The 1,078,491-nt window shown below is 43.3% G+C and overlaps 54 protein-coding genes, 2 long non-coding RNA genes and 5 pseudogenes across 73 annotated transcripts in view; 33 read left to right on the forward strand and 28 right to left on the reverse strand.

The window, feature by feature from the left end:
* Positions 1-11,848: 11,848 nt before the first annotated feature.
* On the reverse strand, positions 11,849-20,123 carry LOC148368205 (uncharacterized). Its single transcript, XM_088330193.1, has 3 exons — positions 19,894-20,123; positions 19,124-19,216; positions 11,849-14,992 (listed from the first exon to the last, which is right to left on the reverse strand). The coding sequence occupies exons 1-3, from the start codon at positions 20,000-20,002 to the stop codon at positions 13,257-13,259; spliced, it is 1,938 nt and encodes a 645-aa protein (XP_088186319.1). The 5' UTR covers positions 20,003-20,123; the 3' UTR covers positions 11,849-13,256.
* Positions 20,124-24,703: 4,580 nt separating this feature from the next.
* LOC148368206 (uncharacterized) lies at positions 24,704-30,016 on the forward strand. Its single transcript, XM_088329675.1, has 2 exons — positions 24,704-24,845; positions 27,210-30,016. The coding sequence occupies exons 1-2, from the start codon at positions 24,704-24,706 to the stop codon at positions 28,670-28,672; spliced, it is 1,605 nt and encodes a 534-aa protein (XP_088185801.1). The 3' UTR covers positions 28,673-30,016.
* A 13,600-nt stretch (positions 30,017-43,616) lies between these two features.
* Positions 43,617-52,680, forward strand: LOC148368207 (uncharacterized). Its single transcript, XM_088330189.1, has 4 exons — positions 43,617-43,917; positions 47,785-47,883; positions 48,778-49,068; positions 51,076-52,680. Exons 1-4 carry the CDS (start codon positions 43,821-43,823, stop codon positions 52,584-52,586), a joined length of 1,998 nt encoding a protein of 665 aa, XP_088186315.1. The 5' UTR covers positions 43,617-43,820; the 3' UTR covers positions 52,587-52,680.
* Positions 52,681-53,076: 396 nt separating this feature from the next.
* LOC148368208 (uncharacterized) lies at positions 53,077-53,406 on the reverse strand. Its single transcript, XR_015849926.1, has 2 exons — positions 53,281-53,406; positions 53,077-53,175 (listed from the first exon to the last, which is right to left on the reverse strand). It is a non-coding gene; the product is annotated as an uncharacterized LOC148368208 (long non-coding RNA).
* A 9,520-nt stretch (positions 53,407-62,926) lies between these two features.
* LOC148368209 (uncharacterized) lies at positions 62,927-107,093 on the forward strand. The gene is made up of 2 exons (XM_088330216.1): positions 62,927-62,996; positions 104,695-107,093. Exon 2 carries the CDS (start codon positions 105,072-105,074, stop codon positions 106,869-106,871), a length of 1,800 nt encoding a protein of 599 aa, XP_088186342.1. The 5' UTR covers positions 62,927-62,996; positions 104,695-105,071; the 3' UTR covers positions 106,872-107,093.
* On the forward strand, positions 64,068-68,405 carry LOC148368210 (uncharacterized). Its single transcript, XM_088329677.1, has 2 exons — positions 64,068-64,157; positions 66,228-68,405. Exons 1-2 carry the CDS (start codon positions 64,068-64,070, stop codon positions 67,947-67,949), a joined length of 1,812 nt encoding a protein of 603 aa, XP_088185803.1. The 3' UTR covers positions 67,950-68,405.
* Positions 73,903-231,441, forward strand: LOC148368211 (uncharacterized). Of its 5 annotated transcripts, none has more exons than XM_088330151.1 (3): positions 73,903-74,215; positions 78,347-78,613; positions 228,792-231,441. In XM_088330151.1, the coding sequence occupies exons 1-3, from the start codon at positions 74,038-74,040 to the stop codon at positions 230,537-230,539; spliced, it is 2,193 nt and encodes a 730-aa protein (XP_088186277.1). In that variant the 5' UTR covers positions 73,903-74,037; the 3' UTR covers positions 230,540-231,441. The 5 variants fall into 5 exon arrangements, with proteins under 5 accessions (XP_088186277.1, XP_088186278.1, XP_088186275.1 ...); XM_088330152.1 differs by lacking the exons at positions 73,903-74,215; positions 78,347-78,613 and adding exons at positions 128,139-128,458; positions 224,343-224,435; XM_088330149.1 differs by lacking the exons at positions 73,903-74,215; positions 78,347-78,613; positions 228,792-231,441 and adding exons at positions 128,139-128,458; positions 131,423-131,515; positions 136,435-139,906.
* Positions 110,679-125,131, forward strand: LOC148368212 (uncharacterized). Its single transcript, XM_088329629.1, has 3 exons — positions 110,679-110,942; positions 122,814-124,250; positions 124,755-125,131. The coding sequence occupies exons 1-3, from the start codon at positions 110,831-110,833 to the stop codon at positions 125,129-125,131; spliced, it is 1,926 nt and encodes a 641-aa protein (XP_088185755.1). The 5' UTR covers positions 110,679-110,830.
* Positions 143,663-154,193, forward strand: LOC148368213 (uncharacterized). Its single transcript, XM_088330266.1, has 4 exons — positions 143,663-143,884; positions 144,090-144,182; positions 150,076-150,405; positions 152,996-154,193. Exons 1-4 carry the CDS (start codon positions 143,776-143,778, stop codon positions 153,046-153,048), a joined length of 585 nt encoding a protein of 194 aa, XP_088186392.1. The 5' UTR covers positions 143,663-143,775; the 3' UTR covers positions 153,049-154,193.
* Positions 161,842-171,785, reverse strand: LOC148368214 (uncharacterized). The gene is made up of 3 exons (XM_088330173.1): positions 171,587-171,785; positions 167,511-167,603; positions 161,842-164,961 (listed from the first exon to the last, which is right to left on the reverse strand). The coding sequence occupies exons 1-3, from the start codon at positions 171,645-171,647 to the stop codon at positions 162,809-162,811; spliced, it is 2,307 nt and encodes a 768-aa protein (XP_088186299.1). The 5' UTR covers positions 171,648-171,785; the 3' UTR covers positions 161,842-162,808.
* LOC148368215 (uncharacterized) lies at positions 173,812-533,259 on the reverse strand. Its single transcript, XM_088330230.1, has 3 exons — positions 532,951-533,259; positions 179,407-179,499; positions 173,812-176,228 (listed from the first exon to the last, which is right to left on the reverse strand). The coding sequence occupies exons 1-3, from the start codon at positions 533,060-533,062 to the stop codon at positions 175,015-175,017; spliced, it is 1,419 nt and encodes a 472-aa protein (XP_088186356.1). The 5' UTR covers positions 533,063-533,259; the 3' UTR covers positions 173,812-175,014.
* Positions 186,627-191,470, forward strand: LOC148368216 (uncharacterized). Its single transcript, XM_088329630.1, has 3 exons — positions 186,627-186,672; positions 188,962-189,104; positions 189,378-191,470. Exons 1-3 carry the CDS (start codon positions 186,627-186,629, stop codon positions 191,349-191,351), a joined length of 2,163 nt encoding a protein of 720 aa, XP_088185756.1. The 3' UTR covers positions 191,352-191,470.
* On the reverse strand, positions 201,584-209,287 carry LOC148368217 (uncharacterized). Its single transcript, XM_088330240.1, has 3 exons — positions 209,093-209,287; positions 207,899-207,991; positions 201,584-203,778 (listed from the first exon to the last, which is right to left on the reverse strand). Exons 1-3 carry the CDS (start codon positions 209,151-209,153, stop codon positions 202,595-202,597), a joined length of 1,338 nt encoding a protein of 445 aa, XP_088186366.1. The 5' UTR covers positions 209,154-209,287; the 3' UTR covers positions 201,584-202,594.
* On the reverse strand, positions 211,509-221,590 carry LOC148368218 (uncharacterized). 2 transcript variants are annotated; one of them, XM_088330235.1, is made up of 4 exons: positions 221,387-221,590; positions 218,230-218,322; positions 213,655-213,741; positions 211,509-213,564 (listed from the first exon to the last, which is right to left on the reverse strand). In XM_088330235.1, the coding sequence occupies exons 1-4, from the start codon at positions 221,445-221,447 to the stop codon at positions 212,513-212,515; spliced, it is 1,293 nt and encodes a 430-aa protein (XP_088186361.1). In that variant the 5' UTR covers positions 221,448-221,590; the 3' UTR covers positions 211,509-212,512. The 2 variants fall into 2 exon arrangements, with proteins under 2 accessions (XP_088186361.1, XP_088186360.1); XM_088330234.1 differs by having other exon boundaries at positions 211,509-213,741.
* LOC148368219 (uncharacterized) lies at positions 231,876-235,703 on the forward strand (annotated as a pseudogene).
* LOC148368220 (uncharacterized) lies at positions 241,708-548,051 on the reverse strand. Its single transcript, XM_088330192.1, has 3 exons — positions 547,776-548,051; positions 544,247-544,339; positions 241,708-245,661 (listed from the first exon to the last, which is right to left on the reverse strand). Exons 1-3 carry the CDS (start codon positions 547,885-547,887, stop codon positions 243,911-243,913), a joined length of 1,956 nt encoding a protein of 651 aa, XP_088186318.1. The 5' UTR covers positions 547,888-548,051; the 3' UTR covers positions 241,708-243,910.
* Positions 253,557-260,281, forward strand: LOC148368221 (uncharacterized). Its single transcript, XM_088330201.1, has 3 exons — positions 253,557-254,898; positions 255,988-256,080; positions 257,645-260,281. The coding sequence occupies exons 1-3, from the start codon at positions 254,679-254,681 to the stop codon at positions 259,216-259,218; spliced, it is 1,887 nt and encodes a 628-aa protein (XP_088186327.1). The 5' UTR covers positions 253,557-254,678; the 3' UTR covers positions 259,219-260,281.
* Positions 262,425-290,999, forward strand: LOC148368222 (uncharacterized). Its single transcript, XM_088329631.1, has 5 exons — positions 262,425-262,671; positions 262,877-262,969; positions 265,961-266,263; positions 270,577-270,669; positions 289,234-290,999. Exons 1-5 carry the CDS (start codon positions 262,560-262,562, stop codon positions 290,370-290,372), a joined length of 1,740 nt encoding a protein of 579 aa, XP_088185757.1. The 5' UTR covers positions 262,425-262,559; the 3' UTR covers positions 290,373-290,999.
* On the reverse strand, positions 310,080-316,800 carry LOC148368223 (uncharacterized). The gene is made up of 3 exons (XM_088330197.1): positions 316,551-316,800; positions 315,788-315,880; positions 310,080-312,174 (listed from the first exon to the last, which is right to left on the reverse strand). The coding sequence occupies exons 1-3, from the start codon at positions 316,660-316,662 to the stop codon at positions 310,445-310,447; spliced, it is 1,935 nt and encodes a 644-aa protein (XP_088186323.1). The 5' UTR covers positions 316,663-316,800; the 3' UTR covers positions 310,080-310,444.
* LOC148368224 (uncharacterized) lies at positions 317,958-326,749 on the forward strand. Its single transcript, XM_088330174.1, has 3 exons — positions 317,958-318,144; positions 319,896-319,988; positions 324,270-326,749. The coding sequence occupies exons 1-3, from the start codon at positions 318,090-318,092 to the stop codon at positions 326,414-326,416; spliced, it is 2,295 nt and encodes a 764-aa protein (XP_088186300.1). The 5' UTR covers positions 317,958-318,089; the 3' UTR covers positions 326,417-326,749.
* Positions 337,081-339,677, forward strand: LOC148368225 (uncharacterized). The gene has a single exon (XM_088330215.1). It carries the CDS (start codon positions 337,124-337,126, stop codon positions 338,768-338,770), a length of 1,647 nt encoding a protein of 548 aa, XP_088186341.1. The 5' UTR covers positions 337,081-337,123; the 3' UTR covers positions 338,771-339,677.
* Positions 340,683-370,007, forward strand: LOC148368226 (uncharacterized). The gene is made up of 5 exons (XM_088329632.1): positions 340,683-340,847; positions 343,273-343,360; positions 345,026-345,857; positions 367,699-368,351; positions 368,598-370,007. The coding sequence occupies exons 1-5, from the start codon at positions 340,683-340,685 to the stop codon at positions 369,098-369,100; spliced, it is 2,241 nt and encodes a 746-aa protein (XP_088185758.1). The 3' UTR covers positions 369,101-370,007.
* Positions 404,479-470,841, forward strand: LOC148368227 (uncharacterized). The gene is made up of 6 exons (XM_088329633.1): positions 404,479-405,624; positions 415,130-415,502; positions 420,423-420,437; positions 448,928-450,094; positions 458,050-458,591; positions 468,952-470,841. Exons 1-6 carry the CDS (start codon positions 404,482-404,484, stop codon positions 470,329-470,331), a joined length of 4,620 nt encoding a protein of 1,539 aa, XP_088185759.1. The 5' UTR covers positions 404,479-404,481; the 3' UTR covers positions 470,332-470,841.
* On the reverse strand, positions 423,819-429,242 carry LOC148368228 (uncharacterized). Its single transcript, XM_088329634.1, has 4 exons — positions 429,069-429,242; positions 424,949-425,144; positions 424,399-424,849; positions 423,819-424,230 (listed from the first exon to the last, which is right to left on the reverse strand). The coding sequence occupies exons 1-4, from the start codon at positions 429,240-429,242 to the stop codon at positions 423,819-423,821; spliced, it is 1,233 nt and encodes a 410-aa protein (XP_088185760.1).
* LOC148368229 (uncharacterized) lies at positions 478,530-487,963 on the reverse strand. The gene is made up of 5 exons (XM_088329635.1): positions 487,774-487,963; positions 484,741-485,061; positions 480,685-480,819; positions 479,888-480,365; positions 478,530-479,215 (listed from the first exon to the last, which is right to left on the reverse strand). The coding sequence occupies exons 1-5, from the start codon at positions 487,961-487,963 to the stop codon at positions 478,651-478,653; spliced, it is 1,689 nt and encodes a 562-aa protein (XP_088185761.1). The 3' UTR covers positions 478,530-478,650.
* LOC148368230 (uncharacterized) lies at positions 490,554-493,796 on the forward strand. Its single transcript, XM_088329636.1, has 3 exons — positions 490,554-490,682; positions 491,758-492,388; positions 492,719-493,796. The coding sequence occupies exons 1-3, from the start codon at positions 490,554-490,556 to the stop codon at positions 493,225-493,227; spliced, it is 1,269 nt and encodes a 422-aa protein (XP_088185762.1). The 3' UTR covers positions 493,228-493,796.
* On the forward strand, positions 502,669-506,755 carry LOC148368231 (uncharacterized). Its single transcript, XM_088330233.1, has one exon. The coding sequence runs from the start codon at positions 503,009-503,011 to the stop codon at positions 504,413-504,415; it is 1,407 nt and encodes a 468-aa protein (XP_088186359.1). The 5' UTR covers positions 502,669-503,008; the 3' UTR covers positions 504,416-506,755.
* Positions 521,039-522,418, reverse strand: LOC148368232 (protein regulator of cytokinesis 1 pseudogene; annotated as a pseudogene).
* LOC148368233 (uncharacterized) lies at positions 535,365-538,055 on the reverse strand. The gene has a single exon (XM_088330265.1). The coding sequence runs from the start codon at positions 537,720-537,722 to the stop codon at positions 536,886-536,888; it is 837 nt and encodes a 278-aa protein (XP_088186391.1). The 5' UTR covers positions 537,723-538,055; the 3' UTR covers positions 535,365-536,885.
* Positions 548,052-550,423: 2,372 nt separating the features above from the next.
* LOC148368234 (uncharacterized) lies at positions 550,424-557,449 on the reverse strand. Its single transcript, XM_088330238.1, has 3 exons — positions 557,259-557,449; positions 556,085-556,177; positions 550,424-552,861 (listed from the first exon to the last, which is right to left on the reverse strand). Exons 1-3 carry the CDS (start codon positions 557,317-557,319, stop codon positions 551,663-551,665), a joined length of 1,353 nt encoding a protein of 450 aa, XP_088186364.1. The 5' UTR covers positions 557,320-557,449; the 3' UTR covers positions 550,424-551,662.
* A 1,978-nt stretch (positions 557,450-559,427) lies between these two features.
* LOC148368235 (uncharacterized) lies at positions 559,428-567,844 on the reverse strand. The gene is made up of 3 exons (XM_088330187.1): positions 567,595-567,844; positions 566,407-566,499; positions 559,428-562,221 (listed from the first exon to the last, which is right to left on the reverse strand). The coding sequence occupies exons 1-3, from the start codon at positions 567,701-567,703 to the stop codon at positions 560,420-560,422; spliced, it is 2,004 nt and encodes a 667-aa protein (XP_088186313.1). The 5' UTR covers positions 567,704-567,844; the 3' UTR covers positions 559,428-560,419.
* A 2,139-nt stretch (positions 567,845-569,983) lies between these two features.
* On the forward strand, positions 569,984-578,140 carry LOC148368236 (uncharacterized). Its single transcript, XM_088330172.1, has 3 exons — positions 569,984-570,171; positions 571,100-571,192; positions 574,390-578,140. The coding sequence occupies exons 1-3, from the start codon at positions 570,111-570,113 to the stop codon at positions 576,552-576,554; spliced, it is 2,319 nt and encodes a 772-aa protein (XP_088186298.1). The 5' UTR covers positions 569,984-570,110; the 3' UTR covers positions 576,555-578,140.
* Positions 578,141-581,809: 3,669 nt separating this feature from the next.
* Positions 581,810-589,173, forward strand: LOC148368237 (uncharacterized). Its single transcript, XM_088330243.1, has 3 exons — positions 581,810-582,006; positions 583,116-583,208; positions 587,903-589,173. The coding sequence occupies exons 1-3, from the start codon at positions 581,946-581,948 to the stop codon at positions 589,027-589,029; spliced, it is 1,281 nt and encodes a 426-aa protein (XP_088186369.1). The 5' UTR covers positions 581,810-581,945; the 3' UTR covers positions 589,030-589,173.
* Positions 589,104-591,170, forward strand: LOC148368238 (uncharacterized). The gene has a single exon (XM_088330255.1). It carries the CDS (start codon positions 589,232-589,234, stop codon positions 590,303-590,305), a length of 1,074 nt encoding a protein of 357 aa, XP_088186381.1. The 5' UTR covers positions 589,104-589,231; the 3' UTR covers positions 590,306-591,170.
* A 19,791-nt stretch (positions 591,171-610,961) lies between these two features.
* LOC148368239 (protein regulator of cytokinesis 1-like) lies at positions 610,962-611,966 on the forward strand. Its single transcript, XM_088329678.1, has one exon. The coding sequence runs from the start codon at positions 610,962-610,964 to the stop codon at positions 611,829-611,831; it is 870 nt and encodes a 289-aa protein (XP_088185804.1). The 3' UTR covers positions 611,832-611,966.
* A 3,277-nt stretch (positions 611,967-615,243) lies between these two features.
* On the reverse strand, positions 615,244-623,912 carry LOC148368240 (uncharacterized). Of its 2 annotated transcripts, XM_088330176.1 has the most exons (4): positions 623,670-623,912; positions 622,912-623,004; positions 619,168-619,440; positions 615,244-616,662 (listed from the first exon to the last, which is right to left on the reverse strand). In XM_088330176.1, exons 1-4 carry the CDS (start codon positions 623,779-623,781, stop codon positions 616,592-616,594), a joined length of 549 nt encoding a protein of 182 aa, XP_088186302.1. In that variant the 5' UTR covers positions 623,782-623,912; the 3' UTR covers positions 615,244-616,591. The 2 variants fall into 2 exon arrangements, with proteins under 2 accessions (XP_088186302.1, XP_088186301.1); XM_088330175.1 differs by having other exon boundaries at positions 615,244-619,440.
* LOC148368241 (U2 spliceosomal RNA) lies at positions 621,587-621,754 on the reverse strand (annotated as a pseudogene).
* Positions 623,913-625,381: 1,469 nt separating the features above from the next.
* LOC148368242 (uncharacterized) lies at positions 625,382-632,887 on the forward strand. The gene is made up of 3 exons (XM_088330254.1): positions 625,382-625,580; positions 626,513-626,605; positions 631,873-632,887. Exons 1-3 carry the CDS (start codon positions 625,520-625,522, stop codon positions 632,814-632,816), a joined length of 1,098 nt encoding a protein of 365 aa, XP_088186380.1. The 5' UTR covers positions 625,382-625,519; the 3' UTR covers positions 632,817-632,887.
* Positions 632,888-640,100: 7,213 nt separating this feature from the next.
* LOC148368243 (uncharacterized) lies at positions 640,101-678,852 on the reverse strand. Its single transcript, XR_015849928.1, has 2 exons — positions 678,812-678,852; positions 640,101-640,567 (listed from the first exon to the last, which is right to left on the reverse strand). It is a non-coding gene; the product is annotated as an uncharacterized LOC148368243 (long non-coding RNA).
* On the forward strand, positions 644,330-651,500 carry LOC148368244 (uncharacterized). The gene is made up of 3 exons (XM_088330259.1): positions 644,330-644,367; positions 646,221-646,313; positions 649,107-651,500. Exon 3 carries the CDS (start codon positions 649,448-649,450, stop codon positions 650,588-650,590), a length of 1,143 nt encoding a protein of 380 aa, XP_088186385.1. The 5' UTR covers positions 644,330-644,367; positions 646,221-646,313; positions 649,107-649,447; the 3' UTR covers positions 650,591-651,500.
* LOC148368245 (uncharacterized) lies at positions 668,396-670,838 on the reverse strand. The gene is made up of 4 exons (XM_088329638.1): positions 670,681-670,838; positions 670,532-670,536; positions 669,655-670,356; positions 668,396-669,237 (listed from the first exon to the last, which is right to left on the reverse strand). The coding sequence occupies exons 1-4, from the start codon at positions 670,836-670,838 to the stop codon at positions 668,561-668,563; spliced, it is 1,542 nt and encodes a 513-aa protein (XP_088185764.1). The 3' UTR covers positions 668,396-668,560.
* Positions 678,853-679,162: 310 nt separating the features above from the next.
* On the forward strand, positions 679,163-681,536 carry LOC148368246 (uncharacterized). Its single transcript, XM_088330236.1, has one exon. The coding sequence runs from the start codon at positions 679,172-679,174 to the stop codon at positions 680,537-680,539; it is 1,368 nt and encodes a 455-aa protein (XP_088186362.1). The 5' UTR covers positions 679,163-679,171; the 3' UTR covers positions 680,540-681,536.
* Positions 681,537-685,644: 4,108 nt separating this feature from the next.
* Positions 685,645-690,818, forward strand: LOC148368247 (uncharacterized). The gene is made up of 2 exons (XM_088329679.1): positions 685,645-685,671; positions 687,853-690,818. The coding sequence occupies exons 1-2, from the start codon at positions 685,645-685,647 to the stop codon at positions 688,834-688,836; spliced, it is 1,011 nt and encodes a 336-aa protein (XP_088185805.1). The 3' UTR covers positions 688,837-690,818.
* Positions 690,819-693,243: 2,425 nt separating this feature from the next.
* On the forward strand, positions 693,244-700,219 carry LOC148368248 (uncharacterized). Its single transcript, XM_088330221.1, has 3 exons — positions 693,244-693,440; positions 694,527-694,619; positions 697,891-700,219. The coding sequence occupies exons 1-3, from the start codon at positions 693,380-693,382 to the stop codon at positions 699,252-699,254; spliced, it is 1,518 nt and encodes a 505-aa protein (XP_088186347.1). The 5' UTR covers positions 693,244-693,379; the 3' UTR covers positions 699,255-700,219.
* Positions 700,220-707,814: 7,595 nt separating this feature from the next.
* LOC148368249 (uncharacterized) lies at positions 707,815-719,994 on the reverse strand (annotated as a pseudogene). The gene is made up of 4 exons (XR_015849856.1): positions 719,719-719,994; positions 716,999-717,091; positions 710,224-711,726; positions 707,815-709,552 (listed from the first exon to the last, which is right to left on the reverse strand). The product of XR_015849856.1 is annotated as an uncharacterized LOC148368249 (transcript).
* A 2,322-nt stretch (positions 719,995-722,316) lies between these two features.
* LOC148368250 (uncharacterized) lies at positions 722,317-736,390 on the reverse strand. 2 transcript variants are annotated; one of them, XM_088330200.1, is made up of 4 exons: positions 736,172-736,390; positions 734,988-735,080; positions 731,529-731,810; positions 722,317-725,066 (listed from the first exon to the last, which is right to left on the reverse strand). In XM_088330200.1, the coding sequence occupies exons 1-4, from the start codon at positions 736,230-736,232 to the stop codon at positions 723,595-723,597; spliced, it is 1,908 nt and encodes a 635-aa protein (XP_088186326.1). In that variant the 5' UTR covers positions 736,233-736,390; the 3' UTR covers positions 722,317-723,594. The 2 variants fall into 2 exon arrangements, with proteins under 2 accessions (XP_088186326.1, XP_088186324.1); XM_088330198.1 differs by having other exon boundaries at positions 731,526-731,810.
* LOC148368251 (uncharacterized) lies at positions 730,471-731,466 on the reverse strand. Its single transcript, XM_088329639.1, has 2 exons — positions 731,010-731,466; positions 730,471-730,969 (listed from the first exon to the last, which is right to left on the reverse strand). The coding sequence occupies exons 1-2, from the start codon at positions 731,464-731,466 to the stop codon at positions 730,563-730,565; spliced, it is 864 nt and encodes a 287-aa protein (XP_088185765.1). The 3' UTR covers positions 730,471-730,562.
* Positions 736,391-738,431: 2,041 nt separating the features above from the next.
* On the reverse strand, positions 738,432-745,132 carry LOC148368252 (uncharacterized). The gene is made up of 3 exons (XM_088330242.1): positions 744,931-745,132; positions 743,901-743,993; positions 738,432-740,729 (listed from the first exon to the last, which is right to left on the reverse strand). The coding sequence occupies exons 1-3, from the start codon at positions 744,989-744,991 to the stop codon at positions 739,600-739,602; spliced, it is 1,284 nt and encodes a 427-aa protein (XP_088186368.1). The 5' UTR covers positions 744,992-745,132; the 3' UTR covers positions 738,432-739,599.
* A 1,140-nt stretch (positions 745,133-746,272) lies between these two features.
* Positions 746,273-771,481, forward strand: LOC148368253 (uncharacterized). Of its 3 annotated transcripts, none has more exons than XM_088330253.1 (4): positions 746,273-746,511; positions 747,576-747,668; positions 753,499-753,655; positions 771,463-771,481. In XM_088330253.1, the coding sequence occupies exons 1-4, from the start codon at positions 746,403-746,405 to the stop codon at positions 771,467-771,469; spliced, it is 366 nt and encodes a 121-aa protein (XP_088186379.1). In that variant the 5' UTR covers positions 746,273-746,402; the 3' UTR covers positions 771,470-771,481. The 3 variants fall into 3 exon arrangements, with proteins under 3 accessions (XP_088186379.1, XP_088186377.1, XP_088186378.1); XM_088330251.1 differs by lacking the exon at positions 771,463-771,481 and adding an exon at positions 753,961-756,116; XM_088330252.1 differs by lacking the exon at positions 771,463-771,481 and adding an exon at positions 753,961-754,270.
* On the reverse strand, positions 764,806-771,773 carry LOC148368254 (uncharacterized). Its single transcript, XM_088330227.1, has 2 exons — positions 771,491-771,773; positions 764,806-766,858 (listed from the first exon to the last, which is right to left on the reverse strand). The coding sequence occupies exons 1-2, from the start codon at positions 771,600-771,602 to the stop codon at positions 765,537-765,539; spliced, it is 1,434 nt and encodes a 477-aa protein (XP_088186353.1). The 5' UTR covers positions 771,603-771,773; the 3' UTR covers positions 764,806-765,536.
* A 1,927-nt stretch (positions 771,774-773,700) lies between these two features.
* Positions 773,701-805,510, reverse strand: LOC148368255 (uncharacterized). Of its 6 annotated transcripts, XM_088330159.1 has the most exons (7): positions 805,307-805,510; positions 801,527-801,619; positions 797,483-797,755; positions 795,649-795,741; positions 790,271-790,462; positions 778,185-778,304; positions 773,701-774,004 (listed from the first exon to the last, which is right to left on the reverse strand). In XM_088330159.1, the coding sequence occupies exons 1-7, from the start codon at positions 805,365-805,367 to the stop codon at positions 773,997-773,999; spliced, it is 840 nt and encodes a 279-aa protein (XP_088186285.1). In that variant the 5' UTR covers positions 805,368-805,510; the 3' UTR covers positions 773,701-773,996. The 6 variants fall into 6 exon arrangements, with proteins under 6 accessions (XP_088186285.1, XP_088186280.1, XP_088186281.1 ...); XM_088330154.1 differs by lacking the exon at positions 773,701-774,004 and having other exon boundaries at positions 775,693-778,304; XM_088330155.1 differs by lacking the exons at positions 773,701-774,004; positions 790,271-790,462 and having other exon boundaries at positions 775,693-778,493.
* Positions 805,511-807,115: 1,605 nt separating this feature from the next.
* LOC148368256 (uncharacterized) lies at positions 807,116-814,657 on the forward strand. The gene is made up of 3 exons (XM_088330241.1): positions 807,116-807,313; positions 808,359-808,451; positions 812,510-814,657. The coding sequence occupies exons 1-3, from the start codon at positions 807,253-807,255 to the stop codon at positions 813,667-813,669; spliced, it is 1,314 nt and encodes a 437-aa protein (XP_088186367.1). The 5' UTR covers positions 807,116-807,252; the 3' UTR covers positions 813,670-814,657.
* A 3,635-nt stretch (positions 814,658-818,292) lies between these two features.
* The window catches only part of LOC148368257 (uncharacterized), a 541,253-nt gene continuing 281,054 nt past the window's right edge, over positions 818,293-1,078,491 (forward strand). The window contains exons 1-3 of one of the 3 annotated variants that reach the window (XM_088330185.1): positions 818,293-818,499; positions 819,812-819,892; positions 823,406-823,600. In XM_088330185.1, the coding sequence (XP_088186311.1) occupies positions 818,439-818,499; positions 819,812-819,892; positions 823,406-823,600 (337 nt within the window). In that variant the 5' untranslated portion in view covers positions 818,293-818,438. Of the gene's footprint in view, positions 818,500-819,811; positions 819,893-823,405; positions 826,096-1,078,491 lie in introns of those variants that run through there. The other 2 variants (XM_088330183.1, XM_088330184.1) reach the window with 2 other exon arrangements.
* Positions 842,059-849,176, reverse strand: LOC148368258 (uncharacterized). Its single transcript, XM_088330213.1, has 3 exons — positions 848,927-849,176; positions 848,153-848,245; positions 842,059-844,347 (listed from the first exon to the last, which is right to left on the reverse strand). Exons 1-3 carry the CDS (start codon positions 849,036-849,038, stop codon positions 842,873-842,875), a joined length of 1,680 nt encoding a protein of 559 aa, XP_088186339.1. The 5' UTR covers positions 849,039-849,176; the 3' UTR covers positions 842,059-842,872.
* LOC148368259 (uncharacterized) lies at positions 852,956-858,967 on the forward strand. Its single transcript, XM_088330214.1, has 3 exons — positions 852,956-853,165; positions 854,932-855,024; positions 857,301-858,967. Exons 1-3 carry the CDS (start codon positions 853,105-853,107, stop codon positions 858,818-858,820), a joined length of 1,674 nt encoding a protein of 557 aa, XP_088186340.1. The 5' UTR covers positions 852,956-853,104; the 3' UTR covers positions 858,821-858,967.
* On the forward strand, positions 863,568-869,982 carry LOC148368260 (uncharacterized; annotated as a pseudogene).
* On the reverse strand, positions 882,203-919,360 carry LOC148368261 (activin receptor type-1B-like). Its single transcript, XM_088330224.1, has 9 exons — positions 919,171-919,360; positions 895,399-895,635; positions 893,851-894,108; positions 890,635-890,865; positions 889,206-889,373; positions 888,989-889,145; positions 885,123-885,247; positions 884,922-885,052; positions 882,203-882,978 (listed from the first exon to the last, which is right to left on the reverse strand). Exons 1-9 carry the CDS (start codon positions 919,223-919,225, stop codon positions 882,853-882,855), a joined length of 1,488 nt encoding a protein of 495 aa, XP_088186350.1. The 5' UTR covers positions 919,226-919,360; the 3' UTR covers positions 882,203-882,852.
* Positions 923,191-936,406, reverse strand: acvrl1 (activin A receptor like type 1). The gene is made up of 7 exons (XM_088330210.1): positions 935,660-936,406; positions 934,737-934,836; positions 933,795-933,941; positions 933,449-933,724; positions 930,872-931,069; positions 927,110-927,240; positions 923,191-925,319 (listed from the first exon to the last, which is right to left on the reverse strand). Exons 1-7 carry the CDS (start codon positions 936,389-936,391, stop codon positions 925,155-925,157), a joined length of 1,749 nt encoding a protein of 582 aa, XP_088186336.1. The 5' UTR covers positions 936,392-936,406; the 3' UTR covers positions 923,191-925,154.
* On the forward strand, positions 957,491-1,030,160 carry arhgef25a (Rho guanine nucleotide exchange factor 25a). Its single transcript, XM_088330182.1, has 17 exons — positions 957,491-957,798; positions 959,788-959,866; positions 998,010-998,311; positions 1,001,873-1,001,965; positions 1,010,436-1,010,530; positions 1,012,297-1,012,363; positions 1,014,426-1,014,529; positions 1,014,592-1,014,664; positions 1,016,530-1,016,619; positions 1,019,491-1,019,583; positions 1,020,899-1,020,949; positions 1,022,133-1,022,210; positions 1,023,139-1,023,330; positions 1,024,589-1,024,769; positions 1,027,431-1,027,627; positions 1,027,807-1,027,887; positions 1,029,699-1,030,160. The coding sequence occupies exons 1-17, from the start codon at positions 957,493-957,495 to the stop codon at positions 1,029,795-1,029,797; spliced, it is 2,181 nt and encodes a 726-aa protein (XP_088186308.1). The 5' UTR covers positions 957,491-957,492; the 3' UTR covers positions 1,029,798-1,030,160.
* On the reverse strand, positions 1,036,008-1,043,932 carry sp5l (Sp5 transcription factor-like). Its single transcript, XM_088330260.1, has 2 exons — positions 1,043,757-1,043,932; positions 1,036,008-1,037,987 (listed from the first exon to the last, which is right to left on the reverse strand). Exons 1-2 carry the CDS (start codon positions 1,043,808-1,043,810, stop codon positions 1,037,055-1,037,057), a joined length of 987 nt encoding a protein of 328 aa, XP_088186386.1. The 5' UTR covers positions 1,043,811-1,043,932; the 3' UTR covers positions 1,036,008-1,037,054.
* The window catches only part of slc26a10 (solute carrier family 26 member 10), a 36,146-nt gene continuing 34,200 nt past the window's right edge, over positions 1,076,546-1,078,491 (forward strand). The window contains exon 1 of the mRNA XM_088330272.1: positions 1,076,546-1,076,847. Coding sequence (XP_088186398.1) covers positions 1,076,586-1,076,847 — 262 coding nt within the window. The 5' untranslated portion in view covers positions 1,076,546-1,076,585. The remainder of the gene's footprint in view (positions 1,076,848-1,078,491) is intronic.

Consider the following 1,078,491-nt stretch of genomic DNA (forward strand, 5'->3'; position numbering starts at 1 on the left):
CCGAAACCAAGATCACCGCCTGCTGACTGAATTGGTAAGATTATGAACCAAATAAATATCATTGAAAGCCATATGGCAATGGGTTGTTATTATGGCCATGAAAGAGTCAGAAATCACGTTATGAGTGATGAATTTTGCCAGAATCGTAACTTAACTCTGTGTTAAGTCAAGACAAAACAGAAAAGGGACTTGGATTTTCCTGGACCAAGATGAAGTTGAGACTGGAACTGGAAATCACCATGACCACATGGTAAGAAAACATGAAACCGAAATATGAAATGTTATGAACTGAGCAAGCGTGTGGATAAGAGAGTACTCGGTTGCTTTGGACACATGGAGAGGATCTACAGAGCAGAAGTCAATGGAAGGAGACCATCAGGAAGGCCGCCATTAAAGTGGATGGGCGGAGGAAAGAGGTCTAAATCTAGTGGAAGCTAGAGCTATTAGGAAGGAGTGGAGAGGTGTTGTGAAAGGATAGTGGGATTGTGGAGGCGTTCTTAAGGATGGACTGGGCACCCGTGTGATGCGGCAGGGGTAAACCAGCGAAAGCTGTCGGGCCCTGCTGTTGAACAAAAGAGTGTGTTGTGTCATCCTGACCTGAGTGACACGGCCACTTTCTTGTGTCCCGTTTCATCTGGAAGGACTAAAGTATGGCCGATTTAGGTGCCTAGCTTGTTTGGGCAATTAGGTTGGCCACGGTCCAAAATTTTTTGTGTGTGGTTTTTTTTTTTTTTTTTTTTGTCGGGGGGGGGGATCCAATTTTTCATGGTACCAGGTAAGGCTTCAAGCTATTGTCTCACCTGTTAGGACACCCACGCTACACTCATTTGCGGGCATTTGATTGCAAAAACAAATTCAGGCGAGAAAAAAACCCTTCTATATCTGTGTCTTCCAATTTGATAGATAGATAGATAGATACTTTATTCATCCCCTAAGGGAAATTCACATTTCCAGCAGCATCCCTGAGCTGAGAACAATACAATAATAAAGCCAAAAGAATACAATATACAGATACCCAGTGTGACGTGCAAATGCCCACTTTAGCATGTTATATAGAGTAACTAAATAGTGCTACACAGAATACATAATGCAGTAAGATTCGGTAATATCCAATGTAGGTGGTGTGGTTTAATGTGGGCCTTTACTCTGCCGGGTGGAGTTAAAGAGCCTCATGGCATGAGGAAGAAAAGATCTCTTCAGTCTGTCCGTAGTACAAGACAGTGACAGCAGTCTGTCACTGAAACTGCTCTTCTGTCCGGAGATAATGATGATTGATGATTTAATATTAGTAGAACTTGCAATGGGCCCAAAATGTTATGTACATATACATTGAAGGATTTTATAGTTTATACGATTAAATATAAGTTACATTTATCGAGCGCAATAAAGATTTTCGCTGAGTGAGCTTCAGGTCACGCCGTTCCGAATGCGAATGTTTTGTTTAGTTCTGTTGATAACAGGACTCTAACGGAGGAGGCCAGACACACAAGGACAAACATCGAGACGAGGTGGTGGAGCCCAGGTGGGAGGTTTTCCTGGCGCGCCGACTCGCGGAAAAAGGCGCAGGCCGGAAGAACTTCAGAAGATCGAGGGAGAAAGGAGGCTCGACGAAGACTCGAGCGACACTAATTCGGCGCTTTCGATGGAGTTAATTATTCAAGAAATTAAATCTGCCCCCGTGTGGAAATGCCGGGTTCTTGTCCGTCTTTTCACAAAAAGAAATGAGCACGCATTGTTAGGTGAATGAAGTTTATGTTTGGTTAATGGAGTCAGATAACTAAATCGAATAATTTGGTAAATGGTACATTTTTAAGATTCAGATTCAGATCTACTTTATTGTCATTCTAGTACACGCGTATACAGAAGGAAATGTCGATACATCTGACCCGCACAGTTTCCTTGAATGTACAGATATAAATGAAATGTTCTATTGAGTTGTAGTATTGAGTGCTAATAATATACTAAATAATTATGGCTATGTATAGTATTTTACAGTAGCGCAAATAGTGCAAGAGGAGTAGCTAACCAGATGTGCAAAATGGGCAGTCAGGTAAACAGAACAATAACACTGTAACAATAACGCTGTAAGTACAATAGTGCAGAGAAACAGATGTGCAAGGAGTGGCATTGGTGCCGTGATCCGTGACTTCTATCAAACTCGCCGAACCGAGGACTGTCCTACCTGCCACATCAGCTCACAGTATTTGAAATTTTAGTTACATGAGCGATATTGTTTAGCTCATTACAGTACAGTGTCACGGTGATACGCAGGCTGCTGATTTATTTTGTGATTTTGACCTTTTTACATTTTTTTCTGTTAATCTTTGAAACATGTTTAATCAGATGTGTTAGCTCCACAATTTGACACACCTATTCACTTTGGCATGTTTACCCCCATCCCCTCTGATGATAGTTCGACCCCAGGTGGTGTTACACATAGAGTAGATGTGATTCCTAATATATATACTGGACTGTCTCAGAAATTTAGAATATTGTGATAAAGTTCTTTATTTTCTGTAATGCAATTAAAAAAACAAAAATGTCATACATTCTGGATTCATTACACATCAACTGAACTATTTCAAGCCTTTTATTATTTTAATATTGCTGAATTTGGCTTACAGCTAAAGAAAACTCAAAAATCCTATCTCAAAATATTAGAATATCATGAAAAAGTATACAAGTAGGCTATTCAACTAATCACCTGAATCATCTAATTAACTCGAAACACCTTGCGAGGTTTCCTGAGCCTTAAAAACACTCAGCTTGGTTCAGTAAACTAAATCACTGCTGATCTGACTGCTGTCCAGAGGACCATCATTGATACCCTCCATCAGGAGGGTAAGACACAAAAAGAAATTTCTCAAAGAGCAGGCTGTTCACAGAATGCAGTTTCAAAGCATATCCACAAAAAGTCTGTCGGAAGGGAAAAATGTGGCCGGAAACGCTGCACAACCAAGAGAGATGACCGCAGCCTTAACAAAATTGTGAAGAAGAGCCGCTTCCAGAATTTGAGGGCGCTTCAAAGACAGTGGGCTGAAGCTGGAGTCCAGGTATCAAAAGCCACAGTTCACAGACGTGTCCGGGAAATGGGCTACAATAGCCGTATTCCCATGGTCAAGCCACTTCTGAACTCAAGACAACGGAAGAAGCGTCTGACTTGGGCTATGGAGAAGAAGCACTGGACAGTTGCAGAGTGGTCCAAAGTCCTCTTTTCAGACGAAAGCAAGTTTTGCATTTCATTTGGAAGTCAAGGCGCCAGAGTCTGGAGAAAGGCTGGAGAAGAGCAAAATCCAAGTTGCTTGAAATCCAGTGTGAAGTTCCCACAGTCAGCAATGGTTTGGGGAGCCATGTCAGCTGCTGGTGTTGGTCCACTGTGTTTCATCAAGTCCAGAGTAAATGCAACTGTGTACCAAGAGATTTTAGAGCACTACATGCTTCCATCTGCTGAAAAGCTCTATGGAGATGAGTATTTCATTTTCCAGCATGATCTGGCACCTGCCCACAGTGCCAAAACCACCAGTAACTGGTGCACTGACCATGGCATCACTGTCCTTGATTGGCCTGCTAATTCCCCTGACCTGAACCCCATCGAGAATTTGTGGGGTATAGTTAAGAAGAAGATGAAAGACACCAGACCTACAAATGCAAATGAGCTGAAGGCCGCTATCGAAGCATCCTGGGCATCAATAACACCTCAGCAATGCCACAGGCTGATTGCCTCCATGCCACGCCGGATTGATGCAGTAATCCGTGCAAAAGGATTCCCAACCAAGTACTGAGTGCATCAATGGACATTTTCAAATGTTTGATTTAGTTTTGCTGTTATAAAATTATTTTTTTTACTTGGTCTGAGGAAGTATTCTAATATTTTGAGATAGGATTTTTGAGTTATTTTCAGCTGTAAGCCAAAATCAGCAATATTCAAATCATAAAAGGCTTGAAATAGTTCAGTTGATGTGTAATGAATCCAGAATGTATGACATTTTTGTTTTTTTAATTGTATTACAGAAAATAAAGAACTTTATCACAATATTCTAATTTTCTGAGACAGTCCAGTATATATATATATATATATATATATATATATATATATATATGTATATATTGGAAATGTGTTGCTATTTTGGCCATATACAGTGGAACCTGGGTTCTGGACCATAATCCGTTCCAGAACCCTGTTCGAAAACCGATTTGTTCGATCACCGAAATCATTTTTCCCATTAAAAGTCATGTAAAATCGTTTTTATCCGTTCCCCACACCCTGAATATTTACCACGAACGTAAACATGAAGCTAACCCGGGCTAATCGTACGTTCGCGTTAGCGTCATCCTCCGTACGAAAGATGACGCTAACGTGAAGGTGTCAAAATAAAAAAATCAGCTCGTTTACACGTCATTTAGCACCCGGGTCTCCGCCACAAGTGGTGAGCGCTTAAAGGATAAAGAAAAGAATTCTGAATAGGATTTCTTACCTTTGTGGTGGTCTATTCCCTCGAAAGAAGGGAAACTCGTACACCGTCTTCATATTTTGCTATAATTTCTTTCTTAAATGCAATATGGGGGGCAGTATCCAAAATGGCGGCGCCCTCTATGGCTGCGGCTGGATCTGCTCCCGACAGTTTCTCACATTCTAGTCAAAAACCCCAATCTTCGACTCAGTTTATGAGGGCGAACAAAGACAACTCTAACTGCAGATTAATATACGATCGCAATTTTTTGCTGGATATGATCCAGAAATCCAGCGCAAATTTCGACGATCACTCTGGAGTGTTTACTTAGCCTCGGAGTGCTACGTCAACGGAACACAGCGGCCTACAAAGCAGCGAATAAAAGTGGCAAGCGGAAGCGCTGTGACCGGGGAAGGAAACGAGGTTGTCGGGCCGGGCTAACGGCTCGGCTGAAGGCCAAACCCTTCAAAACGCCTCTACCATCCATTTTCCTATCCAACGTCCGCTCCCTGGACAACAAACTGGACCATTTACAAGTGGAATTTACATCGAATCGCGAGTTGACGAACTGTTGTGCTTTAATTCTGACGGAGACATGGCTAAACTCATCTATCCCGAATGACGCTGTTAGCATTGTGGGGCTAACTGCTTTCCGCGCCGATAGAAGCGGCGAGCTCACCGGCAAAATCAAGGGTGGCGGTCTATGCATTTATACCAACAACAACTGGTGTAGAAATGCGAAGATAATCTCGAATCACTGCTCACGAGACATTGAACTTTTGACGGTGATCTGCAGACCCTTCTACCTACCGAGGGAGTTTAGCGCGACCATCATTACTGCCGTGTACGTGCCCCCCAGCGCTAATACGAAGGAGGCAATGGACGTTCTCTACCGAACTGTGAGTGAACTGCAGCATGCTTACTCCGAGTGCATTTTTATTGCGGCGGGGGACTTTAACCAGGCCAATATGAAAACAGTTCTCCCGCATTTCCATCAGCATGTAAACTTTGCTACAAGAGGTAGGAACACATTAGACCTGGCCTACACAAACATCAAAGGTGCATATAAAGCAGCCCCCCGCCCCCACCTTGGCTCATCAGATCACCTTTCTATTATGCTAATTCCAGCATACAAGCCCCTGCTGACCAGAGAAAAACCTACAGTGAAGCAGGTGAGGGTGTGGTCTGAGGGGGCAATGGAGGCACTACAGGACTGCTTTGATTGCACTGATTGGGACATGTTTAAATCGGCTGCCACTTACAACAACAAAATAAATATAGATGAGTACGCCATTTCTGTGTCAGCCTACATCAGTAAATGCGCAGAAGACGTCAGCAATAACAAAACTATATGCACCCGTGCCAATCAGAAGCCCTGGATGACTGCTGAAATACGCAAACAACTAAAAGTACGGAACCTTGCCTTTAGATCTGGTGACAAGGAGGCGCTGTTATCAGCGAGGGCTAACCTGAACCGGGCTATCAGACTAGCAAAGCGAACGCACAGTCAAAAAATCCAGGAACGTTTCCTCAGCACAACCAACACCAGGGATATGTGGAAAGGCATTCAGGCCATCACCAGTTACAAGCCAACCACCGCCCCAGTGCAGAACACTAGCATGGACTTTCTGAATGACCTCAACAAATTCTTTGGAAGGTTCGAGGCACAAAACGGCACCCCTGCAGCGAAAGCGGTTCCAAATCAGGACGAAAGAGCACTCCACCTGGACTCATCTGACGTGAGGAAGACCCTGAAAAGGGTCAACACAAGGAAGGCTCCAGGCCCGGACAACATTCCGGGGCGGGTACTTAGGGAGTGCGCCGATCAGCTGGCTTGTGTACTAACAGACATTTTCAACACCTCGCTAGACCAAGCCAAAGTACCATCATGCTTCAAATTTGCCAACATCATCCCAGTGCCAAAGAAACCCCAGATCTTATCATTCAACGATTACCGGCCCGTTGCACTGACTCCTATCATAATGAAGTGCTTTGAGAGACTGGTTAAAGAGCACATCACCTCCAGTCTCCCCTCCTCATTCGACCCCTTTCAGTTTGCCTACAGGACAAACCGCTCCACCAGGGATGCCATCTCCTCTGCGCTTCACCTGAGCCTGACACATCTAGAGGAGAAGAACACCCATGTGCGGATGCTGTTCCTGGACTTCAGTTCAGCATTCAACACCATCATCCCACAACATCTGGTAGACAAAATGAGACTCCTGGGTTTCAACACCCCCCTGCGGAACTGGCTGCTGGACTTCCTCTGTGACAGACCACAATCAGTGCGGATAGGTCAGAACAGTTCAGATGTCATCTACCTCAGTACGGGCTCCCCCCAAGGCTGCGTCCTAAGCCCCTTGCTGTTCACCTTGATGACACACGACTGCGTCCCTAGGTCCGCCACAAACCACATCGTGAAGTATGCTGACGACACAACAGTGGTGGGCCTCATCAGGGATGACAACGACCTGGCCTACAGAGAGGAGGTGGAGCAGTTGGTGGGCTGGTGCAGGGACAACAGCCTGGTCCTGAATGTCGACAAAACTAAAGAGATCATTGTCGACTTTAGGAAAAACCAGCCCAACCATGCCCCACTTTGCATCAACAACAAGGCTGTGGAGGTTGTCAGCAGTATCAAGTTCCTAGGGGTGCACATTACAAACAAACTCACCTGGTCCGTGAACACTGCATCACTGGTTAAGAGGGCACAGCAGCGCCTGTACTTCCTGCGGAGGATGAGGAGAGCCCACCTGCCCCCACCCTCCCTCATCGCATTCTACAGGGGCACCATAGAGAGTATCCTGACCAGCTGTATCTCTGTGTGGTGTGGAGGCTGCAGCGCTACCGACTGGGGTAGTGTGAGGAGGGTAACGAGGACAGCAGAGAAAATAATCGGGACTACACTTCCCTCCATTCAGGACATTGGCCAGAAGCGCTGCCTATCCCATGCTAAAAACATTACCGGGGACCCCTCTCACCCCCATCATGGACTGTTCACTCTGCTAGCCTCTGGGAAGAGGTACTGCAGTGTGCGGTGCAGGACCACCAGGCTCCGCAATAGTCTAGTCCCCCTGGCCATTAGACTGTTAAATGGTCAATCTAACATATAGTTAACTTAAATCTAAACGGCTGCTAATCTGACTTTTGCACTACTGGCAGTTTTTTTTTTTTTTTTTTTTTTTTTTTTTTTTTTTTTTTTTTTTTTTATAGCTTGCCACTCCTTGCACATTGCTCTCTGCACTATTGTAATTACAGCGTTATTGTTACAGTGTTAATGTTACTGTGTACCTGACTTGTTAACCTGACTGCCCATTTTGCGCATCTGGTTAGCTACTCTTCTTGCACTATCGGCACTATGGTAAAATACTATACGTAGCCAAAATACAATACAACATTATTTATATCTGTACATTCAAGGAAACTGTGGGGGTCAGATGCATCGACATTTCGTTCTGTATACACGTGTACTAGAATGACAATAAAGTAGATCTGAATCTGAATCTGAATCTGTAAACTGGGTCTGTTGACTCACTTACAAACAACTTCAATACTGCTTTGGTTAATGTTCTTGATTCTGTGGCGCCCCTAAGGCATAAATTCCGACCCAAGAAGAATACACCTTGGTTTGCTGAAGAAACCAGGTTACTCAAACAAAGTTGCAGAAAACTTGAACGAAAATGGCGCACTACAAAGCTGGAGGTCTTCCGACTGGCCTGGTGTGACAGCTTGCTGAAATATAAAGTAGCTCTTGCCTCAGCTAAAGCATCGTTTTTGTCTAAGATTATTGTTATACATGAGAATAATCCGAAATTTTGCTAATGATTTATGGAGTATTTTAATAATAAGATTCAGTTCATCAGGAATGAAATCTTAAATGAAAGCCCTTCAACTTTGTCCTACCTTAAAGATGTGGAGGTGTTAGGTAAGGACAGTGTCGATGGTTGTCCGCTTTCAATGATTTGTCCCTTGATAGTCTAACACACATGGTCAGTAGGGCCAAACAAACTACGTGCCTGCTCGATCCGTTTCCAACGTCACTGGTGAAGGATCTGTTTGGGATCCTAGGACCATCAGTTTTAAATATTATTAATATATCGCTATCCTTGGGTATTGTTCCCGTAGCCTTCAAGTCTGCCATCATTAAACAAACGCTTAAGCGACCTAACCTTGACCCAGAAAGCCTAGGTAATTATAGGCCAGTGTCAAATCTGCCATTTTTTGCGAAATTACTTGAAAAGGTCGTTGCACAGCAGCTAAATGACTTCATGTCAGAAAATAACCTTTTTGAAACTGTCCAGTCAGCATTTAGGGCAAATCATTCTACTGAGACAGCCCTTGCTAAAGTAACCAATGGTCTCCTTTTAGCAATAGATTCCGGTGCCTCATCAATGTTACTGCTGCTGGATCTCAGCGCTGCTTTTGATACTGTCGACCACAACATATTGTTGGTTCGTCTGGAACGCGTTGGTATCTCAGGAACTGTACTCTCGTGGTTTAGGTCCTACCTGTCAGACAGGATGCAATGTGTTAACGACGGCAATCTGACCTCTAAACACTCTAAAGTCCCCTATGACGTTCCACAGGGCTCTGTAGAGACTTATTGTGATTAAGGGCTATACAAATAAAAATGACTTGACTTGACTTGTACTCGGCCCCTTTCTTTTTAGTATTTTTATGCTTCCGCTTGGTGACATTATCCGCAAGTATAATATTAGTTTCCATTGCTATGCTGATGACACTCAACGGATTGTGCCACTGGAGACAACTGGACAGTTAAGTTGTAGAAATCTGGAGGCTTGCTTTACTGAGATTCAATGATGGATGTCACTTCATTTTTTTACGCCTTAACCCAGAAAAAACTGAAATGTTGATTATTGGTCCAGCTCACTGTCGTCAGTTGTTTTCAAACACTACCCTGAACCTAGACAAATGTGACTCAGGCAAAAATCTAAGTGTTATATTTGATCCTAATCTGATGTTCAGTTACATGTGAAAAATATGACTTCGAGTAGCTTTCTTCCACCTCCTTAATATTGCGAAGATTGGCCAGATGCTGTCTCAATCAGATTCACGCGTTTATGATTTCGCTTTCTGGTCTCTCGAAGTCTAGCATCAAAAGATTGCAGCTGGTTCCGAATGCGGCAGCTCTTGACTAAGACCAAAAAGTTTGAGCATATTACTCCTGTATTGGCCAACCTGCACTGGCTCCCAGTCCGCTTGAGATGTGACCTTAAGGTTCTCTTATTAACATAGAAATGTTTGCATGGATTTGCGCCCTCTTATCTCTGTATTATCTCTGTGATTTGATTCCCCCCTATGTTCCTATATGGAACCTCCGCTCTGAAAATGCCGGTCTAGCAAGGATGACTCCGAGAGCCAAAAAGAAGTCTGCAGGCTGGATAGCATTTGCCCTTTTGGATGAAATGAGTTGAATTGATTGACGGGAAAAAGAGTTGTTATCCAATTGCTACTTATTTAGAAACAAAGAGAAATGTTGTTCAAAATATTTCATAGGGTTTACCCCATCAAAGTGCTAATTGCTAACAGGTCTAACAAAGAGATTGTTGTTAAATGTACAATTTGTTCACCTGATCCCGAAACTGTATAGGAATAATCTTAGAAACTTTGAAAAGTCCGTTTCTGTAGTCTGGGATCTGTGCGCCAAGGACCCCTCCTTTGGTTGCTACCCGGCTTTCTGTGCACCCGTCTTTGTCCAGGCCGTAGAAAAGAGGACCAGCTCCACAACCTCCCCTTTTCACTGAAATTTTGACCAAATTTGGTCTTGTTTGTAAGATAATAGACTCATTTCAATGATCAGGGATTGTTTTCAAGCGTGCCGACATGGGATATTGGCCCAAAACACTAAAGATAGGTTGTTGCATTAACCATTCTTGTGTACCTTTGAGAAAAAGTCCCTCAGGGGAGAGGAGTGTGTGACAAGCAGCTCATGGCCAAGCAGGAAGATGAAGAAATAAAGCTTCCTATCTCTTTTGGCGGTGAACTTCACGGGGACCGTTCTCATCCGGACGACAGGGACGGAGAGAACCACAGGCTCTCTAAGCTTTGGGGCTCTGGTGAGAACAGGCCCCAACCCTAGGGACCTAGGTCAGCGATCTTGTTATTATAATCATTATAACTGTTGATAAGAGGCAAAATTGTATGCGGACAAGAGATGAAATAGATCATCTATCAAGAAACATGACACAAAAACAAAATGAAACGTTTTTGATTTCATTACCGTTTCGGTTCACAATTTGAACCTTCCGAATGATATTTGGAACGATGCATTTGAGTGACATGGTACAAACAATGTTTCCGTACATGTCTGAGACACGTATTTTCTTCTTTGCAAGCTTTGGGAATGTTAAGGGGGTAATTAGTTGGACTGAACCATCTGACTGTTTTGTGCACGTTCCCGTTGTAGCGCCTTATCATCCGGTGCGCCTTATCTATGGAAGATATAGGACCAAAAACTATTTTTGGGGGTGTGCCCTATAACCCGGTGCGCCCCGTAGTGCGGAAACTACGGTAAATGCTTCGGGGCGTCGTTCCAGGAAAGGCCTAGACGGGAGGCCAAGCTCTGCCGTTTGTTGCTCTGTTTCTCCAGGTGTTGTTTCTCTCTTCTTTCAGCTCTTTCCAACCTTTTTGCTAAACATTCAAATCGTGAACTTTCATGTACTGGAGCGATGCGTTCCTCGAATTTCAACTTATTAACCGATAGCATTCGGAGTTTTCCATCAAAGCGTTTTGTCCGTGTAGGCAAGAAACTTCATGCCAGAAGTATCGGTGTTCCTAGATTGGAACGTTCCCACTTCAGTAACAAAAAGGGTCATAAAATGACGCTTCAAAGTCTAGAATCGATGATCAAAAATCAAGATCCCTTGTCCGGTACTTGAAAAAGAAAAGTAAATATGCGGATCTTGGAAAAATACGATCGTTTGCAAAAATGGTGACACCAAAATTCAACAAAACACACTTACTCATCCAAAAATGGAAAAAGTATAAACGAGTATACAAATATTGCAAAAGTCGGCAATATCGCGTTTAAAACCTTCTCTGTTTTCAAAATGAAGGTTAGATTATTGATCATGAATTGTATTTCTCTCTCCAATGGATTAGGAGTAACTGCTTTCTTCTTTTCAATTCAATGCAAACATGATGTATAATCATGGGTAATCATGACCTTTTTTTCAAATCAATATGCAAGTTTAAAGGCAACTCTCTGGTTAGAAGGGCGGCTCGGAGTCGGCTTAGTCACCCAAAATCGAGAAAAAAAAAAGAGCTCCGGGTGTTGAAATGCGACAGCGGGCGCCGGTAAAATGTCGAAACCATGTCCGGATGAAAGAAGAGACTTTTGACTTACAATCAAACTCGTTTATTCGAGCAAAGCGAGCGCATCGAAACGAGGCAAAATTGCGTTCTTGGATTTCAATGATATAATCCCACGGACTGAAGCGTCCGCCTCTTTCTTTTACCGTTTCCTAGATTTCTGATTGGAGGATAGAATAAAACACGTGCACCAAAGCGCATTCTGATTGGTTGAGACAGGAATGACATATTTCAATGCAGTGTATAATGTTGGTCGGTCGACGGCGTGCGAGTAAAATAAATGATACATCACAGAAGTTCATTGTTTGAAAATAAATGGGAGTCTTGAAAAAATGACCAGTGGCCTCCAATTTGTAGAGACAATGTTCCTTTGTCTCGGGAATCTTATGCTCCTGTCCTTGGGTGGTACGGGTCAGCCGAAAGGAGTTCTGTGCACCCGTTTGATAACAGGAAGCCCACCGGTCGCCTCCAAATTGTAGAGACAATGTTCCTTTGGCTCGGGAAGCTTATGCTCTTGACCTTGGAGGCGTTCGCTCCGAAAAGCAACTCGAAAACTTAACTGTACAGTTATTGAGTCAATATAAATACATAAAAGTATAGAATATAGTATGAAGGGCACCCTTAGACCATAATTTCCCTTACAGTTAGCAAGGGGGAAGGTGGAAGAAATGATGCAACAGGTTCACAGTACCGATCAATGAACCCGGTTTAAAGATAATACTCTTTTTATGAAATGAAAAATGAAATGATCTGCATTTCTATAGCGCTTTTCAAGTCAATGACTTCCCAAAGCGCTTTACAATGTGCTCCACATTTCCCAATAGCGGCCTTGCTGCCATGTAAGGCGCTAACCTGCTAATTGGGGGTATTAGGGGTTCAGTGTCTTACCCAAGGACACTTCGACATGTAACACGGACGAGTCGGGATTCGAACTGGGATCCCTTGGTCCCAAGACGAGCGCTCTACCTCCTGAGCTACTGCCGCCCCATCAGAGATTGTTTTCATAGCGTGCCAACATGGGATATTTGCCCAAAACACCAAAGACAGGTTCTTGCACTCACCCTTTATGTGTACCTTTGAGAACAAAAGTCACTCGGGGGAGGAGTGTGTGAGAAGCAGCTCATGGCCTCACAGGAAGATGAAAAAAGCCGGGTTCTTAACTCTTTTAGCTGTGGACCTCACAGAGGTTGCTATCATCCGGACGACAGGGACGGAGAGAACCACAGGCCCCTTAAGCTTTGGGGCTCTGGTGAGAACAGGCCACAACCCTAGAGATCTATGTCGGCCATCTTATTATTATAATTATTGATAACCAGCTCCAGACTTCCTGTGCGGACTTTGTATGTTCTCCCCGTGCTTGCGTGGGTTTCCTCCGGGCACTCCAGTTTCCTCCCACATTCCGAAAACATGCATTTCAGGTGAATTGGCCGCTCCAAATTGTCCCTAGGTGGGAATGAGTGAATGAGTTGTCTGTCACCGTGTGCCCTGCGATTGGCTGGCAACCGGTTCAGGGTCTCCCCTGCCCACTGCCCGGGGATGGCTGGGATAAGGCTTCTTCCCTGAGTGGGTTAGTGTGTGTTGTTTTAAGCTCGCAGTTGTAGTGAATCCTCGACCGCAAACTGAGCAGGAAAAAGGCTTCTTCCCAGAGTGGGTTAGTGTGTGTTGTTTTAAGCTCGTAGTTGTAGTGAATCCTCGACCGCAAACTGAGCAGGAAAAAGGCTTCTCCCCAGTGTGGGTTAATGTGTGTGTTTTTAAGTTTCCACTTGTAGTGAATTTTTTACCGCAAACTGAGCAAGAAAAAGGCTTCTTCCCTGTGTGGATTAGTGTGTGTCGTTTTAATTTATGACTTGTAGTGAATCTTTGACCGCAAACTGAGCAAGAAAAAGGCTTCTTCCCTGTGTGGATTAGTGTGTGTTGTTTTAATTGTCCACTTTGGGTGAAATTTTTACCGCAATCTGAGCAAGAAAAAGGCTTCTCGCCGGTGTGGGTTCTGGTGTGTATTTTTAATTTCCCACTCTCAATGAATCTTTGACCACAAACTGAGCAGGAAAAAGGCTTCTCACCAGTGTGGGTTTTAATGTGGTTCTTTAAGATTCCACTCCTGCTAAATCTCTGACCACAAACTGAGCAGGAAAAAGGCTTCTCGCCAGTGTGGGATATTGTGTGTTTTTTAAAGCTCCCTTTCTCTGTGAATGTTTTGCCACAAATTGAGCAGGTGAAAAGCGTCTCCCCAGTGTGGGTTAGTGTGTGTCGTATTAAGACGCAACGCAAGGTAAATCTTAGACCACAAACTGCGCAAGAAAAGGGCTTCTCCTTAGTGTGGGTTAGTGTGTGTCTTTTTAAGATCCAACGAAAGGTAAATTTTTTACCACAAACTGAGCAGGAAAAAGGCTTCTCGCCAGTGTGGGTTGTGGTGTGTATTTTTAAGTTCTCACTTTTAGTGAATCTTTGACCACAAACTGTGCAGGAAAAAGGCTTCTCCCCAGTGTGGAATAGTCCGTGCTTTTTTAAGCTCTCATTTTTAGAGAATCTTTGACCGCAAACTGAACAGACAAAAGGCTTCTCACCAGTGTGTGATCTAATGTGTCTCTTTAAGTTGCAACTTGTAGTGAATCTTTTATCGCAAACTGAGCAGGCAAAAGGCTTCTCACCAGTGTGGGTTAATGTGTGTATTTTTAACTGAGAACTTGTAGTGAATTTTTTACCGCAGACAGAGCAAGAAAAAGGTTTCTCACCACCGTGTATTAGTTGGTGTGATTTCAAGTGTCCATTTCGGGTGAATAGTTGACCGCAAACTGAACAAGAAAAAGGCTTCTGCCCAGTGTGGGTTCTGGTGTGCATTTTTAAGCTCCCATTTTGGGTGAATTTTTTACCACAAATTGAGCAGGAAAAAGGCTTCTCACCAGCATGGAATTTCATATGCAACTTCAGATAAGACTTGCGTCGAAACGTTTTCCCACACTGGGAACATGTGTTACCACCTTCAGCGTTTGCGGAATGGGACGCGTCGTCCTCATCCGTTTCCACGTGTTGACGGGAGCTGATGCTTCCAAGCTCCTGCCAACCTTGATCTTCAGGTTGACCTTGATCTTCGGCGGTTGAACGGACCCCGGTCACTCGCAAGACTGGAACATCGTCCTCCTCCTCAATTTCAACGTCAGGCAACTCCGGTTCCTGCCGCGCAGTAGCAAGATATTCTCGGCTGACGTCTGCAAGACACAAGACACGTTTACAGTGGGACCTCGCTACTTCGCGCTTCCGTGTTCGCGGCTTCAGAGCTTCGCGGCCAGTAATAGTTTTAAAAAAAAATAATGATAATAATAATAATAATATCAATTCAAAAAATTCAAAAATGAATCATGAAAAATATTCCAATTTAGAAAGGACATTATTTTACAACATTTGAAAAGAAAACATTCAATTAGAACGAGTCATTTGAAAACACAAAAAAACGCACGTATACGGCCATCGACGCGAGCCGATTGGCCGGCACTCGCCGAATACTCGACTCCCATTGGCCCGTCGGCTACAGTAGACCGCGCTTACCTCCTATACGGTACGCTTCTCGCCATAGCTGGCAGTGAGCTCGCCTTTTTCTCGCGGTGAATTTTCAAGTCGAAAGGTTTTTCGAAGCCCTTGGCGAAACGCTCTTTATCCCTCGGTGCATCCAGCCAAGCCGAGAAAAAGCCAAAGATGTTCACCGCGGAGGAAAAAGTCAGTTTATCGGACAAGTCGAAAGCAGGAAATAGCGATAGCCCGACAATATGGCCCGAACGAATCCACGGTACAAGAGAAGAACATCCGCAAAACTGCTGCAATCTCTTTCAGGAAAGATGCCAAAAGGCTCGTAAAGAGCCAGAAGAAGAAAATGGAAAATGCAGCGCTTATTTGGATCCAAGAAAAAATCGGCCTGGATGAAAACCTAATCCCGGGTTCAAAGTTCAATTTGCTGTGTTTAACAAGAATCTCTCTCTCTAACCGTATTCCATATGGTGTACTGTATACAGGGGGGGTGTACTGCAAAGGGTTTTTCTTTTTTGAAGGGGCGTCGCTACTTCGCAGATTTTCACTTTTCGCGGGTGGTTTTGGTCCCCATTAACCACAATAACCGAGGTCCCACTGTATTTGTATTGCCCTCAACTCGTTCGGAAGCATTGTCCCCGAGTGCCAAAACGTAAAAAAAAATTCTAAAGGCTTAGGCGCTGCTGATCAGTAAGTATTAGGCCTCTGGGAATGAAATGACCACTAGGTGGTAGGAGTGGTTTCAATCCGATCTTTGCCAACACTTAGTGCCGCGTTTTGTTCATGTATTTGCCGTATTACTCTGTATGGCGGTGAGTAGGCGCCGGTGTATATGCCAAGTACGCGCAGTGTGATGAGAAAAGCAAAGATATAAGTACATCCTGTTAACGATTCAAATCTTTAGTCTTTCTAAATAATGAGCAAGGGCTTTCGTTGGGATGACGTATCGTAGGACCCTGCCATCACCGTGACGACCCGAATCGTGTGATCACGTCACCCGAGACATCAGGGGCTGAGAATTTTTGCAAAGTTCATGCATAAGTTTAGTCTTCTTGCAATCAAATGTTATTTTTAAGCCAAGTATTGTTTACATAGTCTAGGTATCGAAAATATAGATGTTTAAAAAGAGCACTGAAGCAAAACGTCTGCTTGACATGCATCATTTTGCAAGGAGACATTTTTCTCAGAAGTTTTCCAGGAAACAAGAATATTTTTCAGAAAACTTGGCAACGTCATCAAATCGACTAAATCAACTGTTGTCTCATGAAAGAGGAGTGTTAAAGCTTTCTTTTGGTGTGCCCTATGCCTGGATCGCTACAGAGCTAGATTTTCTGTTGGCCATCAAAAACGAGTCAATATGGCCAACGTCGGCACTTCCCGTTTGAGAGAAACGTCTGGCGCTCGTCGGAAACAGTCAAAGATTTTGGAATTTACACAAAACGTAGGTAAGGCAGAAACTGTGACAGGAGCGACGGGAGGGGGTGTTTTTAAAAGTTGACTGCGACTTTTTCAAACTTAAACCTTACTCGGGACTTGAAGCCAAGAGATGGCAGTCCATTTATTTCATTACGCACAAATGAACTTTTTTTTTCGTATTTTGGGGGGTTTGTTCCTGTTTGGCCTACTAAAAGTAACATTCCAGCATATAACGCAATGGAAAAGCGCACGAGGGCTCTTTGAACTCAATGGAGCATTGCTCACACATTCTTAATAGAGAAAAGTCCGCGTGGTCGTGTCAAATCCGCACACAGGCGAATAAAGCAAAAGCGTCACTAATAGAACTTAAAAATATACGTCTTTGAAAAAAATCAGCCAGGGAGACGCCCTTATACTATTCCACAGCCGAACCTTAGATGAGTAGTCATGTGCCCGTCTGTGCCTGCAGAGTATTCGTGCGGCGCCAGCCAATGTGCGTGTCGATGACGTAAGCGGCGTCATTAGAAGCCCCGCCAAACGCGTGTGCCACGTCATCGCTTCAGAAAATGATTCGCTAGCAAAGAGTGTCGTTTGAAGAAAAGTGCCAGAGTAACGCAAGATTGACACCCCGATATTTGATTGCACGCACCGATCACGTTATAAATGATTCTGTCCAGGAGATGGCGTCATGGAGGACATGATTCGTCTTAAAGCCGACGACGCGTGTGTGAAACATTTCCCTGCAGGGCTTCACTGCTTTATGGGGCTTCATTTTGCCATGACTTAACTCTCAAAGATGTTGCAGAAACCACAGAGAGCAACCTTGTCTGTTCAACCAGAGAGTAAACTACAGTGAAGAAAAGAAGTATTTGAACACCCTACTGTTTTGCTATTCCTGCTTAGAAATCACGGAGGGGTCTGAAATTTTCATCGTCGGTGCATGTCTAATGTGAGAGAGATCAACTAAAAAGAACATTTCAGAAATCACAATGCATTTTAGAACTATTTGTTTGAACAGCTGCAAATAAGTATTTGAACATCTGAGTATCGTCTTGAATTCTGACCCAGAAAGACCTGTTGGTCCGCCCATGAGAAGTCCACCCGCACTCCATGTATCATCCTGAATCAGATGAACCCGTTTGAGGTCGTCGGCTGCACAAGTCCACCCCACGCAATAAGTAAGACTTGAACAAATAACATGGCGAAGACCAAAGAGCCGTCCAAAGACACCGGAGACACAATTGCACACCTCCAGAAGGCCGGAAAGGGCTACAGAGCAATTGCCAAGCAGCTTGGTGACAAAAGGTCCACTGTTGGAGCAATCGTTAGAAAATGGGAGAAGCTAAACATGACGGTCAATCTCATCCGGAGAGACCACCTCGTGGGGTCCCAATGATTCTGAGAACGGTGACGAATCTGCCCAGAACTACACGACAGGAGTTGGTCAATGACTTGAAACGAGCCGGGACCGCCGTTTCCAAGGTTACTGCAGGAAATACACAAAGACGTCAGGATTGACACTGAAGGACACTGAGGGAAACTGTGGGAGTCAGATCCATCGACATTTCGTTCTGTATACACGTGTACTAGAATGACAATAAAGTAGATCTGAATCTGAATCTGAATCCTCAGTCAAATCGTTGAAGATGGGTCGTGGCCGACACGACAATGACCCGAAGCGCGCAGCCAGGAAAACCAAGGAATGGCTCTGTAAGAAAAATACCGCATGGCCCAGACAGTCCCCAGACCTGAACTCGAACTCTATGTTTTTCAGCGACAGCCCAGAAACCTGACTGATCTAGAGAAGATCTGTGTGGAGGAGTGGGCCAAAAATCTCCGGCAGTGTGTGCAAAGCTGGTGAAAGACTACGGGAAACGTTTGACCTCTGTAATAGCCGACAAATGGTGCCGTACCTTATATCAACATTCATTTTCTCTGGTCAGCACGGCGGTGCAGTGGTTAGAGCGTGTGCGGCACAGTTCTGAGGTCATGGGAACCTCCTGCGTGGGTTCAAATCCTGCTATTACTGTGCAGAGTTTGTATGTTCTCCCCGTGCACTCCGGTTTCCTCCCACATTCCAAAGACATGCATTTCAGGTGAATTGGCCGGTCCAAATTGTCCCTCGGTGTGAATGTGTCGTCTTTCCCCGTGTGCCCTGCGATTGGCTGGCGACCGGTTCAGGGTGTCCCCTGCCCACTCCCCGGAGATGGCGAGGATGGGGTCCAGCCCCCCCGCGACCCTAATAAGGTGAAGGATTTTCTCAGGTGTTCAAATACTTCTTTTCTTCACTGTATATATTTTGAAAGAATGAGCGAGACAGAAGGCCGGACCTTATTCCAAAGGAAAGTACGCTGGACGTCGACGGCCAAATATCTCGTGTTGCGGAAAGTAAAACCACCAACCTGCTCTGTTCAACACAATTCGGAGTATCTTGTAAACAGTTCCTGGACACTCTGGTTCCTGCCACGCAGTAGGAAGATGGTCTTCACCCATGTCTGCAACACACAAGTCAAATCGCATTTATTTGTGACGCTTTCACTGACAGAAACTCACAAAAAGGGGGCCCAGAACACCATTGTAACATCAAACTGATCTGAAAGCTACAAGAGGGCAAGGAAACACTCAAAAAAGGTCAGGATGTGGAAAATGAAGAAACCTTGGGAAGGGACCGCGCATGTGGTCATCCCCCTTCCAGGATGACCAAGCGGATATGGATGTTGCAAGGGCCTTAGTACATAATACACGGTCAACCTCAAAATTTAATATAAAGGAAGTCATGGAAACATACATACTTTACAAGTACTCTCATAGCCATGATCAAAGAGATCAAAGCCAGCAGAAAAGCTAATGTTGTGACTCATTCATTTGCAGAAACTGTAATCATAAAAACCTCATCATCCAGTCCGGCGTGAATGTGGATCTTTGGTGGGACAAGTACACCGCGGTTACATATAAAAGCAGAAAAATGAGCAACTCGCCGCAACATTGGTGCGGGCCGCCATGTTGGATCCAATCCAAAGCTCAATTGAAATGGCCTTACACTTTTTGTTTGAAGTCATGTTGGCATTTCGCATTTGTTTTATCGGGGAACTATTGAAGTTTTGATTGGACTTCAAAATTCCTTTTGATTTCCTACACTTTAGGTTTTGTAGGAGAAGCGAAAATGACGGACCTTCCCCGAGCTGCTTGGAAAAAGCGTCGAGTCGTCGACATTCTCGCTCGCTCTCCTCTTTGGCTCCCCGAAGCTTCTCTTGAAAAGGTCCTTTCCCACTGGAGCACATTCTCTCCGAATTCCAACTCGGGATTAAAAATGACCACGAAGCAAAACTTCTGTCGAGTTGACGTCGTTTGAAGTCGACTGGAGGACTTTCTCCACATTCTATTGTTCGGCAGCCATGACACCTTCTCCTTCTCAACCCCGCCGCAATGGATTGTGGGTACCAGTGGCACAGATCGCACGATGCGTTCACGAAAATAGGTGTTTCGGGAGATCCTACCGGATACGACCGAAAAGCGTCTCAAAAATTTGGAAAGTCGGGGTTTTCTGACCCCCAACCGGGGAAATGTGATCAGAAGGACACTCGAAGTGGGAGGTCCTATTTGAAAAGTTGGGGTACATAGCCTTTCTCCTGGTTGGAGGTTGGAAAACTCGGTTGTCGTCTTTACAGGGAACGCAGCAACAGAAACACATAGAGGACTAGATAGATCGGCGCAAATTGATCTATCGAAGCTTGGAGTTAAGTGGCCTTTTTTTAAAATATTTTTTTGTTGTTGTTTTAGCTCATCATCTGCAAAATAGATGCTAAATGTCAGTCACACGATACCGTTGGATTGTTGGCATTAAGGTTCATTGATTGAGCAAGCACAATTCAAAAAAACATTCCAAACAATCAAATAACTCTGTTACACCGACAGCAAGACACGCACATAAAATAACAAATAAAATAAAAGAGAGAAGAAATAGCAAAAAAAAAAAAATCACAACCATTTTGGACCATGGATGGTAATCTACAACAGCAAACCGCAACAAAAAAAACGCCGCATGCGTAATGACGTCACACAAACGGAAACCATCTTACCGCAATATCACGAGTAATAGCGCTCTTAAATTGACAAAACTTCACAAGCCCTCTTTGTCTGTTTCTCCCCTTTTTCAACGTACATACCTTCAAATGCGCGTTCAGCTGGCGAATTTCGACATTTTGGTGCCAACCTATCCATTATGCTAGTTTGTTTCTGTTGCTGTGTTCCCGAAAAGACGACAACTGAGTTTCAAACCTCCGACCAGGAGAAAGGCTATGTACCCCAACTTTGCAACTCGAACCTCCCACCTCAAGTGTCCTTCTAATCACATTTGCCCGGTTGGGGGTCAGAAAACCCCCACATTTTGGAGACGCTTTTCGGTCGTATCCGGTAGGATCTCCCGAAACACCCATTTTCGTGAACGCAGCATGTGATCCGTCCCACGTGTACCCACAATCCGTTGCGGCGGGGTTGAGCAGGAGAAGGTGTCATGGCCGCCGAACAATAGAATGTCCAGAAAGTCCTCTAGTCGACTTCAAACGACGTCAACTCGATAGAAGTATCACTTCGTGGTCCCTTTTACTGCCGAGTTGGAGTTTTTTCGTTGAAAGACGGATAAAATGCGCTCCAGTGAGGAAGGACCGCGACGAGAGGACGCTTTTTCCAAAGAGCTCGGGGAAGGTTGGACATTTTTTTTGCTTCTGCTACAATAACAATGCGTTCCAAAATGTTGCAGGCTGGCCAAAAAGTCGACTATTGAAAAGAAAGAAAAGTGGTTTGAAATTCAAATACAACTTTTTTCAGCCAAGTTTAGCAGCATCTGGTACGAAGTCGCATCCAAACTATATATATGTATATATAATTTGTAACCGCAGTATAGCCGTCCAACCTAAGATCCCCATTCGGGCTGGACTGCATGATGAGGCTTTTAATACAGTTGCTGCAAATGAAATGAGTCCCACACAACACGTGGTTTCCTATCATTGCTGGCTTTCAACACTATAAGGGGAATTAGCATTTTAGCACAACATGCAACGTCCGGCAAAACTAACACAAAAGGTGACAGAAACAAAACATAAATAAATCCAAACAGCCTGACAACATCAATCGCATTACTGTGCATGTAGAGAGATTTGTCAGGTGTGGTTTTAATGTTTACAATTAACTTTTTTCGGAGCATCGAAAGATCGTGGCTTACCGTTAGCGGCGCACTGTAGACTGCCAACTAACTCCTGCCTTCCAATCACAAAATCAGAAGCCCAAACTTTACCCCATACCAGCAGGTGGCGCTGTTTGACTCATCGTTGCAAGACACTTACACAAAAACTATACAACATATTTCAGCAGGAATTTCAACAAAACTTAAGTTATTATTACACTTGTTACACACACATAATATATATATATATATATATATATATATATATATATATATATTATTCCAGAGCCATGTCCCCCTAGTGGGAGAAATGAAATGATCTGCATTTCTCTAGTGCTTTTTAAGTCAATGACTTCCCAAAGCGCTTTACAATGTGCTCCACATTTCCCAATAGCGGTTGGCAGCCATGTAAGGTGCTAACCTGCGTATTGGGGGTATTAGGGGTTCAGTGTCTTACCCGAGGACACTTCGACATGTAACACGGACGAGCCGGGATTCGAACTGGGATCCCTTGATCCCGAGACGAGCGCTCTACCTCCTGAGTTTTGGGCGAAGTGCTTGAAATTGTCGCCATTGCCACGAGATTGGCAGTCTGACTCTATAGATCATGCAATAAATGAAGAAGCGGCTCAAGAGGACAACTCTATTTAGTACACTGGCTCTTCTAATCCGGATATACTGAGAAGGGCCCGGCTCTTTTGGTTCCCAAACAGCTCCTCCAAGTTTTTCTTTTTAGTGATGTACTATCAATAATAATATAACATTATTCACCAAATGATTCAACAGTTAGTCATATATGTTTGCAGGGGATCCCCAAAGGACACATTCAATCAAAATAATTGCAGATCTACCAAAACAAATTGTAAAACAATATAAGCTTTTTACACACTGAAGACAAAATCCGTGAAAATGCAAAACATGAACACATCAATTACAAATATTAACTCTTCAGTGCTAAAATAGACAATTTGCAATTCCTTCTTGACCGATTTAGACACATATGAAAAGCACCCAAAACATTCAGATTCAAATAAGTGAAAAGATCAAAAAGCAAAAGATCGGCAGTCGATTGAAAGATTGAATGCACTCGTATCCTAAGAATGAGTCCAAATTTGGCTCATTTTTCTGCTTTTCATTACCTTCCTTTTTTTCTTTCGTATTGAAATCTATTATTACGCAACCCCTACAGGCATTGTTGAAGCACAATGGCAGAATCGATGTCAGTTTATAGCAGCCCTTTCACAAAGATCGTAGGTCGTGGATGGGAACATCCCAAAATAGCACAAAGTATGCGCTAGGAGCAAGATAGCGACTTTATTTTAATCATCAAAGACGACAACAAAAAAAACTTTCTTCTGATGGCCGCTGGATTTTTTTTTTCCTTTTGAAGGTACTGGAGAAAAAAAATGGCTATGAGAGTACTTGTAAAGTGCTCGAATTTGGCCATGAAAAAAAGTATGAACCCTGTTTCCATGACTTCCTGTATATTTCATGTGCGGTCCCTTCCCAAGGTTTCTTCATTTTCCGCATCCTGACCTTTTTTTGAGTCTTTCCTTGCCCTCTTGTAGCTTTCAGATCAGGTTGATGTGGCAATGGTGTTCTGCGCGTTTTGTGAGTTTCTGTGAGTAAAGGCGTCACAAAAAAATGCGATTTGACTTGTGTGTTGCAGACATCGGTGAAGACCATCTTTCTACTGCGTGGCAAGAACCAGAGTGTCCAGGAACTGTTTACAAGATACTCCAAATTGTGTTGAACAGAGCAGGTTGGTCGTTTTACTTTCCGCAGCGTCCTTATTTTGGAGAGAACGTCGTTGGGCGTGGCCCCAAAAAATACGCAGCGAGGAGATATGGCAAAAAGGGAGGGCTCCTTATTGCATTGCTCTAAACAACTCGTGATGGTTGCCCGCCCCCGGGTCAAGACTTCCGCCAGGCAATAGGCTATTGTCAGCTCCAAGACTGTTTCCTTCAAGCTCATTTTAGGTTCAACTTTCCTTAACCTTAGTTAATATATACTTCCCACAACATTCGACATCTCGTATTTGGCCGTCAACGTCCACCGTACCTTCATTTCGAAAAAGGTCCGGGCTTTTGTCTCGCTCATTCTTTCAAAATACGTACCTTATTTCTAAATCAGTCACGTGCGCTAGGGCCGTTTCGAAGACATCACATTTGCTTAACTGTGAACATTTCTCATATTCGCGAATCTTTTTATCATCGGCGTTCACCGTCTATTTTCTCTCCCCTCGACCGAATTTTCTAGAAATTGACGTCGACTTTCTCATTTCATTCATCACAAAGACGTCGCAGAAGTCGCGGGGACCCGACTGTAGCGTGTAGCTTGCCAGTCCCTTCATCGTTTATTTTCCCTGAAAGCAATAACCCTCCAATTTTGTTGTCTTTTTGTATCATGACAAGAAAGACTATTTATCCAACTGCAGTTCTGTTTTGATTTTTATATCTATAGTTGCTATTTTGTAACTCTCTATCTCTAAGTACGTCATCTCGAGTCATGTTGGCACGTCACAATGTTTGTTTTCCCTGAAAAAAAAACCTAGCACAGAAATTCCAAAATCGCCTCGAAATTGCAATTCTGGTCTGAGAAATGGCAACTCCTTTTTTTCCCCAAAATCGTGCAGCCCTAAATGGGAAGTCCAGTAATACCGAATAAGCGGTCTGCAAACTTTGTTTCGAGACGGCGCAAATCATGTGAAGCTAACGTAGCTGCAAATGTGCGCCGCGATTTTGGCTTCTATGGGTTTGGAAGGAGAAAGCACCGAGTTCTTATCATCACCGGTCTGGACATGAAACCTCGGACCTATGCCGAGGCTGTGGCCGATACAATTATTGCAACGAATGCCGATCAAGAATCTGCTGAGCAACAGCTCATTGCTTTTAGGAGTCATAAAGGGATATCCATCGAAGCATGCCATCCATTATCAAGAGGTGAGAACCGCCCTGAAGTTACCTTAGTGAGGTTTGTCAACAGGAAACGAAAACACGAATGAAGATACGCAGTCGGGGTATTTGTTGACTTAAAAAGCATTTGATACCAATAATCATAATGTACTATTGAAAAAACTGGAAAGATATGGCGTGGCTTTGCAATGGATTCCAAGTGATTTGACGGGGAGGAAGCAATATGTGAAAGTTTTCCGGACAACAAACTGGACTGCCAACAGAGAAGCTCTATGTAGGAAAGGCCAAAGCCGACTTGACTTCCTCAGATGGCTGGCCTCCTTCAACATCTGCAATAAGCTCCTAAAAATATTCTACGAGACAGTTGTGGCAAGCGCCCTCTTCCTCCCGTCTCAATAAACTGGCGAGGAAAGCGAGCTCTGTTGTGGGCACAGAGCTGGACGGCCTGACAACAGTAGCTGAGAGACGGGCACTGAAAAAGCTGAGGTCAATCGTGGACAATCCATCCCATCCACTACACAGCATTATCTCCAGACAGAAGAGCAGTTCCAGCGACAGACTGCTGTCACTGTCTTGTACTACGGACAGACTGAAGAGATCTTTTCTTCCTCATGCCATGAGGCTCTTTAACTCAACCTGGCGGAGTAAAGGCCCACATTAAACCACACCCCCTACATTGCATATTACCAAATTTTATTGCAATGAGAATTCTGTGTAGCACTATCTAGATACTCTGTAGAACACGCTACAGTGGGCATTAGCACGTCACACTGGGTATTTGTATATTGTTTTCTTTTTGTTTTATTATTCAGGGATCAGAATTTTCCGCGGATCCGCGGATTTCCGCTGTTTTTGAACCCCAAAGGCATTCCGACTTTTCACTTTTTCTCTTGCGTAGCAAACAAATTCAAAATCCGACTGTCTCACTCTTTCCTTTATTGCTCTGGCGCACCCTGGCGGCCGTTAGAAAAATTGGCCGCATTGTTGCTCAAGCTTTCCGCCCTGCTTTATTCCTGGACCCTGGCTATTTCAGCTGAAAATGAAAATCTCCATTCTGATCCCTGATTATTGTATTGTTCTCAGCTCAGGGATGCTGCTGGAAATGTGAATTTCCCTGCGGGGATGAAGAAACTAACTATCTTTCTTTCCGGTCACTGTGATCCAAATGTTCTTTGACAACATCTTTTGCAAAGTTTCCGTGTTGTCTTCTTCCACTTCGATCCCCATTTCTTTTAGCCATGTTGCTGCCTCTGTCCGTGTAGAAAATGAGTCCAAAAACATCTTCAGCTGGGCGGGATATGGGGACCGTGCCTTTACGTTTTTTCCTTTAGCTTTTTGATGACGTCCCTTACTCTTTTCCTCTTCTTGTGAATTTTCGTGGCGTCGTCTCGGTTGATTTAACGGTCTCGCCTACGTACCTTGTCTCTTTCATCACGGATTCTTTCACTCTCGGTGAAAGGTACGATAATTGCCCGTGGCGGTGCTTTACCTTGAGTGAGCGCTGTGCCCTCTCAAGGCGCAAATCCAGATGTCCCCTTGTCGGAATGTTCCATTTAACCGAGTTTGTTCCGTCGTGATCTTGACTCCAAGTCCTCCCACTTTGTTGCTTGTTTGGGCGTTTTGTCGGAGCAGGAAGGCTATGGATTCTTCTGGTCTCGTCGTTGGCTCTTCCGTGTTAGCATGTAGCTCCTCCATGCCTTCCAGCCTCCGCTCCAGCGACAAAGTCAGGGCAATCTTGTTCCCGCCGGCTGCTTCAATATGTTCTCGCCTTCATTTAGGGATTTCGCGGAGGATGGCCGAGTCGCGTCCCTCGTCGACCGATGACATTCCTTCTGCTCCGTCGGTCTTTTTTCTCCTTAGCGCCCGTTTGCTCAACAAGTCTCCCCTCCTTGACCATGTTTTGTTGAAGTGTTTTTCTTTGATATGAGTCACAAATTGTAGCCTTTCTGTCTTTCTCCTAGTATGTATTACATTAGTCTTTGGTGACTTTTGTCCCGAGCGACTTTCCTTGCTGCCGTCTACCTCATAGCGCCGCCGGAAGTCCCTCCGGCCCCTTTTTATACTCTAAAAACGAGCATTTCATTCCCAGAGGCCTAATACTTACTGATCAGCCGCGCCTAAGCCTTTAGAATGTTTTTTAGGTTTTGGCACTCGGTGACAATGCTTCTGATCGAGTTGAGGGCAATACAAATAAACGTGACTTGTGTCTTGCAGACGTCAGCCAAGAATATCTTGCTCCTGCCCGGGACAAACCAGAGTTGCCTGCCGTTAAAATTGAGGAGGATCTGAAGCCTTATCACGTTAAGCAAGAGACAGAGGATGGGGAGCCTGTTGAGGAGGAGGACCATTTTCCAGTCTTGCGAGTGAGTGGTGTCCGTTCAACCGCCGAAGATCAAGGTCAACCTGAAGATTACGGTCAGCAGGAGCTTCTAAGCATCAGCTCCCGTCAACACGTGGAAACGGATGAGGACGACTCGCAGCCGGAAGGTGGTAACACATGTTCCCAGTGTGGGAAAACGTTTCGAAGCAAGTCTTATATGAAGTTGCATATGAAATTCCATGCTGGTGAGAAACCTTTTGCCTGCTCAGTTTGCGATAAAAGATTCACTACAAATGGAAACTTAAAGACTCACATTAGATCCCACACTGGCGAGAAGCCTTTTGCCTGCTCAATTTGTGGTCAAAGATTCATTGAGCATGGGAAATTAAAAATACACACCAGAACCCACACTGGCGAGAAGCCTTTCGCCTGCTCAGTTTGCAGTCAAAAATTTTCCCAAAATGGGAGCTTAAAAAAACACACACTAACCCACACTGGCGAGAAGCCTTTTTCTTGTTTAGTTTGTGGAAAAGGATTCATCCAGAGTGGGGACTTAAAAATACACACTAGAACCCACACTGGGGAGAAGCCTTTTTCCTGCTCCGTTTGTGGTCAAAGATTCACCGAAAGTGGGAACTTAAAAAGACACACATTAACCCACACTGGCGAAAAACCTTTTTCTTGCTCAGTTTGCGGTAAAAGATTCACCAAAAATACGAGCTTAAAAATACACACCAGAACCCACACTGGCGAGAAGCCTTTCGCCTGCTCAGTTTGCGGTCAAAAATTCATCCAAAATGGGAGCTTAAAAAGACACACACTAACCCACATTGGCGAGAAGCCTTTTTCCTGCTCAGTTTGTGGTAAAAATTTCTCACACAATGAGAGCTTAAAAGTACACACCAGAACCCACACTGGCGAGAAGCCTTTTTCCTGCTCAGTTTGCGATAAAAGATTCATTGAGAGTGGGAACTTAAAAAGACACACCAGAACCCACATTGGCGAGAAGCCTTTTTCCTGCTCAGTTTGTGGTAAAAATTTCTCACACAATGAGAGCTTAAAAATACACACCAGAACCCACACTGGGGAGAAGCCTTTTTCCTGCTCCGTTTGTGGTCAAAGATTCACCGAAAGTGGGAACTTAAAAACACACACATTAACCCACACTGGCGAAAAACCTTTTTCTTGCTCAGTTTGCGGTAAAAGATTCACCAAAAATACGAGCTTAAAAATACACACCAGAACCCACACTGGTGAGAAGCCCTTTTCCTGCTCAGTTTGCGGTCAAAAATTCACCCGAAATTGGCACTTAAAAATACACACCAGAAACCACACTGGGGAGAAGCCTTTTTCCTGTTCGGTTTGTGGAAAAGGATTCAACCAGCGTGGGGACTTAAAAGTACACACTAGAACCCACACTGGGGAGAAGCCTTTTTCCTGCTCCGTTTGTGGTCAAAGATTCAGCGAAAGTAGGAACTTAAAAAAACACACATTAACCCACACTGGCGAGAAGCCTTTTTCTTGTTCAGTTTGAGGTCAGAAATTCACCTGAAATGAACACTTGAAATCACTACCAACTAACTAACTAACCCACACTGGCAAGAAGCCTTTTTCCTGCTCAATTTGCGGTCAAAGATTCACTAAAAATGAGAACTTAAAAATACGCACCAGAACCCACACTGGCGAGATGCCTTTCTCCTGCTCAGTTTGCGATAAAAAATTCACCCAAAACGTACACTTGAAATTACACACTACAACCCACACTGGTGAGAAGCCTTTGACCTGCACAGTTTGCAGTCAAAGATTCATTCACAGTTGGAACTTAAAAAAATCACATTAGAACCCACACTGTCGAGAAGCCTTTCGCTTGCTCAATTTGTGGTAAAAGATTCATTGAGAGTGGGAAATTAAAAAAACACTCAAACCCACACTGGGGAGAAGCCTTTTTCTTGCTCAATTTGTGGTAAAAAAAATCACCCAAAATGGAAATATGAAGTTACACACTACAACCCACACTGGCAAGAAGCCTTTGACCTGTTGACATTGTGGTGAAAAAAAATATCTATATTGTCAAGTCAACTCATTTTTATTTGTATAGCTCTTAAACACAAGAGTCTCAAAGGGTTTCCCAGGTTATTACACTATATTACTCAGACTATTTTTCAGACTATTATTGGACACAAGAAATAACACACAAGAACCCACACTGGCGAGAAGACTTTTGCCTGCTCAGTTTGTGGTCAAAAATTGTTGTAACTTAAAAACATTCAATTGGCTAAGTATCACACAGGCTGTCCAAAGGAACATAACGGCTACAAAACCATTTGCCCTCACCTTTGTCCAACCACTGACTGCCAGCACATCAAAAAAGCCACATTCTTTCACAGGAAGTGAGCAGACTCTCCACTTGTATCATAGAGATTTGTAACCCCAAAGTCTTCATACGGATTCAAAAGATTCATGATTTTCATATGCGTCATAGATGATCTATTTTATCTCTTGTCCCCATAAAATTTTGCCTTTTATCGATAATTATGATTATCATAACAATAAAATGGCCGACCTAGGTCCCCAGGGTTGGGGCCTGTTCTCACCAGAGCCCCAAAGCTTGGAGAGCTTGTGGTTCTCTCCGTCCCTGTCGTCCGGATGAGAACAATCCCCGTGAAGTCCGCCGCCAAAAGAGATCGGAAGCTTCATTTCTTCATCTTCCTAGTTGGCCATGTGCTGCTTCTCACACACTCTGAGGGACTTTTTTGTTCTCAAAACTACACAAAAAGGGTTATTGCGACAACCTGTCTTTGGTGTTTTGGGCAAATATCCCATGTTGGCACGCTATGAAAACGATCCCTGATTATTGAAATGAGTCCATTATCTTCAAACCGGGTTCATCGATCATTACTGTTAACCTGCTGCATCATTTCTTCCACCTTCCTCCTTGCTCACACTGAGTGCTTGTGTCAACAATGTGCTTTATTATTTCGTTTGATATAATTTTTTTGGTCATGTGAATAAAACGTAGTTAAATCAAATCAAACTGCCTGCATTATTTTTGGGTTGATGTTATTTTTCTTCTGAACTGATCACTATCCATATCAAATAACTCCAAAATCGATCGATTAAAGTTGAAAATACATTGTGTTTAAACTTGGACCCTTCATGACAAACGCTAGACGCAGGCTATTTCGAATAATTTCGTGCCGGAAACCGAGAGCACCACAGAAAAGGGACTTAGATTTTCCTGGAGCAAGATGAAGTTGAGACTGGAACTGGAAATCACCATGACCACATTGTAAGAAAACGTGAAACCGAAATATGAAATGTTATGAACTGAGCAAGCGTGTGGATAAGAGAGTACTCGGTTGGTTTGGACACATGGAGAGGATCTACAGAGCAGAAGTCAATGGAAGGAGACCGAGAGGAAGGCCGCCATTGATGTGGATGGGTGGAGGAAAGAAGTCTAAATCCAGGGGAAGCTAGAACTCTTGTTGGTGATAGGAAGGAGTGGAGAGGTGTTGTGAAAGGATGGACTGGGCACCCGTCTGATGCGGCAGGGGTAAACCAGCGAAAGCTGTCGGGCCCTGCTGTTGAACAAAAGAGTGTGTTGTGTCATCCTGACCCGAGTGACACGGCCACTTTCTTGTGTCCCGTTTCATCTGGAGGTACCAAAGCATGGCCGACTTAGGTGCCTTACTTGTTTGGGCAATTGGGTTGGCCACGGTCCAAAATTTTTTGTGAGAGTTTTTTTTTGGGGGGGGATCCAATTTTTCACGGTACCAGGTAAGGCTTCAAGCTATTGTCTCACCTGTTAGGACACCCACGCTACACTCATTTGCGGGCATTTGATTGCAAAAACAAATTCAGGCGAGAAAAAAAAACCTTGTATATCTGTGTCTTCCAATTTGGATTATATAATGTTAGTAGAACTTGCAATGGGCACAAAATGTTATGTACATATACATTGAAGGATTTTATAGTTTATACGATAAAATACAAGTTACATTTATCGAGTGCAATAAAGATTTTTACTGAGTGAGCTTCAGGTCACGCCGTTCAGAATGCGAAAGTTTTGTTTAGTTTTATTGATAACAGGACTCTGACGGAGGAGGCCAGACACACAAGGACAAACATCGAGGCGAGGTGGTGGAGCCCACGTGGGGGGTTTTCCTGACGCGCCGGCTGGCGGAAAAAGGCGCGGGCCGGAAGAACTTCAGAGGATCGAAGGAGAAAGAAGGCTCGACGAAGACTCGAGCGACACTGATTCTGCGCTTTGGATGGAGTTAATTATTCAAGAAATTAAATCTGCCCCCGTGTGGAAATGCCGGGCTCTTGTCCGTCTTTTCACAAAAAGAAATGAGCACACATTGTTAGGTGAATGAAGTTTATGTTTGGTTAATGGAGTCAGATAACTAAATCGAACAATTTGGTAAATGGTACATTTTTAATATATATATATATATATATCACAGCCATATCCCCCCTGGTGGGAGGTGGCTTTTGGGAGATTGATTCAGAGGAGGGGATTCCCAGCCCCCTCGCTCAACCCAACTGAGGTGTTGGGAGTCAATAGGTGACTCATTAGGGAGTCATTATTTTTAAGATGTGATTCCTAACAATTATATATATATATATATATATATATATGTGTGTGTGTGTGTAACCGCGTTAAGGTTTGGCCTATTATCCGTCACTTTAGTCCGTACTGTCTTTAGCATATTTGGTTTCTGGTAGTCAGTCGGCACTCCGACTGGTTGCACGTCTCTCTTTCGTCTGACTCATCCCATAATACTCGGAATTTCAGTAATTCAAATTTGTCTTCTATTGTGAATTGCACTATTTATACACGTCCTTCTATTCAATCAAGGAAGCAAGGCTTTGGGTGCTCTGAGGAGAGTGATGAACAACAAGAGAATGAGTATGGACGCCAAGAGTGGACTGAGAGTGGGATTGTGCCGACTGTGTTGTGTGGTGCAGAGACTCGGAGACGATTCAGTTTTATTAAGACGACAGCAGTGTGCGTGTGTGTGTTTCGTCGTATCGATATTAATAACTAAATGGAGTGGAATGGAACTATGACGACTATAACATGAGACCAAACGAGACGGCACGCTCTACAGAGAATTTATTGACTTATTTCATCATCACCTATAAACAGCTCAAACTTTGCTTCCATTCTGCTTTTTAGAAAGAACCTAAAAAAAAAATCTGTCATTAAAAGTGCAATTAACCACCAGTCCATCGTCCCAAAAACAATGGTTCTAGGTCACGGGTGGGCAAACTTTTGTCGTCACGGCCTGGGGACACATCCAGTTTTCCTCATTTACAATTATGATGTTATATTTCATTATATTAATTCATGTTTATTTATTTTGTGTATATGTATGAACCCTTACTGAACACCAGCATACCTTCAGGGCAATTGCAGTTGATTCAACAAGGCTCGTTTGCTTTCGGAACGGACTAATCCCGTTTCAATCAATTTCAAATTGATAATGTGTTTTGATTTACAACAATTTCATTATTCCATATTAACTGCTAGAACCAATTAAACGTATAAGTAGAGGTACAACTGTGTTATTGAAGTTGTGCACGTATGTAGTATCCCTGTCATGTCCAGCATGGTCGCCGTGGCGACCATCTAATTTGCGTGTGTCCTTCTTAAGGGCTTGCCCGTTCTGAGTAAAAGCCTGTTTTGTGAGAATTCCTAGTCTGAGTTCCTGTTTGCCTGTAAGCCTGTTTTTGTTTTGTTTTGTCCCTGGGTGTTGGACAATTTTGCTAAATAAAGTAACTGGTCGTTACGCGATTGAATTCTGGTCCGGTCTGCACTTAACTCAACCATTCCTGCAGTGTAATCTTATAATATTTACAAAATAAGATTCTGTAATATTTTCGAAGTAGGTTGTAGTACACCTGAGGCTTTATGTTTGAAGGATTTCTTTAGTAGTGCTAGTATTAATGCTGTTTTAGTTTTGTAGCAGTATTCCTGCAGAACTTCTGTAGTTGGTCTTTTTAGAATTATAGCAACACCATATACTATGTCCCTGTTTGTAAGCTCCATATTTCTTTTCCTAGTAATTCCATTTATATTATTGTAATACTTTGCCATCTCATTTCTTGTTCCATTTTGGTTAACTGCAAACGAATAGCTGGATTAAACCCTAGAGGTTTAATTCTGACCCAATTGTAGAAAAATGTGTTCGATTAACTTGTTTACCCCCGTGCTCAGCACATTTCTTTTTATAATACAATTTTTATGTATTGTGTGGTATGTTTTTTTGTTTTTTGTAAATACTGTATTAAACCTTATCTTTTCCGTTCCTTTACCTCACTTTGATGATGGAGTGTCATGCCAAATTTAATTGTCAGTTACAATATGTTAACCCGTTCAGTAACTATGTAGTATATCACTAGTGGCATTTCTGCATTACCGTATTAATGTCGTTGTACTTCTACGGTGTTTTTCTTTCAGCGAATTTAATTTCACTGTGTGACGTTTGAGTGTTCCATATCAATAGAGGTGTAGGACTTAAAATTCGACTCCCTCCCGCCGTCACTTATGAGTGCTGAGGCTCATTTTGTCTGTCGTTTTGTCTCAAAGTTAATTTTGTGAAAATGCCAAAAATTCCTAAAACTGAAGATACTTAGTATTTACTTTTAGCACATGCGCTGGGCAATGGAGTAAAATGCGCATGTCCTGTTTATAGTTCCTAACACCCACCCAATCAAATTGTTTGAGTTGCTTTGCTACAGATTCTGGATAAAACGTTAACGTTTGTTTTGGGTTAAAGTTTTTTCCTGTGAGTTTCTATTAAAAAATGTCTCGATAGTGAACCTAAATTGTTTAATCAGCTTCCTTATAAAGTATTTTTAGTAATTTACATCCAAAACAGGGACTGCTGGTGTGACAACGTGACTGTAAACTGGAGTTACTAGAGTTTCCATAACATGAGCATCACCTAGAGGCAGTGGATATGACACAATAATTAGAAGAAAATAGTGCTTCTTTGGGCACTGTGACTCTCCTCTTTTATCCTGTTAAGCACTTTTATTTCGGTTGCACTACACAATGCAGAGACATCTTGGGGTCAATTTATACACACTGTCCCTTTAAAAGGTTTTGAGTGCATGTTTCTCATGACACCATATTTTACAAATTATATTTTACACGTTTTCGTCTTATCTCCAATTTTTTTTTTTATTTTTTTTTTTTTCGTAATAATTTAATTTTGGTACTTTCGAGTTTCCATACCTCAGGGCCAATGAGCCCTTCATGAGGTAAAATGTACTTGTACTTTCCAAATTCTCAACCGTTTTGGCATGTTGTACAGTAGTGTCACACTTAACCGGGCTGCTGTCTTTTCGATGCGTCAAGGTCTGCGACTGCAGCGCCGCTTGTCGGATCTCCGGCTGCACTCCCGGACCCGCGATTTCCATTCGCCGTTGCGATTTCTCGAGCTCTGCTCCTAGTAACAACCATATCAAACAACTTATTACCACACACCACTTTATCATACACATCTTGTTTTCCTAATTTAACATTACTGCCCTGTTGATCTTGGTTGATCCCATTGACGGTGGCAGCGTGAGCCTTGGTACAGTGGTTCAGATGGTACCAGGTTGAGCTGCCCTCGACCTGGACTGCTGTCGGCGTTGCCCTCACGACGGTGTACGGTCCCTTACGCCTCGGTTGGTTCCACTCTCGTTGAAACCTTGATGTAGACGAGATCCCCTGGGACCACCTTCTTCTCCAATGGTTGTTCGACCTTGGACCCTCGTCTCTTAACCAGCCGGTAGTTGACAGCCGTCAATTGTCTCATACAGTCTCTCAGTTCAGTTTGTAGTTGCTCAAGTGGCGGTCCCTTGTAGGGACCTCCTAGGTGCGGCGCTGGTCTGCCTGTTAGCATTTCATGCGGTGTTAAATGCGTGATCCAATGAGTTTGCATGCGATAACTCATCAGCGCTAACTGTAGCGCATCCCCTCAGTTGAGCCTAGTACTCACACAGATCTTGTTCATCTTTGATTTTAATATTCCATTTACTCTTTCCACGACCTTTTGAACTAATGCTTATTACGACCATCTGAGCTTATTTCAGACGGTATACCAAATCGCGGAATAACTTCTCTGATCAAAAACTTTATTACTGTTTCCGCACCTAGATCTTTTGATGGAACTGCTCCTGATATTGTTCTCTGCACAGATTTCATATACTGGTTGAGCACTCCGTCTACCGTGGCCTGTAAATAGGAGACCTGTAACCTTATTTCTCCAGCTATTTTACAAAGGTATTCCCCTGTTACCTATTCTCCTTAATAATCCTCCTGATGCTCCTGCATCTGGAGACACATCACCGTTTTCCTGGAAAGCAGATTCAAAATACAATTTTAGCAGTATTCCTGTGTTAAAAATAAAATAATTTACAATCCAAACGTATCAATATTCCTCAGATTTGTAAACACCACGTCAATCAACAAGATCCTAACGTGATTCAATGCAGACTCGTGTTGTTCGTTATCACCGCCTCGTCGACGGCCTTGGCTGTCTGGCTCAGTCCATTGTGACGTTCCACCGCAATCTGCAGCAGGAATGTGTCCATGAGCCTTATCACTGACCTTGGTCGTGCCCAGTTTTCCTCCTCTTTCTCCTCGAAACTGGCTGCAATCAGTTCAGATTGCCCCCTGCTCACTGTTTGAGGACAGCCTGGATGTGCTCCAGTGTCCCCACGACCCTGCTGTAGACAAGCGGCGCAGACAACGGATGAGTGAACGTCTTTGTTTGTTCTTTGCTTGTTTTTCTGTCCATCTTCAGCCCTTTTCAACAGTCCGTTTGACTTCAGAATCCTGTTAAATCGGTCATGTTTACAAACTCGGATGTTTAGTCTAGGTTAAATGACCATGAAGACATCACCTTAGCAATTAAATTCTTAAATTTTTCATGGTCTTCCCCAAGATCGAGTAATCTGCTCCTTATTGTCTTTTGAAAATGCTTGACAAATCGTTCTCTTAATTTACCCAAACTATACCTTTAACGGAACAAGATCTCACAAATCAGAGGCCATACGCAGACGAAGCGCTGGACGAATCATTCATCCCAATGTATTCCCCAGTAACGTAAGTATCTTACACTTATCTCACACACCAGTCGCGCAATATTTTTTCATCCCGGTTTCACTGCTTCCCAAAACCCCTCATGCCGTTAAACCACTCTCTACTACCACTGTGTCCTCGCCCGCGAGAATAAGCAGTCACTCCATCTTTCATCCAGACGTCCTTAACTCCCCTCCCAACGCCAAACAAAACGAAAAAAAAACAGACAAAAAGAAACAAAGGTTCTCCTCCGCACAACGTCGTCCCAGCCCTTAAACAGTTAAGAAATCATCCGCACACACTCACTCCGGCGGGCGGGGTCGAGCGAGCGGAGGAGAAACCGAACCGAACAGAACACACATCCACATACAGAGAGACACACGCACAATTATCGCCAGCTGGCACACACCCCCACACACAAAGTTCGATTACAACTGTCTCAAACACACTCTCATCCCTAACACGCATTCAGACGCGCGAAAGATACACACAAGACCGCAAAAGGCAAAGACGCACACCAAACAACTCACGCACACACCAATAGCCAACATTCCCGAGCGAGATAACGCTCAGAGCGAAAAAAAAAACGTCAGTACACACACAGCTCCTCCAAAGCTGTCTATACGCGAAGTCATCCCAATAATACAACATCTAAACATCTGCTCATTAACCTCTGCCGGTATAACTCTTCACATAAAAAACACATCCCCGTAGGACCATTAATAGATCGTCTACTTTCCGTCACTGAAAATATCAGCAACTGATGACGTGTCATCATCGCCTTCTAGACTGATCTCCCCTAACATCGCCACGGAGCGGCAGATTATCACAAGAAAATTCCTGAGCGAGATATCGCTCAGAACGAAAAAAAAAACGTCAGTACACACACAGCTCCTCAGACTCTGTTTATACGCGAAGTCATCTCAATAATACAACATCTAAACATCTGCTCATTAACCCCTGCCGGTATAACTCTCCACATAAAAAAACACACCTCCGTAGGACCATTAATAGATCGTCTACTTTCCCGTCACTGAAAACATCAGCAACTGATGACCCGTTATCATCGCCTTCTAGACTGACCTCCCCTAACATCGCCACGGAGCGGCAGATTATCACAAGAAAATTCCTGAGCGAGATATCGCTCAGAACGAAAAAAAAAACGTCAGTACACACACAGCTCCTCAGATGCTGTTTATACGCAAGGTCATCTCAATAATACAACATCTGAACATCTGCTCATTAACCTCTGCCGGTATAATTCTTCACATAAAAAAACACACCACATCACAAGAAAATTCCCGAGCGAGATATCGCTCAGAACGGAAAAAAAAAACGTCAGTACACACACAGCTCCTCAGACGCTGTTTATACGCGAAGTCATCTCAATAATACAACATCTAAACATCTGCTCATTAACCCCTGCCGGTATAACTCTCCACATAAAAAAACACACCTCCGTAGGACCATTAATAGATCGTCTACTTTCCCGTCACTGAAAACATCAGCAACTGATGACCCGTTATCATCGCCTTCTAGACTGACCTCCCCTAACATCACCACGGAGAACCGAACCGTCACCAAATGCACAAACACCGACACTTAGTTCACTGTTACTTCATCTAGACTCCCCGGAGCCCGACCAAAAACATCACAACAGTCCCTGAGCACAAGATTGTCTCCGGACATAAACCTCATATCAACTCATACAATCCGTCCAACTTGTTGCCGGACTACAGACGGATTACCCACGTGCACGCATTTTCATAATTTAGCCCTCACGTCACAGGCCCCAATGTACTTCACTTACCCCGACAAGCCAACCGAAATAAGGAAAGAAAAACCTTGTCCTTACCTCAACCGCTTCTCGGGGCAGCGTTCACGACGAGAAGTCAATTTGAGCCAAAAAAAACACGTCTGGGCGCCATTTGTAGGAGAAATTGTAGGTTCGATAATCTTTTAAGTCTTCTTTCGTGATTGAATTAAGTACATCGGGAACCAGCCATGAGGGGGAGCCTTTTATTTCGTCATCCCAAAAGAACTCACAGAACTCCAAAAATAACAATGCTTTTATAGCTTCAGCCCAAAAGGCGGCCCTAGTCCTCAGTAATCAACCCGGACATGTTGTTCGTACCCTTATTAGGACATGTTGTTGCCTCAGTTTGCTCAGAGAGTCCTTGCAGAAAGGCCTTGTAGGTCTCATGCCCATTTTGGTAAACTCGACTATCTTGTCAAGGATCTTCTCGAATGATGTCAACATTCCCTCAATACTGTAAGCAACGTAAGCAGGTTTTTCTACATTTCTAATGTATGCAACTGTATTCTACAAATGCGAGTCTATTTTCTACAACATGTACCTGTCCCACCAAAGATCATATATATTGTTCATGAACATTTTGTCGTGAGATCCTGATTTGCTCGACATGAATGAGGTTTTTTTATGAAAAAACTTCAAAAATGAAGTCGCTTGGATGTTCACTGTACAGTGGAACCTGGGTTCTCGACAATGATAGGTTGGTTGTTTTGGTTGTAACATTTCTCAGAATTCACTGTGTGAATATAACTTGTTTTTATATTCCTAAATATAAAAACAATCTTTCACACACACACACACATGAAGTAACGTTTCAATAATCAGTCTAATTGCATCTCTTGTACGTCTATCAGTTTTGTACTCTTTTATTTTGAAGTCGCATTTTCGGTGTATTTTTCTGTTTCCTGTGTGACTAAAGTTAACTGGACACACGGGGGCGAGTAGTGTGGCCGGGGCACTCGCCCGAGGTGGTCGGGGCCACCGGACAGAGCTAATACATTTATTTACCTTAATGCTTGTGTTTTTATTTGAGTAATCCTGCCAACATAGAGTCTGTATAAGTTTTAACTTCATCAGACCATAATCCGTTCCAGAACTCTGTTCGAAAACCGATTTGGTCGATCACTGAAAATCGTTTCATTTGAATCCGTTCCAACACCACCATGAACGTAAAGATGTAGCTAACCCAGGCCAATCGTACGTTCGCGTCAGCGTTAGCGTAATCTTCCGAAAGATTACACGCACCTTCCCTTAATGGCAATAGTTATGAGAAGGAAGTTGAAGACGATCTACCGCGAATATCATATTTACGAGAAGCTATTTCTTGGTATGTTTGCTACACTGCGAGCGTGATCCTACTAGCGTGTTGGTACCTTTCAAAGGCACGGTTTGGGATGAAAGTTATAATATCATTATTAAAGCTTTGAAAACTCTCTCGGTGTACCGTCTTTCTTCGTAAATATGTGTAACTGTTTATAATATGTATTTGCAACTGTATATTTTTGTCATGTATTTATTTTAGAGATTTATTCTGTTATGTGTTCTACGGACGAATCAAAAATAAGGGGTGGAGCAAACGCGGGCTGATGGGAAATGTGGTAAAGCTGAGTTACCTGTAGATCTGTCTGTTGTGGCAGCGGACAATAGTCGATATATATTTTTCCCACCCTTAACTTTGGAAATATACATTTTGTTTCCTAGGATTACTTTCGACGGGACCCCGACTTTACAAGTCTGCATCATTAAGTAGGGTTATCATCTACTATTTGAGGTATCAACTGAGGTTTTGGTATTGTCTTCCATTTACGAAGTAACCATTAACTGGAGCTACACTGTGGGGGTCCCGGCAGGCAGTGACAGCCTGGGTTGTGGAACCCAGAAGGGAGAGGACCCACACAGAAGGGAGAGGACCCACACAGAGGACTGGAAGAATGCAGCTTGGGAGGGTGGGATGGCAGAGCTATGCCCTTGCACAATAGTATTGCCCTTTACACGCTGGTTAACTACTGTTGAAAGAAAATAACTCTGAAATTGTTTAATTGATGTTGAAAATGTCAGAAACAATGTTAAAACGTCATATCGTCACGTCATATTGTCAGATATAACAAAATTGTGGTTATGCTTGATGGTTGTTGAGATTGTCGTGTTTGTTTTGCTGCTGTTGGTGTCGGTGGATTTGTTCAGACCGAGGACAATCGACTTTGGCCTGGACGGATCTATTGACACTAACAAAGATATTATATAATGAAATTGTGAATATGTTTGATTTTCGAGAAGGTTTGTTCAAACCTCACTTTGTGTTTGCTGTTAAAAACGTAATATTGGAATATAATATTGTGAATGTGCTTAATTGCTGTTGAGATTGTCATGATTGTTTTCTGTTATTAGTGTCAATAAATTTGTTCAAACCAAACCATAAAAAACATTGTAGAACTCTATAATTAGGCTTAGGTCAAAGTTGTTACTGTGTTGCAAGCCTTACCGCGGGCGCCCGCGGTTTGTACAAGCGCATGACATGCTACAAACCGCATGACATGCATAAGTACAAAAAACGTCAAACCATGCGCACGTGAGAACAGTTTTTCACGAGGGGTGGGGACAATCTACACCCGTGTGCCGCTCGGCATCGCCCCCACCAGCGTACCAGCGTTCAAACTCCGATTTTTTGAACGAAAAGCAAAGCAAGATTTTCTCTCAATTTTTGGTCGAGAACCGATTTGTTCGAACTGAGACTCGTTCGAAAACCCAGGTTCCACTGTAGAAGGAAAAAATACATGCAAATAGAATGAAGTAGAATTTTCTTCTTTAAAACATGAATTCATTTTCTGCATTCAATTATTGTTGGTAATATACTGCTTAAATGGATCACCACAAAGCTGTCTTTTTTCATGTTCTCCTTTTCTACTTCCCTTTTTTCTTCACTTCTTTATACAACATCAGCATTCGTCATATAATGCATCAAAGCGAGCGAGTCGTTGGAGAGCCGGCTCTCTTGAACGAGTTGAGCCGAAAAAGCCGGTTCCCTAAAACGAGACGGACTTCCTTTCACTACGTCAAACCGCTCGCTTTGTTTGCAACAAAAAAAAAACGATACCGAGATAGAGGCTACCGCGGCGAACTCGTTTGACAGCAACAAATCTCTTAAACTGCTAAAAAAAACATACCGAATTTTCCGCACTATAAGGAGCACCGGGTTATAGGGCGCACCCCGAAAAAATAGTATTTGGTCCTATTTTTGACATACATAAGACGCACCGGATTATAAGGCGCTACAATGGGAACGTGGACAAAACAGTCAGATAGTTCAGTCCAACTGATTACTCCCTTAACATTCCCAAAGCTTGCAAAGACGCAAATACGTGTCGAGAACACGTGCGGATGCGGTGTCCGTACCATGTCACTCAAATGCATCGTTCCATCATTCGGAAGGTTAAAGTCTTGGGATTCAAGAAATGCCAACCATTCCTTAGTTTCTATTTTCTTTTTCGCTCGCAACTTTACTGTGCATATGACAATAAACACTTGGAATTGAGTTGAATTTAAAAATAGACACTCCATTCCATCCATTATCTGCACCGCTTATCACAGAAACATCGAGTTCAGTCTGAAACAAGATACAGGGATAATATATATAGCCGGAGTAGCTCACCCACCGAAGTCGTTGTGTTTATAATAATGTGCAGCCGTGGTCCTCTTATATCCGTGAGAGTAGTAAATCCAGGAGAATAAAATATTTACAAATACAAAATAGTAAAAAAATGCTTTCTGTATGCCGTCAGCCACGTGCTATACGCATTCATCTTTTTCGGCCAATTGCAGGCTTTGTTTTGCCGTTTAAGCCAATGGCAGCCTGTAAATGATAAAAAGGATCCGCCCCTTGACCTCCGAATAACTTTAGCCAATAGTGATCGATTCAACTGATGATTGACACATTGGTTAGCCAATTCAAGAAACGCTGGTAAATAAATCCCAGCATACACCGCGGACTACTTGGCGTTCGGGGGAAAATCTAGTCGGCGGCTGCAAGTTAGTTGCGAGACTCCATATATAATGCCCACTGTATTATAAGGCGCATGGTCAAGTCAAGTCAAGTCATTTATTTTTGTATAGTATAGCCCTAAATCACGAAGAGTCTCAAAGGGCTTCACAGATTGTTACACTATATTACACAGACTATTGTCAACCGACAAGAGGAGTAGGTTATTCGTATGCAATAGAGTAGAGGTGAGTTTTAAGTTTAGATTTAAACATTTCCACTGAGGTTGCAGATCGGATCTCAGGGGGAAGAGCATTCCACAGCACCGGTGCCCGGATGGAGAACGCTCTCGAACCAGCAGAAGACTTCTTTGCTCTCGGGATCACCAGAAGACCGGCACTCTCAGATCGCAGGCTTCGGACCGGGACATAGCGGCAGATCAGATCTGAAAGATAAGAGGGAGCAAGTCCATGTATGATTTTGTACAGTACTAAGAGAACTTTGAAGTCACATCTTTGGCTAACTGGGAGCCAATGCAGGTTAGCCAAAATCGGTGTTATGTGATCGTACTTTTTTGTCCTAGTTAAAAGCCTCGCTGCGGCATTTTGTACTAGCTGAAGAGACTTGATTCTGGACTTCGGGAGACCGGAAAGTAGTGCATTACAGTAGTCGAGACGGGAGGTAACAAATGCATGAATTATTGTTTCCGCATCAGACTGAGACAGTATTGAACGGATTTTAGCAATGTTGCGAAGATGGAAGAAGGCAGTTCTAGTAATTTGCTTTACATGCATCTCAAATGATAGATCAGGGTCAAATATGACACCTAAATTTTTAACTGAGTCACTCTGTGTGATGTGATATTTGTCAAGGTTCACAGCAGTTTTTGAGAAGAAGTCACGGCATTTAGAAGGACCAATGACTAACATTTCGGTCTTTTCAGGGTTAAGACGCAAGAAATTGAGTGACATCCACTCTTTTATCTATAAAGGCTTTTAGGTGCGCCTTATAGTGCGGAAAATACGGTATATTAAAATGAACGAGCCGAATGAATAAATACACAACTTGGTCCAAAAACAGGAAGACAAAGTAAATGATGCTTCATTTCCTCATCACTACCTCAAAAATGAACGTGTAAGTACCCTATAATCATCTAACGTCATTTTCTTTTCCTACCTAAGGACAACCGGGGGATGTCATATCAGAAACAGGAGAATGAAGGAATGATTGCAATTTCGAGCCAAAGACTTATACGCAAACTATACAAACATATTTCAGCAGGAAATTCAACAAAACTCCCGTTACTCAGTGTTACATTTGAACTTTTATCATGTGTTTTTTTCAGAAGCATTTTTTAGTTTTTTAAATATGTTTTAAGTTTATGTTCCGTAATATTGCAAGTGTTGACGTTGATAATAAAAAGTTAGCCACATGAAAATCAGTTTGAAAATGAGGACGTTGCGATTTCTTCCCACTGTACTTCCATTGCAAGAAGTTGCCCCGACCAAGATGGCCGCCACGTAGGCACGCGAGTTAGCGGGCTGCTACAGTACGCTCACCTATCCAGTCCTCTGTTTGTATCTGTGTCCCACAATCCATTGCGGCGGTGTTCAGAAGGAGAAGCTGTCATGGCTGCCGCTCCACCGCCGAACAAGAGAATGTCGAGAAAACCACCACAAGTTCTGTAGTCGACTTTAAACGAAGTCAACTCAACAGAAGTATCAATTTAAGGTCCTTTTCGAAAGTTTGTCCTTTTTACTGCCGAGTTGGAGCGACACATCGTGGCGTTTTTTCGTTCAAAGGCGAAGAAAATGTGCTCCAGTGGGGAAGAGAAGCTTCGGGGAGCCAAAGAGGAGACCGAGCGAGAACGTCGACGACCGGACGCTGTTTCCAAGCAGCTCGGGGAAGGTTGTACATTTTTTGCTTCTGCTACATGCCGCATATCAGGGGCGTTACCAGTGAGGGGTGGCCGGTCCCTCACCCACGTACGTGTTTTGCCCACTCTAAGAAAAGTGGATGTAGTCACGAGGGCAGTCTGGGCAGCGCATACGTCATCTCGTATAGAATTGTGTATGTCAGTGGACACTAGCTTGGACTCTCCTGCTTCCTCAGCACGCAGTGTCCCCACAGAGGGAGCAGCCCCTCCCTGCATATTGCATTGTAGTAGCGAGAGGAATTCTGTCTTTTTATAGAGAAGCGACTCTTTTGGCTTGACTGACCAAAATTAGACGGCTCTTTTTGTCTCAGAAGCGGCTCTTTAGATTGTTTTTGTTGCTTTAATGCATACATGACTAATTATTATCCAACAGTATGTACAAGTGACTTAAGAGGGGGAACAATCCATTAAAAAACACACAAAATGGAAAAAGAAACACCATCCCCTGTTCTAAAACCCACATGAGGGCAAATAATACACAAATGTTGCCAACATAAAATCTAGGTTAGTCATATGCTCTAGAATAGCAATGTGTTTTAATCCTATATTGAAACAGTTCCACTGAGATTGCAGATCCAATCTCAGGGGGAAGAGCGTTCCACAGCACGAATGGAGAACGCTCTCCAACCTGCTGATCTCTTCTTGGCTCTTGGGATAGGTTGAGGATTATGAACTAGGGTTTGAGCCCCATATTGGGGTTCTCAACTGAATGTAGGTTTCCAAAAAGTAAAAAAAAAATATTTAAGGTTAGGGTTACAGCTAGCATAAGGTGTAAGGCTAGGGTTACAGTTTGAAACGGGGTTAGGCCTAAAGTTAGGGGTGAAGGGTTATCTGCTCGGATTTTGGCTGCAAGTTAGAGTTTTCAATGATTTTAGGGTTCCCAAATGAGGTTAGGGTCAGACACTGCAGTTTAGGCTCCCGTTCTTTTGATCGGCGCGTAACTTCCTCCTTCAATGGTCCTGGAGAAATTGGAAAATTGGCTTTAAAAGTCCTTAAAAGGTGCTTGAATATGGCCATGAAAAAGGTGTAGGAACCCAGTAGTTTGGTCCGGAATCGTCCCAGGCTTTTCTCATCGATTTTTTAAAACATATCGGAGAGACCGTGTACACTCGAATCATGGGGACACCAGCAGCACGGTGACCAATGTACACTCAAAGTTTGAGATTTTTTGGATGCCGTTGATAAAAGATACTCTCCATTTTGACCTCACACAAGACCTTTGAAGACTCTGAGTGACATTGTCTCGATTTTCTATCTTTCTATATGAAAGCCATAATCCCCTCGTGGGAGGTGGCTACCGTGGAGAACACACTGACATTCACCCCAAAAATCCATTCCACTTGTCTCTTCCCAACCAGACACCGAACATTAAGCCCACTGCGCAACAAGGTCATATAACATGCAACCCTTCATCAGCATACAAAGGTTTACCCCCACCGCATCATATGCTTCCTTTCCATCTCGGCCCAGGTGTCTCAATTGTATGGTCCAAAAACGCAATTGTCGGTAAAAAGTCCACCTTTTTCTTTCTTGCTGTTTTTTTTGTATTTCATGTCAAATCTGCTGAAGACATTTCTGGCAAGTAGTTCTTATGTCCACATTTTTGGCTTCAGTTTCATGCTAGTTAACAACCACATCAATGGGGAGGGAGAAAGCAATTTGTTACAAATGTACGGTCTCCTCTATATGAACATATTTGTACTGTAGACATGAAAACTGCTGAAAGTGATTGTAATGATACTTTAGCCGTATTTTTGGTGTGTGCGGATTTTACACCACCGTGTGGAATTTTGTGCCTTCAGTCCTTCTCATCTCCAAAGCATGGCAGCTTTACCCCATTTTCCAGCCTCCTCTACTTTTCCTCTCTTCAGGTGTTTGCAATCAGACAATCAGCCACCTTACTATAAGTACCCCAGGCTCCCACCTCATTTTGCTGAACCGTTTTGATTCCTGTAGACTTTCACTCACCAAAGCAACAAGCTAACGCCTCCTCCTTCAATCCCCTCTACGTTCCAGTTTCTCCACTTCAAGACTTGCCACGAATTGTTGGAATTTCTTGTTAAATCAACACAAACTTCAATGAATCATCTGACTCCAATTTGTGACCTTTCCCAATCACCATTCATCCAAACAATTTGCGCGTTCTTTTTCTGCATAGAAAGTTCCCAGAAGCCGGCGTTTTCACTCACGGGTGGATTTTATTTCTAACACACAAATCACTACAGTTCTGCACGCTTCTCCTTCCAAAAAACGACTCTCCTGCTTCCGAGTTGCTCAGCAAAGCATCTCCTCCGCCCCATCGCTGGCTCTCATTGGTCCCCGTTCCCGGAAGAAGGACGCGTCGACTCCGCCTGGTCCGCCCCAGACAGCTCGTCAAGATTTAAGGTCTCTTCCCTCTGCCTGAGCGCTGCCCCACGTCAAAATTTACGGTCTCCAGTAAACTTTGGCACAAAACACAAAGAGTCCAACAGACAAACCCAAATTCAAACTTCCATATTCCGTTAGAATCTCAAACGTCCTCTTAAGGGTACTCAAAATTCTCCTTTTCAAGATTCTCTCGTAGGAGAAAATGTAGGTTCGATAATCTTTTAAGTCTTCTTACGTGATTTAATAAAGTACACCAAAGCCTGCCATGAGGGGGAGCTTCTTTATTTCGTCATCCCAAAGAAACTCAGAGAACTCCAGACATAACAATGCTTTTATAGCTTCAGTTTGAGTACAACCCAAAAGGCGGCCCTAGTCCTCAGTAAAAACAAGGAAGATGCTGTCGTACCCTTATTAGGACATGTTGTTCGCCTCAGTTTGCTCAGAGAGTCCTTGAAGAGGGGCCTTGCAGGTCTCATGCCCTTTTAGGGAAACTCAACTGTCTTGCCAAGGATCTTCTCGAATTATGTCAACATTCCCTCACTACTGTAAGCAATGTAAGCAAGTCTTTCTACATTTCTAAATGTATGCAACTCTATTCTACAAATGCAAGTCTATTTTCCACAACACTCTCCTCCCCAAGCACTTCCCCGAAGCCCCCCCCCCCTCTCAAGTTTTCCTTCCTTGTACCAAGACCTGCCACTTCTAGCATTTTCTTAAGGGTATTACCAAGTAACCTATTTTCAAGATTCTCGCCACCCAAAGATCCCCTCTCTAGTTTCCCTCTCAAGATCTCCACCTCTACTACCCAAGTCCCACACCCCCTTCTCGCCGGTACAGTCTTTTGTTGTTGCTGTTTCAATAAACGTCTCTCAAGTCAGGTTACACCGCTTCCCCTTTGTCCTGCCTTTGGGACTGTCCGGCACCAAGTGACAGGAAATGTCAAGTCAAGTCATCTTTATTTGTATAGCCCTAAATCACGAAGAGTCTCAAAGGGCTTCACAGATTATTACACTATATCACACAGACTATTTTTCAGCCGACGAGAAGAGTAGGTTATTCATATGCTATGGAGTAGAAGTGAGTTTTAAGTTTAGATTTAAACATTTCGCAGCATCCATGCGCGCCGCCATGTTGGATTCTAAGCCAATCTAGACTTAAGACACAGCCATATTTAATAGCTTTAAAGTAATGTCAGGTTAAACCCAACATTTGTAACAAAAACCTGTATACAAAAAGGACACAGAGAATTGTGTATGTTTTACTTGCAAGGGAAGCGAACGGAAAACTGCTTTTGGTTACTGTTCCTCCAACTCACTCCAAAGCAGCCTTCCCTCACCTTGCCTTTTATTTAGAAAAGGAACGCCCTACTTACATAATTGCATTAAGCTGTAGCAACCCTGTGGTCTTCTCTGCGTCCCTTTTTGATTTTCTGTGAATAAAGGTGTCCCTAATAAATGTGATTTGACTTGCAGACATGGGTGTAGAATATCTTCCTACTGCGTGGCAGGAACCAGAACCAGAGTTGCCAGGAACTGTTTACAAGATACTCCGAGTTGTGTTGAGCAGAGCAGGTTGGTCGTTTTACTTTCCGCAATACGAGATATTTGTCCGTCGACGTCCGCCGTACTTTCCTTTCGAATGAGTTTCGGCCTTCTGTCTCGCTCATTCTTTCAAAATATATACAGTGAAGCAAAGAAGTATTTGAACACCCTGCTATTTTGTTACATCTCCCAGTTAGAAATCATGGAGGGGTCTGAAATTTTCATCGTAGGTGCATGTCCACTGTGAGAGGGATAAACTAAAAAGAAAAATCCATGATTTTTGAACAAAGTAGTTGTGTGATATAGCTGCAAAAAAGTATTTGAACACCTGAGAAAATATTTGGTACGGTAGCCTTTGTCTGCTATTACAGAGGTCAAATGTTTCCAGTAGTCTTTCACCAGCTTTGCACACACTGCAGGAGATTCCTGTCCCACTCCTCCACACAGATCTTCTCTAGATCAGTCAGGTTTCTGGGCTGTCTCTGAGAACCTCTGAGTTGGAGCTCACGCGAAAGATTTTTGATTAGGCCATGCTAGAACCTTGATATGCTTCTTACCGGAGCCACTCCTTGGTTTTCCTGGCTGTGCGCTTCGGGTCATTGTCGTGTCGGAAGACCCAGCCACGACCCATCTTCAACGCTCCGACTGAGGAGAGGAGGTTGTTCCCCAAAATCTCACAATACACGGCCCTAGTCATCCTCTCTTTAATGCAGTGCACTCGTCCTGTCCCGTGTGCAAAAAACACCCCCAAAGCATGATGTTATCACCCCTATTCTTCACAGTAGAGATAATACTTACTGATCAGTAGCGCCTAAACCTTTAGAATTTTTTTACGTTTTGGCACTCGGGGACAACGCTTCTGAAAACGTTACAGCACTGATCGAGTTAAGGGCAATACAAATAAACGTGACTTGTGTCTTTCAGACGTCAGCCAAGAATATCTTCGTACTGCGCGGCAGGAACCAGAGTTGCCTGCCGTTAAAATTGAGGAGGAAGATCTGAAGCCCTATCACGTTAAGCAAGAGACAGAGGATGGGGAGGCTGTTGAGGAGGAGGACGATGTTCCAGTCTTGCAAGTGACCGTGGTCCGTTCAACCATCGAAGATCAAGGTCAACCTGAAGATCAAGGTCGGCAGGAGCCCGGAAGCATCAGCTCCCGTCAACACGTGGAAACGGATGACGACGACGACACGTCCCATTCGGCAAACGCTGAAGGTGGTAACACATGTTCTCAGTGTGGGAAAACAATTCGAAGCAAGTCTTGTATGAAGTTGCATATGAAATTCCACACTGGGGAGAAGCCTTTTGCCTGCTCATTTTGCGGTAAAAGATTAGCACGGAGTGGGGGCTTGAAAAAACACACATTAACCCACACGGGGGAAAAGCTTTTTTCTTGCTCAGTTTGTTGTAAAAAAAAAAAATTGAAATTACACCAACTAACCCACACTGGCGAGTAGCCTTTCACTTGCTCAATTTGTGTATTGTATGTATTGTATTTATTTATTCAGCCAGTATAAACTATAAACATGATCTATACAAGAAATCATTCAGTGAAGAGGAGGTAAGAAGTGATTTCGGGAGGTTGAAAGAGAGGAAATCACCAGGCCCCGATAAACTCTCACCCTGCCTTCTCAAAGAGTGTGCTTCTCAACTTGCCCGTCTTTACTGGTATTTTAATTGGTCTTTGAGTTCTGCTCCTGTACAATTGTAACCGTCCCGAAGAAGAACAATGTCTCATGTTTGAACGATTATAGAGCCATTGCACTCCCGTCCATGATCATGAACACTTTGGAGAAGATCGTATTGAAATTCATCAAGTCCTTTCTACCATCCAATCTCGTTCCATACCAATATAATATCGTGCTAATAGAAGTGTAGATGATGCCATTTCAATTCTAAGTCATCTTGAGCATAGGAATTAATTCGTTCGGGTTTTATTCATAGATTTTAGTTCAGCTTTTAACACTATGATTCCTTCTAAACCGCATTTGAAACTTCCTCATGACCTCAATTTTCCCGTTTTACTATCAAATTGGATTTTAGATTTCCTCCTCAATAGAGAACAGTCCGTTCGCATTGAGGAGAAAGACTCATGTTCTACTGTCTTCAACACTGTTACGCCTCAGGGCCGTCCATTGTCTCCAACTCTGTTTTCCCTATTCACACACGATTGTCAACCCAATTCGGCCCATTCGCTAAATATGCAGACGACACCACGGTTACTGGCTTTATTTCAGATGGAGACGAAACTGAATACCTGACAGAAATGGATTCACTTTCCACCTGGTGTCATGAGAGTAATCCGTTATTGAATATAGGTAAAACTAAGGAGATGATAATAGATTTCCGTACTAAGCCTCCCCCGCATGTGCCGTTGTCAATTAATGGTAGTGAGGCGTAACTGGTCCATTCATTCAAGTTCCTGGGTACTTACTTGTCAGCTGACCTCACATGGACTGTCAATGCTACTGATATTCTAAAGTCAGCCAGATAAAGGCTCTACTTCCTTCGTCAACTCAAATCAGTCGGTGTCCTTCAATCCATTCTCGTCCATTTTTATCGTGCTATCATTGAATCCGTTTTAACTAGGTCAATCAGAAAGAATTGTCAAAGACGGAATCAGTAGTGAGGACGGCAGAGGAATTAATAGGTACCGGCCTCCCGTCCCTGCATAGTATCTACATCGATCGAACTATAAAACGGACACTAAAAACGATAGAGGATCCCAGTCACCCTGCTCGCAGGTACTTTGATGACCTGCCGTCAGGTCGCCGTCTTCGCTCCATTGCGAGCAAGACTGCACGTCTTAAAGAGAGTTTTTAGCCTTCCGCTATGCGTATGTTCGATGGGAATTGATTAAGGTTATTATGTATAGTATGATTATGCCAACGGCGTTCCTCTGACCTATTCTAGTCTTGGTATTTACATATTCCTTAACACTTCTTTGCTCTTGCAACAGTATGTACTTGTATCTTTGCTTTTCTACTCAGCGCCCTACGAAGTAATACGGCGAATACAGGAACAAAACGCGGCACTAAGTGTTGACAAATATCTGATCAAAGCTACTCCTACCATCTAATGGTGATTTAATTCCCAGAGGCCTAATACTTACTGATCAGCCACGCCGAAGCCTTTAGAATTTTTCTTACGTTTTGGCACTCGGGGACAATGCTTCTGAACGAGTTGAGGGCAATACAAATAAATGTGACTTGTGTCTTGCAGACGTCAGCCAAGAATATCTTCCTACCGCGCGGCAGGAACCAGAGATGCCTGCCGTTAAAATTAAGAAGGAGGAGGAAGATCTGAAGCCTTATCATGTTAAGCAAGAGACAGAGGATTGGGAGCCTGTTCACCTGAAAGAAGAGGAAAATTTTCAAGTCCGTTCAACCGCCGAAGATCAAGGTCAACCTGAAGATAACGGTCGGCAGGAGCTTCTAAGCATCAGCTCCCATCAACACGTGGAAAAGGATGGGGACGACACGTCCCGCTCCGCAAACGCCGAAGGTGGTAACACATGTTCTCGGTGTGGGAAAACGTTTCGAAGCAAGGCTTATTTGAAGTTGCATATGAAATCCCATGCTGGTGAGAAGCCTTTTTCTTGTTCAGTTTGCGGTAAAACATTCACCCAGAGTGGGGACTTAACAAAACACATTAGAACCCACACTAACGAGAAGCCTTTTGGCTGCTCAATTTGCGGAAAAAGATTCACAAGTGGGAGCTTAAAAAGACACACATTTACCCACACTAGGGAGAAGCCTTTTTGCTGCTTAGTTTGCGGTCAAAGATTCACCCGAAATGGACAATTGAAATCACACCAACGAATCCACACTGGCGTGAAGCCTTTTTCTTGCTCAGTCTGCGGTCAAAGATTTACTAACAGTGGCCACTTAAAAATACACACTAGAACCCACACTGGCGGGAAGCCTTTTTCTTGTTCGGTTTGTGGAAAAGGATTCTCCCGGTGTGGGCACTTAAAAATACACTCTAGAACCCACACTGGCGAGAAGCCTTTTTCCTGCTCAATTTGTGGTAAAAGATTCATTGAGCATGGGAAATTAAAAATACACACTAGAACCCACACTGGGGAGAAGCCTTTTGCCTGCTCAATATGTGATAAACGATACACCCGGAGTGGGGACTTAAAAATACACATTAGAACCCACACTGGCGAGAAGCCTTTCTCCTGCACAATTTGTGGTAAAAGATTCATTGAGCATGGGAAATTAAAAATACACTTTAGAACCCATATTGGGGAGAAGCCTTTTTCTTGTTCAGTTTGCGGTCAAAAATTCACTAGTAGTGGACACTTAAAAACTCACACGTTAACCCACACTGGCGAGAAGCCTTTTTCTTGCTCAGTTTGCGGTCAAGGATTCACTACAAGTGGAAACTTAAAAACACATACTAGAACCCACACTGGCGAGAAGCCTTTTTCCTGCTCAATTTGTGGTAAAAGATTCATTGAGCATGGGAAATTAAAAATACACACTAGAACCCACACTGGGGAGAAGCCTTTTTCCTGCTCAATTTGCGGTCAAAGATTCACCCGGAATGGGCACCTAAAAATACACACTAGAACCCACACTGGCGAGAAGCCTTTTTCTTGTTCGGTTTGCGGTCAAAGATTCACACGGAATGGAAACTTAAAAATTCACACTAGAACGCACACATTGGTTAGAAGCCTTTTTCCTGCTCAATTTGTGGAAAACAACTCTCCCACAAAGGAAACTTGAAGTCACACCAAAAAACCCACACTGGTGAGAAGCCTATTGCCTGCTCAGTTTGTGGAAAAGGATTCATTGATCGTGGGAACTTAACAAAACACACTTGAACCCACACTGGCGAAAAGCTTTTGACCTGTTGACATTGTGGTGAAAAAAAAAAAGATCCATATTGGACACTAGAAATGACACACAAGAACCCACACTGGCGAGAAGAATTTTGCTTGCTCAATTTGTGGTCAAACATTTAGTAAGAGTTATAACTTAAAACATGTAATTGGCCTATAGCAGGGGTCGGCAACCTTTTTTGCTGAAAGAGCCGAAAAAAAACAAATTTTAAAATCTAATCCTAGGAAAACCATATGTATATTTTAATACCAAAAACAGCTAAACGGAAGAGGAAAATCAACGAGTTTATAGTATAATAAGACAGAAATTATTTTGAACAACATTGTAAGTTAATAACAAAAACTAACAATTATTTATAATTATAACAATCAACTGGTCTGCAGGCTGAGGTTTTATTCATATCTGTCCATGTTTACTTGCCCGCTCTGCTTGTTCACCGCTGTCTGAGGCCCTCAGGTCAGCAATTTCTTATCTAAATCGAAGAAGACCAACAATATATATATTATAATAAGACTGTTATAACATGTTGTTCAAAATAAAATTGAAGGTATTTATTAATAAGAAAAGTACTTCTTACTATTAATGCGACTTTTGGTGTTGCATGGTTTTGCTGATGGCTTTGTAGTCCGGTTGATAGGTGGTGAGGTTCAGCTTCATGCAGGCGTTTAGGCTTCCATCTTTTAAACGTGATCGCAGGTCGGTTTTGATGTGTTTTAGGTGTGAGAACGACTGTTCGCATGCATACGTAGATCCAAACGTGGTCGATACAGCAAGACTCACACGCTGCAGTGTTTTGTACGTGACGGGAAGCGCGTTCCGGGTTTTGACAATCGGCTGGTCTGCGCGCTGAAGTCTGTCCGTTTGTGTTTGCCTGCCAGCTCTGCTTGCTCTGGTGCAAGGCTTTCCAAATCTTCATTCAGTGACTTGAACTTATTAACCCACGTGTCTGTGGCCTTCAGGTCAGCAACTTCTACTTCAAAATCTCTGACAGAGACATTGGGGATGAAACTCAGGTTTACTTTGTCCAAATCACACTCGTGCGGATGAGTGACGAATTGAAAAAGACTAGTGTGCTCACGAAAGTCCCCAAAGCGTGCTTTGAATGACGTCAGGAGAGAAGATGTGAAAACTGCGAGCTGACGGAGATCAAAATGTTCAGGGGAGTCACTTGCTGTGCACTCATCTTTAAATACTTTCAGTTTTTCAAAGTGTAGTAAACGACCAGTCTCAATATCCGCAGTAAAGATTTCCAGCTTGTTTTGAAATGCAAAGACTGCCTGTTGAAGGGATAAGACTGTATTTCCAATGCCTTGCATATTCACATTGAGATGGTTCAGATGTCCAGTCATGTCCACGAGATAATAAAACTTGAGGAGCCACTCAGTGTTCGCTAGCTTGGGATACCCGATGCCTTTCATTTGAAGCAAAGTCCGTATTTCGCTCAGGCAAGCTGCAAAACGGCTAAGCGCCTTCCCTCTTGACAGCCAACGCACATTACTGTGCAATATAAGACCGGGATAATTATTCTCCACTTCATCCAACAGTGCTTTAAACTGGCGATCGTTTAAAGCTCGGTGTAGCGACCCTCTTTCATGCACGACACAAGGTTTCACAGTCTCTGGGTTTATTGCCTGCATTCAGTAAACAAAACAATACAAAAATCAGGGGCATCTGTTCACGACTGCAATTATCTTCAGCGCTTACAAATTCACTTAAGCTACAACAAGCAGACAACATGCGAGCACATTAATAATGAAACTTCCATAATAACAATGAACATAACTTTCCCACGTACCTGCATTCAGTAAACAAAACAATGCAAAAATCAGGGGCATCTGTTCACGACTGCAATTATCTAATATATTAAAGATACAAAAAAACGGGTCATCACTCAACAGGCCGCACCTCGTGGCGTGTTTGCATCAAAACACGTTGCATCATCGTTTCAAGCTGTATTGCTTTACTTCTTATTTAGTGCTTTTTTAAATATACATCATTTAGCACAACTTATATATCTTTATATACAAAAATAATTTGCGAAAGCAGCTCCGATATCTAGCAAAATATGCATTTTTTATCGGACTGACATTGGGCACATCTTACCTTCAGCGCGATGAAAATTAGCTGAAGCTACGGCAAGCCCTGAAGCCCATAAAGTGCCAAACGAAAAAGACAGTCGCAGACGCCCATGACTTAACAACTGAATGAGGTACCGGAATATTAACAGTAATCCGACAAAAACACAGATTTGGTGAGAATTCAAAAAAACATTCAAAACAATCAAATTTCAACTCTGTTACACTGGGCAACAATAAAGTTGACCACCCGAATGAGCAGCGACATCACGTCATCGAGCTGCTTGTCACACATCTGCGCACAAAGTGCCTCCTGATGTAGAATACAGTGGAAGCCGAGGAGGGGTCTGTTCTCCTGCTCTCCAAGCAGCGCTACAAATCCTCTGTTTTTCCCCACCGTGCACGGAGCACCGTCGGTACACACAGAAATAAATTTATCCATCGGTAGTTTCGTTTCATTTGCAAACTCCATGAAAGACTTGAATAAATCCTCTCCTCTCGTTGTCCCTTTGAGTGGCAAAACGGCAAGACTTTCCTCACGCAGCGAGTCACCGTCAACATAGCGTGCAATAATACTGAACTGGGATCAATGACTGACATCTGTTGATTCATCCAAAAAGCGAGGGAAAAAAACTCCGCTGCATTTATGTCATTCGCTTGTTTTTTCTCCACTGGATTCGACATCACGACGGCACGATCGTGCACAGTTCTTGCTGAAAGAGGCGTATCTTTTATCCGTTTGATTATTTGATCTTTATCCTTAAAGTCGTCAAAAAGCTCGTTGGCCACATCAAGCATGAATGATTTGGCATAATCGCCATCTGTAAACGGCTTCCCGCTCCTCACGATTGCTAAAGAACCAGCAAAGCTAGCAGAGTTCAAATCTCCTTGTTTGGCCCATACACGGAGCTGCTGCTGACTCGCCTGGACTGTGGAAAGTCGTTCTTGACAGGCCTTCTTTCTCTTGTCTCCCACTGGATATTTCGCTGAAAATGTGGCGTGGCGTGTGTCGAAGTGTCTCTTTATATTTGACCGTTTCATCGAGGAAATTTTGTCATTGCATATAAGACACACTGCACAACCTGCTCTCTCAATAAAGGCAAATTGCTCTGTCCATTCCTGCTGAAACGTACGGTAATCTTCATCTTTTTTCCTTTTCGTCATCTTCTTGATGAGAAGGGTTCACTCTGCATAAAAAAGCTAACCAAAAACGAGGAAATATTTCTTCTTTGCTTCAAAATGACTTGTGCGAATTGTTGTAAATTATCCATTGAAATGAGACTTTCCAGGTAGCGGACCCTCCCGCTCACCGGAGAACAGATTGGCTCTTAGCTGCGTGCCTGAACGAAAAGTTGCAGGTGAAAATATATATAAATTAAAATGTGTGTACTTATTTATTTTTTTACATGTTTTTTTCTGACTTTATTATTATTTATTTTGCTAAAGTAACATTATTAGTAAAATTATTGATTGATTTGTTTCGTTCAGAAATTTTCAGAGAGCCAGATGCCGTCATCAAAAGAGCCATAAATGGCTCCCGACCCCTGACCTATAGGAACATAACGGCCACAAAACCATTTGCCCTCCCCTTTTTCCAACCACTGACTCTGCCACCACATCATAAAAGCCACATTCATTCACAGGAAGTGAGCAGACTCTCCAGCTGTATCATAAAGATTTGAAACCCCAAAGTCTTCATACTGGTTTAAAAGATTCATGATTTCCATATGCGTCATGTTTCTTGATAGATGATCTATTTCATATCTTGTCCCCATAAAATTTTGCCTTTTATCAATAATTATAATTATCATAACAACAAGACGGCCAACCTAGATCCCCAGGGTTGGGGCCTGTTATCACCAGAGCCCCAAAGCTTGGAGAGCTTGTGGTTCTCTCCGTCCGTGTCGTCCGGATGAGAACAATCCCCTTGAAGTCCGCCGCCAAAAGAGATAGGAAGCTTTATTTCTTCATCTTCCTGCTTGGCCATGTGCTGCTTCTCACACACTCCTCCCCCGAGGGACTTTTTTGTTCTCAAAACTACACAAAAATGGTCATGCAACAACCTGTCTTTGGTGGTTTGGGCAAATATCCCATGTTGGCATGCTATGAAAACAGTCCCTGATCATTGAAATGAGTCTCTTATCCTCAATCCGGGTTCATTGATCGGTACTGTTGACCTGTTGCAGCATTTCTTCCACCTTCCTCCTTGCTCACACTGAGTGCTTGTGTCAACATTGTGCTTTATTCTTTTGTTTGATTCCATTTTCTTTGTCCTGTGAATAAAACGTAGTTTAATACAATCAAACTGCATGCATTATTTGTGGGTCGATGTTATTTTTCTTCTGGACTGATCACTATCCATATCAACAAACTACAAAATCGATCGATTAAAGTTGAAAATACATTGTGTTTGAAGTTTCATCCTTCATGATAAACACTAGACACAGGCTATTTCAAATGAATTTGTAATGGAAACCAAGAGCACCACAGAAAAGGGACTTGGATTTTCCTGGACCGAGATGAAGTTGAGACTGGAAATCACCATGACCACATTGTAAGACAACATTAAACTGAAATATGAACTGTTAAGTATATACAGAACAATCATCAGTAGCCCAATTTGTTCCCCCTTTAACAATCAAAACTATTAATGTTCAAATGAGTCCGATGCTTCAACTTTTGGCATTCAAAATATCAAGATTTTCATAGTATACTCATCCCTGAAACTCTAAATCTGACAGACATTGTCTTGCAGCCATGAAGTTCCACCATAGTACGTAACAATTAGAACCATACACAGGGTAGGATATCGGGATCATACCAATATTTTATTCATGCGGTCCAAATGATTAAAAATGTATGATTTAATAACATTTTTCACTTCACAACTCATATTTAATCTTTGCAGTCCTTTGAGACATTTTTGTGATTAAGGGCTATATAAATGTGACTTGACTTATTTAAGGTCAACAAAAACAAAGTGCCAGAAAACATACAAAAACGATTCACTCGGAAAGAGGGAAATTATAAATTGAGGGGCTGTGGTGAATTCCTCATCCCAAAGGCGAGAACCACCAGGAAAAGTATGTGTGTGTCTGTGTGCGGAGTCAAACTTTGGAATAATTTACAAGACCAGATCAAACAATGTCCAACGAGTCATGTATTCCAATTTAATTATAAAAAAAAACATTACTGGCGAAATACAGGGATGAAGAGAATGGGAAATGAGGGAGATTGGAAATACTGCATTTCAAACGATGGTTAACTTGTTGTTATTGTTGCTATTATTATATCACAACTGTCATTATAAATGTCCTTTTTATTGTTGTTATTATCATTGGTGCCGCAGTGACGTTTGGTAACGAGGTGCATGGTGACGCTGAGGGATGGGCATTACGAAGATCAGTCTATAAAATATGTGATTATTGTAATTATTATTGATATCCGACCTATGTAATAAGTATATCCATGAGATTTTGTTATATTAGACATAAGAGGAAAGGAGGATTTGTAAAATGTATTTAATAGGGAAGATAAAGGGCTAGGAAAACTAAGCATCTGCTTCTGACTACCCCTTTTCCAACATGTTATGTGACGTTATTTTGTTGGTGACTTATTGTTTTTGTCCCGTTTTTATTTTAATGTTCGAAATAAAAGTTTTCATTCATTCATTCATTCATTCAACATCCTAAAAAAGGTTTACTCCAAAACACGCCATAATGGATTAAAAAAAACAGTCGAAAAGTATCTCTGCCTTGTTTCTGCCTTTTCAGCCAATCGCGGCTTGGCTTGTCGGTCCTCAGCCCGTATTAGCCTATCCCGGTCCGTATTGCTAAAAACGACAACGCCTCCTTTACCTGCCAAGAACTCTAGCCAATCGAAACCGCTTCAAATGATAATCGACGCATTGCTCAGCCAATAAAATTCGAAATAAGTCGAAGATGTTTCGATCGTATTAAAAGAAACCCTGAAATAAGTGTCGCCACCAGTGATATATTTTACGCCCCGTTTTTACGCGCACGTATGGAGAATTGGGATGGACGCGGAACGATCATTTTAAGCGTTTACAACTCTCGCAATGTCCGAGAAAAAAATGGCCGAAGTTTAATAGTCAAATCAAGTCATTTTAATTTGTGACGCGCTTAATCACAAAGAGTCTCAAAGGACTTCACAGGTTATTACACAGACTATTATGACAGCATTCCCTGATCTGGAACCGACATGAGTGCAAGGAAAAACTCAAAACCTTCAACATGAGGAAAATGAAGAACCCTTGAGAAGGGACCGCACATGTGGTTTCTCCCTTTCAGGATGACCAGACAGCAAAGGATGTTGCAATCACAAATAATATTGTCCACGAAAAGGATAGGTTATTCATATGATATAGAGAAGAAGTGAGTTTTAAGCTTAGATTGAAACATTTCCACTGAGGTTTCGGATCGGATCTCAGGGGGAAGGGTGTTCCACAGCAACGGGGCCTAGATGGAGAAAAATGTGGGATTTCTTCTTGGCTCTTGGGATCACCAGGAGACCGGCGCTCTCAGAACAAAGGCTTCGGAAACTAAATCTGAATAAAATGGCGACCAACGGTATCGTGTGACTGACATTTAGCATCTATTTTGCAGATGATGAGCTAAAACAACAACAAAAATGTATTTAAAAAAAAAGGCCATTCATCTCCAAGCTTCGATAGATCATTTTAGTCCTCTATGTGTTTCTGTTGCTGCGTTCCCGAAAAGACAACTGAGTTTTCCAACTTCAAACCAGGAGAAAGGCTATGTACCCCAACTTTGCTACTAGGACCTTCTACTTCGAGTGTCCTTCCAATGATATTTCCCCCGTTGGGGGTTAGAAAACCCTGATTTCCCACATTTTTTAGACGTTTTTCGGTCGTATCTGGTAGGATCTCCCGAAACACCCATTTTCGTGAACGCATCGTGCGATCTGTGCCACTTGTACCCACAATCCATTGCGGCGGGCTTTCGAAGGAGAAGGTGTCATGGCTGCCGAACAATAGAATGTGGAGAAAGTCCTCTAGTCGACTTCAAACGACGTCAACTCGACACAAGTAACACTTCCTGGTCCTTTTTACTGCCGAGTTGGAGTTTTTTCGTTGAAAGACGGACAAATTGCGCTCCAGTGTGGAAGGACCGCGACGAGAGGACGCTTTTTCCAAGCAGCTCGGGGAAGGTTGGACATTTTTTTTGCTTCTGCTACAATAACAATGCTTTCCAAAATGTTGCAAAAGAAAGAATAGTGGTTTGAAATTCAAATACAACTTTTTTCAGCCTTTTACAGTAAACGACTCGTTTTTCACCTCGAGCAAATACTAAAAGTGCAGGAAATAAAATGAAGTTTAGCAGCATCTGGTACGAAGTCGTCTCCAAACTTTATATATGTATATATAATTTGTAACGGCGGTGTAGCCGTCCAACCAAAGATCCCCATTCGGGCTGGACTGGATGATGAGGCTTTTAATACAGTTGTTGGAAATAAAATGAGTCCCACACAACGCGTGGTTTCCTACCTCTGCTGGCTTTCAACACTATAAGGGGAGTTTTCTTTTCAGTTGACCTAAAATAGATTTTAGAATATCAACCATCACAATACATTTTTACATCCATTCGAACAAGATACTTTTAACAAGCGATCGTATTGTGTTTTTTTAACGTTTACAATACTTCAACATATTTTTCTGTAAACTGAATTTTAACCACTATCATCCATTTTATATATATGTGAAAATAGAAGTAATAACAATAACGAGTGTAAAAAAACGTGTACAATTTACCTGCAATGAATGAGTCACACACAACACGTGGTTTCCTACCATTGCTGGCTTTCATCACTATAAGAGGAATTAGCATTTTAGCACAACATGCAACGTCCGGCAAAACTAACACAAAAGGCGACAGAAACAAAACAAAAATAAATCCAAACAGCCTGACAACATCAATCACATTACTGTGCATGTAGAGAGATTTGTCAGCTGTGGTTTTAATGTTTACAATTAACTTTTTTCGGAGCACCGAAAGATCGTGGCTTACCGTTAGCGGCGCACTGTAGACTGCCAACTAACCCCTGCCTTCCAATCACAAAATCAGTAGCCCAAATTTTACCCCATACCAGCAGGTGGCGCTGTGATAGCAGCGCTTTCACACACAAACATCAACCTGAGCCTTGAACAGGGGAGGGTCCCTCAGCTGTGGAAAACATCCTGCATCATCCCAGTCCCAAAGAAATCAAGACCAGAGGAACTCAACGACTTCAGGCCAGTCGCCCTGACATCACATGTGATGAAGACCATGGAGCGGCTGCTGCTGCACCACCTGAGGCTACAGGTCCGTCACGCCATCGACCCACTGCAATTTGCTTACCAGGAGAAGGTGGGAGTGGAGGATGCTATATTATACATGTTACACCGATCCCTCTCTCACCTGGATAGGGCGAAGGGGGCTGTGAGGATTACATTTTTGGACTTCTCTAGTGCCTTCAATACCATACAGCCTCTGCTACTGAGTAGGAAATTGACAGAGATGGGAGTTAGCTCACACCTTGTAGAATGGATTACTGACTACCTGACAGGCAGACCGCAGTATGTGAAACAGGGGGGCTGTACATCGGACACCGTGGTTAGCAGCACAGGATCTCCGCAGGGGACCGTTCTCTCTCCGTTCCTATTCATTCTATATACATCGGACTTTAAGTACAACTCTGAGTCCTGCCATGTGCAAAAGTTTGCCGATGACACTGCGATCGTGGGATGTATCAGAAACGGGCAGGAGGAGGAGTACAGGAAATTGATTCAGGACTTTGTCCGATGGAGCGACGCAAACCACCTGCACCTAAACACCACCAAGACCAGAGAGATGGTGGTGGACTTCAGGAGAACCAGAACTCACCCGGTTCCTGTAACCATCAAGGGAGAATGTGTAGAATTTGTCCAGACCTACAAATACCTGGGTGTGCAGCTGGACAACAAACTGGACTGGACTGCCAACACAGAAGCTCTATGTAGGAAAGGGCAAAGCCGACTTTACTTCCTCAGAAGGCTGGCCTCCTTCAACATCTGCAAAAAGCTCCTGAAAATATTCTATGAGACAGTAGTGGCAAGCGCCCTCTTCTATGCGGCAGCGTGTTGGGGAGGCAGCGTCAAGAAGAAGGATGCCTCTCGTCTCAATAAACTGGCTAGGAAAGCGAGCTCTGTTGTGGGCAAAGAGCTGGACAGCCTAACAACAGCAGCTGAGAGACAGGCACTGAAAAAGCTGAGGTCAATCATGGACAATCCATCGCATCCGCTTCACAGCATTATCTCCGGACAGAAGAGCAGTTTCAGTGACAGACTGCTGTCACTGTCTTGTACTACGGACAGACTGAAGAGTTCTTTTCTTCCTCATGCCATGAGGCTCTTTAACTCCACCCGGCAGAGTAAAGGCCCACATTAAACCACACCACCTACATTGGATCTTACTGCATTATGTGTTCTGTGTAGCACTATTTAGTTAATCTATATAACATGCTAAAGTGGGCATTTGCACGTCACACTGGGTATTTGTATATTGTTTTTTTTGGCTTTATTATTGTATTGTTCTCAGCTCAGGGATGCTGCTGGAAATGTGAATTTCCCTTAGGGGATGAATAAAGTATCTATCTATCTATCTATCTATCTATCTATCTATCTATCTATCTATCTATCTATCTAGGTCGTAGATGGGAACATCCCAAAATAGCACAAAGTATGTTCTAGAAGCAAGATAGCGACTTTATTTTAATCATCAAAGACGACAACAAAAAAACTTTCCTCTGATGGCCGCTGGATTTTTTTTCCCTTAGGAGGTACTGGAGAAAATTTTTAAAATGGCTTTGGAAGTGCTTGAAAAGTGCTCGAATTTGGCCATGAAAACCATGTATGAACCCTGTTTCCATGACTTCCTATATATTTCATGTGCGGTCCCTTCCCAAGGTTTCTTCATTTTCCGCATCCTGACCTTTTTTTGAGTCTTTCCTTGCCCTCTTGTAGCTTTCAGATCAGGTTGATGTTACAATGGTGTTTTGCGCATCCCTTTTGTGAGTTTCTGTGAGTAAAGGCGTCACAAATAAATGCGATTTGACTTGTGTGTTGCAGACATGGGTGAAGAATGTCTTCCTACTGCGTGGCAGGAACCAGAGTGTCCAGGAACTGTTTACAAGATACTCCAAATTGTGTTGAACAGAGCAGGTTGGTCGTTTTACTTTCCGCAGCGTCCTTATTTTGGAGAGAACGTCGTTGGGCGTGGCCCCAAAAAATACGCAGCGAGGAGATATGGCAAAAAGGGAGGGCTCCTTATGGCATTGCTCTAAACAACTCGTGATGGTTGCCCGCCCCCGGGTCAAGACTTCCGCCACGCAATAGGCTATTGTCAGCTCCTTCATGTTCATTTCAGGTTCAACTTTCCTTAACCTTAGTTAATATATACTTTCCACAACATTCGACATCTCGTCTTTGGCCGTCGACGTCCATCGTACTTTCCTTTTGAATAAGGTCCGGCCTTCTGTCTCGCTCGTTCTTTCAAAATACGTACCTTATTCCTAAATCAGTCACGTGTGCAAGGGTTTCTCAGACGACATATTTGCCTAATGGTGAAAATTTTTCATATTCGTGAATCTTTTTATCTTCGGCGTTCACCGTCTATTTTCTCACCCCTCGACCGAATTGTCTAGAAATTGACGTCGACTTTCTCATTTCAATCATCACAAAGACGTCGCAGAAGTCGCGGGGACCCGACTGCAGCGTGCAGCTTGTCGGTCTCTTCATCGTTTATTTTCCCTGAAAGCGATAACCCTCCGATTTCGTTGTCTTTTTGTATCATGACAAGAAAGACTATCCAACTGCAGGTCTGTTTTGATTTTTACATCTATAGTTGCTATTTTGTAACTCTCTGTCTCTAGGTACGTCATCTCGAGTCATGTTGGCACGTCACAATGTTTGTTTTCCCTGAAAAAAAAACCTAGCACAGAAATTCAAAAATCGCCTCGAAATTGCAATTCTGGTCTGAGAAATGGCAACTCCTTTTTTTCCCCAAAATCGTGCAGCCCTAAATGGGAAGTCCAGTAATACCGAATAAGCGGTCTGCAAACTTTGTTACGAGATAACGCAAATCATGTGAAGCTAACGTAGTCGCTAATGTGAGCCGCGGTTTTGGCTTCTATGGGTTCGGAAGGAGAAAGCACCGAGTTCTTATCATCACCGGTCTGGACATGAAACCTCGGACCTATGCCGAGGCTGTGGCCGATAAAAGTATTGCAACGAATGCCGATCAAGAATCTGCTGAGCAACAGCTCATTGCTCTTAGGAGTCATAAAGGGATATCCATCGAAGCATGCCATCCATTATCAAGAGGTGAGAACCGCCCTGAAGTTACCTTAGTGAGGTTTGTCAACAGGAAACGAAAACATGAATGAAGATACGCAGTCGGGGTATTTGTTGACTTAAAAATCATTGGATACCAATAATCATAATGTACTATTAAAAAAACTGGAAAGATATGGCATCAGGGGCGTGGCTTTGCAATGGATTCCAAGTGATTTGACGGGGAGGAAGCAATATGTAAAAGTTTTCCGGACAACAACTGGACTGGACCGCCAACAGAGAAGCTCTATGTAGGAAAGGCCAAAGCCGACTTGACTTCCTCAGAAGGCTGGCCTCCATAACATCTGCAATAAGCTCCTAAAAATATTCTACGAGACAGTTGTGGCAAGCTCCCTCTTCCTCCCGTCTCAATAAACTGGCGAGGAAAGCGAGCTCTGTTGTGGGCACAGAGCTGGACGGCCTGACAACAGTAGCTGAGAGACGGGCACTGGAAAAGCTGCGGTCAATCGTGGACAATCCATCGCATCCGCTTCACAGCATTATCTCCGGACAGAAGAGCAGTTTCAGCGACAGACTGCTGTCACTGTCTTGTTCCATGGACGGATTGAAGAGATCTTTTCTTCTTCATGCCATGAGGCTCTTTAACTCAACCCGGCAGAGTAAAAGCCCACATTAAACCACACCCCCTACATTGCATATTACCGAATTTGATTGCAATGTGTATTCTGTGTAGCACTATCTAGATACTCTATAGAACACGCTACAGTGGGCATTAGCACGTCACACTGGGTATTTGTATATTGTATTCTTTTTGCTTTATTATTGTATTGTTCTCAGCGAAGGGATTTTGCTGGAAATGTGAATTTCCCAAAGCGGATGAATAAAGTATCTATCTTTCTTTCCGGTCACTGTGATCCAAATGTTCTTTGACAACATCTTTTGCAAAGTTTCCGTGTTGTCTTCTTCCACTTCGATCCCCATTTCTTTTAGCCATGTTGCTGCCTCTGTCCGTGTAGAAAATGAGTCCAAAAACATCTTCAGCTGGGCGGGATATGGGGACCGTGCCTTTACGTTTTTTCCTTTAGCTTTTTGATGACGTCCCTTACTCGTTTCCTCTTCTTGTGAATTTTCGTGGCGTCGTCTCGGTTGATTTAACGGTCTCGCCTACGTACCTTGTCTCTTTCATCACGGATTCTTTCACTCTCGGTGAAAAGTACGATAATTGCCCGTGGCGGTGCTTTACCTTGAGTGAGCGCTGTGCCCTCTCAAGGCGCAAATCCAGATGTCCTTTGTCGGAATGTTCCATTTAACCGAGTTTGTTCCGTCGTGATCTTGACTCCAAGTCCTCCCACTTTGTTGCTCGTTTGGCGGAGCAGGAAGGCTACGGATTCTTCTGGTCTCGTCGTTGGCTCCTCCGTGTTAGCATGTAGCTCCTCCATGCCTTCCAGCCTCCGCTCCAGCGACAAAGTGCGCCCCAGAAGTTCTTCTTTTTCAAGTCTTGCCACGGCAATCTTGTTCCCGCCGGCTGCTTCTGTATGTTCTCGCCTTCATTTAGGGATTTCGTGGAGGATGGCCGAGTCGCGTCCCTCGTCGACCGATGACATTCCTTCTGCTCCCTCGGTCTTTTTTCTCCTTAGCGCCCGTTTCCTCAACAAGTCTCCCGTCCTTGACCATGTTTTGTTGAAGTGTTTTTCTTTGATATGAGTCACAAATTGTAGCCTTTCTGTCTTTCTCCTAGTATGTATTACATTTGTCTTTGGTGATTTTTGCCCGAGCTACTTTCCTTGCTGCCGTCTACCTCATAGCGCCGCCGGAAGTCCCTCCGGCCCCTTTTTATCCTCTAAAAACGAGGATTTAATTTCCAGAGGCCTAATACTTACTGATCAGCCGCGCCTTACCCTTTAGAATTTTTTTTTACGTTTTGGCACTCGGGGACAATGCTTCTGAAAATGTTCCAGCACTGATCGAGTTAAGGGCAATACAAATAAACGTGACTTGTGTCTTGCAGACGTCGGCCAAGAATATCTTCCTACCGCGCGGCAGGAACCAGAGTTGCCTGCTGTTAAAATTGAGGAGCATCTGAAGCCTTATCACGTGAAGCAAGAGACAGAAGATGGGGAGCCTGTTGAGGAGGAGGACGATTTTCCGGTCTTGCGAGTGAGCTGGGTCCGTTCAACCGCCGAAGATCAAGGTCAACCTGAAGATAACGGTCGGCAGGAGCCCGGAAGCATCAGCTCCCGTCAACACGTGGAAACAGATGAGGACGACACGTCCCGCTCCGCAAACGCTGAAGGCGGTAACACATGTTCTCAGTGCGGGAAAACGTTTCGACGCAAGTCATTTCTGAGGTTGCATATGAAATTCCATGCTGGTGAGAAGCCTTTTTCTTGCTCAGTTTGTGGTCAGAGATTCACGACAAATGGGAACTTAAAAAGACACACATTAACCCACACTGGCGAGAAGCCTTTTGCCTGCTCAGTTTGCAGTCAAAAATTCACTCAACAAGGAAACTTGAAATCACACCAACTAACCCACACTGGCGAGAATCCTTTTTCTTGCTCAATTTGCGGTCAAAGATTCACCCGGAATGGGCACTTAAAAATACACACTAGAACCCACACTGGCGAGAAGCCTTTTTCTTGTTCAGTTTGCGGTCAACAATTCGCCCAAAATGGACACTTGAAAATACACCAACTAAACCACACTGGCAAAAAGCCTTTTGCCTGCTCAGTTTGTGGTAAACGATTTGCCCAGAGTGGGGACTTAAAAATACACTCCAGAACCCACACCGGCGAGAAGCCTTTTTCCTGCTCAGTTTGTGGTAAACGATTTGCCCAGAGTGGGGACTTAAAAATACACTCCAGAACCCACACTGGCGAGAAGCCTTTTTCCTGCTCAATTTGTGGTAAAAGATTCATTGAGCATGGGAAATTAAAAATACACACTAGAACCCACACTGGCGAGAAGCCTTTTGCCTGCTCAGTTTGTGGTCAAAAATTCGCCCAAAATGGAGTCTTGAAAATACACCAATTAACCCACACTGGCAAAAAGCCTTTTTCCTGCTCAGTTTGTGGTCAAAAATTCTCACAGAATGGGAGCTTAAAAATACACACCAGAACCCACACTGGCGAGAAGCCTTTTTCCTGCTCAGTTTGCGGTCAGAGATTCACTAACAGTGGGTCCTTAAAAAGTCACACTAGAACCCACACTGGCGAGAAGCCTTTTTCTTGCTCAGTGTGTGGAAGAGGATTCACGACAAGTGGAACCTTAAAAACACACACATTAACCCACACTGGGGAGAAGCCTTTTTGTTGCTCAGTTTGCGGTCAAAGGTTCACTACAAGTCAGAAATTAAAAAGACACACATTAACCCACACTGACGAGAAGCCTTTTTCCTGCTCCGTTTGTGGAAAAGGATTCACGACAAGTGGAACCTTAAAAAAACACACATTAACCCACACTGGGAAGAAGCCTTTTTCTTGCTCAGTTTGTGGTCAAAGATTCACTACAAGTCAGAACTTAAAAAGTCACACAAGAACCCACACTGGCGAGAAGCCTTTTTCTTGCTCAGTTTGTGGTAAACGATTTGCCCGGAGTGGGGACTTAAAAATACATTCCAGAACCCACACTGGCGAGAAGCCTTTTTCCTGCTCAATTTGCGGTCAAAGATTCACCCGGAATGGGCACTTAAAAATACACACTAGAGCCCACACTGGTGAGAAGCCTTTTTCTTGCTCAGTTTGCGGTCAAAGATTCACTACAAGTCAGAAATTAATAAGACACACATTAACCCACACTGAAGAGAAGCTTTTGACCTGTTGACATTGTGGTGATAAAAAATATCCATATTGTCAAGTCAACTTATTTTTATTTGTATAGCCCTTAATCACAAAGTGTCTCAAAGGGCTTCACAGGTTATTACACTTTATTACACAGACTATTTTTCAGACTATTATTGGACACTAGAAATTACACACAAGAACCCTCACTGGCGAGAAGACTTTTGCCTGCTCAGTTTGTGGTCAAAAATTTACTAAGAGTTGTAAAACATTCAATTGGCCAAGTATCATACAGGTCGTCTACAGGAACATAACTGCCACAAAACCATTTGCCCTCCCCTTTTTTCAACCACTGACTGCTACCACGTCAAAAAAGCCACATTCTTTCACAGGAAGTGAGCCGACTCTCCAGTTGTATCATAAAGATTTGTGACCCCAAAGTCTTCATATGGATTCAAAAGATTCATGATTTGCATACGTGTCATATTTCTTGATAGATGATCTATTTCCTCGTGTGCCCGCATACAATTTTGCCTGTTATCAACAAGTATAATTATTTTAACAATAAAATGGCCCATCTAGGTCCCCAGGGTTGGGGCCTGTTCTCACCAGAGCCCCAAAGCTTGGAGAGCTTGTGGTTCTCTCCGTCCCTTTCGTCCGGATGAGAACAATCCCCGTGAAGTCCGCCGCCAAAAGAGATGGGAACCTTTATTTTTTTCATCTTCCTGGTTGGCCATGTGCTGCTTCTCACTCACTCCTCCCCTGAGGGACTTTTTTGTTCTCAAAAGTACACAAAAAGGGTTAGTGCAACAACCTCTTTGGTGTTTTGGGCAAATATCCCATGTTGGCACGCTATGAAAACAATCCCTGATCATTGAAATCAATCTATTATCTTCAACCTGGGTTCATTGATCGGTACTCTTAACCTGTTGCATCATTTCTTCCACCTTCCTCCTTGCTCACACTGAGTGCTTGTGTCAACAATGTGCTTTATTCTTTCGTTTGATTCCATTTTCTTTGTCCTGTGAATAAAACGTAGTTTCATCAAATCAAACTGTCTGCATTATTTTTGGGTCGATGTTATTTTTCTTCTGAACTGATCACTATCCATATCAAATAACTCCAAAATCGATCAATTGAAGTGGAAAATACATTGGGTTTAAAGTTGGACCCTTCATGACAAACGCTAGACGCAGGCTATTTCAAATGAATTCGTGTCGGAAACCGAGAGCACCGCCTGCTGACTGAATTGGTAAGATTATGAACCAAATAAATATCATTGAAAGCCATATGGCAATGGGTTGCTTCGTGACTTGGCTCAAGTGCCGGACATACTCATTGAAGGTCAGTCGGCGATTGTATCGAACCTCCGGGAAAGTAGGAGTAGGATTCATCTTGAGTCTCCAACCCCCTACAGTGATGTTTGGGCACCAAGAGGATTCCGCAGCGTCCGTGGAAAAGAAGGCGACTTCTGACTTTGCGGTGTTGAGGGTGAGATGATTAATAGTGGCCCATTGGTTGACTTTGGCCGCCTCTGACTCTCGTCTCACCGCCACTTCTTCTTTATTACGGCCGCTACAGACCAGCGCCAAGTCATCAGCATAGCCGGAGACGAGGGTGGAGGATTCGAAAGAATCTTAGCAGGTCGTTGATGTAGATGGTAAAGAGGAGTGGGGATAAAACCGAGCCTTGGGGGAGGCCTTCTTTGAACGTCCGACAGCGTCCCGTAGTCCCATTAACCCTCACACGTGCCGTAGGATTGGCGAACCGGGCCTTAGTCCGCTCAACAAACCGGAGAGGTACGCCAATGTTCAGCATCTTTTGGAGGAGATTGGCACGCCACACTCGGTCGTACGCCTCGCTGAAATCGAAGAAGGCAGCAATAGAGCGCGGACGTTGTTTTGACTGGAACCCGTCCGTGATGAATGTTAGGTTTAAGTCTCCAATATTTATGATAAAACGCTCTGAAACAAAAGACAAAGAGAATCAGAATCTTGCAAGGAGAGGTTCGGAGAATGTATGCCGCCAATCACCCAAATCACTCTGAAGAAATCTCCGAATCTCCTTTCTTTTTATTACGGTTTTGCCCTGTCGTACATGAGTCTCAATTTTCTGAGGGGCGGGTTTCTATCTAACTAATTGAGACCGCGTTCTAACTGTTGCTACGTAGAGTTAATTCATCTTCACACTCCTTGCTTTCCGCCCGATGATCACAGCTGGTTTGTGTGTGGACACTTCCTTTTCTTCTTCCAAGGTCTTCGATGAAAAACAACTTGAGTTATTGCATTCCAGGTCAAGTTGTTTCTCATTGGTATGTAAGATTAAAAGAGACAGACTGTACAAAGAAAACTCATGGCCTTGAAGAACAGCTTACGGCTGAAAACTAAACAAGAAGGGCTGAGAACACTTATAACATATTAATGTCAACTGTAGGATAAATACATGTATATAATTCATTACTGTAGGATAAATATATGTATATAATTCCAACAATGAATTGAGACAATGTGAGGCATTGGTCAGTGGTGCAGGGGCCTTTCCGGAAGCCTGCCTGCCATGGGCTCAGAATCCCATGATCCTCAAGCCATTCTGACAGGCGGTTCACCATGACCCGTTCCATAGTTTGGCTGATTGTTGAAGTGAGGGCGATTGGACGGTAGCTCCCGATGAGTTGAGGGTCTTTGCCTTTTTTGTGGTACTGGATGATCTTCGCTGTGCGCCAGTACTGGGGGCACCACTGTGTGGTCCAGCTGGTGTTGATAAGTCGGAGAAGGATGGGGAGTGCAGCCGGGGGCAGATATTTTAGCATCTCGGGGGACAACTCCATCTGGGCCAGCAGCTTTTCCTGGTTTGAGTTGATGGAGTGCACGGCCGAGCTCATCAAGAGTAAACGGGCACTCGAGCCATTGCCGAGGGGAACCCTGTAGTCCACGCGCATCTCTTCGAAGCCCTCGTACTGTCCTCCTACTCGACTTATCACTCTTGCGCCCGCTCACTCTCGCGTATTTGATGACGAAAGCCGTCGCCTTGGCCTTGTCTGAGGCATAGTCACGGTTGTTATACTTGAGCGATGCGTCGGTTTGTTGTGATGGGAGACTGGATAGTGACTTCACCACGGCCCAAGCTTGTTTGGAGTCCTTGGTCTTTGAAATCTTTTGGAGGTGGAGATGCCGAGCAGTTCACGTCACGATTGACCGCAGACTTCAATTTCTCCCTCCTTTTTTTGTCAGATGGAAATATGAAGCGTTTACGATCAGGACTCTTCCTCTTATTAGACTGCTGACAATATCCGCCTTCCTATCCGTCATAAAATCAGAGGCTGAACTAAACCTTACCCCGTACCAGCAGGTGGCGCTGTTGGACTCGTCATTACAGAAATGGTGACTGGTAAATGGTCTGCATTCCTATAGCGCTTTTCAAGTCAATGAAGAACTCCCGAAGGGCTTTACGATGTGCTTCACACTTACCCATTCACACACACACACTCGCATACCTATAGGGAGTCAGCCTCCAAACCTTTTGAGGATAATCAAGATGCTAAATGGTCTGCATTTCTATAACGCTTTTCAAGTCAATGAAGAACTCCTGAAGGGCTTTACAATGTGCTTCACACTTACCCATTCACACACACACACTCGCATACCTATAGGGAGTCAGCCTCCAAACCTTTTGAGGATAATCAAGATGCTAAATGGTCTGCATTTCTATAACGCTTTTCAAGTCAATGAAGAACTCCTGAAGGGCTTTACAATGTGCTTCACACTTACCCATTCACACACACACACTCGCATACCTATAGGGAGTCAGCCTCCAAACCTTTTGAGGATAATCAAGATGCTAAATGGTCTGCATTTCTATAATGCTTTTCAAGTCAATGAAGAACTCCTGAAGGGCTTTACGATGTGCTTCACACTTACCCATTCACACACACACTCACACACCAAATACGGCCGTGCAAGGCCCCGACCTGCTTTTGGAGGGCATTAGGGGTTCCGTGCCTTGCCCAAGGACACTAGCCATAATAGATGAATGACTCCGTTTAGTGTGATGCTTTGCTCCATGAGTGTAACCATTACTCTGACTTGACCTGAGCTAATATCATTCATCTGTGAATAGAGCAAATCCTCCTCATTTCCAAGTCAGACACTAGAATGCTTCAAGAGCAAGTTTGGATATGTTAAACCCCAAAACATGAGTTAAATAAGCAAACTCCATATCAAGCATACGTATATGAAGCAACACATTTGGACTGTTATAGTACAATGTCAGCGTTTTTCCTATACATTGCAGGTAAACTCCAAAGCGTGTTTAAAAAGAACACGAGTTCCTTTTTAATGATTCCCACACATTGCAAGATTGTGAAAAAAATGGAGCAAATGTGAGGGATGTTCCAATTTACAGGTTGGTACTTAGGGGACTTTGACAGCACTTTGTATACCGCAACACATCTCTTAAAATGCTAACAAAAAAAAAACACGGTGACGGATATCAAAATGAATGAGTTGAATGAATCAATACACAACTTGGTCCAATAACAGGAAGACAAAGTATTTCCAAATTCTAAAAAAGATGCTTCGTTTCCTCATCACGACCTCAAAAATGGACGTTTAAGTACCTATTAATCATCTAACGTCATTTTCTTTTCTTACCTAAGGACAACTGGAAATGTCATATCAGAAATGGGAGAATGAAGGAATGATTGCAATTTCGAGCCGAAGGCTTATACGCAAACTATACAAACATATTTCAGCAGGAAATTCAACAAAACTCCCGTTACACCGTGTTACATTTGAACTTTTAGATAGATAGTTAGATAGATACTTTATTCATCCGCTTTGGGAAATTCACATTTCCAGCAAAATCCCTTCGCTGAGAACAATACAATAATAAAGCAAAAAGAAAACAATATACAAATACCCAATGTGACGTGCTAATGCCCACTGTAGCGTGTTCTATAGAGTATCTAGATAGTGCTACACAGAATTCACATTGCAATCAAATTTGGTAATATGCAAGGTAGGGGGTGTGGTTTAATGTGGGCCTTTACTCCGCCGGGTTGAGTTAAAGAGCCTCATGGCATGAGGAAGAAAAGATCTCCAGTCTGTCCGTAGTACAAGACAGTGACAGCAGTCTGTCGCTGAAGCTGCTCTTCTGTCTGGATATAATGCTGTGTAGTGGATGGGATGAATTGTCCACGATTGACCGCAGCTTTTCCAGTGCCCGTCTCTCAGCTACTGTTGTCAGGCCGTCCAGCTCTTTGCCCACAACAGAGCTCGCTTTCCTAGCCAGTTTATTGAGACGAGAGGCATCCTTCTTCGTGACGCTGCCTCCCCGACACGCTGCCGCATAGAAGAGGGCGCTTGCCACTACTGTCTCGTAGAATATTTTCAGGAGTTTTTTTCAGATGTTGAAGGAGGCCAGCCTTCTGAGGAAGTCAAGTCGGCTTTGGCCTTTCCTACATAGAGCTTCTGTGTTGGCAGTCCAGTCCAGTTTGTTGTGCAGCTGCACACCCAGGTATTTGGAGGTCTGGACAAATTCTACACATTCACTGTACAATAAACTGTCTTCAGGGTGCCAATGAACACAATTAACTCCTCCGCTATGGCCCCCGTCCAGGGTACACTGGAGCGCTCCCTTAGCCGCGCTGTGAATGTGCTGCCCGCAGACATCCCGGCCAACTCGGGTAACTTGCCCCAAATAACCAACATTTTGTAATGGTTTATAAATTGTTGTGTTTTTTTTCAGAAGCATTTTTAAGTTTTTAAGTATTTTTTCAAGTTAATGTTCCGTTATATTGCAAGTGTCGACAACAAAAAGTTAGCCACATGAAAATCAGTTTGAAAATGAGGACGTTGCGATTTCTTCTCAATGTACTTCCATTGCGCGAAGTTGCCCCGACCAAGATGGCCGACGCGTGGGCACGCGAGTTAGCGGGCTGCTACAGCACGTCGACCTATCCAGTGTTTGTATCTTTGTCCCACAATCCATTGCGGCGGTGTTCGGAAGGAGAAGCTGTCATGGCTGCCGCACCACCGCCGAACAAGAGAATGTCGAGAAAACCACCTCAAGTTCTTTAGTCGACTTTAAACGAAGTCAACTCGACAGAAGTATTAATTTAAGGTCCTTTCCGAATGTGTGTTCTTTTTACTGCCGGGTTGGAGCGACACTTTGTGGCGTTTTTTCGTTCAAACTTTGAGAAAATGTGCTCCAGTGGGGAAGGACCTTTTCAAGAGAAGCTTTGGGGAACCGAAGAGGAGACCGAGCAAGAACGTCGACGACCGGACGCTGTTTCCAAACAGCTCTGGGAAGGTCCGTCCTTTTTTGCTTCTGCTACATCTTGGATATTAGGGGCGTTACCAGTGGGGGGGTGGCCGATCCCTAACCCACACACGCGTTCTGCCCACCCAAAGAAAAGTGGATGTAGTCACGAGGGCAGTCTGGGCAGCGCATACGTCATCTCGTATAGAATTGTGTATGTCAGTGGACACTAGCTTGGACTCTCCTGCCCCCTCAGCACACAGTGTGCGCATCAGTCCCCACGGAGGGAGCAGCCCCTCCCTGCATATTGCTTTGTAGTAGTGTAAGGAATTCTGTCTTTTTATAGAGAAGCGACTCTTTTGGCTTGACTGACCCAAATTAGACGGCTCTTTTTGTCTCAGAAGCGGCTCTTTAGATTGTTTTTGTTGCTTTTGGGGCGGCAGTAGCTCAGGAGGTAGAGCGATCGTTTTAGGATTAAGGGATCCCAGTTCGAATCCCGGCTTGTCCGTGTTACTAGTCGAAGTGTCCTTGGGTAAGACATTGAACCCCCAATTACCCCCAATAAGCAGGTTAGCGCCTTACATGGCTGCAAGGCCGCTTTTGGGAAATGTGGAGCACATTGTAAAGCGCTCTGGGAAGTCATTGACTTGAAAAGCGCTAGAGAAATGCAGATCATTTCATTTCTTTAATGCATATATGACTAATTATTATCCAACAGTATGTACAAGTGACTTAAGAGGGGGAACAATTCATCCAAAAAGAACACACAAAATGGAAAAAGAAAACCCCTTCCCCTGTTCTAAAACCTACATGAGGGCAAATAATACACAGATATTGCCAAATAAAATCTAGGTTAGTCATATGCCATAGAATAGCAGTGTGTTTTAATCCTATATTGAAACAGTTCCACTGAGGTTGCAGATCCAATCTCAGGGGGAAGAGCGTTCCACAGCACGAATGGAGAACGCTCTCCAACCTGCTGATCTCTTCTTGGCTCTTGGGATAGGTTGAGGATTATAAACTAGGGTTTGAGCCCCATATTGGGGATCTCAACTGAATGTAGGTTTCCCAAAAGTAGAAATAAAAATTAAGGTTAGGGTTACAGCAAGCGTAAGGCTAAGGTTACAGTTTGAAACGGGGTTAGGTCTAAAGTTAGGTCAAGGGTTATTTGGCTGAAAGTTAGAGTTTTCAACGATTTTAGGGTTCCGAAACAAGACTAGGGTCTTTCACTAAGGTTTAGATGAGACTGTTTGGGCTATGCTAGAACCTTGATATGCTTCTTATGGGAGGCACGTTTATTTGTATAGCACAATTCATACACAAGGTGTTGTGGAAAATAGACTTGCATTTGATAAAAAGATTCACGAATATGAAAAATTTTCACCGTTAGGCAAATATGTCGTCTGAGAAACAGCCCTAGCGCACGTGACTGATTTAGGAATAAGGTACGTATTTTGAAAGAACGAGCGAGACAGAAGCCCGGACCTTTTCTGAAAGGAAAGTACGATGGACGTCGACGGCCAAATACGAGATGTCGAATGTTGTGGAAAGTATATATTAACTAAGGTTAAGGAAAGTTGAACCTGAAATGAGCTTGAAGGAAACAGTCTTGGAGCTGACAAGAGCTTATTGCGTGGCGGAAGTCTTGACCCAGGGGCGAGCAACCATCACGAGTTGTTTAGAGCAATGCAATAAGGAGCCTTCCCTTTTTGCCATATCTCCTCTCTGCGTATTTTTTGGGGCCACGCCCAACGACGTTCTCTCCAAAATAAGGACGTTGCGGAAAGTAAAACCACCAACCTGCTCTGTTCAACACAATTTGGAGTATCTTGTAAACAGTTCCTGGACACTCTGGTTCCTGCCACGCAGTAGAAAGATGGTCTTCACCCATGTCTGCAACACACAAGTCGACTCGCATTTATTTGAGACGCCTTTACTCACAGAAACTCACAAAATGCGCAGAACACCATTGCAACATCAACCTGATCTGAAAGCTACAAGAGGGCCAGGAAAGACTCAAAAAAAGGTCAGGATGCGGAAAATGAAGAAACCTTGGGAAGGGACCGCACATGAAATATACAGGAAGTCATGGAAACAGGGTTCATACATTTTTTTCATAGCCAAATCCGAGCACTTTTCAAGCACTTCCTAAGCCTTATTTTAATTTTTCTCCAGTACATCTGTTGTGGAAAATATAATTGCATTTGTAGAATAGAGTTGCATACATTTAGAAATGTAGAAAGACTTGCTTACAGTAGTGAGGGAATGTTGACATCATTTCGAGAAGGTCCTTGGCAAGACACTTGAGTTTCCCTAAAAGGGCATGAGACCTGCAAGGTCCCTCTGAGCAAACTGAGGCGAACAACATGTCCTAATAAGGGTACGACAACATCTTCCTTGTTGAGACGTCAGATCTCCGCCGCCTCTTGGGTTGTACTCAAATTGAAGCTATAAAAGCATTGTTATGTCTGGAGTTCTCTGAGTTCTTTGGGATGACGAAATAAAGAGCTCCCCCTCATGGCAAGCCTCTGTGTACTTGATTAAATCACATAAGAGATGACTTAAAAGATTATCGAACCTGCATTTTCTCCTACAAAGGCAATTCAAAGTGCTTTACAGATATGGCAGACAGGTTAAAAACACACAATAAAAGACATTGAAAATGTAAAATGTGGTTTTTAAAATAAATTAAAACCACAGATAAAACATAATCAAATCAATGAATTCAAATAAGGTCAAAGTGAAGAGTGCAGATAGAAGCCTTTCAGTTGAACAGAGCTGTTTTTAGCTTGGACTTTAACACAGTCAGAGTAGACCCCTGTCGACAGGAAGACTATTCCAGGGTTTAGCTGCGTGGAACTGAAACGCAGCTTCACCCTGTTTAGTCCTGGCTCTGGGCACCAGCAGAAGGCCTGTCCCTGAGATTCTCAGGGTCCGAGATGGTTCATATGGGACCGACATGTCACAGATGTCCTTTGGTGCTAGACCATGAAGAGACTTTTACACCAGCAGAGCTGTTTAAAAGTCTATTCCCTGAGCGACGGGAAGCCAGTGCAGAGACTAATATGGTCGTACTTCCTGGTTCTAGTCAGGACCCGAGCGGCAGCGTTCTGGATGTTCTGCGGCTGTCTTACAGCTCCTTTAGAAAGTCCGGTCAGAAGGCCGTTACAGTAGTCTAACCTGCTAGAGATAAATGCGTGGATGAGTTTCTCGAAGTCTGATTTAGACAGTAAACCTTTGATTCTGGCAATGTTTTTGAGATGGTAAAAAGGCTGATGATGTTATGGATTTCATGTGGCTGTTAAAGTTCAGGTTTGAGTCCATTATTACCCCGAGATTTCTAACCTGATTTTTAGCTTTTAAACGAAGTGATTCCAGATGACTGATGACCCTTTCTCTGGCTTTTTGTGGGCCAAAGACAATGACTTCAGTCTTGTCTGAGTTTAGTTGGAGAGAGTTATTTTGCATAAACACTGTGATCTGTTGAAGGCAGTGACAGAGTGAGTTCACGGGCCCATGTTCACCTGCTGTCAGTGAGATCTAAATCTGAGTGTCATCTGCATAGTTATGGTAGGACACGTTATTACCGCGTATTAACTGGCCCAGGGGCAGCATGTAAAAATTGAACAAGAGGGGTCCCAGGATGGACCCTTGGGGGACCCCCAGGTCACTGCCAATTGGTCTGACACATAGTCTTCCATCTGAACAAAATACTTCCTGTCCTCGAGGTAAGACTGGAACCATTTCAGGGCAGGACCAGAGATGCCTACCCAGTCTTCTAACCTCTGCAACGAGATAACATGACGACTGTGTAAAATGCAGCACTCAGATCCAGCCACTCCTTGCTTTTCCTGGCCGGGCGCTTCGGGTCATTGTCGTGTCGGAAGACCTGGCCACGACCCATCTTCAACGCTCTGACTGAGGAGAGGAGGTTGTTCCCCAAAATCTCACAATACACGGCCCCAGTCATCCTCTCTTTAATGCAATGCACTCGTCCTGTCCCATGAGCAAAAAACACTCCCAAAGCATGATGTTATCTCCCCTATTCTTCACAGTAGAGATAATACTTACTGATCAGCCGCGCCTAAGCCTTTAGAATTTTTTTTTGTGTTTTGGCACTCGGGGACAATGCTTCTGAACGAGTTGAGGGCAATACAAATAAATGTGACTTGTGTCTTGCAGACGTCAGACGAGAATATCTTCCTACTGCGCGGCAGGAACCAGAGTTGCCCGTCGTTAAAATTGAGGAAGAAGAGGATCTGAGGCCTTATCACATTAAGCAAGAGACAGAGGATGGGGAGCCTGTTGGTGTTAAAGAGGAAGACGATTTTCAAGTCCCTTCAACCGTCGAAGATCAAGGTCAACCTGAATATAACGGTCGGCAGGAGTTTGCAAGCATCAGCTCCCGTCAACACGTGGAAACGGATGAGGACGACTCGCAGTTGGAAGGTGGTAACACATGTTCCCAGTGCGGAAAAACGTTTCGAAGCAAGTCTTATATAAAGTTGCATATGAAATTCCACGCTGGGGAAAAGCCTTTTTCTTGCTCAGTTTGTGGTAAAACATTCACACAGAGTGGGGACTTAACAAAACAAATTAGAACCCACACTAACGAGAAGCCTTTTGGCTGCTCAATTTGTGTATTGTATGTATTGTATTTATTTATTCGACCAGTATAAACTATAAACATGATCTATACAAGAAATCATTCAGTGAAGAGGAGGTAAGACGTGATTTCGGGAGGTTGAAAGAGAGGAAATCACCAGGCCCCGATAAACTCTCACCCTGCCTTCTCAAAGAGTGTGCTTCTCAACCTGTCCCTGTCTTTACTGTTTTTTTCAATTGGTCTTTGAGTTCTGCTCCTGAACAATTGTACCGGTCCCGAAGAAGAAAAATGTCTCAACGATTATAGACCCATTGCACTCACGTCCGTGATCATGAACACTTTGGAGAAGATCGTATTGAAATTCATAAAGTCCTTTCTACCATCCAATCTAGATCCGTACCAATATAATATCGTGCTAATAGAAGTGTAGATGATGCCATTTTAATTCTAAGTCATCTCGAGCATAGGAATTCATACGTTCGGATTTTAGTCATAGATTTTAGTTCAGCTTTTAACACTATGATTCCTTCTAAACCGCATTTGAAACTTCTTCATGACCTCAATTTTCCCGTTTTACTGTCAAATTGGATTTTAGATTTCCTCCTCAATGGAGAACAGTCCGTTCGCATTGGTGAGAAAGATTCATGTTCTACTGTCTTCAACACTGGTACGCCTCAGGGCTGTCCATTGTCTCCAACTTTGTTTTCCCTATTCACACACGATTGTCAACCCAATTCTGACCATTCACTATTCGCTGAATATGCAGACGACACTACGGTTACTGGCTTTATTTCAGATGGAGACGAAACTGAATACTGAGCAGAAATGGATTCACTTTCCACCTGGTGTCATGAGAGTAAGCCGTTATTGAATATAGGTAAAACTAAGGAGATGATAATAGATTTCCGTACTAAGCCTCCCCCGCATGTGCCATTGTCAATTAAAGGTAGTGAGGCGTAACTGGTCCATTCATTCAAGTTTCTGGGTACTTACTTGTCAGCTGACCTCACATGGACTGTCAATGCTACGGATATTCAACCAGACAAAGGCTCTACTTCCTTCGTCAACTCCAATCATTCGGAGTCCGTCTATCCGTTCTAGTCAATTTTTATCGTGCTCTCGTTAAATCCATTTTAACTAGGTCAATGACTGTTTGCTTTGGTCGCGTCAATCAGAAAGAATTGTCAAAGACGGAATCAGTCGTGAGGACGGCAGAAGAAATAGGTACCGGCCTCCCATCCCTGCATAGTATCTACATCGATCGAACTATAAAACGGACACTAAAAACGATAGAGGATCCCAGTCACCCTGCTCGCAGGTACTTTGATGACCTGCCGTCAGGTCGCCGTCTTCGCTCCATTGCGAGCAAGACTGCACGTCTTAAAGAGAGTTTTTAGCCTTCCGCTATCCGTATGTTCGATGGGAATTGATTAAGATTATTATGTATAGTATTATTATGCCAACGGCGTTCCTCTGACCTATTCTAGTCTTGGTATTTACATATCCTTTCTTTTGAAACTATTATATATGATTACCTTCTATTATACACTACAGTACAAGGAACAATTCCAATTCCTCCTTACCTCGACGGCGTGCTTTTTTTCTTGCCAGGAAAGTCCTTAATACTGCCATCTCTTGGCTTCAAGTCCCAAGTAAGGATTAAGTTTGAAAAAGTCGCACTCAACCTTTAAAAACACCCCCTCCCGTCGCTCCTGTCACAGTTTCTGCCTACCTACGTTTTATTTTGTGTAAATTCCAAAATCTTTGACCGTTTCCGACGAGCGCCAGACGTTTCTCTCAAACGGGAAGTGCCGACGTTGGCCATATTGACTCGTTTTTGATGGCCAACAGAAAATCGAGCTCTGTAGCGATCCAGGCATAGGGTACACCACAAGACAGCTTTAACACTCATCTTTCATGAGACCCCAGTTCAGTTTAGTCGATTTGATGACGTTGCCAATTTTTCTTAAAATATTCTTGTTTCCCGGAAAACTTCTGAGAAAAATGGCTCCTTGCAAAATGATGCATGTCAAGCAGACGTTTTGCTTCAGTGCTCTTTTTAAACATCTATATTTTCAATACCTAGACTATGAAAACAATACTTTCCATAAACACAAGGGCACTTGGCTTGAAAAATAACATTTGATTGCAAGAAGACTAAACTTATGCATAAACTTTGCAAAAATTCTCAGCCCCTGATGTCTCGGGTGACGTGATCACACGATTCAGGGCGTCACGGTGATGGCAGGGTCCTACGATACGTCATCCCAACGAAAGCCCTTGCTCATTATTTAGAAAGACTAAAGATTTGAATCGTTAACAGGATGTACTTATATCTTTGCTTTTCTCGTCACACTGCGCGTACTTGGCATATACACCGGCGCCTACTCACCGCCATACAGAGTAATACGGCAAATACAGGAACAAAACGCGGCACTAAGTGTTGACGAAGATCGGATCGAAACCACTCCTACCACCTAGTGGTCATTTCATTCCCAGAGGCCTAATACTTGCTGATCAGCAGCGCCTAAGCCTTTAAGTCAAGTCAAGTCATTTTTATTTGTGACGCCCTAAATCACGAAGAGTCTCAAAGGGCTTCACAGATTATTACACTATATTACACAGACTATTTTTCAGCCGACGAGAAGAGTAGGTTATTATTCATATGCAATGGAGTAGAAGTGAGTTTTAAGTTTAGATTGAAACATTTCCACCGAGGTTGCAGATCGGATCTCAGGGGGAAGAGCATTCCGCAGCACCGGTGCCCGGATGGAGAACGCTCTCCAACCAGCAGAAGACTTCTTTGCTCTCGGGATCATCAGAAGACCAGCACTCTCAGATCGTAGGCTTCGGACCGGGACATAGTGGCAGATCAGATCTGAAAGATAAGAGGGAGCAAGTCCATGTATGATTTTGTACAATACTAAGAGAACTTTGAAGTCACATCTTTGGCTAACTGGGAGCCAATGCAGGTTAGCCAAAATCGGTGTTATGTGATCGTATTTTTTTGTCCTGGTTAAAAGCCTCGCTGCGGCATTTTGTACTAGCTGAAGAGACTTGATTCTGGACTTCGGGAGACCGGAGAGTAGTGCATTGCAGTAATCGAGACGGGAGGTAACAAATGCATGAATTATTGTTTCCGCATCAGACTGAGACAGTATTGAACGGATTTTAGCAATGTTGCGAAGATGGAAGAAGGCAGTTCTAGTAATTTGCTTTACATGCATCTCAAAGGATAGATCAGGGTCAAATATGACACCTAAATTTTTAACTGAGTCACTCTGTGTGATGTGACATTTGTCAATGTTCACAGCAGTTTTTGAGAATAAGTCCCGGCATTTAGAAGGACCAATGACTAACATTTCGGTCTTTTCAGAGTTAAGACGCAAGAAATTGAGTGACATCCACTCTTTTATCTCAGTGAGACAGGCCTCCAAATTTCCACAGTTTAGTGTGGAAGATTCCTCCAACGGAAGATATAGTTGAGTGTCGTCTGCGTAGCAATGGAAGCTGATATTGTACTTGCGAATAATATCACCTAACGGAAGCATGTAAATGTTGAAAAGTAGGGGGCCGAGCACTGAACCCTGCGGAACACCGCAGGTAACATTAAAGGGCTCAGATGTCGTTTCACCATATTTAACACAGTGCGTCCTATCTGAGAGGTAGGATTTGAACCACGAGAGGACGGCTCCTGAGAGACCAATCCATTTTTCCAACCGTTCTAGTAGGATATTGTGGCGCACTGTGTCAAAAGCAGCACTAAGATCCAGCAGCAGCAAAAGTGATGAAGCGCCAGAATCCATTGACATTAGGAGATCATTTGTTACCTTGATCAGAGCTGTCTCAGTAGAGTGGTTAGCCCTGAATCCTGATTGCATGGATTCAAAAAGGTTATTCTCCGATATGAAAGCATTCAGCTGCTGTGCCACTACTCTTTCGAGTACTTTAGAGAGAAAAGGTAGGTTTGACACAGGTCTGTAATTACTTAATATTTCTGGATCAAGGTTGGGTCGTTTCAGTGTGGGTTTAATAACGGCGGACTTAAAAGCTGCTGGAACTACACCTGAGGAGAGTGATGTATTTATAATATTTAGAACTGAAGGCCCAAGGACGCTAAAAATACTTTTAATAAGTGAACCTGGGAGAGGGTCGAACTGGCAAGTTGTCGGTTTGGCCGCATTCACCACTTGTTTGAGATCATCAAGTGACAGTTCACTAAAACCGGCCATTTTCCCAGGGCAGCCACCCTGTCGTGCATCTGTAAATTTCAGTCCTTTAATACGTGTGGTACTAACAATATCTTTTGCAATTTCTTCCTGTATGCATTGAATCTTCTTAGTGAAGAAGACCATTAACTCCTGAGCAGAGTGTGTCGAACTGTCTGCGATAGGCTGTTGCCTTGTAAGCGATGCTACAGTGTCAAAAAGGGCTTTGGGGTTGTTCTTTTGAGACGCAATCACCTTCGTAAGGTAGGCCGATTTTGCAGAGGCAAGGGCCGCTTTATACTTTAACAAGCTGTCACACCAGGTTTGATGGAAAACCTCAAGCTTGGTAGCGCGCCATTTTCTCTCCCATTTCCTGCATTCTTTTTTAAGGGTTCTAGTTTCATCAGTAAACCAAGGTGTGCGTCTTTTAGGACGTGATTTTAGTTTTATGGGCGCTATTGAATCCAGCACACTAGTCAGGGTGGTATTGAACTCATTCATGAGTGAGTCAATCGAGCCATTGTATTTAGGAAAGGACGCAACTGCTCCAGGAAGGAGTTCAAAGAGCTCAGAAACTGTGCCAGTGCTTATATTGCGTCCGCTAAATCCCTCAGCTTTATTAACTCTACATTTAGTTAGCACCTCAAATGTCACTAAATAATGATCAGAGATAACAGTAGTACACAGTAGCACCATAATGTTTGAGGTTAAAACTCCTCGAGTCAGAATCAAGTCTAGCGTGTTCCCATTTTTATGGGTTGGCAAGTCAACCAGTTGAGTAAAACCAAATGCATCAATTAGAGAACTAAACGCAATAGTAAGTGAACTGTGTGGGGAGTTCATATGAATGTTAAAGTCTCCCATAATTATAATTTTGTCTGCATAGGTTACTAGTTCAGACAAAAGTTCAGCAAATTCGTCTAAGAAAGTTGTGTATGGCCCAGGTGCACGATAGATAGTGATTACATCAATTGACAATTGAGGGGACCGCATCACAAGAGCCCCAAACGTTTTGTAATTATTAGAGGTACGTGTATTAATTTTGAGCGATTTTTCAGAGATTAGCGCAACACCACCACCCCTTTTCAGCGTGCGTGCTATATGACTACTCTCGTAGTCTGGGGGAGAGGCATAATTTAGCGCTAAGTGCTCATCCGGGCGTAACCACGTTTCACAAAGACCCATACAGTTAAGTTTATAATCACGAATAATGTTATCAACAAGTAAAGCTTTTGGAGCAATCGATCTAATATTTAACAGACCAAATTTCAGCTTTGCTGAATCATTTGACTTAGCTGAACTCTTTGTAGTCTTTGTCGAGATCTTCAAAAGCTCCCGGCGTTGTGGCCGCTCGTGAGCGCTGAGTTTAAAGCGTCGGTTGTCCGGCGAGGAATGAATGGTGGAATTAGTTACATCCTCGCGTCCATACTCGCGTCCATCTTGCTGCTTGGACTTCACACGCTTCACACATCTACCTGCACGGCAACCACGCTTCTGTTTCCTTTCTTTACGGCGCCGCCACCGTCGTTTATTAAGAGGAATAGCTGTCCACAAGGATGCCGGGTCTCTTTGAAGTTCGCTCGGTATATCATAGGCGTTATAAAAAGTGCCCGAAAAGTCAAAATTTAGACGCCCACCCAACCGAATAAGTTCGTCCCTACTGTAAGTGTTTTTGGCCACACATGTGTCCAAAAGTGAAAGCAAAAAAGACAAGAGAACGGCAATAAATAGAAGATTAGCTGGACAACGAGCCGCAAGCATGTATCCATGCGCCGCCATGCTGGATCAAACCAACTAATACAGTTGTTGGAAATAAAATGAGTCCCACACAACACGTGGTTTCCTACCTCTGCTGGCTTTCAACACTATAAGGGGAATTAGCATTTTAGCACAACATGCAACGTCCGGCAAAACTAACACAAAAGGCGACAGAAACAAAACAAGAATAAATCCAAACAGATTCACAACATCAATCACATTACTCTGCATGTAGAGAGATTTGTCAGCTGTGGTTTTAATCTTTACAATTAACTTTTTTCGGAGCACCGAAAGATCGTGGCTTACCGTTATCGGCGCACTGTAGACTGCCAACAATCGTGGCTTACCGTTAGCGTCGCAGACTGCCAACAACCCCTGCCTTCCAATCACAAAATCAGAAGCCCAAACTTTACCCCATACCAGCAGGTGGCGCTGTTGGACTCATCATTGCAAGACACACAAAAACTATACAACATATTTCAGCAGGAACAAAACTAAAGTTATTATTACACCCGTTACACACACACACACATATATATATATATATATATATATATATATATATATATATATATATATATATATATACCAGAGCCATGTCCCCCTAGTGGGAGAAATGAAATGATCTGCATTTCTCTAGCGCTTTTCAAGTCAATGACTTCCCAAAGCGCTTTACAATGTGCTCCACATGTCCCAATACCGGCCTTGCAGCCATGTAAGGCGCTAACCTGCTTATTGGGGGTATTAGGGGTTCAGTGTCTTACCCGAGGACACTTCGACATGTAACACGGACGAGCCGGGATTCGAACTGGGATCCCTTGATCCCGAGACGAGCGCTCTACCTCCTGAGTTTTGGGCGAAGTGCTTGAAATTGTCGCCATTGCCACGAAATTGGCAGTCTGACTCTATAGATCATGCAATAAATGAAGAAGCGGCTCAAGAGGACAACTCTATTTAGTAAACTGGCTCTTCTAATCCGGATATACTGAGAAGGGCCCGGCTCTTTTGGTTCCCAAACAGCTCCTCCAAGTTTTTCTTTTTAGTGATGTACTATCAATAATAATATAACATTATTCACCAAATGATTCAACAGTTAGTCATATATGTTTGCAGGGGATCCCCAAAGGACACATTCAATCAAAATAGTCACAGATTTACCAAAACAAATTGTAAAACAATATAAGCTTTTTACACGCTGAAGACAAAATCCCTGAAAATGCAAAACATGAACACATCAATTACAAATGTTAACTCTTCAGTGCTAAAATAGACAATTTGCAATTCCTTCTTGACCGATTTAGACACAAATGAAAAGCACCCAAAAAAATCGGAGTCAAATAAGTAAAACAAAAAGCAAAATATCAGCAGTCGATTGAAAGATTGGATGCACTCGTATCCTAAAAATGAGTCCGAATTTGGCTCATTTTTCTGCTTTTCATTACCTTCTTCCTTTTTTTTCTTTCGTTTTGAAATCTATTATTATGCAACGCCTTCAGAGCCTTCGGGCATTGTTGAAGCACAATGGCAGAATCGATGTCAGTTTATAGCAGCCCCTTCACACATAGAGATCGTAGGTCGTGGATAGGAACATACCAAAATAGCACAAAGCATGCGCTAGGAGCAAGATAGCGACTTTATTTTAATCATCAAAGACGACAACAAAAAAACTTTCTTCTGATGGCTGCTGGATTTTTTTTCCTTTGCAGGTACTGGAGAAAAATTAAAAAATGGCTTTGGAAGTGCTTGAAAAGTGCTCGAATTTCTCCGTGAAAACCATTTATGAACCCTGTTTCCATGACTTCCTGTATATTTCATGTGCGGTCCCTTGCCAAGGTTTCTTCATTTTCTGCGTCCTGACCTTTTTTGAGTGTTTCCTTGCCCTCTTGTAGCTTTCAGATCAGGTTGATGTTACAATGGTGTTTTGCGCATTCCTTTTGTGAGTTTCTGTCATTGAAGGCGTCACAAATAAATGCGAGTTGACTTGTGTGTTGCAGACATCGGTGAAGACCATTTTTCTACTGCGTGGCAAGAACCAGAGTGTCCAGGAACTGTTTACAAGATACTCCAAATTGTGTTGAACAGAGCAGGTTGGTCGTTTTACTTTCCGCTACGTCCTTATTTCGGAGGGAACGTCGTAGGGGGTGGCCCCCAAAAAATACGCAGAGAGGAGATATGGCAAAAAGGGAAAGCTCCTTATGGCATTGCTTTAAACAACTCATGATGGTTGCCCGCCCCCGGCTCAAGACTTCCGCCAGATGTCTACACACAATAAGCTATTGTCAGCTCAAAGAATGTTTGCTTCAATTTCATTTCAGGTTCAACTTTCCATATCCTTTTCTTTCCGCTCGACCGAATTGTCGAGAAATTGACGTCGACGCGTAGGGATGCGCAAACCGAAGCGGACATTCTGTCACGTGGTCACCGTGGCGACGCAACGTTTACTTTCAAAACCAGGCACCGCTTGGGTATTTTTACCTTGTGTATTTTCACACCCTGAGGGCGCTGTCTCCCAAGTTGGTTTTAGATGACGGCAATCAAACGAGAGGCGCCCGAAAGTCGTCGAGGATGATTTTGGGGGGAAGATCACCAAAACGTCTGATATTACCCCCAAAAGTTTCGAGTAATGATGCTTGGACCTGTGACCTCCCGTTCCGGGGAGCGGGCGCCCAACCCTCAGGCCACCGAGCCGGTCTACCTCCGTTGCTTCCAAAAGCGACAATTTGAAAAAAAAATCGGAGACTTTTATGGGCGCGAAAATCCGGTATTGAGGGTTTATACCGAGTGACGGCGGTAAGTAGGGCTGCACGATGAAGCCAAATCCGATCCGTACGGCGACGTGACCCGCCGCGATGAAAACAAACGCAACGGTGCAGGTTTTCGGCCTGTCGTGTTCAAACCTTTTGTGGAACGATGCACGAGTGAGCTCATGGGTCTTAAGGTCTTTGACTCTTCAGGAACAAAGTGTCTTGAGTTCATCATGATTTGATTATTTCTTAACCTGAATGCTTGATCATTAAATTGTACTTCTTCATTAAGGGGTGCAGTACATGTATTGTCGTAGTAGCATACTCTACAGAGAGGATTGTTTTTTTGTTTTTTTTTTCTGACGCTTTGAAGCGTAACACTCCGTACTTGTATCATGTCACACTGCGCGTACTTGACGTAGAGGTTGGCGCCGACACACTACCATACAGAATAATACGGTGGATTAAGATTCAGATTCAGATCTACTTTATTGTCATTCTAGTACACGTGTATACAGAACGAAATGTCGATACATCTGACCCACACAGTTCCCTTGAAAGTACAGATATAAATAAAATGTTGTATTGAGTTGGAGTATTGAATACTAATAATATACTAAATAATTATGGCTATGTATAGCATTTTACAGTAGTGCAAAGAGTGCAAGAGGAGCAGCTAACCAGATGTGCAAAATGGGCAGTCAGGTAAACAGTAACGATAACACTGTAGTACGATAGTGCAGAGGAGAACAGATGTGCAAGGAGTGGCTAGCTATAAAGAACTGCCAGTAGTGCAAAAAGTCAAACAAAACCAACAGATGTACAGATTAGCAGCAGTTTAGATTTACTATGTGTTTGATTGACCATTTAACAGTCTAATGGCCAGGGGGACAAGACTATTGTGGAACCTGGTGGTCCTCTACCGCACACTGCAGTACCTCTTCCCAGAGGCTCGCAGAGTGAACAGTCCACGATGGGGGTGAGAGGGGTCCCTAGTGATGTTCTTGGCTCGGGATAGGCAGCGCTTCTGGCCAATGTCCTGAATGGAGGGGAGAGAAGTCCCCATGATTTTCTCTGCTGTCCTCGTCAGGAAACAAGGAAACAAAATGTCCGGTCCCATTCCTCCCACTTGGCCCCGAGAACCCTCCATGAGGTCTTCCCACAGGGAAGTCCCCTCAATAAGAGAAGTGCAGGTGAACATCGTCGCCTAAGAAATGGGACGGCACTTGCGAGGTCCCACCCCGGTCCAGTCGATGGCGGTAATACTAAACGGCTGTTTATCTCAGTGACGTATTGGCCCACGTCGCACCTAAACGACTCGAGTCTTAACCTGCGTCGAGGCAGTCGGAGAGTCCGTGCGACGTTGAAAATGCTGCCCGGAAGCTCACGACCTTTTCCGTCTCTCCGATCAACGGAGGAGAAATGCGCTAAACTGAAGACGGCTTCGGCGCTAAGAAGCGCTGCTTCATCTTTACAAGGTACGTCCACTCGTTCAAAAAAGGACCCGTTCGGTCAATTTCAGTAAGGGTTAACGTACAACCCACCTTCACATGTTGGTGTAGACGTAAATGACAACCTACTTATTAGTATCTTAACGCCATTTTACCAGGTATAGTAGGGGTCTTTAAAGTGTGACACGATGAAAAGTAAAGAAACACAAGAACAGTCCACCTGACCCTTAAGCTGACATATCGTTACCAAACCTTCCCTGTACGACCCAAACACCTTAGTTCACAAGTCATTGAATTCAAGAGTTGCCCTTAGAGATTTAAAAAAAAAAAGATCATTTCTACATTGTTTTCATGATGCATATGTCACAGTAAAAGCTGTCTTTTCCTTTTCTATGCCGACATTTATGTCTAAATTGTTTATCTTATCTGTTATGTTCCAGAGTGGCCGTCCCATAAGCTTGGACAGGTATGTTCCCATCCTGTGCTTATGGTTCGATGTGGAGTCAGAACTCATCCAGGACTACAGGCTTAGCAAGAAGGCCACGTGGGCCCCGCAGGAGCTGCCGAAGAGGGAACAGCTCCGTGGCTGGAGGTCCTGAGCGTTCTCCGTTTGAGCTCCGGTGCTGTGGAATGCTCTTCCCCCTGAGATCGGATCTGTAACCTCAGTGGAACTGTTTCAATCTAAGCTTAAAACACACTTCTATCACATATGTTGACAATATCTGTGTATTTTTTGCCCTCGTGTCGGTTTAAGATCAGGGGATGGTGTCATAATAGTCTGTGGTTTGTGCAGCCCTTTGAGACTCTTGGTGATTAAGGGCGTCACAACTAAACAGTATTTGTTCTACGTGTACTAGCTGGCCCACGGTCTGTCCTTTCGTGTGGTGTCACGGGTCTTCAGTGTTCCCAGGTCCACCGTACAAAGAATTGTCCACCGGGTCGCGCAGTTAATGTGGAAGAAATTGCCCAAAGTCATGTTTTAGGCTCTGGAAGTCAGACCCACATTTTGCATTCTGTGCTTTTCTGCATTATGACAACTGGGACATCCAAGACCCAGATCAGGATGTATCCGAGGACAATCTGGACCTGCGGCTGCCAATTCCAGAACTCTCTGACCCCGACGAAACATATGGAAATGCCAGAAGAGATGGACTAGCCTCACTGATGTAACAAAGCGCAAGCCCCGCATCATATGGTTGGATCAACTTGAAAAAGTTCCGTTCCTCTTTTATTTCGGATCCTTATTAGTTATTACTGCTGCAGTCACTATTTGTCCTGAGGTCTACACAAGTTCATGTACATACTTGTGTATTTGGTATATTGTTTCTGTAAGTGCAGCCCCTATTCATTAAACCCCTTGGTGGTTTATTTCATAATGTGAGATACTGTGTGTGAACTATGTGACTGTTGGACAGAAAACAACTACAAATCACTCTGGGTTAAAAAATAGTTTACTCTCAGAAAACAAACTCACATTGGGCCGGAATACATAAGAGTAAATTAATAATGTGTCACAAAATGTAACAAAAATGTACCAATACTTCCATCTAACTGGAAATCACAAACTGGAACTTTCTTGTGTTCTTAATGAAATCAAATATTTTCCTTTTATAAAACAAAGGGAAACATGGCAGAGATGTCACAGTTGTGGAAATTTGTCCACGAGCTTCCCAAAAAGGATCGGGAACCGCTCGGTTTTGGCCTCAGTTTCCTTTTCTGTACTCTGGCAGACTCCTCTTTAAAAAAGTCAATGATTGTATCGCGCTTTCTTTTTTTTTCTGGGTGATTTGTGTCAAGGAACAGAACAAGGACTCGGATCCAATAGCGTCAGTTAAAGGCTTTATTGTGACAAGATTCGGTGGAGCAGGCTTGGGACGTCGAGCCTTGGCAGTGGAAAGCCTCTTGGGACGATATGGCAACTCCGTGGTGATAACGCGTGGCGAAACGTAGCAGGTAAGTCGGTGGCCGGGACGGAAGAGTAGATCGTAAACTTTTAACAGACAGGGGTCAGGCAACGAGAATCAGACTTGGAATATACATGGACTTGTGGTACCTTGAATGTTGGAGGTTAACTCAGGAAATGAGGAAGACACTCGAACGTCCATCTCTGGACGCTGACAGCTTATGTAGTAGACTTCCACCAATCAAGAGATCGCGTTCCAGCACACCAGCTGATTACCTCAGGTGACTCCGGTTAGGTAATCACGACAGAACCCCCCCCTCAAGGGACGGCTCCAGAAGTCCCCCAGGGAAAAATAAAAATAAATCCAAACACGTCACATGGCAACACCGGTAATCCAAGGGAAAAAAATCACAGGCCAGTTACAAATAATTCCCCAAAACCCAAAATACATCACCAATAATCCAAAAATCGAGGGCCCAGAGGTCGTCCGATGAACCCTCAGAATTCTTCCGAGTGGATAGAGGCCCCTTCGTCCGCATCTGAAGGGGTGGTAGCGGGTGGGTCTGCCGGTGGAAGAGCAGCAGCGTCGGACCTACGACGACGACCACGGCGTGGTGCTGGTTGGTCAGGATGCAGTTGATGGAATTCTGCCACAAGAGATCGGTCCAGGATCTGCCTGCTGGGAATCCATGATCTCTCCTCCGGACCATATCCCTCCCAATCGACCAAGTACTGGAAGCCCCGACCCCTGCGTCGGGAGCGGAGCAGGCGGCGCACTGTATAGATAGGCTCCCCGTCCAAGGAGCGTGGAGCTGGGGGAGGAGGTGGAATGGGTGCCAACGGACTCTGGCTGACGGGCTTGATTCGGGAAACATGAAACGTGGGGTGCACTCTCATAGATCTTGGTAGACGGAGACGGACTGCTGAGGAGTTGATAATTTTTACTATAGGCAATGGGCCAAGATACCGAGGAGCCAGTTTCCTCGACTCAACCTTCAGTGGAAGATCAGCTGATGCGAGCCACACCTTCTGGCCCACCTGGTACTTCGGAGCAGGACTCCTCCGTCGGTTAGCCCCAACGGCATGAGTCTTGCTTGCCCGAAGGAGTGTGGCCCGAGCACGAGCCCAAGTTCGCCGACAGCGACGTGCATTCGCCGTAGCTGACGGGCAGTTTACTTCCTCTTCTTGACTAGGGAACATAGGGGGTTGGTACCCATACACACACTGGAAGGGGGACATTCCAGTGGATGAGCTTACCAAGGAATTGTGAGCATATTCCACCCATGCCAATTGCCGAGCCCAGGACAACGGTTCACTAGAGACCATGCAGCGAAGTGCCGTTTCCAAATCTTGGTTCACTCGTTCAGACTGACCATTGGATTGAGGGTGGAACCCTGATGAGAGGCTGACAGAGGCACCCAACAGACGACAGAACTCCTTCCAAAACGCGGATGAGAACTGGGGACCACGGTCAGAAACAATGTCCAGAGGGATGCCATGGAGGCGGAACACATGCTGCTGGACTATCAATGCAGTTTCCTTGGCGGAGGGGAGCTTCGGTAGTGCCACGAAATGGACCATCTTACTGAACCGGTCCACGATAGTTAGTACAGTCGTCATCCCCTCGGATACTGGTAACCCCGTCACAAAGTCCAAGGAGATGTGGGACCATGGGCGGCGGGGAACCGGAAGTGGATGTAACAGACCGGCTGGACGTTGGTGGGATGTTTTGTTCTGGGCGCACACTTGACAGGCGGAGACGTATTCCCTAACGTCCTTGGCCATGGTAGGCCACCAGAAGCGTCGGGACAAGAAACTGTGAGTCCGAGCCGACCCCGGATGGCAAGAAAAGTGAGAATTGTGCCCCCATTGGAGGACCTCGGACCGTAAGGGTTCGGAGACGAATAGTCGACCCTCGGGACAGGAGCTGGGACCCGCCTGATCGGGTATCGCCTCTCTGACTCGGGACTCGATATCCCAGGAGACTGCTGCCACCATACAGGAAGCTGGAAGGACCGTTGCGGGACCCTGAGGTGTGTCATTGGAACTCTGGAATTGTCGGGACAGCGCGTCGGGTTTCACATTCCGAGATCCGGGTCTGTAGGACAGAGTGAAGTTAAAGCGGGTGAAAAACAGGGCCCAACGTGACTGGCGAGGATTGAGCCGCTTGGCCGATCTAATATATTCTAAGTTCTTGTGGTCAGTCCAAACTATGAACGGCACCGTTACCCCCTCCAACCAATGCCGCCATTCCTCCAGGGCTAGCTTGACGGCCAACAACTCACGATCCCCCACGTCGTAGTTGCGTTCGGCCGGGGACAACCGCCGGGAAAAGAAGGCGCACGGGTGCATCTTCTGGTCCTTGTCCGACCGCTGGGACAGGACAGCACCCACTCCCACATCTGAGGCGTCCACCTCCACTACCAGTTGGCGTGCAGGGTCCGGTACCTGGAGTATGGGGGCCGTAGAGAAATGGGTTTTTAGACGGTTGAAAGCTGCATTAGCCTCGGAAGACCACCGAAATGGCTCTCTAGGACTGGTAAGAAGCGTGAGGGGAGCTGCCACCGAACTGTAGTTCCTGATGAACCTCCGGTAGAAATTGGCAAAACCAAGGAATTGTTGGAGTTTTTTCCGAGACTCAGGGACAGGCCAAGAGGTGACTGCTGATACCTTGGCAGGATCCATCTGAAGGGTCCCCTCCGCCACGATGTAGCCCAGGAACGAGACTGTCTTGGCGTGAAACTCGCACTTCTCTGCCTTAACAAATAAAGAGTTCTCTAGGAGACGACGGAGAACCAGCTGGACATGTTTTCGGTGTTCATCGAGGGACTTTGAGAAAATCAAGATATCGTCCAGATACACAAAAACAAAACGATTAAGCACATCTCGTAAAATGTCATTTACCAAAGATTGGAAAACAGCTGGAGCATTGGTTAATCCGAACGGCATTACCAGATACTCGTAGTGACCGTTGGGTGTGTTGAATGCCGTCTTCCATTCATCACCCTCCCGGATTCGGACTAAGTGGTAGGCGTTGCGCAGATCAAGTTTAGTGAAGACCGTGGCCCCCTGTAGAAGCTCAAATGCAGAGGCAAGCAGAGGCAAGGGATAGCGATTTTTAACCGTGATTTCATTAAGGCCCCGATAATCTATACAGGGCCGGAGTGACCCGTCCTTTTTTCCCACAAAGAAGAACCCCGCCCCAGCAGGAGAAGAGGAGGGTCGAATGATACCAGCCGCCAAGGCATCGGAAATGTACTCCTCCATGGCCCTCCTCTCGGGAATGGACAAGGAGTAGAGGCGGCCCCGAGGAGGAGCAGACCCCGGCAGGAGATCAATTGCGCAGTCATAAGGTCTATGAGGGGGCAAGGAAGAGGCCTTAGCTTTACTGAAGACCTCCCGTAGGTGGTGGTAACAGGCTGGGACCTTGGACAGATTGGGTGGAGCCCTCGTGGAAACAGGATGATTTGGGTAAGGAGCGGCTTGCAGACAGGTTTGGTGACAGTCCATGCCCCATTCAAGTATCGACCCAGTGCGCCAGTCGAAATGGGGGTTGTGTTGCACCAACCAAGGATGACCCAGGACAAGGGGTTGGTTAGGGGAGTGAAGTAAGTGAAATCGGATCTTCTCTCTGTGATTTCCAGACAACTGTAGTTCAATGGGTTCCGTTATTTGAGATACGGTGCCTAATAGGTGGCCATCCAAAGCCCGAGCTGATACCGGGTTAGGAAGGGTTTCAACAGGTATCCCCATCTTGTGTGCGAGTGACAAATCCAGGATATTTGTTTCGGCGCCAGAATCGATGAGGGCATGGAAGGGTTGAGATGTACCGGAAATAATGAGATTTGCCCGGAGAACAGGTCTATCAGTCTTGGGGGACGATAATAAAGCTGAGCTCAATCGGATGTCCCCTATATCCGACGAGCGTTGGCTTTTAACGGGCAATTGACCACCCTATGTCCCTGGCCGCCGCAGTAATAACATAGCCGTTCGGTACGCCTTCGCTGGCGTTCTTCGACGGAGAGAAAGGTGCGGTCCACCTCCATCATCTCATGAGGTGCGGTAGAATTGGTTGGGGGGTTCGGTATCTTACTAATGTCTTGACTTTGCCGGGTGATGGGTTGTCTGGGATCTTCTCTCTCTCTGCGTCTTGCCTGAACCCTACGGTCGATCCGGGCGGTCAGTTCGATAGCATTGTCAAGAGTTACCGGAGGAGCGTGGGAAACCAATTCGTCTTTGATATAACCGGACAAGCTATGGAGGTAGGCGTCGACCAGCGCCTCTTCGTTCCAGTGACTCTGGGCTGCTAGTGTGCGAAAGTCAATGGCATAGTCGGCAATGGAGCGTCTCCCCTGGCGAATGTTCAAGATTGAACGAGCAGCATCGACTGATGAGGCTCCAGAATCAAAAACTTTAATCATTTCCTGGCTAAGCAAATTAAAAGAGGTGCATGCTGTCGCCCCTCGTTCGTATTCTGCCGTTCCCCACAGGCGGGCTCTGCCAGTCAGATGATTTATCACAAAAGCCACCTTCGCCTTTTCGTTCACAAAGGCTCGCGGTTGTAGATCAAAAATTAGTCGGCAATTTATAAGAAAGGGGCGGATCTGGGCGGGCTCTCCACTGAATCTCTCTGGCGAACCTACTCGTGGTTCAACACTGCCGACCTGATCAGAAAGGGGCGGAACTGGATCTCGTGCTCGTGTTGCCGGGGAAGCTTCGTACTGTTCAAAAAAATCTTGGTGACGTTGTACTTGCCGGACTAGTGTGGATACGTCGTGGACGATTTGTTGTATTGCGCCTTCGGTGTGTTGTAGGCGCTGTAGCGCGGATTCCTGTTCGGCATTTCCGCATCTCTCAGAGGTGGGACGAACTGTCGCTGGATCCATGCTTTGGTTCGAGTGTTCTGTCAAGGAACAGAACAAGGACTCGGATCCAATAGCGTCAGTCAAAGGCTTTATTGTGACAAGATTCGGTGGAGCAGGCTTGGGACGTCGAGCCTTGGCAGTGGAAAGCCTCTTGGGACGATATGGCAACTCCGTGGTGATAACGCGTGGCGAAACGTAGCAGGTAAGTCGGTGGCCGGGACGGAAGAGTAGATCGTAAACTTTTAACAGACAGGGGTCAGGCAACGAGAATCAGACTTGGAATATACATGGACTTGTGGTACCTTGAATGTTGGAGGTTAACTCAGGAAATGAGGAAGACACTCGAACGTCCATCTCTGGACGCTGACAGCTTATGTAGTAGACTTCCACCAATCAAGAGATCGCGTTCCAGCACACCAGCTGATTACCTCAGGTGACTCCGGTTAGGTAATCACGACAATTTGGGGTTTGGCGCCGGATCGGGAGATGCCGACGACGTGCCCGGCGGTGTGGATGGTGTAATGGCCGCTCGCTCTTCCACGGGACGTTCTACGTTGGTCTTTAGGTTGGGTAGAAAAAACAAGAATAATTACGTCATGCCGGTGTATCGTCCAAAAACAATAAGGTGCTGGTGGGTTCAGTTCCTGCTCCTCTCAACTTGCCATTGGTGGTTCTACGGGTTCAGATGGGATGAATGACGCCACCAATACTGGTGGGTCAACGGATGGCCTACCGTCGAGAACCGCACGTGCGGCCTCGTGATAACGCCATTTTGATCCCGTCTGTTCTCCGATACAAGTGATCTGATGAGCTTATAACTCGAGTGTGAGGGAAGAGGTGAAAATGTCAGAGTTGAATAATGCAGAAAAGGAAAGAGAGTGTCAGAGGATAGGGGAAGAGTATGAACGGAGTAGTAGAAGGGAAGTGGAGAATGTGGAAATGGAATGGAAGTGATTTAAAGAAGCAGTGTTGCGGATAGGTCAGAACAGTTCAGATGTCATCTACCTCAGCACGGGCTCCCCCCAAGGCTGCGTCCTAAGCCCCTTGCTGTTCACCTTGATGACACACGACTGCGTCCCTAGGTCCGCCACAAACGACATCGTGAAGTATGCTGACGACACAACAGTGGTGGGCCTCATCAGGGATGACAACGACCTGGCCTACAGAGAGGAGGTGGAGCAGTTGGTGGGCTGGTGCAGGGACAACAGCCTGGTCCTGAATGTTGACAAAACTAAAGAGATCATTGTCGACTTTAGGAAAAACCAGCCCAACCATGCCCCACTTTGCATCAACAACAAGGCTGTGGAGGTTGTCAGCAGTATCAAGTTCCTAGGGGTGCACATTACAAACAAACTCACCTGGTCCGTGAACACTACATCACTGGTTAAGAGGGCACAGCAGCGCCTGTACTTCCTGCGGAGTATGAGGAGAGCCCACCTGCCCCCACCCTCCCTCATCACATTCTACAGGGGCACCATAGAGAGTATCCTGACCAGCTGTATCTCTGTGTGGTGTGGAGGCTGCAGCGCTACCGACTGGGGTAGTGTGAGGAGGGTAACGAGGACAGCAGAGAAAATAATCGGGACTACACTTCCCTCCATTCAGGACATTGGCCAGAAGCGCTGCCTATCCCATGCTAAGAACATTACCGGGGACCCCTCTCACCCCCATCATGGACTGTTCACTCTGCTAGCCTCTGGGAAGAGGTTCTGCAGTGTGCGGTGCAGGACCACCAGGCTCCGCAATAGTCTAGTCCCCCTGGCCATTAGACTGTTAAATGGTCAATCTAACATATAGTTAACTTAAATCTAAACGGCTGCTAATCTGTCTTTTTGCACTACTGGCAGTTTTTTATAGCTTGCCACTCATTGCACATTGCTCTCTGCACTATGGTAATTACAGCGTTATTGTTACAGTGTTAATGTTACTGTGTACCTGACTTGTTAACCTGGCTGCCCATTTTGCACATCTGGTTAGCTACTCTTCTTGCACTATCGGCACTATGGTAAAATACTATACGTAGCCAATTACAATACAACTTTATTTATATCTGTACATTCAAGGAAACTGTGGGGGTCAGATGCATCGACATTTCGTTCTGTATACACGTGTACTAGAATGACAATAAAGTAGATCTGAATCTGAATCTGAATCTGATGATTCAAACTGAATAGAAATATAGATTAATATTTCAGCAATATTATTTTGTATAATGTACAATATCGTGAACTGAAAAATCTGAAGTGATAACTGATTTGTGTTATCGGTTAACTGTGATGATTAGAACTGAATGAATATATAAATTTATATATTTATTTATATATTTGTCACCGATTTACAATTTCAACCTGGATAAGACTAAATTTCAGGGACCCATAGTTCTCTGTTGGGACCCATAGATTTTTGAGTATTTGAGTCCCCGGGACCCATCACTTTTCAGAGGTGAAATGAACACTGTGTGACACACCATGTGGTTAGCACCTCCACTGGTTTTCAACCACTATGAAGGAAATTAGCATTTTAGTACAACGTATGGCAAAACTAACATAAATGGCGACAGAAACAAAACGAAAATGAATCCAAACAGCTTGACAACATCGATTACATTACTGTGTAAGTTGCGACATTCGTTAGTTGTGCTTTTAATGTTGTTAGTAAACTTATTTTTTGCTGAACACCAAAAAGATCATGGCTCACCGTTGGCAGCGCGCTGGAGATTGCTAACAATGTCCTGTTTCCCCTCATAAAATCAGAGACTAAACTTAACCTTAAACCATACCAGCAGGTGGCGCTGTTGGACTCGTCATTGCAGGACATTTACACACAAACTATACAAACATATTTCAGCTGGAATTTCAACAAAACAAAAGTTATTATGATACCTGTTACACAGTGTTAAATTTTAACTTCTATAATGGTTTGTAAATGTTTTTTTTTAAAAGCATTTTTTTTAGTTTTTCAATATTTTTCAAGTAAATTTTCCGGAATAAGAGCAAGTGTTGACGTTGATAACAAAATGTTACAAAAAGTTAAAATCAGTTTTAAAATGAGCAGGTTAGTTGTCTGTCCCTGTGTGCCCCTCGATTGGCTGGCAACCAATGGGATGGGCTCCAGCACCCCCGTGACCCTACTGAGGATAAGCGGTGCAGCTAAAGAGATGAGGTTGTGATTTATTTTCAATGTACATCCATTGCGCGACGTTGCCCTGACCAAGATGGCCGCCACGTAGGCACGCGAGTTAGCGGGCTGCTACAGCACGCCGACATATCTAGTCATGTTTGTATTTGTGTCCCACAATCCATTGCGGCGGGGTTTCGAATGTGAAGGTGTCATGGCTGCCGAACAAGAAAATGTCGAGAAAGTCCTGTAGTCGACTTCAAACGACGTAAACTCGAAAGAAGTATCACTTTGCGGTCCTTTCCGAAGTTTTGTCCTTTTTAATCCCGAATTGGAGCGTTTTTTCGTTCAAAATGTGCTCCAGTGGGGAAGGACCTTTTCAAGAGAAGCTTCTGGGAGCCAAAGAGGAGACCGAGCGGGAACGTCGGCGACCGGACGCTATTTCCAAGCAGCTCGGGGCAGGTCCGTCTTTTTCGCTTCTCCTACAGTGACAATGCTTCCCAAACTTTTGCCGGCCAGCAAAAAAATCTACTATTCAAAAGAAAGAAAGAATAGTGGTTTTAAATACAGTTTTTTAGCCTTTGACTGTAAATAACTCATTTTTCACCTCCAGCAAATACTAAAAGTGCAAACATTTAGGCTCTCGAGTGACTCGTTTAAAGTAACATGAAAACTTCAATGGCCCCCTGGAATTTTTAACTCAAACTAAAAACCAAAAGTGCAGGAAATAAAATGAAGTCTAGCAACAACTCGTATGAAATCACATAAAAACTGAAATAGTTCCTTGATTTCTTTACAATAAAAAAATGACAAATACCAACATGACTTAAAACCAAAAGTGCATCGCAATTTCAGCTGTGCGGATTTTACACAACCATGTGGAAATGTCAGGGTTTGGTGCCTTCAGTCCTTCTTATATCCAAAACATGTCAGCTTTACCACGTGTTCCAGCCCCCTCCTCTTCTTGCAATTAGACAATCAGCCACCTCTTCTATGAATACCCCAGGCTTCCACCTCATTTTGCTGAACTGTTTCTATTCCCGTTGACTTTGACTCACCAAAACATCAAGCTTTGCCTCCCACGACTTCCTCTTTTCAATTCCCTTCACGTTTCTCCACTTCAAGACTTTCCACGAATCTCAAACATCCTCTTAAGGGTATTCCAAAGTCTACTTTTCCCTCCTCCCCAAGAACTCCCCCAGGTCTCCCTCTCAGGTTTTCCCTCCTTGTCCCAAAACGTCAACAGTCTTCTTTAAGGATATTACTAGGTAACTTATTTTCAAGATTCTCGTCACCCAAAGATGTCCTCTCAAGTTTCCCTCTCAAGATCTCTACTACCCAAGTCCCACACCCCCTTCTCGCCAGTACAGTCTTTTGTTGTTGCTGTTTAGATAAACATCTCTCAAGTCAGGTCTTACCACATCCCTTGTGCCCTGCGTTTGGGACTGTCCGACACCTCGTGACAGGAAATGTTCCAATCTCGACTTAAGACACAGCGATATCTAAATGCTTAAACGTAACCTCATACTTTTGTTTGAGGACGAGCTGCGCTTCACCTGAGCCTGACACATCTAGAGGAGAAGAACACCCATGTGCGGATGCTGTTCCTGGACTTCAGTTCAGCATTCAACACCATCATCCCACAACATCTGGTAGACAAGATGAGACTCCTGGGTTTCAACACCCCCCTGCGGAACTGGCTGCTGGACTTCCTCTGTGACAGACCCCAATCAGTGCGGATAGGTCAGAACAGTTCAGATGTCATCTACCTCAGCACGGGCTCCCCCCAAGGCTGCGTTCTAAGCCCCTTGCTGTTCACCTTGATGACACACGACTGCGTCCCTAGGTCCGCCACAAACCACATCGTGAAGTATGCTGACGACACAACAGTGGTGGGCCTCATCAGGGATGACAACGACCTAGCCTACAGAGAGGAGGTGGAGCAGTTGGTGGGCTGGTGCAGGGACAACAGCCTGGTCCTGAATGTCGACAAAACTAAAGAGATCATTGTCGACTTTAGGAAAAACCAGCCCAACCATGCCCCACTTTGCATCAACAACAAGGCTGTGGAGGTTGTCAGCAGTATCAAGTTCCTAGGGGTGCACATTACAAACAAACTCACCTGGTCCGTAAACACTGCATCACTGGTTAAGAGGGCACAGCAGCGCCTGTACTTCCTGCGGAGGATGAGGAGAGCCCACCTGCCCCCACCCTCCCTCATTACATTCTACAGGGGCACCATAGAGAGTATCCTGACCAGCTGTATCTCTGTGTGGTGTGGAGGCTGCAGCGCTACCGACTGGGGTAGTGTGAGGAGGGTAACGAGGACAGCAGAGAAAATAATCGGGACTACACTTCCCTCCATTCAGGACATTGGCCAGAAGCACTGCCTATCCCATGCTAAAAACATTTCCGGGGACCCCTCTCACCCCCATCATGGACTGTTCACTCTGCTAGCCTCTGGGAAGAGGTACTGCAGTGTGCGGTGCAGGACCACCAGGCTCCGCAATAGTCTAGTCCCCCTGGCCATTAGACTGTTAAATGGTCAATCTAACATATAGTTAACTTAAATCTGAACGGCTGCTAATCTGACTTTTGCACTACTGGCAGTTTTTTTTTATATAGCTTGCCACTCCTTGCACATTGCTCTCTGCACTATTGTAATTACAGCGTTATTGTTACAGTGTTAATGTTACTGTGTACCTGACTTGTTAACCTGACTGCCCATTTTGCACATCTGGTTAGCTACTCTTCTTGCACTATCGGCACTATGGTAAAATACTATACGTAGCCAAAATACAATACAACATTATTTATATCTGTACATTCAAGGAAACTGTGGGGGTCAGATGCATCGACATTTCGTTCTGTATACACGTGTACTAGAATGACAATAAAGTAGATCTGAATCTGATAAGTGCGAAAGAAGTGTGCGGAATGAGAAAAGTTGTTCGAGGTGTTAGGAAAGGAAGTGAATGGCGGAATGATGAGGTATCGGGGCCTGTGACATAGAAGAGACGTTTGACCTTTGAGGAGTGGCTGCAAGATAAGAGTGCCGTGAAGTGAAGAAAAGGTTGGTAAAAGCGGCAGTGGAAGCAGCGAAAAGGAAAGCAAATGATGAATGGTGTCGAAAGATAGGAGTGAACTTTGAGCAAAGGAGAAAAGTGTTCTGGAAAGAAGTGAAAAGAGTAAGAAACGATGAGTGTGGAAAGGAAGAGAAAGTGAAAGATAAGGATGGTAGATTGCTGGTTGGCAGTCAGGACGGGATGAGTATTTTGAGGAGTTGCTCAATGTGGAGGACGGGAGAGAAGTGAGAGTCCAGGCGATAGACGGTATGGAGAGAATGCCCGTGTTGGGTGATTGAAATGTGAAGCCTGTCAACATGGGAGGTGCAAGAGGCAGTGAAAGAAATGAAAGGGGGGGAAGGCACCTGGGTTGGATGGCTGTACTGCTGAATGCTTGAAGAAAGGTGGCACGGACATGATTGACTGGTCAGTAGGCTTGTTGAATGTATGCTTTTTAAGTGGTGTGGTGCCTGTTGATTGGTGGAGTGCATGTGTGGTGCCATTTTATAAGGGCAAAGGTGATAAGTATGAATGTTACAATTCGAGAGGTATCGGTTTGTTGTCTGTGCCGGGTAAGCTGTATGGAAGAGTCTTGATTAAGAGAGCGAGAGAAAGAACGAATGAGGTGGTGATGGAGGAGCAGAGTGGTTTCAGGAAAGGAAGAGGATGTGTGGATCAGGTGTTTGCAGTACGACGGGCGTGTGAGAGATATTTTGCAAAAGGTAAGAATGTTTATTTGGCTTTCATGGACTTGGAAAAGGCGTAGGACAGAGTTGATGGAGAGGCGTTGTGGCAAGTGATGGTAATGTATGGAGTAGGTGGAAAGTTGTTGGAAGCATTGAAGAGTTTTTATATGAACAGCAGAGCATGTGTAAGAGTAGGGAGTGAGACAAGTGAGTGGTTCCCTGTGTTGACTGGTGTGAGACAGGGGTTTGTGATGTCACCATGGCTGTTTAATGTGTACATGGATGGCGTGGTGAGAGAGGTGAGTGCGAGAGTATTTGGCAGAGGTATAAAGATGATGGATAGCAGTGTGGCAGCAGGTACGTCAGATGCTGTTTGCAGATGACACAGCGCTCGTGGCTGATTCTGAGGAATCATTGAGAAGGTTGGGAAGTTTGGAAGCGTATGTGATAAGCGTAAGTGATGCGTCAAAGTTGGGAAGAGTAAGGTGGATCAAGTGTTCACGTGATGGAATGGGCATGGCGTTAGAAATAAGGTCGTATGGACAGGAGCTGGAAGAAGTGGAAAGCTTTAGGTACTTGGGTTGTGATGCGGCTGCAGTTGGTGGAATGGAGTGCGAGATATCGCACGGAGTGAATCGGGGAAGCCAAAGTTTTGGGTGCTCTGAGGAGACGTGGCCGCTTTGTCGTGTCCCGTTTCATCTGGAGAGACGAAAGCATGACCAACTTGGGTGCCGGGTCGTTCATGGTCCGAAATTCTTTGTGTGAGTTTTTTTTGCCATTTTCCCCCCTTTTTAAATTTCTGTTATTGTATGTGTTTGTCTTGCTGTCGGCCTCTTGAGGGATATGACCAAGGTGGATAGATAAATGTCCCGTGTTGCTCACCTCCCGGCCGATCGCTTCGACAGCTGTCCTTCGACATAATGTTGGGTTAATGCATTGTCACAATAAGATTGCGGACCTGCAGGTTAGCCTCCTCACTCTCACAGTTGTTTTGTGGTGAACATTTTCTCTGTGAACTGCTCATCATTTTCTGCCCTGAATGTGATCAGGGCTTTGGTTTGCTCCACAGTCTCTGAAACATTAGCCCGCATGACCGCATTAGACACAAGTTGCTCACTCACAGGCCGACGCGACTCGACGCGAGACAGGAAATGATCTGATGTCTCCCGCATAACGATTTCATAGTGAATCGACAAGCGCAAACCTGACGTGGCTGTCGGAGCCTTCTATTGGCCAGCGTCACATATGCTTTAGAATTTAGAATCGATAGAATAGAATTTAAAAGGTACAGAATGCCGACCTCCCCTCCGCGTCAAGAATCGATTCGGTCTCACGTGTTAGCATCATATTGTAAAGAAAACGGGACACGCAGAATCGTGCGCAGTAAACATGCGCAATGACATATATCCATAACGTTATCGTGACTATGCCGCTTCAGCGACCGGCGTTTTGTCCGTGTGGATGTAAAGGCACGACTCCTTTAAGATAAAAACGGGCTGAACCGTGATCTTCCGCACAATTAACGTACTTGGCGGTTTGGAGTGCCAAGAGTCGTCGAGAGTTGGTCGATTTGTGCTCTGTGTAAAGTCGCCATTTGGCAATGTTCATGTTTTGAGGCAACGATAAGGTTTTCCGTTGCATTGATGTCGAAGACATCTCGATGTATTTTGTTTCAAAAACATGCATAGTTGTGAAAAAGGACTTACATTTGTGCGGTTCCTTTCCCGCCATGTTTGTTGATATTGAGAATTCGACTTCTGGGAAGTTACTTTGTTCCAAGTCGGCTCCTGACCTCCTTTTATCCGAAGTGGTTCTTTTGGGGGTCGAAGGGGACTTCCCCCTCGGACTTGAGAGTATTGGGACACGTTACACTTGCACATGCACGCGAAAAACCAAGTGACGAGGAAAAATAGCGAGGGAAAGTGGGAAGAATGGGACGCAGCAAACAATCTGAACAAAGCCACTCTTGGCATCTCGTGGGGATTTCATTCCCAGAGGCCTAATACTCACTGTTCAGCAGCGCCTAAGCCTTTAGAATTTTTCTTACGTTTTGGCACTCGGGGACAATGCTTCTGAAAACTGAACGAGTTGAGGGCAATACAAATAAACGTGACTTGTGTCTTGCAGACGTCGGCCGAGAATATCTTGCTACTGCGCGGCAGGAACCAGAGTTGCCTGCAGTTAAAATTGAGGAGGAAGAGGAACTGAAGCCTTATCACGTGAAGCGAGAGACTGAGGATGGGGAGCCTGTTCACGTTAAAGAAGAGGACAATGTTCCAGTCTTGCGAGTGAGTGGACTTCGTTCAACCGCCGAAGATCAAGGTCAACCTGAAGATCAAGGTCAACCTGAAGATAACGGTCGGCAGGAGTCTCTAAGCATCAGCTCCCGTCAACACGTGGAAACGGAAGATGACGACACGTCCCGCTCCGCTAACGCTGAAGATGGTAACACATGTTCCCAGTGTGGGAAAACGTTTCGACGCAAGTCCTATCTGAAGTTGCATATGAAATTCCATGCTGGCGAGAAGCCTTTTTCCTGCTCAATTTGTGGAAAACAATTCTCCTACAAAGGAAACTTGAAGTCACACACAAAAACCCACACCGGTGAGAAGCCTTTTTCTTGCTCAACTTGCGGTCAAAGATTCACTACAAATGAGAACTTAAAAAGACACACATTAACCCACACTGGCGAGAAGCCTTTTTCCTGCTCCGTTTGCGGTAAAAGATTCACCAATAGTGCCAGCTTAAAAATACACACCAGAACCCACACTGGCGAGAAGCCTTTTTCCTGCTCAGTCTGCGGTCAAAGATTCACCAATAGTGCCAGCTTAAAAATACACACCAGAACCCACACTGGCGAGAAGCCTTTTTCCTGCTCAGTCTGCAGTCAAAGTTTCACTTTAAACGAACACTTAAAAATACACACCAGAACCCACACTGGTGAGAAGCCTTTTTCCTGCTCAGTCTGCGGTCAAAGATTCACCGAAAGTGGGAGCTTAAAAAAACACATTAGAACCCACACTGGCGAGAAGCCTTTTTCCTGCTCAATTTGTGGTAAAAAATTCATCCAAAATGGGTCCTTAAAAAGGCACACCAGAATCCACACTGGGGAGACGACTTTTTCTTGTTCAGTGTGCGGCCGTACATTCACACGGAATGAGAGCTTAAAATTACACCAATTAACCCACACAGGCGAGAAGCCTTTCGCCTGCTCAGTTTGCGGTCAGACTTTTACCGTGAGTGGAAAATTAAAGCGACATATTAGAACCCACACTGGAGAGAAGCCTTTCGCATGCTCAATTTGTGGTAAAAGATTCTCTAGAAATGAGAGCTTAAAAAAGCACAGACTATTCCACACTGGGGAGAAGCCTTTTTCCTGCACAGTTTGTGGTCAAAGATTCACTAAAAGTGGAAGCTTAAAGAAACACATTAGAACCCACACTGGCGAGAAGCCTTTTTCTTGCTCAGTTTGTGGTAAAAGATTCACCGAAAGTCGGAGCTTAAAAATACACTCCAGAACCCACACTGGCAAAAAGCCTTTTTTCTGCTCAGTCTGTGGTAAAATATTCATTGAGAGTGGGAAGTTAAAAATACACCTTAGAACGCACACTGGGGAGAAGCCTTTTGCTTGTTCAGTTTGCGGTCAAAGATTCACCCGGAGTGGGCACTTAAAAAGACACACTAGAACCCACACTGGCGAAAAGCCTTTTTCTTGCTCAATTTGTGATAAAAGTTTCACCCAAAATGCACACTTGAAAATACACCAACTAACCCACACTGGGGAGAAGCCTTTTTCTTGTTCAGTTTGCGGTCAAAAATTCACGCTAAATGCACAATTGAAATCACATCAACTAATCCACACTGGCGAGGAGCGTTTTTCCTGCTCAGTCTGCGGTCAAAGATTCACTTTAAGTGGACACTTAAAAAGACACACCAGAACCCACACTGGCGAGAAACCTTTTTCCTGCTCAGTCTGCGGTCAAAGATTCACCGAAAGTGGGAGCTTAAAAATACACACCAGAACCCACACTGGCGAGAAGCCTTTTTCCTGCTCAATTTGTGGTAAAAAATTTACTACAAACGGGAGCTTAAAAATGCACACCAGAACCCACACTGGGGAGAAGCCTTTTTCTTGTTCAGTGTGCGGCCGAACATTCACACGGAATGAGAGCTTAAAATTACACAAATTAACCCACACAGGCGAGAAGCCTTTCGCCTGCTCAGTTTGCGGTCAGACTTTTACCGTGAGTGGAAACTTAAAGCGACATATTAGAACCCACACTGGAGAGAAGCCTTTCGCATGACGTGGCTGTCGGAGCCTTCTATTGGCCAGCATCACATATGCTTTAGAATTTAGAATTGATAGAATAGAATTTAACAGGTACAGAATGCCGACCTCCCCTCCGCGCCAATTTGTGGTAAAAGATACACAGATAATGGGAGTTTAACAAATCATATCAGAACCCACACTGGTGTTAAGCCTTTTTCCTGCTCAGTTTGCAGTCAAAGATTCACTAAAAGTGGAAGCTTAAAGAAACACATTAGAACCCACACTGGCGAGAAGCCTTTTTCTTGCTCAGTTTGTGGTAAAAGATTCACCGAAAGTCGGAGCTTAAAATTACACTCCAGAACCCACACTGGCGAAAAGCCTTTTTCCTGCTCAGTCTGGTAAAAGATTCATTGAGAGTGGGAAGTTAAAATACACCTTAGAACGCACACTGGGGAGAAGCCTTTTTCTTGTTCAGTTCGCGGTCAAAAATTCACCCAAAATGGACACTTGAAAATACACCAACTAGTCCACACTGCCGAGAAGCCTTTTTCCTGCTCCGTTTGTGGTCAAAGATTCACCGAAAGTGGGAACTTAAAAATACACACTACAACCCACACTGGGGAAAAGCCTTTTTCTTGCTCAATTTGTGGTAAAAAAAATTAACCCAAAATGGAAATATGAAGTTACACACTAGAACCCACAATGGCGAGAAGCCTTTGACCTGTTGACATTGTGGTGAAAAACAAAATATCTATATTGTCAAGTCATTTTTATTTGTGATGCCCTTAATCACAAAGTGTCTCAAAGGGCTTCACAGGTTATTACACTTTATTACACAGACTATTTTTCAGACTATTATTGGACACTAGAAATTACACACAAGAACCCTCACTGGCGAGAAGACTTTTGCCTGCTCAGTTTGTGGTCAAAAATTCATTAAGAGTTGTAAAACATTCAATTGGCTAAGTATCATACAGGTCGTCTATTGGAATATAACGGCCACAAAACCATTTGCCCTCACCTTTTTTCAACCACTGACTGCTACCACGTCAAAAAAGCCACATTCATTAACAGGAAGTGAGCAGACTCTCCACTTGTATCATAAAGATTTGTGACCCCAAAGTCTTCATATGGATTCAAAAGATTCATGATCTGCATATGTGTCATGTTTCTTGATAGATGATCTATTTTATCTCTTGTCCCCATAAAATTTTGCCTTTTATCAATAATTATAATTATCATAACAACAAGATGGCCAACCTAGATCCCAAGGGTTGGGGCCCGTTATCACCAGAGCCCCAAAGCTTGGAGAGCTTGTGGTTCTCTCCGTCCCTGTCGTCCGGATGAGAACAATCCCCGTGAAGTTCACCGCCAAAAGAGATAGGAAGCTTTATTTCTTCATCTTCCTGGTTGGCTATGTGCTGCTTCTCACACACTCCTCCCCCGAGGGACTTTTTTGTTCTCAAAAATACACAAGAATGGTGAGTGCAACAACCTGTCTTTGGTGGTATGGGCAAATATCCCATGTTGGCACGCTATGAAAACAGTCCCTGATTATTGAAATGAGTCTATTATATTCAATCCGGGTTCATTGATAGGTACTGTCGACCTGTTGCATCATTTCTTCCACCTTCCTCCTTGCTCACATTGAGTGCTTGTGTCAACAATGTGCTTTATTCTTTCGTTTGATTCCATTTTCTTTGTCCTGTGAATGAAACATTGTTTAATAAAATCAAACTGTCTGCATTATTTTTGGGTCGATGTTATTTTTCTTCTGAACTGATCACTATCCATATCAAACTCCAAAATCGATCATTTAAAGTTGTATTTAAAGTGGCATCCTTCATGATAAATGCTAGACGCGGGCTATTTCAAACGAATTTGTGTCGGAAACCGAGAGCACCGCCTACTGACCGAATCGGTAACCACCAACTTAGATTTTGAACCAAATAAATATAATTGAAAGCCATAGGGTAATGGGTTGTTATTATGGCCATGAAAGAGTCTGAAATCACGTTACTTTTGCCAGAATCGAAACTTAACTCTGTGTTAAGTCAAGATAAAACAGAAAAGGGACTTGGATTATCATGGACCAAAGTAAAGTTCTCACTGGAAAGCCATATGAACATAAGGAACATGAGGCTTTTATTCCAGTTGCTGCCATGAGCGACTCAACATACGCGCACCATGTGGTCAGCACCTCCGCTGGTTTTCAACAACGTTAGCAGCGCGCTGGAGACTGCCGACAAAAACGGGACATCGCTCAACATGCCGCACCTCGTGGAGTGGTTGCTTTGAAACACGTTGCATCATCGTTTCAAGCTGCATTACTTTACTTTAAATGAGTGTTTTTTTATATATACTTCATTTAGCACAACTTATATACATTTACAGTATATACAAAGATAATTCGTGAAAGCAGCTCCTATATCTCGCAAAATATGCATTTTTTTATCCAACTGACATTGGGCACAGCCTACCTCCAGCACTGTGTTTTTGAGCCGAAGGTAGGTGTAGCAGAGTTGAAATTTGATTGTTTTGAATGTTTTTTTGAATTCTCACAAAATCTGTGTTTTTGTCGTATTACTGTTAATAATCCGGTACTTCCTTTAGTTTTTAAGTCATGGGCATCTGCGACTGTCTTTTTCGTTTGGCACTTTATGGGCTTCAGCGCTTGCCGTAGCTTCAGTCAATTTGTAAGCGCTGGAGATAATTGCAGTCGTGAACAGATGCCCCTGACTTTTGTATTGTTTTGTTGACTGAATGCAGGCAATAAACCGAGTGATTGTGAAACCTTGTGTCGTGCGTGAAAGAGGGTCGTCACATACGGCAAACCAAAAAGGCGGCCGCACAGCACGTTTTAACAGCAGGGTTACTTTAACTGGATGACTTTCAATGACTTTTGGATGACTCCAAAACCAAATATGCTCATAAAAGACAAAAGAAACTCAATAGGAATCAAACGATGACTCACACCACGTGGTAAGCTTTCTCTCCTGGCTTTGATCTCTTTGATCTCCGGCAAAACGAACATCAAATGCGACAGAAACAAAGTGAAAATAAATCCAAACATCATTTTTGCCGTTCCGTGGATTCCGTTACTCCCCAAGCCTGCACAAAATGGAGTCATTTTATTCCTATTTAGTTTCTTTTGTCTTTTATGAGCATATTTGGTATTGGAGTCATCCAAAAGTCATTGAAAGTAATCAAGTTCAAGTAACCCTCCCCAACCCTGCTTAACAGATGAAGGTGGTACCAACATTTTTAACAGTAATGCAACAAAAACACGGATTTTGTGAGAATTCAAAAAAAAAATCAATGAAATCAAATTTCAACTCTGTTGTACCAGCAGGTGGCACTGTTGGACTCGTCATTGCAGGACACTTAAACACAAACTAGACAAAAATATTTCAGCAGGAATTTCAACAGAACAAAACTTATGAATACACCCGTTACTGCTTTTTCTTTTTACCTTTTTATAATTTCCTTTTTTTGACAAATGTTGCCTTAACATAGTCGTTCACCGAACGAATCGAGTTATTTTGTCACCGACCTATCTCGTCTTCTATGTGTTTTCTGTTGCTGCGTTCCCGAAAAGACGACAACTGAGTTTTCCAACCTCCGACCAGGAGAAAGGCTATGTACCCCAACTTTGCAACTCGGACCTCCCACCTTGAGTGTCCTTCTGATTATATTTCCACAGTTGAGGGTTAAAAAGCCCCGACTTCCTAAATTCTTGAGACGCTTTTTGGTCGTATCTGGTAGGATCTCCCGAAACACCCATTCTCTTGAACGCAGCGTGTGATCCGTGCCACGTATACCCACAATCCATTGCGGCGGGGTTTGTAGGGAGAAGGTGTCATGGCTGCTGAAAAAGAAAATGTCGAGAAATTCTTCTAGTCGACTTCAAACGACGTCAACTCGACACTAGTATCGCTTTGTGGTCCTTTTTACTGCCGAGTTGGAGTGTTTTTACGTTGAAAGGTGGATAAAATGTGCTCCAGTTGGGAAGAAGAACCTTTTCAAGAGAAACTTCGTGGAGCCAAAGAGGAGACCGAGCGAGAACGTCAGGGACCGGACACTTTTTCCAAGCAGCTCGGGGCAGGTTCGTCATTTTCGCTTCTGCTACAGTGACAATGCTTCCCAAACTTTAAAATGAGTGATTTAAAAGAAAGAACGAATAGTGGTTTGAAATTCAAATACAATGGAACCTGGGTTTTCGAACGCCTCTCAGTTGGAACAAATCAGAGTCCGACCAAAAATGTTGAGAATTTCTTGCTTCGCTGTTCGGTCAAAAATTCGGAGTTCGAACGCCTGTAATACCTGAGTGCGTACGCTAGAGTGCGATGCTGAGCGGCGTACGGGTGTAGATGGCCCCCACCCCTCGTGACCAACTGTTATCACGTGCGCACTCGCTTCTTTTGGCTTTTAATATCGGTGAACGGAGTGTTTGAGCCCCCTAATTATGCCTCCGAAGAAGGTCGGTGCAAGCGGGACAGGTGAAAAAAGAAAAGTCGTCCGTACAACTATTGCCTCGAAGAAAGACATAATAGCTAAATATGAAAGAGGCGTGCGAGTTTCCGATCTTGCTATTGAATACAGCGTGGCTAAATCTACGATCAGTATGACAGTCAAGATTAAGGAGGCTGTGAAATCGAGTGATGCGGCTCAGGGAGTGAGCGCTATATGCAAGCAAACGGCCGCAAGTTTTGGAAGAGGTTGAAAAACCTTTGATGATTTTCCTCTCCCCACCGTCCACCTGCGCCTTCTGCTGACCACCACAAAGGTAAGAAATCCTATTCATAATTGTTAATAATAATTCTCTTTTTATTTTGACACGTTCACGTTAGCGTCATCTTTCGTACGGAAAATTACGATAGCGCGCACGTACGATTAGCCTGCCTGGGTTAGCTTACGTAAAACATTCATGGTAAACATTTGGGGTGTTGGAACAGATTTAAACGATTTACATTATTTTAATGGAAAAAATGATTTTGGCAATTGAACAAACAGGGTTCTGGAACAGATCATGGTCGAGAACCGAGGTTCCGCTGTACAACTCTTTCAGCCTTTTTCAGTAAACGACTCCTTTTTCACCTCCAGCAAATACTAAAAGTGCATGAAATAAAATGAAGTTTAGCAGCATCTGGTACGAAGTAGCATCCAAACTTCTCCGGGTTGGTTTTCTTGCTTTGTCCCTACTTTACCAATCCTTTTGTAACATCGTGCTAGGAAAATGAAAACAACCAGGACTAAAAGAAACAAAGGGGGAAAAATATAAGAAAGGAAAAAGAAATAAACGAATAAACAACATTTCATTTCCTCGTGTTGAGGTTTTGAGTTTTTCCTTGCCCGGATGTCGGTTTCAGATCAGGGGACGTGTCATTGTAATCCTGTGCAGTCCTTTGAGACATTTTTGTGATTCAGGGCGTCAGAAAGAAATGGGACTTGACTTGAATCTTTGGGCGTATTAGTAAATACTATAGCGGTCATTTTTATGTAACCGTATGCAGGGTTCATTCGAGTGCTTGAAAGCCTTGAAAATGCTTGAAATTTAATGTACTGTTTTCGGGGTCAGATTTGGGTGAAGTGCTTGAAATTGTTGCAATTGTTGTCTTGGCAGTCTGACTCTATAGTTCATGCAATAAATGAAGAAGTGTCAGGTTTAACCCAACAGATGTACAAAACCTATATACAAAAAAGACAGAGAGAACGTGATATTTGATTTACTTGCAAGGAGAAATATCCATAGTCTACCCTAAGGCAGTCTGCTGGATACTCTGAAAAATTCTTATGCTCCTTGTCCTTTTATTGTGTTCGGAAGGCCCTAATTTACATAAGGTCTCCTCTTCTAAGGGAAGGGGAGTAACAAAACAAACAGTTGAGACCTGTTTATACGATAACATGTTATCTATAGCAAACAAAAACTAGGTGAGCCTGCGGTCAGAGAGGTCCCTTATCTCGCCGGAGATAAGGTTTCATCCTGTTTCCTCCTTCTTCAAACACAAACAAGAAAGGCACATTGTGTACAAAGAAGATAATGCAACAGTAGAATACAATATTTACAGTTTAAATCCATCAAGAAGCGTCTCAAGAGGACAACTCTATTTAGTAAACTGGCTCTTCTAATTCGCTTTTACTGAGAAGGGCCCGGCTCTTTGGGTTCACTAACAGCTCCTCCAAGTTTTTTTTTTAATGATCTATTATCAATAATAATATAACATTATTCACCAAATTATTCAACAGTTAGTCATATATGTTTGCACGGGATCCCCAAAGGACACATTCAATCAAAATAGTCACAGATCTACAAAAACAAATTTCACAATACAAAACAATTGAAGCTTTTTACACGCTGAAGACAAAATCCCTGAAAATGCAAAACATGAACATATCAATTCCAAATATTAACTCAATTTGCAATTCCTTCTTGACCGATTTAGTCACATATGAAAAGCACACAAAACATTCAGAGTCAAATAAGTGAAACAAAAAGCAAAAGATCAGCAGTTTTTATGCACAATTACCTTCTTCTTTTTTTCTATCGTATTGAAATCTATTATTATTATTATTATTATTATTATGCAACGCCTACAGGCATTGTCGAAGCACAATGGCAGAATCGATGTCATTTTATAGCAGCCCTTTCACAAAGATCGTAGGTCGTGGATAGGAACATCCCAACATAGCACAAAGCATGTGCTAGGAGCAAGATAGCGACTTCATTTTAATCATCAGACGACAACAAAAAAACTTTCTTCTAAACAATCTAATGTCCCTTGTGGTGTTCCTCAAGGCTCTGTACTTGGCCCCCTTCTTTTTAGTATTTATATGATCGCGCTTGGTGACATTATCCGCAAGTATAATATTAGTTTCCATTGCTATGCAGATGACACTCAACTGTATGTGCCACTGGAAAAAAACTGGACATTTAAGTTTTAGAAATCTGGAGGATTGCCTTACTGAGATTCAAAGATGGATGTCAAATAATTTTTTACGCCTTAACCCAGAAAAAACTGAAATGTTGATTATTGGTCCAGCTCACTGTCGTCAGTTGTTTTCAAACACTACCCTGAACCTAGACAAATGTAATATCACCCATAGTGACTCGGTCAAAAATCAACGTGTTATATTTGATCCTAACCTGTCGTTTCAGTTACACGTGAAAAATATTACTAGAATAGTTTTCTACCACCTCCGTAATATTGCGAAGATTCGTTCGATGCTGTCCCAATCAGATGCAGAGATTTTAATTCATGCGTTTATTACTTCTCGGCTTGATTACTGTAATGTATTGCTTTCTGGTCTCCCGATGTCTAGCATTAAAAGTTTGCAGCTGGTTCAGAATGCGGCAGCTAGACTTTTGACTAAGACTAAAAAGTTTGAGCATATTACACCTGTATTGGCCAACTTGCACTGGCTCCCGGTCCACTTAAGATGTGACTTTAAGGTTCTCTTATTAACATATAAATGTTTGCATGGGCTTGCACCCTCTTATCTCTCCGATTTGATTTCCCCCTATGTTCCTGCACGGAGTCTGCGCTCGGAAAATGCCGGTCTACTTGTGACTCCGAGAGCCAAGAAGTCTGCGGGCTCGAGAGCGTTCTCCATCCGGGCCCCGGTGTTGTGGAACGCCCTGCCTCTGGAGATAAGATCTGCAACCTCAACGGAAATTTTTAAATTGAGGCTTAAGACACACTTCTATTCCAAAGCATATGATTGATGCCCACCTTGTATTCTGTTTTGTCCTGTCTTTTTCTGAGGCCTGCCTGGCTGATACGAAGGAGGAGGATGATCTGGGATGGGTCAACGGACCGGGGTCTGACCTGCAGCATGTCAACCCCTGCATTTACCAGCTGGCGTCGTCGTTGATGTCATGCTCTTTCCGGACATTTTCAGATTCAGATTCAGATCTACTTTATTGTCATTCTAGTACACGTGTATACAGAACGAAATGTCGATTCATCTGACCCGCACAGTTTCCTCGAATGTACAGATATTAGTAAAGGTTGTATTGTATTATGGCTACGTATAGTATTTTACCATACCATAGTGCCGATAGTGCAAGAGGAGTAGCTAACCAGATGTGCAAAATGGGCATTCAGGTTAACAAGTCAGGTAAACAGTAACATTAACACTGTAACAGTAACGCTGTAAGTACAATAGTGCAGAGAGCAAATGTGCAAGGAGTGGCAAGCTATAAAGAACTGCCAGTAGTGCAAAAAGTCAGATTAGCAGCCGTTAAGATTTAGGTTAACTATATGTTAGATTGACCATTTAACAGTCTAATGGCCAGGGGGACTAGACTACTGCGGAACCTGGTGGTCCTGCACCGCACACTGCAGTACCTCTTCCCAGAGGCTAGCAGAGTGAACAGTCCATGATGGGGGTGAGAGGGGTCCCCGATAATGTTCTTAGCATGGGATAGGCAGCGCTTCTGGCCAATGTCCTGAATGGAGGGAAGTGTAGTCCCGATTATTTTCTCTGCTGTCCTCGTTACCCTCCTCACACTACCCCAGTCGGTAGCGCTGCAGCCTCCACACCACACAGAGATACAGCTGGTCAGGATACTCTCTACGGTGCCCCTGTAGAATGTGATGAGGGAGGGTGGGGGCAGGTGGGCTCTCCTCATCCTCCGCAGGAAGTACAGGCGCTGCTGTGCCCTCTTAACCAGTGATGCAGTGTTCACGGACCAGGTGAGTTTGTTTGTAATGTGCACCCCAGGAACTTGATACTGCTGACAACCTCCACAGCCTTGTTGTTGATGCAAAGTGGGGCATGGTTGGGCTGGTTTTTCCTAAAGTCGACAATGATCTCTTTAGTTTTGTCAACATTCAGGACCAGGCTGTTGTCCCTGCACCAGGCCACCAACTGCTCCACCTCCTCTCTGTAGGCCAGGTCGTTGTCGTCCCTGATGAGGCCCACCACTGTTGTGTCGTCAGCATACTTCACGATGTGGTTTGTGGCGGACCTAGGGACGCAGACGTGTGTCATCAAGGTGAACAGCAAGGGGCTCAGGACACAGCCTTGGGGGGAGCCCGTGCTGAGGTAGATGACATCTGAGATGTTCTGACCTATCCGCACTGATTGGGGTCTGTCACTGAGGAAGTCCAGCAGCCAGTTCCGCAGGGGGGTGTTGAAACCCAGGAGTCTCATTTTGTCTACCAGATGTTGTGGGATGATGGTGTTGAATGCTGAACTGAAGTCCAGGAACAGCATCCGCACATGGGTGTTCTTCTCCTCTAGGTGTGTCAGGCTCAGGTGAAGCGCAGAGGAGATGGCATCCCTGGTGGAGCGGTTTGTCCGGTAGGCAAACTGAAAGGGGTCGAATGAGGAGGGGAGACTGGAGGTGATGTGCTCTTTAACCAGTCTCTCAAAGCACTTCATTATGATAGGAGTCAGTGCAACGGGCCGGTAATCGTTGAATGATAAGATCTGGGGTTTCTTTGGCACAGGGATGATGTTGGCAAATTTGAAGCATGATGGTACTTTGGCTTGGTCTAGCGAGGTGTTGAAAATGTCTGTTAGTACACAAGCCAGCTGATCGGCGCACTCCCTAAGTACCCGCCCCGGAATGTTGTCCGGGCCTGGAGCCTTCCTTGTGTTGACCCCTCTCAGGGTCTTTCTCACGTCGGTTGAGTCCAGGTGGAGTGCCCTTTCGTCCTGATTTGGAACCGCTTTCGCTGCAGGGGTGCCGTTTTGTGCCTCGAACCTTCCAAAGAATTTGTTGAGGTCATTCAGAAAGTCCATGCTAGTGTCCTGCACTGGGGAGGTGGTTGGCTTGTATTTGGTAATGGCCTGAATGCCTTTCCACATATCCCTGGTGTTGTTTTTATTGAGGAAACGTTCCTGGATTTTTTGACTATACGTTCGCTTTGCTAGTCTGATAGCACGGTTCAGGTTAGCCCTCGCTGATTTCAGCGCCTCCTTGTCACCAGATTTAAAGACAAGGTTCCGTACTTTTAGTTGTTTGCGTATCTCAGCAGTCATCCAGGGCTTCTGATTGGCACGGGTGCATATAGTTTTGTTATTGCTGACGTCTTCTGCGCATTTACTGATATAGGCTGACACAGAAATGGCGTACTCATCTATATTTATTTTGTTGTTGTAAGTGGCAGCCGATTTAAACATGTCCCAATCAGTGCAATCAAAGCAGTCCTGTAGTGCCTCCATTGCCCCCTCAGACCACACCCTCACCTGCTTCACTGTAGGTTTTTCTCTGGTCAGCAGGGGCTTGTATGCTGGAATTAGCATAATAGAAAGGTGATCTGATGAGCCAAGATGGGGGCGGGGGGCTGCTTTATATGCACCTTTGATGTTTGTGTAGGCCAGGTCTAATGTGTTCCTACCTCTTGTAGCAAAGTTTACATGCTGATGGAAATGCGGGAGAACTGTTTTCATATTGGCCTGGTTAAAGTCCCCCGCCGCAATAAAAATGCACTCGGAGTAAGCATGCTGCAGTTCACTCACAGTTCGGTAGAGAACGTCCATTGCCTCCTTCGTATTAGCGCTGGGGGGCACGTACACGGCAGTAATGATGGTCGCGCTAAACTCCCTCGGTAGGTAGAAGGGTCTGCAGATCACCGTCAAAAGTTCAATGTCTCGTGAGCAGTGTTTCGAGATTATCTTCGCATTTCTACACCAGTTGTTGTTTGTATAAATGCATAGACCGCCCCCCTTGCTTTTGCCGGTGAGCTCGCCGCTTCTATCGGCGCGGAAAGCAGTTAGCCCCACAATGCTAACAGCGTCATTCGGGATAGATGAGTTTAGCCATGTCTCCGTCAGAATTAAAGCACAACAGTTCGTCAACTCGCGGTTCGATGTGAATTCCACTTGTAAATGGTCCAGTTTGTTGTCCAGGGAGCGGACGTTGGATAGGAAAATGGATGGTAGAGGCGTTTTGAAGGGTTTGGCCTTCATCCGAGCCGTTAGCCCGGCCCGACAACCTCGTTTCCTTCCCCGGTCACAGCGCTTCCGCTTGCCACTTTTACTCGCTGCTTTGTAGGCCGCTGTGTTCTGTTGACGTAGCACTCCGAGGCTAAGTAAACACTCCAGAGTGAACGTCGAAATTTGCGCTGGATTTCTGGATCATATCCAGCAAAAAACTGCGATCGTATATTAATCTGCAGTTAGAGTTGTCTTTGTTCGCCCTCATAAACTGAGTCGAAGATTGGGGTTTTTGACCAGAATGTGAGAAACTGTCGGGAGCAGATTTAGCCGCAGCCATACAGGGCGCCGCCATTTTGTCGAACATTTTCAACATCTTACCTAGTGTTTACTATTCTGTGTACAGTAATGCTAATTGTAATTCACCCTGTTCAATCCTGGAAGGGGGATTACCACATGTGAGGTCCTTTCTCAAGGTTTCTCTTTTCTCCTCACACTGAGGTTTTTGAGTTTTTCCTTGCCCGCATGCTGGTTTGCTGGTTTAAGATCAGGTCATTGTGTCATTTTGTAACTGTAATCCTGTGCAGTCCTTTGAGACATTTTTGTGATTAAGGGCTATATAAATAAATTTGACTTGACTTGACTTGACTTCTGATGACCGCTGGATTTTTTTTTTTCCCTTTGGAGGTACTGGGGAAAAATAAAAAAATTCCTTTGGGAGTGCTTGAAAAGTGCTCGGATTTGGCCCTGAAAAAAAGTATGAACCCTGTTTCCATGACTTCCTGTATATTTCATGTGCGGTCCCTTCCCAAGGTTTCTTCATTTTCCGCATCCTGACCTTTTTTGAGTCTTTCCTTGCCCTCTTGTAGCTTTCAGATCAGGTTGATGTTACAATGGTGTTCTGCGCATTCCTTTTGTGAGTTTCTGTCAGTGAAGGCGTCACAAATAAATGCGATTTGACTTGTGTTTTTCAGACATCGGTGAAGAATATTTTCCTAATGCGTGGCAGGAACCAGAGTGTCCAGGAACTTTTTACAAGATACTCCGAGTTGTGTTGAACAGAACAGGTTGGTCGTTTTACTTTCCGCAACGTCCTTATTTCGGAGAGAACGTCGTTGGGCGTGGCCCCCAAAAATACGCAGAGAGGAGATATGGCAAAAAGGGAGGGCTCCTTATTGCATTGCTCTAAACAACTCGTGATGGTTGCCCGCCCCCGGGTCAAGACTTCCGCCACGCAATAAGCTATTGTCAGCTCCAAGACTGTTTCTTTCAAGCTCATTTCAGGTTCAACTTTCCTTAACCTCCGTTAATATATACCGTATTTTCCGCACTATAAGGCGCCCCGGGTTATAGGGCGCACCCCGAAAAAATAGTTTTTGGTCCTATTTTTGACATACATAAGACGCACCGGATGATAAGGCGCTACAATGGGAACGTGGACAAAACAGTCAGATGATTCAGTCCAACTGATTACCCCCTTAACATTCCCAAAGCTTGCAAAGACGCAAATACGTGACTCAGACACGTGCGGATGCGGTGTCCGTACGATGTCACTCAAATGCATCGTTCCATCATTCGGAAGGTTAAAGTCTTGGGATTCAAGAAATGCCAACCATTCCTTAGTTTCTATTTTCTTTTTCGCTCGCAACTTTACTGTGCATATGACAATAAACACTTGGAATTGAGTTGAATTTAAAAATAGACACTCCATTCCATCCATTATCTACACCGCTTAGCACAGAAACATCGAGTTCAGTCTGAAGCAAGATATATAGCCGGATTAGCTCACCGAAGTCGTTGTGTTCATAATAATGTGCAGCCATGGTCCTCTTATATCCGTGAGTTAAGTAAATCCAGGAGAATAAAATATTTACAAATACAGTATAGTAAAAAATGCTTTCTGTATGCCGTCAAACCACGTGCTATACGCATTCATCTTTTTCGGCCAATTGCAGGCTTTGTTTTGCCGTTTAAGCCAATGCCAGCCTCTAAATGATAAAAAGGATCCGCCCCTTGACCTCCGAATAACTTCAGCCAATAGCGATCGATTCAAATGATGATTGACACATTGGTTAGCCAATGAAAGGCCGGTAAATAAATCCCAGCATACACCGCGGACGACTTGGCGTTCGGGGGAAAATCGAGTCGGCGGCTGCTTGCTTTAGTTGCGAGACTTTGCGACTTAATATAGATCCATATACAAGGCGCACTGTATTATAAGGCGCATGGTCAGCTTTTAAAAAAAATGAAGACTTTTAGCTGCGCCTTATAGTGCGGAAAATACGATACTTCTCACAACATTCGACATCTCGTATTTGGCCGTTGACGTCCACCGTACTTTCCTTTCGAAAAAGGTCCGGGCTTCTGTCTCGCTCGTTCTTTCAAAATACGTATATTATTCCTAAATCAGTCACGTGCGCTAGGGCTGTTTCGAAGAAGACATATTTGCCCAATGGTGAATATTTTTCATATTCGCGAATCTTTTTATCATCGGCGATCACCGTCTATTTTCTCTCCCCTCGACCGAATTGTCTAGAATTTGACGTCGACTTTCTCATTTCAATCATCACAAAGACGTCGCAGAAGTCGCGGGGACCCGACTGCAGCGTGCAGCTTGCCGGTCTCTTCATCGTTTATTTTCCCTGAAAGCGATAACCCTCCGATTTTGTTGTCTTTTTGTATCATGACAAGAAAGACTATCCAACTGCAGGTCTGTTTTGATTTTTACATCTATAGTTGCTATTTTGTAACTCTCTATCTCTAAGTACGTCAACTCGAGTCATATTTACACGTCACAATCTTTGTTTTCCCCGAAAATGCACTTTTCTTTTCAAATCGAAAATCGTCCCCAAATTGCAATTCCGGTCTGAGAAATGGCAACTACAGTGGGACCTCGGTTCTCGACCATCATCCGTTCCAGAACCCTGTTCGATCACCGTGATCTTTTTTTCCATTAAAAATAATGTGAATCGTTTTAATCCGTTCCAACACCCCGAATGGTTACCTTGAATGTTTAACGGAAACATAAAGCTAAACCAGGCTCATCGTACGTCCGCGCTATCGTAATCTTCCGTACGAAAGATGACGTTAACATGAACGTGTCAAAATAAAAAAAAAAGGATAAAGAAAAGAATTAGGGATAGAATTTTTTACCTTTGTGGTGGTCAGCAGAAGGCCCAGGCAAGATCAGACACTCGCACACCTCCTTCATGTTTTGCTATTATTTCTTTCTTAAATGCAATCGTTTTACGCACTACTTTTCCTTTTTCACCTGTAGCAACTCTGCCGCTTGCACTGACTTTCTTGGGAGGCATAATTAGGAGCTAAAAGACTTCCTACACCCATATTAAAAGCGAAAGCAACAGGAAGCCGGTCCGCACGCGATAACAGTCGGTCAGGGAAAGCGCCATCTACACCCGTACGCCGCTCAGCATGGCACCCTAGCGTACGCCCTCCGATTTTTTGGACCGAACATCGAAGCTAGAATTTTTCAATTTCTGGTCGGACTCCGATTCGTTCGAACCGAGAGGCGTTCGAAAACCGAGGTTCCGTTGTAATTTTTTTCCCAAAATCGTGCAGCCCTAGGGGCACCTCCCAAAAGACTGAAGAAGCTGTTTGCAAACTTTGTTTCGAGACGGCGCAAGTCATGTGAAGCTAACATAGCCGCGAATGTGCGCTGCGATTTTGGCTTCTATGGGTTCGGAAGGAGAAAGCACCGAGTTCTTATCATCACCGGTCTGGACATCAAACCTCGGACCTATGCCGAGGCTGTGGCCGATAAAAGTATTGCAACGAATGCCGATCAAGAATCTGCTGAGCAACAGCTCATTGCTCTTAGGAGTCATAAAGGGATATCCATCGAAGCATGCCATCCATTGTCAAGAGGTGAAAAGTTACCATAGTGAGGTTTGTCAACAGGAAACGAAAACATGAATGAAGATGCGCAATCGGGGTATTTGTTGACTTAAAGAGCATTTAATACCAATAATCATAATGTACTGCAATGGATTCCAAGTGATTTGACGGGGAGGAAGCAATATGTGAAAATGGGACAGTTGTCCTCTGAATACTTGGACATCCGTTGTGGAGTACCACAGGGTTCCATCCTGGGTCCAAAGCTATTTCATTTAAATCTTATCGATATTTTTCATGTTTCAAAAGTATAAAGATGAATAATATTTGCCGACGACAATAACATTTTCTATTCCAATGATAATTATATTGATTTGATAACTTGAATGATCATGAAGTCATTCACCTAAAAGTATGGATGGATACAAATAAATGATCTTTAAATTGAAATAAAACCAAACTTATTTTCTTTGGTAATCGTAAGGCAAATCAAGATTTAGAAGTCGAAATGGATGGTGCTGCAATAGACATTGTATCAGAAATTAAGTTTTTAGGGGTCATAAATGACAAGAAATGAAGTTGGAAAACACACAACAGACACATACAAACTAAAGTATCTAAAAGCATCTCAGTTATTGATAAAGCCAAATTCGTTTTAAACTATCATGCATTGTATTTAAGCTATTGTTCTCTCGTTCTGTCATACTTAACATATTGCGCAAAAGTTTGGGGCAATCATTGCAAAAGTTCACAAAAGTTATCCTCCAAAAACGTGCCATTAGAACCATACGCAGGGTAAGATATCGGCATCATACTCACATTTTATTCTTGCAGTCCAAATGATTCAAATTGGATGATTTAGTCCAATTTTTCACTTCACAACTGCTTTTTAAGGTCAACAAAAACATAGTGCAAGAATACATCCAAAAATGATTCACTCGAAAAGTGGGAAGTTATAACTTAAGGGGATGTCGTAAATCCATCATCCCAAAGGTGAGAACCACCAGGAAAAGTGTGTGTGTGTCTGCGTGCAGAGTCAAACTTTGGAACAATTGACAAGACGATCTAAACAAAGCCTACCACCTAGTGGTCATTTCATTCCCAGAGGCCTAATACTTACTGATCAGCAGCGCCTTAGCCTTTAGAATTTTTTTTACGTTTTGGCACTCGGGGACAACGCTTCTGAAAACTGAACGAATTGAGGGCAATACAAATAAATGTGACTTGTGTCTTGCAGACGTCGGCCAAGAATATCTTCCTACTGCGCGGCAGGAACCAGAGTTGCCTGACGTTAAAATTGAGGAGGATCGGAAGCCTTATCACGTGAAGCAAGAGACAGAAGATGGGGAGCCTGTTGAGGAGGAGGACGATGGTCCAGTCTTGCGAGTGACCGGGGTCCGTTCAACCGCCGAAGATCAAGGTCAACCTGAGGACGACGGTCGCCAGGAGCTTCTAAGCATCAGCTCCCGTCAACACGTGGAAACGGAAGATGACGACACGTCCCGCTCCGCAAACGCTGAAGGTGGTAACACATGTTCTCAGTGTGGGAAAACGTTTCGAAGCAAGGCTTATTTGAAGTTGCATATGAAATTCCATGCTGGCGAGAAGCCTTTTGCCTGCTCAATTTGTAGTAAAAAATTCACTACAAGTGGACACTTAAAAATACACACTAGAACCCACTCTGGGGAAAAGCCTTTTGTCTGCTCAGTTTGGGGTCAAAGATTCACCGAAAATGGGAGCTTAAAAAAGCACGGACTATTCCACACTGGGGAGAAGCCTTTTTCTTGCACAATTTGTGGTCAAAAATTCACACAGAGTGGGCACTTAAAAAGTCACACTAGAACCCACACTGGCGAGAAGCCTTTTTCCTGCTCAGTTTGCGGTAAAAGATTCACTAAAGGTTGGGACTTAAAAAGTCACACCAGAACCCACACCAGGGAGAAGCCTTTTTCTTGCTCAGTTTGTGGTCAAAAATTTGCCCAAAATAAGCAATTGAAATTACACCAAAAAAACCACACTGGTGAGAAGCCTTTCGCCTGCTCAGTTTGTGGTAAGAAATTCTCACAGAATGGGAGCTTAAAAATACACACCAGAACCCACACTGGCGAGAAGCCTTTTTCCTGCTCAGTTTGCGGTAAAAGATTCACTTACAGTGGGGACTTAAAAATACACACCAGAACCCACACTGGCGAGAAGCCTTTTTCCTGCTCAGTTTGCGGTAAAAGATTCACTTACAGTGGGGACTTAAAAATACACACCAGAACCCACACTGGCGAGAAGCCTTTTTCCTGCTCAGTTTGTGGTCAAAGATTCACCACAAGTGGGAGATTAAAAATACACACCAGAACCCACACTGGCGAGAAGCCTTTTTCCTGCTCAGTTTGTGGTCAAAGATTCACCGACAATGGGAGCTTAAAAAACCACATTAGAACCCACACTGGCGAGAAGCCTTTTTCCTGCTCAATTTGTGGTAAAAAATTCGCCCAAAATGGGCACTTAAAAATACACACAAGAACCCACACTGGCGAGAAGCCTTTTTCTTGCTCAGTTTGTGGTCAAAAATTCGCCCAAAATGGACACTTGAAAACTCACCAACTAACCCACACTGGCAAAAAGCCTTTTGCCTGCTCAGTTTGTGGTCAAAAATTCACCCAGCGTTGGGACTTAATAATACATTCCAGAACCCACACTGGCGAGAAGCCTTTTGCTTGTTCAGTTTGCGGTCAGAAATTCACCCAAAATGGACACTTGAAAAGACACACATTAACCCACACTGGCGAGAAGCCTTTTTCTTGCTCAGTTTGTGGTCAGAGATTCACCGACAATGGGAGCTTAAAAATACACACAAGAACCCACACTGGCGAGAAGCCTTTTGCCTGCTCAGTTTGTGGTCAAAGATTCACCGACAATGGGAGCTTAAAAAACCACATTAGAACCCACAGTGGCGAGAAGCCTTTTTCCTGCTCAATTTGTGGTCAAAGATTCACCGACAATGGGAGCTTAAAAATACACACAAGAACCCACACTGGCAAGAAGCCTTTTGCCTGCTCAGTTTGTGGTCAAAGATTCACCGACAATGGGAGCTTAAAAAACCACATTAGAACCCACACTGGCGAGAAGCCTTTTTCCTGCTCAATTTGTGGTAAAAAATTCACCCAAAATGGACACTTGAAAAGACACACAAGAACCCACACTGGCGAGAAGCCTTTTGCCTGCTCAGTTTGTGGTAAAAGATTCACCGACAATGGGAGCTTAAAAAACCACATTAGAACCCACACTGGCGAGAAGCCTTTTTCCTGCTCAATTTGTGGTAAAAAATTCACCCAAAATGGACACTTGAAAAGACACACATTAACCCACACTGGCGAGAAGCCTTTTTCTTGCTCAGTTTGCGGTCAAAGATTCACTTCAAGTCAGAACTTAAAAAGACACACATTAACCCACACTGGCGAGAAGCCTTTTTCTTGCTCAGTTTGCAGTCAAAGATTCACTTCAAGTCAGAACTTAAAAAGACACGCATTAACCCACACTGGCGAGAAGCCTTTGACCTGTTGACATTGTGGTGAAAAACAAAATATCTATATTGTCAAGTCATTTTTATTTGTATAGCCCTTAATCACAAGAGTCTCAAAGGGCTTCCCAGGTTATTACACAGACATTTTTTCAGACTATTATTGGACACTAGAAATGACACACAAGAACCCACACTGGCGAGAAGATTTTTGCCTGCTCAGTTTGTGGTCAAAAATTCACTAAGAGTTGTAAAACATTCAATTGGTTAAGTATCATACAGTTCGTTTATTGGAAAATAACGGCCACAAAACCATTTGCCCTCCCCTTTTTTCAACCACTGACTGCTACCACGTCAAAAAAAAGCCACAGGAAGTGAGCAGACTCTCCAGTTGTATCATAAAGATTTGTGACCCCAAAGTCTTCATACGGATTCAAAAGATTCATGATTTGCATATGCGTCATGTTTCTTGATAGATGATCTATTTCATCTCTTGTCCCCATAAAATTTTGCCTTTTATCAATAATTATACTCATCATAACAATAAAATGGCCGACCTAGGTCCCCAGGGTTGGGGCCTGTTCTCACCAGAGCCCCAAAGCTTGGAGAGCCTGTGGTTCTCTCCGTCCCTGTCGTCCGGATGAGAACAATCCCCGTGATGTCCGCCGCCAAAAGAGATAGGAACCTTTATTTCTTCATCTTCTTGCTTGGCGATGTGCTGCTTCTCACACACTCCTCCCCTGAGGGTCTTTTTTGTTCTCAAAAGTACACAAAAAGGGTTATTGCAGCACCCTCTTTGGTGTTTTGGGTAAATATCCCATGTTGGCAGGCTATGAAAACAATCCCTGATCATTGAAATGAGTGTCTTATCTTCAAACCGGGTTCATTGATCGGTACTGTTAACCTGTTGCATCATTTCTTCCACCTTCCAACCCTGAGTGCTTGTGTCAACAATGTGTTTTATTCTTTCGTTTGATTCCATTTTCTTTGTCTTGTGAATAAAACGTAGTTTCATGAAATCAAACTGCATTATTTTTGGGTCGATGTTATTTTTCTTCTGGTCCGATCAATCATTATCCACATCAACGAACTCCAAAATTGATCATTTAAAGTTGTATTTAAAGTTGCATCATTCATGATAAATGCTAGACGCGGGCTATTTCAAACGAATTTGTGTCGGAAACCGAGAGCACCGCCTACTGACCGAATCGGTAACCACCAACTTAGATTTTGAACCAAATAAATATAATTGAAAGCCATAGGGTAATGGGTTGTTATTATGGCCATGAAAGAGTCTGAAATCACATTACTTTTGCCAGAATCGAAACTTAACTCTGTGTTAAGTCAAGATAAAACAGAAAAGGGACTTGGATTATCATGGACCAAAGTAAAGTTCTCACTGGAAAGCCATATGAACATAATGAACATGAGGCTTTTATTCCAGTTGCTGCCATGAGCGACACAACAAACGCACACCATGTGGTCAGCACCTCCGCTGGTTTTCAACATCGTTAGCAGCGCGCTGGAGACTGCCGACAAAAACGGGACATCGCTCAACATGCCGCACCTCGTGGAGTGGTTGCTTCGAAACACGTTGCATCATCGTTTCAAGCTACATTACTTTACTTTAAATGAGTGTTTTTTTATATATACTTCATTTAGCACAACTTATATACATTTACAGTATATACAAAGATAGTTCGTGAAAGCAGCTCCTATATCTCGCAAAATATGCATTTTTTTATCCAACTGACATTGGGCACAGCTTACCTCCAGCACGGTGTTTTTGAGCCGAAGGTAGGTGTAACAGAGTTGAAATTTGATTGCTTTGAATGTTTTTTGGAATTCTCACAAAATCTGTGTTTTTGTCGTATTACTGTTAATAATCCGGTACTTCCTTTAGTTGTTAAGTCATGGGCATCTGCGACTGTCTTTTTCGTTTGGCAGTTAATGGGCTTCAGCGCTTGCCGTAGCTTCAGTCAATTTGTACGCGCTGGAGATAATTGCAGTCGTGAACAGATGCCCCTGACTTTTGTATTGTTTTGTTGACTGAATGCAGGCAATAAACCGAGTGATTGTGAAACCTTGTGTCGTGCGTGAAAGAGGGTCGTCACATACGGCAAACCAAAAAGGCGGCCGCACAGCCCATGTCTTAACAGCAGGGTTACTTTAACTGGATGACTTTCAATGACTTTTGGATGACTCCAAAACCAAATATGCTCATAAAAGACAAAAGAAACTCAATAGGAATCAAATGATGACTCACACCACGTGGTAAGCTTTCTCTCCTGGCTTTGATCTCCGGCAAAACGAACATCAAAAGCGAAAGAAACAAAGTGAAAATAAATCCAAACATCATTTTTGCCGTTCCGTGGATTCTGTTACTCCCCAAACCTGCACAAAATGGAGTCATTTTATTCCTATTTAGTTTCTTTTGTTTTTTTCCTAGCATATTTGGTTTTGGAGTCATCCAAAAGTCATTGAAAGTAATCCAATTCAAGTAACCCTCCCCAACCCTGCTTAACAGATGAAGGCGGTACCAACAATTTTAACAGTAATGCAACAAAAACACGAATTTTGTGAGAATTCAAAAAAAAATCAATGAAATCAAATTTCAACTCTGTTGCACCAGCAGGTGGCACTGCAGGACACTTAAACACAAACTAGTCAACAATATTTCAGCAGGAATTTCAACAGAACAAAACTTATGAATACACCCGTTACTGCCTTTTCTTTTTAACTTTTTATAATTTCATTTTTGACATATATTGCCTTAATATAGTCGTTCACCGGACGAATCGAGTTATTTAGTCGCCGACCGATCTCGTCTTCTATGTGTTTTCTGTTGCTGCGTTCCCGAAAAGACGACAACTGAGTTTTCCAACCTCCGACCAGGAGAAAGGCTATGTACCCCAACTTTGCAACTCGGACCTCCCACCTTGAGTGTCTTTCTGATTATATTTCCACAGTTGAGGGTTAAAAAGCCCCGACTTCCTAAATTCTTGAGACGCTTTTTGGTCGTATCTGGTAGGATCTCCCGAAACACCCATTCTCTTGAACGCAGCGTGTGATCCGTGCCACGTGTACCCACAATCCATTGCGGCGGGGTTTGTAGGGAGAAGGTGTCATGGCTGCTGAAAAAGAAAATGTCGAGAAATTCTTCTAGTCGACTTCAAACGACGTCAACTCGACACTTGTATCGCTTTGTGGTCCTTTTTACTGCCGAGTTGGAGCGTTTTTACGTTGAAAGGTGGATAAAATGTGCTCCAGTTGGGAAGAAGAACCTTTTCAAGAGAAACTTCGTGGAGCCAAAGAGGAGACCGAGCGAGAACGTCAGGGACCGGACACTTTTTCCAAGCAGCTCGGGGCAGGTTCGTCATTTTCGCTTCTGCTACAGTGACAATGCTTCCCAAACTTTAAAATGAGTGATTTAAAAGAAAGAACGAATAGTGGTTTGAAATTCAAATACAATGGAACCTGGGTTTTCGAACGACTTTCAGTTGGAACAAATCGGAGTCCGACCCAAAATGTAGAGAATTTCTTGCTTCGCTGTTCGGTCAAAAATTCGGAGTTCGAACGCCTGTAATACCTGAGTGCGTACGCTAGAGTGCGATGCTGAGCGGCGTACGGGTGTAGATGGCCCCCACCCCTCGTGACCAACTGTTATCACGTGCGCACTTGCTTCTTTTGGCTTTTAATATCGGTGAACGGAGTGTTTGAGCCCCCTAATTATGCCTCCGAAGAAGGTCGGTGCAAGCGGGACAGGTGAAAAAAGAAAAGTCGTCCGTACAACTATTGCCTCGAAGAAAGACATAATAGCTAAATATGAAAGAGGCGTGCGAGTTTCCGATCTTGCTATTGAATACAGCGTGGCTAAATCTACTATTAGTATGATAGTCAAGATTAAGAAGGCTGTGAAATCGAGTGATGCGGCTCAGGGAGTGAGCGCTATATGCAAGCAAACGGCCGCAAGTTTTGGAAGAGGTTGAAAAACTTTTGATGATTTTCCTCTCCCCACCGTCCACCTGCGCCTTCTGCTGACCACCGCTAAGGTAAGAAATCCTATTCATAATTCTTTTCTTTATCCTTTTTTTTTATTTTGACACGTTCATGTTAGCTTCATCTTTCTTACGGAAATTACGATAACGCGAACGTACGATTAGCCTGCCTGGGTTAGCTTACGTAAAACATTCATGGTAAATATTTAGGGTGTTGGAACAGATTTAAACGATTTACATTATTTTAATGGGAAAAATGATTTTGGCAATTGAACAAACAGGGTTCTGGAACAGATTATGGTCGAGAACCGAGGTTCCGCTGTACAACTCTTTCAGCCTTTTTCAGTAAACGACTCCTTTTTCACCTCCAGCAAATACTAAAAGTGCAGGAAATAAAATGAAGTTTAGCAGCATCTGGTACGAAGTAGCATCCAAACTTCTCCGGGTTGGTTTTCTTGCTTTGTCCCTACTTTACCAATTCTTTTGTAACATCGTGCTAGGAAAATGAAAACAACCAGGACTAAAAGAAACAAAGGGGGAAAAATATAAGAAAGGAAAAAGAAATAAACGAATAAACAACATTTCATTTCCTCGTGTTGAGGTTTTGAGTTTTTCCTTGCCCGGATGTCGGTTTCAGATCAGGGGACGTGTCATTGTAATCCTGTGCAGTCCTTTGAGACATTTTTGTGATTCAGGGCGTCAGAAAGAAATGGGACTTGACTTGAATCTTTGGGCGTATTAGTAAATACTATAGCGGTCATTTTTATGTAACCGTATGCAGGGTTCATTCGAGTGCTTGAAAGCCTTGAAAATGCTTGAAATTTAATGTACTGTTTTTGGGGTCAGATTTGGGTGAAGTGCTTGAAATTGTTGCAATTGTTGTCTTGGCAGTCTGACTCTATAGTTCATGCAATAAATGAAGAAGTGTCAGGTTTAACCCAACAGATGTACAAAACCTATACACAAAAAAGACAGAGAGAACGTGATATTTGATTTACTTGCAAGGAGAAATATCCATAGTCTACCCTAAGGCAGTCTGCTGGATACTCTGAAAAATTCTTATGCTCCTTGTCCTTTTATTGTGTTCGGAAGGCCCTAATTTACATAAGGTCTCCTCTTCTAAGGGAAGGGGAGTAACAAAACAAACAGTTGAGACCTGTTTATACGATAACATGTTATCTATAGCAAACAAAAACTAGGTGAGCCTGCGGTCAGAGAGGTCCCTTATCTCGCCGGAGATAAGGTTTCATCCTGTTTCCTCCTTCTTCAAACACAAACAAGAAAGGCACATTGTGTACAAAGAAGATAATGCAACAGTAGAATACAATATTTACAGTTTAAATCCATCAAGAAGCGTCTCAAGAGGACAACTCTATTTAGTAAACTGGCTCTTCTAATTCGCTTTTACTGAGAAGGGCCCGGCTCTTTGGGTTCACTAACAGCTCCTCCAAGTTTTTTTTTTAATGATCTATTATCAATAATAATATAACATTATTCACCAAATTATTCAACAGTTAGTCATATATGTTTGCACGGGATCCCCAAAGGACACATTCAATCAAAATAGTCACAGATCTACAAAAACAAATTTCACAATACAAAACAATTGAAGCTTTTTACACGCTGAAGACAAAATCCCTGAAAATGCAAAACATGAACATATCAATTCCAAATATTAACTCAATTTGCAATTCCTTCTTGACCGATTTAGTCACATATGAAAAGCACACAAAACATTCAGAGTCAAATAAGTGAAACAAAAAGCAAAAGATCAGCAGTTTTTATGCACAATTACCTTCTTCTTTTTTTTCTATCGTATTGAAATTTATTATTATTATTATTATTATTATGCAACGCCTACAGGCATTGTCGAAGCACAATGGCAGAATCGATGTCATTTTATAGCAGCCCTTTCACAAAGATCGTAGGTCGTGGATGGGAACATCCCAACATAGCACAGCCATGTGCTAGGAGCAAGATAGCGACTTCATTTTAATCATCAGACGACAACAAAAAAACTTTCCTCTGATTGCCGCTAGATTTTTTTTCCCTTTGGAGGTATTGGAGTAAATTTTTTAAAAATGGCTATGGGAGTGCTTGAAAAGTGCCCAAATTTGGCCATGAAAACCATGTATGAACCCTGTTTCCATGACTTCCTGTATGTGCGGTCCCTTCCCAAGGTTTCTTCATTTTCCGCATCCTGACCTTTTTTGAGTCTTTCCTTGCCCTCTTGTAGCTTTCAGATCAGGTTGATGTTGATATGGTGTTCTGCGCATTTTGTGAGTTTCTGTGAGTAAAGGCGTCACAAAAAAATGTGATTTGACTTGTGTGTTGCAGACATCGGTGAAGACCATCTTCCTACTGCGTGGCAAGAACCAGAGTGTCCAGGAACTGTTTACAAGATACTCCGAGTTGTGTTGAACAGAACAGGTTGGTCGTTTTACTTTCCGCTACGTCCTTATTTCGGAGGGAACGTCGTTGGGCGTGGCCCCGAAAAATACGCAGCGAGGAGATATGGCAAAAAGGGAAGGCTCCTTATGGCATTGCTCTAAACAACTTGCGATGGTTGCCAGCCCCTGGGTTAAGACTTCCGCCACGCAATAGGCTATTGTCAGCTCCAAGACTGTTTCCTTCGAGTTCATTTCAGGTTCAACTTTCCTTAACCATAGTTAATATATACCGTATTTTCTGCACAATAAGGCGCCCCGGGTTATAGGGCGCACCCCGAAAAAATAGTTTTTGGTCCTATTTTTGACATACATAAGACGCACCGGATGATAAGGCGCTACAATGGGAACGTGGACAAAGCAGTCAGATGGTTCAGTCCAACTGATTACCCCCTTAACATTCCCAAAGCTTGCAAAGACGCAAATACGTGTCGAGAACACGTGCGGATGCGGTGTCCGTACGAAGTCACTCAAATGCAGTTCCATCATTCAGAAGGTTAAAGTCTTGGGAATCAAGAAATGCCAACCATTCCTTAGTTTCTATTTTCTTTTTCGCTCGCAACTTTACTGTGCATATGACAATAAACACTTGGAATTGAGTTGAATTTAAAAATAGACACTCCATTCCATCCATTATCCGCACCGCTTATCACAGAAACATCGAGTTCAGTCTGAAGCAAGATATATAGCCGGAGTAGCTCACCGAAGTCGTTGTGTTCATAATAATGTGCAGCCGTTAGACCTAAGATTTATGGCCCGAGCCCAAGCCCGAACCCGAGGCAATTTCGGGCCGGGTCGGGCCTGAAATGTCAGTCATACGGTCGGGTCGGGTCGGGTCCGGTCCTGCTTTTTTTTTTTTTTTTTTTTTAATTAATTAATAATTATAAATATATGTTCATTAAAAATATATACTTAAACTATGTATGGATACTAGACCAAGGAATACTTGTTATAAAATAAATAATTTGGATAAAACGGAGAAGGAGCTGTAATTGCTATTTAACGGAGCCAGAGCATGCTCTGTGCACGTGACGTGAATGCTGTCCTCTTAATAATCTTCCCCTCCGCAAATTCGCATGATTTTGGCCTGGTACCCCCGATATGGAGTTAGACCAACAAGAAGTGAAGGATAAACTAAAGAGAGGAGAACTGACAAGGAAAACACACTCTGGTAAGAGTGAAGTGTGGAGCACCTTCAAATTGATAGTCGAAAATGATACAGAGACTTGCGTTAGAATCTTAAGGACGTACTGCTGCTGTGGATTATGGCCCAATGATCAAGTCGTCAAAATGACGGACGCCCTTAAATGTTTTCGCTACCTCAAAAAAAAAAAAACGTCAATGACAGATTGTCGCTTAATGTAACATCTGCAGTGCAGACACAGAAATATAAAAGATGTAAATGTTTATACAGTTTTATTTAACTTAGGCCTAGATGTTGTAACAAAAGGCAGAGTTTAATTTGTTATCATAAATCACCCCTCCTTATAAATAAAATATGTAATTTCGGGCTCCCCTCGGGCCGGGCCAGCAAATCCAGTTAATTAGTCGGGCTCGGTCTGGGTCGGGTTTAATACCCCTCGGGCCTGCGTCGGGCTCGGGTGCTTTTTTTTGGCCCGATCTTACCTCTAGCAGCCGTGGTCCTCTTATATCTGTGAGTTTAGTAAATCCAGCAGAATAAAATATTTACAAATACAGAATAGTGAAAAAATGCTTTCTGTATGCCGTCAAACCACGTGCTATACGCATTCATCTTTTTCGGCCAATTGCAGGCTTTGTTTCGCCGTTTAAGCCAATGGCAGCCTGTAAATTATAAAAAGGATCCGCCTCTTGACCTTCAAATAACTTTAGCCAATAGCGATCGATTCAAATGATGATTGACACATTGGTTAGCCAATGAAACGCCGGTAAATAAATCCCAGCATACACCGCGGACTACTCCACGTTCGGGGGAAAATCGAGTCGGCGGCTGCAAGTTAGTTGCGAGACTTTGCGACTTAATATAGATCCATATACAAGGCGCACTGTATTATAAGGCGCATGGTCAGCTTTTGAAAAAAATAAAGGCTTTTAGGTGCGCCTTATAGTGCGGAAAATACGATACTTCTCACAACATTCGACATCTCGTATTTGGCCGTCGATGTCCACTCTACTTTCCTTTGGAAAAAGGTCCGGGCTTCTGTCTCGCTCGTTCTTTAAATCGGTCACGTGCGCTAGGGCCGTTTCGAAGACGACACATTTGCCTAAGGGTGAAAATTTTTACATTCACAAATCTTTTTATGATCGGCGATCACCGTCTATTTTCTCTCCCCTCGACCGAATTGTCTAGAAATTGACGTCGATTTTCTCATTTCATTCATCACAAAGACGTCGCAGAAGTCGCGGGGACCCGACTGCGGCGTGCAGCTCTCCGGTCTCTTCATCGTTTATTTACGCTGAAAGCAATAACCCTCCGATTTTGTTGTCTTTTTGTATCAAGACAAGAAAGACTATCCAACTGCAGGTCTGTTTTGATGTTTACATCTATAGTTTCTATTTTGTAACTCTCTATCTCTAAGTACGTCAACTCGAGTCATATTTACACGTCACAATCTTTGTTTTCCCCGAAAATGCACTTTTCTTTTCAAATCGAAAATCGCCCCCAAATTGCAATTCCGGTCTGAGAAATAGCAACTACAGTGGAACCTCGGTTCTCGACCATCATCCGTTCCAGAACCCTGTTCGATCACCGTGATCTTTTTTTCCATTCAAAATAAGGTAAAACGTTTTAATCCGTTCCAACACCCCGAATGGTTACCTGGAATTTTTAACGGAAACATGAAGCTAACCCAGGCTAATCGTAATCTTCCGTACGAAAGATGACGCTAACATGAACGTGTCAAAATTAAAAAAAAGGATAAACAAAAGAATCAGGGATAGGATTTCTTACCTTTGTGGTGGTCAGCAGAAGGCCCAGGCAAGATCAGACATTCGCACACCTCCTTCATGTTTTGCTATTATTTCTTTCTTAAATGCAATCGTTTTACGCACTACTTTTCCTTTTTCACCTGTAGCAACTCTGCCGCTTGCACTGACTTTCTTGGGAGGCATAATTAGGAGCTAAAAGACTTCCTACACCCATATTAAAAGCGAAAGCAACAGGAAGCCCGTCCGCACGCGATAACAGTCGGTCAGGGAAAGAGCCATCTACACCCGTACGCCGCTCAGCATGGCACCCTAGCGTACGCCCTCCGATTTTTTGGACCGAACATCGAAGCGAGAATTTTTCCATTTCTGGTCGGACTCCGATTCGTTCGAACCGAGAGGCGTTCGAAAACCGAGGTTCCGCTGTAATTTTTTTCCCAAAATGGTGCAGCCCTAGGGGCACCTCCCAAAAGACTGAAGAAGCTTTTTGCAAACTTTGTTTCGAGACGGCGCAAGTCATGTGAAGCTAACGTAGCCGCTAATGTGCGCTGCGATTTTGGCTTCTATGGGTTCGGAAGGAGAAAGCACCGAGTTCTTATCATCACCGGTCTGGACATCAAACCTCGGACCTATGCCGAGGTTGTGGCGAATAAAAGTATTGCAACGAATGGCGATCAAGAATCTGCTGAGCAACAGCTCATTGCTCTTAGGAGTCATAAAGGGATATCCATCGAAGCATGCCATCCATTGTCAAGAGGTGAGAACCTCCCTAAAGTTACCATAGTGAGGTTTGTCAACAGGAAACGAAAACATGAATGAAGATGCGCAATCGGGGTATTTGTTGACTTAAAGAGCATTTAATACCAATAATCATAATATCCTCTTAAAAAAAACTGGAAACATATGGCATCAGGGGCGTGGCTTTGCAATGGATTCAAAGTGATTCGACGGGGAGGAAGCAATATTTAAAATGGGACGGTTGTCCTCTGAATACTTGGACATCTGTTGTGGAGTACCACAGGGTTCTATCCTGGGTCCAAATTTATTTAATTTATATGTTATCGATATTTTTCATGTTTCAAAAGTATAAAGATGAATGATATTTGCCGACGACACTAACATTTTCTATGCCAATGATAATTATATTGATTTGATAACTTGAATGATCATAAAGTCATTCACCAAAAAGTATGGATGGATACAAATAAATGATCTTTAAATTGAAATAAAACCAAACTTATTTTCTTTGGTAATCGTAAGGCAAATCAAGATTTAGAAGTCGAAATGGATGGTGTTGCAATAGACATTGTATCAGAAATTAAGTTTTTAGGGGTCATAAATGACAAGAAATGAAGTTGGAAAACACACAACAGACACATACAAACTAAAGTATCTAAAAGCATCTCAGTTATTGATAAAGCCAAATTCGTTTTAAACTATCATGCATTGTATTTATGATATTGTTCTGTCATACTTAACATATTGCGCAGAAGTTTGGGGCAATCATTGCAAAAGTTCACAAAAGTTATCCTCCAAAAACGTGCCATTAGAACCATACGCAGGGTAAGATATCGGGATCATACTCACATTTTATTCTTGCAGTCCAAATGATTCAAATTGGATGATTTAGTCCAATTTTTCACTTCACAACTGCTTTTTAAGGTCAACAAAAACATAGTGCAAGAATACATCCAAAAATGATTCACTCGAAAAGTGGGAAGTTATAACTTAAGGGGATGTCGTAAATCCATCATCCCAAAGGTGAGAACCACCAGGAAAAGTGTGTGTGTGTCTGCGTGCGGAGTCAAACTTTGGAACAATTGACAAGACGATCTGAACAAAGCCTACCACCTAGTGGTCATTTCATTCCCAGAGGCCTAATACTTACTGATCAGCCGCGCCTTAGCCTTTAGAATTTTTCTTACGTTTTGGCACTCGGGGACAATGCTTCTGAACGAGTTGAGGGCAATACAAATAAATGTGACTTGTGTCTTGCAGACGTCGGCCAAGAATATCTTCCTACTGCGCGGCAGGAACCAGAGTTGCCTGACGTTAAAATTGAGGAGGATCGGAAGCCTTATCACGTGAAGCAAGAGACAGAAGATGGGGAGCCTGTTGATGAGGAGGACGATGGTCCAGTCTTGCGAGTGACCGGGGTCCGTTCAACCGCCGAAGATCAAGGTCAACCTGAGGACGACGGTCGCCAGGAGCTTCTAAGCATCAGCTCCCGTCAACACGTGGAAACGGAAGATGACGACACGTCCCGCTCCGCAAACGCTGAAGGTGGTAACACATGTTCTCAGTGTGGGAAAACGTTTCGAAGCAAGGCTTATTTGAAGTTGCATATGAAATTCCATGCTGGCGAGAAGCCTTTTGCCTGCTCAATTTGTGGTCAAAGATTCAATGAGCATGGGAAATTAAAAATACACACCAGAACCCACACTGGCAAGAAGCCTTTTTCTTGTTCAGTTTGTGGAAAAGGATTCAACCAGCGTGGGGACTTAAAAATACACACTAGAACCCACACTGGGGAGAAGCCTTTTTCCTGCTCCGTTTGTGGTCAAAGATTCACCGAAAGTGGGACCTTAAAAAGACACACATTAACCCACACTGGCGAAAAACCTTTTTCTTGCTCAGTTTGCGGTAAAAGATTCACCAAAAATACGAGCTTAAAAATACACACCAGAACCCACACTGGCGAGAAGCCTTTTGCCTGCTCAGTTTGTGGTCAAAAATTCGCCCAGCGTGGACACTTAAAAATACACCAACTAACCCACACTGGCGAGAAGCCTTTTTCCTGCTCAGTTTGTGGTAAACGATTCATCGAAAATGGGAGCTTAAAAAAACACACCAGAACCCACACTGGCGAGAAGCCTTTTGCCTGCTCCGTTTGTGGGCAAAAATTCACCCAGCGTGGGGTATTAAAAATACACACCAGAACCCACACTGGCGTGAAGCCTTTTTCTTGCTCAGTTTGTGGAAAAGGATTCACTACAAGTGGAAACTTAAAAACACACACATTAACCCACACTGGGGAGAAGCCTTTTTCCTGCTCCGTTTGTGGTCAAAGATTCACCGAAAGTGGGACCTTAAAAAGACACACATTAACCCACACTGGCGAAAAAACTTTTTCTTGCTCAGTTTGCGGTAAAAGATTCACCAAAAATACGAGCTTAAAAATACACACCAGAATCCACACTGGCGAGAAGCCTTTTTCCTGCTCAGTTTGTAGTAAACGATTCATCGAAAATGGGAGCTTAAAAAAACACACCAGAACCCACACTGGCAAGAAGCCTTTTTCTTGTTCAGTTTGTGGAAAAGGATTCAACCAGCGTGGGGACTTAAAAATACACACTAGAACCCACACTGGGGAGAAGCCTTTTTCCTGCTCCGTTTGTGGTCAAAGATTCACCGAAAGTGGGAACTTAAAAAGACACACCAGAACCCACACTGGCGAGAAGCCTTTTGCCTGCTCAGTTTGTGGTCAAAAATTCGCCCAGCGTGGACACTTAAAAATACACCAACTAACCCACACTGGCGAGAAGCCTTTTTCCTGCTCAGTTTGCGGTAAACGATTCATCGAAAATGGGAGCTTAAAAAAACACACCAGAACCCACACTGGCGAGAAGCCTTTTGCCTGCTCCGTTTGTGGGCAAAAATTCACCCAGCGTGGGGTATTAAAAATACACACCAGAACCCACACTGGCGTGAAGCCTTTTTCTTGCTCAGTTTGTGGAAAAGGATTCACTACAAGTGGAAACTTAAAAACACACACATTAACCCACACTGGGGAGAAGCCTTTTTCCTGCTCCGTTTGTGGTCAAAGATTCACCGAAAGTGGGACCTTAAAAAGACACACATTAACCCACACTGGCGAAAAAACTTTTTCTTGCTCAGTTTGCGGTAAAAGATTCACCAAAAATACGAGCTTAAAAATACACACCAGAATCCACACTGGCGAGAAGCCTTTTTCCTGCTCAGTTTGTAGTAAACGATTCATCGAAAATGGGAGCTTAAAAAAACACACCAGAACCCACACTGGCGAGAAGCCTTTTTCCTGCTCAATTTGCGGTCAAAGATTCACCCTGAATGGGCACTTAAAATTACACACTAGAACCCACACTGGTGAGAAGCCTTTTGCCTGCTCAGTTTGTGGTAAACGATTCATCGAAAATGGGAGCTTAAAAAAACACACCAGAACCCACACTGGCGAGAAGCCTTTTGCCTGCTCAGTTTGTGGTAAACGATTCATCGAAAATGGGAGCTTAAAAAAACACACCAGAACCCACACTGGCGAGAAGCCTTTTGCCTGCTCAGTTTGTGGAAAAGGATTCACTACAAGTGGAAACTTAAAAACACACACATTAACCCACGCTGGCGAGAAGCCTTTTTCTTGCTCAGTTTGCGGTCAAAGATTCACTTCAAGTCAGAACTTAAAAAGACACACATTAACCCACAAGCCTTTGACCTGTTGACATTGTGGTGAAAAATAAAATATCCATATTGTCAAGTCAACTCATTTTTATTTGTATAGCCCTTAATGACAAGAGTCTCAAAGGGCTTCCCCGGTTATTATACTATATTACACAGACATTTTTTCAGACTATTATTGGACACTAGAAATGACACACAAGAACCCACACTGGCGAGAAGACTTTTGCCTGCTCAGTTTGTGGTCAAAAATTCACTAAACATTCAATTGGTTAAGTATCATACAGGTTGTCTATAGGAACATAATGGCCACAAAACCATTTGCCCTCACCTTTTTTAAACCACTGACTGCTACCACGTCAAAAAAGCCACATTCTTTCACAGGAAGTGAGCAGACTCTCCAGTTGTATCATAAAGATTTGTGACCCCAAAGTCTTCATATGGATTGAAAAGATTCATGATTTGCATATGCGTCATGTTTCTTGATAGATGATCTATTTCCTCGTGTGCCCGCATACAATTTTGCCTGTTATCAACAAGTATCATTCTTATAACACTAAAATGGCCCATCTAGGTCCCCAGGGTTGGGGCCTGTTCTCACCAGAGCCCCAAAGCTTGGAGAGCTTGTGGTTCTCTCCGTCCCTGTCGTCCGGATGAGAACAATCCCCGTGAAGTCTGCCGCCAAAAGAGATAGGAAGCTTTATTTCTTCATCTTCCTGCTTGGCCATGTGCTGCTTCTCACACACTCCTCCCCTGAGGGTCTTTTTTGTTCTCAAAAGTACACAAAAATGGTTATTGCATCAACCTGTCTTTGGTGGTTTGGGCAAATATCCCATGTTGGCACGCTATGAAAACAATTCCATATCATTGAAATGGGTTTATTATCTTAAAACCGGGTGCATTGATCATTACTGTTGACCTGTTGCATCATTTCTTCCACCTTCCATCACTGAGTGCTTGTGTCAACAATGTGCTTTATTCTTTCGTTTGATTCCATTTTCTTTGTCCTGTGAATAAAACGTAGTTTCATAAAATCAAACTGTGTGCATTATTTTTGGGTCGATGTTATTGTTTCTTCTGGACCGATCAATCATTATCCATATCAACAAACTCCAAAATCGATCGATTAAAGTTGAAAATACATTGTGTTTAAAGTTGGACCCTTCATGACAAACGCTAGACGCAGGCTATTTCAAACGAATTTGTGTCGGAAACCAAGAGCACCGCCTGCTGACAGAATTGGTAAGATTATGATCCAAATAAATATCATTGAAAGCCATATGGCAATGGGTTGTTATTATGGCCATGAAAGAGTCAGAAATCACGTTATGAGTGATGAATTTTGCCAGAATCGAAACTTAACTCTGTGTTAAGTCAAGATAAAACAGAAAAGGGACTTGGATTTTCCTGGACCAAGATGAAGTTGAGACTGGAACTGGAAATCACCATGACCACATGGTAAGAAAACATGAAAGCGAAATATGAAATGTTATGAACTGAGCAAGCGTGTGGATAAGAGAGTACTCGGTTGCTTTGGACACATGGAGAGGATCTACAGAGCAGAAGTCAATGGAAGGAGACCATCAGGAAGGCCGCCATTGATGTGGATGGGCGGAGGAAAGAGGTCTAAATCTAGTGGAAGCTCGAGCTCTTGTTGGTGATAGGAAGGAGTGGAGAGGTGTTGTGAAAGGATAGTGGGATTGTGGACGCGTTCTCTAATTTTCATGGTACCAGGTAAGGCTTCAAGCTATTGTCTCACCTGTTAGGACACCCACGCTACACTCATTTGCGGGCATTTGATTGCAAAAACAAATTCAGGCGAGAAAAAAACCCTTCTATATCTGTGTGTTCCAATTTGATGATTGTTGATTTAATGTTAGTAGAACTTGCAATGGGCACAAAATGTTATGTACATATACATTGAAGGATTTTATAGTTTAGACGATTAAATACAAGTTACATTTATCGAGCGCAATAAAGATTTTTGCTGAGTGAGCTTCAGGTCACGCCGTTCCGAATGCGAATGTTTTGTTTAGTTCTGTTGATAACAGACACACAAGGACAAAACATCGAGGCGAGGTGGTGGAGCCCACGTGGGGGGTTTTTCTGACGCGCCGGCTGGCGGAAAAAGGCGCGGGCCGGAAGAACTTCAGATGATCGAGGGAGAAAGGAGGCTCGACGAAGACTCGAGCGACACTAATTCGATGGAGTTCACTTAGTTAAATTATTTAAGAAATTAAATCTGCCCCCGTGTGCAAATGTTGGTCTTTTATCTGTCTTCACAAAAAGAAATGAGCACGCATCGTTAGGTGAATGAAGGTTATGTTTGGTTAATGGAGTCAGATAACTAAATCGAACAATTTGGTAAATGCTACATTTTTAAGATGTGATTCCTAATAATATATATATATATATATATATATATATATATATGTATATATTGGAAATGTGTTGCTATTTTGGCCATATACAGTGGAACCTGGGTTCTGGACCATAATCTGTTCCAGAACCCTGTTCGAAAACCGATTTGTGCGATCACTGAAATCGTTTTTTCCCATTAAAAGTCGTGTAAAATCGTTTTCATCCGTTCCAACACCCTGAATGTTTACCACGAACGTAAACATGAAGCTAACCCGGGCTAATCGTACGTTCGCGTTAGCTAACGTGAAGGTGTCAAAATAAAAAATCAGGTCGTTTACACGTCATTTAGCACCCGGGTCTCCACCACAAGTGGTGAGCGCTTAAAGGATAAAGAAAAGAATTATGAATAGGATTTCTTACCTTTGTGGTGGTCTATTCCCTCCAAAGAAGGGAAACTCGCACACCTTCTTCATATTTTGCTATTATTTCTTTCTTAAATGCAATATGGGGGGCAGTAGCTCAGGAGGTAGAGCGATCGTTTTAGGATTAAGGGATCCCAGTCCGAATCCCGGCTTGTCCGTGTTACATGTGGAAGTGTCCTCGGGTAAGACACTGAACCCCTAATACCCCCAATAAGAAGGTTAGCGCCTTACACGGCTGCACGGCCGCTATTGTGAAATGTGAAGCACATTGTAAAGCGCTTTGGGAAGTCATTGACTTGAAAAGCGCTAGAGAAATGCAGATCATTTCATTGTTTTCGAGAAAAATTTCAATGAAGAGGGTTACTTATACGCTTGGTGACATTATCCGCAAGTATAATATTAGTTTCCATTGCTATGCTGATGACACTCAACTGTATGTGCCACTGGAAAAAACTGGACATTTAAGTTTTAGAAATCTGGAGGATTGCCTTACTGAGATTCAAAGATGGATGTCAAATAATTTTTTACGCCTTAACCCAGAAAAAACTGAAATGTTGATTATTGGTCCAGCTCACTGTCGTTATTTGTTTTCAAACATTACCCTGAACCTAGACAAATGTAATATCACCCATAGTGACTCGGTCAAAAATCTAGGTGTTATATTTGATCCTAATCTGTCGTTTCAGTTACATGTGAAAAATATTACTAGAATAGCTTTCTACCACCTCCGTAATATTGCGAAGATTCGTTCGATGCTGTCCCAATCAGATGCAAAGATTTTAATTCATGCGTTTATGACTTCTCGGCCCGATTACTGTAATGTATTGCTTTCTGGTCTCCCGATGTCTAGCATTAAAAGTTTGCAGCTGGTTCAGAATGCGGCAGCTAGACTTTTGACTAAGACTAAAAAGTTTGAGCATATTACTCCTGTATTGGCCAACTTGCACTGGCTCCCAGTCCACTTAAGATGTGATTTTAAGGTTCTCTTATTAACATATAAATGTTTGCATGGGCTTGCACCCTCTTATCTCTCCGATTTGATTTCCCCCTATGTTCCTGCACGGAGCCTGCGCTCGGAAAATGCCGGTCTACTCGTGACTCCGAGAGCCAAGAAGTCTGCGGGCTTGAGAGCGTTCTCCATCCGGGCCCCGGTGTTATGGAACGGCCTGCCTCTGGAGATAAGATCTGCAACCTCAACGGAAGTTTTTAAATCGAGGCTTAAGACACACTTCTATTCCAAAGCATATGATTGATGCCCACCTCGTATTCTGTTTTGTCCTGTCTTTTTCTGAGGCCTGCCTGGCTGATACGAAGGAGAAGGATGATTTGGGATGGGTCAGCGGACCGGGGTCTGACCTGCAGCAAGTCAACCCCTGCATTTACCAGCTGGCGTCGTCGTTGATGTCATGCTCTTTCCGGACATTTCCAGCATCTTACCTAGTGTTTACTATTCAGTGTACAGTAATGCTAATTGTAATTCACCCTGTTCAATCCTGGAAGGGGGATTACCACATGTGAGGTCCTTTCTCAAGGTTTCTTTTTTCTCCTCACACTGAGGTTTTTGAGTTTTTCCTTGCCCGCATGCTGGTTTGCTGGTTTAAGATCAGGTAGTTGTGTAATTTTGTAACTGTAATCCTGTGAAGTCCTTTGAGACATTTCTGTGATTAAGGGCGTCATCAATACATTTGACTTGACTTGACTTGTCTTGACTCCTCTATGTGTTTCTGTTGCTGCATTCCCAAAGAGACGACAACTGAGTTTTAAACCTCAGACCAGGAGAAAGGCTATGTACCCCAACTTTACAACTCGGACCTCCCACTTCAAGTGTCCTTCTAATCATATTTCCCCGGTTGGGGGTCAAGAAAACCCCGACTTTCCACATTTTTGAGACGCTTTTCGGTCGTATCTGATAGGATCTCCCGAAACACCAATTTTCGTGAACGCATCATGCGATCTGTGCCACTCGTACCCACAATCCATTGCGGCGGGGTTGAGAAGGAGAAGGTGTCATGGCCGCCGAACAATAGAATGTGGAGAAAGTCCTCTAGTCGACTTCAAACGACGTCAACTTGACAGAAGTTTCGCTTCGTGGTCCTTTTTAATCCCGGGTTGGAATTCGGAGAGAATGTGCTCCAGTGGGGAAGGACCTTTTCAAGAGAAGCTTCGGGGAGCCAAAGAGGAGAGCGAGCGAGAATGTCGACGACCCGACGCTTTTTCCAAGCAGCTCGGGGAAGGTCCGTCATTTTCCCTTCTCCTACAAAACCTAAAGTGTAGGAAATCGAATGAAATTTTCAAGTCCAATCAAAACTTCAATTGTTCCCTGATAAAATAAATGCGAAATGCCAACATGACTTCATGACTTTGGGGGCTTTGCGCATTTTGTGAGTTTCTGTCAGTAAAGGCGTCACAAATAAATGCCATTTGACTTGTGTGTTGCAGACATGGGTGAAGACCATCTTTCTACTGCGCGGCAGGAACCAGAGTGTCCAGGAACGGTTTACAAGATACTCCAAATTGTGTTGAACAGAGCAGGTTGGTGGTTTTACTTTCTGCAACCCGAGATATTTGGCCTTCGACGTCCACCGTACTTTCCTTTGGAATAAGGTCCGGCCTTCTGTCCTGCTCATTCTTTCAAAATATATACAGTGAAGAAAAGAAGTATTTGAACACCTGAGAAAATCTCATCTTATCAGCTGTATCGCTTCACCTTATTAGGGTCGCGGGGGGGCTGGAGCCCATCCTAGCCATCTCCGGGGAGTGGGCAGGGGACACCCTGAACCGGTCGCCTGCCAATCGTAGGGCACACGGGGAAAGACGACTCATTCACACCGAGGGACAATTTGGATCGGCCAATTCACCTGAAATGCATGTCTTTGGCATGTGGGAGGAAACTGGAGTGCACGGGGAGAACATACAAACTTGCACAGTAGTAGCTGGATTTGAACCCACGCAGGAGGTTCCCATGACCTCAGAACTGTGCCGCACACGCTCTAACCACTGCACCGCCGTGCTGACCAGAGAAAATGAATGTTGATATTTGGTACGGTAGCCTTTGTCGGCTATTACAGAGGTAAAACGTTTCCCGTAGTCTTTCACCGGCTTTGCACACACTGCCGGAGATTTTTTGGCCCACTCCTCCACGCAGATCTTCTCTAGATCAGTCAGGTTTCTGGGCTGTCGCTGAAAAACATAGAGTTTGATCTGCCTCCGAAGATTTTCGATTGGTTTCAGGTCTGGAAACGGGCTGGTCCGTGCGAGAACCTTGATATTTTTCTTACAGAGCAATTCCTTGGTTTTCCTGGCTGCTTTCGGGTCATTGTCATGTCGGAAGACCCGTCTTCAACGATTTGACTGAGGAGAGGAGGTTGTTCCCCTAAATCTCACAATACACGGCCCCAGTCATCCTCTCTTTAATGCAGTGCACTCGCCCTGTCCCTTGAGCAAAAAAAAACCCCAAAGCATGATGTTATCACCCCCATTTTTCACAGTAGGGATGGTGCTCTTATGATCGTTCTCTTCATTCTTCTTCCTCCAAAGACGCTCCGTAGCATTATGACCAAAATGTACTATTTTGGTCTCCTGAACACAAAACCTTCTCCTGTGACTCCTCCGCATCATCCAAACGGTCTTATGCAAACTGAAGACGGGCCTTGACGTGTACTGGTTTAAGCAGGGGAACCTTTGGTGCCCTGCATGATTTCAAATCCTGACATATTTGTGTATTTCCTACACTAACCTTGGAAACGGCGGTCCCGGCTCTTTTCAGGTCATTGACCAACTCCTGTCGTGTAGTTCCGGGCAGATTCATCACCGTCCTCAGAATCATTGAGACCCCACGAGGTGGTCTCTCCGAATGAGATTGACCGTCATGTTTAGCTTCTCCCATTTTCTAACGATTGCTCCAACAGTGGACCTTTTGTCACCAAGCTGCTTGGCAAGTGCTCTGTAGCCCTTTCCGGCCTTCTGGAGGTGTCCAATTGTGTCTCCGGTGTCTTTGGATGGCTCTTTGGTCTTCGCCATGTTACTGGTTCAAGTCTTACTCATTGCGTGGGGTGGACTTGTGTTTTTATGCAACCAACGACCTCAAACAGGTTCATCTGATTCAGGATGATACATGGAGTGCGGGTGGACTTCTCATGGGCGGACCAACAGGTCTTTCTGGGTCAGAATTCTAGACGATACGCAGATGTTCAAATACTTATTTGCAGCTGTTCAAACAAATCGTTATAAAATGCATTGTGATTTCTGAAATTTTCTTTTTAGTTGATCTCTCTCACTGTGGACATGCACCGACGATGAAAATTTCAGACCCCGCCGTGATTTCTAAGCAGGAATAGCAAAACAGTAGGGTCTTCAAATACTTCTTTTCTTCACTGTAGCTTACTTTCTGGTTGAACAGACAAGGTTGCTCTCTGTGGTTTCTGCAACGTCCTTGACAGTTAAGTCTTGGCAAAATGAAGCCCCATATAGCAGTGAAGCCCTGCAGGCAAATGTTTCACACACGCGTCGTCGGCTTTAAGACGAATCATGTCCTCCATGACGCCATCTCCTGGACAGAATTATTTATAACGTGATCGGTGCGTGCAATCAAATATCGGCGTGTCCATCTTGCGTTACTCTGGCACTTTTCTTCAAACGACACTCTTTGCTAGCGAATCACTCTCCGCACACGCGTTTGGCGGGGCTTCGAACGACACCGCTTACGTCATCGACACGCACATGGGCTGGCGCCGCACGTAGCGCTCCTCTGAAATATTCTGCAGGGATTGGAACAGACGGGCCCATGACTACTCGACATCTAAGGTTCGGCTGTGGAGTAGTATAAGGGCGTCTCGCTGGCTGATTTTTTTCAAAGACGTCTATTTTGAAGTTGTTTTAGTGACTCTTTTGCTTTATTCGCGTGTGTGCGGATTTGACACGACCATTCGGAATTTTCTGTATTAAGAATGTGTGAGCAATGTTCACTTGAGCTCATGCGCTTTTCCATTGCGCCTTTATGGTGGAATTTTACTTTTATTAGGCCGAACAGGAACAAACCCCCAAAAATACGAAAAAAAAATTTCATTTGTGCGTAATGAAATAAATGTACTGCCATCTCTTGGCTTCAAGTCCCGAGTAAGGCTTAAGTTTGAAAAAGTCGCAGTCAACCTTTCAAAACACCCCCTCCCGTCGCTCCTGTCACAGTTTCTGCCTTACCTACGTTTTGTGTAAATTCCAAAATATTTGACCGTTTCCGACGAGTGCCAGACGTTTTCTCAAACGGGAAGTGCCGATGTCAGCCATATTGACTCGTTTTTGATGGCCTACAGAAAATCTAGCTCTGTAGCGATCCAGGCATAGGGCACACCACAAGAAAGCTTTAAGACTCCTCTTTCATGAGACAACGGTCGATTTAGTCGAAAACATTGCCAAGTTTTTCTGAAAAATATTCTTGTTTCCCGGAAAACTTCTGAGAAAAATGGATCCTTGCAAAATGGTGCATGTCAAGCAGATGTTTTGCTTCAGTGCTCTTTTTAAACATCTATGTTTTTGACACCTAAACAATACTTTCCATAAACACAAGGGCGCTTGGCTTGAAAAATAACATTTGATTGCAAGAAGACTAAACTTATGCATGAACTTTGCAAAAATTCTCAGCCCCTGATGTCTCGGGTGACGTGATCACACGATTCGGGTCGTCAGGGTCCTACGATACGTCATTCCAACCAAGGCCCTGGTCATTCTTTTTTTTTTTACAAAAGACTAAAGATTTGAAGCGTTAACAGTATCTACTTATCTTTGCTTTTCTATTCAGCGCCGCACGAAGTAATAGATAGATGGATAGATAGACAGATACTTTATTCATCCCCGTAGAGAAATTCACACTTCCAGCAGTCTACCCCGCTATTTTATTAACAGATGAACATGATGCCCTAGGGGTGATTGTAGCGGAGCGGATGACGTCACGCCAGTCCAAAAGTTCGACATCCCTGCGGCAGATGGAAATCATTTCTTTGTGAAAATCCAGGGATACACCACCTCGTGTTAGCAAGTCCGCCTCCTCTCCGATTGCCCCCGGCTTTCGTGTCTCTGTTTAGCGGCGTTGAAGCCGGATAGCTCCGGGTAGCTCTGGGTGGCTACACGTTAGCGTCCGGAATGCTAAACGTGAGCCATGTTTGTGCAAAACACAGCGGCGAATGCAGGAACCAAACGAGGCACTAAGTGTTGATAAAGATCGGATCGAAACCACTCCTACCACTTAGTGGCCATTTCATTCCCAGAGGCCTAATACTTGCTGATCAGCAGAGCTTAAGCCTTTAGATTTTTTTGTATGTTTTGCCACTCGGGGACAATGCTTCCGAACGAATTGAGGGCAATACAAATACAGTGGGACCTCGGTGATCGCGGTTTAATGGGGACCAAAACCACTCGCGAAAAGTGAAAATCTGCAAAGTAGCGACGCCCCTTCAAAAAAGAAAAACCTTTGCAGTACACTTCCCCTGTATACAGTACAATACAGTACACCATATGGAATTCGGCTAGAGAGATTCTTCTGTTCTTCTATTTTCTGCTTTCGACTGGTCCGATAAACTGACTTTTTCCTTCGCGGTAAACATCTTTGGCTTTTTCTCAGCTTGGCTGGACGCACCGAGGGATAAAGAGCGTTTCGCCGAGGGCTTCGAAAAAGCTTTAGACTCGAAAATTCGCCGCGAGAAAAAGGCGAGCTCACTGCCAGCTATGGCGAGAAGCGTACGGCAGTGGCTCAGGGGGTAGAGCGCTCGTCTTGGGATCTAGGGATCCCAGTTCGAATCCCGGCTCCTCCGTGTTACATGTCGAAGTGTCCTTGGGTAAGACACTGAACCCCTAAGACCCCCAATATGCAGGTTAGCGCCTTTCATGGCTGCACGGCCGCTATTGGGAAATGTGAAGCACACTGTAAAGCGCTTTGGGAAGTCTTGACTTGAAAAGCGCTATATAAATGCAGATCATTTGGTCTACTGTAGCCAATGGGCCAATGGGAGTCGAGTATTCGGCGAGTGCCGGCCAATCGGCTTGCGTTGATGGCCGAAAACGTGCGTTTTTTTGTGTTTTCAAATGACTCGTTCTAATTGAATGTTTTCTTTTCAGATGTTGTAAAATAATCTCCTTTCTAAATTGGAATATTTTCCATGATTCATTTTTGAAATGATATTATTACTATTATCAGTACCGTATTTTCCGCACTATAAGGCGCACCTAAAAGCCTTTATTTTTTTCAAAAGCTGACCATGCGCCTTATAATACAGTGCGCCTTATTTGTGGATCAATTTTAAAATTGCAAAGACTTCCAAATAAAAAAAAAGCCGCCGACTAGATTTTCCCCCAAACGCCAAGTCGTCCGCGGTGTATGCTGGGATTTATTTACCGGCGTTTCATTGGCTAACCAATGTGTCAATCATCATTTGAATAGATCGCTATTGGCTAAAGTTATTCGAAGGTCAAGGGGCGGATCCTTTTTATCATTTACAGGCTGCCATTGGCTTGAACGGCGACACAAAGCCTGCAATTGGCCGAAAAAGATGTGTCAATCATCAGTTGAGTCGATCACTATTGGTTAAAGTTATTCAGGGGTCAAGCGGCGGATCCTTTTTATTTTTTACAGGCTGCCATTGGCTTAAATGGCAACACAAAGCCTGCAATTGGCCGAAAAAGATGAATGTTTATGGCACGTGGCTGACGGCATAGAGAAAGCATTTTTTTCTATTCTGTATTTGAAAATACCCGGTATTTTATTCTCCTGGATTGACTACCCTCACGGATATAAGAGGACCATGGTTGCACATTATTATGAACACAACGACTTCGGTGAGTTACTTCAGGTTTTATATTGTCTCTGTATCTTGTTTCAGACCGAACTCTATGTTTCTGTGATAAGCGGTGCAGATAACGGATGGAATGGAGTGTCTATTTTTAAATTAAACTCAATTCCAGTTTTTATTTTTTTATTTTTCAGTGTTTATCGTCATATGCACAATAAAGTTGCGAGCAAAAAAGAAAATATATACGAAAGAATGGTTGGCATTTCTTGAATCCCAAGACTTTAACCGAATAATGGAACGATGCATTTGAGTGACATCAAACAGACACCGCATCCGCACGTGTCTACGACACGTATTTGCATCTTTGCAAGCTTTGGGAATATTAAGGGGGGAATCAGTTGGACTGAACTATCTGACTGTTTTGTCCACGTTCCCATTGTAGCGCCTTATAATCCGGTGCGCCTTATGTATGTCAAAAATAGGAACAAAAACTATTTTTTCGAGGTGCGCCCTATAACCCGGTGCGCCTTATAGTGGGGAAAATACGGTATTTTTTCAAACTATTACTGGCCGCAAAGCTCTGAAGCCGCGAACACGGAAGCGCGAAGTAGCGAGGTACCACTGTAAACGTGACTTGTGTCTTGCAGACGTCGGCCGAGAATATCTTGCTGCTGCGCGGCAGGAACCAGAGTTGCCTGCCGTTAAAATTGAGGAGAAAGATCTGAAGCCTTATCACGTTAAGCAAGAGACGGAAGATGGGGAGCCTGTTGAGGAGGAGGACGATGGTCCAGTCTTGCGCGTGACCAGGGTCCGTTCAACCGCCGAAGATCAAGGTCAACCTGAAGATCAAGGTCAACCTGAAGATCAAGGTCAACCTGAAGATCAAGGTCAACCTGAAGATAACGGTCGGCAGGAGCTTCTAAGCATCAGCTCCCGTAAACACGTGGAAACGGATGAGGACGACTCGCAGTCGGAAGGTGGTAACACATGTTCCCAGTGCGGGAAAACCTTTCGAAGCAAGTCTTATATGAAGTTGCATATGAAATTGCATGCTGGCGAGAAGCCTTTTGGCTGCTCAATTTGTGGTAAAAAATTCACCCAAAATGGGAGCTTAAAAATGCACACCAGAACCCACACTGGCGAGAAACCTTTTTCCTGTTCAGTTTGTGGAAAACGATTCTCCCACAAAGGAAACTTGGAGGTACACATTAGAACCCACACTGGCGAGAAGCCTTTTTCTTGCTCAGTTTGTGGTAAAAAATTCACTACAAGTTGTCTGTTAAAAAGACACACATTAACCCACACTAGCGAGAAGCCTTTTTCTTGTTCAGTTTGCGGTCAAAGATTCACTAACAGCGGGAACTTAAAAATACACACCAGAACCCACACTGGCAATAAGCCTTTTTCCTGCTCAGTTTGTGATCAAAGATTCACTAAAAGTGAAAACTTAAAAATACACACCACAACCCACACTGGCGAGAAGCCTTTTGCCTGCTCAGTTTGTGGTAAAAAATTTACCTTTCGTTGGATCTTAAAAAGACACACACTAACCCACACTGGCGAGAAGCCTTTTTCTTGTTCAGTTTGCGATCAAAGATTCACCCACAATGGACAATTGAAATCACACCAACTAATCCACACTGGTGAGAAGCCTTTTTCTTGCTCAGTTTGCGATAAAAGATTCACTACAAGTGGCAACTTGAAGAGACACATTAGATCACACACTGGTGAGAAGCCTTTTGTCTGCTCAGTTTGCGGTCAAAGATTCTCTAAAAATGAGAGCTTAAAAAAGCACGGACTGTTCCACACCGGGGAGAAGCCTTTTTCCTGCACAGTTTGTGGTCAAAGATTCACTAAAAGTGAAAACTTAAAAATACACACCACAACCCACACTGGCGAGAAGCCTTTTGCCTGCTCAGTTTGTGGTAAAAAATTTACCTTTCGTTGGATCTTAAAAAGACACACACTAACCCACACTAAGGAGAAGCCCTTTTCTTGCGCAGTTTGTGGTCTAAGATTTACCTTGCGCTGCGTCTTAATACGACACACACTAACCCACACTGGGGAGACGCCTTTCACCTGCTCAATTTGTGGCAAAACATTCACGGAGAAAGGGAGCTTTAAAAAACACACAATATCCCACACTGGCGAGAAGCCTTTTTCCTGCTCAGTTTGTGGTCAGAGATTTAGCAGGAGTGGAATCTTAAAGAACCACATTAAAACCCACACTGGCGAGAAGCCTTTTTCCTGCTCAGTTTGTGGAAAACGATTCTCATCTAATTGCTCTTTAAAGTCACACCAAAAAACCCACACTGGCGAGAAGCCTTTTTCCTGCTCAGATTGCGGTAAAAAATTCACCCAAAGTGGACAATTAAAACAACACACACTAATCCACACAGGGAAGAAGCCTTTTTCTTGCTCAGTTTGCGGTAAAAAATTCATTAAAAGTGCAAACTTAAAAAGACACACATTAACCCACACTGGGGAAAAGCCTTTTTCATGCTCAGTTTGCGGTCGAGGATTCACTACAACTGCGAGCTTAAAACAACACACACTAACCCACTCTGGGTAGAAGCCTTTTTCCTGCTCAGTTTGTGGAAAACGATTCTCACAGAATGGAAACTTAAAAATGCACCAAGAAAACCCACACTGGCGAAAAGCCTTTTTCTTGCTCAGTTTGTGGTCTAAAATTTGCCCTAAATGAGCATTTGAAATTACACCATCTAACCCACTCTGGAGAGAAGCCTTCCACCTCTTCAGTTTGAGGAAAACGATTCACATTTTTTCTCACACTAACGAGAAGCCTTTTAGCTGCTCAGTTTGTGGTAAGATATTCACACGAGGTGGGAGCCAAGAAATACACACACAAGAACCCACACTGGCGAGAAGACTTTTTTCCTGCTCGGTTTGTGGTCAAAAATTCATCAAGAGATGTAACTTAAAAAACATCCAATTGGCTAAGTATCATACAGGTCGTCTATAGGAACATAACGGCCACAAAACCATTTGCCCTCACCTTTTTTAAACCACTGACTGCTACCACGTCAAAAAAGCCACATTCATTCATTCACAGGAAATGATTAGACTCTCCAGTTGTATCATAAAGATTTGTGACCCCAAAGTCTTCATACGGATTCAAAAGATTCATGATTTGCATATGTGTCATGTTTCTTGATAGATGATCTATTTGATTGTTTGTCCGCGTGAAACTTTACCTGTTATCAATAATCTTATACTCATTAGGGTCGCAAGGAGGGCTGGAGCTTATCCCAGCCATCTCCGGGCAGTGGGCAGGGGACACCCTGAACCGGTTGCCAGCCAATTTCAGGGCACACGGTGACAGACAACTTATTCTGTCATTCCCACCTAGGGACAATTTGGAGCGGCCAATTCACATGAAATGCATGTTTTCAGAAAATGGGAGGAAACCGGAGTGCCCAGGGGAAACCCACTCAAGCACGGGGAGAACATGCAAAGTCCGCACAGGAAGTCTGGAGCTGGTTATCAATAATTATAATAATAAGATGGCCGACATAGATCTCTAGGGTTGTGGCCTGTTCTCACCAGATCAACAAAGCTTGGAGAGTCTGCGGTTCTCTCCGTCCCTGTCGTCCGGATGATAGCAACATCTGTGAGGTCCACAGCTAAAAGAGTTAAGAACCCGGCTTTCTTCATCTTCCGGTGAGGCCATGGGCTTTTTCTCACACACTCCTCCCCTGAGTGACTTTTGTTCTCAAAGGTACACATCAAGGGTGAGTGCAAGAACCTGTGTTTGGTGTTTTGGGCAAATATCCCATGTTAGCACGCTATGAAAACAATCCCCGATCATTGAAATGAGTCTATTATCTTCAAACCGTGTTCATTGATCGGTACTGTGAACGCGTTGCATCAAATGCAATATTGCACAACCGTTACGATACCAACGGTATCACGACAACCCTGTATGTAACATCCCACATGCCGACATTTCTTGTGTAAATACCATGTCAATTATAACTATAGCCTTATCCCCCTTGTTTTATAACATTATCTTCTCTGTTCCTTTATCTTCTTGCTCATACCTGACTATGAATGTGTAAAACTGGAGTGTCATGCCCAATTTCGTTGTCACAATATGTTAGCCCATTTGTAACAATGACAATAAAGGTATATTCTATTCTATTCTATTTCTTCCATCTTCCCCTTTGCTAACTGTAAGGGAAATTATGGTTTAAGGTTGCCCTTCATACTAAATTCTATACTTTTATGTATTTATATTGACTCAATAACTGTACAGTTAAGTTTTTGAGTTGCTTTTCGGAGCGAACGCCTCCAAGGTCAAGAGCACAAGCTTCCCAAGCCAAAGGAACTTTGTCTCCACAATTTGGAGGCGACCGGTGGGCTTCCTGTTATCAAACGGGTGCACAGAACTCCTTTTGGCTGACCTTTACCACCCAAGGACAGGAGCATAAGATTCCCGAGCCAAAGGAACTTTGTCTCTACAATTTGGAGGTCACTGGTCATTCTCTCAAGACTCCCATTTATTTTCAAACAATGAACTTCTGTGATGTATCATTTATTTTACTCGCACGCCGTCGACCGACCAACATTATACAATGCATTGAATTGTGTCTTTCCTGTCTAAACCAATCAGAATGCGCTTCGGTGCACGTGTTTTATTCTATCCTCCAATCAGAAATCTAGGAAACGGTAAAAGAAAGAGGCTGACGCTTCAGTCCGCGGGATTATATTATCATTGAAATCCAAGAACGCAATTTTGCCTCGTTTCGATGCGCTCGCTTTGCTTTAATAAACGAGTTTGATTGTAAATCAAAAGTCTTCTTTCATCCGGACATGGTTTCGACAATATACCGGCGCCCGCCGTCGCATTTCAACACCCGGAGCTCTTTTTTTTTTCTCCATTTTGGGTGACCAAGCCGACTCCGAGCCGCCCTTCTAACCAGAGAGTTGCCTTTAAACTTGCATATTGATTTGAAAAAAAGGGTCATGATTACCCATGATTATACATCATGTTTGCATTGAATTGAAAAGAAGAAAGCAGTTACTCCTAATCCATTGGAGAGAGAAATACAATTCATGATCAATAATGTAACCTTCATTTTGAAAACAAATATTGCCGACTTTTGCAATATTTGTACACTCGTTTATGCTTTTTCCGTTTTTGGATGATGAGTAAGTGTGTTTATTCAATTTTGGTGTCACCAATTTTTGCAAACGATCGTATTTTTCCAATATCAGCATATTTACTTTTATTTTTCAAGTACCGGACAAGGGATCTTGATTTTTGATCATCGATTCTAGACTTTGAAGCGTCATTTTATGACCCTTTTTGTTACTGAAGTGGGAAGGTTCCAATCTAGGAACACCGATACTTCTGGCATGAAGTTTCTTGCCTAAACGGACAAAACGCTTTGATGGAAAACTCCGAATGCTATCGGTTAATAAGTTGAAATTCGAGGAACGCATCGCTCCTGTACATGAAAGTTCACAAATTGAATGTTTAGCAAAAAGGTTGGAAAGAGCTGAAAGAAGAGAGAAACAACACCTGGAGAAACAGAGCAACAAACGGCAGAGCTTGGCCTCCCGTCTAGGCCTTTCCTGGGACGACGCCCCGAAGCATTTACCGTATTTTCCGCACTACGGGGCGCACCGGGTTATAGGGCGCACCCCCAAAAAATAGTTTTTGGTCCTATATCTTCCATAGATAAGGCGCACCGGATGATAAGGCGCTACAACGGGAACGTGGACAAAACAGTCAGATGGTTCAGTCCAACCAATTACTCCCTTAACATTCCCAAAGCTTGCAAAGAAAATACGTGTCTCAGACACGTACGGAAACATTGTTTGTACCATGTCACTCAAATGCATCGTTCCAAATATCATTCGGAAGGTTCAAATTGTGAACCGAAACGGCAGTGAAATCAAAAACGTTTCATTTTGGTTTTGTGTCATGTTTCTTGATGGATGATCTATTTCATCTCTTGTCCGCATACAATTTTGCCTCTTCTCAACAATTATAATGATTATAATAACAAGATGGCCGACCTAGATCTTAAGGGTTGGGGCCTGTTCTCACCAGAGCCACAAAGCTTAGAGAGCCTGTGCTTCTCTCCGTCCCTGTCGTCCGGATGGGAACAATCCCCGTGAATTCCGCCGCCAAAAGAGATGGGAAGCTGTATTTTTTTATCTTCCTGGTTGTCCATGTGCTGCTTCTCACACACTCCTCTCCACTGAGGGCTTTTTCTCAAAGGTACACAAGCATGGTTATTGCAACAACCTCTTTGGTGTTCTGGGCAAATATCCCATGTTGGCACGCTATGAAAACAGTCCCTGATCATTGAAATGAGTATTATCTTACAAACAAGACCAAATTTGGTCAAAATTTCAGGGAAAAGCTGGTCCTCTTTTCTACGGCCTGGACAAAGACGGGAGCACAGAAAGCCGGGTGGCAGCCAAAGGAGGGGTCCTCGGCGCACAGATCCCAGACTTAAGATTATTCCTATACAGTTTCGGGATCAGATGAACACATTGTACATTTATCAACAATCTCTTTGTTAGACCTGTTAGCAATTAGCAATTTGATAATAATAATAATAATATTAATAATGCTAATAATAATTTCCTTGTATTGTCATTCTGTGTAACAATGTACACAGAACGAAATGTCGATTACACCTGACCCGTTGTAGCGAGCCGATGCAGCCGCAGCCAACAGAGGGCGCCGCCGACCACTTTTTAAGTCTTAGGAATGACTCGGCCGAGGCGCGAACCACCGACCTCCCAGTCTCAAAGCGGGCGCCTTACCATCTAGGCTACTGAGCTGGTATATGGGGTAAATCCTATGAAATATTTTGAACAACATTTCTCTTTGTTTCTAAATAAGTAGCAATTGAATAATCTTGTCAATCAATTCAACTCATTTCATCCGAAAGGGCAAATGCTATCCAGCCAGCAGACTTCTTTTTGGCTCTCAGAGTCATCCTTGCTAGACCGGCATTTTCAGAGCGGAGGTTCCATATAGGAACATAGGGGGGAATCAAATCACAGGGATAATACAGAGATAAGAGGGCGCAAATCCATGCAAACATTTCTATGTTAATAAGAGAACCTTAAGGTCACATCTCAAGCGGACTGGGAGCCAGTGCAGGTTGGCCAATACAGGAGTAATATGCTCTAACTTTTCGGCCTTAGTCAAGAGCTGCCGCATTCTGAACCAGCTGCAATCTTTTGATGCTAGACTTCGAGAGACCAGAAAGCGATACATAACGGTAATTGAGCCGAGAAATCATAAACGCGTGAATCTGATTGAGACAGCATCTGGCCAATCTTCGCAATATTAAGGAGTTGGAAGAAAGCTACTTGAAGTCATATTTTTCACATGTAACTGAAACGACAGATTAGGATCAAATATAACACCTAGATTTTTGACCGAGTCACTATGGGTGATATTACATTTGTCTAGGTTCAGGGTAGCGTTTGAAAACAACTGTCGACAGTGAGCTGGACCAATAATCAACATTTCAGTTTTTTCTGGGTTAAGGCGTGAAAAAATGAAGTGACATCCATCTTTGAATCTCAGTAAAGCAAGCCTCCAGATTTCTACAACTTAACTGTCCAGTTGTCTCCAGTGGCACGATCCGTTGAGTGTCATCTGCATAGCAATGGAAACTAATATTATACTTGCGGATAATGTCACCAAGCGGAAGCATAAAAATACTAAAAAGAAAGGGGCCGAGTACAGAGCCCTGTGGAACGTCATAGGGCACATCAGATTGTTTAGAGGTCAGATTGCCGTCATTAACACATTGCAATCTGTCTGACAGGTAGGACCTAAACCACGAGAGTACAGTTCCTGAGATACCAAGCGTTCTAGACGAATCAATAATATGTTGTGGTCGACCGTATCAAAAGCAGCGCTGAGATCCAGCAGCAGTGACATTGATGAGGCACCAGAATCTATTGTTAAAAGGAGATCATTGGTTACTTTAGCAGGGGCTGTCTCAGTAGAATGATTTGCCCTAAATGCTGACTGGACAGTTTCAAAAAAGTTATTTTCTGACATAAAGTCATTTAGCTGCTCTGCAACGACCTTTTCAAGTAATTTCGCAAAAAATGGCAGATTTGACGCTGGCCCATAATTACCTAGGCTTTCCGGGTCAAGGTTATGTCGCCTAAGCGTTTGTTTAATGACGGCAGACTTGAAGGCTACGGGAACAATACCCGAGGATAGCGATATATTAATAATATTTAAAACTGATGGTCCTAAGATCCCAAACAGATCCTTCACCAGTGACGTTGGAAACGGATCGAGCAGGCACGTAGTTTGTTTGGCCCTACTGACCATCTGTGTTAGACTATCAAGGGACAAATCATTAAAAGCGGACAACCGTCGCCACCGTCCTTAACCAACACCTCCACATCTTTAAGGTAGGACAAAGTTGAAGGGCTTTCATTTAAGATTTCATTCCTGATGAGCTGAATCTTTTTTATTAAAATACTCCATGAATCACTAGCAAAATTTCAGATTATTCTTATGTATAACAATAATCTTAGACAAAAACGATGCTTTAGCTGAGGCAAGAGCTACTTTATATTTCAGCAAGCTGTCACACCAGGCCAGTCGGTAGACCTCCAGCTTAGTAGTGCGCCATTTTCGTTCAAGTTTTCTGCAACCTTGTTTGAGTAACCTGGTTTCTTCAGCAAACCAAGGTGTATTCTTCTTAGGTCGGAATTTATGCCTTAGGGGCGCCACAGAATCAAGAACATTAACCAAAGCAGTATTGAAGTTGTTTGTAAGTGAGTCAACAGACCCAGTTTACGAAGAGGAGGCTGCAGTTACCGTAGGTAATAATTCTTTTAAGGCTAATACCGTGTTAGGGCGGATACTGCGACTGCTGAAGCCTAAATTGTCCTTCTCACAGTAGACATTAAACAGCACCTCACACTTAACTGTTCATTTTGCCGGCTATGGTTTTTGGATTGTATACTTTATATTCAGCTAGTTTTGTGACTCTGTTACATGTTCTAATGTGGGCGCATGCGGCTAATATACAGATGCGGCCTGTGTAAGTACAAAATCGGTTTTCCTCCCAAAATGTGGTGGGTGTGGCTTATAATCAGGTGCGCTCTATAGTCCGGAATTACGGTGTGTATATATATATATATATATATATATATATATATATATATATATATATATATATATATATATATGCATACAGTGGAAGCTGGATTTTCGAACGCCTCTCAGTTCAAACAAATCGGTTCTCGACCAAAAATTTGGAAAAATTCTTGCTCGGCTTTTCATTTGAAAAATCAGAGTTCCAACGCCGGTATGCTAGGGGCAATGCTGAGCGGTGTACGGGTGTAGATCGTGTAGATTGCCCCCACCCTTTGTGAAGAACTGTTGTCACGGCAACGCGCACTCATTTTTGCTTTCGTTTTTAATATCGGTGAACAGAGTCTTTTAACCCCTAATGATGCCGCGGAAGAAGGTCAGTGCTAGCAGAGAGTAGTGCGTACAACTAATGAACGCATTTCTCTAGCGCTTTACATTGTGCTTCACATTTCCCAATAGTGGCCTTGTATTGCAGCCATGTAAGACGCTAACCTGCTTTTTGGGGGTATTGGGGGTTCAGTGTCTTACCCAAGGACACTTCCACATGTAACACGGACAAGCCAGGATTCGGACTGGGATCCCTTAATCCTAAGACGATCGCTCTACCTCCTGAGCTACTGCCCCCATATTGCATTTAAGAAAGAAATAATAGCAAAATATGATGAAGGTGTGCAAGTTTCCCTTCTTTCGAGGGAATAGAGCATGGCTTCTGCAGACCACCACACAGGTAAGAAATCCTATTCATAATTCTTTTCTTTATCTTTTAAGCGCTCACCACTTGTGGCGGAGACCTGGGTGCTAAATGACGTGTAAAAGAGTCTGATTTTTTTATTTTGACACCTTCACGTTAGCTAACGCGAACGTACGATTAGCCCGGGTTAGCTTCATGTTTACATTCGTGGTAAATATTCAGGGTATGGGGAACGGATTAAAATGATTTTACATTACTTTTAATGGGAGAAATGATTTCGGTGATCGAACAAATCGGTTTTCGAACAGGGTTCTGGAACGGATTATGGTCCAGAACCCGGGTTCCACTGTATACGGCCAAAATAGCAACACATTTCCAATATATATATATATATATATATATATATATATATATATTAGGAATCACATCTACTCTATGTGTAACACCACCTGGGGTAGAACTATCATCAGAGGGGATGGGGGTAAACATGCCAAAGTGAATAGGTGTGTCAAATTGTGGAGCTAACACATTGCTCTGATTAAACATGTTTCAAAGATTAACAGAATAAAATGTAAATAGGTCAAAATCACAAATTTAAATCAGCAGCCTGCGTATCACCGTGACACTGCACTGTAATGAGCTAAACAATATCGCTCATGTAACTAAAATTTCAAATACTGTGAGCTGATGTGGCAGGTAGGACAGTCCTCGGTTCGGAGAGTTTGATAGAAGTCACGGCACCGATGCCACTCCTTGCACATCTGTTTCTCTGCACTATTGTACTTACAGTGTTATTGTTACAGTGTTATTGTTCTGTTTACCTGACTGCCCATGGTTGGCTACTCCTCTTGCACTATTTGCACTACTGTAACATACTATACATAGCCATAATTATTTAGTATATTATTAGCACTCAATACTACAACTCAATACAACATTTTATTAATATCTGTACATTCAAGGAAACCGTGCGGGTCGGATGTACCGACATTTCCTTCTGTATACGCGTGTACTAGAATGACAATAAAGTCGATCTGAATCTGAATCTTAAAAATGTACCATTTACCAAATTATTCGATTTAGTTATCTGACTCCATTAACCAAACATAAACTTCATTCACCTGACAATGCGTGCTCATTTTTTTTTGTGAAAAGACGGACAAGAACCCGGCATTTCCACACGAGGGCAGATTTAATTTCTTGAATAATTAACTCCATCGAAACCGCCGAATTAGTGTCGCTCGAGTCTTCGTCGAGCCTCCTTTCTCCTTCGATCTTCTGAAGTTCTTCCAGCCCGCGCCTTTTTTCGCGAGCCGGCGCGTCAGGAAAACCCCCCACGTGGGCTCCACCACCTCGCCTCGATGTTTTGTCCTCGTGTGTCTGTTATCAACAGAACTAAACAAAACATTCGCGTTCGGAACGGCATGACCTAAAGCTCACTCAGTGAAAATCTTTATTGCATCTAATAAATGTAACTTGTATTTAATCGTATAAAACCATAAAATCCTTCAATGTATATGTACATAACATTTTGTGCCCTTTGCAAGTTCTACTCACATTAAATCATCCAAATTGGAACACACAGATATAGAAAGGTTTTTTTTCTCGCCTGAATTTGTTTTTGCAACCAAGTGCCCACAAATGAGTGTAGCGTGGGTGTCCTAACAGGTGAGACAATAGCTTGAAGCCTTACCTGGTTCCGTGAAAAATTGGATCCCAAACTTAAAAACACATTTTATAAATAAAATGAAAAAAATAGCAAAAAAAAAATAGGGATCATGGCCATCCCAAAGATGTTAGGCACCTCGGCACCTAAGTCGGTCATGCTTTCATCCCTCCAGATGAAATTGGACACGAGAAAGCGGCCGTGTGACACAACACTCTTCTGTTCAATTGCTGGTTTACCCCTGCCGCATCATACGGGTGCCCAGTCCATCCTTAAGAACGCCTCCACAATCCCACTATCCTTTCACAACACCTCTCCACTCCTTTCCTATCACCAAAGAGAGCTCTAGCTTCCACTAGATTTAGACCTCTTTCCTCCATCCATCCACTTTAATGGCGGCCTTCCTGATGGTCTCCTTCCATTGACTTCTGCTCTGTAGATCCTCTCCAACATTTGCTCCTCATCCATGTGTCCAAAGCAACCGAGTACTCTCTTATCCACACGCTGGCTCAGTTCATAACATTTCATATTTCGCTTTCACGTTTTCTTACCATGTGGTCATGGTGATTTCCAGTTCCAGTCTCAACTTCATCTTGGTCCAGGAAAATCCAAGTCCTTTTTCTGTCTTGTCTTGACTTGACACAGAGTTGAGTTTCGATTCTGGCAAAAGTCATCAGTCGTAACGTGATTTCTGACTCTTTTGGCCAAAATAGCAACACAATTCCAAATGGCTTTCAATGCTATTTATTTGGTTCATAATCTTACCAATTCAGTCAGCAGGCGGCGCTCTCGGTTTCCGACACAAATTCATTTGAAATAGCCAAAGGGTCCAACTTTAAACACAACGTTTTTTTCAACGTTCATTTTGTAGTTCGTTGATATGGATAGTGATCGGTCCAGAAGAAACAATAACATCGACCCAAAAATAATGCAGACAGTTTGATCTCAACAAACTACGTTTTATTCACATAACAAAACAATATATATCGAACAAAAGAATAAAGCACATTGTTGACACAAGCGCTCAGGGTTGGAAGGTGGAAGAAATGATGCAACAGGTCAACAGTAATGATCAATGCACCCGGTTTTAAGATAATGGACTCATTTCAATGATCAGGGACTGTTTTCATAGCGTGCCGACATGGGATAGTTGCCCAAAACACAAAAGAAGGTGCTGCAATAACCCTTTTTGTGTACTTTTGAGAACAAAAAAGACCCTCAGGGGAGAAGTGTGTGAGAAGCAGCAGATGGCCAACCAGGAAGATGAAGAAATAAAGCTTCCTATCTCTTTTGGCGGCAGACTTCACGGGGATTGTTCTCATCCGGACGACAGGGACGGAGAGAACCACAAGCTCTCCAAGCTTTGGGGCTCTGGTGAGAACAGGCCCCAACCCTTGGGATCTAGGTCTGCCATTTTATTGTTATAATAATGATACTTTTTGATAACAGGCAAAATTGTATCATCTATCAAGAAACATGACACATATGCAAATCATGAGTCTTTTGAATCCATATGAAGACTTTGGGGTCAAAAATCTTTATGATACAACTGGAGAGTCTGCTCACTTCCTGTGAATGAATGTGGCTTTTTTGACGTGGTAGCAGTCAGTGGTTTAAAAAAGGTGAGGGCAAATGGATTTGTGGCCGTTATGTTCCTATAGACGAACTGTATGATACTTAACCAATTGAATGTTTTACAACTCTTAGTGAATTTTTGACCACAAACTGAGCAGGCAAAAATCTTCTCGCCAGTGTGGGTTCTTGTGTGTCATTTCTAGTGTCCAATAATAGTCTGAAAAAATGTCTGTGTAATAACCTGGGAAGCCCTTTGAGACTCTTGTGATTAAGGGCGTCACAAATAAAAAATGACTTGACAATATAGATATTTTGTTTTTCACCACAATGTCAACAGGTCAAAGGCTTCTCTTCAGTGTGGGTTAATGTGTGTCTTTTTAAGTTCTGACTTGTAGTGAATCCTTTTTCACAAACTGAACACAAAAAAGGCTTCTCGCCAGTGTGGGTTGATGTGTGTCTTTTTAAGTTCTCATTCCGTGTGAATGTTTGGCTGCACACTGAACAAGAAAAAGGCTTCTCGCCAGTGTGGGTTATGGAATGTATTTTTAAGTTCCAACGCTGGGTGAATATTTGACCACAAACTGAGCAGGCAAAAAGCTTTTTGCCAGTGTGGGTTAGTTGGTGCATTTTCAAGTGTCCATTTTGGGCAAATTTTTGACCACAAACTGAGCAAGAAAAAGGCTTCTCCCCAGTGTGGGTTAATGTGTGTGTTTTTAAGCTCCGACTTGTGGTGAATCTTTGACCGCAAACTGAGCAAGAAAAAGGCTTCTCCCCAGTGTGGGTTAATGTGTGTGTTTTTAAGCTCCGACTTGTAGTGAATCTTTGACCGCAAACTGAGCAAGAAAAAGGCTTCACGCCAGTGTGGATTCTAGTGTGTATTTTTAAGTCCCCACTCCAGGCAAATCGTTTACCACAAACTGAGCAGGAAAAAAGCTTCTCGCCAGTGTGGGTACTCGTGTGACTTTTTAAGTTCTGACTTGAAGTGAATCTTTGACCGCAAACTGAGCAAGAAAAAGGCTTCTCGCCAGTGTGGGTTCTTGTGTGTATCTTTAAGTGTCCATTTCGGGTGAATTTTTGACCGCAAACTGAACAAGCAAAAGGCTTCTCGCTAGTGTGGGTTAGTTGGTGTTTTATCAAGTTTCCATTTTGGGCGAATTTTTGACCACAAACTGAGCAAGAAAAAGGCTTCTCGCCAGTGTGGGTTCTAATGTGGTTTTTTAAGCTCCCATTTTCGGTGAATCTTTGACCACAAACTGAGCAGGAAAAAGGCTTCTCGCCAGTGTGGGTTCTGGTGTGTATTTTTAAGTGCCCATTCAGGGTGAATTTTTTACCACAAATTGAGCAGGAAAAAGGCTTTTCGCCAGTGTGGGTTCTAATGTGTCTTTTTAAGCTCCCACTTGTGATGAATCTTTGACCACAAACTGAGCAGGAAAAAGGCTTCTCGCCAGTGTGGGTTCTGGTGTGTATTTTTAAGCTCCCACTTGTGATGAATCTTTGACCGCATACTGAGCAGGAAAAAGGCTTCTCACCACCGTGTATTAGTTGGTGTGATTTCAATTGTCCATTACGGGTGAATTGTTGACCGCAAACTGAACAAGAAAAAGGCTTCTCGCCAGTGTGGGTTCTGGTGTGTATTTTTAAGCTCCGACTTTCGGTGAATCTTTTACCACAAACTGAGCAAGAAAAAGGCTTCTCGCCAGTGTGGGTTAGTTGATGTAATTTCAAGTGTCCATTTTGGGTGAATTTTTGACCGCAAATTGAACAAGAAAAAGGCTTTTCGCCAGTGTGGGTTCTGGTGTGACTTTTTAAGTCCCCACTGTTAGTGAATCTTTTACCGCAAACTGAGCAGGAAAAAGGCTTCTCGCCAGTGTGGGTTCTGGTGTGTCTTTTTAAGTATCCACTTAAAGTGAATCTTTTACCGCAAACTGAGCAGGAAAAAGGCTTCTCACCACTGTGTGTTAGTTTGTGTGATTTCAAGTGTCCATTTTGGGCAAATTTTTGACCGCAAATTGAACAAAAAAAAGGCTTCTCGCCAGTGTGGGTTCTGGTGTGTCTGTTTAAACTCTCAGTTGTAGTGAATCTTTTACCACAAACTGAGCAGGAAAAAGGCTTCTCGCCAGCGTGGAATTTCATATGCAACTTCATATAATACTTGCTTCGAAACGTTTTCCCACACTGCGAACATGTGTTACCGCCTTCAGCGTTTGCGGAGCGGGACGTGTTGTCCTCATCCTTTTCCACATGTTGATGGGAGCTGATGCTTAGAAGCTCCTGGCGACCGTCGTCCTCAGGTTGACCTTGATCTTCGGCGGTTGAACGGACCCCGGTCACTCGCAAGACTGGAAAATCTTCCTCTTCTTTAACGTGAACAGGCTCCCCATCTTCCGCCTCTTGCTTACCGTGATAAGGCTTCTTATCCTCATTTTTAACGTCAGGCAACTTTGGTTCCTGCCGCGCGGTAGGAAGATATTCTCGGCCGACGTCTGCAAGACAAAAGTCACGTTTATTTGTATTGCCCTCAACTCGTTCAGTGCTGTAACGTTTTCAGAAGCGTTGTCCCATAGTGCCAAAACGTAGAAAAAAATTCTAAAGGCTAAGGCGCGGCTGATCAGTAAGTATTAGGCCTCTGGGAATGAAATGCTCGTTTTTAGAGGATAAAAAGGGGCCGGAGTGGACATCCGGCGGCGCTATGAGGTAGACGGCAGCAAGGAAACTCGCTCGGACAAAAATCACCAAAGACAAATGTAATACATACTAGGAGAAAGACAGAAAGGCTACAATTTGTGACTCATATCAAAGAAAAACACTTCAACAAAACATGGTCAAGGAGGAAACGGGCGCTAAGGGGAAAACGACCGAGGGAGCAGAAGGAATGTCATCGGTCGACGAGGGACGCCACTCGGCCATCCTCCGCGAAATCCCTAAATGAAGGCGAGAACATACCGAAGCAGCCGGCGGGAACAATATTGCCGTGGCAAGACTTGAAAAAGAACTTCTGGAGCGCACTTTGTCGCTGGAGCGGAGGCTGGAAGGCATGGAGGAGCTACATGCTAACACGGAGGAGCCAACGACGAGACCAGAAGAATCCATAGCCCAGGAAGGGATGGATTCCTGGGCGTGTTCTCCAAAAGCTTTAAAGAAGGATTAACAGCGGTACTGCATAAAGTATTTAACGATGCGCCAACAAAAGGAGATCCCCCAAATCGGAAGCCATCGTAACAGTCTTGCACAAAGAAGGAAAAGACCCAATATCGTGCGAAAGCTAGAGACCACTTACTTTACTTTCTTAACATCTCAAAATTCTCACAAGCAAACTGGCAAAAAGAATGCAGAAATGTATAGCTTAATGAATTAGAAATGGATCAAACGGGGTTTATTCCGGGAAGACGGGGCGCAAACGATATCAGCAGGATACTAAACATAATTACGAGCACAAAATCCGAGAGCCAACCCTCGATGTTACGGAGCTTGCATGCACAAAACGCTTTCCATAGGGTGAAACCGAGCTTCTTCTACCAAAACACTTATAGCTTTTGGCTTCCCTCGAATATTTGTAGAACGGGTGAAAATTATCGATAAAAAGCCTAAATCTCGGCTTAGAGTAAACGGCTCCGATTTCTTGGATATCAAAAGAGGAGTCCGGCAAGGGGACTGTTTAAGCCCACTCTTGTTTGCAGTAAGCATAGAACCACTCGCGGAATCAATAAGACAAAATGAGCAAATAAGGGGGATATGAGATGAAGGAGGAACAGAACACAAAATATCATCGTTTGCAGAAGACCTGCCGGTAATGCTGAAGGAACCTTCGTTATCGATGCCACCACTGTTGGAGAGCCTTCAAATAGATGGAGAAGTAGCTGACTATTTAAAGAATGAGAGCAAATCAGTAGCAATTAAAGGAATATGGTGGTTTGAATCTGGGTTCGTCTGTTGGACTCTTTGTGTTTCGTGCCAAAGTTTTCTGGAGTCAATTTTGACAAGCTGTCTGAAGGCCGACGCGGAGGAGTCGACGCGCCGTTCTTCCGGGACGGGAGACCAATGGGACCCAGCCAAGGGGCGAAGGAGATGCTTTGCTGAGCAACTCGGGAGAATGAGAAGAGTCAGTTTTTGGAAGGAGAAGCGAGCAGAGTTTTGTGTGTTAGAAATAAATCCACGCGTGAGTGAAATGCCGGCTTCTGAGAACTTTCTATGCAGAAAAGAGAAAATTGTTTGGATGAAAAGCGATTGGGAAAGGTCACAAATTGGAGTCGGACGATTCATTGAAGTTTGTGTGGATTTAACAAAAAATTCCAACACAACGATGATATCAGGAAAATGTCCAAGAGATGTGATTGAAAGATTTGATTTCAAATGGACGAATAAAGGGTTTCAATATTTGGGGGTGACACCACATTCCACACAGCTGTTTGATGCAAACTACAAAATGTTGATAAAAGAAAAAAGGAATAGAGTTCCCATCCATTTCGACTTCTAAATCTTGATTTGCCTTGCGATTAACAAAGAATATGAATTTGGTTTTATCCATCCATACTTTTAGGTGAATGACTTCATGATCATTGCTCGTTTTGAAATGAATGTAATTATCATTGGCATAGAAAATGTTAATGTCGTCGGCAAATCGATTCATACTTTTGAAACATGAAAAATATCGATAAGATTTAAATGAAATAACTTTGTACCCAGGATAGAACCTTGTGGTACTCCACAACAGATGTCCAAGTATTCAGAGGACAACTGTCCCATTTTCACATATTGCTTCCTCTTCGTCAAATCAATTAGAATTCAATTCACAGACACGCCCCTGATCCCATATCTATCTTTAGTTTTTTTTAAATAGAAAACAATAGCTTATTGTGTGTAGACATCTGGCTGAAGTCGTGACCCGGGGGCGGGCAACCATCACGAGTTGTTTAGAGCAATACCATGAGGAACCTTCCCTTTTTGCCATATCTCCTCGCTGCATATTTTTTGGGGCCACGCCCAACGACGTTCTCTCTGAAATAAGGACGTTGCGGAAAGTAAAACGACCAACCTGCTCTGTTCAACACGATTTGGAGTATCTTGTAAACAGTTCCTGGACACTCTGGTTCTTGCCACGCAGGAGGAAGATGGTCTTCACCGATTTCTGCAAAACAGAAGACAAACCGCATTTATTTGTGACGAAACTCACATCAACCTGATCTGAAAGCTACAAGAGGGCAAGGAAAGACTCAAAAAAGGTCAGGATGCGTAAAATGAAGAAACCTTGGGAAGGGGCCGCGCATGAAATATACAGGAAGTCATGGAAACGGGGTTCATACATAATAATAATAATAATAATGCATTTTATTTAAAAGCGCCTTTCAGGCCACCCAAGGACACTGTACAAACAATGAAAAAAATACAATTTAAAAAGTTGTAAACGAAAAAATAAATAAAAACAAGACATAAAATCATAAAAACAAAGGAAATGGAGAAGCTATGTGTTGTAGGCAGTCCTGAACAGGTGTGTTTTTAGACGGGACTTAAAAGTGGAGAGAGGTGTGCAGTTTTGGAGGTCCGGAGGTAGATTATTCCAAAGCTTGGGAGCAGCGCAACTGAAGGCTCTAGCTCCCATGGTGCTCAGATGGGCAGGGGGCACTGACAGTCGGAGGGAGGACGAGGATCTGAGGGAGCGAGTGGGGACGTGCACCTGGAGAAGGTCGGACAGGTAAGGAGGAGCCAGGTTGTGAATGGCCATATATGTATATAGGATGAGTTTGTAGCTGATGCGATGCTGAACAGGAAGCCAGTGTAGCTGTTGGAGAACGGGGGTGATGTGCTGCTGGGAAGATGTTTTTGTGATGATGCGAGCAGAGGCATTTTGAACCAGCTGAATTTTATGGAGGGACTTTTGAGGAAAGCCGAAGAGGAGAGCATTGCAGTAGTCAAGGCGGGATGTGACAAGACTGTGGACGAGAATAGCAGTGGTGCGGGGGGTGAGGGAAGGGCGGAGTCCGGTAATATTGCGGAGGTGGAAATAAGCAGTGCGGGTGATGGTGTTGATATGTGAGTGGAAGGTAAGCATGCTATCCAGGATGACACCCGGACTCTTGACCTGGGGGGAGGGGGACACTAAGGAGCTGTCGATGTTGAGAGAGAAGTTGTTTACTTTGGATAAAGTGGATTTGGTGCCAAGAAGGAGGAATTCAGTTTTATTGGCATTTAATTTAAGGAAGTTTGTTGTGAACCATGTTTTGAGTTCGGAAAGGCAAGAGGTGAGGGAGGGAGGTGGGAGTATGGAGTTTGGTTTGCAGGAGAGGTAGAGTTGGGTGTCATCAGCAAAGCAGTGAAATTGGATATTAAATTTGCGGAGGATATGACCAAGAGGCAAGAGGTAGACGATGAAGAGAAGAAGACCTAAGACAGATCCCTGGGGTACACCTGTGGTGACTAGGGAGGGCTTTGAGGTGAAGGATTTCAGCTGGACAAACTGAGTGCGGCCAGTGAGATAGGAATGGAACCAACTGAGGGGAGTATGGGTGAGACCAATGGAGGAGAGTCTATTGAGGAGGATAGGGTGAGAGATTGTGTCGAAGGCGGCGCTCAAGTCTAGGAGGATGAGGATGGAGACTAAACCGGAGTCAGATGCTATGAGGAGATCATTTACAATACGGATTAAGGCAATCTCTGTGCTGTGGCAGGGGCGGAAACCAGACTGAAAGGGCTCATAGAGAGAGTGGAGGGACAGGTGCGAGTGGAGTTGAGCAGCAACAGTTTTTCAAAGATTTTTGAAATAAATGGAAGGTTGGAGATGGGGCGAAGGTTGTCAAAGTTGTTGGGGTCAGCACCATGTTTTTTCAGCGTAGGGGTAACAGCAGCGGTTTTGAAAAGTGATGGGACAATACCAGAAGAGAGTGAGGAGTGGATAATGGCAGATATGAGAGGAAGCAGAGAAGGGAGGCAGGATTTAACAAGGGATGAAGGGAGGGGATCAAGCTGGCAAGTGGTGGGCTTGGATTTGAGTATGAGGTTGGATAATTCAGCAGTCGTGGGTGGAGCAAAACTGGAGAAGAAGTGACAAGGAGAAGGAAATTCAGATGGGGAGGGAGCAGACAGGTTTTGATGGAGTTGGTGGTGAATCTTAAGGATTTTGTGATTGAAGTACTCCATTATGGAGTTGCAGGTTGCTGTGGAGTACAGGTGGAGGGGGAGAGAATTTGGTGGCTGGAGGATTTTGTTCATGACAGAGAAGAGAGTTCTTGAATTTCCTTCGTTGGAAAGGATGAGGCCGGAGTAGTAGCTGGATTTGGTTTGTGTAATTTGGTCCTTGTATTTAGCAGTATGAGTAGTGTACATGTCCTTATGGATGGTGAGGCCGGTTTTCTTATAAAGTCGCTCAAGTTGGCGGTTCTTTGATTTCATTGACCGAAGAGCGGGTGTAAACCAGGGGGCAGATGTGGAGAATGAGGCAGTCCTGGTTTTCAGGGGGGCAAGAGAATTTAGAATATTTGTGAGGCAGGTATTGTAGTGAGTGGTGAACTCATCTGGGCTTGAAAGAGCTTCTGGGGGTGGGGAACGGTCAATAATGGAGCAGAGGGTGTCAATGTTGATATTTTTGGTATTACGAAAAGAAATGAGACGGGAGGTTTTGACAGTAGAGAGACAGAGTATGGTGTTAAAAGTGAGGAGGACATGATCAGATTCAGGAAAAACGTCGGAAGTGGGCTTGGAAGTAGAGAGGCCAGACCAGCAGACCAAGTCCAATGTGTGGCCTTTAATGTAGGTGGGGAAGTCAATAAGGCTGTGTATCCCGAGACTCTCCAGGCAAGATGTAAAGTCTCTGGTGAGTGGCAGGTTGGGGTTGTCCATGTGAATATTGAAATCTCCCAATAAAATTAAATTTGGCGAGAGAGTGGATAAATGTGACATTAAGCTGGAGAATTCATTGATAAAATCACTATGTGGCTTTGGGGGGCGATAAATTGAAGCAATGATGGTTGGCGTGGGTCCGGGGAGCTTAAACACCAGGCATTCAAAGGAAGTCGATGCAGTGACAGAGACGGGCAAGACTTTCCACTTCTCGCGGTGGATTACCGCGAGACATCCTCCACGGCCGTTGCCACGGGGACGGCAGATGTAAACAAAGCCGGGAGGCGTGGAGTCATTCAGAGCAGCGAACTCGTTTGTTTGTTGCCAAGTTTCTGTTAAAAAGAGGAAGTCGAGTTTTCGTTCGGCAAGGTGGTTTTCATGGCCAATTATGAGCACTTTTCAAGCACTTCCAAAGCCTTATTTTTTTTCTCTCCAGTACCTCCAAAAGGAAAAAAAATATCCAGCGGCCATCAGAGGAAAGTTTTTTTGTTGTCGTCTTTGATGACTAAAATAAAGTCGCTATCTTGCTCCTAGCGCATGCTTTGTGCTATTTTGGGATGTTCCCATCCACGACCTATGATCTTTGTGTGTGAAAGGGCTGCTATAACAGCGCCACCTGCTGGTATGGGGTAAAATTTGGGCTTCTGATTCTGTGATTGGAAGGCGGGGGTTGTTGGCAGTCTACAGTGCGCCGCTAACGGTAAACCACGATCTTTCGGTGCTCCGAAAAAAGTTAATTGTAAAGATTAAAATCACGGCTGACAAATCTCTCTACATGCACAGTAATGTGATTGAAGTAGTCAGGCTCTTTGGATTTATTCTTGATTTGTTTCTGTCGCCTTTTGTGTTAGTTTTGCCGGACGTTGCATGTTGTGCTAAAATGCTAATTCCCCTTATAGTGTTGAAAGCCAGCAATGATCGGAAACCACGTTTGTGTGTGACTCATTCATTGCAGCAACTGTATTAAAAGCCTCATCATCCAGTCCAGCCCGAATGGGGATCTTAGGTTGGACGGCTACACTGCGGTTACAAATTACATATACATATATAAAGTTTGGATGCGACTTCGTACCAGATGCTGCTAAACTTCATTTGATTTCATGCACTTTTAGTATTTGCTGGAGGTGAAAAATGAGTCGTTTACTGTAAAAGGCTGAAAAAAGTTGTATTTGAATTTCAAACCACTATTTTTTCATATCAATGATCGACTTTTTGGCCAGCCTGCAAAATTTTGGAAAGCATTGTTATTGTAGCAGAAGCAAAAAAAAAATGTCCAACCTTCCCCGAGCTGCTTGGAATAAGCGTCCTCTCGTCGCGGTCCTTCCTCACTGGAGCGCATTCTCTCCGAATTTCAACGAAAAATATCTCCAACTCGGGGTTAAAAAGGACCACAAAGTGATACTTGAGTCGAGTTGACGTCGTTTAAAGTCGACTAGAGGAATTTCTCCGCATTTTCTTTTTCGGCAGCCATGACACCTTCTCCTTCCAAACCCCACCGCAGTGGATTGTGGGTACACGTAGCACGGATCACATGCTGCTTTCACTAAAATGGGTGTTTCGGGAAATTCTACAAGATACGACCGAAAAGTGTCTTAAGAATTTAGGAAGTCAGGGCTTTTTAACCCTCAACCGGGGAAATATAATCAGAAAGACACTCGAGGTGTAAGGTCCTGGTTGAAAAGTTGGAGTACATAGCATTTCTCCTGGTCGGAGGTTGGAAAACTCAGTTGTCGTCTTTTCGGGAACGCAGCAACAGAAAACACATAGAAGACGAGATAGGTCGGTGACAAAATAACTCGATTCGTTCGGTGAACGACTATGTTAAGGCAACATTTGTCAAAAAAAGGAAATTATAAAAAAGGTAGAAGAAAAAGCAGTAACGTGTGCATTCATAAGTTTTGTTCTGTTGAAATTCCTGCTGAAATATTGTTGACAAGTTTGTGTTTAAGTGTCCTGCAATGACGAGTCCAACAGTGCCACCTGCTGGTGCAACAGAGTTGAAATTTGATTTCATTGATTTTTTTTTTGAATTCTCATAAAATCCGTGTTTTTGTTGCATTGCTGTTAAAAATGTTGGTACCACCTTCATTTGTTAAGTAGGGTTGGGGAGGGTTACTTGAACTGGATTACTTTCAATGACTTTTGGATGACTCCAAAACCAAATATGCTAGGAAAAAAACAAAAGAAACTAAATAGGAATAAAATGACTCCATTTTGTGCAGGCTGGGGGAGTAACGGAATCCGCGGAATGCAAAAATGATGTTTGGATTTATTTTCACTTTGTTTCTGTCGCATTTGATGTTCGTTTTGCCGGACATCAAAGCCAGGAGAGAAAGCTTACCGCGTGTTGGGAGTCATCATTTGATTCCTATTGAGTTTCTTTTGTCTTTTATGAGCATATTTGGTTTTGGAGTCATCCAAAAGTCATTGAAAGTCATCCAGTTCAAATACCCTGCCGTTAAGACATGGGCTGTGAGGCCATCTTTTTGGTTTGCCACTTTATGGTCTTCTGCGCTTGCCGTACCTTCGGCTCAATAACATCGTGCTGGAGGTAAGCTGTGCCCAATATTGGTTCGGATTAAAAAAAAAATGCATATTTTGCTAGATATGAGTTGCTTTCATGAACTATCTTCGTATATAAATTGTGCTAAATGAAGTATATATAAAAAACACGAATTTAAAGTAATGTAGCTTGAAACGATGATGCAACGTGTTTCGATGCAACCACGCCACGAGGTGCGGCATGTTGAATGATGTATTTTTGTATTTTGATTCATGTTTTAGATGATTGCAGTCATGCACAGAAGTTCTTTGTCTTGTTTACTGAATGCAGGCAAGAAACCGAGTGACCGTCAACCCTTGTGTCGCGCATGATTGAGTGTCGTTACACTGGTATGAAGTAAGGTTTGATCTAGCCTCTGATTTTATGACCGGAAGGCGGATATTTTTTGGCAGTCTCCAGCGCGCTGCTAACGATGTTGAAAACAGGCGGGGTGCTGACCACATGGTGCGCGTTTGTTGTGTCGCTCATGGCAGCAACTGGAATAAAAGCCTCATGTTCATGTTCCTTATGTTCATATGGCTTTTCTGTGTCAACTTTATTTTGGTCCATGATAATCCTAGTCCCTTTTCTGTTTTATCTTGACTTAACACAGAGTTAAGTTTTGATTCTGGCAAAAGTAACGTGATTTCAGACTCTTTCATGGCCATAATAACAACCCATTACCACATTGCTTTCAATTATATTTATTTGGTTCAAAATCTAAGTTGGTGGTTACCAATTCGGTCAGTAGGCGGCGCTCCCGGTTTCTGACACGAATTAGTTTGAAATAGCCCGCGTCTAGCATTTATCATGAAGGATGCAACTTTAAATACAACTTTAAAAGATCGATTTTGGAGTTATTTGATATGGATAGTGATCAGTCCAGAAGAAAAATAACATCGACCCAAAAATAATGCAGGCAGTTTGATTTGATGAAACTACGTTTTATTCACAGGACAAAGAAAATGGAATCAAACAAAAGAATAAAGCACATTGTTGACGCAAGCACTCAGTGATGGAAAGTGGAAGAAATGATGCAACGGGTTAATAGTACCGATCAATGAACCCGGATTGAAGATAATAGATTCATTTCAATGATCAGGGACTGTTTTCATAGCCTGCCAGCATGGGATATTTGCCCAAAACACCAAAGAGGTTGTCGCAATAACCATTTTTGTGTACTTTTGAGAACAAAAAAGTCCCTCAGGGAAGGAATGTGTGAGAATCAGCACATGGCCAACCAGAATAAAGGTTCCTATCTCTTTTGGCGGCGCACTTCACGGGGATTGTTCTCATCCGGACGACAGGGACGGAGAGAACCACAAGCTCTCCAAGCTTTGGGGCTCTGGTGAGAACAGGCCCCAACCCTGGGGACCTAGGGCGGCCATTTTATTGTTATAATAATGATACTTTTTGATAACAGGTAAAATTGTATGCGGGCACAAGAGATAAAATAGATCATCTATCAAAAAACATGACGCATATGGAAATCATGAATCTTTTAAATCCATATGAAGACTTTGGGGTCACAAATCTTTATGATACAACTGGAGAGTCTGCTCACTTCCTGTGAATGAATGAATGTGGCTTCTTTTTGATGTGCTGGCAGTCAGTGGTTGAAAAAAGGTGAAGGCAAATGGTTTTGTGGCCGTTATGTTCCTATAGAAGACCTGTATGATACTTAGCCAATTGAATGTTTTTAAGTTACAACAATTTTTAACCACAAACTGAGAAGGCAAAAGTCTTCTCGCCAGTGTGGGTTCTTGTGTGTCATTTCTAGTGTCCAATAATAGTCTGAAAAATAATCAGTGTAATATAGTGTAATAATCTGTGAAGCCCTTTGAGACTCTTGTGATTAAGGGCTATACAAATAAAAATGACTTGACAATATAGATATTTTGTTTTTCACCACAATGTCAACAGGTCAAAGGCTTCTCGCCATTGTGGGTTCTAGTGTGTAACTTCATATTTCCATTTTGGGTTAATCTTTTTTACCACAAATTGAGCAAGAAAAAGGCTTTTCCCCAGTGTGGGTTGTAGTGTGTATTTTTAAGCTCCCACTTTCGGTGAATCTTTGACCACAAACGGAGCAGGAAAAAGGCTTTTTGGCAGTGTGGGTTAGTTGATGTGATTTCAAGTGTTCATTTCAGGTGGATTTTTGACCTCAAACTGAACAAGAAAAAGGCTTCTCCCCAGGGTGCGTTCTAAGGTGTATTTTCAACTTCCCACTTTCGGTGAATCTTTTACCGCAAACGGAGCAGGAAAAAGGCTTCTCACCAGTGTGGACTAGTTGGTGTAATTTCAATATTCCACTTTGGGTGAAACTTTTATCACAAATTGAGCAACAAAAAAGCTTTTCGCCAGTGTGGGTTCTAGTGTGAATTTTTAAGGACCGACTGTGAGTGAATCTCTGACCGCAAACTGAACAGGCAAAAGGCTTCTCCCCAGTGTGCGTTCTAAGGTGTGTTTTTAACTTCCCACTCTCAATGAATCTTTTACCACAGACTGAGCTGGAAAAAGGCTTTTCGCCAGTGTGGGTTCTGGAGTGTATTTTTAAGCTCCGACTTTCGGTGAATCTTTTACCAGAAACTGAGCAAGAAATAGGCTTCTCGCCAGTGTGGGTTCTGATGTGTTTCTTTAAGCTTCCACTTTTAGTGAATCTTTGACTGCAAACTGAGCAGGAAAAAGGCTTAACACCAGTGTGGGTTCTAATATGATATGTTAAACTCCCATTTTCTTTGTATCTTTTACCACAAATTGAGCAAGCGAAAGGCTTCTCGCCAGTGTGGGTTCTGGTGTGATTTTTTAAGTCCCAACCTTTAGTGAATCTTTTATCGCAAACTGAGCAAGAAAAGGGCTTCTCACCAGTGTGGGTTATGGTGTGTCTTTTTAAGTCCCCACTGTTAGTGAATCTTTTACCGCAAACTGAGCAGGAAACAGGTTTCTCGCCAGTGTGGGTTCTGGTGTGCATTTTTAAGCTCCCATTTTGGGTGAATTTTTTACCACAAATTGAGCAAGAAAAAGGCTTTTCGCCAGCATGGAATTTCATATGCAACTTCATATAAGACTTGCTTCGAAACGTTTTCCCGCACTGGGAGCATGCGTTTCCGCCTTCAGCGTTTGCGGAGCGGGACGAGTCGTCCGCTTCCGTTTCCAAGTGTTGACGGGAGCTGATGCTTAGAACGTCCTGCTGACCTTGATCTTCGGCGATTGAACGGACCCCGGTCACTCGCAAGACTGGAACATCGTCCTCCTCCTCAACAGGCTCCCCATCCTCAGTCTCTTGCTTAACCTGATAAGGCTTCAGATCCTCTTCATTTTTAACGGCAGACAACTCTGGTTCCTGCCGCGCAGTAGCAAGATATTCTTGGCTGACGTCTGCAAGACACAAGTCACGTTTATTTGAATTGCCCTCAACTCATTCAGTTTTCAGGCCATTGTCCCCGAGTGCCAAAACGTAAAAAAAAATTCTAAAGGCTTAGGCGCGGCTGATCAGTGAGTATTAGGCCTCTGGGAATGTAATCTTCACTAGATGCCAAGAGTGGCTTTGTTCAGATTGTTTGCTGCGTCCCATTCTTCCCACTTTCCCTCGCTATTTTTCCTCGTCACTTGGTTTTGCGCGTGCATGTGCAAGCGTAACGTGTCCCAATACTCTCAAGTCCGAGGGAGAAGTCCCCTTCGACCCCCAAAAGAACCACTTCGGATGGAAGGAGGTCAGGAGCCGACTTGGAACAAAGTCACTTCCCAGAAGACGAATTCTCAATATCAACGAACATGGCTGGAAAGGAACCGCACAAATGTAAGTCCTTTTTCACAACTATGCATGTTTTTGAAACAAAATACATCGAGATGTCTTCGACATCAACACAACGGAAAACCTTATCGTTGCCTCAAAACATGAACATTGCCAAATGGCGACTTTACACAGAGCACAAATCGACCACAAAAGCCACAAACGACTCTTGGCACTCCAAACCGCCGAGTACCTTAATTTGTTCGGAAGATCGCGGTTTAGCCCGGTTTTTATCTTAAAGGAGTCGTGCCTTCACATCCACACGGACAAAACGCCGGTCGCTGAAGCGGCATAGTCACGATAACGTTACGGATATATGTCATTGCGCGTGTTTACTGCGCACGATTCCGCGCGTCCCGTTTTCTTTACAATATGATGCTAACACGTGAGACCGAATCGATTCTTGACGCGGAGGGGAGGTCGGCATTCTGTACCTGTTAAATTCTATTCTATCGATTCTAAATTCTAAAGCATATGTGACACTGGCCAATAGAAGGCTCCGACAGCCACGTCAGGTTTGCGCTTGTCGATTCACTATGAAATCGTTATGCGGAAGGAATCAGATCATTTCCTGTCTCGCATCGAGTCCCGTCGGCCTGTGAGTGAGCAACTTGTGTCGAATGCGGTCATGCGGGCTAATGTTTCAGAGACTGTGGAGCAAACCAAAGCCCTGATCACATTCAGGGCAGAAAATGATGAGCAGTTCACAGAGAAAATGTTCACCACAAAACAACTGTGAGAGTGAGGAGGCTAACCTGCAGGTCCGCAATCTTATTGTGACAATGCATTGACCCACCCTTATGTCGAAGGACAGCTGTCGAAGCGATCGGCCGGGAGGTGAGCAACACGGGACATTTATCTATCCACCTTGGTCATATCCCTCAAGAGGCCGACAGCAAGACAAACACATACAATAACGGAAATTTAAAAAGGGGGGAAAATGGCAAAAAAAACTCACACAAAGAATTTTGGACCATGACCGACCCGGCACCCAAGTTGGTCATGCTTTCGTCTCTCCAGATGAAACGGGACACGACAAAGCGGCCACGTCTCCTCAGAGCACCCGAAACCTTGGCTTCCCCGATTCACTCCGTGCGATACCTCGCACTCCATTCCACCAACTGCAGCTGCATCACAACCCAAGTACCTAAAGCTTTCCACTTCTACCAGCTCCTGTCCATACGACCTTATTTCTAACGCCATGCCCACTCCATCACGTGAACACTTGATCCACCTTACTCTTCCCGACTTTGACACATCACTTACGCTTATCACATACTCTTCCAAACCTTCTCAATGATTCCTCAGAATCAGCCACGAGCACTCTGTCATCTGCAAACATCATATGACTTGCCTGCCGCCACACTGTTAGACTATTATCCATCATCTCTACACCTCTGCCAAATACTCTCACCACGCCATCCATGTACACATTAAACAGCCATGGTGACATCACATACCCCTGTCTCACACCAGTCAACACAGGGAACCACTCACTTGTCTCACTCCCTACTCTTACACATGCTATGCTATTCATACAAAAACTCTTCAATGCTTCCAACAACTTTCAACCTACTCCATACATTACCATCACTTCCCACAACGCCTCTCCATCAACTCTGTCCTACGCCTTTTCCAAGTCCATGAAAAGCAAATAAACATTCTTACCTTTTGCAAAATATCTCTCACACGCCCGTCGTACTGCAAACACCTGATCCACACATCCTCTTTTTTTCCTGAAACCACTCTGCTCCTCCATCACCACCTCATTCGTTCTTTCTCTCGCTCTCTTAATCAAGACTCTTCCATACAGCTTACCCGGCACAGACAACAATCCGATACCTCTCGAATTGCAACATTCATACTTATCACCTTTGCCCTTATAAAATGGCACCACACATGCACTCCACCAATCGACAGGAACCACACCACTTAAAAAGCATACATTCAACAAGCCTACTGACCAGTCAATCATGTCCGTACCACCTTTCTTCAAGCATTCAGCAGTACAGCCATCCAACCCAGGTGCCTTCATTTCTTTCACTGCCTCTTGCACCTCCCATGTTGACAGGCTTCACATTTCAATCACCCAACACGGGCATTCTCTCCATACCGTCGATCGCCTGGACTCTCACATTGTCGCTTTTGGAAGCAACGGAGGTAGACCGGCTCGGTGGCCTGAGGGTTGGGCGCCCGCTCCCCGGAACGGGAGGTCACAGGTCCGAGCATCATTACTCGAAACTTTTGGGGGTAATATCAGACGTTTTGGTGATTTTCCCCCCAAAATCATCCTCGATGACTTTCGGGCGCCTCTCGTTTGATTGCCGTCATCTAAAACCAACTTGGGAGACAGCGCCCTCAGGGTGTGAAAATACACAAGGTAAAAATACCCAAGCGGTGCTTGGTTTTGAAAGTAAACGTTGCGTCCCCACGGTGACCACGTGACAGAATGTCCGCTTCGGTTTGCGCATCCCTACGCGTCAACGTCAATTTCTCGACAATTCGGTCAAGGGGAAAGAAAAGGATATGGAAAGTTGAACCTGAAATGAACTTGAAGCAGTTTTGGAGATGACAAAAGCTTATTGTGTGTAGACATGTGGCGGAAGTCTTGACCCGGGGGCAGGCAACCATCACGAGTTGTTTAGAGCAATGCAATAAGGAGCCTTCCCTTTTTGCCATATCTCCTCGCTGCGTATTTTTTGGGGCCACACCCAACGACGTTCTATCCGAAATAAGGACGTTTCTGAAAGTAAAACCACCGACCTGCTCTGTTCAACACAATTTGGAGTATCTTGTAAACAGTTCCTGGACACTCTGGTTCTTGCCACGCAGTAGGAAGATGGTCTTCACCGATGTCTGCAACACACAAGTCAAATCGCATTTTTTGTTGACACCTTTACTCACAAAAACTCACAAAAGGAATGCGCAGAACACCATTGCAACATCAACATGATCTGAAAGCTACAAGAGGGCAAGGAAAGACTCAAAAAAAGGTCAGGATGCAGAAAATGAAGAAACCTTGGGAAGGAAACGCACATGAAATATACGGAAAGTCATGGAAACAGGGTTCATACATGGTTTTCATGGCCAATTAGGAGCACTTTTCAAGCACTCCCATAGCCATTTTTTAAATTATTTTAATTAATTATATTATTTTAATAATCCAGCGGCGCCATCAGAAGAAAGTTTTTTTGTTGTCGTCTTTGATGATTAAAATGAAGTCGCTATCTTGCTCCTAGCACATGCTTTGTGCTATGTTGGTATGTTCCTATCCACGACCTACGATCTTTGTGTGTGAAGGGGCTGCTATAAACTGACATCGATTCTGCCATTGTGCTTCAACAATGCCTGAAGGCTCTGAAGGCGATGCATAATAATAGATTTCAAAACGAAAGAAAAAAAAAAAAGAAGGTAATGAAAAGCAGAAAAATGAGCCAAATTTGGACTCATTTTTAGGATACGAGTGCATTCAATCTTTCAATCGACTGCTGATCTTTTGCTTTTTGATCTTTTCACTTATTTGACTCCGAATGTTTTGTGTGCTTTTCATTTGTGTTTAAATCGGTCAAAAAGGAATTGCAAATTGTCTATTTTAGCACTGAAGAGTTACTATTTGGAATTGATGTGTTCATGTTTTGCATTTTCAGGGATTTTGTCTTCAGCGTGTAAAAAGTTTAAATTGTTTTGTATTGTTTTACAATTTGTTTCTGTAGATCTGTGACTATTTTGATTGCCAGCCTGCAACATTTTGGAAAGCATTGTTATTGTAGCAGAAGCAAAAAAAATGTCCAACCTTCTCCGAGCTGCTTGGAAAAAGCGTCCGGTCGTCGCGGTCCTTCCCCACTGGAGCGCATTTTATCCGTCTTTTAACGAAAAATATCTCCAACTCGGGATTAAAAATGACCACAAAGTGATACTTGAGTCGAGTTGACGTCGTTTGAAGTCGACTAGAGGACTTTCTGGACATTCTATTGTTCGGCAGCCATGACACATCCTCGTTCGAAACCCCGCCGCAATGGGTTGTGGGTACAAGTGGCACAGATCGCATGTTGCGTTCACGAAACTGGGTGTTTCGGGCAATCCTACCAGATACGACCGAAAAGCGTCTCAAAAATGTGGAAAGTCGGGGTTTTCTGACCCCCAACCGGGCAAATGTGATTAGAAAGACTTGAGGTGGGAGGTCCGAGTTGAAAAGTTGGGGTACATAGCCTTGTCCTCCTGGTCGGGGGTTTGACATCTCAGTTGTCGTCTTTTCGGGAACGCAGCAACAGAAACAAACGAGCATAATGGATAGGTTGGCGCCAAAATGTCAATATTCGCCAGCTGAACGCGCATTTGAAGGCAATGTAGTTTGAAAAGGGGGAGAAACAGACAAAGAGGGCTTGTGAAGTTTTGTCAATTTAAGAGCGCTATTACTCGTGATATTGCGGTAAGATGTTTTCCGTTTGTGTGACGTCATTACGCACGCAACGGTTCTTTTGTTGCGGTTTGCTGTTGTAGATTACCATCCATGGTCCAAAAATGGTTGTGTGGTTTTTTGTTTATTTTATTTGTTACTGTATGTGTGTGTCCTGCTGTCGGTGTAACAGAGTTATTTGATTGTTTGGAATGTTTTTTGCAATTGTGCTTGCTCAATCAATGAACCTTAATGCCAACAATCCAACGGTATCGTGTGACTGACATTTAGCATCTATTTTGCAGATGATGAGCTAAAACAACAACAAAAAAATATTTAAAAAAAGGCACTTAACTCCAAGCTTCAATAGATCAATTTGCGCGGATCTATCTAGTCCTCTATGTGTTTTCTGTTGCTGCGTTCCCTGTAAAGACGACAACCGAGTTTTCCAACCTCCAACCAGGAGAAAGGCTATGTACCCCAACTTTTTAAATAGGACCTCCCACTTTTAGTGTCTTTCTAATCACATTTCCCCGGTCGGGGGTCAGAAAACCCCGACTTTCCACATTTTTGAGACGCTTTTCGGTCGTATCTGGTTGGATCTCCCGAAACACCCATTTTCTTGAACGCATCATGCGATCTGTGCCACTTGTACCCACAATCCATTGCGGCGGGGTTTCGTAGGAGAAGGTGTCATGGCTGCCGAACAATAGAATGTGGAGAAAGTCCTCTAGTCGACCTCAAACGACGTCAACTCGTCACAAGTATCACTTTGTGGTCCTTTCTACTGCTGAGTTGGAGTTTTTTCGTTGGTGGATAAAATGTGCTCCAGTGGGGAAGAAGAACCTTTTCAAGAGAAGCTTCGGGGAGCCAAAGAGGAGAGCGAGCGAGAATGTCGACGACCCGACGCTTTTTCCAAGCAGCTCGGGGAAGGTCTGTCATTTTCGCTTCTCCTACAAAACCTAAAGTGTAGGAAATCAAATTAAATTTTGAAGTCCAATCAAAACTTCAATAGTTCCCTGATAAAACAAATGCAAAATGCCAACATGACTTCAAACAAAAAGTGCATGGCCATTTCAATTGAGCTTTGGATTGGATCCAACATGGCGGCCCGCACCAATGCTGCGGCGAGTTGCTCATTTTTCTGCTTTTATATGTAACCGCGGTGTACTTGTCCCACCAAAGATCCACATTCATGCCGGACCGGATGATGAGGTTTTTATGATTACAGTTTCTGCAAATGAATGAGTCACAACATTAGCTTTTCTGCTGGCTTTGATCTCAGTAGGAGCTCTCTCTGAAGACTACCCAAAGCATATCAAAGAGCTTTCTTTACCATTTACATAAAATACATTGGCTGACAACCAGTCCAGGGTGTCCCCTGCCCACTGCCCGCGACCCTACTGAAGATAAGCGGTGCAGCTGATGAGATGAGACATTTTAGAATGCGACAATAGATTTGTACATCCATTTTAACAAGAGATCATACAGCGGATTTTTAACGTTTACAATGAATTCAACATGTTTTACTTTCTTCTGAATTTTAACCACCATCATCCTTTCTAATATATATGATAAAATAGAAATAATAACAAAAAATAGTATAAAAACGGGTACAATTCACTGCAAATGAATGAGTCACAACATTAGCTTTTCTGCTGGCTTTGATCTCTTTGATCATGGCTATGAGAGTACTTGTAAAGTATGTATGTTTCCATGACTTCCTTTATATTAAATTTTGAGGTTGACCGTGTATTATGTACTAAGGCCCTTGCAACATCCATATCCGCTTGGTCATCCTGGAAGGGGGATGACCACATGCGTGGTCCCTTCCCAAGGTTTCTTCATTTTGCGCATCCTGACTCTTTTTTCAGTCTTTCCTTGCCCTCTTGTAGCTGTCAGATCAGGTTGATGTTACAATGGTGTTCTGCGCATTTTGTGAGTTTCTGTGAGTAAAGGCGTCACAAATAAATGCCATTTGACTTGTGTTTTTCAGACATGGGTGAAGACCATCTTTCTACTGCGTGGCAGGAACCAGAGTGTCCAGGAACTGTTTACAAGATACTCCAAATTGTGTTGAACAGAGCAGGTTGGTGGTTTTACTTTCCGCAATCCGAGATATTTGGCCGTCGACGTCCAGCGTACTTTCTTTTTGAATGAGTTTTGGGCTTCTGTCCTGCTCATTCTTTCAAAATATATACAGTGAAGAAAAGAAGTATTTGAACACCTGAGAAAACCTCATCTCATAGCTGTATCGGTTCACCTTATTTGGGTCGCGGGAGGGCTGGACCCCATCCTAGCCATCTCCGGGGATTGGGCAGGGGACACCCTGAACCGGTCGCCAGCCAATCGCAGGGCACACGGGGAAAGACGACTCATTCACACCGAGGGACAATTTGGACTGGCCATTTTACCTGAAATGTATGTCTTTGGAATGTGGGAGGAAATTGGAGTGCACGGGGAGAACATACAAACTCTGCACAGTAGTAGCTGGATTTGAACCCACGCAGGAGGTTCCCATGACCTCAGAACTGTGCCGCACACGCTCTAACCACTGCACCGCCGTGCTGACCAGAGAAAATGAATGTTGATATTTGGTACGGTAGCCTTGGTCGGCTATTACAGAGGTCAAACGTTTCCCGTAGTCTTTCACCAGGTTTGCACACACTGCCGGAGATTTCTTGGCCCACTCCTCCACGCAGATCTTCTCTAGATCAGTCAGGTTTCTGGGCTGTTGCTGAAAAACATAGAATTTGATCTGCCTCCGAAGATTTTCGATTGGTTTCAGGTCTGGAGACGGGCTGGGCCATGCGAGAACCTTGATATTTTTCTTACAGAGCAATTCTTTGGTTTTCCTGGCTGCTTTCGGGTCATTGTCATGTCGGAAGACCCAGCCACGACCCGTCTTCAACGATTTGACTGAGGAGAGGAGGTTGTTCCCCTGAATCTCACAATACACGGCCCCAGTCATCCTCTCTTTAACACAGTGCACTCGTCCTGTCCCATGAGCAAAAAAAAAAACCCAAAGCATGATGTTATCACCCCCATTTTTCACAGTAGGAATGGTGCTCTTCTGATCGTTCTCTTCATTCTTCTTCCTCCAAAGACGCTTAGTAGCATTATGACCAAAGAGTTCTATTTTGGTCTCCTGACCACAAAACCTTCTCCCGTGTCTCCTCCGCATCAACCAAACGGTCATATGCAAACTGAAGACGGGCCTTGACGTGTACTGGTTTAAGCAGGGGAACCTTGGGTGCCATGCGTGATTTCAAATGCTGACGTCTTTGTGTATTTCCTGCAGTAACCTTGGAAACGGCGGTCCCGGTTCTTTTCAGGTCATTGACCAACTCCTGTTGTGTAGTTCTGGGCAGATTCATCACCGTTCTCAGAATCATTTAGACCCCACGAGATGGTTTCTTGCATGGGGCTTCACTCCGAATGAGATTGACCGTCATGTTTAGCTTCTCCCATTTTCTAACGATTGCTCCAACAGTGGACCTTTTGTCACCAAGCTGCTTGGCAATTGCTCTGTAGCCCTTTTCGGCCTTCTGGAGGTGTGCAATTGTGTCTCCGGTGTCTTTGGACGGCTCTTTGGTCATCGCCGTGTTCAAGTCTTACTTATTGCGTGGGGTGGACTTGTGCAGCCGACGACCTCAAACGGGTTCATCTGATTCAGGATGATACATGGAGTGCGGGTGGACTTCTCATGGGCGGACCAACAGGTCTTTCTGGGTCAGAATTCTAGACGATACTTCAAATACTTATTTGCAGCTGTTCAAACAAATCGTTCTAAAATGCATTGTGATTTCTGAAATGTTCTTTTTAGTTGATCTCTCTCACTGTGGACATGCACCGCTGATGAAAATTTCAGACCCCTCCGTGATTTCTAAGCAGGAATAGCAAAACAGTAGGGTCTTCAAATACTTCTTCACTGTAGCTTACTTTCTGGTTGAACAGACAAGGTTGCTCTCTGTGGTTTCTGCATCATCCTTGAGAGTTAAGTCTTGGCAAAATGAAGCCCCATAAAGCAGTGAAGCCCTGCAGGCAAATGTTTCACACACACGCGTCATCGGCTTTAAGATGAATCATGTCCTCCATGACGCCATCTCCTGGACAGAATTATTTATAACGTGATCGGTGCGTGCAATCAAATATCGGGGCGTCAATCTTGCGTTACTCTGGCACTTTTCTTCAAACGACACTCTTTGCTAGCGAATCACTCTCCGCACACGCGTTTGGCGGGGCTTCGAACGTCATCGACACGCACATCGGCTGGCGCCGCACGAAGCGCTCCTCTGAAATACTCTGCGGGCACAGACGGGCACATGACTACTCGACATCTAAGGTTTGGCTGTGGCGTAATATAAGGGCGTCTCCCTGGCTGATTTTTTTCAAAGACGTCTATTTTGAAGTTCTTTTAGTGACGCTTTTGCTTTATTCGCGTGTGTGCGGATTTGACACGACCACGCGGACTTTTCTCTATTAAGAATGTGCGAGCGATGCTCCATTGAGTTCAAAGAGCCCTCGTGCGCTTTTCCATTGCGCTTTTATGCTGGAATGTTACTTTTATTGGGCCAAACAGGAACAAACTCCCCAAAATACAAAAAAAAAAGTTCATTTGAGCGTAATGAAATAAATGTACTGCCATCTCTTGTCTTCAAGTCCCGAGTAAGGATTAAGTTTGAAAAAGTCGCAGTCAACCTTTCAAAACACCCCCTCCCGTCGCTCCTGTCACAGTTTCTGCCTTACCTACGTTTTGTGTAAATTCCAAAATCTTTGACCGTTTCCGACGAGTGCCGGACGTTTCTCTCAAACGGGAAGTGCCGACGTCGGCCATATTGACTCGTTTTTGATGGCCTACAGAAAATTTAGCTATGTAGCGATCCAGGCATAGGGCACACCACAAGAAAGCTTTAACACTCATCTCTCATGAGACAACAGTTGATTTAGTCCAGGGGTGGCCAACCATTCAGCGACTAAGAGCCAATTTTTCGTTTGTGTTACTACAAAGAGCCACATCGTAGTTGTTAACGGGGGCGAGTTGATTATTTTTTTTCTTTGTTACTAAAAAGCCACATTATACACATAAACATCTTTTAATCATCTACGCACACATACACAAATCTCTACTCGACTAGATCTGATGAAAATAACCACACCGACATGATAATATCAATAATTTTCAACAGTTGACATTGTGAGCACTGTTCCAGATCCATTATCGACTTGAGGTCTGAGAGCTTGGGATAGTCCTTGTCTTTCTCTTCCATGAACAGTTTCACTGGATCCAAAAGCTCAAAGAGGCGAGATAGTACCTGGCCTTTTGACAGCCACCTCACAGTGCAGTGCAGCGGCAGGTCACCTGGAAGTCCTTGGTCCAATTCAGCGATGATATTCCTGAATATCCTCCGGTTAAGCGCATGTGTGCAGATGATTGACGATTTCCATCACAGGTTTCATGACGTTGTCAAATTTGAGTGATTTAGACACGAGTTGCTCCCTGTGGATGATGCAGTGGAAATCCCAAAAGTCTGGAAATGTTTGATCAGCTTTGTACAGTCCCACAAGCCCGTTCATTGATCCGATGATGGCTGGCGCTCCATCCGTAGCTCTTGCAGTTAGTTTGCTGGCAGGTCAGTGTGCAGCTGTTATTCAACAGCTGCATTAATATCGGATATTCTTCGTTCCATACTGTGGCGAGACAGTTGAACATCTGATTTGCTCTGTTTTAGTTTGTTGTCTACAGGAGTCAAGACTTCAAAGGCGTCAATGACGCATTTTTAATGAATTCTCTTTCGTTGTATAGCTTCTTAGCCCGTGCTATGTTCCAAGCTAACTGATACGAAGCAAGCGTTACGGTCTCAGAGTGTTTCATAATTTTTTTTGAAAGAAATGCAACTGTTTTTCTGCTTTGCTTTTCGTAGTCAACAACTTTTTCTTACTAAGTTCAGTCCCTTTTGGAAATTCCTGTTCGATGTTAGGGTGGAGTGAGCTGAATTGACGCCGAAGATTTGAAGCTTTGAAATGTGCTAATGCCGCGTTACGTATAAGGCAGATAGGCTTGTCATTACGTTCAATAAAATAATATAAACTCTCCCGTTCTGGCAAAAACGTCCTGTGTTCTTCTTCATATTTTAGTTTGGCTGTGCCTTCTAACCTGCCATTTCAAGAGGTAATTTCACATAAATCGACTACAGTACATTTTGTCAAACAAATATTCTCTCGTCGCTCGTTTTACGTCGCTAAAACAGACATTCATTGTCGAACTGCCATCTAGCTGTAGGGAAGGCACATTACAGTGCCGGCTAAACATTCTTGATGCATGTCATGTTACCGCTTCGAAAGAGCCGCATGAAACCAGTTTATAACAGCTCCTAAAGAGCCGCATGAAACTAGTTCAAGAGCCGCATGCTGCTCGAGAGCCGCGGGTTGGCCACCCCTGATTTAGTCGATTTGATGACTTTGCCAATTTTTTAGAAAAATATTCGTTTCCCGGAAAACTTCTGCGAAAAATGGCTCCTTGCAAAATGATACATGTCAAGCAGAAGTTTCGCCTTGGTTCCTTTTTTAATATCTATGTTTTTGACACCTAAACAATACTTTCCATAAACACAAGGTCGCTTGGCTTGAAAAATAACATTTGATTGCAAGAAGACTAAACGTATGCATGAACTTTGCAAAAATTCTCAGCCCCTGATTGCCCCTGGGCAATACAAATAAATGTGGGACCTCGGTGATCGCGGTTAATGGGGACGCTCTTCAAAAAAGAAAAACCCTTTGCAGTACACCCCCCCTGTATACAGTACACTATATGGAATTCGGTGAGAGAGAGAGATTCAAAGCCAATTGAACTTTGAACCCGGGATTCGGTTTTCATCCGGGCCGATTTTCTCGGCCTTCCGACGGCGGATCCGAATAAGCGCCGCATTTTCCATTTTCTTCTTCTTTACGAGCCTTTTGGCATCTTTCCCAGGGGTCAGCAATAAATGATTGGTGAAAAATGAATGCCATTAATTGCGAAAAATTAATGGGATGGTTGCTTAAACTCACAAATCCATTTATTGCAAAATTTAAATAATTAGCAATTATTGCGACCCATTAATTGCGAAAATATTCGGGCTCATATTACCTATGAAAACCGTAGATATCAGCGTTATTTAACAACGGCAATGCTTTTCTAAGAAATTTTTAGCGAAAATGTATTACTTTCACACATATTTTTATTTCAAAACCTCAATTTTTGACGATGATTTCGGCCTTATATTCGGGGAAACACGGTAGCTGTACGTACGTAGTGTGGTTGCAAAGCAGCTTTTTATTGGTCGGGACAAAATCGGGCTTGTCGATTGGCTCACGTTTTGCCTCGAGCACGTACGTCGTGGATGCACATACGCACACGTTGTACACCGCTACTACTACGCTGTATTGATTGTAATCTTGGCACGGTTATGGGACCGAAGGAAAAAATGGTTAGAGAGTACTTCACGCAGATTGATGTCGTCAACGGCAAATGGCGCTGCTCATGTGGCGCCGAGCGCATCCGACGGCGCAACACCGGTTGGAGCAATTTGGAAAGCCGCATTAAAAGTCAGCACTTGAAGAAAGAAAGTGATGCAAAGAAGCAGGAGTCATCCGATCCTGGATCCATAGAAAATTTCCTGTCGTCACCGGCTAGTATACCATTAAATTACCAATTAATGGCTAGAAATCCAATAAATACCCATTAATTGGCCTTGCCGCGAAAAAATTAACATTAATTTTTTCGCACTTAAATATTTATTTTTTTTCCAAAAATCAATTACTGATGACCCCTGATCTTTCCTGAAAGAGATTGCGGCAGTTTTGCGGACGTTCCTCTCTTCCTTCCGGCCGTATTGTCGGACTCTCGCTATTTCCTGCTTTTAAACTCACTTTCTCCTCAGCGGCGAACATCTTTGGCTTTTTCTCGGCTTGGCTGGACGCACCGAGGGATAAAGAGCGTTTCGCCGAGGGCTTCGAAAAAGCTTTCGACTCGAAAATTCGCCGCGAGAAAAAGGCGAGCTCACTGCCAGCTATGGCGAGAAGCGTACCGTATAGGAGGTAAGCGCGGTCTACTGTAGCCGACGGGCCAATGGGAGTCGAGTATTCGGCGAGTGCCGGCCAATCGACTCGCGTCGATGGCCGTAGACGTGCGTTTCTTTGTGTTTTCAAATGACTCGTTCTAATTGAATGTTTTCTTTTCAAATGTTGTAAAATAATGTCCTTTCTAAATTGGAATATTTTTCATGATTCATTTTTGAATTTTTTGAATTGATATTATTATTATTAGTAGTATTTTTTTGTAACTATTACATGGAAGCGCGGAGTAGCGAGGTACCACCGTAAACGTGACTTGTGTCTTGCAGACGTCGGCCGAGAATATCTTGCTACTGCGCGGCAGGACCCAGAGTTGCCTGCCGTTAAAATTGAGGAGGAACTTAAGCCTTATCACGTTAATAAGCAAGAGACAGAAGATGGGGAGCCTGTTCACCTGAAAGAAGAGGACAATTTTCAAGTTCGTTCAACCGCCGAAGATCAAGGTCAACCTGAGGACGACGGTCGGCAGGAGCTTCTAAGCATCAGCTCCCGTCAACATGTGGAAACGGATGAGGACGACACGTCCCGCTCCGTAAACGCTGAAGGTGGTAACACATGTTCCCAGTGCGGGAAAACCTTTCGAAGCAAGTATTATATGAAGTTGCATATGAAATTGCATGCTGGCGAGAAGCCTTTTGCCTGCTCAATTTGTGGTAAAAAATTCACCCAAAATGGACACTTGAAAATACACCGACTAACCCACACTGGCGAGAAGCCTTTTTCTTGTTCAGTATGCGGTCAACAATTCACCCGAAATGGATACTTGAAATCACACCAACTAATCCACACTGGCGAGAAGCCTTTTTCTTGCTCAACTTGCGGTCAAAGATTCACTAACAGTGGGAACTTAAAAATACACACTAGAACCCACACTGGCGAGAAGCCTTTTGCCTGCTCAATTTGTGGTAAAAAATTCACCCAAAATGGACAAATAAAAATACACCGACTAACCCACACTGGCGAGAAGCCTTTTTCTTGCTCAGTTTGTGGTCAGAGATTCACTACAAATGGGAATTTAAAAAGTCACACAATTAACCACACTGGCGAGAAGCCTTTTTCTTGTTCAGTATGCGGTCAACAATTCACCCACAATGGACAATTGAAATCACACCATCTAATCCACACTGGCGAGAAGCCTTTTTCTTGCTCAACTTGCGGTCAAAGATTCACCTACAATGGACAATTGAAATCACACCAACTAATCCACACTGGCGAGAAGCCTTTTTCTTGCTCAACTTGCGGTCAAAGATTCACTAACAGTGGGAACTTAAAAATACACACTAGAACCCACACTGGCGAGAAGCCTTTTTCTTGCTCAACTTGCGGTCAAAGATTCACTAACAGTGGGAACTTAAAAATACACACTAGAACCCACACTGGCAAAAAGCATTTTGCCTGCTCAGTTTGTGGAAAAAAATTCACTACAAGTGGATACTTAAAAATACACATCAGAAACCACACTGGGGAAAAGCCTTTTGCCTGCTCAGTTTGTGGTCAAAAATTCTCACAGAATGGGAGCTTAAAAATACACACCAGAACCCACACTGGCGAGAAGCCTTTTTCCTGCTCAGTTTGTGGTCAAAAATTCTCACAGAATGGGAGCTTAAAAATACACACCAGAACCCACAATGGCGACAAGCTTTTTTCTTGCTCAGTTTGCGGTAAACGATTTGCCCAGAATTGGGTCTTAAAAAGACACTCCAGAACCCACACTGGCGAGAAGCCTTTTTCTTGTTCAGTTTGCTGTCAACAATTCACCCACAATGGACAATTGAAATCACACCAACTAATCCACACTGGCGAGAAGCCTTTTTCTTGCTCGGTCTGCGGTCAAAGATTCACTAAAAGTGAACACTTAAAAACACACACATTTACCCACACTGGCGAGAAGCCTTTTTCTTGCTCAGTTTGTGGAAAAGGATTCACGACAAGTGGAAACTTAAAAACACACACATTTACCCACACTGGCGAGAAGCCTTTTTCCTGCTCAGTTTGTGGTCAAAGATTCACTACAAGTGGACACTTAAAAAACCACACTAGAACCCACACTGGGGAAAAGCCTTTTGCCTGTTCAGTTTGCGATAAAAGATTCACTACAAGTTGCCACTTAAAGAGACACATTAGATCTCACACACTGGTGAGAAGCCTTTTGCCTGCTCAATTTGCGGTAAAAAATTCACCCAGAGTGGACAATTAAAACAACACACACTGATCCACACAGGGAAGAAGCCTTTTTCTTGCTCAGTTTGCGGTCAAAGATTCTCTAAAAATGAGAGCTTAAAAAGCACGGACTATTCCACACTGGGGAGAAGCCTTTTTCTTGCACAGTTTGTGGTCAAAGATTCACTCTTAGTGAGAACTTAAAAAGACACACATTAACCCACACCGGGGAGAAGCCTTTTTCCTGCTCAGTTTGCGGTCGAGGATTCACTAGAACTGCGAGATTAAAACAACACACACCAACCCACTCTGGGAAGAAGCCTTTTTCCTGCTGAGTTAGTGGAAAACTATTCTCACAGAATGGAAACTTAAAATTGCATCAAAAAACCCACACTGGGAAAAGCCTTTTTTTGCTCAGTTTGTGGTCTAAAATTTGCCCTAAATGAGCATTTGAAATTACACCATCTAACCCACTCTGGAGATAAGCCTTCCACCTCTTCAGTTTGAGGAAAACGATTCACACACTTTCCCACACTAACGAGAAGCCTTTTAGCTGCTCAGTTTGTGGTAAAAAAAATTCACCCATAATGCACACTTGCAATTTCACCATCCAACCCACACTGGCGAGAAGCCTTCCGGCCGTTCAGTTTGCGGTTAAATATTCACACGGGGTGGGAGCCGAGAAATACACACACAAGAACCCACACTGGCGAGAAGCTGTTAGCTTGCTCAATTTGTGGTGAAAGATGCACCGAGGGTGGCAACTTAACAAAACAAACTAGAACCCACACCAGTGAGAAACCTTTCAGCTGTTGACTTTGTGGTGAAAAACTCATCCATAGCGGGACTAGCAATGACACACAAGAACCCACACTGGCTATAGAAGACTTTTGCCTGCTCAGTTTGTGGTCAAAAATTGTTGTAACTTAAAAACATTCAATTGACCAAGTATCACACAGGCTGTCCATAGGAACATAACGGCCACAAAACCTTTTGCCCTCCCCTTTTTTCAACCACTGACTGCTACCACGCCAAAAAAAGCCACATTCATTCACAGGAAGTGAGCAGACTCTCTAGCGGTATCATAAAGATTTGTGACTCTAAAGTCTTCATACGGATTCAAAAGAATCAGGATTTGCATTTGCGGCATGTTTCGTGATAGATGATCTATTTGATTGTTTGTCGGCTCATTGAAACGAGTCCATTATCTTTAAACCGGGTTCATTGATCGGTACTGTGAACCTGTTGCATCATTTCTTCCACCTTCCCCCTTGCTAACTGAAAGGGAAAGTATGGTCTAAAGTTGCCCTTCTATAGTCTATACTGTTACTTTTATACATTTATATTTATTCAATAATTGTGCAGTTGCGTCTGAGTTTTCTGGTGCTGGTCAAGAGCATAAGCTTCCCAAGCCAAAGGAACTTTGTCTCTACAATTTGGAGATGACCGGTGGGCTTCCTGTTATCAAACAAGTGCACAGAACTCCTTTTGGCTGACCCGTACCACCCAAGGACAGGAGCATAAGATTCCCGCGCCAAGGAACTTTGTCTCTACAAATTGGAGGCCACTGGTCATTTTCTCAAGACTCCCATTTATTTTCAAACAATGAACTGCTGTGATGTATCATTTATTAGACTCACAACATAATACACTGCATTGAAATATGTGATTCTGGTCTCAACCAATCAGAATGCGCTTAGGTGCACGTGTTTTATTCTATCCTCCAATCAGAAATCTGGGAAACGGTAAAAGAAAGAGGCTGACGCTTCAGTTCGTGGGATTATATCATTGAAATCCAAGAACGCAATTTTGCCTCGTTTCGACGCGCTCGCTTTGCTTTAATAAACGAGTTTGATTGTAAGTCAAAAGTTTCTTCCTTCATTCGGACAAGGTTTCGAACCTGACATTTGGGCAGTGTGATCGTTCAGATGTCCTTTGGTTGAACGTTTGCAGGCGACACGGTGGATAAGCGGTTAGCGCGTCTGTGACAAAGTTCTGAGAACACGGGTGTCGGAGCGGCTGGGTGGTTTGGACATTCAAGTAATGATTAGCTTGTTCATCTCCTCTCGCGTGAGAGGAGTGTTAAAGTCAATCATTCTAAATACTCTTTGGTGGCTTTATTACTCAAATAAAAACAAATATGTAGTTATAAATCTACTTCGCGCCATGCTCAGCCGGCCGTGTCTCTCGGCGAACAATCCGTCCCACTCGGTAGGCCTTGTTTATGATGTCAATGGGAGTAAACAGGAAAAGGAACACACGCACGAGCATGATTTAACAATAAAAGAATAGAAGATTGATAAACGTATAAAAGATGTCATTAGTCTGATGATTGCAACGTTAATATACGTGTGGGTGAAAGAAAGATTGTTTCTATAGTTAGGAATATAAAAACGAGTTCTTTTCATTGCATTGAATTCTGGGAAATGCGCATATCCAAAACGGCCAGCTTGACAAGGAGCCGCCAGAGAGCGTGAAATGAATCGTACCGTGAATTTTGAAGGACGAGCGTGTTACGATGGACAAACCTTAACAAATACGTAACAAATGTCGATTTAGAACTCGGTTAAATTCAAAAAACATTTGCCAATCCTACGGAAAGCAATTTCAAAAGACGACGAGGAACAGATTCGTCCTGAGAAAGATATGAATTTCCAAATAGCGGATGAATCGATATGAGACAGATCATAAGAATTCTAGAATATTCATGGAAAATAAATGGATAAGAGAGAATTTCTACATGGTCGCTCAGATTGAGGCTATTGATTTACCAAAAATCCCAATATGTAAGCACGATTGATTCATCGGGAATGGAAATCCATTTTTGAAAGACAAGGGACTGGAAAGGACAGATTGAACGGTGAAGAGGTGTCTCATCTGAACGAAGAGGAACAAAATACTGATGGGACGCGGCCGGAAAAATGAACAAAACGTCGATTCATCCATTGTCATCGGCGGGGTCGCGGGGGTGCCGGAGCCCATCCCGGCTGTCTTCGGGCAGGGGACACCCTGAATCGGTTGCCGGCCAGTGGAAGAGCAACTCACAAAGACAATGGAGTCGAACTATTTTTTGGAGACGGACACATTTTGCAAAAATTCCGGCGACTGGGCGAGCAACATTCAAGCAGTGAGACGAAATAAAAAGGAGAAATGTTTATAAGCATGAAGATTCTACCAAATAAAGCCAATACGCTAAAAGGATTTTTTTTCCGAAACAATTGTATTCTCCATCTAACGACATCATGAACACATCATATCAAAGAAATGTACAAGTATCGATGCGATTATCAAGAAAAAAGGGTCATTTGATTTGAATGAGGTTATCAAAAGCGTTAAGCATTTGTAAAATTGTGCAATCAGAACCTAGCAACAACAATGACCATTCACGTATAAGTAACCCTCTTCATTGAAATTTTTCTCAAAAACAATAAAATGAAATGATGTGCATTTCTCTAGCGCTTTTCAAGTCAATGACTTCCCAAAGCGCTTTACAATGTGCTCCACATTTCCCAATAGCGGCTGTGCAGCCATGTAAGGCGCTAACCTGCATATTGGGGGTATTAGGGTTTTCAGTGTCTTACCCAAGGACCCTTCGACATTTAACACGGACGATCCGGGATTCGAACTGGGGTCCCTTGATCCCAAGACGAGCGCTCTACCTCCTGAGCTACTGCCGCCCAAAAGATAGATGGATAGATAGATACTTTATTCATCCGCTTTGGAAAATTCACATTTCCAGCAGCATACCTTCGCTGAGAACAATACAATAATAAAACAAAAAGAAAACAATATACAAATACCCAGTGTGACGTGCAAATGCCCACTGTAGCGTGTTATATAGAGTAACTAAACAGTGCTACACAGAATACATATTGCAATAAAATTCGGTAATATGCAATGTAGGTTGAGGTGGTGTGGTTTACTGTGTGCTTTTACTCTGCCGGGTTGAGTTAAAGAGCCTCATGGCATGAAGAAGAAAAGATCTCTTCAGTCTGTCCGTAGTACAAGACAGTGACAGCAGTCTGTCGCTGAAGCTCCTCTTCTGTCTGGAGATAATGCTGTGTAGTGGATGCCATGGATTGTTTTTCCAGTGCCCGTCTCTCAGCTACTGTTGTAGGCTGTCCGGCTCTTTGCCCACAACAGAGCTCGCTTTCCTAGCCAGTTTATTGAGACGAGAGGCATCCTTCTTCGTGACGCTGCCTCCCCGACACGCTGCCGCATAGAAGAGGGCGCTTGCCACTACTGTCTCGTAGAATATTTTCACGAGTTTTTTTGCAGATTTTGAAGGAGGCCAGCCTTCTGAGGAAGTCAAGTCGGCTTTGCCCTTTCCTACATAGAGGTTACATACATAGATAGTTGGCAGTCCAGTCCACTTTGTTGTCCAGCTGCACACCCAGGTATTTGTAGGTCTGGACAATTTCTACACATTCTCCTTTGATGGTTACAGGAACCGGGTGAGTTCTGGTTCTCCTGAAGTCCACCACCATCTCTCTGGTCTTCGTGGTGTTTAGGTGCAGGTGGTTTGAGTCGCTCCATCGGACAAAGTCCTGAATCAATTTCAATTTCCTGTACTCCTCCTCCTGCCCATTTCTGATACAAACAAAACATTGCATGCGACAAGATTAGACACAAAACTTCAGAGAAAACATGAAATTAAAAATTAAAAAGGGAATACAAGAGGAAAAAGTCTCAAGACAAACGAGCAAAGAAGACAAAAGTAATGCTTAAAGACTGGCCTCAAATGATAATGCAACGTTTATGATTAAAAACGAATTTTGAACTGGAACGGTAGTGAAATCAAAAACGTTTCATTTTGTTTTTGTGTCATGTTTGTTGATAGATGATCTATTTCATCTCTTGTCCCCATAAAATGTTGCCTTTTATCAATAATTATAATTATCATAACAACAAGATGGCCGACCTAGATCCCCAGGGTTGGGGCCTGTTCTCACCAGAGCCCCAAAGCTTGGAGAGCTTGTGGTTCTCTCCGTCCCTGTCGTCCGGATGAGAACAATCCCCGTGAAGTCCGCCGCCAAAAGAGATAGGAAGCTTTATTTCTTCATCTTCCTGCTTGGCCATCTGCTGCTTCTCACACACTCCTCACCTGAGGGACTTTTGTTCTCAAAAGTACACAAAAAGGGTTATTGCAACAACCTCTTTGGTGTTTTGGGCAAATATCCCATGCTGGCAGGCTATGAAATCAGTCCCTGATTATTGAAATTAGTCTATTATCTTGCAAACAAGACCAAATTTGGTCAAAATTTCAGTGAAAAACCGAGTTTGTGGAGTTGATCCTCTTTTCTACGGCCTGGACAAAGACGAATGCACAGAAAGCCGGGTAGCAGCCAAAGGAGGGGTCTTCGGCGCACGGATCCCAGACTACAGAAACGGACTTTTCAAAGTTTCTAAGATTATTCCTATACAGTTTCGGGATTAGATGGAACAAATTGTACATTTAACAACAATCTCTTTGTTAGACCTGTTAGCAATTAGCACTTTGATGGGGTAAATCCTATGAAATATTTTGAACAACATTTCTCTTTGTTTCTAAATAAGTAGCAATTGGATAACAACTCTTTTTACCGTCAATCAATTCAACTCATTTCATCCAAAAAGACAAACGCTATCCAGCCCGCAGACTTCTTTTTGGCTCTCGGAGTCATCATTGCTAGACCAACATTTTCAGATTAGAGATTCCATATAGGAACATAGGGGGGAATCAAATCACAGAGATAATCGAAATAAGAGGGCGCAAATCCATGCAAACATTTCTATGTTAATAAGAGAACCTTAAGGTCACATCTCAAGCGGACTGGGAGCCAGTGCAGGTTGGCCAATACAGGAGTAATATGCTCAAACTTTTTGGTCTTAGTCAAGAGCTGCCGCATTCTGAAGCAGCTGCAATCTTTTGATGCTAGACTTCGAGAGACCGGACAGCGATACATAACAGTCATCGAGCCGAGAAATCATAAACCCGTGAATCTGGCCAATCTTCGCACTATTAAGGAGGTGGAAGAAAAGCTACTCGAAGTCATATTTTTCACATGTAACTGAACATCAGATTAGGATCAAATATAACACTTAGATTTTTGCCTGAGTCACATTTGTCTAGGTTCAGGGTAGTGTTTGAAAACAACTGACGACAGTGAGCTGGACCAATAATCAACATTTCAGTTTTTTCTAGGTTAAGGCGTAAAAAAATGAAGTGACATCCATCTTTGAATCTCAGTAAAGCAAGCCTCCAGATTTCTATAACTTAACTGTCCAGTTGTCTCCAGTGGCACGATCCGTTGAGTGTCATCTGCATAGCAATGGAAACTAATATTATACTTGCGGATAATGTCACCAAGCGGAAGCATAAAAATACTAAAAAGAAAGGGGCCGAGTACAGAGCCTTGAGGAACACCACAAGGGACATTCGATTGTTTAGAGGTCAGATTGCCATAGTTAACACATTGCATCCTGTCTGACAGGACCTAAACCACGAGAGTACAGTTCCTGAGATACCAACGCGTTCCAGACAAACCAATAATATGTTGTGGTCGACCGTAACAAAAGCAGCGCTGAGATCCAGCAGCAGTAACCGAACCACCCGCTGGACCAACACACTACGAGGGCTCTCATAACACGTAGCTACATACCTACTGCTCCCAGTCATCCTCGCCTCAGCCAATTCCTGAATGTGCTACAAAACCTAACAGAGGAACAATCCCTGCCCAAAGCTGAACGCACAGACCTCATCCGCTTTCGGAGCGGCCACCATCAGCTGCTCCGACGCTGGCAATTCCTCCTCCGCAAGTCGGCCACCGACATCTGTCGACTTTGTGGGGAGAGTGAGGAATCGGCCGAACACCTATGGGTCGATTGCCCCGCCTTCATCGCGGACCGTCAACGATGGGCAGTTGGATCCGAATTTGCGGAACTTGTAACACGACCGAAGCGTTCCATGTCGTTCCTAAAGATCATCTTTAGACGACTTGAAGCGATCTAGCAGCAGCAGCAGTAACATTGATGAGGCACCGGAATCTATTGCTAAAAGGAGATCATTGGTTACTTTAGCCAGGGCTGTCTCAGTAGAGTGATTTGCCCTAAATGCTGACTGGACAGTTTCAAAGAGGTTATTTTCTGACATGAAGTCATTTAGCTGCTGTGCAATGAACTTTTCGAGTCATTTTGCAAAAAATGGCAGATTTGTCGCTGGCCTATAATTACCTAGGCTTTCCGGGTCAAGGTTGGGTCGCTCAAGCGTGGGTTTAATGACGGCAGACTTGAAGGCTACGGGAACAATACCCGAGGATAGCGATATATTAATAATATTTAAAACTGATGGTCCTAAGATCCCAAACAGATCCTTCACCAGTGACGTTGGAAACGGATCGAGCAGGCACGTAGTTTGTTTGGCCCTACTGACCATCTGTGTTAGACTATCAAGGGACAAATCATTGAAAGCGGACAACCGCCGACACTGTCCTTACCTAACACCTCCACATCTTTAAGGTAGGACAAAGTTGAAGGGCTTTCATTTAAGATTTCATTCCTGATGAGCTGAATCTTTTTATTAAAATACTCCATAAATCATTAACAAAATTTCGGATTATTCTTATGTATAACAATAATCTTAGACAAAAACGATGCTTTAGCTGAGGCAAGAGCTACTTTATATTTCAACAAGCTGTCACACCAGGCAAGTCGGAAGACCTCCAGCTTAGTAGTGCGCCATTTTCGTTCAAGTTTTCTGCAACTTTGTTTGAGTAACCTAGTTTCGTCAGTAAACCATGGTGTATTCTTCTTAGGTCAGAATTTATGCCTTAGGGGCGCCACAGAATCAAGAACATTAACCAAAGCAGTATTGAAGTTGTTTGTAAGTGGGTCAACAGACCCAGTATACGAAGGGGAGGCTACAGTTCTTTTAAGGCTAATACCGTGTTAGGGCGGATATTGCGACTGCTGAAGCCTAAATTTTCCTTCTCACAGTAAACATTAAACAGCACCTCACACTTAACTGTTCATTTTGCCGGCTGTGGTTTTTGGACTGTATACTTTATATTCAGCTTCAATCGCGAGACTCAAAGCCGGGGTTTGGGCTAGTTTTGTGACTGTGTTGCATCTTTTGATGTGGGCGCGTGCTGTTGATATACAGGTACGGCCTGTGTAAGTACAAAATCGGTTTTCCTCCCAAAATGTGGTGAGTGTGGCTTATTATCAGGTGCGCTCTATAGTCCGGAATTTACGGTGTATTATATATATATATATATATATATATATATGTATACAATGGAAGATGGGTTTTCGAACGCCTCTCAGTTCAAACAAATCGGTTCTCGACCAAATATTTGGAGAAATTTTTGCGCGGCTTTTCGTTCCAAAAATCGGAGTTCCGACGCCGATACGCTAGGGGCGACTTTGAGCGGCGTACGGGTGTAGATCGTGGAGATTGCCCCCACCCCTCCTGAAGAACTGTTGTCACGGCAACGCGCACTCCTCTGCTTTCGTTTTTCAAAAGTGGTGAAGGGAGTGTTTTAAGCCCTAATGATGCCGCGGAAGAAGGTTGGTGCAAGCAGCAAAGTTGATACAGGTGAAAAAAGAGGAGTAGTGCGTACAACTATTGAAATGAAATGATCTGCATTTATATACAGCGCTTTTCAAGTCAATGACTTCCCAAAGCGCTTCACATTTCCCAATAGCGGCCGTGATCTGTGCAGCCATGTAGGGCGCTAATCTGCTTATTGGGGGTATTAGTGGTTCAGTGTCTTACCCGAGGACACTTTGACATGTAACACGGACGAGCCGGGATTCGAACTGAGATCCCTTAATCCTAAATGATCGCGCTACCTCCATAAATATTTTGTTTGTTTGTTTGTACATGATTCAAATTGAATCGTTTATTCCGGCGCCGTCACGAATGGCAGCCACTCCAGCAGCTCCCGTGTTATTTTCGATTGTTCTCAGCTCAGGGATGCTGCTGGAAATGTGAATTTCCCAAAGCGGATGAACAAATTATATATCTATCTATCTATCTATCTATCTGAGCTACTGCCGCCCCAACTCGATAAATGTAACTTGTATTTAATCGTATAAAACCATAAAATCCTTCAATGTATATGTACATAACATTTTGTGCCCATTGCAAGTTCTACTCACATTAAATCATCCAAATTGGAACACACAGATATAGAAAGGTTTTTTTTTCTCGCCTGAATTTGTTTTTGCAATCAAATGCCCGCAAATGAGTGTAGCGTGGGTGTCCTAACAGGTGAGACAATAGCTTGAAGCCTTACCTGGTTCCGAGAAAAATTGGATCCTAAACTTCAAAAGACATGTTTCTACGAGTATGTTAGGGTGTTTCCAAAAGTGGCTATTTGGAGAAGACCGGTTTACCGTTCGAAAATCTCTGCAAATGTGTATTTTATTCGTGCCATTTTTTCTCGGACATTGCAAGAGTTTTGAACGCTTGAATGATCGTCCCACATCAATCCCAATTCTCCATACGTGCGCGTAAAATATATCACTGCTGGCGACACTTATTTGAAGGTTTCGAAACATCTTTGACTTTTTTCGAATTTTATTGGCCGAGCAATGCGTCGATTATCATTTAAAGCGGTCACCATTGGCTGGAGTTCTTGGCAGGTAAAGGAGGCGTTGTCGTTTTTAGCAATACGGACCGGGATAGGCTAACGCGGGCTGAGGACCGACAAGCCAAGCCGCGATTGGCTGAAAAGGCAGAGATACCTTTCGACTGTTTTTTTTTTAATCCATTATGGTGTGTTTTGGACTAAACCTTTTTAGGACGTTACGTACTCTGGTGGATCTTCATGGTTCCAAGACCATGTCCTTGGTGAGCGACGTCAGATTTAGAGTTTCAGGGATGAGTATACTATGAAATCTTGATATTTTGAATGCCAAAGGATGAAGCATCGGACTAAATTGAACATTATTAGCTTTGATTGTTAAAGGGGGAACAAATTAGGCCACTGATGGGTCACGTCTTGTATATACTTAGAATAGTTCATATTTCAGTTTAATGTTGTCTTACAATGTGGTCATGGTGATTTCCAGTCTCAACTTCATCTTGGTCCAGGAAAATCCAAGTCCCTTTTCTGTGGTGCTCCCGGTTTCCGACACGAATTTATTCAAAAAAGCCAGTGTCTACCGTTTATCGTGAAGGATGAAACTTTAAACACAGTGTATTTTCAACTTTGATCGATCGATTTTGTAGTTTGTTGATATGGATAATGATTGATCGACCCACAAATCATGCAGGCAGTCTGATTTGATTAAACTACGTTTTATTCACAGGACAAAGAAAATGGAATCAAACAAAAGAATAAAGTACATTGTTGACACAAGCACCCAGTGTGAGCGAGGAGGAAGGTGGAAGAAATTATGCAACAGGTTAAGAGTATCGATCAATGAACCCGGATTGAAGATAATAGACTCATTTCAATAATCAGGGACTGTTTTCATAGCATGCAGACATGGGATATTTGCCCAAAACACAAAAGACAGGTTGTTGCAATAACCCTTTTTGTGTAGTTTTGAGAACAAAAAAAGTCCCTCAGGGGAGGAGTGTGTGAGAAGCAGCACATAGCCAAGCAGAAAGATGAAGAAATAAAGGTTCCTATCTCTTTTGGCGGCGGGCTTCACGGGGATTGTTCTCATCCGGACGACAGGGACGGAGAGAACCACAGGCTCTCCAAGCTTTGGGGCTCTGGTGAGAACAGGCCCCAACCCTTGGGATCTAGGTCGGCCATCTTGTTGTTATGATAATTATAATTATTGATAAAAGGCAAAATTGTATGCGGGCACACGAGGAAATAGATCATCTATCAAGAAACATGACACAGATGCAAATAATGAATCTTTTGAATCCATATGAAGACTTTGGGGTCTCAAATCTTTATGATACAGCTGGAGAGTCTGCTCACTTCCTGTGAATAAATGAATGTGGCTTTTTTTGACGTGGTAGCAGTCAGTGGTTGAAAAAAGGTGAGGGCAAATGGTTTTGTGGCCGTTATCTTCCTATAGACGACCTGTATGATCCTTAACCAATTGAATGTTTTACAACTCTTAGTGAATTTTTGACCACAAACTGAGCAGGCAAAAATCTTCTCGCCAGTGTGGGTTTCTTGTGTGTCATTTCTAGTGTCCAATGATAGTCTGAAAAAATGTCTGTGTAATATAGTGTAATAACCTGGGAAACCCTTTGATACTCGTTGTGATTAAGGGCTATATGAATAAAAATGACTTGACAATATAGATATTTTGTTTTTCACCACAATGTCAACAGGTCAAAAGCTTCTCTTCAGTGTGGGTTAATGTGTGTCTTTTTAAGTTCTGACTTATAGTGAATCTTTTCCCGCAAACGGAGCAGGAAAAAGGCTTCTCACCAGTGTGGGTTCTGATGTGATTTTTTAAGCTCCCACTTTTGGTGAATCTTTTACCGCAAACTGAGCAAGCAAAAGGCTTCTCGCCAGTGTGGGTTCTGGAATGTATTTTTAAGTCCCAACGCTGGGTGAATTTTTGACCACAAACTGAGCAGGCAAAAGGCTTTTTGCCAGTGTGGGTTAGTTGGTGCATTTTCAAATGTCCAATTTGGGCGAATTTTTGACCACAAACTGAACAAGAAAAAGGCTTTTCACCAGTGTGGGTTCTAGTGTGTATTTTTAAGTTCCCATTACGGGTGAATCTTTGACCGCAAATTGAGCAGGAAAAAGGCTTCTCGCCAGTGTGGGTTCTAGTGTGTATTAAGCCCCCACTCTGGGCAAATCGTTTACCACAAGAAAAAGGCTTCTCGCTAGTATGGGATAGTTGGTGTATTTTCAAGTGTCCATATTGGGTGAAATTTTGACCACAAACTGAACAAGAAAAAGGCTTCTTGCCAGTGTGGGTTAGTTGGTGCATTTTCAAGTGTCCATTTTGGGCGAAATTTTGACCACAAACTGAACATAAAAAAGGCTTCTCACCTGTGTGGGTTCTAGTGTGTATTTTTAAGTTCCCACTGTTAGTGAATCTTTGACCGCAAGTTGAGCAAGAAAAAGGCTTCTCACCAGTGTGGTTTCTGGTGTGTATTTTTAAGTTTCCACTTGTAGTGAATTTTTTACCACAAATTGAGCAGGAAAAAGGCTTCTCCCCAGCATGGAGTTTCATATGCAACTTCATATATGACTTGCTTCGAAACGTTTTCCCGCACTGGGAACATGTGTTACCGCCTTCAGCGTTTGCGGAGCGGGACGTGTCGTCTTCATCCGTTTCCAAGTGTTGACGGGAGCTGATGCTTCCGGGCTCCTGCCGACCTTGATCTTTGGCGGTTGAAGGGACTTGAAAATCTTCCTCTTCTTTAACGTGAACAGGCTCCCCATCTTCTGTCTCTTGCTTCACGTGACAAGGCTTCAGATCCTCCTCAATTTTAACGGCAGACAACTCTGGTTCCGGCCGCGCAGTAGGAAGATATTCTTGGCTGACGTCTGCAAGACACAAGTCACATTTATTTGTATTGCCCTCAACTCCTTCAGAAGCATTGTCACCGAGTGCCAAAACGTAAAAAAAAATTCTGAAGGTTTAGGCGCTGCTGAACAGTAAGTATTAGGCCTCTAGGAATGAAATGCTCGTTTTTAGAGGATAAAAAGGGGCCGGAGGGACTTTCGGCGGCGCTACGAGGTAGACGGCAGCAAGGAAAGTAGCACGGACAAAAATCACCAAAGACAAATGTAATACATACTAGGAGAAAGACAGAAAGGCTACAATATGTGACTCATATCATAGAAAAACACTGCGACAAAACACAATCAAGGAGGGGACACTCGTTGAGGAAACGGGCGCTAAGGAGAAAAAGACGGAGGGAGCAGAAGGAATGTCATCGGTCGACGAGGGACGCCACTCGGCCATCCTCCGCCAAATCCCTAAATGAAGGCGAAAACATACCGAAGCAGCAGGCGGAAGATTGCCGTGGCAAGACTCGAAAAAGAAGAACTTCTGGAGCGCGCTTTGTCGCTGGAGCGGAGGCTGGAAGGCAAGGAGGAGCTACATGCTAACACGGAGGAGCCGACGACGAGACCAGAAGAATCCATAGCCTTCCTGCTCCGCCAAACAAGCAACAACGTGGGAGGACTTGGAGTCAAGATCACGACGGATTAAACTCGGTTAAATGGAACATTCCGACAAGGGGACATCTGGATTTGCGCCTTGAGAGGGCACAGCGCTCACTCAAGGTAAAGCACCGCCACGGGCAATTATCGTACCTTTCACCGACGACAGAGTAAAAGAATCCGTGATAAAAGAAGACAACGTACGAAGGCGAGACCGTTAAATCAACCGAGACGACGCCACGGAAATTCACAAGAAGAGGAAACGAGTAAGGGACGTCATCAAAAAGCTAAAGGAAAAAAAACGTAAAGGCACGGTTCTAATCAAGGGAAACAAAGGTCAGTACATCCCTTGGCAGACGCTCGACTTTACGGGTCTTATTTCCCGATTGCCAGACATACATGAAGGTGCTGGGAAGTGGATTCGACGGTTTGAAGAAGAGACTAAGAACTTCCGGTGGCGCAATGAGGTAGACGGCAGCAAGGAAAGTAGCTCTGACAAAAATCACTAAAGAGTAATGTAATACTTACTTGGAGAAAGACAGAAAGGGTACAAATTGTGACTCATATTAAAGAGAATTTCTTCAACAAAACATGGTCAAGGAGGGGAAACTTGTTGAGGAAACGGGCACTAAAGAGAAATAGATCAAGGGAGCAGAAGGAATGTCATCGGTCGACGAGGGACGCCACTCGGCCATCCTCCACGAAATCCGTAAATTACGGCAAGAACACACTGAAGCAGCCAGTGAGAACAAAATTGCTATGGCAAGACTGGAAAAAAGCATCGAAAAACTTCCGGAGCGCACTGTGTTGCAGGAGCGGATGGTGGAAAGCATGGAGGAGCTACATGCTAACACGGAAGAGCGAACGTCAAGACCAGAACAATTTACAGTCTCCTTGCTCCAAAAAAAACCCAAACTAGCAACAAAGTGGGAGGACTTGGAGTGGAGATCACGACGGAACAACATTAAAACACACGGCATTCCGGAGGGTGCCAAGAGGAACGACACAATCGGCTTCATAACCAAATTTATTAAATCGAACATTCCGACAACAGGACAAATGGATTTGCGCATTGAGAGGGCACACCGCTCACTGGTGAACAAGTCTCAAGGTAAAGCACCGCCACGGGCAATTATCGTACGTTTCACCGACTACATAGTGAAAGAATCCGTAACGAAAGAAGCATGGAAGCGGAAGACAAGGTACGGAGGCAAGACCGTTTACTTCAACCAAGATTACACATCAGAAATCCCAAAAAAGATGAAACAAAAAGTTAAAGGAAAAGAACGTAAAGGCACAATCCCCATATCCCGGCCAGCTGAAGATGTTTTTGGACTCATAGTCTACACGGACAGAGGCAGCAACATGGCTAAAAGAAATGGGGATCGAAGTGGAAGAAGACAATACGGAGACATAGCAAAATATGTTGTCAAAGAACATTTGGACCACAGTGACCGGAAAGATAGTTAGTTTCTTCATCCCTACAGGGAAATTCACATTTCCAGCAACATCTCTGAGCTGAGAACAAAACAATAATAAAGCAAAAAGAATACAATATACAAATACCCAGTGTGACGTGCAAATGCCCACTTTAGCATGTTATATAGAGTAACTAAATAGTGCTACACAGAATACATATCGCAGTAAGATTCGGTAATATCCAATGTAGGTGGTGTGGTTTAATGTGGGCCTTTACTCCGCCGGGTTGAGTTAAAGAGTCTCATGGCATGAAAAAGAAAAGATCTCTTCAATCTGTCCATGGAACAAGACAGTGACAGCAGTCTGTCGCTGAAACTTCTCTTCTGTCTGGAGATAATGCTGTGTAGTGGATACCATGGATTGTCCACGATTGACCGCAGCTTTTCCAGTGCCTGTCTCTCAGCTACTGTTGTTAGGCCGTCCAGCTCTGTGCCCACAACAGAGCTCGCTTTCCTCGCCAGGTTATTGAGACGGGAGTAAGAGGGCGCTTGCCACAACTGTCTCATATAATATTTTCAGGAGCTTATTGCAGATGTTGAAGGAGGCCAGCCTTCTGAGGAAGTCAAGTCGGCTTTGGCCTTTCCTACATAGAGCTTCTCTGTTGGCGGTCCAGTCCAGTTTGTTGTCCGGCAAACTTTCACATATTGCTTCCTCCCCGTCAAATCACTTGGAATCCATTGCAAAGCCACACCCCTGATGCCATATCTTTCCAGTTTTTTTAAGAGGGTATTATGATTATTGGTATCAAATGCTTTTTAAGTCAACAAATACCCCGACTGCGTATCTTCATTCGTGTTTTCGTTTCCTGTTGACAAACCTCACTATGGTAACTTTAGGGTGGTTCTAACCTCTTGACAATGGATGGCATGCTTCGATGGAAATCCCTTTATGATTCCTAAAAGCAATGAGCTGTTGCTCAGCAGATTCTTGATTGGCATTCGTTGCAATAATTTATCGGCCACAGCCTCGGCATAGGTCCGAGGTTTGATGTCCAGACCGGTGATGATAATAAATCTGTGCTTTCTCCTTCCTAACCCATAGAAGCCAAAATCGCAGCGCACATTAGCGGCTACGTTAGCTTCACGTGACTTGCGCCGTCCCGAAACAAAGTTTGCAAACAGCTTATTCGATATAACTGGACTTGCCCTTTAGGGCTGCACGATTTTGGGGATAAAAAGTAGTTGCCATTTCTCAGACCAGAATTGCAATTTCGAGGCGATTTTTGAATATCTATGCTAGGTTTTTTTTTTCAGGGAAAACAAACATTGTGACGTGTAAATATGACTCGAGTTGATGTACTTAGAGACAGAGAGTTACAAAATAGCAACTATAGATGTAAAAATCAAAACAGACCTGCAGTTGGATAGTCTTTCTTATCATGATAGAAAAAGACAACGAAATTGGAGGGTTATTGCTTTCAGCGTAAATAAACGATGAAGAGACCGGCAAGCTGCACGCTGCAGTCGGGTCCCCGCGACTTTGCAACGTCTTTGTGATGATTGAAATGAGAAAGTCGACGTCAATTTCTAGACAATTCGGTCGAGGGGAGAGAAAATAGACGGTGATCGTCGATAATAAAAAGATTCGCAAATATAAAAATATTCACCGTTGGGCAAATATTTCGTCTGAGAAACAGCCCTTGCGCACGTGACTGATTTAGAAATAAGGTACGTATTTTGACAGAACGAGCGAACAGAAGCCCGGACCTTATTCGAAAGGAAAGTACAGCGGACGTCGACGGCCAAATACGAGATGTCAAGTGTTGTGGAAAGCAGATAATAACTCAGGATAAGGAAAGTTGAACCTGAACTGAACTCGGACAAAACAGTCTTGGAGCTGACAATAGCCTATTGCGTGGCGGAAGTCTTGACCTGGGGCGGGCAACCATCACGAGTTGTTAAGAGCAATGCCATAAGGAGCCTTCCCTTTTTGCCATATCTCCTCTCTGCGTATTTTTGGGGGCCACGCCCAACGACCTTCCCTCCGAAATAAGGACGTTGCGGAAAGTAAAACGACCAACCTGATCTGTTCAACACAATTTGGAGTATCTTGTAAACCGTTCCTGGACACTCTGGTTCCTGACACGCAGTAGGAAGATGGTCTTCACCGATGTCTGAAAAACACAAGTCAAATGGCATTTATTTGTGACGCCTTTACTCCCAGAAACTCACAAAAGGAATGCGCGGAACTCCATAGCAACATCAACCTAATCTGAAAGCTACAGGAGGGCAAGGAAAGACTCAAAAAAAGGTCAGGATGCGGAAAATGAAGAAACCTTGGGAAGGGACCGCACATGAAATATACAGGAAGTCATGGAAACAGGGTTCATACATTTTTTTCATGGCCAAATCCGAGCACTTTTCAAGCACTTCCAAAGCCATTTTCAAAATTTTCTCCGGTACCTCCTAAGGGAAAAAATATCCAGCTGCCATCAGAGGAAATTTTTTGCTGTTGTCGTATTTGATGATTAAAATAAAGTCGTTATCTTGCTTCTAGCACATACTTTGTGCTATTTTGGGATGTTCCCATCCACGACCTACGATCTTTGTGTGTGAAAGCGCTGCTATAATAGCGCCACCTGCTGGTATGGGGTAAAATTCGGGCTTCTGATTTTGTGATTGGAAGGCAGGGGTTAGTTATCAGTCTACAGTGCACCGCTAACGGTAAGCCACGATCTTTCGGTGCTCTGAAAAAGGTTATTTGTAAAGATTAAAACCTTAGCTGACAAATGTCTCTACATGCAGAGTAATGTGATTGATGTTGTCAGGCTGTTTGGATTTATTCTTGTTTTGTTTCTGTCGCCTTTTGTGTTAGTTTTGCCGGACGTTGCATGTTGTGCTAAAATGCTAATTCCCCTTATAGTGTTGAAAGCCAGCAGAGGTAGGAAACCACGTGTTGTGTGTGACTCATTTCATTTGCAGCAACTGTATTAAAAGCCTCATCATGCAGTCCAGCCCAAATGGGGATCTTAGTTTGGACGGCTAAACCGCGGTTACAAATTATATACATATATAAAGTTTGAATGCGACTTCGTAACAGATGCTGCTAAACTTCATTATATTTACTGCACTTTTAGTATTTGCTCGAGGTGAAAAACGAGTCGTTTACTGTAAAAGGCTTAAAAAAGTTGTATTTGAATGAAAAAACACTATTCTTTTTTTGCAACATTTTGGAAAGCATTGTTATTGTAGCAGAAGCAAAAAAAATGTCCAACCTTTCCCGAGCTGCTTGGAAAAAGCGTCCTCTCGTCGCAGTCCATCCTCACTGGAGCGCATTTTATCCGTCTTTCAACGAAAAAACTCCAACTCGGCAGTAAAAATGACCACAACGTGATACTTGTGTCAAGTTGACGTCTTTTGAAGTCGACTAGAGGACTTTCTTGAGATTCTATTGTTCGGCGGCCATGACACCTTCTCCTTCGAAACCCCGCCGCAATGGATTGTGGGTACAAGTGGCACGGATCATATGATATGTTCAAGAAAATGGGTATTTCGGGAAATCCTACCAGATACGACTAAAAAGCGTCTCAAGAATGTAGGAAGTCGGGGTTTTTAAACCCTCAACTGGGGAAATATGATAAGAAAGACACTCGAGGTGTAATGTCCTGGTTGAAAAGTTGGGGTACATAGCCTTTCTCCTGGTCAGAGGTTGAAAAACTCAGTTGTCGTCTTTTCGGGAACGCAGCAACAGAAAACACATAGAAGACGAGACCGGTCGGTGACAAAATAACTCGATTCGTCCGGTGAACAACTATATTAAGGCAATAAATGTCAAAAATGAAATTATAAAAAGGTAAAAAGAAAAAGCAGTAACGGGTGTATTCATAAGTTTTGTTCCGTTGTAATTCCTGCTGAAATATTTTTGACTAGTTTGTGTTTAAGTGTCCTGCAGTGCCACCTGCTGGTACAACAGAGTTGAAATTTGATTTCATTGATTTTTTTTTGTTGAATTCTCACAAAATCCGTGTTTTTGTTGCATTGCTGTTAAAAATGTTGGTACCGCCTTCATCTGTTAAGCGGGGTTGGGGGGGGGGGGGGCTTGGGGGTTACTTCAACTGGATGACTTTCAGTGACTTTTGGATGACTCCAATAGCTAATATGCTAGGAAAAAAACAAAAGAAACTCAATAGGAATAAAATGACTCCATTTTGTGCAGGCTCGGAAGTAACAGAACACATGGAACGGCAAAAATGATGTTGGCAAACTGTTTGGATTTATTTTCATTTTGTTTCTGTGCCATTTTATGTTAGTTTTTCCGGATACCAAAGAGATCTAAGCCAGGAGAGAAAGCTTACCACATGTTGTGAGTCATCATTTTATACATATTAGGTTTGTTTTGTCTTTCATGAGCATATTTGCTATTGGAGTCATCCAAAAGTCATTGAAAGTCATCCAGTTCAAGTAATCCAACCCAACCCTGCTGTTAAGACATGTGCTGTGCGGCCGCCTTTTTGGTTTGCCGTATGTGACGACCCTCTTTCACGCACGACACAAGGTTTCACAATCACTCGGTTTATTACCTGCATTCAGTCAACAAAACAATACAAAAGTCAGGGGCATCTGTTCGCGACTGCAATTATCTCCAGCGCGTACAAATTGAAGCTACGGCAAGCGCTGAAGCCCATAAATTGCCAAACGAAAAAGACAGTCGCAGATGCCCATGACTTAACAACTAAAGGAACCACCGGAATATTAACAGTAATACGACAAAAACACAGATTTTGTGAGAATTCCAAAAAACATTCAAAACAATCAAATTTCAACTCTGTTACGCCTACCTTCGGCTCAAAAACACGGTGCTGAAGGTAAGCTGTGCCCAATGTCAGTTGGATAAAAAAATGCATATTTTGCTAGATATAGGAGCTGCTTTCACGAACTATCTTTGTATATAAATGTATATAAGTTGTGCTAAATGAAGTATATATAAAAAAAAACACTCATTAGAAGTAAAGTAATGTAGCTTGAAACGATGATGCAACGTGTTTCGATGCAACCACGCCACGAGGTGCGGCATGTTGAGCGATGACCCGTTTTTGTCGGCAGTCTCCAGCGCGCTGCCAACGATGTTGAAAACGGGCGGAGGTGCTGACCACATGGTGCGCGTATGTTGAGTCGCTCATGGCAGCAACTGGAAAAAAAGCCTCATGTTCATGTTCCTTATGTTCATATGGCTTTCCAGTGAGAACTTTACTTTGGTCCATGATAATCCAAGTCCCTTTTCTGTTTTATCTTGACTTAACACAGAGTTAAGTTTCGATTCTGGCAAAAGTAACGTGATTTCAGACTCTTTCATGACCATAATAACAACCTATTACCACATGGCTTTCAATTAGATTTATTTGGTTCAAAATCTAATTTGGTGGTTACCAATTCGGTCAGTAGGCGGCGCTCCCGGTTTCTGACACGAATTCGTTTGAAATAGCCCGCGTCTAGCATTTATCATGAAGGATGCCACTTTAAATACAACTTTAAATGATCGATTTTGGAGTTATTTGATATGGATAGTGATCAGTCCAGAAGAAAAATAACATCGACCCAAAAATAATGCAGACAGTTTGATTTCATGAAACTACGTTTTATTCACAGGACAAAGAAAATGGAATCAATTGAAAGAATAAAGCACATTGTTGACACAAGCACTCAGTGATGGAAAGTGGAAGAAATGATGCAACAGGTTAACAGTAATGATCAATGCACCCGGTTTTAAGATAATAAATCAATTTCAATGATATGGAATTGTTTTCATAGGGTGCCAACATGGGATATTTGCCCAAACCACTAAAGACAGGTTGTTGAAATAACCCTTTTTGTGTACTTTTGAGAACAAAAGTCCCTCAGGGGAGGAGTGTGTGAGAAGCAGCACATGGCCAAGCAGGAAGATGAAGAAATAAAGGTTCGTATCTCTTTTGGCGGCGGGCTTCACGGGGATTGTTCTCATCCGGACGACAGGGACGGAGAGAACCACAGGCTCTCCAAGCTTTGGGGCTCTGGTGAGAACAGGCCCCAACCCTTGGGATCTAGGTCGGCCATCTTGTTGTTATGATAATTATAATTATTGATAAAAGGCAAAATTTTATGGGGACAAGAGATAAAATAGATCATATATCAAGAAACATGACGCATATGCAAATCATGAATCTTTTGAATCCATATGAAGACTTTGGGGTCACAAATCTTTATGATACAAGTGGAGAGTCTGCTCACTTCCTGTGAATGAATGAATGTGGCTTTTTTGACGTGGTAGCAGTCAGTGGTTGAAAATAGGGGAGGGGAAATGTTTTTTTTTTTTTTAAATCTCCCACTTTCAGTAAATGTTTGACCACAAACCAAGCAGGCCAAAGTCTTTGCACCGGGTCTTGTGTGTCATTTCTAGTGTCCAATAATAGACTGAAAAATAGTCAGTGGAATATAGTGTAATAACCTGGGAAGCCCTTTGAGACACTTTGTGATTAAGGGCTATACAAATAAAAATGACTTGACTTGACAATATAGATATTTTTTCTCACCACAATATCAACAGGTCAAAGGAGATGAGTTTCTTTATTGTGTAGGGAAACCTAAAACAAGCGGTAGAAAACAAAATAACTTAACTACAGGTGTAATTCCCTGTTTATGCCTTTTGGGAGACTTTTTGGCTATTTTTCAGTGTGGGTTAATGTGTGTCTTTTTAAGTTCTGACTTGAAGTGAATCTTTGACCGCAAAGTGAGCAAGAAAAAGGCTTCTCCCCAGTGTGGGTTAATGTGTGTCTTTTTAAGTTCTGACTTGAAGTGAATCTTTGACCGCAAATTGAGCAGGAAAAAGGCTTCTCGTCAGTGTGGGTTTTAATGTGTTTTTTTAAGCTCCCACTCTGGGCAAATCGTTTACCGCAAACTGAGCAAGAAAAAGGCTTCTCCCCAGTGTGGGTTCGCTGGTGTATTTTTAAGTACCCACTTGAATTGAATCTTTGACCGCAAACTGAGCAAGAAAAAGGCTTTTCGCCTGTGTGGGATCTAATGTGTTTCTTTAAGGTTCCAATTTCAGTGAATCTTTGACTGCAAACTGAGCAGGAAAAAGGCTTCTCGCCAGTGTGGGTTCTGGTGTGTCTTTTTAAGTGTCCACTTAAAGTGAATCGTTGACCGCAGATTGAGCAAGAAAAAGGCTTCTCACCACCGTGTATTAGTTGGTGTGATTTCAAGTGTCCATTTCGGGTGAATTTTCGACCGCAAACTGAGCAAGAAAAAGGCTTCTCGCCAGTGTGGGTTCTGGTGTGTATTTTTAAGTGCCCATTCTGTGAAAATTTCTTACCACAAACTGAGCAGGCGAAAGGCTCCTCACCAGTGTGTTTTTTTTTGTGTGATTTCAATTGCCCATTTTGGGCAAATTTTTGACCACAAACTGAGCAGGAAAAAGGCTTCTCGCCTGTGTGCGTTAGAGTGTGTACTTTTAAGGTATGTCTCATGGTAAATCTTTTACCACAAACTGAGCAGGCAAAAGGCTTCTCACCAGCGTGGAATTTCATATGCAACTTCATATAAGACTTGCGTGAAAACGTTTTCCCACACTGAGAACATGTGTTACCACCTTCAGCGTTTGCGGAGCGGGACGTGTCGTCATCTTCCGTTTCCACGTGTTGACGGGAGCTGATGCTTAGAAGCTCCTGCTGACCGTTATCTTCAGGTTGACCTTGATCTTCGGGTTGACTTTGATCTTCGGCGATTGAACGGACCCCGGTCACTCGCAAGACTGGAACATCGTCCTCCTCCTCAACAGGCTCCCCATCCTCAGTCTCTTGCTTACCGTGATAAGGCTTCAGATCCTCCTCAATTTTAACGGCGGGCAACTCTGGTTCCTGCCGCGCAGTAGCAAGATATTCTTGGCCGACGTCTGCAAGACACAAGTAACGTTTATTTGTATTGCCCTCAACTCGTTCAGAAGCATTGTCCCATAGTGCCAAAACGTGAAAAAATTCTAAAGGCTTAGGCGCTGCTGAACAGTGAGTATTAAGCCTCTGGGAATGAAATCTTCACTAGATGCCAAGAGCGGCTTTGTTCAGATTGTTCGCTGCATCCCATTCTTCCCACTTTCCCTCGCTATTTTTCCTCGTCACTTGCTTTGCGCGTCCATGTGCAAGTGTAACGTGTCCCAATACTCTCAAGTCCGAGGGAGAAGTCCCCTTCGACCCCCAAAAGAACCACTTCGGATGGAAGGAGGTCAGGAGCCGACTTGGAACAAAGTCACTTCCCAGAAGACGAATTCTCAATATCAACAAACATGGCGGGAAAGGAACCGCACAAATGTAAGTCCTTTTTCACAACTATGCATGTTTTTGAAACAAAATACATCGAGATGTCTTCGACATAAACGCAACGGAAAACCTTATGGTTGCCTCAAAACCTGAACATTGCCAAATGGCTACTTTACACAGAGCACAAATCGACCAAAAAAGCCAGAAACGACTCTTGGCACTCCAAACCGTCGAGTACCTTAATTTGTGTGGAAGATCACGGTTTAGCCCCGTTTTTATCTTAAAGGAGTCGTGCCTTCACATCCACACGGACAAAACGCTGGTCGCTGAAGCGGCATAGTCACGACAACGTTACGGATATATGTCATTGCGCGTGTTTACTGCGCACGATTCCGCGCGTCCCGTTTTCTTTACAATATGATGCTAACACGTGAGACCAAATCGATTCTTGACGCGGAGGGGAGGTCGGCATTCTGTACCTGTTAAATTCTATTCTATCGATTGTAAATTCTAAAGCATTGGCTTCCCCGATTCACTCCGTGCGATACCTCGCACTCCATTCCACCAACATCAGCCCCATCACAACCCAAGTACCTAAAGCTTTCCACTTCTTCCAGCTCCTGTCCATACGACCTTATTTCTAACGCCATGCCCACTCCATCACGTGAACACTTGATCCGCCTTACTCTTCCCGACTTTGACACATCACTTACGCTTGTCACATACGCTTCCAAACTTACCAACCTTCTCAATGATTCCTCAGCATCAGCCACGAGCGCTGTGTCATCTGCAAAAGCATCTGACTTGCCTGCCGCCACACTGTTAGACTGTTATCCATCATCTCTACACCTCTGCCAAATACTCTCACCACGCCATCCATGTACACATTAAACAGCCATGGTGACATCACATACCCCTGTCTCACACCAGTCAACACAGGGAACCACTCACTTGTCTCACTCCCTACTCTTACACATGCTATGCTATTCATACAAAAACTCTTCAATGCTTCCAACAACTTTCCACCAACTCCATACATTACCATCAGTTCCCACAACGCCTCTCCGTCAACTCTGTCCTACGCCTTTTCCAAGTCCATGAAAGCCAAATAAACATTCTTACCTTTTGCAAAATATCTCTCACACGCCCGTCGTACCGCAAACACCTGATCCACACATCCTCTTTTTTTCCTGAAACCACTCTGCTCCTCCATCACCACCTCATACGTTCTTTCTCTCGCTCTCTTAATCAAGACTCTTCCATACAGCTTACCACAGACAACAAACCGATACCACTCAAATTGCAACATTCATACTTATCACCTTTGCCCTTATAAAATGGCACCAACACATGCACTACACCAATCAACAGGAACCACACCACTTAAAAAGCATACATTCAGATTCAGATTCAGATCTACTTTATTGTCATTCTAGTACACGTGTATACAGAAGGAAATGTCGATACATCTGACCCGCACAGTTTCCTTGAATGTACAAATATAAATAAAAGTTGTATTGTATTATGGCTACGTATAGTATTTTACCATAATGCCGATAGTGCAAGAGGAGTAGCTAACCAGATGTGCAAAATGGGCAGTCAGGTTAACAAGTCAGGTAAACAGTAACAATCACACTGTAACAATAATGCTGAAGGTACAATAGTGCAGAGAGTAGATGTGCAAGGAGTGGCTAGCTATAAAGAACTGCCAGTAGTGCAAAAAGTCAGATTAGCAGCCGTTTAGTTTTAGGTTTACTATATGTTAGATTGACCATTTAACAGTCTAATGGCCAGGGGGACAAGACTATTGCGGAACCTGGTGGTCCTGCACCGCACACTGCAGTACCTCTTCCCAAAGGCGAGCAGAATGAACAGTCCATGATGGGTGTGAGAGGGGTCCCCGATAATGTTCTTAACTTGGGATAGGCAGCGCTTCTGGCCAATGTCCTGAATGGAGGGGAGAGAAGTCTCCATGATTTTCTCTGGTCATCCTCTTCACACTACCCCAGTCGGTGGCACTGCGGCCTCCACACCACACAGAGATACAGCTGGTCAGGATGCTCTCTATGGTGCCCCTGTAGAATGCGATGAGGGAGGGTCAGGGCAGGTGGGCTCTCCTCATCCTCCGCAGGAAGTACAGGCCCTGCTGTGCCCTCTTAACCAGTGATGCAGTGTTCACGGACCAGGTGAGTTTGTTTGTAATGTACACCCCTAGGAACTTGATACTGCTGACAACCTCCACAGCCTTGTTGTTGATGCATAGTGGGGCATGGTTGGGCTGGTTTTTCCTAAAGTCGAATGATCTCTTTAGTTTTGTCAACATTCAGGACCAGGCTGTTGTCCCTGCACCAGCCTCAACAAGCCTACTGACCAGTCAACCATGTCCGTACCACCTTTCTTTAAGCATTCAGCAGTACAGCCATCCAACCCAGGTGCCTTCCCACCCTTTCATTTCTTTCACTGCCTCTTGCACCTCCCATGTTGACAGGCTTCACATTTCAATCACCCAACACGGTCATTCTCTCCATACCGTCGATCACCTGGACTCACTTCTCTCCCGTCCTCCACATTGAGCAACTCCTCAAAATACTCATCCCGTCCTGACTGCCAACCAGCAATCTATCATCCTTATCTTTCACTTTCTCTTCCTTTCCACACTCATCGTTTCTTACTCTTTTCACTCCTTTCCAGAACACTTTTCTCCTTTGCTCAAAGTTCACTCCTATCTTTCGACACCATTCATCATTTGCTTTCCTTTTCGACTTTTACCAACCTTTTCTTCACTTCACGGCACTCTTATCTTGCAGCCTCTCCTCAAAGGTACGTCTCTTCTATGTCACAGGCCCTGATACCTCATCATTCCACCATTCACTTCCTTTCCTAACACCTCGAACAACTTTTTTCATTCCGCACACTTCTTTCGCACTTATCAACACTGCTTCTTTAAATCACTTCCATTCCATTTCCACATTCTCCACTTCCCTTCTACTACTCCGTTCATGTGTTTGGGTCCTACAGGGAAGGTTTGGTAACGATATGTCAGTTTAAGGGTCAGGTGGACTGTTCTTGTTTTACTTTTCATCGTGTCAGACTTTAAAGACCCCTACTATACCTGGTAAAATGGCATTAAGATACTAATAACTAGGTTGTCATTTACTCACTGGAGGGTTCTCAGGGCCAAGTGGGAGGAATGGGATCGGACATTTGTTTCCTTAATCCGCCGTATTATTCTGTATGGTAGTGTGTCGGCGCCAACCTATACGTCAAGTACGCGCAGTGTGACATGATACAAGTACGGAGTGTTAACGCTTCAAAGCGTCGGAAAAAAAAACAAAAAAACAATCCTCTCTGTATAGTATGCTACTACGACAATAGATGTACTGCACCCCTTAATGAAGAAATACAATTTAATGATCAAGCATTCAGGTTAAGAATTAATCAAGAAATCATGATGAACTCAAGACACTTGATTCCTGAAGAGTCAAAGACCTTAAGACCCATGAGCTCACTCGTGCATCGTTCCACAAAAGGTTTGAACCCGACAGGCCGAAAACCTGCACCGTTGCGTTTGGCGGGTCACGTCGCCGTACGGATCGGATTTCGCTTCATCGTGCAGCCCTACTTACCGCCGTCACTCGGTATAAACCCTAAATACCGGTTTTCCGCGCCCATAAAAGTCTCAGATTTTTTTTTCAAATTTTCGCTTTTGGAAGCAACAAAGGTAGACCGGCTCGGTGGCCTGATGGTTGGGCCCCCGCTGCCTGGTTTTGAAAGTAAACGTTGCGTCGCCACGGTGACCACGTGACAGAATGTCCGCTTCGGTTTGCGCATCCCTACGCGTCGACGTATATTTCTAGACAATTCGGTCAAGGAGAAAGAAAAAAAAATGGAAAGTTGAAACTGAAATGAAATTGGAGCAAACATTCTTTGAGCTGACAATAGCTTATTGTGTGTAGACATCTGGCGGAAGTCTTGACCCGGGGGCGGACAACCATCACAAGTTGTTTAGAGCAATGCAATAAGGAGCCTTCCCTTTTTGCCATAGATCCTCTCTGCGTATTTTTGGGGGCCTCGCCCATCGACAGTCCCTCCAAAATAAGGACGTTTCTGAAAGAAAAACAACCAACCTGCTCTGTTCAACACAATTTGGAGTATCTTGTAAACAGTTCCTGGACACTCTGGTTCCTGCCACGCAGTAGGAAGATGGTCTTCACCAATGTCTGCAACACACAAGTCAACTCGCATTTATTTGTGACGCCTTCAATGACAGAAACTCACAAAAGGAATGCGCAGAACACCATTGCAACATCAACATGATCTGAAAGCTACAAGAGGGCAAGGAAAGACTCAAAAAAGGTCAGGATGCAGAAAATGAAGAAACCTTGGGAAGGAAACGCAGATGAAATCTGCAGGAAGTCATGGAAACAGGGTTCATACATGGTTTTCATGGCCAATTAGGAGCACTTTTCAAGCACTCCCATAGCCATTTTTTAATTATTTTAATTAATTTATATTATTTTAATAATCCAGCGGCGCCATCACAGGAAAGTTTTTTTGTTGTCCTCTCTGATGATTAAAACAAAGTCGCTATCTTGCTCCTAGCGCATGCTTTGTGCTATGTTGGGATGTTCCTATCCACGACCTACGATCTTTGTGTGTGAAGGGGCTGCTATAAACTGACATCGATTCTGCCATTGTGCTTCGACAATGCCTGAAGGCTCTGAAGGTGTTGCATAATAATAGATTTCAAAACGAAAGAAAAAAAGGAAGAAGCTAATGAAAAGCAGAAAAATGAGCCAAATTCGGACTCATTTTTAGGATACGAGTGCATTCAATCTTTCAATCGACTGCTAATCTTTTGCTTTTTGATCTTTTCACTTATTTGACTCCGAATGTTTTGTGTGCTTTTCATTTGTGTCTAAATCGGTCAAGAAGGAATTGCAAATTGTCTATTTTAGCACTGAAGAGTTAATATTTGGAATTGATGTGTTCATGTTTTGCATTTTCAGGGATTTTGTCTTCAGCGTGTAAAAAGTTTATATTGTTTTACAATTTGTTTTGGTAAATCTGTGACTATTTTGACTTAATGTGTCCTTTGGGGATCCCCTGCAAACATATATGACTAACTGTTGAATCATTTGGTGGATAATGTTATATTATCAGTGAACCGAGCCAAAAGAGCCAGTTTACTAAATAGAGTTGTCCTCTTGAGCCGCTTCTTCATTTATTGCATGGTCTATAGAGTCAGACTGCCAAGGATCAGAATTTTTCGCGGATCCGCGGATTTACGCTTTTTTGAACCCCAAAAGGCATTCCGACTTTATTGCTCTGGCGCACCCTGGCGGCCGTTAGAAAAATTTTCTGCCCCGGTTTATTCCCGGACCCTGGCTATTTCAGCTGAAAATGAAAATCTCCATTCGGATCCCTGGACTGCCTATTTCGTGGCAATGGCAACAATTTCAAGCACTTCACCCAAAACTCAAACTTTTTGCTGACCCCCAAAACACAACATTAAATTTCAAGGCTTTCAAGCACTCGTACAAACCCTTCATACGGTTACATAGCAATTGCCGATATGGTTTTTACTAACACGCACAAAGAAAAGGCAAACGGGGGCCGAGTCCCCGAAAACGTGTACACTTTATTTGACGGCGCTGTTGCCAGTGGTGGTGTGTGAGATTTAAAAATAATCTCTAAAATGTAGTTCACTTGTTTGAGAGAGGGAATTTCAGGTTGCGGACTGCTCTATTAGCTCTTATCATAACATTAGTTTGTGTGCGTTTGCGATTGAGGGAGAGCGTAAAAATCCCGCTAAAGCGATGAGCTGTTACCATAACAGTTGTTGGTCAATCCGGCTCTGAAACAGGAGTGCCCGGACGTTTCGATTCCAAAGCTCAGTTGAAATGGCGACGCACTTTTGCTTTGAAGTCATGTTGGCATTTAGCATTTGTTTAGCGTCAAGAAATCGGGGAACTATTGAAGTTTCGATTCGATTTCATACGAGTTGCAGCTAAACCATTTTATTTCCCGCACTTTTGCTTTTTAGTTTGAGTGTCAAATTTCAGGCAGCTATAGAGGGCTCCGAGCTCTGTGCTAAAAATAGTAACACGGCTTCGTGCCGCCATTTCGGAAGTCAATCGATCAAAGCGGTGATAGCGAGAGGAGCAAATATTGACTCGGTTTGTCTATTGATTTACTCTACTAGCTTCGTTTGTGTACGGATTTTGTCCATCGACACTATGGAAAACGACGTGGAGAGTTTAGACAAGCGAGCACGCGAGCGGTACGCTGCCAAGTTGCATTTGATTGGACAATTGGATCCCTACAAAATGAAAAACAAGGACTGGAAGTCTGATCCCGATGTGTTGCCGTGTGTGACTTACATCGAACTTGTCTTATTTTCCACCCGAGTCCCTTTTGTGAACTGAAGGATTTTCAAAATGACAAAAGTATGGAAGCCTACGACAGATTGGTGTCCGGTTGGGTTCGGGATGTGTCTGTGCACACGAACGAAGGTGACGAAAACAAGATTGTGAAAGGGAAAGTTGTACATTCTCAGAGTTTGTCTCAGCCAAGTTTACATTGTTGACAAGTCATCGTCGATTCTGTGTGAAAAATATTTTTTCAGAAATGTTACTCAAGAAGCAACACCTACTGTATTTAACCTAGCCGTACTTGAATGGTGTCGACAGATGTACGTAGGCTACACGTGTCCCGTAACCTTTTGAAAATGGATTTCTACATCATAAATAATTCAATTTACCTGTCAGAAAGTGGTCAGAACAAACACGAACACGGTCAAGCTTCGGCAAATCGGACCGGTTGATAGCTGCCAGCCACATTCGTCTTCGCCGTTGACTTTTCTCCTGAGCTTCAATCCCCTGATCGTAAACACACTCGGGAAGTCTAAAGAAGCCCTTCCCACCCTTTTCCCCTCGGCTACAACAGCCAACAATAACGCACGTATTCGGCATTACGATGTAGAATCTAACTGGTTCGCTGAACAATGACAATGAAAAGCTTTGTTGACTTCCAAAATGCCCACCAGCAAATGCATTGTGGGTAATCTTAGGACCTCAAACCCCTCTATTGAAGTTTTCATGTTACATTATACGAGTCACTCAAGAGCCTTCATTTGATTTCCTGCACTTTTAATATTTGCTGGAGGTGAAAAACGAGTTATTTCCTCTAAAACGCTAAAAAAAAGTTGTATTTGAATTTCAATTATTTTGCAAAATTTTGGAAAGCATTGTTATTGTAGCAGAAGCAAAAAAAATGTCCAACCTTCCCCGAGCTCTTTGGAAAAAGAGTCCGGTCGTTGCGGTCCTTCCTCACTGGAGCGCATTCTCTCCGAATTTCAACGAAAAAAATCTCCAACTAGGGGTTGAAAAAGGACCACAAAGTGATACTTGAGTCGAGTTGACGTCGTTTGAAGTCGACTAGAGGTATTTCTCCACATTTTCTTTTTCGGCAGCCATGACACCTTCTCCTTCGAAACCCCGCCGCAATGGATTGTGGGTACACGTAGCACGGATCACACGCTGCGTTCAAGAAAATGGGTGTTTTCGGAAGATCCTACCAGATACGACCGAAAAGCGTCTCAAGAATGTGGGTTGGGTAGAGTTACTTGAACTAGATTACTTTCAATGACTTTTGGATGACTCCAATAACAAATATGCTCATAAAAGACAAAAGAAACTCAATAGGAATCAAATGACTCCATTTTGGGGAGTAACGGAACACACAGAAGGGCAAAAAGCTGTTTGGATTGATTTTCATTTTGTTTCTGTGGCATTTTATGTTGGTTTTGCCGGAGATCCAAGTGATCAGAGCCAGGAGAGAAATCTTACCACGTGTTGTGAGTCATCATTGTATTCCTATTTAGTTTATTTTGTCTTTTATATTTGGTATTGGAGTCATCCAAAAGTCGTTGAAAGTCATCCAGTTGAAGTAACACTACCCAACCCTGCTTAACAGATGAAGGCAGTACCACCATTTTAACAGTAATGCAACAAAAACACGGATTTTGTGAGAATTCAAAAAAATGAAAATGAAAACACATTTTCAACTCTGTTACACCAGCAGGTGGCACTGGTGGACTGCAGGACACTCGTACACAAACTAGACAAAACTATTTCAGCAGGAATTTCAACAGAACAAAACTTATGAATACACCCGTGACTGCTTTTTTCTATTTGTATTCTGTTACTCCCCGAGCCTGCACAAAATGGAGTCATTTTATTCCTATTGAGTTTCTTTTGTCTTTTATAAGCATATTTGTTATTGGAGTCATCCAAATGTCATTGAAAGTAATCCACTTCAAGTAACCCTCCCCAACCCTGCTTAACAGATGAAGGCGGTACCAACATTTTTAACAGCAATGCAACGAAAACACGGATTTTGTGAGAATTCAACAAAAATGAAAATGAAATCAAATTTCAACGCTTTTACACCAGCAGGTGGCACTGCAGGACACTTAAACACAAACGAGACAAAAATATTTCAGCAAGAATTTCAACAGAACAAAACTTATGAATGCACACGTTACTGCTTTTTCTTCTACCTTTTTTTATAATTTCCTTTTTTTGACATATATTGCCTTAAAATAGTTCACCGGACGAATCGAGTTATTTTGTCGCTGACCGATCTCGTCTTCTATGTGTTTTCTGTTGCTGCGTTCCCGAAAAGACGACAACTGAGTTTTCCAACCTCCGACCAGGAGAAATGCCATGTAACACAACTTTTCAACCAGGACCTCTCACCTCGAGTGTCTTTCGGATTATATTTCCCCAGTTGAGGGTTAAAAAGCCCCGACATCCCACATTCTTTAGACGTTTTTCGGTCGTATCTAGTAGGATCTCCCGAAAGACCAATTCTTTTGAACGCAGCGTGCGATCCGTGCTACGTGTACCCACAATCCATTGCGGCGGGGTTTCGAAGGAGAAGGTGTCATGGCTGCCGAAAAAGAAAATGTCGAGAAAGTCCTCTAGTCGACTTTAAACGACGTCAACTCGACACAAGTATCACTTTGTGGTCATTTTTACTGCCGAGTTGGAGTTTTTTCGTTGAAAGACGGATAAAATGCGCTCCAGTGAGGAAGGACCGCGACGAGAAGACGCTGTTTCCAAGCAGCTCGGGGAAGGTTGGACATTTTTTTTGCTTCTGCTACAATAAAAATGCTTACCAAAGTTTTGCAAAGGAAAGAATAGTGGTTTTAAATTCAAATACAACTTTTTCAGCCTTTTACAGTAAACGACTCGTTTTTCACCTCGAGCAAATACTAAAAGTGCAGGAAATAAAATGAAGTTTAGCAGCAACTGGTACGAAGTCGCATCCAAACTTTATATATGTATATATAATTTGTAATTGCGGTGTAGCCGTCCCACCAAAGATCCCCATTTGGGCTGGACTGGATGATGAGGCTTAATAGAGTTGTTGCAAATGAAATGAGTCACACACAACATGTGGTTTCCTACCTCTGATGGCTTTCAACACTATAAGGGGAATTAGCATTTTAGCACAACATGCAACATCAGCAAAACTAACATAAAAGGTGACAGAAACAAAACAAAAATAAATCCAAACAGCCTGACTACATCAATCACAATACTGTGCATGTAGAGAGATTTGTCAGCTGTGGTTTTAATGTTTACAATTAACTTTTTTCGGAGCACCTAAAGATCGTGGCTTACCGTTAGCGGCGCACTGTAGACTGCCAACTAACTCCCGCCTTCCAATCAGAAAATCAGAAGCCCAAATTTTACCCCATACCAGCAGGTGGCGCTGTTATAGCAGCCCCTTCACACACAAAGATCGTAGGTCGTGGATGGGAACATCCCAAAATAGCACAAAGTATGTTCTAGAAGCAAGATAGCGACTTTATTTTAATCATCAAAGAAGACAAAAAAAACTTTCCTCTGATGGCCGCTAGATTTTTTTTTCCCTTTGGAGGTACTTGAGAAAAATAAAAAAATGCCTTTGGGATTGCTTGAAAAGTGCTCGAAATTCTCAGTGAAAACCATTTATGAACCCTGTTTCCATGGCTTCCTGTATATTTCATGTGCGGTCGCTTCCCAAGGTTTCTTCATTTTCTGCATCCTGACCTTTTTTTGAGTCTTTCCTTGCCCTCTTGTAGCTTTCAGATCAGGTTGATGTTACGATGGTGTTCTGCGCATTCCTTTTGCGAGCTTCTGTGAGTAAAGGGGTCACAAATTAATGCAAGTTGACTTGTGTGTTGCAGACATCGGTGAAGACCATCTTCCTCCTGCGTGGCAGGAACCAGAGTGTCCAGGAACTGTTTACAAGATACTCCAAATTGTGTTGAACAGAGCAGGTTAGTTGTTTTACTTTCCGCAACGTCCTTATTATAAAGTGAAGGTCGTTGGGCGTGGCCCTAAAAATACGCAGCGAGGAGATATGGCAAAAAGGGAAGGTTCCTTATGGCATTGCTCTAAACAACTCGTGATGGTTGCCGGACCCGGGTCAAGACTTCCGCCACATGTCTACACACAATAAGCTATTGTTTTCTATTTAAAAAAAAACTAAAGATAGATATGGCATCAGGGGCGTGTCTCTGCAATGGATTCTAAGTGATTTGACGAAGAGGAAGCAATATGTGAAAATGGGACAGTTGTCCTCTGAATACTTGGACATCTGTTGTGGAGTACCACAGGGTTCTATCCTGGGTCCAAAGTTATTTCATTTAAATCTTATTGATATTTTTCATGTTTCAAAAGTATAAAGATGAATAATATTTGCCGACAACAGTAACATTTTCTATACCAATGATAATTATATTGATTTGATAACGTGCAATGATCATGAGGCCATTAACCTAAAAGTATGGATGGATTCAAATAAATGAAAAGTTTAAATAAAACCAAAGTCATATTCTTTGTCAATCGCAAGGCAAATCAAGATTTAGAAGTCGAAATGGATGAGAAATCTATTCCTTTTTTCTTTTATCAACATTTTGTAGTTTGCATCAAACAGCTGTGTGGAATGTGGTGTCACCCCCAAATATTGAAACTCTTTATTTGTCCATTTGAAATCAAATCTTTCAATCTCATCTCTTGGACATTTACCTGATATCATCGTTGTGTTGGAATTTCTTGTTAAATCAACACAAACTTCAATGAAGCGTCCGACTCCAATTTGTGACCTTTCCCAATCTCTGTTCATTCAAACAATTTGCTCTTTTCTGCATAGAAAGTTCTCAGAAGCCGGCATTTCACTCACGGGTGGATTTATTTCTAACACACAAATCATATATCTCTGCATGCTTCTCCTTCCAAAAACCGACTCTTCTCATTCTCCCGAGTTGCTCAGCAAAGCATCTCCTTCGCCCCTTGGCTGGGTCCCATTGGTATCCCGTCCCGGAAGAACGGCGCGTCGACTCCTCCGCTTGTGGGCCCCCAGACCGCTGGTCACCTCCCTCTGCTTGAGAGCTGCCCCACAACAAAATTTACGGTCTCCCGTTCCCGGGAAAACGGCGCGTCGCCTCTTCCGCGTCAGCCCCAAGACATCTCGTCAAAATTGACTCCAGAAAACTTTGGCACGAAACACAAAGAGTCCAACAGACGAGCCCAGATTCAAACTTACATATTCCTTTAATTGCTACTGATTTGCTCTCATTCTTTAAATAGCCAGCTACTTCTCCATCTATTTGAAGGCTCTCCAAGAGTGATGGCATCGTTAACCAAGGTTCTCTCAGCATTACCTACAGTTCATCTCCAAACAATGATATTTTGTGTTCTGTTCCTCCTTCATCAAACATCCCCATTATTTGCTCATTTTGTCTTATTGATTCCGTGAATGGTTCTATGCTTACTACAAACAAGAGTGGACCTAAACAGTCCCCTTGCCGGACTCCTCTTTTGATACATAGATAGATACTTGATTCATCCCTGTAGGGAAATTCACACTTCCAGCAGTCTACCCTGTTGTTTATCAACAGATGAACATGATGCCCTAGGGCTGCTTGTAGCGGAGCGGATGACGTCCCACGCTCGTCCAAAAGTTCGACATCCCTCTGGCAGATGGAAATTGCGCCCAGGGATACGCCACCTCGTGTTAGCGAGTCCACCTCCTTTCGTGTCTCTCTACTGCGGCGCTGAAGCCCGATAGCTCCGGGTGGCTACACATTAGCGTCCGGGATGCTAAACGTGAGCCAGGTTTCCGCAAAACACAGCAACTCTACTCCCTGTGGGCTTCGATGTTTTTCACCAGCACAGCCAGTTTGTCGGTTTTATTTGGTAGAGAGTTCACATTTCCCATGATTACGGACGGTACCGAAGACTTATAACGCCGCTAGCTGCTTAGCTAGCTCCGGCTCTTCTTCCACAATAGGCCCCCTCATCACGCCGGCACGAGAATTCTTCAGGGCAAGGAGTCGATTCTTCAAAGACGCATTTTTGGGCGCTAAAACCCGTAACCATAGGATAGAAAGTACCGTATTTTCCGCACTATAAGGCGCACCTAAAAGGCTTAATTTTTTTCAAAAGCTGACCATGCGCCTTATAATACAGTGCGTCTTATTTATGGATCAACATTAAATCACAAGGTCTCGTAACTTACGCAACAGCCGCCGACTCGATTTTCCCCCGAACGCGAAGTCGTCCGCGGTGTATGCTGGGATTTATATACCGGCGTTTCATTGGCTAACCAATGTGTCAATCATCATTTGAATCGATCGCTATTGGCTAAAGTTATTCGGAGCCTCGGATAGGCTAGAGGGCCGAAACAAACCCTGCAATTGGCCAAATTTAGCAATGGCGTAGCAAGCTTAGCAAGCTTGCTAAACTACGCCATAAAGAAACATGTTTCATTAGTTTGTATTTGTAAATATTTGACCCTCCTGGATTTAATTCACTCACGGTTGTAAGAAGACCATGATTGCGTAGCATTGTTGAACGTGAAAACTTAAGTGAGTTATGCGGCTTTCTATTTTCCTGGTATCTTGTTTTAGAACGATCTCGATGTTGCTGTGATGAATTGAGTGAATTCAACTCAATTCCAAGTGTTTATTGTCATATGCACAGTAAAGTTGCAAGCGAAAAAGAAAATAGAAACTAATAAATGGTTGGCATTTCTTGAATCCCAAGACTTGAACCTTCCGAATGACGGAAAGATGCATTTGAGTGACATCTTACGGACACCGCATCCGCACGTGTCTACGACACGTATTGCGTCTTTGCAAGCTTTGGGAATGTTAAGGGGGTAATCAGTTGGACTGAACCATCTGACTGTTTTGTCCATGTTCCCGTTGTCGCGCCTTATCATCTGGTGCGCCTTATCTATGGAAGATATAGGACCAAAAACTATTATTTGGGAGTGCGCCCTATAGTCACAAAAAGTGAGTGATAACAGGGGAGCTGCTGGAAAGGCTCGGTGGCGGCGCCGCTTTGATTCAAGGAAATCTGAGCAGTGACCATTTACTCTAAGCCGAGATTTAGGATTTTTATCGATTATTTTCACCCGTTTTACAAATATTCGAGGGAAGCCAAAAGCTATAAGTGTTTGCTTGTAAGAAGCTCCGTTTCACCCTATGGAAAGCTTTTTGTGCATCCAAGCTCCGTAACATCGAGGGTTGGCTCTCGGATTTTGTGCTCGTAATTATGTTTAGTATCCTGCTGATATTGTTTGCGCCCCGTCTTCCCGGAATAAACCCCGTTTGATCCATTTTCATGAATCCCGCTATACATTTCTGCCTTCTTTTTGCCAGTATGCTTGTAAGAATTTTGAGATGGTTCGAAAGTAAAGTAAGTGGTCTCTAGCTTTCACACGATATTGGGTCTTTTCCTTCTTTGTGCAAGACTCTTACGATGGCTTCCGATTTGGGGGATCTCCTTTTGTTGGCGCATAGTTAAATACTTTATGCAGTACCGCTGTTAATTCTTCTTTAATGCTTTTGGAGAACACCCCTGGGAATCCATTCCTTCCTGGTGATTTATTTATTTTGAAGATGAATTTATTGTATCTGGTATTTCCCGTTTTGTAATGGGGCGAATCATTTCTTACGTATGCCAAGTGTTGACTCCAAGTCCTCCCACTTTGTTGCTCGTTTGGCAGAGCAGGAAGGCTACGGATTCTTCTGGTCTCGTCGTTGGCTCCTCGGTGTTAGCATGTAGCTCCTCCGTGCCTTCCAGCCTCCGCTCCAGCGACAAAGTGCGCTCCAGAAGTTCTTCTTTTTCAAGTCTTGCCACGGCAATCTTGTTCCCGCCGGCTGCTTCGGTATGTTCTCGCCTTCATTTAGGGATTTCGCGGAGGATGGCCGAGTCGCGTCCCTCGTCGACCGATGACATTCCTTCTGCTCCCTCCGTCTTTTTCTCCTTAGCGCCCGTTTGCTCAACAAGTCTCCCCTCCTTGACCGTGTTTTGTTGAAGTGTTTTTCTTTGATATGAGTCACAAATTGTAGCCTTTCTGTCTTTCTCCTAGTATGTATTACATTTGTCTGTGGTGATTTTTGCCCGAGCGACTTTCCTTGATGCCGTCTACCTCATTGCGCCGCCGGAAGTCCCTCCGGCCCCTTTTTATCCTCTAAAAACGAGCATTTCATTCCCAGAGGCCTAATACCTACTGATCAGCCGCGCCTAAGCCTTTAGAATTTTTTTCTACGTTTTGGCACTCGGGGACAATGCTTCTGAACGAGTTGAGGGCAATACAAATAAACGTGACTTGTGTCTTGCAGACGTCAGCCAAGAATATCTTGCTCCTGCGCGGCAGGAACCAGAGTTGCCTGCCAATAAAATTGAGGAAGATCTGAAGCCCTATCACGTGAAGCAAGAGACAGAAGATGGGGAGCCTGTTGAGGAGGAGGACGATGGTCCAGTCTTGCGAGTGACCGGGGTCCGTTCAATCGCCGAAGATCAAGGTCAACCTGAAGATCAAGGTCAACCTGAAAATAACGGTCGGCAGGAGCTTCTAAGCATCAGCTCTCATCAACATGTGGAAACGGAAGATGACGACACATCCCGCTCCGCAAACGCAGAAGGCGGTAACACATGTTCCCAGTGCGGGAAAACGTTTCGAAGCAAGTCTTATATGAAGTTGCATATGAAATTCCACGCTGGGGAAAAGCCTTTTTCCTGCTCAATTTGTGGTAAAAGATTCACTACAAATGGGAGCGTAAAAATACACACCAGAAACCACACTGGCGAGAAGCCTTTTTCTTGTTCAATTTGCGGTCAAAAATTCACTTTAAGCGGACAATTAAAAAGACACTCCAGAACCCACACTGGCGAGAAACCTTTTTCCTGCTCAGTTTGTGGTCAAAGATTCACCCAAAATGGGAACTTAAAAATACACATATTAACCCACACTGGCGAAAAGCCTTTTTCCTGCTCAGTCTGCAGGAAAAGATTCACCGACACTGAGAGCTTAAAAAACCACATAAGAACCCACACTGGCGAGAAGCCTTTTTCCTGCTCAATTTGTGGTAAAAAATTCACCCTGAATGGGCACTTAAAAAGACACACAAGAACCCACACTGGCGAGAAGCCGTTTTCTTGCTCAGTTTGTGGTCAAAAATTCGCCCAAAAAGGACACTTGAAAACTCACCAACTAACCCACACTGGCAAGAAGCCTTTTGCCTGCTCAGTTTGTGGTCAAAAATTCGCCCAAAATGGACACTTGAAAACTCACCAACTAACCCACACTGGCGAGAAGCCTTTTGCTTGTTCAGTTTGCGGTCAGAAATTCACCCGAAATGGACACTTGAAAATACACACATTAACCCACAGTGGCGAGAAGCCTTTTTCCTGCTCAATTTGTGGTCAAAGATTCACCGACAATGGGATCTTAAAAAACCACATGAGAACCCACAGTGGCGAGAAGCCTTTTTCTTGCTCAGTTTGTGGTCAGAGATTCACTACAAATGGGAATTTAAAAAGTCACACAATTACCCACACTGGCGAGAAGCCTTTTTCTTGCTCAGTTTGCGGTCAAAGATTCACCCAAAATGGGAGCTTAAAAATGCACACCAGAACCCACACTGGGGAGAAGCCTTTTTCTTGCACAGTTTGTGGTCAAAGATTCACTAATAGTGAGAGCTTAAAAATACACACTAGAACCCACACTGGCGAGAAGCCTTTTTCTTGCTCAGTTTGTGGTCAAAAATTTGCCCAAAATGGGCGATTGAAATCACACCAAAAAAAACACACTGGTGAGGAACCATTTGCCTGCTCAGTTTGCGGTCAAAGATTCACCCGGAATGGACACTTAAAAATACACACTAGAACCCACACTGACGAGAAGCCTTTTTCTTGCTCAGTTTGTGAAAAAGGATTCACTACAAGTGGAAACTTAAAAACACACACATTAACCCACACTGGGGAGAAGCCTTTTTCTTGCTCAGTTTGCGGTCAAAGATTCACTTCAAGTCAGAACTTAAAAAGACACACATTAACCCACACTGAAGAGAAGCCTTTGACCTGTTGACATTGTGGTGAAAAACAAAATATCTATATTGTCAAGTCATTTTTATTTGTATAGCCCTTAATCACAAGAGTCTTAAAGGGCTTCCCAGGTTATGACACAGACATTTTTTCAGACTATTATTGGACACTAGAAATGACACACGAGAACCCACACTGGTGAGAAGATTTTTGCCTGCTCAGTTTGTGGTCAAAAATTCACTAAGAGTTGTAAAACATTCAATTGGTTAAGTATCATACAGTTCGTTTATTGGAAAATAACGTCCACAAAACCATTTCCCCTCCCCTTTTTTCAACCACTGACTGCTACCACGTCAAAAAAAAGCCACAGGAAGTGAGCAGACTCTCCAGTTGTATCTTAAAGATTTGTGACCCCAAAGTCTTCATACGGATTCAAAAGATTCATGATTTGCATATGCGTCATGTTTCTTGATAGATGATCTATTTCCTCGTGAGCCCGCATACAATTTTGCCTGTAATCAACAAGTCTCATTATTATAACAATAAAATGGCCGACCTAGGTCCCCAGGGTTTGGGGCCTGTTCTCACCAGAGCCCCAAAGCTTGGAGAGCCTGTGGTTCTCTCCGTCCCTGTCGTCCGGATGGGAACAATCCCCGTGAGGTTCAACGCCAAAAGAGATATGAACCTTTATTTCTTCATCTTCCTTGTTGGCCATGTGCTGCTTCTCACACACTCCTCCCCTGAGGGACTTTTTGTTCTCCAAAGTACACAAAAATGGTTATTGCGACAACCTCTTTGGTGTTTTGAGCAAATATCCCATGTTGGCACGCTATGAAAACAGTCCCTGATTATTGAAATGAGTCTATTATCTTCAAACCGGGTTCATTGATCGGTACTGTTAACCTGTTGCATCTTCTTCCACCTTCCTCCTCGCTCACACTGAATGCTTGTGTCAACATTGTGCTTTATTCTTTCGTTTGATTCCATTTTCTTTGTCCTGTGAATAAAACGTAGTTTCATCAAATCAAACTGCATTATTTTTGGGTCGATGTTATTTTTCTTCTGAACTGATCACTATCCATATCAAATAACTCCAAAATCGATCATTTAAAGTTGTGTTTAAAGTTGTATCCTTCATGATTAACCTGCTTCCAGAGTTATTTCAAACGAATTTGTGTCGGAAACCGAGAGCACTGCCTTGCTGACCGAATTGGTAACCACCAACTTAGATTTTGAACCAAATAAATATAATTGAAAGCCATGTGGCAATGGGTTGTTATTGTGGCCATGAAGGAGTCTGAAATCACGTTACTTTTGCCAGAATCGAAACTTAACTCTGTGTTAAGTCAAGATAAAACGGAAAAGGGACTTGGATTATCATGGACCAAAGTAAAGTTCACACTGGAAAGCCATATGAACATAAGGAACATGAGGCTTTTATTCCAGTTGCTGCCATGAGCGACTCAACATACGCGCACCATGTGGTCAGCACCTCCGCCCGTTTTCAACATCGTTGGCAGCGCGCTGGAGACTGACGACAAAAACGGGACATCGCTCAACAGGCCGCACCTTGTGGCGTGGTTGCATCGAAACACATTACATCAGGGGTGTCAAAGTCAAATGGACAGAAGGCCGAATAAAACATTTGGCTACAAGCCGAGGGCCGGACTGACCAATCTTTACTGAAACCAAGATTTAACCTACTGAAAACACAACAAATATATTACAATATGATTGGATAAATATTGGATAAATATATTTAGCCATATTTTCTTATGACTCTGTCAGTCATTTTTAATTTCAGCAGGCACAAAATACAAATGTCCTTTATATAAAAAACTCGTAACATATCTCATAACAACAACTCATAACCATTTTCTATCATTCAATCATCTGAAATTATTAAAAAGAAATATTGCCTCGAAATACAATAAAATAAAGTGCAAAATTCTCTTGTTACTTAAAACCAATAGCAATCAACACACTGGACCTCATCTGTCCTGCTCAAATATACAATGACTTTCCTTTCTGGGCTTTCTCTGGGTTAGTGTGAAAAAAATGAATTACTGATTAACAAATAATAAATAATAAGTCATTTTCTCTGCTAAATAGGAGACAATTTTATCAAAAGACATCAAGATCTATTTTCCATGAAAAGCCGAAAAACAAGAAACACTCCCAGGACAGAGTCGGCAAACAAAAACAACATAGTCAACATAGACAATAAAGCTTTAAAATTCCTGAGGGGAACAACAAAAAACAAGACCTTCTTTATGTGCATATTTAACTTTTAAACTTGAACGGAGTAAAAACTTCAAATGTGTAATTGCACAGGAAACATTACTGTATTATTATTGTATTTACATACAGTTATATACAGTACTGTATTACTACAACTCTACATGACTTGTTAGAGGCTGACGCTGATACTTGGCAGTCCTTCATCTTTTGCACAAGTTGCTCTTTTAGATTGTTAGACAACAGGTCTACGCCATCAGCAATGGTATTTCTGCTCAGGCTGGCGTTTGAAAAAAGTTGTCTTTTGCCTGGGCAAAGTTCGTCACAGACTTTAAGCGTACGGTTTTTGATGAAATCCCCTTCGGTAAATGGCCGGGCCGATTTGGCGATCTCCTCTGCTAAAATAAAACTGGCCTTGACAGCAGCCTCGCTTCGCGACTGGGCTTTTCTGAAAAGACCCTGTCGAGATTTGAGACTTCGTTTAAATTCCTCGACCCTCTGTAGCCGTTGTTCTATGTCCAGAATCTTGGTTTTCTCCGTGTGTTTTGTTTCACGATGCCGTCTAATATTATACTCTTTCATCACCGCCACTCTTTCTCCACATAGCAGACACACAGGTTTTCCAGCTACCTCCGTGAACATGTACTCCAACTCCCACCTTGTTTGAAAGCCCCGGTTTTCAGTGTCCACCTTCCGGTTAGCCATTTTTGATTTTTGCTGTTTGCTAATGACTGCTGCTGATCCACTGCTGAATAAATCAAACCGCCCCCCGCTTTGCTCCCGCTCGGCGCGTCCCTGTTGCATTGTGGGAAATGTAGTATTCATGCGGGCTGCTGGCTCGCAGCGGCCTGCGGCCCGGATCTAATAATATATTGATATCGTCACGCGGGCCAGGTAAAACCCTCTCGCGGGCCTGATGTGGCCCGCGGGCCTTGACTTTGACATATGTGCTTTAGAATTTTTTTACGTTTTGGCACTCGGGGACAATGCTTCTGAACGAGTTGAGGGCAATACAAATAAATGTGACTTGTGTCTTGCAGACGTCGGCCGAGAATATCTTGCTACTGCGCGGCAGGAACCAGAGTTGCCTGCCGTTCAAATTGAGGAGGATCTGAAGCCTTATCACGTTAAGCAAGATACAGAAAATGGGGAGCCTATAGAGGAGGAGGACGATGGTCCAGTCTTGCGAGTGACCTGGGTCCGTTCAATCACCGAAGATCAAGGTCAACCTGAAGATCAAGGTCAACCTGAAGATAACAGTCAGCGGGAGCTTCTAAGCATCAGCTCCCGTCAACACGTGGAAACGGAAGATGACGACACGTCCCGCTCCGCAAACGCTGAAGGTGGTAACACATGTTCCCAGTGTGGGAAAACATTTTCACGCAAGTCTTATATGAAGTTGCATATGAAATTCCATGCTAGCGAGAAGCCTTTTTCCTGCTCAGTTTGTGGTAAAGGATTCACTACAACTGAGAGTTTAAACAGACACACCAGAAACCACACTGGCGAGAAGCCTTTTTCCTGCTCAGTTTGTGGTCAAAAATTTGCCCAAAATGGGCAATTGAAATCACACCAAAAAAAACACACTGGTGAGGAGCCTTTCGCCTGCTCAGTTTGTGGTAAGAAATTTTCACAGAATGGGCACTTAAAAATACACACCAGAACCCACACTGGCGAGAAGCCTTTTTCTTGCTCAGTTTGTGGTCAAAAATTTGCCCAAAATGGGCAATTGAAATTACACCAAAAAAAAAACACACTGGTGAGGAGCCTTTCGCCTGCTCAGTTTGTGGTAAGAAATTTTCACAGAATGGGCACTTAAATATACACAGCAGAACCCACACTGGCGAGAAGCCTTTTTCTTGCTCAGTTTGTGGTCAAAAATTCACACAGAGTGGGCACTTAAAAAGTTGCACTAGAACCCACACTGGCGAGAAGCCTTTTTCTTGTTCAGTTTGCGGTCAAAAATTCACCCAAAATGTACAATTGAAATCACATCAACTAATTCACACTGGCGAGAAGCCTTTTTCCTGCTCAGTCTGCGGTCAAAGATTCACTTTAAGTGGACACTTAAAAAGTCACACCAGAACCCACACTGGCGAGAAGCCTTTTTCCTGCTCAGTTTGCGGTAAAAGATTCACTAACAGTGGGGACTTAAAAATACACACCAGAACACACACTGGCGAGAAGCCTTTTTCCTGCTCAGTTTACGGTAAAAGATTCACTAAAAGTGGGAGCTTAAAAAGTCACACCAGAACCCACACTGGCGAGAAGCCTTTTTCTTGTTCAGTTTGCGGTCAAAAATTCACCCAAAATGGACAAATGAAATTACATCAACTAACACACACTGGCAAGAAGCCTTTTTCCTGCTCAATTTGCGGTCAAAGATTCACTAAAAATGAGAACTTAAAAATACACACCAGAACCCACACTGGCGAAAAGCCTTTTTCCTGCTCAATTTGCGGTCAAAGATTCACCAAAAATGTGAGCTTAAAAAGACACACCAGAACCCACACTGGGGAGAAGCCTTTTTCTTGCCCTGTTTGCTGTTAAAGATTCACTACAAGTCAAAACTTTAAAACACACACTAAAACCCACACTGGGGAGAAGCCTTTTTCTTGCCCTGTTTGCTGTCAAAGATTCACTACAAGTCAGAACTTTAAAAGACACACATTAACCCACACTGGCGAGAAGCCTTTGATTTGAACTGTTGACATTGTGGTGAAAAACAAAATATATTGTCAGGTCATTTTTATTTGTGACGCCCTTAATCACAAGAGTCTCAAAGGGCTTCCCAGGTTATTACACAGATATTTTTTCAGACTATTATTGGACACTAGAAATGACACACAAGAACCCACACTGGCGAGAAGACTTTTTCCTGCTCAGTTTGTGGTCAAAAATTCACTAAATTAAAAACATTCAATTGGCTAAGTATCATACAGGCTGTCTATAGGAACATAACGGCCATTTGCCCTCCCCTTTTTTCAACCACTGACTGCTACCACGTCAAAAAAGCCACATTCTTTCACAGGAAGTGAGCAGACTCTCCAGTTGTATCATAAAGATTTGTGACCCCAAAGTCTTCATATGGATTCAAAAGATTCAGGCTTTGCATATGCGTCATGTTTCTTGATAGATGATCTATTTCATCTCTTGTCCCCATAAAATTTTGCCTTTTATCAATAATTATAATTATCATAACAACAAGATGGCCGACCTAGATCCCAAGGGTTGGGGTCTGTTCTCACCAGAGCCCCAAATCTTGGAGAGCCTGTGGTTCTCTCCGTCCCTGTCGTCCGGATGGGAACAATCCCGGTGAAGTCCGCCGCCAAAAATGATAGGAAGCCTTATTTTTTCATCTTTCTAGTTGGCCATGTGCTGCTTCTCACACACTCCTCACCTGAGGGACTTTTTTGTTCTCAAAAGTACACAAAAAGGGTTATTGCGACAACCTCTTTGGTGTTTTGGGCAAATATCCCATGTTGGCAGGCTATGAAAACAATCCCATATCATTGAAATGGATTTATCATCTTAATACCGGGTGCATTGATCATTACTGTTAACCTGTTGCATCATTTCTTCCACTTTCCATCACTGAGTGCTTGTGTCAATAATGTGCTTTATTCTTTTGTTTGACAATTTTTTTTTGTCATGTGAATAAAAAGTAGTTTAATAAAATCAAACTGCATTATTTTTGGGTTGAAATTTTTTTCTGAACTGATCACTATCCATATCAAATAACTCCAAAATCGATCAATTAAAGTTGAAAATATATTGTGTTTAAAGTTGCATCCTTCACGTTAAACGCTAGACACAGGCTATTTCAAACGAATTTGTGTCGGAAACCAAGAGCACCGCCTGCTGACTGAATTGGTAAGATTATGAACCAAATAAATATAATTGAAAGCCATGTGGCAATGGGTTGTTATTTTGGCCATGAAAGATTCAGAAATCATGTTATGAGTGATGAATTTTGCCAGAAACGAAACTCAACTGTGTGTTATGTCAAGACAAAACAGAAAAAGCACTTGGATTTTCCTGGACCAAGATGAAGTTGAGACTGGAACCGGAAATCACCATGACCACATGGTAAGAAAACGTGAAACCGAAATATGAAATGTTTTGAACTGAGCCAGCGTGTGGAGAAGAGAGTACTCGGTTGCTTTGGACACATGGAGAGGATGGATGAGGAGCAACTGTTGGAGAGGATCTACAGAGCAGAAGTCAATGGAAGGAGACCATCAGGAAGGCCGCCATTGACGTGCATGGATGGAGGAAAGAGGTCTTAATCTAGTGGAAGCTAGAGCTCTCTTTGGCGATAGGAATGAGTGGAGAGGTGTTGTGAAAGGATTGTGGGATTGTGGACGGGTTCTTAAGGATGGATGGAAAATAGATCGACTCCATTGTCTTTGTGACTTGCTCTTCCACTGGCTGGCAACCGATTCAGGGTGTCCCCCTGCCCGAAGACAGCCGGGATGGGCTCCGGCACCCCCGCGACCCCGCCGATGACAATGGATGAATCGACGTTTACTTAATTTTTCCGGCCGCGTCCCACATCGCAGCAAACAGTATTTTGTTCCTCTTCGTTCAGATGAGACACCTCTTCACCGTTCAATCCGTCCTTTCCAGTCCCTTGTCTTTCAAAAATGGATTTCCATTCCCGATGAATCAATCGTGCTTACATATTTTTGGTAATTCAATAGCCTCAATCTGAATGACCATGTAGAAATTCTCTCTTATCCATTTTTTGTCCATGAATATTCTAAAATTCTTATGATCCGTCTCAAGATCGATTCAGCCGCTATTTTGAAATTCATATCTTTCTCAGGACGAATCTGTTCCTCGTCGTCTTTTGAAAACGCTTTCCGTAGGATAGGCAAATGTTTTTTTAATTCAACCGAGCTATAAATCAACATTTGTTACATATTTGTTAAGGTTTGTCAATCGTAACACGCTAATATCTTCAAAATTTACGGTATGATTCATTTCACGCTCTCTGGCAGCTCCTCTCACGTGAGAGGAGATGAACAAGCAAACTGAGCAGGCGAAAGGCTTCTCACCAGTGTGGGTTCTAGTGTGTTTTTTTAAGTTCCCACTCTCAATGAATCTTTTACCTGCAAACTGAGCAGTAAAAATGCCTCTTCCCATTGTGGGTTAGTCTATGTTTTTTTCCGTGAAACTTTTACCGCAGACTGAGCGTGAAAAAAGCTACTCATCAGTATGTGATATTTTGTGTGATCTTAAGCTCCTATTCTGAGAGATCGTTGACCACAAATTGAGCAGGCGAAAGGCTTCTCCCCAGTGTGGGTTCTAGAGTGATTTTTTAAGTCCCCACTCTCAATGAATCTTTTACCTGCAAACTGAGCAGTAAAAATGCCTCTTCCCATTGTGGGTTAGTCTATGTTTTTTTCCGTGAAACTTTTACCGCAGACTGAGCGTGAAAAAAGCTACTCATAAGTATGTGATATTTTGTGTGATTTTAAGCTCCCATTCTGAGAGATCGTTGACCACAAATTGAGCAGGCGAAAGGTTTCTCGCCAGTGTGGGTTCTAGAGTGATTTTTTAAGTCCCCACTCCGGGTGAATCTTTTCTCGCAAACTGAGCAGGCGAAAGGCTTCTCCCCAGTGTGGGTGAGTGTTTTTTTAAGCCCCAACTTTTGGTGAATCTTCTACCACAAACTGAGCAGACAAAAGGCTTCTCCCCAGTGTGGGTTAATGTGTGTGGTTTTAAGCTCCTATTCTGAGAAAATCGTTTGCCACAAATCGAGCAAGCGAAAGGCTTCTCGCCAGTGTGTAACATCAAGTTTCCTTGGTGGGAGAGTTTTTTTATCACAAAATGCTCATTTTTTTTTTTGAAGGTGCACCGCTACTTTGCGGATTTTCACTTATCGCGGGTGGTTTTGGTCCCCATTGACCGCGATAACCGAGGTCCCACTGCACTCGTCCCTCACGAATTGCCATACGGACTCCCATTCCATGAATATTCTTGTCCTGTTTTGGGAAAAGAAAGCCACGACAGCCATGTCATTCATCATTTTGGATGTCGTTATTTCCATTCTTTTCAAACTCATTTGAAAGTTTTGCTTATTTGAAACTAGGAATTCGATCGTGCGCATTATTCTTTTATTTTGCATACATAAACACCTCGAGGTATCGTCGTAGCCGTTTCCTATCGTCCTCGTTCATCATTCGCAAATGAATCCGGCCGCTAAATAGTTTAAAAACCCGTCGATCTCAATATTCGGATTCATCCGGGTTTCGCACTCGCAGATTTCCGCCGGTCCATTCGGCGAAACCTTTCCTATCTTATTCCGCGCTTCTAATTTCTCTTTCCTTTTGTCGTCGATTGCCGACGGACGGTTCTCTGGCGATTTCCACGTATCGCTCTTCGTCGTCGGTCCCGCTTTCTTCATCGGCGGGCGGATTAGGACGCACGCCGCCAAAGTCACCCGCTTTTCACCGTCGTAGCAGCCGAACGGAACTCCGTTTTGATTATCCCTTTCATCATTATAAGGCGCACCTAAAAGTCTTCATTTTTTCAAAAGCTGACCATGCGCCTTATAATACAGTGCGCCTTATATATGGATCAATATTAAGTCGAAAAGTCTCGCTACTAAAGCAAGGGCCCGCCGACTCGATTTTCCCTCGAACGCCAAGTCGTCCGCGGCGTATGCTGGGATATACTGGACTGTCTCAGAAAATTAGAATATTGTGATAAAGTTCTTTATTTTCTGTAATGAAATTTAAAAAACAAAAATGTCATACATTCTGGATTCATGACACATCAACTGAACTATTTTAAGCCTTTTATTATTTTAATATTGCTGAATTTGACTTACAGCTTAAGAAAACTCAAAAATCCTATCCCAAAATATTAGAATATCATGAAAAAGTATACAAGTAGGCTATTCAACTAATCACCTGAATCATCTGATTAACTGGAAACACTTTGCGAGGGTTACCTGAGCCTTAAAAACACTCAGCTTGGTTCAGTAAACTAAATCACAAGTATGGGGAAGACTGCTGTCCAGAGGACCATCATTGATACCCTCCATCAGTAGGGTAAGACACAAAAAGAAATTTCTCAAAGAGCAGGCTGTTCACTGAGTGCAGTTTCAAAGCATATCCACAAAAAGTCTGTCGGAAGGAAAAAATGTGGCCGGAAACGCTGCACGACCAAGAGAGATGACCGCAGCCTTAACAAAATTGTGAAGAAGAGGCGCTTCCAGAATTTGGAAGCTGGAGTCCAGGTATCAAAAGCCACAGTTCACAGACGTGTCCGGGAAATGAGCTACTATAGCCGTATTCCCGTATTCAAGCCACTTCTGAACTCAAGACAACGGAAGAAGGGTCTGACTTGGGGTACGGAGAAGAAGCACTGGACAGTTGCAGAGTGGTCCAAAGTCCTCTTTTCAGACGAAAGCAAGTTTTCCATTTCCTTTGGAAGTCAAGGCGCCAGAGTCTGGAGAAAGGCTGGAGAGGAGCAAAATCCAAGTTGCTTGAAATCCAGTGTGAAGTTCCCACAGTCAGCAATGGTTTGGGGAGCCATGTCAGCTGCTGGTGTTGGTCCACTGTGTTTCATCAAGTCCAGAGTAAATGCAACTGTGTACCAAGAGATTTTAGAGCACTACATGCTTCCATCTGCAGAAAAGCTCTATGGAGATGAGGATTTCATTTTCCAGCATGATCTGGCACCTGCCCACAGTGCCAAAACCACCAGTAACTTGTGCACTGACCATGGCATCACTGTCCTTGATTGGCCTGCTCATTTCCCTGACCTGAACCCCATCGAGAATTTGTGGGGTATAGTTAAGAAGAAGATGAAAGACACCAGACCTACAAATGCAAATGAGCTGAAGGCCGCTATCGAAGCATCCTGGGCATCAATAGCACCTCAGCAATGCCACAGGCTGATTGCCTCTATTCCACGCCGGATTGATGCAGTCATCCGTGCAAAAGGATTCCCAACCAAGTACTGAGTGCATCAATGGACATTTTCAAATGTTTGATTTAGTTTTGCTGTTATAAAATTATTTTTTTACTTGGTCTGAGGAAGTATTCTAATATTTTGAGATAGGATTTTTGAGTTTTCTCAAGCTGTAAGCCAAATTCAGCAATATTAAAATCATAAAAGGCTTGAAATAGTTCAGTTGATGTGTAATGAATCCAGAATGTATGACATTTGTTTTTTTAATTGCATTACACAAAATAAAGAACTTTATCACAATATTCTAATTTTCTGAGACAGTCCAGTAAATGTATATAAGTTGTGCTCCATGAAGTATATATAAAAAAAACACTCATTTAAAGTAAAGTAATGTAGCATGAAACGTTGATGCAACGTGTTTCGATGCAACCACTCCACGAGGTGCGGCGTGTTGAGCGATGTCCCGTTTTTGTCGGCAGTCTCCAGCGCGCTGCCAACGATGTTGAAAACCAGCGGAGGTGCTGACCACATGGTGCGCGTATGTTGAGTCGCTCATGGCAGCAACTGGAATAAAAGCCTCATGTTCCTTATGTTCATATGGCTTTCCAGTGAGAACTTTACTTTGGTCCATGATAATCCAAGTCCCTTTTCTGTTTTTTCTTGACTTAACACAGAGTTAAGTTTCGATTCTGGCAAAAGTAACGTGATTTCAGACTCTTTCATGGCCATAATAACAAAACATTACCCTATGGCTTTCAATTATATTTATTTGGTTCGGAATCTAAGTTGGTGGTTACCAATTAGGTCAGTAGGCGGTGCTCTCGGTTTCCGACACAAATTCGTTTGAAATAGCCCGCGTCTAGCATTTATCATGAAGGATGCAACTTTAAATACAACTTTAAATGATCGATTTTGGAGTTCGTTGATGTGGATAATGATTGATCGGACCAGAAGAAAAATAACATCGACCCAAAAATAATGCAGACAGTTTGATTTCATGAAACTACGTTTTATTCACAGGACAAAGAAAATGGAATCAAACGAAAGAATAAAGCACATTGTTGACACAAGCATTCAGTGTGAGCGAGGAGGAAGGTGGAAGAATGATGCAACAGGTTAACAGTACCGATCAATGAACCCGGTTTGAAGATAAGACACTCATTTCAATGATCAGGGATTGTTTTCATAGCCTGCCAACATGGGATATTTGCCCAAAACACCAAAGAGGGTGCTGCAATAACCATTTTTGTGTACTTTTGAGAACAAAAAAGACACTCAGGGGAGGAGTGTGTGAGAAGCAGCACACGGCCAAGCAGGAAGATGAAGAAATAAAGCTTCCTATCTCTTTTGGCGGTGGACATCACAGGGATTGTTCTCATCCGAACGACAGGGACGGAGAGAACCACAAGCTCTCCAAGCTTTGGGGCTCTGGTGAGAACAGGCCCCAACCCTGGGGACCTAGGTCGGCCATTTTATTGTTATAATAATGATACTTGTTAATAACAGGCAAAATTGTATGCGGGCACACGAGGAAATAGATCATCTATCAAGAAACATGACGCATATGCAAATCATGAATCTTTTGAATCCGTATGAAGACTTTGGGGTCACAAATCTTTATGATACAACTGGAGAGTCTAATCATTTCCTGTGAATGAATGAATGTGGCTTTTTTGACGTGGTACCAGTCAGTGGTTGAAAAAAGGTGAGGGCAAATGGTTTTGTGGCCGTTATGTTCCTATAGACGACCTGTAGGATACTTAACCAATTGAATGTTTTACTACTCTTAGTGATTTTTGACCACAAACTGAGCAGGCAAAAATCTTCTCGCCAGTGTGGGTTCTTGTGTGTCATTTCTAATGTCCAATAATAGTCTGAAAAAATGTCCGTGTAATAACCTGGGAAGCCCTTTGAGACTCTTGTGATTAAGGGCGTCACAAATAAAGAATGACTTGACAATATAGATATTTTGTTTTTCACCACAATGTCAACAGGTCAAAGGCTTCTCTTCAGTGTGGGTTAATGTGTGTCTTTTTAATTTCTGACTTGTAGTGAATCTTTGACCGCAAATTGAGCAGGAAAAAGGCTTCTCGCCAGTGTGGGTTCTTGTGTGTATTTTTAAGTGCCCATTCAGGGTGAATTTTTTACCACAAATTGAGCAGGAAAAAGGCTCCTCGCCAGTGTGGGTTCTAATGTGGTTTTTTAAGCTCCTACTGTTGGTGAATCTTTGACTGCAAACTGAGCAAGAAAAAGGCTTCTCGCCAGTGTGCGTTCTAGTGTGTGTTTTTAAGTCCCCACGCTGGTTGAATCTTTTTCCACAAACCGAGCATGAAAAAGGCTTCTCGCCAGTGTGGTTTTTTTGGTGTAACTTCAAGCTTCCTTTCTGGGAGAATCTTTTATTGCAAATTGAGCAGGAAAAAGGCTTTTCGCCAGTGTGGATTCGTATGTGTTGTATGAGGAGCCAACGCATGATAAATCCTCTACCACAAACTGAGCAAGAGAAAGGCTTTTCGCCTGTGTGGGATCTAATGTGTTTCTTTAAGCTTCCACTTTTAGTGAATCTTTGACTGCAAACGGAGCAGGAAAAAGGCTTAACACCAGTGTGGGTTCTAATATGATTTGTTAAACTCCCATTTTCTGTGTATCTTTTACCACAAATTGAGCATGCGAAAGGCTTCTCTCCAGTGTGGGTTCTAATATGTCGCTTTAAGTTTCCACTCACAGTAAAAGTCTGACCGCAAACTGAGCAGGCGAAAGGCTTCTCGCCTGTGTGGGTTAATTGGTGTAATTTTAAGCTCTCATTCCGTGTGAATGTCCGGCCGCACACTGAACAAGAAAAAGGCTTCTCGCCAGTGTGGGTTCTGGTGTGTATTTTTAAGTGCCCGCTGTTAGTGAATATTATACAGCAGATTGAGCAAGAAAAAGGATTCTCACCACCGTGTATTAGTTGGTGTGATTTCAAGTGTCCATTTCGGGTGAATTGTTGACCGCAAACTGAACAAGAAAAAGGCTTCTCGCCAGTGTGGGTTCTGGTGTGTATTTTTAAGTGCCCACTGTTAGTGAATCTTTTATCACAAACTGAGCAGGAAAAAGGCTTTTCGCCAGTGTGGGTTAATGTGTGTATTTTTAAGTTCCCATTCCGGGTGAATCTTTGACCGCAAATTGAGCAGGAAACAGGCTTCTCGCCAGTGTGGGTTCTAGTGTGTATTTTTAAGTTCCCACTGTTAATGAATCTTTGACCACAAACTGATCAAGAAAAAGGCTTCTCACCACCGTGTATTAGTTGGTGTGATTTCAAGTGTCCATTACGGGTGAATTTTCGACCGCAAACTGAACAAGAAAAAGGCTTCTCGCCAGTGTGGGTTCTAGTGTGTATTTTTAAGTTCCCACTTGAAGTGAATCGTTGACCGCAGATTGAGCAAGAAAAAGGCTTCTCGCCAGTGTGGGTTCTAGTGTGTATTTTTAAGTTCCCACTGTTAATGAATCTTTGACCACAAACTGAACAAGAAAAAGGCTTCTCGCCAGTGTGGGTTAATGTGTGTCTTTTTAACTGACCACTTGTAGTGAATTTTATACCACAAACTGAGCAGGCAAAAGGCTTTTCCCCAGTGTGGTTTCTGGTGTGTATTTTTAAGTGCCCACTTGAAGCGAATCTTTGACCACAAATTGAGCAGGAAAAAGGCTTCTCGCCAGTGTGGGTTCTAGTGTGTACTTTTAAGTCCCCACTCTGGGCAAATCGTCTACCACAAACTGAACAAGAAAAAGGCTTCTCGCCAGTGTGGGTTCTAGTGTGTATTTTTAAGTTCTCATTTTTAGTGAATCTTTGACCACAAACTGAACAAGAAAAAGGCTTCTCGCCAGTGTGGGTTCTGGTGTGTATTTTTAAGTGCCCACTGTTAGTGAATCTTTGACCACAAACTGAACAAGAAAAAGGCTTCTCGCCAGTGTGGGTTCTGGTGTGTATTTTTAAATCCCCACTGTTAGTGAATCTTTGACCACAAACTGAACAAGAAAAAGGTTTCTCGCCAGTGTGGGTTCTGGTGTGTATTTTTAAGTGCCCACTGTTAGTGAATCTTTGACCACAAACTGAACAAGAAAAAGGCTTCTCGCCAGTGTGGGTTCTAATGTGTTTTTTTAAGCTCCCACTTTCGGCGAATCTTTGACCACAAACTGAGCAGGAAAAAGGCTTTTCGCCAGTGTGGGTTCTGGTGTGTATTTTTAAGTGTTCGTTTAAAGTGAATCTTTGACTGCAGACTGAGCAGGAAAAAGGCTTCTCGCCAGTGTGGGTTCTGGTGTGTATTTTTAAGTGTTCGTTTAAAGTGAATCTTTGACTGCAGACTGAGCAGGAAAAAGGCTTCTCGCCAGTGTGGGTTCTGGTGTGTATTTTTAAGTGTTCGTTTAAAGTGAATCTTTGACCGCAGACTGAGCAGGAAAAAGGCTTCTCGCCAGTGTGGGTTAATGTGTGTCTTTTTAAGTTCTGACTTGAAGTGAATCTTTGACCGCAAGTTGAGCAAGAAAAAGGCTTCTCACCAGTGTGGGTTTTTGTGTGTGACTTCAAGTTTCCTTTGTAGGAGAATTGTTTTCCACAAATTGAGCAGGAAAAAGGCTTCTCACCAGCATGGAATTTCATATGCAACTTCATATAAGACTTGCTTCGAAACGTTTTCCGGCACTGGGAATATGTGTTACCACCTTCAGCGTTTGTGGAGCGAGACGTGTCGTCATCTTCCGTTTTTACGTGTTGACGGGAGCTGATGCTTAGAGACTCCTGCCGACCGTTATCTTCAGGTTGACCTTGATCTTCAGGCTGACCTTGATCTTCGGCGGTTGAACGGACCCCGGTCACTTGCAAGACTGGAACATCTTCCTCTTCTTTAACGTGAACAGGCTCCCCATCTTCCGTCTCTTGCTTCACGTGATAAGGCTTCAGATCCTCCTCAATTTTAACGGCAGGCAACTCTGGTTCCTGCCGCGCGGTAGCAAGATATTCTCGGCCGACGTCTGCAAGACACAAGTCACATTTATCTGTATTGCCCTCAACTTGTTCAGTTTTCAGAAGCATTGTCCCCGAGTGCCAAAACGTAAAAAAAAATTCTAAAGGCTTAGGCGCTGCTGATCAGTGAGTATTAGGCCTCTGGGAATGTAATCTTCACTAGATGCCAAGAGTGGCTTTGTTCAGATTGTTCGCTGCGTCCCATTCTTCCCACTTTCCCTCGCTATTTTTCATCGTCACTTGGTTTTGCGCGTGCATGTGCAAGTGTAACGTGTCCCAATACTCTCAAGTCCGAGGGAGAAGTCCCCTTCGACCCCCAAAAGAACCACTTCGGATGGAAGGAGGTCAGGAGCCGACTTGGAACAAAGCAACTTCCCAGAAGACGAATTCTCAATATCAACAAACATGGCGGGAAAGGAACCGCACAAATGTAAGTCCTTTTTCACAACTATGCATGTTTTTGAAACAAAATACAACGCAACTGAAAACCTTATCGTTGCCTCAAAACATGAACATTGCCAAATGGCTACTTGGCTAGCACAAATCGACCAAAAAAGCCACAAACGACTCTTGGCACTCCAAACCGCCGAGTACCTTAATTTGTTTAGCCCGGTTTTTATCTTAAAGGAGTCGTGCTTTCACATCCACACGGACAAAACGCCGGTCGCTGAAGCGGCATAGTCACGATAACGTTACGGATATATGTCATTGCGCGTGTTTACTGCGCACGATTCCGCGCGTCCCGTTTTCTTTACAATATGATGCTAACACGTGAGACCGAATCGATTCTTGACGCGGAGGGGAGGTCGGCATTCTGTACCTGTTAAATTCTATTCTATCGATTCTAAATTCTAAAGCATATGTGACGCTGGCCAATAGAAGGCTCCGACAGCCACGTCAGGTTTGCGCTTGTCGATTCACTATGAAATCGTTATGCGGGAGACATCAGATCATTTCCTGTCTCGCGTCGAGTCGCGTCGGCCTGTGAGTGAGCAACTTGTGTCGAATGCGGTCATGCGGGCTAATGTTTCAGAGACTGTGGAGCAAACCAAAGCCCTGATCACATTCAGGGCAGAAAATGATGAGCAGTTCACAGAGAAAATGTTCACCACAAAACAACTGTGAGAGTGAAGAAGCTAACCTGCAGATCCGCAATCTTATTGTGACAGTGCATTGACCCACCCTTATGTCGAAGGACAGCTGTCAAAGCGATCGGCCGGGAGGTGAGCAACACGGGACATTTATCCATCTACCAAGGTCATATCCCTCAAGAGACCGACAGCAAGACAAACACATACAATAACAGAAATTTAAAAAGGGGGGAAAATGGCAAAAAAAACTCACACAAACAATTTTGAACCATGACTGACCCGGCACCCAAGTTGGTCATGCTTTCGTCTCTCCAGATGAAACGGGACACGACAAAGCGGCCACGTCTCCTCAGAGCACCCGAAACCTTGGCTTCCCCGATTCACTCCGTGCGATACCTCGCACTCCATTCCACCAACTGCAGCCGCATCACAACCCAAGTACCTAAAGCTTTCCACTTCTTCCAGCTCCTGTCCATACGACCTTATTTCTAACGCCATGCCCACTCCATCACGTGAACACTTGATCAGCCTTACTCTTCCCGACTTTGACACATCACTTACGCTTGTCACATACTCTTCCAAACCTTCTCAATGATTCCTCAGAATCAGCCACGAGCGCTGTGTCATCTGCAAAAGCATCTGACTTGCCTGCCGCCACACTGTTAGACTGTTATCCATCATCTCTACACCTCTGCCAAATACTCTCACCACGCCATCCATGTACACATTAAACAGCCATGGTGACATCACATACCCCTGTCTCACACCAGTCAACACAGGGAACCACACACCTGTCTCACTCCCTACTCTTACACATGCTCTGCTGTTCATATAAAACTCTTCAATGCTTCCAACAACTTTCCACCTACTCCATACATTACCATCATTTCCCACAACGCCTCTCCGTCAAGAACAACCCCAAAGCCCTTTTTGACACTGTAGCATCGCTTACAAGGCAACAGACTATCGCAGATAGTTCGAAACACTCTGCTCAGGACTTAATGGTCTTCTTCACTAAGAAGATTCAATGCATACAGGAAGAAATTGCTAAAGATGCTATTAGTACCACTCGTATTAAAGGACTGAAATTTACAGATGCACGACAGGGTGGCTGCCCTGGGAAAATGGCCGGTTTTAGTGAACTGTCACTTGATGATCTCAAACAAGTGGTGACTGCGGCCAAACCGACAACTTGCCAGTTCGACCCGCTCCCAGGTTCACTTATTAAAAGTCTTTTTAGCGTCCTTGGGCCTTCAGTTCTAAATATTATAAATACATCACTCTCCTCAGGTGTAGTTCCAGCAGCTTTTAAGTCCGCCGTTATTAAACCCACACTGAAACGACCCAACCTTGATCCAGAAATCTTAAGTAATTACAGACCTGTGTCAAACCTACCTTTCCTCTCTAAAGTACTCGAAAGAGTAGTGGCACAGCAGCTGAATGCTTTCATATCTGAGAATATCCTTTTTGAATCCATGCAATCAGGATTCGGGGCTAACCACTCTACTGAGACAGCTCTGATCAAGGTAACAAATGATCTCCTAATGTCAATGGATTCTGGCGCTTCATCACTTTTGCTGCTGCTGGATCTTAGTGCTGCTTTTGACACAGTGCGCCACAATATCCTACTAGAACGGATGGAAAAATCGATTGGTCTCTCAGGAACCGTCCTCTCGTGGTTCCGATCCTACCTCTCAGATAAGACGCACTGTGTTAAATATGGTGAAACGACATCTGAGCCCTTTAATGTTACCTGCGGTGTTCCGCAGGGTTCAGTGCTCGGCCCCCTACTTTTCAACATTTACATGCTTCCATTAGGTGATATTATTCGCAAGTACAATATCAGCTTCCACTGCTACGCAGACGACACTCAACTATATCTTCCGTTGGAGGAATCTTCCACACTAAACTGTGGAAATTTGGAGGCCTGTCTCACTGAGACAAAAGAGTGGATGTCACTCAATTTCTTGCGTCTTAACTCTGAAAAGACCGAAATGTTAGTCATTGGTCCTTCTAAATGCCGTGACTTATTCTCAAAAACTGCTGTGAACATTGACAAATGTCACATCGCACAGAGTTTTTCAGTTAAAAATTTAGGTGTCATATTTGACCCTGATCTATCCTTTGAGATGCATGTAAAGCAAATTACTAGAACTGCCTTCTTCCATCTTCGTAACATTGCTAAAATCCGTTCAATATTGTCTCAGTCTGATGCGGAAACAATAATTCATGAATTTGTTACCTCCCGTCTCGATTACTGTAATGCACTACTCTCCGGTCTCCCGAAGTCCAGAATCAAGTCTCTTCAGCTAGTACAAAATGCCGCAGCGAGGCTTTTAACTAGGACAAAAAAGTACGATCACATAACACCGATTTTGGCTAACCTGCATTGGCTCCCAGTTAGCCAAAGATGTGACTTCAAGGTTCTCTTAGTATTGTACAAAATCATACATGGACTTGCTCCCTCTTATCTTTCAGATCTGATCTGCCACTATGTCCCGGTCCGAAGCCTACGATCTGAGAGTGCCGGTCTTCTGATGATCCCGAGAGCAAAGAAGTCTTCTGCTGGTTGGAGAGCGTTCTCCATCCGGGCACCGGTGCTGTGGAATGCTCTTCCCCCTGAGATACGATCTGCAACCTCAGTGGAAATGTTTAAATCTAAACTTAAAACTCACTTCTACTCCATTGCATACGAAAAACCTACTCCTCTTGTCGGTTGAAAATAGTCTGTGTAAAATAGTGTAACAATCTGTGAAGCCCTTTGAGACTCTTCGTGATTTAGGGCTATACAAATAAAAATGACTTGACTTGACTAACTCTGTCCTACGCCTTTTCCAAGTCCATGAAAGCCAAATAAACATTCTTACCTTTTGCAAAATATCTCTCACACGCCCGTCGTACTGCAAACACCTGATCCACACATCCTCTTCCTTTCCTGAAACCACTCTGCTCCTCCATCACCACCTCATTCGTTCTTTCTCTCGCTCTCTTAATCAAGACTCTTCCATACAGCTTACCCGGCACAGGCAACAAACCGATACCTCTCGAATTGCAACATTCATACTTATCACCTTTGCCCTTATAAAATGGCACCACACATGCACTCCACCAATCGACAGGAACCACAGCACTTAAAAAGCATAATTCAACAAGCCCACTGACCAGTCAATCATGTCCGTGCCACCTTTCTTCAAGCATTCAGCAGTACAGCCATCCAACCCAGGCGCCTTCCCCCCTTTCATTTCTTTCACTGCCTCTTGCACCTCCCATGTTTACAGGCTTCACATTTCAATCACCCAACACGGGCATTCTCTCCATACCGTCTATCGCCTGGACTCTCACTTCTCTCCCGTCCTCCACTCCTCAAAATACTCATCCCGTCCTGACTGCCAACCAGCAATCTACCATCCTTATCTTTCACTTTCTCTTCCTTTCCACTCATCGTTTCTTACTCTTTTCACTTCTTTCCAGAACACTTTTCTCCTTTGCTCAAAGTTCACTCCTATCTTTCGACACCATTCATCATTTGCTTTCCTTTTCGCTTCTTCCACTGCCGCTTTTACCAACCTTTTCTTCACTTCACGGCACTCTTATCTTGCAGCCTCTCCTCAAAAGTACGTCTCTTCTATGTCACAGGCCCTGATACCTCATCATTCCACCATTCACTTCCTTTCCTAACACCTCGAACAACTTTTTTCATTCCGCACACTCCTTTCGCACTTATCAACACTGCTTCTTTAAATCACTTTCATTCCATTTCCACATTCTCCACTTCCCTTCTACTACTCCGTTCATGTGTTTGGGTCCTACAGGGAAGGTTTGGTAAGGATATGTCAGCTTAAGGGTCAGGTGGACTGTTCTTGTTTTACTTTTCATCGTGTCAGACTTTATAGACCCCTACTATACCTGGTAAAATGGCATTAAGATACTAATAACTAGGTTGTCATTTACTCACTGGAGGGTTCTCGGGGCCAAGTGGGAGGAATGGGATCGGACATTTGCTTCCTTAATCCGTCGTATTATTCCGTATGGTAGTGTATCGGCGCCAACCTATACGTCAAGTACGCGCAGTGTGACATGATACAAGTACGGAGTGTTAACGCTTCAAAGCGTCGGAAAAAAAAACAAAAAAACAATCCTCTCTGTATAGTATGCTACTACGACAATAGATGTACTGCACCCCTTAATGAAGAAATACAATTTAATGATCAAGCATTCAGGTTAAGAATTAATCAAGAAATCATGATGAACTCAAGACACTTGATTCCTGAAGAGTCAAAGACCTTAAGACCCATGAGCTCACTCGTGCATCGTTCCACAAAAGGTTTGAACCCGACAGGCCGAAAACCTGCACCGTTGCGTTTGGCGGGTCACGTCGCCGTACGGATCGGATTTCGCTTCATCGTGCAGCCCTACTTACCGCCGTCACTCGGTATAAACCCTAAATACCGGATTTTCGCGCCCATAAAAGTCTCCGATTTTCTTCAAATTGTCGCTTTTGGAAGCAACGGAGGTAGACCGGCTCGGTGGCCTGAGGGTTGGGCGCCCGCTCCCCGGAACGGGAGGTCACAGGTCCGAGCATCATTACTCGAAACTTTTGGGGGTAATATCAGAGGATTTGGTGATCTTCCCCCCAAAATCATCCTCGATGACTTTCGGGCGCCTCTCGTTTGATTGCCGTCATCTAAAACCAACTTGGGAGACAGCGCCCTCAGGGTGTGAAAATACACAAGGTAAAAATACCCAAGCGGTGCCTGGTTTTGAAAGTTAACGTTGCGTCGCCACGGTGACCACGTGACAGAATGTCCGCTTCGGTTTGCGCATCCCTACGCGTCAACGTCAATTTCTCGACAATTCGGTCAAGGGGAAAGAAAAGGATATGGAAAGTTGAACCTGAAATGAAATTGAAGCAAACATTCTTTGAGCTGACAATAGCTTATTGTGTGTAGACATGTGGCGGAAGTCTTGAGCCGGGGGCGGACAACCATCACGAGTTGTTTAGAGCAATGCCATAAGGAGCCTTCCCTTTTTGCCATATCTCCTCTCTGCGTATTTTTGGGGGCGACACCCAACGACTTTCCCTCCAAAATAAGGACGTTGCGGAAAGTAAAACCACCAACCTGCTCTGTTCAACACAATTTGGAGTATCTTGTAAACAGTTCCTGGACACTCTAGTTCTTGCCACGCAGTAGGAAGATGGTCTTCACCGATGTCTGCAACACACAATTCAAACCGCATTTATTTGTGACCCCTTCACTGAAAGAAACTCACAAAAGGAATGCGCAAAACACCATCGCAACATCAACATGATCTGAAAGCTACAAGAGGGCAAGGAAAGACTCAAAAAAGGTGAGGATGCGGAAAATGAAGAAACCTTGGGAAGGAAACGCACATGAAATCTGCAGGAAGTCATGGAAACAGGGTTCATACATGGTTTTCATGGCCAATTAGGAGCACTTTTCAAGCACTCCCATAGCCATTTTTTAATTATTTTAATTAATTTATATTATTTTAATAATCCAGCAGCGCCATCACAGGAATTTTTTTTTGGTTGTCCTCTTTGATGATTAAAATGAAGTCGCTATCTTGCTCCTAGCGCATGCTTTGTGCTATTTTGGGATGTTCCTATCCACGACCTACGATCTTTGTGAAAGGGCTGCTATAAACTGAAATCGATTCTGCCATTGTGCTTCAACAATGCCCGAAGGCTCTGAAGGCGATGCATAATAATAGATTTCAAAACGAAAGAAAAAAAAAGAAGGTAATGAAAAGCAGAAAAATGAGCCAAATTCGGACTCATTTTTAGGATACGAGTGCATTCAATCTTTCAATCGACTGCTGATTTTTTGCTTTTTGATCTTTTCACTTATTTGACTCTGAATGTTTTGGGTGCTTTTCATTTGTGTTTAAATCAGTCAAGAAGGAATTGCAAATTGTCTATTTTAGCACTGAAGAGTTAATATTTGTAATTGATGTGTTCATGTTTTGTATTTTCACGGATTTTGTCTTCAGCATGTAAAAAGCTGATATTGTTTTGTATTGTTTTACAATTTGTTTCTGTAGATCTGTGACTATTTTGATTGCCAGCCTGCAACATTTTGGAAAGCATTGTTATTGTAACAGAAGCAAAAAAAATGTCCAACCTTCCCCGAGCTGCTTGGAAAAAGCGTCCTCTTGTCGCTGTCCTTCCTCACTGGAGCGCATTTTATCCGTCTTTTAACAAAAAATATCTCAAACTCGGGATTAAAAAGGACCACAAAGTGATACTTGAGTCGAGTTGACGTCGTTTGAAGTCGAGTAGAGGACTTTCTCCACAATCTATTGTTCGGCAGCCATGACACCTTCTCCTTCGAAACCCCGCCGCAATGGATTGTGGGTACATGTGGCAAAGATTGCATGATGCGTTCACGAAAATGGGTGTTACAGAAGATCCTACCAGATACGACCAAAAAGCGTTTCAAAAATTTGGAAAGTCAGGGTTTTCTGACCCCCAACCGGGGAAATGTGATTAGATGGACACTTGAGGTGGGAGGTCCGAGTTGCAAAGTTTGGGTACCTAGCCTTGTCCCCCTGGTTGGGGGTTTGACATCTCGGTTGTCGTCTTTTCGGGAACGCAGCAACAAAAACACATAGAAGACGAGATAGGTCGGCGCCAAAATGTCAATATTCGCCAGCTGAACGCGCATTTGAAGGCAAAGTAGTTTGAAAAGGGGAAAAACGAGCATTTGAAGGCATGCACGTTGAAAAAGGGGAGAAACGGACAAAGAGGGCTTGTGAAGTTTTGTCAATTTAAGAGCGCTATTACTCGTGATATTGCGGTAAGATGTTTTCCGTTTGTGTGACGTCATTACGCATGCGGCGTTTTTTTGTTGCGGTTTGCTGTTGTAGATTACCATCCATGGTCCAAAAATGGTTGTGTGTTTTTTTGTATATTTTATTTGTTATTGTATGTACGTGTCTTGCTGTCGGTGTAACAGAGTTGAAATTTGATTGTTTGGAATGTTTTTTGCAATTGCGCTTGCTCAATCAATGAACCTTAATGCCAACAATCCAACGGTATCGTGTGACTGACATTTAGCATCTATTTTGCAGATGATGAGCTAAAACAACAACAAAAAAATTATTTAAAAAAGGCCACTTAACTCCAAAGGCGTGTTCAGGAGAGTGGGTGATTGCTTTCGCGAGCTATCGCGAGCTTCTGAACGGCCAATTACTATTGAGTGCACGCGTGCACTAGCAATCACGGGAGAAAGGACGCTTACTCTAATTTCCAACATGGCGTCGACAGTGGAGAAGATAGAGGATCTCACCCTGACGAGTGCTGTTGGCGATGTAATATATCGTCTTGGTAATGTTTGTGAACAATGCAAGACAGCACTGCGTTTAGGATAACCTTAACTGTGTCAATATGCGAACTGTCGCTCATATCAGCCAATTCGCTCAAAGCAAGCTGTAGAACGAAATCCATTGTACTGTCGTCGGCCATTTTGGATTAGTAAGAAAAACAGTGAGAGGCGTGTTCTTGTTCAGCAGTGCGCGGCAAGCAACTAACAAGAGGCTACATGTCTGACCACTCTCCAAGCTTCGATAGATCAATTTAAGCCGATCTATCTAGTCCTCTATGTGTTTCTGTTGCTGCGTTCCTTGTAAAGACGACAACTGAGATTTCCAACCTCCAACCAGGAGAAAGGCTATGTAACCCAACTTTTCAAATAGGACATCCCACCTCAAGTGTCTTTCTAATCACATTTCCTTGGTCGGGGGTCAGAAAACCCCGACTTTCGACATTTTTGAGACGTTTTTCGGTCGTATCTGGTAGGATCTCCCGAAACACCAATTTTCTTGAACGCATCGTGCGATCTGTGCCACTCGTACCCACAATCCATTGCGGCGGGGTTGAGAAGGAGAAGGTGTCATGGCTGCCGAACAATAGAATGTGGAGAAGTCCTCTACTCGACTTCAAACGACGTCAACTCTCCACAAGTATTGCTTTGTGGTCCTTTTTACTGCCGAGTTGGAGCGATTTTTGTCGGAATTCGGAGAAAATGCGCTCCAGTGGGGAAGGACCTTTTCAAGAGAAGCTTCGGGGATCCAAAGAGGAGAGCGAGCGAGAATGTCGACGACCCGACGCTTTTTCCAAGCAGCTCGGGGAAGGTCCGTCATTTTCACTTCTCCTACAAAACCTAAAGTGTAGGAAATCAAATGAAATTTTCAAATCCAATCAAAACTTCAATAGTTCCCTGATAAAACAAATGCAAAATGCCAACATGACTTCTAACAAAAAGTGCATGGCCATTTCAATTGAGCTTTGGATTGGATCCAACATGGCGGCCTGCACCAATGCTGCGGCGAGTTGCTCATTTTTCTGCTTTTATATGTAACCGCGGTGTACTTGTCCCACCAAAGATCCACATTCACGCCGGACCGGATGATGAGGTTTTTATGATGACAGTTTCTGCAAATGAATGAGTCACAACATTAGCTTTTCTGCTGGCTTTGATCTCAGTAGCTGCTCTCTTTGAAGACTACCCAAAGCATATCAAAGAGCTTTCTTTTCCATTTACATAAAATACATTGCCTGGCAACCAGTCCAGAGTGTCCCCTGCCCACTGCCCGATGATAGCTGGGATGGGCTCCAGCATGCCCGCGACCCTACTGAGGATAAGCGGTGCAGCTGATGAGATGAGACATTTTAGAATGTGACAATCCATTTGTACATCCATTTTAACAAGAGATCGTACAGCGGAATTTTAACGTTTACAATTCAACATATTTTACTTTCGTCTGAATTTTAACCACCATCCTCCTTTCTAATATCTATGATAAAATAGAAATGCTAACAAAAATAAGAGTATAAAAACGGGTACAATTTACCTGCAAATGAATGAGTCACAACATTAGCTTTTCTGCTGGCTTTGATCTCTTTGATCATGGCTATGAGAGTACTTGTAAAGTATGTATGTTTCCATGACTTCCTTTATATTAAATTTTGAGGTTGACCGTGTATTACGCGCTAAGGCCCTTGCAACATCCATTTCCGCTTGGTCATCCTGGAAGGGGGATGACCCCATGTGCGGTCCCTTCCCAAGGTTTCTTCATTTTCCGCATCCTGACATTTTTTGAGTCTTTCCTTGCCCTCATGTAGCTTTCAGATCAGGTTGATGTTGCAATGGTGTTCTGCGCATTCCTTTTGTGAGTTTCTGTGTGTAAAGGCGTCACAAATAAATGCCATTTGTGTTGCAGACATGGGTGAAGACCATCTTCCTATTGCGAGGCAGGAACCAGAGTGTCCAGGAACTGTTTACAAGATACTCCGAATTGTGTTGAACAGAGCAGGTTGGTGGTTTTACTTTCTGCAATACGAGATATTTGGCCGTTGACGTCCAGCTTACTTTCTTTTTGAATGAGTTTTGGGCTTCTGTCCTGCTCATTCTTTCAAAATATATACAGTGAAGAAAAGAAGTATTTGAACACCTGAGAAAATCTCAATTGCTCTGTAGCCCTTTCCGGCCTTCTGGAGGTGTCCAATTGTGTCTCCGGTGTCTTTGGACGGCTCTTTGGTCTTCGCCATGTTACTAGTTCAAGTCTTATTGCGTGGGGTGGACTTCTCATGGGCGGACCAACAGGTCTTTCTGGGTCAGAATTCTAGACGATACTCAGATGTTCAAATATTTATTTGCAGCTGTTCAAACAAATCGTTCTAAAATGCATTGTGATTTCTGAAATGTTCTTTTTAGTTTAACTCTCTCACTGTGGACATGCACCAACGATGAAAATTTCAGACCCCGCTGTGATTTCTAAGCAGGAATAGCAAAACAGTAGGGTCTTCAAATACTTCTTTTCTTCACTGTAGCTTACTTTCTGGTTGAACAGACAAGGTTGCTCTCTGTGGTTTCTGTAACATCCTTGAGAGTTAAGTCTTGGCAAAATGAAGCCCCATAAAGCAGTGAAGCCCTGCAGGGAAATGTTTCACACACACACGTAGGGGCTTTAAGACGAATCATGTCTTCCATGACGCCATCTCCTGGACAGAATCATTAATAACGTGGTCGGTGCGTGCAATCAAATATCGGGGCGTCCATCTTGCGTTAGTCTGGCACTTTTCTTCAAACGACACTCCTTGCTAGCGAATCACTCTCCGCACACGCGTTTGGCGGGGCTTCGAACGTCATTGACACGCACATCGCCTGGCGCCGCACGTAGCGCTCCTCTGAAATACTCAGACGGGCACATGACTACACAACATCTAAGGTTCGGCTGTGGCGTAGTATAAGGGCGTCTCGCTGGCTGATTTTTTTCAAAGACGTTTATTTTGAAGTTCTTTTAGTGACGCTTTTGCTTTATTCGCGTGTGTGCAGATTTGACACGACCACTCTCTATTAAGAATGTGTGAGCAATGCTCCATTGAGTTCAAAGAGCCCTCGTGCGCTTTTCCATTGCGCCTTTAAGCTGGAATGTCACTTTTAGTAGGCCAAACAGGAACAAATCCCCCAAAATACGAAAAAAAAGTTCATTTGAGCGTAATGAAATAAATGTACTTCCATCTCTTTGTTCCAAGTCAGACCTCCTTCCATCCGAAGTGGTTCTTTTGGGGATCGAAGGGGACTTCTCCCTCGGACTTGAGAGTATTGGGACACGTTACGCTTGCACATGCACGCGCAAAACCAAGTGACGATGAAAAATAGCGAGGGAAAGTGGGAAGAATGGGACGCAGCGAACAATCTGAACAAAGCCACTCTTGGCATCTAGTGAAGATTTCATTCCCAGAGGCCTAATACTCACTGTTCAGCAGCGCCTAAGCCTTTAGAATTTTTTTTTACGTTTTGGCACTCGGGGACAATGCTTCTGAAAACTGAACGAGTTGAGGGCAATACAGATAAATGTGACTTGTGTCTTGCAGACGTCGGCCGAGAATATCTTGCTACTGCGCGGCAGGAACCAGAGTTGCCTGACGTTAAAATTAAGGAGGAGGAGGAAGATTTGAAGCCCTATCACGTTAAGCAAGAGACTGAGGATGGGGAGCCTGTTGAGGAGGAGGACGATGTTCCAGTCTTGCAAGTGACCGGGGTCCGTTCAATCGCCGAAGATCAAGGTCAACCTGAAGATCAAGGTCAACCTGAAGATAACGGTCGGCAGGAGCTTCCAAGCATCAGGTCTTGTCAACACGTGGAAACGGAAGATGACGACACGTCTCGCTCCACAAACGTTGAAGGTGGTAACACATGTTCTCAGTGTGGGAAAACGTTTCGAAGCAAGTATTATATGAAGTTACATATGAAATTCCATGCTGGTGAGAAGCCTTTTGCCTGCTCAATTTGTGGTAAAAAATTCACTACAAGTGGAAACTTAAAAATACACACTAGAACCCACACTGGCAAAAAGCATTTTGCCTGCTCAGTTTGTGGTCAAAAATTCTCACAGAATTGGAGCTTAAAAATACACACCAGAACCCACACTGGCGAGAAGCCTTTTTATTGTTCAGTTTGCGATCAAAGATTCACTAAAAATGAGAACTTAAAAATACACACTAGAACCCACACTGGCGAAAAGCCTTTTTCCTGCTCAGTTTGTGATAAAAGATTCACTAACAGTGGGCACTTAAAAATACACACCAGAACCCACACTGGCGAGAAGCCTTTTTCTTGTTCAGTTTGCGGTCGAAAATTCACCCGAAATGGACACTTAAAAATACACACTAGAACCCACACTGGCGAGAAGCCTTTTTCTTGTTCAGTTTGTGGTCAAAGATTCATTGAGCATGGGAAATTAAAAATACACACCAGAACCCACACTGGCGAGAAGCCTTTTTCTTGCTCAATCTGCGGTCAACGATTCACTTTAAATAAAAACTTAAAAAGACACACCAGAACCCACACTGGCGAGAAGCCTTTTTCTTGTTCAGTTTGTGGTCAAAGATTCAATAACAGTGGGCACTTAAAAATACACACCAGAACCCACACTGGCGAGAAGCCTTTTTCTTGTTCAGTGTGCGGCCGGACATTCACACAGAATGAGAGCTTAAAAATACACACTAGAACGCACACTGGCGAGAAGCCTTTTTCTTGCTCAGTTTGTGGTCAAAGATTCACTTCAAGTGGGTACTTAAAAATACACCAGCGAACCCACACTGGGGACAAGCCTTTTTCTTGTTCAGTTTGTGGTCAAAGATTCAATAACAGTGGGCACTTAAAAATACACACCAGAACCCACACTGGCGAGAAGCCTTTTTCTTGTTCAGTGTGCGGCCGGACATTCAAACGGAATGAGAGCTTAAAAATACACACTAGAACGCACACTGGCGAGAAGCCTTTTTCTTGCTCAGTTTGCGGTCAAAGATTCACTAACAGTGGGGACTTAAAAATACACACCAGAACCCACACTGGCGAGAAGCCTTTTTCTTGTTCAGTTTGCGGTCAAAGATCCACTTCAAGTCAGAACTTAAAAAGACACACATTAACCCACACTGAAAAATAGCCAAAAAGTCTCCCAAAAGGCATAAACAGGGACTTACACCTGTAGTTAAGTTATTTTGTTTTCTATTGCTTGTTTTAGGTTGCCCTACACAATAAAGAAACTCATCTCCTTTGACCTGTTGATATTGTGGTGAAAAAAAATCTATATTGTCAAGTCAAGTCATTTTTATTTGTATAGCCCTTAATCACAAGAAGGTTATTACACTATATTACACTGACTATTTTTCAGTCTATTATTGGACACTAGAAATGACACACAAGACCCGGTGCAAAGACTTTTGCCTGCTTGGTTTGTGGTCAAACATTTACTGAAAGTGGGAGATTTAAAAAAAAAAAAAAAAAAAAAAAAAAACATTTCCCCTCCTCTTTTTTAAACCACTGACTGCTACCACGTCAAAAAAGCCACATTCATTCATTCACAGGAAGTGAGCAGACTCTCCACCTGTATCATAAAGATTTGAGACCCCAAAGTCTTCATACGGATTTAAAAGATTCATGATTTCCATATGCGACATGTTTCTTGGTAGATGATCTATTTTATCTCTTGTCCCCATAAAATTTTGTCTTTTATCAATAATTATAATTATCATAACAACAAGATGGCCGACCTAGGTCCCCGGGGTTGGGGCCTGTTCTCACTAGAGCCCCAAAGCTTGGAGAGCTTGTGGTTCTCTCCGTCCCTGTCGTCCGGATGAGAACAATCCCCGTGATGTTCGCCGCCAAAAGAGATAGGAAGCTTTATTTCTTCATCTTCCTGGTTGTCCATGTGCTGCTTCTCACACACTCCTCCCCTGATGGACTTTTTTTGTTCTCAAAAATACACAAGAATGGTCATGCAACAACCTGTCTTTAGTGGTTTGGGCAAATATCCCATGTTGGCACCCTATGAATAACAATTCCATATCATTGAAATGGATTTATTATCTTAAAACCGGGTGCATTGATCATTACTGTTAACCTGTTGCATCATTTCTTCCACTTTCCATCACTGAGTGCTTGTGTCAACAATGTGCTTTATTCTTTCGTTTGATTCAATTTTCTTTGTCCTGTGAATAAAACGTAGTTTCATCATATCAAATTGTCTGCATTATTTTTGGGTCGATGTTATTTTTCTTTTGAACTGATCACTATCCATATCAACAAACTACAAAATCGATCAATTAAAGTTGAAAATACATTGTGTTTAAAGTTGGACCCTTCATGACAAACGCTAAACGTGGGCTATTTCAAACGAATTTGTGTCGGAAACCGAGAGCACCGCCTACTGACCGAATCGGTAACCACCAAATTAGATTTTGAACCAAATAAATATAATTGAAAGCCATGTGGTGATGGGTTGTTATTGTGGCCATGAAAGAGTCTGAAATCACGTTACCTGTGCCAGAATCAAAATTTAACTCTGTGTTAAGTCAAGATAAAACAGAAAAGGGACTTGGATTATCATGGACCAAAATAAAGTTCACACTGGAAAGCCATATGAACATAAGGAACATGAACATGAGGCTTTTATTCCACTTGCTGCCATGAGCGACACAACAAACGCGCACCATGTGGTCAGCACCTCCGCCCGTTTTCAACATCGTTGGCAGCGCGCTGGAGACTGCCGACAAAGACGGGACATCGCTCAACATGCCGCACCTCGTGGCGTGGTTGCATCGACACACGTAGCATCATCGTTACAAGCTACATTACTTTACTTTAAATGAGTGCTTTTTTTATATATATACTTCTTTTAGCACAACTTATTTACATTTATATACAAAGATAGTTCGTGAAAGCAGCTCCTATATCTAGCAAAATATGCATTTTTTTTATCCAACTGACATTGGGCACAGCTTACCTTCAGCACCGTGTTTTTGTGCCGAAGGTAGGTGTAACAGAGTTGAAATTTGATTGTTTTGAATGTTTTTTTGAATTCTCACAAAATCTGTGTTTTTGTCGTATTACTGTTAATATTCCGGTAGTTCCTTTAGTTGTTAAGTCATGTGCATCTGCGACTGTCTTTTTCGTTTGGCAGTTTATGGGCTTCAGCGCTTGCCGTAGCTTAAGTTATTTTGTAAGCGCTGGAGATAATCGCAGTCGCGAAGAGATGCCCCTGACTTTTGTATTGTTTTGTTGACTGAATGCAGGCAATAAACTGAGTGATTGTGAAACCTTGTGTCGTGCGTGAAAGAGGGTCGTCACATACGGCAAACCAAAAAGGCGGCCGCACAGCACATGTCTTAACAGCAGGGTTACTTGAACTGGATGACTTTCAATGACTTTTGGATGACTCCAAAACCAGATATGCTCATAAAAGACAAAAGAAACACAATAGGAATCAAATGATGACTCACACCACGTGGTAAGCTTTCTCTCCCGGCTTTGATCTCCGGCAAAACGAACATCAAATGCGACAGAAACAAAGTGAAAATAAATCCAAACATCATTTTTGCCGTTCCGTGGATCCCGTTACTCCCCAAGCCTGCACAAAATGGAATCATTTTATTCTTATTTAGTTTCTTTTGTTTTTTATGAGCATATTTGGTCTTGGAGTCATCCAAAAGTCACTGAAAGTAATCCAGTTCAAGTAACCCTCCCCAACCCTGCTTAACAGATGAAGGCGGTACCAACATTTTTCACAGCAATGCAACGAAAACACGGATTTTGTGAGAATTCAACAAAAAAAATCAATGAAATTTAAACTATATGGCACCAGCAGGTGGCACTGTTGGACTCGTCATTGCAGGACACTTAAACACAAACTAGTCAAAAATATTTCAGCAGGAATTTCAACAGAACAAAACTTATGAATGCACACGTTACTGCTTTTTCTTCTACCTTTTTATAATTTCATTTTTTTTGACATATATTTCCTTAACATAGTCGTTCACCGGATGAATAGAGTTATTTTGTCGCCGACCTATCTCGTCTTCTATGTGTTTTCTGTTGCTGCGTTCCCGAAAAGACGACAACTGAGTTTTAAACCTCAGACCAGGAGAAAGGCTATGTACCCCAACTTTACAACTCGGACCTCCCACTTCAAGTGTCCTTCTAATCATATTTCCCCGGTTGGGGGTCAAGAAAACCCCGACTTTCCACATTTTTGAGACGCTTTTCGGTCGTATCTGATAGGATCTCCCGAAACACCCATTTTCGTGGACGCATCATGCGATCTGTGCCACTTGTACCCACAATCCATTGCGGCGGGGTTTGGAAGGAGAAGGTGTCATGGCCGCCGAACAATAGAATCTCCAGAAATTCCTCTAGTCGACTTCAAACAACGTCAACTCGACTCAAGTTTTGCTTTGTGTTCCTTTTTTATCCCGAGTTGGAGCAATTTTTCGTTGGAATTCGGAGAGAATGTGCTCCAGTGGGGAAGAAGAACCTTTTCAAGAGAAGCTTCGGGGAGCCAAAGAGGAGAGCGAGCGAGAATGTCGACGACCCGACGCTTTTTCCAAGCAGCTCGGGGAAGGTCCGTCATTTTCCCTTCTCCTACAAAACCTAAAGTGTAGGAAATCGAATGAAATTTTCAAGTCCAATCAAAACTTCAATAGTTCCCTGATAAAACAAATGCGAAATGCCAACATGACTTCATGACTTTGGGGGCTTTGCGCATTTTGTGAGTTTCTGTCAGTAAAGGCGTCACAAATAAATGCCATTTGACTTGTGTGTTGCAGACATGGGTGAAGACCATCTTTCTACTGCGCGGCAGGAACCAGAGTGTCCAGGAACGGTTTACAAGATACTCCAAATTGTGTTGAACAGAGCAGGTTGGTGGTTTTACTTTCTGCAACCCGAGATATTTGGCCGTCGACGTCCACCGTACTTTCCTTTGGAATAAGGTCCGGCCTTCTGTCCTGCTCATTCTTTCAAAATATATACAGTGAAGAAAAGAAGTATTTGAACACCTGAGAAAACCTCATCTCATAAGCTGTATCGGTTCACCTTATTAGGGTCGCGGGGGGGCTGGACCCCATCCTAGCCATCTCCGGGGAGTGGGCAGGGGACACCCTGAACCGGTCGCCAGCCAATCGCAGGGCACACGGGGAAAGATGACTCATTCACACCGAGGGACAATTTGGACCTGCCAATTCACCTGAAATGCATGTCTTTGGAATGTGGGAGGAAAGCGGAGTGCACGGGGAGAACATACAAACTCTGCACAGTAGTAGCTGGATTTGAACCCACGCAGGAGGTTCCCATGACCTCAAAACTGTGCCGCACACGCTCTAACCACTGCACTGCCATGCTGAACAGAGAAAATGAATGTTGATATTTGGTACGGTAGCCTTTGTCTGCTGTTAGAGGTCAAACGTTTGCCGTAGTCTTTCACCAGGTTTGCACACACTGCCGGAGATTTCTTGGCCCACTCCTCCACGCAGATCTTCTCTAGATCAGTCAGGTTTCTGGGCTGTCGCTGAAAAACATAGAGTTTGATCTGCCTCAGAAGATTTTCGATTGGTTTCAGGTCTGGAGACGGGCTGGGCCATGCGAGAACCTTGATATTTTTCTTACAGAGCAATTCTTTGGTTTTCCTGGCTGTTTTCGGGTCATTGTCATGTCGGAAGACCCAGCCACGACCCGTCTTCAACGATTTGACTGAGGAGAGGAGGTTGTTCCCCTAAATCTCACAATACACGGCCCCAGTCATCCTCTCTTTAATGCAGTGCACTCGTCCTGTCCCATGAGCAAAAAAATAAACCCCAAAGCATGATGTTGTCACCCCCATTTTTCACAGTAGGAATGGTGCTCTTCTGATCGTTCTCTTCATTCTTCTTCCTCCAAAGACGCTTAGTAGCATTATGACCAAAATGTACTATTTTGATCTCCTGAACACAAAACCTCCCGTGACTCCTCCGCATCATCCAAACGGTCATATGCAAACTGAAGACGGGCCTTGACGTGTACTGGTTTAAGCAGGGGAACCTTTGGTGCCATGCATGATTTCAAATCATGACATCTTTGTGTATTTCCTGCAGTAACCTTGGAAACGGCGGTCTCGGCTCTTTTCAGGTCATTGATTAACTCCTGTTGTGTAGTTCCGGGCAGATTCATCACCGTTCTCAGAATCATTGAGACCCCACGAGGTGGTCTCTCCGAATGAGATCGACCGTGATGTTTAGCTTCTCCCATTTTCTAACGATTGCTCCAACAGTGGACCTTCTGAGAAAAATGGCTCCTTGCAAAATGATACGTGTCAAGCAGAAGTTTCGCCTTAGTACTTTTTTAATATCTATGTTTTTGATATCTAAACAATACTTTCCATATACACAAGGGCGCTTGGCTTGAAAAAGAACATTTGATTGCAAGAAGACTAAACCTATGCATGAACTTTGCAAAAATTCTCAGCCCCTGATGTCTCGGGTGACGTGATCACACGATTCGGGTCGTCACGGTGATGGCAGGGTCCTACGGATACGTCATCCCAACCAAGGCCCTGGTCATTTTTTTTTTACAAAAGACTAAAGATTTGAAGCGTTAACAGTATCTACTTATCTTTGCTTTTCTATTCAGCGCCGCACGAAGTAATAGATAGATGGATAGATAGATAGATACTTTATTCATCCCTGTAGAGAAATTCACACTTCCAGCAGTCTACCCCGCTGTTTTATTAGATTACAGATTAACATGATGCCCTAGGGGTGCTTGTAGCGGAGCGGATGACATATCGCTAGTCCAAAAGTTCGACATCCCTGCGGCAAATGGAAATCTTTTCTTTGTGAAAATCCAGGGATACACCACCTCGTGTTAGCAAGTCCTCTCCGATTCCCCCCGGCTTTCGTGTCTCCTTTTAGTGGCGTTGAAGCCGGATAGCTCCGGGTAGCTCTGGGTGGCTACACGTTAGCGTCCGGAATGCTAAACGTGAGGCATGTTTGTGCAAAACACAGCGGCGAATGCAGGAACAAAACGCGGCACTAAGTGTTGACAAAGATCCGATCAAAGCCACTCCTACCACCTAGTGGTCATTTCATTCCCAGAGGCCTAATACTCACTGTTCAGCAGCGCCTAAGCCTTTAGAATTTTTTTTTTACGTTTTGGCACTCGGGGACAATGCTTCGAACGAGTTAAGGGCAATACAAATAAATGTGGGACCTCGGTGATCGCGGTTCACAAGGACCAAAACCACCCGCGAAAAGTGAAAATCTGCAAAGTAGTGGAGCCCCTTCAAAGTAATCCCCTTTGCAGTACACCCCCCCTGTATACAGTACAATACAGTACACCATATGGAATACGATTAGAGAGAGAGATTCTTCTGTTCTTCTATTTCCTGCTTTCGACTGGTCCGATAAACTGACTTTTTCCTCGGCGGCGAACATCTTTGGCTTTTTCTCGGCTTGGCTGGACGCATCGAGGGATAAAGAGCGTTTCGCCGAGGGCTTCGAAAAACCTTTAGAAAATTCGCTGCGAGAAAAAGGCGAGCTCACTGCCAGCTATGGCGAGAAGCGTACCGTATAGGAGGTAAGCGCGGTCTGCTGTAGCCGACGGGCCAATGGGAGTCGAGTATTCGGCGAGTGCCGGCCAATCGGCTCGCGTCGATGGCCGTATACGTGCGTTTCTTTGTGTTTTCAAATGACTCGTTCTAATTGAATATTTTGCTTTCAGATGTTGTAAAATTATGTCCTTTCTAAATTGGAATATTTTCCATGATTCATTTTTGAATTTTTTGAATTGATATTATTATTAGTAGTAATTTTTTGTAACTATTACATGGAAGCGCGGAGTAGCGAGGTACCACTGTAAACGTGACTTGTGTCTTGCAGACGTCGGCCGAGAATATCTTGCTACTGCGCGCCAGGAACCAGAGTTACCTGCCGTTAAAATTGAGGAGGATCTGAAGCCTTATCACGTGAAGCAAGAGACAGAAGATGGGGAGCCTGTTGAGGAGGAGGACGATGGTCCAGTTTTGCGAGTGACAGGGGTCCGTTCAATAGTTGAAGATCAAGGTCAACCTGAAGATCAAGGTCAACCTGAAAATAACGGTCGGCGGGAGCTTCTAAGCATCAGCTCCCGTCAACACGTGGAAACCGATGACGCCGACACGTCTCGCTCCACAAACGCTGAAGGTGGTAACACATGTTCGCAGTGTGGGAAAACGTTACAAAGCAAGGCTTATATGAAGTTACATATGAAATTCCATGCTGGCGAGAAGCCTTTTGCCTGCTCAATTTGTAGTAAAAAATTCACTAAAAGTGGAAACTTAAAAATACACACTAGAACCCACACTGGCGAGAAGCCTTTTTCTTGCTCAATTTGTGGTAAAAGATTCATTGAGCATGGGATATTAAAAAAACACACCAAAACCCACACTGGTGAAAAGCCTTTTTCTTGTTCAGTTTGTGGTAAACGATTTGCCCAGAGTGGGGACTTAAAAGTACACACTAGAACCCACACTGGCGAGAAGCCTTTTTATTGCTCAATCTGCGGTCAACGATTCACTTTAAGTGGACACTTAAAAAAACACACCAAAACCCACACCGGCGAGAAGCCTTTTTCTTGTTCAGTTTGCGGTCAAAGATTCACTAACAGTTGGAACTTAAAATTACACACCAGAACCCACACTGGCGAGAAGCCTTTTGCCTGCTCAGTTTGCGATAAAAGATTTACTACAAGATGCAGCTTAAAGAGACACATTAGATCACACACTGGTGAGAAGCCTTTTTCTTGTTCAGTTTGCGGTCAAAGATTCACCCACAATGGAGATTTGAAATCACACCAACTATTCCACACTGGCGAGAAGCCTTTTTCCTGCTCAGTTTGTGGTCAAAGTTTCACTTCAAGTGAGCACTTAAAATTACACACCAGAACCCACACTGGCGAGAAGCCTTTTGCCTGCTCAGTTTGCGATAAAAGATTCACTACAAGTTGCAACTTAAAGAGACACATTAGATCACACACTGGTGAGAAGCCTTTTGTCTGCTCAGTTTGCGGTCAAAGATTCTCTAAAAATGAGAGCTTAAAAAGGCACGGACTCTTCCACACCGGGGAGAAGCCGTTTTCCTGCACAGTTTGTGGTCAAAGATTCACTAAAAGTGAGAACTTAAAAATACACACCACAACCCACACTGGCGAGAATCCTTTTTCCTGCTCAGTTTGTGGTAAAAAATTTACCTTTCGTTGGATGTTAAAAAGACACACACTAACCCACACTGGGGAGAAGCCTTTCACCTGCTCAATTTGTGGCAAAACATTCAAAGAGAAAGGGAGCTTTAAAAAACACACAATATCTCACACTGGCGAGAAGCCTTTTTCCTGCTCAGTTTGTGGAAAACGATTCTCATTTAATTGCTCTTTAAAGTTACACCAAAAAACCCACACTGGCGAGAAGCCTTTTTCCTGCTCAGATTGCGGTAAAAAATTCACCGGAAGTGGAAATTTAAAACAACACACACTAATCCACACAGGGAAGAAGCCTTTTACTTGCTCAGTTTGCGGTAAAAAATTCACTACAAATAGAAACTTAAAAACACACACATTAACCCACACTGGGGAGAAGCCTTTTTCCTGCTCAGTTTGCGGTCGAGGATTCACTACAACTGCGAGCTTAAAACAACACACACTAACCCACTCTGGGAAGAAGCCATTTTCCTGCTGAGTTTGTGGAAAACGATTCTCACAGAATGGAAACTTAAAAATGCACCAAAAAACCCACACTGGCGAAAAGCCTTTTTCTTGCTCAGTTTGTGGTCAAAAATTTGCCCTAAATGAGCATTTGAAATTACACCATCTAACCCACTCTGGAGATAAGCCTTCCGCCTCTTCAGTTTGAGGAAAACGATTCACCTTGAGGGGGGACTGAAGATAACACACACTTACCCACACTAACGAGAAGCGTGGTCAAACATTCACTAAGAGTTGTAACTTAAAAAACATTCACACAGGCTGTCCATAGGAACATAACGGCTACAAAACCATTTGCCCTCACCTTTTTTCCTTTTTGCCAGCACATCAAAAAAGCTACATTCATTCACAGGAAGTGAACAGACTCTCTAGTTGTATCATAAAGATTTGTGACCCCAAAGTCTTCATATGGATTCAAAAGATTCAGGATTTGCATACCTGTCATATTTCTTGATAGATGATTTATTTCATCTCTTGTCCCCATAAACTTTTGCCTTTTATCAATAATCTCATTTCATTAGCTGCATCACTCATCCTCATTAGGGTCGCGGGGGGGGCGGGGGGGTTGGGGGGGGGGGCGGGGGGGGGGGGGGGGCTGGAGCTTATCCCAGCCATCCCCGGGCAGTGGGCAGGGGACACCCTGAACAGGTTGCCAGCCAATCGCAGGGCACACGGTGACAGACAACTCATTCACACTTAGGGACAAATTGGAGTGGCCAATTCACCTGAAATGCATGTTTTCCGAATGTGGGAGGAAACTGGAGTGCCCGGAGGAAACCCACGCAAGCACGGGTAGAACATGCAAACTCCGCACAGGAAGTCTGGAGCTGGTTATCAATAATTATAATAATAAGATGGCCGACATAGATCTTTAGGGTTGTGGCCTGTTCTCACCAGAGCAACAAAGCTTGGGGAGCCCGCGGTTCTCTCCGTCCCTGTCGTCTGGATGATAGAAACCTCTGTGAAGTCCACAGCTAAAAGAGTTAAGAACCCGGCTTTTTTCATTTTCCTGTGAGGCCATGAGCTGCTTCTCACACACTCCTCCCCCGAGTGACTTTTGTTCTCAAAGGTACACATAAAGGGTGAGTGCAAGAACCTGTCTTTGGTGTTTTGGGCAAATATCCCATGTTAGCACGCTATGAAAACAATCCCCGATCATTGAAATGAGTCTATTATCTTCAAACCGTGTTCATTGATCGGTACTGTGAACCTGTTGCATCAAATGCAATATTGCACAACCGTTGCGATACCAACGGTATCACGACAACCCTGTATGTAACATCCCACATGCCGACATTTCTTGTGTAAATACCATGTCAATTATAACTAGCCTTATCCCCCTTGTTTTATAACATTATCTTCTCTGCTCCTTTATCTTCTTGCTCATACCTCACTATGAATGTGTAAAACTGGAGTGTCATGCCCAATTTCGTTGTCACAATATGTTAGCCCATTTGTAACAATGACAATAAAGGTATATTCTATTCTATTCTATTTCTTCCATCTTCCCCCTTGCTAACTGTAAGGGAAATTATGGTTTAAGGTTGCCCTTCATACTAAATTCTATACTTTTACTTTTAAGTATTTATATTGACTCAATAACTCAGGGATGTGATTTTTCCGCTAATTCGCGGAATTCCGCTTTTTTATCTCCAAAAATAAAATTTTAAAATTCCCGATTTTTTAATTGGTAAAAAAAAAAACGATTTCGTCTCGAAAGCATTCCATTTTAGTGTTTCCGTAACTGAAATGAAACGTACTTGCGATTGGTTGAAGTCTCCGTGTTGACCAATAAACGCGCTTGTTATAAAGGCGTAGGAGTATGCCATTGTTCATTTCTCACACGTTTTTGCCGAGTGTTTAAAGAAAAATGTCCGAGATCGAACGCAAAGACGCTCCGCGAGGTAAAGAAATTGCTAAGATCGTAAAAAACGAGTTTCGATCGGACTGGTTAGAGAAGGAATTCTCTACAAATGTCGGTGACCCCGACGTGATCCAATGTAGCGAGCAGAGACGGGAGTCGTAGGCGGAGTGTCAAACAAAGGTGCCAACGAAAGCTGTTTTAATGACATTTAAACTGGCAATAACAAAACAAACAGGAGAGTGGCTAGAACCGGCCGAATTAAGAGTCCCCCTAGGAACTCGCTAACTAAACAATAGTTCCGTGGGTGAATTATGTACAACCCACTACAGTACTTTCGTTTATAGATAACATCTTCTGCTATAACAAAGACATTTGTGGTATGTTCTAATATGAATTACTTTTCATTTGGTCATGATACAATTATTTGTTCATGAAATTTGAACTCTTCAACATGATTTATGTGTTAACTTAGTCATCACATGAGTTAGATATGATGATATTCTCAGTGATAGTTTTTAAAAGCAAAGGCAGTCCAATGTTTTTTAATGTGACTGATTTTGAGTTGACTTCAACTGTCATTTTATATGGGATAGTTCAGAATACATTGAAAATTGATGCTGTTGTTTTGTCTATTTCTTTGTCATCTGAGTGCATTGAAAGTACTTAAAAACACGGAAAACCCATGAGCTCCGGGGGGCTTCGCCCCACTTGTCCCCCCACCAGGGCACTGCCCTGGACCCAGCTGGGTGCCCGCGGCCCCCAGACCCCCGCCTAATTTTCAGATAATTTCACTTTGGTCAAATTACATCCCTGTTCCTTGCCCTCTTGTAGCTTTCAGATCAGGTTGATGTGAGTTTCGTCACAAATAAATGCGGTTTGACTTGTGTTTTTCAGACATCGGTGAAGACCATCTTCCTACTGCATGGCAGGAACCAGAGTGTCCAGGAACTGTTTACAAGATACTCCAAATCGTGTTGAACAGAGCAGGTTGGTCGTTTTACTTTCGGCAACGTCCTTATTCCGGAGGGAACGTCGTTGGGCGTGGCCCCAAAAAATACGCAGCGAGGAGATATGGCAAAAAGGGAAAGCTCCTTATGGCATTGCTCTAAACAACTCGTCATGGTTGCCCGGCCCCGGGTCAAGACTTCCGCCAGATGTCTACAGACAATAAGCTATTGTCATCTCCAAAACTGCTTCAAGTTCATTTCAGGTTCAACTTTCCATATCCTTTTCTTTCCGCTTGACCGAATTGTCGAGAAATTGACGTCGACGCGTAGGCATGCGCAAACCGAAGCGGACCTTCTGTCACGTGGTCACCGTGGCGACGCAACGTTTACTTTCAAAACCAGGCACCGCTTGGGTATTTTTACCTTGTGTATTTTCACACCCTGAGGGCGCTGTCTCCCAAGTTGGTTTTAGATGACGGCAATCAAACGAGAGGCGCCCGAAAGTCATCGAGGATGATTTTGGGGGGAAGATCACCAAAACCTCTGATATTACCCCCAAAAGTTTCGAGTAATGATGCTCGGACCTGTGACCTCCCGTTCTGGGGAGCGGGCGCCCAACCCTCAGGCCACCGAGCCGGTCTACCTCCGTTGCTTCCAAAAGCGTCAATTTGAAGAAAATCGGAGACTTTTATGGGCGCGAAAATCCGGTATTGAGGGTTTATACCGAGTGACGGCGGTAAGTAGGGCTGCACGATGAAGCGAAATCCGATCCGTACGGCGACGTGACCCGCCAAACGCAACGGTGCAGGTTTTCGGCCTGTCGGGTTCAAACCTTTTGTGGAACGATGCACGAGTGAGCTCATGGGTCTTAAGGTCTTTGACTCTTTAGGAATCAAGTGTCTTGAGTTCATCATGATTTCTTGATTATTTCCTAACCTGAATGCTTGATCATTAAATTGTACTTCTTCATTAAGGGGTGCAGTACATCTATTGTCGTAGTAGCATACTCTACAGAGACTTACTTACTTACTTACTTATTGCTCCAGCGAAGGTCGGGGGGTCCCGTCCCTGTGCGTTGAGCCGACCAGATGAACCAGGTTTTTCCAATGCTGGCGGTCTTGTGCCAGCTGTTCTGCATCCTCTACGGCAACTCCGTGTTGTTGGAGGTCGCCCGCAACGACGTCGAGCCATCGAGTGCGGGGTTTCCCTCGTGGTCGTCTCCAGCCTGCGGCCTTTGGGTCAAACTGGAGAATGGCTCGTGTCGGATGGTCTGGTGGTAGACGAAGGACATGGCCAAACCAGCGGGTGCGGCGTTGTGCGACCAAGGAAGATGCTTGGGGCTGGCACGTGCGGGCTCTGAGCTCTTTATTGGAGACTCGCTGGGGCCACCTGATGTTCTCGATGGTTCTGAGAGCCCTGCTATCAAAACCATCGATTCTTGTGGCCAGGGTGTCGTTCAGGGGCCATGTTTCTGAGCCATAAAGCAGGATAGGGAGTACGGCGAGGTTGTAAATGCGGAGCTTCGTCTTGCGTGCGATGGTCTGGTGCCGCCAGAGTGGTTTCCAGAGAGACTGCAGAGCAGATGCTGCCAGGGCTCTTCTGCGGAGAATCTCTGGTTTTAGGTCCCCATTGTCTGTCACCATGGACCCCAGATATACAAAGCTCTTGACAGGCTCTACGATGTCGCTACCAATTTGGATGGGAGGTGGATCTGGTCCATCACCGACATACATGAACTTGGTTTTCGTCCAACTCACTTGCAGGCCAAGCCGCGCTGCCTCTTCGCTGTAAATGCCCAGAGCGTCTCTCAGCTGGCTGTAGGAAGTGCTGAGAATGATGGTGTCGTCAGCATACTCCAGGTCAGTCAGGTGGTAGTTGCCGAAAGACACTCCGGGGATGCGCTCACTAACCCTGAACATCAGATGGTCGATGATGCAATTAAAAAGGTCGGGAGCAGCCACACAGCCTTGGCGAACGCCGCTGGAGATAGCAAACCAGTCGGAGTCAATGCCGTTGATACGGACACAGCTCTCTGTGTTGCTGTAGAGCAGCTTGAACAGGGCTATGATCTTGGGTGGTGCTCTGAGAGCTTGGAGGATGTTCCACAGTGAAGAGTGGCAGACGGTGTCAAAGGCGGCCTTCAGATCAATGAATCCGATATATAGATGGCGATCTTTACGGAATTCACGGGTCTTTTCTATCAGCAAACGGACGGCAGAGATGTGGTCCGTTGTGGAGCGGTTGGGCATAAAGCCAGCCTGCTGGGGACGGCGGCAGCTTCTGATTGCTGGAAGGGCACGGCTGAGCAAGATCCTGGTAAAGACCTTGCCCGGGATGGAGAGTAAGGTTATGCCTCTGTGGTTTCCACAGACAAGCCTGTCGCCCTTGCATTTCCAGAAGGGCAAGATGACTCCTCTGGTCCAGTCGGTGGGCAGCTGCTCCGATTCCCACACCTGGTTGAATAGGCGGGTTAGCCACTCCACCATGCCATCACCGCCGGCCTTGAGCATCTCGCCGGTAATGGCACAGATGCCGGGGGCTTTCTTGGTGTTCAGCTTCTTCAGAGCAGCTCTCACTTCCTCGGGTGTTACGGGGTCTGTGCAGCAGGTGTCGTTAGGAGGTGCTGTGCTCGCAGCCCGTAGGAGGGTGGGATCAGCCGGGATGGTGCTGTGCTGCAAGAGGAGGCTAAAGTGCTCCTTCCAGCGCTCGAGGCAGTTGGCTTCTGTCATGATGAGGTTGCCGTCTGAGTCCTTTACCAGGGCTGTCTTTATGTGTGGGCCGCTACGGGCTTGGCGTAGTAGACTGAATACGCGGCTCATGTTGTTGTTGTTGGCCGCGGACTCAAGCTGTTGGGCTTCTGCCTGCCAAAACCTCTCCCTATCTTCAGCAATGGCCACATTGCGCAGGCGATTCAGTCTCCGATACTCTGTGAGGTCGCGTCGGAGTCGGGCCTCACGCCGCTGGTCTATGATGTTTAGTGTCCTCTCTGATATCCAGGGCTTTCTCGGGGAGGATCGCGGGCGTCCGAGGACATTGTGAGCAGACTGGAGGACACTTTCCTTGAAGGCCGCCCAGTCTGTCAGCTTGTCAGGAGCCAGGGTATCAAGAGAGCGGCGGATGGAGCAACTGAAGTCTCTGGCGATGTTGGGGTCGCTGAGTCGGGAGGAGTCGGGCGAGGCAGAGTCTTGTGCTGGTTGGCTCGGAGCTTTAGCTTGAGCTGGGCCACCAGCAGACGATGGTCTGTGTTGCCAAGCTGTGCTCCTCTGAACACCCGGCAGTTGGTTACAAACGACTTCCAGCGTCGTGATATCAGGATGTGGTCCAATCCCTTCCTGGTTCTGCCATCTGGGCTGTACCACGTCCAGTGATGGATGCATTTCCGGGGAAACCAGGTGTCAGCAACACAAAGGTTGTTTTGGTGGCAGAGGAGGAGGAGGCGGTTGCCATTGTCGTTTGTTGTGCTGTCAACGAAGGTGGTGCCGACAGGTGAGCCGGGGGACCGATCAATGCTGGATAGAGTGGCGTTGGCATCAGTGAGGATGATGGTGACGTCGTGTGGTGGGGCTTGGTTGACAGCCTGGTGGAGTTGGTCAAAGAACGCGTCCTTCGCATCCTCATCAGCGACATCGGTGGGGGCGTAGGCGACGATCACTGTCATCTTGCCGTGATGGTGGAGGAATCGAGCAGACAGTAGTCTGTCACTTATTGGTGTCCAGCTGATGAGGGACCTCCGGAGGGCTTTTGGAATGGCAAGAGCCACACCGTAAAGGCCGGTCCGACTCTCGGGGCCACTCCAGATGTAGCAATGGTTGCCAGCTGTTGTTTCACCATTGCCTTGCCATCGTACTTCACAGAGCCCTGCCATGGTGATGTTATAGCGACAGAGCTCTCGGGACAGCAGGGTGGCAGCTCCGGGGCGAAGGAGTGTCTGGACATTCCAGGTGGCGACACGGGTCTTATGACGAAGATCGATCCGTACTCGTTGGTCGGGGGCAGGCTGGGGTCCGTTACCGTGTTGGTCAGTCCGGCTTCTTTCTCTGGTCAGTTTCGTAACAAAGTGTGTTTCTCCTGGGTGAGTTGTTAGCCCTCCGCAGGATAGTCGGTTGGTGGGGCTGCCACCTCACAGCGTACCGACACGCTGGGGTCTTTGTTTGTCTGGAACCTACCCCGGAGACCGGCCCGCCATGGGTGACCCTACCAGGAGCAAGCTCCCGACGGTATCGCTCTCCAGGGTCACTGGAACACGCAAGCCCCCTCGCCGCATCAAGGCCAGACCCATCCGAGGGGGACTCTACAGAGAGGATAGTCTTATTTAATTTTTCCGACGCTTTGAAGCGTAACACTCCGTACTTGTATCATGTCACACTGCGCGTACTTGACGTAAAGGTTGGCGCCGACACACTACCATACAGAATAATACAACGGATTAAGGAAACAAATGTCCGATCCCATTCCTCCCACTTGGCCCTGAGAACCCTCCAGTGAGTAAATGACAACCTAGTTATTAGTATCTTAATGCCATTTTACCAGGTATAGTAGGGGTCTTTAAAGTGTGACACGATGAAAAGTAAACACAAGAACAGTCCACCTGACCCTTAAGCTGACATATCGTTACCAAACCTTCCCTGTAGGACCCAAACACAGGAACGGAGTAGTAGTAGGGAAGTGGAGAATGCTGAAATGGAATGGAATTGATTTAAAGAAGCAGTGTTGATTAGTGCGAAAGAAGTGTGCGGAATGAAAAAAGTTGTTCGAGGTGTTAGGAAAGGAAGTGAATGGCGGAATGATGAGGTATCAGGGCCTGTGACATAGAAGAGACGTACCTTTGAGGAGAGGCTGCAAGATAAGAGTGCCGTGAAGTGAAGAAAAGGTTGGTAAAAGTCGAAAAGGAAAGCAAATGATGAATGGTGTCGAAAGATAGGAGTGAACTTTGAGCAAAGGAGAAAAGTGTTCTGGAAAGAAGTGAAAAGAGTAAGAAACGATGAGTGTGGAAAGGAAGAGAAAGTGAAAGATAAGGATGGTAGATTGCTGGTTGGCAGTCAGGACGGGATGAGTATTTTGAGGAGTGGAGGACGGGAGAGAAGTGAGAGTCCAGGCGATAGACGGTATGGAGAGAATGCCCGTGTTGGGTGATTGAAATGTGAAGCCTGTCAACATGGGAGGTGCAAGAGGCAGTGAAAGAAATGAAAGGGGGGGAAGGCACCTGGGTTGGATGGCTGTACTGCTGAATGCTTGAAGAAAGCTGGCACGGACATGATTGACTGGTCAGTAGGCTTGTTGAATGTATGCTTTTTAAGTGGTGTGGCTCCTGTTGATTGGTGGAGTGCATGTGTTGGTGCCATTTTATAAGGGCAAAGGTGATAAGTATGAATGTTGCAATTCGAGAGGTATCGGTTTGTTGTCTGTGCCGGGTAAGCTGTATGGAAGAGTCTTGATTAAGAGAGCGAGAGAAAGAACGAACGAGGTGGTGATGGAGGAGCAGAGTGGTTTCAGGAAAGGAAGAGGATGTGTGGATCAGGTGTTTGCAGTACGACGGGAGTGTGAGAGATATTTTGCAAAAGGTAAGAATGTTTATTTGGCTTTCATGGACTTGGAAAAGGCGTAGGACAGAGTTGATGGAGAGGCGTTGTGGCAAGTGATGGTAATGTATGGAGTAGGTGGAAAGTTGTTGGAAGCATTGAAGAGTTTTATATGAACAGCATAGCATGTGTAAGAGTAGGGAGTGAGACAAGTGAGTGGTTCCCTGTGTTGACTGGTGTGAGACAGGGGTATGTGATGTCACCATGGCTGTTTAATGTGAACATGGATGGCGTGGTGAGAGTATTTGGCAGAGGTGTAGAGATGATGGATAAAAGTCTAACAGTGTGGCGGCAGGCAAGTCAGATGATGTTTGCAGATGACAGAGCGCTCGTGGCTGATGCTGAGGAATCATTGAGAAGGTTGGTAAGTTTGGAAGCGTATGTGATAAGCCTAAGTGATGCGTCAAAGTTGGGAAGAGTAAGGCTGATGAGGTGTTCACGTGATGGAGTGGGCATGGCGTTAGAAATAAGGTCGTATGGACAGGAGCTGGAAGAAGTGGAAAGCTTTAGGTACTTGGGTTGTGATGCGGCTGCAGTTGGTGGAATGGAGTGCGAGGTATCGCACGGAGTGAATCGGGGAAGCCAAGGTTTCGGGTGCTCCGAGGAGACGTGGCCGCTTTGTCGTGTCACGTTTCATCTGGAGAGACGAAAGCATGACAAACTTGGGTGCCGGGTCGGTCATGGTCCAAAATTCTTTGAGTTTTTTTTGCCATTTTTTCCCTTTTTTTATTTCTTTGTTATTGTATGTGTTTGTCACCCCTCTTGTGGGATATAACCTAGGTAGATAGATAGATAAATAGATAAATAGATAAATGTCCCGTGTTGCTCACCTCCCGGCCGATCGCTTCGACAGCTGTCCTTCGTGGGTCAATGCATTGTCACAATAAGATTGCGGACCAGCAGGTTAGCCTCCTCACTCTCACAGTTGTTTTGTGGTGAACATTTTCTCTGTGAACTGCTCATCATTTTCTGCCCTGAATGTGATCAGGGCTTTTGTTTGCTCCACAGTCTCTGAAACATTAGCCCGCATGACCGCGTTCGACACAAGTCGTTCACTAACAGGCCGGTGCGACTCGACGCGAGACAGGAAATGATCTGATGTCTCCCGCATAACGATTTCATAGTGAATCGACAAGCGCAAACCTGACGTGGCTGTCGGAGCCTTCTATTGGCCAGCGTCACATATGCTTTAGAATTTAGAATCGATAGAATAGAATTTACAGAATGCCGACCTCCCCTCCGCGTCAAGAATCGATTCGGTCTCACGTGTTAGCATCATATTGTAAAGAAAACGGGACACGCGGAATCGTGCGCAGTAAACACGCGCAATGACATATATCCGTAACGTTATCGTGACTATGCCGCTTCAGCGACCGGCGTTTTGTCCGTGTGGATGTGAAGGCACGACTCCTTTAAGATAAAAACGGGGCTAAACAAATTGAGGTACTCGGCGGTTTGGAGTGCCAAGAGTCGTTTGTGGCTTTTTTGGTCGATTTGGACTCTGTGTAAAGTCGTCATTTGGCAATGTTCATGTTTTGAGGCAACGATAAGGTTTTCCGTTGCATTGATGTCGAAGACATCTCGATGTATTTTGTTTCAAAAACATGTATAGTTGTGAAAAAGGACTTACATTTGTGCGGTTCTTTTCCAGCCATGTTTGTTGATATTGAGAATTTGTCTTCTGGGAAGTGACTTTGTTCCAAGTCAGACCTCCTTCCATCCGAAGTGGTTCTTTTGAGGGTCGAAGGGGACTTCTCCCTCGGACTTGAGAGTATTGGGACACGTTTCACTTGCACATGCACGCGCAAAGCAAGTGACGAGGAAAAATAGCGAGGGAAAGTGGCAAATCCTCAAAAGCATTTGCACTTGCATATATAGAAATAGATTTGCATACATGTCTACATTAACTTACAATACATTACTTGCTTGTGGGAAAAGGTCGGGGTGACCTCGGTTGAAGATACCGTTACCAGACGATTAGAGTTTACCTTGAAGATACCGTTGCCAGACGGCGTGCAAGGAACGGTCACGTACTCATACGGCGTACACGGGACTGGTCACGTACTCATACGTGATACAGGACCGCCTTTTGGGGTGTACTCAATCGAAGCCTAATCGTCACTACCAGCTTTAAATACATTGTCATGTTCCTAGCTCTGTGAGATCTTTATTGACGCATCAATAAAGTGACAATCTCCCTCCGTAACGAGACTGGCTCCTGTCTATTTCTTTTATCCACTTATGAGAAGACTTTCTCTCGATTATCGGACCTCCAATTTCTACAACATTTGGCGCCGCAACGTGGATTGGCACTAATTAAGTAAAAAAGAAAAGGGAAAAGACTTCTCAGTGGAACGGTCTCGAATGAGCGGTTGAGGTAAGGAAGATTTTTTTTCTCTCCTTACTTCGGTTTGCTTGTGGAGATTCGTGGGTGGACAGGAGCCTGTGGCGTCGGAGCTAAATTATGAAAATTCGTGCACGTGGGATTTTCCGTCTGTAGTCAGGCCCAAGTTCGGACGGATGAGATATATAGACTGAGTTGAGATTTTTATGTCCGACGGGAGTTCTGAGCTCAAAGAATCCTGTCTGTTTTGGGACATGGGCTGCTTGAAAACCTGGATAAAATGGTGCAGCGGCGTCGGTATTTGTATATTTATGATTGTCTTGAGATCTGTGTAAAGCTGTGATAAGACGTCGTCATTTGCTAGTGGCAGTTCAAAATAGACGATTTATATATTGTTAATACGGGAAATATTTATTTGTTTCCCTAGTGGATTTATGATTTGGGAGTCGGACATGTAACCTTGACTTAATAAGAAGTATGGTGCGTGGAAGACCGCCATTTTCTAAAATCTGATTTTGTTAGACCGACGCTAAAAAATGAGCAGTAATCGATGTTTTATTATTAAAATACTTTCGCATAGAACAGGCGATACAAAGAATGTGTGGGAATTGATGACATGTTTTGGTGTGGGAGATGTCTCATTCGGGAATGTTGGTGTGTGCCAGCTAGCGAGAACTGTGCGTGTGTGTTTCTGTCTGTGGATGTGTGTTCTCCCCCGCCCGGCTAGCTCAGTCGGTGGAGCATGAGATTCTTAATCTCAGGGTCGTGGGCTTCGCTGAGTGATTTTTATTTCAATGGCAGATAACATCGCTTGCTTAAATGTGATTTCTCTTTATTTAAATAATAACAGTCATTAAAAAAATGTTACCAATGAGCGAACGTTACTGCTTTTATATTTAATATTAAAAAGAGGTAATTATATAATAAAAATAAATACAAGTAAAAGTGTCCTAAACGTTTGTTAAAGACCCTTTTGAAATGTAATATTTATTTGACTGTTTATGCAAATTATATTCTGTATTTTTGTAAAAAAGGAAATAAAATATCTTATTTTGTACGCGGGTGATTTATAGTTAACTGTTTAAGGGCGAGGACGACGCTGTGCGGAGGAGAACCTTTGTGTTTTTGTCTTTTTTGTTTTTGTTTTGTTTGGCGTTGGGTGTGGAGTTATGGAGGCATGGATGAATGATGGAGTGACTGCTTCTTGGTTTTTGTGGGTTATTAGCGCAAACCGTTGGTTCTTTTTGTCTTTTTTGTTTTTTGTTTTTTACCCCCCCTTACCCCCACCACTCTGTCTTTCTCCGTGTGTAAGTTGAGCTCGACCGTGTGTATTGTTTTCCCTTTACTTTATGTAACGTTATGTTAAGTGGTGTCATAAAAATAAAAAAATGGAGGGATTACTTAATTCGTCAAGTCAAGTGCTCCGTTTGCGTGTGGCCTTTTGATTTGTGAGATCTTGTTCAGATAAACGTAATAAGCATAGTTTGGGTAAATTGAGGACAATTTGGCAGGCTTTTTCAAAATACAATGAAGAGCAGATTACTTGCTAAGGTGATGTCTTCATTCATTCATTCAGTCATTTAACCTAGACTAAACATCCGGGTTTGTAAACATGACCGATTTAACAGGATTCAGAAGTCAGACGATCGTTGAAAAGGGCCGAAGATGGACAGAAAAACGAGCAAAGAGCAAACAAAGACGTTCACTAATCCATTGTCTGGCCGCTTGTCTACAGAAGGGTTGTGGGGACACTGGAGCACATCCAGGCTGTTCTCAAACAGTGCTGGTTGCAGCCAGTTACGAGGAGAAAAAGGTAGACAGCTGGACACCAAGGTCAGTTTGGTACTGATAAGCTCACGAAAACATTCCGGCGGCAGACTGCGAGTGAACGTCACAATGGACTGAGCCAGACGGCCAAGGCCGTCGACAGGGCGGTGATAACTAACAACACACGTCTGCTTTGAATCACGCTAGAATCTTGTTGATTGACGTAGTGTTTACAAATCTGAGGAATATTGATACGTTTGGATTGTGAATTATTTTATTTTAACACAGAAATACTGCTAAAATTGTATTTTGAATCTGCATTCCAGGAAATCGGTGATTGTGTCTCCAGAGGCAGGGAGAATAGGTAACAGGGAAATACCTTTGACTTTATATCAGATAAATTTGTTTGTTCTAAAGGTCGTGAAGGGCATCTTACAAAAACAACACATTAAACAATGGTTCCGTGGGTGAATTAGGTACAACCCACTACAGTACTTTCATTTATAGATAAACTCTTCTGCCATAACAAAGACATTAGAGGTATGTTCTAATGAGTTACTTTTCATTTGGTCATGATACAATTATTTGTTCATGAAATTTGAACTCTTCAACATGATTTATGTGTTAACTTAGTAATCACATGAGTTAGATATGATGGTATTCTCAGTGATAGTTTTTAAAAGCAAAGGTAGTCCAATGTTTTTTAATGTGGCTGATTTTGACTTAAACTGTAATTTTATATGGGAAGATACATTGAAAATTGATGCTGTTGTTTTGTCTATTTCTTTGTCATCTGAATGCATTGAAAGTACTTTAAAAACACGGAAAACCCATGAGCTTCGGGGGGGACTTCGCCCCACTAGTCCCCCCACCGGGGCACTGCCCTGGACCCAGTTGGGGGCCCGCACCCCCCAGACCCCCACCTAATTTTCAGATAATTTCACTTTGGTCAAATCATATCCGTGTAACAGGCAGACCAGCACCGCATCTGGGCCACTTGAGCAACTACAAAACACTACAAACTGAACTGAGAGACTGAATGTGACAATTGACGGCTGTCATCTACTAGCTGGTTAAGAGACAGGAGTCCAAGGTCGAACAACCATTTGAAAAGACGTCCCAGGGGATCTCGTGTACATCAAGGTCGACGAAAGAGGAACCATCAGAGGCGTGAGGGACCGTACACCGTCGTGAGGGCAACGCTGGCCGCAGTCCAGGTCGAGGGCTCACGCTGCCACCCAGGGGTCATCATTAATTGATTTTTGGAAAAAAAATAATATTTAAGTGCGAAAAAATTAAAATTAATTTTTTTTTGCGGCAAGGCCAATTGATGGGTATTTATTGGATTTCTAGCCATTAATTGGTAATTTAATGGTGTGCTAGCCGTGTCAATATGGTCGAACAAACTGGTCCTTTAATCTTTACTTTTAGTACAAAAAATATCTTCTGAGTTATTGGTGATCACATCAGCTACCGGCATGTTGGGGCTTGTTTTATAATTATAATTTGTCGATTCCTCCTAAATTAATATGCGAATTGTCGGAACACTAACTGAGGTTGGATGAACAGTGAATGATGGAACATTCACGCCAACATTATCATGCGCAGTAAGACACCTTAGTAATAAGAGATGTTGCTATTTATTACACATTCATTTTTGAACAAAATGTGTACAACATAGAAACATCGGATATAGTGAAAATGTTAGAGATTTTCATTAGATGAAACGATGTGGGAAACAAATTCGCTGTCCCAGAAGCGGTTGTTATAAAACAAAAAAGTTGGGCTTCTAGGCAATTTGTTGACAAGGTTGAATTTCATTTCTCATAAAAAGCTGGGCCTTATAATGGGGGAAACACGGTAGCTTACGCGTATACATGCACTGTCCCGATTGTGCGTGTATGTGCCCTTGACCGCATACGAAATGCTCGCGCGGCGAAAAAATTTGCACGTTTGTTGACGCAATCGACTAACAAAAAACCCGGATAATTTCGCAATTAATGGGTCGCAAACTCGCAATAGTTGCTAATTATTTAAATTTTGCAATAAATGGATTTATGAATTTAAGCAACCATTCCATTAATTTTTCGCAATTAATGGCATTGATTTTTCACCAATCATTTATTGCTGACCCCTGCTGCCACCGTCAACGAGACCAAGCAAGATCAACAGGGCAGTAACGTTCAAATTAGGAAAACAAGATGTGGATAACAAAGCTGTGTGTGATAATAAATAATAAATTGTCTGATATGATTGTTACTAGGAGCAGAGCTCGAGAAATCGCAGCGGCGAATGGAAATTGCGGTTCCGAAAGTGCAGCCGGAGATCCAAAAAGCGACGCTGCAGACCATGACGCATCCTAGAGACAGCGGCCCGGTTAAGTGTGACACTACTGTATAACATGCCAAAACGGTTGGTGATTTGGAAAGTACAAGTACATTTTACCTCATGAAGGGCTCACTGGCCCTGAGGTAGATAAGCTCTAAAGTACCAAAATCAAAAATATTACAGGAAAAAAGAAAAATGTGAGATGTGACGGAAATGTGTAAAATATAATTTTTAGAATATGGTATCGTAAAAAGCATGCACTCGAAATTTTTTAAAGGGACAGTGTGTATAAATTGACCGCAAGAAGTCTTTGCACTGTGGAGTGCAACCAAAATAAAAGTGCTTAACAGTATAATTAAGGGGGGTCACAGTACCCACATAAGCACTATTTTTCACTGCCTCTAGGTGATGCTCATGTTATGTTATGGAAAACTCCAGTAACTCCAGTTTGCAATCGCGTAGTCACACCAGTAGTCCCTGTTTTGGATATAAATTGCTAAATACTTTATAAAAAAGCTAATTAAACGATTTAGGTTCACTATCAAGACATTTCTAATAAAAACTCGCAGGAAAAAACCTTAATTGAGAACGAAAAGGCTCTCTTCAATGAATTGAAGGAAAAAAGCCGTTTTGTCCAATGAAAAAGACGGACTTAACCAATTACCATCAACAATGACGTAATCTCGAAGCGACGAGATCTCGTTAGCTAAGATCGGCGTGCAAAAAAAATAAAATCTCATACAGCAAAACCAAGACTCTTTGTTAAAGAGGAATTAAATGATAATGAAAATTTGAGGAAAAGGTTGCGTCCCCAACATAGATGATGCGTCTGGGACACAGGAACAGGGTGAACTGTGAACACTGAGTGTATACTAGATAATTATACAGAATAGTTTAAAAAGAAAGAATGTTTAAGTAGCTAAACTAATCATCTCTCGTTTTTTTTAAGAAAACAATGAGAAAAAGATTGATCAATCCTGGAAAGGATTAAAGGAATTAAAAATAACGACAGAATGGATTTCGAGACATATCGTGGTGATTTAAAATATAACTGCATAGAAAATGAATGGAAAATAATTAAACTAAGACAATGTCTACTAGTACTTAAATTTTGGGAAAAGTTTAGAAATTGAATAACCTGGCTAATTCACTAAAACAGGGGTGTCAAACTCATTTTAACTCAGGGGCCACACTAAAGAACAAACATTCTCACGGAGGCCGGACTAGTACATTAGAGAGAAAGAAAATGAGAAAGTGCAAAAGAGAGAGAGAAGGAGAAAGAGAAAGACAGAAATCCATGGAAAAATAGAAAGAGTAAAAGAGAATAAAGTAAAAAGACTGAGAGAAAAAGAGAGACGAGGGGAGTGGAAGAGAGATAATGGTTGAGAGAAAAAGGGAGGAAGAGAGAGAAAGAATGTCAGCCTACAGCTTGTTTTTCTCTTGCGCTTCACTAAGTGTTGTCGCAGGCCGGATTCAACCCCCCCTGGTGCTGATAACGCCAAGGTCGCGGATTCAATCCCTTAGCGGGCCGCCTGTTTGCACTAAAACATCTCAGTACGTGAGCACGATAAAACTTAACGAGACTCTAAGTGCCCCTGATTTCCACAGAAAGTTAACCTAGTATATTGTTTTGCTTTAATTCTGAAAGAAAAGAAAAAGAAACACTAAGACAAACATACAACATAAATTATTTAAATAAGGATAATTTGCTGAAAATTGGGTGTGAAAAACTTGCGACAAAAGTATGAAAAACAACACATTAGGTAGTGTTTTTGGAGTTCCTCAGGGTATTGGAAGCACTACATATATACGCATCATTTATGATAAGAAGGAATATAACTTTACGGACATAGTTACAAAACGGGTGCACACATTGTAACTGACAATTACATTTGGCATGACACTCCATCTTCAGAGTTAGGTAAAGGAACGGAAAAGATAAGGTTATAGTTATAATTAATACAATATGTACACAAGAATGTGCATTTAAAATGTTACATACGGTTGAGGTTTGTGTAAATATGCATTTGGTGAAAAATAGTCAATATAGTGCAAAAGAAAGTTGTACACAGTTGTACCTCTACTTATACGTTTAATTGGTTCTAGCAGTAAATATGAAATGATGAAACTATTGTAAATCGAAACACATTATCGATTTGAATCAATTGGATTGAAACGGGATTAGTCCGTTCCGAAAGCAAACGAACCTTGTTGAGTCAACTGCAATTGCCCTGAAGGTATACTGATGTTCAGTAGAGGTTCGTACATAAACAAAATCTAAAATAATATGTTTTAAAACTAACAATATAAATGTGTTAGAATAGCCAAGCCCAAGTCCAGACATAAATAGTGTTTGGGGAAAGATCTGAAAAATGGTGTATCCAAGCGATCACCGTCGTACGTTTGGGAACTGGGGAGCGGTTTTGTAAGGAACAATGGAAAAAATAACAAGGAACAAAGGGCTAATATTTCAGTTTGATGTGCAAAGCTTACACAAAGTAAATAAACAGGAATTAAATATAATGAAATACAACATCATAATTGTAAATGAGAAAAACTGGATGTGTCCCTAGGCCGTGACGACAAAAGTTTGCCCACCATTGACTTAAAACAATTGTTTTTGGGACGATAGACTGGTGGTTAATTGCGCTTTTAATGACTGATTTTTTTTTAGGTTCTTTTAAGAAGCAGAATGTTGGAAAAATTTTAAGCTGATTGTAGGCGATGATGAAATAGGTTGGTAAATTCTCTATAGAGCGTGACGTCTCGTTTGGTTTCATGTTATAGTCGTCATAGTTCCATTCCACTCCTTGTAGTTATTAGTATCGATACGACGACACACACACACACACACACACACACACTGCTGTCGTCTTAATAAAACTGAATCGTCTCTGCACCACACAACACAGTAGCCACGATCACACTCTCAGTCCACTCTTGGCGCCCATTCTCAGTCATCCCTCTTCTCAGAGCGCCCTAAACCTTGCTTCCTTGATTGAGTAGAAGGGCGTGTATGAATAGTGCAATTCGCGATAGAAGACAAGTTTGAATTACTGAAATTCCGAGTATCATGGGATAAGTCAGACGAAAGATAAACGTGCAACCAGTCGGAGTGCCGACGGACTACCAGAAACCAAATATGTTAACGACAGTACAGGCTAAAGTGACGGATAATAGGCTAAACCTTAATGTGACGATACAGGCGAGAAGGGTACTGACACACCAAAGTCCAGAAAAACCTACACCCACGGCGACAGCACTAAAGAGCGAGGTTACAACGCCGACAGCCAAAAATGAGTGCACGGCCAGTACGTAAAATTCGGGAAATTGTGTAGAAGAGGAAAACCGTAACCCTAACTCGGTAGTTGTGTAGGCGCATGGTCTCAATGTGCACTGACTTAATTTGACTAAGCAAATTAAATTTTTGTGGGCCATTTGTCTTGTCATATGTTTTATGTTTGTTCAATGTTGTAAACGTTTGTATACTTTCCTGTATTCTCTTTTTTCTTGTCTTATGTTTGTTTGTACTAGCGTTTAAGCGGCCCACGTAACTGAAAAGAAAAAAGTAGAAAAATACGAAGGAAAAATGCCGCGGACGAGAGCGCGTGCGTTTTTTAACAAAGGAGAAAAAGGAAGCGAATTTAAGTGCACAATGCAACGACAGAAACGTTTTGTTATCAACAGTAGGACCGTTTAAAAATGTTGTTTTTGGGTGGAACCGAGAGCACATCGCGTCAGGAATCGAAAATGTTCGTTTTTTGGGTAATCAGTGTTTGACGCTAAGGGTGTACAACATAACGCATAGGGGCCTAAGGGGTTCCAATAAATATTTTTTACGGTCCAAATTTTTTCTGTTTTTTTTCAATTGGAAAACTATAAATTTAGGAGTGGTAAGTTTAGAAAAATTATGTTGAGTTATTTCAGATTCATAGAGTTAATGCCAGAACCACACCATAGAAAGATGGAATAGTGACAGAAAATGAATAAAAATGTTTCGTTTTCAGTTAAAAATTGGAAAATAAAGGAATGTGAAGATGAGGAAAAATCCAATTGAGTGAATTAAATGGAGTATTTTGAGAATGTAAAGCATTGTTGTACGAGAATAGTGGAAGAGCGTGAGTTAATACTTTTTTTTCATTGAATATGGAGGAAATATTCATTGAATGGAATACAAATGAGTAAGATGAATCGTTGTAGATCAATGCACGTCGTTTTCAAATGAAGTAGGTGGAGCTAGAATAGTAGATTTAATTGGTTTGGGAAAAATAAATAAATAAATTGGAAGATTAAGTGAGATGGTTATATGTCAATTTCCCATTAAACAAGTGGGCTAAAAAGCACGTGTTAGAGGGCGTAGAAGAAGGGAGAGTTATGTGGAAAATGGATTGTTGGCAGAGCAAGTAAGGAAGTTACAAATACAGAAAGATAAGAGTTAGCAAAGGAAGAAATAAAAAGGCGAAAAGAAAGTAGGCGTTGAGGAAAAGAGAAGAGAGGGATATACAAGTGAAAAAAAGGAAGAAATGAAAAGGGGAAAAAGTAATTAAATGAAATATTTTTGTTGACAATTGGCCGGAGTAGAGAAAGCATATGTATGTGGACGGGTATGGCTAAATAACATCGGACAACCGAGAGTAATTCCAGAGTAATTTATAGCTAGCAATGAAATTAAGTCTGGATTAGGATCGGTGTTTATCTGGATAACTCAGAATAAGAACGCAAAATGGATTAATTACATTTATTACAACCAACAACGTTTATTAATTACATTAACGAGGCCTTTAGTGCAGTAGGAGAGCAATTACATGAGACGTCTAGGATGGCCTGGCAGAATCATCAGGCCTTCGATTTTCTTTTAGCCAGTATAGGTGTGTCATATGATAAAGGAGGAAGGCTGTACGTATATACCTTTAAATACATCCGAAGCAGGAAGCCTCACAAGAGCACTGACAAAGATTCGTGAGTTGAGCAATGAAGTGACAGTAAATACTGAGAAGAACAGTATCTCTTTTGATTGGTTCTCGTCTACATTTGGGTACTGGGGTAGTATGTTAGCGAAAGGGGAAATTTTCGTACTAACTATCGTAATAATTATGTATTTGTCGTGTTTCTGTGCCATACCTATTCTTAAAAGAGGAATTCTTAAGACTTTTGGAGAACAAATGACAGTAGTGGCTAATACTAGGGTGGCAAGAAGCTCAATGAGCACAGTTAGTGATTAAATATCCAAGCCTATTCCTTAGTGAGGAAGAACAGATGACTCAACTAAATTCAAAACCTTGAATTTTATTTGGCAACGTTAATAGTCAGTCTACATTACATTAAATAATGGAGCATCTGCGGAAAGAGACACAAATGATAATCTACACTAATAACAATATCAAGTAGCACTAGGAATAACAGCAACAAATATATTGGTTTCTAATTGTGATTCTTTTGTTGGTATGTCACACTGCCGGGGAACAAGCTGCTGCCTGGGATGGTCATCGTCGCTTCCGGGTTTTTGGCTGCATGGAAACTGAGCGTGATGCCTGCTGGGATAACACTCACTCCAACATCTGACTTCACGACACCCGTTGACGAATACGACAATGCATGGTCTTCAAATTTTTCAAAGGGGTCGGGCCAAAGGCCGATGTGCATGCTGTATCACTATCCAGTCTTGCGCTCATCTTGAAATGTATCGACTGTTAACGAAATTGGTTATCGATGATCAGTTTAATTATTCATTTACCTTTATCACGTACCGATCAACCGTCGACGGTCCACGTGTATAATACAGTATGTACGGATAAAGATAAATGAAGGGGGGGTTAGTGCATAGGTCAGATGTTTGGAGTGTTAGGGGTTTTTTCTTTTTTACTTAATGAAACATGAACAATGAAAGTTAGAGTAATCACAGCAGGCTGACCGCCAGAATTTTATTTTATTTTCGATTCGCGTAAACTCTGTCCTGTATTGATATCTATGATTGGTAATAATTTGCCACTACTCTGTATTCCTTTTCAATTTTAATTTCCATTCAAAGGAAAAAAAAAAAAAAGGGGGGATTATGTTGTGGCAAATCCTCAAAAGCATTTGCACTTGCATATATAGAAATAGATTTGCATACATGTCTACATTAACTTACAATACATTACTTGCTTGTGGGAAAAGGTCGGGGTGACCTCGGTTGAAGATACCGTTACCAGACGATTAGAGTTTACCTTGAAGATACCGTTGCCAGACGGCGTGCAAGGAACGGTCACGTACTCATACGGCGTACACGGGACTGGTCACGTACTCATACGTGATACAGGACCGCCTTTTGGGGTGTACTCAATCGAAGCCTAATCGTCACTACCAGCTTTAAATACATTGTCATGTTCCTAGCTCTGTGAGATCTTTATTGACGCATCAATAAAGTGACAATCTCCCTCCGTAACGAGACTGGCTCCTGTCTATTTCTTTTATCCACTTATGAGAAGACTTTCTCTCGATTATCGGACCTCCAATTTCTACAACAACGTTTTGGCACTCGGGGACAATCTTCTGAAAACTGAACGAGTTGAGGGCAATACAGATAAATGTGACTTGTGTCTTGCAGACGTCGGCCGAGAATATCTTGCTACTGCGCGGCAGGAACCAGAGTTGCCTGCCGTTAAAATTGAGGAGGATCTGAAGCCTTATCACGTGAAGCAAGAGACAGAAGATAGGGAGCCTGTTGAGGAGGACGATTATTCAGTCTTGCGAGTGACCAGGGTCCGTTCAACCGCCGAAGATCAAGGTCAACCTGAAGATAACGGTCGGCGGGAGCTTCTAAGCATCAGCTCCCGTCAACACGTGGAAACGGAAGATGACGACACGTCTCGCTCCACAAACGTTGAAGGTGGTAACACATGTTCTCAGTGCGGCAAAACGTTACAAAGCAAGTATTATATGAAGTTACATATGAAATTCCATGCTGGTGAGAAGCCTTTTGCCTGCTCAATTTGTAGTAAAAAATTCACTACAAGTGGAAACTTAAAAATACACACTAGAACCCACACTGGGGAAAAGCCTTTTTCCTGCTCAGTTTGTGGTCAAAGATTCACCACAAGTGGGAGCTTAAAAATACACACCAGAACCCACACTGGCGAGAAACCTTTTTCTTGCTCAGTTTGTGGTCAAAAATTCGCCCAAAGTAGACACTTGAAAACTCACCAACTAACCCACACTGGCAAAAAGCCTTTTGCCTGCTCAGTTTGTGGTCAGAAATTCAACCGGCGTTGGTACTTAAAAATACATTCCAGAACCCACACTGGTGAGAAGCCTTTTTCCTGCTCAGTTTGTGGTCAAAGATTCATTGAGCATGGGATATTAAAAAAACACACCAAAACCCACACCGGCGAGAAGCCTTTTTCTTGTTCAGTTTGCGGTCAGAAATTCACCCGAAATGGACACTTGAAAATACACACATTAACCCACACTGGCGAGAAGCCTTTTTCTTGCTCAGTTTGTGGTCAGAGATTCACCCGAAATGGACACTTGAAAATACACACATTAACCCACACTGGCAAGAAGCCTTTTTCTTGCTCAGTTTGTGGTCAGAGATTCACCCATCGTTGGTACTTAAAAATACATTCCAGAACCCACACTGGTGAGAAGCCTTTTTCTTGCTCAGTTTGCGGTCAAAGATTCACTTCAAGTCAGAACTTAAAAAGACACACATTAACCCACACTGAAGAGAAGCCTTTGACCTGTTGACATTGTGGTGAAAAACAAAATATCTATATTGTCAAGTCATTTTTTATTTGTGACGCCCTTAATCACAAGAGTCTCAAAGGGCTTCCCAGGTTATTACACGGACATTTTTTCAGACTATTATTGGACATTAGAAATGACACACAAGAACCCACACTGGCGAGAAGATTTTTGCCTGCTCAGTTTGTGGTCAAAAATTCACTAAGAGTTGTAAAACATTCAATTGGTTAAGTATCATACAGTTCGTTTATTGGAAAATAACGGCCACAAAACCATTTGCCCTCCCCTTTTTTCAACCACTGACTGCTACCACGTCAAAAAAAAAGCCACAGGAAGTGAGCAGACTCCAGTTGTATCATAAAGATTTGTGACCCCAAAGTCTTCATATGGATTCAAAAGATTCAGGCTTTGCATATGCGTCATGTTTCTTGATAGATGATCTATTTCCTCGTGTGCCCGCATACAATTTTGCCTTTTATCAATAATTATAATTATCATAACAACAAGATGGCCGACCTAGATCCCAAGGGTTGGGGCCTGTTCTCACCAGAGCCCCAAAGCTTGGAGAGCCTGTGGTTCTCTCCGTCCCTGTCGTCCGGATGAGAACAATCCCCGTGAAGCCCGCCGCCAAAAGAGATAGGAACCTTTATTTCTTCATCTTTCTGCTTGGCCACGTGCTGCTTCTCACACACTCCTCCCCTGAGGGTCTTTTTTGTTCTCAAAAGTACACAAAAAGGGTTATTGCAGCACCTTCTTTGGTGTTTTGGGTAAATATCCCATGTTGGCAGGCTATGAAAACAGTCCCTGATCATTGAAATGAGTCCATTATCTTAAAACCGGGTGCATTGATCATTACTGTTGACCTGTTGCATCATTTCTTCCACTTTCCATCACTGAGTGCTTGTGTCAACAATGTGTTTTATTCTTTCGTTTAATTCCATTTTCTTTGTCCTGTGAATAAAACGTAGTTTCATGAAATCAAACTGCATTATTTTTGGGTCGATGTTATTTTTCTTCTGGTCCGATCAATCATTATCCATATCAAATAACTCCAAAATCGATCATTTAAAGTTGTATTTAAAGTTGCATCTTTCATGATAAATGCTAGACGCGGGCTATTTCAAACGAATTTGTGTCGGAAACCGAGAGCACCGCCTACTGACCGAATTGGTAACCACCAACTTAGATTCCGAACCAAATAAATATAATTGAAAGCCATAGGGTAATGTTTTGTTATTATGGCCATGAAAGAGTCTGAAATCACGTTACTTTTGCCAGAATCGAAACTTAACTCTGTGTTGAGTCAAGATAAAACAGAAAAGGGACTTGGATTATCATGGACCAAAGTAAAGTTCTCACTGGAAAGCCATATGAACATAAGGAACATGAGGCTTTTATTCCAGTTGCTGCCATGAGCGACTCAACATACGCGCACCATGTGGTCAGCACCTCCGCTGGTTTTCAACATCGTTGGCAGCGCGCTGGAGACTGCCGACAAAAACGGGACATTGCTCAACACGCCGCACCTCGTGGAGTGGTTGCATCGAAACACGTTGCATCAACGTTTCAAGCTACATTACTTTACTTTAAATGAGTGTTTTTTTATATATACTTCATTTAGCACAACTTATATACATTTACTGGACTGTCTCAGAAAATTAGAATATTGTGATAAAGTTCTTTATTTTCTGTAATGCAATTAAAAAAAACAAATGTCATACATTCTGGATTCATTACACATCAACTGAACTATTTCAAGCCTTTTATTATTTTAATATTGCTGAATTTGGCTTACAGCTTGAGAAAACTCAAAAATCCTATCTCAAAATATTAGAATACTTCCTCAGACCAAGTAAAAAAATAATTTTATAACAGCAAAACTAAATCAAACATTTGAAAATGTCCATTGATGCACTCAGTACTCGGTTGGGAATCCTTTTGCACGGATTACTGCATCAATCCGGCGTGGCATTGAGGGCAATCAGCCTGTGGCATTGCTGAGGTGTTATTGATGCCCGGGATGCTTCGATAGCGGCCTTCAGCTCATTTGCATTTGTAGGTCTGGTGTCTTTCATCTTCTTCTTAACTATACCCCACACATTCTCGATGGGGTTCAGGTCAGGGGAATGAGCAGGCCAATCAAGGACAGTGATGCCGTGGTCAGTGCACCAGTTACTGGTGGTTTTGGCACTGTGGGCTGGTGCCAGATCATGCTGGAAAATGAAATCCTCATCTCCATAGAGCTTTTCTGCAGATAGAAGCATGTAGTGCTCTAAAATCTCTTGGTACACAGTTGCATTTACTCTGGACTTGATGAAACACAGTGGACCAACACAAGCAGCTGACACGGCTCCCCTAACTATTGCTGACTGTGGGAACTTCACACTGGATTTCAAGCAACTTGGATTTTGCTCCTCTCCAGCCTTTCTCCAGACTCTGGCGCCTTGACTTCCAAAGGAAATGGAAAACTTGCTTTCGTCTGAAAAGAGGACTTTGGACCACTCTGCAACTGTCCAGTGCTTCTTCTCCGTAGCCCAAGTCAGACCCTTCTTCCGTTGTCTTGAGTTCAGAAGTGGCTTGACCATGGGAATACGGCTATTATAGCCCATTTCCCGGACACGTCTGTGAACTGTGGCTTTTGATACCTGGACTCCAGCTTCCAAATTCTGGAAGCGCCTCTTCTTCACAATTTTGTTAAGGCTGCGGTCATCTCTCTTGGTCGTGCAGCGTTTCCGGCCACATTTTTCCCTTCCGACAGACTTTTTGGGGATATGCTTTGAAACTGCACTCTGTGAACAGCCTGCTCTTTGAGAAATTTCTTTTTGTGTCTTACCCTCCTGAGGGAGGGTTTCAATGATGGTCCTCTGTACAGCAGTCTTCCCCATACTTTAGTTTAGTGAACCAAGCTAAGTGCTTTTAAGGCTTAGGGAACCCTCGCAAGGTGTCCTGAGTTATTTAGATGATTCAGGTGATTAGTTGAATAGCCTACTTGTATACTTTTTCATGATATTCTAATATTTTGGGATAGGATTTTGGAGTTTTCTTAAGCTGTAAGTCAAATTCAGCAATATTAAAATAATAAAAGGTTTAAAATAGTTCAGTTGATGTGTAATGAATCCAGAATGTATGACATTTTTCTTTTTTTAATTGCATTACAGAAAATAAAGAATTTTATCACAATATTCTAATTTTCTGGGACAGTCCAGTATATACAAAGAGAGTTCGTGAAAGCAGCTCCTATATCTCGCAAAATATGCATTTTTTTTTATCCAACTGACATTGGGCACAGCTTACCTTCAGCACCGTGTTTTTGAGCTGAAGGTAGGCGTAACAGAGTTGAAATTTGATTGTTTTGAATGTTTTTTGGAATTCTCACAAAATCTGTGTTTTTGTCGTATTACTGTTAATAATCCGGTACTTCCTTTAGGTGTTAAGTCATGGGCATCTGCGACTGTCTTTTTCGTTTGGCAATTTATGGGCTTCAGCGCTTGCCGTAGCTTCAGTCAATTTGTACGCGCTGGAGATGATTGCAGTCGCGAACAGATGCCCCTGACTTTTGTATTGTTTTGTTGACTGAATGCAGGCAATAAACCGAGTGATTGTGAAACCTTGTGTCGTGCGTGAAAGAGGGTCGTCACATACGGCAAACCAAAAAGGCGGCCGCACAGCCCATGCCTTAACAGCAGGGTTACTTGAACTGGATGACTTTCAATGACTTTTGGATGACTCCAATAGCTAATATGCTCATAAAAGACAAAAGAAACTCAATAGGAATCAAACGATGACTCACACCACATGGTAAGCTTTCTCTCCTGGCTTTGATCTCTTTGATCTCCGGCAAAACAAACATCAAATGCGACAGAAACAAAGTGAAAATAAATCCAAACATCATTTTTGCCCTTTTGTGTATTCCGTTATTCCCCGAGCTTGCACAAAATGGAGTCATTTTATTCCTATTTAGTTTCTCTTGTCTTTTATAAGCATATTAGTTATTGGAGTCATCCAAAAGTCACTGAAAGTCATCCAGTTCAAGTAACCCTCCCCAACCCAGCTTAACAAATGAAGGCGGCACCAACCTTTTTAACAGCAATGCAACAAAAACACGGATTTTGTGAGAATTCAACAAAAAAAAATCAATGAAATCAATCGGTTCCACCAGCAGGTGGCACTGTTGGACTCGTCATTGCAGGACACAAACACAAACGAGACAAAAATATTTCAGCAGGAATTTCAACATAACGAAAGTGAAGAATACACCCGTTACTGTTTTTTTTCTTTTCACCTTTTTACAATTTCTTTTTTTTACAAATGTTGCCTTAACATGGTCGTTCACCGGACGAATCGAGTTATTTTGTCGCCGACCGATCTCGTCTTCTTTGGTTTTTTTTTTTGTTGCTGCGTTCCCGAAAAGACGACAACTGAGATTTCCAACCTCCGACCAGGAGAAATGCTATGTAACACAACTTTTCAACCAGGACCTCACACCTCAAGTGTCTTTCTGATTATATTTCCCCGGTTGAGGGTTAAAAAGCCCTGACTTCCTAAATTATTAAGACGCTTTTTAGTCGTATCTGGTAGGATTGCCCGAAATACCCATTTTCTTGGACGCATCATATGATCCGTGCCACTTTTACCCACAATCCATTGCGGCGGGGTTTCGAATGAGAAGGTGTCATGGCTGCCGAACAACGGAATGTGGAGAAAGTCCTCTAGTCGACTTCAAACGACGTCAACTCGACACAAGTGTCACTTTGTGGTCCCTTTTAACCCCCAGTTGGAGATATTTTTCGTTGAAATTTGGAGAGAATGCGCTCCAGTGAGGAAGGACCGCGACGAGAGGACGCTTTTTCCAAGCAGCTCGGGGAAGGTTGGACATTTTTTTGCTTCTGCTACAATAACAATGCTTTCCAAAATTTTGCAGACTGGCCAAAAAGTCGACCATTGATATGAAAGAATAGTGTTTTTTTCATTCAAATACAACTCTTTTCAGCCTTTTACAGTAAACGACTCCGTTTTCACCTCCAGCAAATACTAAAAGTGCAGGAAATCAAATGAAGTTTAGCAGCAACTGGTATGAAGTCACATCCAAACTTTATATATGTATATATAATTTGTAACTGCGGTGTAGCCGTCCAACCTAAGATCCCCATTCGGGCTGGACTGCATGATGAGGCTTTTAATACAGTTGCTGCAAATGAAATGACTCACACACAACACGTGGTTTCCTACCATTGCTGGCTTTCAACACTATAAGGGGAATTAGCATTTTAGCACAACATGCAACGTCCGGCAAAACTAACACAAAAGGCGACAGAAACAAAACAAAAATAAATCCAAACAGCCTGACAACATCAATCACATTACCGTGCATGTAGAAAGATTAGTCAGCCGTGGTTTTAATCTTTACGATTAACTTTTTTCGGAGCACCAAAAGATCGTGGCTTACCGTTAGCGGCAAACTGTAGACTGCCAATTACAAAATCAGAATCCCAAACTTTACCCCATACCAGCAGGTGGCGCTGTTATAGCAGCCCCTTCACACACAAAGATCATAGGTCGTGGATGGGAACATCCCAAAATAGAACAAAGTATGTGCTAGAAGCAAGATAGCAACTTTATTTCAATCTTCAAAGAAGACAAAAAAAAACATTCCTCTGATGGCCGCTTGATTTTTTTTCCCTTTGGAGGTACTGGAGAGAAAAAAATGAGGCTTTGGAAGTGCTTGAAAAGTGCTCGTAATTGGCCATGAAAACCATGTATGAACCCTGTTTCCATGACTTCCTGTATATTTCATGTGCGGTCCCTTCCCAAGGTTTCTTCATTTTGCGCATCCTGACCTTTTTTGAGTCTTTCCTTGCCCTCTTGTAGCTTTCAGATCAGGTTGATGTGAGTTTCGTCACAAATTAATGCAAGTTGACTTGTGTGTTGCAGACATCGGTGAAGACCATCTTCCTCCTGCGTGGCAGGAACCAGAGTGTCCAGGAACTGTTTACAAGATACTCCAAATTGTGTTGAACAGAGCAGGTTGGTGGTTTTACTTTCCGCAACGTCCTTATTTCGGAGGACCGTCGTTGGGCGTGGCCCCCAAAAATACGCAGAGAGGAGATATGGCAAAAAGGGAAAGCTCCTTATTGTATTGCTCTAAACAATTCGTCATGGTTGCCCGCCCCCGGGTCAAGACTTCCACCAGATGTCTACACACAATAAGCTATTGTTTACTATTAAAAAAACTAAAGATAGAAATGGCATCAGGGGCGTGTCTGTGCAATGGATTCAAAGTGATTTGACGGGGAGGAAGCAATATGTGAAAATGGGACAGTTGTCGTCTGAATACTTGGACATCTGTTGTGGAGTACCACAGGGTTCTATCCTGGGTCCAAAGCTATTTAATTTATATGTTACCGATATATTTTTCATGTTTCAAAAGTATAAGATGAATAATATTTGCCAACGACACTAACATTTTCTATACCAATGATAATTATATTGATTTGATAACGTGCTATGATCATGAAGTCATTAGCCTAAAAGAATGGATGGATACAAATAAATGAAAAGTTTAAATAAAACCAAAGTCATATTCTTTGTTAATCGCAAGGCAAATCAAGATTTAGAAGTCGAAATGGATGGGAAATCTATTCTTTTTTCAACATTTTGTAGTTTGCATCAAACAGCTGTGTGGAATGTGGTGTCACCCCCAAATATTGAAACCCTTTATTTGTCCATTTGAAATCAAATCTTTCAATCACATCTCTTGGACATATTCCTGATATCATCGTTGTGTTGGAATTTCTTGTTAAATCAACACAAACTTCAATGAATCGTCCGACTCCAATTTGTGACCTTCCCAATCTCTGTTCATTCAAACAATTTGCTCTTTTCTGCATAGAAAGTTCTCAGAAGCCGGCATTTCACTCACAGATGGATTTGTTTCTAACACACAAATCACTACATCTCTGCACGCTTCTCCTTCCAAAAACCGACTCTTCTCATTCTCCCGAGTTGCTCAGCAAAGCATCTCCTTCGCCCCTTGGCTGGGTCCCATGGTCTCCCGTCCCGGAAGAACGGCGCGTCGACTTCTCCCTCCGCTTGTGGGCCCCCAGACGGCTTTTCACCTCTCTTTGCCCGAGAGTTGCCCCGCGTCAAAATTTACGGTCTCCTGTTCCCGGGAAAACGGCGCGCTGACTCCTCCGCGTCGGCCCCCAGACAGCTCGTCAAAATTGACTCCAGAAAACTTTGGCACAAGACACAACGAGTCCAACAGACGAGCCCAGATTCAAACTTACATATTCCTTTAATTGCTACTGATTTGCTCTCATTCTTTAAATAGCCAGGTACTTCTCCATCTATTTGAATGCTCTCCAACAGTGGTGGCATCGATAACGAAGGTTCTCTCAGCATTACCGACGGGTTGTCTGCAAACGATGATATTTTGTGTTCTGTTCGTCCTTCATCTTATATCCCCATTATTTGCTCATTTTGTCTTGTTGATTCCGTGAATGGTTCTATGCTTACTGCAAACAAGAGTGGGCTTAAACAGTCCCCTTGCCGGACTCTTCTTTTGATAGATAGATAGATAGATAGATACTTTCTTCATCCCCGTAGGGAAATTCACACTTCCAGCAGTCTACCCTGTTGTTTATTAACAGATGAACATGATGCCCTAGGGCTGCTTGTAGCGGAGCAGATGACGTCACACGCTAGTCCAAAAGTTCGACATCCCTCTGGCAGATGGAAATTGCGCCCAGGGATACGCCACCTCGTGTTAGCGGGTTCACCTCCTTTCGTGTCTCTCTATTGCGGCGCTGAAGCCGGATAGCTCCGGGTGGCTACACCTTAGCGTCCGGGATGCTAAACGTTAGCCAGGTTTCCGCAAAACACAGCAACTCTACTCCCTGTGCGCTTCGATGTTTTTCACCAGCACAGCCAGTTTGTCGGTCTTATTTGGTAGAGAGTTCACATTTCCCATGATTACGGACGGTACCGAAGACTTATAACGCCGCAAGCTGCTTAGCTAGCTCCGGCTCTTCTTCCACAATAGGCCCCCTCATCACGCCGGCACGAGAATTCTTCAGGGCAAGGAGTCGATTCCACAAATAAACACGTTTTTGGGCGCTAAAACCCATGTCCATAGGATAGAAAGTACCGTATTTTCCGCACTATAAGGCGCACCTAAAAGGCTTAATTATTTTCAAAAGCTGACCATGCGCCTTATAATACAGTACGTCTTATTTATGGATCAACATTAAATCACAAGGTCTCGTAACTTACGCAACAGCCGCCGACTCGATTTTCCCCCGAAGGCGAAGTCGTCCGCAGTGTATGCTGGGATTTATATACCGGCGTTTCATTGGCTAACCAATGTGTCAATCATCATTTGACTCGATCACTATTGGCTGAAGTTATTCGGAGCCTCGGATTGGCTAGAGGGCCAAAACAAACCCTGCAATTGGCTGAAAAAGATGTATCAATCATCCGTTGAATCGATCGTTATTGGCTGAAGTCATTCAGAGCCTCGGATTGGCTAGATGGCCAAAACAAACCCTGCAATTGGCCAAATTTAGCAATGGCGTAGCAAGCTTGCTAAACTACGCCATAAAGAAACATGTTTCATTAGTTTGTATTTGTAAATATTTGACCCTCCTGGATTTACTTCACTCACGGTTGTAAGAAGACCATGATTGCGTAGCATTGTTGAACGTGAAAACTTAAGTGAGTTATGCGGCTTTCTATTTTCCCGGTATCTTGTTTTAGTACGATCTTGATGTTGCTGTGATGAGTTGAGTGAATTCAACTCAATTCCAAGTGTTTATTGTCATATGCACAGTAAAGTTGCGAGCGAAAAAGAAAATGGAAACTAAGGAATGGTTGGCATTCCTTGAATCCCAAGACTTGAACCTTCCGAATGATATTTTGAGTGACATCGTACGGACACCGCATCCGCACGTGTCTACGACACGTATTTGCTTCTTTGCAAGCCTTGGGAATGTCAAGGGGGTAATCAGTTGGACTGAACCATCTGACTGTTTTGTCCACGTTCCCGTTGTCGCGCCTTATCATCCGGTGCGCCTTATCTATGGAAGATATAGGACCAAAAACTATTATTTGGGCGTGCGCCCTATAGTCACAAAAAGTGAGCGATAACAGGGGAGCTGCTGGAAAGGCTCGGTGGCGGCGCCGCTTTGATTCGAAGAAATCGGAGCCGTTTACTCTAAGCCGAGATTTAGGATTTTTATCGCTTATTTTCACCCGTTCTACAAATATTTGAGGGAAGCCAAAAGCTATAAGTGTTTGCTTGTAAGAAGCTCGGTTTCACCCTATGGAAAGCTTTTTGTGCATCCAAGCTCCGTAACATCGAGGGTTGGCTCTCGGATTTTGTGCTCGGAATTATGTTTAGTATCCTGCTGATATTGTTTGCGCCCCGTCTTCCCGGAATAAACCCCGTTTGATCCATTTTTAATTCATTAAGCTATACATTTCTGCATTCTTTTTGCCAGTATGCTTGTGAGAAATTTGAGATGGTTCGAAAGTAAAGTAAGTGGTCTCTAGCTTTCACACGAATTTGGGTCTTTTCCTTCTTTCTGCAAGACTGTTACGATGGCTTCCGATTTGGGGGGATCTCCTTTTGTTGGCGCATAGTTAAATACTTTATGCAGTACCGCTGTTAATTCTTCCTTAAAGCTTTTGGAGAACACCCCCGGGAATCCATCCCTTCCTGGGCTATGGATTCTTCTGGTCTCGTTGTTGGCTCCTCCGTGTTAGCATGTAGCTCCTCCACGCCTTCCAGCCTCCGCTCCAGCGACAAAGTGCGCTCCAGAAGTTCTTCTTTTTCAAGTCTTGCCACGGCAATCTTGTTCCCACCGGCTGCTTCGGTGTGTTCTCGCCTTCATTTAGGGATTTGGCGGAGGATGGCCGAGTGGCGTCCCTCGTCGACAGATGACATTCCTTCTGCTCCCTCGGTCTTTTTCTCCTTAGCGCCCGTTTCCTCAACAAGTCTCCCCTCCTTGACCGTGTTTTGTTGCAGTGTTTTTCTTTGATATGAGCCACAAATTGTAGCCTTTCTCTCTTTCTCCTTGTATGTATTACATTTGTCTTTGGTGGTTTTTGCCCGAGCGACTTTCCTTGCTGCCGTCTACCTCGTAGCGCCGCCGGAAGTCCCTCCGGCCCCTTTTTATCCTCTAAAAACGAGCATTTCATTCCCAGGGGCCTAATACTTACTGATCAGCCGCGCCTTAGCCTTTAGAATTTTTTTCACGTTTTGGCACTCGGGGACAATGCTTCCGAACGAGTTGAGGGCAATACAAATACACGTGACTTGTGTCTTGCAGACGTCAACCGAGAATATCTTGCTACTGCGCGGCAGGAACCAGAGTTGCCTGCCGTTAAAATTGAGGAGGATCTGAAGCCTTATCACGTTAAGCAAAAGACAGAGGATGGGGAGCCTGTTGAGGAAGAGGACGATGTTCCAGTCTTGCGAGTGACCGGGGTCCGTTCAACCGCCGAAGATCAAGGTCAACCTGAAGATAACGGTCGGAAGGGGCTTCTAAGCATCAGCTCCCGTCAACACTTGGAAACGGAAGACGACGACACGTCCCGTTCCGCAAACGCTGAAGGTGGTAAAACATGTTCGCAGTGTGGGAAAACCTTTCGAAGCAAGTATTATATGAAGTTGCATATGAAATTCCATGCTGGGGAAAAGCCTTTTTCTTGCTCAGTTTGCGGTCAAAGATTCACTTTAAGCGGACAATTAAAAAGACACTCCAGAACCCACACTGGCGAGAAGCCTTTTTCCTGCTCAATTTGTGGTAAAAAATTCACCCTGAATGGGCACTTAAAAATACACACAAGAACCCACACTGGCGAGAAGCCTTTTTCTTGCTCAGTTTGTGGTCAAAAATTCGCCAGAAATGGACACTTGAAAACTCACCAACTAACCCACACTGGCAAAAAGCCTTTTGCCTGCTCAATTTGCGGTCAAAGATTCACCCAAAATGGGCACTTAAAAATACACACTAGAACCCACACTGGTGAAAAGCCTTTTTCTTGTTCAGTTTGCGGTCAAATATTTGCCCAAAATGGACACTTGAAAATGCACCAACTAACCCACACTGGCAAAAAGCCTTTTGCCTGCTCAATTTGCGGTCAAAGATTCGCCCGGAATGGGCACTTAAAAATACACACTAGAACCCACACTGACAAGAAGCCTTTTTCTTGCTCAGTTTGTGAAAAAGGATTCACTACAAGTGGAAACTTAAAAAGTCACACAAGAACCCACACTGGCGAGAAGCCTTTTTCCTGCTCAGTTTGTGATAAACGATTTGCCCAGAGTGGGGACTTAAAAAAACATTCCAGAACCCACACTGGCGAGAAGCCTTTTGCTTGCTCAGTTTGTGGTCAAAGATTCACCGAAAGTGCGAGCTTAAAAAACCACATTAGAACCCACACTGGCGAGAAGCCTTTTTCCTGCTCAGTTTGCGGTCAAAGATTCACCCAAAATGGGCACTTAAAAATACACACTAGAACCCACACTGGCAAAAAGCCTTTTTCTTGTTTAGTTTGTGGTAAACGATTTGCCCAGAGTGGGGACTTAAAAGTACATACTAGAACCCACACTGGCGAGAAGCCTTTTTCCTGCTCAATTTGCGGTCAAAGATTCACCCAAAATGGGCACTTAAAAATACACACTAGAACCCACACTGGCAAAAAGCCTTTGACCTGTTGACATTGTGGTGAAAAAAAAAATATCCATATTGTCAAGTCAACTCATTTCTATTTGTGTAGCCCTTAATCACAAGAGTCCGCCGCCAAAAAGAGATGGGAACCTTTATTTCTTCATCTATCTGTTTGGATATGTGCTGCTTCTCACACACTCCTCACCTGAGGGACTTTTTTGTTCTCCAAAGCACACAAAAAGGGTTATTGCGACAACCTCCTTGGTGTTTTGGGCAAATATCCCATCTTGGCACGCTTGTAAAAAATCCCTGATCTTTGAAATGAATCTATTATCTTCAAACCGGGTTCATTGATCGGTACTATTAACCTGTTGCATCATTTCTTCCACCTTCCAACCCTGAGCGCTTGTGTCAACAATGTGCTTTATTCTTTCGTTTGATTCCATTTTCTTTGTCCTGTGAATAAAACGTAGTTTCATCAAATCAGACTGCCTGCATGATTTGTGGGTCGATCAATCATTATCCATATCAACAAACTACAAAATCGATCGATTAACGTTGAAAATACATTGTGTTTAAAATTGCACCCTTCACGATAAACGCTAGACACAGGCTTTTTCGAATAAATTCGTGTCGGAAACCGGGAGCACCACAGAAAAGGGACTTGGATTTTCCTGGACCGAGATGAAGTCTAGACTGGAAATCACCATGACCACGTTGTAAGACAACATTAAACTGAAATATGAACTATTCTAAGTATATACAAGACGTGACCCATCAGTGGCCCAATTTGTTCCCCCTTTAACAATCAAAACTAATAATGTTCAATTTAGTTTGATGCTTCAACCTTTGGCATTCAAAATATCAAGATTTCATAGTATATTCATCCCTGAAACTCTCAATCTGACGTCGCCAACCAAGGACATGGTCTTGCAGCCATGAAGTTCCACCAGAGTACGTAACGTCCTGAAAAGGTTTACTCCAAAACACACCGTAATGGATTGAAAAAAAAACAGTCGAAAGGTATCTCTACCTTTTCAGCCAATCGCGGCTTGGCTTGTCGGTCCTCAGCCCGCGTCAGCCTATCCCGGTCCGTATTGCTAAAATCGACAACGCCTCTTTTATTTGCCAAGAACTCTAGCCAATGGTGACCGCTTCAAATGATAATCGACGCATTGCTCGGCCAATAAAATTCGAAAAAAGTCGAAGATGTTTCGATTGTATTGAAAGAAACCCTGAAATAAGTGTCGCCACCAGTGATATATTTTACGCCCCGTTTTTACGCGCACGTATGGAGAATCGGGATGGACGCGGGACGATCATTCAAGCGGTCAAAATTCTCGCAATGTCCGAGAAAAATTGGCACGAATAAAATACACATTTGCAGAGATTTTCGAACTGTAAACCGGTCTTCTCCAAATAGCCACTTTTGGAAACACCCTAACATACCCGTAGAAACATGTCTTTTGAAGTTTAGGATCCAATTTTTCACTGAACCAGGTAAGGCTTCAAGCTATTGTCTCACCTGTTAGGACACCCACGCTACACTCATTTGCGGGCATTTGATTGCAAAAACAAATTCAGGCGAGAAAAAAACCTTTCTATATCTGTGTGTTCCAATTTGGATGATTTAATGTGAGTAGAACTTGCAATGGGCACAAAATGTTATGTACATATACATTGAAGGATTTTATAGTTCATACGATTAAATACAAGTTACATTTATCGAGTTGGGGCGGCAGTAGCTCAGATAGATAGATAGATAGATAGATACTTTGTTCACCCGCTTTGGGAAATTCACATTTCCAGCAGCATCCCTGAGCTGAGAACCATCGAAAATAACACGGGAGCTGCTGGACTGGCTGCCATTCGTGACGGCGCCGGAAAAAAAGATTCAATTTGAATCATGTACAAACAAACAAACAAAATATTTATGGAGGTAGGGCGATCGTTTGAGGATAAAGGGATCTCAGTTCGAATCCCGGCTCGTCCGTGTTACATGTCAAAGTGTCCTCGGGTAAGACACTGAACCACTAATACCCCCAATAAGCAGATTAGCGCCCTACATGGCTGCACAGATCACGGCCGCTAATGTGAAGCACAATGTGAAGCGCTTTGGGAAGTCATTGACTTGAAAAGCGCTATATATAAATGCAGATCATTTCATTTCAATAGTTGTACGCACTACTCCTCTTTTTTCACCTGTAGCAACTTTGCTGCTTGCACCAACCTTCTTCCGAGGCATCATTAGGGCTTAAAACACTCCCTTCACCACTTTTGAAAAACGAAAGCAGAGGAGTGCGCGTTGCCGAACAGTTCTTCAGGAGGGGTGGGGGCAATCTACACTTGTACGCCGCTCAAAGTCGCCCCTAGCGTACCGGCGTCGGAACTCCGATTTTTGGAACGAAAGGCCGAGCAAGAATTTCTCCAAATTTTTGGTCGAGAACCGATTTGTTTGAACTGAGAGGCGTTCGAAAGCCCAGCTTCCATTGTATACGTATATATATATATATATATATATATAATACACCGTAAATTCCGGACTATAGAGCGCACCTGATTATAAGCTGCACCCACCAAATTTTGGGAGGAAAATCGATTTTGTACTTATACAGGCCGCACCTGTATATCAACAGCACGCGCCCACATCAAAAGATGCAACACAGTCACAAAACTAGCCCAAACCCCGGCTTTGAGTCTCGCGATTGAAGCTGAATATAAAGTATACAGTCCAAAAACCACAGCCGGCAAAATGAACAGTTAAGTGTGAGGTGCTGTTTAATGTTTACTGTGAGAAGGAAAATTTAGGCTTCAGCAGTCGCAGTATCCGCCCTAACACGGTATTAGCCTTAAAAGAATTATTACCTACGGTAGCTGCAGCCTCCCCTTCGTATACTGGGTCTGTTGACTCACTTACAAACAACTTCAATACTGCTTTGGTTAATGTTCTTGATTCTGTGGCGTCCCCAAAGTATAAATTCCGACCCAAGAAGAATACACCTTGGTTTGCTGAAGAAACCAGGTTACTCAAACAAGGTTGCAGAAAACTTGAACGAAAAGCTGGAGGTCTTCCAACTTGCCTGGTGTGACAGCTTGCTGAAATATAAAGTAGCTCTTGCCTCAGCTAAAACATCGTTTTAGTTTAAGATTATTGTTATACATGAGAATAATCCGAAATTTTGCTCATGATTTATGGAGTATTTTAATAAAAAGATTCAGCTCATCAGGAATGAAATCTTAAATGAAAGCCCTTCAACTTTGTCCTACCTTAAAGATGTGGAGGTGTTAGGTAAGGACAGTGTCGGCGGTTGTCCGCTTTCAATGATTTGTCCCTTGATAGTCTAACACAGATGGTCAGTAGGGCCAAACAAACTACGTGCCTGCTCGATCCGTTTCCAACGTCACTGGTGAAGGATCAGTTTGGGATCTTAGGACCATCAGTTTTAAATATTATTAATATATCGCTATCCTCGGGTATTGTTCCAGTAGCCTTCAAGTCTGCCGTCATTAAACAATCGCTTAAGCGACATAACCTTGACCCGGAAAGCCTGGGTAATTATAAGCCAGCGACAAATCTGCCATTATTTGCAAAATGACTCGAAAAGTTCATTGCGCAGCAGCTAAATGACTTCATGTCAGTAAAAAACCTCTTTGAAACTGTCCAGTCAGCATTTAGGGCAAAACATTCTACTGAGACAGCCCTTGATAAAGGAACCAATGATCTCCTTTTAACAATAGATTCTGGTGCCTCATCAATGTTACTGCTGCTGGATCTCAGCGCTGTTTTTGATACGGTCGACCACAACATATTATTGATTCGTCTAGAACGCGTTGGTATCTCAGGAACTGTACTCTCGTGGTTTAGGTCCTACCTGTCAGACAGGATGCAATGTGTTAACTATGGCAATCTGACCTCTAAACAATCTAATGTCCCCTGTGGTGTTCCTCAAGGCTCTGTACTTGGCCCCCTTCTTTTTAGTATTTTTATGCTTCCGCTTGGTGACATTATCCGCAAGTATCATATTAGTTTCCATTGCTATGCAGATGACACTCAACGGATTGTGCCACTGGAGACAACTGGACAGTTACGTTGTAGAAATCTGGAGGCTTGCTTTACTGATATTCAAATATGGATGTCACTTCATTTTTTTACGCCTTAAGCCAGAAAAAACTGAAATGTTGATTATTGGTCCAGCTCAATGTCGACAGTTGTTTTCAAAAACTACCCGCAACCTAGACAAATGTGACTCAGTCAAAAATTTAGGTGTTATATTTGATCCTAATCTGATGTTCAGTTACATGTGAAAAATATGACTTCGAGTAGCTTTTCTTCCACCTCCTTAATATTGCAAAGATGCTGTCTCAATCAGATTCACGGGTTTATGATTTCTCGGCTCGATGACTGTTATGTATCGCTTTCTGGTCTCTCGAAGTCTGGCATCAAAAGATTGCAGCTGGTTCAGAATGCGGCAGCTCTCGACTAAGACCAAAAAGTTTGAGCATATTACTCCTGTATTGGCCAACCTGCAATGGCTCCCAGTCCGTTTGAGATGTGACCTTAAGGTTCTCTTATTAACATAGAAATGTTTGCATGGATTTGCGCCCTCTTATCTCTGTATTATCTCTGTGATTTGATTCCCCCCTATGTTCCTATATGGAACCTCTGCTCTGAAAATGCCGGTCTAGCAATGATGACTCCGAGAGCCAAAAAGAAGTCTGCTGGCTGGATAGCGTTGGTCTTTTCGGATGAAATGAGTTGAATTGATTGACAAGATTATCCAATTGCTACTTATTTAGAAACAAAGAGAAATGTTGTTCAAAATATTTCATAGGATTTACCCCATATACCAGCTCAGTAGCCTAGATGGTAAGGCGCCCGCTTTGAGACTGGGAGGTCGGTGGTTCGCGCCTCGGCCGAGTCATTCCTAAGACTTAAAAAGTGGTCGGCGGCGCCCTCTGTTGGCTGCGACTGCATCGGCTCGCTACAACGGGTCAGGTGTAATCGACATTTCGTTCTGTGTACATTGTTACACATAATGACAATACAAGGAAATTATTATTATTATTATTAATATTATTATTATTATTATCAAATTGCTAATTGCTAACAGGTCTAACAAAGAGATTGTTGTTAAATGTACAATTTGTTCATCTGATCCCGAAATTCTGTAGGAATAATCTTAGAAACTTCGAAAAGTCCGTTTCTGTAGTCTGGGATCTGTGCGCCGAGGACCCCTCCTTTGGCTGCCACCCGGCTTTCTGTGCTCCCGTCTTTGTCCAGGCCGTAGAAAAGAGGACCAGCTTTTCCCTGAAATTTTGACCAAATTTGGTCTTGTTTGTAAGATAATACTCATTTCAATGATCAGGGACTGTTTTCATAGCGTGCCAACATGGGATATTTGCCCAGAACACCAAAGACAGGTTGTTGCATGAACCATGCTTGTGTACCTTTGAGAAAAAGTCCCTCAGGGCAGAGGAGTGTGTGAGAACCAGCACATGGACAACCAGGAAGATAAAAAATAAAGCTTCCTATCTCTTTTGGCGGCGGACTTCACGGGGATTGTTCCCATCCGGACGACAGGGACGGAGAGAAGCACAGGCTCTCTAAGCTTTGTGGCTCTGGTGAGAACAGGCCCCAACCCTTAAGATTTAGGTCGGCCATCTTGTTATTATAATCATTATAATTGTTGAGAAGAGGCAAAATTGTATGCGGACAAGAGATGAAATAGATCATCCATCAAGAAACATGACACAAAAACAAAATGAAATGTTTTTGATTTCACTACCGTTTCGGTTCACAATTTGAACCTTCCGAATGATATTTGGAACGATGCATTTGAGTGACATGGTACAAACAATGTTTCTGTACATGTCTGAGACACGTATTTTCTTCTTTGAAACTTTGGGAATGTTAAGGGGGTAATTGGTTGGACTGAACCATCTGACTGTTTTGTCCACGTTCCCGTTGTAAAGCCTTATCATCCGGTGCGCCTTATCTATGGAAGATATAGGACCAAAAACTATTTTTGGGGGTGCGCCCTATAACCCGGTGCGCCCCGTAGTGCGGAAAATACGGTAAATGCTTCGGGGCGTCGTCCCAGGAAAGGCCTAGACGGGAGGCCAAGCTCTGCCGTTTGTTCCTCTGTTTCTCCAGGTGTTGTTTCTCTCTTCTTTCAGCTCTTTCCAACCTTTTTGCTAAACATTCAAATCGTGAACTTTCATGTACAGGAGCGATGCGTTCCTCGAATTTCAACTTATTAACCGATAGCATTCGGAGTTTTCCATCAAAGCGTTTTGTCCGTTTAGACAAGAAACTTCATGCCAGAAGTATCGGTGTTCCTAGATTGGAACCTTCCCGTTTCGGTAACAAAAAGGGTCATAAAATGACGCTTCAAAGTGTAGAATCGATGATCGAAACAATCAAACTCGTTTATTAAAGTAAAGCGAGCGCATCGAAACGAGGCAAAATTGCGTTCTTGGATTTCAATGATAATATAATCCCACGGACTGAAGCGTCAGCCTCTTTCTTTTACCGTTTCCTAGATTTCTGATTGGAGGATAGAATAAAACACGTGCACCAAAGCGCATTCTGATTGGTTGAGACAGGAATGACATATTTCAATGCAGTGTATAATGTTGGTCGGTCGACGGCGTGCGAGTAAAATAATTGATACATCACAGAAGTTCATTGTTTGAAAATAAATGGGAGTCTTGAGAAAATGACCAGTGGCCTCCAAATTGTAGAGACAAAGTTCCTTTGTCTTGGGAATCTTATGCTCCTGTCCTTGGGCGGTACGGGTCAGCCAAAAGGAGTTCTGTGCACCCGTTTGATAACAGGAAGCCCACCGGTCGCCTCCAAACTGTAGAGACAAAGTTCCTTTGGCTTGGGAAGCTTGTGCTCTTGACCTTGGAGGCGTTCGCTCCGAAAAGCAACTCGAAAACTTAACTGTACAATTATTGAGTCAATATAAATGTATAAAAGTAAAAGTATAGAATATAGTATGAAGGGCAATCTTAGACCATAATTTCCCTTACAGTTGGCAAGGGGGAAGATGGAAGAAATAGAATAGAATAGAATATACCTTTATTGTCATTGTTACAAATGGGCTAACATATTGTGACAACGCAATTGGGCATGACACTCCAGTTTTACACATTCATAGTGAGATATGAGCAAGAAAATAAAGGAACAGAGAAGATAATGTTATAAAACAAGGGGGATAAGGCTATAGTTATAATTGACATGGTATTTACACAAGAAATGTCGGCATGTGGGATGTTACATACAGGGTTGTCGTGATACCGTTGGTATTGTAACGGTTGTGCAATATTGCATTTGATGCAACGGGTTCACAGTACCGATCAATGAACACGGTTTGAAGATAATACACTCATTTCAATGATCGGGGATTGTTTTCATAGCGTGCTAACATGGGATATTTGCCCAAAACACCAAAGACAGGTTTTTGCACTCACCCTTTATGTGTACCTTTGAGAACAAGTCACTCAAGGGAGGAGTGTGTGAGAAGCAGCTCATGGCCTCACAGGAAGATGAAAATAGTTGGGTTCTTAACTCTTTTAGCTGTGGACTTCACGGAGGTTGCTATCATCCGGACGACAGGGACGGAGAGAACCGCGGGCTCCCCAAGCTTTGTTGCTCTGGTGAGAACAGGCCACAACCCTAAAGATCTATGTCGGCCATCTTATTATTATAATTATTGATAACCAGCTCCAGACTTCCTGTGCGGACTTTGCATGTTCTCCCCGTGCTTGCGTGGGTTTCCTCCGGGCACTCCAGTTTCCTCCCACATTCCGAAAACATGCATTTCAGGTGAATTGGCCGCTCCAAATTGTCCCTAGGTGTGAATGAGTTGTCTGTCACCGTGTGCCCTGCGATTGGCTGGCAACCTGTTCAGGGTGTCCCCTGCCCACTGCCCGGGGATGGCTGGGATAAGCTCCAGCCCCCCCCCCCCCCCCCCCCCCCCCCCGACCCTAATGAGGATGGGTGATGCAGCTAATGAAATGAGATTATTGATAAAAGGCAAAAGTTTATGGGGACAAGAGATGAACTAAATCATCTATCAAGAAATATGACAGGTATGCAAATCCTGAATCTTTTGAATCCATATGAAGACTTTGGGGTCACAAATCTTTATGACACAGCTGGAGAGTCTGTTCACTTCCTGTGAATGAATGTAGCTTTTTTGATGTGCTGGCAAAAATGAAAAAAAGGTGAGGGCAAATGGTTTTGTAGCCGTTATGTTCCTATGGACAGCCTGTGTGATACTTAGCCAATTGAATGTTTTTTAAGTTACAACTCTTAGTGAATGTTTGACCACGCTTCTCGTTAGTGTGGGTAAGTGTGTGTTATCTCCAGTCCCCCCTTAAGGTGAATCGTTTTCCTCAAACTGAAGAGGCGGAAGGCTTATCTCCAGAGTGGGTTAGATGGTGTAATTTCAAATGCTCATTTAGGGCAAATTTTTGACCACAAACTGAGCAAGAAAAAAGCTTTTCGCCAGTGTGGGTTTTTTGGTGCATTTTTAAGTTTCCATTCTGTGAGAATCGTTTTCCACAAACTGAGCAGGAAAAAGGCTTCTTCCCAGAGTGGGTTAGTGTGTGTTGTTTTAAGTTCGAAGTTGTAGCGAATCCTCGACCGCAAACTGAGCAGGAAAAAGGCTTCTCCCCAGTGTGGGTTAATGTGTGTCTTTTTAAGTTTGCACTTTTAATGAATTTTTTACCGCAAACTGAGCAAGAAAAAGGCTTCTTCCCTGTGTGGATTAGTGTGTGTTGTTTTAATTGTCCACTTCGGGTGAATTTTTTACCGCAAACTGAGCAGGAAAAAGGCTTCTCGCCAGTGTGGGTTTTAGTGTGTATTTTTAAGTTCCCATTCCGGGTGAATCTTTGACCGCAAATTGAGCAGGAAAAAGGCTTCTCGCCAGTGTGGGTTTTAATGTGGTTCTTTAAGATTCTACTCCTGCTAAATCTCTGACCACAAACTGAGCAGGTGAAAGGCTTCTCGCCGGTGTGGGATATTGTGTGTTTTTTATAGCGCCCTTTCTCTGTGAATGTTTTGCCACAAATTGAGCAGGTGAAAGGCGTCTCCCCAGTGTGGGTTAGTGTGTGTCGTATTAAGACGCAGCGCAAGGTAAATCTTAGACCACAAACTGCGCAAGAAAAGGGCTTCTCCTTAGTGTGGGTTAGTGTGTGTGTTTTTAAGATCCAACGAAAGGTAAATTTTTTACCACAAACTGAGCAGGAAAAAGGCTTCTCGCCAGTGTGGGTTGTGGTGTGTATTTTTAAGTTCTCACTTTTAGTGAATCTTTGACCACAAACTGTGCAGGAAAAAGGCTTCTCCCCGGTGTGGAACAGTCCGTGCTTTTTTAAGCTCTCATTTTTAGAGAATCTTTGACCGCAAACTGAACAGACAAAAGGCTTCTCACCAGTATGTGATCTAATGTGTCTCTTTAAGTTGCTACTTGTAGTGAATCTTTTATCGCAAACTGAGCAGGCAAAAGGCTTTTCGCCAGTGTGGGTTAATGTGTGTATTTTTAACTGACCACTTGTAGTGAATTTTATACCACAAACTGAGCAGGCAAAAGGCTTTTCCCCAGTGTGGTTTCTGGTGTGTATTTTTAAGTGCCCATTTGAAGCGAATCTTTGACCACAAACTGAGCAGGAAAAAGGCTTTTCGCCAGTGTGGGTTCTGGTGTGTATTTTTAAGTTCCCATTCTGTGAGAATTTTTGACCACAAACTGAGCAAGAAAAAGGCTTCTCCCCAGCATGTAATTTCATATGCAACTTCATATAAAACTTGCTTCGAAAGGTTTTCCCACACTGAGAACATGTGTTACCACCTTCCGACTGCGAGTCGTCCTCATCCGTTTCCACGTGTTGACGGGAGCTGATTCTTAGAAGCTCCTGCCGACCGTTATCTTCGGGTTGACCTTGATCTTCGGCGTTTGAACGGACCCCGGTCACGCGCAAGACTGAATAATCGTCCTCCTCCTCAACAGGCTCCCCATCTTCCGTCTCTTGCTTATTAACGTGATAAGGCTTCAGATCTTCCTCCTCAATTTCAACGTCAGGCAACTCTGGTTCCTGCCGCGCAGGAGCAAGATATTCTCGGCCGACGTCTGCAAGACACAAGTCACATTTACAGTGGTACCTCGCTACTCCGCGCTTCCATGTAATAGTTACAAAAAATTACTACTAATAATAATAATATCAATTCAAAAAGTTCAAAAATGAATCATGGAAAATATTCCAATTTAGAAAGGAGATTATTTTACAACATTTGAAAAGAAAACATTCAATTAGAAGGAGTCATTTGAAAACACAAAGAAACGCACGTTTTCGGCCATCGACGCGAGCCGATTGGCCGGCACTCGCCGAATACTCGACTCCCATTGGCCCGTCGGCTACAGTAGACCGCGCTTACCTCCTATACGGTACGCTTCTCGCCATAGCTGGCAGTGAGCTCGCCTTTTTCTCGTGGCGAATTTTCGAGTCTAAAGCTTTTTCGAAACGCTCTTTATCCCTCGGTGCGTCCAGCCGAGCCGAGAAAAAGCCAAAGATGTTCGCCGCCAAGGAAAAAGCGAGTTTATCGGACCAGTCGAAAGCAGGAAGTAGCGATAGCCCGACAATATGGCCCGAACGAATCCATTGTACAAGAGAAGAACGTCCGCAAAACTGCTGCAATCTCTTTCAGGAAAGATGCCAAAAGGCTCGTAAAGAGCCAGAAGAAGAAAATGGAAAATGCAGTGTTGTAGAATTCAACATTGGAGAATTTGTCGGTTCGATAGATAAGTAGATAAGGGAAAATAAACAGAAGCCAGCGTGGAGGGAGAGACTTTTATTGCAACGAAGTTTCTCTCAGAGCTGAAACCGTTACATCACTTTTTGTATCCAATTTAGTCCGACCCAGAAGGCGGTCCGATATCACGTACTACTTAAAGGAATTTTGTTTTTCTCATTCGAGCCGTCCGTTGTATCCTTATAAGGAAACCATCTGCCGAAACCATCTGCCAGAGAACATTTTGTTCTGACTTTTTCACTGACGTCAGTGTCAGTGTATCCGAACTCAGTTTTATTCCACTGACGTCAGTGTATGCACAAATGCAATTCTATTTGCCACAACAGCAGCGCTTATTTGGATCCAAGAAAAAAATCAACCTGGATGAAAACCTAATCCCGGGTTCAAAGTTCAATTTGCTTTGATTAACAAGAATCTCTCTCTCTCACCGTATTCCATATGGTGCACTGTATACAGGGGGGGTGTACTGCAAAGGGTTTTTCTTTTTTGAAGGGGCGTCGCTACTTTGCAGATTTTCACTTTTCGCGAGTGGTTTTGGTCCCCATAAACCGCGATCACCGAGGTCCCACATTTATTTGTATTGCCCTCAATTCGTTCGGAAGCATTGTCCCCGAGTGGCAAAACATAAAAAAAAAATCTAAAGGCTTAAGCGCTGCTGATCAGCAAGTATTTGGCCTCTGGGAATGAAATGGCCACTAGGTGGTAGGAGTGGTTTCGATCCGATCTTTATCAACACTTAGTGCCGCGTTTTGTTCCTGCATTCGCCGCTGTGTTTTGCACAAACATGAGTCACGTTTAGCATTCCGGACGCTAACGTGTAGCCACCCGGAGCTACCTGGAGCTATCCGGCTTCAACGCTGCTAAACAGAGACACGAAAGCCGGGGGGAATCGGAGAGGACTTGCTAACACGAGGTGGTGTATCCCTGGATTTTCACAAAGAAAAGATTTCCATCTGCCGCAGGGATGTCGAACTTTTGGACTAGCAATATGTCATCCGCTCCGCTACAAGCACCCCTAGGGCATCATGTTAATCTGTAATCTAATAAAACAGCGGGGTAGACTGCTGGAAGTGTGAATTTCTCTACGGGGATGAATAAAGTATCTGTCTATCTATCCATCTATCTATTACTTCGTGGGGCGCTGAATAGAAAAGCAAAGATAAGTACATACTGTTAACGCTTCAAATCTTTAGTCTTTTGTAAAAAAAAAAATGACCTGGGCCTTGGTTGGGATGACGTATCCGTAGGACCCTGCCATCACCGTGACGACCCGAATCGTGTGATCACGTCACCCGAGACATCAGGGGCTGAGAATTTTTGCAAAGTTCTTGCATAGGTTTAGTCTTCTTGCAATCAAATGTTCTTTTTCAAGCCAAGTGACCTTGTGTTTATGGAAAGTATTGTTTAGGTGTCAAAAACATAGATATTACAAAAAAGCACCGGGGCAAAACTTCTGCTTGAAATGCATCATTTTGCAAAGAGCCATTTTTCTCAGAAGGTCCACTGTTGGAGCAATCGTTAGAAAATGGGAGAAGCTAAACATGACCATCATTCGGAGAGACCACCTCGTGGGGTCTCAATGATTCTGAGAACGGTGACGAATCTGCCCGGAACTACACGACAGGAGTTGGTCAATGACCTGAAAAGAGCCGGGACCGCCGTTTCCAAGGTTACTGCAGGAAATACACAAAGACGTCATGATTTGAAATCATGCATGGCACCAAAGGTTCCCCTGCTTAAACCAGTACATGTCAAAGCCTGTCTTCAGTTTGCTTATGACCGTTTGGATGATGCGGAGGAGTCACAGGAGAAGGTTTTGAGTTCAGGAGACCAAAATAGTACATTTTGGTCATAATGCTACTAAGCGTCTTTGGAGGAAGAAGAATGAAGAGAACGATCATACCACCATCCCTACTGCGAAAAATGGGGATTATAACATCATGCTTTGGGGTTTTTTGTTTGCTCACGGGACAGGACGAGTGCACTGCATTAAAGAGAGGATGACTGGGGCCGAGTATTGTGAGATTTGGGGGAACAACCTTCTCTCCTCAGTCAAATCGTTGAAGACGGGTCTTCCGACATGACAATGACCCAAAAGCAGCCAGGAAAACCAAGGAATTGCTCTGTAAGAAAAATATCAAGGTTCTCACATGGCCCAGCCCGTCTCCAGACCTGAAACCAATCGAAAATCTTCTGAGGCAGATCAAACTCTATGTTTTTCAGCGACAGCCCAGAAACCTGACTGATCTAGAGAAGATCTGCGTGGAGGAGTGGGCCAAGAAATCTCCGGCAGTGTTTGCAAACCTGGTGAAAGACTACGGCAAACGTTTGACCTCTGTAATAGCCGACCAAGGCTACCGTACCAAATATCAACATTCATTTTCTCTGGTCAGCACGGCGGTGCAGTGGTTAGAGCGTGTGCGGCACAGTTCTGAGGTCATGGGAACGTCCTTCGTGGGTTCATATCCAGCTACTACTGTGCAGAGTTTGTATGTTCTCCCTGTGCACTCCAATTTCCTCCCACATGCCAAAAACATGCATTTCAGGTGAATTGGCCGGTCCAAATTGTCCCTCGGTGTGAATGAGTCGTCTTTCCCCGTGTGCCCTGCGATTGGCTGGCGGCCGGTTCAGGGTGTCCCCTGCCCACTCCCCGGAGATGGCTAGGATGACCCCACGCAATAAGACTTGAACCAGTAACATGCCGAAGACCAAAGAGCCGTCCAAAGACACCGGAGACACAATTGGACACCTCCAGAAGGCCGGAAAGGGCTATAGAGCAATTGAGATTTTCTCAGGTGTTCAAATACTTCTTTTCTTCACTGTATATATTTTGAAAGAATGAGCAGGACAGAAGGCCGGACCTTATTCCAAAGGAAAGTACGGTGGACGTTGACGGCCAAATATCTCGTATTGCGGAAAGTAAAACCACCAACCTGCTCTGTTCAACACAATTCGGAGTATCTTGTAAACAGTTCCTGGACACTCTGGTTCCTGCCTCGCAGTAGGAAGATGGTCTTCACCCATGTCTGCAACACAAATGGCATTTATTTGTGACGCCTTTACACACAGAAACTCACAAAAGGGATGCGCAACAAACCATTGTAACATCAACCTGATCTGAAAGCTACAAAAGGGCAAGGAAACACTCAAAAAGTGTCAGGATGCGGAAAATGAAGAAACCTTGGGAAGGGACCGCACATGGGGTCATCCCCCTTCCAGGATGACCAAGCGGAAATGGATGTTGCAAGGGCCTTAGTACGTAATACACGGTCAACATCAACATTAAATACTAAGGAAGTCATGGAAACATACATACTTTACAAGTACTCTCATAGCCATGATCAAGAAGATCAAAGCCAGCAGAAAAGCTAATGTTGTGACTCATTCATTTGCAGAAACTGTAATCATAAAAACCTCATCATACGGTCCGGCGTGAATGTGGATCTTTGGTGGGACAAGTACACCACGGTTACATATAAAAGCAGAAAAATGAGCAACTCGCCGCAGCATTGGTGCGGACCGCCATGTTGGATCCAATCCAAAGCTCAATTGAAATGGCCATGCACTTTTTGTTTGAAGTCATGTTGGCATTTCGCATTTGTTTTATAATGGAACTACTGAAGTTTTGATTGGACTTGAAAATTTCATTTGATTTCCTACACTTTAGGTTTTGTAGGAGAAGTGAAAATGATAGACCTTCCCCGAGCTGCTTGGAAAAAGCGTCGGGTCGTCGACATTCTCGCTCGCTCTCCTCTTTGGTTCCCCGAAGCTTCTCTTGAAAAGGTTCTTCTTCCCCACTGGAGCACATTCTCTCCGAATTCCAACGAAATATATCTCCAACTCGGCAGTAGAAAGGACCACAAAGTGATACTTGAGTCGAGTTGACGTCGTTTAAAGTCGACTAGAGGAATTTCTTCACATTCTATAGTTCGGCAGCCATGACACCTTCTCCTCGAAACCCCGCCGCAATGGATTGTGGGTACAAGTGGCACGGATCACATGCTGCGTTCAGGAAAATGGGTGTTTCGGGAGATCCCACCAGATACGACCGAAAAGCGTCTCAAAAATGTGGAAAGTCGGGGTTTTCTGACCCCCAACCGGGGAAATGTGATTAAAAAGACACTCAAAGTGGGAGGTCCTATTTGAAAAGTTGGGGTACATAGCCTTTCTCCTGGTCGGAGGTTGGAAAACTCAGTTGTCGTCTTTACAGGGAACGCAGCAACAGAAACACATAGAGGACTAGATAGATCGGCGCAAATTGATCTATCGAAGCTTGGAGTTAAGTGGCCTTTTTTTAAATAATTTTTTGTTGTTTTTTTAGCTCATCATCTGCAAAATAGATGTTAAATGTCAGTCACACGATACCGTTGGATTGTTGGCATTAAGGTTCATTGATTGAGCAAGCACAATTGCAAAAAACATTCCAAACAATCAAATTTCAACTCTGTTACACCGACAGCAAGACACGCACATACAATAACAAATAAAATAAAAGAGAGAAGAAATAGCAAAAAAACAAAAAAAAACACAACCATTTTTTGGACCATGGATGGTAATCTTCAGTAGCAAAACGCAAAAAAACCGTTGCGTGCGTAATGACGTCACACAAACGGAAATCATCTTACCGCAATATCACGAGTAATAGCGCTCTTAAATTGACAAAACTTCACAAGCCCTCTTTGTCTGTTTCTCCCCTTTTTTCAACGTATATTTCCTTCAAATGCTCGTTTTCCCCCTTTTCAAACTACATTGCCTTCAAATGCGCATTCAGCTGGCGAATATCGACATTTTGGTGCCGACCTATCCATTATGCTCGTTTGTTTCTGTCGCTGCGTTCCCGAAAAGACGACAACTGAGATGTCAAACCCCCGATCAGGAGGACAAGGCTATGTACCCAAACTTTGCAACTCGGACCTCCCACCTCAAGTGTCCATCTAATCACATTTCCTCGGTTGGGGGTCAAAAAACCCCCACATTTTGGAGACGCTTTTCGGTCGTATCTGGTAGGATTTCCCGAAATATCCATTTTCTTGAACGCATCGTATGATCCGTGCCACTTGTGCCCACAATCCATTGCGGCGGGGTTTCGAAGGAGAAGGTGTCATGGCTGCCGAACAATAGAATGTGGAGAAAGTCCTCTAGTTGACTTCAAACAACGTCAACTCGACTCGAGTATCACTTTGTGGTTCTTTTTAATCCCTACTTGGAGATATTTTTCGTTAAAAGACGGATAAAATGCGCTCCAGTGGGGAAGGACCGCGACGAGAGGACGCTTTTTCCAAAGGGGAAGGTTGGACATTTTTTTTGCTTCTGCTAAATAACAATGCTTTCCAAAAATTTGCAAAAGAATTGAAATTCAAATACAACTTTTTTTAGCGTTTTACAGTAAACGACTCGTTTTTCACCTTCAGCAAATACTAAAAGTGCAGGAAATAAAATAAGTTTAGCAGCATCTGGTACGAAGTCGCATCCAAACTATATATATGTATATATAATTTGTAACTGCGGTGTAGCCGTCCAACCTAAGATCCCCATTCGGGCTGGACTCATCGTTGCAAGACACTTACACAAAAACTAAACAACATATTTCAGCAGGAATTTCAGCACAACTTAAGTTCTTTTTACACTCGTTACACACACACACACACATATATATATATATATATATATATATATATGTACCAGAGCCATGTCCCCCTAGTGGGAGAAATGAAATGATCTGCATTTCTATAGCACTTTTCAAGTCAATGACTTCCCAAAGCGCTTCACAATGTGCTCCACATTTCCCAATAGCAACCTTGCAGCCATGTAAGTCGCTAACTTGCTTATTGGGGGCATTGGGGGTTCAGTGTCTTAACCAAGGACACTTCGACATGTAACACGGACGAGCCGGGATTCGAACTGGGATATTTTTATCCCAAGACGAGCGCTCTACCTCCTGAGTTTTGGGCGAAGTGCTTGAAATTGTCGCCATTGCCACGAGATTGGCAGTCTGACTCTATAGACCATGCAATAAATGAAGAAGCGGCTCAAGAGGACAACTCTATTTTGTGAACTGGCTCTTCTAATCCGGATATACTGAGAAGGGCCCGGCTCTTTTGGTTCCGAAACAGCTCTTCCAAGTTTTTCTTTTTAGTGATGTATTATCAATAATAATATAACATTATTCAACAGTTAGTCATATATGTTTGAAGGCGATCCCCAAAGGACACATTCAATCAAAATAATCGCAGATCTACAAAAACAAATTGTAAAACAATTGAAGCTTTTTACACACTGAAGACAAAATCCCTGAAAATGCAAAACATGAACACATCAATTCCAAATATAAACTCTTCAGTGCTAAAATAGACAATTTGCAATTCTTTCTTGACCGATTTAAACACAAATGAAAAGCACACAAAACATTCGGAGTCAAATAAGTGAAAAGATCAAAAAGCAAAAAATAAGCAGTCGATTGAAAGATTGAATGCACTCGTATCCTAAAAATGAGTCGGAATTTGGCTCATTTTTCTGCTTTTCATTACCTTCTTCCTTTTTTTTTTCTTTCGTATTGAAATCTATTATAATGCAACACCTTCAGAGCCTTCGGGCATTGTTGAAGCACAATGGCAGAATCGATGTCAGTTTATAGCAGCCCCTTCACACACACAGATCGTAGGTCGTGGATAGGAACATCCCAACATAGCACAAAGCATCTGCTAGGAGCAAGATAGCGACTTCGTTTTAATCATCAAAGACGACAACCAAAAAACTTTCCTGTGATGGCCGCTGGATTTTTTTTTTCCTTTTGGAGGTACTGGAGAAAAATTTAAATAAGGCTTTGGGAGTGCTTGTAAAGTGCTCGGATTTGGCCATGAAAAAAAGTATGAACCCTGTTTCCATGACTTCCTGTATATTTCATGTGCGGTCCCCTCCCAAGGTTTCCTCATTTTACGCATCCTGACCTTTTTTGAGTGTTTCCTTGCCCTCTTGTAGCTTTCAGATCAGGTTGATGTGAGTTTCGTCACAAATAAATGCGGTTTTAATTGTGTGTTGCAGACATGGGTGAAGACCATCTTTCTACTGCATGGCAGGAACCAGAGTGTCCAAGAACTGTTTACAAGATACTCCAAATTGTGTTGAACAGAGCAGGTTGGTTGTTTTACTTTCCGCAACGTCCTTATTTTTGAGGGAAAGTCGTTGGGCGTCGCCCCCAAAAATACGCAGAGAGAAGATATGGCAAAAAGGGAAAGCTCCTTATCGCATTGCTTTAAACAACTCATGATGGTTGCCCGCCCCCGGCTCAAGACTTCCGCCACATGTCTACACACAATAAGCTATTGTCAGCTCAAAGAATGTTTGCTTCAAGTTCATTTCAGGTTCAACTTTCCATATCCTTTTCTTTCCCCTTGACCGAATTGTCGAGAAATTGACGTCGACGCGTAGGGATGCGCAAACCGAAGCGGACATTCTGTCACGTGGTCACCGTGGCGACGCAACGTTTACTTTCAAAACCGGGCACCGCTTGGGTATTTTTACCTTGTGTATTTTCACACCCTGAGGGCGCTGTCTCCCAAGTTGGTTTTAGATGACGGCAATCAAACGAGAGGCGCCCGAAAGTCATCGAGGATGATTTTGGGGGGAAAATCACCAAAACCTCTGATATAGATTATGATATAGAGTAATGATGCTCGGACCTGTGACCTCCCGTTCCGGGGAGCGGGCGCCCAACCCTCAGGCCACCGAGCCGGTCTACCTCCGTTGCTTCCAAAAGCGACAATTTGAAGAAAATCGGAAACTTTTATGGGCGCGAAAATCCGGTATTGAGGGTTTATACCGAGTGACGGCGGTAAGTAGGGCTGCACGATGAAGAGAAATCCGATCCGTACGGCGACGTGACCCGCCAAACGCAACAGTGCAGGTTTTCGGCCTGTCGGGTTCAAACCTTTTGTGGAACGATGCACGAGTGAGCTCATGGGTCTTAAGGTCTTTGACTCTTTAGGAATCAAGTGTCTTGAGTTCATCATGATTTCTTGATTATTTCCTAACCTGAATGCTTGATCATTAAATTGTACTTCTTCATTAAGGGGTGCAGTACATCTATTGTCGTAGTAGCATACTCTACAGAGAGGATTGTCTTTTTTTTATTTTTTCCGACGCTTTGAAGCGTAACACTCCGTACTTGTATCATGTCACACTGCGCGTACTTGACGTATAGGTTGGCGCCGACCCACTACCATACAGAATAATACGACGGATTAAGGAAACAAATGTCCGATCCCATTCCTCCCACTTGGCCCCGAGAACCCTCCAGTGACTAAATGACAACCTAGTTATTAGTATCTTAATGCCATTTTCCCAGGTATAGTAGGGGTCTTTAAAGTCTGACACGATGAAAAGTAAAACAAGAACAGTCCACCTGTCCCTTAAGCTGACATATCGTTACCAAACCTTCCCTGTAGGACCCAAACACATGAACGGAGTAGTAGAAGGGAAGTGGAGAATGTGGAAATGGAATGAAAGTGATTTAAAGAAGCAGTGTTGATAAGTGCGAAAGAAGTGTGCGGAATGAAAAAAGTTGTTCGAGGTGTTAGGAAAGGAAGTGAATGGTGAAATGATGAGGTATCAGGGCCTGTGACATAGAAGAGACGTACCTTTGAGGAGAGGCTGCAAGATAAGAGTGCCGTGAAGTGAAGAAAATGTTGGTAAAAGTCGAAAAGGAAAGCAAATGATGAATGGTGTCGAAAGATAGGAGTGAACTTTGAGAAAAGGAGAAAAGTGTTCTGGAAAGAAGTGAAAAGAGTAAGAAACGATGAGTGTGGAAAGGAAGAGAAAGTGAAAGATAAGGATGGTAGATTGCTGGTTGGCAGTCAGGACGGGATGAGTATTTTGAGGAGTGGAGGACGGGAGAGAAGTGAGAGTCCAGGCGATCGACGTTATGGAGCGAATGCCCGTGTTGGGTGATTGAAATGTGAAGCCTGTCAACATGGGAGGTGCAAGAGGCAGTGAAAGAAATGAAGGCACCTGGGTTGGATGGCTGTACTGCTGAATGCTTGAAGAAAGGTGGCACGGACATGATTGACTGGTCAGTAAGCTTGTTGAATATATGCTTTTTAAGTGGTGTGGTTCCTGTTGATTGGTGGACTGCATGTGTGGTGCCATTTTATAAGGGCAAAGGTGATAAGTATGAATGTTGCAATTCGAGAGGTATCGGTTTGTTGTCTGTGCCGGGTAAGCTGTATGGAAGAGTCTTGATTAAGAGAGCGAAAGAAAGAACGAACGAGGTGGTGATGGAGGAGCAGAGTGGTTTCGGGAAAGGAAGAGGATGTGTGGATCAGGTGTTTGCGGTACGACGGGAGTGTGAGAGATTGTTTGCAAAAGGTAAGAATGTTTATTTGGCTTTCATGGACTTGGAAAAAGCGTAGGACAGAGTTGATGGAGAGGCGTTGTGGCAAGTGATGGTAATGTATGGAGTAAGTGGAAAGTTGTTGGAAGCATTGAAGCGTTTTTATGTGAACAGCAGAGCATGTGTAAGAGTAGGGAGTGAGACAAGTGAGTGGTTCCCTGTGTTGACTGGTGTGAGACAGGGGTATGTGATGTCACCATGGATGTTTAATGTGTACATGGATGGCGTGGTGAGACTATTTGGCAGAGGTGTAGAGATGATGGTTAACGGTGTGGCGGCAGGCAAGTCAGATGATGTTTGCAGATGACAGAGCGCTCGTGGCTGATGCTGAGGAATCATTGAGAAGGTTGGGAAGTTTGCAAGAGTATGTGATAAGCGTAAGTGATGCGTCAAAGTCGGGAAGAGTAAGGCTGATCAGGTGTTCACGTGATGGAGCGGGCATGGCGTTAGAAATAAGGTCGTATGGTCAGGAGCTGGAAGAAGTGGAAAGCTTTAGGTACTTGGGTTGTGATGCGGCTGCAGTTGGTGGAATGGAGTGCGAGGTATCGCACGGAGTGAATCGGGGAAGCCAAGGTTTTGGGTGCTCTGAGGAGACGTGGCCGCTTTGTCGTGTCCTGTTTCATCTGGAGAGACGAAAGCATGACCAACTTGGGTGCCGGGTCGGTCATGGTCCAAAATTCTTTGTGTGAGGTTTTTTTGCCATTTTCCCCCCTTTTTAAATTTCTGTTATTGTATGTGTTTGTCTTGCTGTCGGCCTCTTGAGGGATATGACCAAGGTGGATAGATAAATGTCCCGTGTTGCTCACCTCCCGGCCGATCGCTTCGACAGCTGTCCTTCGACATAAGGGTGGGTCAATGCATTGTCACAATAAAATTGCGGACCTGCAGGTTAGCTTCCTCACTCTCACAGTTGTTTTGTGGTGGTTGTTCTCAGTGAACTGCTCATCATTTTCTGCCCTGAATGTGATCAGGGCTTTGGTTTGCTCCACAGTCTCTGAAACATTAGCCCGCATGACCGCATTCGACACAAGTTGCTCACTCACAGGCCGACGCAACTTGACGCGAGACAGGAAATGATCTGATGTCTTCCGCATAACGATTTCATAGTGAATCGACAAGCGCAAACCTGACGTGGCTGTCGGAGCCTTCTATTGGCCAGCGTCACATATGCTTTAGAATTTAGAATCGATAGAATAGAATTTAACAGGTACAGAATGCCGACCTCCCCTCTGCGTCAAGAATCGATTCGGTCTCACGTGTTAGCATCATATTGTAAAGAAAACGGGACGCGCGGAATCGTGCGCAGTAAACACGCGCAATGACATACATCCGTAACGTTATCGTGACTATGCCGCTTCAGCGACCGGCGTTTTGTCCGTGTGGATGTGAAGGCACGACTCCTTTAAGATAAAAACGGGGCTAAACAAATTAAGGTACTCGACGGTTTGGAGTGCCAAGAGTCGTTTGTGGCTTTTTTGCTCGATTTGTGCTCTGTGTAAAGTAGCCATTTGGCAATGTTCATGTTTTGAGGCAACGATAAGGTTTTCCGTTGCGTTTATGTCGAAGACATTTCGATGTATTTTGTTTGAAATGCATGCATAGTTGTGAAAAAGGACTTACATTTGTGCGGTTCTTTTCCAGCCATGTTTGTTGATATTGAGAATTCGTCTTCTGGGAAGTGACTTTGTTCCAAGTCAGACCTCCTTCCATCCGAAGTGGTTCTTTTGGTGGTCGAAGGGGACTTCTCCCTCGGACTTGAGAGTATTGGGACACGTTACACTTGCACATGCACGCGCAAAACCAAGTGACGAGGAAAAATAGCGAGAGAAAGTGGGAAGAATGGGACGCAGCAAACAATCTGAACAAAGCCACTCTTGGCATCTAGTGAAGATTTCATTCCCAGAGGCCTAATACTCACTGTTCAGCAGCGCCTAAGCCTTTAGAATTTTTTCACGTTTTGGCACTATGGGAGAATGCTTCTGAACGAGTTGAGGGCAATACAAATAAATGTGACTTGTGTCTTGCAGACGTCGGCCAAGAATATCTTGCTACTGCGCGGCAGGAACCAGAGTTGCCTGCCTTTAAAATTGAGGAAGATCTGAAGCCTTATCACATGAAGCAAGAAACAGAAGATGGGGAGCCTGTTGAGGAGGAGGATGATGTTCCAGTCTTGCGAGTGACCGGGGTCCGTTCAACCGCCGAAGATCAAGGTCAACCTGAAGATAACGGTCGGCGGGAGCTTCCAAGCATCAGCTCCTGTCACCACGTGGAAACGGAAGATGACGACACGTCCCGCTCCGCAAACGCTGAAGGTGGTAACACATGTTCTCAGTGTGGGAAAACGTTTCAACGCAAGTATTACATGAAGTTGCATATGAAATTCCATGCTGGGGAGAAGCCTTTTTCCTGCTCAATTTGTGGAAAACAATTCTCCTACAAAGGAAACTTGAAGTCACACACAAAAACCCACACTAGTGAGAAGCCTTTTTCTTGCTCAACTTGCGGTCAAAGATTCACTTCAAGTCAGAACTTAAAAAGACACACATTAACCCACACTGGCGAGAAGCCTTTTTCTTGCTCAACTTGCGGTCAAAGATTCACTTCAAGTCAGAACTTAAAAAGACACACATTAACCCACACTGGCGAGAAGCCTTTTTCCTGCTCAGTCTGCGGTCAAAGATTCACCATTAGTGCCAGCTTAAAAATACACACCAGAACCCACACTGGCGAGAAGCCTTTTTCCTGCTCAGTCTGCAGTCAAAGATTCACTTTAAACGAACACTTAAAAATACACACCAGAACCCACACTGGCGAGAAGCCTTTTTCCTGCTCAGTTTGTGGTCAAAGATTCACCGAAAGTGGGAGCTTAAAAAAACACATTAGAACCCACACTGGCGAGAAGCCTTTTTCCTGCTCAATTTGTGGTAAAAAATTCATCCAAAATGGGTCCTTAAAAAGGCACACCAGAATCCACACTGGGGAGACGACCTTTTCTTGTTCAGTGTGCGGCCGTACATTCACACGGAATGAGAGCTTAAAATTACACCAATTAACCCACACAGGCGAGAAGCCTTTTTCCTGCTCAGTTTGCGCTCAGACTTTTACCGTGAGTGGAAAATTAAAGCGACATATTAGAACCCACACTGGAGAGAAGCCTTTCGCATGCTCAATTTGTGGTAAAAGATTCTCTAGAAATGAGAGCTTAAAAAAGCACGGACTATTCCACACTGGGGAGAAGCCTTTTTCCTGCACAGTTTGTGGTCAAAGATTCACTAAAAGTGGAAGCTTAGAGAAACACATTAGAACCCACACTGGCGAGAAGCCTTTTTCTTGCTCAGTTTGTGGTCAAAGATTCACCGAAAGTCGGAGCTTAAAAATACACTCCAGAACCCACACTGGCAAAAAGCCTTTTTTCTGCTCAGTCTGTGGTAAAAGATTCATTGAGAGTGGGAAGTTAAAAATACACCTTAGAACGCACACTGGGGAGAAGCCTTTTGCCTGTTCAGTTTGCGGTCAAAGATTCACCCTGAGTGGGCACTTAAAAAGACACACTAGAACCCACACTGGAGAAAAGCCTTTTTCTTGCTCAATTTGTGATAAAAGTTTCACCCAAAATGAACACTTGAAAATACACCAACTAACCCACACTGGGGAGAAGCCTTTTTCTTGTTCAGTTTGCGGTCAACAATTCACCTACAATGGACAATTGAAATCACACCAAATAATACACGGTGGCGAGAAGCCTTTTTCCTGCTCAGTCTGTGGTCAAAGATTCACTTTAAGTGGACACTTAAAAAGACACACCAGAACCCACACTGGCGAGAAACCTTTTTCCTGCTCAGTTTGTGGTCAAAGATTCACCGAAAGTGGGAGCTTAAAAAAACACATTCGAACCCACACTGGCGAGAGGCCTTTTTCCTGCTCAATTTGTGGTAAAAAATTCACTACAAATGGGAGCTTAAAAATGCACACCAGAACCCACACTGGGGAAAAGCATTTTTCTTGTTCAGTGTGCGGCCGAACATTCACACGGAATGAGAGCTTAAAATTACACCAATTAACCCACACAGGCGAGAAGCCTTTCGCCTGCTCAGTTTGCGGTCAGACTTTTACCGTGAGTGGAAACTTAAAGCGACATATTAGAACCCACACTGGAGTGAAGCCTTTCGCATGACGTGGCTGTCGGAGCCTTCTATTGGCCAGCATCACATATGCTTTAGAATTTAGAATTGATAGAATAGAATTTAACAGGTACAGAATGCCGACCTCCCCTCTGCGCCAATTTGTGGTAAAAGATACACAGATAACGGGAGTTTAACAAATCATATTAGAACCCACACTGGTGTTAAACCTTTTTCCTGCTCAGTCTGGTAAAAGATTCATTGAGAGTGGGAAGTTAAAATACACCTTAGAACCCACACTGGCGAAAAGCCTTTTTCTTGCTCAAATTGTGATAAAAGTTTCACCCAAAGTGGAATATTGAAATTACACCAACTAACCCACACTGGGGAGAAGCCTTTTTCTTGTTCAGTTTGCGGTAAAAAATTCACCCAAAATGGACACTTGAAAATACACCAACTAGTCCACACTGGCGAGAAGCCTTTTTCCTCCTCAGTTTGTGATAAAAGATTCACTGAAAATGGGAGCTTAAAATAACACACACTAACCCACACTGGGGAGAAGCCTTTCTCTTGCTCAGTTTGCGGTCAAAGATTCACTTCAAGTCAGAACTTAAAAAGACACACATTAATCCACACTGAAGAGAAACCTTTGACCTGTTGACATTGTGGTGAAAAAAAATATCCATATTGTCAAGTCAACTCATTTTTATTTGTTTAGCCCTTAATCACAAAGTGTCTCAAAGGGCTTCACCGGTTATTACACCTTATTACACAGACTATTTTTCAGACTGTTATCGGACACTATAAATTACAAACTAAAACCCACACTGGCGAGAAGACTTTTGCTTGCTCAGTTTGTGGTCAAAAATTGATTAAGAGTTTTAAATTGAAAACATTCAATTGGTTAAGTATCATACAGGTCATCTATAGAAACATAATGGTCACAAAACCATTTGCCCTCACCTTTTTTCAACCACTCACTGCTACCAAGTCAAAAAAGCCACATTCTTTCATTCACAGGAAGTGAGCAGACTCTCCAGTTGTATCATAAAGATTTGTGACCCCAAAGTCTTCATATGGATTCAAAAGACTCATGATTTGCATATGTGTCATGTTTCTTGATAGATGATCTATTTCATCTCTTGTCCCCATAAAATTTTGCCCTTTATCAATAATTATAATTATCATAACAACAAGATGGCCGACCTAGATACCAAGGGTTGGGGCCTGTTCTCACCAGAGCCCCAAAGCTTGGAGAGCCTGTGGTTCTCTCCGTCCCTGTCGTCCGGATGAGAACAATCCCCTTGAAGTCCGTTGCCAAAAGAGATAGGAACCTTTATTCTGGTTGGCCATGTGCTGATTCTCACACACTCCTCCCCTGAGGGACTTTTTTTTTCCTCAAAAGTACACAAAAAGGGTTATTGCCGCACCCTCTTTGGTGTTTAGGGCAAATATCCCATGTTGGCACGCTATGAAAACAATTTCTGTTCATTAAAAAGAGTCTATTTTCTCAAAACTGGGTTCGTATATCAGTACTTTTAACCTGTGTCATCATTCTTCCACCTTCCTCCTCGCTCACACTGAGTGCTTGTGTCAACATTGTGCTTTATTCTTTTGTTTGATTCCATTTTTTTTGTCCTGTGAATAAAACGTAGTTCAATCAAATCATTCTGCCTGCATTATTTGTGGGCTGATGTTCTTTTTCTTCTGGACTGATGACTTTCCATATCAACAAACTACAAAATCGATCGATTAAAGTTGAAAATACATTGTGTCTAAAGTTGCATTCTTCACGATAAACGCTAGACACAGTCTATTTCGAATAAAATCGTGTCAGAAAAAGAGAGCCCCACAGAAAAGGGATATTCCTGGACCGAGATGAAGTTGAGACTGGAAATCCCCATGACCACATTGTAAGACAACATTAGACTGAAATATGAACTGTTAAGTATATACAGAACAATCATCAGTAGCCCAATTTTTCCCCCTTTAACAATCAAAACTATTAATGTTCAAATGAGTCCGATGCTTCAACTTTTGGCATTCAAAATATCAAGATTTCATAGTATACTCATCCCTGAAACTCTAAATCTGACAGACATTGTCTTGCAGCCATGAAGTTCCACCATAGTACGTAACAATTAGAACCATACACAGGGTAGGACATCGGGATCATACCAAAATTTTATTCATGCGGTACAAATGATTAAAAATGTATGATTTAATAACATTTTTCACTTCACAACTGTTATCTATCTAATATTTGCAGTCCTTTGAGACATTTTTGTGATAAAGGGCTATATAAGTGTGACTTGACTTATTTAAGGTCACCAAAAACAAAGTGCCAGAAAACATAAAAAACGATTCACTCGGAAAGAGGGAAATTATGGATTGAGGGGCTGCGGTGAATTCCAAATCCCAAAGGTGAGAACCACCAGGAAAAGTATGTGTGTGTCTGCGTGCGGAGTCAAACTTAATTTACAAGATGAGATCAAACAATGTCCAACGATCTACGTGTTCAAATCGAAATACAAAAAAGCATGACTGGCGAAATACAGGGAGGAAGAGAATGGGAAATGAGGGAGATTGGAAATACTGCATTTCAAACGATGGTTAACTTGTTGTTATTGTCGCTATTATTACATCACAACTGTTATTATAAATGTTATTTTTATTGTTGTTATTATCATTGGTGCCGCAGTGACATTATGCGCATGATGATGTTGAGGGATGGGCATTGCGGAGATTAGTCTATAAAATATGTGAATATTGTAATTATTATTGATATGTGACCTATGTAATAAGTATATCCATGAGATTTTGTTGTATTGGACACAAGAGGAGCTATCTATAAAATGTATTTAATAGGGAAGATGAAGGGCTAGGAAAACTAAGCATCTGCTTCTGACTAACATGTTATGGTACATTATTTTGTTGTTGACTTATTGTTTTTGTCCCGTTTTTATTTGAATGTTCGAAAGAAAAGTTTTCATTCCTTCGTTCAACATCCTAAAAAAGGTTTACTCCAAAACACACCATAATGGATTAAAAAGAAACAGTCGAAAAGTATCTCTGCCTTGTTTCTAGATCTGTGTTTAGCCCCCTGATTCCCATTTACAAATATACAGACAACTTTTTCGGCCAATGGCGGCTTGGCTTGTCGGTCCTCAGCCCGCATTAGCCTATCCCGGTCCGTATTGCTAAAAACGACAACGCCTCCTTAACTTCCGAAGAACTCTAGCCAATTGTGACCGGGTCAGATAATAATCGACGCATTGGTCGGCCAATAAAATTCGAATAAAGTCGAAGATGTTTCGATTGTATTCAAACGAAACCCTGAAATAAGTGTCGCCGCCAGTGATATATTTTACGCCCCGTTTTTACGCGCACGTATGGAAAATTGGGATGGACGCGGGACGAGCATTCAAGCGATTAAAACTCTCGCAATGTCCGAGAAAAAATGGCCGAAATTGAATAGTCAAGTTATTTTTATCTGTTTGGCCCTTAATCACAAAGAGTCTCAAAGGGCTTCACACGTTATTACGCAGACTATTTTTTTCAGACTATTATGACAGCATCCCCTGATCTGGAACCAAAATGAGGGCAAGGAAAAACTCAAAACCCTCATCATGAAGAAAATGAAGAACCCCTGAGAAGGGACCTCACATGTAGTTTCACCCTTTCAGGACGACCAGACAGCAAAGGATGTTGCAATCGCCAATAATATTGTCGACGAAAAGGATAGGTTATTCATATGATATAGAGAAGAAGTGAGTTTTAAGCTTAGATTGGAACATTTTCACTGAGGTCTCGGATCGGATCTCGGGGGGAAGGGCGTTCCACAACACCGGGGCCCGGATGGAGAAAAATGTGGGATTTCTTCTTGGCTCTTGGGTTCACCAGGAGACCGGCGCTCTCAGAACAAAGGCTTCGGAAACTAAATCTGAATAAAATGACGACCAACGGTATCGTGTGACTGACATTTAGCATCTATTTTGCAGATGAGCTAAGAACAACGACTACAAAAATTAATTAAAAAAAAAAGGCAGCGTCGTGGCCGTCATAGACTTTCTGGACTGGTTTGCAGGCTGGCGTCGTCGTTGATGTCATGCTCTTTCCGTAGATTTTCAACATCTTACCTAGTGTTTACTATTCTGTGTACAGTGATGCTAATTGTAATTCACCCTGGTCAATCCTGGAAGGGGGATGACCACATGTGAGGTCCTTTCTCAAGGTTTCTCTTTTCTCCTCACACTGAGGTTTTTGAGTTTTTCCTTGCCCGCATGCTGGTTTAAGATCAGGTAATTGTGTTATTTTGTAACTGTAATCCTGTGCAGTCCTTTGAGACATTTTTGTGATTAAGGGTCATATAAATAAATTTGACTTGACTTGACTTGACTCCTTGCTGCATTCCCAAAGAGACGACAACTGAGTTTTCCAACCTCCGACCAAGAGAAAGGCTATGTACCCCAACTTTGCATATAGGACCTCCCACCTTGAGTGTCCTTCTTATCATATTTCCCCAGTTGAGGGTTAAAAAACCCTGATTTCCCACATTTTTGAGATGTTTTTCGGTCGTATCTGGTAAGATCTCCCGAAACACCCATTTTCGTGAACGCAGCGTGTGATCCGTCCCACTTGTACCCACAATCCATTGCGGCGGGGTTTCGAAGCAGAAGGTGTCATGGCTGCCGAAAAAGAAAATGTCGAGAAAGTCCTCTAGTCGACTTCAAACGACGTCAACTCGACTCAAGTATCACTTTTTGGCCCCTTTTACAGCCGAGTTGGAGTTTTATCGTTTAAAGACGGACAAAATGCGCTCCAGTGAGGAAGGACCGCGACGAGAGGACGCTTTTTCCAAGCAGCTCGGGGAAGGTTGGACATTTTTTTTTGCTTCTGCTACAATAACAATGCTTTCCAAAATGTTGCAAAAGATAGAATAGTGGTTTTTCATTCAAATACAACTCTTTTCAGCCTTTTACAGTAAACGACTCGGTTTTCACCTCCAGCAAATACTAAAAGTGCAGGAAATCAAATGAAGTTTAGCAGCATCTGGTACGAAGTCGCATCCAAACTTTATATATGTATATATAATTTGTAATCGCGGTGTAGCCGTCCAACCTAAGATCCCCATTCGGGCTGGACTGGACTGATGAGGCTTAATAGAGTTGTTGCAAATGAAATGAGTCCCACACAACACATGGTTTCCTACCTCTGCTGGCTTTCAACACTATAAGGGGAATTAGCATTTTAGTACCACATGCATAATCAGCAAAACTAACACAAAAGGCGACAGAAACAAAACAAGAATAAATCCAGACAGCCTGACAACTTCAATCACATTACTCTGCATGTAGAGACATTTGTCAGCTAAGGTTTTAATCTTTACAATTAACTTTTTTTGGAGCACCGAAAGATCGTGGCTTACCGTTAGCGGTGCACTGTAGACTGCCAACTAACTCCCGCCTTCCAATCACAAAATCAGAAGCCCGAACTTTTACCACATACCAGCAGGTGGCACTGTTATAGCAGCCCCTTCACACACAAAGATCATAGGACGTGGATGGGAACATCCCAAAATAGCACAAAGCATGCGCTAAATTCAGATTCAGATTCAGATTCAGATTCAGATCTACTTTATTGTCATTCTAGTACACGTGTATACAGAACGAAATGTCGATGGATCTGACTCCCACAGTTTCCCTCAGTGTCCTTCAGTGTACAGATATAAATAAAGCTGTATTGTGTTATTTACCATAGTGCCGATAGTGCAAGAAGAGACGCTAACCAGATGTGCAAGATGGGCAGTCAGGTTAACAAGTCAGGTACACAGTACCATTATATTGTAAACAATAACACTGTAAGTAATAACACTGTAAGTAACAATAGTGCAGAGATCAAATGTGCAAGGAGTGGCAAGCTATAAAAAAAACTGCCACTAGTGCAAAAGTCAAATTAGCAGCCGTTTAGATTTAAGTTAACTATATGTTAGATTGACCATTTAACAGTCTAATGGCCAGGGGGACTAGACTATTGCGGAGCCTGGTGGTCCTGCACCGCACACTGCAGTACCTCTTCCCAGAGGCTAGCAGAGTGAATAGTCCATGATGGGGGTGAGAGGGGTCCCCGGTAATGTTCTTAGCATGGGATAAGCAGCGCTTCTGGCCAATGTCCTGAATGGAGGGAAGTGTAGTCCCGATTATTTTCTCCGCTGTCCTCGTTACCCTCCTCACACTACCCCAGTCGGTAGCGCTGCAGCCTCCACACCACACAGAGATACAGCTGGTCAGGATACTCTCTATGGTGCCCCTGTAGAATGTGATGAGGGATGGTGGGGGCAGGTGGGCTCTCCTCATCCTCCGCAGGAAGTACAGGCGCTGCTGTGCCCTCTTAACCAGAGATGCAGTGTTCACGGACCAGGTGAGTTTGTTTGTGATGTGCACCCCTAGGAACTTGATACTGCTGACAACCTCCACAGCCTTGTTGTTGATGCAAAGTGGGGCATGGTTGGGCTGGTTTTTCCTAAAGTCGACAATGATCTCTTTAGTCTTGTCAACATTCAGGACCAGGCTGTTGTCCTTGCACCAGCCCACCAACTGCTCCACTTCCTCTCTGTAGGCCAGGTCGTTGTCATCCCTGATGAGGCCCACCACCGTTGTGTCGTCAGCATACTTCACGATGTGGTTTGTGGCGGACCTAGGGACGCAGTCGTGTGTCATCAAGGTGAACAGCAAGGGGCTTAGGACGCAGCCTTGGGGGGAGCCCGTGCTGAGGTAGATGACATCTGAACTGTTCTGACCTATCCGCACAGATTGGGGTCTGTCACAGAGGAAGTCCAGCAGCCAGTTCCGCAGGGGGGTGTTGAAACCCAGAAGCCCCATTTTGTCTACCAGATGTTGTGGGATGATGGTGTTGAATGCTGAACTGAAGTCCAGGAACAGCATCCGCACATGGGTGTTCTTCTCCTCTAGGTGTGTCAGGCTCAGGTGAAGCGCAGAGGAGATGGCATCCCTGGTGGAGCGGTTTGTCCTGTAGGCAAACTGAAAGGGGTCGAATGAAGAGGGGAGACTGGAGGTGATGTGCTCTTTAACCAGTCTCTCGAAGCACTTCATTATGATAGGAGTCAGTGCAACGGGCCGGTAATCGTTGAGTGATAAGATCTGGGTTTTCTTTGGCACTGGGATGATGTTGGCAAATTTGAAGCATGATGGTACTTTGGCTTGGTCTAGCGAGGTGTTGAAAATGTCTGTTAGTACACAAGTACACAAGCCAGCTGATCGGCGCACTCCCTAAGTACCCGCCCCGGAATGTTGTCCGGGCCTGGAGCCTTCCTAAAAGCAAGATAGCAACTTTATTTTAATCATCAAAGACGACAACAAAAAAACTTTCCTCTTATGGCCGCTAGATTTTTTTTCCTTTTGGAGGTACAGGAGAGAAAAAATAAGGCTTTGGAAATGCTTGAAAAGTGCTCATAATTGGCCATGAAAACCATGTATGAACCCTGTTTCCATGACTTCTGTATATTTCATGTGCGGTCCCTTCCCAAGGTTTCTTCATTTTCCGCATCCTGACCTTTTTTTGAGTCTTTCCTTGCCCTCTTGTAGCTTTCAGATCAGGTTGATGTGAGTTTCGTCACAAATAAAGGCGGTTTGTCTTCTGTTTTGCAGAAATCGGTGAAGACCATCTTCCTCCTGCGTGGCAAGAACCAGAGTGTCCAGGAACTGTTTACAAGATACTCCAAATTGTGTTGAACAGAGCAGGTTGGTCAATTTACTTTCCGCAACGTCCTTATTTCAGAGAGAACGTCGTTGGGCGTGGCCCCAAAAAATACGCAGAGAGGAGATATGGCAAAAAGGGAAGGCTCATTATGTCATTGCTCAAACAACTCGTGATGGTTGCCCAGCTAGATGTCGACACACATTAAGCTATTTTCTATTTGAAAAAAAAAACTAAAGATAGATATGGCATCAGGGGCGTGTCTGTGCAATGGATTCAAAGTGATTTGACGCGTAGGAAGCAATATTTAAAAATGGGACGGTTGTCTTCTGAATACTTGGACATCTGTTGTGGAGTACCACAGGGTTCTATCCTGGGTCCAAAGTTATTTCATTTAAATCTTATCGATATTTTTCATGTTTCAAAAGTATAAAGATGAATAATATTTGCCGACGACATTAACATCTTCTATACCAATGATAATTATATTCATTTGATAACGTGCAATGATCATGACGTCATTAACCTAAAAGTATGGATGGATACAAATAAATGAAAAGTTTAAATAAAACCAAAGTCATATTCTTTGTTAATCGCAAGGCAAATCAAGATTTAGAAGTCGAAATGGATGGGAAATCTATTCTTTTTTCAACATTCCGTAGTTTGCATCAAACAGCTGTGTGGAATGTGGTGTCACCCCCAAATATTGAAACTCTTTATTTGTCCATTTGAAATCAAATCTTTCAATCACATCTCTTGGACATTTTCCTGATATCATCGTTGTGTTGGAATTTTTTGTTAAATCAACACAAACTTCAATGAATCGTCCGACTCCAATTTGTGACCTTTTCCAATCTCTGTTCATCCAAACAATTTGCTCTTTTCTGCATAGAAAGTTCTCAGAAGCCGGCATTTCACTCACGGGTGGATTTATTTCTAACACACAAATCATATATCTCTGCATGCTTCTCCTTCCAAAAACCGACTCTTCTCATTCTCCCGAGTTGCTCGGCAAAGCATCTCCTCCGCCCCTGGGCTGGGTCCCATTGGTCTCCCGTCCCGGAAGAACGGCGCGTCGACTCCTCCCTCCGCTTGTGGTCCCCCAGATTGCTGGTCACCTCCCTCTTCTTGAGAGCTGCCCCACAACAAAATTCACGGTCTCCCGTTCCCGGGAGAACGGCGCGTCGACTCCTCCGCGTCGGCCCCCAGACAGCTTGTCAAAATTGACTCCAGAAAACTTTGGCACGAAACACAAAGAGTCCAACAAACAAACCCAGATTCAAACTACCATATTCCTTTAATTGCTACTGATTTGCTCTCATTCTTTAAATAGCCAGCTACTTCTCCATCTATTTGAAGGCTCTCCAACAGCGGTGGTATCGATAACGAAGGTTCTTTCAGCATTACCGACAGGTCGTCTCCAAACGATGATATTTTGTGTTCTGTTCCTCCTTCATCTTATATCCCCCTTATTTGCTAATTTCGTTTAATTGATTCCGCGAGTGGTTCTATGCTTACTGCAAACAAGAGTGGGCTTAAACAGTCCCCTTGCCGGACTCCTCTTTTGATATCCAAGAAATCAGAGCCGTTTACTCTAAGCCGAGATTTAGGCTTTTTATCGATTATTTTCACCCGTTCTACAAATATTTGAGGGAAGCCAAAAGCTAGAAGTGTTTGCTTGTAAGAAGCTCGGTTTCACCCTATGGAAAGCTTTTTGTGCATCCAAGCTCCGTAACATCGAGGGTTGGCTCTCGGATTTTGTGCTCAGAATTATGTTTAGTATCCTCTTAATAGTGTTTGCGCCCCGTCTTCCCGGAATAAACCCCGTTTGATCCATTTTCATGAATCCCGCTATGATTTTCAGCCTTCTTTTTGCAAGTATGCTTGTGAGAATTTTGAGATGTTAAGAAAGTAAAGTAAGTGGTCTCTTGCTTTCACACGATATTGGGTCTTTTCCTTCTTTGTGCAAGACTGTTACGATGGCTTCCGATTTGGGGGGGATCTCCTTTTGTTGGCGCATAGTTAAATACTTTATGCAGTACCGCTGTTAATTCTTGATTAAAGCTTTTGGAGAACACCCCCGGGAATCCATCCCTTCCTGGGCTATGGATTCTTCTGGTCTCGTCGTTGGCTCCTCCGTGTTAGCATGTAGCTCCTCCACGCCTTCCAGCCTCCGCTCCAGCGACAAAGTGCGCTCCAGAAGTTCTTCTTTTTCGAGTCTTGCCACGGCAATCTTGTTCCCGCCGGCTGCTTCGGTATGTTCTGGCCTTCTTTTAGGGATTTCGCGGAGTGGCGTCCCTCGTCGACCGATGACATTCCTTCTGCTCCCTCCGTCGTTTTCTCCTTAGCGCCCGTTTCCTCAACAAGTCTCCCCTCCTTGACCGTGTTTTGTTGAAGTGTTTTTCTTTGATATGAGACACAAATTGTAGCCTTTTTGTCTTTCTCCTAGTATGTATTACATTTGTCTTTGGTGATTTTTGCCCGTGCGACTTTCCTTGCTGCCGTCTACCTCGTAGCGCCGCCGGAAGTCCCTCCGGCCCCTTTTTATCCTCTAAAAACGAGCATTTCATTCCCAGAGGCCTAATACTAACTGATCAGCCGCGCCTAAGCCTTTAGAATTTTTTTCTACGTTTTGGCACTCGGTGACAATGCTTCTGAAAACTGAACGAGTTGAGGGCAATACAAATAAATGTGACTTGTGTCTTGCAGACGTCAGCCAAGAATATCTTCCTACTGCGCGGCCGGAACCAGAGTTGTCTGCCGTTAAAATTGAGGAGGATCTGAAGCCTTATCACGTTAAGCAAGAGACAGAGGATGGGAAGCCTGTTGAGGAGGAGGACGATGGTCCAGTCTTGCGCGTGACCGGGGTCCGTTCAACCGCCGAAGATCAAGGTCAACCTGAGGACGACGGTCGACAGGAGCTTCTAAGAATCAGCTCCCATCAACACGTGGAAAAGGATGAGGACAACACGTCCCGCTCCGCAAACGCTGAAGGCGGTAACACATGTTCTCAGTGTGGGAAAACGTTTCGAAGCAAGGCTTATATGAAGTTGCATATGAAATTCCATGCTGGTGAGAAGCCTTTTTCTTGCTCAGTTTGTGGTAAAAAATTCACCCAGCGTTGCGACTTAAAAATACATTCCAGAACCCACACTGGCGAGAAGCCTTTTTCTTGTTCAGTTTGCGGTCAACAATTCACCCGAAATGGACACTTGAAATCACACAAACTAATACACAGTGGTGAGAAGCCTTTTTCCTGCTCAGTTTGCGGTAAAAGATTCACTTTAAGTGGATACTTAAAAAGACACACCAGAACCCACACTGGCGAGAAGCCTTTTTCCTGCTCAGTTTGCGGTAAAAGATTCACTAACAGTGGGGACTTAAAAAGTCACACCAGAACCCACACTGGCGAGAAGCCTTTTTCCTGCTCAGTTTGCGGTAAAAGATTCACTAACAGTGGGGACTTAAAAATACACACCAGAACCCACACTGGGGAGAAGCGTTTTTCTTGTTCAGTTTGCGGTCAACAATTCACCCGTAATGGACAATTGAAATCACACCAACTAATACACGGTGGTGAGAAGCCTTTTTCCTGCTCAGTATGCGGTCAAAGATTCACTACATGTGGGAACTTAAAAATACACACCAGAACCCACACTGGCGAGAAGCCTTTTTCCTGCTCAGTTTGTGGTCAAAGATTCACCACAAGTGGGAGCTTAAAAATACACACCAGAACCCACACTGGCGAGAAGCCTTTTTCCTGCTCAGTTTGTGGTCAAAGATTCACCGAAAATAGGAGCTTAAAAAACCACATTAGAACCAACACTGGCGAGAAGCCTTTTTCCTGCTCAGTTTGTGGTCAAAGATTCACCACAAGTGGGAGCTTAAAAATACACACCAGAACCCACACTGGCGAGAAGCCTTTTTCCTGCTCAGTTTGCGGTAAAAGATTCACTAACAGTGGGGACTTAAAAATTCACACCAGAACCCACACTGGCAAGAAGCCTTTTTCCTGCTTAATTTGTGGTAAAAGATTCATTCAAAATGGGAGCTTAAAAATGCACACCAGAACCCACACTGGGGAGAAGCCTTTTTCTTGTTCAGTTTGCGGTCAACAATTCACCCGTAATGGACAATTGAAATCACACCAACTAATACACGGTGGTGAGAAGCCTTTTTCCTGCTCAGTATGCGGTCAAAGATTCACTACATGTGGGAACTTAAAAATACACACCAGAACCCACACTGGCGAGAAGCCTTTTTCCTGCTCAGTTTGTGGTCAAAGATTCACCACAAGTGGGAGCTTAAAAATACACACCAGAACCCACACTGGCGAGAAGCCTTTTTCCTGCTCAGTTTGTGGTCAAAGATTCACCTTAAGTAGGAGCTTAAAAAACCACATTAGAACCCACACTGGCGAGAAGCCTTTTTCCTGCTCAATTTGTGGTAAAAAATTCACCCTGAATGGGCACTTAAAAATACACACAAGAACCCACACTGGCAAGAAGCCTTTTTCTTGCTCAGTTTGTGGTCAAAAATTTGCCCAAAATGAAAACTTGATAAAACACCAACTAACCCACAATGGCGAGAAGCCTTTTGCTTGTTTAGTTTGCGGTCAAAGATTCACTACAAGTCAGAAATTAAAAAGACACACATTAACCCACACTGAAGAGAAGCCTTTGACCTGTTGACATTGTGGTGAAAAACAAAATATCTATATTGTCAAGTCATTTTTTATTTGTGACGCCCTTAATCACAAGAGTCTCAAAGGGCTTCACAGGTTATTACACAGACATTTTTTCAGACTATTATTAGACATTAGAAATGACACACAATAACCCACACTGGCGAGAAGATTTTTGCCTGCTCAGTTTGTGGTCAAAAATTCACTAAGAGTAGTAAAACATTCAATTGGCTAAGTATCCTACAGGTCGTCTATAGGAACATAACGGCCACAAAACCATTTGCCCTCACCTTTTTTCAACCACTGACTGCTACCACGTCAAAAAAGCCACATTCATTCATTCACAGGAAATGATTAGACTCTCCAGTTGTATCATAAAGATTTGTGACCCCAAAGTCTTCATACGGATTCAAAAGATTCATGATTTGCATATGCGTCATGTTTCTTGATAGATGATCTATTTCCTCGTGTGCCCGCATACAATTTTGCCTGTTATTAACAAGTATATTATATATATTATTATAACAATAAAATGGCCGACCTAGGTCCCCAGGGTTGGGGCCTGTTCTCACCAGAGCCCCAAAGCTTGGAGAGCTTGTGGCTCTCTCCGTCCCTGTCGTTCGGATGAGAACAATCCCTGTGATGTCCACCGCCAAAAGAGATAGGAAGCTTTATTTCTTCATCTTCCTGCTTGGCCGTGTGCTGCTTCTCACACACTCCTCCCCTGAGTGACTTTTTTGTTCTCAAAAGTACACAAAAATGGTTATTGCAGCACCCTCTTTGGTGTTTTGGGCAAATATCCCATGTTGGCAGGCTATGAAAACAATCCCTGATCATTGAAATGAGGGTCTTATCTTCAAACCGGGTTCATTGATCGGTACTGTTAACCTGTTGCATCATTTCTTCCACCTTCCAACCCTGAGTGCTTGTGTCAACTATGTGTTTTATTCTTTCGTTTGATTCAATTTTCTTTGTCTTGTGAATAAAACGTAGTTTCATCAAATCAAACTGCATTATTTTTGGGTCGATGTTATTTTTCTTCTGGTCCGATCAATCATTATCCACATCAACGAACTCCAAAATCGATCATTTAAAGTTGTATTTAAAGTTGCATCCTTCATGATAAATGCTAGACGCGGGCTATTTCAAAAGAATTTGTGTCGGAAACCGAGAGCGCCGCCTACTGATGGAATTGGTAACCACCAACTTAGATTCCGAACCAAATAAATACAATTGAAAGCCATGTGGTAATGGGTTGTTATTATGGCCATGAAAGAGTCTGAAATCACGTTACTTTTGCCAAAAAGAAGACCATCTTCCTACTGCGTGGCAGGAACCAGAGTGTCCAGGAACTGTTTACTCCAAATTGTGTTGAACAGAGCAGGTTGGTTGTTCTACTTTCCGCAACGTCCTTATTCCGGAGGGAACGTCGTTGGGCGTGGCCCCAAAAAATACGCAGCGAGGAGATATGGCAAAAAGAGAAAGCTCCTTATCGCATTGCTTTAAACAACTCATGATGGTTGCCCGCCCCCGGGTCAAGACTTCCGCCAGATGTCTACGCACAATAAGCTTTTGTCAGCTCAAACAATGTTTGCTTCAATTTCATTTCAAGTTCAACTTTCCATTTCCTTTTCTTTCCGCTTGACCGAATTGTCTAGAAATTGACGTCGACGCGTAGGGATGCGCAAACCGAAGCGGACATTCTGTCACGTGGTCACCGTGGCGACGCGACGTTTACTTTCAAAACCGGGCACCGCTTGGGTATTTTTACCTTGTGTATTTTCACACCCTGAGGGCGCTGTCTCCCAAGTTGGTTTTAGATGACCGCAATCAAACGAGAGGCGCCCGAAAGTCATCGAGGATGATTTTGGGGGGAAGATCACCAAAACGTCTGATATTACCCCCAAAAGTTTCGAGTAATGATGCTCAGACCTGCGACCTCCCGTTCCGGGGAGCGGGCGCCCAACCCTCAGGCCACCGAGCCGGTCTACCTCCGTTGCTTCCAAAAGCGACAATTTGAAGATAATCGGAGACTTTTATGGGCGCGAAAATCCGGTATTGAGGGTTTATACCGAGTGACGGCGGTAAGTAGGGCTGCACGATGAAGCGAAATCCGATCCGTACGGCGACGTGACCCGCCAAACGCAACGGTGCAGGTTTTCGGCCTGTCGGGTTCAAACTTTTTGTGGAACGATGCACGAGTGAGCTCATGGGTCTTAAGGTCTTTGACTCTTCAGGAATCAAGTGTCTTGAGTTCATCATGATTTCTTGATTAATTCTTAACCTGAATGCTTGATCATTAAATTGTACTCTTCATTAAGGGGTGCAGTACATCTATCGTCGTAGTAGCATACTCTACAGAGAGGATTGTAGTCGTATTTAATTTTTCCGACGCTTTGAAGCGTAACACTCCGTACTTGTATCATGTCACACTGCGCGTACTTGACGTATAGGTTGGCGCCGACACACTACCATACAGAATAATACGGCGGATTAAGGAAACAAAATGTCCGGTCCCATTCCTCCCACTTGGCCCTGAGAACCCTCCAGTGAGGTCTTCCCACAGGGAAGTCCCCTCAATAAGAGAAGTGCAGGTGAACATCGTCGCCTAAGAAATGGGACGGCACTTGCGAGGTCCCAGTCCAGTCGATGGCGGTAATACTAAACGGCTGTTTATCTCAGTGACGTATTGGCCCACGTCGCACCTAAACGACTCGAGTCTTAACCTGCGTCGAGGCAGTCGGAGGGTCCGTGCGACGTTGAAAATGCTGCCCGGAAGCTCACGGCCTTTTCCGTCTCTCCGATCAACGGAGGAGAAATGCGCTAAACTGAAGACTTGAAGATTTGGGGTTTGGCGCCGGATCGGGAGATGCCGACGACGTGCCCGGCGGTGTGGATGGTGTAGTGGCGGCTCGTTCTTCCGCGGGACGTTCTACGTTGGTCTTTAGGTTGGGTAGAAAAAACAAGAATAATTACGTCATGCCAGTGTATCGTCCAAAAACAATAAGGTGCTGGTGGGTTCAGTTCCTGCTCCTCTCAACTTGCCACTGGCGGTTCTACGGGTTCAGATGGGATGAATGACGCCACCAATACTGGTGGGTCAACGGATGGCCTACCGCCAAGAACCGCACGCGCGGCCTCGTGATAACGCCATTTTGATCCCGTCTGTTCTCCGATACAAGTGATCTGATGAGCTTATAACTCGAGTGTGAGGGAAGAGGTGAAAATGTCAGAGTTGAATAATGCAGAAAACGAAAGAGAGTGTCAAGAGAGGATTGGGGGAGAGTATGAATGGAGTAGTAGAAGGGAAGTGGAGAATGTGGAAATGGAATGGAGGTGATTTAAAGAAGCAGTGTTGATAAGTGCGAAAGAAGTGTGCGGAATGAAAAAAGTTGTTCGAGGTGTTAGGAAAGGAAGTGAATGGTGGAATGATGAGGTATCAGGGCCTGTGACATAGAAGAGACGTACCTTTGAGGAGAGGCTGCAAGATAAGAGTGCCGTGAAGTGAAGAAAAGGTTGGTAAAAGTCGAAAAGGAAAGCAAATGATGAATGGTGTCGAAAGATAGGAGTGAACTTTGAGCAAAGGAGAAAAGTATTCTGGAAAGGAGTGAAAAGAGTAAGAAACGATGAGTGTGGAAAGGAAGAGAAAGTGAAAGATAAAGATGGTAGATTGCTGGTTGGCAGTCAGGACTGGATGAGTATTTTGAGGAGTGGAGGACGGGAGAGAAGTGAGAGTCCAGGCGATCGACGGTATGGAGAGAATGCCCGTGTTGGGTGATTGAAATGTGAAGCCTGTCAACATGGAGGTGCAAGAGGCAGTGAAAAAAATGAAAGGGGGGGAAGGCACCTGGGTTGGATGGCTGTACTGCTGAATGCTTGAAGAAAGCTGGCACGGACATGATTGACTGGTCAGTAGGCTTGTTGAATGTATGCTTTTTAAGTGGTGTGGTTCCTGTTGATTGGTGTAGTGCATGTGTTGGTGCCATTTTATAAGGGCAAAGGTGATAAGTATGAATGTTGCAATTCGAGAGGTATCGGTTTGTTGTCTGTGCTGGGTAAGCTGTATGGAAGAGTCTTGATTAAGAGAGCGAGAGAAAGAACGAACGAGGTGGTGATGGAGGAGCAGAGTGGTTTCGGGAAAGGAAGAGGATGTGTGGATCAGGTGTTTGCGGTACGACGGGAGTGTGAGAGATTGTTTGCAAAAGGTAAGAATGTTTATTTGGCTTTCATGGACTTGGAAAAGGCGTAGGACAGAGTTGATGGAGAGGCGTTGTGGCAAGTGATGGTAATGTATGGAGTAGGTGGAAAGTTGTTGGAAGCATTGAAGAGTTTATATGAACAGCAGAGCATGTGTAAGAGTAGGGAGTGAGACAAGTGAGTGGTTCCCTGTGTTGACTGGTGTGAGACAGGGGTATGTGATGTCACCATGGCTGTTTAATGTGTACATGGATGGCGTGGTGAGAGTATTTGGCAGAGGTGTAGAGATGATGGTTAACGGTGTGGCGGCAGGCAAGTCAGATGCTGTTTGCAGATGACAGAGCGCTTGTGGCTGATTCTGAGGAATCATTGAGAAGGTTTGGAAGCGTATGTGATAAGCGTAAGTGATGCGTCAAAGTCGGGAAGAGTAAGGCTGATCAGGTGTTCACGTGATGGAGTGGGCATGGCGTTAGAAATAAGGTCGTATGGACAGGAGCTGGTAGAAGTGGAAAGCTTTCGGTACTTGGGTTGTGATGCGGCTGCAGTTGGTGGAATGGAGTGCGAGGTATCGCACGGAGTGAATCGGGGAAGCCAAGGTTTCGGGTGCTCTGAGGAGACGTGGCCGCTTTGTCGTGCCCCGTTTCATCTGGAGAGACGAAAGCATGACCAACATGGGTGCCGGGTCGGTCATGGTCCAAAATTCTTTGTGAGTTTTTTTTTGCCATTTTCCCCCCTTTTAAAATTTCTGTTATTGTATGTGTTTGTCTTGCTGTCGGCCTCTTGAGGGATATGACCAAGGTGGATAGATAAATGTCCCGTGTTGCTCACCTCCCGGCCGATCGCTTCGACAGCTGTCCTTCGTGGGTCAATGCATTGTCACAATAAGATTGCGGACCTGCAGGTTAGCCTCCTCACTCTCACAGTTGTTTTGTGGTGAACATTTTCTCTGTGAACTGCTCATCATTTTCTGCCCTGAATGTGATCAGGGCTTTGGTTTGCTCCACAGTCTCTGAAACATTAGCCCGCATGACCGCGTTCGACACAAGTTGCTCACTAACAGGCCGACGGGACTCGACGCAAGACAGGAAATGATCTGATGTCTCCCGCGTAACGATTTCATAGTGAATCGACAAGCGCAAACCTGACGTGGCTGTCGGAGCCTTCTATTGGCCAGCGTCACATATGCTTTCGAATTTAGAATCGATAGAATAGAATTTACAGAATGCCGACCTCCCCTCCGCGTCAAGAATCGATTCGGTCTCACGTGTTAGCATCATATTGTAAAGAAAACGGGACGCGCGGAATCGAGCGCAGTAAACACGCGCAATGACATATATCCGTAACGTTATCGTGACTAAGCCGCTTCAGCGACCGGCGTTTTGTCCGTGTGGATGTGAAGGCACGACTCCTTTAAGATAAAAACCGGGCTAAACCGCGATCTTCCGAACAAATTAAGGTACTCTGCGGTTTGGAGTGCCAAGAGTCGTTTGTGGCTTTTTTGGTCGATTTGTGCTCTGTGTAAAGTAGCCATTTGGCAATGTTCATGTTTTGAGGCAACGATTAAGGTTTTCCGTTACATTTATGTCGAAGACATCTCGATGTGTTTTGTTCTAAATACATGCATACTTGTGAAAAAGGACTTACATTTGTGCGGTTCCTTTCCAGCCATGTTCGTTGATATTGAGAATTCGTCTTCTGGGAAGTTGCTTTGTTCCAAGTCGGCTCCTGACCTCCTTCCATCCGAAGTGGTTCTTTTGGGGGTCGAAGGGGACTTCTCCCTCGGACTTGAGAGTATTGGGACACGTTACACTTGCACATGCACGCGCAAAACCAAGTGACGAGGAAAAATAGCCAGGGAAAGTGGGAAGAATGGGACGCAGCAAACAATCTGAACAAAGCCACTCTTGGCATCTCGTGAAGATTTCATTCCCAGAGGCCTAATACTCACTGTTCAGCAGCGCCTAAGCCTTTAGAATTTTTCTCGCGTTTTGGCACTCGGGGACAACGCTTCTGAAAACTGAACGAGTTGTGGGCAATACAGATAAATGTGACTTGTGTCTTGCAGACGTCGGCCGAGAATATCTTGCTACTGCGCGGCAGGAACCAGAGTTGCCTTACGTTAAAATTAAGGAGGAGGAGGAAGATTTGAAGCCCTATCACGTTAAGCAAGAGACTGAGGATGGGGAGCCTGTTGAGAAGGAGGACGATGATTCAGTCTTGCGAGTGACCGGGGTTCGTTCAACTGCCGAAGATCAAGGTCAACCTGAAAATCAAGGTTGGCAGGAGCTTCCAAGCATCAGCTCCCGTCAACACGTGGAAACAGATGAGGACGACTCGCAGTCGGAAGGTGGTAACACATGTTCCCAGTGCGGGAAAACGTTTCGAAGCAAGTCTTATATGAAGTTGCATATGAAATTCCATGCTGGGGAGAAGCCTTTTTCCTGCTCAATTTGTGGTAAAAGATTCACTACAAATGGAAGCGTAAAAATACACACCAGAAACCACACTGGCGAGAAGCCTTTTTCTTGTTCAATTTGCGGTCAAAAATTCACCCAAAATGGACAATTGAAATTACATCAACTAACCCACACTGGCGAGAAGCCTTTTTCTTGCTCAGTTTGCGGTCAAAGATTCACTTCAAGTGGGTACTTAAAAATACACCAGCGAACCCACACCGGCGAGAAGCCTTTTTCTTGTTCAGTTTGCGGTCAAAGATTCACTTCAAGTGGGTACTTAAAAATACACCAGCGAACCCACACCAGCGAGAAGCCTTTTTCTTGCTCAGTTTGCGGTAAACGATTTGCCCAGAGTGGGGACTTAAAAGTTCATACTAGATCCCACACCGGCGAGAAGCCTTTTTTTTGCTCAGTTTGCGGTCAAAGATTCACTTCAAGTGGGTACTTAAAAATACACCAGCGAACCCACACTGGGGAGAAGCCTTTTTCTTGCTCAGTTTGCGGTAAACGATTTGCCCAGAGTGGGGAATTAAAAAAACACATTGGAACCCACACTGGCGAGAAGCCTTTTTCCTGCTCAATTTGCGGTCAAAGATTCACCCAAAATGGACAATTGAAAGCACACACATTAACCCACACTGGGGAGAAGCCCTTTTCTTGCTCACTTTGCGGTCAAAGTTTCACTTCAAGTCAGAACTTAAAAAGACACACATCAACCCACACTGAAAAATAGCCAAAAAGTCTCCCAAAAGGCATAAACAGGGACTTACACCTGTAGTTAAGTTATTTTGTTTTCTACCGCTTGTTTTAGGTTTCCCTACACAATAAAGAAACTCATCTCCTTTGACCTGTTGATATTGTGGTGAGAAAAAAAAATAATAATAATAATAATTTCCTTGTATTGTCATTCTGTGTAACAATGTACACAGAACGAAATGTCGATTGCACCTGACCCGTTGTAGCGAGTCGATGCAGCCGCAGCCAACAGAGGGCGCCGCCGACCACTTTTTAAGTCTTAGGAATGACTCGACCGGGACGCGAACCCCGATCTCCCAGTCTCAAAGCGGGCGCCTTACCATCTAGGCTACTGAGCTGGTATATCTATATTGTCAAGTCATTTTTATTTGTATAGCCCTTAATCACAAGAAGGTTATTACACTATATTACACTGACTATTTTTCAGTCTATTATTGGACACTAGAAATTACACACAAGACCCGGTGCAAAGACTTTGGCCTGCTTGGTTTGTGGTCAAACATTTACTGAAAGTGGGAGACTTAAAAAAAAAAAAAACATTTTCCCTCCCCTTTTCTAAACCACTGACTGCTACCACGTCAAAAAAGCCACATTCATTCATTCACAGGAAGTGAGCAGACTCTCCAGCTGTATCATAAAGATTTGTGACCCCAAAGTCTTCATATGGATTCAAAAGATTCATGATTTGCATCTGTGTCATATTTCTTGATATTTGATCTATTTTATCTCTTGTCCCCATAAAATTTTGCCTTTTATCAATAATTATACTCATCACAACAATAAAATGGCCGACCTAGGTGCCCAGGGTTGGGGCCTGTTCTCACCAGAGCCCCAAAGCTTGGAGAGCCTTTGGTTCTCTCCGTCCCTGTTGTTTGGATGAGAACAATCCCCTTGAAGTCCGTTGCCAAAAGAGATAGGAACCTTTATTTCTTCATCTTTTTAGTTGGCCATGTGCTGCTTCTCACACACTCCTCCCCTGAGGGACTTTTTTTGTTCTCAAAAATACACAAGAATGGTCATGCATCAACCTGTATTTAGTATTTTTGGCAAATATCCCATGTTGGCACGCTAAGAAAACAATCCCATATCATTGAAATGGGTTTATTATCTTAAAACCGGGTGCATTGATCATTACTGTTAACCTGTTGCATCATTTCTTCCACCTTCCAACGCTGAGTGCTTGTGTCAATAATGTGCTTTATTCTTTTGTTTGATTCCATTTTCTTTGTCCTGTGAATAAAACGTAGTTTCATCAAATCAAACTGCATTATTTTTGGGTCGATGTTATTTTTCTTCTGAACTGATCACTATCCATATCAACGAACTCCAAAATCGATCATTTAAAGTTGTGTTTAAAGTTGCATCCGTCATGATAAATGCTAGTCGCGGGCTATTTCAAACGAATTTGTGTCGGAAACCGAGAGCACCGCCTACTGACCGAATTGGTAACCACCAACTTAGATTCCGAACCAAATAAATATAATTGAAAGCCATGTGGTAATGGGTTAGTATTATGGCCATGAAAGAGTCTGAAATCACGTTACTTTTGCCAGAATCGAAATTTAACTCTGTGTTAAGTCAAGATAAAACAGAAAAGGGACTTGGATTATCATGGACCAAAGTAAAGTTCACACTGGAAAGCCAAATGAACATAAGGAACATGAGGCTTTCATTCCAGTTGCTGCTTTGAGCGACACAACAAACGCACACCATGTGGTCAGCACCTCCACCTGTTTTCAACATCGTTGGCAACGCGCTGGAGACTCCCGACAAAAACGGGACATCGCTCAACATGCCCCACCTCGTGGCGTGGTTGCATCGAAACACGTTGCATCATCGTTACAAGCTACATTGCTTTAAATGAGTTATTTTTTTATATATACGTCATTTAGCACAACTTTTATACATTTATATACAAATATAGTTTGTGAAAGCAGCTCCTATATCTATCAAAATATGCACTTTTTTATCCAACTGACATTGGGCACAGCTTACCTTCAGCACCGCGTTTTTGTGCCGAAGGTAGGTGTAACAGAGTTGAAATGTGATTGTTTTGAATGTTTTTTGGAATTCTCACAAAAATTGTGTTTTTGTCGTATTACTGTTAATAATCCGGTAGTTCCTTTAGTTGTTAAGTCATGTGCATCTGCGACTGTCTTTTTCGTTTGGCATTTATGGGCTTCAGCGCTTGCCGTAGCTTAAGTTATTTTGTAAGGGCTGGAGATAATTGCAGTCGTGAAGAGATGCCCCTGACTTTTGTATTGTTTTGTTGACTGAATGCAGGCAATAAACCGAGTGATTGTGAAACCTTGTGTCGTGCGTGAAAGAGGGTCGTCACATACGGCAAACCAAAAAGGCGGCCGCACAGCACATGTCTTAACAGCAGGGTTACTTGAACTGGATGACTTTCAATGACTTTTGGATGACTCCAATAGCAAATATGCTCATGAAAGACAAAACAAACCTAATATGTATAAAATGATGACTCACAACATGTGGTAAGCTTTCTCTCCTGGCTTAGATCTCTTTGGTATCCGGAAAAACTAACATAAAATGGCACAGAAACAAAATGAAAATAAATCCAAACAGTTTGCCAACATCATTTTTGCCGTTCCATGTGTTCCGTTACTTCCGAGCCTGCACAAAATGGAGTCATTTTATTCCTATTGAGTTTCTTTTGTTTTTTTCCTAACATATTAGCTATTGGAGTCATCCAAAAGTCACTGAAAGTCATCCAGTTGAAGTAACCCCCCGCCCCCCCGCCCCCCGCGCCCAACCCCGCTTAACAGATGAAGGCGGTACCAACAATTTTAACAGTAATGCAACAAAAACACGGATTTTGTGAGAATTCAACAAAAAAACAATGAAATCAAATTTCAACTTTGTTGCACCAGCAGGTGGCACTGCAGGACTCGTCATTGCAGGACACTTAAACACAAACGAGACAAAAATATTTCAGCAGGAATTTCAACTGAACGAAAGTGATGAATACACCCGTTACTGCTTTTTCTTTTTAGCTTTTTATAATTTCCTTTTCTTTACAAATGTTGCCTTAACATAGTCGTTCACCGGACGAATCGGGGTTATTTTGTCGCTGACCTATCTCGTCTTCTATGTGTTTTCTGTTGCTGCGTTCCCGAAAAGACGACAACTGAGTTTTCCAACCTCCGACCAGGAGAAAGGCTATGTACCCCAACTTTGCACCTGGAACCTACCACCTCGAGTGTCTTTCTTATCATATTTCCCCAGTTGAGGGTTTAAAAACCCCGACTTCCTACATTCTTGAGACGCTTTTCGGTCGTATCTGGTAGGATCTTCCGAAAACACCCATTTTCTTGAACGCAGCGTGTGATCAGTGCCACGTGTACCCACAATCCATTGCGGCGGGGTTTGGAGGGAGAAGGAGTCATGGCTGCCGAAAAAGAAAATGTCGAGAAATTCCTCTAGTCGACTTCAAACGACGTCAACTCGACACAAGTATCACTTTGTGGTCCTTTTTACTGCCGAGTTGGAGCGTTTTTTTTCGTTGAAAAGTGGATAAAATGTGCTCCAGTGGGGAAGAAGAACCTTTTCAAGAGAAGCTTCGTGGATCCAAAGAGGAGACCGAGCGAGAACGTCAAGGACCGGACGCTGTTTCCAAGCAGCTCGGGGCAGGTTCGTCATTTTCGCTTCTGCTACAGTGACAATGCTTCCCAAACTTAAAAAATGAGTGATTTAAAAGAAAGAACGAATAGTGGTTTGAAATTCAAATACAGTGGAACCTGGGTTTGTGAACGCCTCTCAGTTGGAACAAATCGGAGTCCGACCAAAAATGTAGAGAATTTCTTGCTTTGCTGTTCGGTCAAAAATTCAGAGTTCGAACGCCTGTAATACCTGAGTGCGTACGCTAGAGTGCGATGCTGAGCGGCGTACGGGTGTAGATGGCCCCCACCCCTCGTGACCAACTGTTAATCACGTGCTCACTTGCTTTTTTTTGGCTTTTAATATCAGTGAACGGAGTGTTTGAGCCCCCTAATTATGCCTCCGAAGAAGGTCGGCGCAAGCGGGACAGGTGAAAAAAGAAAAGTTGTCCGTACAACTATTGCTTCGAAGAAAGACATAATAGCTAAATATGAAAGAGGCGTGCGAGTTTCTAATCTTGCTAGTAATTACAGCGTGGCTGAATCTATTATCAGTATGATAGTCAAGATTAAGGAGGCTGTGAAATCGAGTGATGCGGCTCAGGGAGTGAGCGCTATATGCAAGCAAACGGCCGCAACTTTTGGAAGAGGTTGAAAAACTTTTGATGATTTTCCTCTCCCCACCGTCCACCTGCGCCTTCTGCTGACCACCGCAAAGGAAAGAAATCCTATTCATAATTCTTTTCTTTATACTTTATTTTTATTTTGACACGTTCACGTTAGCGTCATCTTTCGTGCGGAAAATTACGATAGCGCGAACGTACAATTAGCCTGGGTTAGCTTACGTAAAACATTCATGGTAAACATTTTGGGTCTTGGAACAGATTTAAATGATTTACATTATTTTAATGGGAAAAATGATTTTGGCGATTGAACAAATCGTTTTTCGAACAGGGTTCTGGAACGGATTATGGTCGAGAATCGAGGTTCCGCTGTACAACTCTTTTAGCCTTTTTACAGTAAACAACTCGTTTTTCACCTCCAGCGAATACTAAAAGTGCAGGAAATCAAATGAAGTTTAGCAGCATCTGGTACGAAGTAGCATCCAAACTCATCCGGGTTGGTTTTCTTGCTTTGTCCCTACTTTACCAATCATTTTGTAACATCGTGCTAGGAAAATGAAAACAACCAGGACTAAAAGAAACAAAGGGGGAAATATAAAAGAAAGGAAAAAGAAATAAACGAATAAACAACATTTCATTTCCTCGTGTTGAGGTTTTGAGTTTTTCCTTGCCTGGATGTCGGTTTCAGATCAGGGGACGTGTCATAGTAATCTCGTGCAGTCCAACGAGATATCTTGTGATTAAGGGCCAAAGACAGAAATGGGACTTGACTTGAATCTTCGGGCGTATTAGTAAATACTATAACAGACATTTATATGTAACGGTATGCAGGGTTCATTCGAGTGCTTGAAAGCCTTGAAAATGCTTGAAATTTAATGTTGTGTTTTCAAAGTCAACAAAAAGCTTGAGTTTTGGGTGAAGTGCTTGAAATTGTTGCCATTGCCACTTGATTGGCAGTCTGACTCTATAGACCATGCAATAAATAAAGAAGCAGCTCAAGAGGACAACTCTATTTAGTAAACTGGCTCTTCTAATTCGCTTTTACTGAGAAGGGCCCGGCTCTTTGGGTTCACTAACAGCTCCTCCAAGTTTTTCTTTTAATGATGTATTATCAATAATAATATAACATTATTCACCCAATGATTCAACAGTTAGTCATATATGTTGGCAGGGGATCCCCAAAGGACACATTCAATCAAAATAGTCACAGATTTACCAAAACAAATTGTAAAACAATATAAGCTTTTTACACGCTGAAGACAAAATCCCTGAAAATGCAAAACATGAACACATCAATTCCAAATATAAACTCTTCAGTGCTAAAATAGACAATTTGCAATTCCTTCTTGACCGATTTAAACACAAATGAAAAGCACACAAAAAATTCGGAGTCAAATAAGTGAAAAGATCAAAAAGCAAAAGATTAGCAGTCGATTGAAAGATTGAATGCACTCGTATCTTAAAAATGAGTCCAAATTTGGCTCATTTTTCTGCTTTTCATTAGCTTCCTTTTTTTTGATTTGAAATCTATTATTATGCAACGCCTTCAGGCATTGTCGAAGCACAATGGCAGAATCGATGTCAGTTTATAGCAGCCCCTTCACACACAAAGATCGTAGGTCGTTGATAGGAACATCCCAACATAGCACAAAGCATGTGCTAGGAGCAAGATAGCGACTTTGTTTTAATCATCAAAGACGACAACATAAAAACTTTCTTCTGATGGCTGCTGGATTTTTTTTTCAATTGCAGGTACTGGAGAAAAATTAAAAAATGGCTTTGGAAGTGCTTGAAAAGTGCTCGAATTTCTCCGTTAAAACCATTTATGAACCTTGTTTCCATGACTTTCCGTATATTTTATGTGCGGTCCCTTCCCAAGGTTTCTTCATTTTGCGCATCCTGACCTTTTTTTGAGTCTTTCCTTGCCCTCCTGTAGCTTTCAGATTAGGTTGATGTTGCAATGGTGTTCTGCACATTTTGTGAGTTTCTGTGAGTAAAGGTGTCATAAATAAATGCGATTTGACTTGTGTTTTTCAGACATCGGTGAAGACCATCTTCCTACTGCGTGGCAGGAACCAGAGTGTCCAGGAACGGTTTACAAGATACTCCAAATTGTGTTGAACAGAGCAGGTCGGTCGTTTTACTTTCCGCTACGTCCTTATTTCGGAGGGAACGTCGTTGGGCGTGGCCCCCAAAAATACGCAGAGAGGAGATATGGCAAAAAGGGAGGGTTCCTTATCGCATTGTTCTAAACAACTCGTGATGGTTGCCCGCCCCCGGCTCAAGTCTTCCGCCACGCAATAGGCTATTGTCAGCTCCTTCGTGTTCATTTCAGGTTCAACTTTCCTTAACCTTAGTTAATATATCCTTTCCTCAACATTTGACATCTCGTATATGGCCGTCGACCTCCACCGTACTTTACTCTGTCTCGCTCATTCTTTCAAAATACCTACCTTATTTCTAAATCGGTCACGTGCGCTTGGGCTGTTTTGAATACGACACATTTTCCTAACAATGAATATTTTTCATATTGGCAAATCTTTTTTTATCATCGACGATCATCGTCCCTTTTCTTTCCCTGTGACCGAAATGTCGAGAAATCGAGGTCGACGCGTAGCAACTAAAGCGGACGACATTCGTATTCTGTTACATGGTCATCATGGCGGCGCAACGTTTACTTTCAAAACCAGGTTTCAGTATTTTGACACAGGGATGTGATTTTTCCGCTAATTCGCGGAATTCCGCTTTTTTTTATCTCCAAAAATAAAATTTTAAAATTCCCGATTTTTTAATTGGTAAAAAACCGATTTCGTCTCGACAGCATTCCATTTTAGTGATTCGCTAACTGAAATGAAACGTACTTGCGATTGGTTGAAGTCTCCGTGTTGACCAATAAACGCGCTTGTTATAAAGGCGTAGGAGTATGTCATTGTTCATTTCTCACACGTTTTTGCCGAGCGTTTAAAGAAAGATGTCCGAGATCGAACGCAAAGATGCTCCGCGAGTTAAAGAAATTGCTAAGATCGTAAAAGACAAGTTTCGATCAGACTGGTCAGAGAAGGAATTATCTACAAATGTTGGTGACCCCGACGTGATCCAATGTAGCGAGCAGAGACGGGAGTCGTAGGCGGAGTGTCAAACAAAGGTGCCAACGAAAGCTGCTTTAATGACGTATAAACTGGCAATAACAAAACAAACACGAGAGTGGCTAGAACCGGCCGAATTAAGAGTCCCCCTAGGAACTCGCTAACTAAACAATGGTTCCGTGGGTGAATTATGTACAACCCACTACAGTACATCCATTTATAGATAACATCTTCTGCTATAACAAAGGCATTTGTGGTACGTTCTAATATGAGTTACTTTTCATTTGGTCATGATACAATTATTATTTATGAAATTTGAACTCTTCAACATGATTTATGTGTTAACTTAGTAATCACATGAGTTAGATATGATGATATTCTCAGTGATAGTTTTTAAAAGCAAAGGCAGTCCAAAGTTTTTTAATGTGACTGTTTTTGAGTTGACTTCAACTGTCATTTGATATGGGATAGTTCAAAATACATTGAAAATTTATGCCGTTGTTTTGTCTATTTCTTTGTCATCTGAATGGATTGAAAGTACTTAAAAACACGGAAAACCCATGAGCCCTGGGGGGGCTTCGCCCCACTTGTCCCCCCGCCGAGGCACTGCCCTGGACCCAGCTGGGTGCCCGCGACCCCCAGACCCCCGCCTAATTTTCAGATAATTTCACTTTGGTCAAATCACATCCCTGTTGACATTGTGTATTTTCACACCCTAAGGGCGCAGTCACCCAAGTCGGTTTATTTGGGTTTATACCGAGTGACAGCGGTAAGAAGAGCTGCACGACGAAACGATATCGTGATGTGTTTTAGTGCGATAGCGTATCCCAAACCACTGCGTTTTTTTTCTCTCCGAGGATTTATACTTCCAGTTTCTATTTGATCGACGAAGTATTTGGCTGACAAAAATGGTCACATTCCGTGGTTTAACAGCGCCGCCCAATCGGAAGCGGGTTTTAATGGCACCGACCAATAAAGGCGAGGCAAAGTTTGCAAGTCGTGCGCGCGCGACTTTAAGAGGCTGGTGCAAGCTGCCGGTCAGCCTAGCGGCGCATATACAGATAGCCACCAAAACAATTGCCGCATTTTAGCTTTAGCGGGACGTTACATTGAAAATAAATTCATTACATCGAAAAGCCGATCACCAGAGGGTGCACCCTGTATTTTAATTCCGTCCCGGAATGAACTGAGGCGGTGGCGGAAGGGAAAGCTAATTGCTCCTCTAGCAACTCTTAATGCCGAACGTGGCTCGTCGCAAACGCCAGATCCGTTACCCGTGGACGGACGACTCGGCGCTTCCACTCGCGGAAAACCTCTACATCCGTGACTCTCGTCTTTCATCACAGAGACGTCGCAGAAGTCGCGGGGACCCGACTGCGGCGTGCAGCTCGCCGGTCTCTTCATCGTTTATTACGCTGAAAGCAATCACCCTCCGATTTCGTTTTATTTTGTATCATGACAAGAAAGACTATCCAACTGCAGGTCTGTTTTGATTTTTACATTTATAGTTGCTATTTTGTAACTCTCTATCTCTAAGTACGTCAACTCGAGTCATATTTACACGTCACAATGTTTGTTTTCCCCGAAAATGCACTTTTCTTTTCAAATCGAAAATCGCCCCCAAATTCCGGTCTGAGAAATGGCAACTACAGTGGTACCTCGGTTCTCGCCCATCATCCGGTCCAGAACCCTGTTCGATCACTGTGATCTTTTTTTCCATTAAAAATAATGTGAATCGTTTTCATCCGTTCCAACACCCCGAATGGTTACCTTGAATGTTTAACGGAAACATGAAGCTAAACCAGGCTCATCGTACATTCGCGCTATTGTAAACTTCTGTACGAAAGATGACGCTAACATGAACGTGTCAAAATAAAAAAAAGGATAAGAAAAGAATTAGGGATAGGATTTCTTACCTTTGTGGTGGTCAGCAGAAGGCCCAGGCAAGATCAGACACTCGCACACCTCCTTCATGTTTTGCTATTATTTCTTTCTTAAATGCAATCGTTTTACGCACTACTTATCTTTTTTCACCTGTAGCAACTCTGCCGCTTGCACTGACTTTCTTGGGGGGCATAATTAGGAGCTAAAAGACTTCCTACACCTATATTAAAAGCAAAAGGAAGCACTTCCCCACGCGATAACAGTCGGTCAGGGAAAGAGCCATCTACACCCGTACGCCGCTCAGCATGGCACCCTAGCGTACGCCCTCCGATTTTTTTGATCAAACATCGAAGCGAGAATTTTTCAATCTCTGGTCTTACTTCGATTTGTTCGAACAGAGAGGCGTTCGAAAACAGAGGTTCCGCTGTACTTTTTTCCCCCCAAAATCGTGCAGCCCTAGGGGCACCTCCCAAAAGACTGAAGAAGCTGTCTGCAAACTTTGTTTCGGGACGGCGCAATTCACGTGAAGCTAACGTAGCCGCTAATGTGCGCCGCGATTTTGGCTTCTATGGGTTCGGAAGGAGAAAGCACCGAATTCTTATCATCACCGGTCTGGACATCAAAACCTCGGAGCTATGCCGAGCCTGTGGCCGATAAAAGTATTGCAACAGCTCATTGCTCTTAGGAGTCATATAGATAGATGGATAGATACTTTATTCATCCCCGAAGGGAAATTCACAAGGGATATCCATCGAAGCATGCCATCCATTGTCAAGAGGTTAGAACCGCCCTAAAGTTACCATAGTGAGGTCTGTCAACAGGAAACGAAAACACGAATGAAGATACACAGTCGGGGTATTTGTTGACTTAAAAAGCATTTAATACAAATAATCATAATATCCTCTTAAAAAAAAATGGAAACATATGGCATCAGGGTTGTGGCTTTGCAATAGATTCTAAGTGATTTGATGGGGAGGAAGCAATATGTGAAAATGGGAGAGTTGTCCTCTGAATACTTGGACATCTGTTGTGGAGTACCACGGGGTTCTATCCTGGGTCCAAAGCTGTTTAATTTATATGTTATCGATATTTTTCATATTTCAAAAGTATAAAGATGAATGATATTTGCCAACGACACTAACATTTTCTATGCCAATGATAATTATATTGATTTGATAACTAGAATGACCATGAAGTCATTAGCCTAAAAGAATGGATGGATACAAATAAATGATCTTTAAATTGAAATAAAACCAAAGTAATATTCTTTGTTAATCGCAAGGCAAATCAAGATTTAGAAGTCAAAATGGATGATGTTGCAATAGACATTGTATCAGAAATTAAGTTTTTAGGGGTCATAATAGACAAGAAATGAAGTTGGAAAATGCACAACAGACACATACAAACGAAAGTATCTAAAAGCATCTCAGTTATTGATGGAGCCAAATTTGTTTTAAACTATCATGCATGGTATTTATGCTATTGTTCTCTCGTTCTGTCATACTTAACATATTGCGCAGAAGTTTGGGGCAATCGTTGCAAAAGTTCACAAAAGTTATCCTCCAAAAACCTGCGATTAGAACCATACGCAGGGTAAGATATCGGGATCATACTCCAAATGTCCAAATGATTCAAATTGGATGATTTAGTCAAACTTTTCACTTCACAACTTCTATTTAAGGTCAACAAAAACATAGTGCAAGAATACATCCAAAAATGATTCACTCCAAAAGTGGGAAGTTATAACTTAAGGGGATTTCGTAAATTCCTAATCATAAAGGTGAGAACCAGCAGGAAAAGTATGTGTGTGTCTGCGTGCAGAGTCAAACTCTGGAACAATTGACAAGACGATCAGAACAAAGCCTACCACCTAGTGGTCAATTAATTCCCAGAGGCCTAATACTTACTGATCAGCCGCGCCTAAGCCCTTAGAATTTTTTTTCGTTTTGGCACTCGGTGACAATGCTTCTGATCGGGTTGAGGGCAATACAAATAAACGTGACTTGTGTCTTGCAGACGTCGGCCGAGAATATCTTGCTACTGCGCGGCAGGAACCAGAGTTGCCTGACGTTGAAAATGAGGAGGAGGATCTGAAGCCTTATCATGTTAATAAGCAAGAGACAGAAGATGGGGAGCCTGTTCACCTGAAAGAAGAGGACAATTTTCAAGTCCCTTCAACCGCTGAATATCAAGTTCAACCTGAAGATAACGGTCGGCAGGACCTTGGAAGCATCAGCTCCCGTCAACACGTGGCAAAGGATGAGGACGACACGTCTCGCTCCGCAAACGCTGAAGGTGGTAACACATGTTCCCAGTGCGGGAAAACGTTCCGAAACAAGTCTTATATGAAGTTGCATGTGAGGTTCCATGCTGGCGAGAAGCCTTTTGCCTGCTCAGTTTGTGGTAAAAGATTTACCATGAGACAGACCTTAAAAGTACACACTCTAACGCACACAGGCGAGAAGCCTTTTTCCTGCTCAGTTTGCGGTCAGAGATTCACTAACAGTCAATACTTAAAAATGCACACTAGAACCCACACTGGCGAAAAGCCTTTTTGTTGTTCAGTTTGTGGTCAAAGATTCACCAAAAGTGGGAGCTTAAAAAGACACTCCAGTACCCACACTGGTGAGAAGCCTTTTTCTTGTTCAGTTTGCGGTCAAACATTCACACGGAATTGGTACTTAAAATTACACCGACTAACCCACACAGGCGAGAAGCCTTTTGCCTGCTCAATTTGTGATAAAGGATTCATGGAGCGTTCTAAATTAAAAATACACTCTAGAACCCACACTGGTGAGAAGCCTTTTTCCTGCTCAGTTTGTGGTAAAAGATTCACTCAAAATGGTAGCTTAAAAAATCACATTAGAACCCACACTGTCGAGAAGCCTTTTTCTTGCTCAGTTTGTGGTGAAAGATTCACCGAAAGTGGGAGCTTGAAAATACACTCCAGTATCCACACTGGGGAGAAGCCTTTCGCCTGCTCAGTTTGCGGTCAGACTTTTACCATGAGTAAAAACTTAAAGCGACATATCAGAACCCACACTGGAGAGAAGCCTTTCGCATGCTCAATTTGTGGTAAAAGATACACAGAAAATTGGAGTTTAACAAATCATATTAGAACTCACACTGGTGAGAAGCCTTTTTCCTGCTCAGTTTGCGGTCAAAGATTCACTAACAGTGGAAGCTTAAAGAAACACATTAGAACCCACACTGGCGAGAAGCCTTTCGCCTGCTCAGTTTGTGGTAAGAAATTCTCACAGAATGGGAGCTTAAAAATACACTCCAGAACCCACACCGGTGTAAAGCCTTTTTCCTGCTCAGTTTGCAGTCAAAGATTCACTACAAGTCGGAGCTTAAAAACACACACATTCACCCACACTGGGGAAAAGCCTTTTTCTTGCTCAGTTTGTGATAAAAGATTCACCGATTGTTGGAGCTTAAAAAGACACTCCAGAACCCACACTGGCGAAAATCCTTTTACCTGCTCAGTTTGTGATTAAAGATTCACTACAAGTCAGAAGTTAAAAATACACCTTAGAAAGCACACTGGGGAGAAGCCTTTTTCTTGTTCAGTTTGAGGTCAAAAATTCACTTGAAATGAACACTTGAAATCACATCGATTAACCCACACTGGCAAGAAGCCTTTTTCCTGCTCAGTTTGCGGTCAAAAATAGACTAAAAATGAGAACTTATAAATACACACCAGAGCCCACACTGGCGATATGCCTTTTTCTTGCTCCGTTTGCGGTAAAAGATTACTACAAGATGTTATTAAATCATAAGATGGAGCTTAGAAAGACACACATTAACCCACACCGGCGAGGAGACTTTTTCTTGTTCTGTTTGCGGTCAGAGATGAACTTCAATTGGACACTTGAGAGACACATTCGATCCCACACTGGCGAAAAGCCTTTCTCCTGCTCAGTTTGCGACAAAAAATTGACCCAAAACGTACACTTGAAATTACACAATAGAACACACACTGGTGAGAAGCCTTTGACCTGCACAGTTTGCAGTCAAATATTCATTCACAGTTGGAACTTAAAAAAGTCACATCAGAACCCACACTGTCGAGAAGCCTTTTGCTTGCTCAATTTGTGGTAAAAGATTCATTGAGCGTGGCAAATTAAAAAAACACACTCGCACCCACACTGGGGAGAAGCCTTTTTCCTGCTCAGTTTGTGGTGAAAGATTCACCCAAAATGGAAATATGAAGTTACTTTGTGACATTTTTGTGATTAAGGGCTATATAAATAAATTTGACTTGACTTGACACACTAGAACCCACACTGGCGAGAAGCCTTTGACCTGTTGACATTGTGGTGAAAAACAAAATATCTATATTGTCAAGTCATTTTTATTTGTATAGCCCTTCATCACAAGAGTCTCAAAGGGCTTCACAGGTTATTACACTTTATTATACTGACTAGTTTTCAGACTATTATTGGACACTAGAAATGACACACAAGACACACAAAGACTTTGGCCTGCTCGGTTTGTGGTCAAACATTTACTGAAAGTGGGAGATTTATAATGTTCATACAGGCCGCCTATAGGAACATAACTCCCACAAAACCATTTCCCCTCCCCTTTTTTCAACCACTGACTGCCACCACATCAAAAAAAGCCTCATTCTCTCACAGGAAGTGAGCAGACTCTCTAGTTGTATCATAAAGATTTGAAACCCCAAAGTCTTCACAAGGCTTTAAAAGATTTATGATTTCCAAATGCGCCATGTTTCTTGATAGATGATCTATTTCATCTCTTGACCCCATACAATTTTGCCTTTTATCAATAATTATACCCGTCATAACAATAAGATGGCCAACCTAGATCCCAAGGGTTGGGGCCCGTTATCACCAGAGCCCCAAAGCTTGGAGAGCTTGTGGTTCTCTCCGTCCCTGTCGTCCGGATGAGAACAATACCCTTGAAGTCCGTTGCCAAAAGAGATCGGAACCTTTATTTCTTCATCTTCCTGGTTGGCCATGTGCTGCCTCTCACACACTCCTCACCTGAGGGACTTTTTTGTTCTCCAAAGTACACAAAAAGGGTTATTGCAACAACCTGTCTTTGGTGTGTTGAGCAAATATCCCATGTTGGCACGCTATGAAAACAGTCCCTGATTATTGAAACGAGTCCATTATCTTCAACCTGGGTTCATTGACTGAAGCTACCTGTTGCATCATTTCTTCCACCTTCCTCCTCGCTCACACTGAGTGCTTGTGTCTACAATGTGTTTTATTCTTTAGTTTGATATGATCTTTTTTGTCATGTGAATAAAACGTAGTTTCATCAAATCAAACTGCATTATTTTTGGGTCGATGATATTTTTCTTCTGAACTGATCACTATCCATATCAACAAACTCCAAAATCGATCATTTCAAACTGAAAATACATAGTGTTTAAAGTGGCATCCTTCATGATAAATGCTAGACGCGGGCTATTTCAAACAAATTCGTGTCGGAAACCAAGAGCGCCGCCTGCTGACCGAATTGATTACCACCAACTTAGATTCTGAACCAAATAAATATAATTGAGAGCCATGTGGTAATGGGTTGGAATAGTCTGAAATCACGCTACTTTTGCCAGAATCGAAACTTAACTCTGTTAAGTCGAGATGGGGTTTTGGGGTATTTAAGGGTTATTGTTCTATCTTCGTTATTCATTATCCGTTATCGGTCAGTTCATAATACGCTGCAAAGCCTGGGAGCCGGGACACTTACTCTCAGCCAAAAGAACAAGCTAAGGTCCTAGCCCTGAAGCCTTGCTGCGATCATTGCGAATGCACCGTTCCCGGAGGTACTGCTTGGATTATGGGACTTGGATTATGGAGCAAAATAAAGTTGAGACTGGAAAGCAATATGAACATAAGGAACATGAGGCTTTTATTCCAGTTGCTGCCATGAGCGACACAACAAACGCACACCATGTGGTCAGCACCTCCGCTGGTTTTCAACATCGTTGGCAGCGCGCTGGAGACTGCCGACAAAAACGGGACATCGCTCAACAGGCCGCACCTTGTGGCGTGGTTGCATCGAAACACATTACATCATCGTTTCAAGCTACATTACTTTACTTTTAATGAGTGTTTTTTTTATATATACTTCATTTAGCACAACTTATATACATTTATATACAAAGATAGTTCGTGGAAGCAGCTACGATATCTAGCAAAATATGCATTTTTTTATTCAACTGACATTGGGCACAGCTTACCTTCAGCACCGTGTTTTTGAGCCGAAGGTAGGCGTAACAGAGTTGAAATTTGATTGTTTTGAATGTTTTTTGGAATTCTCACAAAATCGGTGTTTTTGTCGTATTACTGTTAATATTCCGGTACTTCCTTTAGTTGTTAAGTCATGGGCATCTGCGACTGTCTTTTTCGTTTGGCAATTTATGGGCTTCAGCGATTGTTGTAGCTTCAATTTGTACGCGCTGGAGATAATTGCAGTCGTGAACAGATGCCCCTGACTTTTGTATTGTTTTGTTGACTGAATGCAGGCAATAAACCGAGTGATTGTGAAACCTTGTGTCGTGCGTGAAAGAGGGTCGTCACATACGGCAAACCAAAAAGGCGGCCGCACAGCACATGTCTTAACAGCAGGGTTACTTGAACTGGATGACTTTCAATGACTTTTGGATGTCTCCGATAGCTAATATGCTCATAAAAGACAAAAGAAACTCAATAGGAATCAAATGATGACTCACACTACGTGGTAAGCTTTCTCTCCTGGCTTTGATCTCTTTGATCCCCGGCAAAACGAACATCAAATGCGACAGAAACAAAGTGAAAATAAATCCAAACATCATTTTTGCTGTTCCGTGGATTCCGTTACTCCCCAAGCCTGCACAAAATGGAGTCATTTTATTCCTATTGAGTTTCTTTTGTCTTTTATGAGCATATTTGTTATTGGAGTCATCCAAAAGTCATTGAAAGTCATCCAATTTAAGTAAACCTCCCCAACCCTGCTTAACAGATGAAGGCGGTACCAACATTTTAAACAGCAATGCAACAAAAACACGGATTTTGTGAGAATTCAACAAAAAACAACAATGAAATCAAATTGGCGGCGCCCTGCTTGGCGGCGGCTGGATCTTCTCCCAACAGTTTCTCACATTTTAGTCAAAAACCCCAATCTTCGACTCAGTTTATGAGGGCGAACAAAGACAGCAATACAGCTTTATTTATATCTGTACATTGAAGGAAACTGTGTGGGTCAGATCCATTGACATTTCGTTCTGTATACACGTGTACTAGAATGACAATAAAGTAGATCTGAATCTGAATCTGAAATTTCATCTTTGTGACACCAGCAGGTGGCACTGTTGGACTCGTCATTGCAGGACACTTAAACACAAACGAGACAAAAATATTTCAGCAAGAATTTCAACAGAACTAAAAGTGATGAATACACACGTTACTGCTTTTTCTTCTACCTTTTTATAATTTCCTTTTTTACAAATATTGTCATAACATATTCGTTCACCGGACGAATCAAGTTATTTTTTCGCCGACCGATCTCGTCTTCTTTGTGTTTTTTTTGCTGCGTTCCCGAAAAGACGACAACCGAGCTTTCCAACCTCCGACCAGGAGAAAGGCTATGTACCCCAACTTTGCACCTGGAACCTCCCACCTCGAGTGTTTTTATCATATTTCCCCAGTTGAAGATTAAAACACCCCGATTCCCACATTTTTGAGACGCTTTTCGGTCGTATCTGGTGGGATCTCCCGAAACACCCATTTTCGTGAACGCATCATGTGATCCGTGCTATGTGTACCCACAATCCATTGCGGCGGGGTTTCGAAGGAGAAGGTGTCATGGCTGCCGAGAAAGAAAATGTCGAGAAATTCCTCTAGTCGACTTCAAACGACGTCAACTCGACTCAAGTATCACTTTGTGGTCCTTTCCGAAGGTTTGTCCTTTTTACTGCCGAGTTGGAGTTTTTTCGTTGAAAGACGGATAAAATGCGCTCCAGTGAGGAAGGACCGCGACGAGAGGACGCTGTTTCCAAGCAGCTCGGAGAAGGTTGGACATTTTTTTTTTGCTTCTGTAAATAACAATGCTTTCCAAAATTTTGCAAAAGAAAGAATAGTGGTTTGAAATTCAAATACAACTTTTTTCAGCGTTTTACAGTAAACAACTCGGTTTTCACCTCCAGCAAATACTAAAAGTGCAGGAAATCAAATGAAGTTTAGCAGCATCTGGTACGAAGTCGCATCTAAACTTTATATATGTATATATAATTTGTAACCTCGGTGTAGCCGTCCAACCTAAGATCCCCATTCGGGCTGGACAGCATGATGAGGCTTAATAGAGTTGCTGCAAATGAAATGAGTCACACACAAACGTGGTTTCCGATCATTGCTGGCTTTCAACACTATAAGGGGAATTAGCATTTTAGCACAACATGCAACGTCCGGCAAAACTAACACAAAAGGCGACAGAAACAAAACAAGAATAAATCCAAACAGATTCACAACATCAATTACATTACTATGCATGAGAGATTTGTCAGCCGCCGTTTTAATCTTTACAATTAACTTTTTTTGGAGCACCGAAAGATCGTGGCTTACCGTTAGCGGTGCACTGTAGACTGCCAACAACCCCCGCCTTCCAATCACAGAATCAGAAGCCCAAACTTTTTTCCTTTTGGAGGTACTGGAGAAAAATTAAAAAATGGCTATGGGAGTGCTTGAAAAGTGCTCGAATTTGGCCATGAAAAAAAAAACTATGAACCCTGTTTCCATGACTTCCTGTATATATCATGTGCGGTCCCTTCCCAAAGTTTCTTCATTTTGCTTATCCTGACCTTTTTTGAGTCTTTCCTTGCCCTCTTGTAGCTTTCAGATCAGGTTGATGTTACAATGGTGTCCTGCGCATTCCTTTTGTGAGTTTCTGTGAATTAAGCGGTCACAAATAAATGCGAGTTGACTTTTGTGTTGCAGACATCGGTAAAGACCATCTTTCTACTGCGTGGCAAGAACCAGAATGTCCAGGAACTGTTTACAAGATACTCCAAATTGTGTTGAACAGAGCAGGTTGGTCGTTTTACTTCCCGCAACGTCTTTATTTTGGAGGGAACGTCGTAGGGCGTGGCCCCCAAAAATACGCAGAGAGGAGATATGGCAAAAAGGGAGGGCTCCTTATGGCATTGCTTTAAACAACTCGTGATGGTTGCCCGCCCCAGGGTCAAGACTTCAGCTAGATGTCGACACACAATAAGCTATTGTTTTCTATTTAAAAAAAAAAACTGGAAAGATATGGCATCGGGGCGTGGCTTTGCAATGGATTCCAAGTGATTTGACGGGGAGGAAGCAATGTTTAAAATGGGACAGTTGTCCTCTGAATACTTGGACATCTGTTGTGGAGTACCACAGGGTTCTATCCTGGGTCCAAAGTTATTTCATTTAAATCTTATCGTCATTTTTAAAGTTTCAAAAGTATAAAGAGGAATAATATTTGCCGACGACACTAACATTCTCTATACCAATGATAATTATATTGATTTGATAACGTGCAATGATCATGAAGTCATTAACCTAAAAGTATGGATGGATACAAATAAATGAAAAGTTTAAATAAAACCAAAGTCATATTCTTTGTTAATTGCAAGGCAAATCAAGATTTAGAAGTCGAAATGGATGGGAAATCTATTCTTTTTTCAACATTCCGTAGTTTGCATCAAACAGCTGTGTGGAATTTGGTGTAATGGTCACCACCCCCAAATATTGAAACTCTTTATTTGTCCATTTGAAATCAAATCTTTCAATCTCATCTCTTGGACATTTTCCTGATATCATCGTTGTGTTGGAATTTCTTGTTAAATCAACACAAACTTCAATGAATCGCCCGATTCCAATTTGTGACCTTCCCAATCTCTGTTCATTCAAACAATTTGCTCTTTTCTGCATAGAAAGTTCTCAGAAGCCGGCATTTCACTCACGGGTGGATTTATTTCTAACACACAAATCATATATCTCTGCATGCTTCTCCTTCCAAAAACCGACTCTTCTCATTCTCCCGAGTTGCTCGGCAAAGCATCTCCTCCGCCCCTGGGCTGGGTCCCATTGGTCTCCCGTCCCGGAAGAACGGCGCGTCGACTCCTCCCTCCGCTTGTGGTCCCCCAGATTGCTGGTCACCTCCCTCTTCTTGAGAGCTGCCCCACAACAAAATTCACGGTCTCCCGTTCCCGGGAGAACGGCGCGTCGACTCCTCCGCGTCGGCCCCCAGACAGCTTGTCAAAATTGACTCCAGAAAACTTTGGCACGAAACACAAAGAGTCCAACAAACAAACCCAGATTCAAACTACCATATTCCTTTAATTGCTACTGATTTGCTCTCATTCTTTAAATAGCCAGCTACTTCTCCATCTATTTGAAGGCTCTCCAACAGCGGTGGTATCGATAACGAAGGTTCTTTCAGCATTACCGACAGGTCGTCTCCAAACGATGATATTTTGTGTTCTGTTCCTCCTTCATCTTATATCCCCCTTATTTGCTAATTTCGTTTAATTGATTCCGCGAGTGGTTCTATGCTTACTGCAAACAAGAGTGGGCTTAAACAGTCCCCTTGCCGGACTCCTCTTTTGATATCCAAGAAATCAGAGCCGTTTACTCTAAGCCGAGATTTAGGCTTTTTATCGATTATTTTCACCCGTTCTACAAATATTTGAGGGAAGCCAAAAGCTAGAAGTGTTTGCTTGTAAGAAGCTCGGTTTCACCCTATGGAAAGCTTTTTGTGCATCCAAGCTCCGTAACATCGAGGGTTGGCTCTCGGATTTTGTGCTCAGAATTATGTTTAGTATCCTCTTAATAGTGTTTGCGCCCCGTCTTCCCGGAATAAACCCCGTTTGATCCATTTTCATGAATCCCGCTATGATTTTCAGCCTTCTTTTTGCAAGTATGCTTGTGAGAATTTTGAGATGTTAAGAAAGTAAAGTAAGTGGTCTCTTGCTTTCACACGATATTGGGTCTTTTCCTTCTTTGTGCAAGACTGTTACGATGGCTTCCGATTTGGGGGGGATCTCCTTTTGTTGGCGCATAGTTAAATACTTTATGCAGTACCGCTGTTAATTCTTGATTAAAGCTTTTGGAGAACACCCCCGGGAATCCATCCCTTCCTGGGCTATGGATTCTTCTGGTCTCGTCGTTGGCTCCTCCGTGTTAGCATGTAGCTCCTCCACGCCTTCCAGCCTCCGCTCCAGCGACAAAGTGCGCTCCAGAAGTTCTTCTTTTTCGAGTCTTGCCACGGCAATCTTGTTCCCGCCGGCTGCTTCGGTATGTTCTGGCCTTCTTTTAGGGATTTCGCGGAGTGGCGTCCCTCGTCGACCGATGACATTCCTTCTGCTCCCTCCGTCGTTTTCTCCTTAGCGCCCGTTTCCTCAACAAGTCTCCCCTCCTTGACCGTGTTTTGTTGAAGTGTTTTTCTTTGATATGAGACACAAATTGTAGCCTTTTTGTCTTTCTCCTAGTATGTATTACATTTGTCTTTGGTGATTTTTGCCCGTGCGACTTTCCTTGCTGCCGTCTACCTCGTAGCGCCGCCGGAAGTCCCTCCGGCCCCTTTTTATCCTCTAAAAACGAGCATTTCATTCCCAGAGGCCTAATACTAACTGATCAGCCGCGCCTAAGCCTTTAGAATTTTTTTCTACGTTTTGGCACTCGGTGACAATGCTTCTGAAAACTGAACGAGTTGAGGGCAATACAAATAAATGTGACTTGTGTCTTGCAGACGTCAGCCAAGAATATCTTCCTACTGCGGGGCCGGAACCAGAGTTGTCTGCCGTTAAAATTGAGGAGGATCTGAAGCCTTATCACGTTAAGCAAGAGACAGAGGATGGGAAGCCTGTTGAGGAGGAGGACGATGGTCCAGTCTTGCGCGTGACCGGGGTCCGTTCAACCGCCGAAGATCAAGGTCAACCTGAGGACGACGGTCGGCAGGAGCTTCTAAGAATCAGCTCCCATCAACACGTGGAAAAGGATGAGGACAACACGTCCCGCTCCGCAAACGCTGAAGGCGGTAACACATGTTCTCAGTGTGGGAAAACGTTTCGAAGCAAGGCTTATATGAAGTTGCATATGAAATTCCATGCTGGTGAGAAGCCTTTTTCTTGCTCAGTTTGTGGTAAAAAATTCACCCAGCGTTGCGACTTAAAAATACATTCCAGAACCCACACTGGCGAGAAGCCTTTTTCTTGTTCAGTTTGCGGTCAACAATTCACCCGAAATGGACACTTGAAATCACACAAACTAATACACAGTGGTGAGAAGCCTTTTTCCTGCTCAGTTTGCGGTAAAAGATTCACTTTAAGTGGATACTTAAAAAGACACACCAGAACCCACACTGGCGAGAAGCCTTTTTCCTGCTCAGTTTGCGGTAAAAGATTCACTAACAGTGGGGACTTAAAAAGTCACACCAGAACCCACACTGGCGAGAAGCCTTTTTCCTGCTCAGTTTGCGGTAAAAGATTCACTAACAGTGGGGACTTAAAAATACACACCAGAACCCACACTGGGGAGAAGCGTTTTTCTTGTTCAGTTTGCGGTCAACAATTCACCCGTAATGGACAATTGAAATCACACCAACTAATACACGGTGGTGAGAAGCCTTTTTCCTGCTCAGTATGCGGTCAAAGATTCACTACATGTGGGAACTTAAAAATACACACCAGAACCCACACTGGCGAGAAGCCTTTTTCCTGCTCAGTTTGTGGTCAAAGATTCACCACAAGTGGGAGCTTAAAAATACACACCAGAACCCACACTGGCGAGAAGCCTTTTTCCTGCTCAGTTTGTGGTCAAAGATTCACCGAAAATAGGAGCTTAAAAAACCACATTAGAACCAACACTGGCGAGAAGCCTTTTTCCTGCTCAGTTTGTGGTCAAAGATTCACCACAAGTGGGAGCTTAAAAATACACACCAGAACCCACACTGGCGAGAAGCCTTTTTCCTGCTCAGTTTGCGGTAAAAGATTCACTAACAGTGGGGACTTAAAAATTCACACCAGAACCCACACTGGCAAGAAGCCTTTTTCCTGCTTAATTTGTGGTAAAAGATTCATTCAAAATGGGAGCTTAAAAATGCACACCAGAACCCACACTGGGGAGAAGCCTTTTTCTTGTTCAGTTTGCGGTCAACAATTCACCCGTAATGGACAATTGAAATCACACCAACTAATACACGGTGGTGAGAAGCCTTTTTCCTGCTCAGTATGCGGTCAAAGATTCACTACATGTGGGAACTTAAAAATACACACCAGAACCCACACTGGCGAGAAGCCTTTTTCCTGCTCAGTTTGTGGTCAAAGATTCACCACAAGTGGGAGCTTAAAAATACACACCAGAACCCACACTGGCGAGAAGCCTTTTTCCTGCTCAGTTTGTGGTCAAAGATTCACCTTAAGTAGGAGCTTAAAAAACCACATTAGAACCCACACTGGCGAGAAGCCTTTTTCCTGCTCAATTTGTGGTAAAAAATTCACCCTGAATGGGCACTTAAAAATACACACAAGAACCCACACTGGCAAGAAGCCTTTTTCTTGCTCAGTTTGTGGTCAAAAATTTGCCCAAAATGAAAACTTGATAAAACACCAACTAACCCACAATGGCGAGAAGCCTTTTGCTTGTTTAGTTTGCGGTCAAAGATTCACTACAAGTCAGAAATTAAAAAGACACACATTAACCCACACTGAAGAGAAGCCTTTGACCTGTTGACATTGTGGTGAAAAACAAAATATCTATATTGTCAAGTCATTTTTTATTTGTGACGCCCTTAATCACAAGAGTCTCAAAGGGCTTCACAGGTTATTACACAGACATTTTTTCAGACTATTATTAGACATTAGAAATGACACACAATAACCCACACTGGCGAGAAGATTTTTGCCTGCTCAGTTTGTGGTCAAAAATTCACTAAGAGTAGTAAAACATTCAATTGGCTAAGTATCCTACAGGTCGTCTATAGGAACATAACGGCCACAAAACCATTTGCCCTCACCTTTTTTCAACCACTGACTGCTACCACGTCAAAAAAGCCACATTCATTCATTCACAGGAAATGATTAGACTCTCCAGTTGTATCATAAAGATTTGTGACCCCAAAGTCTTCATACGGATTCAAAAGATTCATGATTTGCATATGCGTCATGTTTCTTGATAGATGATCTATTTCCTCGTGTGCCCGCATACAATTTTGCCTGTTATTAACAAGTATATTATATATATTATTATAACAATAAAATGGCCGACCTAGGTCCCCAGGGTTGGGGCCTGTTCTCACCAGAGCCCCAAAGCTTGGAGAGCTTGTGGCTCTCTCCGTCCCTGTCGTTCGGATGAGAACAATCCCTGTGATGTCCACCGCCAAAAGAGATAGGAAGCTTTATTTCTTCATCTTCCTGCTTGGCCGTGTGCTGCTTCTCACACACTCCTCCCCTGAGTGACTTTTTTGTTCTCAAAAGTACACAAAAATGGTTATTGCAGCACCCTCTTTGGTGTTTTGGGCAAATATCCCATGTTGGCAGGCTATGAAAACAATCCCTGATCATTGAAATGAGGGTCTTATCTTCAAACCGGGTTCATTGATCGGTACTGTTAACCTGTTGCATCATTTCTTCCACCTTCCAACCCTGAGTGCTTGTGTCAACTATGTGTTTTATTCTTTCGTTTGATTCAATTTTCTTTGTCTTGTGAATAAAACGTAGTTTCATCAAATCAAACTGCATTATTTTTGGGTCGATGTTATTTTTCTTCTGGTCCGATCAATCATTATCCACATCAACGAACTCCAAAATCGATCATTTAAAGTTGTATTTAAAGTTGCATCCTTCATGATAAATGCTAGACGCGGGCTATTTCAAAAGAATTTGTGTCGGAAACCGAGAGCGCCGCCTACTGATGGAATTGGTAACCACCAACTTAGATTCCGAACCAAATAAATACAATTGAAAGCCATGTGGTAATGGGTTGTTATTATGGCCATGAAAGAGTCTGAAATCACGTTACTTTTGCCAAAAAGAAGACCATCTTCCTACTGCGTGGCAGGAACCAGAGTGTCCAGGAACTGTTTACTCCAAATTGTGTTGAACAGAGCAGGTTGGTTGTTCTACTTTCCGCAACGTCCTTATTCCGGAGGGAACGTCGTTGGGCGTGGCCCCAAAAAATACGCAGCGAGGAGATATGGCAAAAAGAGAAAGCTCCTTATCGCATTGCTTTAAACAACTCATGATGGTTGCCCGCCCCCGGGTCAAGACTTCCGCCAGATGTCTACGCACAATAAGCTTTTGTCAGCTCAAACAATGTTTGCTTCAATTTCATTTCAAGTTCAACTTTCCATTTCCTTTTCTTTCCGCTTGACCGAATTGTCTAGAAATTGACGTCGACGCGTAGGGATGCGCAAACCGAAGCGGACATTCTGTCACGTGGTCACCGTGGCGACGCGACGTTTACTTTCAAAACCGGGCACCGCTTGGGTATTTTTACCTTGTGTATTTTCACACCCTGAGGGCGCTGTCTCCCAAGTTGGTTTTAGATGACCGCAATCAAACGAGAGGCGCCCGAAAGTCATCGAGGATGATTTTGGGGGGAAGATCACCAAAACGTCTGATATTACCCCCAAAAGTTTCGAGTAATGATGCTCAGACCTGCGACCTCCCGTTCCGGGGAGCGGGCGCCCAACCCTCAGGCCACCGAGCCGGTCTACCTCCGTTGCTTCCAAAAGCGACAATTTGAAGATAATCGGAGACTTTTATGGGCGCGAAAATCCGGTATTGAGGGTTTATACCGAGTGACGGCGGTAAGTAGGGCTGCACGATGAAGCGAAATCCGATCCGTACGGCGACGTGACCCGCCAAACGCAACGGTGCAGGTTTTCGGCCTGTCGGGTTCAAACTTTTTGTGGAACGATGCACGAGTGAGCTCATGGGTCTTAAGGTCTTTGACTCTTCAGGAATCAAGTGTCTTGAGTTCATCATGATTTCTTGATTAATTCTTAACCTGAATGCTTGATCATTAAATTGTACTCTTCATTAAGGGGTGCAGTACATCTATCGTCGTAGTAGCATACTCTACAGAGAGGATTGTAGTCGTATTTAATTTTTCCGACGCTTTGAAGCGTAACACTCCGTACTTGTATCATGTCACACTGCGCGTACTTGACGTATAGGTTGGCGCCGACACACTACCATACAGAATAATACGGCGGATTAAGGAAACAAAATGTCCGGTCCCATTCCTCCCACTTGGCCCTGAGAACCCTCCAGTGAGGTCTTCCCACAGGGAAGTCCCCTCAATAAGAGAAGTGCAGGTGAACATCGTCGCCTAAGAAATGGGACGGCACTTGCGAGGTCCCAGTCCAGTCGATGGCGGTAATACTAAACGGCTGTTTATCTCAGTGACGTATTGGCCCACGTCGCACCTAAACGACTCGAGTCTTAACCTGCGTCGAGGCAGTCGGAGGGTCCGTGCGACGTTGAAAATGCTGCCCGGAAGCTCACGGCCTTTTCCGTCTCTCCGATCAACGGAGGAGAAATGCGCTAAACTGAAGACTTGAAGATTTGGGGTTTGGCGCCGGATCGGGAGATGCCGACGACGTGCCCGGCGGTGTGGATGGTGTAGTGGCGGCTCGTTCTTCCGCGGGACGTTCTACGTTGGTCTTTAGGTTGGGTAGAAAAAACAAGAATAATTACGTCATGCCAGTGTATCGTCCAAAAACAATAAGGTGCTGGTGGGTTCAGTTCCTGCTCCTCTCAACTTGCCACTGGCGGTTCTACGGGTTCAGATGGGATGAATGACGCCACCAATACTGGTGGGTCAACGGATGGCCTACCGCCAAGAACCGCACGCGCGGCCTCGTGATAACGCCATTTTGATCCCGTCTGTTCTCCGATACAAGTGATCTGATGAGCTTATAACTCGAGTGTGAGGGAAGAGGTGAAAATGTCAGAGTTGAATAATGCAGAAAACGAAAGAGAGTGTCAAGAGAGGATTGGGGGAGAGTATGAATGGAGTAGTAGAAGGGAAGTGGAGAATGTGGAAATGGAATGGAGGTGATTTAAAGAAGCAGTGTTGATAAGTGCGAAAGAAGTGTGCGGAATGAAAAAAGTTGTTCGAGGTGTTAGGAAAGGAAGTGAATGGCGGAATGAGGAGGTATCAGGGCCTGTGACATAGAAGAGACGTACCTTTGAGGAGAGGCTGCAAGATAAGAGTGCCGTGAAGTGAAGAAAAGGTTGGTAAAAGTCGAAAAGGAAAGCAAATGATGAATGGTGTCGAAAGATAGGAGTGAACTTTGAGCAAAGGAGAAAAGTGTTCTGGAAAGAAGTGAAAAGAGTAAGAAACGATGAGTGTGGAAAGGAAGAGAAAGTGAAAGATAAGGATGGTAGATTGCTGGTTGGCAGTCAGGACGGGATGAGTATTTTGAGGAGTTGCTCAATGTGGAGGACGGGAGAGAAGTGAGAGTCCAGGCGATCGACGGTATGGAGAGAATGCCCGTGTTGGGTGATTGAAATGTGAAGCCTGTCAACATGGGAGGTGCAAGAGGCAGTGAAAGAAATGAAGGCACCTGGGTTGGATGGCTGTACTGCTGAATGCTTGAAGAAAGCTGGCACGGACATGATTGACTGGTCAGTAGGCTTGTATGCTTTTTAAGTGGTGTGGTTCCTGTTGATTGGTGGAGTGCATGTGTGGTGCCATTTTATAAGGGCAAAGGTGATAAGTATGAATGTTGCAATTTGAGTGGTATCTGTTTGTTGTCTGTGGTAAGCTGTATGGAAGAGTCTTGATCAAGAGAGCGAGAGAAAAGAACGAATGAGGTGGTGATGGAGGAGCAGAGTGGTTTCAGGAAAAAAAGAGGATGTGTGGATCAGGTGTTTGCAGTATGACAGGAGCGTGAGAGATATTTTGCAAAAGGTAAGAATGTTTATTTGGCTTTCATGGACTTGGAAAAGGCGTAGGACAGAGTTGATGGAGAGGCGTTGTGGGAAGTGATGGTAATGTATGGAGTAGGTGGAAAGTTGTTGGAAGCATTGAAGAGTTTTTATATGAACAGCAGAGCATGTGTAAGAGTAGGGAGTGAGACAAGTGAGTGGTTCCCTGTGGTGACTGGTGTGAGACAGGGGTATGTGATGTCACCATGGCTGTTTAATGTGTACATGGATGGCGTGGTGAGAGTATTTGGCAGAGGTGTAGAGATGATGGATAACAGTCTAACAGTGTGGCGGCAGGCAAGTCAGATGCTTTTGCAGATGACACAGCGCTCGTGGCTGATCCTGAGGAATCATTGAGAAGGTTGGTGAGTTTGGAAGAGTATGTGATAAGCGTAAGTGATGTGTCAAAGTCGGGAAGAGTAAGGTGGATCAAGTGTTCACGTGATGGAGTGGGCATGGCGTTAGAAATAAGGTCGTATGGACAGGAGCTGGAAGAAGTGGAAAGCTTTAGGTACTTGGGTTGTGATGCGGCTGCAGTTGGTGGAATGGAGTGTGAGGTATCGCACGGAGTCAATCGGGGAAGCCAAGGTTTTGGGTGCTCTGAGGAGACGTGGCCGCTTTGTCGTGTCCCGTTTCATCTGGAGAGACGAAAGCATGACCAACTTGGGTGCCGGGTCGGTCATGGTCCAAAATTCTTTGTGTGAGTTTTTTTTTTGCCATTTTCCCCCCTTTTTAAATTTCTGTTATTGTATGTGTTTGTCTTGCTGTCGGCCTCTTGAGGGATATGACCAAGGTGGATAGATAAATGTCCCGTGTTGCTCACCTCCCGGCCGATCGCTTCGACAGCTGTCCTTCGACATAAGGGTGGGTCAATGCATTGTCCCAATAAGATTGCGGACCAGCAGGTTAGCCTCCTCACTCTCACAGTTGTTTTGTGGTGAACATTTTCTCTGTGAACTGCTCATCATTTTCTGCCCTGAATGTGATCAGGGCGTTGGTTTGCTCCACAGTCTCTGAAACATTAGGCCCGCATGACCGCATTCGACACAAGTTGCTCACTAACAGGCCGACGCGACTCGACGCGAGACAGGAAATGATCTGATGTCTTCCGCATAACGATTTCATAGTGAATCGACGAGCGCAAACCTGACGTGGCTGTCGGAGCCTTCTATTGGCCAGCTTCACATATGCTTTAGAATTGATAGAATAGAATTTAACAGGTACAGAATGCCGACCTCCCCTCCGCGTCAAGAATCGATTCGGTCTCACGTGTTAGCATCAAAGAAAACAGGACACGCGGAATCGTGCGCAGTAAACATGCGCAATGACATATATCCGTAACGTTATCGTGACTATGCCGCTTCAGCGACCGGCGTTTTGTCCGTGTGGATGTGAAGGCACGACTCCTTTAGGATAAAAACGGTGCTAAACCGCGATCTTCCGAACAAATTAAGGTACTCTGCGGTTTTGAGTGCCAAGAGTCGTTTGTGGCTTTTTTGGTCGATTTGTGCTCTGTGTAAAGTAGCCATTTGGCAATGTTCATGTTTTGAGGCAACGATAAGGTTTTCCGTTGCGTTTATGTCCAAGACATCTCGTTGTATTTTGTTTCAAAAACATGCATAGTTGTGAAAAAGGACTTACGTTTGTGCGGTTCCTTTCCCGCCATGTTTGTTGATATTGAGAATTTGTCTTCTGGGAAGTGACTTTGTTCCAAGTCGGCTCCTGACCTCCTTCCATCCGAAGTGGTTCTTTTGGGGGTCGAAGGGGACTTCTCCCTCGGACTTGAGAGTATTGGGACACGTTACGCTTGCTCATGCACGCGCAAAAGCAAGTGACGAGGAAAAATAGCGAGAGAAAGTGGGAAGAATGGGACGCAGCGAACAATCTGAAGAAAGCCGCTCTTGGCATCTAGTGAGGATTTCATTCCCAGAGGCCTAATACTCACTGTTCAGCAGCGCCTAAGCCTTTACAATTTTTTCACGTTTTGGCACTCGGGGACAACGCTTCTGAAAACGTTACGGCACTGAACGAGTTGAGGGCAATACAAATAAACGTGACTTGTGTCTTGCAGACGTCAGCCAAGAATATCTTCGTACTGCGCGGCAGGAACCAGAGTTGTCTGACGTTGAAATTGAGGAAGATCTGAAGGCTCATCATGTTAATAAGCAAGAGACAGAAGATGGCGAGCCTGTCTTGCGAGTGACCGGGGTCCGTTCAATTGTCGAAGATCAAGGTCAACCTAAAGATCAAGGTCGGCGGGAGCTTCTAAGCATCAGCTCCTGTCAACACTTGGAAACAGATGAGGACGACTCGCAGTCAGAAGGTGGTAACACATGTTCCCAGTGCGGGAAAACGTTTCAAAGCAAGTATTATATGAAGTTGCATATGAAATTGCATGCTGGCGAAAAGCCTTTTTCTTGCTCAATTTGTGATAAAAGTTTCACCCAAAATGGACACTTGAAAATACACCGACTAACCCACACTGGCGAGAAGCCTTTTTCCTGTTCAGTTTGTGGAAAACGATTCTCCCACAAAGGAAACTTGGAGGTACACATTAGAACCCACACTGGCGAAAAGCCTTTTTCCTGCTCAGTTTGTGATAAAAGATTCACTACAAGTGGAAACTTAAAAATTCACTCCAGAACCCACACTGGCGAGAAGCCTTTTTCTTGTTCAGTATGCGGTCAACAATTCACCCAAAATGGACAATTGAAATCACACCAACTAATCCACACTGGCGAGAAGCCTTTTTCTTGTTCAGTATGCGGTCAACAATTCACCCACAATGGACAATTGAAATCACACCAACTAATCCACACTGGCGAGAAGCCTTTTTTCTGCTCAATTTGTGGTAAAAAATTCACCCAAAATGGGAGCTTAAAAAGGCACACCAGAACCCACACTGGGGAGAAGCCTTTTTCTTGCTCAGTTTGTGGTAGAGGATTTATCATGCGTTGGCTCCTAATACAACACATACGAACCCACACTGGCGAAAAGCCTTTTTCCTGCTCAATTTGTGATAAAAGATTCTCCCAGAAAGGAAGCTTGAAGTTACACCAAAAAAAACACACTGGCGAGAAGCCTTTTTCATGCTCAGTTTGTGATAAAAGATTCACCCTAAATGGACAATTGAAATCACACCAACTAATCCACGCTGGCAAGAAGCCTTTTTCCTGTTCGGTTTGTGGAAAAGGATTCAACCAGCGTGGGGAATTAAAAATACACACTAGAACGCACACTGGCGAGAAGACTTTGACCTGTTGACATTGTGGTGAAAAAAGAAAATCTATATTGTCAAGTCAAGTCATTTTTATTTGTATAGCCCTTAATCACAAGAGTCTCAAAGGGCTTCCCAGGTTATTACACTATATTACACAGACTATTTTTCATACTATTATTGGACACTAGAAATGACACACAAGACCCGGTGCAAAGACTTTTGCCTGCTTGGTTTGTGGTCAAACATTTACTGAAAGTGGGAGATTTAAAAAGAAAAAAAAACATTTGCCTTCACCTTTTTTCAACCACTGGCTTTGCCACCACATCATAAAAGCCACATTCATTCACAGGAAGTGAGCAGACTCTCCAGCTGTATCATAAAGATTTGTGACCCCAAAGTCTTCATACGGATTTAAAAGATTCATGATTTGCATATCCGTCATGATAGAACTTCTTGATAGATGATCTATTTAATCTCTTGTCCCCATGAAATTTTGCCTTTTATCAATAATTATAATAATCATAACAACAAGATGGCCGACCTAGATCCCAAGGGTTGGGGCTTGTTATCACCAGAGCCCCAAAGCTTGGAGAGCCTGTGGTTCTCTCCGTCCCTATCGTCCGGATGAGAACAATCCCCGTGAAGTCTGCCGCCAAAAGAGATAGGAACCTTTATTTCTTCATCTTTCTGGTTGGCCATGTGCTGCTTCTCACACACCACTCCCCTGAGGGTCTTTTTTGTTCTCAAAAGTACCCAAAAAGGGTTATTGCAACAACCTCTTTGGGGTTTTGGGCAAATATCCCATGTTGGCATGCTATGAAAACAGTCCCTGATGATTGAAATGAGTGTCTTATCTTCAATCTGGGTTCATTGATCGGTACTGTTGACCTGTTGCATCATTTCTTCCACCTTCCTCCTTACTCACACTGGGTGCTTGTGTCAACAATGTGCTTTATTCTTTCTTTTGATATAGTATTTTTTGGTCATGTCAATAAAACGTAGTTTAATCAAATCAAACTTTGTGGGTCGATGTTATTTTTCTTCTGGACTGATCACTATCCATACAACAAACTACAAAATCGATCGATTAAAGTTGAAAATACATTGTGTTTAAAGTTGCATCCTTCACAATAAACGCTAGACACAGGCTAGTTCGAATAAATTTGTGCCGGAAACGGAGAGCACCACAGAAAAGGGACTTGGATTTTCCTGGACCGAGATGAAGTTGAGACTGGAAATCCCCATGACCACATTGTAAGACATCATTAAACTGAAATATGAACTGTTATAAGTATAAGACAGCACATGTCCCATCAGTAGCCCAATTTTTTCCCCCTTTAACAATCAAAACTAATAATGTTCAATTTAGTCTGATGCTTCAACCTTTGGCATTCAAAATATCAAGATTTCATAATCTACTCCTCCGTGAAACTCTAAATCTGACGGACATGGTCTTGCAGCCATGAAGTTCCACCATAGTACGTAACGTCCTGAAAAGGTTTACTCCAAAACACACCATAATGGATTAAAAAAAAAAACAGTCGAAACGTATGTCTGCCTTGTTTCTGCCTTTTCGGCCAATCGCGGCTTGGCTTCTCGGTCCTCAGCCCGCATTAGCCTATCCCGGTCCGTATTGTTAAAAACGACAACGCCTCCTTTACCTGCCAAGAACTCTAGCCAATCGTGACCGCTTCAAACGATAATCGACATATTGCTCGGCCAATAAAATTCGAAATAAGTCGAAGATGTTTCGATCGTATTCAACGAAACCCTGAAATAAGTGTCGCCGCCAGTGATATATTTTACGCCCCGTTTTTACGCGCACGTATGGAGAATTGGGACGGACGGGGAACGATCATTTTAAGCGTTTACAACTCTCGCAATGTCCGAGAAAAAAATGGCCGAAGTTTAATAGTCAACTCAAGACATTTTTATTTGTTTGGCCCTTAATCACAAGGAGTCTCAAAGGGCTTCACAGGTTATTACGCAGACTATTTTTTTCAGACTATTATGACAGCATCCACTGATCTGGAACCGACATGAGGGCAAGGAAAAACTCAAAACCCTCAACATGAGGAAAATGAAGAAACCTTGATAAGGGACCGCATATGTGGTTTCTCCCTTTCAGGATGACCAGACAGCAAAGGATGTTGCAATCGCAAATAATATTGTCCACGAAAAAGATAGGTTATTCATACGCTATGGAGTAGAAGTGAGTTTTAAGCTTAGATTGAAACATTTCCACTGAGGTTGCAGATTGAATCTCAAAAGACATTCAATAGGACCAGGACCCAAATGGAGAACACTCTCAACTTCTGGATTTCTTCTTGGCTCTTGGGATCACCGGAAGACCGGCGCACTCAGAACAAAAGCTTCGGAAACTAAATAGGAATCAAATGACTCCATTTTGTGCAGGTTTGGGGAGTAACTGAATACACAAAACGGCAAAAAAGATCTTTGGACTTATTTTCATTTTGTTTCTGTGGCATTTGATGTTGGTTTTGCAGGAGATCAAAGAGATCAAAGCCAGGAGAGAAATCTTACCATGTCTTGTGAGTCATTATTTTATTCCTATTGACTTTCTTTTGTCTTTTATTATCATATTTGGTACTGGAGTCATCCAAAAGTCATTGAAAGTAATCCAGTTCAAGGAACCCTACCCAACCCTGTTGACAGCCATGAAATATCTTTATATTCAGTGGGACCTGGGTTATCGCTGTTAATGGGGACCAAAACCACCCGCGATAAGTGAAAATCCGCAAAGTAGCGGCGCACCTAAGAAAAAGACCCAGTTAATGAGGTCCAAAACCACCCCCCTTCTGTATACAGTACAATACAGTACACCATATGGAATACGGTTAGAGAGACTCTCGTTAAACAATCAAACATTAAAACAAAATTGAACTTACTCCTTACAATAAGTTCTTTTAAGCGTCGAGCAGTCGATAAAAAGACCTTTGCAGTACCATGAGGTAATACGGATGAAGGACTGATCAGGGGCAGGAAGAGCTTCACTGCTCCTCGGATGACTGCGCAGACGAGGCGGGGTAAGGGATGCAGGAGGATCTTCTGTCGTTTTTTTTGCGCGTAAGGAACATCGTTATTGGGAGTTGTGAACGTTTTTGTCCACGAAGATGCGCCCCGAAACAGCCGTGACGTCATCAATGCCATCGCCGAATTCCACGGCTCTCACCGTGTTCTCCTCAATTTTTTGGGCAACATCCGAGAGGTCCTGTAGATGATGCAACGTAAGGCCACCTTCTTCAGCTCGGTCATCTTTCTTTTGCGGACGTTCCGCTCTTCCTTCTTGATGTAGCTTACCGTGGATTCGTTAAGGCCATATTGTCGGGCTACGTTAGCAAAGCTAATTGGCTTTCAATAGTCCAGCAAACTCACTTTTTCAGTTCTTCTTGAGTTCACGAGCGTCACCGAGGGATGAAGGGCGTGCCACGAGGACTTCACGAAACTTGAAAAAACATCACGAGACTGTATGACGCTGTACGTATACTGTAGTAAACGTACGAGATATGCGTGACATACTGTAGCGAACGGGCCAATGGGGAGTCGAGTATTCAGCGAATGCTGGCCAATGAGCTTGCGCTTATGGCCGTGACGATTGCGTGCATTTCTTCGTGTTTTCACATTTTGTAAAATAATGTCATTTCTAATTTGAATGTCATATTTTTCATTCTTCTTCTTTTTTTTTAAATGTTGATATATATATATATATATATATATATATATATATATATATATATATATTATGTATATATATATACATAGATATATATATCTCATCTCTCATTCGCCGTACCGCTTATCCTCATTAGGGTCGCGGGGGGGCTGGAGCCCATCCCAGCCATCTCCGGGCAGTGGGCAGGGGACACCCTGAACTGGTGGCCAGCCAATCGCAGGGCACACGTGGACAGACAACTCACTCGCTCATTCACACCTAGGGACAATTTTGGACCGGCCAATTCCCCTGAAATGTATGTTTTTGGAATGTGGGAGGAAACCGGAGTGCCCGGAGGAAACCCACGCAAGCACGGGGAGAACATACAAACTCCGCACAGTAAGTCTGGAGCTGGATTTGAACCCACACAGGAGGTTCCCATGACATGAACTGTGCCGCACAAGCGCTAACCACTGCGCCGCCGTGCTACCCATATATATATATATATATATATATATATATATATATATATATATATATATATATATATATAGCCTAGATGGTAGCCTAGATGGTAAGGCGCCCACTTTGAGACTGGGAGGTCGGTGATTCGCGCCCCGGTCGAGTCATTCCTAAGACTCAAAAAGTGGTTGGCGGCGCCCTCTGTTGGCTGCGGCTGCATCGGCCCGCTACAACGGGCCAGGTGTAATCGACATTTCGTTCTGTGTACATTGTTACACAGAATGACTATACAAGGAAATTATTATTATTATTATTATTATTAATATATATATATATATATATATATATAATTTTTTTTTTTACCATTACAGAGTGCGAAGCTCTGAATCCGCGAACGTCGAACCGCGAAGTAGTGAGGTCCCATTGTAGTAACAGAAAAGGGTAAGAGAAGTAGCAGTATATCACAGCTAGATGGCAAAGTCTCCCAGGTTGGGCCAAGTCTCGCGGGACCTCACGTGATTTAGTGAGACTTGCTCAGTCAATGAACCTTAATGCTAACAATGAAACGGGGTGTGAAACTGACATTTAGCATCTATTTTGCAGACGAGCTAAAACAACAACAACTTAAATTTATGAAAAAAATGTCCACTTGACTTGACAAGCTTCGATAGATAATTTTGCACCTTCTTATCTCGTCTTCTATGTGTTTCTGTTGCTGCGTCCAAACTCCAACCAGGAGAAAGGCTATGTACTTCGAATTTGCAACGAGGACCTCCCACCCCGAGTGTCCTTCTAATAATATTTCCCCGGTTGCGGGTTAAAAAACCCGACATCCCACATTCTTGAGACGCTTTTCGGTCGTATGTGGAAGGATGTCCCGAAACACCCATTTTCATGAACGCAGCATGTGATCCGTGCTATGTATACCCACAATCCATTGCGGCAGTGTTTCGAAGGAGAAGGTGTCATGGCTGCCGAACAATAGAATGTGGAGAAAGTCCTCTAGTCGACTTCAAACGACGTCAACTCAATAGAAGTATCACTTTGTGGTCCTTTTTACTGCCGAGTTGGAGCGTTTTTACGTTGAAAGGTGGATATAATGTGCTCCATTTGGGAAGAAGAACCTTTTCAAGAGAAATTTCGGGGAGGCAAAGAGGAGACCGAGAGAGAACGTCGACGACCGGACGCTGTTTCCAAGCAGCTCGGGGAAGGTTGGACATTTTTTGCTTCTGCTACATGCCGCATATCAGGGGCGTTACCAGTGAGGGGTGGCCGGTCCCTCACCCACGGACGTGTTTTGCCCACTCTAAGAAAAGTGGATGTAGTCACGAGGGCAGTCTGGGCAGCGCATACGTCATCTCGTATAGAATTGTGTATGTCAGTGGACACTAGCTTGGACTCTCTTGCTTCCTCAGCACACAGTGTGCGAATCAGTCCCCACAGAGGGAGCAGCCTCTCCCAGCATATTGCTTCGTAGTAGTTATATAGAGAAGCGACTCTTTTAGCTTGACTGACCCAAATTAGACGGCTCTTTTGAGCTCAGAAGCGGCTCTTTAGATTGTTTTTATTGCTTTAATGCATACATGACTAATTATTATCCAACAGTATGCACAAGTGACTTAAGAGGGGGAACAATTCATCCAAAAAGAACACACAAAATGGAAAAAGAAACACCATCCCCTGTTGTAAAACCTTCACGAGGACAAATAATACACAGATATTGCCAAATAAAATCTATGTTAGTCATATGCCATAGAATAGCAGTGTGTTTTAATCTTATATTGAAACAGTTCCACTGAGGTTGCAGATCCAATCTCAGGGGGAAGAGCGTTCCACAGCACGAATGGAGAACGCTCTCCAACCTGCTGATCTCTTCTTGGCTCTTGGGATAAGTTGAGGGTTATGAACTAGGGTTTGAGCCCCATATTGGGGATCTCAACTGAATGTAGGTTTCCCAAAAGTAGAAAAAAAATATTTAAGGTTAGGGTTACAGCTAGCATAAGGCGTAAGTCTAAGGTTACAGTTTGAAACGGGGTTAGGTCTAAAGTTAGGTCAAGGGTTATTTGCCAACGATTTTAGGGTTCTGAAACAAGATTAGGGTCTTTCGCTAAGGTTTAGATTCCCGTTCTTTTGATCGGCGCGTAACTTCCTCCTTCAATGGTCCTGGAGAAATTGGACAATTGGCTTTAAAAGTCCATAAAAGGTGCTTGAATATGGCCATGGAAAAGGTGTAGGAACCCAGCAGTTTGGTCCGGAATCGTCCCAGGCTTTTCTCATCGATTCTTTATGACATATCGGAGAGACCGTGTACACTTGAATCATGGGGACACCAGCAGCACAGTGACCAATGTACACTCAAAGTTTGAGATTTTTTTTTGAACGGTGTTGATAATAGATACTCTCCATTTTGACCTCACACAAGACCTTTGAAGACTCTGAGTGACATTGTCCTGATTTTCTATCTTTCTATATGAAAGCCATAATCCCCTCGTGGGAGGTGGCTACCGTGGAGAACACACTGGCATTCACCCCAAAAAATCCATTCCACTCGTCTCTTCCCAACCAGACACAGAACATTAAGCCCACTGCGCAACAAGGTCATATAACATGCAACCCTTCATCGGCATACACAGGTTTACCCCCACCGCATCATACGCTTCCTTTCCAACTCTGCCCCCTCGCCTGCCAAAGCAGGCCTCCCTCGGGTGTCTCAATTGTATGGTCCAAAAAACGCAATTGTCGGTAAAATTTCCACCTTTTTCTTTCTCGCTGTTTTTTTTTTGTATTTCATGTCAAATCTGCTGAAGACATTTCTGGCAAGTAGTTCTTATGTCCACATTTTTGGTTTCAGTTTCATGCTAGTTAACAGCCACATAAATGGGGAGGGAGAAAGCATTTTGTTACAAATGTATGGTCTCCTCTATATGAACATATTTGTAGTGTATACAGGAAAACAGCTGAAAGTGATTGTAATGATACTTTAGCCGTATTTTTGGTGTGTGCGGATTTTACACCACCGTGTGGAATTTTGTGCCTTCAGTCCTTCTCATCTCCAAAGCATGGCAGCTTTACCCTATTTTCCAGCACCCTCTACTTTTCCTCTCTTCAGGTGTTTGCAATCAGACAATCAGCCACCTTACCATAAGTACCCCAGGCTCCCATCTCATTTTGCTGAACCGTTTTGATTCCTGTAGACTTTCACTCACCAAAGCAACAAGCTAACACCTCCTCCTTCAATCCCCTCCACGTTCCAGTTTCTCCACTTCAAGACTTGCCACGAATCGCAAACGTCCTCTTAAGGGAAATCCAAAGTCTCCTTTTCAAGATTCTCTCCTCCCCAAGAAATCCCTCGGGTCTCCCTCTCAAGTTTTCCCTCCTTGTCCCAAAACCTGCAACTTCAACAGTCTTCTTTAAGGGTATTACCAAGTAACCTATTTTCAAGATTCTCGCCACCCAACGATCTCCTCTCTAGTTTCCCTCTCAAGATCTCCACCTCTACTACCCAAGTCCCACACCCCTTTCTTGCCGGTAAAGTCTTTTGTTGTTGCTGTTTCAATAAACGTCTCTCAAGTCATGTGACACCACCTCCCTTTTGTCCTGCCTGCACTGAGGCCCTTGCAACACCCGTCACGACCTGCCAAAATGTCTTCAACTGTGGAGAGTGCTGTTTTTCAGATCAAACTTTTTCAACTGGACCAAAATGTCATTCAATAAAAGAAAACAAACGTGTATTTAACATTGCCTATTATTCATGTTGTGTTTTTGTTTGTTTCAATTGTGTGTGTTTTTTTTGTCAACTTTGTCCAACAGCATTCAAAATTCTTGAATTGAACTTGCCTTAAGCTGTAGGAACCTTGTGGTCTTCTCTGCGTCCCTTTTTGAGTTTCTGTGAGTAAAGGCGTCACAAATAAATGCCATTTGACCTGTGTGTCGCAGACATGGGTGAAGACCATCATCCTACTGCGTGGCAGGAACCAGAGTTGCCAGGAACTGTTTACAAGATACTCCGAATTGTGTTGAACAGAGCAGGTTGGTGGTTTCCGCAATCCGAGATATTTGGCCGTCGACGTCCAGCGTACTTTCCTTTCGAATGCGTTTCGGGCTTCTGTCTCGCTCATTCTTTCAAAATATATACAGCGAAGCAAAGAAGTATTTGAACACCCTGCTATTTTGTTACATCTCACTCTTGGAAATCATGGAGGGGTCTGAAATTTCCATGGTAGGTGCATGTCCACTGTGAGAGGGATAAACTAAAAAGAAAAATCTATGATTTCTGAACAAATTAGTTGTGTGATATAGCTGCAAAAAAGTATTCGAACACCTGGGAAAATATTTGGTACAGTAGCCTTTGTCTGCTGTTAGAGATTCCTGTCCCACTCCTCCACACGGAGCTCCTCTAGATCAGTCAGGTTTCTGGGCTGTCGCTGAGAAACTCTGAGTTGAAGCTCACTCCAAAGATTTTTAAATGTGTTTTTTAAAATGCATTAAAACCACAGATAAAACATAATCAAATCAATGAATTCAGAGAAGGTAAAATAAAAGAGTGCAGATAGAAGCCTTTCAGTTGTATGCACGGTTGAACAGAGCTGTTTTTAGCTTGGACTTTAACACCGTCAGAGTAGACCCCTGTCGACAGGAAGACTATTCCAGGGTTTAGCTGCATGAAACTGAAACGCAGCTTCACCCTGTTTAGTCCTGGCTCCGGGTACCAGCAGAAGGCCTGTCCCTGAGGTTCTCAGGGTCCGAGATGGTTCATATGGGACCGACATGTCACAGATGTCCTTTGGTGCTAGACCATGAAGAGACTTTTACACCAGCAGAGCTGTTTTAAAATGTATTCTCTGACCGTCGGGAAGCCAGTGCAGAGACTAATATGGTCGTACTTCCTGGTTCTGGTCAGGACCCGAGCAGCAGCGTTCTGGATGTTCTGCGGCTGTCTTACAGCTCCCTTAGAAAGTCCGGTCAGAAGGCCGTTACAGTAGTCTAACCTGCTAGAGATAAATGCGTGGATAAGTTTCTCTAAGTCTGATTTAGACAGTAAACCTTTGATTCTGGCAATGTTTTTGAGATGGTAAAAGGCTGATGATGTTATGGATTTCACGTGGCTGTTAAAGTTCAGGTTTGAGTCCATTATTACCCCGAGATTTCTAACCTGATTTTTAGCTTTAAAACTAAGTGATTTTCTCTGGCTTTTTGTGGGCCAAAGACAATGACTTCAGTCTTGTCTAAGTTGAGTTGGAGAGAGTTGTTTTGCATTCACACAGTGATCTGTTGAAGGCAGTGACAGAGTGAGTTCACGGGCCCATGTTCACCTGCTGTCAGCGAGATGTCTGAGTGTCATCTGCATCGTTATGGTAGGACACGTTATTACCGCGTATGAACTGGCCCAGGGGCAGCATGTAAAAATTGAACAAGAGGGGTCCCAGGATGGACCCCTGGGGGATCCCACAGGTCACTGCCAATTGGTCTGACACACAGTCTTCCATCTGAACAAAATACTTCGTGTCCTCGAGGTAAGACTGGAACAATTTCAGGGCAGGACCAGAGATGCCTACCCAGTCTTCTGACCTCCGCAACGAGATCACATGATCGACTGTGTCAAATGCAGCACTCAGATCCAGCCACTCCTTGCTTTTCCTGGCCGCGCGCTTCGGGTAATTGTCGTGTCGGAAGACCCGGCCACGACCCATCTTCAACGCTCTGACTGAGGAGAGGAGGTTGTTCCCCAAAATCTCACAATACACGGCCCCAGTCATCCTCACTTTAATGCAGTGCACTCGTCCTGTCCCATGTGCAAAAAACACCCCCAAAGCATGGTGTTATCACCCCTATTCTTCACAATAGAGATAATACTTACTGATCAGTAGCGCCTAAGCCTTTAGAAGTTTTTTTTGCGTTTTGGCATCGGGGACAATGCTTCTGAACGAGTAGTGGGCAATACAAATAAATGTGACTTGTGTCTTGCAGACGTCAGACGAGAATATCTTCCTACTGCGCGGCAGGAACCAGAGTTGCCCGTTGTTAAAATTGAGGAAGAAGAGGATCTGAGGCCTTATCACATTAAGCAAGAGACCGAGGATGGGGAGCCTGTTGGTGTTAAAGAGGAGGACGATTTTCAAGTCCATTCAACCGTCGAAGATCAAGGTCAACCTGAAGATAACGGTCGTCAGGAGCCCGGAAGCATCAGCTCCCGTCAACACGTGGAAACGGATGAGGACGACTCGCAGTCGGAAGGTGGTAACACATGTTCCCAGTGCGGGAAAACGTTTCGAAGCAAGTCTTATATAAAGGTGCATATGAAATTCCATGCAGGGGAAAATCCTTTTTCTTGCTCAGTTTGTGGTAAAACATTCAAACAGAGTGGGGACTTAACAAAACAAATTACAACCCACACTAACGAGAAGCCTTTTGGCTGCTCAGTTTGCGGTAAAAGATTAGCACGGAGTGGGGGCTTGAAAAAACGCACATTAACCCACACGGGGGAAAAGCTTTTTTCTTGTTCAGTTTGTTGTAAAAAAAAAATTGCCCAAAATGGGCAATTGAAATTACACCAACTAGCCCACACTGGCGAGTAGCTTTTCACTTGCTCAATTTGTGTATGTATTGTATTTATTTATTCAGCCAGTATAAACTATAAACATGATCTATACAAGAAATCATTCAGTGAAGAGGAGGTAAGAAGTGATCTCGGGAGGTTGAAAGAGAGGAAATCACCAGGCCCCGATAAACTCTCACCCTGCCTTCTCAAAGAGTGTGCTTCTCAACTTGCCCCTGTCTTTACTGGTATTTTAATTGGTCTTTGAGTTCTGCTCCTGAACAATTGTACCGGTCCCAAAGAAGAAAAATGTCTCATGTTTGAACGATTATAGACCCATTGCACTCACGTCCGTGATCATGAACACCTTGGAGAAGATTGTATTGAAATTCATAAAGTCCTTTCTACCGTCCAATCTCGATCCGTACCAATATAATATCAAGTCAAGTCAAATTTATTTATATAGCCCTTAATCACAAAAATGTCTCAAAGGACTGCACAGGATTACAGTTACAAAATAACACAATTACCTGATCTTAAACTAGCAAACCAGCATGCGGGCAAGGAAAAACCCAAAAACCCCAGCGTGAGGAGAAAAAAAAAAAAAAAAAAAAAAACCCGAGAAAGGACCTCACATGTGGCAATCCCCCTTCCAGGATTGAACAGGGTAAATTACAATTAGCATTACTGTACACAGAATAGTAAACACTAGGTAAGATGCTGAAAATGTCCGGAAAGAGCATGACATCAACGACGACGCCAGCTGGTAAATGCAGGGGTTGACGTGCTGCAGGTCAGACCCCGGTCCGTTGACCCATCCCAAATCATCCTTCTCCTTCGTATCAGCCAGGCAGGCCTCAGAAAAAGACAGGACAAAACAGAATACGAGGTGGGCATCAATCATATGCTTTGGAATAGAAGTGTGTCTTAAGCCTCGATTTAAAAACTTCCGTTGAGGTTGTAGATCTTATCTCCAGAGGCAGGGCGTTCCACAACACCGGGGCCCGGATGGAGAACGCTCTCGAGCCCGCAGACTTCTTGGCTCTCGGAATCACAAGTAGACCGGCAGAGAGTAATGATGCTCAAACCTGTGACCTCCCGTTCCGGGGAGCGGGCGCCCAACCCTCAGGCCACCGAGCCGGTCTACCTCCGTTGCTTCCAAAAACGACAATTTGAAAAAAAAATCTGAGACTTTTATGGGCGCGGAAATCCGGTATTTAGGGTTTATACCGAGTGACGGCGGTAAGTAGGGCTGCACGATGAAGCGAAATCCGATCCGTACTGCGACGTGAACCGCAAAACGCAACGGTGCAGGTTTTCGGCCTGTCGGGTTCAAACCTTTTGTGGAACGATGCACGAGTGAGCTCATGGGTCTTAAGGTCTTTGACTCTTTAGGAATCAAGTGTCTTGAGTTCATCATGATTTCTTGATTATTTTCTAACCTGAATGCTTGATCATTAAATTGTACTCTTCATTAAGGGGTGCAGTACATCTATCGTCGTAGTAGCATACTCTACAGAGAGGATTGTCTTTTTAAAATTTTTCCGACGCTTTGAAGCGTAACACTCCGTACTTGTATCATGTCACACTGCGCGTACTTGACGTATAGGTTGGCGCCGACCCACTACCATACAGAATAATACGACGGATTAAGGAAACAAATGTCCGATCCCATTCCTCCCACTTGGCCCCGAGAACCCTCCAGTGAGTAAATGACAACCTAGTTATTAGTATCTTAATGCCATTTTACCAGGTATAGTAGGGGTCTTTAAAGTGTGACACGATGAAAAGTAAGAACAAGTCCACCTGACCCTTAAGCTGACATATCGTTACCAAACCTTCCCTGTAGGACCCAAACACATGAACGGAGTAGTAGAAGGGAAGTGGAGAATGTGGAAATAGAATGGAAGTGATTTAAAGAAGCAGTGTTGATAAGTGCGAAAGAAGTGTGCGGAATGAGAAAAGTTGTTCGAGGTGTTAGGAAAGGAAGTGAATGGTGGAATGATGAGGTATCAGGGCCTGTGACATAGAAAAGACGTACCTTTGAGGAGAGGCTGCAAGATAAGAGTGCCGTGAAGTGAAGAAAAGGTTGGTAAAAGTCGAAAAGGAAAGCAAATGATGAATGGTGTCGAAAGATAGGAGTGAACTTTGAGAAAAGGAGAAAAGTGTTATGGAAAGGAGTGAAAAGAGTAAGAAACGATGAGTGTGGAAAGGAAGAGAAAGTGAAAGATAAGGATGGTAGATTGCTGGTTGACAGTCAGGACTGGATGAGTATTTTGAGGAGTTGCTCAATGTGGAGGACGGGAGAGAAGTGAGTCCAGGCGATCGACTGTATGGAGAGAATGACCGTGTTGGGTGATTGAAATGTGAAGCCTGTCAACATGGGAGGTGCAAGAGCCAGTGAAAGAAATGAAAGGGGGGGAAGGCACCTGGGTTGGATGGCTGTACTGCTGAATGCTTGAAGAAAGGTGGTACGGACATGATTGACTGGTCAGTAGGCTTGTTGAGGCTGGTGCAGGGACAACAGCCTGGTCCTGAATGTTGACAAAACTAAAGAGATCATTCGACTTTAGGAAAAACCAGCCCAACCATGCCCCACTATGCATCAACAACAAGGCTGTGGAGGTTGTCAGCAGTATCAAGTTCCTAGGGGTGTACATTACAAACAAACTCACCTGGTCCGTGAACACTGCATCACTGGTTAAGAGGGCACAGCAGGGCCTGTACTTCCTGGGGAGGATGAGGAGAGCACACCTGCCCCGACCCTCCCTCATCGCATTCTACAGGGGCACCATAGAGAGCATCCTGACCAGCTGTATCTCTGTGTGGTGTGGAGGCCGCAGTGCCACCGACTGGGGTAGTGTGAAGAGGATGACCAGAGAAAATCATGGAGACTTCTCTCCCCTCCATTCAGGACATTGGCCAGAAGCGCTGCCTATCCCAAGCTAAGAACATTATCGGGGACCCCTCTCACACCCATCATGGACTGTTCATTCTGCTCGCCTCTGGGAAGAGGTACTGCAGTGTGCAGTGCAGGACCACCAGGTTCCGCAATAGTCTTGTCCCCCTGGGCATTAGCCTGTTAAATGGTCAATCTAACATATAGTAAACCTAAAACTAAACGGCTGCTAATCTGACTACTGCACTACTGGCAGTTCTTTATAGCTAGCCACTCCTTGCACATCTGCTCCCTCCACTATTGTACTTACAGCGTTATTGTTACAGTGTTATTGTTACTGTTTACCTGACATGTTAACCTGACTGCCCATTTTGCACATCTGGTTAGCTACTCCTCTTGCACTATCGGCGCAATGGTAAAATACTATACGTAGCCATAATACAATACAACATTTATTTATATCTGTACATTCATGGAAACTCTGCGGGTCAGATGTATCAACATTTCGTTCTGTATACACGTGTACTAGAATGACAATAAAGTAGATCTGAATCTGAATCTGAATGTATGCTTTTTAAGTGGTGTGGTTCCTGTTGAATGGTGTAGTGCATGTGTGGTGCCATTTTACAAGGACAAAGGTGATAAGTATGAATGTTGCACTTTGAGAGGTATCGGTTTGTTGTCTGTGCCGGGTAAGCTGTATGGAAGAGTCTTGATTAAGAGAGCGAGAGAAAGAACGAATGAGGTGGTGATGGAGGAGCAGAGTGGTTTCAGGAAAGGAAAAGGATGTGTGGATCAGGTGTTTGCAGTACGACGGGAGTGTGAGAGATATTTTGCAAAAGGTAAGAATGTTTATTTGGCTTTCATGGACTTGGAAAAGGCGTAGGACAGAGTTGATGGAGAGGCGTTGTGGGAAGTGATGGTAATGTATGTAGTTGGTAGAAAGTTGTTGGAAGCATTGAAGAGTTTTTGTATGAATAGCATAGCATGTGTAAGAGTAGGGAGTGGGACAAGTGAGTGGTTCCCTGTGTTGACTGGTGTGAGACAGGGGTATGTGATGTCACCATGGCTGTTTAATGTGTACATGGATGGCGTGGTGAGAGTATTTGGCAGAGGTGTAGAGATGATGGATAACAGTCTAACAGTGTGGCGGCAGGCAAGTCAGATGCTGTTTGCAGATGACAGAGCGCTCGTGGCTGATTCTGAGGAATCATTGAGAAGGTTTGGAAGCGTATGTGATAAGCGTAAGTGATGCGTCAAAGTCGGGAAGAGTAAGGCTGATCAGGTGTTCACGTGATGGAGTGGGCATGGCGTTAGAAATAAGGTCGTATGGACAGGAGCTGGAAGAAGTGGAAAGCTTTCGGTACTTGGGTTGTGATGGGGCTGCAGTTGGTGGAATGGAGTGCGAGGTATCGCACGGAGTGAATCGGGGAAGCCAAGGTTTCGGGTGCTCTGAGGAGTCGTGGCCGCTTTGTCGTGTCACGTTTCATCTGGAGAGACGAAAGCATGACCAACTTGGGTGCCGGGTCGGTCATGGTCCAAAATTCTTTGTGTGAGTTTTTTTTGCCATTTTTTCCCTTTTTTATTTCTTTGTTATTGTATGTGTTTGTCACCCCTCTTGTGGGATATAACCTAGGTAGATAGATAGATAAATAGAGAGATAGATAAATGTCCCGTGTTGCTCACCTCCCGGCCGATCGCTTCGACAGCTGTCCTTCGACATAAGGGTGGGTCAATGCATTGTCACAATAAGATTGCGGACCTGCAGGTTAGCTTCCTCACTCTCACAGTTGTTTTGTGGTGAACATTTTCTCTGTGAACTGCTCATCATTTTCTGCCCTGAATGTGATCAGGGCTTTTGTTTGCTCCACAGTCTCTGAAACATTAGCCCGCATGACCGCATTCGACACAAGTTGCTCACTCACAGGCCGACGCGACTCGACGCGAGACAGGAAATGATCTGATGTCTTCCGCATAACGATTTCATAGTGAATCGACAAGCGCAAACCTGACGTGGCTGTCGGAGCCTTCTATTGGCCAGCGTCACATATGCTTTAGAATTGATAGAATAGAATTTAACAAGTACAGAATGCCGACCTCCCCTCCGCGTCAAGAATCGATTCGGTCTCACGTGTTAGCATCATGTTGTAAAGAAAACAGAATGCGCGGAATCGTGCGCAGTAAACACGCGCAATGACATATATCCGTAACGTTATCGTGACTATGCCGCTTCAGCGACCGGCGTTTTGTCCGTGTGGATGTGAAGGCACGACTCCTTTAAGATAAAAACGGGGCTAAACCGTGATCTTCCGAACAAATTAAGGTACTCGGCGGTTTGGAGTGCCAAGAGTCGTTTGTGGCTTTTTTGGTCGATTTGTGCTCTGTGTAAAGTCGCCATTTGGCAATGTTCATGTTTTGAGGCAACCATAAGGTTTTCCGTTGCGTTTATGTCGAAGACATCTCGATGTATTTTGTTTCAAAAACATGCATAGTTGTGAAAAAGGACTTACATTTGTGCGGTTCTTTTCCAGCCATGTTCGTTGATATTGAGAATTCGTCTTCTGGGAAGTGACTTTGTTCCAAGTCGGCTCCTGATCTCCTTCCATCCGAAGTGGTTCTTTTGGGGGTCGAAGGGGACTTCTCCCTCGGACTTGAGAGTATTGGGACACGTTACACTTGCACATGCACGCGCAAAAGCAAGTGACGAAGAAAAATAGCGAGGGAAAGTGGGAAGAATGGGACGCAGCAAACAATCTGAACAAAGCCACTCTTGGCATCTAGTGAAGATTTCATTCCCAGAGGCCTAATACTCACTGTTCAGCAGCGCCTAAGCCTTTAGAATTTTTTTTTACATTTTGGCACTCGGGGACAATGCTTCTGAAAACTGAACGAGTTGAGGGCAATACAGATAATCGTGACTTGTGTCTTGCAGACGTCGGCCGAGAATATCTTGCTGCTGCGCGGCAGGAACCAGAGTTGCCTGCCGTTAAAATTGAGGAGGAAGATCTGAAGCCTTATCACGTGAAGCAAGAGACGGAAGATGGGGAGCCTGTTGAGGAGGACAATTATTCAGTCTTGCGAGTGACCAGGGTCCGTTCAACCGCCGAATATCAAGGTCAACCTGAAGATAACGGTCGGCAGGAGCTTCCAAGCATCAGCTCCCGTCAACACTTGGAAACAGAAGATGACGACACGTCCCGCTCCGCAAACGCTGAAGGTGGTAACACATGTTCGCAGTGCGGGAAAACGTTTCGAAGCAAGTATTATATGAAGTTCCATATGAAATTCCATGCTGGTGAGAACCCTTTTTCTTGCTCAGTTTGTGGTAAAAAATTCACTACAAGGGGAAACTTAAAAATACACACCAGAACCCACACTGGCGAGAAACCTTTTTCTTGCTCAGTTTGTGGTCAAAAATTCACCCAGCGTTGGGACCTAAAAATACATTCCAGAACCCACACTGGCGAGAAGCCTTTTGCTTGTTCAGTTTGCGGTCAGAAATTCACCCGAAATGATTACTTGAAAATACACACATCAACCCACACTGGCGAGAAGCCTTTTTCTTGCTCAGTTTGTGGTCAAAGATTTACCCAAAGTGGGAGCTTAAAAATACACACCAGAACCCACACTGGCGAGAAGCCTTTTGCCTGCTCCGTTTGTGGTCAAAAATTCGCCCAGCGTGGACACTTAAAAATACACCAACTAACCCACACTGGCGAGAAGCCTTTTTCCTGCTCAGTTTGTGGTAAACGATTCATCGAAAATGGGAGCTTAAAAAAACATACCAGAACCCACACTGGCGAGAAGCCTTTTGCTTGTTCAGTTTGCGGTCAGAAATTCACCCGAAATGGACACTTGAAAATACACACATTAACCCACACTGGCGAGAAGCCTTTTTCTTGCTCAGTTTGTGGTCAGGGATTCACCCACCGTTGGTACTTAAAAATACATTCCAGAACCCACACTGGTGAGAAGCCTTTTTATTGCTCCGTTTGCGGTCAAAGATTCACTTCAAGTCAGAACTTAAAAAGTCACACGAGAACCCACACTGGCGAGAAGCTTTTTTCCTGCTCAGTTTGTGGTAAACGATTTGCCTGGAGTGGGGACTTAAAAATACACACTAGAATCCACACTGGCGAGAAGCCTTTTTCTTGCTCAGTTTGCGGTCAAAGATTCACTACAAGTCAGAAATTAAAAAGACACACATTAACCCACACTGGCGAGAAGCCTTTGACCTGTTGACATTGTGGTGAAAAACAAAATATCTATATTGTCAAGTCATTTTTATTTGTTTAGCCCTTAATCACAAGAGTCTTAAACGGCTTCCCAGGTTATTACACTATATTACACAGACAATTTTTCAGTCTATTATTGGACATTAGAAATGACACACAAGAACCCACACTGGCGAGAAGATTTTTGCCTGCTCAGTTTGTGGTCAAAAATTCACTAAGAGTTGTAAAACATTCAATTGGTTAAGTATCATACAGTTCGTTTATTGGAAAATAACGGCCACAAAACCATTTGCCCTCCCCTTTTTTCAACCACTGACTGCTACCACGTCAAAAAAAAGCCACAGGAAGTGAGCAGACTCTCCAGTTGTATCATAAAGATTTGTGACTCCAAAGTTTTCATATGGATTCAATAGACTCATGATTTTCATATGTGTCATGTTTTCTTGAGATATGATCTATTTAATCTCTTGTCCCCATACAATTTTGCCTGTTATCAACAAGTATAATTCTTATAACACTAAAATGGCCGACAGAGGTCCCCAGGGTTGGGGCCTGTTCTCACCAGAGCCACAAAGCTTGGAGAGCCTGTGGTTCTCTCGGTCCCTGTCGTCCGGATGAGAACAATCCCCGTGAAGTCCGTTGCCAAAAGAGATAGGAACCTTTATTTCTTCATCTTCCTGCTTGGCCATCTGCTGCTTCTCACACACTCCTCCCCTGAGGGACTTTTTTTGTTCTCAAAAATACACAAGAATGGTCATGCAACAACCTGTCATTAGTGGTTTGGGCAAATATCCCATGTTGGCACGCTATGAAAACAATCTCTGATCATTGAAATGAGTCCATTATCTTCAAACCAGGTTCATTGATTGGTACTTTTAACCTGATCATTTCTTCCACCTTCGTTCTCGCTCACACTGAGTGCTTGTGTCAACAATGTGCTTTATTCTTTCGTTTGATTCCATTTTCTTTGTCCTGTGAATAAAACGTAGTTTCATAAAATCAAACTGCCTGCGTTATTTGTGGGTCGATGTTATTTTTCTTCTGGTCCGATCAAATCATCATTCACATCAACGAACTCCAAAATTCATCATTTAAAGTTGTGTTTGAAGTTGCATCCTTCATGATAAATGCTAGACGCGGGCTATTTCAAACGAATTCGTGTCGGAAACCGAGAGCGCCGCCTACTGACCGAATTGGTAACCACCAACTTAGATTTTGAACCAAATAAATCTAATTGAAAGCCATAGGGTATTGTGTTGTTATTATGGCCATGAAAGAGTCAAAAATTTTGTTACGAGTGATGACTTTTGCAACTTTTTTTTTTTTGCCAGAATCGAAACTTAACGATGTGCTAAGGCAAGACAAAACAGAAAAGGGACATGGATTTTCCCGGACTGAGATGAAGTTGAGACTGGAAATCCCCATGACCACATTGTAAGACAACATTAGACTGAAATATGAACTGTTAAGTATATACAGAACAATCATCAGAAGCCCAATTTTTTCCCCCTTTAACAATCAAAACTAATAATGTTCAATTTAGTCCGATGCTTCAACCTTTGGCATTCAAAATATCAAGATTTCATAGTATACTCATTCATCCCTGAAACTCTAAATCTGACAGACATGGTCATGCCGCCAAGAAGTTCCACCATAGTACGTAACGTCCTAAAAAGGTTTACTCCAAAACACACCATAATGGATTAAAAAAAACCAGTCGAAACGTATCTCTGCCTCGTTTCTGCCTTTTCGGCCAATCGCGGCTTGACTTCTTGGTCCTCAGCCCGCATTAGCCTATCCCGGTCCGTATTGCTAAAAACGACAACGCCTCCTTTACCTGCCAGGAACTATAGCCAATCGTGACCGCTTCAAATGATAATCGACGTATTGCTCGGCCAATAAAATTCAAAAAAAGTCGAAGATGTTTCGATTGTATTGAAAGAAACCCTGAAATAAGTGTCGCAACCAGTGATATATTTTACGCCCCATTTTTACGCGCACGTATGGAGAATTGGGATGGACGCGGAATGATTATTCAAGCGATTAAAACTCTTGCAATGTCCGTGAAAAAATTTGTGTCAGAAACCAAGAGCGCCGCCTACTGACCGAATTGATTACCACCAACTTAGATTCCGAACCGAATAAATATAATTGAAAGCCATGTGGTAATGGGTTGTTATTATGGCCACGAAAGAGTCTGAAATCACGTTACTTTTGCCAGAATCGAAACTTAACTCTGTGTTAAGTCAAGATAAAACAGAAAAGGGACCAAGATGAAGTTGAGACTGGAAAGCCCCATGAATATAAGGAACATGAGGCTTTTATTCCAGTTGCTGCCATGAGCGACACAAAAAACGCGCACCATGTGGTCAGCACCTCCGCTAGTTTTCAACATCGTTAGCAGCGCGCTGGAGACTGCCAAAAAATATCCGCCTTCCGGTCATAAAATCAGAGGCTAGACTAAACCTTACTTCATACCAGTGTAACGACCCTCAATCATGCGCGACACAAGGGTTGACGGTCACTCGGTTTCTTGCCTGCATTCAGTAAACAAGACAAAGAACTTCTGTGCATGTTTGCAATCGTCTAAAACATGAACCAAAATACAAAAATACATCATTCAACATGCTGCACCTCGTGGCGTGGTTGCATCGAAACACGTTGCATCATCGTTACAAGCTGCATTACTTTACTTTAAATTCGTGTTTTTTATATATACTTCATTTAGCACAACTTATATACATTTATATACAAAAATAGTTCGTGAAAGCAGCTCCTATATCTAGCAAAATATGCATTTTTTTTAACCAACTGACATTTGGCACAGCTTACCTTCAGCACGATGTTATTGAGCCGAAGGTACGGCAAGCGCAGAAGACCATAAAGTGACAAACGAAAAAGACGGCCGCACAGCCCATGTCTTAACAGCAGGGTTACTTTAACTGGATTACTCTCAATTACTCTTAGACTCCAAGACCAAATATGCTCATAAAAGACAAAAGAAACTCAATAGGAATCAAATGATGACTCACAACACGTGGTAAGCTTTCTCTCCTGGCTTTGATCTCTGGCAAAACGAACATCGAATGCGACAGAAACAAATTGAAAATAAATCCAAACATCATTTTTGCCGTTCCGTGGATCCCGTTACTCCCCATACCTGCACAAAATGGAGTCATTTTATTCCTATTGAGTTTCTTTTGTCTTTTATGAGCATATTTGGTATCGGAGTCATCCAAAAGTCATTGAAAGTAATCAAGTTCAAGTAACCCTCCCCAACCCTGCTTAACAGATAGAGGTGGTACCAACATTTTTAACAGTAATGCAACGAAAACACGGATTTTGTGAGAATTCAGAAAAAAAACAATGAAATTTCAACTCTGTTACACCAGCAGGTGGCACTGTTGGACTGCAGGACACTCATACACAAACTAGACAAAAATATTTCAGCAGGAATTTCAACAGAACAAAACTTATGAATGCACCCGTTACTGCTTTTTCTATTTGTATTATGTTACTCCCCGAGCCTGCACAAAATGGGAGTCATTTTATTCCTATTTAGTTTCTCTTGTCTTTTAGAAGCATATTTGTTATTTGAGTCATCCAAAAGTCATTGAAAGTCATCCAGTTCAAGTAACCCTCCCCAACCCTGCTTAACAGATGAAGGCGGTACCAACATTTTTAACAGTAATGCAACAAAAACACGGATTTTGTGAGAATTCAACAAAAAAAATCAATGAAATCAAATTTCAACTATGTGACACCAGCAGGTGGCACTGTTGGACTCGTCTTTGCAGGACACTTAAACACAAACTTGTCAACAATATTTCAGCAGGAATTTCAACAGAACAAAACTTATGAATGCACACGTTACTGCTTTTTCTTCTACCTTTTTATAATTTCATTTTTGACATATATTGCCTTAACATAGTCGTTCACCGGACGAATCGGGGTTATTTTGTCACCGACCTATCTCGTCTTCTATGTGTTTTTGTTGCTCCGTTCCCGAAAAGACGACAACTGAGTTTTCCAACCTCCGACCAGGAGAAATGCTATGTACCCCAACTTTTCAACCAGGACCTTACACCTCGAGTGTCTTTCTGATTATATTTCCCCGGTTGAGGGTTAAAAAGCCCCGACTTCCTAAATTCTTAAGACGCTTTTCGGTCGTATCTGGTAGAATTTCCCGAAACACCCATTTTCGTGAAAGCAGCATGTAATCCGTGCTACGTATACCCACAATCCATTGCGGCGGGGTTTCGAAGGAGAAGGTGTCATGGCTGCCGAAAAAGAAAATGCGGAGAAATTCCTCTAGTCGACTTTAAACGACGTCAACTCGACAGAAGTATCACTTTGTGGTCATTTTTAATCCCGAGTTGGAGATATTTTTCGTTAAAAGACGGATAAAATGCGCTCCAGTGGGGAAGGACCGCGACGACCGGACGCTTTTTCCAAGCAGCTCGGGGAAGGTTGGACATTTTTTTTGCTTCTGCTACAATAACAATGCTTTCCAAAATGTTGCAGGCTGGCAATCAAAATAGTCACAGATCTACAGAAACAAATTGTAAAACAATACAAAACAATATCAGCTTTTTACACGCTCAAGACAAAATCCCTGAAAATGCAAAACATGAACACATCAATTCCAAATATTAACTCTTCAGTGCTAAAATAGACAATTTGCAATTCCTTCTTGACCGATTTAGACACAAATGAAAAGCACACAAAACATTCGGAGTCAAATATGTGAAAAGATCAAAAAGCAGAAGATCAGCAGTCGATTGAAAGATTGAATGCTCTCGTATCCTATAAATGAGTCCAAATTTGGCTCATTTTTCTGCTTTTCATTACCTTCTTCCTTTTTTTTCTTTCGTTTTGAAATCTATTATTATGCATCGCCTTCAGAGCCTTCGGGCATTGTTGAAGCACAATGGCAGAATCGATTTCAGTTTATAGCAGCCCTTTCACAAAGATCGTTGGTCGTGGATAGGAACTAGAGGTAAGATTTATGGCCCGAGCCCGAACCCGAGGCAATTTCGGGCCGGGTCGGGCCCTGAAATGTCAGTCATACGGTCGGGTCGGGTCGGGTTCAGTCCTGCTTTTTTTTTTTTTTTTTTTTTTTATTAATTAATAATGTGTTAAATGTTCATTTAAAATGTATACTTAAACTATGTATGGATACTAGACCAAGGAATACTTGTTATAAAACGTGACGTGACGTGAATGCTGTCCTCTTAATAATCTTCCCCTCCGCAAATTCGCGTGATTTTGGCCTGGTATCCCCAATATGGAGTCGGACCAACAAGAAGTTAAGGATAACTGAACTGACGAGGAAAACGCACTCTGGTAAGAGTCAAATGTGGAGCACTTTCAAATTGGTAGTAGAAAATGATACAGAGACTTGCGTTGGCTTCGCTGAGTGTCAATGTGGCAATTTGCTCGTATACGATAGCAAAAAGACTGGGACCTCGACGCTGATCAGACATTTAAAAAGCTGTCCTGGCAAAAGTAATGTACGTCAGACATCTATTGCTCGCTTTATTGTTTTAATAAGCGTTTTATATAGAATACGATCAAGGGGGGGGGGGGGATTTGCATAGGAGTCGGAAAAGGGCACAACACGTCAACACCCCCTCTCAATGTAAGTGCTGCGCTAAAATCTTAAGGACGTACTACTACTGCTGCTGTGAAATATGGCCCAATGATCAAGTCGTCAAAATGACGGACGCCTTTAAATGTTTTCGCTACCTCAAAAAAAAAACGTCAATGACAGATTGTCGCTTAATGTAACATGTGCAGTGCAGACACAGAAATATAAAGGATGTAAATGTTTATACAGTTTTATTTAACTTAGGCCTAGATGTTGTAACAAAAGGCAGAGTTTAATTTGTTATCATAAATCACCCCTCCTTATAAATAAAATATGTAATTTCGGGCCCCCTCGGGCCGGGCCAGCAAATCCAGTTAATTAGTCGGGCCTGGTCCCGGGTCGGGTTTAATACCCCTCGGGCCTGCGTCGGGTTCGGGTGCTTTTTTTGGGCCCGATCTTACCTCTAATAGGAACATCCCAAAATAGCACAAAGCATGCGCTAGGAGCAAGATAGCGACTTTGTTTTAATCATCAAAGAGGACAACAAAAAACTTTCCTGTGATGGCGCCGCTGGATTATTAAAATAAATTAAATTAATTAAAATAATTTAAAAAATGGCTATGGGAGTGCTTGAAAAGTGCTCGGATTTGGCCATGAAAACCATCTATGAACCCTGTTTCCATGACTTCCTGCAGATTTCATGTGCGTTTCCTTCCCAAGGTTTCTTCATTTTACGCATCCTGACCTTTTTTTTGAGTGTTTCCTTGCCCTCTTGTAGCTTTCAGATCCGGTTGATGTTACAATGGTGTTCTGCGCATTCCTTTTGTGAGTTTCTGTGAGTAAAAGCGTCATAAATAAATGCGATCTGACTTGTGTGTTTCAGACATCGGTGAAGACTATCTTCCTCCTGCGTGGCAAGAACCAGAGTGTCCAGGAACTGTTTACAAGATACTCCAAATTGTGTTGAACAGAGCAGGTTGGTCGTTTTACTTTCCTCTACGTCCTTATTTCGGAGGGAACGTCGTAGGGCGTGGCCCCCAAAAATACGCAGAGAGGAGATATGGCAAAAAGGGAGGGTTCCTTATTGCATTGCTCTAAACAGCCTAAAAGCCTAACAACAGTAGCTGAGAGACAGACACTGAAAAAGCTAAGGTCAATCATGGACAATCCATTGCATCCGCTTCAAAGCATTATCTCCGGACAGAAGAGCAGTTTCAGCGACAGACTGCTGTCACTGTCTTGTACTACGGACAGACTAAAGAGATCTTTTCTTCCTCAAGCCATGAGGCTCTTTAACTCCACCCGGTAGAGTAAAGGCCCACATTAGACCGCACCACCTACATTGGATATTACCGAATCTTACCCCAATATGTACTCTGTGTAGCACTATTTAGTTACTCTATATAACATGCTAAAGTGGGCATTTGCACGTCACACTGGTATTTGTATATTGCATTCTTTGGCTTTATTATTGTATTGTTCTCAGCTCAGGGATGCTGCTGGAAATGTGAATTTCCCTTAGGGGATGAATAAAGTATCTATCTATCTATCTAAACAACTCGTGATGGTTGCCGGACCCGGGTCAAGACTTTTGCCACGCAATAGGCTATTGTCAGCTCCTTCGAGTTCATTTCAGGTTAAACTTTTCCTTAACCTTAGTTAATATATACTTCCCACAACATTCGACATCTCGTATTTGACCGTCGACGTCTACCGTATTTTCCTTTGGAAAAAGGTCCGGGCTTCTGTCTCGCTCGTTCTTTCAAAATACGTACATTATTCCTAAATCAGTCACGTGCGCTCGGGCCGTTTCGAAGACGACACATTTGCTTAACTGGGAAAATTTCTCATATTCGTAAATCTTTTTATTATCGGCGATCACCGTCTATTTTCTCACCCCTCGACCGAATTGTCTAGAAATTGACGTCGACTTACTCATTTCATTCATAACAAAGACGTCGCAGAAGTTGCGGGGACCCGACTGCGGCGTGCAACTTGCCGGTCTCTTCATCGTTTATTTACACTGAAAGCAATAACCCTCTGATTTCGTTGTCTTTTTCTATCATGATAAGAAAGACTATCCAACTGCAGGTCTGTTTTGATTTTTACATCTATAGTTGCTATTTTGTAACTTTCTGTCTCTAAGTACATCATCCCGAGTCATATTTACACGTCACAATGTTTATTTTTCCCTGAAAAACAAAACTAGCGCACTTTTCTTTTCAAATCGAAAATCGCCCCCAAATGCAATTCCGGTCTGAGAAATGGCAACTACAGTGGGACCTCGCTTCTCGACCATAATCCGTTCCAGAACCCTGTTTGATCACCGTGATTTTTTTTTTCCATTAAAAATAAGGTAAAACGTTTTAATCCGTTCCAACACCCCGAACGGTTACCTGGAATGCTTAACAGAAACATGAAGCTAACCCAGGCTCATCGTACGTCCTCGCTAATTGTAATCTTCCGTACGAAAGATGACGCTAACATGTGTTGGGGAAATCGCAGGTTCGATAATCGAGAGAAAAGTCTTCTCATATGTGGATAAGGAGCACACGAACCAGCTTCGTAGGAGGGAGATAATTTTATTGTCTTGTCAATGAAGGTCTCTCAGAAATCGGGACATGGCAATATTTTTAAAGCTTCAATTGTGTGCACCCAAAAGGCGGTCCGATATTTACACGTAACTTGACAGGAATTTTGTTTTTTTCGCAAGGAAAAGTGTTTGTCTCCCTATAAGGAGATAAGGAGATAGTTTTCCAAACAACCTGAGGTCAGTTTGTACAGAGACTTCCGTTCCTTGCACGAAACGATGTCAGCACAACCTTTCCCACAACTGCAAGCAAGTCTTTCTAAATTTCTAAATGTCTGTAAATCTATTCTACAAATGCAAGTCTATTTACCACAACATATCCCCCTTTGGGAGTATCACCTCCCATTCTGAACAGAAATTAAAATCGAAAATGAATACAGGGTAGTGGTAAAGTATTACAAATGATAGATATCAATACACGGACAGAGTTTACGCGAATCGAAAATAAAATAAAATTCTGGCGGTCAGCCTGCTGTGATTACTTTAACTTTCATTGTTCATGTTTCATTTACAAAAACCTCCGACACTCCAAACTGCTCATCATTTTCTGCCCTGAATGTGATCAGGGCTTTGGTTTCCTCCACCGTCTCTGAAACATTAGCCCGCATGACCGCATTCGACACAAGTTGCTCACTAACAGGCCGACGCGACTCGACGCGAGACAGGAAATGATCTGATGTCTCCCGCATAACGATTTCATAGTGAATCGACAAGCACAGACCTGACGTGGCTGTCGGAGCCTTCTATTGGCCAGCGTCACATATGCTTTCGAATTTAGAATCGATAGAATAGAATTTACAGAATGCCGACCTCCCCTCCGCGTCAAGAATCGATTCGGTCTCACGTGTTAGCGTCATATTGTAAAGAAAACGGAACACGCGGAATCGTGCGCAGTAAACACGCGCAATGACATATATCCGTAACGTTATCGTGACTATGCCGCTTCAGCGACCGGCGTTTTGTCCGTGTGGATGTGAAGGCACGACTCCTTTAAGATAAAAACCGGGCTAAACCGCGATCTTCCGAACAAATTAAGGTACTCGACGGTTTGGAGTGCCAAGAGTCGTTTGTGGCTTTTTTGGTCGATTTGTGCTCTGTGTAAAGTAGCCATTTGGCAATGTTCATGTTTTGAGGCAACGATAAGGTTTTCAGTTGCGTTGTATTTTGTTTCAAAAACATGCATAGTTGTGAAAAAGGACTTACATTTGTGCGGTTCCTTTCCCGCCATGTTTGTTGATATTGAGAATTCGTCTTCTGGGAAGTGACTTTGTTCCAAGTCAGACCTCCTTCCATCCGAAGTGGTTCTTTTGGGGGTCGAAGGGGACTTCTCCCTCGGACTTGAGAGTATTGGGACACGTTACACTTGCACATGCACGCGCAAAAGCAAGTGACGAGAAAAAATAGCGAGGGAAAGTGGGAAGAATGGGACGCAGCGCACAATCTGAACAAAGCCACTCTTGGCATCTAGTGAAGATTTCATTCCCAGAGGCCTAATACTCACTGTTCAGCAGCGCCTAAGCCTTTAGAATTTTTCTTACGTTTTGGCACTCGGGGACAATGCTTCTAAGGAGTTGAGGGCAATACAAATAAATGTGACTTGTGTCTTGCAGACGTCGGCCGAGAATATCTTGCTACTGCGCGGCAGGAACCAGAGTTGCCTGACGTTAAAATTAAGGAGGAGGAGGAAGATTTGAAGCCCTATCACGTTAAGCAAGAGACGGAAGATGGGGAGCCTGTTGAGGAGGAGGACGATGTTCCAGTGTTGCGAGTGACCGGGGTCCGTTCAACCGCCGAAGATCAAGGTCAACCCGAAGATCAAGGTCAACCTGAAAATAACGGTCGGCAGGAGCTTCTAAGCATCAGCTCTCATCAACATGTGGAAACGGAAGATGACGACACGTCCCGCTCCGCAAACGCTGAAGGTGGTAACGCATGTTCCCAGTGCGGGAAAACGTTTCGAAGCAAGTCTTATATGAAGTTGCATATGAAATTGCATGCTGGCGAGAAGCCTTTTTCTTGCTCAATTTGTGGTAAAAAATTCACCCAAAATGGGAACTTAAAAATACACTCCAGAACCCACACTGGCGAGAAGCCTTTTTCTTGTTCAGTTTGCGGTCAAAAATTCACCCAAAATGGACAAATGAAATTACATCAACTAACACACACTGGCAAGACGCCTTTCTCCTGCTCAGTTTGTGGTAAAAAATTCACTCAAAATGGGAGCTTAAAAATGCACACCAGAACCCACACTGGGGAGAAGCCTTTTTCTTGCTCAGTTTGCGGTCGACAATTCACCCGAAATGGACACTTGAAATCACACCAACTAATACACGGTGGTGAGAAGCCTTTTTCTTGTTCAGTTTGTGGTCAAAGATTCATTAACAGTGGGCACTTAAAAATACACACTAGAACCCACACTGGCGAGAAGCCTTTTTCCTGCTCAGTTTGCGGTAAAAGATTCATTGAGAGTGGCCACTTAAAAAAACACATTAGAACCCACACTGGAGAGAAGCCTTTTTCTTGTTCAGTTTGCGGTCAGAAATTCACCCAAAATGGACAATTGAAATATCACCAACTAATCCACACTGGCGGGAAGCCTTTTTCCTGCTCAATTTGTGGTAAAAAATTCATCCAAAATGAGTCCTTAAAAACCCACACCAGAACCCACACTGGGGAGAAGCCTTTTTCCTGCTCAATTTGTGGTAAAAAATTCATCCAAAATGGGTCCTTAAAAACCCACACCAGAACCCACACTGGGGAGAAGCCTTTTTCTTGTTCAGTGTGCGGCCGAACATTCACACGGAATGAAAGCTTAAAATTACACCAATTAACCCACACAGGCGAGAAGCCTTTCGCATGCTTAATTTGTGGTAAAAGATTCATTAACAGTGGGAACTTAAAAATACACATTAGAACCCACACTGGCGAGAAGCCTTTTTCTTGCTTAGTTTGCGGTCAAAGATTCACCGAAAGTCGGAGCTTAAAATTACACTCCAGAACCCACACTGGCGAAAAGCCTTTTTCCTGCTCCGTTTGCGGTAAAAGATTCACCGGAAGTGGGAAGTTGAAAATACACCTTAGAACGCACCCTGGGGAGAAGCCTTTTTCTTGTTCAGTTTGAGGTCAAAAATTCACCTGAAATGAACACTTGAAATCACATCAACTAACCCACACTGGCAAGAAGCCTTTTTCCTGCTCATTTTGCAATCAAAGATTCATTAAAAATGAGAACTTAAAAATACACACCAGAACCCACACTGGCGATATGCCTTTTTCTTGCTCCGTTTGCAGTAAAAGATTACTACAAGATGTTATTAAATCATAAGATGGAGCTTAGAAAGACACACATTAACCCACACCGGCGAGGAGACTTTTTCTTGTCCAGTTTGCGGTCAGAGAGGAACTTCAATTGGACACTTGAGAGACACATTCGATCCCACACTGGCGAAAAGCCTTTCTCCTGCTCAATTTGCGATAAAAAATACACCCAAAACGTACACTTGAAATTACACACTACAACCCACACTGGTGAGAAGCCTTTGACCTGCACAGTTTGCAGTCAAAGATTTATTCACAGTTGGAATTTTGAAAAAATCACATTAGAACCCACCCTGTCGAGAAGCCTTTCGCTTGCTCAATTTGTGGTAAAAGAGTCATTGAGCGTGGGAAATAAAAAAAACACACTGGAACCCACACTGGGGAGAAGCCTTTTTCCTGCTTAGTTTGTGGTAAAAAGATTCACCCAAAATGGAAATATGAAGTTACACACTAGAAACCACAATGGCGAGAAGCCTTTGATATGACCTGTTGACATTGTGGTGAAAAACAAAATATCTATATTGTCATGTCATTTTTATTTGTATAGCCCTTAATCACAAAGTGTCTCAAAGGGCTTCCCAGGTTATTACACAGACATTTTTTCAGACTATTATTGGACACTAGAAATGACACACAAGAACCCTCACTGGCAAGAAGACTTTTGCCTGCTCAGTTTGTGGTCAAAAATTGTTGTAACTTAAAAACATTCAATTGGTTAAGTATCATACAGGTCGTCTATAGGAACATAACGGCCACAAAACCATTTGCCTTCACCTTTTTTAAACCACTGACTGCTACCACATCATAAAAGCCACATTCATTTATTCACAGGAAGTGAGCAGACTCTCCAGTTGTATCATAAAGATTTGTGACCTCAAAGTCTTCATACGGTTCTAAAAGATTCATGATTTGCATATGCGTCATGTTTTTTGATAGATGATCTATTTCCTCGTGTGCCCGCATACAATTTTGCCTGTTATCAATAACTATAATTATCATAACAACAAGATGGCCGACCTAGATCCCAAGGGTTGGGGCCCGTTATCACCAGAGCCCCAAAGCTTGGAGAGCTTGTGGTTCTCTCCGTCCCTGTCGTCCGGATGAGAACAATCCCCGTGAAGTCCATTGCCAAAAGAGATGGGAAGCTTTATTTCTTCATCTTCCTGGTTGGCCATGTGCTGCTTCTCACACACTCCTCCCCTGAGGGACTTTTTTTGTTCTCAAAAATACACAAGAATGGTCGTGCAACAACCTGTCTTTAGTATTTTTGGCAAATATCCCATGTTGGCACGCTAAGAAAACAATCCCATATCATTGAAATGGGTTTATTATCTTAAAACCGGGTGCATCATTTCTTCCACCTTCCAACGCTGAGTGCTTGTGTCAATAATGTGCTTTATTCTTTCGTTTGATTCCATTTTTTTTTTGTCCTGTGAATAAAACGTAGTTTAATCAAATCAGACTGCCTGCATTATTTTTGGGTCGATGTTATTTTTCTTCTGAACTGATCACTATCCATATCAAATAACTCCAAAATTGATCATTTAAAGTTGTATTTAAAGTTGCATCTCTCATGATAAATGCTAGTCGCGGGCTATTTCAAACGAATTTGTGTCGGAAACCGAGAGCGCCGTCTGCTGACCAAATTGGTAACCACCAACTTAGATTTTGAACCAAATAAATATAATTGAAAGCCATGTGGTAATGGGTTAGTATTATGGCCATGAAAGAGTCTGAAATCACGTTACTTTTGCCAGAATTGAAACTTAACTCTGTGTTAAGTCAAGATAAAACAGAAAAGGGACTTGGATTATCATGGACCAAAGTAAAGTTCACACTGGAAAGCCAAATGAACATAAGGAACATGAGGCTTTCATTCCAGTTGCTGCTTTGAGCGACACAACAAACGCACACCATGTGGTCAGCACCTCCGCCGGTTTTCAACATCGTTGGCAGCGCGCTGGAGACTGCCGACAAAAACGGGACATCGCTCAACATGCCGCACCTCGTGGCGTGGTTGCATCGAAACACGTTGCATCATCGTTACAAGCTACATTACTTTAAATGAGTTATTTTTTTATATATACGTCATTTAGCACAACTTGTATACATTTATATACAAAGATATTTCTTGGAAGGAGCTTCGATATCTAGCAAAATATGCATTTTTTTATCCAACTGACATTGGGCACAGCTTACCTTCAGCACCGTGTTTTTGAGCCGAAGGTAGGCGTAACAGAGTTGAAATTTGATTGTTTTGAATGTTTTTTGGAATTCTCACAAAATCTGTGTTTTTGTCGTATTACTGTTAATAATCTGGTAGTTCCTTTAGGTTAAGTCATGGGCATCTGCGACTGTCTTTGTTTGGCAATTTATGGGCTTCAGCGATTGCCGTAGCTTCAGTCAATTTGTAAGCGCTGGAGATAATCGCAGTCGCGAACAGATGCCCCTGACTTTTGTATTGTTTTGTTGACTGAATGCAGGCAATAAACCGACTGATTGCGAAACCTTGTGTCGTGCGTGAAAGAGGGTTGTCACATACGGCAAACCAAAATGGCGGCCGCACAGCCCATGTCTTAACAGCAGGGTTACTTGAACTGGATGACTTTCAATGACTTTTGGATGACTCCAATAGCAAATATGCTCATGAAAGACAAAAGAAACTCAATAGGAATCAAATGATGACTCACAAGACGTGGTAAGCTTTCTCTCCTGGCTTTGATCTCCGGCAAAACGAACATCAAATGCGACAGAAACAAAGTGAAAATAAATCCAAACATCATTTTTGTCTTCCGTGGATTCCGTTACTCCCCAAACCTGCACAAAATGGAGTCATTTTATTCCTATTGAGTTTCTTTTGTCTTTTATGAGCATATTAGCTATTGGAGTCATCCAAAAGTCATTGAAAGTCATCCAGTTCAAGTAACCCTCCCCAACCCTGCTTAACAGATGAAGGCGGTACCAACAATTTTAACAGTAATGCAACAAAAACACGGATTTTGTGAGAATTCAAAAAAATATCAATGAAATCAAATTTCAACTCTGTTGCACCAGCAGGTGGCACTGTTGGACTCGTCATTGCAGGACACTTAAACACAAACGAGACAAAAATATTTCAGCAGGAATTTCAACAGAACAAAAGTGATGAATACACCCGTTACTGCTTTTTCTTTTTAGCTTTTTATAATTTCCTTTTTTACAAATGTTGCCTTAACATAGTCGTTCACCGGACGAATCGAGTTATTTTGTCGCCGACCTATCTCGTCTTCTATGTGTTTTCTGTTGCTGCGTTCCCGAAAAGACGACAACTGAGTTTTCCAACCTCCAACCAGGAAAAAGGCTATGTAACCCAACTTTGCACCTGGAACCTCCCACCTCGAGTGTCTTTCTTATCATATTTCCCCAGTTGAGGGTTTAAAAACCCCGACTTCCTACATTTTTGAGACGCTTTTCGGTCGTATCTGGTAGGATCTCCCGAAACACCCATTCTCTAGAACGCAGCGTGTGATCCGTGCCACGTGTACCCACAATCCATTGCGGCGGGGTTTGGAGGGAGAAGGTGTCATGGCTGCCGTAAAAGAAAATGTCGAGAAATTCCTCTAGTCGACTTGAAACGACGTCAACTCGACACAAGTATCGCTTTGTGGTCCTTTTTACTGCCGAGTTGTAGCGTTTTTACGTTGAAAACTGGATAAATGTGCTCCAGTTGGGAAGAAGAAGCTTTTCAAGAGAAGCTTCGTCGATCCAAAGAGGAGACCGAGCGAGAACGTCAAGGACCTGACGCTTTTTCCAACCAGCTCGGGGAAGGTTCGTCATTTTGGCTTCTGCTACAGTGACAATGCTTCCCAAACTTAAAAAATGAGTGATTTAAAAGAAAGAACGAATAGTGATTTGAAATTCAAATACAATGGAACCTTGGTTTTCGAACAACTTTCAGTTGGAACAAATCGGAGTCCGACCAAAAATGTAGAGAATTTCTTGCTTCGCTGTTCGGTCAAAAATTCGGAGTTCGAACGCCTGTAATGCCTAAGTGCGTACGCTAGAGTGCGATGCTGAGCGGTGTACGGGTGTAGATGGCCCCCACCCCTCGTGACCAACTGTTAATCACGTGCGCACTTGCTTCTTTTGGCTTTTAATATCGGTGAACGGAGTGTTTGAGCCCCCTAATTATGCCTCCGAAGAAGGTCGGCGCAAGCGGGACAGGTGAAAAAAGAAAAGTCGTCCGTACAACTATTGCCTCGAAGAAAGACATAATAGCTAAATATGAAAGAGGCGTGCGAGTTTCCGATCTTGCTAGTAATTACAGCGTGGCTAAATCTACGATCAGTATGGAAGTCAAGATTAAGGAGGCTGTGAAATCGAGTGATGCGGCTCAGGGAGTGAGCGCTATATGCAAGCAAACGGCCGCAAGTTTTGGTAGAGGTTGAAAAACTTTTGATGATTTTCCTCTCCCCGCCGTCCACCTGCGCCTTCTGCTGACCACCACTAAGGTAAGAAATCCTATTCATAATTCTTAATAATAATTCTCTTTTTATTTTGACACGTTCACGTTAGCGTCATCTTTCGTGCGGAAAATTACGATAGCGCGAACGTACAATTAGCCTGGGTTAGCTTACGTAAAAAACCGAGGTTCTGCTGTACAACTCTTTCAGCCTTTTACAGTAAACGACTCGTTTTTCACCTCCAGCGAATACTAAAAGTGCAGGAAATCAAATGAAGTTTAGCAGCATCTGGTACAAAGTAGCATCCAAACTCATCCGAGTTGGTTTTCTTGCTTTGTCCCTACTTTACCAATTCTTTTGTAACATCGTGCTAGGAAAATGAAAACAACCAGGACAAAAAGAAACAAAGGGGGAAATATAAAAGAAAGGAAAAATAAATAAACGAATAAACAACATTTCATTTCTTCGCGCTGAGGTTTTGAGTTTTTCCTTGCACGGATGTCGGTTTCAGATCAGGTGACGTGTCATTGTAATCCTGTGCAGTCCTTTGAGACATTTTTTTGATTCAGGGCGTCAGAAAGAAATGGGACTTGACTTGAATCTTTGGGCGTATTAGTAAATACTATAGCGGCCATTTTTATGTAACGGTATGCAGGGTTCATTCGAGTGCTTGAAAGCCTTGAAAATGCTTGAAATTTAATGTACTGGTTTCGGGGTCAGATTTGGGTGAAGTGCTTGAAATTGTTGCAATTGTTGTCTTGGCAGTCTGACTCTATAGTTCATGCAATAAATGAAGAAGCGGCTCAAGAGGACAACTCTATTTAGTAAACTGGCTCTTCTAATTCGCTTTTACTGAGAAACGCAGAAGTCGTTGTGATCATAATAATGTGCAGCCGTAGTCCTCTTATATCCGTGAGTTTAGTAAATCCAGGAGAATAAAATATTTACAAATACAAAATAGTAAAAAAATGCTTTCTGTATGCTGTCAAACCACGTGCTATACGCATTCATCTTTTTCGGCCAATTGCAGGCTTTGTTTCGCCGTTTAAGCCAATGGCAGCCTGTAAATGATAAAAAAGACCTGCCTCTTGACCTTCAAATAACTTTAGCCAATAGCGATCGATTCAAATGATGATTGACACATTGGTTAGCCAATGAAACGCCGGTATATAAATCCCAGCATACACTGCGGACGATTCCACGTTCGGGGGAAAATCGAGTCGGCGGCTGCTTGCTTTAGTTGCGAGACTTTGCGACTTAATATAGATCCATATACAAGGCGCACTGTATTATAAGGCGCATGGTCAGCTTTTAAAAAAAATGAAGACTTTTAGCTGCGCCTTAAAGTGCAGAAAATACGGTACTTTCCACAACATTCGACATCTCGTATTTGGCCGTCAACCGTACTTTCCTTTGGAAAAAGGTCCGGGCTTCTGTCTCGCTCGTTCTTTCAAAATACGTACCTTATTTTTAAATCGGTCACGTGCGCTAGGGCTGTTTCGAAGAAGACATATTTGCCTAAGGGTGAAAATTTTTACATTCACAAATCTTTTTATCATCGGCGATCACCGTCTATTTTCTCACCCCTCGACCGAATTGTCTAGAAATTGACGTCGACTTTCTCATTTCGATCATCACAAAGACGTCGCAGAAGTCGCGGGGACCCGACGGCAGCGTGCAGCTTGCCGGTCTCTTCATTGTTTATTTAAGCTGAAAGCAATAACCCTCCGATTTCGTTGTCTTTTTGTATCGTGACAAGAAAGACTATCCAACTGCAGTTCTGTTTTGATTTTTACATCTATAGTTCTATTTCGTAACTCTCTATCTCTAAGTACGTCAACTCGAGTCATATTTACACTTCACAATGTTTGTTTTCCCTGAAAAAAAAAAAACTAGCGCAGAAAATGCACTTTTCTTTTCAAATCAAAAATCGCCCCCAAATTGCAATTCCGGTCTGAGGAATGGCAACTACAGTGGAACCTCGGTTCTCGACCATCATCCGGTCCAGAACCCTGTTCGATCACCGTGATCTTTTTTTCCATTAAAAATAATGTGAATCGTTTTCATCCGTTCCGATACCCCGAATGGTTACCTTGAATGTTTAACGGAAAAATGAAGCTAAACCAGGCTCATCGTACATTCGCGCTATCGTAAACTTCCGTACGAAAGATGACGCTAACATGAACGTGTCAAAATAATAAAAAAAAGGATAAAGAAAAGAATCAGGGATAGGATTTCTTACCTTTGTGGTGGTCAGCAGAAGGCCCAGGCAAGATCAGACACTCGCACACCTCCTTCATGTTTTGCTATTATTTCTTTCTTAAATGCAATCGTTTTACGAACTACTTTTCTTTTTTCACCTGTAGCAACTCTCCCGCTTGCACTGACTTTCTTGGGAGGCAAAATTAGGAGCTAAAAGACTTCCTACCCCCATATTAAAAGCGAAAGCAACAGGAAGCACGTCCGCACGTGATAACAGTCAGTCAGGGAAAGAGCCATCTACACCCGTACGCCGCTCAGCATGGCACCCTAGCGTACGCCCTCCGATTTTTTTGACCGAACATCGAAGCGAGAATTTTTCAATTTTTGTTTTTACTCCGATTTGTTCGAACCAAGAAGGCGTTCGAAAACCGAGGTTCCGCTCTGCTTTTTTTCCCCAAAATCGTGCAACCCTAGGGGCACCTCTCAAAATACTGAAGAAGCTGTCTGCAAACTTTGTTTCGAGACGGCGCAATTCACGTGAAGCTAACGTAGCCGCTAATGTGCGCTGCGATTTTGGCTTCTATGGGTTCGGAAGGAGAAAGCACAGATTTCTTATCATCACCGGTCCGCACATCAAACCTCGGAGCTATGCCGAGCCTGTGGCCGATACAATTATTGCAAAGAATGCCGATCAAGAATCTGCTGAGCAACAGCTCATTGCTCTTAGGAGTCATATAGATAGATAGATAGATGGATAGATACTTTATTCATCCCCGAAGGGAAATTCACAAGGGATATCCATCGAAGCATGCCATCCATTGTCAAGAGGTTAGAACCACCCTAAAGTTACCATAGTGAGGTTTGTCAACAGGAAACGAAAACACAAATCAAGATGCGCAGTCGGGGTATTTGTTGACTTGAAAAGCATTGGATACCAATAATCATAATGTACTATTAAAAAAAAACTGGAAAGATATGGCGTGGCTTTGCAATAGATTCCAAGTGATTTGACGGGGAGGAAGCAATATGTGAAAATGGGAGAGTTGTCCTCTGAATACTTGGACATCTGTTGTGGAGTACCACAGGGTTCTATCCTGGGTCCAAATGTATTTAATTTATATGTTATTGATATTTCTCATGTTTCAAAAGTATAAAGATGAATAATATTTGCCGACGACACTAACATTTTCTATGCCAATGATAATTATATTGATTTGATAACTTGAATGATCTTGAAGTCATTCACCTAAAAGAATGGATGGATACAAATAAATGATCTTTAAATTGAAATAAAACCAAAGTCATATTTTTTGTTAATTGCAAGGCAAATCAAGATTTAGAAGTCAAAATGGATGATGTTGCAATAATAATAATAATAATAATAATAATAATTTCCTTGTATTTTCATTCTGTGTACCAATGTACACAGAACGAAATGTCGATTGCACCTGACCCGTTTTAGCGGGCCGATGCAGCCGCAGCCAACAGAGGGCGCCGCCGACCACTTTTTTAGTCTTAGGAATGACTCGGCCTGGGCACGAACCCAGAACTCCCAGTCTCAAAGCGGGCGCCTTACCATCTAGGCTATTGTATCAGAAATTAAGTTTTTAGGGGTCATAATAGACAAGAAATGAAGTTGGAAAATGCACAACAGACACATACAAACGAAAGTATCTAAAAGCATCTCAGTTATTGATAAAGCCAAATTCGTTTTAAACAATCATGCATGGTATTTATGATATTGTTCCCTCGTTCTGTCATACATAAAATATTGCGCAGAAATTTGGGGCAATCATTGCAAAAGTTCACAAAAGTTATCCTCCAAAAACCTGCGATTAGAACCATACGCAGGGTAAGATATCGGGATCATACTCCAAATGTCCAAATGATTCAAATTGGATAATTTAGTCCAATTTTTCACTTCACAACTGCTATTTGAGGTCAACAAAAACATAGTGCCAGAAAACATCCATAAATGATTCATTCGGAAAGAGGAAAATGATAACTTGAGCGGCTGTCGTGAACTCATCATCCCAAAGGTGAGAACCGCCAGGAAAAGTGTGTGTGTGTCTGCGTGCGGAGTCAAACTTTGGAACAATTGACAAGACGATCCGAACAAAACCTAGTGGTCATTCAATTCCCAGAGGCCTAATACTTACTGATCAGCCGCGCCTTAGCCTTTAGAATTTTTTTCTACGTTTCGGCACTCGGGGACAATGCTTCCATAATTGTTACGGCAGTGATCGAGTTGAGGGCAATACAAATAAATGTGACTTGTGTCTTGCAGACGTCAGCCAAGAATATCTTCCGACTGCGCGGCTGGAACCAGAGTTGCCTGCTGTTAAAAATGAAAAGGAGGTGGAGGAGGATCTGAAGCCTTATCATGTTAAGCAAGAGACGGAAGATGGGGAGCCTGTTGAGGAGGAGGACGATGTTTCAGTCTTGCGAGTGACCGGGGTCCGTTCAACCGTCGAAGATCAAGGTCAACCTGAACATCAAAGTTGGCAGGAGCCAGGAAGCATCAACTCCCGTCAACAAGTACAAACGGATGAGGACAACTCTCAGTCGGAAGGTGGTGACACATGTTCCCAGTGCGGAAAAACGTTTCGAAGCAAGTCTTATATGAAGTTGCAAATGAAATTCCACGCTGGCGAGAAGCCTTTTTCTTGCTCAATTTGTGGTAAAAAATTCACCCAAAATGGGAGCTTAAAAATGCACACCCGAACCCACTCTGAGAAGCCTTTTTCCTGCTCAATTTGTGGTAAAAAATTCACCCAAAATGGGAGCTTAAAAATGCACACCAGAACCCACACTGGCGAGAAGCCTTTTTCCTGCTCTGTTTGCGGTAAAAGATTCAATTCAAGTCAGAACTTAAAAACACACACATTAACCCACACTGGCGAGAAGCCTTTTTCTTGTTCAATTTGCGGTAAAAGATTCACCCTAAATGGACACTTGAAAACACACGCACTAATCCACACTGGGGAGAAGCCTTTTTCTTGCTCAGTTTGCGGTCAAAGATTCACTTCAAGTCAGAACTTAAAAACACACACATTAACCCACACTGGGGAGAAGCCTTTTTCTTGCTCTGTTTGCGGTCAAAGATTCACTTCAAGTCGGAACTTAAAAAGACACACATTAACCCACACTGAAGAGAAGCCTTTGATTTGACCTGGTGACATTGTGGTAAAAAAAAATATCCAGTATTGTCAAGTCATTTTTATTTGTATAGCCCTTAATCAAGTGTCTCAAAGGGCTTCCCAGGTTATTACACTATATTTCAAAGACAATATTTCAGACTATTATTGGACAGTAGAAATGACACACAAGAACCCACACTGGCGAGAAGATTTTTGCCTGCTCAGTTTGTGGTCAAAAATCACTAAGAGTTGTAAAACATTCAATTGGCTAAGTATCATACAGGTCGTCTATAGGAAAATAACAGCCACAAAACCATTTGCCCTCCCCTTTTTTCAACCACTGACTGCTACCACGTCAAAAAAGCCACATTCATTCACTCACAGGAAGTGAGCAGACTCTCCAGTTGTATCATAAAGATTTGTGACCCCAAAGTCTTCAAATGGATTCAAAAGATTCATGATCTGCATATGTGTCATGTTTCTTGATAGATGATCTATTTTATCTCTTGTCCCCATAAAATTTTGCCTTTTATCGATAATTATAATTATCATAACAACAAGATGGCCGACCTAGATCCCCAGGGTTGGGGCCTGTTCTCACCAGAGCCCCAAAGCTTGGAGAGCTTGTGGTTCTCTCCGTCCCTGACGTCCGGATGAGAACAATCCCCGTGATGTCCGCCGCCAAAAGAGATAGGAAGCTTTATTTCTTCATCTTCCTGCTTGTCCATGTGCTGCTTCTCACACACTCCTCCCCTGAGGGACTTTTTTGTTCTCAAAAATACACAAGAATGGTCATGCATCAACCTGTCTTTGGTGGTTTGGGCAAATATCTCATGTTGGCACGCTATGAAAACAATTCCATGTCATTGAAATGGGTTTATTATCTTAAAACCGGGAGCATTGATCATTACTGTTAACCTGTTGCATCATTTCTTCCACCTTCCAACCCTGAGTGCTTGTGTCAACAATGTGTTTTATTCTTTCGTTTGATTCCATTTTCTTTGTCATGTGAATAAAACGTAGTTTCATAAAATCAAACTGTCTGCATTATTTTTTGGGTCGATGTTATTGTTTCTTCTGGACCGATCAATCATTATCCATATCAACAAACTCCAAAATCGATCGATTAAAGTTGAATATACATTTTGTTTAAAGTTGGACCCTTCATGACAAACGCTAGACACAGGCTATTTCAAACGAATTTGTGTCGGAAACCAAGAGCACCGCCTGCTGACTGAATCGGTAAGATTATGAACCAAATAAATATCATTGAAAGCCATATGGCAATGTGTTGCTATTTTGTCCATCAAGGAGTCAGAAATCACTTTACGAGTGATGACTTTTGCCAGAATCGAAACTTAACTCAAGTCAAGATAAAACAGAAAAGGGACTTGGATTATCCTGGACCAAAATAAATTTGAGACTGGAACTGGAAATCACCATGACCACATGGTAAGACAACGTGAAACCGAAATGTTATGAACTGAGCCAGCGTGTGGATAAGAGAGTATTCGGTTGCTTTGGACACATGGATAGGATGGATGAGGAGCAAATGTTGGAGAGGATCTACAGAGCAGAAGTCAATGGAAGGAGACCGAGAAGAAGGCCGCCATTGACGTGGATGGATGGAGGAAAGAGGTCTAAATCTAGTGGAAGCTAGAGCTCTCTTTGGCGATAGGAATGAGTGGAGAGGTGTTGTGAAAGGATTGTGGGATTGTGGACGGGTTCTTAAGGATGGATGGAAAATAGATCGACTCCATTGTCTTTGTGAGTTGCTCTTCCACTGGCCGGCAACCGATTCAGGGTGTCCCCCTGCCCGAAGACAGCTGGGATGGGCTCCGGCACCCCCGCGACCCCGCCGATGACAATGGATGAATCGACGTTTTGTTCATTTTTCCGGCCGCGTCCCACATCGCACTTCACTTCACTTATTGCTCCAGCGAAGGTCGGGAGGTCCCGTCCCTGTGCGTTGAGCCGACCAGATGAACCAGGTTTTTCCGATGCTGGCGGTCTTGTGCCAGCTGTTCTGCATCCTCTACGGCAGGGCTGGCCAACCATTCAGCGACTAAGAGCCAATTTTTCGTCTGTGTTACTACAAAGAGCCACATCATAGTTGTTAACGGGGGCGAGTTGATTATTTTTTTTCTTTGTTACTAAAAAGCCACATTATACACATAAACATCCTTTATTCACGTACGCACGCATACACAAATCTCTACTCGAGTAGATCTGATGAAAATAACCACACCAACATGATAATTTCAATAATTTTCAACAGTTAGCATTGTGAGCACTGTTCCAGATCCATTATCGACTTGAGGTCTGAGAGCTTGGGATAGTCCTTGTCCTTCTCTTCCATGAACAGTTTCACTGGATCCAAAAGCTCAAAGAGGCGAGATAGTACTTGGCTTTTTGACAGCCACCTCACAGTGCAGTGCAGCGGCAGGTCACCTGGAAGTCCTTGGTCCAGTTCGGCGATGATATTCCTGAATATCCTCCGGTTAAGCGCATGTGTGCAGATGAAGTTGACGATTTCCATCACAGGCTTCTTGACGTTGTCAAATTTGAGTGATTTAGACACGAGTCGCTCCCTGTGGATGATGCAGTGGAAATCTCAAGAGTCTGGAAATGTTGGATCAGCTTTGTACAGTCCCACAAGCCCGATCATTGATCCGATGATGGCTGGCGCTCCATCCGTAGCTCTTGCAGTTGGCACAACAGGTGTTGTGCCCTTTTCCGACTCCTATGCAAATTCCTCTCCCCCTGATCGTATTCTATATAAAACGCATATTAAAACAACAATAAAGCAAGCTAATTATAATAATTGGGAGATACTAGTCTATATAACGTGTTTATTTAAACAATAAAGCGTGATTTTATTCTACAAATTGCGTTTTTTAACGCGGATGAAAATGTCACCAACGTCAATGTACGCTTCCGACAAAAGCGATCGTATTCTATATAATACGCTTTAAAACAAAATAAAGCGAGCTAATTATAATAATTGGGAGATCCAAGTCTATATAACGCGTTTATTTAAACAATAAAGCGCGATCGTATTTTACAAAATGCGTTTGTTAACGCGGATGGAAAAGTCACCGTACGCTATGCTTTCCGCAATCACAACTAATTGTACACAAATAATATTTATTTGATTTACTATAATATCCGTATGTAATGTCTTTTTTTATTGTGAATGAAACCCTGGTTGCATTGGATCCCGCGGTGTAAACAAATTGTTGTTGTTTTTTTCATTTAAAATCGGAGGGGGGGAGGAATTTGCATAGGAGTCGGAAAAGGGCACAACACATGTCAGTGTGCAACTGTTATTCAACAGCTGCATTAATATCGGATATTCTTCGTTCCATACTGTGGCGAGACAGTTGAACATCTGATTTGCTCTGTTTTAGTTTGTTGTCTACAGGAACCAAGATTTCAAAGGCGTCAATGACGCTTTTTAATGAATTCTCTTTTGTTGTATAGCTTTTTAGCCCGTGCTATGTTCCAAGCTAACTGATACGAAGCAAGCGTTACGGTCTCAGAGTGTTTCAAATTTTTTTTTGAAAGAAATGCAACTGTTTTTCTGCTTTGCTTTTCGTAGTCAACAATTTTTCTTACTAAGTTCAGTCCCTTTTGGAAATTCCTGTTCGATGTTAGGGTGGAGTGCGCTGAATTGACACTGATTTGAAGCTTTGAAATGTGCTAATGCCGCGTTACGTATAAGGCAGATAGGCTTGTCATTACGTTCAATAAAATAATATAAACTCTCCCATTCTGACAAAAACGTCCTGTGTTCTTCTTCATATTTTAGTTTGGCTGTGCCTCTTTACCTGCCGTTTCAAGAGGTAATTTTACATAAATTGACTACAATACATTTTGTCAAACAAATATTTTCTCGTCGCTGGTTTTACGTCACTAAAACAAACATTCATTATCGGAGTGTCATCTAGCTGTTGGGAAGGCAAATTACAGTGCCGGCTAAACATTCTTGATGCATGTCATGTTACAGCTTCGAAAGAGCCGCATTAAACCAGTTTATAACAGCTCCTAAAGAGCCGCATGAAACGAGTTCAAGAGCCGCTTGCGGCTCGAGAGCCACGGGTTGGCCACCCCTGCTATACTGTCTCAGAAAATTAGAATATTGTGATAAAGTTCTTTATTTTCTGTAATGCAATTAAAAAAACAAAAATGTCATACATTCTGGATTCATGACACATCAACTGAACTATTTTAAGCCTTTTATTATTTTAATATTGCTGAATTTGGCTTACAGCTTAAGAAAACTCAAAAATCCTATGTCAAAATATTAGAATATCATGAAAAAGTATACAAGTAGGCTATTCAACTCATCACCTGAATCATCTAAATAACTCGAAACACCTTGCGAGGGTTTCCTGAGCATTAAAAACACTCAGCTTGGTTCAAGTATGGGGAAGACTGCTGTCCAGAGGACCATCATTGAAACCCTCCATCAGGAGGGTAAGACACAAAAAGAAATTTCTCAAAGAGCAGGCTGTTCACAGAATGCAGTTTCAAGGCATATCCACGAAAAGTCTGTCAGAAGGAAAAAATGTGGCCGGAAACGCTGCACAACCAAGAGAGATGACCGTAGCCTTAACAAAATTGTGAAGAAGAGCCGCTTCCAGAATTTGGGGGAGCTTCGAAGACAGTGGGCTGAAGCTGGAGTCCAGGTATCAAAAGCCACAGTTCACAGACGTGTCCGGGAAATGGGCTATAATAGCCGTATTCCCATGGTCAAGCCACTTCTGAACTCAAGACAACGGAAGAAGGGTCTGACTTGGGCTACGGAGAAGAAGCACTGGACAGTTGCAGAGTGGTCCAAAGTCCTCTTTTCAGACGAAAGCAAGTTTTCCATTTCCTTTGGAAGTCAAGGCGCCAGAGTCTGGAGAAAGGCTGGAGAGGAGCAAAATCCAAGTTGCTTGAAATCCAGTGTGAAGTTCCCACAGTCAGCAATAGTTAGGGGAGCCGTGTCAGCTGCTGGTGTTGGTCCACTGTGTTTCATCAAGTCCAGAGTAAATGCAACTGTGTACCAAGAGATTTTAGAGCACTACATGCTTCTATCTGCAGAAAAGCTCTATGGAGATGAGGATTTCATTTTCCGGCATGATCTGGCACCTGCCCACAGTACCAAAACTACCAGTAACTGGTGCACTGACCACGGCATCACTGTCCTTGATTGGCCTGCTCATTCCCCTGACCTGAACCCCATCGAGAATGTGTGGGGTATAGTTAAGAAGAAGATGAAAGACACCAGACCTACAAATGCAAATGAGCTGAAGGCCGCTATCGAAGCATCCCGGGCATCAATAACACCTCAGCAATGCCACAGGCTGATTGCCTCCATTCCATGCCGGATTGATGCAGTAATCCGTGCAAAAGGATTCCCAACCGAGTACTGAGTGCATCAATGGACATTTTCAAATGTTTGATTTAGTTTTGCTGTTATAAAATTCTTTTTTTACTTGGTCTGAGGAAGTATTCTAATATTTTGAGATAGGATTTTTGAGTTTTCTCAAGCTGTAAGCAAAATTCAGCAATATTCAAATAATAAAAGGCTTGAAATAGTTCAGTTGATGTGTAATGAATCCAGAATGTATGATTTTTCTTTTTTTAATTGCATTACAGAAAATAAAGAACTTTATCACAATATTCTAATTTTCTGAGACAGTCCAGTAAATGTATAAAAGTTGTGCTAAATTAAGTAAATATAAAAAACCACTCATTTAAAGTAAAGTATTGTAGCTTGAAACGATGATGCAACGTGTTTCGATGCAACCACGCCACGAGGTGCGGCATGTTGAGCGATGTCACGTTTTTGTCGGCAGTTTCCAGCGCGCTGCCAACGATGTTGAAAACAGGCGGAGGTGCTGACCACATGGTGTGCGTATGTTGTGTCGCTCATGGCAGCAACTGGAATAAAAGCCTCATGTTCCTTATGTTCATATGGCTTTCCAGTGTCAATTTTATTTTGGTCCATGATAATCCAAGTCCCTTTTCTGTTTTATCTTGACTTAACACAGAGTTAAGTTTCGATTCTGGCAAAAGTAACGTGATTTCAGACTCTTTCATGGCCATAATAACAACCCATTACCCTATGGCTTTCAATTATATTTATTTGGTTCAAAATCTAAGTTGGTGGTTACCAATTCGGTCAGCAGGCGGTGCTCTCAGTTTCCGACACGAATTCGTTTGAAATAGCCCGCGTCTAGCATTTATGATGAAGGATGCAACTTTAAATACAACTTTAAAAGATGGATTTTGGAGTTCGTTGATGTGGATAGTGATCGGTCCAGAAGAAAAATAACATCAACCCAAAAATAATGCACACAGTTTGATTTGATGAAACTATGTTTTATTCACAGGACAAAGAAAATGGAATCAAACGAAAGAATAAAGCACATTGTTGACACAAGCACTCAGTGTGAGCAAGGAGGAAGGTGGAAGAAATGCTGCAACAGGTTAAAAGTACCGATCAATGCACCCGGATTGAAGATAAGAGACTCATTTCAATGATCAGAGATTGTTTTCATAGCGTGCCAACATGGGATATTTGCCCAAACCACCAAAGACAGGTTGTTGCAATAACCCTTTTTGTGTATTTTTGAGAACAAAGCGTCCCTCAGGTGAGGAGTGTGTGAGAAGCAGCACATGGCCAAGCAGGAAGATGAAGAAATAAAGCTTCCTATCTCTTTTGGCGGCAGACTTCACGGGGATTGTTCTCATCCGGACGACAGGGACGGAGAGAACCACAGGCTCTCCAAGCTTTGGGGCTCTGGTGATAACGGGCCCCAACCCTTGGGATCTAGGTCGGCCATCTTGTTGTTATGATAATTATAATTATTGATAAAAGGCAAAATTTTATGGGGACAAGAGATAAAATAGATCATCTATCAAAAAACATGACACAGATGCAAATCATGAATCTTTTGAATCCGTATGAAAACTTTGGGGTCACAAATCTTTATGATACAACTGGAGAGTCTGCTCACTTCCTGTGAATGAATGAATGTGGCTTTTTTGACGTGGTAGCAGTCAGTGGTTGAAAAAAGGTGAGCGCAAATGGTTTTGTGGCCGTTATCTTCGTATAGATGACCTGCATGATACTTAACCAATTGAAAGTTTTTAATTTAAAACTCTTAATGAATTTTTGACCACAAACTGAGCAGGCAAAAATCTTCTCGCCAGTGCGGGTTTCTTGTGTGTAATTTCTAGTGTCCAATAATAATTTGAAAAATAGTCTGTGTAATATAGTGTAATAACCTGTGAAGCCCTTTGAGACGTTTTGTGATGAAAGGCTATACAATTAAAAATAAATTGACAATATAGATATTTTGTTTTTCAGCACAATGTCAACAGGTCAAATCAAAGGCTTCTCTTCAGTGTGGGTTAATGTGTGTCTTTTTAAGTTCCGACTTGAAGTGAATCTTTGACCGCAAACGGAGCAAGAAAAAGGCTTCTCCCCAGTGTGGGTTAATGTGTGTGTTTTTAAGTTCTGACTTGAAGTGAATCTTTGACCGCAAACTGAGCAAGAAAAAGGCTTCTCCCCAGTGTGGGTTAGTGCGTGTGTTTTCAAGTGTCCATTTAGGGTGAATCTTTTACCGTAAATTGAACAAGAAAAAGGCTTCTCGCCAGTGTGGGTTAATGTGTGTTTTTTTAAGCTCCCATTTTCAGTGAATCTTTCATCACAAACTGAGGAGGAAAAAGGCTTCTCGCCAGTGTGGACTAGTTGGTGTATTTTCAAGTGTGCATTTTGGGTGAATTTTTGACCGCAAACTGAACAAGAAAAAGGCTTCTCCCCAGTGTGGGTTAGTTGGTGTAATTTCAATATTCCACTTTGGGTGAAACTTTTATCACAATTTGAGCAAGAAAAAGGCTTTTCGCCAGTGTGGGTTCTAAGGTGTATTTTAACTTCCCACTCTCAATGAATCTTTTACCAGACTGAGCAGGAAAAAGGTTTAACACCAGTGTGGGTTCTAATATGATTTGTTAAACTCCCGTTATCTGTGTATCTTTTACCACAAATTGGCGCGGAGGGGAGGTCGGCATTCTGTACCTGTTAAATTCTATTCTATCAATTCTAAATTCTAAAGCATATGTGATGCTGGCCAATAGAAGGCTCCGACAGCCACGTCATGCGAAAGGCTTCTCTCCAGTGTGGGTTCTAATATGTCGCCTTAAGTTTCCACTCACAGTAAAAGTCTGACCGCAAACTGAGCAGGCAAAGGCTTCTCGCCTGTGTGGGTTAATTGGTGTAATTTTAAGCTCTCATTCCGTGTGAATGTACGGCCGCACACTGAACAAGAAAAAGGCTTCTCCCCAGTGTGGGTTCTGGTGTGCCTTTTTAAGGATCCATTTTGGATGAATCTTTGACCACAAACTGAGCAGGAAAAAGGCTTCTCACCAGTGTGGGTTCTGGTGTGACTTTTTAAGTCCCCACTGTTAGTGAATCTTTTACCGCAAACTGAACAAGAAAAAGGCTTCTCGCCTGTGTGGGTTAATTGGTGTAATTTTAAGCTCTCATTCCGTGTGAATGTTCGGCCGCACACTGAACAAGAAAAAGGCTTCTCCCCAGTGTGGGTTCTGGTGTGCATTTTTAAGCTCCCATTTGTAATGAATTTTTTACCACAAATTGAGCAGGAAAAAGGCTTCTCGCCAGTGTGGGTTCTGGTGTGTATTTTTAAGTGCCCACTCCGGGTGAATCTTTGACCGCAAACGGAACAGGCAAAAGGCTTCTCCCCAGTGTGCATTTTAAGGTGTATTTTTAACTTCCCACTCTCAATGAATCTTTGACCACAAACTGAGCAGGAAAAAGGCTTCTCGCCAGTGTGGGTTCTGGTGTGTATTTTTAAGCTGGCACTATTGGTGAATCTTTGACCGCAGACTGAGCAGGAAAAAGGCTTCTCGCCAGTGTGGGTTAATGTGTGTCTTTTTAAGTTCTGACTTGAAGTGAATCTTTGACCGCAAGTTGAGCAAGAAAAAGGCTTCTCACCAGTGTGGGTTTTTGTGTGTGACTTCAAGTTTCCTTTGTGGGAAAATTGTTTTCCACAAATTGAGCAGGCAAAAGGCTTCTCCCCAGTGTGGGTTCTGGTGTGCCTTTTTAAGCTCCCATTTTGGGTGAATTTTTGACCACAAACTGTGCAAGAAAAAGGCTTCTCCCCAGTGTGGGATAGCCCGTGCTTTTTTAAGCTCTCATTTGTAGAGAATCTTTGACCACAAACTGAGCAAGAAAAGGGCTTCTCACCAGCATGGAATTTCATATGCAACTTCAGATAGGACTTGTGTCGAAACGTTTTCCCACACTGAGAACATGTGTTACCACCTTCAGCAATTGCGGAGCGGGACGTGTCGTCATCTTCCGTTTTTACGTGTTGACGGAAGCTAATGCTTAGAAGCTCCTGCCGACCGTTATCTTCAGGTTGACCTTGATCTTCGGCGTTTGAACGAACTCCAGTCACTCTCAAGACTGGAACATCGTCCTCCTCCTCAACAGGCTCCCCATCCTCAGTCTCTTGCTTACCGTGATAAGGCTTCAGATCCTCCTCATTTTTAACGGCAGGCAACTCTGGTTCCTGCCGCGCAGTAGCAAGATATTCTCGGCCGACGTCTGCAAGACACAAATCACGTTTATTTGTATTGCCCTCAACTCCTTAGAAGCATTGTCCCCGAGTGCCAAAACGCGAGAAAAATTCTAAAGGCTTAGGCGCTGCTGAACAGTGAGTATTAGGCCTCTGGGAATGAAATCTTCACTAGATGCCAAGAGTGGCTTTGTTCAGATTGTTTGCTGCGTCCCATTCTTCCCACTTTCCCTCGCTATTTCTCCTCGTCACTTGCTTTTGCGCGTGCATGTGCAAGTGTAACGTGTCCCAATACTCTCAAGTCCGAGGGAGAAGTCCCCTTCGACCCCCAAAAGAACCACTTCGGATGGAAGGAGGTCAGGAGCTGACTTGGAACAAAGTCACTTCCCAGAAGACGAATTCTCAATATCAACAAACATGGCGGGAAAGGAACTGCACAAATGTAAGTCCTTTTTCACAACTATGCATGTTTTTGAAACAAAATACATCGAGATGTCTTGGACATAAACGCAACGGAAAACCTTATCGTTGCCTCAAAACATGAACATTGCCAAATGGCTACTTTACACAGAGCACAAATCGACCAAAAAAGCCACAAACGGCTCTTGGCACTCCAAACCGTCGAGTACCTTAATTTGTTTAGCCCCGTTTTTATCTTAAAGGAGTCGTGCCTTCACATCCACACAAACAAAACGCCGGTCGCAGAAGCGGCATAGTCACGATAACGTTACGGATATATGTCATTGCGCGTGTTTACTGCGCACGATTCCGCGTGTCCCGTTTTCTTTACAATATGATGCTAACACGTGAGATTGAATCGATTCTTGACGCGGAGGGGAGGTCGCCATTCTGTACCTGTTAAATTCTATTCTATCGATTCTAAATTCGAAAGCATATGTGACGCTGGCCAATAGAAGGCTCCGACAGCCACGTCAGGTTTGTGCTTGTCGATTCACTATGAAATCATTATGCGGAAGGAATCAGATCATTTCCTGTCTCGCGTCGGGTCGCGTCGGCCTGTTAGTGAGCAACTTGTGTCGAATGCGGTCATGCGGGCTAATGTTTCAGAGACGGTGGAGCAAACCCAAGCCCTGATCACATTCAGGGCAGAAGATGATGAGCAGTTTGGAGTGGAGTTTTTTGGAGTGTCGGAGGTTTTTGTAAATGAAACATGAACAATGAAAGTTAAAGTAATCACAGCAGGCTGACCGCCAGAATTTTATTTTATTTTCGATTCGCGTAAACTCTGTCCGTGTATTGATATCTATCATTTGTAATACTTTACCACTACCCTGTATTCATTTTCGATTTTAATTTCTGTTCAGAATGGGAGGTGATACTCCCAAAGGGGGCATATGTTGTGGTAAATAGACTTGCATTTGTAGAATAGATTTGCAGACATTTAGAAATTTGGAAAGACTTGCTTGCAGTTGTGGTAAGAGTTGTGCTGACATCGTTTCGTGCAAGGAACGGAAGTCTCTGTACAAACTGACCACAGGTTGTTTGGAAAAACTATCTCCTTATTTCCTTATAGGGAGACAAACACTTTTCCTTGCGAGAAAAACAAAATTCCTGTCAAGTTACGTGTAAATATCGGACCGCCTTTTGGGTGTACACAATTGAAGCTTTAAAAATATTGCCATGTCCCGATTTCTGAGAGACCTTCATTGACAAGACAATAAAGCTATCTTCCTCCTACGAAGCTGGTTCGTGTTCTCCTTATCCACATATGAGAAGACTTTTCTCTCGATTATCGAACCTGCGGTTTCCCCAACACATGTTAGCGTCATCTTTCGTACGGAAGATTACAATTAGCGAGGACGTACGATGAGCCTGGGTTAGCTTCATGTTTCTGTTAAGCATTCCAGGTAACCGTTCGGGGTGTTGGAACGGATTAAAACGTTTTACCTTATTTTTAATGGGAAAAAAAAATCACGGTGATCGAACAGGGTTCTGGAACGGATTATGGTCGAGAAGCGAGGTCCCACTGTAGTTGCCATTTCTCAGACCGGAATTGCATTTGGGGGCGATTTTCGATTTGAAAAGAAAAGTGCATTTTCTGCGCTAGTTTTTTTTCAGGGAAAACAAACATTGAGACGTGTAAATATGACTCGGGATGATGTACTTAGAGACAGAGAGTTACAAAATAGCAACTATAGATGTAAAAATCAAAACAGACCTGCAGTTGGATAGTCTTTCTTGTCATGATACAAAAAGACAACAAAATCGGAGGGTTATTGCTTTCAGTGTAAATAAACGATGAAGAGACCGGCAAGCTGCACGCTGCAGTCGGGTCCCCGCGACTTCTGCGACGTTTTTGTGATGAATGAAATGAGTAAGTCGACGTCAATTTCTAGACAATTCGATCGAGGGGAGAGAAAATAGACGGTGATCGCCGATAATAAAAAGATTCGCAAATATAAAAATATTCACCTTTGGGCAAATATGTCGTCTGAGAAACAGCCCTAGCGCACGTGACTGATTTAGGAATAAAGTACGTATTTTGAAAGAACGAGCGAGACAGAAGCCCGGACCTTATTCGAAAGGAAAGTACGGTGGACGTCGACGGCCAAAGACGAAATGTCGAAAGTTGTGGAAAGTATATATTAACTAAGGTTAAGGAAAAGTTGAACCTGAGATGAACACGAAGGAGATGACAATAGCCTATTGCGTGGCGGAAGACTTGAGCCGGGGGCGGGCAACCATGACGAGTTGTTTAGAGCAATACAATAAGGAGCTTTCCCTTTTTGCCATATCTCCTCTCTGCGTATTTTTGGGGGCCACGCCCTACGACGTTCCCTCCGAAATAAGGACGTAGAGGAAAGTAAAACGACCAACCTGCTCTGTTCAACACAATTTGGAGTATCTTGTAAACAGTTCCTGGACACTCTGGTTCCTGCCACGCAGGAGGAAGATGGTCTTCACCGATTTCTGCAAAACAGAAGACAAACCGCATTTATTTGTGACGCCTTCACTGAAAGAAACTCACAAAAGGAATGCGCAAAACACCATTGTAACATCAACCGGATCTGAAAGCTACAAGAGGGCAAGGAAACACTCAAAAAAAGGTCAGGATGCGTAAAATGAAGAAACCTTGGGAAGGGACCGCACATGAAATATACAGGAAGTCATGGAAACAGGGTTCATACATGGTTTTAATGGCCAAATCCGAGCACTTTTCAAGCACTCCCATAACCATATTTTAAATTATTTTAATTAATTTAATTTATTTTAATAATCCAGCGGCGCCATCACAGGAAAGTTTTTTTGTTGTCCTCTTTGATGATTAAAACAAAGTCGCTATCTTGCTCCTAGCGCATGCTTTGTGCTATTTTGGGATGTTCCTATCCACGACCAACGATCTTTGTGAAAGGGCTGCTATAAACTGAAATCGATTCTGCCATTGTGCTTCGACAATGCCTGAAGGCTCTGAAGGCGTTGCATAACAATAGATTTCAATACGAAAGAAAAAAGGGAGAAGGTAGTTGTGCATAAAAAGCAGAAAAATGAGCCAAATTCGGACTCATTTTTAAGATACGAGTGCATTCAATCGACTGCTGATCTTTTGCATTTTGATCTTTTCACTTATTTGACTCTGAATTTTTTGGGTGCTTTTCATTTGTGTCTAAATCGGTCAAGAAGGGATTGCAAATTGTCTATTTTAGCACTGAAGAGTATATATTTGGAATTGATGTGTTCATGTTTTGCATTTTCAGGGATTTTGTATTCAGCGTGTAAAAAGCTTATATTGTTTTGTATTGTTTTACAATTTGTTTCTGTAGATCTATGACTATTTTGATTGCCAGCCTGCAAAATCTTGGAAAGCATTGTTATTGTAGCAGAAGCAAAAAAATGTCCAACCTTCCCCGAGCTGCTTGGAAAAAGCGTCCTCTTGTCGCCGTCCTTCCCCACTGGAGCGCATTTTATCCGTCTTTTAACGAAAAATATCTCAAACTCAGGATTAAAAAGGACCACAAAGTGATACTTGAGTCGAGCTGACGTCGTTTGAAGTCGACTAGAGGACTTTCTCCACATTCTATTGTTCGGCAGCCATGACACCTTCTCCTTCGAAACCCCGCCGCAATGGATTGTGGGTACAAGTGGCACAGATCGCATGATGCGTTCACAAACTGGGTGTTTCGGGAAATCCTACCAGATACGACCGAAAAGCGTCTCAAAAATGTGGAAAGTCGGGGTTTTCTGACCCCCAACCGGGGAGATGTGATTAGATAAACACTTGAGGTGGGAGGTCCGAGTTGCAAAGTTGGGGTACATAGCCTTTCTCCTGGTTGGGGGTTTGACATCTCAGTTGTCGTCTTTTCGGGAACGCAGCAACAAAACAAACGAGCATAATGGATAGGTCGGCGCCAAAATGTCGATATTCAACAGCTGAACGTGCATTTGATGACAAAGTAGTTTGAAAAGGGGGAAAACGAGCATTTGAAGGCAATGTACGCCGAAAAAGGGGAGAAACAGACAAAGAGGGCTTGTGAAGTTTTGTCAATTTAAGAACGCTATTACTCGTGATATTGCGGTAAGATGTTTTCCGTTAGTGTGACGTCATTACGCACGCAACGGGTTTTTTGTTGCGGTTTGCTGTTGTAGATTACCATCCATGGTCCAAAAATGGTTGTGTGGTTTTTTGTTTATTTTATTTGTTATTGTATGTGTGTGTCTTGCTGTTGGTGTAACAGAGTTATTTGATTGTTTGGAATGTTTTTTGCTCAATCAATGAACCTTAATGCCAAGTCAAGTCATTTTTATTTGTATAGCCCTTAATCACAATTAGTCTCTAAGGGCTTCACAAGTTATTACATACAACAATCCAACGGTATCGTGTGACTGACATTTAGCATCTATTTTGCAGATGATGAGCTAAAACAACAACAAAAAAATATTTTTTTAAAAAAAGGCAACTTAACTCCAAGCTTCGATAGATCAATTTAAGCCGATCTATCTAGTCCTCTATGTGTTTCTGTTGCTGCGTTCCCTGTAAAGACGACAACTGAGTTTTCTAACCTCCGACCAGGAGAAAGGCTATGTATCCCAACTTTTCAAATAGAACCTCCCTCTTTGAGTGTCTTTCTAATCACATTTCCCCGGTTGGGGGTCAGAAAACCCCGACTTTCCACATTTTTGAGACGCTTTTCGGTCGTATCTGGTTGGATCTCCCGAAACACCCATTTTCGTGAACGCATCACGCGATCTTTGCCACTTGTACCCACAATCCATTGCGGCAGTGTTTCGAAGGAGAAGGTGTCATGGCTGCCGAACAATAGAATCTCCAGAAAGTCCTCTAGTCGACTTTAAACGACGCCAACTCGACACAAGTATCACTTTGTGGTCCTTTCTACTGCCGAGTTGGAGATATTTTTCGTTAAAAGACGAATAAAATGTGCTCCAGTGGGGAAGAAGAACCTTTTCAAGAGAAGCTTCGGGGAGCCAAAGAGGAGAGCGAGCGAGAATGTCGACGACCCGACGCTTTTTCTAAGCAGCTCGGGGAAGGTCCGTCATTTTCGCTTCTCCTACAAAACCTAAAGTGTAGGAAATCAAATGAAATTTTCAAGTCCAATCAAAACTTCAATAGTTCCCCGATAAAACAAATGCGAAATGCCAACATGACTTCAAACAAAAAGTGCGGGGCCATTTCAATTGAGCTTTGGATTGGATCCAACATGGCGGCCCGCACCAATGCTGCGGCGAGTTGCTCATTTTTCTGCTTTTATATGTAACCGCGGTGTACTTGTCCCACCAAAGATCCCCATTCACGCCGGACCGGATGATGAGGATTTTATGATTACAGTTTCTGCAAATGAATGAGTCACAACATTAGCTTTTCTGCTGGCTTTGATCTCAGTAGCAGCTCTCTCTGAAAACTACCCGAAGCATATCAAAGAGCTTTCTTTACCATTTACATGAAATACATTGGCTGGCAACCAGTCCAGGGTGTCCCCTGCCCACTGCCCGATGATTGCTGGGATGGGCTCCAGCATGCCCGGGACCCTACTGGGGATAAGCGGTGCAGCTGATGAGATGAGACATTTTAGAATGTGACAATCCATTTGTTACATCCATTTTAAGAAGAGATCGTACAGCGGATTTTTAACGTTTACAATGAATTCAACATATTTTACTTTCGTCTGAATTTTAACCACCATCATCCTTTCTAATATATATGATAAAATAGAAATAATAACAAAAAAGTGTATAAAAACGGGTACAATTCACTGCAAATGAATGAGTCACAACATTAGCAGCTCTGCTGGCTTTGATCTCTTTGATCATGGCTTTGAGAGTACTTGTAAAGTATGTATGTTTCCATGACTTCCTTTATATTAAATTTTGAGGTTGACCGTATATTACGCGCTAAGGCCCTTGCAACATCTATTTCCGCTTCGTCATCCTGGAAGGGGGATGACCACATGCGCGGTCCCTTTCCAAGGTTTCTTCATTTTCCGCATCCTGACCTTTTTTTTGAGTCTTTCCTTGCCCTCTTGTAGCTTTCAGATCAGGTTGATGTTGCAATGGTTTTCTGCGCATTTTGTGAGTTTCTGTCATTGAAGGCGTCATAAATAAATTCCATTTGACTTGTGTTTTTCAGACATGGGTGAAGACCATCTTTCTACTGCGCGGCAGGAACCAGAGTGTCCAGGAACTGTTTACAAGATACTCCAAATTGTGTTGAACAGAGCAGGTTGGTGGTTTTACTTTCCGCAACACGAGATATTTGGCCGTCGACGTCCAGCGTACTTTCTTTTTGAATGAGTTTTGGGCTTCTGTCCTGCTCATGTTGAGGAATTTGTCGGTCCGATAGGGGAGCCTTCTCATACGCAGATAAAGGAGACAGAAGCCAGCTTTCGGAGGGAGATTTACAGCTTTATTGCAGATTCTCTCAGAGAACGGTGAACATGACAATGGTTTTAAGCAGTAGTGACGATTACGCTGGATTGGATACACCCCAAAAGGCGGTCCTGTATCACGTATGAGTACGTGACCAGTCCCGTGTACGCCGTATGAGTACGTGACCGTTCCTTGCACGCCGTCTGGCAACGGTATCTTCAAGGTAAACTCTAATCGTCTGGTAACGGTATCTTCAACCGAGGTCACCCCGACCTTTTCCCACAAGCAAGTAATGTATTGTAAGTTAATGTAGACATGTATGCAAATCTATTTCTATATATGCAAGTGCAAATGCTTTTGAGGATTTGCCACAACATAATCCCCCCTTTTTTTTTTTTTTTTTTCCTTTGAATGGAAATTAAAATTGAAAAGGAATACAGAGTAGTGGCAAATTATTACCAATCACAGATATCAATACAGGACAGAGTTTACGCGAATCGAAAATAAAATAAAATTCTGGCGGTCAGCCTGCTGTGATTACTCTAACTTTCATTGTTCATGTTTCATTAAATAAAAAAGAAAAAACCCCTAACACTCCAAACATCTGACCCATGCACTAACCCCCCCCTTCATTTATCTTTATCCGTACATACTGTATTATACACGTGGACCGTCGACGGTTGATCGGTACGTGATAAAGGTAAATGAATAATTAAACTGATCAGCGATAACAAATTTTGGTAACAGCCGTCGATACATTTCAAGATGAGTGGATAGTGATACAGCATATACATCGGCCTTTGGCCTGACCCCTGTGCATAATTTGAAGACCATGCACTGTCGTATTCGTCAACGGGTGGCGTGAAGTCAGATGTTGGAGTGAGTGTTATCCCAGCAGGCATCACGCTCAGTTTCCATGCAGCCAAAAACCCGGAAGCGACGATGACCATCCCAGGCAGCAGCTTGTTCCCCGGCAGTGTGACATACCAACAAAAGAATCACAAGTAGAAACCAATATATTTGTTGCTGTTATTCCTAGTGCTACTTGATATTGTTATTAGTGTAGATTATCATTTGTGTCTCTTTCCGCAGATGCTCCATTATTTAATGTAATGTAGACTGACTATTAACGTTGCCAAATAAAATTCAAGGTTTTGAATTTAGTTGAGTCATCTGTCCTCCCTCAGGAATAGGCTTCGATATTTAATCACTAACTGTGCTCATTGAGCTTCTTGCCACCCTAGTATTAGCCACTACTGTCATTTGTTCTCCAAAAGTCTTAAGAATTCCTCTTTTAAGAATAGGTATGGCACAGAAACACAACAAATACATAATTATTACGATAGTTAGTACGAAAATTTCCCCCCTTCGCTAACATACTACCCCAGTACCCAAATGTAGACGAGAACCAATCAAAAGAGATACTGTTCTTTTCAGTATTTACTGTCACTTCATTGCTCAACTCACGAATCTTTGACAGTGCTTTTGTGAAGCTTCCTGCTTCGGATGTATTTAAAGGTATATACATACAGCCTTCCTCCTTTATCATATGACACACGCCTCCTTTACTGGCCAAGAGAAAATCGAGGGCCTGATGATTCTGCCAGGCCATCCTAGATGTCTCATGTAATTGCTCTCCTACTGCACTAAAGGCCTCGTTAATGTAATTAATAAACGTTGTTGGTTGTAATAAATGTAGTTAATCCATTTTGCGTTCTTATTCTGAGTTATCCAGATAAACACCGATTCTAATCCAGACTTAATTTCATTGCTAGCTATAAATTACTCTGGAATTACTCTCGGTTGTCCGATGTTATTTAGCCATACCCGTCCACATACATATGTTTTCTTTACTCCGGCCAATTGTCAACAAAAATATTTCATTAAATTACTTTTTACCCTTTTCATTTTCTTCCTTTTCTCACTTGTATGTCCCTCTCTTCTCTTTTCCTCAACGCCTACTTTCTTCTCCCCTTTTTACTTCTTCCTTTGCTAACTCTTATCTTTCTGTATTTGTAACTTCCTTACTTGCTTTGCCAACTATCCATTTTCTACATAACTTTACCTTCTCCTACGCCCTCTAACACATGCTTTTTAGCCCACTAGTGTAATGGGAAATTGACATATAACCATCTCACTTAATCTTTCAATCTATTTATTTATTTTTCCCAAACCAATTAAATCTACTATTCTAGCTTCACCTACTTCATTTGAAAACGACGTGCATTGATCTACAACGATTCATCTTACTCATTTGTATTCCATTCAATGAATATTTCCTCCATATTCAATGAAAAAAAAGTATTAACTCACGCTCTTCCACTATTCTCGTACAACAATGCTTTACATTCTCAAATTACTCCATTTAATTCACTCAATTGGATTTTTCCTCATCTTCACATTCCTTTATTTTCCAATTTTTAACTGAAAACGAAACATTTTTATTCATTTTCTGTCACTATTCCATCTTTCTATGGTGTGGTTCTGGCATTACCTCTATGAATCTGAAATAACTCAACATAATTTTTCCAAACTTACCACTCCTAAATTTATCGTTTTCCAATTGAAAAAACAGAAAAAATTTGGACCGTAAAAAATATTTATTGGAACCCCTTAGGCCCCTATGCGTTATGTAGTACACCCTTAGCGTCAAACACTGATTTCCCAAAAAACGAACATTTTCGATTCCTGACGCGATGTGCTCTCGGTTCCACCCAAAAACAACATTTTTAAACGGTCTTACTGTTGATAACAAAACGTTTCTGTCGTTGCATTGTGCACTTAAATTCGCATCCTTTTTCTTCTTTGTTAAAAACGCACGCGCTCTTGTCCGCGGCAATTTTCCTTCGTATTTTTCTATTTTTTCTTTTCAGCTACGTGGGCCGCTTAAACGCTAGTACAAACAAACATATAAGACAAGAAAAAAAAGAATACAGGACAGAATACAAACGTTTACAACATTGAACAAACATAAAACATATGACAAGACAAATGGCCCACAAAAATTTAAGTTAATTAGTCAAATTAAGTCAGTGCACATTGAGACCATGTGCCTACACAACTACCGAGTTAGGGTTACGGTTTTCCTCTTCTACACAATTTCCCGAATTTTACGTACTGGCCGTGCACTCATTTTTGGCTGTCGGCGTTGTAACCCCACTCTTTAGTGCCGTCGCCGTGGGTGTAGGATTCTCTGGACTTTGGTGTGTCAGTACCCTTATCGCCTATATCGTCACATTAAGGTTTAGCCTATTATCCGTCACTTTAGTCTGTACTGTCGTTAACATATTTGGTTTCTGGTAGTCCGTCGGCAGTCCGACTGGTTGCACGTTTATCTTTCGTCTGACTCATCCCATGATACTCGGAATTTCAGTAATTCAAACTTGTCTTCTATCGCGAATTGCACTATTCATACACGTCCTTCTACTCAATCAAGGAAGCAAGGTTTAGGGCGCTTTGAGGAGAGGGATGACTGAGAATGGGCGCCAAGAGTGGACTGAGAGTGTGATCGTGGCTACTTTGTTGTGCGGTGCAGAGACGATTCAGTTTTATTAAGACGACAGCAGTGTATGTGTGTGTGTGTGTCGTCGTATCGATACTAATAACTACAAGGAGTGGAATGGAACTATGACGACTATAACATGAAACCAAACGAGACGTCACGCTCTATAGAGAATTTACCAACCTATTTCATCATCGCCTACAATCAGCTTAAAATTTTTCCAACATTCTGCTTCTTAAAAGAACCTAAAAAAAAATCAGTCATTAAAAGCGCAATTAACCACCAGTCTATCGTCCCAAAAACAATTGTTTTAAGTCAATGGTGGGCAAACTTTTGTCGTCACGGCCTAGGGACACATCCAGTTTTTCTCATTTACAATTATGATGTTGTATTTCATTATATTTAATTCCTGTTTATTTACTTTGTGTAAGCTTTGCACATCAAACTGAAATATTAGCCCTTTGTTCCTTGTTATTTTTTCCATTGTTCCTTACAAAACCGCTCCCCAGTTCCCAAACGTACGACGGTGATCGCTTGGATACACCATTTTTCAGATCTTTCCCCAAACACTATTTATGTCTGGACTTGGGCTTGGCTATTCTAACACATTTATATTGTTAGTTTTAAAACATATTATTTTAGATTTTGTTTATGTACGAACCTCTACTGAACATCAGTATACCTTCAGGGCAATTGCAGTTGACTCAACAAGGTTCGTTTGCTTTCGGAACGGACTAATCCCGTTTCAATCCAATTGATTCAAATTGATAATGTGTTTCGATTTACAATAGTTTCATCATTTCATATTTACTGCTAGAACCAATTAAACGTATAAGTAGAGGTACAACTGTGTACAACTTTCTTTTGCACTATATTGACTATTTTTCACCAAATGCATATTTACACAAACCTCAACCGTATGTAACATTTTAAATGCACATTCTTGTGTACATATTGTATTAATTATAACTATAACCTTATCTTTTCCGTTCCTTTACCTAACTCTGAAGATGGAGTGTCATGCCAAATGTAATTGTCAGTTACAATGTGTGCACCCGTTTTGTAACTATGTCCGTAAAGTTATATTCCTTCTTATCATAAATGATGCGTATATATGTAGTGCTTCCAATACCCTGAGGAACTCCAAAAACACTACCTAATGTGTTGTTTTTCATAATTTTGTCGCAAGTTTTTCATACCCAATTTTCAGCAAATTATCCTTATTTAAATAATTTATGTTGTATGTTTTTCTTAGTGTTTCTTTTTCTTTTCTTTCAGAATTAAAGCAAAACAATATACTAGGTTAACTTTCTGTGGAATTCAGGGGCACTTAGAGTCTCGTTAAGTTTTATCGTGCTTACGTACTGAGATGTTTTAGTGCAAACAGGCGGCCCGCTAAGGGATTGAATCCGCGACCTTGGCGTTATCAACACCAGGGGGGGTTGAATCCGGCCCGCGACAACACTTAGTGAAGCGCAAGAGAAAAACAAGCTGTAGGCTGAAATATGTCAACTTGATGTGGCTCTCACAAACGCTGTATTTGTACATTCTTTCTCTCTCTCTTTCGTCCCTTTTTCTCTCAACCATTATCTCTCTTCCACTCCCCTCGTCTCTCTTTTTCTCTCAGTCTTTTTACTTTATTCTCTTTTACTCTTCCTATTTTTCCATGGATTTCTGTCTTTCTCTTTCTCCTTCTCTCTCTCTCTTTCGTCCCTAATGTACTAGTCCGGCCTCCGTGAGAATGTTTGTTCTTTAGTGTGGCCCCTGAGTTAAAACGAGTTTGACACCCCTGTTTTAGTGAATTAGCCAGGTTATTCAATTTCTAAATTTTTCTCTAAATTTAAGTACTAGTAGACATTATCTTAGTTTAATTAATTTCCGTTCATTTCCTATGCAGTTATATTTTAAATCACCTTGATATGTCTCGAAATCCATTCTGTCGTTATTTTAATTCCTTTAATCCTTTCCAGGATTGATCAATCTTTTTCTCATTGTTTTCTTAAAAAAAATGCTCTTTTCCATAGACAATGTTTCATTTTAACTTATTCAACCATAAGTCAGCTATTGTTTCACATTTATTTATCATTTGTTGAACGTAACACTCATTCTAAAAAATTCAGTGTGGAATCAATTGTCCTAAAAAACTGCCAACTCGAACTCAATGTCAAAAATTTCTAATTGTCTTTTCATCCCTCTGTAATCATAACCTCTTATTGTTGATTCGATATAAAGCAATACCTACTTGTCACTTATGAATTATCTTGTTGAATCGTATCTATTTTATATTACTATCTTAATCTTTTATTCTGCGCAACAATCTTCGTTTTTACTCAATTGTCTTAGTTCCCTTTGTTTTTCTTTTTCTTTTCTTTTTAAAAGAAATATCTCATTCAGTGACTGGAATAACTTCAGCTACGTTATTAATGATTTCTAGTCTCCAATTTTCTTCCCTGTGATACTATGTCGTCATCTTCAAACTTCTTTCAATTTTTGATAATTCGAAATCATTCACACCACTAGTAATCTATCTACAACCTTTTTATGTATTACGCCTCTTTTGAATATGTCCATTTATAACCAACGAAAAGATGGACACTAAAATTATGGACGGTTTCCAGTCTTCTTCTTTGTTTTACTTGCCTCTGCTTTAGCAAAACTACACGTCTTAAAAGTTCTTACCCTTTTTACATTCGCATATTCAACGAGAGATGATTAGTTTTGTTACTTAAACATTCTTTCTTTTTAAACTATTCTGTATAATTACCTAGTATACACTCAGTGTTCACAGTTCACCCTGTTCCTGTGTCCCAGACGCATCATCTATGTTGGGGACGCAACCTTTTCCTGTAAATTTTCATTATCATTTAATTCCTCTTTAACAAAGATTCTTGGTTTTGCTGTATGAGATTTTATTTTTCTGCACGCCGATCTTAGCTAACGAGATCTCGTCGCTCCGAGATTACGTCATTGTTGTTGGTAATTGGTTAAGTCCGTCTTTTTCATTGGACAAAACGGCTTTTTCCTCAATTTATTGAAGAGAGCCCTCTCATAAATGCTTTTCTTGCACTTAACTTGGTATTTAGTTCTGTAGTTACTTATTTTTAATTGATGTAGTGTACTATGTCTTTGTTTTAAAGTACTATATTGAATCGTTAGTTTTGTGATACTGTTTAGTATACCTCTAGGGGCATTTCTCTATTACCGTATTACTGTCGTAGTATTTCTACGGTACTTTCCTTCAGCGATTTTAATTTTTACCGTGTAACGTTTTGAGTGTTGAGTGACTTAAAATTCGACTGACTCCTGCCGTCACTTATGAGTGCTAAGGGTCATTTTGTCTGTCATTTTGTCCCAAAATGAAAATGTTAAAAATCCCTACAACTGAAGATATTTACGTATTTACTTTTAGCACGGGCGCTGTGCAATGGAGCAAAATGCGCATGTCCTGTTTATAGTCCTTAACACTTACCTAATCAAAACTTTTGAGTTTCTTTGCTACAGCTTCTGGATAAAACTTTCGTTGTCGGTTAAGGTTTTTTCCTGCGAGTTTTTATTAGAAATGTCTTGATAGTGAACCTAAATCGTTTAATTAGCTTTCTTATAAAGTATTTAGCAATTTATATCCAAAACAGGGATTGCTGGTGTGACTACGCGATTGCAAACTGGAGTTACTGGAGTTTTCCATAACATAACATGAGCATCACCTAGAGGCAGTGAAAAATAGTGCTTATGTGGGTGCTGTGACCCCCCTTTATTATCCTGTTAAGCACTTTTATTTTGGTTGCACTCCACAGTGCAAAGACTTCTTGCGGTCAATTTATACACACTGTCCCTTTAAAAAATTTCGAGTGCATGCTTTTTATGAAACCATATTCTAAAAATTATATTTTACACATTTTCGTCACATCTCACATTTTTCTTTTTTCCTGTAATGTTTTTGATTTTGGTACTTTAGAGCTTATCTACCTCAGGGCCAGTGAGCCCTTCATGAGGTAAAGTGTACTTGTACTTTCCAAATCACCAACCGTTTTGGCATGTTATACAGTAGTGTCACACTTAACCGGGCCGCTGTCTCTAGGATGCGTCATGGTCTGCAACGTCGCTTTTTGGATCTCCGGTTGCACTTTCGGAACCGCAATTTCCATTCGCCGCTGCGATTTCTCGAGCTCTGCTCCTAGTAACAACCATATCAGACAATTTATTATCACACACAGCTTTGTTATCCACATCTTGTTTTCCTAATTTGAACGTTACTGCCCTGTTGATCTTGCTTGGTCTCGTTGACGGTGGCAGCAGGGGTCAGCAATAAATGATTGGTGAAAAATTAATGCCATTAATTGCGAAAAATTAATGGAATGGTTGCTTAAATTCATAAATCCATTTATTGCAAAATTTAAATAATTAGCAACTATTGCGAGTTTGCGACCCATTAATTGCGAAATTATCCGGGTTTTTTGTTAGTCGATTGCGTCAACAAACGTGTAAATTTTTTCGCCGCGCGAGCATTTCGTATGCGGTCAAGGGCACATACACGCACAATCGGGACAGTGCATGTATACGCGTAAGCTACCGTGTTTCCCCCATTATAAGGCCCAGCTTTTTATGAGAAATGAAATTCAACCTTGTCAACAAATTGCCTAGAAGCCCAACTTTTTTTGTTTTCTAACAACCGCTTCTGGGACAGCGAATTTGTTTCCCACATCGTTTCATCTAATGAAAATCTCTAACATTTTCACTCTCTCCGATGCTTCTATGTTGTACACATTTTTGTTCATAAATGAATGTGTAATAAATAGCAAAACCTCTTATTACTAAGGTGTCTTACTGCGCATGATAATGTTGGCGTGAATGTTCTATCATTCACTGTTCATCTAACCTCAGTTAGTGTTCCGACAATTCGCATATTAATTTAGGAGAAATCGACAAATTATAATTATAAAACAAGCCCCAACATGCCGGTAGCTGATGTGATCACCAATAACTCAGAAGATATTTTTTGTACTAAAAGTAAAGATTAAAGGACCAGTTTGTTCGACCATATTGACACGGCTAGTATACCATTAAATTACCAATTAATGGCTAGAAATCCAATAAATACCCATTAATTGGCCTTGCCGCAAAAAAATTAATTTTAATTTTTCCGCACTTAAATATTAATCTTTTTCCAAAAATCAATTAATGATGACCCCTGGGTGGCAGCGTGAGCCCTCGACCTGGACTGCGGCCAGCGTTGCCCTCACGACGGTGTACGGTCCCTCACGCCTCGGATGGTTCCTCTTTCGTCGACCTTGATGTACACGAGATCCCCTGGGGCGTCTTTTCAAATGGTTGTTCGACCTTGGACTCCTGTCTCTTAACCAGCTAGTAGATGACAGCCGTCAATTGTCACATTCAGTCTCTCAGTTCAGTTTGTAGTGTTTTGTAGTTGCTCAAGTGGCCCAGATGCGGTGCTGGTCTGCCTGTTACAGGGATATGATTTGACCAAAGTGAAATTACCTGAAAATTAGGTGGGGGTCTGGGGGGCGCGGGCCCCCAACTGGGTCCAGGGCAGTGCCCCGGTGGGGGGACTAGTGGGGCGAAGTCCCCCCCGAAGCTCATGGGTTTTCCGTGTTTTTAAAGTACTTTCAATGCATTCAGATGACAAAGAAATAGACAAAACAACAGCATCAATTTTCAATGTAGTTCGAACTATCCCATAGAAAATTACAGTTTAAGTCAACTCAAAATCAGTCACATTAAAAAACATTGGACTACCTTTGCTTTTAAAAACTATCACTGAGAATACCATCATATCTAACTCATGTGATTACTAAGTTAACACATAAATCATGTTGAAGAGTTCAAATTTCACGAACAAATAATTGTATCATGACCAAATGAAAAGTAACTTATTAGAAGATGCCACAAATGTCTTTGTTATGGCAGAAGAGTTTATCTATAAATGAAAGTACTGTAGTGGGTTGTACCTATTTCACCCATGGAACCATTGTTTAATGTGTAGTTTTTGTAAGATGCCCTTCACGACCTTTAGAACAAACAAATTTATCTGATATAAAGTCAAAGGTATTTCCCTGTTACCTATTCTCGCCTCTGGAGACACAATCACCGATTTCCTGGAAAGCAGATTCAAAATACAATTTTAGCAGTATTTCTGTGTTAAAAATAAAATAATTCACAATCCAAACGTATCAATATTCCTCAGATTTGTAAACACTACGTCAATCAACAAGATTCTAGCGTGATTCAAAGCAGACTTGTGTTGTTAGTTTATCACCGTCGACGGCCTTGGCCGTCTGGCTCAGTCCATTGTGACGTTCACTCGCAGTCTGCCGCCGGAATGTTTTCGTGAGCTTATCAGTACCAAACTGACCTTGGTGCTCAGCTGTCTACCCCTTTCTCCTCGTAACTGGCTGCAATCAGCACTGTTTGAGGACAGCCTGGACGTGCTCCAGTGTCCCCACGACCCTTCTGTAGACAAGCGGCCAGACAATGGATTAGTGAACTTCTTTGTTTGTTCTTTGCTCGTTTTTCTGTCTATCTTCGGCCCTTTTCAACGATCGTCTGACTTCTGAATCCTGTTAAATCGGTCATGTTTACAAACTCGGATGTTTAGTCTAGGTTAAATGACTGAATGAATGAATGAAGACATCACCTTAGCAATTAAATTCTTAAATTTTTCATGGTCTTCCTCAAGATTGAGTAATCTGCTCTTCATTGTATTTTGAAAAAGCTTGCCAAATTGTCCTCAATTTACCCAAACTATACTTATTACGTTTATCGGAACAAGATCTCACAAATCAAAAGGCCGCACGCAAACGGAGCACTTGACTTGACGAATTAAGTAATCCCTCCATTTTTTTATTTTTATGACACCACTTAACATAACGTCACATAAAGTAAAGGGAAAATAATACACACGGTCGAGCTCAACTTACACACGGAGAAAGACAGAGTGGTGGGGGTAAGGGGGGGGTAAAAAACAAAAAACAAAAAAGAAAAAAGACCAAAAGAACCAACGGTTTGCGCTAATAACCCACAAAAACCAAGAAGCAGTCACTCCATCATTCATCCATGCCTCCATAACTCCACACCCAACGCCAAACAAAAGAAAAAACAAAAAAGACAAAAACAACAAAAGTTCTCCTCCGCACAGCGTCGTCCTAGCCCTTAAACAGTTAACTATAAATCACCCGCGTACAAAATAAGATATTTTGTTTCCTTTTTTACAAAAATACAGAATATAATTTGCATAAACAGTCAAATAAACATTACATTTCAAAAGGGTCTTCAACAAACGTTTAGGACACTTTTACTTGTATTTATTTTTATTATATAATTACCTCTTTTTAATATTAAATATAAAAGCAGTAACGTTTGCTCATTGGTAACATTTTTTTTTTTTTTTTTTTTTTCAATGACCGTTATTATTTAAATAAAGAGAAATCACATTTAAGCAAGCGATGTTATCTGCCATTGAAATAAAAATCACTCAGCGAAGCCCACGACCCTGAGATTAAGAATCTCATGCTCTACCGACTGAGCTAGCCGGGCGGGGGAGAACACACATCCACAGACAGAAACACACACGCACAGTTCTCGCTAGCTGGCACACACCAACATTCCCGAATGAGACATCTCCCACACCAAAACATGTCATCAATTCCCACACATTCTTTGTATCGCCTGTTCTATGCGAAAGTATTTTAATAATAAAACATCGATTACTGCTCATTTTTTAGCGTCGGTCTAACAAAATCAGATTTTAGAAAATGGCGGTCTTCCACGCACCATACTTCTTATTAAGTCAAGGTTACATGTCCGACTCCCAAATCATAAATCCACTAGGGAAACAAATAAATATTTCCCGTATTAACAATATATAAATCGCCTATTTTGAACTGCCACTAGCAAATGACGACGTCTTATCACAGCTTTACACAGATCTCAAGACAATCATAAATTATACCTAAACCGACGCGCTGCACACCTTTTTATTCTAGGTAAATTAGCCTTGTTATGTTTTTCACGCAGCCATGTCTCTTAACTAACAGGGTTCCTGAGCATCGAACTCCCGTTTAGACAACAAAATCTCAACACAGTTCACATATCACATCCGCTCGAACTTGGGCCAGACTACGGATGGAGAAATTCACATGCATGCATTTAATTTAGCTCCGAGATTCTGGCTCCTGTCTCTCCACAAATATCTCGACAAGCAAACTGAAATAAGGAGATAAAAAAACATTCCTTACCTCAGTCGCTGGTGCGAGACCGATGAGACAATGAGAAGTTTCCTCCCTTTTCGGTTTTATTTGATTAGTGGGTCAATTCACGTTGTGGCGCCATTGATTTGTTGAGGAATTTGTCGGTTGGTTAGGAAAAGCCTTCTCATATGTGGATAAGGAGACAGAGGCCAGCTTCGGAGGGAGATTTACAGCTTTATTGCAGATTCTCTCAGAGCATTGAACATGACACTGTTTTTAAAGCTAGTAGCAGCGACTTCGATTGGATACACCCCAAAAGGCGGTCCTGTATCACGTATGAGTACGTGACCAGTCCCGTGTACGCCGTATGAGTACGTGACCGTTCCTTGCACGCCGTCTGGCAACGGTATCTTCAAGGTAAACTCTAATCGTCTGGTAACGGTATCTTCAACCGAGGTCACCCCGACCTTTTCCCACAAGCAAGTAATGTATTGTAAGTTAATGTAGACATGTATGCAAATCTATTTCTATATATGCAAGTGCAAATGCTTTTGAGGATTTGCCACAACACTCATTCTTTCAAAATATATACAGTGAAGAAAAGAAGTATTTGAACACCTGAGAAAACCTCATCTCATAAGCTGTATCGCTTCACCTTATTAGGGTCGCGGGGGGGGCTGGACCCCATCCTAGCCATCTCCGGGGAGTGGGCAAGGGACACCCTGAACCGGTCGCCAGCCAATCGCAGGGCACACAGGGAAAGACGAAACATTCACACCGAAGGACAATTTGGACCGGCCAATTCACCTGAAATGCATGTCTTTGGAATGTGGGAGGAAAACGGAGTGCACGGGGAGAACATACAAACTCTGCACAGTAGTAGCTGGATTTGAACCCACGCAGGAGGTTCCCATGACCTCAGAACTATGCCGCACACGCTCGTACCACTGCACCGCCGTGCTGACCAGAGAAAATGAATGTTGATATTTGGTACGGTAGCCTTTGTCTGCTATTACAGAGGTCAAACGTTTGCCGTAGTCTTTCACCAGGTTTGCACACACTGCCGGAGATTTCTTGGCCCACTCCTCCACGCAGATCTTCTCTAGATCAGTCAGGTTTCTGGGCTGTCGCTGAAAAACATAGAGTTTGAGCTGCCTCAAGATTTTCGATTGGTTTCAGGTCTGGAGACGGGCTGGGCCATGCGAGAACCTTGATATTTTTCCTACAGAGCCATTCCTTGGTTTTCCTGGCTGCTTTCGGGTCATTGTCGTGTCGGAAGACCCAGCCACGACCCGTCTTCAACGCTCTGACTGAGGAGAGGAGGTTGTTCCCCATAATCTCAAAATACACGGCCCCAGTCATCCTCTCTTTAATGCAGTGCACTCGTCCTGTCCCATGAGCAAAAAAAAAAAACCCAAAGCATGATGTTATCGCCCCCATTTTTCACAGTAGGGATGGTACTCTTATGATCGTTCTCTTCATTCTTCTTCCTCCAAAGACGCTTAGTAGCATTATGACCAAAATGTACTATTTTGGTGTCCTGACCACAAAACCTCCCGTGACTCCTCCGCATCATCCAAACGGTCATATGCAAACTGAAGACGGGCCTTGACATGTACGGGTTTAAGCAGGGGAACCTTTGGTGCCATGCATGATTTCAAATCATGACGTCTTTGTGTATTTCCTACACTAACCTTGGAAACGGCGGTCCAGGCTCTGTTCAGGTCATTGACCAACTCCTGTCGTGTAGTTACGGGCAGATTCGTCACCTTTCTCAGAATCATTGAGACCCCACGAGGTGGTCTCTCCGAATGAGATTGACCGTCATGTTTAGCTTCTCCCATTTTCTAACGATTGCTCCAACAGTGGACCTTTTGTCACCAAGCTGCTTGGCAATTGCTCTGTAGCCCTTTTCGGCCTTCTGGAGGTGTGCAATTGTGTCTCCGGTGTCTTTGGACGGCTCTCTGGTCTTCGCCATGTTACTAGTTCAAGTCTTACTTATTGCGTGGGGTGGACTTGTGCAGCCGACGACCTCAAACGGGTTCATCTGATTCAGGATGATACATGGAGCGTGGGACCAACAGGTCTTTCTGGGTCAGAATTCTAGAGGATACTCAGATGTTCAAATACTTCTTTTCTTCACTGTAGCTTACTTTCTGGTTGAACAGACAAGGTTGTTCTCTGTGGTTTCTGCAACATCGTTCACAGTTAAGTCTTGGCAAAATGAAGCCCCATAAAGCAGTGAAGCCCAGCAGGCAAATGTTTCACACACACACGTAGGGGCTTTAAGATGAATCATGTCCTCGATGACGCCGTCTCGTGGACAGAATCATTTATAACGTGATCGGTGCGTGCAATCAAATATCGGGGTGTCAATCTTGCGTTACTCTGGCACTTTTCTTCAAACGACACTCTTTGCACAGACGGGCACATGACTACTCGACATCTAAGGTTCGGCTGTGGAGTAGTATAAGGGCGTTTCGCTGGCGGATTTTTTTTCAAAGACGTCTATTTTGAAGTTCTTTTAGTTGGCTTTTGCTTTATTCGCGTGTGTGCGGATTTGAGACGACCATGCGGACTTTTCTCTATTAAGAATGTGTGAGCAATGCTCCATTGAGCTCATGCGCTTTTCCATTGCGCCTTTATGGTGGAATGTTACTTTTATTAGGCCGAACAGGAACAAACCCCCCAAAAATATGAAAAAAAAAGTTCATTTGAGTGTAATGAAATAAATGTACTTCCATCTCTTGTCTTCAAGTCCCGAGTAAGGCTTAAGTTTGAAAACGTCGCACTCAACCTTTAAAAACACCCCCCCCCGTTGCTCCTGTCACAGTTTCTGCCTTACCTACGTTTTGTGTAATCTCCAAAATCTTTGACCGTTTCCGACGAGTGCCAGACGTGTCTCTCAAACGGGAAGTGCCGACGTCGGCCATATTGACTCGTTTTTGATGGCCTACAGGAAATCTAGCTCTGTAGCGATCCAGGCATAGGGCACACCACAAGAAAGCTTTAACACTCCTCTTTCATGAGACAACGGTTGATTTAGTCGATTTGATGACGTTGCCAATTTTTCTGAAAATATTCTTGTTTCCCAGAAAACTTCACAGAAAAATGGCTTTTTGCAAAATGATGCATGTCAAGCAGACGTTTTGCTTCAGTGCTCTTTTTAAACATCTATATTTTCGATACCTAGACTATGTAAACAATACTTTCCATAAACACAAGGTCACTTGGCTTGAAAAATAACATTTGATTGCAAGAAGACTAAACTTATGCATGAACTTTGCAAAAATTCTCAGCCCCTGATGTCTCGGGTGACGTGATCACACGATTCGGGTCGTCAGGGTCCTACGATACGTCATTCCAACCAAGGCCCTGGTCATTCTTTTTTTTTTACAAAAGACTAAAGATTTGAAGCGTTAACAGTATCTACTTATCTTTGCTTTTCTATTCAGCGCCGCACGAAGTAATAGATAGATGGATAGATAGATAGATACTTTATTCATCCCCGTAGAGAAATTCACACTTCCAGCAGTCTACCCCGCTGTTTTATTAGATTACAGATTAACATGATGCCCTAGGGGTGATTGTAGCGGAGCGGATGACGTCACGCCAGTCCAAAAGTTCGACATCCCTGCGGCAGATGGAAATCATTTCTTTGTGAAAATCCAGTTATACACCACCTCGTGTTAGCAAGTCCTCTCCGATTCCCCCCGGCTTTCATGTCTCTGTTTAGCGGCGTTGAAGCCGGATAGCTCCGGGTAGCTCTGGGTGGCTACACGTTAGCGTCCAGAATGCTAAACGTGAGCCATGTTTGTGCAAAACACAGCGGCGAATGCAGGAACGAAACGAGGCACTAAGTGTTGATAAAGATCGGATCAAAACCACTCCTACCACCTAGTGGTCATTTCATTCCCAGAGGCCAAATACTTGCTGATCAGTAGCGCTTAAGCCTTTAGATTTTTTTTTTTACGTTCCACGTTACGTTTTTTTTTTTTTTTTTTTTGTCCCACTCGGGGACAATGCTTCCGAACGAGTTGAGGGCAATACAAATACATTGGGACCTCGGTGATCGCGGTTAACGGGGACCAAAACCACCCGCGAAAAGTGTAAATCTTCCAAGTAGCGACGCCCCTTCAAAAAAAAAAACCTTTTCAGTACACTTCCCCTGTATACAGTACAATACAGTACACCATATGGAATACGATTAGAGAGAGAGATTCTTCTATTCTATTTCCTGCTTTCGACTGGTCCGATAAACTCGCTTTTTCCTCGGCGGCGAACATCTTTGGCTTTTTCTCGGCTCGGCTGGACGCACCGAGGGATAAAGAGCGTTTCGCCGAGGGCTTCGAAAAACCTTTAGAAAATTGGCCGCGAGAAAAAGGCGAGCTCACTGCCAGCTATGGCGAGAAGCGTACCGTATAGGAGGTAAGCGCGGTCTACTGTAGCCGACGGGCCAATGGGAGTCGAGTATTCGGCGAGTGCCGGCCAATCGGCTCGCGTCGATGGCCGTATACGTGCGTTTCTTTGTGTTTTCAAATGACTCGTTCTAATTGAATATTTTGCTTTCAGATGTTGTAAAATTATGTCCTTTCTAAATTGGAATATTTTCCATGATTCATTTTTGAATTTTTTGAATTGATATTATTATTAGTAGTAATTTTTTGTAACTATTACATGGAAGCGCGGAGTAGCGAGGTACCACTGTAAACGTGACTTGTGTCTTGCAGACGTCGGCCGAGAATATCTTGCTACTGCGCGCCAGGAACCAGAGTTACCTGCCGTTAAAATTGAGGAGGATCTGAAGCCTTATCACGTGAAGCAAGAGACAGAAGATGGGGAGCCTGTTGAGGAGGAGGACGATGGTCCAGTTTTGCGAGTGACAGGGGTCCGTTCAATAGTTGAAGATCAAGGTCAACCTGAAGATCAAGGTCAACCTGAAAATAACGGTCGGCGGGAGCTTCTAAGCATCAGCTCCCGTCAACACGTGGAAACCGATGACGCCGACACGTCTCGCTCCACAAACGCTGAAGGTGGTAACACATGTTCGCAGTGTGGGAAAACGTTACAAAGCAAGGCTTATATGAAGTTACATATGAAATTCCATGCTGGCGAGAAGCCTTTTGCCTGCTCAATTTGTAGTAAAAAATTCACTAAAAGTGGAAACTTAAAAGTACACACTAGAACCCACACTGGCGAGAAGCCTTTTTCTTGCTCAATTTGTGGTAAAAGATTCATTGAGCATGGGATATTAAAAAAACACACCAAAACCCACACTGGTGAAAAGCCTTTTTCTTGTTCAGTTTGTGGTAAACGATTTGCCCAGAGTGGGGACTTAAAAGTACACACTAGAACCCACACTGGCGAGAAGCCTTTTTATTGCTCAATCTGCGGTCAACGATTCACTTTAAGTGGACACTTAAAAAAACACACCAAAACCCACACCGGCGAGAAGCCTTTTTCTTGTTCAGTTTGCGGTCAAAGATTCACTAACAGTTGGAACTTAAAATTACACACCAGAACCCACACTGGCGAGAAGCCTTTTGCCTGCTCAGTTTGCGATAAAAGATTTACTACAAGATGCAGCTTAAAGAGACACATTAGATCACACACTGGTGAGAAGCCTTTTTCTTGTTCAGTTTGCGGTCAAAGATTCACCCACAATGGAGATTTGAAATCACACCAACTATTCCACACTGGCGAGAAGCCTTTTTCCTGCTCAGTTTGTGGTCAAAGTTTCACTTCAAGTGAGCACTTAAAATTACACACCAGAACCCACACTGGCGAGAAGCCTTTTGCCTGCTCAGTTTGCGATAAAAGATTCACTACAAGTTGCAACTTAAAGAGACACATTAGATCACACACTGGTGAGAAGCCTTTTGTCTGCTCAGTTTGCGGTCAAAGATTCTCTAAAAATGAGAGCTTAAAAAGGCACGGACTCTTCCACACCGGGGAGAAGCCGTTTTCCTGCACAGTTTGTGGTCAAAGATTCACTAAAAGTGAGAACTTAAAAATACACACCACAACCCACACTGGCGAGAATCCTTTTTCCTGCTCAGTTTGTGGTAAAAAATTTACCTTTCGTTGGATGTTAAAAAGACACACACTAACCCACACTGGGGAGAAGCCTTTCACCTGCTCAATTTGTGGCAAAACATTCAAAGAGAAAGGGAGCTTTAAAAAACACACAATATCTCACACTGGCGAGAAGCCTTTTTCCTGCTCAGTTTGTGGAAAACGATTCTCATTTAATTGCTCTTTAAAGTTACACCAAAAAACCCACACTGGCGAGAAGCCTTTTTCCTGCTCAGATTGCGGTAAAAAATTCACCGGAAGTGGAAATTTAAAACAACACACACTAATCCACACAGGGAAGAAGCCTTTTACTTGCTCAGTTTGCGGTAAAAAATTCACTACAAATAGAAACTTAAAAACACACACATTAACCCACACTGGGGAGAAGCCTTTTTCCTGCTCAGTTTGCGGTCGAGGATTCACTACAACTGCGAGCTTAAAACAACACACACTAACCCACTCTGGGAAGAAGCCATTTTCCTGCTGAGTTTGTGGAAAACGATTCTCACAGAATGGAAACTTAAAAATGCACCAAAAAACCCACACTGGCGAAAAGCCTTTTTCTTGCTCAGTTTGTGGTCAAAAATTTGCCCTAAATGAGCATTTGAAATTACACCATCTAACCCACTCTGGAGATAAGCCTTCCGCCTCTTCAGTTTGAGGAAAACGATTCACCTTGAGGGGGGACTGAAGATAACACACACTTACCCACACTAACGAGAAGCGTGGTCAAACATTCACTAAGAGTTGTAACTTAAAAAACATTCACACAGGCTGTCCATAGGAACATAACGGCTACAAAACCATTTGCCCTCACCTTTTTTCCTTTTTGCCAGCACATCAAAAAAGCTACATTCATTCACAGGAAGTGAACAGACTCTCTAGTTGTATCATAAAGATTTGTGACCCCAAAGTCTTCATATGGATTCAAAAGATTCAGGATTTGCATACCTGTCATATTTCTTGATAGATGATTTATTTCATCTCTTGTCCCCATAAACTTTTGCCTTTTATCAATAATCTCATTTCATTAGCTGCATCACTCATCCTCATTAGGGTCGCGGGGGGAGGGGGGGGGGTGGGGGGCCGGAGCTTATCCCAGCCATCCCCGGGCAGTGGGCAGGGGACACCCTGAACAGGTTGCCAGCCAATCGCAGGGCACACGGTGACAGACAACTCATTCACACTTAGGGACAAATTGGAGTGGCCAATTCACCTGAAATGCATGTTTTCCGAATGTGGGAGGAAACTGGAGTGCCCGGAGGAAACCCACGCAAGCACGGGTAGAACATGCAAACTCCGCACAGGAAGTCTGGAGCTGGTTATCAATAATTATAATAATAAGATGGCCGACATAGATCTTTAGGGTTGTGGCCTGTTCTCACCAGAGCAACAAAGCTTGGGGAGCCCGCGGTTCTCTCCGTCCCTGTCGTCTGGATGATAGAAACCTCTGTGAAGTCCACAGCTAAAAGAGTTAAGAACCCGGCTTTTTTCATTTTCCTGTGAGGCCATGAGCTGCTTCTCACACACTCCTCCCCCGAGTGACTTTTGTTCTCAAAGGTACACATAAAGGGTGAGTGCAAGAACCTGTCTTTGGTGTTTTGGGCAAATATCCCATGTTAGCACGCTATGAAAACAATCCCCGATCATTGAAATGAGTCTATTATCTTCAAACCGTGTTCATTGATCGGTACTGTGAACCTGTTGCATCAAATGCAATATTGCACAACCGTTGCGATACCAACGGTATCACGACAACCCTGTATGTAACATCCCACATGCCGACATTTCTTGTGTAAATACCATGTCAATTATAACTAGCCTTATCCCCCTTGTTTTATAACATTATCTTCTCTGCTCCTTTATCTTCTTGCTCATACCTCACTATGAATGTGTAAAACTGGAGTGTCATGCCCAATTTCGTTGTCACAATATGTTAGCCCATTTGTAACAATGACAATAAAGGTATATTCTATTCTATTCTATTTCTTCCATCTTCCCCCTTGCTAACTGTAAGGGAAATTATGGTTTAAGGTTGCCCTTCATACTAAATTCTATACTTTTACTTTTAAGTATTTATATTGACTCAATAACTCAGGGATGTGATTTTTCCGCTAATTCGCGGAATTCCGCTTTTTTATCTCCAAAAATAAAATTTTAAAATTCCCGATTTTTTAATTGGTAAAAAAAAAAACGATTTCGTCTCGAAAGCATTCCATTTTAGTGTTTCCGTAACTGAAATGAAACGTACTTGCGATTGGTTGAAGTCTCCGTGTTGACCAATAAACGCGCTTGTTATAAAGGCGTAGGAGTATGCCATTGTTCATTTCTCACACGTTTTTGCCGAGTGTTTAAAGAAAAATGTCCGAGATCGAACGCAAAGACGCTCCGCGAGGTAAAGAAATCGCTAAGATCGTAAAAAACAAGTTTCGATCGGACTGGTTAGAGAAGGAATTCTCTACAAATGTCGGTGACCCCGACGTGATCCAATGTAGCGAGCAGAGACGGGAGTCGTAGGCGGAGTGTCAAACAACGAAAGCCGCTTTAATGACATTTAAACTGGCAATAACAAAACAAACACGAGAGTGGCCAGAACCGGCCGAATGAAGAGTCCCCCTAGGAACTCGCTAACTAAACAATAGTTCCGTGGGTGAATTATGTACAACCCACTACAGTACTTTCGTTTATAGATAACATCTTCTGCTATAACAAAGACATTTGTGGTATGTTCTAATATGAATTACTTTTCATTTGGTCATGATACAATTATTTGTTCATGAAATTTGAACTCTTCAACATGATTTATGTGTTAACTTAGTCATCACATGAGTTAGATATGATGATATTCTCAGTGATAGTTTTTAAAAGCAAAGGCAGTCCAATGTTTTTTAATGTGACTGATTTTGAGTTGATTTCAACTGTCATTTTATATGGGATAGTTCAGAATACATTGAAAATTGATGCTGTTGTTTTGTCTATTTCTTTGTCATCTGAGTGCATTGAAAGTACTTAAAAACACGGAAAACCCATGAGCTCCGGGGGGCTTCGCCCCACTTGTCCCCCCACCAGGGCACTGCCCTGGACCCAGCTGGGTGCCCGCGGCCCCCAGACCCCCGCCTAATTTTCAGATAATTTCACTTTGGTCAAATTACATCCCTGTTCCTTGCCCTCTTGTAGCTTTCAGATCAGGTTGATGTGAGTTTCGTCACAAATAAATGCGGTTTGACTTGTGTTTTTCAGACATCGGTGAAGACCATCTTCCTACTGCATGGCAGGAACCAGAGTGTCCAGGAACTGTTTACAAGATACTCCAAATCGTGTTGAACAGAGCAGGTTGGTCGTTTTACTTTCGGCAACGTCCTTATTCCGGAGGGAACGTCGTTGGGCGTGGCCCCAAAAAATACGCAGCGAGGAGATATGGCAAAAAGGGAAAGCTCCTTATGGCATTGCTCTAAACAACTCGTCATGGTTGCCCGCCCCCGGGTCAAGACTTCCGCCAGATGTCTACAGACAATAAGCTATTGTCATCTCCAAAACTGCTTCAAGTTCATTTCAGGTTCAACTTTCCATATCCTTTTCTTTCCGCTTGACCGAATTGTCGAGAAATTGACGTCGACGCGTAGGCATGCGCAAACCGAAGCGGACCTTCTGTCACGTGGTCACCGTGGCGACGCAACGTTTACTTTCAAAACCAGGCACCGCTTGGGTATTTTTACCTTGTGTATTTTCACACCCTGAGGGCGCTGTCTCCCAAGTTGGTTTTAGATGACGGCAATCAAACGAGAGGCGCCCGAAAGTCATCGAGGATGATTTTGGGGGGAAGATCACCAAAACCTCTGATATTACCCCCAAAAGTTTCGAGTAATGATGCTCGGACCTGTGACCTCCCGTTCTGGGGAGCGGGCGCCCAACCCTCAGGCCACCGAGCCGGTCTACCTCCGTTGCTTCCAAAAGCGTCAATTTGAAGAAAATCGGAGACTTTTATGGGCGCGAAAATCCGGTATTGAGGGTTTATACCGAGTGACGGCGGTAAGTAGGGCTGCACGATGAAGCGAAATCCGATCCGTACGGCGACGTGACCCGCCAAACGCAACGGTGCAGGTTTTCGGCCTGTCGGGTTCAAACCTTTTGTGGAACGATGCACGAGTGAGCTCATGGGTCTTAAGGTCTTTGACTCTTTAGGAATCAAGTGTCTTGAGTTCATCATGATTTCTTGATTATTTCCTAACCTGAATGCTTGATCATTAAATTGTACTTCTTCATTAAGGGGTGCAGTACATCTATTGTCGTAGTAGCATACTCTACAGAGAGGATAGTCTTATTTAATTTTTCCGACGCTTTGAAGCGTAACACTCCGTACTTGTATCATGTCACACTGCGCGTACTTGACGTAAAGGTTGGCGCCGACACACTACCATACAGAATAATACAACGGATTAAGGAAACAAATGTCCGATCCCATTCCTCCCACTTGGCCCTGAGAACCCTCCAGTGAGTAAATGACAACCTAGTTATTAGTATCTTAATGCCATTTTACCAGGTATAGTAGGGGTCTTTAAAGTGTGACACGATGAAAAGTAAACACAAGAACAGTCCACCTGACCCTTAAGCTGACATATCGTTACCAAACCTTCCCTGTAGGACCCAAACACAGGAACGGAGTAGTAGTAGGGAAGTGGAGAATGCTGAAATGGAATGGAATTGATTTAAAGAAGCAGTGTTGATTAGTGCGAAAGAAGTGTGCGGAATGAAAAAAGTTGTTCGAGGTGTTAGGAAAGGAAGTGAATGGCGGAATGATGAGGTATCAGGGCCTGTGACATAGAAGAGACGTACCTTTGAGGAGAGGCTGCAAGATAAGAGTGCCGTGAAGTGAAGAAAAGGTTGGTAAAAGTCGAAAAGGAAAGCAAATGATGAATGGTGTCGAAAGATAGGAGTGAACTTTGAGCAAAGGAGAAAAGTGTTCTGGAAAGAAGTGAAAAGAGTAAGAAACGATGAGTGTGGAAAGGAAGAGAAAGTGAAAGATAAGGATGGTAGATTGCTGGTTGGCAGTCAGGACGGGATGAGTATTTTGAGGAGTGGAGGACGGGAGAGAAGTGAGAGTCCAGGCGATAGACGGTATGGAGAGAATGCCCGTGTTGGGTGATTGAAATGTGAAGCCTGTCAACATGGGAGGTGCAAGAGGCAGTGAAAGAAATGAAAGGGGGGGAAGGCACCTGGGTTGGATGGCTGTACTGCTGAATGCTTGAAGAAAGCTGGCACGGACATGATTGACTGGTCAGTAGGCTTGTTGAATGTATGCTTTTTAAGTGGTGTGGCTCCTGTTGATTGGTGGAGTGCATGTGTTGGTGCCATTTTATAAGGGCAAAGGTGATAAGTATGAATGTTGCAATTCGAGAGGTATCGGTTTGTTGTCTGTGCCGGGTAAGCTGTATGGAAGAGTCTTGATTAAGAGAGCGAGAGAAAGAACGAACGAGGTGGTGATGGAGGAGCAGAGTGGTTTCAGGAAAAGAAGAGGATGTGTGGATCAGGTGTTTGCAGTACGACGGGAGTGTGAGAGATATTTTGCAAAAGGTAAGAATGTTTATTTGGCTTTCATGGACTTGGAAAAGGCGTAGGACAGAGTTGATGGAGAGGCGTTGTGGCAAGTGATGGTAATGTATGGAGTAGGTGGAAAGTTGTTGGAAGCATTGAAGAGTTTTATATGAACAGCATAGCATGTGTAAGAGTAGGGAGTGAGACAAGTGAGTGGTTCCCTGTGTTGACTGGTGTGAGACAGGGGTATGTGATGTCACCATGGCTGTTTAATGTGTACATGGATGGCGTGGTGAGAGTATTTGGCAGAGGTGTAGAGATGATGGATAAAAGTCTAACAGTGTGGCGGCAGGCAAGTCAGATGATGTTTGCAGATGACAGAGCGCTCGTGGCTGATGCTGAGGAATCATTGAGAAGGTTGGTAAGTTTGGAAGCGTATGTGATAAGCCTAAGTGATGCGTCAAAGTTGGGAAGAGTAAGGCTGATGAGGTGTTCACGTGATGGAGTGGGCATGGCGTTAGAAATAAGGTCGTATGGACAGGAGCTGGAAGAAGTGGAAAGCTTTAGGTACTTGGGTTGTGATGCGGCTGCAGTTGGTGGAATGGAGTGCGAGGTATCGCACGGAGTGAATCGGGGAAGCCAAGGTTTCGGGTGCTCCGAGGAGACGTGGCCGCTTTGTCGTGTCACGTTTCATCTGGAGAGACGAAAGCATGACAAACTTGGGTGCCGGGTCGGTCATGGTCCAAAATTCTTTGAGTTTTTTTTGCCATTTTTTCCCTTTTTTTATTTCTTTGTTATTGTATGTGTTTGTCACCCCTCTTGTGGGATATAACCTAGGTAGATAGATAGATAAATAGATAAATAGATAAATGTCCCGTGTTGCTCACCTCCCGGCCGATCGCTTCGACAGCTGTCCTTCGTGGGTCAATGCATTGTCACAATAAGATTGCGGACCAGCAGGTTAGCCTCCTCACTCTCACAGTTGTTTTGTGGTGAACATTTTCTCTGTGAACTGCTCATCATTTTCTGCCCTGAATGTGATCAGGGCTTTTGTTTGCTCCACAGTCTCTGAAACATTAGCCCGCATGACCGCGTTCGACACAAGTCGTTCACTAACAGGCCGGTGCGACTCGACGCGAGACAGGAAATGATCTGATGTCTCCCGCATAACGATTTCATAGTGAATCGACAAGCGCAAACCTGACGTGGCTGTCGGAGCCTTCTATTGGCCAGCGTCACATATGCTTTAGAATTTAGAATCGATAGAATAGAATTTAACAGGTACAGAATGCCGACCTCCCCTCCGCGTCAAGAATCGATTCGGTCTCACGTGTTAGCATCATATTGTAAAGAAAACGGGACACGCGGAATCGTGCGCAGTAAACACGCGCAATGACATATATCCGTAACGTTATCGTGACTATGCCGCTTCAGCGACCGGCGTTTTGTCCGTGTGGATGTGAAGGCACGACTCCTTTAAGATAAAAACGGGGCTAAACAAATTGAGGTACTCGGCGGTTTGGAGTGCCAAGAGTCGTTTGTGGCTTTTTTGGTCGATTTGGACTCTGTGTAAAGTCGTCATTTGGCAATGTTCATGTTTTGAGGCAACGATAAGGTTTTCCGTTGCGTTTATGTCGAAGACATCTCGATGTATTTTGTTTCAAAAACATGCATAGTTGTGAAAAAGGACTTACATTTGTGCGGTTCTTTTCCAGCCATGTTTGTTGATATTGAGAATTTGTCTTCTGGGAAGTGACTTTGTTCCAAGTCAGACCTCCTTCCATCCGAAGTGGTTCTTTTGAGGGTCGAAGGGGACTTCTCCCTCGGACTTGAGAGTATTGGGACACGTTTCACTTGCACATGCACGCGCAAAGCAAGTGACGAGGAAAAATAGCGAGGGAAAGTGGGAAGAATGGGACGCAGCAAACAATCTGAACAAAGCCACTCTTGGCATCTCGTGAAGATTCCATTCCCAGAGGCTTAATACTCACTGTTCAGCAGCGCCTAAGCCTTTAGAATCTTTCTTACGTTTTGGCACTCGGGGACAATCTTCTGAAAACTGAACGAGTTGAGGGCAATACAGATAAATGTGACTTGTGTCTTGCAGACGTCGGCCGAGAATATCTTGCTACTGCGCGGCAGGAACCAGAGTTGCCTGCCGTTAAAATTGAGGAGGATCTGAAGCCTTATCACGTGAAGCAAGAGACAGAAGATAGGGAGCCTGTTGAGGAGGACGATTATTCAGTCTTGCGAGTGACCAGGGTCCGTTCAACCGCCGAAGATCAAGGTCAACCTGAAGATAACGGTCGGCGGGAGCTTCTAAGCATCAGCTCCCGTCAACACGTGGAAACGGAAGATGACGACACGTCTCGCTCCACAAACGTTGAAGGTGGTAACACATGTTCTCAGTGCGGCAAAACGTTACAAAGCAAGTATTATATGAAGTTACATATGAAATTCCATGCTGGTGAGAAGCCTTTTGCCTGCTCAATTTGTAGTAAAAAATTCACTACAAGTGGAAACTTAAAAATACACACTAGAACCCACACTGGGGAAAAGCCTTTTTCCTGCTCAGTTTGTGGTCAAAGATTCACCACAAGTGGGAGCTTAAAAATACACACCAGAACCCACACTGGCGAGAAACCTTTTTCTTGCTCAGTTTGTGGTCAAAAATTCGCCCAAAGTAGACACTTGAAAACTCACCAACTAACCCACACTGGCAAAAAGCCTTTTGCCTGCTCAGTTTGTGGTCAGAAATTCATCCGGCGTTGGTACTTAAAAATACATTCCAGAACCCACACTGGTGAGAAGCCTTTTTCCTGCTCAGTTTGTGGTCAAAGATTCATTGAGCATGGGATATTAAAAAAACACACCAAAACCCACACCGGCGAGAAGCCTTTTTCTTGTTCAGTTTGCGGTCAGAAATTCACCCGAAATGGACACTTGAAAATACACACATTAACCCACACTGGCGAGAAGCCTTTTTCTTGCTCAGTTTGTGGTCAGAGATTCACCCGAAATGGACACTTGAAAATACACACATTAACCCACACTGGCAAGAAGCCTTTTTCTTGCTCAGTTTGTGGTCAGAGATTCACCCATCGTTGGTACTTAAAAATACATTCCAGAACCCACACTGGTGAGAAGCCTTTTTCTTGCTCAGTTTGCGGTCAAAGATTCACTTCAAGTCAGAACTTAAAAAGACACACATTAACCCACACTGAAGAGAAGCCTTTGACCTGTTGACATTGTGGTGAAAAACAAAATATCTATATTGTCAAGTCATTTTTTATTTGTGACGCCCTTAATCACAAGAGTCTCAAAGGGCTTCCCAGGTTATTACACGGACATTTTTTCAGACTATTATTGGACATTAGAAATGACACACAAGAACCCACACTGGCGAGAAGATTTTTGCCTGCTCAGTTTGTGGTCAAAAATTCACTAAGAGTTGTAAAACATTCAATTGGTTAAGTATCATACAGTTCGTTTATTGGAAAATAACGGCCACAAAACCATTTGCCCTCCCCTTTTTTCAACCACTGACTGCTACCACGTCAAAAAAAAAGCCACAGGAAGGGAGCAGACTCCAGTTGTATCATAAAGATTTGTGACCCCAAAGTCTTCATATGGATTCAAAAGATTCAGGCTTTGCATATGCGTCATGTTTCTTGATAGATCTATTTCCTCGTGTGCCCGCATACAAGTTTTGCCTGTTATCAACAAGTATCGTTATTATAACAACAAGATGGCCGACCTAGATCCCCAGGGTTGGGGCTTGTTCTCACCAGAGCCCCAAAGCTTGGAGAGCTTGTGGTTCTCTCCGTCCCTGTCGTCCGGATGAGAACAATCCCTGTGATGTCCGCCGCCAAAAGAGATAGGAACCTTTATTTCTTCATCTTCCTGCTTGGCCACGTGCTGCTTCTCACACACTCCTCCCCTGAGGGTCTTTTTTGTTCTCAAAAGTACACAAAAAGGGTTATTGCAGCACCTTCTTTGGTGTTTTGGGTAAATATCCCATGTTGGCAGGCTATGAAAACAGTCCCTGATCATTGAAATGAGTCCATTATCTTAAAACCGGGTGCATTGATCATTACTGTTGACCTGTTGCATCATTTCTTCCACTTTCCATCACTGAGTGCTTGTGTCAACAATGTGTTTTATTCTTTCGTTTAATTCCATTTTCTTTGTCCTGTGAATAAAACGTAGTTTCATGAAATCAAACTGCATTATTTTTGGGTCGATGTTATTTTTCTTCTGGTCCGATCAATCATTATCCATATCAAATAACTCCAAAATCGATCATTTAAAGTTGTATTTAAAGTTGCATCTTTCATGATAAATGCTAGACGCGGGCTATTTCAAACGAATTTGTGTCGGAAACCGAGAGCACCGCCTACTGACCGAATTGGTAACCACCAACTTAGATTCCGAACCAAATAAATATAATTGAAAGCCATAGGGTAATGTTTTGTTATTATGGCCATGAAAGAGTCTGAAATCACGTTACTTTTGCCAGAATCGAAACTTAACTCTGTGTTGAGTCAAGATAAAACAGAAAAGGGACTTGGATTATCATGGACCAAAGTAAAGTTCTCACTGGAAAGCCATATGAACATAAGAAACATGAGGCTTTTATTCCAGTTGCTGCCATGAGCGACTCAACATACGCGCACCATGTGGTCAGCACCTCCGCTGGTTTTCAACATCGTTGGCAGCGCGCTGGAGACTGCCGACAAAAACGGGACATTGCTCAACACGCCGCACCTCGTGGAGTGGTTGCATCGAAACACGTTGCATCAACGTTTCAAGCTACATTACTTTACTTTAAATGAGTGTTTTTTTATATATACTTCATTTAGCACAACTTATATACATTTACTGGACTGTCTCAGAAAATTAGAATATTGTGATAAAGTTCTTTATTTTCTGTAATGCAATTAAAAAAAACAAATGTCATACATTCTGGATTCATTACACATCAACTGAACTATTTCAAGCCTTTTATTATTTTAATATTGCTGAATTTGGCTTACAGCTTGAGAAAACTCAAAAATCCTATCTCAAAATATTAGAATACTTCCTCAGACCAAGTAAAAAAATAATTTTATAACAGCAAAACTAAATCAAACATTTGAAAATGTCCATTGATGCACTCAGTACTCGGTTGGGAATCCTTTTGCACGGATTACTGCATCAATCCGGCGTGGCATTGAGGGCAATCAGCCTGTGGCATTGCTGAGGTGTTATTGATGCCCGGGATGCTTCGATAGCGGCCTTCAGCTCATTTGCATTTGTAGGTCTGGTGTCTTTCATCTTCTTCTTAACTATACCCCACACATTCTCGATGGGGTTCAGGTCAGGGGAATGAGCAGGCCAATCAAGGACAGTGATGCCGTGGTCAGTGCACCAGTTACTGGTGGTTTTGGCACTGTGGGCAGGTGCCAGATCATGCTGGAAAATGAAATCCTCATCTCCATAGAGCTTTTCTGCAGATGGAAGCATGTAGTGCTCTAAAATCTCTTGGTACACAGTTGCATTTACTCTGGACTTGATGAAACACAGTGGACCAACACAAGCAGCTGACACGGCTCCCCTAACTATTGCTGACTGTGGGAACTTCACACTGGATTTCAAGCAACTTGGATTTTGCTCCTCTCCAGCCTTTCTCCAGACTCTGGCGCCTTGACTTCCAAAGGAAATGGAAAACTTGCTTTCGTCTGAAAAGAGGACTTTGGACCACTCTGCAACTGTCCAGTGCTTCTTCTCCGTAGCCCAAGTCAGACCCTTCTTCCGTTGTCTTGAGTTCAGAAGTGGCTTGACCATGGGAATACGGCTATTATAGCCCATTTCCCGGACACGTCTGTGAACTGTGGCTTTTGATACCTGGACTCCAGCTTCCAAATTCTGGAAGCGCCTCTTCTTCACAATTTTGTTAAGGCTGCGGTCATCTCTCTTGGTCGTGCAGCGTTTCCGGCCACATTTTTCCCTTCCGACAGACTTTTTGGGGATATGCTTTGAAACTGCACTCTGTGAACAGCCTGCTCTTTGAGAAATTTCTTTTTGTGTCTTACCCTCCTGAGGGAGGGTTTCAATGATGGTCCTCTGTACAGCAGTCTTCCCCATACTTTAGTTTAGTGAACCAAGCTAAGTGCTTTTAAGGCTTAGGGAACCCTCGCAAGGTGTCCTGAGTTATTTAGATGATTCAGGTGATTAGTTGAATAGCCTACTTGTATACTTTTTCATGATATTCTAATATTTTGGGATAGGATTTTGGAGTTTTCTTAAGCTGTAAGTCAAATTCAGCAATATTAAAATAATAAAAGGTTTAAAATAGTTCAGTTGATGTGTAATGAATCCAGAATGTATGACATTTTTCTTTTTTTAATTGCATTACAGAAAATAAAGAATTTTATCACAATATTCTAATTTTCTGGGACAGTCCAGTATATACAAAGAGAGTTCGTGAAAGCAGCTCCTATATCTCGCAAAATATGCATTTTTTTTTATCCAACTGACATTGGGCACAGCTTACCTTCAGCACCGTGTTTTTGAGCTGAAGGTAGGCGTAACAGAGTTGAAATTTGATTGTTTTGAATGTTTTTTGGAATTCTCACAAAATCTGTGTTTTTGTCGTATTACTGTTAATAATCCGGTACTTCCTTTAGGTGTTAAGTCATGGGCATCTGCGACTGTCTTTTTCGTTTGGCAATTTATGGGCTTCAGCGCTTGCCGTAGATTCAGTCAATTTGTACGCGCTGGAGATGATTGCAGTCGCGAACAGATGCCCCTGACTTTTGTATTGTTTTGTTGACTGAATGCAGGCAATAAACCGAGTGATTGTGAAACCTTGTGTCGTGCGTGAAAGAGGGTCGTCACATACGGCAAACCAAAAAGGCGGCCGCACAGCCCATGCCTTAACAGCAGGGTTGGGTTGGGTTACTTGAACTGGATGACTTTCAATGACTTTTGGATGACTCCAATAGCTAATATGCTCATAAAAGACAAAAGAAACTCAATAGGAATCAAACGATGACTCACACCACATGGTAAGCTTTCTCTCCTGGCTTTGATCTCTTTGATCTCTGGCAAAACAAACATCAAATGCGACAGAAACAAAGTGAAAATAAATCCAAACATCATTTTTGCCCTTTTGTGTATTCCGTTATTCCCCGAGCTTGCACAAAATGGAGTCATTTTATTCCTATTTAGTTTCTCTTGTCTTTTATAAGCATATTAGTTATTGGAGTCATCCAAAAGTCACTGAAAGTCATCCAGTTCAAGTAACCCTCCCCAACCCAGCTTAACAAATGAAGGCGGCACCAACCTTTTTAACAGCAATGCAACAAAAACACGGATTTTGTGAGAATTCAACAAAAAAAAATCAATGAAATCAATCGGTTCCACCAGCAGGTGGCACTGTTGGACTCGTCATTGCAGGACACAAACACAAACGAGACAAAAATATTTCAGCAGGAATTTCAACATAACGAAAGTGAAGAATACACCCGTTACTGTTTTTTTTCTTTTCACCTATTTACAATTTCTTTTTTTTACAAATGTTGCCTTAACATAGTCGTTCACCGGACGAATCGAGTTATTTTGTCGCCGACCGATCTCGTCTTCTTTGGTTTTTTTTTTGTTGCTGCGTTCCCGAAAAGACGACAACTGAGATTTCCAACCTCCGACCAGGAGAAATGCTATGTAACACAACTTTTCAACCAGGACCTCACACCTCAAGTGTCTTTCTGATTATATTTCCCCGGTTGAGGGTTAAAAAGCCCTGACTTCCTAAATTATTAAGACGCTTTTTAGTCGTATCTGGTAGGATTGCCCGAAATACCCATTTTCTTGGACGCATCATATGATCCGTGCCACTTTTACCCACAATCCATTGCGGCGGGGTTTCGAATGAGAAGGTGTCATGGCTGCCGAACAACGGAATGTGGAGAAAGTCCTCTAGTCGACTTCAAACGACGTCAACTCGACACAAGTGTCACTTTGTGGTCCCTTTTAACCCCCAGTTGGAGATATTTTTCGTTGAAATTTGGAGAGAATGCGCTCCAGTGAGGAAGGACCGCGACGAGAGGACGCTTTTTCCAAGCAGCTCGGGGAAGGTTGGACATTTTTTTGCTTCTGCTACAATAACAATGCTTTCCAAAATTTTGCAGACTGGCCAAAAAGTCGACCATTGATATGAAAGAATAGTGTTTTTTTCATTCAAATACAACTCTTTTCAGCCTTTTACAGTAAACGACTCCGTTTTCACCTCCAGCAAATACTAAAAGTGCAGGAAATCAAATGAAGTTTAGCAGCAACTGGTATGAAGTCACATCCAAACTTTATATATGTATATATAATTTGTAACCGCGGTGTAGCCGTCCAACCTAAGATCCCCATTCGGGCTGGACTGCATGATGAGGCTTTTAATACAGTTGCTGCAAATGAAATGACTCACACACAACACGTGGTTTCCTACCATTGCTGGCTTTCAACACTATAAGGGGAATTAGCATTTTAGCACAACATGCAACGTCCGGCAAAACTAACACAAAAGGCGACAGAAACAAAACAAAAATAAATCCAAACAGCCTGACAACATCAATCACATTACCGTGCATGTAGAAAGATTAGTCAGCCGTGGTTTTAATCTTTACGATTAACTTTTTTCGGAGCACCAAAAGATCGTGGCTTACCGTTAGCGGCAAACTGTAGACTGCCAATTACAAAATCAGAATCCCAAACTTTACCCCATACCAGCAGGTGGCGCTGTTATAGCAGCCCCTTCACACACAAAGATCATAGGTCGTGGATGGGAACATCCCAAAATAGAACAAAGTATGTGCTAGAAGCAAGATAGCAACTTTATTTCAATCTTCAAAGAAGACAAAAAAAAACATTCCTCTGATGGCCGCTTGATTTTTTTTCCCTTTGGAGGTACTGGAGAGAAAAAAATGAGGCTTTGGAAGTGCTTGAAAAGTGCTCGTAATTGGCCATGAAAACCATGTATGAACCCTGTTTCCATGACTTCCTGTATATTTCATGTGCGGTCCCTTCCCAAGGTTTCTTCATTTTGCGCATCCTGACCTTTTTTGAGTCTTTCCTTGCCCTCTTGTAGCTTTCAGATCAGGTTGATGTGAGTTTCGTCACAAATTAATGCAAGTTGACTTGTGTGTTGCAGACATCGGTGAAGACCATCTTCCTCCTGCGTGGCAGGAACCAGAGTGTCCAGGAACTGTTTACAAGATACTCCAAATTGTGTTGAACAGAGCAGGTTGGTGGTTTTACTTTCCGCAACGTCCTTATTTCGGAGGACCGTCGTTGGGCGTGGCCCCCAAAAATACGCAGAGAGGAGATATGGCAAAAAGGGAAAGCTCCTTATTGTATTGCTCTAAACAATTCGTCATGGTTGCCCGCCCCCGGGTCAAGACTTCCACCAGATGTCTACACACAATAAGCTATTGTTTACTATTAAAAAAACTAAAGATAGAAATGGCATCAGGGGCGTGTCTGTGCAATGGATTCAAAGTGATTTGACGGGGAGGAAGCAATATGTGAAAATGGGACAGTTGTCGTCTGAATACTTGGACATCTGTTGTGGAGTACCACAGGGTTCTATCCTGGGTCCAAAGCTATTTAATTTATATGTTACCGATATATTTTTCATGTTTCAAAAGTATAAGATGAATAATATTTGCCAACGACACTAACATTTTCTATACCAATGATAATTATATTGATTTGATAACGTGCTATGATCATGAAGTCATTAGCCTAAAAGAATGGATGGATACAAATAAATGAAAAGTTTAAATAAAACCCAAGTCATATTCTTTGTTAATCGCAAGGCAAATCAAGATTTAGAAGTCGAAATGGATGGGAAATCTATTCTTTTTTCAACATTTTGTAGTTTGCATCAAACAGCTGTGTGGAATGTGGTGTCACCCCCAAATATTGAAACCCTTTATTTGTCCATTTGAAATCAAATCTTTCAATCACATCTCTTGGACATATTCCTGATATCATCGTTGTGTTGGAATTTCTTGTTAAATCAACACAAACTTCAATGAATCGTCCGACTCCAATTTGTGACCTTCCCAATCTCTGTTCATTCAAACAATTTGCTCTTTTCTGCATAGAAAGTTCTCAGAAGCCGGCATTTCACTCACAGATGGATTTGTTTCTAACACACAAATCACTACATCTCTGCACGCTTCTCCTTCCAAAAACCGACTCTTCTCATTCTCCCGAGTTGCTCAGCAAAGCATCTCCTTCGCCCCTTGGCTGGGTCCCATGGTCTCCCGTCCCGGAAGAACGGCGCGTCGACTCCTCCCTCCGCTTGTGGGCCCCCAGACGGCTTTTCACCTCTCTTTGCCCGAGAGTTGCCCCGCGTCAAAATTTACGGTCTCCTGTTCCCGGGAGAACGGCGCGCTGACTCCTCCGCGTCGGCCCCCAGACAGCTCGTCAAAATTGACTCCAGAAAACTTTGGCACAAGACACAACGAGTCCAACAGACAAACCCAGATTCAAACTACCATATTCCTTTAATTGCTACTGATTTGCTCTCATTCTTTAAATAGCCAGCTACTTCTCCATCTGTTTGAAGGCTCTCCAAGAGTGGTGGCATCGATAACGAAGGTTCTCTCAGCAATACCGACAGGTCGTCTCCAAACGATGATATTTTGTGTTCTTTTCCTCCTTCATCTCACATCCCCATTATTTGCTCATTTTGTCTTGTTGATTCCGTGAATGGTTCTATGCTTACTGCAAACAAGAGTGGGCTTAAACAGTCCCCTTGCCGGACTCTTCTTTTGATAGATAGATAGATAGATAGATACTTTCTTCATCCCCGTAGGGAAATTCACACTTCCAGCAGTCTACCCTGTTGTTTATTAACAGATGAACATGATGCCCTAGGGCTGCTTGTAGCGGAGCAGATGACGTCACACGCTAGTCCAAAAGTTCGACATCCCTCTGGCAGATGGAAATTGCGCCCAGGGATACGCCACCTCGTGTTAGCGGGTTCACCTCCTTTCGTGTCTCTCTATTGCGGCGCTGAAGCCGGATAGCTCCGGGTGGCTACACCTTAGCGTCCGGGATGCTAAACGTTAGCCAGGTTTCCGCAAAACACAGCAACTCTACTCCCTGTGCGCTTCGATGTTTTTCACCAGCACAGCCAGTTTGTCGGTCTTATTTGGTAGAGAGTTCACATTTCCCATGATTACGGACGGTACCGAAGACTTATAACGCCGCAAGCTGCTTAGCTAGCTCCGGCTCTTCTTCCACAATAGGCCCCCTCATCACGCCGGCACGAGAATTCTTCAGGGCAAGGAGTCGATTCCACAAATAAACACGTTTTTGGGCGCTAAAACCCATGTCCATAGGATAGAAAGTACCGTATTTTCCGCACTATAAGGCGCACCTAAAAGGCTTAATTATTTTCAAAAGCTGACCATGCGCCTTATAATACAGTACGTCTTATTTATGGATCAACATTAAATCACAAGGTCTCGTAACTTACGCAACAGCCGCCGACTCGATTTTCCCCCGAAGGCGAAGTCGTCCGCAGTGTATGCTGGGATTTATATACCGGCGTTTCATTGGCTAACCAATGTGTCAATCATCATTTGACTCGATCACTATTGGCTGAAGTTATTCGGAGCCTCGGATTGGCTAGAGGGCCAAAACAAACCCTGCAATTGGCTGAAAAAGATGTATCAATCATCCGTTGAATCGATCGTTATTGGCTGAAGTCATTCAGAGCCTCGGATTGGCTAGATGGCCAAAACAAACCCTGCAATTGGCCAAATTTAGCAATGGCGTAGCAAGCTTGCTAAACTACGCCATAAAGAAACATGTTTCATTAGTTTGTATTTGTAAATATTTGACCCTCCTGGATTTACTTCACTCACGGTTGTAAGAAGACCATGATTGCGTAGCATTGTTGAACGTGAAAACTTAAGTGAGTTATGCGGCTTTCTATTTTCCCGGTATCTTGTTTTAGTACGATCTTGATGTTGCTGTGATGAGTTGAGTGAATTCAACTCAATTCCAAGTGTTTATTGTCATATGCACAGTAAAGTTGCGAGCGAAAAAGAAAATGGAAACTAAGGAATGGTTGGCATTCCTTGAATCCCAAGACTTGAACCTTCCGAATGATATTTTGAGTGACATCGTACGGACACCGCATCCGCACGTGTCTACGACACGTATTTGCTTCTTTGCAAGCCTTGGGAATGTCAAGGGGGTAATCAGTTGGACTGAACCATCTGACTGTTTTGTCCACGTTCCTGTTGTCGCGCCTTATCATCCGGTGCGCCTTATCTATGGAAGATATAGGACCAAAAACTATTATTTGGGCGTGCGCCCTATAGTCACAAAAAGTGAGCGATAACAGGGGAGCTGCTGGAAAGGCTCGGTGGCGGCGCCGCTTTGATTCGAAGAAATCGGAGCCGTTTACTCTAAGCCGAGATTTAGGATTTTTATCGCTTATTTTCACCCGTTCTACAAATATTTGAGGGAAGCCAAAAGCTATAAGTGTTTGCTTGTAAGAAGCTCGGTTTCACCCTATGGAAAGCTTTTTGTGCATCCAAGCTCCGTAACATCGAGGGTTGGCTCTCGGATTTTGTGCTCGTAATTATGTTTAGTATCCTGCTGATATTGTTTGCGCCCCGTCTTCCCGGAATAAACCCCGTTTGATCCATTTTTAATTCATTAAGCTATACATTTCTGCATTCTTTTTGCCAGTATGCTTGTGAGAAATTTGAGATGGTTCGAAAGTAAAGTAAGTGGTCTCTAGCTTTCACACGAATTTGGGTCTTTTCCTTCTTTCTGCAAGACTGTTACGATGGCTTCCGATTTGAGGGATCTCCTTTTGTTGGCGCATAGTTAAATACTTTATGCAGTACCGCTGTTAATTCTTCCTTAAAGCTTTTGGAGAACACCCCCGGGAATCCATCCCTTCCTGGGCTATGGATTCTTCTGGTCTCGTTGTTGGCTCCTCCGTGTTAGCATGTAGCTCCTCCATGCCTTCCAGCCTCCGCTCCAGCGACAAAGTGCGCTCCAGAAGTTCTTCTTTTTCAAGTCTTGCCACGGCAATCTTGTTCCCACCGGCTGCTTCGGTGTGTTCTCGCCTTCATTTAGGGATTTGGCGGAGGATGGCCGAGTGGCGTCCCTCGTCGACCGATGACATTCCTTCTGCTCCCTCCGTCTTTTTCTCCTTAGCGCCCGTTTCCTCAACAAGTCTCCCCTCCTTGACCGTGTTTTGTTGCAGTGTTTTTCTTTGATATGAGCCACAAATTGTAGCCTTTCTCTCTTTCTCCTTGTATGTATTACATTTGTCTTTGGTGGTTTTTGCCCGAGCGACTTTCCTTGCTGCCGTCTACCTCGTAGCGCCGCCGGAAGTCCCTCCGGCCCCTTTTTATCCTCTAAAAACGAGCATTTCATTCCCAGGGGCCTAATACTTACTGATCAGCCGCGCCTTAGCCTTTAGAATTTTTTTCACGTTTTGGCACTCGGGGACAATGCTTCCGAACGAGTTGAGGGCAATACAAATACACGTGACTTGTGTCTTGCAGACGTCAACCGAGAATATCTTGCTACTGCGCGGCAGGAACCAGAGTTGCCTGCCGTTAAAATTGAGGAGGATCTGAAGCCTTATCACGTTAAGCAAAAGACAGAGGATGGGGAGCCTGTTGAGGAAGAGGACGATGTTCCAGTCTTGCGAGTGACCGGGGTCCGTTCAACCGCCGAAGATCAAGGTCAACCTGAAGATAACGGTCGGAAGGGGCTTCTAAGCATCAGCTCCCGTCAACACTTGGAAACGGAAGACGACGACACGTCCCATTCCGCAAACGCTGAAGGTGGTAAAACATGTTCGCAGTGTGGGAAAACCTTTCGAAGCAAGTATTATATGAAGTTGCATATGAAATTCCATGCTGGGGAAAAGCCTTTTTCTTGCTCAGTTTGCGGTCAAAGATTCACTTTAAGCGGACAATTAAAAAGACACTCCAGAACCCACACTGGCGAGAAGCCTTTTTCCTGCTCAATTTGTGGTAAAAAATTCACCCTGAATGGGCACTTAAAAATACACACAAGAACCCACACTGGCGAGAAGCCTTTTTCTTGCTCAGTTTGTGGTCAAAAATTCGCCAGAAATGGACACTTGAAAACTCACCAACTAACCCACACTGGCAAAAAGCCTTTTGCCTGCTCAATTTGCGGTCAAAGATTCACCCAAAATGGGCACTTAAAAATACACACTAGAACCCACACTGGTGAAAAGCCTTTTTCTTGTTCAGTTTGCGGTCAAATATTTGCCCAAAATGGACACTTGAAAATGCACCAACTAACCCACACTGGCAAAAAGCCTTTTGCCTGCTCAATTTGCGGTCAAAGATTCGCCCGGAATGGGCACTTAAAAATACACACTAGAACCCACACTGACAAGAAGCCTTTTTCTTGCTCAGTTTGTGAAAAAGGATTCACTACAAGTGGAAACTTAAAAAGTCACACAAGAACCCACACTGGCGAGAAGCCTTTTTCCTGCTCAGTTTGTGATAAACGATTTGCCCAGAGTGGGGACTTAAAAAAACATTCCAGAACCCACACTGGCGAGAAGCCTTTTGCTTGCTCAGTTTGTGGTCAAAGATTCACCGAAAGTGCGAGCTTAAAAAACCACATTAGAACCCACACTGGCGAGAAGCCTTTTTCCTGCTCAGTTTGCGGTCAAAGATTCACCCAAAATGGGCACTTAAAAATACACACTAGAACCCACACTGGCAAAAAGCCTTTTTCTTGTTTAGTTTGTGGTAAACGATTTGCCCAGAGTGGGGACTTAAAAGTACATACTAGAACCCACACTGGCGAGAAGCCTTTTTCCTGCTCAATTTGCGGTCAAAGATTCACCCAAAATGGGCACTTAAAAATACACACTAGAACCCACACTGGCAAAAAGCCTTTGACCTGTTGACATTGTGGTGAAAAAAAAAATATCCATATTGTCAAGTCAACTCATTTCTATTTGTGTAGCCCTTAATCACAAGAGTCCGCCGCCAAAAAGAGATGGGAACCTTTATTTCTTCATCTATCTGTTTGGATATGTGCTGCTTCTCACACACTCCTCACCTGAGGGACTTTTTTGTTCTCCAAAGCACACAAAAAGGGTTATTGCGACAACCTCCTTGGTGTTTTGGGCAAATATCCCATCTTGGCACGCTTGTAAAAAATCCCTGATCTTTGAAATGAATCTATTATCTTCAAACCGGGTTCATTGATCGGTACTATTAACCTGTTGCATCATTTCTTCCACCTTCCAACCCTGAGCGCTTGTGTCAACAATGTGCTTTATTCTTTCGTTTGATTCCATTTTCTTTGTCCTGTGAATAAAACGTAGTTTCATCAAATCAGACTGCCTGCATGATTTGTGGGTCGATCAATCATTATCCATATCAACAAACTACAAAATCGATCGATTAACGTTGAAAATACATTGTGTTTAAAATTGCACCCTTCACGATAAACGCTAGACACAGGCTTTTTCGAATAAATTCGTGTCGGAAACCGGGAGCACCACAGAAAAGGGACTTGGATTTTCCTGGACCGAGATGAAGTCTAGACTGGAAATCACCATGACCACGTTGTAAGACAACATTAAACTGAAATATGAACTATTCTAAGTATATACAAGACGTGACCCATCAGTGGCCCAATTTGTTCCCCCTTTAACAATCAAAACTAATAATGTTCAATTTAGTTTGATGCTTCAACCTTTGGCATTCAAAATATCAAGATTTCATAGTATATTCATCCCTGAAACTCTCAATCTGACGTCGCCAACCAAGGACATGGTCTTGCAGCCATGAAGTTCCACCAGAGTACGTAACGTCCTGAAAAGGTTTACTCCAAAACACACCGTAATGGATTGAAAAAAAAACAGTCGAAAGGTATCTCTACCTTTTCAGCCAATCGCGGCTTGGCTTGTCGGTCCTCAGCCCGCGTCAGCCTATCCCGGTCCGTATTGCTAAAATCGACAACGCCTCTTTTATTTGCCAAGAACTCTAGCCAATGGTGACCGCTTCAAATGATAATCGACGCATTGCTCGGCCAATAAAATTCGAAAAAAGTCGAAGATGTTTCGATTGTATTGAAAGAAACCCTGAAATAAGTGTCGCCACCAGTGATATATTTTACGCCCCGTTTTTACGCGCACGTATGGAGAATCGGGATGGACGCGGGACGATCATTCAAGCGGTCAAAATTCTCGCAATGTCCGAGAAAAATTGGCACGAATAAAATACACATTTGCAGAGATTTTCGAACTGTAAACCGGTCTTCTCCAAATAGCCACTTTTGGAAACACCCTAACATACCCGTAGAAACATGTCTTTTGAAGTTTAGGATCCAATTTTTCACTGAACCAGGTAAGGCTTCAAGCTATTGTCTCACCTGTTAGGACACCCACGCTACACTCATTTGCGGGCATTTGATTGCAAAAACAAATTCAGGCGAGAAAAAAACCTTTCTATATCTGTGTGTTCCAATTTGGATGATTTAATGTGAGTAGAACTTGCAATGGGCACAAAATGTTATGTACATATACATTGAAGGATTTTATAGTTCATACGATTAAATACAAGTTACATTTATCGAGTTGGGGCGGCAGTAGCTCAGATAGATAGATAGATAGATAGATACTTTGTTCACCCGCTTTGGGAAATTCACATTTCCAGCAGCATCCCTGAGCTGAGAACCATCGAAAATAACACGGGAGCTGCTGGACTGGCTGCCATTCGTGACGGCGCCGGAAAAAAAGATTCAATTTGAATCATGTACAAACAAACAAACAAAATATTTATGGAGGTAGGGCGATCGTTTGAGGATAAAGGGATCTCAGTTCGAATCCCGGCTCGTCCGTGTTACATGTCAAAGTGTCCTCGGGTAAGACACTGAACCACTAATACCCCCAATAAGCAGATTAGCGCCCTACATGGCTGCACAGATCACGGCCGCTAATGTGAAGCACAATGTGAAGCGCTTTGGGAAGTCATTGACTTGAAAAGCGCTATATATAAATGCAGATCATTTCATTTCAATAGTTGTACGCACTACTCCTCTTTTTTCACCTGTAGCAACTTTGCTGCTTGCACCAACCTTCTTCCGAGGCATCATTAGGGCTTAAAACACTCCCTTCACCACTTTTGAAAAACGAAAGCAGAGGAGTGCGCGTTGCCGAACAGTTCTTCAGGAGGGGTGGGGGCAATCTACACTTGTACGCCGCTCAAAGTCGCCCCTAGCGTACCGGCGTCGGAACTCCGATTTTTGGAACGAAAGGCCGAGCAAGAATTTCTCCAAATTTTTGGTCGAGAACCGATTTGTTTGAACTGAGAGGCGTTCGAAAGCCCAGCTTCCATTGTATACGTATATATATATATATATATATATATAATACACCGTAAATTCCGGACTATAGAGCGCACCTGATTATAAGCTGCACCCACCAAATTTTGGGAGGAAAATCGATTTTGTACTTATACAGGCCGCACCTGTATATCAACAGCACGCGCCCACATCAAAAGATGCAACACAGTCACAAAACTAGCCCAAACCCCGGCTTTGAGTCTCGCGATTGAAGCTGAATATAAAGTATACAGTCCAAAAACCACAGCCGGCAAAATGAACAGTTAAGTGTGAGGTGCTGTTTAATGTTTACTGTGAGAAGGAAAATTTAGGCTTCAGCAGTCGCAGTATCCGCCCTAACACGGTATTAGCCTTAAAAGAATTATTACCTACGGTAGCTGCAGCCTCCCCTTCGTATACTGGGTCTGTTGACTCACTTACAAACAACTTCAATACTGCTTTGGTTAATGTTCTTGATTCTGTGGCGTCCCCAAAGTATAAATTCCGACCCAAGAAGAATACACCTTGGTTTGCTGAAGAAACCAGGTTACTCAAACAAGGTTGCAGAAAACTTGAACGAAAAGCTGGAGGTCTTCCAACTTGCCTGGTGTGACAGCTTGCTGAAATATAAAGTAGCTCTTGCCTCAGCTAAAACATCGTTTTAGTTTAAGATTATTGTTATACATGAGAATAATCCGAAATTTTGCTCATGATTTATGGAGTATTTTAATAAAAAGATTCAGCTCATCAGGAATGAAATCTTAAATGAAAGCCCTTCAACTTTGTCCTACCTTAAAGATGTGGAGGTGTTAGGTAAGGACAGTGTCGGCGGTTGTCCGCTTTCAATGATTTGTCCCTTGATAGTCTAACACAGATGGTCAGTAGGGCCAAACAAACTACGTGCCTGCTCGATCCGTTTCCAACGTCACTGGTGAAGGATCAGTTTGGGATCTTAGGACCATCAGTTTTAAATATTATTAATATATCGCTATCCTCGGGTATTGTTCCAGTAGCCTTCAAGTCTGCCGTCATTAAACAATCGCTTAAGCGACATAACCTTGACCCGGAAAGCCTGGGTAATTATAAGCCAGCGACAAATCTGCCATTATTTGCAAAATGACTCGAAAAGTTCATTGCGCAGCAGCTAAATGACTTCATGTCAGTAAAAAACCTCTTTGAAACTGTCCAGTCAGCATTTAGGGCAAAACATTCTACTGAGACAGCCCTTGATAAAGGAACCAATGATCTCCTTTTAACAATAGATTCTGGTGCCTCATCAATGTTACTGCTGCTGGATCTCAGCGCTGTTTTTGATACGGTCGACCACAACATATTATTGATTCGTCTAGAACGCGTTGGTATCTCAGGAACTGTACTCTCGTGGTTTAGGTCCTACCTGTCAGACAGGATGCAATGTGTTAACTATGGCAATCTGACCTCTAAACAATCTAATGTCCCCTGTGGTGTTCCTCAAGACTCTGTACTTGGCCCCCTTCTTTTTAGTATTTTTATGCTTCCGCTTGGTGACATTATCCGCAAGTATCATATTAGTTTCCATTGCTATGCAGATGACACTCAACGGATTGTGCCACTGGAGACAACTGGACAGTTACGTTGTAGAAATCTGGAGGCTTGCTTTACTGATATTCAAATATGGATGTCACTTCATTTTTTTACGCCTTAAGCCAGAAAAAACTGAAATGTTGATTATTGGTCCAGCTCAATGTCGACAGTTGTTTTCAAAAACTACCCGCAACCTAGACAAATGTGACTCAGTCAAAAATTTAGGTGTTATATTTGATCCTAATCTGATGTTCAGTTACATGTGAAAAATATGACTTCGAGTAGCTTTTCTTCCACCTCCTTAATATTGCAAAGATGCTGTCTCAATCAGATTCACGGGTTTATGATTTCTCGGCTCGATGACTGTTATGTATCGCTTTCTGGTCTCTCGAAGTCTGGCATCAAAAGATTGCAGCTGGTTCAGAATGCGGCAGCTCTCGACTAAGACCAAAAAGTTTGAGCATATTACTCCTGTATTGGCCAACCTGCAATGGCTCCCAGTCCGCTTGAGATGTGACCTTAAGGTTCTCTTATTAACATAGAAATGTTTGCATGGATTTGCGCCCTCTTATCTCTATTATCTCTGTGATTTGATTCCCCCCTATGTTCCTATATGGAACCTCTGCTCTGAAAATGCCGGTCTAGCAATGATGACTCCGAGAGCCAAAAAGAAGTCTGCTGGCTGGATAGCGTTGGTCTTTTCGGATGAAATGAGTTGAATTGATTGACAAGATTATCCAATTGCTACTTATTTAGAAACAAAGAGAAATGTTGTTCAAAATATTTCATAGGATTTACCCCATATACCAGCTCAGTAGCCTAGATGGTAAGGCGCCCGCTTTGAGACTGGGAGGTCGGTGGTTCGCGCCTCGGCCGAGTCATTCCTAAGACTTAAAAAGTGGTCGGCGGCGCCCTCTGTTGGCTGCGACTGCATCGGCTCGCTACAACGGGTCAGGTGTAATCGACATTTCGTTCTGTGTACATTGTTACACATAATGACAATACAAGGAAATTATTATTATTATTATTAATATTATTATTATTATTATCAAATTGCTAATTGCTAACAGGTCTAACAAAGAGATTGTTGTTAAATGTACAATTTGTTCATCTGATCCCGAAATTCTGTAGGAATAATCTTAGAAACTTCGAAAAGTCCGTTTCTGTAGTCTGGGATCTGTGCGCCGAGGACCCCTCCTTTGGCTGCCACCCGGCTTTCTGTGCTCCCGTCTTTGTCCAGGCCGTAGAAAAGAGGACCAGCTTTTCCCTGAAATTTTGACCAAATTTGGTCTTGTTTGTAAGATAATACTCATTTCAATGATCAGGGACTGTTTTCATAGCGTGCCAACATGGGATATTTGCCCAGAACACCAAAGACAGGTTGTTGCATGAACCATGCTTGTGTACCTTTGAGAAAAAGTCCCTCAGGGCAGAGGAGTGTGTGAGAACCAGCACATGGACAACCAGGAAGATAAAAAATAAAGCTTCCTATCTCTTTTGGCAGCGGACTTCACGGGGATTGTTCCCATCCGGACGACAGGGACGGAGAGAAGCACAGGCTCTCTAAGCTTTGTGGCTCTGGTGAGAACAGGCCCCAACCCTTAAGATTTAGGTCGGCCATCTTGTTATTATAATCATTATAATTGTTGAGAAGAGGCAAAATTGTATGCGGACAAGAGATGAAATAGATCATCCATCAAGAAACATGACACAAAAACAAAATGAAATGTTTTTGATTTCACTACCGTTTCGGTTCACAATTTGAACCTTCCGAATGATATTTGGAACGATGCATTTGAGTGACATGGTACAAACAATGTTTCTGTACATGTCTGAGACACGTATTTTCTTCTTTGAAACTTTGGGAATGTTAAGGGGGTAATTGGTTGGACTGAACCATCTGACTGTTTTGTCCACGTTCCCGTTGTAAAGCCTTATCATCCGGTGCGCCTTATCTATGGAAGATATAGGACCAAAAACTATTTTTGGGGGTGCGCCCTATAACCCGGTGCGCCCCGTAGTGCGGAAAATACGGTAAATGCTTCGGGGCGTCGTCCCAGGAAAGGCCTAGACGGGAGGCCAAGCTCTGCCGTTTGTTCCTCTGTTTCTCCAGGTGTTGTTTCTCTCTTCTTTCAGCTCTTTCCAACCTTTTTGCTAAACATTCAAATCGTGAACTTTCATGTACAGGAGCGATGCGTTCCTCGAATTTCAACTTATTAACCGATAGCATTCGGAGTTTTCCATCAAAGCGTTTTGTCCGTTTAGACAAGAAACTTCATGCCAGAAGTATCGGTGTTCCTAGATTGGAACCTTCCCGTTTCGGTAACAAAAAGGGTCATAAAATGACGCTTCAAAGTGTAGAATTGATGATCGAAACAATCAAACTCGTTTATTAAAGTAAAGCGAGCGCATCAAAACGAGGCAAAATTGCGTTCTTGGATTTCAATGATAATATAATCCCACGGACTGAAGCGTCAGCCTCTCTCTTTTACCGTTTCCTAGATTTCTGATTGGAGGATAGAATAAAACACGTGCACCAAAGCGCATTCTGATTGGTTGAGACAGGAATGACATATTTCAATGCAGTGTATAATGTTGGTCGGTCGACGGCGTGCGAGTAAAATAATTGATACATCACAGAAGTTCATTGTTTGAAAATAAATGGGAGTCTTGAGAAAATGACCAGTGGCCTCCAAATTGTAGAGACAAAGTTCCTTTGTCTTGGGAATCTTATGCTCCTGTCCTTGGGCAGTACGGGTCAGCCAAAAGGAGTTCTGTGCACCCGTTTGATAACAGGAAGCCCACCGGTCGCCTCCAAACTGTAGAGACAAAGTTCCTTTGGCTTGGGAAGCTTGTGCTCTTGACCTTGGAGGCGTTCGCTCCGAAAAGCAACTCGAAAACTTAACTGTACAATTATTGAGTCAATATAAATGTATAAAAGTAAAAGTATAGAATATAGTATGAAGGGCAACCTTAGACCAAAATTTCCCTTACAGTTGGCAAGGGGGAAGATGGAAGAAATAGAATAGAATAGAATATACCTTTATTGTCATTGTTACAAATGGGCTAACATATTGTGACAACGAAATCGGGCATGACACTCCAGTTTTACACATTCATAGTGAGGTATGAGCAAGAAAATAAAGGAACAGAGAAGATAATGTTATAAAACAAGGGGGATAAGGCTATAGTTATAATTGACATGGTATTTACACAAGAAATGTCGGCATGTGGGATGTTACATACAGGGTTGTCGTGATACCGTTGGTATTGTAACGGTTGTGCAATATTGCATTTGATGCAACGGGTTCACAGTACCGATCAATGAACACGGTTTGAAGATAATACACTCATTTCAATGATCGGGGATTGTTTTCATAGCGTGCTAACATGGGATATTTGCCCAAAACACCAAAGACAGGTTTTTGCACTCACCCTTTATGTGTACCTTTGAGAACAAGTCACTCAAGGGAGGAGTGTGTGAGAAGCAGCTCATGGCCTCACAGGAAGATGAAAATAGTTGGGTTCTTAACTCTTTTAGCTGTGGACTTCACGGAGGTTGCTATCATCCGGACGACAGGGACGGAGAGAACCGCGGGCTCCCCAAGCTTTGTTGCTCTGGTGAGAACAGGCCACAACCCTAAAGATCTATGTCGGCCATCTTATTATTATAATTATTGATAACCAGCTCCAGACTTCCTGTGCGGACTTTGCATGTTCTCCCCGTGCTTGCGTGGGTTTCCTCCGGGCACTCCAGTTTCCTCCCACATTCCGAAAACATGCATTTCAGGTGAATTGGCCGCTCCAAATTGTCCCTAGGTGTGAATGAGTTGTCTGTCACCGTGTGCCCTGCGATTGGCTGGCAACCTGTTCAGGGTGTCCCCTGCCCACTGCCTGGGGATGGCTGGGATAAGCTCCAGCCCCCCCCCCGCGACCCTAATGAGGATGAGTGATGCAGCTAATGAAATGAGATTATTGATAAAAGGCAAAAGTTTATGGGGACAAGAGATGAAATAAATCATCTATCAAGAAATACAACAGGTATGCAAATCCTGAATCTTTTGAATCCATATGAAGACTTTGGGGTCACAAATCTTTATGACACAGCTGGAGAGTCTGTTCACTTCCTGTGAATGAATGTAGCTTTTTTGATGTGCTGGCAAAAATGAAAAAAGGGAGGGCAAATGGTTTTGTAGCCGTTATGTTCCTATGGACAGCCTGTGTGAATGTTTTTTAAGTTACAACTCTTAGTGAATGTTTGACCACGCTTCTCGTTAGTGTGGGTAAGTGTGTGTTATCTTCAGTCCCCCCTTAAGGTGAATCGTTTTCCTCAAACTGAAGAGGCGGAAGGCTTATCTCCAGAGTGGGTTAGATGGTGTAATTTCAAATGCTCATTTAGGGCAAATTTTTGACCACAAACTGAGCAAGAAAAAAGCTTTTCGCCAGTGTGGGTTTTTTGGTGCATTTTTAAGTTTCCATTCTGTGAGAATCGTTTTCCACAAACTGAGCAGGAAAAAGGCTTCTTCCCAGAGTGGGTTAGTGTGTGTTGTTTTAAGTTCGAAGTTGTAGCGAATCCTCGACCGCAAACTGAGCAGGAAAAAGGCTTCTCCCCAGTGTGGGTTAATGTGTGTCTTTTTAAGTTTGCACTTTTAATGAATTTTTTACCGCAAACTGAGCAAGAAAAAGGCTTCTTCCTTGTGTGGATTAGTGTGTGTTGTTTTAATTGTCCACTTCGGGTGAATTTTTTACCGCAAACTGAGCAGGAAAAAGGCTTCTCGCCAGTGTGGGTTCTGGAATGTATTTTTAAGTTCTCATTCCGAGTGAATCTTTGACCGCAAATTGAGCAGGAAAAAGGCTTCTCGCCAGTGTGGGTTTTAATGTGGTTCTTTAAGATTCTACTCCTGCTAAATCTCTGACCACAAACTGAGCAGGAAAAAGGCTTCTCGCCAGTGTGGGATATTGTGTGTTTTTTAAAGCTCCCTTTCTCTGTGAATGTTTTGCCACAAATTGAGCAGGTGAAAGGCGTCTCCCCAGTGTGGGTTAGTGTGTGTCGTATTAAGACGCAGCGCAAGGTAAATCTTAGACCACAAACTGCGCAAGAAAAGGGCTTCTCCTTAGTGTGGGTTAGTGTGTGTGTTTTTAAGATCCAACGAAAGGTAAATTTTTTACCACAAACTGAGCAGGAAAAAGGCTTCTCGCCAGTGTGGTTTGTGGTGTGTATTTTTAAGTTCTCACTTTTAGTGAATCTTTGACCACAAACTGTGCAGGAAAAAGGCTTCTCCCCGGTGTGGAACAGTCCGTGCTTTTTTAAGCTCTCATTTTTAGAGAATCTTTGACCGCAAACTGAGCAGACAAAAGGCTTCTCACCAGTGTGTGATCTAATGTGTCTCTTTAAGTTGCCACTTGTAGTGAATCTTTTATCGCAAACTGAGCAGGCAAAAGGCTTTTCGCCAGTGTGGGTTAATGTGTGTATTTTTAACTGACAACTTGTAGTGAATTTTATACCACAAACTGAGCAGGCAAAAGGCTTTTCCCCAGTGTGGTTTCTGGTGTGTATTTTTAAGTGCCCATTTGAAGCGAATCTTTGACCACAAACTGAGCAGGAAAAAGGCTTTTCGCCAGTGTGGGTTCTGGTGTGTATTTTTAAGTTCCCATTCTGTGAGAATTTTTGACCACAAACTGAGCAAGAAAAAGGCTTCTCCCCAGCATGTAATATCATATGCAACTTCATATAAAACTTGCTTCGAAAGGTTTTCCCACACTGAGAACATGTGTTACCACCTTCCGACTGCGAGTCGTCCTCATCCGTTTCCACGTGTTGACGGGAGCTGATGCTTAGAAGCTCCTGCCGACCGTTATCTTCAGGTTGACCTTGATCTTCGGCGGTTGAACGAACTTGAAAATTGTCGTCTTCTTTCAGGTGAACAGGCTCCCCATCTTCCGTCTCTTGCTTAACGTGATAAGGCTTCAGATCTTCCTCCTCAATTTCAACGTCAGGCAACTCTGGTTTCTGCCGCGCAGTAGCAAGATATTCTCGGCCGACGTCTGCAAGACACAAGTCACGTTTACAGTGGTACCTCGCTACTCCGCGCTTCCATGTAGTAGTTACAAAAAATTACTACTAATAATAATAATATCAATTCAAAAAATTCAAAAATGAATCATGAAAAATATTCAAATTTAGAAAGGACATTATTTTACAACATCTGAAAAGAAAACATTCAATTAGAACGAGTCATTTGAAAACACAAAGAAACGCACGTATACGGCCATCGACGCGAGCCGATTGGCCGGCACTCGCCGAATACTCGACTCCCATTGGCCCGTCGGCTACAGTAGACCGCGCTTACCTCCTATACGGTACGCTTCTCGCCATAGCTGGCAGTGAGCTCGCCTTTTTCTCGCGGCCAATTTTCTAAAGGTTTTTCGAAGCCCTCGGCGAAACGCTCTTTATCCCTCGGTGCGTCCAACCGAGCCGAGAAAAAGCCAAAGATGTTCGCTGCCGAGGAAAAAGTCAGTTTATCGGACCAGTCGAAAGCAGAAAATAGAAGAACAGAAGAATCTCTCTAGCCGAATTCCATATGGTGTACTGTATTGTACTGTATACAGGGGAAGTGTACTGCAAAGGTTTTTCTTTTTTGAAGGGGCGTCGCTACTTGGCAGATTTCACATTTTGCGGGTGGTTTTGGTCCCCATAAACCGCGATCACCGAGGTCCCACATTTATTTGTATTGCCCTCAATTTGTTCGGAAGCATTGTCCCCGAGTGGCAAAACATAAAAAAAAATCTAAAGGCTTAAGCTCTGCTAATCAGCAAGTATTAGGCCTCTGGGAATGAAATGGCCACTAGGTGGTAGGAGTGGTTTCGATCCGATTTTTATCAACACTTAGTGCTGCGTTTTGTTCCTGCATTCGCCGCTGTGTTTTGCACAAACATGGGTCACGTTTAGCATTCCGGACGCTAACGTGTAGCCACCCGGAGCTACCCGGAGCTATCCGGCTTCAACGCCGCTAAACAGAGACACAAAAGCCGATGGGAGTCGGAGAGGACTTGCTAACACGAGGTGGTGTATCCCTGGATTTTCACAAAGAAAAGATTTCCATCTGCCGCAGGGATGTCGAACTTTTGGACTAGCGATATGTCATCCGCTCCGCTACAAGCACCCCTAGGGCATCATGTTAATCTGTAATCTAATATAACAGCGGGGTAGACTGCTGGAAGTGTGAATTTCTCTACGGGGATGAATAAAGTATCTATCCATCTATCTATTACTTCGTGGGGCGCTGAATAGAAAAGCAAAGATAAGTACATACTGTTAACGCTTCAAATCTTTAGTCTTTTGTAAAAAAAAAAATGACCAGGGCCTTGGTTGGGATGACGTATCAAAGGACCCTGCCATCACCGTGACGACCCGAATCGTGTGATCACGTCACCCGAGACATCAGGGGCTGAGAATGTTTGCAAAGTTCATGCATAGGTTTAGTCTTCTTGCAATCAAATGTTCTTTTTCAAGCCAAGCGCCCTTGTGTTTATGGAAAGTATTGTTTAGATCAGGGGTGGCCAACCCGGTCCTCAAGAGCCGCATGTCCTGCATGTTTTTGGAGTTTCTCTGTTCAAATACAGGTGATCCCAATCACCTGGGTCATTATCAAGCTCCCGCACAGCTTGCAAGCAATCTTAAAATTTGCATCACCTGAGAAACCTCCAAAACATGCAGGACATGCGGCTCTTGAGGACCGGGTTGGCCACCCCTGGTTTAGATGTCAAAAACAGATGTTACAAAAAAGCACCAGGGCAAAACTTCTGCTTGACATGCATCATTTTGCAAAGAGCCATTTTTCTCAGAAGGTCCACTGTTGGAGCAATCGTTAGAAAATGGGAGAAGCTAAACATGACGGTCGATCTCATTCGGAGAGACCACCTCGTGGGGTCTCAATGATTCTGAGAACGGTGACGAATCTGCCCGGAACTACACGACAGGAGTTGGTCAATGACCTGAAAAGAGCCGGGACCGCCGTTTCCAAGGTTAGTGTAGGAAATACACAAAGACGTCATGATTTGAAATCACGCATGGCACCAAAGGTTCCCCTGCTTAAACCAGTACGCGTCAAGGCCGTCTTCAGTTTGCATATGACCGTTTGGATGATGCGGAGGAGTCACGGGAGAAAGTTTTGTGGTCAGGAGATCAAAATAGTACATTTTGGTCATAATGCTACTAAGCGTCTTTGGAGGAAGATAGGAAAACAACGATCATAAGAGCACCATCCCTACTGTGAAAAATGGGGGTGATAACATCATGCTTTGGGGTTTTTTGTTTGCTCATGGAACAGGACGAGTGCACTGCATTAAAGAGAGGATGACTGGGGGCCGTGTATTGTGAGATTTGGGGGAACAACCTTCTCTCCTCAGTCAAATCGTTGAAGACGGGTCTTCCAACATGACAATGACCCGAAAGCAGCCAGGAAAACCAAGGAATTGCTCTGTAAGAAAAATATCAAGGTTCTCGCACGGCCCAGCCCGTTTCCAGACCTGAAACCAATCGAAAATCTTCGGAGGCAGATCAAACTCTATGTTTTTCAGCGACAGCCCAGAAACCTGACTGATCTAGAGAAGATCTGCGTGGAGGAGTTGGCCAAGAAATCTCCGGCAGTGTGTGCAAACCTGGTGAAAGACTACGGGAAACGTTTGACCTCTGTAATAGCCGACAAAAGCTACCGTACCAAATATCAACATTCATTTTCTCTGGTCAGCACGGCGGTGCAGTGGTTAGAGCGTGTGCGGCACAGTTCTGAGGTCATGGGAACGTCCTTCGTGGGTTCATATCCAGCTACTACTGTGCAGAGTTTGTATGTTCTCCCCGTGCACTCCGCTTTCCTCCCACATTCCAGAGACATGCATTTCAGGTGAATTGGCCGCTCCAAATTGTCCCTCGGTGTGAATGAGTCGTCTTTCCCCGTGTGCCCTGCGATTGGCTGGCAACCGGTTCAGGGTGTCCCCTGCTCACTCCCCGGAGATGGCTAGGATGGGGTCCAGCCCTCCCGCGACCCTAATAAGGTGAACCGATACAGCTATGAGATGAGGTTTTCTCAGGTGTTCAAATACTTCTTTTCTTCACTGTATATATTTTGAAAGAATGAGCGAAAGAGAAGGCCGGACCTTATTCCAAAGGAAAGTACGGTGGACGTCGACGGCCAAATATCTCAGATTGCGGAAAGTAAAACCACCAACCTGCTCTGTTCAACACAATTTGGAGTATCTTGTAAACAGTTCCTGGACACTCTGGTTCCTGCCGCGCAGTAGGAAGATGGTCTTCACCCATGTCTGCAACATACAAGTCAAATCGCATTTATTTGTGACGCCTTTACTCACAGAAACTCACAAAATGAGCAAAACACCATTGTAACATCAACCTGATCTGAAAGCTACAAGAGGGCAAGGAAAGACTCAAAAAAGGTCAGGATGCGCAAAATGAGGAAACCTTGGGAAGGGACCGCACATGGGGTCATCCCCCTTCCAGGATGACCAAGCGGAAATGGATGTTGCAAGGGCCTTAGCGCGTAATACACGGTCAACCTCAACATTAAATATAAAGGAAGTCATGGAAACAGGGTTCATACATACTTTACAAGTACTCTCATAGCCATGATCAAGAGATCAAAGCCAGCAGAGAAGCTAATGTTGTGACTCATTCATTTGCAGGTAAATCGTACCCGTTTTTATACTCTTTTTTGTTATTATTTATGTTTATCATATATATTAGAAAGGATGATGGTAGTTTAAATTCAGACGAAAGTAAAATATGTTGAATTCATTGTAAACGTTAAAATTCCGCTGTACGATCTCTTGTTAAAATGGATGTACAAATGTATTGTCACATTCTAAAATGTCTCATCACAACAGCTGCACCGCTTATCCTCAGTAGGGTCGCGGGCATGCTGGAGCCCATCCCAGCAATCATCGGGCAGTGGGCAGGGGACACCCTGGACTGGTTGCCAGCCAATGTATTTCATGTAAATGGTAAAGGAAGCTCTTTGATATGATTTGGGTAGTCTTCAGAGAGAGCTGCTACTGAGATCAAAGCCAGCAGAAAAGCTAATGTTGTGACTCATTCATTTGCAGAAACTGTAATCATAAAAACCTCATCATCCGGTCCGGCATGAATGTGGATCTTTGGTGGGACAAGTACACCGCGGTTACATATAAAAGCAGAAAAATGAGCAACTCGCCGCAGCATTCGTGCGGGCCGCCATGTTGGAACCAATCCAAAGCTCAATTGAAATGGCCATGCACTTTTTGTTAGAAGTCATGTTGGCATTTTGCATTTGTTTTATCGGGGAACTATTGAAGTTTTGATTCGACTTGAAAATTTCATTTGATTTCCTACACTTTAGGTTTTGTAGGAGAAGCGAAAAAGACGGACCTTCACCGAGCTGCTTAGAAAAAGCGTCGGGTCGTCGACATTCGCGCTCGCTCTCCTCTTTGGCTCCCCGAAGCTTCTCTTCAAAAGGTCCTTCCCCACTGGACCACATTCTCTCCGAATTCCAACCCGGGATTAAAAAGGACCACGAAGCGAAACTTCCGTCGAGTTGACGTCGTTTGAAGTCGACTAGAGGACTTTCTGGAGATTCTATTGTTCGGCAGCCATGACACCTTCTCCTTCGAAACCCCGCCACAATGGATTGTGGGTACAAGTGGCACAGATCGCATGATGCGTTCACGAAAATGGGTGTTTCGGGAGATCCTACCAGATACGACCGAAAAACGTCTCAAAAATGTGGGAAATCGGTTTTTTTTAACCCTTAACTGGGGAAATATGATTAAAAGGACACTCGATGTGGGAGGTCCGAGTTGCAAAGTTGGGGTACATAGTCTTTCTCCTGGTTGGATGTTGGAAAACTCAGTTGTCGTCTTTACAGGGAACGCAGCAACAGAAACACATAGAGGACTAGATAGATCGGATCAAAATTGATCTATCGAAGCTTGGAGTTAAGTGGCCTTTTTTAAATAATTTTTTTGTTGTTGTTTTAGTTCATCATCTGCAAAATAGATGCTAAATGTCAGTCACACGATACCGTTGGATTGTTGGCATTAAGGTTCATTGATTGAGCAAGCACAATTGCAAAAAACATTCCAAACAATCAAATAACTCTGTTACACCGACAGCAAGACACGCACATACAATAAAAAAACCACACAACCATTTTTGGACCATGGATGGTAATCTTCAACAGCAAAACGCAAAAAAACGCTGCATGCGTAATGACGTCACACAAACGGAAAACATCTTACCGCAATATCACGAGTAATAGCGCTCTTAAATTGACAAAAGTTTCTCCCCTTTTTCAACGTACATGCCTTCAAATGCTCGTTTTCCCCCTTTTCAAACTACTTTGCCTTCAAATGCGCGTTCAGCTGGCGAATATCGACATTTTGGCGCCGACCTATCCATCATGCTCGTTTGTTTATGTTGCTGCGTTCCCGTAAAGACGACAACTGAGATGTCAAACCCCCGACCAGGAGAAAGGCTATGTACCCCAACTTTGCAACTCGGACCTCCCACCTCAAGTGTTTATCTAATCACATCTCCCCGGTTGGGGGTCAGAAAACCCCGACTTTCCACATTTTTGAGACGCTTTTCGGTCGTATCTGGTAGGATTACCCGAAACACCCAGTTTCGTGAACGCATCATGCGATCTGTGCCACTTGTACCCACAATCCATTGCGGCGGGGTTTCGAAGGAGAAGGTGTCATGGCTGCCGAACAATAGAATGTGGAGAAAGTCCTCTACTCGACTTCAAACGACGTCAACTCGACTCAAGTATCACTTTGTGGTCCTTTTTAATCCCGAGTTTGAAATATTTTTTGTTAAAAGACGGATACAATGCGCTCCAGTGAGGAAGGACCGCGACGAGAGGACGCTTTTTCCAAGCAGCTTGGGGAAGGTTGGACATTTTTTTTGCTTCTGCTACAATAACAATGCTTTCCAAAATGTTGCAGGCTGGCAATCAAAATAGTCATAGATCTACAGAAACAAATTGTAAAACAATACAAAACAATATCAGCTTTTTACACGCTGAAGACAAAATCCCTGAAAATGCAAAACATGAACACATCAATTCCAAATATTAACTCTTCAGTGCTAAAATAGACAATTTGCAATTCCTTCTTGACCGATTTAGTCACAAATGAGAAGCACACAAAACATTCAGAGTCAAATAAGTGAAAAGATCAAAAAGCAAAAGATCGGCAGTCGATTGAAGGATTGAATGCACTCGTATCTTAAAAATGAGTCCAAATTTGGTTCATTTTTCTGCTTTTCATTACTTTCTTCCTTTTTTTCTTTCGTATTGAAATCTATTATTATGCAACACCTTCAGAGCCTTCAGGCATTGTCGAAGCACAATGGCAGAATCGATGTCAGTTTATAGCAGCCCCTTCACACACAAAGATCGTTGTTCGTGGATAGGAACATCCCAAAATAGCACAAAGTATGCGCTAGGAGCAAGATAACGACTTCATTTTAATCATCAAAGAGGACAACAAAAAAACTTTCCTGTGATGGCGCCGCTGGATTATTAAAATAAATTAAATTAATTAAAATAATTTAAAAAGTGGCTATGGGAGTGCTTGAAAAGTGCTCGTAATTGGCCATGAAAACCATGTATGAACCCTGTTTCCATGACTTCCTGCAGATGTCATGTGCATTTCCTTCCCAAGGTTTCTTCATTTTCCGCATCCTGACCTTTTTTGAGTTTTTCCTTGCCCTCTTGTAGCTTTCAGATCAGGTTGATGTTGCAATGGTGTTCTGCGCATTTTGTGAGTTTCTGTGAGTAAAGGCGTCACAAAAAAATTCCATTTGACTTGTGTTTTTCAGACATCGGTGAAGACCATCTTCCTACTGCGTGGCAGGAACCAGAGTGTCCAGGAACTGTTTACAAGATACTCCAAATTGTGTTGAACAGAGCAGGTTGGTGGTTTTACTTTCAGAAACGTCCTTATATTGGAGGGACCGTCGATGGGCGAGGCCCCCAAAAATACGCAGAGAGGATATATGGCAAAAAGGGAAGGCTCCTTATTGCATTGCTCTAAACAACTTGTGATGGTTGTCCGCCCCCGGGTCAAGACTTCCGCCAGATGTCTACACACAATAAGCTATTGTCAGCTCAAAGAATGTTTGCTCCAATTTCATTTCAGTTTATTTCTTTTTCCTTTTCTTTCTCCTTGACCGAATTGTCTAGAAATATACGTCGACGCGTAGGGATGCGCAAACTGAAGCGGACATTCTGTCACGTGGTCACCGTGGCGACGCAACGTTTACTTTCAAAACCAGGCAGCGGGGGCCCAACCATCAGGCCACCGAGCCGGTCTACCTTTGTTGCTTCCAAAAGCGAAAATTTGAAAAAAAAATCTGAGACTTTTATGGGCGCGGAAAACCGGTATTTAGGGTTTATACCGAGTGACGGCGGTAAGTAGGGCTGCACGATGAAGCCAAATCCGATCCGTACGGCGACGTGACCCGCCAAACGCAACGGTGCAGGTTTTCGGCCTGTCGGGTTCAAACCTTTTGTGGAACGATGCACGAGTGAGCTCATGGGTCTTAAGGTCTTTGACTCTTTAGGAATCAAGTGTCTTGAGTTCATCATGATTTCTTGATTATTTCCTAACCTGACTGCTTGATCATTAAATTGTACTTCTTCATTAAGGGGTGCAGTACATCTATTGTCGTAGTAGCATACTCTACAGAGAAGATTGTCTTTTTAAAATTTTTCCGACGCTTTGAAGCGTAACACTCCGTACTTGTATCATGTCACACTGCGCATACTTGACGTATAGGTTGGCGCCGACACACTACCATACAGAATAATACGACGGATTAAGGAAACAAATGTCCGATCCCATTCCTCCCACTTGGCCCCGAGAACCCTCCAGTGAGTAAATGACAACCTAGTTATTAGTATCTTAATGCCATTTTACCAGGTATAGTAGGGGTTTTTAAAGTCTGACACGATGAAAAGTAAAACAAGAACAGTCCACCTGTCCCTTAAGCTGACATATCGTTACCAAACCTTCCCTGTAGGACCCAAACACATGAACGGAGTAGTAGAAGGGAAGTGGAGAATGTGGAAATGGAATGGAAGTGATTTAAAGAAGCAGTGTTGATAAGTGCGAAAGAAGTGTGCGGAATGAGAAAAGTTGTTCGAGGTGTTAGGAAAGGAAGTGAATGGTGGAATGATGAGGTATCAGGGCCTGTGACATAGAAGAGACGTACCTTTGAGGAGAGGCTGCAAGATAAGAGTGCCGTGAAGTGAAGAAAAGGTTGGTAAAAGTCGAAAAGGAAAGCAAATGATGAATGGTGTCGAAAGATAGGAGTGAACTTTGAGCAAAGGAGAAAAGTGTTCTGGAAAGAAGTGAAAAGAGTAAGAAACGATGAGTGTGGAAAGGAAGAGAAAGTGAAAGATAAGGATGGTAGATTGCTGGTTGGCAGTCAGGACGGGATGAGTATTTTGAGGAGTGGAGGACGGGAGAGAAGTGAGAGTCCAGGCGATCGACGGTATGGAGAGAATGCCCGTGTTGGGTGATTGAAATGTGAAGCCTGTCAACATGGGAGGTGCAAGAGGCAGTGAAAGAAATGAAAGGGGGGGAAGGCACCTGGGTTGGATGGCTGTACTGCTGAATGCTCGAAGAAAGGTGGCACGGACATGATTGACTGGTCAGTAGGCTTGTTGAGGCTGGTGCAGGGACAACAGCTTGGTCCTGAATGTTGACAAAACTAAAGAGATCATTGTCGATTTTAGGAAAAACCAGCCCAACCATGCCCCACTATGCATCAACAACAAGGCTGTGGAGGTTGTCAGCAGTATCAAGTTTACAAACAAACTCACCTGGTCCGTGAACACTGCATCACTGGTTAAGAGGGCACAGCAGCGCCTGTACATCCTGCGGAGGATGAGGAGAGCACACCTGCCCCGACCCTCCCTCATCGCATACTACAGGGGCACCATAGAGAGCATCCTGACCAGCTGTATCTCTGTGTGGTGTGGAGGCCGCAGTGCCTCCGACTGGGGTAGTGTGAAGAGGGTGACCAGGACGGCAGAGAAAATCATGGGGACTTCTCTCCCCTCCATTCAGGACATTGTCCAGAAGCGCTGCCTTTCCCAAGCTAAGAACATTATCGGGGACCCCTCTCACCCCCATCATGGACTGTTCACTCTGCTAGCCTCTGGGAAGAGGTACTGCAGTGTGCGGTGCAGGACCACCAGGTTCCGCAATAGTCTAGTCCCCCTGGCCATTAGACTGTTAAATGGTCAATCTAACATATAGTTAACCAAAATCTTAACGGCTGCTAATCTGACTTTTTGCACTACTGGCAGTTCTTTATAGCTTGAAACTCCTTGCACATTTGCTCTCTGCACTATTGTACTTACAGCGTTATTGTTACAGTGTTATTGTTACTGTTTACCTGACATGTTAACCTGACGGCCCATCTTGCACATCTGGTTAGCTACTCCTCTTGCACTATCGGCACTATGGTAAAATACTATACGTAGCCATAATACAATACAACTTTTATTTATATTTGTACATTGAAGGAAACTGTGCGGGTCAGATGTATCGACATGTCGTTCTGTATACACGTGTACTAGAATGGCAATAAAGTAGATCTGAATCTGAATGTATGCTTTTTAAGTGGTGTGGTTCCTGTTGATTGGTGTAGTGCATGTGTGGTGCCATTTCATAAGGGCAAAGGTGATAAGTATGAATGTTGCAATTCGAGAGGTATCGGTTTGTTGTCTGTGCCGGGTAAGCTGTATGGAAGAGTCTTGATTAAGAGAGCGAGAGAAAGAACGAACGAGGTGGTGATGGAGGAGCAGAGTGGTTTCAGGAAAGGAAGAGGATGTGTGGATCAGGTGTTTGCGGTACGACGGGCGTGTGAGAGATATTTTGCAAAAGGGTAAGAATGTTTATTTGGCTTTCATGGACTTGGAAAAGGCGTAGGACAGAGTTGATGGAGAGGCGTTGTGGCAGGTGATGGTAATGTATGGAGTAGGTGGAAAGTTGTTGGAAGCATTGAAGAGTTTTTGTATGAATAGCATAGCATGTGTAAGAGTAGGGAGTGAGACAAGTGAGTGGTTCCCTGTGTTGACTGGTGTGAGACAGGGGTATGTGATGTCAGCATGGCTGTTTAATGTGTACATGGATGGCGTGGTGAGAGTATTTGGCAGAGGTGTAGAGATGATGGATAACGGTCTAACAGTGTGGCGGCAGGCAAGTCAGATGCTGTTTGCAGATGACAGAGCGCTCGTGGCTGATGCTGAGGAATCATTGAGAAGGTTGGGAAGTTTGGAAGCGTATGTGATAAGCGTAAGTGATGCGTCAAAGTCGGGAAGAGTAAGGCTGATCAGGTGTTCACGTGATGGAGTGGGCATCCCGTTAGAAATAAGGTCGTATGGACAGGAGCTGGAAGAAGTGGAAAGCTTTAGGTACTTGGGTTGTGATGCGGCTGCAGTTGGTGGAATGGAGTGCGAGGTATCGCACGGAGTGAATCGGGGAAGCCAATGCTTTAGAATTTACAATCGATAGAATAGGATTTAACAGGTATAGAATGCCGACCTCCCCTCCGCGTCAAGAATCGATTCGGTCTCACGTGTTAGCATCATATTGTAAAGAAAACGGGACGCGCGGAATCGTGCGCAGTAAACACGCGCAATGACATATATCCGTAACGTTATCGTGACTATGCCGCTTCAGCGACCGGCGTTTTGTCCGTGTGGATGTGAAGGCACGACTCCTTTAAGATAAAAACCGGGCTAAACAAATTAAGGTACTCGGCGGTTTGGAGTGCCAAGAGTCGTTTCTGGCTTTTTTGGTCGATTTGTGCTCTGTGTAAAGCAGCCATTGGGCAATGTGCATGTTTTGAGGCAACGATAAGGTTTTCCGTTGCGTTGTATTTTGTTTCAAAAACATGCATAGTTGTGAAAAAGGACTTACATTTATGCGGTCCCTTTCCAGCCATGTTTGTTGATATTGAGAATTCGTCTTCTGGGAAGTGACTTTGTTCCAAGTCGGCTCCTGACCTCCTTCCATCCGAAGTGGTTCTTTTGGGGGTCGAAAGGGACTTCTCCCTCGGACTTGAGAGTATTGGGACACGTTACACTTGCACATGCACGCGCAAAAGCAAGTGACGAGAAAAAATAGCGAGGGAAAGTGGGAAGAATGGGACGCAGCAAACAATCTGAACAAAGCCACTCTTGACATCTTGTGAAGATTTCATTCCCAGAGGCCTAATACTCACTGTTCAGCAGCGCCTAAGCCTTTAGAATTTTTCTTACGTTTTGGCACTCGGGGACAATGCTTCTAAGGAGTTGAGGGCAATACAAATAAATGTGACTTGTGTCTTGCAGACGTCGGCCGAGAATATCTTGCTACTGCGCGGCAGGAACCAGAGTTGCCTGACGTTAAAATTAAGGAGGAGGAGGAAGATTTGAAGCCCTATCACGTTAAGCAAGAGACGGAAGATGGGGAGCCTGTTGAGGAGGAGGACGATGTTCCAGTCTTGCGAGTGACCGGGGTTCGTTCAATCGCCGAAGATCAAGGTCAACATCAAGGTCAACCTGAAGATAACGGTCGGCAGGAGCTTCTAAGCATCAGCTCCCGTCAACACGTGGAAACGGAAGATGACGACTCGTCCCGCTCCGCAAACGCTGAAGGTGGTAACACATGTTCCCAGTGCGGGAAAACGTTTCGAAGCAAGTATTATATGAAGTTGCATATGAAATTGCATGCTGGCGAGAAGCCTTTTTCTTGCTCAATTTGTGGTAAAAAATTCACCCAAAATGGGAACTTAAAAATGCACACCAGAACCCACACTGGGGAGAAGCCATTTTCTTGTTCAGTTTGCGGTCAAAAATTCACCCAAAATGGACAAATGAAATTACATCAACTAACACACACTGGCAAGAAGCCTTTCTCCTGCTCAGTTTGTGGTAAAAAATTCACTCAAAATGGGAGCTTAAAAATGCACACCAGAACCCACACTGGGGAGAAGCCATTTTCTTGTTCAGTTTGCGGTCGACAATTCACCCGAAATGGACACTTGAAATCACACCAACTAATACACGGTGTTGAGAAGCCTTTTTCTTGCTCAATCTGCGGTCAACGATTCACTTTAAGTGGACACTTAAAAATACACACCAGAACCCACACTGGCGAGAAGCCTTTTTCCTGCTCAGTTTGCGGTAAAAGATTCATTGAGAGTGGCCACTTAAAAAAACACATTAGAACCCACACTGGAGAGAAGCCTTTTTCTTGTTCAGTTTGCGGTCAGAAATTCACCCAAAATGGACAATTGAAATATCACCAACTAATCCACACTGGCGAGAAGCCTTTTTCCTGCTTAGTTTGCGGTCAAAGATTCACTTTAAGTGGACACTTAAAAAGACACACCAGAACCCACACTGGCGGGAAGCCTTTTTCCTGCTCAATTTGTGGTAAAAAATTCATCCAAAATGGGTCCTTAAAAACCCACACCAGAACCCACACTGGGGAGAAGCCTTTTTCTTGTTCAGTGTGGGGCCGAACATTCACACGGAATGAGAGCTTAAAATTACACCAATTGACCCACACAGGCGAGAAGCCTTTCGCATGCTCAATTTGTGGTAAAAGATTCATTAACAGTGGGAACTTAAAAATACACATTAGAACCCACACTGGCGAGAAGCCTTTTTCTTGCTTAGTTTGCGGTCAAAGATTCACCGAAAGTCGGAGCTTAAAAATACACTCCAGAACCCACACTGGCGAAAAGCCTTTTTCCTGCTCCGTTTGCGGTCAAAGATTCACCACAAGGGGGAAGTTGAAAATACACCTTAGAACGCACCCTGGGGAGAAGCCTTTTTCTTGTTCAGTTTGAGGTCAAAAATTCACCTGAAATGAACACTTGAAATCACATCAACTAACCCACACTGGCAAGAAGCCTTTTTCTTGCTCATTTTGCAATCAAAGATTCATTAAAAATGAGAACTTAAAAATACACACCAGAACCCACACTGGCGATATGCCTTTTTCTTGCTCCGTTTGCGGTTAAAGATTACTACAAGATGTTATTAAATCATAAGATGGAGCTTAGAAAGACACACATTAACCCACACCGGCGAGGAGACTTTTTCTTGTCCAGGTTGCGGTCAGAGATGAACTTCAATTGGACACTTGAGAGACACATTCGATCCCACACTGGCGAAAAGCCTTTCTCCTGCTCAGTTTGCGATAAAAAATACACCCAAAACGTACACTTGAAATTACACACTACAACCCACACTGGTGAGAAGCCTTTGACCTGCACAGTTTGCAGTCAAAGATTTATTCACAGTTGGAATTTTGAAAAAATCACATTAGAACCCACCCTGTCGAGAAGCCTTTCGCTTGCTCAATTTGTCGTAAAAGAGTCATTAAGCGTGGGAAATAAAAAAAACACACTGGAACCCACACTGGGGAGAAGCCTTTTTCCTGCTTAGTTTGTGGTAAAAGATTCTCTCTCAAAAGAAACTTGAAGTTACACAGTAGAGCCCACTCTGGGGAGAAGCCTTTTTCTTGCTCAATTTGTGATAAAAATATTCACCCAAAATGGAAATATGTAGTTACACACTAGAAACCACAATGGCGAGAAGCCTTTGACCTGTTGACATTGTGGTGAAAAACAAAATATCTATATTGTCATGTCATCTTTATTTGTATAGCCCTTAATCACAAAGTGTCTCAAAGGGCTTCCCAGGTTATTACACTATATTACACAGACTATTTTTCAGACTATTATTGGACACTACAAATGACACACAAGAACCCACACTGGCGAGAAGATTTTTGCCTGCTCAGTTTGTGGTCAAAAATTCACTAAGAGTTGTTAAACATTCATCATACCGGTCGTCTATAGGAACATAACGGCCACAAAACCATTTGCCCTCACCTTCTTTAAACCACTGACTGCTACCACGTCAAAAAAAGCCACATTCATTCACAGGAAGTGAGCAGACTCTCCAGTTGTATCATAAAGATTTGTGACCTCAAAGTCTTCATACGGTTCTAAAAGATTCATGATTTGCATATGCGTCATGTTTTTTGATAGATGATCTATTTCCTCGTGTGCCCGCATACAATTTTGCCTTTTATCAATAATTATAATTATCATAACAACAAGATGGCCGACCTAGATCCCAAGGGTTGGGGCCCGTTATCACCAGAGCCCCAAAGCTTGGAGAGCTTGTGGTTCTCTCCGTCCCTGTCGTCCGGATGAGAACAATCCCCGTGAAGTCCATTGCCAAAAGAGATGGGAAGCTTTATTTCTTCATCTTCCTGGTTGGCCATGTGCTGCTTCTCACACACTCCTCCCATAAGGGACTTTTTTGTTCTCCAAAGTACACAAAAAGGGTTATTGCAACAACCTCTTTGGTGTTTTGGGCAAATATCCCATCTTGGCACGCTTGTAAAAAATCCCTGATCTTTGAAATGAAACTATTATCTTCAAACCGGGTTCATTGATCGGTACTATTAACCCGTTGCATCATTTCTTCCACCTTCCTCCTCGCTCACACTGAGTGCTTGTGTCAACAATGTGCTTTATTCTTTTGTTTGATTCCATTTTCTTCGTCCTGTGAATAAAACGTAGTTTCATCAAATCAAACTGTCTGCATTATTTTTGGGTCGATGTTATTTTTCTTCTGGACTGATCACTATCCATATCAAATAACTCCAAAATCGATCATTTAAAGTTGTGTTTAAAGTTGCATCCTTCATGATAAATGCTAGACGCGGGCTATTTCAAACGAATTTGTGTCAGAAACCGGGAGCGCCGCCTACCGACCGAATTGGTAACCACCAACTTAGATTTTGAACCAAATAAATATAATTGAAAGCCATGTGGTAATGGGTTGTTATTATGGCCATGAAAGAGTCTGAAATCACGTTACTTTTGCCAGAATCGAAACTTAACTCTGTGTTAAGTCAAGATAAAACAGAAAAGGGACTTGGATTATCATGGACCAAAGAAAAGTTCTCACTGGAAAGCCATATGAACATAAGGAACATGAGGCTTTTATTCCAGTTGCTGCCATGAGCGACACAACAAATGCTCACCATGTGGTCAGCACCTCCGCCTGTTTTCAACATCGTTAGCAGCGCGCTGGAGAATGCCGAAAAAAACGGGACATCGCTCAATATGCCGCACCTCGTGGAGTGGTTGCATCGAAACACGTTGCATCATCGTTTCAAGCTAATTGCAGTCGTGAAGGGATGCCCCTGACTTTTGTATTGTTTTGTTGACCGAATGCAGGCAATAAACCGAGTGATTGTGAAACCTTGTGTCGTGCGTGAAAGAGGGTCGTCACATACGGCAAACCAAAAAGGCGGCCGCACAGCACATGTCTTAACAGCAGGGTTACTTGAACTGGATGACTTTCAATGACTTGGATGACTCCAATAGCAAATATGCTCATAAAAGACAAAACAAACTCAATAGGAAGTAAATGATGACTCCCAACACGCGGTAAGCTTTCTCTCCTGGCTTTGATCTTCGGCAAAACGAACATCAAATGCGACAGAAACAAAGTGAAAATAAATCCAAACATCATTTTTGCCGTTCCGTGGATTCTGTTACTCCCCAAGCCTGCACAAAATGGAGTCATTTGATTCCTATTTAGTTTCTTTTGTCTTTTCTGAGCATATTTGGTCTTGGAGTCATCCAAAAGTCACTGAAAGTCATCCAGTTCAAGTAAACCTCCCCAACCCTGCTTAACAGATGAAGGCAGTACCAACATTTTTAACAGCAATGCAACAAAAACACGGATTTTGTGAGAATTAAAAAAAAAAAAAAACAATGAAATCAAATTTCAACTCTGTTGCACCAGCAGGTGGCACTGTTGGACTCGTCATTGCAGGACACTTAAACACAAACTAGACAAAACTATTTCAGCAAGAATTTCAACTGAACGAAAGTGATTAATACACCCGTTACTGCTTTTTCCTTTTAGCTTTTTATAATTTCATTTTTGACATATATTGCCTTAACATAGTCGTTCACCGGACGAATCGAGTTATTTTGTCGCTGACCTATCTCGTCTTCTATGTGTTTTCTGTTGCTGCGTTCCCGAAAAGACGACAACTGAATTTTCCAACCTCCAACCAGGAGAAAGGCTATGTAACCCAACTTTGCACCTGGAACCTCCCACCTCGAGTGTCTTTCTTATCATATTTCCCCAGTTGGGGGTTTAAAACCCCTGACATCCTACATTCTTGAGACGCTTTTCGGTCGAATCTGGTAGGATCTCCCGAAACACCCATTTTCGTGAACGCATCATGCGATCTGTGCCACTTGTACCCACAATCCATTGCGGCGGGGTTGAGAAGGAGAAGGTGTCATGGCTGCCGAAAAAGAAAATGTGGAGAAAGTCCTCTAGTCGACTTCAAACGACGTCAACTCGACTCAAGTATCACTTTGTGGTCCCTTTTACTGCCGAGTTGGAGTTTTTTCGTTGAAAGACGGATAAAATGCGCTCCAGTGAGGAAGGAGCGCGACGAGAGGACACTTTTTCCAAGAAGCTCGGGGAAGGTTGGACATTTTTTTTGCTTCTGCTACAATAACAATGCTTTCCAAAATTTTGCAAAAGAAAGAATAGTGTTTTTTCATTCAAATACAACTTTTTTGAGCCTTTTACAGTAAACGACTCGTTTTTCACCTCGAGCAAATACTAAAAGTGCAGGAAATGAAATTAAGTTTACAGGGATGTGATTTTTCCACTAATTCGCGGAATTCTGCTTTTTTTACTCCAAAAATAAGATTTTAAAATTTCCGATTTTTAATTGGTAAAAAATCCGATTTCGTCTCGACAGCATTCCATTTTTGTGTTTCCGTAACTGAAATGAAACGTACTTGCGATTGGTTGAAGTCTCCGTGTTGACCAATAAACGCGCTTGTTATAAAGGCGTAGGAGTACGCCATTGTTCATTTCTCACACGTTTTTGCCGAGTGTTTAAAGAAAGATGTCCGAGATCGAACGCAAAGATGCTCCGCGAGGTAAAGAAATTGATAAGATCGTAAAAAACAAGTTTCGATCGGACTGGTTAGAGAAGGAATTATCTACAAATGTCGGTGACCCCGACGTGATCCAATGTAGTGAGCAGAGACGGGAGTCGTAGGCGGAGTGTCAAACAAAGGTGCCAACGAAAGCTGTTTTAATGACATTTAAACTGGCAATAACAAAACAAACACGAGAGTGGCTAGAACCGGCCGAATTAAGAGTCCCCCCTAGGAACTCGCTAACTCAACAATGGTTCCGTGGGTGAATCATGTACAACCCAGTACTTTCATTTATAAATAACATCTTCTGCTAAAACAAAGACATTTGTGGTATGTTCTAGTATGAGTTACTTTTCATTTGGTCATGATACAATTATTTTCTTCATGAAATTTGAACTCTTCAACATGATTTATGTGTTAACTTAGTAATCACATGAGTTAGATATGATGATATTCTCAGTGATAGTTTTTAAAAGCAAAGGCAGTCCAAAGTTTTTTAATATGACTGATTTTGAGTTGACTTCAACTGTCATTTTATATGGGATAGTTCAAAATACATTGAAAATTGATGCTGTTGTTTTGTCTATTTCTTTGTCATCTGAGTGCATTGAAAGTACTTAAAAACACGGAAAACCCATGAGCTCCGGGGGGGGCTTCGCCCCACTTGTCCCCCCACCAAGGCACTGCCCTGGACCTAGCTGGGTGCCCGCGGCCCCCAGACCCCCGCCTAATTTTCAGATAATTTCACTTTGGTCAAATTACATCCCTGTTCCTTGCCCTCTTGTAGCTTTCAGATCAGGGGTATGTGAGTTTCGTCACAAATAAATGCGGTTTGACTTGTGTTTTTCAGACATCGGTGAAGACCATCTTCCTACTGCATGGCAGGAACCAGAGTGTCCAGGAACTGTTTACAAGATACTCCAAATTGTGTTGAACAGAGCAGGTTGGTCGTTTTACTTTCGGCAACGTCCTTATTCCGGAGGGAACGTCGTTGGGCGTAGCCCCAAAAAATACGCAGCGAGGAGATATGGCAAAAAGGGAAGGCTCCTTATGGCATTGCTCTAAACAACTCGTCATGGTTGCCCGCCCCCGGGTCAAGACTTCCGCCAGATGTCTACAGACAATAAGATATTGTCATCTCCAAAACTGCTTCAAGTTCATTTCAGGTTCAACTTTCCATATCCTTTTCTTTCCCCTTGACCGAATTGTCGAGAAATTGACGTCGACGCGTAGGGATGCGCAAACCGAAGCGGACATTCTGTCACGTGGTCACCGTGGCGACGTTTACTTTCAAAACCAGGCACCGCTTGGGTATTTTTACCTTGTGTATTTTCACACCCTGAGGGCGCTGTCTCCCAAGTTGGTTTTAGATGACGGCAATCAAACGAGAGGCGCCCGAAAGTCGTCGAGGATGATTTTGGGGGGAAGATCACCAAAACCTCTGATATTACCCCCCAAAAGTTTTGAGTAATGATGCTCGGACCTGTGACCTCCCGTTCCGGGGAGCGGGCACCCAACCCTCAGGCCACCGAGCCGGTCTACCTCCGTTGCTTCCAAAAGCGACAATTTGAAGAAAATCGGAGACTTTTATGGGCGCGAAAATCCGGTATTTAGGGTTTATACCGAGTGAGGGCGGTAAGTAGGGCTGCACGATGAAGCGAAATCCGATCCGTACGGCGACGTGACCCGCCAAACGCAACGGTGCAGGTTTTCGGCCTGTCGGGTTCAAACCTTTTGTGGAACGATGCACGAGTGAGCTCATGGGTCTTAAGTTCTTTGACTCTTTAGGAATCAAGTTTCTTGAGTTCATCATGATTTCTTGATTATTTCCTAACCTGAATGCTTGATCATTAAATTGTACCTCTTGTCGTAGTAGCATACTCTACAGAGAGGATAGTCTTTTTTAATTTTTCCGGCGCTTTAAAGCGTAACACTCCGTACTTGTATCATGTCACACTGCGCGTACTTGACGTAAAGGTTGGCGCCCACACACCACCATACAGAATAATCGACGGATTAAGGAAACAAATGTCCGATCCCATTCCTCCCACTTGGCCCCGAGAACCCTCCAGTGAGTAAATGACAACCTAGTTATTAGTATCTTAATGCCATTTTACCAGGTATAGGGGGGGTCTTTAAAGTCTGACACGATGAAAAGTAAAACAAGAACAGTCCACCTGACCCTTAAGCTGACATATCGTTACCAAACCTTCCCTGTAGGACCCAAACTCATGAACGGAGTAGTAGAAGGGAAGTGGAGAATGTGGAAATGGAATGGAAGTGATTTAAAGAAGCAGTGTTGATTAGTGCGAAAGAATTGTGCGGAATGAGCAAAGTTGTTCGAGGTGTTAGGAAAGGAAGTGAATGGTGGAATGATGAGGTATCAGGGCCTGTGACATAGAAGAGACGTACCTTTGAGGAGAGGCTGCAAGATAAGAGTGCCGTGAAGTGAAGAAAAGGTTGGTAAAAGCGGCAGTGGAAGCAGTGAAAAGGAAAGCAAATGATGAATGGTGTCGAAAGATAGGAGTGAACTTTGAGCAAAGGAGAAAAGTGACCTATCATTTGAGATGCATGTAAAGCAAATTACTAGAACTGCCTTCTTCCATCTTCGCAACATTGCTAAAATCCGTTCAATACTGTCTCAGTCTGATGCGGAAACAATAATTCATGCATTTGTTACCTCCCGTCTCGACTACTGTAATGCACTACTTTCCGGTCTCCCGAAGTCCAGAATCAAGTCTCTTCAACTAGTACAAAATGCCGCAGCGAGGCTTTTAACTAGGACAAAAAAGTACGATCACATAACACCGATTTTGGCTAACCTGCATTGGCTACCAGTTAGCCAAAGATGTGACTTCAAAGTTCTCTTAGTACTGTACAAAATCATACATGGACTTGCTCCCTCTTATCTTTCAGATCTGAGAGTGCCGGTCTTCTGGTGACCCCGAGAGCAAAGAAGTCTTCTGCTGGTTCAAGAGCGTTCTCCATCCGGGCACCGGTGCTGTGGAATGCTCTTCCCCCTGAGATCCGATCTGCAACCTCAGTGGAAATGTTTAAATCTAAACTTAAAACTCACCTCTACTCTATTGCATACGAATAACCTACTCCTCTTGTCGGTTGAAAATAGTCTGTGTAATATAGTGTAACAATCTGTGAAGCCCTTTGAGACTCTTCGTGATTTAGGGCTATACAAAAATAAATGACTTGACTTGACTTGACTTGTTCTGGAAAGAAGTGAAAAGAGTAAGAAACGATGAGTGTGGAAAGGAAGAGAAAGTGAAAGATAAGGATGGTAGATTGCTGGTTGGCAGTCAGGACTGGATGAGTATTTTTAGGAGTGGAGGACGGGAGAGAAGTGAGAGTCCAGGCGATCGACGTTATGGAGAGAATGCCCGTGTTGGGTGATTGAATTGTGAAGCCTGTCAACATGGGAGGTGCAAGAGGCAGTGAAAGAAATGAAAGGGGGGGAAGGCACCTGGGTTGGATGGCTGTACTGCTGCATGCTTGAAGAAAGGTGGCACGGACATGATTGACTGGTCAGTAGGCTTGTTGAATGTATGCTTTTTAAGTGGTGTGGTTCCTGTTGATTGGTGGAGTGCATGTGTGGTGCCATTTTATAAGGGCAAAGGTGATAAGTATGAATGTTGCACTTTGAGAGGTATCGGTTTGTTGTCTGTGCCGGGTAAGCTGTATGGAAGAGTCTTGATTAAGAGAGCGAGAGAAAGAACGAATGAGGTGGTGATGGAGGAGCAGAGTGGTTTCAGGAAAAAAAGAGGATGTGTGGATCAGGTGTTGGCAGTACGACGGGCGTGTGAGAGATATTTTGCAAAAGGGTAAGAATGTTTATTTGGCTTTCATGGACTTGGAAAAGGCGTAGGACAGAGTTGATGGAGAGGCGTTGTGGCAGGTGATGGTAATGTACGGAGTAAAAAAAAAAAGTTGTTGGAAGCATTGAACAGTTTATATGAACAGCAGAGCATGTGTAAGAGTAGGGAGTGAGACAAGTGAGTGGTTCCCTGTGTTGACTGGTGTGAGACAGGGGTATGTGATGTCACCATGGTTGTTTAATGTGTACATGGATGGCGTGGTGAGAGTATTTGGCAGAGGTGTAGAGATGATGGATAACAGTCTAACAGTGTGGCGGCAGGCAAGTCAGATGCTGTTTGCAGATGACAGAGCGCTCGTGGCTGATGCTGAGGAATCATTGAGAAGGTTTGGAAGAGTATGTGATAAGCGTAAGTGATGCGTCAAAGTCGGGAAGAGTAAGGCGGATCAGGTGTTCACGTGATGGAGTGGGCATGGCGTTAGAAATAAGGTCGTATGGACAGGAGCTGGAAGAAGTGGAAAGCTTTAGGTACTTGGGTTGTGATGCGGCTGCAGTTGGTGGAATGGAGTGCGAGGTATCGCACGAGTGAATTGGGGAAGCCAAGGTTTTGGGTGCTCTGAGGAGTCGTGGCCGCTTTGTCGTGTCCCGTTTCATCTGGAGAGACGAAAGCATGACAAACTTGGGTGCCGAGGTGCCTAACTTGTTTGGGTGTTTGGGCATTTGGGTCGTTCATGGTCTGAAATTCTTTGTGTGAGTTTTTTTTTCTCCATTTTTTCCCTCTTTTTAAATATCTGTTATTGTATGTGTGGCTGTCGGAGCCTTTTATTGGCCAGCATCACATCTGATTTAGAATTAAGAATTGATAGAATAGAATTTACAGAATGCCGACCTGCCCTCCGCGTCAAGAATCGATTTGGTCTCACGTGTTAGCATCATGTTGTAAATAAAACGGGACGCGCGGAATCGTGCGCAGTAAACACGCGCAATGACATATATCCATAACGTTATCGTGACTATGCCGCTTCAGCGACCGGCGTTTTGTCCGTGTGGATGTGAAAGCACGACTCCTTTAAGATAAAAACGGGGCTAAACCGCGATCTTCCGAACAAATTAAGGTACTCGGCGGTTTGGAGTGCCAAGAGTCGTTTGTGGCTTTTTTGGTCGATTTGTGCTCTGTGTAAAGTAGCCATTTGGCAATGTTCATGTTTTGAGGCAACGATAAGGTTTTCCGTTGCGTTTATGTCCAAGACATCTGGATGTATTTTGTTTCAAAAACATGCATAGTTGTGAAAAAGGACTTAGATTTGTGCGGTTCCTTTCCAGCCATGTTTGTTGATATTGAAAATTCGACTTCTGGGAAGTTGCTTTGTTCCAAGTCGGCTCCTGACCTCCTTCCATCCGAAGTGGTTCTTTTGGGGGTCGAAGGGGACTTCTCCCTCGGACTTGAGAGTATTGGGACACGTTACACTTGCACATGCACGCGCAAAAGCCATTGACGAGGAAAAATAGCGAGGGAAAGTGGGAAGAATGGGACGCAGCAAACAATCTGAACAAAGCCACTCTTGGCATCTAGTGAAGATTTCATTCCCAGAGGCCTAATACTCACTGTTCAGCAGCGCCTAAGCCTTTATAATTTTTTCACGTTTTGGCACTCGGGGACAATGCTTCTAAGGAGTTGAGGGCAATACAAATAAATGTGACTTGTGTCTTGCAGACGTCGGCCGAGAATATCTTGCTACTGCGCGGCAGGAACCAGAGTTGCCTGCCGTTAAAATTGAGGAGGATCTGAAGCCTTATCACATGAAGCAAGAGACGGAAGATGGGGAGCCTGTTGAGGAGGACAATTATTCAGTCTTGCGAGTGACCGGGGTCCGTTCAATCACCGAAGATCAAGGTCAACCTGAAGATCAAGGTCAACTTGAAGATCAAGGTCGGCAGGAGCTTCTAAGCATCAGCTCCCGTCAACACTTGGAAACGGATGAAGACGACAACACGTCCCGCTCCGCAAACGCTGAAGGCGGTAACACATGTTCCCAGTGCGGAAAAACGTTTCGAAGCAAGTCTTATATGAAGTTGCACATGAAATTCCACGATGGCGAGAAGCCTTTTTCTTGCTCAGTTTGTGGTCAGAGATTTACTACAAATGAGAGCGTAAAAATACACACCAGAAACCACACTGGCGAGAAGCCTTTTTCCTGCTCAATTTGTGGTAAAAAATTCACTAACAGTGGGCACTTAAAAATACACACCAGAACCCACACTGGCGAGAAGCCTTTTGCTTGTTCAGTTTGCGGTCAGAAATTCACCCGAAATGGATACTTGAAAATACACACATTAACCCACACTGGCGAGAAGCCTTTTTCTTGCTCAGTTTGCGGTAAAAGATTCACCGAAAGTCGTCTGTTAAAAAGACACACATTAACCCACACTGGCGAGAAGCCTTTTGCTTGTTCAGTTTGCGGTCAGAAATTCACCCGAAATGGATACTTGAAAATACACACATTAACCCACACTGGGGACAAGCCTTTTTCTTGTTCAGTTTGTGGTCAAAGATTCAATAACAGTGGGAACTTAAAAATACACACTAGAACCCACACTGGCGAGAAGCCTTTTTCCTGCTCAATTTGTGGTAAAAAATTCACTCAAAATGGGAGCTTAAAAATGCACACCAGAACCCACACTGGGGAGAAGCCATTTTCTTGTTCAGTTTGCGGTCGACAATTCACCCGAAATGGACACTTGAAATCACACCAACTAATACACGGTGGTGAGAAGCCTTTTTCTTGTTCAGTTTGTGGTAAACGATTTGCCCAGAGTGGGGACTTGAAATCACACCAACTAATACACGGTGGTGAGAAGCCTTTTTCTTGTTCAATCTGCGGTCAACGATTCACTTCAAGTGGGAACTTAAAAATACACACTAGAACCCACACTGGCGAGAAGCCTTTTTCTTGTTCAGTTTGTGGTCAAAGATTCATTAACAGTGGGAACTTAAAAATACACACTAGAACCCACACTGGCGAGAAGCCTTTTTCTTGCTCAATCTGCGGTCAACGATTCACTTCAAGTGGGAACTTAAAAATACACACTAGAACCCACACTGGCGAGAAGCCTTTTTCTTGTTCAGTTTGCGATCAACGATTCACTTCAAGTGGGAACTTAAAAATACACACTAGAACCCACACTGGCGAGAAGCCTTTTTCTTGATCAGTTTGTGGTCAAAGATTCATTAACAGTGGGAACTTAAAATTACACACTAGAACCCACACTGGCGAGAAGCCTGTTTCCTGCTCAATTTGCGGTCAAGGATTCACCCGGAATGGGGACTTAAAAATACACACTAGAACCCACACTGGCGAAAAGCCTTTTTCCTGCTCAGTTTGTGATAAAAGATTCACTAACAGCGGGCACTTAAAAATACACACCAGAACCCACACTGGCAAAAAGCTTTTTGCCTGCTCAGTTTGTGGTCAAATATTCACCCAGCGTTGGAACTTAAAAATACATTCCATAACCCACACTGGCGAGAAGCCTTTTTCTTGTTCAGTGTGCGGCCGGACATTCACACGGAATGAGAGCTTAAAATTACACCAATTAACCCACACAGGCGAGAAGCCTTTCGCCTGCTCAGTTTGCGGTCAGACTTTTACTGTGAGTGGAAACTTAAAGCGACATATTAGAACCCACACTGGAGAGAAGCCTTTCGCATGCTCAATTTGTGGTAAAAGATACACAGAAAATGGGAGTTTAACAAATCATATTAGAACCCACACTGGTGTTAAGCCTTTTTCCTGCTCCGTTTGCAGTCAAAGATTCACTAAAAGTGGAAGCTTAAAGAAACACATTAGATCCCACACAGGCGAAAAGCCTTTCTCTTGCTCAGTTTGTGGTAGAGGATTTATCATGCGTTGGCTCCTCATACAACACATACGAATCCACACTGGCGAAAAGCCTTTTTCCTGCTCAATTTGCAATAAAAGATTCTCCCAGAAAGGAAGCTTGAAGTTACACCAAAAAAACCACACTGGCGAGAAGCCTTTTTCATGCTCGGTTTGTGGAAAAAGATTCAACCAGCGTGGGGACTTAAAAACACACATTAGAACGCACACTGGCGAGAAGCCTTTTTCTTGCTCAGTTTGCGGTCAAAGATTCACCAACAGTAGGAGCTTAAAAAACCACATTAGAACCCACACTGGCGAGAAGCCTTTTTCCTGCTCAATTTGTGGTAAAAAATTCACCCTGAATGGGCACTTAAAAATACACACAAGAACCCACACTGGCGAGAAGCCTTTTTCCTGCTCAATTTGTGGTAAAAAATTCACCCTGAATGGGCACTTAAAAATACACACAAGAACCCACACTGGCGAGAAGCCTTTTTCCTGCTCAATTTGTGGTAAAAAATTCACCCTGAATGGGCACTTAAAAATACACACAAGAACCCACACTGGCGAGAAGCCTTTTTCCTGCTCAATTTGCGGTCAAAGATTCACTACAAGTCAGAAATTAAAAAGACACACATTAACCCACACTGAAGAGAAGCCTTTGACCTGTTGACATTGTGGTGAAAAACAAAATATCTATATTGTCAAGTCATTTTTTATTTGTGACGCCCTTAATCACAAGAGTCTCAAAGGGCTTCCCAGGTTATTACACGGACATTTTTTCAGACTATTATTGGACATTAGAAATGACACACAAGAACCCACACTGGCGAGAAGATTTTTGCCTGCTCAGTTTGTGGTCAAAAATCACTAAGAGTAGTAAAACATTCAATTGGTTAAGTATCCTACAGGTCGTCTATAGGAACATAACGGCCACAAAACCATTTGCCCTCACCTTTTTTCAACCACTGACTGGTACCACGTCAAAAAAGCCACATTCATTCATTCACAGGAAATGATTAGACTCTCCAGTTGTATCATAAAGATTTGTGACCCCAAAGTCTTCATACGGATTCAAAAGATTCATGATTTGCATATGCGTCATGTTTCTTGATAGATGATCTATTTCCTCGTGTGCCCGCATACAATTTTGCCTGTTATTAACAAGTATCATTATTATAACAATAAAATGGCCGACCTAGGTCCCCAGGGTTGGGGCCTGTTCTCACCAGAGCCCCAAAGCTTGGAGAGCTTGTGGTTCTCTCCGTCCCTGTCGTTCGGATGAGAACAATCCCTGTGATGTCCACCGCCAAAAGAGATAGGAAGCTTTATTTCTTCATCTTCCTGCTTGGCCGTGTGCTGCTTCTCACACACTCCTCCCCTGAGTGTCTTTTTTGTTCTCAAAAGTACACAAAAATGGTTATTGCAGCACCCTCTTTGGTGTTTTGGGCAAATATCCCATGTTGGCAGGCTATGAAAACAATCCCTGATCATTGAAATGAGTGTCTTATCTTCAAACCGGGTTCATTGATCGGTACTGTTAACCTGTTGCATCATTCTTCCACCTTTCTCCTCGCTCACACTGAATGCTTGTGTCAACAATGTGCTTTATTCTTTCGTTTGATTCCATTTTCTTTGTCCTGTGAATAAAACGTAGTTTCATGAAATCAAACTGTCTGCATTATTTTTGGGTCGATGTTATTTTTCTTCTGGTCCGATCAATCATTATCCACATCAACGAACTCCAAAATCGATCATTTAAAGTTGTATTTAAAGTTGCATCCTTCATGATAAATGCTAGACGCGGGCTATTTCAAACGAATTTGTGTCGGAAACCGAGAGCACCGCCTACTGACCGAATTGGTAACCACCAACTTAGATTCCGAACCAAATAAATATAATTGAAAGCCATAGGGTAATGTTTTGTTATTATGGCCATGAAAGAGTCTGAAATCACGTTACTTTTGCCAGAATTGAAATTTAACTCTGTGTTAAGTCAAGATAAAACAGAAAAGGGACTTGGATTATCATGGACCAAAGTAAAGTTCTCACTGGAAAGCCATATGAACATAAGGAACATGAGGCTTTTATTCCAGTTGCTGCCATGAGCGACTCAACATACGCGCACCATGTGGTCAGCACCTCCGCTGGTTTTCAACATCGTTGGCAGCGCGCTGGAGACTGCCGACAAAAACGGGACATCGCTCAACACGCCGCACCTCGTGGAGTGGTTTCATCGAAACACGTTGCATCAACGTTTCATGCTACATTACTTTACTTTAAATGAGTGTTTTTTTATATATACTTCATTGAGCACAACTTATATACATTTACTGGACTGTCTCAGAAAATTAGAATATTGTGATAAAGTTCTTTATTTTGTGTAATGCAATTAAAAAAACAAATGTCATACATTCTGGATTCATTACACATCAACTGAACTATTTCAAGCCTTTTATTATTTGAATATTGCTGAATTTGGCTTACAGCTTGAGAAAACTCAAAAATCCTATCTCAAAATATTAGAATACTTCCTCAGACCAAGTAAAAAAATAATTTTATAACAGCAAAACTAAATCAAACATTTGAAAATGTCCATTGATTCACTCGCTACTCGGTTGGGAATCCTTTTGCACGGATTACTGCATCAATCCGGCGTGGCATTGAGGGCAATCAGCCTGTGGCATTGCTGAGGTGTTATTGATGCCCGGGATGCTTCGATAGCGGCCTTCAGCTCATTTGCATTTGTAGGTCTGGTGTCTTTCATCTTCTTCTTAACTATACCCCACACATTCTCGATGGGGTTCAGGTCAGGGGAATGAGCAGGCCAATCAAGGACAGTGATGCTGTGGTCAGTGCACCAGTTACTGGTGGTTTTGGCACTGTGGGCTGGTGCCAGATCATGCTGGAAAATGAAATCCTCATCTCCATAGAGCTTTTCAGCAGATGGAAGCATGTCATGCTCTAAAATCTCTTGGTACACAGTTGCATTTACTCTGGACTTGATGAAACACAGTGGACCAACACCAGCAGCTGACATGGCTCCCCAAACCATCGCTGACTGTGGGAACTTCACACTGGATTTCAAGCAACTTGGATTTTGCTCCTCTCCAGCCTTTCTCCAGACTCTGGCGCCTCGACTTCCAAAGGAAATGCAAAACTTGCTTTCGTCTGAAAAGAGGACTTTGGAGCACTCTGCAACTGTCCAGTGCTTCTTCTCCATAGCCCAAGTCAGACGCTTCTGCCGTTGTCTTGAGTTCAGAAGTGGCTTGACCATGGGAATACGGCTATTATAGCCCATTTCCCGGACACGTCTGTGAACTGTGGCTTTTGATACTGTTGTGGCAAATAGACTTGCATTTGTGCATACACTGACGTCAGTGGAAAAAACTGAGTGCGGAAAGTTCTTGGCAGACGGTTCGCGGGTCTCTGTAAACACTGATGTCAGATTGTTTGGACCAGCCATCTCCTTGTCTTCGTGTCTCCTTATAAGGAAACAGGAGGATGGCTTCTCCAAACAAAACGGGAAAAACAAAATTCCTTTAAGCAGTACGTGTCAAGTCAAGTCAAGTCAAGTCATTTATTTTTGTATAGCCCTAAATCACGAAGAGTCTCAAAGGGCTTCACAGATTGTTACACTATATTACACAGACTATTGTCAACCGACAAGAGGAGTAGGTTATTCGTATGCAATAGAGTAGAGGTGAGTTTTAAGTTTAGATTTAAACATTTCCACTGAGGTTGCAGATCGGATCTCAGGGGGAAGAGCATTCCACAGCACCGGTGCCCGGATGGAGAACGCTCTCGAACCAGCAGAAGACTTCTTTGCTCTCGGGATCACCAGAAGACCGGCACTCTCAGATCGCAGGCTTCGGACCGGGACATAGCGGCAGATCAGATCTGAAAGATAAGAGGGAGCAAGTCCATGTATGATTTTGTACAGTACTAAGAGAACTTTGAAGTCACATCTTTGGCTAACTGGGAGCCAATGCAGGTTAGCCAAAATCGGTGTTATGTGATCGTACTTTTTTGTCCTAGTTAAAAGCCTCGCTGCGGCATTTTGTACTAGCTGAAGAGACTTGATTCTGGACTTCGGGAGACCGGAAAGTAGTGCATTACAGTAGTCGAGACGGGAGGTAACAAATGCATGAATTATTGTTTCCGCATCAGACTGAGACAGTATTGAACGGATTTTAGCAATGTTGCGAAGATGGAAGAAGGCAGTTCTAGTAATTTGCTTTACATGCATCTCAAATGATAGATCAGGGTCAAATATGACACCTAAATTTTTAACTGAGTCACTCTGTGTGATGTGACATTTGTCAAGGTTCACAGCAGTTTTTGAGAAGAAGTCACGGCATTTAGAAGGACCAATGACTAACATTTCGGTCTTTTCAGGGTTAAGACGCAAGAAATTGAGTGACATCCACTCTTTTATCTCAGTGAGACAGGCCTCCAAATTTCCACAGTTTAGTGTGGAAGATTCCTCCAACGGAAGATATAGTTGAGTGTCGTCTGCGTAGCAGTGGAAGCTGATATTGTACTTGCGGATAATATCACCTAATGGAAGCATGTAAATGTTGAAAAGTAGGGGGCCGAGCACAGAACCCTGCGGAACACCGCAGGTAACATTAAAGGGCTCAGATGTCGTTTCACCATATTTCACACAGTGCGTCCTATCTGAGAGGTAGGATCTGAACCACGAGAGGACGGTTCCTGAGAGACCAATCCATTTTTCCAACCGTTCTAGTAGGATATTGTGGCGCACTGTGTCAAAAGCAGCACTAAGATCCAGCAGCAGCAAAAGTGATGAAGCGCCAGAATCCATTGACATTAGGAGATCATTTGTTACCTTGATCAGCGCCGTCTCAGTAGAGTGGTTAGCCCTGAATCCTGATTGCATCGATTCAAAAAGGTTGTTCTCAGATATGAAAGCATTCAGCTGCTGTGCCACTACTCTTTCGAGTACTTTAGAGAGGAAAGGTAGGTTTGACACAGGTCTGTAATTACTTAAGATTTCTGGATCAAGGTTGGGTCGTTTTAGTGTGGGTTTAATAACGGCGGACTTAAAAGCTGCTGGAACTACACCTGAGGAGAGTGATGTATTTATAATATTTAGAACTGAAGGCCCAATGACGCTAAAAAGACTTTTAATAAGTGAACCTGGGAGCGGGTCGAACTGGCAAGTTGTCGGTTTGGCCGCAGTCACCACTTGTTTGAGATCATCAAGTGACAGTTCACTAAAACCGGCCATTTTCCCTGGGCAGCCACCCTGTCGTGCATCTGTAAGTTTCAGTTCTTTAATATGAGTGGTACTAATAGTATCTTTAGCAATTTCTTCCTGTATGCATTGAATCTTTTTAGTGAAGAAGACCATTAAGTCCTGAGCAGAGTGTGTCGAACTATCAGCGGTAGTCTGTTGCCTTGTAAGCGATGCTACAGTGTCAAAAAGGGCTTTGGGGTTGTTCTTTTGAGACGCAATCACCTTCGAAAGGTAGGCCGATTTTGCAGAGGCAAGGGCCGCTTTATACTTTAACAAGCTATCACACCAGGTTTGATGGAAAACCTCAAGCTTGGTAGCGCGCCATTTTCTCTCCCATTTCCTGCATTCTTTTTTAAGGGTTCTAGTTTCATCAGTAAACCAAGGTGTGCGTCTTTTAGGACGTGATTTTAGTTTTAAGGGCGCTATGGTATCCATCACACTAGTCAGGGTGGTATTGAACTCATTCGTGAGTGAGTCAATCGAGCCAGTGTATTTAGGAAAGGACGCAACTGCTTCAGGAAGGAGTTCAAGGAGCTCAGAAACTGTGCCAGTGCTTATATTGCGTCCGCTAAATCCTTCAGCTTTTTTAACACTACATTTAGTTAGCACCTCAAATGTCACTAAATAATGATCGGAGATAACGGTAGTACACGGTAGCACCATAATGTTTGAGGTTAAAACTCCTCGAGTCAGAATCAAGTCTAGCGTGTTCCCATTTTTATGGGTTGGCAAATCAACTAGTTGAGTAAAACCAAATCCATCAAGTAAAGAACTAAACGCAATAGTGAGTGAACTGTGTGGGTCATTCATATGAATATTAAAGTCTCCCATAATTATAATTTTGTCTGCATAGGTTACTAGTTCAGACAAAAGTTCAGCGAATTCGTCTAAGAAAGTTGTGTATGGCCCAGGAGCACGATAGATAGTTATTACATCAATTGACAATTGAGGGGACCGCGTCACAAGAGCCTCAAACGTTTTGTAATTATTAGCGGTCCGTGGATTAAATTTAAGCGATTTTTCGGAGATTAGCGCAACACCACCACCCCTTTTCAGCGTGCGTGCTGTATGACTACTCTGGTAGTCTGGGGGAGAAGCATAATTAAGCGCTAAGTACTCATCCGGGCGTAACCACGTTTCACAAAGACCCATACAATTCAGTTTATAATCACGAATAATATTATCTACAAGTAAAGCTTTAGGGGCGAGGGATCTAACATTCAAAAGACCAAATTTTAGCTTTGCTGAATCATTTGACTTAGCTGAACTCTTTGTAGTCTTTGTCGAGATCTTCAAAAGCTCCCGGCGTTGTGGCCGTTCGTGAGCGCTGAGTTTAAAGCTTCGGTTGTCCGGCGAGGAATGAATGGTGGAATTAGTTACATCCTCGCGTCCATCCTCGTGTCCATCTTGCTGCTTAGACTTCACACGCTTCACACATCTACCTGCACGGCAGCCGCGTTTCCTTTCCGAACGGCGTCTCCGCCGTCGCCGCTTATTAAGAGGGATGGACGTCCACAACGAAGCCGGGTCTCTTTGAAGTTCGCTCGGTATATCATGAGCGGTATCATGAGCGGTATAAAAAGTGATATCGGACCGCCTTCTGGGTCGGACTGGATTGAGGATACAAAAAGCTATGTAACGCTTTTCAGCTCGGAGAGAGAACCTTCATTGCAATAAAAAATGGTCTCTTCCTCCAACGCTGGCTACTGTTTATTTTCCCTTATCTGCTTATCTATCGAACCGCCAAATTCTCCAATGTTGAATTCCTCAACAAATCAATGGCGCCCAACGTGATTTGGCCCTTAAGATAAACAGAAAAGGGAAAAGACTTCTCAATGGGATGGTCTCGAACGGGCGGCTGAGGTAAGGAATGTTTTTTTTTTCTCTCCTTACTTCAGTTTGCTCGTCGAGGTCGTGGGAAGTACGGGAGCCATTGTTGGAGCTAAATTATGAGAAAGCGTGCACGTGGATTTCCGTCTAAAATCTGGCCCCCAAGTTAGGACGGATGAGATATATAAACTGAGTTGAGATTTTTTGTCCGAACGGGAATTATGAGCTCAGATAATCCTGTTTTTTATGGGACTGGCTGCGTGAAAAACATAATAAGGCTAATTTTATCTGGATAAAAGATTTGCAGCGGCGTCAGGTTTTTTTATATTTATGATTGTCTTGAGATCTGTGTAAAGCTGTGATAAGACGTCGTCATTTGCTAGTGACAGTTCGAAAATAGACGATCTATATATATGGTTAATACGGGAAATATTTATTTGTTTCCCTAGTGGATTGATGATTTGGGAGTCCGACATGTAACCTTGACTTAATAAAAAGTGTGGTGCGTGGAGAATCGCCATTTTCTAAAATCTGATTTTGTTAGACCGACGCTAAAAAATGAGCAGTAATCGATGTTTTATTATTAAAATACTTTCGCATAGAACAGGCGATACAAAGAATGTGTGGGAATTGATGACATGTTTTAAGTCTGGGAGATGTTTCATTCGGGAATGTTGGTGTGTGCCAGCTAGCGAGAATTGTGCGTGTGTCTTTCTGTCTGTGGATGTGTGTTCTCCCCCGCCCGGCTAGCTCAGTCGGTAGAGCATGAGACTCTTAATCTCAGGGTCGTGGGCTTCGCTGAGTGATTTTTATTTCAATGGCAGATAACATCGCTTGCTTAAATGTGATTTCTCTTTATTTAAATAATAACAGTCATTAAAAAAAAATGTTACCAATGAGCAAACGTTACTGCTTTTATATTTATTTATGATTTTTATATTTTTATATATAATTTTTTAAAATTATTTATTTCCGGCGCCGTCACGAATGGCAGCCGCTCCAGCAGCATCCCTGAGCCGAGAACAATAAAATAATAAAGCCAAAAGAATACAATATACAAATACCCAGTGTGACGTGCAAATGCCCACTTTAGCATGTTATATAGAGTTACTAAATAGTGCTACACAGGACACCTAATGCAGTAAGATTTGGTAATGTCCAAGGTAGGTGGTGTTGTTTAATGTTGGCCTTTACTCTGCTGGGTGGAGTTAGAAAGTAATCCAAGTGTTGCAAGGCACTGATAAAGTAAGCAAAAATAAATAAACAAATAAATAAATCACAAAAGTAGCAAAAATAACACGGGAGCTGCTGGAGCGGCTGCCATTCATGACGGCGCCGGAAGTAACAGTATCAGATACATTTTTCCACAATTGGGTCAGAATTAAACCTCTAGGGTTTAATCCAGCCATTCATGTGCAGTTAACGAAAATAGAACAAGAGATGAGATGGCAAGGTATTACAATATAGTAACATCCTACTACAGAAATTTTATGAAATTACTAGAAAACGGAATATAGAGCTTGAAAAATGGGACATAGTATATGGTACGGCTATAATTCTAAAAAGACCAGCTACAGAAATTCTGCAAGAATACTGCTACAAAACTACAACAGCATTAATACTAGCGCTACTAAAGAAATCCTGCAAAAAATAGCCTCAGGTGTACTGCAACCAACTTCGAAAATACTACAGAATCTTATTTAGTAAATATTGTAAGATACTACTGCAGGAATGGTTGAGCTAAGTGCAGACCGGACCAGAATTCAATCGCGTAACGACCAGTTACTTTATTTAGCAAAATTGTCCAACACACAGGGACAAAACAAAACCAAAACAGGCCTACAGGCAAACAGGAACTCAAACTAGGAATACACATAAAACAGGCTTTTACTCAGAACAGGCAAGCCCTTAAGAAGGACACATGCAAATTAGACGGTCGCCACAGCGACCACGCTGGACATGACAGAAATACTAAATACGTAAACAACTACAATAACACAGTTGTACCTCTACTTATACGTTTAATTGGTTCTAGCAGTAAATATGGAATGAAGAAACTATAGTAAATCGAAACACATTATCAATTTGAATCAATTGGATTGAAACGGGATTAGTCCGTTCCGAAAGCAATCGAACCCTGTTGAGTCAACTGCAATTGCCCTGAAGGTATGCTGGTGTTCAGTAGGGGTTCGTACATAAACAAAATCTAAAATTCTATGTTTTAAAACTAACAATATAAATGTGTTAGAATAGCCAAGCCCAAATCCAGACATAAATAGTGCTTGTGGAAAGATCTGAAAAATGGTGTATCCAAACGATCACCGTCGTACCTTTGGGAACTGGGGAGCGGTTTTGTAAGGAACAATGGAAAAAATAACAAGGAACAAACGCTAATATTTCAGTTTGATGTGCAACCATTACACAAAATAAATAAACAGGAATTAAATATAATGAAATACAACATCATAATTGTAAATGAGAAAAATTGGATGTGTCCCCAGGCCGTGACGACAAAAGTTTGCCCACCATTGACTTAAAACTATTGTTTTTGGGACGATAGACTGGTGGTTAATTGCGCTTTTAATGACTGATTTTTTTAGGTTATTTTTTAGAAGCAGAATGTTGGAAAAATTTTGAACTGATTGTAGGCGAGGATGCAATAGGTCGGTAAATTCTCTATAGAGCGTGACTCTCGTTTGGTTTCATGTTATAGTCTTCATAGTTCCATTCCACTCCATTTAGTTATTAGTATCGATACGACGACACACACACACACACACACACTGCTGTCGTCTTAATAAAACTGAATCGTCTCTGCACCGCACAACACAGTGGCCACGATCACACTCTCAGTCCACTCTTGGCGCCCATTTTCAGTCATCCCTCTCCTCAAAGCGCCCTAAACCTTGCTTCCTTGATTGAGTAGAAGGACGTGTGTGAATAGTGCAATTCGCGATAGAAGACAAGTTTGAATTACTGAAATTCCGAGTATCATGGGATAAGTCAGGCGAAAGAGAAACGTGCAACCAGTCGGAGTGCCGACGGACTACCAGAAACCAAATATGTTAACGACAGTACAGACTAAAGTTAATAATATACTACATAATAATACTAAATAATACTAATAGGCTAAATCTTAATGTGACGATACAGGCAAGAAAGGTTCCGACGACCAAAGTCCAGAAAAACCTACACCCACGGCGACGGCACTAAAGAGTGATGTTACAACGCCGACAGCCAAAAATGAGTGCAGGGCCAGTACGTAAAATTCGGGAAATTGTGTAGAAGAGGAAAACCGTAACCCTAACTCCGTAGTTGTGTGGGCGCATGGTCTCAATGTGCACTGACTTAATTTGACTAATTAACTTAAATTTTTGTGGGCCATTTGTCTTGTCATATGTTTTATGTTTGTTCAATGTTGTAAATGTTTGTATACTTTCCTGTATTCTCTTTTTTCTTGTTTCATGTTTGTCATGTTCGCTTTTAAGCGGCCCACGTGACTGAAAAGAAAAAATAGAAAAATACGAAGGAAAATTGCCGCGGACGAGAGTGCGTGCGTTTTTTAACAAAGAAGAAAAAGGTAGCGAATTTAAGTGCACATTGCAACGACAGAAACGTTTTGTTATCAACAGTAAGACCGTTTAAAAAATATTGTTTTTGGGTGGAACCGAGAGCACATCGCGTCAGGAATCGAAAATGTTCGTTTTTTGGGAAATCAGTGTTTGACGCTAAGGGTGTACAACATAACGCATAGGGGCCTAAGGGGTTCCAATAAATATTTTTTACGGTCCAAATTTTTTTCTGTTTTTTCAATTGGACAACGATAAATTTAGGAGTGTGAGTTTAGAAAAATTATGTTTGAGTTATTTTAGATGCTTTGAGTTAATGCCAGAACCACACCGTAGAAAGATGGATTAGTGACAGAAAATGAATAAAAATGTTTCGTTTTCAGTTAAAAATTGGAAGATAAAGGAATGTGAAGACGAGGAAAAATCCAATTGAGTGAATTAAATGGAGTGATTTGAGAATGAAAAGCATTGTTGGACGAGAATAGTGGAAAAGCGTGAGTAAATACTTTTTTTTCATTGAATATGGAGGAAATATTCATTGAATGGAATACAAATGAGTAAGATGAATCGTTGTAGATCAATGCACGTTGTTTTCAAATGAAGTAGGTGAAGCTAGGATAGTAGATTTAATTGGTTTGGGAAAAATAAATGAATAAATTGAAAGATTAGGTGAGTAATTATATGTCAATTTCCCATTAAACAAGTGGGCTAAAAAGCATGTGTTAGAGGGAGTAGGAGAAGGGAAAATTATGTAGAAAATAGATGAAGTTACAAATACAGAAAGTTAAAAGTTAGTAAAAGGAAAAAATAAAAAAAAGGGGAAAAGGTAATTGAATGAAATATCTTTGTTGACAATTGGCCGGAGTAAAGAAAACATATGTTCCGGGTGGACGGGTATGGCTAAATAACATCGGAAAACCGAGAGTAATTCCAGAGTGATTTATAGCTAGCAATGAAATTAAGTCTGGATTAGAATCGATATTTATCTGGATAACTCAGAATATGAACGCAAAATGGATTAACTACATTTATTACAACCAACAACGTTTATTAATTACATTAACGAGGCCTTTAGTGCAGTAGGAGAGCAATTACATGAGACATCTAGGATGGCCTGGGAGAATCATCAGGCCCTCGATTTTCTCTTAGCCAGTAAAGGAGGCGTGTGTCATATGATAAAGGAGGAAGGCTGTACGTATATACCTTTAAATAAATCCGAAGCAGGAAGCCTCACAAAAGCACTGACAAAGATTCGTGAGTTGAGCAATGAAGTGACAGTAAATACTGAGAAGAACAGTATCTCTTTTGATTGGTTCTCGTATACATTTGGGTACTGGGGTAGTAAGTTAGCGAAGGGGGGAAATTTTCGTGCTAACTGTCGTAATAATTATGTGTTTGTTGTATTTCTGTACCATACCTATTCTTAAAAGAGGAATTCTTCAGACTTTTGGAGAACAAATGACAGTAATAACTAATACTAGGGTGGCAAGAAGCTCAATGAGCACAGTTAGTGATTAAATATCCAAGCCTATTCCTTAGTGAGGAAGAACAGATGACTCAACTAAATTCAAAACCTTGAATTTTATTTGGCAACGTTAATAGTCAGTCTACATTACATTAAATAATGGAGCATCTGCGGAAAGAGACACATATGATGATCTGGACTGAATACGATATCAATTGGCACTATTGTTAAACACGCAACACACTGTATAGCACTAGGAATAACAGCAACAAATATATTGGTTTCTAATTGTGATTCTTTTGTTGGTATGTCACACTGCCGGGGAACATGCTGCTGCCTGGGATGGTCATCGTCGCTTCCGGGTTTTTGGCTGCATGGAAACTGAGCGTGATGCCTGCTGGGATAACACTCACTCCAACATCTGACTTCACGACACCCGTTGACGAATACGACAGTGCATGGTCTTCAAATTACTCACAGGGGTCAGGCCAAAGGCCGATGTATATGCCGTATCACTATCCAGTCATGCACGCATCTTGAAATGTATCGATGACTGTTACCAAAATTGGTTATCGCTGATCAGTTTAATTATTCATTTACCTTTATCACGTACCGATTAACCGTCGACGGTCCACGTGTATAATCCAGTATGTACGGATAAAGATAAATGAAGGGGGGGTAGTGGATGGGTCAGATGTTTGGAGTGTTAGGGGTTTTTTCTTTTTTATTTAATGAAACATGAACAATGAAAGTTAGAGTAATCACAGCAGGCTGACCGCCAGAATTTTATTTTATTTTCGATTCGCGTAAACTCTGTCCTGTATGGATATCTATGATTGGTAATAATTTGCCACTACTATGTATTCCTTTTCAATTTTAATTTCCATTCAAAGTGGGAGTATAAACTCCCAAAGGGGGGATTATGTTGTGGCAAATAGACTTGCATTTGTGCATACACTGACGTCAGTGGAAAAAACTGAGTGCGGAAAGTTCTTGGCAGACGGTTCGCGGGTCTCTGTAAACACTGATGTCAGATTGTTTGGACCAGCCATCTCCTTGTCTTCGTGTCTCCTTATAAGGAAACAGGAGGATGGCTTCTCCAAACAAAACGGGAAAAACAAAATTCCTTTAAGCAGTACGTGATATCGGACCGCCTTCTGGGTCGGACTGGATTGAGGATACAAAAAGCTATGTAACGCTTTTCAGCTTGGAGAGAGAACCTTCATTGCAATAAAAAATGGTCTCTTCCTCCAACGCTGGCTACTGTTTATTTTCCCTTATCTGCTTATCTATCGAACCGCCAAATTCTCCAATGTTGAATTCCTCAACAATACCCGGACTCCAGCTTCAGGCCACTGTCTTTGAAGCTCCCCCAAATTCTGGAAGCGGCTCTTCTTCACAATTTTGTTAAGGCTGCGGTCATCTCTCTTGGTTGTGCAGCGTTTCCGGCCACATTTTTCCCTTCCGACAGACTTTTTGTGGATATGCTTTGAAACTGCACTCAGTGAACAGCCTGCTCTTTGAAAAATTTCTTTTTGTGTCTTACCTTCCTGATGGAAGGTTTCAATGATGGTCCTCTGGACAGCAGTCTTCCCCATACTTGTGATTTAGTTTACTGAACCAAGCTGAGTGTTTTTAAGGCTCAGGAAACCCTCGCAAAGTGTTTCCAGTTAATCAGATGATTCAGGTGATTAGTTGAATAGCCTACTTGTATACTTTTTCATGATATTCTAATATTTTGGGATAGGATTTTTGAGTTTTCTTAAGCTGTAAGTCAAATTCAGCAATATTAAAATAATAAAAGGCTTAAAATAGTTCAGTTGATGTGTCATGAATCCAGAATGTATGACATTTTTTTTTTTTAAATTTCATTACAGAAAATAAAGAACTTTATCACAATATTCTAATTTTCTGAGACAGTCCAGTATATCCCAGCATACGCCGCGGACGACTTGGCGTTCGAGGGAAAATCGAGTCGGCGGGCCCTTGCTTTAGTAGCGAGACTTTTTGACTTAATATTGATCCATATATAAGGCGCACTGTATTATAAGGCGCATGGTCAGCTTTTGAAAAAATGAAGACTTTTAGGTGCGCCTTATAATGATGAAAGGGATAATCAAAACGGGGGTCCGTTCGGCTGCTACGACGGTGAAAAGCGGGTGACTTTGGCGGCGTGCGTCTTAACCCGCCCGCCGATGAAGAAAGCGGGACCGGGAGCGACGACGAAGAGCGAGACGTGGAAATCGCCAGAGAACCGTCCGTCGGCAATCGACCACAAAAGGAAAGAGAAATTCGAAGCGCGGAACAAGATAGGAAAGGTTTCGCCGAATGGACCGGCGGAAATCTGCGAGTGCGAAACCCGGATGAATCCGAATATCGAGATCGACGGGATCTTAAACTATTTAGCGGACGGATTCATTTGCGAATGATGAACGAGAACGATAGGAAACGGCTACGACGATACCTCGAGGTGTTTATGTATGCAAAATAAAAGAATAATGCGCACGATCGAATTCATAGTTTCAAATAAGCGAAACTTTCAAATGACTTTGAAAAGAATGGAAATAACAACATCCAAAATGATGAATGACATGGCTGTCGTGGCTTTCTTTTCCCAAAACAGGACAAGAGTATTCATGAAATGGGAGTCCGTATGGCAATTCGTGAGTGACGAGTGCGGTGGCCCCTCGGTGATCGCGGTCAATGGGGACCAAAACCACCCGCGATAAGTGAAAATCCGCAAAGTAGCGGTGCACCTTCAAAAAAAAAAAAAATGAGCATTTTGTGATAAAAAACTCTCCCACCAAGGAAACTTGATGTTACACACTGGCGAGAAGCCTTTCGCTTGCTCGATTTGTGGCAAACGATTTTCTCAGAATAGGAGCTTAAAATCACACAAATTAACCCACACTGGGGAGAAGCCTTTTGTCTGCTCAGTTTGTGGTAGAAGATTCACCAAAAGTTGGGGCTTAAAAAAACACTCACCCACACTGGGGAGAAGCCTTTCGCCTGCTCAGTTTGCGAGAAAAGATTCACCCGGAGTGGGGACTTAAAAAATCACTCTAGAACCCACACTGGCGAGAAGCCTTTCGCCTGCTCAATTTGTGGTCAACGATCTCTCAGAATAGGAGCTTAAAATCACACAAAATATCACATACTGATGAGTAGCTTTTTTCACGCTCAGTCTGCGGTAAAAGTTTCACGGAAAAAAACATAGACTAACCCACAATGGGAAGAGGCATTTTTACTGCTCAGTTTGCAGGTAAAAGATTCATTGAGAGTGGGAACTTAAAAAAACACACTAGAACCCACACTGGTGAGAAGCCTTTCGCCTGCTCAGTTTGCTTGTTCATCTCCTCTCACGTGAGAGGAGCTGCCAGAGAGCGTGAAATGAATCATACCGTAAATTTTGAAGATATTAGCGTGTTACGATTGACAAACCTTAACAAATATGTAACAAATGTTGATTTATAGCTCGGTTGAATTCAAAAAACATTTGCCAATCCTACGGAAAGCATTTTCAAAAGACGACGAGGAACAGATTCGTCCTGAGAAAGATATGAATTTCAAAATAGCGGCTGAATCGATCTTGAGACGGATCATAAGAATTTTAGAATATTCATGGAAAATAAATGGATAAGAGAGAATTTCTACATGGTCGTTCAGATTGAGGCTATTGATTTACCAAAAATATGTAAGCACGATTGATTCATCGGGAATGGAAATCCATTTTTTGAAAGACAAGGGACTGGAAAGGACAGATTGAACGGCGAAGAGGTGTCTCATCTGAAGAGGCACAAAATACCGTTTGTAAAGGCGGCCGAGACATGGGTGAGCGCGGCATCACGTATCCACTAAAGCCGGAACGCATGGTGCTGTTTGATGTGGCGGAGAAAATACCGGAGGTGACATTCATCCTTCGTGATTTATTTGGCGTACGGTTGCCTGGCAATCAGCGCTTGGGGGTTTGAACCATTGTTCCATACAACATGTCCACCTCAGTCTGCTCTTTTTTCTTCAGTTGCCTTTCTAGTTTTTCCTTTTCTTTCTCTGCTTGGTGCAGCTTCCACTCTTCTTCCACATACTGAAGAAACTTCTGTCCATTGACCAGAAATTCACTTCCTTGCTCACTTTCCCATGCATCAATCTGGGTTTTTAGTTTCTCTTCCAACTTTGGTAGGTTTTTATGCAACTCTGCCCTCTGCTTCTGTTCTTTGAGTAGATTCCCTCCTCTATTTGTGTATCTCCATGGATCTGATGCTTTTTTATCCAATTCCAAAAAGAGTCTCCAGCTTTCTTCCCACTCACGAACACTCTCAAAAAGCTCTTTGTGTTCCTCAAAATGCCGCTTTAATCGCTGAATCTCGGCATCGTGCAAACTCAAGAGCGCCTCAGTAAAATCCTCGCTAAAGTACGGGGAAAAGGCCTTCCGTTGCTCAATGCCGAAGAAGCACTTTTCCCAAAACACGGCAATCTCAGAGCGGATTGCGTCCGTGAAATTGCGAATGTTTTGCAGTTTGAGTTCCTCCAGATGATCTAGTTCTGCTTGCAACTCCTTAAGGTTGCGCTTCTTGTGCTCATTGAAGGCCTCCCTCTCCACCTGTGACACGTTCAACCTGTCCCAGAGCATCCGGATCTTCTCTCGGAGAGCCTCGCACACCGCTTGGTTTTCTGCTTTTTGTTGCTCGAGTTGACAAAGAAGCAGTTTGAGGGAAGTTATATTATCCCGGGAAAGGCAGAAAGCGTCTTCATCCTCGCAGACCACATCCTTCTCAAAACTGGTCTCGGCGATGTGATCCGGATCGTCCATCAACGAGATGATCTGCTGCTTGAGACTCACAAACTCAGCATGCCGCTTTGTCCTCTCAGCATTCTGGTTTGCAATATGGCTGGAGACGACCACGAGGGAAACCCCGCGCTCGATGGCTCGACGTCGTTGCGGGCGACCTCCGACAACACGGAGTTGCCGTAGAGGATGCAGGACAGCTGGCACAAGACCGCCAGCATTGGAAAAACCTGGTTCGTCTGGTCGGCTCAACGCACAGGGACGGGACCCCCCGACCTTCGCTGGAGCAATAAGTGAAGTGCGATGTGGGACGCGGCCGGAAAAATGAACAAAACGTCGATTCATCCATTGTCATCGGCGGGGTCGCGGGGGTGCCGGAGCCCATCCCGGCTGTCTTCGGGCAGGGGGACACCCTGAATCGGTTGCCGGCCAGTGGAAGAGCAACTCACAAAGACAATGGAGTCGATCCATTTTCCATCCATCCTTAAGAACGCCTCCACAATCCCACAATCTTTTCACAACACCTCTTCACTCATTCCTATCGCCAAAGAGAGCTCTAGCTTCCACTAGATTTAGACCTCTTTCCTCCACCCATCCACGTCAATGGCGGCCTTCCTCTCGGTCTCCTTCCATTGACTTCTGCTCTGTAGATCCTCTCCAACATTTGCTCCTCATCCATCCTCTCCATGTGTCCAAACCAACCGAGTACTCTCTTATCCACACGCTGGCTCAGTTCAAAACATTTCATATTTCGCTTTCACGTTTTCTTACCATGTGGTCATGGTGATTTCCAGTTCCAGTCTCAACTTTATTTTGGTCCAGGATAATCCAAGTCCCTTTTCTGTTTTATCTTGACTTAACAGAGTTAAGTTTCGATTCTGGCAAAAGTCATCACTCGTAACGTGATTTCTGACTCCTTAATGGCCATAATAGCAACCCATTGCCATATGGCTTTCCATGATATTTATTTGGTTCATAATCTTACCAATTCAGTCAGCAGGCGGCGCTCTCGGTTTCCGACACGAATTCATTTGAAATAGCCTGTGTCTAGCGTTTGTCATGAAGGGTCCAACTTTAAACACAATGTATTTTCAACTTTAATTGATCGATTTTGGAGTTTGTTGATATGGATAATGATTGATCGGTCCAGAAGAAACAATAACATCGACCCAAAAAATAATGCAGACAGTTTGATTTTATGAAACTACGTTTTATTCACAGGACAAAGAAAATGGAATCAAACGAAAGAATAGAGCACATTGTTGACACAAGCCCTCAGGGTTGGAAGGTGGAAGAAATGATGCAACAGGTCAACAGTAATGATCAATGCACCCGGTTTTAAGATAATAAACCCATTTCAATGATATGGAATTGTTTTCATAGCGTGCCAACATGAGATATTTGCCCAAACCACCAAAGACAGGTTGATGCATGACCATTCTTGTGTATTTTTGAGAACAAAAAAGTCCCTCAGGGGAGGAGTGTGTGAGAAGCAGCACATGGACAAGCAGGAAGATGAAGAAATAAAGCTTCCTATCTCTTTTGGCGGCGGACATCACGGGGATTGTTCTCATCCGGACGACAGGGACGGAGAGAACCACAAGCTCTCCAAGCTTTGGGGCTCTGGTGAGAACAGGCCCCAACCCTGGGGATCTAGGTCGGCCATCTTGTTGTTATGATAATTATAATTATCGATAAAAGGCAAAATTTTATGGGGACAAGAGATAAAATAGATCATCTATCAAGAAACATGACACATATGCAGATCATGAATCTTTTGAATCCATTTGAAGACTTTGGGGTCACAAATCTTTATGATACAGCTGGAGAGTCTGCTCACTTCCTGTAAAAGAATGTGGCTTTTTTGACGTGGTAGCAGTCAGTGGTTGAAAAAAGGGGAGGGCAAATGGTTTTGTGGCCGTTATTTTCCTATAGACGACCTGTATGATACTTAGCCAATTGAATGTTTTACAACTCTTAGTGAATTTTTGACCACAAACTGAGCAGGCAAAAATCTTCTCGCCAGTGTGGGTTCTTGTGTGTCATTTCTAGTGTCCAATAATAGTCTGAAAAATTGTCTTTGAAATATAGTGTAATAACCTGGGAAGCCCTTTGAGACACTTGATTAAGGGCTATACAAATAAAAATGACTTGACAATAATGGATATTTTTTTTTACCACAATATCAACAGGTCAAAGGCTTCTCGCCAGTGTGGGTTAATGTGTGTCTTTTTAAGTTCCGACTTGAAGTGAATCTTTGACCGCAAACAGAGCAAGAAAAAGGCTTCTCCCCAGTGTGGGTTAATGTGTGTGTTTTTAAGTTCTGACTTGAAGTGAATCTTTGACCGCAAACTGAGCAAGAAAAAGGCTTCTCCCCAGTGTGGGTTAGTGCGTGTGTTTTCAAGTGTCCATTTAGGGTGAATCTTTTACCGCAAATTGAACAAGAAAAAGGCTTCTCGCCAGTGTGGGTTAATGTGTGTGTTTTTAAGTTCTGACTTGAAGTGAATCTTTTACCGCAAACTGAGCAGGAAAAAGGCTTCTCGCCAGTGTGGCTTCTGGTATGCATTTTTAAGCTCCCATTTTGGGTGAATTTTTTACCACAAATTGAGCAAGAAAAAGGCTTCTCCCCAGAGTGGGTTCTGGTGTGCATTTTTAAGCTCCCATTGTGGGTGAATTTTTTACCACAAATTGAGCAAGAAAAAGGCTTCTCGCCAGCATGGAATTTCATTTGCAACTTCATATAAGACTTGCTTCGAAACGTTTTTCCGCACTGGGAACATGTGTTACCACCTTCCGACTGAGAGTTGTCCTCATCCGTTTCTACTTGTTGACGGGAGTTGATGCTTCCTGGCTCCTGCCAACTTTGATGTTCAGGTTGACCTCGATCTTCGACGGTTGAACGGACCCCGGTCACTCGCAAGACTGGACCATCGTCCTCCTCCTCAACAGGCTCCCCATCTCCCGTCTCTTGCTTAACGTGATAAGGCTTCAGATCTTCCTCCACCTCCTCAATTTCAACGTCAGGCAAAGGCAACTCTGGTTCCTGCCGCGCAGTAGGAAGAGATTCTTGGCCGACGTCTGCAAGACACAAGTCACGTTTATTTGTATTCCCCTCAATTCGTTCAGTTTTCAGAAGCGTTGTCCCCGAGTGCCAAAACGTAAAAAAATTCTAAAGGCTTAGGCGCTACTGATCAGTAAGTATTAGGCCTCTGGGAATTAATTGACCACTAGGTGGTAGGCTTTGTTCGGATCGTCTTGTCAATTGTTCCAAAGTTTGACTCCGCACACAGACACACACATACTTTTCCTGGTGGTTCTCACCTTTGGGATGATGAGTTCACGACAGCCGCTCAAGTTATCATTTTCCTCTTTCCGAATGAATCATTTATGGATGTTATCCGGCATTATGTTTTTTGTTGACCTTAAATAGCAGTTGTGAAGTGAAAAATTGGACTAAATCATCCAATTTGAATCATTTGGACATTTGGAGTATGATCCCGATATCTTACCCTGCGTATGGTTCTAATCGCAGGTTTTTGGAGGATAACTTTTGTGAACTTTTGCAACGATTGCCCCAAACTTCTGCGCAATATGTTAAGTATGACAGAACAATATCATAAATACAATGCATGATTGTTTAAAACGAATTTGGCTTTATCAATAACTGAGATGCTTTTAGATACTTTAGTTTGTATGTGTCTGATGTGTGTTTTCCAGCTTCATTTCTTGTCTATTATCACCCCTAACCCTTTCTGATTTCTATTGCAACACCATCCATTTCGACTTCTAAATCTTGATTTGCCCTGCGATTAACAAAGAATATGACTTTGGTTTTATTTCAATTTAAAGATCATTTATTTGTATCCATCCATTCTTTTAGGTTAATGACTTCATCATCATTGCACGTTATCAAATCAATATAATTATCATTGGAATAGAAAATGTTAGTTTCGTCGGCAACTATCATTCATCTTTATACTTTGAAACATGAAAATATCGATAACATATAAATTAAACAGCTTTGGACTTAGGATAGAACCCTGTGGTACTCCACAACAGATGTCCAAGTATTCAGAGGACAACTCTCCCATTTCTAAATATTGCTTCCTCCCCATCAAATCACTTGGAATCTATTGCAAAGCCACGCCATATCTTTCCAGTTTTTTTTAATAGTACATTATGATTATTGGTATCCAATGCTTTTTAAGTCAACAAATACCCCGACTGTGTATCTTCATTCGTGTTTTCGTTTCCTGTTGACAAACCTCACTATGGTAACTTTTCACCTCTTGACAATGGATGGCATGCTTCGATGGATATCCCTTGTGAATTTCCCTTCGGGGATGAATAAAGTATCTATTTATCTATCGATCTAATATCTATCTATCTATCTATCTATCTTTATGACTCCTAAGAGCAATGAGCTGTTGCTCAGCAGATTCTTGATCGTCATTCTTTGCAATACTTTTATCGGCCACAGCCTCGGCATAGGTCCGAGCTTTGATGTCCAGACCGGTGATGATAATGAATCTGTGCTTTCTCCTTCCGAACCCATAGAAGCCAAAATCGCAGCGCACATTAGCGGCTACGTTAGCTTCACGTGAATTGCGCCGTCTTGAAACAAAGTTTGCAGACAGCTTCTTCAGTATTTTGAGAGGTGCCCCTAGAGCTGCACGATTTTGGGAAAAAAAAAGTACAGCGGAACCTCGGTTTTCGAACGCCTCTCGGTTCGAACGAAGCTGAGTCCGACCAGAAATTGAAAAATTCTCGCTTCGATGTTCGGTCAAAAAAATTGGAGGGCGTACGCTAGGGGTGCCATGCTGAGCGGCGTACGGGTGTAGATGAATCTTTCCCTGACCGACTGTTATCATGTGCGGACGTGCTTCCTTTCGCTTTTAATATAGGTGTAGGAGGTCTTTTAGCTCCTAATTATGCCTCCCAAGAGAGTCAGTGCAAGCGGCAGAGTTGCTACAGGTGAAAAAAGAAAAGTAGTGCGTAAAACGATTGCATTTAAGAAAGAAATAGTAGCGAAACATGAAGGAGGTGTGCGAGTCTCCTCCTTGATCTGCTACCTTATCGTGGTGGAGGAGTTTGTGTGTCCCAATGATCCTAGGAGCTATGTTGTCGGGGGCTTTAAGCCCCTGGTAGGGTCACCCATGGCAAACAGGTCCTAGGTGAGTGGCCAGACAAAACGCAGATCAGAAGACCCCTAATGATGAGAGAAAACTTTGGTCCTCGATTTCCCTCGCCCGGACGCGGGTTACCGGGGCCCCCTTCTGGAGCCAGGCCTGGAGGTGGGGTCCGCTGGCGAGCGCCTGGTGGCCGGACCCTTACCCACGGGGGCCGGCCGGGCACGGCCCGAAGGGACGACGTGGGACCCTCTTCCCATGGGCTCAAAACCTGTAGGAGGGGCCAAATGGGTCGGGTGCGCAGAGAGCTGGGTAGCAGCCAAGGGAGGAGTCCTTGGCGCGACGATCCCCGGCTACAGAAACTTGCTTTTGGGACATGGAACGTTACCTCCCTGGCAGGGAAAGAGCCCGAGTTGGTGCGTGAGGTTGAGAAATTCCGACTAGATATAGTAGGACTCACCTCTACGCACGGCTTGGGCTCTGGTACCAGTCCTCTCGAGAGGGGTTGGACTCTCTTCCACTCTGGAGTTGCCCGTGGTGAGAGGCGCAGAGCCAGTGTGGCCATATTGATTGCTCCACGGCTCGGCGCCTGTACGTTGGGGTTCACCCCGGTAGACGAGAGGGTAGCCTCCCTCCGCCTTCGGGTGGGGGGACGGGTCCTGACTGTTGTTTGTGCTTATGCGCCAAATAGCAGTTCGGAGTACCCACCCTTCTTGGGGTCCTTAGAGGGTGTGCTTGAGAGCGCGCCCCCTGGGGACTCCCTCGTACTGCTGGGAGACTTCAACGCTCACGTGGGCAATGACGGTGAGACCTGGAGGGGCGTGATTGGGAAGAACGGCCCCCCTGACCTTAACCCGAGTGGTGTTTTATTATTGGACTTCTGTGCTCGTCACGGTCTGTCCATAATGAACACCGTGTTCAGACATAAGGGTGTCCATATGTGCACTTGGCACCAGGACACCCTAGGCCGTAGTTCGATGAGCGACTTTGTCATCGTTTCGTCGGACCTGCGGCCGCATGTTCTGGACACTCGGGCGAAGAGAGGGGCGGAGCTGTCAACTGATCACCACCTGGTGGTGAGTTGGCTTCGATGGTGGGGGAAGATGCCGGCCCGACCCGGCAGACCCAAGCGTGTTGTGAGGGTCTGTTGGGAACGGCTGGCAGAATCTCCTGTCAGAAGAAGTTTCAATTCATACCTCCGGCAGAACTTCGCCCATGTCCCGAGGGAGGCGGGGGACATTGAGTCCGAGTGGACCATGTTCCGCGCCTCCATTGTCGAGGCGGCTGATCGGAGCTGTGGCCGCAAGGTAGTCGGTGCCAGGAAGTCGAATCTCGGATTCAGGAGGAACAGTGTGGTTTTCGTCCTGGCCGTGGAACACTGGACCAGCTCTATACACTCTTCAGCGTCTTTGAGGCTGCATGGGAGTTTCCCTGTCCGGTCTACATGTTTTTGTGGACTTGGAGAAGGCATTCAACCGTGTTATGAAGTGTGAAATGATCTGCATTTATATAGCGCTTTTCAAGTCAATGACTTCCCAAAGCGCTTTACAGTGTGCTTCACATTTCCCAATAGCGGCCTTGTATTGCAGCCATATAAGACGCTAACCTGCTTATTGGGGGTTCGGTGTCTTACCCAAGGACACTTCCACATGTAACACGGACAAGCCGGGATTCGAACTGGGATCCCTTAATCCTAAAACGATCGCTCTACCTCCTGAGCTACTGCCGCCCCTCGGGAGGCCCTGTGGGGGGTGCTTCGGGAGTATGGGGTACCGCACAGTCTTATCCGGGCTGTGCGGTCGCTGTATGCCCGGTGCCAGAGTCTGGTCCGCTTTGCCGGCAGTAAGTCGGATTCGTTCCCGGTGAGGGTTGGGCTCCGCCAGGGCTGCCCTTTGTCACCGATTCTGTTCATAACTTTTATGGACAGAATTTCTAGGCGCAGCCTTGGCGGGGGTGGAGTCCGGTTTGGGGGCCTCGGCATTGCGTCACTGCTTTTTGCAGATGATGTGGTGTTGTTGGCTTCCTCAGCCCGTGATCTTCAGCTCTCGCTGGAGCGATTCGCAACTGAGCGTGAAGCGACCGGGATGGGGATCAGCACCTCCAAGTCCGAGGCCATGGTTCTCAGTCGGAAAAGGGTGGTATGCTCCCTCCGGGTCGGGGAGGAGGTCTTGCCCCAAGTGGAGGAGTTCAAGTATCTTGGGGCCTTGTTCACGAGTGAGGGTATGATGGAACGGGAGATCGACAGACGGGTCGGTGCAGCGTCTGCCGCCATTCGGACCCTGTACCGGTCTGTCGTGGTGAAGAAGGAGCTGAGCCGAAAGGCAAAGCTCTCGATCTACCGGTCGATCTACGTTCCTACCCTCACCTATGGTCATGAACTTTGGGTCATGACCGAAAGAACTTGATCCCGGATACAATCGGCCGAAATAAGTTTCCTCCGCAGGGTGGCTGGGTTCTCCCTTAGAGATAGGGTGAGAAGCTCAGGCATCCGGGAGGGACTCGGAGTAGAGCCACTGCTCCTCCGCGTTGAGAGGAGCCAGTTGAGGTGGCTCGGGCATCTAATAAGGATGCCTCCTGGACGCCTCCCTCGGGAGGTGTTCCGGGCATGTCCCACCGGCAGGAGGCCCCGGGGGCAACCCAGGATAAGCTGGAGAGACTATGTCTCTCAGCTGGCTTGGGAACGCCTCGGGGTCCCGTCGGATGAGCTGGAGGAAGTGGCTGGGGATAGGGACGTCTGGGCTTCCCTTTTAACGCTGCTGCCCCCGCGACACGACCTCGGATAAGCTGAAGACAATGGATGGATGGATGGATGGAAGGTGTGCGAGTGTCTGATCTTGCCTGGGCCTTCTGCTGACCACCACAAAGGTAAGAAATCCTATCCCTAATTCTTTTCTTTATCCTTTTTTTAAATTTTGACACTTTTATGTTAGCGTCTACTTTCGTACGGAAGATTACGATAGCGCAAATGTACGATGAGCCTGGTTTAGCTTTATGTTTCCGTTAAACATTTAAGGTAACCATTCGGGGTGTTGGAACGGATTAAAACATTTTACCTTATTTTTAATGGAAAAAAAGATCACGGTGATCGAACAGGGTTCTGGAACGGATGATGGTCGAGAACCGAGGTCCCACTGTAGTTGCCATTTCTCAGACCGGAATTGCAATTTGGGGGCGATTTTCGATTTGAAAAGAAAAGTGCATTTTCGGGGAAAACAAACATTGTGACGTGTAAATATTACTCGAGTTGACGTACTTAGAGATAGAGTGTTACAAAATAGAAAGTATAGATGTAAAAATCAAAACAGAACTGCAGTTGGATAGTCTTTCTTGTCACGATACAAAAAGACAACGAAATTGGAGGGTTATTGCTTTCTGCGTAATAAACGATGAAGAGACCGGCAAGCTGCACGCTGCAGTCGGGTCCCCGCGACTTCTGCGACGTCTTTGTGATGATTGAAATGAGAAAGTCGACGTCAAATTCTAGACAATTCGGTCGAGGGGAGAGAAAATAGACGGTGAACGCCGAAGATAAAAAGACTCGCGAATATGAAAAATTTTCACCCTTAGGCAAATATGTCTTCTTCGAAACAGCCCTAGCGCACGTGACCGATTTAGAAATAAGGTACGTATTATGAAAGAACGAGCGAGACAGAAGCCCGGACCTTTTTCCAAAGGAAAGTACGGTTGACGGCCAAATACGAGATGTCGAATGTTGTGGAAAGTACCGTATTTTCCGCACTATAAGGCGCAGCTAAAAGTCTTCATTTTTTTTAAAAGATGACCACGCGCCTTATAATACAGTGCGCCTTGTATATGGATCTATATTAAGTCGCAAAGTCTCGCAACTAAAGCAAGCAGCCGCCGACTCGATTTTCCCCCGAACGCCAAGTAGTACGCGGTGTATGCTGGGATTTATTTACCGGCGTTTCATTGGCTAACCAATGTGTCAATCATCATTTGAATCGATCGCTATTGGCTGAAGTTATTCGGAGGTCAAGAGGCGGATCCTTTTTATAATTTACAGGCTGGCATTGGCTTAAACGGCGAAACAAAGCCTGCAATTGGCCGAAAAAGATGAATGCGTATGGCACGTGGTTTGACAGCATACAGAAAGCATTTTTTACTATTCTGTATTTGTAAATATGTTATTCTCCTGGATTTACTAAACTCACGGATATAAGAGGACTACGGCTGCACATTATTATGAACACAACGACTTCTGCGTTTCTCAGTAAAAGCGAATTAGAAGAGCCAGTTTACTAAATAGAGTTGTCCTCTTGAGCCGCTTCTTCATTTATTGCATGAACTATAGAGTCAGACTGCCAAGACAACAATTGCAACAATTTCAAGCACTTCACCCAAATCTGACCCCGAAAACAGTACATTAAATTTCAAGCATTTTCAAGGCTTTCAAGCACTCGAATGAACCCTGCATACCGTTACATAAAAATGGCCGCTATAGTATTTACTAATACGCCCAAAGATTCAAGTCAAGTCCCATTTCTTTCTGACGCCCTGAATCACAAAAATGTCTCAAAGGACTGCACAGGATTACAATGACACGTCCCCTGATCTGAAACCGACATCCAAACAAGGAAAAACTCAAAACCTCAGCGCGAAGAAATGAAATGTTGTTTATTAGTTTATTTCTTTTTCCTTTCTTATATTTTTCCCCCTTTGTTTCTTTTTGTCCTGGTTGTTTTCATTTTCCTAGCACGTTGTTACAAAATGATTGGTAAAGTAGGGACAAAGCAAGAAAACCAACCCGGATGAGTTTGGATAGTACTTTGTACCAGATGCTGCTAAACTTCATTTTATTTCCTGCACTTTTAGTATTCGCTGGAGGTGAAAAACGAGTCGTTTACTGTAAAAGGCTGAAAGAGTTGTACAGCGGAACCTGGGTTCTCGACCATAATCTGTTCCAGAACCCTGTTCGAAAACCGATTTGTTCAATCGCCAAAATCATTTTTCCCATTAAAAATAATGTAAATCCTCTTAATCCGTTCCAACACCCCAAATGTTTACCATGAATGTTTTACGTAAGGTAACCCAGGCAGGCTAATTGTACGTGCGCGCTATCGTAATTTTCCGTACGAAAGATGACGCTAACGTGAACGTGTCAAAATAAAAAGAGAATTATTATTAACAATTATGAATAGGATTTCTTACCTTAGCCGTGGTCAGCAGAAGGCGCAGGTGGACGGTGGGGAGAGGAAAATCATCAAAAGTTTTTCAACCTCTTCCAAAACTTGCGGCCGTTTGCTTGCATATAGCGCTCACTCCCTGAGCCGCATCACTCGATTTCACAGCCTCCTTAATCTTGACTGTCATACTGATAGTAGATTCAGCCACGCTGTATTCAATAGAAAGATCGGAAACGCGCACGCCTCTTTCATATTTAGCTATTATGTCTTTCTTCGAAGCAATAGTTGTACGGACGACTTTTCTTTTTTCACCTGTCCCGCTTGCACCGACCTTCTTCGGAGGCAAAATTAGGGGGCTCAAACACTCCGTTCACCGATATTAAAAGCCAAAAGAAGCAAGTGCGCACGTGATAACAGTTGGTCACGAGGGGTGGGGGCCATCTACACCCCTACGCCGCTCAGCATCGCACTCTAGCGTTCACACTCGGGTATTACAGGCGTTCGAACTTGAACTCGAATTTTTGGTCGGACTCCGATTTGTTCCAACTGAGAGGCGTTCGAAAACCAAGGTTCCACTGTATTTGAATTTCAAACCACTATTTGTTCTTTCTTTTAAATCACTCATTTTAAAGTTTGGGAAGCATTGTCACTGTAGCAGAAGCGAAAATGACGAACCTGCCCCGAGCTGCTTGGAAAAAGCGTCCGGTCCTTGACGTTCTCGCTTGGTCTCCTCTTTGGATCCACGAAGCTTCTCTTGAAAAGGTTCTTCTTCCCAACTGGAGCACATTTTATCCACTTTTCAACGAAAAAAAACGCTCCAACTCGGCAATACAAAGGAAAACTTTCGAAAAGGACCACAAAGTGATACTTGTGTCGAGTTGACGTCGTTTAAAGTCGACTAGAGGAATTTCTCGACATTTTCTTTTACGGCAGCCATGACACCTTCTCCCTCCAAACCCCGCCGCAATGGATTGTGGGTACAAGTGGCACGGATCACACGCTGCGTTCTAGAGAATGGGTGTTTCGGGAGATCCTACCAGATACGACCGAAAAGCGTCTCAAAAATGTGGGAAGTCGGGGTTTTTTGACTCCCAACTGGGGAAATATGATAAGAAGGACACTCGATGTGGGAGGTTCCAGGTGCAAAGTTGGGTTACATAGCCTTTCTCCTGGTTGGAGGTTTAAAACTCAGTTGTCGTCTTTTTGGGAACGCAGCAACAGAAAACACATAGAAGACGAGATCGGTCGGTGACAAAAAAACTCGATTCGTCCGGTGAACGACCATGTTAAGGAAATATATGTCAAAAAGGAAATTATAAAAAGGTAAAAAGAAAAAGCAATCACGTGTGTATTCATCACTTTCGTTCTGTTGAAATTCCTGCTGAAATATTGTTGACAAATTTGTGTTTAAGTGTCCTGCAATGACGAGTCCAACAGTGCCACCTGCTGGTGCAACAGAGTTGAAATTTGATTTCATTTTCATTTTTTTGAATTCTCACAAAATCCGTGTTTTTGTTGCATTGCTGTTAAAAAAATGTTGGTACCACCTTCATCTGTTAAGCAGGGTTGGGGAGTTAAGAAGCGTTTGGTAGGGTTACTTGAACTGGATTACTTTCAATGACTTTTGGATGACTCCAATAACTAATATGCTCATAAAAGACAAAAGAAACTCAATAGGAATCAAATGACTCCATTTTGTGCAGGCTTGGGGAGTAACAGAATCCACGGAACGGCAAAAATGATGTTTGGATTTATTTTCACTTTGTTTCTGTCGCATTTGATGTTCGCAGATCAAAGAGATCAAAGCCAGGAGAGAAAGCTTACCGCGTGGTGTGAGTCATCATTTGATTCCTATTGAGTTTCTTTTGTCTTTTCTGAGCATATTTGGTTTTGGAGTCATCCAAAAGTCATTGAAAGTCATCCAGTTCAAGTAACCCAACCCAACCCTGCTGTTAAAACATGTGCTGTGCGGCCGCCTTTTTTGTTTGCCATATGTGACGACCCTCTTTCACGCACGACACAAGGTTTCACAATCTCTCGGTTGATTGCCTGCATTCAGTCAACAAAACAATACAAAAGTCAGGGGCATCTGTTCACGACTGCGATTATCTCCAGCGCGTACAAATTGACTGAAGCTACGGCAAGCGCTGAAGCCCATAAATTGCCAAACGAAAAAGACAGTCGCAGATGCCCATGATTTAACAACTAAAGGAAGTACCGGAATATTAAAAGTAATACGACAAAAACACCGATTTTGTGAGAATTCCAAAAAACATTCAAAGCAATCAAATTTCAACTCTGTTACACCTACCTTCGGCTCAAAAACACGGTGCTGAAGGTAAGCTGTGCCCAATGTCAGTTGGATAAAAAAATGCTTATTTTGGGAGATATAGGAGCTGCTTCCACGAGCTATCTTTATATATAAATGTATAAAAGTTGTGCTAAATGACGTATATATAAAAAAATAACTCATTTAAAGTAATGTAGCTTGTAACGATGATGCAACGTGTTTCGATGCAACCACGCCACGAGGTGCGGCATGTTGAGCGATGTCCCGTTTTTGTCGGCAGTCTCCAGCGCGCTGCTAACGATGTCGAAAACAGGCGGAGGTGCTGACCACATGGTGTGCGTTTGTTGTGTCGCTCATGGCAGCAACTGGAATAAAAGCCTCATGTTCCTTATGTTCATATGGCTTTCCAGTGAGAACTTTACTTTGGTCCATGATAATCCAAGTCCCTTTTCTGTTTTATCTTGACTTAACACAGAGTTAAGTTTCGATTCTGGCAAAAGTAACGTGATTTCAGACTCTTTCATGGCCATAATAACAAAACATTACCTTATGGCATTCAATTATATTTATTTGGTTCGGAATCTAAGTTGGTGGTTACCAATTCGGTCAGTAGGCGGCGCTCTCGGTTTCCGACACGAATTTGTTTGAAATAGCCTGCGTCTGGCATTTATCATGAAGGATGCAACTTTAAATACAACTTTAAATGATCAATTTTGGAGTTATTTGATGTGGATGGTGATCAGTCCAGAAGAAAAATAACATCGACCCAAAAATAATGCAGGCAGTCTGATTTGATTGAACTACGTTTTATTGACATGACAAAACAATTTATATCAAACGAAAGAATAAAGCACATTGTTGACACAAGCACTCAGTGTGAGCAAGGAGGAAGGTGGAAGAAATGATGCAAAAGGTTAAGAGTACCGATCAATGAACCCAGGTTGAAGATAATAGACTCATTTCAATAATCAGGGACTGTTTTCATAGCATGCATACATGGGAGATTTGCCCAAAACACTTAAGACAAGTTGTTGCAATAACCCTTTTTGTGTACTTTTGAGAACAAAAAAGTCCCTCAGGTGAGGAGTGTGTGAGAAGCAGCACATGGCCAACCAGGAAGATGAAGAAATAAAGGTTCCTATCTCTTTTGGCGGCGGGCTTCACGGGGATTGTTCTCATCCGGACGACAGGGACGGAGAGAACCACAGGCTCTCCAAGCTTTGGGGCTCTGGTGAGAACAGGCCCCAACCCTTGGGATCTAGGTCGGCCATCTTGTTGTTATTATAATTATAATTATTGATAAAAGGCAAAATTTTATGGGGACAAGAGATAAAATAGATCATCTATCAAGAAACATGACGGATATGCAAATCATGAATCTTTTGAATCCGTATGAAAACTTTGGGGTCACAAATCTTTATGATACAAGTGGAGAGTCTGCTCACTTCCTGTGAATGAATGAATGTGGCTTTTTTGACGTGGTAGCAGTCAGTGGTTTAAAAAAGAGGAGGGGAAATGTTTTTTTTTTTTTTTTTTAAATCTCCCACTTTCAGTAAATGTTTGACCACAAACCAAGCAGGCAAAAGTCTTTGCACCGGGTCTTGTGTGTCATTTCTTGTGTCCAATAATGGACTGAAAAATAGTCAGTGTAATATAGTGTAATAACCTTCTTGTGATTAAGGGCTATACAAATAAAAATGACTTGACTTGACAATATAGATTTTTTTTTCACCACAATATCAACAGGTCAAAGGAGATGAGTTTCTTTATTGTGTAGGGCAACCTAAAACAAGCGATAGAAAACAAAATAACTTAACTACAGGTGTAAGTCCCTGTTTATGCCTTTTGGGAGACTTTTTGGCTATTTTTCAGTGTGGGTTAATGTGTGTCTTTTTAAGTTCTGACTTGAAGTGAATCTTTGACCGCAAACTGAGCAAGAAAAAGGCTTCTCGCCGGTGTGGGTACGCTGGTGTATTTTTAAGTACCCACTTGAAGTGAATCTTTGACCGCAAACTGAGCAAGAAAAATGCTTCTCGCCAGTGTGCGTTCTAGTGTGTATTTTTAAGTCCCCACGCTGGTTGAATCTTTTTCCACAAACCGAACAGGAAAAAGGCTTCTTGCCAGCGTGGATTAGTTGGTGTGATTTCAATTGTCCATTTTGGGTGAATCTTTTATCACAAACCGAGCATGAAAAAGGCTTCTCGCCAGTGTGGTTTTTTTGGTGTAACTTCAAGCTTCCTTTCTGGGAGAATCTTTTATTGCAAATTGAGCAGGAAAAAGGCTTTTCGCCAGTGTGGATTTGTATGTGTTGTATGAGGAGTCAACGCATCATAAATCCTCTACCACAAACTGAACAAGAGAAAGGCCTTTCGCCTGTGTGGGATCTAATGTGTTTCTTTAAGCTTCCACTTTTAGTGAATCTTTGACTGCAAACGGAGCAGGAAAAAGGCTTAACACCAGTGTGGGTTCTAATATGATTTGTTAAACTCCCATTTTCTGTGTACCTTTTACCACAAATTGAGCATGCGAAAGGCTTCTCTCCAGTGTGGGTTCTAATATGTCGCTTTAAGTTTCCACTCACGGTAAAAGTCTGACCGCAAACTGAGCAGGCGAAAGGCTTCTCGCCTGTGTGGGTTAATGTGTGTATTTTTAAGTTCTCATTTTTAGTGAATCTTTGACCACAAACTGGACAAGAAAAAGGTTTCTCGCCTGTGTGGGTAAATTGGTGTAATTTTAAGCTCTCATTCTGTGTGAATGTTCGGCCGCACACTGAACAAGAAAAAGGCTTCTCCCCAGTGTGGGTTCTGGTGTGTCTTTTTAAGTGTCCACTTAAAGTGAATCGTTGACCGCAGATTGAGCAATAAAAAGGCTTCTCGCCAGTGTGGGTTCTAGTGTGTATTTTTAAGTTCCCACTGTTAATGAATCTTTGACCACAAACTGAACAAGAAAAAGGCTTTTCACCAGTGTGGGTTCTAGTGTGTATTTTTAAGTGCCCATTTTGGGTGAATCTTTGACCGCAAATTGAGCAGGAAAAAGGCTTCTCGCCAGTGTGGGTTCTAGTGTGTATTTTTAAGTTCCCACTGTTAATGAATCTTTGACCACAAACTGAACAAGAAAAAGGCTTCTCCCCAGCATGGAATTTCATATGCAACTTCATATAAGACTTGCTTCGAAACGTTTTCCCACACCGAGAACATGTGTTACCACCTTCGGCGTTTGCGGGGTGGGACGTGTCGTCATCTTCCGTTTCCACATGTTGATGAGAGCTGATGCTTAGAAGCTCCTGCCGACCGTTATCTTCAGGTTGACCTTGATCTTCGGCGGTTGAACGGACCCCGGTCACTCGCAAGACTGGAACATCGTCCTCCTCCTCAACAGGCTCCCCATCCTCTGTCTCTTGCTTAACGTGATAAGGCTTCAGATCCTCCTCATTTTTAACGGCAGGCAACTCTGGTTCCTGCCGCGCAGTAGCAAGATATTCTCGGCCGACGTCTGCAAGACACAAGTCACGTTTATCTGTATTGCCCTCAACTCGTTCAGTTTTCAGAAGCGTTGTCCCCGAGTGCCAAAACGTAAGAAAAATTCTAAAGGCTTAGGCGCTGCTGAACAGTGAGTATTAGGCCTCTGGGAATGAAATCTTCATGAGATGCCAAGAGCGGCTTTGTTCAGATTGTTCGCTGCGTCCCATTCTTCCCACTTTCCCTCGCTATTTTTCCTCGTCACTTGCTTTGCGCGTGCATGTGCAAGCGTAACGTGTCCCAATACTCTCAAGTCCGAGGGAGAAGTCCCCTTCGACCCCCAAAAGAACCACTTCGGATGGAAGGAGGTCAGGGGCCGACTTGGAACAAAGCAACTTCCCAGAAGACGAATTCTCAATATCAACAAACATGGCGGGAAAGGAACCGCACAAATGTAAGTCCTTTTTCACAACTATGCATGTTTTTGAAACAAAATACAACGCAACTGAAAACCTTATCGTTGCCTCAAAACATGAACATTGCCAAATGGCTACTTGGCTAGCACAAATCGACCAAAAAAGCCACAAACGACTCTTGGCACTCCAAACCGCCGAGTACCTTAATTTGTTTAGCCCGGTTTTTATCTTAAAGGAGTCGTGCCTTCACATCCACACGGACAAAACGCCGGTCGCTGAAGCGGCATAGTCACGATAACGTTACGGATATATGTCATTGCGCGTGTTTACTGCGCACGATTCCGCGCGTCCCGTTTTCTTTACAATATGATGCTAACACGTGAGACCGAATCGATTCTTGACGCGGAGGGGAGGTCGGCATTCTGTACCTGTTAAATTCTATTCTATCGATTCTAAATTCGAAAGCATATGTGACGCTGGCCAATAGAAGGCTCCGACAGCCACGTCAGGTTTGTCCTTGTCGATTCACTATGAAATCGTTATGCGGAAGACATCAGATCATTTCCTGTCTCGCGTCGAGTCGCGTCGGCCTGTGAGTGAGCAACTTGTGTCGAATGCGGTCATGCGGGCTAATGTTTCAGAGACTGTGGAGCAAACCAAAGCCCTGATCACATTCAGGGCAGAAAATGATGAGCAGTTCACCGAGAAAATGTTCACCACAAAACAACTGTGAGAGTGAAGAAGCTAAACTGCAGGTCCGCAATCTTATTGTGACAATGCTTTGACCCACCCTTATGTCGAAGGACAGCTGTCAAAGCGATCGGCCGGGAGGTGAGCAACACGGGACATTTATCCATCTACCAAGGTCATATCCCTCAAGAGACCGACAGCAAGACAAACACATACAATAACAGAAATTTAAAAAGGGGGGAAAATGGCAAAAAAAACTCACACAAAGAATTTTGAACCATGACTGACCCGGCACCCAAGTTGGTCATGCTTTCGTCTCTCCAGATGAAACGGGACACGACAAAGCGGCCACGTCTCCTCAGAGCACCCAAAACCTTGGCTTCCCCGATTCACTCCGTGCGATACCTCGCACTCCATTCCACCAACTGCAGCCGCATCACAACCCAAGTACCTAAAGCTTTCCACTTCTTCCAGCTCCTGTCCATACGACCTTATTTCTAACGCCATGCCCACTCCATCACGTGAACACTTGATCAGCCTTACTCTTCCCGACTTTGACGCATCACTTACGCTTGTCACATACTCTTCCAAACCTTCTCAATGATTCCTCAGAATCAGCCACGAGCGCTGTGTCATCTGCAAAAGCATCTGACTTGCCTGCCGCCACACTGTTAGACTGTTATCCATCATCTCTACACCTCTGCCAAATACTCTCACTACGCCATCCATGTACACATTAAACAGCCATGGTGACATCACATACCCCTGTCTCACACCAGTCAACACAGGGAACCACACACCTGTCTCACTCCCTACTCTTACAGATGCTCTGCTGTTCATATAAAACTCTTCAATGCTTCCAACAACTTTCCACCTACTCCATACATTACCATCATTTCCCACAACGCCTCTCCGTCAAGAACAACCCCAAAGCCCTTTTTGACACTGTAGCATCGCTTACAAGGCAACAGACTATCGCAGATAGTTCGAAACACTCTGCTCAGGACTTAATGGTCTTCTTCACTAAGAAGATTCAATGCATACAGGAAGAAATTGCTAAAGATGCTATTAGTACCACTCGTATTAAAGGACTGAAATTTACAGATGCACGACAGGGTGGCTGCCCTGGGAAAATGGCCGGTTTTAGTGAACTGTCACTTGATGATCTCAAACAAGTGGTGACTGCGGCCAAACCGACAACTTGCCAGTTCGACCCGCTCCCAGGTTCACTTATTAAAAGTCTTTTTAGCGTCCTTGGGCCTTCAGTTCTAAATATTATAAATACATCACTCTCCTCAGGTGTAGTTCCAGCAGCTTTTAAGTCCGCCGTTATTAAACCCACACTGAAACGACCCAACCTTGATCCAGAAATCTTAAGTAATTACAGACCTGTGTCAAACCTACCTTTCCTCTCTAAAGTACTCGAAAGAGTAGTGGCACAGCAGCTGAATGCTTTCATATCTGAGAATATCCTTTTTGAATCCATGCAATCAGGATTCGGGGCTAACCACTCTACTGAGACAGCTCTGATCAAGGTAACAAATGATCTCCTAATGTCAATGGATTCTGGCGCTTCATCACTTTTGCTGCTGCTGGATCTTAGTGCTGCTTTTGACACAGTGCGCCACAATATCCTACTAGAACGGATGGAAAAATCGATTGGTCTCTCAGGAACCGTCCTCTCGTGGTTCCGATCCTACCTCTCAGATAAGACGCACTGTGTTAAATATGGTGAAACGACATCTGAGCCCTTTAATGTTACCTGCGGTGTTCCGCAGGGTTCAGTGCTCGGCCCCCTACTTTTCAACATTTACATGCTTCCATTAGGTGATATTATTCGCAAGTACAATATCAGCTTCCACTGCTACGCAGACGACACTCAACTATATCTTCCGTTGGAGGAATCTTCCACACTAAACTGTGGAAATTTGGAGGCCTGTCTCACTGAGACAAAAGAGTGGATGTCACTCAATTTCTTGCGTCTTAACTCTGAAAAGACCGAAATGTTAGTCATTGGTCCTTCTAAATGCCGTGACTTATTCTCAAAAACTGCTGTGAACATTGACAAATGTCACATCGCACAGAGTTTTTCAGTTAAAAATTTAGGTGTCATATTTGACCATGATCTATCCTTTGAAACACATGTAAAGAAAATGACTACAACCGCTTTCTTCCATCTTCGTAACATTGCTAAAATTTGTTCTATATTGTCTCAGTCTGATGCGGAAACAATAATTCATGAATTAGTTACCTCCCGTCTCGATTACTGTAATGCACTACTCTCCGGTCTCCCGAAGTCCAGAATCAAGTCTCTTCAGCTAGTACAAAATGCCGCAGCGAGGCTTTTAACTAGGACAAAAAAGTACGATCACATAACACCGATTTTGGCTAACCTGCATTGGCTCCCAGTTAGCCAAAGATGTGACTTCAAAGTTCTCTTAGTATTGTACAAAATCATACATGGACTTGCTCCCTCTTATCTTTCAGATCTGATCTGCCACTATGTCCCGGTCCGAAGCCTACGATCTGAGAGTGCCGGTCTTCTGATGATCCCGAGAGCAAAGAAGTCTTCTGCTGGTTGGAGAGCGTTCTCCATCCGGGCACCGGTGCTGTGGAATGCTCTTCCCCCTGAGATACGATCTGCAACCTCAGTGGAAATGTTTAAATCTAAACTTAAAACTCACTTCTACTCCATTGCATACGAACAACCTACTCCTCTTGTCGGTTGAAAATAGTCTGTGTAAAATAGTGTAACAATCTGTGAAGCCCTTTGAGACTCTTCGTGATTTAGGGCTATACAAATAAAAATGACTTGACTTGACTAACTCTGTCCTACGCCTTTTCCAAGTCCATGAAAGCCAAATAAACATTCTTACCTTTTGCAAAATATCTCTCACACGCCCGTCGTACTGCAAACACCTGATCCACACATCCTCTTCCTTTCCTGAAACCACTCTGCTCCTCCATCACCACCTCATTCGTTCTTTCTCTCCCTCTCTTAATCAAGACTCTTCCATACAGCTTACCCGGCACAGACAACAAACCGATACCTCTCGAATTGCAACATTCATACTTATCACCTTTGCCCTTATAAAATGGCACCACACATGCACTCCACCAATCGACAGGAACCACAGCACTTAAAAAGCATACATTCAACAAGCCCACTGACCAGTCAATCATGTCCGTGCCACCTTTCTTCAAGCATTCAGCAGTACAGCCATCCAACCCAGGCGCCTTCCCCCCCTTTCATTTCTTTCACTGCCTCTTGCACCTCCCATGTTGACAGGCTTCACATTTCAATCACCCAACACGGGCATTCTCTCCATACCGTCTATCGCCTGGACTCTCACTTCTCTCCCGTCCTCCACTCCTCAAAATACTCATCCCGTCCTGACTGCCAACCAGCAATCTACCATCCTTATCTTTCACTTTCTCTTCCTTTCCACACTCATCGTTTCTTACTCTTTTCACTTCTTTCCAGAACACTTTTCTCCTTTGCTCAAAGTTCACTCCTATCTTTCGACACCATTCATCATTTGCTTTCCTTTTCGACTTTTACCAACCTTTTCTTCACTTCACGGCACTCTTATCTTGCAGCCTCTCCTCAAAGGTACGTCTCTTCTATGTCACAGGCCCTGATACCTCATCATTCCACCATTCACTTCCTTTCCTAACACCTCGAACAACTTTTCTCATTCCGCACACTTCTTTCGCACTTATCAACACTGCTTCTTTAAATCACTTCCATTCCATTTCCACATTCTCCACTTCCCTTCTACTACTCCGTTCATGTGTTTGGGTCCTACAGGGAAGGTTTGGTAAGGATATGTCAGCTTAAGGGTCAGGTGGACTGTTCTTGTTTTACTTTTCATCGTGTCAGACTTTAAAGACCCCTACTATACCTGGTAAAATGGCATTAAGATACTAATAACTAGGTTGTCATTTACTCACTGGAGGGTTCTCGGGGCCAAGTGGGAGGAATGGGATCGGACATTTGTTTCCTTAATCCGTCGTATTATTCTGTATGGTAGTGTATCGGCGCCAACCTATACGTCAAGTACGCGCAGTGTGACATGATACAAGTACGGAGTGTTACGCTTCAAAGCGTCGGAAAATTTTTAAAAAGACAATCCTCTCTGTAGAGTATGCTACTACGACAATAGATGTACTGCACCCCTTAATGAAGAGGTACAATTTAATGATCAAGCATTCAGGTTAGGAAATAATCGAGAAATCATGATGAACTCAAGACACTTGATTCCTGAAGAGTCAAAGACCTTAAGACCCATGAGCTCACTCGTGCATCGTTCCACAAAAGGTTTGAACCCGACAGGCCGAAAACCTGCACCGTTGCGTTTGGCGGGTCACGTCGCCGTACGGATCGGATTTCGCTTCATCGTGCAGCCCTACTTACCGCCGTCACTCGGTGTAAACCCTAAATACCGGATTTTCGCGCCCATAAAAGTCTCCGATTATCTTCAAATTGTCGCTTTTGGAAGCAACGGAGGTAGACCGGCTCGGTGGCCTGAGGGTTGGGCACCCGCTCCCCGGAACGGGAGGTCACAGGTCCGAGCATCATTACTCGAAACTTTTGGGGGTAAAATCAGAGATTTTGGTGATCTTCCCCCCAAAATCATCCTCGTTGACTTTCGGGCGCCTCTCGTTTGATTGCCGTCATCTAAAACCAACTTGGGAGACAGCGCCCTCAGGGTGTGAAAATACACAAGGTAAAAAAACCCAAGCGGTGCCTGGTTTTGAAAGTTAACGTTGCGTCGCCACGGTGACCACGTGACAGAATGTCCGCTTCGGTTTGCGCATCGCTACGCGTCGACGTCAATTTCTCGACAATTCGGTCAAGGGGAAAGAAAAGGAAATGGAATGTTGAACCTGAAATAAAATTGAAGCAAACATTGTTTGAGCTGACAATAGCTTATTGTGTGTAGACATCTGGCGGAAGTCTTGAGCCGGGGGCGGACAACCATCACGAGTTGTTTAGAACAATGCAATAAGGAGCCTTCCCTTTTTGCCATATCTCCTCTCTGCGTATTTTTTGGGGCCCCGCCCAACGACGTTCCCTCCGAAATAAGGACGTTGCGGAAAGTAAAACGACCGACCTGCTCTGTTCAACACGATTTGGAGTATCTTGTAAACAGTTCCTGGACACTCTGGTTCCTGCCACGCAGTAGGAAGATGGTCTTCACCGATGTCTGCAAAACACAAGTCAAATGGAATTTTTTTTGTGACGCCTTTACTCACAGAAACTCACAAAATGCGCAGAACACCATTGTAACATCAACCGGATCTGAAAGCTACAAGAGGGCAAGGAAAGACTCAAAAAAGGTCAGGATGCGGAAAATGAAGAAACCTTGGGAAGGGACCGCACATGAAATATACAGGAAGTCATGGAAACAGGCTTCATACATGGTTTTCATGGCCAAATCCGGGCACTTTTCAGACACTCCAATAGCCATTTTTTTCTCCAGTACCTTCAAGAGGAAAAAAAAATCCAGCGGCCATCAGAAGAAAGTTTTTTTTGTTGTCGTCTTTGATGATTAAAACAAAGTCGCTATCTTGCTCCTAGCGCATACTTTGTGCTATTTTGGGATGTTCCTATCCACGACCTACGATCTTTGTGTGTGAAAGGGCTGCTATAAACTGACATCGATTCTGCCATTGCGCTTCGACAATGCCCGAAGGCTCTGAAGGCGTTGCATAATAATAGATTTCAATATGAAAGAAAAAAAAAGAAGGTAATGAAAACCAAAAAATGAGCCAAATTCATACTCATTTTTAAGATACGAGTGCATTCAATCTTTCAACCGACTGCTGATCTTTTGCTTTATGATCTTTTCACTTATTTGACTCTAAATGTTTTGTGTGCTTTTCATTTGTGTCTAAATCGGTCAAGAAAGAATTGCAAATTGTCTATTTTAGCACTGAAGAGTTAATATTTGGAATTGATGTGTTCATGTTTTGCATTTTCAGGGATTTTGTCTTCAGCGTGTAAAAGGCTTATATCCATCCATCCATCCATTGTCTTCCGCTTATCCGAGGTCGGGTCGCGGGGGCAGCAGCGTTAAAAGGGAAGCCCAGACGTCCCTATTCCCAGCCACCTCCTCCAGCTCATCCGACGGGACCCCGAGGCGTTCCCAAGCCAGCCGAAAGACATAGTCTCTCCAACGTGTCCTGGGCCGCCCCCGGGGCCTCCTGCCGGTGGGACATGCCCGGAACACCTCCCGAGGGAGGCGTCCAGGAGGCATCCTTATTAGATGCCCGAGCCACCTCAACTGGCTCCTCTCAACGCGGAGGAGCAGTGGCTCTACTCCGAGTCCCTCCCGGATGACTGAGCTTCTCACCCTATCTCTAAGGGAGAACCCAGCCACCCTGCGGAGGAAACTCATTTCGGCCGCTTGCATCCGGGATCGAGTTCTTTCGGTCATGACCCAAAGTTCATGACCATAGGTGAGGGTAGGAACGTAGATCGACCGGTAGATCGAGAGCTTTGCCTTTCGGCTCAGCTCGCTCTTCACCACGACAGACCGGTACAGGGTCCGAATGACGGCAGACGCTGCACCGACCCGTCTGTCGATCTCCCGTTCCATCCTACCCTCACTCGTGAACAAGACCCCAAGATACTTGAACTCCTCCACTTGGGGCAAGACCTCCTCCCCGACCCGGAGGGAGCATACCACCCTTTTCCGACTGAGAACCATGGCCTCGGACTTGGAGGTGCTGATCCCCATCCCGGCCGCTTCACACTCGGCTGCGAATCGCTCCAGCGAGAGCTGAAGATCACGGCTTGAGGAAGCCAACAGCACCACGTCATCTGCAAAAAGCAGCTTATATTGTTTTACAATTTGTTTTGGTAAATCTGTGACTATTTTGACTTAATGTGTCCTTTGGGGATCCCCTGCAAACATATATGACTAACTGTTGAATAATTTGGTGAATAATGTTATATTATTATTGATAATAGATCATTTAAAAAAAACTTGGAGGAGCTGTTAGTGAACCCAAAGAGCCGGGCCCTTCTCAGTAAAAGCGAATTAGAAGAGCCAGTTTACTAAATAGAGTTGTCCTCTTGAGCCGCTTCTTCATTTATTGCATGGTCTATAGAGTCAGACTGCCAATCAAGTGGCAATGGCAACAATTTCAAGCACTTCACCCAAAACTCAAGCTTTTTGTTGACTTTGAAAACACAACATTAAATTTCAAGCATTTTCAAGGCTTTCAAGCACTCGAATGAACCCTGCATACCGTTACATATAAATGTCTGTTATAGTATTTACTAATACGCCCAAAGATTCAAGTCAAGTCCCATTTCTTTCTGACGCCCTGATTCACAAAAATGTCTCAAAGGACTGCACAGGATTACAATGACACGTCCCCTGATCTGAAACCGACATCCGTGCAAGGAAAAACTCAAAACCTCAACACGAGGAAATGAAATGTTGTTTATTCGTTTATTTCTTTTTCCTTTCTTTTATATTTCCCCCTTTGTTTCTTTTAGTCCTGGTTGTTTTCATTTTCCTAGCACGTTGTTACAAAATGATTGGTAAAGTAGGGACAAAGCAAGAAAACCAACCCGGATGAGTTTGGATGCGACTTTGTACCAGATGCTGCTAAACTTCATTTGATTTCCTGCACTTTTAGTATTTGCTGGAGGTGAAAAACGAGTCGTTTACTGAAAAAGGCTGAAAGAGTTGTACAGCGGAACCTCGGTTCTCTACCATAATCTGTTCCAGAACCCTGTTCGAAAACCGATTTGTTCAATCGCCAAAATCATTTTTCCCATTAAAAATAATGTAAATCCTTTTAATCCGTTCCAACACCCAAAATGTTTACCATGAATGTTTTACGTAAGCTAACCCAGGCTGATCGTACGTTCGCGCTATCGTAATTTTCCGCACGAAAGATGTCAAAATAAAAAGAGAATTATTATTAAGAATTATGAATAGGATTTTTTACCTTTGAGGTGGTCAGCAGAAGGCGCAGGTGGACGGTGGGGAGAGGAAAATCATCAAAAGTTTTTCAACCTCTTCCAAAACTTGCGGCCGTTTGCTTGCATATAGCGCTCACTCCCTGAGCCGCATCACTCGATTTCACAGCCTCCTTAATCTTGACTGTCATACTGATAGTAGATTCAGCCACGCTATATTCAATAGCAAGATCGGAAACTAGCACACCTCTTTCATATTTGGCTATTATGTCTTTCTTAGAGGCAATAGTTGTACGAACGACTTTTCTTTTTTCACCTGTCCCGCTTGCGCCGACCTTCTTCGGAGGCATAATTAGGGGGCTCAAACACTCCGTTCACCGATATTAAAAGCCAAACGAAGCAAGTGCGCACGTGATTAACAGTTGATCACGAGGGGTGGGGGCCATCTACACAGCTCAGCATCGCACTCTAGCGTACGCACTCAGGTATTACAGGCGTTCGAACTCCGAATTTTTGACCGAACAGCGAAGCAAGAAATTCTCAACATCTTTGGTCGGACTCCGATTTGTTCCAACTGAAAGTCGTTCGAAAACCCAGGTTCCATTGTACTTGAATTTCAAACCACTATTCGTTCTTTCTTTTAAATCACTCATTTTTTAAGTTTGGGAAGCATTGTCACTGTAGCAGAAGCGAAAATGACGAACCTTCCCCGAGCTGCTTGGAAAAAGCGTCCGGTCCTGGACGTTCTCGCTCGGTCTCCTCTTTGGATCCACGAAGCTTCTCTTGAAAAGGTTCTTCTTCACAACTGGAGCACATTTTATTCACTTTTCAACGAAAAAAAACGCTCCAACTCGGCAGTACAAAGGAAAACTTTCGAAAAGGACCACAAAGTGATACTTGTGTCGAGTTGACGTCGTTTAAAGTCGACTAGAGGAATTTCTCGACATTTTCTTTTTTGGCAGCCATGACACCTTCTCCCTCCAAACCCCGCCGCAATGGATTGTGGGTACAAGTGACACGGATCACATGCTGCGTTCAAGAGAATGGGTGTTTCGGGAGATCCTACCAGATTCGACCGAAAAGCGTCTCAAGAATGTAGGAAGTCGGGGTTTTTAAACCCTCAACTGGGGAAATATGATAAGAAAGACACTCGAGGTGGGAGGTTCCAGGTGCAAAGTTGGGATACATAGCATTTCTCCTAGTTGGAGGTTGGAAAACTCAGTTGTCGTCTTTTCGGGAACGCAGCAACAGAAAACACATAGAAGACGAGATCGGTCGGCGACAAAATAACTCGATTCGTCCGGTGAACGACCATGTTAAGGAAATATATGTCAAAAAGGAAATTATAAAAAGGTAAAAAGAAAAAGCAGTAACGGGTGTATTCATCACTTTTGTTATGTTGAAATTCCTGCTGAAATATTTTTGTCTCGTTTGTGTTTAAGTGTCCTGCAATGACGAGTCCAACAGTGCCACCTGCTGGTGCAACAGAGTTGAAATTTGATTTCATTGTTTTTTTTGTTGAATTCTCACAAAATCCGTGTTTTTGTTGCATTACTGTTAAAATTGTTGGTACCGCCTTCATCTGTTAAGCAGGGTTGGGGAGGGTTACTTGAACTGGATGACTTTCAATAACTTTTGGATGACTCCAATAAATAATATGCTCATAAAAGACAAAAGAAACTCAATAGGAATCAAATGACTCCATTTTGTGCAGGTTTGGGGAGTAACGGAACACACGGAACGGCAAAAATGATGTTTGGATTTATTTTCACTTTGTTTCTGTCTCATTTGATGTTCGTTTTGCCGGAGATCAAAGAGATCAAAGCCAGGAGAGAAAGCTTACCACGTAGTGTGAGTCATCATTTTATTCCTATTGAGTTTCTTTTGTCTTTTATGAGCATATTTGGTATTGGAGTCATCCAAAAGTCATTGAAAGTCATCCAGTTCAAGTAACCCTGCTGTTAAGGCATGGGCTGTGCGGCCGCCTTTTTGGTTTGCCGTATGTGACGACCCTTTTTCACGCACGACACAAGGTTTCACAATCACTCGGTTTATTGCCTGCATTCAGTCAACAAAACAATACAAAAGTCAGGGGCATCTGTTTGCGACTGCAATTAGATAGAGATAGATAGAGATAGATAGATACTTTATTCATCCCCTAAGGGAAATTCACATTTCCAGCAGCATCCCTGAGCTGAGTTGAGAACAATACAATAATAAAGCCAAAAGAATACAATATACAAATACCAGTGTGACGTGCAAATGCCCACTTTAGCATGTTATATAGAGTAACTAAATAGTGCTACACAGAATACATATTGGAGTAAGATATTGATTATCTCCAGCGCGTACAAATTGAAGCTACGGCAAGCGCTGATGCCCATAAATTGCCAAACGAAAAAGACAGTCGCAGATGCCCATGACTTAACAACTAAAGGAAGTACCGGATTATTAACAGTAATACGACAAAAACACAGATTTTGTGAGAATTCCAAAAAACATTCAAAACAATCACATTTCAACTCTGTTACGCCTACCTTCGGCACAAAAACGCGGTGCTGAAGGTAAGCTGTGCCCAATGTCAGTTGGATAAAAAAATGCATATTTTGCTAGATATAGGAGCTGCTTTCACAAACTATATTTGTATATAAATGTATATAAGTTGTGCTAAATGACGTATATATAAAAAAAAACTCATTTAAAGTAATGTAGCTTGTAACGATGATGCAACGTGTTTCGATGCAACCACGCCACGAGGTGCGGCATGTTGAGCGATGTCCCGTTTTTGTCGGCAGTCTCCAGCGCGCTGCCAACGATGTTGAAAACCGGCGGAGGTGCTGACCACATGGTGTGCGTTTGTTGTTTCGCTCATGGCAGCAACTGGAATAAAAGCCTCATGTTCCTTATGTTCATTTGGCTTTCCAGTGTGAACTTTACTTTGGTCCATGATAATCCAAGTCCCTTTTCTGTTTTATCTTGACTTAACACAGAGTTAAATTTCGATTCTGGCAAAAGTAACGTGATTTCAGACTCTTTCATGGCCATAATACTAACCCATTACCACATGGCTTTCAATTATATTTATTTGGTTCAAAATCTAAGTTGGTGGTTACCAATTCGGTCAGCAGGCGGTGCTCTCAGTTTCCGACACAAATTCGTTTGAAATAGCCCGCGACTAGCATTTATCATGAAGGATGCAACTTTAAACACAACTTTAAATGATCGATTTTGGAGTTATTTGATATTGATAGTGATCAGTCCAGAAGAAAAATAACATCGACCCAAAAATAATGCAGGCAGTCTGATTTGATTAAACTATGTTTTATTCACAGGACAAAGAAAATGGAATCAAACAAAAGAATAAAGCACATTGTTGACGCAAGCACTCAGTGATGGAAAGTGGAAGAAATGATGCAACGGGTTAATAGTACCGATCAATGAACCCGGATTGAAGATAATAGATTCATTTCAATGATATGGGATTGTTTTCTTAGCGTGCCAACATGGGATATTTGCCAAAAATACTAAAGACAGGTTGTTGCATGACCATTCTTGTGTATTTTTGAGAACAAAAAAAGTCCCTCAGGGGAGGAGTGTGTGAGAAGGAGCACATGGCCAACCAGAAAGATGAGGAAATAAAGGTTCCTATCTCTTTTGGCAACGGACTTCAAGGGGATTGTTCTCATCCAAACAACAGGGACGGAGAGAACCAAAGGCTCTCCAAGCTTTGGGGCTCTGGTGAGAACAGGCCCCAACCCTGGGCACCTAGGTCGGCCATTTTATTGTTGTGATGAGTATAATTATTGATAAAAGGCAAAATTTTATGGGGACAAGAGATAAAATAGATCATATATCAAAAAATATGACACAGATGCAAATCATGAATCTTTTGAATCCATATGAAGACTTTGGGGTCACAAATCTTTATGATACAACTGGGGAGTGGGCTCACTTCCTGTGAATGAATGTGGCATTTTTGATGTGGTAGCAGTCAGTGGTTTAAAAAAGGGGAGGGAAAATGTTTTTTTTTTTTTTAAGTCTCCCACTTTCAGTAAATGTTTGACCACAAACCAAGCAGGCCAAAGTCTTTGCACCGGGTCTTGTGTGTAATTTCTAGTGTCCAATAATAGACTGAAAAATAGTCAGTGTAATATAGTGTAATAACCTTCTTGTGATTAAGGGCTATACAAATAAAAATGACTTGACAATATAGATATACCAGCTCAGTAGCCTAGATGGTAAGGCGCCCGCTTTGAGACTGGGAGATCGGGGTTCGCGTCCCGGTCGCGTCATTCCTAAGACTTAAAAAGTGGTCGGCGGCGCCCTCTGTTGGCTGCGGCTGCATCGACTCGCTACAACGGGTCAGGTGCAATCGACATTTCGTTCTGTGTACATTGTTACACAGAATGACAATACAAGGAAATTATTATTATTATTATTTTTTTTTTTTCTCACCACAATATCAACAGGTCAAAGGAGATGAGTTTCTTTATTGTGTAGGGAAACCTAAAACAAGCGGTAGAAAACAAAATAACTTAACTACAGGTGTAATTCCCTGTTTATGCCTTTTGGGAGACTTTTTGGCTATTTTTCAGTGTTTCAATGTGTGTCTTTTTAAGTTCTGACTTGAAGTGAAACTTTGACCGCAAAGTGAGCAAGAAAAAGGCTTCTCCCCAGTGTGGGTTAATGTGTGTGCTTTCAATTGTCCATTTTGGGTGAATCTTTGACCGCAAATTGAGCAGGAAAAAGGCTTCTCGCCAGTGTGGGTTCTAATGTGTTTTTTTAATTCCCCACTCTGGGCAAATCGTTTACCGCAAACTGAGCAAGAAAAAGGCTTCTCCCCAGTGTGGGTTCGCTGGTGTATTTTTAAGTTCTGACTTGAAATGAATCTTTGACCGCAAACTGAGCAAGAAAAAGGCTTCTCGCCGGTGTGGGTTCGCTGGTGTATTTTTAAGTTCTGACTATGAGTGAATCTTTGACCGCAAACTGAGCAAGAAAAAGGCTTCTCGCCGGTGTGGGTTCGCTGGTGTATTTTTAAGTACCCACTTGAAGTGAATCTTTGACCGCAAACTGAACAAGAAAAAGGCTTCTCCCCAGTGTGGGTTCTGGTGTGCATTTTTGAGCTCCCATTTGTAGGGAATTTTTTACCACAAATTGAGCAGGAAAAAGGCTTCTCGCCAGTGTGGGTTCTAGTGTGTACTTTTAAGTCCCCACTCTGGGCAAATCGTTTACCACAAACTGAACAAGAATAAGGCTTCTCTTCAGTGTGGGTTAATGTGTGTCTTTTTAAGCTCTCATTCCGTGTGAATGTTTGGCTGCACACTGAACAAGAAAAAAGCTTCTCGCCAGTGTGGGTTCTGGTGTGTCTTTTTAAGTCCCCACTGTTAGTGAATCTTTTACTGCAAACTGAGCAAGAAAAAGGCTTCTCACCAGCATGGAATTTCATATGCAACTTCATATAAGCCTTGCTTCGAAACGTTTTCCCGCACTGGGAACATGTGTTACCACCTTCAGCGTTTGCGGAGCGGGACGTGTCGTCATCTTCCGTTTCCACGAGTTGACGGGAGCTGATGCTTCCAAGCTCCTGCCGACCGTTATCTTCGGGTTGACCTTGATCTTCGGCGGTTGAACGGACCCCGGTCACTGGCAAGACTGAATAATCGTCCTCCTCAACAGGCTCCCCATCTTCTGTCTCTTGCTTAACCTGATAAGGCTTCAGATCCTCTTCATTTTTAACGGCAGACAACTCTGGTTCCTGCCGCGCAGTAGCAAGATATTCTCGGCCGACGTCTGCAAGACACAAGTCACGTTTATTTGTATTGCCCTCAACTCGTTCAGTGCCGTAACGTAACGTTTTTAAAAGCATTGTCCCCGAGTGCCAAAACTGAAAAAACATTCTAAAGGCTGATCAGTAAGTATTAGGCCTCTGGAAATTAAATGCTCGTTTTTAGAGGATAAAAAGGGGCCGGAGGGACTTCCGGCGGCGCTACGAGGTAGACGGCAGCAAAGAAAGTCGCTCGGGCAAAAATCACCAAAGAAAATGTAATACATACTAGGAGAAAGACAGAAAGGCTACAATTTGTGACTCATATCAAAGAAAAACACTTCAACAAAACACGGTCAAGGAGGAAACGGGCGCTAAGGAGAAAAAGACCGAGGGAGCAGAAGGAATGTCATCGGTCGACGAGGGACGCGACTCGGCCATCCTCCGCCAAATCCCTAAATGAAGGCGAGAACATACCGAAGCAGCCGGCGGGAACAAGATTGCCGTGGCAAGACTTGAAAAAGAAGAACTTCTGGAGCGCACTATGTCGCTGGATCGGAGGCTGGAAGGCATGGAGGAGCTACATGCTAACACCGAGGAGCCAACGACGAGACCAGAAGAATCCGTAGCCTTCCTCCTCCGACAAACGAGCAACAAAGTGGGAGGACTTGGAGTCAACACTTGGCATACATGAGAAATGATTCGCCCCATTACAAAACAGGAAATACAAGACAACTTCAAAAGAAATAAATCACCAGGAAGGAATGGATTCCCGGGGGTGTTCTCCAAAAGCTTTAAGGAAGAATTAACAGCGGTACTGCATAAAGTATTTAACTCTGCGCCAACAAAAGGAGATCCCCCAAATCGGAAGCCATCGTAACAGTCTTGCACAAAGAAGGAAAAGACCCAATATCGTGTGAAAGCTAGAGACCACTTACTTTACTTTCGAACCATCTCAAAATTCTTACAAGCATACTGGCCAAAAGAATGCAGAAAATCATAGTGGGATTAATGAAAATGGATCAAACGGGGCGCATACGATATCAGCAGGATACTAAACATAATTACGAGCACAAAATGAAATCGTTGGAACAACTCAAACAAGAATTTGACCTGCCTAAAAATGATTTTTACAATTATTTGCAACTAAGGCACTACCTCCAGAAACATGACGAATGGGTGAAAATATGTAAGGAGCCGACTCAAGTGGAGGAATTATTAAAAATTGACTGGTGAAGAGGGCACAGCAGCGCCTGTACTTCCTGCGGAGGATGAAGAGAGCCCACCTGCCCTCACCCACCCTCATCACATTCTACAGGGGCACCATAGAGAGTATCCTGACCAGCTGTATCTCTGTGTGGTGTGGAGGCCGCAGAGCCTCCGACCGGGGTAGTGTGAGGAGGGTGACCAGGACGGCAGAGAAAATCATGGGGACTTCTCTCCCCTCCATTAAGGACATTGGCCAAAAGCGCTGCCTATCCATAGAACATCATTAGGGACCACTCTCACCCCCATCGTGGACTGTTCACTCTGCTAGCCTCTGGGAAGAGGTACTGCAGTGTGCAGAGCAGGACCAGCAGGTTTTGCAATAGTTTTGTCCCCCTGGCCATTAGCATGTTAAAGTGTCAATCATACACATAGTAAGTCTACACTGCATCTGAAATGAAATGATCTGAAATGAAATGATCTGCATTTATATAGCGCTTTTCAAGTCAATGACTTCCCAAAGCGCTTTACGATGTGCTTCACATTTCCCAATAGCGGCCGTGATCTGTGCAGCCATGTAAGGCGCTAACCTGCTTATTGGGGGTAATTGGGGGTTCAATGTCTTACCCAAGGACACTTCGACATGTAACACGGACAAGCCGGGATTCGAACTGGGATCCCTTAATCCTAAAACGATCGCTCTACCTCCTGAGCTACTGCCGCCCCAGCATCTGTTTGTTTTATTTTTTTGCACTACGGGCAGTTCTTTATAGCTAGCCACTCCTTTGCACATCTGTTCTCCTCTTCACTATCGTACTCCAGTGGCCAACCCAAATTCCCAAACAAGTTAGGCACATCGGCACCTAAGTCGGTCATGCTATCGTCCCTCCGGATGAAACAGGACACCAGAAAGCGGCCGTGTCACTCGGGTCAGGGCGACACAACAGCAGGGCCCTACAGCTTTCGCTGGTTTACCCCTGCTGCATCATACGGGTGCCCAGCACATCCTCCGTGTTTGTGCACAGGCAGTTGAGTGGCCTTTTCATGCTAGTTTTTATGTTTTGTCAATCTTACATCATTGTTAGATGGTGTCCAAAGGGCTCTAGTCATAGTAACGTTCACTTTTGGAGCTTAGCTTCCTTAACTTACCTGTAAATAACTAAGATAACACATGTTGGCAATGTGATGCTGAATGATTCAAGGTCAATTTTAACGGAGAGGCACTCCCGGTAGTCTACAGATGGTAAGGTGTTAAGAGATAGGGTTTGAGTTCCATATTAGGGTTCTAAACTGAACGTAGGGTTGAAAGCTCGGATTACAAATGAAACACGGTTAGGAATAGGGTTACAAACAAGGGTTTGGGCTGCAAGGTTTTAACCGATTTCAGGGCTCCAAAATACGGTCGGAGATGGAGTTGGGGTTTGAAACTAAGGTTAAGGTTTTTGTTCTGTAGATCGGCGCGGGAATTATTGTCTGGTCAACAGAAATACATACTAAAAGTTATGCTTCTGCTAGCAAAGAAATGATGACAGTGTCCTGCCTGAAACCACAATCCCCTGACATAAAACAATGGAAACAAATGAAAGCGATCGTAGATTATGGAAAAAAAATCACTGCAGAGTGAACTTTTGTCATGATTGCCCCAGACTTCTGCGCAAGATGGCAGAACTAGAGAACAATATCATAAATACAATGCATTATAGTTTAAAACGAATTTGGCTTTATCAATTACTGAGATGCTTTTGGATACTTTAGTTTGAATGTGTCTGATGTGTGTTTTCCAGCCTCATTTCTTGTCCATTATCACCCCTAACCCTTTCTGATTTCCATTGCAGCATCATCCATTTCGACTTCTAAATCTTGATTTACCTTGCGATTAACAAAGAATATGACTTTGGTTTTATTTAAACTTTTCATTTATTTGAATCCATCCATACTTTTAGGTCAATGACTTCATGATCATTGCATGATCATTATTTTTGGGGCCACGCCCAACGACTTTCCCTCCAAAATAAGGACGTTGCGGAAAGTAAAACCACCAACCTGCTCTGTTCAACACAATTTGGAGTATCTTGTAAACAGTTCCTGGACACTCTGGTTCCTGCCACGCAGGAGGAAGATGGTCTTCACCGATGTCTGCAAAACACAAGTCAAATCGCATTAATTTGTGACGCCTTTACTCACAGAAACTCTCAAAATGCACAGAACACCATTGTAACATCAACCAGATCTGAAAGCTACAAGAGGACAAGGAAAGACTCAAAAAAGGTCAGCATGCGGAAAATGACGAAACCTTGGGAAGGGACCGCACATATAATATACAGGAAGTCATGGAAACAGGGTTCATAAATAGTTTTCACTGAGAAATTCGAGCACTTTTCAAGCACTTCCAAAGCCTCATTTTTTTCCTCTCCAGTTACTCGAAAAGGAAAAAAAATTCAGTGGCCATCAGAAGAAAGTTTTTTTGTTGTCGTCTTTGATGATTAAAATAAAGTCGCTATCTTGCTCCTAGCGCATGTTTTGTGCTATTTTGGGACGTTCCCATCCACGACCTACGATCTTTGTGTGAGAAAGGGCTGCTATAACAGCGCCACCTGCTGGTATGGGGTAAAGTTTGGGCTTCTGATTTCGTAATTGGCACTCTACAGTTTGCCGCTAACGGTAAGCCACGATCTTTCGGTGCTCCAAAAAAAGTTATTTTTAAAGATTAAAACCACAGCTGACAAATCTCTCTACATGCACAGTAATGTGATTGATGTTATCAGGCTGTTTGGATTTATTCTTGGTTTGTTTCTGTAGCCTTTTGTGTTAGTTTTGCAGGACGTTGCATGTTGTGCTAAAATGCTAATTCCCCTTATAGGGTTGAAAGCCATCAGAGGTGGGAAACCACGTGTTGTGTGTGACTCATTTCATTTGCAGCAACTGTATTAAAAGCCTCATCATGCAGTCCAGCCCGAATGGGGATCTTTGGTGGGACAGCTACACCGAGGTTACAAATTATATATACATATATAAAGTTTAGATGCGACTTCGTACCAGTTGCTGCTAAACTTCATTTTATTTCCTGCACTTTTAGTATTTGCTCAAGGTGAAAAACGAGTCGTTTACTGTAAAGGGCGGATAAAAGTTGTATTTGAATGAAAAAAACACTATTCTATCTTTTGCAAAATTTAGGAAAGCATTGTTATTGTAGCAGAAGCAAAAAAAAATGTCCAACCTTCTCCGAGCTGCTTGGAAAAAGCGTCCTCTCGTCGCGGTCCTTCCCCACTGGAGCGCATTTTATCCGTCTTTTAACGAAAAAATGCTCCAACTCGGCAGTAAAAATGACCACAACGTGATACTCGAGTTGACGTCGATTGAAGTCGACTAGAGGGCTTTCTTGAGAGTCTATTATTTGGCGGCCATGACACCTTCTCCTTCGAAACCCCGCCGCAATGGATTGTGGGTACACATAGCACGGATCACATGATGCGTTCTAGAGAATGGGTGTTTCGGGCGATCCTACCAGAGACGACCGAAAAGCGTCTCAAAAATGTAGGAAGTCGGGGCTTTTTAACCCTCAACGAGGGAAATATAATCAGAAAGACACTAAAGGTGTGAGGTCCTAGTTGCAAAGTTGGGGTACATAGCATTTCTCCTGGTCGGAGGTTGGAAAACTCAGTTGTCGTCTTTTCGGGAACGCAGCAACAGAAAACACATAGATGACGAGATAGGTCAGCGACAAAATAACTCGATTCGTCGGGTGAACAACTATGTTAAGTATAAATATGTCAAAAAGGAAATTATAAAAAAGGTAAAAAGAAAAAAAGCAGTAACGGGTGTATTCATAAGTTTTGTTCTGTTGAAATTCCTGCTGAAATATTTTTGTCTCGTTTGTGTTTAAGTGTCCTGCCGAGTCCAACAGTGCCACCTGTTGGTGCAACAGAGTTGAAATTTGATTTCATTGTTTTTTTTTTGTTGAATTCTCACAAAATCCGTGTTTTTGTTGCATTGCTGTTAAAAATGTTGGTACCGCCTTTATCTTTTAAGCACGGCAAAAATGATGTTGGCAAGCTGTTTGGATTTATTTTCCAATTTGTTTCTGTGGCATTTTATGTTAGTTTTGCCGGATACCAAAGAGATCAAAGCCAGGAGAGAAAGCTTACCACGTGTTGTGAGTCATCATTTTATACCTATTGAGTTTATTTTGTCTTTCATGAGCATATTTGCTATTGGAGTCATCCAAAAGTCATTGAAAGTCATCCAGTTCAAGTAACCCTGCTGTTAAGACATGTGCTGTGCGGCCACCATTTTGGTTTGCCGTATGTGACGACCCTCTTTCACGCACGACACAAGGTTTCACAATCTCTCGGTTTATTGCCTGCATTCAGTCAAAAAAACAATACAAAAGTCAGGGGCATCTGTTCGCGACTGCAATTATCTCCAGCGCGTACAAATTGACTGAATCTACGGCAAGCGCTGAAGCCCATAAATTGCCAAACGAAAAAGACAGTCGCAGATGCCCATGACTTAACAACTAAATTAACTACCGGATTATTAACAGTGATACGACAAAAACACCGATTTTGTGAGTATTCCAAAAAACATTAAAAACAATCAAATTTCAACTCTGTTACGCCTACCTTCGGCACAAAAACGCGGTGCTGAAGGTAAGCTGTGCCCAATGTCAGTTGGATAGAAAAAAAATGCATATTTTGCTAGATATAGGAGCTGCTTTCACGAACTATCTTTGTATATAAATGTAAATAAGTTGTGCTAAAAGAAGTATATATATAAAAAAAGCACTCATTTAAAGTAATGTAGCTTGTAACGATGATGCAACGTGTTTCGATGCAACCACGCCACGAGGTGCGGCATGTTGAGCGATGTCCCGTTTTTGTCGGCAGTCTCCAGCGCGCTGCTAACGATGTTGAAAACAGGTGGAGGTGCTGACCACATGGTGTGCGTTTGTTGTGTCGCTCATGGCAGCAATTGGAATAAAAGCCTTATGTTCCTTATGTTCATATGGCTTTTCTGTGAGAACTTTACTTTGGTCCATGATAATCCAAGTCCCTTTTCTGTTTTATCTTGACTTAACACTGAGTTAAATTTCGATTCTGGCAAAAGTTATGTGATTTTAGACTCTTTCATGGCCATAATAACAACCTATCACCCTGTGGCTTTCAATTATATTTATTTGGTTCAGAATCTAAGTTGGTGGTTACCAATTCGGTCAGTAGGCGGTGCTCTCGGTTTCCGACACGAATTTGTTTGAAATAGCCCGCGTCTAGCATTTATCATGAAAGATGCAACTTTAAATACAACTTTAAATGATCGATTTTGGAGTTATTTGATATGGATAGTGATTGATCGGACCAGAAGAAAAATAACATCGACCCAAAAATAATGCAGTTTGATTTCATGAAACTACGTTTTATTCACAGGATAAAGAAAATGGAATCAAACGAAAAAATAAAGCACATTGTTGACACAAGCATTCAGTGTGAGCGAGGAAGGAGGAAGAAATGATGCAACAGGTTAACAGTAATGATCAATGAACCCGGTTTGAAGATAATAGATTCATTTCAATGATCAGGGATTTTTTTCAAGCGTACCAACATTGGATATTTGCCCAAAACACCAAAGAGGTTGTCGCAATAACCCCTTTTGTGTATTTTTGAGAACAAAAAAAGTCCCTCAGGTGAGGAGTGTGTGAGAAGCAGCAGATGGCCAACCAGGAAGATGAAGAAATAAAGGTTCCTATCTCTTTTGGCAGCGGACATCACAGGGATTGTTCTCATCCGGACGACAGGGACGGAGAGAACCACAAGCTCTCCAAGCTTTGGGGCTCTGGTGAGAACAGGCCCCAACCCTGGGGATCTAGGTCGGCCATCTTGTTGTTATAATAATGATACTTTTTGATAACAGGCAAAAATTGTATGCGGGCACACGAGGAAATAGATCATCTATCAAGAAACATGACGCATATGCAAAGCCTGAATCTTTTGAATCCATATGAAGACTTTGGGGTCACAAATCTTTATGATACAACTGGAGAGTCTGCTCACTTCCTGTGGCTTTTTTTTGACGTGGTAGCAGTCAGTGGTTGAAAAAAGGAGAGGGCAAATGGTTTTGTGGCCGTTATTTTCCAATAAACGAACTGTATGATACTTAACCAATTGAATGTTTTATCACTCTTAGTGAATTTTTGACCACAAACTGAGCAGGCAAAAATCTTCTCGCCAGTGTGGGTTCTTGTGTGTCATTTCTAGTGTCCAATAATAGTCTGAAAAAATGTCTGTGTAATAACCTGGGAAGCCCTTTGAGACTCTTGTGATTAAGGGCGTCACAAATAAAAAATGACTTGACAATATAGATATTTTGTTTTTCACCACAATGTCAACAGGTCAAAGGCTTCTCTTCAGTGTGGGTTAATGTGTGTCTTTTTAAGTTCTGACTTGAAGTGAATCTTTGATCGCAAACTGAGCAAGAAAAAGGCTTCTCACCAGTGTGGGTTCTGGAATGTATTTTTAAGTACCAACGCTGGGTGAATCTCTGACCACAAACTGAGCAAGAAAAAGGCTTCTCGCCAGTGTGGGTTAATGTGTGTATTTTTAAGTTTCCACTTTTAATGAATTTTTTACCGCAAACTGAGCAAGAAAAAGGCTTCTTCCCTGTGTGGATTAGTGTGTGTTGTTTTAATTGTCCACTTTGGGTGAATTTTTTACCGCAAACTGAGCAGGAAAAAGGCTTCTCGCCAGTGTGGGTTTTTTGGTGTGACTTTAAAGAACAATTAGATGAGAATCGTTTTCCACAAACTGAGCAGGAAAAAGGCTTCTCGCCAGTGTGGGTTTTAATGTGGTTCTTTAAGATTCCACTCCTGCTAAATCTCTGACCACAAACTGAGCAGGAAAAAGGCTTCTCGCCAGTGTGGGATATTGTGTGTTTTTTAAAGCTCCCTTTCTCTGTGAATGTTTTGCCACAAATTGAGCAGGTGAAAGGCGTCTCCCCAGTGTGGGTTAGTGTGTGTCGTATTAAGACGCAGCGCAAGGTAAATCTTAGACCACAAACTGCGCAAGAAAAGGGCTTCTCCTTAGTGTGGGTTAGTGTGTGTGTTTTTAAGATCCAACGAAAGGTAAATTTTTTACCACAAACTGAGCAGGCAAAAGGCTTCTCGCCAGTGTGGGTTGTGGTGTGTATTTTTAAGTTCTCACTTTTAGTGAATCTTTGACCACAAACTGTGCAGGAAAAAGGCTTCTCCCCGGTGTGGAACAGTCCGTGCTTTTTTAAGCTCTCATTTTTAGAGAATTTTTGACCGCAAACTGAGCAAGAAAAAGGCTTCTCCCCAGTGTGGGTTCTGGTGTGCCTTTTTAAGCCCCCATTTTGGGCGAATTTTTGACCACAAACTGAGCAGGCAAAAGGCTTCTCACCAGTGTGTGATCTAATGTGTCTCTTTAAGTTGCAGCTTGTAGTGAATCTTTTATCGCAAACTGAGCAGGCAAAAAGATTCTCGCCAGTGTGGGTTCTGGTGTGTATTTTTAAGTGCCCACTTGAAGTGAATCTTTGACCACAAACTGAGCAGGAAAAAGGCCTCTCGCCAGTGTGAGTAATTGTGTGTGTTTTTAAGTTTCCACTTGTCGTGAATCCTTTTCCACAAACTGAGCAAGAAAAAGGCTTCTCGCCAGTGTGGGTTCTGGTGTGTATTTTTAAGTTCTCACTTTTAGTGAATCTTCGACCACAAACTGAGCAGGAAAAAGGCTTCTCGCCAGTGTGGGTAATTGTGTGTGTTTTTAAGTTTCCACTTGTCGTGAATCCTTTTCCACAAACTGAGCAGGCAAAAGGCTTCTCGCCAGCATGCAATTTCATATGCAACTTCATATAATACTTGCTTCGAAAGGTTTTCCCACACTGAGAACATGTGTTACCACCTTCCGACTGCGAGGCGTCCTCATCCGTTTCCACATGTTGACGGGAACTGATGCTTAGAAGCTCCTGCCGACCGTTATCTTCAGGTTGACCTTGATCTTTGGCGGTTGAAGGGACCCCGGTCACTCGCAAGACTGGAACATCGTCCTCCTCCTCAACAGGCTCCCCATCCTCTGTCTTTTGCTTAACGTGATAAGGCTTCAGATCCTCCTCAATTTTAACGGCAGGCAACTCTGGTTCCTGCCGCGCAGTAGCAAGATATTCTCGGCCGACGTCTGCAAGACACAAGTCACGTTTACGGTGGTACCTCGCTACTCCGCGCTTCCATGTAGTACTTACAAAAAATTACTACTAATAATAATAATATCAATTCAAAAAATTCAAAAATGAATCATGGAAAATATTCCAATTTAGAAAGGAGATTATTTTACAACATCTGAAAAGAAAACATTCAATTAGAACGAATCATTTGAAAAGACAAAGAAACGCACGTCTACGGCCATCGACGCGAGCCGATTGGCCGGCACTCGCCGAATACTCGACTCCCATTGGCCCGTCGGCTACAGTAGACCGCGCTTACCTCCTATACGGTACGCTTCTCGCCATAGCTGGCAGTGAGCTCGCCTTTTTCTCGCGGCAAATTTTCGAGTCGAAAGCTTTTTCGAAGCCCTCGGCGAAACGCTCTTTATCCCTCGGTGCGTCCGGCCAAGCCGAGAAAAAGCCAAAGATGTTCGCCGCCGAGGAAGAAGCGAGTTTATCGGATGAATCGAAAGCAGGAAATAGAATAGAAGAATCTCTCTCTAGTTGTATTCCATATGGTGTACTGTATTGTACTGTATACAGGGGGGGTGTACTGCAAAGGTTTTTCTTTTTTGAAGGGGCGTCGCTACTTTGCAGATTTCACATTTTGCGGGTGGTTTTGGTCCCCATTAAACCGCGATCACCGAGGTCCCACTGTATTTGTATTGCCCTCAACTCGTTCGAAGCATTGTCCCTGAGTGGCAAAACGAAAAAAAAAATTCTAAAGGCTTAAGCGCTGCTGATCAGCAAGTATTTGGCCTCTGGGAATGAAATGACCACTAGGTGGTAGGAGTGGTTTTGATCGGATATTTGCCAACACTCAGTGCCGCGTTTTGTTCCTGTATTTGCCGTATTACTCTGTATGGCGGTGAGTAGGCGCCGGTGTATATGCCAAGTACGCGCAGTGTGACGAGAAAAGCAAAGATATAAGTACATCCTGTTAACGATTCAAATCTTTAGTCTTTCTAAATAATGAGCAAGGGCTTTCGTTGGGATGACGTATCGTAGGACCCTGCCATCACCGTGACGACCTGAATCTAAAATCACGTCACCCGAGACATCAGGGGCTGAGAATTTTTGCAAAGTTCATGCATAGGTTTAGTCTTCTTGCAATCAAATGTTCTTTTTCAAGCCAAGCGCCCTTGTGTTTATGGAAAGTATTGTTTTCATAGTCTAGGTATCGAAAACATAGATATTAAAAAAAAAGCATCGGGGCGAAACGTCTGCTTGACATGCACCATTTTGCAAGGAGCCATTTTTCTCAGAAGTTTTCCGGGAAACAAGAATATTTTCAGAAAAATTGGCAACGTCATCAAATCGACTAAATCAACCGTTGTCTCATGAAAGAGGAGTGTTAAAGTTTTCTTGTGGTGTGCCCTATGCCTGGATCGCTACAGAGCTAAGTTTACTGTAGGCCATCAAAAACGGGTCAATATGGCCGACGTCGGCACTTCCCGTTTGAGAGAAACGTCTGACACTCGTCGGAAACGGTCAAAGATTTTGGAATTTACACAAAACGTAGGTAAGGCAGAAACTGTGACAGGAGCGACGGGGGGGGGGTGTTTTTAAAGGTTGAGTGCGACTTTTTCAAACTCAAGCCTTACTCGGGACTTGAAGCCAAGAGATGGCAGTACATTTATTTCATTACACTCAAATGAACTTTTTTTTTTCCATATTTTTGGGGGTTTGTTCCTGTTCGGCCTAATAAAAGTAACATTCCAGCATATAACGCAATGGAAAAGTGCACGAGGGCTCTTTGAACTCAATGGAGCATCGCTCACACATTCTTAATAGAGAAACGTCCGCATGGTCGTGTCAAATTCGCACACACGCGAATAAAGCAAAAGCGTCACTAAAAGAACTTCAAAATAGACGTCTTTGAAAAAAGTCAGCCAGCGAGACGCCCTTATACTACGCCACAGCCGAACCTTAGATGTCGAGTACTCATGTGCCCGTCTGTGCCCGCAGAGTATTTCAGAGGAGCGGTTCGTGCGGCGCCAGCCGTCGGCGTGTCGATGACGTTCGAAGCCCCGCCAAACGCGTGTGCGGAGAGTGATTCGCTAGCAAAGAGTGTCGTTTGAAGAAAAGTGCCAGAGTAACGCAAGATTGACGCCCCGCTATTTATACGTTATAAATGATTCTGTACAGGAGATGGCGTCATGGAGGACATGATTCATCTTAGAGCCCCTACGTGTGTGTGTGAAACATTTGCCTGCAGGGCTTCACTGCTTTATGGGGCTTCATTTTGCCAAGACTTAACTCTCAAGGATGTTGCAGAAACCACAGAGAGCAACCTTGTCTGTTCAACCAGAAAGTAAGCTACAGTGAAGAAGTATTTGAACACCCCACTGTTTTGCTATTCCTGCTTAGAAATCACGGAGGGGTCTGAAATTGTCATCGTCGGTGCATGTCCACAGTGAGAGAGATCAACTAAAAAGAACATTTCAGAAATCACAATGCATTTTATAACGTTTTGTTTGAACAGCTGCAAATAAGTATTTGAACATCTGAGTATCCTCTAAAATTCTGACCCAGAAAGACCTGTTGGTCCGTCCATGAGAAGTCCACCCGCACTCCATGTATCATCCTGAATCGGATGAACCCGTTTGAGGTCGTCGGCTGCACAAGTCCACCCCACGCAATAAGTAAGACTTGAACTAGTAACACGGCGAAGACCAAAGAGCCGTCCAAAGACACCGGAGACACAATTGCACACCTCCAGAAGGCCGGAAAGGGCTACAGAGCAATTGCCAAGCAGCTTGGTGACAAAAGGTCCACTGTTGGAGCAATCGTTAGAAAATGGGAGAAGCTAAACATGACGGTCATTCGGAGAGACCACCTCGTGGGGTCTCAATGATTCTGAGAACGGTGTCGAATCTGCCCGGAACTACACGACAGGAGTTGGTCAATGACCTGAAAAGAGCCGGGACCGCCGTTTCCAAGGTTACTGCAGGAAATACACAAAGACGCCAGGATTTGAAATCACGCATGGCACCAAAGGTTCCCCTGCTTAGACCAGTACACGTCAAGGCCCGTCTTCAGTTTGCATATGACAGTTTGGATGATGCGGAGGAGTCACGGGAGAAGGTTTAGTGGTCAGGAGACCAAAATAGAACTTTTTGGTCATAATGCTACTAAGCGTCTTTGGAGGAAGAAGAATGAAGAGAACTATCAGAAGAGCACCATCCCTACTGTGAAAAATGGGGGTGATAACATCATGCTTTGGGGTTTTTTGTTTGCTCACTGGACAGGCAAGTGCACTGCATTAAAGAGAGGATGACTGGGGCCGTATATTGTGAGATTTGGGGGAACAACCTTCTCTCCTCAGTCAAATCGTTGAAAATGGGTCGTGGCTGGGTCTTCCGACACGACAATGACCCGAAGCGCGCAGCCAGGAAAACCAAAGAATGGCTCTGTAAGAAAAATATCAAGGTTCTCGCATGGCCCAGCCCGTCTCCAGACCTGAAACCAATCGAAAATCTTCGGAGGCAGCTCAAACTCTATGTTTTTCAGCGACAGCCCAGAAACCTGACTGATCTAGAGAAGATCTGCGTGGAGGAGTGGGCCAAAAAAATCTCCGGCAGTGTGTGCAAACCTGGTGAAAGACTACGGGAAACGTTTGACCTCTGTAATAGCAGACCAAGGCTACCGTACCAAATATCAACATTCATTTTCCCTGGTCAGCACGGCGCAGTGGTTAGAGCGTGTGCGGCACAGTTCTGAGGTCATGGGAACGTCCTGCGTGGGTTCAAATCCAGCCACTACTGTGCAGAGTTTGTATGTTCTCCCCGTGCACTCTGGTTTCCCCCCACATTCCAAAGACATTCATTTCAGGTGAATTGGCCGATCCAAATTGTCCCTCGGTGTGAATGAGTCGTCTTTCTCCGTGTGCCCTGCGATTGGCTGGCGACCGCTTCAGGGTGTCCCCTGCCCACTCCCCGGAGATGGCTAGGATGGGGTCCAGCCCCCCCGCGACCCTAATAAGGTGAACCGATACAGCTTATGAGATGAGGTTTTCTCAGGTGTTCAAATACTTCTTTTCTTCACTGTATATATTTTGAAAGAATGAGCGAGAGAGAAGGCCGGACCTTATTCCAAAGGAAAGTACGGTGGACGTCGACGGCCAAATATTTTGTATTGTGGAAAGTAAAACCACCAACCTGCTCTGTTCAACACAATTCGGAGTATCTTGTAAACAGTTCCTGGACACTCTGGTTCCTGCCACGGAGTAGAAAGATGGTCTTCACCCATGTCTGCAACACACAAGTCAACTCGCATTTATTTGTGACGCCTTCACTGACAGAAACTCACAAAAGGAATGCGCAGAACACCATTGTAACATCAACCTGATCTGAAAGCTACAAGAGGGCAAGGAAAGACTCAAAAAAGGTCAGGATGCGGAGAATGAAGAAACCTTGGGAAGGGACCGCACATGGGGTCATCCCCCTTCCAGGATGACCAAGCGGAAATGGATGTTGCAAGGGCCTTAGTACATAATACACGGTCAACCTCAACATTAAATATAAAGGAAGTCATGGAAACATACATACTTTACAAGTACTCTCATAGCCATGATCAAAGAGATCAAAGCCAGCAGAAAAGCTATGTGACTCATTCATTTGCAGGTAAATCGTACCCGTTTTTATACTCTTTTTTGTTATTATTTCTATTTTATCATATATATTGGAAAGGATGATGGTGGTTAAAATTCAGATGAAAGTAAAATATGTTGAATTCATTGTAAACGTTAAAAATCCGCTGTACGATCTCTTGTTAAAATGGATGTACAAATGTATTGTCACATTCTAAAATGTCTCATCTCATCAGCTGCACCGCTTATCCTCAGTAGGGTCGCGGGCATGCTGGAGCCCATCCCAGCAATCATAGGGCAGTGGGCAGGGGACACCCTGGACTGGTTGCCAGCCAATGTATTTTATGTAAATGGTAAAGAAAACTCTTTGATATGCTTCGGATAGTCTTCAGAGAGAGCTGCTACTGAGATCAAAGCCAGCAGAAAAGCTAATGTTGTGACTCATTCATTTGCAGAAACTGTAATCATAAAAACCTCATCATCCGGCCCGGCGTGAATGTGGATCTTTGGTGGGACAAGTACACCGCGGTTACATATAAAAGCAGAAAAATGAGCAACTCGCTGCAGCATTGGTGCGGGCCGCCATGTTGGATCCAATCCAAAGCTCAATTGAAATGGCCATGCACTTTTTGTTTGAAGTCATGTTGGCATTTCGCATTTGTTTTATCGGGGAACTATTGAAGTTTTGATTGGACTTGAAAAAAATCATTCTATTTCCTACACTTTAGGTTTTGTAGGAGAAGCAAAAATGACGGACCTTCCCCGAGCTGCTTGGAAAAAGCGTCGGGTCCTTGACGTTCTCGCTCGGTCTCCTCTTTGGCTCCCCGAAGCTTCTCTTGAAAAGGTTCTTCCCCACAGGAGCACATTCTCTCCGAATTCCAACGAAAAATCGATCCAACTCGGGATTAAAAAGGAACACAAAGCAAAACTTGAGTCGAGTTGACGTCGTTTGAAGTCGACTAGAGGACTTTCTGGAGATTCTATTGTTCGGCGGCCATGACACCTTCTCAACCCCGCCGCAATGGATTGTGGGTACAAGTGGCACAGATCGCAAGATGCGTTCACGAAACTGGGTGTTTCGGGAAATCCTACCAGATACGACCGAAAAGCGTCTCAAAAATGTGGAAAGTCGGGGTTTTCTGACCCCCAACCGGGGAGATGTGATTAGATAAACACTTATGGTGGGAGGTCAGAGTTGCAAAGTTGGGGTACATAGCCTTTCTCCTGGTTGGAGGTTGGAAAACTCAGTTGTCGTCTTTTCGGGAATGCAGCAACAGAAAACACATAGAAAATATGTAAGGAACCAACTAAGGTAGAGGAATTATTAATATCGTATACAAAAGGACAATCAATAAAGGGGGTTCTATCAAAACTATATCAAGCCCTGAGAATGGATCTCAGTCAAGATGACATGGCGGTTAAGGAAAAACGGGAACGAGAAACTAGTGCGGTGATAAAAGACGACGAACGGGAAAAAAGATGGAAAGAGGGACACAAAATAACCAACAGCCCAACATGGAAGGAGTTTGAATGGAAAGTAAAAATGCAATTCTTCTATACACCCTCTATCACTTCAAAATATAAAAATACCTATGTTGGCGTAACTGTGGGGGGGTCGGAGACTTTACGCATATTTTCTGGAATTGCCCTGTAATATTAAATTTTTGGAGAAGTATCCAGAGAGAAATAAAATTAATCACTGGCTGGGAGTTGTGGTTGGACCCAAAGGCTTACGTAATAGGAATTTTGCCAGAAGAATTACTATCTGGTCAACAGAAATATATACTAAGGGTAATGCTTCTGGTAGCAAAGAAAATGATCACAGTGTCCTGGCTGAAACCACAACCTCCTGACATAAAACAATGGAGAGACAAATTAAAGCAAATGTACATTATGGAAAAAATCACTGCACGACTTCAACTGAAACTTGACCAATTTGAGAAAAGATGGAAGCCTATCACACAAATTTTACTTGATGTCTAAACACCTCCCCCTAATTATTATGTGTGTTTTTTTTTTTTGGGGTGTATATTTTGATTTATTATTTTTTTTATACATATATATATATATATATATATATATAGATATATATTTCTTTTTGTATGGATGTATTGTATGAACATTTATTCTTCCTTTCTATTAATAGTATTTTTTTTCTTCTTTGTTGTTCCTTCTGTTATATAGGAGTGTGTCAAGTGTATATAATTTGTGTCGATGTAAGATGGGGGAATCAAACCTCTGTCAAAATCGGTGTGAGAAATAAAAAGTTAAAAAAAAAAAAGAAAACACATAGAGGACTAGATAGATCGGCTCAAATTGATCTATCGAAGCTTGGAGTTAAGTGGCCTTTTTTTTAATAATTTTTTTGTTGTTGTTTTAGTTCATCATCTGCAAAATAGATGCTAAATGTCAGTCACACGATACCGTTGGATTGTTGGCATTAAGGTTCATTGATTGAGCAAGCACAATTGCAAAAAACATCCCAAACAATCAAATAATTCTGTTACACCGACAGCAAGACACACACATACAATAACAAATAAAATAAACAAAAAAAACACACAACCATTTTTGGACCATGGATGGTAATCTACAACAGCAAACCGCAACAAAAAAACGCCGCATGCGTAATGACGTCACACAAACGGAAAACATCTTACCGCAATATCACGAGTTATAGCGTTCTTAAATTGACAAAACTTCACAAGCCCTCTTTGTCTGTTTCTCCCCTTTTTCGGCGTACATTGCCTTCAAATGCTCGTTTTCCCCCTTTTCAAACTACTTTGTCATCAAATGCACGTTCAGCTGGCGAATATCGACATTTTGGTGCCGACCCATCCATTATGCTCGTTTGTTTTGTTACTGCGTTCCCGAAAAGACGACAACTGAGATGTCAAACCCCCAACCAGGAGAAAGGCTATGTACCCCAACTTTGCAACTCGGACCTCCCACCTCAAGTGTTTATCTAATCACATCTCCCCGGTTGGGGGTCAGAAAACCCCGACTTTCCACATTTTTGAGACGCTTTTCGGTCGTATCTGGTAGGATTTCCCGAAACACCCAGTTTCGTGAACGCATCATGCGATCTGTGCCACTTGTACCCACAATCCATTGCGGCGGGGTTTCGAAGGAGAAGGTGTCATGGCTGCCGAACAATAGAATCTCCAGAAAGTCCTCTAGTCGACTTTAAACGACGTCAACTCGACACAAGTATCACTTTGTGGTCATTTTTAATCCCGAGTTGGAGATATTTTTCGTTAAAAGACGGATAAAATGCGCTCCAGTGGGGAAGGACCGCGACGAGAGGACGCTTTTTCCAAGCAGCTCGGGGAAGGTTGGACATTTTTTTTGCTTCTGCTACAATAATAATGCTTTCCAAAATGTTGCAGGCTGGATATCAAAATAGTCACAGATCTACAGAAACAAATTGTAAAACAATACAAAACAATATCAGCTTTTTACACGCTGAAGACAAAATCCCTGAAAATATAAAACATGAACACATCAATTCCAAATATTAACTCTTCAGTGCTAAAATAGATGATTTGCAATTCCTTCTTGATCGATTTAGTCACATATGAAAAGCACCCAAAACATTCGGAGTCAAATAAGTGAAAAGATCAAAAAGCAAAAGATCGGCAGTCGATTGAAGGATTGAATGCACTCGTATCTTAAAAATGAGTCCGAATTTGGCTCATTTTTCTGCTTTTTATGCACAACTACCTTCTTCCTTTTTTCTTTCGTATTGAAATCTATTGTTATGCAACGCCTTCAGAGCCTTCAGGCATTGTCGAAGCACAATGGCAGAATCGATGTCAGTTTATAGCAGCCCTTTCACAAAGATCGTAGGTCGTGGATAGGAACATCCCAACATAGCACAAAGCATGTGCTAGGAGCAAGATAGCTACTTCATTTTAATCATTAAAGAGGACAACAAAAAAACTTTCCTGTGATGCCGCCGCTGGATTATTAAAATAATATAAATTAATTAAAATAATTAAAAAATGGCTATGGGAGTGCTTGAAAAGTGCTCGTAATTGGCCATGAAAACCATGTATGAACCCTGTTTCCATGACTTTCTGTATATTTCATGTGCGGTCCCTTTCTTCATTTTCCGCATCCTGACCTTTTTTGAGTTTTTCCTTGCCTTCTTGTAGCTTTCAGATCAGGTTGATGTTACAATGGTGTTCTGCGCATTCCTTTTGTGAGTTTCTATCAGTGAAGGCGTCACAAATAAATGCGGTTCGAATTGTGTGTTGCAGACATCGGTGAAGACCATCTTCCTACTGCATGGCAGGAACCAGAGTGTCCAGGAACTGTTTACAAGATACTCCAAATTGTGTTGAACAGAGCAGGTTGGTCGTTTTACTTTCCTCTACGTCCTTATTTCGGAGGGAACGTCGTAGGGTGTGGCCCCAAAAAATACGCAGCGAGGAGATATGGCAAAAAGGGAAGGCTCCTTATGGCATTGCTCTAAACAACTCGTGATGGTTGTCCGCCCCCGGGTCAAGACTTCCGCCAGATGTCTACACACAATAAGCTATTGTCAGCTCAAAGAATGTTTGCTTCAATTTCATTTCACGTTCAACTTTCCATATCCTTTTCTTTCCCCTTGACCGAATTGTCGAGAAATTGACGTCGACGCGTAGGAATGCGCAAACAGAAGCGGACATTCTGTCACGTGGTCACCGTGGCGGCGCAACGTTTACTTTCAAAACCGGGCACCGCTTGGGTATTTTTACCTTGTGTATTTTCACACCCTGAGGGCGCTGTCTCCCAAGTTGGTTTTAGATGACGGCAATCAAACGAGAGGCGCCCGAAAGTCATCGAGGATGATTTTGGGGGGAAGATGAACAATCTCACCAAAACGTCTGACATTACCCCCAAAACTTTCGAGTAATGATGCTCGGACCTGTGACCTCCCGTTCCGGGGAGCGGGCGCCCAACCCTCAGGCCACCGAGCCGGTCTACCTCCGTTGCTTCCAAAAGCGACAATGTGAGAGTCCAGGCGATCGACGGTATGGAGAGAATGCCCGTGTTGGGTGATTGAAATGTGAAGCCTGTCAACATGGGAGGTGCAAGAGGCAGTGAAAGAAATGAAGGCACCTGGGTTGGATGGCTGTACTGCTGAATGCTTGAAGAAAGGTGGCACGGACATGATTGACTGGTCAGTGGGCTTGTTGAATTATGCTTTTTAAGTGGTGTGGTTCCTGTCGATTGGTGGAGTGCATGTGTGGTGCCATTTTATAAGGGCAAAGGTGATAAGTATGAATGTTGCAATTCGAGAGGTATCGGTTTGTTGTCTGTGCCGGGTTAGCTGTATGGTAGAGTCTTGATTAAGAGAGCGAGAGAAAGAACGTATGAGGTGGTGATGGAGGAGCAGAGTGGTTTCAGGAAAAAAAGAGGATGTGTGGATCAGGTGTTTGCAGTATGACAGGAGCGTGAGAGATATTTTGCAAAAGGTAAGAATGTTTATTTGGCTTTCATGGACTTGGAAAAGGCGTAGGACAGAGTTGATGGAGAGGCGTTGTGGCAAGTGATGGTAATGTATGGAGTAGGTGGAAAGTTGTTGGAAGCATTGAAGAGTTTTTATATGAACAGCAGAGCATGTGTAAGAGTAGGGAGTGAGACAAGTGAGTGGTTCCCTGTGTTGACTGGTGTGAGACAGGGGTATGTGATGTCACCATGGTTGTTTAATGTGTACATGGATGGCGTGGTGAGAGTATTTGGCAGAGGTGTAGAGATGATGGATAACAGTCTAACAGTGTGGCGGCAGGCAAGTCAGATGCTTTTGCAGATGACAGAGCGCTCGTGGCTGATGCTGAGGAATCATTGAGAAGGTTGGTGAGTTTGGAAGCGTATGTGATAAGCGTAAGTGATGCGTCAAAGTCGGGAAGAGTAAGGCTGATCAGGTGTTCACGTGATGGAGTGGGCATGGCGTTAGAAATAAGGTTGTATGGACAGGAGCTGGAAGAGGTGGAAAGCTTTAGGTACTTGGGTTGTGATGCGGCTGCAGTTGGTGGAATGGAGTGCGAGGTATCGCACGGAGTGAATCGGGGAAGCCAAGGTTTTGGGTGCTCTGAGGAGACGTGGCCGCTTTGTCGTGTCCCGTTTCATCTGGAGAGACGAAAGCATGACCAACTTGTGTGCCTAACTTGTTTGGGCGTTTGGGTCGTTCATGGTCCAAAATTCTTTGTGTGAGTTTTTTTTGCCATTTTCCCCCCTTTTAAAATTTCTGTTATTGTATGTGTTTGTCTTGCTGTCGGCCTCTTGAGGGATATGACCAAGGTGGATAGATAAATGTCCCGTGTTGCTCACCTCCCGGCCGATCGCTTCGACAGCTGTCCTTCGACATAAGGGTGGGTCAATGCATTGTCACAATAAGATTGCGGACCTGCAGGTTAGCCTCCTCACTCTCACAGTTGTTTTGTGGTGAACATTTTCTCTGTGAACTGCTCATCATTTTCTGCCCTGAATGTGATCAGGGCTTTGGTTTGCTCCACCGTCTCTGAAACATTAGCCCGCATGACCGCATTCGACACAAGTTGCTCACTCACGCGACTCGACGCGAGACAGGAAATGATCTGATGCGTTCCGCATAACGATTTCATAGTGAATCGACAAGCGCAAACCTGACGTGGCTGTCGGAGCCTTCTATTGGCCAGCGTCACATATGCTTTAGAATTTAGAATCGATAGAATAGAATTTAACAGGTACAGAATGCCGACCTCCCCTCCGCGTCAAGAATCGATTCGGTCTCACGCGTTAGCATCATATTGTAAAGAAAACGGGACGCGCGGAATCGTGCGCAGTAAACACGCGCAATGACATATATCCGTAACGTTATCGTGACTATGCCGCTTCAGCGACCGGCGTTTTGTCCGTGTGGATGTGAAAGCACGACTCCTTTAAGATAAAAACGGGGCTAAACCGAACAAATTGAGGTACTCGGCGGTTTGGAGTGCCAAGAGTCGTTTGTGGCTTTTTTGGTCGATTTGGACTCTGTGTAAAGTAGCCATTTGGCAATGTTCATGTTTTGAGGCAACGATAAGGTTTTCCGTTGCGTTTATGTCCAAGACATCTCGATGTATTTTGTTTCAAAAACATGCATAGTTGTGAAAAAGGACTTACATTTGTGCGGTTCCTTTCCCGCCATGTTTGTTGATATTGAGAATTCGTCTTCTGGGACGTGACTTTGTTCCAAGTCGGCTCCTGAGCTCCTTCCATCCGAAGTGGTTCTTTTGGGGGTCGGAGGGGACTTCTCCCTCGGACTTGAGAATATTGGGACACCTTACACCTGCACATGCACGCGCAAAAGCAAGTGACAAGGAAAAATCGCGAGGGAAAGTCGGAAGAATGGGACGCAGCAAACAATCTGAACAAAGCCACTCTTGGCATCTAGTGAAGATTTCATTTCCAGAGGCCTAATACTCACTGTTCAGCAGCGCCTAAGCCTTTAGAATTTTTCTTACGTTTTGGCACTCGGGGACAATGCTTCTGAAAACTGAACGAGTTGAGGGCAATACAGATAAACGTGACTTGTGTCTTGCAGACGTCGGCCGAGAATATCTTGCTGCTGCGCGGCAGGAACCAGAGTTGCCTGACGTTAAAATTGAGGAGGATCTGAAGCCTTGTCACGTTAAGCAAGAGACGGAAGATGGGGAGCCTGTTGAGGAGGAGGACGATGTTCCAGTCTTGCGAGTGAGTGGAGTTCGTTCAACCGTCGAAGATCAAGGTCAACCTGAAGATCAAGGTCAACCTGAAGATAACGGTCGGCAGGAGCTTCTAAGCATCAGGTCTCATCAACACGTGGAAAAGGATGAGGACAACACGTCCCGCTCCGCAAACGCAGAAGGCGGTAACACATGTTCCCAGTGTGGGAAAACGTTTCGACGCAAGTCCTATCTGAAGTTGCATATGAAATTCCATGCTGGTGAGAAGCCTTTTTCCTGCTCAATTTGTGGAAAACAATTCTCCTACAAAGGAAACTTGAAGTCACACACAAAAACCCACACTGGTGAGAAGCTTTTTTCTTGCTCAACTTGCGGTCAAAGATTCACTTTAAGTCAGAACTTAAAAAGACACACATTAACCCACACTGGTGAGAAGCCTTTTTCTTGTTCAACTTGCGGTCAAAGATTCACTTCAAGTCAGAACTTAAAAAGACACACATTAACCCACACTGGCGAGAAACCTTTTTCCTGCTCAGTCTGCGGTCAAAGATTCACCATTAGTGCCAGCTTAAAAATACACACCAGAACCCACACTGGCGAGAAGCCTTTTTCCTGCTCAGTCTGCAGTCAAAGATTCACTTTAAACGAACACTTAAAAATACACACCAGAACCCACACTGGCGAGAAGCCTTTTTCCTGCTTAGTTTGTGGTCAAAGATTCACCGAAACTGGGAGCTTAAAAAAACACATTAGAACCCACACTGGCGAGAAGCCTTTTTCCTGCTCAATTTGTGGTAAAAAATTCATCCAAAATGGGTCCTTAAAAAGGCACACCAAAATCCACACTGGGGAGACGACATTTTCTTGTTCAGTGTGCGGCCGTACATTCACACAAAATGAGAGCTTAAAATTACACCAATTAACCCACACAGGCGAGAAGCCTTTTTCCTGCTCAGTTTGTGCTCAGACTTTTACTGTGAGTGGAAAATTAAAGCGACATATTAGAACCCACACTGGAGAGAAGCCTTTCGCATGCTCAATTTGTGGTAAAAGATTCTCTAGAAATGAGAGCTTAAAAAAGCACGGACTATTCCACACTGGGGAGAAGCCTTTTTCCTGCACAGTTTGTGGTCAAAGATTCACTAAAAGTGGAAGCTTAGAGAAACACATTAGAACCCACACTGGCGAGAAGCCTTTTTCTTGCTCAGTTTGTGGTCAAAGATTCACCGAAAGTCGAAGCTTAAAAATACACTCCAGAACCCACACTGGCAAAAAGCCTTTTTTCTGCTCAGTCTGTGGTAAAAGATTCATTGAGAGTGGGAAGTTAAAAATACACCTTAGAACGCACACTGGGGAGAAGCCTTTTGCCTGTTCAGTTTGCGGTCAAAGATTCACCCTGAGTGGGCACTTAAAAAGACACACTAGAACCCACACTGGTGAAAAGCCTTTTTCTTGCTCAATTTGTGATAAAAGTTTCACCCAAAATGAACACTTGAAAATACACCAACTAACCCACACTGGGGAGAAGCCTTTTTCTTGTTCAGTTTGCGGTCAACAATTCACCTACAATGGACAATTGAAATCACACCAAATAATACACGGTGGCGAGAAGCCTTTTTCCTGCTCAGTCTGCAGTCAAAGATTCACTTTAAGTGGACACTTAAAAAGACACACCAGAACCCACACTGGCGAGAAACCTTTTTCCTGCTCAGTTTGTGGTCAAAGATTCACCGAAAGTGGGAGTTTAAAAAAACACATTAGAACCCACACTGGCGAGAAGCCTTTTTCCTGCTCAATTTGTGGTAAAAAATTCACTACAAATGGGAGCTTAAAAATGCACACCAGAACCCACACTGGGGAAAAGCCTTTTTCTTGTTCAGTGTGCGGCCGAACATTCACACGGAATGAGAGCTTAAAATTACACCAATTAACCCACACAGGCGAGAAGCCTTTCGCCTGCTCAGTTTGCGGTCAGACTTTTACCGTGAGTGGAAACTTAAAGCGACATATTAGAACCCACACTGGAGTGAAGCCTTTCGCATGACGTGGCTGTCGGAGCCTTCTATTGGCCAGCATCACATATGCTTTAGAATTTAGAATTGATAGAATAGAATTTAACAGGTACAGAATGCCGACCTCCCCTCCGCGCCAATTTGTGGTAAAAGATACACAGATAATGGGAGTTTAACAAATCATATTAGAACCCACACTGGTGTTAAACCTTTTTCCCGCTCAGTCTGGTAAAAGATTCATTGAGAGTGGGAAGTTAAAATACACCTTAGAACCCACACTGGCGAAAAGCCTTTTTCTTGCTCAAATTGTGATAAAAGTTTCACCCAAAGTGGAATATTGAAATTACACCAACTAACCCACACTGGGGAGAAGCCTTTTTATTGTTCAGTTTGCGGTAAAAAATTCACCCAAAATGGACACTTGAAAATACACCAACTAGTCCACACTGGCGAGAAGCCTTTTTCCTCCTCAGTTTGTGATAAAAGATTCACTGAAAATGGGAGCTTAAAAAAACACACACTAACCCACACTGGGGAGAAGCCTTTTTCTTGCTCAGTTTGCGGTCAAAGATTCACTTCAAGTCAGAACTTAAAAAGACACACATTAACCCACACTGAAGAGAAACCTTTGACCTGTTGACATTGTGGTGAAAAAAAAATATCCATATTGTCAAGTCAACTCATTTTTATTTGTTTAGCCCTTAATCACAAAGTGTCTCAAAGGGCTTCACCGGTTATTACACCTTATTACACAGACTATTTTTCAGACTGTTATCGGACACCAGAAATTACAAACAAAAACCCACACTGGCGAGAAGACTTTTGCTTGCTCAGTTTGTGGTCAAAAATTCATTAAGAGTTTTAAATTGAAAACATTCAATTGGTTAAGTATCATACAGGTCATCTATAGAAACATAATGGCCACAAAACCATTTGCCCTCACCTTTTTTCAACCACTCACTGCTACCAAGTCAAAATAGCCACATTCTTTCATTCACAGGAAGTGAGCAGACTCTCCAGTTGTATCATAAAGATTTGTGACTCCAAAGTCTTCATATGGATTCAATAGACTCATGATTTTCATATGTGTCATGTTTCTTGATAGATGATCTATTTCATCTCTTGTCCCCATAAAATTTTGCATTTTATCAATAATTATAATTATCATAACAACAAGATGGCCGACCTAGATCCCAAGGGTTGGGGCCTGTTCTCACCAGAGCCCCAAAGTTTGGAGAGCCTGTGGTTCTCTCCGTCCCTGTCGTCCGGATGAGAACAATCCCCTTGAAGTCCGTTGCCAAAAGAGATAGGAACCTTTATTCTGGTTGGCCATGTGCTGATTCTCACACACTCCTCCCCTGAGGGACTTTTTTTTTTCTCAAAAGTACACAAAAAGGGTTATTGCCGCACCCTCTTTGGTGTTTAGGGCAAATATCCCATGTTGGCACGCTATGAAAACAATCTCTGTTCATTAAAAAGAGTCTATTTTCTCAAAACTGGGTTCGTATATCAGTACTTTTAACCTGTTTCATCATTCTTCCACCTTCCTCCTTGCTCACACTGAGTGCTTGTGTCAACATTGTGCTTTATTCTTTTGTTTGATTCAATTTTTTTTTGTCCTGTGAATAAAACGTAGTTCAATCAAATCATTCTGCCTGCATTATTTGTGGGCCGATGTTCTTTTTCTTCTGGACTGATGACTTTCCATATCAACATACTACAAAATCGATCGATTAAAGTTGAAAATACACTGTGTTTAAAGTTTCATCCTTCATGATAAATGCAAGACACAGGCTATTTCGAACAATTCTGTGTCAGAAACCGAGAGCACCACAGACAAGGGACTTGGATTTTCCTGGACCAGGATGAAGTTGAGACTGGAAATCCCCATGACCACATTGTAAGACATCATTAGACTGAAATATGAACTGTTAAGTATATACAGAACAATCATCAGTAGCCCAATTTTTCCCCCTTTAACAATCAAAACTAATAATGTTCAATTTAGTCCGATGCTTCAACCTTTGGCATTCAAAATATCAAGATTTTCATAGTATACTCATCCCTAAACTCTAAATCTGACGTCGCTCACCAAGGACATGGTCTTGGAGCCATGAAGTTCCACCATAGTACGTAACAATTAGAACCATACACAGGGTAGGACATCAGGATCATACCAATATTTTATTCATGCGGTCCAAATGATTAAAAATGCATGATTTAATAAAATTTTTCACTTCACAACTCTTATTTAGTATTTGCAGTCCTTTGAGACATTTTTGTGATAAAGGGCTATATAAATGTGACTTGACTTATTTAAGGTCACCAAAAACAAAGTGCCAGAAAACATAGAAAAACGATTTACTCGGAAAGAGGGAAATTATGGATTGAGGGGCTGCGGTGAATTCCAAATCCCAAAGGTGAGAACCACCAGGAAAAGTATGTGTGTGTCTGCGTGCGGAGTCAAACTTAATTTACAAGATGAGATCAAACAATGTCCAACGATCCACGTGTTCAAATCGAAATACAAAAAAGCATGACTGGCGAAATACAGGGAGTAAGAGAATGGGAAATGAGGGAGATTGGAAATACTGCCTTTCAAACTATGGTTAACTTCTTGTTATTGTTGCTATAATTATATCACAACTGTTATTATAAATGTTATTTTTATTGTTGTTATTATCATTGGTGCCGCAGTGACATTATGCGCATGATGACGTTGAGGGGTGGGCATTGCGAAGATTAGTGTATAAAATATGTGAATATTGTAATTATTATTGATATCCGACCTATTTAATAAGCATATCCACGAGATTTTGTTATATTAGACATGAGAGGAAAGGAGGATTTGTAAAATGTATTTCATAGGGAAGATAAACGGCTAGGAAACCTAAGCATCTGCTTCTGAATACCCCTTTTCCAACATGTTATGTGACATTATTTTGTTGTTGACTTATTGTTTTTGTCCCGTTTTTATTTGAATGTTCGAAAGAAAAGTTTTCATTCATTCGTTCAACATCCTAAAAAAGGTTTACTCCAAAACACACCATAATGGATTAAAAAGAAACAGTCGAAAAGTATCTCTGCCTTGTTTCTAGCTGTGTGTTTAGCCCCCTGATTCCCATTTACAAATATACAGACAACTTTTTCGGCCAATCGCGGCCTGGCTTGTCGGTGCTCAGCCCGCGTTAGCCTATCCCGGTCCGTATTGCTAAAAACGACAACGCCTCCTTAACTTCCGAAGAACTCTAGCCAATTGTGACCGGGTCAGATAATAATCGACGCATTGGTCGGCCAATAAAATTAAAAAAAAAGTCAAAGATGTTTCGATTGTATTAAACGAAACCCTGAAATAAGTGTCGCCGCCAGTGATATATTTTACGCCCCGTTTTTACGCTCACGTATGGAGAATTGGGATGGACGCGGAACGATCATTCAAGCGATTAAAACTCTCGCAATGTCCGAGAAAAAATTTGTGTCGGAAACCGAGAGCACCGCCTACTGACCGAATTGATTACCACCAACTTAGATTTTGAACCAAATAAATATAATTGAAAGCCATGTGGTAATTTGTTGTTATTATGGCCATGAAAGAGTCTGAAATCACGTTACTTTTGCCAGAATCGAAACTTAACTCTGTGTTAAGTCAAGATAAAACAGAAAAGGGACCAAGATGAAGTTGAGACTAGAAAGCCCCATGAATATAAGGAACATGAGGCTTTTATTCCAGTTGCTGCCTTGAGCGACACAACAAACGCGCACCATGTGGTCAGCACCTCCGCTGGTTTTCAACATCGTTAGCAGCGCGCTGGAGACTGCCAAAAATATCCGCCTTCCGGTCATAAAATCAGAGGCTAGATTAAACCTTACTTCATACCAGTGTAACGACCCTCAATCATGCGCGACACAAGGGTTGACGGTCACTCGGTTTCTTGCCTGCATTCAGTAAACAAGACAAAGAACTTCTGTGCATGTTTGCAATCGTCTAAAACATGAACCAAAATACAAAAACGGGACATTGCTCAACATGCGCACCTTGTGGCGTGGTTGCATCAAAACACGTTGCATCATCGTTTCAAGCTGCATTACTTTACTTTAAATTTGTGTATTTTATATATACTTCATTTAGCACAACTTATATACAAAGATAGTTTGTGAAAGCAACTCCTATATCTAGCAAAATATGCATTTTTTTTATCCAACTGACATTGGGCACAGCACAATGTTATTGAGCCGAAGGTACGGCAAGCGCAGAAGACCATAAAGTGGCAAACCAAAAAGATGGCCTCACAGCACATGTCTTAACAGCAGGGTTACTTGAACTGGATGACTTTCAATGACTTTTGGATGACTCCAAAACCAAATATGCTCATAAAAGACAAAAGAAACTCAATAGGAATCAAATGATGACTCCGAACACGCGGTAAGCTTTCTCTCCTGGCTTTGATCTCTGGCAAAATGAACATCAAATGCGACAGAAACAAAGTGAAAATAAATCCAAACATCATTTTTGCGTTCCGTGGATTCCGTTACTCCCCAAGCCTGCACAAAATGGAGTCATTTTATTCCTATTGAGTTTCTTTTGTCTTTTATTAGCATATTAGCAATTGGAGTCATCCAAAAGTCAATGAAAGTAATCCAGTTCAAGTAAACCTCCCCAACCCTGCTTAACAGATGAAGGTAGTACCAACATTTTTAACAGTAATGCAACAAAAACACGGATTTTGTGAGAATTCATCAAAAAAATCAATGAAATCAAATTTCAACTCTGTTGCACCAGCAGGTGGCACTGTTGGACTCGTCTTTGCAGGACACTTAAACACAAACTTGTCAACAATCTTTCAGCAGGAATTTCAACAGAACAAAACTTATGAATACACCCGTTACTGCTTTTTTCTTTTTAACTTTTTTTATAATTTCATTTTTGACATATATTTCCTTAACATAGTCGTTCACCGGACGAATCGAGTTATTTTGTCGCCGACCTATCTCGTCTTCTATGTGTTTTCTGTTGCTGCGTTCCTGAAAAGGCGACAACTGAGTTTTCCAACTTCAAACCAAGAGAAAGGCTATGTAACACAACTTTTCAACCAGGACCTCACACCTCAAGTGTCTTTCTGATTATATTTTCCTGGTTGAGGGTTAAAAAGCCCCGACTTCCTAAATTCTTAAGACGCTTTTCGGTCGTATCTGGTAGAATTTCCCGAAACACCCATTTTCGTGAAAGCAGCATGTGATCAGTGCCACGTGTACCCACAATCCATTGCGGCGGGGTTGAGAAGGAGAAGGTGTCATGGCTGCCGAAAAATAGAATGTCCAGAAAGTCCTCTAGTTGACTTCAAACGACGTCAACTCGACACAAGTAACACTTTTTGGTCCTTTTTACTGCCGAGTTGGAGTTTTTTCGTTGAAAGACGGTTAAAATGCGCTTCAGTGGGGAAGGACCGCGACGAGAGGACGCTTTTTCCAAAGAGCTCGGAGAAGGTTGGTTTTTTTTGCTTCTGCTACAATAACAATGCTTTCCAAAATGTTGCAGGCTGGCCAAAAAGTCGATCATTGATATGAAAGAATAGTGGTTTGAAATTCAAATACAACTTTTTTTAGCGTTTTACAGTAAACGACTCGTTTTTCACCTCCAGCAAATACTAAAATTGCAGGAAATCAAATGAAGTTTAGCAGCATCTGGTACGAAGTCGCATCCAAACTTTATATATGTATATATAATTTGTAACCTCGGTGTAGCCGTCCAACCTAAGATCCCCATTCGGGCTGGACTGGATGATGAGGCTTTTAATACAGTTGCTGCAATGAATGAGTCACACACAAACGTGGTTTCCTACCTCTGCTGGCTTTCAACACTATAAGGGGAATTAGCATTTTAGCACAACATGCAACGTCCGGCAAAACTAACACAAAAGGCGACAGAAACAAAATAAGAATAAATCCAAACAGCCTGACAACTTCAGTCACATTACTGTGCATGTAGAGAGATTTGTCAGCCGTGATTTTAATCTTTACAATTAACTTTTTTCGGAGCACCGAAAGATCGTGGTTTACCGTTAGCGGCGCACTGTAGACTCCCAACTAACTCCTGCCTTCCAATCACAAAATCAGAAGCCCAAATTTTACCCCATACCAGCAGGTGGCACTCTTATAGCAGCCCTTTCACACACTAAGATCGTAGGTCGTGGATGGGAACATCCCAAAATGGCACAAAGCATGCGCTAGGAGCAAAATAGCGACTTTATTTTAATCATCAAAGACGACAACAAAAAAACTTTCCTCTGATGGCAGCTTTCCCTTTGGAGGTACTGTAGAGAAAAATATAAGGCTTTGGAAGTGCTTGAAAAGTGCTCGAATTTGGCCATGAAAACCATGTATGAACCCCGTTTCCATGACTTCCTGTATATTTCATGTGCGGTCCCTTACCAAGGTTTCTTCATTTTCCGCATCCTGGTCTTTTTTGAGTTTTTCCTTGCCCTCTTGTAGCTTTCAGATCAGGTTGATGTTACAATGGTGTTCTGCGCATTCCTTTTGTGAGTTTCTGCGAGTAAAGGCGTCACAAAAAATGCCATTTGACTTGTGTTTTTCAGACATCGGTGAAGACCATCTTCTTACTGCGTGGCAGGAACCAAAGTGTCCAGGAACTGTTTACAAGATACTCCAAATTGTGTTGAACAGAGCAGGTTGGTGGTTTTACTTTCTGCAACGTCCTTATTTTGGAGGGAAAGTTGTTGGGCGTCGTCCCCAAAAATATGCAGAGAGGAGATATGGCAAAAAGGGAGGGCTCCTTATGATAGATAGATAGATAGATAGTTTATTCATCCCCGTAGGGAAATTCACACTTCCAGCAGTCTACCCCGTTGTTTATTAACAGATGAACATGATGCCCGAGGGGTGTTTGTAGCGAAGCGGATGACGTCACGCCAGTCCAAAAGTTCGACATCCCTGCGGCAGATGGAAATCTTTTCTTTGTGTAAATCCAGGGATACAGCACCTCGTGTTAGCTAGTCCGCTTCCTCTCCGATTCCCCCGGCTTTCGTGTGTCTGTTAAGCGGCGCTGAAGCCGGATTCCTCCGGGTAGCTTCGGATGGCTACACGTTAGCGTCCGGAATGCTAAACGTGAGCCACGTTTCCACAAAACACAGCAACTGCGCTCCCTGTGCGCTTCGATGTTTTCAAAAAGCACTCGATGATCTTATTTGGTCGTGAGTACGCATTTACCATGATTGCGGATGGTACTGAAGACTTATAACGCCGCTAGCCGCTTCGCTAGCTCCGGCTGTCCTTTCACCATGGGCCCCTTCATCACGCCGGCACGAGAATTCCTCAGAACAAGGAGTTGAAATACACACATTTCTTGTGCGTTAAAACCCACGTCCATAGGATAGAAGTAATCCATAGTGTAGTTGTCAAAACGGGAAGAAAGATGGCATTGCTCTAAGCAACTCGTGATGGTTGGGTCAAGACTTCCACCAGATGTCTACACACAATAAGCTATTGTTTTCTTTTAAAAAACTAAAGATAGATATGGCATCAGCGGCATGTCTGTGCAATGGATTCAAAGTGATTTGGCGGGGAAGAAGCAATATTTAAAAATGGGAGAGTTGTCCTCTGAATACTTGGACATCTGTTGTGGAGTACCGCAGGGTTCTATCCTGGGTCCAAAGTTATTTCATTTAAATCTTATCGATATTTTTCATGTTTCAAAAGTATAAAGATGAATGATATTTGCCGACGACACTAACATTTTCTATCCCAATGACAATCTTATTGATTTGATAACGTGCAATGATCATGAGGTCATTAACATAAAAGTATGGATGGATAAAAATAAGTGATCTTAAAGTTTAAATAAAACCAAAGTCATATTCTTTGTTAATCGCAAGGCAAATCAAGATTTAGAAGTCGAAATGGATGGTGCTGCAATGGAAATCAGAGAGTTTTTAGGGATAATAGACAAGAAAGGTTTAGGGGTGATAATGGAAAAGCTGGAAAACACACATCAGACACATCCAAACGAAAGTTTTTAAAGCATTTCAATTATGAATAAAGCCAAATTCTTTTTAAACTATAATGCATTGTATTTATGATATTGTTCTCTAGTTCTGCCATACTTAACATCTTGCGCAGAAGTCTGGGGCAATCATGACAAAAGTTCACTCTGCAGTGATTTTTTTCCATTATCTACAATCGCTTTCTCCATTGTTTGATGTCAGGGGATTGTGGTTTCAGGCAGGACACTGCCGTCATTTTCTTTGCTAGCAGAAGCATAACCTTTAGTATGTATTTCTGTTGACCAGACAATAATTCCCGCGCCGATCTACAGAACAAAAAACCTTAACCTTAGTTTCAAACTCCAGCTCCGATTGATTTTGGAGCCCTGAAATCGATTAAAACCTTGCAGCCCAAACCCTAGCTTGTAACCCTATTCCTAACCGTGTTTCATTTGTAACCCGAGCTCTCAACCCTATGTTCTGTTTAGAACCCTAATATGGAACTCAAACCCTATCTCTTAACCCTAAGGTTACACCTTACCATCTTTAGACTACCGGGAGTGCCTCTCCGTTAAAATTGACCTTGAATCATTCAGCATCACATTGCCAACATGTGTTATCTTAGTTATTTACAGGTAAGTTAAGAAAGCTAAGTTCCAAAAGGGAACGTTACTATGACTAGAGCCCTTTGGACACCATCTAACAATGATGTATGATTGACAAAAAACAAAAACTAGCATAAAAAGGCCACTCGACTGCCAGTACACAAACAAGGAGGATGGGCTGGGCACCCGTATGATGCGGCGGGGGTAAACCAGCAAAAGCTGTCGGGCCCTGCTGTTGTCATCCGAGTGACACGGCCGCTTTCTGCTGTCCTGTTTCATCCGGGGGGACGATAGCGTGACCGACTTCGGTGCCGAGGTGCCTAACTTGTTTGGGCAATTGGGTTGGCCATGGTCCAAAACATTTTTTTGTTATTTATTTTCCTTTTTTTTCTTTGTTACTGTATGTGTTTGTCTTGCTGTCGGTCATCCCTCTTGAGGGATATGACCAAGGTAGATAGATAGACGGTAATTCTTCTGGCAATATTCCTACTACGTAGGCCGTTGGGTCCAACCGCAACTCCCAACCAACACTTCATTTGATTTCTGTCTCCAGAAATGTCATATTAAAGGGCAAATCCAGAAAATTTGCGTAAAGTCTCCGACCCCCCCACAGTTACGCCAACATAGATTGGCGGTATTTTTCTATTTTGAAGTAATAGAGTATGTACAGAAGAATGGCATTTTGACTTTCCATTCAAACTCCCTCCATGTCGGGCTGTTGGTTATTTTGTGTCCCTCTTTCCATCTTTTTTCCCGTTTGTTGTCTTTTATCACCGCACTAGTTTCTCGTTCCCGTTTTTCCTCAACCGCCATGTCATCGTGACTGAGATCCATTCTCAGGGCTTGATATAGTTTTGATAGAACCCCCTTTATTGATTGTCCTTTTGAATAGGATTCACATCGACTTTATTGTCATTCTAGTACACGTGTATACAGAACGAAATGTCGATACATCTGACCCGCACGGTTTCCTCGAATGTACAGATATGAATAAAATGTTGTATTGAGTTGGAGTACTGAAGTACCAATAATATACTAGATAATGGCTATGTATAGTGTTATAAAGTATTGCAAAGAGTGCAAGAGGAGGAGCGAACCAGATGTGCAAAAAGGGCAGTGAGGTAAACAAGTCAGGTAAACAGTAACAATAACTCTGGAGTACGATAGTGCAGAGGAGAACAGATGTGCAAAGGAGTGTCTAGGTATAAAGAACTGCCAGTAGTGCAAAAAAACAAAACAAACAGATGCAGTGTGAACCTACTATGTGTGTCATTGACACTTTAACAGGCTACTGGCCAGGGGGACAAAACTATTGCAGAACCTGCTGGTCCTGCAGCGCACTCTGTAGTACCTCTTCCCAGAGGCTAGCAGAGTGAACAGTCCATGATGGGGGTGAGAGGGGTCCCTAATGATGTTCTTGGCTCGGGATAGGCAGCACTTCTGGCCAATGTCCTGAATGGAGGGGAGAGAAGTCCCCATGATTTTCTCTGCCGTCCTGGTCACCCTCCTCACACTACCCCGGTCGGAGGCTCTGCGGCCTCCACACCACACAGAGATTCAGCTGGTCAGGATACTCTCTATGGTGCCCCTGTAGAATGTGATGAGGGAGGGTGGGGGCAGGTGGGCTCTCTTCATCCTCCGCAGGAAGTACAGGCGCTGCTGTGCCCTCTTCACCAGTCAATTATTAATAATTCCTCCACTTGAGTCGGCTCCTTACATTTTTTCCCCCATTCGTCATGTTTCTGGAGGTAGTGCCTTAGTTGCAAGTATTTGTAAAAATTATTTCTGGACAGGTCAAATTCTTGTTGGAGTTGTTCCAACGATTTCATTTTGTGCTCGTAATTATTTTTAGTATCCTGCTGATAATGTTTGCGCCCCGTCTTCCCGGAATAAACCCCGTTTGATCCATTTTCATTAATCCCGCTATACATTTCTGCATTCTTTTGGCCAGTATGCTTGTAAGAATTTTGAGATTTTAAGAAAGTAAAGTAAGTGGTCTCTAGCTTTCACACGAATTTGGGTCTTTTCCTTCTTTGTGCAAGACTGTTACGATGGCTTCCGATTTGGGGGGGATCTCCTTTTGTTGGCGCATCGTTAAATACTTTATGCAGTACCGCTGTTAATTCTTCCTTAAAGCTTTTGGAGAACACCCCCGGGAATCCATCCCTTCCTGGGCTATGGATTCTTCTGGTCTCGTCGTTGGCTCCTCCGTGTTAGCATGTAACTCCTCCACGCCTTCCAGCCTCCGCTCCAGCGACAAAGTGCGCTCCAGAAGTTTTTCTTTTTCAAGTCTTGCCACGGCAATCTTGTTCCCGCCGGCTGCTTCGGTATGTTCTCGCCTTCATTTAGGGATTTCGTGGAGGATGGCCGAGTGGCGTCCCTCGTCGACCGATGACATTCCTTCTGCTCCCTCGGTCTTTTTCTCCTTAGCGCCCGTTTGCTCAACAAGTCTCCCCTCCTTGACCATGTTTTGTGTTTTTCTTTGATATGAGTCACAAATTGTAGCCTTTCTGTCTTTCTCCTAGTATGTATTACATTAGACTGTGGTGATTTTTGCCCGAGCGACTTTCCTTGCTGCCGTCTACCTCGTAGCGCCGCCGGAAGTCCCTCCGGCCCCTTTTTATCCTCTAAAAACGAGCATTTCATTCCCAGAGGCCTAATATTTACTGATCAGCCACTTCTTAGCCTTTAGAATTTTTTTTTCCGTTTTGGCACTCGGTGACAATGCTTCTGAAGGAGTTGAGGGCAATACAAATAAACGTGACTTGTGTCTTGCAGACGTCGGCCGAGAATATCTTGCTACTGCGCGGCAGGAACCAGAGTTGCCTGACGTTAAAAATGAGGAGGATCTGAAGCCTTATAACGTTAAGCAAGAGACGGAAGATGGGGAGCCTGTTGAGGAGGAGGACGATGGTCCAGTCTTGCGAGTGAGTGGAGTTCGTTCAACCGCCGAAGATCAAGGTCAACCTGAAGACGACGGTCGGCAGGAGCCTCTAAGAATCAGCTCCCATCAACACGTGGCAAAGGATGAGGACGACACGTCCCGCTCCGCAAACGCTGAAGGCGGTAACACATGTTCTCAGTGTGGGAAAACGTTTTCACGCAAGTCTTATATGAAGTTGCATATGAAATTCCACGCTGGCGAGAAGCCTTTTTCCTGCTCAGTTTGTGGTAAAGGATTCACTACAACTGAGAGTTTAAACAGACACACCAGAACCCACACTGGCGAGAAGCCTTTTTTTTGTTCAATTTGCGGTCAAAAATTCACCCAAAATGGACACTTGAAATTACATCAACTAACCCACACTGGCAAAAAGCCTTTTTCCTGCTCAATTTGTGGTAAAAGATTCACCCAGCGTAGGGACTTAAAAATACATTCCAGAACCCACACTGGCGAGAAGCCTTTTTCCTGCTCAATTTGCGGTCAAAGATTCACCCAAAATGGGCACTTAAAAATACACACTAGAACCCACACTGGCGAAAAGCCTTTTGCCTGCTCAATTTGTGGTAAAAAATTCGCCCAAAATGGGAGCTTAAAAATACACACAAGAACCCACACTGGCGAGAAGCCTTTTTCTTGCTCAGTTTGCGGTCAAAGATTCACTCTAAGGGGACACTTAAAAATACACACCAGAACCCACACTGGCAAGAAGCCTTTTTCCTGCTCAATTTGCGGTCAAAGATTCACCCAAAATGGGCACTTAAAAATACACACTAGAACCCACACTGGCGAGAAGCCCTTTTCTTGTTCAATTTGCGGTCAAAAATTCACCCAGAATGGGCACTTAAAAATACACACTAGAACCCACACTGGCGGGAAGCCTTTTTCCTGCTCAATTTGCGGTCAAAGATTTACCCCGAGTGAGAACTTAAAAATACACCAACTAACCCACACTGGCAAATAAACCTTTTGCCTGCTCAGTTTGCGGTCAGAGATTCAATATCAGTGGGTCATTAAAAAGTCACACTAGAACCCTCACTTGCGAGAAGCTTTTTTCCTGCTCAGTTTGTGGTAAAAGATTTGGCCAGAGTGGGTACTTAAAAATACACACTAGAACCCACACAGGTGAGAAGCCTTTTTCTTGTTCAGTTTGCGGTCAAAAATTCATGCAAAATGGACACTTGAAAATACACCAACTAACCCACACTGGCAAAAAGCCTTTTGCCTGCTCAGTTTGTGGTAAAAAATTCACCCAGCGTTGGGACTTATTATTACATTCCAGAACCCACACTGGCGAGAAGCCTTTTTCCTGCTCAATCTGTGGTAAAAGATTCACCCGGAATGTGCACTTTAAAAGACACACTAGAACCCACACTGGCGAGAAGCCTTTTTCCTGCTCAATTTGCGGTCAAAGATTCACCCAGAATGGGCACTTAAAAATACCCACTAGCACCCACATTGGCGAGAAGCCTTTTTCTTGTTCAGTTTGCGGTCAACAATTCACCCACAATGGAAACTTGAAAATACACAAACTAATCCACTCTGGCGAGAAGCCTTTTTCCTGCTCAGTTTGCGGTAGAGGATTCACTACAGCTGAGAGTTTAAACAGACACACCAGAACCCACACTGGCGAGAAGCCTTTTTCCTGCTCAGTTTGTGGTCAAAAATTCACCCAGCGTTGGGACTTAAAAATACATTACAGAACCCACACTGGCGAGAAGCCTTTTGCTTGCTCAGTTTGTGGTCAAAGATTCACTACAAGTCAGAAATTAAAAAGACACACATTAACCCACACTGACGAGAAGCCTTTTTCTTGCTCCGTTTGTGGAAAAGGATTCAATACAAGTCGGAGCTCAAAAACACACACATTAACCCACACTGGGGAGAAGCCTTTTTCTTGCTCAGTTTGCGGTCAAAGATTCACTACAAGTCAGAACTTAAGAAGTCACACGAGAACCCACACTGGCGAGAAGCTTTTTTCCTGCTCAGTTTGTTGTAAACGATTTGCCTGGAGTGGGGACTTAAAAATACACACTAGAATCCACACTGGCAAGAAGCCTTTTTCTTGCTCAGTTAGCGGTCAAAGATTCACTACAAATCGGAGCTTAAAAACACACACATTAACCCACACTGGGGAGAAGCCTTTTTCTTGCTCAGTTTGCGGTCAAAGATTCACTCGAGGTCAGAAATCAAAAAGACACACATTAACCCACACTGGCGAAAAGCCTTTGACCTGTTGACATTGTAGTGAAAAAAAAGTCTCATATTGGACACTACAAATGACACATAAGAACCCACACTGGCGAGAAGACTTTTGCCTGCTCAGTTTGTGGTCAAAAATTGTTGTAACTTAAAAACATTCAATTGGCTAAGCATCATACAGGCCTTCTATAGGAACATAACGGCCACAAAACCATTTGCCCTCACCATTTTTCAACCACTGACTGTTACCATGTCAAAAAAGCCACATTCTTTCACAGGAAGTTAGCAGACTCACCAGTTGTATCTTAAAGATTTGAAACCCCAAAGGGTTCATAAGGGTTTAAAAGATTCATGATTTCCAAATGTGCCATGTTTCTTGATAGATGATCTATTTCATCTCTTGTCCCCATAAAATTTTGCCTTTTATCAATAATTATAATTATCATAACAACAAGATGGCCGACCTAGATCCCAAGGGTTGGGGTCCATTCTCACTAGAGCCCCAAAGCTTGGAGAGCCTGTGGTTCTCTCCGTCCCTGTCGTCCGGATGAGAACAATCCCCGTGATGTCCGCCGCCAAAAGAGATAGGAACCTTTATTTCTTCATCTTCCTGGTTGGCCATGTGCTGCTTCTCACACACTCCTCACCTGAGGGCCTTTTTTTGTTCTCAAAAATACACAAGAATGGTCATGCAACAACCTGTCTTTAGTATTTTTGGCAAATATCCCATGTTCGCACGCTATGAAAACAATCCCTGATCATTGAAATGAATACATTATTTTCAAACTGGGTTCATTGATCGGTACTGTTGACCTGTTGCATCATTTCGTCCACCTTCGTTCTCGCTCACACTGAGTGCTTGTGTCAACAATGTGCTTTATTCTTTCGTTTGATTGCATTTTCTTTGTCCTGTGAATAAAACGTAGTTTGTTGAAATCAAAATGTGTGCATTATTTTTGGGTCGATGTTCTTTTTCTTCTGGACTGATCACTTTCCATATCAACAAACTCCAAAATCGATCGATAAAAGTTGAAAAAACATTGTGTTTAAAGTTGCATCCTTCACGTTAAACGCTAGACACAGGCTATTTCAAACGAATTCGTGTCGGAAACCAAGAGCGCCGCCTGCTGACTGAATTGGTAAGATCATGAACCAAATAAATATCATTGAAAGCCATATGGCAATGGGTTGCTATTATGGCCATCAAGGAGTCAGAAATCACGTTACGAGTGATGAATTTTGCCAGAATCGAAACTCAACTATCTGTTATGCTAAGACAAAACAGAAAAGGGACTTGGTTTTTCCTGGACCAAGATGAAGTTGAGACTGGAACTGGAAATCACCATGACCACAAGGTAAGAAAACGTGAAACCGAAATATGAAATGTTATGAACTGAGCAAGCGTGTGGATAAGAGAGTACTCGGTTGGTTTGGACACATGGAGAAGATGGATGAGGAGCAAATGTTGGAGAGGATCTACAGAGCAGAAGTCAATGGAAGGAGACCATCAGGAAGGCCGCCATTAAAGTGGATGGGTGGAGGAAAGGTGTAAATCTAGTGGAAGCTAGAGCTCTCTTTGGTGATAGGAAGGAGTGGAGAGGTGTTGTGAAAGGATAGTGGGATTGTGGAGGCGTTCTTAAGGATGGACTGGGCACCCGTATGATGCGGCAGGGGTAAACCAGCGATTGAACAGAAGAGTGTTGTGTCACACGGCCGCTTTCTCGTGTCCAATTTCATCTGGAGGGATGAAAGCATGACCGACTTAGGTGCAGAGGTGCCTAACTTCTTTGGGATGACCATGATCCCTATTTTTTTTTTTTGCTATTTTTTTCATTTTATTTATAAAAATGTGTTTTTAAGTTTGGGATCCAATTTTTCACGGAACCAGGTAAGGCTTCAAGCTATTGTCTCACCTGTTAGGACACCCACGCTACACTCATTTGCGGGCACTTGGTTGCAAAAACAAATTCAGGCGAGAAAAAAAACCTTTCTATATCTGTGTGTTCCAATTTGGATGATTTAATGTGAGTAGAACTTGCAAAGGGCACAAAATGTTATGTACATATACATTGAAGGATTTTATGGTTTTATACGATTAAATACAAGTTACATTTATTAGATGCAATAAAGATTTTTACTGAGTGAGCTTTAGGTCACGCCGTTCCGAATGCGAATGTTTTGTTTAGTTCTGTTGATAACAGACACACGAGGACAAAACATCGAGGCAAGGTGGTGGAGCCCACGTGGGGGGTTTTTCTGACGCGCCGGCTCGCGAAAAAAGGCGCGGGCTGGAAGAACTTCAGAAGATCGAAGGATAAAGGAGGCTCGACGAAGACTCGAGCGACACTAATTTGGCGCTTTGGATGGAGTTAATTATTCAAGAAATTAAATCTGCCCCCTTGTGGAAATGCCGGTCTTTTGTCCGTCTTTTCACAAAAAGAAATGAGCACACATTGTTAGGTGAATGAAGTTTATGTTTGTTTAATGGAGTCAGATAACTAAATCGAATAATTTGGTAAATGCTACATTTTTAAGATGTGATTCCCAATAATTTATATATATATATATATATATATATATATATATATATATATATATATATATATATATATATATATACATATATATTGGAAATGTATTCCTAGTGCTATACAGTGTGTTGCGTGTTTAACAATAGTGCTAATTGATATCGTATTTAGTCCAGATCATCATATCGTCTCTTTCCGCAGATGCTCCATTATTTAATGTAATGTAGACTGACTATTAACGTTGCCAAATAAAATTCAAAGTTTTGAATTTAGTTGAGTCATCTGTTCTCCCTCACTAAGGAATAGGCTTGGATATTTAATCACCAACTGTGCTCATTGAGCTTCTTCCACCCTAGTATTAGTCACTACTGTCATTTGTTCTCCAAAAGTCTTAAGAATTCCTCTTTTAAGAATAGGTATGGCACAGAAACACAACAAACACATAATTATTACGACAGTTAGCACGAAAATTTCCCCCTTCGCTAACATACTACCCCAGTACCCAAATGTAGACGAGAATCAATCAAAAGAGATACTGTTCTTTTCAGTATTTACTGTCGCTTCATTGCTCAACTCACGAATCTTTGACAGTGCTTTTGTGAAGCTTCCTGCTTCGGATGTATTTAAAGGTATATACGTACAGCCTTCCTCCTTTATCATATGACACACGCCTCCTTTACTGGCTAAGAGAAAATCGAGGGCCTGATGATTCTGCCAGGCCATCCTAGATGTCTCATGTAATTGCTCTCCTACTGCACTAAAGGCCTCGTTAATGTAACTAATAAACGTTGTTGGTCGTAATAAATGTAGTTAATCCATTTTGCGTTCTTATTCTGAGTTATCCAGATAAACACCGATTCTAATCCAGACTTAATTTCATTGCTATTTATAAATTACTCTGGAATTACTCTCGGTTGTCCGATGTTATTTAGCCATACCCGTCCACATACATATGTTTTCTTTACTCCGGCCAATTGTCAACAAAAATATTTCATTAAATTACTTTTTCGCCTTTTCATTTTCTTCCTTTTCTCACTTGTATGTCCCTCTCTTCTCTTCTCCTCAACGCCTACTTTCTTCTCCCCTTTTTATTTCTTCCTTTGCTAACTCTTATCTTTCTGTATTTGTAACTTCCTTACTTGCTCTGCCAACAAACCATTTTCTACATAACTTTCCCTTCTCCTACGCCCTCTAACACATGCTTTTTAGCCCACTAGTTTAATGGGAAATTGACATATAACCATCTCACTTAATCTTCCAATTTATTTATGTATTTTTCCAAACCAATTAAATCTACTATCCTAGCTTCACCTACTTCATTTGAAAACGACGTGCATTGATCTACAACGATTCAGCCTACTCATTTGTATTCCATTCAATGAATATTTCCTCCATATTCAATGAAAAAAAAAGTATTTACTCACGCTTTTCCACTATTCTCGTCCAACAATGCTTTTCATTCTCAAATTACTCCATCTAATTCAATCAATTGGATTTTTCCTCATCTTCACATTCCTTTATTTTCCAATTTTTAACTGAAAACGAAACATTTTTATTCATTTTCTGTCACTATTCCATCTTTCTATGGTGTGGTTCTGGCATTACCTCTATGAATCTGAAATAACTCAAACATAATTTTTCTAAACTTACCACTCCTAAATTTATCGTTGTCCAATTGAAAAAACTGAAAAAATTTGGACCGTAAAAATTTTTTATTGGAACCCCTTAGGCCCGCAGGCGTTATGTTGTACACCCTTAGCGTCAAACACTGATTTCCCAAAAAACGAACATTTTCGATTCCTGACGCGATGTGCTCTCGGTTCCACCCAAAAACAATATTTTTAAACGGTCTTACTGTTGATAACAAAACGTTTCTGTCGTTGCATTGTGCACTTAAATTCGCTTCCTTTTTCTTCTTTGTTAAAAACGCACGCGCTCTTGTCCGCGGCAATTTTCCTTCGTATTTTTCTATTTTTTCTTTTCAGTTACGTGGGCCGCTTAAACGCTAGTACAAACAAACATAAAACAAGAAAAAAGAGAATACAGGATAGTATACAAACGTTTACAACATTGAACAAACATAAAACATATGACAAGACAAATGGCCCACAAAAATTTAAGTTGTTTAGTCAAATTAAGTCAGTGCACATTGAGACCATGCGCCTACACAACTACCGAGTTAGGGTTAAGGTTTTCCTCTTCTACACAATTTCCCGAACTTTACGTACTGGCCGTGCACTCATTTTTGGCTGTCGGCGTTGTAACCTCACTCTTTAGTGCTGTCGCCGTGGGTGTAGGTTTCTCTGGACTTTGGTGTGTCGGTACCCTTCTCGCCTGTATCGTCACATTAAGGTTTAGCCTATTATCCGTCACTTTAGTCTGTACTGTCGTTAACATATTTGGTTTCTGGTAGCCCGTCGGCACTCCGACTGGTTGCACGTTTATCTTTCGTCTGACTCATCCCATGATACTCGGAATTTCAGTAATTTAAACTTGTCTTCTATCGCGAATTGCACTATTCATACACGTCCTTCTACTCAATCAAGGAAGCAAGGTTTAGGGCGCTCTGAGGAGAGGGATGACTGAGTATGGGCGCCAAGAGTGGACTGAGAGTGTGATCGTGGCCACTGTGTTGTGCGGTGCAGAGACGATTCAGTTTTATTAAGACGACAGCAGTGTGTGTGTGTGTGTGTGTGTGTGTGTGTGTGTGTGTGTGTGTGTGTGTGTGTGTCGTCGTATCGATACTAATAACTACAAGGAGTGGAATGGAACTATGACAAATATAACATGAAACCAAACGAGACGTCACGCTCTATAGAGAATTTACCGACCTATTTCATCCTCGCCTAAAATCAGCTCAAAATTTTTCCAACATTATGCTTCTTAAAAGAACCTAAAAAGAAATCAGTCATTAAAAGCGCAATTAACCACCAGTCCATCGTCCCAAAAACAATAGTTTTAAGTCAATGGTGGGCAAACTTTTGTCGTCACGGCCTGAGGACACATCCAGTTTTTCTCATTTACAATTATGATGTTGTATTTCATTATATTTATTTCCTGTTTATTTATTTTGTGTAATGGTTGCACATCAAACTGAAATATCAGCGTTTGTTCCTTGTTATTTTTCCATTGTTCCTTACAAAACCGCTCCCCAGTTCCCAAAGGTACGACGGTGATCGTTTTGGGTACACCATTTTTCAGATCTCTCCATAAACACTATTTATGTCTGGACTTGGGCTTGGCTATTCTAACACATTTATATTGTTAGTTTTAAAACATAGAATTTTAGATTTTGTTTATGTACGAACCCCTACTGAACACCAGCATACCTTCAGGGCAATTGCAGTTGACTCAACAAGGTTCGTTTGCTTTCGGAACGGACTAATCTCGTTTCAATCCAATTGATTCAAATTGATAATGTGTTTCGATTTACAATTGTTTCATCATTCCATATTTACTGCTAGAACCAATTAAACGTATAAGTAAAGGTACAACTGTGTTATTGTAGTTGTTTACGTATTTACGTATGTCCAGCATGGTCGCTGTGGCGACCGTCTAATTTGCATGTGTCCTTCTTAAGGGCTTGCCTGTTCTGAGTAAAAGCCTGTTTTATGAGTATTCCTAGTTTGAGTTCCTGTTTGCCTGTAAGCCTGTTTTTGTTTTGTTTTGTCCCTGGGTGTTGGACAATTTTGCTAAATAAAGTAACTGGTCCTCCTTGATCTGCTACCTTATCGTGGTGGAGGAGTTTGTGTGTCCCAATGATCCTAGGAGCTATGTTGTCGGGGGCTTTAAGCCCTTGGTAGGGTCACCCATGGCAAACAGGTCCTAGGTGAGTGACCAGACAAAACGCGGATCAGAAGACCCCTAATGATGAGAAAAAACATTGGTCCTCGATTTCCCTCGCCCGGACGCGGGTTACCGGGGCCCCCCTCTGGAGCCAGGCCTGGAGGTGGGGTCCGCTGGCGAGCGCCTGGTGGCCGGACCCTTACCCACGGGGGCCGGCCGGGCACAGCCCGAAGGGACGACGTGGGACCCTCTACCCATGGGCTCACCACCTGTAGGAGGGGCCAAAGGGGTCGGGTGCGCAGAGAGCTGGGTAGCAGCCAAGGGAGGGGTCCTTGGCGCGACGATCCCCGGCTACAGAAACTGGCTTTTGGGACATGGAATGTTACCTCTCTGGCAGGGAAGGAGCCCGAGTTGGTGCGTGAGGTTGAGAAATTCCGACTAGATATAGTCGGACTTACCTCTACGCACGGCTTGGGCTCTGGTACCAGTCCTCTCGAGAGGGGTTGGACTCTCTTCCACTCTGGAGTTGCCCGTGGTGAGAGGCGCAGAGCCGGTGTGGGCATGTTAATTGCTCCACGGCTCGGCGCCTGTACGTTGGGGTTCACCCCAGTAGACGAGAGGGTAGCCTCCCTCCGCCTTCGAGTGGGGGGACGGGTCCTGACTGTTGTTTGTGCTTATGCACCAAATAGCAGTTCGGAGTACCCACCCTTCTTGGGGTCCTTAGAGGGTGTGCTTGAGAGCGCGCCCCCTGGGGACTCCCTCGTACTGCTGGGAGACTTCAACGCTCACGTGGGCAATGACAGTGAGACCTGGAGGGGCGTGATTGGGAAGAACGGCCCCCCTGATCTGAACCCGAGTGGTGTTTCGTTATTGGACTTCTGTGCTCGTCATGGTCTGTCCATAATGAACACCATGTTCAGACATAAGGGTGTCCATATGTGCACTTGGCACCAGGACACCCTAGGCCGTAGTTCGATGATCGACTTTGTCATCGTTTCGTCGGACCTGCGGCCGCATGTTCTGGACGCTCGGGTGAAGAGAGGGGCGGAGCTGTCAACTGATCACCACCTGGTGGTGAGTTGGCTTCGATGGTGGGGGAAGATGCCGGCCCGACCCGGCAGACCCAAGCGTGTTGTGAGGGTCTGTTGGGAACGGCTGGCAGAATCTCCTGTCAGAAGAAGTTTCAATTCGCACCTCCGGCAGAACTTCGCCCATGTCCCGAGGGAGGCGGGGGACATTGAGTCCGAGTGGACCATGTTCCGCGCCTCCATTGTCGAGGCGGCTGATCGGAGCTGTGGCCGTAAGGTAGTCGGTGCCTGCCGCGGCGGCAACCCTCAGACCCGTTGGTGGTCACCGGCGGTGAGGGATGCCGTCAAGCTGAAGAAGGAGTCTTATCGGGCCTTCCTGGCCTGTGGGACTCTGGAAGCAGCTAGCAGGTATCGGCTGGCCAAGCGAAATGCGGCTTTGGCGGTTGCCGAGGCAAAAACTCGGGCATGGGAGGAGTTTGGCGAGGCCATGGAAACCGACTTCCGAACGGCTTCGAGGAAATTCTGGTCCACCATCCGACGTCTTAGGGGGGGGAAGCGGTGTGCCATCGATACTGTGTATAGTGCCGATGGGGCGCTGCTGACCTCGACCCGGGACGTTGTGAATCGGTGGGCGGAGTACTTCGAAGACCTCCTCAATCCTACCGGCACGTCTTCCTCTGGGGAAGCAGAGCCTGAGGACTCTGGGTTGGGCTCTCGTATCACTGGGGTTGAAGTCACCGAGGTTGTCAAAAAACTCCTCGGTGGCAGGGCCCCGGGGGTCGATGAGATCCGCCCGGACTTCATTAAGGCTCTGGATGTTGTGGGCGTGTCATGGTTGACGCGCCTCTGCAACATCGCGTGGACATCGGGGACAGTGCCTCTGGACTGGCAGACTGGGGTGGTGGTTCCCGTCTTTAAGAAGGGGGACCGGAGAGTGTGTTCCAACTACAGGGGAATCACACTTCTCAGCCTCCCTGGTAAAGTCTATTCAGGGGTACTGGAGAGGAGGGTCCGCCAGGAAGTCGAATCTCGGATTCAGGAGGAACAGTGTGGTTTTCGTCCTGGCCGTGGAACACTGGACCAGCTCTATACACTCTTCAGGGTCCTTGAGGGTGCATGGGAGTTTGCCTGTCCGGTCTACATGTGTTTTGTGGACTTGGAGAAGGCATTCGACCGTGTTCTTCGGGAGGCCCTGTGGGGGGTGCTTCGGGAGTATGGGGTACCGCACAGTCTCATCCGGGCTGTGCGGTCCCTGTATGCCCGGTGCCAGAGTCTGGTCCGCATTGCCGGCAGTAAGTCGGATTTGTTCCCGGTGAGGGTTGGGCTCCGCCAGGGCTGCCCTTTGTCACCGATTCTGTTCATAACTTTTATGGACAGAATTTCTAGGCGCAGCCTTGGCGGGGATGGAGTCCGGTTTGGGGGCCTCAGCATTGCGTCACTGCTTTTTGCAGATGACGTGGTGCTGTTGGCTTCCTCAAGCCGTGATCTTCAGCTCTCGCTGGAGCGATTCGCAGCCGAGTGTGAAGCGGCCGGGATGGGGATCAGCACCTCCAAGTCCGAGGCCATGGTTCTCAGTCGGAAAAGGGTGGTATGCTCCCTCCGGGTCGGGGAGGAGGTCTTGCCCCAAGTGGAGGAGTTCAAGTATCTTGGGATCTTGTTCACGAGTGAGGGTAGGATGGAACGGGAGATCGACAGACGGGTCGGTGCAGCGTCTGCTGTCATTCGGACCCTGTACCGGTCTGTCGTGGTGAAGAGGGAGCTGAGCCGAAAGGCAAAGCTCTCGATTTACCAGTCGATCTACGTTCCTACCCTCACCTATGGTCATGAACTTTGGGTCATGACCGAAAGAACTCGATCCCGGATACAAGCGGCTGAAATGAGTTTCCTCCGCAGGGTGGCTGGGTTCTCCCTTAGAGATAGGGTGAGAAGCTCAGTCATCCGGGAGGGACTCGGAGTAGAGCCACTGCTCCTCCGCGTTGAGAGGAGCCAGTTGAGGTGGCTCGGGCATCTAATAAGGATGCCTCCTGGACGCCTCCCTCGGGAGGTGTTCCGGGCATGTCCCACCGGCAGGAGGCCCCGGGGGCGGCCCAGGACACGTTGGAGAGACTATGTCTCTCGGCTGGCTTGGGAACGCCTCGGGGTCCCGTCGGATGAGCTGGAGGAAGTGGCTGGGAATAGGGACGTCTGGGCTTCCCTTTTAACGTTGCTGCCCCCGCGACCCGACCTCGGATAAGCGGAAGACGATGGATGGATGGATGAAGTAACTGGTCGTTACGCGATTGAATTCTGGTCCGCTCTGCACTTAACTCAACCATTCCTGCAGTAGTATCTTACAATATTTACTAAATAAGATTCTGTAATATCTTCGAAGTTGGTTGTAGTACACTTGAGGCTATATTTTTTCAGGATTTCTTTAGTAGCGCTAGTATTAATGCTGTTGTAGTTTTGTAGCAGTATTCTTGCAGAATTTCTGTAGTTGGTCTTTTTAGAATTATAGCCGTACCATATACTATTTCCCATTTTTCAAGCTCTATATTCCGTTTTCTAGTAATTTCATAGAATTTCTGTAGTAGGATTTTACTATATTGTAATACTTTACCATCCCATTTCTTGTTCTCCTTTGGTTTACTGCACATTAATGGCGGAATTAAACCCTAGAAGTTTAATTCTGACCCAATTGTGGAAAAATGTATTTGATAATATTACTTCAGGCGCCGTCACGAATGGCAGCCGCTCCAGCAGCTCCCGTGTTATTTTCGCTACTTTTGTGATTTATTTATTTGTTTATTTTTTTTTTCTTACTTTATCAGTGCCTTGCAACACTTGGATTACTCTCTATCCTATGGATATGGGTTTCAACTCGCAAAAATACGTACATTAAACAACACCACCTACATTGGACATTACCGAATCTTATTGCATTATGTGTTCTGTGTAGCACTGTTTAGTAACTCTATATAACATGCTAAAGTGGGCATTTGCACGTCACTCTGGGTATTTGTATATTGTATTCTTTTGGCTTTATTATTGTATTGTTTCCAGCTCAGGGATGTTGCTGGAAATGTGAATTTCCCTCAGGGGATGAATAAAGTATCTATCTATCTATCTATCTATCTATCTATCTATCTATCTATCTATCTATCTATCTATCTATCTATCTATCTATCTATCTATCTATCTATCTATCTATCTATCTATCTATCTGATTAAATCGTTCACCCCTTTGTTCAGCATCTTTTCCTATAATAAAATTTTATGTATTGCGTGGTACGTATCTTCTTATTCTAAAGCAAAACAACTTGTTATGTCTATGTTTATTTGCCTTCAATTAGATATTGATCCTTTAATAATTTCCTTTTATTTTTATAGCTTATCTATAAAAATACTGTTATATTTTTTGCACAATGCTGTCAACTTTTTTTTTTGCACTACAATGACTATTTTTCGCCAAATGCATATTTACACAGACCTCAACTGTATGTAACATTTTAAATGCACATTCTTGTGCACATATTGTATTAATTATAACTATAACCTTATCTTTTCCATAGACAATGTTTCATTTCAACTTATTCAACCATAAGTCAGCTATTGTTTCACATTTATTAATCATTTGTCAAACGTAACACTCATTCTAAAAAATTCAGTGTGGAATCAATTCTGCTAAAAAAAAACTGCCAACTCGAACTCAATGTCAAAAATTTCTAATTGTCTTTTCATCCCTCTGTAATCATAATCTCTTATTGTTGATTCGATATAAAGCAATACCTACTTGTCACTTATGAATTATCTTGTTGAATCGTATCTATTTTACATTACTATCTTAATCTTTTATTCCGTGCAACAATCTTCGTTTTTTACCCAATTGTCTTAGTTCCCTTTGTTTTTCTTTTTCTTTTCTTTTTAAAAGAAATATTTCATTCAGTGACTGGAATAGCTTCAGCTACGTTATTAATGATTTCTAGTCTCCAATTTTCTTCCCTGTGATACTATGTCGTCATCTTCAAACTTCTTTCAATTTTTGATAATTCAAAATCATTCATACCACTGGTAATCTATCTACAACCTTTTTATGTATTACGCCTCTTTTGAATATGTCCGTTTATAATCAACGAAAAGATGGACACTAAAATTATGGACGGTTTCCAGTCTTCTTCTTTGTTTTACTCGCCTCTGCTTTAGCAAAACTACACGTCTTAAAAGTTCTTACCCTTTTTACATTCGCATATTCAACGAGAGATGATTCGTTTTGTTACTTAAACATTCTTTTGTTTTAAACTATTCTGTATTATTATCTTGTATACACTCAGTATTCTCATTTCACCATGTACCTGTGTCCCAGATGCATCATCCATGTTGGGGACGCAACCTTTTCCTGTAAATTTTCATTATCATTTAATTCCTCTTTAACAAAGATGCTGTATGAGATTTTATTTTTCTGCACGCCGATCTTAGCTAATGAGATCTCGTCGCTTCGAGATTACGTTATTGTTGTTGGAAATTGGTTAAGTCCGTCTTTTTCATTGGACAAAACGGCTTTTTTCCCTCAATTCATTGAAGAGAGCCCTCTCATAAATGCCCTTCTTGCACTTAACTTGGTATTTAGTTCTAAACGTTTGAGTTTCTTTGCTACAGCTTTTGGATAAAACTTTCGTTCTCGGTTAAGGTTTTTTCCTGCGAGTTTTTATTAGAAATGTCTTGATAGTGAACCTAAATCGTTTAATTAGCTTTCTTATAAAGTATTTTTAGCAATTTATATCCAAAACAGGGATTGCTGGTGTGACTACGCGATTGTAAACTGGAGTTACTGGAGTTTTCCATAACATAACATGAGCATCACCTAGAGGCAGTGAAAAATAGTGCTTATGTGGGTACTGTGACCCCCCTTAATTATCCTGTTAAGCACTTTTATTTTGGTTGCACTCCACAGTGCAAAGACTTCTTGCAGTCAATTTATACACACTGTCCCTTTAAAAAATTTTGAGTGCATGCTTTTTATGAAACAATATTCTAAAAATTATATTTTACACATTTTCGTCACATTCTCACATTTTTCTTTTTTTCCTGTAATATTTTTGATTTTGGTACTTTAGAGCTTATCTACCTCAGGGCCAGTGAGCCCTTCATGAGGTAAAGTGTACTTGTACTTTCCAAATCACCAACCGTTTTGGCATGTTATACAGTAGTGTCACACTTAACCGGGCCGCTGTCTCTAGGATGCGTCATGGTCCGCAACTGCAGCGTCGCTTTTTGGATCTCCGGTTGCACTTTCGGAACCGCAATTTCCATTCGCCGCTGCGATTTCTCGAGCTCTGCTCCTAGTAACAATCATATCAGACAATTTATTATCACACACAGCTTTGTTATCCACATCTTGTTTTCCTAATTTGAACGTTACTGCCCTGTTGATCTTGCTTGGTCTCGTTGACGGTGGCAGCAGGGGTCAGCAATAAATGATTGGTGAAAAATTAATGCCATTAATTGCGAAAAATTAATGGAATGGTTGCTTAAATTCATAAATCCATTTATTGCAAAATTTAAATAATTAGCAATTATTGCGAGTTTGCGACCCATTAATTGCGAAATTATTCGGGTTTTTTGTTAGTCGATTGCGTCAACAAACGTGCAAATTTTCTCGCCGCGCGAGCATTTCGTATGCGGTCAAGGGCACATACACGCACAATCGGGACAGTGCATGTATACGCGTAAGCTACCTAGTTTCCCCCACTATAAGGCCCAGCTTTTTATGAGAAATGAAATTCAACCTTGTCAACAAATTGCCTAGAAGCCCAACTTTTTTTTGTTTTCTAACAACCGCTTCTGGGACAGCGAATTTGTTTCCCACATCGTTTCATCTAATGAAAATCTCTAACATTTTCACTCTCTCCGATGTTTCTATGTTGTACACATTTTTGTTCATAAATGAATGTGTAATAAATAGCAAAACCTCTTATTACTAAGGTGTCTTACTGCGCATGATAATGTTGGCGTGAATGTTCTATCATTCACTGTTCATCTAACATCAGTTAGTGTTCCGACAATTCGCATATTAATTTAGGAGGAATCGACAAATTATAATTATAAAACAAGCCCCAACATGACGGTAGCTGATGTGATCACCAATAACTCAGAAGATATTTTTTGTACTAAAAGTAAAGATTAAAGGACCAGTTTGTTCGACCATATTGACACGGCTAGTATACCATTAAATTACCAATTAATGGCTATTAATTGGCCTTGCCGCAAAAAAAAAATAATTTTAATTTTTTCGCACTTAAATATTATTTTTCTTCCAAAAATCAATTAATGATGACCCCTGGGTGGCAGCGTGAGCCCTCGACCTGGACTGCGGCCAGCGTTGCCCTCACGACGGTGTACGGTCCCTCACGCCTCGGATGGTTCCTCTTTCGTCGACTTTGATGTACACGAGATCCCCTGGGACGTCTTTTCAAATGGTTGTTCGACCTTGGACTCCTGTCTCTTAACCAGCTAGTAGATGACAGCCGTCAATTGTCACATTCAGTCTCTCAGTTCAGTTTGTAGTGTTTTGTAGTTGCTCAAGTGGCCCAGATGCGGTGCTGGTCTGCCTGTTACAGGGATATGATTTGACCAAAGTGAAATTATCTGAAAATTAGGTGGGGGTCTGGGGTGCGCGGGCCCCCAACTGGGTCCAGGGCAGTGCCCCGGTGGGGGGACAAGTGGGGCGAAGTCCCCCCCCGGAGCTCATGGGTTTTCCGTGTTTTTAAGTACTTTCAATGCATTCAGATGACAAAGAAATAGACAAAACAACAGCATCAATTTTCATTGTATTTTGAACTATCCCATATAAAATTACAGTTTAAGTCAACTCAAAATCAGTCACATTAAAAAACTTTGGATTACCTTTGCTTTTAAAAACTATCACTGAGAATACCATCATATCTAACTCATGTGATTACTAAGTTAACACATAAATCATGTTGAAGAGTTCAAATTTCGTGAACAAATAATTGTATCATGACCAAATGAAAAGTAACTCATTAGAACATACCTCTAATGTCTTTGTCATGGCAGAAGAGTTTATCTATAAATGAAAGTACTGTAGTGGGTTGTACCTAATTCACCCACGGAACCATTGTTTAATGTGTAGTTTTTGTAAGATGCCCTTCACGACCTTTTGAACAAACAAATTTATCTGATATAAAGTCAAAGGTATTTCCCTGTTACCTATTCTCCCTGCCTCTGGAGACACAATCACCGATTTCCTGGAAAGCAGATTCAAAATACAATTTTAGCAGTATTTCTGTGTTAAAAATAAAATAATTCACAATCCAAACGTATCAATATTCCTCAGATTTGTAAACACTACGTCAATCAACAAGATTCTAGCGTGATTCAAAGCAGACTTGTGTTTCTTAGTTATCACCGTCGACGGCCTTGGCCGTCTGGCTCAGTCCATTGTGACGTTCACTCGCAGTCTGCCGCCGGAATGTTTTCGTGAGCTATCAGTACCAGACTGACCTTGGTGCCCAGCTGTCTACCTTTTTCTCCTCGTAACTGGCTGCAATCAGCACTGTTTGAGAACAGCCTGGATGTGCTCCAGTGTCCCCACGACCCTTCTGTAGACAAGCGGCCAGACAATGGATTAGTGAACGTCTTTGTTTGTTCTTTGCTCGTTTTTCTGTCCATCTTCAGCCCTTTTCAACGATCGTCTGACTTCTGAATCCTGTTAAATCGGTCATGTTTACAAACTCGGATGTTTAGTCTAGGTTAAACGACTGAATGAATGAATGAAGACATCACCTTAGCAATTAAATTCTTAAATTTTTCATGGTCTTCCTCAAGATTGAGTAATCTGCTCTTCATTGTATTTTGAAAAAGCTTGCCAAATTGTCCTCAATTTACCCAAACTATACTTATTACGTTTATCGGAACAAGATCTCACAAATCAAAAGGCCACACGCAAACGGAGCACTTGACTTGACGAATTAAGTAATCCCTCCATTTTTTTATTTTTATGACACCACTTAACATAACGTTACATAAAGTAAAGGGAAAACAATACACACGGTTGAGCTCAACTCACACACGGAGATAGACAGAGTGGTGGGGGTAAGGGGGGGTAAAAAACAAAAAACAAAAAAGACAAAAAGAACCAACGGTTTGCGCTAATAACCCACAAAAACCAAGAAGCAGTCACTCCATCATTCATCCATGCCTCCATAACTCCACATCCAACGCCAAACAAAACAAAAACAAAACAAAAAAAAAAGACAAAATCAAAAAGGTTCTCCTCCGCACAGCGTCGTCCTAGCCCTTAATCAGTTAACTATAAGCAAGCGATGTTATCTGCCATTGAAATAAAAATCACTCAGCGAAGCCCACGACCCTGAGATTAAGAGTCTCATGCTCTACCGACTGAGCTAGCCGGGCGGGGGAGAACACACATCCACAGACAGAAAGACACACGCACAGTTCTCGCTAGCTGGCACACACCAACCTTCCTGAATGAGACATCTCCCACACACATTCTTTGTATCGCGTGTTTATATGCGAAAATATTTAAATAATACAACATCGATTACTGCTCATTTTTTAGCGTCGGTCTAACAAAATCAGATTTTAGAAAATGGCGGTCTTCCACGCACCACACTTCTTATTAAGTCAAGGTTACATGTCCGACTCCCAAATCATAAATCCACTAGGGAAACAAATAAATATTTCCCGTATTAACAATATATAAATCGTCTATTTTGAACTGTCACTAGCAAATGACGACGTCTCGTCTTCGCTTCTACACAGAACTCAAGACAATAATAAATATAAAAAACAACCGACGCGCTGCACTACCTTTTATCCTGGTAAATTAGCCTTACTTAGTCTTTAACGCAGCCATGTCTCTTAACTAACAGGGTTCCTGAGCATCGAACTCCCGTTTAGACAACAAAATCTCAACTCAGTTCACATCCGTCCGAACTTGGGGGCCAGACTACGGATGGAGAAATCCACATGCCCGCATTTAATTTAGCTCCGAGGTTCTGGCTCCTGTCTCTCCACAAAAATCTCGACAAGCAAACTGAAATAAGGAGATAAAAAAACATTCCTTACCTCAGTCGCTGGTGCGAGACCGATGAGACAATGAGAAGTTTTCCTCCCTTTTCGGTTTTATTTGATTAGTGGGTCAATTCACGTTGTGGCGCCATTGATTTGTTGAGGAATTTGTCGGTTGGTTAGGAAAAGCCTTCTCATATGTGGATAAGGAGACAGAGGCCAGCTTCGGAGGGAGATTTACAGCTTTATTGCAGATTCTCTCAGAGCATTGAACATGACACTGTTTTTAAAGCTAGTAGCAGCGACTTCGATTGGATACACCCCAAAAGGCGGTCCTGTATCACGTATGAGTACGTGACCAGTCCCGTGTACGCCGTATGAGTACGTGACCGTTCCTTGCACGCCGTCTGGCAACGGTATCTTCAAGGTAAACTCTAATCGTCTGGTAACGGTATCTTCAACCGAGGTCACCCCGACCTTTTCCCACAAGCAAGTAATGTATTGTAAGTTAATGTAGACATGTATGCAAATCTATTTCTATATATGCAAGTGCAAATGCTTTTGAGGATTTGCCACAACAGTTCCAGTCTTGCGAGTGACCGGGGTCCGTTCAATCGCCGAAGATCAAAGTCAACCTGAAGATAACGGTCGGCAGGAGCTTCCAAGCATCAGCTCCCGTCAACACGTGGAAACGGAAGATGGCGACACGTCCCGCTCCGCAAACGCTGAAGGTGGTAACACATGTTCGCAGTGTGGGAAAACGTTACAAAGCAAGGCTTATTTGAAGTTGCATATGAAATTCAATGCTGGTGAGAAGCCTTTTTCTTGCTCAATTTGTGGTAAAAAATTCACCCAAAATGGGAGCTTAAAAATGCACACCAGAACCCACTCTGGGGAGAAGCCTTTTTCTTGCTCAATTTGTGGTAAAAAATTCACCCAAAATGGGAGCTTAAAAATGCATACCAGAAGCCACACTGGCGAGAAGCCTTTTTCCTGCTCAGTTTGCGGTAAAAGATTCACTTCAAGTCAGAACTTAAAAACACACACATTAACCCACACTGGCGAGAAGCCTTTTTCTTGTTCAATTTGCGGTAAAAGATTCACCCTAAATGGACACTTGAAAACACACGCACTAACCCACACCGGGGAGAAGCCTTTTTCTTGCTCAGTTTGCGGTCAAAGATTCACTTCAAGTCAGAACTTAAAAACACACACATTAACCCACACTGGGGAGAAGCCTTTTTCTTGCTCTGTTTGCGGTCAAAGATTCACTTCAAGTCGGAACTTAAAAAGACACACATTAACCCACACTGAAGAGAAGCCTTTGATTTGACCTGGTGACATTGTGGTAAAAAAAAATATCCATTATTGTCAAGTCATTTTTATTTGTATAGCCCTTAATCAAGTGTCTCAAAGGGCTTCCCAGGTTATTACACTATATTTCAAAGACAATTTTTCAGACTATTATTGGACACTAGAAATGACACACAAGAACCCACACTGGCGAGAAGATTTTTGCCTGCTCAGTTTGTGGTCAAAAATCACTAAGAGTTGTAAAACATTCAATTGGCTAAGTATCATACAGGTCGTCTATAGGAAAATAACGGCCACAAAACCATTTGCCCTCCCCTTTTTTCAACCACTGACTGCTACCACGTCAAAAAAGCCACATTCATTCATTCACAGGAAGTGAGCAGACTCTCCAGTTGTATCATAAAGATTTGTGACCCCAAAGTCTTCAAATGGATTCAAAAGATTCATGATCTGCATATGTGTCATGTTTCTTGATAGATGATCTATTTTATCTCTTGTCCCCATAAAATTTTGCCTTTTATCGATAATTATAATTATCATAACAACAAGATGGCCGACCTAGATCCCCAGGGTTGGGGCCTGTTCTGACCAGAGCCCCAAAGCTTGGAGAGCTTGTGGTTCTCTCCGTCCCTGTCGTCCGGATGAGAACAATCCCCGTGATGTCCGACGCCAAAAGAGATAGGAAGCTTTATTTCTTCATCTTCCTGCTTGGCCATGAGCTGCTTCTCACACACTCCTCACCTGAGGGACTTTTTTGTTCTCAAAAGTACACAAAAATGGTTATTGCATCAACCTGTCTTTGGTGGTTTGGGCAAATATCTCATGTTGGCACGCTATGAAAACAATCCCTGATCATTGAAATGGGTTTATTATCTTAAAACTGGGTGCATTGATCATTACTGTTAACCTGTTGCATCATTTCTTCCACCTTCCAACCCTGAGCGCTTGTGTCAACAATGTGCTTTATTCTTTCGTTTGATTCCATTTTCTTTGTCCTGTGAATAAAACGTAGTTTCATAAAATCAAACTGTCTGCATTATTTTTTGGGTCGATGTTATTGTTTCTTCTGGACCGATCAATCATTATCCATATCAACAAACTCCAAAATCGATCGATTAAAGTTGAATATACATTTTGTTTAAAGTTGGACCCTTCATGACAAACGCTAGACACAGGCTATTTCAAACGAATTCGTGTCGGAAACCAAGAGCACCGCCTCCTGACTGAATTGGTAAGATTATGAACCAAATAAATAGCATTGAAAGCCATATGGCAATGGGTTGCTATTATGGCCATGAAAGATTCAGAAATCACGTTACGAGTGATGACTTTTGCCAGAATCGAAACTTAACTGTGTTATGTCAAGACAAGACAGAAAAGGGACTTGGATTTTCCTGGACCAAGATGAAGTTGAGACTGGAACCGGAAATCACCATGACCACATGGTAAGAAAACATGAAAGCGAAATATGAAATGTTATGAACTGAGCCAGCGTGTGGATAAGAGAGTACTCGGTTGCTTTGGACACATGGAGAGGATGGATGAGGAGCAAATGTTGGAGAGGATCTACAGAGCAGAAGTCAATGGAAGGAGACCGAGAAGAAGGCCGCCATTGACGTGGATGGATGGAGGAAAGAGGTCTAAATCTAGTGGAAGCTAGAGCTCTCTTTGGCGATAGGAATGAGTGGAGAGGTGTTGTGACAGGATTGTGGGATTGTGGACGGGTTCTTAAGGATGGATGGAAAATAGATCGACTCCATTGTCTTTGTGAGTTGCTCTTCCACTGGCCAGCAACCGATTCAGGGTGTCCCCCTGCCCGAAGACAGCCGGGACGGGCTCCGGCACCCCCGCGACCCCGCCGATGACAATGGATGAATCGACGTTTTGTTCATTTTTCCGGCCGCGTCCCACATCGCACTTCACTTATTGCTCCAGCGAAGGTCGGGGGGTCCCGTCCCTGTGCGTTGAGCCGACCAGACGAACCAGGTTTTTCCGATGCTGGCGGTCTTGTGCCAGCTGTTCTGCATCCTCTACGGCAGGGGTGTCAAACATACGGCCCGCGGGCCGGAACCGGCCCCCAAGGAGGTTTGATCAGGCCCGCAGGATAATTTGAAAGTGGAAAAAAATTTCCGCTTTTTTGAACCCCAAAGGCATTCCGACTTAATTGCTCTGGCGCACCCTGGCGGCTGTTAGAAAAATTGGCCGCATTGTTCCACAAGCTGTAGGGACTGAACTGCATTGAACTTATCTTGCAGTATTTACAAAAAAATCAGTTATGTGGGCAAATTATTTTAATCTTCTAAAAATGTTACTTAAATGATAAATATAAGCATGGTTTTGGACAAGTAAATTGCCTAAAACCCAGGAGCTTTTTTTTGGGGAGGGGGGGTTCCGCCCTGGTTTATTCCCGGACCCTGGCTATTTCAGCTGAAAATGAAAATCTCCATTCTGATCCCTGTATATGCGTATGTGTAAGTGGTTGAAAAATTCCTTTCTTTAAAAGTCTCATTTAATCTTAAAGTGCATTACTATATTTTTCTGTACCAATGAAAGTTTTGTGCCTTTAGTGGGATCAGTTGCAATGCATATTTGTGAATGATAAAAGTAAATTGCACATTTGTCTAAGGAAATATGAGGTGTTTTATGAAATGTTTTGTAAAAGGATAGTTCATTAAATTTCAATATTTTCATAATGTTCTTGTGCTTCTTTACACCAAAACAAAGGAAAGACATGATATTTTTGTTATTTATAGCAGAGTATGGTATAATTTTAATGGTCCGGCCCACTTGACATCTCCCTGGGCCATATGTGGCCCACGATGCGAAATGAGTTTGACACCCCTGCTCTACGGCAACTCCGTGTCGTTGGAGGTCGCCCGGGACGGCGTCGAGCCATCGAGCGCGGGGTTTCCCTCGTGGTCGTCTCCAGCCATATTGCAAACCAAAATGCTGAGAAGACAAAGCGGCATGCTGAGTTTGTGAGTCTCAAGCAGCAGATCATCTTGTCGATGGACGATCCGGATCACATCGCCGAGACCAGTTTTGAGAAGGATGTGGTCTGCGAGGATGAAGACGCTTTCTGCCTTTCCCGGGATAATATAACTTCCCTCAAACTGCTTCTTTGTCAACTCGCGCGACAAAAGGCAGAAAACGAAGCGGTGTGCGAGGCTCTCCGAGAGAAGATCCAGATGCTCTGGGACAGGTTGAACGTGTCACAGGTGGAGAGGGAGGCCTTCAATGAGCACATGGTTATTTCCAAGAAGCGCAACCTGAAGGCGTTGCAAGCAGAACTAGATCATCTGGAGGAACTCAAACTGCAAAACATTCGCAATTTCACGGACGCAATCCGCTCTGAGATTGCCGTGTTTTGGGAAAAGTGCTTCTTCAGCATTGAGCAACGGAAGGCCTTTTCCCCGTACTTTAGTGAGGATTTTACTGAGGCGCTCTTGAGTTTGCACGATGCCGAGATTCAGCGATTAAAGCAGCATTTTGAGGAACACAAAGAGCTTTTTGAGGGTGTTCGTGAGTGGGAAGAAAGCTGGAGACTCTTTTTGGAATTGGATAAAAAAGCATCAGATCCATGGAGATACACAAATAGAGGAGGGAATCTACTCAAAGAACAGAAGCAGAGGGCAGAGTTGCATAAAAACCTACCAAAGTTGGAAAAGAAACTAAAAGCCCAGATTGATGCATGGGAAAGTGAGCAAGGAAGTGAATTTCTGGTCAATGGACAGAAGTTTCTTCAGTATGTGGAAGAACAGTGGAAGCTGCACCAAGCAGAGAAAGAAAAGGAAAAACTAGAAAGGCAACTGAAGAAAAAAGAGCAGACTGAGGTGGACATGTTGTATGGAACAATGGTTCAAACCCCCAAGCGCTGATTGCCAGGCAACCGTACGCCAAATAAATCACGAAGGATGAATGTCACCTCCGGTATTTTCTCCGCCACATCAAACAGCACCATGCGTTCCGGCTTTAGTGGATACGTGATGCCGCGCTCACCCGTGTCTCGGCCGCCTTTACAAACGGTATTTTGTGCCTCTTCGTTCAGATGAGACACCTCTTCGCCGTTCAATCTGTCCTTTCCAGTCCCTTGTCTTTCAAAAATGGATTTCCGTTCCCGATGAATCAATCGTGCTTACATATTGGGATTTTTGGTAAATCAATAGCCTCAATCTGAATGACCATGTAGAAATTCTCTCTTATCCATTTATTTTCCATGAATATTCTAAAATTCTTATGATCCGTCTCAAGATCGATTCAGCCGCTATTTTGAAATTCATATCTTTCTCAGGATCGACGAATCTGTTCCTCGTCGTCTTTTGAAAATGCTTTCCGTAGGATAGGCAAATGTTTTTTTAATTCAACCAAGCTATAAATCAACATTTGTCACATATTTGTTAAGGTTTGTCAATCGTAACACGCTAATATCTTCAAAATTTACGGTATGATTCATTTCACGCTCTCTGGCAGCTCCTCTCACGTGAGAGGAGATGAACAAGCAAACTGAGCAGGCGAAAGGCTTCTCACCAGTGTGGGTTCTAGTGTGTTTTTTTAAGTTCCCACTCTCAATGAATCTTTTACCTGCAAACTGAGCAGTAAAAATGCCTCTTCCCATTGTGGGTTAGTCTATGTTTTTTTCCGTGAAACTTTTACCGCAGACTGAGCGTGAAAAAAGCTACTCATCAGTATGTGATATTTTGTGTGATTTTAAGCTCCTATTCTGAGAGATCGTTGACCACAAATTGAGCAGGCGAAAGGCTTCTCGCCAGTGTGGGCTCTAGAGTGATTTTTTAAGTCCCCACTCCGGGTGAATCTTTTCTCGCAAACTGAGCAGGCGAAAGGCTTCTCCCCAGTGTGGGTGAGTGTTTTTTTAAGCCCCAACTTTTGGTGAATCTTCTACCACAAACTGAGCAGACAAAAGGCTTCTCCCCAGTGTGGGTTAATTTGTGTGGTTTTAAGCTCCTATTCTGAGAAAATCGTTTGCCACAAATCGAGCAAGCGAAAGGCTTCTCGCCAGTGTGTAACATCAAGTTTCCTTGGTCGGAGAGTTTTTTATCACAAAATGCTCATTTTTTTTTGAAGGTGCACCGCTACTTTGCGGATTTTCACTTATCGCGGGGGGTTTTGGTCCCCATTGACCGCGATCACCGAGGGGCCATTGTATTTGTCGCTCACGAATTGCCATACGGACTCCCATTTCATGAATACTCTTGTCCTGTTTTGGGAAAAGAAAGCCACGACAGCCATGTCATTCATCATTTTGGATGTCGTTATTTCCATTCTTTTCAAAATCATTTGAAAGTTTCGCTTATTTGAAACTAGGAATTCGATCGTGCGCATTATTCTTTTATTTTGCATACATAAACACCTCGAGGTATCGTCGTAGCCGTTTCCTATCGTTCTCGTTCATCATTCGCAAATGAATCCGGCCGCTAAATAATTTAAGATCCCGTCGATCTCGATATTCGGATTCGTCCGGGTTTCGCACTCGCAGATTTCCGCCGGTCGATTCGGCGAAACCTTTCCTATCTTATTCCGCGCTTCGAATTTCTCTTTCCTTTTGTTGTCGAATGCCGACGGACGGTTCTCTGGCGATTTCCACGTCTCGCTCTTCGTCGTCGCTCCCGGTCCCGCTTTCTTCATCGGCGGGCGGATTAGGACGCACGCCGCCAAAGTCACCCGCTTTTCACCGTCGTAGCAGCCGAACGGACCCCCGTTTTGATTATCCCTTTCATCGTTATAAGGCGCACCTAAAAGTCTTCGTTTTTCCCAAAGCTGACCATGCGCCTTATAATACAGTGCGCCTTATATAGGGATCAATATTAAGTCGAAAAGTCTCGCTACTAAAGCAAGGACCCGCCGACTCGATTTTCCCTCGAACGCCAAGTCGTCCGCAGTGTATGCTGGGATTTATTTACCGGCGTTTCATTGGCTAACCAATGTGTCAATTATCATCTGAATCGATCACTATTGGCTTAAGTTATACCACACTCACGGATATAAGAGGACCACGGTTGCACATTATTATTGAACACGACGACTTTGGTGAGCTACTCCGGCTATATATTTTCCCAGTATCATGTTTCAGACCAAACTCGATGTTTCTGCGAAGGGGCTTTTTTTAAATTAAGCTCATTTCCAAGTGTTTTATAATAAAGTTGCGAGAGAAAAAGAAAATAGAAACTAAGGAACGGTTGGCATTTCTTGAATCCCGAGACTATAACCTTCCGAATGATATTTGGAACAATGCATTTGAGTGACATTGTACAGACATCGCATCCGCACGTGTTCTCGACACGTATTTTCTTCTTTGCAAGCTTTGGGAATGTTAAGGGGGTAATAAATTGGACTGAATCATCTGACTGTTTTGTCCACGTTCCCAGTGTAGCGCCTTATCATCCGGTGCGCCTTATCTATGGAAGATATAGGACCAAAAGCTATTTTTGGGGGTGCGCCCCGTAGTGCGGAAAATACGGTAAATGCTTCGGGGCGTCGTCCCAGGAAAGGCCTAGACGGGAGGCCAAGCTCTGCCGTTTGTTCCTCTGTTTCTCCAGGTGTCGTTTCTCTCTTCTTTCAGCTCTTTCCAACCTTTTTGCTAAACATTCAAATCGTGAACTTTCATGTACTGGAGCGACGCGTTCCCCCAACTCCAATTTCAACTTATTAACCGATAGCATTCGGAGTTTTCCATCAAAGCGTTTTGTCCGTTTAGGCAAGAAACTTCATGCCAGAAGTATCGGTGTTCCTAGATTGGAACCTTCCCATTTCAGTAACAAAAAGGGTCATAAAATGACGCTTCAAAGTTTAGAATCGATGATCAAAAATCAAGATCCCTTGTCCGGTACTTGAAAAAGAAAAGTAAATATGCGGATATTGGAAAAATACGATCGTTTGCAAAAAATGGTGACACCAAAATTGAACAAAACACACTTACTCATTATCCAAAAATGGAAAAAGTATAAACGGGTATACAAATATTGCAAAAGTCGGCAATATCGGGTTTGAAACCTTCTTTGTTTTCAAAATGAAGGTTAGATTATTGATCATGAATTGTATTTCTCTCTCCAATGGATTAAGAGTAACTGCTTCCTTCTTTTCAATTCAATGCAAACATGATGTATAATCATGGGTAATCATGACCCTTTTTTTCAAATCAATAAGCAAGTTTAAAGGCAACTCTCTGGTTAGAAGGGCAGCTCGGAGTCGGCTTGGTCACCCAAAATCGAGAAGAAAAAAAAGAGCTCCGGGTGTTGAAATAAGGCGGCAGGCGCCGGTAAAATCATGTCCTAGATTTCTGATTGGAGGATAGAATAAAACACGTGCACCAAAGCGCATTCTGATTGGTTGAGACAGGAATGACATATTTCAATGCAGTGTATAATGTTGGTCGGTCGACGGCGTGCGAGTAAAATAAATGATACATCACAACAGTTCGTTGTTTGAAAATAAATGTGAGTCTTGAGAAAATGACCAGTGACCTCCAATTTGTAGAGACAAAGTTCCTTGGCTCGGGAATCTTATGCTCCTGTCCTTGGACGGTACGGGTCAGCCAAAAGGAGTTCTGTGCACCCGTTTGATAACAGGAAGCCCACCGGTCGCCTCCAATTTGTAGAGACAAAGTTCCTTTGGCTTGGGAAGCTTGTGCTCTTGACCTTGGAGGCGTTCGCTCCGAAAAGCAACTCAAAAACTTAACTGTACAGTTATTGAGTCAATATAAATACGTAAAAGTATAGAATATAGTATGAAGGGCAACCTTAGACCATAATTTCCCTTACAGTTAGCAAGGGGGAAGATGGAAGAAATAGAATAGAATAGAATATACCTTTATTGTCATTGTTACAAATGGGCTAACATATTGTGACAACGAAATTGGGCATGACACTCCAGTTTTACACATTCATAGTGAGGTATGAGCAAGAAAATAAAGGAACAGAGAAGATAATGTTATAAAACAAGGGGGATAAGGCTATAGTTATAATTGACATGGTATTTACACAAGAAATGTCAGCATGTGGGATGTTACATACAGGGTTGTCGTGATACCGTTGGTATCGTAACGGTTGTGCAATATTGCATTTGATACAACGGGTTCACAGTAGCGATCAATGAACACGGTTTGAAGATCATAGACTCATTTCAATGATCAGGGATTGTTTTCGTAGCGTGCTAACATGGCCCAAAACACCAAAGACAAGTTCTTGCACTCACCCTTTATGTGTACCTTTGAGAACAAAAGTCACTCGGGGGAGGAGTGTGTGAGAAAAAGCTCATGGCCTCACAGGAAGATGAAAAAAGCCGGGTTCTTAACTCTTTAAGCTGTGGACTTCACAGAGGTTGCTATCATCCGGACGACAGGGACGGAGAGAACCGCGGGCTCTCCAAGCTTTGTTGCTCTGGTGAGAACAGGCCCCAACCCTAGAGATCTATGTCAGCCATCTTATTATTATAATTATTTATAACCAGCTCCAGACTTCCTGTGCGGACTTTGCATGTTCTCCCCGTGCTTGCGTGGGTTTCCTCCGGGCGCTCCAGTTTCCTCCCACATTCCAAAAACATGCATTTCAGGTGAATTGGCCACTCCAAATTGTCCCTAGGTGTGAATGAGTTGTCTGTCACCCTGTGCCCTGCGATTGGCTGGCTACCGGTTCAGGGTGTCCCCTGCCCACTGCCCGGAGATGGCTGGGATAAGCTCCAGCCCCCTTCGCGACCCTAATGAGTATAAGATTATTGATAACAGGGAAAGTTTCACGCGGACAAACAATCAAATAGATCATCTATCAAAAAATACGACACATATGCAAATCATGTATCTTTTAAATCCGGATGAAAACTTTGGGGTCACAAATCTTTATGATACAGCTGGAGAGTCTGCTCACCTCCTGTGAATGAATGTGGCTTTTATGATGTGGTGGCAAAAAGGAAAAAAGGGGAGGGCAAATGGTTTTGTAGCCGTTATATTCCTTTAGACGACCTGTATGAAACTTATCCAATTGAATGTTTTTTAAGTTACATCTCTTAGTGAATTTTTGACCACAAAACGAGCAGGAAAAAAGTCTTCTCGCCAGTGTGGGTTCTTGTGTATTTCTCGGCTCCCACCCCGTGTGAATACCTTACCGCAAACTGAGCAGCCGGAAGGCTTCTTGCCAGTGTGGGTTAGTTGGTGTAATTTCAAGTGTCCATTATGGGTGATTTTTTTTACCACAAACTGAGCAGCTAAAAGGCTTCTCGTTAGTGTGGGAAAGTGTGTGAATCGTTTTCCTCAAACTGAAGAGGCGGAAGGCTTCTCTCCAGAGTGGGTTAGATGGTGTAATTTCAAATGCCCATTTAGGGCAAATTTTAGACCACAAACTGAGCAAGAAAAAGGCTTTTCGCCAGTGTGGGTTTTTTGGTGCATTTTTAAGTTACCATTCTGTAAGAACAGTTTTCCACAAACTGAGCAGGAAAAAGGCTTTTACCCCGAGTGGGTTAGTGTGTGTTGTTTTAAGCTCACGGTTGTAGTGAATCCTCGACCGCAAACTGAGCATGAAAAAGGCTTCTTCCCAGTGTGGGTTATCGTGTGTCTCTTTAAGTTTGCACTTTTAATGAATTTTTTACCGCAAACTGAGCAAGAAAAAGGCTTCTTCCCTGTGTGGATTAGTGTGTGTTGTTTTAATTGTCCACTTTGGGTGAATTTTTTACCGCAATCTGAGCAGGAAAAAGGCTTCTTGCCAGTGTGGGTTTTTTGGTGTGACTTTAAAGAGCAATTAAATGAGAATCGTTTTCCACAAACTGAGCAGGAAAAGGGCTTCTCGCCAGTGTGAGCTATTGTGTGTTTTTTAAAGCTCCCTTTCTCTGTGAATGTTTTGCCACAAATTGAGCAGGTGAAAGGCGTCTCCCCAGTGTGGGTTAGTGTGTGTCGTATTAAGACGCAGCGCAAGGTAAATCTTAGACCACAAACTGCGCAAGAAAAGGGCTTCTCCTTAGTGTGGGTTAGTGTGTGTCTTTTTAAGATCCAACGAAAGGTAAATTTTTTACCACAAACTGAGCAGGCAAAAGGCTTCTCGCCAGTGTGGGTTGTGGTGTGTAATTTTAAGTTCTCACTTTTAGTGAATCTTTGACCACAAACTGTGCAGGAAAAAGGTTTTTCCCCGGTGTGGAACAGTCCGTGCTTTTTTAAGCTCTCATTTTTAGAGAATCTTTGACCGCAAACTGAGCAGACAAAAGGCTTCTCACCAGTGTGTGATCTAAAGTGTCTCTTTAAGTTGCCACTTGTAGGGAATCTTTTATCGCAAACTGAGCAGGCAAAAGGCTTCTCGCCAGTGTGGGTTCTGGTGTGTAATTTTAAGTGCTCACTTGAAGTGAAACTTTGACCACAAACTGAGCAGGAAAAAGGCTTCTCGCCAGTGTGGGTTCTGGTGTGTAATTTTAAGTTCCAACTGTTAGTGAATCTTTGACCGCAAACTGAACAAGAAAAAGGCTTCTCGCCAGTGTGGGTTTTGGTGTGTATTTTTAATATCCCATGCTCAATGAATCTTTTACCACAAATTGAGCAAGAAAAATGCTTCTCGCCAGGGTAGGTTCTAATGTGTAACTTTAAGTTTCCTTTGTGGGAGAATCGTTTTCCACAAACTAAACAGGAAAAAGGCTTCTCGCCAGTGTGGGTTCTAGTGTGTATTTTTAAGTTTCCACTTGTAGTGAATTTTTTACCACAAACTGAGCAGGCAAAAGGCTTCTCGCCAGTGTGGGTTGTGGTGTGTAATTTTAAGTTCTCACTTTTAGTGAATCTTTGACCACAAACTGTGCAGGAAAAAGGCTTCTCCCCGGTGTGGAACAGTCCGTGCTTTTTTAAGCTCTCATTTTTAGAGAATCTTTGACCGCAAACTGAACAGGCAAAAGGCTTCTCGCCAGTGTGTGATCTAATGTGTCTCTTTAAGTTGCTACTTGTAGTGAATCTTTTATCGCAAACTGAGCAGGCAAAAGGCTTTTCGCCAGTGTGGGTTAATGTGTGTATTTTTAACTGACAACTTGTAGTGAATTTTATACCACAAACTGAGCAGGCAAAAGGCTTTTCCCCAGTGTGGTTTCTGGTGTGTATTTTTAAGTTCCCATTCTGTGAGAATTTTTGACCACAAACTGAGCAAGAAAAAGGCTTCTCCCCAGCATGTAATTTCATATGCAACTTCATATAAAACTTGCTTCGAAAGGTTTTCCCACACTGAGAACATGTGTTACCACCTTCCGACTGCGAGTCGTCCTCATCCGTTTCCACGTGTTGACGGGAGCTGATGCTTAGAAGCTCCCGCCGACCGTTATCTTCAGGTTGACCTTGATCTTCGGCGGTTGAACGGACCTTGGACACTTGCAAGACCGGAACATCGTCCTCCTCCTCAACAGGCTCCCCATCCTCTGTCTTTTGCTTAACGTGATAAGGCTTCAGATCCTCCTCATTTTTAACGGCAGGCAACTCTGGTTTCTCTCGCGCAGTAGCAAGATATTCTCGGCCGACGTCTGCAAGGCACAAGTCACGTTTACGGTGGTACCTCGCTACTCCGCGCTTCCATGTAGTAGTTACAAAAAATTACTACTAATCATGGAAAATATTCAAATTTAGAAAGGACATTATTTTACAACATCTGAAAAGAAAACATTCAATTAGAACGAGTCATTTGAAAACACAAAGAAACGCACGTATACGGCCATCGACGCGAGCCGATTGGCCGGCACTCGCCGAATACTCGACTCCCATTGGCCCGTCGGCTACAGTAGACCGCGCTTACCTCCTATACGGTACGCTTCTCGCCATAGCTGGCAGTGAGCTCGCCTTTTTCTCGCGGCCAATTTTCTAAAGGTTTTTCGAAGCCCTCGGCGAAACGCTCTTTATCCCTCGGTGCGTCCAGCCGAGCCGAGAAAAAGCCAAAGATGTTCGCCGCCGAGGAAAAAGCGAGTTTATCGGACCAGTCGAAAGCAGGAAGTAGCGATAGCCCGACAACATGGCCCGAACGAATCCATTGTACAAGAGAAGAACATCCGCAAAACTGCTGCAATCTCTTTCAGGAAAGATGCCAAAAGGCTCGTAAAGAGCCAGAAGAAGGAAATGGAAAATGCGGCGCTTATTTGGATCCAAGAAAAAAATCAACCTGGATGAAAACCTAATCCCGGGTTCAAAGTTCAATTTGCTTTGCTTAACAAGAATCTCTCTCTCTCACCGTATTCCATATGGTGCACTGTATACAGGGGGGGTGTACTGCAAAGGGTTTTTCTTTTTTGAAGGGGCGTCGCTACTTTGCAGATTTTCACTTTTCGCGAGTGGTTTTGGTCCCCATAAACCGCGATCACCGAGGTCCCACATTTATTTGTATTGCCCTCAATTCGTTCGGAAGCATTGTCCCCGAGTGGCAAAACATAAAAAAAAAATCTAAAGGCTTAAGCGCTGCTGATCAGCAAGTATTTGGCCTCTGGGAATGAAATGGCCACTAGGTGGTAGGAGTGGTTTCGATCCGATCTTTATCAACACTTAGTGCCGCGTTTTGTTCCTGCATTCGCCGCTGTGTTTTGCACAAACATGAGTCACGTTTAGCATTCCGGACGCTAACGTGTAGCCACCCGGAGCTACCCGGAGCTATCCGGCTTCAACGCCGCTAAACAGAGACACGAAAGCCGATGGGAATCGGAGAGGACTTGCTAACACGAGGTGGTGTATCCCTGGATTTTCACAAAGAAAAGATTTCCATCTGCCGCAGGGATGTCGAACTTTTGGACTAGCGATATGTCATCCGCTCCGCTACAAGCACCCCTAGGGCATCATGTTAATCTGTAATCTAATAAAACAGCGGGGTAGACTGCTGGAAGTGTGAATTTCTCTACGGGGATGAATAAAGTATTTATCTATCTATCCATCTATCTATTATACTATCTATTCGTAGGGCGCTGAATAGAAAAGCAAAGATAAGTACATACTGTTAACGCTTCAAATCTTTAGTCTTTCTAAAAAAAAAAAAGAATGACCAGGGCCTTGGTTGGGATGACGTATCAAAGGACCCTGCCATCACCGTGACGACCCGAATCGTGTGATCACGTCACCCGAGACATCAGGGGCTGAGAATTTTTGCAAAGTTCATGCATAGGTTTAGTCTTCTTGCAATCAAATGTTATTTTTCAAGCCAAGTGCCCTTGTGTTTATGGAAAGTATTGTTTAGGTGTCAAAAACAGATATTACAAAAAAGCACCAGGGCAAAACTTCTGCTTGACATGCATCATTTTTGCAAGGAGACATTTTTCTCAGAAGGTCCACTGTTGGAGCAATCGTTAGAAAAAGGGAGAAGCTAAACATGACGGTCATTCAGAGAGACCACCTCGTGGGGTCTCAATGTTTCTGAGAAAGGTGACGAATCTGCCCGGAACTACACGACAGGAGTTAATCAATGACCTGAAAAGAGCCGGAACCGCCGTTTCCAAGGTTACTGCAGGAAATACACAAAGACGTCATGATTTGAAGTCTAGGGGTTTTAAGGGTTATTTAGCTTGTTCATAAATCATTATCCATTATCCGTTATCGGTCAGTTCATAATACGCTACAAAGCCTAGGAGCCGGGACACTTACTCTCAGCCAAAAGGCCAAGCTAAGGTCCTAGCCCTAAAGCCTTGCTGCGATCATTGCGAATGCACCGTTCCCGGAGGTACTGCAATACCGGGCCGTTGCGTGGAGTGGACAGAGCAAGCTCCTATGCCATCTCCGAGTTGCAAAAATCAAAGATCATAGCTTTGTGACATCATTTCTGGAAAACTAAATTGTTACCAATGACACCACATGATTTGAAGTCATGCATGGCACCAAAGGTTCCCCTGCTTAGACCAGTACATGTCAAAGCCTGTCTTCAGTTTGCTTATGACCGTTTGGATGATGCGGAGGAGTCACGGGAGGTTTTGTGGTCAGAACACCAAAATAGTACATTTTGGTCATAATGCTACTAAGCGTCTTTGGAGGAAGAAGAATGAAGAGAACGATCATAAGAGCACCATTCCTACTGCGAGAAATGGGGATGATAACATCATGCTTTGGGGTTTTTTGTTTGCTCATGGAACAGGACGAGTGCACTGCATTAAAGAGAGGATGACTGGGGGCCGTGTATTGTGAGATTTGGGGGAACAACCTTCTCTCCTCAGTCAAATCGTTGAAGACGGGTCTTCCGACATGACAATGACCCAAAAACAGCCAGGAAAACCAAAGAATTGCTCTGTAAGAAAAATAAAGGTTCTCGCACGGCCCAGCCCGTTTCCAGACCTGAAACTAATCGAAAATCTTCGGAGGCAGATCAAACTATGTTTTTCAGCGACAGCCCAGAAACTTGACTGATCTAGAGAAGATCTACGTGGAGGAGTGGGCCAAGAAATCTCCGGCAGTGTGTGCAAACCTGGTGAAAGACTACGGGAAACGTTTGACCTCTGTAATAGCCGACAAAGGCTACCGTACCAAATATCAACATTCATTTTCTCTGGTCAGCACGGCGGTGCAGTGGTTAGAGCGTGTGCGGCACAGTTCTGAGGTCATGGGAACCTCCTGCGTGGGTTCAAATCCAGCTACTACTGTGCAGAGTTTGTATGTTCTCCCCGTGCACTCCGGTTTCCTCCCACATTCCAAAGACATGCATTTCAGGTGAATTGGTCGGTCCAAATTGTCCCTCGGTGTGAATGTTTCGTCTTTCCCCGTGTGCCCTGCGATTGGCTGGCGACCGGTTCAGGGTGTCCCCTGCCCACTCCCCGGAGATGGCTAGGATGGGGTCCAGCCCCCCCGCGACCCAAATAAGGTGAACCGATACAGCTTATGAGATGAGGTTTTCTCAGGTGTTCAAATACTTCTTTTCTTCACTGTATATATTTTGAAAGAATGAGCGAGAGATAGGGCCGGACCTTATTCCAAAGGAAAGTACGGTGGACTTCGACGGCCAAATATCTCAGATTGCGGAAAGTAAAACCACCGACCTGCTCTGTTCAACACAATCTGGAGTATCTTGTAAACAGTTCCTGGACACTCTGGTTCCTGCCGCGCAGTAGGAAGATGGTTTTCACCCATGTCTGCAACACACAAGTCAACTCGCATTTATTTGTGACGCCTTCACTGACAGAAACTCACAAAAGGAATGCGCAGAACACCATTGTAACATCAACCTGATCTGAAAGCTACAAGAGGGCAAGGAAACACTCAAAAAAGGTCAGGATAAGCAAAATGAAGAAACCTTGGGAAGGGACCGCGCATGTGGTCATCCCCCTTCCAGGATGACCAAGCGGTAATGGATGTTGCAAGGGCCTTAGCGCGTAATACACGGTCAACCTCAACATTAAATATAAAGGAAGTCATGGAAACATACATACTTTACAAGTACTCTCAAAGCCATGATCAAAGAGATCAAAGTCAGCAGAAAAGCTAATGTTGTGACTCATTCATTTGCAGAAACTGTAATCATAAAAACCTCATCATCCGGTCCGGCGTGAATGGGGATCTTTGGTGGGACAAGTACACCGCGGTTACATATAAAAGCAGAAAAATGAGCAACTCGCCGCAGCATTGGTGCGGGCCGCCATTTTGGATCCAATGGAAATGGCCATGCACTTTTTGTTTGAAGTCATGTTGGCATTTCGCATTTGTTTAATCAGGTAACTGTTGACGTTTTGATTGGACTTGAAAATTTCATTTGATTTCCTACACTTTAGGTTCAGTAGGAGAAGCGAAAATGACGGACCTTCCCCGAGCTGCTTGGAAAAAGCGTCGGGTCGTCGACATTCTCGCTCGCTCTCCTCTTTGGCTCCCCGAAGATTCTCTTGAAAAGGTTCTTCTTCCCCACTGGAGCACATTCTCTCCGAATTCCAACGAAAAATATCTCCAACTCGGCAGTAAAAGGGACCACAAAGTGATACTTGAGTCGAGTTGACGTCGTTTGAAGTCGACTAGAGGACTTTCTCCACATTCTATTGTTCGGCAGCCATGACACCATCTCCTTCGAAACCCCGCCGCAATGGATTGTGGGTACAAGTGGCACAGATCGCATGATGCGTTCACGAAACTGGGTGTTTCGGGAAATCCTACCAGATACGACCGAAAAGCGTCTCAAAAATGTGGAAAGTCGGGGTTTTCTGACCCCCAACCGGGGAAATGTGATTAAAAAGACACTCAAAGTGGGAGGTCCTATTTGAAAAGTTGGGGTACATAGCCTTTCTCCTGGTTGGAGGTTGGAAAACCCAGTTGTCGTCTTTATAGGGAACGCAGCAACAGAAACACATAGAGGACTAGATAGATCGGCTCAAATTGATCTATCGAAGCTTGGAGTTAAGTGGCCTTTTTTTTAATAATTTTTTTGTTGTTGTTTTAGCTCATCATCTGCAAAATAGATGCTAAATGTCAGTCACACGATACCGTTGGATTGTTGGCATTAAGGTTCATTGATTGAGCAAGCACAATTGCAAAAAACATTCCAAACAATCAAATAACTCTGTTACACCGACAGCAAGACACACACATACAATAACAAATAAAAAAAACAAAAACAAAAAAAACACACAACCATTTTTGGAGCATGGATGGTAATCTACAACAGCAAACCGCAACAAAAAAACCGTTGCGTGCGTAATGACGTCACACTAACGGAAAACATCTTACCGCTAAATGTCAGTCACACGATACCGTTGGATTGTTGTATGTAATAACTTGTGAAGCCCTTAGAGACTAATTGTGATTAAGGGCTATACAAATAAAAATGACTTGACTTGGCATTAAGGTTCATTGATTGAGCAAAAAACATTCCAAACAATCAAATAACTCTGTTACACTAACAGCAAGACACACACATACAATAACAAATAAAATAAACAAAAAAAACACACAACCATTTTTGGACCATGGATGGTAATCTACAACAGCAAACCGCAACAAAAAAACGCCACATGCGTAATGACGTCACACAAACGGAAAACATCTTACCGCAATATCACGAGTAATAGCGCTCTTAAATTGACAAAACTTCACAAGCCCTCTTTGTCCGTTTCTCCCCCTTTTCAACGTGCATGCCTTCAAATGCTCGTTTTCCCCCTTTTCAAACTACTTTGCCTTCAAATGCACGTTCAGCTGGCGAATATCGACATTTTGGCGCCGACCTATCCATTATGCTCGTTTGTTTTTGTTGCTGCGTTCCCGAAAAGACGACAACTGAGATGTCAAACCCCCGACCAGGAGGACAAGGCTATGTACCCAAACTTTGCAACTCGGACCTCCCACCTCAAGTGTCCATCTAATCACATTTCCCCGGTTGGGGGTCAGAAAACCCCGACTTTCCACATTTTTGAAACGCTTTTTGGTCGTATCTGGTAGGATCTCCCGAAACACCCATTTTCGTGAACGCATCATGCGATCTGTGCCACTTGTACCCACAATCCATTGCGGCGGGGTTTCGACGGAGAAGGTGTCATGGCTGCCGAACAATAGAATGTCGAGAAAGTCCTTTAGTCGACTTCAAACGACGTCAACTCGACTCAAGTATCACTTTGTGGTCCTTTTTAATCCCGAGTTTGAGATATTTTTCGTTAAAAGACGGATAAAATGCGCTCCAGTGGGGAAGGACTGCGACGAGAGGACGCTTTTTCCAAGCAGCTCGGGGAAGGTTGGACATTTTTTTTGCTTCTGCTACAATAACAATGCTTTCCAAAATGTTGCAGGCTGGCAATCTAAATAGTAACAGATCTACAGAAACAAATTGTAAAAGAATACAAAACACTATAAGCTTTTTACACGCTGAAGACAAAATCCCTGAAAATGCAAAACATGAACACATCAATTCCAAATAGTAACTCTTCAGTGCTAAAATTGACAATTTGCAATCCGTTCTTGACCGATTTAAACACAAATGAAAAGCACACAAAACATTCGGAGTCAAATAAGTGAAAAGATCAAAAAGCAAAAGATCAGCAGTCGATTGAAAGATTGAATGCACTCGTATCCTAAAAATGAGTCCAAATTTGGCTCATTTTTCTGCTTTTCATTACCTTCTTCCTTTTTTTTCTTTCGTATTGAAATCTATTATTATGCAGCGCCTTCAGAGCCTTCAGGCATTGTCGAAGCACAATGGCAGAATCGATGTCAGTTTATAGCAGCCCTTTCACAAAGATCGTAGGTCGTGGATAGGAACATCCCAACATAGCACAAAGCATGCGCTAGGAGCAAGATAGCGACTTTGTTTTAATCATCAAAGAGGACAACAAAAAAACTTTCCTGTGATGGCGCCGCTGGATTATTAAAGTAATATAAATTAATTAAAATAATTAAAAAATGGCTATGGGAGTGCTTGAAAATTGCTCGAATTTGGCCATGAAAACCATGTATGAAACCTGTTTCCATGACTTCCTGTATATTTCATGTGCGGTCCCTTCCCAAGGTTTCTTCATTTTCCGCATCCTGACCTTTTTTGAGTTTTTCCTTGCCTTCTTGTAGCTTTCAGATCAGGTTGATGTTGCAATGGTGTTCTGCGCATTCCTTTTGTGAGTTTCTGTCAGTGAAGGCGTCACAAATAAATGCCATTTTACTTGTGTGTTGCAGACATCGGTGAAGACCATCTTCCTCCTGCGTGGCAGGAACCAGAGTGTCCAGGAACTGTTTACAAGATACTCCAAATTGTGTTGAACAGAGCAGGTTGGTCGTTTTACTTTCCGCAACGTCCTTATTTCGGAGGGAACGTCGTAGGGGGTGGCCCCCAAAAAATACCCAGAGAGGAGATATGGCAAAAAGGGAAGGCTCCTTATAGCATTGCTCTAAACAACTCGTGATGGTTGCCTGCCCCCGGCTCAAGACTTCCGCCAGATGTCTATACACAATAAGCTATTGTCAGCTCAAAGAATGTTTGCTTCAATTTCATTTCAGGTTCAACTTTCCATATCCTTTTCTTTCCGCTCGACCGAATTGTCGAGAAATTGACGTCGACGCGTAGGGATGCGCAAACCGAAGCGGACATTCTGTCACGTGGTCACCGTGGCGACGCAACGTTTACTTTCAAAACCAGGCACCGCTTGGGTATTTTTACCTTGTGTATTTTCACACCCTGAGGGCGCTGTCTCCCAAGTTGGTTTTAGATGACGGCAATCAAACGAGAGGCGCCCGAAAGTCATCGAGGATGATTTTGGGGGGAAAATCACCAAAATCTCTGATATTACCCCCAAAAGTTTCGAGTAATGATGCTCGGACCTGCGACCTCCCGTTCCGGGGAGCGGGCGCCCAACCCTCAGGCCACCGAGCCGGTCTACCTCCGTTGCTTCCAAAAGCGTCAATTTCAAGAAAATCGGAGACTTTTATGGGCGCGAAAATCCGGTATTTAGGGTTTATACCGAGTGACGGCGGTAAGTAGGGCTGCACGATGAAGCGAAATCCGATCCGTAGGGCGACGTGACCCGCCGCGATGAAAACAAACGCAACGGTTCAGGTTTTCGGCCTGTCGGGTTCAAACCTTTTGTGCAACGATGCACGAGTGAGCTCATGGGTATTACGGTCTTTGACTCTTTAGGAATCAAGTGTCTTGAGTTCATCATGATTTCTTGATTATTTCCTAACCTGAATGCTTGATCATTAAATTGTACTTCTTCATTAAGGGGTGCAGTACATCTATTGTCGTAGTAGCATACTCTACAGAGAGGATAGTCTTTTTTAATTTTTCCGACGCTTTGAAGCGTAACACTCCGTACTTGTATCATGTCACACTGCGCGTACTTGACGTATAGGTTGGCGCCGACACACTACCATACAGAATAATACGACGGATTAAGGAAACAAATGTCCGATCCCATTCCTCCCACTTGGCCCCGAGAACCCTCCAGTGAGTAAATGACAACCTAGTTATTAGTATCTTAATGCCATTTTACCAGGTATAGTAGGGGTCTTTAAAGTCTGACACGATGAAAAGTAAAACAAGAACAGTCCACCTGACCCTTAAGCTGACATATCCTTACCAAACCTTCCCTGTAGGACCCAAACACATGAACGGAGTAGTAGAAGGGAAGTGGAGAATGTGGAAATGGAATGGAAGTGATTTAAAGAAGCAGATTAGTGCAAAAGAAGTGTGCGGAATGAGAAAAGTTGTTCGAGGTGTTAGGAAAGGAAGTGAATGGTGGAATGATGAGGTATCAGGGCCTGTGACATAGAAGAGACGTACCTTTGAGGAGAGGCTGCAAGATAAGAGTGCCGTGAAGTGAAGAAAAGGTTGGTAAAAGTCGAAAAGGAAAGCAAATGATGAATGGTGTCGAAAGATAGGAGTGAACTTTGAGAAAAGGAGAAAAGTGTTCTGGAAAGGAGTGAAAAGAGTAAGAAACGATGAGTGTGGAAAGGAAGAGAAAGTGAAAGATAAGGATGGTAGATTGCTGGTTGGCAGTCAGGACTGGATGAGTATTTTGAGGAGTTGCTCAATGTGGAGGACGGCAGAGAAGTGAGTCCAGGCGATCGACAGTATGGAGAGAATGCCCGTGTTGGGTGATTGAAATGTGAAGCCTGTCAACATGGGAGGTGCAAGAGGCAGTGAAAGAAATGAAAGGGGGGGAAGGCACCTGGGTTGGATGGCTGTACTGCTGAATGCTTGAAGAAAGGTGGCACGGACATGATTGACTGGTCAGTAGGCTTGTTGAGGCTGGTGCAGGGACAACAGCCTGGTCCTGAATGTTGACAAAACTAAAGAGATCATTGTCGATTTTAGGAAAAACCAGCCCAACCATGCCCCTCTATGCATCAACAACAAGGCTGTGGAGGTTGTCAGCAGTATCAAGTTCCTAGGGGTGCACATTACAAACAAACTCACCTGGTCCGTGAACACTGCATCACTGGTTAAGAGGGCACAGCAGCGCCTGTACATCCTGCGGAGGATGAGGAGAGCACACCTGCCCCGACCCTCCCTCATCGCATTCTACCGGGGATACCATAGAGAGCATTCTGACCAGCTGTATCTCTGTGTGGTGTGGAGGCCGCAGTGCCTCCGACTGGGGTAGTGTGAAGAGGGTGACCAGGACGGCAGAGAAAATCATGGGGACTTCTCTCCCCTCCATTCAAGACATTGTCCAGAAGCGCTGCCTTTCCCAAGCTAAGAACATTATCGGGGACCCCTCTCACCCCCATCATGGACTTTCCACTCTGCTAGCCTCTGGGAAGAGGTACTGCAGTGTGCGGTGCAGGACCACCAGGTTCCGCAATAGTCTAGTCCCCCTGGCCATTAGACTGTTAAATGGTCAATCTAACATATAGTTAACCAAAATCTTAACGGCTGCTAATCTGACTTTTTGCACTACTGGCAGTTCTTTATAGCTTGAAACTCCTTGCACATTTGCTCTCTGCACTATTGTACTTACAGCGTTATTGTTACAGTGTTATTGTTACTGTTTACCTGACATGTTAACCTGACTGCCCATTTTGCACATCTGGTTAGCTACTCCTCTTGCACTATCGGCACTATGGTAAAATACTATACGTAGCCATAATACAATACAACTTTTATTTATATCTGTAGATTCAAGGAAACTGCGGGTCAGATGTATCGACATTTCGTTCTGTATACACGTGCACTAGAATGACAATAAAGTAGATCTGCATCTGAACGTATGCTTTTTAAGTGTTGTGGTTCCTGTTGATTGGTGTAGTGCATGTGTGGTGCCATTTTATAAGGGCAAAGGTGATAAGTATGAATGTTGCAACTCGAGTGGTATCGGTTTGTTGTCTGTGCCGGGTAAGCTGTATGGAAGAGTCTTGATTAAGAGAGCGAGAGAAAGACCGAACGAGGTGGTGATGGAGGAGCAGAGTGGTTTCAGGAAAAAAAGAGGATGTGTGGATCAGGTGTTTGCAGTATGACAGGAGTGTGAGAGATATTTTGCAAAAGGTAAGAATGTTTATTTGGCTTTCATGGACTTGGAAAAGGCGTAGGACAGAGTTGATGGAGAGGCGTTTTGGGAAGTGATGGTAATGTATGGGGTAGGTGGAAAGTTGTTGGAAGCATTGAAGAGTTTTTGTATGAATAGCATAGCATGTGTAAGAGTAGGGAGTGAGACAAGTCAGTGGTTCCCTGTGTTGACTGGTGTGAGACAGGGGTATGTGATGTCACCATGGCTGTTTAATGTGTACATGGATGGCGTGGTGAGAGTATTTGGCAGAGGTGTAGAGATGATGGATAACAGTCTAACAGTGTGGCGGCAGTTAAGTCAGATGATGTTTGCAGATGACAGAGCGCTCGTGGCTGATGCTGAGGAATCATTGAGAAGGTTGGTAAGTTTGGAAGCGTATGTGATAAGCCTAAGTGATGCGTCAAAGTTGGGAAGAGTAAGGTGGATCAGGTGTTCACGTGATGGAGTGGGCATCCCGTTAGAAATAAGGTCGTATGGGCAGGAGCTGGAAGAAGTGGAAAGCTTTAGGTACTTGGGTTGTGATGGGGCTGCAGTTGGTGGAATGGAGTGCGAGGTATCGCACGGAGTGAATCGGGGAAGCCAAGGTTTTGGGTGCTCTGAGGAGACGTGGCCGCTTTGTCGTGTCCCGTTTCATCTGGAGAGACGAAAGCATGACCAACTTGGGTGCCGGGTCGGTCATGGTCCAAAATTCTTTGTGTGAGTTTTTTTGCCATTTTCCCCCCTTTTTAAATTTGTGTTATTGTATGTGTTTGTCTTGCTGTCGGCCTCTTGAGGGATATGACCAAGGTGGATAGATAAATGTCCCGTGTTGCTCACCTCCCGGCCGATCGCTTCGACAGCTGTCCTTCGACATAAGGGTGGGTCAAAGCATTGTCACAATAAGATTGCGGACCTGCAGTTTAGCTTCTTCACTCTCACAGTTGTTTTGTGGTGAACATTTTCTCGGTGAACTGCTCATCATTTTCTGCCCTGAATGTGATCAGGGCTTTGGTTTGCTCCACCGTCTCTGAAACATTAGCCCGCATGACCGCATTCGACACAAGTTGCTCACTCACAGGCCGACGCGACTTGACGCGAGACAGGAAATGATCTGATGTCTCCCGCATAACGATTTTGTAGTGAATCGACAAGAACAAACCTGACGTGGCTGTCGGAGCCTTCTATTGGCCAGCGTCACATATGCTTTAGAATTTAGAATCGATAGAATAGAATTTAACAGGTACAGAATGCCGACCTCCCCTCCGCGTCAAGAATCGATTCGGTCTCACGTGTTAGCATCATATTGTAAAGAAAACGGGACGCGCGGAATCGTGCGCAGTAAACACGCGCAATGACATATATCCGTAACGTTATCGTGACTATGCCGCTTCAGCGACCGGCGTTTTGTCCGTGTGGATGTGAAAGCACGACTCCTTTAAGATAAAAACCGGGCTAAACAAATTAAGGTACTCGGCGGTTTGGAGTGCCAAGAGTCGTTTGTGGCTTTTTTGGTCGATTTGTGCTAGCCAAGTAGCCATTTGGCAATGTTCATGTTTTGAGGCAACGATAAGGTTTTCAGTTGCGTTGTATTTTGTTTCAAAAACATGCATAGTTGTGAAAAAGGACTTACATTTGTGCGGTTCCTTTCCCGCCATGTTTGTTGATATTGAGAATTCGTCTTCTGGGAAGTTGCTTTGTTCCAAGTCGGCTCCTGACCTCCTTCCATCCGAAGTGGTTCTTTTGGGGGTCGAAGGGGACTTCTCCCTCGGACTTGAGAGTATTAGGACACGTTACACTTGCACATGCACGCGCAAAACCAAGTGACGATGAAAAATAGCGAGGGAAAGTGGGAAGAATGGGACGCAGCGAACAATCTGAACAAAGCCACTCTTGGCATCTAGTGAAGATTACATTCCCAGAGGCCTAATACTCACTGATCAGCAGCGCCTAAGCCTTTAGAATTTTTTTTTACGTTTTGGCACTCGGGGACAATGCTTCTGAAAACTGAACAAGTTGAGGGCAATACAGATAAATGTGACTTGTGTCTTGCAGACGTCGGCCGAGAATATCTTGCTACCGCGCGGCAGGAACCAGAGTTGCCTGCCGTTAAAATTGAGGAGGATCTGAAGCCTTATCACGTTAAGCAAGAGACTGAGGATGGGGAGCCTGTTGAGGAGGAGGACGATGGTCCAGTCTTGCGAGTGACCGGGGTCCGTTCAACCGCCGAAGATCAAGGTCAGCCTGAAGATCAAGGTCAACCTGAAGATAACGGTCGGCAGGAGTCTCTAAGCATCAGCTCCCGTCAACATGTAAAAACGGAAGATGACGACACGTCTCGCTCCACAAACGCTGAAGGTGGTAACACATGTTCTCAGTGTGGGAAAACGTTTCGACGCAAGTCCTATCTGAAGTCACACACAAAAACCCACACTGGTGAGAAGCCTTTTTCTTGCTCAACTTGCGGTCAAAGATTCACTTCAAGTCAGAACTTAAAAAGACACACATTAACCCACACTGGCGAGAAGCCTTTTTCTTGCTCAACTTGCGGTCAAAGATTCACTTCAAGTCAGAACTTAAAAAGACACACATTAACCCACACTGGTGAGAAGCCTTTTTCCTGCTCAGTCTGCGGTCAAAGATTCACTTTAAACGAACACTTAAAAATACACACCAGAACCCACACTGGCGAGAAGCCTTTTTCCTGCTCAGTCTGCAGTCAAAGATTCACTTTAAACGAACACTTAAAAATACACACCAGAACCCACACTGGCGAGAAGCCTTTTTCCTGCTCAGTCTGCAGTCAAAGATTCACTTTAAACGAACACTTAAAAATACACACCAGAACCCACACTGGCGAGAAGCCTTTTTCCTGCTCAGTTTGTGGTCAAAGATTCGCCGAAAGTGGGAGCTTAAAAAACACATTAGAACCCACACTGGCGAGAAGCCTTTTTCTTGTTCAGTTTGTGGTCAAAGATTCACTAACAGTGGGCACTTAAAAATACACACCAGAACCCACACTGGCGAGAAACCTTTTTCTTGTTCAGTTTGTGGTCAAAGATTCACTAACAGTGGGGACTTAAAAATACACACCAGAACCCACACTGGCGAGAAGCCTTTTTCTTGTTCAGTTTGTGGTCAAAGATTCACTAACAGTGGGCACTTAAAAATACACACCAGAACCCACACTGGCGAGAAGCCTTTTTCTTGTTCAGTTTGTGGTCAAAGATTCACTAAAAATGAGAACTTAAAAATACACACTAGAACCCACACTGGCGAGAAGCCTTTTTCTTGTTCAGTTTGTGGTAGACGATTTGCCCAGAGTGGGGACTTAAAAGTACACACTAGAACCCACACTGGCGAGAAGCCTTTTTCCTGCTCAATTTGTGGTCAAAGATTCGCTTCAAGTGGGCACTTAAAAATACACACCAGAAACCACACTGGGGAAAAGCCTTTTGCCTGCTCAGTTTGTGGTATAAAATTCACTACAAGTGGTCAGTTAAAAAGACACACATTAACCCACACTGGCGAGAAGCCTTTTTCTTGTTCAGTTTGTGGTCAAAGATTCATTAACAGTGGGAACTTAAAAATACACACTAGAACCCACACTGGCGAGAAGCCTTTTTCTTGCTCAATCTGCGGTCAACGATTCACTTCAAGTGGGAACTTAAAAATACACACTAGAACCCACACTGGCGAGAAGCCTTTTTCTTGTTCAGTTTGCGGTCGAAAATTCACCCGTAATGGACACTTGAAATCACACCAACTAATACACGGTGGTGAGAAGCCTTTTTCTTGATCAGTTTGTGGTCAAAGATTCATTAACAGTGGGAACTTAAAAATACACACTAGAACCCACACTGGCGAGAAGCCTGTTTCCTGCTCAATTTGCGGTCAAAGATTCACCCGGAATGGGAACTTAAAAATACACACATTAACCCACACTGGCGAAAAGCCTTTTTCCTGCTCAGTTTGTGATAAAAGATTCACTAACAGTGGGCACTTAAAAATACACACCAGAACCCACACTGGCGAGAAGCCTTTTTCTTGTTCAGTTTGCGGTCAACAATTCACCCGAAATGGACACTTGAAATCACACCAACTAATACACGGTGGTGAGAATCCTTTTTCTTGCTCAATCTGCTGTATAATATTCACTAACAGCGGGCACTTAAAAATACACACCAGAACCCACACTGGCGAGAAGCCTTTTTCTTGTTCAGTGTGCGGCCGGACATTCACACGGAATGAGAGCTTAAAATTACACCAATTAACCCACACAGGCGAGAAGCCTTTCGCCTGCTCAGTTTGCGGTCAGACTTTTACCGTGAGTGGAAACTTAAAGCGACATATTAGAACCCACACTGGAGAGAAGCCTTTCGCATGCTCAATTTGTGGTAAAAGATACACAGAAAATGGGAGTTTAACAAATCATATTAGAACCCACACTGGTGTTAAGCCTTTTTCCTGCTCCGTTTGCAGTCAAAGATTCACTAAAAGTGGAAGCTTAAAGAAACACATTAGATCCCACACAGGCGAAAAGCCTTTCTCTTGCTCAGTTTGTGGTAGAGGATTTATCATGCGTTGGCTCCTCATACAACACATACGAATCCACACTGGCGAAAAGCCTTTTTCCTGCTCAATTTGCAATAAAAGATTCTCCCAGAAAGGAAGCTTGAAGTTACACCAAAAAAAACACACTGGCGAGAAGCCTTTTTCATGCTCGGTTTGTGGAAAAACATTCAACCAGCGTGGGGACGTAAAAATACACACTAGAACGCACACTGGCGAGAAGCCTTTTTCTTGCTCAGTTTGCGGTCAAAGATTCACTTCAAGTGGGTACTTAAAAATACACCAGCGAACCCACACTGGGGACAAGCCTTTTTCTTGCTCAGTTTGCGGTCAAAGATTCACTTCAAGTCAGAACTTAAAAAGACACACATTAACCCACACTGAAAAATAGCCAAAAAGTCTCCCAAAAGGCATAAACAGGGAATTACACCTGTAGTTAAGTTATTTTGTTTTCTATCGCTTGTTTTAGGTTGCCCTACACAATAAAAAAACTCATCTCCTTTGACCTGTTGATATTGTGGTGAAAAAAAATATCTATATTGTCAAGTCAAGTCATTTTTATTTGTATAGCCCTTAATCACAAGAAGGTTATTACACTATTTTACACTGACTATTTTTCAGTCTATTATTGGACACTAGAAATGACACACAAGACCCGGTGCAAAGACTTTTGCCTGCTTGGTTTGTGGTCAAACATTTACTGAAAGTGGGAGATTTAAAAAAAAAAAAAAACATTTCCCCTCCCCTTTTTTAAACCACTGACTGCTACCACGTCAAAAAAGCCACATTCATTCATTCACATGAAGTGAGCAGACTCTACTTGTATCATAAAGATTTGAGACCCCAAAGTCTTCATACGGATTTAAAAGATTCATGATTTCCATATGCGACATGTTTCTTGGTAGATGATCTATTTTATCTCTTGTCCCCATAAAATTTTGTCTTTTATCAATAATTATAATTATCATAACAACAAGATGGCCGACCTAGGTCCCCAGGGTTGGGGCCTGTTCTCACCAGAGCCCCAAAGCTTGGAGAGCCTTTGGTTCTCTCCGTCCCTGTTGTTTGGATGAGAACAATCCCCTTGAAGTCCGTTGCCAAAAGAGATCTGAACCTTTATTTCTTCATCTTCCTGGTTGGCCATGTGCTGCTTCTCACACACTCCTCCCCTGAGGGACTTTTTTTGTTCTCAAAAATACACAAGAATGGTCATGCAACAACCTGTCTTTAGTGGTTTGGGCAAATATCCCTTGTTGGCAGGCTAAGAAAACAATCCCATATCATTGAAATGGGTTTATCATCTTAATACCGGGTGCATTGATCATTACTGTTAACCTGTTGCATCATTTCTTCCACTTTCCATCACTGAGTGCTTGTGTCAACAATGTGCTTTATTCTTTTGTTTGATTCCATTTTCTTTGTCCTGCGAATAAAACATAGTTTAATCAAATCAAACTGTCTGCATTATTTTTGGGTCGATGTTATTTTTCTTCTGGACTGATCACTATCAATATCAAATAACTCCAAAATCGATCATTTAAAGTTGTGTTTAAAGTTGCATCCTTCATCATAAATGCTAGACGCGGGCTATTTCAAACGAATTCGTGTCGGAAACCGAGAGCACCGCCTACTGACCGAATCGGTAACCACCAACTTAGATTTTGAACCAAATAAATCTAATTGAAAGCCATGTGGTAATGGGTTGTTATTATGACCATGAAAGAGTCTGAAATCACGTTACTTTTGCCAGAATCGAAACTTAACTCTGTGTTAAGTCAAGATAAAACAGAAAAGGGACTTGGATTATTATGGACCAAAGAAAAGTTCTCACTGGAAAGCCATATGAACATAAGGAACATGAACATGAGGCTTTTATTCCAGTTGCTGCCATGAGCGACACAACAAACGCACACCATGTGGTCAGCACCTCCGCCTGTTTTCAACATCGTTGGCAGCGCGCTGGAGACTGCCGACAAAAACGGGACATCGCTCAACATGCCGCACCTCGTGGAGTGGTTGCATCGAAACACGTTGCATCATTGTTACAAGCTGGATTACTTTAGATAGATAGATAGATAGATAGATACTTTATTTATCCCTGAAGGGAAATTCACATTTCCAGCAGCATCCCTGAGCTGAGAACAATACAATAATAAGGCAAAAAGAATACAATATACAAATACCCAGTGTGACGTGCAAATGCCCACTGTAGCGTGTTATATAGAATAACTAAATAGTGCTACACAGAAAAAAATATTGCAATAAAATTTGGTAATATGCAAGGTAGGGGGTGTGGTTTAATGTGGGCCTTTACTCCGCCGGGTGGAGTTAAAGAGCCTCATGGCATGAAGAAGAAAAGATCTCTTCAATCTGTCCATGGAACAAGACTGTGACAGAAGTCTGTCGCTGAAGCTGCTCTTCTGTCTGGAGATAATGCTGTGTAGTGGATGCGATGGATTGTTTTTCCAGTGCCCGTCTCTCAGCTACTGTTGTAGGCTGTCCAGCTCTTTGCCCACAACAGAGCTCGCTTTCCTAGCCAGTTTATTGAGACGAGAGGCATCCTTCTTCTTGACGCTGCCCCCCGACACGCTGCCGCATAGAAGAGGGCGCTTGCCACTACTGTCTCATAGAATATTTTCAGGAGCTTTTTGCAGATGTTGAAGGAGGCCAGCCTTCTGAGGAAGTAAAGACGGCTTTGCCCTTTCTTACGTAGAGCTTCTGTGTTGGCAGTCCAGTCCAGTTTGCTGTCCAGCTGCACACCCAGGTATTTGTAGGTCTGGACAAATTCTACACATTCTCCTTTGATGGTTACAGGCACCGGGTGAGTTCTGGTTCTCCTGAAGTCCACCACCGTCTCTCTGGTCTCGGTGGTGTTCAGGTGCAGGTGGTTTGCGTCGCTCCATCGGACAAAGTCCCGAATCAATTTCCTGTACTCCTCCTCCTGCCCATTTCTGATACATCCCACGATCGCAGTGTCGTCGGCAAACTTTTGCACATGGCAGGACTCAGAGTTGTACTTAAAGTCCGATGTATATAGAATGAATAGGAACGGAGAGAGAACGGTCCCCTGCGGAGATCCTGTGCTGCTAATCACAGTGTCCGATGTACAGCCCCCCTGTTTCACATACTGCGGTCTGCCTGTCAGGTAGTCAGTAATCCATTCTACAAGGTGTGTGCTAACTCCCATCTCTGTCAGTTTCCTACTCAGTAGCAGAAGTTGTATGGTATTGAAGGCACTGGAGAAGTCCAAAAATGTAATCCTCACAGCCCCCTTAGCCCTATCCAGGTGAGAGAGGGATCGGTGTAACATGTATACTATAGCATCCTCCACTCCCACCTTCTCCTGGTAAGCAAATTGCAGTGGGTCGATGGCGTGACGGACCTGTAGCCTCAGGTGGTGCAGCAGCAGCCGCTCCATGGTCTTCATCACATGTGATGTCAGGGTGACTGGCCTGAAGTCATTGAGTTCCTCTGGTCTTGATTTCTTCGGGACTGGGATGATGCAGGATGTTTTCCACAGCTGAGGGACCCTCCCCTGTTCAAGGCTCAGGTTGAAGATGCGCTGTAGAGGGTCTCCCAGCTCAGACGCACAGGCTTTCAGCAGTCGGGGGGATATTCCATCCGGACCAGCTGCCTTGCTGGTTCGTAGCCTTCTCAGCTCTCCACATACCTGGGCTGCAGTTATTTTGAGTGGGGGGATGTCTTCCATGCCAGTGTCCAGAGGGGGTGGGGGAAGGACAGCAGCAGTACTCAGGGGTGAGGATGAGGCGGAGTGGTCAAATCTGTTGAAAAAGTTGTTCAACTGGTTGACTCGCCCCACATCTATATCCACAGCCGCACCCTGCTTGGTGCTGCAGCCAGTAATTGTTTTCATCCCTTCCCACACATCCTTCATGTTGTTGTTCTGCAGCTTTTTCTCCAACTTCCTCCTGTACTGCTCCTTCCCTTTCCGGAGCTGGACTTTGAGCTCCTTCTGTACGCGTTTTAGCTCCTGATGATCACTATTTTTAAAGGCCCTCTTCTTTTGGTTCAGAAGGCACTTGATGTCGCTCGTGATCCAGGGCTTGTTGTTGGCATAGCAGCGTACAGTCTTTATTGGAACAACATTGTCCATGCAGAACTTAATGTAGTCAGTAGTGCAGTTTGCCATCTCCTCAATGTCCCCACTGCTGGACCCTAGCAGGACATCCCAGTCCGTACATCCAAAGCAGTCTCTCAGAGCCTGCTCTGCCTCGGTGGTCCATTTTCTAAATGAGCGTGTGGTTGTTTGTAGCCTCCTCACTCTTGGTTTGTACTGTGGTTTAAGCAGAATGAGGTTGTGGTCTCCTTTTCCAAGGACAGGCAGTGGTTTAGCGCTGTATGCATTTTTTATATTCGCATACAGAAGGTCAATAGTCCTATTTCCCCTGGTCTTGCAGTTCACATACTGGACGAAGGAGGGCAGTGTCTTATCAAGAGTCACGTGGTTGAAGTCCCCTGAGATTAAGGCCCAATCCCATTTTTCTCACTCGGCCCTGAGGACCCTCCAGTGAGGTCCCTCGATAGAGGAGTGCCCTCCGCTGGTGGAGTGCAAAGTGGAGATGGTTTGGACAAGACTTGCAAGGTTCCACCCCTGTCCAGGAGATGGCGGTAATATTAATTGGCTGTAGACCTCAGTGACGTATTGGGGTACGTCACATATAAACAACTCGAGTCTCAACCTGTAGTGTGTCAGTTGGAGACTTCGTGCAACGTTAAAAATGCCCGCTACTGCTGTGTTATTACCGATTGCCTGGAAGCTCATCACCTTTTCCGTTTCTCCAATCAACGGAGGAGAAATGTGCGATAGTGAAGACGGCTTCGGCGGTATGTATTGCTGATTCATCTTTACAAGGTACGTCCACTCATTAAAAAAAATGACCCGTTCGGTCAAATACAGTAAGAGTTAACATACAATGCACGTTCACATAATACCCTAGTTTGTGTAGACATAAATGGCAATCTACTTATTAGTATCTTAATGCCATTTTATGACATATTGTAGGGGTCTTGAATCTGTGACATGACGAAACGTAAACAAACACAAGAACAGTCCACCTGACCCTTTAGCTGGCATAATATCGTCACCAAACTTCCCTGTACGACCCAAAAACCTTAGTTCATAAGGAATTTAATTCAAAAGAGTTGTCATTGAATATAAAAAGGTAATTTCAACATTTTTTCATGATGCTTACATCACAGTTAAAGCGGTCTTTTTCTTTTCTATGCCCACATGTATGTCTAAATTGATTTGTTATCTATTGTGTTCCAGAGTGGCTGTCCCATAAGCGTGGACAGGTTGGACAGGAATGTTCCCATCCTGTGCTTATGGTTGGATGTGGAGTCAGAACTCATTCAGGACTTAAGGTTGAGCAAGAAGGTTATGTGGCTGGAGGTCTTGATCTACGTGTACTGGCTGGTCCACGCTCTGTCCTACCGTGTGGTGTCACGGGTCTTCAGGGTTCCCAGGTCCACCGTACAAAGAATTCTCCACAGTTAATATGGAATAAATTGCCCAAAAGCCATATTTTAGGCTCTTTAAGTCAGACCCACATTTGCATTATGTGCTTTTCTGCATTACTATTCAATAAACATCTTCATTTTGAGTAACACCTTGGTGGTTTATTTCATAATGATGTGAGATACTGTGTGTGAACTATGTGACTGTTGGACAGAAAACAACTACAAATCACTCCAGCTTAAATAATAGTTTACTTTCAGAAAAACAAACTCACATTGGGCCAAAATACATAATAGTAAATAAATAATGTGTCACAAATTTTAACAAAAATATACCAATACTTCCATAAAGCTGGAAACACAAACTGGAACTTCATTGAGTTCTTAATAATAATAAAAAAAATTCCTTTTATAAAACAAAGGGAAACATTGCAGAGATGTCACTGTTCTGGAAATTTGTCCACGAGCTTCCCAAAAAGGACGGGAACCGCTAAGTTTTGGCCACAGTTTCTTCGAGCCTTTTCCTCACTCCGGCAGACTCCGCTTTCAAAAAGTCAAGGAGTGTATCGTGCTTCCTTTTTTTTCTGGGTGATTTGGGGTTTGGCGCCCGATTAGAAGGTGCCAACGACGTGCCCGGTGGTGTGGATGGCGTGGTAGCTGTGATGGTGACCAGCTCTTCCACGGGACGTTCTACAGTGGCCTTTAGGTTGGGTGGAAAATACAAGAATTACTTAATGCTGATGTATTGTACAAAAACAACTGTGTATAGGATGCTCAACAAGTTGATGTGAGAAATTATAGGATGTGTTCTGGATAATTATTTGATAGTGAATAGATACACAAAATTGACATGTTATTCTTATGGCTGTAAGAACCTTCTATTGGCCAGCATCACATATGCTTTAGAATTGTCTCCACACTTGGACAACATTTTGAGAAGGTAATTAGTTTACTTAATATGTGTTTACAGCAGGGTTGTCAAACATGCGGCCCGGGGGCCGGATCAGGCCCGCTAAGGGATTGAATCCGGCCCGCGAGACGACACTCAGAGAAGCGCAAGAGAAAAAACGAGCTGCAGGTTGAAATAGGTCCACTTGATGTTGCCAAAACCAGGTGCCACTCACAAAGACACTGTACTTGTATTTCTTTCTCACTCTCTCTCTCTCTGTCTCTCTGCTTCTCTCTCTTTCACTTTCTGTGTCTATCTTTCTTTTTCTCTTTCTTTGTTTCTCTTTGTCTCTTTCTCTCTCTTTGTCTTTTTACTTTATTTTGCTCTATCTTCCTTTTCTGTCATTATCTCTCACTCTAGGTTTCCCATTCTCTCCTTCTTCCATTCTCTCTTTGTTTCCTTTTTTTCTCTCCTTCTCTCTATTTCTCTTTGGATATCTTTCTTTCTCTCTCATACTACCCCTGTCTCATTAATTGTCCTTAGCTCTTGTTTCTCACGTTTCACGTTCTCCCTCTTCTCTCTCTCTCTCTCTCTGCCTCTCTTTCCCCCTTTCTCTCTTTTTTGTCCCACCCTCTCTCTTTTTCTCTCCTTCGTTAGGTCTTATTTTTTTCTCTTTTTCCTCCTCTCTAATATACTAGGCCGGCCCCCGAGAGAATATTTCTTCTATCATGTGGCCCCTGAGGTAAAATGAGTTTGACACCCCTGGTTTACAGAGAAGGCAGTGGACTATGTGATAGTAGTTTGTTTCAACTGTATTTCCACGTGAAATTCGGAGACATTACTCATAATGCATGATGAAAACTAATGCATTCTGATCTCACATGAAAGAATCATATTGTAAATAAAACACGACACCCGAAATTGTGTGCAGTAAACAAGGGCTTATGTCCAGAACGGTATTCTGACTATGCTCCATGTAGATGTATAAGCACGACTCGTTTAAGATAAAAACAGGGATGGGCTGAACCGTGATTTTCTGCACAGTTATCCTACTTTACAGTTTGTAGCGTGAAGATTTTTTTTTGCCAGCTCCCTTGGTAGATTAGTGCACTTCGTAAAGTAGCGATTTTGCAAGGTTCGTGTTTTAACGCAAAAATACGATTTTCTATTGCATTTATGTCTAACTAAGATATCTCAATACATTTTGTTTCAAATAGATGCGCGGTTGTGGAAAACTACTTACATTTGTGCGGTTCCTTTTCGGGCAAGTTTGTTGATATTGAGAATTCGTAAAGCCTTCTGGGTAGTCACTTCGCTGCCAAGTGAGGTCGAGAGCCCCCTCGGTCTTGAAGTGGTTACGACATGGTTTGAGGGCACTTCTGCCTCGGTCTTGAGAGTATCGGGACACACCCCATTTTCACGTGAACGCGCAAACCGAGTGACTAGGGCACATAGCGAGTGAAAGTGCAAAGAATGGGACTCAGCCGTACTCTCAGCCAAAAGGCCAAGCTAAGGTCCTAGCCCTGAAGCCTTGCTGCGATCATTGCGAATGCACCGTTCCCGGAGGTACTGCAATACCGGGCCGATGCGTGGAGTGGACAGAGCAAGCTCTTATTTAACGTGGTGTCATCATATTTCTCAGGATAAGTCAAGATAAAACAGAAAAGGGACTTGGATTATCATAAGGCAAAATAAAGTTGAGACTGGAAAGCCATATGAACATAAGGAACATGTGGCTTTTATTCCAGTTGCTGCCATGAGCGACACAACAAACGCGCACCATGTGGTCAGCACCTCCGCTGGTTTTCAACAACGTTAGCAGCGCGCTGGAGACTGCCGACAAAAACGGGACATCGCTCAACATGCCGCACCTCGTGGCGTGGTTGCATCGAAACACGTTGCATCATCGTTACAAGCTGCATTACTTTACTTTAAATCAGTGCTTTTTATATATACTTCTTTTAGCACAACTTATATACATTTATATACAAAGATAGTTCGTGGAAGCAGCTACGATATCTAGCAAAATATGCATTTTTTTATTCAACTGACATTGGGCACAGCTTACCTTCAGCACCGTGTTATTGAGCCGAAGGTAGGCGTAACAGAGTTGAAATTTGATTGCTTTGAATGTTTTTTTGGAATTCTCACAAAATCTGTGTTTTTGTCGTATTACTGTTAATAATCCGGTGGTTCCTTTAGTTGTTAAGTCATGGTCATCTGCGACTGTCTTTTTCGTTTGGCAATTTATGGGCTTCAGCGCTTGCCGTAGCTTCAATTTGTACGCGCTAGAGATAATTAGAGTCGCGAAGAGATGCCCCTGACTTTTGTATTGTTTTGTTGACTGAATGCAGGCAATAAACCGAGTGATTGTGAAACTTTGTGTCGTGCGTGAAAGAGGGTCGTCACATACGGCAAACCAAAAAGGCGGCCGCACAGCACATGTCTTAACAGCAGGGTTACTTGAACTGGATGACTTTCAATGACTTTTGGATGACTCCAATACCAAATATGCTCATGAAAGACAAAAGAAACTCAATAGGAATCAAATGATGACTCACACTACGTGGTAAGGTTTCTCTCCTGGCTTTGATCTCCGGCAAAACGAACATCAAATGCGACAGAAACAAAGTGAAAATAAATCCAAACATCATTTTTGCCGTTCCGTGGATTCCGTTACTCCCCAAGCCTGCACAAAATTGAGTCATTTGATTCCTATTTAGTTTCTCCAGTCTTTTATTATCATATTTGGTTTTGGAGTCATCCAAAAGTCATTGAAAGTAATCCAGTTCAAGTAAACATCCCACAAATGAAGGCGGTACCAACATTTTAACAGTAATGCAACAAAAACACGGATTTTGTGATAATTCAACAAAAAAAAATCAATAAAATTTCAACTATGTGGCACCAACAGGTGGCACTGTTGGACTCGTCATTGCAGGACACAAACACAAACTAGACAAAAATATTTCAGCAAGAATTTCAACAGAACGAAAGTGATGAATACACACGATACTGCTTTTTCTTCTACCTTTTTATAATTTCTTTTTTTTTGACATATATTTCCTTAACATAGTCGTTCACCGGACGAATCGAGTTATTTTGGTGCCAACCTATCCATTATGCTAGTTTGTTTCTGTTGCTGCGTTCCTGAAAAGACGACAACTGAGTTTTCCAACCTCTGACCAGGAGAAAGGCTATGTAACCCAACTTTGCACCTGGAACCTCCCACCTCAAGTGTCTTTCTAATCACATTTGCCCGGTTGGAGGTCAGAAAACCCCGACTTTCCACATTTTTAGGTGCTTTTCGGTCGAATCTGGTAGGATCTCCCGAAACACCCATTTTCGTGAACGCATCATGCGATCTGTGCCACTTGTACCCACAATCCATTGCGGCGGGGTTTCGAAGGAGAAGGTGTCATGGCTGCCGAACAATAGAATGTGGAGAAAGTCCTCTACTCGACTTCAAACGACGCCAACTCGACACAAGTAACACTTTTTGGTCATTTTTACAGCGGAGTTGGAGATTTTTCGTTGAAAGACGGATAAAATGCGCTCCAGTGAGGAAGGACCGCGACGAGAGGACGCTTTTTCCAAGCAGCTCGGGGAAGGTTGGACATTTTTTTTGCTTCTGTTACAATAACAATGCTTTACAAAATTTGCAAAAGATAGAATTGAAATTCAAATACAACTTTTTTCAGCCTTTTACAGTAAACGACTTGGTTTTCACCTCCAGCAAATACTAAAAGTGTAGGAAATCAAATGAAGTTTAGCAGCATATGTTACAAAGTCGCATCCGAACTTTATATAAATATATATATATATATATATATATATATATAACATATATATATAACATATATATATACATATATATGTATTTATAATTTGTAACCGCGGTGTAGCCGTCCAACCTAAGATCCCCATTCGGGCTGGACTGCATGATGAGGCTTTTAATACAGTTGCTGCAAATGAAATGAGTCACACACAACACGTGGTTAGCACCTCCGCTAGTTCTCAACATCGTTAGCAGCGCGCTGTAGACTTCCCTAAACATATCAAATTGTTTTCTTTTCAGTTGACATAAAATAGAATTTAGAATATCAACCATCACAATACATTTTTACATCCATTTCAACAAGATACTTTTAATAAGCGTTTACCACTCGGGAGTGTTTATTAGCCACGGACTGCTATGTCAACAAGACCTACAAGACCAGCGGCCTACAAAGCAGTGAAGCAGAGTGGCAAGACAGCGGCGTGACGAAGAAGCGGGCCGGGCTAACAGCTAGGCTAAAGGCTAACCCCTCTAACATTCGCTCTCTGGACAATAAATTGGACCATTTAACAACTGGAAGAGGCATCGAACCGCGAGATGACGAACCGCTGCGCTAAAATTCTGACGAAGACATGGGTTATCTTATCTATCCCGGCTGACGTTCTAAGAAACTGTGCGGGTCAGATGTATCGACATTTCCTTCTGTATACACGCGTACACGAATGACAATAAAGTCAATCTGAATCTGGTATTGTGGTTTTTTAACGTTTACAATGACTTCGACATAGTTTTCTGTAAACTGAATTTTAACCACTATCATCCTTTTTATATATGTGTGAAAATAGAAGTAATAACAATAATGAGTGTAAAAACGGGTACGATTTACTTGCAATGAATGAGTCACACACAAATGTGGTTTCCTACCTCTGCTGGCTTTCAACACTATAAGAGGAATTAGCATTTTACCACAACATGCAACGTCCGGCAAAACTAACACAAAAGGCGACAGAAACAAAACAAGAATAAATCCAAACAGCCTGACAACTTCAATCACATTACTGTACATGTAGAGACATTTGTCAGCTAAGGTTTTAATGTTTACAAATAACTTTTTTCGGAGCACCGAAAGATTCGTGGCTTACCGTTAGCGGCGCACTGTAGACTGCCAACAACCCCCGCCTTCCAATCACAGAATCAGAAGCCCAAACTTTACCCCATACCAGCAGGTGGCGCTGTTATAGCAGCCCTTTCACACATAAAGATCGTAGGTCGTGGATGGGAACGTCCCAAAATAGCACAAAGTATGCGCTAGAAGCAAGAAAGCGACTTTATTTTAATCATCAAAGACGACAACAAGAAAAGTTTCCTGTGATGGCCGCTAGATTTTTTTTCCTTTTTGAGGTACTGGAGAGAAAAAATAAGGCTTTGGAAGTGCTTGAAAAGTGCTCATAATTGGCCATGAAAACCATGTATGAACCCTGTTTCCATGACTTCCTGTATATTTCATGTGCGGTCTCTTCCCAAGGTTTCTTCATTTTCCGCATCCTGACCTTTTTTGAGTCTTTCCTTGCCCTCTTGTAGCTTTCAGATCAGGTTGATTTTGCAATGGTGTTCTGGGCACCCCTTTTGTGAGTTTCTGTCAGTGAATGCGTCACAAATAAATGCAAGTTGATTTGTGTGTTGCAGACACTGGTGAAGACCATCTTCCTACTGCATGGCAGGAACCAGAGTTGCCAGGAACTGTTTACAAGATACTCCAAATTGTGTTGAACAGAGCAGGTTGGTCGTTTTACTTTCCGCAACGTCCTTATTTCGGAGAGAATGTCGTTGGGCGTGGCCCCAAAAAATACACAGCGAGGAGATATGGCAAAAAGGGAAGGTTCCTTATGGCATTGCTCAAACAACTTGTGATGGTTGCCCGCCCCCGCGTCAAGACTTCCGCCAGATGTCTACACACAATAAGCTATTGTTTTCTATTTAAAAATAACTAAAGATAGATATGGCATCAGGGGCGTGTCTGTGCAATGGATTCAAAGTGATTTGACGAGTAGGAAGCAATATTTAAAAATGGGACGGTTGTCTTCTGAATACTTGGACATCCGTTGTGGAGTACCACAGGGTTCTATCCTGGGTCCAAAGTTATTTCATTTAAATCTTATCGATATTTTTCAAAAGTATAAAGATGAATAATATTTGCCGACGACATTAACATCTTCTATACCAATGATAATTCTATTGATTTGATAACGTGCAATGATCATGAAGTCATTCACCTAAAAGTATGGATGGATACAAATAAATGAAAAGTTGAAATAAAACCAAAGTCATATTCTTTGTTAATCGCAAGGCAAATCAAGATTTAGAAGTCGAAATGGATGGGAAATCTATTCATTCTTTTTTTTATCAACATCCCATAATTTGCATCAAACAGCTGTGTGGAATGTGGTGTCACCCCCAAATATTGAAACCCTTTATTTGTCCATTTGAAATCAAATCTTTCAATCACATCTCTTGGACATTTTCCTGATATCATCGTTGTGTTGGAATTTCTTGTTAAATCAACACAAACTTCAATGAATCGTCCGACTCCAATTTGTGACCTTTCCCAATCGCCGTTCATCCAAACAATATGCTCTTTTCTGCATAGAAAGTTCTCAGAAGCTGGCATTTCACTCACGGGTGGATTTATTTCTAACACACAAATCACTACATCTCTGCACGCTTCTCCTTCCAAAAACCGACTCTTCTCATTCTCCCAAGTTGCTCGGCAAAGCATCTCCTCCGCCCCTTGGCTGGGTCCCATGGTCTCCCGTCCCGGAAGAACGGCGCGTCGACTCCTCCCTCCGCTTGTGGTCCCCCAGATTGCTGGTCACCTCCCTCTTCTTGAGAGCTTCCCCACAACAAAATTTACGGTCTCCCGTTCCCGGAAGAACGGCGCATCGACTCTTTTGCTTGTGGGCCCCCAGACAGCTTGTCACCTCTCTCTGCCCGAGAGCTGCCAGGCGTCAAAATTTACGGTCTTCCGTTCCCGGGAAAACGGCGCGTCGCCTCTTCCGCGTCAGCCCCAAGACATCTCGTCAAAATTGACTCCAGAAAACTTTGGCACGAAACACAAAGAATCCAACAGACGAACCCAAATTCAAACTTACATATTCCTTTAATTGCTACTGATTAGCTCTCATTATTTGAATGCCGAGCTACTTCTCCATCTATTTGAAGGCTCTCCAAGAGTGATGGCATCGATAACGAAGGTTCCTTCAGCATTACCGACAGGTCGTCTGCAAACGATGATATTTTGTGTTCTGTTCCTCCTTCATCTCACGTCCCCCTTATTTGCTCATTTGGTCCTATTGATTTCGCGAATAGTTCTATGCTTACTGCAAACAAGAGTGGACCTAAACAGTCCCCTTGCCAAACTCCTCTTTTGATATCCAAGAAATCGGAGCCGTTTACTCTAAGCCGAGATTTAGGATTTTTATCGATTATTGTCACCCATTCAACAAATATTTGAGGGAAGCCAAAAGCTCTAAGTGTTTGCTTGTAAGAAGCTCCGTTTCACCCTATGGAAAGCGTTTAGTGCATCCAAGCTCCGTAACATCGAGGGTTGGCTCTCGGATTTTGTGCTCGTAAATATGTTTAGTATCCTGCTGATATTGTTTGCGCCCCGTCTTCCCGGAATAAACTCGTTTGATCCACTTTCATTAATCCCGATTTTCTGCCTTCTTTTTGCCAGTATGCTTGTGAGAATTTTGAGATGGTTAGAAAGTAAAGTAAGTGGTCTCTAGCTTTCACACGTTATTGGGTCTTTTCCTTCTTTGTGCTTGACTGTTACGATGGCTTCCGATTTGGGGGGATCTCCTTTTGTTGGCGCATAGTTAAATACTTTATGCAGTACCGCTGTTAATTCTTCCTTAAATCTTTTGGAGAACACCCCCGGGAATCCATCCCTTCCTGGGCTATGGATTCTTCTGGTCTCGTCGTTGGCTCCTCCGTGTTAGCATGTAGCTCCTCCACGCCTTCCAACCTCCGCTCCAGCGACAAAGTGCGCTCCAGAAGTTCTTCGATGTTTTTTTTCAAGTCTTGCCACGGCAATCTTGTTCTCGCCGGCTGCTTCGGTATGTTCTCGCCTTCATTTAGGGATTTGGCGGAGGATGGCCGAGTGGCGTCCCTCGTCGACCGATGACATTGCTTCTGCTCCCTCGGTCTTTTTCTCCTTAGCGCCCGTTTGCTCAACACGTCTCCCCTCCTTGACCGTGTTTTGTGTTTTTCTTTAATATGAGTCACAAATTGTAGCCTTTCTGTCTTTCTCCTAGTATGTATTACATTTGTCTGTGGTGATTTTTGCCCGAGCGACTTTCCTTGCTGCCGTCTACCTCGTAGCGCCGCCGGAAGTCCCTCCGGCCCCTTTTTATCCTCTAAAAACGAGCATTTCATTCCCAGAGGCCTAATACTCACTGTTCAGCAGCGCCTAAGCCTTTAGAATTTTTCTCGCGTTTTGGCACTCGGGGACAACGCTTCTGAAAACTGAACGAGTTGTGGGCAATACAGATAAACGTGACTTGTGTCTTGCAGACGTCGGCCGAGAATATCTTGCTACTGCGCGGGAGAAACCAGAGTTGCCTGCCGTTAAAATTGAGGAGGATCTGAAGCCCTATCACGTTAAGCAAGAGACGGAAGATGGGGAGCCTGTTCACGTTAAAGAAGAGGACGATTTTCCGGTCTTGCGAGTGACCGGGGTCCGTTCAACCGCCGAAGATCAAGGTCAACCTGAGGACGACGGTCGGCAGGAGCTTCTAAGAATCAGCTCCCATCAACACGTGGAAAAGGATGAGGACAACACGTCCCGCTCCGCAAACGCTGAAGGTGGTAACACATGTTCCCAGTGTGGGAAAACGTTTCGAAGCAAGTATTATATGAAGTTGCATATGAAATTCCATGCTGGGGAGAACCCTTTTTCCTGCTCAATTTGTGGTAAAAGATTCACTACAAATGGGAGCGTAAAAATACACACTAGAACCCACACTGGGGAAAAGCCTTTTTCTTGCTCAGTTTGCGGTCAAAGATTCACTTTAAGCGGACAATTAAAAATACACACTAGAACCCACACTGGCGAGAAGCCTTTTTCTTGTTCAGTGTGCGGCCGAACATTCACACGGAATGAGAGCTTAAAATTACACCAATTAACCCACACAGGCGAGAAGCCTTTCGCCTGCTCAGTTTGCGGTCAGAAATTCACCCGAAATGGACACTTGAAAATACACACATTAACCCACAGTGGCGAGAAGCCTTTTTCCTGCTCAATTTGTGGTCAAAGATTCACCGACAATGGGAGCTTAAAAAACCACATTAGAACCCACACTGGCGAGAAGCGTTTTTCTTGTTCAGTTTGCGGTCGAAAGTTTGCCCAAAATCGACACTTGAAAACTCACCAACTAACCCACACTGGTGAAAAGCCTTTTGCTTGTTCAGTTTGCGGTCAAAGATTCATTAACAGTGGGAACTTAAAAATACACACTAGAATCCACACTGGCGAGAAGCCTTTTTCTTGCTCAGTTTGCGGTCAAAGATTCACCCAAAATGGGAGCTTAAAAATGCACACCAGAACCCACACTGGGGAGAAACCTTTTTCTTGCACAGTTTGTGGTCAAAGATTCACTAATAGTGAGAACTTAAAAATACACACTAGAACCCACACTGGCGAGAAGCCTTTTTCTTGCTCAGTTTGTGGTCAAAAATTTGCCCAAAATGGGCAATTGAAATCACACCAAAAAAAACACACTGGTGAGGAACCATTTGCCTGCTCAGTTTGTGGTAAGAAATTTTCAAAGAATGGGCACTTAAAAATACACACCAGAACCCACACTGGCGAGAAGCCTTTTTCTTGCTCAGTTTGCGGTCAAAGATTCACTTCAAGTCAGAACTTCAAAAGACACACATTAACCCACACTGGGGAGAAGCCTTTTTCTTGCTCAGTTTGCGGTCAAAGATTCACTTCAAGTCAGAACTTAAAAAGACACACATTAACCCACACTGAAGAGAAGCCTTTTACCTGTTGACATTGTGGTGAAAAACAAAATATCTATATTGTCAAGTCATTTTTATTTGTATAGCCCTTAATCACAAGAGTCTCAAAGGGCTTCCCAGGTTATGACACAGACATTTTTTCAGACTATTATTGGACACTAGAAATGACACACGAGAACCCACACTGGTGAGAAGACTTTTTCATGCTCAGTTTGTGTTCAAAAATTCACTAAGAGTTGTAAAACATTCAATTGGTTAAGTATCATACAGTTCGTTTATTGGAAAATAACGTCCACAAAACCATTTGCCCTCACCTTTTTTAAACCACTGACTGCTACCACATCATAAAAGCCACATTCATTCACAGGAAGTGAGCAGACTCTCCAGTTGTATCATAAAGATTTGTGACCCCAAAGTCTTCATACGGATTCAAAAGATTCATGATTTGCATATGCGTCATGTTTCTTGATAGATGATCTATTTCCTCGTGTGCCCGCATACAATTTTGCCTGTTATCAACAAGTCTCATTATTATAACAATAAAATGGCCGACCTAGGTCCCCAGGGTTGGGGCCTGTTCTCACCAGAGCCCCAAAGCTTGGAGAGCCTGTGGTTCTCTCCTTCCCTGTCATCCGGATGAGAACAATCCCCGTGATGTCCGCCGCCAAAAGAGATATGAACCTTTATTTCTTCATCTGCCTTGTTGGCCATGTGTTGCTTCTCACACACTCCTCACCTGAGGGTCTTTTTTGTTCTCAAAAGTACACAAAAAGGGTTATTGCGACAACCTCTTTGGTGTTTTAGGCAAATATCCAATGTTGGCACGCTTGAAAAAAATCCCTGATCATTGAAATGAATCTGTTATTTTCAAACTGGGTTCATTGATCGGTACTGTTAACCTGTTGCATCATTTCTTCCACATTCCCCCTTGCTCACACTGAATGCTTATGTCAACAATGTGCTTTATTCTTTTGTTTGATATAAATTGTTTTGTCATGTGAATAAAACGTAGTTTCATCAAATCAAACTGTCTGCATTATTTTTGGGTCGATGTTATTTTTCTTCTGGACTGATCACTATCCATATCAAATAACTCCAAAATCGATCAATTAAAGTTGTATTTAAAGTTGCATCCTTCATGATAAATGCTAGACGCGGGCTATTTCAAACGAATTCGTGTCGGAAACCGAGAGCACCGCCTACTGACCGAATCGGTAACCACCAAATTAGATTTTGAACCAAATAAATATATTTGAAAGCCATGTGGTAATGTTTTGTTATTATGGCCATGAAAGAGTCTGAAATCACGTTACTTTTGCCAGAATCAAAACTTAACTCTGTGTTAAGTCAAGATAAAAACAGAAAAGGGACTTGGATTATCATGGACCAAAGTAAAGTTCTCACTGGAAAGCCATATGAACATAAGGAACATGAACATGACGCTTTTATTCCAGTTGCTGCCATGAGCGACTCAACATACGCGCACCATGTGGTCAGCACCTCCGCCCGTTTTCAACATCGTTGGCAGCGCGCTGGAGACTGCCGACAAAAACGGGACATCGCTCAACATGCCGCACCTCGTGGAGTGGTTGCATCGAAACACGTTGCATCATCGTTTCAAGCTACATTACTTTACTTTAAATGAGTGTTTTTATATATATATATACTTCATTTAGCACAACTTATATACATTTATATACAAAGATAGTTCGTGAAAGCAGCTCCTATATCTAGCAAAATATGCATTTTTTTATCCAACTGACATTGGGCACAGCTTACCTTCAGCACCGCGTTTTTGTGCCGAAGGTAGGTGTAACAGAGTTGAAATGTGATTGTTTTGAATGTTTTTTGGAATTCTCACAAAATCTGTGTTTTTGTTGTATTACTGTTAATATTCCGGTACTTCCTTTAGTTGTTAGGTCATGGGCATCTGCGACTGTCTTTTTCGTTTGGCAATTTATGGGCTTCAGCGATTGTTGTAGCTTCAATTTGTACGCGCTGGAGATAATTGCAGTCGTGAAGAGATGCCCCTGACTTTTGTATTGTTTTGTTGACTGAATGCAGGCAATAAACCGAGTGATTGTGAAACCTTGTGTCGTGCGTGAAAGAGGGTTGTCACATACGGCAAACCAAAAAGGCGGCCGCACAGCACATGTCTTAACAGCAGGGTTACTTGAACTGGATGACTTTCAATGAATTTTGGATGACTCCAATAGCAAATATGCTCATGAAAGACAAAACAAACCTAATATGTATAAAATGATGACTCACAACATGTGGTAAGCTTTCTCTCCTGGCTTTGATCTCTTTGGTATCCGGAAAAACTAACATAAAATGGCACAGAAACAAAATGAAAATAAATCCATCATTTTTGCCGTTCTGTGGATTCCGTTATTCCCCAAACCTGTACAAAATGGAGTCATTTTATTCCTATTTAGTTTCTTTTGTTTTTTATTAGCATGTTTGCTATTGGAGTCATCCAAAAGTCATTGAAAGTCATCCAGTTCAAGTAACCCTCCCCAACCCTGCTTAACAGATGAAGGCGGTACCAACATTTTTAACAGTAATGCAACAAAAACACGGATTTTGTGAGAGAATTCAAAAAAAAAATCAATGAAATCAAATTTCAACTCTGTTGCACCAGCAGGTGGCACTGTTGGACTCGTCATTGCAGGACACTTAAACACAAACTAGACAAAACTATTTCAGCAGGAATTTCAACTGAACGAAAGTGATGAATACACCCGTTACTGCTTTTTCTTTTTAGCTTTTTATAATTTCCTTTTCTTTACAAATGTTGCCTTAACATAGTCGTTCACCGGACGAATCGGGGTTATTTTGTCACCGACCGATCTCGTCTTCTATGTGATTTCTGTTGCTGCGTTCCCGAAAAGACGACAACTGAGTTTTCCAACCTCCGACCAGGAGAAAGGCTATGTACCCCAACTTTGCACCTGGAACCTACCACCTCGAGTGTCTTTCTTATCATATTTCCCCAGTTGAGGGTTTAAAAACCCCGACTTCCTACATTCTTGAGACGCTTTTCGGTCGTATCTGGTAGGATCTTCCGAAAACACCCATTTTCTTGAACGCAGCGTGTGATCGGTGCCACGTGTACCCACAATCCATTGCGGCGGGGTTTGGAGGGAGAAGGAGTCATGGCTGCCGAAAAAGAAAATGTCGAGAAATTCCTCTAGTCGACTTCAAACGACGTCAACTCGACACAAGTATCGCTTTGTGGCCTTTTTCGAAAGTTTTCCTTTTTACTGCCGAGGTGGAGCGTTTTTACGTTGAAAGGTGGATAAAATGTGCTCCAGTTGGGAAGAAGAACCTTTTCAAGAGAAGCTTCGTGGATCCAAAGAGGAGACCGAGCGAGAACGTCAAGGACCGGACGCTGTTTCCAAGCAGCTCGGGGCAGGTTCGTCATTTTCGCTTCTGCTACAGTGACAATGCTTCCCAAACTTAAAAAATGAGTGATTTAAAAGAAAGAACGAATAGTGGTTTGAAATTCAAATACAGTGGAACCTGGGTTTGTGAACGACTTTCAGTTGGAACAAATCGGAGTCCGACCAAAAATGTAGAGAATTTCTTGCTTCGCTGTTCGGTCAAAAATTCGGAGTTTGAACGCCTGTAATACCTAAGTGCGTACGCTAGAGTGCGATGCTGAGCGGCGTACGGGTGTAGATGGCCCCACCCCTCGTGACCAACTGTTAATCACGTGCTCACTTGCTTCTTTTGGCTTTTAATATCGGTGAACGGAGTGTTTGAGCCCCCTAATTATGCCTCCGAAGAAGGTCGGTGCAAGCGGGACAGGTGAAAAAAGAAAAGTCGTCCGTACAACTATTGGCTCTAAGAAAGACATAATAGCTAAATATGAAAGAGGCGTGCGAGTTTCCGATCTTGCTATTGAATACAGCGTGGCTAAATCTACTATCAGTATGATAGTCAAGATTAAGGAGGCTGTGAAATCGAGAGATGCGGCTCAGGGAGTGAGTGCTATATGCAAGCAAACGGCCGCAAGTTTTGGAAGAGGTTGAAAAACTTTTGATGATTTTCCTCTCCCCGCCGTCCACCTGCGCCTTCTGCTGACCACCACTAAGGTAAGAAATCCTAATCATAATTGTTAATAATAATTCTCTTTTTATGTTGACACGTTCACGTTAGCGTCATCTTTCGTGCGGAAAATTACGATAGCGCGAACGTACGATCAGCCTGAGTTAGCTTACGTAAAAGATTTATGGTAAACATTTTGGGTGTTGGAACAGATTTAAACGATTTACATTATTTTTAATGGGAAAAATGATTTTGGCGATTGAACAAATCGGTTTTCGAACAGGGTTCTGGAACAGATTATGGTCGAGAACCGAGGTTCCGCTGTACAACTCTTTCAGCCTTTTACAGTAAACGACTCGTTTTTCACTTCCAGCGAAAACTAAAAGTGCAGGAAATCAAATGAAGTTTAGCAGCATCTGGTACGAAGTAGCATCCAAACTCATCCGGGTTGGTTTTCTTGCTTTGTCCCTACTTTACCAATTCTTTTGTAACATCGTGCTAGGAAAATGAAAACAACCAGGACTAAAAGAAACAAAGGGGGAAATATAAAAGAAAGGAAAAAGAAATAAACGAATAAACAACATTTCATTTCCTCGTGTTGAGGTTTTGAGTTTTTCCTTGCCCGGATGTCGGTTTCAGATCAGGTGACGTGTCATTGTAATCCTGTGCAGTCCTTTGAGACATTTTTGTGATTCAGGGTGTCAGAAAGAAATGGGACTTGACTTGAATCTTTGGGCGTATTAGTAAATACTATAGCTGCCATTTTTATGGAACGGTATGCAGGGTTCATTCGAGTGTTTGAAAGCCTTGAAAATGCTTGAAAATGCTTGAAATTTAATGTTGTGTTTTCAAAGTCAACAAAAATCTTGAGTTTTGGGTGAAGTGCTTGAAATTGTTGCCATTGCCACTTGATTGGCAGTCTGACTCTATAGACCATGCAATAGATGAACAAGCAGCTCAAGAGGACAACTCTATTTAGTAAACTGGCTCTTCTAATTCGGTTTTACTGAGAAGGGCCCGGCTCTTTGGGTTCACTAACAGCTCTTCCAAGTTTTTCTTTTAATGATGTATTATCAATAATAATATAACATTATTCACCAAATGATTCAACAGTTAGTCATATATGTTGGCAAGGGATCCCCAAAGGACACATTAAGTCAAAATAGTCACAGATTTACCAAAACAAATTGTAAAACAATACAAAACAATTGAAACTTTTTACACGCTGAAGACAAAATCCCTGAAAATGCAAAACATGAACACATCAATTCCAAATATTAACTCTTCAGTGCTAAAATAGACAATTTGCAATTCCTTCTTGACCAATTTAGACACAAATGAAAAGCACACAAAACATTCGGAGTCAAATAAGTGAAAAGATCAAAAAGCAAAAGATCAGCAGTCGATTGAAAGATTGAATGCACTCGTATCCTAAAAATGAGTCCGAATTTGGCTCATTTTTCTGCTTTTCATTACCTTCTTCCTTTTTTTCTTTCGTATTGAAATCTATTATTATGCAACGCCTTCAGAGCCTTCGGGCATTGTCGAAGCACAATGGCAGAATCGATGTCAGTTTATAGCAGCCCTTTCACAAAGATCGTTGGTCGTGGATAGGAACATCCCAAAATAGCACAAAGCATGCGCTAGGAGCAAGATAGCGACTTTGTTTTAATCATCAAAGACGACAACAAAAAATGTCCTCTGATGGCCGCTGGATTTTTTTTTTCCCTTTGGAGGTACTCGAGAAAAATTTAAAAATGGCTATGGGAGTCCTTGAAAAGTGCTCGGATTTGTGCATGAAAACCATGTATGAAACCTGTTTCCATGACTTCCTGTATATTTCATGTGCGGTCCCTTCCCAAGGTTTCTTCATTTTCTGCATCCTGACCTTTTTTTAGTCTTTCCTTGCCCTCTTGTAGCGTTCAGATCAGGTTGATGTTGCAATGGTGTTCTGCGCATTTTGTGAGTTTCTGTGAATAAAGGGGTCACAAATAAATGCAGTTTGTCTTTTGTTTTGCAGAAATCGGTGAAGACCATCTTTCTACTGCGTGGCAAGAACCAGAGTGTCCAGGAACTGTTTACAAGATACTCCAAATTGTGTTGAACAGAGCAGGTCGGTGGTTTTACTTTCAGAAACGTCCTTATTTCGGAGAGAATGTCGTTGGGCGTGGCCCCAAAAATACGCAGAGAAGAGATATGGCAAAAAGGGAGGGCTCCTTATGGGATTGCTCTAAACAACTCGTGATGGTTGCCCGCCCCCGGGTCAAGACTTCCGCCACGCAATAAGTTATTGTCAGCTCTAAGACTGTTTCCTTTCGAATTCATATCAGGTTCAACTTTCCTTAACTTCCGTTAATATATCCTTTCCACAACATTTGACATCTCGTATATGGCCGTCGACCTCCACCGTACTTTACTCTGTCTCGCTCATTCTTTCAAAATACGTACCTTATTCCTAAATCGGTCACGTGCGCTAGGGCTGTTTTGAATACGACACATTTTCCTAACAATGAATACTTTTCATATTGGCAAATCTTTTTTGATCATCGACGATCATCGTCTCTTTTCTTTCCCTGTGACCGAAATGTCGAGAAATCGAGGTCGACGCGTAGCAACTAAAGCGGACGACATTCGTATTCTGTTACGTGGTCATCATGGCGGCGCAACGTTTACTTTCAAAACCAGGCTTCAGTATTTTGACGTCGTGTATTTTCACACCCTAGGGGGCGCAGTCACCCAAGTCGGTTTTTTTGGGTTTATACCGAGTGACAGCGGTAAGAAGAGCTGCACGACGAATCGATATCGCGATGTGTTCTAGTGCAATAGCGTATCCCAAACCACTGCGTTTTTTTTTTCTCAAAGGATTCATACTTCCAGTTTCTATTTGATCGACGAAGTATTTGGCTGACAAAAATGGTCACATTCCGTGGTTTAACAGCGCCGGCCAATCGGAAGCGGGTTTTAATGGCACCGACCAATAAAGGCGATGCAAAGTTTGCAAGTCGTGCGCGCACGAGTTTAAGAGGCCGGTGTAAGCTGCCGGTCAGCCTAGCGGCGCATACACAGATAGCCACCAAAACAATTGCCACATTTTAGCTTTAGCGGCACGTTACATTGAAAATAAATTCATTACATCGAAAAGCCGATCACCAGAGGGTGCACCCTGTATTTTAATTCCGTCCCGGAATGAACTGAGGCGGTGGCGGAAGGGAAAGCTAATTGCTCTTCTAGCAACTCTTAATGCCGAACGTGGCTCGTCGCAAACGCCAGATCCGTTACCCGTGGACGGACGACTCGGCGCTTCCACTCGCGGAAAACCTCTACATCCGTGACTCTCGTCTTTCATCACAAAGACGTCGCAGAAGTCGCGGGGACCCGACTGCGGCGTGCAGCTTGCCGGTCTCTTCATCGTTTATTACGCTGAAAGCAATAACCCTCCGATTTCGTTTTATTGTGTATCATGACAAGAAAGACTATCCAACTGCAGGTCTGTTTTGATTTGAAAGCACAGATTTATTATCATCACCGGTCTGGACATCAAACCTCGGACCTATGCCGAGGCTGTGGCCGATAAAAGTATTGCAAAGAATGCCGATCAAGAATCTGCTGAGCAACAGCTCATTGCTCTTAGGAGTCATAAACGGATATCCATCGAAGCATGCCATCCATTGTCAAGAGGTGAGAACCTCCCTAAAGTTACCATAGTGAGGTTTGTCAACAGGAAACGAAAACATGAATGAAGATGCGCAATCGGGGTATTTGCTATATTATACATGTTACACCGATCCCTCTCTCACCTGGATAGGGCGAAGGGGGCTGTGAGGATTACATTTTTGGACTTCTGTAGTGCCTTCAATACCATGCAGCCTCTGCTACTGAGTAGGAAACTGACAGAGATGGGAGTTAGCACACACCTTGTAGAATGGATTACTGACTACCTGACAGGCAGACCGCAGTATGTGAAACAGGGGGGCTGTACATCGGACACTGTGGTTAGCAGCACAGGATCTCCGCAGGGGACCGTTCTCTCTCCGTTCCTATTCATTCTATATACATTGGACTTTAAGTACAACTCTGAGTCCTGCCGTGTGCAAAAGTTTGCCGACGACACTGCGATCGTGGGATGTATCAGAAACGGGCAGGAGGAGGAGTACAGGAAATTGATTCGGGACTTTGTCCGATGGAGCGACGCAAACCACCTGCACCTAAACACCACCGAGACCAGAGAGATGGTGGTGGACTTCAGGAGAACCAGAACTCACCCGGTTCCTGTAACCATCAAGGGAGAATGTGTAGAATTTGTCCAGACCTACAAATACCTGGGTGTGCAGCTGGACAACAAACTGGACTGGACTGCCAACACAGAAGCTCTATGTAGGAAAGGGCAAAGCCGACTTTACTTCCTCAGAAGGGTGGCCTCCTTCAAGATCTGCAAAAAGCTCCTGAAAATATTCTATGAGACAGTAGTGGCAAGCGCCCTCTTCTATGCGGCAGCGTGTTGGGGAGGCAGCGTCAAGAACAAGGATGCCTCTCGTCTCAATAAACTGGCTAGGAAAGCGAGCTCTGTTGTGGGCAAAGAGCTGGACCGCCTAACAACAGTAGCTGAGAGACGGGCACTGAAAAAGCTGCGGTCAATCATGGACAATCCATCGCATCCGCTTCACAGCATTATCTCAGGACAGAAGAGCAGTTTCAGCGACAGACTGCTGTCACTGTCTTGTACTACGGACAGACCTAAGAGATCTTTTCTTCCTCATGCCATGAGGCTCTTTAACTCCACCCGGCAGAGTAAAGGCCCACATTAAACCACACCGCCTACATTGGATATTACCGAATCTTACTGCAATATGTATTCTGTGTAGCACTATTTAGTTACTCTATATAACATGCTAAAGTGGGCATTTGCACGTCGCACTGGTATTTGTATATTGTATTCTTTTGGCTTTATTATTGTATTGTTCTCAGCTCAGGGATGCTGCTGGAAATGTGAATTTCCCTTAGGGGATGAATAAAGTATTTATCTATCTATCTATCTATTTATTTGTTGACTTAAAGAGCATTTAATACAAATAATCATAATATCCTCTTAAAAAAACTGGAAACATATGGAATCAGGGGCGTGGCTTTGCAATGGATTCAAAGTGATTTGACGAGGAGGAAGCAATATGTGAAAATGGGACAGTTGTCCTCTGAATACTTGGACATCTGTTGTGGAGTACCACAGGGTTCCATCCTGGGTCCAAAGTTATTTCATTCATATGTTAGCGATATTTTTCATGTTTCAAAATTATAAAGATGAATAATAATTGCCGACGACACTAACATTTTCTATGCCAATGATAATTATATTGATTTGATAACTTGAATGACCATGAAGTCATTAGCCTAAAAGAATGGATGGATACAAATAAATGATCTTTAAATTGAAATAAAACCAAAGTTATATTCTTTGGTAATCGCAAGGCAAATCAAGATTCAGAAGTCGAAATGGATGGTGTTGCAATAGACATTGTATCAGAAATTAATTTTTTAGGGGACATAATAGACAAGAAATGAAGTTGGAAAACGCACAACAGACACATACAACATATCTAAAAGCATCCTCAGTTATTGATGAAGCCAAATTCGTTTTAAACAATCATGCATTGTATTTATGATATTGTTCTCTCGTTCTGTCATACTTAACATATTGCGCAGAAGTTTGGGGCAATCATTGCAAAAGTTCACAAAAGTTATCCTCCAAAAACCTGCGATTAGAACCATACGCAGGGTAAGATTTTGGGATCATACTCCAAATGTCCAAATGATTCAAATTGGATGAGTTACTCCAATTTTTCACTGCACAACTGCTTTTTAAGGTCAACAAAAAACATAGTGCCGGATAACATCCATAAATGATCCATTCGGAAAGAGGAAAATGATAACTTGAGCGGCTGTCGTGAACTCATCATCCCAAAGGTGAGAACCACCAGGAAAAGTATGTGTGTGTCTGCGTGCGGAGTCAAACTTTGGAACAATTGACAAGACGATCCGATCAAAGCCTACCACCTAGTGGTCATTTCATTCCCAGAGGCCTAATACTTACTGATCAGCCACGCCTAAGCCTTTAGAATTTTTTTACGTTTTGGCACTCGGGGACAACGCTTCTGAAAACTGAACGAATTGAGGGCAATACAAATAAACGTGACTTGTGTCTTGCAGACGGCGGCCGAGAATATCTTCCTACTGCGCGGCAGGAACCAGAGTTGCCTTTGCCTGACGTTGAAATTGAGGAGGAAGAGGAAGATCTGAAGCCTTATCACGTTAAGCAAGAGACGGAGGATGGGGAGCCTGTTGAGGAGGAGGACGATGTTCCAGTCTTGCGAGTGACCGGGGTCCGTTCAACCGCCGAAGATCAAGGTCAACCTGAAGATAACGGTCGGAAGGGGCTTCTAAGCATCAGCTCCCGTCAACACGTGGAAACGGAAGATGACGACACGTCCCGCTCCGCAAACGCTGAAGGTGGTAACACATGTTCGCAGTGTGGGAAAACGTTACAAAGCAAGGCTTATTTGAAGTTGCATATGAAATTCAATGCTGGTGAGAAGCCTTTTTCTTGCTCAATTTGTGGTAAAAAATTCACCCAAAATGGGAACTTAAAAATGCACACCAGAACCCACTCTGGGGAGAAGCCTTTTTCTTGTTCAGTTTGTGGTAAAACATTCAAACAGAAAGGAAGCTTAAAAATGCACACCAGAACCCACACTGGCGAGAAGCCTTTTTCTTGTTCAATTTGCGGTAAAAGATTCACTTCAAGTCGGAACTTAAAAAGACACACATTAACCCACACTGAAGAGAAGCCTTTGATTTGACCTGTTGACATTGTGGTGAAAAATAAAATATCTCTATTGTCATGTCATTTTTATTTGTATAGCCCTTAATCACAAGAGTCTTAAAGGGCTTCCCAGGTTATTACACTATATTACACAGACAATTTTTCAGTCTATTATTGGACACTAGAAATGACACACAAGAACCCACACTGGCGAGAAGATTTTTGCCTGCTCAGTTTGTGGTCAAAAATTCACTAAGAGTTGTAAAACATTCAATTGGCTAAGTATCATACAGGTCGTCTATAGGAAGATAACGGCCACAAAACCATTTGCCCTCCCCTTTTTTCAACCACTGACTGCTACCACGTCAAAAAAGCCACATTCATTCACAGGAAGTGAGCAGACTCTCCAGTTGTATCATAAAGATTTGTGACCTCAAAGTCTTCATATGGATTCAAAAGATTCATGATTTCCATATGTGTCATGTTTCTTGATAGATGATCTATTCCATCTCTTGTCCCCATAAAATTTTGCCTTTTATCAATAATTATAATTATCATAACAACAAGATGGCCGACCTAGATCCCAAGGGTTGGGGTCCGTTCTCACTAGAGCCCCAAAGCTTGGAGAGTCTGTGGTTCTCTCCGTCCCTGTCGTCCGGATGAGAACAATCCCCGTGAAGTCTGCGGCCAAAAGAGATAGGAACCTTTATTCTGGTTGGCCATGTGCTGATTCTCACACACTCCTCCCCTGAGGGACTTTTTTTGTTCTCAAAAATACACAAGAATGGTCATGCAACAACCTGTCTTTAGTATTTTTGGCAAATATCCCATGTTGGCACGCTAAGAAAACAATCCCATATCATTGGAATGGGTCAATTATCTTAATACCGGGTGCATTGATCTTTAAGGTTAACCTGTTGCATCATTTCTTCCACTTTCCATCACTGAGTGCTTGTGTCAACAATGTGCTTTATTCTTCTGTTGTATATATAGTGTTTTGTCATGTGAATAAAACATAGTTTGTTGAAATCAAACTGTCTGCATTATTTTTGGGTCGATGTTATTGTTTCTTCTGGACCGATCACTATCCATATCAACGAACTCCAAAATCGATCGATTAAAGTTGAAAATACGTTGTGTTTAAAGTTGGACCCTTCATGACAAACGCTAGACACGGGCTATTTCAAACGAATTTGTGTCGGAAACCGAGAGCGCCGCCTGCTGACTGAATTGGTAAGATTATGAACCCAATAAATATGATTGAAAGCCATATGGCAATGGGTTGTTATTTTGGCCATCAAGGAGTCAGAAATCACGTTACGAGTGATGAATTTTGCCAGAATTGAAACTTAACTCTGTGTTATGTCAAGACAAGACAGAAAAGGGACTTGGATTTTCCTGGACCAAGATGAAGTTGAGACTGGAACTGGAAATCACCATGACCACATGGTAAGAAAACATGAAAGCGAAATATGAAATGTTTTGATCTGAGCCAGCGTGTGGATAAGAGAGTACTCGGTTGCTTTGGACACATGGAGAGGATGGATGAGGAGCTAATGTTGGAGAGGATCTACAGAGCAGAAGTCAATGGAAGGAGACCGAGAAGAAGGCCGCCATTGACGTGGATGGATGGAGGAAAGAGGTCTAAATCTAGTGGAAGCTAGAGCTCTCTTTGGCGATAGGAATGAGTGGAGGGGTGTTGTGAAAGGATTGTGGGATTGTGGACGGGTTCTTAAGGATGGATGGAAAATAGATCGACTCCATTGTCTTTGTGAGTTGCTCTTCCACTGGCCGGCAACCGATTCAGGGTGTCCCCCTGCCCGAAGACAGCCGGGATGGGCTCCGGCACCCCCGCGACCCCGCCGATGACAATGGACGAATCGACGTTTTGTTCATTTTTCCGGCCGCGTCCCACATCGCAGCAAACGGTATTTTGTTCCTCTTGGTTCAGATGAGACACCTCTTCGCCGTTCGATCTGTCCTTTCCAGTCCTTTGTCTTTCAAAAATGGATTTCCATTCCCGATGAATCGATCGTGCTTACATATTGGGATTTTTGGTAAATCAATAGCCTCAATCTGAACGACCATGTAGAAATTCTCTCTTATCCATTTATTTTCCATGAATATTCTAAAATTCTTATGATCCGTCTCAAGATCGATTCAGCCGCTATTTTGAAATTCATATCTTTCTCAGGACGAATCTGTTCCTCGTCGTCTTTTGAAAATGCTTTCCGTAGGATAGGCAAATGTTTTTTGAATTCAACCGAGCTATAAATCAACATTTGTTACATATTTGTTAAGGTTTGTCAATCGTAACACGCTAATATCTTCCAAATTTACGGTACGATTCATTTCACACTCTCTGGCAGCTCCTCTCACGTGAGAGGAGATGAACAAGCAAACTGAGCAGGCAAAAGGCTTCTCACCAGTGTGGGTTCTAGTGTGTTTTTTTAAGTTCCCACTCTCAATGAATCTTTTACCTGCAAACTGAGCAGTAAAAATGCCTCTTCCCATTGTGGGTTAGTCTATTTTTTTCCGTGAAACTTTTACCGCAGACTGAGCGTGAAAAAAGCTACTCATCAGTATGTGATATTTTGTGTGATTTTAAGCTCCTATTCTGAGAGATCGTTGACCACAAATTGAGCAGGCGAAAGGCTTCTCGCCAGTGTGGGTTCTAGAGTGATTTTTTAAGTCCCCACTCCGGGTGAATCTTTTCTCGCAAACTGAGCAGGCGAAAGGCTTCTCCCCAGTGTGGGTGAGTGTTTTTTTAAGCCCCAACTTTTGGTGAATCTTCTACCACAAACTGAGCAGACAAAAGGCTTCTCCCCAGTGTGGGTTAATTTGTGTGGTTTTAAGCTCCTATTCTGAGAAAATCGTTTGCCACAAATCGAGCAAGCGAAAGGCTTCTCGCCAGTGTGTAACATCAAGTTTCCTTGGTGGGAGAGTTTTTTATCACAAAATGCTCTTTTTTTTTTTTGAAGGCGCACCGCTACTTTGCGGATTTTCACTTATCGCGGGTGGTTTTGGTCCCCATTGACCGCGATAACCCAGGTCCCACTGTATTTGTCACTCACGAATTGCCATACGGACTCCCATTTCATGAATACTCTTGTCCTGTTTTGGGAAAAGAAAACCACGACAGCCATGTCATTCATCATTTTGGATGTTGTTATTTCCATTCTTTTCAAACTCATTTGAAAGTTTTGCTTATTTGAAACTATGAATTCGATCGTGCGCATTATTCTTTTATTTTGCATACATAAACACCTCGAGGTATCGTCGTAGCCGTTTCCTATCGTTCTCGTTCATCATTCGCAAATGAATCCGTCCGCTAAATAGTTTAAGATCCCGTCGATCTCGATATTCGGATTCGTCCGGGTTTCGCACTCGCAGATTTCTGCCGGTCGATTCGGCGAAACCTTTCCTATCTTATTTCGCGCTTCGAATTTCTCTTTCCTTTTGTCGTCGATTGCCGACGGACGGTTCTCTGGCGATTTCCACGTCTCGCTCTTCGTCGTCGCTCCCGGTCCCGCTTTCATCATCGGCGGGAGGATTAGGACAAACGCCGCCAAAGTCACCCGCTTTTCACCGTCGTAGCAGCCGAACGGACCCCCGTTTTGATTATCCCCTTCATCATTATAAGGCGCACCTAAAAGTCTTCGTTTTTTCAAATGCTGACCATGCGCCTTATAATACAGTGCGCCTTATATATGGATCAATATTAAGTCAAAAAGTCTCGCTACTAAAGCAAGGACCCGCCGACTAGATTTTCCCTCGAACGCCAAGTCGTCCGCGGTGTATACTGGGATATATATACTGGCGTATCATTGGCTAACCAATGTGTCAATCATGATTTGAATCAATCGCTACTGGCTAAAGTTATACTACACTCACGGATATAAGAGGACCACGGTTGCACATTATTATTGAACACGACGACTTCGCTGAGCTACTCCGGCTATATATTTTCCCAGTATCATGTTTCAGACCAAACTCGATGTTTCTGCGACGGGTCTTTTTTTAAATTAAACCCATTTCCAAGTGTTTTATAATAAAGTTGCGAGAGAAAAAGAAAATAGAAACTAAGGAACGGTTGGCATTTCTTGAATCCCGAGACTTTAACCTTCCGAATGATATTTTGAGTGACATGGTACGGACATCGCATCCGCACGTGTTCTCGACACGTATTTGCTTCTTTGCAAGCTTTGGGAATGTTAAGGGAGTAATAAGTTGGACTGAACCATCTGACTGTTTTGTCCACGTTCCCAGTGTAGCGCCTTATCATCCGGTGCGCCTTATCTATGGAAGATATAGGACCGAAAGCTATTTTTGGGGGTGCGCCCCGTAGTGCGGAAACTACGGTAAATGCTTCGGGGCGTCGTCCCAGGAAAGGCCAAGACGGGAGGCCAAGCTCTGCCGTTTGTTGCTCTGTTTCTCCAGGTGTTGTTTCTCTCTTCTTTCAGCTCTTTCCAACCTTTTTGCTAAACATTCAAATCGTGAACTTTCATGTACAGGAGCGACGCGTTCCTCGAATTTCAACTTATTAACCGATAGCATTCGGAGTTTTCCATCAAAGCGTTTTGTCCGTGTAGGCAAGAAACTTCATGCCAGAAGTATCGGTGTTCCTAGATTGGAACCTTCCCATTTCAGTAACAAAAAGGGTCATGACGCTTCAAAGTGTAGAATCGATGATCAAAAATCAAGATCCCTTGTCCGGTACTTGAAAAATAAAAGTAAATATGCGGATATTGGAAAAATACGATCGTTTGCAAAAAATGGTGACACCAATATTGTACAAAAAACACTTACTCATTATCCAAAAATGGAAAAAGTATAAACGAGTATACAAATATTGCAAAAGTCGGCAATATCGGGTTCGAAACCTTCTTTGTTTTCAAAATGAAGGTTAGATTATTGATCATGAATTGTATTTCTCTCTCCAATGGATTAGGAGTAACTGCTTTCTTCTTTTCAATTCAATTCAAACATGATGTATAATCATGGATGACCCTTTTTTTCAAATCAATAAGCAAGTTTAAAGGCAACTCTCTGGTTAGAAGGGCAGCTCGGAGTCAGCTTGGTCACCCAAAATCGAGAAGAAAAAAAAGAGCTCCGGGTGTTGAAATGCGACGGCGGGCGCCGGTAAAATGACGAAACCGTGTCCGGATGAAAGAAGAGACTTTTGATTTACAATCAAACTCGTTTATTAAAGCAAAGCGAGCGCCTCGAAACGAGGCAAAATTGCGTTCTTGGATTTCAATGATAATATAATCCCGCGGACTAAGGAGACAGCCTCTTTCTTTTACCGTTTCCCAGATTTCTGATTGGAGGATAGAATAAAACACGTGCACCTAAGCGCATTCTGATTGGTTGAGACCGGAATCACGTATTTAAATGCAGTGTATTATGTTGCGAGTCTAATAAATGATACATCGTAGAAGTTCATTGTTTGAAAATAAATGGGAGTCTTGAGAAAATGACCAGTGACCTCCAATTTGTAGAGACAAAGTTCCTTGGCTCGGGAATCTTATGCTCCTGTCCTTGGGCGGTACGGGTCAGCCAAAAGTAGTTCTGTGCACCCGTTTGATAACAGGAAGCCCACCGGTCGCCTCCAAATTGTAGAGACAAAGTTCCTTTGGCTTGGGAAGCTTGTGCTCTTGACCTTGGAGGCGTTCGCTCCGAAAAGCAACTCAAAAACTTAACTGTACAGTTATTGAGTCAATATAAATACGTAAAAGTATAGAATATAGTATGAAGGGCAACCTTAGACCATAATTTCCCTTACAGTTAGCAAGGGGGAAGATGGAAGAAATAGAATAGAATAGAATATACCTTTATTGTCATTGTTACAAATGGGCTAACATATTGTGACAACAAAATTGGGCATGACACTCCAGTTTTACACATTCATAGTGAGGTATGAGCAAGAAAATAAAGGAACAGAGAAGATAATGTTATAAAACAAGGGGGATAAGGCTATAGTTATAATTGACATGGTATTTACACAAGAAATGTCGGCATGTGGGATGTTACATACAGGGTTGTCGTGATACCGTTGGTATCGTAACGGTTGTGCAATATTGCATTTGATACAACGGGTTCACAGTAGCGATCAATGAACACGGTTTGAAGATGATAGACTCATTTCAATGATCAGGGATTGTTTTCGTAGCGTGCTAACATGGGATATTTGCCCAAAACACCAAAGACAGGTTCTTGCACTCACCCTTTATGTGTACCTTTGAGAACAAAAGTCACTCGGGGGAGGAGTGTGTGAGAAGCAGCTCATGGCCTCACAGGAAGATGAAAAAAGCCGGGTTCTTAACTCTTAGCTGTGGACTTCACAGAGGTTTCTATTATCCAGACGACAGGGACGGAGAGAACCGCGGGCTCCCCAAGCTTTGTTGCTCTGGTGAGAACAGGCCACAACCCTAAAGATCTATGTCGGCCATCTTATTATTATAATTATTTATAACCAGCTCCAGACTTCCTGTGCGGACTTTGCATGTTCTCCCCGTGCTTGCGTGGGTTTCCTCCGGGCACTCCAGTTTCCTCCCACATTCCGAAAACATGCATTTCAGGTGAATTGGCCACTCCAAATTGTCCCTAAGTGTGAATGAGTTGTCTGTCACCGTGTGCCCTGCGATTGGCTGGCAACCTGTTCAGGGTGTCCCTTGCCCACTGCCCGGGGATGGCTGGGATAAGCTCCAGCCCCCCCCCGCGACCCTAATGAGGATGAGTGATGCAGCTAATGAAATGAGATTATTGATAAAAGGCAAAAGTTTATGGGGACAAGAGATGAAATAAATCATCTATCAAGAAATACGACAGGTATGCAAATCCTGAATCTTTTGAATCCATATGAAGACTTTGTGGTCACAAATCTTTATGATACAACTAGAGAGTCTGTTCACTTCCTGTGAATGAATGTAGCTTTTTTGATGTGCTGGCAAAAAGGAAAAAAGGGAGGGAAAATGGTTTTGTAGCCGTTATAATCCTATGGACAGCCTGTGTGATACTTAGCCAATTGAATGTTTTCTAAGTTACAACTCTTAGTGAATGTTTGACCACGCTTCTCGTTAGTGTGGGTAAGTGTGTGTTATCTTCAGTCCCCCCTTAAGGTGAATCGTTTTCCTCAAACTGAAGAGGCGGAAGGCTTATCTCCAGAGTGGGTTAGATGGTGTAATTTCAAATGCTCATTTAGGGCAAATTTTTGACCACAAACTGAGCAAGAAAAAGGCTTTTCGCCAGTGTGGGTTTTTTGGTGCATTTTTAAGTTTCCATTCTGTGAGAATCGTTTTCCACAAACTGAGCAGGAAAAAGGTTTCTTCCCAGAGTGGGTTAGTGTGTGTTGTTTTAAGTTCGAAGTTGTAGTGAATCCTCGACCGCAAACTGAGCAGGAAAAAGGCTTCTCCCCAGTGTGGGTTAATGTGTGTGTTCTTAAGTTTCTATTTGTAGTGAATTTTTTACCGCAAAGTGAGCAAGTAAAAAGCTTCTTCCCTGTGTGGATTAGTGTGTGTTGTTTTAAATGTCCACTTCGGGTGAATTTTTTACCGCAATCTGAGCAGGAAAAAGGCTTCTCGCCAGTGTGGGATTTTTGGTGTGACTTTAAAGAGCAATTAAATGAGAATCGTTTTCCACAAACTGAGCAGGAAAAGGGCTTCTCGCCAGTGTGAGATATTGTGTGTTTTTTAAAGCTCCCTTTCTCTGTGAATGTTTTGCCACAAATTGAGCAGGTGAAAGGCTTCTCCCCAGTGTGGGTTAGTGTGTGTCGTATTAAGAAGCAACGCAAGGTAAATCTTAGGCCACAAACTGCGCAAGAAAAGGGCTTCTCTTTAGTGTGGGTTAGTGTGTGTCTTTTTAAGATCCAACGAAAGGTAAATTTTTTACCACAAACTGAGCAGGAAAAAGGATTCTCGCCAGTGTGGGTTGTGGTGTGTATTTTTAAGTTCTCACTTTTAGTGAATCTTTGACCACAAACTGTGCAGGAAAACGGCTTCTCCCCGGTGTGGAATAGTCCGTGCTTTTTTAAGCTCTCATTTTTAGAGAATCTTTGACCGCAAACTGAGCAGACAAAAGGCTTCTCACCAGTGTGTGATCTAATGTGTCTTTTTAAGTTGCCACTTGTAGGGAATCTTTTATCGCAAACTGAGCAGGCAAAATGCTTCTCGCCAGTGTGGGTTCTGGTGTGTAATTTTAAGTGCTCACTTGAAGTGAAACTTTGACCACAAACTGAGCAGGAAAAAGGCTTCTCGCCAGTGTGGAATAGTTGGTGTGATTTCAAATCTCCATTGTGGGTGAATCTTTGACCGCAAACTGAACAAGACAAAGGCTTCTCACCAGTGTGTGATCTAATGTGTCTCTCTAAGTTGCCACTTGTAGTAAATCTTTTATCGCAAACTGAGCAGGCAAAAGGCTTCTCGCCAGTGTGGGTTCTGGTGTGTAATTTTAAGTTCCAACTGTTAGTGAATCTTTGACCGCAAACTGAACAAGAAAAAGGCTTCTCGCCGGTGTGGGTTCTGGTGTGTTTTTTTAAGCTCCCATTTTGGGTGAATTTTTTACCACAAATTGAGCAGGCAAAAGGCTTCTCACCAGCATGGAATTTCCTATGCAACTTCATATAATACTTGCTTCGGAACGTTTTCCCACACTGAGAACATGTGTTACCACCTTCTGACTGCGAATCCTCCTCATCCGTTTCCACGTGTTGACGGGAGCTGATGCTTAGAAGCTCCTGCCGACCATTATCTTGAGGTTGACCTTGATCTTCGGCGGTTGAACGAACTTGAAAATTGTCCTCTTCTTTCAGGTGAACAGGCTCCCCATCTTCCGTCTCTTGCTTAACGTGATAAGGCCTCAGATCCTCCTCATTTTCAACGTCAGACAACTCTGGTTCCTGCCGCGCAGCAGCAAGATATTCTCGGCCGACGTCTGCAAGACACAAGTCACGTTTACAGTGGTACCTCGCTACTTTGCGCTTCCGTGCTCGGGGCTTCAGAGCTTTGCGGCCAGTAATAGTTAAATAATAAAATCTGATAATAATAATAATATCATTTCAAAAATGAGTCATGGAAAATATTCCAATTTAGAAAACACATTATTCTACAACATCTGAAAAGAAAACATTCAATTAGAACGAGTCATTCGAAAACACAAAGAAACGCATGTTTTTGGCCATCGACGCGAGCCGATTGGCCGGCACTCGCCGAATACTCGACTCCCATTGGCCCGTCGGCTACAGTAGACCGCGCTTACCTCCTATACGGTACGCTTCTCGCCATAGCTGGCAGTGAGCTCGCCTTTTTCTCGCGGCGAATTTTCAAGTCGAAAGGTTTTTCGAAGCCCTCGGCGAAACGCTCTTTATCCCTCGGTGCGTCCGGCCGAGCCGAGAAAAAGCTAAAGATGTTCGCCATCGAGGAAAAAGTCAGTTTATCGGACCAGTCGAAAGCAGGAAATAGAAGAACAGAAGAATCTCTCTCTCTAATCATATTCCATATGGTGTACTGTATTGTACTGTATACAGGGGGGTGTACTGCATAGGGGTTTACTTTTTTGAAGGGGCGTCGCTACTTCGCAGATTTCACATTTTGCGGGTGGTTTTGGTCCCCGTTAACCGCGATCACCGAGGTCCCACTGTATTTGTATTGCCCTCAACACGTTCGAAGCATTGTCCCCGAGTGGCAAAACATAAAAAAAATCTAAAGGCTTAGGCACAGCTGATCAGTAAGTATTAGGCCTCTGGGAATGAAATGACCACTAGGTGGTAGGAGTGGTCTCGATCCGATCTTTGCCAACACTCAGTGCCACGTTTTGTTCCTGTATTTGCCGTATTACTCTGTATGGCGGTGAGTAGGCGCCGGTGTATATGCCAAGTACGCGCAGTGTGACGAGAAAAGCAAAGATATTAGTACATCCTGTTAACGATTCAAATCTTTAGTCTTTCTAAATAATGAGCAAGGGCTTTTGTTGGGATGACGTATCGGAGGACCCTGCCATCACCGTGACGACCCGAATCGTGTGATCACATCAGGGGCTGAGAATTTTTGCAAAGTTTATGCATAAGTTTAGTGTTCTTGCAGTCAAATGTTATTTTTAAGCCAAGTATTGTTTACATAGTCTAGGTATCGAAAATATAGATGTTTAAAAAGAGCACTGAAGCAAAACGTCTGCTTGACACACATTTGCAAGGAGCCATTTCTCTCAGAAGTTTTCCAGGAAACAAGAATATTTTTCAAAAAACTTGGCAACGTCATCAAATCGACTAAATCAACCGTTGTCTCATGAAAGAGGAGTGTTAAAGCTTTCTTGTGGTGTGCCCTATGCCTGTACCTGTTTTACAGTAGGCCATCAAAAACGAGTCAATATGGCCGACGTCGGCACTTCCCGTTTGAGAGAAACGTCTGGCACTCGTCGGAAACGGTCAAAGATTTTGGAATTTACACAAAATAAAACGTAGGTAAGGCAGAAACTGTGACAGGAGCGACGGGAGGGGGTGTTTTTAAAGGTTGACTGCGACTTTTTCAAACTTAAGCCTTACTCAGGACTTGAAGCCAAGAGATGGAAGTACATTTACTTCATTACGCTCAATGAACTTTTTTTTCATATTTTGGGGGGTTTGTTCCTGTTCGGCCTAATAAAAGTAACATTCCAGCATAAAGGCGCAATGGAAAAGCGCACGAGGGCTCTTTGAACTCAATGGAGCATCGCTCACACATTCTTAATAGAGAAAAGTCCGCGTGGTCGTGTCAAATCCGCACACATGCGAATAAAGCAAAAGCGTCTGTAGTAAATAGACTTGCATTTGTGCATACATTTCTAAATGTGTGCACAAATGCAAGTCTATTTACTACAGTCGAGCGGTTCCGTACGGGCCGCCAATTGTAGTAAATAGACTTGCATTTGTGAGGATAGTATTTGGATTTGGAACTTCAGCTGCCCAATCTTGGACAACTTCATTTACTGCTCTCAAATCATGTACCAATCTATATTTAGACTTGTCCGATTTGAGAACTGGGAAAATCGGAGTGTTGCATGGACTTTGCATCTCAATTAGCACAGTTGGTGATTGAATATCCAAGCTTATTCCTTAGTGAGGAGGAGCAGATGACTCAACTAAATTCAACGCTTTGAAGTTGATCTGGCAACATTAACAGTGAGTCTATATTACTTTAAATAATGGAGCATCTGCGGAAAGAGACACATATGATGATCTGGATTAAATACAATATCAAGTAGCACTATTGTTAAACACGCAACACACTATGTAGCGCTAGGAATAACGGCTACAAATATATATTGGTTTCTGATTGTGTTTCTTTTGTTGGTATGTCACACTGCCAGGGAGCAAGCTGCTGACTGAGATGGTCGGGATGCGTCGTCGCGTCCGGGTTTCGGGCTGCATGGAAACTGAGCGTGATGCCTGCTGGGATGATCCCCCACTCCAACATCTGACTTCACGACACCCGCTGACGAATACGGCGAAGCACGTTCTTCGAAGTGTTTACGGGGGTCAGGCCTAAGGCCAATATGTATACTGTATCACTATCTAATCATGCACGTATATATTGGAATATATCAACAACTATAACCGGGATTTTGCACTGTTGTAATCACTTTTATTACTTATTGGTTCATATATACATATACCTTATCATGTACTGAACAACTATTCTACGTGTATAATCCAGTATGTACGGATAAAGATAAAATGCGTAGGGAGACTGGTGCATGGGTTGAAAGGTTCAAATCAGGTGTTTGGAGTGTCAGAGGTTTTTGTAATTGAGACATGAACAATGAAAATTAGAATAATCTCAGCAGGCTGACCGCCAGAATTTTATTTTATTTTTGATTTGCGTAAACTCTGTCCGTGTATTAATATCTATGATTTGTAATACTTTGCCACTACTCTGTATTCATTTTCGATTTTAATTTCTGTTCAGAATGGGAGGTGGTCCTCCCAAAGGGGGGATTGTAGTAAATAGACTTGCATTTGTGCATACATTTAGAAATGTAGAAAAACTTAGGTCGGAATGACACTCCGGGAAGTCCTTGGCAGTCCTCTTGTTATTTCCTCCAGCGCTGACTAGCAAAAAATGTACTCTTGTGAAGACAATAATATTTCCTGTCCAGATGTTTCCTGAACGCTGGCTAGCTGATAAAACTGAGGAAAACAAATTATGTAACACCGAACCGCCTGTTTGGGGTGTACTCATTTGTGGCTATAAGACAGTGCCATGGCCCGATGTCAAGTGAGAGAAATCTTTGTTGACGCAGCAATAAAGTTGCATATCTCCCTCCCAATGTTCCCGTGTGCTTTTTTTCCACATATGAGAAGGTTTTTCTCGGACTAGAACTCACGTTTTCTCTACTACACGTCACTAAAAGAACTTCAAAATAGACGTCTTTGAAAAAAATCAGCCAGCGAGACGCCCTTATACTACTCCACAGCCGAACCTTAGATGTCGAGTAGTCATGTGCCCGTCTGTTCCAATCCCTGCAGAGTATTTCAGAGGAGCGCTACGTGCGGCGCCAGCCGATGTGCGTGTCGATGACGTTCGAAGCCCCGCCAAACGCGTGTGCGGAGAGTGATTCGCTAGCAAAGAGTGTCGTTTGAAGAAAAGTGCCAGAGTAACGCAAGATTGACGCCCCGATATTTGATTGCACGCACCGACCACGTTATAAATGATTCTGTCCACGAGACGGCGTCATCGAGGACATGATTCATCTTAAAGCCCCTACGTGTGTGTGTGAAACATTTCCCTGCAGGGCTTCACTGCTTTATGGGGCTTCATTTTGCCAAGACTTAACTCTCAAGGACGTTGCAGAAACCACAGAGAGCAACCTTGTCTGTTTAACCAGAAAGTAAGCTACAGTGAAAAAAAGAAGTATTTGAACACCCTACTGTTTTGCTATTCCTGCTTAGAAATCACGGAGGGGTCTGAAATTGTCATCGTCGGTGCATGTCCACAGTGAGAGAGATCAACTAAAAAGAACATTTCAGAAATCACAATGCATTTTAGAACGATTTGTTTGAACAGCTGCAAATAAGTATTTGAACATCTGAGTATCCTCTAGAATTCTGACCCAGAAAGACCTGTTGGTCCGCCCATGAGAAGTCCACCCGCACTCCATGTATCATCCTGAATCAGATGAACCTGTTTGAGGTTGTCGGCTGCACAAGTCCACCCCACGCAATAAGTAAAACTTGAACTAGTAACATGGCGAAGACCAAGGAGCCGTCCAAAGACACAGGAGACACGATTGCGCACCTCCAGAAAGCCGGAAAGGGCTGCAAAGCAATTGCCAAGCAGCTTGGTGACAAAAGGTCCACTGTTGGAACAATCGTTAGAAAATGGGAGAAGCTAAACATGACGGTCAATCTCATTCGGAGTGAAGCCCCATGCAAGAAACCATCTCGTGGGGTCTAAATGATTCTGAGAACGGTGATGAATCTGCCCAGAACTACACAACAGGAGTTGGTCAATGACCTGAAAAGAACCGGGACCGCCGTTTCCAAGGTTACTGCAGGAAATACACAAAGACGTCAGCATTTGAAATCACGCATGGCACCCAAGGTTCCCCTGCTTAGACCAGTACATGTCAAGGCCCGTCTTCAGTTTGCATATGACCGTTTGGATGATGCACAGGAGTCACGGGAGAACGTTTTGTGGTCAGGAGACCAAAATAGAACTTTTTGGTCATAATGCTACTAAGCGTCTTTGGAGGAAGAAGAATGAAGAGAACGATCATAAGAGCACCATCCCTACTGTGAAAAATGGGGGCGATAACATCATGCTTTGGGGTTTTTTTTTTGCTCATGGGACAGGACGAGTGCACTGCATTAAAGACAGGATGACTGGGGCCGTGTATTGTGAGATTATGGGGAGCAACCTCCTCTCCTCAGTCAGAGCGTTGAAGACGGGTCGTGGCTGGGTCTTCCGACACGACAATGACCCGAAAGCAGCCAGGAAAACCAAGGAATGGCTCTGTAGGAAAAATATCAAGGTTCTTGCATGGCCCAACCCGTCTCCAGACCTGAAACCAATCGAAAATCTTCGGAGGCAGCTCAAACTCTATGTTTTTCAGCGACAGCCCAGAAACCTGACTGATCTAGAGAAGATCTACGTGGAGGAGTGGACCAAGAAATCTCCGGCAGTGTGTGCAAACCTGGTGAAAGACTACGGGAAACGTTTGACCTCTGTAATAGCCGACCAAGGCTACCGTACCAAATATCAACATTCATTTTCTCTGGTCAGCACAGCGGTGCAGTGGTTAGAGCGTGTGCGGCACAGTTCTAAAGTCATGGGAACGTCCTGCGTGGGTTCAAATCCAGCTACTACTGTGCAGAGTTTGTATGTTCTCCCCGTACACTCCGCTTTCCTCTCACATTCCAAAGACATGCATTTCAGGTGAATTGGCCGGTCCAAATTGTCCCTCGGTGTGAATGAGTCGTCTTTCCCCGTGTGCCCTGCGATTGGCTGGCGACCGGTTCAGGGTGTCCCCTGCCCACTCCCCGGAGATGGCTAGGATGGGGTCCAGCCCCCCGCGACCCTAATAAGGTGAAGGATTTTCTCAGGTGTTCTAATACTTCTTTTCTTCACTGTATATATTTTGAAAGAATGAGCGAGAGAGAAGGCCGGACCTTATTCCAAAGGAAAGTACGCTGTACTTTACAAACAAACTCACCTGGTCCGTGAACACTGCATCACTGGTTAAGAGGGCACAGCAGGGCCTGTACTTCCTGCGGAGGATGAGGAGAGCCCACCTGCCCTGACCCTCCCTCATCGCATTCTACAGGGGCACCATAGAGAGCATCCTGACCAGCTGTATCTCTGTGTGGTGTGGAGGCCGCAGTGCCACCGACTGGGGTAGTGTGAAGAGGATGACCCGAGAAAATCATGGAGATTTCTCTCCCCTCAATTCAGGACATTGGCCAGAAGCGCTGCCTATCCCAAGCTAAGAACATTATCGGGGACCCCTCTCACCCCCATCATGGACTGTTCATTCTGCTCGCCTCTGGGAAGAGGTACTGCAGTGTGCGATGCAGGAGCACCAGGTTCTGCAATAGTCTTGTCCCCCTGGCCATTAGCCTGTTAAATAGTCAATCTAACATATAGTAAACCTAAAACTAAACGGCTGCTAATCTGACTCTTTGCACTACTGGCAGTTCTTTATAGCTAGCCACTCCTTGCACATCTGCTCCCTGCACTATTGTACTTACAGCGTTATTGTTACAGTGTTATTGTTACAGTTTACCTGACATGTTAACCTGACTGCCCATTTTGCACATCTGGTTAGCTACTCCTCTTGCACTATCGGCACTATGGTAAAATACTATACGTAGCCATAATACAATACAACTTTTATTTATATTTGTTCATTCAAGGAAACTGTGCGGGTCAGATGTATCGACATTTCGTTCTGTATACACGTGTACTAGAATGACAATAAAGTAGATCTGAATCTGAATGTATGCTTTTTAAGTGGTGTGGTTCCTGTTGAATGGTGTAGTGCATGTGTGGTGCCATTTTATAAGGGCAAAGGTGATAAGTATGAATGTTGCAATTTGAGAGGTATCGGTTTGTTGTCTGTGCCGGGTAAGCTGTATGGAAGAGTCTTGATTAAGAGAGCGAGAGAAAGAACGAACGAGGTGGTGATGGAGGAGCAGAGTGGTTTCAGGAAAGGAAGAGGATGTGTGGATCAGGTGTTTGCAGTGTGACAGGAGCGTGAGAGATATATTGCAAAAGGTAAGAATGTTTATTTGGCTTTCATGGACTTGGAAAAGGCGTAGGACAGAGTTGATGGAGATGCGTTGTGGGAAGTGATGGTAATGTATGTAGTTGGTAGAAAGTTGTTGGAAGCATTGAAGAGTTTTTGTATGAATAGCATAGCATGTGTAAGAGTAGGGAGTGGGACAAGTGAGTGGTTCCCTGTGTTGACTGGTGTGAGACAGGGGTATGTGATGTCACCATGGCTGTTTAATGTGTACATGGATGGCGTGGTGAGAGTATTTGGCAGAGGTGTAGAGATGATGGATAACAGTCTAACAGTGTGGCGGCAGGCAAGTCAGATGCTTTTGCAGATGACACAGCGCTCGTGGCTGATTCTGAGGAATCATTGAGAAGGTTTGGAAGAGTATGTGACAAGCGTAAGTGATGTGTCAAAGTCGGGAAGAGTAAGGTGGATCAAGTGTTCACGTGATGGAGTGGGCATGGCGTTAGAAATAAGGTCGTATGGACAGGAGCTGGTAGAAGTGGAAAGCTTTAGGTACTTGGGTTGTGATGCGGCTGCAGTTGGTGGAATGGAGTGCGAGGTATCGCACAGAGTGAATCGGGGAAGCCAAGGTTTCGGGTGCTCTGAGGAGTCGTGGCCGCTTTGTCGTGTCCCGTTTCATCTGGAGAGACGAAAGCATGACCAACTTGGGTGCCGGGTCGGTCATGGTCCAAAATTCTTTGTGTGAGTTTTTTTTGCCATTTTCCCCCTTTTTAAATTTCTGTTATTGTATGTGTTTGTCTTGCTGTCGGCCTCTTGAGGGATATGACCAAGGTGAATAGATAAATGTCCCGTGTTGCTCACCTCCCGGCCGATCGCTTCGACAGCTGTCCTTCGACATAAGGGTGGGTCAATGCATTGTCACAATAAGATTGCGGACCTGCAGGTTAGCTTCCTCACTCTCACAGTTGTTTTGTGGTGAACATTTTCTCTGTGAACTGCTCATCATTTTCTGCCCTGAATGTGATCAGGGCTTTGGTTTGCTCCACAGTCTCTGAAACATCAGCCCGCATGACCGCATTCGACACAAGTTGCTCACTAACAGGCCGACGCCACTCGACGCGAGACAGGAAATGATCTGATGCGTTCCGCATAACGATTTCATAGTGAATCGACAAGAACAAACCTGACGTGGCTGTCGGAGTCTTCTATTGGCCAGCGTCACATATGCTTTAGAATTTAGAATCGATAGAATAGAATTTAACAGGTACAGAATGCCGACCTCCCCTCCGCGTCAAGAATCGATTCGGTCTCACGTGTTAGCATCATATTGTAAAGAAAACGGGACGCGCGGAATCGTGCGCAGTAAACACGCGAAATGACATATATCCGTAACGTTATCGTGACTATGCCGCTTCAGCGACCGGCGTTTTGTCCGTGTGGATGTGAAGGCACGACTCCTTTAAGATAAGAACGGGGCTAAACCGTGATCTTCCGAACAAATTAACATACTCGACGGTTTGGAGTGCCAAGAGTCGTTTCTGGCTTTTTTGGTCGATTTGTGCTCTGTGTAAAGCAGCCATTGGGCAATGTTCATGTTTTGAGGCAACGATAAGGTTTTCCGTTGCGTTGTTTTTTGTTTCGAAAACATGCATAGTTGTGAAAAAGGACTTACATTTGTGCGGTTCCTTTCCCGCCATGTTTGTTGATATTGAGAATTCGTCTTCTGGGAAGTTGCTTTGTTCCAAGTCGGCTCCTGACCTCCTTCCATCCGAAGTGGTTCTTTTGGGGGTCGAAGGGGACTTCTCCCTCGGACTTGAGAGTATTGGGACACGTTACACTTGCACATGCACGCGCAAAAGCAAGTGACGAGGAAAAATAGCGAGGGAAAGTGGGAAGAATGGGACGCAGCAAACAATCCGAACAAAGCCACTCTTGGCATCTCGTGAAGATTTCATTCCCAGAGGCCTAATACTCACTGTTCAGCAGCGCCTAAGCCTTTAGAATTTTTCTTACGTTTTGGCACTCGGGGACAATGCTTCTGAAAACTGAACGAGTTGAGGGCAATACAAATAAACGTGACTTGTGTCTTGCAGACGTCGGCCGAGAATATCTTGCTGCCGCGCGGCAGGAACCAGAGTTGCCTGCCGTTAAAATTGAGGAGGATCTGAAGCCTTATCACATGAAGCAAGAGACAGAAGATGGGGAGCCTGTTGAGGAGGACAATGATTCAGTCTTGCGAGTGACCGGGGTCCGTTCAATCGCCGAAGATCAAGGTCAACCTGAAGATAACGGTCGGCAGGAGCTTCCAAGCATCAGCTCCCGTCAACACTTGGAAACGGAAGACGACAACACGTCTCGCTCCACAAACGCTGAAGGTGGTAACACATGTTCGCAGTGCGGGAAAACGTTTCGAAGCAAGTATTATATGAAGTTCCATATGAAATTCCATGCTGGTGAGAACCCTTTTTCTTGCTCAGTTTGTGGTAAAAAATTCACTACAAGGGGAAACTTAAAAATACACACCAGAACCCACACTGGCGAGAAACCTTTTTCTTGCTCAGTTTGTGGTCAAAAATTCACCCAGCGTTGGGACCTAAAAATACATTCCAGAACCCACACTGGCGAGAAGCCTTTTGCTTGTTCAGTTTGCGGTCAGAAATTCACCCGAAATGATTACTTGAAAATACACACATTAACCCACACTGGCGAGAAGCCTTTTTCTTGCTCAGTTTGTGGTCAAAGATTTACCCAAAGTGGGAGCTTAAAAATACACACCAGAACCCACACTGGCGAGAAGCCTTTTGCCTGCTCCGTTTGTGGTCAAAAATTCGCCCAGCGTGGACACTTAAAAATACACCAACTAACCCACACTGGCGAGAAGCCTTTTTCCTGCTCAGTTTGTGGTAAACGATTCATCGAAAATGGGAGCTTAAAAAAACATACCAGAATCCACACTGGCGAGAAGCCTTTTGCTTGTTCAGTTTGCGGTCAGAAATTCACCCGAAATGGACACTTGAAAAAACACACATTAACCCACACTGGCGAAAAGCCTTTTTCTTGCTCAGTTTGTGGTCAGAGATTCACCCACCGTTGGTACTTAAAAATACATTCCAGAACCCACACTGGTGAGAAGCCTTTTTATTGCTCCGTTTGCGGTCAAAGATTCACTTCAAGTCAGAACTTGAAAATACACACATTAACCCACACTGGCGAGAAGCCTTTTTCTTGCTCAGTTTGTAGTCAGAGATTCGCTTCAAGTCAGAACTTAAAAACACACACATTAACCCACACTGGGGAGAAGCCTTTTTCTTGCTCTGTTTGCGGTCAAAGATTCACTTCAAGTCGGAACTTAAAAAGACACACATTAACCCACACTGAAGAGAAGCCTTTGACCTGTTGACATTGTGGTGAAAAACAAAATATGTATATTGTCAAGTCATTTTTTATTTGTGACGCCCTTAATCACAAGAGTCTCAAAGGGCTTTCCAGGTTATTACACGGACATTTTTTCAGACTATTATTGGACACTAGAAATGACACACAAGAACCCACACTGGCGAGAAGATTTTTGCCTGCTCAGTTTGTGGTCAAAAATTCTCTAAGAGTTGTAAAACATTCAATTGGTTAAGAATCATACAGTTCGTTTATTGGAAAATAACGGCCACAAAACCATTTGCCCTCCCCTTTTTTAAACCACTGACTGCTACCACGTCAAAAAAAAGCCACAGGAAGTGAGCAGACTCTCCAGTTGTATCATAAAGATTTGTGACCCCAAAGTCTTCATATGGATTCAAAAGATTCAGGCTTTGCATATGCGTCATGTTTCTTGATAGATGATCTATTTCCTCGTGTGCCCGCATACAAGTTTTGCCTGTTATCAACAAGTATCATTATTATAACAACAAGATGGCCGACCTAGATCCCCAGGGTTGGGGATTGTTCTCACCAGAGCCCCAAAGCTTGGAGAGCTTGTGGTTCTCTCCGTCCTTGTCGTTTAGATGAGAACAATCCCCTTGAAGTCCGTTGCCAAAAGAGATAGTAACCTTTATTTCTTCATCTTCCTGCTTGGCCATGTGCTGCTTCTCACACACTCCTCCCCTGAGGGACTTTTTTGTTCTCAAAAGTACACAAAAAGGGTTATTGCAGCACCTTCTTTGGTGTTTTGGGTAAATATCCCATGTTGGCACCCTATGAAAACAATTCCATATCATTGAAATGGGTTTATTATCTTAAAACCGGGTGCATTGATCATTACTGTTAACCTGTTGCATCATTTCTTCCACCTTCCAACCCTGAGTGCTTGTGTCAACAATGTGTTTTATTCTTTCGTTTGATTCCATTTTCTTTGTCCTGTGAATAAAACGTAGTTTCATGAAATCAAACTGCATTATTTTTGGGTCGATGTTATTTTTCTTCTGGTCCGATCAATCATTATCCATATCAAATAACTCCAAAATCGATCATTTAAAGTTGTATTTAAAGTTGCATCTTTCATGATAAATGCTAGACGCGGGCTATTTCAAACAAATTCGTGTCGGAAACCGAGAGCACCGCCTACTGACCGAATTGATTACCACCAACTTAGATTCCGAACCAAATAAATATAATTGAAAGCCACAGGGTGATAGGTTGTTATTATGGCCATGAAAGAGTCTAAAATCACATTACTTTTGCCAGAATCGAAATTTAACTCTGTGTTAAGTCAAGATAAAACAGAAAAGGGACTTGGATTATCATGGACCAAAGTAAAGTTCTCACTGGAAAGCCATATGAACATAAGGAACATGAGGCATTTATTCCAGTTGCTGCCATGAGCGACACAACAAACGCGCACCATGTGGTCAGCACCTCCGCCTGTTTTCAACATGGTAGCAGCGCGCTGGAGACTGCCAAAAAATATCCGCCTTCCGGTCATAAAATCAGAGGCTAGACTAAACCTTACTTCATACCAGTGTAACGACCCTCAATCATGCGCGACACAAGGGTTGACGGTCACTCGGTTTCTTGCCTGCATTCAGTAAACAAGACAAAGAACTTCTGTGCATGTTTGCAATCGTCTAAAACATGAACCAAAATACAAAAACGGGACATCGCTCAACATGCGCACCATGTGGCGTGGTTGCATCAAAACACGTTGCATCATCGTTTCAAGCTACATTACTTTACTTTAAATTCGTGTTTTTTATATATACTTCATTTAGCACAATTTATATACGAAGATAGTTCATGAAAGCAACTCATATCTAGCAAAATATGCATTTTTTTTAATCCGAACCAATATTGGGCACAACTTACCTCCAGCACGATGTTATTGAGCCGAAGATACGGCAAGCGCAGAAGACCATAAAGTGGCAAACCATAAGATGGCCTCACAGCCCATGCCTTAACAGCAGGGTTGGTTAGGGTTACTTGAACTGGATGACTTTCAATGACTTTTGGATGACTCTAATAGCTAATATGCTCATAAAAGACAAAAGAAACTCAATAGGAATCAAATGATGACTCCCAACACGCGGTAAGCTTTCTCTCCTGGCTTTGATCTCCGGCAAAACGAACATCAAATGCGACAGAAACAAAGTGAAAATAAATCCAAACATCATTTTTGCGTTCCGTGGATTCCGTTACTCCCCAAGCCTGCACAAAATGGAGTCATTTTATTCCTATTGAGTTTCTTTTGTCTTTTATGAGCATATTAGCTATTGGAGTCATCCAAAAGTCATTGAAAGTAATCCAGTTCAAGTAAACCTCCCCAACCCTGCTTAACAGATGAAGGCGGTACCAACATTTTAACAGTAATGCAACAAAAACACGGATTTTGTGAGAATTCAAAAAAAGGAAAATGAAAACACATTTTCAACTCTGTTGCACCAGCAGGTGGCACTGGTGGACTGCAGGACACTCGTACACAAACTAGACAAAACTATTTCAGCAGGAATTTCAACAGAACAAAACTTATGAATACACACGTTACTGCTTTTTCTATTTGTAAAATCAATGAAATCAAATTTCAACTCTGTTGCACCAGCAGGTGGCACTGCAGGACACTTAAACACAAAGTAGACAAAAATATTTCAGCAGGAATTTCAACTGAACAAAAGTGATGAATACACCCGTTACTGCTTTTTCTTTTTACCTTTTTATAATTTCCTTTTTTTACAAATGTTGCCTTAACATAGTCGTTCACCGGACGAATCGAGTTATTTTGTCGCCGACCTATCTCGTCTTCTATGTGTTTTCTGTTGCTGCGTTCCCGAAAAGACGACAACTGAGTTTTCAAACTTCAAACCAGGAGAAAGGCTATGTAACCCAATTTTTCAACCAGGGCCTCGCACCCCAAGTGTCTTTCTGATTATATTTCTCCGGTTGGGGGTCGAAAAACCCCGACTTCCTACATTCTTGAGACGTTTTTCCGTCGTATCTGGTAGGATCTTCCGAAACACCCATTTTTGTGAACGCATCATGCGATCTGTGCCACATGTACCCACAATCCATTGCGGCGGGGTTTCGAAGGAGAAGGTGTCATGGCTGCCGAACAATATAATGTGGAGAAAGTCCTCTAGTCGACTTCAAACGACGTCAACTCGACACAAGTATCACTTTGTGGTCCCTTTTACTGCCGAGTTGGAGTTTTTTCGTTGAAAGACCGATAAAATGCGCTCCAGTGAGGAAGGACCGCGACGAGAGGACGCTTTTTCCAAGCACCTCGGGGAAGGTTGGACATTTTTTTGCTTCTGCTACAATAACAATGCTTTCCAAAATGTTGCAGGATGGCCAAAAAGTCGATAATTGATATGAAAGAATAGTGGTTTGAAATTCAAATACAACTTTTTTAAGCCTTTTACAGTAAACAACGTTTTTCACCTCCAGCAAATACTAAAAGTGCAGGAAATCAAATGAAGTTTAGCAGCATCTGGTATGAAGTCGCATCCAAACTTTATATATGTATATATAATTTGTAACCGCGGTGTAGCCGTCCAACCTAAGATCCCCATTCGGGCTGGACTGCATGATGAGGCTTTTAATACAGTTGCTGCAATGAATGAGTCACACACAAACGTGGTTTCCGATCATTGCTGGCTTTCAACACTATAAGGGGAATTAGCATTTCAGCACAACATGCAACGTCCGGCAAAACTAACACAAAAGGCGACAGAAACTAAACAAGAATAAATTCAAACAGCCTGACAACATCAATCACATTAGTGTGCATGTAGAGACAGCTAAGGTTTTAATCTTTACATTTAACTTTTTTTGGAGCACCGAAAGATCGTGGCTTACCGTTAGCGGCGCACTGTAGACTGCCAACTAACTCCTGCCTTCCAATCACAGAATCAGAAGCCCAAACTTTACCCCATACCAGCAGGTGGCACTGTTATAGCCGCCCTTTCACACACAAAGATCATAGGTCGTGGATGGGAACATCCCAAAATAGCACAAAGTATGCGCTAGGAGCAAGATAGCGACTTTATTTTAATCATCAAAGACGACAACAAAAAAACTTTCCTCTGATGGCCGCTAGATTTTTTTTCCTTTTGGAGGTACTGGAGAGAAAAAAATAAGGCTTTGGAAATGCTTGAAAAGTGCTCGCAATTGGCCATGAAAACCATGTAGAACCCTGTTTCCATGACTTCCTGTATATTTCATGTGCAGTCCCTTCCCAAGGTTTCTTCATTTTCCGCATGCTGACCTTTTTTGAGTCTTTCCTTGCCCTCTTGTAGTTTTCAGATCAGGTTGATGTGAGTTTCGTCACAAATAAATGCGGTTTGTCTTCTGTTTCGCAGAAATCGGTGAAGACCATCTTCCTAATGCGTGGCAGGAACCAGAGTGTCCAGGAACTGTTTACAAGATACTCCAAATTGTGTTGAACAGAGCAGGTTGGTGGTTTTACTTTCCGCAACGTCCTTATTTCGGAGGGAAGGTCGTTGGGCGTGGCCCCAAAAATACGCAGAGAGGACATATGGCAAAAAGGGAAGGTTCCTTATTGAATTGCTCTTAACAACTCGTGATGGTTACCCGCCCCTGGGTCAAGACTTCCGCCACGCAATAAGCTATTGTTAGCTCCTTCGTGTTCATTTCAGGTTCAACTTTCCTTATCCTGAGTTATTATCTGCTTTCCACAACACTTGACATCTCGTATTTGGCCGTCGACGTCCGCCGTACTTTCCTTTCGAACAAAGTCCGGGCTTCTTTATCGCTCGTTCTTTCAAAATACGTATATTATTCCTAAATCAGTCACGTGCGCTAGGGCCGTTTCGAAGACGACACATTTGCTTAACTGTGAAAATTTCTCATATTCGTGAATCTTTTTATTATCGGCGATCATCGTCTATTTTCTCTCCCCTCGACCGAATTGTCTAGAAATTGACGTCGACTTTCTCATTTCAATCATCACAAAGACGTCGCAGAAGTCGCTGGGACCCGATTGCAGTGTGCAGCTTGCCGGTCTCTTCATCGTTTATTTACGCTGAAAGCAATAACCCTCCAATTTCGTTGTCTTTTTCTATCATGATAAGAAAGACTATCCGACTGCAGGTCTGTTTTGATTTTTTACATCTATAGTTGCTATTTTGTAACTCTCTATCTCTAGGTACGTCATCTCGAGTCATGTTGGCACGTCACAATGTTAGTTTTCCCTGAAAATGCACTTTTCTTTTCAAAACGAAAATCGCCCCCAAATTGCAATTCCGGTCTGAGAAATGGCAACTACAGCGGAACCTCGGTTCTCGACCATAATCCGTTCCAGAACCCTGTTTGATCACCGTGATTTTTTTTTTCCATTTAAAATAAGGTAAAACGTTTTAATCCATTCCAACACCCCGAACGGTTACCTGGAATGCTTAACAGAAACATGAAGCTAAAACAGGCTAATCGTACGTCCTCGCTAATCGTAATCTTCCGTACGAAACATGACGCTAACATGTGTTGGGGAAATCGCAGGTTCGATAATCGAGAGAAAAGTCTTCTCATATGTGGATAAGGAGCACACGAACCAGCTTCGTGGGAGGGAGATACAACTTTATTGTCTTGTCAATGAAGGTCTCTCAGAAATCGGGACATGGCAATATTTTATAGCTTCAATTGTGTACACCCAAAAGGCGGTCCGATCTTTACTCGTAACTTGACAGGAATTTTGTTTTTCTCGCAAGGAAAAGTGTTTGTCTCCCTATAACGAGATAAGGAGATAGTTCTCCAAACAACCTGAGGTCAGTTTGTACAGAGACTTCCGTTCCTTGCACGAAACGACCTTTCCCACAACTGCAAGCAAGTCTTTCTAAATTTCTAAATGTCTGCAAATCTATTCTACAAATGCAAGTCTATTTACCACAACATATCCCCCCTTTGGGAGTATCACCTCCCATTCTGAACAGAAATTAAAATCGAAAATGAATACAGGGTAGTGGTAAAGTATTACAAATGATAGATATCAATACACGGACAGAGTTTACGCGAATCGAAAATAAAATAAAATTCTGGCGGTCGGCCTGCTGTGATTACTTTAACTTTCATTGTTCATGTTTCATTTACAAAAACCTCCGACACTCCAAACTGCTCATCATTTTCTGCCCTGAATGTGATCAGGGCTTTGGTTTGCTCCACAGTCTCTGAAACATTAGCCCGCATGACCGCATTCGACACAAGTTGCTCACTAACAGGCCGACGCGACTCGACGCGAGACAGGAAATGATCTGATGTCTCCCGCATAACGATTTCATAGTGAATCGATAAGAACAAACCTGACGTGGCTGTCGGAGCCTTCTATTGGCCAGCGTCACATATGCTTTAGAATTTAGAATCGATAGAATAGAATTTACAGAATGCCGACCTCCCCTCCGCGTCAAGAATCGATTCGGTCTCACGTGTTAGCATCATATTGTAAAGAAAACGGGACGCGCGGAATCGTGCGCAGTAAACACGCGCAATGACATATATCCGTAACGTTATCGTGACTATGCCGCTTCAGCGACCGGCGTTTTGTCCGTGTGGATGTGAAGGCACGACTCCTTTAAGATAAAAACAGGGCTAAACCGCGATCTTCCGCACAATTAAGGTACTCGGCGGTTTGGAGTGCCAACAGTCGTTTGTGGCTTTTTTGGTCGATTTGTGCTCTGTGTAAAGTCGCCATTTGGCAATGTTCATGTTTTGAGGCAACGATAAGGTTTTCCGTTGTGTTGATGTCAAAGACATCTCGATGTATTTTGTTTCAAAAACATGCATAGTTGTGAAAAAGGACTTACATTTGTGCGGTTCTTTTCCAGCCATGTTTGTTGGTATTGAGAATTCGTCTTCTGGGAAGTGACTTTGTTCCAAGTCGGCTCCTGACCTCCTTCCATCCGAAGTGGTTCTTTTGGGGGTCGAAGGGGACTTCTCCCTCTGACTTGAGAGTATTGGGACACGTTACACTTGCTCATGCACGCGCAAAAGCAAGTGACGAGGAAAAATAGCGAGGGAAAGTGGGAAGAATGGGACGCAGCAAACAATCTGAACAAAGCCACTCTTGGCATCTCGTGAAGATTTCATTCCCAGAGGCCTAATACTCACTGTTCAGCAGCGCCTAAGCCTTTAGAATTTTTTCACGTTTTGGCACTATGGGACAATGCTTCTGAACGAGTTGAGGGCAATACAAATAAACGTGATTTGTGTCTTGCAGACGTCGGCCGAGAATATCTTGCTACTGCGCGGCAGGAACCAGAGTTGCCCGCCGTTAAAATTGAGGAGGAGGAGGAAGATTTGAAGCCCTATCACGTTAAGCAAGAGACGGAAGATGGGGAGCCTGTTGAGGAGGAAGACGGGGTCCGTTCAACCGCAGAAGATCAAGGTCAACCTGAAGATAACGGTCGGCAGGAGCTTCTAAGCATCAGCTACCATCAACACTTGGAAACGGAAGATGACGACTCGTCCCGCTCCGCAAACGCTGAAGGCGGTAACACATGTTCCCAGTGCGGGAAAACGTTTCGAAGCAAGTATTATATGAAGTTCCATATGAAATTCCATGCTGGCGAAAAGCCTTTTTCTTGCTCAATTTGTGGTAAAAAATTCACCCAAAATGGGAACTTAAAAATACACTCCAGAACCCACACTGGCGAGAAGCCTTTTTCTTGTTCAGTTTGCGGTCAAAAATTCCCCCGAAATGAACACTTGAAAAGACATCAACTAACCCACACTGGCAAGAAGCCTTTCTCCTGCTCAGTTTGTGGTAAAAAATTCACTCAAAATGGGTACTTAAAAATACACACTAGAACCCACACTGGTGAGAAGCCATTTTCTTGTTCAGTTTGCGGTCGACAATTCACCCAAAATGGACACTTGAAATCACACCAACTAATACACAGTGTTGAGAAGCCTTTTTCTTGCTCAATCTGCGGTCAACGATTCACTTTAAGTGGACACTTAAAAATACACACCAGAACCCACACTGGCGAGAAGCCTTTTTCCTGCTCAATTTGTGGTAAAAAATTCATCCAAAATGAGTCCTTAAAAACCCACACCAGAACCCACACTGGGGAGAAGCCTTTTTCTTGCTTAGTTTGCGGTCAAAGATTCACCAAAAGTCGGAGCTTAAAAATACACTCCAGAACCCACACTGGCGAAAAGCCTTTTTCCTGCTCCGTTTGCGGTAAAAGATTCACCGGACGTGGGAAGTTGAAAATACACCTTAGAACGCACCCTGGGGAGAAGCCTTTTTCTTGTTCAGTTTGAGGTCAAAAATTCACCTGAAATGAACACTTGAAATCACATCAACTAACCCACACTGGCAAGAAGCCTTTTTCCTGCTCATTTTGCAATCAAAGATTCATTAAAAATGAGAACTTAAAAATACACACCAGAACCCACACTGGCGATATGCCTTTTTCTTGCTCCGTTTGCAGTAAAAGATTACTACAAGATGTTATTAAATCATAAGATGGAGCTTAGAAAGACACATATTAACCCACACCGGCGAGGAGACTTTTCTTGTCCAGTTTGCGGTCAGAGATGAACTTCAATTGGACACTCGAGAGACACATTCGATCCCACACTGGCGAAAAGCCTTTCTCCTGCTCAGTTTGCGACAAAAAATTGACCCAAAACGTACACTTATTACACAATGGAACACACACTGGTGAGAAGCCTTTGACCTGCACAGCTTGCAGTCAAAGATTTATTCACAGTTGGAATTTTGAAAAAAATCACATTAGAACCCACCCTGTCGAGAAGCCTTTCGCTTGCTCAATTTGTGGTAAAAGAGTCATTGAGCGTGGGAAATAAAAAAACACACTGGAACCCACACTGGGGAGAAGCCTTTTTCCTGCTTAGTTTGTGGTAAAAGATTCTCTCTCAAAGGAAACTTGAAGTTACACAGTAGAGCCCACTCTGGGGAGAAACCTTTTTCTTGCTCAATTTGTGGTAAAAAGATTCACCCAAAATGGAAATATGAAGTTACACACTAGAAACCACAATGGCGAGAAGCCTTTTGACCTGGTGACATTGTGGTGAAGAACAAAATATCTATATTGTCAAGTCATTTTTATTTGTAAAGCCCTTAATCACAAGAGTCTCAAAGGGCTTCACAGGTTATTGCACTATATTACACAGACATTTTTTCAGACTATCATTGGACACTAGAAATGACACACAAGAACCCACACTGGCGAGAAGACTTTTGCCTTCTCAGTTTGTGGTCAAAAATTGTTGTAAAATAAAAACATTCAATTGGTTAAGTATCATACAGGTCGTCTATAGGAAGATAACGGCCACAAAACCATTTGCCCTCACCTTTTTTCAACCACTGACTGCTACCACATCATAAAAGCCATATTCATTCACAGGAAGTGAGCAGACTCTCCAGTTGTATCATAAAGATTTGTGACCCCAAAGTCTTCATATGGATTCAAAAGATACAGGCTTTGCATAAGCGTCATGTTTCTTGATAGATGATCTATTTCCTCGTGTGCCCGCATACAATTTTGCCTTTTATCAATAATTATAATTATCATAACAACAAGATGGCTGACCTAGATCCCAAGGGTTGGGGCCCGTTATCACCAGAGCCCCAAAGCTTGGAGAGCTTGTGGTTCTCTCCGTCCCTGTCGTCCGGATGAGAACAATCCCCGTGAAGTCCATTGCCAAAAGAGATGGGAAGCTTTATTTCTTCATCTTCCTGGTTGGCCATGTGCTGCTTCTCACACACTCCTCCCTGGGGCGGCAGTAGCTCAGGTGGTAGAGCGTTCGTCTTTGGATCAAGGGATCCCAGTTCGAATCCCGTCTCGCCCGTGTTACATGGTGAAGTGTCCTTGGGTAAGACACTGAACCCCTAAAACCCCCAATAAGCAGGTTAGCGCCTTACATGGCTGCACAGATCACGGCCGCTATTGGGAAATGTGAAGCACATTGTAAAGCGCTTTGGAAAGTCATTGACTTGAAAAGCGCTATATAAATGCAGATCATTTCATTTCATTTCATTTCCTCCCATAAGGGACTTTTTTGTTCTCCAAAGTACACAAAAATGGTTATTGCGACAACCTCTTTGGTGTTTTGGGCAAATATCCCATCTTGGCACGCTTGTAAAAAATCCCTGATCTTTGAAATGAATCTATTATCTTCAAACCGGGTTCATTGATCAGTACTATTAACCCGTTGCATCATTTCTTCCACCTTCCTCCTCGCTCACACTGAGTGCTTGTGTCAACAATGTGCTTTATTCTTTTGCTTGATATGATCTTTTTTGTCATGTGAATAAAACGTAGTTTCATCAAATCAAACTGCATTATTATTGGGTCGATGTTATTTTTCTTCTGAACTGATCACTATCCATATCAACAAACTCCAAAATCGATCATTTCAAACTGAAAATACATAGTGTTTAAAGTGGCATCCTTCATGATAAATGCTAGACGCAGGCTATTTCAAACAAATTCGTGTCGGAAACCAAGAGCGCCGCCTGCTGACCGAATTGATTACCACCAACTTAGATTCTGAACCAAATAAATATAATTGAGAGCCATGTGGTAATGGGTTGGAATAGTCTGAAATCACGCTACTTTTGCCAAAATCGAAACTTAACTCTGTTAAGTCGAGATGGGGTTTTGGGGTTTTTAAGGGTTATTGTTCTATCTTCGTTATTTATTATCCGTTATCGGTCAGTTCATAATATGCTGCAAAGCCTGGGAGCCGGGACACTTACTCTCAGCCAAAAGGCCGAGCTAAGGTCCTAGCCCTGAAGCCTTGCTGCGATCATTGCGAATGCACCGTTCCCGGAGGTACTGCAATACCGGGCCGATGCGTGGAGTGGACAGAGCAAGCTCTTATTCAACGTGGTGTCATCATATTTCTCAGGATAAGTCAAGATAAAACAGAAAAGGGACTTGGATTATCATGGACCAAAGTAAAGTTCTCACTGGAAAGCCATATGAACATAAGGAACATGAGGCTTTTATTCCAGTTGCTGCTTTGAGCGACACAACAAACGCGCACCATGTGGTCAGCACCTCCGCCTGTTTTCGACATCGTTGGCAGCGCGCTGGAGACTGCCGACAAAAACGGGACATCGCTCAACATGCCGCACCTCGTGGCGTGGTTGCATCGAAACACGTTGCATCATCGTTACAAGCTACATTACTTTACTTTATGAGTGTTTTTTTTATATATACGTCATTTAGCACAACTTATATACATTTATATACAAAGATAATTCGTGGAAGCAGCTCCGATATCTAGCAAAATATGCATTTTTTTTATCCAACTGACATTGGGCACAGCTTACCTTCAGCACAGTGTTTTTGAGCCGAAGGTACGTGTAACAGAGTTGAAATTTGATTGCTTTGAATGTTTTTTGGAATTCTCACAAAATCTGTGTTTTTGTCGTATTACTGTTAATATTCCGGTGGTTCCTTTAGTTGTTAAGTCATGGGCATCTGCGACTGTCTTTTTCGTCTGGCAGTTTATGGGCTTCAGCGCTTGCCGTAGCTTCAATTTGTACGCGCTGGAGATAATTGCAGTCATGAACAGATGCCCCTGACTTTTGTATTGTTCTGTTGACCGAATGCAGGCAATAAACCGAGTGATTGTGAAACCTTGTGTCGTGCGTGAAAGAGGGTCGTCACATACGGCAAACCAAAAAGGCGGCCGCACAGCACATGTCTTAACAGCAGGGTTACTTGAACTGGATTACTTTCAATGACTTTTGGATGACTCCAAAACCAAATATGCTCATAAAAGACAAAAGAAACTCAATAGGAACTAAATGATGACTCCCAACACGCGGTAAGCTTTCTCTCCTGGCTTTGATCTCTGGCTAAACGAACATCAAATGCGACAGAAACAAAGTGAAAATAAATCCAAACATCATTTTTGCCGTTCCGTGGATCCCGTTACTCCCCAAGCCTGCACAAAATGGAGTCATCTTATTCCTATTGAGTTTCTTTTGTCTTTTATAAGCATATTTGTTATTGGAGTCATCCAAAAGTCATTGAAAGTCATCCAGATCAAGTAACCCTCCCCAACCCTGCTTAACAAATGAAGGCGGTACCAACATTTTTAAGAGCAATGCAACAAAAACACGGATTGTGTGAGAATTAAAAAAAAAAAAAATGAAATCAAATTTCAACTTTGTTGCACCAGCAGGTGGCACTGTTGGACTCGTCATTGCAGGATACTTAAACACAAACAAGACAAAATATTTCAGCAGGAATTTAAACATAACAAAACTTATGAATACACACGTGACTGCTTTTTCTTCAACTTTTTTTTTATAATTTCCGTTTTTTGACATATATTTCCTTAACATAGTCGTTCACCGGACGAATCGAGTTATTTTGTCGCCGACCTATCTCGTCTTCTATGTGTTTTCTGTTGCTGCGTTCCCGAAAAGACGACAACTGAGTTTTCCAAAGTCCGACCAGGAGAAAGGCTATGTACCCCAACTTTTCAAATAGGACATCCCTCTTTGAGTGTCTTTCTAATCACATTTCCCCGGTTGGGGGTCAGAAAACCCCGACTTTCCACATTTTGGAGACGCTTTTCGGTTGAATCTGGTAGGATCTCCCGAAACACCCATTTTCCTGAACGCAGCATGTGATCCGTGTCACTTGTACCCACAATCCATTGCGGCGGGATTTCGAACGAAGAGGTGTCATGGCTGCCGAACAATAGAATGTGGAGAAAGTCCTCTACTCGACTTCAAACGACGTCAACTCGACAGAAGTTTCGCTTTGTGGTCCTTTTTAATCCCGAGTTGGAGTTTTTTCGTTGAAAGACGGATAAAATGCGCTCCAGTGAGGAAGGACCGCGACAAGAGGACGCTTTTTCCAAGCAGCTCGGGGAAGGTTGGACATTTTTTTTTCTTCTGCTACAATAACAATGCTTTCCAAAATTTTGCAAAAGAATTGAAATTCAAATACAACTTTTTTTTTAGCGGGTTACAGTAAACGACTCGTTTTTCACCTCCAGCAAATACTAAAAGTGCAGGAAATCAAATGAAGTTTAGCAGCATCTGGTACGAAGTCGCATCCAAACTTTATATATGTATATATAATTTGTAACTGCGGTGTAGCTGTCCAACCTAAGATCCCCATTCGGGCTGGACTGGATGATGAGGCTTTTAATACAGTTGCTGCAATGAATGAGTCACACACAAACGTGGTTTCCGATCATTGCTGGCTTTCAACACTATAAGGGGAATTAGCATTTTAGCACAACATGCAACGTCCGGCAAAACTAACACAAAAGGCGACAGAAACTAAACAAGAATAAATTCAAACAGCCTGACAACATCAATCACATTAGTGTGCATGTAGAGACATGTCAGCTAAGGTTTTAATCTTTACAAATAACTTTTTTCGGAGCACCGAAAGATCGTGGCTTACCGTGAGCGGCGCACTGTAGACTGCCAACTAACTCCCACCTTCCAATCACAAAATGAGAAGCCGAAACTTTTACCCCATACCAGCAGGTGGCGCTATTATAGCAGCGCTTTCACACACAAATATCATAGGTCGTGGATGGGAACATCCCAAAATAGCACAAAGCATGCGCTAGGAGCAAGATAGCGACTTTATTTTAATCATCAAAGACGACAACAAAAACATTTTCTTCTGGTGGCCGCTGGATTTTTTTTCCCCTTTGGAGGTATTGGAGAGGAATAAAATAAGGCCATGGGAGTGCATGAAAAGTGCTCGAATTTGGCCATGAAAACCATGTATGAACCCTGTTTTCATGACTTCCTGTATAATTCATGTGCGTTTCCTTCCCAAGGTTTCTTCATTTTCCGCATCCTGACCTTTTTTTGAGTCTTTCCTTGCCCTCTTGTAGCTTTCAGATCAGGTTGATGTTACAATGGTTTTCTGCGCATTTTGTGAGTTTCTGTGAGTAAAGGCGTCACAAATAAATGCAATTTGACTTGTGTTTTGCAGACATCGGTGAAGACCATCTTCCTCCTGCGTGGCAAGAACCACAGTGTCCAGGAACTGTTTACAAGATACTCCAAATTGTGTTGAACAGAGCAGGTTGGTGGTTTTACTTTCCGCAACGTCCTTATTTTGGAGGGAAAGTCGTTGGGCGTGGCCCCAAAAATAATGATCATGCAATGATCGTGCAATGATCATGAAGTCATTAACCTAAAAGTATGGATGGATAAAAATAAGTGATCTTTAAGTTTAAATAAAACCAAAGTCATATTCTTTGTTAATCGCAAGGCAAATCAAGATTTAGAAGTCCAAATGGATGGTGTTGCAATAGAAATCAGAAAGGTTTAGGGGTGATAATGGACAAGAAATGAGGCTGGAAAACACACATCAGACACATCCAAACGAAAGTTTTTAAAGCATTTCAATTATGAATAAAGCCAAATTTGTTTTAAACTATAATGCATTGTATTTATGATATTGTTCTCTCGTTCTGCCATACTTAACATCTTGTGCAGAAGTCTGGGGCAATCATGACAAAAGTTCACTCTGCAGTGATGTTTTTTCCATAATCTACAATCGCTTTCATTCGTCTCTCCATTGTTTTATGTCAGGGGATTGTGGTTTCAGGCAGGACACTGTCATCATTTTCTTTGCTAGCAGAAGCATAACCTTTACTATCTATTTCTGTTGACCAGACAATAATTCCTGCGCCGATCGACAGAACAAAAACCTTAACCTTAGTTTCAAACCCCAACTCCATCTCCGACCGTATTTTGGAGCCCTGAAATCGGTTAAAACCTTGCAGCCCAAACCCTAGCTTGTAACCTTATTCCTAACTGTGTTTCATTTGTAACCCGAGCTCTCAACCCTACGTTCAGTTTAGAACCCTAATATGGAACTCAAACCCTATCTCTTAACACCTTACCATCTGTAGACTACCGGGAGTGCCTCTCCGTTAAAATTGACCTTGAATCATTCAGCATAACATATCCAACATGTGTTATCTTAGTTATTTACAGGTAAGTTAAGGAAGCTAAGCTCCAAAAGTGAACGTTACTATGACTAGAGCCCTTTGGACACCATCTAACAATGATGTATGATTGACAAAAAACAAAAACTAGCATAAAAAGGCCACTCAACTGCCAGTACACAAACACGGAGGATGAGCTGGGCACCCGTATGATGCAGCGGGGGTAAACCAGCGAAAGCTGTCGGGCCCTGCTGTTGTGTCGCCCTGACCCGAGTGACACGGCCGCTTTCTGGTGTCCCGTTTCTTCTGGAGGGACGATAGCGTGACCGACTTCGGTGCCGATGTGCCTAACTTGTTTGGGCAATTGGGTTGGCCATGGTCCAAAACATTTTTTGTTATTTATTTTCCTTTTTCCCTTTTTATTGTATGTGTTTGTCTTGCTGTCGGTCACCCCTCTTGAGGGATATGACCAAGGTAGAGAGATAGACGGTAATTCTTCTGGCTATATTCCTACTACGTAGGCCATTGGGTCCAACCGCAACTCCCAACCAATACTCCATTTGATTTCTGTCTTTAGAAATGTCATATTAAAGGGCAAATCCAGAACATTTGCCTAAAGTTTTCACCAGATGTGCAAAATGGGCAGTGAGGTAAACAAATCACTATACAATAACACTAGAGTATGATAGTGCAGAGGAGAACAGATGTGCAAAGGAGTGGCTAGGTATAAAGAACTGCCCGTAGTGCAAAAAAACAAAACAAACAGATGCAGTTTGAACCTACTATGTGCGTCATTGACACTTTAACAGGCTACTGGCCAGGGGGACAAGAGTATTGCGGAACCTGGTGGTCCTGCACCGCACACTGCAGTACCTCTTCCCAGAGGTTAGCAGAGTGAACAGTCCACGATGGGGGTGAGATGGGTCCCTAATGATGTTCTTGGCTCGGGATAGGCAGCGCTTCTGGCCAATGTCCTGAATGGAGGGGAGAGAAGTCCCCATGATTTTCTCTGCCGTCCTGGTCACCCTCCTCACACTACCCCGGTCGGCTCTGCGGCCTCCACACCACACAGAGATACAGCTGGTCAGGATACTCTCTATGGTGCCCCTGTAGAATGTGATGAGGGTGGGTGAGGGCAGGTGGGCTCTCTTCATCCTCCGCAGGAAGTACAGGCGCTGCTGTGCCCTCTTCACCAGTCAATTATTAATAATTCCTCCACTTGAGTCGGCTCCTTACATTTTTTCCCCCATTCGTCATGTTTCTGGAGGTAGTGCCTTAGTTGCAAATAATTGTAAAAATTATTTCTGGGCAGGTCAAATTCTTGTTGGAGTTGTTCCAACGATTTCATTTTGTGCTCGTAATTATGTTTAGTATCCTGCCGATAATGTTTGCGCCCCGTATTCCCGGAATAATCCCTGTTTGATCCATTTTCATTAATCCCGCTATGATTTTCTGCCTTCTTTTTGCCAGTATGCTTGTAAGAATTTTGAGATGTTAAGAAGGTAAAGTAAGTGGTCTCTAGCTTTCACACGTTATTGGGTCTTTTCCTTCTTTGTGCAAGACTGTTACGATGGCTTCCGATTTGGGGGGATCTCCTTTTGTTAGCGCCGAGTTAAATACTTTATGCAGTACCGCTGTTAATTCTTCCTTAAAGCTTTTGGAGAACACCCCTGGGTGATTTATTTATTTTGAAGTTATTTATTGTATCTGGTATTTCCCGTTTTGTAATGGGGCGAATCATTTCTTATGTATGCCAAGTGTTGACTCCAAGTCCTCCCACTTTGTTGCTCGTTTGTCGGAGCAGGAAGGCTACGGATTCTTCTGGTCTCGTCGTTGGCTCCTCCGTGTTAGCATGTAGCTCCTCCACGCCTTCCAGCCTCCGCTCCAGCGACAAAGTGCGCTCCAGAAGTTCTTCTTTTTCAAGTCTTGCCACGGCAATCTTGTTCCCGCCGGCTGCTTCGGTGTGTTCTCGCCTTCATTTAGTGATTTCGCGGAGGATGGCCGAGTGGCGTCCCTCGTCGACCGATGACATTCCTTCTGCTCCCTCGGTCTTTTTCTCCTTAGCGCCCGTTTGCTCAACAAGTCTCCCCTCCTTGACCGTGTTTTGTGTTTTTCTTTGATATTAGTCACAAATTGTAGCCTTTCTGTCTTTCTCCTAGTATGTATTAGATTTGTCTTCTGTGGTTTTTGCCCGAGCGACTTTCTTTGCTGCCGTCTACCTCGTAGCGCCGCCGGAAGTCCCTCCGGCCCCTTTTTATCCTCTAAAAACGAGCATTTCATTCCCAAAGTCCTAATACTTACTGATCAGCCTTTCGAATGTTTTTTCCGTTTTGGCACTTGAGGACAATGTTTCTGAACGAGTTGAGGGCAATACAAATAAACGTGACTTGTGTCTTGCAGACGTCGGCCGAGAATATCTTGCTACTGCGCAGCAGGAACAAGAGTTGCCTGACGTTAAAATTGAGGAGGATCTGAAGCCTTATCACGTGAAGCAAGAGACAGAAGATGGGGAGCCTGTTCACCTGAAAGAAGAAGAAAATTTTCAAGTCCGTTCAACCGCCGAAGATAACGGTCGGCAGGAGCTTCTAAGCATCAGCTCCCGTCAACACTTGGAAACGGATGAAGACGACGCGTCCCGCTCCGCAAACGCTGAAGGCGGTAACACATGTTCCCAGTGCGGAAAAACGTTTCGAAGCAAGTCTTATATGAAGGTGCATATGAAACTCCATGCTGGGGAGAAGCCTTTTTCTTGCTCAACTTCCGGTAAACAATTCGCCCAAAATGGACACTTGAAAATACACCAAATAACCCACACTGGCGAGAAGCCTTTTTCTTGCTCAGTTTGTGGTCAAAAATTTGCCCAAAATGGACACTTGAAAATGCACCAACTAACCCACACTGGCAAAAAGCCTTTTGCCTGCTCAGTTTGTGGTCAAATATTCACCCAGCGTTGGAACTTAAAAATACATTCCATAACCCACACTGGCGAGAAGCCTTTTTCTTGTTCAGTGTGCAGCCAAACATTCACACAGAATGAGAACTTAAAAAGACACACATTAACCCACACTGGCGAGAAGCCTTTTTCTTGTTCAGTTTGCGGTCAAAAATTCACCCAAAATGGACACTTGAAAATACACAAACGAGTCCACACTGGCGAGAAGCCATTTTCCTGCTCAGTTTGTGATAAAAGATTCACTACAAGTGGGAGCTTAAAAAGTCACATCAGAACCCACACTGGCGAAAAGCCTTTTTCCTGCTCCGTTTGCGGTAAAAGATTCACCGAAAGTGGGAAGTTGAAAATACACCTTAGAACGCACCCTGGGGAGAAGCTTTTTTCTTGCTCAGTTTGTGGTCAAAAATTTGCCCAAAATGGACACTTGAAAATGCACCAACTAACCCACACTGGCAAAAAGCCTTTTGCCTGTTCAGTTTGTGGTCAAATATTCACCCAGCGTTGGAACTTAAAAATACATTCCATAACCCACACTGGCGAGAAGCCTTTTTCTTGCTCAGTTTGTGAAAAAGGATTCACTAGAAGTGGAAACTTAAAAAGACACACATTAACCCACACTGGCGAGAAGCCTTTTTCTTGCTCAGTTTGTGAAAAAGGATTCACTACAAGTGGAAACTTAAAAACACACACATTAACCCACACTGGGGAGAAGCCATTTTCTTGCTCTGTTTGCGGTCAAAGATTAACTTCAAGTCAGAACTTAAAAAGACACACATTAACCCACACTGAAGAGAAGCCTTTGACCTGTTGACATTGTGGTGAAAAAAAAATATCCATATTGTCAAGTCAACTGATTTTTATTTGTTTTACCCTTAATCACAAGAGTCTCAAAGGGCTTCCCAGGTTATTACAAAGACATTTTTTCAGACTATTATTGGACACTAGAAATGACACACAAGAACCCACACTGGCGAGAAGATTTTTGCCTGCTCAGTTTGTGGTCAAAAATTCACTAAGAGTTGTAAAACATTCAATTGGCTAAGTATCATACAGGTCGTCTATAGGAACATAACGGCCACAAAACCATTTGCCCTCTCCTTTTTTCAACCACTGACTGCTACCACGTCAAAAAAGCCACATTCATTCACAGGAAGTGAGCAGACTCTCCAGTTGTATCATAAAGATTTGTGACCCCAAAGTCTTCAAATGGATTCAAAAGATTCATGATCTGCATATGTGTCATGTTTCTTGATAGATGATCTATTTTATCTCTTTTCCCCATAAAATTTTGCCTTTTATCGATAATTATAATTATCATAACAACAAGATGGCCGACCTAGATCCCCAGGGTTGGGGCCTGTTCTCACCAGAGCCCCAAAGCTTGGAGAGCTTGTGGTTCTCTCCGTCCCTGTCGTCCGGATGGGAACAATCCCCGTGAAGTCCGCTGCCAAAAGAGATGGGAAGCTTTATTTCTTCATCTTCCTGCTTGGCCATGTGCTGCTTCTCACACACTCCTCACCTGAGGGACTTTTTTTGTTCTAAAAAATACACAAGAATGGTCACGCAAGAACCTGTTTTTGGGGTTTTGGGCAAATATCCCATGTTGGCACGCTATGAAAAGAGTCCTTGATTATTGAAATGAGTCTATTATCTTAAATCCGGGTTCATTGATCGATACTCTTAACCTGTTGCATCATTTCTTCCACCTTCCTCCTCGCTCACACTGAGTGCTTGTGTCAACAATGTGCTTTATACTTTTGTTTGATTCCATTTTCTTTGTCCTGTGAATAAAACGTAGTTTAATCAAATCAGACTGCCTGCATTATTTGTGGGTCGATCAATCATTATCCATATCAACAAACTACAAAATCGATCGATAAAAGTTGAAAATACATTGTGTCTAAAGTTGCATCCTTCACAATAAATGCTAGACACAGGCTTTTTCGAATAAATTTGTGTCGGAAACCGGGAGCACCACAGAAAAGGGACTTGGATTTTCCTGGACAAAGATGAAGTTGAGACTGGAAATCACCATGACCACATTGTAAGACAACATTAAACTGAAATATGAACTATTATATAGTATATACAAGACGTGACCCATCAGTGGCCCAATTTTTTCCCCCTTTAACAATCAAAACTAATAATGTTCAATTTAGTCCGATGCTTCAACCTTTGGCATTCAAAATATCAAGATTTCATAGTATACTCATCCCTGAAACTCTAAATCTGACGTCGCTCACCGAGGACATGGTCTTGGAGCCATGAAGTTCCACCAGAGTACGTAACGTCCTGAAAAGGTTTACTCCAAAACACACCGTAATGGATTAAAAAAAAAACAGTCGAAACGTATCTCTGCCTTGTTTCTGCCTTTTCAGCCAATCGCATTAGCCTATTAGAGGTAAGATCGGGCCCAAAATAAGCACCCGAACCCGACGCAGGCCCGAGGGGTATTAAACCCGACCCAGACCGAGCCCGACTAATTAACTGGATTTGCTGGCCCGGCCCGAGGGGGCCCGAAATTACATATTTTATTTATAAGGAGGGGTGATTTATGATAACAAATTAAACTCTGCCTTTTGTTACAACATCTAGGCCTAAGTTAAATAAAACTGTTTAAACATTTACATCTTTTATATTTCTGTGTCTGCACTGCACATGTTACATTAAGCGACAATCTGTCATTGACGGTTTTTTTTTGAGGTAGCGAAAACATTTAAAGGCGTCCGTCATTTTGACAACTTGATCATTGGGCCATAATCCACAGCAGCAGTACGTCCTTAAGATTTTAGCGCAGCACTTTCATTGAGAGGGGGTGTTGTGCCCTTAGCGCGAAGAGGGACTGTCTTTGGGACGAATGATAATATAGATGGCTGACGTTCATTACTTTTGCCAGGACAGCTTTTTAAATGTCTGATCAGCGTCGAGGTCCGTCTTTTTGCTATCGTATGCGAGCAAATTGCCACATTGACACTCAGCGAAGCCAACGCAAGTCTCTGTATCATTTTCTACTATCAATTTGAAAGTGCTCCACACTTCACTCTTACCAGAGTGTGTTTTCCTTGTCAGTTCTCCTCTCTTTAGTTTATCCTTCACTTCTTGTTGGTCCGACTCCATATCGGGGATACCAGGCCAAAATCATGCGAATTTGCGGAGAGGAAGATTATTAAGAGGACAGCATTCACGTCACGTGCACAGAGCATGCTCTGGCTCCGTTAAATAGCGATTACAGCTCCTTCTCCGTTTTATCCAAATTATTTATTTTATAACAAGTATTCCTTGGTCTAGTGTCCATACATAGTTTAAGTATATATTTTTAATGAACATTTAACACATTATTAATTAATTAAATAATAAATAAATTAAAAAAAAAAAAAAAAAAAAAAAAAGCAGGACCGAACCCGACCCGACCGTATGACTGACATTTCAGGGCCCGACCCGGCCCGAAATTGCCTCGGGTTCGGGTTCGGGCCATAAATCTTACCTCTAATTACAATTAGCATTACTGTACACAGAATAGTAAACACTAGGTAAGATGTTGAAAATGTCCGGAAAGAGCATGACATCAACGACGACGCCAGCTGGTAAATGCAGGGGTTGACATGCTGCAGGTCAGACCCCGGTCCGCTGACCCATCCCAAATCATCCTTCTCCTTCGTATCAGCCAGGCAAGCCTCAGAAAAAGACAGGACAAAACAGAATACGAGGTGGGCATCAATCATATGCTTTGGAATAGAAGTGTGTCTTGAGCCTCAATTTAAAAACTTCCGTTGAGGTTGCAGATCTTATCTCCAGAGGCAGGGCGTTCCACAACACCGGGGCCCGGATGGAGAACGCTCTCGAGCCCGCAGACTTCTTGGCTCTCGGAATCACGAGTAGACCGGCATTTTCCGAGCCCAGGCTCCGTGCAGGAACATAGGAAGAAATCAAATCGGAGAGATAAGAGGGTGCAAGCCCATGCAAACATTTATATGTTAATAAGAGAACCTTAAAATCACATCTTAAGTGGACTGGGAGCCAGTGCAAGTTGGCCAATACAGGTGTAATATGCTCAAACTTTTTAGTCTTAGTCAAAAGTCTAGGTGCCGCATTCTGAACCAGCTGCAAACTTTTAATGCTAGACATCAGGAGACCAGAAAGCAATACATTACAGTAATCGAGCCGAGAAGTCATAAACGTATGAATTAAAATCTCTGCATCTGATCGGGACAGCATCGAACGAATCTTCGCAATATTACGGAGGTGGTAGAAAGCTATTCTAGTCATATTTTTCACGTGTAACTGAAACGACAGATTAGGATCAAATATAACACCTAAATTTTTGACCGAGTCACTATGGGTGATATTACATTTGTCTAGGTTCAGGGTAGTGTTTGAAAACAAATGACGACAGTGAGCTGGACCAATAATCAACATTTCGTTTTTTTCTGGGTTAAGGCGTAAAAAATTATATGACATCCATCTTTGAATCTCAGTAAGGCAATCCTCCAGATTTCTAAAACTTAAATGTCCAGTTTTTTCCAGTGGCACATACAGTTGAGTGTCATCTGCATAGCAATGGAAACTAATATTATACTTGCGGATAATGTCACCAAGCGGGATCATATAAATACTAAAAAGAAGGGGGCCAAGTACAGAGCCTTGAGGAACACCACAAGGGACATTCGATTGTTTAGAGGTCAGATTGCCATTGTTAACACATTGTATCCTGTCTGACAGGTAGGACCTAAACCACGAGGGTACAGTTCCTGAGTTACCAACGCGTTCCAGACAAACCAATAATATGTTGTGGTCGACAGTATCAAAAGCAGCGCGGAATCTATTGATAAAAGGAGATCATTGGTTACTTTAGCCAGGGCTGTCTCAGTAGAGTGATTTGCCCCAAATGCTGACTGGACAGTTTCAAAGAGGTTTTTTTCTGACATGAAGTCATTTAGCTGCTGTGCAATGAACTTTTTGAGTCATTTTGCAAAAAATGGCAGAATTGTCGCTGTCCTAAAATTACCTAGGCTTTCCGGGTCAAGGTTAGGTCGCTTAAGCGTGGGTTTAATGATGCCAGACTTGAAGGCTACTGGAACAATACGCGAGGATAGCGATATATTAATAATATTTAAAACTGATGGTCCTAGGATCCCAAACAGATCCTTCACCAGTGAAGCTGGAAACGGATCGAGCAGGCACGTAGTTTGTTTGGCCCTACTGATCATCTGTGTTAGACTATCAAGGGACAAATCATTAAAAGCGGACAACCGTCGCCACCGTCCTTACCCAACACCTCCACATCTTTAAGGTAGGACAAAGTTGAAAGGTTTTCATTTAAGATTACATTCCTGATGAGCTGAATCTTTTTATTAAAATACTCCATAAATCATTAGCAAAGTTTCAGATTATTCTTATGTACAACAATAATCTTAGACAAAAACGATGCTTTAGCTGAGGCAAGAGCTACTTTATATTTCAGCAAGCTGTCACACCAGGCAAGTCGGAAGACCTCCAGCCTAGTAGTGCGCTATTTTCGTTCAAGTTTTCTGCAACCTCGTTTGAGTAACCTGTTTCGTCAGTAAACCAAGGTGTATTCTTCTTAGGTCGGTATTTATCCCTTAGGGGCGCCACAGAATCAAGAACATTAACCAAAGCAGTATTGAAGTTGTTTGTAAGTGAGTCAACAGACCCAGTTTACGAAGGAGAGGCTGAAGTTACCGTAGGTAATAATTCTTTTAAGGCTAATACCGTGTTAGGGCGGATATTGCGACTGCTGAAGCCTAAATTGTCCTTCTCACAGTAAACATTAAACAGCACCTCACACTTAACTGTTCCTTTTGCCGGCTATGGTTTTTGGACTGTATACTTTATATTCAGCTTCAATCGCGGGACTCAAAGCCGGGGTTAGGGCTAGTTTTGTGACTCTGTTACATGTTCTAATGTGGGCGCATGCGGCTAATATACAGGTGCGGCCTGTGTAAGTACAAAATCGGTTTTCCTCCCAAAATGTGGTGGGTGTGGCTTCTAATCAGGTGCGCTCTATAGTCCGGAATTTACGGTGTGTATATATATATATATATATATATATATATATATATATATATATATATATATATGCATACAGTGGAAGCTGGGTTTTCAAACGCCTCTCAGTTCAAACAAATTGGTTCTCGACCAAAAATTTGGAAAAATTCTTGCTCGGCTTTTCATTTGAAAAATCGGAGTTCCAACGCCGGTACGCTAGGGGCGATGCTGAGCGGTGTACGGGTGTAGATCGTGTAGATTGCCCCCACCCCTTGTGAAGAACTGTTGTCACGGCAACGCGCACTCCTTTTTGCTTTCGTTTTTAATATCGGTGAACAGAGTGTTTTAACCCCTAATGATGCCGCGGAAGAAGGTCAGTGCTAGCAGAGAGTAGTGCGTACAACTAATGAACGCATTTCTCTAGCGCTTTACATTGTGCTTCACATTTCCCAATAGTGGCCTTGTATTGCAGCCATGTAAGACGCTAACCTGCTTTTTGGGGGTATTGGGGGTTCAGTGTCTTACCCAAGGACACTTCCACATTTAACACGGACAAGCCAGGATTCGGACTGGGATCCCTTAATCCTAAGACGATCGCTCTACCTCCTGAGCTACTGCCCCCCATATTGCATTTAAGAAAGAAATAATAGCAAAATATGAAGAAGGTGTGCGAGTTTCCCTTCTTTCGAGGGAATAGAGCATGGCTTCTGCAGACCACCACAAAGGTAAGAAATCCTATTCACAATTCTTTTCTTTATCTTTTAAGCGCTCACCACTTGTGGCGGAGACCCGGGTGCTAAATGACGTGTAAAAGTCTGATTTTTTTATTTTGACACCCTCATGTTAGCTAACGTGAACGTAAAATTAGCCCGGGTTAGGTTCATGTTTACGTTCGTGGTAAATATTCAGGGTGTGGGGAACGGATTAAAACGATTTTACATGACTTTTAATGGGAAAAATGATTTCGGTGATCGAACAAATCGGTTTTCGAACAGGGTTCTGGAACGGATTATGGTCCAAAACCCAGGTTCCACTGCATACGGCCAAAATAGCAACACATTTCCAATATATATATATATATATATATATATATATATATATATATATATAAATTATTAGGAATCACATCTACTCTATGTGTAACACCACCTGGGGTAGAACTATCATCAGAGGGGATGGGGGTAAACATGCCAAAGTGAATAGGTGTGTCAAATTGTGGAGCTAACACATTGCTCTGATTAAACATGTTTCAAAGATTAACAGAAAAAAATGTAAATAAGTCAAAATCACAAAATAAATCAGCAGCCTGCGTATCACCGTGACACTGTACTGTAATGAGCTAAACAATATCGCTCATGATAGATAGATACTTTATTCATCCCCGTAGGGAAATTCACACACTCATGTAACTAAAAATACTGTGAGCTGATGTGGCAGGTAGGACAGTCCTCGGTTCGGCGAGTTTGATGGAAGTCACGGGTCACGGCACCGATGCCACTCCTTGCACATCTGTTTCTCTGCACTATTGTACTTACAGTGTTATTGTTACAGTGTTATTGTTCTGTTTACCTGACTGCCCATTTTGCACATCTGGTTGGCTACTCCTCTTGCACTATTTGCACTACTGTAAAATATTATATATAGCCATAATTATTTAGTATATTATTAGTACCCAATGCTACAACTCACTACAACATTTGATTTATATCTGTACATTCAAGGAAACCGTGCGGGTCAGATGTATCGACATTTCCTTCTGTATACACGTGTACTAGAATGACAATAAAGTAGATCTGAATCGGAATCTTAAAAATGTACCATTTACCAAATTATTCGATTTAGTTATCTGACTCCATTAACCAAACATAACCTTCATTCACCTGACAATGCGTGCACATTTCTTTTTGTGAAAAGACGGACAAGAACCCGGCATTTCCACACGAGGGCAGATTTAATTTCTTGAATATTAACTCCATCCAAAGCACCGAACTAGTGTCGCTCGAGTCTTCGTCGAGCCTCCATTCTCCTTCGATCTTCTGCAGTTCTTCCGGCCCACGCCTTTTTCCGCGAGTTGGCGCGTCAGGAAAACCCCCCACGTGGGCTTCACCACATCGCCTCGATGTTTTGTCCTTGTGTGTCTGTTATCAACAGAACTAAACAAAACATTCGCATTCGGAACAACGTGATCTGAAGCTCACTCAGCAAATATCTTTATTGCGCTCGATAAATGTAACTTGTATTTAATCGTCTAAACTATAAAATCCTTTAATGTATATGTACATAAATTTTTATGCCCATTGCAAGTTCTACTAACATTAAATCATCAATCATCAAATTGGAACACACAGATATAGAAGGGTTTTTTTCTCGCCTGAATTTGTTTTTGCAAGCAAGTGCCCGCAAATGAGTGTAGCGTGGGTGTCCTAACAGGTGAGACAATAACTTGAAGCCTTACCTGGTACCGTGAGAAATTGAATCCCCCCCCTAAAAAAACACTTACAAAAAACTTTGGACCGTGGCCAACCCAATTGCCCAAACAAGTTAGGCACCTAAGTCGGCCATGCTTTGGTCCTTCCAGATGAAACGAGACACCAGAAAGCGGCCGTGTCACTCGGGTCACAATGCACTCTTTTGATCAACAGCAGGGCCCGACAATTTTCGCTGGTTTACCCCTGCCGCATCACATGGGTGCCCAGTCCATCCTTAAGAACGCCTCCACAATCCCACTATCCTTTCACAACACCTCTCCACTCCTTCCTAATAGCTCTAGCTTCCACTAGATTTAGACCTCTTTCCTCCATCCATCCACGTCAATGGCGGCCTTCCTCTCGGTCTCCTTCCATTGACTTCTGCTCTGTTGATCCTCTCCAACATTTGCTCCTCATCCATCCTCTCCATGTGTCCAAAGCAACCGAGTACTCTCTTATAAACACGCTTGCTCAGTTCATAACATTTCATATTTCGCTTTCATGTTTTCTTACCATGTGGTCATGGTGATTTCCAGTTCCAGTCTCAACTTCATCTTGGTCCAGGAAAATCCAAGTCCCTTTTCGGTTTTGTCTTGACTTAACAGAGTTAACTTTCAATTCTGGCAAAAGTCATCACTCGTAACATGATTTCTGACTCTTTCATGGCCATAATAACAACCCATTACCCTATGGCTTTCAATTCTATTTATTTGGTTCATAATCTTACAAATTCAGTCATCAGGCGGTGCTCTTGGTTTCCGACACAAATTCGTTTGAAATAGCCAGAGGGTCCAACTTTAAACACGTTTTTTTCAACGTTCATTTTGTAGTTCGTTGATATGGATAATGATCGGTCCAGAAGAAACAATAACATCGACCCAAAAATAATGCAGACAGTTTGATTTCAACAAACTACGTTTTATTCACAGGACAAAGAAAATGGAATCAAACGAAAGAATAAAGCACATTGTTGACACAAGCACTCAGGGTTGGAAGGTGGAAGAAATGATGCAACAGGTTAACAGTAATGATCAATGCACCCGGTTTTAAGATAATAAACCCATTTCAATGATATGGAATTGTTTTCATAGCCTGCCAACATGGGGATATTTGCCGAAAACACCAAAGAGGTTGTCGCAATAACCCTTTTTGTGTATTTTTGAGAACAAAAAAGTCCCTCAGGGGAGGAGTGTGTGAGAAGCAGCAGATGGCCAACCAGGAAGATGAAGAAATAAAGCTTCCTATCTCTTTTGGCAGCAGACTTCACGGGGATTGTTCTCATTTGGACGACAGGGACGGAGAGAACCACAAGCTCTCCAAGCTTTGGGGCTCTGGTGAGAACAGGCCCCAACCCTTGGGATCTAGGTCGGCCATCTTGTTGTTATAATAATGATACTTGTTGATAACAGGCAAATTTGTATGTGTGCACACGAGGAAATAGATCATCTATCAAAAAACATGGCACATATGCAAATCATGAATCTTTTAAATCCTTATGAAAACTTTGGGGTCACAAATCTTTATGATACTATGATACAACTGGAGAGTCTGCTCACTTCCTGTGAAAGAATGTGGCTTTTTTGACGTGGTAGCAGTCAGTGGTTGAAAAAAGGGGAGGGCAAATGGTTTTGTGGCCGTTATTTTCCAATAAACGAACTGTATGATACTTAACCAATTGAATGTTTTACAACTCTTAGTGAATTTTTGACCACAAACTGAGCAGGCAAAAGTCTTCTCGCCAGTGTGGGTTCTTGTGTGTCATTTCTAGTGTCCAATAATAGTCTGAAAAATAGTCAGTGTAATATAGTGTAATAACCTGTGAAGCCCTTTGAGACTCTTGTGATTAAGGGCTATACAAATAAAAATGACTTGACAATATAGATATTTTGTTTTTCACCACAATGTCAACAGGTCAAAGGCTTCTCGCCATTGTGGGTTCTAGTGTGTAACTTCATATTTCCATTTTGGGTTAATTTTTTTTACCACAAATTGAGCAAGAAAAAGGCTTTTCCCCAGTGTGAGTTGTAGTGTGTATTTTTAAGTTCCCACTTTCGGTGAATCTTTGACCACAAACAGAGCAGGAAAAAGGCTTTTGGGCTGTGTGGGTTAGTTGATGTGATTTCAAGTGTTCATTTCAGGTGAATTTTTGACCTCAAACTGAACAAGAAAAAGGCTTCTCCCCAGGGTGCATTCTAAGGTGTATTTTCAACTTCCCACTTTCGGTGAATCTTTTACCGCAAACGGATCAGGAAAAAGGCTTCTCGCCAGTGTGGGTTAATGTGTGTTTTTTTAAGCTCCCATTTTCAGTGAATCTTTTACCGCAAACTGAGCAAGAAAAAGGCTTTACACCAGTGTGGGTTCTGGTGTGACTTTTTAAGCTCCCACTTGTAGAGAATCTTTTATCACAAACTGAAGAGGAAAAAGGCTTCTCGCCAGTGTGGACTAGTTGGTGTAATTTCAATATTCCACTTTGGGTGAAACTTTTATCACAAATTGAGCAACAAAAAAGCTTTTCGCCAGTGTGGGTTCTAGTGTGAATTTTTAAGGACCGACTGTGAATCAATCTCTGACCGCAAACTGAACAAGCAAAAGGCTTCTCCCCAGTGTGCGTTCTAAGGTGTGTTATAACTTCCCACTCTCAATGAATCTTTTACCAGACTGAGCTAGAAAAAGGCTTTTCACCAGTGTGGGTTCTGGTGTGTATTTTTAAGCTCCCACTTGTGATGAATCTTTGACCACAAACTGAGCAGGAAAAAGGCTTCTCGCCAGTGTGGGTTCTGGTGTGTATTTTTAAGTCCCCACTGTTAGTGAATCTTTTACCGCAAACTGAGCAGGAAAAAGGCTTCTCGCCAGTGTGGGTTCTGGTGTGTATTTTTAAGCTCCCACTTTTGATGAATCTTTGACCACAAACTGAGCAGGAAAAAGGCTTCTCGCCAGTGTGGGTTCTGGTGTGTATTTTTAAGTGCCCATTTTGGGTGAATCTTTGACCGCAAATTGAGCAGGAAAAAGGCTTCTCACCACCGTGTATTAGTTGGTGTGATTTCAATTGTCCATTGTAGGTGAATTGTTGACCGCAAACTGAACAAGAAAAAGGCTTCTCCCCAGTGTGGGTTCTGGAGTGTATTTTTAAGTCCCTACGCTGGGTGAATCTTTTACCACAAATTGAGCAGGAAAAAGGCTTTTTGCCAGTGTGGGTTAGTTGATGTAATTTCAATTGTCCATTTAGGGTGAATTTTCGACCGCAAACTGAACAAGAAAAAGGCTTCTCGCCAGTGTGGGTTCTGGTGTGATTTTTTAAGTCCCAACCTTTAGTGAATCTTTTATCGCAAACTGAGCAAGAAAAAGGCTTTTTGCCAGTGTGGGTTATGGTGTGTCTTTTTAAGTCCCCACTGTTGGTGAATCTTTTACCGCAAACTGAGCAGGAGAAAGGCTTCTCCCCAGTGTGGGTTAGTTGGTGTAATTTCAATTGTCCATTTTGGGTGAATTTTTGACCGCAAACTGAACAAGAAAAAGGCTTCTCCCCAGAGTGGGTTAATGTGTGTCTTTTCAAGTGTCCATTTTGGGTGAATTTTTGACCGCAAACTGAACAAGCAAAAGGCTTCTCACCAGTGTGGGTTCTGGTGTGCATTTTTAAGCTCCCATTTTGGGTGAATCTTTGACCGCAAACTGAGCAAGAAAAAGGCTTCTCGCCAGTGTGTTTTTTTTGGTGTAACTTCAAGCTTCCTTTCTGGGAGAATCTTTGATTGCAAATTGAGCAGGAAAAAGGCTTTTCGCCAGTGTGGATTCGTATGTGTTGTATGAGGAGCCAACGCATGATAAATCCTCTACCACAAACTGAGCAAGAGAAAGGCTTTTCGCCTGTGTGGGATCTAATGTGTTTCTTTAAGCTTCCACTTTTAGTGAATCTTTGACTGCAAACGGAGCAGGAAAAAGGCTTAACACCAGTGTGGGTTCTAATATGATTTGTTAAACTCCCATTTTCCGTGTATCTTTTACCACAAATTGAGCATGCGAAAGGCTTCTCTCCAGTGTGGGTTCTAATATGTCGCTTTAAGTTTCCACTCACAGTAAAAGTCTGACCGCAAACTGAGCAGGCGAAAGGCTTCTCGCCTGTGTGGGTTAATTGGTGTAATTTTAAGCTCTCATTCCGTGTGAATGTCCGGCCGCACACTGAACAAGAAAAAAGCTTCTCGCCAGTGTGGGTTCTGGTGTGTATTTTTAAGTGCCCCCTGTTAGTGAATATTTGACCGCAGATTGAGCAAGAAAAAGGATTCTCACCAGTGTGGGTTAGTTGGTGTGATTTCAAGTGTCCATTTCGGGTGAATTTTCGACCGCAAACTGAACAAGAAAAAGGCTTCTCGCCAGTGTGGGTTCTGGTGTGCATTTTTAAGCTCCCATTTTGAGTGAATTTTTTACCACAAATTGAGCAGGAAAAAGGCTTCTCCCCAGCATGGAATTTCATATGCAACTTCATATAAGACTTGCTTCGAAACGTTTTCCCGCACTGGGAACATGTGTTACCACCTTCAGCGTTTACGGAGCGGGACGTGTTGTCGTCTTCCGTTTCCAAGTGTTGACGGGAGCTGATGCTTGGAAGCTCCTGCCAACCTTGATCTTCAGGTTGACCTTGATCTTCGGCGATTGAACGGACCCCGGTCACTTGCAAGACTGGAACATCGTCCTCCTCCTCAACAGGCTCCCCATCCTCCGTCTCTTGCTTAACGTGATAAGGTTTCAGATCCTCCTCAATTTTAACGCCAGGCAACTCTGGTTCCTGCCGCGCAGTAGCAAGATATTCTTGGCCGACGTCTGCAAGACACAAGTAAAGTTTATCTGTATTGCCCTCAACTCGTTCAGTTTTCAGAAGCATTGTCCCATAGTGCCAAAACGTAAGAAAAATTCTAAAGGCTTAGGCGCTGCTGAACAGTGAGTATTAGGCCTCTGGGAATGAAATCTTCACGAGATGCCAAGAGTGGCTTTGTCCAGATTGTCTGCTTCTTCCCACTTTCCCTCGCTATTTTTCCTCGTCACTTGCTTTTGCGCGTGCATGTGCAAGTGTAACGTGTCCCAATACTCTCAAGTCCGAGGGAGAAGTCCCCTTCGACCCCCAAAAGAACCACTTCGGATGGAAGGAGGTCAGGGGCCGACTTGGAACAAAGTCACTTCCCAGAAGACGAATTCTCAATATCAACAAACATGGCTGGAAAGGAACCGCACAAATGTAAGTCCTTTTTCACAACTATGCATGTTTTTGAAAGAAAATACATCGAGATGTCTTGGACATAAACGCAACGGAAAACCTTATCGTTGCCTCAAAACATGAACATTGCCAAATGGCTACTTGGCTAGCACAAATCGACCAAAAAAGCCACAAACGACTCTTGGCACTCCAAACCGCCGAGTACATTAATTGTTCGGAAGATCACGGTTTAGCCCTGTTTTTATCTTAAAGGAGTCGTGCTTTCACATCCACACGGACAAAACGCCGGTCGCTGAAGCGGCATAGTCACGATAACGTTACGGATATATGTCATTGCGCGTGTTTACTGCGCAAGATTCCGCGCGTCCCGTTTTCTTTACAATATGATGCTAACACGTGAGACCGAATCAATTCTTGACGCGGAGGGGAGGTCGGCATTCTGTACCTGTTAAATTCTATTCTATCGATTCTAAATTCTAAAGCATATGTGACGCTGGCCAATAGAAGGCTCCGACAGCCACGTCAGGTTTGCGCTTGTCGATTCACTATGAAATCGTTATGCGGGAGACATCAGATCATTTCCTGTCTCGCGTCGAGTCGCGTCGGCCTGTGAGTGAGCAACTTGTGTCGAATGCGGTCATGCGGGCTAATGTTTCAGAGACTGTGGAGCAAACCAAAGCCCTGATCACATTCAGGGCAGAAAATGATGAGCAGTTCACAGAGAAAATGTTCACCACAAAACAACTGTGAGAGTGAGGAAGCTAACCTGCAGGTCCGCAATCTTATTGTGACAATGCATTGACCCACCCTTATGTTGAAAGACAGCTGTCGAAGCGATCGGCCGGGAGGGGAGCAACACGGGACATTTATCCATCTACCAAGGTCATATCCCTCAAGAAAGGGTGACAAACACATACAATAACAAGGAAATTAAAAATGGCAAAAAAAACTCACACAAAGAATTTTGGACCATGACCGATCCAAATGCCCAAACACCCAAACAAGCTAGGCACCTCGGCACCCAAGTTGGTCATGCTTTCGTCTCTCCAGATGAAACGGGACACGACAAAGCGGCCACGACTCCTCAGAGCACCCGAAACCTTGGCTTCCCCGATTCACTGCGTGCGATACCTCGCACTCCATTCCACCAACTGCAGCCGCATCACAACCCAAGTACCTAAAGCTTTCCACCTCTTCCAGCTCCTGTCCATACGACCTTACTTCTAACGGGATGCCCACTCCATCACGTGAACACCTGATCAGCCTTACTCTTCCCGACTTTGACGCATCACTTACGCTTATCACATACGCTTCCAAACTTCCCAACCTTCTCAATGATTCCTCAGCATCAGCCACAAGCGCTGAGTCATCTGCAAAAGCATCTGACTTGCCTGCCGCCACACTGTTAGACTGTTATCCATCATCTCTACACCTCTGCCAAATACTCTCACCACGCCATCAATGTACACATTAAACAGCCATGGTGACATCACATACCCCTGTCTCACACCAGTCAACACAGGGAACCACTCACTTGTCTCACTCCCTACTCTTACACATGCTCTGCTGTTCATATAAACTCTTCAATGCTTCCAACAACTTTCTACCAACTACATACATTACCATCACTTCCCACAACGCCTCTCCATCAACTTTTTCCAAGTCCATGAAAGCCAAATAAACATTCTTACCTTTTGCAAAATATCTCTCACGCTCCTGTCATACTGCAAACACCTGATCCACACATCCTCTTTTTTTCCTGAAACCACTCTGCTCCTCCATCACCACCTCATACGTTCTTTCTCTATCTCTCTTAATCAAGACTCTTCCATACAGCTAACCCGGCACAGACAACAAACCGATACCACTCGAATTGCAACATTCATATTTATCACCTTTGCCCTTATAAAATGGCAACACACATGCACTCCACCAATCAACGGGAACCACACCACTTAAAAAGCATACATTCAGATTCAGATCTACTTTATTGCCATTCTAGTACACGTGTATACAGAACGAAATGTCGATACATCTGACCCGTACAGTTTCCTTGAATCTACAGATATAAATAAAAGTTGTATTGTATTATGGCTACGTATAGTATTTTACCATAGTGCCGATAGTGCAAGAGGAGTAGCTAACCAGATGTGCAAAATGGGCAGTCAGGTTAACAAGTCAGGTACACAGTAACAATAACACTGTAACAATAACGCTGTAAGTACAATAGTGCAGGGAGCAGATGTGCAAGGAGTGGCTAGCTATAAAGAACTGCCAGTAGTGCAAAGAGTCAGATTAGCAGCCGTTTAGTTTTAGGTTTACTATATGTTAGATTGACCATTTAACAGTCTAATGGCCAGGGGGACTAGACTATTGCGGAACCTGGTGGTCCTGCACCGCACACTGCAGTACCTCTTCCCAGAGGCGAGCAGAATGAACAGTTCATGATGGGGGTGAGAGGGGTCCCCGATAATGTTCTTAGCTTGGGATAGGCAGCGCTTCTGGCCAATGTCCTGAATTGAGGGGAGAGAAGTCTCCATGATTTTCTCGGGTCATCCTCTTCACACTACCCCAGTCGGTGGCACTGCGGCCTCCACACCACACAGAGATACAGCTGGTCAGGATGCTCTCTATGGTGCCCCTGTAGAATGCAATGAGGGAGGGTCAGGGCAGGTGGGCTCTCCTCATCCTCCGCAGGAAGTACAGGCCCTGCTGTGCCCTCTTAACCAGTGATGCAGTGTTCACGGACCAGGTGAGTTTGTTTGTAATGTACACCCCTAGGAACTTGATACTGCTGACAACCTCCACAGCCTTGTTGTTGATGTATAGTGGGGCATGGTTGGGCTGGTTTTTCCTAAAGTCGACAATGATCTCTTTAGTTTTGTCAACATTCAGGACCAGGCTGTTGTCCCTGCACCAGCCTCAACAAGCCTACTGACCAGTCAATCATGTCCGTGCCACCTTTCTTCAAGCATTCAGCAGTACAGCCATCCAACCCAGGTGCCTTCCCCCCCTTTCATTTCTTTCACTGCCTCTTGCACCTCCCATGTTGACGGGCTTCACATTTCAACCACCCAACATGGGCATTCTCTCCATACCGTCGATCGCCTGGACTCTCACTTCTCTCCTGTCCTCCACTCCTCAAAATACTCATCCCGTCCTGACTGCCAACCAGCAATCTACCATCCTTATCTTTCACTTTCTCTTCCTTTCCACACTCATCGTTTCTTACTCTTTTCACTTCTTTCCAGAACACTTTTCTCCTTTGCTCAAAGTTCACTCCTATCTTTCGACACCATTCATCATTTGCTTTCCTTTTTGACTTTTACCAACCTTTTCTTCACTTCACGGCACTCTTATCTTGCAGCCTCTCCTCAAAGGTACGTCTCTTCTATGTCACAGGCCCTGATACCTCATCATTCCACTATTCACTTCCTTTCCTAACATCTCGAACAACTTTTCTCATTCCGCACACTTCTTTCGCACTAATCAACACTGCTTCTTTAAATCACTTCCATTCCATTTCCACATTCTCCACTTCCCTTCTACTACTCCGTTCATGTGTTTGGGTCCTACAGGCAAGGTTTGGTAACGATATGTCAGCTTAAGGGTCAGGTGGACTGTTCTTGTTTTACTTTTCATCGTGTCACACTTTAAAGACCCCTACTATACCTGGTAAAATGGCGTTAAGATACTAATAACTAGGTTGTCATTTACTCACTGGAGGGTTCTCAGGGCCAAGTGGGAGGAATGGGATCGGACATTTGTTTCCTTAATCCGTCGTATTATTCTGTATGGTAGTGTGTCGGCGCCAACCTATACGTCAAGTACGCGCAGTGTGACATGATACAAGTACGGAGTGTTACGCTTCAAAGCGTCGGAAAAAATAAAAAAAGACTATCCTCTCTGTAGAGTATGCTACTACGACAATAGATGTACTGCACCCCTTAATGAAGAAGTACAATTTAATGATCAAGCATTCAGGTTAGGAAATAATCAAGAAATCATGATGAACTCAAGACACTTGATTCCTGAAGAGTCAAAGACCTTAAGACCCATGAGCTCACTCGTGCATCGTTCCACAAAAGGTTTGAACCCGACAGGCCGAAAACCTGCACCGTTGCGTTTGGCGGGTCATGTCGCCGTACGGATCGGATTTCGCTTCATCGTGCAGCCCTACTTACCGCCGTCACTCGGTATAAACCCTAAATACCGGATTTACGCGCCCATAAAAGTCTCCGATTTTCTTCAAATTGTCGCTTTTGGAAGCAACGGAGGTAGACAGGCTCGGTGGCCTGAGGGTTGGGCGCCTGCTCCCCGGAACGGGAGGTCACAGGTTTGAGCATCATTACTCTATATCATAATCTATATCAGACGTTTTGGTGATCTTCCCCCCAAAATCATCCTCGTTGACTTTCGGGCGCCTCTCGTTTGATTGCCGTCATCTAAAACCAACTTGGGAGACAGCGCCCTCAGGGTGTGAAAATACACAAGGTAAAAAAACCCAAGCGGTGCCTGGTTTTGAAAGTTAACGTTGCGTCGCCACGGTGACCACGTGACAGAATGTCCGCTTCGGTTTGCGCATCCCTACGCGTCGACGTCAATTTCTCGACAATTCGGTCAAGGGGAAAGAAAAGGAAATGGAATGTTGAACCTGAAATAAAATTGAAGCAAACATTGTTTGAGCTGACAATAGCTTATTGTGTGTAGACATCTGGCGGAAGTCTTGAGCCGGGGGCGGACAACCATCACGAGTTGTTTAGAACAATGCAATAAGGAGCCTTCCCTTTTTGCCATATCTCCTCTCTGCGTATTTTTTGGGGCCCCGCCCAACGACGTTCCCTCCGAAATAAGGACGTTGCGGAAAGTAAAACGACCGACCTGCTCTGTTCAACACGATTTGGAGTATCTTGTAAACAGTTCCTGGACACTCTGGTTCCTGCCACGCAGTAGGAAGATGGTCTTCACCGATGTCTGCAAAACACAAGTCAAATGGAATTTTTTTTGTGACGCCTTTACTCACAGAAACTCACAAAATGCGCAGAACACCATTGTAACATCAACCTGATCTGAAAGCTACAAGAGGGCAAGGAAAGACTCAAAAAAGGTCAGGATGCGGAAAATGAAGAAACCTTGGGAAGGGACCGCACATGAAATATACAGGAAGTCATGGAAACAGGCTTCATACATGGTTTTCATGGCCAAATCCGAGCACTTTTCAGACACTCCAATAGCCATTTTTTTCTCCAGTACCTTCAAGAGGAAAAAAAAATCCAGCGGCCATCAGAAGAAAGTTTTTTTTGTTGTCGTCTTTGATGATTAAAACAAAGTCGCTATCTTGCTCCTAGCGCATACTTTGTGCTATTTGGGGATGTTCCTATCCACGACCTACGATCTTTGCGTGTGAAAGGGATGCTATAAACTGACATCGATTCTGCCATTGCGCTTCGACAATGCCCGAAGGCTCTGAAGGCGTTGCATAATAATAGATTTCAATATGAAAGAAAAAAAAAGAAGGTAATGAAAACCAAAAAATGAGCCAAATTCATACTCATTTTTAGGATACGAGTGCATCCAATCTTTCAATCGACTGCTGATCTTTTGCTTTTTGATCTTTTCACTTATTTGACTCCAAATGTTTTGTGTGCTTTTCATTTGTGTCTAAATCGGTCAAGAAGGAATTGCAAATTGTCTATTTTAGCACTGAAGAGTTAATATTTGGAATTGATGTGTTCATGTTTTGCATTTTCAGGGATTTTGTATTCAGTGTGTAAAAAGCTTCTATTGTTTTACAATTTGTTTTTGTAGATCTGAGACTATTTTGATTGAATGTGTCCTTTGGGGATCCCCTGCCAACATATATGACTAACTGTTGAATCATTTGGTGAATAATGTTATATTATTATTGATGATAGATCATTGAAAAAAAACTTGGAGGAGCTGTTAGTGAACCCAAAGAGCCGGGCCCTTCTCAGTAAAAGCGAATTAGAAGAGCTAGTTTACTAAATAGAGTTGTCCTTTTGAGCTGCTTCTTCATTTATTGCATGGTCTATAGAGTCAGACTGCCAATCAAGTGGCAATGGCAACAATTTCAAGCACTTCACCCAAAACTCAAGCTTTTTGTTGACTTTGAAAACACAACATTAAATTTCAAGCATTTTCAAGGCTTTCAAGCACTCGAATGAACCCTGCATACCGTTCCATAAAAATGGCAGCTATAGTATTTACTAATACGCCCAAAGATTCAAGTCAAGTCCCATTTCTTTCTGACGCCCTGAATCACAAAAATGTCTCAAAGGACTGCACAGGATTACAATGACACGTCCCCTGATCTGAAACCGACATCCGTGCAAGGAAAAACTCAAAACCTCAACACGAGGAAATGAAATGTTGTTTATTCGTTTATTTCTTTTTCCTTTCTTTTATATTTCCCCCTTTGTTTCTTTTAGTCCTGGTTGTTTTCATTTTCCTAGCACGTTGTTACAAAATGATTGGTAAAGTAGGGACAAAGCAAGAAAACCAACCCGGATGAGTTTGGATGCGACTTTGTACCAGATGCTGCTAAACTTCATTTGATTTCCTGCAATTTTAGTATTTGCTGGAGGTGAAAAACGAGTCGTTTACTGAAAAAGCCTGAAAGAGTTGTACAGCGGAACCTCGGTTCTCTACCATAATCTGTTCCAGAACCCTGTTCGAAAACCGATTTGTTCAATCGCCAAAATCATTTTTCCCATTAAAAATAATGTAAATCGTTTAAATCTGTTCCAACACCCAAAATGTTTACCATAAATCTTTTACGTAAGCTAACTCAGGCTGATCGTACGTTCGCGCTATCGTAATTTACCGTAAGAAAGATGACGCTAACGTGAACGTGTCAAAATAAAAAAAAAAGGATAAAGAAAGAATTATGAATAGGATTTCTTACCTTTGTGGTGGTCAGCAGAAGGCGCAGGTGGACGGTGGGCAGAGGAAAATCATCAAAAGTTTTTCAACCTCTTCCAAAACTTGCGGCCGTTTGCTTGCATATAGCGCTCACTCCCTGAGCCGCATCACTCGATTTCACAGCCTCCTTAATCTTGACTGTCATACTGATAGTAGATTCAGCCACGCTATATTCAATAGCAAGATCGGAAACTAGCACACCTCTTTCATATTTGGCTATTATGTCTTTCTTAGAGGCAATAGTTGTACGAACGACTTTTCTTTTTTCACCTGTCCCGCTTGCGCCGACCTTCTTCGGAGGCATAATTAGGGGGCTCAAACACTCCGTTCACCGATATTAAAAGCCAAAAGAAGCAAGTGCGCACGTGATTAACAGTTGGTCACGAGGGGTGGGGGCCATCTACACAGCTCAGCATCGCACTCTAGCGTACGCACTCAGGTATTACAGGCGTTCGAACTCCGAATTTTTGACCGAACAGCGAAGCAAGAAATTCTCAACATCTTTGGTCGGACTCCGATTTGTTCCAACTGAAAGTCGTTCGAAAACCCAGGTTCCATTGTACTTGAATTTCAAACCACTATTCGTTCTTTCTTTTAAATCACTCATTTTTTTAAGTTTGGGAAGCATTGTCACTATAGCAGAAGCGAAAATGACGAACCTTCCCCGAGCTGCTTGGAAAAAGCGTCCGGTCCTGGACGTTCTCGCTCGGTCTCCTCTTTGGATCCACGAAGCTTCTCTTGAAAAGGTTCTTCTTCACAACTGGAGCACATTTTATTCACTTTTCAACGAAAAAAAACGCTCCAACTCGGCAGTACAAAGGAAAACTTTCGAAAAGGACCACAAAGTGATACTTGTGTCGAGTTGACGTCGTTTAAAGTCGACTAGAGGAATTTCTCGACATTTTCTTTTTTGGCAGCCATGACACCTTCTCCCTCCAAACCCCGCCGCAATGGATTGTGGGTACAAGTGACACGGATCACATGCTGCGTTCAAGAGAATGGGTGTTTCGGGAGATCCTACCAGATTCGACCGAAAAGCGTCTCAAGAATGTAGGAAGTCGGGGTTTTTAAACCCTCAACTGGGGAAATATGATAAGAAAGACACTCGAGGTGGGAGGTTCCAGGTGCAAAGTTGGGATACATAGCATTTCTCCTAGTTGGAGGTTGGAAAACTCAGTTGTCGTCTTTTCGGGAACGCAGCAACAGAAAACACATAGAAGACGAGATCGGTCGGCGACAAAATAACTCGATTCGTCCGGTGAACGACCATGTTAAGGAAATATATGTCAAAAAGGAAATTATAAAAAGGTAAAAAGAAAAAGCAGTAACGGGTGTATTCATCACTTTTGTTATGTTGAAATTCCTGCTGAAATATTTTTGTCTCGTTTGTGTTTAAGTGTCCTGCAATGACCAGTCCAACAGTGCCACCTGCTGGTGCAACAGAGTTGAAATTTGATTTCATTGTTTTTTTTTGTTGAATTCTCACAAAATCCGTGTTTTTGTTGCATTACTGTTAAAATTGTTGGTACCGCCTTCATCTGTTAAGCAGGGTTGGGGAGGGTTACTTGAACTTGATTACTTTCAATAACTTTTGGATGACTCCAATAGCTAATATGCTCATAAAAGACAAAAGAAACTCAATAGGAATCAAATGACTCCATTTTGTGCAGGTTTGGGGGGTAACGGAACACACGGAACGGCAAAAATGATGTTTGGATTTATTTTCACTTTTTTTCTGTCTCATTTGATGTTCGTTTTGCCGGAGATCAAAGAGATCAAAGCCAGGAGAGAAAGCTTACCACGTAGTGTGAGTCATCATTTTATTCCTATTGAGTTTCTTTTGTCTTTTATGAGCATATTTGCTATTGGAGTCATCCAAAAGTCATTGAAAGTCATCCAGTTCAAGTAACCCTGCTGTTAAGACATGTGCTGTGCGGCCGCCTTTTTGGTTTGCCGTATGTGACGACCCTCTTTCACGCACGACACAAGGTTTCACAATCACTCGGTTTATTGCCTGCATTCAGTCAACAAAACAATACAAAAGTCAGGGGCATCTGTTTGCGACTGCAATTAGATAGAGATAGATAGAGATAGATAGATACTTTATTCATCGCCTAAGGGAAATTCACATTTCCAGCAGCATCCCTGAGCTGAGCTGAGAACAATACAATAATAAAGCCAAAAGAATACAATATACAAATACCAGTGTTACGTGCAAATGCCCACTTTAGCATGTTATATAGAGTAACTAAATAGTGCTACACAGAATACATATTGGAGTAAGATATTGATTATCTCCAGCGCGTACAAATTGAAGCTACGGCAAGCGCTGATGCCCATAAATTGCCAAACGAAAAAGACAGTCGCAGATGCCCATGACTTAACAACTAAAGGAACCACCGGATTATTAACAGTAATACGACAAAAACACAGATTTTGTGAGAATTCCAAAAAACATTCAAAACAATCACATTTCAACTCTGTTACGCCTACCTTCGGCACAAAAACGCGGTGCTGAAGGTAAGCTGTGCCCAATGTCAGTTGGATAAAAAAATGCATATTTTGCTAGATATAGGAGCTGCTTTCACAAACTATATTTGTATATAAATGTATAAAAGTTGTGCTAAATGACGTATATATAAAAAAAAACTCATTTAAAGTAATGTAGCTTGTAACGATGATGCAACGTGTTTCGATGCAACCACTCCACGAGGTGCGGCATGTTGAGCGATGTCCCGTTTTTGTCGGCAGTCTCCAGCGCGCTGCCAACGATGTTGAAAACCGGCGGAGGTGCTGACCACATGGTGTGCGTTTGTTGTGTCGCTCATGGCAGCAACTGGAATAAAAGCCTCATGTTCCTTATGTTCATATGGCTTTCCAGTGAGAACTTTACTTTGGTCCATGATAATCCAAGTCCCTTTTCTGTTTTATCTTGACTTAACACAGAGTTAAGTTTCGATTCTGGCAAAAGTAACGTGATTTCAGACTCTTTCATGGCCATAATACTAACCCATTACCACATGGCTTTCAATTATATTTATTTGGTTCAAAATCTAAGTTGGTGGTTACCAATTCGGTCAGCAGGCGGTGCTCTCGGTTTCCGACACAAATTTGTTTGAAATAGCCCGCGACTAGCATTTATCATGAAGGATGCAACTTTAAACACAACTTTAAATGATCGATTTTGGAGTTCGTTGATATGGATAGTGATCAGTTCAGAAGAAAAATAACATCGACCCAGAAATAATGCAGTCTGATTTGATTAAACTATGTTTTATTCACAGGACAAAGAAAATGGAATCAAACGAAAGAATAAAGCACATTATTGACACAAGCACTCAGTGATGGAAAGTGGAAGAAATGATGCAACAGGTTAACAGTAATGATCAATGCACCCGGTTTTAAGATAATAAACCCATTTCAATGATATGGGATTGTTTTCTTAGCGTGCCAACATGGGATATTTGCCAAAAATACTAAAGACAGGTTGTTGCATGACCATTCTTGTGTATTTTTGAGAACAAAAAAAGTCCCTCAGGGGAGGAGTGTGTGAGAAGGAGCACATGGCCAACCAGAAAGATGAGGAAATAAAGGTTCCTATCTCTTTTGGCAACGGACTTCAAGGGGATTGTTCTCATCCAAACAACAGGGACGGAGAGAACCAAAGGCTCTCCAAGCTTTGGGGCTCTGGTGAGAACAGGCCCCAACCCTGGGCACCTAGGTCAATTTTATTGTTGTGATGAGTATAATTATTGATAAAGGGCAAAATTTTATGGGGACAAGAGATAAAATAGATCATATATCAAAAAATATGACACAGATGCAAATCATGAATCTTTTGAATCCATATGAAGACTTTGGGGTCACAAATCTTTATGATACAACTGGGGAGTGGGCTCACTTCCTGTGAATGAATGTGGCATTTTTGATGTGGTAGCAGTCAGTGGTTTAAAAAAGGGGAGGGAAAATGTTTTTTTTTTTTAAGTCTCCCACTTTCAGTAAATGTTTGACCACAAACCAAGCAGGCCAAAGTCTTTGCACCGGGTCTTGTGTGTAATTTCTAGTGTCCAATAATAGACTGAAAAATAGTCAGTGTAATATAGTGTAATAACCTTCTTGTGATTAAGGGCTATACAAATAAAAATGACTTGACAATATAGATATACCAGCTCAGTAGCCTAGATGGTAAGGCGCCCGCTTTGAGACTGGGAGATCGGGGTTCGCGTCCCGGTCGAGTCATTCCTAAGACTTAAAAAGTGGTCGGCGGCGCCCTCTGTTGGCTGCGGCTGCATCGACTCGCTACAACGGGTCAGGTGCAATCGACATTTCGTTCTGTGTACATTGTTACACAGAATGACAATACAAGGAAATTATTATTATTATTATTTTTTTTTCTCACCACAATATCAACAGGTCAAAGGAGATGAGTTTCTTTATTGTGTAGGGAAACCTAAAACAAGCGGTAAAAAACAAAATAACTTAACTACAGGTGTAATTCCCTGTTTATGCCTTTTGGGAGACTTTTTGGCTATTTTTCAGTGTTTCAATGTGTGTCTTTTTAAGTTCTGACTTGAAGTGAAACTTTGACCGCAAAGTGAGCAAGAAAAAGGCTTATCCCCAGTGTGGGTTAATGTGTGTGCTTTCAATTGTCCATTTTGGGTGAATCTTTGACCGCAAATTGAGCAGGAAAAAGGCTTCTCGCCAGTGTGGGTTCTAATGTGTTTTTTTAATTCCCCACTCTGGGCAAATCGTTTACCGCAAACTGAGCAAGAAAAAGGCTTCTCCCCAGTGTGGGTTCGCTGGTGTATTTTTAAGTACCCACTTGAAGTGAATCTTTGACCGCAAACTGAGCAAGAAAAAGGCTTCTCGCCGGTGTGGGTTCGCTGGTGTATTTTTAAGTTCTGACTTGAAGTGAATCTTTGACCGCAAACTGAGCAAGAAAAAGGCTTCTCGCCGGTGTGGGTTCGCTGGTGTATTTTTAAGTACCCACTTGAAGTTAATCTTTTACCACAAATTGAGCAGGAAAAAGGCTTCTCGCCAGTGTGGGTTCTGGTGTGTCTTTTTAAGTGCCCACTGTTAGTGAATCTTTTATCACAAACTGAGCAAGAAAAACGCTTCTCATCAGTGTGGGTTCTAGTGTGTATTTTTAAGTGCCCATTTTGGGTGAATCTTTGACCACAAACTGAGCAGGAAAAAGGCTTTTCGCCAGTGTGGGTTAATGTGTGTATTTTTAAGTTCTCATTTTTAGTGAATCTTTGACCGCAAACTGAGCAAGAAAAAGGCTTCTCGCCAGTGTGGGTTCTGGTGTGTATTTTTAAGCTCCAATTCTGTGAGAATTTTTGACCACAAACTGAGCAGGCAAAATGCTTTTTGCCAGTGTGGGTTCTAGTGTGTATTTTTAAGTTTCCACTTGTAGTGAATTTTTTACCACAAATTGAGCAAGAAAAAGGCTTCTCACCAGTGTGGTTTTTTTTGTGTGATTTCAATTGCCCATTTTGGGCAAATTTTTGACCACAAACTGAGCAGGAAAAAGGCTTCTCGCCTGTGTGCGTTAGAGTGTGTACTTTTAAGGTCTGTCTCATGGTAAATCTTTTACCACAAATTGAGCAGGCAAAAGGCTTCTCACCAGCGTGGAATTTCATATGCAACTTTATATAATACTTGCTTCGAAACGTTTTCCCACACTGGGAACATGTGTTACCACCTTCAGCGTTTGCGGAGCGGGACGTGTCGTCATCTTCCGTTTCCACGTGTTGACGGGAGCTGATGCTTAGAAGCTCCTGCCGACCGTTATTTTCAGGTTGACCTTGATCTTCAGGTTGACCTTGATCTTCGGCGGTTGAACGGACCCCGGTCACTCGCAAGACTGGAACATCATCCTCCTCCTCAACAGGCTCCCCATCTTCTGTTTCTTGCTTCATGTGATAAGGCTTCAGATCTTCCTCAATTTTAACGGCAGGCAACTCTGGTTCCTGCCGCGCAGTAGCAAGATATTCTCGGCTGACGTCTGCAAGACACAAGTCACGCTTATTTGTATTGCCCTCAACTCGTTCAGAAGCATTGTCCCATAGTGCCAAAACGTAAGAAAAATTCTAAAGGCTTAGGCGCTGCTGAACAGTGAGTATTAGGCCTCTGGGAATGAAATCTTCACTAGATGCCAAGAGTGGCTTTGTTCAGATTGTTTGCTGCGTCCCATTCTTCCCACTTTCTCTCGCTATTTTTCCTCGTCACTTGCTTTTGCGCGTGCATGTGCAAATGTAACGTGTCCCAATACTCTAAAGTCCGAGGGAGAAGTCCCCTTTGACCCTCAAAAGAACCACTTCGGATGGAAAGAGGTCAGGAGCCGACTAAGAACAAAGTCACTTCCCAGAAGACAAATTTTCAATATCAACAAACATGGCGGGAAAGGAACCGCACAAATGTAAGTCCTTTTTCACAACTATGCATGTTTTTGAAACAAAACACATCGAGATGTCTTGGACATAAACGCAACGGAAAACCTTATCGTTGCCTCAAAACATGAACATTGCCCAATGGCTGCTTTACACAGAGCACAAATCGACCAAAAAAGCCAGAAACGACTCTTGGCACTCCAAACCGTCGAGTACCTTAATTTGTTCGGAAGATCGCGGTTTAGCCCCGTTTTTATCTTAAAGGAGTCGTGCCTTCACATCCACACGGACAAAACGCCGGTCGCTGAAGCGGCATAGTCACGATAACGTTACGGATATATGTCATTGCGCGTGTTTACTGCGCACGATTCCGCGCGTCCCGTTTTCTTTACAATATGATGCTAACACGTGAGACCGAATCGATTCTTGACGCGGAGGGGAGGTCAGCATTCTGTACCTGTTAAATTCTATTCTATCGATTCTAAATTCGAAAGCATATGTGACGCTGGCCAATAGAAGGCTCCGACAGCCACGTCAGGTTTGTTATTGTCGATTCACTATGAAATCGTTATGCGGAACGCATCAGATCATTTCCTGTCGGCCTGTTAATGGGCAACTTGTGTCGAATGCGGTCATGCGGGCTAATGTTTCAGAGACTGTGGAGCAAACCAAAGCCCTGATCACATTCAGGGCAGAAAATGATGAGCAGTTCACCGAGAAAATGTTCACCACTAAACAACTGTGAGAGTGAGGAGGCTAACCTGCAGGTCCGCAATCTTATTGTGACAATGCATTGACCCACCCTTATGTCGAAGGACAGCTGTCGAATCGATCGGCCGGGAGGTGAGCAACACGGGACATTTATCTATTCACCTTGGTCATATCCCTCAAGAGGCCGACAGCAAGACAAACACATACAATAACAGAAATTTAAAAAGGGGGGAAAATGGCAAAAAAAACTCAAACAAAGAATTTTGGACCATGACCGACCCGGCACCCAAGTTGGTCATGCTTTCGTCTCTCCAGATGAAACGGGACACGACAAAGCGGCCACGACTCCTCAGAGCACCCGAAACCTTGGCTTCCCCGATTCACTCCGTGCGATACCTTGCACTCCATTCCACCAACTGCAGCCGCATCACAACCCAACCATCTTGTTGTTATGATAATTATAATTATTGATAAAAGACAAAATTTTATGGGGACTAGAGCTAAAATAGATCATCTACCAAGAAACATGTCGCATATGGAAATCATGAATCTTTTAAATCCGTATGAAGACTTTGGGGTCTCAAATCTTTATGATACAAGTGGAGAGTCTGCTCACTTCCTGTGAATGAATGAATGTGGCTTTTTTGACGTGGCAGCAGTCAGTGGTTTAAAAAAGGGGAGGGAAAATGTTTTTTTTTTTTTAAGTCTCCCACTTTCAGTAAATGTTTGACCACAAACCAAGCAGGCAAAAGTCTTTGCACCGGGTCTTGTGTGTCATTTCTAGTGTCCAATAATAGACTGAAAAATAGTCAGTGTAATATAGTGTAATAACCTTCTTGTGATTAAGGGCTATACAAATAAAAATGACTTGACAATATAGATATTTTTTTTCACCACAATATCAACAGGTCAAAGGAGATCCATCCATCCATCCATCGTCTTCCGCTTATCCGAGGTCGGGTCGCGGGGGCAGCAGCGTTAAAAGGGAAGCCCAGACGTCCCTATTCCCAGCCACCTCCTCCAGCTCATCCGACGGGACCCCGAGGCGTTCCCAAGCCAGCCGAAAGACATAGTCTCTCCAACGTGTCCTGGGCCGCCCCCGGGGCCTCCTGCCGGTGGGACATGCCCGGAACACCTCCCGAGGGAGGCGTCCAGGAGGCATCCTTATTAGATGCCCGAGCCACCTCAACTGGCTCCTCTCAACGCGGAGGAGCAGTGGCTCTACTCCGAGTCCCTCCCGGATGACTGAGCTTCTCACCCTATCTCTAAGGGAGAAGCCAGCCACCCTGCGGAGGAAACTCATTTCGGCCGCTTGTATCCGGGATCGAGTTCTTTCGGTCATGACCCAAAGTTCATGACCATAGGTGAGGGTAGGAACGTAGATCGACTGGTAGATCGAGAGCTTTGCCTTTCGGCTCAGCTCCCTCTTCACCACGACGGACCGGTACAGGGTCCGAATGACGGCAGACGCTGCACCGACCCGTCTGTCGATCTCCCGTTCCATCCTACCCTCACTCGTGAACAAGACCCCAAGATACTTGAACTCCTCCACTTGGGGCAAGACCTCCTCCCCGACCCGGAGGGAGCATACCACCCTTTTCCGACTGAGAACCATGGCCTCGGACTTGGAGGTGCTGATCCCCATCCCGGCCGCTTCACACTCGGCTGCGAATCGCTCCAGCGAGAGCTGAAGATCACGGCTTGAGGAAGCCAACAGCACCACGTCATCTGCAAAAAGCAGTGACGCAATGCTGAGGCCCCCAAACCGGACTCCATCCCCGCCAAGGCTGCGCCTAGAAATTCTGTCCATAAAAGTTATGAACAGAATCGGTGACAAAGGGCAGCCCTGGCGGAGCCCAACCCTCACCGGGAACGAATCCGACTTACTGCCGGCAATGCGGACCAGACTCTGGCACCGGGCATACAGGGACCGCACAGCCCGGATGAGACTGTGCGGTACCCCATACTCCCGAAGCACCCCCCACAGGGCCTCCCGAGGAACACGGTCGAATGCCTTCTCCAAGTCCACAAAACACATGTAGACCGGACAGGCAAACTCCCATGCACCCTCAAGGACCCTGAAGAGTGTATAGAGCTGGTCCAGTGTTCCACGGCCAGGACGAAAACCACACTGTTCCTCCTGAATCCGAGATTCGACTTCCTGGCGGACCCTCCTCTCCAGTACCCCTGAATAGACTTTACCAGGGAGGCTGAGAAGTGTGATTCCCCTGTAGTTGGAACACACTCTCCGGTCCCCCTTCTTAAAGACGGGAACCACCACCCCAGTCTGCCAGTCCAGAGGCACTGTCCCCGATGTCCACGCGATGTTGCAGAGGCGCGTCAACCATGACACGCCCACAACATCCAGAGCCTTAATGAAGTCCGGGCGGATCTCATCGACCCCCGGGGCCCTGCCACCGAGGAGTTTTTTGACAACCTCGGTGACTTCAACCCCAGTGATACGAGAGCCCAACCCAGAGTCCTCAGGCTCTGCTTCCCCAGAGGAAGACGTGCCGGTAGGATTGAGGAGGTCTTCGAAGTACTCCGCCCACCGATTCACAACGTCCCGGGTCGAGGTCAGCAGCGCCCCATCGGCACTATACACAGTATCGATGGCACACCGCTTCCCCCCCCTAAGACGTCGGATGGTGGACCAGAATTTCCTCGAAGCCGTTCGGAAGTCGGTTTCCATGGCCTCGCCAAACTCCTCCCATGCCCGAGTTTTTGCTTCGGCAACCGCCAAAGCCGCATTCCGCTTGGCCAGCCGATACCTGCTAGCTGCTTCCAGAGTCCCACAGGCCAGGAAGGCCCGATAAGACTCCTTCTTCAGCTTGACGGCATCCCTCACCGCCGGTGACCACCAACGGGTCTGAGGGTTGCCGCCGCGGCAGGCACCGACTACCTTACGGCCACAGCTCCGATCAGCCGCCTCGACAATGGAGGCGCGGAACATGGTCCACTCGGACTCAATGTCCCCCGCCTCCCTCGGGACATGGGCGAAGTTCTGCCGGAGGTGCGAATTGAAACTTCTTCTGACAGGAGATTCTGCCAGCCGTTCCCAACAGACCCTCACAACACGCTTGGGTCTGCCGGGTCGGGCCGGCATCTACCCCCACCATCGAAGCCAACTCACCACCAGGTGGTGATCAGTTGACAGCTCCGCCCCTCTCTTCACCCGAGCGTCCAGAACATGCGGCCGCAGGTCCGACGAAACGATGACAAAGTCGATCATCGAACTACGGCCTAGGGTGTCCTGGTGCCAAGTGCACATATGGACACCCTTATGTCTGAACATGGTGTTCATTATGGACAGACCATGACGAGCACAGAAGTCCAATAACGAAACACCACTCGGGTTCAGATCAGGGGGGCCGTTCTTCCCAATCACGCCCCTCCAGGTCTCACTGTCATTGCCCACGTGAGCGTTGAAGTCTCCCAGCAGTACGAGGGAGTCCCCAGGGGGCGCGCTCTCAAGCACACCCTCTAAGGACCCCAAGAAGGGTGGGTACTCCGAACTGCTATTTGGTGCATAAGCACAAACAACAGTCAGGACCCGTCCCCCCACTCGAAGGCGGAGGGAGGCTACCCTCTCGTCTACTGGGGTGAACCCCAACGTACAGGCGCCGAGCCGTGGAGCAATTAATATGCCCACACCGGCTCTGCGCCTCTCACCACGGGCAACTCCAGAGTGGAAGAGAGTCCAACCCCTCTCGAGAGGACTGGTACCAGAGCCCAAGCCGTGCGTAGAGGTAAGTCCGACTATATCTAGTCGGAATTTCTCAACCTCACGCACCAACTCGGGCTCCTTCCCTGCCAGAGAGGTAACATTCCATGTCCCAAAAGCCAGTTTCTGTAGCCGGGGATCGTCGCGCCAAGGACCCCTCCCTTGGCTGCTACCCAGCTCTCTGCGCACCCGACCCCTTTGGCCCCTCCTACAGGTGGTGAGCCCATGGGAAGAGGGTCCCACGTCGTCCCTTCGGGCTGTGCCCGGCCGGCCCCCGTGGGTAAGGGTCCGGCCACCAGGCGCTCACCAGCGGACCCCACCTCCAGGCCTGGCTCCAGAGGGGGGCCCCGGTAACCCGCGTCCGGGCGAGGGAAATCGAGGACCAATGTTTTTTCTCATCATTAGGGGTCTTCTGATCCGCGTTTTGTCTGGCCACTCACCTAGGACCTGTTTGCCATGGGTGACCCTACCAGGGGCTTAAAGCCCCCGACAACATAGCTCCTAGGATCATTGGGACACACAAACTCCTCCACCACGATAAGGTAGCAGATCAAGGAGGAGGTCAAAGGAGATGAGTTTCTTTATTGTGTAGGGCAACCTAAAACAAGCAATAGAAAACAAAATAACTTAACTACAGGTGTAAGTCCCTGTTTATGCCTTTTGGGAGACTTTTTGGCTATTTTTCAGTGTGGGTTAATGTGTGTCTTTTTAAGTTCTGACTTGAAGTGAATCTTTGACCGCAAACTGAGCAAGAAAAAGGCTTGTCCCCAGTGTGGGTTCGCTGGTGTATTTTTAAGTACCCACTTGAAGTGAATCTTTGACCGCAAACTGAGCAAGAAAAAGGCTTCTCGCCAGTGTGCCTTCTAGTGTGTATTTTTAAGCTCTCATTCCGTGTGAATGTCCGGCCGCACACTGAACAAGAAAAAGGCTTCTCGCCAGTGTGCGTTCTAGTGTGTATTTTTAAGCTCTCATTCCGTGTGAATGTCCGGCCGCACACTGAACAAGAAAAAGGCTTCTCGCCAGTGTGGGTTCTGGTGTGTATTTTTAAGTGCCCACTGTTATTGAATCTTTGACCACAAACTGAACAAGTTTCAAAGTTTCAAAGTTTTCAACTAGCAATAATCGCAAGAAAAAGGCTTCTCGCCAGTGTGGGTTCTGGTGTGTCTTTTTAAGTTTTTATTTAAAGTGAATCGTTGACCGCAGATTGAGCAAGAAAAAGGCTTCTCACCATCGTGTATTAGTTGGTGTGATTTCAAGTGTCCATTTCGGGTGAATTTTCGACCGCAAACTGAACAAGAAAAAGGCTTTTCGCCAGTGTGGGTTCTAGTGTGTACTTTTAAGTTCCCACTGTTAGTGAATCTTTGATCACAAACTGAACAAGAAAAAGGCTTCTCGCCAGTGTGGGTTTTAGTGTGTATTTTTAAGTTCTCATTTTTAGTGAATCTTTGACCACAAACTGAACAAGAAAAAAGCTTCTCACCAGTGTGGTTTCTGGTGTGTATTTTTAAGTTTACACTTGTAGTGAATTTTTTACCGCAAATTGAGCAGGAAAAAGGCTTCTCGCCAGCATGGAATTTCATATGCAACTTTATATAAGACTTGTTTCGGAACGTTTTCCCGCACTGGGAACATGTGTTACCACCTTCAGCGTTTGCGGAGCGAGACGTGTCGTCATCTTCCGTTTCCACGTGTTGACGGGAGCTGATGCTTAGAAGCTCCTGCCGACCGTTATCTTCAGGTTGACCTTGATCTTCGACGGTTGAACGAACCCCGGTCACTGGCAAGACTGAATAATCGTCCTCCTCAACAGGCTCCCCATCTTCTGTCTCTTGCTTAACCTGATAAGGCTTCAGATCCTCCTCAATTTCAATGTCAGGCAACTCTGGTTCCTGCCGCGCAGTAGCAAGATATTCTCGGCCGACGTCTGCAAGACACAAGTCACGTTTATTTGCATTGCCCTCAACTCGTTCAGTGCCGTAACGTAACGTTTTTAAAAGCATTGTCCCCAAGTGCCAAAACGTAAAAAACATTCTAAAGGCTGATCAGTAAGTATTAGGCCTCTGGAAATTAAATGCTCGTTTTTAGAGGATAAAAAGGGGCCGGAGGGACTTTCGACGGCGCTATGAGGTAGACGGCAGCAAGGAAAGTCGCTCGGGCAAAAATCACCACAGTCTAATGTAATACTTACTAGGAGAAAGACAGAAAGGCTACAATTTGTGACTCATATCAAAGAAAAACACAAAACACGGTCAAGGAGGGGAGACTTGTTGAGGAAACGGGCGCTAAGGAGAAAAAGACCGAAAGAGCAGAAGGAATGTCATCGGTCGACGAGGGACGCGACTCCGCCATCCTCCGCGAAATCCCCAAATGAAGGCGAGAACATTCAGATTCAGATCAGATTCAGATCTACTTTATTGTCATTCTAGTACACGTGTATACAGAACGAAATGTCGATGGATCTGACTCCCACAGTTTCCCTCAGTGTCCTTCAGTGTACAGATATAAATAAAGCTGTATTGTGTTATTTACCATAGTGCCGATAGTGCAAGAAGAGACGCTAACCAGATACCGAAGCAGCCGGCGGGAACAAGATTGCCGTGGCAAGACTTGAAAAAGAAGAACTTCTGGAGCGCACTATGTCGCTGGATCGGAGGCTGGAAGGCATGGAGGAGCTACATGCTAACACCGAGGAGCCAACGACGAGACCAGAAGAATCCGTAGCCTTCCTCCTCCGACAAACGAGCAACAAAGTGGGAGGACTTGGAGTCAACACTTGGCATACATGAGAAATGATTCGCCCCATTACAAAACAGGAAATACAAGACAACTTCAAAAGAAATAAATCACCAGGAAGGAATGGATTCCCGGGGGTGTTCTCCAAAAGCTTTAAGGAAGAATTAACAGCGGTACTGCATAAAGTATTTAACTCTGCGCCAACAAAAGGAGATCCCCCCAAATCGGAAGCCATCGTAACAGTCTTGCACAAAGAAGGAAAAGACCCAATATCGTGTGAAAGCTAGAGACCACTTACTTTACTTTCGAACCATCTCAAAATTCTTACAAGCATACTGGCCAAAAGAATGCAGAAAATCATAGTGGGATTAATGAAAATGGATCAAACGGGGCCCAAACGATATCAGCAGGATACTAAACATAATTACGAGCACAAAATGAAATCGTTGGAACAACTCAAACAAGAATTTGACCTGCCTAAAAATGAATTTTACAATTATTTGCAACCAAGGTACTACCTCCAGAAACATGACGAATGGGTGAAAATATGTAAGGAGCCGACTCAAGTGGAGGAATTATTAAAAATTGACTGGTGAAGAGGGCACAGCAGCGCCTGTACTTCCTGCGGAGGATGAAGAGAGCCCACCTGCCCTCACCCACCCTCATCACATTCTACAGGGGCACCATAGAGAGAATCCTGACCAGCTGTATCTCTATGTGGTGTGGAGGCCGCAGAGCCTCCGACCGGGGTAGTGTGAGTAGTGTGACCAGGACGGCAGAGAAAATAATAGGGACTTCTCTCCCCTCCATTCAGGACATTGGCCAAAAGCGCTGCCTATCCCGAGCCAAGAACATCATTAGGGACCCCTCTCACCCCCATCGTGGACTGTTCACTCTGCTAGTCTCTGGGAAGAGGTACTGCAGTGTGCGGTGCAGGACCAGCAGGTTCCGCAATAGTTTTGTCCCCCTGGCCATTAGCATGTTAAAGTGTCAATCATACACATACTGCATAGTAAGTCTACACTGCATCTCATGACCCTGTTTTATTTTTTTGCACTACGGGCAGTTCTTTATAGCTAGCCACTCCTTTGCACATCTGTTCTCCTCTTCACTATCGTACTCTAGTGGCCAACCCAATAGCCCAAACAAGTTAGGCACATCGGCACCTAAGTCAGTCACGCTATCGTCCCTCCGGATGAAACGGGACACCAGAAAGCGGCCGTGTCACTCGGGTCAGGGCGACACAACAGCAGGGCCCGACAGCTTTCGCTGGTTTACCCCTGCCGCATCATAGGGTGCCCAGCACATCCTCCGTGTTTGTGCACTGGCAGTTGAGTGGCCTTTTCATGCTAGTTTTTATGTTTTGTCAATCTTACATCATTGTTAGATGGTGTCCAAAGGGCTCTAGTCATAGTAACGTTCACTTTTGGAGCTTAACTTCCTTAACTTACCTGTAAATAACTAAGATAACACATGTTGGCAATGTGATGCTGAATGATTCAAGGTCAATTTTAACGGAGAGGCACTCCCGGTAGTCTACAGATGGTAAGGTGTAACCTTAGGGTTAAGAGATAGGGTTTGAGTTCTATATTAGGGTTCTAAACTGAATGTAGGGTTGAGAGCTCGGGTTACAAATGAAACACGGTTAGGAATAGGGTTACAAACAAGGGTTTGGGCTGCAAAGTTTTAACCGATTTCATGGCTCCAAAATACGGTCGAAGCTGGAGTTTGAAACTAATGTTAAGGTTTTCGTTCTGTAGATCAGCGCGGGAATTGTTGTCTGGTCAACAGAAATACATACTAAAGGTTATGCTTCTGCTAGCAAAGAAAATGATGACAGTGTCCTGCCTGAAACCACAATCCCCTGACATCAAACAATGGAGAGACAAATGAAAGCGATTGTAGATTATGGAAAAAAAATCACTGCAGACTGAACTTTTGTCATGATTGCCCCAGACTTCTGCGCAAGATGTTAAGTATGACAGAACAATATCATAAATACAATGCATTATAGTTTAAAACGAATTTGGCTTTATTCATAATTGAAATGCTTTAAAAACTTTCGTTTGGATGTGTCTGATGTGTGTTTTCCAGCCTCATTTCTTGTCCATTATCACCCCTAAACCTTTCTGATTTCTATTGCAACACCATCCATTTTGACTTCTAAATCTTGATTTGCCTTGCGATTAACAAAGAATATGACTTTGGTTTTATTTAAACTTAAAGATCACTTATTTTTATCCATCCATACTTTTAGGTTAATGACTTCATGATCATTGCACGATCATTGCATGATCATTATTTTTGGGGCCACGCCCAACGACTTTCCCTCCAAAATAAGGACGTTGCGGAAAGTAAAACCACCAACCTGCTCTGTTCAACACAATTTGGAGTATCTTGTAAACAGTTCCTGGACACTCTGGTTCCTGCCACGCAGTAGGAAGATATTCTTCACCGATGTCTGCAAAACACAAGTCAAATGGCATTTTTTTTGTGACGCCTTCACTGAAAGAAACTCGCAAAAGGAATGCGCAGAACACCATTGTAACATCAACTTGATCTGAAAGCTACAAGAGGGCAAGGAAAAACTCAAAAAAAGACCAGGATGCGGAAAATGAAGAAACCTTGGGAAGGGACCGCACATGAAATATACGGAAAGTCATGGAAACAGGGTTCATTCATGGTTTTCATGGCCAATTAGGAGCACTTTTCAAGCACTTCCAAAGCCTTATTTATTTCCTCTCCAGTACCCCCGAAGGGAAAAAAAAATCTAGCTGCCATCAGAGGATACATTTCTTTTTGTCGTCTTTGATGATTAAAATAAAGTCGCTATCTTGCTCCTGGCACATGCTTTGTCCCCTTTTGGGACGTTCCCATCCACGACCTACGATCTTTGTGTGTGAAAGGGCTGCTATAACAGCGCCACCTGCTGGTATGGGGTAAAGTTTGGGATTCTGATTCTGTGATTGGAAGGCGGGGGTTGTTGGCACTCTACAGTGCGCCGCTAACGGTAAGCCACGAATCTTTCGGTGCTCCGAAAAAAGTTATTTGTAAACATTAAAACCTTAGCTGACAAATGTCTCTACATGTACAGTAATGTGATTGAAGTTGTCAGGCTGTTTGGATTTATTCTTGTTTTCTTTCTGTCGCCTTTTGTGTTAGTTTTGCCGGACGTTGCATGTTGTGCTAAAATGCTAATTCCCCTTATAGTGTTGAAAGCCAGCAATGATCGGAAACCACGTTTGTGTGTGACTCATTCATTGCAGCAACTGTATTAAAAGCCACATCATTCAGTCCAGCCCGAATGGGGATCTTAGGTTGGACGGCTACACCGCGGTTACAAATTATATATACATATATAAAGTTTGGATGCGACTTCATACCAGTTGCTGCTAAACTTCATTTGATTTCCTGCACTTTTAGTATTTGCTGGAGGTGAAAAACGAGTCGTTTACTGTAAAACGCAAAAAAAAAGTTGTATTTGAATTTCAATTCTTTTGCAAATTTTTGGAAAGCATTGTTATTGTAGCAGAAGCAAAAAAAATGTCCAACCTTCCCCGAGCTGCTTGGAAAAAGCGTCCTCTCGTCGCGGTCCTTCCTCACTGGAGCGCATTCTCTCCGAATTTCAACAAAAATATCTCCAACTCGGGGTTAAAAGGGACCACAAAGTGATACTTCTGTCGAGTTGACGTGGTTTGAAGTCGACTAGAGGAATTTCTCCACATTTTCTTTTTCGGCAGCCATGACACCTTCTCCTTCCAAACCCCACCGCAGTGGATTGTGGGTACACGTAGCACGGATCACATGCTGCTTTCACTAAAATGGGTGTTTCGGGAAATTCTACAAGATACGACCGAAAAGTGTCTTAAGAATTTAGGAAGTCAGGGCTTTTTAACCCTCAACCGGGGAAATATAATCAGAAAGACACTCGAGGTGTAAGGTCCTGGTTGAAAAGTTGGAGTACATAGCATTTCTCCTGGTCGGAGGTTGGAAAACTCAGTTGTCGTCTTTTCGGGAACGCAGCAACAGAAAACACATAGAAGACGAGATAGGTCGGCGACAAAATAACTCGATTCGTCCGGTGAACGACTATGTTAAGGAAATATATGTCAAAAAAAAGAAATTATAAAAAGGTAGAAGAAAAAGCAGTAACGTGTGCATTCATAAGTTTTGTTCTGTTGAAATTCCTGCTGAAATATTGTTGACAAGTTTGTGTTTAAGTGTCCTGCAATGACGAGTCCAACAGTGCCACCTGCTGGTGCAACAGAGTTGAAATTTGATTTCATTGATTTTTTTTTTGAATTCTCATAAAATCCGTGTTTTTGTTGCATTGCTGTTAAAAATGTTGGTACCACCTTCATTTGTTAAGTAGGGTTGGGGAGGGTTACTTGAACTGGATTACTTTCAATGACTTTTGGATGACTCCAAAACCAAATATGCTAGGAAAAAAACAAAAGAAACTAAATAGGAATAAAATGACTCCATTTTGTGCAGGCTGGGGGAGTAACGGAATCCGCGGAACGCAAAAATGATGTTTGGATTTATTTTCACTTTGTTTCTGTCGCATTTGATGTTCGTTTTGCCGGAGATCAAAGCCAGGAGAGAAAGCTTACCGCGTGTTGGGAGTCATCATTTGATTCCTATTGAGTTTCTTTTGTCTTTTATGAGCATATTTGGTATCGGAGTCATCCAAAAGTCATTGAAAGTCATCCAGTTCAAGTAACCCTGCTGTTAAGGCATGGGCTGTGAGGCCATCTTTTTGGTTTGCCACTTTATGGTCTTCTGCGCTTGCCGTACCTTCGGCTCAATAACATCGTGCTGGAGGTAAGCTGTGCCCAATATTGGTTCGGATTAAAAAAATGCATATTTTGCTAGATATGAGTTGCCTTCATGAACTATCTTCGTATATAAATTGTGCTAAATGAAGTATATATAAAAAACACGAATTTAAAGTAAAGTAATGTAGCTTGAAACGATGATGCAACGTGTTTCGATGCAACCACGCCACGAGGTGCGGCATGTTGAATGATGTATTTTTGTATTTTGATTCATGTTTTAGATGATTGCAGTCATACACAGAAGTTCTTTGTCTTGTTTACTGAATGCAGGCAAGAAACCGAGTGACCGTCAACCCTTGTGTCGCGCATGATTGAGTGTCGTTACACTGGTATGAAGTAAGGTTTGATCTAGCCTCTGATTTTATGACCGGAAGGCGGATATTTTTTGGCAGTCTCCAGCGCGCTGCTAACGATGTTGAAAACAGGCGGGGTGCTGACCACATGGTGCGCGTTTGTTGTGTCGCTCATGGCAGCAACTGGAATAAAAGCCTCATGTTCATGTTCCTTATGTTCATATGGCTTTTCTGTGTCAACTTTATTTTGGTCCATGATAATCCTAGTCCCTTTTCTGTTTTATCTTGACTTAACACAGAGTTAAGTTTTGATTCTGGCAAAAGTAACGTGATTTCAGACTCTTTCATGGCCATAATAACAACACAATACCCTATGGCTTTCAATTAGATTTATTTGGTTCAAAATCTAAGTTGGTGGTTACCAATTCGGTCAGTAGGCGGCGCTCCCGGTTTCTGACACGAATTCGTTTGAAATAGCCCGCGTCTAGCATTTATCATGAAGGATGCAACTTTAAATACAACTTTAAATGATCGATTTTGGAGTTATTTGATATGGATAGTGATCAGTCCAGAAGAAAAATAACATCGACCCAAAAATAATGCAGGCAGTTTGATTTGATGAAACTACGTTTTATTCACAGGACAAAGAAATGGAATCAAACAAAAGAATAAAGCACATTGTTGACGCAAGCACTCAGTGATGGAAAGTGGAAGAAATGATGCAACGGGTTAATAGTACCGATCAATGAACCCGGTTTTAAGATAATGGACTCATTTCAATGATCAGGGACTGTTTTCATAGCCTGCCAGCATGGGATATTTGCCCAAAACACCAAAGAGGTTGTCGCAATAACCCTTTTTGTGTACTTTTGAGAACAAAAAAGTCCCTCAGGGAAGGAATGTGTGAGAATCAGCACATGGCCAACCAGAATAAAGGTTCCTATCTCTTTTGGCGGCGCACTTCACGGGGATTGTTCTCATCCGGACGACAGGGACGGAGAGAACCACAAGCTCTCCAAGCTTTGGGGCTCTGGTGAGAACAGGCCCCAACCCTGGGGACCTAGGTCGGCCATTTTATTGTTATAATAATGATACTTTTTGATAACAGGTAAAATTGTATGCGGGCACAAGAGATAAAATAGATCATCTATCAAAAAACATGACGCATATGGAAATCATGAATCTTTTAAATCCATATGAAGACTTTGGGGTCACAAATCTTTATGATACAACTGGAGAGTCTGCTCACTTCCTGTGAATGAATGAATGTGGCTTCTTTTTGATGTGCTGGCAGTCAGTGGTTGAAAAAAGGTGAAGGCAAATGGTTTTGTGGCCGTTATGTTCCTATAGAAGACCTGTATGATACTTAGCCAATTGAATGTTTTTAAGTTACAACAATTTTTAACCACAAACTGAGAAGGCAAAAGTCTTCTCGCCAGTGTGGGTTCTTGTGTGTCATTTCTAGTGTCCAATACTAGTCTGAAAAATAATCAGTGTAATATAGTGTAATAATCTGTGAAGCCCTTTGAGACTCTTGTGATTAAGGGCTATACAAATAAAAATGACTTGACAATATAGATATTTTGTTTTTCACCACAATGTCAACAGGTCAAAGGCTTCTCGCCATTGTGGGTTCTAGTGTGTAACTTCATATTTCCATTTTGGGTTAATCTTTTTTACCACAAATTGAGCAAGAAAAAGGCTTTTCCCCAGTGTGGGTTGTAGTGTGTATTTTTAAGCTCCCACTTTCGGTGAATCTTTGACCACAAACGGAGCAGGAAAAAGGCTTTTTGGCAGTGTGGGTTAGTTGATGTGATTTCAAGTGTTCATTTCAGGTGGATTTTTGACCTCAAACTGAACAAGAAAAAGGCTTCTCCCCAGGGTGCGTTCTAAGGTGTATTTTCAACTTCCCACTTTCGGTGAATCTTTTACCGCAAACGGAGCAGGAAAAAGGCTTCTCACCAGTGTGGACTAGTTGGTGTAATTTCAATATTCCACTTTGGGTGAAACTTTTATCACAAATTGAGCAACAAAAAAGCTTTTCGCCAGTGTGGGTTCTAGTGTGAATTTTTAAGGACCGACTGTGAGTGAATCTCTGACCGCAAACTGAACAGGCAAAAGGCTTCTCCCCAGTGTGCGTTCTAAGGTGTGTTTTTAACTTCCCACTCTCAATGAATCTTTTACCACAGACTGAGCTGGAAAAAGGCTTTTCGCCAGTGTGGGTTCTGATGTGTTTCTTTAAGCTTCCACTTTTAGTGAATCTTTGACTGCAAACTGAGCAGGAAAAAGGCTTAACACCAGTGTGGGTTCTAATATGATATGTTAAACTCCCATTTTCTTTGTAACTTTTACCACAAATTGAGCAAGCGAAAGGCTTCTCGCCAGTGTGGGTTCTGGTGTGATTTTTTAAGTCCCAACCTTTAGTGAATCTTTTATCGCAAATTGAGCAAGAAAAAGGCTTCTCACCAGTGTGGGTTATGGTGTGTCTTTTTAAGTCCCCACTGTTAGTGAATCTTTTACCGCAAACTGAGCAGGAAACAGGTTTCTCGCCAGTGTGGGTTCTGGTGTGCATTTTTAAGCTCCCATTTTGGGTGAATTTTTTACCACAAATTGAGCAAGAAAAAGGCTTTTCGCCAGCATGGAATTTCATATGCAACTTCATATAAGACTTGCTTCGAAACGTTTTCCCGCACTGGGAACATGCGTTTCCGCCTTCAGCTTTTGCGGAGCGGGACGAGTCGTCATCTTCCGTTTCCAAGTGTTGACGGGAGCTGATGCTTAGAACGTCCTGCTGACCTTGATCTTCGGCGATTGAACGGACCCCGGTCACTCGCAAGACCGGAAAATCGTCCTCCTCCTCAACAGGCTCCCCATCCTCAGTCTCTTGCTTAACCTGATAAGGCTTCAGATCCTCTTCATTTTTAACGGCAGACAACTCTGGTTCCTGCCGCGCAGTAGCAAGATATTCTTGGCTGACGTCTGCAAGACACAAGTCACGTTTATTTGAATTGCCCTCAACTCATTCAGTTTTCAGGCCATTGTCCCCGAGTGCCAAAACGTAAAAAAAAATTCTAAAGGCTTAGGCGCGGCTGATCAGTGAGTATTAGGCCTCTGGGAATGTAATCTTCACTAGATGCCAAGCGTGGCTTTGTTCAGATTGTTTGCTGCGTCCCATTCTTCCCACTTTCCCTCGCTATTTTTCCTCGTCACTTGGTTTTGCGCGTGCATGTGCAAGCGTAACGTGTCCCAATACTCTCAAGTCCGAGGGAGAAGTCCCCTTCGACCCCCAAAAGAACCACTTCGGATGGAAGGAGGTCAGGAGCCGACTTGGAACAAAGTCACTTCCCAGAAGACGAATTCTCAATATCAACGAACATGGCTGGAAAGGAACCGCACAAATGTAAGTCCTTTTTCACAACTATGCATGTTTTTGAAACAAAATACAACGCAACGGAAAACCTTATGGTTGCCTCAAAACATGAACATTGCCAAATGGCTACTTGGCACAGAGCACAAATCGACCACAAAAGCCACAAACGACTCTTGGCACTCCAAACCGCCGAGTACCTTAATTTGTTCGGAAGATCGCGGTTTAGCCCGGTTTTTATCTTAAAGGAGTCGTGCCTTCACATCCACACGGACAAAACGCCGGTCGCTGAAGCGGCATAGTCACGATAACGTTACGGATATATGTCATTGCGCGTGTTTACTGCGCACGATTCCGCGCGTCCCGTTTTCTTTACAATATGATGCTAACACGTGAGACCGAATCGATTCTTGACGCGGAGGGGAGGTAGGCATTCTGTACCTGTTAAATTCTATTCTATCGATTCTAAATTCTAAAGCATATGTGACACTGGCCAATAGAAGGCTCCGACAGCCACGTCAGGTTTGCGCTTGTCGATTCACTATGAAATCGTTATGCGGAAGGCATCAGATCATTTCCTGTCTCGCATCGAGTCCCGTCGGCCTGTGAGTGAGCAACTTGTGTCGAATGCGGTCATGCGGGCTGATGTTTCAGAGACTGTGGAGCAAACCAAAGCCCTGATCACATTCAGGGCAGAAAATGATGAGCAGTTCACCGAGAAAATGTTCACCAAAAAACAACTGTGACAGTGAGGAAGCTAACCTGCAGGTCCGCAATCTTATTGTGACAATGCATTGACCCACCCATTTGTCGAAGGACAGCTGTCAAAGCGATCGGCCGGGAGGTGAGCAACACGGGACATTTATCCATCTACCAAGGTCATATCCCTCAAGAGGCCGACAGCAAGACAAACACATACAATAACAGAAATTTAAAAAGGGGGGAAAATGGCAAAAAAAACTCACACAAAGAATTTTGGACCATGACCGACCCGGCACCCAAGTTGGTCATGCTTTCGTCTCTCCAGATGAAACGGGACACGACAAAGCGGCCACGTCTCCTCAGAGCACCCGAAACCTTGGCTTCCCCGATTCACTCCGTGCGATACCTCGCACTCCATTCCACCAATTGCAGCTGCATCACAACCCAAGTACCTAAAGCTTTCCACTTCTACCAGCTCCTGTCCATACGACCTTATTTCTAACGCCATGCCCACTCCATCACGTGAACACTTGATCCACCTTACTCTTCCCGACTTTGACACATCACTTACGCTTATCACATACTCTTCCAAACCTTCTCAATGATTCCTCAGAATCAGCCACGAGCACTCTGTCATCTGCAAACATCATATGACTTGCCTGCCGCCACACTGTTCCACTGTTATCCATCATCTCTACACCTCTGCCAAATACTCTCACCACGCCATCCATGTACACATTAAACAGCCATGGTGACATCACATACCCCTGTCTCACACCAGTCAACACAGGGAACCACTGAGTTGTCTCACTCCCTACTCTTACACATGCTCTGCTGTTCATATAAACTCTTCAATGCTTCCAACAACTTTCCACCTACTCCATACATTACCATCACTTCCCACAACGCCTCTCCATCAACTCTGTCCTACGCCTTTTCCAAGTCCATGAAAAGCAAATAAACATTCTTACCTTTTGCAAAATATCTCTCACACGCCCGTCGTACTGCAAACACCTGATCCACACATCCTCTTTTTTTCCTGAAACCACTCTGCTCCTCCATCACCACCTCATTCGTTCTTTCTCTCGCTCTCTTAATCAAGACTCTTCCATACAGCTTACCCGGCACAGACAACAAACCGATACCTCTCGAATTGCAACATTCATACTTATCACCTTTGCCCTTATAAAATGGCACCACACATGCACTCCACCAATCGACAGGAACCACACCACTTAAAAAGCATACATTCAACAAGCCTACTGACCAGTCAATCATGTCCGTGCCAGCTTTCTTCAAGCATTCAGCAGTACAGCCATCCAACCCAGGTGCCTCCCCCCCCCCCCCTTTCATTTCTTTCACTGCCTCTTGCACCTCCCATGTTGACAGGCTTCACATTTCAATCACCCAACACGGGCATTCTCTCCATACCGTCGATCGCCTGGACTCTCACATTGTCGCTTTTGGAAGCAACGGAGGTAGACCGGCTCGGTGGCCTGAGGGTTGGGCGCCCGCTCCCCGGAACGGGAGGTCACAGGTCCGAGCATCATTACTCGAAACTTTTGGGGGTAATATCAGACGTTTTGGTGATTTTCCCCCCAAAATCATCCTCGATGACTTTCGGGCGCCTCTCGTTTGATTGCCGTCATCTAAAACCAACTTGGGAGACAGCGCCCTCAGGGTGTGAAAATACACAAGGTAAAAATACCCAAGCGGTGCTTGGTTTTGAAAGTAAATGTTGCGTCGCCACGGTGACCACGTGACAGAATGTCCGCTTCGGTTTGCGCATCCCTACGCGTCAACGTCAATTTCTCGACAATTCGGTCAAGGGGAAAGAAAAGGATATGGAAAGTTGAACCTGAAATGAACTTGAAGCAGTTTTGGAGATGACAAAAGCTTATTGTGTGTAGACATGTGGCGGAAGTCTTGACCCGGGGGCGGACAACCATCACGAGTTGTTTAGAGCAATGCAATAAGGAGCCTTCCCTTTTTGCCATATCTCCTCGCTGCGTATTTTTTGGGGCCACACCCAACGACGTTCTATCCGAAATAAGGACGTTTCTGAAAGTAAAACCACCGACCTGCTCTGTTCAACACAATTTGGAGTATCTCGTAAACAGTTCCTGGACACTCTGGTTCTTGCCACGCAGTAGGAAGATGGTCTTCACCGATGTCTGCAACACACAAGTCAAATCGCATTTTTTGTTGACACCTTTACTCACAAAAACTCACAAAAGGAATGCGCAGAACACCATTGCAACATCAACATGATCTGAAAGCTACAAGAGGGCAAGGAAAGACTCAAAAAAAGGTCAGGATGCAGAAAATGAAGAAACCTTGGGAAGGAAACGCACATGAAATATACGGAAAGTCATGGAAACAGGGTTCATACATGGTTTTCATGGCCAATTAGGAGCACTTTTCAAGCACTCCCATAGCCATTTTTTAAATTATTTTAATTAATTATATTATTTTAATAATCCAGCGGCGCCATCAGAAGAAAGTTTTTTTGTTGTCGTCTTTGATGATTAAAATGAAGTCGCTATCTTGCTCCTAGCACATGCTTTGTGCTATGTTGGTATGTTCCTATCCACGACCTACGATCTTTGTGTGTGAAGGGGCTGCTATAAACTGACATCGATTCTGCCATTGTGCTTCAACAATGCCTGAAGGCTCTGAAGGCGATGCATAATAATAGATTTCAAAACGAAAGAAAAAAAAGGAAGAAAGTAATGAAAAGCAGAAAAATGAGCCAAATTTGGACTCATTTTTAGGATACGAGTGCATTCAATCTTTCAATCGACTGCTGATCTTTTGCTTTTTGATCTTTTCACTTATTTGACTCCGAATGTTTTGTGTGCTTTTCATTTGTGTTTAAATCGGTCAAAAAGGAATTGCAAATTGTCTATTTTAGCACTGAAGAGTTACTATTTGGAATTGATGTGTTCATGTTTTGCATTTTCAGGGATTTTGTCTTCAGCGTGTAAAAAGTTTAAATTGTTTTGTATTGTTTTACAATTTGTTTCTGTAGATCTGTGACTATTTTGATTGCCAGCCTGCAACATTTTGGAAAGCATTGTTATTGTAGCAGAAGCAAAAAAAATGTCCAACCTTCTCCGAGCTGCTTGGAAAAAGCGTCCGGTCGTCGCGGTCCTTCCCCACTGGAGCGCATTTTATCCGTCTTTTAACGAAAAATATCTCCAACTCGGGATTAAAAATGACCACAAAGTGATACTTGAGTCGAGTTGACGTCGTTTGAAGTCGACTAGAGGACTTTCTGGACATTCTATTGTTCGGCAGCCATGACACATCCTCGTTCGAAACCCCGCCGCAATGGGTTGTGGGTACAAGTGGCACAGATCGCATGTTGCGTTCACGAAACTGGGTGTTTCGGGCAATCCTACCAGATACGACCGAAAAGCGTCTCAAAAATGTGGAAAGTCGGGGTTTTCTGACCCCCAACCGGGCAAATGTGATTAGAAAGACTTGAGGTGGGAGGTCCGAGTTGAAAAGTTGGGGTACATAGCCTTGTCCTCCTGGTCGGGGGTTTGACATCTCAGTTGTCGTCTTTTCGGGAACGCAGCAACAGAAACAAACGAGCATAATGGATAGGTCGGCGCCAAAATGTCAATATTCGCCAGCTGAACGTGCATTTGATGACAAAGTAGTTTCAAAAGGGGGAAAACGAGCATTTGAAGGCAATGTACGTCGAAAAAGGGGAGAAACAGACAAAGAGGGCTTGTGAAGTTTTGTCAATATAAGAGCGCTATTACTCGTGATATTGCGGTAAGATGTTTTCCATTTGCGTGACGTCATTACGCACGCAACGGTTCTTTTGTTGCAGTTTGCTGTTGTAGATTACCATCCATGGTCCAAAAATGGTTGTGTGGTTTTTTGTATATTTTATTTGTTATTGTATGTACGTGTCTTGCTGTCGGTGTAACAGAGTTGAAATTTGATTGTTTGGAATGTTTTTTGCAATTGCGCTTGCTCAATCAATGAACCTTAATGCCAACAATCCAACGGTATCGTGTGACTGACATTTAGCATCTATTTTGCAGATGATGAGCTAAAACAACAACAAAAAAATATTTTAAAAAAGGCACTTAACTCCAAGCTTCAATAGATCAATTTGCGCGGATCTATCTAGTCCTCTATGTGTTTTCTGTTGCTGCGTTCCCTGTAAAGACGACAACCGAGTTTTCCAACCTCCAACCAGGAGAAAGGCTATGTACCCCAACTTTTTAAATAGGACCTCCCACTTTTAGTGTCTTTCTAATCACATTTCCCCGGTTGGGGGTCAGAAAACCCCGACTTTCCACATTTTTGAGACGCTTTTCGGTCGTATCTGGTTGGATCTCCCGAAACACCCATTTTCTTGAACGCATCATGCGATCTGTGCCACTTGTACCCACAATCCATTGCGGCGGGGTTTCGAAGGAGAAGGTGTCATGGCTGCCGAACAATAGAATGTGGAGAAAGTCCTCTAGTCGACCTCAAACGACGTCAACTCGTCACAAGTATCACTTTGTGGTCCTTTCTACTGCCGAGTTGGAGATATTTTTCGTTGGAATTCGGAGAGAATGTGCTCCAGTGGGGAAGGACCTTTTCAAGAGAAGCTTCGTGGATCCAAAGAGGAGAGCGAGCGAGAATGTCGACGACCCGACGTTTTTTCCAAGCAGCTCGGGGAAGGTCCGTCATTTTCGCTTCTCCTACAAAACCTAAAGTGTAGGAAATCAAATTAAATTTTGAAGTCCAATCAAAACTTCAATAGTTCCCTGATAAAACAAATGCAAAATGCCAACATGACTTCAAACAAAAAGTGCATGGCCATTTCAATTGAGCTTTGGATTGGATCCAACATGGCGGCCCGCACCAATGCTGCGGCGAGTTGCTCATTTTTCTGCTTTTATATGTAACCGCGGTGTACTTGTCCCACCAAAGATCCACATTCACGCCGGACCGGATGATGACGTTTTTATGATTACAGTTTCTGCAAATGAATGAGTCACAACATTAGCTTTTCTGCTGGCTTTGATCTCAGTAGGAGCTCTCTCTGAAGACTACCCAAAGCATATCAAAGAGCTTTCTTTACCATTTACATAAAATACATTGGCTGACAACCAGTCCAGGGTGTCCCCTGCCCACTGCCCGCGACCCTACTGAAGATAAGCGGTGCAGCTGATGAGATGAGACATTTTAGAATGCGACAATAGATTTGTACATCCATTTTAACAAGAGATCATACAGCGGATTTTTAACGTTTACAATGAATTCAACATGTTTTACTTTCTTCTGAATTTTAACCACCATCATCCTTTCTAATATATATGATAAAATAGAAATAATAACAAAAAAATAGTATAAAAACGGGTACAATTCACTGCAAATGAATGAGTCACAACATTAGCTTTTCTGCTGGCTTTGATCTCTTTGATCATGGCTATGAGAGTACTTGTAAAGTATGTATGTTTCCATGACTTCCTTTATATTAAATTTTGAGGTTGACCGTGTATTATGTACTAAGGCCCTTGCAACATCCATATCCGCTTGGTCATCCTGGAAGGGGGATGACCACATGCGTGGTCCCTTCCCAAGGTTTCTTCATTTTGCGCATCCTGACTCTTTTTTCAGTCTTTCCTTGCCCTCTTGTAGCTGTCAGATCAGGTTGATGTTACAATGGTGTTCTGCGCATTTTGTGAGTTTCTGTGAGTAAAGGCGTCACAAATAAATGCCATTTGACTTGTGTTTTTCAGACATGGGTGAAGACCATCTTTCTACTGCGTGGCAGGAACCAGAGTGTCCAGGAACTGTTTACAAGATACTCCAAATTGTGTTGAACAGAGCAGGTTGGTGGTTTTACTTTCCGCAATCCGAGATATTTGGCCGTCGACGTCCAGCGTACTTTCTTTTTGAATGAGTTTTGGGCTTCTGTCCTGCTCATTCTTTCAAAATATATACAGTAAAGAAAAGAAGTATTTGAACACCTGAGAAAACCTCATCTCATAGCTGTATCGGTTCACCTTATTTGGGTCGCGGGAGGGCTGGACCCCATCCTAGCCATCTCCGGGGATTGGGCAGGGGACACCCTGAACCGGTCGCCAGCCAATCGCAGGGCACACGGGGAAAGACGACTCATTCACACCGAGGGACAATTTGGACTGGCCATTTTACCTGAAATGTATGTCTTTGGAATGTGGGAGGAAATTGGAGTGCACGGGGAGAACATACAAACTCTGCACAGTAGTAGCTGGATTTGAACCCACGCAGGAGGTTCCCATGACCTCAGAACTGTGCCGCACACGCTCTAACCACTGCACCGCCGTGCTGACCAGAGAAAATGAATGTTGATATTTGGTACGGTAGCCTTGGTCGGCTATTACAGAGGTCAAACGTTTCCCGTAGTCTTTCACCAGGTTTGCACACACTGCCGGAGATTTCTTGGCCCACTCCTCCACGCAGATCTTCTCTAGATCAGTCAGGTTTCTGGGCTGTTGCTGAAAAACATAGAATTTGATCTGCCTCCGAAGATTTTCGATTGGTTTCAGGTCTGGAGACGGGCTGGGCCATGCGAGAACCTTGATATTTTTCTTACAGAGCAATTCTTTGGTTTTCCTGGCTGCTTTCGGGTCATTGTCATGTCGGAAGACCCAGCCACGACCCGTCTTCAACGATTTGACTGAGGAGAGGAGGTTGTTCCCCTGAATCTCACAATACACGGCCCCAGTCATCCTCTCTTTAACACAGTGCACTCGTCCTGTCCCATGAGCAAAAAAAAAAACCCAAAGCATGATGTTATCACCCCCATTTTTCACAGTAGGAATGGTGCTCTTCTGATCGTTCTCTTCATTCTTCTTCCTCCAAAGACGCTTAGTAGCATTATGACCAAAGAGTTCTATTTTGGTCTCCTGACCACAAAACCTTCTCCCGTGTCTCCTCCGCATCAACCAAACGGTCATATGCAAACTGAAGACGGGCCTTGACGTGTACTGGTTTAAGCAGGGGAACCTTGGGTGCCATGCGTGATTTCAAATGCTGACGTCTTTGTGTATTTCCTGCAGTAACCTTGGAAACGGCGGTCCCGGTTCTTTTCAGGTCATTGACCAACTCCTGTTGTGTAGTTCTGGGCAGATTCATCACCGTTCTCAGAATCATTTAGACCCCACGAGATGGTTTCTTGCATGGGGCTTCACTCCGAATGAGATTGACCGTCATGTTTAGCTTCTCCCATTTTCTAACGATTGCTCCAACAGTGGACCTTTTGTCACCAAGCTGCTTGGCAATTGCTCTGTAGCCCTTTTCGGCCTTCTGGAGGTGTGCAATTGTGTCTCCGGTGTCTTTGGACGGCTCTTTGGTCATCGCCGTGTTCAAGTCTTACTTATTGCGTGGGGTGGACTTGTGCAGCCGACGACCTCAAACGGGTTCATCTGATTCAGGATGATACATGGAGTGCGGGTGGACTTCTCATGGGCGGAACAACAGGTCTTTCTGGGTCAGAATTCTAGACGATACTTCAAATACTTATTTGCAGCTGTTCAAACAAATCGTTCTAAAATGCATTGTGATTTCTGAAATGTTCTTTTTAGTTGATCTCTCTCACTGTGGACATGCACCGCTGATGAAAATTTCAGACCCCTCCGTGATTTCTAAGCAGGAATAGCAAAACAGTAGGGTCTTCAAATACTTCTTCACTGTAGCTTACTTTCTGGTTGAACAGACAAGGTTGCTCTCTGTGGTTTCTGCATCATCCTTGAGAGTTAAGTCTTGGCAAAATGAAGCCCCATAAAGCAGTGAAGCCCTGCAGGCAAATGTTTCACACACACGCGTCATCGGCTTTAAGATGAATCATGTCCTCCATGACGCCATCTCCTGGACAGAATTATTTATAACGTGATCGGTGCGTGCAATCAAATATCGGGGCGTCAATCTTGCGTTACTCTGGCACTTTTCTTCAAACGACACTCTTTGCTAGCGAATCACTCTCCGCACACGCGTTTGGCGGGGCTTCGAACGTCATCGACACGCACATCGGCTGGCGCCGCACGAAGCGCTCCTCTGAAATACTCTGCGGGCACAGACGGGCACATGATTGTGGAGTAGTATAAGTATAATTGAAGTAGTATAAGGGCGTCTCGCTGGCTGATTTTTTTCAAAGACGTCTATTTTGAAGTTCTTTTAGTGACGCTTTTGCTTTATTCGCGTGTGTGCGGATTTGACACGACCACGCGGACTTTTCTCTATTAAGAATGTGCGAGCGATGCTCCATTGAGTTCAAAGAGCCCTCGTGCGCTTTTCCATTGCGCTTTTATGCTGGAATGTTACTTTTATTGGGCCAAACAGGAACAAACTCCCCAAAATACAAAAAAAAAAGTTCATTTGAGCGTAATGAAATAAATGTACTGCCATCTCTTGTCTTCAAGTCCCGAGTAAGGATTAAGTTTGAAAAAGTCGCAGTCAACCTTTCAAAACACCCCCTCCCGTCGCTCCTGTCACAGTTTCTGCCTTACCTACGTTTTGTGTAAATTCCAAAATCTTTGACCGTTTCCGACGAGTGCCGGACGTTTCTCTCAAACGGGAAGTGCCGACGTCGGCCATATTGACTCGTTTTTGATGGCCTACAGAAAATTTAGCTATGTAGCGATCCAGGCATAGGGCACACCACAAGAAAGCTTTAACACTCATCTCTCATGAGACAACAGTTGATTTAGTCCAGGGGTGGCCAACCATTCAGCGACTAAGAGCCAATTTTTCGTTTGTGTTACTACAAAGAGCCACATCGTAGTTGTTAACGGGGGCGAGTTGATTATTTTTTTTCTTTGTTACTAAAAAGCCACATTATACACATAAACATCTTTTAATCATCTACGCACACATACACAAATCTCTACTCGACTAGATCTGATGAAAATAACCACACCGACATGATAATATCAATAATTTTCAACAGTTGACATTGTGAGCACTGTTCCAGATCCATTATCGACTTGAGGTCTGAGAGCTTGGGATAGTCCTTGTCTTTCTCTTCCATGAACAGTTTCACTGGATCCAAAAGCTCAAAGAGGCGAGATAGTACCTGGCCTTTTGACAGCCACCTCACAGTGCAGTGCAGCGGCAGGTCACCTGGAAGTCCTTGGTCCAATTCAGCGATGATATTCCTGAATATCCTCCTGTTAAGCGCATGTGTGCAGATGAAGTTGACGATTTCCATCACAGGTTTCATGACGTTGTCAAATTTGAGTGATTTAGACAGGAGTTGCTCCCTGTGGATGATGCAGTGGGAATCCCAAAAGTCTGGAAATGTTTGATCAGCTTTGTACAGTCCCACAAACCCGTTCATTGATCTGATGATGGCTGGCGCTCCATCCGTAGCTCTTGCAGTTAGTTTGTTTGCAGGTCAGCGTGCAACTGTTATTCAACAGCTGCATCGATATCGGATATTCTTCGTTCCATACTGTGGCGAGACAGTTGAACATCTGATTTGCTCTGTTTTAGTTTGTTGTCTACAGGAGCCAAGATTTCAAAGGCGTCAATGACGCATTTTTAATGAATTCTCTTTCGTTGTATAGCTTCTTAGCCCGTGCTATGTTCCAAGCTAACTGATACGAAGCAAACGTTACGGTCTCAGAGTGTTTCATACTTTTTTTTTGACAGGAATAACTTTTTCTGCTTTGCTTTTCGTAGTCTACAACTTTTTCTTACTAAGTTCAGTCCCTTTTGGAAATTCCTGTTCGATGTTAGGGTGGAGTGAGCTGAATTGACGCCGAAGATTTGAAGCTTTGAAATGTGCTAATGCCGCGTTACGTATAAGGCAGATAGGCTTGTCATTACGTTCAATAAAATAATATAAACTCTCCCGTTCTGGCAAAAACGTCCTGTGTTCTTCTTCATATTTTAGTTTGGCTGTGCCTTCTAACCTGCCATTTCAAGAGGTAATTTCACATAAATCGACTACAGTACATTTTGTCAAACAAATATTCTCTCGTCGCTCGTTTTACGTCGCTAAAACAGACATTCATTGTCGAACTGCCATCTAGCTGTAGGGAAGGCACATTACAGTGCCGGCTAAACATTCTTGATGCATGTCATGTTACCGCTTCGAAAGAGCCGCATGAAACCAGTTTATAACAGCTCCTAAAGAGCCGCATGAAACTAGTTCAAGAGCCGCATGCTGCTCGAGAGCCGCGGGTTGGCCACCCCTGATTTAGTCGATTTGATGACTTTGCCAATTTTTTAGAAAAATATTCGTTTCCCGGAAAACTTCTGCGAAAAATGGCTCCTTGCAAAATGATACATGTCAAGCAGAAGTTTCGCCTTGGTTCCTTTTTTAATATCTATGTTTTTGACACCTAAACAATACTTTCCATAAACACAAGGTCGCTTGGCTTGAAAAATAACATTTGATTGCAAGAAGACTAAACGTATGCATGAACTTTGCAAAAATTCTCAGCCCCTGATTGCCCCTGGGCAATACAAATAAATGTGGGACCTCGGTGATCGCGGTTAATGGGGACGCTCTTCAAAAAAGAAAAACCCTTTGCAGTACACCCCCCCTGTATACAGTACACTATATGGAATTCGGTGAGAGAGAGAGATTCAAAGCCAATTGAACTTTGAACCCGGGATTCGGTTTTCATCCGGGCCGATTTTCTCGGCCTTCCGACGGCGGATCCGAATAAGCGCCGCATTTTCCATTTTCTTCTTCTTTACGAGCCTTTTGGTATCTTTCCCAGGGGTCAGCAATAAATGATTGGTGAAAAATGAATGCCATTAATTGCGAAAAATTAATGGAATGGTTGCTTAAACTCACAAATCCATTTATTGCAAAATTTAAATAATTAGCAATTATTGCGACCCATTAATTGCGAAAATATTCGGGCTCATATTACCTATGAAAACCGTAGATATCAGCGTTATTTAACAACGGCAATGCTTTTCTAAGAAATTTTTAGCGAAAATGTATTACTTTCGCACATATTTTTATTTCAAAACCTCAATTTTTGACGATGATTTCGGCCTTATATTCGGGGAAACACGGTAGCTGTACGTACGTAGTGTGGTTGCAAAGCAGCTTTTTATTGGTCGGGACAAAATCGGGCTTGTCGATTGGCTCACGTTTTGCCTCGAGCACGTACGTCGTGGATGCACATACGCACACGTTGTACACCGCTACTACTACGCTGTATTGATTGTAATCTTGGCACGGTTATGGGACCGAAGGAAAAAATGGTTAGAGAGTACTTCACGCAGATTGATGTCGTCAACGGCAAATGGCGCTGCTCATGTGGCGCCGAGCGCATCCAACGGCGCAACACCGGTTGGAGCAATTTGGAAAGCCACATTAAAAGTCAGCACTTGAAGAAACAAAGTGATGCAAAGAAGCAGGATTCATCCGATCCTGGATCGATAGAAAATTTCCTGTCGTCACCGGCTAGTATACCATTAAATTACCAATTAATGGCTAGAAATCCAATAAATACCCATTAATTGGCCTTGCCGCGAAAAAATTAACATTAATTTTTTTGCACTTAAATATTTATTTTTTTTCCAAAAATCAATTACTGATGACCCCTGATCTTTCCTGAAAGAGATTGCGGCAGTTTTGCGGACGTTCCTCTCTTCCTTCCGGCCGTATTGTCGGACTCTCGCTATTTCCTGCTTTTAAACTCACTTTTTCCTCAGCGGCGAACATCTTTGGCTTTTTCTCGGCTTGGCTGGACGCACCGAGGGATAAAGAGCGTTTCGCCGAGGGCTTCGAAAAACCTTTCGACTTGAAAATTCGCCGCGAGAAAAAGGCGAGCTCACTGCCAGCTATGGCGAGAAGCGTACCGTATAGGAGGTAAGCGCGGTCTACTGTAGCCGACGGGCCAATGGGAGTCGAGTATTCGCCGAGTGCCGGCCAATCGGCTCGCGTCGATGGCCGTAGACGTGCGTTTCTTTGTGTTTTCAAATGACTCGTTCTAATTGAATGTTTTCTTTTCAAATGTTGTAAAATAATGTCCTTTCTAAATTGGAATATTTTTCATGATTCATTTTTGAATTTTTTGAATTGATATTATTATTAGTAGTAGTATTTTTTTGTAACTATTACATGGAAGCGCGGAGTAGCGAGGTACCACCGTAAACGTGACTTGTGTCTTGCAGACGTCGGCCGAGAATATCTTGCTACTGCGCGGCAGGACCCAGAGTTGCCTGCCGTTAAAATTGAGGAGGAATTTAAGCCTTATCACGTTAATAAGCAAGAGACAGAAGATGGGGAGCCTGTTCACCTGAAAGAAGAGGACAATTTTCAAGTTCGTTCAACCGCCGAAGATCAAGGTCAACCTGAAGATAACGGTCGGCAGGAGCTTCTAAGCATCAGCTCCCGTCAACATGTGGAAACGGATGAGGACGACACGTCCCGCTCCGTAAACGCTGAAGGTGGTAACACATGTTCCCAGTGCGGGAAAACCTTTCGAAGCAAGTATTATATGAAGTTGCATATGAAATTGCATGCTGGCGAGAAGCCTTTTGCCTGCTCAATTTGTGGTAAAAAATTCACCCAAAATGGACACTTGAAAATACACCGACTAACCCACACTGGCGAGAAGCCTTTTTCTTGTTCAGTATGCGGTCAACAATTCACCCGAAATGGATACTTGAAATCACACCAACTAATCCACACTGGCGAGAAGCCTTTTTCTTGCTCAACTTGCGGTCAAAGATTCACTAACAGTGGGAACTTAAAAATACACACTAGAACCCACACTGGCGAGAAGCCTTTTTCTTGCTCAACTTGCGGTCAAAGATTCACTAACAGTGGGAACTTAAAAATACACACTAGAACCCACACTGGCGAGAAGCCTTTTGCCTGCTCAATTTGTGGTAAAAAATTCACCCAAAATGGACAATTGAAAATACACCGACTAACCCACACTGGCGAGAAGCCTTTTTCTTGCTCAGTTTGTGGTCAGAGATTCACTACAAATGGGAATTTAAAAAGTCACACAATTAACCACACTGGCGAGAAGCCTTTTTCTTGTTCAGTATGCGGTCAACAATTCACCCACAATGGACAATTGAAATCACACCATCTAATCCACACTGGCGAGAAGCCTTTTTCTTGCTCAACTTGCGGTCAAAGATTCACCTACAATGGACAATTGAAATCACACCAACTAATCCACACTGGCGAGAAGCCTTTTTCTTGCTCAACTTGCGGTCAAAGATTCACTAACAGTGGGAACTTAAAAATACACACTAGAACCCACACTGGCGAGAAGCCTTTTTCTTGCTCAACTTGCGGTCAAAGATTCACTAACAGTGGGAACTTAAAAATACACACTAGAACCCACACTGGCAAAAAGCATTTTGCCTGCTCAGTTTGTGGTCAAAAATTCTCACAGAATGGGAGCTTAAAAATACACACCAGAACCCACACTGGCGAGAAGCCTTTTTCCTGCTCAGTTTGTGGTCAAAAATTCTCACAGAATGGGAGCTTTAAAATACACACCAGAACCCACAATGGCGACAAGCCTTTTTCTTGCTCAGTTTGCGGTAAACGATTTGCCCAGAATTGGGTCTTAAAAAGACACTCCAGAACCCACACTGGCGAGAAGCCTTTTTCTTGTTCAGTTTGCTGTCAACAATTCACCCACAATGGACAATTGAAATCACACTAACTAATCCACACTGGCGAGAAGCCTTTTTCTTGCTCGGTCTGCGGTCAAAGATTCACTAAAAGTGAACACTTAAAAACACACACATTTACCCACACTGGCGAGAAGCCTTTTTCTTGCTCAGTTTGTGGAAAAGGATTCACGACAAGTGGAAACTTAAAAACACACACATTTACCCACACTGGCGAGAAGCCTTTTTCCTGCTCAGTTTGTGGTCAAAGATTCACTACAAGTGGACACTTAAAAAACCACACTAGAACCCACACTGGGGAAAAGCCTTTTGCCTGTTCAGTTTGCGATAAAAGATTCACTACAAGTTGCCACTTAAAGAGACACATTAGATCTCACACACTGGTGAGAAGCCTTTTGCCTGCTCAATTTGCGGTAAAAAATTCACCCAGAGTGGACAATTAAAACAACACACACTGATCCACACAGGGAAGAAGCCTTTTTCTTGCTCAGTTTGCGGTCAAAGATTCTCTAAAAATGAGAGCTTAAAAAGCACGGACTATTCCACACTGGGGAGAAGCCTTTTTCTTGCACAGTTTGTGGTCAAAGATTCACTCAGAGTGAGAACTTAAAAAGACACACATTAACCCACACCGGGGAGAAGCCTTTTTCCTGCTCAGTTTGCGGTCGAGGATTCACTAGAACTGCGAGATTAAAACAACACACACCAACCCACTCTGGGAAGAAGCCTTTTTCCTGCTGAGTTAGTGGAAAACTATTCTCACAGAATGGAAACTTAAAATTGCATCAAAAAACCCACACTGGGAAAAGCCTTTTTTTGCTCAGTTTGTGGTCTAAAATTTGCCCTAAATGAGCATTTGAAATTACACCATCTAACCCACTCTGGAGATAAGCCTTCCACCTCTTCAGTTTGAGGAAAACGATTCACACACTTTCCCACACTAACGAGAAGCCTTTTAGCTGCTCAGTTTGTGGTAAAAAAAATTCACCCATAATGCACACTTGCAATTTCACCATCTAACCCACACTGGCGAGAAGCCTTCCGGCCGTTCAGTTTGCGGTAAAATATTCACACGGGGTGGGAGCCGAGAAATACACACACAAGAACCCACACTGGCGAGAAGCTGTTCGCTTGCTCAATTTGTGGTGAAAGATGCACCGAGGGTGGCAACTTAACAAAACAAACTAGAACCCACACCAGTGAGAAACCTTTCAGCTGTTGACTTTGTGGTGAAAAATTCATCCATAGCGGGACTAGAAATGACACACAAGAACCCACACTGGCTATAGAAGACTTTTGCCTGCTCAGTTTGTGGTCAAAAATTGTTGTAACTTAAAAACATTCAATTGACCAAGTATCACACAGGCTGTCCATAGGAACATAACGGCCACAAAACCTTTTGCCCTCCCCTTTTTTCAACCACTGACTGCTACCACGCCAAAAAAAGCCACATTCATTCACAGGAAGTGAGCAGACTCTCTAGCGGTATCATAAAGATTTGTGACTCTAAAGTCTTCATACGGATTCAAAAGAATCAGGATTTGCATATGCGGCATGTTTAGTGATAGATGATCTATTTGATTGTTTGTCGGCTCATTGAAACGAGTCCATTATCTTTAAACCGGGTTCATTGATCGGTACTGTGAACCTGTTGCATCATTTCTTCCACCTTCCCCCTTGCTAACTGAAAGGGAAAGTATGTTCTAAGGTTGCCCTTCTATATTCTATACTGTTACTTTTATACATTTATATTTATTCAATAATTGTGCAGTTGCGTCTGAGTTTTCTGGTGCTGGTCAAGAGCATAAGCTTCCCAAGCCAAAGGAACTTTGTCTCTACAATTTGGAGATGACCGGTGGGCTTCCTGTTATCAAACAAGTGCACAGAACTCCTTTTGGCTGACCCGTACCACCCAAGGACAGGAGCATAAGATTCCCGAGCCAAGGAACTTTGTCTCTACAAATTGGAGGCCACTGGTCATTTTCTCAAGACTCCCATTTATTTTCAAACAATGAACTGCTGTGATGTATCATTTATTAGACTCGCAACATAATACACTGCATTTAAATATGGGAATCCGGTCTCAACCAATCAGAATGCGCTTATGTGCACGTGTTTTATTCTATCCTCTAATCAGAAATCTGGGAAACGGTAAAAGAAAGAGGCTGTCTCATCAGTCCGCGGGATGATTTTACAGCGATCCGAGAACGCAATTTTGCCTCGTTTCGAGGCGCTCCCTTTGCTTGAATAAACGAGTTTGATTGTAAGTCAAAAGTCTCTTCTTTCATCCGGACATGGTTTCGAACCTGACATTTGGGCAGTGTGATAGTTCAGATGTCCCTTGGGTGAACGTTTGCAGGCGACACGGTGGATGAGCGGTTAGCGCGTCTGTGGCAAAGTTCTGAGAACATGGGTTTAGGAGCGGCTGGGTGGTTTGGACATTCAAGTAGTGATAAGCTTGTTCATCTCCTCTCGCGTGAGAGGAGTGTTAAAGTCAATCATTCTAAATACTCTTTGGTGGCTTTATTACTCAAATAAAAACAAATATGTAGTTATAAAACTACTTCGCGCCATGCTCAGCCGGCCGTGTCTTTCGGCGAACAATCCGTCCCACTCGGTAGGCCTTGTTTATGATGTCAATGGGAGTAAACAGGAAAAGGAACACACGAGCACGATTTAACAATAAAAGAATATAATATTGCTAAACATAAAAAAGATGTCATTAGTCTGATGATTGCAACGTTACTTTATGTGTGTGTGAGAGAAAGATCGTTTTTATATTTAGGAATATATTTTCATTGCATTGATTTCTGGGAAATGCGCATATCCAAAACGGCCAGCTTGACAAGGAGCCGCCAGAGAGCGTGAAATGAATCATACCGTAAATTTTGAAGATATTAGCGTGTTACGATTGACAAACCTTAACAAATATGTAACAAATGTTGATTTATAGCTTGGTTGAATTCAAAAAACATTTGCCTATCCTACGGAAAGCATTTTCAAAAGACGACGAGGAACAGATTCGTCGAACCTGAGAAAGATATGAATTTCAAAATAGCGGATGAATCGATCTTGAGACGGATCATAAGAATTCTAGAATATTCATGGAAAATAAATGGATAAGAGAGGATTTCTACTTGGTCTTTCGGATTGAGGCTATTGATTTACCAAAAATATGTAAGCACGATTGATTCATCGGGAATGGAAATCCATTTTTGAAAGACAAGGGACTGGAAAGGACAGATTGAACGGCGAAGAGGTGTCTCATCTGAACCAAGAGGAACAAAATACCGTTTGCTGCGATGTGGGACGCGGCCGGAAAAATGAACAAAACGTCGATTCATCCATTGTCATCGGCGGGGTCGCGGGGGTGCCGGAGCCCATCCCGGCTGTCTTCGGGCAGGGGACACCCTGAATCGGTTGCCAGCCAGTGGAAGAGCAACTCACAAAGACAATGGAGTCGATCTATGACTGGGCAAGCAGTGAGACGAAATAAAAAGGAGAAATGTTTATAAGCATGAAGCTTCTACCAAATAAAGCCAATACGCTTAAAAGATTTTTTTTTCCGAAACAATTGTATTCTTCACTGACGACATCATGAACACATCATTTCAAAGAAATGTACAAGTATCAATGCGATTACCAAGAAAAAAGGGTCATTTGATTTGAATGAGGTTATCAAAAGCGTTAAGCATTTGTAAAATTGTGCAATCAGAACCTAGCAACAACAATGACCATTCACGTATAAGTAACCCTCTTCATTGAAATTTTTCACAAAAACAATAAAATGAAATGATGTGCATTTCTCTAGCGCTTTTCAAGTCAATGACTTCCCAAAGCGCTTTACAATAGAATAGAATATACCTTCATTGTCATTGTTACAACATGGATATGCCGTGACAACGAAATTGGACGACTCCAGTTCCACATTTACATTGAGGATAAGGAAACAAAGAAACGAGGGAACAAAGAACTAACTGACTTTGTTGTCCTCAGGGAGGGGGGGGGGGGGGGGTGAGGGTCAAACAGTTGCCGGACACAACCGAATGTTTGATCTTACATTACACAGTCAAGCGTTTTACAATGTGATCCACATTTCCCAATAGCAGCCTTGCAGCCATGTAAGGCGCTAACCTGCTTATTGGGGGTATTAGGGGTTCAGTGTCTTACCCGAGGACACTTCGACATGTAACACGGACGAGCCGGGATTTGAACTGGGATCTCTTGATCCCAAGACCGCTCTACCTCCTGAGCTACTCCCGCCCAAAACATTGCATGCGACAAGATTAGACACAAAACTTCAGAGAAAACATGAAATTAAAAATTAAAAAGGGAATACAAGAGGAAAAAGTCTCAAGACAAACGAGCAAAGAAGACAAAAGTAATTCTTAAAGACTGGCCTCAAATGATAATGCAACGTTTATGATAAAAAACAAATTGTGAACAGGAACGGCGGTGAAATCAAAAACGTTTCATTTTGTTTTTGTGTCATGTTTCTTGATAGATGATCTATTTCATCTTTTGTCTCCATAAAATTTTGCCTTTTATCAATAATTATAATGATTATAATAACAAGATGGCCAACATAGATCCCAAGGGTTGGGGCCCGTTATCACCAGAGCCCCAAAGCTTGGAGAGCTTGTGGTTCTCTCCGTCCCTGTCGTCCGGATGAGAACAATCCCCGTGAAGTCCACCGCCAAAAGAGATAGGAAGCTTTATTTCTTCATCTTCCTGCTTGGCCATGTGCTGCTTCTCACACACTACTCCCCTGAGGGTCTTTTTTGTTCTCAAAAGTACACAAAAAGGGTTATTGCGACAACCTCTTTGGTGTTTTGGGCAAATATCCCATGCTGGCAGGCTATGAAAACAGTCCCTGATCATTGAAATGAATCTATTATATATTACAAACAAGAAAAAATTTGGTCAAAATTTCAGTGAAAACGGAGTTTGTGGAGCTGGTCCTCTTTTCTACGGCCTGGACAAAGACGAATGCACAGAAAGCCGGGTGGCAGCCAAAGGAGGGGTCCTCGGCGCACAGATCCCAGACTACAGAAAGAGACTTTTCGAAGTTTCTAAGATTATTCCTTCACAGTTGCGGGATCAGATGAACACATTGTACATTTATCAACAATCTCTTTGTTAGACCTGTTAGCAATTAGCACTTTGATAGGGTAAATCCTATGAAATATTTTGAACAACATTTCTCTTTGTTTCTAAATAAGTAGCAATTGGATAACAACTCTTTTTCCCGTCAATCAATTCAACTCATTTCATCCAAAAAGGCAAACGCAATCCAGCCCGCAGACTTCTTTTTGGCTCTCGGAGTTATCATTGCTAGACCGGCATTTTCAGAGCGGAGGCTCCATATAGCAGGGGTCGGGAACCTATGGCTCGCGAGCCAGATGCGGCTCTTTTGATGATCACATCTGGCTCGCAAATCCGGGTTTAAAAAAAATGATCGTTTGTTTCAATGCATCCATCGATTTTCTATCGATCATGTCTCGTGCAGAGTCGCAGTTGCACGAGCGATTGTCTATTTTAATCGGACGATAACACCCGATGTTGGCCGTTACTGGGGGCACAGGTAGACGCCCCCTTTTGCGTCCATTGGGACTTGGCCATTGGTCATTAGCTCAAAGCTAACTCTTGGACGGAGAAGATAGCGAAAGGAAAAAAAGATGACGAATATCGTAGATTTCGGGACGAATAGACGGAAGAATTTGCCTTTGTGAAGAGCTATGCCTCATTTGCAATGACAAAATTGCACGGATGAAACAGTCGAAATACAAATTTTTCTCGAAACGAAAGGCAACGAGCGTCCCAAGGTAGCGAAAACCGAGCGCCTCCTCGAGTTTTATTATCTCGTGGATATTACCGAACATCAAAGCGGCGCTGCCACGAGCGGCTGCCTTTTCCAGCAGCTGCCCAATTGTTTTATTGTGTGCTCCTATCTTCGGTGTTTTTTCTTCCCGTTTTGACAACTACACTATGGATTATTACTTCTATCCTATGGACATGGGTTTTAGCGCACAAAAATGCGTGTATTCAAGGAATTTTAACTCCTTGCCCTGAAGAATTCTCGTGCTGGCGTGATGAAGGGGCCTATTGTGGAAGGACAGCCGGAGCTAGCGAAGCGGCGTTATAAGTCTTCGGTACCATCCGTAATCATGGTAAATGCGAACCAAATAAGATCATCGAGTGCGTGTGGAAAACATCGAAGCGCACAGGGAATGCCGTTGCTGTGTTTTGCGGAAACGTGGCTCACGTTTAGCATTCCGGACGCTAACGTGTAGCCACCCGGAGCTACCCGGAGCGATCCGGCTTCAACGCCGCTAAACAGAGACACGAAAGCCGGGGGGAATCGGAGAGGAGGCGGACTCGCTAACACGAAGTGGTGTATCCCTGGGCACAATTTCCATCTGCCAGAGGGATGTCGAACTTTTGGACTGGCGTGACGTCATCCGCTCCGCTACAAGCACCCTAGGGCATCATGTTCATCTGTTAATAAACAACGGGGTAGACTGCTGGAAGTGTGAATTTCCCTACGGGGATGAATAAAGTATCTATCTATCTATCTATCTATCTATCTATCTATCTATCTATCTATCTATCCATCTAAACCAGCTCAACGTTAAAGTGCAAGATGATGGAAATACAGTGTTGTTCCTTCAACACGCCGGGTTTGCTGGAGCTCTTCATCAAGGATTTTGAAACAGGTCGCTTACTACATTTGGAAAAACAGAGTTTACGGAGGCATACACAACAAGTGAGTCCACTCAAAACATCTCCACCAGCTAGCTGGCTTCACATCCGTTCTCCTCCAGAATTTCGTGAGCGCTGTGGTCTTATTAAGTTCACCACAGTAAGTCATAATTGCACTCTCGTGGAGTATTTGTCGGGCATGAAAATCTTCATCATCCGAAGGAGAAATTCACAGTTTTCAAGTCAGAAAGGGTGACCTATATGAATTGTATAGATCTAAGGAGAAAATGTTTTGAGGCGGGGACAGCTGCATTGTGAGATCTCCCCGAGTGAAACGAGTGTTTGAGGTCGTGCGTTTGAATTTCAATCGTTATAATCGGTGCGGCTACGTTTACTGTATTTATTAGTGTGTAACGTGCATGAGATTTCACATTTTTTATTCATGGTACCAGAGACGAATGGTATGGACTGGGGAACAGAGTCATAGATATGAAAATATAAAGTCAAAATAGAAACCCTTTGGTCTATCTGATGATGAATCGGATTTGAAGGACGTGAAATACAGTGAAGAGAAGAAGTATTTGAACATCTTGCTATTTTGCTGTTTCTCCTACTTAGAAATCATGAAGTGTTCTGAAATTTTCGTTATAGGTGCATGTCCACTGTGAGAGAGACTAAAAAGAAAAATCCAGAAATCGCAATTAACTATTCATTTGTGTGATACCTATAATTTAGTATCTGAACCTGAGAAAATTAATGTTACGGAGTGGAAGTGGCTCAGGAGGTAGAGCGCTCGTCTCGGGATCGGGGGATCGCAGTCCGAATCCCGGCTCCTGCGCGTTACATGTCGAAGCAGAGATACCGGTCTGCAATTTGTGAAGATGTGTCGGTTTCCATTTTTGTACGTTAGTATCACTTTTGCTTTTTTTCATTTTATTTGGAAATTTCCCTGTTAGAAATGATAAATAAAATGATTGGGGCAGCAGTAGCTCAGGAGGTAGAGCGATCGTCTTAGAATTAAGGGATCCCAGTTCGAATCCCGGCTTGTCCGTGTTACATGTCGAAGTCTCCTTGGGTAAGACACTGAACCCCCAATAAGCAGGTTAGCGCCTTACATGGCTGCACTGCCGCTATTGGGAAATGTGAAGCACACTGTAAAGCGCTTTGGAAAGAAAGGTTTTTTTTCTCGCCCGAATTTGTTTTTGCAATCAAATGCCCGTAAATAAGTGTAGCGTGGGTGTCCTAACAGGTGAGACAATAACTTGAAGCCTTACCTGGTTCCGAGAAAAATTGGATCCCAAACTTCAAAAGACATTTTTTCTACGGGTATGTTAGGGTGTTTCCAAAAGTGGCTATTTGGAGAAGACCGGTTTACAGTTCGAAAATCTCTGCAAATGTGTATTTTATTTGTGCCAATTTTTCTCGGACATTGCGAGAGTTTTGAACGCTTGAATGATCGTCCCGCATCAATCCCGATTCTCCATACGTGCGCGTAAAAACGGGGCGTAAAATATATCACTGCTGGCGACACTTATTTCAGGGTTTCTTTCAATACAATCGAAAAATCTTCGACTTTTTTCGAATTTTATTGGCCGAGCAATGCGTCGATTATCGTTTGAAGCGGTCACCATTGGCTAGAGTTCTTGGCAAATAAAAGAGGCGTTGTCGATTTTAGCAATACGGACCGGGATAGGCTAACGCGGGCTGAGGACCGACAAGCCAAGCCGCGATTGGCTGAAAAGGCAGAGATACCTTTCGACTGTTTTTTTTCCAATCCATTATGGTGTGTTTTGAAGTAAACCTTTTTAGGACGTTACTTACTATGGTGGAACTTCATGGCTCCAAGACCTTGTCCTTGGTGAGCGACGTCAGATTTAGAGTTTCAGGGATGAGTATACTATGAAATCTTGATATTTTTAATGCCAAAAGTTGAAGCATTGGACTAAATTGAACATTATTAGTTTCGATAGTTAAAGGGGGAAAAAATTGGGCCACTGATGGGTCACTTTCTGTATGTACTCATAACAGTTCATATTTCAGTTTAATGTTGTCTTACAATGTGGTCATGGTGATTTCCAGTCTCAACTTCATCTCGGTCCAGGAAAATCCATGTCCCTTTTCTGTTTTGTCTTGCCTTAGCACATCGTTAAGTTTCGATTCTGGCAAAAAAATAAAAGTGGCAAAAGTCATCACTCGTAACATGATTTTTGACTCTTTTATGGCCAAAAGAACAATTGAAATGGCTTTCAATTATATTTATTTGGTTCAGAATCTAATTTGGCGGTTTCCAATTCGTACAGCAAGCGGTGTTCTCGGTTTCCGACACGAATTCGTTTGAAATAGCCCGCGTCTAGCATTTATCATGAAGGATGCAACTTTATATACAACTTTAAATGATCAATTTTGGAGTTCGTTGATATGAATGATGATTGATCAGACCAGAAGAAAAATAACATCGACCCAAAAATAATGCAGGCAGTTTGATTTGATTAAACTACGTTTTATTCACAGGACAAAGAAAATTGAATCAAACAAAAGTATAAAGCACATTGTTGACACAAGCATTCAGTGTGAGCAAGGACAAAGGTGGAAGAAAGGATGCAACAGGTTAAGAGTACCGATCAATGAACCCTAATTTGAAGATAATGGACTCATTTCAATGATCAGAGATTGTTTTCATAGCGTGCCAACATGGGATATTTGCCCAAAACACCAAAGAGGTTGTTGCAATAACCCTTTTTGTGTACTTTTGAGAACAAAAAAGTCCCTCAGGTGAGGAGTGTGTGAGAAGCAGCTCATGGCCAAGCAGGAAGATGAAGAAATAAAGCTTCCCATCTCTTTTGGCGGCGAACTTCAGGGGGACTGTTCTCATCCAAACGACAGGGACCGAGAGAACCACAGGCTCTCCAAGCTTTGTGGCTCTGGTGATAACAGGCCCCAACCCTGGGGACCTAGGTCGGCCATTTTATTGTTATAATAATGATACTTTTTGATAACAGGCAAAATTGTATGCGGGCACAAGAGGAAATAGATCATCTATGACGAAACATGCCACATATGCAAATCATGAATCTTTTAAATCCGTATGAAGACTTTGGGGTCACAAATCTTTATGATACAACTGGACAGTCTGCTCACTTCCTGTGAAAGAATGGCTTTTTTTTGACGTGGTAGCAGTCAGTGGTTGGAAAAAGTGGAGGGCAAATGGTTTTGTGGCCGTTATGTTCCTATAGACGGCCTGAATGATACTTAACCAATTGAATGTTTTTAATTAATAACTCTTAGTGAATTTTTGACCACAAACTAAGCAGGCAAAAGTCTTCTCGCCAATGTGGGTTCTGGTGTGTCATTTCTAGTGTACAATATGGAACTTTTTTTTCACCACAATGTCAACAGGTCAAAGGCTTTTCGCCAGTGTGGGTTAATGTGTGTCTTTTTAAGTTCTGACTTGAAGTGAATCTTCGACCGCAAACTGTGCAAGAAAAAGGCTTCTCCCCAGTGTGGGTTAATGTGTGTGTTTTTAAGCTCCGACTTGTAGTGAATCTTTGACCGCAAATTGAGCAGGAAAAAGGCTTCTCGCCAGTGTGGGTTCTCGTGTGTATTTTTAAGATCCCACGTGTAGTGAATCTTTGACCGCATACTGAACAAGGAAAAGGCCTCTCGCCAGTGTGGGTTAATGTGTGTCTTCTTAAGCCCTGACCTGTAGTGAATCTTTGACCGCAAACTGAGCAAGAAAAAGGCTCCTTGCCAGTGTGGGTTAATGCGTGTCTTTTTAAGCTCCGACTTGTAGTGAATCTTTGACCGCACACTGAGCAGGAAAAAGGCTTTTCGCCAGTGTGGGTTCTAGTGTGTATTTTTAAGTTCCCACATGTAGTGAATCTTTGACCGCATACTGAACAAGAAAAAGGCCTCTCGCCAGTGTGGGTTAATGTGTGTCTTTTTAAGCTCCGACTTGTAGTGTATCGGTGACTGCAAACTGAACAAGAAAAAGGCTTCTCGCCAGTGTGGGTTCTGGAGTGTATTTTTAAGCTCCCACTGTTGGTGAATCTTTTACCGCAAACTGAGCAGGAAAAAGGCTTCTCGCCAGTGTGGGTTCTGGTGTGTAACTTCAAGTTATTTTTTCCGGCGAATCGTTTTCCACAAACTGAACAGGAAAAAGGCTTCTCCCCAGTGTGGGTTCTGGAGTGTATTTTTAAGTCCCAACGCTGGGTGAATTTTTTACCACAAACTGAGCAGGCAAAAGGCTTCTCGCCAGTGTGGGTTATTTGGTGTATTTTCAAGTGTCCATTTTGGGCAAATTGTTTACCGCAAGTTGAGCAAGAAAAAGGCTTCTCCCCAGCATGGAGTTTCATATGCCTCTTCATATAATACTTGTTTCGAAAGGTTTTCCCGCACTGGGAACATGTGTTACCGCCTTCAGCGTTTGCGGAGCGGGACGTGTCGTCCTCATTCGTTTCCACGAGTTGACGGGAGCTGATGCTTCCAAGCTCCTGCCAACCTTGATCTTCAGGTTGACCTTGATCTTCGACGGTTGAACGAACCCCGGTCACTCGCAAGACTGGAAAATCTTCCTCTTCTTTCAGGTGAACAGGCTCCCCATCCTCAGTCTCTTGCTTAAAGTGATAAGGCTTGAGATCCTCCTCCTCCTCAATTTTAACGGCAGGCAACTCTGGTTTCTCCCGCGCAGTCGGAAGATATTCTTGGCTGACGTCTGCAAGACACAAGTCACGTTTATTTGTATTGCCCTTAACTCGATCAGTGCCGTAACGTAACGTTTTTAAAAGCATTGTCCCCGAGTGCCAAAACGTAGAAAAAAATCTAAAGGCTTATGCGCTACTGATCAGCAAGTATTATCTCTACTGTAAAGAATAGGGGTGATAACATCATGCTTTGGGTTTTTTTTTGCAAATAGAATAGAATAGAATATAATCTACCTTTATTGTCATTGTTACAAAATGGGTTAACATATTGTGACAACCAAATTGGGCATGACACTCCAGTTTTACACATTCACAGTGAGGTATGAGCCAAGAAGATAAAGGAACAGAGAGAATAAGGTTCTAAAACACGGGGGATAAGGCTATAGTTATAATTGACATGGTATTTACACAAGAAATGTCGGCATGTGGGATGTTACATACAGGGTTGTCGTGATACCGTCGGTATCGTAGAGGTTGTGCAATATTGCATTTGGTGCAAAGTCATCATGGTGCAAAAAAAGTCAGCATATACATTGGTGCAAGCATAGACCTCATAGTGCAGAAAAAGGAAATGGTCAGACATTGTGCAAGGTGAGCATTAAACGTAGTGCAGTCGACACGTGCAAGAACATAGACACGAGTACCATTATATTCGTATGAGGTAGTGTTGGCACAAGTTTTCAGTTTTTTGTGCGGTGTCTGTTTTGAGCAGTGAACCAACATATTGCAGACAGCATGTACGTGAGTACCATTTTACATACGTGTGAGGTAGTTTTTTGCAACAGTTTTCAGTTTTTTGTGCGGTGTCCGTTTAGGGTGGTAATGGCTGTGGGGAAGAAACTGTCTCTGAGTCTGTTCGTTTTTGCTTTGTGTGACCTGTAGCGCTTGCCGGAAGGCAGCAGGTCGAAGAGGTGGTGGCCGGGGCTAGAAAAGTCCTCGACGATGTTTTCTGCTCTGCTGAGGTAGCGAGAGCAGGCAACGTCCTCCGGACTGGGCAGAGACCAGCAGACGATTCTCTGGGCTGTTTTGATGATCCTGCACCCAATGTCCTGAATGGAGGGAAGTGAAGTCCCGATTATTTTCTCTGCTGTCCTCGTCACCCTCCTCACACTACCCCAGTCGGTAGCGCTGCAGCCTCCGCACCACACAGAGATACAGCTGGTCAGGATACTCTCTATGGTGCCCCTGTAGAATGCAATGAGGGAGGGTCGGGGCAGGTGGGCTCTCCTCATCCTCCGCAGGAAGTACAGGCGCTGCTGTGCCCTCTTCACCAGTGATGCAGTGTTCACGGACCAGGTGAGTTTGTTTGTAATGTGCAATATAGAGTTATAGAGAGCTCAAGCTTCCTGTCAAAATTTCAAAAGATGCAGCAGGTTCTACAGTAGCACGCGTCTGGTCCAGGTGCCAATCTGAATACTCACAACGTCTGAATCTGTGAAACTTCTAAGCTAGTCCTTCTAGTCAAATCAAGTCTTGTTTATTTGTGACGCCCTTAATCACAAAGAGTCTCAAAGGGCTGCACAGGTTATTACACAGACTGTTATGATAGCATCCCCTGATCTGGAACCAACATAAGCGTGAGGAAAAACTCAAAAAACCTCAACATGAGGAAAATGAAACCTCGAAGAGGGACCGCACATGTGGCTTCTCCCTCAAGGACGAGGAAACAAAAGTATGAGGTTACTCGTGGAGCTATGAAATATGGGTGTGTCTTAAGTCTAGATTGGAACATTTCCTGTCACGAGGTGTCGGACAGTCCCAAACGCAGGACAGAAGAGTGTGGTGTCACCTGACTTAAGAGACGTTTATTGAAACAGCAACAATAAAAGAGTGTACAGGCGAGAAGGGGGTGTGGGACTTGGGTAGTAGAGGAGATCTTGAGAGGGAAACTAGAGAGGAGATCTTGGGTGGCGAGAATCTTGAAAATAGGTTACCTGGTCAATGTTCTGGTTTGCCGGCGTCCCTGCGTCCTAGATGATCATTTTTGCTGGGGACGCATCGGGTCAAATCAACGTGCGTCCCCGGGACGCAACTTTTTGGATACAAAATTGTCATTTTTGTCCAATTACTTTTTTTTTTTTAACAAAGATTTACCGCACTCCAAACTTTTGGTCTGGCGGATCCGCCATTGTTGTTTTGGTCTCGGGGTTCGAGTTTTCGCCCGCACGCCGATCTCGGCCGACGAGATCTCGTTACTTCGAGACGACGTCATTGTTGTGGTGCTTGTCGTCGAGATGAGGTGAAAATCAACACAAAATCGGTCGTTTCTTTAGTGTCGGTAATAAGTCGAAACATAATGCAGAAAGTGATAACGACGGCAATCGTTCCGGCACAAAAAAACGGCGGAGAAGTTCCTCGGAAAAAAGCGGAGGCAAGGAAAACACGTGTGAACAATTAGACAAAAGACAATAAACAAAAGTATACTCCTAGCAAGAAATGACTTTTCTGCCAAATGGACTCAATTTATATTCCTAGTGACGCACTGAGGAGGATGATAATGGATTGGACCTTGAGAAGGCATTACAACTGTGGCGGGACAGCAGACCACGAAGAATATAGGAACTGAAAAATCTGAAGCGATAACTGCTGAACTGTGATGATGAAAACTGAATGAAAATATGGATTCATATCATATATTTGTTGCCAATTTACAATTTCAACCTGGATAAGACTCCATTTTGGGGAGACATAGATCTCTGATGGGACCCCTGGATTTTTGAGCTTGCCAGTCCCCGGGACCCGTGGCTTTTCACAGCTCAAATGAAGACTGCCTGGCACTACCTTGAAGAAAACGCTGGAAGTGGCGGGTCTTGAGACAAGGAGGGGAAACTTGAGAGGGAAACCTGGGGAAGTTCTTGGGGAGGAGAGAATCTTGAAAAGGAGACTTTGGACTACCCTTAAGAGGAGGTTTGAGATTCGTGGCAAGTCTTGAAGTGGAGAAACTAGAACGTGAAGGGAATCGAAGGAGGAGGTCGTGGGAGGCCGCGCTTGTCGTCGTGGCGAGTGAAAGTCTACAGCCGATCAAAAGAACGGGAGCCTAGACTTTAGTGTCAGACCCTAACCTTATTTCGGAACTCTAAAATCATTGAAAATTCTGACTTGCAGCCAAAACCCTAGAAAATAGCCCTTCACCCCTAACTGTAGACCTAACCCGTTTCAAACTGTAACCTTACCCTTCCTATAAGCCCGGCTCCAAAGCTATTCAGTTGAGAACCCTATTAGGGGGCTCAAACCCTAGTTCATAACCCTAGCTCCAACGCTGTTTCAGACCCTGAAATTCAGTTTCATATCCAAATAAGGAGCCTCAACCCGAGTTTCTACCTCTTGCCCCTATTTTGCAACCGGAAAATCACTTGAAAAGCCTTTCCGAAGCCCAAACCCGAGCTCTTGACTCGAGGCTCGGGACCCTTTTTGACTCAAAGAGCAAAATACTTTGAATGTATTTTGGGAAAGTGCCAGAGCATATATTTTGAGACCAAATTCAAGAAAAGCGCTCGACCCGCTTTCCAGGCAAAAGCTTATTGTTCAGCACGTTTTGTTTGACTGTTTGACATTTGAAGATTTGATCATTCATAAGTTGTAAAAAATATACTCTGAAATAGTAATCCTACTGGAGGCTGTCCAATTTCGACACTTCAAACGAGTCTCCCACCATCAGTGACTCATTTTGACCTTCATTTTTTGAATATATAGGAATAATGCTTCCAAAAGTCAAGACTCGTTTCTTCGTTTGGCCCTTCATCACAAGATATCTCAAAGACCGCACGGGTGACCTGATCTGAAACCGACATGCGGGCGAGGAAAAACTCAAAACCTCGAGAGGGGGCCTCACGAGCGCTCATCCCCCTTCAAAACGAGGTGCAAGCGGTTATTTAGTAAAAACGTCTCGGAATTCTGCAAACGAGTGAATTTGAGCTGCGGATCGCCACCAACAGCGTCCGGAATTGGAGTATTTTTTTTCTAGCAGGACGCACGCTTCACCGGCTGGAACGAGACGAAGACTCCGGTAAAAACAGGGGTTGGAGACTACGCGCTACAATAACAGCCGAACCATAGACACACACTGCTCACTCGATATGGAGTTTCTAGCAGTATCGTGCAGACCCTTCTATCTACCGGGAGTGCTCACTGTGGTCTTTGTGTTTGCTGTTTACTTTCCACCGCTAACAGTTTCACTGGATCCTAACGTTAGCATAACGATAAATCTCCTGTCCGCTGCTATCAATAAACAGCAGCTTGCACACGTCGACGGAGCTTTATCGTCGACGGCGACTTTCATCGGGCATGTTAATGGACTGTACTCCCAAATCCATTCAACTGTGGACTGAGCAATTCGGAAAAAAAACACTGGACTATGGGTAATCTAAGATCAAACATCAAAAATTCCGGTTGTATCCACCAACTCTGTTTGTCCCTCACCCCCCCTCATCACCCCCTCCTCTGAGGGAAAACGACGCCTAGTTAAAACAAAGACAGTTAGTTCTTTGTTCCTTTATCTCTTTGTTTCCTTATCCTCACTGTAAATGTGGAACTGGAGTCGTCCAATTTCGTTGTCACGGCATATCCATGTTGTAACAATGACAATAAAGGCATATCTATTCTATTCTATATGCAGGATGTAGCAGAAGCAAAAAATGACGGACCTTCCCCGAGCTGCTTGGAAAAAGCGTCCGGTCCTGGATGTTCTCGCTCGCTCTCCTCTTTGGCTCCCCGAAGCTTCTCTTGAAAAGGTTCTTCTTCCCAACTGGAACACATTTTCTCCAAGTTTGAACAAAAAAAACACCACGAACACACCTTCGAAAATGACCTTAAATTGATACTTCTGTCGAGTTGACTTCGTTTAAAGTCGACTAAAGAACTTGAGGTGGTTTATTCGACATTCTCTTGTTCGGCGGTGTTGCGGCAGCCATGACAGCTTCCCCTTCCGAACACCGCCGCAGTGGATTGTGGGAGACAGATACAAACAGACGACTGGATAGGTGAGCGTACTGTAAGCAGCCCGCTCACTCGCGTACCTACGGGGCGGCCATCTTGGTCGGGGCAACTTCGCGCAATGGAAGTACATTGAGAAGAAATCGCAACGTCCTCATTTTCAAACTGATTTTCATGCAGCTAACTTTTTGTTGTCGACACTTGCAATATTACGGAACAGTAACTTAAAAAATACTTAAAAACTTAAAAATGAAAAAAACACAACAATTGATAAACCATGATCAAATTTCAACTGTAACACGGTGTATCGGGAGTTTTGTTGAATTTCCTGCTGAAATATGTTTGTATAGTTTGCGTATAAGTCTTTGGCTCTAAATTGCAATCATTCCTTCATTCTCTCATTTCTGATATGATATGTCCAGTTGTCCTTAGGTAGGAAAAGAAAATGACATTAGATGATTATAGGGTACTTCCGCGTTCATTTTTGAGGTAGTGATGAGGAAACGAAGCATCATTTACTTTGTCATCCTGTTTTTGGACCAAGTTGTGTATTGATTCATTCGGCTCATTCATTTCAATATGTTTTTTTTAGCATTTTAAGAGATTTGTTGCTGTCAAACGAGTTCGCTGCGGTAGCCTCTATCTCGGTTTCGTTTTTTTTTCGTTGCAAACGAAGGGAGCAGTTTGACGTAGTGAAAGGAAGTCCGTCTCGTTTTAAGGAACCGGCTTTTTCGGCTCAACTCGTTCAAGAGAGCCGGCTCTCCAACGAATCGCTTGCTTTGATGCATTCTATTAAGTTTGTACAAAGAAGTGAAGAAAAAAGGAAGTAGAAAAGGAGAACATGAAGAAAGACAGCTTTGCGGTGATCCCTATAATTGTTACATTACCAACAATCATTGAATACAGAAAATGAATTCATCATTTGAAGAAGACAATTCTACTTCATTCTATTTGCATGTATTTTTTCCTTCAACATTGAACGTCCAGGAGACTTCAGTTTTGAACTACTTTCATAAAAAACCTCATTCGTGTGGAGCAAATCAGGATCTCACGACAAAATGTTCATTAACAATATATATGTTATCACAAAAAACATGTACAATACAACATATTAAACGACATCAATAAACACGCTTGAAAAAAAAGATGATGTAAGATGATTTTGTATTTTGTCAGGAAAAAAATTAAACAGTTTGTAAGGGCATGGAGCCCTGGAGCGCGGCAGCAGCTAGGATATCTCAGCAGGAATTTCAACCCAAAAAAGTTTTTATTACACCCTTTAAGATATATATATATATATATATATATATATATATATATATATATAACGGGTGTAATAATAACTTTTATTTTCTTGAAATTCCTGCTGAAATATGTGTATAGGTTTTGGTAAGTGTCCTGCAATGATGAGTCCAACAGTGCCACCTGCTGGTATGGGGTAGGGTTTGTTTTGGCTTTTGACATGTGACCGGGAGGCGGAGTTTGATGGCAGCCTACAGAGAGAGCTGCCAACGAGATCAAAGACAACAAAGCTAGCAGAGAAGCTAATGTCGTGACTCATTTCATCTGCAGAAAGTGCAATCAAAACCTCATCATCCAGTCCAGCGTGAATTCGGACCTTTGGTGGGACACGTACACCGCGGTTACACGCACACATTATATTATATATATATATATATATATATATATATATATATATATATATATATATATAATATAATTGTTAGGAATCACATCTTAAAAAATAATGACTCCCTAATCCCCTCCTCTGAATCAATCTCCCAAAAAGAGTCAGAAATGATTCTAGCCACCTCCCACTAGGGGTAATGGCTGTGGTATATATATATATATATATATATATATATATATATATTAAAAATGTAGCATTTACCAAATTGTTCGATTTAGTTATCTGACGCCATTAACCAAACATAACCTTCATTCACCTAACAATGTGTGCTCATTTCTTTTTGTGAAAAGACGGACAAGAGATCTGCATTTCCACACGGGGGCAGAATTAATTTCTTGAATAATTAACTCCATCCAAAGCGCCGAATTAGTGTCGCTCGAGTCTTCGTCGAGCCTCCTTTCTCCTTCGATTTTCTGAAGTTCTTCCGGCCCGCGCCTAATTCCGCGAGTCGGCGCGCCAGGAAAAGCCCCCACCTGGGCTCCACCACCTCGTCTCGATGTTTGTCCTTGTGTGTCTGGCCTCCTCAGTCAGAGTCCTGTTATCAACAGAAATAAACAAAACATTCGCGTTCAGAACGGCGTGACTTAAAGCTCACTCAGCGAAAATCTTTATTGCGTTTAAAAAAATGCAACTTGTATTTTATCGTCTGAACTATAAAAATCCTTCAATGTATATGTACATAACATTTTGGGCCCATTGCAAGTTCTACTCAAATTAAATCATCCAAATTGGAACACACAGATATAAAAAGGTTTTTTTTCTCGCCTGAATTTGTTTTTGCAACCAAGTGCCCGCAAATGAGTGTAGCGTGGGTGTCCTAACAGGTGAAACAATAGCTTGAAGCCTTACCTGGTACCGTGAAAAATTGGATCCCCCCCCCAAAAAAAAACACACACAAAAAATTTTGGACCGTGGCCAACCCAATTGCCCAAACACCCAAACAAGTTAGGCACCTAAGTTGGCCATGCTTTGGTCCTTCCAGATGAAATGGGACACCAGAAAGCGGCCGTGTCACTCGGGTCACAACGCACTCTTTTGATCAACAGCAGGGCCCGACAGTTTTCGCTGGTTTACCCTTGCTGCATCACACGGGTGCCCAGTCCATCCTTAAGAACGCCTCCACAATCCCACTATCCTTTCACAACACCTCTCCACTCCTTCCTAATAGCTCTCGCTTCCACTAGATTTAGACCTCTTTCTTCCACCCATCCACTTTAATGGCGGCCTTCCTCTCGGTCTCCTTCCATTGACTTCTGCTCTGTAGATCCTCTCCATGTGTCCAAAGCAACCGAGTACTCTCTTATCCACACGCTTGCTCAGTTCATAACATTTCATATTTCGGTTTCATGTTTTCTTACCATGTGGTCATGGTGATTTCCAGTTCCAGTCTCAACTTCATCTTGGTCCAGGAAAATCCAAGTCCTTTTTCTGTCTTGTCTTGACTTGACACAGAGTTAAGTTTCGATTCTGGCAAAATTCATCACTCATAACGTGATTTCAGACTCTTTCATGGCCATAATAACAAGACATTACCACATGGCTTTCAATGATATTTATTTGGTTCAAAATCTAATTTGGTGGTTACCAATTCGGTCAGCAGGCGGTGCTCTCGGTTTCTGGCACAAATTCATTAGAAATAGCCCGCGTCGAGCATTTATCATGAAGGATGCAACTTTAAATAAGACTTTAAATGATCAATCTTGGAGTTATTTGATATGGAAAGTGATCAGTCCAGAAGAAAAATAACATCGACCCAAAAATAATGCAGACAGTTTGATTTGATGAAACTACGTTTTATTCACAGGACAAAGAAAATGGAATCAAACGAAAGAATAAAGCACATTGTTGACACAAACACTCAGTGTGAGCAAGGAAGAAGGTGGAAGAAATGATGCAACAGGTCAACAGTAATGATCAATGCACCCGGTTTTAAGATAATGGACTCATTTCAATGATCAGGGACTGTTTTCATAGCCTGCCAGCATGGGATATTTGCCCAAAACACCAAAGAGGTTGTCGCAATAACCCTTTTTGTGTACTTTTGAGAACAAAAAAGACCCTCAGGGGAGAAGTGTGTGAGAAGCAGCAGATGGCCAACCAGGAAGATGAACAAATAAAGTTTCCTATCTCTTTTGGCAACGGACTTCAAGGGGATTGTTCTCATCCGGACGACAGGGACGGAGAGAACCACAAGCTCTCCAAGCTTTGGGGCTCTGGTGAGAACAGGCCCCAACCCTGGGGATCTAGGTCGGCCATCTTGTTGTTATGATAATTATAATTATCGATAAAAGGCAAAATTTTATGGGGACAAGAGATAAAATAGATCATCTATCAAGAAACATGACACATATGCAGATCATGAATCTTTTGAATCCATTTGAAGACTTTGGGGTCACAAATCTTCATGATACAACTGGAGAGTCTGCTCACTTCCTGTTAATGAATGTGGCTTTTTTGACGTGGTAGCAGTCAGTGGTTGAAAAAAGGTGAGGGCAAATGGTTTTGTGGCCGTTATGTTCCTATAGACGACCTGAATGATACTTAACCAATTGAATGTTTTACAACTCTTAGTGAATTTTTGACCACAAACTGAGCAGGCAAAAATCTTCTCGCCAGTGTGGGTTCTTGTGTGTCATTTCTAATGTCCAATAATAGTCTGAAAAAATGTCTGTGTAATAACCTGGGAAGCCCTTTGAGACTCTTGTGATTAAGGGCTATACAAATAAAAATGACTTGACAATATAGATATTTTGTTTTTCACCACAATGTCAACAGGTAAAAGGCTTCTCTTCAGTGTGGGTTAATGTGTGTCTTTTTAAGTTCTGAATTGAAGTGAATCTTTGACCGCAAACTGAGCAAGAAAAAGGCTTCTCGCCAGTGTGGGTTCTGGTGTGTATTTTTAAGTGCCCATTCTGTGAAAATTTCTTACCACAAACTGAGCAGGCAAATGGTTCCTCACCAGTGTTTTTTTTGGTGTGATTTCAATCGCCCATTTTGGGCAAATTTTTGACCACAAACTGAGCAAGAAAAAGGCTTCTCGCCAGTGTGGGTTCTAGTGTGTATTTTTAAGTTCTCACTATTAGTGAATCTTTGACCACAAACTGTGCAAGAAAAAGGCTTCTCCCCAGTGTGGGTTCTGGTGTGCATTTTTAAGCTCCCATTTTGGGTGAATCTTTGACCGCAAACTGAGCAAGAAAAAGGCTTCTCGCCAGTGTGGGTAATTGTGTGACGTTTTAAATTCCCATTTGTAGTGAATCTCTGACCACAAACTGAGCAAGAAAAAGGCTTCTCGCCACTGTGGGTTCTAATGTGGTTTTTTAAGCTCCCATTGTCGGTGAATCTTTGACCACAAATTGAGCAGGAAAAAGGCTTCTCGCCACTGTGGGTTAATGTGTGTATTTTCAAGTGTCCATTTCGGGTGAATTTCTGACCGCAAACTGAACAAGCAAAAGGCTTCTCGCCAGTGTGGATTAGTTGGTGTGATTTCAATTGTCCATTTTGGGTGAATTGTTGACTGCAAACTGAACAAGAAAAAGGCTTCTCGCCAGTGTGGGTTCTAATGTGTACCTCCAAGTTTCCTTTGTGGGAAAATCGTTTTTCACAAACTGAACAGGAAAAAGGCTTCTCGCCAGTGTGGGTACTAATGTGTTTCTTTAAGCTTCCACTGTTAGTGAATCTTTGACCGCAAACTGAGCAGGAAAAAGGCTTCTCCCCAGTGTGGATAGTGGAGTGTATTTTTAAGCTCCTATTTTCGGTGAATCTTTGACCACAAACTGAGCAGGAAAAAGGCTTCTCGCCAGTATGGGTTCTGGTGTGTATTTTTAAGCTCCCACTTGTGGTGAATCTTTGACCACAAACTGAGCAGGAAAAAGGCTTCTCACCAGTGTGGGTTCTGATATGATTTTTTAAGCTCCCACTTTCGGTGAATTTTTTACCACAAACTGAGCAGGAAAAAGGCTTCTCACCAGTGTGGGTTCTAGAGTGTATTTGTAATTTAGCATGCTCCCCGAATCCTTTATCACAAATTGAGCAGGCAAAAGGCTTCTCGCCTGTGTGGGTTAGTCGGTGTAATTTTAAGTGCCAATTCCGTGTGAATGTTTGACCGCAAACTGAACAAGAAAAAGGCTTCTCACCAGTGTGGGTACTGGAGTGTCTTTTTAAGTTCCCACTTTTGGTGAATCTTTGACCACAAACTGAACAACAAAAAGGCTTTTCGCCAGTGTGGATTAGTTGGTGTGATTTCAATTGTCCATTGTGGGTGAATTGTTGACCGCAAACTGAACAAGAAAAAGGCTTCTCACCAGTGTGGGTTCTAGTGTGTATTTTTAAGTACCCATTCTGGGTGAATCTTTGACCGCAAATTGAGCAGGAAAAAGGCTTCTCGCCGGTGTGGGTTCTAGTGTGACTTTTTAAGGACTGACTGTTAGTGAATCTCTGACCGCAAACTGAGCAGGAAAAAGGCTTCTCGCCTGTGTGCGTTAGAGTGTGTGCTTTTAAGGTCTGTCTCATGGTAAATCTTTTACCACAAACTGAGCAGGCAAAAGGCTTTTCCCCAGTGTGGGTTCTAGTGTGTATTTTTAAGTTTCCACTTGTAGTGAATTTTTTACTACAAATTGAGCAGGCAAAAGGCTTCTCACCAGCATGGAATTTCATATGCAACTTCATATAATACTTGCTTTGTAACGTTTTCCCACACTGAGAACATGTGTTACCACCTTCAGCGTTTGCGGAGCGAAACGTGTCGTCCTCATCCGTTTCCACATGTTGACGGGAGCTGATGCTTGGAAGCTCCTGCCGACCGTTATTTTCAGGTTGACCTTGATCTTCAGGTTGACCTTGATCTTCGGCGGTTGAACAAACCCCGGTCACCTGCAAGACTGGAACATCTTCCTCTTCTTTAACGTGAACAGGCTCCCCATCTTCCGTCTCTTGCTTCACGTGATAAGGCTTCAGATCCTCCTCAATTTTAACGGCAGGCAACTCTGGTTCCTGCCGCGCAGTAGCAAGATATTCTTGGCTGACGTCTGCAGGACACAAGTCACATTTATTTGTATTGCCCTCAACTCGATCAGAAGCATTGTCCCCGAGTGCCAAAACGAAAAAAAAATTCTAAGGGCTTAGGCGCTGCTGAACAGTGAGTATTAGGCCTCTGGGAATTAAATGACCACTAGGTGGTAGGCTTTGCTCGGATTGTCTTGTCAATTGTTCCAGAGTTTGACTCTGCACGCAGACACACACATACTTTTCCTGGTGGTTCTCACCTTTGGGATTAGGAATTTACGACATCCCCTTAAGTTATAACTTCCCACTTTTCGAGTGAATCATTTTTGGATGTATTCTTGCACTATGTTTTTGTTGAACTTGAATAGAAGTTGTGAAGTGAAAAGTTTGACTAAATCATCCAATTTGAATCATTTGGACTGCAGGAATAAAATGTGAGTATGATGCCGATATCTTACCCTGCGTATGGTTCTAATCGCAGGTTTTTGGAGGATAAAAAGGGGCTGGAGTCAAATTTTGGAATGATTGCCCCAGACTTCTGCGCAATATGTTAAGTATGACATTAAATATCATAAATACAATGCATGATTGTTTAAAACGAATTTGGCTTTATCAATAACTGAGATGCTTTTAGATACCTTAGTTTGTATGTGTCTGATGTGTGTTTTCCAGCTTCATTTTTTTGTCTATTATCCCTAAAAACTCTCTGATTTCCATTGCAGCACCATCCATTTCGACTTCTAAATCTTGATTTGCCTTGCGATTAACAAAGAATATGACTTTGGTTTTATTTCAATTTAAAGATCATTCATTTGTATCCATCCATACTTTATACTCTATTCATCAAAGCGGCGCTTTCCAGCAGCTGCCCAATTGTTATTGTCTGCTCCTATCTTCGGTGTTTTTTCTTCCCGTTTTGACAACTACACTATGGATTACTTCTATCCTAAGGACATGGGTTTTAACGCACAAGAATTGCGTGTATTTCAACTCCTTGCCCTGAGGAATTCTCGTGCCGGCGTGATAAAGGGGCTCATGGTGAAAGGACAGCCGGAGCTAGCGAAGCGGCTCGCGGCGTTATAAGTCTTCGGTACCATCCGCAATCATGGTAAATGCAAACTCACGACCAAATAAGATCATCGAGTGCTTTTTGAAAACATCGAAGCGCACAGGGAGCGCAGTTGCTGTGTTTTGCGGAAACGTGGCTCACGTTTAGCATTCCGGACGCTAACGTGTAGCCATCCAGAGCTACCCGGAGAAATCCGGCTTCAACGTCGCTAAACAGAGACACGAAAACCGGGGGGAATCGGAGAGGAGGCGGACTTGCTAACACGACGTGGTGTATCCCTGGATTTTCACAAAGAAAAGATTTCCATCTGCCGCAGGGATGTCGAACTTTTGGACTGGTGTGACGTCATCCACTCCGCTACAAGCACCTCTAGGGCATCATGTTCATCTGTTATTAAACAACAGGGTAGACTGCTGGAAGTGTGAATTTTCCTACGGGGATGAAGAGAGTATCTATCTATCTATCTATCTTTAAGGTTAATGACTTCATGGTCATTACAAGTTACCAAACCAATATAATTATCATTGGAATAAAAAAATGTTAGTGTCGTCGGCAAATATTATTCATCTTTATACTTTTGAAAAATGAAAAATATCGATAACATTTAAATTAAACAGCTTTGGACTTAGGATAGAACCCTGTGGTACTCCACAACAGATGCCCAAGTATTCAGAGGACAACTCTCCCAATTTCACATATTGCTTCCTCCCCGTCAAATCACTTGGAATCTATTGCAAAGCCACGCCATATCTTTCCAGTTTTTTTTAATAGTACATTATGATTATTTGTATTAAATGCTCTTTAAGTCAACAAATACCCCGACTGCGCATCTTGATTTGTGTTTTCGTTTCCTGTTGACAAACCTCACTATGGTAACTTTAGGGAGGTTCTAACCTCTTGACAATGGTCGGCATGCTTCGATGGATATCCCTTGTGAATTTCCCTTCGGGGATGAATAAAGTATCTATCTATCTAATATCTATCTATCTATCTATCTATCTATCTATCTATCTTTATGACTCCTAAGAGCAATGAGCTGTTGCTCAGCAGATTCTTGATCGGCATTCTTTGCAATACTTTTATCGGCCACAGCCTCGGCATAGGTCCGAGGTTTGATGTCCAGACCGGTGATGATAAGAACTCGGTGCTTTCTCCTTTCGAACCCATAGAAGCCAAAATCGTGGCGCACATTAGCTGCTACGTTAGCTTCACATGAATTGCGCCGTCCCAAAACAAAGTTTGCGGACAGCTTCTTCAGTATTTTGAGAGGTGCCCCTAGGGCTGCACGATTTTGGGGAAAAAAAGCAGAGCGGAACCTCGGTTTTCGAACGCCTTCTTGGTTCGAACAAATCGGAGTAAAAACAGAAATTGAAAAATTCTCGCTTCGATGTTCGGTCAAAAAAATCGGAGGGCGTACGCTAGGGTGCCATGCTGAGCGGCGTACGGGTGTAGATGGCTCTTTCCCTGACTGACTGTTATCACGTGCGGACGTGCTTCCTGTTGCTTTCGCTTTTAATATGGGGGTAGGAAGTCTTTTAGCTCCTAATTTTGCCTCCCAAGAAAGTCAGTGCAAGCGGGAGAGTTGCTACAGGTGAAAAAAGAAGAGTAGTTCGTAAAACGATTGCATTTAAGAAAGAAATAATAGCAAAACATGAAGGAGGTGTGCGAGTGTCTGATCTTGCCTGGGCCTTCTGCTGACCACCACAAAGGTAAGAAATCCTATCCCTGATTCTTTTCTTTATCCTTTTTTTTATTATTTTGACACGTTCATGTTAGCGTCATCTTTCGTACGGAAGTTTACGATAGCGCGAATGTACGATGAGCCTGGTTTAGCTTCATTTTTCCGTTAAACATTCAAGGTAACCATTCGGGGTATCGGAACGGATGAAAACGATTCACATTATTTTTAATGGAAAAAAAGATCACGGTGATCGAACAGGGTTCTGGACCGGATGATGGTCGAGAACCGAGGTTCCACTGTAGTTGCCATTCCTCAGACCGGAATTGCAATTTGGGGGCGATTTTTGATTTGAAAAGAAAAGTGCATTTTCTGCGCTAGTTTTTTTTTTTCAGGGAAAACAAACATTGTGAAGTGTAAATATGACTCGAGATGACGTACTAAGAGATAGAGAGTTACGAAATAGAAACTATAGATGTAAAAATCAAAACAGAACTGCAGTTGGATAGTCTTTCTTGTCACGATACAAAAAGACAACGAAATCGGAGGGTTATTGCTTTCAGCTTAAATAAACAATGAAGAGACCGGCAAGCTGCACGCTGCCGTCGGGTCCCCGCGACTTCTGCGACGTCTTTGTGATGAATGAAATGAGAAAGTCGACGTCAAATTCTGGACAATTCGGTCGAGGGGAGAGAAAATAGACGGTGAACGCCGATGATAAAAAGATTTGTGAATGTAAAAATTTTCACCCTTAGGCAAATATGTCTTCTTCGAAACAGCCCTAGCGCACGTGACCGATTTAGAAATAAGGTACGTATTTTGAAAGAACGAGCGAGACAGAAGCCCGGACCTTTTTCCAAAGGAAAGTACGGTTGACGGCCAAATACGAGATGTCGAATGTTGTGGAAAGTACCGTATTTTCCGCACTATAAGGCGCAGCTAAAAGTCTTCATTTTTTTTAAAAGCTGACCATGCGCCTTATAATACAGTGCGCCTTGTACATGGATCTATATTAAGTCGCAAAGTCTCGCAACTAAAGCAAGCAGCCGCCGACTCGATTTTCCCCCAAACGCCAAGTAGTACGCGGTGTATGCTGGGATTTATTTACCGGCGTTTCATTGGCTAACCAATGTGTCAATCATCATTTGAATCGATCGCTATTGGCTAAAGTTATTTGAAGGTCAAGAGGCAGGTCTTTTTTATCATATACAGGCTGCCATTGGCTTAAACGGCGAAACAAAGCCTGCAATTGGCCGAAAAAGATGAATGCGTATGGCACGTGGTTTGACAGCATACAGAAAGCATTTTTTTTACTATACTGTATTTGTAAATATTTTATTCTCCTGGATTTACTAAACTCACGGATATAAGAGGACTACGGCTGCACATTATTATGAACACAACGACTTCTGCGTTTCTCAGTATATCCGAATTAGAAGAGCCAGTTTACTAAATAGAGTTGTCCTCTTGAGCCGCTTCTTCATTTATTGCATGGTCTATAGAGTCAGACTGCCAAGACAACAATTGCAACAATTTCAAGCACTTCACCCAAATCTGACCCCGAAAACAGTACATTAAAATTCAAGCATTTTTAAGGCTTTCAAGCACTCGAATGAACCCTGCATACTGTTACATAAAAATGGCAGCTATAGTATTTACTAATACGCCCAAAGATTCAAGTCAAGTCCCATTTCTTTCTGACGCCCTGAATCACAAAAATGTCTCAAAGGACTGCACAGGATTACAATGACACGTCCCCTGATCTGAAACCGACATCCGGGCAAGGAAAAACTCAAAACCTCAACACGAGGAAATGAAATGTTGTTTATTCGTTTATTTCTTTTTCCTTTCTTTTATATTTCCCCCTTTGTTTCTTTTAGTCCTGGTTGTTTTCATTTTCCTAGCACGATGTTACAAAAGAATTGGTAAAGTAGGGACAAAGCAAGAAAACCAACCCGGAGAAGTTTGGATGCTACTTCGTACCAGATGCTGCTAAACTTCATTTTATTTCCTGCACTTTTAGTATTTGCTGGAGGTGAAAAATGAGTCGTTTACTGAAAAAGGCTGAAAGAGTTGTACAGGGATGTGATTTGACCAAAGTGAAATTATCTGAAAATTAGGCGGCGGTCTGGGGACAGCGGGCACCCAGCTGGGTCCAGGGCAGTGCCCTGGTGGGGGGACAAGTGGGGCGAAGCCCCCCGGAGCTCATGGGTTTTCCGTGTTTTTAAGTACTTTCAATGCACTCAGATGACAAAGAAATAGACAAAACAACAGCATAAATTTTCAATGTATTTTGAACTATCCCATGTAAAATTACAGTTTGAGTCAACTCAAAATCAGTCACATTAAAAAACATTGGACTGCCTTTGCTTTTAAAAACTATCACTGAGAATATCATCATATCTAACTCATGTGATTACTAAGTTAACACATAAATCATGTTGAAGAGTTCAAATTTCATGAACAAATAATTGTATCATGACCAAATGAAAAGTAACTCATATTAGAACATACCACAAATGTCTTTGTTATAGCAGAAGATGTGATCTATAAATGAAAGTACTGTAGTGGGTTGTACATAATTCACCCACGGAACCATTGTTTAGTTAGCGAGTTCCTAGGGGGACTCTTAATTCGGCCGGTTCTAGCCACTCTCGTGTTTGTTTTGTTATTGCCAGTTTAAATGTCATTAAAGCAGCTTTCGTTGTTTGACACTCCGCCTACGACTCCCGTCTCTGCTCGCTACATTGGATCACGTCGGGATCACCAACATTTGTAGATAATTCCTTATCTAACCAGTCCGATCGAAACTTGTTTTTTACGATCTTAGCAATTTCTTTAACTCGCGGAGCATCTTTGCGTTCGATCTCGGACATCTTTCTTTAAACACTCGGCAAAAACGTGTGAGAAATGAACAATGGCATACTTCTACGCTTTTATAACAAGCGCGTTTATTGGTCAACACGGAGACTTCAACCAATCGCAAGTATGTTTCATTTCAGTTACGGAAACATAAAATGGAATGCTGTCGAGACGAAATCGGTTTTTTTACCAATTAAAAAATCTGGAATTTTAAAATTTTATTTTTGGAGATAAAAAAAGCGGAATTCCGCGAATTAGCGGAAAAATCACATCCCTGGTTGTACAGCGGAACCTGGGTTCTCGACCATAATCTGTTCCAGAACCCTGTTTGTTCAATTGCCAAAATCATTTTTCCCATTAAAATAATGTAAATCGTTTAAATCTGTTCCAACACCCCAAATGTTTACCATGAATGTTTTACGTAAGCTAACCCAGGCAGGCTAATTGTACGTGCGCGCTATCGTAATTTTCCGTACGAAAGATGACGCTAACATGAACATGTAAAAATAAAAAGAGAATTATTATTAAGAATTATGAATAGGATATCTTACCTTTGCGGTGGTCAGCAGTAGGCGCAGGTGGACGGTGGGGAGAGGAAAATCATCAAAAGTTTTTCAACCTCTTCCAAAACTTGCGGCCGTTTGCTTGCATATAGCGCTCACTCCCTGAGCCGCATCACTCGATTTCACAGCCTCCTTAATCTTGACTGTCATACTGATAGTAGATTCAGCCACGCTATATTCAATAGCAAGATCGGAAACTAGCACACCTCTTTCATATTTGGCTATTATGTCTTTCTTAGAGGCAATAGTTGTACGGACGACTTTTCTTTTTTCACCTGTCCCGCTTGCGCCGACCTTCTTCGGAGGCATAATTAGGGGGCTCAAACACTCCGTTCACCGATATTAAAAGCCAAAAGAAGCAAGTGCGCACGTGATTAACAGTTGGTCACGAGGGGCGGGGGCCATCTACACCCGTACAACATCGCACTCTAGCGTACGCACTCAGGTATTACAGGCATTCAAACTTGAACTCGAATTTTTGGTCGGACTCCGATTTGTTCGAACTGAGAGGCGTTCGAAACCCGAGGTTCCACTGTATTTGAATTTCAAACCACTATTCGTTCTTTCTTTTAAATCACTCATTTTTTAAGTTTGGGAAGCATTGTCACTGTAGCAGAAGCGAAAAGGACGAACCTTCCCCGAGCTGCTTGGAAAAAGCGTCCGGTCCTGGACGTTCTCGCTCGGTCTCCTCTTTGGCTCCACGAAGCTTCTCTTGAAAAGGTTCTTCTTCCCAACTGGAGCACATTTTATCCACCTTTCAACGTAAAAACGCTCCAACTCGGCAGTAAAAAGGAAAACTTTCGAAAAAGGCCACAAAGTGATACTTGAGTCGAGTTGACGTCGTTTGAAGTCGACTAGAGGAATTTCTCGACATTTTCTTTTTCGGCAGCCATGACACCTTCTCCTTCTCAACCCCGCCGCAATGGATTGTGGGTACAAGTGGCACAGATCGCATGATGCGTTCACGAAAATGGGTGTTTCGGGAGATCCTACCAGATACGACCGAAAAGCGTCTTAAGAATTTAGGAAGTCGGGGATTTTTAACCCTCAACTGGGGAAATATAATCAGAAAGACACTTGAGGTGTGAGGTCCTGGTTGAAAAGTTGGGTTACATAGCCTTTCTCCTGGTTGGAGGTTGGAAAATTCAGTTGTCGTCTTTTCGGGAACGCAGCAACAGAAAACACATAGAAGACGAGATCGGTCGGTGACAAAATAACTCGATTCGTCCGGTAAATGACTATGTTAAGGCAATATATGTCAAAAATGAAATTATAAAAAGCTAAAAAGAAAAAGCAGTAACGGGTGTATTAATCACTTTCGTTCAGTTGAAATTCTTGCTGAAATAGTTTTTGTCTAGTTTGTGTTTAAGTGTCCTGCAATGACGAGTCCAACAGTGCCACCTGCTGGTGCAACAGAGTTGAAATTTGATTTCATTGGTTTTTTTTTTTTTGAATTCTCACAAAATCCGTGTTTTTGTTGCATTGCTGTTAAAAATGTTGGTACCACCTTCATTTGTTAAGCAGGGTTGGGGAGGTTTACTTGAACTGGATGACTTTCAGTGACTTTTGGATGACTCCAAGACCAAATATGATAATAAAAGACAAAAGAAACTCAATAGGAATAAAATGACTCCATTATGTGCAGGTTTGGGGAGTAACAGAATCCACGGAACACAAAAATGATGTTTGGATTTATTTTCACTTTGTTTCTGTCGCATTTGATGTTCGTTTTGCCGAAGATCAAAGCCAGGAGAGAAAGCTTACCGCGTGTTGGGAGTCATCATTTACTTCCTATTGAGTTTGTTTTGTCTTTTATGAGCATATTTGCTATTGGAGTCATCCAAGTCATTGAAAGTCATCCAGTTCAAGTAACCCTGCTGTTAAGACATGTGCTGTGCGGCCGCCTTTTTGGTTTGCCGTATGTGACAACCCTCTTTCACGCACGACACAAGGTTTCACAATCACTCGGTTTATTGCCTGCATTCGGTCAACAAAACAATACAAAAGTCAGGGGCATCTCTTCACGACTGCAATTAGCTTGAAACGATGATGCAACGTGTTTCGATGCAACCACTCCACGAGGTGCGGCATATTGAGCGATGTCCCGTTTTTTTCGGCATTCTCCAGCGCGCTGCTAACGATGTTGAAAACAGGCGGAGGTGCTGACCACATGGTGAGCGTTTGTTGTGTCGCTCATGGCAGCAACTGGAATAAAAGCCTCATGTTCCTTATGTTCATATGGCTTTCCAGTGAGAACTTTTCTTTGGTCCATGATAATCCAAGTCCCTTTTCTGTTTTATCTTGACTTAACACAGAGTTAAGTTTCGATTCTGGCAAAGTAACGTGATTTCAGACTCTTTCATGGCCATAATAACAACCCATTACCACATGGCTTTCAATTATATTTATTTGGTTCAAAATCTAAGTTGGTGGTTACCAATTCGGTCGGTAGGCGGCGCTCCCGGTTTCTGACACGAATTCGTTTGAAATAGCCCGCGTCTAGCATTTATCATGAAGGATGCAACTTTAAACACAACTTTAAATGATCGATTTTGGAGTTATTTGATATGGATAGTGATCAGTCCAGAAGAAAAATAACATCGACCCAAAAATAATGCAGACAGTTTGATTTGATGAAACTACGTTTTATTCACAGGACGAAGAAAATGGAATCAAACAAAAGAATAAAGCACATTGTTGACACAAGCACTCAGTGTGAGCGAGGAGGAAGGTGGAAGAAATGATGCAACGGGTTAATAGTACCGATCAATGAACCCGGTTTGAAGATAATAGATTCATTTCAAAGATCAGGGATTTTTTACAAGCGTGCCAAGATGGGATATTTGCCCAAAACACCAAAGAGGTTGTTGCAATAACCCTTTTTGTGTACTTTGGAGAACAAAAAAGTCCCTTATGGGAGGAGTGTGTGAGAAGCAGCACATGGCCAACCAGGAAGATGAAGAAATAAAGCTTCCCATCTCTTTTGGCAATGGACTTCACGGGGATTGTTCTCATCCGGACGACAGGGACGGAGAGAACCACAAGCTCTCCAAGCTTTGGGGCTCTGGTGATAACGGGCCCCAACCCTTGGGATCTAGGTCGGCCATCTTGTTGTTATGATAATTATAATTATTGATAAAAGGCAAAATTGTATGCGGGCACACGAGGAAATAGATCATCTATCAAAAAACATGACGCATATGCAAATCATGAATCTTTTAGAACCGTATGAAGACTTTGAGGTCACAAATCTTTATGATACAACTGGAGAGTTTGCTCACTTCCTGTGAATGAATGTGGCTTTTTTGACGTGGTAGCAGTCAGTGGTTTAAAAAAGGTGAGGGCAAATGGTTTTGTGGCCGTTATGTTCCTATAGACGACCTGTATGATACTTAGCCAATTGAATGTTTTACAACTCTTAGTGAATTTTTGACCACAAACTGAGCAGGCAAAAATCTTCTCGCCAGTGTGGGTTCTTGTGTGTCATTTGTAGTGTCCAATAATAGTCTGAAAAATAGTCTGTGTAATATAGTGTAATAACCTGGGAAGCCCTTTGAGACACTTTGTGATTAAGGGCTATACAAATAAAGATGACATGACAATATAGATATTTTGTTTTTCACCACAATGTCAACAGGTCAAAGGCTTCTCGCCATTGTGGTTTCTAGTGTGTAACTTCATATTTCCATTTTGGGTGAATCTTTTTATCACAAATTGAGCAAGAAAAAGGCTTCTCCCCAGAGTGGGCTCTACTGTGTAACTTCAAGTTTCCTTTGAGAGAGAATCTTTTACCACAAACTAAGCAGGAAAAAGGCTTCTCCCCAGTGTGGGTTCCAGTGTGTTTTTTTTATTTCCCACGCTTAATGACTCTTTTACGACAAATTGAGCAAGCGAAAGGCTTCTCGACAGGGTGGGTTCTAATGTGATTTTTTCAAAATTCCAACTGTGAATAAATCTTTGACTGCAAACTGTGCAGGTCAAAGGCTTCTCACCAGTGTGGGTTGTAGTGTGTAATTTCAAGTGTACGTTTTGGGTGTATTTTTTATCGCAAACTGAGCAGGAGAAAGGCTTTTCGCCAGTGTGGGATCGAATGTGTCTCTCAAGTGTCCAATTGAAGTTCATCTCTGACCGCAACCTGAACAAGAAAACGTCTCCTCGCCGGTGTGGGTTAATGTGTGTCTTTCTAAGCTCCATCTTATGATTTAATAACATCTTGTAGTAATCTTTTACTGCAAACGGAGCAAGAAAAAGGCATATCGCCAGTGTGGGTTCTGGTGTGTATTTTTAAGTTCTCATTTTTAATGAATCTTTGATTGCAAAATGAGCAAGAAAAAGGCTTCTCCCCAGGGTGCGTTCTAAGGTGTATTTTCAACTTCCCCCTTGTGGTGAATCTTTGACCGCAAACGGAGCAGGAAAAAGGCTTTTCGCCAGTGTGGGTTCTGGAGTGTATTTTTAAGCTCCGACTTTCGGTGAATCTTTGACCGCAAACTAAGCAAGAAAAAGGCTTCTCGCCAGTGTGGGTTCTAATGTGTATTTTTAAGTTCCCACTGTTAATGAATCTTTTACCACAAATTGAGCATGCGAAAGGCTTCTCGCCTGTGTGGGTCAATTGGTGTAATTTTAAGCTCTCATTCCGTGTGAATGTTCGGCCGCACACTGAACAAGAAAAAGGCTTCTCCCCAGTGTGGGTTCTGGTGTGGGTTTTTAAGGACCCATTTTGGATGAATTTTTTACCACAAATTGAGCAGGAAAAAGGCTTCCCGCCAGTGTGGGTTCTGGTGTGTCTTTTTAAGTGTCCACTTAAAGTGAATCTTTGACCGCAAACTGAGCAGGAAAAAGGCTTCTCGCCAGTGTGGATTAGTTGGTGATATTTCAATTGTCCATTTTGGGTGAATTTCTGACCGCAAACTGAACAAGAAAAAGGCTTCTCTCCAGTGTGGGTTCTAATGTGTTTTTTTAAGTGGCCACTCTCAATGAATCTTTTACCGCAAACTGAGCAGGAAAAAGGCTTCTCGCCAGTGTGGGTTCTGGTGTGTATTTTTAAGTGTCCACTTAAAGTGAATCGTTGACCGCAGATTGAGCAAGAAAAAGGCTTCTCAACACCGTGTATTAGTTGGTGTGATTTCAAGTGTCCATTTCGGGTGAATTGTCGACCGCAAACTGAACAAGAAAATGGCTTCTCCCCAGTGTGGGTTCTGGTGTGCATTTTTAAGCTCCCATTTTGAGTGAATATTTTACCACAAACTGAGCAGGAGAAAGGCTTCTTGCCAGTGTGTGTTAGTTGATGTAATTTCATTTGTCCATTTTGGGTGAATTTTTGACCGCAAACTGAACAAGAAAAAGGCTTCTCGCCAGTGTGGGTTCTGGAGTGTATTTTTAAGTTCCCATTTTGGGTGAATTTTTTACCACAAATTGAGCAAGAAAAAGGCTTCTCGCCAGCATGCAATTTCATATGCAACTTCATATAAGACTTGCTTTGAAACGTTTTCCCGCACTGGGAACATGCGTTACCACCTTCAGCGTTTGCGGAGCGGGACGAGTCGTCATCTTCCGTTTCCATGTGTTGACGGGAGCTGATGCTTAGAAGCTCCTGCCGACCGTTATCTTCAGGTTGACCTTGATGTTGACCTTGATCTTCGGCGATTGAACGAACCCCGGTCACTCGCAAGACTGGAACATCGTCCTCCTCCTCAACAGGCTCCCCATCTTCCGTCTCTTGCTTAACGTGATAGGGCTTCAAATCTTCCTCCTCCTCCTTAATTTTAACGTCAGGCAACTCTGGTTCCTGCCGCGCAGTAGCAAGATATTCTCGGCCGACGTCTGCAAGACACAAGTCACATTTATTTGTATTGCCCTCAACTCCTTAGAAGCATTGTCCCCGAGTGCCAAAACGTAAGAAAAATTCTAAAGGCTTAGGCGCTGCTGAACAGTGAGTATTAGGCCTCTGGGAATGAAATCTTCACAAGATGCCAAGAGTGGCTTTGTTCAGATTGTTCGCTGCGTCCCATTGTTCCCACTTTCTCTCGCTATTTTTTCTCGTCACTTGCTTTTGCGTGTGCATGTGCAAGTGTAACGTGTCCCAATACTCTCAAGTCCGAGGGAGAAGTCCCTTTCGACCCCCAAAAGAACCACTTCGGATGGAAGGAGGTCAGGAGCCGACTTGGAACAAAGTCACTTCCCAGAAGACGAATTCTCAATATCAACAAACATGGCGGGAAAGGAACCGCACAAATGTAAGTCCTTTTTCACAACTATGCATGTTTTTGAAACAAAATACATCCAGATGTCTTGGACATAAACGCAACGGAAAACCTTATCGTTGCCTCAAAACATGAACATTGCCCAATGGCTGCTTTACACAGAGCACAAATCGACCAAAAAAGCCAGAAACGACTCTTGGCACTCCAAACCGTCGAGTACCTTAATTTGTTCGGAAGATCACGGTTTAGCCCCGTTTTTATCTTAAAAGAGTCGTGCTTTCACATCCACACGGACAAAACGCCGGTCGCTGAAGCAGCGTAGTCACGATAACGTTACGGATATATGTCATTGCGCGTGTTTACTGCGCACGATTCCGCGCGTCCCGTTTTCTTTACAATATGATGCTAACACGTGAGACCGAATCGATTCTTGACGCGGAGGGGAGGTCGGCATTCTGTACCTGTTAAATTCTATTCTATCGATTCTAAATTCTAAAGCATATGTGACGCTGGCCAATAGAAGACTCCGACAGCCACGTCAGGTTTGTTCTTGTCGATTCACTATGAAATCGTTATGCGGGACGCATCAGATCATTTCCTGTCTCGCGACGAGTGGCGTCGGCCTATTAGTGAGCAACTTGTGTCGAATGCGGTCATGCGGGCTAATGTTTCAGAGACTGTGGAGCAAACCAAAGCCCTGATCACATTCAGGGCAGAAAATGATGAGCAGTTCACAGAGAAAATGTTCACCACAAAACAACTGTGAGAGTGAGGAAGCTAACCTGCAGGTCCGCAATCTTACTGTGACAATGCTTTGACCCACCCTTATGTCGAAGGACAGCTGTCGAAGCGATCGGCCGGGAGGTGAGCAACACGGGAAATTTATCTATTCACCTTGGTCATATCCCTCAAGAGGCCGACAGCAAGACAAACACATACAATAACAGAAATTTAAAAAGGGGGGAAAATGGCAAAAAAAACTCACACAAAGAATTTTGGACCATGACCGACCCGGCACCCAAGTTGGTCATGCTTTCGTCTCTCCAGATGAAAAGGGACACGACAAAGCGGCCACGACTCCTCAGAGCACCCGAAACCTTGGCTTCCCCGATTCACTCTGTGCGATACCTCGCACTCCATTCCACCAACTGCAGCCGCATCACAACCCAAGTACCTAAAGCTTTCCACTTCTACCAGCTCCTGTCCATACGACCTTATTTCTAACGCCATGCCCACTCCATCACGTGAACACTTGATCCACCTTACTCTTCCCGACTTTGACGCATCACTTACGCTTGTCACATACTCTTCCAAACCTTCTCAATGATTCCTCAGAATCAGCCACGAGCGCTGTGTCATCTGCAAAAGCATCTGACTTGCCTGCCGCCACACTGTTAGACTGTTATCCATCATCTCTACACCTCTGCCAAATACTCTCACCACGCCATCCATGTACACATTAAACAGCCATGGTGACATCACATACCCCTGTCTCACACCAGTCAACACAGGGAACCACTCACTTGTCCCACTCCCTACTCTTACACATGCTATGCTATTCATACAAAAACTCTTCAATGCTTCCAACAACTTTCTACCAACTACATACATTACCATCACTTCCCACAACGCCTCTCCATCAACTCTGTCCTACGCCTTTTCCAAGTCCATGAAAGCCAAATAAACATTCTTACCTTTTGCAATATATCTCTCACGCTCCTGTCACACTGCAAACACCTGATCCACACATCCTCTTCCTTTCCTGAAACCACTCTGCTCCTCCATCACCACCTCGTTCGTTCTTTCTCTCGCTCTCTTAATCAAGACTCTTCCATACAGCTTACCCGGCACAGACAACAAACCGATACCTCTCAAATTGCAACATTCATACTTATCACCTTTGCCCTTATAAAATGGCACCACACATGCACTACACCATTCAACAGGAACCACACCACTTAAAAAGCATACATTCAGATTCAGATCTACTTTATTGTCATTCTAGTACACGTGTATACAGAACGAAATGTCGATACATCTGACCCGCACAGTTTCCTTGAATGAACAAATATAAATAAAAGTTGTATTGTATTATGGCTACGTATAGTATTTTACCATAGTGCCGATAGTGCAAGAGGAGTAGCTAACCAGATGTGCAAAATGGGCAGTCAGGTTAACATGTCAGGTAAACAGTAACAATAACACTGTAACAATAACGCTCTAAGTACAATGGTGCAGGGAGCAGATGTGCAAGGAGTGGCTAGCTATAAAGAACTGCCAGTGGTGCAAAGAGTCAGATTAGCAGCCGTTTAGTTTTAGGTTTACTATATGTTAGATTGACCATTTAACAGGCTAATGGCCAGGGGGACAAGACTATTGCGGAACCTGGTGGTCCTGCATCGCACACTGCAGTACCTCTTCCCAGAGGCGAACAGAATGAACAGTCCATGATGGGGGTGAGAGGGGTCCCCGATAATGTTCTTAGCTTGGGATAGGCAGCGCTTCTGGCCAATGTCCTGAATTGAGGGGAGAGAAGTCTCCATGATTTTCTCGGGTCATCCTCTTCACACTACCCCAGTCGGTGGCACTGCGGCCTCCACACCACACAGAGATACAGCTGGTCAGGATGCTCTCTATGGTGCCCCTGTAGAATGCAATGAGGGAGGGTCAGGGCAGGTGGGCTCTCCTCATCCTCCGCAGGAAGTACAGGCCCTGCTGTGCCCTCTTAACCAGTGATGCAGTGTTCACGGACCAGGTGAGTTTGTTTGTAATGTACACCCCTAGGAACTTGATACTGCTGACAACCTCCACAGCCTTGTTGTTGATGTATAGTGGGGCATGGTTGGGCTGGTTTTTCCTAAAGTCGACAATGATCTCTTTAGTTTTGTCAACATTCAGGACCAGGCTGTTGTCCCTGCACCAGCCTCAACAAGCCTACTGACCAGTCAATCATGTCCGTGCCACCTTTCTTCAAGCATTCAGCAGTACAGCCATCCAACCCAGGTGCCTTCCCCCCCTTTCATTTCTTTCACTGCCTCTTGCACCTCCCATGTTGACGGGCTTCACATTTCAACCACCCAACATGGGCATTCTCTCCATACCGTCGATCGCCTGGACTCTCACTTCTCTCCTGTCCTCCACTCCTCAAAATACTCATCCCGTCCTGACTGCCAACCAGCAATCTACCATCCTTATCTTTCACTTTCTCTTCCTTTCCACACTCATCGTTTCTTACTCTTTTCACTTCTTTCCAGAACACTTTTCTCCTTTGCTCAAAGTTCACTCCTATCTTTCGACACCATTCATCATTTGCTTTCCTTTTCGACTTTTACCAACCTTTTCTTCACTTCACGGCACTCTTATCTTGCAGCCTCTCCTCAAAGGTACGTCTCTTCTATGTCACAGGCCCTGATACCTCATCATTCCACCATTCACTTCCTTTCCTAACACCTCGAACAACTTTTTTCATTCCGCACACTCCTTTCGCACTAATCAACACTGCTTCTTTAAATCACTTCCATTCCATTTCCACATTCTCCACTTCCCTTCTACTACTCCGTTCATATGTTTGGGTCCTACAGGCAAGGTTTGGTAACGATATGTCAGCTTAAGGGTCAGGTGGACTATTCTTGTTTTACTTTTCATCGTGTCACACTTTAAAGACCCCTACTATACCTGGGAAAATGGCATTAATATACTAATAACTAGGTTGTCATTTACTCACTGTAGGGTTCTCGGGGCCAAGTGGGAGGAATGGGATCGGACATTTGTTTCCTTAATCCGTCGTATTATTCTGTATGGTAGTGTGTCAGCGCCAACCTATACGTCAAGTACGCGCAGTGTGACATGATCCAAGTACGGAGTGTTACGCTTCAAAGCGTCGGAAAAATTAAAAAAGACTATCCTCTCTGTAGAGTATGCTACTACGACAATAGATGTACTGCACCCCTTAATGAAGAAGTACGATTTAATGATCAAGCATTCAGGTTTAGAATTAATCAAGAAATCATGATGAACTCAAGACACTTGATTCCTGAAGAGTCAAAGACCTTAAGACCCATGAGCTCACTCGTGCATCGTTCCACAAAAGGTTTGAACCCGACAGGCCGAAAACCTGCACCGTTGCGTTTGGCGGGTCACGTCGCCCTACGGATCGGATTTCGCTTCATCGTGCAGCCCTACTTACCGCCGTCACTCGGTATAAACCCTAAATACCGGATTTTCGCGCCCATAAAAGTCTCCGATTTTCTTCAAATTGTCGCTTTTGGAAGCAACGGAGGTAGACCGGCTCGGTGGCCTGAGGGTTGGGCGCCCGCTCCCCGGAACGGGAGGTCACAGGTCCGAGCATCATTACTCGAAACTTTTGGGGGTAATATCACAGAAGTTTGGGTGATCTTCCCCACAAAATCATCCTCGATGACTTTCGGGCGCCTCTCGTTTGATTGCCGTCATCTAAAACCAACTTGGGAGACAGCGCCCTCAGGGTGTGAAAATACACAAGGTAAAAATACCCAAGCGGTCGACGTCAATTTCTCGACAATTCGGTCAAGGGGAAAGAAAAGGAAATGGAATGTTGAACCTGAAATAAAATTGAAGCAAACATTGTTTGAGCTGACAATAGCTTATTGTGTGTAGACATCTGGCGGAAGTCTTGAGCCGGGGGCGGACAACCATCACGAGTTGTTTAGAACAATGCAATAAGGAGCCTTCCCTTTTAGCCATATCTCCTCTCTGCGTATTTTTGGGGGCCACGCCCAATGACGTTCCCTCCTAAATAATGACGTTGCGGAAAGTAAAACGACCAACCTGCTCTGTTCAACACGATTTGGAGTATCTTGTAAACAGTTCCTGGACACTCTGGTTCCTGCCACGCAGTAGGAAGATGGTCTTCACCAATTTCTGCAAAACAGAAGACAAACCGCATTTATTTGTGACGCCTTCACTGAAAGAAACTCACAAAAGGGATGCGCAACACACCATTGTAACATCAACCTGATCTGATAGCTACAAGAGGTCAAGGAAAGACTCAAAAAAAGTCAGGATGCGGAAAATGAAGAAACAGCCGCACCACCTGAGGCTACAGGTCCGTCACGCCATCGACCCACTGCAATTTGCTTACCAGGAGAAGGTGGGAGTGGAGGATGCTATATTATACATGTTACACCGATCCCTCTCTCACCTGGATAGGGCGAAGGGGGCTGTGAGGATTACATTTTTGGACTTCTCTAGTGCCTTCAATACCATACAGCCTCTGCTACTGAGTAGGAAACTGACAGAGATGGGAGTTAGCACACACCTTGTAGAATGGATTACTGACTACCTGACAGGCAGACCGCAGTATGTGAAACAGGGGGGCTGTACATCGGACACTGTGGTTAGCAGCACAGGATCTCCGCAGGGGACCGTTCTCTCTCCATTCCTATTCATTCTATATACATCGGACTTTAAGTACAACTCTGAGTCCTGCCGTGTGCAAAAGTTTGCCGACGACACTGCGATCGTGGGATGTATCAGAAACGGGCAGGAGGAGGAGTACAGGAAATTGATTCAGGACTTTGTCCGATGGAGCGACGCAAACCACCTGCACCTAAACACCACCAAGACCAGAGAGATGGTGGTGGACTTCAGGAGAACCAGAACTCACCCGGTTCCTGTAACCATCAAGGGAGAATGTGTAGAATTTGTCGAGACCTACAAATACCTGGGTGTGCAGCTGGACAACAAACTGGACTGGACAGCCAACGCAGAAGCTCTGTGTAGGAAAGGGCAAAGCCGACTTGACTTCCTCAGAAGGCTGGCCTCCTTCAACATCTGCAAAAAGCTCCTGAAAATATTCTATGAGACAGTAGTGGCAAGCGCCCTCTTCTATGCGGCAGCGTGTTGGGGAGGCAGCGTCAAGAACAAGGATGCCTCTCGTCTCAATAAACTGGCTAGGAAAGCGAGCTCTGTTGTGGGCAAAGAGCTGGACAGCCTAACAACAGTAGCTGAGAGACGGGCACTGAAAAAGCTGAGGTCAATCATGGACAATCCATTGCATCCGCTTCACAGCATTATCTCCGGACAGAAGAGCAGTTTCAGCGACAGACTGCTGTCACAGTCTTGTACCACGGACAGACTGAAGAGATCTTTTCTTCCTCATGCCATGAGGCTCTTTAACTCCACCCGGCAGAGTAAAGGCCCACATTGAACCACACCACCTACATTGGATGTTACCGAATCTTACTGCAATATGTATTCTGTGTAGCACTATTTAGTTACTCTATATAACATGCTAAAGTGGGCATTTGCACGTCACACTGGGTATTTGTATATTGTATTCTTTTGGCTTTATTATTGTATTGTTCTCAGCTCAGGGATGCTGCTGGAAATGTGAATTTCCCTTAGGGGATGAATAAAGTATCTATCTATCTATTTTTCTATCTATGAAATATACAGGAAGTTATGGAAACAAACAAACTGAGCAGGCAAAAGGCTTCTTGCCAGGGTGGGTTCTGGTGTGTATTTTTAAGCTCCCATTTTGGGTGAATTTTTTTACCACAAATTGAGCAGGCAAAAGGCTTCTCGCCAGCATGGAATTTCATATGCAACTTCATATAAGACTTGCGTGGAAACGTTTTCCCACACTGGGAACATGCACCACCTTTCGACTGTGAGTCGTCCTCATCCGTTTCCACGTGTTGACGGGAGCTGATGCTTGGAAGCTCCTGCCAACCTTGATCTTCAGGTTGACCTTGATCTTCGGCGGTTGAACGGACCCCGGTCACTCGCAAGACTGGAACATCGTCCTCCTCCTCAACAGGCTCCCCATCCTCTGTCTCTTGCTTCACGTGATAAGGCTTCAGATCCTCCTCAATTTTAATGGCAGGCAACTCTGGTTCCTGCTGCGCAGTAGTAAGATATTCCCGGCTGACGTCTGCAAAACACAAGTCACATTTATTTGTATTGCCCTCAACTCGATCAGAAGTATTGTCCCCGAGTGCCAAAACGTAAAAAAAATTCTAAAGGCTAAGGCGCGGCTGATCAGTAAGTATTAGGCCTCTGGTAATGAAATGACCACTAGGTGGTAGGCTTTGTTCGGATCGTCTTGTCAATTGTTCCAAAGTTTGACTCCGCACGCAGACACACTTTTCCTGGTGGTTCTCACCTTTGGGATGATGAGTTCACGACAGCCGCTCAAGTTATCATTTTCCTCTTTCCGAATGAATCATTTATGGATGTTATTCGGCACTATGTTTTTTGTTGACCTTAAAAAGCAGTTGTGAAGTGAAAAATTGGACTAATTCATCCAATTTTAATCATTTGGACATTTGGAGTATGATCCCGATATCTTACCCTGCGTATGGTTCTAATCGCAGGTTTTTGGAGGATAACTTTTGTGAACTTTTGCAACGATTGCCCCAAACTTCTGCGCAATATGTTAAGTATGACAGAACGAGAGAACAATATCATAAATACAATGCATGATTGTTTAAAACGAATTTGGCTTTATCACTAACTGAGATGCTTTTAGATACTTTCGTTTGTATGTGTCTGTTGTGCGTTTTCCAACTTCATTTCTTGTCTATTATCCCTAAAAACTCTGATTTCCATTGCAGCACCATCCATCTCGACTTCTAAATCTTGATTTGCCTTGCAATTAACAAAAATATGACTTTGGTTTTATTTCAATTTAAAGATCATTTATTTGTATCCATCCATACTTTTAGGCTAATGACTTCATGATCATTGCACGTTATCAAATCAATATAATTATCATTGGCATAGAAAATGTTAGTGTCGTCGGCAAATATTATTCATCTTTATACTTTTGAAACATTAAAAATATCGATAACATATAAATTAAATAAATTTGGACCCAGGATAGAACCCTGTGGTACTCCACAACATATGTCCAAGTATTCAGAGGACAACTCTCCCATTTTCACATATTGCTTCCTCCCCATCAAATCACTTGGAATCTTGCAAAGCCACACCCCTGATGCCATATCTTTCCAGTTTTTTTTAAGAGGATATTATGATTATTGGTATTAAATGCTCTTTAGGTCAACAAATACCCCGACTGCGTATCTTCATTCGTGTTTTCGTTTCCTGTTGACAAACCTCACTATGGTAACTTTTCACCTCTTGACAATGGATGGCATGCTTCGATGGATATCCCTTGTGAATTTCCCTTCGGGGATGAATAAAGTATCTATCCATCTATCTATCTATCTATCTATTATTATGACTCATAAGAGCAATGAGCTGTTGCTCAGCAGATTCTTGATCGCCATTCTTTGCAATACTTTTATCGGCCACAGCCTCGGCATAGGTCCGAGGTTTGATGTCCAGACCGGTGATGATAAGAACTCGGTGCTTTCTCCTTCCGAACCCATAGAAGCCAAAATCGCAGCGCACATTAGCGGCTACGTTAGCTTCACGTGAATTGCGTCGTCCCGAAACAAAGTTTGTAGACAGCTTCTTCAGTCTTTTGAGAGGTGCCCCTAGGGCTGCACGACTTTGGGAAAAAAATTACAGCAGAACCTCGGTTTTCGAACGCCTCTCTGTTCGAACAAATCGGAGTAAGACCAGAAATTGAAAAATTCTCGCTTCGATGTTTGATCAAAAAAATCGGAGGGCGTACGCTAGGGTGCCATGCTGAGCGGCGTACGGGTGTAGATGGCTCTTTCCCTGACCGACTGTTATAACGTGCGGACGGGCTTCCTGTTGCTTTTAATATAGGTGTAGGAAGTCTTTTAGCTCCTAATTATGCCTCCCAAGAAAGTCAGTGCAAGCGGCAGAGTTGCTACAGGTGAAAAAAGAAAAGTAATGGTAAAACGATTGCATTTAAGAAAGAAATAATAGCAAAACATGAAGGAGGCGTGCGAGTGTCTGATCTTGCCTGGGCCTTCTGCTGACCACCACAAAGGTAAGAAATCCTATCCCTAATTCTTTTCTTTATCCTTTTTTAAATTTTGACACGTTCATGTTAGCGTCATCTTCCGTACGGAAGATTACGATAGCGCGAACGTACGATGAGCCTGGTTTAGCTTCATGTTTCCGTTAAACATTCAAGGTAACCATTCGGGGTGTTGGAACGGATTAAAACATTTTACCTTATTTTTAATGGAAAAAAAGATCACGGTGATCGAACAGGGTTCTGGAACGGATGATGGTCGAGAACCGAGGTCCCACTGTAGTTGCCATTTCTCAGACCGGAATTGCAATTTGGGGGCAATTTTCGATTTGAAAAGAAAAGTGCATTTTCAGGGAAAAACAAACATTGTGACGTGTAAATATGACTCGAGATGACGTACTTAGAGATAGAGAGTTACAAAATAAAAAACTATAGATGTAAAAATCAAAACAGACCTGCAGTTGGATAGTCTTTCTTGTCACGATACAAAAGACTACGAAATCGGAGGGTGATTGCTTTCAGCGTAATAAACGATGAAGAGACCGGCAAGCTGCACGCCGCAGTCGGGTCCCCGCGACTTCTGCGACGTCTCTGTGATGAAAGACGAGAGTCACGGATGTAGAGGTTTTCCGCGAGTGGAAGCGCCGAGTCGTCCGTCCACGGGTAACTGATCTGGCGTTTGCGACGAGCCGCGTTCGGCATTAAGAGTTGCTAGAAGAGCAATTAGCTTTCCCTTCCGCCACCGCCTCAGTTCATTCCGGGACGGAATTAAAATACAGGGTGCACCCTCTGGTGATCGGCTTTTCGATGTAATGAATTTATTTTCAATGTAACGTGCCGCTAAAGCTAAAATGCGGCAATTGTTTTGGTGGCTATCTGTGTATGCGCCGCTAGGCTGACCGGCAGCTTGCACCGGCCTCTTAAACTCGTGCGCGCACGACTTGCAAACTTTGCCTCGCCTTTATTGGTCGGTGCCATTAAAACCCGCTTCCGATTGGCCGGCGCTGTTAAACCACGGAATGTGACCATTTTTGTCGGCCAAATACTTTGTCGAAAAAAACGCAGTGGTCTGGGATACGCTATCGCACTAAAACACATCGCGATATCGATTCGTCGTGCAGCTCTTCTTACCGCTGTCACTCGGTATAAACCCAAATAAACCGACTTGGGTGACTGCGCCCTTAGGGTGTGAAAATACACGACGTCAAAATACTGAAACCTGGTTTTGAAGGAAAAGTTGCGCCGCCATGATGACCACGTAACAGAATACGAATGTCGTCCGCTTTAGTTGCTACGCGTCGACCTCGATTTCTCGACATTTCGGTCACGGGGAAAGAAAAGAGACGATGATCGTCGATCAAAAAAGATTTGCCAATATGAAAAATATTCATTGTTAGGAAAATGTGTCGTCTTCAAAACAGCCCTAGCGCACGTGACCGATTTAGGAATAAGGTACGTATTTTGAAAGAATGAGCGAGACAGAGTAAAGTACGGTGGAGGTCGACGGCCATATACGAGATGTCGAATGTTGTGGAAAGGATATATTAACGGAGGTTAAGGAAAGTTGAACCTGATATGAATTCGTAAGGAAACAGTCTTAGAGCTGACAATAGCTTATTGCGTGGCGGAAGTCTTGACCCGGGGGCGGGCAACCATCACGAGTTGTTTAAGGCAATGCCATAAGGAGCCCTCCCTTTTTGCCATATCTCCTCTCTGCGTATTTTTTGGGGCCACGCCCAACGACATTCTCTCCGAAATAAGGACGTTTCTGAAAGTAAAACCACCAACCTGCTCTGTTCAACACAATTTGGAGTATCTTGTAAACAGTTCCTGGACACTCTGGTTCCTGCCACGCAGTAGGAAGATGGTCTTCACCGATGTCTGAAAAACACAAGTCAAATGGCATTTATTTGTGACGAAACTCACATCAACCGGATCTGAAAGCTACAAGAGGACAAGGGAAGACTCAAAAAAGGTCAGGATGCAGAAAATGAAGAAACCTTGGGAAGGGAGCGCACATGAAATATACAGGAAGTCATGGAAACAGGGTTCATACATGGTTTTCATGGCCAAATTCGAGCACTTTTCAAGTACTTCCAAAGCTATTTTTTTATTTTTCTCCAGTACCTCCAAAGGGGAAAAAAAATTCAGCGGCAATCAGAAGAAAGTTTTTATTGTTGTCGTCTTTGATGATTAAAACAAAGTCGCTATCTTGCTCCTAGCACATGCTTTGTGCTATTTTGGGATGTTCCTATCCACGACCTACGATCTTTGTGAAAGGGCTGCTATAAACTGACATCGATTCTGCCATTGTGCTTCGGCAATGCCCGAAGGCTCTGAAGGCGATGCATAATAATAGATTTCAAAACGAAAGAAAAAAAAGGAAGCTAAAGAAAAGCAGAAAAATGAGCCAAATTTGGACTCATTTTTAGGATACGAGTGCATTCAATCTTTCAATCGACTGCTGATCTTTTGCTTTTTGATCTTTTCACTTATTTGACTCTGAATTTTTTGGGTGCTTTTCATTTGTGTTTAAATCGGTCAAGAAGGAATTGCAAATCATCTATTTTAGCACTGAAGAGTTAATATTTGGAATTGATGTGTTCATGTTTTATATTTTCACGGATTTTGTCTTCAGCGTGTAAAAAGATTATATTGTTTTACAATTTGTTTTGGTAAATCTGTGACTATTTTGACTTAATGTGTCCTTTGGGGATCCCCTGCAAACATATATGACTAACTGTTTAATAATTTGGTGGATAATGTTATATTTTTCTTGCCGAAAAAAAAACTTCTGAGGGTCTGTTAGGGAGCCGGCTCTTCTCAGTAAATTGAGCCAAAAGAGCCAGTTTACTAAATAGAGTTGTCCTCTTGAGCCGCTTCTTCATTTATTGCATGATCTATAGAGTCAGACTGCCAATTTCGTGGCAATGGCGACAATTTCAAGCACTTCACCCAAAACTCATACTTTTTGCTGACCCCAAAAACACAACATTAAATTTCAAGGCTTTCAAGCACTCGTACAAACCATTCATACGGTTACATAGCAATTGCCGATATGGTTTTTACTAACACGCACAAAGAAAAGGCAAACGGGGGCCGAGTCCCCGAAAACGTGCACACTTTATTTGACGGCGCTGTTGCCAGTGGTGGAGTGTGAGACTTAAAAATAATCTCAAAAATGTAGTTCACTTGTTTGAGGGAGGGAATTTCAGATTGCGGACTGCTCTATTAGCTCTTATCATAACATTAGTTTGTGTGCGTTTGCGATTGAGGGAGAGCGTAAAAATCCTGCTAAAGCGATGAGCTGTTACCATAACAGTTGTTGGTCAATCCGGCTCTGAAACGGGAGTGCCCGGACGTTTCGATTCCAAAGCTCAGTTGAAATGGCGACGCACTTTTGCTTTGAAGTCATGTTGGCATTTAGCATTTGTTTAGCGTCAAGAAATCGGGGAACTATTGAAGTTTCGATTCGACTTCATACGAGTTGCAGCTAAACCATTTTATTTCCCGCACTTTTGCTTTTTAGTTTGAGTGTCAAATTTCAGGCAGCTATAGAGGGCTCCGAGCTCTGTGCTAAAAATAGTAACACAGCTTCCTGCCGCCATTTCGGAAGTCAATCGATCAAAGCGGCGATAGCGAGAGGAGCAAATATTGACTCGGTTTGTCTATTGATTTACTCAACGAGCTTCGTTTGTGTACGGATTTTGTCCATCGACACTATGGAAAACGACGTGGAGAGTTTAGACAAGCGAGCACGCGAGCGGTACGTTGCGAAGTTGCATTTGATTGGACAATTGGATCCCTACAAAATGAAAAACAAGGACTGGAAGTCTGATCCCGATGTGTTGCCGTGTGTGACTTACATCGAACTTTTCTTATTTTCCACCCAAGTCCCTTTTGTGAACTGAAGGATTTTCAAAATGACAAAAGTATGGAAGCCTACGACAGATTCGTGTCTGGTCAGGTTCGGGATGCGTCTGTGCACACGAGCGAAGGTGACGAAAACAAGACTGTGAAAGGGAAAGTTCTACGTTCTCAGGGTTTGTCTCAGCCAAGTTTACAACCACGGATCATTGTTGACAAGTCATCGTCGATTCTGTGTGAAGAATATTTTTTCAGAAATGTTACTCCAGAAGCAACACCTACTGTATTTAACCGAGCCATACTTGAATGGTGTCGACAGATGTACGTAGGCTACACGTGTCCCATAACCTTTTGAAAATGGATTTCTACATCATAAATAAGTCAATTTACCGGTCAGAAAGTGGTCAGAACAAACACGAACACGGTCAAGCTTCGGCAAATCGGACCGGTTGATAGCTGCCAGCCACATTGGTCTTCGCCGTTGACTTTTCCCCTGAGCTTCAATCCCTTGATCGTAAACACGCTTCGGAAGTCTAAAGAAGCCCTTCCCAGCCTTTTCCCCTCGGCTACAACAGCCAACAATAACGCACGTATTCGGCATTACGATGTAGAATCTAACTGGTTCGCTGAACAATGACAATGAGGTGAAAAGCTTTGTTGACTTCCAAAATGCCCACCAGCAAATGCATTGTGGGTAATCTTAGGACCTCAAACCCCTCTATTGAAGTTTTCGTGTAACATACGAGTCACTCAAGAGCTTTCATTTGATTTCCTGCACTTTTAGTATTTGCTGGAGGTGAAAAACGAGTTATTTCCTGTAATAATAATAATAATAATGCATTTTATTTAAAAGCGCCTTTCAGGCCACCCAAGGACACTGTACAAACAATGAAAAAATACAATTTAAAAAGTTGTAAACGAAATAATAAATAAAAACAAGACATAAAATCATAAAAACAAAGGAAATAGAGAAGCTATGTGTTGTAGGCAGTCCTGAACAGGTGTGTTTTTAGACGGGACTTAAAAGTGGAGAGAGATGTGCAGTTTTGGAGGTCCGGAGGTAGATTATTCCAAAGCTTGGGAGCAGCGCAACTGAAGGCTCTGGCTCCCATGGTGCTCAGATGGGCAGGGGGCACTGATAGTCGGAGGGAGGACGAGGATCTGAGGGAGCGAGTGGGGACGTGCACCTGGAGAAGGTCGGACAGGTAGGGAGGAGCCAGGTTGTGAATGGCCATATATGTATATAGGATGAGTTTGTAGCTGATGCGATGCTGAACAGGAAGCCAGTGTAGCTGTTGGAGAACGGGGGTGATGTGCTGCTGGGAAGATGTTTTTGTGATGATGCGAGCAGAGGCGTTTTGAACCAGCTGAATTTTATGGAGGGACTTTTGAGGAAGGCCGAAGAGGAGAGCATTGCAGTAGTCAAGGCGGGATGTGACAAGACTGTGGACGAGAATAGCAGTGGTGCGGGGGGTGAGGGAAGGGCGGAGTCTGGTAATATTGCGGAGGTGGAAATAAGCAGTGCGGGTGATGGTGTTGATATGTGAGTGGAAGGTAAGCATGCTATCCAGGATGACTGTAAAAGGTTGAAAACAAGTTGTATTTGAATTTCAAACCACTATTCGTTCTTTCTTTTGAATCACTAATATTGAATTTTGGAAAGCATTGTTATTGTAGCAGAAGCAAAAAAAAATGTCCAACCTTCCCCGAGCTGCTTGGAAAAAGAGTCCTGTCGTCGCGGTCCTTCCTCACTGGAGCGCATTCTCTCCGAATTTCAACGAAAAATATCTCCAACTCGGGGTTAAAAAGGACCACAAAGTGATACTTGAGTCGAGTTGACGTCGTTTAAAGTCGACTAGAGGAATTTCTCGACATTTTCTTTTTCGGCAGCCATGACACCTTCTCCCTCCAAACCCCGCCGCAATGGATTGTGGGTATAAGTGGCACGGATCACATGCTGCGTTCACGAAAATGGGTGTTTCGGGCGATCCTACCAGATTCGACCTAAAAGCGTCTCAAAAATGTAGGAAGTCAGGGGTTTTTGACTCCCAATTGGGGAAATATGATAAGAAGGACACTCAAAGTGGGAGGTCCTATTTGAAAAGTTGGGGTACATAGCCTATCTCCTGGTCGGAGGTTGGAAAACTCAGTTGTCGTCTTTTCGGGAATGCAGCAACAAAAACACATAGAAGACAAGAAAGGTCGGCGACAAAATAACTCGATTCGTCCGGTGAACGACTATGTTAAGGCAAAATATGTAAAAAAGGAAATTATAAAAAGGTGAAAAGAAAAAAAACAGTAACCTGTGTATTCATCACTTTCGTTCTGTTGAAATTCTTGCTGAAATATTTTTGTCTCGTTTGTGTTTAAGTGTCCTGCAATGACGAGTCCAACAGTGCCACCTGCTGGTGTCACAGAGTTGAAATTTGATTTCATTGATTTTTTTTTGTTGAATTCTCACAAAATCCGTGTTTTTGTTGCATTGCTGTTAAAATGTTGGTACCGCCTTCATTTGTTAAGCAGGGTTGGGGAGGGTTACTTGAACTGGATTACTTTCAATGACTTTTGGATGACTCCAATAGCAAATATGCTCATAAAAGACAAAAGAAAGTCAATAGGAATCAAATGACTCTTTTTTGTGTAGGCTCGGGGAGTAACGGAACACACAGAAGGGCAAAAAGCTGTTTGGATTGATTTTCATTTTGTTTCTGTGGCATTTGATGTTGGTTTTGCCGGAGATCAAAGCAGGGGGAGAAATCTTACCACGTCTTGTCAGTCATCATTTGATTCCTATTGAGTTTCTTTTGTCTTTTCTGAGCATATTTGGTATCGGAGTCATCCAAAAGTCGTTGAAAGTAATCCAGTTCAAGTAATTCTACCCAACCCTGCTTAACAGATGAAGGTGGTACCAACAATTTTAACAGTAATGCAACAAAAACACGGATTTTGTGAGAATTCAAAAGAATGAAAATGAAATCAAATTTCAACTCTGTTGCACCAGCAGGTGGCACTGTTGGACTCGTCTTTGCAGGACACTTAAACACAAACTAGACAAAAAATTTTCAGCAGGAATTTCAACAGAACAAAACTTATGAATACACCCGTTACTGCTTTTTTTCTTTTTAACTTTTTTTATAATATCCTTTTTGACATATATTGCCTTAACATAGTCGTTTACCGGACGAATCGAGTTATTTTGTCGCCGACCGATCTCGTCTTCTATGTGTTTTCTGTTGCTGCGTTCCCGAAAAGACGACAACTGACTTTTCCAACCTCCAAACCAGGAGAAATGCTATGTAACACGACTTTTCAACCAGGACCTCACACCTTGAGTGTCTTTCTGATTATATTTCCCCGGTTGAGGGTTAAAAAGCCCTGACTTCCTAAATTATTAAGATGCTTTTTAGTTGTATCTGGTAGGATTTCCCGAAACACCCATTTTGATGAACGCATCATGCGATCTGTGCCAATTGTACCCACAATCCATTGCGGCGGGGTTTAGAAGGAGAAGGTGTCATGGCCGCCGAACAATAGAATCTCAAGAAAGTCCTCTACTCGACTTCAAACGACGTCAACTCGACAGAAGTTTCGCTTTGTGGTCCTTTTTAATCCCGAGTTGGAGTTTTTTTCGTTGAAAGACGGATAAAATGCGCTCCAGTGAGGAAGGACCGCGACGAGAGGACGCTTTTTCCAAGCAGCTCGGGGAAGGTTGGACATTTTTTTGCTTCTGCTACAATAACAATTTTTTCCAAAATTTTGCAAAAGAATTGAAATTCAATACAACTTTTTTCAGCCTTTTACAGTAAACGACTCGTTTTTCACCTCCAGCAAATACTAAAAGTGTAGGAAATAAAATGAAGTTTAGCAGCAACTGGTATGAAGTTGCATCCAAACTTTATATATGTATATATAATTTGTAACCGCGGTGTAGCCGTCTAACCTAAGACCCCCATTCGGGCTGGACTGCATGATGAGGCTTTTAATACAGTTGCTGCAAATGAAATGAGTCCCACACAACACGTGGTTTCCTACCTCTGCTGGCTTTCAACACTAAAAGGGGAATTAGCATTTTAGCACAACATGCAACGTCCGGCAAAACTAACACAAAAGGCGACAGAAACAAACCAAGAATAAATCCAAACAGCCTGAAAACATCAATCACATTACTGTGCATGTAGAGAGATATGTCAGCCGTGGTTTTAATCTTTACGATTAACTTTTTTTGGAGCACCGAAAGATTGTGGCTCACCGTTAGCGGCGCACTGTAGACTGCCAACAACCCCCGCCTTCCAATCACAGAATCAGAAGCCCAAACTTTACCCCATAGCAGCAGGTGGCGCTGTTATAGCAGCCATTTCACACATAAAGATCGTAGGTCGTGGATGGAAACGTCCCAAAATATCACAAAGCATGCGCTAGAAGCAAGAAAGCGACTTTATTTTAATCATCAAAGACGACACCAAAAAAACTTTCCTCTGATTGCCGCTGGATATTTTTTTCCCTTTGGAGGTACTAGAGAGAAAATAAATAAGGCTTTGGGAGTGCTTGAAAAGTGCTCGAATTTGGCCATGAAAAAAAGTATGAACCCTGTTTCCATGACTTCTTGTACATTTCATGTGCGGTCCCTTCCCAAGGTTTCTTCATTTTCCGCGTGCCGACCTTTTTTGAGTGTTTCCTTGCCCTCTTGTAGCTTTCAGATCAGGTTGATGTGAGTTTCGTCACAAATAAATGCGGTTTGTCTTCTGTTTTGCAGAAATCGGTGAAGACCATCTTCACCCTGCGTGTCAGGAACCAGAGTGTCCAGGAACTGTTTACAAGATACTCCAAATTGTGTTGAACAGAGCAGGTTGGTGGTTTTACTTTCCGCAACGTCCTTATTTCGGAGGGACCGTCGTTGGGCGTGGCCCCCAAAAATACGCAGAGAGGAGATATGGTAAAAAGGGAAGGCTCCTTATGGCATTGCTCTAAACAACTCGTGATGGTTGCCCGCCCCCGGGTCAAGACTTCCGCCAGATGTCTACACACAATAAGCTATTCTTTTCTATTTTAAAAAAACTAAAGATAGATATCGCATCAGGGGCGTGCCTGTGCAATGGATTCCAAGTGATTTGACGGGGAGGAAGCAATATTTAAAAATGGGACAGTTGTCCTCTGAATACTTGGACATCGGTTGTGGAGTACCACAGGGTTCTATCCTGGGTCCAAAGTTATTTCATTTAAATCTTATCGATATTTTTCATGTTTCAAAAGTATAAAGATGAATAATATTTGCCGAGGGCACTAACATTTTCTATTCCAATGATAATTCTATTGATTTGATAACTTGCAATGATCATGAAGTCATTAGCCTAAAAGTATGGATGGATAAAAATAAGTGATTCTTAAGTTTAAATAAAACCAAAGTCATATTCTTTGTTAATCGCAAGGCAAATCAAGATTTAGAAGGCAAAATTGATGGTGCTCAAATGGAAATCAGAGTTTTTAGGGATAATAGACAAGAAAGGTTTAGGGGTGATAATGGACAAGAAATGAAGCTGGAAAACACATCAGACACATCCAAACGAAAGTTTTTAAAGGATTTCAATTCTGAATAAAGCCATATTCGTTTTAAACTATAATGCATTGTATTTACAATATTGTTCTGTCATACTTAACATCTTGTGCAGAAGTCTGGGGCAATCATGACAAAAGTTCACTCTGCAGTGATTTTTTTTCCATTATCTACAATCGCTTTCATTTGTCTCTCCATTGTTTTATGTCAGGGGATTGTGTTTTCAGGCATGACACTGTCATCATTTTCCTTGCTAGCAGAAGCATAACCTTTACTATGTATTTCTGTTGACCAGACAATAATTCCCGTGCCGATCTACAGAACAAAAACCTTAACCTTAGTTTCAAACCCCAACTCCAGCTCCGACCGTATTTTGGAGCCCTGAAATCGGTTAAAACCTTGCAGCACAAACCCTAGCTTGTAACCCTATTCCTAACCGTGTTTCATTTGTAACCCGAGCTCTCAACCCTACGTTCTGTTTAGAACCTTAATATGGAACTCAAACCCTATCTCTTAACCCTAAGGTTACACCTTACCATCTGTAGACTACCGGGAGTGCCTCTCCTTTAAAATTGACCTTGAATCATTCAGCATAACATATCCAACATGTGTTATCTTAGTTATTTACAGATAAGTTAAGGAAGCTAAGCTCAAAAGTGAACGTTACTATGACTAGAGCCCTTTGGACACCATCTAACAATGATGTATGATTGACAAAAAACAAAAACTAGCATGAAAAGGCCACTCAACTGCCAGTACACAAACACGGAGGATGGGCTGGGCACCCGTATGATGCGGCGGGGGTAAACCAGCGAAAGCTGTCGGGGCCTGCTGTTGTCACCCTGACCCGAGTGACACGGCCGCTTTCTGCTGTCCCGTTTCATCCGGAGGGACGATAGCGTGACCGACTTAGGTGCCGATGTGCCTAACTTGTTTGGGTTATTGGGTTGGCCATGGTCCAAAACATTTTTTGTTATTTATTTTCCTTTTTTTTTCTTTGTTATTGTATGTGTTTGTCTTGCTGTCGATCATCCCTCTTGAGGGATATGACCAAGCTAGAGAGATAGACGGTAATTCTTCTGGCAATATTCCTACTACGTAGGCCGTTGGGTCCAACCGCAACTCCCAACCAATACTTCATTTGATTTCTGTCTCCAGAAATGTCATATTAAAGGGCAAATCCAGAAAATTTGCGTAAAGTCTCCGACCCCCCCCACAGTTACGCCAACATAGATTGACGGTATTTTTCTATTTTGAAGAGATAGAGGGTGAATAGAAGAATGGCATTTTGACTTTCTATTCAAACTCCCTCCATGTCGGGCTGTTGGTTATTTTGTGTCCCTCTTTCCATCTTTTTTCCCGTTCGTCGTCTTTTATCACCGCACTAGTTCCTCGTTCCCGTTTTTCCTTAACCGCCATGTCATCGTGACTGAGATCCATTCTCAGGGCTTGATACAGTTTTGATAGAACCCCCTTTATTGATTGTCCTTTTGAATAAGATTCACATCGACTTTATTGTCATTCTAGTACTCGTGTATACAGAAGGAAATGTCGATACATTCTACCCGCACGGTTTCCTCGAATGTACAGATTAGAATAAAATGTTGTATTCAGTTGGAGTACTGAAGTACTAATAATATACTACATAATTATGGCTATGTATAGTGTTATAAAGTATTGCAAAGAGTGCAAGAGGAGCAGCGAACCAGATGTGCAAAATGGGCAGTCAGGTAAACAAATCACTATACAATAACAATAACGCTAGAGTACGATAGTGAAGAGGAGAACAGATGTGCAAAGGAGTGGCTAGGTATAAGAGACCTGGCAGCAGTGTAGACTTACTATGTGTGTGATTGACTTTTAAAGGGCTAATGGCCAGGGGGACAAGAGTATTGTGGAACCTGGTGGTCCTGCACTGCACACTGCAGGACCTCTTCCCAGAGGCTAGCAGAGTGAACAGTCCACGATGGGGGTGAGATGGGTCCCTAATGATGTTCTTGGCTCGGGATAGGCAGCGCTTCTGGCCAATGTCCTGAATGGAGGGGAGAGAAGTCCCCATGATTTTCTCTGCCGTCTTCGTCACACTCCTCACACTACCCCGGTCGGAGGCTCTGCGGCCTCCACACCACACAGAGATACAGCTGGTCAGGATACTCTCTATGGTGCCCCTGTAGAATGTGATGAGGGTGGGTGAGGGCAGGTGGGCTCTCTTCATCCTCCGCAGGAAGTACAGGCGCTGCTGTGCCCTCTTCACCAGTCAATTATTAATAATTCCTCCACTTGAGTCGGCTTCTTACATTTTTTCCCCCATTCGTCATGTTTCTAGAGGTAGTGCCTTAGTTGCAAATATTTGTAAAAGTTATTTCTGGACAGGTCAAATTCTTGTTGGAGTTGTTCTAACGATTTCATTTTGTGCTCGTAATTATTTTTAGTATCCTGCTGATAATGTTTGCACCCCGTCTTCCCGGAATAAACCCTGTTTGATCCATTTTCATTAATCCCGCTATGATTTTCTGTATTCTTTTTGCCAGTATGCTTGTGAGAATTTTGAGATGTTAAGAAAGTAAAGTAAGTGGTCTCTAGCTTTCACACGATATTGGGTCTTTTCCTTCTTTCTGCAAGACTGTTACGATGGCTTCCGATTTGGGGGGATCTCCTTTTGTTGGCGCATAGATAAATACTTTATGCAGTACCGCTGTTAATTCTTCCTTAAAGCTTTTGGAGAACACCCCCGGGAATCCATCCCTTCCTGGGCTATGGATTCTTCTGGTCTCGTCGTTGGCTCCTCCGTGTTAGCATGTAGCTCCTCCACGCCTTCCAGCCTCCGCTCCAGCGACAAAGTGCGCTCCAGAAGTTCTTCTTTTTCGAGTCTTGCCACGGCAATCTTGTTCCCGCCGGCTGCTTCGGTATGTTCTGGCCTTCTTTTAGGGATTTCGCGGAGTGGCGTCCCTCGTCGACCGATGACATTCCTTCTGCTCCCTCCGTCGTTTTCTCCTTAGCGCCCGTTTCCTCAACAAGTCTCCCCTCCTTGACCGTGTTTTGTTGAAGTGTTTTTCTTTGATATGAGACACAAATTGTAGCCTTTTTGTCTTTCTCCTAGTATGTATTACATTTGTCTTAAGTGATTTTTGTCCGTGCGACTTTCCTTGCTGCCGTCTACCTCATAGCGCCGCCGAAAGTCCCTCCGGCCCCTTTTTATCCTCTAAAAACGAGCATTTCATTCCCAGAGGCCTAATACTTACTGATCAGCCACGCCTAAGCCTTTAGAATTTTTCTTTACATTTTGGCACTCGGTGACAATGCTTCTGAAGGAGTTGAGGGCAATACAAATAAACGTGACTTGTGTCTTGCAGACGTCAGCCAGGAATATCTTGCTACTGCGCGGCAGGAACCAGAGTTGCCTGCCGTTAAAATTGAGGAGGATCTGAAGCCTTATCACGTTAAGCAAGAGACAGAAGATGGGAAGCCTGTTGAGGAGGAGGACGATGTTCCAGTCTTGCGAGTGAGTGGAGTTGGTTCAACCGCCGAACATCAAGGTCAACCTGAAGATCAAGGTCAACCTGAAGATAACGGTCGGCAGGAGCTTGGAAGCATCAGCTCCCGTCATCACGTGGAAACGGATGAGGACGACACGTCCCGCTCTGTAAACGCTGAATGTGGTAACACATGTTCCCAGTGCGGGAAAACGTTTCGAAGCAAGTATTATATGAAGTTGCATATGAAATTCCATGATGGTGAGAAGCTTTTTTCTTGCTCAGTTTGTGGAAAAGGATTCACTACAAGTGGAAACTTAAAAACACACACATTAACCCACACTGGCGAGAAGCCTTTTTCTTGCTCAGTTTGCGGTCAAAGATTCACTTCAAGTCAGAACTTAAAAACACACACATTAACCCACACTGGGGAGAAGCCTTTTTTTTGCTCACTTTGCGGTCAAAGATTCACTTCAAGTCCAAACTTAAAAAGACACACGTTAACCCACACTGGTGAGAAGCCTTTTTCTTGCTCAGTTTGTGGAACAGGATTCACTACAAGTGGAAACTTAAAAACACACACATTAACGCACACTGGGGAGAAGCCTTTTTCTTGCTCAGTTTGCGGTAAAAGATTCCCCAAAAGTGTGAGCTTAAAAAATCACATAACAACCCACACTGGTGAGAAGCCTTTTTCCTGCTCCGTTTGCGGTAAAAGATTCACCGAAAGTGGGTGCTTAAAAAATCACACCAGAACCCATACTGGTGAGAAGCCTTTTGTTTGTTCAGTTTGCGGTCAAAAATTCACCCAAAATGGACACTTGAAAACACACACATTAACCCACACTGGGGAGAAGCCTTTTTCTTGCTCAGTTTGCTGTCAAAGATTCACTTCAAGTCAGAACTTCAAAAGACACACATTAACCCACACTGGGGAGAAGCCTTTTTCTTGCTCAGTTTGCGGTCAAAGATTCACTTCAAGTCAGAACTTAAAAAGACACAAATTAACCCATACTGGCGAGAAGCCTTTGACCTGTTGACATTGTGGTGAAAAACAAAATATCTATATTGTCAAGTCAAGTCATTTTTATTTGTATAGCCCTTAATCGCAAAGTGTCTCAAAGGACTTCCCAGGTTATTACACAGACATTTTTTCAGACTATTATTGGACACTACAAATGACACACAAGAACCCACACTGGCGAGAAGATTTTTGCCTGCTCGGTTTGTGGTCAAAAATTCACTAAGAGTTGTAAAACATTCAATTGGTTAAGTATCATACAGGTCATCTATAGGAAGATAACGGCCACAAAACCATTTGCCCTCACCTTTTTTCCTTTTTGCCACCACATCATAAAAGCCACATGCATTTATTCACAGGAAGTGAGCAGACTCTCCAGTTGTATCATAAAGATTTGTGACCCCAAAGTCTTCATATGGATTCAAAAGATTCATTATTTGCATCTGTGTCATGTTTCTTGATAGATGATCTATTTTATCTCTTGTCCCCATAAAATTTTGCCTTTTATTAATAAATATAATTATCATAACAACAAGATGGCCGACCTGGGTCCCCAGGCTTGGGGCCTGTTCTCACCAGAGCCCCAAAGCTTGGAGAGCTTGTGGTTCTCTCCGTCCTTGTCGTTTAGATGAGAACCATCCCTGTGAAGTCCACCGCCAAAAGAGATAGGAAGCTTTATTTCTTCATCTTCCTGGTTGGCCATGTGCTGCTTCTCACACACTCCTCTCCTGAGGGACTTTTTTGTTCTCAAAAATACACAAGAATGCTCATGCCACAACCTCTTTGGTGTTTTGGGCAAATATCCCATGTTGGCACGCTATGAAAACAGTCCCTGATTATTGAAATGAGTCCATTATCTTCAATCCGGGTTCATTGATCGGTACTTTTAACCTGTTGCAGCATTTCTTCCACCTTCCTCCTTGCTCACACTGAGTGCTTGTGTCAACAATGTGCTTTATACTTTTGTTTGATTCTATTTTATTTGTCCTGTGAATAAAACGTAGTTCAAACAATCATTCTGCCTGCATTATTTGTGGGCCGATGTTCTTTTTCTTCTGGACTGATGACTTTCCATATCAACATACTACAAAATCGATCGATTAAAGTTGAAAATACACTGTGTTTAAAAAGTTTCATCCTTCATGATTAATGCTAGACACAGGCTATTTCGAACAATTCTGTGTCGGAAACCGAGAGCACCACAGACAAGGGACTTGGATTTTCCTGGACCGGGATGAAGTTGAGACTGGAAATCCCCATGACCACATTGTAAGACATAATTAGACTGAAATATGAACTGTTAAGTATATACAGAACAATTATCAGTAGCCCAATTTGTTCCCCCTTTAACAATCAAAACTAATAATGTTCAATTTAGTCCGATGCTTCAACCTTTGGCATTCAAAATATCAAGATTTCATAGTATACTCATCCCTGAAACTCTAAATCTGACGTCGCTCACCGAGGACATGGTCTTGGAACCATGAAGTTCCACCATAGTACGTAACAATTAGAACCATACACAGGGTAGGACATCGGGATCATACCAAAATTTTATTCATGCGGTCCAAATGATTAAAAATGCATGATTTAATTAATTTTTTCACTTCACAACTCTTATTTAATATTTGCAGTCCTTTGAGACATTTTTGTGATAATGGACTATATAAGTGTGACTTGACTTATTTAAGGTCACCAAAAACAAAGTGCCAGAAAACAGAAAAACGATTCACTCGGAAAGAGGGAAATTATGAATTGAGGGGCTGCGGTGAATTCCAAATCCCAAAGGTGAGAACCACCAGGAAAAGTATGTGTGTGTCTGCGTGCGGAGTCAAACTTAATTTACAAGATGAGATCAAACAATGTCCAACGATCCACGTGTTCAAATCGAAATACAAAAAAGCATTACTGGCGAAATACAGGGATGAAGAGAATGGGATATGAGGGAGATTGGAAATACTGCCTTTCAAACTATGGTTAACTTCTTGTTATTGTTGCTATAATTATATCACAACTGTTATTATAAATGTTATTTTTATTGTTGTTATTATCATTGGTGCCGCAGTGACATTATGCGCATGATGATGTTGAGGGATGGGTATTGCAAAGATTAGTCTATAAAATATGTGATTATTGTAATTATTATTGATATCTGACCTATGTAATAAGTATATCCATGAGATTTTGTTGTATTGGACACAAGAAGAGCTATCTATAAAATGTATTTAATAGGGAAGATGAAGGGGTAGGAAAACTAAGCATCTGCTTCTGACTAACATGTTATGGTACATTATTTTGTTGTTGACTTATTGTTTTTGTCCCGTTTTTATTTTAATGTTCGAAAGAAAAGTTTTCATTCCTTCGTTCAACATCCTAAAAAAGGTTTACTCCAAAACACACCATAATGGATTAAAAAGAAACAGTCGAAAAGTATCTCTGCCTTGTTTCTAGATCTGTGTTTAGCCCCCTGATTCCCATTTACAAATATACAGACAACTTTTTCGGCCAATCGCGGCTTGGCTTGTCGGTCCTCAGCCCGCGTTAGCCTATCCCGGTCCGTATTGCTAAAAACGACAACGCCTCCTTAACTTCCGAAGAACTCTAGCCAATTGTGACCGGGTCAGATAATAATCGACGCATTGCTCGGCCAACAAAATTCGAAAAAAGTCAAAGATGTTTCGATTGTATTCAACGAAACCCTGAAATAAGTGTCGCCACCAGTGATATATTTTATGCCCCGTTTTTACGCTCACGTATGGAGAATTGGGATGGACGCGGAACGATTATTCAAGCGTTTAAAACTCTCGCAATGTCCGAGAAAAAATTTGTGTCAGAAACCGAGAGCACCGCATACTGACCGAATTGATTACCACCAACTTAGATTCTGAACCAAATAAATATAATTGAAAGCCATGTGGTAATGTGTTGTTATTATGGCCATGAAAGAGTCTGAAATCACGTTACTTTTGCCAGAATCGAAACTTAACTCTGTGTTAAGTCAAGATAAAACAGAAAAGGGACGAAGATGAAGTTGAGACTGGAAAGCCCCATGAATATAAGGAACATGAGGCTTTTATTCCAGTTGCTGCCATGAGCGACACAACAAACGCGCACCATGTGGTCAGCACCTCCGCTGGTTTTCAACATTGTTAGCAGCGCGCTGGAGACTGCCAAAAATATCCGCCTTCCGGTCATAAAATCAGAGGCTAGACTAAACCTTACTTCATACCAGTGTAACGACCCTCAATCATGCGCGACACAAGGGTTGACGGTCACTCGGTTTCTTGCCTGCATTCAGTAAACAAGACAAAGAACTTCTGTGCATGACTGCAATCATCTAAAACATGAATCAAAATACAAAAATACATCATTCAACATGCTGCACCTCGTGGCGTGGTTGCATCGAAACACGTTGCATCATCGTTTCAAGCTATATTACTTTACTTTAAATTCGTGTTTTTTATATATACTTCATTTAGCACAATTTATATACGAAGATAGTTAATGAAAGCAACTCATATCTAGCAAAATATGCATTTTTTTTTTAATCTGAACCAATATTGGGCACAGCTTACCTCAAGCACGATGTTATTGAGCCGAAGGTACGGCAAGCGCAGAAGACCATAACGTGGCAAACGAAAAAGAAGACGGCTGCACAGCCCATGTCTTAACAGCGGGGTTGGGTAGAGTTACTTGAACTGGATGACTTTCAATGACTTGGATGACTCCAATAGCTAATATGCTCATAAAAGACAAAAAAACTCAATAGGAATCAAATGATGACTCCCAACACGCGGTAAGCTTTCTCTCCTGGCTTTGATCTCCGGCAAAACGAACATCAAATGCGACAGAAACAAAGTGAAAATAAATCCAAACATCATTTTTGCCGTTCCGTGGATTCCATCACTCCCTGAGCTTGCACAAAATGGAGTCATTTTATTCCTATTGAGTTTCTTTTGTATTTTATGAGCATATTAGCTATTGGAGTCATCCAAAAGTCATTGAAAGTCATCCAGTTCAAGTAACCCTCCCCAACCCTGCTTAACAGATGAAGGCGGTACCAACATTTTTAACAGTAATGCAACAAAAACACGGATTTTGTGAGAAATCAGAAAAAAAACAATGAAATTTCAACTCTGTTACACCAGCAGGTGGCACTGTTGGACTCGTCATTGCAGGACACTTAAACACAAACTTGTCAACAATATTTCAGCAGGAATTTCAACAGAACAAAACTTATGAATGCACACGTTACTGCTTTTTCTTCTACCTTTTTATAATTTCCTTTTTGACATATATTTCCTTAACATAGTCGTTCACCGGACGAATCGAGTTATTTTGTCGCCGACCTATCTCGTCTTCTATGTGTTTTCTGTTGCTGCGTTCCCGAAAAGACGACAACTGAGTTTTCCAACCTCCGACCAGGAGAAATGCCATGTACCCCAACTTTTCAACCAGGACCTTTACCTTGAGTGTCTTTCTGATTATATTTCCCCGGTTGATGGTTAAAAAGCCCCGACTTCCTAAATTCTTAAGACGCTTTTCGGTCGTATCTGGTAGAATTTCCCGAAACACCCATTTTCGTGAAAGCAGCATGTGATCCGTGCTACGTGTACCCACAATCCATTGCGGTGGGGTTTGGAAGGAGAAGGTGTCATGGCTGCCGAAAAAGAAAACGTCGAGAAATTCCTGTAGTCGACTTCAAACGACGTCAACTCGACAGAAGTATCACTTTGTGGTCCCTTTTAACCCCGAGTTGGAGATATTTTTCGTTGAAATTCGGAGAGAATGCGCTCCAGTGAGGAAGGATCGCGACGAGAGGATGCTTTTTCCAAGCAGCTCGGGGAAGGTTGGACATTTTTTTTGCTTCTGCTACAATAACAATGCTTTCCAAAATTTTGCAGGCTGGCCAAAAAGTCGATCATTGATATGAAAGAATAGTGGTTTGAAATTCAAATACAACTTTTTTAAGCCCTTTACAGTAAACGACGTTTTTCACCTCCAGCAAATACTAAAAGTGCAGGAAATCAAATGAAGTTTAGCAGCATCTGGTACGAAGTCGCATCCAAACTGTATATATGTATATATAATTTGTAACTGCGGTGTAGCCGTCCAACCTAAGATCCCCATTCGGGCTGGACTGCATGATGAGGCTTTTAATACAGTTGCTGCATATGAAATGAGTCACACACAAACGTGGTTTCCGATCATTGCTGGGTTTCAACACTATAAGGGGAATTAGCATTTTAGCACAACATGCAATGTCCGGCAAAACTAACACAAAAGGCGACAGAAACAAAACAAGAATAAATCCAAACAGCCTGACAACATCAATCACATTACCGTGCACGTAGAGAGATTTGTCAGCTGTGGTTTTAATCTTTACAATTAACTTTTTTCGGAGCACCGAAAGATCGTGGCTTACCGTTAGCGGCAAACTGTAGACTGCCAATTACAAAATCAGAAGCCCAAACTTTACCCCATACCAGCAGGTGGCGCTGTTACACACAAAGATCGTAGGTCGTGGATAGGAACATCCCAAAATAGCACAAAGTATGTGTTAGGACCAAGATAGCGACTTAATTTTAATCATCAAAGACGACAACAAAAAAACTTTCTTCTGATGGCAACTTGCAGCTCCCGTGTTATTTTCGATTGTTCTCAGCTCAGGGATGCTGCTGGAAATGTGAATTTCCCTTCGGGGATGAATAAAGTATCTATCTATCTATCTATCTATCTATCTATCTATCTATCTATCTATCTATCTATCTATCTATCTATCTATCTATCTATCTATCTATCTATCTATCTATCTATCTATCTATCTATCTATCTATCTATCTATCTAACTTAATTTTTTTTTTCCTTTTCGAGTAACTGGAGAGGAAAAAAATGTGCGTGAAAAGTGCTCGGATTTGGCCATGAAAACCATGTATGAACCCTGTTTCCATGACTTCCTGTATATTTCATGTGCAGTTCCTTTCCAAGGTTTCTTCATTTTCCGCATCCTGACCTTTTTTGAGTCTTTCCTTGCCCTCTTGTAGCTTTCAGATCAGGTTGATGTTACAATGGTGTTCTGCGCATTCCTTTTGCGAGTTTCTGTGAGTAAAGGGGTCACAAATTAATGCAAGTTGACTTGTGTTTTTCATACATTGGTGAAGACCATCTTCCTCCTGCGTGGCAAGAACCAGAATGTCCAGGAAGTGTTTACAAGATATTTCAAATTGTGTTGAACAGAGCAGGTTGGTGGTTTTACTTTCCGCAACGTCCTTATTTTGGAGGGAAAGTCGCTGGGCGTGGCCCCAAAAATAATGATCATGCAATGATCGTGCAATGATCATGAAGTCATTCACCTAAAAGTATGGATGGATTCAAATAAATGAAAAGTTTAAATAAAACCAAAGTCATATTCTTTGTTGATCGCAAGGCAAATCAAGATTTAGAAGTCGAAATGGATGGTGCTGCAATAGAAATCAGAAAGGTTTAGGGGTGATAATGGACAAGAAATGAGGCTGGAAAACACACATCAGACACATCCAAACAAAAGTTTTTAAAGCATTTCAATTATGAATAAAGCCAAATTCGTTTTAAACTATCATGCATTGTATTTATGATATTGTTCTGTCATACTTAACATATGGTGCAGAAGTCTGGGCAATCATGACAAAAGTTCACTCTGCAGTGATTTTTTTTCCATAATCTACAATCGCTTTCATTTGTCTCTCCATTGTTTTATGTCAGGGGATTGTGGTTTCAGGCAGGACACTGTCACCATTTTCCTTGCTAGCAGAAGCATAACCTTTACTATGTATTTCTGTTGACCAGACAATAATTCCCGTGCCGATCTACAGAACAAAAACCTTAACCTTAGTTTCAAACCCCAACTCCAGCTCCGACCGTATTTTGGAGCCCTGAAATCGGTTAAAACCTTGCAGCCCAAACCCTAGCTTGTAACCCTATTCCTAACCGTGTTTCATTTGTAACCAGAGCTCTCAACCCTACATTCAGTTTAGAAACCCTAATATAGAACTCAAACCCTATCTCTTAACACCTTACCATCTGTAGACTACCGGGAGTGCCTCACCGTTAAAATTGACCTTGAATCATTCAGCATCACATTGCCAACATGTGTTATCTTAGTTATTTACAGGTAAGTTAAGGAAGCTAAGCTCCAAGAGTGAACGTTACTATGACTAGAGCCCTTTGGACACCATCTAACAATGATGTATGATTGACAAAAAGCAAAAACTAGCATAAAAAGGCCACTCAACTGCCAGTACACAAACACGGAGGATGGGCTGGGCACCCGTATGATGCGGCGGGGGTAAACCAGCGAAAGCTGTCGGGCCCTGCTGTTGTGTCGCCCTGACCCGAGTGACACGGCCGCTTTCTGGTGTCCCGTTTCATCCGGAGGGGCGATAGCGTGACCGACTTCTGTGCCGATGTGCCTAACTTGTTTGGGCGATTGGGCGATTGGGTTGGCCATGGTCCAAAACATTTTTTGTTATTTATTTTCCTTTTTTTTTGTTTGTTATTGTATGTGTTTGTCTTGCTGTCGATCATCCCTCTTAAGGGATATGACCAAGCTAGATGGATAGACAATAATTCTTCTGGCAATATTCCTACTACGTAGGCCGTTGGGTCCAACCGCAACTCCCAACCAATACTTCATTTGATTTCTGTCTCCAGAAATGTCATATTAAAGGGCAAATCCAGAAAATTTGCGTAAAGTCTCCGACGCCCCCACAGTTACGCCAACATAGATTGGCGGTATTTTTCTATTTTGAAGAGATAGAGGGTGAATAGAAGAATGGCATTTTGACTTTCCATTCAAACTCCCTCCATGTCGGGCTGTTGGTTATTTTGTGTCCCTCTTTCCATCTTTTTTCCCGTTCGTCGTCTTTCATCACCGCACTAGTTTCTCGTTCCGGTTTTTCCTTAACCGCCATGTCATCGTGACTGAGATCCATTCTCAGGGCTTGATATAGTTTTGATAGAATCCCTTTTTTGATTGTCATTTTGAATAGGATTCACATCGACTTTATTGTCATTCTAGTACACGTGTATACAGAACGAAATGTCGATACATTTGACCCGCACGGTTTCCTCGAATGTACAGATATGAATAAAATGTTGTATTGAGTTGGAGTACTGAAGTACTACTAATATACTAGATAATTATGGCTATGTATAGTGTTATACAGTATTGCAAAGAGTGCAAGAGGAGCAGCTCACTAGATGTGCAAAATGGGCAGTGAGGTAAACAAATCACTATACAATAACAATAACGCTAGAGTATGATAGTGCAGAGGAGAACAGATGTGCAAAGGAGTGTCTAGGTATAAAGAACTGGCAGTAGTGCAAAAAAACAAAACAAACAGATGCAGTGTGAACCTACTATGTGTGTCATTGACACTTTAACAGGCTACTGGCCAGGGGGACAAAACTATTGCAGAACCTGCTGGTCCTGCACCGCACACTGCAGTACCTCTTCCCAGAGGCTAGCAGAGTGAACAGTCCACGATGGGGGTGAGAGGGGTCCCTAATGATGTTCTTGGGATAGGCAGCGCTTTTGGCCAATGTCCTTAATGGAGGGGAGAGAAGTCCCCATGATTTTCTCTGCCGTCCTGGTCACCCTCCTCACACTACCCCGGTCGGAGGCTCTGCGGCCTCCACACCACACAGAGATACAGCTGGTCAGGATACTCTCTATGGTGCCCCTGTAGAATGTGATGAGGGTGGGTGAGGGCAGGTGGGCTCTCTTCATCCTCCGCAGGAAGTACAGGCGCTGTTGTGCCCTCTTCACCAGTCAATTATTAATAATTCCTCCACTTGAGTCGGCTCCTTACATTTTTTCCCCCATTCGTCATGTTTCTGGAGGTAGTGCCTTAGTTGCAAATAATTGTAAAAATTATTTCTGGGCAGGTCAAATTCTTGTTGGAGTTGTTCCAACGATTTCATTTTGTGCTCGTAATTATGTTTAGTATCCTGCTGATAATGTTTGCGCCCCGTATTCCCGGAATAAACCCCGTTTGATCCATTTTCATGAATCCCGATTTTCTGCCTTCTTTTTGCCAGTATGCTTGTAAGAATTTTCAGATGGTTAGAAAGTAAAGTAAGTGGTCTCTAGCTTTCACACGATATTGGGTCTTTTCCTTCTTTCTGCAAGACTGTTACGATGGCTTCCGATTTGAGGGATCTCCTTTTGTTGGCGCATAGTTAAATACTTTATGCAGTACCGCTGTTAATTCTTCCTTAAATCTTTTGGAGAACACCCCCGGGAATCCATCCCTTCCTGGGCTATGGATTCTTCTGGTCTCGTCGTTGGCTCCTCGGTGTTAGCATGTAGCTCCTCCGTGCCTTCCAGCCTCTGCTCCAGCGACAAAGTGCGCTCCAGATCGCGTCCCTCGTCGACCGATGACATTCCTTCTGCTCCCTCGGTCGTTTTCTCCTTAGCGCCCGTTTCCTCAACACGTCTCCCCTCCTTGACCGTGTTTTGTGTTTTTCTTTAATATGAGTCACAAATTGTAGCCTTTCTCTCTTTCTCCGAGCGACTTTCCTTGCTGCCGTCTACCTCGTAGCGCCGCCGGAAGTCCCTCTGGCCCCTTTTTATCCTCTAAAAACGAGCATTTCATTCCCAGAGTCCTAATACTTACTGATCAGCCTTTAGAATGTTTTTTCCGTTTTGGCACTCGAGGACAATGTTTCTGAACGAGTTAAGGGCAATAGAAATAAACGTGACTTGTGTCTTGCAGACGTCAGCCAAGAATATCTTCATACTGTGCAGCTGGAACCAGAGTTGCCTGATGTTAAAAATGAGGAGGAGAAACTTAAGCCATATCACGTTAATAAGCAAGAGACAGAAGATGGGGAGCCTGTTCACCTGAAAGAAGAGGAAAATTTTCAAGTCCGTTCAACCGCCGAAGATCAAGGTCAACCTGAAGATCAAGGTCAGGAGCTTCTAAGCATCAGCTCCCGTCAACACTTGGAAACGGATGAAGACGACACGTCTCGCTCCGCAAACGCTGAAAGCGGTAACACATGTTCCCAGTGCGGAAAAACGTTTCGAAGCAAGGCTTATATGAAGTTGCATATGAAACTCCATGCTGGGAAGAAGCCTTTTTCTTGCTCAACTTCCGGTAAACAATTCGCCCAAAATCGACACTTGAAAATACACCAACTAACCCACACTGGCGAGAAGCCTTTTTCCTGCTCAATTTGCAGTCAAAGATTCACCCAAAATGGGCACTTAAAAATACACACTAGAACCCACACTGGCGAAAAGCCTTTTTCCTGCTCAATTTGTGGTAAAAAATTCACCCAAAATGGGAGCTTAAAAATACACACAAGAACCCACACTGGCGAGAAGCCTTTTTCTTGCTCAGTTTGCGGTCAAAGATTCACTCTAAGGGGACACTTAAAAATACACACCAGAACCCACACTGGCAAGAAGCCTTTTTCCTGTTCAGTTTGTGGAAAACGATTCTCCCACAAAGGAAACTTGGAGGTACACATTAGAACCCACACTGGCGAGAAGCCTTTTTCTTGCTCAGTTTGTGGTCAGAGATTCACTACAAATGGGAATTTAAAAAGTCACACAATTAACCACACTGGCGAGAAGCCTTTTTCTTGTTCAGTATGCGGTCAAAGATTCACCCAAAATGGACAATTGAAATCACACCAACTAATCCACACTGGCGAGAAGCCTTTTTCCTGCTCAATTTGCGGTCAAAGATTCACCCAAAATGGGCACTTAAAAATACACACATTAACCCACACTGGTGAAAAGCCTTTTTCTTGTTCAGTTTGTGGTAAACGATTTGCCCAGAGTGGGGACTTAAAAGTACACACTAGAACCCACACTGGCGAGAAGCCTTTTTCTTGCTCGGTTTGCGGTCAAAGATTCACTAAAAGGGAAAACTTAAAAATACACACCAGAACCCACACTGGCGAGAAGCCTTTTTCTTGTTCAGTGTGCGGCCGAACATTCACACTGAATGAGAGCTTAAAAAGACACACATTAACCCACACTGGCGAGAAGCCTTTTTCGTGTTCAGTTTGTGGTAAACGATTTGCCCAGAGTGGGGACTTAAAAGTACATACTAGAACCCACACTGGCAAGAAGCCTTTTTCCTGCTCCGTTTGCGGTCAAAGATTTACCCAAAATGGGAATTTAAACAGACACACTAGAACCCACACTGGTGAAAAGCCTTTTTCTTGTTCAGTTTGCGGTCAAAAATTCGCCCAAAATGGAAACTTGAAAATGCACCAACTAACCCACACTGGCAAAAAGCCTTTTGCCTGCTCAGTTTGTGGTCAAATATTCACCCAGCGTTGGGACTTAAAAATACATTCCAGAACCCACACTGGCGAGAAGCCTTTTTCTTGTTCAGTGTGCAGCCAAAAATTCACACGGAATGAGAGCTTAAAAAGACACACATTAACCCACACTGGCGAGAAGCCTTTTTCGTGTTCAGTTTGTGGTAAACGATTTGCCCAGAGTGGGGACTTAAAAATGCATTCCAGAACCCACACTGGCGAGAAGCCTTTTGCTTGCTCAGTTTGCGGTAAAAGACTCACCAAAAGTGGGAGCTTAAAAAATCACATCAGAACCCACACTGGTGAGAAGCCTTTTTCCTGCTCCGTTTGCGGGAAAAGATTCACTATAAGTCAGAACTTAAAAAGACACACATTAACCCACACTGAAGATAAGCCTTTGACCTGTTGACATTGTGGTGAAAAAAAATATCCATATTGTCAAGTCAACTCATTTTTATTTGTATAGCCCTTAATTACAAGAGTCTCAAAGGGCTTCCCAGGTTATTACACTATATTAATCAGACATTTTTTCAGACTGTTATCGGACACTAGAAATGACAAACAAGACCCGGTGCAAAGACTTTTGCCTGCTTGGTTTGTTGAAAATGATTCACTACAAGTGGAAACTTAAAAAGACACACATTAACCCACAATGGCGAGAAGCCTTTGACCTGTTGACATTGTGGTGAAAAAAAAAATATCCATATTGTCAAGTCAACTCATTTCTATTTGTATAGCCCTTAATCACAAGAGTCCGCCGCCAAAAAGAGATGGGAAGCTTTATTTCTTCATCTTCCTGCTTGGCCATCTGCTGCTTCTCACACACTCCTCACCTGAGGGACTTTTTTTGTTCTCAAAAGTACACAAAAATGGTTATTGCAACAACCTGTCTTTGGTGGTTTGGGCAAATATCTCATGTTGGCATGCTATGAAAACAGTCCCTGATGATTGAAATGAGTCTATTATCTTCAATCCGGGTTCATTGATCGATACTCTTAACCTGTTGCATCATTTCTTCCACCTTCGTTCTCGCTCACACTGAGTGCTTGTGTCAACAATGTGCTTTATTCTTTTGTTTGATTCCATTTTTTTTGTCCTGTGAATAAAACGTGGTTTCATCAAATCAGACTGCCTGCATGATTTGTGGGTCGATCAATCATTATCCATATCAACAAACTACAAAATCGATCGATTAACGTTGAAAATACATTGTGTTTAAAATTGTATCCTTCACAATAAACGCTAGACACAGGCTTTTTCGAATAAATTCGTGTCGGAAACCGGGAGCACCACAGAAAAGGGACTTGGATTTTCCTGGACAAAGATGAAGTTGAGACTGGAAATCACCATGACCACATTGTAAGACAACATTAAACTGAAATATGAACTATTCTAAGTATATACAAGACGTGACCCATCAGTAGCCCCATTTTTTTCCCCCTTTAACAATCAAAGCCAATAATGTTCAATTTAGTCCGATGCTTCAACCTTTGGCATTCAAAATATCAAGATTTCATAGTATACTCATCCCCAAACTTTAAATCTGACAGACATGGTCATGCCGCCAAGAAGTTCCACCATAGTACGTAACGTCCTGAAAAGGTTTACTCCAAAACACACTGTAATGGATACAAAAAAAAAACAGTCGAAAGGTATCTCTGCCTTTTCAGCCAATCGCGGCTTGGCTTGTCGGTCCTCAGCCCGCGTCAGCCTATCCCGGTCCGTATTGCTAAAAACGACAACGCCTCCTTTACCTGCCAAGAACTCTAGCCAATGGTGACCGCTTCAAACGATAATCGACGCATTGCTCGGCCAATAAAATTCGAAAAAAGTCAAAGATGTTTCGATTGTATTCAACGAAACCCTGAAATAAGTGTCGCCAGCAGTGATATATTTTACGCCCCGTTTTTACCCGCACGTATGGAGAATTGGGACGGACGCGGAACGATCATTCAAGCGTTCAAAACTCTTGCAATGTCCGAGAAAAAATTTGTGTCAGAAACCGAGAGCACCGCCTACTGACCGAATTGATTACCACCAACTTAGATTCCGGACAAAATAAATATAATTGAAAGCCATGAGTCTGAAATCAAGTCAAGTCAAGTCAAATTTATTTATATAGCCCTTAATCACAAAAAATGTCTCAAAGGACTGCACAGGATTACAGTTACAAAATAACACAATTACCTGATCTTAAACTAGCAAACCAGCATGCGGGCAAGGAAAAACTCAAAAACCTCAGTGTGAGGAGAAAAAAGAAACCTTGAGAAAGGACCTCACATGTGGTAATCCCCCTTCCAGGATTGAACAGGGTGAATTACAATTAGCATTACTGTACACTGAATAGTAAACACTAGGTAAGATGCTGGAAATGTCCGGAAAGAGCATGACATCAACGACGACGCCAGCTGGTAAATGCAGGGGTTGACTTGCTGCAGGTCAGACCCCGGTCCGCTGACCCATCCCAAATCATCCTTCTCCTTCGTATCAGCCAGGCAAGCCTCAGAAAAAGACAGGACAAAACAGAATACGAGGTGGGCATCAATCATATGCTTTGGAATAGGAGTGTGTCTTGAGCCTCAATTTAAAAACTTCCGTTGAGGTTGCAGATCTTATCTCCAGAGGCAGGGCGTTCCACAACACCGGGGCCCGGATGGAGAACGCTCTCGAGCCCGCAGACTTCTTGGCTCTCGGAATCACGAGTAGACCGGCATTTTCCGAGCCCAGACTCCGTGCAGGAACATAGGGGGAAATCAAATCGGAGAAATAAGAGGGTGCAAGCCCATGCAAACATTTATATGTTAATAAGAGAACCTTAAAATCACATCTTAAGTGGACTGGGAGCCAGTTCAAGTTGGCGAATACAGGAGTAATATGCTCAAACGTTTTAGTCTTAGTCAAAAGTCTAGCTGCCGCATTCTGAACCAGCTGCAAACTTTTAATGCTAGACATCGGGAGACCAGAAAGCAATACATTACAGTAATCGAGCCGAGAAGTAATAAACGCATGAATTAAAATCTCTGCATCTGATTGGGACAGCATCGAACGAATCTTCGCAATATTACGGAGGTGGTAGAAAGCTATTCTAGTCATATTTTTCACGTGTAACTGAAACGACAGATTAAGATCAAATATAACACCTAGATTTTTGACCGAGTCACTATGGGTGATATTACATTTGTCTAGGTTCAGGGTAGTGTTTGAAAACAAATGACGACAGTGAACTAGACCAATAATCAGCATTTCAGTTTTTTCTGGGTTAAGGCGTAAAAAATTATTTGACATCCATCTTTGAATCTCAGTAAGGCAATCCTCCAGATTTCTAAAACTTAAATGTCCAGTTTTTTCCAGTGGCACATACAGTTGAGTGTCATCTGCATAGCAATGGAAACTAATATTATACTTGCGGATAATGTCACCAAGCGGGATCATATAAATACTAAAAAGAAGGGGGCCAAGTACAGAGCCTTGAGGAACACCACAAGGGACATTCGATTGTTTAGAGGTCAGATTGCCGTCATTAACACATTGCAATCTGTCTGACAGGTAGGACCTAAACCACGAGAGTACAGTTCCTGAGATACCAACGCGTTCCAGACAAACCAATAATATGTTGTGGTCGACAGTATCAAAAGCAGTGTGGAATCTATTGCTAAAAGGAGATCATTGGTTACTTTAGCCAGGGCTGTCTCAGTAGAGTGATTTGCCCTAAATGCTGACTGGACAGTTTCAAAGAGGTTTTTTTCTGACATGAAGTCATTTAGCAGCTGTGCAATGAACTTTTCGAGTCATTTTGCAAAAAATGGCAGATTTGTCGCTGGCCTGTAATTACCTAGGCTTTCCGGGTCAAGGTTATGTCGCTTAAGCGTTTGTTTAATGACGGCAGACATGAAGGCTACGGGAACAATACCCGAAGATAGCGATATATTAATAATATTTAAAACTGATGGTCCTAAGATCCCAAACAGATCCTTCACCAGTGACTTTGGAAACGGATCAAGCAGGCACATAGTTTGTTTGGCCCTACTGACCATCTGTGTTAGACTATCAAGGGACAAATCATTGAAAGCGGACAACCGTCGCCACCGTCCTTACCCAACACCTCCACATCTTTAAGGTAGGACAAAGTTGAAGGGCTTTCATTTAAGATTTCATTCCTGATGAGCTGATATATATATATAAAAATTTGGAAAAATTCTTGCTCGGCTTTTCATTTGAAAAATCGGAGTTCCAACGCCGGTATGCTAGGGGCGATGCTGAGCGGCGTACGGGTGTAGATCGTGTAGATTGCCCCCACCCTTTGTGAAGAACTGTTGTCACGGCAACGCGCACTCCTTTTTGCTTTCGTTTTTAATATCGGTGAACAGAGTCTTTTAACCCCTAATGATGCCGCGGAAGAAGGTCAGTGCTAGCAGAGAGTAGTGCGTACAACTAATGAACGCATTTCTCTAGCGCTTTTCAAGTCAATGACTTCCCAAAGCGCTTTACATTGTGCTTCACATTTCCCAATAGCAGCCGTGCAGCCATGTAAGACGCTAACCTGCTTTTTGGGGGTATTGGGGGTTCAGTGTCTTACCCAAGGACACTTCCACATGTAACACGGACAAGCCAGGATTCGGACTGGGATCCCTTGATCCCAAGACGAGCGCTCTACCTCCTGAGCTACTGCCCCCCATATTGCATTTAAGAAAGAAATAATAGCAAAATATGAAGAAGGTGTGCGAGTTTCCCTTCTTTCGAGGGAATAGAGCATGGCTTCTGCAGACCACCACACAGGTAAGAAATCCTATTCATAATTCTTTTCTTTATCTTTTAAGCGCTCACCACTTGTGGCGGAGACCCGGGTGCTAAATAACGTGTAAAAGAGTCCGATTTTTTATTTTGACACCTTAACGTTAGCGTCATCTTTCGTACGGAAGATGACGCTAACGCGAACGTACGACTAGCCCGGGTTAGCTTCATGTTTACGTTCGTGGTAAATATTCAGGGTGCGGGGAACGGATGAAAACGATTTGACATGACTTTTAATGGGAAAAATGATTTCGGTGATCGAACAAATCGGTTTTCGAACAGGGTTCTGGAACGGATTATGGTCCAGAACCCAGGTTCCACTGTATATGGCCAAAATAGCAACACATTTCCAATATATATGTAACGGGTGTAATAATAACTTTTATTTTATTGAAATTCCTGCTAAAATATGTGTATAGTTTTTGGTAAATGTCCTGCAATGCTGAGTCCAACAGTGCCATCTGCTGGTATGGGGTGGGGTTTGGTTTTGGCTTCTAACATGTGACCAGGAGGCGGGGTTTTGTCAGTTTAACCAGAGTACTACAAAGGTAAGACATATCTTTTGGTGCTCCACAAAATAAGTTAATTTTAAACATTATAACCCCAGCTGACAAATCTCTCACCATGCATAGTAATGTGATTGATATTGTCAAGCTGTTTTGATTTATTTTCGTTTTGTTTCTGTTTTACTAAATATTAACTCCCCTTGTAGAGATCAAAGAGATCAAACCCAGCAGAAAAAGCTAATGTTGTGACTCATCCATTTGCAGGTAAATTGTACCCATTTTTATACTCATTATTGTTTTTATTCCTACTTTTTCATATACATTAAAAAAGGATGATGTTGGTTAAAATTCAGAGTAAAGAAAAACATGTTGAATTCATTGTAAACGTTAAAAATCCACTATACGATCTCTTGTTAAAAGTATCTTGTTAAAATGCAAAGATTTATAAATGTATTGTGATATTCTAAAATGTATTTTCTGTAAAGTGAAAAGACAGCTCTTTGATATGCTTTGTTGTCAGTTTAACCAGAGTACTACAAAGAGATCAAAGAGATCAAACCCAGCAGAAAAAGCTAATGTTGTGACTCATCCATTTGCAGAACTGTAATAATAAAAACCTCATCATCCAGTCCAGCGTGAATGTGGATCTTTGGTGGGACACGTACAGCGCGGTTACATTGGTGCCGTGACCCGTGACTTCTATCAAGCTCTCCGAACCGAGGACTGTCCTACCTGCCACATCATTTCATGAAGCCATCAGCTCACAGTATTTAAAACTGCTATACAGTGACGTGTTACGCAGGCGATTTTGACTTATTTACATCTTTGAAACATGTTTACTCAGAGCACAAGTGACGTTTCTGAGGGTGTAGCTGATCAGATGACAAATATTATTCAGGAGATAGGACATAAATTGGCTGATAGCATATTCACAAATATACAGTCACGTAATATAGTAGCTCCTAACGCTGCTGCCACACAAGATGTAGCAAACAGATTGCGTCAGGTGGTAACGCAGAGAAAGGTTAAGGAACCGCCGTCATTTATTGGGGATGGCTCAGACTCAATAACAATACATGAGTGGGAAGATCTAATGAGGACATTTATAAAAAGGAGTGATGTGAAACTTGAAGAGCAAGCAGAGGAAATCCTTATACATTTGAGAGGAAAAGCTAAAGATGTAGTTAGGTTTAGCATTAGAAACAGTAATATAGACGTCTATACCCGCCCTGACATGATTTATAGTCTTCTCAGGAAATACTTTAGCTGTACCAAGTACTCTGCTGTCCCTCTAGCTGACTTTTATTCAACTTTGCCCAAAGACCAGGAAGACCCCTATGACTACTGGCTGAGACTAAACAGAGCAGCTGACCTTGCCTCTGAGTGCTTGAGTGAGCAGGGCAAAACATTTGACAACCCTGAAATAGAGGTTACTCGCATGTTTATTAGGAACTGCCCATGCAAGGAACTGGCACTCACTTACAGATCAAAAACCATCGAAAAGTGGTCAGCATGTGAGGTACTAGAGGTGCTGAATGAATACCACGCTGAGAAGAGCTACAAAGCAGATTCCCTACAACAACCTGCGAATAGAGCGGAAATTGCCGTACACAAAGCTGAGGTGAACCATGGTCCAACCCTCGTGCACGAGCCACCTCAGACTTCGAGCCCACAGTATGTCTCTCTAACGGACGTTATTAGTATGTTGGAGAAAGTTCTGATACGTGTTACCTCGAACCAGTTTCAAGAGAGAGGGGGAGCTCCAACCAGGCGACCTGGAGCCAGAATAAATGGTTTCACTGCCAAGCCATGTATCATTTGCAAAGAAGTCGAACACAGTGCTCTCTCTCATTGCCGAGACAAAAACCTTTGCTTTCACTGCCATGCCCCAGGGCATTCTCGACGTGATTGTCCAGTGACGAAAGTTGTCCCGCTGCCTCAGGGAAACTAACTGATCTGCGCTTAGGGGAGAACAGTGCAGATCAACTGAGTATACCTCCCACCACTAATGTGAAGCCTGACATGCAAGACAATAAATCAATTTATGAGTTGTATAGCAACAAGATACCTCCATCGAAGAAGCTGATCTTTCAGGGGTTTCAGAGAATAGCGGAGACTGACGAACTGTTTTACACACCTGTACTTGTGCAAGAAGGGCCCACTTTCAGAGCGCTGTTGGACAGCGGGTCGATGGCTTGTACAGTAAGTGAGGACACAGCTAAGTACCTCCTGCAGCAATTCCCTGATATGATGAGTTACACGGCCGATGATTATGTCATTGTAGGCTGCGGTGGACACCAAGTTTCTCCCAGAGATATGTACGACATTCACGTCACAGTTTACGGGTGCCAAATGATAATACCAGTAATGGTGGTGCCAGGCCAGACAGAACAGATGATCCTTGGCAGCAATGCCATCAAATATATTTTGACTCAATTGAAAAGTACTGATGGCTATTGGAGATTAGTTTCCACTCCTGACAACGGTCTGTCCGATAACCACAGTCAATTCCTGTCAATGCTTTCCAACACAGAGAGATGGAGAGGTGATTGCATTCCAGACAAGGTAGGGACAGTAAAGATCAAGAGTTGCGTGACGCTGAATCCACGGACCGAGTACGTTATTTGGGGCAAGTTACCTGAGTTGGCCGGGGCATCAGCGGGCAGCACAGTGGTCGTTGAGCCAACCCAATCTAAGGCTGCGCCCAGACAAGTCCTTGTCGGACGAGTTGTTACTCCACTCTGGGGAGATGGATGGGTGCCTGTTAAAGTCTTTAATCCCACGGACAGAGTTGTGGTGCTGAGAAGAAACAGGAAAATTGCAGATGTGTCTCCTTGTATCGCAGCGGAAGACCTGCCCAATGCAGAGGAGGTCAAGTGCAACGTGCAGAGTGTACATAGCAAAGAGGTCCGACCCAGGTCAGAAGAGGACATGATGCGTGCATTGGAAGCTCTGGGACTGCAAGACATTGACCTGAAGTCATGTGAGGTTTCGCTGCAGTGTAAAGACAAGCTCCTTCATATCATCGAACAATTCGAGTCAATCTTTTCTCGCCATAAGATGGACTGTGGAGAGGCCAAAGAGTTTGTACATCGTATCCACCTTGTTGATGATAAGCCGTTCCGTCTACCCTACAGACGTATACCACCAAGTCAGTATGAAAAACTGAGGACGACTCTGAACGAGATGGAAGAGAAAGGAATTATTCAGAAGTCGACTAGCGACTATGCATCTGCGCTTGTTCTCATATGGAAGCGGAATGGAGAACTAAGGGTATGTACTGATTTCAGAAGGCTTAATGCAAGAACCATAAAGGATGCCTACCCACTACCGCATCAAGCTGATGCTTTGGCCGCACTTGGGGGAAATGCCTTTTTCTCCACAATGGATCTGACGTCAGGCTACTACAATGTCCCCTTGCACCCTGACGACAAAAAGTACACGGCATTCTCCTCACCATTCGGCCTTCACGAGTACAACCGGCTCCCTCAGGGACTTTGCAACAGCCCAGCAACATTTATGAGGATGATGATGTCAATATTTGGTGATCAGAATTTCATGAGCCTATTATGTTACCTCGACGATCTGATGGTGTTTGCCCCCACAGAGGAAGTTGCACTCCAACGCCTGCAGATGGTGTTTACTCGCCTTAAGGAACACAACCTCAAGCTCGCACCCAAAAAGTGTTTTTTCCTCAGACGGACTGTGAAATTTCTTGGGCATGTCATCAGTGAGGATGGAATTCGGACTGACCCCGAGAAAGTGAGAGCGGTAAATGACGTACAAGTCGCTGATCTAATGGAGTCGGATGGCAAGACGCCATGCCCTAGTAAAATCAGATCTTTTCTAGGCATGGTGATGTATTTCCAAAGCTTCATTGAAGCATGTTCTGCGAAGGCAAAACCTCTGTTCAGGCTCACATCTGAATCTGGTGACAAGCATAAGCGCAAGAGAGCCCGCAAGAAAGGTCAAGTGAAGCTGACGCCTGCAGATTGGTCCGATGCATGCCAGAACGCCTTTGAAACACTGAAGCACGACCTCGTGACAGGTGTCACTCTGGCCCACCCAGATTTTGATGCGCCGTTTATTCTGGCTGTCGACGCATCCTTTGATGGGATTGGAGCAGTCCTGTCACAGCTGCCACCTGGTGGAAAAGTAGCCAGACCAGTCGCCTTTGCAAGTAAGACGCTCTCTCGCTCCCAGCTCAACTACCCTGCACACAGGCTCGAATTTCTTGCCTTGAAATGGGCGGTATGTGATAAATTCAGCCATTGGTTGAAAGGAAGACACTTTACCACGTGGACCGACAATAACCCACTTACATACATTTTGACCAAACCAAGACTTGATGCGTGTGAACAGCGGTGGGTAGCGAAGCTAGCTGCATACAATTTTGACCTGAAGTACATTCCCGGCCCAAAGAACATCGTAGCCGACGCTCTGAGCCGTGAGCCATTTGTACGGTCATGTGTGGGTCATCGCCTTGTTACCGAGCCCTATACTTCGCTCTTGGACCAAGTCAACAGGGTGAACAACAGTACTGTGCAAGAGGTGTTCAGAGTATCCAACAATTGTCACGCTGTTGTAGACGAGAGTGCTGGGACATCAGACGAGTCAGTAAAAAGGGCAATTCCATCAGGCTCCAATGGTTCTGTGACATCAGAAGAGGTTGCTGCTGTCTTCAGTGCTCAGTCCACTGGTGGCGTGGGTCAAGTGATGGGAACAGACGCCAACTTCAATCTTCTGCAGAAGGGAGATCAGTCAACGGCACTCCCACAGAGTCAGCTTGTTGGTTTACAAGAACAGGACAACACAATAAGCAGGACCATGTACTTTGTGCATAGACACAAGAGACCTACCAGGCGTGAGAGAGCTGTCGAGTCGCCTAGTGTGATGAAACTACTGAAGCATTGGAGCAGACTCACCATACAGAATGGCATGCTCTACAAAATAAGGAAAGATCCTCACATGGCCAAGAAAATCTTCCAGTTTGTGGTGCCTGATTCATTGAAACAGAAAGTCCTTCAAGGTTTACATGACTCAGCAGGTCACCAAGGCCAGAACCGTACTTTGTCTCTGGTGAGGCAACGATTCTTCTGGAATGGCATGGAACGTGATGTTGTGAATTATGTCAAATCCTGTCAGCGCTGTGTAGTAGGGAAAACACCGGAACCACACAACCGTGCACCACTCAAGAACATAGTCACCTCTGAGCCTATGGAGTTGGTCTGTATAGACTTTTGGACTGCTGAGCAAGAGAACAAGTCTGTAGATGTCCTGGTCGTAACTGATCATTTCTCCAAGATGGCGCACGCCTTCCCTTGCAGAAATCAAACCGCCAAACAAGTTGCTCGCCGTCTGTGGCAGGATTTCTTCCTTGTCTATGGTTTCCCACGGCGTATCCACTCTGATCAGGGAGCTAATTTTGAGAGCAAACTGATCAAAGAGCTTCTAGAGATGGCAGGGGTGCAGAAATCCCATACCACTCCGTACCACCCCATGGGAAATGGCATCGCAGAACGATTCAACCGAACATTGGGAGATATGATCAGAACCCTTCCCCCTCAGCCCAAAGCAAAGTGGCCACAAATGCTGCAGCAGCTCACATTCTGCTATAACTGCACAGAGCATGAGACAACAGGGTTTGCACCGTTTTACCTAGTGTTTGGTAGGATCCCTCGTCTCCCTGTCGATGTCATGTTTCAACATGCTAATACCAATGATGCTGTTGTCAGCTACTCTGACTTTGTACGCCATCTGAAGAAAGATCTACATGAAGCTGCTCAAATTGTACAGAGGAATACTCTCAGAGAACAGACTCGTCATGCCAAGCTGTACAACCGTAGGGCCAAAGGATCACCTCTCGTCGTGGGAGACCGGGTGTTGATCGCCAACAGAGGTGTCCCGGGGAAACGCAAAGTTGCAGATAAGTGGGAGTCAACCCCGTATGAAGTCATATCAGTCAAGCCTGATCTCAATGTCTACAGAGTCAAGGATTGTCTGACGGGCAAAGAGAAGGTAGTTCACAGGAATTTGCTGCTCTCTGTTAGCTTCTTGCCCTGTGAGGATGATCTGGCCAGCGAATCTGAACACTCAGAGTCTGACGCTGCTATGCATGGAAGTGATGTATGCCCTGATTTACCTGACGCGGTTGAAGACAGTGATGTCCGTACAGTAAACTGGGTGATACAGGCAGGTGAAGAGCAAGTTCATCCAGAGGTAGAGGATAACTCACTAGACAGCAGATCTGATGCCCAGTCCGACTCTCGCAGTGTTGATACATCCAGTCGAGGAAGTCAGCACATCCCCGAACAAGATGTTGACCATACTTCAAGTGACAATACGGAAAGCCCATCACAGTGCTCTGAAAACATGATCCCTTTGGGTATGGGTCTCCCAGACGAGACCCCATTGAACACTGACCATCTGGACGCAGACTCCCCTGATACTGACTGTTTAGACTTGACTGCCCCAGACCTTCAAGCTCAGGTTATTTGTGCTCAACCTAACCGTTATGGTCTTAGGGTCCGCCAGTCCATCAGGCCTCCTAGTCGTCTTATTTGTCAGATGAATGACCATGTGGTAGGTGACAATCCTCTGTCCGCAATATCTGCAAGTTCCTAGTTTAAGTTCAGTAGAGATGCACTTTCAGTTTGAGTAACAAAGCTTGAGTAAGAAACAAGAATTGTGCCTATGTGAGCACTTACAACTACAGGAACAATGTTTGATATTTCAGAGATGTAACAGGCATCTTTGAGTCTGTGCTTAGTTAGGAGTTTGCTCGCCTCCTTTCTTTTCACACTCCTTTTTGGGAGAGTTTTAGAACTGACATGCACTTCAGTTTGTTCCTTGTAATACTGTACCAGTTTTCGTGTCCTCTTTTTCATCAGTATTTGCCTTTTTGGCATGTGATTTTTTTTCTTTTTAGTGTAGCACTCCCATATTTAGCAGAATTTCAGGGGGGTGTATGTAACGGGTGTAATAATAACTTTTATTTTATTGAAATTCCTGCTAAAATATGTGTATAGTTTTTGGTAAATGTCCTGCAATGCTGAGTCCAACAGTGCCATCTGCTGGTATGGGGTGGGGTTTGGTTTTGGCTTCTAACATGTGACCAGGAGGCGGGGTTTTGTCAGTTTTACCAGAGTACTACAAAGGTAAGACATATCTTTTGGTGCTCCACAAAATAAGTTAATTTTAAACATTATAACCCCAGCTGACAAATCTCTCACCATGCATAGTAATGTGATTGATATTGTCAAGCTGTTTTGATTTATTTTCGTTTTGTTTCTGTTTTACTAAATATTAACTCCCCTTGTAGAGATCAAAGAGATCAAACCCAGCAGAAAAAGCTAATGTTGTGACTCATCCATTTGCAGGTAAATTGTACCCATTTTTATACTCATTATTGTTTTTATTCCTATTTTTTCATATACATTAAAAAAGGATGATGTTGGTTAAAATTCAGAGTAAAGAAAAACATGTTGAATTCATTGTAAACGTTAAAAATCCACTATACGATCTCTTGTTAAAAGTATCTTGTTAAAATGCAAAGATTTATAAATGTATTGTGATATTCTAAAATGTATTTTCTGTAAAGTGAAAAGACAGCTCTTTGATATGCTTTGTTGTCAGTTTAACCAGAGTACTACAAAGAGATCAAAGAGATCAAACCCAGCAGAAAAAGCTAATGTTGTGACTCATCCATTTGCAGAACTGTAATAATAAAAACCTCATCATCCAGTCCAGCGTGAATGTGGATCTTTGGTGGGACACGTACAGCGCGGTTACATATATATATATATATATATATATATATATATATATATATAAATTATTGGGAATCACATCTTAAAAATGTAGCATTTACCAAATTATTCGATTTAGTTATCTGACTCCATTAAATAAACATAAACTTCATTCACCTAACAATGTGTGCTCATTTATTTTTGTGAAAAAACGGACAAAAGACCGGCATTTCCACACGGGGCAGATTTCATTTCTTGAATAATTAACTCCATCGAAAGTGCCAAATTAGTGTCGCTCGAGTCTTCGTCGAGCCTCCTTTCTCCGTCAATCTTCTGAAGTTCTTCCGGCCCGCGCCTTTTTCTGCGAGTCGGCGCGCCAGGAAAACCCCCCACCTGGGCTCCACCACCTGGGCTCCACCACCTCGTCTCGATGTTTGTCCTTGTGTGTCTGGCCTCCTCCGTTAGAGTCCTGTTATCAACAGAACTAAACAAAACATTCGCATTCGGAACGCGAGACCTACAGCTCACCCAGTGAAAATCTTTATTGCGCTCCATAAATGTAACTTGTATTTAATCGTCTAAACCAGGGGTGTCAAAGTCAAATGGACGGAGGGCCAAATAAAACATTTGGCTACATGCCGAGGGCCGGACTGTCCAATCTTTACTGAAACCAAGATTTAACCTACTGAAAACACAACAAATATATTACAATATGATTGGATAAATAAAGCAATATTTTCTTATGACTCTGTCAGTCATTTTTAATTTCAGCAGGCACAAAATACAAATGTCCTTGATATAAAAAACTCGTAACATATCTCATAACAACAACTCATAACCATTTTCTATCATTCAATCATCTGAAATTATTAAAAAGAAATATTGCCTCGAAATACAATAAAATAAAGTGCAAAAATCTCTTGTTACTTAAAACCAATAGCAATCAACACACTGGACCTCATCTGTCCTGCTCAAATGTACATTGACTTTCCTTTCTGGGCTTTCTCTGGGTTAGTGTGAAAAAAAGGAATTACTGATTATCAAATAATAACAATCAAAAGTCATTTTCTCTGCTAAATAGGAGACAATTTTTTCAAAAGACATCAAGATCTATTTTCCATGAAAAGCCGAAAAACAAGAAACACTCCCAGGACAGAGTCGGCAAACAAAAACAACATAGTCAACATAGACAATAGAGCTTTAAAATTCCCGAGGGGAACAACAAAAAACAAGACCTTCTTTATGTGCATATTTAACTTTTAAACTTGAACGGAGTAAAAACTTCAAATGTGTAATTGCACAGGAAACATTACTGTATTATTACTGTATTTACATACATTTATATACAGTACTGTATTACTACAACTCTACATTACTTGTTTGAGGCGTGTGTTTAGTTTCATGATGCCGTCTAATATTATACTCTTTCATCACCGCCACACTTTCTCCACATAGCAGACACACAGGTTTTCCAGCTACCTCCGTGAACATGTACTCCAACTCCCACCTTGTTTGAAAGCCCCGGTTTTCAGTGTCCACCTTCCGTTTAGCCATTGTTGATTGGTATATGTCGGCTAATTTTTGCTTTTATGCTAATGACTGCTACTGATCCACTGCTGAATAAATCAAACCGCCCCCCGCTTTGGTCCCGCTCGGCGCGTCCCCGTTGCATTGTGGGAAATGTAGTATTCATGCGTACTGCGGGCTGCTGGCTTGCAGCGGCCTGCGGGCCGGATCTAATTATATATTGATATCGTCACGCGGGCCAGGTAAAACCCTCTCGCGGGCCTGATGTGGCCCGCGGGCCTTGACTTTGACATATGTGGTCTAAACTATAAAATCCTTCAATGTATATGTACATAACATTTTGTGCCCATTGCAAGTTCTACTAACATTAAATCATCATCAAATTGGAACACACAGATATAGAAGGGTTTTTTTCATGCCGGAATTTGTTTTTGCAAGCAAATGCCTGCAAATGAGTGTAGCGTGGGTGTCCTAACAGGTGAGACAATAGCTTGAAGCCTTACCTCGTGCCGTGAAACATTGGATCCCAAACTTAAAACGCATTTTAATAAATAAAATGAAAAAAATAGCAAAAAAAAAAAAAAAATTGGGATCATGGCCATCCCAAAGAAGTTAGGCACCTCGGCACCTAAGTCGTCCCTCCAGATGAAATCGGACACAAGAAAGCGGCCGCACACTCTTCTGTTCAATCGCTGGTTTACCCCTGCCGCATCATACGGGTGCCCAGTCCATCCTTAAGAACGCCTCCACAATCCCACTATCCTTTCACAACACCTCTCCACTCCTTCCTATCACCAACAAGATCTCTAGCTTCCATTATATTAAGACCTCTTTCCTGGAGTGCACTCATAACACCATCAATCCTCTTGGTCTCATTCCATTGACTCCTGATCTGTAGATCCTCTTCAATATTGGCTTCTCATCCATCCTCTCCATGTGTCCAAAGCAACCGAGTACTCTCTTATCCACACGCTTGCTCAGTTCATAACATTTCATATTTCGCTTTCATGTTTTCTTACCACGTGGTCATGGTGATTTCCAGTTCCAGTCTCAACTTCATCTTGGTCCAGGAAAATCCAAGTCCTTTTTCTGTCTTGTCTTGACTTAACACAGAGTTAAGTTTCGATTCTGGCAAAAGTAACGTGATTTCAGACTCCTTCATGGCCACAATAACAACCCATTGCCACATGGCTTTCAATGATATTTATTTGGTTCGGAATCTAAGTTGGTGGTTAACAATTCGGTCAGTAGGCGGTGCTCTCGGTTTCCGACACAAATTCATTTGAAATAGCCCGTGTCTAGCGTTTGTCATGAAGGGTCAAACTGTTGAAGATAAGACCAATTCGTCTCATACGTGTTCAAAGAAATGCAGGAATCAAAATGACATAAGAGGGAGTTCTTTTTATTGATACACAATTTCAACAAGAGACTCAGCGAATCAAAGATATGCGTGTGTCTTTATAGTTTTCAACATAGTGAAATGAAAGGAAATGAAATGAAAATGAAATGATCTGCATTTCTCTAGCGCTTATCAAGTCAATGACTTCTCAAAGCGCTTTACATTGTGCTTCACATTTCCCAATAGCGGTTGTGATATCTGCAGCCATGCTAACCTGCTTATTGGGGGTATTGGGGGTTCAGTGTCTTACCCAAGGACACTTCCACATTTAACACGGACAAGCCAGGATTCGAACTGGGATCCCTTAATCCTAAAACGATCGCTCTACCTCCTGAGCTACTGCCGCCCCATAGCATGTGTACCCGGTTTGGCCCCGCCCTGTTCACGCCTGAAGGCGTACATGCCCAGGGTTCCATCATTATTTGGAAGTGTTTTCAAGTTTATGCCAGTTTATGTCACCTTGCCCTTTGCAGTTATCTGTTGTCCTCCGTTAAGGAGACTTGTTTATACTAATTTGTCCGCAGAGACCTTCGCGAGATGTATACAACATTTCTTCTAACTGTAAGCAAGTCTTACTACATTTCTTTCTTAATGTACACAAATCTATTCTACAAATGCAAGTTAATTTTCTACAACAAAACACAATGTATTTTCAACTTTAATCGATCGATTTTGTAGTTACTTGTTATGGATAATGATTGATCGGTCCAGAAGAAAAATAACATCGACCCACAAATCATGATGAAACTACGTTTTATTCACAGGACAAAGAAAATGGAATCAAACGAAAGAATAAAGCACATTGTTGACACAAGCACTCAGGGTTGGAAGGTGGAAGAAATGATATAACAGGTTAACAGTACCGATCAATGAACCCGGTTTGAAGATAATGGACTCATTTCAATGATCAGGGATTGTTTTCATAGCCTGCCAACACGGGATATTTGCCCAAAACACCAAAGAGGTTGTCGCAATAATCCTTTTTGTGTAGTTTTGAGAACAAAGCGTCTCTCAGGTGAGGAGTGTGTGAGAAGCAGCACATGGACAACCAGAATAAATAAAGGTTCCTATCTCTTTGGGCGGTGGACTTCACGGGGATTGTTCTCATCTAGACAGGCTCTCCAAGCTTTGGGGCTCTGGTGAGAATAAGCCCCAAACCTTGGGATCTAGGTCGGCCATCTTGTTGTTATGATAATTATAATTATTGATAAAAAGCAAAATTTTAGGGGGACAAGAGATGAAATAGATCATATATCAAGAAATATGACACAGATGCAAATAATGAATCTTTTGAATCCATATGAAGACTTTGGGGTCTCAAATCTTTATGATACAACTGGAGAGTCTGCTCACTTCCTGTGAATGAATGAATGTGGCTTTTTTGACGTGGTAGCAGTCAGTGGTTTAAAAAAGGTGAGGGCAAAAGGTTTTGTGGCCGTTATGTTCCTATAGACGAACTGTATGATACTCAACCAATTGAATGTTTTACAACTCTTAGTGAATTTTTGACCACAAGCTGAGCAGGCAAAAATCTTCTCGCCAGTGAGGGTTCTTGTGTGTCATTTCTAATGTCCAATAATAGTCTGAAAAATAGTCTGTGTAATATAGAATAATAACCTGGGAAACCCTTTGAGACTCTTGTGATTAATAATAATAATAATAATAATTTCCTTGTATTATCATTCTGTGTAACAATGTACACAGAACGAAATGTCGATTACACCTGGCCCGTTGTAGCGAGCCGATGCAGCCGCAGCCAACAGAGGGCGCCGCCAACCACTTTTTAAGTCTTAGGAATGACTCGGCCGAGGCGCGAACCACCGACCTCCCAGTTTCAAAGCGGGCGCCTTACCATCTAGGCTACTGAGCTGGTTATACAAATAAAAAATGACTTGACTTGAGAATATAGATATTTTGTTTTTCACCACAATGTCAACAGGTCAAAGGCTTCTCTTCAGTGTGGGTTAATGAGTGTCTTTTTAAGTTCTGACTTGAAGTGTATCTTTGACCGCAAACTGAGCAAGAAAAAGGCTTCTCCCCAGTGTGGGTTAATGTGTGTGCTTTCAAGTGTCCATTTTGGGTGAATTTTTGACCGCAAACTGAACAAGAAAAAGGCTTCTCGCCAGTGTGGGTTCTGGTGTGTCTGTTTAAGCTCTCAGTTGTAGTGAATCCTTTACCACAAACTAAGCAGGAAAAAGGCTTCTCTCCAGTGTGGGTGGATGTGTGTCTTTTCAACTGTCCATTATGGATGAATTTTTTACCGCAAACTGAACAAGCAAAAGGCTTCTCACCAGTGTGGGTTCTGGTGTGATTTTTTAAGCTCCCACTTTCGGTGAATCTTTTACCGCAAACTGAGCAGGAAAAAGGCTTCTCACCAGTGTGGGTTCTGATGTGATTTTTTAAGCTCCCACTTTCGGTGAATCTTTTACCGCAAACTGAGCAAGAAAAAGGCTTCTCGCCAGTGTGGGTTCTGGTGTGTCTGTTTAAGCTCTCAGTTGTAGTGAATCCTCTACCACAAACTGAACAAGCAAAAGGCTTCTCACCAGTGTGGGTTCTGGTGTGATATTTTAAGCTCCCACTTTCGGTGAATCTTTTACCGCAAACTGAGCAGGAAAAAGGCTTCTCACCAGTGTGGGTTCTGATGTGATTTTTTAAGCTCCCACTTTCTGTGAATCTTTTACCGCAAACTGAGCAAGAAAAAGGCTTCTCGCCAGTGTGGGTTCTGGTGTGTCTGTTTAAGCTCTCAGTTGTAGTGAATCCTCTACCACAAACTGAGCAGGAAAAAGGCTTCTCTCCATTGTGGGTTAGTGTGTGTCCTTTTAAGCTCCCAGTTGTAGTGAATCCTCGACCACAAACTGAGCAGGAAAAAGGCTTCTCCCCAGTGTGCGTTCTAAAGTGTATTTTTAACGTCCCACTCTTAGTGAATCTTTTACCACAGACTGAGCAGGCCAAAGGCTTTTTGCCAGTGTGGGTTAGTTGGTGTCCATTTTGGGGGAATGGTTTACCGCAAGTTGAGCAAGAAAAAGGCTTCTCACCAGCATGGGATTTCATATGCAACTTCAAATAAGCCTTGCTTCGAAACGTTTTCCCACACCGAGAACATGTGTTACCGCCTTCAGCGTTTGCGGGGCGGGACGTGTCATTGTCATCCATTTCTACGTGTTGACGGGAACTGATGCTTCCAGGCTCCTGCCAACTTTGATGTTCAGGTTGACCTTGATCTTCGGCGATTGAACGGATCCCGGTCACTCGCAAGACCGGAAAATCGTCCTCCTCTTCAACAGGCTCCCCATCCTCAGTCTCTTGCTTAACGTGATAGGGCTTCAAATCTTCCTCCTCCTCCTTAATTTTAACGTCAGGCAACTCTGGTTCCTGCCGCGCAGTAGCAAGACATTCTCGGCCGACGTCTGCAAGACACAAGTCACGTTTACAGTGGGAGCTCGCTACTTCGCGCTTCCGTGCTCGGGGCTTCAGAGCTTTGTGGCCAGTAATAGTTAAATAATAAAATTCTGATAATAATAATATCAATTCAAAAATGAATCATGAAAAATATTCCAATTTAGAAAGGACATTATTTTACAACATTTGAAAAGAAAACATTCAATTAGAACGAGTCATTTGAAAAGACAAAGAAACGCACGTATACGGCCATCGACGCGAGCCGATTGGCCGGCACTCGCCGAATACTCGACTCCCATTGGCCCGTCGGCTACAGTAGACCGCGCTTACCTCCTATACGGTACGCTTCTCGCCATAGCTGGCAGTGAGCTCGCCTTTTTCTCGCGGCCAATTTTCAGGTCGAAATGTTTTTCGAAACCCTCGGCGAAACGCTCTTTATCCCTCGGTGCGTCCAGCCAAGCCGAGACAAAGCCAAAGATGTTCGCCGTCGAGGAAAAAGTGAGTTTATCGGACCAGTCGAAAACAGGAAATAGAAGAATAGAAGAATCTCTCTCTCTCACACTATTCCATATGGTGTACTTTATTGTACTGTATACAGGGGGGGTGTACTGCAAAGGTTTTTCTTTTTTGAAGGGGCGTCGCTACTTTGCAGATTTTCACTTTTCGCGAGTGGTTTTGGTCCCCATTAAACCGCGATCACCGAGGTCCCAATGTATTTGTATTGCCCAGGGGCAATCAGGGGCTGAGAATTTTTGCAAAGTTTATTTATAAGTTTAGTCTTCTTGCAATCAAATGTTATTTTACAAGCCAAGTGCCCTTGTGTTTATGGAAAGTATTGTTTAGGTGTCAAAAACATAGATATTACAAAAGTACTAAGGCGAAACTTCTGCTTGACACGCATCATTTTGCAAGGAGCCATTTTTCTCAGAAGTTTTCCGGGAAACAAGAATATTTATCAAAAAACTTGGCAATGTCATCTAATCGACTAAATCAACCGTTGTCTAATGAAAGAGGAGTGTTAAAGCTTTCTTGTGGTGTGCCCTGAGCCTGGATCGCTACAGAGCTAGATTTTCTGTAGGCCATCAAAAACGAGTCAATATGGCCGACATCGGCACTTCCCGTTTGAGAAAAACGTCTGGCACTCGTCGGAAACGGTCAAAGATTTTGGAATTTACACAAAACGTAGGTAAGGCAGAATCTGTGACAGGGGCAACGGGAGGGGGTGTTTTTAAAGGTTGACTGCGACTTTTTCAAACTTAATCCTTACTCGGGACTTGAAACCAAGAGATCGCAGTACATTTATTTCATGACGCACAAATGAACTTTTTTACTTCATATTTTTGGGGGTTTGTTCCTGTTCGGCCTAATAAAAGTAACATTCCATCATAAAGGCGCAATGGAAAAGCGCACGAGGGCTCTTTGAACTCAATGGAGCATCGCTCACACATTCTTAATAGAGAATGGTCGTCTCAAATCCGCACACACGCGAATAAAGCAAAAGCGTCACTAAAAGAACTTCAAAATAGATGTCTTTGAAAAAAATCAGCCAGGGAGACGCCCTTATACTACGCCACAGCCGAACCTTAGATGTCGAGTACTCATGTGCCCGTCTGTGCCCGCAGAGTATTTCAGAGGAGCGCTTCGTGCGGCACCAGACGATGTGCGTGTCGATGACGTTCGAAGCCCCGCCAAACGCGTGTGCGGAGAGTGATTCGCTAGCAAAGAGTGTCGTTTGAAGAAAAGTGCCAGAGTAACGCAAGATTGACGCCCCGATATTTGATTGCACGCACCGACCACGTTATAAATGATTCTGTCCAGGAGATGGCGTCATGGAGGACATGATTCATCTTAAAGCCCCTACGTGTGTGTGAAACATTTGCCTGCAGGGCTTCACTGCTTTATGGGGCTTCATTTTGCCAAGACTTAACTGTCAAGGATGTTGCAGAAACCACAGAGAGCGACCTTGTCTGTTTAACCAGAAAGTAAGCTACAGTGAAGAAAAGAAGTATTTGAAGACCCTACTGTTTTGCTATTCCTGCTTAGAAATCACGGAGGGGCCTGAAAATGTCATCGTCGGTGCATGTCCACTGTGAGAGAGATCAACTAAAAAGAACATTCCAGAAATCACAATGCATTTTATAACGATTTGTTTGAACAGCTGCAAATAAGTATTTGAACATCTGAGTATCCTCTAGAATTCTGACCCAGAAAGACCTGTTGGTCCGCCCATGAGAAGTCCACCCGTACTCCATGTATCATCCTGAATCAGATGAACCTGTTTGATGTCGTCGGCTGCATAAAAACACAAGTCCACCCCACGCAATAAGTAAGACTTGAACTAGTAACACGGCGAAGACCAAAGAGCCGTCCAAAGACACCGGAGACACGATTGCACACCTCCAGAAGGCCGGAAAGGGCTACAGAGCAATTGCCAAGCAGCTTGGTGGCAAAAGGTCCACTGTTGGAGCAATCGTTAGAAAATGGGAGAAGCTAAACATGACGGTCATTCGGAGAGACCACCTCGCGGGGTCTCAATGATTCTGAGAAAGGTGACGAATCTGCCCGGAACTACACGACAGGAGTTGATCAATGACCTGAAAAGAGCAGGGACCGCCGTTTCCAAGGTTAGTGTAGGAAATACACAAAGATGTCAGGATTTGAAATCATGGATAGCACCAAAGGTTCCCCTGCTTAGACCAGTACATGTCAAAGCCTGTCTTCAGTTTGCATATGACCATTTGGATGATGCGGAGGAGTCACGGGAGGTTTTGTGTTCAGGAGATCAAAATAGTACATTTTGGTCATAATGCTACTAAGCGTCTTTGGAGGAAGAAGAATGAAGAGATCGATCATAAGAGCACCATCCCTACTGTGAAAAATGGGGGTGATAACATCATGCTTTGGGGTTTTTTTTGCTCATGGGACAGGACGAGTGCACTGCATTAAAGAGAGGATGACTGGGGCCGTGTATTGTGAGATTTGGGGAACAACCTCCTCTCCTCAGTCAGAGCGTTGAAGACGGGTCGTGGCTGGGTCTTCCGACATGGCAAAGACCCGAAAACAGCCAGGAAAACCAAATAATTGCTCTGTAAGAAAAATATCAAGGTTCTCGCATGGCCCAGCCCGTCTCCAGACCTGAAACCAATCGAAAATCTTCTGAGGCAGATCAAACTATGTTTTTCAGCGACAGCCCAGACACGTGACTGATCTAGAAAAGATCTGCGTGGAGGAGTGGGCCAAGAAATCTCCGGCAGTGTGTGCAAAGCTGGTGAAAGACTACGGGAAACGTTTGACCTCTGTAATAGCCGACAAAGGCTACCGTACCAAATATCAACATTCATTTTCTCTGGTCAGCACGGCGGTGCAGTGGTTAGAGCGTGTGCGGCACAGTTCTGAGGTCATGGGAACCTCCTGCGTGGGTTCAAATCCAGCTACTACTGTGCAGAGTTTGTATGTTCTCCCCGTGCACTCAAATTTCCTCCCACATTCCAAAGACATTCATTTCAGGTGAATTGGCCGCTCCAAATTGTCCCTCGGTGTGAATGAGTCGTCTTTCCCCGTGTGCCCTGCGATTGGCTGGCGACCGGTTCAGGGTGCCCCCTGCCCACTCCCCGGAGATGGCGAGGATGGGGTCCAGCCCTCCCGCGACCCTAATAAGGTGAAGGATTTTCTCAGGTGTTCAAATATTTCTTTTCTTCACTGTATATATTTTGAAAGAACGAGCGAGAGAGAAGGCCGGACATTATTCCAAAGGAAAGTACGGTGGACGTCGACGGCCAAATATCTCGTGTTGCAGAAAGTAAAACCACCGACCTGCTCTGTTCAACACAATTCGGAGTATCTTGTAAACAGTTCCTGGACACTCTGGTTCCTGCCTCGCAGTAGGAAGATGGTCTTCACCCATGTCTGAAAAACACAAGTCAAATGGAATTTATTTGTGACGCCTTTACTGAGAGAAACTCACAAAATGCGCAGAACACCATTGTAACATCAACCTGATCTGAAAGCTACAAGAGGGCAAGGAAAGACTCAAAAAAAGGTCAGGATGCGCAAAATGAAGAAACCTTGGGAAGGGACCGCACATGGGGTCATCCCCCATCCAGGATGACCAAGCGGAAATGGATGTTGCAAGGGCCTTAGCGCGTAATACACGGTCAACCTCAACATTAAATATAAAGGAAGTCATGGAAACAGGGTTCATACATACTTTACAAGTACTCTCATAGCCATGATCAAAGAGATCAAAGCCAGCAGAAAAACTAATGTTGTGACTCATTCATTTGCAGAAACTGTAATCATAAAAACCTCATCATCTGGTCCGGCGTGAATGTGGATCTTTGGTGGGACAAGTACACCGCGGTTACATATAAAAGCAGAAAAATGAGCAACTCGCCGCAGCATTGGTGCGGGCCGCCATGTTGGATCCAATCCAAAGCTCAATTGAAATGGCCATGCACTTTTTGTTTGAAGTCATGTTGGCATTTCGCATTTGATTTATCAGGGAACTATTGAAGTTTTGATTGGACTTGAAAATTTCATTTGATTTCCTACACTTTAGGTTTTGTAGGAGAAGCGAAAATAACGGACCTTCCCCGAGCTGCTTGGAAAAAGCGTCGGGTCGTCGACATTCTCGCTCGCTCTCCTCTTTGGCTCCCCGAAGCTTCTCTTGAAAAGGTTCTTCTTCCCCACTGGAGCACATTCTCTCCGAATTCCAACGAAATATATCTCCAACTCGGCAGTAGAAAGGACCACAAAGTGATACTTGTGTCGGGTTGACGTCGTTTGAAGTCGACTAGAGGACTTTCTGGAGATTCTATTGTTCGGCAGCCATGACACCTTCTCCTTCGAAACCCAGCCGCAATGGATTGTGGGTACACATAGCACGGATCACATGCTGCGTTCACGAAACTGGGTGTTTCGGGAGATCCCACCAGATACGACCGAAAAGCGTCTCAAAAATGTGGAAAGTCGGGGTTTTCTGACCCCCAACCGGGGAAATGTGATTAGAAGGACACTTGAGGTGTGAGGTCCGAGTTGCAGGGTTGGGGTACATAGCCTTTCTCCTGGTCGGAGGTTGGAAAACTCAGTTGTCGACTTTTCGGGAACGCAGCAACCAAACAAACTAGCATAATGGATAGGTCGGCGCCAAAATGTCGATATTCGCCAGCTGAAGGCGCATTTGAAGGCAATGTAGTTTGAAACGGGGAAAACGAGCATTTGAAGGCATGTACGTTGAAAAAGGGGAGAGACAGACAAAGAGGGCTTGTGAAGTTTTGTCAATTTAAGAGCGCTATTACTCGTGATATTGCAGCGTTTTTTTTTGCGTTTTGTCAAGTCAAGTCATTTTTATTTGTTTGGCCCTAAATCACGAAGAGTCTCAAAGGGCTTCACAGATTATTACACTATATCACACAGACTATTTTTCAGCCGACGAGAAGAGTAGGTTATTCATATGCAATGGAGTAGAAGTGAGTTTTAAGCTTGGATTGAAACATTTCCACTGAGGTTGCAGATCGGATCTCAGGGGGAAGAGCATTCCACAGCACCGGTGCCCGGATGGAGAACGCTCTCGAACCAGCAGAAGACTTCTTTGCTCTCGGGATCACCAGAAGACCGGCACTCTCAGATCTTAGGCTTCGGACCGGGACATAGTGGCAGATCAGATCTGAAAGATTAGAAGGAGCAAGTCCATGTATGATTTTGTACAATACTAAGAGAACCATGAAGTCACATCTTTGGTTAACTGGGGGCCAATGGAGGTTAGCATAAATCGGTGTGATGTGATCGTACTTTTTTGTCCTAGTTAAAAGCCTCGCTGCGGCATTTTGTACCAGCTGAAGAGACTTGATTCTGGACTTCGGGAGACCGGAGAGTAGTGCATTACAGTCATCGAGACAGGAGGTAACAAATGCGTGAATTATAGTTTCCGCATCAGACCGAGACAGTACTGAACGGATTTTAGCAATGTTACAAAGATGGAAGAAAGCGGTTCTAGTCATTTTCTTTACATGCATTTCAAAGGATTGAAGATTACCCATCAATGGTCCAAAAATGTTTGTGTGGTTTTTTGTTTATTTTATTTGTTATTGTATGTGCGTGTCTTGCTGTCAGTGTAACAGAGTTGAAATTGTATTGTTTAGAATGTTTTTTTGAATCCTCACCAAATCTGTGTTTTTGTTGGATTACTGTTAATATTCCGGTACCTCATTCAATTGTTAAGTCATGGGCGTCTGCGACTGTCTTTTTCGTTTGGCACTTTATGGGCTTCATCGCTTGCCGTAGCTTCAGCTAATTTGCATCGCGCTGAAGGTAAGATGTGCCCAATGTCAGTCGGATAAAAAATGCATATTTTGCTAGATGTAGGAGCTGCTTTTGCAAATTATTTTTGCATATAAAGATGTATAAGTTGTGCTAAATGATGTATATTGAAAAAGCACTAAATAAGAAGTAAAGTAAAACAGCTTGAAACGATGATGCAAAGTGTTTTGATGCAAACACGCCACGAGGTGCGGCCTGTTGAGTGATGACCCGTTCTTTTGTATCTTTAATATTTTAGATAAATGCAGTCGTGAACAGACACCCCTGACTTTTGTATTGTTTTGTTTACTGAATGCAGGTACGTGGGAAAGTTATGTTCATTGTTATTATCGAAGTTTCATTATTAATGTGCTCGCATGTTGTCTGCTTGCCGTAGCTGAAGTTATTTTGTAAGCGTTGAAGATAATTGCAGTCGTGAACAGATGCCCCTGACTTTTGTATTGTTTTGTTGACTGAATGCAGGCAATAAACCGAGTGACTGTGAAACCTTGTGTCTTGCATGAAAGAGGGTCGCTACATCAGTCACCCCTCTTGAGGGATATGACCAAGGTAGTTAGATAGATAAATAGACAGATTCAGATTGACTTTATTGTCATTCGTGTACACATGTATACAGAACGAAATGTTGAAACATCTGACCCGCACAGTTTCTATGAAAGTCAGCTGGGATAGATAAAATTAACCATGTCTTTGTCAGAATTTTAGCGCAGCAGTTCGTCATCTCGCGGTTCGATGCCACTTCCAGTTGTTAGATGGTCCAGTTTATTGTCCAGAGAGCGAACAATGGATGTTAGAGGGGTTAGCCTTCACCCCTGCTATTAGCCCGGCCCGCTTCCTCGTCACGCCGCTGTCTTGCCACTCTGCTTCGCTGCTTTGTAGGCCGCTGGGTCTTGTTGACATAGGAGTCCGTGGCTAATAAACACCGAGCGCTTGATGTCTGGATGATCGCATATCTAGCAAAAAAAACTGCGATCGTATCTTAAGCTGCAGTTCGAGCCGACTTTGTGCGCCATCAAAACTGAGTCGAGGACTGGATCTTATGGCCGACGTGTAAAAAAAACGTTGGGAGTCGATGCAGCCGCAGCCGAACAGGGCGCCGCCATGATGGATGGATGGATAGATAGATAGATGGATTACCATCAGGGTTGAGAGGTTTACTTTCAAAATGTATTCCGATACAGTCACTAATTACCTGTTAAAAAAGGTAGTCAGTAACGTAATCCACGTACCCTAATATTACAGTAATATAACTTGATTACTTTCAATGACTTTTGGATGACTCCAACACCAAATATGCTAATAAAAGACAAAAGAAACCAAATATAAATAAAATGACTAAATTTTGTGTAAGACAAATCAACAGCAGGGTTGGGTAGGATTACTTTAACTAGATTACTTTCAATAACTTTTGGATGACTCCAATACCAAATATGCTCATCAAAGACAAAAGAAACTAAATATAAATCAAATGACTGCATTTTGTGCAGGCTTGGGGAGGAACAGAATACATGGAACGGCAAAAATGATGTTTGGATTGATTTTCACTTTGTTTCTGTCGCATTTGATGTTCGTTTTGCCGGAGATCAAAGCCAGGAGAGAAAGCTTACCACGTGTTATTTTATTCATATACAGTTTATTTTGTCTTTTATTAGCATATTTGGTATTGGAGTCATCCAAAAGTCATTAAAAGTCATCCAGTTCAAGTAATTCTACCCAAGCCTGTTGACAGCTATGAAATATCTTTATATAGCAGCAGAAAAGGATAAGAGGAGTAGCGGTATATCGCCGCTAGATGGCAGAGTCTCACGGTTCAGAGAAGGGTGCTTGGGCCAAGTCTCGCGGGACCTCACGTGATTTAGTGAGACTTGCTCATTCAATGAACCTTAATGCCAACAATCCAACGGTATCGTGTGACTGACATTTAGCATCTATTTTGCAGGTGATGAGCTAAAACAACAACAAAAATGTATTTTAAAAAAGGCCACTTAACTCTAAGCTTCGATAAATCATTTTAGTCCTCTATGTGTTTCTGTTGCTGCGTTCCCAAAAAGACGACAACTGAGTTTTCCAACCTCCGACCAGGAGAAAGGCTATGTAACACAACTTTTCAACCAGGACCTCCCACAGCGAGTGTCTTTCTAATCATATTCCCCCAGTTGAGGGTTAAAAAAACCCCGACTTCCTAAATTCTTAAGACGCTCTTCGGTCGTATCTGGTAGGATCTCCCGAAACACCCATTTTCCTGAACGCAGCATGCGATCTGTGCCACCCTTACCCACAATCCATTGCGGCGGGATCGAGGAGGAGAAGGTGTCATGGCTGCCGAACAATAGAATCTCCAGAAAGTCCTCTAGTCGACTTCAAACGACGTCAACTCGACACAAGTATCACTTTGTGGTCCTTTCTACTGCCGAGTTGGAGATATTTTTCGTTGGAATTCGGAGAGAATGCGCTCCAGTGATGAAGGATCGCGACGAGAGGACGCTTTTTCCAAGCAGCTCGGGGAAGGTTGGACATTTTTTTTGCTTCTGAAACAATAACAATGCTTTCCAAAATTTTGCAAAAGAAAGAATAGTGGTTTGAAATTCAAATACAACTTTTTTCAGCCTTTAACACTAAACGACTCGTTTTTCACCTCCAGCACATACTAAAAGTGCAGGAAATCAAATGAAGTTTAGCAGCAACTGGTACGAAGTCGCATCCAAACATTATGTATGTATATATAATTTGTAATGGCGGTGTAGTCGTCCAACCTAAGATCCCCATTCGGGCTGGACTGCATGATGAGGCTTTTAATACCGTTGTTGGAAATGAAATGAGTCCCACACACAACACGTGGTTAGCACCTCCGCTAGTTCTCAACATCGTTAGCAACGCGCTGTAGACTTCCCTAAACATATACAATAGTTTTCTTTTCAGTTGACCTAAAATAGATTTTAGAATATCAACCACCACATTACATTTTTACATCCATTCGAACAAGATACTTTTAACAAGCAATCGTATTGTGGTTTTTAAATGTTTACAATGACTTCAACATATTTTTCTGTAAACTTAATTTTAAGCATTATCATCCTTTTTGTAAATATTTGAAAATAGAAGTAATAACAATGAGTGTAAAAACGGGTACAATTTACCTGCAATGAATGAGTCACACACAACACGTGGTTTCCGATGATTGCTGGCTTTCGACACTATAAGGGGAATTAGCATTTTAGCACAACATGCAACGTCCGGCAAAACTAACACAAAAGGCGACAGAAACAAAACAAGAATAAATTTAAACAGCCTGACAACATCAATCACATTACCGTGCATGTAGAGAGATTTGTCAGCTGTGGTTTTAATCTTTACAATTAACTTTTTTCGGAGCACCAAAAGATCGTGGCTTACCGTTAGCAGCGCACTGTAGACTGCCAACTAACTCCTGCCTTCCAATCACAAAATGAGAAGCCCAAACTTTACCCCCTACCAGCAGGTGGCGCTGTTATAGCAGCCCTTTCACACACAAAGATCGTAGGTCGTGGATGGAACATCCCAAAATAGCACAAAGCATGAGCTAGGAGCAAGATAGCGACTTTATTTTAATCATCAAAGATGACAACAAAAAAACTTTCCTCTGATGGCCGCTGGATTTTTTTTCCCTTTGAGGTACTGGAGAAAAAAATGGCTATGATTGTTGTGGCAAATACACTTGCATTTGCATTCGCACACATGTAGAAATTTAGGAGGACTTTGCTTGTGGGAAAAAGGTCGCGTAACCTTGAAGATACCGTTGCCAGACGACGTGCAAAGGACAGTCACGTACTCATTCGGGATACGGGACCGCCTTTTGGGGTGTATTCAATCCAGCGTAATCGTCACTACTGCTTTAAAGCCATTGTCTTGTAAACAGCTCTCTGAGAGAACCTTCGTTGCAATAAAGGTCTCTTCCTCCAACGCTGGCTTCTGTTTATCTGTTCCCTTATCTACTTATCTATCGAACCGACAAATTCTCCAATGTTGAATTCCTCAACATGATAAAACTTGAAAAGTGCTCAAATTTGGCCATGAAAACCATGTATGAACCCTGTTTCCATGACTTCCTGTATGTTTCATGTGCGGTCCCTTCCCAAGGTTTCTTCATTTTACGCATCCTGACCTTTTTTTGAGTGTTTCCTTGCCCTCTTGTAGCTTTCAGATCAGGTTGATGTTGCAATGGTGTTCTGCGCATTTTGTGAGTTTCTTTCAGTAAAGGCGTCACAAATAAATGCAATTTGACCTGTGTGTTGCAGACATCGGTGAAGACCATCTTCCTACTGCGCGGCAGGAACCAGAATGTCCAGGAACTGTTTACAAGATACTCCAAATTGTGTTGAACAGAGCAGGTTGGTGTTTTACTTTCCGCAACGTCCTTATTTTGGAGAGAAGGTCGTTGGGCGTCGCCCCCAAAAATACGCAGAGAGGAAATATGGCAAAAAGGGAAGGCTCATTATGTCATTGCTCAAACAACTCGTGATGGTTGCCCAGCTAGATGTCGACACACATTAAGCTATTTTCTATTTAAAAAAAAAACTAAAGATAGATATGGCATCAGGGGCGTGTCTGTGCAATGGATTCTAAGTGATTTGACGAGGAGGAAGCAATATGTGAAAATGGGACAGTTGTCCTCTGAATACTTGGACATCCGTTGTGGAGTACCACAGGGTTCTATCCTGGGTCCAAAGTTGTTTCATTTAAATCTTATCGATATTTTTTATGTTTCAAAAGTATAAAGATGAATAATATTTGCCGACGACATTAACATTTTCTATTCCAATGACAATTATATTGATTTTATAACGAGCAATGATCATGAAGTCATTCACCTAAAAGTATGGATGGATTCAAATAAATGAAAAGTTTAAATAAAACCAAAGTCATATTCTTTGTTAATCGCAAGGCAAATCAAGATTTAGAAGTCGAAATGGATGGGAAATCTATTCCTTCTTTCTTTTATGAACATTCCGTAGTTTGCATCAAACAGCTGTGTGGAATGTGGTGTAATGGTCACCACCCCCAAATATTGAAACTCTTTATTTGTCCATTTGAAATCAAATCTTTCAATCACATCTCTTGGACATTTTCCTGATATCATCATTGCTATTGATTTGCTCTCATTCATTAAATTCCAGCTACTTCTCCATCTATTTGAAGGCTCTCCAAGAGTGGTGGTATCGATAACGAAGGTTCCTTCAGCATTACCAACAGGTCGTCTCCAAACGATGATATTTTGTGTTCTGTTCCTCCTTCATCTCTCATCCCCATTATTTGCTCATTTTGTCTTATTGATTTCGCGAATGGTTCTATGCTTACTGCAAACAAAAGTGGACCTAAACAGTCCCCTTGCCGGACTCCTCTTTTGATATCTAAGAAATCAGAGCCGTTTACTCTAAGCCGAGATTTAGGATTTTTATCGATTATTTTCACCCATCCAACAAATATTCGAGGGAAGCCAAAAGCTCTAAGTGTTTGATGTAAGAAGCTCCGTTTCAGCCTATGGAAAGCGTTTTGTGCATCCAAGCTCCGTAACATCGAGGGTTGGCTCTCGGATTTTGTGTTTGGAATTATGTTTAGTATCCTCTTAATATTGTTTGCGCCCCGTCTTCCCGGAATAAACCCCGTTTCATCATTTCTAATTCATTAAGCTATACATTTCTGCATTATTTTTGCCAGTATGCTTGTGAGAATTTTGAGATGTTAAGAAAGTAAAGCAAGTGGTCTCTAGCTTTCACACGATATTGGGTCTTTTCCTTCTTTGTGCAAGACTGTTACGATGGCTTCCGATTTGGGGGGATCTCCTTTTGTCGGCGCATAGTTAAATACTTTATGCAGTACCGCTGTTAATTCTTCCTTAAAGCTTTTGGAGAACACCCCCAGGAATCCATCCCTTCCTGGTGATTTATTTCTTTTGAAGCTGAATTTATTGTATCTGGTATTTCCCGTTTTGTAATGGGGCGAATCATTTCTTACGTATGCCAAGTGTTTACTCCAAGTCCTCCCACTTTGTTTCTCGTTTGGCGGAGCAGGAAGGCGATGGATTCTTCTGGTCTCATCGTTGGCTCCTCCGTGTTAGCATGTAGCTCCTCCGTGCCTTCCAGCCTCCGCTCCAGCGACAAAGTGCGCTCCAGAAGTTCTTCTTTTTCAAGTCTTGCCACGGCAATCTTGTTCCCGCCGGCTGCTTCGGTATGTTCTCGCCTTTATTTAGGGATTTCGCGGAGGATGGCCGAGTGGCGTCCCTCGTCGACCGATGACATTCCTTCTGCTCCCTCCGTCGTTTTCTCCTTAGCGCCCGTTTCCTCAACACGTCTCCCCTCCTTGACCGTGTTTTGTGTTTTTCTTTGATATGAGTAACAAATTGTAGCCTTTTTGTCTTTCTCCTAGTATGTATTACATTTGTCTGTGGTGGTTTTTGCCCGAGCGACTTTCCTTGCTGCCGTCTTCCTCGTAGCGCCGCCGGAAGTCCCTCCGGCCCCTTTTTATCCTCTAAAAACGAGCATTTCATTCCCAGAGTCATAATACTTACTGATCAGCCTTTAGAATTTTTCTCGCGTTTTGGCACTATGGGACAATGCTTCTGAACGAGTTGAGGGCAATACAAATAAACGTGACTTGTGTCTTGCAGACGTCGGCCGAGAATATCTTGCTACTGCGCAGCAGGAACCAGAGTTGCCTGACGTTAAAAAGGAGGAGGAGGAACTTAAGGCTTATCACGTTAATAAGCAAGAGACAGAAGATGGGGAGCCTGTTCACCTGAAAGAAGAGGAAAATTTTCAAGTCCGTTCAACCGCCGAAGATCAAGGTCAAGCTGAAGATAACGGTCGGCAGGAGCTTGGAAGCATCAGCTCCCGTCAACACGTGGAAACGGATGAAGACGACACGTCCCGCTCCGCAAACGCTGAAGGCGGTAACACATGTTCCCAGTGCGGAAAAACGTTTCGAAGCAAGTCTTATATGAAGTTGCATATGAAATTCCATGCTGGCGAGAAGCCTTTTTCCTGCTCAATTTGTGGAAAACAATTCTCCCACAAAAGAAACTTGAAGTCACACACATTAACCCACACTGGTGAGAAGCCTTTTTCCTGCTCAACTTGCGGTCAAAGATTCACTTTAAGTGGAAACTTAAAAAGACACACCAGAACCCACACTGGCGAGAAGCCTTTTTCTTGTTCAGTTTGCGGTCAACAATTCACCCACAATGGACAATTGAAATCACACCAACTAATACACAGTGGTGAGAAACCTTTTTCCTGCTCAGTCTGCGGTCAAAGATTCACTTTAAGTGTAAACTTAAAAAGACACACCAGAACCCACACTGGCAAGAAGCCTTTTTCCTGCTCAGTTTGCGGTCAAAGATTCATTTCAAGTGGACACTTAAACAGACACACCAGAACCCACACTGGCGAGAAGCCTTTTTCCTGCTCAGTTTGCAGTCAAAGATTCACCGAAAGTCGGAACTTAAAAATACACTCCAGAACCCACACTGGCGAAAAGCCTTTTTCCTGCTCAGTCTGTGGTAAAAGATTCATTGAGAGTGGGAAGTTAAAAATACACCTTAGAACGCACACTGGGGAGAAGCCTTTTGCTTGTTCAGTTTGCGGTCGGAGATTCACTTACAGTGAGTCCTTAAAACGTCACACTCGAACGCACACTGGCGAAAAGCCTTTTTCTTGCTCAATTTGTGATAAAAGTTTCACCCAAAGTGGAATATTGAAATTACACCAACTAACCCACACTGGGGAGAAGCCTTTTTCTTGTTCAGTTTGTGGTCAAAGATTCATTAACAGTGGGAACTTAAAAATACACACCAGAACCCACACTGGCGAGAAGCCTTTTTCCTGCTCAGTTTGCGGTAAAAGATTCACTAACAGTGGGGACTTAAAAATACACACCAGAACCCACACTGGCGAGAAGCCTTTTTCTTGTTCAGTTTGTGGTCAAAGATTCATTAACAGTGGGAACTTAAAAATACACACTAGAACCCACACTGGCGAGAAGCCTTTTTCTTGCTCCGTTTGCGGTCGAAAATTCACCCGAAATGGACACTTGAAATCACACCAACTAATACACGGTGGTGAGAAGCCTTTTTCTTGTTCAGTTTGTGGTAAACGATTTGCCCAGAGTGGGGACTTAAGTACACACTAGAACCCACACTGGCGAGAAGCCTTTTTCCTGCTCAATTTGTGGTAAAAAATTCACTACAAGTGGAAACTTAAAAATACACACTAGAACCCACACTGGCAAAAAGCATTTTGCCTGCTCAGTTTGTGGTCAAAAATTCTCACAGAATTGGAGCTTAAAAATACACACCAGAACCCACACTGGCGAGAAGCCTTTTTCTTGTTCAGTTTGTGGTCAAAGATTCATTAACAGTGGGAGCTTAAAAATACACACCAGAACCCACACTGGCGAGAAGCCTTTTTTTTGCTCAATCTGCGGTCAACGATTCACTTTAAATAAAAACTTAAAAAGACACACCAGAACCCACACTGGCGAGAAGCCTTTTTCTTGTTCAGTTTGTGGTCAAAGATTCAATAACAGTGGGCACTTAAAAATACACACCAGAACCCACACTGGCGAGAAGCCTTTTTCTTGTTCAGTGTGCGGCCGGACATTCACACGGAATGAGAGCTTAAAAATACACACTAGAACCCACACTGGCGAGAAGCCTTTTTCTTGCTCAGTTTGTGATAAAAGATTCACTAACAGTGGGCACTTAAAAAGACACACCAGAACCCACACTGGCGAGAAGCCTTTTTCTTGTTCAGTTTGCGGTCGAAAATTCACCCGAATTGGACACTTGAAATCACACCAAGTAATACACGGTGGTGAGAAGCCTTTTTCTTGATCAGTTTGTGGTCAAAGATTCATTAACAGTGGGAACTTAAAAATACACACTAGAACCCACACTGGCGAGAAGCCTGTTTCCTGCTCAATTCGCGGTCAAAGATTCACCTGGAATGGGAACTTAAAAATACACACATTAACCCACACTGGCGAAAAGCCTTTTTCCTGCTCAGTTTGTGATAAAAGATTCACTAACAGCGGGCACTTAAAAATACACACCAGAACCCACACTGGCGAGAAGCCTTTTTCTTGTTCAGTGTGCGGCCGGACATTCACACGGAATGAGAGCTTAAAATTACACCAATTAACCCACACAGGCGAGAAGCCTTTCGCCTGCTCAGTTTGCGGTCAGACTTTTACCGTGAGTGGAAACTTAAAGCGACATATTAGAACCCACACTGGAGAGAAGCCTTTCGCATGCTTAATTTGTGGTAAAAGATACACAGAAAATGGGAGTTTAACAAATCATATTAGAATCCACACTGGTGTTAAGCCTTTTTCCTGCTCCGTTTGCAGTCAAAGATTCACTAAAAGTGGAAGCTTAAAGAAACACATTAGATCCCACACAGGCGAAAAGCCCTTCTCTTGCTCAGTTTGTGGTAGAGGATTTATCATGCGTTGGCTCCTCATACAACACATACGAATCCACACTGGCGAAAAGCCTTTTTCATGCTCGGTTTGTGATAAAAGATACACCCAAAATGGACAATTGAAATCGCACCAACTAATCCACGCTGGCAAGAAGCCTTTTTCCTGTTCGGTTTGTGGAAAAAGATTCAACCAGCGTGGGGACTTAAAAATACACACTAGAGCGCACACTGGCGAGAAGCCTTTTTCTTGCTCAGTTTGCGGTCAAAGATTCACTTCAAGTGGGTACTTAAAAAGACACACATTAACCCACACTGGCGAGAAGCCTTTTTCTTGCTCAGTTTGTGGTAAACGATTTGCCCAGAGTGGGGACTTGAAAGCACACACATTAACCCACACTGGGGAGAAGCCTTTTTCTTGCTCAGTTTGCGGTCAAAGATTCACTTCAAGTGGGTACTTAAAAAGACACACATTAACCCACACTGCAAAATAGCCAAAAAGTCTCCCAAAAGGCATAAACAGGGACTTACACCTGTAGTTAAGTTATTTTGTTTTCTATTGCTTGTTTTAGGTTGCCCTACACAATAAAGAAACTCATCTCCTTTGACCTGTTGATATTGTGGTGAGAAAAAATATCTATATTGTCAAGTCAAGTCATTTTTATTTGTATAGCCCTTAATCACAAGAAGGTTATTACACTATATTACACTGACTATTTTTCAGTCTATTATTGGACACTAGAAATGACACACAAGACCCGGTGCAAAGACTTTTGCCTGCTTGGTTTGTGGTCAAACATTTACTGAAAGTGGGAGATTTAAAAAAAAAAAACATTTCCCCTCCCCTTTTTTAAACCACTGACTGCTACCACGTCAAAAAAGCCACATTCATTCATTCACAGGAAGTGAGCAGACCCCAAAGTCTTCATATGGATTCAAAAGATTCATGATTTGCATATGTGTCATGTTTTTTGATAGATGATCTATTTTATCTCTTGTCCCCATAAAATTTTGCCTTTTATCCATAATTATAATTATCCTAACAACAAGATGGCCGACCTAGGTCCCCAGGGTTGGGGCCTGTTCTCACCAGAGCCCCAAAGCTTGGAGAGCCTGTGGTTCTCTCCGTTCCTGTCGTCCGGATGAGAACAATCCCCGTGAAGCCCGCCGCCAAAAGAGATAGGAACCTTTATTTCTTCATCTTCCTGCTTGGCCATGTGCTGCTTCTCACACACTCCTCCCCAGAGGGACTTTTGTTCTCTAAAGTACACAAAAAGGGTTATTGCAACAACCTGTCTTTAGTGGTTTGGGCAAATATCCCATGTTGGCACCCTATGAAAACAATTCCATATCATTGAAATTGATTTATTATCTTAAAACCGGGTTCATTGATCATTACTGTTAACCTGTTGCATCATTTCTTCCACTTTCCATCACTGAGTGCTTGTGTCAACAATGTGCTTTATTCTTTCGTTTGATTCCATTTTTTTGTCCTGTGAATAAAACGTAGTTTCATGAAATCAAACTGCATTATTTTTGGGTCGATGTTATTGTTTCTTCCGGACCGATCAATCATTATCCACATCAACGAACTCCAAAATCGATCATTTAAAGTTGTATTTAAAGTTGCATCTTTCATGATAAATGCTAGACGCGGGCTATTTCAGACGAATTCGTGTCGGAAACCGAGAGCACCGCCTACTGACCGAATTGGTAACCAACAACTTAGATTCCGAACCAAATAAATCTAATTGAAAGCCATGTGGTAATGGGTTGTTATTATGGCCATGAAAGAGTCTGAAATCACGTTACTTTTGCCAGAATCAAACCTTAACTCTGTGTTAAATCAAGATAAAACAGAAAAGGGACTTGGATTATCATGTACCAAAATAAAGTTGACACAGAAAAGCCATATGAACATAAGGAACATGAGGCTTTTATTCCAGTTGCTGCCATGAGCACCACAACAAACGCACACCATGTGGTCAGCACCTCCACCTGTTTTCAACATCGTTAGCAGCGCGCTGGAGACTGCCGACAAAATCGGGTCATCGCTCAACATGCCGCACCTCTTGGCGTGGTTGCATCGAAACACGTTGCATCATCGTTACAAGCTACATTATTTTACTTTAAATTCGTGTTTTTTTATATCCTTCATTTAGCACAACTTAAATACAAAGATAGTTCGTGAAAGCAACTCCTATATCTAGCAAAATATGCATTTTTTTTATCCGAACCAATATTGGGCACAGCTTACCTTCAGCACGATGTTATTGAGCCGAAGGTACGGCAAGCGCAGAAGACCATAACGTGGCAAACGAAAAAGACGGCCGCACAGCCCGAGTCTTAACAGCAGGGTTACTTTAACTGGATTACTCTCAATGACTTTTGGATGACTCCAAGACCAAATATGCTCATAAAAGACAAAAGAAACTCAATAGGAATCAAATGATGACTCCCAACACGTGGTAAGCTTTCTCTCCTGGCTCTGATCTCTGGCAAAACGAACAAAGTGAAAATAATAAAATAAATCCAAACATCATTTTTGCGTTCCGTGGATTCTGTTACTCCCCAAGCCTGAACAAAATGGAGTCATTTGATTCCTATTTAGTTTCTTTTGTTTTTTTCCTAGCATATTTGGTTTTGGAGTCATCCAAAAGTCATTGAAAGTTATCCAGTTCAAGTAACCCTCCACAACCCTGCTCAACAGATGAAGGCGGTACCAACATTTTTCACAGCAATGCAACAAAAACACGGATTTTGTGAGAATTCAACAAAAAAAACAATGAAATCAAATTTCAACTCTGTTACACCAGCAGGTGGCACTGTTGGACTCGTCATTGCAGGACACTTAAACACAAACGAGACAAAAATATTTCAGCAGGGATTTCAACAGAACAAATCTTATGAATGCACCCGTTACTGCTTTTTCTTTTTACCTTTTTATAATATCCTTTTTTTGACATATATTGCCTTAACATAGTCGTTTACCGGACGAATCGAGTTATTTTGTCGCCGACCTACGTCGTCTTCTATGTGTTTTCTGTTGCTGCGTTCCCGAAAAGACGACAACTGAGTTTTCCAACTTCAAACCAGGAGAAAGGCTATGTAACACAACTTTTCAACCAGGACCTCACACCTTGAGTGTCTTTCTGATTATATTTCCCCGGTTGAGGGTTAAAAAGCCCCGACTTCCTACATTCTTGAGACGCTTTTCGGTCGTATCTGGTAGGATCTCCCGAAACACCCATTCTCTTGAACGCAGCGTGTGATCCGTCCCACGTGTACCCACAATCCATTGCGGCGGGGATTCGAAGGAGAAGGTGTCATGGCTGCCGAACAATAGAATGTGGAGAAATTCCTCTAGTCGACTTCAAACGACGTCAACTCGACTCAAGTATCACTTTGTGGTCTTTTTTAATCCCGAGTTGGAGTTTTTTCGTTGAAAGACGGTTAAAATGCGCTCCAGTGAGGAAGGACCGCGACGAGAGGACGCTTTTTCCAAGCAGCTCGGGGAAGGTTGGACATTTTTTTGCTTCTGTTACAATAACAATGCTTTCCAAAATTTTGCAAAAGAAAGAATAGTGGTTTGAAATTCAAATACAACTTTTTTCAGCCTTTTACAGTAAACGACTCGTTTTTCACCTCCAGCGAATACTAAAAGTGCAGGAAATAAAATGAAGTTTAGCAGCATCTGGTACAAAGTAGCATCCAAACTCATCCGGGTTGGTTTTCTTGCTTTGTCCCTACTTTACCAATTCTTTTTGTAACAACGTGCTAGGAAAATGAAAACAACCAGGACTAAAAGGAACAAAGGGGGAAAAATTTAAGCAAGGAAAAAGAAATAAACAAATAAACAACATTTCATTTCTTCGCGCTGAGGTTTTGAGTTTTTCCTTGTTTGGATGTCGGTTTCAGATCAGGGGACGTGTCATTGAAATCCTGTTCAGTCCTTTGAGGCATTTTTGTGATTCAGGGTGTCAGAAAGAAATGGGATTTGACTTGAATCTTTGGGCGTATTAGTAAATACTATAGCGGCCATTTTTATGTAACCGTATGCAGGGTTCATTCGAGTGCTTGAAAGCCTTGAAAATGCTTGAAATTTAATGTACTGTTTTCGGGGTCAGATTTGGGTGAAGTGCTTGAAATTGTTGCAATTGTTGTCTTGGCAGTCTGACTCTATAGTTCATGCAATAAATGAAGAAGCGGCTCAAGAGGACAACTCTATTTAGTAAACTGGCTCTTCTAATTCGGATATACTGAGAAACGCAGAAGTCGTTGTGTTCATAATAATGTGCAGCCGTAGTCCTCTTATATCCGTGAGTTTAGTAAATCCAGGAGAATAAAATATTTACAAATACAGTATAGTAAAAAAATGCTTTCTGTATGCCGTCAAACCACGTGCTATACGCATTCATCTTTTTGGGCCAATTACAGGCTTTGTTTTGCCCCTTTAGCCTATGCCAGCCTGTAAATGATAAAAAGGATCCGCCTCTTGACCTTCAAATAACTTTAGCCAATAGCGATCGTTTCAAATGATGACACATTGGTTAGCCAATGAAACGCCAGTTAACAAATCCCAGCATACACCGCGGACGACTCCACGTTCGGGGGAAAATCGAGTCGGCGGCTGCTTGCTTTAGTTGCGAGACTTTGCGACTTAATATAGATCCATGTACAAGGCGCACTGTATTATAAGCCGCATGGTCAGCTTTTGAAAAAAATGAAGACTTTTAGCTGCGCCTTATAGTGCGGAAAATACGGTACTTCCCACAACATTCGACATCTCGTATTTGACCGTCAACCGTACTTTCCTTTGGAAAAAGGTCCGGGCTTCTGTCTCGCTCGTTCTTTCAAAATACGTACCTTATTTCTAAATCGGTCACGTGCGCTAGGGCTGTTTCGAAGAAGACATATTTGCCTAAGGGTGAAAATTTTTACATTCACAAATCTTTTTATCATCGGCGTTCACCGTCTATTTTCTCTCCCCTCGACCGAATTGTCTAGAATTTGACGTCGACTTTCTCATTTCATTCATCACAAAGACGTCGCAGAAGTCGCGGGGACCCGACTGCAGCGTGCAGCTTGCCGGTCTCTTCATCGTTTATTTACACTGAAAGCAATAACCCTCTGATTTCGTTGTCTTTTTCTATCATGATAAGAAAGACTATCCAACTGCAGGTCTGTTTTGATTTTTACATCTATACTTTTTTATTTTGTAACTCTCTATCTCTAAGTATGTCAACTCGAGTCATATTTACACGTCACAATCTTTGTTTTCCCCGAAAATGCACTTTTCTTTTCAAATGGAAAATCGCCCCCAAATTGCAATTCCGGTCTGAGAAATGGCAACTACAGCGGAACCTCGGTTCTCGACCATCATCCGGTCCAGAACCCTGTTCGATCACCGTGATCTTTTTTTCCATTAAAAATAAGGTAAAACGTTTTAATCTGTTCCAACACCCCGAACGGTTACCTTGAATGTTTAACGGAAACATGAAGCTAACCCAGGCTCATCGTACGTCCGCGCTATCGTAATCTTCCGAACGAAAGATGACGCTAACCTGAACGTGTCAAAAAAAAAAGGATAAGAAAAGAATTAGGGATAGGATTTCTTACCTTTGTAATGGTCAGCAGAAGGCCCAGGCAAGATCAGACACTCGCACACCTCCTTCATGTTTTGCTATTATTTCTTTCTTAAATGCAATCGTTTTACGCACTACTCCTCTTTCTTCACCTGTAGCAACTCTGCCGCTTGCACTGACTTTCTTGGGAGGCATAATTAGGAGCTAAAAGACTTCCTACACCCATATTAAAAGCGAAAGCAACAGGAAGCCCGTCTGCACGTTATAACGGTCGGTCAGGGAAAGAGCCATCTACACCCGTACGCCGCTCAGCATGGCACCCTAGCGTACGCCCTCCGATTTTTTTGACCGAACATCGAAGCGAGAATTTTTCCATTTCTGGTCGGACTCCGATTCGTTCGAACCGAGAGGCGTTCGAAAACCGAGGTTCCGCTGTACTTTTTTTCCCCAAAATGGTGCAGCCCTAGGGGCACCTCCTAAAAGACTGAAGAAGCTGTCTGCAAACTTTGTTACGAGACGGCGCAGGTCACGTGAAGCTAACGTAGCCGCTAATGTGCGCTGCGATTTTGGCTTCTATGGGTTCGGAAGGAGAAAGCACCGAGTTCTTATCATCACCGGTCTGGACATGAAACCTCGGACCTATGCCGAGGCTGTGGCCGATAAAAGTATTGCAACGAATGCCGATCAAGAATCTGCTGAGCAACAGCTCATTGCTCTTATGAGTCATAAAGGGATATCCATCAAAGCATGCCATCCATTGTCAAGAGGTTAGAACCACCCTAAAGTTACCACAGTGAGGTTTGTCAACAGGAAACGAAAACACGAATGAAGATACGCAGTCGGGGTATTTGTTGACTTAAAAAGCATTGGATACCAATAATCATAATGTACTATTAAAAAAACTGGAAAGATATGGCGTGGCTTTGCAATAGATTCCAAGTGATTTGACGGGGAGGAAGCAATATGTGAAAATGGGAGAGTTGTCCTCTGAATACTTGGACATCTGTTGTGGAGTACCACAGGGTTCTATCTAGTCCAAAGCTGTTTAATTTATATGTTATCGATATTTTTCATGTTTCAAAAGTATAAAGATGAATAATATTTGCCGACGAAACTAACATTTTTTATTCCAATGATAATTATATTGATTTGGTAACTTGTAATGACCATGAAGTCATTAACCTTAAAGATAGATAGATAGATAGATACATAGATAGATACTTGATTCATCCCCGTAGGGAAATTAACACTTCCAGCAGTCTACCCCGTTGTTTATTAACAGATGAACATGATGCCCTAGGGCTGCTTGTTGCGGAGTGGATGACTTCACACGCCAGTCCAAAAGTTCGACATCCCTGCGGCAGATGGAAATCTTTTCTTTGTGAAAATCCAGGGATACACCACCTCGTGTTAGCAAGTCCGCCTCCTCTCCGATTCTCCCCGGTTTTCGTGTCTCTGTTTAGCGGCGTTGAAGCCGGATCGCTCCGGGTGGCTACACGTTAGCGTCCGGAATGCTAAACGTGAGCCACGTTTCCGCAAAACACAGCAACTGCGCTCCCTGTGCGCTTCGATGTTTTCCACCCGCACTCGATGATCTTATTTGGTCGTGAGTTCGCATTTACCATGATTGCGGATGGTACCGAAGACTTATAACGCCGCTAGCCGCTTTGCTAGCTCCGGCAGTCCTTCCACATGGGCCCCTTCATCACGCCGGCACGAGAATTCTTTAGGGCAAGGAGTTGAAATTTCTTGAGTACACACATTTATTGTGCGCTAAAACCATAGGATAGAAGTAATCCATAGTGTAGTTGTCAAAACGGGAAGAAAAAACACCGAAGATAGGAGCAGACAATAAAACGATTGGGCAGCTGCTGGAAAAGGCAGCCGCTCGTGGCAGCGCCGCTTTGATGAATAGAGTATAAAGTATGGATGGATACAAATAAATGATCTTTAAATTGAAATAAAACCAAAGTAATATTCTTTGTTAATCGCAAGGCAAATCAAGATTATCGGCTCGCTACAACGGGTCAGGTGTAATCGACATTTCGTTCTGTGTACATTGTTACACAGAATGACAATGAAGGAAATTATTATTATTATTATTATTTAGAAGTCGAAATGGATGGTACTGCAATGGAAATCAGAGAGTTTTTAGGGATAATAGACAAGAAATGAAGTTGGAAAACGCACAACAGACACATACAAACGAAAGTATCTAAAAGCATCTCAGTTATTGATGAAGCCAAATTCGTTTTAAACTATCATGCATTGTATTTAAGCTATTTTTCTGTCATACTTAACATATTGCGCAGAAGTTTGGGGCAATCATTGCAAAAGTTCACAAAAGTTATCCTCCAAAAACCTGCCATTAGAACCATACGCAGGGTAAGATATCGGGATCATACTCCAAAAGTCCAAATGATTAAAATTGGATGAATTAGTCCAATTTTTCACTGCACAACTGCTATTTGAGGTCAACAAAAACATAGTGCCAGAAAACATCCATAAATGATTCATTCGGATAGAGGAAAATGATAACTTCAGGGGCTGTAGTAAATTCCTAATCATAAAGGTGAGAACCAGCAGGAAAAGTATGTGTGTGTCTGCGTGCGGAGTCAAACTATGGAACAATTGACAAGACGATCCGAACAAAGCCTACCACCTAGTGGTCATTTCATTCCCAGAGGCCTAATACTTACTGATCAGTAGCGCCTAAGCCTTTAGAATTTTTTCAAGTTTTGGCACTCGGGGACAATGCTTCTGAAAACTGAATGAGTTGAGGGCAATACAAATAAATGTGACTTGTGTCTTGCAGACGTCAGCCAAGAATATCTTCCGACTGCGCGGGAGAAACCAAAGTTGCCTGCTGTTAAAATTGAGGAGGATCTGAAGCCTTATCACTTTAAGCAAGTGACTGAGGATGGGGAGCCTGTTCACGTTAAAGAAGAGGACAATTTTCAAGTCCCTTCAACCGCCGAAGATCAAGGTCAACCTGAAGATCAAGGTCGGCAGGAGCTTGGAAGCATCAGCTCCCGTCAACACGTGGAAACGGATGAGGACGACTCGCAGTCGGGAGGTGGTAACACATGTCCCCAGTGCGGGAAAACGTTCCGAAGCAAGTCTTATATGAAGTTGCATGTGAAGTTCCATGCTGGTGAGAAGCCTTTTGTCTGCTCAGTTTGTGGTAAAAGATTTACCACGAGACAGACCTTAAAAAGGCACACCAGAACCCACACTGGCGAGAAGCCTTTTTCCTGCTCAGTTTGCGGTCAAAGATTCACTAGAAGTGGAAGCTTAAAGAAACACATTAGAACCCACACTGGCGAAAAGCCTTTTTGTTGTTCAGTTTGTGGTAAAAGATTCACTAACAGTGGGGACTTAAAAAGTCACACCAGAACCCACACTGGCGAGAAGCCTTTTTCTTGTTCAGTTTGCGGTCAAACATTCACACGGAATTGGCACTTAAAATTACACCGACTAACCCACACAGGCGAGAAGCCTTTTGCCTGCTCAATTTGTGATAAAGGATTCATGGAGCATGCTAAATTAAAAATACACTCTAGAACCCACACTGGTGAGAAGCCTTTTTCCTGCTCAGTTTGTGGTAAAAGATTCACTAGAAGTGGAAACTTAAAAACACACACATTAACCCACACTGGCGAGAAGCCTTTTTCTTGCTCAGTTTGTGGTGAAAGATTCACCGAAAGTGGGAGCTTAAAAATACACTCCAGTACCCACACTGGGGAGAAGCCTTTCGCCTGCTCAGTTTGCGGTCAGACTTTTACCATGAGTAAAAACTTAAAGCAACATATTAGAACCCACACTGGCAAGAAGCCTTTTTCTTGCTCAGTTTGTGATAAAAGATTCACCGATAGTTGGAGCTTAAAAATACACTCCAGAACCCACACTGGTGAGAAGCCTTTTTCCTGCTCAGTTTGCAGTCAAAGATTCACTAACAGTGGAAGCTTAAAGAAACACATTAGAACCCACACTGGCAAGAAGCCTTTTTCTTGCTCAGTTTGTGATAAAAGATTCACCGATAGTTGGAGCTTAAAAATACACTCCAGAACCCACACTGGCGAAAAGCCTTTTTCCTGCTCAGTTTGCAGTCAAAGATTCACTATCAGTGGAAACTTAAAGAAACACCTTAGAACGCACACTGGGGAGAAGCCTTTTTCTTGCTCAGTTTGCAGTCAAAGATTCACTAACAGTGGAAACTTAAAGAAACACATCAGAACCCACACTGGCAAGAAGCCTTTTTCTTGCTCAGTTTGTGATAAAAGATTCACCGATAGTTGGAGCTTAAAAATACACTCCAGAACCCACACTGGCGAAAAACCTTTTACTTGGTCAGTTTGTGATTAAAGATTCACTACAAGTCAGAAGTTAAAAATACACCTTAGAACGCACACTGGGGAGAAGCCTTTTTCTTGCTCAGTTTGTGATAAAAGATTCACCGATAGTTGGAGCTTAAAAATACACTCCAGAACCCACACTGGCGAAAAACCTTTTACTTGGTCAGTTTGTGATTAAAGATTCACTACAAGTCAGAAGTTAAAAATACACCTTAGAACGCACACTGGGGAGAAGCCTTTTTCTTGCTCAGTTTGTGATAAAAGATTCACCGATAGTTGGAGCTTAAAAATACACTCCAGAACCCACACTGGCGAAAAACCTTTTACTTGCTCAGTTTGTGATTAAAGATTCACTACAAGTCAGAAGTTAAAAATACACCTTAGAACGCACACTGGGGAGAAGCCTTTTTCTTGTTCAGTTTGAGGTCAAAAATTCACTTGAAATGAACACTTGAAATCACATCGATTAACCCACACTGGCAAGAAGCCTTTTTCCTGCTCAGTTTGCGGTCAAAAATAGACTAGAAATGAGAACTTAAAAATACACACCAAAACCCACACTGGCGATATGCCTTTTTCTTGCTCCGTTTGCGGTAAAAGATTACTACAAGATGGAGCTTAGAAAGACACACATTAACCCACACCGGCGAGGAGACTTTTTCTTGTCCAGTTTGCGGTCAGAGATGAACTTCAATTGGACACTTGAGAGACACATTCGATCCCACACTGGCGAAAAGCCTTTCTCCTGCTCAGTTTGCGATAAAAAATTGACCCAAAACGTACACTTGAAATTACACACTAGAACACACACTGGTGAGAAGCCTTTGACCTGCACAGTTTGCAGTCAAATATTCATTCACAGTTGGAACTTAAAAAAGTCACATTAGAACCCACACTGTCGAGAAGCCTTTCGCTTGCTCAATTTGTGGTAAAAAGATTCACCCAAAATGGAAATATGAAGTTACACACTAGAACCCACAATGGCGAGAAGCCTTTGACCTGTTGACATGGGGTGAAAAACAAAATATCTATATTTTCATGTCATTTTTATTCGTATAGCCCTTAATCTCAAGAGTCCCGAAGGGCTTCCCAGGTTATTACACTATATAACACCGACTATTTTTCAGACTATTATTGGACACTAGAAATTACAAACAAGACCCAGTGTAACTTCGAACGAAGACTTTTGCCTGCTTGGTTTGTGGTCAAACATTTACTGAAAGTGGGAGATTTAAAACATTCATACAGGACGCCTATAGGAAGATAACGGCCACAAAACCATTTGCCCTCCCCTTTTTTCAACCACTGACTGCTACCACGTCAAAAAAGCCACATTCAATCATTCACAGGAAATGATTAGACTCTCCAGTTGTATCATAAAGATTTGTGACCCCAAAGTCTTCATACGGGTTCAAAAGATTCATGATTTGCATATCCGTCATGTTTCTTGATAGATGATCTATTTCATCTCTTGTCCCCATAAAATTTTGCCTTTTATCAATAATTATACTTATCATAACAATAAGATGGCTGACCAAGGTCCCTAGGGTTGGGGCTTATTCTCACCTTGGAGAGCCTGTGGTTCTCTCCGTCCCTGTCGTTTGGATGAGAACAATCCCCGTGAAGTCCACCGCCCAAAGAGATAGGAACCTTTATTTATTCTGGTTGGCCATGTACAGCTTCTCTCACATTCCTCCCCCGAGGGACTTTTTTTTCCTCAAAAATACACAAAAAGGGTTAGTGCGACACCCTCTTTGGTGTTTTGGGCAAATATCCCATGTTTGGCACGCTATGAAAACAATCTCTGTTCATTAAAAAGAGTCTATTATCTTAAAACTGGGTTCGTATATCAGTACTTTTAACCTGTTGCATCATTCTTCCACCTTCTTCCTCACTCACACTGAGTGCTTGTGTCAACAATGTGCTTTATTCTTTCGTTTGATATAAATTGTTTTGTCATGTGAATAAAACGTAGTTTGTTGAAATCAAACTGTGTGCATTATTTGTGGGTCGATGTTATTGTTTCTTCTGGACGGATCAATCATTATCCATATCAACGAACTCCAAAATTGATCATTTAAAGCTGTAAATACATTGTGTTTGAAGTTGGATCCTTCACGATAAACGCGGGCTATTTCAAATGAATTTGTGTCGGAAACCAAGAGCACCGCCTGCTGACTGAGTTGGTAAGATTATGAACCCAATAAATATCATTGCAAGCCATATGGCAATGGGTCGTTACTTTGGCCATAAAAGAATCAGAAATCATGTTACGAGTGATGACTTTTGCCGTCGCAAACCCTGCTTTTGCTTTCCCGCGAAAAGGGTGACATTAAAGGGACAGTCTGTCGTTTTTAGCACTTCCTGGGGGTTCCACTCAACCTCCCTGTCAAATCGGCCTCAGATCCCAATCCGAGACGGATCGAAAGTCAATCAAAGGCTGTTCGTGGAGAACATGGAGGCTTTCTGCTCACCTTTAAAAAAGAAAACACTCAACTATTTGTACCCACTGCAAGTGCTACTCGCATTGAGTTGGAACACAAAGAATCGGAAACTTTTTATCCATTCGGAGCAGACCGTGTATCCGCCAAGCGCAGAGAAGTTTGACGGAGAGGGAGACGTCGTTTATTGATACTGATCGGCGTTCAAACAGCGTTCTCATTCGTCTAAGAGACAATCAGCTTTCTTATACCCTCCGGAGCAAAAACAACACGTCAGAAATATCACATGTGGCCCAGTGCGTCCTCTCCCGATGATTGTTTTCCTCAAAGTGCATGCTTCCAAGAATTGACAGTGTTCCTCTCAGATCGACCCAAATCAGCCAATACCGTTTTTGCGATCGTCCACGTTTCTCATCAAAAGTCGCCGTGACCCGGCCAAGTTCCCGTCGGCTTCGCTAGCTGTTCCGAACCAAGTCAAGTCAAGTCAAGTCAAGTCATTTTTATTTGTGACGCCCTAAATCACGAAGAGTCTCAAAGGGCTTCACAGATTGTTACACTATATTACACAAACTATTTTCAACCGACAAGAGGAGTAGGTTATTCGTATGCAATGGAGTAGAAGTGAGTTTTAAGTTTAGATTGAAACATTTCCACTGAGGTTGCAGATCGGATCTCAGGGGGAAGAGCATTCCACAGCACCGGTGCCCGGATGGAGAACGCTCTCGAACCAGCAGAAGACTTCTTTGCTCTCGGGATCATCAGAAGACCAGCACTCTCAGATCGTAGGCTTCGGCCCGGGACATAGTGGCAGATCAGATCTGAAAGATAAGAGGGAGCAAGTCCATGTATGATTTTGTACAATACTAAGAGAACTTTGAAGTCACATCTTTGGCTAACTGGGAGCCAATGCAGGTTAGCCAAAATCGGTGTTATGTGATCGTACTTTTTTGTCCTGGTTAAGAGCCTCGCTGCGGCATTTTGTACTAGCTGAAGAGACTTGATTCTGGACTTCGGGAGACCGGAGAGTAGTGCATTGCAGTAATCGAGACGGGAGGTAACAAATGCATGAATTAATGTTTCCGCATCAGACTGAGACAGTATTGAACGGATTTTAGCAATGTTGCGAAGATGGAAGAAGGCAGTTCTAGTAATTTGTTTTACATGCATCTCAAAGGATAGTTCAGGGTCAAATATGACACCTAAATTTTTAACTGAGTCACTCTGTGTGATGTGACATTTGTCAATGTTCACAGCAGTTTTTGAGAATAAGTCCCGGCATTTAGAAGGACCAATGACTAACATTTCAGTCTTTTCAGAGTTAAGACGCAAGAAGTTGAGTGACATCCACTCTTTTATCTCAGTGAGACAGGCCTCCAAATTTCCACAGTTTAGTGTGGAAGATTCCTCCAACGGAAGATATAGTTGAGTGTCGTCTGCATAGCAATGGAAGCTGATATTGTACTTGCGAATAATATCACCTAACGGAAGCATGTAAATGTTGAAAAGTAGGGGGCCGAGCACTGAACCCTGCGGAACACCGCAGGTAACATTAAAGGGCTCAGATGTCGTTTCACCATATTTAACACAGTGCGTCCTATCTGAGAGGTAGGATTTGAACCACGAGAGGACAGCTCCTGAGAGACCAATCCATTTTTCCAACCGTTCTAGTAGGATATTGTGGCGCACTGTGTCAAAAGCAGCACTAAGATCCAGCAGCAGCAAAAGTGATGAAGCGCCAGAATCCATTGCCAGTAGGAGATCATTTGTTACCTTGATCAGAGCTGTCTCAGTAGAGTGGTTAGCCCTGAATCCTGATTGCATGGATTCAAAAAGGTTATTCTCCGATATGAAAGCATTCAGCTGCTGTGCCACTACTCTTTCGAGTACTTTAGAGAGGAAAGGTAGGTTTGACACAGGTCTGTAATTACTTAATATTTCTGGATCAAGGTTGGGTCGTTTCAGTGTGGGTTTAATAACGGCGGACTTAAAAGCTGCTGGAACTACACCCGAGGAGAGTGATGTATTTATAATATTTAGAACTGAAGGCCCAAGGACGCTAAAAAGACTTTTAATAAGTGAACCTGGGAGCGGGTCGAACTGGCAAGTTGTCGGTTTGGCCGCATTCACCACTTGTTTGAGATCATCAAGTGACAGTTCACTAAAACCGGCCATTTTCCCAGGGCAGCCACCCTGTCGTGCATCTGTAAATTTCAGTCCTTTAATACGTGTGGTACTAACAATATCTTTTGCAATTTCTTCCTGTATGCATTGAATCTTCTTAGTGAAGAAGACCATTAAGTCCTGAGCAGAGTGTGTCGAACTGTCTGCGATAGGCTGTTGCCTTGTAAGCGATGCTACAGTGTCAAAAAGGGCTTTGGGGTTGTTCTTTTGAGACGCAATCACCTTCGAAAGGTAGGCCGATTTTGCAGAGGCAAGGGCCGCTTTATACTTTAACAAGCTGTCACACCAGGTTTGATGGAAAACCTCAAGCTTGGTAGCGCGCCATTTTCTCTCCCATTTCCTGCATTCTTTTTTAAGGGTTCTAGTTTCATCAGTAAACCAAGGTGTGCGTCTTTTAGGACGTGATTTTAGTTTTATGGGCGCTATTGAATCCAGCACACTAGTCAGGGTGGTATTGAACTCATTCATGAGTGAGTCAATCGAGCCATTGTATTTAGGAAAGGACGCAACTGCTCCAGGAAGGAGTTCAAAGAGCTCAGAAACTGTGCCAGTGCTTATATTGCGTCCGCTAGATCCCTCAGCTTTATTAACTTTACATTTAGTTAGCACCTCAAATGTCACTAAATAATGATCAGAGATAACAGTAGTACACGGTAGCACCATAATGTTTGAGGTTAAAACTCCTCGAGTCAGAATCAAGTCTAGCGTGTTCCCATTTTTATGGGTTGGCAAGTCAACCAGTTGAGTAAAACCAAATGCATCAATTAGAGAACTAAACGCAATAGTAAGTGAACTGTGTGGGGAGTTCATATGAATGTTAAAGTCTCCCATAATTATAATTTTGTCTGCATAGGTTACTAGTTCAGACAAAAGTTCAGCAAATTCGTCTAAGAAAGTTGTGTACGGCCCAGGTGCACGATAGATAGTTATTACATCAATTGACAATTGAGGGGACCGCATCACAAGAGCCTCAAACGTTTTGTAATTATTAGAGGTACGTGTATTAAATTTGAGCGATTTTTCAGAGATTAGCGCAACACCACCACCTCTTTTCAGCGTGCGTGCTATATGACTACTCTCGTAGTCTGGGGGAGAGGCATAATTTAGCGCTAAGTGCTCATCCGGGCGTAACCACGTTTCACAAAGACCCATACAGTTAAGTTTATAATCACGAATAATGTTATCAACAAGTAAAGCTTTTGGAGCAAGCGATCTAATATTTAACAGACCAAATTTCAGCTTTGCTGAATCATTTGACTTAGCTGAACTCTTTGTAGTCTTTGTCGAGATCTTCAAAAGCTCCCGGCGTTGTGGCCGCTCGTGAGCGCTGAGTTCAAAGCGTCGGTTGTCCGGCGAGGAATGAATGGTGGAATTAGTTACATCCTCGCGTCCATCTTGCTGCTTGGACTTCACACGCTTCACACATCTACCTGCACGGCAACCACGTTTCTGTTTTCTTTCTTTACGGGGCCGCCGCCGCCGTTTTTTAAGAGGAATAGCTGTCCACAAGGATGCCGGGTCTCTTTGAAGTTCGCTCGGTATATCATGGGCGGTATAAAAAGTGCCCGAATAATCGAAATTTAGACGCCCACCCAACCGAATAAGTTCGTCCCTACTGTAAGTGTTTTTGGCCACACATGTGTCCAAAAGTGAAAGCAAAAAAGACAAGAGAACGGCAATAAATAGAAGATTAGCTGGAGAGCTCGCCGCAAGCATGTATCCATGCGCAGTCGCCATCTTGAAAGTCGAGTATTATTGCTTCGCTGACATTTAAACTCGGGAGAAACGAGCCTGGAATTTCCTGTCCGAACAAATGTGTCCTCATTCTGTCGATAAGCTCCAACTTATAAGTCTACAACAATCCTCGCCTCACAATCAGATTTTTTTGTATTTTGTAAGGGAAAATACGACGTGTGTAAGGGCATGGAGCACACCAAATTTTGAGGGGGCCATAGATCTCTGTTGGGACCCATGGATTTTTGAGCATGCCAGTCCCCGTGACCCATCGCTTTCACAGCTCGAACGAAGACTGCAGGTGAGACAGTAGCTCAAAAGCCTTACCTGAAACCATGTCACATTCGATCACAATCTCCAAAAACAAACATTGTCATTTCACACATTTTTCCGATGGTTTCCAAAAGTGGCCATTTTAAAGACGACCGCTGTACTCAAATGTCTTGACCTTCCATTTCTTAGACATTGTGGAAGAGTTGTAAAAGTTTGACCTCTCTTTCCAGGAGTCAATCCATGATGGCGCAATAACAGTGCCTAAAGACCAATCACGAATGGCGTTACGCACGTTCATTTTGGGGTTTCCTTTGAGTAGACTTTGTACGTCTGCGTATCGTTCTTTGCAAAATATCATCGACTCGCCAATCGTCCTTTCGATCGGTTACCACTGGCGGCATTAGCTCAGGAGGTAGAGCGATCGTTTTAGGATTAAGGGATCCCAGTTAGAATCCCGGCTTGTCCGTGTTACATGTCGAAGTGTCCTTGGGTAAGACATTGAACCCCCAATAAGCAGGTTATCGCCTTACATGGCTGCACAGATCACGGCCGCTATTGGGAAATGTGAAGCACACTGTAAAGCGCTTTGGGAAGTCTTGACTTGAAAAGCGCTAGAGAAATGCAGATCATTTCATATGTCGAAGTGTCCTTGGGCAAGAGACTGAATCCCTAATGCTCCCGATAGTAGGTAGGCGACTTTGCATGGCAGACTCCCTTTTGGTGCGTGAGTGTGTGTGTGTTAATGGGTAAGTGTGAAGCACATCGTTAAGCGCTTTGGGAGCTCTTCGTGGACTTGAAAAGCGTTATAGAAATGCAGACCATTTACCATCTTGATTATCCTCAAAACGTTTGGAGGCTGACTCCCTATTGGTGTGTGAGTGTGTCTGTGAATGGGTAAGTGTGAAGCACATTGTTAAGCGCTTTGGGAGCTCTTCGTGGACTTGAAAAGCATTATAGAAATGCAGACCATTTACCATTTAGCATCTTGATTATCCTCAAAACGTTTGGAGGCCGACTCCCTATCGGTATGTGAGTGTGTGTGTGAATGGGTAAGTGTGAAGCACATTGTGAAGCGCTTTGGGAGCTCTTCGTGGACTTGAAAAGCGTTATAGAAATGCAGACCATTTACCATTTAGCATCTTGATTATCCTCAAAACGTTTGGAGGCCGACTCCACATCAGAATGTGAGTGGGTGTGTGAATGGGTAAGTGTGAAGCACATTGTAAAGCGCTTCGGGAGCTCTTCGTGGACTTGAAAAGCGCTATAGAAATGCAGACCATATAGCATCTTGATTATCCTCAAAACATTTGGAGGCTGACTCTCTATCGGTGTGTGAGTGTGTGCGTGAATGGGTAAGTGTGAAGCACATTGTGAAGCGTTTCGGGAGCTCTTCGTGGACTTATAGAAATGCCGACCATTTACCAAGGTGAAAAAAAGCGATCTCGGTTTCATCAATACAGGCCCTTATTGGCTAATGCGAGCTGCGGACCTTGAAAAGAAAGCCCGCGATTGGCCGAGAGCGGCGTCAATCCGACGGTGGCAGGCTAACGATCCTATCCGAAAAAATTTTACGCGTCGGAAACGGAAATGACCCTACTGAGGATAAGCGGTACGGACAACGGATGGGGGTGAGGAACTTATTGCGCCCCCTCCTGGCCACTTCAAATAGTCGCGTAGCCCCGATTTGGGGAAACGGATGAAAATGGCCTCCGTGGCGCTCTGCCTTCCCCGTCGTTTCATCGATTGACATGAGTTTGTGATCCCCCGGCTTATCTCGGTCCCGTGCCGAACCACCGAGAGACTTTTAGCACTCGTCTTGTCACGTGTTCCCGTTTCCTAACCGGAGGGGGACCATCTTTTTTCATCCCTCGCTTTCACTCGTCCGACCTCGATTGTTGAATTTCTACCGGAAGAGCCAAGAGTCCATCCAACCCAGGGAAGACTAGAAGATTAGAGAGAAAGAAACGAGAGAAAAAGAGAGGGTGGACAAAGAAAGGGAGAAAGAGAGAGAGACAGAAGTGATCAAAAAAAAGAGAAATGGTGAGAGAGATAAAGACAGAAATCCTAACAGAAATAGAAAGAAAGGGAGGAGAGACAAGTGGAGGATAAGAAGCCTGAAAGAGAAGAGGAAAAAGGAAGAGAGCAAAAGAAGGTAAAAAGACAGAGAAAAAGAGGAACAAAGAAAAACAGAGAGAAGGAGTGAGAGTAAAAGTGAGGCGAGGAGAGAAAAAAAGTACAGCGTTTGTCGGAAGCATCTGGCTTTGGCAACATCAGGTGGACATATTTCAACCTGCAGCTCGTTTTTCTCTTGTGCTTCTCTGAGCATTGCAGTGTTCTGGTTTTCATTTTTGCCGGGGACGCGTTTTAACAAAGATTTACCGCGCTCCAAACTTTTTGTCAGGCAAATCCGCCATTGTTGTTTTGGTCTCGCGGTTCCGGATCTCGTTGCTTCCGGAGGACGTCGTCGTTGCGGTGAAGGTGTGAAGTACGCCTCCGAAAAAACTGTACGAGGTGAAAATCAACGCAAAATGGGTCATTCCTTCAGTGTCGGTAAGAAGTCGGAACATCGTACAGAAAGTGATCACGACGGCGATCGTTCTGGCGCGAAAAAACGGCAGAAAAATTCATCGGAAGATGGCGGAGGCAAGGAAAACACGCGTGTCAAAGCCGACGATTCGACGAAACAAAAGAATACTCTGAGCAAAAAAAGGACTTTTCTGCCAAAATGGACTCAATTCTATTCCTGGTGACGCTCTGAGGTCCAGCTACCAGCCTTTCTGTGCCGAGTTTCTTCTACCTGTGCATCTGCACGGTTCAAAATCTCCTCTATAAACACTCCATATGATGTTAAGTTTTGTAGTTTTCATGTCGTTTTATTTTGGGGTGTTTCTCTCGTCTGTAGTGTTTCTCTCATCTCATCTCATCAGCCGTACCGCTTATCCTCATTAGGGTCGCGGGGGGCTGGAGCCCATCCCAGCCATCCTCGGGCAGTGGGCAGGGGACACCCCGAACTGGTTGCTAGCCAATCGCAGAGCACACGGGGACAGACAACTCATTCGCTCATTCACACCTAGGGACAATTTGGACCGGCCAATTCACCTGAAATGCATGTTTTTGGAATGTGGGAGGAAACCCACGCAAGCACGGGGAGAACATACAAACTCCGCACAGGAAGTCTGGAGCTGGATTTGAACCCACGACAGGTTCCCATGACATGAACTGTGCCGCACAAGCGCTAACCACTGCTCCGCCGTGCTGCCCTGTAGTGTTTCTGTTAGTAGTATTTGACAGTATTTCTGTAGTGCAGCACGGCAACACAGTGGTTAGCGCGTGTGCGGCAAAGTTCTTCGGACGTATGCGCAAACTCCGACGCAAGAGAAAAAACGTCAGCCCATAAACGTCTCGGACGTCTCGTGGCGTGACAAGACGGCGCCGTCCTTTTGTTGTTTAATACGAGATGAACGGGATGGCCTCGGGGTGCTGTGTTTGTAGTTTAGCCACAGCGGAGCGGATGATGTCACAGGCTAGGCCAGAAGATGGACGTCCCTGCAGCAGATGGAAATCTTTGTGGCCAGGGTTACACCGCCTCCTGTTCACGTAGATCAGGGGTGTCAAACTCATTTTACCTCAGGGGCCACATGATAGAACAAACATTCTTTCGGGGGCCGGACTAGTATATTAAAGAGAAAGAAAAAGAAAGAGAAAAATAAGACAAAGCGAAGGAGAGAAAAGAGAGAGGGTGGGACAATGAAAGAGAGGAAGGGAGAAAGAGAGAGAGAGAGAAGAGAGAGGGAGAGAATGTGAGAAACAAAAAAGATATAAAGACAAATAGTGAGAGAGGGGGAAAGAAATAGAGAGAAAGAATGATATCCAAAGAGAAATAGAAAGAGAGAAAGGTGGAAGGAGAGAGAAGAGAAGGAGAGAAAGAGAGAATGGGAGAAAGAGAGAAGGGGAAAGCAGGAGAGAGCGAAAGAGAGAAAAGGAAAAAATGGAAGAGAGAGCAAAAGAAGGTAAAAAGACACAGAGAGAGAAAGAGACAAAGAGAAACAAAGAAAGAGAGAGAGACACAGAAAGTGAAAAAGAGAGACACGGAGAGTGAGAGAAAAAGGGAGGAAGAGAAAGAGAGAGAGAAAGAGAGAAAGAGAGAGAGAGAAAGAAATACAAGTACACCGTCTTTGTGAGAGGCACCTGTCTTTGGCAACATCAAGTGGGCATATTTCAACCTACAGCTCGTTTTTCTCTTGCGCTTCTCTGAGCGTTGTCTCGCGGGCCGGATTCAATCCCTTAGCGGGCCTGATCTGGCCCCCGGGCCGCATGTTTGACACCCCTGACGTAGATAGAGAGTCTGCCCCCTCTCCGCTTCCTGCAGGCTTTCGTGTCTCTGTCTGCCCTAACAGCGCTGAAGCCGGGTAGCTCCGGGTAGCTCCACGTTAGCGTCCGGGATGCTAGCCAGGTTTCCATAGAACACAGCAAACGGCACTCCCAGTACGCTTTGATGTTTTTCACCAGCACAGCCAGTTCCTCGGTCTTATTTGGTACCATGATTACGGACGGTACCGACGCCATTAGCCGCCTAGCCGCTTAGCTAGCTCCGGCTCTGCAGCCACGATAGGGCACCAGAATTGATTCCTGGAATAAACGCATTTTTTTGCGTTAAAAGCCATAACCATAGGATAGAAAGTCATCTAAAGTGTCGTTGTCAAACGGGAGGAAAAACACTGTAGATAGGAGCAGACGCTTAAATGAAGAAATCACAAAAAGTGCAAAATAACACAGAGATGCTGACGTCGCTATGAGTTCAAGGACTTTTAGGATTTCCGGCTCAGGTTTCAACAACAACTACCCCCAAAATTGGAAGCATACGTCAGACCTCCAAAAACCCCGTCAAAATTCAAGCATTTGAGGATTTCAAGCACCCGTACGAACCCTGCAGGGCTAGGGTTTGAAACTAGGGTTCAAAAGCCCTTCGAGGAGTTTTGAGCAGTAACGAGCACTCCGCCCAGAATTCAAAAGCAGGAAAAGCAGGAAAAGCAGGACCCCCAACCCAATTCAACCCCCCCAAAAAAAAAAAAGATTCCCGGGACAGCTCGCTTAAGAAAAAAAGAAAGGATTTATTGTGCATTTATGTACAGTCGTCCTGAAAACATCAGCGGCGGGCGCACTTGCTAGACGCCGGGTGGTTAAACCGTTACCGTTTCCTGATAAAGGGACCGCGCGCGAATAGAGAACATCCCTCCGAAAAGAAAAGGATTCCAGTGTGGGTGAGGAAATCACGATGGCCTTGAAACGTTGAGAACATCAGCTGCAGCGGAATCAGTAGTACCGACAAACGGGGAACCCGGGACATTCTTACGTTTGGCCACTAGATGGCCCTCTTGTCTCACGCCGAGGCAAAACGTTGCCGAGTGAGCTTAAAGGGACAGTGTGTCATCTTGGACCGCTCGACTTTTTTTTGTCCCGCGAGCAAAAACGAGTGCTAAAAAACACAAGGAAGAACGGGAACCGCGGAAACCGAAAGGCGACATTTTCCGGCCTTTAGAGAATGAAAGAAAAGACGACGGAGAAAAAAGGAAGGAGTGAAAATAGGTCAAAGGGGAAAATGAAAAGATGGAGGAGGAGAAGGAGATGAAAAATGAAAGAGGAAAAGGAAAAAAAGGATGAAATGAATAAGGGAGGAAAAAAGAAAATGGAGGGAGGCGTGCGAATTTCGATCGAAACCATGCTTTTTGTCTTTTTCTCCGATCGGTGACATCTTAACCACTAGGCGGTGCTCGATACGACACACTGCGCCTTTAAGCACGGAGGAGCGCGACTCGGCGGAGAATCGGAAAAATCAAAGTACCCGTCAGTAGTGTCCAAAGTCACGAAAGGAAAAAAAAAACCCGAAATAATCCTAAAAACGAAGCAAAGGAGAAAAAAAAGACATATAAATTAAAAAAAAAAGCTTTTCCCTGACAATCATAAACAGGAAGCTACACATGATGGAGGAGCACCATTTGTAGTCCCTTCACACGGAACTACAAACATGGCGTCCGCCTGTCCTTTGGCCGCCCGGGAGTCAAAATCCGGAGCGGGACGGTGTTCGGAGCCGGGCCGGAAGGGGCGGGGCGTCTCAGTAGTCGGGGCCCGAGGGGTGAGGTAGGAGGGCGGGGCCGGGGAGGAGAGGGCGGGGCTTCACATCTTGACGTCCTCGTCCACGCTGAGCTGCGACAGCGTCTTTTTGATGCGAAGCGCCGTCAGCCGCGCCGCGCCGTTGCCGTACCAGCACTCGCGCATCATTTTGCCCATCACGCGCAGCGACTGCGCCACGCACAAAAGCAGAAAAAGCCGTTATTGCCTGGCTTCCGACGGAGAAACCCCGCCTGGAAAAGCGCCCGGGGTGCCGTCCGATCGGCTCTATCGGCCGGCTCTCGGGAGTCGACGGCGGGAGCCGGCTCCCTTCGAGCCGGGGACGCGCGGTCGGCCGACGAAGCGGCGACGCCGGCCGACTCTCGGAGGGGAACAGCGGGAGTCCACTCCCCGACTGTCTTGCGATCGGTCCCTTTGGAATTTTTCAGGGACTCCAGGGGCCTTCTTGACTTTCAATTTGCAAAAAACTTTTCAACATAAAAGTATATTTTTTTACATTAATGGAATTGATTTTTGATAGCGTTTTACTTCATTTTATTTTACAATTCGTCATGAAAAAGAAATACATATTTTATTTTTGTTTATTTCCATTTTCAATTGTATATATTTTGAAATTGATGTAGAAAAAACAATTTAAAAAAATGTGATTTAAAATATAGGTTCATTTTTAATTTTTTAATTTGCTAATTAAAAAACAAACATTTTATTTAGTTTTTTCCACTTTTAATTATATATATTTGGAAATTGATGTACATAAACAATTTCAAATAATCTTATTTAAAGTAATGGTTTATTTTTAATTTTTTATCTGCTAATAACAAAAAAAAATATATATATATATATATATATATGTGTATTTTTAAAGTATATATATTTTTAAATTGATGCATTAAAACAATTAAAAAATCTTATTTAAAATATAGGTTTATTTTTAATATTTTAAGTTGCTTATTAAAAAAAAACATTTTATTTTGTTTTTTCCACTTTTAATTATATATATTTTGAAATTGATGTACATAAACAATTTTAAATAATCTCATTTAAAGTAATGGTTTATTTTTAATTTTTGAATTGGCTAATTAAATATCTAGGTTTTTTCAAAAATAACATTGTTATCACAACACACATTTTTTCGATATTGTTTTATTGATTTCTAATTTTTGTTGTTGTTTTTATTTGTCATTGTTTGAGTTGAATTTATTCATTTGTTACTTTCGAAAGCGGAAATGTTTCAATCCAAGTTTAAAAGGAACTTCTATTCTATAGCATATGAACGACCGAGATTTGAAGCTAACAGTATCAGGTGACGGTGTCATAACAGTCTGTAATCATAGTTTGCAATAGTTTTTGATCTGTGCAGCCCTTTGAGACTCTTTGAGATCAAGGACTAGACCAGGGGTGTCGAACTCAATTTACCTCGAGGGCCACAGTATAGAACAAACATTCTCTCGGGGGCCGGACTAGTAGATTAGAGCGAAAGAAAGAGAGAAAGAAATAAGACAAAGAGAAGGAGAGAAAAAAAGGGTAGGACGAAGAAAGAGAGAAAGGGAGAGAGAGAAACAGAAAAAAGAGAGAGATAGAAAGAGACAAGAGAGAGAGAAGGAAAAATGGAAGAGAGAGCAAAATAAGGTAAAAAGACAAAGAGAGAGAGAGAGAGAGAGAGAGAGAGAAAGAGACAAAGAGAAACAAAGAAAGAGAAAAACAGAGACACAGAAAGTGAAAGAGAGAGACAGCGAGAAAGAAAAAGGGAGGGGGAAAAAGAGTGAGATAGAGAGAAAGAGAGAGAGCGAGAGAGAGATAAAGAAATAAGAGAAAGAGGTAGGGAAAAAGAGAGAGGGCGGGACCAAAGAAAGAAAAAGAGAGAGAGAGAGCGTGAGAGCGTGAGAAACAAAAGAGATAAAAAGTCGTGAGAGGGGGAAAAGAAAGGGAGAGGAAGAAAGAAATCCAAAGAAAAATAGAAAGACAGAAGAAGACAAAAGAGAAAAGAAAGCGCAAGGGGTAGGAAGAAAGAAAGAGAAAAGGAAAAAAGGAAGTTAGAGCAAAAGAAGTTAAAAAAAACACAGAGAGAGAAAGAGACAACGAGCAACAAAGGAAGAGAAAAAGAAGAAGACTACCTCGTAGCTGTGCCACCAATTGGGCACGTTGGGTCGGAGCTTCTGCTCGCAGACCACTTTTCGCATTTCCTCCACCGACGGGTCGGACGGAACCAGGTCGTAGTAGGGGAGCTGGTACTCCTCGTGGACGCCTGAGGGACGGAGCAGAGGGTGAGGGCGGGGCCGAAGCCGAGAGGGGGCGGGGAAAGGGGCGGGGCTCACCTCCGGCGTTGCAGCGGCGGGCCATCTCCCAATACACCAGGCCCAAAGCGTAAATGTCGGCGCACTTGAAGGAGTCGAAGTGCTTGGTGTTGATGCTCTCGTCCAACACCTCGGGAGCCATGTACCTTGGGCGAGAACACCGGTTTATTCCTGCGCCGGGGGTTCCCCCGCCTTCGTCCCGGTAAGCTCTTCGTCTTTCCGAAGAAGCTTTTATTTTGTCGATTTCTCTATCTTGTTGCTAGCGGGTACTTTGAGCTCTATCTAGGATCTTTTTGCGCTGCTGTAAACGGACACGAATTCCGCCTCGACGATGCCGCGTCACGCTCGTTCCGAACCGCAGAAGGAGCTCTATAGGTAATATTCGAATCGAACACGGGAGACAAAAAAAGTTCCGCGTTATATACATAGTACGTTCGATCTTTCAATCGACTCGTAGTGTTGCGGATTATTGGAGTCGAGCTTGACATAAGAAGAAAGCGTGAGTTGAAAACGGGAAATTCCAGGCTTGTTTCTCCCGAGTGTAAATGTCAGCGAATGTTTTTATGAAACGCCTAGGGCTGCGAGTCGTGACATTCTTCTTGGCGCGGAACATGCGGTCAAGCCGACCCCGACGAGTTCTCGGAAATTGTGTAACCGTGGTGGAAAATCGGAGGAGGAAAGCGTTCTGTGTTGGACTGCCAACACAGAAGCTCTATGTAGGAAAGGGCAAAGCCGACTGGACTTCCTCAGAAGGCTGGCCTCCTTCAACATCTGAAAAAAGCTCCTGAAAATATTCTATGAGAGAGTAGTGGCAAGCGCCCTCTTCTATGCGGCAGCGTGTCGGGGAGGCAGCGTCAAGAAGAAGGATGCCTCTCGTCTCAATAAACTGGCTAGGAAAGCGAGCTCTGTTGTGGGCAAAGAGCCGGACAGCCTAACAACAGTAGCCGAGAGACGAGCACTGGAAAAGCTGAGGTCAATCGTGGACAATTCATCCCATCCACTACACAGCATTATCTCCAGACAGAAGAGCAGCTTCAGCGACAGACTGCTGTCACTGTCTTGTACTACGGACAGACTGAAGAGATCTTTTCTTCCTCATGCCATGAGGCTCTTTAACTCAACCCGGCGGAGTAAAGGCCCACATTAAACCACACCGCCTACATTGCATATTACCGAATTTTATTGCAATATGTACTCTGTGTAGCACTATCTAGATACTCTATAGAACACGCTACAGTTGGCATTAGCACGTCACATTGGGTATTTGTATATTGTATTATTTTTGTTTTATTATTGTATTGTTCTCAGCGAAGGGATGCTGCTGGAAATGGGAATTTCCCAAAGCGGATGAATAAAGTATCTATCTATCTATCTATTCTGTCTGGTAGCCTGCATTTTGAGATAAACATGTGCGTCATCGCGAGGGGGATGTGCTAAGTCATTCGAGATGTTGTCTGAGGATTTAAAATAACAATTGTCTCTTAGACGAATGAGATCTCTGTTTTGTGCGCTGACAAAGATAAATAAAGGTGCCTCTCACAAAGACACTGTTATTATTAATGTATTTCTCTCTCTCTCTCTCTCTCTCTCTCCACCCCTTTTCTCCCACTCCGTCTCTGTCTCTTTCACTCTTTGTGTCTCTCTTTTTCTCTTCCTTTGTTCCTCTTTGTCTCTTTCTCTCTCCGCGTCTTTTGAACTTCTTTTGCTCTAACTTCCTTTTTTCCTTTTCTCTCTTTTCTCTTCCTACCTTTTGCGCTTTCTTTTCTCTTTTCTCTCCTTCCGTCTTTTTATTTCTCTCTGGATTTCTTTCTTCAGCTCCCTTTCTTTTCCCCCTCTCTCACGACTTTTTATCTTTTGTTTGTCACGCGCTCTCTTTCTTTGTCCCGCCCTCTCTCCTTTCCTCTTTTTCTCTTATTTCTTTATATCTCTTTTTCTCTTTCTCTCGAATCTAGTGGTCCGGCCCCCGACAGAATGTTTGTTCTATCGTGTGGCCCCCGAGTTCAAATGACATTGACACCCTTGATTTAAATCGATACAAGTTGCGTGTTTTCGGAGGATCTGTGTCTAAAATGTTTCATTTTTTGGTATTTTCTATAGCACCGAAGAGTGAACAATGACCTTTTTTGTTTTGCAATTTCAGTATTTATTCAATCTGATCCAAGCTAGAATCGTTGTGTGTGTTTTTTTTTTTTTGGTAGATCTGTAAATATTGGAATTGATATTTTCATGTGTTTTCTAGGGATCCCCTCCAAAACACGTGATCATGATTCATTATTGTCGATAATATATCGTGAAAAACATAAAACTCTGAAGAGTCCGTTTTCTAAATAGTGGTGCTGCTCTTGGGTGCGACCAGTAGGGGGCGGCAAAGCTTCACATGACACGCCACAAGAATGCTTGGGAGATCATTTTCACGGCTTTTGAAGGCCGCGGCTTGTCCAACAACAAAACGGAGTTTTGTTCCTTACATTTGTGCATGCAGCTTTTCATCAGGCGCCCTCTGAAGTCCCAAATGTAGAGTTTGAGTATTGCACTATTGTTACAATTTGTCGTCAATATTTTGGACTCCTTATCCAGACAGTCTTTATGGAGTGCCGTGTCTAATCTCATAGTATACGATTTTTCGATGCGTCGTTATCAACGACAATAAAGACAATTCATGCATTGGATACAAGTGTCCTTCCTTATTTTGATGTCTATACAGATAGATTTCTAGATAGATAGATGCCTATATAGTTAGATGTCACGATGCCTAGATAGATAGATAGATAAATAGATGTCTATAACGATAGATGTATAGATGTCTATAAAGAAAGATGTCTAGATAGATAGATGTCTAGAAAGATAGATGTCTAGATCTCTATACAGATGGATGTCTAGATGTCTAGATAGATAGATGTCTAGATGCCTTGATGTCTAGATAGATAGATGTCTAGATAGATAGATAGATGTCTATAACGATAGATGTATAGATGTCTATATAGAAAGATGTCTAGATGTCTAGATAGATGTCTAGATAAATAGATTTCTAGATGGATAGATGTCTAGAAAGATAGATGTCTAGATATCTGTATAGGTAGATGTTTAGATGTCTATATAGATGTCTAGATGCCTTGATGTATAGATAGATAGATGTCTAGATAGATAGATGCCTATATAGATAGATGTATAGTGTCTATATAGATAGATGTTTAGATGTATAAATAGATGTCTAAATAGATAGATGTCTAGATCTCTATACAGATAGATGTCTAGATGCCTTGATGTATAGATAGATGTCTAGATAAATAGATGTCTAGATAGATAGATGCCTATATAGAGAGATGTATATATAGATAGAAGTCTAGATGTCTAGATAGATAGATAGATAGATAGATGTCTATATAGATAGATGTCTAGATAAATATATAGAGATAATTCACACTTTCAGCAGTATCCTTGTGTTGAAAAATAAAATAATAATAATAAAAGAAAAGAAAATAGAATCCATAAATACCCAATGTAACGTGTTGATATAGAGTATTTAAATAGTGCTACAGAAAATACAATAGGGTCATGTACAAATGTGGGGGTGGAGTTTCATGTGGGCTTCTACTCCCCCGGGTGGAGTTAAAGAGCCTCATGGCATGAGCAAGAAACGATCTCCACAGCTTGTCCGTGAACAGACTATCGTTCTTCACTTCATTCGATTATGATGCGCTGTCGGCCAATCGCGTCGCTGTTCTTCGAATCCCACACCGTCGAGTGTGGAGATTGGAACTTCCGCATTCAGAGTCCCCCGTTTTTACGGCAAATCTTAAATTCATCGCCGCGACCCGTTCTTTGCTCAAGCGTCTACTCAATTCGTTCACGGAGCGGCAAAGTCGCTAACGCTAGCACGGCGTTACCTTTTGGTGCCCACGCGCTGATTGGGCGCGATGTCGATGGTGTCGGTGACGGACTCGTGCCGGACGGCCAATCCCAGGTCGGCGATGGCGCAGGTTCCGTTTTTCTTCACCAAAATGTTTTTGGACTTCAGGTCGCGGTGGGCGATGCCCGGCTTGCCTAGCGGGAGAGAAGGGATGAGCGCGGGGCTAACGCTAAGGGGCGCTTAGCGCGACTCACCCTGAGTGCCCAGGATCTCCATGTGCAGGTGGGCCAGTCCGCTGGCGGCCGACAGCGCCATCTTCAGGAGGCCCTCCACGCCCAGCGAGTAGCGGTTCAGGTAGTCGAAGAGGGAGCCGTGCTCGTGGTAGTCCGATACCAGCCACAGCTGAGTCCAGGTGCCGTTGTCTGACCCCGGAGAAAAAACCCTTTCAATTTGGCCCCGGAAAACCTTTCGCTACCCGATCGTCCTGGGAATGACGGCTCTTTATGGAAAACCGACTCTTTGGGCCAGGCTTACTAAAAGGAGACGACTCTTTTAGCTCACTACCGACCCTTCGGGTTTAAGTGTACAGTTCTTAGATGTCTGTGGAGTAGTGATAGTAATGTCATATGTTTTAAGAGCAACGGGACTTTAAACTATGCTCAGTGAAAAGAGCCGACTGATAGAAATGACGGCTCTTTTTGAAAAACCGACTCTTCGGGCCGGGCTCATAAAAAGAGCCGACCGATGCGGAGTTGGGCCCTTTTTAGAAAACTGGCTCTTTCAGCTCAGCTCACTCCACTGAGCCGATTACTGTTTAGCAGTGACGTTCGCGAGGGACCCGTGACTCTCTTGAAGGGAACTGGCAGATTGGCCGGGAGCCGACTGCCGCATTCGTCTTAAAAAGCCGACTCGTAGAAATGACAGCTCTCTGGAAAATTGACTCTTCGGGCCGAGCTCACTAAAATGAACTGACTACTGCTCACTTCAAAGAGACGGCTCATTGAGCAGTTATGTTTGCGAGTGACCCGTGACTCTCTTGAAAGGAGCGGGCTGATTGGCAGGGAGCCGAGCGCCGCATTCATCTTACAGAGCCGACTGATAGAAATTACGGCTATTTTAGGAAAACAGACTCTTCGGGCCGGGCTCATAAAAAGAGCCGCCCGATGCAGAGTTTGGCTCTTTCAGCTCAACTCACTAAAATGAGCCGACTACTGATCACTTCACACATCAATGTTTGGCTCCCGTCGTGTAGTTTAAAGAGCCGGCTCGTCTCTAAATTTGTGGCAAGCCACCTCTCGTTCACTCAAGAGCCTGCTCGTTGAGCTGTTATGTTCGCTAGCTGCACGGCACGAACTCAAAGTGAGCTAAGCGACGGATTGGCGGCAGGCTGGCTCTTGTTATTCTCTACAGGAGCTGCGGTACCGAACGCGGCCTGCCAGGGGGCGTGTTATTTGGAGAATAAGATCGGAGTCTATGGGATTGAACTGTTATCATGACCGCTTCAAAGAGGCGGCTCAATGAACAGTGACTTTCGAGAGGCACACAACAAAGTTTGGCTCCCGTTAAAGAGCCGGCCCATAAAGCCGTTTCGTTCGCTATCGACACGCCACTACCGATACCGTACGCCTTCGAGGGAAAGGAAAAAAAAAAGAAAAAAAAAGAGCTTTACGGGCGACGCCTCACCTTTATTGTCGGCGGCGATGAAGCCGAGGATGTTGTCGTGCCTGAGCATGATGGTCTGGTAGATCTCGGCCTCCCGGAACCAGGACCGTTCCTCCCTGGAGGAGAAGATCTTGACGGCCACGTCGCCCCCGCGCCACTTGCCGCGCCAGACCTCCCCGAAGCGACCCTTGCCGATGATTTCCTGGAGCACGATGGTCCTGGCCACCGTGCGCTGCACGAACAGGGGCAGGCCTGCGGGGGGCAGCGCATCATGAGCACGTTGGCTAATGGAGATGACTAAGCTAGCGTTAGCGGGACCTCCGACGTCCGCTCTAAAAGGTCCCCCTGACCGAAATCCACCAAAACAAAATAAAGGACGGACAAACTGCGGCAAATCCAGCAGATAGCGAGAGATCCTTTGCGAAGCGTGCCGGAGCTCCGAATAAGAATACTCCAAAATAAATCGTCTGGGGCAAATTTTGCCTTTGAGAAATCATCGAAAAGATAGGGAATCCGTTCCCGACCTCCTCAAACCTGAAGAGTCATAAATGACCTGATGCAAAACGCAAACGCGTTATATTTCTTCCTCATAACATGAGGCTCTTTAACTCCACCCGGGGGAGTCAAAGCCCACATGAAACCCCACCCCCACATTTGCATATTACCCCATACTTATTCCAGTGTGTGTTTTCCGTAGTACTATTTAAATACTCTATACTCTATTTTTGTATTCTATATCTTTTATTTTATTTTTCAACACAATGATACTGATGGAAGTGTGAATTTCCTTACGGGGATGAAAAAAGTATCTATCCATCTATCTATCTAGACATCTATCTATCCATCTATAAATCCAGATATCTATCTAGACATCTGTCCATCGAGACATTATCTATCTATCTAGACATCTATACATCTATCTAGACATCTATCTATCAATCCATCTAGACATCCATCTAGACATCTATGTATGCAGACATCTATCTATGTATCTGATATCTATCCATCTATCTATCTATCCATTTGCCCAATCTATCTGATATCCATCCGGACAGCCATCTATCCATCTATCCAGACATCTATCCATCTATCCATCTATGTATGCAGACATCTATCTATCTATCTATCTATCTATCTGATATCTATCCATCCATCTATCTATCGATCCATCTATCTAGACATCTATCCACCTTTCCCATAGTGCCTGTAGAGGGCGATGACGTTTCACATGACAAGGCTGAATCGTGCCGACTTGATTGTTATACGATCCAACGGATTTCCCTGACCTTGAAAACACATTAAAATTCAAGCGTTTGCCCGGATTTCAAGCACCCGTACGAACCCTGAAAAAAGAGATAAGTATGCATAGAAACATAAAAATAAATTGTTTTTGCATAAACATCAATCCAGAAGGGGAAGCCAGTGAGAGAGTTTTAAGAGTCCAGACAGTCGATGGATTTTTTGGGTGATCTTCCAATTTGGGAAGGATTAAAAAGCATCCATCCATGATCTGCACCGCTTATCCTCAGTAGGGTCGCGGGGGTGCCGGAGCCCATCCCAGCTATCTCCGGGCAGTGGGCAGGAGACACCCTGAACTGATTGCCAGCCAATCGCAGGGCACACGGGGACAGACAACTCGCTCGCTCATTCACACCTAGGGACAATTCACCTGACATGCAGTGCCTGGAGGAAACCCAGGCAAGCACGGGGAGAACATGCAAACTCCACACAGGAGGTTCCATCTCATGACCTCAGAACTGTGCCGCACACGCGCTAGCCACTGTGCCGGGCTGCCCAATTTGAAGGCATGTCCCCCCCCCAAAAAAAAGAAAAAAAAAAATCAAAATTGAAATAAACCATGACCACATTTGCCTTTTTGAAGTACATATACAACATGTTCACATGTGAAAAGTTTCGAAAAGGGAAAAAAAAATGGTTGCGTTTTGTAAAAATTGACGTACTCCCGTGTCTTGGACAGGGTTGGGTAGGGTTACTTGAACTGGATTACTTTCAATGACTTTTGGATGACTCCAATAGCAAATATGCTCAGAAAAGACAAAAGAAACTCAATAGGAATCAAATGATGACTCACAACACGTGGTAAGCTTTCTCTCCTGGCTTTGATCTCTTTGATCTTCGGCAAAACCAACATCAAATGCCACAGAAACAAAATGGAAATCAATCCAAACAGCTTTTTGCCCTTCCGTGTATTCCGTTATTCCCCGAGCCTGCACAAAATGGAGTCATTTGATTCCTATTTAGTTTCTTCGGTCTTTTTTTAGCATGTTTGGTATCGGAGACATCCAAAAGTCATTGAAAGTAATCCTATTCAAGTAACCCTAACCCAACCCTGGTCTTGGAATATATCAGTGCAGATACCATGGTAACGGGACCTTCTTGTACAATGTTTTCTTGGGATCCATTGTAAGAGTAAACGGTAAACGCTATGTAAAAGAAAAAAAGTCTGCTCAAATTTGTCCTATTCCGTCTCGATGACTGTAACGCACTACTCTCTGGTCTCCCCAAGTCCAAAATCAAGAGCCTGCAGCCAGGCTTTTATCTAAGACAAGAAAGTATGATCAAATGACCCCCATTTGAGCTAACCCCCATTGGCTCCCAGTTAGCTTAAGAAGTGATTGGAAGGTTCTGTTGGTAGGATACCAAATCATGGATGGACTAGCTCCCTCATATCTTTCAGATTTCATTTCCCCCTATGTTCCGGTCCGGAGCCTTCGCTCTGAAAATGCAGGTCTACTAACTAGTGATCCCAAGAGCCAAGAAGAAATCCGACATTTTTCTCCATCTAGGCCCCGGTGCTGTGCAATGCTCTTCCCCCTGAGATCGGATCTGCAACCTCAGTGGAAATGTTTCAATCGAAGCTTAAAACACACTTCTGTTCTATAGCATATGAAGAACCGAGATTTTATGTTCACAGTATCAGGTGATGGTGTCATAATAGTCTGTGGTTTGCAGAAATCTGTGTTCTGTGCCCTTTGAGACCCTTTGTGATTAAGGGCCAAACAAAGAAACAGGACTTGACTTCAAGTTTCTCATGCGAAAGTTTTTAAGTTTTCCTTGCCCTCATGTCGGTTTTAGATCAGGGGATGGTGTCGTAATAGTCTTTGCTTTGCAAACATCTGTGGTCTGTGAAGCCCTTTGAGAATTCTTGTGATAAAGGGCCAAAGAAATAAACAGGACTTGACTCGGGCCGGTCATGGAGGAAAAAGTGGACCTTACCGGAACCGGAGCCGGAGGTAGACATGTCGTAGATGAGGTCCTGCAGGGTCTTGTCCTTGGCCAGGTAGAGCTGCTCGCAAGAAGGATCCTCCATCTCCAGACGTTGGCGTCTGCCGTAAGCCCGCTGGCGGTGCTGGAAGAGGAAGACCCCCACCATCAGGAGCACGCACAGCAGGAAGACCGGCCCGGCGATCACCGCCACCAGCTCCACCGGGCCCCAGGAACCCGAGAGGCCCTCCGCCTCCTCGCCGGTTGGAACTGCAAGACAACGGCGGGGCCGAATGGGGATTTTTAGGACAGATCTGGCAACACGGTTACATCGTCTGCTAGAAAACGAGTGCTGAAAATGACAGGAAAAACTACAAACTACAGAGACTCCAAGTCACAGAACCTCCCCATTTTTCTGCCCTGACTTTTGCAAAGAGAAAGAAAAGAAAAACACAAATGAGAGAAGACACAAAAGGAAAAAGAAAATGAATAAATGATGAAGGAAAAAAAAGAAGGGAAAATCATGTCAACTCCCTTAAAGGGATATACAAATTTCTCAACCTAAAAGTATTCAAAAGAATGCACGTTTATATGATAACTGCAGAAACCATCAATGTCCGTGTCGCAATCTGGCGCCATTCTCCACAGTATGGTTGCCCTGGCCTTGTCGTCTATATCGATTAGGCCTACGATTTATGCCACATTTGCAGCCCTTATCCGTGCTTTCTTTCAGTGCATAGGTAAATAGGTGTTTGTCTTTGTAAACGGCAACTCAAACGGTCAAATGATCCGAAAAAACGCGAAGTAAACAACCCGGGGGTGTGGGTGGGTCTTAAAATAAGCGAAACGGACGTGAATGAGTTCCACCACATTTGCAGCCCTCATTCGTGCTTTCTTTCAGCGCAGTAGTAAATAGGTGTTTGTCTTTGTAAACGGAATCTCGAACAATCAAATTATCAGGAATAACGTGAAGTAAACAACTTGAGGGTGTGGGTGGGGCTTAAAATAAGCGAAACAAATGTGAATGAGTTCTGCCACATTTGCAGCCCTTATTCGTGCTTTCTTGCAGGGCAGTAGTAAATAGGTGTAAACGGCGACTCGAACGGTCAAATGATCGACAGAACACGAAGTAAACAACTCGAGGGTGTGGGTGGGGCTTAAAATAAGCGAAACGGACGTGAATGAGTTCTGCCACATTTGGAGCCCTTATTTGTGCTTCCTTTCGATGCAGTAGTAAATAGGTGTTCGTTTTTGTAAACGGCATCTCCAACGGTCAAATGATCGAAAAAACGTGAAGTAAACAACTTGAGGGTGTGGGTGGGGCTTAAAATAAGCGAAACGGACGTGAATGAGTTCCCCCACATTTGCAGCCCTTATTCGTGCTTTCTTGCAGGGCAGTATTAAATAGGTGTTCGTCTTTGTAAACGGCGACTCGAACGGTCAAATGATCGGAAGAACGCGAAGTAAACAACTCGAGGGTGTGGGTGGGGCTTAAAATAAGCGAAACGGACACGAATAAGTTCCTTTTTAGGTCTTAAAAGCCGGTGCCCCTTTCCTCACCCGGGACCTTGAGGTCGATGCTGTTGCAGTAGTCGGTGTAACAGCAGTGCGTGTTGAGGAGCCCCTCGGCGCTGAGGCAGTAAAAGGGCTGGCCGGGGGGCACCAGGTTGTCTCGGTCGATGCAGATTCGAACGTGTTGCTCGGCGGCCCCGATGCTGTACGTGGACGCCATGCAGGCCCCGTCCGTCTCGCACTCGTAGCCCGTCTTCTCGCAGGTGGTGCAGTTGCAGCGGAGAGCTGAGGGCGGAGAAAACAAACGCCACCGGATCAGGACTCGATAATCACGGTTTTCCGACAGAGTGAGACATCGCTACGGGAACGCAATCTCTGTTGAGATTTGCTCATGCCCAAGAGTCAGGGTTTCTAGGCAATTCAAGCACTGAGGACTTGGAAATCCAATTTTTGGGCAGGAGCTCGCTAAGAAACCCATTCAATGGAAGTTCATCCAACTATGTCTGTTCACTGTTGAGATAAAGCTCCAACCCGGTGCTTTTCAATTACCGTATTTTCCGCACTATAAGGCGCGCCTAAAAACCTTTATTTTTTCCAAAGCTGACCATGGGCCTTATAATACAGTGCGCCTTATATATGGATCAATATTAAGTCTCGCAACTAAGGCAACTAGATTTTCCCCCGAAGGCGGTGTATGCTGGGATTTCTAAACCGGCGTTTCATTGGCTAACCAATGTGTCAATCATCATTTGAATCGATCACTATTGGCTAAAGTTATTCGGAGGTCAAGAGGCGGATCCTTTTCATCATTTACAGGCTCGCATAGGCTAAAGCGGCAAAACAAAGCCTGTGATTGGCCGAAAAAGATGTGTCAATCATCAGTTGAATCGATCACTATTGGCTAAAGTTATTCGGAGGTAAAGGGGGCGGATCCTTTTCATCATTTACAGGCTGGCATAGGCTAAAGGGGTGAAAAGAAGCCTGCGATTGGCCAAGAAAGACATATCTGAATAGCACGTTGGGTTGACGGCATAGAGAAAACATTTTTTACTAGTCTGTATTTGTAAATATTTGACTCTCCTGGATTGACTACACTCACGGATATAAGAGGACCATGGTTGCACATTATTATTGAACACAACGACTTCGGTAAGCTACTCCGGCTATATATTTTCCCTGTATCTTGTTTTAGAGCGATCTTGATGTTTCTGTGATGAGTCTGTTTTTAAACTCTATTCAATTCAAAGTGTTTCTTGTCATATGCACAGTAAAGAACCCCGTTTCCCTGCACAATAATATCCTTACTTTGCTGTCCACACAGTTGCCAGCAAAAAAAAATAAAAATAAAAATGAATCTCTAGAGCTTAACCTTCAGAATGATATGTGGAACGACGCATTTGAGAGATTGGTGACACGTATTTGCTTCTTTGCAAGCTTTGGGAATGTTAAGGGGGTAATCAGTTGGACTAAATCATCTGTCTGTTTTGTCGACGTTCCCATTGTAGCACCTTATCATCCGGTGCGCCTTATGTAAGGAAAATATAGGACCAACAACTATTTTTGGGGGGTGCGCCCTATAACCCGCTGCGCCTTATAGTGCGGAAAATACTGTGTTTGCCTGCGTGGTCTAGCGCCTGGGAGAGTAATCATGTAGTACTCTTCCAAACCGTAAGCAACCGCAGCAGCAAGTAGCTGACTGCCTTGTGCTTTTACTCGATTCCCATTCAAGACCTTGTCATATAACATTCTCTAATGTTAAGAAACACATATATTGTTAACCTAAGTCAGAGGTGCCAAACAGGCGGCCCGCGGGCCAGATCAGGCCCGTCGAGGGATTGAATTTGGCCCGCGAGATAACGCTCAGAGAAGCGCAAGAGAAAAACGAGCTGCAGGTTGAAATATGTCCACTTGATGTTACAAAAGTCAGGTGTCTCTCACGAACGTTGTAATTGTATTTCTTTTTTTTTGTTCTCTCTCTCTCTCTCTCTCTCGCTTCCCCCTTCTCTTTCTCCACTTTTCTTTTCTCTCCTCTCTTTCTCTTTGGATTTCTTTTTCTCTCTCTTTTGCCTTCTCTCACTATTTGTCTTTTTATCTCTTTTGTTTTTTACATTCTTTCTCTCTTTCTTTCTTTGACCCACCCTTTCTCTTTTTCTCTCCCTCTCTTTCTCTTGTATCTTACTCCCTCTTTTTTTTCACTCTAATTTACTAGTCCGGCCCCCGAGAGAATGTTTTTTCCATTGTGTGGCCCCCCCGAGTTCAAACAAGTTTGACACCCCTGACCTAAGCTTTCCATATGATCCCGCAGGATTTTTTTCAACTCATGTATAACAAATGTCTTTAAATTGATCTATAATGTTGTATTATATTATATAGGGGAGTGAAATTGGTAGTCTGTGCAGCCTTTTGAGACATTTTGTGATTACAAGCGTGACAAATAAACATGACTTGACGAGATCATTGATGATGAAAACTCACAGAGCAAACTGCAAATACCCAAAAACGCTGGCAAACCATTTTTATTAGGTGAGCGGTAGAATCGGGAAAATGTTTGCACACAGCACTCTTTTGTCTCTATTTCCGAACTCAAATAGTGGTCGGTCGCACGCCGACCCTGAAATCCGAGCCGACCCAGAAGGCCTTCTGGCGAGCTGCTGAAACCCGACCGGGACAAAAGGCCGCCGCTAAATTCCCCCTCAGGCCTTCGCTGGCGTTTCTTGACCCCCATTGGGCACATTGATTCCATTTTTTCCCTGTTCCAAAAAAAAGAAAGAGGGCTCCAAAACACTACTGGAAGAGAAGACCCATTTCCCGTTTCGAGTATTAGTTTTCCTGTTTGATCTCATTTTCAGCTTTTACTATTTATAAAACGGGAGAGCAGCTTCAGCGACAGACTGCCGTCACAGTCTTGTTCCACGGGCAGGCTGAGGAGGTCATTTCTTCCTCGTGCCATGAGGCTCTTTAACTCCACCCGGGGGAGTAGAAGCCCACATGAACCCCCCCTCCCCCCCTCCCCCAACTTTTGCATATGACCCTATTTTTAATACAATGTGTATTTTCTGTAGCACTATTTAAATACTCTATCAATTGGGTATTTTTGTATTCTATATCTTTATTATTTTTTTTTCCTGGAAGTGTCAATTTCCCTACGGGGATGAATAAAATATCCATCTATCAACCTATCCATCTAGACATCTATCTATCCATCTAGACATCTATCTATCTATCATTCTATCTACCCATCTAGCCATTTATCTATCTATCTATCTAGACATCTATCCATCCAGACATCTATCCGTCTATCTAGACAACCATCTATCTATCTATCTAGACATCTATCTATCAATCTAGACATTTATCTATCTATCCATCTAGACACCTATCTATCTATATTCTATCTACCCGTCTAGCCATTTATTTATCTATCTATCTAAGCGCCGTTTTTGGGCCGGTGACAGCTAACAGTGACATCTGGTGGCCTGCGGCTGCAACTTTGAGCACGCTGCTATAAACAAATGACGGAAAGCCAACAAAAAGAAGCCTCTTTCTCTCTCTCTGGAAAAAAAAGGAAGGATGTGCCAAAAGGGAAGGAAGGCGCCTTTGCCGTTGATTTGCGCTCGACCCAAAGTTTGTTCAGTGCAAGTTTGCGGAGTGGCAACAAATACCGTCTCGGGGGTTCAACTCACCCCAATGCGGCGACACCGCGTCCGCAAAAAAAGCCGTGAGACCGGAGGACGGCCTCCGACTTCCCCCCTTTCGAAAACCACGACCCGCGGGCCACGAGCGGCCCGCCCGGCTTTTTCATCCGTCTTCCCAAACGAAAAATAGTCAAAATATATATATGTATGTAATCTATCTATCCACCCTGCTCGTATCCCTCAAGAGGGGTGACCGACAGTAACACAAAAACACACAAAGAGAAAATCTTGGGATCACCATCAGACCGGCACTCTCAGATCGTAGACTTCGGACCGGGACATAGGGGCAAATCAGATCCGAAAGATAAGAGGGAGCAAGTCCATGTATTATTTTGTATAATACTAAGAGAACCTTGAAATCACATCTAAGGCTAACTGGGAGCCAATGCAGGTTAGCCAAAATCGGTGTTATGCGATCGTACTTTATTGTCCTAGTTATAAGCCTCGCTGCGGCATTTTGTACCAGCTGAAGAGACTGAAAACTTTTGGGACCATGGCCAACCCAAATAGTGCTACACAGAATTCATATTGCAGTAAAATTCGGTAATATGCAATGTAGGGGGTGTAGTTTAATGTGGGCCTTTACTCTGCCGGGTGGAGTTAAAGAGCCTCATGGCACGAGGAAGAAAAGATCTCTTCAGTCAATTTGCCATCACCTCAAATGTAACTCAATAATGATCAAAAGTAACGGTAGTACACGTGTCTCAGTGTGGAATACATTGCCAAGGGCCCTGTAGTAACTTAAAAGGCGCTATTTCAAAAAAAAAAAAAAAAAGTCACAAAACAAACAAAACAAAAAGAAACTATTCCTAAATGAAAAAGCCAATGCGGGCCCCCCGGCCACTGCCAATAATTGCCCACCCCTGCACTGGCTTATTGTGGCGCTCCTTTACACTAGCGCTTTGTGTTGGAGATTAAGACGACATGCTAGCGGGCAGGGGGGGGAGGGGATGGGCGACCCCCATATTGCAGAACCAGACAGGGCGGGCTTGGGGGAGGGGAGGCCGGACAATATGACGGGGGGCGAGGCGCCGGAGAGCCCCCCCACCGAGCAGCTGTCATTAAAAGCCAGTCTAGACTTGGACTTACTGGGGGGTTGGGGGAAGAGAAACAGAGCGGCGTTAAAAAAAAGATGGGGCGCCTCCGCCTTCCTCTGCAAAGTTCTTCTCATTCCTCGCGTGCTGAGACAGGACATCGCGCTCCTGGCCAAGAACCCTGTTGCATCAACCGCTTTGGGACAGACATTTTGTTTCCCCAAAAACACAAATTTGTGACTGGGGAAACGGATCCAGCAGTGTCTGAAGGGAGACACCGAAACAAAGAGAACAAGACAAGGCGCTAAAAAGCAAAGAGACACTCGTAGACTTGTTTACCTGACTGGTTAGCTGCTCCTCTTGCACTATTTGCGCTACTGTAAAATACTATACATAGCCATAATTATTTAGTATATTATTAGTACTCAATACTCCAACTCAATACAACATTTGATTTATATCTGTACATTCAAGGAAACTGTGCGGGTCAGATGTATCGACATTTCCTTCTGTATACACGTGTACTAGAAAGACAATAAAGTAGATCTGAATCTGAATCTGGAATCTGAAGAACTTTTGGGACAATATGGAGGAGCCATCCTGCCATAGGAGAAATAAATGTAGGAAGTCATGTTTATGTATTTATTTGTGACACCCTTGATCCCAAAGACTCTCAAAGAGCTGCACAGACCACAGATGATTGCAAACCACAGACTATTATCACACCATCCCCTGATCTAAAACCTACATGAGGGCAAGGAAAAACTCAAAAACATGTCAAGTCAAGTCCTGTTTATTTGTTTGGCCCTTAATCCCAAAGAGTCTCAAAGGGCTGCACAGACCACAGATGATTGCAAACTACAGACTATTCTGACACCATCCCCTCATCTAAAACCTACATGAGGGCAAGGGAAAACTCAAAACCTCAACATGTCAAGTCAAGTCATGTTTATTTGTTTGGTCCTTAATCACAAAGAGTCTCAAAGAGCTTCAATTTCGGTTATTTTGGCAATTTGCATACTCGGCCGCCGATCGGAAGCCTGCATCAAATTACCAGGTTATAGGGCGCACCCTGAAAAAATAGTTTTTGGTCCTATTTTTGACATAGATAAGACGCACCGGATGATAAGGCGCTACAATGGGAACGTGGGCAAAACAGTCAGATAATTGAGTCCAACTTCTTACCCCCTTAACGGCAAAACAAAGCCTGCGATTGGCCGAAAAAGATGAACGTGAATAGCACGTTGGGTTGACAGCATTGAGGAAACATGTTTTACCATTATGTATTTGTAAATATTTTACTCTCCTGGATTGACTACACTCACGGATATAAGAGGAGATTGGCTGCACATTATTATTGAACACAACGACTTCGGTGAGCTACTCCGGCTATATATATTATCCCTGTATCTTGTTTCAGACTGAACTCGATGTTTCTGTGCTAAGCAGTTCAGATAATGGATGGAATGGAGTGTCTATTTTTAAATGAAACTCAATTCCAAGTGTTTATTGTCATATGCACAGTAAAGTTGCGAGCGAAAAAGAAAATGGAAACTAAGGAATGGTTGGCGTTTCTTGAATCCCAAGACTTTAACCTTCCGAATGATGGAACGATGCATTTGAGTGACATCGTACGGACACCGCATCCGCACGTGTCTAGGGGGTAAGAAGTTGGACTGAATCATCTGACTGTTTTGTCCACGTTCCCGTTGTAGTGCCTTATTATCCGGTGCGCCTTATGTATGTCAAAAATAGGACCAAAAACTATTTTTTCAGGGTGCGCCCTTTAACCCGGTGCGCCTTATAGTGCGGAAAATATGGTACTAATGACCTACTCATGAGGTAGTACAGTGAAATATTTGAGATGACTTTTTTGTACCTTGCTTCAAAAAGGCTTGAAAAATACTGCATTCGAGTATGACGGGACGGATTGTTCATTTCTTTGCGGGCATATATATATATATATATTTGTAGCCATTCTTTTCTACAAGAGACGAGACGGCGCCGAGACGCCTCGACCGAGACAAACAGCCGCAGGCAGAAAAGGCAGACGAACGAGCGCGTCTCCATCGATCCCTTCTCCGGGAAGGATCGTTGGATTAGGTCTGCGTCTCAGACTCTTCGCTTCCGGCTTTTAATCGTCATAAGCGAGCTCGTTCTCCCGTTCCATATCTAACAGTCAAGTTCCCAAATCCAGGGCAAGATTTTCATTCCAAAAGAAATAAAAAGACGTTTTAAATCGGGAAATCAAATGCCTTTCAATGAGTGTTAGTGTGCCATTGGTTTCACGTTACAATTTGCAGGAGTTTTCCTGAGTTAGAGAAAAGTCAAGTCCTGTTTATTTGTTTGGCCCTTAAGAGTCTCAAAGAGTCTCAAAGGGGTGCACAGACCTCAGATTACTGCAAAGTACAGACTGTTATGACACCATCCCCTGATCTAAAACCGGCATGAGGGCGAGGAAAAACTCAAAAACCTCAAGTCAAGTCCTGTTTATTTGTTCGGCCCTGAATCACAAAGAGTCTCAAAGGGCTGCACAGACTACAGACTATTGCTAGCCACAGACTGTTATGACAGCATCCCCTGATCTAAAACCGACAAGAGGGCAAGGAAAAACTCAAAACCTCAACATGTCTAGTCCTGTTTATTTGTGAGGCCCTTAATCACAAAGAGTCTTAAAGGGCTGCACAGACCACAGACTTTTATGACAGCATCCCCTGATCTAAAACCTACATGAGGGCAAATAATACACAGATATTGCCAACATAACATCTAGGTTATTCATATGCTACAGAGTAGAAGTGTGTTTTAAGCATAGATTCAAACATTTTTCTACATAATGAAAGTCGATAAACACAACAGGAGACTAAATCTCCGTGAGAGAAAACAAACACCCAAATAATAGTTTTATCATCCGATCTTACGGCCCTTAATCAGAATAGGATTGTGAGCTTCTGAAAGACCCCAAGTCCTCCAGAAAATTTCGTCTTGGGATCATGAGATCGCAGGCTCGATTCCCGGCTCCTTCCTGTTATATGTGGAAGTGTCCTTGGGCAAGACACTGAATCCCTAATGCCCCCAATACGCAGGTTGACGCCTTGCATGGCTGACTCCCTATCGGTGTGTGAGTGTGTGTGTGAATTGGTAAGTGTGAAGCATATTGTAAAGCGCTTTGGGAGCTCTTCAGTGACTTGAAAAGCGCTCTATAAAAATGCAAATGCAGACCATATAGAAAGCACTTAGAGGCCGAAAAATGGAGTACGGAATCCAGGACTAACGAGAAGTATGGATCTTCCGCATTTGGATAGGTGGCATACGAAGCAGACGGCCATTTGGGAATTCAATCGGGGGGCGTTCGGGGTCCCGTTCCTCCATTAATAGGAGCGCGGGCCGGGTCAATGTGAGTGCGCGTCGTCTGCTGCACCAATTAGAGGCCGGCAAACATCCTTATTGACGGCAGACCACCACAAACTTGACCCAAATCAAAAAAAATCGCTTCTAATGGCGGCGGGGGGGGGGGGGGGGGGGGGGGGCGGCAATAGAGTCTGATCGCAAACAAATGAGGTTAAGATCGAACAGACACGGAAAACATTCGGATATCTTATCAAAGTCGAGTTTATTTGTACAGTCCTTAACCCTTTGCCACCAGCCAGGAACAGGCCAGGGACCGTCAACAGTGGAGAAGGCTGTCCAGAGTTGCCTCCTCATTGGTCACTCGACGAAGCTTAAGGGGTCCGTCAACCGTGAATCTTAATCACGAAAAGTCTCAAAAATCAGCAAAAGTCGGAGGAAAATTTTGTATGTTAGCAGTAGGACCCTAACCCCTTATCGTTCCTGTCGAATTGGCCTCAAATCCCAATCCGAGACGTACCCAAGGTCAATGGAATGCTCTTCTAGCCCTAAGGAATTCTGGTGCCGGCGTGATGAGGGGGCCCTATCGTGGATGCAGAGCCGGAGCTAAGGCTAAGCGGCTAGTGGCGTCGGTACCGTCCGTAATCATGGTACCAAATAAGACCGAGGAACTGGCTGTGCTGGTGAAAAACATCAAAGCGTACTGGGAGTGCCGTTTGCTGTGTTTTACGGAAACCTGGCTAACATCCCGGACGCTAACGTGGAGCTAACCGGCTTCAGCGCTGTTAGGGCAGACAGAGACACTTTAGCCTGCGGGAAGCGGAGAAGAGGCGGAGAAGAGGCGGTGTAACCCTGGGCACAAAGATTTCCCATCTGCCGCAGGGACGTCGAACTTTTAGCCTAGGGTGTGACGTCATGCACTCCGCTGTTGCTAAACTTCAACACAGCACCCCGAGGAATTTCCCTACAAGGATGAACAAAGTATCTATCTATCTATCTATCTATCTATCTATCCTGAAAGGTAGTCACAATAAGGAATGGGAAATTTTTCAAGAATAGCATTCAGATTCTCAAACCAATATCCAAGTTTTTACAATATTTCAGAAAGGAATCTACTTTCTGGACATGCTTTAGATGAAATCCTTAATTAAGCATCCATGCAAGAACATTAGCAGCTAGCAACTATGTCTGCAATGCTAGCATGAGTTGAGCAGCTCATGCTAGTGGCACTGACCTCAATTATTCAGTTTTAACTTCTACAGCGACGCTAAAGGCTAAAGCAAGGCTAGCCACTGATTTGGCTAGAGGCTAGAGCAGGGGTGTCAAACTCATTTTAGCCCGGGGCCACATGCTAGAAAAAAAATCTCTCAGGGGCCGGACTAGTGGATTACTGTATAGCGAAAGAAAGAGGGTGAAGAAGAAAGAAAGGAAAAAAAGAGAGAAGTAAAGAGAAACACATGAAAGGGAGAGATAAATAAAGAGAGCTCAATATAGAAAGAGAGAGAGAAAGAAAATAAAAGAATGGGAGAGGAGAAGGAGAAAGAGACAGGGAAAATGAGCGAGTGTGAGATACTGAGAGAAAAAAAGAGTGCGGAAGAGAGAAAGTGAAAAAAAAGACATGGCTAAAGAGAGAGAAAAAAAAGAGAAAGTGAGGAAAAAAACAAGAGGTCAAAAGAGAAATAAAAAGAGAGGGTGAGAAAGAAAGAAGAGATAAAAGAAAGAGAGAGAGTAAAAGAAAGAGAGAGATAGAAAGAGAGAGTGAAAAGTGAGAAGAAAATAAGAGTGTGAGAGGAAGAAAGAGAGAGGCCGCTATAGTTGTTTTGTGAGTGGCAACTTGATGTCGCCATATTGAAAACTTCAACTCATTGTTCTAGTGTGATTGATTTTGGAATGTCTTGCGGGCCGGATCAGGCCCGCGGGCCACATGCTTGACACCTGTGGGCTAGAGTAAATCCAGGTCAGAGACCGCCAGAACGTGAGTCCATCTCACCATCTTTGGCAATCTTGTGGAAATCTTGCAGGAATTCATAGTCTTTTGAAAATTCCCGCTTAGAATGAGAAAACCAGCAGCGCTCACAATGGAGACATGTTCTCTGGATAAGCCTTCAAAGTAGTCCATCTGGAGAGCCACAAACCACCTCTGATAAGATTCCAGACACCAAATCTTCAAAGAGCAATCAATGATGACGTCCGTTTGTAGGGTTGGGTAGGGTTACTTCAACTGGATTACCGTATTTTCCGCACTATAGGGCGCACCGGGTTATAGGGCGCACCCCCAAAAAATAGTTTTTGGTCCTATTTTTTCCATAGATAAGGCGCACCGGATGATAAGGCGCTACAATGGGAACGTGGACAAAAGAGTCAGATGATTGAGTCCAACTTCTTACCCCCTTAACATTCCCAAAGCTTGCAAAGAAGCAAATACGTGTCGTCGACACGTGCAGATGCGGTGTCCGTACGATGTCACTCAAATGCATCGTTCCATCATTCGGAAGGTTCAAGTCTTGGGATTCAAGGAATGCCAACCATTCCCTAGTTTCTATTTTCTTTTTCGCTCGCTACTATACTGTATATATGACAATAAACACTTGGAATTGAGTTGAATTCACTCAACTCATCACAGCAACATCAAGATTGTTCTAAAACAAGATACCGGGAAAATAGAAAGCCGCATAACTCACCTAAGTTCTCACGTTCAATAATGATACGCAATCATGGTCTTCTTACAACCGTGAGTGAAGTCAATCCAGGAGAGTAGAATATTTACAAATACAGACTAATGAAACATGTTTCTTTATGGCATAGTTTAGAAAGCTTGCTATTCACAGTCATCTTTTTCGGCCAATTGCAGGGTTTGTTTTGGCCCTCTAGCCTATCCGAGGCTCCGAATAACGTTAGCCAATAGCGATCGATTCAAATGATGATTGACACGTTGGTTAGCCAATGAAACGCCGGTATATAAATCCCAGCATACACCGCGGACGACTCCACGTTCGGGGGAAAATCGAGTTGGGGGCTGTTGCATAAGTTGCGAGACCTTGCGATTTAATATTGGGCCATATATAAGGCGCACTGTATTATAAGGCGCATGGTCAGCTTTTGAAAAAAATGAAGCCTTTTAGCTGCGCCTTATAGTGCGGAAATTACGGTACTTTCAATGACTTTTGGATGACTCCAATACCAAATATGCTAATAAAAGACAAAAAAAACTAAAAAAGGAATAAAATGATGACTCACAACGCGTGGTAAGCTTTCACTCCTGGCTTTGATCTCTTTGATCTCCGGCAAAACCAACATCAAATGCCACAGAAACAAAATGAAAATCAATCCAAACAGCTTTTTGCCCTTCCGTGTATTCCGTTACTCCCCGAGCCTGCACAAAATTTACTCATTTGAGTCCTATTTAGTTTCTTTCGTCTTTTAATTGCATATTTGCTATTGGAGTCATCCAAAAGTCATTGAAAGTACCGTATTTTCTGCACTTTAAGGCGCACCTAAAAGGCTTCATTTTTTTCAAAAGCTGACCACGCGGCTTATAATACAGTGCGCCCTATATATGGCTCAATATTAAATCGCAAGGTGTCGCAACTTATGCAACAGCCGCCGACTCGATTTTCCCCCGAACGTGGAATCGTCCGCGGTGTATGCTGGGATTTATATACTGGCGTTTCATTGGCTAACCAACGAATCAATCATCATTTGAATCGATCGCAATTGGCTTAAGTTATTCGGAGGCTCGGATAGGCTAATGGGCCAAAACAAAGCCTGCAATTGGCCGAAAAAGAGGACTGAATAGCAAACTTGCTAAAGTATGCCATAAAGAAACATGTTTCATTAGTCTGTATTTGTAAATATTTGACTCTCCTGAATTTACTACACTCACGGTTGTAAGAAGACCATGATTGTGTATCATTATTGAACGTGAGAACTTAGATGAGCGATGCGGCTTTATATTTTCCCGGTATCTTGTTTTAGAACCATCTTGATGTTGCTGTGATGAGTTGAGTGAATTCAACTCAATTCCAAGTGATTATTGTCATATGCACAGTAAAGTTGCGAGCGAAAAAGAAAATAGAAACTAGGGAATGGTTGGCATTTCTTGAATCCCGAGACTTGAACCTTCCGAATGATGGAACGATGCATTTGAGTGACATCGTACGGACACCGCATCCGCACGTGTCTACGACACGTATTTGCTTCTTTGCAAGATTTGGGAATGTTAAGGGGGTAATCAGTTGGACTGAACCATCTGACTGTTTTGTCCACGTTCCCATTGTAGCGCCTTATAATCCGGTGCATCTTATGCATGTCAAATATAGGACCAAAAACTATTTTTTCGGGGTGCGCCCTATAGTGCGGAAAATACGGTAATCCAGTTGAAGTAACCCTACCCGACCCTGTCCGTTTGTGGCTCATTCAAATAAAAAGCCTTTCTCTAAACTTCCACTTGGGAGGATTGTAATTCTCTTGCAGGATTTGAATGACCTCCTTGAACAAATGAATGAAAACTTTATTGGAACATTAAAAGAAAAACAGAACAAAAAACAATAACAAAATAATGTTCCATAATATGTTGGAAAAGGGTTGCTTCTATTCCCTCCCCCTTCATCTTCCCTATCAAATGATACAACAATAGTGATAATATTAATAATAACAGTTATGATATAACAATAGCAACAATAACAACAAAGTTAAGCATAGTTCTAGACCACAGGTGTCAGACAACACTCAGAGAAGCGTAAGAGAAAAACAAGCTGCAGGTTGAAATATGTCCACTTGATGTTGCCAAAGCCAGGTGCCTCCAACAAAGACACTGTACTTGAATTTATTTCTCTCTCTCTCTCTCTCTCTCTCTCTCTTTTCCACCCCTTTTCTCCCACTCTGTCTCTTTCATTCTCTGTGTCTCTCTTTTTCTCTTCCCTTGTTGCTCTTTGTCTCTTTCTCTCTCCGTGTCTTTTTAACTTCATTTGCTCTAACTTCCTTTTTTCCTTTTTCTTTCTCTCTTCCTACCCGTCACGCTCTTTTCTCTTTTCTCTCCTTCTGTCTTCCATTTCTTTTTGGATTTCTTTCTTCCTTTCCCTTTCTTTCCCCCCCGCTCTCATGACTTTTTATCTCTTTTGTTTCTCTAAAGAGAAAGCAGCAGGTCAAATGAAATGAACTGCATTTCTCTAGCGCTTTTCAAGTCAATGACTTCCGAAAGCGCTTTACAATGTGCTCCACATTTCCCAATAGCGGCCTTGCAGCTATGTAAGGCGCTAACCTGCTTATTGGAGTTATTAGGGGTTCAGTGTCTTACCCAAGGACACTTCCACATGTAACACGGACGAGCCAGGATTCGAACGGGGATCCCTTGATCCCAAGACGAGCGCTCTACCTCCTGAGCTACTGCCGCCCCAAAGAGCCCATCATAATGTTGATGGCTCTTCTGCAGTATCGCCAGCCGGCAATGTCCTCCAGACTGGCCCGAGAACCGCCCATGATTTTCTGGGTCGTGTTGATGAGACCGTGTGTGCTTTTCAGTCCGCGTTTCGAGTGCAGGCATCGGAAAAGGACACTTAGGAAGTCGTTCCCGAGGAAAACAACTCCTCAAAGTGGAAATCCAACTGATAAGGCACGGATAGGGACACGCCCTAGCTAGCTAGCTCGCTCGCCGCGGGCCAACGCAGTTGCCGAACGGGATCACGCGGCGAGTGCGGAATACACACCAGACAGATTGTGTCAGGCAAACGAGCACGAGTCGCTCTCCACCGGCAATGGAGCCAACAACACCACCATTTGTCTGGGCCCTAAATCAAGACGGACGCTTTCGCAAAACAAACAAAAAGGCAGAGCGCTCCGCTCGCTCTGACTGAACCGGAGACGGACAACCCGAAATGCCCGAAAACCCAAAGAAGTTAGGCACCTCGGCACCCGAGTCGGTCCTGCTTTCGTCCCTCCGGATGAAACGGGACACCAGAAAGCAGCCGTGGGTCAGGGTGACACAACCACACTCTTCAACAGCTTTCACTGGTTTACCCCTGCCGCATCATACAGGTGCCCGGCCCATCCCTTAGAATCCCACTATCCTTTTACAACACCTCACTACTCATTTCTATCACCAACAAGAGCTCTAGCTTCCATAATACCATCCATCCACGTCAATTCCTCTTGGTCTCGTTCCATTGACTTCTGCGCCATGCAAAGAAGGGATTCAAAAATCTGTTGGAAACATTCCCAAAGCGTTGCGAAACCTTGAAAATGGTTTGTGTCGCGTTGGTCCTCTAACAGAAATCCTAACATTTCTAAAAAACGGTTTCCCCACCTTGTTGCTAACAATTTTTGACAAAACTCCAGTGAGCCACTAGGGCAACCTTAAGGTCAAGTCAAGTCCTGTTTATTTGTTTGGCCCTGAATCACAATAAGTCTCAAAGGGTTGCATAGAACACATATTGTTGCAAACCACAGACTATTATGACACCATCCCCTGATCTAAAACCTACATGAGGGCAAGGGAAAACTCAAAAACCTCAACATGAGGAAAGTCAAGTGAAGTCATGTTTATTTGTGACGCCCTTAATCACAAAGATTCTCAAAGGGCTGCACAAACCACAGACTATTATGACACCATCCCCTGATCTAAAACCGACATGAGGACAAGGTAAAACTAAAAAACTTTCGCATGAGGAACTTGAAGTCAAGTCCTGTTTATTTGTGACGCCCTTAATCACAAAGAGTTCCAAAGGGCTGCATAGATCAAAGACTATTGCAAACTACAGACTCTTATGACACCATCCCCTGATCTAAAACCTACATGAGGGCAAGGAAAAACTCAAAAACCTCAACATGAGGAAAGTCAAGTGAAGTCATGTTTATTTGTGACGCCCTTAATCACAAAGATTCTCAAAGGGCTGCACAAACCACAGACTATTATGACACCATCCCCTGATCTAAAACCGACATGAGGACAAGGTAAAACTAAAAAACTTTCGCATGAGGAACTTGAAGTCAAGTCCTGTTTATTTGTGACGCCCTTAATCACAAAGAGTTCCAAAGGGCTGCATAGATCAAAGACTATTGCAAACTACAGACTCTTATGACACCATCCCCTGATCTAAAACCTACATGAGGGCAAGGAAAAACTCAAAAACCTCAACATGTCAAGTCATGTTTATTTGTTTGGCCCTTAATTTCAAAGAGTTAGAAAAATTCCATAAATTAGCCGCTTCACTGAATGAGCCACAGGGCTGAACATTTGGGAAAAAAGTAGTGGCTTATAGTCCAGAATTTACGGTAATACAAATGACATTTGTTGAATGCAGTAGGGATTTTTCACAGGGAAGGCTTGGGGTCAGTGTGGCCCGGACAAGAATGATGTTTACGGATTAACAAGAACGGGGACAAGGCTTGACGCGGGAAAAGGAGACAAGTGGCTGATAAGCTTTCTTGTTGTGAGTCCTTTAGACACGGCGGCGTCTTTCTGCGAGGAGGAGGTGAAGTTGGCACCTGACACGCCCCATGGGGGCCAGGGGGGTTTTTGTGATGCACCGGTCGGACAAAGTGGGGAGTTTCTGGCCCGTCCATGGGGGAGGGGCCGATGCTCCGACGTGTCAAAAAGACAGAAGACGGAAAAGAGAGAGAAGAGAGATGGGAGGCTCGACGAAGACTAATTCGACAATAATTCGGCTAAATTCGATGGAATTCACTTAATAAATACTTTAAGAAAATAAATCTGCCACCGTGTGGAAAAGCCTGTCTCTTGTCAATATGTTCCCATTAAGAAACGAGCACGCATTGTTAGGAGAATAAAGTTTGTGTTTGGTGAATGGAGTCAGATCATTCATTCGAACAATTTGCTAAACGCTACATTTGTAATCTAGTTTTTTTCCCTAACAAGCGCCACGTCGAATCTTGTTACTATGTTCACTGTGTTGTAATCAATGACAATAAATACTATCGTATTTTATTCTATATGGACATGGTTCTAATACCATTGCGTTTGAAGGGGTCCACGATTAGCGCTAGAGCCGCAGCTTGCGATCCCTGGACTAAATGAACGTTTCCAGATGTCAGGTCGCTCCTCAAAAGGGGGTCCGGTTGGTGCTGGCTTTTCACAAAAATGAGGGCGCCATTTGAAGACCTAAAATTGTTCCAGGGTGTCGAGCGGCTGCTCCGGAGAACGAAAACAACAAAACCTTCGGAATCCTTCGCAGTTTAAAGCGTCTAGTCCGCCATTACCGTATTTTCCGCACTATAGGGCGCAACGGGTTATAGGGCGCACCCCCAAAAAATAGTTTTTGGTCCTATATCTTCCATAGATAAGGCGCACCGGATGATAAGGCGCTACAATGGGAACGTGGACAAAACAGTCAGACGGTTCAGTCCAACTGATTACCCCTTTAACATTCCCAAAGCTTGCAAAGAAGCAAATACGTGTCGTAGACACGTGCGGATGCGGTGTCCCTACGATGTCACTCAAATGCGTCATTTCAAATATCATTCGAAAGGTTCAAGTCTTGGGATTCAAGAAATGCCAACCATTCCTTAGTTTCCATTTTCTTTTTCGCTCGCAACTTTACTGTGCATATGACAATAAACACTTGGAATTGAGTTGAATTCACTCAACTCATCACAGAAACATCGAGATCGTTCTAAAACAAGATATCGGGAAAATAGAAGTTCTCACGTTCAATAATGATACGCAATCATGGTCTTCTTACAACCGTGAGTGAACTAAATCCAGGAGAGTCAAATATTTACAAATACAGACTAATAAAACATGTTTCTTTATGGTGTACTTTAGCAAGCTTGCTATTCAGTCATCTTTTTCGGCCAATTGCAGGGTTTGTTTCGGCCCTCTAGCCAATCCGAGGCTCCGAATAACTTTAGCCAATAGCGATCGATTCAAATGATGATTGACACATTGGTTAGCCAATGAAACGCCGGTATATAAATCCCAGCATACATTGCGGACGACTCCACGTTCGGGGGGAAATCGAGTCGGCGGCTGTTGCGTAAGTTGCGAGACCTTGCGATTTAATATTGATCCATATATAAGGCGCACTGTCTTATAAGGCGCATGGTCAGCTTTTGAAAAAAATGAAGACTTTTAGCTGCGCCTTATAGTGCGGAAAATACGGTAATTTAATCGAAAAGGTTTTAGGGCAACTCTCAGTCGGTTCAGATTTTCCGCTGGTCCAAACGGGAGACGAGATTTCGTTCGGCAAAATGTTTGAGTCGGATGCAACGGTACTACAGCGCGTACGTGGCCGGCAAAAGAAGACTAACACTATATATGGACGGATACACAGGTAGCATTTGGTCCCCGGGGGTAGACGATAAAACGGAAATGGGTCCAACTACCGGTCGGTTGCTGTGGTCGCTGATTCTTTTATCACCGATCGACAAATCGATTGACCCGCCCCTTCGTTTGAAAAAGATCTTACGCTTAATAGGGACGGATACACCAATGGGTTTTACTCGGCGGTCTTTTCCGCAGCTCCGTGTTATTTCGCTCTTTTTGGGATTTATGGTTTTAGGTGTCTGCTCCTGTTTTTTGTCCCGTTTGACAACCACACTTTGGATGACTTTCTATCCTATGGTTATGGGTTTTAACGCACAAAAATGCGTTTATTCCAGGAATCAACTCCTTGCTCTAAAGGATTCTCATGCCGGCGTGATGAGGAGGCCCTATCGTGGCTGCAGAGCCGGAGCTAAGGCTAAGCGGCTAGCGGCGTTATAAGCCTTCGGTACCGTCCGTAATCATGGTACCAAATAAGACCGACCGACTGGCTGCGCTGGTGAAAAAAGCGTACAGGGAGTGCAGTTTGCCGAACTCCTGGGCCAGGTCTAGCATCCCGGACGCTAACGTGGAGCTACCCGGCATCAGCGCTGTTAGACAGAGACACAAAAGCCTGCGCGAAGCGGAGGAGGCGGACTCTCCATCTACGTGAATAGGAAGATAGATTTCCATCAGCTGCAGGGACGTCCAACTTTTGGCCTAGCGTGTGACGTCATTCACTCCGCTGTTGCTAAACGACAACACAGCACCCCGAGGCCATCCTGTTCATCTGTTTATAAACAACACAAGGATACTGCTGGAAGTGTGAATTTCCCTACGGGGAGGTATAAACTATCTATCTCGTCTCAGGGGCAGACTATAAAAAATGTCCTATAGAAACAACCAATCAACGTGAAGCTTTTTAACGCATTAACAGGAGTTTGCCTGGATCATTTTTCCTTGTACTACAAATCCCATGATGCTTTAAGTCCTCAGAAAACGGAAAATTGGCAGATGTACAAAAACTTTCTGTCAGATTATTATTATTATTATACGCTGGCAATATTTCCTAGCCTGCATGTAAACCAGGGGTGTCACACGATAGAACAAACATTCTGTCGGGGGCCGGACGAGTAGATTCGAGAGAAAGAAAAAGAGATAAAGAAATGAGAGAAAGAGGGAGGGAAAAGAAGAGAGGACGGGACAAAGAAAGAAAAAGAGAGGTAGAGAGCGTAAGAAACAAAAGAGATAAAACGTCGTGAGAGAGGGGAAAAGAAAGGGAGACGAATTAAAAAAATCCAAAGAGAAATAGAAAGACAGAAGGAGAGAAAAGAAAGCGCAAAGGGTAGGAAGAGAGAAAGAGAAAAGAGAGGAAAGGAAAAAAGGAAGTTAGAGCAAATGAAGTTCAAAAGACACGGAGAGAGAAAGAGACAAAGAGCAACAAAGGAAGCGAAAAATAGAGAAACAGAGAGTGGGAGAAAAGGGGTGGAAAAGAAAGAGAGAAATACAAGTACAGTGACAGTGGCAACATCAAGTGGACCAATTTCAACCTGAAGCTTGTTTTTCTCTTGCGCTTCTCCGAGTGTTGTCTGACAGGCAGGATTCAATCCCTTAGCGGGCCTGCCTATAAACAGAGCCACAGTTTTTCTTTTGTGATAGCAGACTCCTTCTCCAGAAGGGGAGTGAGCGTCTTTGGTTTGCGGAGCATCAGAAGAGCCGAGTAGCAAAACTCACACCCCCCCAGAAGACCCCCTACGGCCATATTTACATGAGAATGTGCAAAGACTGGAAGTGTGACTCCAGTCTGCTCTTTGCAAATCAATACACATTTTTCGGTCTTTTCTCTCTCTCTCTCTCTTGCATCCCCCTTCTCTTTCTCTCCTTCTCTCATTCTCTCTATTTCTGTTTGGATTTCTTTTTCTATCTATTTCTTCCCCCCTCTCTTACTATTTCTCTTTTTATCTCTCTTGTTTCTAACATTCTCTCTCTCTCTCTCCCTTTTTGTCCCACCCTCTCTTTTTCTCCCCCTCTCTCTTATGTATTTCTCTCTCCTTTTAATTCTTCTCAGTCTACTAGTCTTTCTTTCTTTTTCCCCATCTTTGCTTTTTGTTCTTCCTTTATTCTTTCTTTCCCCCCATCTTTCCTTTTCATTCTTTTTTTTCTTTCTTTTGTTTTTCTTTCTTTATTTATGTATTTCTTTCTTTGTCGACATCTTTCCTTTTCATTATTTTCTTTCTTTCTTTTTTCTTTCTGTCCATCTTTCCTTTTCATTCTTGTTTTTTTTCTTTCTTTTGTTTTTCTTTCTTTATTTATGTATTTCTTTCTTTGTCGACATCTTTCCTTTTCATTATTTTTCTTTCTTTTTTTTTTCTTTCTGTCCATCTCTCCTTTTCATTCTTCCTTCCTCATTAGTCCGGCCCCTGAGAGAATGTTTGTTCTATCGCGTGGCCCCCAGAGTTAAAATGAGTTTGACACCCCTGTTCTAGACGCACTCTTCCCAATCTCTCGCATCACTCGTACCCCATTTTCTTCCTCTCTGTATTCTTCCAGGAATGTTTTTTTGTATTTAAATCGGAACGCGTGAATCGTTGGACATTGTTTGATCCGGTCTTGTCAATTATTCCAAAGTTTGACCCCGCACACAGACACACACATACTTTTCCTGCTGGTTCTCACCTTTGGGATTATGAAATTACGACAGCCCCTTAACTTAAAATTTCCCTCTTTCCGAATGAATCATTTATGGATGTTTTCTGGATGTCGTGAAGTGAAAATTTTGACTAAATCATCCAATTTGAATCATTTGGACTGCAGGAATAAAATAGGAGTATGATCCGGATATCCTACCCTGTGTATGGTTCTAATTGCAGGTTTTTGGAGGATAAAAAGGGAACTTTTGTCATTCTTGCCCCAGAGTTCTGCACAATATGTTAAGTATGGCAAACCTAGAGAACAATATCATAAATTCAATGCATTATAGTTTAAAATAGTTTGGCTTTATTCTTGATTAAAATGCTTTTAGATACCTTAGTTTGTATGTGTCTGATGTGTGTTTTCCAGCTTCATTTCTTGTCCATTATCACCCCTAAACCTTTCTGATTTCTATTGCAACACCATCCATTTCGACTTCTTAGTCTTGAATTGCCTTGCGATTAACAAAGAATATGACTTTGGTTTGATTTCAATTGAAAGATCATTGTTGAAGCAGAATGGCAGAATTCATGTCAGTTTACAGCAGCCCATTGACACCAAAAGATCACAAAGTACGTGCACGTTTGACTTCAGGGAACTTTTTTTTTTTAATTTTCCCAGAATAAAATTCAATTGCATGATTATGTCGTTTTATTTTATTTCAATATTGATTTTTTTTCAGGTACTTTGTCGTCATTTGTCAGGTTTTTGTTTCGTATTGAGCCATTTTGACCGTCGTTTATTTTGTCGTGCTCTCAGTCGTGTATTTTGTGGCGTGTCCGCGTTTCTCGTTGTGCATTTTTCATGTACTTTAAAGTGTTGTGTATTTTACAAAATACGCAACAACATACCAAACATAACTCCCAACAAACTAAACGAGTGACAAAATGAAGGAGAAAACGCATCAATCCATGAATACATTGCCTTGATCTCATATATTAAGTGTTATGCTATTGTGTTCATTTACCGTATTTTCCGCACTATAAGGCGCAGCTAAAAGTCTTCATTTTTTTCAAAAGCTGACCATGCGCCTTATAATACAGCGCGCCTTATATATGGCTCAATATAAAATCGCAAGGTCTCGCAACTTACGCAACAGCCGCCGACTCGATTTTCCCCCGAACGTGGAGTCGTCCGCGGTGTATGCTGGGATTTATATACCGGCGTTTCATTGGCTAACCAACGAATCAATCATCATTTGAATCGATCGCTATTGGGTGAAGTAATTCGGAGCCTCGGATAGGCTAGAGGGCCAAAACAAAGCCTGCAATTGGCCGAAAAAGATGACTGAATAGCAAGCTTGCTAAAGTACGCCATAAAGAAACATGTTTCATTAGTCTGTATTTGTCAACATTTGACTCTCCTGGATTTACTACACTCACGGTTGTAAGAAGACCATGATTGCGTATCATTATTGAACGTGAGAACTTAGATGAGCTATGCGGCTTTCTATTTTCCCGGTATCTTGTTTTAGAACCATCTTGATGTTGCTGTGATGAGTTGAGTGAATTCAACTCAATTCCGAGTGTTTATTGTCATATGCACCGTAAAGTTGCGAGCGAAAAAGAAAATAGAAACTAAGGAATGGTTGGCATTTCTTGAATCCCAAGACTTTTACCTTCCGAACGATGGAACGATGCATTTGAGTGACATGGTACGGACACCGCATCCGCACGTGTCTACGACACGTATTTGCTTCTTTGCAAGCTTTGGGAATGTTAAGGGGGTAATCAGTTGGACTGAACCATCTGACTGTTTTGTCCACGTTGCCGTTGTAGCGCCTTATCATCCGGTGCGCCTTATCTATGGAAGATATAGGACCAAAAACTATTTTTTGGGGGTGCGCCCTATAACCTGGTGCGCCCTATAGTGCAGAAAATACGGTACATGTTTCTGTATTTGCAATCTTTTTAATCTTGAAATTGTTTCATTGATCAAGATTTTTTCAATGTAAGGAAAAAACACTTTTGCATTTTGATTTTGTATTATGCAGAACACCAAATGCGTGCTTTGAAAAGGTAATATAATACATGACTTTGTACTTTGCTTATGACTTTTTATGACTTTAGATCGGAATGTTTAAAAACTACCGTCTTTTCCGCACTATAAGGTGCACCTAAAAGTCTTAGTTTTTTTCAAAAGCTGACCATGCGCCTTATAATACAGTGCGCCTTATATATGGATCAATATTAAATCTACTACAACTAACTTGCAGCCGCCGACTCGATTTTCCCCCGAGCGCCAAGTCGTCCGCGGTGTATGCTGGGATTTATATACCGGCGTTTCATTGGCTAACCAATGTGTCAATCATCATTTGAATCGATCGCTATTGGCTGAAGTTATTCGGAGGTCAAGGGGCGGATCCTTTTTATCATTTAGAGGCTGGCATTGGCTTAAACGGCAAAACAAAGCCTGCAATTGGCCGAAAAAGATGAATGCGTATAGCACGTGGTTTGACGGCATACAGAAAGCATTTTTTTTACTATTCTGTATTTGTAAATATTTTATTCTCCTGGATTGACTACCCTCACGGATATAAGAGGACCATGGCTGCACATTATTATTGAACACAACGACTTCGGTGAGCTACTTCGGCTATATATTTTCCCTGTATCTTGTTTCAGACTGAACTCGATGTTTCTGTGATAAGCGGTGCAGATAATGGATGGAATGGAGTGTCTATTTTTAAATGAATTTCAATTCCAAGTGTTTATTGTCATATGCACAGTAAAGTTGTGAGCGAAAAAGAAAATAGAAACTAAGGAATGGTTGGCATTTCTTGAATCCCAAGACTTTAACCTCGTGAATGATGGAACGATGCATTTGAGTGACATCGTACGGACACAATGTTAAGGGGATAAGAAGTTGGACTGAACCATCTGACTGTTTTGTCCACGTTCCCATTGTAGCGCCTTATAATCCGGTGCATCTTATGCATGTCAAATATAGGACCAAAAACTATTTTTTCGGGGTGCGCTCTTTAACCCGGTGCGCCTTATAGTGCGGAAAATACGGTAATTTGATGAAATGGATACAATGCATGTTGATATAAATGTTTGCATGTACATTTATTTACATTTAAAACACATTTCTATTTTATAGCATATGAATAACCTCTATTTTATGTTGACAATATCCGTGTATTATTTACCCTCATGTAAGTTCTAGATCAGGAGATGGTGTCATCATAGTCTGTGGTCTGCAATAGTTTTTGATCTGTGCAGCTCTTTGAGACTCTTTGTGATTAAGGGCCAAACAAATAAACAGGACTTGACTCGAAGAAGATCGTTGTCCTCCATTTTGAGACCCCCCATAGAACTGCCCCCCCTTTGCCACCCCTACCCCCCACACACAAACACAAAAGCACGTTTAGAAACACACGCACACATGAATAAATATACTTTGGTAAGATTAAAAAAAGAGAACAGAAATATGTATGAACATTCAAGAAGTCGTTCGACGTCACAGGAAGTGGAAATTAAAAAGAAAACGAGCGTTATCTCGTTAGCTAGCAGACGTAAACAAGCAACAAGAGTCTTCGCTTCTCATGAAAACCAAAATACTCAGGAACCTTTGTTATTCTACTCCTCTTCACCGACATAATGAAGTCGACTTTCCCCTCCATAGTGATTATTTAGGTCAGCGCTAGCTCGTTAGCTAAATCCGCTTCGGGGCGCCATGGCGAGGACGGCCGCGCGCACGCGCAAACACCCAGACGCGCGCGCGCGCGCGGCGCTCAGACAAAAGCCCCCGAAAATGTGTCCCGAAAACGCCACCGCTTGTGCTCCGAACTCACCTTCTCCGACGACGAAAAGCCCGAAGAGGGCCAGCAGCGTTCCTTTCACAGCCATTTTGGAAGCGTCGCCATCGCCCGAAACAATAACAAAAAGTCGCCGGACGAGAACCAGCGACGAGCCGCAGACGCACGCCAAACGCTCCCGTCTACTCGCGTGTCGCTCGCGAACGAAACGGCTCTGTCAGCCGACTCTTCCGGGCGAAAGGCGGGAGCCGGCTTTGACTCAGAGATCGATATGTCGTTCAGAAACGTCACGGCTCTATGAGTCGACTCTTTGAAGTGATCGACGGGAACCGGCTCGCCACCAATGTTTGGCCTTGAATTGTGAAAAGGAAAAAGAAGAGAGCAAGGAGGAAGGAAGCAGCAAGAGCACCCTAACCTGTGCAGTCCGTTTAGACATTTTGGCAAAAATAGTCAAGTCGAGTCCTTTTTATTTGTGACTCCCTTAATCACAAGGAGTCTCAAAGGGCTGCACATACCACAGACTATAACAGACCGCAGACTGTTATGACATCACCCCCTGATCTAAAACCTACCTGAAGGCAAGGAAAAACTCAAAACCTCAACATGTCAAGTCCTGTTTATTTGTTTGGTCCTTAATCACAAAGAGTCTCAAAGGGCTGCACAGATCAAAGACTATTGCAAACCACAGACTATTAGGACACCATTCCCTGATCTAAAACCTACATGATAGCAAGGTGAAACTCAAAAACATGAGGTAATGCCCGGGCTGCAATGGATGTTGCCCCTTATTTGTCTACCATTTTGAAAGCACACTTGTGAAACCTGATATAGCTAATCGAGATACCAATAGCGTGTGTTGAAGTCATTATGAGGCTTATCTAAGGCTTCTTTTTTATTGAGACAAAAATGTGTGAACAGAGGGCAAGCAGAAAGCAGAGGTTGCGGTTTCCCGATGACCTATAAGACAAAAACCGAACTGAAACTTTTGAGAATTGGCTGTTAAGACAAAAATGTGTGAACAGATGGCAAGCAGTAAGCAGAAGTTGCGGTTTCCCGATGACCTCTAGGACAAAAACCGAACTGAAACCTTTGAGAATTGGCTGTTAAGACAAAAATGTGTGAACAGATGGCAAGCAGTAAGCAGAAGTTGCGGTTTCCCAATGACCTCTAAGACAAAAAACGAACTGAAACTTTTGAGAATTGGCTGTTAAGACAAAAATGTGTAAACAGATGGCAAGCAGAAAGCAGAGGTTGCGGTTACCCGTTGACCTATACAATGCCTCCCAAAACGAATCTTGCTTCAAAATGTCATAGACGGACTTCCGGTAAGATTGTCTGATTGAACACTTGTATTGCGGTGGTCTCCAGAATATTGTCTGCCAATGAAAACTAGGAAAAAAAGGAGAAAAAAGTTAGAGGGAGGCAAAGGTACAGAAGTAGGAAGAAAGGTAAGAAAGAAAAATGAAAGGAAGACAAAGAAAAGAAAAACAAGCTAAACAGAAGTAACGGTACTTTTACTCGAGTCAAATCTTTGGATACTCGACCCGCTTCTGCTCACGAAACGGACGGTACTCCTTTCCATGGTTACCAGCGCATGAGAAACCTCCCGATCGGACTCAGCGAGAGCACCTTCGTCGTCCGGTCGCCGTTGTTTTTGGCAGTAAAGCGTCTTCGGAAGCTCTGCAGGGATGAGTGTCCGACTACGGATACCCAAATATTAGCGCAAGCTAGCTGTTAACACTGTTGGCGATTAGTTGGCGTAGCCAGCCCAAGTATTAGCGAAGAGAGGTTGATGTTAGCTTACTCATGCTAGCTGTAAAAACTGTTGGCGATTAGTTGGTCTGGTGCAGCCAGCCCAAGTATTAGCGCAAGCTAGCTGTCGGCAATGCCTACTTCTTCATAGTAAAAAATTTTGGTAATGGCTATATTTTAACGACATTACGAAAGAAAAAAGGATAGCGTGGAAAGATAAATGCTTTTATTATATCGAGTCCTTTTCAAAATTGATTTTTATATGATTTCGAGTCGAATATCATGTCATGATTGGTCAAAATTTCATAAAAGCAACTCAAAATATAAAGAGCCGACTCTTTTGAGTAGAGCGAGCCAAAAAAGCCAGTTCTCTAAAAGCAGCCGGAACTCCCATCGGTCGCCCCTCCTTCTCGGTGAGCCGGCGAGCTATTTAAAGGGGCAGTGCGCGCCATTTAAAGGGGAGGCGCGCCTCTTGTCCTCCTCCGAGGTCACACCTGACGATCGAGCGACGCTCACGCCTCAAAAGCCAAGGATGCTTTTCAACTCGTATCTCGAAGGCTTCGGGGCATGGCGAGAGAGCGTTCTGCGTGAAAACGGCGTCCGTGGCGTGTTTTTTTCGCCAGGGACGTGCTTTTCGCGGCTGAACTGATTTGGCCTCGAACAATGGCGAGGGGGAGGGCCGTGGCCGGGAAGGAACCCCGAAAAGCTTGAGCCGATCCAAAATAAAGGAGACCCTCGCCTTTCCTCAATCCTTTCCCTCACTATTCCGTTTCTTGACATTTTTCCGAGTTTTCCTTTGAAAACTCATGGTAAATCCACCGAATTGGGTCCTAAACCTTAGCACCTATTTACTCACAGCAAGTCAGTCTATTATTTTAGCATATCTTTGAGTTCTTTACTACAGAATAGCACAAAAACACCACGGAAATACCGTTAAAATACTTGCAGAGAAATACTAAAATACAAAAAATAGAATCACAGTAATACTAGCAAAATACCACCACTGTCATGATTGCTGATTCAGGGTACCAGCCACGGGACCTGATCGGCTGTCGGACTCTTTTTAAACTCCCCTCTTCCGAGAGGAAGCTGTCGGACCGTCTGCGAACCTATGCTCTCAGCTCGGCAAGCTTTTGTACTCTTTGACACTATCCTTCCCTGTTTCCTGCCTAAAACCTGTTGACGGCCTGTTTCTGGACCTGTTTTTGGACCTGTTTCTGCTTTTGCTCCTCATCCACCTGTTTTTGCCCTGTTTCCTGCCGGATACCTGTTGCCGACCTGTTTCTGGACCTGGTTCTTCTTTTGCTCCTCCGTCCCGGCCATCGACCTATTTTTGCCTTGTTTCCTGCCTGATACCTGTTGCCGACCTGTTTCTGTTTTGCTCCTCCGTCCCGGCCATCAACCTGTTTTTACCCCGTTTCCTGCCTGATACCTGTTGCCAGCCTGTTTCTGGACCTGTTTCTGGACCTGTTTCTGCTTTTGCTCCTCTGTCCTGGCCATCGACCTGTTTTTGCCCTGTTTCTTGCCAGATACCTGTTGCCGACCTGTTTCTGGACCTGTTTCTGTTTTGCTCCTGCGTCCTGGCCATCAACCTGTTTTTGCCCCGTTTCCTGCCTGATACCTGTTTCTGGACCTGTTTCTGGACCTGTTTCTGCTTTTGCTCCTCTGTGCTGGCCATCGACCTGTTTTTGCCCTGTTTCCTACCTGTTACCTCTTTTCTGGACCTGTTTCTGATTGGATAACGCGTGACTGAATAACGATCTGTTTTTTGATTTGACCACGTCCACTCTCCTCTCCTGGCTTTCGACGTGTTTCCTATGTTGACCACGTTTTTGCTCTTCTATCCCGGCGACCGACCTGTTTTTTTATGTTTCCGACACCGCCATCGCTCGCCACGGGAGTCCCACTTCCGCGTTCAGAGCCAACTGCTTCCCGGGTCTAGCAATCCCCGGATCGTGGGTGCAACCCCCTCCCTTTTTCCTATTGAAACTTGTGAGAAACGTTACGCAAGTGGGTCCTGTTTCTGTTCTGGTCCTGACATTTTTCATATTCTATTCCCTCTATCTTTTCTCTCTTTTCCCATCGGCTCACATTTTTCTCATTCCTGTTCCTTTTTTTCTCCTAGTTGTACCTTTCCGTTTTTTCGTTCTTCTTTTTCTCCTCTTCTTTTCCAATTTAATTTGTTTTCTTTTTTTTCTCTCATTTTCCTGATTTTATCGCTCGACTTTTTTCCTCTTTCTTTTATCATGTTTCCCTTTTTTCTTCTCTTTTCCCCCTCAATTCAAAAAAAAGAGTCAGACAACGTTGCTTTGAGTGTCTGTAGTTTCGTTTTTTCAGTTGCAGAGCACAATAGAGTAGAGTGCTCAAATATGACACGCTGTCCCTTTAAAAAGTACTTTTCTTGAAATGACAGCAAAGGCCATCGGAGAGCGGACAAATATTGGAGAAATGGCCGATTCGGGAGAGAAAGAGACGATGGCGGTTTTGCGAAAAGGGGCTCGACCGAGGGTGGGCAAACTACGGCCCGGGGGCCACTTACACCCCGTCAAACACCGACAAAGGAATATACATCGAAACCCTTATTTTTTTCATCGTGTGCTCCGCCATTCCCAGCGTACGATCGTATTTATCATATCTCTGTGTGTCATTTGTCTGTACTGGCAAATGTTTTTCATCAGGACATGATTGAGCGCCTCCTAGTGGGGAAGAAATATTTGATCAAAAAATACAACAATAATAACATTTGAATCATAAGAAAAAACAGGAATTATCGTACAAATATGGAATGGATTTGGTATAATGCGAGTCCTTCTTGCTGCTTCGTCTTTGTTGTCTTTTTCTCCTAGTTTCTTTCTATTTTTTTCTAATCGAACAAAGTTTCCCTTAATTCTCAAATCCATCCATCCATGATCTGCAACGCTTATCCTCAGTAGGGTCGCGGGAGTGCCGGAGCCCATCCCAGCTATCTTTGAGCAGCGGGTGGGGGACACAGGGACAGACAACTCATTGGCCTACCTAGGGACAATTTCTGTTAGGCCAATCGACCTGACATGCACGATTTTGGAATGTGGGAGGAAACCTAGGCAAGCACAGGGAGAACATGCAAACTCCACACAGGAGATCCGATCTCATGACCTCTGAACTGTGCCGCGCACGCGCTCACCACTGCGCCGCCGTGCTGCCCTATTCTCGAATCCAGCGCTACAAAAGGGCCGTTTGATGAAAGGGTTTGGCAATAATCTCGATTCAAACGCCTGCACGTGCCTTTATTCAGAGAAAAATGAGAAAAAAAAATATCAACGTTGCTCTTTTGCCCGCGACTGGTATTTGCAGGGCAACGGCGCCATCTACAGTGAAGGAGTGCCATCGAACCGCGTGTTGTGGTTTATTGGAGTCGGAGCTTGACATAATGAGGACACGTTGGTTTAAGACGGGAAATTCCAGGCTTGTTTCTCCCGAGTTTAGATGTCAGTGAGTGTTATTAATAATAACATTGGGCTCGGTTCGGAACAGCTGTCAGGAATTCGGCCGAGTCAGGCCGACTCCAATGATTTTCTCGGAAATTTTGTATCAAAGACTAAATGAAGGTCGTCAAATTTAAGTTGTCGATGTTGTATAGTTAATACACCTTCGAGTAAAACACAGTAAGGTGGGGTCACCGTATCCCGGGGTTTTTCTTCAAATAACATCCTTTAAAGACTAAATAAGGGTACTCAAATTTATGTCGGTGCAAAATATTTTGTTGTCAATGTTGTTGAGTAGAGAGAAAAACACCATAAGGCGGGGTCGCTGTATCCCGGGGGACTATGGTCATCGATTCCTCCGGACTCAAACCAAGGATGCGGGTTCATCTATGAAATTTCGAACATTTTTAAACATTTTAGCACCGTTTTTCAAATCAGGAAGAAAAGGGAGAATTGGATTCATTGCGTCTTCCCCGCCAAAATAAAATGTCTTCTTTATCAGGAGAGTAAAGCAGGGAGGAGCAAAACGATGGATTTTTCCTCAACGGGGACGAGAAACGGAAAGAACTCGCTTTGGCGAATCGAAAGAGGACGAAAACGAAGAAAGAACGAAAAAAGAAGAAGCAACGTGCGATATTTCGGACGTGATGTTTTTGCTCTTGAGGGTATAAGAAAGCTGATTGTCTCTTAGACGAAGGACAATGTTGTTTGGACGCTGATGATCGATCGATAAACAACTTTTCCCTCCCGTCAAAACTTCTTTTCTCGGGCTGCTCCGAAACGGGGTCCCGACCCGGCCGCGGTCTAGACGTCGCGCTTGAGTTTGTTGAGGTGGGCGTGTCCCGGGTGGGCGTGGCCCAGGTCCTGCTGCAGTTTGGAGAGGGTCTTCTTGACCCGGAGCGCCGTCAGACGCGCCGCCGGCTTCTGGAACCAGCACTCGCGCGCCGTTTTGGCGATGGCCGCCGTGATCTGCCGTGGGGGACACGCCCAGAAAATTCACATCAAGGTGAACGACGCCCCCTACAGGTCTTTTTTTCCCCCTGCTTGCGCCTTCGAGCTGACTCCGCCCCCTACTCATCCTTTCTCCGTGCTTAAAATGTTAATGTTGAATAGGACATAAGAAGAGAGAAAAAATAGAAAGAGAGATGGATAGAGAGACACAGAGAGAGATGGAGTGATAGAAAGAGAATGAGAATAATGGGAAGAAAAAAGAGAGATAGTGGGACAGACACACAGGGAGAAAAAGAAAGAGAGGAGAGGAGAGAGAGAGAAAAAAGGGGGTAAAAAAAGAGAGAGAAAGAGAGAGAGAAAAAAAGAGGGAGGAAAAGAAAGAAAGAGAGATGGATAGAGGGACACCAAGAGAGAGAGCTGGAGTGATAGAAAGAGAATGGGGATAATGGGAAGAAAAAAGAGAGATAGTGAGACAGACACAGACAGAAAAAGAGAAAGAGAAAGGAGAGAAGAGAGAGAGAGAGAGAGAGAGAGAGAAAAAGGGGGTAAAGAAAGAGAGAAAAAGAGAGAGAAAAAAAGGGGGAGGAAAAGAAAGAAAGAGAGATGGATAGAGGGACACCAAGAGAGAGAGATGGAGTGATAGAAAGAGAATGAGGATAATGGGAATAAAAAAAGAGATAGTGAGACACAGGGAAAAAAAAGAAAGAGAAAAGAGAGGAGAGGAGAGGAGAGGAGAGAGAAAAAAGGGGGTAAAAAAAGAGAGAAAGAGAGAGAGAAAAAAAAGGAGGGAGGAAAAGAAAGAAAGAGAGATGGATAGACGGACACCAAGAGAGAGAAAGGTAGAAAAAAAGAGGAAAAGAATGAAAGACATATCGATAGAGAGACTCAAAGAGAGAAGCAGAGGGATAGAGTGAGAGAGCGAGACAAATGGGAAGAAAAAAGAAAGAGATAAAGAGACAGACACAGGGAGAAAAACAGAAATAGAGAGAGAATAAAAAAGGAGAGAAGAGAGAGACAGACGGAGAAAGGGAAAAGGGGTGGAGAAAGAAAGAAGAAAAATAAAGAGAGAAAAAGAGAGAAAAAAGAAGGAGCAAAAGAAAGAAAGAGAGATGGATAAAGAGACACAAAGAGAGCGACGGAAAGATAGAAAGAGAGAGGTAGAAAAACAGGAAGAAAAAAGAAAGAGATAGAGACATAGACACAGGGAGAAAAAGAGAAAGAGAAAGGAGAGAAGAGAGAGAGAGAGGGGGGCATAGGGGTGAAGAAAGAAAGAAAAGAGTGAAAGAGAAAGAGAGAGAGAGAGAGAGCAGAATAGAGGTAAAGAAATAAAGAAGAGAAATAAAAAGAGAGAAAAAGAAATTGAAAGAAAGAGAAATGGATAGAAAGACAAAGAGAGGTGCAGGGAGATAGAAAGAGAGGGTGAGAAAAACGTGAAGAAAAAAGAAAGAGATTGAGAGACAGAAACAGGGAGAAAAAGACAAAGAGAAAGGAGAGAGAAAAAGAGAGAGAGAGAAAGGGGTAAGGAAAGAGAGAAGAGAAATAAAGAGAGAGAAAGAGAAATTGAAAGAAATAGAGATGGATAAAGAGACACAAAAAGAGCGACGGAAAGATAGAAAGAGAGAGGGAGAAAAACAGGAAGAAAAAAGAAAGAGATAGATAGACACAGGGAGAAAAAGAGAAAGAGAAAGGAGAGAAGAGAGAGAGGGAGAGAGAGAGAGAGAAAGAGGAATAGAGGTGAAGAAAAAAAAAGGATAGAAAAAGAAAGAGAGAAAATAAATTGAAAAAGAGAGATGGATAGGAGGACGTACCGGGTGGGAGTGGAGGCGGTTGTGCCAGGCGGGCCGGTGGCGCTCAACGCACACCACCTTCTTCATCTCCTCGAAAGAGGGATCCGACGGGACCGCCTCGAAAAACGGGAGGCGGTATTCTTCCGCCATGCCTGGAGAAAGAACAAAACCGGGACAAACTTCTCAGGGTCTCGCCAGAAAGACACTTCCGCTTCTCATCCGGGAATCGAACCTGCGCTCTACCTCCACGGGTCTAAAGGCGGAGCGGGAAACCGGGCAGACGCTGAGGACGAACGAATCGACCCGCAGGGCGGTTTTCCACCGGCAAAGGTCCCCGTACAGTGCCGGGCAACGGGAACAGAATTTCGGAAAACTCTAAGGCAATGCTGCCCCCTTGTGGACACGTCAAGTGCCCTAGTAAGTATTGCTTGACTGAGTCTGTTAAGCGCGGTGGTTCAAAACTAACCTGCTAATAAAAACAAACAAAATGGATTCAACTACTTTGAATTCATTTATAAACTCCCGTCTTCTGAAAGGAAGCCGTCAGACCGTCTGCGAACCTATGCTCTAAGCTAAGCAAGCTTTTATACTCTCCGACATTATCCTGCCCCGTTTTCCTACCTGATACCTGTTACCGACCTGTTTCTGGATCCGTTTCCGTCTTTGCTCTTCGCCCTGGCCATCGACCTGTTTCTGCCCTGTTACCGACTTTTTTTTCTGGACCCGTGTCTGTTTTGCTTCCCTGTCCCAGCCATCGACCTGTTTTTGCCCCGTTTCCTGCCTGATACCTGTTACCGACCTGTTTCTGGAGCCGTTTTCATCTTTGCTCCCCCGCCCTGGCCATCGACCTGTTTTTGTCCTGATGCCGACCTTTTTCTGGACCCGTGCCTGTTTTTGCTTCCCTGTCCCAGCCATCGACCTGTTTTTGCCGCTTTTCCTGCCTGATACCTGTTACCGACCTGTTTCTGGAGCCGTTTCCGTCTTTGCTCCCCTGCCCTGGCCATCGACCTGTTTTTGCCCTCTTGCCGACCTTTTTCTGGACCCATGCCTGTTTTTGCTTCCCTGTCCCAGCCATCGACCTGTTTTTGCCGCTTTTCCTGCCTGATACCTGTTACCGACCTGTTTCTGGACCCGTTTCTGTCTTTGCTCCCCTGCCCTGCCCATCGACCTGTTTTTGCCCTGTTTCCTGCCTGATACCTGTTGCCGACCTGTTTCTGTTTTGCTCCGCTGTACCAGCCTTTGACCTGTTTTTGCCCTGTTTCCTGCCTGATACCTGTCGCCGACCTCTCTTCTGGACCCGTTTCCGTTTTTGCTCCTCTGTCCCGGCCATCGACCTGTTTTTGCCCTCTTGCCGACCTTTTTCTGGACCTGTTTCTGTTTTTGCTCCCCCGTCCCAGCCATCGACCTGTTTTTGCCGCTTTTCCTGCCTGATACCTGTTACCGACCTGTTTCTGGACCCGTTTCTGTCTTTGCTCCCCTGCCCTGGCCATCGACCTGTTTTTGCCCTGTTTCCTGCCTGATACCTGTTGCCGACCTGTTTCTGTTTTGCTCCGCCGTACCAGCCATTGACCCGTTTTTGCCCTGTTTCCTGCCTGATACCTGTCGCCGACCTCTCTTCTGGACCCGTTTCCGTTTTTGCTCCTCCGTCCCGGCCATCGACCTGTTTTTGCCCCGTTTCCTGCCTATTACCTGTTTACGACCTCTCTTCTGGACCCGTTTCCCCCCGCTCTCGACACCGCCTTCACTCGACACGGAATAGCCACTTCCCCGTTCCCGCCGTCAGCCGACGATCACCGGATCGTGGGCGCGAGCCCTTTCCTCCTTCTTAATAAAACTAAAAGAAAGGCACGCAAGTGGGTCCTGTTTCCGTTTCTGGTCTCTGACATGAAATGAGCCAATCCTTCAGACAAACTCGAATGTTTTCTCGATAAAACGATGGAAAAGACTCTTCGATCGCATCGTTTTTCGTTTTGCTTCACGAGAAACAAAATCTAGCGCCGTATAGTCTGGAATCGAGAACGGATTTGGCCTTTATCTGTGCGAACGTCCCGTTCGGGGACGGGAGAACGATACAGGAAACGATTAGAAGTCTCTGGCGGGTGGCGAGGGAATACAGGCGCGCTAGCGTGTTAGCATCTGCCGCTCGTCCCGCTGAGCGCCGACAGCTGATAAGAATGTTTATAGCCACGCTAACGCTAATCGCTAATCGCACCGGACCGGCCAAGATGGCCGACACGGACGGGTTCTGACCCGCTTACGTAGAAAACAACCTTCCCTTCGAAAAACGTGCGCAAGGTCTGCTCATCCCGTATGTTGTTTCCGCGTGCGTTCCTGTTTTTCTCCGTTTTATTTAGAAGGAGGAAAAAAGTCGAGAGCGGGAAAAGAACGGGTCGATGGCCGGGACGGAGGAGCAAAAACGGAAACGGGTCCAGAAAAGAGGTCGGCGACCGGTATCAGGCAGGAAACAGGGCAAAAACGGGTCAATGGCTGGGACGGCAGAGCAAAACAGAAACGGGTCCAGAAACAGGTCGGCAACAGGTATCAGGCAGGAATCAAGTTCGGAAAAGGGGCCAGAGCCAGGAATCAGGACAGGAATCAGGACAGGAGAGAGTCGGGGTCGAAAAGGCTCGCCTAGCAGGATAGAGAAAGAAAAAAAAGAGATAAAGGAATAAGAGAAAGAGGGAGGGAAAAGGAGAGAGAGCGGGACAAAGAAAGAGAGAGAGAGGTAGAGAGCGTGAGAAACAAAAGATAAAAAGTTGTGAACAAGGGGGAAAAGAAAGGGAGAGGAAGAAAGAAATCCAAAGAAAAATAGAAAGAAGGAGAGAAAAGAGAAAAGAAAGCGTGAAGGGTAGGAAGAGAGAAAAGGAAAAAGGGAAGTTAGAGCAAAAAAGGTTCAAAGACACACAAAGAGAAAGAGACAAAGAGCATGTGGCGCCAGCTGAGGCTCAGATTGGCTTCCTTTGTCAGTCCGTCAAGGAACCTCTGCCCCGCCAGGCGTAGGTTCTGACTCGGTAAGTCCTGTTTTCCTGTCGGTAATACCTGTCCGGTATTGTTCCTGTCTACTTTTGCCCTGCTTAATATCAGTTTCCAGTTTCATTCCCATCTATTTTCGCCCTGTTTAATTTTGTTTTGACTCGTCTGGTCTCGGGACCCAGACGTTGATGTAAATGGAGAGAGTATTTCTGCACTAACAAAAGTTTTCTTTTTCTTTTGGCCAAAATTTGAGGTTTTATTTGTTTTATTATAATAATAAGTGTCTATTCTGGTACTGGTTTTGACTCGTCTGGTCCCGGGACCCATATGTTGATATAAATGGAGAGACCATATCTGCCATGACAAAAGTTTTTTTGTGGCCAGAATTTGGGCTTTTATTTGTTTTAATGTAATAGTAAGTGCCCATTCTGGCACTGGTTTTGACTCGTCTGGTCTCGGGACCCAGATGTTGATATTGATGGAGAGACCATTTCAGGTTTTCTTGTTCTCATGGCCAGAATTTGGGTTTTTTATTTGTTTTATTGTAATAATAAGTGTCCGTTCGGGCACCGGTTTTGACTCGTCTGGTCTCGGGACCCAGACGTTGATATAAATGGAGAGAGTATTTCTGCACTAACAAAAGTTTTCTTTTTCTTTTGGCCAGAATTTGGGGTTTTATTTGTTTTATCGTAATAATAAGTGTCCGTTCGGGCACCGGTTTTGACTCGTCCGGTCTCGGGACCCAGGTGTCGATATAAAGACCATTTTTTTTGTTTTTTTCTCAAAGGGGACCCTCCGTACGCGACCTACCGTTGACCAGGGTCCTCCTGGCGATCTCCCAGAAGACCAGTCCCAAGGCCCAGACGTCGGTCTGCTTGTAGGACTCAAAGAGGTCCACCCGGATGCTCTCGTCCAGGACTTCGGGGGCCATGTAGCGTTTGGTGCCCACCCGGGGGTTGTGGCCCACGTCCAGGTAGTCCCCGGACTGGGAGTGGATCACCGCCAGACCTGGACCGCAGAAGACCGCGAGCTTTTACCAGCGTGGGGGTTCTGGGTCTGGGTGGGGACCCATGGATTTGCTGAAGGTCACAAAGATTCTACTGTTCTCTAATCCATTATCCCCCCTCTCCATGACATCAGAACGAAGGATCAAGATGAATGAAATCGTGAAAGAATCTATCCATCGGTCAACTCTCTCTCTTTCTCTGTCTCTGTTTTTATCACTCTCTCTCTCTAATTGTCTCTCTCTTTCTCTCTCTCTCTTTTCCATCTCTCCCTCTCCATCCCTTGGTTGTTGTCTTTCTCTGTCTCTCTCTCTCTTCCTCTTACTTTGTCTTTCTATCTGTTTTTCATGATCTCCCTCCCCTGTCTCTTCCTCTATCTCTCACTTGTCTCTCTGTTCTATCTCTCTCGCTCTCTTTTTCTCCCTGTCCTCTGATTCTTTTTGTCTCTTTCTTTCTCTTGCTTTCTTTTTCTCGTTGGCTCTCTACTTTTCTTTTCTCTCTCTCTCTCTCTCTCTCGTCCTGTTCTTGTCCCTGTCTTTTTTTCTCTCAGTCTCTCTCTTTCTTTGTTTATTTTACTGTCTCTCTCTCTCTCCCATTGTCCCTCTCTTTCTCTCCCTCTCTCTCTTCCATCTCTCCCTCTCCATCCCTTGGTTGTTGTCTTTCTCTGTCTCTCTCTCTCTCTTCCTCTTACTTTGTCTTTCTTTTTGGTTTTCATGATCTCCCTCCCCTGTCTCTTTCTCTATCTCTCACTTGGTGTTTGTCTCTCTGTTCTATCTCTCTCGCTCTCCTTTTCTCCCTGTCCTCTGACTCTCTTTGTCTCTTTCTTTCTCTTGCTTTCTTTTTCTCATTGACTCTACTTTTTTCTCCCTTTCCTGCCCTGTTTTTGTTTCTGTCTTTTTTTTCTCTCAGTCTCTCTCTTTGTTTCATCTTACTGTCTCTCGCTCCCATTGTCTCTCTTTGTCATTCTCTCTCTCTCTCTCTCTCTTGCTCTCTCTTCCCTATGTCTTTTTATCACTTTGTCTCTCGGCCTCATTCTCTCACTTGGTCTCTCTATGTTTCTATCTCTCATTTGGTCTCTTTCTGTCACTCTCTTTGATCTAATACTTGGTCTCTCTCAGTCCCTATCTCTTAATTGGTCTCTGTCTCTCTCTCTCTCTATCTCTCATTTAGTTTCTGTCTCTCTCTCTCTCTCACTTGGTCTCTCTGTCTCTATCTCTCCTTTTGTTTTTGTCTGTCTCTCACATTCTTTCTCTCTTTTTCTATTCCTCATTTGGTCTCTCTCGGTCTGTCTCTCTCTCTATCCCATGCTTGGTCTCTCTCCGTCTCCATCTCTCAGTTGACCTCGCTCGTTTTATTTCCCACCTGGTCTCTGTGTGTGTCTCTCTCTCTCTCTCTCTCTCCCTCTCTCTCTCTCTTTCTCCCTTTCCCCCTGTCTCACTTGGTCTTTATCACTGTCTCGCTTTCTCTCTCTCACTCTCTCTCTCTTCATCTCGTGCTTGGTCTCTCTCTGTCTTTATCATTCAGTTGATCTCTCTCTTTCTATTTCTCACCTGGTCTCTCTCTCTCTCTCTCTCTCTCTTCATCTCAAGCTTGGTCTCTCTCTGTCTTTATCATTCAGTTGATCTCTCTTTTTATTTCTCACCTGGTCTCTCTCTCTCTCTCTCTCACTCTTGCTCTCTCTGTCTCTCTCTCTCTTCATTTCATGCTTGGTCTCTCTCTCTGTCTTTATCATTCAGTTGATCTCTCTCTTTCTATTTCTCACCTGGTCTCTCTCTCTCTCTCTCTCTCTCTCTCCCTCCCTGTCTCACTTGGTCTCTCTCGCTGTCTTGCTTTCTTTCTCTCTCTCTTGTTCTGTGTGTTTCTCTCTTTATCTCATGTTTGGTCTCTCTCTGTCTCTATCCCTCATTTGGTCTCTCTCTCTCTCTCTCTATCTATCTTTCTCTCTCTCTTTCTCTCTCTCTTTCTCCCTATCTCCATCTCACTTTGTCTCTCTATGTCTCTACTTCTCATTTGGTTTCTCTCTGTCTCTATCCCTCGTTTGGTCTCTCTCTCTCTCTCTCTCTCTCTCTCACTGTATCTCATGCTTGGTTTCTCTCTGTCTCTATCCCTCAGTTGATCTCTTTCTTTCTATTTCTCACCTGGTCTCTGCGTCTCTCTCTCTCTCTCTCTCTCTCTCTCTGTCTCTCCCTTGTGTCTTTGTCTCATTTTCAATTTGTCATGACTCCATACCTTCACGTTTTCTCTCCTTCTCTATCTCTCTACCTCCGTCTCCTTCCCTCCGCTTCCGTTTGTCTGTCTTTGTCCCTCACACACTCGCAACATTCGGATACGGCGTCGGAAACCGGCGCCCGCTAGCGCCCCCTAGCGGCAGGGCGGCCCTCACCCAGGTCGGCGATGCAGCACTGGCCGTTGCGCTTGACCAGGACGTTCCTGCTCTTGAGGTCCCGGTGGGCGATGGCGGGTTTTCCCTGCGAGCTGACGATCTCGGCGTGGAGGTGGACCAGACCGCAGGCCACCGACAGGCACATCCGCAGGCAGCCCTCGGGGTCCTGCGGCCCCGACTGCAGGAAATCGTAGAGGGAGCCCGCCTCGTGGAAGTGCGTCACCAGCCACAGCTGGGTGCTGGAGTTCTTGGAGGTCATGTCCGAGGCGATGAAGCCTGAAACGGGGAGGAGTCGGGGACGTTAGGGACGAGCCGGGCGTCCCCCCCCGCCCGCTCGCCCGCCTACCCAGGATGTTGTCGTGGCGCAGCTGGACGGTGTTGTAGATCTCGGTCTCGCGGAACCAGGACTGCTCGTCTCGGGAGGAGAAGATCTTCACCGCCACGCTCTCCCCCATCCAGGTCCCGCGCCACACCTCGCCGTATCGACCTTTGCCTGAAGAAAGCCGGCATGAAGACTCTCCTGTCCTTAGCTCCGACCTTGTTCGTCCCGGGTGTCAAACTACTAGGTTTGAATTTTACAAAGGATGATTGGATTTTTTCTCAAATTCGTTTGGTGGGCCGTGTGAAAAAGCCTGAGGGCCGCAGTTAGCCCCGAAACTGCAGTTTGCCCACCCCTGGTTTAGAAAGCGAGCTTCTATGAGCCTTTGCATTGTTTTGTATTCAAGTCAGGATTGTTAGCCGGTGTTAGCATTTAGCATTTGAGACTGTACTCACAGTCTAAAGCCGAGGTCCGTGGCGTCAAACAGGCGGCCCGCGGGCCAGATCAGGCCCAGTAAGGGATTTGAATCTGGCCCGCGTGACAACACTCAGAGAAGCGCAAGAGAAAAACGAGCTGCAGGTGGAAATATGTCCATTTTGATGTTGCCAAAATCAGGTGCCTCCTTTGTTCCCGCCCCCATCGGTTCGATTTTGTCCACGTCCTCGTTTCCATCGATCCACTTTCACGACCGACAATCAAGTGTGCGCTCGTTCCTCTTCCCCCCAATAAACTGTGAGTAACGTTACGCGATTGGGTTCTGCTTCCTGTTTCCTGTCCCGGTCCTGGTTCTTTCTATTTGTTTTGAAATCATTGCGTTTCATCCAATGGTTTTCTAAACGCTTGAAAGGAAACTCAAATCATATCTTAAGTGCCTGTTTTTGTTCCCGTAAATGTGCCCACCCCTGATCTAAAGGAAGCAAGGCCCCCGGTTTTGCAACCGGGCGAAAAAAAAACCGGAGAGGGACCCACCGACACACTCCACCAGCGAAATCTGCCTGGCCATGGTCCTCTGGACCAGATAGGGAAGTCCGGTCCCGCTCCCCGACGTGCAGAACTCGTCGAAAAGACCCTGCCGAAAAACAAAAGACACGGGTCCCGGATGAGGAACGGCTCAGCTGGGGTTCCTACGCCCTTTTTCACAAACAAATTCAAGCACTTTCAAGGCCGAGTTCACAAGTCTTGGGGGCAACAACGGTTGGTGGGATGATGCTGTACAAACTAAAGCCGGCTGCCGTTAGTCGGGAGGGAAGAAGAGATGCCATGGCAAGGCCGGGCCACCATTTTTAAGCGGAATGGATTTGTTTTCCTTCATTTCTATGGAGTCGGACTGCCGGGAAACACGGCAACAATCGGAAGCCTTCTCAAGACCCAGACTAGGTTTTTAGAGCCTTACTAGTGTTTCCGGCTATGTCTCGGCCCCAGAGTTTTCGGGGTTTCTGGCCAGGGTTTGGAACGAGGGTTTTGGCCTCAAACTAGGGTTTTCGAGCGCTTCAAGGGTTCTTCCGGGGCATCGACGAGCACTGCACCCTGATTTCGTTTTAGACCCCATCTTGGGGGCAACGACGGTTGGTAGGATGATGCCGTACGAACAAAGGACGGCTGCCGTTCGTCGGGAGGGAAGAAGAAATGCCATGGACTGGCCGGGACTGGATTTATTTTCTGGTCTATGGAGTCAGACTGCCGGGAAACACGGCAACAATCGGAAGAGATTTCAATCCCCAGACCGGGTTTTCAGAGGCCTTAGTAGTGTTTCTGGCTAGTAGCGTTTTAAAGCGTGTTTCCAGAACTCGGGTTTCGGCCTCAAACCAGGGTTTTCGAGCGCTTCCGGGGTTCTTCCGGGACACGGACGAGCGCTGCACCCGGAACGTCCCGTTTCTCGGACGCGCACGTACCCCGTAAGCCGGCTCGTCTCCGTCGGGGACTTTGAGCGCGTCGCCGTCTCCCGCGTTCCGGAAACGAGAACGGGAGCGTCGGGAACGCAGGAAGACCAAGGGGCCGCACAAAAGGCCCGCCAGCAGGAAGAAGAGCGCCCCCGCCGCCGCCGCCGCCGCCCAGATTTCCCGTCCCGCGGGCGACGGCGGGGGCGCCGGAGTGCTGAGTTGTCGGCGGATGTCGGGAGGGGGCGTGGCCAAGGCGTTGCAGCCGTTTCGCCGGCAGCAGAAAACGTGGAAGCCGCGGAAGGACGTCAGGCATTGCTCTCGGTAGTTGCTGTCGGAGAAGCAACCCCGTTCCTGGTGACCGTCCAGCCAGGTGAAGAAACACACGTCGCCGCCGCACGTCCCGTTCACGCACGTCCCTTTGCTGTTCTCGCAGGCGCACCGCACTTTCCCGTCGTCGCCGCAATCTGAAAAAAAAAGACAAAGGGCAAAGGGATGGCGTCCGGCGTACCGATATTGGAAATGGGCGGTCGGGACGCGCTGTTGGCGAACGTAAGGGCTCTCTGAAGCGACTCTTTGAAACCGACAACGGGAGCCGGCTCCCCGCCGATAAGGAGCCGGTTCCCCGGCCGGTTGACTTCCGATTAGTGACGTGCTGTTGGCAAACGTAACGGCTCTATGAAGCGACTCTTTGAACCCGACAACAGGAGCCGGCTCCCCGCCGACAAGGAGCCGGTTGACTTCCATATAGTGACGTGCTGTTGGCAAACGTAACGGCTTTTTGAAGTGACTCTTTGAAATTGACAGCAGGAGCCGGCTCCCCGCCGATAAGGAGTCGGTGGACTTCCGAAGAGGACGTGCTGTTGGCAAACGTAACGGCTCTATGAAGCGACTCTTCGAAACCGACAACGGGAACCGGCTCCCCACCAATAAGGAGCCGGTTGACTTCCAAATAGTGAAGTGCTGTTGGCAAACGTAACAGTGAGATCGGATATGAAAGAGACGCCATTAAAGAAAATGATGTAGGAGGTCCCTGCTGGAAGCACTCCATTTGCAGTATTACTGTCATTGTACTATCATACAATAATACCACAACATGAATATGACGACAAATATACTACAAAATAGTTCTATCGGAATATGATGTTACGACAGAAATACTCCAAAAATACAACAACAGTAGTACTACAAAAATGATACCAACAAAATACTACAGAGTACTATCATCCATCCATCCATCTATCTATCTATCTATCTATCTACTCCAGAAATACTACAAATAAATACATTTTAAAAAGTGCAGAGACACTACAAAAATCAGACTGCAGAAATACTACAAAAAATACAACCACAGTAATACTACAAAAAAACAGAATACTACAGTAATACTACAGTAATATTACCATAAAAACTGCAGAAATACTCTAAAATACTACTCGAAAAATACATCAGAAAAAGTATACAAATACTACAAAAATCGTACAGCTGAAATACCACAAAAATACAACCACAGTAATACTACAAAAATATATTAATGGAATACTACAGTAATATTACATAAAAACTGCAGAAATACTCCAAAATACGACTCCAAAAATACGACAGAAAAAGTACACAAATACTACAAAAATCGGAGGGCTGAAATACCACAAAAATACAACCACAGTAATACTACAAAAATACATTAATTGGATACTACAGAAATGCTGTCACGGAATGGAAGGGGTGACCGGACCGGAACGGAGGCAAGAGGCAGGAAGGGAGAACTCAATTGCGTGACGATCAAAAACTTTTATTTACCAAAATTAAAGTTGTCTGAAACTTAGGGACAAGACAGAACAAACAGGCTTTAACAAAAACGTGCAAACACAGGTTTCTTCCAACTCAACTAAACAGGACAAGACATAACAGAACGGACAATGTGGATATAATGAGCCAGCACCCGCAAAACCCACAATCCAGCCTTAAATAGCAGACACGCAATTAGTTGAACTGCTTCAGCTGGTGCCCAGGGGGCGGGGCAGACCGGTCGACAAGGCGACCATGACAAATACTACAGTAATATTACATAAAAACTGCAGAAATTCTCCAAAATACGACTCCAAAAATACAACAGAAAAAGTACAGAAATACTACAAAAATCGGACGGCAGAAATACCACAAAAAGTACAACCACAGTAATACTACAAAAAATATATATAACGGAATACTACAGCAATACTACAGTAACACCACATAAAAACTGCAGAAATACTCCAAAATTCGACTCCAAAAATACTGCAGAAAAAGTACATAAATACTACAAAATCTTACTCCAAAAATACTTCAGAAAAAGTACAGAAATACTACAAAATTTGACTCCAAAAATACTACAGAAAAAGTACAGAAATACTCCAAAATTCCACCCCAAAAATACTTCAGAAAAAGTACAGAAAAACTATAAAATTCGACTCCAAAAACACTACGAAAAAAGTACAGAAAGTACAGAAGTACAAAAATCGGATTCTAGAAATACCAGAAAAATACTACCACAGTTATACTACAACACCACCCATATATTACAAAGATGATAGAAACACGACTAAAATAGTATTGCAGAAATACTACAGTAATACTACGGAAATACAGAAAAATTCTGACCCCCGCGTAAATTCTACAAAAATACTTAAGCACAAATGAGAGAGTGCTCCAAAGAGGGACTTCATCGACCCTTTTCTTTTAAAAGTAATTAGACACGTACATATCTGCGTGAGTAATACTTCCGAAACGAGAACTAGACGGGAGAGTTCCCCGGGACGGACCCCGAACGACTGCGGTCCGTTATCACTCCGCCTGATATCAAAACGAAAACATTTTATCTTCTCTTTAGGGAGACAATTCCCAGCCGGCAGCCGGCGGTGCGTTTAAAGACGGTGGGATTTCTCACACACCCGAACCGATCAACCTTTCTCGCGTTCGGCGCGTTAAACGTCTTCTCTGAAACGACGCTCTGTGATGGGCCGGACCCCATAAAACCGGGTTTTAGGGCCGGACTGCCGGCGGAGCTGAGAAAACCAACTTCCCGCACTTTTAGCCGCTCCTTCGGCCACCGACCCTGATTGGCTGTTGTACTCTTTTTAAAGCCCCGCCTTCCTGAAAACATTCGTCGGATCGTCTGCGAACCTACGCTACACACCAGGCAAGCTTTTGTGACTCCTGATTCTATCCTATCCTGTTTTCTGTTGGATTCCCGTTGCCGACCTCTTTTCTGGACTCGTTTATGTTTATCTCTCTCTCTCTCTCTGTCTTTTTAACCTTTCTCTGTTTTTCCACTTTCTCTCTCTCCTTTACTTTCTCTCTCTTTATTGTGCTCTCTCTATTTCTCTACCCTTTCTTCCTTTTTTTTATCTGCATTACCTTTTCTCTCTTTCTCTTTCTCTTTTAATCTGTCCCTTTTTTATCTCTCTCTCTCTCTCTCTCTCTCTATCTCTCTATGTTGCGTTCTATTCTTTTTTTCTCACTTTTACTCTCTTTTTTTATTATTATTATAATGATTATTCTGTCTCTTTTCTCTATGATTCTCTTTCTTTGCCTTTTTCCTTTGATTTCTCTCCCTTTAATTTTTTTCTCCCTTTCTCTCTTTATTGAGCTCTCTCTATGTCTCTCTCTCTCTCTCTCTCTTTCTCTTGCCCTTTCCCGTTTTATCTCTCTCTTTCTCCCTTTTTCTCCCCCTGTCATTCTCTTCAAACTACAAGTCCGGCCCCCGTGAGATGGTCCTTTTTCGTAGAGCGCGGCCCCCGAGACCCTGAGACACCCCCCCCCCCCCGTTTGGAAAAGAACCACGGCGGCGCCACTCACCCGCCAGGTGGGCAGACAGGAAGAGGAAGAGACCAATCAGCGAGGACGAGACGCCGGAGGACCCGCCCATTCTGTGGGGCAGACATCAAGGGCGATACCAGATCAGTCATCTTGTCATATCAAACCTTAAAGCCTTATTTGGAAAATAACGGGCGGGAGGGAAGACGTTTCGGTCCCGACTCTCTAGAGGAAAAGGCCGTTAAGGGGGCGGGCGGGCGGCCCGCCCATCGGGCGCCTTTGTCCCGTATGTTTGTACAATCCGGCCCGGACTCGCCAGCTCGCCGAGTAAATATTGACGCTCGGGTTTCCTGCTATTGAGCGGCCCCCTACGCGGGCAGACGCGTCCAAAGTCCGGCCCGGGGGCCACCAACGGCCCGTCGGGGCATTTTTACCGGCCACCGTCTTAAAACGAAACCCGGTAACGTTGACCAGAGTGTCATGATTGCTGATCGGGGGCACCTGCGACTGCCCCGATGGCGCCAATAGCCCCCGGTCGCTGATTGGCTGTTGGACTCTTTTAAAACCCCCGTCATCCAAGAGGAAACTGTCAGACCGTCTGCGAACCCATGCTCTCAGCGAGGCAAGCTCTGTACTATCTGACATTCTCCTGCCCTGTTTTCTCCTCCCTGATACCAGTTTCTGGACCTGTTTCTGTTTTTGCTCTTCCGTCCTGGCCATCGACCTGCTTTTGCCCTGTTTCCTGCCTGATACCTGTTGCCGACCTGTTTCTGGACCTGTTCCTGCTCTTTCGTCCTAGCCGTCAACCTGTTTTGCCCTATTTCCTGCCTGATACCTGTTACCAACCTCTTTTCTGGACCTGTTTCTGCTTTTGCTCTCCCATCCCGGCCATCGACCTGCTTTTGCCCTGTTTCCTGCCTGATACCTGTTGCTGACCTCTATTTGGACCTGTTTCTGTTTTGCTTCTCCGTCCTGGCCATCTAGGAAAACAGGACCAAGTCAGAACTTACGTCTTGCGGGGGAGAGGTTCGTTGACGGGCCGACCAAAGTTGAGTGAGAGCGCTGAGCTTAAATAGACGGAAAGCCAATTTGTCAATGAGCCGCAGCTGGCACCACAAGGGCAGGGCCAATTGGGCGCCACGCCAACAGTGACACAAACACACACACACACACACACACACACACACACACACACAGGGGCAGCCAACTGGGCGCCACGGCAACAGTGACACACACGGGCGGGGCCAATTGGGTGCCATGGCAACTCTAACACACACAGGCGGGGCCAATTGGGTGCCACGACAACCGTAACACACACACACACACACACACAGGCGCATCCAATTGGGATCCACGGCAATTGTGACACACACACACACATGGGCGGGGCCAATTGGGCGCCACGGCAACCGTGACACACACGGGCGGGGCCAATCGGGCGCCACGGCCACCGTGACATTTCGTTGTTCTGATCAGGAGAATCGGGAATGGGGACGGCGCCACTTCTTTGTAAACGTCCAGGGAGGTCCGGTCCCCCTTTAACTGCCAAAACCCCGGGCTATCTTTGGACTGGCCCGCCCACCCCGACCGCCATTCCATATTTGAGCGTCTCCCGCAACCGTTTTTCTCCGGGAACGACGAAGACGGACTCTCATTTCTCATAGGAACTGGCTTTGCCCGAAAAGGGGGCTTCCCGTCCCACCTCCCCCCCGTTTGCCAGAGAGGGGAAATCGCTTTTGTCATCTCTTCCTCCCATCCGCCGCCTGGACTGGAGGGAGGGAGACGCTGTATCTCTCATTCCATCTCCGTGACTCTTTTCTTTGGATTGCATGGGGGGGCGTACTAGTAGATTAGAGAGAAAGAAAAAGAGAGAAAGAAATAAGACAAAAATCGAAGGAGAGAAAAAGAGAAAAAGTCGGACAATGAAAGAGAAAAAGGGAGAAAGAGAAATGAAATGAAATGATCTGCATTTCTCTAGCGCTTTTCAAGTCAAAGACTTCCCAAAGCGCTTTACAATGTGCTCCACATTTTCCCAATAGCGGCCTTGTAAGGCGCTAACCTGCGCCTTACCTGCTTATTGGGGGTATCAGGGGTTCAGTGTCTTACCCAAGGACACTTCAACATGTAACACAGACGAGCCGGGATTCGAACTGGGATCCCTTGATCCCAAGACGAGCGCTCTACCTCCTGAGCTACTGCCGCCCTTAAAGAGAGAGAGGAGAGAGAGAGAGAGAGAGAGAGAGAGAGCATAAGAAACAAAAAAGATATAAAGACAAATAGTGAGAGAGGGGGAAAGAAAGAGGGAAAGAATGATATCCAAAGAGATATTGAACGAGAGAAAGAGGGAAGGAGAGAAAAGAGAAAGAGAGAATGGGAGAAGGAGAGGAAGGGAAAGCGGGAGAGCGAAAGAGAGAAAAGGAAAAATGGGAGAGAGAGCAAAAGAAGGTAAAAAGACACAGAGAAAGAGACAAAGAGAAACAAAGAAAGAGAAAGAGACACAGAAAGTGAGAGAGAGAGACACATACAGAGAGTGAGAGAAAAAGGGAGGAAAAGTGAAAAAGAGAGAGAGAGAGAGAGAGAGAGAGAGAGAGAGAGAGAGAGAGAGCAGGTGAGAAACAAAAAAGTTGTAAAGACAAATAGTGAGAGAGGGGGAAAGAAAGAGAGAAAGAATGATATCCAAAGAGAAATAGAACGAGAGAAAGAGGGAAGGAGAGAAAAGAGAAAGAGAGAATGGAAGAAGGAGAGAAAGGGAAAGCAGGAGAGCGAAAGAGAGAAAAGGAAAAATGGAAGAGAGAGCAAAAGAAGGTAAAAAGACACAGAGAAAAAGACAAAGAGTAACAGAGAACAAGGGAGACAGAGAAAAAGAGCAGCATTGAGACAGGAGTGGAGAAGAAAGAAATGAAGAGAGAAAGAAGAAGAGAAAGATAAAAAGAAGAAGAGAAGCAAATCAACAGAGAAATAAATAAATTAAAAAAGTGAGCGGGGGGGAAAAGAGAGACGGGGAGAGAGAGGGATCCAAAAAGGGGAGAGAAAGAGAAGTTGAGAAGGAAAGAGAAAAATGGAAAGAAAGATCATTACAGGGTAGGTTACAGAGAGAGGAAATAGAAAGAGTTGCAGAGTGAGAGAGAAAAAGAGAAAAGAGAGAAAAAAGAAAGAGTGAACGGGAGAAAGAAAGAGAAAGGGAGGGAGAGGAAAATAATAAAAAAGAATAAAGTGAGAGAGAGAGAGAAATAGAGAAATACGACCGCAGCTGTTTTGCAAGTGTTAACTAGCTTGGGTAATATCAATTGGACATATTTCAAATTGCAGCTCATTTTCCTCTTGCGCTTCTCTCACGGCTGTCTTGCGGGCCGGATTTTACCCGTTAGTGGGCCTGATCTGGCCCGCGGGCCGCCTGTTTGACACCTGTGTCTTAAAGGGACAGTCTTTTATATCTGTCCACTAGATGTCACCGTCGTGTGTCGTGTACCCCAAAAATGACTCCGAGGAACTCCAAACTTTCCATTTTTGGCCCGTTTCTTTTTTAAACGAATAAAAATAAGGAAGACATTTAAAAAGAGGAAACAAATGAAAAGAGGAATAAAAAGAAAGGTAGGGAGAAATAAGGCAAAAATGAAGATTGAGAAAAAGAAAGAAGAGAAAATGTTTTATTTTGTAAACGAATGAAAATAAAGAAAAGTTTGGTTCTGTTCGAAGCCATCTTTAATCCACCCACCTCATGCTTTTTTTAGCAAATCTTGTGCTGTTTCTCTAAGGTTTTTTCCCCCTTCCTTTCATGTTTTTTTCTGTTGTAGCTGGTTGTAGTTGTCTAACCCACGCGTGAGTATGTTTCCCGAGACCTTGTCCTTTCATGTTTCCATCAGAAAGAGGCAGTCGGTGTTCTAGCATATCTTGTGTCGTTTCTCTTTTGTTTGTTATTTTCCTTCCTTTCATGTTTTTGTTCCTTTGGAGTTGGTTAGAGGTCCAACTAGACTGTTTTGCCACGATTTCTGTTTTTGTTCAGTTAGAGCCGATCGTAGTTATTGACTCCACACATGGGGATGTTTGCATCCAACATGGCATGCGCTGCCTTTACTTTCTTGTTTTGTTCTGTTCCTTTAGATTTTGCTGTCCACACGGGAGTAGGTCTCCTGTGTCCATGGACTTTCACGTTTGGTTCCGTTAGAAGCCATCTCTAATCCACCTCATGCTTTTCTTTAGCATATCTTATGTTGTTTCTCTTTTTTTTCTTCCTTTCATGTTTTTGTTCCGTTCGAGTTGGTGAGGGGTCCAACTAGACTGCGTTGCCATCATTTCTGTTTTTGTTCCGTTAGAGTCGGTTGTAGTTATTCACTCCACACATGTCATGCCATGCGCTGCCTTTACTTTCTTGTTTTGTTCTGTTCCTTAAGATCTGGCTGTCCAAACGGGAGTTGGTGTCCTTGGACTTTCGTGTTTGGTTCCGTTAGAACCCATCTCTATTCCACCTCATGTTTTTTCTTTAGCATATCTTATGTTGTTTCTCTTTTCTCCTTCCTTTCATGTTTTTGTTCCGTTCGAGTTGGTGAGGGGTCCAACTAGACTGCGTTGCCATCATTTCTGTTTTTGTTCCGTTAGAGTCGGTTGTAGTTATTCACTCCACACATGTCATGCCATGCGCTGCCTTTACTTTCTTGTTTTGTTCTGTTCCTTAAGATCTGGCTGTCCAAACGGGAGTTGGTGTCCTTGGACTTTTGTGTTTGGTTCCGTTAGAACCCATCTCTATTCCACCTCATGTTTTTTCTTTAGCATATCTTATGTTGTTTCTCTTTTCTCCTTCCTTTCATGTTTTTGTTCCGTTCGAGTTGGTGAGGGGTCCAACTAGACTGCGTTGCCATCATTTCTGTTTTTGTTCTGTTAGAGTCGGTTGTAGTTATTCACTCCACACATGTCATGCCATGCGCTGCCTTTACTTTCTTGTTTTGTTCTGTTCCTTAAGATCTGGCTGTCCACACGGGAGTTGGTGTCCTTGGACTTTCGTGTTTGGTTCCGTTAGAACCCATCTCTATTCCACCTCATGTTTTTTCTTTAGCATATCTTATGTTGTTTCTCTTTTCTCCTTCCTTTCATGTTTTTGTTCCTTTGGAGTTGGTCAGGGGTCCAACTAGACTGCGTTGCCATCATTTCTGTTTTTGTTCTGTTAGAGTCGGTTGTAGTTATTCACTCCACACATGTCATGCCATGCGCTGCTTTTACTTTCTTGTTTTGTTCTGTTCCTTTAGATCTGGCTGCCCACACGGGAGTAGGTCTCCTGTGTCCTTGGACTTTCAGGTTTGGTTCCGTTAGAACCCATCTCTATTCCACCTCATATGCTTTTTCGTTTACGTTTCGGCGAGAACAACATTTCCAGCTCTTGGACTTCCGCAGAGCCCGGCAGACTTCCTTGTTCTGTTCCCGCGCGCCCTCGGAGGCCCCCTTCTTGACCGGCACAATGTCAGGAAATTGTTCCGTTCCCGTTTGACGGCACCGTCGCCGCCGTGGTCCCGTCTTCGGAGTAAGACCGCCGCCATCTTGGTTCTGGACACGGAGGCCCCTTCCGAGTTCTGTGAATTCCGTCCCGGCCCGTTTCCTGTCCCGACTGTTTATAGGATGGCTAGTTTATTTTTGCAATGATGATAAAAACACTGTCCCTTTAAGATGAAACTCAAATGTCAAACGGTCACTTGCTCAAAGACACGAAGGAATCAATAAGATTTCCAACTTGAGAGGCATCCTTTTCCAATTTAACTGGTGAACTAACTCGCATTAACTCAATTAACTCGGGTGAGATAAGCATGCGGCGAGACAACACTGAGAGAAGCGCGAGATAAAAATGAGCTGCGCTTTGAAGTATTCTCCAGTGGGTGTCGCCAAAGACAGGCACCACCTGCAAAACAACTGTAGCAAGATTTCTTTCTCTTTCTTCCCTTTCTTTTCTTCTCACTTTTATCTTTCTTTCTTTATTCTCTTTCTCTCTTTCTCTGTCTTTTGTTCTTACTTTCGCTCTTTTTCTTCTTTTCTTACTGTTTTTCTTTTATTCTGCTTTCTCTCTTTCTTTTCCTCGTTCTCTGTCTCTACCTCTTTCTTTCTTTATCTCATCTTTTCTCTCTCTTTTTATCTCTCTCTCTTTGTCTCTTCATCCCTTACTCTCTCTAACCATTGTTCTCTCTATTTCTTTATCTCTTGTGTAGTTTCTTTCTTTTCTCTCTCTATACTTCTCTCCTTTTTTCTCCATTTCTCTTTTATGTTCTGTCTCTCTCTCCCAGTTTCTCTCTTGCTGTCTCTCTCACTGTCTCTCAATTTCTCTCTCTTTGTCTTTCTCTTAGTCTATCTCTGTTTCTTGCCATCTCTCTCTCTCTCTCTCTCTCTCTCTCTCTCTCTCTCTCTCTCTCTCTCTCTCTCTCTCTCTCTCTCTCTCTCTCTCTCTCTCTCTCTCTCTCTCACTCTATCTCCTTCTATCTCTCTCTCTCTGTCTCCTTTGACCCCTCTCTTTCTCTCTCTGCCTATCTCTCTTTCTTGCCCTACTTTTTTCCCTCTTTATTTCTTTATCTATTTTGTACATTATTTTTCTCTCTCTCTCTCTCTCTCTCTCTCTCTCTCTCTCTCTCTCTCTCTCTCTCTCTCTCTCTCCCTCTCTCTCTTTCTCTCTCTCTCGATCTCTTTCTGTCTCTCTCTCCCACTCTCTCTCGGAGTTGGCCACTTACACACGGCTTCGAGTCAAGCAGCCAGCAAAGTTGCACTCACGATTCAACTTTTCAGTCAGAGGAGGAGGCGGCGACGGCAAAAAAAAAATCGACACGGAATCCCTCAACGATTCGTCGAAAAGTCCTTACCTGTCGTCGACACTCCTTTTAACGGGATGCGCGTGAACGTCGCGCGTCTTCTTCGTCCACTCGGGGCGATTCGAAGGCGATGTTCTTCATCGAATTCAACATTTGAGGCGTCGAAAGCAAACTACGTCCCTCGGAAAAGCTCAATCGTTCTCCGAAAAGGAAAAAACAATCTTTCCATCGAGACCACGCGAGTAGGAGTGGAAGTCGATCCGCTCTTATCGGATCTCGGAGCCGTTCGGTAGTTTCCGGCGGCGTCCGTCGCCCCAGTCCTCCCAGTTCCTCGTCCGGACGCCACTTTTCTCCTTTTTCTCGGTGAAGCGAGATCAAAAAGTCAGATTAGACTCGTGGCGTCCCACCCCTCATTGTCCCTGAATGGAATGTTCCCTCTCGTAGCGCTTTTCCTGTTGCCCAAGCTTTTAATTTGCTCCCCCCCTACACCCCCCCTCACGCCCCTCGCACGGAATTTGCCCCTCCTAGATACGAAGAAAAGTTAAAAGTCAGATCGCCGAGAGGGGAGTGATCCGTTTCAGGAGGCTTTCGAGATGTTCTCCTGCGAGAGAAGTGCCACCCAAAACCCCAATGTCGACATTCTCCGTGTCCTTATCCTCAGTAGGGTCGCGGGGGTGCTGGAGCCCATCCCAGCTAGCTAGGAATGCTACAAAACGAAATATGGAATCTGTGAGGAAACCCTGACTATCATTTCTCTTTAATTGCAAGCATTTCAAAACCATCCATCCATGATCTGCATGGCTTATCCTCAGTAGGGTCGCGGGGGTGCATCCTTGGGCAGTGGGGAAGGAGACCCCCCGAAATGGTCACCAGCCAATCACAGGGCTCACAGGGACAGACAATTCGCTCACTCCTTCACACCTAGGGTGATTTCGGTTAAGCCAATCCACTTGACATGCATATTTATGGGATGTGGGAGGAAACCGGAGTGGCCAGAAAAAAACCCACGCAGGCACAGGGAGAACATGCAAACCAACCCCGCACAGGAAGGTTGGATCTCATGACCTTCAGAACTGTGACGCACACGCGCTAACCACTGCGCCGCCGTGCTGCCCTGGCTCTGGTTATTATTTTTGTCATAGATTTGATCCATGAGCTTTTGTCTCGTTGTCTCGCATTTGTCTCGTTCCCTCGCTTTTGTTTGGTGTTTCGCTTTTGTCTTGTTGTCTCGCTTCTGTCTCGTTCTCTCGCTTTTGTCTCGTTCTCTCGCTTTTGTCTCGTTCTCTTGCTTTTATCTCGTTCTCTCGCTTTTATCTCGTTGTCTGGCTTTTGTCTCGTTGTCTGGCTTTTGTCTCGTTGTCTCGCTTTTGTCTTGTTGTCCTGCTTTTGTTTCGTTCTCTCACTTTTATTTCTTTCTCTCGCTTTTGTCTTGTTGTCTTGCTTTTATCTCGTTGTCTCGCTTTTGTCACGATGTCTTGCTTTTGTCTCGTTCTCTCGCTTTTGTCTCGTTGTCTGGCTTTTGTCTCATTGTCTCGCTTTTGTTTTGCTCTCTCGCTTTTTTCTCGCTTTTTTTCTCGCTTTTGTCTCTGTTGTAGGGTTTTCTCGCTTTTGTCTCACTTTTGTCTCGCTTTTGTCTCACTTTCGTCTCGTTTTCTCGCTTTTGTCTCGTTGTCTCGCTTTTATCATGTTGAGGTTTTGAGATCAGGTGTCGTTCATGTGGTCTCCTATCACACATTTTGTCCTTAAAGGCTAGACAAAAAAATGGGACTTGACTGTAGAGCAGGTTCAGCCACTTTTCTGAATTTGTCTTAAACTGGATATGGTGTGGCTCTTTAAAAAAAAAAAAAAAAAAAAGATATTTTGGACTTTTATGGCGGTGAGCGTCCAAAATGTCCTCGACCCCACTTGGCCTCCCTCGTAATAAAAAAGTGGGAGGATAAATAGACGTGCCGTTCAACACTGCCCCCGCGTGGTCTTGTGGGGAACTTGCTCAATTCAGAAAAGCGTTTGGTTTTCCTTCAAATTTCCAAATGGGAAAAAAATATAGATCTTGTTTTCATTTCTAGCAGCTACACGCTGTAAAAAGTGAGGACACACACGTGAATAATGCTTCAATGACTGTATTAAAGGGACAGTTCATCATGAAATCAGGTCTGGGCAATGGTTAGGAGCGGCCGGGGGGCCGCATCGGGTCCCCCTTCAACTGGCCAAGGGGGGCCCACAATAGTTTGCCTTTACCGACGTTTTATTTCTTTAAATTTGTTTTGAAAGCAATTTATTTGAACGGAATTGTTTTTTTTTTAACGCTCGCCATTAAAGAGAAATGATATTCGAGGTCCCTGTTTCATATTTCGTTTTGTAGTTTTTTGTATTCATTTATTTATTTATTTTGGGGCATTTTTGGTAGTATTTCTCTAGTTCTTCTAGAGCAGGGGTGTCCAACTCATTTTACCTCGGGGGCCACACGATAGTGCAAACAGTCTTCCGGGGCCCGACTAGAATATTAGAGAGAGAGAGAAAAAGAGAGAAAGAAATAAGACAAAGTGAAGGAGAGAAAAAGAGAGAGGGTGGGACAATGAAAGAGAGAAAGGCAGAAAGAGAGAGAGAAGAGAGAGGGAGAGAGAATGTGAGAAAAAAAGATATAAAGACAAATAGTGAGAGAGGGGGGAAGAAAGAGATAGAAAGAATGCTATCCAAAGATAAATAAAAAGAGAGAAATGGAGAAAGAGAGAGACAGGGAGAGAGAATGTGAGAAAAAAAGATACAAAGACAAATAGTGAGAGAGGGGGGAAGAAAGAGATAGAAAGAATGCTATCCAAAGATAAATAAAAAGAGAGAAATGGAGAAAGAGAGAGACAGGGAGAGAGAATGTGAGAAAAAAAGATACAAAGACAAATAGTGAGAGAGGGGGGAAGAAAGAGAGAGAGAGAGAGAAGAGAGAGGGAGAGAGAATGTGAGAAAAAAAAGATACAAAGACAAATAGTGAGAGAGCGCGGAAGAAAGAGAGAGAAAGAATGATATCAAAGAAAAAGAAAAAGAGAAAGAGGGAAGGAGAGAAAAGAGAAGGAGAGAAAGAGAGAATGGGAGAAGGAGAGAAGGGGAAAGCAGGAGAGAGCAAAAGAGAGAAAAGGAAAAATGGAAGAGAGAGCAAAAGAAGGTAAAAAGACACAGAGAGAGAAAGAGACAAAGAGAAACAAAGAAAGAGACACAGAAAGTGAAAGAGAGAGACACAAAGAGTGAGAGGAAAAGGGAGGAAAAGAAAGAGAGAGAGAGAGAGAGAGAGAGCAAGAGAGAGAGAAAAACAAATAAATTCATGTACCGGTACACCGTCTTTGTGAGAGGCACCTGGGTATGGCAACATCAAGTGGACATATTTCAACCTGCAGCTCGTTTTACTCTTGCGCTTCTCTGAGCGTTGTCTCGCGGGCCAGATTCAATCCCTTAGCAGGCCTGATCTGGCCCCCGGGCCGCATGTTTGACACCCCTGTTCTAGAGTATTCCTGTAGTTTTTTGGGGAGCATTTCTGCAGACATTTTTGTAGTCCTTCCACGGTGGGATCATTGTAGTTTGTTTATTGTGTTTTTGTCAGCTCAAAATAAGAATTTTGTTCTTTCGAAACATCATTTGGATGATTTCTCGCGACAAAGTCATTTGAAGTATGACTCCTTTTTTTCTTTTTTGTCTTCCTTTATGTATTCTTTCCCCCTTTTTCTTCCCCGTTTTCTTTTCTTTCTTCCTTTATTTTGCCTTTCTGTTATCCTACCTCTTATTTTTGCACATTCTTCCCTTTCATTTTTTTTTTTCTTATTTTTCATTTCTCTTTATCTTCTAGTTTTCATGCTATTATCTCCCTATTTTCTTCTTTCTTTTCCTTTTCCCTTTGTTCCTCGTTTCTGCTTCATTTTTACACCTTTTTGTTTTTTTTTCTTTATTTTTCTCGCTTCCTATTTTTTCACGTTTGAATTTTCCTCCCTTTTCCCTTTTCCTTCTTTCTTTGAATTCTCTTTTTCTTTAAGATTTTCCATTTTCCCTTCTTTTTTCTTTCTTCCCTTTTTTGGCTTTCTGCTATTCTACCTTTCATTTTTGCACATGTTCATTTCCTCCCTTTTCAATTTTTTCTTATTTTTCATTCCTCTTTTTCTTTTAGATTTTTCACGCTATTCTCCTTTCCCTCTTTTCTTCTTTCTTTTCCTTTTCCTCTTGTTTCTCTTTTCTGCTTCATTTTTACACCTTTTTCTTTTTTCTTTTTTTTTCTCGCTTCCTATTTTTTTCATGTTTGAATTTTCCTCCCTTTTCCTTTTTTCCTTCTTTCTTTAAATTCTCTTTTTCTTTAAAAAAATGCATTTTCCCTTCTTTTTTCTTCCCTTTTCCCCTTATTTTTTCCTTTTTATTCTCAAAAAAGTGAGGTCAAATAACATGATGTGCTGATCACTTTGAGTCCCCGTAGTTTGTGTTCTTCCTTGTGCTTTTTAACACTCATTTTCGATTGCACCGCACCATCCAGTGACATCTAGTGGTCAAAAATTGCACAAACACATTTGAGTTCGCATGCTGATTGAAATAACGAGCGATATCGTGCCCAACTTTTTATACATTTTACTGGAAAACAAAGAAGTCATTCGACTCCTTTTTAACTAAAGCTGCAGTTACGACTTTAAGCCAGAAGATGGCGGCAGAGAGTATCGGGTGATTTGCGTGCAATGACATGCATTTGGAATACAACAGAAGAGAAGTATTTCTTGTATGCAACGAGATTAAACATGGAAATTCCATCCATTATTGCATGGCTTATCCTCAGTAGGGTCGCGGGGGTGCCGGAGCCCATCCCAGCTATCTTGGGCAGTGGGCAGGGGACAACTCACCCGCCCATTCACACCTAGGGACAATTTGGACCAGCCAATGAGCCCGACATGCATGTTTTTGTGAACGTGGGAGGAAACTGGAATGGAAACCCGAGGAAGCACGGGGAGAACATGCAAACCCCACACAGGAGGTTCGATCTCATGACCACAAAACTGTGCCGCGCACCCGCTACCCACTGTGCCTTTGTGCTGCCCACATGGAAATTAGAAAAAATAAAAATGTGACGGTTGCCACGGCGCCCAATTGGTCCCCACCGTGTGGCGCCAGCTTCTGTCACGGTTGCCACGGCGCCCAATTGGCCCCGCCCTTGGACACAGGCTGAAACGCCTTGACGGATTGCTCTCTGGGAGTACTTAAACGCTGTCCTGCGAGTCGCCTTTTTGTCGGAGCGTCTGCGAAACTCGGTTGTGATATGCCAAGCCTGTGAATCCCCGTTTTTGCCTGTATTTTGCTCCTGTTTCGTTCCGTTTGATTTTGACCACTTCCTCGTTCCGATCGATCTACTCCCGCGACCGACGATCGCCCTTCTCCCCGATAAACTGTGAGTAACGTTACGCGAGTGGGTTCTCCTTCCTGTTTCCTGTCCTGGTCTGTGACAAACAAGGGAAAAGAGAAAAACAAATCCATAAAAATAAGAAATAAATAAAAGCGGAAATAAAATCAAGAAGAAGAAAGGGAAAAAAAAGATAATACATTTGTGAAAAAACTTGCCAGGGAAAAGGGAATCAAAGAAAAAGTCATCCGTATTTGACTGTTAGGGGAAGTGTATTCTTCTTTTTCCAGGGTATTGAGTTTTGTATGGCAGAAAGGGGAAGAGAAGTACCCGTATATCGCCGCTAGATGGCAAAGTCTCACAGGTAGGAGAAGGGCGCTTGGGCCAAGTCTCGCGGGACCTCACGTGATTTAGTCAGACTTGCTCAATCAACGAACCTTGATGCCAACAATCAAACGGAATCGTGTGAGACTGACATTTAGCATCTATTTTGCAGGTGAGATGTATATCAGGGCTGTCAAAGTCATTTGAACTCGGGGGCCACACCATAGAACAAACATTCTGTCAGGGGCCGGACTAGTAGATTCCAGAGAAAGAAAAAGAGAAAGAAATAAGAGAAAGAGGGGAAAGGAGAGAGGGTGGGACAAAGAAAGAAAAAGAGAGAGAGTGAGAGTGTGAGAAACAAAATCAATAAAAAGTTGTGAACGAGGGGGAAAAGAAAGGGAAAGGAAGAAAAAAATCAAAGAAAAATAGAAAGACAGAAGGAGAGAATAGAGAAAAAAAAGTGTGAAGGGTGGGGAGAAAGAGAAAAGAGAGAAAGAAATAAGAGAAAGAGGGAGGGAAAAGGAGAGAGGGTGGGACAAAGAAAGAAAAAGAGAGAGAGTGAGAGCGTGAGAAACAAAAGAAATAAAAAATTGTGAGAGAGGGGGGGAAAGAAAGGGAGAGGAAGAAAGAAATCCAAGAAAAATAGAAAGACAGGAGGAGAGAACAGAGAAAAGAAAGCACTAAGGGTAGGAAGAAAGAAAGAGAAATGAGAGAAAAGGAAAAAAAGGAAGTTAGAGCAAAAGAAGTTAAAAAGACACAGAGAGAGAAAGAGACAAAGAGCAACAAAGGAAGAGAAAAAGAGAGACACAGAGAGTGAGAGAGACAGGAACAGAGAGTGGGAGAAAAGGGATGGGAAAAAAAAGAGAGAGAGAGAGAGAGAGAGAGAGAGAGAGAAATAAATAGAAGTACAGTGTCTTAGTGAGAGGCACCTGGCTTTGGCAACATCAAGTATATATATATCAACCTGCAGCTCGTTTTTCTCTCGCGCTTCTCTGAGTGTTGTCTGGCGGACCGGATTCAATCCCTTTGCGGGCCTGATCTGGCCCACGGGCCGCCCGTTTGACACCTGTGGTGTAAAGGTTGTTTGTGATGTCTGTAAAGTTTACAAAAAGTGAAATAGTGAGTCATCTGTTAGCTTTTATGCTAACGGTTAGCATAAGCAAGAAATAGGGCCTTGGGTGAGGTATGCTATGTTATGCTCCATCGAAAACCGCCGACTTAGCGACGTTTGAGTCCGTGTGAAGCCTTTTTCCCAAGTCCTTTAGCTTTCTCCTATCGGCCATCTTCTCCCCGCATAATGGTGTGCCGGCTCCTCCCATGGGCGTGCCAAGGAAGCCCCCTGGGCTTCACCCTCCGGTCGAAGAGCGTCCCGATGTCTGGGATTCTCAAAACAACACCGAGCCTTTCAGCGTCTGGATTATTTTATCAGCCGTATGTCCGGTTCCCACCGTTCCTGTAAACAACATTTTCCACCAGGGTGCCCTGACCTTGCACCACAGCCCAGCCAGTGAATATCTTTTGCATGAAATGTCATTTGTATTCGATCGTATAAAATCCTTTATAGTACAATGTATGAAATCCTTCAACGGCAATGCTATTTTGTATTTATATGTTAAAATGAAATGAAAAGATCTGCATTTCTCTAGCGCTTTTCAAGTCAATGACTTCCCAAAGCGCTTTACAGTGCGCTTCACATTTCCCAATAGCGGCCGTGCAGCCGTGTAAGGCGCTAACCTGCTTATTGGGGGCATTAGGGGTTCAGTGTCTTACCCAAGGACACTTCCACATGTAACACGGAGGAGCCGGGATTCGAACTGCGATCTCTTGATCCCGAGACGAGCGCTCTAAAAGGGATCTCTTGTGATTTAGTGAGACTTGCTCAATAAATGAGCCTTAATGTCAACAATGAAATGGTGTCGTGTGAGACTGACATTTATTATTTATTTTGCAGATGAGATAAAACAACAACAACTTAAAAAAAAATATGTTAAACATGTGTAACATCAGCTGGAGGATGCTCGACGTGAATGAGGTTTATTTTCAAAAAAAGTTGAAAAATGAAGTCGCTTGCACGTTCACTGTAGAAGGAAAAAATACATGCAAATAGAATGAAGTAGAATCCTACATTTTCTTATTTTCTGCATGAAATGATTGTTGGTAATGTCTTTTTTCATTTTCTCCTTTTATATTCCTTTTTTTTCAAACTTCTTTCTACAACATCATCATTCGTCATATAACGCATCAAAGCGAGTGAGCCGTCGGAGAGCCGACTCTCTTTCATGAGTCGAGCCGAAAAAGCCGCTTCTCTAAAAAGAGACGGACTTCCTTTCGCCGCACAACTACCGCATGAAATCCGATGTGTTTTTTAAGACCCCGTGTATTTCAAATGGACTCAATCGACCCCGGATCGGAATGATGCATGATGGGAAATCCCCAGGCGGCAGACGCACGCGCACGGTAGCATCCAACCGCTCGCTCGGTTTGCGACGAAAAAAACCGATACCGAGATAGAGGCTACCGCGGTGAACTCTTTTGACTTGATTTGCCGTTTGGTGATAGTGGGTGTAGGGCAGCACGGCGGCGCAGTGGTTAGCGCTTGTGCGGCACAGTTCATGTCATGGGAACCTGTCGTGGGTTCAAATCCAGCTCCAGACTTCCTGTGCGGAGTTTGTATGTTCTCCCCGTGCTTGCGTGGGTTTCCTCCGGGCACTCCGGTTTCCTCCCACGTTCCAAAAACATGCATTTCAGGTGAATTGGCCGGTCCAAATTGTCCCTAGGTGTGAATGAGCGAATGAGTTGTCTGTCCCTGTGTGCCCTGCGATTGGCTGGCAACCAGTTCAGGGTGTCCCCTGCCCACTGCCCGGAGATGGCCCTAATGAGGATAAGCGGTACGGCTGATGAGATGAGATGAGATAGTGGGTGTATACCGGACGGTAGCCATCAGTGACAAATTTGCCTTTTTCCGGACAGATTTTTTTGTACGTCGTACAAAATAATAAACGTACTTTGGACGGCAAAAACGAACAGGTTGACAGGTATGCGTTTGGGTCCCGTTACCTATTGAATTTGTGACAAGCGAAATGGGAGAGATTAGCGTGTCGGAACACAATGACCGGGATAGGAAAACCGCCTTATCTCTAAAGAGAAGACTCGGATTTCGTTCACAAACCGTCAGCCGCCATTTTTTTTCCATTCCTTTCCGAAAGATCCGCCATCTTTGTCGCATTCTCTGCGTGCCGGCCAGAAGAGAGGACGCTAAGATTAGCCGCATAGCGCTCGGCTAATATTAGACTCTCCGGGCTATGTCTGCATCCAGACGGGGACTTTTCCGCGTCCGAGAAAAGAATGTCCCCGTCTCCTTTCTGACATATACTGTCAGGACCGGAACAGAGACGGGACCCAATCGCGTAACGTTTCTCACAGTTTTATCGGGAAGAAGGGAAATGATTGCGCACACGATTCAGTGGTCGCCGGTGGCAGGGAGTAGGTTGCTCAGACACGGAAGTGGGACTTCTGCGGCGAGCGATGGCGGTGTCAGAAACAGAAAAAAACGGGTCAGCAGCCGGGAAAGAAGAGCAAATACGTGATCGGGATCGGAAACGAGTCAAAAGCCAGGAGAGGAGAGTAGATGTGGTCGAGATCAAAACAGATAGTAGCGGGAGACAAACAGGCGCAAAAAACAGGACAGGCGAAAAAGTGCTTGCCGTGTAAAAAGATTTGGAGATTGGCAGACAGACCGACAAAAGGGGATGGATAGGAGTGGGTTTAAATACTGACAGGGAGCCAATCTGTCAACAAGCTGCAGCCGGCGCCACAAGGGTGGGGCCATTTGGGCGCCATGGCAACCACGACGAATACGAACTATTTTGTCAGGACCATCGGGGGAAATTGGCCTCCGTCCGAAACGACCTCCCGTGAGTGGACCGACGGCGACCATCTTGTAGGTGATCGCTTTCATTGCCGAGTATCCTCCATTCTTGCTTCGACGGCGTCACAATTTGGACGCTTTCATAGACGGACATGTTTCGGGGGACAAGCTTCGGAAAACCATATTCGGGGGACGAGGGAACTGCTTCAGGGGACCCATGTCTCGGGGAACCAGCTGCCCGTGGACAAGCTTCAGGGACCACCCTACCAGAACTTAATGGATTGATTTTTAAGGGACGCGTTTTCAGGGGTTAGGCTTTGGGAGACCAATTTTGGGGGACAATCTTTGAGCGGTGATTTTTCGGGGATGACTTTTGAAGACCAGCTTCGAGGGATGAGCGTCTAGGGACGAGCACCAGGTGACACTCTTGAGGGGTCGAGCATCAGGAGACGAGCTTTAAGGGACCCGTTTCAGAAGTCAACAAACTTTGGAGGACACACTTTAGGAGTAGATAATCGCGGGAGGAGCTTCAGGGGTCGAACTTTGGTGGACAGGTTTCTAGGGACAAACCTCAATGGACTAGTTTCAGGGTTCAATCTGTGAGGCACAAACTTTGAGCAACAAGCTTCAGGGGTCTAGCTTTAAGGGACCTGTTTCAGATGTCAACTAACTTTAGGGGACCAACTTAAAAGGAGGAGCTTCAGGGGTGGAACTTTGGAGTTTCGAGGGAGAGACCTCAATGGATGAGTTTCAGGGGTCCAGTTTCAAAGGACCGGTTTCTGTGAGGCACAAAGTTAAGAGGATAAGACATTTTCTAGGGGACACACTATGGGGGAGAGCTTCATGATATGAGTTTCATGAAATGTGCTTCTCGGGACAAGTTTCAGGGGATGTGTTTTGGGAGTCAGGCTACAGGGGTCCTACCTTTGAGGGACAGGCTTGATGGGACGAGTTTCTGGGGAGTCTTCTAAGGGACAATTCTTGGGGGCCCAGTTTCAGTGGACCATCTTTGAGGATTACACTTCATAAAGCAAGTTCAGAGAGATGATTTTCAGGGTGCGGGCTTTGGGGACAAACTTCACGACATGAGCTTGTAGGGACAAGTTTCGGGGGAGTCTTGTGGGACAAACTTTAGAGGAAGATTCTTGGGGGCCCAGTTTCTGTGGACCATCTTTGAGGATTGCACTTCATAAAGCAATTTTCAGGGTGCGGGCTCTGGGGACGAGCTTCATGAGATGAACTTGTAGGGACGAGTTTCAGGGGATACATTTTGTTGATTTCAATCTTGGAGGGACATACTGTGGGGACAAGCTTTGAGTGACTTTTGAGGGTTTTGGGGGACAGGTTTCCAGGGACAAGTCTTGTGGATCAAGGTTTAGGGGACAATTTCTAGGGGCTGAGATTTCAAAGCTTCAGGGACCAGTTTCAGGGGCCCGGCCTTGGCGGACCGTCTCAGAGGATAGCGCCTCATAAAACGAGTTAGAAGAGTTGTTTTTGCGGGTACGGGCTTCGGGGGACGGGCCCTTACCTTATTAGGGGCGGCCGGCCCAGAGCGGGGGCGGCACGCGCCTCCTGGTCTCAGGTTTCCGGCAGGGAAAGAAAGGGACGTCTTCAAAGAGGGCCGAGACGGAACGGGCCCCGCGAGGACGCTCAGACAGGAATCCTGCGCGGAGGAAGGGGGGATAATGGAAGGCGGGAGGGGGACGGGGGAGGAGGGCCCCGGCCAATGGAAAACCTGCCCAGGAGATTCCGGAGAGGGGGGACGACGCGCCGCTCCGCAGTCCAGAACCGGACGGTAACCGAGGAAGGAGATTGGATTTCTTTCCCCGGCGGATTCCGTTCCCCCTGCCGGCCGGATGGAAGGACGCGGAGTCCGAGTCCTCCGGTCCCGTCGAGACCTGGAGCAGAAGTGCGACCCCGAAAGGAAGCGAGAAAGATGAAGGCGCTGGGTAAGGGTCCCGGTCGCACCGACCAGATGTTGGGCGCCATGGCCGACGTCCTGACCTCCGTGGCGCTGCCCAAGCACCAGTGGGTGAGTCTGGAGGGCCGCCTTTAGACTTTCTCCTTTTGGACTAAATGTCTTTGCTTCGATCCGGGTTTAGTGTTTCATGGTTAGGAGCTCGGGATCGGGTTTTCATATAGGGGTGGGCTTTGGGTTAGGGGTTTTCGCTTCAAGCTAGGGTTGGAGTTTCGGCTGGGTGCCATCTTTTCACCACCTTTTTTATGTCGACGGACTGACAGACAGGTCGGGAGGTAGGTAGATAGATGTCTAGATATATAGAGAGAGAGGTATAGATTGGTACAGAGAGAGTTATAGATAGAGAGAGATGGATAGAGAGAGAAAGAGAGAGAGATAGATAGATAGAGAGCAAGATATAGATAGAGAGAGAGACATATAGATGATAGATAGCTCAATAGATAGATAGATCCAGAGAGAGAGAGAGTAAGAGATAGATAGATAGAGAGAGAGGGGGGAAGATAGATAGATACATAGATAGATAGATAAATGGATAGATAGAGAAAGAGAGAGATACATAGAGGGACAGATATAGATATATAGAGAACAGATATAGATAGAGAGAGAGAGATATAGATAGAGAGATAAAGATAGATAGAGAGAGGGGTTTAGATAGATGGATAGATAGATACTGTAAATAAATAGATAGATAGATAAATAGAGAGAGATATACAGATATATAGAGAGAGGGAGAGAGAGATACATATGGATAGATAGAGAGAGGGGGGATAGATAGATAGATCAATGGATAGATAGAGACACAGAAAGAGAGAGAGAGAGAGAGAGAGAGAGAGAGAGAGAGATAGAGAGACAGATATAGATAGAGAGATATAAATAGAGAGATAAAGATAGATAGATAGAGATACAGATAGATAGATAGATAGATAGATAGATACCATAGATAGATAGAGAGTGTGATATAGATAAATAGAGAGAGCTATATAGATATAGAGATATAGATAGATAGAGAGAAAGCGAGGGAGAGAGAGAAAGAGAAAGAGAGAGAGAGAGAAAAAGAGAGAGAGATGGATAGTTATATATATATATATATATATATATATATATATATATATATATATATATATATATATATATATATATATATATACTTATATATATATATATAAATATATATATATATAATATATAGAGAGAGAAAAATAGTGAGAGGGATATAGATGGATAGATAGATACCATAGATGGATAGATAGATAGATAGATAAATGGATAGAGAAAGAGAGAGATACATAGAGGGACAGATATAGATATATAGAGAACAGATATAGATAGAGAGAGAGAGAGATAGATAGAGAGATAAAGATAGATAGAGAGAGATACAGATAGATAGATAGATAGATAGATAGATAGAGAGAGGGGTTTAGATAGATGGATAGATAGATACTGTAAATAAATAGATAGATAGATAAATAGAGAGAGATATACAGATATATAGAGAGAGGGAGAGAGAGATACATATGGATAGATAGAGAGAGGGGGGATAGATAGATAGATTAATGGATAGATAGAGACACAGAAAGAGAGAGAGAGAGAGAGAGAGAGAGCGAGAGAGAGAGAGATAGAGAGACAGATATAGATAGAGAGATATAAATAGAGAGATAAAGATAGATAGATAGAGATACAGATAGATAGATAGATAGATAGATAGATACCATAGATAGATAGAGAGTGTGATATAGATAAATAGAGAGAGCTATATAGATATAGAGATATAGATAGATAGAGAGAAAGCGAGGGAGAGAGAGAAAGAGAAAGAGAGAGAGAGAGAAGAAGAGAGAGATGGATAGTTTTATATATATATATATATATATATATATATATATATATATATATATATATATATAATATAGAGAGAGAGAAAAATAGAGAGAGGGATATAGATGGATAGATAGATAGATAAATAGAGGGATGGAAAGATACATCAATTGCCAAATGAAAGGATTTTTCCGACTCAAGAAAATGCTTTTTTTTTTTTCTCTTGTGCAGCTCGCCGAGGAGCCCCCGTCCGGTAAAGAGGAAAGCGAGCGTGTCCGGGGCCCAAAGGAGGGGCCCCGGCACCCGACGGGTAAGACCGGAATAACCTGAGGTGTGGGACGGACCCAAGCGCGGGACGCGAGCGGGGCCGGGGGGGTGTTTATTCAAGGAACAGCAAAACAAAGAAGAAAAAGAGAATGCGCCTGTTTACACGCTGCGCCTTAAAATAAGCCGGGCCATCGAAAACAAAAATGGCCTCAAATAGGATAAAAAACATCAGATAGAAATTTAAAAAGCATCGGAAATATGCCACTGCCTTGAAATGGTTCAGTCCTTTTCATTCTTACCACTGTACTTTTCTAAGACTTGTATTGTAGAACTGTCGTAGGATATCTGTAGTAGAGTTATAGTTGTGTTTCTGCAGTATTTTTGAAGTATTTCTGTTGTATTTTTATACTATTACAGTACTTTTATATTTTAGTAACGATGCACTGGTGTCTTCGTATTATTTCCATAGTATAATTCTCTTGTTTAGCTGCAGTCATTTTGTAGTATTACTTCAGTTGTACTTTCTGGTGTTTTTGTCATATTTCCGTTGTATTTTTATAGTATTACATTACTTTTATATTTTAGTATTTATACACAAGTGTCTTTGTAGTATTCCCATGGTATAATTCTGTTATTTGAGTAGTATTTTTGTGGTGTTTTTGTAGTATTTCTGCAGTCAATTTTTGAAGTATTTCTGTTGTATTTTTATACTATTACAGTACTTTTATATTTTAGTATTTGTACATTAGTGTCTTTGTAGTATTCCCATAGTATAATTCTGTAATTTGAGTTGTATTTTTGTGGTGTTTTTGTAGTATTTCTGCAGTCATTTTTTGGGGGAGTATTTCTTTTGTATTTTCATACTTTTACAGTACTTTTATATTTTAGTATTTATACACTAGGGTCTTTGTAGTATTCCCATAGTATAATTCTCTTGTTTAGCTGCAGTCATTCTGTAGTATTACTTCAGTTGTACTTTCTGGTGTTTTTGTCATATTTCCGTTGTATTTTTATAGTATTACATTACTTTTATATTTTAGTATTTATACACAAGTGTCTTTGTAGTATTCCCATGGTATAATTCTGTTATTTGAGTAGTATTTTTGTGGTGTTTTTGTAGTATTTCTGCAGTCAATTTTTGAAGTATTTCTGTTGTATTTTTATACTATTACAGTACTTTTATATTTTAGTATTTGTACATTAGTGTCTTTGTAGTATTCCCATAGTATAATTCTGTAATTTGAGTTGTATTTTTGTGGTGTTTTTGTAGTATTTCTGCAGTCATTTTTTGGGGGAGTATTTCTTTTGTATTTTCATACTTTTACAGTACTTTTATATTTTAGTATTTATACACTAGGGTCTTTGTAGTATTCCCATAGTATAATTCTCTTGTTTAGCTGCAGTCATTCTGTAGTATTACTTCAGTTGTACTTTCTGGTGTTTTTGTCATATTTCCGTTGTATTTTTATAGTATTACATTACTTTTATATTTTAGTATTCATACACAAGTGTCTTTGTAGTATTCCCATGGTATAATTCTGTTATTTGAGTAGTATTTTTGTGGTGTTTTTGTAGTATTTCTGCAGTCAATTTTTGAAGTATTTCTGTTGTATTTTTATACTATTACAGTACTTTTATATTTTAGTATTTGTACATTAGTGTCTTTGTAGTATTCCCATAGTATAATTCTGTAATTTGAGTTGTATTTTTGTGGTGTTTTTGTAGTATTTCTGCAGTCATTTTTTGGGGGAGTATTTCTTTTGTATTTTCATACTTTTACAGTACTTTTATATTTTAGTATTTATACACAAGTGTCTTTGTAGTATTCCCATGGTATAATTCTGTTATTTGAGTAGTATTTTTGTGGTGCTTTTGTAGTATTTCTGCAGTCAATTTTTGAAGTATTTCTGTTGTATTTTTATACTATTACAGTACTTTTATATTTTAGTATTTGTACATTAGTGTCTTTGTAGTATTCCCATAGTATAATTCTGTAATTTGAGTTGTATTTTTGTGGTGTTTTTGTAGTATTTCTGCAGTCATTTTTTGGGGGAGTATTTCTTTTGTATTTTCATACTTTTACAGTACTTTTATATTTTAGTATTTATACACTAGGGTCTTTGTAGTATTCCCATAGTATAATTCTCTTGTTTAGCTGCAGTCATTCTGTAGTATTACTTCAGTTGTACTTTGTGGTGTTTTTGTCATATTTCCGTTGTATTTTTATAGTATTACATTACTTTTATATTTTAGTATTTATGCATTAGTGCCTTCGGAGTATTTCCATAGTATAATTCTGTTGTTTGGCTGCAGTAATTTTGTAGTATTATTTCAGTTGTATTTTTGTAGTATTTCTGCAGTCATTTTTTTGGGGAGTATTTCTTTTGTATTTTCATACTTTTACAGTACTTTTATATTTTAGTATTTATACACAAGTGTCTTTGTAGTATTCCCATAGTATAATTCTGTTATTTGAGTAGTATTTTTGGTGGTGTTTTTGTAGTATTTCTGCAGTCAAATTTTGAAGTATTTCTGTTGTATTTTCATAGTATTACAGTACTTTTATATTTTAGTCTTCATACACTAGTGTCTTCGTAGTATTCCCATCGTATAATTCTGTTGTTTGGCTGCAGTATTTTTGTAGTACGGGGTATTACTGATGTTGCATTTTGTAGTATTTACGATGTATGATTTCCGTGAAAATATATATATTTTTTAGTATTTCTGGCGTCATATTTATGTAGCAGTATTTTGTCTGTTATCGTGTAACGATAGTGGTATTTTTGTCATGTTTCTGAAGAAGTATTTTTGAAGTATTACCATACTCGTATCTTTGTAGTATTTCTTAAATATTTCTGAATATGACTTTGGTTGTAATTTTGTAGTATTTCTGTAATAGTATTTTTTTATCATAGTATTACTGTTGTAATACTTTTGTAGTATTTCTATAGTATGTTTTTTAATCAGATTGAAGAGAAAATAATGTGTTAGACATTTAAGCACTCAATTTGGTATTTAGTTTTGTAGTATTCTGTAGTATTTTTGTCGTATTGTCTTAAGATTTTTGTGGAAGTCTTTTCTGTCGTAAAATTTCTCTAGTAGTGTTTTTGTATTATAATATTACTGTAGTGGAATACATGTTAGTATTTCTGAAGATGCATTTTCATAGTAATATTATTTGTACTATTTCTGTAGTATTTTTGGAATATCATAGTAGTTGACTGTTTGTAGTATTTCGGTCGTACCCTTTTTGTGGTGTCGTAATACTGTTGTAGTATTTTCGGTCCGAGTCATTTTTGGCCGGATCCCATGCCGAGACTTCGACGTCACTTTAAGTCTGACACTGGCGCTAGCGTTAGCATTAGCATTAGCATTCTTGATCCAATACAGAACTTGTGTGGCTCACTCCGGCGGATACAGTCTAGGACTCGACACTCGGGGAGCGGGAGCGTCCGGCTCCTTTTAGCTAGGGGGCTGGACTCATAGGCTTAGAGGGAGAGAAGAGAGAAAGAGAGAGAAGGAAAGAGGAAGGAGAAAGAGAGAAAAAAAGAGGAAGGAGAAAGAGAGAGAAGAAAAGAGGAAGGAGAAAGAGAGAGAAGAGAAGAGGAAGGAGAAAGAGAGAGAAGAAAAGAGGAAGGAGAAAGAGAGAAAAAAAGAGGAAGGAGAAAGAGAGAGAAGAAAAGAGGAAGGAGAAAGAGACAGAAGAGAAGAGGAAGGAGAAAGAGAGAGAAGAAAAGAGGAAGGAGAAAGAGAGAGAAAAGAAGAGGAGAGGAATGAGAAAGAGAGAGAAGAGAAGAGGAGAGGAAGGAGAAAGAGAGAGAATAAAAGAGGAAGGAGAAAGAGAGAGAAGAAAAGAGGAAGGAGAAAGAGAGAGAAGAAAAGAGGAAGGAGAAAGAGAGAAAAAAAGAGGAAGGAGAAAGAGAGAGAAGAAAAGAGGAAGGAGAAAGAGAGAGAAGAAAAGAGGAAGGAGAAAGAGAGAAAAAAAAGAGGAAGGAGAAAGAGAGAGAAGAAAAGAGGAAGGAGAAAGAGAGAGAAGAGAAGAGGAGATGAAGGAGAAAGAGAGAGAAATACTATACTACTATTCCGGTTGCTTTGCGAGTGGTGCCTGGCTTGAGTGACATCAAGTGGACATATTTATAACCGTCGCTCATTTTTCTCTTGCGCTTCTCTCAGTGACGTCTCGCGGGCCGGATTCAAACCCTTGGCGGGCTTGATCCGGCCCGCGGGCTGCCTGTTTAACACCTGTACGGTAAAGTCTTGGAATAGGACAAGAACCTATGCTAACTGGCAACTAATATTCAAATGAGTAGCACATACTTCCCATTGTGGTGTAAAAGAAAAACAACATTCGGTGCGATCTCGAGGTGGTACAGTGGAGCGGCGGGCGGATGCAAAGACAGAAACGGTCAAAAATAAAACAGATTTGAAAATATCCACTTGCAAGAATTAACGTACACTAAGAAGATTTTTTTTTTATGAAGAGAGAGGAAAGCATTGTGCGAGAGAGCGCAGCCAAAAGCAGATGGCCATTTTCACCACACCAACCAATAACAGAGCACCTTTTGATATGACGTGGACCAATGGCAGACAGGCATATGAGGGACCCACCTGAGTTTGAATTTGGCTTGATGTGGTATAGAGGGGGAAAAATCCATAAAGAGGGGCCAAAATGCATCTCATTTTACGCTGTCGAGTGAATATGTCATAAGGTGGGGTCGCTGTAACCCGGGGCTCTGCTGTCATTTGTGGATGTTGTATAGTGGGGGGAAAAACCCATAAAGAGGCACCAAAAAGCATCTTATTCTATGCTGTAAAGTGAGTATGTCATAAGGTGGGGTCGCTGTACATTTGTTGACATGGTATAGTGGGGGGAAATCCATAAAGAGGGGGCAAAAAAGCATCTTATTTTACGCTGTCGAGGGAATATGTCGTAAGGTGGGGTCGCTGTACCCCGGGGCTCTCCTCTCATTTGTTGATGTGGTATAGTGGGGGAAAAATCCATAAAGAGGGGCCAAAAAATATCTTATTTTACGCTGTCAAGTGTATTAGTCATAAGGTGGGATCGCTGTAACCTGGGGCTGTACAGTCATTTGTTGATGTGGTATAGTGGGGGTAAAATCCATAAAGAGGGGGCAAAAAAGCATCTTATTTTACGCTGTCAAGGGAATATGTCTTAAGGTGGGGTCGCTGTATCCTGGGGCTGTACTGTCATTTGTTGATGTGGTATAGTGGAGAAAATGCCATAAAGAGGGGCCAAAAAGTGTCTCATTTTACGCCGTCGAGTGAATATGTGGTAAGGTGGGGTGTTCCTATCCTGAGACGTGAATAAAGAGGAGCCGGTTGAGGCGGCTCGGGCATCTTTTCAAACGGGTTTACTGTACCCTTATGAGCTGCCCCCTGGTGGCCATTATGCAGGACACTGAATTTAGCAAAGGAAATATTAGGTATTCATAGTAGTGGTCCTTTGAACCTGTCCCCTTTTGTCAGTTCGTCTGCGAACCTCAGTGAACACTAGGCAAGCCTTTTTCCACCCAGACTCCCACCCAGACTCCCACCTGTCCCGTTTGTTGCTCCCGTCTGTCTCCAGTTAGGACCCGTTTTTGATCCCGACCACGTCTGCTCTCCCGTCCCGGCCGACGACCGGTTTCTGACCCCGACCGCGTTTTTGCTCTCCCGTCCCGGCTATCGACCCGTTTTTCCGTCTTCCGATACTTACTTATACGTCGTCGTGATATTCTTACTATTTTGTACGGATGGCCGAACGAAAACACCCGTCGGGCCACGCGTGAGCCGGGGCTGTCGATTGCTCACCCCTGCTACTTCTGATAACCTAGTGATGACATCGTATGGAAGGCGCTAAGTCGCCATTTTAGAATTTGAAAAAATAACCAGTATGAAAGAGAAGCCTTAAAGGCACAGCGTGTCATATGTCACCGTACGAGGTTGCGCAACCGTAAAAGGAGCGCTAAAAGGAAGATTACAAACTAAGGCGACTCAAAGTGACCGAACTGCAGCGATTTTGCCCATTTCATTCACCGTGCCACCAAGAAAAATGGACAAATGGAAGAAGAGAAGGACAAAAGGAACATGAGAAACAGAGAAAAGAAGAGGAGAAAATAGGGGAAAAATGAACAAAAAAATCGGTAAAAAAATCAAAAGCCATTAGGTCAGAGAGAAAGAAAGGAAATCAGGTCAGGGGGGAAAGAAGAAATAAAAGGAAGAGAGAAAAGAAGGAAAGAAAAAAGAATCAGAAGAGTAAATAGGGGAAAATAAAAAAAAAGCAATAAAGAAACAAAAGCCATTGGGTAAGAAAGAAAGAAAAAAATCAGGACAGGAGAAAAGAAGGAAAAAAGGAAGAGGGAAAAGAAGGAATGAAAAAAGAATAAGAAGCAGAAATAGGGGGAAAATTAAATAAACCGAAAAAGAAACAAAAGCGAAAAGGTAGAAAAGAAATTAAAAAAATCAGGTCAGGTGGGAAGAAGAAACAAAAGTAAGAGGGAAAAGAAGGAAATAAAACAGAATAAGAAGAAACAAAGAAAATAATTAAAAAGAGAAGATAAAGAAAAAAAAAAAAACGAAAAAAAAAACGATAAGGAAACAAAAGTGAAAAGGTAAGACAGAAAGATCAAAATCAGGTCAGGGGGAAAGAAGAAAGTAAAGGAAGAGGGAAAAGAAGGAACAAAAAAAGAATAAGAAGAGGAAATTGGGGAAAAATAAAATAAACTGAAAAAGAAAAAAAGGCGAAAAGGTAAAAGAAAAAAAAAATCAGGACAGGGGAAAAGAAGAAAGAAAAGGAGAGGGAAACGAAGGAACGAAAAAAGAACAAGAAAGGAAACAAAGAAAAGAATTCAAAAGAAAAGATGAAGGAAAAAGAAAGGAAACAAGCGAGACAGGTTTTGATTTTCTTTGGGGGCGTCCGTAGCAGCACGACGGCCGCCAATGATGTCAGCTTCCTCTACACGAGGCTAATATAGATACTTCTTCTACGACTATTTCAAAAACACCCACTAGGAGGCGCTAAATAACACAACCTGTCCCTTTAATGCCTGTTATACTCGAGGTCCTGACGCCCCCTACTGGCTTTGTGCAACAAGTACAGCCATTTCAAGGAGGCGCTAAGTCATCATCGATTCCAGTTGATTTATTTGACGGGAAATACAACAAACTCAAGTCAACTTGATGGAAACAATGTGCAGTTCTTTTAAGCTAGATGTCTGGCTAGCTTTTTATCTTTGTAGCTAGCTATCTTCCCGCCTTTTTGCTACTTAGCAAGATATCTGCTAGCTATTTACATCCTCGCTTGCTATTGAGCTAGCATTTGACTTTTTATGCTCGTCGTCTAGCTACATTTTGGGCTGGTTTTAGCTAGCTATCTCGCTTTGTTTTGAGCTAGCACTCTGGCTACCTTTTTTGTCTCAGTAGCTAGCTATCTTCCCACCTTTTTAGCTATTTAGCAAGATATCTAGCTAGCATTTTGCATTCTCCCATGCTATTGAGCTAACATTTGACTTTTTATGCTCGTTGACAAGCTAAATTTGGGGCTCGTTTTAGCTAGTTGTTTAGCTTTGTTTTTAGCTTTCTATCTGGCTAATGAGTTGTCTTTTTACTCTTTTAGCTAGTTATCTACCTCCCTTTTTGTTTTTTACCCGTTTACCCTTTAGCTAACGATCAAGCTACCTTGTTAGCTATTTAGCTAGCTATCTTCCCACCATTGTTGCTATTTAGAAAGATATGTAGCTAGCTTTTTGCATTCTGGCATGCTATTGAGCTAACATTTGGCGTTTTATACTTGTCGTCAAGCTAAATTTTGGGCTGGTTTTAGCTAGCTATCTAGCTTTGTTTTTAGCTTTTTATCTGGCTAATTAATTGTCTATTTAATCTTTTAGCAAGTTATCTATCTCCATTTTTGTTTTTTACCCGTCTACCTTTCAGCTAATAATCAAGGTACCTTGTTAGCTTTTTAGCTAGGTATCTTCCCACCTTTTTGCTATTTAGCAAGATGTTTAGCTAGCTTTTTACATTCTCGCATGCTATTGAGCTAACATTTCATGGTCGTCATCAAGCTAAATTTTGGGCTCGTTTTAGCTAGCTATCTAGCTTTGTTTTGCGCTAGCTCTCTAGCTATCATTTTGTCTCCGTAGCTAGCTAGCTATCTTCCCACCTTTTTAGCTATATAGCAAGACATCTAGCTAGCTTTTTTTGCATTCTCGCATGCTATTAAGCTAACATTTGACTTTTTATGCTCGTCGTCAAGCTAAATTTTGGGCTTGTTATAGCTAGCTATCTAGCTTTGCTTTGAGCTAGCTGTCTGGCTACCTTTTCGTCTCTGTAGCTAACTATCTTCAACCTTTTTGCTATTCAGCAAGATATCTAGCTAGCTTTTGCATTCTCTCACGCTATTGAGCTAATATTTGAAATTTTATGCTCGTCGTCAAGCTAACTATTGGACTCGTTTTAGCTAGCTATCTAGCTTTGTTTTGAACTAGCTGTCTGGCTACCTTTTTATCTCAGTAACTAACTATCTTCCTGCCTTTTTGCTAGCTAGCAAAATATCTAGCTAGCTTTTTGCATTCTCGCATGCTATTGAGCTAACATTTGACTTTTCATGCTCGTCGTCAAGCTAAATTTGGGGCTGGTTTTAGCTAGCTATCTAGTTTTGTTTTTAGCAATCTATCTAGCTAATTTGTTGTAGCTAACTAGCGGTCAGTTTGTCTCAGTGACATCAGAGGACATTTTCCTGCATGGAAACGATTCAAATGTTGCTCTTTTTTGAGAGAAACATTGACAAAAGGACAGCTAACAGCTAACCTCGCTAGCTAGCTAGCTAGCTAGCTAGCAGCGGACCCTTTTTGGCAAAGTCACAGGACGTTCTCAGGAAGCGGAAGACGCGGCTACACGGCTAGCTCCAAAACTTCCCGAACGTGTGAAAAAAAAAAGACTGCCGGCCTTGGAAAAGCCGCCATGTTTGTTGCTTCCGGTGATTGTCTCCGCGTACTCCCACCGGCCACGCGGAACGGGGAAACGGATCGGCTCATTTGACAGGATCCGGGGAAGCCCGAGGCGCTAAATGCGCTAGCGACTCTTTTGTGATCGCGAAGCAATATCCATTTTTTCTGCAGGGAAATCGAAGGATTCCGTTTTGGTAAGTTTTAAAGGGGCAGTGTCTGAAAAATTTGCTTTAGAACAGGCGTCCTCCAATAACGGCGTTTCCCGACAAAAGGACACAAAGTCACAAACAAGTGCGCGTCACTCAAAAAGAAAAAGAAAAAGAGAAGGAAAGAGAAAAAAGAGTGAAAGTAAATGACAAAGAGAGAGAGAGAGAAGGAAAGAGCAAAATGGAGAGAGAAAGAGAGAGAAAGAGAGAGAGAGAGAGAGAGAGAAAGAGGCAAAGTAAAACAAACAAAAAATGAGTAAAAGTAAGGGAGAAAGAAAAAAGAGAAAGAGAGGAAAAAAAGAGTAAGATGGAGAACGAGAGAGTGACAGATAAGAGAAAGAGAGACAAAATGAAGAGAGGAGAGAGAAAAAGAAAGACAAAAAGACGAGAGGAAGACAAAAAAGAGACAGAAGAGAAGAGATAGAAAGAGAAGGAGGAAAAAAGAGAAACAGGGAGAGAGAAAAAAACAAAATGAAATAACATACAAAAAGAGGAGAGAAAGAGAAATAGAGAGAGAGAAAGAGTGAGTGGGAGAAAGGGGTAGAGAGAATGAGAGAGAAAAAAACAGAATGAAAGAGAGACAAAAAGAGGGGAGAGAGAGGGGGAAGGAAAGAGAGAGAGAGGGATTAAGAGAGACGGAGAGAGAGGGAGAAGGGAAAAAAGAAATAGGGTGAGAGAAAAAAACTGATTGAAAGAGAGAGACAAAAGGAGGAGCAAAAGCGAGAGAGGGTGAGAGAGAAAGAAAGACAAAAAGAGAGAAACAGAGAGCAAAAGAGAGAGGAAAAGAGAGAGAAAAAAGAGAGAGGGAAAGAGAGAGAGAAAGAATGAGAGAGAGAGAGAGAGAGACAGAGATAGAGGGAAGGAAAGAGAGAAACAGAGGGCGAGGGAAGGAGAGAGAGAGAGAGAAAGAGAGACCAAAAGAGAGAGAAAAAGAGAGAGAAAAAAAGAGAGAGGGAAAAATAGAGAGAGAATGAGAGAAAGAAAAAAAGAGAGAGGGAAAGAGGGAGAAAGAATGAGAGAGAGAGAGACAGAGATAGAGGGAAGGAAAGAGAGAGAGAGAGAGAGAGAGAGACTAGACGGAGGAAGCTTTCAGGAAGAGAGAAAATGAGGCATATCCTGTCGAGGGAGGGGGTTAGGGGGGGTCTCACGTAGACTCCTCCCTTCACCCCCCCACTCCTCTCTTCCTCTCTTCCTCTTCTTCTTCTTGTCTTTCTATTGCGCGTTTAGTCGACGCTCGGCTTTCTCCGGAAGAAGCCGGCTGCCATCGGCGTCCTCGCCCGCTGAGCGCGTTTCTCTCCCCGGTGGAGAAGGAGGGCGAGGAGGAGGGCGGGACGATGCCCGCCTCGGCGGATGGCCAGCGGGCATGAGAGGCGGCGGCAGCCCCCGCTGTCGCCATCCCCGCCATGGCCGTCGTCCCCCCCGCTGGTGGCGCAAAGTCCTCAGCGAGTGCGGATGCTGCTGCCCGGGACGCCCGCCAGTGCCAGGTCAGTCTTGCGGAGCGGAGAGCTACAGGTGGCGAGAACGAGCGCTCCCTCGAACGGCGCCACGGGGGGGTTCGATGGTGGTTGGCGGGCGCTGCTCCCACTTTTTTTGGCATCGAGGGTCTCTGTTTTTCTCTCTCTCTCTCTCTCTCTCTCTCTCTCTCTCTCTCTCTCTCTCTCTCTCTCTCTCTCTCTCTCTCTCTCTCTCTCTCTCCGTTTCTTTCTTTCTTTCTTTCTTTCTTCTTTATTTCTCTCTCTGTGTCTTTCTTCTTTTTCTTTCTTCATTTATTTCCTCTCCCCTTCTCTACCTCTCCCTCCCTTTCTCTCTCTCTCTCTGTCCCTCTCTCTCTCTCTCTCTATATATATATATATATACAGGGAGTGCAGAATTATTAGGCAAATGAGTATTTTGACCACATCATCCTCTTTATGCATGTTGTCTTACTCCAAACTGTATAGGCTCGAAAGCCTACTACCAATTAAGCATATCAGGTGATGTGCATCTCTGTAATGAGAAGGGGTGTGGTCTAATGACATCAACACCCTATATCAGGTGTGCATAATTATTAGGCAAAATCCTTTCCTTTGGCAAAATGGGTCAGAAGAGGGACTTGACAGGCTCTGAAAAGTCAAAAATAGTGAGATATCTTGCAGAGGGATGCAGCACTCTTAAAATTGCCAAGCTTCTGAAGCGTGATCATCGAACAATCAAGCGTTACATTCAAAATAGTCAACAGGGTCGCAAGAAGCGTGTAGAAAAACCAAGGCGCAAGATAACTGCCCGTGAACTGAGAAAAGTCAAGCGTACAGCTGCCAAGATGCCACTTGCCACCAGTTTTGCCATATTTCAGAGCTGCAACATCACTGGAGTGCCCTAAAGCACAAGGTGTGCAATACTCAGAGACATGGCCAAGGTAAGAAAGGCTGAAAAACGACCACCACTGAACAAGACACACAAGCTGAAACGTCAAGACTGGGCCAAGAAAAATCTCAAGACGGATTTTTCTAAGGTTTTATGGACTGATGAAATGAGAGTGAGTCTTGATGGGCCAGATGGATGGGCCCGTGGCTGGATCGGTAAAGGGCAGAGAGCTCCAGTCCGCCTCAGACGCCAGCAAGGTGGAGGTGGGGTACTGGTATGGGCTGGTATCATCAAAGATGAGCTTGTGGGGCCTTTTCGGGTTGAGGATGGACTCAGGCTCAACTCCCAGTCCTACTGCCAGTTTCTGGAAGACACCTTCTTCAAGCAGTGGTACAGGAAGAAGTCCGCATCCTTCAAGAAAAACATGATTTTCATGCAGGACAACGCTCCATCACACGCATCCAAGTACTCCACAGCGTGGCTGGCAAGAAAGGGTCTAAAAGAAGAAAAACTAATGACATGGCCTCCTTGTTCACCTGATCTGAACCCCATAGAGAACCTGTGGTCCCCCATCAAATGTGAGATTTACAAGGAGGGAAAACAGTACACCTCTCTGAACAGTGTCTGGGAGGCTGTGGTTGCTGCTGCATGCAATGTTGATCGTGAACAGATCAAAGCACTGACAGAATCCATGGATGGCAGGCTTTTGAGTGTCATGGCAAAGAAAGGTGGCTATATTGGTCACTGATTTGTTTTTGAATGTCAGAAATGTATATTTGTCAATGTTGAGCTGTTATATTGGTTTCCCTGATGAAAATAAATAATTGAAATGGGTATACATTTGTTTTTTGTTAAGTTGCCTAATAATTATGCACAGTAATAGTCACCTGCACACACAGATATCCTCCTAAAATAGCTAAAACTAAAAAAGCCTCACTCCAACTTCCAAAATATTCAGCTTTGATATTAATGAGACTTTTGGGTTCATTAAGAACATGCTTGTTGTTCAATAATAAAATTCATCCTCAAAAATACAACTTGCCTAATAATTCTGCACTCCCTGTATATATATATATATCCTTCTTTCCTCTTTTCTTTCTTTCTTTCTTTCTTTCTTTTTCTTGCTCTCCCTTTCTTCATTTATATCTATCTCTTTCTTTCTTCCCCCTCTTTCTTTCTTTCTTTCTTTCTTTCTTTCTTTCTTTCTTTCTTTCTTTCTTCTTTCTCTCTCTCTCTGTCTTTCTTCTTTTTCCTTCTTCATTTATTTCCCTCTCTCTCCCTCTCTCTCTCTCTCTCTCTCTCTCTCTCTCTCTCTCTCTCTCTATGTATATATATATATATATATATATATATATCCTTCTCTCCCTCTTTTCTTTCTTTCTTTCTTTCTTTCTTTCTTTCTTTCTTTCTTTCTTTCTTTCTTTCTTTCTTTCTTTCTTTCTTTCTTTCTCTTGCTCTCCCTTTTTTTCTTCATTTATTTCTCTCTCTTTCCCCCTCTCCCCTCTCTCTCTCTCTCTCTCTCTCTCTCTCTCTCTCTCTCTCTCTCTCTCTCCGTTTCTTTCTTTCTTTCTTTCTTTCTTCTTTATTTCTCTCTCTGTGTCTTTCTTCTTTTTCTTTCTTCATTTATTTCCTCTCCCCTTCTCTACCTCTCCCTCCCTTTCTCTCTCTCTCTCTGTCCCTCTCTCTCTCTCTCTCTCTCTCTCTATATATATATATATATATATATATATATATATATATATCCTTCTTTCCTCTTTTCTTTCTTTCTTTCTTTCTTTCTTTCTCTTGCTCTCCCTTTCTTCATTTATATCTATCTCTTTCTTTCTTCCCCCTCTTTCTTTCTTTCTTTCTTTCTTTCTTTCTTTCTTTCTTTCTTTCTTCTTTCTCTCTCTCTCTGTCTTTCTTCTTTTTCCTTCTTCATTTATTTCCCTCTCTCTCCCTCTCTCTCTCTCTCTCTCTCTCTCTCTCTCTCTCTCTCTCTCTCTCTCTCTCTCTCTCTCTATGTATATATATATATATATATATATATATATATATATATATATATATCCTTCTCTCCCTCTTTTCTTTCTTTCTTTCTTTCTTTCTTTCTTTCTTTCTTTCTTTCTTTCTTTCTTTCTTTCTCTTGCTCTCCCTTTTTTTCTTCATTTATTTCTCTCTCTCTCCCCCTCTCCCCTCTCTCTCTCTCTCTCTCTCTCTCTCTCTCTCTGCTGTTGGCGCGTGTGAAGGCCGTTGTAGAGCGCTTCCGGGGGTCTTTAGGCACTCGAGAAGGGGACCCTTCGGCCTTTCTTCTTTTATTCGGGGAGGACCGTTCTGGGTTTCTGTCTTTCTTCATGGACGTCAGTCGGGAATGCGCGGCACGCGGCTGGACGGAACACGGACGGGGGCGTGCGGGCAGCGAGGAGTCGGGGTTAACATTCCGCTCTCCATAAAAACACCATTCCCCCCCGAACGCTCCGGTTCACATGCTGTCACAGACCCCGTCCGTCTTCTTTTCCGGGGACATAGTAAGCGAGCTAGCTAACCTGTGAAAAGGCATTTTCATGTACTTGTTTCCAACGTGCCATTTCACGAAGGAAGCCGTTTCTCCGCGGTCCTCGTATTTCTTGACCATCTGGAACTTGCTTTCCGGGTTTATTGTGATTTTACTTCTCCCTTTAGCATCGCTGCGAGACTTGTAGTGAACCGGCTCGCTCGTATCGTCCATCTAAGTCAGAAAAACATCAGAACTGAACGAAAAAAGAGAGAAAGGCATCGTGGGAAGTTACTCAGTCGATAGCATAGTGGCATTTTCGTGAGGCCGGGACATAAACCAATAGCAAAGCGGCATTCGAGGTGAATTCGACCAATAGCAATCAAGCATCTAGGAGACGTCCCTGAGCTTGAATTTGGTATCTGTTTAAGCACCCAAAATGTGTTGATGTTGTATCGTGGGGTAAATGCCTTAAAGAGGGGGAGAGAAAACCTCTTATTCCACAGAGAACACTTCATAAGTCGTGTCCAAAAAAACAAATACATTAAGAGAAGCCAGTTGAGGTGGCTCGGGCATCTGGTGGGGGTCCTAAATCTCGGGAAGACCTGGGAAAACCCAAAACATGCTGGAGAGCCCATGTTCTTTGGTTGGCTTGTGAATGTCTAGGATCCCATTAGGTGAAGTGGCTCAGACATCTGCTTTGGGTTGGGGTCCCACACTTCGGGAGGCTCTAAGACACGCTGGAGAGACCGCGTCTCCAGGTTGGCCCGGGAACACAGGATGATTCCGTTTGATGAGCTGAAGGAGGTGGCTCAGGCATCTTGTTTGGGTTCTAAAATTAACAAGTCTCTAAGACGACCCGGGACATGCTGGAGATGTGACCAGGTTGGCCTAGGAACACATCAGTTTTATCTTTTGACAAGCTGGATGAAGTGGCTCAGGCATCTGGTTTGGGTTGGGTCGTAAATTCAAGGAGGCTGTAAGACAAGCCGACAGGAGAGACTGCGTCTCTTGGTTGGCTGGCGAATGCCTTAGGATCCCTTTGGCTGAAGTGGCCTGGGAACACATGAGGATCCCGTTTGATGAATTGGAGGAGGTGGCTCAGTCATCTTGTTTGTGTTTTAAAATTAACAAGGCTCTAAGACGATCTGGGACACACTTGAGATGTGTCCAGGCTGCCCTGCCTGGGAACACATCGAGTTTATCTTTTGACGAACTGAATGAAGTGGCTCAGGCATCTGGTTTGGGTTGGGTCGTGAGGCTGAAAGACAAGCCAGTTGACGCAGGAGAGACTACGTCTCTTGGTTGGCTGGCGAATGCCTTAGGATCCCTTTGGCTGAAGTGTCCTGGGAACACATGAGGATCCCGTTTGATGAACTGGAGGAGGTGGCTCAGGCATCTTGTTTGGGTTTTAAAATGAACAAGGCTCTAAGACGACCCAGGACACGCTGCAGATGTGTCCAGGTTGCCCTGGGAAAACATTGGGTTTATCTTTTGACGAGCTGGATGAAGTGGCTCAGGCATCTGGTTTGGGTTGGGTCCTAAATTCAAGGAGGCTGTAGGACAAGCCAGGATACGCCGGAGAGACGACGTCTTTTGGTTAACTGGCGAATGCCTCAGGATCCCTTTATTTGAGATGGGTGAAGTGGCTTGGTTGCTTTTGTAAGGATCATCCTAACCCAGATAAATAAAAAAAAGTGTATTTATTATGGCAAAAAAGCAAACTATTATTGAGATTGAGCAAAACACTTTTGATAGTGGTACCTTCTTCATCCATTATTATTTGTGGTCTTTTTGTGTGAAGGTGGCGAGGTGGTTTGGGTTCTGGATTTTGGACAATTGTAACTGGAGTGTGTCAATTCGGAGCAAGCACTCCTGCGTAAACTGGCTTGTCTTACAGTCTCTTTGAATTTAGGACCCAACCCAAACCAGATGCCTGAGCCACTTCATCCAGTTTGTCAAAAGATAAACCCGATGTGTTCCCAGGCCAACCTGGACCCATCTCCAGCATGTCCTGGGTCGTCTTAGAGCATTGTTAATTTGAAAACACAAACAAGATGCCTGAGCCACCTCCTCCGGCTCATCAAACGGAATCGTCCTGTGTTCCCGGGCCAACCTGGAGACGCGGTCTCTCCGGCGTGTCTCGGATTCTCCTGAAGTGTGGGACCCCGACCCAAACCAGAGTCACAGGAGTGACTTTTGGACTTAAGAGGGTTCGGGGAGGAGGCTGCTCGAAAATAACGTGAGAGAAATAGTTCGAATTCCTGAACCTAATCCTTTTACGTAAGTCTTGTAGTTTTGCGTTGGCCCGCTGCACTTCTGACATGTTTTCAGAGCAAACGGGGAGAACGAGCCGGACGGGCTAGCAGTCGGGGAAACCGTCACGTTGAAAAAAGGGCTTTTCTCTGGCTTCACCACGGTGGAATCGTGCCAAATTGCGCCATCTATGGTTTTGTCCTCGCCTTTTGGGACAAAATGATCCCGAACCCGATTCAGGTCAACGTGTTGGTCCCATTAAGAAGCCCGTAAATTATTCTTGCCAACAACTCAGGACATTGCCGCATCACAATCGATTAAGAGTAATGGCGGCCATTTTGCCAACCCAATGTCCGAGCCGCTTCAAAACTCGAGTATGATCGTTCCTTCCCGATAAAATATTCTGGTCCGTATGGAATACACGTTCTGCTATGATTTACTCATTTAGCTTACAGATAGAGATAGCAGTTGCTGAGTCAGCATGAGCCAAAGGAATGCCTACGTCACTTCCTTGAAAATTCCAGTAGGATCGATTCTCTGTTTCTCCGTCGTTTATTCGGGTTCTGTCGGCAGACACTCTCGAGTCTGAATTTTTGTATTTTACCATTTTAGCGAATCGCTAGTCGTTAGCGGTCGCTAAGTTAGCACGAGTAGGCCAAATGTCTGCCTGACGACAGCTCAGAATTCAAGTCGATGATGACTCGTTCCCAGTAAAATATTCGGATTCCTTTGCCAGACAATTTGAAAAACACATTTTCGAATGCTAACTGTATTGTTAGCGCGTCGCGATGCTAATTGGACGATCCGGGTCATTATTTTCGATCGGATTAAAAAAAAAAGCTTCAAAAACTGAAAAGTGTCACGAACCAGGAACGGAGACGGGACCCGCAGACGATGTCGAGAGCGAGGGAAAAACAGGACGATGGCCGGGACGGAGGAGCAAAAACAGAAACGGGTCCAGAAAAAGGGCGGCAACAGGTATCAGGCAGGAAACAGGGCAAAAACAGGTCGATGGCTGGGACGGAGGAGCAAAAACAGAAACGGGTCCAGAAAAAGGTCAGCAACCGGTATCAGGCAGGAAACAGGGCAAAAACAGGTCAATGGCCGGGACGGAGGGAAAAAACAGTAACGGGTCCAGGAAAGAGGTCGGCAACAGGTATCAGGCAGGAAACAGAGCAAAAACAGATCAATGGCCAGGACGGAGGGGCAAAACAGTAACGAGTCCAGAAAAGAGGTCGGCAACAGTTATCAGGCAGGAAACAGGGTAAAAACCGGTCGATGGCCGGGACGGAGGAGCAAAAACAGAAACGGGTCCAGAAAAAGGTCGGCAACAGGTATCAGGCAGGAAACAGGGCAAAAACAGGTCGATGGCTGGGACGGAGGAGCAAAAACAGAAACGGGTCCAGAAAAAGATCGGCAACAGGTATCAGGCAGGGAAAAGGGTAAAAACAGGACAATGGCCAGGACGGAGGAGCAAAAACAGAAACGGGTCCAGAAAAAGGTCAGCAACAGGTATCAGGCAGGAAACAGGGCAAAAACAGGTCAATGGCCGGGACGGAGGGAAAAAACAGTAACGGGTCCAGGAAAGAGGTCGGCAACAGGTATCAGGCAGGAAACAGGGAAAAAAACGGGTCGATGGCCAGGACGGAGGAGCAAAAACAGAAACGGGTCCAGAAAAAGATCGGCAACAGGTATCAGGCAGGGAAAAGGGTAAAAACAGGACAATGGCCAGGACGGAGGAGCAAAAACAGAAACGGGTCCAGAAAAAGGTCGGCAACAGGTATCAGGCAGGAAAAAGGGCAAAAACAGGTCAATGGCCGGGACGGAGGAGCAAAAACATAAACGGGTCCAGAAAAAAGGTCGGCAACGGGAATCAGACGAAACAACAGGGCAGGATAGGGTCAGGAGTCACAAAAGCTTGCTTAGCGTGTAGCGTAGGTTCACAGACGATCCGACGAGTGTTGTCAGGAAGGCGGGGGTTTAAAAAGGAGGAAGCGGCCAATCGGCAGACTCAGGTGCCCCGGAACAGTAATCTTGACAAGTACCCAAAATTGAAGCTATAGAATAAAATAAGAACTCAGGATGGTCGTTGTATATGTGATTTTCTTCCCCGAGTGGATTCCACTTCCCAGAATGCACTGCAGTGATTTCAACGCCTTCGGAAGAAAATCAAAGACGGCCGGATTCGATGCCATTTTCAACACAAGTTAAGAGAGTAGTAGTCTGATTGGATCCCTGTCCATATTTAAACCCACTCCTTTCTGTCACCTGTGGTCAGTCCGTCTGTGAACCTCAGTTAACAGAAGGCAAGCTTTTCGACCCTGACTCACTCCTGTTTGTTCCCCGGCTTCGACCCGTTTTTTCATCTTGACCACGTCTACTCTCCTCTCCTGGCTTTGGACGCGTTGCTGATCCCGACCACGTTTTTTTTTGCTCTCCTGTCCCGGCGACTGACACGTTTTTTTCCGTTCCCGACACCGCCATCGCTCGCCACTTCCGCGTTCAGAGCGACCTGCTTCCCGCGACCATCGGATGGTGCGTGCTATCCTTTCCTTTCTTCCCAATAAAACGGAGAAAAACGTAACGCAAGTGGGTCCTGTCTCCGTTCTGTTCCTGACAGCAGATGATTGTAGCATTAGCATCTTAGCTGGAAAACAAATAGCTCGAAGTCTTACCTGGTACTTTGTCAAATGTAATCAGGATCTGAAAAAGTAAACATTGCATTTTACACATTTTTTCTAATGGTCGGTCTTCATTTCCAAAAGTAGCCATTTGGAGACAAACAGTTTACCAATTTGTCATTGACTTTGGCCAGTTTTTAGACATTGTGAAAGAGTGGTAAACGTTTCACTTCATTTTGCAGTAGTCAATCGATGATTGTGAACACTTGAAGATGGTGCGTCGAATGATATCACTCTTGGTATTACGTACACTAATAGGAATCCATCTATGGATTTATTGGGAATTTCATTGGCTAACCAAGTTTTTTTTATTTTTCTTGCATTTCAAGTCCAGGACAAATTGTTGCTGTCCAGTATTCCCGTCTGTTCTTCTTTATTCAACCGACTGCTCGGATCATTTCAAATCCTTCGAAATACAAATACTTCTCTTCAAAGTAACAGAAATAGTTAGCTGGTAACAGGTTACCCTAATTCAGTGACTAGCTCAGTTACTTTTTAAAAAAAGTAGCGAGTCACTCGAACTCATTACTTTTTTAAAGTAATGTGTCCAACAGTGAGACAGGACGGTGGAGCGGTGGTTAGCGCATGTGCGGCACAGTTCTGAGGTCACGAGATCCAACCTGTGGAGTTTGCATGTTCTCCCCGTGCTTGCGTGGGCTTTCTCCCACATTTCCAAAACATGCATGTCAGGTTGATTGGTCGGTCCAAATTGTCCCTAGTGAGTTGTCTGTCCCTGTGTGCCTTCTGATTGTCTGGCAAGCAGTTGAGGGTGTCCCCTGCCCACTGCCCCAAGATAGCTGGGATGGGCTCCGGCGCCCCCGCGACCCTACCGAGGATAAGCCGTGCAGATCATGGATGGATGTCCAACACTGGATATGTGTCATCTTTGCCCCTGCCACATTTGTTTGGCTGGCTTAACAGGATAGACAAAAAGGACAAAAGGACAAAAGGGACCAGAGGACAAAAGGAACAGGTTCAACGGTGGTTTAGCCGTCGGACGGGGAAGAGTGTTGCGCTCTAGGTTGTTCGAATTTCAACCGCAAGGGGACATTTAAACCGTCTTCGGAAATTTTGTCAGAACCGGAACAGAAACAGGACCCAATCGAGTGACGTCCTCACACAAACCTTTTCATTGACGGGAAATGGGGTGTCATGCACGTTAGGAAGCCGGTCTGGCGTGGAAAGACAGGAAGCCAGAGACAGACGAGACCGATTCCAATTGTCCGAGTTAATGTCAAACAGATGGGGTCGATACCGGACGGGACGGGACAGACAGTATAGAATAATGAACAGGATATTGAAAATAAACAGGACAAACAAGACGGGAACGAAAACTGGAGAAAATAATTAACAGGACCAAAATAGACGGGAATAAAACTGGAACCTGAAATTGAACAGGACAAAAATAAGACTGGAAATGTCAACAGGAAAACAGGACCAAGTAGAACCCACGTCTTGTGGGCAGAAGTTCGATTGGGGACAGACAGGATTGACAACAAATCAGGATATCGATAATAAACAGGAGAAACTAGACCGGAAGGATAACTGGAGAAAATAATAAACAGGACAAAAATAGACAGAAACAAAACTGGAACCTGAAATTAAACAGGACAAAAATAAACGGGAATAATACCGGACTGGAAATATCAACAGGAAAACAGGACCGAGTCAGAACCCACGTCTTGTGGGCAGAAGTTCGTTTGACAACAAACCAGGATATTGATGACTAACAGGAGAAACGAGATGGGAACGAAAACTGGAGATAATAATAAACAGGACCAAAGTAGACGGGAACGAAAACTGGAGAAAATAATAAACAGGACCAAAATAGGGGGAAACAAAACTGGAACCCGAAATTAAACAGGACAAAAATAAACGGGAACAATACCGGACTGGAAATATCAACAGGAAAACAGGACCGAGTCAGAACCCATGTCTTGTGGGCAGAAGTTCGATTGGGGACAGACAGGATTGACACCAAATCAGGATATCGATAATTAACAGTCCGTAATCATGGTACCAAATAAGACCGAGGAACTGGCAAACATCAAAGCGTGCAGGGAGTGCAGTTTGCTGTGTTTTACGGAAGCCCGGCTAGCATCCCGGACGCTAACGTGGAGCTACCCGGAGCTACCCGGCTTCAGCGCTGTTAGGGCAGACAGAGACACAAAGAGGAGGTGGACTCGCTATCTACGTGAACAGGAGGCGGTGTAACCCTGGGCACAAAGATTTCCATCTGTCGCAGGGACGTCCAACTTTTGGCCTAGCGTGTGACGTCATCCACTCCGCTGTTGCTAAACGACAACACAGCACCCTGAGGCCATCCTGTTCATCTCATTAAAAAACAACAAAAGGATACTGCTGGAAGTGTGAATCTATCTGATTGGCCACTAAGGGAAGCTGGACAGACGGATCCACCTTAATGATTAATATTTCATGTACAAGTTCCAGCGCCCGCCTGTCTGTTTTTTTCCCGACTTTTACGTCCGTCCTCCCGTCCTTCTTTCCTTTTTGGCTTTTCGGAAAGAAGGCCGAGGAGGACAGAAGTGATGAAAGACAGCGGTGGGTGCATTCCATACCTTCTTTAGAAAATATTCGCACAAGCAAGAACGGGAGCGCCTCAACACACCCCCACATTTGCTCCATGGGGATTTTTGTGGACTTCCACTTTTCCATCATCTCTTCCGGTTTTCGGACAATCTTCTTCTGATATTGAAAGATAAGGAAACAGAACAAGGAAGACCACTAGGATCTTAAGAATTGAAAAGGACTCTAACATAGGCTCTGATATGTGGAAGGACATCTCGATGAACAAAACATGAAAGGTATGGTCTTAAAACCAGCCGGCTCCAACAGGACAAAACATGGAGGAGTTCCGAGAGACATGAAAATAAGAAGGTGCAAAAAATGTATTCATGGAAAAAAACATGACGATGAGAATGTGCAGGATAATGTCTGAAAACCTTCAAAACTTAACAAAACCTGAAAGTCAGATGAGGGGGAATACGACGGGAGGCCGACTCTCGCTAAACAAAACATGAAAGGTATAGCTACGACGAACACACTCACGCATGGAATGAACAACGACGTCTTGTCCCGACACCAGCCGGCTTCAACAGGACAAAACATGGAAGAGTTCCACGAGACATCGAAATAAGAAGGTACAGAAAATGTAATCACACATGGAAAAAACAAGACGATAAGAACGTGCAGGATAATGTCTGGAAACCCTAAACACTTAACAAAACCTGAAAGTAAGGCGACAAGGAATACGACGGGACGCCGACTCTCGCGAAACAAAACATGAAAGGTATGGCCACGACGAACACACTCACGCATGGAATGAACAACTGCATCTTGTCCCGACACCAGCCGGCTCCAACAGGACGAAACATGGAAGAGTACTACGAGACATGAAAATAATAAGGTGCAGAAAATGTACTCACCCATGGAAAAAACAAGACAAGAACGTGCAGGATAATGTCCGGACACCGACCGACTCTCAACTTAACAAAACCTGAAAGTAAGACGATGAGGAATACGACAGGACGCCGACTCTCGCGAAACAAAACATGAAAGGTATGGCTACGACAAACACATTCACGCATGGAATGAACAACAGGACAAAACATGGAAGAGTTCCACGAGACATGAAAATAATAAGGTGCAGAAAATGTATTACACATGGAAAAAACAAGACGAGAACGTGCAGGATAATGTCTGGAAACCTCAAACACTTAACAAAACCTGAAAGTCAGGCGACGAGGAATACGACGGGACGTTGACTCACACGAAACAAAACATGAAAGGTATGGCCACGACGAACACACTCACGCATGGAATGAACAACGACCTCTTGTCCCGACACCAGCCGGCTCCAACAGGACAAAACATGGAAGAGTTCCACGAGACATAAAAAAAAAGAAGGTACAGAAAATGTAATCACACATGGAAAAAAACAAGATGATGAGAATGTGCAGGATAATGTCTGACAACCTTAAAAACTTAACAAAACCTGAAAGTCAGATGAGGAGGAATACGACGGGACGCAGACTCTCGCTAAACAAAACATGAAAGGTATAGCTACGGCGAACACACTCACGCATGGAATGAACAACTGCATCTTGTCCCGACACCAGCCGGCTCCAACAGGACAAAACATGGAAGAGTTCCACGAGACATGAAAATAAGAAGGTACAGAAAATGTAATCACACATGGAAAAAACAAGACGATAAGAACGTGCAAGATAATGTCAGGAAACCCTAAACACTTAACAAAACCTGAAAGTAAGGCGACGAGAAATACGACGGGGCGCCGACTTTTGCTAAACAAAACATGAAAGGTATGGCTGCGGTGAACATACTCACGGATGGAATGAACAACTCCATCTTGTCCCGACACCAGGCGGCTCCAACAGGACGAAACATGGAAGAGTTCTACGAGACATGAAAATAAGAAGGTGCAACAAATGTATTCATGGAAAAAAACAAGACGATGAGAATGTGCAGGATAATGTCTGAAAACCTTAAAAACTTAACAAAACCTGAAAGTAAGGCGACAAGGAATACGACGGGGCGTTAACTTTTGCTGAACAAAACATGAAAGGTATGGCTGCGGTGAACATACTCACGGATGGAATGAACAACTGCATCTTGTCCCGACACCAGCCGGCTCTTACAGGACAAAACATGGAAGAGTTCTACGAGACATGAAAATACGAAGGTACAGAAAATGTAATCACACATGGAAAAAACAAGACGATAAGAACGTGCAAGATAATGTCAGGAAACCCTAAACACTTAATAAAACCTGAAAGTAAGGCGACAAGGAATACAACGGGGCGTTGACTTTTGCTGAACAAAACATGAAAGGTATGGCCGCGGTGAACATACTCACGGATGGAATGAACAACTCCATCTTGTCCCGACACCAGCCGGCTCTTACAGGACAAAACATGGAAGAGTTCTACGAGACATGAAAATAAGAAGGTGCAACAAATGTATTCATGGAAAAAAACAAGACGATGAAAACGTGCAAGATAATGTCTGAAAACCTTAAAAACTTAACAAAACCTGAAAGTCAGACGACGAGGAATGCGACGGGGCGTTGATTTTTGCTGAACAAAACATGAAAGTCAGATGACACAATCGAGCTGCGAGTGTCCTTTGCTACTCCCGTCAGCTGAACTCTCTCAGACAAAGAGGAAAATGACACCAAAAAAAAGCACCAAAACACAGAACCAGACATGAAAGAAATGCACACTTGGATGAGTGATTTGACGATGATTATTCTTTTAACGACGAACGGAAGAAGCTCAAATGGTTCAAACGATAGTCCGTGATATGTTCTTTTCTCGGTCGAACCGGGAAGTAGCCGGCCAATCATATCGCGGGACCGACAATTATCGACCGCTGAGATTCGCGTGTGAATTTGAAGCCCCGGCTAACTCCTTAGCATGGAGCTAGCATAGGTATCCGACTCGCACTTCCATTGAGCTTCGGGTGTTGCTAGAGAGTAAAGGGGAGAAGGATGAGAAGAAAAAGAAGCCTCCCAAGATGGAAATTGGGATTTACTAGGCACAGGCTCTTCAGTTTGGCTTACAGAATAGCCGTTCTGTGACTGGTCAAATAAGTGCTAAAATGGGTGAGTGAGTGAGTGAGTGAGTGAGGGAGTGAGGAAGGGAGGGAGGGAGGGAGGGAGCGAGGGAGTGAGTGAGTGAGTGAGTGAAAGTTGAGTGAGTGAGGGAGTGAGTGAAAGTTGAGTGAGTGAGTGAGTGAGTGAGGGATGGAGGGAGCGAGGGAGTGAATGAGTGAGTGAGTGATTGAGGGAGGGAGGGCGTGAGGGATGGAGTGAGGGAGTGAAGGAGTAAGTGATGGAATGAGAAAGTGAGGGAATGAGGGAGTGAATGAGTAAGTGAGTGAGTGAGTGAGTGAGGAAAGCATGGAGGGACTGAGTGCGTGAGTGAGTGAGTGAGTGAGTGAGGGAGGGAGTGAGTGAGGGAGGGAGCGAGGGAGTGAATGAGTGAGTGAGTGAAAGTTGAGTGAGTGAGTGAGTGAGGGAAGGAGGGAGCGAGGGAGTGAATGAATGAGTGAGTGAGTGATTGAGGGAGGGAGGGCGTGAGGGATGGAGTGAGGGAGTGAAGGAGTAAGTGATGGAATGAGAGAGTGAGGGAATGAGGGAGTGAATGAGTGAGTGAGTGTTGAGTGAGTGAGGGAATGAGTGAGTGAGTGAATGAGTGAGTGAGGGAGTGAGGGAGGGAGGGAGTGAGGGAGTGAGGGAGTGAATGAGTGAGTGAGTGAGTGAGTGAGTGAATGAGTGAGTGAGTGAGGGAGGGAGGGAGCGAGGGAGTGAATGAGTGAGTGAGGGAGTGAGGGAGTGAATGAGTGAGTGAGTGTTGAGTGAGGGAGTGAGTGAATGAGTGAGTGAGTGAGTGAGGGAGGGAGGGAGGGAGGGAGCGAGGGAGTGAATGAGTGAGTGAGTGAGTGAGTGAGTGAGTGAGTGAGGGAGGGAACAAGGGAGTGAGTGAGTGAGTGTCCATTTCCCGTGAGTGGCTGAAAAGCGATATCACGCCAAGTTGGCAGAGCAAAATGGGAAGGGCCATAAACATCGACGCTTGTTTTATGACAGGATGAGCGTGCAGCTGCAACTCCCGCCTTCATCCTCTGCTGTTTTGCATTCTTTGCATCTCGGAAATTGCTGAGAGATTTATGACCTGTGAAAAACAGGCGTTATCGCCCAAAAAGATGACTTTGATTGTATGCATTCATAGCATTCCAAACATTTCTGTCTAAATTATAACATATTTATAAATTTTCATAATGATGTCAACAATAATTTGATTTATGACCGTCATTCTATTAAATATTGGCATTGCTAAATTCCTGAAGTACCTTCATGAATTGATGGATTGATGACGTCTCAGATAACTTAAAAGAGAGATAAAACCATAATTTATGACCCATTTTATACATTAAAAGTATTCCTAAACTTCCCCAAATTCTTCTCTGAAGGATGACTGATTTATAATGTCATCCAACTCTCAAATAAACAGTACAATAAGATTTTATGGCTGCTCTTATTAGCATTCTTGGCATTCCTAACATTCCTGAACTTCCTTTTCAAATTGGGATCGATTTATGACTTGTCATACAACTTTCGAAAGAGCAACACAATCATGGATTATGACTGCAAATGCATGCATTCTCGGCATTCCTAACATTCCTGAACTTCCTTTTAACATTGGAATTGATTTATGACCCGTCATAAAACAGTCAAAAGAGCAACACAATTATGGATTATGACAGCAGATGCATGCATTTTTGGCCTTCCTAACATTCCTGAACTTCCTTTTCAAATTGGGATTGATTTATGACCCGTCATACAACTGTTAAAAGAGCAACACAATTATGGATTATGACAGCCAATGCATGCATTTTTGGCATTCCTAACATTCATGAACTTCCTTTTAATATTGGAATTGATTTATGACCCGTCATGAAACAGTCAAAAGAGCAACACCATTATGGATTATGACAACAGATGCATGCATTTTTGGCCTTCCTAACATTCCTGAACTTCATTTTCAAATTGGGATTGATTTATGACCCGTCATACAACTGTTAAAAGAGCAACACAATTATGGATTATGACAGCAAATGCATGCATTCTTGGCATTCCTAACATTCCTGAACTTCCTTTTAATATTGGAATTGATTTATGACCCGTCATGAAACAGTCAAAAGAGCAAAACCATTATGGATTATGACAGCAGATGCATGCATTTTTGGCCTTCCTAACATTCCCGAACTTCCTTTTCAAATTGGGATTGATTTATGACCCGTCATACAACTGTTAAAAGAGCAACACAATTATAGATTATGACAGCCAATGCATGCATTTTTGGCATTCCTAACATTCCTAAACTTCCTTTTCAAATTAGGATTGATTTATGACCCATCATACAACTGTTAAAAGAGCAACACAATTATAGATTATGACAGCCAATGCATGCATTTTTGGCATTCCTAACATTCCTAAACTTCCTTTTCAAATTAGGATTGATTTATGACCCATCATACAACTGTTAAAAGAGCAACACAATCATGAATTATGACAGCAAAGATGTGTATTTTTGGCATTCCTAACATTTCTGAAATTCTTTTATGAATTAGGGATGATGGATTTATGAACGGTCAAAAAACTGTCAAAAAAGCAACAAAATTTATCATGAATGACTACAATAACATGCATTTTTGGCATTCCTAACATTCCTGAACTTAGAATATTAAAATATAAAATCAGTTCTGAATATTATAAATTCTGATGGATACGTGGCCTTTTGATGTTGATATTAATTATGAAAATAATGATTTATGACCAAAGTGAATACTTTCCTGAAATTCCATTCTGATTTCTGATGGATATATGGCCTTTTTATATTGAAATTTATGAAAATGATGATTTATGACCGCAGTTGTTACTTTCCTGAAATTCCTTTCTGAATTCTGAAGGGTTCGTGCCCCGTTCTATTGATTTTGATGAGTTAATAAGATCACGATTTGTGACCGCAGTTGTTGCATTCCTGAAATTCCTTTCTGAATTCTCATGGATTTGTGGCCTTTGTATATTGAAATTTATGAAAATGATGATTTATGACCACAGTGGTTACCTTCCCTAAATTCCTTTCTGAATTCTGATGGATACGTGGCCTTTGTATATTGAAATTTATGAAAATGATGATTTATGACCGCAGTTGTTACTTTCCTGAAATTCCTTTCTGAATTCTGAAGGGTTCGTGCCCCGTTCTATTGATTTTGATGAGTTAATAAGATCACGATTTGTGACCGCAGTGGTTAGATTCCTGAAATTTCTTTCTGATTTCTGATGGATATATGGCCTTTTGATAATGATATTTATGAAAATGATGATTTATGACCACAGTTGTTGCCTTCCTAAAATTCCTTCCTGAATTCTAGAGGGGTTGTGACCTGTTCTATTGATTTTGATGAGTCAATAAGATCACGATTTGTGACCGCAGTGGTTACATTCCTGAAATTCCATTCTGATTTCTGATGGATATATGGCCTTTCGATAATGATATTTATGAAATTGATGATTTATGACCACAGTGGTTACCTTCCTGAAATTCCTTTCTGAATTCTGATGGATATGTAGCCCCTTGACAATGATATTTATGAAAATGATGATTTATGACCACAGTTTCTGAATTCTCAATTGGGATTCATGACTGTGGTTGTCGCAGTGCCGGAATCCTCGAAACGGATCATATTCACAGGAGTTTCGCAAAACGGGATTTACGACAGGTCATACGTGGAGATTTATGACCCTTTGGAGGAAAGCCGCACGGCAATATTCTCCGTGACGGATAGCGAGCGGCGAGCGGGCGAGCGGGAGATGTTTACAAACTGGCAAATTTGTCTGGGAGCGCTCGCCGGCCGCCAACCGGGATGCTCCATTAGCGCTTTTAGCTAATGGATAGCGGTCGATGAAAGGAAGCTCGCCGGCAGGTTCTTCGTCTCCGTCCTGTTACTCCAGTCTACCGCTTTTATTCCAGTAGAACGTTGAAAAAAAAACCTCGATTTCTCCTAAAAACTCACCATCACATTTTCTCATCGGCTCAAAGGAAGAGTCGATAGTGACGATGTGCGATTGGCCTCGAATCTCAAACCTGAGATGGACCCCTGAGTCCATTGAATGCTCTTCTTGGAGCCTCTGATTGAAGTCCACTCCTGGAAAAGGCCTTCAAACGATGTTAGGAATTTCATTGGCTAACCCATGTGTCAATCCTCATTGGAATCGCTTAGATGGACATGGTCTCTCTTGAACGTTTGCAGGGAATCCTCTTATCAAGGGACCCCCGTGAGACCTTCTAGGTGAGCCGTACCCACTTTATAGTTTTTGGGAATTGGGAAATGCTCGTCCTATCTCGAATCTCAAGAGCGGAAGCTTTCCAATGATACGTCAGATGTTTACCAAAGGTCCAGTCAAGAATGTAAGGCTTTGGCGACATCGAGTGGACGTATTTCAAAGTGCAGCTCATTTTTCTCTTGTACTTTTCTACCACCCTCGACCGTATGTTCGATACCTGTGATTAACGGCAGTGGGTATGAGTTTGTATGGCGTCGTCACGTGAAGAGACCGAGATACCGCAGAAATTGGAAATTCCTCTCGGAAAGTGCGTCATTATTACAGGGGCGTCTAACTCATTTGAGCCCGGGGGCCACGTGGTAGAAAAAAACGCTCTGGGGGCCGGACTCGGGGAAAAAACAGAGAAATAGAGAAAGAGAGAGATACAGAGAAAGGAAGTGGGAAGAAAAAGAATCGTGAAAAAGAGAAAACAAGAAAGACACGGGAAGAAAAAGAAAGAAGATATTGAGAAAAAGAGAAAACGAGAGGAAAAGGGAGAGAGATGGGGAAATAGAAAAAGAGTGAGAGCAAAAGAGAGAGAAGAGAAAAGGGAATGAGAATAGAAGAAAAAGAGGCAAATAGAGAACGGTGAAAGAGAGAAAAATAGAGAAAGGGAGAGAGGAAATGGAAAAGGGAGAGAAAGAGGCAAAGAAAGGGAGAACAAGAGAGGGAAAGGAGAAAGAGAGGGAGAGAAAAAGAGAGATACAAAAAAAGGAAGTGGGAAGAAAAAGAGTGAACTGTGAAAGAGAGAAAACGAGAAAGACACAGGAAGAAAAAGAAAGCAGATATTGAGAAAAAGAGAAGATAAAACGAGAGGAAAAGGGAGAGAGACGGGAAAATAGAAAAAGAGCGAGAGCAAAAGAGAGAGAAGAGAAAAAAGAATGGAAATAGAAGAAAAAGAGAAGATAAAACGAGAGGAAAATGGAGAGAGGGACAGGGAAATAGAAAAAGAGCGAGAGCAAATGAGAGAGAAGAGAAGAAAGAATGAGAATAGAAGAAAAAGAGAAGATAAAACAAGAGGAAAAGGGAGAGAGATGGGAGAATAGAAAAAGAGCGAGAGCAAAAGAGAGAAAAGAGAATGAGAATAGAAGAAAAAGAGGCAAATAGAGAACGGACAAAGAGAGAAAAATAGAGAGGAAATGGAAAAGGGAGAGAAAGAGGCAAAGAAAGGGAGAAAAGAGGGAGGGAGAAGAGAAAAAGAGAGGGGAAAAGAGAAAGAGGGGGAAGAGAAAAAGAGAAAAAGTAGTTTGCAATCATCTGTGGACTATGCAGCCCTTTGCAACTCATTCTGATGAAGGGCCAAACAAAGAAACAGGACTTGATTTGATTTGCTTGAATTTGGCCATGAAGAAGGTGGATATGAGTGCAAAACATCAAGCTTTGACAAAAAAAAGCAAAAAAATATTCTACTTTGCTGGGATTTAGCAAGGCCCTTCCTTCCTCCGTCCCTCCCTCCCTCCGTCCAGTGACTATTCCTTCCCTCACAATGTTTTTTCCCTTTTGCATGACCGGGCAGCTCAGGCGTTGATGACTTTTATCAGCATGGTCTCGAGGGAGGGAAAAAAAAAACCTGCCTTTTCATATGTAAACATTATCCATCATTTGGAATTGAATATTGGATTTCTCCTCTGTGGCCGGACAAAAGCGTAGACTTACATGATACGTGCACGGATACAAATGTGGCATTTTGATGACTCTGCCGGTTATTCCCCGCATGTATATTTAGGAATCCTCTGAATCAAAGGTGTCAAATGTGCGGTCGGCGGGCCGCATCGGGGTCGTTGAGTGTCGCAATCCGGCCTGTGAGACAATGTGAAGAGAAGTTCAAGAGAAAACGAGCTGCACTTTAAAATAGCTCCCCTTGATGTTGGCAATGCCTGGCCAGGACACTCACACACAAACTGGAGCTAGATGACTTTTTCCTGTCTTCCGCTCTCTCTTCCTCTCTTCCTCTCTTCCTCCCTCTCTCTCTCTTCCTCACCCTTTTTTCCTCTGCCTCTCTTTCTCCTCTTTTTCTCTCTCCCCTTTACCCTCTCTTCTCTCTTTTACTGTCTCTTTTTCTCACTATTTCTTGTTTTGTCCGTTTTTTCTCTCTTGCTATCACTCCTTCTCACTTTACCTTCTCTCTTTCTATATTTTTCCTTCTTTTTTTCTGTTCTCTCACTTCTGTCTTTTTCTCTCCCTCTCTTTATCTCTCTCTTTTTGTCTTTCCGTTTCTTTTTTTCCTCTTCACCCTTTTCTTTCTCTTACTCTCCAGCACTGTATTGTTCTCTCTTTTTTATCTTTTGTCTTGTTTCTCTCTTTCTCATTCTCATTCTCTTGCTCGTTTCGTCTCCATTTCTCTCGCCTAGCTCTCTTCTTCTTCCTTTTATTCTTCTTATCTTCTCCCTTTAATCTTCTCTCCTCCCATTGGTCTCCCGAGCTCAAATGAGTTTGAGACTCTTGGTGTAAATGTTATTTTCCAAACAGGGAAAAGCAAAAAGTCTCAGAATCTCAGTTTATTCTAGGCAAGCTTTTCGACCCTGACTCACTCCTGTTTTTGCTCCCGACTGTTTACCGGCTTCGACCCGTTTTTTGATCTCGACCAGGTCTACTCTCCTCTCCTGGTTTTCGACTCGTTTCCGATCCCGATCACATTTTTGCTATTCTTTCCCAACGACTGACCCGTTTTTTGATCTCGGCCACGTCTACTCTTCTCTCCTGCCTTTCGACTCGTTTCCGATCCTGATCATGTTTTTGCTCTTCTTTCCCAACGACTGACCTGTTTTTTTTTTTTGTTCCCGACACTGCCACGTCTACTCTCCTCTCCTGGCCTTCGACTTGTTTCCAATCCGATCATGTTTTTGCTCTACTTTCCTGACTACTGACCCATTTTTTTATCTTGACCACATTTACTCTCCTCTCCTGGCTTTCGACTCGTTTCCGATCCCGATCACGTTTTTGCTCTTCTTTCCCGACGACTGACCTGTTTTTTGATCTTGACCACATCTACTCACCTCTCCTGGCTTTCGACTCGTTTCTGATCCCGATCACGTTTTTGCTCTTCTTTCCTTGCTACTGACCCGTTTTTTTATCTTGACCACATTTACTCTCCTCTCCTGGCTTTCGACTCGTTTCCGATCCCGATCACGTTTTTGCGCTTCTCTCCCGACTACTGACTCGTTTTTTGATCTCAACCACGTCTGCTCTCCTCTCCTAGTTTTCGACTCGTTTCCGATCCCGATCACATTTTTGCTATTCTTTCCCGACGACTGACCCCTTTTTTGATCTTGACCACGTCTACTCACCTCTCCTGGCTTTGGACTCGTTTACGATCCCGATCACTTTTATGCTCTTCTTTCCTGACTACTGACCCGTTTTTTGATCTTGACCACGTCTCCTCTCCTGGTTTTCAACTTGTTTCCAATCCCGATCACGTTTTTGCTCTTCTTTCCCAGCGAATACTTGTTTTTATTTTGTTCCTGACACTGCCACGTGTACTCACCTCTCCTGGCTTTCGACTCGTTTCCGATCTCGATCACAATTTTGCTTTTCTTTCCTGACTACTGACCTGTTTTTGATCTCGACCACGTTTACTCTCCTATTCTGGCTTTCGACTCGTTTCCGATCCCGATCATGTTTTTTCTCTTCTTTCCCAGCGACTGACCTGTTATTTTCGTTCCTGACACTGCCACGTCTACTCTTCTCTCCTGGCTTTCGACTCGTTTCCGATCCCGATCACGTTTTTGCACTTCTAACCCGGCTAATGTCCTGTTTTTTCTGTTCCGGAAGTCCCACTTTCGCATTCAGAGCGACCTGCTCTCCATGACCGGTGATCTCTGGATGGTGTGTGCGCTCCTTTCCCTTCTTCCCACTAAAACTGTGAGAAACGTTACGCGAGTGGGTCCCGTCCCTGTTCCGGCCCTCTCAAAGGCTGGATTTGAGACGGTGTCGGATTCCACGAAAAAACAAAAACGTCTTCCACTTCCCGTAAACGCCGAGTCAGCTCGGAGAAACAGCTGCGTCTCCGGGAGGGGGGGGGCAAGGGGTCCGCCGGCTATTTTTATATTTCCACGCTTTGTTTTCATTCCTTCCTCTAGAACCGGGGTCTCCAAATGGCGGCCCGGGGACAACCTGCGGCCCCACGAGGCTCGTTCATCCGGTCTGCCCAACAAATATGAAATCCTCCCACGAATGAAAAGGTCTTGATTTGTTGCCACTCTTTAGACCACGGGTGTCAAAGAGGCGGCCCGCGGGCCAGGTCGGGCCCGCTAAGGGATTGAATCCGGCCTGCCAGACAATGCTCAGAGAAGCGCAAGACAAAAACAAGATGCAGGTTGAAATAGGTCCACTTGATATTGCCAAAGCCAGGTGCCTCCAACAAAGACACTGTACTTGTATATATTTCTCTCTCTCTATTTCTCCCACTCTTTGTCTCTGTCTCTTTCACTCTCTGTGTCTCTCTTTTTCTCTTTCTTTGTTGCTCTTTGTCTCCTTCTCTGTGTCTTTTTGCCCCATTTTGCTCTCTGTTTTTCCTTTTCTATCTTTTCTCTCTTTCTCTCTCTTGCCTTCTCCTTTTCTCTTTCTCCCCTTCTCTCATTGCCTCCTTCTCTCTTTCTTTTTCTCCTTGATTTTCTCTCTCTCTCTCTCTCTCTCTCTCTCTCTCACACACACTCCCTCTCTCTACCTTTCTCTCAGTCTCTCTCTCTTTCCCTCTCATCTTCTCTGTTCTCTCTCTTGTTCTCTCTCTTTTTCCCTGCTCTCTTTCTTCCCCTTCCTCTTTCTCTCTTTCTCCCTCTCTTTTTTCTTGTTTTTACTCTCTACTTCTGTGTTCTGTCTCGTTCTCTCTTTTTTCTGTTCTCTCTCTCTTCTTCTCCTCTCTCTTTCTCTCCTTCTCATCTTCTCTGTTCTCTCCCTTGTCATCTCTCTATTTCTCTGTTCTCTTTCTTCCAGTTCCTCTCTCTCTCTCTCTCTCTTTCTCTCTCTCTCTCTCTCTCTCTCTCTCTCTCTCTCTCCCCTCTCTTTCTCTTCCTCTCTCTCCTTCTCTCTCTCGGTTTTAGGTTATGATGGTTTTGTGCCCCTCTCTCTGCAAAATATCGGGCGGAGAAGAAATATTAGTAGAAAGGAAAAAAAAATCTTAGCTTACTCCTGCCCTGGCCCCCTCTCTTCGTCACGTGTGTCCAACTCACGGCCCGCGGGCCAACTGCGATCCGCCTCCTTATTAATGCTAAGAGACGCACGAGAGAAACATTTTTAACATCGATGAGCTGCGTTTTTAAAAATCTCCCTTTGCAAAATGGCCACAAATCTCATTGTGTAAAATATTGACTCTAAAACACACCATCATGCCCACAGATTTAAAAAAAAAAAAAAAAATCCGCCTAAAAGCATTGCTGCTTCATCGGACATTCCTAGCGGTGATCTGTTTGTTTTGCTCTGAAACTCGTTTTTCAAAATAAACAGACTTATTCATGTATTCCCAATATGGTCGTTAGCCTCTGCCCTTTTGATTGACACCACTCTCAGCCAATAGCGGGCTTTCATTCAAAGTCGACTGCTAGCAATAGCCTATACGAGCCTGTTTGATGAAAGGGAGCTAGCCTCCTCTAGCCAGTAGTAACCCATGTCAATGTTGATTGACACAATGACCACAGATAAAAAAAAAAAAAAAAAATCCACCTAAAAGCATTGCTGCTTCATTGGACATTCCTAGTCGTGATCTGTTTGTTTTTCTCTGAAACTCCTCTTAAAAAAAATAAACAGACTTATTAATGTATTGATACAAGGGAGCTAGCCTCTTCCAGCTTCGAATACTTTCAGCCAATAGTAACCGATTTGAATGTTGACTGACACAATGACCGCAGATAAAAAAAAAAAAAATCCGCCTAAAAGCATTGCTGCTTCATCGGACATTCCTAGTCGTGATCTGTTTGTTTTGCTCTGAAACTCCTCTTCAAAAAAAATAAACAGACTTATTATCATGGATTGATGGTGGAAAGAGGAGTGAAACATACGTCACTTTAAAAATGTCAAAAAAAAAATGGTCAAAGTCAGATACACATTTGTTTTAACTTGTCAACATCTGGCCACATCTGGAAAAATGTGTCAAATATGATGTTTACTTTTTCAGATTGTGATAAAATTTCACAAAGTAGCAGTTAAGGCTTCAAGCTATTTGTTTTCAAGATGGCCGTGCGACACTCCTCTGCGGGACATTGGATTGCAAAACAAATCTGGCGAGAATTAAAATCTTCTATTTGTGAGCTTTCCAACTCAGATGGGTCAATGTTGAGAAACAGGGCAAAAACAGGTCAATGGCCAGGGTGGAGGAGCAAAGATGGAAACGGGTCCAGAAACGAGGTCGGCAACAGGTATCAGGCAGGAAACAAGGCCAAAACAGGTCAATGGCCGGGACGGAGGAGCAAAGGCAGTAACAGGTCCAGAAAATAGGTCGGTAACAGGTATTGGCAAGAAAACAGGGCCAAAACAGGTCGATGACCAGGACAGAGGAGCAAAAACATAAACAGGTCCAGAAAAGAGGTCGGTAACGGGTATCAGGCAGGAAACAGGGCCAAAACAGGTCGATGGCCAGGGTGGAGGAGCAAATATGGAAACGGGTCCAGAAACGAGGTTGGCAACAGGTATCAGGCAGGAAACAGGGCAAAACGGGTCGATGCCCAGGACAGAGGAGCAAAAACAGAAACAGGTCCAGAAAAGAGGTCGCTAACAGGTATCAGGCAGGAAACAGGGCCAAAACAGGTCGATGGCCGGGGTGGAGGAGCAAAGATGGAAACGGGTCCAGAAACGAGGTTGGCAACAGGTATCAGGCAGGAAACAGGGCAAAACGGGTCGATGCCCGGGACAGAGGAGCAAACCAAAAACGGGTCCAGAAAAGAGGTCGGCAACAGGTATCAGGCAGGAAACAGGACAAAAACAGGTTGATGGCCAGGACGGAGGAGCAAAAACAGAAACAGGTCCAGAAAAGAGGTCGCTAACAGGTATCAGGCAGGAAACAGGGCCAAAACAGGTCGATGGCCGGGGAGGAAGAGAAAAAGCAGAAATGGGTCCAGAAAAGAGGTCAGAAACAGGTATCAGGCCAGAAACAGGGCAAAATGGGTTGATAGCCAGGACGGAGGCAGAAATGGGTCCAGAAACAGGTTGGCAACAAGTATCAGGCAGGAAACAGGGCAGGAGAATGTCAGAGAGTACAAAAGCTTGCCTAGCTGAAAGCTTAGGTTCGCAGACGGTCTGACGGCTTCCTTTCGAAAGACGGGAGTTTAAAGAGTCCGACAGCCAATCGGGTCCCGTGGCCGTTGGTGCCAACGGGGCAAGCTAAGGGGTTAATTAAGCTCAAATGAATTTGCCACCCCTGCCCCACGTGCAGATAAAGCAGGGGTGTTAAACAGGTGGCCCGCGGGCTGAATCGGGCCTCCTAAGGGATTGAATATGGCCCCCAAGACAATGCTGGGGGAAGCACAAGAGAAAAACGAGCTGCATGTTGAAATAGGTCCACTTGATGTTGCCAAAGCCAGCTGCCTCTCACATACACTGTACTTGTATTTACCCCCTCTCTCTTTCTCTTTATCTTCCTCTCTTTCTTTCTCCCACCCTCTGTTTTCTCTCACTCCCTATCTCTCTCACTCTTTCTGTCTCTTTTTCTCTTTCTTTGTTACTTTTATTCTCTTTCTCTGTGGTTTTTTTACCTTATATGGCTCTCTCTTCCTTTTTCCTTTTCTCACTCTCTTCTCTCTTTCTCTTGTTTTCCCCTTTTCTCTTTCTCTCCTTCTTTTTTCTCTCCTTCTCGCTTTCTATTTCTCTGTGGATTTCTTTCTTTCTCTTTTCATCTCTTTTTTTCTCACTCTCTCTCTCTCTCTCTCTCTCTATCTCTCTTTCTCTTTCTCTCTCTCTCTCTCTCTCTCTCTCTCTCTCTTTCTTTCTCTCACTCTCTCTTCTCCTCTGTTTTCTCTCACTCTCCATCTCTCTCTCACTCTCTCTGTCCCTTTGTTTCTTTCTTTGTTCCTTTTTGTCTATTTCTCTGTGTCTTTTTACCTTATATTGCTCTCTCTTCCTTTTTCCTTTTCTCACTCTCTTCTCTCTTTCTCTTGTTTTCCCCTTTTCTCTTTCTCTCCTTCTTTTTTCTCTCCTTCTCGCTTTCTATTTCTCTGTGGATTTCTTTCTTTCTCTTTTCATCTCTTTTTTTCTCACATTCTCTCTCTCTCTCTCTCTCTCTCTCTCTCTCTCTCTCTCTCTCTCTCTCTCTCTCTCTCTCTCTCTCTCTCTTCTCTCACTCTCCATCTCTCTCTCACTCTCTCTGTCCTTTTGTCTCTTTCTTTGTTCCTTTTTTTTGTCTATTTCTCTGTCTTTTTACCTTATATTGCTCTCTCTCCCTTTTTCCTTTTCTCACTCTCTTCTCTCTTTCTCTTGCTTTTCCCTTTTCTCTTTTTCTCTCCTCGCTTTCTATTTTTCTGTGGATTTCTTTCTTTCTCTTTTCATCTCTTTTTTTCTCACATTCTCTCTCTCTCTCTCTCTCTCTCTCTCTCTCTCTCTCTCTCTCACTCTCTCTCTCTCTCTCTCTCTCTCTCTCTCTCTTTCTCTCACTCTCCATCTCTCTCTCACTCTCTCTGTCCTTTTGTCTCTTTCTTTGTTCCTTTTTTTTGTCTATTTCTCTGTCTTTTTACCTTATATTGCTCTCTCTCCCTTTTTCCTTTTCTCACTCTCTTCTCTCTTTCTCTTGCTTTTCCCTTTTCTCTTTCTCTCCTCGCTTTCTATTTTTCTGTGGATTTCTTTCTTTCTCTTTTCATCTCTTTTTTCTCACAATCTCTCTCTCTCTTTCTCTCTCTCTCTCTCTCTCTCTCTCTCTCTCTCTCTCTCTCTCTCTCTTTCTTTCTCTCACTCTCTCTTCTCCTCTGTTTTCTTTCACTCTCCATGTCTCTCTCACTCTCTCTGTCCCTTTGTCTCTTTCTTTGTTCCTTTTTGTCTATTTCTCTGTGTCTTTTTACCTCATATTGCTCTCTCTTGCTTTTTCCTTTTCTCTCTCTCTTCTCTCCTTCTCTTTATTTCCCCTTTTCTCTTTCTCTCCTTCTCTTTTCTCTCCTATTTTTCTGTGGATTTCTTTCTTTCTCTTTACCTCTCACCAGTTTTCTTTTTATCTCTTTTGTTTCTCACATTCTCTCTCTCTTTCGCCCTTTCTCTCTTTGCTTGTCCCACCTTTTCTCTTTTCAATTCTCTCGAATATATTAGTCTGGCCCCCGAGAGCATGTTTGGTCTTTTGTGTGGCCCCGGGGTTTAAATGAGTTTGAGACCAAGGCTAACGCGCGTCGGCCCCGGGGTCCGTCCCATCGAACTGACGTCTCCCGTTTTCGCTCCCGTCAGACTCGTACTCGGCAGCGAGCGGCGAGGGCAGCCCGTCCGCCTCGGCGACGTCCCCGCCGTTGTCTTCGGGCCCCGGGAGCCCGGCCCCCGGCGATCCGGCCCCCGGCTCGCCCGGCTCCAAACGCTCCGTCAGCACCCTGAAGAAGTGGCTGAGCGCCCCCGTCCGCAAGCTGAGCGCCGGGGCCAAAGGGGAACGGCAGGGGTCCAAAACCCAGGACGGGGTCCCTCCCCGACCGCCTCCCCCCGCTCTTCCGTCCCGGAGCCCCGAGCGGCCCCTCCGCGTCCTGCCTGTGACGCCACTGGTGAGGAGACCCTTTTTTTCTTCTTTTTTGAAGCTCCTTTGGAGCTGAGACAAGTCTCATTTCTTTGACTCGCTGTTTCTCAAGCGGTGGGTCGCGGGCAAAAAGTGGGTCGCGGGTCCTTTGCCGTGTGTTGGGAATGAATGATCAAAATGAACAGGAAAGTTGACATTTCCACACGTGTGGAGTCCGCGTGAAGCCTTCTCCTGAAGTCCTTTAGCTTTTTCTTATCGGCCCACGTCTCCCCGCGAGACGGTGTGCCGGCTCCTCCCATGGGCGCGCCAAGGAAACCCAACGCGGGGCTTCACAATCTCGTCCACGAACGCCTTGATGTCTGGAACATTCTGTTTTAGCACACTCACGCGTCCTGTTATCAACAGAACTAGACAAAATATCATGCATTTGGAACAGGCTGCCCTGTCATTGAACTCAAGCCAACTCAGGGAAAATCTTCAGTGCATTATAAGTCAATCGTATAAAATCCTTTATGGTCAAAATGTACAAAATCCTTTATGTGGCAAAATGATGACACTCCTTAACAGTAGATGGCAATAATAAGAAAAAACATGCCCAGTTCGTCCATATAATTCTTTCAAACTCCGTATTAAAGGACATGTTGAATAATAACTGCTTTTTTTTCCTGTATTGACTTTTTGTTAAGCTAAACAGAAAAATAGTTCATTTTGGTTAAATGTAGAATAGAATAGAATAGAATATACCGTATTTTCCGCACTATAGGGCGCACCCCCAAAAAATTTATTTTGGTCCTATATCTTCCATAAATAAGGCGCACCAGATGATAAGGCGCTACAATGGGATTGTGGACAAAACAGTCAGATGGTTCAGTCCAACTGATTTCCCCCTTAACATTCCCAAAGCTTGCAAAGAAGCAAATACGTGTCTCAGACATGTACGGAAACAGTGTCCGTACGATGTCACTCAAATGCATCGTTCCATCATTCGGAAGGTTAAAGTCTTGGGATTCAAGAAATGCCAACCATTCCTTAGTTTCTATTTTCTTTTTCGCTCGCAACTTTACTGTGCGTATGACAATAAACACTTGGAATTGAGTTGAATTCACTCAACTCATCACAGCAACATCGAGATCGAAGTTCTCACGTTCAATAATGATACACAATCATGGTCTTCTTACAACCGTGAGTGAAGTAAATCCAGGAGAGTCAAATATTTACAAATACAGACTAATGAAACATGTTTCTTTATGGCGTAGTTTAGCAAGCTTGCTATTCAGTCATCTTTTTCGGCCAATTGCAGGGTTTGTTTCGGCCCTCTAGCCTATCCGAGGCTCCGAATAACTTCAGCCAATAGCGATCGATTTAACGGATGATTGACACATCTTTTTCGGCCAATTGCAGGGTTTGTTTCGGCCCTCTAGCCAATCCGAGGCTCCGAATAACTTCAGCCAATAGCGATCGATTCAAATGATGATTGACACATTGGTTAGCCAATGAAACGCCGGTATATAAATCCCAGCATACATTGCGGACGACTCCACGTTCGGGGGAAAATCGAGTCGGCGGCTGTTGCGCAAGTTGCGAGACCTTGCGATTTAATATTGAGCCATATATAAGGCGCACTGTATTATAAGGCGCATGGTCAGCTTTTGAAAAAAATGAAGACTTTTAGGTGCGCCTTATAGTGCGGAAAATACGGTACCTTTATTGTTATTGTTACAAAATGGGTTAACATATTGTGACAACGAAATTGGGCATGTATTTTAAGTTTGTGGATAAAAATGCTACAACAGAAAATGTTCCACCCCCATTGTTATTGAAAAATGCAGCTCAGTAAGGAAAAGAAGCATACAGTTTGCAGTGTTTTACGGAAACCTGTCTAGCATCCCGGACGCTAACATGGAGCTATCCGGCTTCAGCGCTGTAAGGGCAGACAGAGACTCTTTAGCCTGCGGGAAGCCAAGAGGAGGCAGACTCGCTATCTACGCGGACACGAGGCGGTGTAACCCTGGACACAAAGATTTCAATCTGCCGCAGGGACGTCCAACTTTCGGCCTAGCGTGTGACGTCCTCCACTCCGCTGTTGCTAAACTACAACACAGCACCCCGAGGCCATCCTGTTCATCTGTCAATAAAAGACAAAAGGATACTGCAGGAAGAGTAAATTTCCCTACGGAGATGAATCAAGTAGCTATCTATCTATCTATCTAAAAGTTAGGTAGCTAAAAGTTGATTAGCAAAAGCGCTAGAGCTAGATTCAATTTGTTAATAATCAACACAAGGATACTGCTGGAAGTCTGAATTTTCCTACGGGGATGAATCAAGCTATCTCTCTCTCTCTCTCTCTCTCTCTCTCTCTCTCTCTCTCTCTCTATATATATATATATATATATATATATATATATATATCCATGGTATCTATCTATCTATATCTATTTATGATATCTATTTATGGTATCTATCTATCTATCTATCTATCTATCTATCTATCTATATCTATCTATGGTATCTCTCTCTCTCTCTCTCTCTCTCTCTCTCTCTCTCTCTCTATATATATATATATATATATATATATATATATATATATATATATATATATATATATATATATATATATATATATATATATATATATATATATATATATATATCCATGGTATCTATCTATCTCTATCTATCTATGGTATCTATCTATCTACCTATCTCGTTCTATGGTATCTATCTATCTATCTCTATCTATCTATCTATATCTATGGTATCTGTCTCTCTCTCTCTCTCTCTCTCTCCCTCTCTCTGTCTCTCTCTCTCTCTCTCTCTCTCTCTCTCTCTCTCTCTATCTATCTATCTATGGTATCTGTCTCTCTCTCTCTCTCTCCCTCTATCCATCCATCTATCTCTCTCTGTCTCTCTCTCTCTCTCTCTCTATCTATCTATCTATATCTATCTATGGTATCCGTCTCTCTCTCTCTCTCTCTCTCTCTCTCTCTCTCTCTCTCTATCTATCTATCTATCTATCTATATCTATCTATGGTATCCGTCTCTCTCTCTCTATCTCTCTCTCTCTCTCTTTATCTATCTATCTATCTATCTATCTATCTATCTATCTATCTATCTATCTATCTATCTATCTATCTATCTATCTATCTATCTATCTATCTATCTATCTATCTATCTATCTATCTATCTATCTATCTATCTATCTATATCTATGGTATCTCTCTCTCTCTCTCTCTCTCTCTCTCTCTCTCATCTATCTCTCTCTCTCTTTTTCTCTATCTATCCATCTATGGTATCTGTCTCTCTCTCTCCCTCTCTCTATCCATCTATCCATCTCTCTCTCTCTTTCTCTCTCTCTCTCTCTCTCTCTCTCTCTATCTAGACATCTATCTGGATTCTATGTACTCTAGACCTTTTGGCCGGATGAATCAGGGTGGGATGCTGACTGCTTCCTGGCGTCAGAGCAGCTGAGAACCGTTACAAAAACCAGTCCCTGAAACGATTGACTTTTTGATTTTCCGATGCCGATCGACCGACTTGGTTTTGTAAAGCGGGAACGTTGTCTTCCCCGTTTTGTGTTTGCGCACGACAGGAACGGAGAGACGGGTTGGCCAGCCCCGAGGACCTATCGCCGGCCACGCTTCGATCCCCCGACCGCGACAGCCGGGTCCCGGTCGGAAACGAGGTGGGTCCCCGCGAAATATCGCTCGACTTATGCGAAACGAGGTGCCTTCTAACGGACCCTAGCGTGGGTTAGGGTCAAGTAAAATGCTGGCAGTACAAAAACAAACAACACACAAGAAGAACACGTGGACGACCAAACTGTCGTAGAATCGAGGCACAGACAGGGTTGAAAAACGTCACCGGAGCGAAAGACAGGCTCTTTCCTTTTTTTGTTCTGGATGGAACAAGGCCCGGACACTTAAGTCCGTGCAAGAGGAGCTAGATATTTAGACTCTCTCTCATTTGCTGCTCTCCCAGGATTTTGGCAACGCATACTCAAGTCAAGTCCCATTTCTTTGTTTGGCCCTTAATCACAAAAATGTCTCAAAGGATTGCACAGGATTACAATGACACCATGACCTGATCTTAAACCAACATGCAGGCGAGGAAAAACTCAAAACTATTCATCAATTTTCATCAAACGAAAACAACCAGACAGAAAAAAGAACTGCGCACAACCGAACTGTCATAGAATTGATGAAGAACGTAGGTCGGGATCATTTCAATGCCAGAAAGGTTTTTCTGCCAGGTGGGCCTTGTTCAGTCCAGAACAACAAAGGCAACAGATACTCCAGCTTGATTTTTGCATGCGGGAGGAGATGCGTCACCCACTTATATGCTCCTTTCTCCAATTTCTACTTTGTCCTCTCCAAAATGATCAGACAAAAACAGCCCCCCCAAAAAAACCTCACTGTCAAAGAATCGATGCACGAACATGGGTCATAAACTTCACAATGGCAGAGAACGGTCATCTATTTAGAACAAAAACCACAGACACGTCAGGCATCACCAAACGGTCCTAGAACCGTCGTAAATCGGCCTCGGCAACACAAGGCGGAAATCTCACAATGCCGGAAAAAAGCCGTCTGTCGGGCGGGGCCAAGTTCCATCCAGAACAACAAAGGCAACACACACTCAAGCCTGATTTTTGCATGCATCTAAAAACTTTCACTGTCAAAGAATCGATGTACAAACATGGGTCATAAACTTCACAATGGCAGAGAACGGTCATCTTCTATTCAGAACAAAAACCACAGACACTACAAGCATAGCCAAACTGTCACAAGCCAGGAACGGAGACAGGACCCAAAAGCGTTCGTTTTACTCAGTTTTTATTGAGAAAGAGAGAAGCGCGTGCATCCACCATCCCATGATTGTCGGTCGCGGGTAGCAGAGAGCAGGAAAGCGGAAGTGGCGCTTCCGTGTCGAGCGAGGATAGTCGTAGGCGGCGGGAAAACAGGTCAATGGCCGGGACGGAGGAGCAAAAACAGAAACGGGTCCAGGAACGAGGTCAGCAACAGGTATCAGGCAGGAAACAGGGCAAAACGGGTCGATGGCCAGGACAGGGGAGCAAAACAGCAACAGGTCCAGAAAAGAGATTGGCAACAGGTATCAGGCAGGAAACGGGGCAAAACAGGTCGATGGCTGGGACGGAGAAGCAAAAGCAGCAACGAGGTTGGAAAAGAGGTTGGCAACAGGTATCAGGCAGGAAACAGGGCAAAACAGGTCGATGGCCGGGACGGAGGAGCAAAACAGAAACGGGTCCAGAAACGGGTCGGCAACAGGTATCAGGCAGGAGCCAATTTTGCTAAGCTGAAAATGCGTGAGGGCCGACGATTCAGCCTGGCGTTCTTTCAACACTCATAACTCCGTCCAAGGTTTGTAGCGCTCGGTCGTCGGTGTCGTCACCTCGTAGCTCGCCTTTGTAGCGTTTTCATTGGACTCAATATTTTATTCTTTGAAAAGAGCTTTAGTCTCTCGGTCAATGAGGCAGACGCCATTGTTTCGGATTTGGGTGAAAAAACAATGCAATTCCCCTCGCAGTCAACTTTCCTTTTTTAATGCCACCTCGTAGCTCGCCTTTGTAGCATTTTCATTTGACTTGATATTCTATTCTTTGAAAAGAGCTCGAGTCTCTCGGCCAACGAGGCAGACACCATTGTTTCGACTTTGGATTGAAAAAACACTGCAATTCCCCCTCGCAGTCAACTTTACTTTTTTAATGCCACCTCGTAGCTCGCCTTTGTAGCATTTTCATTTAACTTGATATTCTATTCTTTGAAAAGAGCTCGAGTCTCTCGGCCAACGAGGCAGACACCATTGTTTCGACTTTGGATTGAAAAAAGACTGCAATCCCCCCTCGCAGTCAACTTTCCTTTTTAATGCCACCTCGTAGCTCGCCTTTGTAGCATTTTCATTTGACTTGATATTCTATTCTTTGAGAAGAGCTTGAGTCTCTCAGCCAACGAGGCAGACGCCATTGTTTCGACTTTGGATTGAAAAAAGACTGCAATCCACCCTCGCAGTCAACTTTCCTTTTTTAATGCCACCTCGTAGCTCGCCTTTGTAGCATTTTCATTTGACTTGATATTCTATTCTTTGAGAAGAGCTTGAGTCTCTCAGCCAACGAGGCAGACGCCATTGTTTCGACTTTGGATTGAAAAAAGAATGCAATCCCCCCCTCGCAGTCAACTTTCCTTTTTTAATGCCACCTCGTAGCTCGCCTTTGTAGCATTTTCATTTGACTTGATATTCTATTCTTTGAAAAGTGCTTGAGTCTCTTAGCCAATGAGGCAGACGCCATTGTTTCGACTTTGGATTGAAAAAACACTGCAATTCCCCCTCGCAGTCAACTTTACTTTTTTAATGCCACCCCGTAGCTCGCCTTTGTAGCATTTTCATTTAACTTGATATTCTATTCTTTGAAAAGAGCTCGAGTCTCTCGGCCAACGAGGCAGACGCCATTGTTTCGACTTTGGATTGAAAAAAGACTGCAATCCCCCCTCGCAGTCAACTTTCCTTTTTAATGCCACCTCGTAGCTCGCCTTTGTAGCATTTTCATTTGACTTGATATTCTATTCTTTGAGAAGAGCTTGAGTCTCTCAGCCAACGAGGCAGACGCCATTGTTTCGACTTTGGATTGAAAAAAGACTGCAATCCACCCTCGCAGTCAACTTTCCTTTTTTAATGCCACCTCGTAGCTCGCCTTTGTAGCATTTTCATTTGACTTGATATTCTATTCTTTGAGAAGAGCTTGAGTCTCTCAGCCAACGAGGCAGACGCCATTGTTTCGACTTTGGATTGAAAAAAGACTGCAATCCCCCCTCGCAGTCAACTTTCCTTTTTTAATGCCACCTCGTAGCTCGCCTTTGTAGCATTTTCATTTGACTTGATATTCTATTCTTTGAAAAGAGCTTGAGTCTCTCAGCCAACGAGGCAGACGCCATTGTTTCGACTTTGGATTGAAAAAAGAATGCAATCCCCCCCTCGCAGTCAACTTTCCTTTTTTAATGCCACCTCGTAGCTTGCCTTTGTAGCATTTTCATTTGACTTGATATTCTATTCTTTGAAAAGAGCTCGAGTCTCTCGGCCAACGAGGCGGACGCCATTGTTTCGACTTTGGATTGAAAAAAGACTGCAATTTTCCCTCGCGGTCAACTTTCCTTTTTGAATTTACAGTCGCCAGGCTAAAATTGTCACAGAAAGCCCGTTTATTTTTGTTATCCTGATTCGTTATCGATCTCGTCGGCCTCTGGCTTCCTATCCTTCCACGCCAGACCGGCTTCCTAACGTGCATGATTCCCCATTTCCCGTCAAATAAAAGGCTCGTGTGAGAACGTCACGCGTTTGGGTCCTGATCCTGTTCTGGTCCCTGACAGCCCGCATGCGAACGTAAGGCGAGAACGAAAACCTTGTGTTTCCGTGTGTTCCAATTGAGATGACTCAACGTTAGTAGCACTTGCAGCGATTGGGGACAAAGCATTGTCTTTAACCTCCAAACGGACCCAAACGCAGCATTTACCTTACCTTGGGTATTTCTCGGATCGGGATTTGAGGCGCATCGTACAGGAACCGATAAAAACTGATGCGGTGCTCCAAGAGATGGGACCAGTATTAATATTAAACTGGTCAATAGATGACATATTCCAATTATTGATTGAGCCCTCAGTTATCCATTTCCTGTGAAAAAATCGGGAAACAGGCTGCGGTCGGAGTCGGAGCGACCCGAAGGAAAAGATTAGGGTTTTTTTTCCCTGGCGGACCGACAAAAAAAACTGACACAATGAGGCCTCGGGAAACAAACGGCTCCTTGGTCCCGGCCAAAGCGTTGCTCGCAGAGGTTTGTTTTTTTTTCTTTTTTTTTGCAGACGTTTCCATGACTCTCTAAACATCAACGAGAGCGCAAATAACAGGGACCGTAGGGTGATGACCCATCCCCCCGAAATGCAGTTTTCGTCCTGTGTTTTCCAGGTTGGGAAAGTGCTTGAATTTTGGATGAGGCGCTTGAAATTGTAAGGACGGGTCTTAGGTTAGAAGACGAATCTCAATGATTGTCCGTCGAATATTTGTTTCAGATTTCGTCTCGTTCGCGTTCGTTGTTGAGTTTCGTTTGTTTCCATCGTGGGTTTTTCTTTTTTGTCGACTCGGTCTCGAATTTGATATCCGAAAGCGTCGAAAAGTTTTAAGGTCTCGAATTTGAGCTGTAGGAACCTCGCTGGCCTCGGCTGCCTGGGGAGGACGGAGACGAGGAAGGCAGAAAGCCGCGGCCTCCTCTCCTCAGCCAGGAAGCCACGGTTCTCTTTTTCCCGATCTCTCGGCTGAGGGATGTGACGAAAGGGAATGAGAGACTTGTCTGATACCGTGCACCATTTCAAAAAGTTTAAACCGAGGTCAAAGCGTTGCTCGCAGAGGTTTGGTTTTTTGCAGACGTTTTCCATGACTCTCTAAACATCAACGAGACCGCAAATAACAGGGACCGTAGGGTGATGACCAATCCCCCCTAAATGCAGTTTTCGTCCTGTGTTTTCCAGGTTGGGAAAGTGCTTGAATTTTGGATGAGGCGCTCGAAATTGTAAGGACGGGTCTTAGGTTAGAAGACGAATCTCAATGATTGTCCGTCGAATATTTGTTTCAAATTTTGTCTCGTTCGTGTTCGTTGTTGAGTTTCCTTTGTTTCGATTGTGGATTTTTCTTTTTTGTCGACTCTTGAATTTGATATCCGAAAGCGTCGAAAAGTTTTAAGGTCTTGAATTGAACATGTCTTAAGCCGAGACCAGGAAGACGGAAAGCCACCGCCTCCTCTCCTCAGCCGGGAAACGTGGCCATAGTAAGCCACGGTTCTCTTTTTCCCGATCTCTCGGCTGAGGGATGTGACGAAAGAGAATGAGAGACTTGTCTGATACCATGCACCATTTCAAAAAAGTTTAAACCGAGGCAGCAATACCCATCATTTGTAAAACGGTCTTCCGACGTAGAAAGATCTTGCGCAAAATCAAAATCATTATATAATACACCTCATTTTCTATTTTGAAACAAATAGCTTATCAATTAGCTTTCATTTTTTTCAGGAGAAAGACATTTTAGAACAGGGGTCTCCAACGAGTGGCCCAGGAGCCGTTTGCCACCCTCAGGATGATAGTTTGAGGCCCTTATTAAAAGTTTGGCTACCCCATCTGCAAAATAATGGAGGTCAACTGAGTATTTTGGGGATTTTCCCTGTCGGGTGCCCCTAGTGGCTGCAGTGAGCATAACAGGTGCTCACAAGGATGAACGGAGCACATTCACCTCAATGAGGTTTCTTATGTCGGCTGCCGCCTAGAGTCCGTCGTGGGTACTGCAGCTGCCGTTGCAACTAAATGGAGCCCGTTCGTTTAAATCAGGGCTGTCAAAGTCATTTGAAGTCGGGGGGCCACACCATAGAACAAACATTCTGTCGGGGGCCGGACCAGTAGATTAGAAAGAAAAAAAAGAGAGAAAGAAATAAGAGAAAGAGGGAAGGAAAGGGCGAGAGGGCGTGACAAAGAAAGAAAAAGAGAGAGAGAGAGGGAGAGAGCGTGAGCAACAAAAGAGATAAAAAGTCGTGAGAGAGGGGGAAAAGAAAGGGAGCGGAAGAAAGAAATCCAAAGAGAATTAGAAAGACAGAAGGAGAGAAAAGAGAAAAGAAAGTGCGAAGGGTAGGAAGAGAGAAAGAGAAAAGGAAAAAAGGAAGTTAGAGCAAAAGAAGTTAAAAAGACACAGAGAGAAAGAGACAGAGAGTGGGAGAAAAGGGGTGGAAAGAGAGAGAGAGAGAGAGAGAGAGAGAGAGAGAGAGAGAGAGAGAGAGAGAGAGAGAGAAATACAAGTAGAGTGTCTTTGTTGGAGGCACCTTTCTTTGGCAACATCAAGCGGACATATTTCAACCTGCAGCTTGTTTTTCTCTTGCGCTTCTCTGAGTGTGATTCAATCCCTTGCCCGCGGGCCGCCTGTTTGACACCTGTGGTTTAAATGGAGTATTTTTGGACAGCCAGTTTCCTAAGTCCGGCGCCTCTAGCGGGCGAGGTGAGCTCTGCAGGTGACATGGTTTCGAAAGTCTTGTAGCCCCTCAAGTGCCCCCCACCCGCAGTTTTAGGACCACCCAAGTCTGGTCCTAGAAAAGAGGCACCCAAGGGAGAGGGATTCGAACATCTGCTCGCCATCAGGGAGCATCCGTTGGCAAAACCGGCCGGGGGGCCGACGAGGGGCCCCGGGGGGCCCCGGCAGCCTCCCTGGAGCCGAGTTTTTCCCGGGGCGAGCGCTACAATCTGTCAGCTTCAAATGGAAACTAAAAACAAGACTTCAAACGTAAGACTAAGCCTGATTGATCTTTGTTGCGCTTTCCAGGATGACTCCAAGATTTAAGACCCTGAAGAAAGACCAATACGCCAGGGTCGGAAAATGGAGGAATCTGTTTAGGTTAAAGGGACAGTGTGTATATCATATTGCGCCTCCTAGCGTAAAAATGATCATTCATAAAGAAAGAGAGAGAAAGAAATAAAGAAAGAGAGAAAGAGGGAAGCATGGAGAGAGAAAGAAAGGGAGCAAGAAAGAAAGAAATGGAGAAAGCAATATTAAAAGAGAGCAAAAGAGGCAAATAAAGAAAGAGAGAGGGGAAAAAAGAAAGAAAAAAGAAAGGAAGAGGGATATAACAAAAGAAGAAGAAAAAAATGAAATGAAAGAATACAGAAAGCGGGAGAAAAAAGAAAGAGAAAGGGAAAAAAGAAGCATAACAGAGAGGGAGAGAAAGTGAGAAAGACTGAGAGTGAGAAAGAGAGAGCAAGAAATGAAGAAATAGAGAAAAAATAGAGAAACAGAAAAAAAAGAAAGAACAAGAGAAAGAGAGAGGGCAAGAAAATAAGAAATGGAGAAAGAAACAGAGAAAAGGGAGAAAAGAGTAATAAAGAAAGATTAAAAAAGAGAGCATAAAAAAGACATTGAGAGAGAGAGAGAAAGGAAAAAAGAAAGAAAAGAGAAAGACGGAGAGGGAGGGTTCAAGAAAGACGGACAAAAAAGTCATCACAGTTGCTCTGCGACTTGTGCCCGGAATCTAAAACTGCGGCTCGTTTTTCTCTTGTGCTTCTCTCAGAATTGTCTCGCGGGCCACTCGAAATGATGTGACGGGCCGCATGTGGCCCGCGAGCCTTGCGTTTCTTCTCGATGACCTTGACAATCGTCAATTTCAATAAAGTCGCAGTTTAGCGCCGATATCAGAATAAAAAACTTCAGACCTTACTAGCCGATGACAGACACGTCGAAAATTAAGATAACCGGTAGCCTCTCGGTGAAAAATTTCAGACCTTACTTGCCGATGACAGACAAATTGAAAATTAGGATAACTGGTAGCCTCTCGATGAAAAACTTCAGACCTTACTAGCCGATGACAGACATGTTAAAATTAACGATAATGGGTAGCCTCTCAATGAAAAACTTCAGACCTTACTAGCCGATGACAGACAGGTTGAAAATAACGATAACAGGTAGCCCTTTGATGAAAAACTTCAGACCTTACTAGCCGATGACGGACAGGTTGAAAATAACGATAACTGGTAGCCCTTTGATGAAAAACTTCAGACCTTACTAGCTGATGACAGACTCGTTGAAAATAACGATAACCGGTAACATCTTAAAGAAAAACTTCAGACCTTACTAGCCGATGTCAGACACATTGAAAATAACTATAATTGGTAGTCTCGATAAAGAACTTCAGACCTTACTAGCCGATGACAGACATGTTGACAATAACGATAACAGGTAGCCTCTCGATGAAAAATAATTTTGTCAATCCTGCCATCGATAGGAGGCCACCGTGTAACTCTGAATTCAGACCTGACTAGCCGATGACGGTGGAGGCGTTTATCGGAACGACAACAGGATCTTTTTGACGGATGAGTAAACGGGAAAACGGTCCCGTCTATTCCCTAATTAAAACAAATTCGCCATTTCGGAGATAAAGGAGAACAGGATCCTCATTTTTCAGTCCCGACTCGATTAGCCGGCGTCGAGCTATCGCTAACAGCCTTATCTAGCCACCCTTCCGTCCTCGGCGTGCCGTCGCCATGGCGACCCGCCTCCTCCGACCCCATTAGCCGCGCTAAGCGCTTCGCTAAGCGCCCGTGACGGACGTTTGTTGTGCGCAGGACGCCGCCTCGGGGACGGGGGACGACGGAGAACGGTCCTCGGTCGGGGACGGAGACGCCGAAGAAGAACGCCGGAGCGCCGCCGACAAAAGCTCGTACGTTTTCGATCCACGACTTAGCGTGTTAACCGCACGTCGGGCAAGTATCGGAAAGGGTTCGAAAATCGGCCCGAAGGGCCCGTCTTGGAGACCCGTCCCATTTATTTTCAACATGGACACGATATATATCTCTTCAAATCCATTTCTAAATAGAAAATCGTGTATTAAGTCCCTGTTTCGCAGTATTTCGCTGTTTCGTAAATATTTCTGCAGTCGTATCGCTTCAGTTGGACTTTTCTAGTATTTTGTAATTACGATGCAGTCTCCTAAATCGATCCTAGTATTTTGTTGCATTGTTGTAGTTTGACTTTTGTAGTATTTCGTATGGAAATATTAAAAAAGCTATAAAAAACTATGAAAATACGATAGATATAAAACAAAAGATTAACGAGCGAAATTTGACCCAAATACTACAAAAATACTGGAAATATACTATCAATATATTTTGTAGTATTTCTGTAGTATTTTGCCCAGTATTTTTGTAGTATTGCTGTAGTAGTATTTGTGCATTATTTATGCAGTACTATTTTTAATATGGTATTACTTTAGTGATTTTGTAGTATTTGTAGGATTTTGCAATCATTCCATAGTCGTATTTTTGAAATGTTTCTTTTGTATATTTGTAACATTTTTTTGTAGTATTTTTGTTGTAGTATTTTTATTATTTTATTATTTATTTATAGTATTATGGTAGGGGTGTTGTTGGTGTATTTGTGTACTAGTAGTATTTCAGTTTTTCTGACAAATTTTTGTCGTGTTTCTTTCACATTTTTATATTATTACTGTAGTTGTTTTTCCGACTCCACAAATACTAAAAAGATACGACTAGAGGAAAACTAGAAAACAAAAATGCCGTCTTATGAAATAACCACCTAGTGCCACCTAGTGGAGCGGAGGGCACCAAACGCTTTAGAGTCACCTCTTACTTTGAGTTCACCCTTTCGTCATAGATTGTGTATCGTTATTCCTCTCCCTTCTGTCCCTTTCTCGTTTTGCATGCTATCGCTATTTTGGTGAATATTTGATAAAGAGATGCGTCCAAATCCGTAAGATTGAAGTCGTTATTAATGACGACGAAGGAAATTCCATAAACCGACTCACCCGAAGGACTGTCCGGAAAAAGATGGATAAACTAATGTTACGCTAAAAGCCAATCACCGCCACTGAAGCGTGCTTTTTATGCTCTCTCTCAATCACAAACACATATGCTTGATTGACTAACTCATGTTATGATAAGAGCTCATTCTTCTGTCTCCATTTGAATTTGTCTCCAAAAACAAGCTAACTCCACTTTTTACGCTTTCTCTTAATCCCAAACACGATTTTCTATCACGGACGCGTCGGTGAGTTGAGCTGTCACTCTCTCTTATTGTTCCTGCTTCGGTGGCTCCTCCTCGGTCGATTATCCAATAAACGGACTCACCCGAGGGACTGTCCGGATAAAGATGGATAAACTAATGTTACGCTAATAGCCAATCACCGCCACTTTAGCATGCTTTTTATGCTATCTCTGAATCACAAACACATACGCTTGATTGACCAACTCAGGTTATGATAAGAGCTCATTTTTCAGTCTCCACCTCCGTAAACAAGCTAACTCCACTTTTTACGCTATCTCTTAATCTCAAACACAATTTTCTATCACGGGCGCGTCGGTGAGTCGAGCTGTCACTCTTTCTTATTGTTCCTGTTTCGGAGGCTCATCCAAAAAAGGGAGCAGACCGGAGCAATGGATTCCATCTCTTGACATTTTCCCTTTGCAGGTATGTTCTGAAGGAGCTGATCGAGACGGAGAAGCATTACGTAGCAGACTTGGGCCTCGTCGTGGAGGTAAATCTGCTCTTCGGCTCTCCGTTTCGGACCTTTTTTAGGGGGGGGGGTCGTCTCCGCCTCCGAGATACTTCTCCTCTTGCTCGTGTGTTTGGATGCTTTTCCCAGACTTTGGAGGAAAAAACTTTTGGAGTCGTGTATGACGTTCCCTTCAAATGTTCGGAAATTTTGGCCCCTCTTTACGGCATTTACCCCGCTATACCACATTAAAAACGTTTGATAGTAGAGCCCCGGGATACAGCGACCCCACCTTATGATATATTCACTTTACAGAATAAGACATTTTCCCAGCCCCTCTTTACAGCATTTTCTAAACTCGGTCGTAAAGATATTGACTTCTTTGGTCTTGTATGAATTTTAAATGTTCCGAAATGTGTGACGACCAGAACGGAATCGGGACCCAAATGCGTAGCGTTAACCACAAGTTTATTGATAGAAAAAGGAAAGGCAGCACCCGCGATCCGGTGCTCGCTGGTCGCGGAAGTAAGCCACGGTTCTCTTTTTCCCGATCCCTCGGCTGAGGGATGTGACGAAAGGGAATGAGAGACTTGTCTGATACCATTTCGTCATGCACCATTTCAGAAAAAGTTTAAGCTCCTCACACAATCGGATCCAGATCCAAACACGGAAGCGGGTCTTCCGTAGTGGGAGACGGCAGTGTCGAAGACGGAAAAAAACAGGTCGTAAGCCGGGTCAGGAGAGCAGAAACGTGGTCGGGGATCAAAAACGGGTCGTTAGCCGGGACGGGAGAGCAAAAACGTTGTCGGGATCAAAAACGGGTCGTAGCCGGAGACAAACTGGGAGATCGGGAGCGAACGGGTGAAAAAACGCTTGCCTTGTAACAAGGGAAGTTCGCTGATGGACTGACAACAAGCGAGTGAAAGGACTGGGCTTAAAAAGCGACAGGGAGCCAATCGGGAAGCCAGTAGCGCCAAATAAGCAGGCACAGGTGATGCTAATCAGTAATCATGACAAAATCTTCTCTTAGGGCAGGGGTGGGCAACTCGCCGTAAGAAATGTTTAATAGTGCTAAAAGAAACAAAAAGTCATTTTATAAAGTCAATAAAAATGATGAGAATTTTTTTGATATACAATACAATTTGAACGCAACTGACATGGCTAATCTTTAACTTCAAGTTCATAAAAACGTAAATAGCTCTCTGATTTTTTTGAACGTGTCACGGTTGCCACGGCGCCCAATCGGCCCCACCCGCGTGGCACCAGCTGCAGCTTGTTGACAGATTGGCTCCCCGTCAGTATTTAAACTCGGTCTCGTCAGCTTCTTTTGTCGGTCCGTCTGCGAATCTCTGTTTTTACAAGGCAAGCCTTTTTTCGCCAGTATTGTGTTTTTGCTCCTGTTTTTCTCCCGCTATGATCTGTTTTGATCTCGACCACGTCTGTTTTCCCGTCCTGAATAATGACCAATTTTTTGATATCGACCACGTTTTTTGCTCTTCTACCCTGGCTACTGACCTGTTTTTACCATGGCTCGCCACGCCACTTCCACGTCTGAGCAACCTACTCCCACGACCAGTGATCTCTGGATCGTGTTTTTGCCCTCCTTTCCCTTCTTCCCAATAAAACTGTGAGAAACGTTACGCGAGTGGGTCCTGTCTCCGGTTCTGGTCTTGACAGAACGATAAATACACAAAAATGTCAATGCAATCGTTATGACTTAAATGAACTTAAAACAAAGTTGCATGGGTTTTTCTACGGAGTTTGCAAATTGAAGTGTCGGCGCTCCTGTTTTAGAGCCAGATGGATGAACTAATGTTACGCTAACAGCCAATCACTTCTACTTTAGCCTGCTTTTTATGCTTTTTCTCAATCACAAACACATATGCTTGATTCACCGACTCATGTTATGATAAGAGCTCATTTATCAGTCTCCACCTGAACGTGCCTCCTTAAACAAGCCAACAGGATGATGGAACACTTAAGGTCTTTTGCTATTAGGCTAATCGAGCTAATATTCACCCGTCGCTTCCATGATAAAGCTGTGGTTTTTTTCCAGTTTCCGATCCGGCTCTTTTAACGTTTCGGGATTCCGACCCCTTTTTAGGGCTACATGGCGACGATGAACTCGGAAGGGATCCCGGAGGACATGAAGGGAAAAGACAAGATCGTTTTCGGGAACATTCACCAAATTTTCGACTGGCACAAAGAGTGAGTGTGGTCATCGTCGTCATCCGGGCCACGGTTTTGCTCAATCCGGCTTTTCTCGGCAGCTACTTCCTGGGGGCGCTGGAGAAGTGCGTGGGGGCGGAGCCTCAACGACTGGGAGAGCTCTTCATCAAGCACGTGAGTCCACGGGAGCTAACGCTAATGCTACCCAGCTAAGTTTCCTTTACTCTTATTGTATGCTGGTGCCACCCAAGGTCATCATCTTCGTCAATTCCTTCTTACTCCTGTTTTCCTGTCACCGCTATTTAATTTCCTGTCCGTTCGAATACCTCCAAAAACAAGTCCCGTATTTACCGGATTACAAGTCGCACCGGGGTATAAGTCGTACCCCCGCCAAATTATTAAAAATATGTTTACAGGACTACAAGTCGCACCACAGTATAAGTCACAAAACCCGCCAAACCAGGGAAAAATAGATTTACCAAACTACAAGTCGCACCGGAGTATAAGTTGCACCCCCCCCCAAACTCGGGAAAAATATATTTACCACACTACAAGTCGCACTGGAGTATAAGTCGTACCCCCGCCAAACTATCAAAAATATATTTACCGGACTACAAGTCGCACCACAGTATAAGTCCAAGGAAGCCCCCTGGGCTTCACAATCTCATCCACGAGCGCCTTGATGTCTGGCTTCCCAAAACAACGTCGCCTCCACGAGTCCTGATATCAAAATTCCCTAGACAAAATATTATGCTTTTCGAACAGCCTGCCCTGACATTGAACTCAAGCCCACTCAGTAAAAATCTTCATTGCATTAAACTGAGTCAATCGTCTAAAATCCTTTATAGTTAAATGTATAAAATCCTTTACTATAAACTTCATTTAGTCCTTTGAGCCGGATCCTATCTCATCATCCACATTGAGCAAGACAATAGGAAAGGACCTTCACGAACAAATAAATGAAACTTTATTTCAAACACAAGTAAAACAAAAACACTGTTAATGTAACATGTGGGAAAAGGAATAGGAAGAAGCGTCCTTAAATACTCACGTATGAAAATCCGAGATTCACTCACTGGAGAGAAGAGAAACACTGAGTGAATTTAGAAATATTTGGAGGGAGAATACAATCTCAAATAGTGACTTCCAATCGCTTTATGCTACGCGTGCTAACATTTAGCAAGTGCCAAGTGGCAGACCGTTACCCAACCCTAACCCTAAACCTAACCCCTAACCCCTAACCCCAACCCTGCCCTTAACCCTAACCCTAACCCTTGGAATCTTGGAATTCAATTCTGAAAACAAAATCCTCGAAAGCTTAGTATGTAGATGCAAAAGCTTGGTCAACCCTGGCCTTGACCCCCCCGTCTAAGAGGGTTATCGTTTCGTGACGAAATATCGCAGTACTTTGAAAAAAAGCCAAGGAGACTCAGTAGGTGAACGCTGAACTCAACTTGGAAGTCTGTTGTCGGACTGTATAAACAAGCAAAGAGCGAAAGAAAGAGAGAGAGGGGGGGTGGGCTAAAATGAAAAGCAGACGGCGGAGCCCGCTCGGGGCTAGCTCGCGCCACGTCACAGGCGCAAACACGGCCGACCCGAAAACAAAGCGCTCCGTTCGGAGGAGCTTCCGTTTCCCGGTAACCAAATGGCCGTTGCTAGGCGCCGGCTCGGGTTACGAAGCGGCTAAGCCGGCTAAATTATACATGAGGCGGACGCCGGCTCGGGAGCGGCGGCGGGAATAACGGGGGTCGTAAACGAGTCGTTTACGCCATGTCTTTTCCGATCGTGTCGCCGTTCAAAAAAAGAGTCGGATAGCCGTCTCGATAGTATTTACGAACGTGCCGAAAAATAAGGCATCGTGGGCTGAGTCATTCGCAAAGGAAAGGTTTCTATGAAGTACGGTTGCCAAAGATGTGGGCTGTGCAAAGATCTCAACTAAAATGAAGGGAGACGGTTCCTCACCCATCTTCAGCAAAATATATTGTTTGCCAATTTTCAAATGTGATTTTGTTTTTGTGGTTGTTCCGTTTCACCCGCAGGAAAGACGTCTGCACATGTACGTGGTTTACTGTCAAAACAAACCCAAGTCGGAGCACATCGTGTCCGAGTACATCGATACGTACTTTGAGGTATCTGGCACCTTTTTTTTTTTTCCTCTCCCTCGGAAAATTCGACGAATGGAAAACAGATTGGGAAATGAAAGTATCACGTCGGCTCTAGCTGATTTGGGATTTTTTATTAGCTCGGCAGAATTGAAAAAAAGTGTGGGGACCTATCGGGCACAGGTGGGTGCTCTACAGCCACTCCCCCCGGGTTGGCTCCCTCTAGGGGGGAATGATGTGCTAGATCAGGGGTGGGCAACAATCTTTGAGACCTATGTATTATTACTGTAGTTTTAGTTTGGTAGTATATCTGTTGTAATATTTATCTAGTAGTGTTAGTATTACTCTATTATAGTATTACTTTGTAGTATTTCTATGGTACTTTTCTCCGAATAAAAGGCAAAATAATGAATGAGGTCCCTGTTTTTAAGCATTGCATTTGATACTTAGTTTGTTGTATTTCTGTCGTAGTATATTTGCGGTCGACACACAAAGGGACGATTATGATGATATTTGGAAGTTTGGTTTGGAGAGCCGAACGCAAAAGGGCCCGCACGTGGCCCGCGGGCTGTAGTTTGCCTACTCGAGTATGGAATCGGCAGTCTCGAGCAAGCCCTCGCTCCGAAATTTCATTCCCTAGAAAAAACGAATGCAAAAATTCCTTGGCATTCAGAAACACCTAAAGAAATGAACATCGCGACAGTGTGTAAATGCTACTTTTAAAGACAAAGTGCAGAGAAATAGACATCTATCTCTCTATCTATCTATCTATCTATCTATCTATCTATCTATCTATCTATCTAGGCATCTAGACATCTAGATATCTATCTATCTAGACATCTATCTAGACATCTATCTAGACATCTATCTAGACATCTATCTAGACATCTATCTAGACATCTATCTATCTATCTAGACATTTAGACATCTATCTATCTATCTATCTATCTATCTATCTATCTATCTATCTATCTATCTATCTATCTATCTATCTATCTATCTATCTATCTATCTATCTATCTATCTATCTATCTATCTAGGCATCTAGACATCTAGATATCTATCTATCTAGACATCTATCTAGACATCTATCTATCTATCTATCTATCTATCTATCTAGACATTTAGACATCTAGATATCTATCTATCTATCTATCTATCTATCTATCTATCTATCTATCTATCTATCTATCTATCTATCTATCTATCTATCTATCTATCTATCTATCTATCTATCTATCTATCTATCTATCTATCTATCTATCTATCTATCTAGGCATCTAGACATCTAGATATCTATCTATCTAGTCATCTATCTAGACATCTATCTAGACATCTATCTATCTATCTATCTATCTAGACATTTAGATATCTATCTATCTATCTATCTATCTATCTATCTATCTATCTATCTATCTATCTATCTATCTATCTATCTATCTATCTATCTATCTATCTATCTATCTATCTATCTAGGCATCTAGACATCTATTTAGGCATCTATCTATCTAGACATCTATCTATCTATCTATCTATCTATCTATCTATCTATCTATCTATCTATCTATCTATCTATCTATCTATCTATCTATCTATCTATCTATCTATCTATCTATCTATCTATCTAGACATCTATCTAGACATCTATCTAGACATCTATCTAGACATCTATCTAGACATCTATCTAGACATCTATCTAGACATCTATCTAGACATCTATCGTGCCATAGACCGGATGCGTCCTTCTCCGTCAGTTCATCATCACCCAAACCTTTTTTCAATCAAAGGAAGAAGAAAGTTGTCCAAAATGTCCACTTTTTCAGCTTAGCCATTTCCCCGGGGCCCTTACCTGACAGGCAGGACTTGAAGGACAATTTGGATGAAGGTCCGGTTTGTAAATCTCACCGGATCAACACCGAGCGTCGTCACCTTGTCCGATTCAGATTCACCGAAGATAACCTTCATCCGCAGTCCACCATTGCCTCTCACTAGGCCATTTTCGTCAACGATGGCTTCCTTTAAGCTTTTCTATATGGAAATCCCATCTCCTTGAGGCCATTTTCCTGGTATCAAAATTTCCTAGACAAGATATGATGCATTTTGAACAGCCTGCCCTGACATCGGACTAAAGCCCAGTCAGTGAATATCTCCATCGCATTAAACTGAATACATGTCATTTGTAGTCAATCGTATAAAATCCTTTATAGTCAAATGTGTAAAATCCTTTAACGTATGGCCTTTCGTTGATGGTCTCGACGCCGACACGTCTTCCTCGGCCTACCAGTACGCTGGACTTTAAAAACCCTCCCACGCTGTTTGTACTCGGTCGAGGTCTTTGAACAGCCCACATCTTTGGCGACCGTACGAGTAAAGTGACCTTCTTCTGTCGTGATTGCTGATGTGACTCAGCTGTGCCCGCTCCTTTACCGGCAACTGCCTCGGACGCTGATTGGCTCCCTGTCCCTATTTAAACCCACGTCTTTCTTTCACCTGTTGTCAGTCCGTCTGCGAACCTCAGTTTACTCTAGGCAAGCCTGACTCCCACCTGTTTTTGCTCTCGTCTGTTCCCCGGCTTCAAACCCGTTTTTGATCTTGACCACGTCTACTCGTCTTTCCTGGCTTATGACTTGCTTCTGACCCCAACCACGTATTTGCTCTCCTGTCCCGGGGACTGACCCGTTTTTCCGTTCCCGACACCGCCGTCGCTCGCCACGGAATTTCCACTCCCGCAATCAGAGCGACCTGCTTCTTTTTCTTATTTTTTTGGGGGGGACAGAATCAAATGCTTGCCCGAGACTGCGGATTCTATACTTTTGGCTAGGGGTGGTGGGAGCGGGATTCGAACCCGTGGCGCTAGGGTATGGGTGCGGGATGTGAAACCGTCTGCCGTGTTTGCAGGATTTGCGTCAGCGTTTGGGTCAGCGCCTCCAGCTCAACGACCTTCTCATCAAACCCGTCCAGAGGATCATGAAGTATCAGCTCCTGCTCAAGGTCAAAGCAGAAACAAAAACCACTTCCTTTTTTTGTGTTCGAAGGTGCTTGAAATTGTTGCCTGGTTTCGTCTGACGCGATAAAGACTTGTATTCTAGTTTTATTTATTTTATTTTTTTATTTTTTAACGACGGAAACGTGTAGTCATAAGCCCAGGGTTCGTATGGGTGCTTGAAATCCTTGAAAATGCTCTGGTTTGAATGCTTTCAAGGCTTGAAAACTGCTCAAATTTGGACCGAAGTGCTTGTGGGAGCTTGAAATTGTTGCCTGGTTTTAGTCCGACGCGATAAAGAGTTTTATTCTAGTTTCATTTCTTTTATTTATTTATTTATTATTAACGACGGAAACATGTAGTCATGATCCCAGGGTTCGTATAGGTGCTTGAAATCCTTGAAAATGCTCTGGTTTGAATGCTCTCAAGGTTTGAAAACTGCTCAAATTTGGACCGAAGTGCTTGTGGGTGCTTGAAATTGTTGCCTGGTTTTCGTCCGACGCGCTAAAGAGTTTTATTCTAGTTTTATTTATTTTATTTTTTTATTTTTTAACGACGGAAACGTGTAGTCATAAGCCCAGGGTTCGTATGGGTGCTTGAAATCCTTGAAAATGCTCTGGTTTGAATGCTCTCAAGGTTTGAAAACTGCTCAAATTTGGACCGAAGTGCTTGTGGGTGCTTGAAATTGTTGCCTGGTTTTCGTCCGACGCGCTAAAGAGTTTTATTCTAGTTTTATTTATTTTATTTTTTTATTTTTTAACGACGGAAACGTGTAGTCATAAGCCCAGGGTTCGTATGGGTGCTTGAAATCCTTGAAAATGCTCTGGTTTGAATGCTTTCAAGGCTTGAAAACTGCTCAAATTTGGACCGAAGTGCTTGTATGTGCTTGAAATTGTGGCCTGGTTTACCAATAGTCTAACACGATAAAGAGTTTTATTCTAGTTTTATTTATTTCATTGACTTATTTATTTATTTTTAACAACGGAAACGTGTAGTCATAAGCCCAGGGTTCGTACGGGTGCTTGAAATCCTTCAACGTGATTGAATTTCAAAGTTTTCAAGGCTTGAAAATTGCTTGAATTTTGGTTGACGTGGTTGTAAAATGCTTGAAATTGTTGCCAGGTTTCCTAGTCGTCTGACCCCATAAAGAGTTTTATTCTATTTTTATTTGTTTATTTTTTAACGACGGAAACGTGTATTCATAAGCCCGGGGTTCGTACGGGTGCTTGAAATCCTTCAACGTGATGGAATTTCAAAGTTTTGAAGGCTTGAAAACTGCTCGAATGTGGACCGAAGAACTGAAAGCTTGTTTTTTTTGCGCAGGACTTCCTCAAGTACTCCAGCAAAGCCGGGATGGACACGAGAGAACTGGAGGCGAGTCCCATTTTCACTTCCCCTTCAAAATGGGATTGAATGAGACTTTTTGGGGGCATATATTCTTGAAAAGTTGGATTCTCGTTTTAGGAAAGTTTGATTCTAGTTTCATGAGAGTTTTTTGGGACAATTTCCATAAGTTTTATGTGAGGATGATGAGAGTTTTATTTTAGTTATGAGAGTTTTACAAGAATTTAGGAAGTTATTCTGGTTTTATACTAGTTTTATTACAGTTTTATGAGTTTTATGAGAGATTTATTCTAGTTTTTTCTGAAGTGTACGCGAGTTTTATTCCAGTTTATCAGAGTTTTTTTTCTAGTTTTGTGAGAATCTAATGAGAGATGTATTTCATTTGTATTTTGGAGTTTTACGAGAGTTTTCTTCGAGTTTCATGAGAATTTCAGAAGATTTTATGAGAGTTTTATAAGTTTATTTGAGAGTTCATGAGAAGTTATTCTGGTTTTATACTAGTTTTATTGCAGTTTTATGAGTTTTATGAGAGATTTATACAGTTTTTTCTGGAGTATAAACGAGTTTTAGTCTAGTTTATGAGAGTTTCCTGGGAGTTTTTTTCTAGTTTTATTCCTGGTGTTATGAGAATCTAATGAGGGATGTGTTTCATTTTTTTTTTGGGGAGTTTTACGAGAATTTCACAAGAATTTCAAAAGATTTTTATGAGAGGTTTATACGTTTTATTTGAGTTTCATGAGAGTTCTGCAAGGGTTTATAAGAAGGTTATTCTGGTTTTATACTAGTTTTATTGCAGTTTTATGAGAGATTTATTCTAGTTTTCCTGAAGTATAAACGAGTTTTAGTCTAGTTTATGAGAGTTTCCTGGGAGTTTTTTTCTAGTTTTATGAGAATCTAATGAGAGATGTATTTCGTTTGTATTTTGGAGTTTTATGAGAGTTTTATGAGAGTTTCATGAGAATTTCAAAAGATTTTTATGAGAGATTTATACGTTTTATTTGAATTTTATGAGATTTTTGCAAAGATTTATACGAGAGTTTTATTTAAGGTTTATGGGAGCTTATGAACGTTTTATCGTAGTTTTTTTAGAGTAGGATTCAAGTTTGATTCTACTTTTCTTGAAGTTGTACAGTTTATAGGAAGTTTTCTCAAAATTGGATTTTGTGAGTTTCTGAGAGTTTTTTTCTGCGCGTGCCCGTTTTTTTTTTTTCAGAAAGCGGTGGAAGTCATGTGCTTCGTTCCCAAACGTTGCAACGACATGATGAACGTGGGACGACTGCAAGGATTCCAGGTCAGGAGACGCCCGTACCGAGCCTTTTCCCTATCGGCCCGTCCTCAAATCCTTGAAGCGATAAACCCCGCACCAAGATTTACATTTCTAATGAGGAATTAAGAGGCAAACTGTAGCACTAGACCATGTCACATTAAGTCGAGTCCTGTTTATTTGTGACGTCCTTAATCACAAAGAGTCTCAAAGAGCTGCACAGATCAAAAACTATAACAGACCACAGACTATTATGACATTACCCCCTGATCTAAAACCTACATGAGGGAAAGGAAAAACTCAAAAACCTCAACATGTCAAGTTAAGTCCTATTCATTTTTGACGTTCTTAATCACAAAGAGTCTCAAAGGCCTGCACAGACCACAGATTATTGCAAACCACAGACTAATATGACACCATACCCTGATCTAAGACCTACATGAGGGCAAGGAAAAACTCAAAACCTCAACATGTCAAGTTAAGTCCTATTCATTTTTGACGTTCTTAATCACAAAGAGTCTCAAAGAGCTGCACAGATCAAAAACTATTGCAAACCACAGACTATTATGACACTATCCCCTGATCTAAAACCTACATGAGGGCAAGGGAAAACTCAAAAACCTCAGGATGAGTCAAATCAAGTCCTGTTTATTTGTGACGTCCTTAATCACAAAGAGTCTCAAAGGGCTGCACAGATCAAAGACTATTACAAACTACAGACTATTATGACACCACCCCCTGATCTAAAACCGACAAGAGGGCAAGTCAAGTCAAGTACTGTTTATTCGTGACACCCTTAATCACAAAGAGTCTCAAAGGCTGTGGAGACCACAGACTATTATGACACCATCCCCTGATCTAAAACCGACAGGAGGGCAAGGGAAAACTCAAAAACCTCCTCCCCATCTATGCGACTAGCCCCGGTTTCTGAGCCGACCGGCGTCCTTCTTTTCAGGGTAAGATCACGGCCCAGGGGAAGTTGCTCCGGCAGGACACCTTCACGGTGAGCGAGCAAGACGGCGGCTTCCTGTCCCGGGCCAAGGAGAGGCGGGTCTTCCTGTTCGAGCAGCTGCTCATCTTCAGCGAGCCGGTGGACAGGAAGAAGGGATTCTCGCTTCCCGGTTACGTCTTCAAAAGCAGTATCAAGGTGAGCGAATGATGAGCGGGCGTGCGCTCCACGGCCACTCCCCCCCAGTTTGCCGCCCTATGAATGGTGTCATTTTCGGCCATGGATTCGGTCTCGTGGCGATACTTCGTGAAAAAATAGGTTCGTCTCTATTTTAGGGCATCCCTAAAAACATTCTTTGCTTTTTTTGGAATATTCCATTCGGGCAAAATTTAAAATGGACTCTTAAAATGGAGGAACGGCTATATACAATCTGCTTTAATGGATAAACATTCACATTTTTTCACAAGTATTTCTTTCTTTCATTTTACTCTTTCTTTTCTTCCCTATCTTTTCTTTCTTTTTATCTTTTTTCCCTTTTTTTTTGTTTTCACCCTTTTTTTTCATTTTTTCATTTTATTCTTTCTTTGCTCAACTATATTTTCTTTCCTTTTGTCCTTTTTCCCTTTTCTTTTTTCTTTTTGTTTTTACCCCTTTTTTCTCTTTCTTTCATTTAATTCTTTCTTTCCTTCCCTATCTTTTGTTTCCTTTTATCTTATTTTCCCTTTTCTTTTTTTGTTTTCAGCCCTTTTTTTCTTCATTTCATTTTTTTCTTTCTTTCCTTCCCTATCTTTTCTTTCTTTTGATCTTTTTTCCCTTTTCTTTTTTCTTTTTTCTTTTTGTTTTCACCCCTTTTATTTCTTTTTACTCTTCACTCAAAGGCCAGGCAAAAATATTGCAGAGAAAGCTTGTATTCTCCCTCGTGCTTCTGTCAGGACCAGAACGGAGACAGGACCCACTTGCGTTATGTTTCTCTCAGTTTTATTGGAAGAAAGGAAAGGCTTGCGCCCCCCATCCGGTCGCTCTGAACGCGTAAGTGGGACTTAATGTGGCGAGCGATGGCGGTGTCTGGAATGGAAATAACGGGTCGGTCGCAGGGACAGGAGAGAAAAACGTGGTCCGGGCCGGAAACGAGTCGAAAGCCAGGAAAGGAGAGTAGACGTGGTCGGGGACGAAAAAAGGTCGAAAGCCATGACAGAAGAGTAGACGTGGTCAGGATCAAAAACGGGTCGAAGCCAAGGACAGACAGATCCTGACAGCTTCGTAGCAATCGGTCTGGATTTCACGACACGATACGGTGACATCTAGTGGTCAAAAAAGCCAGCGGAAAAATGGATGGAACGGAATCAGGTATAGGAAGAGTGACAGCAACATCCGGGAATCGGGACGTCGCTCCACCCTTCGTCTTCTTCGTAGCTTAGCTTAGCAGCAGGACTCAACCAGGTGCGGTGCCTTCCAGGTAAGCTGCTTGGGGGCGGAGCCGGCGCCGGAAGGGGACGAGGCCCGATTGGTCCTGACCTCGCGGCGTCCGGACGGCGCCGTCGCCCGATACCAGTTGGTGGCGCCCTCCCCGGAGACGTGTCGGGCCTGGCTCCGGGACATCGACCGCATCTTGGAGACCCAAAGAAACTTCCTCAACGGTAACCGACATTCCTTTCGTTAGCATCTTCTGGCTAGCGCTATTTCACTTGTTTATTTTTCTCTTTTTTTCGTCAATCGGTGCTAAAAACAATATCGTTGGAATGGAAAAAGGGGAAAAGAGGAAGCTTTTCTTGGTCTTGTCTCCTCAGGTTCCTCGATGGCTTCCGTGCTAGGATTTTCTAAAAATCGAAATGATAACCTCTGACGAGAAAAAGGCAAAACCTAGATCAGGGCTGTCAAACTCATTCTGTCGGGGGCCGGACGAGTAGATGAAAGAGAAAGAAAAAGAGAGATCAAGAAATAAGAGAAAGAGGGAGGGAAAAGGAAATAGACATTGTGAAAGAGTTGTCAATGTTTGACTTCAGTCAATTATCATTTGGTTTGGAAGAAAAGAAAGAGAGAGAGGGAGAGAGCATAAGAAACAAAAGAGATAAAGAGTCATGGGAGAGGGGGAAAAGAAAGGGAGAGGAAGAAAAAAAATCCAAAGAGAAATAGAAAGACAGAAGGAGAGAAAAGAGAAAAGAAAGTGTAAAGGGTAGAAAGAGAGAGAGAGAGAGAGAGAGAGAGAGAAGGAAAAAAGGAAGTTAGAGCAAAAGAAGTTCCAAAGACACAGAGAGAGAAAGAGACAAAGAGCAACAAAGGAAGAGAAAAAGAGAGACACAGAGAGTGAAAGAGACAGAGAGTGGGAGAAGAGGGGTGGAAAAGAGAGAGAGAGAGAGAGAGAGAGAGAGAGAGAGAGAGAGAGAGAGAGAGAGAGAGAGAGAGAACTAAATAAAAATAGTGTCTTTGTTGGAGGCACCTTTCTTTGGCAACATCAAGTGGACATATTTCAACCTGCAGTTTGTTTTTCTCTTGCGCTTCTCTGAGCGTCGTCTGGCGGGCCGGATTCAATCCCTTAGCGGGCCTGATCCGGCCCGCGGGCCGCCCCCTTGACACCTGTGGCCCAGATGGTCTTGTACCCTCTTAATACCTTCAATATTAGAAAAAGAAAATGATAAAAACACCTGGCAAGGAAAATCGTGAAGCTTATCTGGGTCTTGTCCCCTCAAGTGCCTCGATATCTTTTATATTTGTAATAATAATAAACAAAATGATGATAACACCTCACAGGAAGAAGGCGCAGCTCATCTGGGTCTTGTCTCCTCAAGTGCCTCAACATTTTTCAAATAAAAATATTTAAAAAACAAAATAAGAATAATACCTGACAGGAAAAAGGCAGATATCCTCTGGGTCTTGTCCCCTCAAGTGCCTCGATATCTTTTATATTTGTAATAATAATAAACAAAATGATGATAACACCTCACAGGAAGAAGGCGCAGCTCATCTGGGTCTTGTCTCCTCAAGTGCCTCAACATTTTTCAAATAAAAATATTTAAAAAACAAAATAAGAATAATACCTGACAGGAAAAAGGCAGATATCCTCTGGGTCTTGTCCCCTCAAGTGCCTCGATATCTTTTATATTTGTAATAATAATAAACAAAATGATGATAACACCTCACAGGAAGAAGGCGCAGCTCATCTGGGTCTTGTCTCCTCAAGTGCCTCAACATTTTTCAAATAAAAATATTTAAAAAACAAAATAAGAATAATACCTGACAGGAAAAAGGCAGATATCCTCTGGGTCTTGTCCCCTCAAGTGCCTGGATACCTCCCATGTTAGTATTGTCAAGGAAGAAAATGATAAAAGTACTTGGCAAGGAACAATCGTGAAGCTTATCTGGGTCTTGTCCACTCAAGTGCCTCGATATCTTTTATATTCTTAATAAAAATGAAATAAATGATGATAACACCTTTCGGGAAGAAGGCACAGCTCATCTTGGTCTTGTCTCCTCAAGTGCCTCGACATATTCCACATGAAATTATTTAAAAAAAAAACAAAATTATAATTCCTGACGGGAAAAAGGGGAAGCTGATCTGGGTTTTGTCCCCTCAAGTGCCTCGATACCTCCCATGTTAGTATATTCATGGAAGAAAATGATGAAAACACCTATATAAGTATATTAGAGAAAGAAAACGATAACAAAACCTGACTGGAAAAAGGGAGAGCTCATCTTGATCTTGTCCCCTCAAGTACCTCCAACCTTTCCATGTTAGACTATTTAAGGTCCAAAACGCTAACTAAAAAAAAAACAATTCTTTCAATGTTTAGATCATAGAGAATGAGGCATGTTAAAATCAAATATCTCACACCATTTGAAACATTTACCGTACTTTTGAGCATGCACTGGATTGGCATTCTGGTGTTTCTCAACGTGGTTGTCACCGGCCCCTTTTGAAGGGAGCTCTGGGAAAACTCTCTTATCCTCAATAAAAGACATGATTGCCTTCAATATAGAATAAAATAGAATAGAACAGAATATACTTTTATTGTCATTGTTACAAAATGGGTTGAACATAGTGTGACAACGAAATTGGACGTGGCACTCCAGTTTCACATTTAACAGTGAGAAGATAAGAAAGAAGATAAAGGAACAAAGAAGATAAGGGTATCACCGCAAACGCCAGATAAAAGAAGGAAAGGGAAAGAAAGAAAGAGCCTGCTGCCCGACTGCTTAACAATGCCGACTTGTTTTCCTCAGCATCACAGTCGCCCATCGAGTACCTTCTCTTATTCTGTAGCGCAAAAAAAGAGGAACTGAGCGTTTTTTGTGTTCCTCAGCCTTACAGTCGCCCATCGAGTACCAGCGACGAGAGAGCAAGTCCAACAGTTTGGGCCGTTGCGCCAGAGCGCCGGACGGCGACCGGGTTTCCAGACCGCGCTCGTCCGACCGAGGGCAAAAGAGCGCCTCGCTCCCTTCCCACAATGCCTGGCTTCCCTCTCTCCGTCTGCCCGCCGCCGACACCTTCCCGCCAGACGTAAGTGGCCCGGCCCGTTCCCTGAGGGGTTCGGAAAAGGAAGTAAAATAAAACGAGTTCGCTTAAAAATGACGCCAACCCTGCCCCATTATTTTTCTTAAATGGAAATTTTTCCTTGAAAGTCTTTGAAAATTGCCTAAATCCGGCCATGACTCTGCGTTTCCGATTTGTCCTTGCAGACGCGCCCTCCCGACTCCGTCGAGCCGAGCGGCGACTCTCCGGCCGTTTCCAACGGGCTCTGCGGCAAACAAAGCGCACAGGTGGGACCCTAACCCTCAAAAGTCCCAGTGGCAGCTTGGCTTTGGTGCAATTCCCTTGCCCACCTCCAGGGTCCCTACCAAACCACTGATTAAACCTGGGGGCCAAAATGATTCTCACAAGGGGCCAGACCCATAAAGGAATAGAATAAAAATGGAAGGTTGCGGCTCTTTTGGAGGCTCACTGTGAAATTAGGATTCGGGAATTCCATTCGGACTCGAAAAATGATTTCCAATATGTGATCTTTCGACGGACGCCGCTCTCGGCCAATAGCGGGCTTTCGTTCGCGGTCGACCCCCACCGTTATTCTATACGCGCTATACTGTTTGATAAAAGGTGGATCGCCTCCTGTAGTTTCAGATATCTTCAGCCAGTCGTGACCGAACCGAATGATAATTGACTGAAGTCAAACATTGACAACTCTTTCACACTGTCTAAAAATGGGTCGAAGTCAAATACACAAATGCAAAGAATTTAGTGTTGTAAAGTGGTTGTCTCCAAATGGCCGCTCTTAGAAACGCTTCAATTTATTCTTCACAAAACGTGAGGAATAGAAATGCTTCTCTCGGCATTGTCACGGGGCCCCCATCGAACGAGGAGGCGGGCCACATTTGGCCAGGGGGCCAGGAGTTTGACATAGGCACTTAGCAGTTGCCTGAAACTCAATTGACCTGGGTGCCGCCGGACTTTCTTTTACTTGTATTTTTCTCTTCGTTTTATCTTTTCATTTCCTTTTCTTTTTTCCACTCTGCTTTTTTCTCCTTCCTCCTTTTTTCTTCACTTGTTCTTTTGTTTTTCCCGCCTTTTGTAATATTTTCGATTTGATTCTTTTCTTTTTTGTCTCTCTTTTTTGCCTTCATTTTTTCTTCACTTTTTTGTTTCCCTTTCTTCTGTTTTACCCCTTTTTGTCTTGTTTTCTATCTTAATTCCACTTTTTCTTTTCTTTTTTCCTCTCCTTTTTTTCTTCTTTCACACTTTTTTGTCGTCACGATTCTCTTTTCCCTTTCTTAATTAGTTTTGCCACTCCCACTTTGTCTTATTTTCTAGCTTATTTTTTCCGCTTTTTCTTTTCTTTTTTCTTTCTTTTGTCCTTCATTCTTTTCTTGTTTTTTTTTCTATTATATCTTTTCATTTTCTTTTCTTTTTTCCACTCTGCTTTTTTCTCATACACCCTTTTTTCTTCACTTGTTCTTTTTTTTCCCCCTTTTGTATTCTTTTCTTTTTTGTTTCCCTTTCTTTTTGCCTTTGTATTTTCTTCACTTTTTTCTTTTCCTTTTCTACTGCGTTTTACCCCTTTTTGTCTTATTTTCTATCTTACTTTTTTCCGCTTCCTCTTTCCTTTTTTTCCTCTCCTCTTTTTTTGTCTTTCACACTTTTTTGTCTCCACTATTTTTTTCCGCTTTCTCTTTTTTTTTCCTCTCCTCTTTTTTTGTCTTTCACACTTTTTTGTCTCCACTATTTTTTTTTCCCTTTTTGTCTTATTTTGTATCTTCCTTTTTTTGTTTTTTCTTTCCTTTTCTTCCTTCATTTTTTTTCTTGATTTTTTTTCTTTCTCTTTTCAATCCCTTTATCTTCTTTTTCCTTTTCTCTTTCTAGATTGTATTTTTCTTATCATTTTGGCGCGTTAGCCGGCAGCTTCCCGCTTCGCCTCGGGCACTAAAAGCTCGCTGGATCCCAAACAGGAAGTGGGCGGAGCCAGAACAGGAAGCGGCCCGGCGATGCTTATCACTCGGAGCCGGCTGATTTTTGTTTTTGTGGAGCCGGAACAGAGAACGGGAAAACGTCAATAAAACGGATGTCGTGTACTTTGCAGAGATCGGGAGAAGGCGGGGGCGGAGCCGAGGGGGCGGAGCCTTCCATTTCTGGGCGTGGCCCCGGCAACCTGGCGCAGCTGGCGGAAGGCGACCTATGACTCGTTTTCAAGGACCTTTTCAAGGACGTTTTCAAGGACAAAAACAAGCGGGGAAAAATATGGGCGTGTCCACGAGGACCCATTGTTCCCGATTGGTCACTGGATGGTGCCTTCCTCGGCGCCCATATAAGGGCCTTTTGTGGCGCATGCGCGAGGGCCTCCAACAGGACCTCAAGAAGCTTCAAAAAGCGACCTGCAGGGGGCGCCCACGTCGCGAGCGAGGTGTGTTTATTTCATTCTCGGGTGTATCTTTTCTTCTTTTTCCTTTTTTTCTTTTGTAAGTTTGCTCCAATGAGGAGCAACGCTTTTATTTCAGAGATTTGTCTCCATGTCTTCAAAACGGAAATAAAATCGGAAATGACACATTTGCTCTTTTCTCCGAAACGAAAAAGATAAAAACGATTCCTACATCTTGTCAACGTCCCGGGTTGATTCGAGTCGTGCGAGAATGTCATTATTCCCATTCCTCTGAAAGCAGCCTTTTTTTTTTGTTTTACCGGGTTAAAGGGACAGTGACCCCATAACTGATAGATGTCTAGATAGATGTCTAGATAGATAGATAGATAGAAATGACAGAGTGCAAACTACGGAGACTGAAAGGGACCAAACTGCAACATTTTGAATTTAATTTTCTTGTTTAGCCTTATACAAAGAAAATTAGAAAAGGGGATAAAAAAGGAAGAATAAAGGAAAGGGAGAAAAAAAGAGAAAAAGGGGTTAAAGAAAAAAAAAAAGAAGGAGAAAAAAAGTGTAAAGAAAACAAGGAAACGAAAAGAAGAAATGATGAAAAGGACATACAAAGAGGAGAAAAGACAAATGAGAAGCAAAAGGGAAGGAACAAAAAAAAAGGATGAGATTAAAGGAAAAAGATAAAGAAAATGAGAGGCGGACAAATTGAAAGAAAAGAGAAATAAGAAAACAGGGAATAGAGAAAGATACAGACCATCATGACCAAAGACAAAAAAGTAAGAAAAGGACAAAGAGAAAGGAAAAAGGGAAGGAAAAAGAAAAAAAAATAGAAAACACGTAAAAGAATAGTAGAAATATGCCCTGAAACGAATAGGACAAAAGGGAAGAAAAAAACAAAGAAAAAAGAGGAAAAGAAAAAAGTCAAATGAATTAAGAAAAAGAAAAGATTAAAAAAAGGGGAAAAGAATCTCGACAATCTTGTCAACTTAATCTAGAGCAAATCAAAACTCAATTCTTAAAAAAACGATAGTTTCATGTCTTTTTTGCTTTTATTCGAACCAAATATTCTTTTAATAACGTTTTTTTACCACTGGGAGGCGCTACAACATATATATATATTTACAGCTGCATAAATTACAAGAGTATTAGGTCAGGGCCAATGTTGATTCCTGTATGTGATACTTCCTTTTTCAATAAGACATTTTTCTTTTCTTGTCCTCTAAAAATTCCAGGAAGTCATTCAAAAGTCTCCTTCTTTGGGAATCATTTTGACTCGCGTGCTAAAAAAACACGCTGTTCAATTGAAGACAAACAGCGCTTTCTTGCGGTGGTTATTAGAACTGAAGAGAAGGACACCTCATCATCAAGATCAGGTTTTGCTTTTGATTTCAAAACAGGAGTCAAACATTGACAACTCGTTCACAATGTCTAAAAATGGGTCAAAGTCAAATACACAAATGCAAAGGCTGTGGTGCAGTGGTCCCCAAACTACGGCCCGCACATTTGTTCTGGCCCCTGAACAATACCAAGAAAGCATTTTGATTTTTTTTTCATATATCTGTTTTTGATATACAAAGTTGGACTTTTGCAATAAAATGTTCCTTAATAACGAACTATTTTCTTTATAAACTATTAGCTAGTCACTATTTTATACGGCGCAACAAGGGTTGCTGACTCGTTAAAATGTTATAGTTTGGGATTTTGGGGTTGTTTTGTAAAGCAGAAAAAGTGAAGTACCGGTATATCACCACAAGATGGCATAGTCTCACAGGTCAGAGAAGGGTGTTTGGGGCAAGTCTCACGGGACCTCACGTGATTTCATGAGACTTGTTCAAGAAATCGCTCTTAATGTCAACAAGTAAATGGTGTCGTGTGAGACTGACATTTACCATCTATTTTGCAGGTGAGATGGACGATAATTTTTTTGACATTTAGGCATTCCTGCAATCATCCCACTTTTTCTGTTACGAACTGACCCCGGCCCCTCATCAGAGAAGGGGAAAGTGATGTGGCCCTCACAGGAAAATGGTTGGGGACTCCTGCTTTAGTGTTTACAAATGGCCACTTTTACAAACGCTTATTCTTCGCAAAAACGGATGATTTTGATTTCAAGAGAACGTTTTCAAATCTCTCAAAAGTCTTTTCCTTTATCGTCATTTAATTTTGGAAAGGTTTGATCGACGATTGGGCAAGTTTCTTATTTATTCTTTGGAAAAATGACGGAAGTCATGGCGTGGATGAAATAAAAGACAGACGGTGCCCTCTAGCGGTGACTCTCGGAACGGCCACACTCGAAAAAGAATCTCCCGGTAGGACGATGGAGTTGGAGAGAATGGATTCACTTTCTGATTTTCTCTCATTTCTCCTTTTTTTCGCACGTGAGGAAAGATACTAAAGGATAGAAATGAAAGATAAACTTGGTATTTGTCCCCTTCTCGTCCAAGAAGTCCCGCAGACGTCTTGATGTTGGGTAGCCATTCTGCTCCTGTCACGATTGCCGATTGGCAACAGCCACGGTACCTGATTGGCTGTCGGACTCTTTTTGAACCCTCGATTTGAGGAAGCCGTCAGACCGTCTGCGAACCTATGCTCCCAGCTAGGCAAGCTTTTGTCCTCTCCAAATCTATCCTGCCTTGTTTCCTGCCTGATATCTGTTACCCGTTTCTGCTTCTGCTCCTGCGTCCCAGCCATTAACCTGTTTTTGCCCTGTTTCATTCCTGATACATGTTGCCGACCTCTTTTCTGGACCTGTTTCTGTTTTGCTCCTCCGCCCGGACCATCGCCTGTTTTTGCTCTGTTTCTTGCCTGATACCTGTTGCCGACCTTTTTTCTGGACCCGTTTCTGCTTCTGCTCCTGCGTCCCAGCCATTAACCTGTTTTGCCCTGTTTCCTGAAGATTATCACCGAGTGAGCTTCAGGTCGCGCCGTTCCAAATGCGGAATGTTTTGGCCGGGGAATCTTGATAACAGAACTGTGACGAAGGACGTCTGGCATTGTTTTGATAAACGCTCGGTGTTGTTTTGAGTTTCTTCAGACGTCGAGGCGAGGGGGTTTTCCTGGCACGCCCGTGAGAGGAGCCGGCACACCAACTGGCGGAAAAAAAAAATGTAGGACGGGAGAAGGGAGAGAGAAGATCGAGAGAAGAGGCTTGACGGAGACTCGAGCGACACTCATTTGGCTAATTCGGCTAATTCGATGGAGTTCACTTAGTTAAATTGTTTAAGAAATTAAATCTGCCGGTCTCTTGTCTGTCTTTTCACTAAAAGAAAGGAGCATGCATTGTTAGGAGAGTAAAGTTTGTGTTTGGTTAATGGAGTCAGATAACTCATTCCAACATTTTGGTAAAGGCTACATTTTAATAATTAAAATTCCTAACGATGTCTTCTCTACAATTTGAAGATCCTAGTCAATGGTGTTGGTGTACTTTATCCTCTACTTCTCTAAGCTCAGTGACACTTTATTTCCCTCAATGCCACAAAAAGAAGATGTGCGTTGGCGTGTGGCATGCCGTAGACCCCCCTTTTTTTTAAGGACCCCCCCCATTTCAAAGAAAGTATCAAACAAAGACAAGGAAGCCCCCGAATGAGTCGACATGTGGCGGTCCGCCCCCCCTGCGCCCCCCGGGCCTATTTCGAGCCATAAAACCTCCTAACACCGGCCTGATATACGGCCGAGTGCCGCGGGGGGTATACTCTTTCGCAAGGCCGTGAAATCAAAGGGAGTTATCCGTGGGAGGGGGTCCGGGGGGGCAACAGGGGTCCCATTGACGGGGATCGGCCCTCCCGGCGGCATCTGCCGAATCCGTTTCGACAAAACAAAAAAACAAGTTTGCGTGGCTGTGAACTTGATAGTCGCGAATTCTCTATTGTTTACCGGAAAGGAGTCTGGGTTTTTCCACAACACCCCCTGCTGGCAGACGTCGGCCTTTTTCGGGACATTTGACACCAGAAAAAAAGCTCATTCGGGAAAAGACCTTTTTTTATTGACATCGACATGCAAGCCCACATAGATCCACGGGGTCTTTCTTTCCACATATTTTACAGAAACGTGGAATGTTTCCAAAATCCACAAAAGGAAAAAAAAAAAGCTTCACCGTGTCAAAACAGTCCAGATTTTCTTTCATCGGTGCAGGAATTGGACTCATTTTAATCGGTTAATTGTCGGAAAAAGGGACTCCATTTTCTTTCACAAAAAGGTTCGTTGGGTATTATTTAGCGCCTCCTAGTGGCAACATTTTCCAATTCCAGAAAAAAAAGCTTAACACGGTCAATAGGGTTCACATTTTTTTCAATACTCGTGAGAATTAGGTTCATTTCAAGCGGCCGAATGCCAGAAAATGACGATACTTAGCCGGGCCGGGAGATCAGAGCGTGGTCGGTGGACAAACACGGAGCGAGTAGCCGGGGCGGGAGATCAGAGCGCGGTCGAAAGAAGGAAAAAGTCAGGGAGCCAGGGGCGATCGGGAAGCCAGGGGCAAATGAGCAGGAAACAGGACGGGTCGGGAACAGAATTGCAGCCAGAGTCAAATATTGCTTGCTTTGCATGTGCGGAGGTTAGCTGACGGACTGACAAGGAGTAAGGGCAATGGGCAATCATGACGGCTTTAGTATCAAATGTATCTTATTATTAAAATGGTCAGCAGGTGGCATTTTGAAATTTTAGAGACATTAGACAACACTGTAGTAGAGCGCTCGTCTTGGAATTAAGAGGTTGCAGGTTCGATTCCCGGCTCCTCCGTATTATATGAGGAAGTGTCCTTGGGCAAGACACTGAATCCCTAATGCCCCCAATAAGCAGGTAGGACACTTACATGGCTGCATGGCCGCTATTGGTGTGTAAGTTTGTGTGTAAATGGGTAAGTGTGAAGCACATTGTAAAGCGCTTTGGGAGGTCTTCATTAACTTGAAAAGCGCTATAGAAATGCAGACCATTTACCATTTAGCATCTTGATTATCCTCAAAACATTTGGAGGCTGACTCTTTATTGGTGTGTGAGTGTGTGTGTGAATGGGTAAGTGTGAAGCACATTGTAAAGCGCTTTGGGAAGAAGTCTTCCTTGACTTGAAAAGCGCTATTGAAATGCAGCACATTTACCAGTTACCATTAACATATTTTGGAATGAAAGGGTGCCCTGCGATTGGCTGGCAACCAGTTCAGGGTGTCCCTTGCCCACTGCCCGGAGATGGCTGGGATGGGCTCCAGCCCCCCCGCGACCCTAATAAAGATAAGCGGTACAGCTGATGAGATGAGATGAATGAAAGGGACATTGTGTATTTTTAGCACCTCCTGGTGGTAAAACTCAACATTGATTTGAATAAGAAGCAAAAATAAATCCTATAACCATCTCTATTCATTTCTCCGGATAGGCTGGGCAGAAAAATAAGAAGAATGGTCTCTTTGAATCTCCGTAGTTTGCGCTTTCTAGCACTCGATCTCAGTTGCACTCGATGATACAGCGACATCAGATGGTACGAGATATTGGATATAAGTGTAAATATTACACATTGTCCCTTTAATGCCAAATGCAAAAAAATGAAACCGTGGCTACAAAGTCGGTACGATTTGGCAAATGTCCGATTTTTTGGGGGGGTAAAAGAAAACCAGCCATATTGTTTTTTTAATGAAGCATTTTAACCACTAGAAGGCGCTGAAAACACACAATGTTCTTTGAAAGGATTTGACTTGAATTCGTGTCGACTGCAAGAATGAAAACTGCAGTTTTTGGGTCAAAACTGATATTTTGGCAACAGTAAACCTGAACTAGTTGCACCTCCTCTGTGGACCATAAAGACAATTGGTCTGAAGAGGACCTTCTTGGTTGCCCCCCAAATGTGGAAAACATCCCCAGGTGTCCAAATGTCGACTTTGGTGATTACCAGAATGAAAAATAACATTTTCTTTGTTGTTTTTTAGGATTAGGGTTAATATAATTTAACAATTTTAGAAGTTCCACTTCCACTGTGGTCCATCAAGACAATTGATCTGAAGAGGACCTTCCTGGTTGCCCCCCAAATGTGAAAATATCTCCCAGCTATGCCAACGTCAACTTTAGTGATTACCACAATAAAAATGACTTTTTTGTTGCTTTTTAGGATTAGAGTTAATATAATTGAACAATTTTAGAAGTCTCACCTCCAATGTGGACAATTGGTCTGAAGTGGACCTTCCTGGTTGCCCCCCAAATGTGGAAAAACATCCCCAGGTGTCCCAACGTCGACTTTGGTGATTACCAGAATAAAAAATAACATTTTCTTTGTTGTTTTTTAGGGTTAGGGTTAATATAATTGAACAATTTTAGAAGTTCCACCCCCACTGTGGTCCATAAAGACCATTGGTCTGAAGAGGACCTTCTTGGTTGCCCTCTAAATGTGGAAAACATCCCAGGGTGTCCCAACGTCGACTTTGGTGATTACCAGAATAAAAATGACATTTTCTTTGTTGTTTTTTAGGGTTAGGGTTAATATAATTGAACAATTTTAGAAGTTCCACCTCCACTGTGGTCCATCAAGACAATTAGTCTGAAGAGGACCTTCCTGGTTGCCCCCCAAATGTGGAAAATATCCTCCAGCTGTGCCAACGTCGACTTTGGTGATTACCAGAATGAAAAAAATACTCATTGTTTTTGTAGAATTCTAACATTTGGCAACAATACATTTGAACGATTTGGGAAGCCCCGCCTCCTTTGTGGTCCACCAAAACCAAGCTTCTGAAAATAAATGTGGCGGAAAATACCCCGCGTGCGCCAAAGCCCCCCTTTGGTCATGACAGGAATGAAAAATAACATATTCTCTTTTTTTTTTTTCGAGACGGCCACTCGGCAACGGGACCGTTTCAGAAGACCCGCCTCCTCTGGTCCACAAAGACCAGAAGACCTTCCTGGTCCCAGGAGAAGTTTGCGGAGTACAGTCATTCAGGGGGGTGAACATCACTCCTGCTTGATGTCGGTCGGACGGCGACGTGGCAACGGGACCCATTCGGAAGTCCTGCCCACCGTGCGGTCCACAAAGACCAGAGGACCTTTCCGGTCCCGGGAGGAGTTTGCGGAGTCCGGTCATCGGGGTCAGGAACATCACTCCCGCTTGATGTTGGCGGTGGGCATTCCCGGTCGGTTTTTGCGTGCCTGGTGGGTCTTGACGTGCTTGGAAAGATGGTCGCTCCTCATGAACCTCTTCCCGCACTGCTGGCATCCGAAGCGCTTCTCGCCGGTGTGGGTACGAAGATGGCGCTGGAGCTCGTCGGACCGCGTGAAACTCTTCCCGCAGAAGAGCCAATTACAGACGAAGGGGCGCTCTCCGGCGTGCCAACGTAGGTGCGCCTTCAGGTGGGAGGTCTTCTTGTAGACCTTTCCGCACTGGGGGACGTGGCAGACGTGGAGCCGTTTTTTGCCCGTTTCCGGGGGAGCGCCGGCGCCCCCTTGGCAGTTGGGGCACTTGCAGCGGCGACAGCGCCGGGCGGAGCTCAGCAAACTTTTGGCGCTGCCCCGGAGGAGGGCGGCGATCTGCGGCTGGTGACCCAGCACCAGCTGGCGTCCCAGGGTTAAGGAAGGGTTGGGGGGCGTCCCGTTTCCCTGGGGGAGGCTCCACCACTGCCCGTCCTGGCAGGGGGGCCTGGCGGAGGAGTTCTGCAAAAACCCAGGGTAGTTTTGCCCCCCGTGTTGCGGGTAGTAAGAGCCGGCCACTTGGGTCTGGGCGGGTAAGACTTTGACGGGGGACAGTTCGAAAGAGTACGAAGGGGCCGGCTCGGCCGGGGGGGTGAGGGGGAGCTCGTGCTGGTGGTGGTGGTGGTGGTGCCCCACGTGGGCCGGGAATTGAACCTTGGGCACGGCGAAGGGCACCTGCGGCTCGTTGGTCCAGAACTGGAACATCCCCGGTCCCGCGCCGCCCTCGTACGGGAACGGGGCGGTGTCGGGGGCGCCCCCGACTTGCCAGGCCTGGCTACAGGTGCTCGCCAGGAAGGACAGGGCGTTCGGGGGGCCCTCCGGGGACTGGCTCGGGGTGCGGTCCTGCGTCGCAAAGGAAAATAAGCGTCAGATATTTTGTTCAAAAGACCCCGCCATGATTTACAGAGATCCCCAGGACCCCAGTCTCATCGGTCGGTCGCACGGAGCACACAAAAAATAGTCATGATAACTTAGCGCGTGCGGCACAGTACTGAGGTCGTGAGATCGAACTTTCCGGTGTGGAGTTTGCATGTTCTCCCCGTGCTTGCGTGGGTTTCCCCCCCACATTTCAAAAACATGCATGTCGGGTTGATTGGCCTAACAAAAATCATCCCTAGGTGTGAAGGAGCGAGCACATTGTCTGTCCCTGTGTGGCAACCGGTTCAGGGTGCCCCCTGCCCACTGCCCGAATGGGCTCCGACACCCCCGCAACCCTTCTGAGAATAAGCGGTGCAGATCATGGATAGATGATTTTCTATTAGAACAGTACAGTATGTACCATAACCATTGTCTCTATAGAGTTGAGTTCCAGAATGGATCACGATGCTCTCATTTTCTCTGTATATATCTTAGAAGATGATCATTGTTGGTTTCCTGTCATGATTACTGATGTGAATCACCTGTGCCCGCTCCATTTAAACCCTCGTCTATCCGTTACCTGTTGTCAGTCCGTCTGCGAACCTCAGTTCACTCTAGGCAAGCTTTTTCGACCTTGGCTCACTCCTGTTTTTGCTCCTGTCTGTTCCCCACCTTTGACCTGTTTTTTGATCCTGACCACGTCTACTCTCCTTTCCTGGCTTACGACTCGCTTTTGACCCCAACTACCTTTTTTACTCTCCTGTACCGGCGACTGCCCCTTTTTTTCCGTTCCCGACACCGCCATCGCTCGCCACGGAAGATCCACTTCCGCGTTCAGAACGACCTGCTTCCCGCGACCAGCGATCACCGGATCGTGAATGCCATCCTTTTCTTTCTTCCCAATAAAACTGAGAGAAACGTTACGCGAGTGGGTCCTGTCTCCGTTCTGGTCCTGACATTTCCGAGCACGTTATTTCTTTATTTTGACATTAACGACAGTAACATCTAGCTGAAGTATTTCAGTGTATTTCAGTGAAAAGATATTTTACTTTCAGGAATAAGTTGAAGAAACAGTTCAAATGAGCAAAAAGAATCATAAACTATTTTTAACAAAATAAAAAAAGAAGAATGATCTCCCCGTGAACACCAAAATATCTGACCTGGATAAAACAATCTTATTTCTCTTTCCAAATGATTTTGATTCCATTTTATTTTTGTTAAAGTGAGTGAAAAACCATGCAGTGCATATCTAATCTAAACTAATCTAATCTGATCTAATCTAATCTAATCTAATCCAAGCAAGCATCCCACCAAATTAAAATAGTTCAACTATAATATTAAAAAAATGGACAAAACGATTCTTCCATCAAGACAAGAATAGTTTGCAAAAAAAATAAAAATAAATAACAATAAAAAGATAATTACTCTTTAAAAAAAATTAAGGACAGAAAAAAACGCAGTATGTATTTGCAATTTAATCCAATCATATCTAATCTAATCTAATCCAAGCGAGCATCCCGCCAAATTAAAATAGTTCAACTATAATATTAAAAAAAATGCACAAAACGATCCTCCCGTAAAAACAAGAATATTTCCCAAATACAAAGAGATGATTCCTCTTTAAAAAATATTTTAAGGTGGAAAAAAAACCGCAGTATGTATTTGCAATCCCATCCAAGCGAGCATCCCGCCAAATTAAAATAGTTCAACTATAATTTAAAAAAAATGGGCAGAATGATTCCCACATAAAAACAAGAATACTTCCCCGAATATAAACAGATAATTCCTCTTTAAAATGTATTTTCATTCAACATTCATTTCTTAAGGTGGGAAAAAACACAGTATGTATTTGCAATCTCATCCAAGCGAGCATCCCGCCAAATTAAAATAGTTCAACTATAATATTAAAAAAAAATGAACAAAATGATCCTCCCATAAAAAAAAGAATATTTCCCCAAATATAAACAGATAATTCCCTAGAGACCATTTACCATTTGAAACCTTTGCAAATGTGTGTTAACTCTGGCCATTTTTTAGACATTGTGAAAGCGTTGTAAATGTATTTTTATTCAACACTTATTTCGTAATGCGGTAGTTGCAATCTCATCCAAGCGAGCATCCCGCCAAATTAAAATAATTCAACTATAATCATAAAAAAGAGTTTGACGATTTTCCCATTAAAAAGAGGAACATTTCACGAAAATATAATTCAATCGTTTCTCTTTCTAGATGACTGACTCCCAAAATGGAACCTTTCCAAATGAAAACTGTGAAACTATCATCATTAAACCATCAGAAATACAATCTTTCGATACAAACAAAAGTCCTTCACCCAAATAGGAAAATGTGGACTTTTTCTATTGATTCGATTCCATTTGAAATCCTTAAAGAGAAAAAAGAGAAATCCAACCCAAAGGAGCATCCCGCCAAATTAAAACGGCAAAAACTATCATCATAAAAAGAAAGAGCAAACTGACCCCACACCCAAAACTAAAAGATTATACCTGAATAAAATCATATTAAAATGACTTTGTCAATGATTTTTATTCTATTCAAAAAGTGAAGTATATATTATAAAATACATAGAGAATCGAACCCCCAAATCTCACCCGAATGAGCGTCCTTTCAAATTAAAACCGTGAAACCGTAATACATGATAATGCTGCTATTTTACAACTCCTCGGGATTTCAATGATATATATATTTTTAAACATTTTAATTTCTATACCTCCTTCCTACTTTTGCACTGATTTTTTTTTGGTTTGAACAATTTGATTGACACTTTTAACAGCAATTAAACATTTTCAAAATTTCATGATATCATATTCTAACAATATGAGCTTTTAACAATTTTTATCAACGCTTTTGCATTGATTTTTTGGTTTGAACCATTTTTCTCGACACTTTTAACAGCAATTAAGCATATTCACAATTTCGTTATATCTGACAATGTGACGTTTTAACAATTTTTCCCGACATTTTTAACAGCAATTAAACACACAATTTCATGATTTTTTTGGGTTTGAACAATTTGATTGACACTTTTAACAGTAAATAAACAATGTGAGGTTTGAACAATTTTTCTTGACAATTTTAACAGCAATTAAGCATATTCACAATTACATGATATCATTTTCTAACATTTCACTGATTTTCTAACAGTATGAGATTTGAAGATATTTTTGATGGAATTTTTTTTTGTTTGAACACATTTATTGACACTAATAACAGCAAACAAACAATGTGAGGACCAAGCATATTCACAATTTCGTTATGTCTGACAATATGACGTTTTAACCATTTTTTCCGACATTTTGAACACAATTTCATGATATCATATCCCAACAATACGAGTTTAAGGCCATTCCATTCCATTTGATTTCATTCGATTCTAACGCCATGCTCAAGAAACTTCAAGTATTCTCATAAATAACATTCCTTCTCTATCATCTCCAAATTGAATCCAAGCATGCATCCTAACAAACTCAAATTTCAAAATGATGATAAACTTGAATTGACTTAATTCGTATTTTCATTTTCAAATTGAAAGAATATAAAGTAGGTTTTTGATGCATTTGAAGACGAATACAACATAAAAGGGAATCTGTGCGGAAAAACGCAAATGTATCCATCGCATGCGTCTGCCGCCTGGCGATTTCCCATCATGCATCATTCCGGAAAAAAATATGGTGTACGATTATTTTGTATTTTGGACGAGAGTTTGTACGGCCACGGAGCCTTGGAACTTGACAGGTATGAAAATGAGTTCAGGATTCAGTGTTTTTTTTTAACCCCGCTCTTTCCTTTTGCATCTTTTTCGGATTTGATATTTCTTGATCGCATATCGACTTTCTCGAACACGCGTGACTCAAAAATGTCACTTCGTTCGAATTGTGACGGTTGTTTTCGATCCGCCTATAAAAACCAGGTGAGAAGAGAGAGACGAAAGAGAAATGGGAACTAAAACTGCTCGGATTGTCTCTGCAAAGAAGAGCGTCAACTTTCTGCAGAGAAATGTCACTTTTTTCTGCAACAAATGCATTTTAGCGCACAGAATCTTCCTTTAATCGTGTTATTTGTTGGTTTGGATGTCGTCGATGTATCGTTTGTTTTCGACCTGTCGTGCAAATCTTCATTTTATATTTGAATTCAAGTCTTCTTGCTGAAAAACCGCGACATTTTCTGAGCACGGAAATATCGACGGCTCGAAAGCATGACGGATGCTATTAAAGTTCATCGTTTCAAATACAAATATTGAGCTTCGTCGGGTCACAAGAAACCTTTTTATTTTATTTTTATAGATTTATTTGTAAGCGTTTTCAAAATTGAAATTGAAGTAAGACTGGGAGTGAGGAAAAAAAACAAGAGAAGCATGACAAATTAAAAAAAAACGAATAAGGAAACTAACACAAAAAATGTGCAGGATGTATAATTGTTGTTAAAGTATTTTACACCTGATTTAGGTCACGTGACGCCACTGACCCACTAAGATGGGACAATTTTGAAATGTTTACTTTTTGCAAAAAAGTCATCTCTTCTGGGCTGTATTTTGCGGATTTTGACAAGAAACCTGATCATGACCTACAAAATAAAACTAAGGGACGGTCAACACTTTTCAGAGATATTTTGATATGTTTCTTTTCGGAATGAATGGAAGAAGAAAAAAGATGTTAAGTCAATTCAATCAAATGTTAGACTAGCAGCAGGAAGTGCAAAAACATTTCCAAGTGTCAATAAAAGTCAAGTAGCGAAGATGATGCAAATCACAAATACAATAAAGACTGCGAGATGATGCAAACAATATAGAAGCAGTAATATGAAGGGATTATTCAAAAAAAGGGGAAGAAGTTGAAAAGAAAATGAGGGCCGCTGCAAATCATAATAAGATGCAAATAAATACAAAATAAAAGCAGAAATATGACGCACATATTTTGAAAAAGCAGCAAGAAGATGCAAATAAAACAATATGGGCGCATGATATGACGCAAATAATGTAAAAAAGATGCAAACAAATACGACATACAAGCAGTAATATGACGTAAAGATGAAAAAGGCAGCAAGAAGATGCAAATAAGTACAAAATAAAAGCAGTAATATGACGTGATTATTAAAAATTGTGGAAGAAGTTGAAAAGAAAACATGAAAGCAGCGATATGACGCAAATCATAATAAGAAGATGCAAATAAATACAAAATAAAAGCAAAGAGATGACGCACATGTTAAAAAATAAGCAGCAAGATGCAAATAAAACAACATAAAAGCGGTAATATGACGTGATTAATAGAAATTGTAGAAGAAGTTGCAAAGAAAACAAAAATAAAGCAGCACTATGACGCAAATCATAATAAGAAGATGCAAATGAATACAAAATACAAGCAGTAATATGACGCAAATATTAAAAAGGCAGCAAGAAGATGCAAATAAATACAAAATAAAAGCAGCAATAGGACGCACATGTTTTGAAAAAGCAGCAAGAGGCAAATAAAACAATATAAAAGCATGATATGACGCAAATAATGAAGAGAAGACGCAAACAAATCGAATATACAAGCAGTAATATGACGTAAAGATGAAAAAGGCAGCAAGAAGATGCAAATAAATACAAAATAAAAGCAGAAATAAGAGCAACAAGAAGATGCAACTGAAACAATATATAATGCGACTTTTGAAAAGAATTAAAAAGATGAATCCAAAGAAGAAAATAGCAAGAATAAGCACAAAGGAAAAGGAGCGCTCCGACGTGACGTCACTCACCTGCAAAAAAGTGTGCAAAAAGTTGTCGCTCCTTTGTAGGGCGAGCGCGGCCATTTGCGCCTGACCGACGGACGCGTCACGCAACGCGGGCGCTAATTTCCACGCGTGGCTGCCAAGTGCGACGGAAAGGGTCGCGGGGGTGGATGGGGCGCCCGGCTGCGACTCCAAATCAAAAAAGTCCCGGTGCCAAAAAGACGCCCGCTCGCTTCCTTCGCTGGTCTTTATAGGAGCGATGTGTCGTTGGCGAACCAAAGGGCTCGACGAGCCGACTCTCGGAAGAGAAGGACTCTCCAAATCGAGAGCCGGCTCCTTTCGGGCAGGCGCTAACTCCTCCCCCTATTGATAACTCCTCCCCCTATTGATAAAGACGTGACTACTGGAGTCAAGGCAGGGGTGACCAAAATATGGAGTCGGGGGCACTCTTTGGGTCACACGTTTTGGCCAAGGGGCCCACCCTGGAGACCATTTTTACATTTAGTACTAAAAACAAATGTGTATTTATACATATTTATCACTTATTTATTCATAATTTTATTTGCTTTAAACAAGATGAGTTTCATCGAATGAGTTTCGAAACACTCACTATTAAAGCATGACATTTGATATGAGTTTTTGCAGTATTACAGTATAGTTGTACTTCTTCAGTATTTGTGTTGTATTCCTGTTGTATTTTTCTCATAGGTCTGTCATATTTTGTAGCAACAATATCTTTTTTGGTAGTGTTTTTGTAGTATTTCCATCGTAGTTTTTTGAAGTATTTTGTAGTATTTCTATAAAATATTTAGAGTATTTCCTTTGGATATTCTTTGTAGAATATCTGTTGCGCTTTTTAAATATAACTGTGGTTGTATTTTTAAAGTATTATTTTACTATTTTTATAATAGTATCTTAGTAGTGTTTATGTAGTACTTTTAAAAATTTCTATGAGAGAATTTTTGTCGTATGTGTAACATTTTGTAGTAACAATGTCTTTTTATTTTTGTACTGTTTTTGTAGTATTTCCGTCGTAGTTTTTTGAAGTATTTTGTAGTATTTCTATGGAATATATAGAGTATTTCCTTTGGATATTTTTTTGCAGAATATCTGTTGCGCTTTTTAAATATAACTGTGGTTGTATTTTTAAAGTATTATTTTACTATTTTTATAATAGTATCTTAGTAGTGTTTATGTAGTACTTTTAAAAATGTCCATGAGAGAATTTTTGTCGTATGTCTGTAGCATTTTGTAACAACAATGTCTTTTTATTTTGGTACTGTCTTTGTAGTATTTTAATCGTAGTTTTTTGAAGTATTTTGTAGTATTTCTATGGAATATATAGAGTATTTCCTTTGGATATTTTTTTGTAGAATATCTGTTGCATTTTTTAAATATTGGTTGCATTTTTATAGTATTTTTTGTTACTATTTCTATAGTAGTATCTTAGTAGTGTTTATGGAGTACTTTTAAAAATTTCCATGAGAGAATTTTTGTCGTATGTCTGTAACATTTTTACTTTATTTTTACTGCCATTGTAGTTTTGTAGTTTTTTTGTTGTGATATTTCTGTAGTAATATTTTGTGTAATAGTATTACTATTTTTGAAGTATTTCCGTATTAATTTCTGTAGTATTCTTTAATGTTACCGTAGTTGTATTTTTGTCGTATTTATGTAGTAATATTTTTTAATCGTGTTCTTTGTATTAGAACATTACTGAAGTAGTATTTTTGTAGTATTTCTATACTAGTTTTATCAGAATCATATCAGAACGAAAACAAAAAAACAACAAAATTTGATATTCAGTTTTGTAATATTTATGTGGTGGTATTCCGTTGCAGACCCGCAAAGGGGGCCCGGATGAAAAAACCTAACGATCCGCATATGGCCCGCGGGCCATAGTTTGCCTACCTCTGCTCGGGGTTCAATATTTTGAAAGTTGTTGTTTCTACATACCTTTAAAGTTTACTTTTTATAAAATTTTGTTTTCCTGTTTTAGTTCTATGTCGGCCGGGATCAGAAACGGGTCGTAAGCCGGGACGGGAGAGCAGACGTGGTCGGGATCGAAAACAAGTCGTAGCCAGAGACAAACGGGGAGATCAGGAACGGACGGATGCGAAAACGGGACGGACGGGAGTCAGGGTCAAAAAGGCTCGCCTTGTAACAACAGAGGTTCGCTGACGGACTGACTACTGGAGAGTGACAGGACTGGGCTTCAAAGGGACAGGGAACCAATCAGATATCAGTTATTTGAAGGGACAGCGTGTCATATTTCGTGACTCCTAGTGGTACAAAACACTTTTATCCAGCAAAAATACATGCAAAACCATACCAATGTTCATTATTATCAAAACTATTTAAAAAAAAAATTTTTACAGGGTGGAATCCCTATCTAAGGTCGCCGCCATCTTTGTCCCACGTCTTGCTGCTTGCTGTGGCAATAGTTTTTGTTCGCCTGAGACAACGGTGCCATCTAGTGGTCAGATTTGAAACATTGAAGCTTTAAAATGTCACCTGTTATTGAAAAGTAAAAACTCTTTGGATTTGGCTTCCCTTTAAAAGTAAAAAGATTCATAAAACTTAAAAATGGTTGTTAGCCCCCGAGCTTTTGATTGACACTGCTCTCGGCCAATGGCAGGCTTTCTATTCAAAGTCCACACCCCGCATGAGCCTATACGTGCCTATTTGATAAAACAGAGATTGCCTCCCGTCGCTTTAAATATCTTCAGCCAGTGGTAACCGAAGGAAACGGTAATTGACACATTGGCTAGCCAATGAAAATACAAACATAATAACATACAATTTTCTAGGGGTGTATTCAAATCGGAGCCCGAATGAAACCTGTGCAAGGCAATTTGTGATTCATTTCAACATTATTACGCGCAAGTGTGCGGAATCATGGATCGGTTTCTGGAATGAGGAGTCAAACATTTACAACTCTTTCACGATGTCTAAAAAATGAGTTAAACACACATTTGCAAAGGTTTCAAATGGTATATGGTCTCCATTTCTATAGCGCTTTTCAAGTCAATGAATACTTCCCAAAGCGCTTTACAATGCGCTTCACACTTACCCATTCACACACACACTCACACACTCACACACCAATAGCAGACATGCAGCCATGCAAGGCACCGACCTGCTTATTAGGGATTCAGTGTCTTGCTCAAGGACACTTCGACATATAATATAATAGAACAACAACCTTTTGGCGCTTTAAATAATCAAGAAATTGACAAGAAGGAAGAAAAAAACCCACATTTTTTCAAGGTTTCACATTGTCATGGTTGCCATGGCGCCCAATTGGCCCCGCCCGTGTGGCGCCAGCTGCGGCTCGTTGACAGAATCGAACCTGCAATCTCTTGATCCCAAGACACGCGCTCTACCTCCTGAACGAATACCTCCTGAGCTAATGGTGGTCTCTACTATTTTCCAGGGGTGTATTCAAATCGGAGCCCAAATGAAACGTGTGCAAAGCAATTTGTGATTCATTTCACCCTTATTATGCGCAAGTGTGCGGAATCATGAATTGATTACTGGAATGAGAAGTCAAACATTTACAACTCTTACACAATGTCTAAAAAAATGACCAGAGTCAAATACAAACAGCCAATTTAAGACCTACCCTTGGAAAAATGTGAAAAATACATTGTTTAGTCCTTCAGCTTGTGATCCAATTTGACAAGGTACCAGGTAAGGTTTCAAGCTATTAGCTCGGTGTTTTTTAGCTAGCCATGCCGCACACATCTGATTGCAAAAAGAATAGAATAGAATATACTTTTATTGTCATTGTTACAAAATGGGTTAAAATATCGTGACAACGAAATTGGGCATGGCACTCCAGTTTCACACATTCACAGTGAGGTAAAAAACCCAAGAAGATCAAGGAACAGAGAAGATAAGGTTAGAAAACAAGGTCCTGGCGACTTAAGGTGATTGTTGCCGAGCAAGTATTTATCAAAGAAAAGATGAGAGATAAAACAACACTAAAAGTAAAAAAATTTACTGGAAGGACACGTGAAGCCGCTGCACTCGCGCGCGCCGCCATCTTGGAATCAGGTGAGAATAAAAACTTTCTCTATCTGTGTGTTCAATGTTAGCAGCACTTGCAGTGGGGACAAAACCTTTTCATAAGACACCAAAAACCGACCTTCTCCTCGAAGAAGAGCATTCGATATACGGATCAGGATGCGAAGCGGATCCTACAAGAACGGTACCGGTACCAAAAAGTTTAAAGGTGAGTTTTTTTGCCAGCGTCAGTCGTTTTAGCAGCCGACGCAGTTTCCATTTTGATCAAATCTCCAGCGAGGAGCGGCAAGACGCTTTACCGGGTTCACGAAAAGACAAAAAGGATTTCTATTCCGAGGATGCTGCCCCTGGGAATTCGCAGAATAATTCAAAGAAATGTGACGCACCTTCTTACATGAAGTCAGCAAATGTTAGCGTGGAATCCGAAACCTTTTTCCCAGAATAAACAGAAAAAAGACACAAACTAAAACGCCATCAAATCCTGCCGTTAAGAATGAATGAATGGATGTCGGATTTGGTACTGTAAAATCATCTAGAAACTAAGAAAAGGAACAGAAACCTCCCCAAAACAAATAAATGGAACAAAAACCTTCTGTAAATGATCAAGAAACTGACAACAAGGAAGAAAAAAAATCCACATTTTAAGGTTTCAAATTGTCACGGTTGCCATGGCGCCCAATTGGCCCCGCCCTTGTGGCGCCAGCTGCGTGGCTTTCCTTCTATTTAAGTTCAGTGTTCCCACTCTCCGTTGGTCAGTCCTTCAACAAACCTCTGCCCCGCAAGACGTGGGTTCTGACTCTGTCCCGTTTTCCTGTTGGATTTTCCTGTCCGGTATTTTTCCCGTCTATTTTTGTCCTGTTTGTTATTTTCTCCAGTTTCGCTCCCGTCTAGTTTCTTCTGTTAATTTTGAATATCCTGTTTCGTTATCTATCCTGTCTGTCTTGTTGTTTAATATCGGTTTCCAGTTTCGTTCATGTGTAGTTTGTCCTGATTATTTTCGATATCCTGTTTTGATATCAATCCTGTCCCTCCTGTTGTTTAATATCGGTTTCCAGTTTCGTTCCTGTCTAGTTTGTCCTCCTGTTTAATTTCAATATCCTGTTTTGATATCAAACCTGTCTGTGTCGTTGTTTAATATCACTTTCCCGTTTCGTTCCAGTCTAGTTTGTCCTGTTTCATTTTGATATCCTGTTTCGATATCAATCCTGTCTGTCCCGCCCTGTCCGGTATCGACCCCATCTGTTTGATATCTACTCGGGCAATTGTTATCGATCTGGTCGGCCTCTGGCTTCCTGTCCTTCCACGCCAGACTGCTGCCTCACGTGCATGACTCCCCATTCCCCGTATAATAAAAGGCTTGTGTGAGAACGTCACGCGCTTGGGTCCTGATCCTGTTCTGGTTCATGACCATTTTTTTTAACTTCTAATCATTCGAAACTGACAAAACAAGAACAATAAATCCCCACGTCGTTTGGTCATTTCAAGTGACCGGGAAATGATCAAAGAATCAGACAGAAAAGAAAAAAGTTTTATCTTAAAATAATTAAAAATAAAAATAAAAAACTGAAAATAAATAAATAAATAAGACTTCTTTTATCAGGTCTCCACCAAATGGTTGAAAAAGGGGGGAAAGGAAAAAACATGAGAAAAGGGATGAAGGGTGAAAAATGGAAAAATAGGGGAAAAACAGAAAAAAAAGTTACATCCCCCCCAAAAAAAACCGAAAAGCCTTTTAAAGCCGACAACGCCAGCAAAGAAATTTCCGGAATAATTCGAGAACTCGGCAAATCTTCTTGTTTCTCACGGGCCCATGCTAACGCTAAGCGCGGAGTCAAGCTAGCCGTCCCAGATGAAAGCGGCGACCCGGCGTGACATTGTTACGTCCCGGAGTTCAAGTGGAGGGCGGGGGGCGGCAGGGGGGCCCCCGGGAGGGGGGCCCGGGAGGGGGCCCGGCTCTCCTCTGAAGTGCCCCATTCTATTCGAGGTGAGCCTTAATCTCATTCTGCCCGTTATCATCCGCCTGGAGAGAGCATTCTCATGGTAATGGATCTCAAGCTCCTTGTTGTCGCCAATAAACGCAATTAGCTTGCGGGAACGCGCGCTTAAAAGAGTCGCTTTCCGGATCGCCCCGCCGGGGTCAAAAATAGAAACCCACTTTTTACATTCATTCGCTGCTTTCTTCTTTTTGAACGATGGTTTGGACTTTTTGTACACTCCAAAAAGACTTGGGTTGAAGAAAATGGATCAATCCGATATCATAAACGAGTATTCTGCATTGCGGCATACCAGCAAGGCGCGTTAGGGGACAAAAACGAGTCGTAAGCTGAAACGGTAGCCAAGGAAAAGAAAAGTCGCAAACCGGTACGATAGAGCAGAGGTGGTCAGGATCAAAACGGGTCGTAGCCAGGAGACAGACGGGAGCAAAAATAAAACTAGACGCAACAAGCAGTAAGACGTGGGACAATCCAATATCATAAACGAGCATTCTGCATTGCGGCAGACCAGCAAGGCGTGGTCGGGGACGGAAACAAGTCGTCAAGCCAGAACGGGAGAGTAGACGTGGTCAGGGACAAAAAAAGGTCGTGAGCCTAGACGGGAGAGCAGACGGGGTCAGGAGCAAAAACAGGACAAGTGGGAGTCAGGGTCGAAAAAGGTTTGCCTAGTATACACTGAGGTTCGCAGACGGCCTGACAAGAGGGGACGGATAGGAGTGGGTTTAAATAGGGACAGGGAGCCAATCAAAAACAAGTTGTAAGCAAGAACTGGAGAGGAGACGTAGCCGGGGACGAGAAAAGTCGCAAACCGGGACGATAGAGCAGAGGTGGTCAGGATCAAAACGGGTCGTAGCCAGGAGACAGACGGGAGCAAAAATAAAACCAAACGCAACAAGCAGTAAGACGTGGGACAATCCAATATCATAAACGAGTATTCTGCATTGCAGTAGACCGGCAAGGCGTGGTCGGGGACAAAAACAAGTCGTAAGCAAGAACGGGAGAGGAGACGTAGCCGGGGACAAGAAAAGTCGCAAACCGGGACGATAGAGCAGAGGTGGTCAGGATCAAAACGGGTCGTAGCCAGAGACAGACGGGAGCAAAAATAAAACCAGACGCAACAAGCAGTAAGACGTGGGACAATCCAATATCATAAACGAGCATTCGGCATTGCGGCAGACCAGCTTTTTGTCATGAACCGGAACAGGATCAGGACCCAAACGCGTGACGTTTCTCACGCAAGCCTTCAACTCGGGCGATTGGTATCGATCTCGTCGGCCTCCAGCTAACCTATCATGTCACGCCAGACTGCTGCCTCATGTGCATGACTCCCCATTTTCTGTAAAATGTAAGGCTTGTGGGAGAACATCATGCGTTTGGGTCCTGATCCTGTTCTGGTTCTTGACAAAGCGCTTCTGTGCAAATTTCCTTCACACAAAACCAGATTTGACTTATTTGTATTGGACACTATTTCTATTTATCCATTTATATCTCTGTCTCTCTCTCTCTCTTTTGCTCTCTCTCTCTCTCTATCCATCTCTCTCTCTCTCTCTATCCATCTCTCTCTCTCTCTATCTAACTATCTCTCTGTCTCTCTCTCTCTCTCTCTCTCTTATATATATGTATATATAGCTATCCATCTATCTAGACATCTACACATCTATCTATCTATCTATCTATCTATCTATCTATCTATCTATCTATCTATCTATCTATCTATCTATCTATCTATCTATCTATCTATCTATCTATCTATCTATCTATCTATCTATATAATCATTCTCTCTTTCTCTCTCTCGCTCTCTCTCTCTCATTCTATCTATCATTCTAGCGAGCGAGGGGAGGAGCGTCGGGATTCCCCGATTCAAGATCACCTGATCCAGCGCATCCTTCTTGCCATTTCTTATTAGCGAGCCCCTTCTTGTTAATTAGGCCCGCTCTTATTTCCTGTCCCCTCTCATCAAACACCCCCTCCCCCCTTTCGCCCCCCTCCTCAAATACCCCCCACCGTTCTGCTTGCCTCCCAGATGAGCGTCTTTGATGTGCAAAGTATCTTTGACTTTGAAGTGGCAAAACAATGCTCATGCGGCAAAGGCGCACCTTCCCCGACCGACGTCTTCCAAATCTTTTGCGAGGGGAGACTCCTTGACTTGCGAGAAAAACCCACCCCCTCCTCAAAGACCCCCCATCACCCTCACCCCCTTCCTGAAACAGCTGCCGACGATCGTGCTCAAAATTGTATTTACAGAAAAATGCCATTGGAATTTTGGAGCTTGCAAGGAGAACAGGATCATTTCGGTCCGTTCTTGAAGTCCCCTCTCCAAAGTGTGCGAAATCCGGCTCAAAGGACCAAGTTCTGAAAGTTTAGTTAACATGCAGTCAAAGTAAGGAGAGAAGATTCATTTGAAACATGACAGGTTATTGTTACTGTATAGTGACTTGTTTACCTGACTGCCCATTTTGCACATCTGGTGAGCTGCTCCTCTTGCACTCTTTGCACTACTGTAAAATACTATACATAGCCATAATTATTTAGTATATTATTAGTACTTCAATACTCCAATTCAATACAACATTTTATTTATATCTGTACATTCAAGGAAACTGTGCGGGTCAGATGTATCGACATTTCATTCTGTTTACACGTGTACTAGAATGACAATAAAGTAGATCTGAATCTGAATAACAGGCGATGACTACCCCAAATTCCTATACATGTGCAATAACCAGCTTTCATAACCCATAGTTAAGTTTATGGTTTAGAAGAGGACTGTACCAAACCCTCAGATAAGAAAAACATCCTATCCCCAAGCCATTTTTCTTTATAAATTTGCAATTCCCTAAAAAAAAACACCCAAAATTGTATTTAAAGAAAAATGCCATTGGCATTTTGGAACTTGCAAGGAAAACAGGAGAGGACTGGACCAAAATCATTTCGATCCGTTCTTGAGGTCCTCCCCAAGGTGTGTGAAATCCAGCTCAAAGGACCAAGTCCTGAGTCTTTAGTTAACATGCAGTCAAAATAAGGAGAGCAGACATCCATTCATTTTTTAACTTGCCAGGATAACAGGCGTTGACTGCACTAAATTCCTATACATGTGCAATAGCCAGCTCTAAGAACCCATAGTTAAGTTTATGGTTTCAAAGAGGACTGTACCAAACCCTCAGATAAGAAAAAAGGTCCTATCCCCAAGCCATTTTTCTTTATAAATTTGTAATTTCCTAAAAACAAAAAAACATTGTCATGATTACCTGTGCCCGCTCCTTTGGCGCCAACCAGTGGCGGGGTCTGATTGGCTCCCTGTCCCTATTTAAACCCACTCCTATCTGTCCCCTCTTGTCAGTCCGTCTGCTAACCTCAGTGTATACTAGGCAAGCCTTTTTCGACCCTGACTCCCACTTGTCCTGTTTTTGCTCCCGTCTGTCCCCGGCTTCAACCCGCTTTTGATCCTGACCACGTCTGCTCTCCCGTCCAGGCTCATGACATTTTTTGTCCCAGACGACGTCTACTCTCCTGTTCTGGCTTACGACTCGTTTCTGTCCCCGACCACGCCTTGCTGGTCTGCTGCAATGCAGAATGCTCGTTTATGATATTGGATTGCTCCATTTTTTTCCACCTAAGTCTTTTGAGAGTTGCTCTCCCGTCCCGGCTTACGACCTGTTTCTGACCCCAACCACATTTATGCTCTCTGTCTTGGCGAATGACCCGTTTTTCCGTTCCTGACACCGCCATCGCTGGCTACGAAAGATCCACCTCAGTGTTCAGATCACGATCTGTTTTTGCTCCCGTCTGTCTCTGGCTACGACCCGTTTTGATCCTGACCACGTCTGCTCTCTCGTCCCGGCTTACGACCTGTTTCCGACCCTGACCACATTTATGCTCTCTTTCCCAGCGACTGACCCGTTTTTCCGTTCCCGACACTGCCATCGCTCGCTACGAAAGATCCACTTCCGTGTTCAGATAACGATCCGTTTTTGCTCCCGTCTGTCTCTGGCTACGACCCGTTTTGATCCTGACCACGTCTGCTCTCCCGTCCCGGCTTACGACCCCTTTCTGACCCCGACCACGCCTGGCTTTTCCAGTCCCGGCACCCGACCCGGTTTTCCGTCCCTACGAAACCAAATATGGAATGAAGTAGAGGGACCTCATAGATCTTTATGGATTCCTTTCATAAGATTCCATCAAAATACAGGGACGGCTCGGGACTGGGCTACGGAAATGGAAATCGCACTGCAGTATAAGTCGTGCTATCGATAGAATAAAGAAGGAAAAAAACTCTCCTGTTGTCGGTCTGTCAACAAACCTCTGCACCCGCAAGACGTGGGTTTCAACTCGGTCCTGTTCCTGTTGGTATCTCCTGTCTGGTATTGTTCCCGTTTATTTTGTCCTGTTTAATTTCGGTTTCCAGTTTTGTTTCCGTCTATTGTTTTCCTGTTTATTATTTTCTCCAGTGTTTGTTCCCGTCTGGTTTGTCCCGTTTAATTTTGATATTGTGATTTGATATCAATCCTATCTGTCCTGTTTAAAATCGGTTTCCAGTTTTGTTCCCCTCCAGTTTGTCCTGTTTAATTTCGATATCCTGTTTTGATATCAATCCGGTCTCTCGTTGTTTAATAAATTTTCTGTTTTGTTCCTGTCTAGTTTGTCCCGTTTATTTTCAATATCCTGTTTCGATATCAATCCTTTCCGTACCGTTTGATATCGGTGTCCAGTTTCGTTCCCATCTAGTTTGTCCTGTTTGATTTCGATATACTGTTTGAACATCAACCCTGTCCGTCCCGTTTAATATCGGTTTCCAGTTTTGTTCCCCTCTAGTTTGTCCTGTTTAATTTCGATATCCTGATTTGATATCAATCCTTTCTGTACCGTTTGATATCGGTGTCCAGTTTCGTTCCCATCTAGTTTGTCCTGTTTGATTTCAAAATACTGTTTGAACATCAATCCTGTCCGTCCCGTTTAATATCGGTTTCCAGTTTTGTTCCCCTCCAGTTTGTCCTGTTTAATTTCAATATCCTGTTTTGATATCAATCCGGTGTCTCGTTGTTTAATAAGTTTTCAGTTTTGTTCCTGTCTAGTTTGTCCCGTTTATTTTCAATATCCTGATTCGATATCAATCCTGTCTGTACCGTTTGATATCGGTGTCCAGTTTCGTTCCCGTCTAGTTTGTCCTGTTTAATTTCGATATCCTGTTTTGATTTCGATCCTGTCTGTACCGTTTAATATCCAAACCGATGTGATTTCAAAGCAAAAGTCAAGAAATAAAAGATGTCTATTTCTTCATAAATGAAGTCACCGGGACTCCAAATAACGGTCCCGTTCTCACCTGATACGTCCGCCCCCTAGTGACGGGAGGTGGAAATCTTTGTATGTTTCACGGACGGAGGCCTTTGCTCCATTCTTTGTTTTTTGTTGTTGTTGTTTTTTGTGAACAAAAAAAAACAGGCGAGTTTGGGTGTTGTGGACGCGACGGGCGAGCGAGCCAAGCTCATGAAAGCGATTGAACGCAAGCTAGCTCGTTAGCGAAGTCCCCGCGCTCCTCATTAGCTTCCGTCTTCAGGTGCCAAAACATGGCCGCTCCCACCACACATGATATCGTTTGCTATGCCAGGGGCGACCTGGAAACTATATCTATATATTTATTCATCGATGTCAAGAACGGGAACAGGATCGGACCCAAACGCGTGACGTTTCTCACACAAGCTTTATTTGACGGGAAATGGGGAGTCGTGCGCGTTAAGTAGTCGGTCTGGCCTGGAATGATCAATTCCAATTGCCCGAGTTGATATCGGACAGATGGGGTCAATACGAGAAAGGACAGGACAGAAAGAAAGACTGGAGTCCGATAACAAGCAGGACGAGATAGACGGAAACGATACCAGACACTGGAGATCGATATCAAACAGAACAAAATGCCCAGGAAGGAAACTGGAGAACGATATTATACAGGACTAACTAGACAGGAACGCTACCAGACACTGGAGATCGATATCAAACAGAACAAAATAGCCAGGAATGGAACTGGAGAACGGTATTAAACAAACAGGATAAACTAGACGGGAACGCTACCAGACACTGGAAATCAATATCAAACAGAACATAATAGTTGGGAACGAAACTGGAGAACGATATTAAACAGGATAAACTAGACGGGAACGCTACCAAGCACTAGAGATCGATATCAAACAGAACAAATTAGCCAGGAACAAAACTGGAGAACGATATTAAACAGGATAAAATAGACAAGAACGCTACCAGGCACTGGAGATCGATAGATATCCAACAGAACATACGTCAGTTCCATTGAAAATCCATTTTCACGGTCGAATAATCCATTATCCCTCTGGGTCGTCGGGGACCACTGAGGACTCGACTCCGGACAGCTTTCTCCACTGCTGGACTGTTTTTGGGTGGTGGTCAAATTGGCACTCGTTCGTTTCTTAATGTCGGTGACAGACTTCTCCTACCCTTGGACTGTGCGCCAAAGACTAAGATTGACCAGGCCTTATTATCTTCTGACATGACCATACCATGGAAGTTTCCATCAACAGTTTTTGGTCTGATGGTCTGGTTGGTCGCATGGTATGTAGCCTAGAAGTTTCCTGTTGCATGGCATCTCCAAGGCCTGGATTTTCCATTCCAGCTCTGCTATGAGAGTCTATGTCTTGCAAGGGTAAAGGAAGATGGAAGTCACCAGAGCTTGCAAGAGTCTGATCTTTGATTTCCCTGCTATGTTCCTGTTCCTCCAGATGGTTTGAAGTCTAGCAAGTGTTGCTGTGGTTTGAGCTGTCCTGGCTGAGATTTCTAGTTCTGTTCCCTTTTCTGATAGGACATCTCCAAGATATTTCAATTTGGCGGCAGGTTCTAGGTGTTGGTAGTTGATGATCGCGTCAGAGGCCATACCTTGGCGGTTGTTGGTGACGACTTGTCATCCCGTACTGGGTTGATGCTTTGTCTAGATCTATGAGTTCCTGTTCTTCTCCTACAATATCATCAGCCCAACGGAGGTTAGTGATATTTGAGACAGTTTAAGCAGAAACAGAGCTTGGACTTGTAATGTCATTAGAAAGATGAGTCGGCATCGAGTAATCGTGTCTGGCCTATCATTGCCCGCGTGGAAATACAACGGAGGGAAAACAAAACCCGATAACAAAGACCCGAGCAACAAACGCTACAAAACGACGGCAAGTCCCCGATTTCTTGTCCGACCCCCCCAAAAAAACATGTCCGCCATCCGCTGTCCCCCGGTCGAAGCAAAGTTTTCCGGATCCCGAGTTTGTTTTGCGTTTTGTTTGAACACGCGTAGAAGAGCGGGATCACAGGAGGCCCTGATCAAAGCGCCTCACGCTTACTTGTGGAAACAGCAGAGCGCCACGTTGCGCTTTGATACGCCGCATCAATATTTCAATTCCGCAACGGCTTGACACGCGTTCGAATCCCGCAGACGGGAAGAAAAACCCAAAGCTGCCGTCTTCACCTTAACTCCAATTAAAAGGCGCAGGAGAAAAAGGAGCTGGAAATGCAGAAGAGCGCCTCGTCGTTCAAGTCAAATCGACCGGGTTGATTTTTCGACGAGCGCCTTTGATGTTTTATCAAAGGCCAGCTAGCGATAGCGAGCTAGCCGAGGTCTTTCATGAAGCTTCATCATCATTTCATGACTCGCGTCAAAGAACTACAAAGATGGATTCCTTTCACAAGATTCCATCAAAATACAGGGACGGCTCGGGACTGGAGCGTGTATCGTACAAAAGTATGGAAATCGCACTGCAGTATAAGTCGTGCTAGCGATAGAATAAAGAAGGAAAAAAACTCTCCTTCTGTCGATCCGTCGACAAACCTCTGCACCCGCCAGACGTGGGTTTCGACTTGGTCCTGTTCCTGTTGGTTTCTCCTGTCTGGTATTGTTCCCGTTTATTTTGTCCTGTTTAATTTCGGTTTCCAGTGTTGTTTCCGTCTATTGTTGTCCTGTTCATTATTTTCTCCAGTGTTCGTTCCCGTCTGGTTTGTCCTGTTTGATTTTGATATCGTGTTTTGATATAAATTCTATCCGTCCCGTTTAATATCGGTTTCCAGTTTTGTTCCCCTCCAGTTTGTCCTGTTTAATTTCGATATCCTGTTTTGATATCAATCCTATCTGTCAAGTTTTATATCGGTTTCCAGTTTGGTTCCCGTCTAGTTTGTCCTGTTTAATTTCCTTATCCTGTTTTGATATCAATCCGGTCTCCTGTTGTTTAATAAGTTTTCAGTTTTGTTCCTGTCTAGTTTGTCCCGTTTATTTTCAATATCCCGTTTTGATATTAATCCTTTCTGTACCGTTTGATATCGGTTTCCAGTTTTGTTCCCGTTTAGTTTGTCCTGTTTAATTTCGATATCCTGTTTTGATATCAATCCTATATGTCCCATTTAACATCGGTTACCAGTTTCGTTCCCCTCTAGTTTGTCCTGTGTAATTTCGATATCCTGTTTTCATATCAATCCTGTCTGTCCTGTTGTTTGATATCAGTTTCCAGTTTCGTTCCCGTCTAGTTTGTCCTGTTTGTTTTCGATATCCTGTTTTGATATCAATCCTGTCCGTCCCGTTGTTTAATATCGGTTTCCAGTTTCGTTCCCGTCTAGTTTGTTCTGTTTAATTTCAATATCCTGTTTTGATATCAATCCGGTCTCCTGTTGTTTAATAAGTTTTCAGTTTTTTTCCTGTCTAGTTTGTCCCGTTTATTTTCAATATCCTGTTTTGATATCAATCCTGGCTGTCCCGTTTAATATCGGTTTCCAGTTTTGTTCCCGTCCAGGTTGTCCTCTTTAATTTTGATATCCTGTTTTGATATCAATCCTGTCCATCCTGTAAAATATTGCTTTCCAGTTTCGTTCCCCTCTAGTTTGTCCTGTTTAATTTTGATATCCTGTTTTGATCCGGTCTGCCCCGTCCTGTCCGTATCGACCCCATCCGTCCGATATCAACTCGGGCAATTGGTATCGATCTGGTCGGCCTCTGGCTTCCTATCATTCTACGCCAGACGGCTGCCTCACGTGCGTGACTCCCCATTTCCCGTAAAATAATAGGCTTGTGTGAGAAACGTCACGCATTTGGGTCCTGATCCTGTTCTGGTTCTTGACAGTTTTTGGCCTCTTTTTTCTTATTTTTCTTTGTTCCTATTCTTTCAATCTTTAAAAAAAATATGTTTCCCTTCTTTTTGTTTTTCTTTGAAAATGGTTCGTTTAAAAACGAGAACAAAAAGTTCCTTTTTGCTCTTTTTCATTCTCCTTTTTGGTGGCACTCCACACGATAGCGACATCTAGTGGACAAATATAAAAGAGCAGCGGAATGTTTTTTATGAGCGCCGTTTTTGTGAAAAAGCCCATTTGGGCCAAGCTCCCCCGGACCCTAACTTCCCCGCTTTCGCTCGTCATAGCAAGTTTTTCTCTCGGCTTGAAATTTGCATTTCGTTTGTCTTCGTAATCGCAGTCGAACATAAAAAGCATTCTTCTCTAAAATTGTGGAGGAAGCCGACGTTCCCCGAACTCCTTCGTCCCCCCCGGTATTGAAAATTGATGACGACTAATTCATCGGAAAAAACAGCGAATCCCGGTGGTTTATTCATGGGATTTGCTGAGCGAACGTCCCTGAAAAGCAAAACGGGAACCAGACGCCTTGAATATTCAAAAAAGCAAACGATGCAAGAGAGAGAGAGAGAAAAAAAGCAAAGGATCGGTGGTAAAACGCCCGCCGACACGAGCAGACCGAAGCAAACGATCGACGAGGGCGTTTACCGGCTGACCTCCGGGGAGAGCGACGCGATACGTCTAATGTCTTTCTTCTCCGCCGCCGTCTTGTTCCGTTTCGACACCGACCGAGTGTTGATTTTCATCGAATTTTGAGTAAATGGATGGTTTCCGAGTCGCTTTGGGCTTCCTGTCAGGGTAAGGGTCTAGAGTTAGGGTTAGGGTCTGGACTCCGTTCTAGACTTTAAACTGAATCTGAGGCTTGTTGCTTAAACCTACAGGTCAGGCTTCATACTTGAAGTTCGTTAGGGTTTGAAACCAAAATTTGGGTTTCATATTAGGGTCAGTGGCAGGGTTTAGAGTCGGGGTAGGGTTCGGAATCTGTTTTAAAAAACTAGGGCTTTCAACGAGCTCCATTCTAGGATTTTCAAGAGTTTGAAATAAAGGTGTTGGCGTCAAATTCGTGTTCAGGTACAGATCTAGAGTTATGGTGGTGTTTGGACTCCATTCCAGGCTTTTTAACTGTATTTGGAGCTTCGTACTCAGGTTTTGAATTGAACTCAGGGTTGCTGACAGCATTAGCATTAGCTGCTGACAAAAGCATTAGATTAGGGCTCTCCAACCTTTCTGAAGCTGAGCGTCGAGTTTCTTACAAATCGGCGCAAAGGGCAGCCGCTGAGACACACGTTTCTAAAATAGCCATTACTATGTTGTCACCAAGTCAGTTATCGGAAGTAAGGTTGAAAACTAGAAAACTACAATGACCCGGCACTGATGAGCTCTTATCAGAACAGGTCCTTGGGGGGGCACCGCTCTGGAGACCCCTGCATTGGATCATTAAGACTGGACATTTTTCAATCGAAAAATTGTTCAAAAACGTATCCAGAAAATAGTCCTTGATCGGCAAAAAACGTCCTAAATGTTAGAGCGTTAGCATTTAGCAAATCTCCGCTAACAAGAGTATCAATGCCGCAGAAGTTGATTTGGAGTGGAACGTGGGTATCAATTCAGAGATTTCCCCTGGAAGACTGGCTAAGTAACAAAAACGTGTCTAAAGGAACAGTCTTTGATCGGCAGGTGAACGTGGTAAATGTTATTACATTAGCATTTAGCTGCTAACCAGAGTATAAATGCCACAGTAGATGATTTGGAGTGGAACTTCAGTATCAATTAGGAGGTTTCCACTGAAAGAATGGCTGTAATCTTGAGGAATGGGGATATTAACTAATGATAAGTATGTAGGTATCTGGTGAACGTTGTGGGATGGGAAGAGGTCACAAGCTGATATGCTGAGGAGCCGGGGCGACGACCTTCACGAGATAGCTTCACCTTATTCAAGAACACTATAAAAGCCAATGTTGAACGTCTGGAACTACGAACGTGTCCCGAATGCAATAACGCGTGTTCCCTTTTTGCCATATCTACTCTCTGCGTATATTTTGACGACGTTCTCTCCAAAAGTAACTATGATGTATCGTAAGGAACAGTCTTTGATCGGCAGGTGAAAGTGGCAAATGTTAGAGCATTAGCATTTAGCAAATAGCTGCTAACCAGAGTATTAATACCATAGTAGATGATTTGGAGTGGAAGTTCAGTATCAATTAGGAAGTTTCCACTGGAAGACTGGCTAAGTAATGTTATGGAATGTGGATAATAACTAATGATAAGTATGTAGAAATGAAATGAAATGATCTGCATTTCTATAGCGCTTTTCAAGTCAATGAAGACTTCCCAAAGCTCTTTACACTGTGCTTCACATTTCCCAATAGCGGCTGTGCAGCCATGTAAGGCGCCTACCTGCTATCGGGGGCATTAGGGGTTCAGTGTCTTACCTGAGGACACTTCGACATGAAACACGGAGGAGTCTGGAATCGAACCTGCGACCTTTTGATCCCAAGACGAACGCTCTACCTCCTGAGCTACTGCCATCTGGTGAGGGTTGTGGGATGACCTTGTTGCAAGAGGTTACAAGCTGATATGGTGAGGAGTTCATGTTTGATCGTCTGGAACTTTGAACGTATCCCATAAGCAGTAAAGCGCGTTCCCTTTTTGCCATATCTACTCTCTGCGTATATTTCGGCACAACGCCTAACAACGTTCTCTCCAAAAGTAACTAAGACATTTTCAGAGCAGGCCGAGAAATATGCCCCAAAATATGCACGAAAGTACACAGAAGTTTTGACGGGAGAGGGAGAAGCCGTTTATTTCGTTCGTCAGAGTCCAAAACAGAGTTCTCATTCGTCTAAGAGACAATCAGCTTGTTTATACCCTTTAGAGTAGACACATCCCATCAGCCACATCACGTTTTTTTTCCCTGAAGTTGGTGCGTCCTTTTTCAATTTTTAACATTACGTGTTTTTCCCGAAGTTACACAATTTCCAAGAAAATCGTTGGGGTCGGCCCGACATCTAAACTCTTATCAGCTTGCCAGGGGAATGTTGTTATTTCACAAGTTAATCCAAACCAAGCGAGTGTTTTTATTAATAACACTTTCTGACGTCTAAACTCGGGAGAAACAAGCCTGGAATTTCCCGTCTTGAACATATGTGTTCTCCTTATGTCAATCTTGAAAGGAACAGTCTTTGATCGGCAGGTGAGCCTGGTAAATGTTAGAGCATTAGCATTTAGCAAATCACTGCTAACAAGTGTATCAATGCCGCCCAGGTGGCGTGGGGGGTATACCTGCAGGACTCTATCTGAAATCTGTGAAGGTCCGTTCGGACCGAGGGAGCGCTCCTTTTGCCGAGCCGGGCCAGTTCCGCCGCGAACCACGCCTCGCCGCTTTCATCACCCGTCAAAAAAAACGTGCGGAAACCTTGTTTTTGCGGCGTAACGAGCAAAGAGAATTCTTAATGCCTTCACCTGACGCGGCGAGAGCTTCGACTCCGACATCCCTACACATCTTAAACGTCTTTGCTAAAGCGGGTGACTTGAAAAGCCCAGGCACCTGCTCCCGTTTCCTCGGGGCCCGTCAACGTCATTCAGGAGAACGCCGAGCGACAGGCCCGGTTCCTCTCGGGTTCCTCTCGGGTTCTTGCGGGGCTCCCCGGGAAGGATCCCCGGGAAGATCGACAGAAGGTCTCGCTTGGCAAAACAAAGAAACAAACAGCCGCCTGATGAAAGAGTCAACAAGACCTGGCAAGTAGGTTAATCGCCCTGTCGGAAGTGCGAGTCCTGACCTGGCCACCGGGGGCGCTGTTTCTTTCATAAATATGGAAGACCCCCAGAATACAGTGTCCCCATTGTATGGTGTAGAGTAAGATGTTTTTTGGGGTCCCTTCTTTACAACCTTTTTCACACTATACCACATCAACAACAAATGATGTCGCAAACGAGTAAAAACTGAAAAAATATTCAAAAAACAAGAAATGTGTGACATATATTTCAGAAAATAACATGGAAAAAAAGGCCCAACAATACTGAAAAAAATGTCTAAAAAAACAAAGATATATTCCCCCAAATAACACGACCCCCCCCAAAATAAAATATTTAAAAAAAACTGAAAATATTTAAAAGCATTTTTTTTCCCAAAGAACGGAATAAACAGAAAAAAATCTAAAGTGATAAATAAATACATTTCGCCCAAATAAATTTCTTTTGAAATAAGGCTCACTTGTTTTTAATAAAAACAGAAATAGCAAAAAAAGTTAAAAAGGTGAGTATTTATATAAAAAAAAAAATATATTTTAAAAAAATCCAAATGTTTCTTTAAAAACAAAAATATATTCCAGAAAAAAAAACATTAAGAAAATCATTCAAAAATAAAAAAAATTCACAGCTTTTTTTTTTTTTAGTAAAACACTGAAAGAATTATTCCAGAAGAAAACACAAAATCCTATTTCCTAAAATACAAATGCAAAAATGCAAAGAACAACAAAAGAAAAAAAAAAGTAAAAATAAATAATTCAAAAACATTAAAAAAGAAAAGGAAAAAAAAAAGAAAAAAAGAAAAAGTCAGCTATGTCTTGCAAGTAGGTTAACCATGTTGGAGGTGCGTGCTTTAGCCTGGCCACCGGGGGCGCTGTTGCAAAGAAATAGTACTTTTAGGTTGGGGTAGCGTCAGGGTTTAGATTCCATTTTAGGGTTTTGAAACCGTCAGTAGGGTTTCAAATCATGGGTTCAAACTAGAGTTGAAGGTAAATCGCGACTTTTCAACCAGGGTTTAAAACACGGGACTTAACTCGACTTGACGAGTCTTGATTCTAGGGTTAGGGTCCCCAGGGTTCTAGAGGGGCTCCCGGGAAGATCGACAGAAGGTGGCGCTTGGCAAAACAAAGAAACAAACAGCCGCCTGATGAAAGAGTCAACAGGATCTCGCAAGTAGGTTAATCGCTATGTCGGAGGTGCGAGTCTTGGCCTGGCCACCGGGGGCGCTATTACTTTTCTCAATACAACAGGCAAATGGTAAATGGTCTGTAGCGCTTTTTCAAGTCAATGAAGAGCTCCCAAAGCGCTTAACAATGTGCTTCACACTTACCCATTCACACACACTCACACACCGATAGGGAGTCAGCCTCCAAACGTTTTGAGGATAATCAAGATGCTAAATGGTCTGCATTTGTATAGCGCTTTTCAAGTCAATAAAGACCTCCCAAAGCGCTTCACAATGTGCTTCACACCTACCCATTCACACACACACACACACATACCGATAGAGAGTCAGCCTCCAAACGTTTTGAGGATAATCAAGATGCTAAATGGTAAATGGTCTGCATTTATGTAGCGCTTTTTCAAGTCAATGAAGAGCTCCCAAAGCGCTTCACAATCTTCTTCACCCCTACACACACACACACACACACACACATACCGATAGTCAGCCTCCAAATAATTTGAGGATAATCAAGATGCAAAATGGTAAATGGTAAACGGTCAGCATTTATGTAGCGCTTTTCAAGTCAATGAAGAGCTCCCAAAGCGCTTTACAATGTGCTTCACACACACACTCACACACCAATAGGGAGTCAGCCTACCTGCTAACCCTAGACGAGGACGAAACTGGAAACTGATATTCAACACAGGACAGACAAGATTGATATAAAACAGGATATTCAAATAAAACAGGACAAACTAGACAGGAATGAAACTGGAAACTGATATTAAACAACGGGACGGACAGGATGGATATCAAAACAGGATATTGAAAATAAACAGGTCAAACTAGACGGTGACAAAACTGGAAACCGATATTAAACAGGACAAAAATAAATGGGAACAATACTTGCCAGGAAATACCAACAGGAAAACAGGACAGAGTCAGAACCCACGTCTTGCGGGGTAGAGGTTCGTTGACGGACTGACAAAAGGAGAATGACAGGACTGGGTTTAAGTAGTAGGAAAGACAATTTGTTAATGAGCGGGAGCCTGTGCCACAGGGGCGGGGCCAATTGGGCGCCATGGCAACCGTGACAGTATTATTCTGAAGCACTGAATCTCATATGTCATTTTGTCCTATTTTAGAAGTATTTCTGTGAGGTGTGTGGCCTGAGGGCTGTAGTTTGCACATCCCCCGATCCCTGCTAAAAAGATGCGCCTGACGACAAATCGAACAAGTCAAGTGAGGGGGGGGGCGAGGGGGAGTCAGAAGGGGGCTAAGGTGTTTTTGCGGCGCCAGGCTGTTACTTGCAATATCGCTCACTGCAAACAAGACCGTCTTATGCGGGGGGGGGGGGGGGGGGGGGAGTCGGGCGGGCGGGGGTCCCAAATGTGAGGGGGGGATGGGGGCGATGCGGGGGTCTGGTGCAGCTGCAACACCTGCTCAGATGTGAAGATCTCTTCATTTTCTTCCCTCAAGACTTGACATCCTTTTCTCCTGGATGGCGAGATGATTGTGGGCGGGCAGCGTTCGCTACCGGAGGAAAAAAAAAAAAACTCAGAAAGCCAGACGTTATCGACATGGCGGGAGTCTTATTGTCGAAATCGACTGAAAAAACACAGAAAAAAAATACAAAAAAACGACCCCAAAAATATGACCCAGAAAAACCTGAAAACGACAAAATGATCAACCGAAAAAACGACCAAAATACAACAAAAGCAACCAAAATTTCACTGGAAAAACTTACAAAAACATCTCAAAAACATGACAAAAAAATAACGAAGAATTACCAAAAAAAAAAAAACCCACCAAAATACAACAGAAAAACAACCAAAAACGGCCTGATAAACAACCAAAATTGATGGCAAAAAACCCCCAAAACAACAGAAAAATGACCAGAAAATGACTAAAATACATCAGCAATAACAACAGAAACTATGACAAATAGCAACCAAAAATCGACTGAAAATGAAGAAAAGAAATACTAAAAACAGACCCCAACACATGACCAAAGAATTGACCCAAGAACCCCATATTCACCAGAAAACCAAAAAATAACAACCAAAATTTGACCAAAAAAATACAATAAGCAACTTAAAACTGACCGGAAATTGATTGAAAAAAACCCTAGAAAAACAACCAAAAAACTTGACAAAAATGACCCGAAACAAATAACAAAGTATTAACAAAAACCTCCACCAAAATACAACAAAAGGCCACCAAGAATTGACAGAAAAATGAGAACAAACACTAAAAACAACCCCAAAACATGAAATAGATGACCCAAAAACAGACAACAATGGATCAGCAAATGACCAAAAAAACTTATCAAAGATTGAAAATGACAAACAAAACTTGACAAGAAATGCCCTGGCAAAATACGACAAAAAGCAACCAAAAACGGGCTGAAAAACAACCAAAAATCATGGCAAAAAAACCCCCCGCAAATACAGAAAAATGACCAGAAAATGATTAAAATTCAACAAAAAAAGCAACCAAAAATCCACCTAAAAATAAGAAAAGAAATACTAAAACCCAAAAGATGACGAAAATGACCAAAACAACCCAAAATTGACCAGAAAACGACTGATTTATGTTAAAATACAACCAAAATAAAAATCAAACAAGAAAAGAAAAAACTATGACCAAAATGAACAAAAACATGACTTTAAAAAATGCTCTCAGCTCGCCAAGCTTTTGTACTCTCTGACATTATCCTGCCCTGATTTCCTGCCTGATACCTGTTGCCGACCTCTTTTCTGGACCCGTTTCCATCTTTGCTCCTCCACCCTGGCCATTGACCTGTTTTTGCCCTGTTTCATGCCTGATACCTGTTGCCGACCTCCTTTCTGGACCAGTTTCTGTTTTTGCTCCTCTGTCCCGGCCATCGACCTGTTTTTGCCCTGTTTCCTGCCTGATACCTGTTTCTGACCTCTTTTCTGGACTCGTTACGGTTGTTACTGTTTTGCCCCTCCGTCCCGGCCATCGACCTGTTTTTGGCCTGTTTCCTGTCTGATACCCGTTGCCAACCTCCTGTCCTGACCTGTTTCTGTTGTGCTCTTCTGTCCGGGCCATCGACCTGTCTTTGCCCCGTTTTTGCCCCGTTTTTTCCCTGTTTTTGCCCCGTTCTTGCCCTTCTTCCTGCCTGATACCTGTTGCCGACCTCTTTTCTGGACCCGTTTCTGCTTTGTTCCACCATTCCGGCCATTGATCCATTTTCCTGCCGCCTACAAACAGACCCCGACACGGACGTGCCACTTCCGCGTTCCTGCCATCGGCTACATGTGACCGACGATCATCGAACGCTTTTGGGTCCTGTCTCCGTTCCTGGCTTGTGACAGTCTCCCGTTTGAAGTAGGGGACTGCTGGGTGGGCTCTCGCAAACGTTCATAAATTGTGTGCGAAATTTTGGTTGGGGGTCTTAAAGTTGTGGCCCCCTCCTGCATTTTTGAGTCACAACCGGATGAAACGGATCAGGAAAAGAGTTTCGAGAAAGAAGCCGAAAAGGCGACTCTTTCCCACTCGGAAGCGCATCAAATCAACAGGAGGATTTCCTTTCCTGTGCTTGTTTAGGAGGGTGTCCGACGGGAGGCCATTTTCTGAAATCCGTCCTTTTCGAAAAAGGATGGCACGCGCCTTTTCCTTTCCTTCCTTTTTTAATGACAGCGAGAGAACATCTGCACTCGGTCTTTTTCCCTTTTAAGCCTTTCCAGCGCATTTGCACACCAAGGTAAACCTCTGCGTTTTTTGGCGCCAGCGCAAAAAAAAAGAAGAAAAAAAGAGAAAAAAAAAATCCAAAATGGAAATCAACTCTCACTTGAGCGCCAGCACATCAAAGACCAACAAGACTTTCCTTTTTTGATCTTCGAGTCAGGAAAAAAAAAAAGAAAACAACTTCCAGTCGACAATATTACGCGTCGGCGAGGATGGCGGGATGCTCTTTGCCAGAAAAAAAGAAGAACTGAAAAGGAAAAAGACTAAAAAATGACCCCCAAAACGAGAAAATGAAAGGTAAAAAAGGGCGGAAGCAAGAGGAAAAAGACAAAAAAAGACCCTCCAAAAGAGAAAATGAAAGGTGAAAAAGACAGGACAAAAGCAAGAAAAAGAAGACAAAGAAAAAGACCCCCCAAAAGAGAAAATGAAAGGTAAAAAAAAGACCGGACGAAAGCAAGAGGAAAAAGACAAAAAATTGACCCCAAAACCAAGAAAATTAAAGGTTAAAAAAGGAAAGGGCGGAAGCAAGAGGAAAAAGACAAAAAAAGATCCCCCCAAAAGAAAAAATGAAAGGTGAAAAAGAAAAGACAAAAGGAAAAAGACTAAAAAATGACCCCCAAAACGAGAAAATGAAAGGTAAAAAAGGGCGGAAGCAAGAGGAAAAAGACAAAAAAGACCCCCAAAAAGAGAAAATGAAAGGTAAAAAAGACAGGACAAAAGCAAGAAAAAAAAAAGACAAAGAAAAAGACCCCCCAAAAGAGAAAATGAAAGGTAAAAAAAAGACAGGACGAAAGGAAAAAGACAAAAAATGAACCCCAAAAACAAGAAAATTAAAGGTAAAAAAGGAAAGAGCGGAAGCAAGAGGAAAAAGACAAAAAAAGACCCCCCCAAAAGAAAAAATGAAAGGTGAAAAAGAAAAGACAAAAGGAAAAAGACTAAAAAATGACCCCCAAAACAAGAAAATGAAAGGTAAAAAAAGAAAGGGCGGAAGCAAGAGGAAAAAGACAAAAAAGGACCCCCCAAAAGAGAAAATGAAAGGTAAAAAAGAAAGGACAAAAGGAAAAAGACAAAAAATGACCCCAAAAACAAGAAAATGGAAGGTAAAAAAGAAAGGATGGAAACAAAAGGAAAAAGACAAAAAAAGACCCATCAAAAAGAGAAAATGAAAGGTAAAAAGAAAGGACAAAAGGAAAAGGCAAAGGACAAAAAAGAGCCCCCCAAAAGAAAAAAGGAAAGGTAAAAAGGAAAGGACAAAAGGAAAAGGACAAAAAAGAGCCCCAAAAAGAGAAAATGAAAGGTAAAAAAGACAGGGCGAAAGCAAGAGGACAAAGTGCGGGAGGAAGAAAGGAAAACAAATGACAAAGAGAGGAACAAAAGGAGAAAAGGCAAGAAAATGAGAAAAAGATAAAACGATCATAAAAAAAGGTAGGAAAGAAAGGAAAGTAATAGTAAAAGAAGAGAAATAGAAGAAAATAAAGGAAAAGAAGAAAAAGAAAAGAAGGGAGGGAGGAACAAAGAAAGGAAAAGAAGGGTAAAATGACAAAAGTCGCCTGAAAAAAGAGTAAAACGGATGAAAAAGAGAAGGGGAAGAAAAGGAAAATGACCAAAAGGGAAACGAAAGGAGAAAAGGAAAGAAAAGGACAAAAAGATGAAAGGATGATGAAGGAAGGTAGAAAATAAATGAAAAGGAAAAGAAGAGACACAGAAGAACGTAAGAAAGATTGGAAAGAAAGAAAGGAAAATAAGAAAAACATAAGTCAAAAAGAAGAAGGGAGGAAAGAACAAAGAAAGGAAAAGAAGGGAAAAAATGGCCTGTAGAAAAGAGTAAAATGGACGAAAAGAGAAGGGTGGAAAAGGAAAATGACAAAAAGGGACCGAAAAAAGGGTAAAAAAAAGAAAAGAAGAAAAAGAAAAGAAGAAGAAAGGGAGGAACAAAGAAAGGAAAAGAAGAGTAAAATGACAAAAGCTGCCCGAAAAAAGAGTAAAACGGATGAACAAGAGAAGGGGAAGAAAAGGAAAATGACCAAAAGGGAAACGAAAGGAGAAAAGGAAAGAAAAGGATAAAAAGATGAAACAATGATGAAGAAAGGTAAAAAAGAAATGAAAAGGAAAAGAAGAGACATGGAAGAAATAAGAAAGATTGAAAAGAAAGAAAGGAAAATAAGAAAAACATAAGTCAAAAAGAAGAAGGGGGGAAAGAACAAAGAAAGGAAAAGAAGGGAAAAAAATGGCCTGTAGAAAAGAGTCAAATGGACGAAAAGAGAAGGGTCTAAAAGGAAAATGACAAAAAGGGACCGAAAAAAGGGTAAAAAAAGAAAAGAAGAAAAAGAAAAGAAGAAGAAAGGGAGGAACAAAGAAAGGAAAAGAAGGGAAAAAATGGCCTGTAGAAAAGAGTAAAATGGACGAAAAAAGAAGGGTGAAAAAGGAAAATGACAAAAAGGGACCGAATAAAGGGTAAAATAAAGAAAAGAAGAAAAAAATGTATTTTATTTTGTGATTATTTTGAAAAGAAACGAGTCCAAAACCGAGAAAAGAGCACAAACGTCATGACTTCGAGTCCCGAGCACTAAAACCCTTTTTTTTCCCACCTGCACTACCGCCGGTGTCCACACGAGGTCGCTCTCTCCCGTCTTTTCTGTGACGAGCGCTACTCGTCGGCCTCACTCGACCATTTCGAAAGATTTCCATTTCAAGAGGACGCTGCAGTCTTTTTTTCTTTATCCGGAGATAGAAAAAACAAAGACTTCTTATTTTCACCGAGAAAAAAAAGGAAAATAAAAGAAAAAAAGAGAAAAGTCTAAAAAGAGAAAGCAAACAGGAAAACATCATGAGAAAAAAACAAGGAAAAGGGAAAACAAAGGAATACAAGAAAAAAAAGGAAAAGAGAGAAAAGAAGGAGGAAAACCGAATAAAAAGAGGAAAAAACAGGAAAAAGAATTCGAAGGCTAACAAAGAAGGAAAAAAGAATGTGAAAATGAGACAAAAGTGAGGAAGAATTCATGATGTCGGCACTGAGCAGACACTGCCATTTCCTACCTTCCCCAAATGCAGCATTTAGCTCTCAAGTCAAGGCAGGTCGACTCGAAAGATTTAGAGTGGAAATGACAACTTTTCAAAGTAAAAGCTCATACGACTTTCTGAGTAAACGAGTTTGTGGACTACATTCCTAACACCTACTATTTGACGCCTTGTCCTTCCAAAATAAAAGAATATGAAAAGAGAGGAAGAATTAACGACGTCGGCCCCGAGGAGACAGTACCATTTCCCACCTTCCCCAAATGCAGCATTTAGCTCTCAAGTCAAGGCAGGTCGACTCTAAAATGACAACTTTTCAAAGTAAAAGCTAAGACGACTTTCCGAGTAAACGAGTTCGTGGACCACCTTCCGAACGCCTACTATTGGACGCCTTGTCCTTCCAAAATAAAAGAACATGAAAAGAGAGGAAGAATTCATGATGTCGGCACTGAGGAGACACTCCCTTTTCCTACCTTCCCCAAATGCAGCATGTAGCTCTCAAGTCAAGGCAGGTCGATTCGAAAGATTTAGAGTGGAAATGACAACTTTTCAAAGTAAAAGCTCATACGACTTTCCGAGTAAGCGAGTTTGTGGACTATATTCCTAACACCCATTATTGGACGCCTTGTCCTTCCAAAATAAAAGAATATGAAAAGAGAGGAAGAATTAACGACGTCGGCCCCGAGGAGACAGTACCATTTCCCACCTTCCCCAAATGCAGCATTTAGCTCTCAAGTCAAGGCAGGTCGACTCTAAAATGACAACTTTTCAAAGTAAAAGCTAAGACGACTTTCCGAGTAAACGAGTTCGTGGACCACCTTCCGAACGCCTACTATTGGACGCCTTGTCCTTCCAAAATAAAAGAACATGAAAAGAGAGGAAGAATTCATGATGTCGGCACTGAGGAGACACTCCCTTTTCCTACCTTCCCCAAATGCAGCATGTAGCTCTCAAGTCAAGGCAGGTCGATTCGAAAGATTTAGAGTGGAAATGACAACTTTTCAAAGTAAAAGCTCATACGACTTTCCGAGTAAGCGAGTTTGTGGACTATATTCCTAACACCCATTATTGGACGCCTTGTCCTTCCAAAATAAAAGAATATGAAAAGAGAGGAAGAATTAACGACGTCGGCCCCGAGGAGACAGTACCATTTCCCACCTTCCCCAAATGCAGCATTTAGCTCTCAAGTCAAGGCAGGTCGACTCTAAAATGACAACTTTTCAAAGTAAAAGCTAAGACGACTTTCCGAGTAAACGAGTTCGTGGACCACCTTCCGAACGCCTACTATTGGACGCCTTGTCCTTCCAAAATAAAAGAACATGAAAAGAGAGGAAGAATTCATGATGTCGGCACTGAGGAGACACTCCCTTTTCCTACCTTCCCCAAATGCAGCATGTAGCTCTCAAGTCAAGGCAGGTCGATTCGAAAGATTTAGAGTGGAAATGACAACTTTTCAAAGTAAAAGCTCATACGACTTTCCGAGTAAGCGAGTTTGTGGACTATATTCCTAACACCCATTATTGGACGCCTTGTCCTTCCAAAATAAAAGAATATGAAAAGAGAGGAAGAATTAACGACGTCGGCCCCGAGGAGACAGTACCATTTCCCACCTTCCCCAAATGCAGCATTTAGCTCTCAAGTCAAGGCAGGTCGACTCTAAAATGACAACTTTTCAAAGTAAAAGCTAAGACGACTTTCCGAGTAAACGAGTTCGTGGACCACCTTCCGAACGCCTACTATTGGACGCCTTGTCCTTCCAAAATAAAAGAACATGAAAAGAGAGGAAGAATTCATGATGTCGGCACTGAGGAGACACTCCCTTTTCCTACCTTCCCCAAATGCAGCATGTAGCTCTCAAGTCAAGGCAGGTCGATTCGAAAGATTTAGAGTGGAAATGACAACTTTTCAAAGTAAAAGCTCATACGACTTTCCGAGTAAGCGAGTTTGTGGACTATATTCCTAACACCCATTATTGGACGCCTTGTCCTTCCAAAATAAAAGAATATGAAAAGAGAGGAAGAATTAACGACGTCGGCCCCGAGGAGACAGTACCATTTCCCACCTTCCCCAAATGCAGCATTTAGCTCTCAAGTCAAGGCAGGTCGACTCTAAAATGACAACTTTTCAAAGTAAAAGCTAAGACGACTTTCCGAGTAAACGAGTTCGTGGACCACCTTCCGAACGCCTACTATTGGACGCCTTGTCCTTCCAAAATAAAAGAACATGAAAAGAGAGGAAGAATTCATGATGTCGGCACTGAGGAGACACTCCCTTTTCCTACCTTCCCCAAATGCAGCATGTAGCTCTCAAGTCAAGGCAGGTCGATTCGAAAGATTTAGAGTGGAAATGACAACTTTTCAAAGTAAAAGCTAAGACGACTTTCTGAGTAAACGAGTTTGCGGACTACATTTCTATCACCTACTATTTGACGCCTTGTCCTTCCAAAATAAAAGAATGTGAAAACGAGACAAAAGTGAGGAAGAATTCATGATGTCGGCACTGAGCAGACACTCCCATTTCCTACCTTCCTCAAATGCAGCATTTGGCAGGTTCAGATCTTCGATATTAAATATCTTTCTTTTCCTTTTTTTTTCAAAAGGAATGCCAAGAGTCAGAAAACAGACTCTTTTCTTTGCTAACATTCCTTTCAGGGAAGATTAGCATTTTGTTTGAACAGCTCGCCGCTCCGACTCTGAGAATTCCGACATTCCTCTTGTCGAAGGAAATCGGCCGGCGTCGGGAAACCCGGCGGCCATTTTATGGCGGGAAAATATCGGCGAATCGGTCCAAAATGGCTGCCAAGCCCCTGAGACAGACTCCACGACCGTGCGATTTAAAGGGACGGTACGTCGTCATTCCCCACTAGGGGTCACCGTAGCTTAGAAAGAACCCGGCAGACCGCCAGCAAAATCGGCTAGCGATACGCCGTAGCCTGCAGCCGACCGGCCGACAAGAGCGACGAGATAAGGAAACAGTGGAAGAAAGTGGAAAATCGCAGAACTCGGCTGTTTAAAGGGACGAAGCAGCAGCAGCTAGCAATAACAATATGGCTAGCCGCGAACCATAGCCTGCAACCGAGTGGCTAACGTGTATGGCAAGAGAAGAAACATTGGAAACAAAATGGATGCCTGTATCAAAACTCAGCTGTGGAAGCAAGAGCAGCCAACCATAAAAGTAAAAACTCACTGCAAATATTGGGGCAGGCCCAAACGGTGACAATTTGTGGCTAGAGAGGGAAACAGTGGAGAAAATACCTGTGAATCAAATAACTCAGCTGTGCGAGGTGGGTGACACTGAGAGGCAAGCAGTCTGCGGTGAGCCTCAGCCTGCAGCTGGGTGGTTAACAGAAATGGCTAGAAAAGAAAACAGTGAAAAAAAGAGGGAGGATGATGGAATCACAGAACTGTGCTGTGGAAAGCGAGTGACATGAAAGAAGGAGGCAGAAGCGACCAATAAAAATGGCTAATAGAGAGCCTAAGTCTGCAGCTGAGTGGTTAACATATATGGCTAGAGAAGAAAACAGTGGAAAAAAGGGGAGGATGATTCAATCACAGAACTCTGCTGTGGAAAGCGAGTGACGTTAAAAAAGGAGGGGGAAGCGACCAATAAAACGGCTAACAGCGAGCCTCAGTCAACAGCTGAGGGGTTAACATAAATGGCTAGAGAAGAAAACAGTGGAAAAAAGGGGAGGATGATTCAATCACAGAACTCTGCTGTGGAAAGCGAGTGACGTGAAAAAAGGAGGGGGAAGCGACCAATAAAACGGCTAACAGCGAGCCTCGGTGTGCAGCTGAGGGGTTAACATAAATGGCTAGAGAAGAAAACAGTGGTAAAAAGGGGAGGAATCACAGAACTCTGCTGTGGAAAGCGAGCAACGTGAAAGAAGGAGGCAGAAGCAGCCAATAAAACGGCTAACAGCAAGCCTCGGTCGACAGCCGAGGGGTTAACACAAATGGCTAGAGAAGAAAACAGTAGAAAAAGGGGGGATGATCGAATCACAGAACTCTGCTGCGGAAGAGGAAAAATTTAAGCTATTAAAAGGGCTGGCAAAAAAATTACAAAAGGGAGCTTTATGTACACTGAGCTGCTAATTAAAACAATAGCGGCGAGTGGCTAGAGAAGGAAACAGTGTCTGAATGATGGACCTTCCTATTATTTTTCCTTTTCGGCCATGTTTCTCCCCGTGTGTTGCATTCAATTGCCTTGTAAACAATGACTCTGATGGGGTAAGAATATTTTTGTCCCCGATGAATTCCGTTCCGTTCCATCGGCTGCGGATTTTCCAGACTTCCGGGAAAGAAAATCAATTTGAGGAGGTTATGAAAAAGCTTTCTGGAATTCCGACCCAAAACTATTTTGAAATATCCTGCAGACGGGACAGGAAGGAAGACAGGAAATGCCTCTTTCAAAATAAAGGGGCAGGTTCTAGGACCCAGAAGAGGACAAGATGCTCACTTTTTGCAGCCTCCACTTGACAAATCGGTCAAGAGTGGACCAGTGGCCATTCCAGCTCCTTTTGGAGAAGCGCCTCTTTCGGCTCGAATCGCTCGAGGGCCGGCTCTTCAGATTTCTTTCGCCGCTCTCATCCGATCCGTCCGTGATCTGCGCCGCTTCTCCTCAGTAGGGTCGCGGGGATGCCGGAGCCCATCTCGGCCATCTTCAATAAAAAACAAAAACAAAACAATAAACCGAAGGAAGACAAAAGAATTTCAACGAATTAAAGACAAAAATGTCATGAACAGGAACAGGATCAGGACCCAAACGCGTGACGTTTCTCACACAAGCTTTTATTTTACGGGAAACGGGGAGTCATGGCAGGCAGCAGTCTGGCGTGGAAAGACCGCCGAGATCGATACCAATTGCCCGGACAGATGGGGTCGATACCGGACAGGACGGGACAGACAGGATTGATAATGAAACAAGATATCGAAAATAAACAGGAAAAAACAGACACGAACAAAAATGGAGAGAACAACAAACAGGACAAAAAATAGGTGGGAACAAAACTGGAAATTGATATTAAATTGGACAAAAAAATAAACAGGAACAATACTGGACAGGAAATACCAACAGGAAACAGGGTTCAGTCAAAAGCCATGTCTTGTGGGGCAGAGGATTGTTGACGGACTGACAAAGGAAGAATGAGACCACTGAGATTAAAAAGACAGAAAGCCAATCGCGCAATGAGCCGCGGGTGGCGCCAGACGGGCGGGCCAATTGGAGGCCAGGGCAACTGTGACAAAAATTAATGGGAAAAAATGAAAATAGGGAGAAACAAAGCAATACAAGAAGCAAAAAAAGGAAAAACTGTCAGAAACACGAAAACAAAAAGTAAGAAAAGGCCAGGGGACAAAATAAGAAAAAAACTGAATAAAGAAGTTAAAAGCTAGGAGGAAAGAAAAAGCTAGTAAAGGGGAAACACACACTCAAGGAAAGTTAGAGAAACAAGAAACCAAATAGGAGAGAAAAAGAAGAAAACAAGGAAAAAGCTGGGAAAAATGGCAAAAGTGAAAAAGAAACAAAAGAAAAAACTGAAGACAGACCAGAAAAAAATAAAAAGCTAGGAAAATGGGACAAAGAAGAATAAAGGAGCAAAAAGTCTGTTGAAAAACAGAAGAAGAAAAAAGAAAAATCTAGGAAAAAAGAAACACAAGGAAAGGAAAATAAGAGAAAAGAAGAAAAAAGAAGAAAACAAGGCAAAAGCTCAGAGAAATAGCAAAAAGATTCAAAAGAAAAAAAGAGAGAATAAAATAAATAAAGAGCTGGGAAAAGAGTAAGAGATAAAGTACAAAGTGAGCGAGAAAATGGAAAAAGGAAAAGAGGAGAAGAAAAAGAGTCTTCCCGGGTCCTCGTGCACCTATTTGCTCTCAAATAGATTCAAGAACACACAATGGCGGGGAACCGACTCCTTTCGGTCACTTCGAATAGCCGACTCGTCCGCGAACGACGCTACGAGACCCGAGGGGGAAATAAAGGTATAAAAGCGCGTCAGCCGAGTCCACGTCCAGGTCTGTGTCCAGGTCCAGGTCCAGACTCCACCCACTTTACCTCACCTGTCTCCTCACCTGTCCCGCGAGATGAGCGCGTCAGTGGCCGTGTACCGGAACATCTTCACCCAGGAAAACTTTAAGCGGACTTTCGCTTCCGAGCGAGAGGAAGGAAGCGGCGCGTCGCCTTCCCCTCCGTCCGCAAGGTGGCGCTGTTCCGGGAGCGCCTGCCTGCGTTACCTGCGGGGTCGCTTGCCCATCTGCGATTGGCTGCCCGCCTATCCCTTGAAGAGATGCCTCCTGGGGGACGCCGTCGCCGGGATCACCGTCGGGGTCCTCCACGTCCCCCAAGGTACGTACCCTCCCTTCAAAATAAAAGACAAAACGATACTAAACCCTACTTCAAAATAAAACGAGACCGCTGAGCGTCGACCGGAATATGACATCATAATTCCAGTCGAATACTACTACATACTGATGATACCACGGAAATACGAGGAAAATACTACTACATCAATATCAAAAACAGGACCGCAGTAGCAAAAAGTACTACAGTAATACTACCAAGTCTAACTACAGAAAATATTACAAAAATACTACATTAGTCAAATACTACTACATACTGTAGATACGACAACATTAATACTATGAAAATACTACCACATAAATATCAAAAACATGACTGCAGTAACAAAAAGTACCAGAGTAGTACTACAAAGTCTTACTACAGAAAAAATATTAAAAAAATACTACATTCCAGTTTAATACTGCTACATACTGTAGATACAACAACATACCACAGAAATACTAGGAAAATACCACCACATAAATATCCAAAACAGGACCGCAGTAGCAAAAAGTACTACAGTAATACTACCAAGTCTCACTACAGAAAATATATTACAAAAATACTCCATTCCAGTCGAATACTGCTGCATACTTTAGAAACGACAACATACCACAGAAATACTTGGAAAATACTAGAAAATACTAAATACTAAAATACTAGAAAAAACATGACATCAGTCACAAAAAGTACTACAGTAATATTACAGAGTCTAACTACAGAAAACATTACAAAAATACTGCATTCCAGTCAAATACTACTACATACTGTAGATACAACAACATATCACATAAATACAATGAAAATGCTACCACGTAAATATCAAAATCATGACCCCAATAACAAAAAGTACTACAAAAATACTACAAAGTCTAACAACAGAAAATATTACAATAAAATACTACATTCCAGTCAAATACTTCTACATACTGTAGATACAACAACATACCACAGAAATACTATGATTATACTACCACATACAGATCAAAATCATGACCGCAGTAACAAAAAAGTACGACAGAAATACTACAAAGTCTAACTACAGTTAATATTACAAAAATACTACATTCCAGTCAAATACTAGTACATACTGTAGATTCAACAATATACCACAGAAATACTATGAAAATACTACCACATACAGATCAAAATCATGACCGCAGTAACAAAAAGTACAACAGTAACACTACAAAGTCTAACTACAGAAAATATTACAAAAATACGACAATGGTAATACTACAAAACTATTTCCACAGTATTATTACAAAGAATACTGAGAAGTATTACAAAATACGACAGAAAAACTAAAAAAATATTAGTATCGTAATAATACCAAAACCCTACTTCAGAAACTTTACAGAAACTAATACTACTGATATATTACAAAAATACTCCAGAAATACTTCCAGATGTCTGTATACTACAACAAAACTACTACTACTATTACAATAATGGTACAAATTATACAATTCCAGTTATATGATGAAAATGCTACTACATAAATATAACAATAATAGTACAACAGTATTAAAAAGTACTACAGAAATACCACAAAAATCGAACCATAGAAACATAAGAAAATAAATGCAAAGAAAATACTACAAAAATCTGACTACAGTAATACTACATATATCTATCACAATATCATGA

This window comes from Urocampus carinirostris, chromosome 3 (assembly GCF_059441175.1).
Source record: "Urocampus carinirostris isolate Australia breed hairy pipefish chromosome 3, RoL_Ucar_1.0, whole genome shotgun sequence".
In the NCBI taxonomy this organism is placed as follows: Eukaryota; Metazoa; Chordata; class Actinopteri; order Syngnathiformes; family Syngnathidae; genus Urocampus; species Urocampus carinirostris.

Bases quoted from the DNA above. Each gene is read 5' to 3' on its own strand.
- LOC148368218 (XM_088330234.1), bottom strand. From the start codon at position 221,447: ATGCGCTCCAGTGAGGAAGGACCGCAACGACCGGACTCTTTTTCCAAA. The intron at 218,323-221,386 runs GTTGGACATTTT...TGTGTGTTGCAG, and splicing joins TTCCAAAGAGCTCGGGGAAG to ACATTGGTGAAGACCATCTT. The intron at 213,742-218,229 runs GTTGGTTGTTTT...TGTGTCTTGCAG, and splicing joins AATTGTGTTGAACAGAGCAG to ACGTCGGCCAAGAATATCTT.
- LOC148368247 (XM_088329679.1), top strand. From the start codon at position 685,645: ATGATAAGAAAGACTATCCGACTGCAG. The intron at 685,672-687,852 runs GTCTGTTTTGAT...GTTAAAATTGAG, and splicing joins GAAAGACTATCCGACTGCAG to GAGGAGGAGGAAGATTTGAA.
- LOC148368210 (XM_088329677.1), top strand. From the start codon at position 64,068: ATGCCGATCAAGAATCTGCTGAGCAACAGCTCATTGCTCTTAGGAGTC. The intron at 64,158-66,227 runs GTGAGAACCGCC...TATCACGTGAAG, and splicing joins ATGCCATCCATTATCAAGAG to CAAGAGACAGAAGATGGGGA.
- LOC148368236 (XM_088330172.1), top strand. From the start codon at position 570,111: ATGCGCTCCAGTGGGGAAGGACCGCGACGAGAGGACGCTTTTTCCAAG. The intron at 570,172-571,099 runs GTTGGACATTTT...TGTGTGTTGCAG, and splicing joins TTCCAAGCAGCTCGGGGAAG to ACATCGGTGAAGACCATCTT. The intron at 571,193-574,389 runs GTTGGTCGTTTT...TGTGTCTTGCAG, and splicing joins AATTGTGTTGAACAGAGCAG to ACGTCGGCCGAGAATATCTT.
- LOC148368254 (XM_088330227.1), bottom strand. From the start codon at position 771,602: ATGTGTTCCAGTTGGGAAGAAGAACCTTTTCAAGAGAAGCTTCGGGGA. The intron at 766,859-771,490 runs GTCCGTCATTTT...TGTGTCTTGCAG, and splicing joins TTCCAAGCAGCTCGGGGAAG to ACGTCAGCCAAGAATATCTT.
- acvrl1 (XM_088330210.1), bottom strand. From the start codon at position 936,391: ATGGAAGTCAACCGGCTCCTTGTCGGCGGGGAGCCGGCTCCTGTTGTC. The intron at 934,837-935,659 runs GTACGTGCGCGT...GTTTTTCGGCAG, and splicing joins GAGACGAGCCGGCTTACGGG to GGTCTTTTCGACGAGTTCTG. The intron at 931,070-933,448 runs GTGAGGGCCGCC...TCTGCGGTCCAG, and splicing joins GTGCTGCATCGCCGACCTGG to GTCTGGCGGTGATCCACTCC.
- LOC148368222 (XM_088329631.1), top strand. From the start codon at position 262,560: ATGTGCTCCAGTGGGGAAGAAGAACCTTTTCAAGAGAAGCTTCGGGGA. The intron at 262,672-262,876 runs GTCCGTCATTTT...TGTGTGTTGCAG, and splicing joins TTCCAAGCAGCTCGGGGAAG to ACATGGGTGAAGACCATCTT. The intron at 270,670-289,233 runs GTTGGTCGTTTT...TGTGTCTTGCAG, and splicing joins AATCGTGTTGAACAGAGCAG to ACGTCGGCCGAGAATATCTT.
- LOC148368212 (XM_088329629.1), top strand. From the start codon at position 110,831: ATGTGCTCCAGTTGGGAAGAAGAACCTTTTCAAGAGAAACTTCGTGGA. The intron at 110,943-122,813 runs GTTCGTCATTTT...TGTGTCTTGCAG, and splicing joins TTCCAAGCAGCTCGGGGCAG to ACGTCGGCCAAGAATATCTT. The intron at 124,251-124,754 runs ATTCCAGAACCC...ACTTGAAAAGAC, and splicing joins GCGTTGGGACTTAATAATAC to ACACAAGAACCCACACTGGC.
- LOC148368217 (XM_088330240.1), bottom strand. From the start codon at position 209,153: ATGCGCTCCAGTGAGGATGGACTGCGACGAGAGGACGCTTTTTCCAAG. The intron at 207,992-209,092 runs GTTGGACATTTT...TGTGTTTTTCAG, and splicing joins TTCCAAGCAGCTCGGGAAAG to ACATCGGTGAAGACCATCTT. The intron at 203,779-207,898 runs GTTGGTCGTTTT...TGTGTCTTGCAG, and splicing joins AATTGTGTTGAACAGATCAG to ACGTCAGCCAAGAATATCTT.
- LOC148368239 (XM_088329678.1), top strand. From the start codon at position 610,962: ATGGACGATCCGGATCACATCGCCGAGACCAGTTTTGAGAAGGATGTG.
- LOC148368227 (XM_088329633.1), top strand. From the start codon at position 404,482: ATGAAGTTGCATATGAAATTGCATGCTGGCGAGAAGCCTTTTTCTTGC. The intron at 405,625-415,129 runs GTTTGAGGTCAA...GCTGGCGAGAAG, and splicing joins AGAAGCCTTTTTCTTGTTCA to CCTTTTTCTTGCTCAATTTG. The intron at 458,592-468,951 runs CCTTTGACCTGT...GTCAACCGAGAA, and splicing joins TAACCCACACTGAAGAGAAG to TATCTTGCTACTGCGCGGCA.
- LOC148368258 (XM_088330213.1), bottom strand. From the start codon at position 849,038: ATGTGCTCCAGTGGGGAAGAAGAACCTTTTCAAGAGAAGCTTCGGGGA. The intron at 848,246-848,926 runs GTCCGTTATTTT...TGTGTTTTTCAG, and splicing joins TTCCAAGCAGCTCGGGGAAG to ACATGGGTGAAGACCATCTT. The intron at 844,348-848,152 runs GTCGGTGGTTTT...TGTGTCTTGCAG, and splicing joins AATTGTGTTGAACAGAGCAG to ACGTCGGCCGAGAATGTCTT.
- LOC148368224 (XM_088330174.1), top strand. From the start codon at position 318,090: ATGCGCTCCAGTGGGGAAGGACCGCGACGAGAGGACGCTTTTTCCAAA. The intron at 318,145-319,895 runs GTTGGACATTTT...TGTGTGTTGCAG, and splicing joins CGCTTTTTCCAAAGGGGAAG to ACATGGGTGAAGACCATCTT. The intron at 319,989-324,269 runs GTTGGTTGTTTT...TGTGTCTTGCAG, and splicing joins AATTGTGTTGAACAGAGCAG to ACGTCGGCCAAGAATATCTT.
- LOC148368213 (XM_088330266.1), top strand. From the start codon at position 143,776: ATGTGCTCCAGTGGGGAAGGACCTTTTCAAGAGAAGCTTCGGGGAGCC. The intron at 143,885-144,089 runs GTCCGTCATTTT...TGTGTGTTGCAG, and splicing joins TTCCAAGCAGCTCGGGGAAG to ACATGGGTGAAGACCATCTT. The intron at 144,183-150,075 runs GTTGGTGGTTTT...TGTGTCTTGCAG, and splicing joins AATTGTGTTGAACAGAGCAG to ACGTCGGCCGAGAATATCTT.
- LOC148368256 (XM_088330241.1), top strand. From the start codon at position 807,253: ATGCGCTCCAGTGAGGAAGGACCGCGACGAGAGGACGCTTTTTCCAAG. The intron at 807,314-808,358 runs GTTGGACATTTT...TCTGTTTTGCAG, and splicing joins TTCCAAGCAGCTCGGGGAAG to AAATCGGTGAAGACCATCTT. The intron at 808,452-812,509 runs GTTGGTGGTTTT...TGTGTCTTGCAG, and splicing joins AATTGTGTTGAACAGAGCAG to ACGTCAGCCAGGAATATCTT.
- LOC148368229 (XM_088329635.1), bottom strand. From the start codon at position 487,963: ATGATGAACTCAAGACACTTGATTCCTAAAGAGTCAAAGACCTTAAGA. The intron at 480,820-484,740 runs GTCCGTCTTTTT...TTTCCTCGGCAG, and splicing joins TTCTAAGCAGCTCGGTGAAG to CGAACATCTTTGGCTTTTTC. The intron at 479,216-479,887 runs GCACTTAAAAAT...TAGCAGGAGTAG, and splicing joins CAAAGATTCGCTTCAAATGG to AATCTTAAAGAACCACATTA.
- LOC148368240 (XM_088330175.1), bottom strand. From the start codon at position 623,781: ATGTGCTCCAGTGGGGAAGAAGAACCTTTTCAAGAGAATCTTCGGGGA. The intron at 623,005-623,669 runs GTCCGTCATTTT...TGTGTGTTGCAG, and splicing joins TTCCAAGCAGCTCGGGGAAG to ACATGGGTGAAAACCATCTT. The intron at 619,441-622,911 runs GTCGGTGGTTTT...TGTGCCTTGCAG, and splicing joins GATTGTGTTGAACAGAGCAG to ACGTCGGCCGAGAATATCTT.
- LOC148368228 (XM_088329634.1), bottom strand. From the start codon at position 429,242: ATGTGGAGAAAGTCCTCTAGTCGACTTCAAACGACGTCAGCTCGACTC. The intron at 425,145-429,068 runs GTTGGACATTTT...TATCACGGTAAG, and splicing joins TTCCAAGCAGCTCGGGGAAG to CAAGAGACTGAGGATGGGGA. The intron at 424,850-424,948 runs GTAACACATGTT...TTTCTTGCTCAG, and splicing joins CTCCGCAATTGCTGAAGGTG to TTTGTGGTCAAAGATTCTCT.
- LOC148368246 (XM_088330236.1), top strand. From the start codon at position 679,172: ATGCTTCTGAAAACTGAACGAGTTGAGGGCAATACAAATAAACGTGAC.
- LOC148368214 (XM_088330173.1), bottom strand. From the start codon at position 171,647: ATGCGCTCCAGTGAGGAAGGACCGCGACGAGAGGACGCTTATTCCAAG. The intron at 167,604-171,586 runs GTTGGACATTTT...TCTGTTTTGCAG, and splicing joins TTCCAAGCAGCTCGGGGAAG to AAATCGGTGAAGACCATCTT. The intron at 164,962-167,510 runs GTTGGTCGTTTT...TTTGTCTTGCAG, and splicing joins AATCGTGTTGAACAGAGCAG to ACGTCGGCCGAGAATATCTT.
- LOC148368205 (XM_088330193.1), bottom strand. From the start codon at position 20,002: ATGTGCTCCAGTGGGAAAGGACCTTTTCAAGAGAAGCTTCGGGGAGCC. The intron at 19,217-19,893 runs GTCCGTCATTTT...TGTGTGTTGCAG, and splicing joins TTCCAAGCAGCTCGGGGAAG to ACATGGGTGAAGACCATCTT. The intron at 14,993-19,123 runs GTTGGTGGTTTT...TGTGTCTTGCAG, and splicing joins AATTGTGTTGAACAGAGCAG to ACGTCAGCCGAGAATATCTT.
- LOC148368215 (XM_088330230.1), bottom strand. From the start codon at position 533,062: ATGTGCTCCAGTTGGGAAGAAGAACCTTTTCAAGAGAAGCTTCGTGGA. The intron at 179,500-532,950 runs GTTCGTCATTTT...TGTGTGTTGCAG, and splicing joins TTCCAAGCAGCTCGGGGCAG to ACATCGGTGAAGACCATCTT. The intron at 176,229-179,406 runs GTCGGTGGTTTT...TGTGTCTTGCAG, and splicing joins AATTGTGTTGAACAGAGCAG to ACGTCAGCCAAGAATATCTT.
- LOC148368223 (XM_088330197.1), bottom strand. From the start codon at position 316,662: ATGTGCTCCAGTGGGGAAGAAGAACCTTTTCAAGAGAAGCTTCGGGGA. The intron at 315,881-316,550 runs GTCTATCATTTT...TTTGTGTTGCAG, and splicing joins TTCCAAGCAGCTCGGGGAAG to ACATGGGTGAAGACCATCTT. The intron at 312,175-315,787 runs GTTGGTGGTTTT...TGTGTCTTGCAG, and splicing joins AATTGTGTTGAACAGAGCAG to ACGTCGGCCGAGAATATCTT.
- LOC148368250 (XM_088330198.1), bottom strand. From the start codon at position 736,232: ATGCGCTCCAGTGAGGAAGGACCGCGACGAGAGGACGCTTTTTCCAAG. The intron at 731,811-734,987 runs GTTGGTGGTTTT...TGTGTCTTGCAG, and splicing joins AATTGTGTTGAACAGAGCAG to ACGTCGGCCGAGAATATCTT. The intron at 725,067-731,525 runs GTAACACATGTT...TGTGTCTTGCAG, and splicing joins CTCCGCAAACGCTGAAGGTG to ACGTCAGCCGAGAATATCTT.
- LOC148368259 (XM_088330214.1), top strand. From the start codon at position 853,105: ATGCGCTCCAGTGATGAAGGATCGCGACGAGAGGACGCTTTTTCCAAG. The intron at 853,166-854,931 runs GTTGGACATTTT...TGTGTGTTGCAG, and splicing joins TTCCAAGCAGCTCGGGGAAG to ACATCGGTGAAGACCATCTT. The intron at 855,025-857,300 runs GTTGGTGTTTTA...TGTGTCTTGCAG, and splicing joins AATTGTGTTGAACAGAGCAG to ACGTCGGCCGAGAATATCTT.
- LOC148368255 (XM_088330154.1), bottom strand. From the start codon at position 805,367: ATGCGCTCCAGTGAGGAAGGACCGCGACGACAGGACTCTTTTTCCAAG. The intron at 790,463-795,648 runs GTTGGTCGTTTT...TGTGTCTTGCAG, and splicing joins AATCGTGTTGAACAGAGCAG to ACGTCGGCCGAGAATATCTT. The intron at 778,305-790,270 runs GTCAACATCAAG...CCGAAGATCAAG, and splicing joins TTCAATCGCCGAAGATCAAG to GTCAACCTGAAGATCAAGGT.
- LOC148368216 (XM_088329630.1), top strand. From the start codon at position 186,627: ATGGCTGGCGCTCCATCCGTAGCTCTTGCAGTTAGTTTGCTGGCAG. The intron at 186,673-188,961 runs GTCAGTGTGCAG...CTTTCTCCTCAG, and splicing joins TGCAGTTAGTTTGCTGGCAG to CGGCGAACATCTTTGGCTTT. The intron at 189,105-189,377 runs GTACCGTATAGG...ATTACATGGAAG, and splicing joins TGCCAGCTATGGCGAGAAGC to CGCGGAGTAGCGAGGTACCA.
- LOC148368248 (XM_088330221.1), top strand. From the start codon at position 693,380: ATGCGCTCCAGTGAGGAAGGACCGCGACAAGAGGACGCTTTTTCCAAG. The intron at 693,441-694,526 runs GTTGGACATTTT...TGTGTTTTGCAG, and splicing joins TTCCAAGCAGCTCGGGGAAG to ACATCGGTGAAGACCATCTT. The intron at 694,620-697,890 runs GTTGGTGGTTTT...TGTGTCTTGCAG, and splicing joins AATTGTGTTGAACAGAGCAG to ACGTCGGCCGAGAATATCTT.
- LOC148368207 (XM_088330189.1), top strand. From the start codon at position 43,821: ATGTGCTCCAGTGGGGAAGAGAAGCTTCGGGGAGCCAAAGAGGAGACC. The intron at 43,918-47,784 runs GTTGTACATTTT...TTTGACTTGCAG, and splicing joins TTCCAAGCAGCTCGGGGAAG to ACATGGGTGTAGAATATCTT. The intron at 49,069-51,075 runs GTGGTAACACAT...TGTGTCTTGCAG, and splicing joins CCATTCGGCAAACGCTGAAG to ACGTCAGCCAAGAATATCTT.
- LOC148368221 (XM_088330201.1), top strand. From the start codon at position 254,679: ATGTGGAGAAGTCCTCTACTCGACTTCAAACGACGTCAACTCTCCACA. The intron at 254,899-255,987 runs GTCCGTCATTTT...TTTGTGTTGCAG, and splicing joins TTCCAAGCAGCTCGGGGAAG to ACATGGGTGAAGACCATCTT. The intron at 256,081-257,644 runs GTTGGTGGTTTT...TGTGTCTTGCAG, and splicing joins AATTGTGTTGAACAGAGCAG to ACGTCGGCCGAGAATATCTT.
- LOC148368237 (XM_088330243.1), top strand. From the start codon at position 581,946: ATGCGCTTCAGTGGGGAAGGACCGCGACGAGAGGACGCTTTTTCCAAA. The intron at 582,007-583,115 runs GTTGGTTTTTTT...TGTGTTTTTCAG, and splicing joins TTCCAAAGAGCTCGGAGAAG to ACATCGGTGAAGACCATCTT. The intron at 583,209-587,902 runs GTTGGTGGTTTT...TGTGTCTTGCAG, and splicing joins AATTGTGTTGAACAGAGCAG to ACGTCGGCCGAGAATATCTT.
- LOC148368231 (XM_088330233.1), top strand. From the start codon at position 503,009: ATGAAGCAAGAGACGGAAGATGGGGAGCCTGTTGAGGAGGACAATTAT.
- LOC148368234 (XM_088330238.1), bottom strand. From the start codon at position 557,319: ATGCGCTCCAGTGGGGAAGGACCGCGACGAGAGGACGCTTTTTCCAAG. The intron at 556,178-557,258 runs GTTGGACATTTT...TGTGTTTTGCAG, and splicing joins TTCCAAGCAGCTCGGAGAAG to ACATCGGTGAAGACCATCTT. The intron at 552,862-556,084 runs GTTGGTGGTTTT...TGTGTCTTGCAG, and splicing joins AATTGTGTTGAACAGAGCAG to ACGTCGGCCGAGAATATCTT.
- arhgef25a (XM_088330182.1), top strand. From the start codon at position 957,493: ATGGAAAACCTGCCCAGGAGATTCCGGAGAGGGGGGACGACGCGCCGC. The intron at 1,020,950-1,022,132 runs GCGAGTCCCATT...TTTTTTTTTCAG, and splicing joins TGGACACGAGAGAACTGGAG to AAAGCGGTGGAAGTCATGTG. The intron at 1,027,628-1,027,806 runs GTAAGTGGCCCG...TTGTCCTTGCAG, and splicing joins CCGACACCTTCCCGCCAGAC to ACGCGCCCTCCCGACTCCGT.
- LOC148368235 (XM_088330187.1), bottom strand. From the start codon at position 567,703: ATGTGCTCCTGTGGGGAAGAACCTTTTCAAGAGAAGCTTCGGGGAGCC. The intron at 566,500-567,594 runs GTCCGTCATTTT...TGTGTGTTGCAG, and splicing joins TTCCAAGCAGCTCGGGGAAG to ACATGGGTGAAGACCATCTT. The intron at 562,222-566,406 runs GTTGGTGGTTTT...TGTGTCTTGCAG, and splicing joins AATTGTGTTGAACAGAGCAG to ACGTCGGCCGAGAATATCTT.
- LOC148368242 (XM_088330254.1), top strand. From the start codon at position 625,520: ATGCGCTCCAGTGGGGAAGGACTGCGACGAGAGGACGCTTTTTCCAAG. The intron at 625,581-626,512 runs GTTGGACATTTT...TGTGTGTTGCAG, and splicing joins TTCCAAGCAGCTCGGGGAAG to ACATCGGTGAAGACCATCTT. The intron at 626,606-631,872 runs GTTGGTCGTTTT...TGTGTCTTGCAG, and splicing joins AATTGTGTTGAACAGAGCAG to ACGTCGGCCGAGAATATCTT.
- LOC148368252 (XM_088330242.1), bottom strand. From the start codon at position 744,991: ATGCGCTCCAGTGGGGAAGGACCGCGACGACCGGACGCTTTTTCCAAG. The intron at 743,994-744,930 runs GTTGGACATTTT...TGTGTGTTGCAG, and splicing joins TTCCAAGCAGCTCGGAGAAG to ACATCGGTGAAGACCATCTT. The intron at 740,730-743,900 runs GTCGGTGGTTTT...TGTGTCTTGCAG, and splicing joins AATTGTGTTGAACAGAGCAG to ACGTCAGCCAAGAATATCTT.
- LOC148368225 (XM_088330215.1), top strand. From the start codon at position 337,124: ATGAAGTTGCATATGAAATTCCATGCTGGTGAGAAGCCTTTTTCTTGC.
- sp5l (XM_088330260.1), bottom strand. From the start codon at position 1,043,810: ATGGCCGCGCTCGCCCTACAAAGGAGCGACAACTTTTTGCACACTTTT. The intron at 1,037,988-1,043,756 runs GTGAGTGACGTC...TTTGCGACGCAG, and splicing joins TTTTGCACACTTTTTTGCAG to GACCGCACCCCGAGCCAGTC.
- LOC148368209 (XM_088330216.1), top strand. From the start codon at position 105,072: ATGAAATTCCATGCTGGCGAGAAGCCTTTTTCCTGCTCAATTTGTGGA.
- LOC148368220 (XM_088330192.1), bottom strand. From the start codon at position 547,887: ATGTGCTCCAGTTGTGAAGAAGAACCTTTTCAAGAGAAGCTTCGTGGA. The intron at 544,340-547,775 runs GTTCGTCATTTT...TGTGTTTTGCAG, and splicing joins TTCCAAGCAGCTCGGGGAAG to ACATCGGTGAAGACCATCTT. The intron at 245,662-544,246 runs GTCGGTCGTTTT...TGTGTCTTGCAG, and splicing joins AATCGTGTTGAACAGAGCAG to ACGTCGGCCGAGAATATCTT.
- LOC148368206 (XM_088329675.1), top strand. From the start codon at position 24,704: ATGAAACCTCGGACCTATGCCGAGGCTGTGGCCGATACAATTATTGCA. The intron at 24,846-27,209 runs GTGAGAACCGCC...CAACCGCCGAAG, and splicing joins ATGCCATCCATTATCAAGAG to ATCAAGGTCAACCTGAAGAT.
- LOC148368233 (XM_088330265.1), bottom strand. From the start codon at position 537,722: ATGAAGTTGCATATGAAATTCCATGCTGGGGAGAAGCCTTTTTCTTGT.
- LOC148368230 (XM_088329636.1), top strand. From the start codon at position 490,554: ATGATGGATAACGGTCTAACAGTGTGGCGGCAGGCAAGTCAGATGCTG. The intron at 490,683-491,757 runs GTAAGTGATGCG...ACTGCGCGGCAG, and splicing joins TGGAAGCGTATGTGATAAGC to GAACCAGAGTTGCCTGACGT. The intron at 492,389-492,718 runs GTCGACAATTCA...TTTCCTGCTTAG, and splicing joins ATTTTCTTGTTCAGTTTGCG to TTTGCGGTCAAAGATTCACT.
- LOC148368211 (XM_088330149.1), top strand. From the start codon at position 128,347: ATGTGCTCCAGTTGGGAAGAAGAACCTTTTCAAGAGAAACTTCGTGGA. The intron at 128,459-131,422 runs GTTCGTCATTTT...TGTGTGTTGCAG, and splicing joins TTCCAAGCAGCTCGGGGCAG to ACATCGGTGAAGACCATCTT. The intron at 131,516-136,434 runs GTTGGTCGTTTT...TGTGTCTTGCAG, and splicing joins AGTTGTGTTGAACAGAACAG to ACGTCGGCCAAGAATATCTT.
- LOC148368244 (XM_088330259.1), top strand. From the start codon at position 649,448: ATGAAGTTGCATATGAAATTCCATGCTGGGGAGAACCCTTTTTCCTGC.
- LOC148368245 (XM_088329638.1), bottom strand. From the start codon at position 670,838: ATGGCGAACATCTTTAGCTTTTTCTCGGCTCGGCCGGACGCACCGAGG. The intron at 669,238-669,654 runs GTGGTCAAAGTT...TTTCTTGCGCAG, and splicing joins GCCTTTTTCCTGCTCAGTTT to TTTGTGGCCTAAGATTTACC.
- LOC148368261 (XM_088330224.1), bottom strand. From the start codon at position 919,225: ATGGCTGTGAAAGGAACGCTGCTGGCCCTCTTCGGGCTTTTCGTCGTC. The intron at 889,374-890,634 runs GTGAGGCGTCGC...CTCCGGGGTCAG, and splicing joins CATCGCCGCCGACAATAAAG to ACAACGGCACCTGGACTCAG. The intron at 889,146-889,205 runs GTGAGTCGCGCT...CTCTCCCGCTAG, and splicing joins GGAGATCCTGGGCACTCAGG to GCAAGCCGGGCATCGCCCAC.
- LOC148368253 (XM_088330251.1), top strand. From the start codon at position 754,287: ATGAAGTTGCATATGAAATTGCATGCTGGCGAGAAGCCTTTTGCCTGC.
- LOC148368251 (XM_088329639.1), bottom strand. From the start codon at position 731,466: ATGAAATTCCATGCTGGCGAGAAGCCTTTTTCCTGCTCAATTTGCGGT. The intron at 730,970-731,009 runs ATTATTGCTAGT...TTGAAACTTGTT, and splicing joins CGAGAAGCCTTTTTCTTGCG to CAGTTTGTGGTCAAAGATTC.
- LOC148368226 (XM_088329632.1), top strand. From the start codon at position 340,683: ATGATGCTCAGACCTGCGACCTCCCGTTCCGGGGAGCGGGCGCCCAAC. The intron at 340,848-343,272 runs GTAAGTAGGGCT...GTGTGGCGGCAG, and splicing joins GTTTATACCGAGTGACGGCG to GCAAGTCAGATGCTGTTTGC. The intron at 345,858-367,698 runs GTACTTAAAAAT...ATTCACTTTAAG, and splicing joins CAAAGATTCACTTCAAGTGG to TGGATACTTAAAAAGACACA.
- LOC148368238 (XM_088330255.1), top strand. From the start codon at position 589,232: ATGCAAAATGGACACTTGAAAATACACCAACTAACCCACACTGGCAAA.